General features: G+C 31.7%; 14 protein-coding genes and 4 long non-coding RNA genes across 30 annotated transcripts; 6 read left to right on the top strand and 12 right to left on the bottom strand.

The window, feature by feature from the left end:
• Window positions 1-108,837: 108,837 nt before the first annotated feature.
• LOC148280015 (general transcription factor II-I repeat domain-containing protein 2-like) lies at window positions 108,838-109,410 on the bottom strand. Its single transcript, XM_088229077.1, has one exon. It carries the CDS (start codon window positions 109,408-109,410, stop codon window positions 108,838-108,840), a length of 573 nt encoding a protein of 190 aa, XP_088085203.1.
• Window positions 109,411-147,432: 38,022 nt separating this feature from the next.
• Window positions 147,433-162,728, bottom strand: Abp1 (Actin binding protein 1). The gene is made up of 9 exons (XM_088229052.1): window positions 162,510-162,728; window positions 159,709-159,880; window positions 155,824-156,061; window positions 153,633-153,730; window positions 152,530-152,696; window positions 152,114-152,278; window positions 149,501-150,132; window positions 149,314-149,409; window positions 147,433-147,687 (listed from the first exon to the last, which is right to left on the bottom strand). Exons 1-9 carry the CDS (start codon window positions 162,590-162,592, stop codon window positions 147,533-147,535), a joined length of 1,806 nt encoding a protein of 601 aa, XP_088085178.1. The 5' UTR covers window positions 162,593-162,728; the 3' UTR covers window positions 147,433-147,532.
• Window positions 162,729-165,091: 2,363 nt separating this feature from the next.
• On the top strand, window positions 165,092-172,725 carry LOC148280013 (uncharacterized). The gene is made up of 4 exons (XM_088229078.1): window positions 165,092-166,016; window positions 169,056-169,372; window positions 170,600-171,114; window positions 171,823-172,725. The coding sequence occupies exons 1-3, from the start codon at window positions 165,952-165,954 to the stop codon at window positions 171,049-171,051; spliced, it is 834 nt and encodes a 277-aa protein (XP_088085204.1). The 5' UTR covers window positions 165,092-165,951; the 3' UTR covers window positions 171,052-171,114; window positions 171,823-172,725.
• LOC148280012 (uncharacterized) lies at window positions 169,435-175,623 on the bottom strand. The gene is made up of 3 exons (XR_015822729.1): window positions 175,532-175,623; window positions 174,123-174,308; window positions 169,435-170,265 (listed from the first exon to the last, which is right to left on the bottom strand). It is a non-coding gene; the product is annotated as an uncharacterized LOC148280012 (long non-coding RNA).
• A 2,085-nt stretch (window positions 175,624-177,708) lies between these two features.
• Window positions 177,709-268,494, top strand: LOC148280010 (ciliary microtubule inner protein 2B-like). 2 transcript variants are annotated; one of them, XM_088229075.1, is made up of 4 exons: window positions 177,709-178,025; window positions 264,115-264,216; window positions 266,455-266,810; window positions 267,606-268,494. In XM_088229075.1, the coding sequence occupies exons 1-4, from the start codon at window positions 177,955-177,957 to the stop codon at window positions 267,836-267,838; spliced, it is 762 nt and encodes a 253-aa protein (XP_088085201.1). In that variant the 5' UTR covers window positions 177,709-177,954; the 3' UTR covers window positions 267,839-268,494. The 2 variants fall into 2 exon arrangements, with proteins under 2 accessions (XP_088085201.1, XP_088085200.1); XM_088229074.1 differs by having other exon boundaries at window positions 266,452-266,810.
• Window positions 186,128-234,971, bottom strand: LOC148280011 (uncharacterized). Its single transcript, XM_088229066.1, has 3 exons — window positions 234,432-234,971; window positions 233,699-233,998; window positions 186,128-186,212 (listed from the first exon to the last, which is right to left on the bottom strand). Exons 1-3 carry the CDS (start codon window positions 234,560-234,562, stop codon window positions 186,128-186,130), a joined length of 516 nt encoding a protein of 171 aa, XP_088085192.1. The 5' UTR covers window positions 234,563-234,971.
• Window positions 268,495-269,825: 1,331 nt separating the features above from the next.
• Gorab (Golgin, RAB6 interacting) lies at window positions 269,826-272,884 on the bottom strand. Its single transcript, XM_088229076.1, is given in 5 exon segments — window positions 269,826-270,232; window positions 271,016-271,156; window positions 272,140-272,307; window positions 272,310-272,538; window positions 272,687-272,884. Coding segments are annotated over 5 exon segments (858 nt in total). The 5' UTR covers window positions 272,751-272,884; the 3' UTR covers window positions 269,826-269,976.
• Window positions 272,885-275,888: 3,004 nt separating this feature from the next.
• On the bottom strand, window positions 275,889-285,892 carry LOC148280008 (mini-chromosome maintenance complex-binding protein). Its single transcript, XM_088229070.1, has 9 exons — window positions 285,480-285,892; window positions 285,195-285,377; window positions 282,460-282,838; window positions 280,301-280,541; window positions 279,876-279,993; window positions 278,451-278,630; window positions 277,363-277,606; window positions 276,942-277,106; window positions 275,889-276,858 (listed from the first exon to the last, which is right to left on the bottom strand). The coding sequence occupies exons 2-9, from the start codon at window positions 285,200-285,202 to the stop codon at window positions 276,664-276,666; spliced, it is 1,530 nt and encodes a 509-aa protein (XP_088085196.1). The 5' UTR covers window positions 285,203-285,377; window positions 285,480-285,892; the 3' UTR covers window positions 275,889-276,663.
• Window positions 285,882-301,389, top strand: Ilk (integrin linked kinase). The gene is made up of 8 exons (XM_088229071.1): window positions 285,882-286,150; window positions 288,034-288,199; window positions 292,855-293,039; window positions 293,911-294,080; window positions 295,077-295,222; window positions 296,509-296,736; window positions 298,261-298,449; window positions 300,326-301,389. The coding sequence occupies exons 1-8, from the start codon at window positions 286,062-286,064 to the stop codon at window positions 300,512-300,514; spliced, it is 1,362 nt and encodes a 453-aa protein (XP_088085197.1). The 5' UTR covers window positions 285,882-286,061; the 3' UTR covers window positions 300,515-301,389.
• LOC148280006 (ecotropic viral integration site 5 ortholog-like) lies at window positions 298,584-302,061 on the bottom strand. 2 transcript variants are annotated; one of them, XM_088229072.1, is made up of 2 exons: window positions 301,551-302,061; window positions 298,584-300,258 (listed from the first exon to the last, which is right to left on the bottom strand). In XM_088229072.1, exon 2 carries the CDS (start codon window positions 300,248-300,250, stop codon window positions 299,180-299,182), a length of 1,071 nt encoding a protein of 356 aa, XP_088085198.1. In that variant the 5' UTR covers window positions 300,251-300,258; window positions 301,551-302,061; the 3' UTR covers window positions 298,584-299,179. The 2 variants fall into 2 exon arrangements, with proteins under 2 accessions (XP_088085198.1, XP_088085199.1); XM_088229073.1 differs by having other exon boundaries at window positions 300,123-300,258.
• Window positions 302,062-304,413: 2,352 nt separating this feature from the next.
• On the top strand, window positions 304,414-320,392 carry LOC148280005 (putative sodium-coupled neutral amino acid transporter 10). 2 transcript variants are annotated; one of them, XM_088229067.1, is made up of 10 exons: window positions 304,414-304,685; window positions 304,827-304,944; window positions 306,031-306,187; window positions 309,914-310,037; window positions 311,500-311,621; window positions 313,914-314,062; window positions 316,243-316,379; window positions 316,669-316,902; window positions 317,425-317,605; window positions 318,689-320,392. In XM_088229067.1, the coding sequence occupies exons 1-10, from the start codon at window positions 304,590-304,592 to the stop codon at window positions 320,152-320,154; spliced, it is 2,784 nt and encodes a 927-aa protein (XP_088085193.1). In that variant the 5' UTR covers window positions 304,414-304,589; the 3' UTR covers window positions 320,155-320,392. The 2 variants fall into 2 exon arrangements, with proteins under 2 accessions (XP_088085193.1, XP_088085194.1); XM_088229068.1 differs by lacking the exons at window positions 304,414-304,685; window positions 304,827-304,944; window positions 306,031-306,187; window positions 309,914-310,037 and adding an exon at window positions 311,193-311,321.
• Window positions 320,393-327,107: 6,715 nt separating this feature from the next.
• On the bottom strand, window positions 327,108-358,181 carry Elys (AT hook containing transcription factor 1 homolog). Of its 2 annotated transcripts, XM_088229064.1 has the most exons (35): window positions 358,029-358,181; window positions 357,768-357,874; window positions 357,532-357,664; window positions 355,442-355,734; window positions 354,181-354,572; window positions 353,600-353,749; window positions 353,232-353,379; window positions 352,755-352,871; window positions 352,431-352,604; window positions 351,476-351,666; window positions 349,990-350,278; window positions 349,705-349,885; window positions 348,460-348,585; window positions 346,671-346,832; window positions 346,470-346,581; window positions 345,415-345,736; window positions 344,522-344,666; window positions 344,195-344,409; window positions 342,515-342,594; window positions 341,347-341,474; window positions 340,198-340,435; window positions 339,567-339,679; window positions 338,915-339,026; window positions 338,695-338,825; window positions 337,838-338,257; window positions 336,150-337,716; window positions 334,938-336,064; window positions 333,970-334,205; window positions 331,840-331,935; window positions 331,545-331,610; window positions 330,223-330,377; window positions 329,823-329,886; window positions 328,835-328,888; window positions 328,247-328,379; window positions 327,108-327,893 (listed from the first exon to the last, which is right to left on the bottom strand). In XM_088229064.1, exons 2-35 carry the CDS (start codon window positions 357,862-357,864, stop codon window positions 327,755-327,757), a joined length of 8,106 nt encoding a protein of 2,701 aa, XP_088085190.1. In that variant the 5' UTR covers window positions 357,865-357,874; window positions 358,029-358,181; the 3' UTR covers window positions 327,108-327,754. The 2 variants fall into 2 exon arrangements, with proteins under 2 accessions (XP_088085190.1, XP_088085191.1); XM_088229065.1 differs by lacking the exon at window positions 331,840-331,935.
• Window positions 358,182-359,995: 1,814 nt separating this feature from the next.
• On the bottom strand, window positions 359,996-385,071 carry LOC148280003 (uncharacterized). Its single transcript, XM_088229079.1, has 8 exons — window positions 384,577-385,071; window positions 367,105-367,200; window positions 365,608-365,869; window positions 364,097-364,379; window positions 363,396-363,503; window positions 363,102-363,301; window positions 362,828-363,015; window positions 359,996-362,726 (listed from the first exon to the last, which is right to left on the bottom strand). The coding sequence occupies exons 2-8, from the start codon at window positions 367,177-367,179 to the stop codon at window positions 361,731-361,733; spliced, it is 2,112 nt and encodes a 703-aa protein (XP_088085205.1). The 5' UTR covers window positions 367,180-367,200; window positions 384,577-385,071; the 3' UTR covers window positions 359,996-361,730.
• Window positions 385,072-388,175: 3,104 nt separating this feature from the next.
• On the top strand, window positions 388,176-680,455 carry Ntan1 (N-terminal amidohydrolase 1). 9 transcript variants are annotated; one of them, XM_088229063.1, is made up of 8 exons: window positions 388,176-388,413; window positions 414,318-414,402; window positions 662,971-663,158; window positions 663,686-663,751; window positions 671,320-671,502; window positions 674,026-674,243; window positions 676,677-676,838; window positions 678,313-680,455. In XM_088229063.1, the coding sequence occupies exons 3-8, from the start codon at window positions 662,972-662,974 to the stop codon at window positions 678,436-678,438; spliced, it is 942 nt and encodes a 313-aa protein (XP_088085189.1). In that variant the 5' UTR covers window positions 388,176-388,413; window positions 414,318-414,402; window position 662,971; the 3' UTR covers window positions 678,439-680,455. The 9 variants fall into 9 exon arrangements, with proteins under 9 accessions (XP_088085189.1, XP_088085187.1, XP_088085180.1 ...); XM_088229061.1 differs by lacking the exon at window positions 388,176-388,413 and adding an exon at window positions 390,913-391,039; XM_088229054.1 differs by lacking the exons at window positions 388,176-388,413; window positions 414,318-414,402 and adding exons at window positions 495,013-495,061; window positions 495,676-495,904.
• Window positions 569,775-573,723, bottom strand: LOC148280002 (uncharacterized). Its single transcript, XR_015822728.1, has 2 exons — window positions 572,114-573,723; window positions 569,775-571,217 (listed from the first exon to the last, which is right to left on the bottom strand). It is a non-coding gene; the product is annotated as an uncharacterized LOC148280002 (long non-coding RNA).
• On the bottom strand, window positions 616,777-849,788 carry LOC148279999 (uncharacterized). Its single transcript, XR_015822727.1, has 2 exons — window positions 849,449-849,788; window positions 616,777-618,530 (listed from the first exon to the last, which is right to left on the bottom strand). It is a non-coding gene; the product is annotated as an uncharacterized LOC148279999 (long non-coding RNA).
• Window positions 713,996-727,629, bottom strand: LOC148280000 (uncharacterized). Its single transcript, XM_088229053.1, has 2 exons — window positions 727,484-727,629; window positions 713,996-720,607 (listed from the first exon to the last, which is right to left on the bottom strand). The coding sequence occupies exon 2, from the start codon at window positions 719,673-719,675 to the stop codon at window positions 714,435-714,437; it is 5,241 nt and encodes a 1,746-aa protein (XP_088085179.1). The 5' UTR covers window positions 719,676-720,607; window positions 727,484-727,629; the 3' UTR covers window positions 713,996-714,434.
• Window positions 761,759-894,071, top strand: LOC148279998 (uncharacterized). Its single transcript, XR_015822726.1, has 3 exons — window positions 761,759-761,930; window positions 817,059-817,087; window positions 894,034-894,071. It is a non-coding gene; the product is annotated as an uncharacterized LOC148279998 (long non-coding RNA).
• Window positions 894,072-1,020,514: the final 126,443 nt, after the last annotated feature.

Raw genomic sequence — 1,020,514 nt, 5'->3', positions numbered from 1 at the left:
TAGGTTTGATCACTAAAGACAGAGTAGCAAACAGATTCCTCTAAGAAAACCACTTAATTCAAATTCCTTTAAAGCCAATATCCGTGTAATAGCAGGAGAACTCTTGCGATTTCTTTTGATTTTCTGTTAAGGGACCAATTTGTTCTACGGTTAATTAGAACCAGTCTAGTTTGATTAAAAAGCGTGTAACTGCTCTGAATAATCAAGTGGTCGATGGCCGAATGAGTGGGAGTGGACCTAGAAAGCAATGAATTATTTCCAAAAAACGTTATTTTCTAAATCGATTCAATTAGTTGCTGCATTGAAGTTTTTGTCAAGGTTTTAATAACTAATTTCACTCTCAAACTTTTTGAACATTTCGCTTACTTATTCGAGTGTATTTTATTTACGAAATGTTTAAATTCGCTAGCCACTGGCGTTTACCTTACCTTTACGCTACCTCAGTTGTTTAATGCTGTAGTCTGGTAAAACGCATGCAAAATGAGGAAATCATACGATTTTGCCATTGTAAAACAAATGTTTTTTTTAATCGCGCAATAACAAAAAAATAAAAATACATAAATTACATAAAAACAATAATTTTTAAAGGTATTTTTGTAAAAAATATTAGTAAAATTTTGGTGCAACTAAAATATAATTACGCCATTTTAAATAAAGACTAAATTTTTTTATCTGGGATTAAAAAAAAACTATTTATTGAACTAAAAAAATTTAAAATAAATTAAAGGTAATAAATTAAATATGAAAATAACTGAAACAATTTTTTTTTTGTTTTTGCAAAGAAATACAAGCGTTTTAAATCACATACATTTTTGTGGCATTTTTCTTTATTTCAACGTAAAATTATGCCTTTGGTAATACTTTTAAAAAATATGTATTTATTGAGATACTTTAGTTGAAACCTTTTTTATAGAATTGTATTCTTTTTGTTTAAAAAAAAATAATTGGTTGTGTTATTTAATTTATAACAATATCTTATTTACGTTTTTATGACATTCATACCTGCCCTTACCGGTACCGATTCCGATATCGATAAGTCTTGACGATGAGAGAGTAACTTCAAAAGTATTACGGAGACAAAATCATATTCAATTTGGTACATTTATAAACATTTTGTAGCCTTAAAAGCTACCTCATTTTAAGGGAAAATCATAGTGCAAAGTCCTAGTTAGAGGTTGTTCACTTCACTTGATAACCTTAATAATCCACACGTTTGCTCGATTGCCAGAAAAAAATTCCGAGGCAATAATAATGCTATCAAACAAATGTGCTTGGCATTTGGAATCGGTACTCTACGAGTACTTTAGGATTTTTTTACACAAAGAGAAAAGCTTGACGGCTTTGAAATAAATAACTTAAAATATTTCATTTTTAACATACTCGTTTGGCCTAAAAAATGCCAAAATATTATTCCGAAAATTTTAAATAAATCAACTAAACTCATCTAAGGAGAAACCATTGATCTCACATTCCGAATGGCTGATATGTTACAATGCATTAATAATAATACTAATCTTATTTTAAATATTTTAAGCATTTTTTTTTTTTTTACATTTTTTTTTGCACCACAACAGGCCAGGAGGCCTTATTACAGAAGTGAATTAATTCACAGAGCACCCAGGCTTGAGAAAAATCACATTTTAATTTTTGTGTTCTCACCGGGAATCGAACCCGGAACCTTCCGTGCGTGAGTCAAGCATCTTGACCACTACACCACGGAGGGCGCTATGTGGTCAAACATTTTAATACCTGTTATTATTTAGGTTTTATGGGGTGACCATTACAGGGGAACATCGTATAAAGGACTATATTGGAAGTTTGTTTGATTATTGATCAGGGGAACATTATTTTTGTAATGGTCACCCTATTAAACCTATTAAACTTACCCCCTCCCAACATCCCCTCTACTTTTTTCATTAATTCTCAAACAAAATAATATTTTTACAATTTAATCAGTGCATGTTTGTCCTAATTAGTGCATGTGCTTATTAAAATGCATGTCGTGTTGGTTTTATATGTTTGTGCAACAACTATGGTGAATGTGTATAGTAGGTTTTGCATGTTGGTTTGCATGTTGGTTTAATTGGTGTGCTGACGAAAAGACGGGTACGTCTCGAAACCGGTAGACATAGAAAAGTCGGTAAGTAATATACAAATATTTAATAACATTTATTACAACAATCTTAGTTTACTAACAAAAAATAACAATTTCTTTATCTACTACATATACATTTCGGTAATAGATTTTTCTGAATCATGTCTAGTCGGCCTAACTAGGTACAACCTGTTTTAAGACAGACATTTTATGCCAAAATTATGATTAATATTTTATAATTTCATGTATATATACGACTTTCTCTTTCGTACTATACTATAGCTATTTCTAGAAATGGACTATTTTTTATTATAACGCACAACTGAAAAAAATATTTGTTTTTTTTTTAATATTTATAGTTCATTGATTTTTTATTTATGTTACTAGTTTTTACATCTTTATTTGTTAAAAAAATAATTAACTGTTGACAAGTTGGTTTTACAGTTTAGTGGTTTTTTCTTTTTATTTTTTAATGCTTTTTGTACCTTAAAGTTAAAAGGGAAAAACGCGTGGTTTCACCACTTGTTTATTTTATTTTATTATATCATCCTTTTAAAATAATATTCATTATTATTGAAGTTTCAGTGTTATTTTACTAATAAAAGCCTTAACGGTAATAATAATAATCTTCATTTGGTTCAAGAAAAAAAAATACTCGTTTTTTTCTATTTCACCATATTCCTTATAACCATATTATTTCAATGTAATGGATTTCTCGGGAATAAACAGTCAGCCGAACTAGGTGAAACCTGTTTTAATAGATATTTTTTTAATGCAGGAATACATTATGGTTGCGCGAGTGGTTGATGGAATTGAGTGGTTGTTGGCTTATTGAACCATCAGTTAATAAAAGTCCACCTTTCCTATATCCCATCCTATGATTTTCCAACTGTTTATGTATTCTCCTAGTCATTATAGCCATGAGTAGCTACCGTTGCTATGGGAACAATTATTCGTATCCATGGCAAACAATAACAATCTGTTTTTTTTCTCTTCAATTCGTCTGCCCGCATCCGCATGGCCCACTGGGATCCCATTCAATATGCCCAGGTTTACTCCCCACTCGTCTACGAAAAAGTAGTGAGGGTAAACTACCGCATATTTATTTCGGATTGGCGCGACGCACTTGGCGCTGCTGTCGCCAGAATTTACGGATGAGAACTGTCATGGCATCTTTTTGTTTTTTGTTGCTAAAAAATAAAACTTCTTTATTTGACAGTGTACCTTTATAAGTGTGAACTTTTAGCTGAATTTTTTAGAAACTTGAATTAACTGTTATTCTTAATATTTAAAGCATTAACTTTGTTGTCAAACATTTAACTAAATATTATTAAATATATACCGACTTTTCTATGTCTAGGTTTTCTGGTGTCCTGAAATTTGTTTTGTGAAAATTGGTGTCCTGACGAAGAGACGGGTCTGTCTGTTTTTTTTTTAAAAATATATAATTTCAAAAAACATGTTCCACCTCAAGAGCGTATTTTTTACTTTGTCCTGGATAATTTAACATCGTAAAAATAACTTGATAAAGGTTTCTGTACTTTTACCTCACAAAATTAAACAGATAGAAGAGTCGAGGATATGTGGATGTTTAAACATAGGCAGCAAAATGAATGTTACATAGTGTGTAAAGTGGCTATTTAAACCAGCCAATAGGTCGTAAGCCCTGTAAATGTCTAAACTTCCATATTCCCTTCTCAAAAATGTTCTCACGCTCTGGTGCAACAAATTTAGAATAAACTTGTAGTTTGATGAGTAGTAATAATTAAAAATCAGTATTAAATTAACATTTTACAACAGAGATGAAGAACATTCAAGAGAAGGTAATATAGAAGTCTAGGCATCTACAGGGCTTATGACCTGTCAATACCTTCTCTGGAATGTTCTTCATCTCTGTTGTAAAATGTTAATATAAACAGCTCCCCAGGGAGTCTACAAAAATTTGAACAAACTCAAAATATTGTCAGTATTAAAAATAACAAATTAAATATAAGGTGAATACTTATAACTGATATTTAACCATTGCTAATTATTAAATGACGAGACAAAAAAACCTTTATGGAAAATGTTGAATCTCCCGAGGATTTTTTTTCTGAGTGATATTCGCGATAATGCGAAATGTCGAGAACCAAAATAAAGTTTAGACAACAATGTTTGAGTATGTCCAAATGCTTGCAGACTGGGAGATTTCCTCCCTAGGGAGTTGTTCATATCTTCATTTAAATAAAGATAAAGGTTTCAACAATGTTTGATTATGTTCAAATGCTTGCATACTGGCTGGATTCCCTCCCTAGGGAGTTGTTCATATTTAAATTTATTTCAACAGAGATGGAAAAATTTTGAGAAGGGGATATGGAAGTCTAGGCATTTACAGGGCTTATGACCTGTCATTGGCTGGTTTAAGTGGCCATTTTACACACTGTGTAACATTCACCATTCTGCGCATGTTTGAACATCCACATTTCCTCAAATCTTCCATCTATTGACTTTTGTGAAGTAAAAAAGCTGAAACCTTTATCTGTAAATGCCTAGACTTCCATATCCCCTTCTCAAAAATTTTCCCTCTTTGTTGAAATAAATTTAAACATGAACAACTCCCTAGAGAGGAAATCCAGCCAGTCTGTAAGCATTTGGACATAATCAAACATTGTTGAATTACTACCTGGTAAAAGAAGAAGTATAAAAATTGGAAAATTGTTTTCAGGCGTTGCCTAGTAGGTGATTTGGTTCAGCCGGATGAATCTCACCCACGTGATAAAGGTTTCAGCTCTTTTACTTCACAAAAGTCAACAGATGGAAGATTTGAGGAAATGTGGATGTTCAAACATGGGCAGAATGGTGAATGTTACACAGTGTGTAAAGTGGCCACTTAAACCAGCCAATGACTGGTCATAAGCCCTGTAAATGCCTAGACTTCCATAACTCCTTCTCAAAAATGTTTTACCTCTCTGTTGCAACAAATTGACATCAAGTTTGGACTTCCCGTAAGTACTCGTAATATAAAATTGCTTTGAAGAAATGGATAGTGGAGGCGGGTTTCGCACGGATCGATGAGTGGATCAAGCCAAATAGGAAAAAATTGTGTCTTGTTTTTAAAATTTGGTCTACAAGTCTATCTGAATTTGTTATGTTTTTTATGATTATTTTAGTTAATATTGCTTATTATGTTTAAGATAGTTTCATTGGTCAAATGCATAACTTGTATTTAACTTCCCGACTCTGGTAAATATTTTAGTTTTTAAGACTAAACTGCAGTGTTTTTGCGAAATGAAAACTTTTTTTCAGGCAAAAAACGGGATAGAAAAAATTCGATTGTGCATTTTACGTAAAGTTATTTTGATCAGCGAGTATTGAGTACGTCTTCTTTTCAAGTTTTGCCTTGGGGAGAAAATTCTTTAGGAAAAATAATTATTCAGTCTCTGTTGATATTGACTATCATTGTCTGAGTTTTCAAGTTCGGATCGTTAAGCCATTGTCTGGTGGGCATTGTTTAGGATTCCATGGAACCTTCTCATACCATGGTAATACCGTAGGTTCTTCCCTAATAAAAGTTCGTCAATTATCAATTGGCATAATATTCATTTCATTACAATAACGTTTGTGTATTTTTTTATAAAATTTCTTTTCTTGTTCGTTTGTTTTTAATCCCCTTTTCCCTTTTTTGTAATATTTTCTTTACTTTTGTTTTATATTTTTGTTATTTTCACTAACGATGTTTTGCGTATTAGTCCATGAAGTTGAGTTTAAAAATTCAGGTTTTTGTAAACTTGTTTACTAGAGGAAATAATTTAAATGAATCTCACTCACATCGATGAAGATTTCGACTCTTTGACTTCTCAAATTAAATTAATTTAATTAATATGTTTGTTCAAATACTTCACTGTCTACTATGTTAGAGGTTTGTATAAAATATTATTATATAACGACGAATAATTATTTTTTTCTGTGATTTCATTGAATTACTTTTTTTTTGTCTTACTGAGAATCGAACCTAGAACTTTCCATGATTGAGGTAAGCAACTCATCCATTATACCACGGGACCGCCGATAGATACAAATAAAATAAAAAATTATGCCCTTTTTTCCTGAATCCTCTTCCTGTCCTCTTCCAAACACATTACCTTATGCCAAATTCCTCATCATATAAATGCGTAACATAAATATAGTTTAATAAAAAAAAAACTACTTTGTTTTTAACCACTAATTATTGGTTTTTATTATATTTTTTTTAAATTATAATTATAATTAGGTAATTATATTTTTTATTTTATTATAATGAATAACCACAAAGTAAGTGCTTCAAATATAAACTTTATGAATATTTTTTGTTTAAGTTTACATGTGCAAACTCTAACTACCCACTAAAAACCGCTTTTATTTGAAAAGAAGTTTGAATTTTTATATTTAAAAAATATACTACCTACAAATTTCGACCAATTTTTCATTTGACCAGTGTTTTTCGGTTGGGTAGAAGATATTGCTTTTCGCAATAAGCCTTAAGTGCACACATTTTTTTATATTTGAAGTTTTAAATTTATTAATAATATAATAATAATATCAAATATATTCCTCCCCACGGGATCATCCAGTGCAGAATACATTAAAACCCAATTATGTTTATTTTTATATAAATCAAATTCTTAACAAATAAATAACCATTGAGGTATATGATTAGGGTAAACGTGATCGTTTAAATTATGTTTTCTCAACCTGCGGCCAATTGTTCCGAGCATTCCCTGACTATTTTTCTCCTCGTTATTACTAAAATGCCTATATTTACGCCAAGATACTGCACAAATCGATCTAGGAAAGATAGAAAAAGCGATGGTCGAACTTTTAACCGGTAAGCAATATTTTTATCTTAATCAATACTTGTTTAAAATAGCTATTTTAATGTTGAAAACCGTTTTATCAATATGTTACTAGTAATAAGCTATCTCCCGTCTCTGCTCTATTCAGTTAGTCGAGCGAATAGTGAAATGACAAACAAAGTTGACGCGTATGCGGAAGGAAGCGACATACTGAATAGAATTTACAGTAGACCGACGTAAACAGTCCGTGCTTTTTATTGTACTGCTTGTTTTTCTTGTCAAATTCAACAATACATAACGTGACCATACTTGCACCCTCCGTTGGTCATTTCCTTTTCTTTAGGGGCCACTTTTTAGCTTGAATTTGTATGCAGTGTTATCTTTTTATATTATATCTCAATGTAAATAATACGTAAAATACTTTTAAGCAGCAAAACAGAGGTAAAAAATATTGTGTTTGAATTAATTTATATGTATGTTCTCCAGATGCTAACTCTGAATTACTTGATAAGTTAGAACGATTGCAGAATGTTTGTACACGATATATCTTTGATCTTCGCAAATTCAACCACATAGCCCAACATCGCACACAACTACACTGGCTCAGTATCAGGCATAGAAGAAAAATTCACATTCTAACACTTCTCTACAATATTTTTAAAAAACGCACTTCGCCTGTTTATCTGAGAGAGCTCTTCCAACCTCTATCACAACACAGAATATATCTTCGTTCTAGTGAGGGGAGAACCCTTTTAATACCCTTTCATCGCACTAATTTTCTTGCCTCCTCTTTTACAGTAGTAGCTTCTCGATTGTGGAATAATCTACCCACTAATGTTAGAAACGCCTCTTCTTTATTTACATTTCAGTCAAGATTGAAATGTCACTATCTAAATATTTAAGCTGTTCTTTTATCCTTCTTATTTCCTTCTTATCCCCTCTTCTCTCTTCATAGTATAGTGTTAATTTTTTTTTCTCAATCTTTGTATAAAATTGTAAGTTTCAATATGTCCATGTACTTGTAATTTTCTCAAACTGAACGGTTTGGGTAGGTAGAAAAAAATTGCCTTAAGGTAATATTCCAACCCTTATATGTATATAAAGTGTTAAATAAATAAATAAATTAAGATATCTTGAGCCGCTACATAAATCAATTTGCTAATTTAATTTTCTACAAATTACCCACGGCATTATCAGATTAATATTATAACACGAGGGAATGTAAAATACACACTCATTTATTTAGACGAACAAAAGAATTATAACAATATTTTTACCCTCGAGCTATTTGTAAGCAAAATCAGCAACACACGTTTATTATGTATAGATTTTTGTAACTTCGGTTATATTTTTTAAACAAAAGTTAACAAATCAGTCGTAAGTATTTTTGTGCGTTTTCTAATATGTGGAATAATTTTAAATCACGCGCACATCAATGCTGTAGCTTAATTTTTAGATGTATTTTTTAAAGTGTATTTTTATAATTAAAGTTCAAATATATGAATGGAAAAACAAACAAAAAAATGTGTTAGTTCTTTTTTACTTTATGTATAAACAGCTTGTCTTTCACATGCCACATATCATATTATTTTTTATTTATTTACATAAAAGTAGTTTATAACACATTTTTGAGACATAAATCCCAACTCACTCCACGGAGATATATATTTGTATATATCTGAGAGCATTATATATTCTTGGCGGTGCTCATACTTAAAGAAAAAAAAATCGTTCCCAAGGAAAAAAGCTGCCTGAAGGAGCTTTCTGTTATCTGGTAGCATGGTAATTATTTTAATCAAAATCAACACATCTAATGAAACAGGAAAAAATCAATTAGCAAATAAATTTTATCAAAATTTTTCAAATGTTATTTATAATTTATATATTTTTTTTAATAAATAATACTATTTAACTCGCTTTGTTTATTTACTAAGATATTGCGCTTATGAGCAGGAATCCGGAGGAATTCGCCGAAATGCTTAAAGAGCTAAACGATGTATCGTTGTGTGCCAAGTAAGTGGGTCTGAGGATGACCCTGGCAAAGATTAAGGTGATGGTCGTTGAAAATCTCCAAACAAGGGTTGAAGGCAGTGCTACCGAAAATGTCCAGGAATACCTAATTTGTATCTTATCTAAAACAAACCTTTAAAAAAAATGTGCTGCGCCAAACAGTCTCTTTACTTAGTGGGTAACTAAAATTATAACATTTAACTTTAAATGAACACCGGAACCTTTTTATGCACGGTAAATACGTTCCACCTAGTACCATGTAAAAGCATACTAAAACATGATTGATAGAACAATGCGTCTTTGTATTTGAAACAATTAGGCATTTCAAAAACTTAACAATGTGTACTGTTTATTCTACTGTTATGTTATTTGAAAATATAACATGACAGCTTCTTCTTCTTTTTGTGCCATATTAGGTGTTTCCGACGTTGGCAATCACTTCTAAAAAAGCCTATCTGTCTTTCGCTGCCAGAAATCACTCTTTCACACATCTCATTCCGGTCCAGACTCTTATGTTGCGTGGCCGATTCGTTTGCCTTTTGCCAGGTCTGCGTTGTCTCTCAATCTTGCCCATTATTATAAATTGGAGGATTTCATAGGATTGTCTCGACGCAAGATGTGACCCAGATGGGAGATCCTTCGGACTTTTATACATCTTAACTATTATCAGTTTTATTTAGCTCTCATAAAGACCTCCACATTACTGACCGAAATCTGTCAACGGTATGCGAAGCATTTTGCTGTGAAGCCACATCTCGAATGCTTCCAACCGGTTCATAGTGAGTGCTTTCAAAGTCTAGATTTCTGAGTCATACAACAGAATGAACATTTCGATCCTGCATTTCACCTCCACATCTGGGTCTACAGACTTTGTAATAATACCACCATCTCCATCACGACAAAAAAATACTTTAAAAACCGTAAAAATGATTAAGAACTATCATGCTTACTTTTTTCTTGTGCATATCTCTCTGCACCGAGTAAGTAGAAAACTATAAATAGAATTCCAAAAACCAAAAGTCTAATTATATTACTATTACTCATTATTGAGAGTTTATTGAGGATAGTAATCTAAATATTATGCTATCCCATTGAATCATTTATATATTTATTGTATTTTTGTATGTGCACATATATTATGTATGTATGTGTGTATGTATATGTATATGTATACATATATGTGTATATATGTATGTATGTGTATATGTATGTATGTTGTATGTATGCGTGTATGTGTATATATTTATGTATTTCATTTAATCTGTAAAAATTATAAATGTAAATTTAACGTAAACTGTACCTTTTTTTCTTTTCTTCCCTTTTAGGCTTTAACTGTTTTTCTATTTCTTCAATATTATTTTTATTTATAGGAAACATATTCGAAAACCATATTTGCCGCATCGAATCGGTTTCTTAGAACAGGCATTTGCCCATATAGGAACCGATTGCAACATTAGGCATACTAATATTTCTGGCTTGCCGATTCTTCATATACTGAGCCTATTCCTAGTACAAGCAGAATTTTCCAGTGTGTTTTTTGTGCTATTTTTGTAACAATGTATGTTGAAACTAATAAGTAAAAAATTGAATGAAATTAATGACAAAATTTTTTTTCAACAGTATTATTTCTAAACCGTGTAAAAACAAGTTGTGATGAAATTTAGTTCTGTAGCACTAAAAGTAAAAAAAACAAAACAGGATTTTTGGTTTCCAAATATTTGTAGACAGGCTTGATTTTGTTCCTTCAAAGTTAAATTCCTATAGTCTTCCATATTCCTTTTTCAAAATCCTTTGAAAAAATCTATTTAATTGATTCTGTTATCACAATGATAAATTATAACATATCACCTGTGTTTCTTTTGTCGCATAAAGCCTTTCATATCTGAAATTCGATACGTCGAATTACTAAATGAGTTTTTCAGTAAAGAAAAGTTCTTTGATTCGCACGTGCGCCAAAACAAGAATAATTTTACATTATAAGCAAAAAGACTCTAGAATAAATTATACAATTATCTCTCCGCTCTCTTATTAGGCTTTGTAAGTGGATACTTTTTGTATCATATTTCACAAAATTAACTGTAAACTTTATAGAACCAGGTGCTTCGAGGAAAACATGTATAAAACACCTTTAAGTCATTTTGCAAGGCCCATTGTTGTCTGACGCGTGGCTTCATAATTGTATACAAACATAACATATTAATTTCATAAAGTTTTTAGAATTTTGAGCCTTGTGCGGTTTAAAACAAAAAATTCTCATCATCGTTTTTTTATTTATTTTATTATTTAAACACTTTACATACATATGCATAAGGGCTGACTTATTGCCTTAAGGCAATTTCTTTCTACCTACACAAACCTTTTAATTTGATCAAATGACAGTGATGTAGGAATATTATAATATCGTGGGTACACTGGCAAAAAGCTTTAACTCTCAAATCCCTGTTTTGAGAAACCGAGCAATTAAATTTTGTTCCAATTTTACTCTTTTATATCTTATTTAAATAAAGTAAGATGTAAGTGCTCATTTAAGAACATGATTTTAATTTTTCAGTTTTTTTAATTTTTTAATAAGTAAATATTAAGGAATTTAAATCTTTTAGCCTGAATAAAAATACCGGGAATACGACTTAACCTTACATTTATTTTTAAAACTACAGACATATGAAATTTAATATGACTTAGTGTATTATGCCAGTTTGAAGAGCGTTAAAATCTTTACAAAACTGCATCATTAAGTCAAATCCTCATATTTTCGAGTTAACGTTTTTTGCCAGTATACCCACGATTTTTTAATTACAAAACAAAACATAGATATATCGGTAGTCGGCAAAAGGGACCATCTGCAATTTTTAAAAATGTTCAGGAGAGCTGAAATACGTTTCAATTTCAAGACTTTAATTCGGAAACTAAAATATTTTAGTGTTGTTTTTCAATAATAAATTACCATTCTAAATGACGCTGATTTAAAAAAAAATCTGCGTGTATTTACTGAAACAAAGACAAAAATACGGACGGTCCTTTCTGCCATCTGACTACCGATATATTTCTTTAGAAACAAAAATTAACTAAATATCTACACAAAACTATGATGAGAGTAGGGGGTAATAATGGAGAGGAAAGAAGGAGGAGAAAGGAAAAACCAAATTATTCAGATAAGAACATTTTAATCGTGATTTTCATGTAAAAAAATATCATCATTCGCAACCGACGATAAGGCACTATATTTAAAACACTAAAATGCAGCAAATATCGATCAGGGTTCGTATCAGGTGCCAAAATGAAAAAGTGTAGTGTAATTGAAATTGGAATTGAACCTGGGACCTTAATGGTATCTCCACTTAATTTTCTTTTTTAGGTTTTCTACATGAGAGTAGTCACCGAATCGAAAACACTTGTCTAAAATATTGTTTTTTTTTTTATGCACAGAACTGTATTTTTCATCCGCCTGGACATAGCAATAAACATTTTGATTTTATTTTAACCAAAAAAAATACTGCATAAATTCAGTCAATTCTTCGCAATTTTTTTTTCTAGTTATATGAAATCTTTTCATAAGCAAAGTACGCATCTCACTAACTTAATAACTCTTTCCTACCTGAAAAAATAAAAAAAAGGACGTAAAAAAGTTATTGTTTTTTTTATGATAAATAATCTAGAAATTGTTAATGAGAAGTTATTGATTTCTGAATTAGCAGGAGAATAAATTGTACGTTTATTAAATCGAATAAGATTAGTCAGTTATATTTCAAACATGCCCGAAATACCATTTAGAAGGACGATAGGAATTTAATTCAATTCAAACAAATAACAGACAAACCAGCCGCAACCCAGCTAACAAATTATAAAAACTAACTTTTCTGTATAACGCCGACTACCAACATAAGCAGAAAACAATGTCTCGGGTTGTGTTGCGCGACTAGTGCTGTAAACTCACGATTAAAGGGTCGAGGTTCACACCCCGCTCTACCACAACTTGATTTCCATTTTATAATAGTGAGTTATTTACAACTCGTTGAAATGGTCCTCAAGATTGAAATAATTCGGTTGGCCATAAAAACGCAAATGTTTATTATGCCGTTAAACAAACAAAAAAAAACTTTCGCGCCAATTCCCCGTAGGGGTAGGCAGAGAGGGTAAAATGCCATATCACTATGTCTTTGCATAAAGACCTCCCTTCCTCTATATTCTCACATGTTTTCATGCACGCACGCCGATTATCCGTACTCTTGACATGTCCAACTTCAAGTATTTCTTGGATTTGTTCGTGCCATGTCTTTCTCGGTCTTCCTCGTTTATAGCATCCATCAACATTTGCATCGTAGATCCTTTTAGTCGTTCTCATGCTGTTTATTCGCTTAACACGTCCAAACCAACGAACCATCCCTTTCTTATTTTGTCAATAATGCTTGTCTTTTTTTTTTTTTTTTTGGTTTTCAAATATTACAAACATTATAATATATAAATGTCCCAATATTAACTTATATATTATTATCATTAAACTATATATTTTTTATTAACATTTCTAAACTATATATGTATAATTGAAACTTACAGTTCATCACAACACGTGGTAACGAAAAATATTGCAGAGAACAAAACATTTTGAATTTTGGGAAGAACCAAAAGATTTGTTGATAAGGGTTTATGCAAAATCACCTACAATACAATCACTGCACCACAGACCAACCACCGCAGCGGTACATAATCCTATCAAAGCACGACAAATATGAAACAAATTCTCCCTATTACAAAACAAAGCTCCAAGGATAATTCCCGAGAAAAAAAAACAGGTTTTGATAAAGCTTTTCATAGTGCACGTATCTCGACATTTGTCCACATAGGAGCATACATCGTTTTACCACGAATTCGCGCCAGGGATCGCATTTTGACAGCGTTCAACTTTTAAAAAAATATTTTTTAAATTCGGATATTCTAGTACCTGTTAATAAAAAAAAGACACTGCTTTTTAATTTCGGTATGTAGGTGAGTAAATAAATATAAAATTTTGTGTTTATTTGAATGAACACCTGGGCGGAACGTATTAAAAAGCAAATAAACTACAGCAATGTAAAACATTCCTTTTACGCAGCCATTATTTGGAGTGGTACAAAGCAGAACCAGGCAAATGTTTTCAAAATAATGAACTTATATCTTATTGTGACTTTTATTGTTTAGGCTGAAAGCTTGCCAGAATATGATATAAAAATAATGGCAAAAAAATAAACCTAAAATATTTCTTGATAGCTTTTTACAATACATGTTAATTATTTATTTATCAACACCCAAATGGTTTTTACATATACAGGAGTTATAAATAATTTATAAAAATAAAATTAAAATTTTTAAGATATACATGTATTTAAAAAACAAATGAAAATACTAAAAACTCAATCATTATTTTTTTAAATTGAGAATAATTATTTATTAAAGTTTGATAAAGTTACATCTATTTATATAATCTATATGAATTTATCTTTTTTTTTGTTTTTCAGGATGTTTATTCCCGAGAGATCAAAATTTTGTATTATGTGGTAGATTTTGTAAATTATTATATTGTAAATTTATTAAACACAGTGAAAATTTTTTTAAGGAGGCACCTGTCAATGTCTGCTTTACATTCTGCCTATGTTTAAACAACCACCTTTCCTCAAGTCTTTCATCTGTTGACTTTTATGAATTAAAACAGCTGAAACCTTTATCATGTGTTTGAAATTCATCCCGCTGAACCAATTCACCTGCTTGGCAACGCCTGATAACAATTTATCATTTTTAATTTTTCTGCCAGTGCAGAATGGTGAATGTTACACAGTGTGTAAAGTGACCACTTAAACCAACCAATGACAGGTCATAAGCCCTGCCAAACTCGGCATTCTCCATTGAGTTGGTGAAGCATAATTAGAAATCTCAACAATTTTGTCAAATTTAAGTTTGTCCAAATGTTCATAGACAAAATACTGGATTTCATCCGAAAGAGATAGAGAAGAAAGAGATAAGTATGGAAGAAATTAAAAATGCTGCTAAGTATATGAAGAATGGAAAGCGCAAGGTTATGATAACATTGCCACAGAGTTTATAAAGGCGGGTGGAAAAATAATTTTTGTATGGCTACATAAGCTCTTTAACCTAAATACTTTTTTGTATGGCTACATAAGCTCTTTAAGTTTAGAGGAGAAATACACTTCCCCTGATTGGAGGAGAGCTGTTGTTATGTCTCTATACAAGGGTACAAGGGAAAAGGCTCTAGGGTGGGCTGTGGAAACTATAGAGCTATCAGCCTTTTTAGCGCCGTTGGAAAGATTTATGGCAGAATACTGATTGAGAGAGTAAGAAAAGTGACTAAAGATAGAGTTTGGGATATACAAAGTGGATTTATGAATGGAAGAGGATGTATGGATCAAATATTTGCTCTGCGAAATATGACAGAAAAGTTCCTGGCTAAACATCAGAAACTTTTCTGCGCATTTGTCGATCTGCAAAAGGCATTTGATAGAGTTGACAGAGAGAAATTGTGGAAGGTTTTGTCGGAGTATGGAGTATATGGTAACCTGACAAGGGCTATTGCGTCACTGTATAAGGACAGCACAGCATGTGTGAAGGTGAATAGGTCATTCACATCGTGGTTTAATATTCCGAAAGGAGTCAAACAGGGATGTGTAATGTAACCATGGTTGTTCAACATATACATCGATAACTGTATGAAAGAACTAAAAGATTTAAGAATGGGAGCAAAAATGAGTGGTATAACTGTTAACTGTCTGCTGTATGCGGATGATGCCGTGCTTCTTGCTAGCAGCAAAGAAGACCTTCAATTCTTGGTAACAAAAGTCTACGATGTATGCAAGAAAAGCGATTTGCTTATGAATGTTGATAAATCGAAAGTGATGGTTTTTGAAAAGGATGAAAATTTAACTAAATGTAAAATCAGCGTGAACGGAGATATTCTGAATCAGGTAGAAGAATTTGTGTACCTGGGAAGTATGTTTACTAGGGACGGAAAGGCCGAGAAAGATATTGAAAGGAGGGTGAGTGCCGGGAACAGGGTGAACGGTGCACTAAAATCTACTTTGGCAAACAAATGCTTATCGCAGGAGGCTAAACTAGCAGTTCACAACGGAATTCTAGTTCCAACTCTAATGTATGGGAGCAAAGTATGGAATTGGAAAAATAATGATGAAAGTAGGTTGAATGCTGTCGAAATGCGATCCCTCAGGCGAATGTGTGGTAAAACGATGTATAATAGGTGCACAAATGTCGAGATCCGTGAAGTGTGTAAGGCTGAGACATGCATTATTGACAGAATCAAGAAAGGGGTGCTGCGTTGGTTTGGACATGTAGAGCGAATGGACAGCGAAAGAACGGCTAAAAGAATCTACGATGCAAATGTTGATGGATGCAGAAAACGAGGAAGACCGAGAAAGACATGGCACGATCAAGTCCATAAAATACTTGAAGATGGACATGTCAAAAGTAGGAATAATCGGCGTACGTGCATGAGAAGATGTATGAATGTAGAGGAAGCGAGGTCTGTATGCCAAGATAGAGTGTTATGGCGTTCTATCCTCTCTGCTTACCCCTACGGGGAAACGGCGTGATCGTTTGTTTGTTGGTGTTGTTATTTATTTATTATATATCATGCTCTTCATTGCATTAAGCGGGCGGTTGGCAAGCCCAATGTCAATAAAAACAGTCGCCATAGTAATTGTAACTTAATTTTTACTTTTTTGTATTAGATACTCCTTACTATTTTGCAAATGCAATATACTCGTATTATAATTTTTTTATGGTAAACTCTGATTTTTCGCCAATGAATTGTATTTATTTATGAGGAAAACAAAAAACAAACTGACACGAGCGTTGATTTAGAAATTACACACGCGTTGATTTATGACTGCGATAACTCAAGCATGTCCATTATTGTTCATTGTGATCGCTCAAATGCTTAGCATGTTTTTAAGCACGTCGATAGTTATTTGTGATTGATCTACTGGGGAGAATTTATTATCGTTCAATTTTCTAATCTTTTTGAAAATCCTCAATTATTAAAACTATCACGCTAAGCTATTTTGATGACTTTTTGAATTCGTTCTGTGCGGGTAAAGCTCTGAGAAAATAGTTTTTATTTCTCACGAAAAGTGGTGTTAGTTTTTACGTGAAATAATAAAACCCCACTTTGTTTGTTTATATTCAGCATAAACAAACACATCTCGGAATAGTGCACAATTTAAAAATCGTAAACCGCGCTCGTGGTAATATGCGAGATATAAACAAACCTTACATTGTGTTATTTTATTGTTGCAAATAAGAGAATATTTAAAATAAAATATAAAATCTTTTGGGTATGTGAGTTTTTGAAGATACCGAATAGAAACTTTTTCATGATCTGTGCAATAGATGCAGTGGAATCTTTTCAAATGCAAATTTTTTGAGGGGTTTTATTGCATTTCTACAACAAACTTAGACGCGAAGTCTTAAATTCATATTATATTTTTAAGTCGGACAATAGCACGAAATCTTGTGCAAAATTTGACCCAGTAAAATTTTGTCGTTTAATGCACAAATTGGGTGAAATCTGTTGTCAAATTCGGAACAATTAGAACACGTCCTATTTCTCAACAAATATTTGAACTATCTAACGCCAGTGATACATATAACTGTCAACTTCAACTGTCAACGCGTGTTGTTGTCGCTTGTGTCGCTTTATTCCTCAGTCTTATTTTTTTATTGTACTTTTTCAAAAACGTTTGCCTTAGTTTTCATGAAATACAAATTTTTAATAATGTTCACAATCTACGTTATTTTAGAAACCTGATGATCAATCGCAGAATAATGCGTTATTTTAAATATATTACAACAGAGACATCGAGCATTTTATTTTTTTTATTTTATTTTATTTTATTTAGAAAACATACAGTCATACAAAATAAGTACTAAAAACAACAATTTTTTAACATAAAAAGACCAATTAAGTTTTCATAAATTAAAAAGATATAAACACTAAATGTGACAAAAAATAAAAAATAAATAAGAATTTTAAGTGAAAAAAGGATAATTGTTGACATTTGCGTTTTCCATGGAGGTAATAAATTAAAATAAATAAAAATACCGAATGCACACTCCGAGCCATCCACGCACACACATGAACGCACATATAAAACATACACAAACATATACATTACATGCGGCACATATACATAGCATAAACCACTCAAGATGTACATTCAGCAACTATCCCAAATAATCGACCCCATGAAGAAATTTTCTGTACAAATGCAACGTGCAGTTAAAAATGTCTACATCAATACTGAGTCCGTTATAATTTCTACAGGTACGTCTAATGAATGAATTCGAGGTATAATTGTTTTTACAAGTTGGTACATAAAAAAGGGAATTTAATCTAGTATAGCGAAGAGGACAACGGAAACCAATATTTTGTAAAAGATACGGCGAATCAACTATGTTATTGAGAATTTTGAAAAGAAAAATTAAATCATATCTAAGGCGCCTTTTTTGTAGTGATTCTATATTAAAATTGATCAAAGATGCGCCGTAATCATTTTCAATGTTACCAAAACGATATTCCAGGCTCCTTATAAATTTATTTTGAATGTTTTCAATTTGATTAATATATACATTATATTGAGGGGACCATTTTATAGAAGGAAATACAGAAGTAAAAGCGTTTACAGCCCTGTCGGGTTGTGGTCCTGTGGCTTGTGTTGCAGACTCATGGATCAGAGGTCCGAGGTTCAAAACCCACTCTTCCCCAACTTGATTCCCATTTTCTGACAGTGAGTTATTTAAATATTTGGGTAAATTACAAGAAATATTTGGGTGAATCACGAGTACGCAGAGAGTTCTTATTTTTAAAAAATGCTTTTCATTTTTACTACAAATAACTCCCAAGGAGGTTGAATCTAGTTATTTTCTATACGATAGACTCAAAATATTCTTGAATATTGTAGAAGGTGTCAGTTGTCGCGTCTTCAGAAGATAGCTCATTTTATCAACTATGAGATTGCCCGTTATCTGTCTTGGCGCTAAAAACATTGCTGTCTGCGCATGCTTAGGTACACGTTATTTCCAATCCCAGAAATTAACCCGTGTATAACAAGAAATAAAATGGCCCAAAATTTGGCATAAGAATTTTTTTTTTTTATACATTTATTGCATAAAATTAGTATACATATTTAATAACAGGGAATCCACATTAAACTAATAAATATAAAATGAAAACGGGGTGTTCTCAGCCTGTTCTAAGATGGAAATTTTTTATCTTTAGAGCATAAGTAGTCCTATACTAATAAAACAATAACATTTAAAAAAAACTAAAACTACAATAAATGCCTAGCTAATTAAATGTTAGAAATTAAAAATCGTTATTTTACAACATGTGCCAAGAATACATGTTACTTTAACATAAATAATAAAGTATAATATATAAAAAAAACAAATATAAAGCAATGAAATACATAAAAATATAAATAATATGTGAACCAATTATATAAAATACTACGTTTTTTGATTTACATATATTTTTCAAAAAAATCTCTCGTAACACTATTTATATGTGCAGTTACTTTTATTTTAATATTTGTTTTACATTTTGAGTCTTTTATATTTGGCAAAAAAGCATTAAACATTTTTGGAGCAATTACATTATATCGCTTTTTACCAAAGGCGGTTGATGCAAATGCGACAATACAGTTAATTTGTGTTGCTGAACGAGTGATTATATTTTGTTGGGTTCTTTTGACCTCACTTAATTTATCATAAAATTTAAGTAGTAGGCACCTCACAAACAATCGTCTTACATCCAATATCTTTAACTCAGCGAGAAGTTTTTTGAGAATGATCTTCATGATCCATTTTTTTGCTATTTTCACTGAATCGAGGATTGAACGAGAAATACCTTCCTAAGCTAAATTGCAATGTGATAAAATAAATAAAACAACTTTGTTTTTAACCACTAATTTTTATTTTTCACCGACCGGTTTCAAACCAAACAAGCTTATTTGTCAAGGTTTACGTAACTACTGAATTGATTCCTTTTTTATTTTATTTCTATCATGTTCACTAAATACTACACGTGGACCCAATAAATCAAGTGGTTTTTTCTTACACGGTTGGAAATTTGATATCATTATTTTCGAATTAATCCAGGAGAGGCCTAAAAGAAATATTGTTTATTTGGTTATTAATTATTTTTTTCATATTATGTATCGCTTTTTTAATTTCTAAGATTTCTAAGTTGTCTAATTTTAATATTTTATTTTCAACATGAAGTACTTTTAATCCAGTGTCTTTATTGAAGTTATGATTATTTTCTACAAGATGATTTGCGAATTTAGAATTTTTTTTATTATTTAAGCATCTTAAGTGTTCTTTTACTCTAATATTAACGTTTCTTCTAGTTTTTCCAATGTAGATTGAATCGCAATCATTATAATTTAATTGGTATATTCCAGATTTATTATATTTATGGACTTTGTCTTTGTGATTTTTTAACAATGTTCCTATAGTATTAGTTGTGTAGAAAGCCGGTTTAATGTTTGATGGTAGGGAAGTTGATAATCGTTTTAAAAAAAAGTCATTTATAAAAAGAATCCGCCTCCATTGTTTACGTGGGTTTGATTTATTTACTGTGGGAGTAAGATGTTGAAGTAAGATGTAAGAGTAAGATGCTTAAATATTAATAATTTTTCTGAATTCGCAAATCATCTGATAGAAAATAATCATAACTTCAACAAAGACACTGGATTAAAAGTACTTCATGTTGAAAATAAAATATTAAAATGAGACAACTTAGAAATCTTAGAAATTAAAAAAGCGATTCATAATAAGAAAACAATAATAAATAACCAAATAAACAATATTTCTTTTAGTCTTCTCCTGGATTACTTCGAAAATAATGATATCAAATTTCCACCCGTGTAAGAAACAAACCACTTGATTTATTGGGTCCACGTGTAGTATTTAGTGAACATGATAGAAATAAAATAAAAAAGGAATCAATTCATTAGTTACGTAAACCTTGACAAAGAAGCTTGTTTGCTTTGAAACCGGTCGGTGAAAAATAAAAATGAATGGTTAAAAACAAAGTTGTTTTATTTACTTTATTATAAACGCGTTATACACAACTTTTCCACATACCTAAATGCAGAACAAATTCGTCAAAAAACGCTACGAATAACCGTATTATGGATACGTATAACAGGAAATTTAACGAAATAGATATATTTACCAAAATAATAAATTTATCAAAATTGCCATAGGTAGTAAATTATCTTTGTCCGCATCCTCCTCTTCGTTGCTCTCTATCCCTGAACAAATATAAGTTTTATAGTGAGAAGATCTTTTAATATAATTATGTATCCCCGTACTGCGGGCCAACTGTTTGTGACACTTGATTTTTATAATCCGAATCATTTCTATAAAACTTATATGTTATTCTTATTTATATATTATGTAGGTGCATATAATATGCATTTGTGTGTTCGTTTTGAATCAACGTTCGCGTATTGTCAAACCTTATTTTATTGTTGTCATTATTTCGTATTTACTGCATTTTGTGGTTACCTACCGTATTGTATAGGACTCGTCGCACATTATTCATTCGATGTGTATCAGTTAAATTTTAAAATAAAATGCTTTTTTTTTCAGAATACGATTTTGAAATTTAACATACTTTTTAAAAAAAAATACAATTTATATCATTTTGTCATTTGAATTTTAACAAAAAGGTTTCTAACTTTTTACTAAGCTCTTTATTGTACCATTTTTAATACAATTTACAAGTTTTAAACAATTATTTTTTTCATACTTACGCACCCACACACACGCACCCTCTCCCTCATTCATTCCCACTCGCACATGTATCCTCTCCCTCATTCATTCACGCATACACACATTCACATACACATGAATACAAACGTCACACAAATACAATTACTAAACTTCTTTTCTTATATATTATGTGTCATTATATTAACAGTGGATTTTTTTAATTGGCTTTAGTATTGTTAAGATTTTTCTAATTATTTTGTTTATGTAATAGCTGTAAAAATCCCAAATAAAATGAAATAAAATAAAATAAATAAAATAATGAATAACCACAAAGTTAGTGCTTCAAATATAAACTTTATATGCAATATAATCGTTTGCTTTTGCAAAAACAAAAGTTAATTTGTCTCATGAGTTGAGCATTCAAGATATTTCTTAGGCCTATATAAATTAATATAATAATTATTATTTGAAGATGTTTCTATTTTTACAATAATTGTTTTAGATGCATTGTTGTCGGCGGCGTTATTGATGAGCCATTGGCTACTTCAATTACAACAACAACAACAAACATTCACGTCGTTTCCCGTAGGGGTATATCACTATACCACTCTGTCTTTGCATACAGACCTCGCTTCCTCTACATTCACACATCTTCTCATGTACGCACGCCGATTATTCCTAATCTTGACATGTCTATCTTCAAGTATTTGATGGACTTGATCGTGCCATATCTTTCTCGGTCTTCCTCGTTTTCTGCGCCCATCAACATTTATTTATTTATTTATACTTTATTTATACTTTTACATTGTTTGTGCTCTTTTTTATACAGAATAATACTGGGGTGTCCTGTGCCGAAGAAATCATTTAACAAAATGTGAAACATGCCTAAGATTAGCTATTTAACAAAGTTAACATAATAATAACAATAAAAAAAACGTAATTAATCCTATTAACCTAATTATCATTAACATAACAAACAGTAAAAAAACTAAAATAATCATAAAACACATAACCAATTTACATACACCAATAGAACAAATTTCATTAACAGTACACACATTTTACCTATTTGGCTATTCGTGTACAACCCACCTCCACTATCCATTTCTTGATAGCAATTTTATATTGTGAGAACTTACTAATTGTCCTTATAGATAATGGAAGTAGATTGTACACTTTAACCGAGTAGTAGGTCAATCCTCTTTGACCAAATGTTGTATTATATTCGCATCGTAGATCCTTTTAGCCGTTCTTTTGCTGTCCATTCGCTCTATATTTCTAAACCAACGCAGCACCCTTTTCTTGATTTTGTTGATAATGCATGTCTCATCCTTACACAGTTCACAGATCTTGACATTTGTACACCTATCATACATCGTTTAACCACACATTCGCCTGAGGGATCGCATTTCGACAGCATTCAACCTACTTTCATCATTATTTTTCCAATTCCATACTTCGCTCCCATACATTAGAGTTAGCACTAGAACTCCATTGTAAACTGCTAATTTTGCCTCCTGCGATAAACATTTGTTTTCCAAAATACATTTTAGTGCACCGTTCACCGTGTTCCCGGCACTAACCCTTTTTTTTATCTTTCTGTCTTCTATCCCTAGTAAACATACTTCCCAGATACATAAATTCTTATTCAATTACAAAAATTAAAATACACAAACCTGTAAAATAAATCAATACCAATGTCTGTTGCCTTCTTCAATTTAAATACAACTATAAATTAAATACTATCAAGCACGATCTAAATTTTATTTAATATTTAAAGCTCTCATTGTTTCCCTTAGTGCAGTATTGTTAATTTGTAATCAACCCTAACACACGGTTAATACGAGGGTTGTGTAAAAAAGAAAGTTTAAATTTTTTTTAGGCTTAAGGCATTTTTTATTTGAACTGAAAAATACATCATTGGAAGGCTTAATTTCTTAACTATTTTTCAACATAATCACCAGATTTTTCAACGCATTTTTGTTGACGACCAATCCACTTTTGGAATCCAGCTTCGAAGAAGTCCGCCGCCAGTCCGTGGAGGAATTATGTGACCGTCCTGCTTGTTGAGTTTATGACTCGAGAGACCACAATAAATTCGGAAAATTATTGCGAGACCTTGAAAAAACTCAGAAGAGCCATCCGAAATCGCCGGAGAGGAAGACTGGCGAAAGGCGTTAGACTGCACCACGACAATGCGCACCCGCACGTCTCTCGCCAAACCAAGGATTTAATCGAAAATTTTAAGTGGAATATCATTGAACAGGCTCCTTACAGCCCTGATTTTGCACCGAGTGACTTTCACTTGTTTCCAAAATTAAAGCAACACTTGGGTGGACAACGTTTCTAGACTGATGAAAGAGTGCAGGAAACGGTCACCAAATTCCTTCACGGACTGGCGGCGGACTTCTTTAAAGCTGGATTCTGAAAGTGTATTAGTCGTAAACAAAAATGCGTTGAAAAATCTAGTCATTATGTTAAAAAATAGTTAAGAAATTAACCTTTCCAATGATATATTTTTCAGTTCAAGTAAAAAATGCCTTAAACCTGAAAAAAATTGAGAACCTTATTTTTTACACAACCTTTGTACATTCGCTTTATTTTACTTTCCCTGTATGACAGTGAAGGTACACACTGAGGGTTCAAATCGGGGCCATGGGTATACTCCCCAGGTCCAGATTCGAAAGGAAAAAACAATCATATAAAACAAACAACTACACAAACCCTAACACATCTGTGAAACATTCACCGAACTTGTCTAATACAACACGCATTCAAACAATTAAAGAAAAAGATTGACATTTCAATGCACAAAAATTTATCAAATTATTAAGAGGGGACTCGATCTGATTTGTATTCATATTAATATATTTCCGTATTTTCTCCCTGTATTATGGCACTAAAACAGTGTTTTTTTTACACACTATGGATATCTACTATTTGCTTGTCACTATTGTTTTGCTTCTTTGAAAAATAATTTCTTATGGGATCTAGGATCATTCAAAAACCCATAAAAGCGCCCAAATTTTATCGCTCAGGTCTGGACGTGCGGTATGCAAATATGAGTTTTTCTAAAATTAAAATAGAAAATTTTGAAAAATCGAAAAAGTACTGACATAAATTTTATTCTGATACTTTTACTCAAAAAAATCGGTTCAGTTTTGGAATGCGGAACGAGACGACGAAACTTCGATTTGGTCAATTTTAATTTGGCATGATCAGTCCGACGCGACACGCAGTAGTCTATTTTGCGCGATATCGTGGAGCCATCTACGAGAGAGGGATAGAAAAACTATGTTCAAATAAATATTCGTCGAATTTCTCAGGTACCGCATATATTTTTAAGACGGCAAAATACTAACACGGATCCTTAAATAACCCTTTCGAACTCTCATAAAACTCTCTCACAACCCTATTCGAATTAAAAATATAAAAAAATATTTATCGCCACGTCAATCCTTCATAAATTTCTAATCGTTCTAACACCTTTTTTCCCGAGCAACATTTCAGACCTTGGAGCAGACGAAACGGGTCCTAGAGCACAGTCAGCGCACGGTCTTTTGAGTTAGTCTACTATTTATTTTTGTGAGTTTCCACCTCCCTTCAATGGGACAACAACAATACAGACAGACAAAGGCTTCTGTCCACATAAATGTTTGAAAACTTAAAGGTCTGCCGACGCCGCCAACGGCGACGTAAAGTAAACGTGCGCTGAGACACTTAGTTGTCGCATAAATATTTAATGGCCCGATTAGTTCTTAAACTACTGCATTCTACGACTCACTGATATTTATTTTATTAAATGTGCAGCACTTCTAACTCTGCCTCAAATTTAATTAAATCTTGGCTGAATGCATGGTACAGGGTGTTTGGTATCTTCCTTAATTGAATCATCGTGATCCAAGGATTTATTTATATCTCTTCTAGACGCCATGAAAATTTCGCGAACGGAGCCTTACTTTATGAGGCGGATATTTTCATAATAGGATTATATTTTAAATGTTCCCTTTGAGAAAGTTTTGGGCACGCACTTACAGACAGAGGATGTTTAATAATGTTTTTTTTTTATTACGTATCTTATTTGCACACAGTATTTTTACAAAATATCTTTGGAAATACTTTTTAAAAAAAAAAAAAAAAAAGTTAGGGAGAAAAAATATATATTTATCGGACCGACCTTGTACATCATCAAGGCTTAAAGCACCTCGTCCCTACACTAAAATAGTCAATTGTTAAGGTTGAGCTGCCAAAGCGTATTTAGGGCAAATCTTTACATTAGATTCAACAAACCAGGTGCACTGCACATTAATTAAAAATATCTAATTCAAGTTTGTTTTTATTTAGCGTAAAATTAAACAATTACTGTTTCTTTGCCAAGGCGTAAAAATAAACTAATCCCTGTCAAAAAAAAAGTTCTTTTTGACATCAGTTATAAATACGAGATAATTCAATTATCAAGTTGGAAAATAAAAACAAAAGTGGTACAAATATCCGGTTTACTTACAGGATAATCTAATTGAGAGTGCTAAATAGCAAACAAAATGTTAATTTATAATCACATTAACTTTTTATGAACCACGGCAGCACTAATAATAATAAATAAAAATGAAAAGGTGCTGTTAAAAAACTCTCCTAGTTTTTTATTGGAGTTTATGTTTTGTAATATTAAAGTAAATAGGAATATAAAACAAATTTAAATGTTTTATCATATAATTTGATTTTTGCATTATTTTTTAATCATTTTAAACTTTTATTGAATATGTTATCTAATTTTTAGCTTTAGTTTTTGTTTCTAAATCTTGAATAAAAAGAAAAGTATGTTTTTACAAAAAAATTAAACCAAATATATTCGTATTTTAAATTTGTAAAAGAAATTTCGCCGTATATTTAAACAATATTTTGAGTTTGTCAATGTTATTTTTTAAATTTTTATATCATGGACCAGGTTGATTTATCAACAATATTTTGAGTTTATCCAAATTTTCGTAGACAAGGACTGGATTGAACTCCCCGGGGAGTTGTCAATATTAACATATAACAACAGAGATGAAGAACATTTTAGAGAAGGTAATACAGAAGTCTAGGCATAGCTGTATTACATTATCTAAAATGTTCTTCATCTCTGTTGTTATATGTTAGTCTCCAATCTGTCTAATAGAATGATATTATATTCATGAAAATAATTTTGATCATTTGTTATATAAGAACGGATGATCAGGTTTACGCTCCAGATACCATTTCATGGACAGTGAAATTTCGAAGTATAATACTGCCTTTTACATTAAAAAAAATATGGCGAGTTGCCAAGAATTGAACCCGGATCTATAGCGTTGTAGTGAAATGTAATACTAGACCATGAGATAGTCGGGTTTTCTTTTTTTTTGAACTTTTAAATTTAAAAAAAAATCTCGAATTCCTTAAATCATCCTGTACCCTAACGTTTTTGACGGAATAAGCGTAGGTAAAATGGGTAAGAATTCAAATTCATTTGATAAAATTTGCAATGTTTAAAACGTTTTATTATGAAATTTGAATCTTTGATGTATTTTTTTTTCTTTGATCGTTTCTCGAATAATTACATGGAAGCTCGTCTTGTGACATTTGTTTCTGAATAAATCTACATATTTGAAACAAAATATCAGACGCTCGACAAATACATCAGATACCGGCACCGTGGCGCAGTTGTTTAGACGGCAAACTGTGAAACTGGCGCCACGTTTTCAATTTCCGCTAGTTGCAAATAAAGCTCCAAGAAAGATTTTTTCTCAATTGATTTAGGTGTTGTGGTGTATTTTTACTAACTTCCTTTCATATCCTCTTTCCCCTCCAGCCAAAAAGCCTGCAGAATAGAGGCTGAAGTCATTACTTCAAAAAGAGAAAAAAGCCATCGGCTGGTTTAAGTAATTACTTTACATAGTATTCTTCATTCTGTCTCACCATCATCATATAAAGGGTTGATATACTATTCGCTTTGTTTCAGTATGATAATTTTCACATTTTAGATACTTATCCGGGAACTTTGAAATATCAAGGTGTAAAAACACTCTTTTAACCTAAAAAGTGATGCATTATAGCCGAATGCTCCAAATTGAATTTATATTAATCATTGATCAAAAATATATTAGGCATAATTCATTTAAATTTTAAAAATATACTATGGAGTGCGCGTTTAGGGTCTCACCTTCCAGTCTCATCTGGGTTTAATTTTTAATATTCAGGTGAGATGTTAAGGGGGATTGTACCGAATTCCGTGATTCATGAGGCGAAGCAAATGAACGAAGGTGTGTATTTTAAATTCTGCGATATCCTGCCGGTAAAACAACTTTATGAGATCAAGTTATTTGGGTAGGACTTTATTTATCTGGTATAAAAAATATAAGAATGAGTTTCCCACACTCATAAAACCTGATTAAAAAATCTTTAAGTCTTTATTTCTAACCCTTATTTTCTAAATGAACATGATTATATATCTTAATGTCAATTATGCGGTAGCTATTTACTGTTGACTTAGTGAAAACCAAATGCCGCCTTTATAACGCCTACATAATACCTATTATTTTCTACGGATGCGAATCGTGGTATCTCACTAGGGCCCAAAACAGCAACATTCTGAGTTTTGAAAATAGGTGTCTCAGAAGAATCTTGGATGTTCAGAGGTTTGACTTTGTTAGGAATAAATTAATAAGAGAACGGATGTAGTAAACTCCGGTGACAACTGTCGTCAAGCAGAGACGATACGGTTGGCTGGCCATACACTGCGGATGCCTCCTGAAAGCCTTAACCATGCTTGCCTAATTTACGAGGCATCAGGTTCGCGACGTCCCGGACGTCTACTGCTGACTGTTTGTCGTCAGTTTATGTCAGAACTTCGGAATGAGAACCTGACTCGGGAGGATGCACAGAAGCTGGAAGCCGATAGAGATGCATTTAGGCTCTTTGTGGATGTCATATGCTCCAACTAGGGAGCGGACATGGAATGATGATGATTTACTGTTGAACCCAGCTTCATTGTAACAAGTTTCTACTGCATTAACGTTTGCCTCGTCATAATCTATCATCACATTTCTTTGTTCTCGTATCAAGGAGTACATACAAATGGCACAATAGAATTCAAACAAAATATGCTTTTTGAAAGACCACGCGTCTAGAAGAGCAGTTTCGTTTTCTATAGAGGTTATCCATCGCTAAATTTCATGTCAGTACTCGTAACTAATCTCGTGGAGGACGATTGATGACCCCCAGGATTATATCATTAGTCTTAGTCATGTTAATGAAACTATTATCATCAAATTCTATATACTGCACTCATTTTTACACCCCTTCCCTGTTACTGCTAAATTCATTAGAGTAGTTGCAACAAAAAAGTAAGTGAAATGAATGTCGTATTGAAGTTGACTAATTGCGTTGCATACAAAAAATGCATTTAAAAGTGCATCCAAACATTTATCAAATTATTTCATACAGTAAATAAGATAAGTAAATTGTTACTAATTAATATAAAAAAAACAGTTTATGAAATACCTTAGGTGTAAACCAATCAAAATGCAATTATTGATATTCAATTTACGTTGGACGAACATTTTGATATTAGTGTAAATGGAAGTCCCCACAATAACAACTTCTCCAAATTCGCAAATCAATTCGTCAATTTCAATCGTGATTTTATAAATGACACAGAAGTTTTATCTTACGTATACATTATAAAGGCTTAAAAGTTTATATTTCATATTAGTAAAGCCTTGAAAAATAATTTCCCTTCAATTAATAAAAAAAAAATTCAATATAGCCTATTATACTATGTTTTATTGTAATGGTCATACTATCTTCCTCCTTTCCCCATTATTTTGAACCATAACTCCCACAAGATTAAACATTGATAAAAAATAATTGAATCAGTGCACGTTGGTGATTGCTTTAAAACATGGGTTCTATCGGCACGCTGGTTTTATATTTTTGTGCAATTTCTATGGTAAAGGTGTATCTTATTAGGTTTTGCATATTACTATTATTTGTATCTCGTGAAAAAGTAAACTTAATCTTTTTACTAAATGTTATTAAATATTTGTTTATAACCGCTTACCGACTTTTTTATGTCTAACGGTTTCAAGACGTACCCATCTCTTCGTCAGGACACCAATTAAACCAATATGCAAACCAGCATGCAAAACCCACTATACACATTCACCATAGTTGTTGCACAAAAATATAAAACCAACACGGCGTGCATTTTAATAAGCACGTGTACTGATTAGGACAAACATGCACCAATTAAATTATAAAAATATTGTGTTTGAGAATTAATGAAAAAAGTAGAGGGGATGGAGGGAAGGGTAAGCTTAATAGGTTTAGTAGGGTGACCATTACAGTGGAACATCGTATAAAGAACTATATTGGAAGTTTGTTTGATTATTGATCAAAGGAACATTATTTTTTAAAGCTTTCCCAATGTGAAATATTTCCAAGTTATTTTATTTTAGCCCTTTATTATTTGTATTTAAGATTTTAACTACTCTATTTTTGTAAAAGTACTGATTTAAATTGATTAGGCGATTGGCGACACCTCATATGTTTTTTAACACGAATATCAAAATTTCTTGATGTTCTTCCACTTTAAACGGAAAGACAAGAATTGCATTTCAATTGGTAAACACCTGAATTATTAAATAAACTATTTTTATCTTTATTAATAAACAATAATTTACCAATGTTGTTATTTATATAAAAAGCAGGTTTGATATTATTTGGTAAAAATTAGAATTCATTTATGGATATAGTATTTACATAAAGAAAATAGAAAAATCGGTAAGTGGTTATGTACAAATATTTATAAAATTAAGTAAAATGTTTGACCACAAAGTAAATTGATTAAATATTAATCAATCTTTTTAGGTTAGGATTAATTTGATCTGAAAAAAATCCCCTAATCTACATCCGTATATGCCTCACACGTTTTAACAAAAAATAATATAAACCGACTAAGCTGAGCTTGCGATGGAGGGTTGTTTTTTTTATATATTGTTGTACGTGGTTACTTAAGGTAGACGTCGGCTTCGGCGCCAGCATCACGATGCCGTCGGCGACGCTTTAAATTCCCTTACTCATCACATGAAGGAAGGATCCTTCATTTGTATTCACACGGAGATACGCACATGACTAGCAAAACATCCCACCAGATCTATTGTGTCGTAAATGTGAGGATCCGATGACATGCTGAAACTTTAAATACTAGAGGAGGTGGGTTTATATATATATATTTACCCCTTACCACATACATACAGAGCTATATCTGGCTTGTAATATAAAAGTAAATAGAGATATAAAACAAATTAAAATGTGTTATCATATAATTTCTTTTATCCATTAATTTTTAAATTTTTTTAAACTTCTACTGAATGTTTTAAATAATTTTTAAGTTTAAATTTTATTTTCTAAATCTTGGAAAAAAAGAAAGTGTATTTTTAAAAATAATTTAACCAAATATATTCGTATTTTAAATTTGTAAAAGAAATTTCGCCGCATATTTACATAATATTTTGAGTTTGTCCAAATTTTTGTAGACAAGGACTGGATTCAACTCCCTGGAGAGCTGTTAACGTGAACATATTACAACAGAGATGAAGAACATTTTAAAAAAGGTAATATAGAAGTCTAGGCATCTACAGGGCTTATGACCTGTCATTTATTTATTTGACACTTTATATACATTTACAATATATATACATATAAGGGCGGGCATATTGCCTTAAAGCAATTTCTTCCTACCTACCCAAACCGTTCAGTTTGAGAAAATTATAAATACATGAACATATTGAATCTTACAATTTTATACAAAAATTAAAAGCAAAGATTAACAAAAATAAATATATTTAAAAAATTAACACTATACTATAAAGAGAGAAGAGGGGATAGGACAGAAAGAAGAAGGATAAGAGAACAATTTGAATATTTAGATGGTGACATTTCAATCTTACTTATATGTAAATAAAGAAGGGGCGTCTCTAACATTAGTGGGTAGATTATTCCACAATCGAGCGGCTACTTCTGTGAAAAAGGAGGCAAGAAAATTAGAGCAATGACAGGGTATTTAAAGGGTTCTTAAATATTACGTATTATACGTATCAAAAGATCGTCCGTGTTGTGAAAGAGGTTGAATGAGCTCTCTCAGATAAACAGGCGAAGTGGGATTATTTAAAATATTGAGAATAAGTAATAAAATGTGAATTTTTCTTCTATGCCTGATACTGAGCCAGTGTAGCTGTGTGCGATACTCGGTTATGTGGCTGGTTGGCATTGGCATGGCTGTCATTTGCTGGTTTAAGTGGCTACTTTACACACTATGTAGCATTCACCATTCTACCCATATTTGAACATCTTTATTCCTTCAATTCGTTCATCTTTTAATGTTTGTCAAGTGAAAGAGCTGAAACCTTTTTTTATGAGGGTGATTTTCATCAAATTGAATTATTTCAGATGTAAGCGTTTTTAAAATTTTCTTCATCTCTGTTGTATATTTCAAAAACCTAAAATCAAAATACATGAAACGAAATTAAAATAAATAAAATATAACAATATTTCGGTATTGTAAGAAATCAGAAATCGATTTGATAAATAGTACTGAGTCTAAAATTGAGAAATTAAAACCAAAAGGGTTAGTACTTAAGTCAAAACCTTTATTTTAATTAACAATTTGTTGAAAAGTCTTTGATTTGTTTTGTAAAAGGGAAAATTAGTAAAGTAAGGAAAACAAATTTGATGAAAGTTAATACCGGAAAGAATTTAGAATTTTTAAAGAACACAATTAATTCTCCTAAAATATTTCAATATTCTGAATTAAAGCAATGAATATAAGTTCTTTGAAGCATTTTATTCATTATTAATCTTAATTTTCTGTTTTAACATTGTAATTTAATTAATTTTCTTAGTGAAAAGCCTTTAGATTAAATTAATAAATTTTATGGAAACTTTAAAATAGTATTTATTTAGAAAGGAAATAATGCTATTATTTTATTTAGCCATTCCTTTTAATTAGTTATCATTATTTGTTGCAACAGAGGGGGAAAACATTTTTGAGAACGAAATATAGAAATCAATTCGTTTACAGGGCTTATGACCTGTTATTTATTTATCATATTTATTTATTAATTACACTATACATACAGTTGTTAAGGCGGGAGACACAGTTTATAGCGACACAATCAGGAACGACCCATGTCTGTGAACTTGCTCCGACTCGCTAGAAAATTCGTGTTGAGTCGAGGCACTTGTAATGCATTCATAACCAAACATTCACACACATATATACATATTTATTCGCACATACATTTTTATATTATATTTAACTTAATATATATATATTAAGTTTATGCACATCATTGATACTTTATACATTATTACATTTTACATTTATAAATACATATTAATCATTTACCAGTTAGTCCACATTTGATCGCAGAAATCCATTCCCGTTCGAGCAAACCAGTTACTCAAACCAGATTTGAATTTCGAAAATGACTCAGATTCCTTTGTTACCTGATCTAGTAAATAAAACATTCTTGGACCTACCACAGAGAAATGTCTCTTAGCCAAAGTTGTTTTACTTTTTGGTACGTAGTAATTTACTTTTGAGGAATATCTTATTATTTCCTGTTGTGTTCTTTGTTTACTACTTGTGGTCCAAAAGTTGATCAGACATGACTTATAATAGATTTGTCTAATTGAAAGGACTTTGGCCTCTTTAAACAACAAATCCAATGAAAAAGTAGGAGGGTATTTAAATATTATTTTAAGTATGTTTTTTTAGGTAATCATGAGCGGACTGTAGATTTTCTGAACACAACCACCCCATCCTATTATGCCATATGTTGCCACTGATTGAAATAGTGCGAAATACGTCGAACGAAGAGTGCTGAGGTCTAACACATTTCTTAGGTTGTAAAATACATAAATAAGTTTTCTTAATCTATCAGTTGTTGTGTCTATATGAGATTTCCAGCGAAGATGTTGGTCAATGACTACTCCCAAATATTTGATATTTTTTGTCTGATTTATCTGTGGACAGGAACTAACTGGTTAACTGAATTAACTGGTTTAAATGTTCACTTTACTCACTGTGTAACATTCATCATTCTGCTTATGTTTAAACATCCACATTTCCTCAACTCTTCCATCTGTTGACTTTTGTGAAGTTAAAGGGCTGAAACCTTTATCATGTGGGTGAGATTCATCCGGCTGAACCAATTCACCTACTAGGCAACGCCTGAAAACAATTTTCTAATTTTTAAACTTCTTTTTTTACCAGTTATTTGATTCAACAATGTTTTGAGCATGTCCAAATGTTTGCAGACTGGCTAGATTTCCTCATTGGGAGTTATTTTGATCGAAATCTACTGCAACAGAGAAAGGAATATAAAAGTCTAGGCATTTACAGGGCTAATGACCTGTCATTGGCTGGTTTAGGTGTCACTGTCCTTAAATTATTGCTCATAAAATTTTAAAAAATCTAACATTTGTAATATCACTATCGACAACATTTATATTAATGATAATATTTAAATTGCTCCGTTAAAACATGAAAACAATTTTTTAAATGAAAACATTCAAAAAAATACTTGCATAAAACTGATGGCTTTCGTTCGACAATTTCGTTTTAAGAACTGAATCTAGCGTACCCAGCAGGACGATAAAATTGGACATTTTCACAAACGACCTCTGAAGAGAGCGTATCTATATTAAAGATGTGTATGCAAGTGCAAGCGAGTGCAAGCTATTGCATTCAGTTCGGTTCCACAAATTGCATGTTTTATGTTTCGTCCATTTTGATTGGACGATGTTTGGTGATCCACAAAAAACTAGAATCAACCAAGTTACAAAGTGAATAAATAAAAATGGGGTTTTCACAACGTCACCAAAACAAATCAATCTAAAGAAATTTCTCGAATCCATCCTGATTTGAATGATTGTCATTACAGAACATAGCGTATTTGATAAGTACGTCAAACTCAAGATAAAATTTATAACTTTTTTAATAGAACACTTTGTTTTGAGACCACTTGAATTTACTTCGGTGTACTACTATCTAGTTTCTGAAAGTACAGATCTTTCTATCTACAGGGCCTCGATTACAATGGAAAGTTAACATTTATCTTCTATTTTATCTATTAAGTAAAATTAAGTTTTCTGTATGAAAAGCGGGAAATGCCTACAATTTTTCTCGTAAACATGTTTAATTATAGGTTACCGACGAAGATACTTAAATGTTCATGAAAATATAATCATTTTTGCACACAAATATCGTTTTTTCTTTATAGACTAAACTCTCTAAACTCCCTGGAGAGCTGTTTATATAAACTTATTACCATCAGATGAAGAGCTTAAACCAGCCAATGACAGATCATAAACCTTGTAGATGACTAGACTTATATATTACGCTCTACAAAATGTTCCTTATCTCTGCTGTAATATTTTAATATAAACAGCTCCCCGGGAATTGAATTCAGCCCTTGTCTACAAAAATTTGGACAAACTCAAAATATTGTTGATAAATAGAAATTGAAAAAATAATATTTTTAGGCGTTGTCTAGTATGTAGGCGAAATAATTTATTTAGATGAATTTCACCCGCATAAATAAAGGTTTCAGCTCTTTTACTTTACAAATATCAACAGATGAAAGAATTGAAGGAATATAGATGTTCAAAAATAGGCAGAATGGTAAATGTTACACAGTGTGTAAAGTGGCCACTTAATCCAGCCAATGAAAGGTCAAAAGCCCTGTAGATGCCTAGACTTCCATATTACCTTCTCTTAAATGGTCTGCATCTCTGTTGTAATATGTTAAAAAAAATAAATTTGAAATTAATATTGAGATATAATTGTGCTTCATAATAAATTCAAGTGGTCTTAAAAAGTTTTTTATTCTTCACAATTATTCCAAAGTTAATGCCGATTCAATAAATTTTTAATATTATAAAGATATTACCTTTACATTGTCGCAAGAGGCAAAATTAGCAGTTCACAACGGAGTCCTGGTCCTGACCCTGATGTATGGGAGCGAAGTATGGACTTGGAATAACAGGGATAAAAGTAGGCTAAATGCTGTCGAAATGCGATCTCTCAGACGAATGTGTCTTAAAACTATGTACGATAGATGCACAAATGTTGAGATCCGTACCATATGTAAGACTGAGACAAGCATTATCGACAAAATCAAGAAAGGAGCTCTGCGCTGGTTTGGACATGTTGAACGAATGGACAGCGAAAGAACGGCTAAGAATATTTACAATGCGAATGTTGATGGATGCAGAAGTAGACCGAAAAAGACATGGCATGACCAAATCCAACAAATACTTGAAGATGGACATGTCGAAAGTCGGAATAATCGGCGCGCGTGCATGAGAAGATGTATGAATTTAGAAGAAGCGAGATCTGTATGCAAAGATAAAGTCATGTGGCGTCCTATCCTCTTTGCCTACCCTTACGAGGAAACGGCGTGATGGTTTGAACTGAACTGAACTGATACATATATTTTATACGTCATTTTTACGTAGCCGTCTGTAATTTTTTTTTTAATTTTTAAACAACGATTATTTATGATGGCTCAAATTCTAAATATGCGGTTTGAATAAAGCCATAGATGTGCCAGATAAGGAATATGCCATGCAATTCTGAGTGGAAAATGTCAACAAGGAAATGACACCGCCTTTTTCAATTTATTTTTATGATACCGCACCGTTCTGAAAATTGTCTTATGTCTGTGTCGTTTTATATGTACGAGTATTAAACGAAGTGAAACTGCTTTTAAAGGATTATTATAGTATGGTGTCACTACTCTGTTTAATTGCTTGTTCTCGACGTTTCGATCTAACGTGTTAACGTTGGCTATACAAATAGGCCTTAAAAGCCTTTTAACGGGTTTTTTATTTTTTTTATTTATTTTAAAAGTACAATTATACATTTTTACAATTTAAAAAAAAAACTACTTGTTATATTTTTACTTAAACTAAAATCCCACCAAGCCACTTTCTGTAGCTTGTTAGTGAAGATTATATTTATACTAACTTAATAATATTATTTACATTTATAAAAACAATGAATAATAGATAAAAATTAACAGCCGGAAAGATCAGAATAAACATGTTTCTACAAATAATAATACATAAATTTATTTTTTAAATACAAGAAAAAATATGAAAAATTAAAATATTTACACCTTAGCTACTATTCATATATAAACTTTTGATCAAGTAGCCACTCTCTTGTTTTGCTTTTGTTACAATGTGAGTTAAATTTAAGTTCTTTTGGTAATAAATTAAAAATTATATGTACTAAATATTTGAGAGTTCTATTTCCATACTTATTCCATACTTTTGGTACTACCTAGCCATCATTAGACGTGAAACGTGTATAATGGTTATGTTTGAGAGGAAACTTGAATGTATTACTATTAAATTGTTCCAAAATGATGCAAAGCCACAGTAGTCCTCGAACAGTCAGAGTTTTGATTGTTTTGTACAGGAGATCATCATTACTGCTTTGTTTATAAATCTCTATAGGTACAATTCGCTTAACTATAGAGAACTGTAGACCCTGGATCATTTTAATATTAGCTTTAGTCGAATATCCCCATGACTTTATACCATATCTTATTATTGATTCTACTAAAGAAAAATAAATAATTTTAAGAGTGATTTTAAGCAAATGAAGTTTGACAGATGCACCGTGCGATTTACAAATTTCGGCAGAGTATTTTGCGTCCGTTGCCGTTTAGTTGTTAAAAAAAATATTTAGTCAATGTTTATTTTGATTTTCGTTCAAATGCCTAGTATCTTCTTCTTCTTTTCCATATCCGCTCCTAAGTGGAGCATGTGGATATCACTAGTTGCCTCCAAGAGACCCTATTGCCAGCCAACACTCTTGCTTCTTCCTATGTCAATCCAGCGCCCCTTAATTCCACCGAACAAAGTCTAAAGATCGTCATTGACGGCTTTCTAGGGCAGCGTGATCCCGCAGGTTTAAAGAAGAGGCAACTTGGTTTAGGTTCTCCGGAGGCATTTGCAGCACGTGTCCAAGCCAGGTTCACCGCCGCATCCTCAAGACGCTCGTTATAGGAGGCTGCTGCGTCCGTTCTCGGACTTCGTTATAAAATCGAACCACCTTATACCTAATATTCTTCTCAAGCACTTACTCTCAAAACTCAGAAATATGGTGTTTTGAGCTTTGGTAAGGTGCCAAGATTCACACCCATATAGAAGAACTGGCATTATACAATAATTGAATAATCGACATTTCATTTGGACCGAGTATGGACCAGAGTTCCAGACAACACGCATCATGTTAAAAGTTGCTGCAGCAATTCCTAGGCGGGTTGCGAGCTCTTTATGCATGCTTCCATCCTCAGTTTTGTGTACTCTCGAGTATTTAAAGCTGTCAACTTTTTCGATCCTCTGTCCATTATTATAGAGAGCCTGATCCTGATGAATATTTGAATTCTAAACAATCAGTACCTATTTTTTTTATAGAATAAAATCATATATAAGTTAACTAAGCTTTTTAGTAACTACGACGAATGTTTTTTAATTAATTTGTTGTGAATTTTAGCGATCTGAGATGGGTTCGATGTTCATTAATTAATAATTTTTACAAAATTGCGACAGGCCCAGACCACAACCTTTTGCCAGAGCAATCATGCGCAAACTGAAGGAAATTCACTGCGCTTTGTCTAATTCTGAAATGAAAAATTACTAGCGGTCGCCCAGTACTGAATGCACAAGTCTGCGCATGCGCAAATTTAGATCTTTAGAAGCTCTTTGGAAGCAATTTCGACAAACCAATCCATATTTATTTTTTTTCACGTATTATGATTTTTTATAACAAATTAAGCACTTAAATGTTTGACACTGTAATTATGTAAAAGGTGAAAACAGTTGTGAAAATCTCTTAATATAGATGCACGTTGCGTTATTTTTTCTTTGCTTACCCTTTCGAAAAAATTGCGATATGGTAGAATAGAAGTAATATTGATGAAATCATAGGAACCAAAACGAGTGCTGGACATTATTAAAAAGGCTTTGGGCTAGTCATCTTGTTTGCAGCTCGAACAAAAAAGGACGAAACGCCTCCTGTTCTCCACTAGAGGTGGTAAAAAAATGTAACTGCTGTTTGAAAACAATTTACCCTACCGGAACACCTAAAACAGTTTTACAAAAATATATTTAATCGTTTAAAAAAACAAAAACTAAATCACCGAGCGCAGAAAAATACAAAAATACATTTTTCAATTTAACTCCCCGCCGCACTCCGTACCACGCTTTGCCCTAACTTCTAATCTTTATCCATAATTAACCTACCTATTTGTATTGTTATCTCTCAAGAAAGAAGTACATAAATATCAACGTATGAAATCTCCCTGGCTCATCACGCCGCCCCTCTCCCGCGCAGTCTCATGACATTGTGCATCCTTTTTCTGTTTCTTGAAATATTTGAAATTTTAAACAGCACAAAGTCGTTAGTCGTTACCGTTATACAAATAACACCAAAAACTGAAGGTGTTTTCACAACGGAGAAGCAAATTAACCTGAAACAGTGTCATAACGAGTTGTAACCTTTAATAAATTTTAAAAGAACAGGAAAACTTTACCAATTTAAATAAACTGTGAGCTTCTTCAACATTTAAAATAACTGAGTTTCAATTAAACCGTTTAAATATATAACAAGAGCAATATTATTTACGTTTTTTGCCATTTATCCCAACTCCACACAGTATTGTTGGAATTCACATACAAATATAAGGTATTTAAGCGCACAATTTTTTTAAAACGCCGACTCTGTTATTTGTATAAAAGGAATGCCAAATTTACTATGTGGCTCAATTTTAGTGTACGCTCGCATTAACAATGTAAGTAAAAAAGCATCAATTACGTGCATCAAATAATTAGCACTGACAATTTCTTGCATATATTAATATTTTAACTTGGGTAATTTTTTTAGAAATGTAAAATTGTAGTTTATATAAGATGGTGTTTTATGTTTCTTATACTCGTACAATAATGTTTTCTTTTTATATCGGATGTATTAATTTGTATGATATTATGTATTGTCAATTTTTTTTTTTCTCATAAGCGGTCCCAAATGAGTTTCTTTAATAACTCATGGGAGTATAATATGTAATTTTCGTATTATATGTTTTATTAATAAAAAAAATATACAAAAAATATAAAAATTAATAAATTAGTACATATTATACGCATATAATCCGAATCGAAACATAATTATAGGTTTAAATGAAATGGCATTTTGTAAATTTAAAAGTCTTTTTTTGCATTTAATAAAAGTTTTAAGCGAAAAAAAAAATATTTTATTTCATAAGATACTATAAAATACTCGTATTTAAAATAATAATTTAAAAATTAAAAAACGTTTTAGAAAATTAGTTTTTTTGTTTCTTAATTATCAAAAATGGAGCAACGAAAAAAATTTTTTTTTTCTAGATAACATAATATTTAATGCGATAAGGGAAATAAGAAGCCAAAAAAAGTTTTTATAAAATTAAACTGAGAATTATTTTGGGGGGTGGGGTGTGTCGCCCATTGCACATTACTGTTATTTTTTTAACGTTTTCAGCTTAATTTGTGAAACGATAGCTGTTATTGCCATTTTTATTTTAAAAAACGAAATTCTCATCTCTATGCTCCACTGAAAGACAACATAACGAGGCATGTTGGACACAAAAAAACCAAAGATCGTATGGCGCGAAAAAGGATGGAGCAGGCCTGCATTCAGGAGTGGACGGCTGCATTTAATATTGTATACAACACCGACAGTTGTTTCATTTAACCTCGTCAAGCAAACTCGATGTTTTAAAATAAAAAAATTACAGTCAAATTGATTATTTACAACATTTAAAAATAATATTACCGTTTATCTGAAGACATGGCGTAGAAAAAGCTGTTTCATTTATTAAGCTTTTTAACAGTTAAAATGGTACCTACAATAGACAGATAACTTAACAAAATGTAACCTCGTTAAATATATACCTCGTAAAAGAATCCAGGGGCAAAAATTTTCGTGAGTAACTACAGAATAAGCTCAAACTTATCTAAAGATTTCAGATAAACTTTTGAAATATATCATAACCCATCTAAAGAATCACTAAAACCCGAGTTTGGGGAGAAGATTTTCGATAAATTATAATAATATTGGATATCTGAGATTTAGCGACGCCATTACCTTAGCCATCATAAAGGCCATAAATTTTATAGTAGAAGTCGCTTGGACCGTGTATGCACGTAATAAATTGGCGTCGTATCCTATCACCGGGGCTTGACAAAGTCTTCAATCTTTTGATTTTACCCATAAATTTAAAATTTAATGATATTCCTGGATGGCGGGGGGCAACTTGATCCTTTGTTTTATTCCACTCGGCATTCAAATAGAAAATTTGACGCGTTATCGCCACTAAAACGGAAGCTGCCGTACTAACATGAACGAAGAATTTCAAGTATTTGAAAACATTATCTAAAACTTTTTCAAGCCAGATTCATTTGTTGGAAATATTATATCGAAGGTTCTATCTTCTCTGCTTACCCCTGAAAAGAGCGTGATAGTTTGAAGTTGATATTCAAGTGATAAGAATTAGTTTTTTTTATTGATAACAAATAGGAAAAAATACGTTATTTTTATTTTGGAGAAATATTTAAGTTAATTGTTTCAAACAAAATTCTTAAATCACAATCAGAAATTAAAAATACATTTTAAAAGAAAAATCTTTAACAGATTGGCATATGTTTATAATTTATTAAGTACTATAAACTTATAACAAAACACTCATCAGTAGCGTTTGTTTTAAAAAAATATTTGGAGACAGTAATATGTTTGCTAACTATAACATCATTATGTACAAAAACAGAAGTATAAATAATAATTTTTCGAATAAACAATTTTGAATTCAAGTCAACGAAAGTATTTTAAAATAACCAGCGTCAGAAAAACCAAAAAAACTGTTTAAAATTACTTTTAAAAAAACAATTTTGATTATCTTAATGTTTTTAACCCGAGAGTAGTCATCGATTCAAAAAAACTCGTCCAGGATTCTGTTTGTATTTCACACACAGATCTGTATTATTATTCATCTGCCCGGACACAAACACAAATGAAGTAATCAGAACATGTTATTGTTTCGACTCGAAATGAAAGTCAAATTAAAATCGCTCCTGAATCGAACAAGGAAAATAACGTTTATCATATTCCAATTGGGTAATAAAATTTCATAATTACTGAAGAAATTTCTGCTTTGAAATGAACGGAACCTGTACCTGTTTTGTAAGTATAAAAGCCTTCAAAAATAATACGGATACTCAAATGCGATTCAATATTTTCTTCTTAAAATAAATCAAACATCGCGTATTTTTCCTGAAACTTCTCTTCTCCGTTTTATTTTGTGAACGGGGGTGGTTTTCACAAACGGGTCCTGTTTTCTGAAGCATAATAAAAGTTCAATTCGCGAGACAAAAGCTTTTTCGGTTTGTTGAAGCCTTGAAACATGTTATTCGCCAATTTGCTAAATAATAATACAAATATTTTCTACTATTTATGATTTCATCGATAAACTTTTAATAACTAAATAATTGAAAAACATTTTATTCCTATTGAAATATGTTTCAAATCATAAACTGGAAACGAAAACAAAAGTTATTTAAAAACGAAACACAAATACTGAAATCCGAACAATAGGAATGATTAATTCTTACCAAATTTATTAGTGAAGTGGCTAAGTAGGTTTCTCTTATAGCTTTAAACACGGGTGTTCTGCCTATTTTTTTTAATCTTCGCCAAATTCAACATATGTCGTCTATGTGAAAGTGTCAAATAATGTGAAAGGATGCCTGATTTCACTAAATATACAACTTCTGAAAATAGTTTAGATGTGGAAATCACGAACATAATGCAAAATGTTAAATATTAAACACTGTAAGGTTATCAATTAAATCAGCCAATGACAGGCCATAAGGTCTGTAAACATCAACATTTTCAAATTCCACTCTATTTCGTTCATTTTGGTTAAGAAATGTATCAAGGAAATCAATCGTATCTGGTTTGAATATTAGTCACATTAGATGAAATCCAAAAAATGTTTATTTCCAGTAGTAGTCTACAATTATTTAGGCTCACTTAAAATATAAGCGTATTTACTTTCATAAAAGTATTTTTAAAAACTAATCTACGAAGCACCGTGTAATTCTTCTATCAACGTTATTAGTCTTTCAAATTAAAATAAAATTAATGTAAGCTCTTTAAATATGTTCTTTAAATAATGTTTCAGGGCCAGACAGCGAAACTTCAGAGGAACATTTTCCGTGGTAAATTCTTCTAAAAATTGTTTTTTTTATAATTTAAAAATGAAAAAAATTCTTAACTACTTGGACTAGCATCCCTCTCACAACCCCCTACTCCTCTCATAGCCCCCTACTCCTCTCATATCTAGCCGCTTCCGTATCGCTTTGTTGGTCTAATACATTTTTTTTTTTGGAAGGGTGCTAGTCTGAGAAATCGAAGATTGACTCTATTTCCAAATTACAAAAAAAGGAAAATTCACAAAAAAAACAGATTTTGGAAAATTGACCATGAGGACATATTTGTATACTATACCATTCGTCCGAAGATGGAAGAAAAAAATTATTGAGACACGCCAACGGTAAATATCTACAGTGTGTACAAAAACTCTGCTCCTGTGACATAATTCAGGGAGCAATACGATAAAACGATTGTATGAAAAAAAGTCAGAACACGTTTCCTCTTAAAAATTCTAAATTAAAAGTATTAAAAACTAAAAAAAACGTGTTTTATTCGATGCATTTTTTTTCAGATATCATTGTTTTGACGGTCCAAAATATTTTCAGGCGTTGCCTAGTATGTAGGTGAAATAACTCAATCAGATGAATCTCACCCGCAACAATAAAGGTTTCAGCTCTTAAACTTCACAAACGTCAACATATGGAAGAGTCTACGGAATATAGATGTTCAAATATATAGCAGAAAAGTGAATGTTACACGGTGTGTAAAGAGGACAGGTCATAAGCCCTGTGGATGCCCAGACTTATGTATTCCTTTTTGTAAAATGTTATTCATGTCTGTTGTAATACAATCTATGAAACAAGATTAAAAAGAGAAAACTATTTGTGCCACCTAAAATGATAACATTTTTTGGGCAGAGGAGTCACATGTACCTTGCTCCCAAAATTAACAACACCTTACATCTTTATTTAAAATTAAATACAAATAAACAGAAATTCTTTTTTTTTTTAATGGCTTCTGGATTTGGGTCCCGAGAACTGCCGTGAGATGGTCATCCCACCAAAACAGTAGTCTATTTGAACTCGGAATTATTGTTGCATGTCTGCTATTTATAATGTATGTCTAGATCCATACAGTGTTATTTATTACAAATTATTTATTTTTTATATACTAAAACATAATATGAAAATAATGTGAGCAATTTGAGACGAGGACGACCAAGGAAGACGTGGCATGATCAGATAAACCAAAATCTGAGGTCTGGTCATGTCAAAAGCAGACAGAACCGAAGGGCATGTATGACAGATGTATGAATGTGGAAGAAGCTAGGAATGTATGCCAGGATAGACGTGTGTGGCGGTCCATTCTCTCTGCCTACCCCTACGGGGAAATGGTGTGATGTTAGTAGTAATAGTAGTAGATGTAAATGAATGCCTTAACACAAGTTATGCCCAGTGTTCATATTGAAAAGAAAAAATAAAAAGTTTAATGTGAATTTTTTTTTTTTTTCATATATGTCAATATACATACATATCTCATCATCCTCCCTTTCCGCACCTAGCGGTGCATAGGGCACTGTATAATTAACCAAATGTAGCGTTATTTGATCACCTGTTACATAAAGGCAGTCATTTGTTTCAGGTGCCAGTCTGGCAGCAATTAAATATTGCAGTTAAAATCAAGATTCACCTCCACTCTGACAGGAATTAAACCCAAAACCTCTAGAATAGTAGGCGAACATGCCAACCACTACACAACGAGATGGACTTATCTTCGCTTGATTTCTGTATTCAGAATTTTTACCTGAGAGCAGCTGGTTCTACTTCACGCACAGAACTGTATTCTTCATCCGCCAGGATACAAAGATATGTTTATTTGATATAAATCCTATGTTCTACGGGCAAAGTTTCCACAGCCTCCTCAGCGGTTTTACGCGCTCTCCTGTTAGCGTATATACTCACGTAACGCGGTCTTTAATAGGACCCCTTTGAGAAGCTTCGGTTAAGATGTAATTATTTTTATTTAAATTTATTTCAACAGAGAGGTAAAACATTGTTGAGAGGGGAATATGTAAGTCTAGGCATTTACAGGGCTTATGACCTGTCATTGGCTGGTTTAAGTGGCCACTTTACACACTGTGTAACATCCACCATTCTGCCCATGTTTGAACATCCACATTTCCTTAACTCTTCTGTTTCTTGACTTTTGTGAAGTAAAAGAGCTGAAACCTTTATCACGTGGGTGAGATTCATCCGGCTGAACCAAATCACCTACTAGGCAACGCCTGAAGACAATTTTCTATTTTTCATACTTCTTCTTTTACCAGCTAGTTATTTTAACAATGTTTGAGTATGTCCAAATGTTTGCAGGCTGGCTGCATTTCCTCCCTAGGGAGTTATTCATATTTAAATTAATTTCAACAGAGAGAGAAAACATTTTTGAGAAGGGAATATGGAAGTCTAGGCATTTACAGGGCTTATGACCTGTCATTGACTGGTTTAAGTGGCCACTTTACACACTGTGTAACATTCACCATTCTGCCCATGTTTGAACATCCACATTTCCTTAACTCTTCCATCTCTTGACTTTTTTGAAGTAAAAGAGCTGAAACCTTTATCACGTGGTGAGATTCAAACTAGTCGGTTGTAATAATAAATAAGTTGTTCATAAAACAAAGTTATTTTATTTATTCCTTTAAAATATAGCAATGAACTACAAAGTTAGTGCTACAAACATCCAAAAAAAGATTCATCCGGCTGAACCAAATCACCTATATGGCAACGCCTGAAAACATTTTTCCAATTTTTATACTTCTCCTTTTACCAGGTAGTTAATTCAACAAATTTTGAGTATGTCCAAGTGCTTGCAGACTGGCTGAATTTCCTCCCTAGGGAGTTATTCATATTTAATAATGAATAACTCATTCACATTTAAATTTATTTCAACAGAGAGGGAAAACATTTTTGAGAAGGGAATATGGAAGTCTAGGCATGCAGGGCTTATGACATTTTTCCATTTTTTATACTTCTTTCTTTTACCAGCAAGTTAGTTCAACAATGTTTGAGTATGTCCAAATGCTTGCAGACTGGCTGGATTTCCTCCCTAGAGGGATTTAAATTTAAATATGAATGACTCCCTAGGGAGGAAATCCAGCCAGTCTGCAAGCATTTGGACATACTCAAGCATTGTGGAATTATTTTTGTCCGGATATAACTTGGCAAACAGAGTTCTGTCTTCATATGAAGCATTTCTCTGATATTATGAACTTAACATCGAAATGCGCGTTTAGCTTTCCCATAACCGCGAGTCGTTCCGTGATATTATTATATCGACACGTGATCGCCAAAACATCGAAAGCGACAAAAAATATTGTTCACTTTTAAAAAATACGTTAATTTAAGAAAAACGTGAAATAACAATTTTTGTAAACATCTTTTTATCTATGAATAAAAGTTGCGGAATCAATTGAACGTACTTTTGCAGAAAGCAGCAAGCCATAGAAAAGTGAAACTAAGATAAAACGACTTTTGTGAAAATATTGAATAATCAAATCTACACAACAGTTGGAATGTTTTTGACATTATTTATTTATTAATTTATTAACGGACATTGTCTATGTTTACAATTTATAGGGTTTAAATATTATTTAAAACATTAGTTTAAAACATTTTTAAAAATAAAAGAAGCACTGACATACATAAGGGACATCAAGACAAGATCTGGACTATTTATTTAGTGCTCGTTTAAATCGTTGTAAACTTAAACCAAAAAAGTCCAGATCTTGTCTTGAGTTAACATTACGACAAAGACGGGTCATTGGAGAATTAAGGTCAAAGTTTGTTCTATGCTGATCGATGAACAGTACTTCATTGTTTTTCAACCTACGAGTTGAAATATTGAATTTTAATTGTCTTATTAATGATGGTAGATCGGATTATACCATTTAGTATGCCGAACATATATATGGAGTCAATATTAGTTCTTCGTTTTTGTAGACTAGAAATATTTATAATTGACTATATCAGCATAAGAATAATTACCTCTCTCTAGTCCAAGCATCCACGATACTTTTCAAATCAAGCGATGTTGGACTGATTCAATGTAATTTATGTGATTGGCATAGAATGGAGACTTTGACTTAAACAAATGATAAACAAGGAATACATTAGTTTTTTACATATGTATTTGACAAGTTTTAATGATTTTTTTAAATACGGTAAGATTTTTCTAGTGCTGTGGGTGTTTTTGTGAAGGACACCGTTTTCAGCAGAACAGAAATGACCTTACTGCACCCGAAAACACAGTTTTAATTTTTTCTAAATTATGGACTGGCTGCTTTCTGCATAACTACATTCAATTATAACTTCAAATTATTAATAAAAAAAAACAAAGAAATCACTTTTTGAATTTTAGCTAAATTGCACGGACTTTTTCTTTTAAAAAATATCGAAAAATTGTACCCGGTGGTGACTTTTTAAAATAAACTATAATGGCTAGTATGTGTACAATATAATTAACTAGTCGCCGAGTGACAAACATGTTTGAGACCACTTTAATACGCCGATAATCGGTATGTAGCAGATCGTCTACATTGGGCGTTGTAGGGTTAAGTAAATAACTTTTCAAAGTATAGTGAAATTTTCTCAGAGCATAAATTATACCAAACCCAAAACCCGTATGACTTTTACTCAGAAACATCTCTAATTATTGCACCGAGAGTGTTCAAATTTTTGAAAGAGCGTATTAAGCTCTCAAGGACAAAAACTATTTTCTAGAAAGTAGTTAAGGATTGAATTTTCCTTAGTGGGAGGGATTTGAGTAGGAAACTCCTTGATGATTTTTCGAATGTTTGAGTATACTGTTTACCACATTAATGTGCCATATACATATTTTTATTTTTTAATATTTTTTTATGTTTCTGATCCTATATTTGGGGTGATATACTCATACGCTATACGCTAGTCCCATCTCAACACAGGACTTTTAGTTCCTTGGAGTTAGGACTCATGTCTCAAATAATGTACATTAAACTTATGTATGTAAATAAATAAAAACAATACTCCCTAATAATTTAGAAGAAAAAACATTCTCCCCTAAAATACGTTTTAGTCAGTTACGGTGTTTTTGCAGTCATAGCTCGATATGTGGACATTTCCTGCCGGAATGCATCTACATTACTGTCTGCTAAACGGCTTGAGAAAATGTTCATTCCAGATTTTATTTGATTCCAATCCAAAAATGCATTAAATTTAATGAGACTGTCACGTATGCTGAAATAAAGCTTTTTCTCGATTCTCGTAGTTTTAAAATTGTCTTTAATCAAAATAGCAATCAATTCGTGTTAGAGCGGGGTGCGAACGTCGAACCTTTGATTCGTAAGTCCACGATACTCCACAAAACCACAAGCCGATTTGTTTTGTTTATTGCGTACATTTACATACAACATTTTGAGTTTGTCCGAATGTTTGTTTGTCTGAAACTCACTTTCGTAGAGTTATTAGTATTCAAAACACAATCAAACTGAAGAAGTATGGTTGTTCAAACATTGACAGGATAGTAAATGTTACATAGATGAGGTTGTCAATTATATTAAAGTTTGAGATTAGCAATTAGCAAAAATTTACAAATCTGTTTTCCTTCCATTCTTTTACTTTTATTTGCTTTTTATACATCTTGATACTTTAAAGTTTTTTTCATTTTGTATTTTTGTATTGTTTAATTTAGTACTCATTCTTATTTGGCATATTATTTATTACTCCTTTTTCTCATTACAGTGTAGAGTGAGTTTCTAGAAACCATATCTCCATTATCATTTCAATTATGTTTTTATATTTATATATTCGTTTTCCATTGATTTCAATGATTCTATTATTTTGTTTTTTTTTTCAATAATTAACTATTATATTTTGTTGATTTCAATGATAACGTTATTTTGTATATTTGATTATGTTTGAATCTAAATTTATATAGTTTATTATTTACATTTTCATATTGATGTCTGATTATCTTTTTAAAATTGTATTCTTTGGAATTTTATTATTTATTACCTTTCCCTTTTTTCTGGATTGTGATTATATTGCATCACATGTCATAATATTTGAATCTGATTAATTTTACCATGTATTTTTTATTGTTAATTATTATGGCTTGACACGGGCACAGGTTCACTTATATTTAAACGAATGTAATTTTGAATAAATAAATAAATAAAATAAAAAATAAGTGTATAAAGTGGCCCCTTGAATCAGCTAATGACGAGTCACATGCGCTTTAAAAGATTTTCATATTTCCTTCTTTAAAGTGTTCTCCATTTTTGTTGCAAGAAAATATCTGTTAACCATATTACAACAGAGACGAAGGTATTTTTTAGTAAAAAAGTCGAGGCTTTTACTTCTGATATGCCATTAGCATATTTGAAGCTTAAAGAGTATGTTAAAACTTGAAACTGTTTTTGATGCGAGTAAGATACATATCTAAATAATTTCACCAACTAAGAAACGCCTGAAAATATTTTTAATAATAAAACTTCATGAAGCAGAAACATAAAAGGTTTTCAAGAATCACAAAAAATTTATCACTTTTCCTTTTTGGCACTAATGGCGCATAGGGCACTACGTTGGTGCACCAATTTATTTATTTTATTTATTTATTTTATTAATTTATTAATACAAATACATACCTACATATTACAAAAAAATACAAAAATAACATATTTCAGACTCAATGAGGCCAAGTGCTCTGTATTGAGTTGGGATACAACAAAATGAAATGTGGAAGCACGTACATTATTAAATAATAGCAAAAATAGAAATGAAATATAATATCCTTAACAAACATATACAACACTCTTAATAGTAAATATACAAATCTATGCAATACCTCGCAGCAGTCTCCTGCAATCACGACGTATCTTGATCATTTTTGTAACATGAAGGTAAGATGATCAGTCTTACGCTTCAGCTGCCAGTCCAGGGACTTTGAAATTTTCTAGTGTGAAAACACCCTTATAAATAAATATTTCATATCAACCATGTCGGGAATCGAACCCGAGGCGTCTTACAAGGTAAGCAAACGCGTTGAATATTACACCACGAGGCCGACAAAAAAAATCACATGGCTATTATAGCATAACTACTCACATATTCAATTGTTCTAATTATCTCCATGATCGTTTTATTTGCATACTGAATTTGGGCAAGTTTATATGGCGCATTTGCATCTTACCGAGAGTTTTTACTCAGTTTGCTTGCAAATGACATTTTATGCAGATTACACAAGGAGTAATATCGCGTGCTGAATAGCGGGTGATTAGCACGGGATGCAAACAGCTAAGCAAAAATCGGAGCCAGGGAAAATCGCCCATCCGGAATCGTTTGTTCTACTACATTGGCCAGAATGGAATTAGTAGTCATGAATATTGATGCCCGAAGTTAATGCAGAGTAACAACTTAACTAGGAGACGGTTTTTTCTGTGAATTGTGCCACTAAAATTAGCATTGATTTGACATTTGAAGAAGCGCAAAAAAAAACTTTAAAGCATAAATTTTCTATATGTATCGTTTTTTGGATGTCAAGGGATAATAGAAACGGATTTAATTATAAAATTTATCTTTGAAGCACCAACTTTATGGTTATTTATTATAATAATAAAATAAATATGTAATAACTTTGTTTTCAGCTACTTATTTAGTATTCACTGTTAAAATAAGATAGGACAGAATTCATTAGTTAATTATACTCTGATACAGAAAACCAGAAAAATTAGAAACTGTTCAAAAAAATTATGCTTCACAAAAATCGCACTTTTCCCTCTTTCCAATTATTCCAAGAAGCTAGACTTTTGTAAATAAGACAAGTATATTGTTTTCAATGTTTAAAATATATATTTAAGAACCAAAATGTATTTACGGGTAATTCAAATAGATCAAGTCAAAGAAGGAATCGTGTGTTAGAAAGTCCACATTAGAAAACGAGGCTTGCACAGAGACATGCATATTTTATTGGTCCAACACTTTTAATTATTTTTTTACTGATAATGTTTCGTTGATCCCAAACTTTAAAAATTTTTCTTCTGTTTAAAAACACGCAAAACCCTGAAATCAAACTAAAAGTATTAACTCTTTTTTTCTTTAATATATTTTGTTGCCAATAATAAGGTATATTTTTATGTTTTTCAAATATTTTATTCCCTTATTTATTACTATAAAATAAAAAAGTACCTTCTTATATTTTACAGAATATTTTCTTATCTCTTTCTTGTATTACACAAAAATATCATGCTTGTCTATTTTTTATTATAGGAGCAAAAATTCATAAACATTTCTTGTTCAACCACAAACAGGCCATGCCTGTGTGAGATTTTTTTGTTTTACTGTTCTTACTGATAATATGTATTTCATCGCTATGTAATAATCCTTTATTTTTTTAATACTCTGTTTTACCTCTTTTAAAAAAAGGAGCTTTGAAACCGGCCAGTAGGAAAAAAAGTGATTATAAACAAAATTGTTTTATATGGATTTAAATATATTTATTTGATTAGTTTTATTTATTTTATTCATTTCACTCCTCTTATTCATCTTATTACTCTCATTCTTCTCATTCGTCTCATTCGTCTTATTCGTCTCACTCGACTCTTTAATTTAATTTTCTTCTATTTGTTTTGTCGATATTGTTGGTTTCCTTTAAATTTGTTTTATTTTTAAAAAACATTTTTTTTATTTATTTGTTATTTAAATTATTATTTATATTTTATTATTTAAATATTGCACCTTTAGAACAAAAACGACTTAACTAAAAAAAAACTTAAAATGAGTTATGATCATAAAACGACTTCAATGAACATTTTCCATCTTTCTGCATTTTAAAAAATGCTACATTCGGGTGGTAATAAGACAAAACCATGACACACTCAGAAAATTTAGGTTCCGTGTCAGTACGGAAGCGACGCTATTGGTGTTGTATTTACATTGCTGTGTGAAGAACGCAACGCAGACAAACATATAGTGACCGAAAGCCGGTTGTGTCGGCTTTATTCCGATACAAATGGCAACATAACTTTATTTAAAAAAATTAAAACGACCAATATTGCTTTGCGAATCTTTCGTTTTGGCTTACCGATAATCTTACTGATAATTTAAGTTTATGTCATTTCGTGAATAAATAAGAACATGTGTTTGGTGACCTGATCTGACCTTATAAAAGATAACTCATTTTATTTATCAAAGTGAATTTGTTTGTTTGTTTTTTTTCAATCAAATTTAGACTCATATAATAAATTTCTTATTGAAACTTTTAATAATTTATTTTTGTTAAGCTTTTTTTTCATGAATTCATGGCTGAATTCTTTCAGTTTAATTTTTCGCTATTTTCAAAATTTGGTGCCAACTTCGAAAAATACGAAACAATCGACCAAAGTATACAAAGGTATCACAATTTACATTCTTCTTTTGCAGTTTCCCAAAAAGTTGATTTATTGAGTTGAGTCGTTTTCGTCCTAAAGGTGCAATATAATGGTTCACAAGCAATGCATATGACATAAAACATTAGTATAATTACTGTAATTTGTTAAGTTTACATACTGTTCATCAAATATATGGACACAACGTGTACAAATAAGTTTAGTTTTTTTTAATTTCATAATTTTGGAAATGAACAAACTCAATTCAATTTCATTATGTTTTTTACTTATTGCCATAAGTATGCCTACAGATTATTACAATTTTACCTACGTTATAAACTCAAAAGACTATTTGATTTTATGAATTCAGTAATAGTCTTCCTATAATTATTATTAAATGTTTCATTAAAGACATCAATATAAACATTACTTTCTACGCAATAATACAATATAATCCTAACATACGAGATAATGCGTTTAAATGCGCCATATTATTATTGAGGGTTGGAAGATAAAATGTGGTGTACAATCTCAATCGCCGGCATGGAACTTTCAGAGGTACCTTCTCCAAACAAAATGTAGAATCAATATTAGAACTGGTTATATTATAAAGATACATCAAGTCTACAATCTAAGTGTAACTTTCAACTTATCTAGACCAAAATGTCCCAAGCGCTGATCATACGACTAAAGGGCTCTGCCCAGATAACAATATTTTTCTGCAGAAATTCAATCAAATTTATGTGAGTTACGTAATGTTGTGACCAAACACACTAATTGATTAGGTAAACAAATTATGGATCATGCACATTTTCAAGGTTTATCAACAAAAAAAAAATTTAACATTTACGAATTACATTCATTGAACAATTTTTTTTTTCTTCAAATTCATATTCTATTGATAATGATACTATTTTTTAAATCTTTTGTAATGAAATTTAATATAACAAAATTATCACAGTTTTGCTAACATTCGTGTAGTTACAATATGATCATGAGAAAGAATGGCCATATCTAACATATTTATTTATTTATACTTTTACATAATGTTCCCTCACTCGTGCCAAGGGAAACATTTTACAAGATGTGAAACATGCCTAAGATTAGCTATTAAACAAAGTTAACAAAATAATAACAATAAAAAAAACATAATTAAACCAATTAACCTAATTATAATTAACATAATAAACAATATGAAACAAAAATGTTCATAAAAAACATAACCATATGAACCTTACATACAATTTGCCAAACTCATAATAAAGGGAGAATGAAGGCAGTAAAGTAAAATTTTATGGAAATCGTGGTTTATTGAACAGAAATTTTAAAAGCAGGGTAAAGTATACAATTCACCGAAACTACCCAGATTTTTGGCACTCTTAAAATTCAATTTTAAATTATAATATGATTGTTTGACATGTGAGTTTTGTGGGGTTTAACTCAAACACACTTTTTGTGATAAACAAAATGCATGTAGTCTACCACCAGAGTGCAGCATAATCGTACTATGGAGAGTTTTATTGCCTACTACAGGTTAATTTAGAATTCAGTTGTGTTGATTGTGATTTGTAAGGACCGAGACAATATTTCTGTCGTGATCTTCAAAATCAGAATTTGAAATCTTGTTGTTAGTATTCTTTTCAATAAGTATTTTATGTCAATTATACAAAATTTTATTTTACTACCTTTTTTATTTAAATTTAGCACTTTGGCATGGTGCCAAATCTCTAAACAAAATAACGCAGTGAGCTGGTTTATCGATATCGGGTGTCGATAATTTTTTCTAACTTTCTATTGAATTTTTTTCCCGAACAATATATTTGAGTAATTTTATGTTTGACATGAAATATTTATTTAAAATGGTGTTTTACACTAGAATATTTCAAAATCCCTGGTCTCGTACCTGAAGCGTAAGACTGATCATCTTACCATCAAAAAACAAAAATGATCAAGGTACACTGCGATTGGTGTATCAATTCCGTGCTCTATGCACCATTACATGCGGAAATAGAATGATGATGATAATGTATAAACTGTTTTTGATATAAAAACGTTATTTTTATTCAAATACAAACGTATCTAATTTATCAAAAACATTTAGAGTTTGTCCAAATTTTTGTAGATAAGTACTGGATTCAACTCCCTAAGGAGCTGTTAACATTAACATATTACAACAGAGATGGCAGAATGGCGAATGTTACATAGTGTGTAAAGTGGCCACTTAAACCAGCCAATGACAGGTCACAAGCCCTGTAGATACCTAGACTTCTATATTACCTTATCTTAAATGTTCTTCATCTCTGTTGCAATATTTTAGTATTTAATTTAGTTATTACCTGAACAATATACCATCTATGTTTTGAGTATGTCCAAATGATTGCAAACTGGCTGGATTTCCTCCCTGGGGAGTTATATAGATCTAAATTTGTTGCAACAGAGAAGGAAATATTTTTGAGAAGGGAATATGATAGTCTAGGCATTTATAGAGCTTACGACCTGTCATTAGCTTGCATAAGCCTTGTTAATGCCTAGATTTCCTTATTCCTTTCTCAAAAACGTTTTGTTATTCTCAGGCGTTGCCTAGTGGTGAATTGGTTTAGCCGGATGAATCTCACCCACATAAAGGTTTCAACTCTTTTACTTCACAAAAGTCAACAGATGGAAGAGTTGAGGAAATCTGGATATTTTCAACATAGGCAGAATGGTGGATGTTACACAGTGTATAATGTGGCCACTTTAACTAGTCTTTTACAGGTCATAAGCCCTAAAAAAGACTTCTTTATTTCCTTCTAATTTTTTTTTCCCTTTTTGTTGCAACAAATTTTAATTTATTATATTTTAAAGTGCCGACCACTGTATACTTTACTCTAACTCGTTAAGTGAAAAAAAAAGTTTTTTATCATACTATAGTATGAGCGAAACCGACAAGAAGACCCTCTATCTTTAAAACGATTCTCGGGTATGTGGAGTGAGTGTTTTTGATGCCACAGCTTGTACATTTTAAAAGTTATACTAAGGAACTTCAGCCCTACGGAAAATCTATTATAAAAAAAGATTTTTGCGCGCGGCTAAAATTAGAGCATTAAATTATACGGCAAAGTTTCTTGAAAATGTACGAATTTTTTTTTTTTTTTATAAACACGCATTACTTTAAACGACGTCACTGGTTTATATGAACCAACCAATGATATAAGAGTTGTGAATGAAATAATACTATATGTATTTAATTACATTTGTTTTTACTTGGGCAGATAGAATTTGTATTTACTATCAACGAGATTTTTACAGCAACTCTGTTTTATTATTTTTTTTCATTTTATTCATGAGGCATACATTACTTTTTATAGTTTTAGAGCATACTAAATTAGACTTTATTCTAATGAACCAGTTAAGTTTTTATATTATATTGGACGCTAAGGTTAAGTTCATCAATCAACTATTTTTTTTATTTTAAGTAAAATATTATAAGAGAAAAAAAAACAAAACTGAAAGTAATTTAAAGATTAAATTCAATTTAAAAACGAGTTAAAAGTATCCCGTAATTACAAGAACAAGCATTATTTAAAGTAACCCAGAAACAACAAGTAAAATAAAAAATATTAATATATCTTATCAGTATTTATATAAGTTAAAATAAAACAAGAAACAAGAAAAAAATAACAAAAATAATTTCTTACAAATTAAACAGTTGAAATAAATTAGAAAGAAGAACATGCTCAAAAGAAAAAAAAATATTTTCAAAAAATAAAAATATGTATCTTAAGTCAATTAAAAAAAAGATCGTTGTAATTTATTATAGAAATAAAAGACAAGTAATGCTTTTTATTACCAAATTACAACAGGGATGGAGAATACCTTAAATAAGGGAATATGTGTTACATAGTGTGTAAAGTGGCCACTTAAACCAGCCAATGACAGGTCATAAGCCCTGTAAATGCCTAGACTTCCATATTCCCATCTTCAATGTATTTTCCATCCCTGTTGTAATTTGTTAATCTTAATGACTCCCGAGGGGGTGAAATCCCATCTTTTGTCTGCTAACATTTGAAAAAATTAAAATATTTTGATTCTTTTTAGTTTAATTTACTGTCATATAATTTTGAATTCTTTATCCCTACCTCTGTTTTGTAAAAATACATTGGGTTTCATAATAAATATACCAGTTTCGAAGATTTCGTGAAATCAATGAAACCGGTCACTGGATTTTCCAAATTTGTGGATAAAAGTATCACTCATCTTTTATTTCTATATTGATAGTTAATTTTAAAAACAACATAAAAAAACAAAAAAAAATGCAGTAAAAAAACTAACATATTTTGAAATCACGTCTAATGAAACATTTCCTACCTTAATCTTAAACTCTCTTCTCTTTCCATTATATTATTTTTCTTTGCCTATTGAAGACTAGTATCGATATAAATCAATTATTTTTTGGAAGAAATTGCCATTTGTAAATAAGTTTGCCTATCTGAAAATAGAATCAAACAAAAAGACGAATATGTACAATTTCAATAATGACGGGAATAGGAGTATTAAAGGTATCATCGTCATCAAACCCTTTTCTGCACCCAGTGGTGCATAAGGTTCTGCATTAATAATCAATGAAATCGGGAATCGAACTTGGACCTCAAGCATGGTAGGCAAACGCTTTAACCTCTATACTTTCAGTTTTAGTGCTGCAGAAGAGCGTTTATTTGATATTTTAAAATACATGTGACAATATGTTACCCACTAAGTCTAAAGACTTTTCGGTGGGACACATTTTTTATTTATTTTTATGAGAGGTTTATTTTACAGAATTTTATTTATACTATTCTAATTCATTAATAAACACGCACTATTAAGTATTTAAAAGCTATTTTTTAAGTTCTTTTTTATCATTTGAAGATCCTTCATGTTAATGATGGTTTGTGGGAGATCATTGAACAACTTTGGAATAATGCAATTTAATGTTCGTTCTCCAAAGTAATTTATAATTCGGGGAAGGACCAGGGAGCCCTTAGTTTTTAATAGAGTGTTGTGAGTGTGGGAAACTTTGTTTTATATTCTGGATCAACAAAGTTATAAACAATAAATTTATAGTCACAAAGTTGTTTTACCGGCAGGACATTACAGCATTAAAAAAAAAAAAAAAAAAAAAAAAATTAAAAAAAATTAAAAATTAAATATATATATATATATACACCTTCCCCCATATGTTTTGCCTCACAGATTACACTTTTGCGGCAGACGTTTCTACACTCAATTTTTATCTGAGAGGTACCATCGAATCAAAAACTATTTTCATTTTGCCCAAATACAGGCAAAAGATATAGGATATCAGAATTTCATTATAGCTTAAGACAGAATTGTAATTTTATAATAACGAGGATTTCTTCAATATTTCAAAGAGTAAGGAATTGCTAACTTTATTCTGTGTAGGAGAATAACAATAATTACATTTCAAGGAAAATCTTGAGATGGATTACGTTAATCTGCCGGTAGAAAAAAGCGTCTCGTTTTGAAACAACCGCAGAACTTTTAAAAATATACCCTTTGTGTCAGAAAGTTCTTTACAAGGAATTACTCTTCTATAATGTTTATCTTTAATATATTTTAAAAATTCGTCTTAGTGGATTATCTTGAATCCTGGTTTAATGTGTTCTAATTAGTTAGAATTGAGTTATTGAGGAAGCAATCCAGGGGCCTTGTGTTGGAAAAATGTGGCATTTCGTCACCTACTCGACAATGAATAGTCGAGTACTCATCTCGATTGCTTTGTCATAATGCTGTTCTCGAAAACCCTTCGACAATTTAATAACATCGTCATCGTCATCATCATCATTTCCTTTCCGCACATAATGGTGCATAGGGCACTGCATTGGTAAATCAATCGCAGTGTATCTTGATCATTTTTCTTACATGAAGGTGAGGATCAGTCTTACGTGCCAGGTGCCAGTCCAGAAACTATGAAATATAGTGTAAAAAAATATTTTTAACACTATGGGCACCGGTCAAATACACATAAAATTTACCCCGTGCCCGGCCCATTTTTATTAAAATTTATTTTTTGTGAAGGGTTTCTTAAAAGTGTCATTATTATGAATATACTGGGTTAAATCAATTGAAACTTCTCATATTTATTTAAAACTATTTAATAAGTCATTTTTATATGATAGTTTTGCCAACATTGGCCTTTATGGAGAGGTACATTGCAAAGTTTGCACATATACCGGGTCTCACTCCTTTATTTGTGCTTTGCACAAACCTTGCAAGTTCGACAGGGTTTGTCTTTTTTTTCTGTGGCAGGTATAGCTATTAAAACATGCTTGGACATATTTCCTGACAACCTGTTTAGTGGATCCTGCAAGTTTTGCACTCGGAGTGGATCCGGTGACTGCAAAATGTGGTCTCCGAAATGCGAAAAATGATTACTTAAAACTAAAGAACCTACATAATCTAACAGATAAACTCTAATTTTTTTCTTATTACTAACATTATTTTTCTTATATAATATAAAATAATTAAATAGAGCACACATAACAAGGTGAAAAAATACTTTTTTCGGCCACTTAATGGTCTTCCTGTGGATATTGTATAAGGGCAAGAACTGGTCCGAGATGTCCACACCGCTCATATACTTATTATATTCCAACACACTTTCAGGTGTGTAAAATATCCCTCGTAAACAATTTTCAAAATCAAACGTCAACTGCAAGCAAAACTGGGCGAAATCGTAATGGTCAATGGCGGCCACAAGTAGCCGTGAAAAAAACATGTGATTTCAATCGATAAAAGAGATCCTTTCATTTACTGATATTGCAAATCAGATGACAGCTTTGGAATGGTTTGAGTTTTTACACTAGATGTGAATAAAATGCGCATTTTTAGATAGCTGGTACACCACGTGAAAACACGGGACCGGGACCCAACGCTCGGATACACAATCACGTGTTTACACGGCTCCGGGATACAATGTGTTAAATCAATATTTTATGACAATCATCGTGGGAATCTATTTAATTACAAGGAAGAATGAAAAAGTGGCAACACTAACAAATACGTATTTATCTATGGCTCTCCTGCACATTAAAAATGTTATTGTTTTCAGTCAGTTTCTATACTTTCTCGGGTGTCCAGCAAGGCTTCTAACCTGGGTTTATTGTTGTTCTAATTTTTAATTAATAATATTAATAATGTAATTTTGAACTCACGTTTTCTGTTATTTGCGGATGATTTAAAACTTTTCTTGAAGGTGATAACTTTTAACGATTTTCGTCTTCTTCAAATGGATATATCTAATATATGTAAAGGGAGAAGGCAAAAAAAACTCAGATTTCATTTTTCTAAGTGTTCGGTCACGTCTTTTACCAGGGCCCAAACAACTCTATTTTTTCACTACAAAATGAATGACCAGAATCTGATACGAATATCGAAAATTAAGGATCTGGGCGTTAGATTTGTAAGCACTCTCACGTATCATGATCACATAGAGGCAATTGTGGGAAATCATTGAAGATGTTAGAATTCGTTCTGCGTACTGCCAGGGTTTTAAAATACCCCCGTACTGAGAGCTCTTTACTCCTCTCCTTGGTGCGAAGTAGACTTGAGAGTGGCTCGATGATTTGGGGCCACATGAATTGAAGTACTCTGTCATGATATAAAAAACTAAATTAAATTTCTGAGATATCTCTACATAAGAGATTGCGGGTATTATCTTTGGCGCTGCCAGACTGAGTTTCTCCAGGGTATGCTGGACTATATCATTTTGGAGATAGAAGGAATGTGTATTTGACTTTACATTTTAATCGATTGTTGCGCGGTATGGTCGATAATCCTGAGATTGCGAGTAGCATTTTTTATTATCATATTATATGACATACACAAAATTACAATTTTAACAGAGCTATTTTGACTATGTAACAAAGGTTATTTACCCCGTTCTAAGATAGTCAAAAAAATATTTAAAAAGCAGTAACCAATATATAGAAACAATTATCAAGGTAGCGGACAAAGTGAAAAACATAGTAAAATATTAAGTAAAAAAATAGTAAAAATGTAGTTAAACAAAGGAAAAATAAAGTAAGAACAGAGTAAAAAAAATAAGGAAAAATAAAGTAAAAATTTAGTGAAAACATAGTAAAAAAACATAATTAAAAAATATTTAAAACCCAGTAAAATGCGTCGTATAAACAAAATGCAAAGTAAGAAGCATATTTAAAGTAAAAGTAAAAAAAAAATGTGAATGGCAAAAAGCATTTTTAAAAAAACAAATCGAGTAAAAGAAGAAAACGTAAAAAACAAAGATGTAATAAAAAAACCTATGTGGATATGGTAAACTAAACATATTTTAAAAAAAATAGTAAAAACAGATTAAAAAGTCACGAGGATCTTGAAAAATTCAATCAATAAAAAACTAAAAATATATCAACAATTCAAATTAAAACATGTTCAAATTAATGCATTGGTTTTTATGATCCTAATTATTACCTAAGACAGCGTCAGCATAGATAGTTTCATATTACTATAAACAGAACCAACTTGTCAATGGTTATGCCTGTTGGAAGGGCTACCGCTATGCTTAACAACATCGCTCTGGATGGATCAACCGACGGCGTCGGTTGGTTGCAGACGTGTTTGTAGATACTTAATATGTGAAATATTTTAAGCGTTTGATCGTTTGAAATTGTAGTGAGAAGTTAAAAAAGCCATATAAGTGACAACTTCACGTGATAACCCGTTATTTTTTTTAATTATTATTATTATTATTATGGATATCTTAAAAAGCGTCATTTTCGTAATAAAATACCTCAAGGGCGCTCTACATAGTGATTCTATTATTAAATTAATTTAATTGAAGCTTTTAAATTTGTTATTTAATAAAAACAATTTATTTTGTTGTCACATGCTACGGATTTATTTAAATGATTAAGTGAACAAGTGGGTTTTAAGTTTTTTCCGAAACATCACTTCACTTTCACAGCCTCGCACCTCTGCTGGGAGAGCATTCCATGCCATAGAGCCTGCGACCGCAAATGCGCGTTCACCGAATTTAGTGCGCTGTTTGCGTAGAGGTATAATAACTTTTCCTCTCGCCGTAGACGTAGCTGATCTAAGTGTGAGACTCCTGTTAGCTAGTTCATCTGGAATTCATAGTTCCCTTAGATATTCCGGAGCAGAGTTGTGAATGTGCAGTGACTTATACATAAGCCAACAGAGTTTGTATTCGACCCTCTGTGGAAAACGTAGCCATTGTAGTTCCCGAAGTAGTGGAGTGATATGACTGAACTTAGAGATTCCGAAAATCAGTCTCGCTGCGGCATTCAAAACAGATTGTAGGCGAGTCATTTTGTTCATTTGAAATTATAAAATTAAAATTATTTATTTGGCCGAAGACGTTTCCAATTTTCAGGCCCCAAAATATTAAAAATTTTGTCTAATGTTTGCAAAAAAAAAATGGTAAGGACATTTTTTTTAGTTTTTGTTCCTTAATGGTTTAAATTTCTTAGATATTCACGGCTGTTCAGATAGGATAAAGATAATTTCTGGGCTTATTATGCCGAGTGTCGTTTGCACCGTTTCCCGACATTTCGTTTCGCATTAAACATCCTTTATTTACTTCAGAATTTATGTTAGTTATGTGGATATTTACACGAATATTAAGGATATATATTGTGTGCCATTAATTGCTATGATTTGCTACTTATTTATCGTTTTTTTTTTAAATTTATAGTCTAAAACGTCGGGAAAGATTGCAAAGGATACATCAGCATCATTATCTTTTCGCACCTAAGTGTGCATAGGGCACTGCATCGGTAAACCAATCGAAGCATATCTTGATCATTTTTGTTACATGAGTGTAAGATGATCAGTCTTACGTTTCAGGTGCCAGTCCAGGGAAAATGAAATATTTAAGTGTAAAAACACATTTTTCAAATAAATATTTTATGTCGTCCTTGTCGGGAATCGAACACGAGACCTCTTGCATGGCAGGCAAATGCGCTGATCGCTACATCACGAGGTCAACAAAACGATACACCGCATAATTACCCACAACAACTAATTGTGCAAAAAATTGGCTGTTTGAATCAGGAAGAAACCATTGTGAAGAATTACTTACACATGATTATAAACAAGAATGTATCAACATTATCATCAAACACTCATCCACACCTGGTGGTGCATAGATCACTGCATGTATTAAATAAATTCAACTCACTTCAATTGTCTGTTACAGAGAGCAATTAACAATGTTCAATACATTTTTTTTTTGTAGTATGAATAGTTAAAGTTATCTGATAAATAATTTTAACTCGTGAATTGGGTATTAACATTTTTTGCCCGAAAGGTACAAACCTCTTAATATTGTTTTGACTTTTTTCAACGTCAAGATTATTCAAGATTGCGTAACATGAATATAATTCTACAGTATGAATAATTTAAGTTTTGGCACCTAAGAAACTGGTCCAATGCGTATATTTTCGCAAAATTCAGAAAAGTCTCAATATCTTGAAAACTGACGATTATTTTACGGAGGTCATATGTATATATTCTGGTAAGTCATAAACTGGCATATCAACTCTTGAGAGGAATACGTTGAGTTTCGGGACATCCAGTATTAATATTTTCACGAACTGTTTCAAGTGTTAATGGCAAAGCTTTATTTAAGAATCAATTTAATAAATGAAAAGGTAATACTTGAAAAACCATTAAATATGGCATGCTTTGTAGAATAATTAAAAAACAACACTTTCGCCCTATTTCGGAAAATCGAAATTAAATATTCCCAATGCAAAAAAGCTGGCACCGTCATAATTAACACTTTATGGTTCGTAAATACCATTACGCAATTTTGCGTTCATACCTATTGTTTATATAATATTTCGTTCTCCTTGCTAAAAATACCGCCCCACCTTGTCATGCCATCTAATTAAATTACCCGCCCTTATCGTAACCGTCGATTAAATTTTATAAAATGAACGTTTTGGGTGAAACCAAATGCACCTATCTTCAATTCATTTTCAGCAACAATAGCTTAAAAAATAATGATTAATTTATTCACGGACTGTACAGTCTATTTAATTATAATAAAATTCATTACATTTTTTAGTATACATGTATATTTTTTTTTTAAAGACAACTAAACTATCACCATTTCTTAATAAAATAATACTTAATATTAACTTCGTCAGCGCAAGAAATTTCAACATCTTTTTTCTTTACAACCCTTGAGCACCAAAATATCTTGTTGAAAATTGCATTTTCTTTTCTGATCGTGGTCTATCACCTCGCTTTTCCCAGGAGAGAACACTTTCCATTCCTTGACAAACTACATTATTCTTCTGATTCCGCAATGTTTAGAATCCGCCTTGTAGTTAAGTAGTTTGCAAAAACAATGTTTCTTAAAATTTTAATTAGAAGGGAAGAAATGTCATCGCACCATTTATTCACTAAAAAGACTGCAATTTTCTTCCTATCACAACCAAAAAAATCTTTCTCAATCTATTATATTGTCTTATTTGTGCTATGCGAATATTTGCTATCCTAACTTCAATACGGTTAGAGATTGTCTGAAGCGTTTGCAGAATCAAAGCATGCGCTTTATTTTCAATTAAAAAAGTATGACCATGTATCACCTTTTTGCTCCGAACTCAAGTGGCTTCATTTTTATCAGCGCTTAAAATGTCAATCTCTTTCACTTCTTTATAATATTCCTCACAATTCTTGCACTCCAAAATATCTTGAGAATTTCATTTACCTTTCTGATCATGGTCTTTTGCTTCCGCTCTTCTCAGGAGAGAACACTTTCCATTCCTCGACATAGCACATCATTTTCATATTTTTCTTTTCTATTTAAGCTGAAAGACTTTGGAATGAGCTACCTCTTCATATAAAAAATGCACATTCTCTAGCCACTTTCAAGAAACGCCTGAAACATTATTTTATATCCCCAGAATCCTAAACTCCCTGAGTTTTTACGGACTTTTTTTTCTCAAATATATTTTTTTAGCTTTCCTTGGTTCCTTTTTTTCTCTCCTTCCAAATTCATTATCTAATCCCATATTCCTCATCATTTAATATGCATCACATAATGTACTTTTTTCTATACTTTTATTAATTCTTATCTCCCAATTAAAAAACATATGTTATTTATAATTATTTAGGTTTTTTAAAATTATTTTAACATTTTTATGGATCTGTTGATATATATTTATGGTTTTATAGTCCAAAATTTTGACTAAAATCTTATTTTGACCAGTTTGTTTTTTGGTTGGCTAGAAGATACAAGTTTACAATAAGTCCGTACTTATTCTTTGTACTTGAAGCTTTAAACAAAATAATAAATAAAAAAATAAGAAATTTTACTAAAGACTTTCCATTTTTTTATGTAAAACTCATTGTACACTTTCAAATTCTTGCACAGTGTGATTTGAGGCTCTGTTTTTCTCCTAACTTGTAATCATATATTTCATATATATCTAGTTGGTTAAATTTTATTTCATGTTTTTTTAAATTTAATTTAATTGTTATTTTTTCATTATTTTTTCATATTAATTATTTTATGCATTAAAAAAACCACATTACATTTTATTATTAACTTACAAGGTTGAGCGGCCTTATTAACTGAATTATCAGAATCTTACTAACAATTGCCTATGGAAGAGCAAACGACCGTTCTAGATGGAAGGAGACTATCCACACACGAGTCATGCCTGGAGTCAGGCTTAAGCACCATTCTCAGACATGAGGTACGGATTGAAGAGAGGGAGAGATATTTTATTTGTAATAGTTATCTTGTGGGAACAACTGATGAAAAAAGGAGGGAGGAAAAAAAGGAGTCAGAATTTACTAAATGGGATATCACAATGAAACATCGTATAATGGACTATATTGAAAGGTTATTTAATTATTGATGTCAGGCATAGAAAGAAAAAAAATAGTCGGTAAGTAAATAAAATATATTTATAAATATTCTAACATATACAAGCATTTAAAAAAAATGTAATGTGGACATCGCTGCTCTCAGTTATGCATATTATAAATATCTTGAAGAGTTTAGAAGTAATAACATTTACCTTATAAAGGGAATATCCCGGTATTTTCATGAGAGACGAGTACTAAATATGGTGAAAACTGTGACAAAATTTAACTTTGAAGATTAAACGGATTATTAAATAAAAAGAGAATCGATTTCAAGGCATTATTTCATGAATATTTCATAAATTTATATCGGGAATTGATTTGCATTTTAATATCGAAGGCTAACCCGCCTTGTTCCGTTTTCACGAGCAAAAAATACCCTGGTTTTAATAACAGATTTAAGTTTAGGCGCGTTACCTAACCAGGGCCGCAGTTACAAACGCTATCTTCATCGGTATACACCGAGACGGCTTCTGTGATAAAAAGCAGCTACTTCAAGACAATTTTAAATTAAAATAAATCACAATCAAAGCAAAAATTCCAAACTTACGTTTTTTAAATGACATTAGACAGTTCCTTAGACCGTAGGTTAAATGTTTCGACAATCTCAATCTACCTAACTGTATATGTATATAAAGTTTTTTTTTCTTTTTAATAACAAGTAAATTCATTTGTGTCATGTAATTTCATTATCATCATTCCCTTTTCGCACATAATGGTGCATAGGACACTGCATTGGTACACCAATTGCAGCGTATCTTGATTATTTTTTGTTATACGAAGGTAAAATAATTAGTCTAACGTTTCAGGTACCAGTCCAGGGACTATGAAATATTCATATTTAGTGTGAAAACACCCTTTTATATAAATATTTCGTATTAACCATGTTAAAAATCGAACCTGAGACCTCTTGTATGGTAGACAAACGCGCTGACTATAACACCATGAGGCCGACAGGCCGTCATTTATTTTTCTGCTTGTATTTTTATATTATTATTTATCTTTTCGAATGAAACATATCATAATTTTAATCTGCCTGGGTTAAGAATGGCGTATATATACCCTTGTAAGTTAAGCAATGATTCAATAAAAAATTGTAAATAAAAAAGGAGTATAGAATAAATAAAATAATAAACTCATTTGTATCGCTTTTCATATCTGATTACTGAATAACCTTAAGGCAATATACGCGCCCTCTTTGTATAAAAACTGTGTATGTATTTCAAGTATTTAATTTAAAATTGTAAATTTAGTAATTCGTAGCAAAATCATAAAAAAATTCAAGTCAAATCAATCATTTGAATTGAATAGTGGATACAGCGGGTTATAGAAACTTCCCCTTACAAACACACCATATATATATATTTCCACTTTCTAAATTTTACAACCTTACTTACAAGTTTAAAGAATTAACTTTCTATATCTATCTTTTCGTCAGGATACTAATTACACTAACATGGAAATGGTTTTTGTATAAAACTTATTGGGAATATTAAAAGCATGTATAGGTGCAACTACATATAATGTACGTTTATGTTTTTCTAATAAAATTGATTTGCGTGTTAGTGTTTGACCTCGATATTATAATCAAGCTAACTTTAAAAATCGAATGGTAATCATAAAGTTTCACCTTAGTTTCGCCTATATTAATTCAATTGTGTATCTTTTCTGTGTGTATGTGTATGTGCATAGGTATATGCAGTCACGTGCACAAAGTTTTTAACTAGAAAGAATCGTAGAAAAAAGAAAGTTTTATAAAATATAAGTAATAAATCTTACCAAACAATTTCCTTACTCGTCATATTAGTTTTTTGTTCTTAAAGAATAACCAAGAAAACGCTTTGTTTCTTAAAACGATTGAACACATACATATTTTATACACAATCACAAGTTTCACAGAACTTCATTTATTAATTTTTTTGACAAAATAAACTTGGACCATATTCTCGGTTGTGCGAAATTAATCGATTTGAGGTTTTGTATTTGACATTTGATCTTTTACCGTCTTTTTCAAAATAATAATTGAAAAAAACGCTAGATGTCAGTAACGTATTCGTTTGTTCATAAAAAACACTGCCTTCAAAGTTACCCATACACGCGTAATTACAACTGAAAAAAACCCACTTCATTTAAACAGCAGCGGCAGTATGAACAAAATAAGCATTTGTAGTTGGTGCTTTATCTGACCCTGGACGATGGCGGCGCGCCGATCGGTACGACACAGTACTTGACTGTATTTTATCTGATGCATTTTTCCAATTTTGAAAATAATTATCTGCATATTTTTATTATTTTTTGTTATTATTTTAATGACATTCTAGTAGAGTAGGCACTGTGTTTGTCCCTAAATGGAACGCACGCTACTGGATATATGTATGTGTATATATATATCAATATGCGTATACTAGTAAGATTATATTTTATTCGTCTGTTTTTTCTTTAAATTAATTAATTTGAAAATTATTATTATTTAATAAAGTGTAATTACCTAGCTTAAAACTAAGTATGTACTCTTGTTAGCTGGGAAAATTTTTAACAAATAATACGATAAAATAAACTAATTTAAAATGCCGACCAAAGCTGATAAGTGATAAAAACAGGAATATTTAATTTAGTACTGTTATACTTAGATAAACTCTTAATTATTTTCTTGTTCCACTTCAGTCAATCCCTTTCTACTGTTTTGAACAAATTCAACGTTGACGTTAAGGGCTTTTACATTCAGCTTGAGGAGCATTATTATTTTTGTTTCGAAAAACCTCACGCACCTGTCACTTTTTTATACTTTTGTTCGCCGTACGATTATTCAATGGAAACTAGTATTTTTAAAAGTTCATTATTATTTTACTACTTGGGCGTTACTTATTCGCCTAGTATAAAGTTATGCCTAGACATAGAAGAAGAATTTTCTACTACTAAGCATAACTTTATATATTAGAGCATTATAATTAGGGACCGATCGATGTTACGGTTTTGGTTTCGCCCAGTTTCGGCCGAAAAATTGCCGAAACCTGCGGTTGCTGTTTTCGGATGGAAAGTTAGTAGAATTAGAGATATCGAATTTTTGTCCATTCAAATTTTTAAATTATTAACTTATGTATAAATGACACATTCTATTATAATCTACTTTTAAATATTTATTTTATATTATAACTGTAACTTTTGAAAAAGAGACTAGCTCCTGTACTTGGAGTGTAACTTACACTTTTATAATTATTAAGCAATTTGAACTAATAAAATATAAAATATACATAAGGAAAAAAAAATAATTTAAAAAAAAGAAAATAATAATACGTTAATACGAATTAAAATAGAAAGCTGTTTTTACTCGGGTTCAAAAAAATTCTTTAAATTTACTTTGAATTTATTTACTGATAGGTATATTAGTTATAATAGTTTTTAGTTCATTGGGGAGATTAAATTTTTTTAAAATATATATTGCTATTGTCCAACGTGAAATAAAAAAATAGATTTGTGTTTTGTTGACTATAGTTAGTAGTTTTGGGATCTTATTGTTTTTCAACAATACTTTGACTTTGTCCAAATTTTTGTAGACAAGGACTGGATAAAACTTCATCTGATCCATGAAGAAGTATTGAAATTGAAAAAATAAAAATTTCAGGCGTAGCCTAGTATGTAGGAGAAATAATTCAATTACTCGAATCCCACCCACATAAATAAAGATTTCAGCTCTCTAACTTTACAAATATAAACAGATGAAAGATTTGAAGGGACATAGATTTTCAAATATGGGCAGAATGGTGAATGTTACACAGTGTGTAAAGTGGACACTTAAACCAGCCAATGATAGGTCATAAGACCTGTAGATGCCTAGACTTCTATATTACCTGCTCCAAAATGTTCTTCATCACTGTTTTAATATGTTTATTTTTTTTATTTTTGTAATTCCTTTATAGTTTATTCGTTAAATTTCTTATGGCGTTCATAAAAGATCTGTTACATTTACTTAAGTTATATGTTGTATAACATAAGAACGACCCAAAAAGAGCAAAAAAAGAACATATTTATTCATCAAATTAATGCCTTTTATTTCTATACGTTTTTTTCCCTTATTTTAATTAACTGGTAAGGTTTTTTTAACAATACACATAAGAGGTAAAACAGAGTATTGAAAAAAATAAAGGATAATTACTTAGCAATGAAATACATATTAATAGTAAACAAAAAAGCCCACAAAAGCTCTTTGTGGGTGTACAAAAAAATGTTTTTTTGCTCTTATAATAAACAGACAGTTATTATATTTTTGTGTAACATAAGAAAGAGAAAATAAAATATTCTGTAAAAGATTATATAGTTTTTTTTTTATGGTAATTTGACAATAAAAATGCCTAATTTTGACGTTTTGGGGGAACTTTTAATTTATAAATTAGTTTCGATTTAGACCGAAACTAGAAACGAAGCCAAAACTGGATTTCGGTTTGACTGAAAATCATATTATATTTCGGTTGGTCAATAACTATAATATCTTCCAGATAAGCCTTAACGTCAAACCGCACTACAACGTTTCTGTACTTTAGTGGGCACTGTGCGGCATAAGTTTGTACTGAGTGCCGCGCTTTGTAGCACTGCTGTATTGCGTTTGTTTCATCCAAAACAGTGGGAATAATATTTATGTTGCCGCGACGCGCCGTGCAATGCCGCTCTATTAGTGAGGTTTGACCGTTAGTGGTATTTTACTGAAAAATGGCAGTCATAAATAATTCATTCGTCAGAACTAACCTTATTTGCTGGTTATTTATGAATACAGAGGGGTTGTGTTTCCATGAAAATGATTCGGATTCAAGGAAGTCCCAGGTTCAAACCCCTCTCCACCAAAATTTGTTTCCCATTTCTAACGCAGTTTATTACAATTCTTTAAAAATTATGTCATTTAAAATATATTTCAGAAAATATTTATAAATAAGGGCAAATATTTATATAATAAATAATATTAATAAAATACAATTTTGAATAGTGTCTAAGATTGTTTAGGTTAAATTCAATCAGTGTATTATTCTTATATAATATTAATAATGACAATCCATTAAGGCTTTCGTAAGTGTGTCGATTGGCTTAAAAAATGTTATATTTACCAATTAAATTACTACCATTTCCAGATTGATGCAGAAAATACTTCTGTGTATATAATAGAAACTGATCCCTGGACCAGCATTTTCGAAACGACGGCTACTCTCAGGTAAAAATCCTGAAGGGAAATCGAGTTGAGATAAGTCCGCTTCAGGTGTAGTGGTTTGCGCAATAACCAAGCATTCTTAAGGTCCTGGGCTCCGTTAGCCGAATATCGAGAGTGGCCACCGAGTCGAAAACACTCATCCAGGCCTCTGGTTCTATTTTATATGCAAAACTGTATTCTTCATTCTCCTGGACATGGAGTTCTTCATCCGCTTGAACAAAATCGAAAAATCTCATGTTCATATAATATTTTAAACAATATGAACTAAAATTCAAATCAACGTTCTCTTTGAGCGGATTCTTCAGTTCACGATGAAATTTTCGGATATATTTGAATATTTTTAGCTTTGATCATCGGGACCATAACTTTATTAATAAACAGAACCTCAATTGATCACCCTACCACCCTTCCTTATCTTGTCAACTCTATTTTGGGACTTACTCAATCAAAATAGAGGTAAACCCTTCGAATATTAAATTTAACTTCATAAAATATTATAAGGTTCTCCTTTCTCTAAAGGAAGGTTCGAATTTTTCTATTCGTTATGTTGACTTTATTATTTTACAAATCAAATTCATTTTTGGCAGAAGCCATTTTATATTCGCATCGTAATTTTTATATTAGAAGGGATGTTAATATTATCATAAAACAACAGCGTTGAAGAACATTTTAAAGAATTCAATATAGAAGTCTTAGTATCTACAGGGCTTATGACCTGTCATTGGCTGTTTTAAGTGACCACTTTACACACCGTGTAACATTCACCATTCTGCTCATATTTTAACACCTTTAAATCTCCAATTTTTTATCTGTTGATGTTTGTGAAGTTAAAGAACTGAAACCTTTATTTTTGCCGGTGAGATTCGTGTAATTGAATTATTTCACCTACATATTAGGCAACGCCTGAAAAAAAACATTTTTTTTTTATCCAGTCCTTGTCTACAAAAATTTGAACAAAATCAAAATATTAGGGATGTTAATATTTCAATAGAATATTGTAATATCAATCAATTTTAGCAACTTGATTATTCGGTTAAAATATCAACTATTTATTTATTTATACATTTATATATTTCATTGAGACAAAATGCCACAAAAAATACTCTGACCAAATTCGCTTTTTCTAGGAATAGACCCGATATCCGATATACGAAGGGTTTGGCCAGCCAGTTCCGCGATCATATACGAGTAGGCTATCTTCATCGGAACATACCGAGACGGTATATTTAACTTTTATACTATCTCTATCTTGGTATGTTCTACTGGCATGTTGTTTTGACGTCATATGATCAAACCAACCAATGGATGACCCCAAAAATTTAGTCCGCTTTCCTTAGTTAATTAAAACTTAAAATAGTTCTCATTCCAATTTTAAATAGGCTTCTGTGATGAAAAATGGCCACTTCAAAGTGATTATAAACTCCAATAAATCCAAATTCAAGTGCTCGCTTGAACATGATTTTATATAACTTTTGACAATGACTAAGACGATATTCGGCCAAATTCAATACAACACATACATGAAGATTCCGAAAAACAAATTAATACTGATTATTTGTCACCTTAAATCAGTGTCCGCAATAACCTCGATTGAAGTACATGTTTAGTCGTAAATCGACTGCAAAATAAAAAAAACAATAAATAATTTAAGAAAACCGTTACTGAAAATATATTTAATTATAAAAATTAAAACAATAATATTACAGTCTGGAGTTTTACCGCTTAAGCAGAGGAATAAAAAAAAACTACAAAAAGGTCAATCCATTCTCTCCATTTGCGCTGTAACATTACAAAATTTAATATACCTGCTTTTGTCAACCAGCTTACGATTCGCCACCATGTATTTTATGCATTCATCTTTTTTATGAGAGGCAAGTCATCCTCAAAAGGATGATATATAAAACAGAATTCTTAATTAGCGCAATAAAGCGTATACTCGTATTAAGTTAGTTAGTTTCGTCTTAACCAATTTCAATGGAGCCTTCAAAACGGTGACAAAGCAAATTTTGTTCTGTTCCTTTACCGTTCTTGTTCAAATTATTGGAGCCACTTCACAATAAATTTATTTTGTTTGAGGTATAGTGGAAGCCTCATTTTAGGTTGATAACATTTTTTATTTTGCTATTAAAATTAAGTGTATAATTTTAAATTCAAATTTTTCAAAAATGATATAGAATTTATTGATAAAATATTAAAATTTATGCAAAAACATAAGAACAATTAAAAATAACATAAATACTGTGTAACATTTCCCTTTGCTTGAATCACTATATTTATTTATTTTTTTATTATATAAATAAAACACGAGTGATACTTTAATCCACAAATTTGGAATATCCAGTGACCAGTTTCATCGCTTTCGCGACATCTTCGAGACTGGTCACTATATTTATTGCGTGGGGGAAGCTTTTTATGCAATTTCCTTTGAGTTTTGGGTTCCTAAATAACATTTCAATCAGTTTCTCTGCAGATCAATGTTTTTATTATTTCCCGTTTCAGGAGCTCCCAGAATTTTCTATGGCGGTTTAGGTCTTGAAAGTTTCCTGGCCAATCAAACACATTGCTATTTTGCTTTCTAAAGAATTTTGTGATCATTTTGGCTTTGAAGCATAGAGCTGAATCTTACATGAAGATAAAACGTCCACTTGGAAACAATTCTTGGACCTGAAGCACGATTTTTGTATCCAGTACCAGAATGTACCCATATTGCCTCATTGGATTTTCTACGATATGAATTTGACCAGTTCTTTGTCTGCTTATTATGGACCATACTTATTGTAATTTTTTTTCACTTATTATTCTTTATGAATGTTACTTCCTTCTTACAATGCAATTATTTTTAGTATTTCTTTCCTGCTTGTTTCCTAACCACGGTCGATTTATTCATTGAAATTTATTGTGCTAATAAATCCAAAAAACACACCTAAAAAAATATGTCATATATCAGATATCAAATGTCAGATATGTCAGATATCATCAGATGTTTTCCAGTATTCTACAAATTTTGTGAGTTTCGGCTAATTTCAGTTGTATTTTCCTCATCACTGGTATGAATAATGCTTTTTTTGCAGGTCAGCAATACGAGGAACCTAATTTTTTTATCCGACGTCGAGCTGTAGTAAAAAAAATTTGAATTTTAGCCTCATAATATATTTTTTAATTAACTTTATATGGCATATTCCTATTGTTTATGGACAAATCCCTTCGATCTGGTGTTGTGAGCTTCTTCCGTCCACTGTTCACTCTGTTTGGTTCCAAGTCACAGGTATTATCGTATTTTTTTCACATTGTCAACAATTCCTCAGGAAATAGTCGATAAAAATGCCTTTCATCAATTAGCAGTTTTTTAATTTTAAATCATTTATGAGGTGTGAGATTTTTAACCACTCTCAATTTTTGGTTAAGCATTTAGAAATCCAAAAAAACTGTTTTTTAAAAAGCCATTCCATCTTCATTTAGAGAGTTACTAAATTTTTTAAATCACAAAAACTTGAAAAAAAAGTCAGAACAACTTTGACAGTCCTTAAAAAATGTCACTGTATGACAAAAATACGTGAAATGGGGTTGTGGTCCTGTGGCTAGTATTTCGGACTCACGGACAAAAGGTCTGTGGTTCGAATCCCACTCTACCCTAACTCGATTCCCATTATCTGGTAGTGAGTTATTTACAAATCGTTGAAAATGGCCCTCAAAATTAAATATTTGTGTAAATCATAAGAACGCAAATATTTCCTTAAAAAAAAAAAAAATAATAATAATAATAATCATCATTTTAAAAAAGTATGACAAAAATACAATATTTTCATCGCTGGACTTGACTTTTCTACGTGGTGACCGGATGTCAAATGGACATCTTTCAACAAGGATAGCGCATAATTATATTTTTATGAATTTATTCAATCTTATTTTTATTAAAAAAATATTTAAATTATCTAATTAATCATTCAAATGAAATATAAAATATAAAATATCATAAACTTAAAATTAGGTCTTCGTTTTACTTTTAACATTTTAACTTTTAACAATAAATATGGTTATTCCAGAATAACCATATTTATTACGTCAAAAGTATTAGAACCGGCTCTAATAATTTGAGCAACAACTGTTCTTCAGTAACTAAAGTCTAACTCAAAAGCACCAGTTCTGTCAAAGGGGGTAGAGCAAAACTGGTTTGGAAAAATTCATCACTGAAGCATTCTATTCTTTATATTCTTGCCGATGAGAGATTCAATATTTGAACGCGAACATTGAGCGTTGAATGGTTCAAAAGGTGAATTCACGAACGATTCAAAGACAAAATTTCCTTTGTAAAAATGATTAAACCATAATATGTATGAGTGGGAGGAACAATTACATAAGTCAAAATGCCTTGCTTTTCAGGGGACAGTTTTTTGACTCAAACATTGCGGGAATCAAATCTAACGTTGAAAGAACATCCTTTTTTCTCTTTACTTATAGGAATTCGAATATTATTAATAATCGGAAATATAAAGTTAGGGAATGATTCTTTAATGTTACGTTGATTAAGGCATAATGTTTGAAAAGGATCTTCTTCGAGAAAACTTTTTTTGTGGCCGATAGCATTTTTTTTTTAAAAGAAATATCAGCGTTCTTATAATTTATATAAATATTTCAATTTTGGTGGCTATTTTCAACGAGTTGTAAATAGCTCACTATTAGAAAATGGAAATCAAGTTGGGGTAGAGTGGGGTTTGATCCTCGGGCCTCTGGCTCGTGAGTCCGCAACACTAGCCACGGGACCACAACCCGATTAATAATGTTATATTGTGTAATAAAGTACATTAATGATGTCATCCTTAATATTGTTATTTGACTTACGTGTTTTGGAACATGTGTGAACATAAATAGACGTGAATTTATACGAATCGATGTAAAATGATATTTCGTAAGCATTAACTATGTATGAAATAGTGTATTGTCACAAAAATGTTTTCTTTTTATGTGCGGTCTCAAATGAGATTTTTTCAATAACTTCTGGAAGTTTAATATGTACTATATGTGTTACATATTTTATAAATAAAAAAATTTAAAAATATACCAATTCGTGTGTTTTTTTTACAAAAAAAGATTAATCGTCTTGAGTCATCTAAAATGACCTATCTGAAAAAAATTTATCTGTACATGAGATTAAATACAAAAAAATTAAGCATATTTTCATACTTGTAAGATATTTTGCGTATCTGTGGCTGCAAGTATAACCACCTTAAATCAAAATACGTTACTCGAAAGCTTCTCAAAAATTCCTTTCTTCTACTTTCTCAAAATGAGCTTATTGACATTTAATTATTATTAAATACAAATTAATTATATTTAAAATAAAGTTAAATACAAATAAACACCAATTCAAATTATTTGTTGAAAAACGGCTTCTGGATTTGCGTACCGAGAACTGCCCCGAGATAGTCTCCCCACCAAAACAGTAGTCTATTTGAACTCCAAATTATTTTTGCGTGTCTGCTATTTATGGTTAATTTTAATATCTATACAGTGTATTGATTATCATATAAAACATTGATGTAAATGTATATAGGTGCGCGAAAGTTGAAGGACCGGCAGCTGGCCGGTGTAGAGGAGCCAAATAGCTCATGACGCTGACGCCGACGGTGGCATGCTTCTCGGCTCAATATCTTCACAGTACGACATATATGTATTATGTACTTATTTAACTACTTTAATGGTTTTTTTCTGATTGTTATTATTAATTTTACTATATATGTATATTTGTATGTATACATCTATGCAAATATTTATGGGTGTGTATGTGTGCGCATATATTATTATTGATGGAAACTACTGTACCTAGAAAATAATATAAAAATAATATAAATTAATGCCTCAGCACTGGTTATGCCCAGTGAGGTGTTTATATGGGGAAAAAAAGTTTTACGTTAAATAAATTTAAAAAATTAACAGGAATTTAGATAACAATGATGTCCTGCATAATATTGTGGGTTACTAAATGCTGTTTTCCTACCTTTGCTCAAACAGCATTACTGAGCATTTGAAGTCCACAGGAATTTATTTATGTCTGGAAGGGTTAAAAAAAGAAAATAGATTTACTTATGTTCAAGTATAGCCTATATGGTAAATGGCATTTCTCATCCTTTAAATGTACACTATTAAATACTTTTATTTGGATCTAAATTTGTTGCAACAGAGAGGGAAAACTCCTTTATTTATCGTAGCTTCTACAAATTTAACTTACTTTGTCCCCATTTCAATGCAAAAGTTTGTGACTTAAAAAAAAACTTTTTGAAACACTGTAAAATAAAACATTTCTCAGTGTGTAATAAGTTTATTTTCCTTTAATTATGTTTATGTTATCATCATATTAAAATTTTTAATCGGTCAACTATATTTTGAAAATCCCTCTCTTCCACTTAATTTTCTTATCCCTTCTTGCTCTTTTTTTCTCTCTTCCTGTTTCTTATATTTCTTACTATAGTATTGAGTGAGTTTTTCGAAAACATATTGCAATTATCATTTCAATTATGTTTTTAAATATACATTTTTTTTCTGTAGATTTCAATGATACTCTTATTTTGTTATTTTTTTTTAATACCACTATATTTTATTCTTATTTTGTTCATTTTAATAATACCATGATTTTGTATATTTGATTATGTGTGAATCTTAATTTGTATAATTTAATATTTTTTAAATTATTTCTGATTATATTTTTTGCATTGTAATCTTTGGAATTTTTTTCTTTTTTTCTAGATTGTTATTCTATTGCATCACATGTATTTTTATTGTTAATTATTATGGCTTGACACGGGCAAAGCCTAAAAAGCCTTTATAAGTTCATTAATATTTAAACTAGTGTAATTTTGAATGAATAAATAAATAGTATATTATTTTTTAATTTTTCTGTGTAACATGTTCTCTCATAATATTAGTGAAAAAATTTAACTGAATGTATCTACTATTTTTTATCTTTTGTATTCTTATAAAACGACTATTTTTTTTCTAAATAAATAAAGAAAAAAAACATTTTATAAAAGAAAAATGGAAGTTTAGGCGTTTACAGGGCTTGTGACCTTAGCTGGTTTAAGTGGCCACTTTACTGAAATGTGGATGTTTAAACATGAGCAGAATGTTAAACCACCCAACGACAGGTCACAAGCCCTGTAAATGCCTAGACTTCTATATTCCCCTTTCAAAAATATTTCCCCTCTCTGTTGCAACAAATTCAGATATAAATAACTCCCCAGGGTGAAAATCAAGCCTGTCTCAAAACATTTGGACATACTCAAAATATTTTTACTTTTATTTAAGTTATCACATATTAATAAAGTTATTAAGCTTATTAAAACAGCTAAGAAAAATTAATTTAGTTTTTTTTCATGTGCGTATCTTTTGATATATATATTATTTTGTATTTTAGGACAGATTTTTGACCAACTCTTCTTTTGACCAGTCTCGTTTTTGATTGGCTGGAAGATATCGATTTAAATAATAAGTCCACCGAAGTACTTATTATTTGTACTTGAATATTTAAATAAATAAAATAAAATAATCAAACCTTAGGCAGTGATGTTATGATGTGATCGTTCAAACTTATGACAAGTCAAAAACCCTGCAGATGCCTTAACATCCATATTCTGTTCTAAAAATGATATCATTGTCATTATTCCCCTTCACGCATCCAGTGGTGCATAGGGCACAATATTTGTAAACCAAAAGGAGCATATTTCGATAATCTGTTACGTGAAGATAGGGTGATCAATCCCACACTCAAGGTACCAGTCCAGGAACAATGAAATATTGCCGTTCAAACAACAATTCAAATTGATATTTTACGTCCACCTTGCCAGGAACCTAGAACCTCAAGAATAGTAGGCGAACGTGCCAACCAATACACAACGAGTCGGACTTATCTCCCCTCGATTTCATTGTTCATGATTTTCACCTGAGAGCAGCCATCAAGTCGAAAACACTCGTTTAGGTTTCCGGTCCTTTTTACTCACAAAAATATGTTCTTCATCCGCGTGGACAGAAAAAAAAAGTATATCTCAATTAAATATTAAAACTAGCTTTTAAATGCACAAACTCTATTTAGAAGATGCAATTGAATAAATTAAAATATATTTAATGTAATTAATGTAAGCAATTGTAAGCTTATATAATGTTGTAACATTTTATTTTTTCTTACCTTTTTTATTTATTTGTTCGTTAATTTTTATATATTTTTATTTTAATCTTTTAAATAGATTTTTACTGTAGCTGTATTTATTTTGTTTTTGGTCAGGCTGTAAGTAATTGCTAGTGGCAATAAGTCCGCCTTTTAACCAGTCTTACCTTTGTTTTATTTTGTTTTCATCATAAAACATTTTATTTTATTTTATTTTATTTTTGCACCACAACAGGCCAGGAGGCCCAATGACAGTGGTGAATTACATCACAGAACACCCAGGCTTGAGAAAAATCACATTTTAATTTTTATCTTCTCACCGGGAATCGAACCCGGAACATTCCATGCGCGAGTCAAGCGTCTTGAAAACTATACCACAGAAGCCTATTTTGGTAAATAAAGATTTATTATTATTATTATTTTTACGTTTTCAAATGTTACCGGCGCAATGCAGCGTGGTCCTTTTTCGCTAAATTGTTTCAAGAATATATTGCCGTCAAAATAACGAAGCGGCTATTTGAGAATCAATTATTCAGACTTTTAGTTAATTATTCCTGGACCTTTCGCCTTTGGAGACGTTTGGTTATTGATTGTTTCTGGGAACTTGATATTTGAATTTCTATTACAAAGAAAGGGATAACGATGTTCCAGCGCCGGGACGCGTCGCGTCGGCGTCGGTGAGCCTTAGAGCTATCAGGTACCAGGAAACAGTTAGCGCAAATAATGCAAGATATCAATTTTAAGATATACCTACATATTTTACAGTTGAGGATGTCACAATAGGTTGTATTACACTATTTGTATATTTTAAAATATCATTTCAGCTACAAGCGGAAGCTAGGTCTTGGTGATAATTATAAAAAAATAGCATATTTTTTACTCACAGGCTACATTTCACTCACTACATTCCACATGCCAAACTCTACACGCCACACTCTACACACCTCACTCCAAACGCACAAACGTAAATATTATCCGTAGTCTCATTATATGTTGGCCCTGATAGAAATTTGAATTCTACAAGGTGGCGCAAAAGTTGTCACCCGATGTTCTTTAACTTTTATTTTTTTATGAATAAAATATTTTGATTCTGCTTTTAGATTGTGTTTATTTGATATTAACAAATTACAACAGGGGTGAAAAATACCTTAAATAAGGGAATATGGAAGTCTAGGCATTTACAGGGCTTATGACCTGTCATTGGCTGGTTTAGTGGCCATTTTACACACTGTGTAACATGGCCACTGAAACCAGCCAAGGGGCCACGCCAGTAATGATGACCATACGAGTCCGATTTATGGCTGATATTCTCTTTGAGGGCTTCAAGAGTCTAAGACTTGTTAACATAGACTTTTGATTTCAAGAAACCCCAGAAAAAAGTCAGGAACGGTTAAATCGTGTGATTTTGCCAGCCAGTGTAAATCACTAAAACGAGAGATTAAGCTACCCGGAAATACAGCCCTCAGAATATTGGTTGTGGCTCGCGCAGTATGCGCCGTTGATCCATCTTGTTGGAACCACATGTTTTTCAATCCCAAAATTCTCTGTTAAGACTGCCGATTGATGCTCAATTAGGTGGCACGTCATCTGGTCTATACTCTGGAATCCTCTGCGACATCTTGAGCCACAGCCGGGATATTCTCAGCAAAACGGCTGCTCCGGAGCCGGCAAGACCTGACTCCATCTCATGTTGTCCTATAGACTTCCATGTTAGTGGTTAAACGCCTTAGTGCCTTTTTAGTTGGTGCCGGATGAAAATCCGCGCCTAAATTCACGCTGCGCCAACCCCACCGACGAACTATTCCGCAAAAAAACAATTTTTCCACGTTCTTAGAAGAATAGAGCAATTCACGTCTTATTGGCGTGTATTTTGTATCTGTTTACTTCGCAAATGTCAAAACAGAACAAATATTTGCCGTCATTTGCAAGAGTTATTGGCATTTTCCGATAGGGTGATGACTTTTGCCCCACCTTATATATTGTTTATTTTATTTGATTTCAATTTTTACAGCTATTACACAACTATAAGTAGAAATATGTTTTAAAGACTTCTTCTTCTTCTTACTAGCCCATTTCTTTCCACTTATATTTATGGGACTCTTCCAAAAATGTTTCCATGATTTTTTTGTCCTGGGCACTCTGTTTCCACCGACGTCCCACGAGTTCAACGATGTCGTCAGTCCATCTCCTCTGTAGTCTCCCAACTTTCCTTTTATTTTCAGAGGGTCTCCAATTAGGTATTCTGTGGATCCACCTATCAACTTCTTGTTTCGCAACATCACCCACCCGCTGCCATTTTTGTATTTCCACTCTTTCCGCAATATGTCACTTTTGTACGGCGTCTTACCTCTTCATACCTCATTTGGTATTTTAAGAAAACGCCCAACATTTGTCTTTCTATGGACCGCTGAGTGCATTTAATTTTTTGGATACTTCTGGCAGTGATTTACTGGCAGAACACAACAGTTGTTGGCATTGGCCTGCAGTTTGTTTGGGATTTCTTTATTTCCGAAAACATACTTCAGTTTTCCAAAAGCATCCGGACTTAACCCGATTCGTCAAGAAAGTTCCGAAATTTCATTCAGTTTTTCTAATTTGATTTTGTGCTCAAGGTAAATGTACTTATCAATATCACCAGTAGATTTATTTCCAGTACATATGTTGCTAGGTGTTGGACTGAAACTGGTTTTGTCCATATATATTTCAAGATCAATCTTTCTAGATGCTTCGTATACTCCTTTTACCATAGCTTCCACTTCATTTACATCTTCGTATATTGTCTGAAAAACGAAAGTAATTGAAATACTTACCGTCTATTTTTATGCCTTCATTATTCCAATTGAGCGTCTCAAAAACGTTTTCTAAGGCTAATGTAAAAAGTTTTGGAGATATCGTGTCACACTATGTTACACTCTTTTTGATCTTGATTTTCTCCGTTTTTTAATTTTCGTTTTCTTTTACATCCATGGTAGCATTTTAATGTATATATTTTATTAATCTCGTGTATTTCGAACCAATCCTATCTTTTTCAAATGCACTTATAAATGCCCAGGTTTCCACAAAATCGAATATTTTACGAAAATCCATAAAAGTTTTAATAAAAATGAAATACCCTGAATGACGGCAGGAGTTTTTGATAATCAACCAACAATATTGTGATAGATTTTCAATTTACGGAATACCAATTCACCAATCAGTAGATCTTACCGTAGGGAACTTGTTAACGTCACAGGCGGAGACTTTCAAACATCTTAGTGCTAATAATACGATACACAAAAACATTTTTTTTACTTAGTTCGATAGTCTATTGACAAATATATCATATCTCTTCATGCATCAAAAATAATGCACTTCCTACATAAACCCAAATTTTACTGGTTGGTTGTAAAAAATGACACGTATTGTAAAGTAGATATTCACACACTTCCTCTTTTCAAAATAAATGGCACAGAAATTCATTTCATGACTTCCGTCAAAAACTTAGGTATTATCACACATAATCATTTAGAATGGCACGATCAGGTTAACGAAGTTAGTCGCAAACTTAATAGCACTGCGCTCACTTAAAAGATATCAGAATTTCTTGCCAATTAACGTTAAGCAAACATTAGTCCAGAGCTTACTTCTTCTACTCCTTGATTATGCTGTAGTATGATACCTAAATGCTATCTTACTTATGAATTATTTTTAAAGATTCTAGTTGAAAAAGTTCATTAATATTAAATAGTTAATTTTTTTTAAAAAGAGTTCTTTAGTTGGTGTTAGATAAGAGCGGTCATATACTACCTTCAATATTTTATTTTGCTGTCGTCTATTCATGTCATTTTAGTTTCCTGTTTCCCATGGCTGTTGCATATAACATATTTTAGATTTGACATAGGCTTCGAAATGAAAAAAAAATCCGTTGTTTGAACAAAATTTTTGATTTTTGAAAAAAGACTCAAAAACATTACTATTTTGCTAACTAATTGCTAATTATTGATGTAAGTTTTCCATGTCATTTTAAACCTTCGCAAATTTGACCACATTACCGAATACCGCACGCAAATACACTAGCCAAGTATCAGGGATAGAAGAAACATTCACATTCTATCATTTCTTCTCAATATTCTGAATAATCCCACTTCGCCTATTTATCTGAGCGAGCTTTTCCAACCAATATCTCAGCATAGACTATTTCTTCGTTTTTGTAACAAGAAAACTCTTTTAATACCCAATCACTGCTCAAATTACTAGTTGCTATTTGATTGTGGAATCATCTACCCAATAATGTCAAAAATTGAAATGCCACTCTCTAAATATTTGAGTTTTCCTTTTCTCCTTCTTTCCCTTCCATCTTTCCTCCTCATTTTATAGTATAATATAGATTGATAGTTAATTTTTGTATAAAATTTTAAGATTCTGTATGAATACCTAGAATATATCCTCATATTTCTTATTTTCTCAAACTGAGCTGTTTGGGTAGGTAGGAAAAAATTGCCTTAACGCAATATCCCCGCCTTCATATCGTCGTTTTAGTTCGTTTTTGTCCAACAGACCAAAACACAAATCTGCAAAAATATAGAATATAAGATTTTTTACCAAATAGGAATAAATAATTACTGTAACAGACAAAATTTGTTAAAAAATCCCTTAAACAATTAAAAAAATTATTTTGAATTTTATAAATAAAAGCTTTTTCAGAACTCCTATACACTTAACTTAATTTCGTTAAAAATGGAATGTTGGACAAAAACAAACTAAAACGAAAAGTATATATTTTTTTTTTTTTTAAACTTTTAAAAACAACCTAACTTTTCCATTAAATCATGGTCACTTACTTATTGTATAGAAAGAGAGAAAACGTATTTACCGCCTTCTGAAAATTTAGGTGAATGTGATTTGCGATATATTGCACTAGACAGTGGAGCAGTTGGTTAGACGGCTAGCTGAGAAACTAGCGTCGCGGGTTTAATTCCCGCCAGTTGCGAGAAAAAAATTTTTAAAAAAAATTTTTCTCGATTGGTTTGGGTGCTGTGGTGCATTTTTCATAACCTCCTTCTATATCCCCTCTTTTCCACCTGCTGACAAGCCTCTAAATAGAGGCTTAGCGGGTTAATCCTTTAAAAAAAGATAAATCATCCATATTTTTTTAAAGTTAAATAAACTCAGTTAATATCCCACCTTGTATTTGTTTCATTTTTCACGCTCAAAACACTCGAACAAATAATATTTATTGTCGTGCAATATCATAGTCTGCAAGTGGAATAAATATGTGACTTATTTCTTATTCTAGAATAAAAGGTACCTTCACGAAGTTTCTGGCCCTCGAGTCTACTCACAGGGCCCAAGCCTTGTAATACATTGCTCCTGTTATTCTCTCATCTGTTACTGTCACGAGGCACTTCAAAGGGTTTCTACTCCAAGAAACAACAAATAGCATTTTTATTGCAAAAGACATTGCATATATATTTCAGAATCGTTCGTGCAAAAGCGGTGTTCTCTTTTCCATTTTTACGTTTTGAACGAACTCCATTTCAGTTAATTTTTTTATTACGGTCAAATAAAATAAAAATCATAAACCAAAATTAAATGTAAACAAAGGCAAAATGAAGGATCTAACTCAATGTGTAATGTGATCATTTTCTTATACTTACGGAGTCAATCGGGGCGTAGCCAGAAATTTGCCAGGGCGGGGGAGCCTGCCCAGGGCCCCGATTACAATGGGAAGTTGACATTTATCTTCAATTATATCTACAAAGTAAAATTAAGTTTTCTGTATAAAAAGCAGAATATTCATACATTTTCTTTAACATGTTCAACTATTGGTGACCGGAAGATACTTTAAATGTTCATGTAAATATACTCATTTTCGTACACAAATATCGTTTTTTATATACGGTCGAAGATAACTCTGTTAACTGCATATTATAATCGGGGTCCTGGAAGATATTGTGTCTGCCCTAGCCGTTAACCAGAACGCGCTTCTTAGCAAAATATATTATTATTGTAATGAGTATTTGTTCTAATTAGAGATGAGAATAATCTTATTTTATTTTATTAATTTTTTACGCCCATGAGGCTTTTACGTACATGAAAATTCTATAAAATATGAGCATATAAAAAACATAAAATTTAAAAAATACAATATAAAGCAACAAAAGATAGAACAGTGTTTTGAAGTAAAGTTGGTTTTAAAAAAAAAGAAGATGAGTATGTGAACAACATATTTTTTTTTTTAAAAACAACATAAAGAAATAAAAGATAGGAAAAGTGTTAAGAATTATAGTTGGTATAAAAATTTAAATAAAAAGATGAGTTTATTAACAACATAATTTTTTTAAAATACAATATAAAGTAATAAAATATAGAACTGTGTTTAGAAGTTTAGTTGGTTTTAAAAAATAAAAAAAGACATAATAATATTTTTTATTTGTTTATGGAACTTCAGCACTACGGAAAATTGGATTAAAAATGTTTTTTTGCCCGTGGTAAAAATTAAAGCATCAAATTGTATGGCGAAAATTCTTGAAAATGTACAAAAAAAAAAATTTTTTTTTTTTTCAAAAAGCCACTACTTCGAATGACGTCACTGGTTTATATGAACCAACCAATAGTATGAGAGTTTCGAAGGATATCCGGTTTGCTTATCGTAAACAAACCAATCGGAAGAACTTTTTTTTTATTTATTAAATGTTTTTGATTTTTTTTACAGTATACATAAGAGGTAAAACAGATTATTTAAAAATAAAAGATAATTACATAGAAATGAAATACATATTAACAGTAAAAATAGTTTTAAAAAAATCCCACAAAGGCATTGCCTGTTCGTGGGTATACAAGAAATGTTTATGAATTTTTGTTCCTATAATAAATAGACAATTTTAATATTATTGTGTAACATAAAGAGAAAAGAAAATGTTATGTATTGAATTCTAAGGTTTTTTTTTTAGTAATTAAAAAAGGAAAAAAAATATTTAAAAAAACATAAAAATAATTTATTAAAGGGCAACAAAATATATCATAGAAAAAAAGAGTTCACATCTCTAGTTTGAATCCAGGATAATGCGTGTTTTTAAAAGAAGGAAAATTTTGAATGTTTGGGATCAATGAAATATTATCAGTAAAAAATAAATTTAAAAAAATCGGGCCTATAAAATATGCATGTCTCTACTAACCTCGTGCTACTGACAGAGAAGAACCTCTGACGTCATATCGTCTGATCTTACTATCATAGCGCTGATAGTACGATCTATAAAAATATTAAAAAATAAAATATTTGCTTGGTTCAATTTTTTATTTATTTATTTAGTTATATTTTAATCACTATTTGTTTAAAGTTACTTTGAATTTTTATGCTAAATATTATGATTTAACACGGGCTCAGCATGAAAAGCCGTAAAAGGTTAGTGAATATGTACGTATGTTAATGACGAATTTTGAAATAAAATAGAAAATCAATTATTTAAAGTGTTTCTTTAAATGTTTATATTGAACATTAAAATTTATAATATTAAATGAACTCGAGTGAACAAACTAACCTCTTGTTCACATTTATTTATTTATTTATTTAAAGGGCATTAATAAAATATTAATTAGAGGTGGAAAAAGAAATGCAACAGCTGTTTTAAAACAGTTACCCTTCCGAAACACCTAAAACACTTTTACAAAAATAAATTGAATCGTTTAAAAAAAACAAAAACTAAATCACCAAGCGCAAAAGTAAATAAAAAAGAATGAACGTATTTTATTTATTCTTAAAATGCAAAACACAAATAAAAATTATAAAATCAACATTAAATCGCCGTGCCAACTTATTGGTTATTTTAAATCTAAGACAGCAGAAAGTATCACATGTAACATGCGAGTAATTTTTTTTTCTTCTTGTATATGTGTTTGAACGGTACATTTAATTTCTTATGCTGTCAGTGGAAATCCCCATTAAGACATAATCTTAGTTGTTTATGAAAGGTCTACTTCTTGTTCGCCGTTCGATGTAGTTTTTCTCCCTTGTTAAGACAAAGGTTTACCAGGAAATCGCCTACTTAAAAGTGATTTATCAATTTTAAATCGTTCAGCTGCTTTACGAAGTGACATTTCTTCAGTTCTGACGAGCTGCATGGTCGTACAAAGCAGAGATAATGTAGAACTATTACTAGTTGTACAAAGATCATTTTTGAAAATTGTTTAGGTTTTTTATGTACTTTTGTGGCATTTAGGAATTAAAGAAGTAGATACCTAAGTTTATTCTAAATTTGAAATGGCGTAATCTGCCGGTCTAAAAGTTATTATATTTTAGTTCTATGAATTTTTAAAGTATATTTTTAGACAGAAATAATACCTTTAAAAAACACTGTTTTTATCTAATTTACGTTTTTTTTATTTTTTTATTATTGAGCAATTAAAAAAAACATTAGTTTCAAAATGGCAAAATCGTATGATTTCCTAATTATGCGTACCTTTTTCCAGACTACTGCCTTAGATTGGTCCTTGTAGTCTCATTTTTACCCACACGCTGTGTTGTAATTACCCCATACGGCGCCTCAATTTTACCCCACACAAAAAAACACGCTCTTTCTAGTCAAAACTTAAAGCAACACTGATTTATGTTTGTGTGGGTAGACAGAAAGTCAGCTAGCGTCGATCGACACTGCAAGCAGCGACATGCGGCGTTAGGCGTTTTCCAAGTTTGAATGATTTTGTGAGGATAATTAAGTATACTTGTACATACATTTTTAAAGGCATTTATGGTAATAAAATGAACATTTTCATAATGCTAGTACTTACTTTATAATATGTAAATATAACTTGTATTTTTTGCGATTGTTTTAAAGTAATTATGTATTGGCATAATATTTTTTAAAAACCTTAAAAAATGAGTTTTTATTATATTTTTTTATTGTAAACTAAAGTAAGAAATGCCAAGTAGTGCACTGCACTTATGCACATACTAAAAAACCGCCTCTGCTACATAATCACATATCCTGGCCAGCTCATTCTACGATTCAATTCAACAATTCATAATAAACTAGTATACCTCGCACCCACAATGCCTCAGCTTCCAAATTAGATTCCTGGCAAAGGATTTAATATGGAACCTGAGATAGACACAGTTATTTAACCCTGTTCTGGGCGCAATGTATTCTAAAGGATACATATGATTTTATTTTTTATCATAAACTAAAACAGCATTCAATTAAAACTGTTTTACCATATTGTTCATTATTAACTGCATTATCACAATTCATAATAAACTTTGATTAAAACGAAAAAGCATTTTTGTTTGGAATTCTGAAGCCTTTTCAACCATCAAATGTGAAAAAAAAAAAATTTTCCATTCTGCCCAGATAACAACAGTCATTTTATAAATATCTTTTTTTGACTCTAGATCAGATCTACAGCTTTATTTTTAGTGTTTCATAAGCAGCGTATATGAAATAAAAATATTTAAAGTTATATGCTACATAATTTTAGTTACTCACTTAGTCTAGCTTTTTCGGTGGAACGCGATTTTTTAAACAAGTTTGTTTTACATATATACATAAAAAACCCACCCACTTACATTTACATGAAGTACATTTAATAATAAACTCTTCGGCTCGGATGTTCATTAAATACACAATTTATAATTTATTTACTCTTGTACCCGCCAAAATTAAAAAACGGCGAGTTTTTTATTATTTATTTATTTATTTACATACAGCATTTCTGCCATTTACATATATGTGGTTTAAAGAGTGCTTGAAAAAAAATCGTTTATGATTTATAAAATTACTTGAAATACAGACATATTTTAAAGTTAACATTTTACAACAGAGATGAAGAACATTTAAGAGAATGTAATATATAAGTCTAGGCATCTACAGGGCTTGTGACCTGTCAATGGCTGGTTTAATGTTCTTCATCTCTGTTGTAAAATGTCAATATAGGGAATTGAATCCAGTCCTTAAAAATTTGGAGAAACTCAATATATTGTTGATATTTTGAAGTGATTAAATTTATAATAAGTTTCCCATAAAATAACAAAGTACTTTAATTAATCAAATTATAACCATTCTAACCCGATCTCCTGAAGTTGATTTGTTTTTTTTATAAGAATATGTTGGTCACTTTGTTTTTTAAGTTAGGCAAAGACAAACTAATTTTATCAAAATATGGTGCAAATTTATTTAACTTTTTGTACATAATTTTATTTGTACATTGGCGGTCTAGTTGCCAAATGGCAGTTTCTTCTAATCAACCAATAAAATTCTAGTTTTATTGTTATAATTCAACTTATATAACATATTCAATAGAAAATAAAGATTAAAAAGCCAGAGATATATACAAATAGAAACAAACTTATGCGTTTATAAATTACCTTAAATTAAAACTATTACTCAATGGGAAAAAGGAAAAAAAAGGAAAGAGGAAAGGAGGGGAGATTAAGGAAGAGAAAGAAGATGTTTCTTTAGACGTGATTTAAACAGAGATAATGTAGTAACATCTTTGACGGTGGATGGGAGATAAATCCACAGTCGAGCCGCATGGACACTATATGAGTTAGAGAAGAAAGGGGAATTGTGGATGGGTATTAAGAGAGTGCCTTGAGAATTAGAACGAAGAGGTAAACCATGAACTGATAAGCATATTCATTCCCGGTATTCTGGCATCTAAAAACAGGTGAGTTATATTGAGCTACCGTTCGAGAATTTTGACAATAAAATATTGTCGATGTTCTGCTTAATTTAGGTGGTACATAGAATGAAATCAAATTCAGTAGATCGGGGGGGGGGGTATCAAACATCGGTTTTATTATTTTATATAAAGTCGTAAGATCGGTCGATGTTCTTCGTTCTTGCAATTTAGTTAATTTAAGAGAGTCTGGATTTTTTAATTATTTAATTGATTACTAGGAAAACCCATCTTAAAATTAATATATCTAAGAAACTTATTCTGAATTCTCACAATAGACTCTCAGAAAGTGATTTGATAGGGTGACCACATTGGAGAATTATTATCCAGTTGGCTCCTAACTAGAAATGTGTAAAGATATTTTAATGTATTTTTATTATTAAAATCTTTTTCGGTTCTAAGTACAATTCCTAATAATTTTAAAGCTTTGTTAGATATTTTAATATCTCAATTTTTTCTACTTTAAGTAAGTATTACATAGAAAAGTTTGTGCGAATTGGAAATATTTTATATAACCATAGGAATGAATTCAAATGACCTTGTATAAGGTATGAAATAGGTCGTTTTTGAGTTTTTTTTCTTTAATTTTAAGGTCTCCCGTGTGAATACCAGTCTTTGGGACATTGTTGAATAAGCTTAAAATGACGCAATTTAATATTCGCTCTCAGAAGTTTCTTGTAATTTTGGGACACGACGAGTGCATCGTTTGTTTAAATTGAGTTTTTTTTTAAATTTTTTTATATTTAATTAAAATTACTCTTCCCTTATTCTATCGCCTTTCAGTCAGGAAACTGCTGTCCAAAATCGAAACCCAAATTTTGGTTGGTTTCCATTCGTAATAACACCGCAGGCGCAGGTTACATTAACTTATGCTTTATTGACATATATTTTAAGTTCATTTTTGCACGTTTTCATAATCATAAAAAAAGAACCATACAAAAATTAGGTACAAAAAGGTTTATTTCAACAGCGTAAACACACAAAATAATGTTTATCATCAAACAGATGCGTACAAAATCCAAAATTGAATTCACGAGCACAAATAATGAACTGTATGCACACTGCACCGCGGACTGATCAATAAAACCCTATTTAACGCATTCACGTACACACAAAAACGAGCCTTATTTCCATTGGTTGAAGTTTAGAGCTGTACGTGATTTGACGGTGCAGTATATTACTTAAGTTTTTTTGTTGCGTAGTTGGCGTAATGCGCCGTCTTGTACAAGGTAATGGTGTGCCGTATAGTGCTTACTTGGCGGTTTAAAGGTCGAACCGCACTACGGCGGCGCGGAGCGACACTGCGCGGCGATCTGCGTCAACACGAAAAATTGTTTTCACTGTTTTTAATTAAACCAATTGTACTAGAGGTGCGTGACACTGCACGACACAGCGCGGCGCGGCAGAGTTTCTACCGGAAGAATATTTTTCTGCCTCGCATGTATCGTATTATATCGCCATGATTTTTAAAGTTTTGTAATTTTTTCATTACTCCGCACGTGACGTCTCTTTAGTGAGTTATCCTGATTGGTGGATCGGCTTACCGGTAAACGGAAATCTATCACAAGACTACGCATGAAACTAAACATACTAACTATGCACAAAACTCTCCGATTCTCCGTTTATATTCCTTAGCCAACAAATTTACTTGTGATCTAGACATTTTTAAAAAAACAATTTTTCATTTTAAAACATTCTTAAATGCACTGTTAAAAACTAATTATTAAAGTCGTAATAAAACTTTCTCTTTCATGCAATTTTTTATCTGTTTTTGATGTGTATTATTATTATCTTATCTCTTTCTAAAATTAATTAATCAAATATTTTTGTCTACCATATATTATCTTATTATCTTATATATACTTACTGTAAACTAATTTTTATTATTGTTTTTAACATAAGTTTGTTAATACCGTATTTTCATAAGTTTGTATAAACTTTTTTAATTCTTTACAGTTTGCTTTTTAATTCTAACATTTTTCTCATAACGCTATTTTTTTTTTACTACACAAAGTTTCATTTTTTATTTTGCATTGCAGCATGCTATTTTTGTTCTACATGTATACAAAAAAAAGTGTTGTTTATTTTTCTAATTATTACTTACTATGTTAGTACCTGTATAATTTGAGTAAATTTAAATCAAATAAATAAATTAAAAATTAAGAAATAAAAAACACTATCGTTGGTAAATTTCGAAAAAACTTGTGACGTTAAATCCTTTTTATCAATTTTTCATGTATTTTTTTACAGAAACTTTGCCGTATTATTGAATGCTCGAGTTTTTAGCGCGTGTAACAAAACATTTTTTATATACAATTTCCTGTAGCACTGAACATCCTCATTGAACCTATGGTATTTCCATGATGAAACCGGCCCTGTAACCACGACTAGTTCCGTATAGCTTAGGTATAGTGGAATGCGGATGAATATTCATCGACTCGACTGATTGTCAAACGACAACGGCGCCGACGCCGACGCCGAAGCGCGACGCGGTGACTACATCCGACGTATTATAATATAGGCATTGTCTCGCAGCTATATTTAGTTTCAGATATCGGAATGCAATCAAAACTTCATGCAAGTTAGCTTACCTCATAAATGCAATACGTTCTAAAGTTTGATAGTTGCATTAGCGAATATCTTTAATGGTGCATATCAACTAAAAGTGGAATGCATTATACAAGTATATAAACTGATATGGTCTCTCCAGCAAATTCCTAATATTTTTTTGGAAGGCCTCTAGTCTTTTTTTATTTCTTTCGGTAAGGCACTATGTCTCACAACCGTACATCAATTTGCTCCATACATATGTCTTGGCAAATTGCTTGCGGAGTTTTAGATTGATATTATTCGACTCAAAAATCTTTGATTTATTGTCAAACGCAAACCTTGCTTGGTGTATGCGGCAGTCGACTTCTCAACAGAATCGAAGAAGGTAGGCACCTAATCAAAACCATCTCAGAGAGGCGAGCCCGATGGATCGGCCACATTATGCGCCATGAGGGTTTCCTGCACGACATCATAAAGGGAATGGCTGAGGGGACAAATTATAGAGGGCGCCCCCGACTGGAATATTTGGAGCAAGTGTGCGAAGATTTAAACTGCGCCTCATATCAACCTGAAGAGGGCTGCAGAGAATAGAGACCAATGTAGGACGAGACGCGGGACTTTGCTGCAAACCCCCCAGGATTGATACTGCGAAGAAAATAAACTAGTATGATTGGATTTTTTATTTTATCTATTAAAATTCACACAGAGATGGAATACATTTCAGAGATGAAAATATGGAAGTTTAGGTATTAACAGTGCTTATAAATGCCTACTACTACTACCATAATGCCATTTCCTCGTAGAGGTAAGCAGAGAGGATGGGCCGCCACACACGTATATCCTGGCATACGTTATACTAAACATGAGATTTTTTTTTTCTGATCTTGCCACGACTTCCTTGTCGTCACCGTCTCACGTTACCGTTCATTCTGCATATGTTTGTATCTACCATATATTTACACCTGTTTTACCATTTTTATTTAATTTTGTTTATTTCGAATACAAACAAATGTACAGGTTAAATGATTACAAACCATAAAAAATGTAAATATAAAAATAATAGAATCTGACATCCAGTAATATGTATTTACTTAATTATACTTAAATAAAGTGACGACGGTGGTTACACCACATTTACTCTATGTGCGTATAGCGCATTGACTAGGTTAAGGGGTTCAAATTTATTTGCTATCTACTGGGCCCTGGTTAAGATGTTGCAATACCTTCCCTGGGTACCAAGATTGTTCCTGCCCTATAATAACAACTGAACTGTAATCGTGTGTAAATGGGCTTTTGTATTTTATTTTATCAGTAGCATACTGATAAAATAATATACTAAATGATTCATTAGTTAAGTAAACCTTGCGAAAAAATCTTATTTAGCTTTGAAACTGATCGGTGGGGAAAAAAATCAGTGCTTAAAAACAAAGATGTTTTATTTATTTTATTAAATTATCCCTTTATTTCAAGTATTTAACAGACATATAACCTTTATTCCCAGTACGCATTTTTTTTTTGTTTAATTTTATTTTGAAAAGTAGAGCTCTTATGTTTAATTTTATTCAACAGAATTATAGATCGTGTGAATCGCCGTCAGATGGTCATTATTAGTTTTAAACACATCGAAATTGGCATCCTTTGAATCATGTGCCCTTATTGTATATTTAGAGATAAAGTAATTGATTTCGTAAAATATAAATTTTGATCAACACAAAAGTACAATACATAATGTTAGTACATAATTAAAAAATTCAGTCCTACGGGAAATTGGATACTAAAAATGTTTTCTTGCGTGCGGTAAAAATTGGAGAAAAAAATTGTATGGCAAAGTTACTTAAAAATGTACGAATAAAAATAAATATTTTAATAAAAATGAACTTCTTTGAACAACGTCACTAGTTCATATGAATCAACCAAAGATATGAGAGCTGTGAAAGATATCCGGTTTACTTATCGTCAACGGACTTATCGTCAGAACTGATCTAGAATAAGCGAAAGAGAACCTCTGACGTCACATGCGAAAATGTGTTTTGTTGGAACGAAATTATAATACCATATTAAGAAATTAAACATACTTTCAAAAAAAGTTCAGTAAACTGATATTGCTGGCGAAACAACGTTTTATTTTTTCTTTTAATGATTTCCTTAAAGCATTTTTTTTTATTTATTAAATTTTTTTTTCTTTTCACACCAATGCTTATTGCTTGTTTTTTTTTTTGTGTCTTGTAATTAAATTTTGTTTTTTTTTTAAATAAAGAAAAATTGGAAGGTGGACACCCAGAATAATAAAGTGGAGACCATGGACAAATAAAAAAAGAGTTAGAAGGCCACAGAAAAGATGGGCCGATGACATCGCCTCTATTGCCGGTAAAACATGAATAATGAAATTGAATGATAGGAAGGAATGGAGACGTTCGAAAGAGGCCGCCATCCAGCAGTGAAGAGAATAAGGCTGAAGAAGAAGAAGAAGATTTTTTTTTTTAAATTAGGAATTTTTTTTATTTATATATTGTTCCATGAAAATTACAAAATACTTTTTATCATAACATGATAGAAATGGCGGCTCTGCCCTATTTTGCTATTTTACTGGAATAAAAATAGAAATGATGATGATAAATTAAACATACTTATGCCGAAAGCAGCCAGCCATAGAAAAGAGAAATTGAGATAATAGCACTTTTGTGAAAAGTGTGAATAATCAAATCTACACAACAGCAAATGATAATCAATGAATGCATTCGTATTTTTTGAAGATATTTTTATTCTTATTATGTAATTCAGTAGTCAGATGGCAGAAGGGACCATCTGTAATTTTCAAAAATGTTCACGAGAGCTGAAATACGTCTCAATTTCAAGACTTTAATCCACAAACTAAAATGTTTTAGTGATGCTTTTCAATAATAAATTATTATTCTAAATGACGCTGATTTTTTATTTTTTTTGCTGCGTGTATTTACTGAAATATTAATCAAAACTTTTGTAAAATTAAAAAATAGACAAAAATACAGATGGTCCCTTCTGCCATCTGACTACCGAACTGACCAGTTTTAGTGATTTTTTAAGAACCGTAGGATTTTTCTAGTGCTGTGGGTGTTTTTTGAAAATAGAGAAATGGCGTATTTGTGATCGACACCATTTTCAGAAGGTAATTCATACAGTTTTTTGTACGAAAGTGGTCTGGCTGTTTTTAACAGAACATAGAATTGACCTTACTGCACCCTATAACATCAATACATAATTTTACCAAAATTGTGGACTAGCTGCTTTCTGCATAACTACGTTCAATTGTTGATATTTTTATTTAACCTTCTTTAGGTTAGGTTATTTTAAAAGTCAATCCAATTGTAAAATTGGATTTCGAACGTCCCTTACATTTTGATTGTCGCGTTGCTTGGAATTTCGTGTGAAAGTCACGTTCTCCGAGTCTTGTGAGAAAATCAGAAATTCCAGATTTCAAACAAAAGGTTTTGGCGCCATCCCCTAACGAGGTTTTCCTGGGTTAGCGAGTAGTAACTACGGCGAGCGAAATAATGTGGTGAATCCTTTGTGACTTCATTGTACAAGATGGGTCGAATAACAGATCTCAAACTTGTTGAAGTATTGTTTTAATATCTTGTAGAAAACTGTGAACTTGTCATGTACACCCCCTTGATTTTTATTTATTTATTATGGAAATCATACAGACTTTGACTTTGACTTTAATAGTATACGAGTGTAAGCTAACAATTTAAAGAAATAAATCCATCGAGAGATTTGACATTTGCATGAAACCGGTCACTGGATATTCCAAATTCGTGGATTAAAGTATCACTCGTCTTTTATTTATATAATAAATTACAATGAACTTCCATCAAGAATTTTCACTTACAAACTTAAATGTTTTGGAATTATTTTTATTGAAAAAGTTGTGAGTTCTCGTCCCACATTAACTATTGATTCGGAAAATCTTATGAATTCACGATGACCATTTAATTTATTATTCCACCCTTATATTACAACTACTACATATTATTTGTTGGACCTTAATAATCTATTGTGCTTTTTTTAAACATGTTTTTTTTTAAGACCGAAAACAAAAACAAAAACGTCAGGGTAGGCAGGGAGAATAGAACGCCACATTACTCTATCTTTCCATACACATTTCGATTCATCTGCAATCAAATCATACATCTTCTCATGCACGCGCGCTGATTATTCCGACTTTTGACACGTCCATCTTCAATCATTTGTTAGATTTGGTCATGCCATGTCTTTTTCGGTCTTTCTCTATTTCGGCATCTATCAACATTTGCATTGTCAATATTTTTAGCCGTTCTTACGCTGTCCATTCGCTTTACATGTCCAAACCAGCGCAAAGCTCATTTCTTGAATTTGTCGATAAAACCTATCTCGGCTTTACATAATGTACGGATCTCGACATTTACCAATAATATTATATAAATTATGTATATTTTAATTGGCAGTAGTGCTGTACTGTACATTTAAACAGTATACATATTTTTATAAAATATTTTTTATATTTACGTCTCTCATTACATAACATAACTAAAGTGACGTTAAAAAAAAATATTATCTCTAATAAATAACAATATGTGTTACAACTTCATTTAAATCACTTTTTTTTTTATGGTATTCTGAAAAATCATAATTAATTATTTATTTATTCAATTATGTAAACAAACAGTATGTACACGAATTTTCCCAATTTCTTTGCATATTAGTGTAAGACACTCATGCGCACACCATAAAAATTGTTTACACTTAATACAATAATTTAAATCATGTTTAATATAATAAATGTAAAAGAAATGAAATGAAAAATATATATACAGGATGTTTTTTTAAACCCTGTCACATCCGAAACCACGATGATCAGTACGAGCAAGAAGACATATTGGCACATTAAAATAAATTTTAAGAACGAAAAAATGTTTTTAAAAATATGTTTAAAAAACAAATGGTTGCTAACTTCCGCAGGAAAGAAACGAAAAGGGGGAGGGGGGAGTCGCTCTTGCTTCTCCCCTGCAGAAGTAAGCAAACAATTCTTCTTTTTAATATTTAATTTTTACAAATTTTCTTCGTTCTTAATAAAAAAATTTAATATGCCAATATGTCTTCTTGCTCATACTGATTATCGATGATGGTTTCGGATGTGACAGGGTTTAAAGAACACCCTGTATAATAATAAAGTGAAATATCTGCTTCTCTAACTTTTTAACTAAATTTCGGTTTTCACAAAATATTTTTTTTATATGGTTTTTCTCTGAAGTGTTTCATTGTCACTGTTCTGGCTCCTAAAGCGTAAAACTAATCACCTAACCTTCCTGTAACAGATTATAATAGATACGCGGCATTTGATTAAACGATGATTAACGACGCCCTCTACACCGCCGGGTGTGGATAAGGGTTTGATGTTGATGATTTAATTAGTTAATAATGAGCCCACTTTTGTACTAATATTTATGTACAAGAAGTAAAATAGCAATAATATATTGTTATGGAGTCAGCTTATGTTTGCATTTAACAATATACTATAAGACTTGTTTCAATATTACCTGTACTAACGTTACCTTAAGTTTCTGTTTAGCTTGCTTAAAGTTCCAAAACATTCAGGTGTCTCGCTGAAAATTGCATTAAATCGTCCAGAACTTTCTGCGCCACTAAATTTCTACCGTAATTTAATTTATATTGGTGTCTTGTCAACTTTTCCACTTCCTGCATGAAATAATGTGTCTTCTGCAAACTAATTCCCCATAAGTTTATTGCAGTGAAAGTTCATTCACTGAACACGTTTATGTGTGATCAGTAGGTTTGTAGGAATTAATGTTTGTGGATAGCATGGGAGCTCCGACCCAGTTGGAGGTTGATAGAAGAAAACGATGTTGTGCTTCGAGTGTATTTATTACATGATAAATAAATAGAGTAACCGTTCAAGAAACTACGTAAACGTAAAACTTGGTCACTAAGCTTTGAACTGGACTACATGCTGGAAGTTACTGTCCATTGTTCATTTTACTTCCTGGTGGGATCTCAAGGTTGTTTACTTATTTCGTATTTCTCAGCGATTTAATATCCGCTCGTATTAGTAGTTTTTTATTCGTTATTTGAATGTTTTGACAATCTATTGTTTGCATACAGGAAATGATTGACCTTCAAATCCCACAGGTTGGGTAATAGGTCCCGCCTAGGATGATGCTAGGTTTTAAATAGCTTTATGCTAGTTTCTTCTTGACAAATAAACTATTTCCTCTTCAGCTTGATAGGTTTTATTTTTTATGGACCTTTTAATCAGGGTGCCCTTATAACATCAAAATGTGGTAAAAGAGTGACTGTGTATGAGTTGATATAAAACGGTCGGTGGAGGGGTAGCGACGGCTCTGTCTTTTTGGTCTGCCAAAAAGCTAATAAATGAGCTAACATACCCCAACACCATCACGTCCGTGTTCGGGTAGATGACGAATACATTTTTATGTATAAAATACACCTATACCATAAGGACGCGCTTTTTTGACTCAATGGCTTCTTTCAACTGAGAGTATATTCACATAAACATCTTAAAAAAGAAAATGGGTAGAGAAAATTGTCTCATGGTGTAGTTGTAGGCACACTTGTCTACCTTGTTTGAGGTCATGAGATCAATTCCCTGTAAGGTCATCGTGCAACATTTGTTGAAAATGTAATCTTACACTGAAATTTTTCGCTGTCCCTGCACTGGTAGTTGAAGCGTTAGAATGACCATCTTATTTTCATGTAAGGTAAATTTGACATACGCTGCTTTTGATGTAACAATCCAGTAACGTGTGCATCACGGAGTGCGGATAAGGGTATAATAAATATGTTCCGAAGGTCGTATGTAAATTTATGACTTTTTCATGTATTATTAAACATAATTAATTGATAAATTATTTTTGAAGGGCTCAAGTAAAATTTGATGTTAAAAAATGGAAGCAATTAGTCGAATTGGGCACTTTTAATGAATAAAAAAGTCAGAATTTTAGTAAATGTATGCATGAAAATAAAATTCGACTACATTCGTAAACCAGAATTTTTCTTAATCTGACTGGTGTCATTAATGGATGCAGAGCCGGATTAGTAAAAACATTTATCTTTTTATATTATACTTATTTTTTAAAATTGAAACAATAACAATTTTAATAACGTGCATGGCAAAAACGGCTAGTAATTTTTAATACTGCCTTGGTGAATATTTTTTTTTTTGTTTTCTAACTTTTTTCTTTTCCTTTTTTTTAAATATGTAATTCTCCTTTAAAACTATATTTGATATAGAATCTTCGAGAATAGATATGTTAGAAGAATTTTGGGTGTGCGGTGGTTTGACTTTGTAAGGAATGAAGTAATAAAAGAACGGGCGCAGCAAACTTCGGTGACAACTGCCATCAAGCGGAGGCGACACTATTAGTTGAGCTATGTACTGCGGTTGCCTTCTGAGAGCCTTAACCACGCTTGCTTACTTTTCAAGATATCAGGTTCTCGATGTCCTAGAGGTTCACTGCTTACTGTTTGTCGGAAGTTCATGTAAGAACTACGGGACGTGAACCTGATTTAGGAGGATGCACACGAGCTGGCAGCGGACAGAGATGCCTGGAGGATCTTCGTGGACACTATATGCTCCAACTAGGGAGCGGACGTGGAATGATGATGATGAGACCTATTTTTTATAAATTAAGATTGTTAGCCATCTCGATTTTTGAGTTGCGTGTGTTTTTCTTTAAGTTTTTTTTATTTTTGTAATTTTAATTACTAGTTTTGTTAATTCGTTTGTTTTTTATTTCATTATTTCCTTAATTTTTATTGTAAAATTTTATTTTTATTCATATTTATGTAAGCAGATAAGGAACAAGTATTTGTATACCTAGTAAAGTTGCTAGGAATATTTCCTCGCAATTTCACATTGTTAAATTGTGTTAGTTTACTAATTTAAACTATTTTTTTATTTTTTTTTATTTATTTCTTAAGTTAGCTTATACTAAAACTAATATAAACTATTATGTACATTTACATCATCTATATATATTTACATTTCCTTACAGTAACTTATACATTTATTTTTAAATTCTTTCAGACACTTTTCATTCTTCATACATTCAGGCATCTCATCATACATTTTTAAACCCTTATCCATCAAACAATTTTGCGACTCAGCTCTTTTCAATAATGGTAGTCTTATTTTATCCTTTTGTCTAGTAGCATATTCATGACAATTTTTGTTTAAGACAACTTTATCCTTAAAATATTTTGGTAATTTATCGTGAAAAAATTTATGTATAAATATCAACATATTAGTACTTATTCGATTATTTTTTTATTAAAAGTAAATTATATGCACTTTTTTGCCACTAATTATTTACTTATTTTGGCACCGTAATTAAAATCTTAAACTTCCATAATTGTTTTTAATTTGTTAGAATTTGATATTGCACCATTTTCGCAAATCAATTTTTTATAACCGTGTATATAACTTGCGAATATCAAAAATATTTTAAACGTTCAGTTTTCACATTCAATCATTATTTTATATAATTTAAAGAAAAGTTGTCAAAACTAACCATTTTTACTTACTGTAATTCAAATTCAGTTTCCTCAAAAAATGTCACCCGAAAATGCTTTACTTAATAACTTTTTCAACTCACATTTCAGCCCTGTAGTTGTTTTGTCATTCCCTGTCGCTACGATTTATTCAAGATATTAACAAATTTCACTTCAGCTTTTTTTCTGATTCGAAGGAAAGACAAAATTTTCATGATGTAAAGCTCGCATGCACGAAAAAGCTTTGCTCGACTCAAGTTTACTCAAATTAACCTAACTACGGAGCTTTACGAGTACAAATTAATGGCGTGACTCTTTTCATTAGTTTTTACACGTAACAGTTATATTCTCGTCTTATTGCATTGATTCGGATAAATTAACATTAATTAAAACTATCTGTCATTGAGCTTAAATAGTTCTAGCGAGTTTACTGGAAAATATATTTGTGGCACCACGAAAGGCCAAAATATCTAAGTACAGTAATGAATTACAATACGGAATACCCAGGCTTAATAAAATATACCTACTTTTCCCCCCCTTTTTTTTTTTCATAATATTTATGTATAAACGCCCTTACGGCTTTTAAATCATGGAAAATAAAATTACTCATTTAATCCTCAAACATGTATTATTTTCCAAGACACAGGACTTTATCATCGGGTATGAAATAAATTTAAATCATTATCGTATTGACAATATTTTGAGTTAGTCCAAATGTTTGTAGACATGGACTGAATTCAACTCCCTGGGGAGCTGTTTATATTAACATATTACAACAGAGATGAAGAACATTTAAGAAAAGGTAATATGGAAGTCTAGGCATCTACAGGGCTTATGACCTGTCAATGGCTGGTTTAAGTGGCCACTTTACACACTGTGTAACATTCACCATTCTGCCCATATTTGAACATCTATATTCCTTCAATTCTTTCATCTGTTGATGTTTGTGGAGTTAAAGAGCTGAAACCTTTATTTACGTGGGTGAGATTCATCTAATTAAATTATTTCACCTGCACACTAAGCAACGCCTGAAAATGTTATTTTTTCAATTTCTATACTTCTTCATGGACCAGGTGGATTTATCAACAATGAAAGAATTGAAGAAATAAAGATGTTCAAATATAGGCAGAATGGTGAATGTTACAGTACAGAGTGTAAAGTGGCCACTTAAACCAGATAAGCCCTGTAGATGCCTAGACTTCTATATTACCTCCTCCTTAATGTTCTTCATCTCTGTTGTAATATGTTAATCATTGTATTGATTTAATTAATTAATTTATTGAAACATAAAATTATGTCTTGTTGATATATGCATGTGAAATACGAAAATTTATGACACGTGACATTTTAGGGCAATCTATGTTCACTTTCAATTATCTTTTTTACAGAACGCAGAAAAAAAATCAACAATTTTTTATGCAATATTATATAAAGTTTGAATACGCGTATTTTATTACAAATAAGGAGTTATTGTTACGTCTTCTTAAATCTAGTGCACTTGTTAGGTGGATAATATATCACCCAGGGAAATTTAAGGGAAAAAAATATATGGATTAAAAAGTTGTTATTTGAAAATAAGTAAATGAATCTTGAAACAAAATTGCTATCTAGGAATTATAGCAAAGCAAAATTAGATTAAAGACATGGTTAGTAATAACAATACTTATCTATATATATCTCCCTGTCAGTGGCCTTCCTCAAATCGCATTTGTGGACGCCGCAGCAGATGAGGTTCTTCCTGCACCTCTCCACAATCACAGTTCATGTCATCTCCCTCCAGAAAACCCCACCTCCGTTGATTGTATTTGCACCTAGACACCCCTACCCTTAGTCTATTTAGAACTTTCCACGTAGAGAAGTCCAAATTGTGCGCGGTCTTCGAGTCAGTTGTGACTTTGAGAAAACTCCTTTTCGTTTCCAGTCTCGGAGGAGCCATTCGATGATCGCAAAGGGGGTGTCTAGGGTCATGGGTCTGTTTGTGTCTCTCTGAGTCCGCTGCCACGTTTCTCCTGATGTTGGGTGGAGCGATTCCTATAATATAATAATAACAATAACAATAGATTACCATTAATACTCATTTTTTGTTAACTAATGCAGGAAAAAATCATAGGGCCACATACAATAATTAGTATAATTTTATATTTGAGTGTTATTTTTCTCTAGGTTGAACGTATATCCTTTTATATCTTATTAGAATCTGTTAGATCTCAATGTTTCAACAGGCAGGTTCTCTAAAAAAAAGATCAAAAGATTCGTAAAATAGGGATAAATAATTTATTGACCATAGAAACGTTAATTCTAGATAAAATAAAGGTACCTTTTTCTATCAACATTCAACATTTATTCGATCTCGGAATTATTTTCTGTAGGTCTTTTATGTAAATTGAAGGACCTGCCGTAATCCGTAAGAGCCGTGTAAAACGAGTTAAAATCACAATCCTTAGATTTGGAATTTGCATTTTCCTTCGAAGCCTTTACTCGATAGCAAAAAAGCGAATTGATTGTTTTACGAGTATTTTCTCCTTTATCTTTTAGTTTTTTGTTATTTTAACCCTCGGTTTATTTTCAAACCCTTTAGAAATTTTTTGAAGTATTCATTGTTTAGCTTTACGCAATCTTACAATTACGATTGCGTAAAGATAATTTAAAATAAGATTTACGACCGAAAAAACTGTGTCATGAAAATAGAATGGTATTATATACTCGTATACGCAAACATTTGCGTTACTTTAATATGACATATTTTAATGGTTAGTTTTTGTTGAAAATGTGAACATTTTAAATCTTACCCAAAATGCGCAACTCTACTACAAGATTCCAACTCGACTCGATATTTTTTTTATTTTTTTTTTATTAATAACAAATAAAAATACAGTATTACAACTAAATACAATTTTTTACATTAATCAAATACATATATTTACATTAACGTTTCCCATTACGTAAAAGAAATAAATAATTCTTGTGTACATAGTGGGGAGTGACGTCTTACAATAGATTATTTTATTTTAATCAATTATATTTTTAGAATAACATAAATAAACTACAAAAAAGATATAAACGATGTTTTCAATCAAAGTTACATAAAGACAAAATATAGATGTAATTTTTTACTTTTTTCTTAAATATATTGTATTCCTTTACATATATATATATAATATATATATATATATATTATTAAAACATTCAGAATGTAAACCCAAAAATAAATTGCATTTTTAATGAAAGGGACATTTTTTATTATTATCAACAATACGTTTTTATTTTAAAAGAAAAAAAAACTTTTATCTCAAACATAAAGACTTTGTGCATCCGATATTTTTTTATTATTTTTACTTTAACGAAATGATTTTTTTGTATAAATTAATTTAAAAGTTCTCTATACTGCGGAAACTTGCTCTAAAAAGGACTTTACAGTATTCAAAACGTTATTTACCAATCACTTTTTCCAGTTCTTCTATTCTATTTTTTTAGTCAGATTTCGATGCTATATTTTAACTTTATATAAACAAATTACAACAGAGATGAAGAACATATTAGAAAATGTAACGTAGAAGTCTAGAAACCCACGGGGCTCATGACCTGTCATTGGCCATTTAACGGTTTATGTAGCCACTTTACACACTGTGTAACATTCACCATTCTGCCTATATTTGAACATCTATATTCCTTCAATTCTTCCGCCCGTTGACGTGATGTAAAAGAGCTGAAACCTTTATTGTTGCGGGTGAGATTCATGTGATTGAATTATTTCACCTTCATACTAGGCAACGCCTGAAAATATTTTTCAATTTATATTCTTCTTCTTGGACCAGGTAGATTTAAGAACAATGTTTTGAGTTTGTCCAAATTTTTGTAGACAAGGACTGAATTCAGCCCCCTAGGGAGCTGTTAATATTAACATAATACAACAGAGATGAAGAACATTTTCGAGAAGGGAATATAGAAGTCTAGGCATCCACAGGGCTTATGACTTGTCATTTTTTTTATTTGTTTATTTTTTCGTACATATATTTACATAGATTTTTAATTTTAAAAATACACTTTAAAAAATCCACCTTAAAATTAAGCTATACCGTAGTTTGGATAAAATGCCCACAAAGACTTAAACCTCTGAGCGTGGGTCTTTCCGTTTTTAATAATTTATAGGTTTATTTTATATATATATATATGTATATATATATATATATATATAGAGTATGACATAACCATGAAAAGAAAAAAAGATAACCATATGCTGTTGCATTTGGACAAACTCAAAATATTATTGAATTTTATAAAATTTGGAAACTGCCTTCATAATAATATATTTGCTTACATAAAATTCCTGTATATAAAACTGTTTCTACAAAATTTAAATTTCTTTGGATAAAAAATAATTTTAATTCGATTCAATCTTTATATATATAATTATTCTGTACATGTGATATCACTGAACCCTTCTTAAACGACTTTACTGATTTACGTGCAGTTTTCTGCGAAATGTAGATCTTTGCACTTTGCGTGTTCGTAGATATTAAAATTTTCAATCGAATATGTAATAAAAAAGTTAGAAGTATAAATCTTTTTTCATTGACCTACCAGGGTTGCATTCGACTAGAATGCGTATTATACAAAAAAATGGAAGAATGTTTTTTTCTGTGTTTGAAAAAAAGTTTGTTTTGGAATGTTTACAAACAACATTAACTTTTTATGGATCCCAATCAGAATATTTCCTTACATTACTCATAATTTATTTTTACAGGATTTTTGATATAACATTATTAACTGAGATTTAGTACAATTTTTCAAATTGCATTTATGAATAAAGTGCACCCTTGTTGGTGAAAAGAGCTGAGTTTGACATTTGTAAAAATAATTTTACATTTGAATATGAATTACTTTTGTTTTAGAATTCAACCATAAACAAGTTCCTAGGTATCTACCTACTTAAATTCAATATTTGAATATTAATAATTTTTCATTTTTTTGAATTTTCGAATTTTCAATGAAAAATCTTATTCCAAGGTAATAGCAGGCAAGTCAACGTTCATACAGGACAACGTCTATCGGGTAATTTAATAAAAATCATAATTCTTATTATTGCTTAGACTTGTTGAATTTAATTTTGTAATATTTATGATAATTCTTTAAATCAATTTACCATACCAGGGTTTTTTTCAAATCCAATGAATATAGTTTTTATCTATCTAACAACATTAACAAGTTAATAAATTACCCCTACGTGGTCTAAATCCTAGATAGTTATTTTTCTACGCAACGTACCTACATCCTACATGTACCAAAAAAGTGCTGATGCAAGAGAAGTAATAACTCACTCCACTATGCTCATATATTTTTATTTCTGGAAAAGAGTATCTTTCCCTTTACACGTTTGTAGTAGGTTTGTCCGCGCGTTAAAACGTTTCAGGATACAACGCCAAGTCGTTTATTTTCACTAAAGGAAAAGGAAAACATTAACGCGGGAATCGCCCAATTTCATGTCGACTGTTGTGCAATGAAGGCACTGTCAGCAGATTCCATCTTGGAATGTTACAAGCTTTATGGAGAAATATCCTGGGCAGACTGAAATACATAGCAAATAGACTGCTTTAAAAGACGGCAGTAAGTCTGTTTATATTTAAAACAATGTTTTTGGTTATTACAAATGTAATATTAATAGATAAGTATTTTATTATTATGCATCCCCATCAGTAGCAAATGGTGATTTTATTTACAGGTAATCTATAAAAAAATATCATATATTTGTACCTACATAGAAGGTACATAATATAAGGGAAGTTAAATATACTATAAACTGATATTTTTCTGTTGTTCTGTGTGATACAATAATTCTCATACATGAAATCAACTCAAACGACGTAACTTCGTGATATATTATATTATATAGATATATTATCCATTACTTTAATACAAAACTCATTAAAAAATAGCACTATGCTTTCAGTCGATATTAGATATTTAATTGAAATTTCAACTGGCGAATTGGTCTAAAAATAATTAGTGCTAAAAACGGCTGCGTCAAACGTCATATTATGTCCTGCAATATGACGCATGAAAGTAATTATGGTCTTATGTCAAAAGTACCATCTCAAAGAAAAATAGACCTTAAGAAATAATGTTTGAAATACTGTTTTTCAAATCAAGAATCTTCAAATAATTTGTGTAATCTGCAAGTTTAATCTAGGAGAAAAAACCCGCAGTGGGGTTAAGATATTCAAAATATAGTATACTTATTTGTATGAAAAAATAAGCTGGAATAATTGGTTAGTTTCTTGGCTCACCACAGGCGCTGGGCGCGCTTTATTAATGTTTATATTTATATAAGGATGAAAATATAAACGGTGGAAAAGATTTAAAATAAATGGTAATTATTTATTTGTTTTTCTGTACATAAAGTTACAGTAAAACATTATTATGGTTAGTCAAATATAATAGTAAGCTTCGCATAATCGCTTCTATACACGGTTCGCCCCTGATCCTCATATATTTTCTAGTAATATGTAATGATGATTATTTTTTGTTTTTCTTACTCTTCTTAATTCATTTTTATTTTTTGCTTTTTTCTGTAAAATGCATTTCTGTCTTTATATTTAAAAATGCGCTTGTTGTTTCTACTTTTATACCAATATGTAAAGATAATATTTTCGATATTTTTCTTTTTTTTCTAAAAATTAATCTTTTTTTTTTAGCTACTTTTAATTTTAAATTCAATATAGGATAGCCTTGAACTGTTATCTCTCATCAACTTCAGGGTGCCTGGAAGAATAAATAGAGAGGTGCCACTGTTTTGTAGCAACGATTCACGGACAGTGTATACTTGTAACGCCGTATTGAACAGACTTCATAAACTCAACAATAGTTATTCCCACGTATCTTATATATATTGTGTAGGGTATTGTTCCTCTAGAACAAGGATCTCCAAACTACGGCCCGCGGGCCAAATCCGGCCCGCCAGTGTCATCAATCTGGCCTGCGACAGCCAATGATTTATTGTCATCAATCTGGCCCGCGACAGCCAATGATTTATTGTTGTTACTATTGCTGTGATAAGTTGAAGAAGAAAACACAGAATGATAATTACTCGGTTTTATTTACTTGCAAGGTAAAACTAAACGACAGAAATGATGACGCAGAAAACCTAACTTAAGTATCTAAGTTTAGGCATATTAATAACTAACAAATAATTGAAATAAATCCCACTAATCACAGTAAAACAAAAACATCAATGAGATTTATGTAATTGTGATTTTCCACCGACAATAGTTTGTAGTTGTGGATCAATTTTACTTGTACCAATTATCAAAAGAGATTTAAGATTCTCATCGGTTAATTGAGATCTGTAAACATTCTTTGTGTACTTCATCTTGGAAAACGTTTTCTCACACTAGTACTTACTACTTAGTACCAAAAACAGAAAACAACCCACGAGCAAATTTATGCAAATTATCAAATTGTTCCAGTGGAAGACTCTTATAAAATTCCAGCAAAGATGAATTTTGATATTTGTTCTTAATCATATCACTGCACTGTAAATCAAAAATTTCCATTTGGACTTCCGGAGCCAGGGTTTCAATGTCAGAATCAAAAGGATTTTGAAAAAGATTAATTTCATTCGCAATGACATCAAAATCTGAGAAACGAGTATCAAAATTTAGTTTCAAAGCACTCGAAGTTTCGATTGCAAAATCGACGGGAAATTCAGTCTCTGTAGTGTGGCTAAATATTTCACATGTTTTAAAATGTGTGAAACATTTTTTACGTAATTGCGATTGAAATAGTATTATTTTCTGCCTGAAGGATTTGATATTGGTGTATAAATCAGAAAGAAGCTGATTTTCTCCTTGCAATCTCAAATTCAGTTTGTTCATATGATTTGTCAAATCGACATAGAATGCTAACTTCCACATCCATTCACTATTTTCTAAATCGGCAAAAAGGCGCTGCTTCTCATTAAACAAAATTTTGATCTCTGCTCGAAGTTCAAAAAAGCGCTTAAAGACTTTTCCGCAACTAAGCCAGCGTATGGCAGTATAATATGGTAAGTCATTTTTTCCAATCTCTTGAATAAACTTGCGGAATTGTCGGTGATTCAGCCCAGTGGATCTGATGAAGTTAACAACTGATATGACTGGTTTTAGAACTTCAGACATATCCAAACATTTTCCGCACAAGGACTGTTGATGAATGATACAATGTAAGACTAATGGTTTTGAACCACCATCATTTTCTCCAGCCTTTGACACAAGTGCAACCACTCTTTTATTTTTACCACACATATTTTTGCCTCCATCAGTTGTAATAGATTTCAAATTTTTCCATCGAAAGTTCTTTTTATTAATGGCATTTTCAACTCCCTTAAAAATATCTACCCCAGTTGTCGTGCCTTGAGTACTATCAATATCAAGAAGTTCTTCATACACTTCATTGCTTTTATCTACTCCGCGAATAAAAATCTACACCTGAGCAGTATCTGATACATCCGTTGACTCATCCAATGCTAGAGGAAACCACTCATGATGTCCATTTTTGTCAGACAGTTGAGATGATTTATTTTCTGTGATGTCTTGCACCCTCCGAGCTACAGGGTTTGCTGACAAACTGACACTTTTAAATAAATTTACCTTTTCGGGGCATATTTCTTCGGCTACTGCAATCAAGCATTCTTTTATCATTTCTCCATCGAAGAATGGTTTGCCACGTTTTCTGATTTCAAGAGCCACACAAAAGCTGGCGCGAGTTGCAGACTCTTGTTCAGTATTCGCTTTGGTAAACAAAGATTGCTGCGATTTGAGTCCGCGTTTCAAAACTTCAAATTTTTCCGTCCGCAAACTTCCTGTATACTTGGAGTAATTTTGAAGATGTTTCGATTCATAGTGTCGTTTAATGTTATATTCTTTGAGAACAGCTATGGTTTCATTACAAATTAAACATAGCGCCTTATTACTGGACTTAATCACAAAATACTGAAAGTTCCATTTATCTTGGAACGTTCTGCATTCACTGTCAATTTTTTGCTTCTTTTCCATACTAACAAATCACACATAGAAACAATAAGTCAAATCAAAATACTTTTATGCACGGGTGTTACTTTATTTCACAATAGACAGTTTTGCTTCCTTCGCCTTTCCTATGCAGACTGACTCGCGGTTGCGCCGCTAGCCTTTTTATATGCAATTACTGCCATTTCGAAGTGATCGGAATACACTAGCCAGAACCAGAACTTTCTCGAACCAACGCGGTAATTCCAAATATTTAATTACGACTAATGCCACCTGTTAGCGGGTAGCTAAAATAGATAGTACATAGTACAATACATAGTACCACTACTCGCCACTAGATATCGTTAAGTGTCACAATACACAATAATAATTGAAATGCAAAAGAGCGTAAGTTTGCTTTGGTCGCGCACTTTGCGACTATTTTAGTCTAGAAATATAGTTAAGGGCAGAAAAATTCAAACTGGTTTGGCCCTTGGAACAATCTGAAAAAATCATTATGGCCCGAAGGCTTCAAAGTTTAGAGACCCCTGCTCTAGAACAAACCATTTGAACTTTTTCAAAGATGGTAAATGGTAATAATATTGATTTATTTATGCATTTCATAATATATACATTTTGTCGTTAACTTTGTTCAGCTGTATGAAACAGTACTTATAATTTTCTTATTATATTACTTTATATTTTATTATTTAATTTGTTTTTTACATTTATTCTTAAATTGTTTAACTTTTCTGCTGAATATATTGTAAAATTTTTAGGTTTAATTTTTTTATAAATCGTAGGTAAAAGGAAATTTATGTTTTTTTTTAAATAAATACTAAGCCAAATATGTTAGTATTATATTTTTTTGTAAAAGGCAGATTTGCCGCTTATGTTAATAAAAAAAATCAAATAAAATAAATAAAACATGTGCATTACAAAATGGAATATCTTAATTCATACATATAGAAATAATGAAAAAAAAACGTAAAATTTGGTATGTAACAAATAACACATAATATCCAGAGAATAATATATTAAAAAAGTAAGAAAATTTTGTAACGAAAAACTTCTTCAGAAACGTGGAAAATGTCAATGTTCAAAGTAATATGGGTCAACATAGAGATAGCCTTTCAGATCAAATCCTTTCATTGGCAGGTTAGGTTAGGTTAGGTTAGTGCGTAGTAAAATACACATTTCTTCTGGTCTTCAAACTGCTGCAACCGAGCATACACTGTAGAAACTCAGTGGGATAAAGCCATGGATAATATCCGCATTCCCTCGTGTAGAGAAACCGAAGAAATTTCTTCTGATCCCTATCTACCATAAGAGAGTACTTCAACTCCCACGGTTTCGAAATCATCGAGCTACTCTTGAGTCTACTTCGCACAAACGAATTATAAAAAGTTCTCAGTACTCGCATATTATCAAAAACCCTGGCAGTACGCAGAACGTTAGGCTTCATAGAACTACTACAAACTGTTTCGATCTGATCACGAAATGTCAAGGAACTCACAAAAGTGATTTAATAGTGATTTGATATTTCTCAAAAGTAATTGCCTACGTACCAAAAAGTATAACAACTTTAGCTAAGAGACATTTCTCTGTGGTAGGTCCAAGAATTTTTAATTTACTAGATCAGGTAACAAAGGAATCTGAGTCATTTTCGAAATTCAAATCTGGTTTGAGTAACTGGTTTGCTCGAACGGGAATGGATTTCTGCGATCAAATGTGGACTAACTGGTAAATGTTTAATATGTATTTATAAATGTAATAATGTATAAAGTATCAATGATGTGTATAAACTTAATATATATGTATATGTATGTATAAAATATAATATAAAAATGTATGTACGAATATATATGTATATATGTGTGTGAATGTATGGTTATGAATGCATTACAAGTGCCCCGACTCAACACGGATTTTCTAGCGAGTCGGAGCAAGTTCACAGACATGGGTCGTTCCTGATTGTTTCGCTATAAACTGTGTCTCTGTCCCTAACAAATGTATGTATAATGTAATTAATTAATAAATTATTAAATAAAATATAACCTAAGGGTGATTACTATGAAAATAAATTATGGATACATAGTTTATAGCCATTTAATAAGTGATTAAACTAACTGGTATAAGAGGAAGTATAAAAACTGGAAAATTGTTTTCAGGCGTTGCCTAATCTCACCCATACGATAAAGGTTGGGTTGTTTTATAAAACAAAGTAATTTTAACAATGTCTGAGTATGTCCAAATGCTTGCAGACTGGCCACATGATAAAGGTTTCAGCTCTTCTACTTCACAAAAGTCAACAGATGTAAGAGTTGAGGAAATGTGGATGTTTAAACATGGAAAAAATGGTGAATGTTGCACCATGTTGAAACCGTGAATTTAATTGGTTATGTTTTTTATGATTATTTTAGTTTATATCGCTTATTATGATAATGATAATTAAGTACGTTTTTATTTCATTACTATGTAAACTTTGTTAAATAACTCATTTCAATATTACAAGTAATTAAAAAAGAGAGAAAGACCCAACGGGTTTTTGCTTTCTCACGGTCTGGGTGTCCATCTCTTGTTTCCCTAGCTCGCAACATGACACCCATTGTCACTTCAATTTGTTTTTTTTTCTTTGATTTGGATATTTATGGTGTGTAAAAAATTATCGCTCAAGTGCCGTTATCCAGAGAGAAAATACGTGATGACGTTTTGTAAAAAAAGTCGAAACGCGCAACTTCTTAATATAAAAGAATACAGGTAACTCAACACGGTCTCTAACTACATGGTTTCGTTCTAACACTATAAAAGTTTTGGGAACACACCCTCCTATTTTCACCACAATTTTTTATGTGATGTATCTACATTATCAGAAAGTCAAATTGTTGGCAAATCAAAACTTGCTAAATTGATTGGAGGCGACGATTTCGACGATATTCAAGCAATTAGGACGTTAAATTTTTGTTTTGATAGAAGATTGAATTGGCAAAAAAATTGACCGTTTTGGAGAAGAAGAACAGTGATGAACAGTTTGAACCCACTTTCACCACAATTTTATTCCAATTTTTTATATTTAATTATTTAAAACTCGTTAAAATGGCCCCTGAAAATTGAAATATTTGGGTAAATCATAAGAACGCAAATATTTTTTTAAAATTAAAAATAAAGATGGCGAAAAGCCAAATTGGAAAATGGATTAAGAAAGTAAAGATTACATTATTACTCATCCGAAAAAACGTTTACGTTTAGTAGTATCAAGCAGCGATGAGGAAGATTATCATTAAATCAAGATTGAACAATCTGAAAAAGTTATTTTTTACTGTTATAAAATACGCTATTTTTAAATCAAATTTTTATCAACAAAAAATCATTTTTCCTTTTTGTACTGGCTTTGGGTCTTGAAAAACATTTTTTCACATAACAAGGCACTTTATAGTAACTTATCTACCTGTTATATATATTTACAGTCCTGTGCATTTATAATGCATTGAATCCCTACCGAATTACTTCCCGGTAACCTCAGTTAACAAAATCCTTTTTTTTAATACACAAACGACAGTCACGTTACCAATGGTTAACAATTCGTAGCGCTGACGATAATTTGATAGATTGTTTGTATACAATCCACCAAATATTTTTTTAGTTATATAAAACCGACCTCAAACGTTATTTTTATATATATAATTCCTCTGTACGTGTAATGTAACTGAACTCCTTCTAAACGGCTTAACCGATTTACGTGCGGTTTTCAGAGAAATATAGATATTTGCGCTGTGCGTGTTCGTAGATATTAATCTTCAATCTAATGTTTAAAAAAGAAGTAAAGAGCATACATGTTTTATTCATCGATCTACCAGGGTTGCATTTGAGGAGAATGCATTGACGAAAAAATGGAAAGATTTTGTTTTTTTGCGTATTAAAAAAGTTTGTTTTTGAATGTTTACAAACAGCATTTGTTTTTTATGGATCTCAATCAGATTCTTTTCTTAAATTACTTATAATTTCTATCCATTTATTTCTTTTATTGGATTTTTGGTAATACTAAAACAATATTGAATTCATTGCATTTTAAAAAATCGTATTCCCACATAAGTACACCCCTCTGTTGGTGAGAAGACCGGAGATTGACGATTGCAAAAATAATGCCATATTTGAAAAAAATATTTATTTTATGTTTTGGAATTCAACCATGAACAAGTACCTACTTAAATTTAATATTTGAATATTAATAATTTTTAGTTTTAGAATTTAATCACAAACATGTACCTAGGTACCTACTTATCAATAAAAAGTATTTTTCCAAGGCAATCCAACGTTCGGGCATGACATCTGTCGGGTCAGCTAGTTAAAAGTAAAATGTTTAACAGAACAGGTAGCATCTGTACTTTATCTTAAAGATTTTCATACTCTGTTTTATCCGCTACATAAAAGGTTTGTAAGCAACCTATGAAGGATTTCATAGACAACGTTTTGTTTGAATTACGATCCATAAAATAGTTTGAAAAAACATGTTAGAAGCATTTTATGAAGAAGCTTATGCCTTTTTTGCTAGTAAAAAATAGATAAATGACCCAAGCATATAGCTTTATACATACTAAACGTATTTATGAACGTACGTGTTACATAAGTCCATCAAATATTTTCAACGTTTTATTTATATATTTTGTGATTAATGGTACATTACAATTTACTGAGTAGAAAGGAAACTAAATTACCTTTTCTCTCTCTACAAAAATGAATTTGATACTAAGACATGTTAGTATTTCATATATTTTATATTTCCTTCGTACACTCATCTAAATTGAAAGTCACTACATTCTTTTTTTTTAAATGGGAGTTGCAGAATTATTGACCTCGCTTATAATGTACAAGGTTTATATTTCACAAGTGGATTTTATTTCTAGGCTACGTATATATCAGAAGTGTTAGGAAAGGTAGGGAATTTCGGCTGTGGACCTTTATAATAATTTCTACGCTTTTGCTTAATGGAAAGACTACTATCAAGTATTTGTCTTCTTTTATTCCTAATGCAAAACCTATGTTCCAGAGGCGAATCGTCAAAATAAGTGATGATGCACAGCTAACCATTATATTTGCTTTTCGATAATAATGTTTTAGAATAAATATGATTATGCGAAAGTAAATAAAATAATTGTAATTTATTATAAATTACCACCACCGTTTATACATTCCTACAAAAAAAATACCTATGAAGTGCGCCCAGCCCGTTCTCGGTGAACAATAAAACTAGCCGATTACCTCAGCTTATTTCTCCATACAAAAAAGTACACTTTTACAATTTTACCATTTTTTGTAAGTTTTATGAAGGCAACAGAATACAATACAACAAATATATCAAAACAACAGTTAGAGAGAATAATGCTTAGGTATAAAATGTCATTTTAGTTGTATTCCAATTAGAACCTAATTTCTTTACTAGGTATGTAAAAACAGGGTGTGTGTGTGTGTGTGTGAGTGAGAAAGGGTGGGTGTGTATGTGTGCGTAAGTGCGAATGAGAGAGTGTCATAAAAAAATATATAAGTGAGGATAATTACTGTTTAAATTTTTTATTTTTTTCAGAATCTTTAAATCAAGTCAACTTTTTTAGTACTAAAACAAGCTTGCAGAATACAAATATTATTTGAAGATTCTGTATTTGGAAACTAGTATTTCGAACGTTATTTCCGAGGACTGTTTTTCTTTGATATGATACCGTTGACATGATTATGTATCACATAGGACATGTGGCGCTCGCAGTGGGCATTTTTGGCATTATTCATCTTGAAAGGAATCGGCCAGTGCTCAGTGTTGATAGTTACTGCTGAATGTCATTGTGGTATTTGTTAATAAACTTTTGTGGAAGTATTGAATTGAAATAGTGTAGAATAAAGCTACGTTTACCGCGTGATTAGTAACATTTTTTGTTTGAGTAGATTTTCACAGAACCACAGAAAAAATAGTCGTATGTAGGTACAAATTGATTAATATTTTTTGTACGTCACCTATAAAATAAATCACGGCTCGCTACTGATATGTTCCAAGCTTAATTTTATTGTTGTTTATATAAATCTTTGATGGGTTGACGTATGAGTATAACTGCAAAAGTAAAACTTTTCAGGAGAGCAAAAAAGTTAAAAAAGTAAAGAACTCATACTTTGCGAAATGGGTTTTTAATTTACACATCATTTTATGTGTATAACTACATTAAAATAATTTGTACAAATAATAGTGATATTCCATATATGAAGAAAATTGTAAAATAAACAAAATGCAGGAATGTTATGGCTAAAGAAATATCAACTTTTCTAATGTATTATGCACTTTCCATTCATTTTTCCCTAATCAAAACCAATGTACACTTTTAATTACGTATAGCTGCCGTAAATACTTGACATCATCATTCCATGTCCACTCCCTAGTTAGAGTGTATGGTATCCACAAAGAGCCTCTATGCATCTCTATCAGCTGTCAATTCCTGTGCGTCCTCCCAAGTCAGGATTGCGTGTCGTAGTTTTGACATTAACCGCCAACGAACAGTCAGTAGCGGACGTTCAGGACATCGCGAACCTAATGCTTTGCAAAGGAGACAAGCGTGGTTGGGGCTCTCAGAAGGCATCCGCGGTAGATGGCTCAGCCAACTGTATCACTTCCACTTGGTGAATTTACTGCGTCCATTCTCTTATTAATTCATTATTTACAAAGTCAAACCACCGCATTCCCAAGATTCTTCTGTGACACCTATTCTCAAAACTCTGTATTTTGCTGTTTTGGGCCCTAGTGAGGTGCCACGATTCGCATCCATAGCGAAAAACAGGTAAGTTATGCAGGCGTTATATAGGCGGCATTTGGTTTTCACTTAGTAAATATCAGACCTCCAGACAGTTTTTATACTGTTGAATATGGCGCCTGCTACTCTGTAACATTGCCATTTTCTGTAACATATACTCTCAGATATTCGAAACTCTCAACCCTTTCGATGATTAGTTTTGACAGAGTCATGGGATTTTAAGCATCAAAGCATTGGTTGGTGAAAAGGCCCAACAGTTCCTGCGATGCTGTTTTTGAGAAATTCCGGATGTATATCGTCAACTCTTGGTGCCGCTCCATTTTTCAAGTAAGACACGGCCACTTTTATTTCAGCCAGTGTCGGGGAATCGTCAGAAATGTTGACTACTATGAAAATATCGAAGGAGGAAGAAGGAAGGGGGTGACTGAGTATTTTCTGGTAAACTTGACATACTAACGAATAAATTATTTATTCATTTTTGAAGATTTTCTCGCGATTCCATACAGCTGGCGTATTTTTATTTAATAACAAAAAAATCATCTCTGATAGTCGGTACTGTACTCATATTTTTAAAACGTGTTTATCCCATAACTATAATCTAATGAATACTGCATAATAAAATGGATATAAACGTTAAAAGAGAAATTTTTCAAAATCATTCATTTCACTCAAAAAAGAAAAATAATTTCGAAATTGAGTAATGCGTTTTTGCCTTGATTTATGCTTTCGAACTAAACTAAAATTTTTAGATTCTTGATGCACAAAGGAATGTCAAAGAAATAATACTAAGAAATGAATAGGCACCATCTATCAATGTACTATCTTCTAAAACTCCCACGTTTAAAAATATTCAAAAGCGTTTTTTTTTTTTAAATGAAAACGTATATCTCTATTGTAAAAAGACTGCCTTCAAAATTCGTATCACAATTAAAATTGTAAAACCTAAAACTTGCACCATTTCTATTATCATTTATTTCCTTTTGTTCAATGTTTTGAAAATACTTTAAAAAATGTGGCAACTGTTTAAATATATAAGTAAGGAATTATTTTTTTGCAACAATTCGCGGACCAACTTTAAAATGTACTCTCCTATACCCAGGATACATAGGTATGGAAATGGATTAGAACAAATATTCGATATCTTCAATACAAATTCTGTTCATGAATTAAAACGAATTCTCACTCGTTATTTTTTAGAAAAATAATGGATTTATTTTTAAATATCTAGTTAAATTTTCCTTTGTTTCACATTCATATACATAATTTTAAATTGAACATTGGTGGATTTATTGCCAAATGGCAACTTCTTCCAACCAACTGATGATGATGATTTCACTAAATAGAGGTATTATTATTTAGTAATTTCACTATTTTTATTTTTTATTTTTGTTTTATTGCTCAAAAAACTTTTTTTTTTTAAGTACTTATGTTGTATTAATTTTTTTATTATTATTATCTAGTTATTCTTAACTTTACTGTTTTATATTTATATTTAGTCCACTAGATTTTCTCGTAGTTATTGCTTTCTTTTATTAAGAAATGTTATGTTTCTTTTTAACTTTTTGTATTATTTGTTTACTAAATTGTTTAGTTTTAATTATTCTATTTTTTTTACTGTGTACTACATGATCATTGTGCACTGCTGTAATTATTTCTGTAAATTATTATTTTTTTGTTAAAGGTTCTTTGAACCGTTGATGAATAAATAAATATAAATGTTTTCCTTTTTTTTATAAATATTTAATATTTTTTCACATAATACACTGAACGTTTATGAACGTTATTATTCTATGTTCTGGTACCATAGACCATAATCTATTACCATAGACTACTTTGTTCTGGTTTAGTGTCGATAATGAGAACATCAATTTGATCACTGATTGGTTACTCACTGCGCATACTCTATACATAATATTGTCACTGATTGGCCACATAATAGTAAATATATATCTAAATAACATTTGCCATGTCGCTTGCAAAATGTAAACAAGCAAGTAGGTGTCAAAATAGTGTCAATTAAATATCCATTTGAATGTAAAAATTAGAAATTACTTATGACTATAGACTTACATTTCACGTCATATTAAATCTCTTCTATACGTATTTTTCTTTATAATTTTTTTTATTTTTTTTACAATAAATTTTATACGATACTTACAAAATAGTTACCATAATATTATTTTGCAATTATTAAGTTTACTGTTAATTTAATAAACTTTTCAAACTTAGTTCCAGGAATTTTAATTATCAGTGCGTAATATTAACTTATTATACTATACCTAGCGAACATAACTCCGCTAACCAAGTCATTTCAATTGATAAACCTACATAATATTGTCTCTATTAGGTTATTTTTCCTTGTTAATAACAAATATACGCTATGGGTTTTGAAAGAACGGTTTATTAAAAGATCTGTTCTTTTTATTTTATAATATTTTCTTTTATTTATTCATTTATGTAAGCTAAAACTTGTTTTTTTTATTTTTTTATTTCGTTTTTCTCTTTCTTATGACTATAAGTAAGAGATAGAAGTTGTTTATTATTTATATTCTACTTTTTCGTTTCATGCATTTTCTATAATCTTTATTTATTAACAGCAATTCTCATTTAAAATGATCTTTTAATGTTGTTGTTACTTCCATACATTTTCTATAATCTTTATTTATTATACTAACAGCAATTCACTTTTGAAATGATCTTTTGATGTTGTTGTTACTTCTACAATATTGAAGTCAGTTTCCTTTATGTTTATTTAAATCAGTTTATTTATTTTGTGTTCTTGAAAACCTTGTGTTTTAGTAATATATATTTATTTTTGTTTTAATAACTTAAACATATACTCGCATATGGCTATTGCCTTAGGTTTTCTTTGTATTTTTTTAAATATGTTTTTTATCGTGAACTCTTTATTGTAACTCTTTATTGTAATCTTCCAACTGACGCATAAAATGAAGTGCTGTGTTGTTAAAACACATTGAATTATTTTATATTTATATACTTTGTAACCTTATTAACTTAGTTGTAGCTACTTACTTAAGTTCGTGCTATTATTCAATGTCCTCCGCGTCTTCCTGTGAATCTATCCACTCTATTACCGAATCCCTCCCTGAAACTTCTCTCTCCTCCTATCACTCTGATGTTACTGAATCAGACACAGAGGAAGTGTCTGGTCTCCATGATATACTCTTGAATAACTTTTCATGCTATCCTAAAGACTTTCATGTATGTCATATAAACGCTCAAAGTATACCAGCTCATCACTCCGATTTTCTATCAACATTTGCGGATTTATCAACACATGCCATTCTGGTCAGCGAAACATGGCTAAAACCATCACTACCATCAACTTTGTATCCTTTACATGGATATCGACTTATCCGCAATGATCGAACTAATCGAAGGGGCGGTGGAGTATGTATATATCTGCGTGAAGAAATAAATTATTCACTTGTAAAACAATCTGAAACCAGTGGTGGCCATCCTGAATATCTGTTTTTAAAGATTAATTTCAAATACCATGATATGATGATTGGTGTGGTATATTGTCCCCCTGATATTAACTATTTTTCTGAGATGGAAACATTGCTGGAAAGCACGGTAGGTGATTTTCACTCAGTTATTCTTATGGGTGACTTTAATACTTGTCTTTTAAAACAAGACTCCAGATGCCAACGTTTGAGAGATATTATAAGTTCAGTCAACCTATCTTTGCTACCTTTAGATCCTACTCATCACACTCAAGTTTCTCATACTCTTTTAGATCTTATTATAACTTCCATGCCTGACAAAGTCTCTAATTATGGACAGTTGACCGCTTCCGGATTTTCTCATCATGAATTATTATTTATTAACTATAAGATCAAATGTCTCAAAAGACTTCCTGTCACATTTCTTGCCAGAAACTTTAGAAGCGTTAATAAGGAATCACTTGAACTTGATGCCATGAGTTTAAACTGGTCAGTTATTAATAATCTAGAGACCATTGATGAAAAAGTTAAAACTTTTAACAGAATGATTACTGGTCTGTTTGACATTCATGCTCCTATGAGATCTGTAAAACTTAAATATCCACCTACCCCTTGGCTTACCAGTGACATTATTCAACTAATGGCGAAACGTGACAAAGCAAAGTCTAAACTTAAGTCAAATGCTTCATCTCAAAAATGGGAAGCCTTCAGAGTCCTGCGAAATCGTTGCAACCAATTGTGCAGAAATGCCAGAAGGAAATATATCCTCACAAACTTAAATCAAAACTCTACTAGTAAATCCTGGTCGTTTTTAAAATCTCTTGGCGCCGGTAAACCTAAGATAACATTATCTTCAACTGTCAAACTAGACGATCTCAATACTCACTTTGCTACACCTCCACTAATACTGGATGTCAGCACTAAATCCGACACTCTCCGACGTTTAAGTATGGCAGCTTCTTACAATTATCCACCGTTTTTATTTTCTTCCGTTCAAGAAACTGATATACAACGTATTTTACTTTCTATAAAAACCAAATCTATGGGCAGTGATCAGCTGAGTATGAGATTGATACACTTTATTTTTCCTATTATCTTACCGGTTATTACTCACATTATAAACTTTTCTTTAAATACTGGAGATTTTCCTGAAGCTTGGAAAAAAGCATTTATTATACCACTTCCCAAAATTTCTTTACCAGTTTCTGTCAAAGATTACAGACCCATATCTATTCTTCCAATTTTTTCCAAAGTCATTGAACGAGTTGTATATAATCAGCTAAATAATTATCTATTGTCAAATAATCTTCTTGATCCCAATCAATCAGGTTTTCGTGCGGGCCATAGTACAACTACCGCTTTAATCAAGGTTACAGATGACATTAGATACGCAATGAATAACAAAATGATAACCTTGATAACATTACTCGACTTCAGTAGCGCTTTCAACTCTGTGGATTTCGATCTTTTGTTGGCTAGACTTAAAACACTAAATATGACACAACCGGTTATAAAATGGTTCGGATCGTATTTACGAGCTAGACAACAGTGCATCAAAACACCAGATCATCAATCGGAATGGGTCGATATTGCCGCTGGAGTACCTCAAGGTGGAGTTTTATCACCATTACTATTTTCCCTGTTTATTAATCCGATTGCAGATTGTCTCAATTGTTCATATCATCTCTATGCAGATGATTTACAATTATACCTTCATTGCAGACCTGAAAACACCAGCAAAGCAATAGAATCGATGTCTAAAACACTAAATTGCGTGTCAACATGGACAAAAGAGTATGGTTTACTAATAAACCCGTCTAAAACACAAATTATGTTTGCAGGTAGTCAAAGATTGCTCTGTAAGCTAGACATACCTTCACTTAATCCTCTTATTGTCAATGGTACCAATATTCAGTACAGGAAATCCGTAAAAAATCTAGGAGTACTAATGGATGAACATCTCTGCTGGCGAGCTCATACTAATGAATTAAGCCGCAAAATATTTTTCAGTCTACACTCACTTAGAAGGTTGCAAAAATTCTTACCCATTAGTACTAAATGCACTCTTGTACAAGCATTACTACTACCCATTCTAGATTACGCTGATGTTTCCATGACTGATTTAAGCTGTGAGCAACTCGATAAACTTGAACGACTTCAGAATACATGCATAAGGTACATTTTTGGTCTTAGGAAATATGACCACATTTCTGATTATCGTAGGCAACTGAAATGGCTCAAAATTAGACAGCGGAGAGACTATCACTCCCTCTCACTTCTGTTCAATGTACTTCATAGTCCTAACGCTCCTATATACCTGTGTGAAAAATTTCAACGCTTATCAGTTCATGGTTTACCTCTTCGTTCTCATTCTCAAGGCACTCTCTTAATACCCATACACAATTCCTCTTTCTTCTCTAACTCATATAGTGTCCATGCGGCTCGACTGTGGAATCATCTCCCATCCACCATCAAAGATGTTACTACATTATCTCTGTTTAAATCACGTCTGAAGAAACATCTCCTTTCTCTTCCTTAATCTCTATTCCTTTCCTTTTTCCTCTTTCCTCTTTCCTCTTTTTTCATTTTTCCCATTGAGTAATAGTTTCGATTTAAGGTAATTTATAAACAAATACGTTTATTTCTATTTTTATATATATTTAAATTTTTAATCTTTTTTTTCTATTGAATATGTACTGTAACTTGAATTATAAAAATTAAACTTTTATTTTATTGGTTGGTTGGAAGAAATTGCCATTTGGCAATAAGCCCGCCAATGTACAAATAATCATTATGTACAAAAAGTTAAATAAATAAATAAACGTTTCTACCTCTATAATGAAGCAAAATCCTCGAGTTTTGAAAGGGAGTTCGTTTCGAAAATGTTTAATATTTGTTTTTTCAGTAACTTCAGTTATATAAAAAAAAAAATATATATATAAACCAGGGATGTGATCATAGAGTCTAGCTAGAGTCGCAGACTCATGAATAAGTGTCCAAGGTTCGAACCCTACTGTACCCTAACCCGGTTCCTATTTTCTAATAGTGAGTTACTTGTATATAAAATTAAGAACGTAAATATTCATATTTTTCAACAAAAAAAAATAGTTTACTACATGATTTTTTCATAATTTTATTAAAAAATATGTCGCAATGTGTTAAGAACTGATTTTCTTGACGGCTTCCATTACTTCAGGGGTGAATTGGTGATTTTTTTTTTTTTTAATCCTACAAATTAAAAATATTATTTTAATGAAAACCGTGTAATAAAAATGAAAGCTTCACGTCAATTATTTAAACATTTATTAGGTAGATAAACATTTGCAAAATCATACATAAAATCATACAAAGTGTTAGTAAAAAACTTGGTATTTACATAAATATGTAGACTGCAGTCTTTACTTTAAACCCCTGCAAACAAAAATTAAGCATAAAATGAATTAAAGGAGTAATATCAACATCAAAAATTAAATCTTAATCCTCACCTGATAGCACAGGGTACTGTTTTTTTAAAAGAACACAAAGTGCATCTTGATCATGTATTACCGGATGGTAAGGTTATCAGTCTAACGATTCAGGGACGGTAAAATATTGGAGTGACAGTACTTCCTTCACATACCCGTAACCGTTTTAAAGATTGAGGGTCTTCTTGTCGGTTTCACTCACGCAAAAAGCTTTTTTTTTTAATAAACGAGTTACTCTTTTAAAATTTTATATTTCGTGTAACGCCATTTTAATAAAATTTAATTCTACTACGTTCACTGTGTATATGGAGGTCCTTTTTAGGATATTGCCATTCATCATCATGACCATATTGCAAATACGCATGGTAGCAAAACTGTATTAGTTATTGGTGTTACACAATTTTATTATTTTATATAGAACACTTCTACAGTTTTGGTAAAGCACTCCTCCCATTAACGAGTGATATAAAACTTATAGTACTTACAGAATATTGTTTACGGTGTCATTATAGAATCTATACAAAAACAAACAAATTAATCAGTGATAAAACCTGAAGTAGGGTGGTTATTCCACCAATTCCAAGTTTTTTGTGTTACAAAGCGAATGCCGATTTAATTCATAAAACTGTATTTACTTGTATCACAATAGCTTATGTCCATTTTATAATTTTATAAATTTGATAACATCAGATTAGATTATATTATCAAAAAAACAATGCAGTGCTAAACCACTTCATAAACAAATATTTTATATCGACGTTCCTAGGAATCGAAATCAGGACCTAAGGCATGGTAGGCAAACTCACCAACCACTACACTACGAGGCGGCCTTTTTTCCGCTCGATTTCCTTTTTTCAGGGCTTTTACCTCAAATCGAAACCATCTAATCAAAAGCACTCGTGTAGGATTCAGGATCCATTTCACACACAGAACTGTATTCTTCATCCGCTCCCATCATATCTGTTTATATCAATACCCTGTTAGTCAAAAATCCTGTACTTGCAAATAAAGATTTTGACATACTCAAAATACTCGTGGTCTTTAGGTCTCTGCATAAACCTATATTTTCCTGGTTCTTTATTCTCCGGGGACATGTTTGAAAAACGGCTGGCACAACGTTTGGAGAATATTTGAGAAGGGTCTCTTTATTGATGCAGCCCTGGAGAAAGATTTCTTTAAGGGAGGAAAAACTAACCCCCAAATGACTATCATGTGGCCTTTCTGACCCCCGCGCTCTAAATGGGTAGCTGGTGGAACAGATGTGCGGTCATTTAGAAAAATGTGTGGATACCATGACATTAAATATAAAAATATAAACGCTTTATATACGTGTGTATCTGTATTTAGACGGATGAATACAGTTCTGTGTGTTGAATAGAACCAGAACCCTGGACGAGAACGCCTCGCTTTCGACTGCGGTAAAAATCCTGAATAAGGAAAGCGAGTGGAAATCACCACATTTAGTAGTGGTCGTCGCTGTCGCTTACCATTCTTGAGGTTTTGGGTTCAATCTCCGGTAGAGTGAACGTGAAATATCAATTTAAAGGGTTGTTTTGTACCCTTTGATACCTGAACATAGATTTAGTACAGTTTTTAAAAAAAAATCTTTTTGAATTATATTATTTACAGCTTAAAAACGATTATATTTTTTTCTTGTTTTTTTTACTCTTTACATGAAAAAAAAATTGTATCTTCGGGAAACTGCAATATAATTTTTTTTATTTTTCCAATACGATATATTTACAAAAATTAATGAAAACCTTCAAAAATATATTTTTTAAAGGTTTTACTTGCCATCATAATTATAATATTAAGGTTTGTTTTTACAATTACCATATACTCAAAGAAGTATTTAGTAATCTTACACAACCACACCGGTAAGAGTCAGTTTTTGGAACTAATTACTTTTATATTACCGAAACTACTCAAAAATATCCAAATATGTACTGTCAGTGATTAGTTACATAAAATGCATTCTCTGTATTAAAAGTAAGATACCTAAATGTGTATTTTTATTGTTATTATTTGTCATTGTTATTCAGAATATTTTATAAATAAGTTAAACCCCATATTATATTTCATTCTTAAATAAAATATTTCTCCTTCTGAAATATGTTTAACCTTATGCATTTAACTGTGTTGTTTATTTGAATAAATAAATCAAACAAAACCCCGGTGTATAATGAAGGTTTCTCTAATGGAGACAGATTAAAAGATTTCTCTATTTCAACATAGGAATAATTATTACCCCTTTGCAATGCAAGCAACCATGGCACTCTTAGAAAACGGTGCTGGACGGACTCGATATGGTCAATATTATGAGTCCTATAGAATGGATACTAAATTGAATAACCATATTCTAGATGAGGATGAACAATATATTCTTTTTCTTCTTCTTAATTGGCTTTGTCACCTCCCGACTAGGTGTTCTAGCCAGAACAATATACTGATCACAGAGCTTTAATTAATGTCAAAGTGAACTGGGTTATGCCTACCTGATTGACGTCAAATCTACTCGTTAGTGCATTATGGACGCTTGAGAAGGAACACACAGAACCGTCAAACAAACCAATATTACATAGATCTATTAACTTGGACATTAAGTAATGTTTCTTACAAATAATTGATACAACATGTGGCATAAGATATTGCAAGGCAAATTGTGGTTTCTAGATAACACATCTACATAGATTAATGGCGTATAAATTACTAGACGCGGCTACCAGCTGACATTTAATTATCAAATGCATTTAATAATATTGATTTTTTAAATTTATATTTATATTCATTAGTAATATGAATTAATGCGTGGTCACTTTTAAAGAACTGCCTCCAGCTAGACGAATGTAATTTTTAATCCAAGATTAAAAACTCTATTGGATTATTGCAAAATTATTTATATGTATAAGTTTTTTGAAAAGCAAAATATAGTTTCTCGACACTTTTTATTATTTTTTCTTTATAATATTTCAATTAAGTTCTACTTCCAAGTGCTTCTGTATAATTCATTCGTAGAGTACATGACAAGTGTTTATAGAATCAATACCTGGCCAAGGCCTACCAAGGCTTGGGAACTGACAGTGCTCCTAGCGGCAGAATTTGCTTAAAGAAGCCATGCGTGAGTCTCTACTTTAAGCCAAACTGACACAGTTGTGAGAACACATTCTGGTGATCAAACCGCTTGCATTTTTTGCTATAAAAATGTTTAATTGCTGTTAATTAGAGAAAAACCTATACCAGTTTTCCTTAAGTAGTTTTTGAAGAATAAACATGATTAATAAGTGTTGTGTTCTCAATTTTCAAGATAATTCAATCTCGTTCAAAAGTTCACGCTTTCGTTTTCATAATGACTCATTTTGCTTTTAAAATCGACTCCAAGCCAAACTTTTGTCACAAACTAAATACTCAAGTGTGAGTTTAAATTAAAACCGTATTTAAAGGATGGTCAACAACGAAAAATGGTATCTTTCACCCAATGAAGATGCTTAGTGGTTAAGTAAGGTACCTGATATTTGTTATAATTTTAACATACTTTTTAAAAAGTTATTGCTTAATTCTATTCATTTGTAAAAAGTGAAATTAAAAAGAAATGTGATAAAATTAAAGGTGTGAAAATGATGCTCAAAACAGAATATAAAATCCAAAATATGGTACATTAAACGTTTTCTTAACGTCAAAATTTTTGGACAGTCATTTTATTTCTAGTGCCCAGACCTTATATCTAGATGGTGTTGTAGAACTAACGTACAATAAATAAAAGACAGTTTATTCCCATAGGGATTTGAATTCTAAACTCCTTGATTATTTTTAATGATTTAAATTGGTGATGCGGTTTTTTAATTTAAATCAAATATTCATCTATGTTGGTTTGATTTGAATTTACTGTTTTTGTACTTTGACATTTGAAATGTATATGAATGTTATCTACGTAAACAAATAAACTGAACTATTTATTTAACCAAAGTAAATGTCTTGGTGCCTCAAAACCAAAACCAACCAGCTAAGGGAAGGTAACCCCGACAAAAATCCACCAGAGAAGGCAAAGGGAAACTACTCTGATCATCTTTTCCCAGGAATCACTATGGCGAGTACATCAATAAGCAATCGTCCTGGCTGCCAAATGTAAAAGTAGCGCAGGACAGATACATATGCTTTCGCTGTAGTGATCGTCTACGTCGGGGGGACCCGGCAAGGCACTAGAAGAAGAAGAAGAAATGCCTCACTTTACGTGCACGTGTTAATTAAATTAATGGTTGATTGCATATCAGCCGATATTTATGTAATTAAATGTTAAGTTCTCTTGATAGCGTTTTTAATCAGAGAAGTAATAACTAACAAAATGGAAGACATAACCCCTAAAATACATCACATACAAATAATATAATCACTAGATCTTCAACATAGAGACAACTTAAACAAATACAAACTAATACTCCTTTCGAGCAAGGGGATTTTCAGTATTATTATATTAAAATCTTTAACCTACTTCCATTATCTATCAAAACAATTTGTGACGATAAAATGATTAAAAGGGCTATAAAAAAATGGATAGTGAAGCTAGATAGAAGTAAAATGGATTGTCTCATTCGCCCAAACCAATATTGAATCAACTGCTCCACAAATTAATGGCTTATATTATGTTTTGGTTCTTTTATTGTGCGTTTTGTAATATAAATAATACAGATAATTAGAAACATAAATACGTAGTATTTAAAACTGCCTAAACATTTTGTTAATTATTTTTGTTTATTTTCAAATGTAAAAATATTTTTTTTAAGTATATTGTTAAGGCTCCTCGGCACGGGTAACCCCAGTGAGGTCACATTATTTTTATTATTAATTATAGTTTATACTGGAAAAAAATATGAATAAATAAATAAAATAAGTAATATTTTCAAAACTTGAAAATTACTTTCCACTACTTGTGGCTGGCGATTCCGGGTTACTTTTAAACAACGCAACAGATAATATTTCATGGCGATAAGAGATAAAGTTACGCAATGGTATTTTACTTCAACAAGTCATTTTCTATACAAACCTCGTCATAATTGATTTTTCAACTTCTTTTTCTTAAAACCTCATCATATCTTTACCCGTCCCTGAGGCGTTGCATTGAAACAGTGGCTCCATGGTCTAATGGCTCAGACGCTTGCCTCACGCACGAAGGATTCGAGGTTCGAAAATAAATCAGATTTATTTAAAACCTGGGTGTTTTGTACTGTATCCATCATACCACTCTACAATATCTATCATGCTGCAAAAAAAATACTGAAAACTCACTAAATTTATGACAATCTCGATAATTTATTACATATGGATTAGGTGATAGAAAAGAACTTGCCAGAAATCGACCCTACGACTTCGAGCATTGTAGACGGACCTGTCAGCCACTACAAAAGTAGCCGTTGAGTCTTAAAACGTGGATAAGGAAAAATACGGATTTTACAAAATGTGTTTCTGTAATACAAATATTTTTACATTAGAGTTCACATTGTGACAGCAAAACAAGCTACTCGCGCCGGAAATGCAAACTCCGACATTGCTTCACGGATTGATTTCCGGTGAAAACACATCCGGCAAATTTACCCGCCAAGTTTGACTTCCTGCCACTTCCTGTGTAGGTACTGCCACCCCTTTTCCATTGCTTAATAATGGAGCCATAAAAACTAACAATGGCGCAAAGGTGATTATTTTAACATTCACAATATATTTTGTATTTACTGTTCTGCAGAAATTTAGTTTATTCAGAGAGCATTTTAAAAAGTTGGATCTTTTTTTTACACTTTAATACATTATATCGGCATTATATCGTGGTATAATAGTCAGTTGCCTGCCATGCAAGACGTCTCGGATTCGATTCCCTGTCGGGTTGAAATAAAATACTTCTTTTAAATAGTGTTTTTGCACTAGAATATTTCACAGTCCTAGGACTGGTACCTGAAGCGTAAGACTGATCATCTTACTCTCATGAAACAAAAATTATCAAGATACGCTTAAATTGGTTACTAATGCAGTACCATATGCACCATTAGGTGCGGAAAGGGAATGATGATGATGATGAATACATTATATTATAAAATCATGCAAATATGTTAGTTTAGATTGATCGAGTTTCAATAAAATATTCATGCGTTATCTCTTTTCATTACATAGATTTTATTAATCATACCAATAACATAACAAATAAGATCATAAAAACAGTAAGGTTCGTACTTCGTACTGTATAAAGACTTTAATTATATTAAAGTATGTAATAATTGTTTTGTGCATAGCACTAGTTCGTAGTCAATTAGACTATCATTTTATTATGTACTCTATTTTATAAATAAGAATTTAAATAAAGTTTTTAAGATTCGTAAATTTTGTCGTTTGCATAACTTCTGAAAACAAACTTATAACTGAATTTGTTGCAACAGAGAGGTAACACATTTATGAAAAGAGAGTATGAAAGTCTAGGCATCAAGGCTTATGACCTGTCAATGGCTGGCTAAACTGGTCGCTTTAAACACTTTTTAACGTTCACTATTCTGCATAAGTTTAAAAATCCCCATTTCTTCAATTCTACCATCTGTTGACTATTGTCAAGACCAGTCACCGGCAGCGCACCCAAAAGCAGCAGACTTACCCAAAGACTACTGGTTGCAAACCAACTTTTGCCACCACTCATACCTACTCAAACTGTAATTAAACTGTCACCTGGGGGCGTTCTGGTGCTCCAGAGAGTAGTAACTAACGTTTCCTATCACTGTCGATATAAAAGGGTTTGAAAAAGGTGAAGGATTTTTTAAATTATTTTATCTATACTTCCCTCTGTCTCTACCTTGTAGACGATGAGGGATAGTTTTAGAGCGACAGTGAAAGTTGAAAGTTGTAAATGTTAATATTTGTTCGCGCTTTTTCTTACTGAATTTGGTTAGTAAAGGATGAAATATAATCAATTCGTAATGGAAAAAAAAATTGCTTGCTGGTATGAGTGAATCCGAAGAAAGACATTTAGTCTTCAAAATAGATTCGGGTATGTGGTGGATGCTTTGAATGTTGACTATTGTGTCCTTAATCTGCATAGAGTTTGTATTCCTAAGGAATATTTATAATAACTTTCCTCTATGCGCAGCTGATAGAGAGTCCTACAGAACTCTATAACAGCTGCGGATGGATGGTGGGCATAAGGATTTCCCCTCAATGTTGACTTTTGTGAAGTAAGAGTTGAAACCTTCACTGATATTCATTTATTCATATTTTTTTTCTCTTAAAAACTATAATTAATAGTAAAAATAATGTGATCTCACTGGGGTTACCCGTGCCGAGGACACTTGACAATATATATTTTTTTTAAATACATTTACATTTGAGAATAAACAAAGAAGACTAGCTTAATAAACAAAGATAATTAACAAAATGTTCCGTTAGTTTTAAACACTACGTGTTTATGTTTATAAGTCATTTATATATTAATATTAATAATTTAATATTACAAAACGCACAATGAAAGAACAAAAACCTAACATAAGCCATACACTTGCCGAGCAGTTTATTCAATGTTAGTTGGCGAATGAGACAATCCGTTTTACTTCTATCTATCCACTATCCATTTTTTTATAGCCTTCTTTAACATTTTCTTGTTACTAATTGTTTTAATAGATAGTGGATTTTTACCGGACACGGAGCTATGAGAAGTTACCTATATAGGTTTAAATTAAGGAATGATGACTATTGTCCATGCGATGATATTTCTTCACAGAGTATCAAACATCTGTTATTTCAGTGCCCATTTTTCAGTTCATAACGCCATAATCTTGAAGCAGAATGCAGGAAAGATGGAATATCCTTAACAGATATCCACACTGTAGTTAAAAGTAGTTATCACGCGCCATTGTTCTTGAACTTTGCAACAATGGTGATTGGACTCATAAAGGTAATAAACCAAAATCAGTGATCAAACATTTCATTTTCAAGACAAACAAAAACGATTTTTTCCGAGTACCTTAGCCTTGTACATGACACGTAAGGCTATTTAATACAGGGGTCCAAATATATATATACATGAATTTTTTTTTAATTAAATAGATAGTCGGATAAGCAGAATTATTTCAATTAATATTCAAATATGTAACTAACTATAAGAAAACTGATATCAGGTTGTGTTAGAATGGGTTTGATCTTCGGACCTCTGATCCGTGAGTCTGTAACACTAGTCATGGAAACACAACCATCCAAATACATAACACAGCTGTATCTTGAAAAACATGATAATAAACAAAAGTATATCTTATATACTCATTCGGTATTATTTGTGGACAATGCAGACGTTCGAAATTGCCTTTCCTGCCATAATGTTATATGCTATTGTGTTATTGCACAGTCTTTAAAACTGAATCTCAGAAAAAATCACAGTAACTTCAATACAGTAGTAATTAAAAAAAAACAGTAGTTATTTAAAGTATGTTTCTTTTAATAAAATGGCAGTGTCAATGAAATGGAAAACTTTTATTAATGTCGTGTTTATCTGCATTATTTAAAAAAATATTTATTACAATACTAATTTAATTCATTCTTAAAAACTGTAATAAAACTTCATTCCAGACGGCAAATTGGGAGCGCAGTTCATTATTCATGACACTTTTTTTTTCAATTAACCAACAACAACAAAAAACAAATGTTTACTTAATTTACATTTATATTTCCTAAATATGAATATTTCATAGTCCCTAGACTGGTATCTGAAGCGTAAGACTGATCACCTTACCTTTATGTAACAAAAATGATCAAGATACGCTGCGATTGGTATACCAATGCAGTGCCCTATGCACCGTTAGATGCGGAATGAGAATGATGATGATGTGTGTGTTTTTACATAATTTTATATTGTTTAATTCGTATTTAGGGCATGTTTAAAAAAAAATCAAATGTTTCCCTCGGCAGTGAGGGAACATTTATAATATTGTAAATATGTCTTATAGTACACTTGAGACAAGATCTAGATTTTTTTGGTGTAAGTCTTTATAGATTTAAAAATCACTAAGATCGACCTCTTGAGGTAGTAATTTTATTTTTTTTGTCCTTGCTTTTATTTTATTTCATTTTTACTTGTATTTAGTATAAGAAAACGTGTTTTCCATTATTAGAATAGACTATATAAGTCCGTTAGTAAATAAATATTAATACTCTAGAATTGATTCAAATTCATTTATTTTACCAAAATAATAGTTATTACAAATAACTAAATATTTAAGGCGTTACATTGGGACAATATATCAAACTAGGAATCCTTGATCAATGGTTCGACATTTTTAAAGTATAATATTCTCAATGTCGATCTCCAAAGTGATAATGTTCAACTGCCTGACTGCTCTTCCAATCGGCATAACCAGAGGCAGGTTGGTTCTGGAAGCCGGGAGATGAAACAGTATGTGCTGACGCTGTCGGAGATAACCATCAGGAATATAAAAATTGGTACTCTCTAAAATGGCTGAGTTCTCGACAAAACCTCGTATCAGTCTGAAAGAATAGGTCAGTGTGAACACGTCTCTTCTACGTTCTGATTGATTGCGTCTGTCCCTTATATTACGCACAGGAATTTAAGCCTTATTATCGTGGCATCAACGCAAAATCAGGGTCATTTTCGTCTGCTAAAATTTTATATTCTAATGGAATAATAATTTTCTCTCTACGTTTGTATTAATATTTACCTAATTTTTTAAAAAATAAACCATGATAATATTTTTTTAAACTATTTTTATCACAATAATATTTAGCTATTAAATGTTTTTTTAATAAACTATGACAACATATTATATTTATTCAATATTATCTAGAAAACATTTACATTTATATTGTTGTTTTTTTTATGTATTATGACGAAATTTCAATGACTTGGAAAAACATTTATAGATTTCCTTTCATTTATTTATTATTTACATTGCAAAGATAATTACTTGCATCCATATGTCGCTTTTATTATTTTTATGGATAACTTACATAGCGCCAATATGAAAATTGATAACTAATATAGTGCATCCGAGAGTATTTATGAGCATAATTATTTTTTAAAGAATTAAAATGATTTTAACCTTTAAACATGCATGTATTTTTTAATTTTATAATACTTTCGTCGGTGCGAGTCAACTCATTTTATTCAAAATAATATATTTTTAAAAGTCAAGTTTTATTTCATGGCCTTATAAAATAAATATTGATGGTGTTTTATTTATCTGCCAAATACAACGTATTTATTCAACTTTTTACTATTCAGCCGATTACAAAGATAAACAAACCCGATATTTATTCAACAATTACATAAATAATATTTTTCCTTTGAAATATATGTCAAATTGTTGTAAATCCACTCGCATATTTTAGATTGCACGAATTATTAAGAAACATAAATATGGGGAATAGTCCGGAAAAATTAAGCAAAAAGAATATTCCAATAAATAATTTACAAAATATTTTAGGTGGAGTTTCAGACGATTTATGGGTATAAAAAAATCTCTTTGTTAAGATTAAATGGATGTTTTTATCCGAGAAAAATATAAAAATTTGATTTTGCAGTAAGTAATTCTTTAACTAAATTGTTGGACTCACTAGAAAATCAATGCTCATTGTCATCTAACCTATTATCGTCTTGAAGACAGTGCAAAAAGTTAGTTATGCATTTCCTTTATGTGTTTACACATTACTGTTTAGTAAATAATAAAAACGTCAAAATAACTGATGTCAAATTGCTGAAAAGCACGGATATCAAATTGCTGACAGTCAAGGAAATATAAAATTCCCCAATATTGTAATGAAATTAACATCAAAAGAGTAACAAACTAACGGGGGTAGGTCAAACATATGAGTGCCTACTAAATAAAAAAGGAAATGTAACTGAATTTAAAATATATATATATTTACCTATAATATGCATCTGGCAAACTGTAGTCTATTCTACATTATAATGACCAAAATCAACAATAAAAACTGACTGCCTAGCTGATTCACAACAAATGATTGTGAAGCAGTTTAAAAACAATGTTTTTCATTCTAAGTTCTGATGTATTTTCAGAACTACAGATAACTTTATTTTTAGAGTAAAAAATTATTTCTTCAATAATGTTACTTCAATAAGCTGTCTTTCTTTCTTTAACACCTCAGTTTTAAAAATAAAATATTTTTTCTTCCCAGCAATTTGCACCAAAACAAAATCATTTAATGATATTTGATCACCGATTGATTCTTCCTTTTCTTCACTGCCGAAATTGACATCTTCCAAAGAATCACTGGAAGTTTTTCTTCTGCGGTAGACGCTACCTATATTACCAACATTAATCCTGCTTTGGTGAGCCCGACGTGATCGACGTTACCCAACGTGATGTCCCACCATCATAAACCAGCAAAAATCCTACAAAATGAACTATTACTGTTTGAAGTTATAATGTTCTGGTTCTAAGAATTTCGGTTTGTAGTCTAGCAGTTTTATAAATCACAAGAGATATCATCACTTAATAGAATAGTTTGTGAAGTTTATGAGAGAATTCTATTATATGGGCAATGTTCAAACATTACATCCATTTCCTGAAAATTAATGGTTTTTGGAAAGCTGCAAAAGGCAATGGTAGGTTACTATTGCGAGAACAAATGAATTTTTGCATAATACTTTTCTTTGAAATTTTGTATTTCTTCGCGCAAATCTTGTTGGTTTTGTATATTGTCTTGATATGCAAGAAGATCTTGAAAACTTCTCTACTTATTGTGTAAATAATCAGCTCATATTAAATCCGCTTAAATGCAAAACAATTACCTTTACGAGAATAAAAAATCCGATAGATTATTCGTATTCTCTATCGGGTACAGTCTTGCACCGTGTCCAAGAAATACGAGATCTAGGTGTAGTTCTGGACTCAAAAATGACATTTCAATCACATATTGATAAAATTATTGAAAAAGCATATAAAATGTTAGGTTTATTATACGAGTATCTAAGCCTTTTAAAAATGATCTAACAATAAAAAATCTTTATTATAGTTATGTAAGAACCCATCTTGAATTTGCGTCTATCGTTTGGAATCCACAATACATTACTTACATTGACAGGCTGGAGAAAGTACAAAACAAATTTTTAAAACATTTGAATTTCCGATGCTCTCTTATATTTCCAAATCATGACTTATCTGGACGTTTTCACAAACTGATTAACCTCGAAAAAAGGAGAACATTAATGGACCTCACATTCCTCTATAAAATTATTAACAGTCTAGCTGATTCGTCCCAGCTCCTAAATAAAATTCAAATTAACTGTCCATCACGTGCCCTACGAAATCACCCAACCTTTAGAATACCTAGTGTCAATACGAACTATTGCCAGAATTCGTTTTTACACAGATCGTGTTCCACTTTTAACAGCTTTTTTAACCATATAGATATATATCATACAGGATTACAATTATTTAAAAATAGTGTATTGAAAACTTTTGAATAAAACTCCGGTTGGTCCCTTTTTCTCTTATATCACTCAAATTACATACATTCATATTATTATTATAAATTAAATTTCTCTTTTGAAATTTTGTATTACTTCTAAAATCGCTTTAATGAAATTTTATCGACTTCTCTTGGTTTAAAATCTTCTCCTTATATTGCTTTTTCAAATTTTAAATGATTACTTGCCATACTTGTTATTCCTTCTTTATTTTTTCTTTTTTCTCTGCTGCCATTGGCATGTTTTTATACTTGTTATACTTTTAAACTACTTTTAATTACTTATATTATATATGTTAATAAAATCAATATATTGCTGCTCTTACTATAATGTGTCATTAATTTTGAAGATGTTTTTTAAATTGACCTAAATTTAAATTTACTGTCTTATATCACTTAAAGATTCTTCTCATCGTTTCTTTGAATCCCTTAAAATAAATATGTGTTTATGTTTTTCCTTTTTAAAAAAAAAATGTTATTACTATTTTATTTTATTTTTACATCTGAGCATGTTTTTCATTCTTTATTTCCATTCTTAATTCTTAATTACTCTTACAAGTTTTCTTCATTTTTAATATTATTTCCATTTGTAAATACTCACTACAAACTACAAACCTTAAAATATATTTTTTTCACTTAAATTTAAATTTTTAAACAACTTTCATTTATGTTTTCTTTTTCCTTCTCTTTTTTATACTTTCATAATTAACATTAGATTTAATTGCTTTTTAATATGGAAACTTCACTGGTCCATTAGAATTAAGTCCAATTGTGTAAAATATTAAACTTTGTAACTGTACTGTATGTTTCCTGAATAAAAGAAAATAAAAAAAATAAAATAAAATAAAAAATAAAAAATAAAAAAAATATCAAAAACTATGATACATGAAAATTTTCAAAAAGTTTTTAAGATAATCATCGTCAATGAATATATTATTTTATGAAAATAAAAGATTAAACTTAAACTTAAACTCTAATGAAAGTAAAGAAAATATGCAGTGTTTTAATTATACATTATATGGCAAAATGTATTATCTGAATAATATTATATACGCTGAAATTGTCTCTTAAGTATTCATAACATTTTCTGATTATTACACTGGGTACTGTTGGAGCATAAAAACTCTCTCCCACTAGACTTGTTTAGAAGAAAGATGATATTTTCTCAGAAATATTTTATTTCCTGGCGATGGTACCCATTCTCCATTTCCCAAAAGACCATAAGATCGTAAACCAACACATAAATCTCATATAACTATGTCTTGTTTCATCGTACAATACTTTTATTGTAATAATATTTTTATTTCATCTCGATTTTCACAATACACAAGCATTTTTCATTGACATCTCTGGAACTTTCTGGGGGTCAAACATAATTTAACCTTTTCAGTAATTTTTATACTTTAATTTTCAAATTACCCAAACAAAATTATAATTCAACTAAAGTAGTTTAATAATTTTCGTATTTTGAACACAAATACATTTCGTTCCTATTTTTCAAACAAGAACTAGAAGTAATTTATGATATAGGTGTTTTCCCCGTGACATTTTTTGAACTTTTATTTTCCATTATAAAAACTTTGTCTTTCTTTACAAGTAAGATTGTAAAAATTCTAATAATTAAATAAATAACGTTAAAACTTTTAATTTTTAAGCTGTGTTAAAAATTTATAAAATAAATTTATTGGGTTGTTATGTTCATCTTTTTACATTTTTATTCAAATGATTTGTATATAATCACAGTTAAAAATACTTTTATTAAAAAAAGGTTAATATTAATTCAATTGCCTAGTTAACAGAAATTAGCAACATCGTTAGTAAGAATTATTAATTGGTCACTTTTATTCAATATTTATATCAAAATATTCAAATTAACTATTTATGATTTTATTCCTTTTGAAACAAGATAATATCAGAAAGATTTTTTTAATCCATTCAATTTTTATATTATTGCAGCAGCATTCATATTTAATTAGTTTTTCCAACATTTTTCAAAGCCTTGAAATTTTAACGAGTATTCAAATGTAAGGGCTTTGAAAATGAGAAAATGATCAGTGTTGAAAATTGTGTAGTTTTTAAATAAGATAAAGACCTTATTAATAACTTTCCCGAGCTTTAGAAATACGTGAAGAAAATAACTCTTTGAAACCAAAGCAAAAATGAACCTTTGGCATCGAAACAAAGACTAGGATCAGAAGCATAATTAAAAATGCTGCAAACAAAACAAGGTGTAGGTACTTAAATCATTCTATGTGCTTTTCTTAAAATGCTTTCTTTGTTGAATCTCATTGAGAAATGTTATTCGTATATTTTCATGAATTTTCATTAATGTAAGTCTGTATGCAAATCGCTTGCATTAACAAAATCAAGATATGGTGCGATAAGATCTTATTGTATTTTTCTTGACGAAATGAATAGTTTGTGCTGGGAGTAAATTTAGTTTCTAGTGAAATTGAGTTGTACATATAAAAAATACTGAATGCATACTCTATCAACGATTTTACGCAACGTCGTATGAGCAGACACCTGTCGGACGTAAATTTTGGCATTTGTGTCAAAAACCCTTTTTTCATATTACGCGCGGCTTAGTGCCTTTTACAAAATACAAAATACAGTGGTCTCTCGGTAATCCGTCAGGTATCGGGCCAGAGCACTGCCGGATTACTGGAAATCAATAAGTAATAAAGACGCATTTAAACGGCAAAATGTATGTTTCATTGAATACGTAATACATATGGCAATACTACTGACTAGTCCTACTCGTTAGCGTCCGCGTCGCGAACTCCGGACAATGGGATCACACTCATAGCGGTGTGATCGCAGCAGATAACGAGAGGATGAAAGGCGAGTTTCTGGCGCCTGCAAACCAGAACCAACCAGCTAAGGGAAGGTAACCCCGACAGAAAAATCCACCAGAGAAGGCAACGGGAAACCACTCTGGTCATCTTTTCCCAGGAATCACTATGGCGAATACATACAATAAGCAGTTGTCCTGGCTGCGGAGTAGCGCAGGACCGAGATGCTTTCGCTGTAGTGATCGCCAACGTCGGGGGATCTGACAAGGTACCTCAAGAAGAATACATATGTATGTAATACTGAATACAGTAATAACACACTACATTAGTATGTACACGCTATTAAAGTGTTAACATAAACTAAAACTACAAACGAAAAAAAATAACTTACATTACAGTACTATTGCAGTAGTCTACATTATTCCATTGAAGTGGAAGGCATACATTGAAAGCCCTCGCCTACTTAGCCGGATCTGTTTTAAAGGTCTTGTGGCTTCTTTTTTTTTAGATCCGCACATTGCAAAAACATTTTCTTTAGCTGTAATGAACGGTAAATATTTTTGCGTTTTACATTTTTCATTTATATTTTCTGCTTTCAATGCCCCTATCGCCGTCAAAGGACCCTAAGTATATACAGTCAATTCGTCTGTCGCTATCAATAAAATTTTCCCAATTCTGACGGCGATGGGGTATGTTAGTTCATTAGCTTGTTTGTAAAACATATGAAACAAGTCCGATCGGGAGAACCAAAACCATTACCACCCCTCCACCAGCCAAACAATTCAAACCTATTAAGCCCAAAAGAAAATAATTGTTCATAAATTCCCTCTATTCCTAGCACCACCCTATTCTAGACGAAAACCTAGCATTAACCTATTCAAAATCTAGCATCATAGTCAAGACCTACTAACTAATCTATCAACCGACCTATCAACCAACCTATCAACCAACCTAACAACCAATCTAATAACCTACACGCAATATGGAAACTCAATCTTACAAAAATATTAAAAATATTTTTTTGCTAATTATTATAGGCATAAAAAATACTTTTAAAAAAAATTGGTTTAGTGACTTTTACTTGTTTATAATCTAGAATGAAAGAAAGAAAATATAAGAAATAATTAAAATATTATTGTGGTTAAAAATGCGTTTTATGCATAGAATTAAGAATAGCCCAGAAACCGCATACGCACATCAAACAGAAGGCGACTAAACTACTCATAAATTAGTAGGTTTACGTTTTAACCCATTAGTTTCTTTTTAGACGTCGCTCAGTACGCAACTCCTGATTTGAATTCAACTATGCCGTGTTGTGTCCTTTTAAAGTGTAGAAATACTGCTAAGATCTTAAAGAAACAGGATGGTATCACATTTCATGTGTAATTAGCAAACGAATGTTCAAGTAGCAAATGCATTACTTCAAAATTGAATTATTTTTCCATCTGTCAGATTGTCGAAGAAACAAAATGGGAATTTCGTTAGTGTTGCCAGGGTAGTAAACTTGTTTACCCTACTTTGCTCATCTAATGAGAGAACTAATGAAAATTGGCCCTTGGATTAAACAACTCTGTGGTGGACATTTGACCGACATTATCTTCAAAACATCAAATATTATTTAACATGATATAAAAATATCCGTTTTATGTAAAATAAAATTTGTTCTATATTTTAAGTTTAAAGTTCATTAATTCAATTACTCTTAACATTACGCGGCGACATCACGAATGCGCGCGGTGAAAGTAGGGCATAGTGGCCATAGTGGGGGGATTATTGGACACAGTCTGATGTATCACAGCGATGTATTCAAATATCATTCTACACTCCTTCTGGACTATTCTTAATTCTATGGCTTTGTATAAATATATTTTCGAAGTGTTTCATTGTTTTATATTTTATTATTCAATTACCTAAACACAAAAAAAAATTTGTTTTACAAAGTAAACCGTCATACTTAAAAAATGATAAAAATCTGCCTAAACTCTCAATAAATTTAAACTTGTTCGATTTTATTAAAATACAAACCACTGTTTTTCACTAAAAAATAATTTCGATTTGCGCAACTTTTTTCTAACTAAGAAAACATAATTTTACGCTTTGAACTCAAAACTGAATTTTTCTAATTTCCTTCTTTTTTCCTACTTTATTACTTACCTAATCCATGTCCCCTCCTAGACGGAGCATATGGCGTCCACAAAATCTCCAGGTCTCTCTGTCTGCGGCCAACTCCCGTGCGTCCTCCCAAGTCAGGTCCGCGTCCCGTAGTTCAAACGTGAACTGCCGACGAACTGTCAGCCACGAGAACCTGATGCCTTGTAAAGTAGGGAAGCGAGGTTAAGGCTCTAGAAAGTTATCCGTAAAATATGGCCCAGCCAGCCATTACCAGAAGTTGCTGCATCCGTTGTCTTATTTCTACATCACTTATGAAGTCATACTACTCCACACCCAGTATTCTTCCAAAGCACCTATTCTCAAAACCTAATAGTTTACTGTTTTGAGCCCTAGTGATGTGCCACGATTTACACCCGTAGAGGAAAATAGGTGCTACGCATGTATACTTCTGAACATAACTTGCATTCCTACTTCATACCAAATTTTTATTTTTTGCTGCAAATAATTTACATTTGCAAAAAATCTTTAATTTCAATTGGCTTTTTAAAAAGAATACTCTTTTCTTGATTCCCATGACATAGTTTCTTTAACCTTTGCCTTACTGTCCCAAAAACGTCCGAGCGTTACGGTGCTGTGTGGTCATTACACATGCAAAAAATGAGAGATTTTAAATAGGAAAAATGTAATATTCACTAGCTAATGACGTTATATATAAATTGAAATTATGGTTTGACAAAAATATATTATCTTTAAATACAGAAAAGACAAAAATCATCCCATTTTTTGCTAACAAAACAAATTTAGATTCAGTAGTAAAAATAATTATTCAGCAAAGCAATTGCAACAAAACTAACTGCGATCTAACATGTTCAGTACTTGATACAAAAGATAAAATTAAATATCTTGGTGTATACATAAACCAAAACTTAAAATAGATTAAGGAATATTTTTTAAATCAATAATTTAAAAAAAGCTTATTACTCAATTGTACAATCTTTGTTACAATATGGTATTGTAGGATGGGGTGGTGCATATGTCAGTATATTAAACCCTCTTAAAATAGTACAAAGATTAATTATTAAAGTAATTTTAAAGAAACCCTCAACATTCATTACGGAAAGTCTATATAAAATATTTAAGGTTCGTACAGTAGACACTCTTTATAAAATAAATTTATAAAGAAAAAATAAAAGAATTTAAGATGAATAAGTCACTCAGATACCAACATAATATTAAAATTCCTAAATTCCCCACAAGTCATGGTCAAAATAGCTTTGTCTTCAAAGGTGTAAAAAATTATAATAATCTCCCCAATGAACTCAAAACTATTAAAAATAATATATCAATAAATAAATTTAAAATAAATCTAAAAAAATTTTTTGAACGTATTTTTGATTTGTGTTTTTTTCCTTTATATATTCTATTTTTTTATATTTTTTCTCATGTACTCGTATATTTAAAATTATATAAACTCTTATAAATAAACAACTACAACAGTGTAAGTCACTGTCCAAGCACAAGAGTTAATATCTTTTTTTGGAGAGTTACGTTTTGATAACATTTACTAGATGTATAAAAGTAGATCTGGATAGAATTTTTTAAAAACATGTTCATTTTATGAAATTTATTTATAAAAAATAAAGTAATAAAAATATGCAATTGATTCAATTATTTACAGTTGAAGTCAAGTGATAATATTTTGAATATAATTACCAAAAACATTTAAAAAAACCATTAACTTATGCTCCCAGCGAGGGCGAAAGAACTGTCCACGACGAAAGACGCGTAGCTACTAACTGGCGTTTGAGAGAAGTACTAGAAACTTTCCTGTTCGCACGTGCGACGCGTGAAATTGTCTCTCTTGCTCCCGGGTATACCTGTATTATCGAGAGTGCGACGTAAAGAGGGTGTGAGACAATTATATAGTAAGATTATTATTTTACTCCGTACTCCGCAATATTCAACTCATTGGTAAACTTTCTATTGTTGTTGCCAATAAACATTGATTATTTGATAACAAAATATTTTGACCCATTCGTAAATGTATATAAGGAAAGAACGCAATAGATGCAATGTGTACTAGCTACACATCACCAGGAAGGAGGAGTTAATGTTACATATATATTATATTATATAATTAAATACATAATATTACACTGTAGTAAAACCTCGTTTTTACATTTTCCCGCTTTTTATGCCGAAATATTTAGGTCCCATTTTTTTCTATACATTAAAATATTCCCCTAATTAACGTTTTTACGTTTTTCATACCCCGGTTTTATGTCAAAAAAAAATTCGAAACTCATTCTATCTGTCAAAAGGCACCGAGCCGCATGCCGTAGCATTTGCCCAAAATGGTGAATAAAATAAAGGTAAATAAAAAGAGGTGTAAATTATTGTCTCAAACTAAATTCAAAGTAGGTGCAGTGTAATTAACCATTTTGTTCAAGTGTTTTGACATATTACTATTTTGATTATTTTGACATTTTACTAAATTGTGACATGCAGTTGACGCGTGTTTAGGAAGAATAAATTCTTTACATCAATAAATTACGATGCAGAAAGTTTTAAAATTTGGCAATAGAAATATTATTTGAAGTTACAAACATAATATGGAAAGAAGATAGCTTAAACAGTCATCATAAAAATGTGAAACAGTTTTGCCGCGATGTAAATGACAGTTGAAATTCCTTGGTGCCATACTAAAAAAAATGATACCATATAAAACAAAATTTCCCAATATTTAGGGAAAAAATCATTGAATGCATTTTATGCAAATTTAAAGTTTTATTTTTGAAGTATGTACCTACATAAAATTATTTAAACGTGTTTTGTTTAATTCAATTAGAAAAACACAATATAGTATTGATTGAATAAATACAAAATATTTTTAATGAAATCATAGGTAAACCAAACAAACAAACCATCACGCTGTTTCTCCGTAGGGGTAGGCAGAGAGGATAGAACGCCATAACACTCTATCTTGGCATACAGACTTCGCTTCCTCTACATTCATACATCTTCTCATGCATGCACGCCGATTATTCCTACTTTTGACATGTCCATCTTCAAGTATTTGATGGACTTGATCATGCCATATCTTTCTCGGTCTTCCTCGTTTTCTGCATCCATCAACATTTGCATCGTAGATCCTTTTAGCTGTTCTTTCGCTGTCCATTCGCTCTACATGTCCAAACCAACGCAAGGTAAAAATTAATAATCCCCAATTATGACTGTTTTTATAATTGTTCTAGTCTAGAAAATAATTATATTTTATGTAATTTATTTTTTCCATGCATTTTCCTTTTCCCCATTTTAGGGTTTTCCTCAGTTTTACACTTTTTTTGCTCCCTAGAAAAACATAAAACAGGGGTTTTACGTAATATAATGTATGTAATAAATATTGGTTAAAATCTACGTTTGTTTGGAGGTTTTAAAAAGAACACATATCCATTACTGTTGGGACACATTTTATTAAAAAATTGTCATCTGTATTACACCATCTCAATAAGAATATCTTGGGTTAAAATATAATTTTTATAAACATAATGATCGAAGTATACTTGGGTCATATTTGATACATACGCAAGTCATAGCTTAAAAATAAATTACTATGTAGTGTTAATGTATAAAATTATGTCTTAACGGGATGAAATTATTCTAGGGCAGTCAAATTTTTATTAATGTTACAAATACTACTTGAAAATTGTTACTGAGACCTCTTATATTACGTAAGGCTAAAATAATGGAAAGTTTGCGACAATTTCTATTGAATTAAGGAGGGTCTACCTAGGAATCACTTAAATCTGTTCTTTTTCATTTTCGGTAATTGGAAATCCACAAATCATGGCTTTGAAAATGTTTTATTTAAATGATTGTTAAGATAGAAAAACAATATAAAGAAAGAGACATTAGTATTGAAATTATATGATTCAATTAGTCACATTTATATTTGATTTAAAATTAATATGAATTAATTGACAAAATATTTTATGTCATAGTTCAAACTTCTGTTGATTAACCCTTTCATATCCGAATTCATTCCTGTGAATATACAAAATATTTTGTATTCTGTATGTACTGAATGAATTATTTTTAATTTTTGGTATTTTCATTTTTTTTATGTATTATAATTTAGAAATTAATTAACGTTAATTTTTAATAAACACTGGATTTAAAACTGATAAAAAATAGACAATGTTCATGAAATTTGTGTTATTATTTTACAACATATTATGTTTGTTCCAAAAAATTAGTTTGAGATTAGAGAAATATATTTAAAACATGACTCAAATATCATGTAGGACAACAGAAATATGCTTCGAAACAAACTAAAAAAATATCTTCAGTGTAATGCTAGCTACCATCATAAACAGAAAAAATAAACAGATACAAGTAATGAGGAAGTTCAGTGCTACGGGAAATTAGACATAAAAAAAATTATTTCTAACAAGCAGTAAAAATTAAAGCATTTAATTATTGTACGAAGAAGATTCTCGAAAATGCATAAAAAAAATAAAAAAAATGGTTTTAATAAAAATTTACTACTTTGAACGACACAAAGAGTTCTTGCGAATCAACCAATCAATTACAGCTGTTTTGTGATAGATTTCTGACATCCAACTTGATTAGGAATTTTTGCCAACATTTAGTATATTTCGACAGCTACGGTGCTCTACTTTTAAATGTCACGACAACTCACCGACGAGAACTAGCGACTTCACAGGTGGGGTAATTTCAAAATTATAAAACGTTACAACACTGAATGAATACTTTAGTTTAAAGAACACTACGGCCGAAAGGGTTAATAAGGAAAATTACATTTGTGTTAAGACCCCCTTTTACATGACATGTATAATGCATACAAGAAGGAAGATCGTGAAATTGAAAATGGTAATAAAAATAGTCACAGATGCATGTTTATATACAGGTAAATATGCAATTGGAAGAAAAGGTTGAAATGGATATACATTTATATAAATTGATCTTAAATGTAAATCTTACACGTAATGAATAAGTATTAAGATTATTATTTTGAAATTGGTGTTATATTTAATAATACAATTATTATATTTATTTCATCAACCTTCTGGAATTTAGTGAAACATGAACCAACCCAGTATAAACATTGGGAAACATACCACAGTATACCTACATTTACAATATTTTAGATATTAGTTATTATACACTCATATGCACGTATGTACATTTCAAATTAAACAACATCGCACTATGAAAACATCCATTTATACCTTTTTCAGACCTAGGCCAAATACGTGAAAATCAAAATATAGTTTTGCAGGTAATTTTCTATGGAAGAAATATTTAGGCTCACAATAGATGTAAAATGCTATGGAGACAAGTATGAAGTAAATAATTATAATATTTATTATCGTCACCCTAATTTGTAAACTTCGTAAATCCATAAATGGTAAAAAACTATATTTTGGTGTTTTCTGTTAGGGCTTAAAATAAACTATATGTGTGTAAAACTTGTACAATCCGTACAGTATAGCATTATTTAAAAGAAAAAGTATTGAAAAAAGCTTCTTACAATTCGCTGCTGAAATTAAAATTGTTTTTGCTCTTCCATGAAAATAGTAAATGTGGGATTTACGAGTTTTACAAGTTAGGCCGACAATATGTATTATTGCAAATCAATGAAAATTTAGCTTTCACGGCGACTTAACAGAAATATTATATAAAGTTATTGGCAATTTTATTTTAAATATGGAATTTGTTATAATTGGAGAAAAAATAATATACTGGCTACCGCAATTAATTAGGTCAAGTTGAATTAATTGATCAATCTAAAATTTAAAATGCTATTTTTACAACATAATTTTTTTTTTTAAAAGTCTTTTTGAAAGAAAATGCATCTTTATCAAAAAATTGTTTTTGATTTTCTAAATTACAATTACCAAATAATATAAAACATAGCCTCAGTCTAATAATACAACATTGAATTAAAGTTATAGAAATCAAATATGCTTAGTGTTTGTAGGATATTGTGTTATGTGTTGTTAGCACAAAAAACCTATATTTATCTATAAATGTCTATAAAAATCTCAGAAAGGCAACAAATGTATACTTTTGAGCTTATGAAAATAATACTAAAGGTCAATTAATAACTTTACTATACATTAAATAAATGGCTAAGAAAATCATGAAAAAAATTGTTCAATATCTAATACATTTATGTATGTTGTGTAATTTAAAATAGCATACCTTTTATTAATAAATTAGTAGATCATACTACGCGATGGATAATAAATCCAACAAACATGATATGCACAGCCTCAAAAATTTAAGAATCACAAATACACCGTCAAAAATAAGCATTTAGAAATAAATATTGAAAAACATTTCATTTAAATTCTTATATATCATTTGTAACATAAAAAGTAATAGTTTGATAAAAAGAAGGAATATTATGCATCAATTCGTGTACTGGCATAAAGATGTGTTTAAAACAATGCACCATTTGGTAGTTCTAATAGTAAAATCAATAGACTCAATAACTAGATAAAACTAGAGAATTAGACTAGCTACAAATTGTGACAAGCATTATTACTATACAAGTATCAATTTATATTTTAGGCAACAGATATACATTTATTTACCAAGTAAGCTAACAGAAACTAACAGCAATTTCTCAATTCTTATATAAATCGCTAGTCAAAATGATTTTTGTAATATGTATTGCGAATATATAGAAATTATTTTGAAAAGCAACTCAATGAAAAGTAAAAAACATTAGGTATGGATTTGAGGCATTTTTAGGATACAGATGAAATGTTAAAAAATTAATTTACACTTTTAATCCTGAAAAACAAAGAAGGCTATTTTTTTTTGTAACATACTGCGTAACTGTACAATTTTTTATTCGTTTATGGTTGGTTTTCATAGATAAAAAAAATAAGTTTCTGTATTTGTGATATTCGATAGTATTATGTATTATCAAATGCCTCAAAACAAAATGAAATCACTGTTCAAAAATCAGTTTTTATATGCATAAGGGAATATATCAACGTGTATGAAGGTAATAATATGAAGCGATAGAGAATATTTATAATACTGTGTATTTAATGTTTGGGTTTGATGGGTAGAAGTTCCACGTAGTTAGCAGGGAATAGGCCAAATACTCCCTGAGGACCTAATCCTTGCCACCAACCTTCATCTATCTGGTCAATATGAGTGATGATATCACCCGGGTCGAAGGTTATCTCCGATTCGTCAGCTACAAACAAATGATACAAACTATTAAACTGTTTAAAATGACAGGTATTCTATGACAAAAACAGCTATAAATGTTATTCATTCATTGTTTTATTTTAATATTATTTGAAACAATGACACGGGAAAATTTGGAAAAATAGAAACATATTTCAATTGTTGGAAGATGAAATTAATTAACAGCCAGGTATCAAAACACATTAATCTATTGGGGATTTGAACCAGTTCTCACTGTTTTTCGTGAAAATTAATGCTTCAATTTTTAAAAATTGATTATAACATGCCATTGAAAGTATAGTCCATCGCTAGTGACTATGTTCTCCCATCTTTCTGGCAGCATACGAATACCATCTCAAAAGAACAACTCATCTTTTGAGATTCTCCACAAATCGAGCCATTTTTTCGGCATCTTCATAAGAATGGAAGCGCTGCTCAGCCAGGCCACGAGTCATCAATTGGAACAAGTGGTAATCAAAAGGAGTAATGTTCGGTGAATACGGCAGATGGGGTAGGACTTCACATTTGAGCATTTCCGAGTGTGTTTTGACCGGATTTGCAAGATGTAGCTAAACTTTGTCATGCTATGAAATTACTTTGTCATGTTTCCTCCTATTGCGGCCGTTTTTCCTTAAATCCTCAGCTCTAACGCATCAATCGTAGTGGATAGCGATCTCCCGTGATGGTTTCATTTGGTTTGAGGAGCTCATATACACCTCACCCAGCTGATCCCACCAAATACAGAGCATAAGTTTGGAACCATGGATATGCTTTGCAGTCGATGTTGATTTACGGCCGGGGTTACCCCACGATTTTATACGCTTCAGGTTATCGTAGTCTATCCACTTTTCAACAAGAGTCGCAATACGATAGAAAAAACATTTTCTTTTCTGCCATTGGAGCAGCTGTTTACATGTTAAAAGTGCCATACGACGTCTCTCTCGGTCTCTCAATTCATACAGCACCCATTTTCCTTGCTTTTTAATTATTCCTACTGATTTTAAAAGTTTGGCAACTGTTGTGTAATCAACTCCTAATAATTCTACAAAATTTCTCGCCTGACATGGGTCTTCATCGAGTAATGCTTTTAATTTTTCGTCTTCAAACTTTTTCGGTGCGCCAGAACGTTCTTCATCTTCAACATCAAAATCATTATTTTTAAAACGTCGAAATCATTTTATGTGTGTTGTTTCCGACAGAGCTTGGTCGCCTAAGTCTCCACAAGAATTATGTGTTTCTCCGCAAATACTCTTTTTTGGCATGAAATTTGACATGTTTAACGCTACGAAAAAATATATTGTTTACACTCCGTATACTGTCATTTCAAGCCTAATAGTGGAGCTTCACAATGAAGTTGACTGTAGTACTGGCCGATGTTAAGATAACACCATCTGTCGGGAAACAGCAAGAACTTATTCAAATCCCTGATACATTAATAATTTAACATAATATGTACAACATATTATCCTCGCGGGATATATTGTCAATAACGGGATATATTGTGTTCTTATCCGTGTATATCTAATTATGAACAAACAGCAAATACAAAATTTTAAGAATGTTATTTCACTATGGAGCACAAGTCAGTTTTCAGTAAAATACATTTTCTTTGATAAAATACAAAAATATTTACCTGCTTGATAATCATACAAAGCTCTCGCAGTAAGGCCAGGATCATCATCCAAATCTTGGTATATTCCATCGTCTTCTAAAGCTTCTGGAGATACATCTGAAATGACGATTTTCAAAATAAAAATTAATGAAAATAATAAAAAAAACGCAATATAATTGAAAATGATTATTACTGCCTCATAACTCACCATCTGGTGTACTATTCCCATTAGTATGTCCATTGCCTTCCCCTTTATAGTTGATATTCTCGATGACCGTATTCTGTCTGCTCAGGTCTCCGTGTTCCTTCCCATCGGAACTATCGGAAATGTTGTTCTTACTGTGCGGAGATCTCTTGATGGTACTAAATTTACTGTCGCTGTCATCATCGTCCGGATCGTTGCTGCTTGAAGTGGCCACGGAAGAATCGAAGATATCATTTTCTAGAATATTTTGTTTAATGAAATCCTCGTTCTGAGGATTCGTGTGATTAGGACTCTTATTTAAGTCATCTTTACCGCTTGAGGTGGATCCTAAAGGATCATTATACTTTTCGGGTTCGTTACAAGGAGGGATGGTACTGAATTGAACGGGATTAATCTCGTTTGGACTTAAATCGCTGATGATTTGTATGGATTGTTGTATCTGTGACGGGCTCTCTAGGCTCAACTTGATCTTGTCTATATTTTTAATTGGACTAGTTTTTAATACTTGCGGTTCCTCTTCAGTTATAGTTAATATTTTGGCCGGCGGATGGCTACTGGAGTCGGAATTCTGTGTTAGGCTATTGATGCGCTGTGCAACTACAGAATTGCGAATAGGCTTTTGGGGAATGAAGTTTCTGAAAAATTATATGGTAGCATTACAAAGTTATCCTATTCTATGTATGAATGTATATCGATGACCATGTGACATTAAGCAGTTTGAAAGTTGTTTGAACTACTTTAGTAAAAAATAACAGCTAATTATTTATATCATCATCTAGTCTTATGGAATTACTTTAAACTCTACTCTTGTGAAACTGAAAAGAATACGTTTTGGTAACTGCGGCGCTAGTATGAAAACTTTTCAAGTTTTTTCCCTATTTTCAATGATTTAATAAGAATTACCCAATTGTTATTTTGGAGGCATAAGCAGTTTTTATTTAACAATATTTTGAGTTTACCCAAATATTTGTAGACAAAGACTGAATTTCACCCTTAAGGGAGTTATTCAAGATTAACATACCACAATAGAGATGGAGAACATTTTAGGAAAGGCAATATTTAAGTCCAGGCATTTACAGATCTTATGACCTCTCATTGGCTGGTTGAAGTGGCCACATTACACTGTGTAACATTCACCATTTAGCCTATGTTTAAACAATCATATTTCTTCAATTTTTACACCTGATGATTTTTGTGAAGTTAAAGAGCTGAAACCTTTATTTGTACAAGTAGACAAAGACTGGATGTCAGCCGATGACAGTTCATAAGGCCTGTAAATGTTTAGACATCTATATTCTATCTCTAAAATGTTTTCCATATCTGTTCAGTTTTTATTTGTTGCACGAATCGGATAATTATTAATAAAACATACCTACATTTATTAAATAGTATATCCCTTTATTCAAATAAACCATTGAGAAATAAAATATTTTAGATAATATCGATAAAGCGGAACCGTCAGCCTCGTGGTGTAATGGTCAGCGCATTTGCCTGCCATGCAAGAGGCCTCGGGTTCGATTCCCGACATGGTTAATACGAATTATTTATTTAACAGGGTGTTTTCACACTAGAATATTTCATAGTCCCTGAAGCGTAAGACTGATTATCTTACCTTCATGTAACAAAAAAAAAAATATCAAGATATGCTGCAATTGGTGTACCAATGCAGTGCCCTATACACCATTAGGGAAAGGGGATGATGATGATTAGTGTTTTTTTTTTATTGTTAATGGACTATCAAACTAGGCGAAAAAAATATATTTATTTTTATGTATCGGATTATCATCGCTATAATTTTTTTTAAGTTTTGCAATTATGAAATTACTCCGCCCATGTCGTCGAAAGGGCATTTAAAAAAAGAACCCTGTACGTATGAAAACACTCTTAACATGGTTTTCCGGAAACCAGAAATCTATCACAACACATAATTTATTAGCCAGAATCTATGACATTTTAAAGTTGTTCATTTTAATCAAAACGTATTTTTAATCATTTTTTCATACATTTTTATTAATTATTATTATTTAATATGAAAATAAATAATTATTTTAAAAATGCAAATGGCAATCATTTAGTTTCGCATATATTAAATAAGTTGTCTATCTTTTACGTATGTATGTGTATGTATGCGCATAGGTATATATAGGTGTATGTATATATATATGTGTCAATATGTGTATATGAGTAAGTTTATATTATGTTTTATATATTGTTAATATTTGATTTATCTGTTCTTTCTGTTAACTTGTAAATTATTATAATGTATTAAAATGTGATTGCCTAGCTTGGAACGGGGTATGCACCCTTGTTAGCTGGGCAAAGTGAACATAAAATTGTATGTATGATAAAATAAATAAAAACAATGAAATGCTCTAATTTTTCATGCGTGTAAGTAAAATATTAATATTTCCAGTTTCCCGTGGCACTTGGCTACCTCAAAAACACAAAAGAAGAAACACATTTTTTTACAGAACAGAGTCAATGATTTTACTTATAAAGTATGATCTTCTGAATTGAATCTCATCATATCTGGCTAGCATTCGCTCAAAAATACATCATGTGATATTTTTTTTTAGATGAGGAAGATAAGAAACAGTTAATGCATATATCTCCTACTTGTTGTTCATCTGGCCTTCTGAGGAGTTTTGCTGGAACACGGCTCTCGCCTGCGATGTAGAATGTCCGATCAGTTCCTTGGCTTCTCTAGACCTCTGTCTCCTCAAAGCTTCACTGGTATTAACTCCACTGCGAGCTACATTTTCTTCTTGCTCTTTCAGGAGCCTAAACCACAATTTGAGAAAATTAACAAATATAAAATACAAATCGTCGGTGGAAAGCCTATTTGACTAACGTTCATATGTGCGTATAATATAGCCCAGTAATTTTTGATTGTTTTAAAATTACCAAGCTGTATTTATAGGCATATATGCACGTTAGTCAAATACATAAATCAAACCATTTTAGTAAATATAAGAATGCAAATATTTCTGTTTTATAAGACAATTTTTTTAACGTAAGACTGCTCCATTTACCTCTGCGTCTCTTTGTGATCCTCTTCCCTCCGGCGAGCCAACTCCTGGCTGTGTTCTGCTGCTCTCCTACGGGCGATGGCCTCATTCCGCATCTCTGCTGCAGTCTCCCTATCATTGGCCTCGCGAGCATCTCTGGCCCTTATCTCCTCTTCGGCCTTCTTGCGTTCCTAAACACAGTATTTTAATGAGGTTATAATAAATATACACATTATATATGGCGAGTTCTATGAACTACCTGCACTATTTTAAACTTTCAGAAATCAACGGCTGTCCATGACGAAACCCCTCGAGATGTTTCCCAGTCGTTGATACATTGCCCTCTTTTCAGCGTCGAAAGACATAGCTGGAGGCGCAATGCAGAAGTGTTGGTGAGGATCTAAGGCACATCCATTCCGTAGTAAGTCACGATGACTTATCACATGAGGTAGAATCTTACATGGTTAGAATAGTACAGGTAATAAAGACACAAAATGCCGTGATCTCTTCAAGTGAAGCAGGAGGTGTGCTGATGTCTGTCAATAGTCCGACTTCTCTTAATATGATTTCCTTCTCATTAAGCCAATGCAGAGAAGTCCCTACGGTTCGCAGCCAAAATTTTCTCCCTTTTCCAACACTACTCAGATAAAGATAGCCATTATTGTAAACATTACATATGGACAAGTCCAAAATGTGAAGTCAAGGTGGCTAAAGAAGAGAAACAATTCACACAACGTTCACACCTTTTTTTATGTATTTGACCGTTATCGGTTCAAACGAGTGTAAACATTTTATTTTTTTTATGCTTTATTAAGTTAGTTCTAAACATCTTAAGAACTAATATTAACTTTTATTGACATTACTATTTATTTCTAAATTTCTCAAGAACATATTTTTTCAAATTAATTTTAAATAATTCAATTCCTTCTATTTCTTTTATCTCTTGAGGTAACTCATTGTACGGCTTCAATCCCTTGCACAATGAATTTTGATATTCTGTTTTTCTCCTCGTTGGTAATCTTATGTTTTTTTATCCCTTGATTCATATGTATGACAATATCAAGCTTATGCATGCCTGTTCTCTTCTCAACTATTCATATGTATGACATCACCAAGCTTATGCATACCTGTTCTCTTCTCAACTTTTCTGCTGCTACCCTTTTCTTCTCTTCCTCTTCCTCCTTTATCCAGAATTGGTCTCTTTCTTTGGAATTAATTTCTTTGCCTGAAACAGAACATTAATATTTATTCGCTATATGAGTTGTTTTGAAAATATTGTGCAAATTTAAATGCCCAAACTTTATATTCTTAATGTAATTATTAATCACAATATTTATGTAAAATTAATTTCTAAAATGCCTATCTAGGTAACAATATTGGGACATTAAAATGCTTCATTTTAAAAATACATATATACATATATTCATGTTTGTATTCACTGCTCCACATGTTACCAAACAAACATGGAAATGTAGATTTATTTTGTTTTAGTGTCGAAATATGGTGTCTATTGGCAAAAAACAGTGCATATAATTTACGTACAATAAAAAAAAAAGTGCTAATAGTATAAAGCAGTTAACTAACGCAATTAAACATTGTAAAATTGTAATTCCTAGCATTTTCACTAGAAAAAAAATACCTGTTCTGAAAACAAATTGATATTTATTTTTTGACATGTATTAAACTGTCTTCGGCGTTGATTACCTTGGGGGGACACAATATGATGCATTGCCTCATGTCATTCTTTTTATTATTTCGAGCATACTTAAGTTTCAGATACAAATATTTATCATTTCTTTTATTATATCCAAAACATTTAAGTTTGTATGTGAAAATTCTTGATGGAAGTTCATTGTAATTTATTATATAAATAAAAGACGAGTGATACTTTAATCCACAAATTTGCAAATTAATTTATAATTATTAATTTGTGCATTGAAGTATCACTCGTCTTTTATTTATTTAATAAATTTATTATATCCATTTACATATTTGACAATGTTTTGAGATATTCTATTTATTTGTACATTTTGTTTTTTTGCATAAGTATATTGTTTTTTTTTTTTATGATTTTTATTGTTAAAGGCTTTAGCCATTGAATAAATAAATAATATTAGAATTGTTATGATAAATCATAAATAAATAGATTAAGTCGAGTACCAGATTAAATTTGTAGCAATATGTACAGTTTACTAAAGTTTATAATAATGTTTGTTCGTATGCATGACAGAAAGCTTTCAAATAAAATATTCTTATATCAGTACTATCACAAAACAATTTTTTTACATTTATTTGGTTCACCGACGGGCACTAACAGAATTATATATAGGCCTAACTAAGGTCCTTAAATACTTGAAGGAACTGTACAGTGCGTTTAAATATTTAATAACCCTAATTTAAAGTGCCTGTCCGAGAACCAAACTAATATACTAATTATGTTTGTGTTAGTAAGTATACCAGAAAAATTTATATGAAAACTTATTGGACACAAAGCAGAGGTTATTAAAGATTTGAATAGACTGTACATATAAAATTTATATTTGAAGCACTAACTTTGTGGTTATTCATTATAATAAAATAAATATAAAACAACTTTGTTTTTAACCACTTTTTTTTTTTCTACCGACCGATTTCAAAGCTAAACAGGTATACTTAACTAATGAATTCTATCCTATTTTATATTTACAGTGATAAATAATCATAATTTCAATAAAGACACTGGATTAAAAGTTCTTCATGTTAAAAAAATATAAAAAATTATACAACTTGGAAATCTTAGAAATTAAAAAAGCGATTCATAATAATAAAAAAATAATAAATAACCAATAATCAATATTTCCTTAAGTCCACTCCTGTCTAGTTTTAAAGATTGTATCCATCTCACTTCACACTCCCCGTCATTAAAATAACAACATGACAAAAACACTCTTACTTTTAGCTCCATAATATGTATCAATAATGTAATAATACTAATGTAATAATAATGTAATAATAATAATGTAATAATAATAATGTAATAATGTAATAATACTGTAAAAATACTAATAATAGGAATTACTCATCCTCTATTTATATTTCGATAAATATGATATAATCTAGAAAATGCTATTTCAACATTTGGGATATAATTTATTGTAAAAAGCCCTGTAATTTTTGTATGGTTTTTGGTTAAATAACAAATTTGTAACTGGGGGTTTCAGTTTGCGCTTGCAATTCTCGACCTACGACCTTAACCTTACGACCTGTTGGGATACCATAGAGTGAGGGTGAGGAAACATTTTTCTTGTATAAATGTGCAAAGTATTGTAAAACACATACCTGGAATAACCCTGTGATAAGCAGTTCCCACGGGCCCAGTAGGACCGGTGTTCTCTGACCTCGGTGCCTTGAAGCTGTAGGCAGAGCCGGCATTGGCAACCTTATCGGCAATCAGCTCGGCATCCATGTCCTCGTCAGTCCGCGCGTGAACAGTGAGATGAGCACCAGAAAATAGTGATGACACATCGCGGAAGTGGTTTGCACACGTACCTTTACGAACTGTTGGAGCTCCTTCACCCTGTAAAATATGTTGAGCCATTTGTATAGTATATACTTTAACGTGTTTTTTCTATCAAAGAATCATGCCCAAATAATATTTTAACGCTGCCTAATGGACTTTAAGAAAAAGTCTTGAGAGGATAATATGGGGTGAAGAACGATTTGATGAATAGGTATTTGAATATAGTTTTTCACTGTCACAGATGCCTCCTCAAATACTGTACTAAAAAGACAACTGTACGGTAGACTGATCATACCTAGCTAAAATAAACAAAATTTAGGGCTCGTATTCCCATATTCCGCATCCTAAAAATTGTCTGTTTTGGCAGGTTTGTTTATTTCAAAAATAATTATTCTATTTCTTCGAAGACAGCAGATAAAGCTAGGCGCTTTTGGGTGGTCCCTGCTTGTATAAAAGACAAATTATAAATAAAATAAAAAACTATAGACACGCCGATGAGGGATATCCATAGTGTGTAAAATAATTATAGTTCTAAAGCCATAATCCAGGGAATAAATACGAAAATATGTTTCTATGAAAAAAGGTTAGATCGCACATCCTCTTAAGCACATTCATCAAAAATTTCATGTGAAGTAATAGAAAGCTGTACTTAATGTTTGCATTAATTTTATGTACAAGACTACAATTTTTTTATTGTAAATTATGAAAACAAAAACTTTTTGTTTCCAAATTTGCAAAAAATGCAGCAAACTAATTTTGTTGAGAAATGGACAACAACCCGAAGAGTATAATTTATCATCAACTTTTACATTATGTTTGTATTTCTTATTGCAACATTTTTGAATGTACCAAATAATGAGAAAATCAAATAATTTTTATAGAAGTGATTTAAAGAGATAATAATTCCTTCTTCCTAGTCAGTCCCTCGAGACTGCAGTCCTCCACTGGTCTCAAAATACTGCATTTCTGAAAGTTATCACAAACGAAGTGCCTGTTGCAATTTTTATCTGGTCCGACCAACACACGAGAGACCTCTCTCGTCCTCCATCTATTATATTGCATTATTTTTCCCTTATTGTCCATGTTTCAATCCCATATAAAAAAAAATTAAAAGACTGACAAGTGACGCTTTTAATATATTTTCCAAACTTGCCATTGCAGTTTTGGCCATCCCAGCTCTTCTTTTGATTTCAGGCTGGCAACTGCCACTGTCCGTTATCCAAGAACCGAGGTAATTAAATTCATGGAAAATCTCAAGGTCATTTAAAGTATTTGTCCTAGTGACATGGTGATCTACAATAAGTATAAAGTAATCCCGGAATAAATGTAGTAAAACTCAAACTTGATTTTTGCAATTAATATTTTTAATTTTTTTAAACAAAGTAATTTCCAGTGTTATCTATGGACGCTGTCAGTTTTTTTTTTATTGAAAATTTTTACATGAGCATTCTTTTGAACAATTATTTCATTCCCGCCTAACTACAAAAGCAGTTTTTTCACATTTACTAGATATAAAGTTCCTCTCTCATACAAGGCTTTGGGCTTAGATTTGAAGAACTCTGAGAGAGCCGATTTCAGTTTGTCAATATTATTGAATTTTTTGTTCCTTAATTGTGTTTCTAAGGAGTGAAATAAGTGAGTCTCTTGGCGCCAAGTTTGGGGAATATGGTGGGTGCAATAAAACATCCCAGCCAAGGTCCTGGATTTTTTTAAGAGTAATATCGGCAACGGGCGGCCGGGCATTATCGTGTTAGAATGACTTTCCTTCTATTCACAAGAGCAGGTCTAATTTCTTTTTGTCCATCTGTTCACAAAGCTGCGGTAACAGTTTGACCTTGTTTTAACACTTCATAATAAATTATACCTTTCGAATCCCCCCAAACACACAGTTATGCTTTCCGAGGATGAAGTCCTGGTTTTGGTGTGGGAATTATGGTTTGACCACGATTTAACCATTGTTTTTTTTTAACATCATAATAAAGGACCCATTTTTCGTCTCCGGTGATGTCATGAAGAAACTGGGTAGATTGCTGCTTTTCTTGCAAAATTTGGCATATATGCCAAGGCATTGAGCTTTGTTATGATCCGTTAGAGCATGAGGAACCCAGATACCCTCTTTTTGTACCTTTCCCAGTTTTTCAATATAGCGATGGGTGTTCGATCGTGATGTGTCGACCTTCTTCGATAATTTATCAATGGTCATCATCGGATTTGCTTCGATTTCCGCTTTTATCGCTGCTTCATCCACCAGACTGGGCCGTCCGTTTCCTGTCCTTTTGAAACTTTTCGAAACAAGGTTGGCACTTTCTTTTGTTCAGTATATCACTGTATATTTTTCAAACAAATTCCATTGTTTCAATCGCAGTTTTTTTTAAATGGAACAATAACAGCATACAGCTTCTTAAATGCGTTTCCGAAGGACACGTCTCTGGTGTTTGTAAATGGGAGAGAAGATTTTTTGTTTAAAAGAAACACAAAGGATCACAAAGAATAAAAAAATTACAAAACACGCGTTTACTGGTCAACGGACTCAGAAACACTGAGCCAAAGTTGCCTATTGAAAAAAAGTACATTAATTCCGGAATTACCTAATATTTTAGTTTTCACATTTTTAGTTTCCGGACTCATTTTCTTGCTTTCTTGCTCAACTCTTGATAGGAGTTCAGTTATTTCAATCTGTGATATAGAAATCAGTGCTGTATCATCGGGATATCTTAGATATGCCGTAAAAGTTTTCCACCCATTTTTACCCCGCCATTCCAGTTTGCAAGTTCTCCTCTTGTGATATATTCTCCATAAAGGTTAAACAAGTCTGGCAATAGAATACACCCTTGTCTTAACTCCTTTTTGCACTGGCAACTTTCCTGATGAAATAGAGTTGACCTGTACTGTTGCCGAACTATTAATATGCAGGTTTTTTACTCCCATATCTAATAAAACTTCCAGTACACTGCCAATTCGCACAATCAAAGGGCTTCTTATAATCTATGAAGCATAGTACTTTAGGCGATGTTTGATTACATGTAGGAGTATTTTTCTGACATGAAGAATCAGTGTGATTGTTCTGTAGTTATCACACTTTTTGGTCTAACCTTTTTTTCGCATTAGGGTGAAGATTGACTCAGCCAGTTTTAATAATTTAAATACTTTCAGTGCCATCAGTTAAATAATAATAATTAAAGATTGTTGAATTATTGTGGACTCACAGACCAAAGGTTTGAAGTTCAAATGCCACTCTATCACAACTCGATTTCCATTTTCCCAGCACAAGTTATTTACGACTTTTAGGAAATGGTATGAAAATTTCAATATTTGAGTAAATATTAAGAACTCGAGCATTTCTCTTTTCTTTAAAATACATAAAAACAAAAAATGTTAAGTTATCATTTAAGTATGAAATAGGACTCTACAAAAACAAAAAGAAAGAAAATTACATACTGGAAAAGAAAATATTTGTCAACCATATAGATAACTATATAATATTATGTATATTCTAAAAACATGCATATGTTATTTTCCAATACATAAATTTATCAAGCATGAGTGTAAATGATATAAGTAATATATTTTTATTTGTTTTAAGATACAACCGAGATAAAGCATGATAAGACAATTTATCATAATGAAAAAACATGGTACTTTTAAATTGAAATGTGATAACATTTTTTTATAGTAAAAATTATACAAAAGATAAATGTACATACTTGCCAATTGACCAAAACATATTTTGATAAGCTGGTTTTGGAATCTTCAACTTTAACAAAGGCATACATGATCTTTCCACTGTTGAGGTCATCAGTTAACTCTTCGATTCCTCCGTCTCCTTTGCTTACAACTTTCAAATCGTTAGTTTGTCCTTCATATCCAAATAAAACCCTTTAAATAAAAAACAATCTGATGGTCACAAAAACAGTATACTATTTACACAGAAGTTTATCAATCACAATTGACTTAAACAGTTAGGCGGTACACAAGAATGTCCGAAGATTGTGCAAATGTGTTTTGCTTCCAATAATAACAGAACCATAATTATTATTTGCTTTCATTTTTTTAAAATAAAAGAACATCTAGGGTAGGTGCTGTAGTAATTGTATACTAAATCTAATGGTCAAAAATAAATAAACATAAGAATTTATTTCTGCCATAAAATAGACACTTTTTTGTCTTTTTTCTTCAAATGAACGCATTACATTTATTTATTTTTGACCATTAGAAATTACTGCAGCATGTCCAATTACTATAGCACCCACCCTATTTCAAGAAATTTTGAAATAGCGCCCATTTATGAAAAATATTGAAACATGAAATAAGGAAGACTGTTTTCATCGATCATTTTATTTACAAAGTTTAAAAACAATGGTAACATAAACAGTAATTTAACTGTTTAAAATATGTATATTACATGACACAAACAAATTTAAGCATCACAAAGACAGCATAAGACATTTGGTATATAAAGAGGATTCTTAAATATGTCATATTATTTAATTTTTTTAAAATTATTATAAGTAATAATTCGAAAAAATAACAAATAAATTTGACCATTAACAGATTAACTGGAATAATCGAATAATAGTTTATTTATGAAAACAACATTATCAAATACCACATCACTAATGTTTTTTATATAGTTTATAAACTGAATCTCTAATGTTTTCCATTGACTTGGAAACAATAGGGTCTCCGAGGCGATGTACGATGTTTTCCAAGACAGAAATGGCCAAATAGGCTTCTATTCTGGTTGGTAGAGGAATCTCGCGGGGTGCCTCTATCTCCGATAGGACTTCTCGAATACCTTCCGACTCGCTTTTGACATCCATTAAATCCGGAACAAGTTCCAACTCCGAAGCCTCGGTAAAGAAACTACAATATGTCTCTAAAGCGTTATCCGCATTTACAAAATCTTCAAACATAATAGGTCCGTCTATGAAGCATTGTATCTCCAGCCACTCGTCAAAATCATCCGGTTGTAATTTGATTTCGATATTATCAGCGCCCGGAGTAGAACTAAGTCCGCATTTCAAAAATGCTTGCGATATTATTTCATTTCCTATAGCTCCCCACGATACTGCTAATTTTCTCATCACATCTAACAAATTCCATTTAGCGATGTCACAAACCCGAATGCCTTTCTTGATTTTTCCCAAGTAGTAAATAACTAAACGCCGACGGTAAATGCTCTTCAGTTGGTATATTATTCCTTCATCTAACGGTAGCATGGTGTAACTGAGGTCGTCAGTCGGCAAGTACAATATACGAATTTGGTTTAGGGTCAGTGATTCACAGCTATTATGAATGTCAGATCGATCCATCAGTAAGAGAATCTTCCTATTCTGAAGAGACATCTGCCATTCCAAATCTTTTATCCATTCCAGGAAAATATTCTTAGTCACCCAAGAATACTCGTTTGATTTATAGATAAGTGGAGTATGAGACATTCCGTCTAAACACCGAGGGTTTTCATCGTTGGCTACAATAATAGGTTTAAGTTTTTCAGAACCGTCCCCATTACAAGCGACCAGTACTGTTACTCGTTCTCTTGATTTTCCACCTTCGAAACAGAGTTCTCCTTTTACGTCACCCACTCTATCGGGAAGTAAATTGAAGAACAGTCCAAACTCTCCACAAGTGAAGATATTCCGCAATATGTATGCATCCAAAATTGGTTTGACATTATCGGGCAAGGTACATCTCGAATACGCCTCTTTGGCAGTATCCTGTCGCTTGGTACAAAAAGAATCTATATTGTACCTTCTCTGAAACCTCTGAAGCCAACCATTGGAGCACTTGAAATCCACTCCGCGTCTGTAGGCGATGTCTTGCGCTTTCTCTTTCAATAAGCCTATGGACATTGGCATGTTATTATTATTCTTAACCCGTTTATACCAGATGTACAGTTCTTTCTCCAAAAACTGGTGTTTAGGTAACCGAATCCTTTTGCGCTTATCCTTTCCTTCAGCGGCAGCTTTTTCTATGGAATCGCGGTTCTTCAAAAATGTCGACAATGTCGACATTGGAATTCCATACTCCTTAGCCACTTCAGTTTTTGATCTATCCTTAGAGTCAACAGCATATATTATTTCCAATTTTTTTGATATGGTCAAATGACAATACCTCTTTCTAAATCTCGGTCCCTTCTCCATATCAGATATCCTAATGAAAATGGATATCTGGTAATCTAAAGTCCACAGTAGTGGTGAATTTTAATAACTTAACTCTAAATTTGCAGAATCTTCGTAGAGCGTGTAAACAGTTCACGTCTTTTAGAGTCCACATCACGTTAGAATAATCAAAAAGATTTCCTGTAATTAAAAGGAGGAAGTCACCGAAACTAATGAATTACGATTTCATTTTAAACGCGATTATCAAGCGAAATTAGATAAATAAAACAATAATGTTGGAAACGTATATAACATTATTCACGAAATACTATCAATAATCCAAAAAGCCGGTCCCGATGAGTGCAAAGACCTTAGCCGGATCTAAACAATAACACAATCCTCACCAATTTGTCGATGTTTTATCATCCAGAACATCTTTCCAAGCAGCGAGCAGAGACTCGCGGTACTTATTTAAATTAATAGACATATTTTTACTTCAAATAACACATTAATATTTGTAAATAATATAACTTTTACACGAAATTCAACAATCTCAAAATTCTCCAACTAAATATCTCGCCCTATATCTGAATCTAAATCCGACGGCAGACATTTTTTTTCATAATCTTTTCATCTTTTAATTTTGTCGGTGGTCGATGGTAAACCAGAAAAAATATAGATCAAATATCTTCTTCTTCTTTTTTGTTTAAATACGTTTTCATCTTCTTTTGGGGCGTACCTATTAGCAACACTGCAACAATGCCATGGCACTCGCATAGAAAAATTAAATATGGCGTGGATTCTTAGGCTATAGATTACCAGGATTACCTCTCGTACATTAAATGCATTTTCCTTAAAAACTTTTTGAAAAGTAATGTTTTTTACTCGAAATGAAATTATAAAATTTTAGTTGCTTTATTGTTCAAAAACATTTAAGTTTGTAAGTGAAAATTCTTGATGGAAGTTCATTGTAATTTATTATATAAATAAAACACGAGTGATACTTTATTATTTACAAAACCACACTCACGAAGGATGGGACACCAACAATAAAATAAAATACTTAAACTCATTAAAATAACATTATATCCATTCATTAGTTAACCCATAGAAAATTTGTCGATAATGATCCTTAAGATAAAAATAACTTTATTTAATTTACTTACATATAACTTTGAATTATGTATCCTTACCTCTGTTCTGTATAAATACATTTAACTTTTTAATAAAGATACCAGTCTCGAAGATGTCGCGAAAGCGATGAAACCGGTCACTGGATATTCCAAATTTGTGAGCTTTATTGTTCTTAGGTAAAATATTTATTCTACCAAAATATTTTAATCATTTTTTGAAGTCAGAAATACAAACCGTAAACTACAGCTAAATGCACAGGTCAAATCATAAATTATATACATTACAACGGGGATGGAATACATTTTAAAGAAGGAAGTATGGAATAAATGTAAATATACGTTAATCTTAATGACTCTTTAGGGGGCGAAATCCAATTTTTTGTCCACAAACATTTGGAAAAACTCAACATATTGTCACAAATTATGCTTCAAACTATATGCCTCATCCTGAAAATATATCAATTATGACCTAAATCTGTTCCTTGTTTTTTTTCTTCTTCTTAGTTTTTTTTGTTGCGTTTTGACCTCCAAACTGGGATATTCTGGCCAATGTCAAGTTTTATTCCTTGTTTTTTTTCTGATTTCCTTAAACACCTTTCTACTTTGTCTGAGCAAATCAAGTTTGTATTTTAGAGTATGTCAAAATAGAGTTGAAAACATAAAAAGTCGAAATACAAACTTTTTAAACAGGCGACACCAGTTTTATTGTAAATTATATTTTACAATAAGACATAATTATGCCATTTACTTATTTAGCGTTGGCATACAAGTTTTTAATTGATGTCGTAGTCAAATTGGCATAATTTTCCAGTTCTTAATTAATACTTTTATCAACATAAATAAAACAATGCAAAGTGACACTATGAAGGTAATTTTTACAAAATTTCAACGTTGTTTAAAATAGTGTAAAGCCAAAAGACTATTCTTCATTGTGTAAAAACAAAATAGCAAAAGATTTTGCAATTAATCATTAATTTCAAAAACGAGCAAAATTTTAATTCAATCAATTTAAAAAAATTTAAAAATACTCCTGAAAAAAGTGAATCTATTTAAATTGATATTTCATTGTCATAGGCATCAAAACTTTAAAAATAAAACTAGTTCGTCTTGCATGGACGTAATTTTTACCTTCCAGTATGGTTTTAATAGATATTATAAATATATTTGCTTTGGTTATTTTCGAAATTAACGATTGAATTGTAATTTTGAAATTAGCAGGTTATTTATATATTATTTAGGTCGAACATATTTATTGCAACGAGAAATCATTTTTTAACAGTATTGCGTTTTCTGGAATTTTTACAAAATTGTAGGTTACTCAGTTTTACAACCCCGAAAGTCTTATATTTCTAGTATTTCCATTTAAACAACGGTAGTGACCTCCTTTATTTTGTCAATACCAAAGACCGTTCATCTAGTAGGTGTTGGTTTTCAATTTTTTTTGAGAGGCTCTTATTTTTATTTTTATTGTCTCAAAAAATATTTTTTACAGTTCCTTATTGTTTTATTGACATTCAGTTTAGAATAATTGAAGAGCAATATAAGTATATGGTAATGAAAGTATATATGTAGAATAAGAAAAAAAAATCGTTCTAGTGGAAGAAAATGGGATTTAAATTATGTAAACATTATTAGTATTTAATTATTTTAATAGATCTAAAAATTGATTAAGTGTCATCTATTTGTCATTATCAACCATTATCGCATATAATATGTTCTAAATTGGAATACCTTCAAGTAATCTATATTTTGTAGTTTATTTTGTGTACTTCCAAGTAAGTACTTTGGGGTCGCTCAAACGTCAGCAGACGTTTCAAAAAAAAATATTTATTGAAAAAAACATTAGTTAGCCTCTTTCTTTGACAAATACAATAATACAACTCGAAATAGAATATCATACAAATTTTTGCAAAAATTTTGTATGTCTGCATGAATTCTTGGCAATACCGTTTTAATATATATTATTTAACAGCTTCTTGAGTTCATTATTTTTTCTAAATGTGCGCAAAGTTTATTTTTGTTTTAACCATTCAAACTTTTTTGTTATTCGTATTTTATTTCATGTTTTGAAAACACAAAAAAACATTAGAAAAAAATGCTATGAAAGTATTATAAAGAGAAGCCTTTTAATTGTAAGAATATACAAAATATAGATAAATATTAATAGGTAATACACATTACAAAAAAATCAAGTGCATTTGCTTCCAACGGACTCTAAATTAAGTCTAAAAGCTTCTGGAATGATCCGACAAACGCTGACGAACGGCGTCGCGAAGTGCGACAGTTTGCGGCAGTTAATTTGACTCGGTTGACGCACAGACGGCCGGAAAAATCAGAAAGAAGCTTCGAGTGTTTCGATTGTGTTTTCGCAAGCGAATTTCCATTTTTTTGCATTCCCTACTTATTGGAATTAAATGGTTACTGAGTCAATCGGGCGATATTAATTTCCAGTAGGTAGGTTCTAGGTACCTACGCAGTGACCTACATCTATAAGACGTTTTGGTTTTGAGTTTTGATTTAAAAGTATTTTACGGTTTTTGAAAAGTGTTCTTTAGACTTCTTCATTTCAACAACTTTCATTATAAACAAAAACTCAGATCGCTACATATCACAAAGATATTGTTTTGAGGTGATATTTTGTTGGAATCCTTTTTGCAGCGTAGGTACATTTAATAACGAAATACTTTTATATTGCAATCTACACATTTTAAGAATGTGGTATACTGACAAACAAGAAGATCATCTTCAAAGAAACCGTTTATCAGGAAGGACAGGAAGGTAAAAATACATTTATTATTCATGCAGTTTATTATTGTATATACTGGACATAATTTATTATTTTGTATTTGATAATTTTACTCGAGTTCAATGGAAATGTCGTCTTACTGCTCGCTTTCTGTGGTATCAAAATGGCCATTCAAAATTATTTTAATATATACAGTTTACATAAGACTATTTGAGCCTCGAAACCACAGCAGGACGATTATTACGCATAGTTACAGCCGCATAAATAACAATGAATAATGCCACCAACCTTGAAAATGTGTGTAGGAAGTTTATCTATTTACACTTAAAGACATTGCACCTACATAATATATTTATTATGAATTATTGTAGATACATACCTAAGTGTGGTTGAGGTATCTATATTAATAATCCATTTGTGATCCTGATCCTTACCTAAACAAAAACGGTTTGTGGGTGTGGGTTTAGTTCATGTTCATAGCATTGTGCTAATTGTTATTTACAAAGTTGTCAAAAACATTTGAAAAATTGTTGTGGAATTGGGTTGTGGTCCCGTGGCTAGTGTCGCAGACTTTCGTCGTATCAGAGTTCTGAGGTTTGAAGGAAAGTAAAAAAAAATACACATTGAAAAATTAAGAAAGTAAAATAAGCCTACAATTTTGAATAAAAATCTATTTTTAATTTTTTCATACTCAAAAATAATTTTAGATTCGTATCATTTATATTATATATTTTTTGGAAGGTAATTGATATACTAGTCTAGGCATTTACAGGTCTCGTGAACTGTTATTGGCCATTCACCAATCTGTCCATGTTTTAATATCCATATTTTTTCAATTCCTCCATCTGTTTTTGTGAGTAGATTGATACGAATCTAAAATTATTTTTGAGTATGAAAAAATTAAAGATAGAGTTTTATTCAAAATTGTAGGCTTATTTTACTTTCTTAATTTTTCAATGTGTATTTTTTTTACTTTCCTTCAAACCTCAGAACTCTGATACGACGAAAGTCTGCGACACTAGCCACGGGACCACAACCCTATTTAATTATGATGATGATATTTCAAAAGATTATGTTGCTCGAGAAACCATTGAAATAAAAATATCAAACATTTTACTCAGCCCCTTAATTACCGTATTTTTTAGACCATAAGATGCACTTTTTTACACTGAAAATTCAACCAAAATTGTGGTGCGTCTTTTGGTCCGATGCATCCTATCGTCTGCAAAATACGGTATCTACCCTACCATCTGCATTTGATTATCTTATTCCCATCTGCACATAATGGTTTATTGGGCTCTACATTGGTAAATCAACTGCAGCATACTACCAACCATCCATAACATGAAGGCAAGATAATCAATCACTTTACCTAGTACACGGTAGCCAGTACAATAATTACTCTTTGCGTGGTGGTCATGGTATTATGATTATCTAATCTAAATATATACATATCTAAATAAATCATTATAAAAAAAAACTTTCCCTTTTATTCTAAGAAGATTAATATGTTTAAGATTTTACAAAGATTAATATATTTATTTACATTTTTCAGAAACAATGTGAAAGTAACTAATGAAACTCAAGATATATCAATTTCATATCCAGTTTTTATTATTTTTTTCTCTATTTTTATGGCTACTATTGTGATATTTATACTTTCTTACACATCTCGTGTTCACAAGTCAAGTTATTATGAGTTTTAGTATGTTTAGCAGTATATAAGTAAATATATAACATTCTCACCAATCCAGTAAAAATTAGACTAAGTGTATAGGAATGAACCTTTTTATTTGATAAAAGTTTAAAATAATAAAAAAATATTCAACTTCAACCTTATACAAAATGGAAAACTTATTGAGATGATGCTAATCCATAAAAATATTTCACATGACAAATAAAATACACTGGCTTTGAAGTTTGAGTTTATTGAACTACTCTGTCATGTTTGTAAATAGCTAATGGGATTGTTCATAATTTAAAAAAAAGAATTTGACTAAGGTTACTATAGCCATAATGTAAAATAGTCATTAGATTATCAAATGACTGATTACTGAGAGAAGGTAATGATAATGATAAAATATATTAATTTATTTATGCAGGGATGATAAAGTAAAAAATTGTAAATTATATTATTTAATAAATATATTAAAACTAAATGTTTTTTTTTCATTATGTTTGGATATAAATATAATTTAATAGATCGGATGTGTAAATCAGCAGAATATATAAATGGTATTGATACAATAAAAATATATTTTTCTTGATTGATTGAAATACCTTCATATTATAGTAATATAGCAGTTGTATACCTGCGATAGGTACATATTTGCGTATTTATAGACTTATGATTATTTTTAACTTACAATAAATATAGGGTGACTCGAAATTCAACCTATTCCTTGAAATGAGTCATACTAGAGTTTTTTGTGGCATTTTATTTAAAGACTAAATTATGCCTTCAATAATCGTTTTAAAAAATTTAAATAGTTTAATTCAAACCCCTTTTTATGAAACTATGGTTTGTCTTTTTTTAGGAATAATATTTTGATGGTAATTACTTAATATCTGCAATATGTTTTTAGCTAAATTATAGTATATCAGCCATTCGAACGGCATTAAAATTTTGCTGAAAACATACTGTAGAAATGAATTATTTGCAACCGGCATATTATTTTTTTAAAAATAACTAAACACTCCATAAAAAATGATTTGTGCTTAAATATTTTGTTTTAAAAAAAGGCTATTGAAGACATAATTTAACATAGAATTTAAGACAAATAACACAAAATTTGTAATTTGATGCTTTGATTCTTTTTAAAAACGGTTTTTTTGCCCAGAATGTTAAAATCTCTTGGAATATCAATAAAATGATTTTATATAATAACCCTTACAGTATGTCAAAGTTTATTAATTCATTCCATCAGTATTTAATTTAACAAGTTTATAGCAATCTTACCATATATCAAATGACTTGCAATAGACTGATCAAAAAGGTTACCGTGGAAATGGCAAATTAAGTGATATTATCTAATTGTCCTATGATTTTTAATAGTATGTGTTTATTTCAGCTTGCCTGATAACGGCGGCACATCTGATACTTCCATGCCCGCACCTGTGGCTTCGTTGAAGGAAAATCACAAATCGGATTATGACTTTAGTTCTCCAGGAAACAGACACATTATGGGGTACACTGGATTTATTCCTGGAATAGCTTACAAATATGGAACATCTTACGACAAAGCTGCTGATGATAGCATGTCCGAGTTTAGTGACAGACAGGAAGAGTACAGAAAAAACCGTTCCCGAAGTAATTCGGAAATTAAATTCAATAATTATGAAAACGTGGAAAACTCGCCAATTCGTCACAAAAACAAGGAATTTGAAGGCAAGAGAATTTCAACAAATTTGTTTTTTTTTGTACTAGAATGCCCACTAGAAATTGTAACCAATTAAGTCATACAAAAAGGTTTAAAAAATACCAAAAAAATGACGCATTTTCTGTAAGATAAACATGTAAAATATATAAATTCATTTCAACAGAGAGGGAAAAATTTTTGAGAAGGGAATATGGAAGTCTAGGCATTTACAGGGCTTATGACCTGTCATTGGCTGGTTTAAGTGGCCACTTTACACACTGTGTAACATTCACCATTCTGCCCATGTTTGAACATCCACATTTCCTCAACTCTTCCATCTGTTGACTTTTGTGAAGTAAAAGAGCTGAAACCTTTATCACGTGGGTGAGATTCATCATGAATTACTACCTGGTAAAAGAAGAAGTATAAAAATTGAAAATTTTTTTATTTGGTTCAGCCGGATGAACTACTGGAAACTACTGGACCAAAACTCTTTTTGATCTTGCATAATTAGTATTAAGAATTAGAAAATATGTCTAAAAATACTTGGAACGGAACTGATACTTAGTATGGAACGTTATAATGCGATCCGAAACATCGGAAAATAGGGTAAACAACACACAGTACAATAACTCAGAAAACTCATTCTGCAAAATCATAATTATTTGAAAATTTCAATTTTGTGAGGAGTTCACTTCGCTTAGATGTAAATGTAGAATTTTTGCAGGACTTTTAACAAAGATTTGAAAATGTATTGAATTTGTTTTGACTACTTGCCCGATGTTAATTGAACCCTTTCATGCACGATTTTACAAAATATATAAAACAATATTACCATGTCCAATAAAATTGTTTTTTTCTTCTTTGATATGTGTCACTTGCTTGGCCTTATTTATCCCGGCAATTGCAGTAAAGTCAAAACCTATCAACAATGTAATATTTCCTTTTTTTATGTCTATAAAAATATGTTATTGACTTCTGTTTTATGACTTAATCCCTTTCAGCATTTTAATAACTTGCATATGTCAAAGTGAAAATTGCTATTTGTAATTTACCATACCTACTAGACTTGTCAATGGAATAGATTTGTCAGTATAATAATATTTTAATCCTATTATTTACTGCATTGTCCAGATTTTTATAATTTATAACAAATTGTTCATAGTCCAAGCTTCGTTTTCAATAAAGATATTGTATTTTAGTGTAAATTGCTTAGTTCAAAAGTATTTTATAACACTTTAATTATTTTTTTTTAGGAAACCAAACAAGGTCTTCTAGGTATCCACCTATTGTCGGTTACACTGGTCATATCTCTCATATGATGAATTCTCTCGGCCATGGCTTTCATGAATCTGCTATGAATGCTTTAGAAATCAACGAGAAAGATAGTGATGACTATGATGCTTCAGTGAAAGAAAGGAAAATGTCTATTGATCTTTTAAATGGTCATGAAAGTAGAAAGTTTGGTGAGGTTGATGAAATGTCAAAATGGGAGTATGAAGCTATTGAAAGAGAAAAAAAAGATGCTTTAGAGAAGAAACGGGCTTTAGAAAAAGAAATGCAAGAAGAAGCATCGGAGAAAGAAATGGCTTTAGAAATAAAAACCACTCAGAGGCAAGATATAATAGATGCTCAGGAAAAGGCTACTAATGAAAGCATCGAAAACTACCGTAGGGGAATACACACTGGAAGAAGGATGTTTTACTAAAATTGGCCTGGTTATTATGCATGCAGGTCTCTAATGGCATTAAACAAGTCATTATTTATTTATGTATGTAAATTTTCCGTTATTAGAACACAATATATAAATGTTTCTTTTTTGCACACATTGTACAATATTTTTTTAAATGCAAGATAAAGTAAAACATCAAATATAAATTAATTATCACCACACGCAGTATGAAAGAATAGTGGACTTAGTATTTTTATGATATAACAATAGTATTTTGTTTTCATTTAGTATTTTTTTAAATATATTCATCCTTATGATTAATTTAAATATTACAATTTTGGGGCCATTTTCGGTAAGTCATAATAAACTCTATTATTTGGAAACTCAAACCACCTGAACAGGAGTTTGCGACACTATCACAGGTCACAACTGCAGATCATGGGCCACATGTTTTCCTCAAAGCTTATATTCCGCTCGTATTTTATTAATGACTAAACAATTGCGTATACTTTAGTTCATTTGAATTTATTGTCATATAGTAGACCCTGACTGAGACCGAAACTGAGATATCAAAGAAATTAAAATGTTCAGTATTATGTAAACTCCAGTCCTAACATTTTGTCTCCAAAACAAAATATTCTGTTGGTTTCAAGTTCGTTTTTTTATTACTATTTAAAAATCAATTTTTAAAACCTAAAATAAAAATCTGGGAGGAAAGGAAAATCCAGAAATAATTTATTGTTTTGTTCATCGAAATTCCAATTTTAATTTTATTTTGCCAAACTAATGATTAATCTTTATTTTCAGGTCAATCTTTTTCACAATTATTATTCCGCATTGTACTACACTAAAGGGACAGTTACAACATTGAAACCATCATATTTTAGTCCTATTGTAATTTTTTTAATGGTTTAAAATGAACCTTTTTAATCACCAATTAATTATTGTGGATTAGTTTTTTTTTTGGCAAAAACAGTTATATGTCAGAAGCATAAAAACAGTGCAGAATTACCAGGCTTGAGAATAATCACATTTAATGTCGTCTCATCGGAAATCGAACCCAAAACCCGCATGCGTGAAGCAAGCGTCTTAGTTATTCACCACAAGTGCTCCCAATACGTATTTGTTTATTTATGCCAATTTATCGTTGTTTTCATAGAGTAAATTATAGTGTTAAAAATTAAAGCTCAGTATTAACAAAAGAGATATGCATATAGGTATACAAGCAATATTGTGTAATGGAACAGAAAAAAAACAAATCGAATGGAAACTGAATTTAAAATATACAAATAAATATTTAAAAAGAAAAAAAGGATGATAGCTGTATTTTTTAATTATTTCATGAGAGCACAAAATATTGTAGTCTACCGATGATTCTGAAATTAGTTGCACAAATTTTCTATTAAAGTAGAGCCAATGAGGAAGATCAGTGCTATGGGAAATTGGATGCAAAAAATGTTTTCTTAGATACGGTAAAAAATTGGAGCATTTAATTGTATGGTGAAGTTTCTCGAAAATGTATAAAAAATTCATAAAAGTGGTTTTAATATAAATGAAGTACTTTGAATGACGTCACTAGTTCTCCAAAATCGACCAATGGTTGTGGTAGATTTCCGGTTACCGGGAGGCCATCTCACCAATCAGGACAACTCGCTGAAGAGAAGTTGTGATTTCACAGGCGGAGATAGTACAATACATAAAAAAATAAAATTATGCTTTTAACAAATAAAAAAAAACAAAACTTCATTTGCTACTAATTGTTGTTTAGTTCAAATATGAAGTTTAACATATTACAACAGTGAAGGTGAATATTTGGAAGAAGGTAACATGGATATCTAGCCATTTACAGGGCTTAACCTACCATTGGCTGGTTACTAAAAGGCAAAATTAGTATTATAACAAGTCATTTAGTCTATAAACTACTACTTATTACCAACTTATACAATCTTTTGCTGCTTTTAACAATGTGTCCAGTACATTAAGTCATGAAAATTGGACGAGGGTGTCCGTACTCTTTGTGATCTATGGTGAAATGTACAAAATAATGTTATTTTTTAAAATATTAATCTTTCACGACATTTTGCACATTGATAAACAATATAATAGGAAAAAGTCTTCACTTAATGTTCTTTGTTTTGCTATGAAAGTGGACCAGTGAAAATTTATTTTAGCATGAATTAGGTATGTAATTATCATTTTATATTTTGAATTCTAATCTAACTCATAGATATTAACAAAAAAATATTATTTTTTTTACGTAGAAGCTTTACTAATTTTTAACTTATAAATTTAAGGATAATAAAATTTATTCTTTTTAAAAAACATGTTTTATTTTATGATTATACGGTAGTGAGCATTGAAATGTTTTCAGTCATTTAATAGTGGGAAATAAGGATTCCTAAAAATGATTTGCTGTAATTTTTTTAATACGTGTAATTAATCTTCCTTTATAAATATGTAATTTAGTTTCAGCGTGAATATCAATGTGCTACACATTGGATAACTTGTTAAAAATAGTTTAGTCAAAACCATGGGAAGAGTGAAGAAATTCAACCATTTTATTCTTACTTTGGTGTCACAAAAACTTAGTTCTAGAGCCTTAGGACGTTCGATTCGATATAGTCGAACTACAATATTAATTTGTGTGGAAAACTAAAAATATGCTGCATGTCTAAAGCGAAAAAAAGGGTTCAGGTAAGAAAAAAGACAACTTTGGCTGTTGATCGATTGCTGAAGTGAATCTGTCAGCAGAATTAATTCAAAAGTGCTACGAATATAATAACTGAGTTTATTTAAGCTGATGGTACTCCAGTTAGGGTTCCATACCATGCGTTGTATATTCTGGGAATGTGGCTTTTGGACTCACGGATCAGGGGCCCAAGTTTCACACCCTGCTCTACCACAACTTGGTTCCTATTTTCTAATAGTGAGTTATTTACTACTCGTTGAAAATGGCCTCGAGAATTGAAATGTTTAGGTAAATCATAAAAAAGCAAATATTTTTATTGTTTAAACAAAAAAATAGCCAGCAAAAAAAACCATTTCTGATGAAAAAAAAGACTGCTAATATTTTAAAATTAACAAAGATGTATAAAAATTGGACTAACCTATTTCAGATTAACGTGTTGTTTTCTCCAATGAGAGTAAATTTTAATACTTTGGTTAGGGTGAAATCCAGTGAGACAGAGATCAATAGATCGATTAATCACCCAGTGTCTTCAGCCAGTGGTGTAACGTCCTTTAGGGATGGTTTTCTTTTTACGGGAGGTGATTATTGACATTCATCAATTGAACTGTAAATTCCAAAATTAATTTTTAAAACTTATTATTTCTATTGATTTAAATCAGAAGGAAAAATGTCTTCTGGGCAAAAAATTTGATTATTTTAGTTCAACCTATTAGAAACCTATAATTTTATAATGTGAAATTTAAAACCATAAATAATATAAGAAAAATACATATACACCGCAAGACAAAAAAAATTATGGAAGTATAGGCATTTACAGGGCTTATAACCTGTCATTGGCTGGTTTAAGTGACACTTTACACACTGTATAACATTCACCAGATTAAACCTGCCTGCTTAAGTGTGCCGCTTACTTATATTCTTTCATCTTTTAAAAGTAACATTGTAAATAATGTCTATAATAGATATTTTCTGGCCGATGTGAGAGTTTTGAAGTGACAAAAAACCATTTCAATTATTTAACCAAAGATATTGTTATTTATCATAATAACTACTCAAATCATTCTACAATATTGTAATCAATGCCAAGCATTTAAAATGCTCCTTATATGATTTTTTCATCCCTGAGATTTTTACAATTATTTTTTACTAGCTATCGGATAGACCCGTGTGTATTTTTTTATATATTTCAAATGGCAGATAAAATATTTGTATAAATTCTTATAAAACACTTTTTTTTTCAATTAACAAAAAAAAATAACAAAAATCTTATAAGCGTATATATTTTAACGCTTCACAGATTGGCCGCTAGATGGCAGTAGGAAAAGCAGTTATTTTAATGTTTTTATTTTGCTTATAAAATAATATCTAAATAAGACAGATTTTCGTGTGGTTTTTGGGAATACGAAAACTTTAAATGTGATTTTTTGTGGTGAATTAAAAAAAAATAACAAACATGCAGAAAAAGTAGCTTGCTGAGAAAATGGAAAAGAGTGAGTATTTGCTTTGTGGTGTTGTTAAAAAAAAAATAATAATAATACCAGAGAGGCAGAGAAAGTAGCATTAATCACATTATTTTTTTTGTTCTTACCAGGAATCCAACCCGGAACCTTCCATGCGTGAGTCAAGCGTCTTAATCACTTCACCGCGAAGGCTGCCGGGATATTTAATATCTAACGACTGTGTGGTTTTTGAAGCGTTATTCTGAGTGACAGATTATTCTTTTTTAAAAATATTTTTTACAGGACTCCCGATTAATTATTATATTTAGATTGCTCCTAACAGCAAAAAATCAATATTTGTGATTTTATGATAAACATGAGAACCAACCCGGATAGCAGTGAAACTTAGTACAAACTTGATTTAAGATTAATGGAAGGTTGAAAAGGAAAATTTGACGCAACAAGTTTTTATCAAAAGTTGCTGGAATCTTGTTACGACAAGTTTGAAGAGACAATTTTTGGCAAAACTTGCTGGAAACTTGTTATGTCAATAACGGTGTTTCAGAATCCGAAAGTCATAGAATTATGATCAACACATTGCCATATACATTAAAATATGGAGAGAATGATTTTTTTAATTAATTTTTTTATTTGAACAGTTATATTTAATCCAGGGACTTTTCTACAAGATCGATTTTTTTTGCACCACAACAGGCCGTGAGGCCCAATTACAGTAATGAAAAACAGCACGGTACACCTAGTCATAAGAAAAATCATATTTAATTTTTGTGTTCTCACCGGGAATCGAACCGAGAACCTTCCGTGTGTGAGTCAAATGTCTTAACCACTACACCACAGAGGCCGCCGAATTAAATTCGTTATTTTAAAACAGTTGTTAATTCCAAATAACATTGAGATTGGCAACACTTCTCCAGTCATAGAAAAATCACCGTTTTACTCTGTGGATTATTGATTATATGTAGATCTAGTGCGTAGTGCTGCCGATAAATTAGTATTAATCAGGCTTTTCTATTTGGGTAATTTTTAATACTTTTAACATTGTTTAAATATCAATACTCAGTTTAAAGGATAAACATTGATATGCCACCGAGGAAAAAACAACCAAAATGAGTTTTTTTAGAACTGACAATCCGTCCGACATCCTCACTCACTCATCTATTAACTCATCCGACAAAACCGCCTTGTCCAAAGTTCTTTTGAGGTAAGTTTGAATAAATTTGACTATTATTAATATCTCATCCACTGCATAATGTTTACAACAGTTTCAACTGATTAATTATTAAATATCACAAACATTATACTATTATTGAATTGGATTGATTGAATTATGTTTTATTTACAGAACGAAAAGCTAGTCGAAAAGCTAGTAAGTCATAAAACAGTTTTATTTATTTGTTTCAGAGTTGAGAGACAAAAGAATGCACCGGACTCTGATCTCGTCAATTGACATGAATTATTTGACATCACATCATCTGACATCTGACATCACATCATCTGACTTTCTTGGCAAAAATAGCCCGTATTTTTATTATTTATTCTAAATAAATATGCTGAGTAATAATAACAAGATATTTTATTTAATATTAATATTTTTAAGAAGCTTCGTGTTTTTTGTTTTTTTTTGGTTTGTGTTTTTTTTTGTTTCGTTTTTTTTTGTTTTTTTTCTGTTTTTTTTTGTTGTTTTTTTTTGTCTTTTCTTGTTTTTTTGCATGATGTTTGTTTTTTTTGTAAAAAAACTTGCATGATGTTTGTTTTTTTTGTAAAAAACCAACATCGTGCAAGTTTGTTGGATGTTAACTAGGAAGTTTGCTTTAAACTTGCCTCAAGTTTACAGAGTTGCAATCTCAAACTTGGGTCAAGCTTCAACTCTTGATACTTCAAACTTGATACAAGCTTGAGGCAAGTTTAAACTGCTATCTGGGAAGTTGTGGTAGAACGTGCTGCGATGCTCGGACCTCTGATACCTGGGTCCGCGACACCAGCCATGGGACCACAGCCCCGGTTCATTATTATATTTAGATTGCTCCAAACAGCAAAAACATTTTTGAGGCTCAAAAGGGTGAAATTTCATGAAATGACTTAGGCATGTACGAAGTTAAGAAAAATATGAAAATTATATTTTGTAACAAAAATCTCTAATTTCGTATCTTAATAATAATATCAGTTCAGTTGCATTAATTCAGTATAATACTTTAAAAATCCTATTACTTTTGTACCTACATATTATGTATAGGTGTATAACAAATATTATGTTGCGCGGCAGAACTACCTGCATGGTTACCAAGTAAATTTTTTTTAAATAAGTCAATCTTCCGACTTTACTGTAATCAAATCGTTAAAATCAACAGAACATTTTCCAGCTGGAAAAAACTCTGAACAAGTATCCAGCGACCGACCGATAGGAAAACGTTGAATAAAAATGTAGGCATTTTTTAGAAGCGTATTTGTGTACCGCTTCGTGGAGCGTGGAGTCGAATAAAGTACAAACAAAACTTGTGCCTTTGAGCGATCGTGCTGAACAACTGTTTTTCTGCCTCGTATTTTGTATGTTAGCGAACGCCACTGAGGGTGGACGTGTTCTAGAAAGTGGCAGCTCAATCTGCAATCTAATTCACGTACGACCGAATACTGTGCACAAGTGAAAAGCGTATTTGCATTTAATCAAAAGTGAATTAATAAATGAGAGCGTCCTCACGCAGTGGTTTAAATTATAATAATATGATCTCGCCATAGAAAAAGTCTAATTTTGAAGTGATCATTTTCGATTCGATTTTTGAATATAGCGCGAAAATGTGGGTTGACGTGAGCAGAAAAGAACGACTAAATTACATGTCCCAGACAAATGGATGCCTTATGCCAGGGTGAGTTATTTTTTATCTATTCAATAAAAAAAATTGCACCACAACAGGCTAGGAGGCCCAATTACAGTGATGAGTTAGAGCACAGAACACCCAGGTTTGAGAAAAATCACATTAAATTTTTAAATTTCACTGTTCTCATATTGTTTTACTGTCGTGCATTCGCGCATATTTTACGATATGCATTATTAACATATTATAACAGAGATTGAGAATGTTTTATAGAAAGAAATATGGAAGTCCAGGCATTTACAGTGCATATGATCTGTCATTGGCTGGTTTAAAATCAACAGATGGAAGAATGGAAGGAATATGAATGTTCGAACATGGGCAAAATTGTAAATGTTACTGTGTTTAAAGTGGCCACTTAAACCAGCCAACGACCAGCCATAATCTATGTAAATACCCAGAACTACATATTTCCTTCTCTAAAATATTATCCATCTCAGTTGTGATATGTTTATCTTAATAACTCCCCAGGGGGAGAAATCCAGTTTTTGATTGCAAACATTTGAAAAATGTCAGAATACTATTGCTATAAATTACAATAGGCATTCGTATGTTATTCACACAATTACCTCTCCAAGCACAAGAGCTTCCCCATTTTTTAATAGTAAAATATTAAACTTATATAGGTATAATGTAATGAAGACTGTAATAAATGTTATTTATTGTATGTAATACATTAAATAAATAAATAATTCGAAAAGCATAAGTTTTTTCACAATTCTCTTTGCATTGTAAAAATATTTACCTTTATTTTCATGTAAATAGGAATTCGCCAATCAAAACTTGTATTTTTTTACTATGCCTTCAATTATAATATTATAATTAATTAATATATTGAGTTTTTCTACTGACGTTTCTTGGTGGAACTGCATTTTAATTATAATAATAAAAATACGTCTATAGTTTTATTCCACTTTTATTCATTTTTTTTATTATTTACCAGTGACCGGGTTTCGTCGTGACCGACATCGTCAAACTGGTGACGTCTGTCTGTGATGTCCGTCTGTGACACCAGTCTGACGATGTCGGTCACGACGACACCCGGTCACTGGTAAAAAAATATATAAATAAAAGTGGAATAAAACTATATACGTATTCTTATTATTATAATTATAATTAATTATTAAAATATTATAATTAAGATCACTGCATTCAAAGAGTTGATTTTACTTAAGGAAATTATGTTACACGAATAAAAATATTGTTGATTAAATAAAATATCTTATTAAAATACTTTTAGATACAAAGCCATCCATAAAAGTATATCTGATAATATGCAAAACCCATTATTTTGATTTTTCGCTTAAAATTAATTGTCTTAAACTGCTTTCATTCAATTACAATACGTTCCCAGATCCCATCAAAATTTTCGTACCGTCTACTTTGCATAAAAATTAACAACTTTTCCTAAGGGTAGGTTTTATGAACATCCATAAAGCAACGATAAGGTTTGATAACAATATGTTTTACTGATATTTGGTATTCCACCCGATTAGATCGTATTTATAACGTTCGTAAATATTATTTTTCTAAAATACCCCTTTTCAATGAGGAAATTAAGCGGTTTTAAAAAAATATTTTTAATTCGTTAATAGACTATTAAACTAAATCAAACATTAAAATTGTATTACCAGCGATATGATTTTTTTAAGTTTTGTATTTTTAAAATTATATTATGTGACATCTCAAGTTCTCCGCTTCTTCTCGGTCATTCGTCAGTTGACTTACCGTTAACTGTTAATCAATCACAACTCTCTTATTGTTGGTTGATTCGGAAGAACTAGCGACGTCATGCAAAGTAATTCGTTTTTATAAAAATATTTTTCATGACTTTTTTCATACATTTTCAAGAAACTTCGCCTTACAAATTAATGCTCTAATTTTAACCGCGCGCAAGAATACATTTTTCAAATCCTAATTCCCGTAGGGATGAACTTTACTTTCTCATTGTCATCCGTCAATTGATTATTGGTAAAACTAGCCGATTTCGGCAGTCAATAAATTCTCCATGATATACCTACTTTTTTCTTGTTGTCAGAAATCGATACAGCATCAATTTTTTCAATTAACCACTGATAATTTCATTTATGAATTTTACCGTAATGAGAGGTGTAAAAAGAAAAATATTTTTTTAATATCGTTTAAAAGTTATTCTAAAGGCATCATTATTGAAAAAAAACATAATAATGCATATTCTTATAAATAAAAAAACTGGCGATTTAAAACATCTAGAATTATTATATTGAATTAGTTTTTGGCGAAAAACTATATAAAAACTTGAAGCGATTTTCTGAAATGGTTAAAAGCACATTTATTTAACTTATTGTGAGTCAAGTAGGTATGCGGTCTTTTATTATTTTATTGTTTTAACTCAATTACAAAGTATTATCACATTGTATTTTGTGTAAATACGTATCTAGCACACTGTCGTTATTTCATGAAAATAACCGCTTGAAAAGTTTCTCTTCTTGGTGATTTGAGGAGGGAAAACTGATTTTTAATTAAGTATTTTGATAACTTTTGTTGTAATTGTAGATAAACCTGTTATACTACGAACATTCATATGCAAAATTATATTTGATGTATTGATATCATTATTGTCTGGCAGAAGGTAAGCGCTGAAATGTAATTATGTAATAGATCTAGAATCTGTGGATAAGACAAGTAACCTACAAACAACTTTGATTATAAAAAAACGTGTTTCATAGGATTTCAATCGACGAAAATCCCAGAAAATAAGACGGTGACATCTTTATAACCCACATAATAAATAAATATTAGCTACACAAACCTATATTATGCCAAACTTATTTGTATTAGATTTTTCTCATCGATTTTTTTGTCTAATTTAATTTATATTATGGTTAAAACACAAAATTAAAATCTTACAATTTCTCTAAGTTTAAAAACGTAATAAAATGTTTACATTGTATTTTTTTTAACTTTTAAATATAAATCAAAAACATTCTACAGAATAAGGCAATGAGAATAATACTCTAAACAAATACATATTCAAATATAGAAAATCTGAAAAAAAAATCCCAGTAAATCAACAAATAACGTATAATATTGCAATTTTTCTTCGTTAAGTAATTAAGAGGTAAAATCAAATAAAAACTGTAATCAAATATAACTAACAATGCTATACATACGAAACTAGAGATAAAAAAGATAACGTTATCAATGAGTAGAAAAACAAATTAATTGTACATACAAGGGTTTGAAATTATTGTACAATGAACTAACCTAAACCAATAAATAAAATAGAAAGCCTTGAAATATTTCAAATCAATTTTAAAAAAAAAATTCTTAATAAATTTGAAAAATGAAAATAGTTTTCTAGCGGGAGCAAAAAGTTTTAAATTTCCATGATTAAAGAGACGAACGTAAAATATTATAATTATTAAAAAGTAAAAATCTCTTTCATTATACGGTAAATAAATACGATTTTTTATTTCCGATAAAAATATCATCGGCTAACTCAAGCGTCACATTTACCAAAAATAAAACTGCAGATAGGTACGATGTTCAATTATTCTGCATAACGATATAATTAATGACGTTAAAATTGCAACCACAATGAGATTCAAGCTGTCAGCATTTGTTTTGTTTTAATTTATATTTAATGTCCGAAGTTACCGTAAATATAATCATCGTTAGAATAATACCTAAGTCATGCAAGCACGCAATGTTGGTTACTTCACTCCTCAGTGAACACTGTGCATACTCCCAGTTTAAAGATGGTCGTTACTGACTTCAAAATACTGTTTATTTTGTTTGTAAAGGACTAGTAGTACTTTTAAAATTTCGCTTTTAAATAACCTTTTAAGCTAGCGGTTGCCAACCTTAAACCATGCGCGCCTCCCCCAACTTTCTCCTAAAATCACTACGCCCCTCTCCCCCCCGACATCATTTTTAATTTTAAGTCAATTAAAAAAACAATAATCAACTTACAAAAGTTTATCATTTATTAATTTTTATTTATAAAAATCTTCTATACGTGTGATGTCACTGAACTCCTTCAAAACAGCATAACCGAATTACGCGCGGTTTTCATCGAATTGTAGATCTTTGCGCTGCGCGTTTTCGTAGATATTAAAATTTTCAATCCAATCTGTAAAAAAAAGTTAGAAGCATAAATTTTTCTTTCATTGACCTACCAGGGTTGCATTTGACGAGAATGAATATAAAAAAAAGGAAAGATGTTTTTTTGTGTTTAAAAAAGTTTGTTTTTGCATGTTTACAAAAACCATTCGCTTTTTATGGATCCCAATCAGATTCTTTATAATTTCTATCTGTCGGGTTCGCTAGTTTTTAATAAAATAATAAATAATAATGTTTTATAAAACTTTATATTTTTTCCTTTCTTTATGAACACCTCACTGGGCATAATCCGTGTCGAGGCTTTCATTTACACTATTTAGCATTATGTTCTAGTACATAATAAATAAATATAATATAATAAATAACCCTGAACAGATATAAACATAAATTATAAATAACAGACATGCAACAATAATTCCGAGTTCAAATTAATAGACTACTGTTATCGTGGGGTGACCATCTCAAGGCAGTTCTTGGGACTCAAATTCAGAAGCCATTTTTTAACAAATTATTGGAATTTCTGTTCACTTATATTAAATTTTGAATCAAGAGGTAAAGTATTGTAACTTTTCGGAGCAAGGTACATATGACTCCTCTGACCAAACGATGTTGCCATTTTAGGTGGCACGAATAATTATAATTAGTGAAAGAGATCACTGAGACTGCAATTGGTGAATCCTTGGCTTCATAGTAGTCAGTGCACCGCGAAGATCAATTTCAACACATTAAAAAAAAAAATGCAGTTTATTTTTTGAGCCGTCGCGCCCCGTGTGGGTCGCTCTACGCCCCCGAAGAGGGGCGCGCCCCACTGGTTGAGAACCCGTGGATTAAGCTCTCCCGTCTCCTTATAGGTATACTTACTTTATGGTTAATCATTGTTTTATGGCAGTGAAAAGTTAAATCGTGTTTTTCTTCCTTGCTATAAGCCTATGTGGTATGTTCTCTGAGGTGGATTTCCATCTTACCATCTTTTGGGAGGTCTTCCACGAGGACGAATCCCGTGAGGCAAGTGCAATGATTTATTTTATTATTTATTTTTGCACCACAGCAGGCCAAGAGGCCCAATTACAGTGGTGAATTACATCACAGAACACCCAGGCTTGAGAAAAATCACATTTTAATTTTTGTGTTCTCACCGGGAATCGAACCCGGAACCTCCCGTGCGTGAGTCAAGCGTCTCGACGTCTACACCACGGAGGATATAATATAGTCTGTCAATATAATGGAGTCTGGTGGAGTCCATTTATTTGACATGACCATACCGGTCCGTCTTTCGCTGTTTGCTCCATCTTACGATGTCCTCAGTCTTACATATCTCTTTTGTTCTGGTGTTCCTTGCGCGAACTCCAACAGCCCCGCTACACTATGCTCCTTGCGCTGCTCATAACTATGCTCCTAGCGCTGCCGCCCTCTCGCCCGATGTTGCCCTCTCGCCGATGTTGCCCTCTCTGTCCACACACTGCTCTACTCGCGCAATTAACCGCGACGCTCCGCACTTGTTTTTTGTCTTTGCTATACAATGGACGATGAAACTGTGGCAGCGTGCGCGCTATGCATTTTTAGTATAGCTAATTATATTAATGTCATACAAAGAAATATACATCATTCAAAAATGACTCGTACGCCTTGTGTGAGCGCTCGATGCGTACTGCTACTGCGACCGCAAGATTATGTGGCCAGCCACTCGCACTCATATTGCCGGTCCTTTGCCTTGCGCTTAAAAAACCGACAAGCATGACGAGTAATGTTGCCACACCACGTCTCTGTCTCCTTTCCTCGCTACTTGGTGGCCTCCGTGGTGTAGTGGTCAAGACGCTTGATTCACGCTCGGAAGGTTCCGGGTTCGATTCCCGGTGAGAACACAAAAATTAAAATGTGATTTTTCTCAAGCCTGGGTGCTCTGTGATGTAATTCACCACTGTAATTAGGCCTCCTGGCCTGTCGTGGTGCAAAAAAAAATGTAAAAAAAAAAAAATGTAAAAAAATGTACTTCCCATGCCACTCGTTGAGTATGTGGCAGGCAGAGTTTTGGAGTACTGATACTATCCGTGATTGTACCCGTCAAATTTCAAACTGGGAATTCTTGGCTACAGTAGTTTGGAGAAAAGAAGAAATGCATATTTGCTTATGTATTTTTCTGATTGATCCGTGGTATTGCGATCAACTTTTCGCTATCCAAGTGACTTGCTCTTCAAAGAATTCAGAGTACTGAATATTATTCAACAGTATATATTGAGAAGGTTAATGGTTACACACATAAATAGAGACATTTACCCAAGCGTCAACCACAACCATAATACACGATACTATAATAGGGATCTGATACTAAGTGAAGGGGTCAACACTGTTCTGGCATCGAGACAACACTATTACGTAGGCAAAAAGGTCCATAACCTTTTGCCAGAATCGTGGAAAGACGGGAGTGTTGTCAAGTTACGGAAGGTGTTGACCTCGCTCTTTCATGACATTGGTCGTAGGGAGTCAGAAAAGTTGATGCATGCCACGGATTAGAGAATCTTACTGGATGTCAAAAATCAAATATAAAAAATAAGGAATAATTTAAAAAATATATATTTATAGATGACAACCATGAAGTTTCGCATAAATAAATTGTCTATGTTTTTATGAATGTATGTATGTGTATGCGCATGGGTGTATGTACGTGTGTGTGTATGTACATGTGTATATATGTGTATATATTATATATATATGTGTATGTCTGTATGTATATGAATCAAAATGTGTATCCGAATAAGTTTATATTTTGTTTGTCTGTGCTCTATATAAATTTGTTAACTATTATAATATATTAAAATATAATTGCCTAGCTTGGAACGGGGTATGTACCCTTGTTAGCTGGGCAAAGTGAACATGGAATTGTATTTTGATAAATAGTGTGACTAAATAAATAAATAAAATAAACTCGGGTGTAATAAAGAGTATTTTTCTTTATGTTCATACTAACTACCTTAGACATAGGCAGGTTAAGCTGTTTTATCTTTCTTCTTGCAGAACCAGCCTGCCAATGGTAATGCCAGTAGGAAGAGCAATGTCTTTACTAAACTGTATCTCTTCGGATATCGACATCTTTCGTGTTAACGAAAGAAAGTTCAGAGATGAGAGATATTTATTTTACCATGTTTATCACAATTAAATTATATTGCTATTTTTTTTTCGTGTCACGTATTAAATAAATAAATTAAAATAGTCTGCTACTATCCTGTGTCTTCATCTCGTAAGTTCTTAGTACTTGTTTAGTCCTGACTGCGTCTGCCCTTAGTTCAACGCATGTGTCATTATTGGTCTTACGCGTGCTTTGTAGATTCTCATATTTCTCTTAATGGTCATATCTTTATTTTTCGAGCACCAGAAAAGTTAAATAAAAAGGTAAATTTATATCGGGAATAAAGTGTATTCCAATGCGCCGTTAACCCGCAATCGCTCATAACAATATATTATGATATACACCTATTGTGAAAGAGTCGTACAACAGCATATTCTTAACTTTGATGTCTTAATTACATTGTTTATGTCATTTTCCTGTTATTTCTGTATGATTTTTTGGCATTGTCATATTTGTGTTTGTATACCAAAAAATTCACCAAAAACAATAAAAAAGGAATGGCCCACGCTCAGACGTTTTAAGTCTTTGTGGGCATTTTTTCCAAATTTAAGGCTATGTTTATTTTTAGAATATGTATTTTTTCTCTTTTTCTCTTCTAATGTTTAATAAATATAATGTATAAAATATGTAATTTAATACATGCATAATATGTAACAGTATGGAAAAATAAACAAAAAAAAAAAAAAAAATTATGATAAAATAAATTTTGCAATATACGCATATCTTTTTTTCTACCGGTGTTTTTTAAACCTTCTCACATCCAAAACCACGATGATCAGTATGCAAGAAGACATATTGGTACATTAAAATAATTTTGCGGAACGAATAAAATTTTAATAAATAAAGTATAAAAACAACAAATGGTTACTTACTTCTGCAGTGGTGAAACAAGGGGGGAGGGGGGGGAGTCTGATACACCGCTAACCGCGCGGCCGTGCCCCCTCGTTTCTCCCCTGCAGAAGTAAGCAATCATCTGTTTTTTTATTATTTTTTTAAAATTAATATATTCGTTCTAAATATGCTAATATGTCCTCTTGCCCATACTGATCATCATAGTTTCGGATGTGACAGGGTTTAAAGAACACCCTGTATTTTAGATATAATATTGATATTCCTTTCAAAGTACCTACCTGAATGGAAAGTGCAAATGATCACGAAGTTGATTCGTCAAAAGAAAATTACATTACTATTTGAAAAATAAAATGATCTACCATCTGTCTTAGTATATTATCATCATTATTTACTATTGCAGGGTATCCGCATAATTTTCGTTACATGGAAGTTAAAGTGATCAGTTATACGCTTCAGGTGCCAGACCGGGAACAATAAAATATTGAATCGAACCCAGGACTTCAAGCATGTTAGGCAAACGTGCCAACCACTACACTACGAGGCGGACTTATCTCCACTCGATTTCCCTTTTCTGGATATTTACCTAAAAGTGACCGTCGGCGTCGAGTCGAAAACACTCGTTCGGGTTTTGGTTTTGTTTCACACGCAGAATTGTATAATTTATCCGCCTAGACACTTAGTAGATAGTAGATTAATTTAATTGTTTAAGTAGCCGAAGTAACTATTAAACTGGTACTATACTAATATTAATCATATAACCGAAGGAAATTATAAAGTATTTATGTATGCGCTAATTTGCTGAGTTTATAATATTATAATCTTTATTTTAAACTTCAAGTTGTGCCCTTGGCATTCAAATTATAGCGTGTACAGTTAAGCATGTGAATTATTATTAAATTCATCACACATACAGTGTTAAATTGTGTATGTTTTGGGAACTATGTAGGTATTACACTTTAGGATAATAATGCATTAGGTCTAATTATCTTTATATTACGAACAGCAAAAGATTTCAGTTCACTAAATTCATTCAAAATGCTGTTTGTAGCATTAATTCATGGTAATTTAGAATATAATTCCACAATTTTGTCTCTATTTTGTGTCTATGTCTCATCAATATAAATTTTAAAAAGTTCAAGGTAAATTCTTAAGATTTATAAATTTTTAACTATCGATTCCTCTTGAGCAAGTAAATTGTATTTATTTAATGTGTAAACTAATCTTAAAAACATAATCTAGTAAACGGACAATTTGTGATTTGATGATTTTGTATAAAATTTTAAATGGCTGTTCGGAAGTCCTTGATTAAACGAAACTCATAACATTTAATGTACCTTTAACTCGAACCCGTCCGACTAACAAAACGCTATTTTACATAAACAAATCTAGTAGTAATTATTAGGGATGTAACGATTCCGATACCGATACCGATATGTCGGCCAATATAATCGGCAGGCCAATATATCGGCATCGCCGATTATATACAGCCGATATTAAGACTTTGAAAAGCTATAATACTTGTCTTATCAACTGAGCTCAGTTGCCTCAGAGCGTCTGTTTTCTCAACTGCAGGTCTCATACAAAATGATTGTCTTCCAATAATTTGAACAAACTTTGTTTTCTTAACAAAACTCTACCAAAACTTAACTTTAATTACTGACTTTCTTGTGTATTAGTTTACTTTACCACTTTGTGTAACTGAATGATAATCACTTTCTTAATTAGCTCTTTGATTGCTTGATAATATTCTTGATTATTCCATACAAATAAATGTTTTATTCAAATTTTAATTTAACATTTTGGTTTACAACCTTCTCAAGATTCAGTCTCTAATAAGTATTTATTTATACTTTTACATTGTTTGTATTCTTTTTTTTAATACAGAATAATGTTCCCTCACTGGGGTGTCCCGTGCCGAGGGAAATGTGAAACATGCCTAAGATTAGATATTTAACAAAGTTAACATAATAATAACAGCTTACCTACCACATACCGCATCTGAGGACATAAGTCTCCTTGGCGGTGCCCACATACACGGAAAATTTGCTCGTTGTCAAACGAGAGAAGCTGCCCGACGGAGCTCTCTGAAATTTGGTAGCCTTAGCATCTTTGTGCTGAATGAAAGTAATCCAGAAGTACATAATATGTACTTCATTGAATTGAGAAGAGGGGGAAGTGAATTCTTCACTGACTGGGATTAAATTGATTGGACATGATCAATTCGCCGAAATGATTACAAAACTTTTTAAAAGCCTTGAAATTCTTTTTAGAAGCCACCAGATCTGTATATCCGACAGGACCTATAACAGGGTCACGGATAGTAGCGAGAAGCTCCATTCAGTAATCATTAATCATAGAGAAGGGGAAAGGGACAAGACCACAGGATGAGTTCAGAAGATTGGTTAGGATATCCGCAGCAGCACGAAGAGAAGTCATAATAATAACAATAAAGAAAACGTAACATATCTAATTAACCTAATTACCATTAACATAATAAATAATAAAAAACTAAAATAATCATAAAAAACTTTTATATAGACCAATAGAACAAATTTCATAAATAGAACACACATTTTGCCTATTTGGCTTATATAGGTAACTTTTATGCAGAATAAAGAAAATTATTATTATATTTTATTTTTTTTCTATTTCTACTAAGCCACCGATAGCGGTATCGGTATCGCCGATTATTTACTCTAACGATCGGTATCGGTATCGTATCGGCAAAATTATGTATCGTTACATCCCTAGTAATTATTATATACACTCGTCTTTTCAGAGACTACATAAACTTGCCAATGAATTTAGCTCTATTGATATCTTTTGCTGTTCAATATACAAATTTAAAGAAAGACTTTTATTAATGATATAATAATAATTTATTGGGTCATTTAGCCATTTTGTGTTAGAGTCCCTATTGTTTTTTTTTTGGGTTTTATTTAATTAAATTACTTTCCATTGAATTGTATTTTTGTATTAATTTATTTTATACTATGTAGTTTATAGTTTATAATTAGCATATACGAGTATTTTTTGTAACGTAAAAGCCCACTAGGGCGTTTAAATGAAATAATAAAAAATAAATAAACGAAATAAATGAGTCATTTTTACGTGTTAATAAAAATGTACCCGAATAAATATTTTTTGACTTGCTTTTCAAAGAATTCGGGGTACTTAATATTATTCAACAGTACATTTAAAGAACGGTAGTGGTCACACACTCAAATAAAAACAAATACCCAACTTTCAACCACAACCATAGCAAAAGATAAGCCAATGGGGATATAATACTAAGAGAAGGGGTCTCTGGCATCAAGGCATTACTATCCGTTGGTAAAAAGGTTTATAACCTTTTACTGGAATTATGGAAAAGCGGGAGTGTTGTCAGGTTGAAGAAAGTGTTGACCTCGCGCTTTCATGACATTGGGGGAGTCAGAGAGGTTGATGCATGCCTGGAAGGTGAAAATATATTTTTTAAAATAAAAAAAAAACTAATTATAAGCAAAAAGTTTCGCGTATATTGAGTAAAAAAAGTATTATATCCTTTATGTATGATACGCAATTTAATATACCTATGTAGATTGTGTGTACATATATTTTATTTTATTTTATTTATTCGGGATTTTTACAGCTATTACATTAAAAAAAATTGTAGAAACATGTTAACAATACTGGAGCCAATTTAAAAAAATCCATCGTTAATCTAATAATACAGAAAAGAGTTTAAAAAATTGTTTGTGTGCGAAGTTTGTATTCATGTGTGTGTGTGAAAGAAAGGGTGAGGGTGCGTGTGTGTGAGTACGTAAGTAAAAAATGTAGTTAAAAACGAGTATATATATTGAAAAGGGTATGGGAGAGAACTTTGTAAGAGGTTTAACTATAACGAAAATAATAAAAAAATAGTTTATACTTACTTTCGAAACCTTTTTAAAAATATTTTTCTTAAGTAATGTTATGATATTTTGATTTAAAAAAAAAATAGTAAGTTTTACCCACAAAATTTTATTAGTAAAAAATTAATGAATAATGTGCAACGAATTTCATATAATCGGTCGGTGACCACAAAAAAGTGCATACGATGTATTGTCAACAATAAACAAGGTAGGTACGACAATTCGCGAACGTTGGTTCAAAATGAACATACATATTGTATGCACCTACATAACATATACAATTTATTTAACTATCTAATGGGAATAACATCTAAGTTTAATATAATTAACAAATATAAATAAATATAATGCAAAATTATCCACATATATTCATAATTCATTAGACAAATCATCAAAGTGTATTGGTATATTTATTGACTTAAAAAAAGCATTCGATAGTGTATCACACAATAAACTTATATCAAAATTAAAAGATGCGGGAGGGGGTGGCAAAATCATTGAATGGCTAACTAGTTATTTATTCCAACGACCTCAAATGGCAAAAATAAAATATACATTTAGTCAAATGGAAACATGCGATTTTGGAATACTGTGATGGGTCCGCTTCTATTTATTCTCTATGTCAATGACATATTTTGTCAAAATTCAAATTCAAAAATAATATCATATGCCGATGATACGGTTGTTTTAGTTGAGGGAGTTAACCGGAACTCAGTAAATTTAGTAGCTAATGACGTTATAAATAAATTGAAATTATGGTTTGACAAAAATATATTATCTTATGAAAAGACAAAAATCATCCCATTTTTTTATTAACAAAACAAAATTAGATTCAGTAGTAAAAATAATTATTCACCAAAGCAATTGCAACAAAACTAACTGCGATCTAACAAGTTCAGTACTTGATACAACAGATAAAATTAAATATCTTGGTTTATACATAGACCAAAACTTAAAATGGAAAGACCATATTAGTGAACTAGTTAAACGTATTAGAAAATGTAAATAGATATTTATTGGATTAAGGAATATTTTTAAAATCATTAATTTAAAAATAGCCTTTTACTCAATTGTACAATCTTTGTTACAATTTGGTATTGTAGTATGGGGTGGTGCATATGCCAATAGATTAAACCCTCTTAAAATACTACAAAGATTAATTATTAAAGTAATTTTAAAGAAACCCTTAACATTCAATACGGAAAGTCTATATAAAATATTTAATGATCATACAGTAGACACTCTTTATAAAATAAATTTTATCATATAAATTTATAAATAAGAAAAAATAAAAGAACTCGAGATGAATAAGTCACTCAGATACCAAAATAATATTAAAATTCTTAAATTCCACACGTCATGGTCAAAATAGCTTTGTCTTCAAAGATGTAAAAAAATATAATAATTTCCCCAATGAACTAAAAACTATTAAAAATAATATATTAATAAAGAAATTTAAAGTAACTCCAAAGAAATTTTTTGAACACGTGTAAAAACTGCATTAAATTTTAATTAGTACGAATGTATTATTATTTTATGTTTTTTTCTTTAAATATGCTATGTTTTTTTTCTCATGTAGGTACTCGTATATTCAACATTATATAAACTCTTATAAATAAACAACTAAAACAGTGTAAGTCACTCTCCAAGCACAAAAGTTGTATTTTTTTGGAAAGTTACATTAATAACATTTACTAGATGTATAAAAGTAGATCTGTATAGAATTTTTTTTAAAACATGTACCTTTTATGAAATTTATTAATAAAAAATAAAAAATAAAAAAATCGAATGATAAAAATCAGGCGCCACAAACAGTTTACAGCACAATGCATAATTATATTAAAATATCTTTTCAATATAAAACTGATATTTATGTAGGGATAGAGAGAAACGAAGAGGAGGAAGTGGGCAAAGACAATTCATTACCAATAGCTGTTTTGATAAATTTAATATTTTTAGCAAATATATCTGTGGTTAAATTTCATGTTATAAGTATCCATAATATGGTTAATTGTAGTGTTTTCTGTAAATTTGTTTTTGTTGTTTTGTAAAATCATATACAATTGTTATAAATATTGTATGTATTGTAGCAAGTTTATATTGTATATGTCTCTTCTTTCTTTAAAATAAATTTACTTGTAAACGAAAATATATTAAAATGTAATTGCCTAGCTTGGAACGAGGTATGTACTCTTGTAAGCTGGGAAAAGTATCGAATAAAAAATGTAAATATGGTCAAATGAATAAACAAAAAAAACTCTGGCATTTACCTAAAAGGTAAATAACAAGTCACTATTAGCTAATTTTCCAGTGGAGCGACTTAAAGTTTCTTACTGATTTAATTCCCATAGAAGTTTATCTACCATCTTTGAATACACTTCAAATGCGTAATACATGAAGCGGTATAAGGTACAAGTCATGTTGTGTTTTTTCTCATACACAGTTGCTTTTTTCATGTTGTAAAATGCAATTTTATTACTTCTAAAATGTACTTGTTTGTCTGATAGTACCTTCAAATTACATGATATTAACCAATCTTACAATTGAATTGAATAAAACGTGCATCTCTTCACCCAATATTCCATAGAAAAAGAGTTGAACTGCAAATATGCAGTTCAACTCTATGTCTAGTTTAATAAAACTCATTTTCTTAATTTTAGCGACATAACCCACCAGTGGTGTTATTCTGAATCGCTCTCGCGGCCGTCGAAAACCCTTTTATCCCGTGTGTTTACATACAAAATATGCAAGATAAGTGTTTTCTACGGCCGCGAGAGCGTTTGGAATATCACCCCTGGGGCCTTGATATTTTGAAACCGGAAAGACGTGATATTTTGTCACCCACTCGACGATAGTCGAGTAAGTCGAGTGTTCATCTGGTTGCTTTGTCAAATTCATCGCTTTGTCGAATTGCTATTCTTGAAAAAATCTTCGACAATTTAATTATAAAGCGAATGAAAAAGTGGCAACACTAACAAATACGTATTTATTTATTTTATTTTTTGGCTTTCGCATCACGTTTTATTCTATTTAATTCCCCTAAAGACGCTATATATTGTTTCTAGTCAAAATAGCTCTATTGGGTATTTTATGTATGTTATGCTTTTATGACAAATGACAATGTTTTACTGAGACACAGCAATATTTAAAATTATAGTTAGTTGGATATAAGACACATTAACATGTTTTACGAAATATATAATACATATTTGTATAATGGATTTTAAAAGCTTTTTATTTATTTGATATGCATATATTATCTCAAATATATATTTTAACATCGACGAACAATAAAACAAATTGGAAAATCGTGTTTCATTTCAGAAGCGATTAGAAATATGTATGAATATATTATTTGCACATTTCTCAATACACCAACATCATAAATTTAATCGCTTCTGTTAATTTTTAATTACATTACCTAGTTAAAATGAAATTGAAATACTCGTCATTCAAAGATGAATTGCCAGCATTTTATACTAAGAAAGTTTGACAGCTGTAGGTACAATGTCGCATTTGATTGTCAATAATTTCGAGTGCTTTGGGGCACACGAGATAAATTTGAACGGTTTTTGATCGACTTCGCTCGCATGGGTGGTTTAAGAATACTGTTACTAGCTTTTATTAAATAAAAATATTTGTGCTTATGGTTTACCCAAATATTTCAATTTTGAGACAATTTTCTTCTAGACGTAAATAGCCGTAAATTACCTTAATGCCACAGAAATATAAAACTTTAAAAATGTTTTTTGCTTCGGGTATTTTTTAAAACAAAAAGCTTTTTTTTGAAATGCAGATTTATTTAAATTTGTACTTATTACTGGCTTAAAACAATAAGATATAATGATAGATGCACAATTGGTCAAAATTATAAATGTCTTTTATTATTTGTCTTACCGGATTTTACCGTTATACTTTTATGTAATTCATTTATTAAACTTTGGTTGGACTTTAATACCAACATACTTTATATTATTATGTCGTAAAATATAACAGAATACCCTGTTTGAAAATCAGGAATACTGACTAATAGATAAATAGGTATTTTTTTCCATAAGAAGTTTTAAAACCTATTCTGAAATCTTCTTCAATGATTTTTTTTTACTTTGGTTTACATTACTTTTCAACAGTTCTTACTAATTCCTAGCTTTCTTTAATTTAAAAAAAAATATCGCATTGAAACACACATTAGTTTATATAATTCCGGGAAAACGAAAATATTTTAATTCTACGTGTGAAATGGAACAAGAAACCCGGACAAGTATTTTTGACTCGATGGCTGCTCTCGGGTAAAAATCCCGAACAACGGAATCGAGTGGAGATAAATCCGCCTCGTTGTGCAGTAGTTGACACGTTAGTCTACCATTTTTGAGGTCTTGGATTCGATTCCTGGCAGGGTGGATATGAAATATAGGTTACAAAGGTTGTTTCAACTGCAATATTTTATTGCTCCTGGACTGGCACCTGAAGCGTAAGACTGATCATCTTTACTTTATGCAATAGATTGTCGAAATACGCTGTATTTGGTTTACGAATGCGGTACCGTCTTTATTGTTTTTTTATTTATTTCTGATAACTATCTATTTTATAGGTTTTTAACATTTCTGATAAATTCTTGGCTTTTCTTAAAAATTAACAGATTTTTTCAAATAGTCATAAATACACATTGAAATCATTCCAAAACGTAAATTGTAAATCGTTTAAATCAAACGATTTATTTATTTGATTGCTGCCTTTTTAAGTTTTGTTAATATTAAATAATACCTACGTATATCGTATGGTTTTATTATTTATTTGTTTTAATAGTTAAATCAATATTAGAAATTTCTAAAATATATTAATTTTAAACTTCATATTCCAGCTGCTTTATTTAATTATAATCAATTGTTGTCTTCAGCAAATCTTTTAAGACTTTCTGATAGAAGAATCCTAACTGACCTAATATTACTTTTTAAGGTAATCAATTCATTGATTGACTGTCGACATACCCGCCACAGATCTCCTTTTTGTTCTGCAAGTTCTAGAACCAACTATCACATGCACTCGCCTATCCCTAGGCTCCATAGATATGGCAATCAGTATGAGGACAAGGCTGATATATTTGGTTCCGGACTTGATAGTTATAAAACGAGTCTGATTTCTTTTTTTCTCTCGCAATATTATTCTTAAACTTTTCTTTATATTTAAAAATGTTTTTCCTTTTTTTGTTTTTTTATATTTATTTCGTTAATATTTTGGGTTGCTTATGTGTATTTACCTACTTGTTACTATTGTTATAGTTATGCAATTTTATAATTTTTTGTTATGTTTTTAAATTTGTATTTTTTTTTCATATTTATGTTCAATATATGTTAAAGGTAATTTATGCCGTTTATGTAAAATAAATAAATAAATAAATATGTCACGATAGTATAGAGAAAATATAAATATTTTTGCATGTTTTTACTATTCGCTTATTTATTTATTTACGGACATTGTCCATTTGTACAATTCATAGGGAATAATATTACTATATAAGAACAGTTAAAAACATTAAAAAAGAAGCATCGACAAACATAAGGCGAACCTTGTGACTCGACTGTAACTGTAGCCTTGTATTCAACCAAGCCTTGTTTTCTGATCCATTGTCAAAGCCTCTGGGACCAGCGCGACCCATTTATTCCATACATGGTTCATTGCTTCAGGTTAGATATAACATGTCATTTAAATGTTTACTTGTTTAAATATCAAAACCGGATAGTAACTTTTTACAGACAGATCGTACCTACAAATCCACACGGCACGGTAAAATGACTTAGATTGGATTGATTCTTATTCTGTTTTTTTTTATTGATCTGTTTGTTTATTTAGTTATTTTTCATTTTAAATCTTCAAGTATGAGGAATAAGTTCTTTGGGAGACATGTTGCTAAATTTAATACCTTCGAGCTAATTAATTGCATCAAAGACTGGTCAAAAATTTGCATAATTTTTTAAATAATTATGGCATATGTTATATGAAAAATCCTAATTAATTCTAATTAACAAGCTGTATTAATGGGAAGATAAAGTTTGCAGATATAAACATAATACAATTACATTATGTTATACACATTAAAGGATAAAGGAATGTGGGATCAAGGCCCGTATTGCAATGGGAAGTTAACATTTATCTTCAATTTTATCTACAAAGTAAAATTAAGTTTTCTGTATGAAAAGCAGAATATGCATACATTTTTTCTTCCAAACATGTTCTATTATAATTTACCAACGATGATACTTTGAATGTTCATGCAAATATACTCATTTTCGTACACAAATATCAGTTTTTCTTTATAGAGAGTCGAAGATAGCTCCGTTAACTTCCCATTGTAATCGGGGCTCTGATAGTGAGTTTAAAAGGAGACAGGAAGAAGAACAAGAAAATAGAGAAAAAAAGGTATGTAAGGTTAGGGTTCTAAGAATAAATGGTGATTTTTCAGGTGTTTATTGAAAGTGTATTTCTTACATGAAGAGGTTGCATTTAAGGGTAGCATTTAAAGGGTTAATGAGTTTGATCTGTGCCAAAAAGACTCCCGTGTCCAGGTGGAACAAAGAATACAGTTATGTCTGTGAAGACATAACTGTATTCTTAAACATATCATATTTGGACATTAGCAGGATTATTGCCGAAGGGTAATGTCTTCCAACCAAACAATAAAATAAAATTAACATATGACAACAGAGATGAAGACCATTTTAGATAAGGTAATAAAGAAGTCTAGGCATCTACAGGGCTTATGACCTGTCATTGGATGGTTTAAGTGGCCACTTTACACACTGTAACATTCACCATTCTGCCCACATTTGAACATCTATATTCCTTCAATTCTTTTGTCTGTTGATGTTTGTGAAGTTAAAGAGCTAAAACCTTTATTGACGCAGGTGAGGTTCATCTAATTGAATTATTTCGCCTACAAACTAGGCAACGCCTGAAAGTTTTTAATTTCTTCCGTATTAATAATATCACCCGTTATAAGTTAAGCCATGATCAGATAAGCGTTGAAATTTTTCACGAAAGTGCAGTGGAGCGTTAGGACTATGGTGTGATAATCGCTCTGCTGACGTATTTTGAGTCAACTGCAAGGCGGGTTAAAGAAACTTCTTGAGTCATATTTTATTTTGGTACACAAACATTGGAAAATAATATTAAACATTAAATTATACAAAATGGTAATAGAAAACTTGTTACATATCATATTTCCCAACAATTAAATGTGCTCGCTGCGTGCAAAACTCTTGTAAATGAAAACACAATTTAAAAAAAGAGAGTTAACATGAAAATTTTATCGTATTTATTACTGAAGTACATATATTATACATATTTTTTTTTAAATTTACTCTTCCTATACCTATTAATATGACATGAACGTTGACAGGCTAATGAGGAAGTTTAGTGTTTTTTTTTAAAGACATTAAACTAAGGCAAAAAAAATTTTTTTTTTTCAATTTTTATCTATCGGCGCTGTTTATTTTAATTTTTGTATTTCTGAAATAACTCCGCGTTTGACTCCAGAGGTTCTCTTCAACTTATTCTCGATCAGTTCTGCCCATGGTCCACTCACGATGAGCAAACCGGAAATTTTCCATAGCTCTCATATCATCAGTTGATTCCTACGAACCAGTGTCGTCATTCAAAGTAGTCCTTTGCATAAAAAAGTTTTTTATTACGTACAATTTAATGCTCCTATTTTTACCGCGCGCAAGAAAATATTTACTGTATCCAATTTCCCGTAGGGCTGAAGTTCCTCTGTATCAATTATAAACGAACACAGCAAAGAAAAAATACGCAAAATCAGCTTCCGATTGGTAGGTTTATTAAAAAAAATGTGATCGGAATGGATTTGATGACCTATTCAATTGGCTCATCGATAAGTAAATGTTTAAAATGTATTTGATATTTACGGAAATGTTGCAAAGTATCCTTAAAAGTTGTCGTTACAGTTGAAACTGCAATAACTTGCAGTTTTCCTAAGATTTTGCTCAATATGTGTACATAATTTAATTTTTAGCTCCCCCCTTGAAAATAAAATTTAATATGATTACTTTTGTCCTTATTTTTCAGTTTTGCAACATGCATGGGTAGATTAAACAAAGAACATTTTCTTGCTAAGTAAATTAGATGAATAACGTTGTTACTAGAATGTTTTAAGCACACAAAGTTATCAGTTTGCAAACACGCTGACAATTCAACCCATTGGCTATCCATTAATATTACGTTACAAGCTAGATGTACTAGAAAAAATAAACAAAGCATATATTTTTAGATGCGTCGTTTTCTAAACTGAAATTGATTTGACAACAATATTTTGAGTTTGTCCAAATTTTTGTTGACAAGGACTGGATTCAACTTCCTGGGGAGCTGATAACATTAACATATTACAACAGAGATGAAGAACATTTCAGAAAAGGACGAAAATTTGGACAAACTCAAAATATTGTTGATAAATTCACCTGGTCCATGAAGAAGTATAGAAATTGAAAAAAAATAATTTCAGGCGTTGCCTAGTATGTAGGTGAAATAATTCAATCACACGAATCTCACCCGCATAAATAAAGGTTTCAGCTCTTTAACTTCACAAACATCAACAGATGAAAGAATTAAAGGAATATAGATGTTCAAATATGGGCAGAATGGTGAATGTTACACAGTGTGTAAAGTGGCCACTTAAACCAGCCAATGACAGGTCATAAGCCCTGTCGATGTCTAGACTTCTATATTACCTTTTCTGAAATGTTCTTCATCTCTGTTGTTATATGAAATTGATTTATTTCAACAAAGAGGGAAATCATTGTTTTTCCTTAGAGGGTGGAATCCAGCCTTGTATACTAGAGTGGGCCGATGATGTATGAGGTTTTTTATTTTTTTAGAGTGAAGGGGGTCTAAAAAGTTGCATTTTGGATCACATTGAACGTAAAAATTATTTAAAAAAATATTCCATACTACTTTTGGCTCTCAACCGAGGTTTGAAGTTTATCACTGTCTGAACATTTTGTTAATTATCTATATTGATAAAATTATTTTGTGTTAGTAAAGAAATAACTTAATCACATTACAAATTCGAACGCGCTTCGAAACTACCGAAATGGAAAAAGTTTACACTCCGCGGAACTAATTCCGTCGAGCGCCTGGCTAATATTGACGAAAACAATGGCCTATTAAAACAATGCTACCCATTTATTACAAAACAAAGTGCAACTCACGCCCTTAGATGCTTATTAAATAAAATGTAACGAATATTTTTTTAAATATTTTTTGCATTCTGAGTAATCCAAAAGGCAACTTTTTAGACCCCTTTTATTTCAAAATTCGGAAAAAAAATAATCGGCCCACCCTATTGTATACCAACATTAAAACATACGTAAATTAGTAACGCTTTATAGATTTAAACAATCACCAGATCTTGTCTTGAGGTAGTAATTATTATTTAGTTTTTTGTCCTAGATTAAATTTTCTTTAGTTGTATTTTGTTTTGATTGTACTTGCATGTATTGTAAGATAATGTGTTTGCCATTGTTGAATGGACTGAACAAGTCCGTAAATAAATACATAAATACTAAAAATATTTTTAGTTCATAAAATTATTACAAAAAAAAGATTTCATTAATCATAAATTTATTTTTAAAACGTTGGAGGAATCGGTTTTTTTTTACTTTATATAAAAAAATTATCATACTTGCTGCTTTTTGATGATCATATTCCAAATAAGAAGTGTGAGCAGGTGTTAGTTCTTTAATAATTTTCCAACTCGACAAAATCCCAAATATTATAGTAAATCCTTTTTATTTTAAGTATCATTGCGTTCTTTTATAATATTACGATAAACTTTTCTCTCATTTTAACTGGTACACGAGGAAAAAGAGGATAGTAATTTTTCAATTTCAGTGCAGGCAAAGTCGACTTTTGGCAGATTTACTATAAATTATTTCGAAAACAGTCAAACCAGGGCCTCGATTACAATGAGAAATTAACATTTATCTTAAATTTTATCTACAAAGTAAAATTAAGTTTTCTGTATGAAAACCGGAATATGCCTAGATTTTTTTCTTTTAAACATATTTAATTATGAGTAACCGATGAAGATACTTGAAATGTTTCTGCAAATATACTAATTTTCGTACACAAATATCGATTTTTCTTTAAAGATAGTCGAAGATAGTTCTGTTAACTTTCCATTTTAACCGGGGCCTTGGATATAAGAGAACGGGAACATTGTGCTCTTATAAAGATGTCTCTTTCATATCCATGCGTTCTTTCACAGAGGTCTACAAACATAACCAGGCTTTGTATTCATACTATGTATAGACTACTATGTACATCTATACATGGTACAAAAAAAACAAAAGTACATGTCATATGTGTGCATTAGGTAAAGAGGTTACGAAAATTCGTCACGATTCACCACTCACGCTAAAGGACAACGATCTATTGATCACTTACGCTGACTTCCGAAGCATAGACGAATTCGGGTGCATTTACTTAACAACCTGTCAGAACTTGCCAGCACGTGCACAAGCAGTGACGCTGCGGCTATATCTTCAAACCAAACGCTCTTTTACAGAGGTCTCGGTTTCGGCTCTCTAATATAGAGGTCAGTTCAGATGAAATGACTCTTTTATACAGAGTTTTTCCCGCTCTTTTACAGAGGTTTTCGGGGGTAAAATGACGGGACCTTAAGCCAGCTTTCTTTTAAAGAGGTTTCTCTTATGTTCAGATCCGACTGTACAATGCATTATGTCAACAGTCTTTATATTTATAAAATATTTTTCAGTTTAGGTGCAAGATGTTTATTTCAAATTTTATGCTATGCCTAGAATAAAGATTACTCTTTTAAAGCTTAAATGTGGGAGAAATAATGAGTTAAAAGAATAAAACATAAGCCATAAGCCTGTTGGTTGGCTAAAAAAAACCGCTTTAAATGCGATTATCTCGTAACTTGTATTAATGATTTAATACATTTGTCAGTAAAGCCTCGATATATTTACTTGCATTAGTATAAGTTAGTGTAATAAATATTAGAAGCATCAACTTGAAATCCAATGAACAGGAAAGTTATGACAAGACTAATTTTCCCAACATTCGTTATGTAAAAACTTACCTATGATGTTTTTTATACCCATAGACTATTTTTATTTAAATATTATAATTATACATTTTTACGATTTTTTAAAATTTCAATCGTTATATTTTTACTAAAACTAAAATTCCACCTAGCCACTTTCTGTAGCTTGTTGGTGGAGATTATATTTATACTAAATTATATAATATTATCTACAATTATAAAGACAGCGAATAACAGATATAAATGAACAGCCGGAAAGATCAGAATAAACATATATATACAAATGATAATAAATATATATTTTTTTAAAAACAAGGAAAAATTAAAATATTTACACATAAGCTACTATTCATAAATAAACTTTTGATCGAGTAGCCACTCTCTGATTTATCTCTTGTTACAATGTGAGTTAAATATAAGTTCTTTCGGCAATAAATTAAAAATGCTAGGTACAAACACACATATTCGTGTAATGATATCATGTTGACTTTACTAATTGTAGTAAAAAATATATTCAGCAAAAAAAATCAATATAGATAGGGATCGCTACATAACTCTTTTACAGGTGTTTTTTAATTAAATATCACCCAACCGTCGGTTGCAGTTGGCATATTGATAATTCACAGAAATCGACCCCATTAAGCATGGCACGAGGGTAGAAGCTAACTTTTGACCTATATTTCCCCCGTTTCCCCTAGTTTGAGTTCACGTGTTACCATAGATATGTCCCTGAAAAGTGCGTCATATTTTTGATCATTTATGTAATTCACGGCCCAAAAGGGTGATAAAAAATGCATACCCAACTTTATATTTATTGCCCTTCAATTTGCAAGAGGAATCGGTTTTTAAAAGTTGTCGTTTAATAGAAAACGTTGACGCAGTTATTATTCAAGTGAGAAAACGCACTGCGAAGCGACGCTGACGCTGCCTGGCGGGGCGTCGCGTCGCGTCGGTGTCGCCAAATTGCGTTTATCCCAAAAAAAATTATATCAAAAGAAAATTTCTACTGCCTGCATCAGTTTTTTTTATGAATGTATTTTACCTATTTAATTTATACATTTTTAATATAGTATGGCATTTGTTTGACTTAATTAAAAAAATAAAAATATTCCAAACACAATCGAAATATTTTTCATATTTTAAGCATTAACTTTGTGGTCAAACATTTTTCTGTTATTACTTACATTACCAACTTTTCTATGTCTGCCGGCTTCGAGACGTCAGTTCAATAAGTCAGTTTAATTGGTTTCCTGACGAAGAGACGGGCACGTCTCGAAACCGATAAGATGAGACGTCGAGACGTCAGTTCAATAAGCCAGTTTAATTTGTGTCCTGACAAAGGACGGTCACGTCTCGAAACCGGTAGACATAGAAAAGTCGGTAAGTGGTTATATAAAAATATGTAATAACAGTTAGAAAAATTTTTGACCACAAAGTTGATGCTTTAAATATGAAAAATATTTTGTTTGCGTTTGGAATAATTTTTTTTCAATTAAGTCAAAAAAACGCCATACTTTATTAAAAAACTAAAAATGAAATAGGTAAAATACATTCATAAAAAAATCTTTGAAATTAGTAATTCCTTTTTTAATAATACCTATGCATAAAGTCGGCCTCGTGGTGCAGTGGTCAGCGCGTTTAGCTACCGAGAAATAGGTCTCGGGTTCGATTCCCGACATGGTTGACATGAAATATTTATTTAGAAGGGTGTTTTTACACTAGAATATTTCATAGTTCCTGGACTGGTACCCGAAGCGTAAGACTGATCATCTTACCGTCATGTAACAATAAATGATCAAGATCCACTGCGATTGGTGTACCAGTGCAGTGCCATATGCACCATTAGGTGCGGAAAAGGAATGATGATGATAAAGTAAGTCAATTCTGCCCCTTGGTGTAGCGGTTATCATGATATCTATTGTGTATGTTTCGAGTTCGACAATGTTGACTTGATTAATATGTAGCGTATTTTTTCACTGCAATATTTATAGCTTACCTGGACCCAACAGTCTGGCCTATTTCCATAAGGAACTACTATGTTGTTACCTAATTTAATACTCGTATGTTGAAGGAATAAGTTAGCGTAGACGTCAACCAGCAGCGTGAAGTGGCTTCGTAACTATACATCAGCTATTGATAAAGAAAGATGCTTACAAATCAGCACAAGGCTGTTCGAGTTGGCCAACACTATCCACAGGGCAGGCCTGGAGCCCTGGAGTCACCGCGTGATCACTATCCTCAGATGTAACAAGTAAATTAGAGAGACAGAGAAATCACCATCATTCCATGTCCGCTTTCTAGTTGGAGCATATTGTGACCACGAAGATCCTCCAGGCATCTCTGTCGGCTGCCAGCTCCTGTGCATCCTCCCAAATCAGGTTCACGTCCCGTAGTTCTGATTTGTACGGCCGACGAACAGTCAGCAGTGAACGTCCAGGACATCGAGCACCTGTTGCCTTGTAAAGTAGGCAAGCGTGGTTGAGGCTCTCAGGAGACATCCGCAGTACATGGCCAAGCCAACTGTACCGCCTCCGCTTGATGTCAGTTGTCACCGGAGTTTGCTGCGTCCGTTCTCTTATTACTTCATTCCTTACAAAGTCAAACCACCGCACACCCAAGATTCTTCTGATACATTTATTCTCGAAACTCAGAATTTGACTGTTTTGGGCCCTAGTGAGGTCCCACGATTCGCATCCGTAGAGGAGGACAGGTGTTATGCAGACGTTATATAGGCGGCATTTGGTTTTCACTGAGTATATATCCGATTTGTCGTCATGCAAGAGGTCTCAAATTCGATTTCCAACATGGTTCATATGAAGTATTTATTTAAAACGGTGTTTTTACAATAGGATATTTCATAGTCCCTGGACTGCCACCTAAAGCGTCATCATCTTACCATCTCTTACCTTCATGAAACAAAAATGATCAATATACGCTACGATTTGTGCACCAATGCAGTGCCCTATGCATAATTAGGTGCGAAGAGTAAATGATGATAATGATGATGAAATATCCGATCTCCCGACAGCCTTCATATTGTCGAATGTGGCGTCAGCTATTCCTAGCCGCACTCCAAGTTCTTTTTGAAAGCTGCCATTTTCCGTAACATATACTCCCAGTCTAGGTACGTATTCTGATGGGAAAATTTATCTTAAAATGTATCTACAAAGTAGAATTAAGTTTTCTGTATGAAAAGCAGAATATGCATACAATTTTTTCTTTCAATCACGTTTAATTGAACGTAGTTATGCAGAAAGCAGCCCGCCATAGAAATGTGAAACTTAGATAATAGCACTTTTGTGAAAAGACTGAATGTCTACACAACAGTTGGAATATTTTTGACTTTAAACAATGAAAAAATTTGTTTTTCAACATGACAAACAAGAATCTAATTATGAATTTGACCAGTTTCAATGATTTTTAAAGAACCGTTAGATCTTTCTAATGCTGTGGGCGTTTTTAGCAAATTGAAAAATGTCGTTTTTGTAATCGACACCATTTTCAGAAGGCGATTAATACAGTTTTTGTATGAAAGCGGTCTGGCTGTTTTTAGCAAAACATAGAATTGACCTTACTGCACCTGATAACATTATCTTCTTCTTCTTCTTCCAAGTCGGTCCCTCAATGCTGAGGATCGTGATCACCATGAACACTTCTAATTAGTCTGTTCCACTCCAGTCTGTCCTCAGCCCGACGTACTGACTCATTAAATTTTAGCCCCGTAGCCACCTTTATTTGGTCAGTCCATCTATATGGGATTCTACCCCGGCTTCTCCTACCTTCAACTCGGCCAGACAATATTGCCTTTTCTAGATTGTCTGGCTCACGTCTAGCAATATATCCAAAGAAAGACAGTATCCTTCTCAAACACGCCACTGATAGACAAGTTCTAATATGGAGCTCTTCCAGTATCGATGCATTCGTCCTTCTGGCTGTCCATGGCACACGCAGCAGCCTTCTCGAACACCACATCTCGAATGCATCGATCCTCTTCCTCTCGTAGGCACGCATTGTCCACGTTTCATCCTATATATGAAAACGGAGAATACCAGGGCTTCCATCAATCGCTTTTTTGTGTAATAACATTATAACATTACCGCTGATAACATTAATATCACAATTTTTCAAAATTGTGGACTGGCTGTTTTCTGCATAACTACGTTCAATTATAGGTTACCGACGAAGATACTTTAAATGTTCATGAAAATATACTCATTTTCGTACATAATATCGGTTTTTCTTTATAGACAGTCGAAGATAACTCTGTTAACTTCCCATTGTAACCGGGGCCCGGGTATTTGAAACTCTCGCCCCTTTCAATGACAATGGGTAGATGGGTTTTTGCCATTTCGATGCATGCGGAGTACTTATTTAGGCTATTTACAGTAGCCTGAAGACTGAAGAGCCCTGACTGAATCTTTTCCCGATCACGAAACGATTACGAAAATCTTTTCCCGATGTGTAAAGTTTTGACGGTACAGAATATGATATACTATCGCCTGGTAACAGAGGACTTCATGGATTTCAATCATCATCACAAAACGCCAATATCACATAAGCATGAAACGCGCCAAAAAGTGAAAGGAAATTTCATAGAAAGAAGAGCTATAAATGCGTATAAAGAGAGGACCAGGGCGTATATACTCCCTCGCATAGTAAAGAGACTCCCGGACGAAAAAAAGAATAGTAATATAAATAAAAATAAAGTAAACTTGGTTTTAAAAATCTTTTTCTTAAATCCTAAGTTTAGTGTGTAAAAAAAAAATAAAAAAATGGGGAAACCAAACAATTTAAAACAGTGTCAAAACAAGTGTTTGTTTATTATTTTTTATATATTTCGGTATCAAAAAAGACTTGATTTACTTGTATTTCATTTTTTCAAACTTTTATTTTATTGAAATATTTAAGATTTTTTTATATTTTTATGTAAACATTATTATATTGTGTTACCAAAATGTTTAAAGAGAGAAATACCTGCAAAAAAACTGCTTTTGCGGTTTGGCGGGAAATAAAAAAAAATGTTTAGAAGAATGCTTATGTGAAAAAAGATTTCAATAAAAAAAAACCGTCAATTATAACCGCATCATCTGACAAAGAGAAAACGGCCACCAAAACATACTTCAGTAAAAACGGAATAGTAACGCAAACATTGCTTAAATTTTTATCAAAAAATGACAGTAAAATTGCCCGCATGCTGTGGTTAGCACGTAGTTCAAATTGTCGCGTCGCGCGCCGCTCCGTCAAGCGCTTGTCCCACTTTACAGCCGTTTACATAGACCATAGAGTCGCGTCATTGGATTCTACGGAGCGTGGACATTGGAAATTTATTATTTGGGTGCAGTGACCTACCTACCTTCACTTCTTTACTTCAGCCAGAGATTAGATACTATTCATTTCTAGCTACCGTTTACTGAGTAAGCGAATCAAACACTAAGCAAAGCAGGGAAGCGATTTTTTGTTTTGTTTTAAATAGTGTTCAAATTTAAAATATTTTTATTTATTTTTTGTACATTAAGCGCCCAGGGCTTAAATTTGCTCAAACAATACATAATTAAGTTTATAAAAAATAATAGGTAGCTGTTATACAAATGTTTTAAAAGTAAGGTAATAAAACATGTTTAAAAAGATACAATAGAAGTTATTTAAAAGTACGCAATTACTTTTTACAAAGTGTAATTTAATATCTTAAATAATAAATTAAAAATTAAAGAAATTAAAATGCACGAAATATAGAAAAGTTATTTCATCAATATAATAATTAAGTAGCAAAAGAGTGACTAATTTAAACATTGTTTTTAATTTTGGAATATGGGATAATTGGATGGGGATGTGCAAATGACACACTGATCAAGCAAATAATAATTGCACAAAAAGCTTTAACAAAAAGTATCTTAAGAGTCCCAATCAGAACTAGCTCCCTCGGTATATTTTTAAATCTTGATGTCAGATCTATAAAACAACTTTATGTAAAAACTTTGTTACTATACGCACGTAAACATTATTCTCTACCTTCTGTTACAAATACAAGAGTTACTAGATACTCCATCCTGATGCTGAAAAAAATAAAAAAATAAATACAACCTTCGGTCAAATGGATTGACCTACTACTCGGTTAAAGTTTTCAATCTACTTCCATTATCCATAAGGACAATTAGTAAGTTCTCACAATATAAAATTGCTTTTAAGAAATGGATAGTGGAGGTGGGTTGCGCTCGGATCGATGAGTGGATCAAGCCAAATAGGTAAAATGTGTGCACTGTTTATGATTTTTTTTTGTGTTTGTGTTAATGAATATTTTAGTTTTTTATTGTTTATTATGTTCATTATAATTAGGTTAATTATGTTTTTTTTTATTGTTATTATTAAGTTAACTTTGTTAAATAGCTAATCTTAGGCATGTTTCACATTTTGTAAAATGTTTCCCTCGGCACGGGACACCCCAGTGAGGAAACATTATTCTGTATAAAAAAAAGAATACAAACAATGTAAAAGTATAAATAAATAAAAATAAATAAAATAAATTACTTATTATATTGTACTGGACATATATTTTTTTTTTTTTTTTTTTACTCCATTCGTTTTTACTCCATTACTTCATTATTTTATATCCTGTACAACTAAATTAAATGGAAGATATAATTCTTTGAGGCGATTTCTTCTTCATTTATTATTTTGGTTTATTAAATCTTTGATCAATTCGCCACTAAATAAAAGTGATAATATAAATCAATTAGAACAATTCGAAAAAATTGCGTATTTTTAACATTTATTATGAATATTGAATCGTTAACTAAAACGACAATTACGGTTATTCTCTATACGGTAGCTTTTCTAATTGTAGCGTATCAGCCATTGAATATTTCTAACGGTTCACACTGAAAGGTAAGACAATCACTCTTACGCTTCAATCTCGCTTCCAGTGATGTGTAGCTAGTACACATTGCATCTAATAATTTTCTTTTTAAATATAATAAATTATAGATTAGGATTTTAGGTATTTCTCCGTTATACATTTACGTACCGGTTAAAATATGTTTGTTTGAATAATTAATGCGTATTGGCAACAGAAAATTCATTTTATCAAAAATCGGACATAAATCGGAAGAAATACGTAGTAAAAGAAAAATTTATTCATTTATTGAAAGGAAAAAACAGCCATTATAACAAAAAAAATACGATTTTACAAATAAACCAAAATTATAGGCAAAATATTTATAAATTCTATATATAACTAAATACAATGCCAAAAAATAAGAAAAAAAGAGTGCCCGTGAAATGCCGCTCCGTATCATTCCACTTGTAAAAAAATAAAATATAATAATAATTAAATTGTGGTAAGGAGGTTGTGGTCCCGTGGCTAGTGTTGCGGACTCGCTCATCAGAGATCCGAGGTTCGAACCTCACTCTACCCCAACTTGATTTCCATGTTCTAATAGTGAGTTATTTACAACTCGTTTAAAATGGCCAGCAAAATGAAAACACTTGGGTTAATTATAAATAAATAAAAAACATGTGAAAATATAATAAAACGGGAAAAAATATATCAAAATTCAAACAGAATGTTGAGAAATATGCGCGTTATACATATAACTTATAAATTAAATATAACCACATTGCTATAATAAAAGCACCCATAAGAATATGTTTATGTGTGCCCTATTTCAAGATTCAAAATAAAATAAACTAAAAAAAATAATTAAAAAAAAAATTGTGTCTTAAAAAATCTTTTCGCCAGCGGGTCCGTACGGAAAAACCCAGATCAGCCTCCCCTCCTTTCTTATTTCAAACAAGAGAAAATAAATATAAAAATTATGTAATATGAATGTATACAAAAATTTTTTTTAGGCATTCTAGTTCAATTCCACGCACAGAACTGTATCCGTCCTGTAAAACAAGGAAAAAAATGTTTTTCATGATTTCTTTAGGCATTTTGTACCACTAACATAATTTGGGATGCCGAGACCGCAAAACTACAGCACTGTACATCAGGGGCGAATCGTCCAAATAAGCGATTATGGTCATGATAAAATAAATATAGTAATTTATATAAATTAAATAATTGATTAAATTAAAGAAATAATTGTTAAAATAACTTTGTTTTTAAACACTTATTTTTTATTGTTTCTACTGACTGTTTTCAAAACTACACTAGCTTCTTTATCGAGATTTACTTAAATTATTCATTCTATCTTATTTTGCTTTTACATTGATAACTAAATATTAAAGTGTACCTCGATAAAGTGTACCTTTTCATCTCTCTTATATGAAATATAGAAAATTCCTCATAGACAGTACACCAGTTTAGTTTTACGATCTCAGTAATTATGTATGTATTCGTATGTTTATTATTATATTTTTGTACCCTTTACATTATTTTTATATAACTTTTTTCTTTTCTTATTCTTTAAATTTAAATTTATCTTGTTTCTATTAACTTTATTTTTATAACTGTAAATAAGTACATGTATTTTTATTTTATTTGCAAGTGTCTAAGTGCCTTTTATTTTGATACCAATCATGTACTTAATCGATATATTACACCACGGTGGAAAATTTTTATTGACTGTTTTCAGAATTTTCGTTCATATAAAAAAAAGTATATTGTTAAGTGTCCTCGGCACGGGAAACCCCAGTGAGGTCACATTATTTTTATTATTAATTATAGTTTTTAAGCAAAAAATATGAATAAATAAATAAATATGAATTCTTATTTTTTTTAATACAGTATATGTAAAAACTGTCGTTTTTTTCCCAAATAAAAATAAATAAATAAAGAATCTTGTGTAGCTTTGAAACCGGTCGGTAGAAAAAAAAATAGTAATTAAAAAAACATGTTTTAAATTTATTTTACTAAAACGAACAACCACAAAGTTAGTGCTTCAAATACAAAACATCACTGTTATTTATTATAAATCACCGCTACCGCTTATATCTTCCTTTAAAAAAAAACGACAAAGTGCGCCCAGCGCCCAGTCCCGTTCTCAGTGAACGATGAAACTAGCCGATTACCCATCTTATTTCTCCATACAAAAAAGAGCACCGTATTTTACATCTTTTACTCAGTCACGGTTTTTTAGTACTAAAACAAGCGTGCAGATTACAAATATTATTTGAAGATTCTCTATTTAGAAACTTGTATTTCGAATGTTATTTTCCATTACTACGATTACGGGACTATTTGTCTTTGATATGATAACGTTAAGATATTAAGATATCACATAGGACATGTGGCGTTCAAAGTGGCCGTTTTTGGCATTATTAATTTAAAAAGGAATCGGAAATGTGAAGATTCACATAGATTAAATAACGATATATCAAACCATGCATCACATTTAAATGAATTAAAACATAATTTTGACAAATCAAAAAACATAAAAATATTACATGTAGGACATAAAGGTCAAAAGTTAGATAGATTGGAAATTTTAGAAATAAATAGAATAAAAAATAATAGCGATAGAATTTTAATAAATCAGCAGATAGAATTCAAAAACTCACCCTTATTAGCCCCCTTAGTTGGACCCTGTACATTGTAATAAAACAATAATTTTTTTTCATATAATAGAATCTTCTCTTAAAGTACACCGCCAACACATGTTTCAATAATTTGTCTTACTCTGTTCCATTGAAATATTGCATATTGTATCTTTTTCAACTTATTTTTAAATATACCTACACTTAAGACAATATTTAGTTTTATATAAATTATCCTTACACTGTATAATATTTACCAGTCTGAAGATGCCCATTAGAGGGTGAAAGCGCTAATTGGTCAAAATAAATAAGTGGAAGTGTACCAAGTATTTTTTAATTAATAACGTATATAGAAATACAAGTTATTACATAATTATTCAATAATAGTTTGTCATCGAGTGCTTAGACATTAGTTTTAATTAATAATCAAATAAAAATAGTACAGATATAATACTGTATACGTATAAAATAATGAACATTAAATAAATTAAAATAATGAACAGATCAAAATAGTTCAAAGAATTTTTTTTTTTAAAGTAAGAACTTTTTTTGTGCAAACTTTGCAAATGAATGTGCTAATTAAAAAACATTTTTTTGTAGATTACCTATAAAAAATCAACGCTCGCACTGCTACACATTTGAAAAATATATTGGGTTACTTGCATATATTCTAACCAATTTAATATAACCACTCAAGCTTATGTCAAGGTTCAAAATAATTTACTAATATATGTCAGGCGAAGGAACACGATAATAATCATATTAAAATATTTTTTATGGTTTCCAACCTTGACCCGACGCCGACGCGACGCGACGCCGACCGACAACGCCGACGCCGAAACGATATAAAAATCGTAGATTAAAAATTCAAGACTGAAATCACATCGCATCTGTTCAGCGTAAATTTATAAGAAAAAAAAATATTATACCGATATGTAACTTGTCTCAATGTATCGTGTCTTTCAAAATACCGATTTAATGCAGATTTAATCTGCATCTTTAAAATACAGTGTTTTATTAGATGTCCTGACTATTATCCAAAAAATACTTCTTAATTTATTTCAAGACTTTTCTTTGATCATCATAAGACTAATTTTATGGCTTCCAGGCACCTCTGCCCAGAATGATTACACCTGTTAACAAGAATCAGGATCTGAATTATTTTGGTTGTAAATTATAAAGCGTAATTAATTCCTTACACATATAAGCAATCTGGATTCCATAATGTTTGTCCATTATATTTATTTGTCTTTACTTTATATTTTTTCGTTTTGTTTCTAGTGGCATAGTACTGTATATTGTAGAAAAAAATTGTCTTATTCATTAAAAATGAGAACTCCGTTTATTCGAACTCCGGTTATCCGAATTGCCAAATATCCAGATTGCTAACAGGAAATAAAAATTTTAAAAATGTTATAAAAACAAATAACCTTTAATTAACTTTTGATTTAACTTTTGATAACTTTTGATTCCATTTTCGACATGTATTATAAATTTTTATAATTTTTATTTTTCTATTATTATTTTGTATATTTTGTATATTGTTTTGATTATTTTGCATATTTTTTTGATGACCTGTATATTGTTTTAATTTGTAAATAACTATTTTTGATTTATATATCGAAGAGTCCCGACTTAACACGGAATTTTCTAACAAGTCGGGACATAAAAAAAACATATAATTGTGGCTATGTAAAATTGTGTATTTTGTGCATTAAAAATAATTTAAAAAAAATATACTTTGCTAGACATGTTCAAGTAAGTTTTAATGCGATTTCAATTCGCTTTATTATTTTAAAAGGAGAAAAAAAGTTATCTTAGAGTATATTCTGCGTTTTTTTTCAAAACATTGCTTTAATTAAATGGCTATCCGGATTTCTACATATCAGGATAACGTGTGGCACTCATTAATCCGGGTAATTAGAGTGTATTTGTCTAAAAGTCAGTCCTTAAATTTACTGACAACTATTTTTATTCACTGATAAAGTAATTACACATTACTCAAGGACACAAAATGCCAAACACTCTTAAAGTGGAACGGTCTGTCAATAGTCCGGCTTCTCCTAAAGGAGTTTTCTGTGGTTTCCTCTTCTTAAAGCAAATGCGAAGAAGTTTCTTAACAAGACCGCGGCCGATTATCCTACCAGATCCTCACACTATAGTCAGAGTAACTAGAAGGAACATACTTTTTGCATTTAATATAAGCCTTGTAAATAATGCGCAAGGCAAAAAATAAGCAACACCCATATATTTTTTTAATTTAAAATAAAGTCATTACACATCTATGTTATTTATATTTAACTAAACGATAGTACTGTAGCTTAATATGTTTTTTAGTATGGAGTAGAAAAAAATTTTCTTCCTTTTTTATTTTACTTTACGATCAATTTCGCAACAGTAAGATTTCCATCAATGTCACATAAAAAAATATCATGCTCTACTTAGAGAGGTTGTAAATTTCGTAACCTATCCAAACGTGAATATGTTTTGTAAATAAATTATTTGTTTTTCCGTAAAAATTTTCATTTATTTGTAGAAGAAGATGAAACAAGAAAATGAGTATTATTTGAACAGCATAAACAATGTTTAATGTGGAAAAAATCTTACTTAATTTATAATTATAATGAGGTTGATCGTTATCATCAAACCTCTTATCATTTTTTTTTCTAAATGCACATTTTTCACACATATCTGTATTCTTAGAAATTAAAAAATATCATCAACACCCCCCTTTCCGCATCCAGTGGTGCTTATGGCACTATTTTAACAAACCAAATGCAGCGTAGTTCCATCACGTGTTATATTAAGTTAAGGTGATCAGTTTTACGATCCAGGTGCCAGTCCAGAAGCAATGAAATATTGCAATTTGAAAAACCTTCAAAACCTATATTTTACGTCCAGCCTGCTGGGAATCGAGCCCTGGACCCTTAATTATGGTAGGCGAACACATCAACCACTGCATGAAGAGGCGGACTTATTTTCACTGGATTTCGTTAGTCAGGATTTTTACCTGTAGCTCAATCACAATTAAATATCGACGTGCTTAAAAACATGCTAAGCATTTGAGCGATCACAATGAACAATAATAAACGTGCTTAAGTTATCGTAGTCATAAGTCAACGCGTATGTAATCACTAAGTCAACGCTCGTGTCGGTTTGTTTTTTTGTTTTCCTCGTAAATAAATACAGTTCGCTTGCGAAAAATCGGCGTTTACTACAAAAAACAATACAGTATATTGCATTTGTAAAATAATGAGTATCCAATACAAAAAAGTTAAAATTAAATTACAATTACTATGGCGACTGCTTTTCTTGACATTTGGCTTGCCAACCGCCGGCTAAATGTAATAAATAGCATGATAACAAATAAATAAATAAACAAAAACAGCAGTTTTTGAATATTTTCCATATTTACACCGGTGAAATTCAAATTTGTGATTGCGCAGCAGGATTATTCGTCGCGAAACGTAAATATTTTGACATTTAATATTAGGTGTTCACGGATGTTCCATTGTGATCGCGAATACGATAAACAACCATGGTGATAAATTGAGGCAGCATCAAGTCGAAAGAACTCGTCCAGTGTTCTGGTTCTATTTCACATACAGAACCGTGTTCTTTATCCGCCTGGACATTGAGAAATCACAAAACATGTCGTGTTTAAATGCTTTAAGGGTTTGGGTAATTTTAATTTTAATTTATGTGTATTTAAAAATAATAAAATGTAACGTATTGGGGTTAATTTTTGAGGTTTTATTGTAAAGGACTGGTCAGCTTTTGTTTTCGTTGATTTTATCTTAAGGTAAGATAAGAAATATTGTAAATGGTCAAATAATAAACCTTTTAGCAACTGAAACACGCCACGTTACATTATTTCTCTTTTGTTTCATATATTTTAAACATTAAGAGGTTAGCGGTGTCTTTGAATTTTGATGAATAGGTATTTAAACATTGTTTACTGTCAGTCTCTCGCAAATAGACGTTTCGTTACCCTATTTTCCGCAGCCCAAAACTGAACCGATATAGTTGTTTTTATTTAAGAATAAATGTCTGAATTAAATTTTCTATGCTGGTACCTTTTCCGTTTTAAAAAAATATTTTTAGTTATTACAATGTTTACTAGCTACACATCACCGGGAAGGAAGGGTTAAGTTTAATCCTTTTCATCATTATCTCCCTTTTCCCACCCAGAGATGCATAGGTCACAACAAAGTTTAGCCCTAGCGTTAACTTCCTTTAATTGTATTTTATTTTAATTGTACCTGTATCTTTATATATATAATTCTTCTGTACGTGTGATGTCACTGAACTCCTAAACGGGTTAACCGATTTACGTGCAGTTTTCAAAGAAATGTAGATCTTTGCGCTGCGCGTGTTCATGGATATTAAAATCTTCAATAAGTTGGGAGCATAAATGTTTTATTCATTGATCTACCATCATTTACAAAAAAATAGAAGGATGTTGTTTTTTTTGTGTATAAAAAAGTTTGTTTTGGAATGTTTACAAACAGCATTCGTTTTTTGCGGATCTGTCAGATTCTTTATTAAATCCTTTAAAATTCCTACCCTTTTATTTCTTTATTCTGGATTTTTGGTAATACTAAAATAATATTAACTGACATTCCATACATTAAAAAATAATCACATTCCTACATAAGTGCACCCCTGCTGGTGAGAAGAGCTTTAGAATTCCAGATTTGAAAAATATTTATTTTATGTTTTGGAATTTAATCATAAACAAGTATTTCGGTAACCACCTACATTCAATACTTGAATATTAATAATTCATCACACTGTATGGTGCGGTGCACTTTTATTAACGATCAAACAACCGAGCCTAAGAGTCTTCGTCGTGCTCAAATCATATTAGTTCAAAAATCGCTGCTCTAGTGCCATAATCCAGGGAGAAAATATGCGAATACGTGTTAATGAAGAAAAGTCAGACTGCGTTTTACCCTGAGCCCTCTAAAATTATGACTCTCAACTTATGCCTAACGCGAATTTAGTAATTCTCTAACCGCCACCCGAGTTTTGACACGATCTTGACATTAAATTCGAAACCAAAAAAACAAAAAAAAGAAAAATGCCTGATTGTGGGGTGAAAGCGTGCAAAAACTGTCCGGATAAAAGGAAAACGACCTTTCATTAATCAGTAGGTACTCAGGTTTATGATCAAATTCCAGAACTAAAACTTGTTAATATTTAAATATTTAATTTAAGTAGGTTCCTGTTTATGGTTGAATTCCAAAACATAATTTTTTTTTTTTTCAAATATGGCATTCTTTTTGCCAACGTCAAACTCCGGTCTTCTCACCATCAGAGGGGTGTACTCTTGTAGGAATACGATTTTTAAAAATGTTTTGAATTTAATATTATTTAAGTATTACCAAAAATCCAGGAAAAATAAATAAATGGGTAGAAATTAAAAGGAATTTAAGAAAATAATCTAATTGAGATCTACAAAAAACAAATGCTGTTTGTAAACATTAAAAAATAAACTCTTTTTGTACACAAAAAACAACTTCTTTCCATTGTTTTGTAAATGCATTCTCCTCGAATGCAACCCTAGTAGATTGATGAATAAAACATTTTTGCTTCTTACTTCTTTTTTACATATTAGATAAATAGAGAACACGCACAGCGCAAAGATCTATATTTCTCTGAAAACCGCACGTCAATCGGTTAAGCCGTTTAGGGGGAGTTCGGTGACATCACACGTACAGAGGAATTATATATATAAAAAAGATAAGCGCCCATTATAACAACCACAATTGAAATTTATGAGACATTCTTCTTATGTTCTACGATTGTGTAATCAAAACTCCCACCTCCGCAATTTTGCTTAATCAATACTGTTATATTTTAATAATAAATGTACGTAATGACCTTTAAATAACTATAAACCCCTACTGCGCTAACGTTATTTTTATAAGCATTTACATATTCAATACAAAAAACATCACATAGCATAGAAGATTATTTTAAAAGTTACAATCTATTCTTTGAAATACATCTGTACAATATTATAAATGTAAAAGTTTGTTCGTTTGTTTGTGTGTGAAGGCACACGTAAAGGCACATCTCAACGGAAGGAACCTACCGACTTCATTTTTAGCCCAGGGATAGCCGGAGCGACGGGAAGTGATATACGCTTCTTACTTTTCATCCCGAAAATAAAAAAAGTACACTAAAAAAATATGGATATGGTAACAATGAGCCATTGAGGTATTTCGGTAGTACGATTTTGAATTTGTGAACAGAATAACGATGCTACGACGTCATAGGCAGTGGTCGGCAAACCGCGTCTCGCGAGCCGCATGCGGCTCTTTAGCCACTCGAGTGCGGCTCAGTGCAAGTTACACTTTTTGTTCAAATTAAATCATTTGAATGAATTGATGAAATCATCTACAGGTTCTAAAGAAGAACTTCTAGGACTATTGCCTGTAGAATTATTGAGGATATTGTAAATACTGTAATCGAATGCATGGAGAAGCGTCATATTAAACTTGATGAAATTATTTCAATTTCAGCATATGGAGCTAAAATTATGACCGAAGTGAGAACGGATTTTTTTCTATTTTCAAAGCAAAAATTAATCACGAGATGTTTTTTTACTGTTGCATTATGCATCAGGAGGCGAAAAATTTCTAATGTCATGGGTTTGGTGATTAAGATTGTCAACACAGTTGTCGTTAAATCTGCTTTATATCACTAATTTTGAAAATGTTTACTCAATAACAGAGAATATATACGGAGATCTTCACTGCATAATAAGGTTCTTTGGCTTTTAAGAGGAAACAGTTCAACGAAAAGAAATTTGGGTTTTTAACTATTGAGCTTAAATGCACCAAGTATATAAAGTGTTTTTTTTAATATAATTTGTAAAAAGAAGTATTTATTGAGATTTAACATAACGTCAAAAAAATCACATCAATAATGTATTCTCCTTCCTTATTTTATAACAAATTAGTCAATAATTCATATCAACCTCACAGTACACTGCACAAATATCACAAGCGGCTTTGGCACCTTAATTCCGTCGATTGAACTCGAACAGAAAGAAGTGTCGAAAATGCTCACTTTGGTCTACTTGACATTCCATTCTGAAGGCTGGTAATCAAACAAAATAATGTATGCTACGTAAAAGCAAACACAACATCCTGTAAAGCAGAAAAATTTCTTTCGAATGACCTTTACCATTTTATTTTACATTAGATGAATTTTTAAATTTGGAAAAAAACGGAAAAAAACTTATGTTTACATTATTACACAGTGTGTGAAGTGGCCACTCAAACCAACCAATAAAAGGTCATAAGGCCTGTAGGATTTGATGCTCGTAGAAAGCATGGGAGCTCCTGTTAAGTTAGAAGTAGACAGAAGATAACGATGTTGATATTTCGAGTATGTTTATTACATGTATAAACATATTGTTAAAGAGAGTAACTACGTTAACGTTTTACGTTAGTACCTGATTAACTGAACTAGCTAAATACTGGACCTGATTTACTGAGCTGACTGTGTGAATGTTCAAACTGACTGCATGCTGGAACTGAAATAACTTAAGGTGCTATCACTTATATGTAAGTATAGTTATTGCCCAGTGTTCATGTTACGTCCTCGTAGTATCTTGAGGTCATGTACTTATTCCGTGTTTTTCAGCGATTTAATATCCGCTCGTATCAGCAGTTTGTCGTCAGTAATTTGGATGTTTTGACAATCTATTGTTTGCACACAGGAAATGTATGATTTAATTTCCACACTATTCTTAAGGCGTTAGTAGGTCATATGACAGGGGGAATTTATTTCCGGGTGACTCCTACAAGCCTGTAAATGCCTTAAATTCTATATTCCCTTCTCTTTAAATTCTCTTAGTTATATAGTTATATCATTAAGAAAGAAGAAGAATTTACCTATTATTACAAAGCTATCGATGACATGTAATCTTTGTCAGTTTTACTTTACCACTGTCACCTCTTTCTGTGCATTTTCCCAAGCACGTGCGGATTATTAATTTCCCAGAAAACCCGACGCTAATTAATTATAACGCACAATAGACAATTATGATGTAATTTTATTCATAAACTTTCAACAACAATTATTACGCGTACTTCTGTGAATTAGTCGCTTGGGTTTTTCTTTTATTCTTCCCATCTTAAATCATAGTCAGTACTTCCCGTAGTTAGTTAACAAGATTAAATCTTGTTTTTCATTCGAACACGGAAGTTGGGTTACAAATTATAGGATATAGGTGAAACATATAACGGCAATCGGAAACAAAGAAAATTGCATAACTTCTTCTTATATTATGCGTCATATGTAAATCAATAAAAATATTGAAAATATCATTGAGGTTTATAACTACAGTCGCGGTTAGTTGGTCTATGTTTGATAGAATGGACTTTAATCTGTTGCAAGCGTTTGCCAGCTATTTTTCTCCTTGAAATTACTAAAATGCATATTTGTACGCTAAGATACTGCACAAATCGATTTGGAAAAGCGATGCACGGCGGTCTCGCGTCCATAGAGGGGCAGTCATTCAAATCATATGCTACTGTATTTGAAAAAAGACTTTTTCATAAGAATGACTAATTTCAGAAAAAAAACATCTCTTTTTTATTGAAATGCATACTTTATTAGTTAGATAAAATAGGAAAAAAAAAATAATAATGATGCTTAGTATAAACACATCAAAACCTAATAATTTCTTAATATTGGTTTATTTAGTAGGTACACAAAAATTACATTTTGACACAAAAATACATAGTGAAAGAGTACAAATATAAAACTAAACGTACAAAAAAGTAACGGTTTATTAAAAATCTAGCATGGGTGTAGTCATTTTAAATAAATCAAAATTTCGGCACATAATATTTTCAAAAAACTATTAGTTGCACTTAAAAAAAATGATAAACACATAACAATTCTAATACCTCTTTTGACAGTATAAACTTCTTCTTACGAGGCAAATTCCTAAGGCTTGAAATTAAGGGATCTGAAGTTAGAAGAAGTCTATGTAAGAGATCGGTATTAGATAAAGTGCGTGAGATTTTTCGTGTGTTATCGCGCCTATAAAGCTTAATATTTTTGTTGCCTGATTCCGCTGCATCCTCAGATAACTCTTCAATAGACAAAAACGCATGCTCAATCACCTCAGACCCATTAATAAGTATTTTATGGACAGAAGATGGCAAGTAGTGCCATGGATATTCCTGAACTAGTTGTTGATCAGTTGAGAGATACTACTTCGTCAGTACTGACTTGTGCAAAAGATTTATTAGGTCGATCGGAGTAATTTAATAAAGTATTAACGGCAGAATTGACTACCTTTGATAAAGTTGCTAACCTTCTACGTTTTGATCGTTTGCTACAGTCCGCGAAAATTTTCCTGTGTCGATCATTTGAAAACAATATCTCTTGTAGCTGCTCTGTACGTTGCGTGAATTCCAAAAGGTCGCATTCTTCTATCACATTCAACCAATCAGAATATTTACTGACCATTGTTGGTTTTGAACGGGCACGTTGCATCCAATACTTCGTTTTTTTTTGCATATGTAATCAATACGATTTTTCAAATTATTTGTGTCGATATTTTCGACATCGGGTAATTGTTCGGCAAACACATGTAAAGTATGGCGTTTTTTTCCTCATTACTTCCATTTTTGGCTAGCCAAATGTCAAACAAGTGCATCCGCGTAAATAAACACCCGTAAAAAGATCCTGAAAAATTTTTTATAAAAAAATCAGGCATGTAATTTTCCCTAATTTTTTTATGCGAGTACAATGTACGGAGTGTATGGCTCATACTAAACCCCGGAGCACAGTTGTGCAGAAAAAAAAATGTTCTTATGCACATTATGTAGTAAATAAGATTGGGGGAAGAGCGGGGCAAAATAGTTAAAAGTTTATGGAAACAAAAATAAAATTGAAAATTAAATAAAATTTGTGCATTATGCAGCAGGGATACTGCTCAAAAACAAGTATTCATTTACGCTTCAAAGTATATAAAAGTTATCAAACATACCTTCAACTTGAATTTCCATCACAAAAAAACACCAATTACTAATTTTGACAAATATAGAATAGTTAACACGGTGACTAATAAGCGCACTGATAACAGCAATTAGCACTTTCTTGAATTAACTCACTTTCGATGCCGTAATACAAATGAACGTTTTAGGAATCTTAGGTAGTTTTTTATACTTTCAGTTAATTTGGCTATTAGTCACTAATTACCTGCAGTGACACATCATTATTCGGACAAATAAAATATTGCTAATAAATTTGGGAATATTGTTGATATTTTTAACACGAGTGATTCACAAATCAAAAAATGTCTGGAATCTCACTTTTTTACTTTAAATTTACGTTATTTTATTTATTTTTCTCTTCATATACAAGTGTACTTTCTATCTTATCTTAATTTTTGCGTTTGATTCCGGTGTTTCTACAATCAATACAAACTGTTTGGATTTGATTAAAAAACTTCATGTGATGTGTAAAAATTCATTCTTTATGGCACGACGAGTTCCCAGTCTTAAATAAATGTATGGCGGAGAGTAACTTCCGGTTTTATTCTGAAGCCATATCCTGAGAAAACATTCACTTCCGTCGTCACCTGTACAGTGTGCAAACACATCAAAACCAGTGAACGTTTCACATGTTCATTGTTACTCTGTTATATTTATATGCCATGGTATCTCATCTAATCCATATAATAATTAATAAATAATTAAGTAATAACATGAAATCTAAGTTTGTACATTTAAACTATTATCCACGGCACTCATTTTAAAATAAAAAAATAGAATTTCACATTTTTAAATCCACATGTAGGTAATGTAGGTTAAAATTTCCAATCCCTAACCAATAAACACTTGGAGTACCGGCCGAATACACATAGAATTTACCCTGTGCCCGGCCCATTTATGTAAAATTTCATGCTTTGTGAAGGGTTTCTTAAAAGTGTCATTATTATGAAAATACTGGGTTAAATTAATTGAAACTTCTCACGTTCATTAAAAATAATTTAATAAAACATTTTTGTATGATAGTTTTGCCGACATTGGCCTTTATGGAGAGCCACACATTGCAATGTTCGCACATATACAGGGTCTCACTTCTTTTTTGTGCTTTTTATCCCGGAGCAGTTGCAGTGTAAACACGTGATTATAATAACCACGCATTGTGTCCCGGTCCCGTGTTTTCACGTGGTTTACCAGCAGCAAAAAAGTACGAATAAAAGTCACTAGATTTCAATAAAATGCACCTTTTTAGACAGTTGGTAAACCACGTGAAAACACGGGACCGGGACTCAACGCATGGTTATATGATCACGTGTTTACACGGCATCGGGATACAAAGTGTTAAAAACATTATACTTTTGATTATTTCGGTTATTTCTTTATATTTTGGTTATTTCACAGTTTTGGTTATAAAATATTGTGTGTTACTAATTATTTAATGGTTTTATTTCTCTATTTATTTTATTATACCTACTATATAAGAGAAATGCAATACAGATTCAACAGCCCTACTCTTTTTTTTAAAAGGAATAAGCCGCTAAGCCTCTATTTTGAGGCTTGTCAGCAGGTGGGATAGAGGAGATATGGAAGGAGGTAATGAAAAATACACCACAACACCCAGACCAATTGAAAAAAAAATATTTCTTGGATTTTTTCTTGCAACTGGCGGGAATCGAACCCGCGACGGCAGTTTCACAGTTGGCCGTCCAACCAACTGCGCCACCGTGCCTGTTCGAATAACTTGTTCCAAGCAGGACTGTATCAGTGTTCAAAATTTAAATAACAATATTCACATTTGTAAACCTTTTTATTGACATTTCATGAGCAAGGTGATAAAGAAAAGTAGGTATAATAAAATAGAAAAAATGCGAGAAGAAATTGGATATCAATAAAAAAGAGACTGATATATAATATGCTCGTTTTTATATTTAAATTCTTGAACAATCAAATGCCCAAATAATTCACTAAAAAGATAGTGCTAAATAAAAATTTCCATAATTATATTACTAGAAATAAGGAATAAAGCTGCCATAAAAAAAACAGAATCTCCAAATTGTAAAGGTTTGGATATGTATGAAGAGATGCCTGAATGTATGAAGAATTAAAAAAGTTTAAATGAATTTGAAAAGAAATGTTATGTGTACTGTAAAATGATGTAAATAGTCGAAAATCGGCCATTATATCAATCGTAATTTAATAGGAAATTAAAGAGTGGCCTTTATATAAGAGTGTTTAACAAAGTTAGAGAAACGCGTGTATAGCTACAAACAAGTTATATAGGAAGGACGTTGCCAAAGGTTAGAACTATTCTCAACATCGGTAATGGGAAAAGTACAGCAAATCACATAAATCTCTTGGATAATTAGGTTTTCTTTGGGGAAGTTTATCATTAAGGCTGAGAGTTGAGATATCGACTCCAAGTTGCTTATTCTTCAAGACATAGCGTGTCTAATGCCAGTCACTGTAACAACGTGAAACCGTTAGCTTGAATTAAATTCTATAATAAGGTCTCCTAATTATAATATTTATATCATAAAAATAAATACGATCGTTTTCAATTATTCAATCGACAACACAATTTTAATGAATGTCGAGACAATTCGAGATCTTGAGATACTTTGACAACAAACTTAAATTCAACCATCACATAGACCATACTTCCAAGAAAGCGTCCAAAATCTGTGGATTTATTTTGCGAATATCTAAGCCATTCAAAGGCCAAAAAATGCAATTACATTGTATGAATTACATTGCATAAGTCATTTGTTCGTAGTTTGTTTGAATTTTATTTTATAATATGGTCTCCTAATTATAATATTCATATAACGCGGATTGAATCGGTGCAACGTAAATTTTTAAAATCGTTAATATTTAGAATCGGATTAAATACATTCATAATCAACTATTATGATCGTCTAGACTTTAGTTTAGAATTCAGAAGGATTTTGGCTGGTTTGATATTCTTGCACAAATTGATATCTAACTGTATAGACGCCCATGATATCTTTGCTCAGATATACCTTAATGTACCTCGCCGTAACTTGCGTACCAATCCTGTCTTTGCTGTGGGAAATTATAAAACTAACATCGTATTCTTTACCCCTCTGCCAAGCATCCTAAGAACAATGAACGAAATATCACTAAACGGTACTCTCGATGTGTTCCTACAGCAAAGGCAGCCATTCAAGAAGCAAGCGGTGTTGTCACTCCTGATTCGCGATGACACACTTGCCATGTCCGCCTAGATTATGCCATAATTATACCTTTGTAAATTTAAAATTGTTTAGATTAAGTGTTACTTTATATTAAATACTCAATAATGCCAATCTGTTAGGCTTTAATGAGCCTGTTGATTGTCTTTAAAAAAAAACCGTATTTGCATTACTTAAGATTTTGAGGAAGTTGGTTTATATTTTTTTTACTTAAAAAAAATATTTCTAGCATATTTTATTTATTTATTCATATTTTTCTCTTACAAACTATAATTAATAATAAAAATAATATGTCCTCACTGGGGTTACCCGTGTCGAGGACACTTAACAATATACTTTTTTGAAATGTTTTTACATTATATAATAAACAAAGAAGACTTAATAAACAGAGATAATTAACAAAATATTCACAGTTTTAAAAACTAGTTGTATATGTAAATCTATATTATTTATATTACAAAACGCACAATGAAAATAACAAAAACCTAACATAAGCTATACACTTGTGGAACGGTTGATTTAATATTGGTTTGGGTGAATGAGACAATCCATTTTACTTCTACCAAGCTCCACTGTCCATTTTTTTATAGCCTCTTTGAACATTTTCTCGTTACTAATTGTTTTAATAGACAGTGGAAGTAGGTTATAGATTTTAATTGAATAATACTCAAAATCCCTTTGTCCGAAAGTGGTATTAGTTTGTAAACGTTCGTATAAAAATCACTTCTTCTTTTACGTTTTTTAAAATTAAAATATTATGTATACAGTCAAAAAATCATCAAACGAACTGTTTTTTTTATTTCTTGAAATTGGTGACGTTATTTCACGAATTAATTTGTTTAAAAAAAAAAATCAATGTGTATGATATTAATTATTCGTGTCTAGTACATCATCATAATTATTTTTCCGTGGCGGCCTCCGTGGTGTAGTGGTTAAGACACTTGACTCACACACGAAAGTTTCCAGGTTCAATTCCCGGTAAGAACACAAAAAAATATAATGTGGTTTTTCTTAAGCCTGGGTGTTCTGTAATGTAATTCACCACTGTAATTGGGCCTCCTGGCATGTTACGGTGAAAAAATATGATCTTAGCTTGTAGTTTTTAGTACTATTTTATATTATTATTGACAACTCTGAAATTATGCGGAGCATTAGCTTTTATGTTCCGGATAATTACCATAGACAGCGTCAGCATAGACTGTTTCACATTCCAATATACAGGACCAACCTGCCAATGGTTATGCCTGTTGGAAGGACTATCTCTATGTTGAACAATATAACTTTTTTCACGTCTCTGAGGGAGTTTTTCGTTACAAGATTCTCTTACTTTTTTGACATATTATTCTCTGGATATTATGTATACTTATGTGTTTTTTTTTATATTTACCTAATTTTACCTAATTATTTTAATTATTTCTATATGTATGAATTAAGATATTCCATTTTGTAATGTACATATATATGAATAAATAAAATTGAAAATTGAAAAATTGAATTATATTCTTATTTGTTTTCATGGCGAAAATGGAACTATAATTTATATTTGGAGCATGTAACTTTTTGTCGAGAAATTTACATATATACATGGTATTTTTAACCATTTGCATAATAAGATATTTTAAACAAAGGCCATTTGTAAATAATTATGAAAATAAACAGTCTATAACGATGGAAGTGAATCATTTTAAACTACTTCATGTTGCTTTCATTATCTACGTCGTTTGTACAACGCAGTGTGCAATTCGCTCAAAGCAGTCTTAGTATAATAAATCTATCTAAGGCCCATTTCACATGTGCAGCGCGTATCCATGCGACATCGCATAGTCAGTAGAATTGTATTTGTGTGTGTGAGAAGGGGATGGGGACTGCGGAACTATTTCATTCCTAAAGTATCGATTCGAATATTCGAATATCGATTCGAAGTTACGGGATCATGTATATATATAAATATACGTACAAATTTCATTTGTATGTGTATATATATAAATATACATACAAATTTCATTTGTATTTTCCAAATTATATACCTAACTTCTTTAAAATTTCATAACCTTGATTCATTGAAACACAGAAAAGATATCTTCAATCAGATCCTGCTTTACGAAACTGTGAATAATAAATTTGATTCCCCAGAACTAATTAATCTACTTGCATACCATGTCCCCTCTAGACGCACTAGACTGATATTTTCTATCTTCCTAACATTAATTCTGAAGATGTTTTTTAAATTAACTTAAACTTACTGTCTTTTTTTTTAAGTTGCTTTTCATCGGTTTTTTGAATCCCTTGAAATATGTAGGTACGTAAATATATTTTACCTTTAAAAAAAATGGTTTGTGCACTTGATCATGTTTTTTTATTATTTTTTATTTTAACTCTTACTTTTTAATTACTTTAAGTAAGTTTTTTTATTAATGTTAATATTATTTCCATTTATGTAAATACTAACTAGAAACTTTTAACATAACTTTTTTACTTCGATTTTAATTATTTAATTACTTTCATTTATGTTTTTTTTCCCTTACAATATTGTACTTAAAAAATTCAAATAGTTAATTGATAAACTTAGCATGTAATATAATATGTAAACTTCACCGGTCCATTAGAGTTAACTCTAAATTTATGTACTATAAAACCACATTATTAACACACTATAGAATTTATACAATGGTTTCAATATGTCGGTACAAATATATACATTTATATATAATGTGTACAATTACATTATGAGGATAACTTTTACTGTACAATAATAATATTTATGCTAAGTACCTACTTGTTACAATGTATCAGTATTATTGTACATGTTAGGGAGGGGGACTAAATATATTGTGTGAGGGTGTGTATTTACTAAATATATTGTGTATTCATGTATGGGTGTGCATATATGTGACAATGTGTAGTGAATATAAGTTGACTTATTGAACAATGATTTTCAAAAAATAATTGTTTTTTTCAAACCTTTATGAGGAAAGCTATCAACCACCTTATCAATCGATTTAAAATTGTTAAGAATGCTCTGGCCTAAAATCCAAATTCAAAAATATGTAAAAATTTCAACAAAGTAATAAAAAACAAAAATATAAATATATATGTAAGTACTCATATACACACATACGATTACATCATTAAATTATTATTGAGAATAATATTCCGGCACCCTCCAACATACCCGTCAAAACAGCTGTTCCAATACATGAAGGTGCTGGATATGAGACAACTGTACCTAAAAGAAGCACTTACACGCTTTTGGTCGAACAATGAGGAGAGGTCTCAGCAAAATGTCCGTACGAGGTTTTCCCAAAGCATGAATTATGACATACCCAAAACCCGTACGACTTTTGCTCTTTTTTTTGCTTTTGGAGGATCTTTGTGAACACCATATGCTCCAACTAGGTAGCGGACATAGAATGATGATGATGATGATGACTTTTGATAGGTTGACTATCAAACAATTAGTAAAAAGTTAGTGCAAATACCGCTTTTTCGCTATTTCGATCAACTCTATTTGATGTTCAAACGTGTATCTTGAAAAGAATTGGTCCAAAGAAAAAAAATACATGAACATTTTTAATAAATTTTATTTTCTTAGGCTTTCATATTTTTTATATTAAATCTATAGGGACGTAATTAAGAGCAAAAAAACTTTTTTTTTTAAAATTGCGGCATGAGCGGTGGTCGTTCAAGGTCACACACGGTTTTACTAACCTTTGGGAGCCTGAGGGTGAAAAAATTACTACGAATATAATACGGGTACTACGAATACCCCAGCTAAAATGCTATAAATACGTCTTAAAAAAATATTTAAAAAATGTCTTTATAATTGTCATGGTATTGTTTATAAAACTGGTTCATAATATTTCCAGTTTTCTGCGAAATTCATACATTTTTTCATAAAATACTGCTGCGATAATATTTTATATGGCAGCGCGCTCCTCCCGCTGCCACGTTTTGGATACCACTGATTGAAATTACGCCACTAGCTAGCGGGGCGGTACGGCGGGCGGTCGGGAGAGGGATGAGCGAGTTCGTAAACCATATACAGCGTGTTTGTTAATTTATTTGAATTAATTTTAAAAACTAATAATATTTTACAAAATAATATAGAAAAAAAATCACACAGCTCAATCTTAATGTGTTTAAAATTGTTGGTATGTTTCCCAAATAAAATACAATAAGGCCGTTTTCACACCTACCACGCAAATCCATACTACCCGATATTTTACCGCGCTTATCCTGCAAACGCATACAAAATCTGTTACCTTTTCACACGCGTTGTAAAATGAATACGACCCGGTCTGTCAGACATAAATCTGTTGGGGTGTGCTTAATCGCAAACGATTATTATCAATATTAATAGTTCGAATAACCGAATTAGATTATTCCCGTAATCGACTTTTTATTTATGGATAATGCGTTGTTTTTTCAAAATACTTATGAAGTATGAAGAATGAAAGAAAAAATATTAATTAAAAATATATAAAATAAATATGCCTACTCTTATAATGCTTTATTGTATACACTAACTAAAAAAATACATAAAAACTTATGTATTGTACTCGTAATATTATTATTATTGTAAAAAAATATTTTTCGGTCATTTCTGTTTAGAAAAAGGTGTTTTTTAATTAGGTATTTTTTCTATTTTTTGTTATTATTATTACCTTTTTTTTAATAAAAGAAATATTCCTTCACACAGGTTTTATCAAGGGGACCATTGAGAAAGAATGGTGTATTTCTATAAAATAATTCAATAAATATAATAATAATAACGCGTAAATCAGGGAATTTTCATGTACCTAAGTTTTGCTCAACGAAGTTCGGAAAAAGGTTTCTGGAAAGTATTGACCATTCCGAATTTTAAATAAATATTAAAACACGAAAAATCGAATAGCCAATTCAAAAGTGTCGTAATTAAAAAATATTACTTAAATCTTTTTGATAGTGATAGTTATTAATGTTATTTATATAGATGGTGTAAAGTACTATGCTTTATGTTTCTTTTTGTTTTCTTACAATTTCGGATGTATTCACTATGTATGATATTATGTATTGTCACAAAAATGTCTCATTTTTATTTACGGTCCCAAATGAGGTTTTTTTAAATTCCTAGGAGTATAATATCTTAGATATGTATTATATATTTCATAAATAAAATAAAAACAAATATAAATGTATATATATTGAAATATTCGATACTTTTGAGGCATTTTTTTCAAAACTGTAATAATTTCATATATGTAATACTGTCTGTAGCTCTGATTTAATATAAAGAAATACATTATGCTACATTGCCTCTGTCACTTCAAAACTTTACATTTTTATATTCGTGCTTTTCTTGTCTGATAAAGTTATAGGTTTTAATATTTTTTTGTTTTTTTTTTATTTTTGTTTTGTCCTTAAATAGTACAAACACAATACATGAATGTGCTAATATATTAACCTATATATAATTATTAGTCGGCCTCGTGGTGTAATGATAAGCGCATTTGTCTCCCATGCAAGAGGTCTCGGGTTCGATTCCCGACATGGTTGATGAGAAATATTTATTTAAAAAGGTGTTTTCCCACCAGAATATTTCATAGTGCCTGGACTGGTACCTGAAGCGTAAGACTGATCATCTTACCTTCATGTAACAAAAAATGATCAAGATACGCTGCGATTTGTGTACCACTGCAGTAATCTAAGCACCATTAGGTACGGAAGGGGAATGACGACGACGAATAGTTATTAAAATATATAATAATTATTAACATTTCACTAATTAAAAAAATTCTTTAAGACCAACTCGAATGCAATAACTTTTTAAGAGCTAACTTATCTGCTACACACATGTTTTATCAACTAACATTCAAATGAAATGATTTTTTTTTGTTCTCTTATTTCTAATGGTCTTTCCTTAAACTCTTATTTCTGATGGTCCACCTCGGTGAACCAACGAGTTCTGTGTCTTTGTTTTCTTACTAAATGGCAGACTTACTTCATTTTTATTTCTAGTTTCATATCCGAGTTCACACTGATTAGAAAAAATCTTGTTCCCTATGTTCAAAAGATTTTTTGTTCATTTTGTTTATAAACACAATTGTTTGGTATTTTGCTTTCAATACACAGGAATTTGGCTCTATGGAGTTGAGATTTGGTCTCAAAAATTGATAAATTAATTTAACTAAACTAAAATTATTTTTCTGTGTTGAAAACCTAACATGTTTTTTAAAATTGAATTTCATATATTGAAATTGATAAGGCAGAAACCCAAAATTTAGGCAAAAGAGCAAAGATAGATATTTTTTATTTGGCTAGGTTGGCATTGATTTTTTTTACTATTTCGTTAGCTTAATAGAAAAAAAACTGTATTATTTTTAAGTATTCAATATATTGTTAGCTATAGAGTGATTTAGACAAGTAAAAAAATACCGAACGTATTAAATATTTTTGATGAATTTTCATAATGTTCCTTTTATTGTAAGAAACATGACTAAATAAGTATTTTTATACACAACGTATTATTATTTAAATTTTGTTTATATGTTTTAATTCGTATATATCTTAAATCTGCTAGTTTTTATTCACAAATGAAATGATAAATTAGGAACCGTTAAGTCAAACGCACAGAAATGTAAATAAACCACGCTGCTAATTAGCGTATTATTAAATAATATCTGTCGTCTTCATAGAGATCCCATCCCGCCTGACATTAATGTATTTATTTGCTTTACAAACAATGAAAAATAATATACAGAAACATTAAAATAAAAAAATGCACTACTTATTTTTCATCAATTACGTGCAAACACTTTTAATAATATTTTACTTAAACTTAAAATACATATATAAACAAAATGAACAATATAACCCACTTATTTATAATATAAATTAGAAAGGGTATAAATAAATAATATGCACTTATTAGTGCAGTTTTTAGTTTTCATGTAAGTTATTTATTATTCGGAAAATATTGCTCTTAAATAAATACCTTTTTTTTTAAAACTGATATAAAATATTCGATTATAATAACAGGTTTAAAAATATTCATAAGAACATCGCAAAGAGTTTTTACGAATGTGTTAGTGAAAAAGTAATGTACCGCCATTATTCGTTTAAATAAGTTTCGATAATAATATCGATTTATCGTTTATAAAAACGAATACTTCTTTATATTAAAGTAAATTTATATATACATCGGTAAAATTTATATTGAAATACATTATCACCAAACCCTTATCAGAACCTAATGGTGCATAGGCCAGTGCATTGTTAATTTGAATGTATATATGATTTAAATCATTATATAGACATAATAAAGTAATAATTACATACAATAAACATTAACGTATGCGAGTGTATAAGTCCTTGTTTACACCTTCAACTTTAGTAAGCAGAAAATTAACTATCAACGAAATTACCAAAACAATCAAATTATACAAAAAAAAAAAGATTTTTTTTTGTACAATTTGACTGTCTAGTTTCGGCTACAAAATGTTTCCTTCTTTAGAGTTATTTAACAAGTTAACATACATAATACATATATTATATATTCGGTTGTGTAAGCAAATACAGTGGATTACAAAACAGTATTTTTTATTCTCAAATAAAAATTATATATTACGATGATCCACAATATTAGATTTACAAACATCTAAAATAATACAATGACATTATGTTCATCACCATCAAACTCTTATTCGCACCCAATGGTGCATAAGGTACTGGAGGTGCAAGTAATGATGTACCGCGGGAAAATTCCCGAAAGCGTAATTCCCCGGAGCAGGAGTACATTCCTCCACATACCCGAAACCGTTTTAAAGACTGTGGGTCTTCCTATCGGTTTTACTCATTCAAAAAAAACAATATTTTGTTCAATAAATGAGTAAATCTTTTGAAATTTCTAATTTCGTATATTATTTCAATTCAATTTAACTTTATTACGTTCACTGCCCCTTTCACTGTGAGTTTGAAAGATTATATGGAGGGTCTTAGTCGGATATTGTCATTCATCCTTATGAACATACATGTGTATATTGCAAGCATAAATGGTAGCAAAAACGATATTTACTTGTATCGCAATAAATTCGAGATGCAAGGCGGTAAAATCTCCGCGGTATTTTACGGTAATTTTCGGTAAGAAATGAATATGACGTACTAATTTTTATTTTTCGAAGATGCAACAAATACAAGTAGCTTTGTTTTAGGACACGTTACATGACAGTGAAAACCAGGTTTAGATCCATCGGGTGGTTTTCAAGATTTATTATAAGTATGGGACGTTCAAGGTCATTCGGTGTGTACTTTTTTAATTTTTTCGACAAAAAAAGTTATCATATTTTGAAACTTAACAGGATCGGTGGACATAATGCCCTTAGCCCTCCCGTGCCTAAGGGGGGTATCTGGGGTCCCCCAGGTAGCATATTTGTTCAATACCTTTTTTGTTAATCATCATATTGATTTCATTTTATGCATAACTCTACTCCATTATGTTACAAATGTATCGAAGATATTAAAATATTTTTCCGCGGAACTCTTTTAATAATAATTCACATTTGTCTTTTTTTCCCCCCCGCGCAAACAGCATGCATCACAATGGGCTATTATCATGGATTTTTTTTATTAGCTTTTAAATTAATCTAAAAAATCACACGCCGATCGGTATTATTCTTTTTGAAATCTGTTAAGAAATAAGGGAGATATAAAGGATTAAATTCTAGTAATTTGAATGGTGCCAAAAACAAACAGCTCGTGACGTCATCAAGTATGACGTCTTCGAATGTTTTGTGACGTCATCGGATTTCTTTTTCATCAATGTCTATGGATTTTATAGAGTATTGTAGATAGCTTCTTTTTTCTATGCGTCGTATGTTTACATTTGCGGCGTCTTGTCAATTATTAGACGCTACGAGTTTTGATTTATCATTTTTAAGATGTATTATCGATGCGTTGTGCCTAAATGCAGAAATACATCAGAAGATATGCCGAAAAAACTATTTTTTCGCTTACCCAAGAACCCAGTAATGGCAGAGAAGTGGTGTCGGGCGATTAAAAGCATCAAAATATATTCAGCCAAAACCAATGTTTATTTCTGTGAGGACCATTTTAATGTAAGTATTATAACACGAATTCATCGAGTATACCGTTTTATATGTACAATGAATAGAAATATTAGACTTTCAGTAACAATTTTATAGAAACTATGCGTTCAGAGCATATTAATAATATACAAATTAATGTCAAAACCTGAAATTCAAATTTCACATTTTAATTTTCTCAGTGTGAGGATTAATTTCCAATTTCGTGGCTCACAAATCATGGTACACTATGTGTATGACTTAGATCCATGGGCAATGAATTTTTTTATAAAATATTACATTTATTTTATAGATAAAAGAAGATATACAAAACTATCTTAAATTTACTTTAATGGGAGGCCGTCCATTTTTGAAGAATCACGCGATTCCACATATTTTTAGTGGCGAAAATGAAGAGCCACTTTCATCATTTGTGGGATGTGCACAAGGGTCCGTTGACGCCTCCACACGTGATACCTATTCAACGCAATGGCAGCCACACCCCAGTACTCCTGAGCCTCTACCTTCCACGTCCTACTCTGTGCCTCGAGTGTTCTCCATGTCGCCCCCGCATCGCACTTTTACTCCCGAGACTTTGCCCTGTACGAGTTCATCGTATTCTGTACAGCACGTATTAGTGTCACCGTTACCATGGCCATCAAAATTTAAGTATTTGGGTAAATTATAAAAACGCCAATATTTCTTTTTTATTAATAAAAAATGTTGAGAATAAATTTTACAACAGAAAATAATGAAAAATATTATCTGTGTGCATTCTTCTCTTCATGGACTTTCCTAAATATAATATGAATTACCCGCGACCTGTGTCAATAAATAGGAAATTAACCTTTTTTTGGCCTTGACTAATACAATATGTGTTGGCAAATATATACGTCGAGTCTTAGTTTGACAGTCAAGATATAGGAGTGTTTCATTTTGTAATATAATACCTTGAGAAGCTGGACAATCATGACACTGGCATGATTCAATTGTTTCTTGCACTTCATTACATATTAATGTGACTGCATAGGCTTTGGCTCGTACTTTGTGTTCCGGAGTTACACGAGCCTTTACGGTACAAATGTCGCCAGTATGTTTTACTTGGACATATCCTATCGAATTGTCACCGTAGTTTTCTCTTGTCGATCTAAAATTTTAACAAACATGTTACTACTAACTGTAAATTTAAGTAATCAATTTTAGTATTTTTAAAAGAACCCAGAGATTATAAAATATTTTTTGACATCCATATCGCGTTCACCTCGAGTAGAGAAAAACGACTTCCGGCTACCCTTCCAGGGAAATTTTTATACAAAAGTAGGTCAGTTTACTTCGTAAAACCGAAAAGAATCTTAAAAATCATTAAAAAATTCCAAACAGTTCTACAAAACAAAAAAAAAACAGATTGTTGGATGACCAAAATAACAATATTCACACATTGAGGTTATGTATTCAGTCGACAAAGCTGAATTCGAAAGAATGTTTATAAAGTAATATATAAGAGCAATTTTTAACAACAAACCATACTATACAACACTATATATATAATTATATGATAAATTATAGTATTAATTTCTTACCTGAAAGCTTTAACACCTCGAATTTCGGCGCTTATAAAACTCGCGTTACTTGTAAAGTAATTAGTCATCATAAACACATCAATATGCGGTAAATTGTCAGATTGTCCTTGTACAAAGCCACTGTCCGTCATGATAAATTTAATTAATTTAGAAAAGGTTGAAAAACATAAAATAATCAAATTAATTCGATATGAAATCCGTTTTCACTTTCATCTGTCAACGTCTGGAACTGGAGAGTGGAGTGGGTAAGGGGGGGGGCTTAAGATAATATGCATAGACAACTCTCCTTATTTTTCTATCTGAGGCCTGTGGCATTACCAACATTAAAATGAATGCATTACTCGTGAAGTTCTGTGACGAAATTTATAACCAACTTACGAAAGAATCGTTTTCGATGGACCTTATTTTCCAAACGAAAATAATGAATGAAAATATTCATTTTAAGAGCTTATATAAACACTAGGAGAATCTTTAAAAAATCTTTTATTTGTAGAGTAGGTTAAATCCGATATTCCTCCCGAGTGATAATACCCTATTCATTTGCTATTTGCTCCACAGTTTAGTGATCTTTGATACTTCGGTCAATTTGCACGTCTCATCTGTTTCCGGAATAACCAGAAAAATCCAGTTTACGCGAGTAAGATTTTGCATGCTAAGGGTGTTTAGAAAAAAGTATTATTATGACTAATAATTTCAAATAAACAAAATTTTTATATTTAGCTATCTGGATATTGCGCATTGGATTTTGCATACAAAGGTGTTTTTTGAATAATAAGTGAATTTTTTAAAATTTCTAAAACCTTTTTTTACTTCACCAATCTCAAAATGAGTAGAAAAAATTTGACGGATGATGTTATTGAGCAGCTTCTAAACGATACGGATATTGAAGTGTCTTCCAGTGATGACAGTGATTTAGAGTTAGAATCTTCAGATGATGTTTCTGAAACAGATGACTTTGTAATCGAAGATTACGATGAATCTGATTATTTCGACCAGGATAGTGTTAATTTAGAAGAAAACAGCCAAAATGACGGAGAAAACGTCTTCGCTTCTAAATCGGGTTACCAATGGAGCAATATTCTACCTTCTACTTCAACAACACGTTCCCTTAACATAATTAGTCCTACGTCCAAATTAACTTTTTTTATTTTAATTTTGCATATTATATAAATTTTTACACGGCGTTGTTCGATTTTTGAGTTTTTATTTCTTGGTTATTTGATTTTCAAGTTTTTTAATTTCGTATTTTAGATTTTCTAAGGTCTCGAGTTTTTTTTTATTGTACTTATTTTTTTAAAAATCGATTTAGTGATTTTTCAAAGTTTTTTTGCCATGGAGTTACTGTGGAGTAATAGAAATTACTATTTTGTATTATTTTTAGTCGTCGTATTCTGTAAAATTGTATAATATATCTACCTATGTAACCGATAAAAGGAATTCGTGCAGTGTTATACTTTATTGTATTTTATTTGGGAAACATACCAACAATTTTAAACACATTAAGATTGAGCTGTGTGATTTTTTTTCTATATTATTTTGTAAAATATTATTAGTTTTTAAAATTAATTCAAATAAATTAACAAACACGCTGTATATGGTTTACGAACTCGCTCATCCCTCTCCCGACCGCCCGCCGTACCGCCCCGCTAGCTAGTGGCGTAATTTCAATCAGTGGTATCCAAAACGTGGCAGCGGGAGGAGCGCGCTAAGAAAATAAAATTTATTAAAAATGTTCATATATTTTTTTTCTTTGGACCAATTCTTTTCAAGATACACGTTTGGACATCAAATAGAGTTGATCGAAATAGCGAAAAAGCGGTATTTGCACTAACTTTTTACTAATTGTTTGATAGTCAACCTATCAAAAGTCATCATCATCATCATCATTCTATGTCCGCTACCTAGTTGGAGCATATGGTGTTCACAAAGATCCTCCAAAAGCAAAAGAAAGAGCAAAAGTCGTACGGGTTTTGGGTATGTCATAATTCATGCTTTGGGAAAACCTCGTACGGACATTTTGCTGAGACCTCTCCTCATTGTTCGACCAAAAGCGTGTAAGTGCTTCTTTTAGGTACAGTTGTCTCATATCCAGCACCTTCATGTATTGGAACAGCTGTTTTGACGGGTATGTTGGAGGGTGCCGGAATATTATTCTCAATAATAATTTAATGATGTAATCGTATGTGTGTATATGAGTACTTACATATATATTTATATTTTTGTTTTTTATTACTTTGTTGAAACTTTTACATATTTTTGAATTTGGATTTTAGGCCAGAGCATTCTTAACAATTTTAAATCGATTGATAAGGTGGTTGATAGCTTTCCTCATAAAGGTTTGAAAAAAACAATTATTTTTTGAAAATCATTGTTCAATAAGTCAACTTATATTCACTACACATTGTCACATATATGCACACCCATACATGAATACACAATATATTTAGTAAATACACACCCTCACACAATATATTTAGTCCCCCTCCCTAACATGTACAATAATACTGATACATTGTAACAAGTAGGTACTTAGCATAAATATTATTATTGTACAGTAAAAGTTAATTGTACACATTATATATAAATGTATATATTTGTACCGACATATTGAAACCATTGTATAAATTCTATAATGTGTTAATAATGTGGTTTTATAGTACATAAATTTAGAGTTAACTCTAATGGACCGGTGAAGTTTACATATTATATTACATGCTAAGTTTATCAATAAACTATTTGAATTTTTTAAGAACAATATTGTAAGGGAAAAAAAACATAAATGAAAGTAATTAAATAATTAAAATCGAATTAAAAAAGTTATGTTAAAAGTTTCTAGTTAGTATTTACATAAATGGAAATAATATTAACATTAATAAAAAAACTTACTTAAAGTAATTAAAAAGTAAGAGTTAAAATAAAAAAAGAATAAAAAAACATGATCAAGTGCACAAACCATTTTTTTTAAAGGTAAAATATATTTACGTACCTACATATTTCAAGGGATTCAAAAAACCAATGAAAAGCAACTTAAAAAAAAAGACAGTAAGTTTAAGTTAATTTAAAAAACATCTTCAGAATTAATGTTAGGAAGATAGAAAATATCAGTCTAGTGCGTCTAGAGGGGACATGGTATGCAAGTAGATTAATTAGTTCTGGGGAATCAAATTTTTTATTTACAGTTTTGTAAAGCAGGATCTGATTGAAGATATCTTTTCTGTGTTTCAATGAATCAAGGTTATGAAATTTTAAAGAAGTTAGGTATATAATTTGGAAAATACAAATGAAATTTGTATGTATATTTATATATATACACATACAAATGAAATTTGTATGTATATTTATATATATACATGATCCCGTAACTTCGAATCGATATTCGAATATTCGAATCGATACTTTAGGAATGAAATAGTTCCGCAGTCCCCATCCCCTTCTCACACACACAAATACAATTCTACTGACTATGCGATGTCGCATGGATACGCGCTGCACATGTGAAATGGGCCTAAAGTATACACGGCACGAATTCCTTTTATCGGTTACATAGGTAGATATATTATACAATTTTACAGAATACGACGACTAAAAATAATACAAAATAGTAATTTCTATTACTCCACAGTAACTCCATGGCAGAAAAACTTTGAAAAATCACTAAATCGATTTAAAAAAAATTAAGTACAATAAAAAAAAACTCGAGACCTTAAAAAATCTAAAATACGAAATTAAAAAACTTGAAAATCAAATAATCAAGAAATAAAAACTCAAAAATCGAACAACGCCGTGTAAAAATTTATATAATATGCAAAATTAAAATAAAAAAAGTTAATTTGGACGTAGGACTAATTATGTTATGGGAACGTGTTGTTGAAGTAGAAGGTAGAATATTGCTCCATTGGTAACCCGATTTAGAAGCGAAGACGTTTTCTCCGTCATTTTGGCTGTTTTCTTCTAAATTAACACTATCCTGGTCGAAATAATCAGATTCATCGTAATCTTCGATTACAAAGTCATCTGTTTCAGAAACATCATCTGAAGATTCTAACTCTAAATCACTGTCATCACTGGAAGACACTTCAATATCCGTATCGTTTAGAAGCTGCTCAATAACATCATCCGTCAATTTTTTTCTACTCATTTCGAGATTGGTGAAGTAAAAAAAGGTTTTATAAATTTTAAAAAAATCACTTATTATTCAAAAAACACCTTTGTATGCAAAATCCAATGCGCAATATACAGATAGCTAAATATAAAAATTATGTTTATTTGAAATTATTAGTCATAATAATACTTTTTTCTAAACACCCTTAGCATGCAAAATCTTACTCGCGTAAACTGGAAATTGACCGAAGTATCCAAAGATCACTAAACTGTGGAGCAAATAGCAAATGAATTGTGATGCATGCTGTTTGCGCGGGGGGAAACAAAGACAAAGGTGAATTATTATTAAAAGAGTTCCGCGGAAAAATATTTTAATATCTTCGATACATTTGTAACATAATGGAGTAGAGTTATGCATAAAATGAAATCAATATGATGATTAACAAAAAAGGTATTGAACAAATATGCTACCTAGGGGGACCCCAGATACCCCCCTTAGGCACGGGAGGGCTAAGGGCATTATGTCCACCGATCCTGTTAAGTTTCAAAATATGATCACTTTTTTTGTCAAAAAAATTTAAAAAGTACACACCGAATAACCTTGAACGTCCCATAAATAAATCTTGAAAACCACCCGATGGATCTAAACCTGGTTTTCACTGTCATGTAACGTGTCCTAAAACAAAGCTACTTGTATTTGTTGCATCTTCGAAAAATAAAAATTAGTACGTCATATTCATTTCTTATCGAAAATTACCGTAAAATACCGCGGAGATTTTACCGCCTTGCATCTCGAATTTATTGCGATAAAAGTAAATATCGTTTTTGCTACCATTTATGCTTGCAATATACACATGTATGTTCATAAGGATGAATGACAATATCCGACTAAGACCCTCCATATAATCTTTCAAACTCACAGTGAAAGGGGCAGTGAACGTAATAAAGTTAAATTGAATTGAAATAATATACGAAATTAGAAATTTCAAAAGATCTACTCATTTATTGACCAAAATATTGTTTTTTTGAATGAGTAAAACCGATAGGAAGACCCACAGTCTTTAAAACGGTTTCGGGTATGTGGAGGAATGTACTCCTGCTCCGGGGAATTACGCTTTCGGGAATTTTCCCGCGGTACATCATTACTTGCACCTCCAGTACCTTATGCACCATTGGGTGCGAATAAGAGTTTGATGGTGATGAACATAATGTCATTGTATTATTTTAGATGTTTGTAAATCTAATATTGTGGATCATCGTAATATATAATTTTTATTTGAGAATAAAAAATACTGTTTTGTAATCCACTGTATTTGCTTACACAACCGAATATATAATATATGTATTATGTATGTTTACTTGTTAAATAACCCTAAAGAGGGAAACATTTTGTAGCCGAAACTAGACAGTCAAATTGTACAAAAAAAAATCTTTTTTTTTTTGTATAATTTGATTGTTTTGGTAATTTTGTTGATAGTTAATTTTCTGCTTACTAAAGTTGAAGGTGTAAACAAGGACTTATACACTCGCATACGTTAATGTTTATTGTATGCAATTATTACTTTATTATGTCTATATAATGATTTAAATCATATATACATTCAAATTAACAATGCACTGGCCTATGCACCATTAGGTTCTGATAGGGGTTTGGTGATAATGTATTTCAATATAAATTTTACCGATGTATATATAAATTTACTTTAATATAAAGAAATATTCGTTTTTCTAAACGATAAATCGATATTATTATCGAAACTTATTTAAACGAATAATGGCGGTACATTACTTTTTCACTAACACATTCGTAAAAACTCTTTGCGATGTTCTTATGAATATTTTTAAACCTGTTATTATAATCGAATATTTTATATCAGTTTAAAAAAAAAAAGGTATTTATTTAAGAGCAATATTTTCCGAATAATAAATAATTTACATGAAAACTAAAAACAGCACTAAAGCTTGGGTTTCCTAGGACAGCGGTGCCCGTATTTTAACGGCCGTAGTGAACGGTGATGCAGTTGACAGCCATCGTAAAGGTGATTAGAGAGTGGTTTCCTAGGAAAACGGTGTTAAATGGTGTTAATAACACCGTTTTCCTAGAAAACCACACTCTAGTCACCTTTACGATGGCTGTCAACTGCATCACCGTTCACTACGGCCGTTAAAATACGGGCACCGCTGTCCTAGGAAACCCTAGCTTAATAAGTGCATATTATTTATTTATACCCTTTCTAATTTATATTATAAATAAGTGGGTTATATTGTTCATTTTGTTTATATATGTATTTTAAGTTTAAGTAAAATATTATTAAAAGTGTTTGCACGTAATTGATGAAAAATAAGTAGTGCATTTTTTTATTTTAATGTTTCTGTATATTATTTTTCATTGTTTGTAAAGCAAATAAATACATTAATGTCAGGCGGGATGGGATCTCTATGAAGACGACAGATATTATTTAATAATGCGCTAATTAGCAGCGTGGTTTATTTACATTTCTGTGCGTTTGACTTAACGGCTCCTAATTTATCATTTCATTTGTGAATAAAAACTAGCAGATTTAAGATATATACGAATTAAAACATATAAACAAAATTTAAATAATAATACGTTGTGTATAAAAATACTTATTTAGTCATGTTTCTTACAATAAAAGGAACATTATGAAAATTCATCAAAAATATTTAATACGTTCGGTATTTTTTTACTTGTCTAAATCACTCTATAGCTAACAATATATTGAATACTTAAAAATAATACAGTTTTTTTTCTATTAAGCTAACGAAATAGTAAAAAAAATCAATGCCAACCTAGCCAAATAAAAAATATCTATCTTTGCTCTTTTGCCTAAATTTTGGGTTTCTGCCTGATCAATTTCAATATATGAAATTCAATTTTAAAAAACATGTTAGGTTTTTAACACAGAAAAATAATTTTAGTTTAGTTAAATTAATTTATCAATTTTTGAGACCAAATCTCAACTCCATAGAACCAAATTCCTGTGTATAGAAAGCAAAATACAAAACAATTGTGTTTATAAACCAAATGAACAAAAAATCTTTTGAACATAGGGAACAAGATTTTTTCTTATCAGTGTGAACTCGGATATGAAACTAGAAATAAAAATGAAGTAAGTCTGCCATTTAGTAAGAAAACAAAGACACAGAACTCGTTGGTTCACCGAGGTGGACCATCAGAAATAAGAGTTTAAGGAAAGACCATTAGAAATAAGAGAACAAAAAAAAATCATTTCATTTGAATGTTAGTTGATAAAACATGTGTGTAGCAGATAAGTTAGCTCTTAAAAAGTGATTGCATTCGAGTTGGTCTTAAAGAATTTTTTTAATTAGTGAAATGTTAATAATTATTATATATTTTAATAACAATTCGTCGTCGTCATTCCCTTTCCGTACCTAATGGTGCTTAGATTACTGCAGTGGTACACAAATCGCAGCGTATCTTGATCATTTTTTGTTACATGAAGGTAAGATGATCAGTCTTACGCTTCAGGTACCAGTCCAGGCACTATGAAATATTCTGGTGGGAAAACACCTTTTTAAATAAATATTTCTTATCAACCATGTCGGGAATCGAACCCGAGACCTCTTGCATGGGAGACAAATGCGCTTATCATTACACCACGAGGCCGACTAATAATTATAAATAGGTTAATATATTAGCACATTCATGTATTGTGTTTGTACTATTTAAGGACAAAACAAAAATAAAAAAATATTAAAACCCATAACTTTATCAGACAAGAAAAGCACGAATATAAAAATATAAAGTTTTGAAGTGACAGAGGCAATGTAGCATAATGTATTTCTTTATATTAAATCAGAGCTACAGACAGTATTACATATATGAAATAATTACAGTTTTGAAAAAAATGCCTCAAAAGTATCGAATATTTCAATATATATATACATTTATATTTGTTTTTATTTTATTTATGAAATATATAATACATATCTAAGATATTATACTCCCAGGAATTTAAAAAAACCTCATTTGGGACCGTAAATAAAAATGAGACATTTTTGTGACAATACATAATATCATACATAGTAAATACATCCGAAATTGTAAGAAAACAAAAAGAAACATAAAGCATAGTACTTTACACCATCTATATAAATAACATTAATAACTATCACTATCAAAAAGATTTAAGTAATATTTTTTAATTACGACACTTTTGAATTGGCTATTCGATTTTCCGTGTTTTAATATTTATTTAAAATTCGGAATGGTCAATACTTTCCAAAAACCTTTTTCCGAACTTCGTTGAGCAAAACTTAGGTACATGAAAATTCCCTGATTTACGCGTTATTATTATTATATTTATTAAATTATTTTATAGAAATACACCATTCTTTCTCAATGGTCCCCTTGATAAAACCTGTGTGAAGGAATATTTCTTTTATTAAAAAAAAAGGTAATAATAATAACAAAAAATAGAAAAAATACCTAATTAAAAAACACCTTTTTCTAAACAGAAATGACCGAAAAATATTTTTTTACAATAATAATAATATTACGAGTACAATACATAAGTTTTTATGTATTTTTTTAGTTAGTGTATACAATAAAGCATTATGAGAGTAGGCATATTTATTTTATATATTTTTAATTAATATTTTTTCTTTCATTCTTCATACTTCATAAGTATTTTGAAAAAACAACGCATTATCCATAAATAAAAAGTCGATTACGGGAATAATCTAATTCGGTTATTCGAACTATTAATATTGATAATAATCGTTTGCGATTAAGCACACCCCAACAGATTTATGTCTGACAGACCGGGTCGTATTCATTTTACAACGCGTGTGAAAAGGTAACAGATTTTGTATGCGTTTGCAGGATAAGCGCGGTAAAATATCGGGTAGTATGGATTTGCGTGGCAGGTGTGAAAACGGCCAAACAGATGAGACGTGCAAATTGACCGAAGTATCAAAGATCACTAAACTGTGGAGCAAATAGCAAATGAATTGTGATGCATGCTGTTTGCGCGGGGGGGAAACAAAGACAAATGTGAATTATTATTAAAAGAGTTCCGCGGAAAAATATTTTAATATCTTCGATACATTTGTAACATAATGGAGTAGAGTTATGCATAAAATGAAATCAATATGATGATTAACAAAAAAGGTATTGAACAAATATGCTACCTAGGGGGACCCCAGATACCCCCCTTAGGCACGGGAGGGCTAAGGGCATTATGTCCACCGATCCTGTTAAGTTTCAAAATATGATCACTTTTTTTGTCAAAAAAATTTAAAAAGTACACACCGAATAACCTTGAACGTCCCATAAATAAATCTTGAAAACCACCCGATGGATCTAAACCTGGTTTTCACTGTCATGTAACGTGTCCTAAAACAAAGCTACTTGTATTTGTTGCATCTTCGAAAAATAAAAATTAGTACGTCATATTCATTTCTTACCGAAAATTACCGTAAAATACCGCGGAGATTTTACCGCCGTGCATTTCGAATTTATTGCGATACAAGTAAATATCGTTTTTGCTACCATTTATGCTTGCAATATACACATGTATGTACATAAGGATGAATGACAATATCCGATTAAGACCCTCCATATAATCATTCAAACTCACAGTGAAAGGGGCAGTGAACGTAATAAAGTTAAATTGAATTGAAATAATATACGAAATTAGAAATTTCAAAAGATCTACTCATTTATTGACCAAAATATTGTTTTTTTGAATGAGTAAAACCGATAGGAAGACCCACAGTCTTTAAAACGGTTTCGGGTATGTGGAGGAATGTACTCCTGCTCCGGGGAATTACGCTTTCGGGAATTTTCCCGCGGTACATCATTACTTGCACCTCCAGTACCTTATGCACCATTGGGTGCGAATAAGAGTTTGATGGTGATGAACATAATCTCATTGTATTATTTTAGATGTTTGTAAATCTAATATTGTGGATCATCGTAATATATAATTTTTATTTGAGAATAAAAAATACTGTTTTGTAATCCACTGTATTTGCTTACACAACCGAATATATAATATATGTATTATGTATGTTTACTTGTTAAATAACCCTAAAGAGGGAAACATTTTGTAGCCGAAACTAGACAGTCAAATTGTACAAAAAAAAATCTTTTTTTTTTGTATAATTTGATTGTTTTGGTAATTTTGTTGATAGTTAATTTTCTGCTTACTAAAGTTGAAGGTGTAAACAAGGACTTATACACTCGCATACGTTAATGTTTATTGTATGCAATTATTACTTTATTATGTCTATATAATGATTTAAATCATATATACATTCAAATTAACAATGCACTGGCCTATGCACCATTAGGTTCTGATAAGGGTTTGGTGATAATGTATTTCAATATAAATTTTACCGATGTATGTATAAATTTACTTTAATATAAAGAAATATTCGTTTTAATAAACGATAAATCGATATTATTATCGAAACTTATTTAAACGAATAATGGCGGTACATTACTTTTTCACTAACACATTCGTAAAAACTCTTTGCGATGTTCTTATGAATATTTTTAAACCTGTTATTATAATCGAATATTTTATATCGGTTTAAAAAAAAAAGGTATTTATTTAAGAGCAATATTTTCCGAATCATAAATAATTTACATGAAAACTAAAAACTGCACTAATAAGTGCATATTATTTATTTATACCCTTTCTAATTTATATTATAAATAAGTAGGTTATATTGTTCATTTTGTTTATATATGTATTTTAAGTTTAAGTAAAATATTATTAAAAGTGTTTGCACGTAATTGATGAAAAATAAGTAGTGCATTTTTTTATTTTAATGTTTCTGTATATTATTTTTTATTGATTGTAAAGCAAATAAATACATTAATGTCAGGCGGGATGGGATCTCTATGAAGACGACAGATATTATTTAATAATACGCTAATTAGCAGCGTGGTTTATTTACATTTCTGTGCGTTTGACTTAACGGTTCCTAATTTATCATTTCATTTGTGAATAAAAACTAGCAGATTTAAGATATATACGAATTAAAACATATAAACAAAATTTAAATAATAATACGTTGTGTATAAAAATACTTATTTAGTCATGTTTCTTACAATAAAAGGAACATTATGAAAATTCATCAAAAATATTTAATACGTTCGGTATTTTTTTACTTGTCTAAATCACTCTATAGCTAACAATATATTGAATACTTAAAAATAATACAGTTTTTTTTCTATTAAGCTAACGAAATAGTAAAAAAAATCAATGCCAACCTAGCCAAATAAAAAATATCTATCTTTGCTCTTTTGCCTAAATTTTGGGTTTCTGCCTGATCAATTTCAATATATGAAATTCAATTTTAAAAAACATGTTAGGTTTTTAACACAGAAAAATAATTTTAGTTTAGTTAAATTAATTTATCAATTTTTGAGACCAAATCTCAACTCCATAGAACCAAATTCCTGTGTATTGAAAGCAAAATACAAAACAATTGTGTTTATAAACAAAATGAACAAAAAATCTTTTGAACATAGGGAACAAGATTTTTTCTAATCAGTGTGAACTCGGATATGAAACTAGAAATAAAAATGAAGTAAGTCTGCCATTTAGTAAGAAAACAAAGACACAGAACTCGTTGGTTCACCGAGGTGGACCATCAGAAATAAGAGTTTAAGGAAAGACCATTAGAAATAAGAGAACAAAAAAAAATCATTTCATTTGAATGTTAGTTGATAAAACATGTGTGAAGCAGATAAGTTAGCTCTTAAAAAGTGATTGCATTCGAGTTGGTCTTAAAGAATTTTTTTAATTAGTGAAATGTTAATAATTATTATATATTTTAATAACAATTCGTCGTCGTCATTCCCTTTCCGTACCTAATGGTGCTTAGATTACTGCAGTGGTACACAAATCACAGCGTATCTTGATCATTTTTTGTTACATGAAGGTAAGATGATCAGTCTTACGCTTCAGGTACCAGTCCAGGCACTATGAAATATTCTGGTGGGAAAACACCTTTTTAAATAAATATTTCTTATCAACCATGTCGGGAATCGAACCCGAGACCTCTTGCATGGGAGACAAATGCGCTTATCATTACACCACGAGGCTGACTAATAATTATATATAGGTTAATATATTAGCACATTCATGTATTGTGTTTGTACTATTTAAGGACAAAACAAAAATAAAAAAAAACAAAAAAATATTAAAACCCATAACTTTATCAGACAAGAAAAGCACGAATATAAAAATGTAAAGTTTTGAAGTGACAGAGGCAATGTAGCATAATGTATTTCTTTATATTAAATCAGAGCTACAGACAGTATTACATATATGAAATAATTACAGTTTTGAAAAAAATGCCTCAAAAGTATCGAATATTTCAATATATATATACATTTATATTTGTTTTTATTTTATTTATGAAATATATAATACATATCTAAGATATTATACTCCCAGGAATTTAAAAAAACCTCATTTGGGACCGTAAATAAAAATGAGACATTTTTGTGACAATACATAATATCATACATAGTAAATACATCCGAAATTGTAAGAAAACAAAAAGAAACATAAAGCATAGTACTTTACACCATCTATATAAATATCATTAATAACTATCACTATCAAAAAGATTTAAGTAATATTTTTTAATTACGACACTTTTGAATTGGCTATTAGATTTTTCGTGTTTTAATATTTATTTAAAATTCGGAATGGTCAATACTTTCCAGAAACCTTTTTCCGAACTTCGTTGAGCAAAACTTAGGTACATGAAAATTCCCTGATTTACGCGTTATTATTATTATTTCCGCAATATTATTTTATTAAATTATTTTATAGAAATACACCATTCTTTCTCAATGGTCCCCTTGATAAAACCTGTGTGAAGGAATACAAAAAATAGAAAAAATACCTAATTAAAAAACACCCTTTTCTAAACAGAAATGACCGAAAAATATTTTTTTACAATAATAATAATATTACGAGTACAATACATAAGTTTTTATGTATTTTTTTAGTTAGTGTATACAATAAAGCATTATAAGAGTAGGCATATTTATTTTATATATTTTTAATTAATATTTTTTCTTTCATTCTTCATACTTCATAAATATTTTGTAAAAACAACGCATTATCCATAAATAAAAAGTCGATTACGGGAATAATCTAATTCGGTTATTCGAACTATTAATATTGATAATAATCGTTTGCGATTAAGCACACCCCAACAGATTTATGTCTGACAGACCGGGTCGTATTCATTTTACAACGCGTGTGAAAAGGTAACAGATTTTGTATGCGTTTGCAGGATAAGCGCGGTAAAATATCGGGTAGTATGGATTTGCGTGGCAGGTGTGAAAACGGCCTAATGGTTGTTCTTTAGTCGAGGAACTCTGGAAAATTACCTGGGAAGTTATCAGAAATGGCCAACCCATTGTATTAGGTTTTTTTTTATCTATTAAAACGTAAGAATAGCGCGCGAAAGTTTTCAACCGTTATTTTTCTTACTTGTAGCACTATCACAAATAAATTATTTACTGGGAATAGCATGTTGGAAACATAAATGTACGATTTTGTAAAAAGTTGGCGTATAACTTAAATACTTTTTAGTTTTTTCCTATGTACCTACTACCCGCTCTTAAATTATGTTAAATATTTTCGGCATCTTCATAATTTTAAATGCTCCAATCAAACTTATCTTATAATTAAATTAAAAAGTACCCTCTAATCTTTTCCAGAATATTTTTTTTTCTCTTTCTTTTATTGTATTACATAAAAATATTATACCTGTCATTTATTATTGGAGCGAAAACTTCATGAACATTTCTTGTATACCCACGAACAGGCCATGCCTTTGTGGAATTTTTTGTTTCCTATTTTTACTGTGAATATGTATTTCATTGCTATGTAATTATTCTTTGTTTTTTGAATACTCTGTTTTATATCTTATGTAAATTGTAAAAAAAACAAAAAAAAGATTGTAATAAAAAATACAAATAAAAAAATTCACAGGCAAATCGTTCGATATATAAATACATGTGGTAACACCGAACAGAGCTATAAATTCATAAAAGTATAACTTTACCGATGTCGGTATTTTGCAGATCCCATGATGCCAATCCAGAAAAAAAATATTCTTCCTCCAAAAATCGGATTAAAAATGTAAAATAAATAATATTTGGTTTTTGCTCCACACACGTCTATCTATCTCAAATTTAACACTGAATCAATAAATAGTTGAATTTGCGATGTCATTATAGATGGTATACCTGACGAAATGAATAATTTAAATCAGAGAAATGAGTTATTTGAAAATAAATCATATTTTAGATGTATATTTCTTGGATTTCTCTTTGTCTACATAGGGTCAAAGCACCAATGAATGACCATTTAAAATTCAGCTTGTAGTGAAATCCACATTGAAGGTATAAATTTCATTATTTGAGCGTACAAAATAAAAGAAAACAATAAAAACACATTATTTTTTAATATTAAGTACTTTTACTTTTTTATTGAAATACGAGTATTACAATTATAATTAATATTACTCTTAAAAAATAACAGAATCACCAGTGAATGACCACTACCTACCTCGGTAAAAATAATACTCAGATTTAGTTACATCATAACATTATAAAACACCCTAACACATTAGAATACGGATATATTCAAAGAATTGCATAAGAAATTGCATCAAATAAAACACTTACCACACCTTTCCTTATAAAAACACCATCAATCTCAGAACGATAACGAGAAGACACAATATTACCATTTGACAACTCACAGTTCAAAATTGATAGATTTGTTTCTTACCAAAAGATGTGTCCGCCTACTGCTTTTGTCATAGTTTCTAGTATTAAAAGTTTTTTGACTGGACACATGTAGCAATTCTTATTATATTGTGTTTTATTAACTAATGGTCATTTACTGGAGGGTGGTCATTTACTGGTGCTTTGACCCTAGTTTACTATGTATTTATTCGATTGTTTGCCTTTGGCTAACTTAATTCAGTCGATGCTTTTACATGACTTGCGAATATTCTATTGTGATTGTGGTACTTTAGTAAATTGTGGTCTACCCCTGTCGTGGTCAATTATGCTTAAGACAGATGTGACTTCACTTTTTGGTGCTTTTACCGAAATCACACGGGGAAGGAAACGGAGGGGTGCAGGTAGGGAATACGATGTAAGTGATGATACAGGAACCTCGCAAAAGGTATCGGGGAATGAATTTTATGAACTAAGAAAATTTCTTCAAAAATTCAACTTTGAAACACTTTTGAATAATGTCTTTTTTTATACATGCAATACTTCAAAAATAATTTTTCAGGGATGATAAAAAAGAATAAATAAATTGTATTTAAAAAAGTATTCGATATATTTAGATTTAAGTTAAATAAGGACTTTCATAAAATTACGCATTAACTAGTTTAAGATTTAATAAATGAAATATCGCAAAAAAACGGGAAAACATAAATATTGGATGACGTGCCGGAAAATGTTGTAAGGAAAATATTTTCTTATATTTGTGTCTTTATGTTACAATTTATTATGTAAATATGTTTCAGAAAGAGTTTGATAACTCCTAAAAGTACCTGCGTACATTCATCATCATTCCCTTTCCGCGCCTAATGGTGCATAAAGCACTGCATTGGTACACCAATAACAGTGTATTTTGATCATTTTTGTTACACAAAGGTAAGATGATCAGTCTTACGCTTCGGGTACCAGTTCAGGTACTATAAAATACTCTAGTGTAAAAACACATTTTTAAATAAATTACTCAATTGAATTTTATTCCATTTGATTTTAGATCTTTTATAAATAAAAAAACATGTAATAAAAAAAATATTATATTAGCTGCCTACAAAAAAAAAACAAAGAAAACATTGTCATTTTAAGTCCCTGCATTAAGATTTTGATTGTTTGAAGTGTTTATTCAATACAAGTATAAAAATAAAATAAGCATATTTCTAAATGAATCATTAATATTTAAAGCCTTGACATTTTAGCACAGCGTCAAAAAAATAATAACCCATAAACAAAAATACTACTGGATTTTTTTTATCACTATTTGAACATTCAATAACATTTGCTTTCATTATGTTTTTTTATTTTCTAAATATAATGGACGCGTTTTTCCGACAGTAAAACCATTTTAAAAAAACCTCCTTTTTCATCAGTAAAATTCTTTTCACGCCATAAAATAGCGACCCTACATTCTTGCAGAAAGGGAAATGTACCAACCGGTATTATTCGTTAAGGGTACCACTTTTGAAATTGCACCAACAACCCCTCGAGTCCCAACCCTTAGAACTATTTAGGGTAGTTTATCACGTTTTTTCGGGCTGCTGTGAATGCGGTATCAGCATATTATGCTAATGTAATGTTATGAATTTTAAATTATGTACTACTTTCATTAATTTATATTGCAAATGGAGTTTAATGTCATGGTTGGATGTGCCTTATCATCTACATTTCCTTATCAGGCACCCAATTGTGCATATAGCCTCGCATTGGCACACTAATTGAATCTCGATTATTGTCTATTATATAATATCTCTGTCCCACGCTTCAGATTTAGTCCACGAACCATGAACCTTTAAAAATTAACATTTCATGTCAGCCCTGTCGGAAATTGAACAGAAATTGAACACCTCAAACATGGTAGTCAGATGCTCTCTTTTCCTCCACTCGATTTTCGTTTTCAAGATTTTTATCTGAGAGCAGCAATTGAGTAAAAAACACTCCTCCAAAGTTCCGGTTTTATTTTGTATTCTGTGTATAATTCCATCTTAGTTTACCAATGTCAATTTCCATGTAGTAATGGAAAATTTGGATCGACTGCAATGATAAAATCTAACACTTTGAGTACCGGCAGAATACACATGGAATTTACCCTGTGCCCCGCCCATTTTTTGGAAATTTTATGCTTTGTAAAGGGTTTCTTAAAAGTGTCATAATTATGAAAATACTTGGTTAAATCAATTAAAACTTCTCATATTTATTTGAAATAATTAAATAAGTAATTTTTGTGTGATAGTTTTATCAACATTGGCTTTTATGGAGAGCCACATTGCGCATTACAATGTTCGCACATATACAGGGCCTCACTCCTTTTTTTGTGCTTTATCCCAGAGTCGTGTAAACACATGATTATATAACCATGCGTTGTGTCCCGGTCCCGTGTTTTCACTTGGTTTACCTGCTGTCTAAAAAAGTGCATTTTATTGACATCTAATGACTTTTATTAGTACTTTTTTGCTAAAAAGTCATTAGATGTCAATAAAATGCACTTTTTTAGACAGCTGGCAAACCACGTGAAAACACGGGACCGGGACACAACGCATGGTTATATAATCACGTGTTTACACGGCTCCGGGATACAAAGTATTAATACTGTTCTAAATCTAAGTAAAATTTATTTCGAAAGCTCAATCATCTGAATCTGTTTCGGCTTCCAGTAAGGTAGTAATGATTAAAATGTTTTTTTGCTGCTTTTTTTTTGTTGAATTTTGTTACATTCATTTAAAATGTTTTAGTTTTATTTGAATGCGTTCAATAAACAGATGTAACAAATTGTAAAAATTTTACTAATTTAAAAACTAAATTTTTATTTGCTTTGGCAAACGTACTTAATCAAAGGTGTAATTTCATTTAATATTATATCATTATGATCCACCTTTCCATAAATAATATCCATACATTTTGAATAATAATCTCATGCAATTAAAATTACAAACTATGTATATTGAAGAACATTAGCTTTTAAATAATATGGTGCAAATTAATTTACCTTATATTTTTAATTTGAATTCGCAGTTAAGTAGGTACTTTAAAAAAATCTCCCCGAGAAAAGTTGTCATGAAATTATCTTTGTGGTTTTCCACTATTTAAATTTCTTAGATGTTCATTATTAATTGAATTAATTTATTTCATTCAATTTAATTCATTTATTTTAAATTATCTATCATTTATTTTAAATTATGTATCATATGTATGCATAACAAACTAAAATTAAAGACGTACATATTATAAAAAGACAAAAAATACATAAAGAGACTCTTTGTCAAAATAGTAGGAGAATGCTGCTCCGGAAAACCCCTTTGGATACATGGAACAGATCGACACCCAGAGCGATTTTGTTCACCATAGCGCTAGCCCTTCCAACAGGCATAACCATCGGCAGGTTGGTCCTGTATATCGGAATATGAAAAAATCTATGTTGAAGCTGTCTTAGGTAATTATCAGGAGCATACAAACCAATTGTCATCATAATCTTGGATAATATACAGATATTCTTAAATGGTCATTTGCGGGACGTGTTGCAAAGACCAAAGATAGACTAAAAGAGTAGTTGAGTGAAGACCTCGTGAAGACAAAAGAAGCAGAGAGAGAGGGAGACCCCCACACGATGGTGTATAGAGAATGATATATAGAGAATAATAGCTCGTGACTGGATGCAGTAGCTCAAGACAGGGATGTATGTAAAAATATGAGGAAGGCTTATGTTCAGCAGTGAACAAAAATGGCTGTGGGATGATGATGACATTTCTGAGCTTAGAAATAGGAAAGTAATTAACTTACAAACAAGCCAGCTAGACGCTAGCTGTCAAACTAAAAAAAATGAACCTCTCTGCTTAATTCCGACTATCAACATACTGAGGAATACAAGTAATTAAAAACTAAACTCGCCGCTTTTTAATTTCGGTAGATATATGAGAAATTAAATCTTAAATTTCGCGTATATTATACCGGAATGAAAGGCTTAAGTAAATATACACTGAAACTTTTAATAAAATTGCTTGTAATAATCTTGTACTCTTCAATAATGGGGATTTAGCACGCAAAACGTGCAAAATTTAATGGTGTCTATTATCGCCCTCAAAAATCACTTGAACTATTAGACGATAATCTATTGCTTGAACTCATCATAAAACTTACTTAAATCAATCAACCAAACAGACTGAATGATAATTTTATACTGGAAACATGGGCTATTAATGTTAGATTTAAATCAAGAAAATAATTAAATAGGCTTTCATATCCCTACAAAACAGGGTCGTAGCCAGGGGTACGTACCTAGCAGCTAGCCAAAACTTGCTCCTTATCAAAATATTACTGCATTTTTATTGTGAATATTTCGTTATAATTAGAGATGAAAATAATGATTAATTTACTATTTGAATTATTAACGACAACGTTCTTAAACATTATAGGTACTAAATAAATTTGGTTGCGCGATTTAACAGAAGACCGATATATGCTGCATTTATTGTACGTATGCAGCGCCCTAGCACCATTAGGTACGGACGGATGATAATGATGTTTTCTTTACCTACGTGTATTATGTGTATAGCATTTTCAAAAATTCAGCCTTGCTCGACATTTTTTTACCCTGCTCTGATTACAAAGTCTGCAATAATATGAGCTTAATTCTTGTGTGACTAGGATGTCACACAAGTCAACATAGGATGCAGGTCTTGATATAAATCTCTCTTACTTTTTTAATAATTAAGTAGTATTTTTTGCAATAAAAAATAAATTATTTTTATAAATTGTGGAAAACTGATTGATTGTGGAAAATCGATTTTTTAAATACCTGTATTTAAAAATATTACAGCTTTAGTTTATCGCAATACGACGTTACAGCACCATTTGCAGAGGATTTTTAAGCATAATCTTTTAGGAGTTTATAAAACGAAAATTGGTTCGCTTAGCATAGAACCTAACCTTTCACCTAGCCCAGTAGTTGGCAAACTCATTAGTCAAAAAAGCCAAAGATTAGCAAGTAAAAAATTAAGATTTCCTTTGAGAGCAATTCCTTAATGTTTGAAACTGTTTCTTCTGTAATGTCAACGTACCTTAATAATAAAATACGTGTATAAGCAGCAGAAAATATGCGTATTCGCTCTCTATTTCAACTAGAAATTCTTAAAAATGGCGGTGATAAAAAGCTTTAGCTAAAATTGTAATGACAATATTGATAATTAAAACATTTCTTTCGGAAATGTCAAGAAGATGCAATGGTAAAGAAGTATCTCGTGATTAATTTTGACTTCAAAATATTATTTTAAAAACATTTTCCCCATCTGCATCATTGAAACAATTTTATCGAGTATAATATGATGTTTTCCATGCATTTAATGACATCATTTGGTATATTCTCGCCACGTGTTGGAACTTTCAGTGGCAATAATCCTTGAAGTTCTTCTTCAGAACCGGTAGACGAAATAAATCGAATGAAGATGAAACTTGCGCTGTGTGAGCCGCGGTCAAGCGGCTAAAGAGTCGCATGTGGCTCGCGAGCCGCAGTTTGCCGGCTTCCGACTAGCTAAATAAGTATTTATGAATAATTGTATTTTTTTCAAAGAAATCTTTGCGTTCTTATGATTTACCCAAATATTTCAATTTTGATAGCCATTTTTAACGAGATGTAAATAACTCACTATTAGAAAATGGAAATTAAGTTTTGGTAGAGTGGGGTGCGATCTTCGGATCTTTTATCCATGAATCCACGATATTAGCCACGGGACAACAACCCGATTTTTTTTTTGTTTTGTTTTAAGCATCACGAATCATGAAAATCAAAATGAACAAATAATAAATTAAGTTTAAAAATATGCATTGTTAATGCACACCGACGTAAGAAATATTGGTTTGTGTTTGAATTTGTGGATAAAGTCGTAAGATATTTACGAAAATTGGGACCTTGCATAGACATCAAAATTGATGAATCGAGTGGGAAAATCAAACGATCGCAATTTTAGATTAATTAAATTGCATAAAACCTTAATTCATAATAAAATAAGAAAACGTACACAAACGCACATAAAATAAAATAAGACTAAAAAATCGGTAGACATAGAAAAGTCGGTAAGTGGTTATATACAAATATTTTATAACATTTAGTTAAATAAAATACTTGGATAAATCATAGATAAAGCAAAATAACGCAAATACGTATTTTTTTCTGTGGAAAGAGTATCTACCTATATAAATATTTTATTTAGGTACCTACTTGTATACAAATTCCTTTTTTGTAGGAAATACTCAAAGAAGAACTCGTACCAAATAAATACATTTTAACCAAATTGAAAATACTAAATTTCTCTTTTTTGTATTGTCGTTTTACATTTTAAAATTGCCTAATGCAGCGTATCAATTGATCGCTATACAAACATGGCCTCCGTTCAACTCTGTTTCATTTAATTTCTTTTTATATGAATTAGTTGTTCCTAGTTGTTCTTAGCAAAAACACTTCTTTGGTCTGCTTTGGGACCCGAACTTTCTTTATGGAGAAAAACGACACCAAAAGAATAAAGGAAAAAATCGTCTTTTCATTTCGTAAAATGGCTTAGAAACTTTTTGATTGGCGGTAAAAGAGAAATTATGATTGCTTATAAGTTGCACTGAACAAAGAGGTAAGTTGTTCATCATCCTTATGAGGAAGGTGAGCCCTACAGCAAATTAGATATATTTTATTTTTCTAGCACGCGGTAAAAGTTTGAGTATTTAATTGTAAGACAAAGTTTCTCTAAAATGTATTAAAAAATTAACAAAAATACATTTTGATAAAAACGAACTATTCTTTAAAATTATATATTTATTTATTCATATCTTCTTTAGATATATAATTCCTCTGTACGTGTGATGTCACCGTACTCCTCCTAAACGGCTTAACCGATTTACGTGCGGTTTTCAGAGAAATATAGATCTTTGCGCTGTTTGTGTTCGTAGATATTAAAATCTTTAATCGAATATGTAAAAAAGAAGTTAGGAGCATAAATGTTTTATTTATCGATCTACCAGGGTTGCATTCGAGAAAAATGCATTTGCAATAAAATGTAAAGATGTTGTTTTTTGTGTACAAAAAATGGTTGTTTTTGAATGTTTACAAATATCATTTCTTTTTTGTGGATCATCAGATTCTTTCCTTAAATCCCTTATAATGTCTACCCATTTATTTATTTTTATTGGGTTTTTGGTAACACTAAAATAATATTAATTTCAATACGTTTTTAAAAATCGTATTCCTACATAAGTACACCCCTTTGTTGATGAGACGACCGGAGTTTGACGTTTGCAAAAAGAATGCTATATTTGAAAAAATATTTATTTTATGTTTTGGAATTCAACCATAAACAAGTCCCTACTTAAATTTAATATTTGAATATTAACTATTTTTAGTTTTGGAATTTAATCACAAACAAGTACCTAGGTACCTACTTATCAATAAAAAGTATTTTTCCAGGGCACGCCAACGTTCGGGCAGGACAACGTCTGTCGGGTCAGCTAGTAAAGATATATATTACAAAAAAATGATAACGTATCCTAACTCTATGTGGCTAAGAGCCCTGTGTTTTTGTTGACATCAGAGATAATGTAGAACTATTACTAGTTGTTGACATACAACAAAATATAATGTGGAAGCTGGCATATTGTTAATGAATACCACAAATAAAAATTATTACATAAACATAAATTTTAATAAACATCTGTAGCTCAATCACAAATAACTATCGACGTGATAACAATTTTTCACCCTGGTTGTTTATCGTATTCGCGATCACAATGGAACATCAGTGAACACTTAATATTAAATGACAAAATATTTACGTTTCGCGATGTATAATCCTGCTGCGCAATCACATATTTGAATCTCACCGGTGTAAATATGGAAAATATTCCAAAACTTTTATTTTATTGATGTATTTATTATTTATCATGCTATTTATTGCATTTAGCCGGTGGTTGGTAAGCCAAATGTCAAGAAAAGCAGTCGCCATAGTAATTGTGTTTTAATTTTCACTTTTTTGTACTCATTACTATTTTGCAAATGCAATATATTGTTTTTTTTTTTTTTAGTAAACGCCGATTTTTCGCCCATGAACTGTATTTATTTACGAGGAAAACAAAAAACAAACCGACATGAGCGTTGACTTAGAGATTACACGCGCGTTGACTTATGACTGCGATAACTTAAGTATGTTCACTATTGTTCATGGTGATCGCTCAAATGCTTAGCATCTTTTTAAGCACGTCGATAGTTATTTGTGATTGAGCTACTGGACAACACGCTTAATAGTACTATATATACTTTAAAACTTCATAGGTTTTGGTCAACAGCTGTTTAAAAAAGTCAATAAATTATTTGCTCTGATTGATTTCTGGTTTTCGGGATGCCACGTTAAGCGTGTTTTCATACATACGGGGTTCTCTTTTTAAATGTCAGCTCAACTCACCGGCGACAGCTCGTGACGTCACGGACGGAGTAATTTCAAAATTACATAACTTTAAAACATCATAGCGCTGATAATACGATACATAAAAAAAAATTACTTAGTTTAATACTCGTAGTATATTAACAAATAAAAAAATATATAAAAAAACAACTGAACTTCCTCATTGATCAAGAATTCACAATAAATAATTTGGAGCGAAAACTTTTTGGTTTAACAAAAAGATATTATCTAAATTTGTTGCAACACAGAGGGAAAACATTTTTGAGAAGGGAATATGGAATTCTATGAAGTCTAGGAAGTTTAGGAAGTCTAGGAGGTCTGGAAGTCTAGGGAATATGAAAGTCTATGGAAGTCTAACAGGGCTTATGACATGTCATTAGCTGGTTTAAGTAGCCACTTTGCACAGTAACATTCACCATTCTGCCTATAAAACAACATCCAAATTTACTCGACTCTTCAATCTGTTGACTTTTGTAAAGTAAAATAGCTGAAATTTTTATCAGATGGGTGAGTAAAAATTGGATAGTTGATTTAACAATAATGTAATATTAACTAATTAAAGAAAAGAAAATAAATTTTCAAACCATAATAGGGAAATATATATTTTTTAAACATTTAAAAAGTAATAAGGGTCTATGGAATACTGTCGATTAAAAAAAAAACTTTTAAGTACCAGCATTAAAAGAAAATTGTAATTTTGAATTCCAGCAAAAACGGTCATTGCGTTGGCGTCGCCCCTAATACGTCACGATTTATATTAATTTTGAACTTTGTTCCTATTCGTTTATTTTTTTTCTAGAACATCGCGTTTTTCTAGTGACATCTTTTTTTTATTATTTATTTTTTAAGTTATGTATGAAAACATTTCTCCACGAATGATTTTGAAAATAAAATTAATTATTCTTAATCCATTTCATATAATTTTATCGGTATTCGTAGTACGTGTTATTTCCCTATTGTTTTCAGTTTGTCAAGGTGTTTTCTAGCTTATAAAAACTTTCATGGCAATTTTACGCTGAAGACTATTTTTGCATAATATCTGAAACAAAGTTCGTACCAGTTTTGATATCTAATTGCTTTACGATGTAGCGCAAATTATCCAAATAGAACTTATGTTACCTTTGGTAAATGCTCCAATGAGTATAAATGTACGACTATGGGATCTACATAAATGTACTAGATATCATGGCAAAGGTGTAATCATAAAATGGTAATTCGTTCACGTTCGTACCAGTGCAATATATTTTTTTAAGGTTAGTTTTGTTTAGCCTGACTGAATAAAATTTAGTAAACTAACTGCGCTGCTTTTACGTATTAATAATGCGTTATAAGTGCGTTCATAATAGCAGCCCTGATATGCCAAATAAGCTAATATTTAGAGTTCAGTTATTGTAATTATTCAAACCTTCAGTAAAAAGCTACAATAATACACTTTACCTACAGGGTGGATTGTGGATTCACTCACCCGTGTTCACCCGTTTGCTTTAAATGTTGAGACCGTCATAAGGGCTTCTTCTAATTTTCTTGTGCCATATCAGTGGTGGTATTCTAAATCTTCTCTACCCCCTAGAGAGTGAAAATTTTAGAGTTTTTTTTTTAATGCGACGACATTTTGCTTCATATAATGGCCACACTGATGATAGAACGTCAAATAGTGTATAAAACTGCTTCAAAAATGGAAATAAAACTAATACGTTATTGTATCCAGTTTCCCGTAGGACTGAAGTTCCTCATTGAGGGTTATTAAACTTCACACAACCTATCCTAACTTAACCTAGTTTCAGATAACAAAATAAATTCGAAAATATTTTTGTTATTTAATAGTACTGTTGTCTAATAGTAAAATTAAACAGGCTAGGCGACGCGAAGTTCAGCTTTCAACATTTTGGCTAAACGTCTATTAGCCATTCAGTTGAAATTGCCGGCATTTAATGAACAGCCTAGCCGTCCAATCAAGTGGCTGATTTAACTATATAAAGATGATTTAGGGGCCACATGAACTGAAATACTCTCTTATGATAGAGAAAATCCATAAGAAGTTTCTGAAATATCTCTACATGAGAGAGTTCCTTATATCCTTGGCTTTACCCGACCGAGTCTCCAGGGTATGCTTGGCTACAACAGTTTAGAGACTAGAAGGAATGTGTATTTGACTACACATTTTTATCGATTGTTGCGCGGTATGATCAATAATTCTGAGATTATGATGAGCATTGGTCTGTATGTTCCTGATAATTGCCTAAAACCTGCCGATGGTTATGCCTGTTGGAAGGGCTATCGCTATGCTAAACAACATCGCTCTGGATGTTAATATGTTCCATGTATCCGAAGGGGTTTTCCGGAGCAGGATTCTCCTACTATTTTGACAAGAGCCTCTTTATGTATTTTTTGTCTTTTTATAATATGTTTGTCTTAAATTTTAGTTTGTGATGTATGTATTATTTTTAATAAATTAATTGAATTGAATTGAACTATTTGGCGGCGACAAAAACACCCTAAGTGCGGACAGGGAATGATGATGATAGCACGTTTATAAAGTGTTTAAATAAATTAATATCACAATACAATCTGATTTGCAGCCCTGCTCATTGTTCTCAAAACAAATAAGTTGATTTGTTTAACATTAGTAGTTCTCGACGTGACAAGTTGTAGCTTTAGAATAACAAGTTTACGTAAATTGGCACCTTTTGTCTGATGTGAGATGTGTATATAATGTCGGAATAATGTACTCGTATGTTTCACCTTTAAATGTGTTCCGACTTCTCACACTCCGATCAAAAACTAATCTAACTTTCGAGAGTGAAGCCTAACACGACTAGGTAATTCACTATTCGCATACATTATTACTTCGCACCTGAGCGATAATAATGACACAAGTTCATAACAATTGTCGCCGTGAGTTCAGTTTGCAGAAATAATCCTGAATATATTTTCTAAAATATTTATGTGGCCTTAAAAGCGAAAATGCCATTCAGAAAATACTAGTGGCGCAATTTTATTTATTAACTTACAGGTTGTTTATTACACATTATTTGAGACATAAGTCCCAACTCCGTGGGACTGAAAGTCCTGTGTTGAGTTGGGCGAACAATTAGTTGACGCAGACACATGAGTATATCATCACAAATATTATATAGGATCAGAAACATAACAATCACAAAAAAAAACAAAATATACGGCACATCAATATGGTAAACAGTAAACAGTAAACTGAAATATTCGGAAAATCATCAAGGAGTTTCCCACTCAAATCCCTCCCACTAATGAAAATCCAGAATTTAACTCCTCTCTTGAAAATGGTTTTTGTCCTTGAGAGCTTATTCCGCTCTTCCAAAATAGAGAACACTCTTAGTGGGAAAAGGGAGAGATGTATCTGAACAAAAGCCGTACGGGTTTTGGGTATGACGTAACTCGTGCTCTGGGAAAACCACATAGAAATTTATTTATTTTTAATTTTAATATTGCTTCATTTATTATTATAACTTATTTTAAGTTACTTTATATTTTTTGTCGTTAGGTTAGTGATATACCAATATACGTTAGGTTAGTGATATACCAATATACCAACAAATAAATAAATTATTTTTTTAGAAAAATAAATATTTGCATTCTAATGATTTACCCATAGAATTAAGAATAGTCCAGAAGGAGCGTAGAATCATATTTGAATACATTGGACTGTATCTAATAATTCCCCCACTATGCCTCACTTTCGCCGCGCGCATTCGTAATTCCGCCGCGTAATGTTACACGATGGGAAAAAATATAATTATAACACAAATGTAAGGTAAAAAAAAGCTATCTGTTAATTTCTCTAAAATGTTATTGTGCACGCGGGAATATTGATTGACATAACAGAGTAGATAAGCAAAGGGTCATTTAATAAGAGTAATTGAATTAATGAACTTTAAACTTAAAATATAAAACAAATTTTATTTTACATAAAACGGATATTTTTATATCATGTTTAATAATATTTGATATTTTAAAGATAATGTCGGTATAATGTCTACGATAGAGTTGTTAAATCCGAGATCCAATTTTCATTATTTCTCTCATTATATTAGATTATTAAAGTAGGGTAAAAAAAATACTACCCTGGCAACACTAACGAAATGTTCATTTTGTTTCTTCGACAATCTGACAGATGGAAAAATAATTTAATTTTGAAGTAATGCATTTGTGACAAACACTTTCATTTGATAATTACACATGAAATGCGATTGCATCCTGTTTCTTTAAGATCTTAGCAGTATTTTTACACTTTAAAAGGACACAACACGGCTTGGTTGAATTAAAATGAGGAGTTGCGTACTGAGCGACGTCTACAAAGAAACTAATGGGTCAAAACGTAAACCTACTCATTTATGAGTAGTTTAGTCGCCTTCTGTTTGATGTGTGTATGCGATTTCTGGACTATTCTTAATTCTATTTACCCAAATATTTCATTTTAAGAGCCATTTTTAACGAGTCGTAAATAACACGCAATTGGAAAATGGGAATCAAGTTGGGGTAGAGTGGGATTCAAACTACGGACCTTTGATCCGTGAGTCCGAGACACTAGCCACAGAACCACAACCCGATTCTAAATTGAAATGAATAAATAAACGAAATTAAATATTTTGTACCTTTGCATACTCATACTGCGACTGTGAAAGACAAAATGGATGTATCGTTTCATTAGTGGGTAGATATTAATTAGTTTTATTTTTTAGTACTTACCTAAATTTTTCACAATTTGAAAAATAATCACGACAGCAGATGTTGTAGCTACGGTAAAGAATGCTAAATGCACAGAAAAATATATATAAGGAAATGAAGGTGTGGGTATTTCTATTTTACACAAATGTTTGCATGCTTATCATAATTTTTTTTAGGGCATGACAATATATTTTTTTCTAAATTTGAGATGCAACTGGTAAAATAACGTGTCTAAAAAATACATTAACCGAATTGAATTTAAACAATCAAAATTTATATCTTATTGCAATTTAGACGGTTGACTCTCAGAGTCAGAGTGCATGCAGAGAGAGTGTATTCAGATACAGGTCTAGATGAATCTATAAACTTACCTAAACTCCAAACTCTCTAAACTCGCAGGAACATGGCTGACGCCATTTTTTATGTATAAAACTTTAAATAACATGATAGATTGCCCTAAGTTCTATCAATTATTATTTTTAGAGTACCGGTAACGCAGACCAGAAACCAATCTCTATTAAAAATGTTCCACTAAATCTTTTCTAAATTCATTTGTAAATAGAACTTGCAATACGTGTAACCAGAAATCAAATTGTATTGATATTAATAACATATCTTTAACTTCCTTTAAAAATGAAATTTCCTAAAAAACTTCCAGTCATGATGTTGCGCCTTGAATCCGCAGCCTATATTATGCAGGTTATGAGCAGTGCTGTAATCTAGGCACATAATAAATGTACACTGTATGGTAAACTATAGTTATATTATACAGGGTGTTCTTTAAACCCTGTCACATCCGAATCCACGATGATCAGTATGGTCAAGAAGACATATGACCATATTAAAACTTTTTTAGAACAAATATTTTTTAAATAATAAAATAATAAAAAAAACAAATAGTTGCTTACTTCCGCAGAGGATAAGTGAAGGGAGCGCGGCGCAGCATAAGACTCTCTCCTCTCTCCTCTTCGTTTCTCCCCTGCAGAAGTAAGCAGCCATTTGGTTTTTTTGATATTTTATTTTTCGAAATTTCATTAATTCTAAAAAATTATTTTAAGGTGCCAATATGTCTTTTAGCTCATACTGATCATCGTGGTTTCAGATGTGACAGGGTTTACTAAGCACCCTGTATAATATAATGTGCAACTGTGTGACCAATAATCAAAATTTGATATATATCCAATAATATGTATTACATTTACATGTTTAGTAATATTATAAGTTGTGTATGATTAATTATTTTATATTATGTATAATTTTTATGTGACAACATTTACTTTGAGAATATTATGTAAAAGCCTCTTATTGGACTTTATGATATGTATTTATAATATAATTGTATCTTATAAATTTATAAATGTATGTTGGCTTTCCAATGATGTAAAATTAAAATAAATATAAAAAATAAGTCAATGACCTACCTATTTATTAGACACTAGACACTAATATATTTTTGAAACGTCATGCCACAAATATTGTCTTTGAGATACGCTCGTCTTTAGTAAAATAGAAATAGGGAATAACGAAATACATAAACGCTCGCAACACGAGAACACGACAGTTTCATACTCGTCCCCTTTCCCGCTTTGTCCCGAATCCTTGTAAAATATCGATCTGTTTATTTCCTTAGGTATACGGGTCACTGTCCCACGCTCAAATTCCACTACGGACGCTGCTATGGAACAAAGACGAGGGAAATCATGCAAGACTTGACATCTCGCGGAGTATTCAAGTAAGAAAATCAACAGTTTTTTTTTATTTAGATGTTTTTGAGCGTATTGTAAAATAGGACTGGTTCGGCATTGCCAATGAATCCACAGGTTACGCTTTAAATGGCGCTGTTTACAAATCTGGGTCAAGATTTCGGAACAATGACATTTTCCGCCATGAATTACCATGTAATTGTTTTTTATAAATGTCGTACTAAGTGGATTTTCTAGTATCTTTTTAGCAAAACAATATAAATCCAAACAATTTAAAAATGCTGTTGCAGACAAATAAATTGTGCATTTTAATTTCTCCTGTTTAGGTAAAAATTATGTTTGAAAAACACAATGATAAAATTATATTATGTTGTGCCAATCTTATTATTGAACTCGTTATTTTTATGTTACAATGTTATTTCTTGTGTTATCTTTTATTTTAGTAAATTATCGAATTGTTTTACCTTAGCTCGTGTGTTTGTTTACAAGATTCTCATAAGATTCTTACGTGATATATATATACACGAGTATATGTATATATTTGTTATTTGCGGTTAAAATTGGCTGCCATATTAACACTGGCTGCTAAGCAGTTTTTCGAGTATCAAATAAGAAATGCTATAATTTATATCATTTTATGAAATTGTAAGGAATACGTTCTCTAAATACACTACTGTTTTTAAAATGTATAACCAATTCTTAGAAAAATCTTTCGTTTCTTTTATCTCAAGTTCAGGTTCAATGGAAAAATGTCGATCACCCATCACGTCGTCAGGCAGTTGTAAACCCTTTGAATGTAAAGGTTTTTTTAAATGATTCTCGCACAGTGAGGCGCATTATTCTGAACCTAATATTTTAATCCGCTTTATTATCTTCGTTTTTTGTTGATTATCAATTTAAACATTGAACATTAACAAAAATCTTAAAACCTTAATTGCAAATCCAACTTTGAAAACAATAACGAAAGTTTCTTGACTACTGGCATTCTATTTTTTTTTTCTTTTTTTCATAGTTTGTTTTCTGTTACTGACGTAGGTACTTACTTTTGAATAACTTTGAACTATTTTGGAATATTATTTTCTTTGTTTTATAGCTAATCTGGGGTTGCTCCATATAAATCCATTAACAATAAGATTCTTTATAATAATAAAAATACTTTAAAGTTTTATTCCACTTTTATTTATAATTTTTTATAAATAAAAGTGGAATAAAACTATAAAGTATTTTTATTATTATAATTAAAATGCAATTCCACCAAGAAATGTTAGTAGAAAAACTCAATATTATTATAATCTTATTAGATTCTTATTTAAATACCGTCGTTGTCAATAATATGTTTGTTTTTACGTGTTTACTTGATTTTTTTTCAAGAGGAGAGTGATACGAAGTAAACTTGTACTTTTTTGACATTGTATTCAAAATTATGTAAATAAAATAAAACTATAATTGACCTTGTAATTATTTTGGTTTTGTAAATACGTTTTTTTTTTGCAATGGCTGTTGTTGTGGTAGCATGCGCGGCTAATAATTCACGAAGTGGATTTAAATTAATATTTCCACTTCTTTAAAAACAGTATTTGCGCAATCAAATCAATTATGTATTAAAAAAAAAAAAAAAAAAAAAATGTTTTGTACCACTGACGGGAAAGTGCAACTGAGAATTCCTAAATTTGTTGACCTTTTAGGGGATTATAGCGCCAGCAACAATCTGATTAGACTTTTATTACCCGTATTAACAACAAACATATGTTGTTTAGCAGTCTAAGGGTTAAATATATTTTTTTTAAACACCCACTTGCCTACTACGCTTGTTGACGGTATGGATGTTTTTGAAAATAACATTGAAATATGATTATCAATTATTATGGTTTTTTTTATAAAGAAAAAGTCATGTTAAATTATAAATATAGATATTTCGAGTTAATTTAACGTTTTTTTATGCCAAGATAATAATAATAAAAAACATCACTTTTTTCTACTACAAAATAGGCCAAGAGGCCTCATGATAGTGGTGAATAGAGTACAGAAGCCCCAGGCTTGAGAAAAAACACATTTAATTATTTTAACCTCACAGGAAATCGAACCCATAACCCTCTGTGTGTGAGCCAGGCAAGTATATTAGCCATTGTATCAAAAAGCCCACATTAAAAAAAAATAAAAAATTATTGTCTTAACATGTATCTGTAATTATTTTTATTTAAACTGTGTTAATTACAATGACTCTGTTTCGCGTAATAAACTCACATGCGTTGTACTTCTTTTAGCAGTCGAAAACCTCCGTCCTTTCGAATAGAAGACTATTCCATGCATAAGCCCGTGACAGTAACGAGGGACACGGCTATCCCAAACCATTACAATGACATAGAAAACAGAAGCAAGAGACACATCCTAGGCTACACGGGATACATACCCGGCCTCAACTTCCGCTATGGCAAGTCCTACGGTCGAGCAGCCGATGACAGCATGGCAGAGTTCAGTGCGAAGCAGTCAGAACTTCGACGGAGAAAAGAAATCGATAAGAGGTATACAAGATCTAGAAGCGCCCCTAAAATGGAACCCATAAGGAAGGGAGATGAAGTCAAACGCTCCATGAGACAGTTTGAAGAGAAAAATAAATTCAAAGGTATAATTTTAATAATATTGTAATTTTTTACTTTTATAACTCAGAGTAATAATGCACAACCCACTTTTAAAGATGCCGTTTTACTCTATTGCATAGAACAAAAGCATTACAAATTTTTGGTTTAACAACAGATGTGTAACGGACTAGGCTTTGCTGATAAATATTGTGGAAATTTTCTTATATAAATATAAGAAGAATTACAAAAATATAAATCGGAATAACCCTACAATAATATAAATATAATACCTACCTTTTAAGGAAATAACGTAGGTATATTTAACAGTAATTAAAATGCAAATTAGTACCGATTTGGCAATTCTTGACCTGGGTACCTACGGCCCATTGATTTGCTGCAAACTGTAGCTAATTTAGTGATTGATAATCCTAATGGTTTTTCTCCGTATGGACGGCTCTATAAGCGGTAGCGCATTATTACTTTGAGTGTTAAAAGATATTAGAATAATATTTTTTTATCATCAATTAATGTAATTAAACTATTTTCATTCGATTCTCATTACATACACAATCTTTAATAATTTTTATTCCCTTTCATATATTCCCCAAAATTTCTTACAAAGCAATCCGTACTATTATAAAAAGTAAAATTCGTATAATTATTTGCATCCTATATGAATCTGAACGAATCAAGTAAACTACTTTAAAATTGTATAATTTTTTTGTACTGCGTGTAAGTGAAGTAATATAATGATAAATTCGATTGACCACTAGGCCATTGATAATATTTTGCATATGCCCATATATATATCACATTTTCCAATACTTCACGGTTTCCAGAAAACAGCACAATCTCACCAGAGTTCCCACCAATAGCCGGTTACACTGGACACATCCCCCACATGAAGGGTTCGGAAGCTTCCTTGAGCCAGCGGTACTATTGTGCGGCAAAGAAAGGACTCGAACTTTTACAGAGAGAACGAGATGATCGGCACTCGGTAGAGAAAGCCGACGATAGCATCGAAAGAGTTCTCAGGGAAGCCGGAGGAAAATATTCCTACGGGAGAGGATAACATACGGGGAAAAGGATGTTCTTTAGGAAATAACATCCTTTTCAAACCATAAAAATAGTATTTTGAATTGAAATAATTCTTTTAATCCAAAGTTAACTAAATATGACGACACTTCATGTTTATATAATTAAATATGTTATGTAGGATACCTTTTTTAGAGTTTTTTTTTGTAAACTTGAATGCAATAAAAATTATTTAAGCTTTACTACCACTAATGGTCAATGTTATGTTTTCATCAAGCTTACTAATAATTTACAATAAGTCATTGTAATCGAAATTATTTTAGTAAGTAGTGCTTAATACTTTGTAAATTAAAATGATGACAGACTTCGGTGGGTTGACATTGATTGATGTCAGAATAGATAATGTTGTATTTATTAGCTTAGAATTTACTATAATAATAAAAAAATAATACTTTACAAGATTTTATACTGTTTCGCAGTATTTCATAATTTAAAGAACCCTCGCAGTTATTGAAAATTTTAGACTAACCTTAAACAGCTGTTTAATTTGCGGAAATTATTACAACTAGCTTACAAGGTAACAAATGCTAGTTACAGTAATTCATGTAGTAAAATTGTTTTCATCAATTTTATAATAATTTTCAGTCTAAGAAGTGAGTTTATAATTGCTGCTAATTAAAACATTAGGTGATTTAATTTTTTTTTATTTCATAAAATAAAAATTTCTTTACACCGCTAGAGTACAAAGATATTACATATTTGGTGATAAACCTTTATAAGGAACAATAGCATATAAAGTATTAATACATAGGGACTATATGTATAAGATCATGCCTTATACAAAATAAATACTATATTCGTTAGTTCACTTTTTGTACAGAATACAAATAGGAAATAATATTACATTTGTTTATATATCTAGTAGGTTAGTATGATGCGAGTGATGATTTACTACCTTATGCTTTCCAAAATAAACATAATTTAAACTAACTCTGAAATAAATGCTTTAAAAATTTAGAGAACAAAAATCAAAGCATTTAAATTAAATGTTTTCTTGTTGAAATAATCCTTACAAAATATAATTTTAAAATGTAAAATTAGATGATCCAATTATCTAGCAATGACATCTTTGTAACTCAAGGTGATGTGTGTACCAGAGATGTCATTACTTTTTTCTTTTATATTGCAACACATTCATACTATTCAAACTACTTTTGACATGTAATTAATTTAACACCACTCATGGAGTGTCTACATTCTTCTGAGTGATGTGCAAATTAGATACATTCTTGCAAAGAAAGAAGTGATAAAATTTGTCATTTTTTATACATATATTTTTAAAAGACAATCTATGTAAGTATAATCTTTAAGTGTATTTTATATATTTTAAAATAATGTTAGCATCAATTCTACACACTATGGAAAAATGGCGTGTAACATTTGAATTACATTGTTTGCATTTTTTCACGACCGTACAAATATAATAAAGCAGATGCCTTTCGAACAAAAGTTTTGGAAAATACACGTGTTTGCATGTCCCGGAAGCATGCTCTTTTACATTATTTATGCTCCTATATTTTTTCAACTCATGCTCAACAATATTTTGCATTGAAATATTGTACCTGAAGCATTCTAATCTCTTGCATAATTTCCACCTTCTTATTTCTTCAGCCTCATCTCTTATACTTAAAATCTTTCTTAAGTGTATCTGTAATGTTGGCTATAAAAGGCTGGTTAAATATATACATATTTGTAATTGTACAAAAATAATGGCTAAGTCAATGTTGCTAGTACTTATTTAATAGATGCATTTATTGCCATTATTACTCAAAATATTACTATTAAATAACATCTTATAACGCAAGACAAAATTTAAATTATTTAAAATTTATTGCCAAAAACATAACTTGAAAAATCTGTCAAAATACTCAATAAAATATTAAACGATGTATTGCAAAAGGTACTCAAAATTGGCCTTAGTAATCGATTTGAACATTAATGTGTTAGTATAAAATTGGACTTAGTAATCGATTTGAACATCAATGTGTTAGTATAAAATTTGTATAAAAAATATTTATATATATTATGTAAAACACGTTGTATAAATTTATAGCACCAATTTGAACTGTCTCACGATCATTAAGAATAAACACTGTTTTTAAAAACACTCGTCGTTTAGTCTTCTCTTATGATGACTTTTCCATCTTCCATCTCCAGCATCTTCCCAGTCTGTTCACACACTCCATGGTTTCCCTCTACTGTGTTGTACGCTAGCTGGTCCATAAGAGACTCGAGCTTTTTCGCTTTTCTGGCTTCGTTGTGGGCGATTAGTGTGCACAAATGTTCGGTGAGTAACTCCTTGTTTTCTTTTTCTTTTTGCATTTTTAATTTGGCATTTAGAAACTCTTTTTCTATGCGGAAATAGTTTTTCCTAAAATTATAACAAAACAAATAACACAGATACTTAAAGCGTGAGGTGAAGTCACATTATTTTACATTCAAAAATACATTATTTGAATGAGTACTGGAGGGAATCTATTCATTTATTTATCTTATGATGATCATTTTCAATATCTTTACTTTTAACTTATGTCAATTAATTTACCTATGAACTTTTATCAAAAATTTCACTAACTAATTATTTTAACTATCAACTCGTGTCAATTACTATATAAATAAAAGACAAGTGATATTTAAATCCATAAATTTGTGGACTTAAGTATCACTTTTCTTTTATTTCTATAATAAATTATAATGAACTTCCACCAAAAATTTTCACTGACAACAACCTTAAATGTTTCATGTCAATTATTTTACTTTTTAACTCATGTGTAAGTCTCGACAAAACGGATTTTATTTCTAGCAAGTCACACAAGGACATAAAATGAATACATTTATGTATTTTTTGTAAATAACTGCAATAAGATAAAAAATATAAAAATCAAAAATTAAATACCTTTTGTAACTTACAAAAAATAACCTGTTTAGTAGTTAAATACTTCTGCAGTTATTCCTTTTTATAGAGATACAAAACATGAGCAAGGTTCTATGCCAACTATAAATATCAAAAAAATATTTTCATACAAAATTTATATACATTATCTCGAAGAGAAATAAAAAAATTGACTTTAAGGTTTCCCTGATCACCCATTTCAAAATAATGCATTCAAAATGATACAAATGTCTGTAAATCATTTTAATCCTCAAAACTTACTCTGCTTCAGAATAAATAAGCGAAGCGTGGTCAATTTTTTTCCTAAGTATAGAAACATCATCCGACAGTTGAAGATCTAATGTTTGTAATTCCTTCTTTATATTGTTTAATCGGCTGACCTCTTCAGCAGTTTGTTTCGACCTAGAGATTTAAAAAAAAGTTTAAAGGATACAAAATAAACAATAATTAGAGAAAATTGAGGTTTTAAAACAGTAGTATAAGGAACTATCAACTGCCAAAACAGTAAAAAAAAAAAGGAAAACATAATCGGGAAACATTCATTTATAATCTTCAAGAAATAAAGTCACTTTATGTTAATATACAGCAGCAGTTATGTATTACATTGTAAACAATGTCCATCGCTGGAACATATAATTTAAAAAGTATTAGCATTCTAACTTCGCTGATGCAAATAAATCAAACAGAAGGATAAAGAAATTTTTCAAAAACAGTTTCGGTTTGCATATTAAGTATTATCATTATTTAGCACAACAGGCCAGGAGGCCCAATTACAGTGGTGAATTACAGTGCAGAACACCCAGGCTGGAGAAAGATCACTTTTAATTTTTGTGCCCTCACGGGGAATCGAACCGGAACCTTGCGGATGTGAGTCAAGCGTCTATACCACGGAGGCTGCCGATATGATAGGATAAGAATAGAGCTAAAAAAAATGCACATATTCTCTTTTATAATATTAAAATCCTGAGAAAAATCTTAAATGACTCATCATCATCATTCCCTTCCTGCATCACTAATGGTGCCATAGGGCACCCCTTTGGTACATTAACCACAGCGTATCTTGATCATTTTATATTACATGGAGGTAAGATGATCAGTCTTACGCTTCCAGATGCCAGCCAAGGGACTATGAAGTATTCTAGTGCATGAACACATTTTTGAATAAATATTTCATGTCAACCATGCCGGGAATCGAACATCTTGCATGGTAGGCAAATGCGTGACCATTTTATCACAAGGCTTTAACTTAACTATGCTGAATGCATTTTTTCTTCTCTTTTTCACAGTGTTTAACATTGCAGTGAACATAATTAGATGATTATTCAGATGCAGATAACTTATAGCAAATGTTATTTTTACTGTATATTATAATATTCTTTGCAAACCTGTCATCTAAAGCTTTTGACAACATTTCCCGTCTTTTTCTATTCTGTTCCTCGAAAAGTTTTTGCTGTTGTTGAAATGCTTCCAAATTAATCGGCTTCTCCACCTCACCAACATTATAGTTTGGACTGAGTATTACTTCTTCAAATTCAGTCTCATTGTGAGTATTTTTAAATCAACATTCAAGACATTATTAGATAAATCATTTGCTTCAACTTTATGGATATTTTCGATAGCTGCCAAACTTTCAATAGCTGTTTCGTCAACTGGAGGTTGACTTAATCTTGCTTTGTGATCTATAATTTCAAATTTCGGATCTCCGGTCATTTTTTTAAGTGTGACTGGGTGAGGAATGCTCTTCGTTTTCATAGTGGCTTTTTTTATTGTAGTTTTTGTAACTTCTATAACATAAAAATCATGTTTCAAAAGGTTAGGTAAGGTAAGATATATGAAAACGGAGATGGTTATAGGTACGTAAGTCAAATGTGAAATTAACAGAAAAAAGAGCGATATTTTACTAATTAAATATCTATACTTGATAAATTCAACCTTTTTTGGGGCTCCTCAAATTCTCAATATCTTTATCTGTAAAGCCTTTAAAAGTTCCAGACATATTAATAGTAAATTATTTTGGAGAGTTCATATTTATAAAAAAAAACAACATAAATCGCACAAGGCAGATGACAGCAAAATGACACTTCTGCCCACCTTTGCCTGACACGTCTCAAACAACAAAAAACATCGCGGCGCCCACAGACAAAATACAAAACATAGACAAATACAACGTTGCACAAGCCATAATGCAGTATTCGCAAACCAAGTTCATAAAGTAATAAAAGACGTAAAGTAAAAGTAAAAAATAAAATATTTTTTTGTTTGTTTTTATGTTCACACGAATGCATACAAATGATCGCGGTTTTGGAATCGATGTGTGTACAAATAAAAGAAAGGATTTGAATTACAAAATTTCTTACTCTTTTTCTAATAGAACTGAAAATATTTATACTTTTTTTTTTAAAATAACTTCTAAGAAAATTGCGAAATGATTTTCAAACTATTTTTTGTGCCTCATAACTATTCATTATTGTTATGGCAAACATAATTTATTTGTACGTATAACATTTGTACCTTTTTATGTTTTTATCAAAACTACAATAATGAACTATATTGGTAGTATAAATAGGAGCTCTGAGAAAGCACTTTTCAAACGTGTATAGAGGGTTTTTCAATAGTGGTGCTTGAACCTTGATACTTCGACAGTGTGTAGAGTAGAGATACATGTGGCGTTGCCAACTATACCGATTTTGGGAACAATCTAGCGAATTCAATGGTATTTTTTAAAGTATCTTGAACAATTGGCTATTTTTTATGACATGACAGCAGCCACTCCCTCCTGCCGCTCATAAAGTTTTGAACCGTTTGTGGTATGCAAAACTGTTAAGCATAAATACAGTTTTTAGAGTAGCGTGGCTACCCCCAGTTAAATAACAGTTTACAGCAGCACGGCTCGTCATAAGTAACAGTTAAATTATTTATTAATGATAACGAATCTACAGATTTATTTTTCTCAGAATCTTCTACCGAATTTAATCAAAATTCTACTGATTTTCAAACATTTCCATTTTCTCCAAAGATTTTGAAGCTGTGGTAGCCTTTTGGTCGATATCACATTCCATTCATAATGTAATTGAATATTATTTCAAAAAGAAAGTAATTATTGATATATCATACACAACTTACTTTATTTAAATTTAAAGTTCAAGCACCCTTAACGGAAAACCCACTACCTATATCACAATTTCGGCAAAATAGATATTTGAGCAGGTCATGTGGCGAGACAAGAAGTTGATAGGTGGACTCCCAGAATACTAAATTGGAGATCCTATGAAAATAAAAGTAAAGTGTGGAAACCACAAAGGAGATGGACTGATGACATTGTTGAACTCGTGGAAAGTGGATGGAAACAGAGTGCACAGGGCAGATAAACATGGGAAAATTTTGAAGAGGCCTATATCCAGCAGTGGAAAGAAACAGGCTGATAGGAATAAGAAGCACGTTATTCCATTCAAATAAAAAACATCACAGTTTATATATAAATCACGGCAATATATATATTTTTGAATGCATGGAACCTGAACCCTAAATAAAAGATCGATTTTTTTTTAATATTCCTAAAAATTTGTTTCAATTTGAAATTTTTTTTTCTAAAATTCTGTACATAATTTATTTTTGTTTGATTCATATAAATAATGTAAAATTTATCAGTGTTTTTTTTTCTTATATTTTTTATCTAGTATTTTAAAAATACATATCAAGTCTTGTAAACTTATGTTCCACCATAGCCACACAAGAGTTAACATGGGGTTTTTAAACATTTGAACGCACCATACATTGATGATTGAAAAAAAAAAAAACCTTTTCATGTATTTTTGTACAATAAATTAATTACTGTTATTACCGTTCTTATGAATTACCCAAATACTAAAATTTTTGGGCTGTTTTGTTTTTCTTCACTATGGTTTTCTTAACACCAACAACAACAAACCATCACGCCGTTTCTCCGTAGGGGTAGGCAGAGAGGATAGAACGCCATAACACTCTATCTTGGCATACAGACCTCGCTTCCTCTACATTCATACATCTTCTCATGCACGCATGCCGATTATTCCTACTTTTGACATGTCCATCTTCAAGTATTTGATGGACTTGATCTTAACATCAAGTTTTTTTTAAATCAATGTTGATACTAAAAATATTAACATACCGATGTACCCATGTTTTTTAGGTGAAGTTGCAGCCTTATCTATGAATTTATCACGAGCTTAAAAAAAACTAAGGTTTGTAAATGAAATGTTTGAACTTTCAATCCATTGACCAAGTTTTTTGAATCATGCGAGGTTATAAAAGTGTTTAGGCAAATCTGCAAGGTGAGGTCAACAATGTTGTTTCAACATAATAATTATCACAGTAAACAAATATTATATTAAAATACTAGATTGTAAAAAATATTTACTATTTTATTTAAACAGTATTGTGGTACAAGGAAATATTGTTCATCTTTTACAATCTAACATAAATAGGTACACAATGTTTATTAAGATCTTAAAATATGCTTTTATAAATTAATATGAACTAAAAAAAAATTCTGTACAAATTAATATGTACACATATTAAAATAAATGCAGTTTGTTTTACGAATGTCCAGAGAAAAAAGAAAGCATCGCGACAGATTGCTAATCATTGACAAAATTCAAAAAATTGTTTTAGAAAATCGGGCAAATATCTCAACTATAATAATAGCACTAGAACTAAAAAAGTTTTATTTGAGAATGAGTTTTTGAATTTCAGATCACACATTTCAAGCCCATGCGGGTGGGATTACAAGAATAATAATTGACTATTTATTTTTGACTTTTATCCTTATAGGATGTACAAAAGTAGAAAATCAGTTGAAATAAAGGTGATATGGTCAGGTTTACAATTTGTTTAACGGTGTTTAATTTAGTAGACATTATTTTGGAATAATTAAGAATATTATTTTCGAATAGTTAAGAATATGATATTTTTTAATATAATTATGTATTAACCATAACAGAATTATCATCCATGATAACTAATTTGATTTAATTTGTATTCTCTAATATTTTATATTTGTATAAATGCAATGAAAACTTACTATGTATTTGTACGGTAAATGTTCCATCAGGCAGACGAAAAGGCATTTAATGGCAACCAATAGTCATTACAAACATTTTTCAGATAGGCGATTGTTTTATTTAGTTAAGGTCTATAACAATACTAACTAAGTAATAAGTAAAATAAATAACAAAAATACTCAAGCAATAATTGAAGAAATTTTGTACATGCACAGATAATGCACATATTTATGTAGTTTTAACAACATTTTCACAGAGACATTAAAAGTGTAAATACAAAATAAGTTCATACTGGGTGAGTGGATTTCAATTAAGAATATAATTTGTAAAATCTTAGAATTCTAATATACCTTTTAATTACTGACATAGGAGTTGATAAATATTAAACGCCAGTATGTCCACAACAATCCACCACAATGTCCATGTGGACCTACAAGCTTCTGAATTAAAACAGAGTTTTTTGACAGTTCTTTCATTGTAATAATGAGGACATGTTTTATTTGAAATCGCAGTGAAATGATCATATTTTTTTACTACACTTTTTAGAACAAATGTAAAATAAATTCGGTGGACATACTGACGTTCGATATTTATCAACTCATATTAGTTTGTGAAAATAAAAATTCTAAATATTTTTTTTTTTACACATACTGATTGTGTATTAATTGTATTTTAAAAATGGAAATTCATCCGGTACACATAAAATATCTACAATTTGACAAATGCTAAAGATTATTTTTATTCTGACTCGGTGAAAAAAGTTATTCTTCAGATTCTGGCAGCTATGGCAATCAGCACATTTTTTTATCAATAAAGTTGTTTTGTTGTTGATGTCTGATGAAGAAATAAGTATTCCGTTTTAAGAAATATTCATTTTTTTAATCTCAGCTCTCTTTGTTGCTCCATTTGCTTAGCTAAAGTCCAGCATTCATGATCAAGTTTGTTCCGGCCTTTAGATAATCCTACTAGCCTGGTAAGCACTAGAAGATTGTGTAAACTTTCAGCGGAAACTTGTTTCGCTGTATCTGGATTGTTCCGCATTTCTACAAAGTCTTTTTGAATATACTGAAAATCAATGTAAAATTAATTTTAGTAAATTAAAAATAACGAAAAATTAAGTTAATTATGTATGACGACAAATTAAATACCTCTGGTTCATCTTCAATTGTGAATGTGGCCATTTGCAAAGTCGTAAGATATACTCTTATTTTATGTAACACATCTTTATTCAAATAATGCTTTGCTGCTTCAAATATTTCATTCACAATGGCTACATTTGTTTCATCCACCACAAGGGGTACATGAAAATCACTCTGAAATGACAAGAACAAATATTTTGTATCTCGGTGCAAACTACAATTTTTGCATAGTAAAATAATATTTCTCTAACCCAAATTCTGAACCATTTATAAATGTTGATAAGATTATCGATATGTTCAAGTCAGCAGTATCTCGTAAGGAAATTTTCACTCGGATGAACAGTGTCGTCCGCATTCACAGAGGTTAAAGCACATTCTTTTGAATTATTTTAGAAATATTAAAAGGATCATAGAGGTAATGTTAACATACCGGTAAGAGAGATTTTCCTTCAGAGAGAATTAAGGTTGGTATATCACAGTCATAATCCATGTGATAAAATTTGAAATCATATTGTATCTTTTGTGACTGTATCATGTTGCCGAGTGCGGTGAGGTTTGCTACTCCAGCACTGTCTAGTTGTCCTGGTTCCATTTTAGTCTCATCTAGCACGAGGTGAGTGTTCTTACTTAACTGGAGAATTCCACTTGTTAAACGGTTGCACTCATAGTCCTTCCTAAAGATGATTAAAAAATAAAATCTGTATAAGTAAATCCAAATGTAAAAAAAAAAAAAAATTGAAGCGGGAATTCTAAAAGATTATGTAAATCGATGATAAATCTTTCCACTTTTATACCAACATTTATTCAGCTAGGTTAATGAAATCTTTAGAAATCTCTCTTAAACCATGCCTCATGTCTGAGGATGGTTAACACACATGACTCCAGGCATGGTTCATCTGTGGACAGTCTTCCTTCATCTGGAACGGTATTGTGCTCTTCTGAAGGCATTTGTCAGTGATAATTCAGTGATCAAGCCGCTCCTCTTGTCGGTTGACGTACACGCGACCTTGTCCCTTCGACACTTCCCAGGAGGATAGTTTTCTCCAAACTAGCAGGTTCCAAGGAACTGCAGTATTCTTCTTGCACATAGATTTTAGTCATTCTCTTATGTCTAGTTCCTGAAGTACAGATATATTTGTGCGTCTGGTTGTCCACGGAATACGCAGCGTTTGCCGCAAACACATTTAGAAAACGTTTAGAAATATTTAGAAATATTCATTATCGAATATACTATTAAAATTGATACTAAAAGAGGTTAGATATTTTTGATGTGGATCATTTATGACTAAAATTTCACATAAGTACAAAATATTGTACGTAAATATATTAAATTGGTTTAAAAGCAAAGTGTTCAATTTTTTTCTTTGCCGTTACACAAATTTTTCAAAAAAATCTTTATTTTACTGTTTTAGTTTATGACTGCGCCGTTATGAACAATAAAGTTGATTAAAAAATTATAAAATACTACAAAATGTAGGTATAAAACAAAAGTAAAAATAATGTCAGTTTTTTTCTCACTTTGGCAAGAACGCTAGTGTGTTCATGTTGTCAAGAGTCAGGGGAAGGTAGTAACTCTTGGTGAGCATCAGCTGCAGGATGGAGTAAAGATGGCTTGTGTATTGTGGATGAAGTGCAGCCGGTATGTTTGACAGGTTTAAAGCAAACTTTCCTAGAGTTAAAACATCCTTACGAATATACCTATAATGTAAAACAAAAAATATTCACTTTCTGTTTTGCTATTGACTAGAAAGAAAAAGCCTTCCACCAAAGTAATGTTGGCAGTTTTGACTTGTTTATTTGTTTATATAATATTTCACTAGAATTAACAATGTATTCCAATATACCAGTGCCAAGGTGTACATTTTACGAATTTAGCCTTTTGTCTACAAATATTTGAACAAACCCAAAATATTGTAGCTAATGATTATTTCATTGATTGAAAATGATAATAATAAATGTTAAAAATAAATAAATATGGTTGGGAAAATTAAAAATGCAGACTATAGGATCATAGTTGAACATATCAACAAATATTATTTGAGCAAAATTAATGTCAAATTCTATTTTATGTAATGCTCATCAGTTCATGGTTTACCTCTTCGTTCTAATTCTCAAAGCGCCCTCACAATACTCATCCACAATTTCCCTTTCTTCTCTAACTCATATAGTTTCCATACGGCTCAACTATGGATTCATCTCCTATCTACTATTAAAAATGTTTCTACAGTATCTTTGTTCTGAGTTTTGAGAATAGGTGTCTCAGAAGAATCTTGGGTGTGCGGTGGTTTGACTTTGTAAGGAATGAGATAATAAGAGAACGGACGCAGCAAACTCCAGTGACAACTGTCGTCAAGCAGAGGCGATACGGTTGGCTAGGCCATATACTGCGGATGCCTCCTGAGAGCCTTAACCACGCTTGCCTACTTTACAAGGCTTTAGGTTCTCGACGTCCTGGACGTCCACTGCCGACAGTTTGCCGGCTGATTTGGGAGGACGCAAAGGAGTTGGCGGCCGATAGAGATGCATGGAGGCTCTTTGTGGATACCATATGCTCCAGCTAGGAAGCGGACATGGAATTATGATGATGATGTATCTTTGTTTTAAATCAGGTCTGAAGAAACATTTTTTTGTCAGTTTTCCCATTGAGTACCAGTACTGGTTTAATGTGATTTATATACAAATATTGTTATTTCTATTTTTGGAAATCTTTAGCTTTCTATATTATTTTAATGGTTGGTTGGAACAAATTGCCATTAGGCAATAAGCCTGCCGATGAACAATTTATATTATGAACAAGAAGTTAAATAAATAAATAAAATTAAAATAGTTACTAAACTCAAATAATAATTTGAATTTAACAATGAATATAATAAATAACTTGGGAGCTATGTGAAAATATTTGAAAAATACATGCTTACATGCAAAAATTAAAACAAAACATACACGTAAGAAATTAGGTAACATATCAGGTAATCAGCTGCCAGAGAGTCTCCAAATAGTAATTCCGTAAGCGTCAAGCGTAAATGTTCTCTGGCTTCATTTGCTTCTAATAAGTGTTTTTCTGAAATAGAAAAATCAAAACATTTTTTTTTACTGTAATAGGCATATTTTTAGAGATTTGTGCCTATAATGATTAGCACCAACAAAAGGTATTCAAAACAGAAAACTGTACCTTAATAATACGGCACGTGAAAACTCACAAAATTAGCTCCATACATTAATTAAGCCTGTTTGGGACTCCACTAAAATTCTAATATGAAAAAATATATTCTAAAAAATAATATAATACAAGATTTATTGCTTAGACCAGTTTCTGAACACTTTCTTGTTCAATTTTCTATCTTAGATAATTATTTTTCTATAAATACCTGTATCGAACTTTCCATTAATAAGAGGATTACAATGTTGCAAGATCTCAACATGCACAGCGTGTATCCGAGGAACCAGACTAGGGGGAGGGTTGTGGGTTAATGTTTCCACATCCATGTCTTCTCCCGTAGCCTCGTTCTTTTTTCCGTTCCATTCGTTCCCCAGAATGGGATCTACAGATAGGAAACCTACTACCTCCACCATGTCATTGAGTTTTAAGGCTTCATACTCATTGTACACCTATTAAAGTAGAAATATTTTTTTTAAACACCACACTGAGAGATTATTCATTACAAATATGCGGTCAAAAAGTACATTCATCTTCATCATACCCTATCGGCACCCAATAGGCAATGCCTGATTAACCATATAGGCTAAATATGCTGTTGCCTAAGAAGGCAAGGTCCTGGAGAGCGGGACGAGAATGGTTGGGGCGGCCAATGGAGAGTTAAATATATTTAAAAATTTGCACATTTCAACGAGATGAAGTAAATTATTTACTCAACAATTTTTTGAGTGTCCAAATGTTTGTAGACAAGCTGGATTTCCTCTCGAGGGATTTATTTTAGATCTAAATTTGTTGCAACTGAGAGGGAAAACATTTTTGAGAAGGGAATATGGAAGTCTAGGCATTTACAGGGCTTGTGACCTGTCATTGGCTGGTTTAAGCTACCACTTTACATGCTATGTAACATTCACCATTCTGCCTATGTTTAAACATCCACATTTCCTCAACTCTTCCATCTGTTGACTTTTGTGAAGTAAAAGAGCTGAAACCTTTATCATATGGGTGAGATTCATACAACTGAACTTCTCAAAAATGATTTCCCTCTCTGTTGCAACAAATTTAGATCATAAGTATGTACTTTTATTTAGGTTATTTGTTGACCATTCTTGATGGAATCCAGGAATTTATAACTTTTATTTAAAGATAAGTTATTCGATAATAAATTATTTACATTCAACATAAAACTTGCAGCTTGTAGCTTGCTATACTGTAGCTTGCTATACTGTTCATATGTTCATAGAGTGATTTCTTATCAAATGTGTCATTTGAAAATTTATTGAAACATTCTTCAAAACCACAACAAGAAACCGAAGCTTTATATACTTCTTATATTACATATCTTAATATCTTATACACAAAGGCTGCCTCCGTGGTGTAGTGGTTAAGATTTTTAACTTATGCAAGAAAGGTTCCGGGTTTGATTCCCAATGAGGACACAAAAATTAAATGTGATTTTTCTCAAGGCTGAATGTTCTGTGATTTGAATTACCACTGGAACTGGGCCTTCTGCCGTGTTGTATAAATAAAAAAAATCCACATTGCCAGGAATCGAGCCTGGGACCTCAAGCATGGTAGACAAAAGCACCAACCATAAAAAGAACAATAGTTTATTGCAAAGATTACAATAATAAATATTTTTATTATGCAACATAGTAATAATTAATATCTTTCTGGGGTTCATAATCGATGACACACAAGTGCTAAAACATTTTGCCTGAAATAGAGCGATGACTGATAAAGCAATGTTATTGTTTTCTATAGAATACAATACAACAAATTATGCAACTCTAAAAGTATTGCACAGAAAGATAAGAGCATTGTTCTGCAGTACATTAACACCAACTCTACCATTAAGATATGAACAACAAAAAAACACGGTCTGTAAAGAGTCCACAGGGCGCAGTCAACGCCCAGTTCAGTTCCAGCCGGCCCGAAGACTCTGCTTGATGCAGTCACTCAGTTCCAGCATGTAGTTCTAGTGCGATTTCTTCAACCCCTCATCGTCGCTACATTCGCACTACACAACCAAGTGCTATATCTTATTCGCCGTGTAATAAATACGCATTCAAACAGCAAACTTGTGTTTTCTGCCAATCTCTAACTGGGGTAGGAGCTCCACCAACCCTCAACTACCAAAATCATACATTTTGAACAATAGATTAAGCAGTAAAAAGAAAACAGTATCCAAAAAATCACACAAAAATAAGTGCAAATGAAATTAATTTTACCGTAGGCACTAAACACATTTTTTTGTTCAACAATACATCCATCTTTCTATCACAGCATCACAGGTTTTGAAAAGTATACTGTCAATATGTCTGATGGATTAATCATCTTCATATTAAAATAAGTATTTGGCGATAAAATTACCTTCATCAGGCAAACTTTTCCAGCAACGTCCGGAAGTGGGAAATTCAAAATGTGTTCGTGCGACACTGCAACATTTTGGGTTGTATTCTGGTTTATCTCTCTATTCCTGTCTTTATTGGGAGCCTGTCCCCCTTCACCCGTCTCCATGAGGCTGGACTGGTCATCATCAGCCTCATCGAGGCTTCTCTTCAGGGTTGGAGTTGGGTTTGAAGTACTACCCTTGGATGTGCTGGCAGGGTGAATAAGGTGTGGCATAAAATGTAAATCATGTTCCACTTTCTGGGCCCACTCGTTAAAACCAGGGAGAGATATTGTGACAATGGTTTGACGTTCCGCACTTTTTAAGTTTGTAGAGGTGTAATTCAAAAAGCTCATCTTCCTAAAATACAAAAAAACATATTTTACGTTTAAACTTTTCAGAAAATTTTAAACCATTTGTCGATTACATATAGACCTATAATTTTTTATTTTTTTTATTTCAGCTCGGCTGGCGGGTAGTGCAATACCCAATCAGCCATATAACTATTAAAATGTAAAGCAATACAATAATAGGAATCATTTATGAAAGCTATGGCCTTTATCAAAAATTTTAATTGCAATAAAAAAAACGAATTTACAGATTCCATGTGCACAAATTTATTTACAAAAGCATGAACTACTAAAAAAAAACCTAAAAAGAAAACTAAAATATAAATTGGAACAATTATGTTTAATAAATATAGTGAGTACTTAGGTACTGTACTAGGTACTTAGGTATTGTAATATGAATTGCACAAAAAACTTAAAGATAATATGAAAAGATTCTATTTAATAAATGAAGACAAGATAATTCACGCTCAGCCTCCGTACCGGCTGGGCGTGAATTATAGTTTCTCTTTCCAATAGTAGCTTAAAATTCGAAAATAAATTGTTAACTGTTAAACCAACATTGTGTTAGTGTTTATAAGTGGTTGATGTGTAGACAAAAAGAGGGGCAAAAGAAGACTATTCGTTTTAAAGCATTATTTTGCGCCTTATTCTTACTAAAATATGTGACAAGTAGTGAATAACGGAAACTTTCAAACACTTTCACCTACTTTAACATCATAAAAAAGTATATGAATCATTAAAATCGTTTAAAAATGTTTTAATTTGTGATGCAAATGTACCAAGATTTAACTATCTGGAATACTACCTCCCACGATAAATTACAACAGTGCTACTAAAAGTGAACTTATTGATAAATACTCAAAAGATTTAAAATATTCTTTCCAATATACTCATACATAAAAAATATATACGTCAATCCTCAAACCACTCTCATACTCACATTTGTCTAATAATAATGTAACAAAATAAATTAAATTGAGCGGGAATTTTGCATAAACATTTAAAACGAAACAATACAGAATAAAATGGATACAAAGTCGTTGGAACAATAGGCTTCTTTCCCCTCCGGCAACTACACGTGGACCGGACCATCTTCTAGGAATTTAGAAAACAACATGCGTTTGCACATGTGCGACACTGCAACAGTGACTAGTGACTACCCAAAATCTACGAAAGCTACCCTTCGGATATTTTTATCTGTTATGTTATCCATAGTGTTGAAGTGCTTTATCTGTTTAGTTTTTGTGGTTTACTTTTTATCATGAACACTTTACAAATTTACTATTAAGCTCAATGTTTATTTTTGTAAATTTATTGATAATTTTAAGTTGCTAGAATTTCACTCGTCCATGCACTTTGTAGCTGCAAGACGATTAGTAATCTAGCTTCAATAGGTAAATGTTATCAACTATCAAATATCCAAATTTAGTAAATGAGGTCTAGAATTCCAACCGTCCATGCGCTCAGTAGCTGCAAGACTTGTTGTAATCTAACTTGTATTTTTATAAATTTGTTTTTTATTTCATTTTTTAAAATATCACTAAAACTCTAAACTTCATTGTCAAATAAAAAAATTAAAATGTAAATAGGGGCTAGATTTCTTATTGTCCATGCGCTCTGTAGCTGCAAGACGTGCTGGGATATTTATTTATTGTACAGCGCCCTTAAGGTGATTTTCACAAAAACGGCGCTATATAAATTAACCAAATATATATATATATATAAGTAGATGAAGGCGTTATGTCCCCAATTTTTGAAAATACACTTTTTTACAGAAGTTAAGATTTTATGTATGGTCCTTTAAAGCTAGGGTTTCCTAGGACAGCGGTGCCCGTAGTTTAACGGCCGTAGTGAACGGTGATGCAGTGGACAGCCGTCGTAACGGTGACTAGAGTGTGGTTTCCGAGGAAAACGGTGTTATCAACACCATTTAACACCGTTTCCATAGGAAACCACTCTCTAGTCAACGTTACGGCGGCTGTCCACTGCATCACCGTTCACTATGGCCGTTAAAATACGGGCACCGCTGTCCTAGAAAACCCTAACTTAACACAAAGCGAACTACACCATAAATAATAGCAGAAAAACAATTTTGAGAGTGAATGAAGGTTTTCATTTTAATATATTGTTTATCGAAGGTATTTTATTGATTATATTATGTTCAAAACTTTTAGCTCAGATATCTCTATTTTTTGTTTTTATCACATGACACCTTTATCCACTCATGTCTTCAAATATAGTCAGTACCTAATATATAATGTATTGCATTAAAAAATAAATAAATATTTATTTTCAGTAGAGTTGACGGTGGTTAGTGTTTAGCGTGCTTTTTCAAAAATTAAATATAGTTAATTATTGATACCTACAGCAACATCAGCAGTATCCCGATACTTTCCGGAACTAAGCCGAGATGCTTTTGTTTGTTTGTTGATGATTTCAAATGTTTCAAAATAGAATTCCGGATTGTGCATATCTTGTATCATGCCCCTGAACCGTACCAGCCGGTTATCTCGCAAATGATGCAAGGCATTTGCATTCAATAAGGGAACCTGAGGAAGGTTAAACAAGGTCATTCAAAAATTCAAAATCAAAATGCTATTTACAATTTAAATGTGGCGAAACAGGTGAAAATAAATTTCATCTACACATACCTTGTTACGATTCGCCGGATTCGATAGAAGATTTTTGCAATGTTCTTCGAATTTCAACACATATCTGGGTTAACCTCTTCAATATCAATAGGACTTTCCATTATATATCCTGAAGAAATCAATTAAAGAAGTACCGTGATATTTACCACTTGGCTTGGCCGGTTGAAGTGAAATTGAAACAGAATGGAATACTGAAATGACGAATAAATCCACTGCACACACGCGCCGAAAAAAACGGCGCGAAAAATTCAACAATGAAACGAAAATGAAAATAATATGAAGAATGTGTCAGAATTCAGAATAATCCATAGTCCAATGTTTTATTCATATATAATAGACAATAAAACACATAATTGAATGCCATTCTATATTTTGCTGTAACCACATTTTTTATTTATTTTCGATTTATGTATGGCAACACCAGGTCTGTCTAATTTACTTTTGGATCGTGGGTTGTTTTGTTTATTTTTTTATTTCGGGTTTTGGTCCGTATTTATCTTGTATTGTGCAATCTAGTATGTTCGTGTAATTTTTCGAATTCTCCCATATTTTCAGTTATATGTGAAGCAGTGAAACATCAAAATGGAAGATATATTTCACTGGTGTAGGGAGGGAAATACTATGCAAGTGAGGGTATGGCTGGATGACACTGAACATGATATGAACCTGGGGTAAATAGCCTATTAAATAATATGTTTCTGATGGCAAAGTTTGGATATTAGTTTTCTTATAGTAGCTTTATTTTCAACTTACTATTTACGGGAAATATGACACGCCCACAAACAGCTGGTTCCATATTAGGCTCATGACGTAAGTGGGAAGGATATGTGTGGGAGCAAGAATATGGCTTAATTTTTATTCATTACAACCTAATTTTTACTTAAACAACATTTCCGTATGTGCCCTATTCACACAATGAATACCTGTACATTCACTGTAAACAATAAATCGAAAATAAAGTTACAGTAAAAAAAAAGTTGGTATAAACACTTGAAAGTCTAGTACATTCATTCTTACATAAAAAAATTAAATATAAGTATATCCTAGTTTTCAGTTTTTGTCTTTCCCTAATTATTTCAATCAAGTTATTGATATTTTAATGTTTGCCTTAATTATCACTGATTTTTAAAAATTGTAATCAATCTCATTTCATCAAAGAAATTTAAGATTATAATGGTGATTTTCCTGGGCTGGTATTTCAAACGCTTTCGAGGCCGTATTATCTCATGTATTTACATTCAAATTACACGAGAAAAACTGTTTTATCGTTTCACGAGAGTGGTTCAGAATAACACCCCTGAGAGTTTATGCCCTTGCAAGATAATATGCAATATTCACAGACTTAATTAAAATTCTACTGAGAACTGAACCACTCTCTTAATACATCTTTACATCCTTGAATGACAGTATGATGGTTTAGGTCCATACATTTGTTCATTTATAATATTGATATCCATACCTACATTTATAAGAGTTTCGGTTCTTTTACTTGATGATAGAAAATTAACAGATTGGAGAATTTCAGAAATATTAATGTTCAATCGTAAGCAATACTGAATGTTACACAATTCGTAAATTGATCTAAACCTGCTTCCACTTCCATGAAGATAATAAGTAATAAAAAATTAATTGCATCATTCATCTCATATATTTTGATTTCTCTCATCCATTCGTAATACATTTTATAAATTTTATTTTTTGTATATTACAATTCATGTGATTTCAATTTATTTATTTGATATGTCTGTCGCCGCCAAACAATTATATCAGCCACTCCATTGAGCGGCTAGGTTGTTCATTAAATGCTGGCTTTCAATTGAATGGCTAGGCCATTTGTTGTATGAACGTTCGCTTAGCCTCTTTAATTTTAATACTATACAATAATTGTTTTCTTTTTTAATTTGTTTTGTTATGTGAAGTTAGGTTAGGATGGGATAGGTTGGGTTAGGTTTAATAATAAAAAGAATATCGTTTTTTTTTACTTAATCCTAAATTCTTAGTAATGAATCCTTAACTTAATAAGTAACTTAACTTAACTTAATAAAAAAAAAAACTTTTTTTATCATTAAATTTAACCCAACCTATCCTAACCTAACCCGGTGGCTTTTGTTTGGCCGTTTCCAAAGGGCTAGCTTTCAACCAGCCAACACGTTGAACGATGAGTTATCTTAATTCATTCAACGAACGACCTAGCTATTCAGTGGAATTCCGACATTTAACAAACAGCCTAACCGCTCTGTTGAGTGACTGATTTGACTGTTGGGAGTGACATGTCCATTACAAAATATATATTTCAAGGCATAGGTAGATAACTAAAAAAATGAACAGTGGAATTTAAGTGTCAAAAATGTTAAAATAAAATACCCAGTTATTAGAGTAAAACGAAGCTATCCTCTCTGAACTTTCTTTCAGTAAACACGAAAGATATCTAAAATAAACAATATGCCCAAATTCCTTTGTGCAATATTGAAAAATATTAATAATCCGTAAAAATAATAAGTAGTATTTACATGATCAAATGGCTTACAATAGTGTATTTCTGTATATTTTCTAGTGATGACCATGGGTTCAGTCCTCTCCACTGGTCCTGCAAGGAAGGGCACATGAAGCTCGTGGAGATGCTCGTACAGAGGGGAGCTCGTGTTAACGCCACCAACAGGGGGGATGATATCCCACTTCACTTGGCTGCGGCGCACGGTCACCATAATATTGTTCTACTGGTACTGATTTATTTATGATAGAATTAGTACAAGGCTATGAACAGAATTATTGATATGACATTAAGGAAGAGAGGGAACAAAATTGGACTTGGTGGGAATGGAAAAAGGAGAGGGATGGTTATAGTTGAATTTGATTCAGTGATCACATAAAAGAAGACAACTTGTTTTTATAGAAATCAAGACTGTGAAATTTGTTGGCAGACCTAAGAATTCTAAGCAAGGCGGAGCGAAAACCTTAATTAGGTCTTATGCACCGTTACTGCTTTTATTTTGCTTTAAGATGAATGCACAGTTTTTTATCTTGCAATATCTATGTAAATCTGTCCACATCTTTAATTTGATTAAAATTTTATTTAAGAACTAAACCCCTATCACACCACATCTGTTTTGTCCTTCAACGACAGTATGGCACTATGGAATTGGTATGGATTTGAAAATATATTTATGCATAATCATTAAATCAGCCGTGCTATCCGCTGAATAGCTATCATTATCATCATCATCATTCCTTTTCCGCACCTAATGGTGCATAGGGCACTGCATTGGTAAACCAATTGCAGCGTCGTATTTTGATAATTTTTGTTACATGAAGGTAAAATGATCAGTCTTACGCTTCAGGTACCAGTCCAGGGACTATGAAATGAACGTAGTTATGCAGAAGCAGCCAGTCCACAATTTTGGAAAAATGCGATATTGTGTAGATATGATAGTTCACTCTTTTCACAAAAGTGCTATTATCTCAGTTTCACTTTTCTATAGCAGGCTGCAGGGGCGAATAAGCCCATGAAGCAAGTGAGGCTGAGCCTCACTAAGAAGTTATTGCTTTTCACCAGTACCTAATATGTATTTTAATTCGCATTATATCAACACATTATAAAAATAAAACTTTTATTTTATTGGTTGGTTGGAAGAAATTGCCATTTGGCAATAAGCCCGCCAATGTACAAATAACATTATGTACAAAAAGTTAAATAAATAAATATAAAGATAAAAAACTAGCAATTAATATAAAAATGCCTACAAACATGATCCGTACTGTGTTATTTACTGTAGATACCTACTTAACATCTATGCATAGTAGACTTAAAGATCAACATAAAATTGTAAAAACGTGCTAAGTGCCGTAAGTAAAAACATAATTATTTTAGTTAACGCTGTGGTCTAGTTTTGCTTGAAAATAACGAACATAGGATAAAATAACACGAAATACGTAATTACAGTTTTTGAAACGGGCTAAATACATCTTTACTGCTACTAACTAAGGCTTAGTTTCGAATACGCGAGATGACACATACGTAAACATGAGGCCAACTGAACCGATGTTTCCGAGAGCCGCACTATTATACCCGTATGCAGAGACAAAACTTAAGTTGAGGAAAGTACATTCTATTGTCGTCACCTTCGGGTTATTCTTTGCATATGAGATTAGAATGTACTTTCTTCACGTTAAGTTTTGTCTCTGTATACAGGTATTAGTATAATTATTCCCAATGACATCAAATTTGTCATAGTGTGAGTAAGTTTTGGTAGTCACACATAAATTCGAACTGAAGACAAATATTTTTGCGCCTCACATCTATAGGTATCTCGTGGCATTGTACCGTGTAGGGAATAGCACCGGACAACAAGTAGTCGCTAGTTGCTAGCACGCTTTCAAGCTGTTCGCATGTCTTTGGTTAACACCATGTTTATTTAGTATTACTAGCGACTTTAAATTCACGCATATTTAAATTTTGGCCGTTTTGAATTTTGATGGTTTTTTGTTTTACATCATTTAAGATGAATCCGAAGTACAATATAATACCGCTTTTATTAGAATTACATTTTAGTTCTATAGACATATTTTCCAAAAAAGAAAAACTCAAGCTATTGATCTTAAATTTAAATAAAAAAATATTTTATTGTAGGTAGTGTACAGTATTTTTCCATAGTAAATGAAGGTATATTTATTTATACAGCAATCTAAACCATTCTCACTCTTTCTTCAATTTTCACAATATTTTCTTATAAAATAATATTAATTTGTTTAACTTTGAATTTTATAAAATGTGTTTATGTTATTTTATTTTGTAATTGTAGCATGAATAACTTATGCATGCTAAATTACATTACTTCAATGAATTATTTGGTGATGACTATTTAAAAAAAAAATCTTTGATTATTGAGTACTTTAAAATAACATTTTTATATGTATAAATTGTATGTATTTATTTGATATGTAATATATATATTCTTTACTAACTTTGTATACTATGTGGAAATCTGTTATTAGTTCTGAGTTTATACACTATATCTGTTTGTTTACTAAAAATATGTATGTAGAACTGTTGATTTCCCTAATAAAATAAAATAAAAAAAATGGCTGTAATCTGAAGAACTAATTTTTTAACATGCTTGTATTACTACATTTTTTATTTACCATTTTTGAGTGAATTTTTTATTTTACTAAATGCTTATACGTACATTTTTCTACCTGTTAAAATGCACACATACACAAAACATAATATTATTCTATTGTATTGTATTGATATCTAATTTTATTAAAGGAACCTATACTTTTGATTTTCAAGTATTATATACAACTTTTAAATAAATATATATCTAAATAGGTAGGTATAGATATGTATGTATATATACATACATATATATTTTATTTATTTATTTTATTTTATTATTTTTTCACGCCCATAAGGCTTTTACATACATAAAAGTTTTACAAAATATAATTATATAAACAACATTAAATTTAAATAATACAATATAAAGCAACAAAAGATAGAACAGTGTTAAGAAGTAAATATATATATATATATATATTTATATGGATACATACATAAATATACCTACCTGTAAAAAAACAGTAATTGCTATTGACAATAACTGTTATTGAATACCAGTGCCCTTGAAGTGATTTTTCGAAATTATCGAAATATTATTTTTCAGTTGGTATGGATAGAAGTACGAGTATATAGTAGGATTGGAGTTTCACTAGAAATTTGGTATCAAAGACGCCACGGCAGGCTGCTTTCTGCATAACTACATTCAACTATTCTAATGTAAAAACGCCCCTTTAAACAAATATCCATAATCTCAATTATCCTAATTTTAATGTGTTTTTTCTCTCTTTTCAATTCTTCTTTACTTCCTTTCCTTCTCTTGTTTACAATGAAGAATTTCAGCTCAATGTGAAATTGGATACAATTTTTTTTTCTTACATGTGGTAAATATTAGAGCATTAAATTATATGGCAAAGTTTCTTGAAAATGTACAATTTTTTTTAAAAATAAAAACGAACTACCTTAATAGTTCATATGAATAAACCAAAGATAAGAAAATTGTAGAAGATTTCTGGTTTACTTACCATCAACGGACCAACCGGCAGAACTGACCCAGAAGAAACGAAAGAGAGCTTGAGACATCACACGCGGAGTAATTTAAAAAATACAAAACATTGAAAAATCATAGCGCAGATAATACGATACATGTATTTGTTTTAAAACCACTGAACTTCCTCTATGGTTAATGTGATTCAAATTTTTATATAACTGTTGCTATATGCACGGTGTTTCAGGACCAGACTGCGAAACTTCAGAGGAACATTCCTCGTGGTAAACTTTAAAAAAATCCTAATATATTTTTTTTAAATACTCTTTTTCATTAATATAATTAATTATTATAATTTGAAAATCGAGACAATCCTTAATGTCTCAGACTATCATCCATTCTAGAAACCTCTACCCCTCCCCTATCCAGCCGCTTCCATAGTCCGCGTCCGGTGTGTATTGATTTGTTGGTCAAATATGTTTTTTATCTCAATATTTTTTTATTATTTTTAAAATGTGATCTTCCAAAAAATTAGTCAGAATATTTTTTAAAGTACGTCATAAAAAGTATTCCTCTGAACTTTCACAGTATGGCCCTGAAAAACCGTGTATACTTCGGGGGCTTAGGGTCACGGGGGGTAACGAACATTCAGATTTCGAGTTTAACTCAGTTAGAGTAATGCCATAATCATATTTTCTGAGTTTTGTAGGATCGAAATCTATATTTGCGTTCATTATAAAATCATATTTTTGTAGTTATAGTCCTTGTGATCCTAAACCCTGAAATATGAAAATGGCATCACTGAAACTAAGCTTTACTCACAATATGTATTTTTTCTAGTTACCCCCCCTGTGATCCTAAACCCCCGACTTTACGTGAATTTAAAGAGTTAAGAGTTGTAAGGCTCTCTGGATATTTGTGAATAATAAATAAACTTCCTAATACTTATGACTCTAATGTTATCACCTATTCAGTAAAATTAGTTTTATATTTTATAAAAGTGAAATATTTGTTTTCTTATTAATTACCACAACATTTTAATAATAAGGTCATTTTTGAAAAGTCATTCACAGCTGTGACAGAAAATATGGGAATCAACTCGTGGTAGAACGGGTTCAAACCTCGGTTTTTTTAAAGTGTTAAGTTTTTTAAGAAGCAAAACTGCAACATACAGTATGTATTGTCACAGTGTATTAACAGATCAAATCATTTATCAGGGATCATATGGCCGAGAATATTATGTTTGCTCATCGAAGGTTTATTCTATCCTCACTGCGCTTATAAATTCACAAGTATGTGGTATAAAAATAGTGTTAAATATATTTTTTTAGCTCCTGCAATACCGAGCCGATGTGAATTTCATTAATGAACATGGCAATACACCTCTGCACTATGCCTGTTTCTGGGGGTACGGACCCATAGCTGAAGATCTTGTGAATGCCGGAGGTTTGGTGTCTCTTGCCAACAAGGATGGGGACACTCCTTTGGATAAGGCCAGAGGACAGCTATCTCAAAGGTAAGTTCATCACATTTTTATTCAGTATTAATTCACTGCTCTAACAAGCATGAGTCAAGGGAAAATTCAATTGCACGGTTATGAAGCTGTATAAAATGTGAATGATTATAAAAAGAAGAATAAAAGTTTTTTTTCTGCGTACCACTCTAATCATGGGGCCATAAAATTTGGATCAAATAGTTTATGCCCGACTGATGCAGTATTTTACTTATATCCATTATATTCATAGATCATTGATTCTCTAGGTTTTTGTTCTGCTCTAGGCATATATAGGGCTTAAGCCCTGTCACTGGCTGGTTTAGTGTCCTTCTGTTTCAATAAATTTCCAGCCAGGAATCCAGCCATGTCTACAAATTTTTGGAAATACTCTAGAGATATTGTTGATTTATAATAATTTTAAAATGTCATGTGGTCTTATCATCATTTTAGCAAATATATGTTTTTTTTATTAAAAACAATTCACTTAGCATAGCACAACTTTTTCATTAATGCATACTCTCATTAAGAAGTTAAATTGTAGGTTTCTGTTAATTCAGTATAATTCTTATTCATAATTTCAATATTTGTGATATTTCTATTCCATTACTATTTTTTACACAACGGAAGCTACTTTGTAATTTGTAGAACTTTATTTATGAAAACCCAATAATTTACACTACAAGGCAAACAACTCAATTAAGCAACCAAATTTTTACCTGTATTTATGTATTATTACATTTTTTGTGAACTGATTTGTAAACAAATTACAACTTTCAAAGTTTAATTTCAACCCACTATTCTTTTTCAAATATTTTAATGCCCGTGTGTACAAACATATAGTGATCATAGATATGTCACTGATAGTTGTATTGATAATGCCTTATATTTTCAGGCTTCATGAACTGGCTGTAGAAGCTGGCCAAGATTTGAAGAAAATTCACTTCAAAGACCAGTCTTGGTTGGGACTTAAGACAAGGAGCAGAGATGCCACTCTATCTAGACACAAGGGTATTAACATCAGCGAGTTGGCCCTACATATGCGTATTGCCACAACGCCATCTGGTAATTTACCAACTGAATATAAATACATTAAGGTCTACTGAATAGTTTTCAAAATAAGTAAAAACTGAAAAGCAATTGTTATTTCTTTGTAATTTTATAAATTAATTTGATTATGGAACCTTATAGTGGGTCTATAGTGCTATTAGATTCCACAATCTTAATCAGTATCTTACCCATTCTTTATTGTAAATGTAAATCTATGGTACATCTAGGCTTGTAATGTTTGAAAGATATCTAAACTTATAGGAATGTTTTTCAATTGCACTAGAAATTAATAAAATAAATAAAACAACTTTGTTTTAACCACTTTTTTTTCTACTGACCGATTTCAAAGCTATACAAGCTTCTTTATCAAGGTATACTTAGCTAATGAATTCTATCCTTTTATTCTATTAGTATTTTGCTACACAAATAGAACTAATATATTAAGTATTTTTTTCTAGTATCTAGTTTTGAGCGTATAGCGTACCCATCTCAAATTACGTTTCCTATCCTTAAAAGACATAAATACTTTATTTACTAGTTCCACATGTGTAGCATAATACTGATATAATAAAATAGGATAGAATTCATTAGTAAGTAGTTAAGTATGCCTTGATAAAGAAGCTTGAATAGCTTTTAAACTGGTCGGTAGAAAAAATAAAAAATAATTGTTTAAAAAAAAAGTTGGTTTATTTATTTTATTATATTATATTAATTAAAATTTGATGTAGGGTTATTACTTTGTTGGTAATAAAATTATTCACTATATTTTTAGATCAGAGTGGTATGTTATATTGTGTGTCTGAATAATATGAATGCTTATGTGTATTTGATGTCTTGTGATGTCGGTCACGACAAAACCCCATCACTATCGAAAATTTTATAAATACCAGTGGAAAAAACGAAAAAGTATTTTTATTATAATAAAAAAGGAGTTCCACTACGAAATATCAGCAGAGAAACTTAATCTATGTAAATCATTGGTTCATTTATAATTCCTCATTATTATTTTAGGCGAAACATGGCGCGGAAGGTGGCAAAAGAATGATATTGTGGCTAAAATTTTGGCATTAAGAGAATGCACTCCCCGTGTACAGAGAGACTTTAATGAAGAGTTCCCCAAACTACGTATATTCTCACATCCAAATATATTACCAGTGGTAAGTATTGTAATAAAATACATATATTTTTATCTACTCATCATCACACTCAATTGGAACACCGAATGCAGCATACCTCCGTCATCTGTTACATGAAAGTAAAGTGATCAGTCTTACACTTCAGGTACCAGTCCAGGGACAGTGGAATATCTCGGTGTTGAACCACCATTTAAAAAAATATTATGGACGTGAAATATTTATTTTAAAGATTGTTGAAACTGAAATATTTCACTGTTCCTGGACTGGTACCTGAGGTTAAAGACTGATCACCTTACCTTTATGTAACAGGTGATCAAAAATTCTGCATTTGGTTTATCAATACAGTTCCCTATGCACCAGTGCGTTCAGAAATAGGAATGATGGTGAAAAAAAAAATTTACATCGACCCAGCCAGGAATCGAACCTGGGACCTAGTATGCATGATCTAGACCAAGCATGGTAGGCGAATGCACCAATCACTACAATACAGACCTGACTTATCCCCACTTGATTTTACTTTTTAGGATTTTTACACGAGCGTAGTCAAAAACACTAATTCCTTGTTCAGGTTCTATTTCATATACCAAACTGTATTCTTCATCCGCCTGGACACAGACATACTACTGATTTTATTATATAAATAAGCATTTTTCTGGCACATTAAATGAGTTTTGATCGATTAAAAAAGAAATCGAGTGGAGATTAATCCCATATGTTCTACTGGTGAGCGCGTTTGCCTATCATGCCTGGGGTTCCTGGTTAGGAATAAAAAATATTTTTAAAAATAAAAATAGCTCGTGTTACATGCAATATTTTATAGTGCCTGAAGCGTAACACCAATCATCTTGCCTTCGCCTTGCCGGTAGATGCATTCCGCAGAAAATCACATAAAAAAGCAATGACTGCATAGAAAAAGTGAAGACGCGTTCTATTCATTTTTAAAATTGCATAACTTTGAAACTGCAAGTTAAAATAAGCCCAGAATTGCATAAAAATAGTTTCGGAAAAATTGAGAAAATAATACAGCATTAAAAAATTAACGATGTCTGGCACATCAACTAGAGAAATAATAATTATTCCAATTATGTACAACTATCGTCGCCGCATAATAATCTTCACTGTGATTTGCAATATGGCTCGAAATCGCTATCTTCTTCGGAAGATATAGTATGGTTAATTGTAGACAAGATAAAAATTAAATCTGACAACCCTTTTAGGTCCAAGATACAGAATTATGTAATTCCTTTTATTTATTGCTTAAAAATCGCACAAAAAGAGATTTGAGTGAATGTAATGTAATAATTCAGGTAGGGTGTTGTGTGGCACCTCCCACACTGGTGGTCATCAGCCAGTACATGGCGTGGGGCTCCCTGTACGGGCTCCTGCACTCCAGTGGGGGCACGCGTGCTGTGGTGCTGGACGTAAGTGCGGCCGTACGCCTCGCTAGCGACGTGGCTCGCGGCATGGCCTTCCTGCACTCCTTGCAGAGGGACAAGACCGTGCCCGCCTACCACCTCAGCAGTAAACACATTATGGTGAGTGGGAATGGCAATACTTTCACTTTTATCTGTCCATTTTTTATAGTAGAATATCTTGTACGAACCTCGAGAGTACTGTTCAGGACTGAAGACCGAATAATAAATTCCCTATTAAGTTGGATCGATCAAGTTAAGGAGGCTGCCAAGTCTACCCTTGTGGATGTGGTGCACCTTGCTGGAGATAGAGAGGCATGGAGAAGTTTGGTACATATTTCAACCATTAGAGTTCACGACCCTCATTTAAGAGGAACCCGACTGCAGAAGAAGAACTTGGTTCTTAATAAAACAGAGAATTTCTTTTGAAAAAGAATAATAAATTATAGGCATATTTTACTGTTGCTGTCAAAATACCTTATCCTCGAAAATATCTAAATCCGTTTTTAAAATCAGATAAATATTGTATATTTAAAGTCTATTTTAAAACTATCTTTTGTGGAAAAAAAAATCTAAGTTTTTCAGATGCACGAAATTCCTCATCAACCCTGATGATGGACACCAGTGCGATTCAAGAAAGTCATTGTGTAAATCAAACTTAAATTAACTAAAATTGTAAAATGTATGATACGGGTTTTCCCAGTGAGGAATGTATTCCTGAACGATGTATCGTTAATTCAATTATTGGATGTATTCTGGTTAAATATTAAATAAATAAATTAAAGGTTAAGCGTAGTATTTGACCTACTTAAACACATTCAGGCCACCACGCACAAATTGACATTGGTCATAAAAACAATAAATTACATACCAAAATATCCCTTTGGTAGATTTTTAGACAGTTGGATTTGTATATTTTCATGTAATAAATTAAATTACATATTATAATAAATCTTTCATGTATAAATACTGCAAAATATAACAAGGATCATTGGCAAAACATCTGCTAAATAAAATTTACCTAAACGTAATAATATTTTTTATACTCGTAAACGATATTTCATTTTATAATCTCTGAAAAGACAGCATGTTTGAATTTGAAACAAATCCAAACCATTTTACAACAGAAAAATGTGACAGGTGACAGATCACAGGCATATTCCAGCGCTATACCACGTTGGACCCGGGTATAAGTGTGAAATAAGTTTGGTTGCTATCCCAGCGCAATACTGAATATAAATTAATGCGAGGTTTATAAGAATTTTTACTATATTATCCTTATGCTATCACTATGTCTAGGGATAATTTTATATCAGCATGATCCTCAAAATATTGGTCTTTATAATAGGTATTAAATTCAGTTTTTTTATTATTTTATTCATGCACATGTAAAACGTATTTAACAGAACGTAACACTTTTTGTGTTTGTCAAATAATGTGGTGATTTACAATCCCTGCTTGCACTTGTACATACCATAGAAATTCGTTTAGTCTTCCACCAGCCTGCCTATGTCGGGCACGACGAAACCCGGTCAGTGGTAAAAATTATAAATAAACGTGGAATAAAAATATATACATATTTTTATTATTATAAATAATGTGGTAGTTCAATAAAATGCTCATCTTCCACCTACTTATTATCCATAGATTGATGAAGACTTGACCGCACGCATCAACATGGCAGATGCTAAGTTCTCCTTCCAGGAAAAAGCTCGAATATATGAACCAGCTTGGATGGCACCGGAAGCTTTACAGAAACCTGCTGTAAAGAGAAACTGGGAAGCGGCTGACATGTGGAGTTTTGCCATATTGCTTTGGGAGCTCGCCACACGAGAGGTAATCTTGTCTATATCAAATTATTTACTTAACAAAATTGTAGAGAAAGAAAATATGCTTATTTATTATAAACTAGATAGTCGGTTTGCATACCAACTGAGTGGAACATTAAAGAGCACTAAATAAAAGGGTAATTGTTTTCACACATCAGGACTTTATTATATTTATCGGCACATTAAATTTTATGGCAATGTTACATCATTTATAAGAATAACAATTCTGCGAGCATTATAACTAACTTTTATAAATATTGACCACAAATAATACTTCAACATTAGATACATAGATTCCGGATACATGAGTGAATTCATGTTGAATTTTAATGATATGATACAGTAACACTACTTCATAGCATTATCGCATTTTGGAATGTAGTTAGCTTCTAATCTATAGGGAATACAAATTGTAGCAGACGAAAATCGAAACTAAAGGTCAACTAGAAATCTAATCACTAAATTCAGACGTTCACAAGAAACATGAGTAGACAATACTAATAGAACTACGTTTACAGTAATATATGGGTAACTAATTTTAGCCTCTAAAAGCTATGAATAGGTTTATTTCAATTTTGTGTGGACGCAAACACATGAATGAAAAGTTAAGCAGTATTCTACTATATTCTGAGCTGTTGTGTCTAATGAACAATGTTTTATCACACATTTACGATACTTTAGTAAACCCATAAGAAAATACATTTGTATAAGTTTTTTTTCTCCTTAAGGACTGAACTTTATTCAATTTTGTCAGTGTCCTGTTGACAGTTTTGAAAATTTTCATCATTATTTTTTAATTTTCCTTCGGCTATGGCTATTTGATTCCTCATCTGTAGTGCAGAGATCTCATGCTCCAGGGAGGCGATTTTCTGGGAATCTTCCGCAAACCTAATATTTGCTAGCATCTGTTCATAATCATTTTTACTTGACAGGTCAACGTACTTTTGTTCTTTTTCTTTTTGTTTATTGAGCAATTCTCGCACTCTTCTTTGGCAACTTTCTAATTCCTCTTTCAGCAATTTTTTTTCATTGTCTTGTCTCCTCAATTGATTAGTAGACACTTGAACTTGGGACTCCAGTTCCATAACTTTTAACTGTAAATCTTTTAACTCCGCTCTGGTTTCAGTTTCCCGAATGCGCGTAGACATTAGATCTTCCTCGAGTCTTTGTGTATCCACAGTCCTGTTTTCCCAAGCTCGCATGATTTTTTTAGGAGTGCTCAACACTCCAGCATTAGCGTGAGAACGGGTCTCTTGTCGGTGTTCTTGCAGGTGCTTCATCCACATATCCGATAGTTCCGCTACTCTTTGTTTGAGTTCCTTAAGCGACAGATTAGCTTCGGCTTCTCTGAGTTTAACAGCTATCAACTCTTCTTGAAGGTGCGCTACGGAATTGTCAACGGGTGACTCGTGCATTGTTTTTTTATCTTGTTCGAGTTCGCCAATTCGATTTCTGAGTTCTCTTATGGTAGCTTCGTTTTCAGCTTCGCATAGACGAACTTTGACTAATTCCTCTTGAAGACATTCTACCATATCATCGCTGAATTCAGTTTCTCTAGCATCGCTGGTGGAAGGATTTTGTGTGTACTTTCCGATGTTGTTTTGCTGAACTTTGAGAGCTTTGAGTCTCTTTTCAGCCTCCGCTAACTGCCTCTGTAACTGCAGCTGTGACTCCCCCCGTATATGCGCTTCCTGACCGACCACCTCTGCAAGACGCGCCGATAGTTCAGATCCCTCTCTCTCCAATTTTTCGACTTGCGACAACAGCAAACTGTTCTCCTCTCGTAATCGGCTCAATTCGGATGACATTGTTCAATCTAAAATCATTAGAGAAATGTGTCTATAAGAATTTGATAATTAAAGTGTTCAAATAATTGATTTCAGGTGCCATTTGCCGATCTGTCTCCCATGGAATGTGGGATGAAGATAGCGCTGGAGGGTCTAAGGATCACAATCGGACCGGGAATTGCTCCTCACATTTCCAAATTGATCAAGATTTGTATGAACGAAGATTCTGGCAAAAGACCCACCTTCGACATGATAATACCAATATTAGAAAAAATGAAGCGCTAATATTTCATTTGTTTTATGGGACTAACAATTGTGACAAAGAAGTGCCTTAATGGTTGCAGTAATTTATTCAGTAATGCTTTTAATGTACTAAAATGTAAAATACAACATTAATGTTGAAAGAATTTATTATATAAGTAAACTTTTACATAAATCATACAGGTAACAAATTGTGCTTCAATGTTGAAATATTGAATCTCAAATTTTATCCATGTTTCACTTAAGACATACTTTATTACAATAATCTATCAAATATGGTGCCATAATATATTATTTTTTTAAATTAAGTGTATGGAAGTTTAGTAAAATATATGTGAATAAAGTTTTATAAAATTCAGTTTTAACTAAAAAGTATTATAACTAAAATATATTACATGCAAGTATGGTATTTTCTGGTCTTATATTATTTTACAATTTCATAAATACATTATGCATTTATAATAATGCAGATGAATTTTTAATGATAAAAAATCTGAACCAAGCAAAGCTTTAGAACATTATTATTTATTTTAAGTTTAAATATACCTACTTTATACAAATCATATTTTCTACCTCTAAATTTGAGATCCTCACTACAGTTTACAACTCGTATCGTAGTTTTAGTGCACAACTATGATTAGTGCATTGTAAGTGTTATGTCTGTTAGGAAGACTTGTGTCTTAGTTTGCTTTTTAGAAAATGTTTAGGAAAAAAAAATTATAGCCACTGGTGCCTAATTGTTAACATGAATTTGTTTTATAATTAAATATATAAATAACAATTTTTATTTGTGAACGTCATATTAAAACACAACTATGTAATAAGTACTAATTTATATTTATGGAAATGCAATCTAATTTGTCATTTATTTTTATTAAAAATGTTTTAACAAAATAAAATGTGTATTTTTTTCAAACCAGTACACCCAATAAGTTAACATTTGTTTCACAATCAAAGGCGCACTGAGTTATTCTACAAACAGTAAATTATTTTCTCAAATAAAAGTATTGAAAGGGTAAAATCCTGATTCACTGATAAATTGTGAAATAAAACAACATACCTTATTGTTATTTTAGGAGCTTATGGCTTCACAGTGTCGTACGATCTCTTTTAGTTTATACACAAGATCTTCCAATTGGGACTCATTGCAAGCGAAAACAATGTCTTCATTTGGACATTCTGTTTTTAATGTGACGGTGTACTGCAATGTGTTAACATTCTCCAATTCAGAAGTGTTAGTGACGAAATCTAATCTCCATTCCACGTCAACGATGTGCGGTAAATGATCTCCAACATTACCAAGCTGTCTTTCTATAGTGTTCAGGTCGAATTTTTCATCTTCTGATACCATGATTCAGAAGCCCCACAGTTGCAATGAGAGACAATCTTATGCATAAACGCTCAAAAAACTGCTTCGGAAAGAAGTTGAACGAACTGAATATTACAGAACAAATAACGTTTAATTTTATTGGATTAAATAAACATACTTTTTCATTAAACTGACTAATCTCGTCATTCTAACTTGACGTAAACTATCGCACTTATCGGTTATCGGCACCTTATCTTTGCCTGTCTTTGCCTTTGCTTGTTTCTTGTTTCCACAGACTACAGATATCTTCTTGTTTGCTTGTTACTTTGCTTTTTCAGTATATACCACAAACTAAACATAGTATATACCCTTTGTCTATGCTTTACTTGTCCAATAATTTCTTGCTTGTCTTTGCTCGTTATGGGTTACTTCTTCTTCTTTATTTTTTGTGGATTTTTTTCAACTCGTTACTGAGGTGGTTTAGCCAGTGCCGTACTTATTTTTTTTTGATTTGTATAATTTTTTATATTAGTAAATTATAAAAACAATTAAGTATGTAATATAAGATTATCGACAACGTATTTACAACATTCCACAAATTACAGAATACTTACACAAAATTTTATTCTCAGGTTTATTGTTTGAGAATTGGAGTTATGAAATTGTAAATAATTTAAATATAGATATTGGAGAGGTCTGAAATAAATTCAAAATAACACTTTGTATTTCGTCACTTTAATTAGTTTTTGTCCAACAAACCATTTTTCGAGAAAGCCATTATTTATAAAATAATTTAAGGTTTTTTTAAAATGGATTTTGTCTAAAGTTGTAGTAATTTTTTATCTCTATTTCTTAAAAAATAACTTCAAAGCTCTCAATCTGCAGATATGTGTTATGGTCTGTTGGATAAAAATAAACTGAAGCAACGACTCGTTTGTTGGGCACAAACGATTTCTTCTCCGAATTTATACATTTAAGGTTTTTGGATTTATGTTTAAGTGTAACAAATCCTACGGACATCAAAAGTGTGTATGTACATAGTATCGCACAAGGAGGCGGGTTTTTAAAAAATAATTATCTTATTTTTTGAATGGTCAAGAACTACAAAATATCAATAAAAAAAACTTCTTTGAATTGAAATAATTTATACACTAAGTTTTACCGTCAGAATAATTTTATTAAGTAATAAAAAAATATATTTCATTTTGAATATTTTTACTGTAATTTCATAAAAAAATATATTTGTCAGAATTTTCATTGTATTTCATATTTATATGAAAATGATGGATATTAAATAAAATTCAGATTTTTTTACCATCTCTAAAAATACTTTTTTTAAATGTCTTACATTTTCCAAAAGTAATATAAATACTAAATTTACTAAAATGATATGATTTAGTTTTTAAAAATATCGCTGTGGTTAATTTGTTTCTATTTTCCAGTTAAAAATATAATCGTAAAGAATATTGCGTATTCCTTATAAACAATAATCTTATTTCGGGAACAGAGTGAACGGTGCAGTTAAATCAATCTTGGAAAATAAATGTTTGTCGCACGAGGTGAAATTAGCAGATCACAATAGAGTCCTGATCCTGATCCCGACCCAAATGTATGGGAGTGAATTATGAATTTGGAAAAACATATGAAAGTAGGTTGAATGCTCTCGAAATGCGATCTCTTTAGGTAAATGCAAGGTAAAACTATGTACGATAGATGCACAAATGTTGAAATCCGTAAATTACATGTAAAGTTCAGATAACCATCATAGACAAAATCAAAATAGGAGCTGTAGAGCGAATAGACAGCGAAAAAATGCCTAAAAATATTTGCAATGCCAATGGATGCGGAAATAGAAGAAGACCGAAAAAGATATGCCATGACCAAATCCAACAAATACTTGAAGGTGGACATGTTAAAAATCGAAATAATCGACGCGTACATGAAAAAATGTATTTTAAAAAAAATAATTTTTTTTATTATATTGAAAACATATTATACATAATTATATACAATATTCCCAATGAGGTTTTTTTTTTAAAAAACTCATTTAGGGACATACTGATAACAATTTTTTTAAAGACGTTTTTAAATTTTAAACTATAATATTATTTCCAAAAGCAGAAAAATTAAAATTATGATATACTACAAATTAAAAAAGGTATGAAAAATACTTGAAAATAACAAAATAAACAGAATACTAGGCATGGAAATAAATTCAAAATAATGTTTACATAATGCAATCTGGGAAAGAAAATTGAAAAAGTTTAAAAATTACATGTATGTATATATACATACTGAACTAGTACAAAATAAAATCATTTTTTTTAATTAACAAAATATGCGCACACCCAATACAGGTTAATGTAAAAGGAGCAAGAACTGTATGAAAAGATCGAGTGATGTAGCGTTTTACCTCTCTGCATATCCTTACAAGGAAACGGCGTAATGGTTTGTTTAAATAATAATTTTTTAAAAATTGTTCGCGTCAAAAGTAAGATCAAAACTCAAAACATGGCTAATCGCGTAAACATTGTATTTAGAAACGCCCCCTAAACTCTCAACAATAATGTACTTTTGCTCCTTGCAACATTTATGTTATGTCAAATTTTTCTTTAGGTTTAGGTGACGTTCATGACTTTACTTGAAATTTTTACCGCTTGTTTACGTTTGCGTTTTTTACGTGATTAAAATAAAATGTACCCTCTTCGTTAAGATACGCTAGTTTGTTTGTTATACTTTACAGTATATTTTGAAACATGTTACATTCGAGTTTTATGTGAATTAGTAAATATGGGAACTATGGCCCCCGTTTCGGGGCAAGCTATAACCTTAGCGAATAGTATCATAGGCGTTGGAATTTTAGCAATGCCGTTTTGTTTTAAACAAGTAAGTTGTGCTAGTTTATGTTTTAAAAATCAAATCAATATTAAATTACTTTTTATAAAACTAAAAATAAGTATTCCCCCATTGAATCATGACTTCCATAATATATTGTTTTTAATTCTTGATTTTCTGTTCTATTTCAAGTGTGGAATAATATTATCAATCTTGATAATACTTGGAAGCGGTCTTATGTCAAGATTGGCATGTCACTTTCTTCTAAAATCAGCAATTGTATCCCGCAGAAAAAACTTTGAAGCCTTGGGTGAGTAACCATATTTTAATATTGTTTTCAATCTTATCGCAATTACGAAATTGAGCAGAGTTTATTATTTCTCGCAGTCTACCAGTTAGCGCTTTGCCTACCATGCCCGAGGTCCCGGGTTCCATGCCTGGCAGGGTTGTGAAATATCAGTTTTAAAGGTAGAGGTTGACCAGCCTTATGTGGCAGTTGATGAGGGCATGATCTTGGCATATTTTTTAATTGATTAAAGAAGTAAACATACATATAAATGACGCTCAATTAAAAAAAAAAAAAAAATGGGAGTTGCATGATTTTTTACCTTGCTTATAATATACAAGGTTTATATTTCAAGAAGACGATTACTTTTAATTTAACTTAACTGTGGGGATCAGGAACGATATTCTAAAGTGGGCCAATCAGGAACTTCTCAGCATTTGCTCATGTGGAGAGAAAACCAGTTTAAACTCTTCAGGAGAAGACGGCCTATTGACAGCAGTCAACAGGCCTTCCGTTCCACTAGAAGAGTGTTCGGCATTTAGTTCCTTACTTTGGTTTATTTTACCAATTGCTGCACTATACTGAACATGTATGATACTACTTCTCATGTGTGTTCTTTATTCACCGATGGAATATCGCATAGATGACGCGCAATGTTCCACCCCGAATGACTGCTTGCAAATAAGTTACAGGGTACGGGGAGCGGAAGGAGGGGGTTGCAGACATCTAGTTATAAAAGGTCAAGCTATAATTGCAGTATTTCATTGTCCCTCGACTGCCACCTAAAGTGTTACTTTACCTTCCATGTAATTAAATTGATCCAGAGCTGCAATCGGAGTGCCTATGCACCACTGGGTGCGGTTAGGTAGATAGTGAATGATGAATTCAAATATCTAAATTTATTGCAACAGGGAGAGAAAACATTTTCGAGAAGGGAATATGGAAGTCTAGGCATGTACAAGGCTTGTGACCTGTCATTGGCTGGTTTAAGTGGCCACTTTTAATAACCCCCTAGGGAGTGAAATCCAGCCTCTACTCTATAAACATTTGGACATACTCAAAATATTGTTAATTACAATATCACTTATGTTCTGGTCTATTTGTTTTCAGCCTACCAGGTATTTGGTTCTGCGGGTAAGCTGGCTGTAGAAGTAGGAATTATTGGCTTCCTGATGGGGACTTGTGTAGCTTATTTTGTGGTCGTTGGAGACCTCGGGCCACAAATTATCGCCAAGATGCTAAATTTAAACCAAAGTGATGCTTTAAGGTATTTTCTAATCTTTGTTTTGAGAATGAACAAGTAACTTGTTATTAAAAATAACTTTTTACATTTCCTACAGTTCATTTCATCAATTTTTCAGTATATTTAAGCTACTGTCTACCTACATTTATTGCAACAGAGAGGGAAAACACTTTGGAGAAGGGACGTCTGGTCATATCCACATGCTTCTCTTAGGAGCGGTTGTGATAAAATGATTTTTTTTTCATAAAGCAGGACTGTTGCACATTTAAGGTCAATCTAATCTTAGCTCTAGGCTAAAAAGAACGGCACCTTTCTTCTCAGAATTTCCCCTTAGCTTTGCTAAACGCTGTATAAAACAAAATACGCAGCAGCGTTGGGAGGATCATTACCGCGCTTCTTCTACAGGTAAAATCACTAAAATGTTTTTCCCAACGCTGGCTGATGCAGCAAACTTCCGTCATCATCACCAAAGTACTTTTGAAACGACCCAAATTTTTACCGGATACGGAGCTATGAGAAGTTATCTATATAGGTTTAAATTAAGGAATGATGACTATTGTCCATGCGATGATATTTCTTCACAGAGTATAGAACATCTGTTATTTCAGTGCCCATTTTTTAGTTTGCAACGCCATAATCTTGAAGCAGAATGCAGGAAAGATGGAATATCCTTAACAGATATCCACACTGTAGTTAAAAGTAGTTATCACGCGCCATTGTTCTTGAACTTTGCAACAATGGTGATTGGACTCATAAAGGTAATAAACCAAAATCAGTGATCGAACATCCCATTTCCAAGACAAACAAAAACTTTTTTTTTTCCGAGTACCTTAGCCTTGTACATGACACGTAAGGCTACTAAATACAGGGGTCCAAATATATATAAAAAAAAAAAAAAAAAATCTTAACTCTATGTAAAATCATAAAAAATACGATTAAATGTTCGTTGCCCTTAAAACAATTTTTAATATACGTAATGAGTTATTTCCGTTCACAGAATTTTGTTTATAATTTTTTTATAATGTTGATTTTGGCACTAAATATTGTTTTTACAGTAAAGCTTAAATTGAACGTTGTTATGCAGAAAGCAGTCAGCCATAGAAAAGTGAAACTGAGAAAATAGATACTTTATGAAACGAGGGAATAATCAAATCTACACAACAGTTGGAATGTTTTTGACTTTGACAAATGATAAACAATGAATAGATTACTTTTTTATATTATAAACAAGAATTTAATGATGTATTTGACCATTTTTAAAGTACCGTCAGATTTTTCTAGTTCTGTGGGTGTTTTTTGCAAATTGAGAAATGCCGTTTTTGTGATCGACACTATTTTCAGAGGGTGATTATTACAGTTTTTTGTATGAAAGTGGTCTGGCTGATTTTAGCGGAACAAAGCATTGACCTTACTGTACCCAATACTGTAACACCAATATCTCATTTTTGCAAAATTGTGGACTGGCTGCTTTCTGCAAAACTACGGTTAATTATCCGAACTAATGAGTGCCAGACATTATCCGGATATGCATCTGAATACTTGAATTAACCATTAAATTAAGGCAATTTTTTTAAAGAAAACACAAAATTTACTCTATGATCACTCTTTGATTTTGAAATAATAAAGTGAATTAGAATCACATCAAAGGAGGATTTATTTGTTATTATGACATTTCCTTTATTTTTTATTTCCTGATAACAATCCAGATATTTGGCAATCCAGATGACTGATATGATGTAATAACTTAAAAGTAAATTTAAGTTATTAGATCATTACAATGGAATTCCACCAAGAATTATCAATGAATAATTTAAATCAGATGACTGGAGTTCGGATAAACTAAATTCTATTGTATTTTTAATAATAATTTAATTTGCAAACTTTTAAGACAGCTTCTTACCTATTACAGCCATATTATTTTCATTGTAATAACATATTTTATCTTATAATTTACAAACCAACTATAATTTTGCTGTAGTATATGTATCTCGGCAGGTACATGTTTTTATCTCTATTAGAAGCATATTTTTAAGATTAGTCAACTAATAAGATAACCATCCATCACAAAAACAACTGTATTATTAATATTTGTGTTTTTTTATAGACATTTCTTGATCAAACTCCATAGTTAATGATTTTGATAAAAATATCGATAAAACTAATTAGGTATGTTTTACTTTGTTTAATGAGTAGGAATCTTCAGGATTGGGGATCAAGATAATTGGACTTCTAGGTTTGCAAATGATCGGAAATCATTAAATTATTTGAAGTAGATTATGAATACTATATTTTCAAATAGGACTATCTAACTTCAGTATTTTATTATTTAAAACATTAATTAATTTATTTTATTAACATATCGGGATGTTTATCTGAAAATTGGGAATTCCGGTTCCATCACACTGTTGCTTTGGGCAAGCGATATATCAATATGATAACAGTAGAATAATGGTGTAGCATATCAATATGATAATGATTTCTTTTATTAAAGTAATAAGAATTTTGTTTGATGTCTTTCACTATACAGACCGAACTAAAAATGTTAAATCTTATACAATTAGCTATGAATGAGAGAAGTTTAAAAAGAATAAATGTTTATACCTAACTGTTTATAACATTTTAAACAGTGATATTCTCAAAAATAACAACTAAAAACTATGCATGTAGTAAAAACAGAACACACTGTATGCACTTGAACCACCTAAACAATATAACTAAATCATTTTGAACACAAAGTCAAAACAATTCATCCATCCAACCTTTCCTTTCCGATCTACCTACGTATATTTGTTCATTCCGTGTATTTGCATAATTGCATCGAGATCAATCAACAACCGAACCGTATACTGCGCAATGCACCAAATTATAAAATCGACAAAACGAAACTCGTAAGACATTAATAACCAGGTCAGCCTGAGATGTTACCGATCGGCTGATCTGATGACTGACAAGTGATGAGTCTAAATATCGACAGATTTACTTGATCGGATCGAGAAAATTGAGATTTGATCATTGACAGATTGAGAATGCCGTCAACGATTCAATCTATCCAAATATACTTACATTAGTACTCTATCGCTCATTACGATTCAATCTAAAGAAAACGATCACGTGATGGAATCAATTGATTTGATCATTTTTGGAACCAGTCTTTGATTGATTCGATCTTTTCAAACGAACGAATGACACGCGCCTAATATTTAGCCATATTATTTTTATTACATTAATTTTTTTAAACTGATATTTCTTTGTGAAATTGCATGTTTTACTTATTTTTTAAAAAATACATAAAAGCGAAAGAATGCAGTCTTTTTATTTTTATAATCGTCATTTAAACGAGCGATTTAAACGAGCATTAAATAAGTAGTCCAGATCTTGTCTTGAGGTCCCTTATGCTTCTTTCATCCTTTTTTAATGTTTTTAACTATTCTTAAATTGTAATATTCATCCCTATAAATTTTATAAATGGACAATGTCCGTAAATAAATAAATGATCCTACCTAAATGGTTCTACAACAACGACGCATTAATTTTTCTCCAACTTTATATGAGAGCGGTTTAATTATTTTTTTAACATTTTATGTCATAGCTTGATAAGTACATAAGTTATCTATATTTTTTCAAACCTGGAATATTAAGCTTTTACAAAACCTTTTCAAGATCAAGTATGAAAGAAAGTTAATGTCGCATTTTTCGCATATCCGTCGTTGTTCTACGATCGTGACATAATAATTATTTTTATTGTTTCAGAACTGGTGTGATGGTTGTAGTTTCAGTCGTATGTGTACTTCCTCTAGGACTCCTGAGGAATGTGGATAGTCTAAGTAATGTCTGTGCGGCAACAATAGGATTTTATTTTTGTCTCGTGTTAAAAGTAAGTAAACACTTTATCAATGGGCCTTACTTAACAATCTGGTATAAAATTACGCCTTACTTATAAACTTATAAACCTCACATAAAGTTATACCCGGTATAGAGCTGGGATAGCGACCATAGAAACTTATTCCACGTTCATACCTGTGTCCGATGTGGTATAACACTGGAATAAGTCTGCGATATGTCATCTATCACATTTTTCACTAGTAAAATAGATTACATTTATCTCGAATTTAAACAATTTAGAAAACATGCTGTCTTTTAAGAGATTTTAAAGTGAAATATCATTTATGAGTGTAAAAAGGATCATCAAGTTTACATTACATTCAGATAAATTTTATTTAGTATTTGTTTTGAAAATGATCCTTGTTATATTTTGCAGTATTTATAAATAAAAGATTTATCATATTACATCTCTAAATTTATTAAATTAATATATATTCGTCTAACATTTACCAATGCCATATTTAATTTCTTCCCCATCAAAAACAGTAAAACCAGCAGTAAAATGATCCATAATAACCATCAAAATATTTCGGTATGTAATTTAAAAAAAATTATGACTAATGTCAATTTGTGCATGGTGTGTATCTACGAATCGTCTTTTTTCAGTTATTTACATTGAATATTCTCTTTCAAAAGTCCATGATTCCAGAAAAATATAATTTATTTACAGTTTGTTCTTTTAAAAGAAATTCCAAGTCTTAACCACCACAATAATAAAATAAAACACCAATAAATAAATATCATTACTGTTTTTGATTGACTTGGATTTCATAAGTTACCCTTGACATTTGTTTAGTTCGTTTTGTTTTGTTACTAATATGAATAATGTATTAATATTTGTAACTGCACACGCAGCTTGTTCATAAATGTACGCAGAAATATGGCACGGTCAAAAAATAAACGATGGTATAAGCTTAGTATAGTTTATACTAGGTTGTAAATATTTTATAACTAACCCTTTTCTTATACCAGGTATAAATAGTTACTCCGGGTATAGCTATTTCTTGGTATAAGGAAATCTAATAAGTAAGGCCCAATGTGTATTAGATTTTTTTATTTAGCATAATAATTTGCAATTTTGAACTCACTATCTTCATTTTCTTTGTTATTTTAATTTAGTTTGCATTTTAGTTTTATTAGTTATTGTAATTACTTTTCATAGTGACAAACCTAATAAATGAAAAATGCCATGCGCCAGACTTGTACGCAATGTTTGTTAGAAGCCTAGATGGCTGTCATAACACGTGACGTCAATGACGGGATGCCAACTGCAATGGTTCGTTTTGTGTAGGAACTCAGACTTATCACTCTTTATTGTTTTTAATAACTGGATTATGTACATGGCAATTATTTCCATTATTCTATTTTATAAAAAAAAAAAAACATATAAACGTTTTTTAAATAAAATTATTATATAAACTGCTTGTATTTTAAGAGTTGTTAATATTTTTTAGGTAATTCTGGAATCGGAAGGTCCACTGTTTTCAGGTGAATGGTTTGATAAAGTAGAATTTTGGGATACAAGTGGAGTTCTACAATGTTTACCAATATTTTCAATGGCATTATTCTGTCAAACGTAAGTGATCTTGAAACATTTACTTTTTAAAATAGTATAATTCATATTTTTTTAATGGTTCAGTTTATACTCACCTTGGTGTATTATAAATCACCAATTGAACTGTGGGGTAGTTAACTAGCTAACTTCGAAATCAGAATTTTCGAGCTAACCACTAATTTTGTATCCTCCTCCATGAATGCTACAAATAGACAAGTTTTGTATTCAAATCATAATATTATCATGATTTGAATGCACCATTTGTCTATTATTGATAGCATTCATGGGGAGGATACAAAGAAGTGTTAAAAAAATTCTGATTTTGAAGTTACCTGTTTGTAGTAAGTACCCCGCGAAATGATGCCTAATATTCTAATTAAGTACAGGGTGGAATGTAATGGAGTCCCACATTTCTGAGGTGAATTCCAAGAAAACAGAACAGAATAAAAAAATATTTCCATTGAAAGTACATAGGTATAATAAGGTTTTAAAAATTATACTGTCCAAATGTTGGTCTTGATGGATGATGCACATATGGCACTGTTCTTGACAGTTTTCCATCACTCTCGTTGGCAAATGTTGAGGAATAGGGTCTTCACGTTTTTTTATTATTTTTATTTGTAAATAAGCAAAAAATTACGATAGTAACAGTATTACTATTTTTTTCATGCGGCGTCGGATACATTTTCTACCAAGGTTTGAAATATGCATAATTTGAATTGACCAAAAATGAGGCGTTTCGCGCCTTGTAGGACAAACGGCACGTGTGACATTTTGGCGCCAGACTTGTATGCAATGTATGTTAGAAGCGTAGTTGGCGGTCATAACACGTGACGTCAAAATGACATGATGTCAACTGCAAGCTGTTTTGTATGTGCTCATTTTTAAACCTGAAAACTATTAATGAAAACTTGTTTTGAATACATTGATAGTTATATCATTAGAATCATAAAAATCTGCTCTAAATATAAATGATATTTTGAACATTATTTCCGACTTGTGAAAACACCCTATTCTGGCAAATCCTTCACCAATAGCCCCCTTGAATTCTTCAAAGGTTCGAGGAAGATGTTTTAAAACCTCAGCTTTAAGGTACCCCCATAAGAATAAGTAACAGGGTCTCGTGTTTCGATCAGGAACGCTTTCATTTGAATTTAAACAAAAGCGTGTGCGAAAGAACCTCTGCATCACAGTCACAGACTGCTTTTTTGAAAAAAAAATCTTGGTAACGAAGCCTCGATGTTAACCTGGCCACGGCATGGCAACGACTGAAAACCTTATTGTTTACCCGACCTAATGGACCAAACCGCTCCGCTCTACCTGGTCTGGGGATGCCTTCTCTATTTTTAAATAAAAAAAAGCAAATATTTGTGTTCTTATGATTTACCCAAATATTTAAATTTTGAGGTCCATTTTTAACAAGTTGTAAATAACTCACTTTTGGAAAATGGAAATCAAGTGGAGGTAGAGTGGGGTTCGAACCTCAGACCTCTGATCCATGAGTCCGTGACGCTAGAACAGAACCACAATCCGATTGTTTTTGAATGTGGCACTCCATTCCACTGCACCTTGTAAATGTATATTACAGGGCTCAAAACCAATGACGTATAATTAATTATAATTAAACATATTACTAGCATGAAGAAAGTGATATTTCAATTCGTGGGTAAATGCTTTCTGTGTCTTCATTCACTAACGGACTTTTAACATGATCAGACGTGATGCTACACAGAAATATGCCGTTGTGTGTAAAGTAAAAATTCGTAAACATAATTATTTTTTTAAATTTTATTTATTATAAATTTTTTAATTGAATAAGTAGATAATTTTGAGCACAGCTATACTTTTAAGCGCATTTTTGCATTTTGACAGATGCCAGCTACTGTGGTTTCTATGGGTATGAGTTATACAGAAATAATTATAAACTAAGGAAATATGTATTTCTTTCTTATATGAACGAGTGCATGTGAATCGTGATTTGCTATCTCTATTTTTCTAATTGTTTATGGCAATGCAATATTTGCTAGCTTAGATGTAGCTAGCATAGGAATGACGTGTCTATTTATTAAACGTCATTGCTCAAAAACACTAATGTTGTGCCGTAATATTTTTTAGTGTTTTAACAATTAAAACACCCATTAAAATTTTCAGTCTTTTATTTAAACATTATTTTTATGCTCACAAATAAGGACATACATGTATTTATTTAAGATCCAAATTCACATCAATTATGATAAATGTATTTTCAATTTGCTATAGTTTACAAATCAAATAAGGTTTCGGCTATTTATATAAAAACACTTATACTTGCAGGCAGCTGTTTGAGATTTACGATACACTACCAAATGCTACTCTGGATAAAATGAATATTGTAACAAAAAATGCCGTCAATATTTGTTCAGCTGTTTACGTCCTCATGGGGCTGTTTGGTTATATCGCCTTTTGTAATCGACCCATTTCAGGTATAATAATATTGTTTTATTTATTACAAAAGTACATATATTATTGACAAATAACAACAGACAGAGAACATTTCAGAGAAGGAAATATGGAAGTCTAGGCATTTACAGGACTTATGACCTCTTATTGGCTGGTTAAAGTAGCCACTTTTCACACCGACAAATGGAAGAATTGAAGAAATATGGATGTTCAAACATATGCAAAATGGTTAATGTTACATAGTTTGTAAAGTGGCCACTTAAACCAGCCAATGACATATTCCTTCTCTGAAATGTTCTCCATCTCTGTTGTTGTTTGTTAATTTTAATAACTCCCTAGAGGGTGAAATCCAGTCCTTTGTTTACAAACATTTGGACAAACTCAAATTATTGTACATCCCAAACTCTACGAGACCTCTTGACCTCGTAGCTGTCAGTCCAAAAGTAATTGGTAGTTAAAAGACAGCTATAGCCTACATGAAACTGAAGTAACTATATGGTAGGAGGAGATATTGTATACCTATAAAAAATATTAGCAACAAAAGCATCTCAGTCTGTGAGTCAAGTAAGATTTACCTTATACCATCTACCACGGTCTAATGAGGAACATCAGCCGTACGGGAAATTGGATACAATAAATGTTTTCTTGCAGGCGGTAAAAATTGGAGCATTAAGTTGTACTGCTAATTTTCCTGAAAATATATGAAAAAAATAATAAAAACAAACTACTTTGAATGACGTCACAGGTTTATATGAATCAACATATGTTATGAGAGTTATGAAAGACTTTCGGTTTGCTTTCAGTGGATGGACTAATGGGAAGAACTGATCAAGAATAACCGAAAAATAACCTCTGACGTCACACGTGGAGTTATTTCAGAAATACAAAACTTTTAAAAATTGCAGCGCTGATATACAGGGTGCGGCAGCTAACTTTGCTGATTTGTATTTAGCGCCAAGCGTTGAGGAAGGATTGTAGAAAGGCGAGGCCCTAAAGTTTTGTTTTCCACCTCGTCAGTAACCGCCATGTAGTGGACCGGTGAGCAGCGCGCGTTTGCCTTCGAAGCGTTATTTCAAATGTATATTTGTTCAAATAAACAGTATTTTGTCGCAAGATGGGGTTGAAATTAATTTGCTCGGGCAACACTGTACCGATTTTGACAAATAGGCTCGCGTTGGAAAGGTGACATTTCAAAAAATATTTTTAATGAAAATAAAGCTTCGTTTTGATCGATTGTGTAAAAGTTATTCCATTTTAAAAATGAATGTGTCGAGCGAGGAAATTCGTGGTATTTTGAAGTTTTCCTTCCTGAAAGACAAAAATGCGTCGCAGACCTGTGAAAAAATTTGTGCAGTTTATGGTGACGATGCTCTAACAACACATGTAGCACAACAATAGTTCAAGCGATTTCGTTTGAGAAATTTCAATGTCAAAGATGCACCTCGCTTTGGGCGGCCCATCACGGAAAAAGTCTATGAAAATCCACATGTGACCACTCGTGCGATTGCTCAGGAGTTAAGCATTGGTCATGTTTCTGTTTCAAACCATTTGCATTCCGCTGGATTGGTCAACTTTTGATTCGGATCACTACTGTTAACAACTAACGAGACTAAGCGAAGCAATTAAGAAAAAGTGACCAGAATTGACAAAATCCCGTGGCGTCTTCTTCCAGCAGGACAACGCCAGACCACACACATCTTTAATCACCCGACAAAAACTGGAGGAGCTTGGCTGGGAAGTTTTGACCCACCCGCCGTATAGCCATGACCTTGCACCTTCAGATTATCATTTGTTACGGTCTCTTCAAAACTCTCTACAAGGAAAGAAATTTAAATCAAGAATTGACTGTGAAAATCACTTGTCCCAGTTTTTTGCCCACAAACTACAGAAGTTCTATGAAGATGGGATCATGGAGCTACTAGAAAGATGGCAAGAGATCATCGATAATACAGTATTCGGATTAATTCTGTTTATTTGAACAAATAAAAAAATACATTTGAAATAACTTGAAAAATACAAAATGAATTTTTTAACAACCTTTTATATATATATATAAATATATATATTTCTACCGACATATTAAAACCATTGTATAAATTCTATAATATGTTTTGTTTGTACGAGAAAAAAATAATATATGTACTTGTGATTTCGGAAATTTTATTATGATATAATTATTCTGGATTTATGAAAATGTTTTCAGGTAACATTCTGTTGAGTTTTAGTCCTACATTTGCAAGTGACGCTATAAAAATGGGCTTTGTTATGTCTTTGGCCTTTAGTTTCCCACTGATAATATTCCCGTGCAGAGCGAGCCTTTATTCACTTCTATACAGGAAGGTAATTTCTTTGGAATAAAGCTATTTTAATATTTCAAGAAATTTGTTTTAAATGTACATGTGATATTTGGTAAAACAATTATTTTTAAATGTATTTTATATAGCTGACAATAAGCTTAACCTATCTGAGTTTTATTAATGCTTAGTTTTATACAAATACCCCTGAAGAATTATTATATGCATTTTTGACTTGTTAACTAACGATGTACATAATATGTTTCACTAGTTTGAATATGACATTCATATATTTATGTGTTTGTATGTAAACATTTATGTTTTTTTTTCTTAAGGGACAAGCTTCTCACCACGAGCTCCTTAACAACCTCATACCAGAAGTCCGGTTTAAGTGTTTAACAATTGGCATAATAATTGTATCTTTACTATTGGGACTGATGCTTCCTAATATAGAACTGGTATTAGGCCTAGTGGGATCAACTATCGGAGTGATGATCTGTGTAATATTCCCAGCTACTTGTTTTATTTGTGTATCAACCAAAAATACAAATGAAAGATTAATGGCTCAGGTATAAACATGCATAGTATTTTTCTGGGTTACTATGCTGTGGTTTTTTAAAATCATTTTGTAATTATGTTTTACTTGATAATCTTCACAAATTATTATTTTCATATGAGGGCACTATTTGCAAACCCGGCAAAATCCATCTTTCTTTATTTTGAGCAAATCACAAAAAACTGATACAATACTTAACTTCAACTTTTTTTTTGTTTTATTATAATCAGTAAATATTTTATACGTAAGCAGTGATGACATAAGCATGATTATGTCAAGAAACAGTAGTGAAATAATAAATTTAATTTTATATATTACCAACTTTGCAATATTCAAGTAGAGGTTGCCATGTTTGCAACAAAGCCGATAATTTAAAAGTCAAGTCTTACAGATTAAGCTGTATTTTTAACTGACAATGTTAAAATTATTGTAAAAAATTGTATTCTGAATAAGTTTCAATTAATATCTCACTTTTTTTAAATTTTGGATTTTGCTGGGTTTGCAAGTAGTACCCTCATATATCATTTTGTTTCAGTTGGTTCTGTGTTTTGGAATAGTCATAATGGTTTTGGGTACATATGCCAATTTGCAAGCAGTGGAAATTGATAATATAAGTATTGAAAATAAAATAGTTGCAGAATCGATGCAAAATAAAATAACCGACAGCAAAATTCTCATGGCCCTTTCTCAAGAAACCCTGGAAGAAAAAAATGGTGGTAATTATATCAAATTTCTTTATCACTAAAATATAGGGGTCTAACCTCAGATTATATCGTCACCTTTCAGGCAAAAGTCACTAACCCAAAACACATCCATTTGAGAAATCGCAATTTGAAAGTTTGGAGGCCAAGGAAAAATCAGATTTTTGTGGTTTGGAGGTTTTATATACACAACATAATTCATCCTTGTCTTTTAAATAAATTCCATAGTTAACTTTTTCCTTCTGATTTATTAAAACCTATTTGGAAGGTTTTTAATAAAATAAGGCAAGGTGGCTGAAATGTTATTAAATGACTTTCCCTTGTTTATAATCTGGACAATGCAAGCTATAAGAGTCAGTGAAAAGAAAGAAATATTAGAATTAATTATTATATTGTGGTTAAAATATATTTTTTATTTAAAGAAATATTTTTTTTTTTAGTACCACAACAGGCAGGAGGCAATGACAGTGGTGAATTTTATCACAGAACACCCAGGCTTGAGAAAAATCTAATTTAAATTTTTGTGTTCTCACCGGGAATCGAACCCGGAACCTTCCGTGCGTGAGTCAAGCGTCTTGACCACTTCACCACGGAGGCCGTAATTTTTTGGTATATAATATAAAGTCACGTAGTAAAAAACACATAATTCAAATTTATGCAACTTTTTTCTAAATAAGTTACGAAGATAATTTTACGTTTCGAATGGCATATTTAACTCGAAACTCTCATTTTTAAGGTTAGTGTCTTTTTGAACGGCGACGGTATGCTAGTTTTGGAATATGTAAAAATTTAAAACAATAACATGAAATATCATAAACCTAAAGTTAAACGGCTGTGATTTATATTTGAACTCCAAGGAAAATAAAATAATTAAGGTTACTTACAATTTATTTTACACACGTAGAATGCGATGGGTTCACGTTAAATATAAAATAGAGATGCCAATAAGTTGTAAATAGGAATGCTGGCGGACGCAGAGAAGGGCGAGTGTATCCGGCGCAAAGACAATAATTTACTCATGTTATTCTACTCCCTGGTTCTCATAAAAATAACAACATTATTTGCACCTTTCTAACTATGTGTTTTGTTTTATTTTAGATACTAAATTAATTTCAAATATAGTTGACAAAGGCAAGATTGTGCCTGAACAAGTTTACAAAGATGCTAGTAAGGAGAAACCGGCAAATGTCGATTCCATTATTCTTCCACCGAACCCAGTTGCACCTCAGGAAGAAAAAGTCCAGAACGAACCTAAAGTTGAACCCAAGAAGGATACAATTAAACAACCATCCGTACAAGAAAAGGTTAAAGAAATCTCACTAATTGATATTCCAAATAAAGATGAAAAAGAAGGTGCCGGTGACAGTGAAGTTCAGGTAGAACAAAATACAGTCACCAGTCCGCAGATTCAAGTAAACAAAATTTTATTTTCTCAAGAACACCAGCAGCCCTCAAAACTAAGTACAGAAAAAGATGTTGTTCATAGTGAAACAGAAGACCATAAAAAACAAGAATTGATGGATACAATCAAAAGACACGCTGAAGAGCAGCGGCAGATGGTAATTGAGCAGCAAAAGATTCTACAAGAAATCAAAGAGACTCAAAAAGATATAGAAATTAAACAAAAAGCAGATGTGAGTCTTAGTGTTGAAACCAAAAAACTAGCAGTAGAGAATATACAAAAAATTGCAAAAATGGCAATCGAAAGCCTGGGTGGTAATGTCGATATTACAACACACCCTATAGTCAAAGTTATCCAAAAGGATAAACAAGTTATTGAAAAAACATTCCATACCAACATTATTCCTAATGCCGAAACTAAACGTGCTAAAATTGATGATAATAAGAGGAAAGAACTACCTAAATTAAATGATGATCATGTACTAATGAAAGACAATACTACTAAATTAGCTGATGTACATATTCATAAGAAGGATGAACCCGAGTCTTATAAGGCTGGAGAAGAAAATAATATGAAAAAAGTTGCGACGGGCAATTTGACACTTAGTCATAAGGATAGTGAAAACTTGGCCAACAGACCTCCGATCGCAATAGTTATGTCCAAAGCAAATGAAATAAAAAAAATAGAAAAACACATCGAAACACAACCGGCAAAAACAGAAAGCATCAAACCCGATACTAAAAAAGTAGCTAAAACAAATGGTAATGTTCCTCAAGATGATTATGTAGGTGGAAAGAGAGATATTTTGGAGGTACGGACTGTGCAATCTGTAAAGGATACAACTATTAATGATAATAAAGTTGCCAAAGTACACTATAGAAATAAAAGAGACATAAATGATTGTCCCGGTACAGTTGTTTCTAACAATCGTGGTTTGCAAATATGTAAAATGTCAGAGAAAAAAGACAGTGAAGAGCAACCTCAATTAAATAAATCTGATGTTCTACACGCCAATGGAAATATTTTGAATATTGCAGAGTCCATAAATAATCTTGATCCAGATGTGTATATAAAGAATTTGATGAATTCAGCTAATATTGTTGACTTTCATATCAGGAATTTAAAGTCAATTAAGATTACTAATTCGACGAGTGCAGAGTAATACAGAACTTATCTTATTTGGCGTATTGCCTTCAACAGGTGAATCTCAACTTGTCTGTTGATTGCTAAAAAAAGATTATGTATATAGTATTGAAGGACTTTTTGACTAGTCAATAATAGGGGTAAGGATTCGGTTAATATGTAGATATTGCAGATGAACTTGTATTTTTTTAATGTACATAATGATATTATATCTGCGAGTTTGTTTCTGAGTAAAACGTGTTAGGTAAAAATGGAAACCCGTGTTTTATTAGGCATAAGAAAATAATATATATGTGGATGGTGTTACGCAAATGTGTTGAGCCACACCAACCTCAAACTGAGAAAATTGATGTTTAACATAAGGTGCATTTTTCAAAAATACGATTAATAATTTAGCTTGGCTGTTAAGTTTAATATATAAAAAGTACTTAACAGAACAAAAAAAGGTGATAAAATTTTGATGTTTATAATTCTTTAATATGAAAATTTAACAAAAAAGTGGGATAACACATTTTTACAGAACACAATTAACACATCAATATATGCATAAATATTAATTGGAAAATGTACAATTTTTAATTTTCTTGCCTTTTAGTAAAAACAAAGTTAAAAATGTAATCTCCTACTATGCTAATCTGTAATAACAATAATGTATAAATATTTTAAACAATGGTACTTCCCAAAAAAAAAAAAATACATGTATATGTAATAAAATATATACATTTATATAAATCTATAATTTCAACCTTTTTTTAAATGTAAAATTATCAATAGAATATTGTGATGGAAAATATTGAGTAAAAAATGAATAAAATTAAAATAAAACGCTAAAAATATGTGAATGTGTATCCACAAATTGCAAAAAATTTGCTGCTGTTTGTAATTAAAAAAACTTGTCGACAATTCTGGCAAAGAAAACGCACATTTTCGCAATATTGTTATCATGTCAGCCACATATTGATCTGAATTCGCAACAATACTTTAGCATCTTAAAGCAGTGTTACATTGTTTTTAGTCCAGTTGCATGATTTTTGGTTAACACATATAGGTATTACAGAGAATTTGTAAGTGTAAACTCATCAAACTATTTTTTCAAAGTAAGAATATCGCTTTTGGATCATGATTCTGACATTCAATTTTCTCAATTTTGCATAACACCAACCATATCATTTGTAGCAAGTGCTAGCAAAATGTTGGGAGTTTTGTTGGGTTTTTGGATTTGTGTTTTAGGAAAGGAATAAAAGCAAATTGCACAATAACTCACCATTTCTAATTTTCTTGCTTTTTAGTGAATTTAAAACAGGTAAAAATGTAATCAAATGTAAAATGTATGTATTAGCATAGGCTAATCTGATTTTGACACTTAGCTACATAATGAGTTTTCTTTTCGCATAAGAAGTTATCAACGCTGGAAAGGCTATTTACTTTAAGCGACATTTTGCAAACTTTACAGGAGAGCCATTTAAAAATTATATCTTATAAATTTCATCTCATAAAGTCCATTCAGAACATCATCTATAGACGGGGTAAATCATATTTCAATGTGTATTCGCCTATTTATTGAAAATATTTTACAAGTCCCGTGTCGTTTAATGCAATTAGTTCTGTCGTTATTAAAACTGCGATGTCGCTTAAAGTAAATAGCCTTTCCAGCGTCGTTATGTATTTACGAAACATCAGAAAAAGATATTTCAATGTGATTAAAATGATATTTGTACTAGAGTTTAAAAACCTAAACTGCTGTTTATTAGTTGTTTCATCAGTCAATATTCATAGCCTATATATAATACTATAATTACAATGGGTTTTTATTATCACCTGTGAACCACGTATGTTTTGACATTTAAAATAGGATTCTTACCTACACATATGTAAATGGTTTTGAAATCTTAATAATTATGTTAAAATGCTACAACCCTGCAAGCATGGGCTCCTCGATTTTTCTTTATTATTAACCCATAAATCAACTGTCCAGTTCACTTGTTAGACATCTCCAAAGTTTAAAGCTAATGAGAAAATAAGTATTTGAATGGTCACCTAAAATCTAATATCTTATATTAGGAATGACCCAAGCAATATCACTATTCAATTCTCTAGAAGTCGTACGTCATCATATATTTTGTGGCGTTTTGCAACAATTGCGAAATATCACACACTACGAATACTGATAAAAATATGTGAAATGGATTTAGAAAAATTAATTGTTTTTTCAAAATCAATATGGATATTGTGTAAAAATGTTTTCATTCATACTTTTGAAAATAAAGTTGTAAAAAATATGTCTCAATGAAAACGCCACACGCCACATGTTTGGGCCTCGTGAGGACGTTTTATTTCAATTTAAACGGTCACAAGGGTCAAAATTTAACCCAATCGTGATATAATAGAGGCGTGGCCAATCCAATTAACCGGTTTTGCGGGAATTAAAAAATATTTTTTATGCTACCAATAAGTACAAAAAAAATAATATTTTTTTTTACTCATCAGCATTTCATAGAACCTTATTAATTTAAAATAGCAAAAAAAACAAAAAGGAGCATTTCCCTATTATCTGAGGAATGAATCGAATCAAGAATTTTTTTTCATGAAAACTGCTTGTATACCAGCTTAAATCTCGTTTTTTGACTCGTCTTACTAATGAGCTGGACGGTTGAAATTACAAACATTTAATTTAATGTTTTGTTAAAATATATATTACAACAATAATAATAATTATAATTGTGTTACATATACCTTTTTTAAAAATAGTCTTTAACATTTTAAAAGTTCTTTGAAGCTGAATAATCAGCCTTTTAAAAATGTTTATATTCCACATTTGCAAGACTGAAATTCGTTAAAACAATAAGATGACACACACAGAATTGTGTTTTAATATTTTTTAGGAATATTTTCAAGGATTGAGTAAAATCTGTTTTCCTGAAAATATTTTTTTTAGTAATTTTTTAGATATACCATATGATCAAAAATAAACGGGAATTCCTAATTTGAAATTTGGTGCTGACCAATCGGTATTCTTTTTTGTAGCCACGTTGAAAGCACTGTTTTTGACAATCTGATTAAATTTGACGGCGATCGGATGCTCAGTATTCTGTCAGTGTCTGTTTGAGTGAGTCGAAAAATTGCCGTGTGGCGATTTTTAATATGGATAAAAAATTGGCACGAGTGTGCCTAAAATTTTGTGTTGCTAATGAAATTTCGTGTGCCGAATCATTGAAAATGTTGAATAAAGCCTTTGGAGAATCGTGCATGTCGAAAACGCGGGCATGCAAATGGTATAAGAGGTTTAAAGACCTTCGTGAATGCTTAGATGATAAAAATCCTACTGGATGTCCAGCAATGTCAAGTACTGAAAAATCGAATCGGCAAAGCTAATAGCGTTGAAAAATCGATGTGTACCAGTCCGAGGGCTTGTGGTGTTATTGAGCATCTCATCATTGAGATTTTTTGGGTATAAAACGCGTCACTGCCCCCCTCATCCCAAAAACACTGAAGGAATGTGGAAGGATAATTTGATTTTACACCACGATAAAATGCCGTCTCATACAGCGGTGCTTGTTTCGGAGTTTTTGGGCAAAAATTTGACTTATCTCATCAGCCAAGCACCGTATTCTCCAGACCAGGCCTCGTCTGACTTTTTCCTTTTCCCAAGACTAAAATTGCTATTAAGAGGAACGCGCTTGGTTAAAATTGATGCCATAAAACAGATTTTGCTGCGAGAGCTAAAGGCCATTCCTCTGCAGGCCTATGAAAAGTGCATGGACTATTGGATTAAGCGTTGGCATCAATTTATCATCGCAAATGGCGAGTATTTTAAAGGGGATAGTAAAAAAAAAATTGAAAATGAAAATTTTGCGTTTTTTTGCTAAATTCCCGTTCATTTTTGATCATAAGGTACATATTTTTCATTTAGTTGTTTTTATAACACAGCATATTTGTGATTACAGATAGCAGACTTTTAAATAAGAAAAAGTATTGAAACGTTTGAGATATAAACGTGTTTAAAAAATGACATTCAAATTGTTGGTACAAATCGTCATTGCGCCGGCAATATCTCTGTTAAGTAACATTTAAAAAATTGTTTAGGAGATTAATAAAACAATGTACCTCTTGATGATGAATTTTTTTGCATGTTTTTTTATTGATAACAAAAAGGAAAATTTCTTAAGTGTATTTTGTTGAAACAAAATTGTGTAATCTCAATGAGAAATTAAGAATACCTTTAAAAAAGTAAGTTCACTTAACAACTGATATTTCCGACACAACAGCAAAATATGTATACTGCTAAAAATGCACTAAAATAACCAATGGTAACTAAATTAATAAAATTTTGGCTAATTTAAACCAGACATATTTATAATATGACTAACCAATATCTTCATTTTTAATTAATAGGACCAGAATTGAAAAATATATGGTTAGTTTTTGTATATTTTTTTATATTGAACTTAAAAAAATGAAAGTCTTTTTCAAAGCTAGAGCTAGGTATCAGCCATTTTTCTGGTAATTTAAATGTTATATGTATAAATTTTTTATCAGATGTTTAATAAGTGATGGAAATTGTTTTCGAAAAAAAAAACAATGTATTTTGCCCAGCAAGACCATGGATGGTTAAAAAATATTTAGGTGAAAAATTAGACATTCTACTTGCAAATACAAATGTACATATTTCCGTAAATTATATTTTACTAAATATGAATAATTTAGCAATACATAGCATAACCCTACAATAAATATCTGTGCTACCTAGGTATATATGTTCAGAGGATAAATAAAAAATGGTGCCTAAACAAAAAAGTTTTTTTTGTTCATTATCTAGTATATTTTACAAGGTAGGTACCTACATTATTTCAATGAGGAACTTCAGCCCTACGGGAAATTGGATACAAAAAATGTTTTCTTTCGTAGGGTAAAAATGAGAGCATTAAATTGTACGGCAAAGTTTCTTGAAAATGTACAGAAAAAATAATAAAAAATATTTTGATAAAAACGCACTACTTTAAATGACGTCACTGGTTCATGTGAATCGATCGATATGATCTGAGAGCTTTGGAAGATTTCCGATATGCTTGTCGCTTCTGGACCAATGGGAAGAACTGAATGAGAATAAGCGGAAATGAACCTCTGACGTTACACGCGGTGTTATTTCAGAAATACAAAACTTTGAAAAATCGTAGCGCCGATAATACGATATATAAAAATTAAAAAAAAAAAATTGACTTAGTTTAACAGTCTATTACAAATATTTTTTTATAAAAAACCACTGAACTTCCTCATTGTGTAGATTTTTATGAAAAATGTATGTAAAATAAAATATCGAGGTTTTTGATTTTCATTATTTTTAGAATATATGTGTCGCCGCCAAATAGTTAAATCAGCCACGCAGCAGCTAGGGTGTTCATTAAATGCCGGTATTTACCTGAATGGCTAGGCTGTTCGTCGAATGAACCTTTAATGAAAGGGATGAGCGTCGTTTAGCCTCTTTAATTTTAGTACAACAATAATCATTTTATTTTTTGATTGATTTTTTTATGTGACTTTAAGTTAGGTTAGGGTAGGTAAGTAATTGAAAAAGTAGTATTTTTTTACTTAATAATTAATCCTTAACTTGTTTTATCTTCACTCATTTAACGAACGGCCTAGCCAATTAGGTGAATGCCGGCATTTAATAAACAGCCTAGCCGCTCTGTTGAGTGGCTGATTGAACTTTTCGGCAGCAACATACATATTTAAAAAAATTCACTATTGATGGTTTTATAATTGGCTTCTTTCAATAACAAAATCAATTATGCCAGTAATAGGCCAAATATCGTTCTCAGATCTATCAAATTTAGGCTACATGAATTATTGACCTAATGCATATACAGGGTGTCCTTTAAACCCTGTCACATCCGAAACCACGATGATCAGTATGGGCAAGAAGACATATTAGCACATTTAAAAAATATTTAGAATAAAGAAAATTTAAAAAAATAAAATATTTTTTAAAAAAGGTTGCTTACTTCTGCAGGGGACAAGTGAGGGGAGCGCGGCCGCGCTCTTGTTGGTGTATCAGATTTCCCCCTCCCCTCTTGTCGTTTCACCCCTGCAGAAGTAAGCAACTATTTGCTTTTTTGATATTTTATTTTTTTAAATTTTATTTGTTCCATAAAATTATTTTAATGTGCCAATATGCCTTTTTGATCATACTGATCATCGTGATTTCGGATGTGACAAGGTTTATTAATGAATATCCTGTATAACAATAAATCTTATTTGATATGATTTTTAAAATGTTTATTTATGTATTTCTTTTGCTTTGTTTTTGACCAGTCAGGGATATCTAAATCTGAACTATATACAGAAAGAGCAAAATCAAACAATTATTATGTCAGTTCAAATCACATCATAAACCCAACATAGCAGCAACAGAACAGTTGTTCCAATACATGAAGGTGCTGGATCATTATCCAGAAAGCTGTACCTAAAAGCACTTAAACCTTTCTGGTCGAATAATAAAGAGAGATGTAAGCAAAATGTTCATGAGGTTTTTCCAGAACACAAATTATGTCATACCCAAAACCCGTATGTCTTTTGTTCAGAGATCCTGTATCGCACCTAGTGTTCAATATTTTGGAAGAGCGTATTAAGCTCTGAAGGACAAAAACAATTTCAAGAGAGGAGACGACTTGATTTCCTTTCCCGGGAGGGATTTGAGTGGGAAACTTCTGGACAATTTTTTGAATATTTGGTCATCTTTTTTTTCTCATTTATGAAATGCAAATATATCATTTTTAAATTATTATTATGTTTCCGTATAATATTTATGGTGATAATACTCATATGTCTGTTTTAACTAATTATTTGTCCCAACTCAACACAGGGCTTTTGGTCCCATGGAGTTGGGAATTGTGTCTCAAAAAATGTGTAATAAACTGTTTATAAGTAATAAGTTTAAAAAATGGGTTTAGACCCTTAGGAATAAAACAAACGGGATACAAAAAAAATATTTATTAAATACACAATTCGTAACATATTAAAAACAAAACTGCAAAATAATAAAAATTTCTTAATGTTTTAATTCGGTAACAGTTGATTTCTTTATCACTGAAATTATGGTTAGCTAACAAAACAGTTTTTACAATAACAATATTACATTCCCCACTAAAAAACAAAATTTTTTAGGAGAAATAACATCAATGTCCCGTTGATTTATTGATTCTAGTTTAATGTCAAACAAAATACCAAGGCTATGGGTCAAAACTTCATATAAAACAAAGGAAACTAAATTATAAACTTGTCAACTTGACGTATGTAGCATTTACAAATAGGAAATAACGGTTTTTATTTTGTCGTAATTTAATCAATTCAAATGAACTGGAATTTAAAAGTGCACTTTTACCTTTATTCATTTGTAAATACTAATTGCTTTTAATTTACATGACATTCAATAATAGTAAAAATCATTTGATTTATCATACATTTTACAGATGGAAAAATATGTTCTTTTTATTAGGAGTTAAGTCTAATAAGTGTTACGGTATTTACAGTTGTTACTCTGAAACAAATTAAATTAACATGTATCGATTAATGGCACTTCCCTGAAGCGGTGGAGTATATAAATATGTACATTTAAAGAATTATTATTTTTTCTTAACTGTAAATTGCAAAGGTTGAATCATTTTATTTGCTCCGCTACTGCGGAATTTTCGTCTTGTGATATCTTCTACGTTCAGTTGTTCTTCTTGAGACAGAGGAGTTAGTAGTTGAGACATTCGAGCTCTAAAAAAATTCATTGTTTTCATCGTAAAACAAATTAAAAAAATACCCTTTATATATATGGTTCTCGAGCTAACATTTAGTTTTTGAGGCTATTTTCTGGCAATAAATAACCATGTTAGAAAATTGGGAAACCAGGTCATGATAAGAGTGGGGTTCGAATCTCAGACCTCCTGATAATGAATTTGCGACACGACCGCGGGAACATAACCCGTCATTGCAAGTTGATTCGGTGTTAAGTTGTTTTTTTAATACCAAACAAGATTAATTTGAATTTTACATTTTTAATAGGTAACTATGTCAAATATTAGGATTTATTCATATGAAAATAATTATAGTATGCAAATAGATCTTACTTCCTGGCTTTCCTGACTTCCTCAGCACGACCATCCATATCTGGTGACATCATGTAGCCGTCTACTGAGGCCGACTTCTTCTTTCTTCGCATAGATAAGGCTGGAGATGGTTCTCCTTTCTCTTCTCCGGCTTCTAAAATACAAATGTAACTTTATGAAAGAACTATGGGTAACAATGAAAAGTAAACAATAATTATTTAAAAATAGAAGGTCCATTATTTTATAAGAACAATTATTACAATTATTAGTATCATAATATGCATATTCTATCAATTAAGAAAAAATAATATCCCAAAAAACTGCTATTTTATGAACAATTTTCAATTAAACCAGGTGCCAGACATTAGCGGTCATACAAAATTAAATAAGAGTACACTCAAACCAATAGAAATATTTTTTTATCAAATTATATGAAAAGAAATATGTAAGCTTTTTAATTACACAATGTTGATTTTTTTTAAAAAACTTTTTGTACATAATTTTAATTGCACATTGGCGGGGCTTGTTGGCAAATGACAATTTTTTCCAACCAACTAATATTTGATGCAACCAATTTATGATCACAGAGGGAAATTGTTAGTAACTTACCATCTTCTTCGATAACCAGAAGTTTGGATTGGTTTGAGTCACTTAAGCGGGCATCTAAAAATGAATAAAAAACAATCTTTCATTAGATGAGCATTTATAACATCTAGATGGTTTGGTACCTGACAATACATATATAAGAAAATTATTGTTTGCAGTAGGTAACTTTGGAATAATGTTACATGAAAATATTAATTTATTTACAACGAAGTCAATAAAGAAGATCGGTGTTTTTTAAAATGAACTAACCCAAAATTGAAAAAAAGATAATTTCATGTGTTTGTATTATCAGCACAATGATTTTTAAAGTTTTGTAGTTTTGAAATTACTCGGCGTGAAATGTCACAAGTTCTCTTCGGAGAGTTCTGCTGATTGGTGAATTGGCTTCTTGTAAACTGGAAATTTATCACAACACTATAATTAATTGATTCGGAAGAACGTGTGACGGCGATCAAAGTAGTTTGTTTTTTTTTTTTTGAAGAAATTTTGCCCTACGATTTCATGCTCTAATTTTTACTGCGTGTAAGAAAACATTTTTTATATCCAATTTCCCGTTGAACAAAAATTCCTCATTAAAACTAAAAAGAAAGTAAAATATTACGTGTAAAGTTTGGAAGATACACTAAAAATAATTATTTAAGTTTATTTCAACAGAGAGGGAAATTTTTTTTGAGAAGGAATATGGAAGTATAGGCATTTACAGGGCTTACGACCTGTCATTGGCTGGTTTAAGTGGCCACTTTACTTTGGCCACAGTGTGTAAAGTGGCCACTTAAACCAGCCAATGACAGGTCGTAAGCCCTGTAAATGCCTAGACTTCCATGTTCCCTTCTCATTTTTTTTTTCCCTCTGTGTTGAAATAAACTTAAATATGAACAACTCCCTAGGGAGGAAATCCAGCCAGTCTGCAAGCATTTGGACATAATCAAACATTGTTAAATAAAATTACATCACTCTTAGTAGTAACTATGTAAATGGCAAAAATAATAACCTCTAAATACATTTGGTGTACCTCTGTCGGAAGCGGTGTCACTTACGCTAGCGCCATCTTCATTCTAGAATATAATAAACAGCAAGATAAGTTATCTTATTCCCACATTACTGTTTTAGGCCTTTTGGGTTGTGGCGCAAAATATAATATTGACATATTACAACACAGATGAAGAACCTTTTCAGTAAGGGGAATATAGAAGTCTAGGCATCTACAGGGCTTATGACATGCCACTGGCTGGTTAAAGTAGCCACTTTATACACTGTGTAACATTCCCCATTCTGCCTATATTTGAACATCTACATTCCTCCAATTCCTCCCTTCCATCTTCGAAGTCTTCTGTATTCCCTTCATTGTCAAAATGTTCTTCATCTCTGTTGTAATATTTAATTATACAAACCTTAGAATCAGTTGATGGCCTTCTCCTCCTCCTGGGTGTACTGAGAGCCTCTACAGCCTTGTTAAAGGACTTTCTCCGCGGTCGTCCCGCACTATCTGTCGCCGTGGACTCATCCAGTACATTTGTTGGAGTACTGAGCTTCAGAGGACTTGCAACTACAATTCGATAAGATAAAAAAAATAATATATGGAATAAAAAAAAAATCCTTTTTGTTCACGCAATTAAATAAAATCAAATCTCATAAAAGTTTTGTTGGCTCGACAAAACATAATTGGATGAAATTAAGAGATTCAGTTCTAAAACTTTTTAAGGCCTTAATAAGGCTTAAATAATAAAATGACTGAAAATAGCAAAAAAACAGCAGTAAAAATAAAAATTACAACAGATGTTTATGTTGGAAATTCCATACTATACTTGTGACTAGATCGTAAAATTCTGTTTCAGACTGGTCGGATGGTCATTTTTGTTAAGAAGAGTTTTTAGAAAGGGAATAGTGGTGGCTGCGTACGATGGAAGATCAGGAAAATTAGAAGTGAGATTAGGTTGTTAGTTGCACAAGTAATTGGACGGTTGAGTTAATCTTCTCGCTGCCTGGGTTGTGCTCGATGGATTTGGAATTAGAAGGGGAAATGTTTGAATGGGACACCGATGGACAATTATTACATGGTTGAACAGGTTGTTCATTAGTGTGGAGATAGAACTTCTTATTTTATGTTGATAAATAATTTTTACTGTTAGAGGTTTTTGCTTTAAGTACAAACTGATCCGTTTTTTTAATGTTTCTATTAGAATCATTTGGTACAGAAAAAACCCCGGAATATAATTTAACTGATGCGGGGAAGAGTTTAAAAAGTTGGATATCATAATAGTTTAGTGTCTTTTTATGGAGAAAGTTCCAGAACAGTTTACATATTTTAGTGTTTCGTCAGAGGGACAGATTTCACTAAAAATATTTTTATATTATTACACACCAAGTAAATTCATGTAGACCCCTTGTTATTTATCCAGCATAAAGAGTCCTTCCGCTTTTCTTTTTTTAAGCATTATGACCTTAATAATATTTCTCCCGGAGTCGTAACATCCGAAGGAAGGAATAAAATTCCTTATCCTTTGAGAATGCTGAAGCTGTAAATGCATTTCGTAATTCTCTCCTATAAGCTAAAAATGATTTAAAAGCCTTCGTACCAAAAGGTGACAAAAATGGGCTTAATTAGAGGAGTATTTACTTTTAAATAGTTAAATTATGAAAAGAGGAAAACCATAAAAACACAAGAACCCTTATTTTTTTTTTGTAAGTAATGAAATGAATGAAGCATACATACCAATATCTAATGAAGGTCGTCGTGTTTTTTTGTGTGAAACTTCAGAGGATGCTCGTACTACCCGGGCTGTGGTTAAATAATTTTATGAATAAAACATATTAATGAGCAGAAAATTAATTTTAAATTTATGTTTTAACATATTAATGAGCAAAATATAAGAGATTATTGTTTATTTTGGGCTTAATAAGAAGATTGAGTTGCAGAAGGTGCATAGAAAATGGATGTATCGTTAAGTGAATACATTATATTAAATATATATAGCATGATAAAGGAATACATAAAATTAACACCCAACCTGCGGTTGAAGGCGGAAAGTCCAAAGCAACAGAGGAAGCCATACTGGACACGGATGCAGTTTCCAGGTAATTCATTTCTTCCAAGTCAGCTTCACCTGCGTTAGTCGAGGTAATATGCGCAATGTTAGGACAAAGCATTTTGTGAAAAGTGAGCAAAAAGGTACTGTGCAAACGTTAATCTCGAAAAGACATGTACTGTTAAAAACATTAGCGAAAATAATAACTGCACATATGGTTGATTATTTTATCAGTATCAATGTTAGTATTTTGAAAAATGGAATCACAAAACCAATGCAGAATCTTAGTTAAATTTTGGAAATTGTTTCACAAGTATAAAAACCTTACAAATTCCACAAAAATCAACAACAATATTTCATGTCTTTCGTTAGGTATACAATGCCCATGTCTAGGCAGAATAAATAATACGATTCTTTGTGAAATAAAACCGGCACCCTGGACTCGGATGTTTCTCACTCAATGCTTACTTTCAGATAAAAATCCTGGAATAAGAAATCAAGTGGAGATTAAGCTATGGTTTCCTAAGAGAGCGGTGTCATCATCCAGGGCCGTAAAATGTTTTTAAACGATGCCTGCAAAAACCAATGGCGCTGGTTTTCTAGAGAGCGTTGATTGTGAGCAGAACGTCAAACATCGGTATCGCCATATGCAGGGCTGCTGTCAGCGGTGCAAACAGTATTTTAATGGTTTTTCTCGTGTAGCAGTGAACATTGTTGCCTGTCAAAGTGGTCAAAATGAGTGCAAACGTGATGTGGACTAGTGAAATTGACAGAATGTTGATTGATTTTGTAAAAAATCACGAAACTTTGTATAATTTGAAGAGCCAGGACTGCAAAAAAGCCCAGTTAAAAAAAAAATTGTGGAGAAATATCAGGATAAAACTTGAAATATTAGATACAACATACTATGATGAATTTAACAAACTAATTGTGTGAATAATAAAAAATGATTATTTGCTACAAGAAAAAAGTTTATCATCAATTATAATATAAGATTTTTCTTTCAAAACATTTCTTATGATATTATTTTTACGTACTTGATTTCTACATTATGACTAGTGAAAAACATAACAGATCGCGGGTGCTTATTCCAGTGAATTTTTTTGCCAGATAAGTTGTCACGGCGCCAGATAACACCGCAAAGTTTGCGTCTCTAGACACCATTAAGACGGGCATCTAATTATGCCCACCGCATCACGGCATACTACGGTTGCTAGATAGTGGCACCGCTTTCCTAGGAAACCATAGCTTTAGTACCTCCTGTATCTATAGGTTAGCGTATTTGCCTACCACAACTGAGGTCCTGGATCTGATTCTCACCAAGGTCAACGTGTAATATTTAGCAAATGCTTTTTCACAACAATATTATTTCATTATGCACGGACTTAAGACTAATCCTACCTTTGTGTAGGAAAATTACAAATGATTGCTGATTAGGTGCGGATGAATTCATACTGTTTGTTTACCAAATAAAATAAATAAATAAAGGAATGATGTGGAAAAGAGAATGGTGCGGATAATATTTATTTGCATAAATTTAAAATGCTAACTTTGTGACTTACTAGAAATTTTTTAATTAATGCACACACAAAAAAAAACATTTAAGATAATTCACTGTAAACATTATAAAAAATGTGTCTGGCACCTGGCACAGGACACCTCTGTGAGGACGGACACATTAAATTTTATAAAATAACCTAATATGTATTTTCATTCAAAATAAATAAATACATTGTTAGGTAGACACTTCATTGATAATAACACATATCGACAGTGGCAATTTTACAGAACAGCCAATATTTTTTCTTCTTCTTTTGAATTAATAAAAGATCTGATATTTTTAATTTTTATTTAAATTATGTTGGAATTACGCCAAAAAAATAATCTGTACATTTTAATATTTTAAAAATACAAAAATTAAATTATTGACCCTTCTGTGAAGTCGCTACATATCACTTAGTAACTTTTTCCTTTCCCCCGTCAATATGTATTTACCATTCTATAGCACAAACACAGTGAACTAAGGTAGGTTCATTCAAATACAAAACAGACTTAAAAAGCAAACCATCAAAAATTGCATTAGAAAATTATTGAAATAATTAAAAAGTGTACCTTTGAAATCTTCCTTGTCTAAAAGATGTATGGGATCGATAGTTTCCTCAGTGAGATTGTTTCGAAGAGTCCGTTCATTGTGTTCACCAGATTCTGATATTTCCGATTCAGAATCTTCATATATAGTCCCTTCATTACTCTGGGTACTAGTTCTACGTTTTTTACCCTTTGTAGACATTTTTCCAGGAGTTGATTCCATTGACTTTTCAAGCATTGATCGTTGATGCCTTGTAAGCCTAGAAATAAAAAGTATTGGTTATATATAACTGAAAATAAACTGGAAACACACACTTGTACACTTTTTTTTACATTTTACAGGTCTAGTATAAATTACGAATTTTTCCGTACCATAAGACGCACCACAATTTTTAGTTGAATTTTCCAAGTAAAAAAAGTGCGTCTTATGGTCAGAAAAATACGGTAACCGAGGTGCACAGTAATTGGTTACTGATGCGCTATGTAACATCGGGCGCAGATAAACTATGAAAAAAATATGTGCCAAGGTTTTCATGGTCACTGTTGTCAATATGTTTCTTTTTTGGGTGATACCGTGTGTATTTTCAGCAAATTACTAGTACATATACACATACTTTTTTCTACAAAACACACAGTTTACCCTGAAGATGGCTCCTGCAATGGTAGCTGAAACGTCGAAACAAATCCAACACACACAGCATCTCCCAAAAAATAAACATATTGAAATTATGATGATGTTGAATATCAATTATAAATTTTTTTTTTTTTTTTTATCAATTAACCTACAGAGATGAGGTAGAATTTTTTCAAATTCAGGATTATCGATATTCGAGCGTTTACAGGGCTTATGACCTGTCATTGGCTGGGTTGAGTGGCCACTTTACGTTTAATAATCAATTATAGACTTATAGAGTTTTGTTGATCAGAAGATATTTCTTTAGGGTAAATATTTGGATATTAAAAAAAATAAAATATTGTGTATGTTCTCATACCTTCTGCTTGTGGAGTATTCCATGAGAGAATCCCTTTTCGATGTATCAGTTTTCTCAAGATGAGACTTTTCACTTTCCACATGAGATAATTCAGGAATGATGGAGAGATTGGGTTTAGCAAAGGTAAGAATAGAGCGCCTAGATTTACGTGATGATGGAGTCGGTAAATCGTCTTCCGGGAGATCGGAACAAAATGAAGTATCAAGTTTAGATTCGCTTCTCCTCGATCGTCTTGAACTCGCGTTTGACACAAGACTGACATTATCAAACTCATTTTTAGAACTAGCAGTTTTCTTTTTGGTTGCACTTCTTGTGGACATAGCGACACTTGTATCCAAGTCTTCGGTAATAGATTCTGATAGAGATTTATCAGCAGCAAGACTTTTTCGAGAAGAAGTTGACGACCTTCTCCTGGATATTTTTTTTGGAGTGCTTTCATTAGAAATAATATTGATCGCTTTTTCAGTGCGGGGGGTCGCTTCTACATCCTCCATTATGACCTCCATTACAATACTTTCATCTTGTTTTGGTTTAATTTGATTTTCATTATTTTCTTCTTGCGTATTTGATTCAGGATTAGCAGTATCACTATTTACACTTTTTGCCTCATTCATATCTGTATTATTATTGATTATTTTTGATATTTTCCCGTGATTGCTATCATTGTCCTCATCAGAATATTTTAAGGAAACCGCACTTTCATCCCGTAAAGAATTATCTTCCGTCATCAGTGACATATTGTTAAGTTCTTCCTGCGTGAGTGTTTTGTGCACATCATCCACAGGGGCAATATCTAATGGATCACATATATTTTTATTTGATTGTAAGTCGTCCATTTTATCGGAATCAATTTTAAAAACAACTCCTTCTAAAATTGGATGGCTGGTCAGATCAGTCGTGTTAACCTCTTGGAAAACTGGTTGGACTTCTTTAATAGATTCTGTAACTTTAGTGGACTCACTGTGTTTTTGTACTTCCTTCGGAACATCTTCAGATAATTCTTCAACATCCTCAGATGCAATTGATTTATCTGTAACATTTTCGGTACATAGTACACTCTCTGATTTATCAGTTTTACTTCGACTATCATTACTTGAGATTATACTGATGACATCGGAAGTATTCCCCTAAAATATATCAAATTAGTTACTACTGTGAGCACTCAACGATACAAAAAACATGCATGTATAGTTAAATATAAGCTGAACTTACCAAATATGCTGTATTGGCTAGGTCCTCGGAGTTCTCCTCTATGAACAGATTACCTTGGGACATTGCTGAACTACTTGAAAGATTGCTTTCATCATCTTCACATTCCATTTCCACGTCGCGTTTTTCCTCTTCATTTTCAACATCACTGGCTTCTGAGCTAACGTCGGAGGAGCCATCTTTTTGAACATGATTACTTTCAGAAGATGCGGTATTTGATTGAGGGTTGGTAATTTCACTTTCAGCACTTTGCGATTCATTATCATTTACTGAAGATTCCTTTTGTGAAACATTGTCAGTATTTGCATCTTCATTAGTGTCGGAAGTGCTACCTAAATTAACACTGTTTTCATCATTCTCAGATTCCACACCGGATTCCGCGTCAATGACATCTTCATGATCCGAAGAACTTACTGAAACATTTTCTTTTGATGTATCGGCACTTTCATTTTCTTCGTCATCACTAGAATCAGATTGTAAAAGAGACCCTTGGATGTTCTCACTAGGTATCTGGTTGGGACTTCTTTTATTTGTATCGGAGTATTTATTTTCAGATTCTGAATCAATAACTAAATTGGCAGAACTCGATTCATCACTGTTTGATACATCCGTTACGGTTGCTATATCAGTTTTTTCTGGTTTAGGAGCATCTTCTACCAATGAAGGAAATTTATTGGAATCAACGTTTGATGTCATACAACTGTCTGAATAATTACTCTCAGGAACCAAAACTGAATCGGAATATTCAGATTTACTTTTTACTAGACTCCCAGAGTTAGAATCATCCAATTTATCTGGATTAACGCATTCTGATAATAATTGTGTACCTGCTTTAAAAACAGATGAATCCATGTTTATTTTTGAACTATTGGAAATATCACAGATTTTTTCCGATTCTTTTACAATACCAGATATAAAACTTGTAGCATTTCTGTATATCGAGTTGTTAGGATCTTTTCCTAAGGACGAAACGTCTGATTCCGCATCTGAAACATCGCTAACTAAAAGGCTATTATCATATTGAGAATTAGATAAGTCTGCTATTTTATCTGCTACACTAAAAGTGAAACTTTTCTTTGAATCGTTAGTAGTGTTGGATGTATTTCTGAAGAAAAAGGATCTCTCGGCTGTAGAATTTTGGCTGGTTATAGTTTTGTTAGAAGTTGAGAATGATCCACGAGAAAAGATAGTACTTTTTTCAATAACTTCTGTCACACTGACATGTTTATATGATGGTAAAATTGATTCCTCAGTTTTAAAAGGTGAGGTTGGAGGATTAGATATACTATAAAATGAAGGCAATTCTGGATGACTGTCTGTTCTGATAAAAGAAATTTCTTTAGCTTCTTCAAGATGCACATTTTCCTCTTCCATAGCAATAGGAATATTGACGTGTTCTTCTTTAGAGACTGAAGATATTTCTCTAGTGTCTAAACCTACCGATAAAGCATTTGCTTCAATAACTTGCCTCGCTAATGATTTTTTTACTTTGCTTTGGCTAGGAGGAACTTTAGCTGGTGACCGTCTAATATTTATAGGTGTAACGGGTTCTGGAGTGAGAGCCCGACTTCTGTAAAAGAAAATATTCTAAATGAAATGAGAATGATTTTAAAAACACAAAACAAACAAAGAAATGTGGAAAAATAATAATGATGCGAGATAGTGACAATGGCTAATATTAGAAAATTTACCTGAGACTACGCCTGTTTGAAGGAGACTGAACCAAACTAGCTATGATTTTGTCAGGAGTGTTTCTCAGGCTTCTCCTTGGTTGTGGTCCCGCGATACTAAGTGAAGCAGACTTGCTGATGGGACTCTCAGGTGGATCTTCACATTGGCTTCCAATGAGATTTTCATCCAAAGTCTCGGCACATTGCGTGTAGTCTCCTATATCCTCAGGATTCAGAGTGATATCTTCAGACACGCTAGGAGTGTATTCACCATCTGGTTCCAATTTATTTTGAGAAACAAAATCTTCCATTTGATTTGTTACATAGTCGGATATGACTTGTTGAGAAATATTTCTACGTTTCACGGGTGTAAAGCAAGAATCCTCAGTAACAGAATTATTCAAACTGCTAACGGATGAATTTGAAGCAGAAATTAATTTTCTAAAAAAAAAAAGGATATTTCAGAAAATTAATACATACATTCCTCCGATTTTTCCAAAGGGTTGCTTTGTATTTAAAAAATCTGGTTCTAGGTCAGCTTAACTGAGTCGGGAGTGGAAAAAAGTACCGTAAGCATTAAAAACAAATAAACAATGAAGGTATCATTATCCTATAATAACAACTATTTTTTAAGTTTTATGTATTTTTTTATAGTTTAGTATGCATATTTTGTTTTACAGCTTTAACATATTGTCATAATAAATTCTTAAATTTACTTTTGATATTTAAATTGGCAGTGCCTTTCCAAAAGAGAAAAGCTCTTGTGCTTGGAAAGGGACATTACACTTTTTTATAATAATATTTATAATACTCAAAATATATCTAATTAGCACACAATAACAAAAAATGTAATAACGTGTTATATTCATGTGAATTACCTTCCTCTAGGGGGTGTATGTTTGACTGGAGTGGAAATGGTAGCAGAAAGGGACATCTCAGCTTCAAATTCACCGGCCGGGTGAATACCTTTACGGGGAGAAATTTTCCTACCACCTGATCCAGTTATAAACTAAAACATATATTGAGCTTTTGTTACGAATCATTTTTCCATACATAAAAATCTAGTGTTAATTTATTGAAAATCTTGTTAATATTTACCCGAGTCCGCAGATAATTGTCCGTAGATATGTCGTTGAAATTGTCATTTGGGTCGGGGCTTACAGACGGAGAAGGTGTATTGCCAACAGAAGGAATATTAAATCTAATGGACCTGAAATTATAGCAAATCAATTATGTGTGTAAAGTAAAAGCACATTTCATCAATGTATGATCTCAATGGCTATTAAAATTAAGTACTCATTTTATGTTATTACATTTTGGGACCAAGAGGATTAAATATGTGCGAAGAATACCAGGTTTTTTTGACTAGTTCTAGAAAGAGACCAGAGCCAATGGTTCTATTTTTAACTCTTAAAAGACATGTGCTGAAAAATCCCTCGGCAAATGGTGCTGTGAAGTCGTGTTACATTAAGCCAAAGACGAGATATTTTGAAATAAAGTTTTTAAAAACAAAAAATTTATATAAATATTTACTGTTTAATAATCTATTTTTTTTTTATTCATAAAGAAATATATAATCTAGGCCTGGTATAGCAAAATAAGACTTCATTATCTTAAAAAAAAGTTTTGTTTTCTATGTAGACTCGTGACATGAGAGCTAAACAACAATTCTTAAAGAAATTGATGAATAAATTACATTATTTGTAAACCAGCAACATCAATCTAAAATAAATTAATTAAGTGATCCAACCTGGAAAGATTATCAGACTGCGTATGTTGGCTCGCCGTTTCAAGTTCGTCGTCAGTTTCCGCAAAATGTCTCTCATCCACGGAACTGTTTCCTGCATCGAGAATTTTTCTAACCTATAAACATTAAATTTGTAAGAAAAATAAACAGAAGTATACGCATTTATGCATAAATCGTGGCAGCAGGGTCCAAAACCACTAATCAAGATCAGGCCATCTACTTCATGGTAGAATAGCAATTTAAATACATAAATATAATGTATTTTTAAGTTTTACTACTTTTAATTTTAAGCACTAAATAACATCATCACGCTGGATGAAACTTACAAGGAAACCCAGTCACCAGTCAATATAAAAAAAGTGGTTAAAGCTTAAAATATGTGATTTATTTTTACAGACAAATCAATGAGATTTCAAGAATATCGAGTGTATGGTGGTTTGACTGAGGAATAAGTAAATAAGGTGACAGATAACTGTCATTATATGAAAATATAGATATTCAAACACGGGCAGAATAGTGAATGTTACAGTGTCTAAGGTTATCATTTACAGATTGTTATGACAGGTCATAAGTCTAGTCTTCCCATCTCTATTTCTGCTGAGATAACTAAATTTTAAAAATGATTTGTTTTGACCTTGAGGATGCTCTGCGGAGTCGCTTCCCTCAGCGAAGTTCGGTCCAGCGAGGAGCGGGAGCCAACCCAGGATGTCTTCCTCTCTACCAGCGGAGTATGCAGGATGCTGTCCACCTCCTGAAGTAGGCGAGGGTCTAGCTCCGCCGTGTCCAGCTCCGGTTCCGAGTCCCGTCTGGACCGCTTGGCTGGGGTTCCCTCTAACTCGGGTGTCGTGATCATCGTCTCCACCGTATTCAACCTGAATACAAATATATTAATGTGAACATTAAAAATTTAAAGCTTCAGATTAATCAAACCATGTCCGCTTCCTAGTTGAATTATATGGCAATCGTCAACAGCCTCCAAGCCTCTCCGTCGACTGCCAACTTTTCTGCGATCTCTAGCATCAGATTTTTAAATCACTATTTAATAATTGCAATTTGATGTACACGAACACTGAGAAAACCAAGACATTTTTGACATTAACAAACGTCAAAAAATCGCCTTCATCATCTTGAGTGTAGGTGGTTTCGGTAGAGCAGACTGCACAATCCCATCTTTAATATAATTAAGTTGTATTTTAAGTGAATGCATTTGTTTAGATTTGGTGTCCTGTGGGTAGGTATGTGGAGAAACCCATAGAAGCTATAAAAGGTAGTGAAATAGATATTTGACGCTCTGGCTGCTCTTACTCTATCCTGTTACTTGCTTGTGCGGTATGTGGTGGGCAAGCTATCCTGTTACTTGCTTGCCTAGCTCCCGAAATAGGTCATGTTCATCGGTCCCCCTTTCTGCGGGTCTCTGCAGTACTCTGGTCTGAACTCTGGCCCAGAGTCAATTTTAATCTCCATAGAGAAGCAATGCCTTTCATTATGGTCCACAGCTATAGTAATCTAAGAAGGAACCTTTACAGCATTTATGTATACTAGTTCGAAATTCTTTATGTTTGCTTAACCTCATTACTCGGGGTCGATCATTAGCCTTAATGTTCTCATACAAGTCTTCATGTTGATTTTTTTTTGCAAATTTGAGAATTTTAAGATGCTGGAGGATATTTTGTAAACTTGCTGAATTCACGAAAATATGATAGATTTTAAGTAAAATTAAAATCTACATACGAAAAAGGGTTATTCGTTTTTAGCAAATTTTTATACACATTGATAAACTAACCTCGTGTGATGCCGAGACATTTTTGGCGTGCAAATAAACGGCGTGTCTTCAACTTGAAGGGCTCTTTTCAATCCTCGAGCTACTGTGGGTCGCTCCATCCACGTCTCATTAGCTTTGTTTATGCTCGCCTAGAAGAACCAAACTATATATTAATTACTTTGACATAAGTTACACACATAATATTATGTTATTTTTTCCAAACAAAAAAAACAGAATGTGATAAGAGCTTTGTTTAATTAAGCACTCAACAGAGGGGGTGTGGCGTGTATGAGATTTAACAGTAACACACAATCCTAATAGAATACTATGATGTGGCATTATTAATGATGCTTATGAACAATGATCGACACAAAATAAATGTTATTTTTTAAATTCATATTCTATTGTTAGTAATAATATTTTTAACATCTTTTGTAAAGGTTGTCTGAGTCTTTGTTTAGTTTTGTCTGGTAGTTTACTGTATAATTTTAGTCCCTGGTTTATTAGTCTCGACTGTCCTTGTCTCCTTATAAAATGTTGTGGATGATATTGTTCTGATATTCTCGTATTGTGTCAACGTTCACAATTTTTTTCAAGTTTTAATTCTTCGTCTAAGATTACATCAGTGGCTAATTTATGAATAAATTTTAAGGATTCTAGTTGAAAGAGTTCAATTATATTTAATTGTTTAGTTTCTTCAAAGAGTTCTTTGGTTGCTGTTAGATTTATTTATTTAAATCCAACCCAGGAAAGCACTTCTTAAACAATCGAGTCGTGGACTATTAAAACAGACTACCTGAGCAAGTGAACGCAATTTCAGTTAATACACATAAAAGATGACTACAATAAGAACTAGTAATAAACACTTCAAGCTGCTATTGTACTGTTTAATAGCGATATGAAGATACGGTGGCAGACAGAAATTTAGTGTTCTGTATATCGCTGGGTAATTACTACAACTGGGTAACTTTAAAATCAGCATTTAGGAGTTAGCAACTAAAAACGCGTTTTTTTATTCTCCCCAAATCATAACATGACTTGATGAATCAAAATTTGCCTATTTGTAGTATTCATGGAGGAAGATACAAATATGTGTTTTTAATGTGTAATGTAAAAATTGTGATTTTGAAGTTACCTGGGTGTAGTAATTACCACATGAATAAGAAAGACGAATTTAAAAAATTCAAACCTGTATAATTGAAGATTTATAGGCTGCGGGTTTCGGAATATTGGCTTGAAGGCTTACTGTCATTGGAGTAGGCATCAACACTAAAAAAAGAATGCATTGTTTTAAATATTGATCGATAATAATAATTACAGTTATTCATTCAGATAAAATTGAGGCTACGCAAAAACAAAAAGCACGGGCACAAAATATCACACGTCATAATATAGATGCATCAAATGTAACAAAAAATAATTTTTCATAAAAGCATTAGAGATTCTGCCTAGTTACAATTAGCCCAGTCCATGACAGACTTTTATATTTTCAACAGCTTCAACTCAATTGAAAATATCTTAATCTTAAAATTTGTCTACAAATATTTGAACGTACTCAAAATATTATAATAAATACATACATATTAGCTCAATACAATATTTACCATTGAGAAATCTACAGAAGTTTAAAAAACAAAAATTTAATTTGCGTTTTAAAATTGTGGATTTTAAGACAAAAATGAAATGATTTTTAAAACTTGAGTCTAAGCAAAGAACTCTTTAATACATGCACGGTTACGCCGGCTAAAGCCGTAAAAATCGTGTCTATCATTAAAGAAATGGTAATGAAAATACGGCGATAGCCTACGTAAAATTAAAGTAATTATATGGTAGAAGAATATCGTGTTCCTTTATAAAAAAAAAAATTATCAACAAAAGTGTTCCTGTGTGCTAGTCAAACAAGATTGACTTCAAACCATTAACTACAGTCCAATCAGAAGTGAAATAAGAAAGTTATGATACGTGTCCATGTAAGTAATACCTGTTTCATGTACCAATAAGTAAAACATAATGTTAAAAATGCTTTTTTTGTAGGACTTTTTCAGTGTACAATACAAAATTTAGACATAGATTCCAGATGAACTAGCTGACAGGCGTCTCACGCTTAGATCAGCTACGTCTACGGCGAGAGGAAAAGTTATTATACCTCTACGCAAACAGCGCACTAAATTTAGTGAACGCGCAATTGCGGTCGCAGGCCCTATGGCATGGAATGCTCTCCCAGCAGAGGTGCGAGGCTGTGAAAGTGAAGTGATGTTTCGGAAAAAACTTAAAACCCACTTGTTCTCTAAATCATTTGAATAAATCCGTAGCATGTGACAACAAAATAAATTGAACAATAAAACCACTATGTAAAGCGCCCTTGAGGTATTTTATTACGAAAATGGCGCTATATAAGTTATCCATAATAATAATAATAATAATAGACTACACAAACATTTACACTAAAAATGCATTATGTAACTTAATAGACATTATAAAAATAAATATGTACATCTCCCTTCCCCTCTTTATCCTCTCTTCAAGCATCCTTGTTGTAATCTCACCCAATCTACAATAACTTACCGTTCTTTACAAAAAATAAATATTTTCTTTGATTATTAAAAAATATATATGAGTACATGAAAATAACATTTTTATTTGTGTAAACTTATATGTATTTATATAATATGTAATTTATTGTCTATAACAACTTTGTGGAAATCTGTTATTGGTTCTGAGTTTATACACTATATCTGTTTGTTTACTATAAATATGCATGTAGAACTGTTGGTTTCCCAAATAAAATAAAATAAGTGAAATCTATGAGAAAAAAGTTTCTGCAAATGTGTAATTATAAAAAAGTGTATGTATTCATTTATTCACTAACTTTTTCTTCCCGGCACATTGCTGGTCGCTAGTTGGGCTAAGCAGCGGGTGATTTTGGGTAGGGTTTTACAATACAAGTCTACAAGCTCATTTCTGGTATTGGATTTGGTAACATGATCATTCTTCATCGAAAAATCGACTGTTATATCATATGGAAGCTGCCCCTTGCTAGTCAAATTTTTCAAGTCTTCATTAACTTGTTGGGCTTCAATATATCTGTAAAAAATACATTATTTCATTGCTAAGATAAAATTTAAAAAAAAACAATAATGCCTCTGAAATATATTTTTATAATTTCACGCTAAGAAATAAATAAGTATAATGTTACCTTGATCTCTGCAGATAATACATGACCAAGAGATTATTGGACTCTGAATCGCCGAGAGCTTTCAAAAAATTAGTTAAGGTTTCTTCTTCATCGTTCAATAATGGCAATAGTAAAGTTTTGGAGAGAAGACCAGCTTTTCTACATCCTTAAATGAATGAACATATTATAATTAATTAATGAATTAACATACTATATTTGAAAAATTACTTATTTAAATGAAAATATTCTAAACAAAATTTACATTTTAAAGAAAATTGGCAATTAAACAACAGGTTGATGTTAATTTGATCCACTTAATTTTGAAAACCAATTACTGGTAGTAAAAAAGTTTTTTAAAAAAAAGGAATTACCCGCTTAATTTCTATTTTAGAGGCTTGTTGGTAGGCGGGGAGAGGATACGGAAGGAAGTTGAGAAAAACATAAAAAAAATTCTTGGATTTTTTTCTTACAACTGGCAGAAATTGAACCCGCGACGCCAAATTCACAGTTGGCTGTCTAACCAAATGCACCGCGATGACTGTTTTAGATTTAGAGAAGGATTTGCACAAAACAAAACAAACAAAAGGTCAGGTTAAGAGAGGATAGAATGCCATATCACTCTGTCCTTGCATACAGATCTCGCTTCCTCTACATTCAAACATCTTCTCATGCACGAGCGCCGATTATTCTGACTTTTGACATGTCCATCTTCAAATATTTGTTGGATTTGGTCATGCCATGTCTTTATCGGTCTTCCTCTATTTCTACATCCATCTACATTCGCATCGTAAATCTGTTCTTTCGCTCTACATGTCCAAACTAATGCAGAGTTCCTTTCTTGTTTTGTCGAAAAAGCTTATCTCAGCCAACAACATATTCAAAATATCTTATAAATAATAGATTGTATTTATTACCTTCAAAAAATACAAGCAACCTCTGTATTCTAACATCAGCCGAATCCGTGATGTTGAATGATTCCTTTATCAAGTTAAATCCCTCCAAAACCAATCCCCTGGACAAATACAGGTTGCAACAAGCCTGCCAGTCGTCAACTATGACATTCTCCTCACTCAGCGTTCCTTCCGTGGAAACGGTGGCGTAAGGGTTACGAACGTGCAAATATTGAAGCGCAGACTGGGTCTTCTTCTGGGCAAGGAGAGACGACAGCACGACATTATGTTGCCACTGTTTCAGACAACCTCCCGCTAGTAAGCTCTGTAGCTGAATTAGAGCAAACTGAAAAATAAAATAAGGCACACATTAAGATTAGATTAGTTTTAATTAAAATAATAATGAAAGTTTAACAAGTTGCAACAGAGATGGAGAATATTTTTGAGAAGGAAATGTAGAAGTCTAGGCATTTACAGGGATATGACCTGTCATTGGCTGGTTTAAGTGGCCACTTTATACACTGTGTAACACTCACCATTCTGCTTATGTTTCTTTCTCAAAAGTGTGTATACATATTGTGTATAAAGAAAAAGTATGAAAATTGCAAAACTGTTTTCAGGCGTTGCCTAGTAAGTCAAATAATTAAATCAGATGAATCTCTTTACAACAAATCAGCTCTTTGACTTCTCTCAAACCAACTGATGGAAGAATTGCAGAAATATAGATGTTCCAACATAGGCAAAAATGGTGAATGTTACGTAGTGTGTAAATGGCCACTTAAACCAGTCAACGATAGGTCATGGGCCCAGTAAATGCCTAGACTTCCATATTTCATTCTCTAAAAGGTTCTCCATCTTTGTTGTAATTTGTTCATCTTAATATCCAGTGTTTTGTCTACAAACATTTGGACAAACTCAAAATATTTTAATTATGAAAGTACTATTTCACTCCACTGAATTAAAGATGCGTAAAAATGATTCTCTCGGCGCGGGACACCCCAGCAATGAGGGAACATTATTTTAAATATAAAACAAAATAAATAAATATTGATGTTTGGATAAATATACAAGTTGTTTACATCGAAATCCCTGTGATCTAGGTGCCAGAATGCTTCAGTGATCTTCAGTCCAGTATTGCTAAATCCAAACATTGTTGGGAACTGCATTAGGCGCCTGATTATTTTTTCATATCTACAACAGAAAAATCAAGCGCATGAGAATCTCTCTGTCAGATTATAAAAACATACACGATTTAATAGCTTGAAAATATTTCTCCTTACCTACTGTCATCAAACGTTGTTGCATAGTCAACCAAAACATAAAGAACAAGATAGTGTTTGTACTCTTCCTTGATTTCGGGAATAAGATATATTTTTAATAGTGAATGCAACGATGGCGGGGGATATAATCCTTTAGTTTTGCTTCCATCTTCTATCCAAAACCTGTTAACATAATTAGATTAGGTTAGTGTGAAAATTGCATATTATTTTTTAGACGTCTCTTACGAGAGCTCCTAAGGCATCCCTAATTATTTTCTTGAATGAATTACATGTTTATTTTTAACTTATGAATTTATTTATTTGAGTAAATAGTTTTTGGAGCACTACTATAATATGGTTTCGGAAAACATAGATCAGTTTGTAACTACACCTGTAGATATAAAGATTTGTGATTTTCGAAACTATATTGATTTATTTGACAATTGTAGTCTGCATTACTTTAACCCATCACGTAATGCAGACTGTGAATAAAAAAAACTGATAAAAAAATAGATCCATCTTATCCGTAGAAGCTGTATTCAGCAAGACAAACTGCCGTATTAATGGGTGAATTCTGACTAGCCTTTGTACGGCTTCTGGGTGCATAAAACAGTGCATGAGATCTCACTCTAGTATAATTATTGAGAACATACAAACTGATCTCTTTCAGTATATTTTAATTATATATTCATACTTCCAGAAATCAGCTTATAGAAATGTTTCCCAAGAAAAATTTGATGAGATTCGAGGGTGTTGTAATCCAGCCACCCTGCTAGAAATAATGATAGATACAAGAATGGATAATTATGCTTTTCTTTGAGATGTAAGTATCGCAAAAATCTCTTTTAAACCTTCTCTATTTCAAGGATGTGGTTTGGTTCAGAAGGGCCCCAAATTATGGAACAGTATTCTAGTATGCTGCGGACTAGTGTATCATACGATGTGCGAATTGCAGTAGTATTATTGAAATATCTAGAGATTCGAAGTACAACCCAAGCATCTTACTAGATTTATCTACAACACCAGTAATATGGGACTAAAACGTGAAATTCGCTTAAAAAATCATACCAAGATAATTAATTTGGTAATTGCGTGGTAAAGTACATAATTCATGTGTTCCAAAATAAATTCAAGAGGTTTCATAACAAAGCGTATAATTTGATAAATTTAATCATGTTATTCCACAAAGTTAATGCCAAATCGATAAATAATATAAAACTAGCAGGCAACAGTCGGCTGTTACATGCTAGAAAGTTCATCCCTTCGGGCCTCATGTAATCAGTCCCCTGTAATTTATCAGCCATCTGTAATTTAACCCTTTCCATACTATGCTAAAAAAATCCAGAAGCACAAAATAAAAATGAGTAATCAAAAATGTAAATATTACATTTAAAGAAATTAAAAAACTTTATTGTGACTCTTTTTTAAAAATAAATTCTGAGGTACAAAATAGAAATGAGATATAATGATTATTATTACACTGAACATCGCGTCAGTCATTGACATATGCAATTAAATGGGTAATAAGTAAATATAAAAAGGTCAACACATCTTTCGAACTTTTCAGTTCAAGTTATAAACTTTTCCACTTGAAATTTACCATTGTTTCTTTCAGTTTGAGATTACGGGGGCAAATCACTGGGCAAGAAAGAGGCCCAGATCACCAAATAAAGGATAGTGCTGGAATAAATCATACATAAACTGGACCTTTTGTATTATTCCTGTGAAACAGAAACGCCGGATAGGTCTCTGACGGAATGAATAATTATATTGATATTTTTTGTTAGCATAATAAATATTCACAACTTACGCTTTCAACTTTTCTTCTAAACATTCAGTTTTAATAAATTGATCAATAAATAAAAGCGGGCAGAATTTATCTTGGAGATTTTCTACTGCTGGATTTTCGCCATTTAAACAATGGAGTTTATAGCGCCTAAAAATATTCAAAAAATCAATATTACATAATTTTTTAAGAGTAATTTCATAATAACTATTGTATTTATCAAGAACCAAGATAATGCATAAATAGTTTAATTTATTTAATTAACATTAATAACAAAAAGGCAAATATGTGTAACAACACTTTTCACAAAGTTAAATAAAAATGTCTATCGAAATTCAAAAGTCATAGTCGAACTATCATAAGCACAGTAATATAATTTTATTTTGATAGCTAGAGAAAGAGTATAATATAAGTGATAAAATTCGAAACTCATAAAAATGATTTAATATTTTTAATTTAAATAAGGAAAATAAATAATTACAGTATTATTAATTTTGCGAATTGAATTAATGAAAGAATTAGCAAAAAATATGAAACTTACTTTTCTAAGGCTTCTAAACGCTAACAAAGTTGGTTAAAAATACTGATAAAATTAATGTTTTATTTTCATAAAATAGGTGCTATTAGATAACATAATAGAAAAACATATAAAGAATTTTAAAATTAGATGAGGATCTGAATAAATTTATGTACTGGTTAGATAATAACTCATTGACAATAAATACAAATAAGAGTAAACATATGATAATAGAACACAAAAACAAATCCCCCATAAAACTTAACCTAGTAATTAAAGATGAGCAGTTATAACAAAACTGGGTTAAATTATTGGGGTAATGTTCTCTGAACAGAAGTCTTTTGATAAAATAACAAAATTAATGATATACAATGCTTTCATACTGCCACCTTAGTATATGGATAAATAATATTGTCGCAGTGTACTAAACAAATGAAAGAATTAGTTAAAATAACGATGAACAAGGCACTTAAAGTAACACTTAATTTTGATGAATATACTAGAACTACAGAATCGATATAAAATAACAAAAATGCTCAATTTACACAGAAAAGATAAAGATGATATTTAAGATGAGAAATAATAAAATAAAGACTAATATTAGATTAAATTTGAACTACAATATACATCCAAGATATACAAGAGTGATAAATAATTTAAGTTACGAACAACCTAGGACCTAGATTGAAAAAAAACATATTATTAATTAGCCAATAAAAAAAAAGCAAGATGTCATAAGTAATTGAACATACCTGTTTTGATAGTACCGAATCAAAGACTCGATGGGATATGGTAATCTCTCATCATTATCATCATGTATGTGCTCCATATCAAACTCTGGTAGGAGACCTACATTAAGGAACCATTGCACAACTTGGAAGTAAAGCGCTACCACCTGAACTGTTCTTTGTTTCAGTTTCAATTCCTTGAGTTCTGAAAATACAGAAGTGAGGAAGTTGAGTTTTTTTTTCTTTTTTTTTTGTTGACAATATACTTTTAATAAAAAAAAACTACCGAACTTCTTCATAAGCACCGACCTTGTGGCTCCACGAGCGGGGCGCAGGAGCGCACAACTCGCGCTAGCAGGCCGGCCAGCGCGGCCAGCTGCGAGGCGCACGAGTCCAGGCAGCGGCGCTCGCCAGCGTCTGGTGCGGCGCCGCGGAACAGCGGCAGCGCGAGGCGCTCGGCGCCCGTCTTGAGGCGCAGCGCGCGCGCCCATGCCCAGCGAGGCAACGCGGCCGCATCAGGGCCGCGCGCGCACGCCGCCAGGAACGCCAGCAGGCGCGCCTCCAGCGCAATGGACAGGATCACTTGACGCTGGACCGCCTGAAGAATGAAGTTCGAATTTGTAGAGTAACAATAGAGGCATTGAGATCTGAGGGGTGGGGATGGCGTGTTGGCCTCTGTCCATACATCCTCCTCCCCATCATTAATCTGCGTAGTTTGTATTCCATCTTTGCTAACATTCCTCTATGACTTAAATTCCTCCAGGAGTCTATAATAGTTGAGAGTGAATGGTTAGCTTATGGATTCCCTTTTATGTAGAAATCATCCAGTCTTTGACAAAACGATTTCTCAAAAGAGTGTAAGAGCAATGAATAAAATATACTGACATATTTTTTATTTTTACTAATAACTTTTTATATATTTTCATATGATAACGGCCAGTCACTTATGCCCAGAACACATTGTATGAAGCAAAATATAGCCTCATGCAAAAAACAATAATACACAAATGAGCCACTCTGGTTTTTCTACATAACTCCCACCATGTTGTAAGCATTTTTCATAGAGCGGCACAAGCTTTTGTATTCCTCCTTCATAAAAGGGAACACTCTGACTTTGTTGTCGTTGAGCACATTTTCACGACCTTCATTGATTTATTGATGAATGTGGACTGGTTTATTGTTCTTCGCATTAAGGAAATGAATTACAGTTTGCATCTCACAAGCGGCGGGATTTTCAATTATTTTCATCATTTCAAACAACCATCACGAAGCGTATACAACAATCAACTAACTCATAATGGCATCAAAATTTTAATAGGTCAATGTAAGTACCACGCATGTGCAAAACTGCGATGGCAAGAAATAAAAACGGAACTTTCTGGATATACCTCGTAATTATGATGGGTACAGAACGAGAAAAAAATAAGAGAAAAATAGCTATATAAAAATTTCTACACACGGTATAGTGCCAATTGATTATAAAAAAATATGATAGAACTCCTTCAATTCAACTTCCCGCAGTTTCCATGCACATTTTTTTTTAACAAAAAATTAAAACAAATCATTATAAGTAGTATGTGTGGGTAAAAATTAGTTACAGAATATATTTAAGATGTAGTTAGTGGACTTGAAGCTGTTATATTTACCATTCAATGTCACTAAAACAATAATTTTAAGTACCCTGCATTCTTCGAAGTGGGCTGGTTTTCATCTGTGAGCGCGGAATGTGGAAGAGTAGTCTTATATTATAGATAACGGTTAAGTTAAGTAAATAATGAAATATATAGAATCTTACAACAGGAGTAGAAAGGGCAGGAGTAGGTTCTACGTAGAGGGGTAGTAATCCACATGCTAAGCACTGTTGGAATAACTTAGCGGGTTGTAGTAACACAGAGGGACCGCTATCACTAATGGTTGCCAGAATCTGTCTCTGTACTCCCACTGTGGATAGCCGCGTTATATCTGTGTTCGTAAGGCAGTAACATTCTGAAAAACAACAACAATGTTCAGTACAATGTGTTTAAAAAACAACTATTATAAGCAGATTAAGTAACCATGCCATACATTGATTCCCCACACATTCATCCAAGAGATCACATTTCGACCACGTTCACTCTGCTTTCATCCTTTCTCTGCTCTTTAAAGATATTATGTATCATTACTTAATCTCACTGAACATTTACATTTTTTTCTCATCACGTTATTAGGGTGATATTTTTTTGGCTCTAGACATCTTTGACACGACGTTATCTTGGATTTTTTTCTTCTTATAGCAGGAAATATACAGCAACAATCACACTACGCAGGTGGATGATTCAGGTTTGACGTTGACATTTGATATTGGAAGGACGCCGGATCAATATTGTTGCACAGCGGGCGCAAGTCGACTTGTGCCCGTATTCCATGTTAAAAATTTGATTAAAATATTTGTAAGAAGGCACGATTCGTGTCAGGTCTATTTTCTTTGATACTATTTTACAAATATCAACTTAAGCCCAAATGTAAAATCGCTTTCTTATTGTTATGATAAGGATTTTTTTTACTTTTCTTTATTTTACTTGTGTGTTTGTAAATGGATTATCTAATTATATTGTTAACCCAATTTGTCAAAAAACCCGATTTATGCCCCTTTTCCGTGTCAGCACAGATATAACCATAGAGAAAACAAATTCAACGGCTGCTATTATTTTTGGTTGGAAGAAAAAATAAAGAACATAATATGTTTTTAGAAAATTAATAAAGAAACTTACGATATCCAAGAGAGTTGGGATAAAAATGTTCTTCCAATCTCGGAACAGAAAAATATGGATTAAGTGATTCCACATTTATTCTCACATCACATAAATAGGAACTAGCTGTGTGAGAGAGTGTGTCTCCTAAATTTACTACCGATAAATAACTATTTGTTTCTAAAACTGTACAATCTGAAAAAGAATAAAATTTCATAAGGTTAAACAACATATTTTTATGAAGTAAATTCTTATTTGATTTACAAATAGATAACTTTAATTAATTGGAATCTAAAAAAATTTGATAAATGCATACTAAGATATAATTAAAAAGTATGCTCTCACCTGGCATTTGTTCCTTATACCATTGGTCAATGTCAAATATAATCATCATAGACTGAACTGGCGCTATTGCACTCACTGTCCAACATTCCCAGACTATCTGGCATAAATTTAATAAACCTGAAAAGAGATTTTTATGCAATAAGAGGCTAGTTTTTCTATAAAATAGTGCCATTTAAAAAAAAAATAAAAAAATTGATCCATGTTGTCGGAAGCCGGCTGCTTTTAATTGAACAACACGAATTGAACATCGATCGGCCAATCAAGACCCAAAAACTGCTAGGGTTCACGGTAAATTTGTATAATTCATTCTTAGGCTTCAAAACATAATGTTGCTATTGGAAATTAAAAACATTATAAATAATGTATTTTGTACTATCTAAATACATAATTTGAGTGTCATTTCCTTTTTCACTATCCTACTTTTGGAATAATAATGTTGTTATAAAGGAAAATGTACGTAATACGAATAGTACTTACATTCATCACAATCTTCCGGTTTCCCCACAGACATCGTGATCGGATGGCAAGCCAAACTTCTCCCTCCAATTTTTTGTTTCAGTGTTGTATTTGATGTTTCTAGACTAGATAACTCTATGTTGAAACGAAGATTGCAAGTTATGAAATTCTGAAAAAAAAAGATAATTATCAATTAGATGGTGCTTTCATTTCTTTTCAATAACTAAGAGCATTGCCTATGTTTTATAGATGTCCATCTATTATTATCAGTCAATACAACATAAACACTTAAAGAAAGTCATAAAAATAACTTTTAAAAGAACTGTCTTTAAATAATTACGTCAAAAGAGAGGAAAAGCCAATTAAGTGTAAAAAAAAAATGCACTCACTTGATAAAGGTATTCTCCACTGTTTAGGGCAGTTTTTCCCTCATAGGTCAGGGCGTACATTGTGGCTAGTGGAAATCCTTCCTCGTGTCTATCTAACGAAGAGTATACTACCCAGAGATAACAGAAAGCACGCGGATCATCACATGGCTCCTAAAATTCAATAAATAATTTGTATGATTAAAAAAAAGTTAATAGATTAACCTAGAATAAACCTTACTGAAAAGGGAGTAAATTAAAAAAAGAGAAACATTTGAGTTATTATTTCCTCAAATATTTCAATTTTCAGACCATTACCTAAGTCGTAAATAACTAAAATAAAAATGGAAAAATTGAAATCGAGTTGTGGATCACAACACTGATACAAACCCGGTTCAAATCCCGATAAAATTATTGTTCCTGACAAATTGCATAATTTAGTTCTAAATTGAATAAATAAACTACTATTAAATACAAATATGCACAAACTATTTACAATATGTATATTTAAGTTCATTCAATGATGTAATAACTTGTATGTAAATACTAATTAAAAATACATGGTACGCTTCCACTTATTTGTCAAATTAAGTTCATTCACTTACCAAAAATCCAAAATGGCTAATCGGTAATCCATCGGAGTTGGGTGTAGACGTGAACTCCAGTTTCAAAGTCATTAGATTCCACATTTGGAATGCTCCGAAATTAAATGCGATAAATACGCTTCCAAGTTGTGGTACATACAAAATATCAGTTACAAACACTCTTTCTCTAGTAGCTCGTAGCCTGATTGAGTTGTCTGGATTGTGCATTATGTACTGCAGATTATGGAAACAGCCCTCGTTCACTTGGATGGCGATATGATCATCCTTCTCACACGCGATTGCTCTCTGTTCTTCTATTAGATCGATGTCGTCTATAGATAGGACTACTAGGTTAGCCATGTTTAGCTCGTCTCTTATCAAATCTTCTTGGCCACTGTTAGCGTAGTGAATAGCTGGAAGATTCAAACATAGATAGAAATGACAAAAACATATACATCAACACAGGAAACTGCAGAAATGGGAAATTTGTGCAGATGATAAATAACATTGACAGGGATCAAAAACTGACAAAAATAGCTCTGAATAAAACTAAGTCTATAGAAAATATACCGACGCTGCAAAGGAAAAAGTTACCAAGCGACATGTAGCAACTTTACAGAAGAGCCAATTAAAGATTTTTTTGTTTTAATTAATAAAAAAATCTCATACATAAGCCGATAATGGAAGCTTTTTTATGGGCGAGCCTTTATCTTCATATCGATAGCAAGGAGTTCCTCCACAACTACCAAATATAAATAATATATGTATATTTTGAATGTAAGATTTTTCATTAATTAAACAAATCTTTTGTTGACTCTTCTATCAAGTTGCTACATGTCACTCGGTAACTTTTTCCATTCTAGCGTCGATATTGTATTTTTTAGTAATAGAAGTACAAATTTTAAATTTTTAGAGATAAATATTGGATTTTATAAAGATATATCATGGGTTAATAATTTTATCAAGATATGAATGCACCACTCTTCTATTTGTAGCATTCATGGAGGAAGATAAAAAGATAATTTTTTAGCGGTGAACTAAAAAATTCTGATTTCATAAAAAAATGACAGGTCATAAGCCATAAACTAAATAAATGTAAGCATAAGTCTATAGTAGATATATAGATAGTAGTCTATAGTAGACGGAGCTCAATGCGTGATATCGCGTGATTGGCCTATTTCACAACATGGCAAAAATCCACACGGCATAATGAAATAACATAGGATGGGTTAATATCCATTGTATTATATTTATTTATTTAATTTAATATAGAATGACAAACCTTTCAAGCAAGCCTGCCTGTTGAGGTCGACGGCTAGGGTGGCCCCGCCATGGGTGGCCACCAGCGCGGTCCCGCGGAAGCAGGCCAGCGGGCCGTGCCCCACAGGCGCGCAGGCCACGCGGGCCACACGTGCAGGTACGCGCACTGCGCGCAGCACTCGAGAGCCCTGTACATGTAGCACGCACACGGCGCCCCCTCCCACCCCGCCCTCCAGTCCCACCAGCAGCTGCGTGGTGTGCTCCAACAGGGGAGGCGACAGCTCTTGGACGCACGTTACTCGCCATAGCGGCTCTCTGGAAAAATATCATCATTTCAAAATTCAGTTACGGTGGTGAAATACGGTATTTATTGGCAAAAAAAAATTGTGCATACTTGCAATACAAAAAAAATAATAAAATGAAAATAAGTGCATGACACGTAAAATTCCAAGGAAATATTCCTAGCAGCTTCAGTATTCTACAGGAAATTTAAGAAGAGACTTTTGATGCTTGCACACTCAAATGGCTGCTTAGGATAGGGGAGTTGGAGGCAAAAGTTGAAGGAGGCCAAGGCTCGATTTGGGCTGTAGCGCCATCGAAGAAGGAGGAGGAGATATTAACTTAATTTATTTATTTAAATCTTCAAGTAAACAAACATATGCAATTTGGCAGAATTGTTGCTAAGAGCAATATCTTCCAGCTAACCAAATGTTTCTCTATAAAAACAGCCAGCAGCGAGTGCCCCAGTATGTTACTCAAATAAGATTTACTTCAAACTAACGGTCCGATCGGAAGTGAAATATTAAAATTTAAAAAATGAAAGAATGATATGAATGTGTCCATATGAGTGGCTTTTAAAAAAAGGTGTCTACAAATGTATCAAAGGGTAAATGTTTCCGCTGTTCTTGATACAACTGTACACATTATATATGTTTTCTCATGATATAGGTACACAATCATTTAAATTGTGGGTGCCATATACAGTGAAACCTCTATCTATCGTTTTTAAAGGGACTTATTGAAATAAACAATGAATGTGGGAATAAGAGGTCAATACACAAGGAGATAAGATCGGGTAAAGATACCGCCCTGGCAATCTGCATTATCATTGGCAGGTTAAAATTCTAAAAAAGATAAAAGTTTCAGGCGTAAATAAATGTATTTAAATAAAATTAGAAAGCAGAACAAAAACAAAAAAAAAAGATTAAAGTTTATTGCATTGGAAATAATCTTTCACCGACATTTGTTTTTTACTGTTTTCAACATTATATTTTTGGCTTTGCAAATAATATTTTTTTCGGCATCAGTTATTGAATGTGAGTGGTAGAATGTTTTTAATCTTTCGAAGATAGTGCATGCTTCTGAAAATGAAGGTACAGGCGGCGGCTCCTCTTCATCAATATCGACCTCTTCAGCTGTCTTCTTCAACCTTGCGTCACACAAGCTTTCGATAGTTTCTATCCCACACGTTGGGATGTTGTCGTCAAATGTAACAAAATTGTTGAAATTCGTCTGTGTATCAAATCTTAGCCAACCATCTTCAGAAATCTTAACTTGCTCTAATTGTCATTATATCTCTCTTTCTCTTTCGAACGTTCTGCGCATTAGAACATAACAAAATAGTAAAATATGACAAATACGCATCGTAATTCAAACTATGAATGCGGTAAAATGGTGGATAGAGAAACAATCGATGCGATCAATTTTTGTATGTATTATATGAAATTATTTCGGAGTTGGAAGAAATAAACGACACATCCGGGAAAACGATTATTCGAGGAACGATAAAGGTTTCACTGTACTGTTATTTATGTTTTAATTTTTATGTCTAGGTATATAAATGAACTTATTAAAAAAAGTAATTGTAAAAAAAAGGTATATAAATTAAATAACTCCTCAAATATACAATCGTTATCATAATGTAACGTTCTAGCCTCTCTAATGGAGCAAGACTGTTTAGAAAAGGAGTTCATTTAGTTTGTTGAGTTGGGTTCACATTACTCCTCCATAATACATAAATATTTACATATTTTTAACAGCAAACCTTAAGAATTTGGCATAAACAGTAATGAAGACAACATGAATACTTTATTTATTGCATGAATAACTTACCTTAAAACTGCTCCGAATGTCCATGCAGCGATTTTATGACCTGTCAGTATATTTATCACAATTAATTTGGCTCCATTACTCAGCCAAGCTAGACGAGAATTTTGTAGAACTCCTCCGGAGGTGAAGCTGTCATCTAGAAAACGAAAACAGGAATAAATAAATACACTTATTACTTGCCGCGAATAGCGCATGATGCAAATTTTAGGATATGCTGTCACAAGACAAGAAATACGCACCATCTGAGTCGTCTTTATTATGTTGCAAAAACGTCGTAACTGAAGGCGGCAACTTTACAGCACCCGCCACAATGCTTCCCGCGTTTTGATATTTCATTTCGCTTTATCTATAAATTAAAACATCGAGTTTAAAACATACAAAAAGAAACAAGAAAAACGTCTAACACTTTGTAAAATGACAAGACGATACAGTGAAGGGGTTATATCGAATGAATCATACAACAAGCGAATTGATAAAGCGTTTTAATGTCAAGTACATACCGAAAATACAGAAAAACGGAGCAAAAGTCATTTGTCTGTTAATATTTGCTTATAAAATGATTTGTAAATGCGTTTTGACATACAGTTCAAAAAAACGTTAGCGCGTTGAAAAATAAAATGTCTTCGCGCGAGTGGGCTGCCAGTAAGAAAAAAGTCACAAATTTTAGGCTATTCATGGGGCAATTTTGATAACGCCATACATGAAAGAGTAAGAACTGATTATAGTATATTTTTAGAAAAATATCACAAGTTCCGGTTGCAGTGTCCTATGCACTATTATAAATGATCTCTTTAAACCGTCTGATAATTTGTTAATCAAAATAATTATACTTTCAGTCAGAGGCCGTCCAGGCCCATTTGAATAATGCAAAATGTCCATTGTTTATATGATATCTTCCAGTATTATTGAGTATTAATTTTTCATTTGGTGATCCGGGCTCTTTTGACTACCTAGTAATTTTACCCCTGTAAAGCTAGGGTTTCCTAGGACAGCGGTGCCCGTGTTTTAACGGCCGTAGTGAACGGTGATGCAGTAGACAGCCGTCGTAACGTCGACTAGAGAGTGGTTTCCTAGGAAAACGGTGTTAAATGGTGTTGATAACACCGTTTTCCTAGAAAACCACACTCTAGTCACCGTTACGACGGCTGTCCACTGCATCACCGTTCACTACGGCTGTTAAAATACGGGCACCGCTGTCCTAGGAAACCCTATCTTAAGAACGGATACTAAAATAAACGTCAAAATCGAATAGTTGGCCCTTGAATTGACCACTTCTAAAGATAAGTAAACCATTCTTACTTATTACCCATTTTATTACATATGTGTGATCTGCGACTGACGCGACGTTCAGTGTAATAAAAATTATTATGTTTCACATTTCGTTGGGATCATAGAACAACGACGTATGTGCGAAAAATACGACATTCACTTTCTTTTATGGGTATATTTGATCTTGAAAAGATTACATAAAGGTTTATAATTCCAGGTTTGAAAAAAAAAAATGTAAAACTAACCCAAGTATCAAATAAAATCTTTTTGTACTTTTCAAGTTGTGACATAATTTTTTTTATGTCACAACTTGATAACATTTTTAAATTGCTTTCAAGTAAAATTAAAAATAATCACATTTGTCATTGTTCTACAATCATAAATCATGACGATTTATCTTTCATTAAAAAAAAAAAATACGCCTCCACATGTTTAATTTTTTTATTTGCCTAAAAAAATGAGTAAAGATAGTGTTTAGTAATTACTTTAATAAATTTAGCTATAAATTATTTTTTAACCCTAATAGAAGTCATTTGGAGAACCGAGGCGTTAGAATGTTGTAAGCACAATGTTGATGTTTGTGTATACTGTATTAAGACTTTATCTTATTAACAAAATACTGTTTATAAACAATGCTTGTTATTCTAAGAAGCAAAAAACAACTATAAAAATGTTGATTTTTGAGAAGCCAATTTTCTATTTGATTCTGTTTCTTTTTGAAATTTGTATAAATAAACTACTGCATTTGTATTTTTTAATTATAAAATTTGATTTTATTATTTCGTCATGTCCCAACATAAAAACTCCTTCCAAAAACAGGACAAATATATGTATGGTTTAGTCTACCAGCAGTCATTTATATATTTACACCTCTGAGATGTATGTTAAGGATTAATGTAGGTTTTAAATTGATTAGTTTTCTTGGGTTAAGATAATATTTTTCGATTCCTTTAAATGTTATCTCAAAACGATTTTCAAAAAACTATTTTTACTTCCTTTAAATGCTTCATTTGTATGTAATATTTATTATTTCATATTTATTATATAACAACAGGTTTGATAATATATTATTATGTTAATTTGAGTAGCTTAAAGTGAATATGCTTAAATCAATTTACATCCATATCCTTAAATCTAAAATTATGCAGGTAGGTTTTTCTATTAAAAGGGGAAATTAATGAATACAAAATAAAACTGATTTATGTTTTCTTTTTTTATTATTATATGAAAAATTACAATTCATAAATTAATTATTTAATATGTAAGATTCTTGATCTGTCTTGAAAAAAATATATAAAATTAGGCATTGTATGTTATATCTCCATATACTTAGATTTTTTTACTACAAACAATAATTTACAATTAGCTAACCTGGAACTAAACTGGTATATGTTACAAAATCAACAACTCAAGATAACAAATGAAACACATTTAAATTCAGTGTGCATTTATTCATTTATGTTAAGTGAATCTTTTACATTTGTATGTTAGCTTAGTAAATAGCCCAACACCCTGGATTCAAAAAGATTGTGATATTGAAATAATAAGCACAAAATAATACATTTTTATAAAAACTTGTCACATAGGCCATTTTAGAATTACATAAAATGAAAAAAAGCTATTTAAAATTTAAAGTGATACTTTTGAGAGTAATATACATTTGAGTGCAGAATAACAACATGTGGACCAGTTTTGCTTGGATGGATTTTGTTTTAAATTCAATAATGCCCATAACTTGATTTCTCCAAAAATGTTCCATAGACTAGTTTAGTTTTGGGTTGACCGATTAATCTTTTTAAATTCTTTAAGTTAAAAAATATATGTAAATTTATTAATTAAAATAAAAATCATGTTAACAATGCAAGATATATATATAATTCATACTCATATTAATTTCTTGTAAAATAAAATTTACTTCTGAACTATTGGAAAATGTAACAATAAAAAATAATTGCATAAATTATTTCTTCAATTAACTTGTACCATTTATGCCTAGGCTAGAGATAGCTATGAATTATTACACATTGGGCATGCCCGAAATGGGATTTATGTAGTATGCTTTGAAAAATTATTATTTTGTATGGTGTATTACTCAAATAAAATTTAAGTAAACTGAAACTAATAAAAGTATTGCATTGTAACAATATTATGATTTTGGAACATAATATAACATTTATGCTAATCAATTTTTTTTTCTTCATACTCCAAAGAACTCTTAAGATCAGAATATAACATTTGATTCTATCAGAGAGGGACTATCAGAAGATGCCTTTTTTCGTCCAATTAAAATCACACATAAATGTACTTAAAAATATAATATTTTATATTAAGTTTACAAAAAGAGTTGAATAATCAGGAATATCAATGAGGAAGTTCAGTGCTATGGGAAATTGTATGCAAAAATGTTTTCTTAAACGCGGTAAAAATTAGAGCATTCAATTGTAGGGCGAACTTTCTTAAAAATGTGTAAAAAGTTTCATCAAATCGAACTACTTTGAATGATGTTACTAGTTTTTCTAAATTAACCACTGATATACTGTTGTAATAGATTTCCGGTTTCAATTCACCAAGCAGTAGAACTCACTGAAGAGAACTTGTGTCGTCACACGCGGAGTAATTTCAAAATTACAAAACTTTAAAAAAGCATTGCACTGATAATACGATACACATAAATAAACATATTTTTAATTTTGGCTTAGTTTGGATAGTCTATTAACAAATAAAAAAGTACAAAAAAACCATTAAACTTCCTCATTGTAGTTACATAAATATTATAAAGATTTAAAATATTTTGAATGGTCAAATGATATATTATAAGTCATAAAAATACTAGAAATTGCGTTGAGCAATAATTTTAAAGAAATGTTAAGGCAATATGTAATTTCAGTCTATGCCGTTTCATTCCATAAATATAATTTTTGTTACCAATTTGTTCATTCAGAAAGACCCGTTTTATTTTCAATTAACATTTGTCTTATCTTGTTTAGTGATTCTTGAGTTTCACTATCTCCTAAAATACTTTCTCTGCTTACAGATTGAGGCTTCTTTATTTGATTATTTAGATTAACTACGTGAGGATTCATTACTCTGCTTTTAACATTATTTGTAGGTGTCGCTCCACATGGGTTTATTCTCATTTGACCTTGCACAACATTCATTGATTGATCTTCAACGTTCTCAGGAGACTCATTATTGACTTTTGTATGGTAACCATTACTCATATCATATGGGCTATCTTTCATGGGTACAAAAGACTTCGTTTCTGTTTTGGCACTTGTATTTTTTACAGCTCGTGGTGCTGGATTTGGTTGAAACTGTGGAGAGGAACGTGCTAATGTTGAAGTTGAGGTTGAAGCGCTATTTTTCTGAAGCAAGCTTTGAGAATTTCTTATTTCAGATGAGCTGTATGGACTACTTTTGGTAGAGGAAAGATTACCATTACGCATATTAAGATTATTGTTCAGTGGTGGTTGGTTTTTGTAGTAAGGCGAGTTAGAATTCATTGATATGTTTTGGTTTTTTAGATGTTGCTGGAGTTGTTGACTGGGGTATTGTGGTTGTTTTGATCGGTTATTTAGATATTGATTTTGTAAATTATTATTGGGAACGGAACCTTTATCCAAAGATCCATAGGCGCTGTCTTTTATAGATCCATGAGAGGGACTATCATCTTTGTTTGTATTATATTTTATCACAACGTCTGCAGTTGTAATAGGTTGTATATTTTGCATATCATAAGATACGTTCATGGATTCTTTTTTGTTTTGTTTTTCTGAAACTTCTCCAGTTCGAGGGTTTATATGTTTTTCATCAGTGTATCTCATAGATGACCAACGCTGGTGATTTTTCTCAATCGGATGAAGAGTTTCTCTAATATTACCATCTTCTTCATCAGAATGGTATCTGCTATTGCAGTAACTGTCATCATTCTATAAAAAACAAACATATTTTAAATCACAATACTAATTCATTGCTACTGTTTTTTAAATTGGCGGTGGTACAAAATTCAATCCGTTGAATAAGTACTTACATCATTTTCATCCTCTTCAGTTATAACACTGTTTTGAATCCAGTCTTTAATTCTTGCCTTTTTTGCAACTCTATCTACAGTTGTTTCAATACCATGTTGTAAAAGAACATGAAGCAATTTATTTTTTTCATCAATATCGCTGTGAAAACTGTACATAGAGGGACAGAGCTCATCAACTTCCTTACCAGCTGTAAAAAATACAATTTTAAACTCAATATTACTTTATAGATAGGAAAATTGAGTAGATTATTTAAAAAATGGTAATTTTTTTTACCTGTTCCATTTTTCTCATTGATTCCTTTGGCCATCCAACGATCTTCCATGTATTTGTGCAAATCTCCAAGCCCAGGTGGTCTCTTATCGGGACGGGGTTCTAGAAATCTCTTGAACATCTTTTGAGCTCTTGATGATACTAGTTTGAATAGTTTTGGTTGTTTTCTTAGTGGGTTTGATGTATTATACCAACTTAAATACCTAAAACATTAAAAATATGATAATATAAACAGCTTAATAAAATTATTAATTTTTTTAAATTTCATAATTTTGTTTTTTTTTATATTTATCTTACCTTACATATCTTGGGTCATCGAAAGCTGCTTTTTGCCATGGAAGGCAACCGGTTAAGCAAACAAATATCACTATGCCAAATTGCCATACATCATGAGAAGTCACAGCCCTAGAAAATAATTAGGTATTACAAAATAAAGAAAAGAGATATAAATATTTAAAGGGCAATTCTGTAATTCACAATGACCAAATTAATTACACCGATAATAAATGTTATGTAAAAGTGGATATTCTTCATTAATAATCTTAGTGCGCATTTCTAGATTTTAAAAATTTATTTCATTTTAAGTTTATTGAATTATAATATTATTATTATTATTATTATAATATTATTATGAATTATAATATTAATTTGAGAAAAATATACGTACAAAAAAGTTTTTAAAAATGCTGGTCAGTAATTAACTAAATCAAAAGAAATAAATAGCATTTTTCATTAATTTTATAATAGGCGATTCATCCTAAAAATAATGATTTATGCAGTAAAATACAATTATTATGAGCATGAAATCTATTATTTCATTATGCTAGAAAAAAAATGTATTCAAGAACAAATGGTAGAATAATTTGCTTTTATTTGCTAAATATAAATGGGAGGATTATTAAGATTAACGCTTTGGTTTTTATATAAAATTCTAAATGGAGGTAATATAATTCTCATGAAAGTTAACATTGTGAATTAGTGGAAATAAAGTAACTTACTTATAAGTATCCTCCACTGCAGTGTGCAATATTTCTGGTGGAGAATACGGCAGCCATTCATTTCTCCGTCGAATATCAGTTTGAGACTTCCTTGTCTCACCAAAGTCGCACAGCTTTATTCTGGAAAAGTCTGATTTGAATACGAGAATGTTATCCAGTTTAACATCTCGATGCACCAAATCTCTCGCATGTACATGATCCAGGGCAGCTCCGAGCTGTTTGGCCACTCGTTTTGTATGGAGCTCCCCTATTCCAGTGTCAGACACATTTGAGGTGAGGTCTCCTGCAACATAAATATAAAATTTTGAATCCAATGCATTTCTTTATTCATAAGAACATGCATATCTAGATAGGTACACGTTTTTATAAAAATATATAATAAATTTTTCAGATTATTTTTTTAACATTTTTCTATATTTTATTACTGTATATTGTATTTTTTTAAATTTATGTTTTTAATACACTCATCTTTTTATTTTTATACCAACTATACTTCTCAACACTGTTCCTATCTTTTATTTCTTTATATTGTATTTTTTAAAAAAACATGTTGTTTATTTACTCATCTTCTTTTTTTTATACCAACTTTACTTCTAAACACTGTTCTATATTTTGTTTATATAGGTACTCATATTTTATATAACTTTCATGTATGTAAAAGCCTTATGGGCGTGAAAAATGAATAAAAAAAAATTAAAAAATGATTGGTTTTTTCATACATTAATTGTTCTAAATTCTTAATGACAATATTAGGATTGATATGAGGTTTATAATATCTGTATCAAGGATAAACTACGGGACATACATTTAACAAAATGTTCAAGAAACAAGATTGTGTGATTTCCAAAACATCATAACTTTTGAGTCGAATGAGATAATTTTAACTTATAAAGAACTGTTGATATAAAATAATGAGTTTCTTTTAAAATAAAAGTACATATTAAAATAGCGTATCTGGGACTACTGATGTTTTTTGCATTAAAACAAAGTGGACTTCAGATTTTTATTTAAACCTAAAAAAGCATTTTTATGACGAAAATGGAGTTTTATTCACATATAAAATATCTTTTTGCGTTAATTTCATTTATAATTTCAAAATGGAAAAAAGTGGACTCCCAAATCACATTTTTTTCAGATTTTTGTTTGTGTTTTGGTTTTTTCATTTCTGTTGATTAATCATATACCCATCCGTACCTAATGATGCATAGGGCGCTGAATTAGTGTGTACACTATATACGATGTATCTCGATAATTTATTACATAAAGGTAATGTGATCAGTTTCATGCTTTAGGTGCCAGTCCAAAGACAATGAAGTATTGCAGAATGAAACCAATTTAAAAAAAAAAATATTTCATATTTATAGATGGTCCTAGCTCCTATACGTTCAATATCTTTACTGCCATAATCCAGGGATAAAATTGATACTAACTCTGAATCGCATTATTTTATAAATTGTTGACCAAGTACTATTGTTCACATTTAAATATGAATCATTTTAAAGTTTACGTACCAAGGGGAGCATATTCCTGGGAAAATACATAAAAGCCTGCGGTCTCGAAGGCTACATCATAAGTGGTGATGATATTTTTGTGTGCTCCAAGGTGCAGACCATAGTGGAACTCCCGGTAGAAGTCTCTTAGGCTGATATAAGGCTTGGGGAGTGCCTTGAGAACCATCTCCGTGTCTGTGCCACGATGCTCTACCAGCAGGATCTTCCCAAACCAGCCCTCGCCGACTATCTGTAGGATGTCGAACTCTTCGGCGAGGCATACCTATAAAACACAGAAAACATAAGAGTTAAAATGTCGAGTTTGAATCCAAGTAAAAAAGCATTTCACAAAATGAAAACTTCTACCAACTTGTAATGAATGCAATTGTTATTTTACGACCTGCATTTTTACTTTTGACAGGTTCATTATCAAATGGTCTTGCTTTTCTTTATTAGTGTCATTAAAACAAATACGTTTTACTTTCACTTGACAATACCTAATTAATTACTTAAGTAATCTACATAATGACAAATTGCTATCTATGGGTGCCGCACCCTGTGGTGCATAGGGTACTGCAACGTATCTTGATCATTTGATACATAAAGGCAATATGATAAGCCTCACGATTTTGTTTTATTTTTTATTTTATTAATTTTTCGCGCTCATAAGGATTTTTCATACGTGGAAGTTATATAAAACATGAGTATATAAACAAAATAATTTTCAAAAAATACAATATAAAGAAATAAAATATAGAACATTGTTTGGAAGTATAGTTAGTTTAAAAAAATAATAAGCTGTTGAAGCTAGATATTAAAAAAAAAATAGATTAACAAATAAAATACAAAAATATTCTAGAAATACAGTTTGAAGGTTTAAAGCAGCCAGGAACATGATATTATAATACAATATAAACAGAATATTAAGTTCTATTTGATATGGAAAATAAACATTGATTTTTTAAATTTACAAGACTCACGTTAAAGACATCAAGGAATACAAACAACCTACTTATACACAGAGAAAAAAATATATGCCTACATTTTTTTATGCAAATACCAGAAAAAAAAAACTTTATTTTTCATTTTTATTCAGTTTTAATTTCATATTTTTGTTTATGTGGACAATATGCTACACCGGGCATTAAAAGGTAAAAAATATAAGAATGTAAGAAAAGCTAGAAATAACTATTCTTATGAAGATCTTTTTAAATAATAATGAACGTTGCGGAAACAATTATAACTTCAAATCTAAAAAAAAAAACAAGAAAAACACCCTTTGAACGTTAGCTAAATTGCGCTTTTGATAGAATACGTGCAACTGACTTTTTGTGTCAAATTTTATCGAAACATTACCCTGGTGGCGACTTTTAAAAATAAATTATAATGACTAGTGTGTATACAATATAATAAACTAGCCACCGAGTGATAAACATGTTTGAAATCACTTTTATAATTTGATTATCGGTATGTAGCAGATCGTCTACATTGGGTATTGTAAAGTAAAAAAAATAATACCTTCTCTAGTTCGAATTCTCTGATTCGATGAATAGATCCTGCTAGCGCCTTCTTTGTGGGCGTTGCTGCGGCCATCTCACCATTCTCGACTCTTTACTGAAAACAAAATACAAACAATCATTTTTAAGTACCATAAAACAAAAATTATCTACTAAATCCCAAAATGATCTACAACATAAAAAACTTTCTATGTAAAAATGGATTCGTATTTAAGTCCTTGATTTCTTTTGTAACCTATTTTTTCCACAATTACTAATTCCCCTCTGTTCGTAAAATTTGATTTTATATTTATTTAATAAGGATTAACTTTTCAAAAATATAAGCCAATGTAAAATTACACATGTAAAAACGTTTAAATCACGTCTGAAGAAACATTTACTTTTCCTTCCTTCATCTCTCCCTTTTCAACACTCTTTGTTTCCCCTTTTCCCATTGAAGACTAGTATAGATGTTAATTAAATTACATACCTATGCATATTGCTAATCTTATTTTTACATCTATTTATTTTATCGCACGCGTTTTGAAGCTAAAAAGATATAAATACATTTTTTTATTAGTTAGTTGGAAGGAATGAGGAAGTTCAGTGGTTTTTCCAAGCCAAAAACTGTTTTCAAATAATTTTATGCAGCGCCATGATTTTTCTATGTTTTTAAACTTTAAAATTACTCCACAAGTTTTCTTCGGTGAGTTCTGCTGATTGGTGAATTGGCTTCTAGTAATCCGGAAATCTATCACAGGCACTATATCATTGATTGATTCAGAAGAACTAGTGACGTCGTTAAAAGTGGTTTGTTTTTATTGAACTCATTTTTTTTTCATACATTTTCAAGAAACTTCTCCGTATAATTTAATGCTCTAATTTTTACAGCGCTTAAGAAAACATATTATATATCCAATTTCCCATGGCACTGAACTTACGTACAATAAGTTAAGTATTTAATAATAACTCAAAAAAGAGTATTGATTCAATAATTCAATTTAAAAACAGTTTAGATTATTTTTCAATTAAAATACGTATTTTGGCTTTCGAATACGGATGTTTATTTTACCGACTGATTGATTAGTAAAATATTTTTCCACATATTCAGATAACAAGGAATGTATTTATATGAAAGATCTGGCAAGATCATTTTATTATTATGATGTGCGTAAAAATTTGCCCGACAGTTTAAAAAAATAGTGCATGAACTCGCCAGGTGATCTGTTATTTACACAGACCAAATTAAATGCCGGCGGCAAAACATGTATATAAATTCGAAGATTTTACGAATTGTTCACTTCTAGATAAAGTTGGTTAAAACAGGCCAATTGTTATAGTTATTAAAATATTCAATTTATTAAGTAGAAAAAAAGTAAGGAGCGCAAATGTTTTTTTATCCATCATCAGGGTTGCATTTGTCGAGAATATATTACATTATATATATATTTATATACATATCTTTATATATATAATTCCTCAGTTCATGTGATATCACCGTACTCATCCAAACGGCTTAACCGATTTACGTGCGATTTTCAGAGAAATATAGATCTTTGCGCTGTGCGTGTTCGTAGATATTAAAATCTTCAATCGAATGTGTAATAAAGAAGTTGGGAGCATAAATGTTTTATTCATCGATCTGCCAGGGTTGCATTCGAGGAGAATGCATTTACAAAAAAAATAAAGAAATTGTTTTTTTGTGTATAAAAAAAGTCTGTTTTCAAATGTTTACAAACAGCATTTTTTTGTGGATTTCAATCAGATTCTTTCCTTAAATTCCTTATAATTTCTACCCATTTATTTCTTTTTACTGGATTTTTGGTAATACTAAAATAATATCAAATTCAGTACATTTTAAAAAATCGTATTCCTACATAAGAACACCACTCTGTTGGTGAAAAGATGGGAGTTTGACGTTTGCAAAAAGAATGCCATATATTTTTAATTAATTTCTTTTTTGTTTTGGAATTAACCATAAACAAGCACCTACTTAAATTTAATATTTGAATATTAACAATTTTTAGTTTTGGAATTTAATCACAAACAAGTACCTAGATACCTACCTATTAATAAAAAGTATTTTTCTAAGGAAAGCTAACGTTCGGGTAGGACAACGTCTGTCGGGTCAGCTAGTATATATATATATATATAAAACAAGAAATAAATGCTTGTAATCAGCTATGGCTACTTTGTATTATTTCTAAAAAAAAAATATTTTAATAAAGAAAATAAACATATTTATGAGTATTTTCAAAACCAATAATCATTTCTCGACTCAAGACGAGTTACTTTTGAAAGAGCTGGCTGGCATCAGTTTGAGCCCTGCACACTGGTGTCTATAGAGGTGATTGCACTACAGCTCGGTTCTCTGAAATGGCATTTCCGGGCCTATTTTTAACAATTACGATTAAATCATCTAAATATACATTTTTAAATCATTAGACTCGGAAGAGGCAGGAGAATGAAAAGTGGGCTATGAGCCTGAAAATTGAAAATCCGATTTTCGTGGGAGTAAACATTTAGGAATGTTAATAATAATAATATGAATGCAGTACTGAAAGTTAGTGAGTACCTAACTTTACTATCCCGAAATTAAGAGTCGGGCCGTGATTCTGTTATTCGCAGAACCACGTGTCAGAATTAAATTGTTATCATTATTTTTTTTTAAATTCTCATAAAAACAAAATACATCAAGAATTTATACAATGCTTTCTCAATGATTTTTATGCCTTTTCATACATTTTTCGCTTGTATTATGTATTTGTTATTTTAATACGCCTTTGATACTCTTTTAACCTGTATTGGGTACATATATTTTTTAATTTAAAAAAACTTTTTCATTCTTGTAATTTTTTAACATTAATTTGCACTCTTATATATGAGTCAATACTTGTAATTTTTAAACTTTTTATATTTTTTAATTTTCCTTTTTTCTTTTATAGATTGTATTATGTATATATCATTTTGAATTCATTTCCACACCTAGCATTATGTTTATTTTGTAATCTTTTGAAACTTTTTAATTTGTAGTGTATCATAATTTTTATTCTGCCTTTGTAAATAATGTTATCGTTTAAAATATAAAAACGTCAGTAAATAAATATTGTTATCTGCTTGTCGCTAAATAAGTTTTTTTACAAAAACTCATTGGGAATATTATATTAAATTATGTGTAGTATGTTTTCAATTTAAATAAAAAAAAATAAAAAAAATATGTCCGTGGAAATATATATATATAAAATGTGTCTCATTTACATTATGGGGATAACTTTTACTATAATATAATATAATAATATTTATGTTAAGTACTTGTTTTAGTGTGGGTATCAGTGTTATTATTGTACATGTTAGTGAGGGTGTGATGGTACATACTTTATGTATATAACAATGTGTAGTGAATATAAGTTGACTTATTGAACAATGATTATCAAAAATTATCTGTTTTTTTCAAACATTAATGAGGAAACCTATCAACCACCTTATCGATCGATGTAAAATTGTTAAATAAAATTTGAGTATTTAAATTAATTTTATAGTAAAGAGTGATATATCAATTTTATCTTTACATGTTAAAGTATTTTTCTTTCTTTGTTTTTTTAAATCGAAACAATTTTACTTAATAATTAAAACAGTATTTTTTTGTTTTATTTAATCAAGAAAACAATAACACTTTTGAAACTTTTTTATTTTTAAATACGTACTGCAATTTAATGGGTATCTTTTCAACCTCACTAATATATGCTCGTGTTTAGAGCGGAAGTTTGTTTTAATATTATTCATATTACACACTTTTTTGGGTAATGTTTACATAAAAACATTAACACAAATGTTTAAAGGACTATATTTAATTACAAAAATCGATCAATACAGCGCAAAAGTGAGATTAGGATGGAGTGGGTTTCATATATTGTGATTCTTTAATTTGGATTTGAAAAATTGTATATATCAATACTTTTTATTTCTAAAGGTAATTGACATATTACAACAGACATGAAGAACATTTTACAGAAGGGAATATAGAAGTCTAGGCATCCACAGGGCATATGACCTTTCATTAGCTGGTTTATATTCCCTCCCGTAAAATGTTCTTCGTGTCTGTTGTTCAATGTTAATACTAACAGCTCCCTAGGAGGTTGAATCCAGTCCTTGTCTATAAAAGTTTGGACAAACTCAAAACATGGTTACAGATAATTGGGTAAAATGATTATTTTCCCGAGATGGAATAATAATTTGTGCTTCACTTATGTAGCACCTATGCATACTTAAATCAGTGTAAAAATGTTTTTTTCGTATATTTGGTAAAATATGGACTTTTTTCTCTATAAAAATGTGTATTATGGATTTGGGTTTCTAAATTTCTCCTTCTGTCTTTGCATAAAATTCTTCAAATACTAAATTAGATTGATACATTCTTGTTTTTGTAATTAAACTTTTAATTATGTTTTTTAAAGAATATGAATTCGATTTTTAGCATCCTCCCCATCCAAACTGTAAAATCGGTTGATTTTATGGCAAATAAATACAAATTTGGATTGTTTTACAAATAAAATATTTATATACTTGATATATAGGGGAAGGTGAGGCGTGTTGTGACGGGGGCAGGTTGTGACAACGCATTTAAAATTCGCGTTAATTGACCTAGCGCCACCGCATGCCTTCATTTCCTATAAACTGCGTACCGTCAGTTACTGTCAAAACAACGGTATCAATAACGGTTTGAAAAAGTTAGATGATAAAGTGTGATCTAGAGATGTTAAGCTAACTTTTCCGGCAAACGTTCGAAGTATTTTTCTGCCCTGTCCGAACAAAGTGAGATATTTTATTATCGAAATGTTATATTTTTTGCCTATATTATTAGCAATAAATTAAAATAATTCCTTCTGATAAACCACTTGCATTGTCATTTCAATTTAAAATAGTCATAAGGGGCGAGTTGTGACACCAGGGTGGAGGTTAATTGTGACAGAGACATTTCAACTAAATTTCTGGTGAAAGGTGGGTGAGGCACATAAAATGTCATAGAGTGTGTCATGAGCTATGTGCTGGAGTGGATAAATACATATAATATTTTATTTGTGACTATTGTTTGACTGGTGCTTAATGCTTTTAATTAAAAATAAGAATTGTATAACGAAAAATAATACAATTTTAATTCATGATATTTAATAATCGAGAATAGTGTTTTAAGTAATTTCTTCTTATTTTGATCGTCACAACTTGCCCCATCCCAGTGTATACACTAACCCCACAGCAAGGGTGAACCGTGTATAGAAGAGATTATGCGCAGCTTACCATTATATTTGACTAACCATAATAATGTTTTACTGTAACTTTATTTACAGAAAAACAAATAAGTAATTAAAATTTATTTTAAAAACATTTCCACCGTTTGTATTTTTATCCTAATATAAACATAAATTTTAATAAAGCGCGCCAGCGCCCGCGGTGAGCTAAGAAACTTGCCGAATATTCCAGCTTATTTTTATCATACAAAAAAGTATACGATATTTTGAATGTATTAACCTCATTGCGGGTTTTTTCTCCTAGATTAAACTTGCAGATTACACAAATTATTTGAAGATTCTTGATTTGGAAAACAGTATTTCAAACATTGTTTCTTAAGGACTATTTTTCTTTGAGATGGTACTTTTGACATAAGACAATAATTACTTTCATGCGTCACATTGCAGGACGTAAAGCGATCCACGCGGCCGTTTTTAGCACTATTATTTATAGTGGTATTTTTTTATATAGTGGTATTTTTTAATTTTTAAAAAATGAATTATGTATTAAAGTAATAGATACTATATAATATAATATATCACGAAGTTACATCGTTTGAGTTGATTTCATGGATGAGAGTTGTTGTATCACACAGAACCACAGAAAAATATCAATTTATAGTATATTTTTAAAGTTCTCGTATACTTTTTATTTCAAACTTTTGTTTTATTTAAACTTTTTTTTTTTTTTAAATATTATGTTATATAATTTTAGGCTTGATTATTGTTCTTTAGTTTTGAGTGCAAATATGTAGTTTAAAAAATATCAAACCTTATATGTTTATATTATAAATTTGTAAAAGGCAATTATGCCGTGTATGTAAAAAAAAAAAAAAAAAAAAAAATAAAATATTACTTACATTATATTATGTACCTTCTTTGTAGGTACACATATATAATATTTTTTTAAAGCTTACTTGTAAATAAAATCACCATTCACCACTGACCCACAGATGGGGCAGGTTGTGACAGTTTCCATATTTTGTAAAACCTCATCTTATCGCTTCGTCCCTTGGGCGAAGAGGGTAATAATATCAAAATTTTAGGTAAATGACAGTTTGGTTTCCTACTAAAATAAAAACTTTGGTTTTGTTTACAATAAACAATTATCAACAATACCCTTTTTGTGATTTAGTCGCAATACGCCCGACCTTCCTCTAAATCAATTTTACCATTTCAGCAATTTGTGATTTCCACTTTGCGTTTTCGTATATTACAATACCTGGTTACATCTTGGTTGCATAAGGCGGTATGATTAGTGTTATTATTGTATTAACATTTGAAGGAGGACAAAAACTAATTGTTGAAAATAGTAAATATAATGTTTTATCATCATTAATGGAAAACAAGTTAGGATCAAATCATCTGTTCAGTTTATCAGCATTAAATTTTAAAGCTTAGTAAACAAAAACTTTCTACGTGTGATGCATAAAATCGGTAAATTGGTATCGAGTACAAGGTTAACTAGATCGTCAGAAACAATGAGGTTTCGCGAGCAGAAATAGGCGCGAACTTCTGTGCAAAAGCTACTAAAAAGTAGGTAAATAAAAAATAGCATAATAATTATTTTTGCGATTTTCCATGTATTTAAAAACTGTAGGTACTGGAGTAACTAAAAAAAATAATTTTCATAGAAGGGTTTTTGGTTTTCATGCAAAATAAGCGTGTGTTAAGATTATGTGCATAATTTTTTTTTTTTTTTTTTAAAAAAAGAAATATTTGCGTTCTTATAATTTACCCAAATATTTAATTTTGAGGGCCATTCTCAACGAGTTCTAAATAACTCACTATTAGAAAATGGAATCAAGTTGGGGTAGAGTGGGATTCGAACCACGGACCTTTGGTCTGTGAGTCCGAGACACTAGCCACGGGACCACAACCCGACTAAAGACTTACATTATGTGTGCCATCTAGACCAACAAGACAAAATATTTTGTTTTACACAGACAATGGGCCGACAAAATATTTAAACAATCCACTATACCTAGAATATGCGAGCAATATAACAATGGATTTACCAAGGCTGATATTTTTTATGACAATTTATTTAAATTTAAGCAAAAAATCATAGAAATATTGAGAGAAGCAGATATTCAATTAATTTTACCATTATTTATAAAGTTTTCATTTCCTATCTTTTACATTTGCTATGTTTAACTTATTGTCTTAAGTGTAAACCTTTTTTTGGTGTGTGCATGCGTGTCCTACACTAATATACAAAGGCATTGACAACATTTATGTACATGCTGTTTGTTTACCCAATAAAATAAATAAATCAATAATCTAATTCTGCGTACATACTATTATGGATGTTTATATGACAGACAGTTAAGGTAAAACGAAAGCTACCTTAATACTGGAAGAAATGATACAAAAATGGACCTTTTTAATACGTGTTGGCATTGGGACAGCGACATGACCTCTAATTTTATTTTATTTTATTGAAATAAACGGCACTTAGTGCCTTTTACATATTATTTACAAATACAATTAAATATACATACATGTAAGCATAAGTAATACAGAGCATTAAAAACAATATTATTAATTTAGAAAGTCTAAGAAATATAAAATAATAAAATATTACCAGTTATAGAATTATCGATAAAAAAGATAATTTGGTATTAGAAATACTTTGAACCAGTTAAAAAAAACTAAGAAAACAATTTTGAATACCACTAAAAAAATATATATATGTATTATTATTGAAAACTAATATTTAGGTAAATAGTATATGTTTATGTATAAAAATATATAATGACAAGAATAATAATTAGATTGATGATCGAAAAAGAGAAATTACTAATAAAGATTGAAGCTTTTTTTTATATATTATATATTTTTTTAATATATAGTTTTGAGGTGTGTGTGTAGTTCTTACTCAAAGCCTTACATATAAAATACGAAAACCTGTACATCAATGTTCTTTAAAAAAAAGTTATGTCAGTGAAAATCCGAAGATAATCAGTTATGAAAAGGTTTTTTTTATTATTATCTACACAATATGAAAATTGTTCATACAAAATTAATTTCAGAGTCCTCTTTACTAGGGAAACCTGTTCAAAGAAGACTAATTACAGGTCAAAACCGTTGTTCGAAATGTCACTAAAATATTTTTTCAATTTCGTCTACGCTAATTTATTTGCTTTTATATTATTTAAAAAACATATTTCTTTATTACCCGTTAACTCAATTTTATAGATTACGTAGACATGTAAACTTGTGCGAAAAATAGAAGTGATCAATAAAAGCTAAGAGAGAAACCTCTCTTGGAAAATACAATTTACACAGTATGACGAAAGTTTACACACGTGTATGTGAACACACATATAAAAATGATAACGTTTTTGGCATTGGTTCTTTGTTTTTTTGAGGTCCAATTCGTTTGCCAAGTTGTGACGATTATTTCTTTCACCGACCAACCGTACATATTCCGCCAATATTGAACTATGCTTGGTTTTCCCAATACCTGTTGGTGGTCGTCAAATCATGAAAATACGAGCGCTTTCACGCCATGACGCTCCATTCAAGAGATTCTACGAATGTTGTGGGAAGGAACATTCAGCACGTTGTAATATATATGCGTATTACGCGGTGTTAAAAATATTATTTAATCATTTGTGTGATTACAAATGTAATTTGAAAAAATGTGATGTCGGCATTCAAAAATTAATAATAAAATACAAATATTCTTCTTCGATGGCACTACAGCCCAAATCGAAACTTGGCCTTCTTCAACGTTCGCCTCCAACTCCGCCTGTTCTCAGCAGCCATTTTCCAATTCGCAACTTGTAAAAGCTGTGCTTCATCTTTTTTTACGTCGTCCTCCCACCTGAGCCTGGGTCTTCCAATCCCTATTTTACCCTCTGGATGTCCAGTCAGGACTCTCTTAATCGCGCATCAGGCATTCTTTGTACGTGTCCAGCCCATTTCAACCTTTTCTCAACCTCAACCTCAAGAGTTTTCGAATTAAATTAAGATTTAAAAAATCTATTACGTCTCTTTATAATACATAAAAATTTTAAAAATATTACTTTGAATTAATTATTATTAGTAACCTCTTTTACTTACTTTTTTTATGACGTAAATATTTGTTTTTTTATTGATAATTATCGAAATATTTTGAATATTGAAGATAATTTCTAATTTTGAGTACTAAAATATTTTTAAAAATTAATCTTTTATTCAGTTAGAAATTGTTGCTCGGTATTGAGATGAATAAGATTAAAGAGAGATAAAAGGAGTTGGAAAAGATCCAAAGATCACAATAACAAAGAGGGATAAAGGAAACTATGAAATTACCGTATTATAGCACTCTATTAGCATGTTTAATTTTTTTTCTTGAATTCGTCATTTCTTTTGGTATCAAATTTCATAGCATGTTAACGTCGCCATTTCAAAACAATAATAAAGGAAAAAATTCACTGTTGAACTGTTGACTAAATCATTTATGGGTCCTAAGTCCCAATAATGTATTTCATGTCCGGTTATCATGAAGAATATGTTACCATTGTTATTTTATTTTATATTTATTTTTTATATATATATTGAAATGCTCACACATAAATACACCCTTCACACATTCCCTATTCTTGCACGTAAACATCCTTTCACACTCATGCGTATGCAATCATACGTAGGTGCTCGTCATACAAAATTTATAGCAGGAACATATGCCGTGGTCTGTCGTTCTCCAAATAAGGACAATATTTTTTTATATTATCGAAGATTGATGTCAAAAAACATGCAAAAAAGAGTCAAAAACAAAATTACAACAAAGAAAAAATATGAATGGATCATCAAAAAGAAAATTAGAAAAATGAAACATCCATCATCAAAGCTCTCTGTTGTAGCGACGACGCCGATGGTCGTTTTCTCTCACAGGACAATAGATAACTCTGAGGATTCTTCTTTCGTAAGCTGCAATGGTTGCAACATTCTTTGTCATAACCCAGGTTTCGGAGGCATATGAAAAATCCATACGTGTATCGTTTTTAATGAAAGTAAATGATAATATCATGCCTTGTAACAACCCTTGCATAAACTTTAGAAATAGAGAAATAACGCATACAAAGTTGACCAAATAATTGAATCAGATGAAAATAAGAAATGCGAAAAAAATTAGGAAACATAACGCGTCTGAATTTAATAACTTGAAATATAGTAACTGAAATTATTTTCGTACATACTGATTATAGTTATATATTATATGTAAGTTATAACTAGTTGTTCAAGTTTTTTATCTATCTAAATAAGTATTAAACATTACACATGCACACTAAAATCTTAAATCTATTTTCACATACAATCTGTAATAGTTAGTGGATACATTCAGTTAGTTTGCTACAAGTTGATCATATAATACTTTTGTTTGTTAAACAAATAAAAAATATTAATTTTAGATAAATAGAACAAGAATTATGGACTAGTATTTTCAACTCGATAGAAAGGTAATCTCAGGTAAAAAAATAAATAAAAAGGAAATCCAGTTCTGATTAGTCCGTTTCTTTATGTATTGTTTGGTGCATTTACCTACCGTATTCGATTTCCGACAAGGTAAAATATTTCTTTTTATATTTCAAAGTGTGTTATACTACATTTAATAGTTCAAAGTACCCCAGGGGCAATTACAAACGCTAACTTCATCGGTATATATCGAGACTGTATAAAGTAAAATCGATATTTATCTACGAAAACGTGTATATTTGTATGAAAATTTAAAATATCTTCGTCGGTAACCACGCATATTCTATTGTTCATACAGAAAACTTAATTTTACTTAAAATTGAAGGAATACAGGCCTAGGACTGGTGTTTGAAGCCACTGATACCCTGCGATTGGTCTAGTGATGCAGTGCCCAATGCACTATTCGGTGCGGGATAAGCGATTGATTATAATAATGATTACCACCTACTTTGAGAGAAATAATAAAAATATAACAAAAAATACGTATAATGAGTCTTAACCACATAAATTATAATTGAAGTCTAAACAAACGCAAGTTGCTAATTTTCTTTGTTTTCGATAGAATAAAAAGTGTATTTCTTTGCATTCTTATACCGTCTGGCAGATTTTTATAAATATCTTGAGTATTCGCCAAAAGACTCGGAACTTGGATTCTCGTAGACATTTTTATTCGTTGTTATAGGAAAATTTCTGAATATTTCAGCCTGGAATTCAAGGGTAAGGGCGCCAAAACACATCAAAGCATTTTTGTGGGTTAAGTTTACAATTCACCGACATTACCCCTACCCTGGCCTTATGCTGTAAATAATTCGTATCGTATTAGACAAAACGAGAGTGAAATACGGTTTTGATTGCGTGAGAATGAGATGGATTCACGACGAGCGAACGAACTTACGAAAGAAATTGTGACGAATAAGCTTGCAGTTTTTCGACACTCTTTAATTTAAATGTAAAAAAGAATGTTTGACATCTGACAGTTTTGTGTAGTTATTTAACTCATAGATTAACTTTTTATGATATATGTGATGCATGAAGTCTACCGCCAGAGTGCAGGAAAATCGTGATGTGGAGAGTTTTATTGCCTACGACAGAGCCAATATAGAATCCGATGAAGTTCGTTATATTTTTCACAAGGAACTAGGCAAAGTTTTCTGTCGTGATCTTCCAAATCAGAATTTAAAATCTTATTAGTATTTATTTGAATAAATATTTTATGTCTAATGTAGAAAATTGAATTATTTAACCACTTTTGTTTAAATTTAGCATTTGGGCACGGGCCGAATATCTGAAAACAAAACAATATACTTATTGAGTAAGTTTTTCGGCATCGGGTGCCGATATTTTTTTTCTAATTTTCCATATAAATTGTTATCCAAGTATTACAAACATATTCATGCATGTTGTTCAAACTGTTTTTAATAAAAACGCGTTATGGAAATATTATAAACGTATTTAATTTAGTACTAGTCTAAATAATATATACAATCTCCCCGACAACTTACAGTATACCAGTTACCAGTTAGTTTAATCAAAAATATTTTGAGTATATTCGATATGTTCCTTTCGAATCCAGCTTTGTCGACATGCATTTGAACATACTCGAAATATTTCAGTTTTTAAAAAATATCTAATAAAACGATAATCCACCTGTGATAAAAAAAATAAAAATTATAACATAATATTATGTATGTTCAAAGCATTAACTTTGTGGTCCAGCATTTTTACTAATGTTAGTAAATAGGTCACTCACTACACTAACATGCTGACGAAGAGACGAGTACGTCTCGAAGCCGGTAGACAAAAGGTCGGTAAGATGTTATTTACAAATATTTACTAACATATTATAAGTAATATAATCTTAAGAGATGGTGAAATGACGTCTTACAGCATCGTCTTTTCATAAGTATAAAGATACATTAACAAATATTTTTGATTATTGCTTTCATGGAAAAAAATAAGAATTACAGGTATAACTGTCCACATATATTTCGTCATATCCTCATTACCTACGTTTCTTTTATTATATTTATATTTATTTTTTTCAAATTTTTATATTTTTTTATTTGGAATTTTTATATAAACCCTTACGGATTATATTAATTTGATATTTTTTTTTCTTTTTTAACTTCATATTGATTTATTTATCAATATAGACGGCATGTTATGTCTTTTTTACTACACAAAATATACATAGTGTGTAGAAATAACTATTTCAAATAACATACAGTAGATAAACGAAAAAACGAGCATAAAAAGTTTACATCTACTTATATTAATCCACGTTTTATAATATACCGGCCTCGCGGTGTAATGGTCAGCGCGTTAGACCACCATGCAAAAACTTTTGGGTTCAATTCCCGGTATGGTTGAAATGAAATTTTTATTTCAAAGGATATTTTCACACTTGAGTATTTCATAGGATCTGGACTGGTACCTGAAGCGTAAGACTGATATGTAACAAAAATGATCAAGAGACGTTGCGATTGGTGTACCGATGCAGTGTCCTATGCAATATAAGTTGCGGAAAGGAAATGATGATGATTATAACACAGTGGTTCATACAATTAAGCTAAGCATTAAGCTCTCAAGGACAAAACTATTTTCAAGAAAGTAGTTACGGACTGGATTTTCCTTAGTGGGAGGGATTTGAGTAGGAAACTCCTTGATGATTTTCCGAATGTTTGAGTTTACTGTTTACCATATTGATGTACCATATACATGTAATATGTTTCTGATCCTATATTTGTGTACAACTAATTGCTAGTCCCATCTCAACACAGGACTTTTTGTTCCATGGAGTTGAGACTTACAAGTTTGTCTCAAATTAATATATTATAAACTTATATGTAAATAAATGATCACACAGACGTGTTGTGAAAAAAAAAACATTAAAAAGCATATTAAAATGAAAAAGTTGAAAAATGTATTTTTTTCTTAATTTTCGGAATTAACTTAAATCATAGTACATTGAGCAAAATAAAATATTCAAAAGGAGAAAAAAGTAAATAGAAAGCAAAATAAAACTGAATATAGATTATATTGCAAGTACATAACTTTAGCCTAACAAAGGTAAGTTACCGTTCACCTTTTTTGAAATAATTTAATACAGTTGATTTATATAAACTATACTTTATGTTTAAATATCAGCGACGCCAGAATAGTTATTGCCGAATAGTTATATTCTATTGTTATTGATAATGTTCTTAAAATCTTTTGTAAAACTTGTCTGAGTCTTTTGTTTAGTGTTGTCTGGTATTTTATTGTATAGTTTCAGTCCCTAGTTTATTAGTCTCGACTGTCCTTGTCTCGTTTTAGAATGTTTTGATATTGTTTTCATATTCTCGTGTTGAGTCCATGTTCACTTTCCTTTTTAATTAATATTATTAAATTTTAAAGATTCTAGTTGAAAGAGTTTAGTTACAATAAAATAAACAAAACAACTTTGTTTTTAACCACTAATTTTTATTTTTCACCGACTAATAATATTATAATGAATAACCACAAAGTTAGTGCTTCAAATATAAACTTTATATTAGAGTTTAGTTACATTTAATTATTTGGTTTGTTTAAAGAGTTCTTTAGTTGCTGTTATTAACGTAAGTCATATAATAACTTTAATATGTTATTTATCGGACGTTGCAGTCTGTTTATGTCATTTTAATTTCCTGTTCCCCATAGTAGTTGCATATAACATATTTCAGTTTAACATAGGCTTTATACAGGCCAGGCGCCGTGGCGCAGTTGATAAGACGGCCAACTGTGAAACTGGAGTCGCGGGTTCGATTCCCGCCAGTTGCAAGAAAAACGTCAACGAAAGATTTTCCTCTCAATTGGTCTGGGTATTGTGGTGTATTTTTAATTACCTCCTTCCATATCCCCTCTATCCCACCTGCTGACTAGCCTCTAAATAGAGGCTTAGCGGGTTATTCAAAAAAAAAAAAGATTTTTTGATTTAAAAAAACATTGATTGGGAGAGTGCTAACGCATTTTTAATTTCGGAAATATTTGATTATTAGCAAACATATTAGTGATCAACCGAAGTATCGGTTTCGGCCAGTTTCGACAATCAAATGAGTTTAGACCGCGGTTTCGGTTTTGGACAAAAATCGGCCGAAACCTGCTATCCTCGGGTGCATCTTATTTGAATTGTAACTATATATTTTTAGTTTTTTATTGATTGAATTTTTGACGATCCCAATTACTTTTTTCGCTCTTTTTACATTGAATTTTATTTCAAATATTTTTTTAAAATTAAATATTTATTAACATTTTTTTAAGTACATATTTAACTATGTTTTGTATATTTACTACGTATTTTACTATGTTTCTTACTGTGTATTTTGTTTTGACTATGTATTTTATGTGGTTTTAAAATATGTTTTTTACATGGTTTTAAATATGTTTTTTACTATTACTTTAACCATGTATTTTGTTTTTACTACGCATTTCACTACTTATTTCACTAAGTATTTAAATATGCTGTTAACTTTGTTTTTAACTACATTTTTTACTATGTATTTTACTATGTTTTTCGCCATGTCTACTACCTTTATTTTTTTTCCTATGTATTGATTACTGTTTTTTTTAAATATTTTTTCGCTTAGAACGGGGTAAAAAACCCTAGTTAGATGGTCAAAGCAACTTTGTATAAATGTGTAATTTTATGGTCATAATATGATAATAATTCAATTAAAAAAAACAATATTATGGCTCGTGACTCGCCCGCGTGACCTGTGACCTTTAGCTTGTTTCGGCTTTCGGCCGGTGAGGAAAACCGGTGTTAAAGGAATGTATATATATTTCATTTATAAGTTATTTAACACATATTTCTTAACCTTCTATTTCTAATTTGAATTTTTGTCGTAATAAATGTTTTTTTCCATTTCATAATATTTTTTTATTACCTTGGACCAAATAGAATATTGTGACTTTGTCTTTTTGTATAACATAACAACGAAAAAAGCCAAAAAGCGCTAAAAAAAAATACGCATTTAATTTATGCCTTTTATTATATTGCGTATTTTATTTAACACTTATTTTAATGAACTCGTAAGATTTAACAAGAAATCGTTAAATTTTGGGTGTTTTGTAGTGACTAATAAGATTTTTTATTTATTTATTTATTGACACTTTATATACATATACAATAAATATACATATAAGGGCGGGCATATTGCCTTAAGGCAATTTCTTCCTGCCTACCCAAACCGTTCAGTTTGAGAAAATTATAAATACATGGACATATTGAATCTTACAATTTTACACAAAAATTAAAAGCAAAGATTAACAAAAATAAATATATGTATAAACAAAAATAACACTTTACTATGAAGAGAGGAGAGGGGATGGGAAGGAAAGAAGAAGGATAAAGGAACAATTTAAATATTTAGATAGTGACATTTCAATCTTGACTTAAATGTAAATAAAGAAGGGGCGTCTCTAACATTAGTGGGTAGATTATTCCACAATCGAGTGGCTACTACTGTGAAAGAGGAGGCAAAAAAATTAGAGCGATGACAGGGTATTAAAAGGGTTCTCTCGTTACTAGAACGAAGAGATTCAGTTTTGTTTTCAGCTGGAAATTTCGTTTCGGTAGGTCACTAATAAATATGCTACCCTATTCAGATTTGATACATAAATAAAGCTTTTCGTAACCATTTGTTTGACATGTGAACATATTGACTATCAATAATATATTTAAGTTCAAAGCATTAACTATGTGGTCAAACATATAAATGAATGCTAGTGAATTTAACGACTTACCGACTTTTTATGACTACCGGTTTCAAGACGTACCCGTCTCTTCGTCAGGACACCCACTACACTAATAAAACACCCTAATAAATAATCAAATAACTTTTCAATATAGCCCACTTTTTTAATTAAAAATTAACCAATCGGGCAACGTTCAACCACTTATCCCCGTCTCTTCCTAACCCCTCCCCACAAATTCTGCGACATATTGCTGAATATTATTTACCTAATTTTAGTGCATGTTCGGACATGAGGGTGTTTGCATCTCCTTTAACTCTGCATGTAAGCTGGAAGTTCAGTGTCATTTTTAATTTTTTAAATTAATTTTTTTTTATATCGTATTATCAGTGCTATGATTTTTTAAAGTTTTGTATTTCCGAAAGAACCCCGCGTGTGACGTCAGAGGTTGTTTTATGACAGTTCTTCCAATTGGTTCGTTTACGGTGACCAAACCGGATTTCCTTTAAAGCTCATATATCATTGGATGGTTTGAATGAACCAGTGACGTCATTCAAAGTAGTGCGTTTTTATTAAAATACAAATATATATTTTTTTTTTCGTACATTTTTAAGAAAATTTACTTTAAAATTTAATGCCTTAATTTTTAGGAAAACATTTTTTACTAATACATTTTCATTTTAAATAATACTGCGGTGACGGTAAACGTGATTTGTATTTTAGTATTTGCATGTTGGTGTAGTGAGTGTCCTGACGAAGAGACGGGTACGTCTTGAAACCGGCAGACATTAAAAGTCGGTAAGTGGTTAAATACGAATATTACTTACATATATATTATAAATACTGTATTTTAAAGGGTGTCGCATGATTTCCACGGTAAAAAACGTGTTGTAAAACATCTAGAAAATAAATATATGACATATTTTGTCTATGCAATTGTCATATCATTATGCTCTGCATTAATATCTTCATGTTCATATCCTTGGCAAGCTTTTAAATAGAAATATTTGACTCATGTTATTGTTACTCACATAAGTGGCGATAGATGATATTTGGCTCCCTCGAAAGTGTCGTAATCCGATAGTTTTGTATCTTATATTGTTTATTCTGTTTGGAAAATAACGTTATTTGACCATCAAAACACTCCGCGGAAAATCAACCACAGAATTGACAACTAAGTCCGTGTAGTTCAAATATTAAACGTTTTAAAATACTGTTGCAAATCACTTATTATTTACACAAAACTGACATCAAATTAAGCAATTAAAAATATTGTCAAATACAGTTTCACTTTTGCACTGATATGAAAAATGTTTATTGGATGTAATTGTTAAGAATTTTCCAAAAGCTTTTTAAGTTTAAGTTTTATTCAAGGTGTGTTTGGAGAGGTTTTGGATTAGTATTTCTGTCGGTGGCACAGTTGCGCGGACGTCCAGAAGCGTCGCGACGCTTCCCGTTGACTGGCCCGGGAGTGAGCGTCTGGACGCGTCGTTTATTTCTGTATGGTTCTGCATTTGCCGTCATACGGAATTATCGGGAGCTCGCGGATGACCCACTGACGTGTATTTCTGAGGATAGGCCAGGAAAAGCGCCTGAAAAATCGTAAATTAAATTTTAATAATGATTTTATAAATTCGAAGATAAATTCATCAAGACTACATAAGTTTATTAAATAACAGGTAAAAATAAAAATAGCTAAATGAAGATCAGGGGGGGCGACTAGAATCGGAAAATAAGAAAACCATACCTTAACTATGATGGTAAAGTTACAGATAAATTCTGCAGAGCGATTACGAAGATACACTATCGACCCTGTATCTTTGAGTTTTAAGGTAATTAAGTACATGGATTAAGGGCACATGTACCCTGTATCTCATGGTACACATATCTACGCATTGAACGTGACAACATTTATGTTCAAGAGAGAACTTTTTACTTTAATTGCGATTAATTAAAATTCTAAATCATTATGAGGTTCTTTTTATCACAAAACGTATTTATTTATTTATACTTTTATAATGTTTGTATTCTTTTTTTATACAGAATAATGTTCCCTCAATAGGGTGTCCCGTGCCGAGGGAAACATTTTACAATAAGTAAAACATGCCTTAAATTATTTATTTAACAAAGTTAACATAATAATAAAATAAAAACGTAATTAGTTTAATTAACCTAATTATCATTAGCATAATAAGCAATATAAATTTAAATAATCATAAAAAACAAAACCAATTTATATAGACCTGTAGACCAAATTTCACAAACAGTACTCAATTTTTTTCCTATTCGGCTTGATCCACTCATCGATCCGTGCGCAATCCACCTCCACTATCCATTTCTTAATAGCAATTTGATATTGTGAGTACTTATTAATTGTCCTTATGGATAATGGAAGTAGATTGTACACTTCAACTGAGTAGTAAATTGTAAATTAAAAATAAAAAAGTAAATCATTTGACATTGAGCGCGAATTAAAATTTAACAGTTATGGGAACACTGACAACCATCTTGCGGTTATGATTTGAAAATTTGAAGCAATAAGAGCGCATGCGCCAGATCATTTGACGTATGAGATGATATATTATGCCTATAATGCAAATTTGAATCGCAACACTTTGAAATGTTGCCACTCAAAAAACTAAAAATTACCGTTAATTTTTTTTTCTTCGCCATAGCCATAATATTTTTATAAAAAGACGTAACGACAGAGGGCAGTAGAGCTGGTTTTGTAATACCAAGGTTGGTAGTGATAGTAGAAAAGATAAATGTAAACGTTCGTTATCGCTTCCCAGTAATTATTTAGCTGTTTTAATGAACTTTTATATTTATGTAAAAGAAGGAAGAGAGATAATTCGAAAATTGTATTTTCCAGACGCAAATATAAAAAAACAGACGTTTTAGAGACGAAAGTATAAATATTTCTAAGGATATTTAGGCTCAACATGTGTATTAAGTCCGGTCTTATGGTAAACGCGTTTGCCTACGATGCAAGAGATCTCGGGTTGGATTGCCGACATGGTTGAGATTGAATATTAATTTTTCATGTGGTAAATTTAAACGCGATAATTTAGTCCCAAGAAGGTGGTTTTACACTGCAATATTTCATGGTACTTGCAGCGTAAGACTGATCTTCCTCATGTAAAAAAAGGTAAAAATGTGCCACAAAATGATATACCGAAGCAGTAACCTATGGCGAAAATGACGATTTTTCAGTAATTCAACAAAGATATTATAAACTCCAAGAAAAGTCAAAGTCACTCTCAAGTCTACAAAAACGTAGAAATAACATTGACTCCATATTTATGTCTAATTTGCTCAATGGCTTAATTGATGTACCATCGTTACTGGAACTAGTGGGATTCGATGTTTCGATTCGCCCGTTGCGAAATAATAATGTGCTGTTCCTCGATCAACACAGCACAAACTATGGCTTGCATGCACCAATGTCCCGATTGTGTCGTATTGTAAACTCGAGACAAGATCTGGACTTTTTTGGTGTAAGTCTTTATAGATTTAAAAATTCACTAAGATAGACCGGATCTTGTCTTGAGGTAGTAATTTTAGATTTTTTTGTCCTAGCTTGAATTTTATTTAGTTTTTTTAATATTTTATTAGTGCCTGCATTTATTATAAGAAATTGTATTTACCATCGTTAGAATGGACTGCATAAGTCCGTCAAATAAATAGGCGGCCTCCGTGGTGTAGTGGTCAAGACGCTTGACTCACGCATGGAAGGTTCCGAGTTCGATTCCCGGTGAGAACCCAAAAATTAAAATGTGATTTTTCTCAAGCCTGGGTGCTCTGTTATGTAATTCACCACTGTAATTAGGCCTCCTGGCCTGTTGTGGTGCAAAAAAAAAATGTAATAAAAAACATGCAATTTAAATGTATTCATAGATATAATACCACATGCATAATTATATTATCATTGGAAACATTCTACGATCCCTCGTATATGTGAAACATTTAACAAAAAAATTAATAGTCTTTATATATTTCACTCCATACAATATGTACAGAAGAGAATTAATAGGCTTGATTCATGCTCTTCATTAATAATTCATTAAATCATTAAATCAAATGCAATTTTCCACTCTTACTTTCCTTCAATCATCCTTTACCACTCCTCATTAATTTCCTTCTTTTCCTTTCCATTATCTCCTTGTTTTGTCCATATTTATCTTATTATAATATATCGTATATTTATTTATTTATTTATTTATTCACACTCTTTATCAAAATACAATTCCATATTCACTTATTATTTTTATAGTTTGAACTTTAAGCCGTCGTCGCTTTATTACAGTATTATTTAGTGAATACATAATATATAATTGGATGGCAGGCCCTACTATGCATACATTTTATACAGTTTTAAAAAATATATATTAATTTAACCTGTACATCTGTTTGTATTCGAAATAAATAAAATAAAAATAAATAAAATTATACGAGACACAAATTTGGAATAACCAGTGACTGGTTTCATCGCTTTCGCCAAATCTTTGTGACTTAAAATTGAACAGGATGAGATGCGTGAAAATTGAGCCAGTCCATAGTTTTAAAGTCCAGGGCTGGCAGCCGGCACCTAGCGCCAGTTTTTCTGATTTGCCGCGTTTGACCGATTGTCAGTCTGGTTCCAGATATTAAAAGAAGTGACAAAAAATATTTACTGACGTGTTACATTTTCATGAATGAGAGTGTAACATGTAGCGACACGGCATTCCGCAGACGGGCACTGCAGCTGTTGGTCCCCGTTCGCCGCTCTGTCCCCTGAAAATTCCGCCACAAGATACGTAGGAATTAGTTTGCTGAAGGGTGGAGCTCCTACCCCAGTTTGAGATTGACAGAAGACACGAGGTTGCTGTGTAAGCGTATTTATCAAATGGCGAATAAATAATGAATTGAGTTATATAGCGCGAGTGTTACGGCGATGACGAGTTGAACGTAGTTATGCAGAAATCAGCCAGTCCACAATTTTGAAAAAATGAGATTTTGATGTTATCGGGTGCAGTAAGCTCAATTTTATGTTCTGCTAAAAACAGCCAGACCGCTTTCATACAAAAAGTTGTTTTAATTACCTTCTAAAAATGGTATCAATCACAAAAACGGTATTTCTCAATTTGCAGAAAGCACCCACAGCACTAGAAAATCTTAACCATTAAAACTTGTCAAATACAAAATTAAATTCTTGTTTGTAATGTAAAAAAACGAATATATTCTCTGTTTATTATTTTTAAAAATCAAAAACATTCTAACTGTTGTGGATTTGTTTATTCACTCTTTTCACTAATGTGCTAATATCTTAGTGTCACTTTTCTATGGCTGGCTGCTTTCTGCATAACTACGTTCAGTTGAAATAGCTGCACTCGGACTACATGCTAGAACTGATTTGCTGCACGACCGGGTTGACTTGCTTGAGCTGACTGTTTGGGCTGACTAGACTGACTGGACTTTACCACGCCCCGTGGTCTCTTTATAAGTCACGTTCTTCATATCTCCATGGTAGGAACGATGTTAATGTACTGCAGGCCTTGCTTGTGTACTTGCTTCATTGGTCGTCGAGCTATATTTTTAGTTGAAATGGTTGCACGTCTGTGTGTCATCGATCAATGGGCTATGAACCCCACAGATAGATAATAATCTGTCGGTTTAATACGTTTTTTTTTAGAACGGTCACCTAACATTTGGCCTACCATAAAATATATGGGCATATTATTTATTAAATTCAAATTAAAGCAGATAAATTCAAAATTTAGAGCGTTTTCGTTGTAATACAATGCCAGTTGCACCAAAAGAAGTAAAGTAAATGATTATTTTTAATATATTACAATAGACACGGAGAACATTTAAGAGAAGGGAATATGGAAGTCTAGGCATCTACAGGGCTTATGAACTGTCATTGGCTGGTTTACGTGGCCACTTTACGCTCTGCAACATTCACCATTCTGCCTGTATTTAAAAATCTATATTCCTTTAATTTATAGATCAAATCAAATGTAGGTAATCTTACTCGATAGTTTTTAAAAAAGCAACACAATTTAATTGTTTATTTGCAACATGTTTTTTTCTCCAATTAATTTTGTTAGTTTTTATTTTTAAATTACAAACTTTAATATACTTTTTATATCTATATTTTTTTTTAATATGGGGAAATTAGTCCAGCTCCCATCAACGCTTAATGGGATATTTTTATACCCCAAATATTTATGAACGTTATAACATTGAAAAATGACCTTTGAAAATTATGTAATCGGGCAAATATCGAGAAAATGTTTCAAGGCGAAGAAAGCGATTTAAAAAAAATCCTATATGCAGTATTTTTTTTTGGGAGGGGCTTAGGTCATTCGTAAAGAATTTAGACAGCGTCGTAGCTTGTGGCTGTTTGTTTAAATCTAGAAAGACTTACACCAAAAAAAGTCCAGATCTTAGTATTTATTAATATTTTTCATACCCTTTTAATTTGTAGTGTATCATAATTTTTATTCTGCTTTTGTAAATAATGTTATAGTTTAAAATATAAAAACGTCTTTAAATAAATATTGTTATGTGTATGTCCCTAAATGAGTTTTTTTTAAAAACTCTTTGGGAATATTATATAAAATTATGTATAGTAGGTTTTCAATTTAATAAAAAAAAAATATGAATAACGAATATTATATATATAAGAAAAATCGAAAAATGATATAAAACCAGTTTTTTATATGCAAATTAATAAATAATAAGATGTATTTCCTGATCTACTTGAAAGATTTCCATTCTGTGTGCCATCTAGACTGACGAGACAAAATCTTCTGTTTTACACAGATACCGCGTCAACAACTATTGAAATAATCTACAATGCCTATAATATGCGACCAATATAAAAATAGATTTACCGAGGCTTAAATTTTTTATGACAATGTATGTAAATTTAGGTCAAAAATCAAAGAAATATTTAGAGCAACAGATTTTTAATTAACTTTATTATTATGAACATATTTTTAATTTCTTATCTTACATTTTGTTTGGTGGGTGCATGAGTGTCCTACATTAATAAACAAATAAATTGATAATATTTGTGTAGGAACATACTATTTGATTACCTAACAAAATAAATAAAAAACATTATGGGTTTCGCCTGTTTATAATAAAAATGTACCCAAATGCGAATTTTAACTTTTTTTATTAGTTATTTTAATGCCCTAGGTATCGGAACTTTATTAAAATGTGGGTATATAATGCAGACAAAATAATAATTATTGACAAAAAGCTTTCGAATAACTTTTACAGCGAAGTAATGTTATTATATCGTATAAAATCGCTAGATGGCAGTACTCACATGTTTTAGCTAGTTTGTGTTGACAGCTGATATAATTTTTTGTCTTGATATTCCATGTGTCAGTTGCTTTGTATTGTTGTTTGAGGTTATAATTTTGTTTGAAAATTGTTTAAGTGCGTGATACTAAAGTTTAAAGTGCGTGTATTGATTAAATAACATACAACAATTGTTAGGTAAGTGTTTTCCAAAGATTTCGTATTGACAAACATATGTTTCAGCTATAAATCGTAGAAAATAAACACTTACTTTCCAAACTGTCAAATTATTCTACCATTGTTGTTGTACATTTTTCGAGATTGTTAAAATAAAACATTGTAGTTTTTTGTTTACCTTTAAATTTTTTACCTTTAAATTATTGAATTAATATACTGTAATCTAATTCAGGACTTCTTTTATTTTAAGATCTTGATATTTACCATTGTATTTTATTCAACAAGGCTTTTCTCGTTTGACAACTAAAATGTGAAAAAATAAATAAAAGATAAAAATATCAAATAAAATTCATGTAATACATAACATTAACAGATATAATTATCAAATAAAAATTATGTAATATATAACATTAACAGATTTAATTATCAAATTCATAATTGATAATCAATTTACTGCAAGAGTACTTATCCCATTTTATTAAAATTTCATTGCAATATTGAGATTATAAAATAATTGAATTGACTGAATGTAAAATATAAAATCCACTGACTCTGTTTTCAAAAATTAATTTGATGCAACAATATACAAATAAATTCCTTAAAAAAAAGCATACTTTTATAACTATTGCGCAATATATTTATTTATGTTGCCATCTTACATTCTACAATAATCATTAGAAATTTGGGAAGATATACTTAAAAAGTTATTTGTTTTTAATATCGATTATTTAAAATATAAAAAGTAGAATGTTTTTTTTTTTATTGAAATGGTTTAAAGAAAAAAAGAAAGCATTTTTTTCAGCAGGTTTGAATACTTCCTAAACCCAAGAAAAAGTATCCATGGCCGCTTTTATAAATTGATATTTAATTTATAAATCTTGTATCTAATGTTCAATTTTATTATATTATATATTCAACTGCTTATGCGTCTCAATACATATTTTGTTTACAAATGAGGTCATATTTCTGGCTGTTAAAGGTCACCTAAGTTCAGGATGGCAAAAATGTTGTCATGTATGGAAAATACAGTGATATTCCACTTTATTGCTTATTTTATATTACCTGCACAAATAAGTATAAAAATGAGACAGGCTGTGGTCCCGTGGGTAGTGTCGTGGACGTCTGATCAGAAGGTCTGAGGTTCTAACTCTGCCCTACCACAACTTGTTTTATATTTGCTAACACGGTTATTAACGACCAAAAGAAAATGTTCCCAAAATTAAAATATTTAGGTATATTATAAGAATGCAAATATATATTTCCTAGAAAATAATAGGAAATAAAGGTTATGTGATCAATCCAGAGTATAGAATATAATTGCCATATTATCGAGTACAATTTTATATTACCTATCTTATATCTATCATCAACATGATTCCTACATTTCCACCTAACAATGTATATGACTGTAAACATTGGTATATAGTATACCAATTAAAACATGTATTATTTAAATAGAAGTTATTATTTGTACATAACCACTTACCGATTTTTCTATCTCTACCAGTTTCGAGTTGTACCCATCTTTTCATAAGTAAAAAGTAAATCTTACAAAGTCTAGACATTTACAGGACTTATGACCTGTCAGTAGGGTCGCAGTGAGTCACATCTTGCTGGAGGGTGTGATTCTATTAAATGCTGCGAATGCCCAGTTGCATTACACCGGCAAAATTACTGACAAGACTAACTTGTTAGCGTCCACATCGCGAAACCTGGGCAATGGGATAACACTCACAACGGCAGATAACGAGCGGATGAAAGGCGAGTTTCTGCTACCAAATCAGAACAAACCAGCTAAGGGAAGGTAACCCCGACATAAAAATCCACCAGAGAAGGCAACGGAAAACCACTCTGGTCATCTGTTCCCAGGAATCAAGCGAGTAAATCCAAGCAGTGCTCCTGGCCTCGAAGTAGCGCAGGACCAAGATGCTTTCGCTGTAGTGATCGCCAACATTGGGGGACCTGATAAGGCACCGCTAGACAAGATGACCTGTCACTGGCTGGTTTAAGTGCCCACTTTACACACTGTGTAACATTCGCCATTCTGCCTATGTTTAAACATTCATATTTCCTCAACTCTTCCACCTGTTGACTTTTGTGAACTAAAAGAGCTGAATCCTTTATCATTTGGGTGATATTCATCCAGCTAATCCGATTCACTTACTACGCAACGCCTGAAAACAGTTTTCTAATTTTTATACTTCTTCTTTTACCAGTTTCAGCTCTTTTACTTCACCAAAGTCAACAGATGCAAGAGTTGAGGAAATATGTATGTTTAAACATAGGCAGAATGGTGAATGTTACACAGTGTGTACAGTTTTTTATTTGATTTAACCCCTTAATTATTTTATGAATTTAAAGTCAACAGTACATTATTTTATTTGCTGATTTAATATGAGCAAACCCTTTTCTTTATAAATATTTTTACATTTGAATATGTATAGTGCAATTGACACCATAATCCTATGTAATGTTTTTACTTTTTGTGTTAACTTTTTATTCATTTGTTTTTTTTTTTAAATATTTTTTATTATTATTGTATTGTGTACCTGTTTTTAGTCAGATTGTAAGGAATTGCTAAAGACAATATTTTCGCCATTTAACCATAAATACCGTAGTTTTATTTTTTGTATTTATCACATTATATGCTTATATCATAGAATTAAGAATAGTCCAGAAACCGCATACGCACATCAAACAGAAGGCGACTCAACTACTCATAAATGAGTAGGTTTACGTTTTGCCCCATTAGTTTCTTTGTAGACGTCGCTCAGTACGCAACTCCTGATTCAAATTCAACTATGCCGTGTTGTGTCCTTTTAAAGTGTAGAAATACTGCTGGGATCTTAAAGAAACAGGATGGAATCACATTTCATGTGTAAATTACAAACGAATGTTTAAGTAGCAAATGAATTACTTAAAAATTGAATTATTTTTCCATCTGTCAGATTGTCGAAGAAACAAAATGGAAATTTCGTTAGTGTTGCCAAGGTAGATTTTTTTTACCCTACGTTGCTCATTTAATAAAAGAACTAATGAAAATTAGACCTCGGATTAAACAACGCCGTGGGGGACATTTGAACGACATTATCTTTAAGACATAAAATATTATTTAGCATGTTATAAAAATATCAGATTTGTGTAAAAATAAAATTTGTTCTATATTTTAAGTTCAAAGTTCATTAATTCAATTCGTTTATTAATTCAATTACTCTTATTAAATGACCCTTTATTTATCTAAAATTTTAGAGAAATTAACAGATTGCTTTTTTTAAACTTTACATTTGTGTTATGATTATATATTTTTTCCCATCAAGCAACATTACCCGGCGACTTAACGTATGCGCGCGGCGAAAGTGTGTCTAAGTGGGGGAATTATTGAACACAGTCCGATGTATTCAAATATGATTCTACGCTCCTTCTGGACTATTCTTAATTCTATGGCTTATATAATGGTTAAACAATATTTTATATTATTATTAAATATTTGAATACAGTATATTGCCAATTTGTTGAGCATTTCAAAATCTTTGTAGACTAATATTGAAATTAAACCCTCTTAGGATTTCTTGCCGCCTCGTGGTCTAATAGCCGGCGAGTTTGCCTTTCGGGCAAGAGGTCTCGGGTGCGATAAAATATTTCATAGTTCCTGTACTGGCACCTGGGCTGGTATTCTGAACGGAATTGCGTGCGAAGAGATCGCTCGCAAAAAACGCTTTATAACTGTTGCTACGGCCGCGAGAACGTTAGGAATAGCAGAGCTAGATCATTTTTGTTACATGGAGGGTGAAATGATCAGTCTTACACCTCGCACCCTTATTTTTTCACCGACGCCGACGTATTGAAACTAAGTAATAAATAACGCCTATTATTTTATTGATTTGTTGAAAGAAATTAACTTTCTCAATAAGCATGCTACGCCGGTCTGCAAGTATAAATACAAATAAATAAAATAATACAATTTTTTTTTCATACTTTTAATATATAAAGTATTAACTTTGTGTTCAAAAATTTCTAAAAATGTTTAATCTTGTGTAAGATATAGTTTTTAAAAAAAGGGAGGTGGGGATGAAGCGAGGAGTATGAATTTACTAGGGCCAATATCACAATGGATTATCTTAAACTGGACTATATTAAAACATTCATTGACTAGTGATTAAATGAATTAAATTGATTGTACTACTTGCGAAGGTGTATTGTAGAATTTGCATGTAAGTGTAATTACTGTCCTGATGAAGAGACGGACACGTCTCAAAACCGGTAGACATAGAAAAGTTGTTACGTGGTTATATACAAATTTACCGTTCTTTTATTTCTTTAATACATCGTTAAATGTTTGTATTTTAAATAACAATTTGTCATTCAAATTAGCTTTTTAATTGAAAAACATTTTTTTTTTATTTTATTTTTTTTAAAGTACTAAACCGCCTCACTACTACGATTAGCTTCCCAGTTTTAAGACGGTAAATATTTTTTTATTTTAAATAAATATAATGTTAATAAAAAATACTGTTTTATTATTGTTATTATTAGAGCATACATAAAAATATTATAATATTTTAAGTTTGTCAAAATGTTCGTAGACAAAAGACTGGATTTCGCCCCTTAGGGAGTCACTAAGATTGACAAATTACAACAGAGATGGAGAACATTTTAGAGAAGAATATGGAAGTCTAGGCATTTACATTTAGACAAACTCAAAATATTGTAATAACTCCAACTGGTTCAAGAAGAAGTTTAAAAATTAAAAAATATGTTTTCTGGCATTGCCTAGTATGTGAAATAATTCGATCAAATGAATCTCTTCGCAACAATAAAAGTTTCAGCTCTTTATTTATTTATTTACACCTTTTATCAAAAATACAATTTTACGTTTAGTACACTGACACTCCGGAACGTGCCTGTGGGCCAGTGGAGTGGCTATATCCATAAAAAATCATATATATATTGAATGTACCTACCTATTATATTAACATTTTTGTTAACTATGTATTTGTATTTTATATTGGATTAAATAAACAAATAAATAAAAATAAACGTTCACTTTGCCCAGCTAACAAGGGTACATACCCCGTTCCAAGCTAGGCAATTACATTCTAATATATTATAGTAGTTAACAAATTAATAGAGAGCACAGACTAATACAATATAAACTTACTCGTATACACATTTTGATACATATACATACACACATACACATATATACACATATATATATATATATACATACACACATATATATATATATATATATATACACACGTACATACACCCATGCGCATACACATACATAAATTCATAAAACATAAACAATTTATTTATAATGCGAAACTTCACTAAAATCAACAGATGGAAGAATTGAAGAAATATGTATTAAACATAGGCAAAATGGTGTATGTTACACAGTGTGTAAAGTGGCCACTTAAACCAGCCAACGACAGGTCGTAAGCCCTGTACATGCCTAGACTTCTATATTACCTTCTCTAAAATTTTCTTCATCTGTGTTGTAATTTGTTAACATGAAAATATGCTTATGTGTTATTTTTTACCGTTTTTACAACTTACGAATACTTTCTACACGACTATCCCTAGCCACTAGCCATGTTAATGTTCTTCGGCGAGTTCTCAGTTAATTATCTACTTATTATGTACTAGACAACTTCCCCATGAGCTCATCTTAGCTCCCGTAATTCCAACATCCAATCTTGTTGGCTGAATCTAATCTCCATTATCTACAAGTCCCTATATCACATCATATCATTATTACTCCACGTCTCCACGATATACACACGATACTCTTCGGGAAGGTATGCGGGTAGTTTGGATTATAATGTTATGTAACAATGATACCTAATCTCATTCTTATTCTTAGAGGTGCGGGTCAGTGCTGTGCTTTAAGCTCCTTTTTAACATCACTGCGACCTGTGAAGATCTATTGCGACGCTCTAGCCCTCCAAGACCAGGGCCTCGATTATGGTGGGAAGATAAGGACGTCATACCTTCACCATGACGGTATAGTTGAAGGTAAATTCTCTCGAGCGATTACGAAGAGACACTACCGACCTACCCTTATTCAAATTTTGGTAGATATATCGATATGACGGGTATTTATATCATGGAACTTTGTCTTAATGTTAAATCAAGACCTAAATATTTTAGTACACAAGAAAAAAGCTACTTTCATAACACCAGTGCCTCGATTAAGAACTCTGTCTTCATCTGTATATATCGAGACGGTATACTTAACTTCTGTACCATCTGTATCTTACCTCGGTATGTTCTACCTACTTGTCATATCGACATCATATGATCGAAACAAGCCAATGGAATGACCGCTAAAAATTAGTCCGCGTTCCTTACGTCATTAACATTTCAAATAGTTCTCATTTATATTTTAAATAGGCTTCTGTGATAGAAAGTGCCCACTTCAAAGCGATTGTAAACTCCAATAAATCCTAATTCAAGCAAAAAAAGCTCGATTGAACATGATTTTTAAAAGACTTTTGTCACTTGCCAAGACGATATGCTTAACGATCGTCTGTATTTATTTACCGAGCGACTACAAAGCCGGCTCCTTCAACGTCTATATACGTACACTCCGGAAGATAGTAAAACAGATGAAAAAAATATTATAACTCAATTAATTTTTTTATTGGTAACATTTTATGGCTAGATGCTCTTGTATGTTCATAGGGCAGCATCTAGCTAGTCTAACCACAGCATCTAGCCACTAATTTCCGAAACTGACAGTAAATCCAAAATTATATTCGACTTCAAAATTTACATATTTCTTTCTCATATTTTTAATAGGCTTTTAAGAAAAAAAGTACCAACCTCAAAACGATTAAAAATTTAAATTAATGAGTTATAGTGAGTAAATAGTGAGTTATTTACAACTCGTTGAAAATGGCCCTCAAAATTAAATATTTGGGTAAATCATAAGAACGCAAATATTTCTTTTTTATTAAAAAAAAAAAAAAATCAGAGTTATAGAACAAAATGTTTGACACTGTTAATGCGTAGATAAACGTATCGAAGAGTACTAGACCCGTCAGTATAAACCGATGTACTTACATCAAAACTTGATGGTGGGGGGATCGGTAGTATTTCTTTGTAGTCGGACGAGAGAATTTTATCTTCAACTATGACGTCATACTGAAGCTATGTCATTTTAGAGCGTAAATATGTGTACCGTGACGTACGCTTCACCTTGTTTCATATCGATGTACCTACCAAAAACTTGAAGGGGGGGGGGGGTCGGTAGTATATCTTTGTAATCGCTAGAGTGAATTTATCTTCAACTATATCGTCAAGGTGAAGGTATAACGTTTTTATCTTCCCATCATAATCTAGGCCCAGGAACAAAAGTAAATTAAAAACTCCATTGGCGAAACCATAATTTATACAAAAAGGGCCCGGCCCGTATGCATGATGGCAGTAAAAATTTATAATAAGCTTACCAATAAAATTAAGGAAATAAATTGTGTTAAAAATTTGCAGGAGTGTTAAAAGCGTTTCTAATAAATAAATGTTTCTCTATTATAAATGAATATATGGAATATGCAACCGAATAAATTAAAATGTTTGGAATATAAATAATGTAAGCAATAGATACCATAATCTCTTATAATGTTTTAACTGATTGTGTTTTCTAATTTTTTTGTTTATTTCGTTTCTTAATTTAAAAAAAAAAAAAAAAAAATATTATTGTATTTTTTTTTTAAATTTTGGTTAGACTGTAAGAAATTGCTAGTGGTAATAAGTCCGCCATTCAACTATATACCTTTGTTTTTATTTTTTTATGTATGAAACTGTATATTATGGTTAGTAAAGATTTATTTTTCTTATTTATTCATTTTACAGAAACAGACAGTCGACAATGATATAATAACATAAAAAAGATACGATTTAAGGACAGACCAGCGAAGTTTCTGAATATAAATCATACATATTAAATTGTTGTACAACAAAAGGGTGTGTTTATGTGTATTTGTATGGGAGTAAGTGTATAGGTGTGTTTGTGTGTATGTGGGAGTAAGTAAACAAGGGGAAGCGTACGTCACGGTACACATATCTACGCACTAAAATGACATAGCTTCAGTATGCCGCCATAGTTAAAGATAAAATCCTCCCGACCGATTACGAAGATACAATACCGACCCCCCCTACCAAGTTTTGATTTACGTACGTTTTGTACCGACGAGTCTAGAACCCCTCGATACGTTTATCTACGCATTAAAAGTGACCAAAATTTTGTTCCATCTAGCGATTTATCTTTGATTACGATTCATTAAATTTCTTAGTTGTTCTGAGATTGTCACCGTTTGTCTTAAAAGCCTATTGAAATATGAGAGAGAAATAAGTACATTTTGAAGTCGAATTAAATTCTGACATAACTGTCAGTTTTAAAAACGAGCAGCTAGATGCAGAAGATAGAATGGGTAGATGCTGCCCTATTAACATACAAAAGCATCTCGCCGTAAAATGTTACCACTGTAAAAAATAAATGCAGTTATTATATTTTTTCCACCTGTTTCACTATCTTTAAGTGTACTTATTGAGAGACGGCCTTGTAATCACTCAGTTGATAAATATAGAAGATCGTTAAGTATACCGTCTTGGTAATAGTCAAAAGTCATATAAAAATCATATTCCATCGAGCATTTTTTGCTTGAATTAGGATTTATTGGAGTTTATAATCGTTTCGAAGTGAGCACTTCTTATCACATAAGCTTATTTAAAATATAAATGAGAACTATTTTAAATGTTAATGAAGTAAGGAACGCGGAATAAATCTTTGGGGTCATTCGTTGGTTGATTTCGATCATATGATGTCGATATGACAAGTAGGTAAAACATACCGAGGTAGATACATATAGTACAGAAGTTAAGTTTACCGTCTCGCTATGTACAAATGACGATAGCATTTTTAATTTAGGCCTGGGCCCGTATTAAAATGGGAACTTCACGTTTATCATCAATTTTATCTACAAAGTAAAATTAAGTTTTCTGTATAAAAAATAGAACATGTACACAATTTGTTTTTCTAAACATGTTTAATTACAGGTTACCGATAAAGAGAATTTAAATTTTCATAAAAATATGTCCATTTTTGTACATAAATATCGATTTAACTTTATACCGTTTGTAATTGCTCCCGTGGGCTGCGATTACAAACGTGTTAAATTAATTATAATATAAGCCTTTTTGATTGTGATATTCAAATACGGTCAAGGGGTTAAATTTTCTATTTGTTTACAAAGATTTGGACATGTTTGTTAATTTATTCGGAGCCGAGTTCATCCGGTTTAGTTGTAAATAAGGGATTTAAGTTTAACAACATTTCAATTCGTCGAATGCATAAACAACAAGGTCTTAGGATGGTCTAAGTCTGACTTACTATGCTAATATCACAATTTATATGTAAATTGTGATATTAGCATAATATATACACCTAATATCCGCTGCTGACTTTAATACCTTGTAAGAAAGTTGAATATGATACTTATGTATTTACTAATACTTTTATTTCCTTTTCGTTTATAAAAATGAGGTTTTTTATATTAGATTATTGTATACACACATATCTATTTTATTTCCTCAGAGAATATTTATTTTGTTAGTTGTTATGGCATTTGCCTACCCTTTTAATGAGTTTTTTTATGGGGGCCTTTTACCAAAAAATTCAAATGTCGATTGAAATATAATCCAAGTTTGCTCTTGGCAGAAAGTCGCGGTCACATTGGCAGGAGGGGAGCAAGTCGTTAGGATCCACCTCCATCCGATTCTGCCTTCAGCGCTTCTGGAGGCCTGTTAAATAGAGACGCTAGTCGTTTCTGTCACTAAGTCTGTCCATCTGCAGGACTTCTTCCGCAACATGGCCGAATTACCTGAGAATACAAATTTGCACAGTAAAAGAAAGACGCTGCTCAATACCCGATTCTCGGGTTATAGAAACATTAGTCCATGGGCTGTCCATGGTATCCGCAACATTCTACGCCAGCACCACATTTCGAATTCGTCTATCTTGCTTCGTTTTCTTTTTCTCAGGGTCCTCTCTCAAGAACATAGGAAAAATTAGGGCATTGCCCTTTTTTTGTTATTTTGGACTTGGTGATACTTCGTTGTTGCTAAACTTTTTCCAACTTCTGCATTGCAGAGCTTGCCAAAGGGTTTCTCCTCTCGATTTCAGCATCGCAACCTCCCCTGTTTACTTCCATTGAGCCCAGATAAGTATACCCATTTACGACCCCGCAATTTCCTATTTGAGATCTTTCCGATTTATTCGGACATTAATCATAATTTTGGTCTTTCCCCTGTCGATTTCAAGACCAAAATTATTGCTCGTATTTTCTAGTAAAGAAAGAAGTTCGTTTATGTTATCTGCATTATCGGTAAGGAGAGTAGTGTCATCGCCAATCGCCATCAATATAAGTTTACATCTTTCATATTTACAAACTCACATGCAACTTAACATTGACACATAATAACATATTTTTTTATTTTGAAATATTTGGATTGAAATTTATTGCAACAGGGAGGGCGAAACATTGAGAAAAATATTTAGAAATATCTTTAAAAATCAATATAACTTCAGTATAATCTGAAGTAATATATGTATATATATATATATATAAATTTTACCTCGAATTCATTCATTCGACGTACCTGTAGAAATTATAACGGGCTCAGTATTGATGTAGACATTTTTAACTGCGCTTTGCATTTGTACAGAAAATTTCTTCATGGGGTCGATTATTTGGGATAGTTGCCGAATGTGCATCTTGAGTGGTTTATGCTATGTATATGTGCCGCATGTAATTTATATGTTTGTGTATGTTTTATATGTGCGTTCATGTGTGTGCGTTGATGGCTCGGAGTGTACATTCGGTATTTTTATTTATTATTTATTTATTTATTCATATTTTTCACTTACAAACTATAATTAATACTAAACATAATGTGACCTCACTGGGGTTTCCCGTGCCGAGGACACTTAACAATTTAGTTTTTTGAAATTACATTTGAGAATAAACAAAGAAAACGCAAATGTTAACAATTATTCTTTTCTCACCTGAAATTCTTATTTATTTATTTTTTTTGTCACATTTAATGGTTATATCTTTCCCATAATTTATGAAAATTTAATTGGTTTTTTTATGTTAAAAAATTGTTGTTTTTAAACTTATTATGTATGACTGTATGTTTTCAGAATAAAATAAAATAAAAGATAAAATAAAATAAAATTAGAAATTAAAAAATTGAGTTCTTTTTAATTTGTACGAAATAAAATAAATCGATATCTGTAGTCAAAATAAGTATAAAACTCTTACAATATCAGGATAACCTATAAGGTGTAAGCTGACTATTGACAACAACCAGCGGAACAGGTCATGAGTTTTAGATACCTGGGAGTAGAAAACTCGAGTCATAGCGATTTGTACATTGAAGTTCAAGACCGGGTCAGCAAAGCATCAACTTGTCGAGTTGTCTGAAGAATGTAATATGAAGAAGTAAGGAAATGCGTATCGATATCAAGGTCAGAATATCATGTGTGAGACCCATCATGACGTATGCTGTGGAAGCGCGGGCTGACACTGTTCGTACCGAAGGTCTCAATGTCCATTACTAGAAAAACGTTACGAGATCGGATCCGTAATACTATAATCAGAGACATGTGTGAAATAGACGATATCGTTCGATGTAGTAGATTTAGACTAAGATACTGGAGGGACCAGGTGGGCAGGATGAGCAGTGACAGACTTGTGTACGCTGCAGTAGGCATGGGTAAATCAATATTATATTTTGAGCTGCAGGTCAGCTCGCAGCTCAAGTACTTGATCTGGAGTTTTGAACCGGCTCTTAAATCAGCTCACATTATTTCACGCGACTGCCGCGAGTCGCGAGCTCAGGCGCGAAATGTTTATGGCAGTGAGCCGAACGGCAGTGGCGAATGGTTATTTTATTTACACTTAAGCTATAAAAAAAATCATATATTTGTGCCTACATAGAAGGTACATAATATAATGTTAGTAATATATACTATTAATTTATATTTTTCTGTGGTTCTGTGTGATACAACAACTCTCATACATGAAATCAACTTAAACGACGTTACTTCGTGATAAATTATATTATATAGATATATTATCCATTACTTTAATACATAACTCATTAAAAAATATCACTATGAATTCAGTCGATATTAGGTATTCAATTGAAATGTCAACTGGCCGAATTGTTCTAGAAATGAATAGTGCTAAAAACGGCCGCATCGAGCGCCTTATGTCCTGCAATATGACCCATGAAAGTAATTATGGTCTTTTGTCAAAAGTACCACTTCAAAGAAAAATAGCCCTTAAGAAATAATGTTTGAAATACTGTTTTTCAAATCAAGAATCTTCAAATAATTTGTGTAATCTGCTAGTTTAATCTAGGAGAAAAAACCCGCGCTGGGGTTAAGACATTCAATATAAAGTATAGTAATTTGTATGAAAAAAAAAGCTGGAATAATCGGTTAGTTTCTCGGCTCACCGCGGCGCTGGGCGCGCTTTATTAATATTAATATTTATTTTTGGATAAAAATTATGAAATAGAAATGATTGAAAATAAATGGTAATTATTTATTTATTTTTCTGTAAATAAAGTTACAGTTAAACATTATTATGGTTAGTCAAATATAACGGTAAGCTGCGTATAATCGCTTCTATACACGGTTCGCCCTTGCCGAACGGTACAGGTCGCACCTTTCGTTTAAAATAAAAGTATGGTTCAGCGAATCCCCGCTAACGCCCTGAGTCAGCTGGCCTGATATTCAATTTTCTGTAAAGTGTCGTGTACACTGTACACGTTCAGTTCGAACGCAAATCACGATGTACCGCTGTGAGCTGTGCCACCTATTAGAAACTTAAGTTGTAGCTCAACATCTCGAATCGTTCTGATTCTCTTTTTGAACCGGTGCAAAATTGAGTTACTCATGCCTACGGTACAGCCAACAAAATCCCATTTGTACAACTAGCAACGTGCGCCTGAAAGATCAGCCAAGAGATGGAGGGACAGTTGGACCATATCATCTCAGGAAAACAATTAGTTTTCTGTAACACAAATCTTATGATCTATTTGAAGAAGAAGTTATCTGTAGCATGTAAAAAATCCTATAACAAAAACCGGTTACGTCAAATGAATTGTGAATATAATGTATTTTTAGGTATGTTATATATTTCCTTTATTCGGAGAATCGTAAACATCGCATTTTACGCATTTTCTTTAAGTTAGTGGTCTTACAATTTGCATAAAACCGCATCAAAAATATTTAAAAACACTTCGTTTCCGGTAAAATGAATATATTATTAGTATATAAAACCATTCGATTTACATATCATTTTATCGAACAATGCCCAAATTTACATAAAGAGCACAAAACAATAGCGATCGATTTCAATAAATTAAAGAACAGAATTCTTTCGATTCAATAATGTCCATGGCAAAAAAGAAATCCTATTGAACAATAATTTGATCCGAATGTTTGCTGACAAGTTCTGGATCTAATCTGCTAAAGATTAATTAAACATTTGCAAATGTTCGTTGTCAGCCCCGCTTGAGGCTCTAGGTTCTATTTCTGGCAGGGGGGGCGTGGAATATTGATTATAAAGGGGGTTCCTTCACTGCAATATCTCATCGTCCCTAGACTAGCAGCTGAAGCGTAAGACTTGATCACCTTACCTTCCTGTAATAGACGATCGAGACCGGGTGCAGATAAGGGGTTAACAGATTGTAATGTTGAAAACCCCTTTGAATCCCTTATAATTTCTTCCCATTTATTTTTTTCCTGGATTTTTGGTGATACTAAAATAATATTAACTGACATAAAAAAAATAGTTGAAAATCGCATTTCTACATAAAGTGCACCTGGCTGGCGGTTAAAAAACGACTAAATACGCGTAGGGCTGGACTGAGCGTTTGGGCATGAGTTAAGTGCCATAATTTTAGAGGGTTCCGAGTGCGTCTTTGTGTATAACAGGTCGATGGTTTTATTTAAGAACACCGAACCTGTTTCTATGGTTACATAAAAGTATTATGAAGTAAAGTTTTGTTTAATCTTAAGAGGAAACACGGTCCGACTTTTCTTCATACAAACGTATTCCCGTATTTTCTTTCTGGATTATGGCACTATTGCAGTGATTTTTTTACACACTATAAATGTTTACCATTGGCGTGTCCGTATTGTTTCGTTTTTATAATGTTTATGTTGTTTATTATGGGAACTAGAACCATCCAATATCCCGTAAAAAAGCACAGTTTTATCTGCTGTCTTTGGGCTTAATTGGTTTGAATTATTTGGCTGGTGAAGGGGTGGTAATGGTTCTGGCTCTCCCGATCGGACTTGTTTCTTCTGGTTCACTAACAAGCTAATGAACTAACATACCCCATCGCTGTCAGAATTAGGAAAATTTGATTGAGGGTGACAGACAAATTGACTGTATATACTTGACTGGTTGCTCTGACGGCGATCGGGTATTAAAAGCAGTAAATGTAAATTCCAAAAATAAAAATACGCGAATCTTTAGAAAACAATTTTTTTTTTGAAAAAATAAATAAATCTACCGTTCATTACAGCAAAAAAAAAAATGTAATGTGCGGATTTGAAAAAAGGCCACAAGACCTTTAAAACAGATGGGAAAACATATGGTAAGTGGGTGGGGCGAGGCTTTCAATGCTGTTTTCGGGCGCTCGGTATATAAATATTATATAACTATTTTTGAAAAACGCAAAACGTACCGATACAGAAAATTTTATATGATACTCTGTCTAAAAAAAGAACAAAATCGGTTCAGTTTTGAGATGCGGAAAACGGGACAACGAAACGTCGATTTCGTCTATTCTAACAAAAGGTCTTACATGCAGTTGTCTTTTTAGCACAGTATCGGGGAGGCATCTGCAAGACAGTGACAGGAAAACAATGTTCGAATACCTATTTACCAAACTTCTCTATACTCGCAATTTATGTAATCCGAAACACAAAAATAATAATGTTTACGTACATATCTAATTTGTAGTATCCATATACGAGTATAGACTCAAATCTATCAATAGCAAAGCATTGCCGGGTTCAGCTCGTTATCTTATAGATAACTTTTTATTAGCTTTGCACGACATAAATCAACACGAAATGTGTCCTTGTTTAAGTGGCTACTTTACTCACTGTGTAACATTGATCATTCTGCCTGTTTAAACCTTCAAATTTCCTCAACTCTTTTATCTGTGGACTTTTGTGAAGTAAATGAGCTGAAACCTTTATTGATTTGGATGAGATTCATTTGGCTAAAATATTTCACCTTAGGCAAGCACTGAATTTTTTTTTTTTGGAAATATCGGATCTTTAGCTTCATGAAAATCAACAGATGGAAGAAATGAGGATGTTCAAACAGAGAAAATGGTGAATTTTACACAATGTGTAAAATGACCACTTAAACCAGCCAATGACAGGTCTACACAAGCCTACTAAATGCCGAGAATACAATATTTAAAAAAAATGTTTTTCCTCTGCAGCAATAAATTTCGATCTTAAATACTTCCTAGGGAGAGAATCCCGTATGCCTGCAAACATTTTAACGTAGTTATGCAGAAAGCACCCAGTCCACAATTTTGAAAAAATGTGATTTTTGTGTTAGTAAGGTCAATTCTATGTTTTGCTGAAAACAGCTAGATCGCTTTTATACAAAAAATGTAACAATCACCTTCTGAAAATAGTGTCGATAACAAAAACGGCATTTCTCAATTTGCACAAAACACCCACAGCACTAGAAAAATCTGACGGTACTTCAAAAATCATTAAAACTGGTCAAATTCGTAATTAGATTCTTGTTTGTAATATATGAAAAAATAATGTATTTATTGTTTATCATTTGTCAAAGTCAAAAATTTCCGAGTGTTGTGCAGATTTGATTATTCACTCGTTTTATAAAAGTGCTTTTATCTTTTTTTTATTTTTTTTGTTAAAATTTTATTGATAAACCCTTACGGGTTACATACATTTAACAAAATGTTTTCACTTTTAAAATTCACATTCTACTCTTAATAATAATATTTTTAACATCTTTTGTAAAGGTTGTCTGAGTCTTTTGTTTAGTTTTGTCTGGTAGTTTATTGTATAATTTCAGTCCATGGTTTATAAGTCTCGATTGTCCTTTTCTCGTTTTAAAAGATTGTATATGATATTTTTCTGATATTCTCGTATTGTGTTCATGTTTACTACAATTTTTTTCAAGTTTTAATTCTTCGTCTACAATTACATCAGTGGCTAATTTATGAATAAATTTTAAAGATTCTAGTTTAAAGAGTTCAGTTACGTTTAATTGTTTAGTTTGTTCAAAAAGTTCTTTAGTTGCTGTTAGATAGGGAAGGTCATATACTAACTTTAATATTTTATTTTGCTGTCTTTGTAGTCTGTTTATGTCATTTTGATATCCTGTTCCCTACTTAGTTTCACTTTTCTATGGCTGGCTAATTTCTGCATAACTACGTTCATTTGAACAAACCCAAATAATTAAAGACTTCATTTATTCTTATCTTTCAGTTTACATCTCAATAAATAGTGAAGTTGCTCGTAATTATGTTGAACTCGTGACGCTATGAAAATAAAATTTAATAGCAGGTTACTTGACTTATGCGCTATAATTAATATGTATTACCATCGGAAGACCTCAGAATTATTATAGTATTTCTACTTTTCCATATAGTAGAATTCCATCACGCCAAAGAATAATTCATGAACACGAGTAAATTAGACAAATTTTTACTATCGCGGGCACTGGTAAAGCGAGCTAACCCCACTTGTATGACGTTCCTCATTTCTCTATCCGAACATAGAGCTCTGCATATTTCAGTCTTATGCTTCGACTGCCAGTCTAGAAACAATGTTGCATGATAATCGCCTTTGAAATTAATATTTCACGTGCCAGGAATCGAACCTAGGGCCTCAAGCGTGGTGGGCGAACGCGCCAATCGCTACGCTACAACCCACTACACTCTAAACAGTAAGCACAAAACACTATTTTCATTCGATTTCCTTTTTTAAGGCTTATATCTAAAAAAAAAAACCGTATATGTGTATTTAATGAGTTCATTTGTTAAATTTCGTTAAACACCCAGATATACGAGTACCTACTTACAAAATTTAACTTAAAATGATATACCGCATTTTTGCACCGTAAGAATTTTTTACTCTGAAAATCTAACCAAAAATTGGTGTGCGTCTTATCGTCCAAAACATTTTTTTTTCTAAAAATTTATAGATAAATTTTGAGGTGCGTCTTATGGTCCGATGCGAGTTATCCGCAAAATACGGTAGGTGAGAGTGGTGATCAAACGGATAGTGGTTTGGCCGGTTACCGGATGCCGGATATTCGGTGAGCCTCTTAGCCGGATAGCCGGATATCATCATGTATATTTTTTTCACGCAAAAATATTTTTAATCAAAAAGATATTTTTGATTAAAAAAAAATATTTCCGGGTTAAATTATTTTTCTCAAGTATATTCCATACATTGAAGAACGTTTTTATCTAAAAAAGTATATTTTTTAATGACGGTTACTCATTGATTTATATATATATGTCTACACTATATGCAGCATTAAGTGCCCGTCTTGTGTTCCATCCAAATGGAGTTTCGGAGCATACCTTGTAGTCAGTGAACGTGAAGCAGCGTAAAAAGGCGTGATATGCAGCTTTGAATTCACAGTAAATTTACAGTTCTGATCAAGACGCTTGACTAACACACGGAAGGTTTCGGGTTGGATTCCCGGTGAGAACACAAAAATCAAATGTGATTTTGCGCAAGCCTTGGTATCCTGTGATGTAATTCATCACTGTAATTGGGCCTTGTGACCTGTTGTGGTGCAAAAAAAAGCAATAATAATCTGGGATAGACAGTTAGTCTTTTTTACTCTACCACGCGTTTTCCATGGCACTGTTCTTACGACAACGTTCATTTTTCGGAACATAGTTTCGAAACATCGTTTAATGAAGCATCAGCTCTGTTTAATTATACCCCAGTGGGACGGGGTTACTTTCTTTTTCCCAATCACGGTCGATATCAGTAAATCAATTTTCCGGATATTAAGCTACTATCCGGTATCCGGCATAATTTTACTATCCAGACGGAAAATATATTTTTTACAAAATATTCTACAAAAATCGTTTACTTGCTCTTTTTTAAAGTGAATTGTAATAGCAATAAAATGTTTTTGCTAATTTCATTAAATTACATGAACAAATTCTTTATTTTTTTCTATCATTTATTGAGTGGTACAAATAGTATAAGTCAGTTATAGAAGTATAAATAGACTCATTTCTGTCCCATTTTTAATGATTCAAGTAGTATATCTTGAATGTTTATGTTATTTGTACAAATTCATTTGAATTAATTAACTCAAATAAATATTTATATTATTTATTGACATGACACATACATTTGTTAATTACAATGAGAAAGTTTATAGCGACACAAAAAAGAACGACCCACGCCTGTGAACTTGCCCGGACTCGCTAGAAAATCCGTAGAATTTTTTTTTTAAAATATATCAAAAATAAAAACCACTTTCCAACCAACTTCCCATTGTAATCGGGGCCCAGGACAACTGCTTATTCGATGTACTCGCCATAGTGATACAAATGTTTAGTACAAAATATTTTTTGGGACAATATTTTGGACAGTATTTGTTAAAAACTCTCCAATTATGAAGTGTAGATTCCATTAAAAATAACGTATTTTTATATTTATATCTTATTTTTTTAAATATCATTCCAACCACACGTGGGCGGGAATTCCTTCAATTTAATACTTTATTTTTTATTATTATACATTATACACATGGTAGAACACGCCAATGCACATTGTACATTGCACGTAGATAATAATTTACCATAATAACTGTTTGATTTTCTAACTTGACAGGTTATTGATAATTTTATGATCTAAAAACCAACGAACTTTATTTTTATCGGATGGGTGGGGTTTGAATGGGCGTGTCGTAACTAAAACACGCCCTACCGATCTTACTAGAACACGCCCTATGTATGATTAATATGCGCTATTTATTTCATCTTTTTTTCAGACTGCCCGCGCCAAATAGAGCATAGGGCACTGTATCTGTATTGACGTCTTCGTCGCAAACTAATATGATGAGCGACAGTGTTCTGTATCGATAAATTTACATTACATCGTATTCACTGCATTTCGTGGTTACCCACCATATGATTGATATGGGACTCGTTTCACACTGTTCATTCCGTGTGTATCAATTTAATTTAAAAATAAAATGCTTTTTTTTTTAGAATAAGATTTTGAAAATTGCCATAGGTACTTTTTAAAAATACAATTACAATATTTCTTGACTAAATGTTTTTAAAAAATAAAATAATTAAACCTTTTACCAAGCTCTTTCCTATACCCTTTTCAATATTAATACAAGTTTTCAATTAATATTTTTATATACTTACGCACCCACACACACGCACCCACCCTCATTCATTCACACATACACACACATGAATACAAACGTCACACACATACAATTACGTAAACACTTTTCTTATATAATATTATGTATTATTAGATTAAATTGGCTCTTGTATTGTTAATATATTTCTACTTTTTTTTATGCAATAGATGAAAATATCCCAAATAAAATAAATTTACAGTGTTTATTTGTGACGACCCTATTTTTTTAAAACGTGTGTATTTTTATAATCTATTTCCCAAAATTAAAAGCTTTAAACTCATTTACCCTTTGTAGCTGCTCCTATTTTAACTAACTCTGTTTTTATTAAGACGTCCAGTGGTGTTATTCTGAATATTCTCTACCCCTTAGACATTAATTAATTTGGGGATTATTTTGAATACTACGACACTTTGCTTCATAGAATGATGCATGTAAAATGATGTATAAAACCGTTTAAAAATGGAAAAAAAAACAATGCGGTTTGGTCAATCCAACCTATACAAGTGTTCTGAGAAAATCATCATGTTTAATTTCACGTGTTCATATTTATTTGACGTTTAATCATCAGTTTGGCCAGATATGAAGCAAAATGTAAATGCGTGCACAAAATAAAAATCCGTAAATTAACCACTCTCTAGGGGGTAGAGAAGATTCTGAATACCACCCCAGGATATCGAGAACCTGATCTCCTGTAAACTAGCCAAGCCTGGTTTACTCTTGTGTGGCTTTGATGTCACACTAGTCTACATACGATTCAAGACTCAATATATCTCATTTATTTTTTAAAACTTCGTAGTTGTATTTTTTTAAATCTTCAAATGTACATTTTCACACCGGATTTAGAAAGTAAAAATTGTAAAACTATGCTGGGTTTTAATACATTAAAAAAAAATCTTTGCTAAGAGAAGAATGAATGTGACGCCAATCCAGTGATAAATGTGTATACGAGAGCGCACGAACTCATAACAAAGAAGAGAGAGACGCTCTTCTGTGGCTGGTGTTAGTGCAAAACGAAACAGATTTAGTCGGTTATTGAAAGTGATGGCGGATGCACGCATGTAAGATGAATGGCGTATTTATGATTTTAAATTTATTTTACTAAAACAGGGCTAATTCAAATGTCTAAACTTTATAATATTCCATCGTTTGCATGTGGAAACACGATGTTACATCACCCCTCGCAAAGGAATAATTTACCACAGTCTTTTAAGAGTTCAGGGTCTTAGGGGGCACCTTATCGGCTCTACTTGATGACATTGGCACCGGAGTTTGCTGGGGCCTTGCAGGAATAGCAAGCGCCACATTCAACATTATGAAGGCTGTCTGGAGATCGGATATCTACTCAGTAAAAACCAAATGTCGCCCATATAACGCCTGCATAACAACTATTCTCTTCTACGGATGTGAATCGTGGCGCCTCACTATGGCCCAAAACAACAACATGCAAAGTTTTGAGAAAATATTAATGTCTCAGAGGAATCTTGGGTGTGCGCGGTGGTTTGACTTTGTATGTAATGAAATAATAAGAAATTGGACGCAGCAAACCCCTGTGACAACTGTCATAAATTATTTAATCTTGAGATACTTACATAATCAAAATAAATTTAATAAAGTCCAATTAGAGACCTCTTTGATGTTATTAACATAAATTGTTACATAAATATAATTTGTAATGTAAAATCAGTAATGTTACAAAACCTATATTAGCATAAAAATGAAAATACAACTTTTGTTGATTATTATATTTAGTAAAATAAAGCTTATCGTCGTTTAATTTATAAGTTGATTGTTAATGTAACATTTGATAAATTAATTAAAACGTGAACGAAGAGAGGGCCCCGCTGGCGTCGGGAGATTTAGAAATAAACGATTCAGACGTTGTACAAAATTGATAGTTAAAGAACCACCATGACACAACCTTTTGTTATTGACCACGGAGCCTGTCTTAGTGCCTTGCGCCTGACTATGAATAGATGTACCTGACGTCTGTCAAAAACATTTACACTTCACCATAGAACCCTGTCATCTCGTTGACGCTTGAACCATGGACCATCGAGAAAGATCTAATGCTGCCACTCATTCGGCTCTCGGTAAGCGCGTTCGGGGAACATTTGTGATCAGTGATCACTCTCTTACCTCCAAGTTTCGTGACTTAAGCGTAATTGCTTGAGAAAATTAAACAAAACACGATTTTTGCTCATTTTACAAAAATAGCGAAACGATGCCATGTTAGTTATTTTTAGCGGTGTTTCAAAGATGCAGTTACAGCAAATGATTATTACTTAATATTAAAATTATATTACTAATGCTCACTGTATTATTGTCCTGATGTCATATGCAATTTTAAGTGCAGGTGAGGGCAAAAGCAAGGATTTAGAAAACAACATTTTTTTTTTTTTTCGAAATTATGGTTTTTGATTTTATTCCTACACATTTAATATTTATTCTTGCAATATGTTATGGCATGAATACTCGTCTAAAGATATGTAGTATTTTGTCATGTACATAGGTTAATAAAAAGCGATCATATGTGTCGGGTTGTGGTCCCGTTGCTAGTTATTTTCTAAACGTCACTTAACTATAAAAGTTTTATAAATTATTCAGAATCGTGGTAATGTACCTTCAAATATCTTGATTAAGTGGTCAGCCATTTTGAAGTAGTGATCCATTAAATAATAACCCTGTTTCTGATACATCACATTTTTTGTACTATAATAACATTTCGTAACGTGTTTTAATTAATGCTACGCCGCGCCGTGCTTGTAGACGATAAAAAAAAACGTATTAGAATAATATTGAGCTGAACTTTAATTAAGATATTAATTTGGATTTAGGTTTCGCTGTTTTTTCCACGTTTTTTTCGTTTTAGTGATGGATTGACATAAAACTTTTCCCAAGGCCCTGATTTCAGTGGGAAGTTAACTGAGTTATCTTCAATTGTCATTAAAGTTAAATATAATTTTCTGTCCGAAATGAACATATATATTTGTACAAAAATTTCAAATATCTTCGTCGGTAACCTGTAATTGAACACATTTATTTATTTTTTAAAGAATATTATTTTTTTTAAAGAAAATTTAATTTTTACTTTATAAACAATTGAAGATAACTGTTGAATTTCCATTTCAATCGCGACTAGGTTTGAGAAAACCTGTATTTTAATTATTGTAAATCAACGGGAATTTAACCAGAAACCTTTGTGCGAGAGGCAAGCATCTTATCCATTACATTGGGTATATTTGTATGCGTCATATTTAAAGGTGTAAGTATCTATTCGATATTAAACATTTTTTATTGTATTATATTCCAGTGTGTATTTTTTTGTATAAAAAAAATAATATATTTAATTACGAATTTTAAAAAAATATTTTTAATGAGGAAAAACATTTTTGAGCAGGGAATGTGAGAGTCTAAGCATTTACAGGGCTTATGATCTGTCATTGGCTGGTTTAAGTGGCCACTTGACACATTGTGTAAAATTCACCATTCCGCCTATACTCCCATATTCCCTTTTCAAAAATGTTTTCCCTCTCTGTTGCAACAAATTTAAATATGAACAACTCCCTAGGGAGAAAATCCAGCCAGTCTGCAAGCATTTGGACATACTCAAAACATTGTTGATTTGTAAATAACTCACTATTAGAAAGGGCATCAAGTGGGGTTAGAGTGAGGTTCGAACCTCGGACCTCCGATCCGTGAATCCGCAAAACCAACCACGGGACCACAACCCGAGTCCATTGGGTCGTGCCATGTTTTTCTTAAAGTAGTCATGTTGTTTCCTCGTATTTTTCTTTCAGAAATCACGAGGAATCTACCTGATGCTGTTCTGTACATGGCATGTACGGTTTGATCCCTGGCAGTAGAGAAGGTTTATCGAATAAGGTAAGCAATATTTAATTTATTTAAGTCATTTAAGTTTTCCAGAACAACGGAAATCACATAATTTGATATAACAAATCGCATGTTTTTATATTTTTTTTATGAAAAGGTTGGTAATTGAATGAAACATATCGGCGCTGGAAAGGAAAAAGATACAAAGTGACATGTAGCAACTTTACAGAAGAGCCAATAAAAGTTTTTATTTTTTTATTTTTTATTAATAAAAAAATATCATGCATGCGTATTGTTTTGGCGTGATTCTTAGATTATTTAAATAAATTTAAAAAATCTAAATTTTTTAACAATTAAAAAAAAAAATAATTGGCTCTTCTGTAAATTTGCTGCATGTCGCTTGGTAACTTTTCGATATGTAAATTTATTGCAACAGATAGAGGAAACATTTCCGAGAAGACATAAAAAGTAAAAAAAATGCAAATCGCTCTCATGTAAAGACAAAGAAAATCACATGCGCCGTTGTTCTACGATCATGACGATACGTATGTAAACTGTATATGTCCTTGATATGATTTTCACAAAAATGGCGCTGTATAAATTATCCTAAATAAATAAATAAAATGCAAATTAAGTGTTTAAATAAATAAGTAATCCGTAGAACTCGTCATTCTGTACTTTTCGACATTCCGAGCTCACAGACTAATAATATGAAAAATAGCACTCTTTGGAAAATACAGGCTACCTATAATGACAGTTTTAGTCACATCGACATTTTGCTCTGTAAATACTATAGTTTTATTTAGACATAGACTTTTTGAATTTATCTCCTGCTTAACTTTTACATACATCTACTACCTGCATCAAATAACTACATATTGTTGGTTGTGATTTTTTTTCATTTTTAGTAATAAATATAAATGTTCGTGGAAGCTGAGAGAGAGGGGAGGAAGGTTGAGTTGGAACTGTAGTGAACTATTTTGTTGTAATGAAATGGTTAGTTTGGCTTAACTTGGTTTTGTTGTAGGGTTGCGTGAAATTGAATGAAAGATTCACTGACATTGTTCTGAGATTTAAAAGATAATATGATGAATACAAGATTACACAAACAATGATTAAATTAAATACAACTCTGAATGAACTAACCGTGACACGAATTTATATTATGTGGAGATGTAAAAGTCTTAGAGAGAGAGAGCAAAAAGCTGACTGAACCGAAGTCGACACGGGAAACGGAGATTCTTTTGAGTTTCGATCTTGTCGACGTCGAGCAGTTCCGGTGTGCCTTACGCGATGTTTACTTTTTATTTAATTGTAATATTTATTTTTCTAGCTTTTAATTTTTTCCCCTCTCCTTCTGTATTCATAATAAATTAACGTGAAATCTGCAATTGGTCTTACTTTTTAAAATTGTTTTCTTGTACCTTGATTTTGTTAAAAAACCGTATGATTTCCATAATAAATAAATAAAAATAATGTTATTTGTGGTTTTTACGTCTAGTAAAAAAGACATAACATGTCGTTCGAATAAATTCATTTTCGGATCGTGTCTTGTAACTTCGCAGTATTTAAATTCATCGAATATTTATTCCTGTATGTTGAAGTTGAAGTATGTAATATGAATGTCTGGTACATGAGAAGATATTAAGACGTTTTCACAATGGATATTTTTATATATTGCAAACGTGGAATTCTTTTCGTATTCGGAAACTATCTTCATGGCTTATCGCGAATTCCTTCGGCCGAGATCCACAAAACGATCACAACGCTGCAGTGTAATTGAACGTAGCTATGCAGAAAGAAGCCAGTCCGCAATTTTGAAAAAAATAATTATTGGTGTTATCGGGTGTAGTTGGGTCGATTTTATGTTTTTCTAAAAACAGCCAGGCCACTTTCATACAAAAAACTGTAATAATCACCTTCTGAAAATAGTTTTGATTACAAAAACGGCATTTCTCAATTTGCAGAAAACATCCATAGAACTAGAAAAATCTTACGGTATCATGGGAAGATTAATTCCTTCAAAAATATGGGTGTCTTAAATAAATTGATAAATACATTAGTATTATTTATTTATTATATATACGGCCTAAGCCAATTACAGTAGTTAGACGAAGAAACATATGTATAAGAAACTGAACAAAAAAAGCATAAAACTATGTAGCAAAAGTAAACAAGGGCAATAAAATAATGGTATACAATATAATCATAAACACGAACAACATATAAGACTTCGAGCCAAACCGTGTCAATCCATCTTCATCCCACACTGTTTTATTGACGAAAAGCCGGAAGATCTATCCCAAAAAAGTCTAGTTGTGTGACTAATTAACTAATCGGCACATTCTGGACATTGGGCAATAAAAACAAAAGTTGCTCTTAGACGATTTGATAAATAGCTGATTTTGACTTCTGGTGACATGGTTGAGAACATGAAAAGAAATTGATTTCAACAGAGATGCGAAATCACTTTATAATTTTGTAATATATCTTTAATTTAAAAATACATGTAAAAAAAATCTTAGCACAGAATCCCACCTCATACATTCAAAGTTTGAACGAAGTATCAGACAATATTAGATCCAGCTGTTTTCTGCAAAATGCATGTTTTTGGTTGTGTCGTCATCCAGACTCAAAAAATCATTAAAACTGGTCGAATTTTTTTTTAAATGCATCCATTATTTATCATTCGTCAAAGTAAAAAACATTCTAACTGTCGTGTAGATTCGATTATTTTCTCTTTTCACAAAAGTGTTATCTCAGTTTTACTTTTCTATAGCTGGCTGCTTTCTGCATAACTATGTGCAGTTGAAAAAAGTCATGTGGCAAATATTATGTTTTAAAGAATCGCGCGTGTTATCTCTGGGAGTTTTTTATATTGCTGTTTGTCATCGTTTTAGTGGGCCGTATGATATTGACAATTTTCTGTTTCTTCTTCAGAGATTCGTGTAAAAGCATTATGTTGTAAGTAGGGGAAGGTTTCGTACCTTGAACCTAGTTGTACCTGGGTTCTATTGCCACTGTGTGCAATCTAGTAGCTTTTTAAAAATGGTACTGATGATAGTTTGTAGGCAATCCACTAGATCGGATTTTTTAATTTTTTAAAATTATTTATCAAACATACAAAAATTAACATATAAATTATCGAGTCCTACTGAACTGTATAAAATGCAGTTCGTCAGCAGGTGCTTATAGTTATAGTAGGGCCAATGAGGAACTTCAGCCCTACGGGAAATTGGATACAAAAAATGTTTTCTTACGCGGGGTGAAAATTAGAGCATTAAATTGTAGCTCAAAGTTTCTTGAAAATGTACAGAAAAAATAATAAAAAATATTTTGATAAAAACGCACTACTTTAAATGACGTCACTGGTTCATGTGAATCAACCTATGATCTGAGAGCTATGGAAGATTTCCGGTCTGCTTGTCGCTTCTGGACCAATAGGAAGAACTGAATGAGAATAAGCGGAAATGAACCTCTGACGTCACACGCGGAGTTATTTCAGAAATACAAAACTTTAAAAAATCGTAGCGCCGATAATACGATATGTAAAAATTAAAGAAAAATTTTTTTGACTTAGTTTGACAGTCTATTAACAAATAAAAAATTTGAAAAAAACCACTGAACTTCCTCATTTAATAGGTCACATTTGACATTTGTCGGTTTTAGCTTCATAGTGAGGTAACCTGCTTAAAAACATCGATTAAAGTGAATGAATCGATTCGAACTTCAAACATAATATATGTCAATTGAATTCAGTTGCAATGAAAAAGTACTTATAGGTACTGTAATTTTATTTTCAAAATCATAAGTCGAATCCCTGTCCCATTATTATTTTCTATCTTAAATTTAAGGAACAAAATAAGATATGTGCATAATTTGACAAAACTATCAACATTAGATTTTTCTGGGTAACATCCCTAGTGTTTAAAAAGAAAAAGGGTTCACTGATGCAACATTGTAACGACGTTTAGAACAGAAAAAGTTTATTATGTTTAGAATGGTTTATTAGTGAAAGTAAATCATAAAATTACCTTCTTTTGTCATTATTACAATAAATATGTAATCGTAATTAAAAATAGTTAAGCAATTGAGCAGTTCTAAATTCTAAAAAATAAATAATATTTTACTACCGCTCTTACAAGGTTATGTTGTTGAATTTTGATAAAGTGTCAAATGTGACCTATTAAATTGGCCCTACTATAAGCTCTCATATATATATATATATATATATATATATATATACATAATATTATCTCTTAAATTTATAAAAACTCTTATTTCTATGAAAAAAATATATATTTATGTACTCGTACATCGAAAATAAAAAAATGTCCAAATAAAAAAGAAAAACACAAAAAAATTTCAATATAAAAATCCACGTTCTAAAAGCCAGATTCTGAATTTTTTTCTGATTTCTGAAAACGTCATATGACAGTTGATAATTTTTATTAATTTTAAAGCATTTGAGTGAAATGAAAAAAACGTTTTTTTACCAAAAAGTAATTTTTTTTGTTAATATATGTTACGTTTTCCCCACCGCCTGTATTTTATTATTGCGCAATCGACATTTTTATATGATTGACTAGTAATCTTAGCTTACTATCACATGATTTTTTGTTGTTGTAAAAACCTAACCTAAAAATAGCTATTTGGTTATTTCTCACATGTAGTAGGGGTGTTGTACCTTGGTCCTTTAAATGGTATGTACCTTGGACCGGTCCAAGATACATTACCATATGATTTTTTCCCAGAAGTACATTTCTCTTTTATAACCAAAGAGGATAACTTTTTGGGATTCAACTTAATGGGATATTTTTTTTATTTATTGTTCAGGATCTACATGTCAATCTGAATATATTACTTGTATATCTAGTTTAAATCTATCTTGTTACAATATTGAGTAAAATATTATTAAAAGTTGTTTATTCTTTCACGTACTTATATTTCTTTTGTGTTTAGTAAATATTACAAATGAACGCTAATTCGTGTTCAAAATCTTTCAAATAGTATTTAAAGGTCCAAGGTACAACACCCCTAGGACCAAGGTACATTACGAGTGCTGTACCTTGGTCCCAAATGCACTTTTTTTAAAAACGAACGCAGCTCACAAATTAATCACATTTTTATGCTGAAGTAAAATTTCACATCTAGTAAAAGAGTTGAACTATAGGATGTTGTGATAAATAAATTTGAAAATACGCATTTAAAATGGTGAAGGAAAAACTTTAAATAAGACCGATGGAGGACACCTTCCCCTATGTGTGATGTGCATTTTAGAGCAATATTGTAGTCAAATGTACACGATTAATAATGAAATTTATGTTTTTTTTAAAATATAATGGTGAATGTTTTGACTCATGTTCTAAATTTCGTAAAATTTAATTAATTTTGTTTTTATATTGTTGTAAAAAACATAAGGATTAAAAATATGTGTATATTTTATTTTTTGAAACATTTCAAACCTTTTTCCTTACATTCCTTATAATTTCTTCCCATTAATTCTTTTTAATGGGTTTTTGGTAACACTAAAACAATATTGAATCGGGTTGTGGTCCCGTGGCTAGTGTTGCGGACTCACGGGCCAGAGGCTCGAGGTTCAAACCCCACTCTACCCCAACTTGATTTCCATTTTCTAATAGTGAGTTATTTACAACTCGTTGAAATTGGCCACCAAAATTGAACTATTTGTGTAAATTATAAGAAAGCTTATATTTCTTTTATAAAAAAAGAAGAAAAAAAAGATATTAACTGACATTCAATACATCTTTGAAAATCGCATTCATAAATGGAGTGCTGCCCTCTTGGTGAGAAGAGCTGAATTTGACATTTGCAAAAAGAATACCATATTTGAAAATTAATTATTTTATATTTTGGCATTCAACCAGAAATAAGTTTTGGAAATCAACCCATAAAAAATAATTAGGTACCTACCTTACTTTAATTCAATATTTGAATATTAATAATTTTTAGTTTTGGAATTTAATCATAAACAAGTATCTAAGTACCTACTTATCAATGAAAAGTCTTACCAAGGTAAAAGCAGGCAAGCCAACGTTCGGGCAGGAGAACGTCTGTCGGGTCCACTAGTATAAAATATATTAGGTATCTGATTAATGACAAAAGCGTTAGACGGGCTTGTCAACACTCACAATTCACAGCAAAATTATTTAGGTATCGAAGATGGCGTTGTTAGTTCGATTTTCGTTCGTTCTACAGATGTGTTTGTTGCGCAGTAGACACCGCCGTTGTTTATAGTTTATGGTAATATTGTTCTCCGTCCGTGTTCCGGCTCCCGTGTTGTTTATGGCCGCGCGAGGACCGTACAGGACGCCACGGGGAGCCGCAGGATTGCATTAAAAAAGAACGAAAATCCTACCAATGAAAAGAATCGCGAATTAGTTTTGAATAAACTCATTTCATGCCCACGCAAGTGTGTTAACAACAAAATATTTTTTAATGAGGAATTTCAGCGAAATTCATATAGAAGGAATTTTTTTTATATGGAGTCTTCAAACTTGTTTGTAAAAGGCCCTAACAATACTATTTAAAAAAAACTGGAACCTCGGATAACACGGTCCAAAAGTTAAATATCGATAATATTTGAGCGTTAATTTAACAACGCGTAATCTCGGATTCGATTCCCTGCATGGTTTACTTGAAATATTGATTTAAAAGGGTGTTTTTACACGAGAATATTTCATAGTCCCTGGGCCCCGATTACAATAGGAAGTTAACAGAGCTATCTTCGACTGTCTATAAAGAAAAATCGATATTTGTGTACGAAAGTGAATATATTTGCGTAAAAATTTAAAGCAGTGGTGGCCAGAATTTTGTTTACCATGCGCTAATTTTTTTACATACAAGGTCAGATGCGCCATACAACTCGAACTTTTTTTACCTTCTTACGTTCACGTTTGGGGTTGTAAAATACAGATAGAAATAGGAATTGCTTCGCTTATGAGAGGAAAATGAATACCTCAATCACGGAATTCAATGAATTAATTTACGTCATGGCGCCTATTTTCAAATAATGGCCACAAGAATGCAATGCGCAGCCTGTGATCGTTCAATGCGCCACGTTTGGCGCATGCGCCACGGTTTGGCCACCACTGATTTAAAGTATCTTCATCTTCATAAATTTCTAAAGTCAAACATATTATATGTTTTATTACCATTAAAGTATTGTTGAACACAATCCGGACGCCTTAATAATCTGTCCGGATTGTCGAACCACCACTGTACAATTGCTTTTCGACTGGCAGATTACGCCTCAAGACTAACTCTAGGTACATTGATACCCCACCCTAGTGAGGGAACATTATCTTTAATGTAAAAAAAATATAATTCAAGATTTGTAAAAGGAAGAATAAATTAAGTAATATTAACATATTACAACAGAGATGAAGAACATATTAGAGAAGGTAACATAGAAGTCCAGGCATCTACAGGGCTTATGACCTGTCATTGGCTGTTTAAGTGGCCACTTTACACACTGTGTAACATTCACCATTCTGCCCATAATTGAACATCTATAATCCTTCAATAAATTCTTTCATCTGTTGATGTTTGTGAAGTTAAAGAGATGAAATTTTTATTTATGCGGGTGAGTTTCATCTAATTTAATTATTTCACCTACATACTAGGCAATACTACTACATAAATGTTCTTCGTCTCTGTTATAATATGTTAATATTAAGAGCTCCCCAAGGAGTTGAATCCAGTCCTTGTCTTAAAGATTTGGACAAACTCAAAATATTGTCAAAGTAATATGTCCGAGTGTTTATTATTATTATTATGGATAACTTATATAGCGCCATTTTCGTAGTATAATACCTCAATGGCGCTTTAGATAGTGATTTTACTGTTTATTTTTTTTTTATTGAAGCTTTTAAATTTGTAATTTAATTAAAACAATTTATTTTGTTGGCACATGCCACGGATTGATTCAAATGATTTAGAGAACAAGTGGGTTTTAAGTTTTTCCCGAAACATCACTTCACTTTTACAGCCTCGCACCTCTGCCATAGGACCTGCGACCGCAAATGCGCTTTCACTAAATTTAGTGCGCTGTTTGCGTAGAGGTTTAATAACTTTTCCTCCCGCCGTAGACGAAGCTGATCTAAGCGTGAGACGCCTGTCAGCTAGTTCACCTGGAATGCATAGTTCCCTTAGATATTCCGGAGCAGAGTTGTGCAGTGACTTATACATAAGCAAACAGAGTTTGTATTCGACCCTCTGTGGAAAACGTAGTCAGTGTAGTTCCCGAAGTAGTGGAGTGAAATGACTGAACTTTGAGATTATGTACAATTTGTTCTGATAGTTTGGAGACAATGAGGAAGTTCAGTGGTTTTTTTATTATTTTTATTTGTTAAAAGACTATTTAACTAAGTCAATAATTATTTTTTTAAATTTTTATATATCGTATTATCAGCGCTACGATTTTTTAAAGTTTTGTAGTTCGGAAATAACTCCGCGTGTAACGTCAGAGGTTCATTTCCGCTTATTCTCATTCAGTTCTTCCCATTGGTCCAGAACGACAAGCAGACCGGAAATCTTCCATAGCTCTCAGATCATATGATCTTGATTCACATGAACCAGTGACGTCATTCAAAGTAGTGCGTTTTTATTAAAATATTTTTTATTAGTTTTTCCGTACATTTTATTTATTATTTTATTTTATTTTATTTATTTAAACGCCTTTTAGGCTTTTACATGTTTTACATACATATATACAAAGAAAGACAGACATGTATTTTACAAAGAAGTAGCAAAAAAAGAAACTTTGCTCCACAATTTTATGTTCTAATTTTCACCCCGCGCAAGAAAACATTATTTGTATCCAATTTCCTGTAGGGCTCAAGTTCCTCATTGATTAAACCGGAATGTTATTAAAGAAAAAAACGTTTATTTCGATATTTCGAAATAAAGACAAGCACTTTAAATCGCACAAATTTTGTGGTATATTTCTTAAATTCTATGTTAAACAATTGTGCCTTCAATAATCGTTTTCTTTTGTTTTTTTTTATTTTTATTTTTTTATTCTGTATTAAAATTAATGTACAAAAGTAAAAAAATCTAGATCGCGCCAAACCAATAATAAATAAAAGTTTATCGGCTCGTTTCGAATACATTTTTATTTTATTTTTATATATAGTAAATTATCACAAAATATCAAATAATCACAAAAACAAATCAAAGGAAAAAAAACCACTTTTAAAAAACACAAATTTATTTGGACTGGAATAACACAACTTTACACCTTGAAGTTTTGATTCTTGATGAGAAAATCCTTCAATCGTTTCCTTCTTTGCTGCAAACTGGTGGAGTTCTTTACCTCGGCAAAAAGCTTATTAAATAGCTTTGGTACAATATATTCTGTCGTTCTGCTTCCATAGAAGTTTTGTGCTCTAGACTCTACTAGTTTCATGGCTGTTATCGATCTTGTTCCATTACAATATTTGAGTTTGTCCAAATGCTCGTAGACAAAAGACTGGATTTCACCCCCTCGGGAGTCATTAAGATCAACAAATTACAAAAGGGATGGAGAATATCTTAAATAAGGGAATATGGAAGTCTAGTATTACTCTGTTGGCTTATGTATAAGTCACTGGACAACTCGGCTCCGGAATATCTAAGGGAACTATGCATTCCAGATGAACTAGCTGACAGGCGTCTCACGCTTAGATCAGCTACGTCTACGGCGAGAGGAAAAGTTATTATACCTCTACGCAAACAGCGCACTAAATTTAGTGAACGCGCAATTGCGGTCGCAGGCCCTATGGCATGGAATGCTCTCCCAGCAGAGGTGCGAGGCTGTGAAAGTGAAGTGATGTTTCGGAAAAAACTTAAAACCCACTTGTTCTCTAAATCATTTGAATAAATCCGTAGCACGTGACAACAAAATAAATTATTTTAATTAAATTACAAATTTAAAAGCTTCAATTAAATTAACTTACCAATAGAATCACAATGTAAAGCGCCCTTGAGATATTTTATTACGAAAATGGCGCTATATAAGTTATCCATAATAATAATAATAGGCATTTACAGAGCTTATGCTCTGTCATTGGCTGGTTTAAGTGGCCACTTTACACAATGTTTAATATTCACCATTTTCCTTACGTTTGAACATCCATATTTCTTCAATTCTTCCATTTGTTGATTTTAGTGAAGTTAAAGAGCTGAAACCTTTATTGTTGTGAAAAGATTCATCTGACTGAATTATTTTACATACTAGGCAACGCCTGAAAACCATTTTCCAATTTTTAAACTTATTCTTGGACCAGTTGGTTTCATTACAATATTTGAGTTTGTCCAAATGTTGTTGTGTAAAGTGGTCTCTTAAACCAGCCAATGACAGGTCATAAGCCCTGTAAATGCATAGACTTCTGTATTCCCTTATTTAAGGTATTCTCCATCCCTGTTGTAATTTGTTGATCTTATTCCATGTTATAATAGTTTACTTTTAACCGTGTTTCATGGAATAATGATTTTTTTACTTGAAAATTGTAATTACATTACTCATCGAGCTGTTTAACCCAACACGTAGCGCAAACTGTAAATATATGTTCGAAGTTATTGAATAGAAACTATATAGCTGCTAAATTGCCGATATGTACAGAAAAATAGATCCATATTATCCGCAGAAGCCGTATTCAGCAAGTGGATTGCTCTATTAATGGGTGAATTCTGACTTGCATTACGCTTTTTGGCTTTTTTAGAAGGAATGGTTTGGTTTCTAATATTGATATCTTCATTCTCTGATAATTGCGCGTTTATACAATCGTGTTTCTTTATCCGGAGCAATCTTTGAGCCGCGTCACGATTACCGATTTCAATTTCGCCATCCACCCATACCTAATAAATAATTGTAATTATAATTCCCCCCAATAAATCAGCGGAATGCATGTTATGCATATTCAAAGTCGAGCAAATGCACATTGCATTCCTGATTCTTTATGGGTTGACCTCGAGTTGAATCTTTAGTTGTACTTTGTAGCTCTCCTCGTGGTTATCTATGCACGAAATTACTGATTGTTATTGCAGAAAGCAACATTTCCTTTTTAGTATTGGCTACTGTTATAAAGTCGGATCACCTCTTTTGGTATTAAGAAATTATACATACGTGCATAGAATTAAGAATAGTCCAGAAACCGCGTGCGCGCATCAAACAGAAGGCGAATAAACTACTCTTAAAGGAGTAGTTTTACACTTGACCCATTTGTTTCTTTCGATAGTCAGATGGCAGAAGGGACCATCTGTAATTTTCAAAAATGTTCAGGAGAGCTGAAATAGGACTCAATTTCAAGATGTTGATCGACAAACTAAAATATTTTAGTGTTATATTTACATAACAAATTACCATTCTAAATAATGCTGTTTTTATTAATTTGATTATTTGTGTATTTACCGAAATATTTATTAAAACTTTTGAAAACTAAAACACATAAAAAAATCTGATGGTCCCTTCTGCGATGTGACTACCGCTTTGTAGACGTCGCGCATCGCTCAGAACGCAACTCCCAATTTGAATTCAACTATGCTGTGTTGTGCCCTTTTAAAGTGTAGAAATACAGCTGGGATCTTAAAGGAACAGTATGGGATCACATTTCATGTGTAAGTAGCAAATGCATTACTTAAAAATTGAATTATTTTTCCATCTGTCAGATTGTCAAAGAAAACAAAATGGACGTTTTGTTAGTGTTGCTAGGGTAGTCAAATTGTTTACGCTACTTTGCTCATCTAATGAGAGAACTAACGAAAATTGGACGTCTCGGATTAAACAACGCCGTGGTGGACATTTGACCGACATTCTCTTTAAAACATCAAATATTATTTAACATGATACAAAGATATCAGTTTTATGAAAAATAACATTTGTTTAAGTTCAAAGTTCATTAATTAAATTACTCTTATTAAATGACCCTTTACTTATCTACTCTGTTGTGTCATCAATGTTTCTGCGTGTAAAATAAAATTTTAGAGAAATAAAAAAATTGCTTTTTTTTCTTTAATATAATTATCTTACATTTTGTGTTATGATTATATTTTTGCGATCTGGCAACATTACGCGACTTCACGCATGCGCGCGGCGAAGTGGAGCAAAGTGGGGGGTTTTTTGGACACAGTCCGATGTATTCAAATATGATTCTTCGCTGCTTCTGGGCTATTCTTAATTCTATGGATACGTGTACTTACCGTACATTCACAGAGACTGGACCGCTGTGAACGTGCAAACCACGAGCCCACTGCGTGATATCGCATGATTGACTGATTTCACACCACGGCAAAAATCTACACGGCATGATGAAACACAATACGGTGGATCGATATTTATTGTTTTACAATTATTTATTTATTGAACGCCTGGCAAACGCAATAACCAGTACACCATGAGACCGACTAATCTCCAGTCGATTTCCTTTTGTAGAATTTTTACCTGAGAGATTTTAGTATTTCGTAAAAGATATGAATTGATCCTTGGGGTTTTTTTATTTTTTTTTATTTTATTTATTAAATCTTACAAATAATTTTTTTTGTACTCCCAGGAGTTACAACAAACTCATTTTGGGACAGAAAAATATTTACATATAGGTATATTAACAATAATAATAAAGCAACAAATAGTAATAAAGTAACAAGTAATAATATGTACATAAAAACTGAAATAAGATAGCAAGCAAATATATGATACAAATCATATATCTGCTTGCCATCCTTTAAACAATCCATAATAAATCATTTCTACCACCAGCTAACTAATTGCAATATGTACGAATTACTAATGTAAGTACATGACAGATACATTACATTTCTGTACGAAAATGTGTATGGTTTTTTTTCGATACATTACCGACGGAGATAATTTTCATACAAACGTACACATCATATTTTAAGCGGCTGTTTACTTTGCATTGTTATAGGCGCCAAGGAGTTAGTCAAAACAGACAGTAATTTCAACATAATATGGAAAAAGCGATCACCGAATATAGCGATGACGGCTCCTAAGCCCCCGTAAATGCCCAGACATTGACATTTTTTTCAAAAAAGTTCTCCATCCCTGTTGAAATATATTGTATCAACATTGTTTTCAGTTGAGTATATAAGCAACGCCATAATTTATTGTAACCTCTACCAGGCGAACAAGTTCGTTAAGAGTTTAGGTACTTCGTAAAAATAAATACATATTACCATCCCGTCCTTACGAAATGAATCTTCCCATTGCAAACATTTCAACCCTTTTCAGAGGAGAATTATTGATCAATTCGCTTGTTGAACAGTCCTTTATGCGAACATTACCGACATCGTCAGAGCCGGGGCTGGCGGCGACCGCATGATTGATGGCATCGAAGGTTCATCGTGATCACGGAGCAAGATATCACCAACACCATGTCCGGAGGACAAGGGCCATTAACACTATGGATAATTTATAAAATCGAACTGAAATTGAAAAATGAAAAAGATATTTTAGTTTAGCGGGGTTCGAACCTCGGACATAACCTACTAAATAATGCAAAAGTATTAAGACGTAGACAGAACCTCGATAGGGTCTTTTCATTTTTCGAAAATTATTTATGTTTTTGAATAAACAAAAAAATACGACGATTAATATTTTTTTCGTGCGAAGTCAGATAAATTTTCTAGAATATTTTAAAATAGGCATATTTTAAATTACCCGAAAACGAGACATTTCGCGCCCTGTAGAACAAACTGCACGTATGACGTTTTGGTGCTAAACTTGCACACAATGTTTACTAGAAGCGCAGTTGGCAGTCATAACGCGTGACGTCAAAATGACGTGATGCCAACTGCGGGCCGTTTTTTATATGCTCATTTTTAAACCCGAAAATTATAAATGAAAACTTGTTTTGAATACATCGATAGTTATATCATTGGGATTGTAAAAATCCGCTCCAAATATGTGTTATATTTTTAACGTTTTACCAGTCTTGCGAAATTACCCTATTATCCTGTTGTTATTTACTTCAAATTTTTTGAATTATCTATGAATTATAATCGGAACAAAAACTAAAATTTGAGCTTTGACTTACATGTAATAATAACATATTATTTTTTCCACATCCGCTCCTAAGCTGTGCATGTAGACATCACCAGATGCCTTCAGGAGACCCTATCGCTAGCCAGCAGTCTTGCCTTCTCCCATGTCAATTCTGCGTCCCTAAGTTCCGCCGAATATAATCGATAGATCGTTTATTTCTTTTATTTTAACACTTTATATACATACACAATTTATATACATATACGGGCGGGCATATTGCCTTAAGGCAATTTCTTCCTACCTACCCAAACCGTTCATTTTGAGAAAATTACAAGTACATGGACATATTGAATTAAAAACAAAGATTAAGAAAATAAGAATACATAAAAAATAACATACTATGAAGAGAGGAGAGAGATGGGAAGGAAAGAAGAAGGATATAAGAACAACTTAAATATTTAAGAAGTGACATTTTAATCTTGACTTAAATGTAAATAAAGAAGGGGCGTCTCTAACATTAGTGGGTAGATTATTCCACAATCGAGCAGCTTCTTTTGTAAAAGAGGAGGCAAGAAAATTAGAGCGATGCAAGGGTATTAAAAGAATTTTCTCGTTACTAGAACGAAGAGATAGTCCGTGTTGTGATAGAGGTTGGAAGAGCTCTCTCAGATAAACAGGTGAAGTGGGATTATTTGAAACATTGTGAAGAAATGATAGAATGTGAATGTTTCTTCTATGCGTGATACTAAGCCAGTGTAGTTGCGTGCGATATTCGGTTATGTGGTCTAATTTGCAAAGATCAAAGATATATCGTATACAAACATTCGTTATCGACGGCCTTCAAGGACGGCGGGAGCCCGCAGGTGTGGAGAAGAGGCAACTTGGGTTATGGCTCTCTTGAGGCAACCGCAGCGCGTGTCCAAGCCAGGTCCACCGCCGCACCCTCAAAACTCTCGTCTTAGAAAGCTGCAGCATCCGTTGTCGAATTTCAATGTTAGTTATGAAATCTAACGACCTTATGCCCAATATTCTCCTATAGTACGTACTCTTAAAACTCAGAAGTTTGATGTTTTGAGCTTTGGTAGGGTGCCAAGATTCGCACCAATATAGTCAGGAGTACTGGCATTATACAAGAGTTGCACAATTGGCATTTCGTTTTGACCGAGTATAGACTAGAGATCCAGACAACACGCAACATGCTAAAAGTTGCTCCAGCAATACCAAGGCGGGTTGCGAGCTCCCTGTTCCACCATCTCCACCCGTACAAATTCCCAAGTATTTAAAACTATGCCAACAACATATTTATCTTAAACCATGTTCAGAACTTACGAAATTCAATGATCAAATTATTAATTGAAAAAAAAAAAATTCTGTCAGCGACACGATATTCCAATATCCTTATTGTATAAATCTTTAAATATTTTATCCGTTAGAGCTTTATTATGGTCCAAGCTGGTTTCTCAGCATGCGTCTCTATCTGAATATAGAAATAAATTGGAACATCTATATAATACTCGGTTTACTAGTGTAGACGGATTAGCTCTCCCTAAATTCAATAATAAATACGGGAAAAGAACATTAGAGTACAACATACCAAAAATGTATAATATGCTCCCATTAAATACAAAAAATAAAAAAACACTTATCTGGTTCAAGAGAAAAACATCTGCTGAGAATCTGGCTTTTAGAACGTGGTTTTTTATATAAGGGTTTTTTTGTGTTTTTCTTTATTATTTTGACAATTCTTTATTTTCGGTGTACATATTTTTATTTTTGTCTGTAGTAATAATAGTTTTTATATGTTTATATAATTTAAGAGATAAGATTATGTATATAATATATTAAAACTTAACTATAAGCATCTGCTGACGAACTGTATTTTATGCAGTTCAGTAGGACTTGATAATTTATATGTTAATTTTTCTATGCTATTGATAAATAAATAAAAAATAAAAAAATAATAATATACATAACATATTGTAATAGGAATACATGAATATTTTAAAATCATGATAATAAATCAAAAACTTTCTTGTGCCAATATTTCGCAGGAATGTGCAAAATCTCACATAAAAAATGGCGGCATCACGTTGAAAAATAATTTCATTAACTCATATAAAATCGATTTGAATTTAGTCGCGTCGTTATGAGATATTTATGTGGCATTTTGTTCCTGAAAACATGTAAAATTCGCGATTCCGAAGCGTCCGCAGCCCGTAATGGGCGCTATCCTGCCGCTAGACATGCACTTTGTAGATAAATAATTATGAAAATATATTGCTAGATTCGATTTTATAACCGCTTTGGCTAATTTACGATGACTTGTTCAAGATACGTGTTGCGCGAACGCTTTTATCGGACAATGCGCCAGACTATGAATATTGAAATCCTTACACGTTTACACATCACGTCGTCCCGAAAGTAACGTACATATTATTATTTTATTACTTGTATTTTTGATAATTTTTAAAGAAACGTTTTTACGAAAATCACGTTAAAGGCGGTACGGTAAATATCCCGTAACGTCTTGTAGATACGACGCGCAAATTGATAAATTCACTTTTAATTATTATTACTCCGTATAATTTATATAGCCCCATTTTCGTAATATAATATCTCAAGGGCGCTTTGCAAAATGATTTTATAAATGAGTAAATTATATTTTAACTTAAAATTTGTTAAATTTTAATTTGACTGACATTTTACTTGAAATGAATTGGTAAGCCCTCTGAGAAATAATTCTCTAGAGAAGCCCTTAAGCTCTATTGCATAGAACAAACGCGTTCAAAATTTTCAGTTCTGTTTTAAGTTTGGTTTTTAGTTTAACTAAAAACGTGCAATGGGCGGTTTCGGTTTGACCTTGCGATTCTCAACCCAAGTACCTACAGTCCGTTGTATTGCTGTAATCCGTAGCTAACCACGTGGGCAATAATCATAGAATGGTTTTTCGCCGTACGGGCAACGTTTATTATTCGGGTAAGGGTTAGCCACTTTTTCGGTCTTCTAAATTAAAAAAAAATATAAAGATACAAATAAGGTATTTTATAATGATTTATGCTGAACATTTTGTTCTTGTACAGGACGATAATGTATAAAATAAAAAAAACCAAAGACCTATCCTTCCAGTCTCATCTGGGTAAAATTAATACTATTGAATAGAGTAAGACTGTTAAGAGGGATTGTAACGAGATTTGATATATTGCAGATTTTTACTTCTGGTGACATGGTTCATTATTTATTTCATTATTCCATGTCCGCTCCCTAGTTGGAGCATATGGTGTCCACAAAGATCCTTCAAGCATCTCTGTCGGCTGCCACCTCCTGTGCATCCTCCCAAGTCAGGTTCACGTCCCGTAATTCTGACACGAACTGCCGACGAACAGTCAGCAGCGGACGTCCAAGACGTCGAGAACTTGACGCTTGTAAAGTAGGCAAGCGTGGTTAAGGCTCTCGGGAGGCGTTCGCAGCACATGGCCAAGCCAACCGTATCGCCTCCGCTTGATGACAGTTGTCACCGAAGTTTGCTGCGTCCGTTCTCTTATTACTCCATTATTTACAAAGTCAAACCACCGCACACACCGACACCTATTCTCAAAACTCAGAATTTTGCTGCTTTGGGCCCTAATGAGGTGCCACGATTCGCATCCGTAGAGGAGAACAGGTGTTATGCAGGCTTTATATAGGAGACGGTGACATGGTTAGAAACACGATGATTGCAACAGAGATGGGACATCACTTATAGCATTAAGTATTTTGAAAAGATACATTAAGAGATTGCTCTTTATAAAAATAGGAATAATGACCCCTTTGCAATCCGTACAACCTTTTTAGAAAATGGTGTTGGACAGACTCGATATGGTCAATATGAGTCCTATAGAATGGAGACTAAATTGGAGAAGCGTATTCTAAATGGGGTGGAACTAGTGAACAGTAAAGAGTTTTAATGGTAGTTATATTTTTGAAGTTCGTCGTCATTCTATTGATAAAACCAAGAAGTTTTAGATATTTGTTTACAATATTATCAACGTTTTTACGATATAATAGTTTACTATCTAAAGTAATGCCATGATCCTTTATGGACGAAATCATTGAAAGGGAAATATTTTTTAGTTTTTAGTTGAATAGGTTTTTTTTGTCATGAGAAAGATAAACGAATTCCATTTCTAAATACTTCTTATTCTATTAGAGAGGAAGAAACGTTATTTTTAATTATGTATGCACAAAACATTTGTAATTTTATGCTTCTTCTTCTTTTCCACATCCGCTCCTAAGTGGAGCATGTGGACATCGCCAGTTGCCTCCAGGAGACCCTATCGCCAGCCAGCACTCTCGCTTCTTCCCATGTCAATCCAGCGCCCCTTAATTCCGCCGAATAAAGTCTAAAGATCGTCATTGACGGCTTTCCAGGACGGCGTGATCCCGCAGGTTTAAAGAAGAGGCAACTAGGGTTTAGGTTCTCCTGAGGCATGCGCAGCACGTGTCCAAGCCACGTCCACCGCCGCATCCTCAAGACGCTCGTTATAGGAGGCTGCTGCGTATTTTATGCTTATTTTGTTACAATTTTTTTTTCAATAAATAATGTATAAAATTAATAATAGCAAGTGCGTTTGCCTTTTAAACATAATTTCACTAGTGGGCCTTTTTGCATGTTGTGGTGCAAATACGTATGTTAATTTTTAAGAAAAATAAATAATATTCCTGGTGCTTAACTTTCGTTCACCTGTTTGACCGCTTCCAACTCATAAAGTATGTCCTGGGATACGATAATATGAGATATGTGTCGTGAGACTGGTTTGAGCCAGAGTATAACTGTATTCGTCATGTTTTCGTCGAAATGTACAATCTTTCGAGAGATTTATCTCGGCCACCGATGAACAATTACAAAACTATTCTGCCTTGATAAAAGTCGTAACTGAAAAAAAACAACATATTACAACAGAGATGAAGAACATTTAAGAGAAGGTAATATAGAAGTCTAGGCATCTACAGGGCTTATGACCTGTCAATGGCTGGTTTAAGTGGCCACTTTACACACTGTGTAACACTCACCATTCTGCCCATATTTGAATTTGCATTTGGACAAAAAATATTATTTGTCTTTTATTTATTTATTAAATGAGAATAATAACAGGTCACGTATCGTCGATAAAGACCCTCTTAATAATGCATAGGTATTAGTTGTCACAGGACCTCAGAACGTGACGAGTGTATTTCGTGCCTACTAGAAACGGTTTTCTATCTGACTACTTACTACAGACTATTCTGCCTTGCTCCAGCGGACTATACTACTTATTCTAACTTCTAGTCACCTATTTCTTCCTCTTTCACTCTACCAGTCTGTGAAGGCACCATTTCTTCTTATCTCTGTCGCAGATCACATGACTATTGCTTCTAATTCACCTCATTTCGCCTTGCAGGCGGTTTCCAAACATCAAAGAATAATTTTAAATTTAAAAAACTGAATTTATTTTTGCTTGTTTCCTTACAGAGTATGTACCATTTTTTATTCTTTAAAAATTTAATATATGGAAAAGCATGCAAAATAAAATAAATAGAATGAATTCCCAAACCGCGAACTCGGTTTTTCACCTGGTTTGTATCTTTTAACAGAGATAGATGTAAGAACCGGTTTCATTAATTTATAAATTTATACTTAAACTAAATATTTTTTTAGGTTACAAAACAGAATAAAAAAAACACGCTACGGTGCTCTACCGTCAGACGATTTTTTAAATATCTTTTGCGGCTTTTTTTAAAACTTTTACCTTGGGTTGATAAAACGGAACATTTCGGCTTCCCGAAGTTGTATTTGAAGACAGAGGGACAGGCCACCTAAAAACGGTACCATCCTTTTCAGAACGGGACCTTTGGTCATGTTATTTATACCTCGTATTAAAATGATCAAGTTATACATAATTAAAAGCCACTAAGACCCATACGTTTGTATGAAATGGTATTGTTATTGCTTCGGTCGAGAACATTATTAACACTTCATCAATGGTCCTGACCAGTACGCGTGTATCTTTTTGTATAAAGACCCTAGATACGGGAGATGTGTTTGAAGCACACAATGTGTTGAAGTAACTGCATTGCTTTATTCACTACTAAACTTCCGTATAATTTAATATTATAATAATAAATAAAGTTATAGATAAATTACGATGCAGTAAATCAAAATACCCTAAGGTGCAAGTCGAGTCCAACATTTGAAATTTTACATTGAAAACTTGAATCAAACAAATAATATTTGATATATTAAATTTTTTAAAATTACTTAGTTGTTCGGTACAACATTTAAGTGCTTACTCATTGATAATATTTTATCAAAATAAATTATCACGCGAATTTAGATACACTTTTTACAATTTTCAAGATAATCAATGGATTGTAATATATGCGATTATTTTACCTTTATGTTACAATTTTCTGTCCCGAATGTAACTCCTGGCAGTACATTTTTTTTGTGTGATTAATATTATAAAAAATAAGATGAAAGATTGTGGAGAAAAGACTAGAAAGATAACGTTACGTTTCCAAAACCACAAAATTTTATCGAAATACTTGGCTGATGTTTATTTCACGACTGCTTTTAATGTCGAATATTAAGCAACGCTAAAAGATTGTAAAAAACTAACCGGAGTTTAATCTAAATTGTACCAAATTTAACGTATTTTTGGATAATCCGTGAGTGTAATTAAATTAAGTGACCGCTATAATATGCCAGTTAACGGCGCGGCGCAACGCTGACAGTAAAATTTCATTCCACGCTTAATTTTACGGTGTCGTGGAAAAATATAATAAAAAACTCGTTAAATAAACATAAATGTTTATTTCTAATGATTGATATTCTACACTTAATTTCTTTTCATAAAATGAATTTGTTTGCGTATAAATAGTCAATCATTATTATTATTATTCTTAGCGGTGGGGGTTAGTGCCATGCAAGCTCCTGACGCCACTGCGACCTGTGAAGATCTATTGTATCGGGTCTTCGTGAATAGTTCTCGCCCTACATGCCCAGGTCCATAAAGAGCCTGGCTACTGTGTGGAAGGCGAGAGTTTACATTTTGCTGAATCTCCCCCTCCAAGTCCAGATCCGTAAAGTATCGGGCTATTAGGTAGGGGGCTAACATCCTCAGGTTTGACAAGTGGTCTCCCGAGAATGAGGCTTCTTTTATGATTTAAATCATCACATATAATATGTAAAGGTGTTTCCTCATCTGCACTGCAGAACCTACATCTAGAAGTTTTAGAAAGGTTCGTTCCAGCAAGGTGTTTGTTCAATCTGCAGTGACCTGTAAAGCTCTAGCTCTCTTCCTCACTTGATTTCGTCTGAGCTTTATTAGGTCAAAAGCAAAACTTTGCGATAGTCAATAAGAGAATCCATATTATTTCGATTAAGCTTTTAAAGAAATATACAAATATTCATACTGCCTTTATTATAATGCCTCTATGTGCAGCTGAAAAAGTCCCCCAGGACTCTATAACAGCTGTAGGTGGATGGTGGGCTTAAGGATCCCCCTCGATACCTCTGTTGGCAGACAGCGGCGTGGCGTCGGGCAGGACGTTGTGTTGACGATGGCAGCGGGGGAACAATAGTCAACGGTGGCGTTACTGACGCGCCGGCCGTTAAAAAAACAAACCAAACAACAAATATCCTTGTCTAACTTGTAGATTAAGGACTAGGAGGGCTGACCCCAGGTAAATGGGACACACAGCCAGAAGGAAGAAGAATGCAACATACCCATCTTAATAATTTTTGTTACATGGAGGTAAGGTGATCAGTCTTACCCTTTAGGTACCATTACCGGGGACTATGAAATATTCATTTGTTAAAACACTCTTTAAAATAAATATTTCACGTTGACCATGTCGGGAATCGAACCCGAGACCTTTAGGATGGTAGGTAAACGCGCTGACCATTACATTTTTTTTATTTCGTTTTTTAAATAATCACTTAAACTCTAAACTTCACTGTCAAATAAAATATTTAAAAAAATGTAAATAGGGGCTAGATTTCTAACTGTCCATGCGCTCTGTAGCTGCAAGACGTGCTGTAATCTAGCTCCTATATATCAAAATTGTTATGTATCATAATTGGAGATGAGGAACTAGAATCCCAACCGTCCATGCGCTCTGTAGCTGCAAGACGTGCTGGGATATTTATTTGTTGTACAGCGCCCTTGAGGTGATTTTCACAAAAATGGCGCTATATAAATTATCCAAACATATATATAAATATATATATAGGCCCATTTTACGCGTATCATCCCTAACTAATCGCGGGTGAAAATTTTGCTAAATGAAATCGAGTGGACATTAGTAGGCCTCATGGTTTACTGGTTCGTGCGTTTACCTGCCGATTAATAAATAAATAAATAAATGGTTATACGATAAAAGTCAATCCACCCTATGTTCTTTTATCGGTCCGGGTTGATTTTGGCTGTAGTGTGAAAATGACCATACGCGTTTGGCTCGCGTGTGTCTGTAACATAACATATACTGCCGAAATAGAAAGGACACCTTTCTCACCTTTTGCCAATAATATCCTAGAACTACATTTTATTCAACAATATTTTATAAGTAAACTGTACAATTTATTTTGTACAAGAAATATTAAATGACAAATGTAATTCTATATTTTCTGTTAAGATCTGTAATTGAAGGAAATATTTATATGTACGTGGAATTCTGCCCTTCGTATAAAGAGTGCAGTATCTCAGTGAACAAAAATAATGTTGTTTTGTTGTAGTTTCAATACTATGCAAGTCATCCCTATGCCATGCACAAAAAAAGGAAAAAACTGAAGATTAATTTAGTTTTCATGTAAAGATTTATATTTAAATTTAAAAGGTAAATAGCTACAATCCCAACAAGCTACAAAAAGTGGCTTGGTGGGATTTTAGTTTTAGTAAAAATATAACAAGTGAATTTTTTTAAAATTGTAAAAATGTATAATTATGCTATTAAATCAGATACCCCGGATGCACTTGCCGATTGTGGATACTGAGAGGTAAAACATGTTAAATGTGTTGACATAGATAATTAGGCTAGTTTGCAAGGCAAGCTTGTTGGCAAATCCAACAAATATTTTAGCTTTTTTAAATTTTCAATTATTTACTAATAATAAATGTAAGTAATAATAAGTGGTTTAAAAAAAAAAAAAGATAATTAATTATAAACTGAAAATCTAGTTGCTGCAGTTTTGCTCTCTGGATTTCGCGGTTCCTGAAGGATTATTGATACGTGAGTAAAATAAAGATATTTTCTTCGTGATTTCGAATCTGTATTCAACAAAATGTTATCAAAAATGCTAGTTACTGCAATGTAGGGACGGGAGAATTGTACCGACGAATATCTTCAAATTGCTTATTTTTAAGGTAGGTATGTATATTTGTTGAATTACCCAATGAAATATATATAGTGAAAAGACAACACATTTCAATAATGATTGATAAGACACATAATGTTTTCATGTAAAAAAGTGTGAATGCTGGACCAAAAAATGGCATTCTCTTACTAATTCATAAATAATACGTCTTTTTACTCGTGACATTAAATTTGACATTCGTTGCTTTGATGCATCGTTAAATTAATTTATCTTCATTGGGAACGACTGCGGCGAGGCGTAGAAGCGAGCAAGTGGCATTTAGAGGGAATTGAATACATTTTGCACGCGGAAGCGGAGCAAAGTGTACCAGGAGCGCACGAACCTACAAGAGGTATAAGGAGATGAATATTTTTTGTCTCCCGCTCTGCGATGTTTTCCCTGGTAGCTACCGAGCGGCGCTATCTCTGCGACGCTGTAATTGGTCGTCAGCACGCCTGCGCCCGTCGCCAGGTGCGTGGGCGGGTACTAAAAACAGTAAAAACACATCTCCCGTCTCGACAAAAAGTTTATTCAATTCGTGATGCGAGAAACCCGATTCATGTATCTCTGTTACTCCTTTATGCGATGTCCGCTCGTTTTATTACTGGTTGATTGAATCAGTTTTCGGAGTCGTGTGAATTTATTCACGTGCACGCGCGCATTCCTGATGTATGCCATATGAAATCGTCTTTATACCTCCTCGGGCTTTCTGCGCTTCGTGTCGCTGGACTCGACGAATGCGCCGCAAAGAAGAGAATTTTGATCGGGGTCATCCTTGTAAACATGGTCGAATTGAAATAACCCCTTTTCAGATGAAAACTGTGACTGAAGTTTTCACGATAACATGAACATTTCGAAAATATCAGAGCTGATTGTTTCAAACTTTATTTTTATAGACACAATATTACGTAGTAAATCATAAGATAAAAGTGCTAATATAAATTAAATTGTTATTTATGTTATTAAATATTCGTTATTCATGTAAATTAGCAATAATGGTTACGTCATTTCTTATCTTCCAACAAAATTTCTTAGTCAAACCTTTTATTTCTGTTTTCCGCACTTCTGAAAAACTCCGAAATCGTGTGTAACGTCTTTTAATTTTGTTGAGCTTACATACCATAATAATGACATTTTTAAATAGTTTATGGGATATAAATAAAAACAGTACTTACAAACAATACTTGTGAATCAAAGTCCATCCGACTAACGAAAAATTATTTACATAATGCTCTCTTATCTATTAATGATTCGTGTGTGGAATTCATAAAAATATTATAACTCGCAATTCGAAATATTTCGACATGCGTGGAAAATCATTTCACATTTTTAAATTTAACATTCCTCTTCGTGCATTCCAATCATAGAATTAAGAATAGTCCAGAAGGAGCGTACAATCATATTTGAATACATCGGACTGTGTCCAATAATTCCCCACTCCGCCTTACTTTCGCCGCGTGCATTCGTGAAGTCGCCGAGTAATGTTGCTTCATCGGAAAAAAAAATCATAAAACAAATGTAGGGTAAAAAAAAAAGTAATCTGTTAATTTCTCTAAAATTTTATTGTGCACGCGGAAACATTGATTGACACATCAGAGTAGACAAGTAAAGGGTAATTTAATAAGAGTAATTGAATTAATGAACTTTGAACTTAAAATATAAAACAAATTTTACTTTACATAAAACGGATATTTTTATATCATGTTAAATGATATTTGTTGTTTTAAAGATAATGTCGTTCAAATGTTCTCCACGGCGTTGTTTAATCTGAGGTCTAATTTCCATAAATTATTTCATTAGATGACAAAGTTGGGTAAAAAAATTTACTGCCCTGGCAACACCAACGAAATTTCCATTTTGTTTCTTCGACAATCTGACAGATGGAAAAATAGTTCAATTTTTAAGTAATGCATTTGTTATATACACATTTATTGGCAAATTACACATGAAATGTGATTGGATCCTGTTTCTTTAAGATCCTAGCAGTTTTTCTACATTTTAAAAGAACACAACACGGCATAGTTGAATTAAAATCAGGAGTTGCGTACGACCACAAAGAAACTAATGGGTCCAAACGTAAACCTATTCATTTATGAGTAGTCGAGTTGCCTTCTGTTTGATATGCGTATGCGGTTTCTGGACTATTCGTAATTCTTTGATTCCAATACTACTGGTATTACTTTTTTGGGTGACAACTAGAGATGCAAGGCGGTAAAATTACCACGCTATTTTACGGGAATTTTACCAGATTTTGGTGAAATACGGTATTTTTCGGTAAGAAACGAATTTGACTTACTTATTTGTATTTTTCAAAGATATTACAAATACGAGTAGCTTTGTTTTAGGACACTTTACATGACTGCGAAAACCAGGTTAAGCTCCATCGAGTGATTGTCGAGATTTATTAGAAGTATGGGACGTTCAAGGTTATTCGGTATGTACTTTTTTCACTTTTTTTATAAAAAAGGTTATTAAGATGATAATGATGGTGACTTTTCGTAGGTCAATTATCAAATAATTAGTAAAAAGTTCGTGTAAATACCGCTTTTCCGCTATTTTGGTAAAATGTATTTGATGTTCAAACGTATATCTTGGAAAATATTGGTCCAAAGAAAAGAAAAATTATGACAGTTTTTAAGCAAATTTTATTTTCTCAGACTTTTCTATATTTTTTTTCTTTAAAACCTTCAGGGACGTAATTATACACAAAAAACTGATTTTAAGCACCATTTTTTTAAAAATCGCGGCATGAGCGGTGATCGTTCAAGGTCACAAACTTAAGGTTTTTCTAAGGACCCTATGTCCACCGATCGTTAAGTTTCAAAACATAATAACCTTTTTTACGAAAAAAAGTTTAAAAAGTACATACCGAATGACCTTGAACGTCCCATACTTATAATAAATCTCGACAACCACACGATGGATCTAAACCTGGTTTTCGTAGTCATGTAAAGTGTCCTAAAACAAAGCTACTCGTAATTGAAATATATTTTAAAAATAAAAATAAGAACGTTAAGTTCGTTTCTTACCGAAAATTACCGTAAACTACAGTAAATTACGGTATTTTACCGCGCTTTTTTGTAAAATTACGTAATTGTACATCCGTAGTGACAACACTTCTCTGTCGACCGATTTTTATAATATAAATAGCCCCAACCATAAATCTCAAAGACACCAATCGATTCATCAAAATTCTATTATAACCCTATGGCCTCATTTCTCTTTTCCTGGTTTAGTATCAGATTTCAGTTTTATAGGTTCATCTTACCCCATCCTATTATATTTGAAACTTTCGATCTAAATTATATCTTTCCTCCCCCTTCGCTAGAGGTCGGGGTCATGCTGTAGGGTAGCACCCAGGGGGGTGGCTTGACCGGTACAAATTTGAGGCCATCTATTTGCACTGGAGGTTCGAATTTCAATTCTGAGATCCGAAGACAAATGGCTACTATATATCTAGTATACGAGTATCTACATAGCTGTACGTAATTATTGTTTTTCTTTATTTATATTAAATTAAATACTTTTTTCGCGTTGTTCTCTTTTTGCCTTTGTTCGTATAAAACTCTTTAAGATCAATAGTATCAACGCCTTCGTTATTTTTCTGATTACAATTCATAAATAAAATCATGAAGATCTAGAGGCTGTGTCGGCACGGTATAATATGTTCACATTGTCCACACTGTACAAAGAAACAAGAAAATATTACAATAATAATCTTAGAACCAAAATTTTGTAAGCCTCAATTTTTAAGTAAACGGATAAAATGCTGGTTTTGAACAGTTGGGCTCCGTATGCATTAATTTAACAGTATTAAAAAATATGAGGGAGTTCAGTGTTTTTTCAAAATATTTTTTATTTGATATAGACTATTTAACTTAGCCAAAAAAAACTTTTTCTTTTTTTCGTATTATCGGCGCCATGCCTTTTTAAAGTTTTGTATTTCTGAAATAACTCCGCGTGTGACGTCAGAGGTTCTTCTCTGTTAGCAAACCGGATATCCTTCACAGCTCTCGTATCATTAGTTGGTTAGCATGAACCAGTGGCGTCGTTCAAAGTAGTGTGTTTTTATAAAAATATTTTTTTCGTACATTTTCAAGAAACTTTGCCGTACTATTTATTGCTCAAAGTTTTACTTGAAAAAAAATGTTTTTTTTAAAATAATGATAAAAAAAACTTTTTTATATTACGATTCCCTGACGCGACGCGACGGTACGAATTTGTACCACTATTTAGTTTTATGTCGGCCTCGTGGTGTAATGGTCAGCACATTTGCCTACCATGCAAGAGGTCTCGGGATCGATTCCCGACACGGTTGATACGAAATACTATTTAAAAGGGCGTTTTTACACTAGAATATTTCATAGTCCCTAGACTTGTACCTGAAACGTAAGACTGATCACCTTACCTTCATGTAACAAAAATTATCAAGATACGCTGGGATTGGTGTACCAATGCACCATTAGGTGCGGAAAGGGAATAATAATGATGATAATTTAGTTTTATATATGAAGTTTTAAAATTTAAAAACAAGAAAAATACAAAATTGTTTTAAAGCTTTAAATAACACAATTTAAAAATAAAAAGTTTATTAACTCAATATATGTTCAGGGATTAAACCACGCACTCCTACTTTATAAAGTCATCAGGTTCTCGACGTCCTGGACGTCTGCTGCTGATTTTTCGTCCGCAATTCATGTCAGAACTACGGGACGCGAACCTGATTTGGGAGGATGCGCAAGTACTGGCAGCCAACAAAGATTCCAGAAAGCTCTTTATGGGCACCATATGCTCCAACTAGGAAGCGTACATGCGATTGTAAAAGAACGGCATTAAAGTATATATTATAATAACAAAATCGTATGATTTCCGTACTTTTTAACGGCCTTAATAGGGGAAATATCGCGTACCACAAACACCGATAAAAGCATTTGAAATGGGTTTGAAAATTGATATTGATATTGTGGAGAACTGATTTCATGCATAATTTTAAAAATACAATTATCAAAAAATATGCGACATTTTTGGCCTTGACATTGTGACGTCCAGATTCGTGATGATGTTCTATTTAAATTTAAATGGTCACAAACAAAATTCAAAATTTAACCAAATCGTAACGTATTAGGGGCGTGGCCAATGCAACGAACAGTTTTCGTGTGAATTAAAAAATAATAATTTTTCAGTGTATTTTTATGCTACTATTAAGTACAAAGCAAAATATTTTTATCCAGCAGTATTTCATAGACCCTTATTAATTTTAAATTATTAAAAGGGGATATTTCCCTATTCTGATCTAAAACGGGTTAACACTATCGAAAATCGAACTCAGAAGCTTATGCATTGTAACTGTAATTGCATTTATTACAAGGCAGACGAAATACTGTTTGGATGGGTGATGAATATATTGTGTTGTATGTAAATTGTTTTGAACTGATAAATCTCTTGAGAGATAATACTTGTACCTCTCTGACGCTATAAAATGGTATATTCCACGTGTCCATTGTGTAACGAACGTGTCTGATTTATAGCTAGTCTGGAATATGATTCTCTAACCCCCCCGACTATGCCGTGACGGCTAATTGATCGCACTACGTCATTACACTTCCACATTCACATGCATACACAAACATACAAACAAGCACACTATGATATAATGATACCCTGTGTTTAATATCTATAATAAAACTTTTTTTTTAAATTGTGCGAAGTAAACAATATTTTTTATATACTTTATGAAAAATGTGTATTTTACTTTAAAGTACATTCAACGGCAGTAGGGCTTTCAGTCTCGATACGAATTTGAGTCTCGAGATTGAGACGTGAGACTGGACTCGGAGACTAATTCAGAGACAATACTTATAGTCCTTAAAATAAAGCTTGATTAGAATGACAGCTGTCAAACTAATTTCATTAGTGATGGGAAATTACTGATCACTGATCAAATCGATTTTATCAATTATTTCATGCAATCATGAAACTCTGTTTCCGAAAATTGATATAAAAACCCAAAAACAAGCCTATTATAGTGTGTTTAACACAATTATTCACCCATATAGAAAAAAGTATAAATGTCCAAAATAAGACATTTATACTTTTTTCATGAGCAACATCAAATTAACTATTTTTTTATTCGATCAATTATTAATCAATTTGTATCATTAATCAATTTGTCTCATATTTAACGTTTTTGCAAAACGATGTAACCTTGTAAGAGAACGTCGTTAATAATAAGGTTTATTTTAGTTTTATAGCTAATTTTATAAATTAATGTTGATTTATGTGTCAAGCATTGTATTAAAAAAATAAATTAACCCGCCAGATACGAATGATTTTTTGTGTGTCAATATAAATAACTCCTTTGACATTACTACAAAGTTATGTCGTCACTTTTTCTAAGAAATGTCATTCTAATCAAGCTATATTTTAAGGACTATAAGGTGAGGAAAGTGCATTCTATTGTCTTCACCTTCGGGTTATTCTCGGAATATGAGATTAGAATGTACTTTCCTCACCTTAAGTATTGTCTCTGAATACGGGTATAAGTCTCGAAATTTTTGGACTTTGGTATATAATATGTACTTCATTGGCTTGAAAAAAAGAGGGAAGTAAATTATTCATTGACTGGAATTAAATTGATAGGACATGATCAATTCGTCGAAATGATAACAAAACTTTTAAAAGTCTTGAAATTGTTTTTGGAATCCACCATATCTGTATATCCGACATGACCTATAACAGGGTCACGGATAGTAGCGTTGGCTTGCCTGCTATTATCTTGGAAAAAACTTTTCATCTAGGTACTTGTTTGTGATTAAATTCCAGAACTAAAAATTGTTGATATTCAAAAAGTATTGAATTTAAGTAGGTACTTGTTTATGGTTGAATTGCAAAACATAAATATTTTTTCATATATGGCATTCTTTTTGCAAACGTCAAACTCCGGTCGTCTCACCAACAAAGGGGTGTACTTATGTAGGAATACGATTTTTAAAAATATATTGAATTTAATATTATTTTGGTGTCATCAAAAATCCAATAAAAAGAAATAAATGGGTACAAATTATAAAGAACTTAAGGAAAGAATCTGATTTAGATCCACAAAAAAACAAATGCTGTTTGTAAACATTCAAAAACAATATTTTTTATACACAAAAAAAAACCACTTTTCCATTTTTTTGCAAATGCATTCTCCTCAAATGCAACCCTAGTAGATCGATGAATAAAACACTTATGCTCCTAACTTCTTTTTTACATATTCGATTTAAGATTTTAATATCTACGAACACGCACAGCGCAAAGATCTACATTTCTCTAAAAACCTTCTGAACTGAACTTCTGTTTTCCGAATAAAATAAAATATTAGAAAATGTAAATAGATCTATTTGAATTTAAGGTAGCGGCATCTTCATCTTGAGTAATGAGTAATAAGCGTTTCTAGGTCCTCAGTTCCAGTCATCCCGGATATAAAACATGATATATCGTACGTATTAAGTGAACCGACTGTCACATGACACGTTATAAATAACGATTCATCAATTTAAACTTCATGTGGGTGTTTTAATTCCACCTCAATCACTTCCATATATATGTTGCATCAACCTGATTTTATACGAGCTATATTTAGATATTTTTGTCTGTGTCCAGGCGGGTGAAGTACACACTTCTGTGTGTGAAATAGAACCGGAACTATAGATTAATGTTTTCGACTCGATGGCAACTCTCAGGTGATAATCTTTAAAGAAATCGATCGGATATAAGTCCTTGTCGTAGTGTAATCGTTGGTGAATTCGCCTACCATACTTAAGGTCCTAGGTTTGATTCCTAGGAAAAAAGGTTAATCATTCTTACTCTTACGGCGGCAGTACAGGAAAAAATGCAAGATTGCGGTGTACAACTGTCTTTTTTTTTTATACATATGTTGGAAAATAACATAAAATTTAACATGAAGTTCAGTTTTTTATTGTTTTTTATTTTTATTTAAAGGTATATCAAACTGAGCCAAAAATTTTTTTGTTGATTTTTATTTTAACATATTACAAGAGAGATGGAGAACATTTTAAATAAAGCAATCTAGAAGTGTAGGCATCTACAGAGCTCATGACCTGTCATTCGGTGGTTTAAGTGACCACTTTACACACTGTGTAACATTTACCATTCTGCCCATATTTGAACATCTATATTACTTCAATTCTTTCATCTGTTGATGTTTGTGAAGTTAAAGAGCTGAAACCTTTATTTATGCGAGTGAGATTCATCTAATTGATATGCACATTGTTGATTTTTATGTATTGTATAAATCAGCGACATGACTTTAAAGGTTTGTGATTTTGAAATTACTCCGTCTACGTCACAAGTTCTTTTCGGTGAGTTCTGCTGATTAGCAGATTCGGTTTTTGTAACCCGGAAATCTACCACAACACTCTATCGTTGGTTAATTCGAAAGAACTATTGACGTCGTTCAAAGTAGTTCATTTTAACTATTTTTTTCATACATTTTCGAAAAACTCCGCCGTACAATAATTAAGTGCTCTAATTTTTACCGCGTGTAAGGAAACATTTTTTTATCAAATTTTCCGTAACCGAACTTCCTCACTTTTAAGTAAATTATAAAAAGTATACATATACGGATTTTTCACAGTGAGTGACAAAAAAAACAATACGCATAAGTAATAAAATAAAATTAACAATGATAAGAATTGTATGATATGAAAAGATAAAAAATATGCTCTATGCTGTACCGTGTAAAAAAAGTATCCTTTAAAAAGGAATATGGATAGGTTACCTTGTATTAAATTCAATTCGGGGAAAATGAAATTGTTTACTATTTATTGTACATCTCTTTATTTTATTATAAAATAAAACACAACAACTAAAGACTTTAAAAATTGTAATAAAGATTATTAGACATGTTTATTTTTAATGTTTATATTGATTTATAAATCATATAACACAAAGTATTTTACAAGTATAATACGTTGAATTACATTCCCAGAAGTTACAACAACTTAATTTGGGACATAAATAATATTACCATTGAAAAAATAACATATATTGAGAACAACAAAGAAACAAAGCAAGTTTAGCACCTTTATAGCTAAATATAGCACAACAATATATACGCCAAAACCTTTTTCTTACACAAGCAGAATAAATATATATAAAAACGCTTTTAAGATTAAAAGAAAGTAGTGAATCTACTAAGGGAGATAAGGTCATTAATATCACATGCCATGCAGATGATGCTGCCATAGTGATGATGAGAACATATCCATCTCAGTTAGTAAACATCTGTATGCCTAAGAAATGTCGTATAGTACAATGAACACATGATTGTTGGAAACATAATTCGGATATACAAAACGTGTGTCAGACCAAATCATGGTGTATACAACAGAGGCGAGGATAGATAAAGAGAAAATACGAAAAACCAAGTAGAAAAACGAAATAGAAAAACTAAATAGAAAAACCAAATAACTAATCAGAACGTCAGAGATGAAAGACATGTTAATAACTTCAATGAATTATTTTTTTTTAATAATAAAAAAAAAAGTTAGATATTTAACTGACGTGAAAATGAAACAGTACTTATGATTTTCTTGTCGTATTACTGTAGAATATTTTATTATTTAATTTTGCTTTTTACATTTATTCTTGAATTATTTAAACTTTCTACTGAATATGCTGTAAAATTGTTAGGTTAATTTTTAAAATATAAATCTTGTAAAATTTTTAGTTTTATTTTTTTTTTATAAATCTCGGGTATACGGAAATTTATATAAAAAAATTAATTATTAAGCCAAATATGTTAGTTTTATAAATTTTTGTAAAAGGCAGCTTTGCCGTTTATGTTAATAAAATAAAAATAAAATAAAATATAGTATTAATAATCTACCTTAAATAGTTGAATTCCGTCAGACCCTTCGCAAAGCTCAAAGTCCGATTATTAGAGAATAGGTTCTTCAGAGATATCTCACTGTGTCTGTCTATGTGATTGTTGCCACTAATTTGGTATTACAAAAATAAGTAAAAATATATTCTTAAAATATTGACTTGATACTCTTTTAATTTATGATTTGCGGCTCGAGCGTAATCTATCATGTTTGAAAGCATTACAATTCCATGATAATATGAATAATTAAGATACATTATCGGAGACGGGAAATAGAAAACCAAATACTTATACTCTCTATATCATGTTGGGAAATTTATATTTACTGTACGACGAAAAATTGCGCCAAATAAATCAACCATAATAATAATAAACGTTAATATTTGTGACAACATCTTTCCGAATCAATTGAGTTTTTTTTTGAAATTTTAATTTCAGTTTGTTTCCAAACGTTAAGATTGTAAAAGTCTATTTACAAGTTGTGTTGAGATTGATTTTATGCGTTTGAGGGAGGAATAGAGGTCATGGGGCTGATTGTAGGATTTCAGGATGCGTAGGAGATATTGCCCACCATTTGTTTTGCGTGATCTACATGGCGCATTTCCTTTGGGGAGATATCTAGTGATTGAACACATTAATCTATTTTCCACTTCACAAGAACAAAGGAATTTTCCATGTATTGTGAAAGAACTTTTATTAGGTTTCGATTTTTAAAAGAAGGCCCATTTAAAATGATATGCTTTGCTTAAGTTGCCGAAGAGGCATGCTATAAATCTGTAATTTATTGTACACAGTAGTTTATTTGAAACATTTTTGATTCAGATAAATAGGTTTTTGATGGCGATATTAAAAAACATTAAACAATATTTTGAGTATGTCTGTTTGTAGATTGACGATATTTATTTTTATAACAATAAATTGTAATTTTTGATAAATTTATTTTTATTACAATCAATTTAAACCATGACTTAAGTAAGAATACTGGAATTGAAATCATATATACAAATAATAAAGGGTTAAAAGTAAATAATATGGAAATATTTCACATTAGGAAAGCTTTAATCATAATGTTCCTTTGATCAATAATCAAATAAACTTCCAATATAGTCCTTTAAACGATGTTCTACTGTAATGGTCACCCTATAAAACCTATTAAGCTTATCCCCTCCCTCCATCCCCTCTACTTTTTTCATTAATTCTCAAACAAGATTATATTTTAATAATTTAATTAAGTGCATGTTTGTCCTAATCAATGCATGTGCTTATTAAAATGCATGTCGTGTTGGTTTTATATTTTTGTGCAACAACTATTCTGAAGGTGTATAGTGGGTTTGCATGTTGGTTTAATTGATGTCCTGACGAAGAGACGGGTGCGTCTCGAAACCGGTAGACATAGAGAAGTCGGTGAGTGGTTGTATCCAAATATTTAATAATATTTAATAAATTGTAGTCAGCATTATTTTATGGTTTATTTAACTCATTACGTAATGTAGACTGTGAATCTCAGGAAAAATAACATAACGAATGCATATTATTAAAGTTAGTGAATAGAAGAGATATAAAAAAAATGTGACAGAAGCTGTTTTCAGCAAGCGAATTATTGTCTTATTTATAGGTTAATTCTGACTTGCATTCGTACGACGGCGACGCCGACGTCTGGGTGCGCAGAATAGTGGATGAATTCTCGCTCTGAAAGGTAGTTTTATTGGAACATATAAACGTATTTTTTTAGTTTATTCAATATTCCTTTCTCAAAAATGCCCTATATATAAAACCAGAGATAGTAGTAATAGAGCTTCAAAAATCATTTTACAAGGTTTTAAAATGTATTGAATGTACAATAAGTTACCTATTTATTGATTTTTTTTATGCATTTTCGAGAAACTTCGCCGTACAATTAAATACTGCAATTTTTATCGCGTGTGAGAAATATTTTTTTATAACCAATTTCCCGTAACACTAAACTTTCTCATTGCCATCTTGATTACTAAAAATATGAGCAAAATATTAACCAGGTAAATTGCACAAATTTACTCGAATTTTGAGAATGACCGGCCCATTTGATCTATTGATGTTTCCCATTTTCAAACGTCTTCTTCTTTTTATCAGCATGTTTCTCTCCACTGCTGGATGTAGGCCTCTTCCTAATTTTTCCATGTTTTTCTGTCCCGGACACTCTGTTTCCATCCATGGCCCACGAGTTCAACGACGTCGTCAGTCCATCTCCTCTGCGGTCTCCCAACTTTCCTTTTACTTTCGTAGGTCTCCAGTTTAGTATTCTGGGGTCCACCTATCGACTTCTTGTCTAGCCGCATGATCCGCCCATTGCCATTTTTGTCATCCCACTCTTTCTGCGATATCGGTCACCTTTGTACGGTGTCTTATCTTCTGGTTCCTCGTCCGGTCTCTTAAGGAGACGCCCAACATTTATCGTAACATAGACCGCTGAGCGCACTTTAATTTGTGAACATTTCTATCAGTGAGGGACATGGTTTCAAGACCGTATGTTGCCACCGGCAGAACACAAGAGTTTTAGACTATTTGGGATTTCCTTATTTCTGAAAACGTGTTTCAGCTTTCCAAACGCAGCCCAACTAACCCGATTCGTCTAGGCAGTTCCGCAGTTTGGTTAAATTTTCCCAATTTGATTTTGTGCCCAAGGTAAATGAACTCGTCAACAGCACCGATAGTTTTACTTTCAGTACATATGTTGATTGGTATTGGACTCAACTTTTTCAAACATGTTATAACCAAAATAAAATATTTCGGTAAATCATAAGAACCTAGAAGGGAAAAAATGCTAATCCATGTTTCAAATTCGTAAGATTATTTTTTAAAGCATTGCTGTTTGAACCTATTATCCTTTACATGAACTATTAGATCTTTCACGTTTAGGATTCTCTTCCTTTGCCTTTTTGAACGGACGTCCGTTGAAATAATGACTTCCTTCATTAACCCTCCCGGAGATTTCTGCAAGGCCTGCTCTTAGATTATTTATACTTTCCGTAAATCTCCATGGGCTCTGCGAACCTTTCAGTATTCCTATAGCACGGGGCAAAACTATTAAACGGATTTTACTGTTCCGGCTTCAATGGGCTTCTGCCATAGAGGTATTGCGAGAGTAAGGTTAGGAACATACGGAGAGAGGGAGTGTCGCGAGATGTGATTTATCACTGCCATTAAAATCACCACAGGACTTTGGCTATGTCTACTAATTGTCACCCTCTATTCTTCATAATATAATTTCTCATGTGAATACGTATAACTTGGATGTAACAATATGAAATCTGATAACGATTGGCTTATTTCATGTCAATTAAGGCGGTAGGCTGATAAAAAGTAAGAAAATCGTACGGTTTTGCCATTTTAAAACGCCTTTTAAAATCGCACCATTCAGAAAATTAAGTAATTACTTAAACATTAGATAAGAACAACAATTTTCATATATATTTTTGATAAAAAATATGTTTCACAGTTTTATATAGCTTATTTTAATAAAATTTGTATTAAAAACAAAGTATTTATGTAAAATTAATGGGTTGGGACTTGTATCCTAACAAATGTAATTGAATAAATTATTTGTGAATGTATTAATAAATAAATAAATAAGTAAAATTATATCTTGCCCCCAAATACTGAATAATATAAAATTGAACAACACCCTGGATTAAGAATATTGTCTGTCTCTTTAAAAAGGATCGGAGTATATTATAGTATTTTGTATTTTTTTTGCAAAATAAATGACGTTATTTTAAATAAATAAATTTTTTGCATCTAGGGAATATGTAAATATCACTTTTTTTTTTAAAAATTTAAAGTATTAAGGGTCTATGAAATACTGTAGAGTAAAAATTTTTTCAGCTTCTTATTAGAGCATAAAAAATATTTTTAAATTTGTAATCTTGAATTCCCGCCTAAACGGTCATTGCATTGGCCACGTCCCTAATACATCACGATTCATGTTAATTTTCAGCTTTGTTCCCTACCGTTTAATTTTTTATAGAACACCGACGTCACAATTATCAATGCTAAACATGTCGCGTTTTTTTAGTGACATATTAAAAAAAAAAAGAATAAAAAAATTATAGATGAAAACATTTGTCCCCAATATTTATATAAAAATACAATTAATTGTTCTAAATCCATTTCATATATTTTTATCGGTATTCGTAGTATGTGATATTTCCCTATTATATATATTTTATGCCGATTTAACCAACCTGTCGTAGTTTTTATTTATAATTTATTTTACGTCGCCTTTTTATTTGCATTTTACCCGCTCACCTGTTGAAAACTGCAAGGTGTTTTTTTTTTTTTTTACCGTTATGAAAATAATATGTGTATTTGCACCATTAAATTTGTATCGATCTTAAACAATGGACATTATTATACAATAAATAAAACGTATTTTAGATTGAATTTCGAAAAGCATTTAATATATTTAAATGAATTGTAAAAGTCTACGCAACCTTTTCCCGAAATATTAACTCATGATTCTGTAAATAATATATGTACTTAATCTCACGAAAACCCATATTATTGAATAACAAATCACACAGTTTATCACCTCACTCTCTAAATTAAAAAAAAACTAAATGTCAGCATAACTCACATTTTGAGTTGAGTAATAAATCACACGAAATACCAATAACAATACACGATCAATTCTTGTGTTTATATATTGCAGAAGTTCCATGAAGGTTAGGTACTATAATTCGTAGATAGTATTTTTCTTTTTACCGTATACGAGTATACATAAATAAATGTCTAATAGAATGTCCACAGCGATACACCACAGTGTCCACGTGGACCTACTAGCTTCTGAATTAAAATAGAGTTTTTTGATAGTGTTTTATTGTAATAATGAGGACATGTTTTAATTTAAACAGTACTGAAATGATCATATTTTTTTTCTCTGCATTTTGTAGAAAAAATGGGTGGACATACTGGCGTTTGATGTTTATCAACTTAATTTAACATTAGCATATTACAACGGAGATGAAAAACATTTAAGAGAATGTAATATAGAAGTCTAGGCATCTACAGGGCTTATGACCTGTCTACTATACACACTGTGTAACATTCACCATTCTGCCCATATTTGAACAGCTATATTCCTTCAATTCTTTCATCTGTTGATGTTTGTGAAGTTAAAGAGCTGAAACCTTTATTTATTCGGGTGAGATTCATCTACCTGGTCTATGAAGAAGTATCGAAATAACATTTTCAGGCGTTGCCTAATATGTAGGTGAAATAGTTCAACTATATGAATCTCACCCGAATAAATAAAGGTTTCAGCTCATTAACTTCACAAACATCAACATATGAAAGAATTGAAGGAATATAGATGTTAAAATATGGGCAGAATGGTGAATGTTACACAGCTCCCCAGGGAGTTGAATCTAGTCCTCGTTTACAAAAATTTTGACAAACTCAAAATATTGTTGGTTAATTTAACATGTTAAACAGAAAAAAATGTATGCATATTCTGCTTTTCATGCATAAAACTTAAGTTTACTTTGTAGATAAAATTGAAGATAAATGTTAACTTCCCATTGTAATCGGGGGCCTGGTATACTTTTTTAGAACGATTATTTTATCATTTTTATTTATTTTGTATTATGCTTTAGGAACCAATAGCAATTTTACTGAAATGGGATATTACAAAAAAAAAACATTAAAAATACCACAATTAAAAAAGGCAACCCTTGCTTGGTGTTGGATTAAATATTCACTTAAACGCAACTTAAATGTTACTAATGAAATATAAGTATATAATACAAAATGTATATCCATAAAGTGTTGGTAATACTAAAATATGATTTGAGTTGCTAGCCAAAACAATATAAAGACATTCACCTAACCTCACCTAACCTAACCGAACCAAAATCAGTATAAAGGCATTCACACAAAATATTGTAATTATAAAATAAAAATACTTAAATTGAATTATTTATTCATTGATCCAACAAGCGCTACATCTTCAAGACTAGTAGACATTCACAAACATTAATTAGATATTTATATTGATATTTAAAACGTCTTTAGAATTGTAAATTTTTAGTCAAATTTGGTAACACAATGCAACCATTTTATAAAAAAATGTTCAGTTAGTCTTTTAATTCATTAGTTAAGAAAATAAAAATAGATATATATTCTAAATTTATACAATTTCGAAAATCTACTTAATTTATTAATTTCCGTATTAAAATGTGCAAGTACATTTATACGAGAAATCGGTATAGTAAAACAACGATATACCAATCTATAATGGTTTATTTCATAACCTGTCGATATGCTTAAATAAAATTAAAAAAAACTTAGATAATTTTTAACGTTTAACTAGCTAATTGAAGACATTTTTTTTACAGCGTTTTAAAAAGTGCAGGATCAAAAGTGTAAGGTTTTTAGAGCTAGAGAATAATCAAATTTGAGAGATTTATGATGTTTAAAAATATATGAATTCACGTCTTATTTAAGTATTTTCGAATACGGATTTCTGTATTGTTTTCTTACGAAAGTACAATAAAGTTTGCGCATAAATTAATAATAATTTGATAGCGAGTTTTCTTGACAATAAAGACCGTCTGTATTATTTCTTGTTTAGTTCTCACGAAACTATTAACTGGGTGGTAGAAAAATAAATCTCCCGGTTAAAATTTTTACATGTTATATAAAATAAAACAAATAGAAATATTTTTGTTCAATTTGTATTATAACAGGGTAACTCTTAAGCAAATTTTGTTTTAATAGTATTCAAAAATTGTGTTTATTTTTTTATTTATTTAATCTGTTGCGGGTCTGTATGCAATAATAGAGGTTTCAGCTCTTTTGCTTCACAAAAATAAATGAATGGAATAATTGTAGAATTTATGGGCCGAGTTGTGAATGTTATAGAATTACACAGTTTGTAATTTGATAACAGTAGGTCATAAATCATGTAAATGCTTAGCTTTCTTCCTATATCCTTTTCCCTTTTGAAAAGGTTTTCTATCTCTGTTAAAGTATATCTCTAGACATCACCAGTTGCCACCAGGAGACTCTATTGCTCTCCTCCTCCCACGTCAATCTAGCGTCCCTTAGTTACGCCGAATAAAGTCCAAAGATCGTCATTGACGACATTCCAGGACGGCGTGAGCCCGCGGGTTTAAAGAACAGGCAATTTGGGTTTAGGTTCTCCTGAGGCATGCGTAGCACGTTTCCGAGACAGTTCCGCCACCGCATCCTCAAGACGCTCGTTATAGGAGGCTGCTGCGTCCGTTTTCGGACTTCAATGTTAGTTATAAAATCGAACCACATTATGCTTAATATTCTCCTCAAGCACTTACTCTCAAAACTCAAAAGTTTAATGTTCTGAGTTTTGGTAAGGGGCTAAGATTCGCACCCATATAGGAGTACTGGCATTATACAAGAGTTGAATAATCAGCATTTCGTTTTGACCGAGTATAGACTAGAGTTCTAGACAACACGCATAATGTCAAAAGTTGCTCCAGCAATTCCTAGGCTGGTTGCGAGCTATTTGTGCATGTTTTCATCCTCAGTTTTGTGAACTCCCGAGTAATTAAAACTTCAGTAAAAGTATTTATTGCATAATAAATCGTTCTGTGTCATGAGATTACGCAATTACCCATATTTATTCCTTCAATATCTTAAATGCTTCTTACTAAGCAGTTTATGCCGTTTTTGTTTTACAATTTTTATTTATTTAAGGATTTTAAGTATATTTAATACTTATGATATGACGATTGTTGTTAAATTTTACCAGGTTTCGTATTTTATAAATTGTTTTTTAAATGTTTGTTTATTTACCTACCAAATAAATTGTACGCTTAAGAATAAACATTTTTAAGCCGTGATAAAGAAACTGTCGTGTTCTAAAGCCAGCACGCATATTAAATTAATTTTATCGATTTTTAACAAAATAAAAATGTTGTTCAATTATTTACCATGGCTAGTCATAAAGTTTGAGATTCAAATATAATTTTAATAGTTCATATACCGCCTCATTCAGAATTTTGCCGCAACAAATTCATCGGTTCCTTAGAACATGCATTTGCGGTCGCAGGTCCTAGGGCATGGAATGCTCTTCCAGCAGAGGTCGGAAACTCTGAGAGTGAAGTGATGTTTCGGAAAAAACTTAAAACCTACTTGTTCTCTAAACTATTTGAATAAATCCTTAGCATGTAGTGACATATTACATTATTTTTCTAAAATTACTAAGTTAATTTTTAATTTATATCTTTATGTAATCACTTTGTAAAGCGCCCTTAAGGTATTATGTTACAAAAATGGCGCTATATAAGTTATCCATAATAATAATAATAATTGCCTATACTTGTATGTGACAAATCATTGAAAAGGTTGACAGTTATATATACCTAGGACACGAAATAAAGCATGGGTCGCCATTGGTAAGCTCTCATATATGCTAAAATCTCCGAAGTATTTACATTTTTTAAAGAAGAAACTTTTTGATGCTTGTGTTCTCCCTGTACTGACATATGGCTGTGAAACTTTTGAGTTTACGAAAAAAAATTTACACAAATTATCAGTGACACAGAGAGCCATGGAAAGGAGAATGCTGAGTATTTCGTTGAGAGACAGAAAAACCAATACATGGATTAGAGCGAGAACAAAGATTACCGATGTGGTCCATAGGGCTGCCAACCAGAAATGGAGCTTGGCTAGTCATAAAGCCAGAATCACAGACTCTAGATGGACCAAAAAAGTCCTGGAATGGCGACCCAGAACGGGTAGAAGAAGTGTCGGCAGGCCTCAGACGAGGTAGTCTGATGACATAAGACGAGTAGCAGAAAGTGGTTGGATGCGGTTGGCTCAGGATAGGGAAATATGGAGACTAAAGGGGGGGGCCTATGTTCAACATTGGACAAGAGAAGGCTGATGATGATGTTGATGATGATACTTGTATGAGACCCTATAGATAGATCCTCGTATAAATACACTGTTCTTTTTGTCCAAGATATTAAAATTGTTCTTTTACTTTTAGCTGCTTCGTTCTATATTTTGCGTCTTTTATTTTCGTAACACCCATTAGTTCGTACGGGCCGTTCTCGATTCGCCAACCATTTCCCCTTTCACTGAACACTGTTATTTCCCTTTACCAATCTGCCCTACACACTTCCCCATCGTCTCCTGACTATAACATAATAATAATGATAATCTCAATAACTGCACTACAGATAACGATGCTCCAACTACAAGAGCCGATACAGGTGATCGATACCAGACTCTACGTAGAACGTAATGATCTGATCGGTGAGAAACATTTAGCATGGTAAACGATACCATTTTTCATAGAAGCTATTGGCTTTCTTATCGAAGTGAGAAAACGTGTTGTTAGATTTTAAAGTATAATATTATAACATTGTTACCGTTCAGCTAAAATTGCAATTTAACTGAGGTAATAATGTATTACAATTTGATAGTGAAAATGATATTATTTCAATAATTGTTTAGTTGTATTTGTTCCGTAAAGAGCAAAGCAATTGAAAATTTGCCTCTGACGTTATTGATTTCAGAATTCCAAAATTAACGTTATCAAAAAAAATACTCCGACCATTAAAACATACGATTTATATAAATTAAAAATGTCTAAGAAAATGACGTCCGGGCGAATTGAAGATTAAGTCACATTTTTTAAAAATTGAACACAAAATTTGATTTCTCACGTAAACCAATAGATACTTGATCGCTATTTAATTAAAGATTTTTATTAATGACTGTACATTGATATTTCGAAAATATTAATTCTTTCGTGTATTGAAAAAACAAATTTTAAGCTAATTGAAAGTCCGAGCTCTAAGCAAAGCTTAAAATAAAATGTTTTTTTTATTATTATGTATAACTTACATACCGCTATTTTCGCAATATAAGTGCTCTTTGCAAAGCAATTCTATGAAGATTGATTTTAATTTTGATTACAATTTAAGTCAAACTTTTTGGTGAAACAGTTTGTTTTGTCATTACGATTTATTTTATTTATCATACTGCAGATTTATTCAAATGATTTAGAGAAAGGGTGAGTTTGAAGTTTTTTTTTGAAACATCACTTCACTCTCATAGTTTCACACTTCTGCTGGGAGAGCATTCCATGCCATAGGGCCTGCGACTGCAAATTTACTTTCACCAAATTTAGTGCGCTGATTGCGTGCAAGTAAAATAACTTTTCCTATTGCCATAGATGTAGCTGATCAAAGCGTAAGACGTCTGTCAGCTAGTTCGTCTGTAATGCACGGTCACTTTAAATATTCCAGAGCAGAGTTGTGCATTCACTCGTCGGCGTCGCGTCGCGCGTCGGTCAGAAAGATTTAAGTATAAAATATGTATAGTATATATCTGATTAATTTAAAAATATAAATTTGTTACGTTGCTTCAGTTTTAATTTCTGATTTCACTCTTTCTTTCAAATGGATCTACGAAATATATGATTTATATCGAACCGGCGTTTATGTTTGTCTATTTTATTGTTAGAGATCCCACAGTGATTTGTCAACATGCTGAAAGTCCATAATAGACTTATGTGCCTACAAATCAATAATATTAATGTTTTGTATTACAATTTTTAATCGCGTCTGTTATTGAATAATTGAATAGCAATAAGTCAGTTAATTTGAAAGTCTAACGAGTCATTCGTTAAAAATATTGTTTATTTCGTTTTAATTAAAAATGGCCGTGAATGTTTCTCTTATCTACAATATATTTCTATTGCCCATTCCAAAAGTAATTTATCCTTAACAGTTTGACGGCAATTCTTCATTTGACTGTAATATTTCTCTAGCAAATTAACTTGGGATTGTATAAATTAAATATTAACCCACGGGCAATTAACGTTTGGGTGGTCACTGGTCACATGGGATATGGGATGCATCATGTTAAGGTTATCTGCACTTGTAAAGTTGAACTGTGCATCGAAAGAACTTAATTTTAATTATTTCCTTGCTACAATATACCCAAAATACTTTATATCCAAACCTCTGGTGAGCTAACGAGTGGAGGCGTATAAAAAAAACCTCTGGTGAATTTTTCTAATACAAATTAAATTTCTAATGTTTTTTTTTATATTCCAAGCCCTAATTTTGTGGTAATTATGATCTAATAAAAATTATAACATTGAAAAAAAAACACTATTTATTTAATAACCGAGCGGTTTTGGAATAACACGTGCTCCTTTATCGAGGCATAATAATTTATGACCGTTTTCACAAAGCGGAATATCTACAAAAGAAAAAAAAAGTGTTTTTTGACGCAAATTGATTCTTCTATATTATGAGATCTATCGATTGGTGAAATAAATTTTAGCAAAACGATATATATGCGAAATTATAACGAGTTGAATTGGATTGATATATCATTTAATTGTGTAAGAATATGAAACTATTTCAGAAATAATATACATAGTTGTAAGAGGCATATAAAATATGCCATAAAATCAGTTCATAATAATTTCACGTTAAAGTGAACTTATATTCCTTACACAAATAACTTGTCTATACATTCGTATAACAAAAAGGAGAAATATCGTTTTTGTGAAAATTTGGATTTTTTAAACGAATAGTTCCAACGCTTCTATGTTATTGATTTGTAAAATTTCTATAAAACGGTATTTCTGGTTTTGTTAAAATTCTAGTAGTTATTTTTTTATCATGAAAAAACCTTGCCCTAAAAACTGTATTTTTGGTAGATATTTCGCTTTGTGAAAATGGTCCTCAATTGAGAATTGATTATAAATTCGGAGGTAGTAAATCAAACCTTTTTGCCAAGCCGACAAATTTCTAATGGCTAACTGAGTTATTGACGAGTATTTAATTACTTTACACTGTGCCCAGATAAGTGAGGGTAGATATGATAGGGAGGTTTACATATATTTAAGGAACATACATAAATATGGTGGGTAAAGAATACAGTTCTGCGTTCTGTGCATTTGCCTATCGTGCTCTGAGGTCCCTGGTTTGATTCCTGGCAAGGTCAACGTGAAATATTTGTTTTCAAGCTGGTTTAAAACTTCAATACTTTACATCATCTTGCAGACCATCTTACCTCCGTGTAACAAATGCTCGAGATACGCTGCATTCGGTGTTCCAATGTAGTGCCCTAAGCATAATCTAGTGCTGATAGGGGGGTATGATGATGATCTCTACCTGTTGATTTTTGTAAAGTAATAGGGCTAAAACATTTATTGACGCGGGAAATATTTATCTGACTGAATTATCTCGCCCACTAAGTAAAGCCTGCAAATAAAACTTAAATTTGAATTTGAATCGGGTTGTGGTGTTGCGGACTTACGGATCAGAGGTCTGAGGTTCGAACCCCACTCTATCTCAACTTGATTTCCATTTTCTAATAGTGAGTTATTTACAACTCGTTGACAATGGTCACCAAAATAAAAATATTTGGGTAAATTATAAGAACGGTAATATTTATTTTTATTTCTACAATAAAATATATATAAATATATTTCATTATAAAAATAAAAGACGAGTGATACTTTAATCCACAAATTTGAAATATCCAGTGACCGGTTTTATCGCTTTCGCGATATCTTTGGAATCCACAAATTTGGAATATCCAGAACTGGATATTCCGAATTTGTAGATTAAAGTGTCATAATAATTTATAGTGAACTTCAATAAAAATTTTTCACTAACAAACTTAAATGTTTTATATATCTGCAAAAAGCGTTTGATAGAGTTGACAGAGAAAAATTATGGAAGGTGTTATCGGAGTACGGAGTAAGCGGAAATCTAACACGTGCTATTGCTTCTCTGTATAAAGACAGCACAGTATGTGTTAGGGTAAACGGATCATACACATCGTGGTTTAACATTCATAAATGAGTGAAGCAGGGATGTGTTATGTCACCATGGCTGTTCAACGTGTATATCGATAACTGCATGAAAGAACTGAAAGGCTTAAAAATGGGAGCAAAAATGGGTGATTTAAATGTCAATTGTCTTTTGTATGCTGACGATGCTGTACTCCTTGCTAACAACAAAGAAGAACTGCAATTCTTGGTAACAAAGGTCTACGATGTATGCGAGAGAAGCGATTTGCTGATGAATGTCGATAAATCGAATGTGATGGTTTTTGAAAGAAATGAAAGTATGACTAAATGTGAAATCACTGTGAATGGAGTTATACTAAAACAAGTAGAGGAATTTGTGTATCTGGGAAGTATGTTCACTAGGGATGGAATGACTGAGAAAGATATTGAAAGGAGGGTGAGTGCCGGGAACAGAGTGAACGGTGCACTTAAATCGACCTTGGCAAATAAATGCTTGTCACAAGAGGCAAAATTGGCAGTTCACAACGGAGTCCTGGTCCCGTCCCTGATGTATGGGAGCGAAGTATGGACTTGGAAAAAAAGGATGAAAGTAGGCTGAATGCTGTCGAAATGCGATCTCTCAGGCGAATGTGTGGTAAAACTATGTACGATAGATGCACAAATGTTGAGATCCGTACATTATGTAAGGCTGAGACAAGCATTATCGAGAAAATCAAGAAAGGAGCTCTGCGCTGGTTTGGACATGTAGAACGAATGGACAGCGAGAGAACGGCTAAGAATATTTACAATGCGAATGTTGATGGATGCAGAAATAGAGGAAGACCGAGAAAGACATGGCATGACCAAATCCAACAAATACTTAAAGATGGACATGTCAAAAGTTGGAATAATCGGCGCGCGTGCATGAGAAGATGTATGAATGTTGAGGAAGCGAGATCTGTATGCAAATATAGAGTGTTGTGGCGTTCTATCCTCTCTGCCTACCCTTACGGGGAAACGGTGTAATGGTCTGTTTGTTTTGTTTTGTTTGTTTGTTTATTAGACCAGTTAGTTAAATCAAAAATATTTCGAGTGTGTTCAAATGTTAGGCACGGACTGGATTTCACCCCGTAGGTAGTTTAAACATAAGCAGAATAAATATTTCAATTTTGGGGACCATTTTCAACTGGTTGTTGAGTTATAAATAACTCGCTATTAGAAAATTAGAATTAAGTTTAGGATAGAGTGGAGTTCGACCCTTGGAGTTCGATCCCCGAACATCGAATCCGTGACGCTAGCCACGGGATCGCAAACCAATTCAATGTCTTGACTTCTATATTTCGTTCTTTATTTGTTATTTGTTATTGTTCTCTATTTGTTTTAATGTGTAACTGATAACTGTACTTTGATCAAAATAATACTCTGATCCTTTGACTGCTTTGCATGTCACGCATCAATTTCGTAAGTTCGTTCGGTAGGGATATCTCACTCGATCGCTATAAAAAAATAAATTTCGGGTACATACCAAGCTTAGATCCTTCCGGATTCTTCCGGAGTCTTAATCGCTTCGTACAGCGCGTTCGAATGTTTAATTTTCCTATTCGGCCCCTCCTGACTGAGCATCGTGACCACCGTCTCTTACTCCCGAGGCTGCAGTCCTCCACTTGTCTCGGAACTCCGTTTGTCTGACAGCTGTCACAAACAAAGTGCCTGTTGCAGTTTTTATCTGTTCTGACCAGCGCGTGGGAGACCTTCCTCGTCCTCTTCTGCCCTCTACGCTGCCGCCCTCAACAAGCTTCTCCAGGTAATCTTCCCTTCTTTCTAGAAGGTGAATAAAATATCGCTGAGGCATATGGTTGAGAGTCAGTTTCAGTTCCTGTAGCCACATCTCAAAGGCATCTATGTTGCATTATTTTGCCCTTATTGTCCATTTTCCCATACAAAAAAAATAAATCTGACCAGTATATTTGCCGCTTTCGATATCCTTCTGTATCTTTTCCAAGCTTGCCATCGCACTTTTTGCCAGAATTATTTGCAGGATGTTTAATAAGCCCGTATTAATGTGTTAGTGCCTGTCAACTATACGAAAACGTATTGTTACCCACACGTAAGCAAAATTTGATAAAGATTTGAATGGACTGTACATTGCTAGTAAAAGCATGGCTTGCAGTTTAAGCTTCAATGAACCATGTTTTAAGGTGTCCAATCACGTATATATTCCGAGGAATCTGCGTAGGAGGAACTAATAAATGAGCTTCAAAGAATTATAGTGGTCCAAGTCCAATAAAAAGGATTGTCATTTATTTATTTATTTATTTTTATTGAAAAATCATAGCATTTATTTTTATTTTTATATTATTATTTTGTTTTTTTACAATATACATAAGAGGTAAAACAGAATATACAAAAAATAAAGGATAATTACAAAGCAATGAAATATATGTTAACAGTAAAAATAGTAAACAAAAAAATCCACAAAAGCATGGCCTGTTCGTGGGTATAAAAGAAATGTTTTTGAATTATTGAAGATATAACATTTTTTATTATTAAATTGAGAAAATAAAATATTCTGTAAAATGTAACAAGGAACTTTTTTATTTTATAGTAATTAAAAAGGAAATAGAAAATATATTTAAAAAAAAACATAATTATATTTCATATTATTAGAGGACAACAAAATATATGAAAAAAAAAATATTGAAATATTCATTTTTATTAAGAGCAACAAAATATATTATAGAAAAAATGAGTTAAAATCTTTAGTTTGAATCCAGGATAGTGCGTGTTTTTTTAAAGAAGGAAAATGTTGAATTTTTGGAATCAATGAAATATTATCAGTAAAAAAAGAATAAAAAATTTTTGGGCCTATAAAATATGCATGTCTCGCTAGCCTCGTTTCAACGAAATAAATTTGTAAAAAGTTGGTTACTGGGTTTAGATAAGTATCAGAGAATTACTTAAAAACATTATAAAATAATAATTGGTAAAATCAAATATTGTTTAACGGGATAATAAAATTAGCTAGTAGGTAGTCATGTTATTGTTTATTTTGCATAAATATGTCTGCCTTAAAACAGGTTGTACCTAATTAGGCAGACTAGACATAATTCAGAGAAATATATAACTGTATAATATATGTAGTAGATAGAAATTGTATTTTTTTGTAAATAAACCACGATTATTATTATTCATTGGTTAAAATTAAACAGGAACTTAATAATTAAACAATCCTTAGAGTAAATGATTTCTGTTTCAACTCTGGATAAGTCTTATTCTAATATGTACGTACTATCTTATATTGGAATATTTTTATACTAAGTTATGTGTTTATTTATTTTTTAATTGCACAAAATAATTCGTATACCGTCAACTCATTAATAATCAATAAATAAACACTAATTTTTAGTTGATTTTTTATTTTAACAAAAAAGCTAGTATAGTTACAGTAAATCGCACCATGCACTAAAAAACTTGCAAACTAGAGCAGTGCTTCCAGTAAAAACATTTTTTAGAGTCGCCAGGTTCATTGAAAAAACTATCAATGAGTCATGATAGTACGTATCGCTTACAAATTTATTTGAATATACGTTTACCTAACATTTGATCTAACACTGATCATTCAATGTCCGCTCCTTAGTTGTAGCATATTGTTACCAAAAAAGAGCCGATATGCGTCGCTATCGGCTGCCAGCTGCTGTGCGTCCTCCCAAGTCAGGTTCTTGCCCCGAAATTCTGACATAAACTGCCGACGAACAGTCAGCAGTGGAAGTTCAGGACGAAAGTAGACGAGCGTTGTTAAGGCTCTCAAGAGGCATCCGCAGTATATGGCCCAGCCAACTGTATCGCCTCCGCTTGATGACAGCTGTCACCGAAAGTTATTGAAATTAATGTATAGATGATCGAAATATGCTGCATTTGGTACACATGTGTGTATTTTAATTATTGTAAATAAATAAACGAATAATATTTATGGGAGTTAGATCATTATTATTCTAAGTACAAATGCGCTTCAAATGATGATTCCCATGTCCCATACAACTCCGCTCATAAAATACACACACATAACATGTAAATGTTATTATTCGTGTCCACGAATGAGGTATTATTAGCCGCTTCTACAGCTAATTGTTAATAAATAGTTTGTAAAAATATTCACATGTTGGGTGTTCGATGCTTTACGACCTCTAATAATCACATAAGCATCAATACAATAATTATTTTCAATGGATTTTAATTATCTTTTTAATCGTATTTAATAATTATCTATGCAATTTTTAATTTCTCTTTCAGAGTGTGGCTATAGTATAAATAAAATCAGCTTATCGTCACTATCGTAATTTCCTTTTCTGTACTCAGCGGTGCATAGCGCACTGCATTCGTATACCAAATGCAGTGTATTTTGATCTTATGTTACATGAAGATAAAATAGTATATTTATAATTTTATAAAAAAATTAAAACAAAAATTGACCAAAAATCTACACTATACTATAAAGAGAGGAGAGGGATAGGAAAGAAAGAAGAAAGAGAAAAGAGTATCTCAAACGTTTAGATAGTGACATTTCAATCTTGATTTAAATGTAAATAATGAAAGGCCGTCTCTCACATTAGTGGGTAGATTATTCCAAAATCGAGCAGCTACTACTGCTAAAGAGGAGGCAAAATTAGAGCAGTGAATGGGTGTTAAAATGGTTCTCTTATTACTAAAACGAAGAGATAGTCCATGTTGTGATGGAGGTTGGAAGAGCTCTCTCAGATAAACAGGCGAAGTGGGATTATTAAAAACATTGTGAAGAAGTGATAGAATGTGAATGTTTCTTCCATGCCTGGTACTGAGTCAGTGTAGTTGCGCGAGGAATTCGGTTATGTGGTCAAATTTGCGGAGATGAAAGATATGCCAAACATTTTACTATCACCTCAGGTGGCAGTCCGAGAACAATGAAATAATGCAGTTTAAACAACCTTTTAAATAAATATTTCACGTTCACCCTGTCACCACTTCAAAAATCATTTATCTGGGCAGGATTACATTGTTATGTCGTATTGAGGAGTTATTTGGCACATATCGCTTCTATGTATTTTATATGGCCAGAATTACATTGCTTTAGTGTGTCGTAGGGCCACGATGCAGTCCCGATTTAACGTTTTTCAGTCTGCGCCAGAATGATAGGGGGGAGGGGAGGCTTATAGCGCAATTTACATTTACACACCACGAGAATTTGTTTTAAGAATCGTCTCCGTTAAGTAAGCTAAGCAAACACGATGAATGATCAATAAAAACAACAAAAGAGCCCTCGACACTCCTTACCACTTCACAATACGACACAACAATGTAATCCTGCCTTAACTTGACTTCACGACAGGCCAGACTTCAACACAACACACGAGAACAGTGTAATCCTACCTTTAAGGTTGTATTAGATTTTTGTGTCGTGTTGTGGTGGGTGTTGTGTTTTTAGGGCTCTTCCGTTGTTTTTATTGATCATTCATCGTATTTGCTTAGCTTGCTTGCGTAGCTGTGAACAGTGACTTAGTGTGTTAAGGAGACGTTTCTAGAAACACATTGACGTGGTGTGTTGTGAAGCTCCAAAACACACCTCCATCACTCTGGCGCAGACTTAAAAATCATTGTACCGGGACTGCATCGTGGCGCGCCACGACATACCACGTTAGAGCAGTGTAGTTCTAAGCGCCAGATAGCTCCCCAACACACCACTTCACGACATAGCAATGTAACCCTGCCTAAACTCGCTATCACGACAGACCACATCTCAACACAACACAAAACAACAATGTTATCCTACCTTTAGGGCCCCGATTACAATGGGAAGTTAACAGAGTTATCTTTAACTGACTATAAAGGAAAACCGATATTCGTGTACGAAAATGAGTATATTTGCATGTGTATTTAAAGAATCTTCGTCGGTAACCCATAATTGAACATGTTTTAAAGAAAAAAATGTATGCATATTCTGCTTTTGAATCAGAAAACTTAATTTTACTTTATAAATAAAATTAAATTTGAATGTTAACTTCCCATTGTAATCGGAGCCCAGACTTACATCATTTAAAGAAATGAAATCAGCTGACGCAAAAAAAATATTTATAAAAATCGTTACAGTTATTAAATTATAAAATTATAAAATCCGTTTTTGAAGTACTAATAATAACGAATGAACTGATTATTCTCACATATTGAAGGGATACTTGTCCGTTTCAAGACTTGACACGTTGGTAGTTGGTACTAGGGACCTGATTGTTCAATTGATTTTCAATTGCTTTTAGATTGTCATGATTGTGTATAACGGGACCATTTTACTTCTTAATCAAATGTTAATTTACCTTTGATTTTACGGTGAACAGAATTAAAGAATGATTATAATAAAATTATAAATAAACTTATCAATGAAACGTCTTGGTTTAGTTTTACTTTTTATTATTTTGACCAACGAGCGCTTTCGCCTAAGTAAGTATGTAAACTTCCCTGTTAAAAAATCAAAGTATTGTGCTAACTTTATCTGTTAAAATGTGTATTTCCCACACTTTTGTATTTCGCCATGTGTTCTTTTCTGTTCTTTTCCCACCTTTTAAATAATAAAAGTTTATTCCCAATTTCGGTCCAAAAACTCCCAAAAATGAGCTGTTTAGCAAACTAGTTGTTAATATTTATGTTTTCTGTCCCGTGTTAAAAAAAAATTGATCTTATCTCCAAAATATGTTAAAAAAAGTATAAAAACTGTAAACGTTGTTAACAATTCACCAGTCTTGAAGATGCCTACTTAGGCGAAAGCGCTCGTTGGTCAAATTAATAAAAAGTAAAACTAAACCAAGAAGTTTCGTTGATAAGTTTATTTATAATTTTATCATAATCATAAACCATGGAGCTTTATCAAGAAATATCAACAAAAAACATCAATTTTATTTGAATTATAAAATATGAAATTACAAAGTTCGTAATATATCCACCTCGTGGTCAAATTATTAGCGCGTTTGCCTAGCATAGAAGAGGTCTCAGGTTCGATTCCCGACATATTCAACACGAAATATTTATTTTAAATTGTTCTTTTAAACTAGAATATTTTAGAGTCCCCGCACTGGCACTAGAAGCGTTAGATTATCATCTTGCTTGCATGTATGATGCGAATGGTAGTATTTTAGGTGAATTATTTTTAATGGATAAAGGTAATTACTTCTGGCTCGAGCTAAAACATAGGATATGCTCGACGGATGCACTCCCGGTTCTAACGGGCTTGTCTCCTTAGGATCTGGAGGTCCAGCGACGACCCTTGAATTTGCACTTAAAAAGAAAAGATCCGGCTACACCCTAATGAAGAAATGTCTCAATCGGATGTAAATGCTGTCTTTAAATGCTGTTTATTTATTTATTTAAATCACATAAACGCCTGGAGGTAAAACGCTCAGATAAAATGATATAAAGTAAGAAATAAAATATAGCATTATGTACATTCAAATTCATATACCTAGTAAGATAACATATTTTAAAAATCCCAAGTGTCGCTATAAATACGCAGTTGTATATGAATTAAAAAGAAAATAACAAAAATAAAAATATACATTTTATATTTGAAGCTCTAAGCTTTAAAGTATAAAGGTAGGTACATCTGTAAAAATACTAACCAAACATAAACAAAAAACTGTATTTAAATAACTACAATAAATTATTTATCACGGCGTTTGTTTAAAATAAGGCTAAAACATGGTGTTAGAGTAAAGTTGACATCTTCTTCTTCTTCTTCTTAAGCCTTGTTCTCTACACTGCTGAATAAATGCCTCTTCTAAACGTATTCATTCCTTTCTATCACCGGCTTTTATCATCCATGTTTTACTGGCTATCGAGGCAATGTCATCGACTCATCTTTTTCTTGGCCATCCAACACTTATTTTGTTTGCCAATAGTCTCCACTTTATTATTCTAGGCCATCATTTTGCCTCGCCAAGTGTCCTGCCCACCGCAATTTCAATTTTTCAGCACGATCCATGATATCTACGAATCCGGTTATTTCTTCATTTCTTATACTGTCTCTTAGACATACACCGAGCATCTGTCTTTCCATGGATCGTAAGGTGCATTTAAGTTTCTCGTCACTTTCCTGTCTCACAAACATGTTTTGGTTTCTAGCCCGTAGGACGGTGACGACATACGAACTTAAGATTACATAATATACATAAATATTGTAAAACATTGAAATAAATCAACATACCTAGTGAGAAAACACATGTTTTTCTCTTGCAATCGTGATAGGAATCTTTCCAATCCTGCTCGATCTGCCAGCGCTTAAAGTCTCTTTGGGTTATTTCTGATCGCTGGACTACCCAGGTTTTAACAGGTCATGGAAAATTTAATGATTAATTATTAGTTTTCAATATTATTGATTCCTCTTTGTGCTACTGTAAATGTCCTAATCACTCTTCTCAACACATTCTGTGGTCTTGTCACTTTTCCTCTTTTTATGAATACCGAATGGAGCTTCTCACTACTACTACTGGTTTTTGCGTTTACTCGACTTTAAATATATATAAAAAAAAACAATACAAAAAAAAAACAAACTTCCTTATGTTATTTTTTTAGAGGTGCCTTATCAGGTCCCCCCGACGTTAGCAATCACTACAGCGAGAGCATCTCGGTCCTGTGCTATTTCGCCGCCAGGACAACTGCTTATTAAATCTATTGAAGGAGTTGGGACTTATGTCTCAAATAATTAGTAATAAACTGTATTTAAGTAAATAAATAAATGTAGTGCCCTATGTACCACTAGTTGTTGTTATGCATAAGAAAACATCGACGCTTACGTTTACTATTTACAAATCCAAAAATTTCGGTTTTACCGATTTTCGTTGAAAATCATGAGAGATCGTTAAGTCAATACGTAACATCATATCCTTAATTAAACTCAAGCAACTATATTTTATTTTACGTAATTCAATTATAACTTATGGCATAATAGGATGGGGAGGCACTAATAAATCGATATTAAAACCTCTTGAATCTGCTCAAAAATCAATCAATAAAATATTTTTTTAAAAGCCCTTTAGGTACCCCAGCGTCAAGTTATTTGAGGAATTCGAGATCTTAGATATAAGACAAATATATATTTTTAGAATAATAATGTTTGTGCAAGTAAATTATTCTATCGAATCCCAAAAGGAACACTCCCACACTACCAGAAGTCAAACTAGAGGATGGGTCATAGGGTCTATCACAAACTCTGAATTCGGGCAAAGAAATTTCAGGTTTCTGGGCCCCAAAATATTCAATATGATACCCAAAGATTGCAAAACCATGACCCGGATTCAATTTAACAAATTTGTAAAAAATTGGTTACTGTATTTATGTCGAGAAAAATCGAAAAATTTACTAAAAATAAATTCCTAATAAATTAATATTGTATAACTGTTTAGTATATTAACAAGTTGGTAGTAATGTTAGTGTTTATTTTTGCATAAAAATGTCTGCCTTAAAACAGGTTGTACATAGTCAGGCAGACTAGACATGATCCAGAGAATGTGTTTATGTAGTAGATAAAGTTATTGTTATTTTTGTTAATAAACTTTGATTATTATTATTATTATTCTCCATCATTTGTAGCTCAGATCGATAGCTTCATTGATAGATGTTATTCGATGTTGATCATAATGACTTGGCAGTAATTACACGTAGTGTAGTATTTACCTGTAATGAGCGGTGCGGTACCTGCGTCTTGTGGAGATGTCTGTGCCGTAATGTCTGTCTCAATCTTCACGTCCAGCGGTAATGTCTAGAATTTCACCGAAATTAACGTAATTAGATGCACGTTACGGAGATGGTCGGAATTTGGTATCCACCCGAACGCAGTACCAAGTTAAGGTATTAATTGTGCCTATGTATGTTCGCATTGCCTGATTCTGGATAATATGTTTGACCTGAATGAAATTATCCACTAATTTCTACGAAGATTTTGACATACACAAAAATATTATTTGTTTCCATTTAAAATCCTAGTTACTAAATAATATCGAAACGAGCGCCTTTTGCAGTTAAACATCGACACCTTTATCATCTTTGTTTCCATTTCGTAACGTTTTGTTCCGTACGTAGAATAGTTTATCAAAAAATTCAGCTGTTTACCAATTAAAATGCAATTACTGTCCTTTAGTTTACATTGGAAGAACATCAAGAAATATTGATATTCGTGTTAGAGAACATATGAGGTGTCTTCACAGAAACAATTTCTCTGAATTCGCAAATCGCCTAATCAATTTTAATCATGACTTTAATAAAGATACAGGAGTTAAAACCTTGTGTACAAATAATAAAGGGTTAAAAGTAAATAATATGGGAATATTTTACTCGAGGAAAGCTTTATAAAATATTGTTTCTTTGAATAATAATCAAACAACCTTTCAATATAGCCCATTAGACGATGTTCCATTGTAATGATCACCCTATACTTATTTAACTCACGCCCCTCCTTTCACCCCTTCTTCTTTTTTCAACTATTTCTCCCAGAACGCAACATATTTTCATATCCTAATCAGTGCATGAAAGAGTTGTTTATTAAAATGCGTGTCATGTTGGTTTTATATTTTTGTGCAACAACTATAGTGAAGGTGTATAGTGGGTTTTCCATGTTGGTTTAATTGTCGTCCTGACAAAGAGACGGGTACGCCTCGAGACCGATAGACATAGAAAAGTCATTACGTGGTTATATACAAATATTTCATAACATTTAGTAAGATAAATAATCCGTTTTGCCGATTTGAACGAAAACCCAACAATTATTTCTTTTCGTGGTGCAACTTGCAAATAACTTTACTTCACGCTTTGAATGATCGTTATTTAAGTACTGTATTTAACTTATTGAAAGCGTAATATCTCATTTTTTCTGAATTAAATAATTATTATTGTAACTTGTGATAAAATGTAAAAGCTTTTCACTTAAATAAACGATTTTATCTTTCAGGTAACTGCACTATTATTGCGATGCCGATGCCGATTTCGTCCCATTATTATTAACTCTTTCAGTTCAGGTAAGTACTTTTTTCCTAAATACGAAAGCCATTTTTTCTTCAAATATATTCCTAGTTTCTTCCTCATTTATACCTTTAATAAAACATTGCTTCAGCATTACAGGGGGCGTAAAAAATAAATGATTATAAAAGAAACATTATTATTGTTATGCATCTTGTAAATATGTAAGTTTTTTCTATTAAAATAACACTATTATTACACAGGCCAACAGCCATTTTGGTGCCCGCGATTTTTCAAATGTTTCTGGTTAATTTTTGGGTGTAGAATCCGAAATAACCCTCAGATTTTGTCTATCAGATCTATTTTTTGAGATACGCTACATTTTTTTTTCAACTTTTGTATATTTCAGGTTATAACTATTACTGTTGCCAGATTTAAAAAAAACTCACGGATTTAATTATTTATTAACAGAAACACATGTATTTGAGTATTTATTACATAATTTACTTACATTAATCATTTATCACTTAAAATTGTCCTTTTATATGACTTTCTAGCATAGAATTTAGTAGGGTAGTTTCGCCGAAGGCTCCAACAAAAGTCCATTTGTGTATATTGTTTCTATTCATGCCTTTAATATTAACGAGACAAAATAGCAATCGTCATTTTGGTTTCGCGGTTCTCTGTAAACCATTAGTACACCAAACTTAAGGCATTTCCTCTTTACAACTGTCCTCTGTCGCAAATGTTCAACACACGTTTTACATACGAAATGTGGGGAAGATTTATCCCGATCTCCCAAATGAATGTCAAAAAAGGCAAGAAAAGATCTTTTTACAAAGTCAGAAATAGTTTTTCAGTTTTCTTTTTTAAATTTCTTATTTTATTTAATTTATTTACAATTTTAAAAAACCCGTAAGGGTTACATTCGAAATTTTATATTGTCTAGTCATTTTATGTCTCGTCTAGTCTAGTTAGTTCAGTCATCATGTGCTTTTTCAGATTGATTTTAAATTTGTCTCCAGTAAAAGTTTTCAAGTAGTAAGGTAAGTCGTTGTAGTGTTTAAGTCCATTGTGTAGTATTTTTGACTGTCCTGTGTTTGTTTTTGCTTTTTCAATATGATAGTGTTGTTGTTGTCTGGTGTTATATTTGTGTATGTCAGCATTTTTGACTAATATTATGTCGTCGTCCTGTATGTTTCCCAGTGTTATTTTGTGCACAATTTTTAAGGTCTCAATTTTAGTGAAGTAGTTTATGTCAAACTGGTGTGTTTTTTTGTACAGTTCAGTCGTAGAGGTCAGGTAGGGTAGGTTGTATGTTAGTTTAAGAATTTTATTTTGTTGTCTTTGTATTCTTGTTATGTCTGTCTGTTGTCTTGTAACCCCAGAAGGCGATCATGTAACTCAATTTACTTTTGACATAGGCTTCGTACATCATAATTTTTTCCTCTCTTGGTATAAAATCTTTAATTTAGTGATGCCATTACTTAAGTGAGTCCGTCTATGTGTTTTGTCCATTTTAATTGTCTGTCCATTGTGAGTCCTAGGTAAGTCACATGTTCTAGTTCTTTAAGAGTTTCGGTGTTTATTTTTATGTTCATGTTATTTTTAAAGTGTATTTGCCACATATATAACAAAAAACATCAGGATGATTTACACAGCTACGTCTACTTGTGAATGTCATTGTTTTAGTTAATTTTTTTGATACTATACTATAAAACGACGAAAATTTACACAAAATATTGGCACAACTTCGCTTGCGAAAACTTAATAATATACTTAATTGTTCCTGTTAAATGTTTCTGACTTTAAAATTAGCGGGGATGAAGCAGGTGTGGGACGAGAGGGTCATATGCAATTCCAATAATAAATTAGTAATTTAGAGCATAGGATTGAGCAGTGCCGGTTAATCTAGTATAAAAAGGTTGATTCAGTTATATTGCCAGGTGTTTATTTGGCTAATTAGATTCTAATTTTGGTTAAGGAATTTATATTTTGGCCGTTAAAGATATATTTATTTCTTTATTTTTGGCTTATATCAGAACTAACATCAATTAACCAGTATCTCAAAAAGTAGAGCTGATAGAAAAAATCTGGTGGTTTTTTTGAAATCAGCACATTAAAAACATTCAAAATCAGTTGTTGGATTTCCAGCCCCATTCTTTTTCATTTTGTTGGCCTGTGTTATCGACGGGCGATAAAAAACTCATATTATAAATACATAATAGGTACGACTCAGGGTGTAGGTAATCGTTGAGTCATTAAAAAAACAAGTAAACATATAGCTATTTATGTTATTTTAAAATGATAAACTTACGTGCCTAACACTAATAACAATGTATTTAAATAATTTGATAAACGCAATTTCATATAACATAAAACAAACTGTTCCAATTCATGTCTGCAATCTGCGAAAATTCGGGTAGTTAAAAATATTATTGATAATTTATAAATATAAAGCGTTACTACAAACTGAATTCTCGTAACGTCAATGTTTTCACTGTAATTGTATTTATTTTATGCATTCATTTAAAAACTTTATTTGTATACATACATATTATAAGGGCGGATATATTACCTCAGAGTGATTTCTTCCTGCCTACTCAAACCTTTTGATTCGAGTAAATAAATGGTTGAATAAAAATATTGTGGTCATAATGGAACCGTTTTAATTTTAATAAAAAATAATTTTAGTAAAACTCTAAACTTTTTTTTTTTTTTAATCAAGGAGTTACATATTTTTTGCCTTGCTTATTATGTGCAAGGCTTATATTAACTGCAAAAGGCATGTTTCTTCTATTTTTTTTTTACTATAGTGTGAGGATCTGGTGGTGGAAACTCATACAAGAGAAGCCGGACTATTGACATGCATAGGCAGATCTTCCGTTCCACTTCGAGAGCGTTCGGCATTTTCTGTCCTATTTTTATTTATTTCAACAATCACCTTTACTATTTTTACCATGTATGATATTACCTCATGTGATAAGTCCTTATGACTTATAACTTTTACAATATCTTCTAGGTCTTCATCCAGACTTCTCTCTAAACTATGCTACAGCGAGAAGAGGGTGTTAAAAATTCGAAAATTCAAATATTCAGATAGTGACATTTCGATTTTGAATAATGAAGTACCTCTAGGTTTATTTTTTATTTTTGTTTGTTCTTACATTAAATGATTTTTAAATAATTTATAACTACGTATTATTATTATTAAAGATAAATCATACAGCGCAATTTACGTAATATAATACTTAAGGGCGTTTTACAAAGTGATTCTATAGATAAATAAATTTAATTGAAATTTTTAATTTAACCTTTCCCTTACTGTCCTAAAAACACCCGCGCGTTACGGTGCTGTGTAGTCACTACACATTAAAAAAATAAGAGATTTTAAAAGGGAAAAATATAATATTTATAGGGAATGGTTTTAATTAACCATAATTTAATTCAAAGATAATAATATTTTAAGTCTAATTGCTGAAAACATGAAAAAAGCCATTGGGTATCGCTAACGACTCGGACGAGACGTGCACCCGCGCCAACTTCCCGAGAGCTACTAAGTAGCTTCTACTGGACTACGTGACTGGACATGTAGTGGACGTGTAACGCCAGGTGTTATTGGTATACTGTGAGTATACTTTTGATGATATTTGTAATTTATCCCCGATTTCAGATAAAATGTTTTTTTGTGTCTAATAAGTACTTATTATTTAATAGCAAATTATTTCAGTCGATACGTAAATGTGTAATGGAGGAATACTGAAAATCTAAACCTAATATTTACTATATTTATAAAGATATTATAGTTATTAGACGCAATGTGTACTAGCTACACATCACCGGGGAAGGAGGGTTAAGTAAAACAATTTATTTTACTTGTCGCATGCTATGGATTTATTTCCGTTGGAAATTACGTTAATTTTTGAAGTGTTTTGGATAAAATACATTTATATTAAATATTTCGTATCAAACTTGTTGGTAATCGAACCTTAAACCCAATGTGTGGTAGTTCAACGTACTAAACAATGCAAGGTGGACTTGATATAGCGCTGCTTACATAAAATGGTAAATTTAAATTTTAACATAAGAACTTACTGCAAAGGTGTTTTATCGTAAAGATACTTAATTGGTTACTCAAAAGGTTAGACCGTCGAACAACATTAGCCTTTATATATTTTTGGACTGCGGTATTAAAATTAACAATCGGTTATCCTTAATTATGTTGAAAGTTAAAATACACGTTTCCTTTTATTAATGAACGTTTCCGGTCTCAATTTTAATGTCTCAAATCATGATTCGTTTAATTTGATCGCTTGAAGTGGTTTTGTAATAAAAAACCTTTCATATTTGTACGCAATTATAGGTATGACTTTATATAAATAGTGTATGTGAATTTAAATACTTAAATACATGTTTATTTTTATTGAATTATTTCTTATTTTAAAACTGGGGACGGTGAATTATATTCTTCTCAACTCTCATTAAATGTTAATATTTAATATCTGTATATTTTTATTACTTTCATACAAAAATATGTGGGTTTGTTATTACAATTACTAATCTTTTTATGCCCAGGGTAAGTCTTACAGGGTCGCGGTCTTACAGATTGAGGGAGTCCGAGATTCGAAGTGCAAACCCTGTACTACCACAATTTGATTCCCATTTTCTAGCACGGTTATTTTTGTTATTGGATCTTTTAAAGTTGAGTGTTTCGGTAAATGTAGGAACGTAAAATATTATTTTTAAAATGCTATTAAAAGAAACAAATGGGTACAAATTATAAGGAATTTAAGGAAAGAATCTGATTGAGATCCACAAAAAACAAATGCTGTTTGTAAACATTCAAAAACAAACTTTTTTTAAACACAAAAAAAGTAAATTTTTTTGCAAATGCATTCTCTTCGAATGCAACCTTGGTAGATCGATGAATAAAACGTTTTTGCTCCTAACTTATTTTTTACGAACATGCACAGCGCGAAGATCTATGTATATTTCTCTGAAAACCGCACGTAAATCGGTTTAGCCGTTTAGGAGGAGTACGGTGACATCACACGTACAGAGGAATTATTTATAAAGATAATAATTTACAATGAACTTACGGAAATAATTTTCACTTAAAAACGTAAACGTTTTTGAATTTATAATTTACTCTAAATTTATTACAGCGGAGAGGGATTTTAGAAGGGAGTATGGAAGTCTTCAGCCTGTCTACAAACATTTGGACACATTCAAAACATTGTTGACATAATTTATTTATCAAACATTGCGGTATTCCAGTTGAGGAAATTGAATAAGCAATGAATTTATCGATTATTTACCGACACTATGATACTGTGAATTCTTGACATGATGGTGTAACCTTTTTGGCTGATACTAAAGGTATCTGCTGATGCGATAACATAATACCTTGTACATAAGGTATTATTTTTAAAAAAATAATGGTTTCCCGCCCCTCTGGGATTGGCACGCATCAAACGACCGGTATAATTTAAAAAAATACTCGTACATACCTTTAGAGGAAGAGTAATCGCGGTTTGACCTTTCTTCATTCAAACGTATGTCCGTATTTCCTCGTTGAATTATGGCACTAGAGCACTGATTTTTTTTACACACTATAGAACAGACCATTGGCGTGTCTAAACCGTTTTTGCTTTTTTGATAAATTGTTTCTTATGGGAGCTAAGACCATCCAAAAATCCACGAAAGCTCCCAGTTTTATCGACTTCGGACGTACGATATACAAAAATGATATGGTTTGAATAACGGAAAAGTACCAACAAAAAATTGAGGGTATTGGAAGCAAAGATAGCAAACTCCCGTTTTGGTGTTTTCGAGAAAAATAGTAAAAACTGCTACACTAATGCCAAAGAGTCTTTATGTTAGAAATGTTATTTTCACTGAACTTTACTTACTATTAAATTAGCTATAATAGAAACACGAATCAAAAAAACTTTCCTAATATTTGTATGGCACTGCCATTTAAAAAATTAAAATCTCAAGCCTGTCGTCGGTCAAAATGGCTGATGGATATTGCTTTGTTTGCTTAATACGATTTTCATACCATCAGAAGTATGATACATAACTACATTTGCAACTCAACTCATGATTTTTATAAAAATAAAGTTGATAAACTACAGGTTGCTATCTTTGCTTTTAATGTCCTCAATTTAATTCTAATACATAAAAAAAATGGTGTTGTTTTTGTGTGCGGAAAACGGGACAGTGAAACCACATTTTAAAATATTTTAGTTGGGCATAATCAGTCCGATGTGCAGGTATTAAATAAATAAATCAATAAAAAACCCCTGCGGATTATCACATTCATTTAACAAAATAAATATATGTATATATTTTAAACGAATAACCCGCTATGCTTCTATTCTAGAGACTTGTCAGCAGGTGGGAAAGAAAGGATATGGAAATAAGTTATAAATAATACACCACAACACCCAGACCAATTGAGAAAACAACTTTGTTAGAATTTTTTTATTTTATTTTTTTAAATTCTAATTCTATTAATACTCTTTTGTTGATGTATAATAATATTTTAAACATTTTTTAAAAATGCCGTCTGTATCTTTTGTCTTTATATTTACGTTTTTAAAACCGAGTTGTATTGTATTAAAAATTAGATTTATTTGGAAATTAAATTATTGGAATATGACTCCAGAATACACAATTTTGCTTATCATGCGAGTTTACTGACTATTAAGAAACAAAATTTAAGGAGAGAAAAGTACATTCTGCTGTCCTCACTTTTACATTATTCTTTGCATATGAGAAGAATGTACTTTCTTCACATTTTTTTATTCAATTCAGGCGTTAAACCTGAAAATACACGTATAATTAATATCACTAAAATAAAAAATAAAAAAAATTAACCTTGGAATACGAGGTGACGTATATCGACGGATATCATCCTACGTAAGCAACAGGAGCCAAGCTGTCGTACTCGGAGGTTTTCGATCCAATTTTATAGATATTACATCGGGAGTTCCTCAAGGTTCACACTTAGGTCCTTTGCTCTATAATGCTTACCTTTATGATATATATGCAGTCATCCATAATTCAAATTTCTTGATGTATGCTGACGATAAAAAAATATATTTGAATATTAAAGATACTAGTGACTGCCATAATCTCCAAGACGATCTTCACCGATTAACAGATTACTATGAAAAAAAATTCATTAATGTAAATGTCTCAAAATGTTTACTCATTTCTTTTTCACGTAGCTCCAAACCTATTTCACATCAATATTTTTTAAGTAATTAAGCTATAAAACGAGTTGAAAGTGTTCGTGATCTTGGTGTGATTCTAGATAAAAAACTTACGTATGAAAACCACATCGAAAATATAGTGAACCGGGCACACAGAAACTTAGGTTTTGTTATCCGCACTTGCCAAGTTTTTAATGATATTGGTAGTATCAAATTAATTTATTTCGCTTACGTTCGTAGTCTCCTTGAATATGCCTCCTCTGTGTGGTTTCCCCAGTATTCCATACACAAGATAAGGCTTGAAAATATTCAGAAAACATTTTTGAGACATCTCAATTGGAGATCCAGATTTACGGACCTTAACTATAAAACTTCTTGTCATAAACATAATATACTTAGTCTTGAGGATCGTCGTTTGTTATTAGATATGGGGATTTTGCACGACATTCTTAATGGACGTCTTGGTAGTCCTGTTTTGGTTTCTGAGTTGGCCCTTAACGTACCTGGCTACCGCACCCGTCACACGAATCTATCTCTTTTCCATGTACCCACAGTTCGCACCAACTATGCACAGAGCTCTCCTCTGATTCGCTTGACGCGTAATTATAATTTATTTTTCAATAATATAGACTTATTTAACTGCAGTCAACTCACTTTTAAAACCAAAATTAAAAAAACTTTTATTTGAAAAAAAATATGTTTCGTTATAAAAAAATATATATATTTTTACATTATAAATTTAAATTGTTTCCATTCACTCATATCAAATACACACTTACCCTGTCCTTAAACCTACCCTCACACCCATATACAATCACACACATATTCACATACCTATCAAAACCACACCCACTTTTTTACACACGCACCCTCACACAAAAAAAAACTCGTGCACATGCACTTCTATGAATTATATTTAACTGAACTAGATTTTTATAATTGTATTTATGTGGAAAACTGATTTTGATTTTGTGTATATTTTTTTGTACTGCTGTTGTTTTTCTTAATAAACAAAAATTAAAAAAATAAATCACAGTTTTAGCTGTATTACGCTAAAGCGCTTTTAAATAATTGTCGATTATATGCCATTTACACGCGACTTTTCGATATTTAAAATTGCTTCTTTTCAATGCTAATGCTTATTATTTCATTATAAAGTTACTTTTGCGCCTATTAGATACAATGGTATGAGATTGCGCTGTATCTCACATAAAATAAATAATTACATGGAAGTACGGGCCGGAGAATGCAGACAAATTGCACCTTACACGCGATCTCATTTCTTACCTAAATGTTCTGAATTTTTACTTCATTTTAGTCTTTTTCTAACTTAAACTATATTGAGAAACGTTAATTGATTTCCATTTGAAATGTTTACTTGTATGCTTATTTACACGTATCATTTTTATTTTTTACGAAGAAAACAGCACCGTTTAATTTTTAAGAAGTAATAGCATTTTACTGAATCACTAAAATATTTATGAGTAAACTTATATGATATTATGAGTGAGGGACGAGAATGTTTTGTTGTCTATGCGCGCAGTGCCCAATGGACCTTTAAGGCGCGCAACACGTCACTCGCCCCTCCTGCCTCCACCAGTATTTAGGCCAGATAAATGGAAGTAAATTCAAACCTTTTATTTACATTCCTTGAGGTTAAATTAATTTAATCATATATCTGCATAATCTACAAACAAATTCTCAACACTCATTTCTTTTTAAACCTATTTCTACTACAAATAATTAAAATTCTTGTTTTTTGATTAAGTTTTTTCATAATGCATTTCATTTGGATAATCATCTTGGCTCTACCACTCACTCAAAGCTTGCCCAAAGAAACTCTGTTTTCAATTGGTCGCTGCACATCGACAGGGACGATATTGTCAAGTTTTTTAAAGTTCGAGATTAGCAATTAGCAAAAATTGACAAATCTGCTTTCCTTCCATACTTTTACTTTTATTTGCTTTTTTATATTTTGATGTTTTTATGTTTTTTCATTATGTATTTTTGTATGATTTAATTTAGTACTCACTCTTATTTGGCGTATTATTTATTACTCCCATTTCTTACTCTAGTATAAAGTGAGTTTCTAGAAACCATATCTCAATTATGTTATAACATGTATTAATTTCAATAATACTATTATTTTGTATATTTTATTATGTATGAATCTAAATTTGTATAATTTATATTTTAATATTTATATCTGACTATGATTTTTACATTGTATTCTTTGGATTTTTTTTATTTATTACTTATACCCTGTTTTCCTGGATTGTTATTCTATTGCATCACATGTCATTATAATTTAATCTAATTCATTTCACTACGTATTTTTTATTGTTAATTATTATGACTTGACACGGGCAGAGCCTAAAAACTCTTAATAAGTCCATTAATATTTAAACGAGTGTACTTTTGAATGAATAAATAAAATAAATAAATTTGTAGAATGAACATCAATCGAGCTTACGTAATTCAAGAGATTGCAATTAATTCTTATACTTCGTTTACATAAATTTAAATTTTAATCGGCATCCCCATTTTCCCACCCAGTGGTGCATAGGGCACTGTATTTTGAACCAAATGCGGTGAATTTGGATCATCTGTTACATTAAAAGTAAGGTGATTAGTCGTATGCTGTAGGTGGCCAGTTCAGGAACAATAAAATATTGCAGTTCAAACATCTTTAAAATAAATGCTTCACGTTTTCCTTGCCAAGAGTTGAAAGAATGCGTCAACCACTACACAAGGAGACGGACTTATCACCTCTCGATTTCCTTATTCAGAATTTTTGCTTGCGAGCAGCCGTCAAGTCAAAACTCCCGTTCAGAGTCAGATTGTATTTCACTTAGAGAACTGTACGTTTCATCCGCCTGGGTACAGAAAATCAATTTTAATATAAAACAATTTTTAATTCTCCTTCTCGTTTATGATGGAGCATAATATCACACCTGTTGTCATAGCACGCGGCTCAGCTTGGAAGGTAATTACACCGTACAAGATGCAAGGATGCACCGGTAATTAACATGCCAATAACTTGCTCCGAGTGCTCCATCAATCTTGCAAAGTAACAACATGAATGTGGCTAATTACGAGAAATAATCACTGTTACTCAGATCTAAATTGGTTGCGACAGAGAGGAAAAATATTCTTGAGAAGGGAATATGGATGTCTTCGCATTTTCAGGGCTTATGACCTGTCGTCGGCTGGTTTAAGTGGCCACCTTTTTTTTAACCACAACAGGCCAGGAGCAATGTGGTCACAGTTTTAAATAACTTACTCTCGAGTTTTTTGAGAAAATTCAAAATTTTTACTTTACAAACAAACAAACAAACCATCACGCCGTTTCATTTGCATACAGATCTCGTTTTCTCTACATTTACATATCTTTTCATACACGCGCGCCGATTGTTCAGACTTTTAACATGTCCATCTTAAAGTATTTGCTGGATTTGGTCGTCCCATTTTTTTATCAGTCTTCCTCTATTCTGCATCCATCAACATTCGCATCGTTAATCTTTTTGGCCGTTTTTTCGCTGTCCATCCGCTCTACATGTCCAAACCAACGCAGAGCTCCTTTCTTGATTTTGTCTATAATGATTATCTCAGCATTACATAATGTACGGATCACTACATCTGTTAAACGGATCACATCTTTCGTACCTAGTTCTACCACACCGTCGCCCGAGAGATTGCATTTCGACAGCATTCAGCCTACTTTCGTCCCTGTTTTTCCAAGTCCATACTTCGCTCCCACACACCAGGGTCGGCACCAGGACCTTATTGTGAACTGCTTATTTTTATGATTGGTATATAAATTTTAAAATAGATACCTTAGAGATCTAATAAAGTATGACAACTTATGAAAACGAAGAACAGCAACCGATCTAATTATTTCGTATAAAATAATACAAATAATGTTTGATATCCCTATTTTATTGATTTGTGCCGGCTAGGTTGAGTAGAAATTCTACTATATTTTATTGCGAAAATTCCCAATAAAACACACCCATGAACAGAATACAAAACACTGGCAATTAATTTTGATGTATTTTTAGTGCTCTTTTATAACATGTTTTTTTAAAGAGTCATTGACACATTTCTGGTCATGCGGTTACAAGAGGAGATCCCAGCGAAATGCTCGTACGAGGTTTTCCTGTAATTTTAATCATTTAACTAAAATATTAGAACTTTGTCACATATTTTATGATAACGAAACTGTTTTATTTGTACGTCGTTCTTCTTATTTCTGGACAGCTTAATTGTTATTAAGTTAAGTATTGTTGCTTATTATTTGTAACGGCTTAACAATGGTGGGAAATCTCACATTATCATCTGTGTTTTAATTAGAAAGGTTTTCGGTGTGAGGAGTTTGTTTAATTAAGAAGCTGTTAGTTATACTAACACTACACTTCTTGTGATAATGTCTATTGATCATCATCGCTTACCCCTATTCGCATTCGATGGTGCATTTGGCACTAATTGACAGGCGTCATGGCGCAGTTAGTTAGACGGTCGAATGTGAAACTGGCGTCGCGGGTTCGATTCCCGCCAGTTGCGAGAAAATAATACATGAAAGATTTTTTTCTCAATTGGTCTGGGTGTTGTGGTGAATTATTCATTACCTCCTTCCATATCCCCTCTTTCCCGCCTGCTGACAAGCTTTTAAAAAATAGACTTAGCGGGTTATTCCTTAAAAAAAAAAAAACAGAACACCAAATTCAGTATATCTTGATAATCTTTTACATGAAGGTAACGTGAATAAATAAATATTTATTTATGGTTTATTACGTTTACAAATTGCAACAGGGATGGAGAACACCTTAAATAAGGCGATATGGAAGTCGAGGCATTTATTTATTTTTGCACCACAACAGACCAAGAGGCACAAACACACACAGTGGTGAATTACATCACAGAACACCCAGGCTTGAGAAAAATCACATTTTTAAATTTTTGTGTTCTCACCGGGAATCAAACCCGGAACCTTTTGTGTGTGGGTCAAACGTCTCGACCGCTACACCACGGAGGCCGCCTTTACAGAGCTTATGACCTGTCATTAGCTGGTTTAAGTGGCCACTTTACACACTGTGTAACATTCACCATTTTGCCTATGTTTGAACATCCATATTTCTTCAATTCTTCCATTTGTTGATTTTAGTGAAGTTAAAGAGCTGATACTTTATTACGTTCATAACATCTTAAGAACTACCATGAATGCTATACCATTATTAATTCCTTTAGGTAATTTCTAATTTATTATGTACATTTCTATTGAATGCATTTTCATTTATAAAATATTACGGCATTTGATCATCCAACACGTTGTATATAAATATATTCTGCATTAATAATTTTTTTACATACATAAGTTTACTGTGCATTATTAAGTCCCAACTCCATGGGACTAAAAGTCCTGTGTTTCCTTAATACTTCATACAAAAGTATTTTGTCCATTTCCATCCAATTCAAATCTTTTTTCATTTGATTCACTTCATTTATTTAGTTTATACTTCTCAAGCATGCATTGAATAATTTAATTAACAATGTATTCCTCACTGGGAAATCCCGTGCCTATGAAGACATTTTACAATTTTGTTTAGTGTTGCATATATATATATATAAACATACATTTTACACAATGAATTGTTTTAGACTTTTTACATAGATATATAAAAAATAATTGACTTTAAGTACAAACATATTGTTACAAATCTCAACTAAGTGTAGGTATTTAAGTTTGTAAGTTAAAATTCTTGATGGAAGTTCATTGTAATTTATTATATAAATAAAAGATGAGTGATACTTTAATACACAAATTTGGAATATCCAGTGACCGGTTTCATCGCTTTCGCGACATCTTCGAGACTAGTATCTTTATTAAGGAGTTCAATGTATTTATACAAAACAGAGATAAGGATAGATAATTCAAAGTTATATGAGAGTAAATTAAATAAAGTTATTTTTATCTTAAGGATCATTGTCAATTTTTTTTTCGGGTTAACTAATTAGTTGGTATAATGCTATTTTAATGAGTTTAAGTATTTTTAGTGTCCCATCCTTCGTGAGTGTGATTTTTGTAAATTAAGATTTCTGAAAAACAAATGGTAAAAAGTCATTAGTAAAAATATATTACAATGGGTAAAGTAATGGAGGATGCACGTGTGCTATCTGTTCATTAAGTAATTCTACGTCGGGTTTATTTATTTTTTAATCTATTAATTTCGAGAATTTCTAATTCGTCAAGTTTATGGTGCAATATGAATTATTTTTACATTATTTTTTAATTCAAAGGAACGTTTTTTTTTCTATTAAATGATTGTCAAATTTTGCCAATCATTGCATTTCTGTCCATTAGTAAATTTATTTTCTGCTTGAATTTCGCATATTTTGATGTGCCCCGATGATTTTTTTGCAGACTGTTAAATTTTAACAGTTAAAGGATTTAGGTCCAAAATATAAGTGGGAACATTGACCATATATGATGTTCTCATTCTTGGTACCGGCTGCAGTTCTTCGTTGGCTTCCCGGATTCCTTTGTTTTTAGCTTTGGTATTGATGTTGTTGATAGAAATGTATACCGGTATAGACGTCTGTGGCGGTCCGTCCTCTCTGTCTACCCCTACGGAGAAATGGCGTAGTGGTAGTAATAGTAGTAGTAATTGCTGTATCAAAAAAAAATCAACTTAAAATGTTTTAATACTTTACTTTTTAAACGTCCTATTGACAATAATTAGGTTTACCGGGATCAGATAATCAAGAAATTAATAAAAGAGTACGACAATATAGCGTATTTAAGTCATTAAAAACACATTATTTAAACTATTTTATTTACCCAGTAACACTTTGTAAAAAGGTCCTTCAGACACAAATAATTCAAGTAAATTCATTAACTATCATATAACCATTTTATTACTATTATATAATTTTAAATTCTTTATCATTACTGTTTTTGTATAAACACCTGCATTTAATTTTGTATCAAATACACAAGTTTTGAAGATGCCGCGGAAGCGATAAAATCGGTCACTAGCTATTCCAAATTTGCGGATTCAAGTATTACCCGTCTTTAATTTCTATAATTAATTTCAATAAACTTCCATCGAGAATTTTCACTATTAATTTGAATGTTTTTGATATTTGAAACAAATTCACGTGTGGTCGAAAAAACAAAGTGATTATTTTATGTTGTATTTGGGAAATACATTGACTAAATTTTTTTTTACCTTTTTTGGTTTTTTAAAAAAAAAGGAATAACCCGCTAATCCTCTATTTAGAGGCTTGTTAGCAGGTGGAAAGAGGGTATATGGGTGGAAGTTATATAAAATACACCACAACACCAGACCAGTTGACAAAAATATATTTCTAAATATAATATTTTCAGGCGTTGCCTAGTATGTAGGTGAAATAATTCAATTAGATGAATCTCACCCGCACAAATAAAGGTTTCAGCTCTTTAACTTCACAAACATCAACAGATGAAAGAATTGAAGGAATATACATGCTCAAATATAGGCAGAATAGTGAATGTTACACAGTGTGTAAAGTGGCCACTTAAACCAGCCATTGACAGGTCATAAGTCTTGTAGATGCCTAGACTTCTATATTACCTTATCTTAAATGTTCTTCATCTCTGTTGTAGTATGTTAATATTATGTTATTATTAGAACACACATAACAATTTGTATGATATGTGTGCCCTACTTAAAGATTTAAATTAAAAAAAAAAATATATATATATATAAACAGCTCCCCAGGGAGTTGAATCCAGTCCTTGTCTACAGGAGTTTGGACAAACTCAAAATATTGTTGATAAATTACCTGGTCCACGAAGAAGTATAGAAATTGAAAAAATAATATTTTCAGGCGTTGCCTAGTATGTAGGTGAAATAATTCAATTAGATGAATCTCACCCGCATAAATAAAGGTTTCAGCTCTTTAACTTCACAAACATCGACAGATGAAAGAATTGAATGGAATATAGATGCTCAAATATAGGCAGAATAGTGAATGTTACACAGTGTGTAAAGTGGCCACTTAAACCAGCCATTGACAGGTCATAAGCCCTGTAGATGCCTAGACTTCTATATTACCTTATCTGAAATGTTCTTCATCTCTGTTGTAGTATGTTAATATTTTGTTATTTTTAGAACACACATAACAATATGTATGATATGTGTGCCCTACTTTAAGATTTAAATTTAAAAAAAAAATATATATATATATATATAAACAGCTCCCCAGGGAGTTGAATCCAGTACTTGTCTACAGGAGTTTGGACAAACTCAAAATATTGTTGATAAATTACCTGGTCCACGAAGAAGTAGGGAAATTGAAAAAAAAATATTTTCAGGCGTTGCCTAGTATGTAGGTGAAATAATTCATTTAGATGAATCTCACCCGCATAAATAAAGGTTTCAGCTCTTTAACTTCACAAACATCGACAGATGAAAGAATTGAAGGAATATAGATGTTCAAATATAGGCAGAATAGTGAATGTTACACAGTGTGTAAAGTGGCCACTTAAACCAGCCATTGACAGGTCATAAGCCCTGTAGATGCCTGGACTTCTATATTACCTTCTCTTAAATGTTCTTCATCTCTGTTGTAGTATGTTAATAAAAATATATTTGTTGAATTTTTATCTTGCAACTGGCGGGATTCGAACCCTCGATGCCAGTTTCACAGGTAGTCGTCTAACCGACTACGCCACGGCGCCTGTATTGACATGAATTATTATGCGTACCCAGATTGTTTTTTTTCTACACTTAAAAACCGCTGTGTATAAAACCAGTTTTGAAATATGAACGCTTGTTCTAGAAAATGCATGAGATAACAGTTAAATTTATAGTTTTAGACATAAATATGCAAAATATTTTTTATTAAATCGCTAAAATCAATTTTTAACACCGTTTGAATTAATAAACCAGGCGTATAATCTTGCAAAACTCCATTATCAATGAGATTGATAAAGAAAACCATGCGTCGTTAGCAAAACCTATAAAATCCATACTGTGTTTTCAGATTCCATCCCAATACCGTTAATATTGTATGGATCAAATTAAGATAAAGCGTTTATATAAAGTAGTATTTGTCAAATAATATTAATCCTCTCCATAAAATCGGAAATCGGTGAAAGTGTGTCAAAAATATCAGAATCAATAAGAAAACAATATTTACATTATTATCGCTCGCGCCTTATATCTACAATCTACATACTTACATTTTGTTTTTGTATTATAAATAAAAAAATGTTATCAAGGATTTCCAATGTGCTTCCTGAGAACGGATGCAGCAGCCTCCTACCACGAGTGTTTTGCAGATACCATGTTGCAGATACCTCAAGAGAGTCTTAACTCAAGTTTCCTATTCTTCACACTTCACACCTGCCGTCGATGATGACCTTTCGTCTTTATTTTGCGGAACTGAGGGACGTAGGATTGAATTGGGAGGAGGCGAGTGTGCTAGCTGGCGATATGGTTTCCTGGAGGCGTCTGTGATCTCCACGTGCTCTACTTAGGGACTGATGTAAAAAAAGAAAGAAGAAATAAGTTATTTTCAGAGAAATATTTGTTAATGTAACAGATTTAATCTTAATGTACCTCGCCGTAACTTGCGTACCAATCCTGTCTTTGCTATGAGAAATTATAAAATTAACATCGGATTCTTTTCCCCTCTGCCAAGGATCCTCAGAACAGTGAACGAAATCTCACTAAACGGCACTGTCGATTTGTTCCTACAGCAAGGGCAGGCATTTAAGAAGCAAGTGTTATTGTCTCTCCTGACTCGCGATGTCACACTTACCATTTCCGCCTAGATTATGCGATATACATACCTTTTGTTTATTATACACTTTGTTAGTTTAAGTAGATTTTAAGAATGTTTAGATTAAGTATTACTAATTAATGCCAATCTCTTAGGGCTTACTTAAGCCTGTTGATTGGCTTAAAAAAATTGAATGGAATTCATTGAACAATAAAGGCTTAGTTTATTTGATATTTTTATTTCAGTTTTTAATTTTAGTGTCGAGCCAGTACACAATTTTTATGGATGAAGATCATAGTCATCAATGTATGACATGGTTACGAATGATGAAATCAGGCGAGAGTGTAAATCTGAGTCAAGTATAATTGATAAGATATTATTAATTATAAAAACAATAAACGCTTTGTACTTACAGCCAATCTACCAAACAAAATGGATTTTTTACCCTTAAAAATATACGCACTGTATCTAAATTATGCTATTTACATAAATTATTAAATAATAAAGTAGACTCTTTTAACCTACTCTCCAAAATTCATCTTAATGTCACCTTTCGCGTGACCAGAAATAAGTATTTATTCCATCTGCCAGTCTTTAGCACTAACTATGCACAGCACTCATTCTTCTATCGCTCTTGCTCTAACTATAATGCTTTTTTTTCATGTAATGATATATTTTACATGCCCCTTAATTTATTAAAAATAAATTAAGTCTCTGTGAGAATTATTTCTGGCTGCGATACGATCCCACTTACTATTTTATGATGCTCACACTTACACACACCTGAACACTTACTCCCACACTAATACACATAAACACACATTTACTCTTACTCTCATGCAAATACACCTAAGCACACCCTTTGTTGTAACACAATTTAATAATATTATGTATGATTCTTATTTAGAAACTTCGCTGGTCTGTCTTTAAACCGTATTTAAAAAAAAAAGATAATTATATCATTGTCGACTGTTTGTTTCTTTAAAATAAATAAATAAAAAATAATATTAAAAAAGGGTCTCTAAGATGGTTTGGTCTTGTAGAACGAATGGACGACGAAAGAATGGTAAAACAAGTATGTATGGCGAAGATGAACGGTAACGTGAGACGAGGACGACAAATCGTAGAAGAGTGTAGTTTTCAAATGGTCCTAGGTATAATATTAGTGTTTCTATATAACGGGGCTAATTGTATCAACTTTTATTGCGTGTATAGCGCCCACTGCGCCGTAGATCACCCGCCACGAACGTTTTCACGGCCCATTATAGAAGAAATTTAAATTTGAATTAGGAATGTCATCGCTCCCTGCCAATGAGCGCGCGCCAAACTGGTTTTAACTCTCACGAACTAAGGCATAGACAAAAATAACCTTAATGTTCTCGGTTTGAAAAATTGACGTACATTTTAAACTGTCAATTATTTATCTTCGTAGTTTAATGTTTTATTAATTGCCCGTTATAAAAAAAAACCAATATAATGTAAATATGATAATGAAGTGTTTTTTTATTAAATTCTGCGAGGATGTAGAGATATAATCGTATAATGCACACATACAACATTGAGATATATTACATTTATATTATTTCTGCAATACCTAATATTTTTATTAATAAATCAGTAATAAAACGTATCTGCCTCTTTTCGAAGCGTTGATATACATACACCATAACCTCGTATAATGTATAAACCATAGAATTAGTAATAGTCCCGAAACCGCATACGAGCATCAAACAGAAGGCGACTAAACTACTCATAAATTAGTAGTTTTACGTTTTGACCCTTTAGTTTCTTTGTAGACGCTTAGTACGCAACTCCTGATTTGAATTCACCTATGCCGTGTTGTGTCTTTTTAAACTGTAGAAATACTGCTAGGATCTCAAAGAAACAGGGTAGGATCACATTTCATTGTAATTAGCAAATGAATGTGTAAGTAGCAAATACATTTCTTAAAAATTGAACTACTTTTCCATCTGTCAGATTGTCGAAGAAAAGAAAATGAACATTTCGTTAGTGTTGCCAGGGTAGTAAATATTTTACCCTACTTTGCTCATCTAATGAAAGAACTAATTAAAATTGGATCTCGGATTAACTCTTTTGTGGACATTTGACCGACATTATCTTTAAAACATCAAATATTATTAGCAATGATATAAAAATATCCGTTTTATGTAAAATAGAGTTTGCTTTATATTTTAAGTTTAAAGTTCATTATTCAATTACACCTCTTATGAATGACCCTTTACTTGTCTACTCTGTTGTGTCAATCAATATTTAACATTGACTCTATATCAGCAAAATATATCTTATATTTGGGGAAAATACTGTTTTTCCTTGTATACGCCAAGCAAATGTGAAGCAGTGCGAAAGAACGCGATATGCAGCTTTGAATTCAGAGTAAGCGGCATAAACAGTTCTTCTTTTTTACTCTACTGCGCGTTTTGCACGGCAATGTTGTCCGAAATCTTTTAGAACACGATTGCAAATTTGCGTTAAATGAAGCGTCATCTCTATTTTATTATACCTCAGTGTCTCGAAGTCAGATTTTTCATAGGTGCATTGTAAATCTATTCTGTCTGTTTGTTTCTTTCACGTCGCAACGGACATAACGATCGACGTGATTGCATAAGGAGAGAAGCAGAGCTGGCAAGTGTAACATGCTACTTTTTATCCCGGCGGCCTCCGTGGTGTAGTAGTCAAGACGCTTGACTCACGCTCGGAAGGTTCCGGGTTCGATTCCCGGTGAGAACACAAAAATTAAAATGTGATTTTTCTCAAGCCTGGGTGTTCTGTGATGTAATTCACCACTGTAATTGGGCCCTCTGGCCTGTTGTGGTGCAAAAAAAGAAAATGACAAAAAAAACTTCTCTCTCTCTCAAAAAAGAAGAAACGATGATTTTTAAAAAAATTATGTAAGTCTTTTTTTTGCTAGTAATTAATAAATGTTGATTGAACTATTGGGTATTGGTTTCGTATAAATCCAAACCCCTCTTTAATAAAAAAATAGAGAAAAAAATTGAATGTAATTTTACGATTTTGATTCAAATATTTGTTCAAAAATAGGACGTGTTCTAATTTTTCTGAATTTGACCACATATTTTACCCGATTTGTGTAGCACACAATATTCAATAATTTAAATCATGCATACGATCATGTACCATTTTCAGGCCTGTGTAATAAGAGCTTTAGCTTTTTTACAGTTTATACATATTATAGTTCTATGTGTTGACATAAAAAATAAAAAAATGTTGTACTTGTGACGTACACATTTTATATACAAACTGAATTAAGTCATTTCTTTTATTGTGAGTTTTATAAATAATGAAAGTTGCTATACATAAATTAAATATAAACATAAATACATAGTGTTTAAAACTGTCTGAACATTTTGTAAATTATCTCTGTATATTAAGTCTTCTTTGTATATTCTCACATGTAAAAATATACAAAAAAGTATATTGTTAAGTGTCCTCGGCACGGTTAACCCCAGTGAGGTTGCATTATGTTTTATTAATAATCTTTGTTTATAATGGGGAAAAATAAGTAAATAAATAATAAATATTAAATATAAATTGAATTTCAGGCATTCAAACATTTTGGTAATTTGTTTCTGCCTAAAAAAATATTTCAAATATAAATTAATATTAAATTATTTTGAATCATTTGTTTCAGGAGACCTTTTTATTTTTATTATTTAACTTTTTGTACATAATGTTATTTGTACATTGGCCGGCTTATTGCCAAATGGCAATTTTTTCCAACCAACCAATGAAATAAAAGTTTTATTTTTATAATTCTAGTTACAGAACATATTCAATAGAAAAAAGATTAAAAAGCTTAAGATGTATAAAAATAGAAATAAACGTATTTGTTTATAAATTACCTTAAATCAAAACTATTACTCAATGGGAAAAAGGAAAAAAGAGGAAAAAAGAAAGGAGGAGAGATAAAGGAGATGTTATTATGAAAGGAGATTATTAGAATATGTTAATGTTAATCCAGGATTAACTAGATAAATTAAGAGGAATATAAAATATTAATGCTGTTTTATCAAAATCAGATAGTATAAAAAAATAATCAATATCATGTTACTCCGAGGCCAATTAGGAACATGTTTCTATTGTGATTTATATCTCCCTTTTCTCTCTGTCATGTTCTAAATCATTTACATGTATTATTCGAGTATTGTGTATGACAAGTAATATTAACTAAGTTTTTTTGTTCTAAAAATAGGATAGTCATTCCAAAGCCGATAAAATATTGAAATGATCTATTCAGTTCTATTTTTATTTTTTTAATCTATGGTATTTTCCCAGTGTTAGGGTGAAAAAAATACAGTTCGGCTTGCATACAATACAACCATAATTCTGGACGAGTGCTTCTGACTCGGTGACTACCCTGGTAAAAATTCTAAAAAAATCAATCGAGTGGAGATCAGTCCGACTCGCCATTAATCCGAGTTTATATATGTTTACAATACCTGACCTGAGGTTCCGGGTAAGATTACCGTCAAGGTCGAAATGAAATATATTTTTGAGTGATTGAGATGCACTGTAGTATTTCATAGTACCTGTACTGAAACTGAGCCGTAATACTGATCATCTTGCCTTCATTTATCAAATTAGATATTCTGCAAGTGGAGTACCAATGCGGTTCCCTATGCACCACTGGGTGCGGATAGACAAACGATGATGATAAAACTGTATTATAATCAGTACAATTTCTATAAAGCTAATTAGGATAAACAATATTTTGAGTTTGTAAATTTTTTTGTAGACAAGGTCTGGGTTCAACTCCCGTGGGAGATGTTAATATTAACATATTACAACAGAGGTGTAGAACATTTAAGAGAAGGTAATATAGAAGTCTATCCATCTACAGGGCTTATGACCTGTCATTGGCTGGTTTACACAATATTTTTAGTTAGTCAAAAATTTTGTCAAAAATTCAACTCTCGGGGAGCTGTTAATTTAACATATTACAACAAATTAGGAAAATTTGTAGGTCCCTAGTTCCTATTCAGTATTTTTTTTTTTTTTAAAGTCATCACATGTAAATTGCAAAAAAAAATATTTATATAATATTCATATTTTGAGCTTTTGAATAGATTATCTTTAAGTTTTGTTAAAGCACTGGATACTCCTTATAAAGTAGGTGAAAAAATATAATTCGTATAAATCTTACCTACACAAATAAAGTTTTAAGTTATTTTAGTTCACAAATAACACAAATGGATATTAAGGCATTGTCTTTTTAAAGACGTATATCATCCCTATCAAACATTTGTCAGAAATAATCGTACCCAAAATTATCAAAACTTAATTGAAGTAAATATATTTTATCTTATTTAAATACTCCAACTATGTGTTTCGAATTTTATACGCCATTGTTTAACCTCCATTTTTATCTTGTACCCACCATGAAACATTTTTACAATAAAATAAAAAATATATGTAAAATTTGTGTTTAAAACACTAAAATTGTGGTTATTCATTAAAATAAAATTAATTTAAAACAACTTTGTTTTTAACCACTTATTTTTATTTTTTCTATCGACCGATTTCAAAGCTATCCAAGCTTCTTTATCAAGGTAAACTTAAATAATGAATCTTATCCTATTTTACTAAATATTATCTGATACATCAAAACAACACAAGCCAATAAGTAAAGTCTTTTTTTCATGTTGCTCTTGCAAAAATGGGAATTGTCGAGGAGATTCACAACTTAATAAAATAAAGTATACCTTGATAAAAAAACATATGTAGCTTTAAAACCGGTCGGTAGAAAAAATTAAAAATAAGCGGTTAAAAACAAAGCTGTTTTTTTGAAAAATATTTAATAAAAATATTTTATCTGAATAATTTATTCTGTGTTTGAAATTTTTATCATAAAAAAATAAAACCACGCAAACGAGGATATTGTGTCCAGTTTGTACTAATATTAAATAATAATTCTATCGTAATTTTTTTAATATCTGAATACAATGGAAAATGGACCCTATTTGGATTATTCTTGAATGATAATGAGATATGTTTCTTTCCTTTTTTAAAAACAAACAGATTGCATTTTAAAAGTTATCTGTTAACCACTCTCCACGGGTTTATGTCTCTGCGTGATAAAACGGTAATTTTAAAAGTTTTGTAATATTAATTTCTAACCTGATATTCTCCAGTGTGTATAAAAGTAAAGTTTTTTTTTAATCTGAAGTATTAGCTTTTCCCATAACTCGTTGGTTGAGTGTATCAAGATTATCACCAATTTTAAAGGGGGGAGTTTTTTTTTATTTGACACATGGTTCTTCGAAAAAGCGCTTAAAAGTTAAAACCGCTTTACATCAAACAGTGTTATTTAAGTATTTCATGTCGTATTAAAATATAAAACGAATAATTTTCAAAAGTTTAATATTAAAAATGTTGTTTTAAGTAATGTAACATGTTTTTATGCAATTTCATGTTTCAGCTCTGGGCTTTCAGCGTGGCCGTATATAAAAAGTCTTTGATTTGTCATAGAAAATGGATGTATTTTACTTAATAAAGTATTCACTTTTCTCTTTGTGTCTTTATTTTGCCAGACGTCTTATCTCCCTTGACTTTCCCCGGCCCGAAGGCTCTACCTCCGAGTGATCTACCGGGAACCAAGTTTCATTTCATAATTTAGTTTCGCATTGCGCGCCGTTAGGAAAAGACGTGCACTCGGTCGGTGATTCGATACAAGGTACGCGGTATGTCGGCATCAAACTCGTAAACAACTTGTCAAACTTTCGTTGAATGACAGTGCAATATTAAACAAATTTTACGATTTACCATACTCGAATTGTATTAAGAGAATCATTTTTTATTCTCATGCTGTGGTCTGTCCGTTCCTTATTTTTTATATATCGAAACGATGTCTACAACATTTGAAAAATAATGATTGATATCTTTGATTTTCTACGCGTTTATTATATATCCTGGTATATTTAACACGAATATATAAGAAAAAATTACATAATATTATGTTGTTTTATCAAATGCTTCATTAATTATTGTTCTTAGAACTGTTTTTCAGTCTTATTAATAAAATTATAAATGATAACACGCGTATTCATGCATTGAATGAATGATATCAGTGTTTTGCAATTCGCTTCATACATTTTGTAAACAAATTGCGTGAATGTGATAAATAAAAATTACGTGCGATTATAAATTGTCAACCGCTAGAAAATCAATTAAAAAATATATGAAACGGGGGTATATTCTTTTTTATAAAATTCGTCTCAAATTCAACTTTTATTAAGAATTTTTCACAAAAATCTTATTAAATATCTTAAAATCGTTATATTATTCTAGGTTGGAATAATTGTGAATTTGTGAAGAGTGTTCATTTAAAGTTTCCTTACTTAAAATCTTTGCATTCAAATCAATATTCAAACTGTGATGAATCTTCTGTGCCAATCAATATTATCATTGTATAAAACTTAAATAGTTTTGTTCCTGATAAGCAAGTTTTGAAGATTCGTTCTATGAGGACTTAGACAATTTTGACTTCATTTTCTTGGTAGAGAAAAACTTCAAACAGGTAAGAGACTTACAAGGTTTTAAAAATAATACTTAATGACATTTTTTGTTGTTTATTATATCAAATTCTCTTAAAATAAAATATGCAATAAATAAGTAAAAAAAAATATACGTATTTTCCTATTTTAACTACAGATATCCATATCCCCATAATTCTCTTATCCGCACCTGGCGGTGCATAGGATACCGTATAAGTAGTCCTTTGTTTCACGAAGACACGATGATCAGTCTTACGATGATGATATTCCATTGATTATAAAATTTTGTAATGTAAATTACTAAGTTGATTCTTTATACTTAGGTGCTCTGACGGCGATAGGGGCATTGAAAGCATTAAATTTAAATTTTCAAAATAAATAAAAAAACGCAAATCCTTTTCCGAAAAAAAAAATAAATAAATAAAAATCATTATAGGTAAATTTTTTTTTGCGGATCTGAAGAAAGGTCACAGGACCTTTAAAACGGATCCGGGTAAGTAGGTGGGGCATTTCAATGCATAATTACTTTTTTATAAATATTTTAAATCAACCTTGCTAGGAATTCTAAACCAATACCTCATACAGGGTATTTAAACGCGTAAAGCAACACATATAATACAATATAGCAATTTTTATGCATAAAATAATTAAGGAGATAAATGAGTAAAAAATATGATCAAATTAAACAAACAATGTCATACATATGAAACTAGGAATAAAAAAGATAAGATTACCGACGAGGAGAAAAACAGTCTCAAAACTCATTGTACATGAGACTGAAGTTGTACGATGAGTTATCTGAAGAAATATATGAAATTGAAAGCATTGAAATATTAAAAATAATTTGAAAAATATGTTATTGTGAAATTTTGATGGTAAAATGTAATGTTATTAATACTTTATATTAGTTCTTAAGAAGTTACGAACTAACTTAATTCAGCATAAATAAATGAATACTAGCTTGAAAGTGTAAAATAATGCTCAATGTAATTAATAATACTTGACGGAAAATCGAACCAATTAAGAATAAGTTTATTTTAATTGAAATATATTTTGATTCGATCGTAAAAAATATGGGTCAGTCGATTTGAAAACGTTTTGTTTTTTCACAAATAATTTAGAATAAAATAAAAATAATAAAGTAAGATGAATTATACTATGTCAAAATCTGATAAAAAATATGCCAATATTTAAATTTTGGTTGATTAACTAACAATAATATTCATAAGAAACTAGACATAAAATAGATATAAAATAACATAAAAAGATAATTCAGATTACTAATGAAGAGAAAACAGTCTCGAAACTCATTTTACAAGAAAAAATGACTTATTATTCCCTTTCCGCACCTAATGGTGCAAAGGGCACTGCAGCGTAAATTGATCATTTTCGTTACATGAAGGTAACGAAAATAATTGGTCTTGCTCTTCAGGTGCAAGTCTTATGAAATATTATAGTGTAAAAAAACTATCTAAATAAATATTTTATATCAACCACGTCGGGAATTGAACTCAGACCTCTTACATCGGAAGCAAACGCGTTGACCACGAGGCGTAAAACGAATTACCCGAAGGAATAAAATAAGTTCCATTTAAATATTGCGTATTGTATCTCTTTCAAATGCTTTTTTTAATGTACCTACACTTAGAACATATTTAGTTTTATGTAAATTATCTTTACACTGTATAATATTCACCAGTCTGAAAATGCCCATTAGAGTGTGAAAGCGCTAATTAGTCAAACAAATAAGTGGAAGTGCATCAAGTATTATTTAAATTAAAAACTTATATGTAAATGTAAGTTTTAAATGAAAAGGCTTAAAATATTCTAAATTATTTCAAACAAAAATGGTACTGAAAAATTTTGATAATAAATGTACTTAATATTACTAAAGTTTATAAAACATGCTTTTTAAGATGTTTAAACTAAATTCATAAAGCATAAATAAATTCTATAGGTGGGGGGAACAATCATATAAGTCAAAATGCCTTACTTTTCAGGAGACAGTTTTTTGTGCCTCAAACATTGCAGAAATCAAATCTAATCTTGAAAGAATCTCTTGCTTTGTGTATACTTATAGGAATTGGATTATTTATAATAATCAGGATTACATAATTAGGTTCTCTTCAATTCAACGTCGTTTAAGGCATAAAGTAAGAAAAGGCTCCTCTTCGAGAAAACTTTTTTTGCAGTCGATAACTATTAAAATTATTTTGTGTAAAACATACAGTACATCGATAATATTATCCTTAATACCGTTATTTGATTAAAGTGTTTTGCAACACGCGTGAATATAGTTTAAAAACAATTAAAAAGTCGACTTACCTGGAATATAATTGTTCGCACTCTTTTTGTTTATGGGCCAGTTGTATCACAATAAGTTAGGTTTAAAAAATATAAATTTAAATATTTTTTGTACTTTCGTAAAAATCCGAAAAATGAGTAGTGCAAGGCGTTTTGTCCATTTTTATGAAAACGGAACAACTTTTTTTTATTATTTAAAAAAAAAAATCCATAAAAGGTACATGTTTTTTAAAAATTCTATACATATCTCCTTTTATACATCTAGTAAATGTTATCACTGTAACTCTCCAAAAAAAAGAGACCATCTCTTGTGCTTGGAGAGTGACTTACACTGTTGTAGTTGTTTATTTATAAGAGTTTATATAATTTTTAATATACAAGTACATGAGAAAAAAAAATTAAAACACAGGATATATAAAGAAAAAAACATAAAACAATATTATATTCATACTAATTAAAATTTAATGTAGTTTTTACACGTGTTCAAAAAATTCTTTAGAATTACTTTAAAATGATTTATTCGTACATTATTTTAATTGATATTATTATAATTTTTTACACATTTGAAGACAAAGCTATTTTGACCAAAACTTGTGTGGACTTTATGAATTTTAATATTATGTTGGTATTTGAGTGACTTATTCATCTCAAATTCTTTTATTTTTTCTTTTTTTTAAAATTTAACTAACTAACTAACTAACCATCACGCCATTTCCCCAGAGGGGTAGGCAGAGAGGATAGAACGCCACACCACTCTGTCCTGGCACACTTCCTTTGCTTCCTTCACATTCATACATCTTCTCATGCACGCACGTCGATTATTCCGACTTTTCACATGACCACTTTCAAGAATTTGTTGTACTTGATCATGCCATGTCTTTCTCGGCCTTCCTCGACTTCTACAACCAGACACATTCGCATCATAAATCTTTTTATTTGTATAATAGAATTTATTTTATAAAGAGTGTCTACTGTATGAACCTTAAATATTTTATATTGACTTTCCGTATTGAATGTTGAGGGTTTCTTTAAAATTACTTTAATAATTAATTTTTGTACTTTTTAATTTGACTTCTTTTTCCTGTCGCAAATGGTCGTAAGTAAGTTAAGTAATCTTATTTCATGCTGACAGAATGTACCTAGTGAGCAAAAGAATCAAAGGTGGGTAATTTTATCGTTTTTCTAATTACTGCTTTACAAACATTTTATACGGCGCTAGAACCTTCTAAAAGTATTAAATCTTTACTGAAACAATTAACTGTCGATCGAAACCAGTTCCGAGTGTATTATTGCAGTGAATAAACCGCTAAGCCAAGGTACAAAAATGCCTTTACTTTACATATTTATGTGTTATAAAATAGTGTCATATAATAACGAATTTATTTGAAAATTTATATAATTAACTGAATTTTTTTATAAATTTTATTCCGATTATTTGTTTCTGGAGGCTTTATATTAATTTAAATATAAGTTTGAACAAACTCTTACCAATTTACATCAGTACCTTTTTAGGTTATGTCGAAGGATATTGCTTAAAACAATAAGGCCGTCGATCTAATACATTAATGCATTACCAATTTAATGAATGAAACAAAATAAATTTTTAAATCTTTTCTCCGAGGCGACTGAAATGTTTTTTAATAAAGAGAAATAAAATACGGATTCTTGGATGATTGTTTTCGAGTCGATGGCTTTTCCCAGATAAAGACTATTATAATGAGTGGAGATAAGACCTCTTCGTAAAATAGTATTTGGCGCATTCGTCTAACATGCTCGAGGTCCCAGCATTAATTCCTGGGATAGTCGATAAGAAATATTGATTGAAAATGTGGCTCTACATTGCAATATTTCATCTAAATTCATAGAAAAAGTTTTTAGTTCATTCTAAACCGATAGGAAGACCCCCGGTCTTTAAAACGGTTTTCGGGTATGTTGAACGAGTATTTTTGCAATACTTCACGTTCGTTTGGTGCTAATGATGAAAAAACATTTAGGTACACATGCGCTATTTTAAAAATGTAGTTTGAAAATATTTATGTATGCATATACTTTTTTACTTCTCCACTGAGGATGAAAAATAAGTGTTTATTTATTAATTTAAACCTTCAAGTACAAAGAAAAAGTTCTTTGGCTTACTTATTGCTAAAAGCAATATCTTCCAGCCAACCAAAAAATAGATTGGTCAAAAATTTGTACTAAAAAACGAAAATATATGTCAAAAGATACATACATTAAAAAAAACCCAATTACTAAAAAATAACAGCTGTTTTTTTAATGGGGCGTTATAAAATAAAAGTTCATTGTGAAATACATATTAAATAATGAGGAATGTGGAATCAGATAATGAGTTTGGAAGGAGAGAAAAAGAGGAACCAAGGAAAGAAAAGAGATAAAAATATATAACAACAAGAAACAGGGAATTCAGAATTCTAAGGATATACTCGTATCGTCATGATTCAGGCGTTGCTTGAAGGTGGCTAGAGTGTTCGAAGACAAAAAATAATTCCCCTTGTACTGTATTCTTCATCTGCCCGGTCACAGAGAAAATACACGTAGTGGAAAAAATAATAATTAAAAAAAAAGTTTTTGAGAAATCAAGGAAAACATCAATTGTATTAAAATTTGTTGCAACAGATAAGGAAAACATTTTTCAGGAGAGAATATGGAGGCCTAGGCATTTACAGGGCTTATGACCTGTCGTTGGCTGGCTTAAGTGGAAAGTGTAAAATGGCCACTGTGTTGCAACAAGTTTGGATCTAAATAACTCCCTAGGGAGGAAATCCAGCCAGTCTGCAAGCATTTGGACATACTCAAAACATTGTTGAATCAGTTGTATTGTTTGAAAATTAATCATTTAATATAAAAATAGTCTCTAGTCACACGTTTAAACTTAAAAGTATCTCATGATTTATTTTAAGATAATTTATTAGAAGTATTTTATTTGTTGATCATAGAATTAAAGCATTGATAACATCTATTCGTTTCACTTAAAGATATAAAATTACTGACGGAAAAATAATTGCAACTGTGACCAGCGGTTACTTCGCGGATACCAATGACCATGGGACGAAACAGTCATCGGTAAACCGTATTAACGATTTATAGAAACTGAGATAAATTTTACTTTTTAATGTTTATTACGTCGGACTCGTGGTGTAATGGTCAGCGCGTTTGTCTATCATGCAAGAGGTCTCGGGTTCGATTCTCGACATGGTTGATATGAAATATTTATTTTTTTGTTCTCAAAATGTGTTTTTTAAAAATTTAAGTCCCGAATTGAGTTGTTGTAACTCCCTGGAATGTAATTCATATGTTTTATAATTGTAAAATACTCGGTGGATTTAAAAATAAAAATAATAAAAGGGCGTTTTCACAATAGAGTATTTTGGAGTTCCGGGACTGGTATCTGAAGCACAAGACTGATCATCTTACCTTCGTGTAACAAAAATGGTTAAGATACGCTGCGATTGGTGAAACAATGCAGTGCCCTATGCACAATTAGGCGCAGAAATAGAATGATGGTTACGTTGAAATGACGATATTTTTAAGTTTATTTCAACAGAGAGGGAAAAAACTTTTGAAAAGGGGATATGGAAGTCTAAATTTTTAAGCATTAAATTCTACAAATATTTTTTTTTGTAAATATTATTGGAAAAGTTTTTAATGTTTAAACAATAATTTATGTGAAGAATATATTTTAAAAACACGTTTTAAAGAAGATTAATTATGTTTCTACATTTTTCATCGATTATATGTCTAGTTTTACGGAAATCTATGGAACAATGGGTCGTTTTGATAATGGCAAATTGAAAAACCTGCAAATGTGAAATAAATTACTATTCTTGGTTCAAACCTGTTTTAAAATGAATTATTATTAGACCAGTGGACATAAAATAGATTTGATTTATTTTTATTTATCTCTATAAGAGATGCTTATTAAAAAAACAAAATTACCTTCAATTTCAGTCACATTTAAAGTTTGATAATCATGTTTTTTGTCTGGATTATATTTCCGAAAATATTAACGTAAATGAATTATCACATTACATCAGAAAAGTTGAACATTTAAGAGAAGAAAGGATGGAAATTTAGGTATTTTTACATGGCTCATGAGCTGTAAATGCGTAGACATCCATATTGCCTTCTTTAAAATGTTTTCCATCTCTGTTGCAATACGTTAATCTTAATAATTCCTTATGAAGTTAAATCTAGTCATTGTCTACAAAAATTCAGACAAACTCGAAATATTGTTGAGTAAACTATTTATTTTAAGAATTTTTTATTTTTTTATTTAGATAACAAATAAAAATACAATTTTTTACATTAATTAAATACAAATATTTACATTAATGTTTCCCATTACGCTAAAGAAATAAACAATTCTTGCGTACATAATGGGGAGTGACGTCTTAAAATAGTTTATTTTATTTAAATTAACAATATTTTTAGAATAACATAAATAAATTTTAAAAAATAATTATAAACGATGTGTTATTTTATTTCATTTCCACTTTTTGTTTTCACATGTATTTTCAATTTGTATAAGGTTTTATCTAATTTATCTGTCTCGTTTTCTGTAATATTGTTTTGCTCCCATTCAAAATTTGTAACTAATATTACCAAGAACAAACGCCATTATAAACGAAAAAAAAGTGCATTCTCAATATAATATTCCATTATTTCTACGGACCGTCGGCGTCGGCTGAAGCGTAAAACTCCATTTTGCCTTCATGTGATAAAATGGAGATACACTGCAATTGGTCAACTGATGCAGTACACCCACACATCGTTTGGTATTTGTAAAAAAAATGAAAATGATGATTGAAAAAATCATGCTTTTTCTCCTTTTCCCTGAGAAATCTAAAAGCGTTTGTAATCTTTCGATTTATCAAAAGCCCTCATATGGATTTTTTTTTTTTTTTTAGTAAAAAGAAATATTTGCGTTCTTATGATTTACCCAAATATTTAATTTTGAGGGCCATTTTCAACGAGTTGTAAATAACTCACTATTAGAAAATGGAATCAAGTTGGAGTAGAGTGGGATTCGAACCACGGACCTTTGGCCCGTGAGTCCGAGACACTAGCCACGGGACCACAACCCGGATTGGTGTGATATTTCTTAACATAGCCGGTTTAAGGCCACGCACCTACAATGCAGATTGTGGTGTCTTTTTTTTTTTTACGACGATGCGTCTCACGTCTGGTTTACCGCGCGGCCTTCCGTTTGCCGTAAACCCAGCGACCAGCGACCTTCGCTCAATTTGCATATCACACTTATTGGCTTCTTGGAACGTCTGGCGCTCTGCAGTGGCCATAAAACCTCGTCTGCAATGGTGCGAAATAGAACACGTTTATTGGGGTATTGGAAACTGAAAAGGGAGAAGTGAAGAGAAGTATCTAAAAAATCTCGGATACTATTTTGGGCTTATATGAAGTGCGTTCTTTTTTGAAATAATTTTTATTTAGTCTTAAAGTAGTACAAACATAATAAATGAATGTCCTAATATTTAAAAAAATACTTATCATATGTAGACCAGACTGTACGCCCGAAGACGGCAGATAACACTAGGCGCTTTTAAGGGTTTTTGGATGGTCCTAGCTCCTATAAAATACAATTATCGAAAAAACAAACGATAGGGACACGCCAATAGTCGATATCTATACCTAGTGTGTAAAAAAACATCTGTCTAGTGATCATCATAATCGAGGAAGAAAATACGGGAATACGTTTATATGAAGAAATGTTAGACTGCGCATCCTCGTAACAGCTTGGTTTTGGATTGCTATGACGTGTTTTCTAACTTCCATTGATGGAAATGTTTTTGACGATCTAAGATTGTGATACGTGTCACAATAACTAGAAATACTACAATATGCTCTTCTTCCCACATAACTAAACCATCTTCAATCGAAATTTAAATCCTGTCATTTTGCAAATCACCCAAATGACGAAGAATGTCTTCACGGGTGAAGGTATTTTTAGTAAATATCATAATCTACATCTTTCCGTGTAAACTGATGTCGATATTGTCTTGAAACGACCATCTTTATCCATCGATCTTAAAGACGCTTCTATGACAACAAAGAATCGTGTTTACACAACACTGGGCGCCCCGCGCGTTCCTAAATTATTCTAATGATGGAACCATAGAGAATGATTAATAGTATTTTCGCACTGACAATGTATAAAGAAACATATTGCACTATAATTTGTCTATGATTTAAACAGTTGTCAGATTTAAAAGTAAATACTATTTATTAGATTTTGTATAGACAGGTTTTCGTGGTTAATGTACTCCGTGTGATAGATGCCAGAGAATAAAATTAATTATTATTGCTTGAAACGGGATTTTATGTTAATATTTATTATGTACCAAAATAATTTCATTGTTTGGCTAATTTAAATATCAAAATTATTAATTTTTAACGAGTAGGTATTGGTTAAACTGTTTCGCAATAACTAATTGATCAGTCATCTCAGCACCTACGAATTACTCATTTTTGTATACCTGCAAGTGTCCACTTTTCACAATGTGTAACAGTCACCATTCTAAGCTGTGTTTGAACGTCCATATTCCTTCAATTTTTCCATTTGTCGGTTTTTGTAAAGCTGAAGAGCTGAAACCTTTATTGACGCGGGTGTAATTCATCTGAAAATATTTTTAAATTTTTATACTTCTTGGACCAGTTGGTTTAAGCGATAATGTTTTGTCAACAGTTTGTCCAAATTTTTGAAGGCAATAACTGGATTCAGTCCCCTCGGGAGTTATCAATATTAATATATTACACCTATGATCTTTTTTTTATTTTGTATTTTTTTTATTAATAAATTTCATAAAAGGCACACGTTTTTAAAAAAATTCTATACATATCTACTTTTACACATCTAGTAAATGTTATCACTTTAACTCTCCAAAAAAAAGAGACTAACTCTTGTGCTTGGATAGTGACTTGCACTGTAATAGTTGTTTATTTATAAGAGTTTATATAATTTTAAATACGAGTACACGAGACAAAAATAAAAACATAGGATATATAAAGAAAAAACATTTTTAAAAAATACATTCATAGTAATTAAAATTTAATGTAGTTTTTACACGTGTTCAAAAAATTTCTTTAGATTTACTTTCAATTTATTTATTGACATATTATTATTTTATAGTTTTTAGTTCCTTGGGATGATTATTATAATTTTACACCTTTGAAGACAAATCTATTTTGACCATGACTTGGGGGAATTTAGGAATTTTTATATTATGTTGGTATCTGAGAGACTTATTCATCTCAAATCCTTTTATTTTTTCTTCTTTATAAATTTGCATAATATAATTTATTTTATAAAGAGTGTCTACTGTATGAACCTTAAATATTTTATTTAGACTTTCCGTATTGAATGTTGAGAGTTTCTTTAAAATTACATTAATAATTAATCTTTGTACTATTTTAGGAGGTTTAAGTGCCATTTTATACCAGTGTACATTTGTAACATTCAGGTTTCAGCTCAATAACTTCACAAAGATCCACAGATGGAAGTATTGAAGGGGTAAAGATGTTCAAACATAGCCAGAATGGTGAATGTTACACATTGTGCAAAGTTGTCACTTAAACCAGCCAGTGACAAGTCATAAGCCCTGTAAATGCTTAGACTTCTATATTATCATCTATAAAATGTTCTCCGTCCATGTTGTGATATACTGATAATGTTTTGTTTTAATAACTCACCTAAATCCGCCAATGACAGCTTGTATTTTAAAAGTAGTTATTAACATATCATCCTAATTTTTATTACGGATTAATAATACGGTACTAATTCTTTTGCCTCAATTTGCATTCAATTCTACAATAAGGTGCCTCTTGAAATTCAGGCTTTCCCAACAAAAAAATTTAAAGATTTTGTCAAGCACAGACTGTTTGGAAAGAGCTACTACATAAGAGTCGAAGAATATTTTCAGGACAAGACAGCTTGGCATTAGATTTGTGATTATTGATTTTAATTGATTGATTTTAGTTTTTTGTTCTAAATCGTGTTGTTTATTCAAATTTATTCGTTTGATAATTAATGATATGAATTGAATAATCATTCATTTTTATTTTAATGCTTTATATTTTATTGATTCATATTTAATAGTTGTAATTTATTTATTGACGATTATAAGAGATTGAATCCTATATATAAAGAATAATAATCATAGCGAACCGGCTGTCGGGGCCCTGAACCTTTAGGAGCGCACGAGCTCGATAGGTTCTTAATAAAAACTGCCATGACAATAAGGGTAGGCAGTGAGGATAGAACGCCATATCACTCTGTCATTGCATACAGATCTCGCTTTCTCTACATTTATACATTCTTCTCATGCACGCGCCATTTATTTCGATTTTTGACATGTCCACCTTCCATTATTTGTGAGATTTGGTCATGCCATGTCTTTCTCGGTCTTCCTCTATTTATGGATCAATCAACATTTGCATCGCAAATCTTTTTGGCCGTTCTTTCGCGATCCATTTGCTCTAAATGTCCAAACCAACGCAGAGCTTCTTTCTCGATTTTGCCTTACGTAGTATATGGATCTCGACATTTGTGCATCTAGCGTACGTAGTTTTACCGCACATTCTTGCGGCAAAATTAACAGATCGAAATTTATTTGCCGAGGTCGACTATTTTGCACCGTTCACTCTGTTTCCGCCACTCTCCCTCCTTTCGATATCTTTCTCAGTCTCTCCATCCCTAGTAAACATACTTCCCAGACACATAAATTCCTCTACATGTTTCAGTTTAGCCTCATTCACAGTGATTTTACATTTAGTCATGCATTCATTTCTTTCAAAAACCATCACATTCCATTTATCGACATTCATTTTTTGAAAAACAATTTTTACTCAGTTAATTATTTTCTTTGCATTTTAAAATAGGTAGGTATACATAAAAAAAATACAGAAAAAAATTTACATTAACACTGAAAAAATCCCAAAAAGGCATGGTTCTGTGTGTGGGTATATATTTTATTTTAAATTGAAATAAAGGCTACTGGAAGAATACAATAGATATCAAATAGGTGAAAAATGAGTGCTGATATTAGAACATTTTTTTCGACACTAAAAATGTGAATATTAACGTAAAAATATTCTATTCATTTTTTCAAAAATCTGTTTAAATCTCATTTTTTATCCATAATTTTAGCAAAAATTTAAAATTTGATACAGTAGTTTTTAATACTAGGTTATTTACCCAACATCGGGGGGACCCTAGTCAAAAAATAAAACCAAATGGGGGGGCCCCGACTCCTGGTGGCCTGGGGGCTCTGGATCTCTCAATGCGGTCCTGCTCCCGACAGCTGAATACCGATCGAAGTATATCATTGACTTTCTTAAATATAAGAATAGGATTTTTCTTCGCACCAAAGTCAGTTGACCCTTTGCTTGTACCCGATCTGATACAAGGAGTGTTGTTAGTTGTGTCTCGATCTTGATAAATAAACCCTTTGTTGCCACGGGACAAAGATTGTTCATTCAAAAGGCGAGATGGTGATGATATCCTTGCTTACTATTCTGAGAATATCTCAAACGAATGACTTCATTATATGAGCTGCATAATTTAACTCTTTCAGTACCAGTCATATACAGGGTGGCCAGACACTAGACGTTAAAAGATATTGTGGTGTTAGAACACCATTAGACCTATAAAATATAGGTTAATTATGTTCAGTAAAATGTTAAACGTTTTCATTTTTTTTTTTAAATCTCTTTGATTTTTCTTTAATAATAATAAATAATAAATTTTGACAATTTTTATAGCGCCGTTTTCGTGAATAATCACTTCAAGGGCGCTGTACATTATACTTAATTCTATCAGCTTACTCTTAATTACTATTCACTTACACACTAATTTTATAAATTACCCATACACATATGTATTATGTTTGTATTCCTTTTAAGCAGTAGCACTTTTCAAATCAGGAAACGATTTCACAAATTAATGAGTTTTTCATTTTTTTCTAAAAAGCGATTCTGTTGCACAATTTCGTAGTTCTGAAGGTAAGGCATTCCACGCCGAAGGTTCGTTATTGCAAAAGCTCTATCACCAAATTTGGAACTCTGGTTGCGTAATTGGGGTAGTATCACCTTCCCTACAGCAGAACAGGAGGCTGAGCGGTGAGTGAGGCGCCCATCTGCCAACTCATCCGGAATGCAGAGTTCCTTAAGGTATTGAGGAGCCGTGTTATGCATTGTTTTATACATTAACCAACACAGCTTATACTCAACCCTTTCAGGAAAACGTAGCCAGTGCAGACTTTGAAGCAACTGTGTAATATGATCGTACTTTGATACACCAAAGATCAGCCTAGCAGCTGCATTCAGAATCGACTGCAATCGTTCCATTTCATATTTAGGGAGGCCAGCATATATTCCATTGCAGTAATCGACTCGTGATATCACAAATGCGTTTACTAAGAGACGGGCCGCCTCATTAGGTAGATGTTTTCGAATACACTTAATTTGCCTTAGCTGGTAAAAACATGCGCTGACTGTCTTGCTGATTTGTCTTTCAAGCGAAAGTTCAGCGTCAATATGAACGCCTAAAAGCTTGACATTAGGAATAATAGAAGGTCCAGTGTTTAAAGAGGAATCTGTTAACATTCGAGTATGTTGCCTTCTTGGTGTTGCAACCCAAAGGTTTTCTGTCTTTGATGGATTAAGGATAAGTCGATTTTCAGCCATCAGTCACCTATTTTACCTATACACTGAGTGATGGCTAATTGTAAATTGTCTTTATCCATCGGCTTGCAGAAAAAGTATATTTGGGTATCATCAGCATAACAATGAGCCCATAACCCGCACGATTTTATTATTTTTTCAACGTCTTTTGTATAAAGTGGATACAACAATGGCCCTAAAATTGATCCTTGCGGTACTCCTGTTGTTACAAAGTGAACTGGAGATCTTGATAAATCTTTAGTTACTTAACTTCAATATCAATACATAGATGGCGCTCCAACACGCTTGTGAATGGTTTCTCATTTAATAACATATATACAAAAAATCAAAAATGTTACCTGTGTCGATATTCGCTAATAAGCGGAATGGGGAATGTTGTAGTACGTAAAATGGCCACTTAACCCAGCCAATGACAGGTCATAAGCCCTGTAAACGCTCGAATATCCATAATCCTGAATTTGAAAAAATTCCACCTCATCTCTGTAGGGATATTGATAAAAAAAAAATCTTTAGTTACCTAAAATTATAGTAGATGGATAAAAAAAGTTTTTTTCTTAATTTTCTTTATCTATTACAATAAAGTATCAAACACTTTCTCACACAAAAAAAAATGATTATCGTATTATTGTACGTATTATTATATTTTTTTATATATGCAACTTATTTGTACGTTGCTTTTTTTTAAAAAAGTGACGACACTTTGTTTCATAATATGATGGTCACACGTGATTAAACGCCAAAAGGTGTATAAAACTGTTTCAAAAATGGATATAAAACTAATGCAGCTCGGTCAATTCAACTTAATTCAGTGTTTTTGGTAATGCTTAAGGATGCAATAATGTTCTTGATTAAAATCATCATGTTTAATTTCACGTGTGTATATTTTTTGACGTTTAATCATCAGTGTGGCCATTATATGAAGCAAAGTCTCGTCACTTTAAAAAAATAAAATTCTTCAAATTAATCACTCTCTCTCCAACAGGAGGGGTAGAAAAGATCCAGATAGCAATGATAAAAATAAAAACACAATGAGAAAAAATAAAATTACACTTAAAAATATTGCATTAACAAAAAGCAAAAATTGCCAAAATGTTGACACAAAAAAAAACAAAAAGAGCTAAGTACCACCGTTGAAAAATAACTTAGCCAGCTTGATCGTCCCTATAATGAATTGAACAGTCTCTCTTCGTGTATCATTACAATTCAGAAGCTCAGCTAGGTTATTTGTCGCAGCTTTTCGAGTGTGGTTTGAATTCAAACTATGTAAGTTTATAATTTAACTAGCGGACCCTAAAGACGTTGTCCTGCCCGAACGTTGGTTTGGCTACTATTATCTTGAAAAAAAAGGCTTTTTATTGATCTAAGTACCTAGGTAATTGTTTGTGATTAAATTCGAAAACTAAAAATTGATAATATTCAAATATTGAGTTATTGAATATTGAGAATTCCAAAACATAAAACACATATTTTTTCAAATATGGCATTCTTTTTGCAAACGTCAAACTCCGGTCTTCTCACTACCAGAGGGTTGAACTTATGTAGGAATGCGATTTTAAAAAACGCATTGAATTCAATATTATTTCAGTATTACCAAAAATCCAGTAAAAAGAAATAAATGGGTAAAAATTTAAAAGAATTTAAGTTACTAGAGTATTTTTATTTTTTATATTTTACTAAATTTTTAAGTCCTCACCGGGAATCGAACCCGGAACCTTTTGTGCATGAGTTAAGCGTCTTCACCACTACACCGCGGAGGTCCCCAAATTTTGCGATTAATTTAATTTAGTTTCAAGACAAGGTTTGGTGTATCGAGGAATAAATAATATACATAAATGTGTGCCTTATACGGAATTCAAATAATCATTTTCATTTTTGCTTCCCGGTCGTACAATGATCTGTCTCGTCAATTAGTCGAATGATGATTCCTCTTTATCTAGTGTCATCTTCTCAATGGATCTAACGAATCGGAAATGAAATCATGTTCTACTGCGTGAATCACAGTTGTTGCTGATGTAAAAAAATAGGAATAACGTTCGCTGTAAAATTTACTCGCGTCCTTTTCTCAAGACACCGTATATTTGGCAACTAATAAAACAAAAGAGAATGGCTATAGTAAACGTTATTTTAAGTCCGTTTACACCTGGATAATATAGTATTTTTATGTCCCAGGACTCGACCATTGTCTAAGTGTAAACAGCAAAAAAAAACTGAAAAAAAGTAGTAGTACTAAACATTGCCACGAAGATATACAAATAACTCTGTATGTAATTTATGTATTTTTTCGTAAATACTATCTTTACTATGGTGATGGTATAGGCGAAAGTGTATTAGTATTTGCATGTTGGTGTAGTGAGTGTCCTGACGAAGAGATGGGTATGTCTCGAAACCGGTAGACATAAAAAGTCGGTAAGTGGTTATATACGAATATTGACTAAAACTAGTGTATTAAACAAATTACAACAGGGATGGAGAATACCTTAAATATGGGAATATGGAAGTCAAGGCATTTACAGGGCTTATGACCTGTCATTGGCTGGTTAAGGTGGCCACTTTACACACTGTGTAACATTCACCATTTTGCCTATGTTTGAACATCTACATTTACATTTTTTGCACCACAACAGGCCAGGAGGCCTAATTACAGTGGTGAATTACATCACAGAGCACCCAGGCTTGAGAAAAATCACATTTTTAATTTTTGTGTTCTCACCGGGAATCGAACCCGGAACCTTCCGTGCGTGAGTCAAGTGTCTTGACCACTACACCACGGAGGCCGCCCGAAGTTAAAGAGCTGAAACCTTTATTGTTGCGAAGAGATTCATCTGACTGAATTATTTCACATACTAGGCAACGCCTGAAAACAATTTTTCAATTTTTAAACTTCTTCTTGGACCAGTTGGTTTCATTACAATATGGATGTTCAAACATAGGCAAAATGGTGAATGTTACACAGTGTGTAAAGTGGCCACTTAAACCAGCCAATGACAGCCCATAAGCCTCATAAGCCCTGTACATTTACATTTTTTTACATTTTTTTTTGCACCACAACAGGCCAGGAGGCCTAATTACAGTGGTGAATTACATCACAGAGCACCCAGGCTTGAGAAAAATCACATTTTAATTTTTGTGTTCTCACCGGGAATCGAACCCGGAACCTTCCGTGCGTGAATCAAGCGTCTTGACCACTTCACCACGGAGGCCTGTAAATGCCTTGACTTCCATATTCCCTTAGTTAAGGTATTCTCAATCCCTGTTGTAATTTGTTAATCTTAATGACCCCCGAGGGGGTGAAATCCAGTCTTTTGTCTACGAACATTTGGACAAACTCAAGTATTGTAATAAATTTTTAACATCCAATTATCCTTTGCACTGAACTTCCTCATTGGGACCGCGGCCATTCTTTCCGGATCCCGCTTCGATAGGAAGGAGAACGTGGTATTACAAACAAAATACACTCATCTAGAAAATATTTACAGAATTCGCCCAATACAACACACACTAAAACAAATAAAGATAAACGACTCGTATTACAAAACATAAGTACATCAAACTATCGAGAACAGACAGGCAAAGTCCTAACACAGATCCTAACATGACTATCATTTTGTTTTTCATCACAACACTGCTATTTTGTTTTTTTATCTGACATTTGAAGAAATTGAGATACCCGTTTTTGATATGTTCGGTACTTTTAGAAGTGATTGCAGACCTACATATTATTTATAATAGAAAACTTTACCTACATTTGTGCAATGCATGATTGGGTGTTCTCGCTTCAAAATGCCGAAACCCGCATAATCATAGACTCCAATATGTCGTGTGACCAACACGCGGTAACTCCCATAGCCCACATGATTATTCCAAACACTCAACTCTTAACCCTACAATGCCCAATGTAGACGATCTGATACATACCGATAATCGGCGTTTAAAAGTGATTTTAAACATATCGGCGACTAGGTTATTATATTGTATACATCAGCGGCGAACTGTGACTTTTTTAATAGGTAAGCTATATCTTTCTTCATAATTTGTACTTGCATATAAATACATACATGTACGTAATAAAGTATATACACGGCTTCTTTTTCTATGGTTTTATGTGAAAATAACTTCATCTCACCGCTTCACCTGCTGACAACAGAAGACAGAATATCTACTTTTTTAAAATTAAAATAATTATTACCAATAATTCACCATTTAAACAACAATTAAGAACTTCTCAAAATATGTAGGTATATGCTCTTTTTTAAAAAAATATAGTTTATGTCATAGAATGAAGAATAGTCCAGAAACCGCAGACGCTCATCAAACAGAAGGCGACTAAACTACTATCAAATGAGCAGTTTTACGTTTTGACTCATTAGTTTGTTTGTAGACGTCGCTCAGTACGCAACTCCCGATTTGAATTCAACTATGCCGGGTTCAACTATGTCATTTTGAAGTGTAGAAATACTGCTGGGATTTTAAAGAAACGGGATAGGATCACATTTCATGTATAATTAGCAAATGCAGGCGTAAATAGCAAATGCATTATTTAAAAATTTAATTATTTTTCCATCTGTCAGATTGTCAAAGAAAACAAAACGGACATTTCATTAGTGTTGCCAGGGTAATAATTTGTTTAGCCTAATTTGCTCATCTAATGAGAGAACTAATGATAATGGTACCTAGGATTAAACAACGCCGTGGTGAGCATTTGACCGACATTATATTTAAAACATCAAATAATATTTAACATGATATAAAAAATCCGTTTTATGTAAAATAAAATTTGTTTTATATTTTGAGTTCATAGATCATTAATTCAATTACTTTTGTTAAATGACACCTTACTTATCTACTCTGTTGTGTCAATCAATGTTTACGCGTGCACAATAAAATTTTAGAGAAATTAACAAAGTGCTTTTTTTTAACCTTACATATGTTTTAAGAATATATATTTTTTCCCTCCTGGCAACATTACACGGCGGCATCACGAATGCGCGCGGCGAAAGTGAGGCATAGTGGGGTAATTATTGGCCACCGTCCGATGTATTCAAAAATGATTCTACGCTCCTTAACTATTCTTAATTCTTTGATTAATTGTTTTATTTATTTTCCTATCGTTAAAACTACTGTTAAACATGATTATCGAAAGCCAAATATAATGGTAAGCTGTACATAATCGATTATACGGACGTTTTGCTCCTGGTATACAAACTAGTTATTATAATTTATTTTGAAAAGTCGCCACCAGGGTAAAATTTTTCGATAAAATTTGAAACAAAAAGTCAGTTGCACGTATTCTTTAAAAAGTGTAATATAGCTAATGTTTAAAGGTTGATTTCTTAATTGATTCCGCAACTTTCTTTATTTATTTATTTATTATATATACGGCCTAAGCCAATTACAACAGTTACATGAAGAAACATAAATGCATGAAACTGAACAAAAAGAACATAAAACTATTTAGCAAAGACAAACAAGGGCAAAGCAATAATTGTACAAAATATATTCATAAAAACGAAAGACCTAAGACTTCGAGCTAAACCAACTTCATCCCACACTGTTTAGTCGTGAAGAGATCTACGAAAAGCCGGAAGATCTATTCCAAAGAATCCCAAGTCGTGTGATGAATTGATTAATCTACACATTCTGGACATTGGGGCATAAAAACCAAAGTTGCTCTTAGAAGATTTTATAAATAGCAAATTTTGACTTCTGGTGACACGGTTGGGAACATGAAAAGAAATTGATTGCAACAGAGATGGGACATCACTTAAAGCAGTAAGTATTTTGAAAATACATATAAGTTCCATCACAGTTCTATGTCTCTCCAATTAAGACAGATTAAGAGATTGCTCTATTTCAAAATAGGAATAATTACCCCTTTGTAATCCGAGCAACCATGCCACTTTTCTTAGAAAACGGTGTTGGACCGACTCGATATGGTCAACATGAGTCCTGTAGAATGGAGACCAAATAGGAGAAGCGTATTCTAGATGGGGTCGAACTAGTGAGCAATAAATAGTTTTTATGGTATTATTATATAAAAAATGTGTTTATTTCTTACCGTTATTTCTTGTTATCCTTATATTCTTATATTGTTTAACCTTTTAATGCTTGATGTAGCATATTGTCTACATACGAGTAAACTAAAATATAAAATAAAAACTGAAAAAAGTTGATTTTGATTCCCAGTATTTGCATAAAAAACATACATAAGAATATGTTTCTAGTTATAATTAGAAAAATTGGGCATTTAAGGGTTAACTTAGTCCGAATGTGAGCACGACAATCATTTTTTATGATTACCAAATTATACGATACGTGTCTTCTATCCAATTACGCGTACGATTATTATTGACCGAATACGTCACTAGACGCCAGTGATAGCGACTCCACGGACATGTTAGATAAATCTATATTTTCTATTGTCATTAAATTTCACAGTTGTTCAATAATTCATTACACATTTTCTGAATTCTCCGATTGTTAATAATTTGTCATAACGATTGCGTGATTATCGCGTTTTTTTTCTTCAACCTCAGGGGTTAAGCCAGCCAATGACAGGTCATAAGCCCTGTAAATGCCTAGACTTCCATATTCCCTTCTTTAATGTATTCTCCATCCCCGTTGTAATTTGTTAATCTTAACGACTCTCGAGGGGGTGAAATCCAGTCTTTTGTCTACAAACATTTGGACAAACTCAAATATTGTAATAAAACCAATTGGTCCAAGAAGAAGTTTAAAAATTGGATTTTTTTTTTTAGGTGTTGCCTAGTATGTGAAATTATTCAGTAAGATGGATCTCTTCACAACAATAAAGGTTTCAGCTCTTTAACTTCACTTAAATCAACAAATGGAAGAAATATGGATGTTCAAACATAGGAAAAATTGTGAATGGTACACAGTGTGTAAAATGGCCACTTAAACCAGCCAATGACAGGTCATAAGCCCTGTAAATGCCTTGACTTCCATATTCCCTTCTTTAATGTATTCTCCTTTCCTGTTATAATTTTACGTTGCCTTAAAATTTACGTTTCATTTGTAATGAAGCGAATATAAATTTAAAATATACAATATCCAGTCATGATATTTATCATCATCATCACATCAGTATCTAGTGGTATATGGTGTTACATGGAAGTTAAGGTGATCCGTCTTACGGTGCCAGTCCAGGATCATAAAAATATTACAGTGTAGAATCACTTTTGAAACCAATATTTCACGTTCACCCTGCCAGCAATAGAGGAACCTAGGACCTCAAGAGTGGTAGACGAAAGCGTCAACAAGATATCAATTTTGATTGATTTTTTAAAGGATTTTTTTTTAGTAAAAATAATATTTGCGTTCTTATAATTAACCCAAATATTTAATTTTGAAGGCCATTTTCAACGAGTTGTAAATTATAAGAAAATGGGAATCAATTTGGGGTAGAGTGGAATTCGAACCTCAGACCTTCGAGCTGTAAATGTGAGACACTAGCCACGGGACCACAACCCGATTCATATTTTCATCTTGCTTCTGGACTGGCACCTGAAGCGTAGGACTGATCACCTTAGCTTCATGTAACATATGATCGAACTATGCTGAATTTGGTTTACCAATGCAGTGTCCTATGCACCACTGGGTGTGGAGGGGGGGATGATGAGAATGATGGCAGTGGAAGCTGTCTCATAAATCTTTTCATTTATGTTTAAAACAATGCATTTTTTTTACTTGGTGCGTGTACTGTACTAGTAACAGTTTGGACTGTATTCCACAATCCTGTAGCAAGGGGTAGGTGTTGGCCGTGTCTCGCTGCCGTCGTCGCTCTCGGGGTCGTAAATCCCGAAAGTTATGTAGTCTCGAAATTCCTCTCAAGTCCGGTGTCACTGCGTAGGTCGGTGGAAGATACTGGTTCGTAGTCCTGGGGTGAAGCGATGGTCAAGTCCAAGGTGTAGATCCAGTAGTAGAGCGGGAGGTCGGGCGGGGTGACGAAATGAAACGATCAGACTAACTTGATGTCTCGAGGCGAACTCAATGTTTATTGTTTAAAATGTACACATTATATAGGGCGTGTTGCGGGCTCCCGCTACCTGCGTCCGAACCGGCGCACAGTGTTTCGTTTCATACAAGCTAGAAACTAAAAATTCTGAATGTACTTTTAACTCACGTATGCGATTCATTTAATCCTAAAAAGAGGTTTTTTTTATTAAATATGTAATAATAATTATTTTTATAAAAAATATGTCACATTTTGTTATTTAATAAACGAAATAAATTTTCTGGAAATTGATATCTGCATCCAATAATGTATTTAAGGATCATAAATAATTGAAATTTTTACTTTAATTCTATTGACTGATAAATCGGTCAACCTATAAAATAAATCATTGAAAATTATATTAGATACTTGGGCATAAAATAAAGATTTCACCCGAGAGAACTAATCTGCCTTCACTTGTTTTGTCAGAATAACCATTTTACAGCTGATTTTATTATGTTAAACATGACAACTGAAAGGGTTTAAATAAACTTAAAAGTTTGACATTGTAAGGAACACAGAAGTGAGGCAACGGACACAGCAACCCTTGGTATCTACTGTCATCCAAGGCGTTTTGGCTGGCAAGGCCATGTACTACGTATGCCTTCCGAGAGCCTTAACCATGCTTGCCTATGTTACAAGGCATCAGGTTCTTGGCGTCCTGGTCGTCCACTGTTGACAATTTGTGGGCAGTTTGCGTCAGAGTTGCGGTACGTGGACTTAACTTGGGAGGATGTACGGGAGGTCGATAGCTTGGCCGGAGGCAGATTATGGAATCCATATGCTCCACATAGGGAGCGGATATGGTATGATGATGATAAAACTTAAAGGTTTTTAAATAAAACATTTGTTATAAGTGATTTTCAAATAGATGTATTTTGAGAAATATAAAAAGAGAATGTAATGTAGATAAGCCAAAATAATAAAATTCTTATCGAGAAACTCTATTAATACTAATAGAGTTAATTTCACTGGGTTTGGCGCCACAAATATAACAGGACATGGTTGACTTATTTTCAGCCAAAACGTTGCAAATTTTACCATCTGCCATTGTTAAAAGCATTTTAAATTTTATGGACAATACTACACCTCCAATATTAACATAAAAATTTTCAAGTTTTTCAATTGCACCTTGAAGTTTTTCGATTTCAGACTTAGTAGGAATATCAGTTTCTTTAGCGAAAATAAATTTAATAGGACGACAATAAGAGGTTGAGGAAGGGCTTAAATTTTGCCAAATTACTATATTAGGGTCATCATTAAGCCTTAGTTGTATTGGAACGAATGACATAATAAATAAAAATTCATCTATTGCATGCTCTGTGTGAAATTTCTGTTTATAATTACTATGTCCTGAGCTTCCATTTCCACCCCACTTGCATATAAGAGTCAGTACAGAACCTGAAGGAACTCTTTCTTTTAAGACTTCTGATTCTACATTTAGCAATCGTTCCACCGTATGATTTAAAATCGCTTGTAGCTGAATTTCTGCACTAGTTTCCGTTATTTTGACAAATTCCTCGCTCAGGCAACATGCTTCTTTTGCTTTTCTTAAACTATTAAATTCCGGATATATGATGTGGCCGGTTTTTATGGCATTTTTACGCATAACTTTGTAGGAATGCGAAGATAATTTACAGTCAACGTATAAACTTAGCGCTTCCTCAATTGTCAATGCCCGCTGTTTGTTTACTTGTTGACGTTCCCTACGTATTTTTGCTACTTTATTGGGAGTAGCTTTCAAAAATTTATTTAGGAGATCGGCAACTGTGCGTTTTCCTGATGCTCGAATAGATACCTGCGTGGCAAACGAAAGTTCTTCAGATGTCTTCGTACTCACTAAATCACGCACTTTTGTCCTTTTGCACTGATCACTGCATGCCCCAAAATCCTTTGCGGGCCTTCCAGTAGACGTAGATGGTTCATTCATGTCTACTGAAGGACTTTGTCGAAAGTTTTCACATATCAAAATATTTTCACTACCGTCGAGCCACTCAATTTTTTTTTTAACAAATCTATCTAGTTTACAGCCAGATTCGGTCCATTTTCTGCTTATATTTAAACAAATAAGCTTAATTTTATTTTTTAACAGATTTTCACCACTTGCACTGAGTTCACCGACTTCAAATTTACTAACAATATTATTTAACACTCCTTGAAGCCTTTCTTTCTTCGTCAAACTCTTCCACATCACGTACAATTCTCGCCTGTAAATCTCGTATCTGGTACCTGTAAAATACGAAAATAAGATAGATGCAACTTCGTGCGGTAAAATATCGAAACTGTAATGAATTAACAATAAATTGGTCTATTGAAAAATAAAAATAATATTTTGCTACTTTGATATACTCTCCGAGATAAATTCTCGAGAAGTTAGAAATTGATATTTTTTTAACTACTGAAAAATACATGAGTTAAATTATTGTTTTTTTTAAATACCTAAATGAAATACATTAAAATATTTAAAAAAAAACCATACAACATACCTTCCAAAATAGCTTCCATTTTTTTAAAAATCGAAATAAAAAACTTTAAACTTGATAAATAACCTTTACACGTCGGACGCCAAAATGCAAATAAATGTAATTAGGCTTTTAAAAACCAATTATCCGACTTTCATATTCTGGTATGAATCACCCTAAGCATTAATCACCCCAATTAGGCTTACAATCGTCACACTAACTATCTGGTAATGCCCCCATGACGTCATCGTTTAAGAATTCAAAAGTGACTTTTTATCTTGTAGCTTGTATGGGTCAAAACACTGTGCGGCGTTAGGCCAATACGGGAGTGGGGGGGGAAATACCGCTCCCACTATACCCGGCCGGCGCGCCTCCCCCAAAGTGCATATAGGGAGGTGCCGGCGCTCGGCCCGGTCACTTCGCTGGGAGCCGCCGCACGCGCCACATCAATTACAAAATGCCTTTTTTAAGGCAGTCCTTAGTCTTTATACAAATGCATGTTAGGGCAATAACGGGTCAAACGTCTAGATTCAGGCCCTTTTTAGGGCCTGTAACACAAATTCCTGCTCTATAGTACCCCGGTATCGCTAAAGTCAGACCCGAAAGTGGAATATTCATCCTTTATTGTGGGTCCAACATTTAGCCTACAGATACCGGGGGCCCTAACTATATTATTGCATTTCATTCACATATTTAACCGTCCGTTACAGTGCGTTTCTGCTATAGTTTCGCTTTTTTAATAAAAAAGCAATAACAATATTTAAATTTAAAGACAAATAAAACTTTTATCTGATGTATAAATTATTTATTAAAAATGCAAAGCCCGTCTTCATTCCTTTACAATCCGATAAACATTTAATCATAATGATTATGTACCATTAAACCTTCGATTCCTCTTTCGGTGAATCGAATATTTTTTAACGGTTTTAGTAAATTACTTATACGTGCATTATAAGCATAATTATTTAGTTTTAAATCATTTCATCATTGAAACAATCCTTTTACAACACCATTATATATGCAATTTAAACCTATAATTCCTATTCAATTCGAATTACTAATTTGTAAGGATATAATATCAAACGATTGCTATTATAATATCTACATAAATATGAACATATAAACGTAGCAACTAAGCGAGTATAATATATGTAATTTTTAATGTATTTAATAAACCGCTAAACTGCAGCTGATAAGCGAAAAAAATAGAAAATTTAACTTATAGAATACATATAGCATTCTATAATAATGCTGTCATTGATATAAAAGGAAGTATTTTGTATAAAGTCCAACCTTCCTTTATCCAGTTTTGGCGTGATTTGGGGCCGCCATGCGCCACGTTCGTGATAACAGATGTCAAAATTAAAGTCGGGCGTGCAGCCCGCGGCCTTCCGAGACCCATGGGGTCGTGACGTCATGAACTGTAGTAAATAATCGTCAGGACCACTTGACTGCCGTAACGGTGCGCTCCTGTAATTGTTCGGTCGTGTCAAACGGACTTGGGCGCATTCTCTAGAAAAATAGATGGATCTAGAACAATCTTGAACGAAAAACATCTACTACTTTTTTGTTTTGTTTAGTATTTGTGCATTTTTTTATTTTTATTTTTAATTTTCTTTTATTTAGGAAACATACAGTACAGTTTTATATTTTACACAGTTAGACTTAACTCTTATGGACCAGGGAAGTTTCCATTTTATAAAGTAATTATATTTAAGGTTTTTTTTTATTTTTATATGGGAGTTGCTTTATTATTTACCTTGCTTATAATATACAAGGTTTATATTTAAAAAGTTGGATTTTTCTGCAATTAAATTTCTTTAAATTTATCTAAACTGTTAGGATCAGGAGGGATATACTTATGTGGACCAATCGGGAACTTCTCAGCATTTGCTCATGTGGAGAGGAAACCACTTAAAACTCTTCAGGAGAAGCCGGTCTGTTGGCAGTAGTCAACAGGTCTTTCGTTCCACTAGAGGAGTGTTCGGTAATGAGTGGTATGTAAGGTTATTAATTGAAGTACAAAAAAGAGAAGGAAAAAAAAACATAAATAAAGTTGTTTAAAAATTAAAATTAAAGTAAAAATATGAAGAAAATTTGTAAAAGTAATTAAAAGTTAAGAATAAAGAATGAAAAATATGCTCAGATGTAAAAATAATAACAACATTTTTTAAAAAGGAAAAACATAAATGTACACATACATATTTTAAGCGATTTAAAAAAAACGATGAGAAGAATCTTTAAAGAATCTTCTAATAAGAAAATAAATTTAAGTCAATTTAAAAACATCTTCAAAATTAATGACACATAGTAAGAGCAGCAATATATTGATTTTATATACATATACAATATAAGTAATTAAAAGTAGTAGTCAATGCAGCAGAGAAAAAAGAAAGAAAAACAGGTATAGCAAGTAATATTTAAAACTTGAAAAAGCGTTATAAGGAGAAGATTTTAAACCAAAGGTAGTTGATAAAATTTCAGTAAAGCGATTTTCGCAGTAATACAAATTTCAGTAGAAATTTTTTATTAAAATTAACAACAATTATGTATGTAATGTGAAGTGATGTAAGAGAAAAAGAGATCAACGGATGTTTTATTCAAAAGCTTTCAATACACTTTTTTTAAATAATTGTAATCATGTATGAAATATATCTATATGGTTTAAAAAGCTGTAAAAGTGGAACACGATTTATGTAAAAACGAATTCTGACAATAGTTCGTATTGACGCTAGGTATTCGAAAGGTTGGGTGATTTCGTAGGGCAGGGTATATACGAGTATAATCAATAAGGCTGTAATCTGATGAAAAGTAAGAAAATTATACAATTTTTCATTTTAAAACGCCGATCTTTAAAAATCGCGTATTAAAAAAGGAAATAATTTGGCAAATTACGATTATGCGAAAAAGATGACTGCACGTAGGACTAATTTTGTCTAACTAAAATCGACAAAATAGAAATCTGGTTGTGCCGTTTTCCGCAACCCAAAACTAAACCAATCTGGTTATTTTTTTAAAGAAAGAGTTTTGCAATGAATTTTTCTGTGACGTTACCTTTTCCGTTTTTCAAAATTATTCACCATATTTGTATACCGTATGCTCGTAGATAGCAGGTAAAATTGGACGCTTTTGTGGGTTTTTGGATGGTTCTAGCTCCCATGAAAAAGAATTTATCAAAAAAATTAAAACAATAGACACACGCCAATGATACAAATCTATAGTATGTAAAAAACATTTCACTAGTGCCATAATCCGATGAGAAAATACGGGAATATGTTTGTATGAAGGAAGGTGTGTGCACGTTTCCTCTTAATTAACACATAGCGAAATATATAAAGCGCCACTATGTTTCATTGCGCATAAATTTGATGCATATAATCGTATAAACACTATATCATACAAATATCAAATAGAATAACTTATGTGTGAATGCTTGTTCGAAGGTCAAACTAATTTCTCTCTACGTGTACTAAAACTCATTAGAGCCGCCACTGATATTAATCTAAAATTGCCTATAGCTAATAAATTTGCACACTTCATCAGAAGATTATTTCAGAGATTATAATTATAATTGTTTGTCAGAATAAGCTACCCCAATACAATTATTATCAAGAATACATCCGCAGTATTTGCTAGAAATTATCGGGGACCAGACTTATGTTTCAAACAGCGGAAAAGATCAGGCAATCCAACACTTTTTATAGGATTAACATATTAATTCAATAGTTTTTCCTTGGTCTGGGTTTACTTTTGTTTTTATTTTGTAAAGATATGTATCTCTATTTTCTTCTTGCGGTGCCTTATTAGGTCTCCCCGACGTTGGCGATCACTATAGCGAAAGCATCTCGGTCCTGCGCTATTCCGCAGCCAGGACAACTGCTTATTAGATGTACTCGCCATAGTGTTCTATTAATAATTAAAAAGCCATAATACAAATAAAATAAAAAACCGAAACTAATATGTTCGTAAATATACAACTTTTTATTTTTAAAAATATAATTGATTTAGAATACTACTTTTAAGATCATAAGAATATTCTTTATACATTTTTAAATTATGATTATTTATACAACCTTAGAAATAAAACGTTATGAAATTCACATCCATTTCAGTTACAACAAAAGATCGGAAATAATAACACAAAGATAAAAATAGTGAATCATAAAAACATTTTCATTGTTATCCAATTTATTGGTATTAAGTTGTTCGGAGCTTGCATGTTCAGAGGTACTTCGGAGTTAGAATCAAATTGTTTAATTACATAATGCACCGAGCACGCTATAATCCACGCCCACTTCTCCAGTCCGGGCATTACTCATTGAGCATCACACCGTCCGATCCCATCCCATTGAGTCGTCAGAATCCTTACATTAGATTGCGATGGGGCCTTGTAATACGACCTGTTTTGCTAGAATTAACCAGTCATGGTTTTTAATTTTTATTTTTTAGACTTAATTTTTAAAATATTTTTTTTTACAATATACATAAGAGGTAAAACAGAGTATTAAAAAAACAAAGAATAATTACATAGCAATGAAATTCATATTAATAGTAAAAATAGTAAACAAAAAATCCTACAAAGGCATGGCCTGTTCGTGGGTATACAAGACGATGTCAATGAATTTTTGCTTCTATAATAAATAGACAGTTATAATATTTTTGTGAAATATAAGAAAGAGACGGTAAAATATTCTGTAAAAGATTACTTGTTAATTTTTTTATAGTAATTAAAAAAGTAAATAATTTCTTATTGTTTAAAACATTCCTTATTATTAAAGGGCAACAAAATATATCATAGAAAAAAAGAGTTCATATCTTTAGTTTGTATGCAGGATAGTGCGTGTTTTTTAAAAGAAGGAAAATTTGATTGAAATAATGGTTCGTCTTGTTTTTTCAATCGGCAATTTTTTTTCCAACATTTTGTAAAAAAAAATTGTCAGTAAATGGCGAAGAATTTACCGATGGATATTTGTCGGTATAACTCTGCTTTTCTATTTCAACATTCCTTATCTTTCTGGCTGTATGTCCCATTTACTTGGGGTCAGCCCTCCTAGTCCTCAGTCTACACGTCGGGCTAGGAGATTTGTTGTTTGGTTTCTGTTTTATGGCCGGTTGTCATCTGACGCCAGGACAGTAACCCCTCTTCTAAAACATTGTATTATTCATTGATAAAAAGTCGCTTGGAATTTAGTTCCATCATTTGGTCGACAAATAAAACCACGCAATCCTTGATGATAGAGAGTGTGCGGAAAAATTTCTGCGTTATCTGTATCTCAGGGAGTATGGATTTTACCCGTGGCTTTTCCCGACTGACTTCTTACTAGGAATGCTGGGCTACCAATCATTGTTGGGGAGAAGAGATATTCATTTGGGTGTTCACTTTTTTCAACTCATTGGTGGTCGCATACATAATTCCGATATTCTGAATGAATTCGGTCTATTTGTCCCTGATAATTATCTTCGACAAAGGCAACACAGGTTGCCAATGGTTCTGCCGGTAGGTAGAGCAATCGTGTTATTCAGTTGTATCGTCTCGAATGTCGATATATTTCATGACAGTAAAATTTCTCTTAGGAGGGCAATATCCAAATTATAATATGGTTTTTTAATTTTATATGACTTTTTTTTTTCTTTTCTATTTAATAAATCTGATATGTATATTTTGTAATTCTCAATACATTATAAATATAATTCTTCGGCGTCGTGGTGTAATGGTCAGTGTATTTGTCTACCATGCAAGAGGTCTCGGGTTCGATTCCCGACATGGTTGATATTAAAACATGCACTATCCTGGATTCAAACTAAAGAAATGATCTCTTTTTTTCTATGATTTATTTTGTTGCCATTTAATAATAAGGAATATTATTGTGTTTTTTAAAAATATTTTTAATTTCCTTTTTTAATTACCATTTAAAAAATACCATATTATCTTTTACAGAATATTATATTTTTTATGTTACGCAAACATATTTAACTGTCCATTATTTATTATAGGAGCAAAACTTCATTATCATTTTCTTGTATACCCACGAACAGGCCATGCCTTTGTGGGATTTTTTGTTTACTATTTTTACTATAAATATGTATTTCATTGCTATGAAATTATTATTTATTTTTTTAATACTCTGTTTTATCACTTAAGTTTATCGTAAAAAAAAAAAAAAAAAATAAATAAAAAAAAAATAATAAAACAAAATTTTATCTGAAAGAGTGTTTTTCCACTTGAATATTTCATAGTCCCTGGACTGGCACCTGAAGCGTAGGATTGATCATCTTACCTTCATGTAACAAAAATGATCAAGATACGCTGCGATTGGTGTACCAATGTAGTGCCCTATGCCCCATTAGGTGCGGAAAAGGAATGATGATGATGATTGAGAATTAATTGGATACTCTGAAATGTTCTCAATGTAACTAAAACTGGGGCTTAGGATGCCACCGTTGACTGTTGTTCCTCCACTTCCGTCCTCGACACAACGTCCCACTCGATTCCGCGGTCTTCCAACAGCCCATAACCCGAAGTATGTCCGGGTGGCCTGAGATAAGATTTTTCCCTCTTCCGCCTGTTCCGCTGTACGAATGCACTTCATCTCCACCATCACAGCCGTTGACGTCTTCACTCGTAGCCCTGGGCAAGGGGTCGCGTTATACCCCGCAATACTGAGTTCTCACCCAAACTTAGCCACCTAAACACTCCGGTCTACTGAAGTGAAAAGTGCCCACCCCCGCGACGTGGACGCGCTCAATGAGAATTACTCTAGTGTAACTGAGAAGGTGACTCAGTCCTCTAGGTGCCGAGTTAATCTTCTCGTTTAGGTATGACAGGTAAATATATGCCCACAAACCTTTATACTAGAAAAAAAAATGACCATAATTTCACATTGACAACATTGTATTCATTTTTTTTTATCTGCTCCCAGTGGTGCTTAGGGCACTGCAGTAGTATTTCGACTTTCTGTCACACAAAGATACCAGGTGCCAGTCCAGGGACAATGAAATATTGCAGTGTTGAAACACCTTTCGAACAACATTTTTTGTCGACCCTGCCAGGGATTATACCCTGGATCGCAAGCATGGTAGATGAACGTGCCAGTTACTCCACTATGAGGCGGACTTAACTACATTCCATTTTCTTTTACCCAAGAATAGCTATTTAGTCAAAAATACTTTTCCTCGGTTATGGTACTATTTCATGTAGTTATTGAAAATGGGCGTTTCTGTTATTTGTAAGAATTAGCAGTAAAAGTAACCGTTTTACGAATTCAACTGTCTCGTGAAACCGTTTCTAAATATCAGTTTAGAGCAGTGGGCGAAAAATCTAGTAATAGGAACTGCTTGAACAGTTTCCCAAATATGATTGATTTTTTTATTATTTATTGACAGACATAAACAGTCCATCCCTACAATGGTAAATACATTTTCATATGAATTAAACAGTCACTTTTAACGAGCCTCGCTGCTAGTAACTGTTATTTAAGATACAATTTAGGAATCACGCCAAAAAAATAGGTACGTATAATTTTTTTTATTTAAAATTTAACGTTAATTTTCTCCTTTGTAAAGCTGCTAGACGTCGTTTAATTTTCTTCTTTCCACCGTCGATATGTGTAAAAGGTATTGTTTTTAAAAATATTTATGTGATTTTGAAAGAATTTATTTTTTAATTTTTTAATTTAATGGTTGTTCAACATACACATCTATAACTGTATGAAAGAACTGAAAGATTTAAGAATGGGAGCAAAAATGAGTGGTATAACTGTTAACTGTCTTCTGTATGCGGATGATGCCGTGCTTCTTGCTAGCAGCAAAGAAGACCCGCAATTCTTGGTAACAAAAATCTATGATGTATTTATTTTTTATTTTTATTTTATTTTCTTTTATTCAGGAAACATACAGTACAGTTACAAAGTTTAATATTTTACACAATTGGACTTAATTCTAATGGACCAGTGAAGTTTCCATATTGAAAAGCAATTAAATCTAATGTTAATTATGAAAGTATAAAAAGAGAAGGAAAAAGAAAACATAAATGAAAGTTGTTTAAAAATTTAAATTTAAGTGAAAAAAATATATTTTAAGGTTTGTAGTTTGTAGTGAGTATTTACAAATGGAAATAATATTAAAAATGAAGAAAACTTGTAAGAGTAATTAAGAATTAAGAATGGAAATAAAGAATGAAAAACATGCTCAGATGTAAAAATAAAATAAAATAGTAATAACATTTTTTTAAAAAAAGGAAAAACATAAACACATATGTATGCAAGAAAAGCGATTTGCTTATGAATGTTGATAAATCGAAAGGTTTTGAAAGAGATGAAAATATAACTTAATGGGAGATCAGCGAGAACGGAGATATTCTGAATCAGGTAGAAGAATTTGTGTACCTGGGAAGTATGTTTACTAGGGAAGGTAAGGTAGAGAAAGATATTGAAAGGAGGGTGAGTGCCGGAAACTGGGTGGACGGTGAACTGAAATCTACTTTGGTGAACAAATGTTTATCGCAGAAAGCTAAACTAGCGTTTCACAGTGGAGTTCTAGTGCCAACTCTAATGTATGGGAAGTATGGAATTGGAAAAATGATGATGAAAGTAGGTTAAATGCTATCGAAATGCGATACCTCAGGCGAATGTGTGGTAAAACGATGTATGATAGGTGCACAAATGTCGAGATCCGTGAACTGTGTAAGGCTGAGACATGCATTATCGACAGAATCAAGAAAGGGGGTGCTGCGTTGGTTTGGACATGTAGAGCGAATGGACAGCGAAACAACGGCTAAAAGGATCTACGATGCGAATGTTGATGGATGCAGAAAACGAGGAAGACCGAGAAAGACATGGCACAATCAAATCCATTAAATACTTGAATTTGGACATGTCAAGAGTAGGAATAATAGGCGTGCGTGCGTGAGAAAATGTATGCATGTAGAGGAAGCGAGGTCTGTATGCAAATATGATATGGAGTTCTATCCTCTCTGCGTACCTCTACGGGGAAACGGCGTGATGGTTTGTTTGTTTGTTTGATTTTTAAAATTTATAACGAGAGAATTTTGTTAAGAAATCAATTTAAAACATGCTGTTGATATAATCTGTGATGTATGGAATACGTAATAATCACGAACAGGTGTTTTTACCTTTATATTCGTCTGATTTATACAGTGCCAATTAAAGGTTTTGTGGCGTGTATAATTTTCTTCTTGCATTCGTTGAAATTTAATTTAGCCGTGTTCGTATAAAGTGCATACTCTAGTCTCCATATTGTGATTAAACCAAATAAATCACACCTTGTTGTCTTGCGCAGCCAACGCACGCTAAATGCATTTATCAAAAGATTAATGGAAGGGAAATAAAAACAGACACATTTGCACACAGACTTATACAAATTTTGAAAACGGTTTTGAACAGGTAGAAGATTTATCGTTGTAACTTGCAGATTACCTTTATGTCTGAGAACAAGAGAAAGTATCACTTAAAGGTTTCTACTTTTACCCAGCAATTGTATAACTGATTCATTAAGTGTTGTCTAGGAAGTGTTTGTTTCATTGATCTTCTGATGTAACAAATTGGCTTTAATTTTTTTACTTTACTACCAGATTTATTTATGTGGCCATCTCTAATTATACGATGTTTGAGTATGTCCAAATGCTAGCAGACTGGCTGGATTTCCTCCCTAGGGAGTTATTCATATTTAAATTTATTTCAACACAGAGGGAAAACATTTTTGAGAAGGGAATATGGAAGTCTAGGCATTTACAGGGCTTACAATCTGTCATTCTTGAAAAATCTGAACACCAAATTCAGTATATCTTGATAATCTGTTACGTGAATAGTTTTACGCTTCAAATACCAGTCTACGGACAGTTGAATATTTATTTCAGGTTTATTACGTTGACAAATTACAACAGGGATGGAGAACGGATAAAGAAGGGATATCGAAGTCTAGGCATTTACAGGACTTATGACCTGTCATTGGCTGGTTTAAGTGGCCACTTTACACACTGTCTAACATTCACCGTTCTGCCCATGTTTGAACATCCACATTTCCTCAACTCTTCCATCTGTGGACTTTTGTGAAGTAAAAGAGCTGAAACCTTTAGCGCGTGAGTGAGATTCATCCGGCTGAACCAAATCACCCACTAGGCAACGCCTGAAAACAATTTGGAAAACAAGCCGCCACAAGTTGCAACATATTTAGATCTAAATAACTCCCCGGGGAGGCTATCCAGCCTGTCTGCAAACATTTAGGCGTTACGAATGCAAAATTCATCTGAATTTTTCGTTTTTTTTAAATATTTTTTTATTTGAAGCACGAACTTTTTGGAACATTTTTATGCAATATATTACAATTAAATAACTTCGTTTTTTTTGTACGCGCCACTTTATTTTTTATAATTTTATAACCAACTTGTTTCGGCAAAATACTATGCCTTCTTCAGGGTCAATAACAAACTCACATAATATAAAATTTTCACAGTGACGGAAGAGTGGGTGTGTGGGTATGGCCCAGTTTCTACCCTTTCTCTTCTCCCTTAGGCATAGTATTTCGCTAAAACTAGTAGGTTATTAATTTTTTTTAAAAGTGGTCTTTGAGAAAAAACATTTTTTTTTCATTGTAATGTATTTATTTTTTTGTTTATTACCTTACATATTTATTTCTTCCTAGAACGTCATCCGTTTACTTGATATAACAATAAATATTATATTTTAAATATATGTATTATTGTATGCCAGATATAAAATCACCATAACTTTCAAGTTCTGTATCCTGGTAACAAATACAAATATTCTTTAAAAAAGTGTTCAATCGAAAATGAAACTGATTATATTGCGAACGATCTTGATTTGATGCGGCATATTCGAATAACGCATAGTTCAATCCAGCTTGTTGATCGATTGCATATTTAATGTCTCCCTGTCAATATAGTTTTTTTTGCGTTATCTCCGTAAATGCTGGCTAGCTTGTAAATGTCAATCTCTCCTCAAGAGAATACGACCGATCCAATGATATGTTCTGGAGTTCTCTATCTTTGGGTTTCTCCGATTACGTTCTTGGAATCATTATGGTGCATTTAAAAGCACAAAGAATCATTGTTCTGAAAGTCGATCTGTGAGCACGATTATTAAAACGTGCTATGTGTGAACTCACACCCTGTACCTTACACACTTTAAGGTTTCCGTATTACCTTCGATTTAATCATCAGCTGTAAAACATTGTAAAAATCAATAGATTGCTAGCTGAATTTTAAATAGATATTAATAATTTTATTTGACTCTTTTTCTCTTAAAAACATCTGGGCCGCGATTACAATCGAAATTTAAGCACTTCATACATTCCCCTTCTAGATATACCGACGGGTCTAGTACCTCACGATATCTACTCATCATATCTTCTTATTAAAAGTGACAAAACTTTTGTTCCTCCAAGCAATTTTTGCTTTAATTTAAAAAAAATATATCGTACTGAGGTGGCCGGTTTTTTTCTCAAAGGCCTTTTTAAAATACGTCAGAAAAATAAGTAAATTTTAATATCGAATTAAATTCTGACATTACTGTCAGCTTTGAATCCGAACGGCTAGATGCAGTGGCTAGACGCTGCTCTATTTACGCATCAGAGTATCTAGCCGTAAAAACATTACCACAATTAAAAAATTAATTTAGATAGTATTTATTTACACATTTCTTGCTACCTTTTAGAGTGTACGTATCAAGATGTCATAAGAGCCGGCTTCGTAATCCCTCGGCATATAAATACAGACATAAGTTAAGCATACCGTCTTGATAATTGTCAAAAGCCATTTAAAATCATATTCTATCAAGCGTTTTTTGCTTTAATTGGGATTTATTTGAGATTATAATCGCTTTGATGTGGCCACTTTTTATCACAGCAGCTTATTTAAAATATAAATCAGAAACATTTAATTTGATCTATTTTTTGTGGTAAGAAATATTTGCGTTGTTATGATAAACCAAATATTTAATTTTGAGGGTCATTTTTAACGCGTTAAAAATAACTCATTATTATAAAATGGGAATCTTGTTGGGATAGAGTTGGATTCGAAGCACGGACTTTTGATCCGTGAATCCGAGACACTAGTCACGGGACCACAATCCGATCCGAGTTAAGTATTATAAACCACATTATTACCTAATTAAGTAAGGAACGCAGAGTAAATTTTCAGTGTCATTTATTGGTTGTATTCGATCATATGATTTTAGAGAAGACAAGTTGGTAGAACATGCCGAAGGAGATAGAGATAGTACAGAAGTTAGTTACCGTCTTAGTATGTACCGATGAAGATAGTTTTTGTTTTTGTTTTTGCGCCTTGAATTCTATGAACCTTATATCTCTCAGTTTCTACGGTTTCTGAACTGTTACTAAAGTTAAATGATATCCAAGATTCTGCATCGGCGTTCTCAGGCGATAATTCTTACGGCAGCCTCAGTGGGACTCCATTAATCTCGTCCACTTGGAGTGTCATCAATTACGTTGTTAGTGATAAATATATACCTCACTGCATTCTTCTTCATACTGGATCCGGCACAGTAAATAGTCCCTTCGCGCCTCCGATGCGTTAAGGTGCCGGGGAAATTGTTACGGTGCTCGGTCCGGTTTGTGAAACAAAGTTTAATATGAAGATTAGTTCTACCTACAACCGTGAGTGGATTTGTCGATATCGATAAGTTATTAGGTTAAGACTATAAAGCATAAAGAAATGTAATTACAAAATGCTTCTTGGTAATTATATTTTTTTATTTTATTTTTTTATTTATTTATTTAATCCAATATAAAATACAAATACATAGTTCGCAAAAATGTTTATACAATAGGTACTGTACATTCAATACATTTTTAGTTTTATTAATGGATGTAGCCACTCCACTGGCCCACAGGTACGTTCCGGAGTGTCAGTGTATTATTTATTTTATACATAATTGTACATACTTTCACATCGATTGTGTAAAAATTCTAAATAATTTAAAAAAATAAAAACATACCTACATAATAAAACAAAAAAGAGTTTTCAAGAAACTAAAATTATATTCTTAAATATGAAACATATTCCTCAGCTTCCTGTCTAGTCTTTTTAGCAATCCATTTATGGACTCGCTTTGAAAATATTGTTTTTCATTTTGTTCACCAATATGTCCTTAGTTAAACTAATGATTTACAATAAATATTAGTTTAACTATATATATAAATAAAAGACGAGTGATACGTTCATCCACAAATTTGGAATATCCAGTGACCGTTTCCAATTTTTTAAATATTTTATTCCAAATATATTCCATATGTTCCAAATTTGTGGATTACAGTATAACTCGTCTTTTATTTTCAGTAATAAATATTTTAATTTAATCGATATATTTGTTACGTTACAATTATTATATGTTCCTTACTTTGCAATTATTTTTCTTAATGTTTTTGGCTTGCTGAAAGATATTGCTTTTTACAATAAGTCCGCCAAAACACTTATTCTTTGTTCTTGAAGTTTTCATTAAAAAATAAATTATGATTTTTATAACTATATTTTTCAAAAATTAGTAAACTTTTTCAGTTTATAATTTAGAGTTTTTAAAAAGAAGTTCAAATCTATCTTAATATTTGTTAATTGTTTAACTATCAAAGTAAGCCATTTTTTTCCTCTTTTGATTACTGTATCATCGCCATGATTTTTCTTTGTTACTAAGTGTTTTTTTATTATTACTTCGCCCGTGACGTCTCTGGTTATCGTCGGTGAGTTTTCTTGACATTTAAAAAGTGAACCCCGTACGTATGAAAACATGCTAAACGTGGCTTCCCGGAAACCGTAAATATACCAAAACTCGTAATTTATTCGGTATTCTTAACAACTGTTCACTAGAACTTGTGACGTTTTAAAGTAGTTAAAAAAAAAATGTACGTTAGTTTATAAAACTCCGCGTACGGATTGTACTGACAAACGGATTACTTTGTGAAAAAATAAACTTAATTAAAAGTATTATGAATAAAATCACTGTAAAGTGACGCTAGCTTTATTTTAAGCCACTCTAAACTGCCATTGGTAAAATTGGCCTCGGGCACTTTCATCCGATTATTCCGTGTCAAGGTGTCGAGAAAATAGCCAATGATCTTCGATTTATCCCTCGTAATCCACTTCCGTTAACTGCTGCAGGAAGGTATCGAGTATCGATAACAACCAATGAGTGAGTCGTTGGACTTTGGCATCATGAACGGTTGACCCGTAATTCACGCTTTTGACTCGCATGCATACCCGAGAACATAATAGTCGCCGTTCAGGAAAAAATCACTAACCCTAAAAAAGACAGTTTTAGTTGCCAAGGTTACTTAGTTAGAAAAATGTTGCTTAAATTGAAATTTTTATTGTTAGCGAAAAACAGTTGTGTGATTTTCAATAAAATCTCAGCGGCCTTAACGTCGCTTTAGTTAATTTTTGTCCAACATACCATTTTTAACGAAATTGAGTTGATTTAATGTTTGAACATCCATATTTCTTCAATTCTTCCATTTGTTGATTTTAGTGAAGTTAAAGAGCTGAAACCTTTTTTTGTTGTGAAGAGATTGATCTGACTGAATTATTTCACATACTAGGCAACGCCTGAAAACAATTTTTCAATTTTTAAACTTCTTGGACCAGTTGGTTTCAATACAATATTTGAGTTTGTCCAAATGTTTTGTAGATATAATTGAAGATAAATTTTTACTTTCCATTAGAATATGGACCCTGGTATGATTTAGAAATTCAATCATAAAATAACACGAAAAACAACCTAAGCCATTATAAAATATGCACCAATAATAGTATTTATATTTTTAGCACCATTTTCTTGGAGATTTACAACTACTTTAGATACAATTTATATTTAAAGCACTTACTTTGTGATTATTCATTATAATAAAATAAATATAAATCAATTTTGTTTTTAACCACTTTTTTTTTACCGACCGGTTTCAAAGCCCGCAAGCTTCTTTATCAAGGGAACTAATGAATTCTATTTATGAAAAAAAAAAACTTGACTTATTAGCTCCATATAAATAAATAAATAAACATATATGATTGAATTTTGAGTAATCACTGTTAAAATAAAATATAATATGATTCGTTAGTTAATAATACTTTGATAAAGAAGCTTGTGTAGCTTTGAAACCGGTCGGTAGAAAAAATAAAAAATAACCAAATAAACAATATTTCTTTTAGTCTACTTTTGTCTAGTTTCGAACGTATCCATCTGACATTACCATCCTTTCAAGTCAAAAAGACTTGATTTATTAGTTTCATTGGCAGCATACTGATAAAATAAAATAAATTAGGAAAGAATTCATTAGTTGGGTATATCTTGAGAAAGAAGCTTGTTTAGTTTTGAAACCGATCGGTGGCAAAAAAAATAGTGGTTAAAAACAAAGTTGTTTGATTTATTTTATTAAATAAAAGTGATTAAAAACAAAGTTGATTTATATTTATTTAATTAACTGCTTTATATTTTTTTTCTTAACTATGTACTTATAGTACAAGTCTATCTAAATTAATTCATTACGTAAATAAATTAATAAACACCCAACCAAACCAACCGATCTGGGGAAAGGTTAATTGTATATAATACATATATTATTATTATTAATTGCTACTGTAACTGGTATTCTGCCGGTGCTTTTGTCGGAGTAAAAGCACACATAAATATTGTGGTCATTGCAGAATTCTCTAGGCGAGGCATTTGCTGCCATCACGGAAGACAGTACTATGCATGTTGCTGCAGCCAAACGTGATAGGTCGCATGGCCTCATATCCCATATTCCATGGAATGCCACTCTGGAGTTATATACTGATTTTCAGCCATTGAGGACCTTGCATAAAGAGGGGGTCAGATCCAGCATGCAAAAAGTTTGGAAAATTATTTTTAAAAAACACTTTAAAAATACGGAAATGACTCTCTTTTGCATCAAACAATAATTTATTTGATATATATTTTTTATTTTTTTTATAAATTTTATTTATTTATTTATACATCAAAGGTTCAAAGAACCTTTTACAAAAAAAACAATTTAGAGAAAAAATAACAGCAGTGCACAATAATCATGTAGTACATAATATGAAATAATATAATAATTATAACGAAAAAAAATTGTGAACACATAAAACAAAAAATAAAAAATGTAAAAAAGAAACATAACATCTCTATATAAAAGATCACAATAACCATGAGAAAATCTTATGTTCTAAATATAAATATAACACAGTTAAGTTGAGAATAACCAGATAATAATAACAAAAAAAAATACAACATTTGTACTTATATTATATTCGAAGCACTAGCTTTGTGATTATTCATTATAATAAAACAAAATTGTTTTTAACCACAAATTTTAATTACCTCCCTTTTAGGGAAAAAAAGGTTTAATTTATTAGCTCCACGTGTTGTATTTAGTAAACATCGATAAAATAAAATAGGAAATAATTCATAAGTTACGTAAACCTTGACAAAGAAGCTTGTTTGCTTTAAAAACGGTCGGTGGAAAAAAAAATAATGGTAAAACATAAAGTTTTTATTTATTTTATGATAATGTAATTTTTACAAATAGTAGGCGAAGAAAATGTAGCAGAGAAAAAATTGATCTACCTCCCTCTTCATGCATGGTCTTCAATTATTGAAAATCGACTATTTCGAAAATAAAAAGTTGAAAATAATTTAAGTAGCTGTATCACGCGTCTTAGAAAAAGAGAACTTGACTTTTAGTTGGAAAAAAAAAATTATTCGAAAAATATTTAGTTATTAAATATTTGCAAAAGAATAAAGACAAAAATCTTTTTTTTTTGCAATTTTTGGAAAAATAAAAAAGCCCGTAAGTAAATCTTTGATATTGGGAAAAAAATCCTTAATAATACCCTTTGACAACAGAAAATGACTGAATTATTTAGTTGTTGAAGAGCTTTTGGAAAAAATAAGTTAAAAATCATTAGTTATTACAAAGCTTATTGAGCGTGAAACCTAATAACTCCTTGATTTAATTTTTGCGTGCGTTCACTCCGTCTTCGTGTTTTAGAATTATCCGTATCAAAACGGTTGTCTAAGAGCTTTTACGTGACCGAAGGTAGCCTTTAGACACAATAATTTGATTATGCATCAAAGCTGTAATCTGGTTTTCTCATTTTCAGATTGGCAGACCTTCGCTTAGTAATGATGATGACCAGTTTACCAGTAATTTTGAATGGATTAGGGGAGTAAAATAATTTAAAAGCGCTAGCTTTGAAGTATCACTTTTGTTGACTCAGTTTTAAGGATTAACTATGAATAAATAATATTTTAAAGGTTAATTACTTTATGATTTCTGCATATGGTTAAAAGACCTTCCAAATCTTTATAGCATCTACCATATTCTGTATATGATTACCTTCTTGTGTCAAGGCACCGATTATAACGCAAAATTAGGTATATTGGATATTTGTCTATAAATTAAAATATAATTTTCTGTACGAAAATGTTAATATAATTTGATTTCACTTACAGGCAATTATGTACAAATCATCTGCATTTTGTATGTAATCTTAACCTATGTTGTGAATTATTTATTCAAACAGAATTTGTCACCATTTTTAGGTGATTTTTAGAAGTTTTTAAATTAGCTCAAGAATTTAAAGTTTTTTCTAGATAACCATAGTATAATTAGTTCTTAATTATTTTAACATTTCATTCAATTGACAGTATTTTTTTCATGCAAGAAACTAAAAGTAAGAATCCACCAAAACGACGTACATATTCCGCATTTCATAACCCGAGTAGCTTTCCGACGTTACTTTTGAAGTCAGCTACATTAATTTATTGAAGTTTTTCTGCTTCGATTAGTGCATGCAGGAGCATGTTCCGATTTGGGACACGGCTAGGTTTTGCAACTCCCATTCCTCATAAAACCATTAACTGGATATGGCCTATTACGGATTACGAGCGCACTATATGTCTGATGCAAGGTCCAGGGACGCAGTTGGATTCTACACGGCTCTAAATACTTCTCTCTGCAAGACAATAAATATGGAGATTATTGCTTCGTGCTCTCCATAACTTTTCCACCTGACAGCCTCTTACTAATGGCCTGATCCTTATTCACTTACCAATACTTATCGGTTCTTGTCTTAATTCTCTATCCAATATTGCGGGATTGTGGCATTTGGTTCTGCACTCAATTTATTACTCCTCGAGACAAACAAAAAAAGAGTTATGATTTCATTCGGTCGAAAGGTGTATGTATTTTTTACATTAGTTCGGAGTGATATAAAGGCCAATTAATGTTCAATTTATACTTTAATTAAATCGATTCCAAATACCGAACCGGAATCAAACAAAACCGATTCAATAATACCTTTTAAATTAATTGATGGCTGCAATAATTTGTAATAATTGATTTCTAAATATCACAATTACTCATTTTCTTCAAACTTATTTTAAATTGCTTGTTTTGTTCCTTATTTACTTATATTTTATTTTAAAAATCTATAAAAACTACTTCAATGCTCATTAAAATGGTATCTGCATAGTTATTTGTAATCTATGCGTTTAAAATATATATGTTTTATGATCTTTTTTAGTATCTACCGAGGTTTTTATTTTACATCTACAATGCATATGTGTATAAACACATATATATGTGTGTAAATATATATATTTGTATACATGTATATATGTATCAAAATATGTATACGAGTAAGTTTATATTTTATTAGTCCGTACTCTATATTAATTTGTCAACTATTATCATATATTAGAATGTAATTGCCTGGCAAAGTGAACGTAAAATTGTATTTTTTTACAAAAGATGTAAATAAATAATAATATATAAAAAAATATGGAGTACGAAACTAAAACAAAATCAAGCATTATTAATCAATATTCAACACCGTATTTTTTATATTTTATTGCTTAAAAAATACACATTTATCAAATAACTGTTAAGGTTGTTAAACAGTGTAATATGCTATAAAATTGACAAAAAGTATTGAATTTGGGTACCTATGATTATAAATCTGTGTTACTTATATTGATTTTATATTAATTTGTAATATGTACTTTTTACTATTATTTGAATGAATAATTTATTCGAAAGGATTTATGTCACATGCAAATAGAGATATCGTAGACCCGGCGATATATAGATTTAATTACCGATATGCAGATAATTTTACCCATTAATTTTTATTGAATGCTTAAAATTATTATTTGTGGAGAGTAGTCAAAAGAGATTTTCAACTTTAAAGGAAGTTTTACTTTTTACTCGATATCTTTATTTGTTTACCTTTTTTACCTTCCCGAGTACAACAAGTTGTTTGGATAGTCTCATCTCGCACACCTGTTTCATAGTTTGTGATATTTACGTTTAGATACTGACTGCTAGTAATAGTGGGGATTTTACCGTGGATTCAACGGAATTCAATAGTACCTGTTCCTACGTTTTATACGGTAAGGGTCTTATTCTGATTTGGTGGTGGGAAGTTTAAAATCGTCAATTTGATCAAAAATACAGAAAACAGAGGTAAGGATAGATAATTCAAAATTATATTAAACCGGTCACTGGATATTCCAAATTTGTGGATTAAAGTATCACTCTTCTTTTATTTATATAATAAAAAACAAAATTTAATTTTTTTATTATTAACATTTTTTTATTGACATATTACAACAGAGATAGAGAGCACCTTTGAAAAGGAAATATGGAATTTGAGGCATTAAAAAAAATGTTCTTACGATTTAAGTATTCAAAATTTAAAAATTTTCGTGGCCATTTCCAATGAGTTATAAATAGTTTTTTACTATCAAATGGGAATCACGTTGCTGAAAAATAAATATTTTACGAAATTGAGGTAAAAAATAAATAAATAAATTGTTGAATTCAAGATATTTTAAGGTATTGCGCTTTAACTTGTCTTCGTACAAAATTATTCTCGTATTTTCTCCCTGGATCATGGCACTTAAGTGCTCATTTTTAAAAAACAATATAGATGTTTTTCATTGGCGTGTCCAAATTGTGTTTTTTTTATTTTTATAAATTGTTTTTAATAGGAACTAGGACCACCCAAAAACCCAAAAAAACGCCTTATTTTATCTGCCGTCTTTGTACGTATGATATCTAAATATGACAAATATTTTATTAAAAATCATCCGCGTTGACACAAAAAAATTATTTCTGATTTTTTTTTCATCCAAAAAAAAGGGTGTTAGTTTTGTAGTGCTAATAACGGGACTAAGAGACATCAATTTTGTAGATTTTAGCTAAGCATAATTAGTCCGATGTGCAGTTGACTTTTTATAACTGATTTCTAGAAGGCATATTTAAGAAAGTAGAAACGTAGAAAGAATGATGAATGCCACTCAGTTTGTGAAGAGATCGTATCTTAAACCGGCCAGTGACAAATATGAGCCCTGTTAATGCCTAGATTTGTCTATTCCCTTCTCAGAGAAGTTCTGCATTTGTCTTAAGATAACTATTTGTTTTACTAAATGTTATTTAATTTTTGTATGTAATCACTTACCGACTTTTGTATGTCTACCGGTTTCGCGACGTACCCGTGTCTTCGTCAGAACACGAATAAAACCAACATGCAAAATCCACTATACACCTTCACCTCACATTTGTACAAATAATGATACTGGTAAATATTTGCTTACAAAAAAATATAAAAAAAGTTCAGATACCTATTAAAATGCAATTCTTGTCCATCTGTTTACGTTGGAAGAACATAAACATTTTTTGATATTCGTGTTAAAGAATATGCATGTATGAGGTGTCTTCACAATAACAATTTTTCCGAATTTACAAATCACCTAACCAATTTTAATCACGATTTTAATAAAGATACCGGAGTAAAAATCTTACATACAAATAATCAGGGGTTTGAAGATAATATTGAAATATTTCACACTAGGAAAGCTTTATTAAATAATGTTCTTTTGATCAATAATCAAACAAACTTTCATTATAGCTCATTATACGATGTTCCATTGCAATGGTTACTCTATACCCTATACGCCCCTCCCTTCATCCCCACCCTCTTTTTTAACTATTTCTTCTACAACTTTAAATATTTTCGTAACCTAAGCAGTGCATGTAGTTGCTTATTTAAATGCATGCCATGTTGGTTTTATATTTTTGTGCAACAACTACGTAATTGTATAGCGTATTTGCATGTTGGTTTGTTTGGTGTCCTGACAATGAGTCGGGCACATCTCGAAACCGGTAGACATACAAATATGTAATAACATTTCGTTATCCAAATGACTTGCTCTTCAAAGAATTCAGAGTACTGAATATTATTCAACAGTATATATTGAGAACGGTAGTGGTTACACACATAAATAGAGACATTTACCCAAGCGTCAACCACAACCATAATACAAGATACTCTAATAGGGTTTTGATACTAAGTGAAGGGGTCAACACTGTTCTGGCATCGAGACAACACTATTACGTAGGCAAAAAGGTCCATAACCTTTTGCCAGAATCGTGGAAAGACGGAAGTGTTGTCAAGTTACGGAAGGTGTTGACCTCGCTCTTTCATGACATTGGTCGTAGGGAGTCAGAAAAGTTGATGCATGCCACGGATTGGAGAATCTTACTGGATGTCAAAAATAAAATATAAAAAATAAGGAAAAATTAAAAAAATATATATTTATAGATGACAACCATGAAGTTTCGCATAAATAAATTGTCTATGTTTTTATGAATGTATGTATGTGTATGCGCATGGGTGTATGTACGTGTGTGTGTATGTACATGTGTTTATATATATAAATATATATGTGTGTATGTATGTGTATGTCTGTATGTATAAGAATCAAAATGTGTATCCGAATAAGTTTATATTTTGTTTGTCTGTGCTCTATATAAATTTGTTAACTATTATAATATATTAAAATGTAATTGCCTAGCTTGGAACAGGGTATGTACCCTTGTTAGCTGGGCAAAGTGAACATGGAATTGTATTTTGACAAAGAGTGTGAATAATCAAGCATTTGGACATAATCAAACAGTGGGAATAAAATAAATAAATAAATATTTGACCACAAAGTTAAGAATACTTAAAATATTTGTGTTTTAATTCAAATTTAAATAAAATACTCGTATATTGATTCCGTAATGCGTGGCGTTCAGAATAACGCTGGGCCTAGGCTGAGTAATCTCCGTTGAATCAGCGCTGGGCGGTGATAGGAATCGCAGACCGCGGAAAGGCAAGGGAAAGCAGAGCCATGCGCCGGTACCCAGCACCCAGCACCCAGCACCCTGCACCCAGCACCCAGCACCCAGCACTCAGCACCGAGTACCGAGTTACAATATCAATGGCAGTGATTAGTTTCCCATAGCGCGACATCCCGCGGTAATTATCTCCGCTGCAGCGAGCGACGCGCACCATCTGATAGGAACTGCGCCCGGAGAAAGCGCATCAGGGTTGCCTACGAACTAACCGTGCCCGTACAGTGCCGCGGTACTTTTCTTCAGTTCTAATATTTGTTTTTTTTTTGAAAAGATACATTGCGTTCTTATGATTTCTCTAAATATGTTAATTTTGGTTAATTTGGGGAAAAAAACAACAGTTCTTACATATAATATAAATTATAGAAGTATTGTAAAAACAGTCCATACGTAATTTTCCACAGCTTTCTAAGTTATTAATCAAGTGTACACATTATGATAATCAAGTGTATACATTATGATAACCGAGGAATAACGTTAAATTAATTTAAAAATTGAGAAATGTTATCAGTAATTCGGAAATTGCAAATAATATATCATCATCATTCCCTTTCCGCACCTAATGGTGCATCGGGCACTGCATTGGTACACCAATCACAGCGTATCTTGATCATTTTTGTTACATGAAGGTAGGATGATCAGTCTTACGCTTCAGGTACCAGTCCAGGGACTATGAAATATTCTCAGCCTCGTGGGGTAATGGTCAGCGCGTTAGCCTGCCATGCAAGAGGTCTCGGGTTCGATTCCCGACATTGTTGATATGAAATGTTTATTTAAAGGGGTGTTTTCACACTAGAATATTTTAAATAATATATAGATGGATAATAAATAATAATAATATGGTAAATAAATGTTAAAAAACTTAATAATTGTAATAAAAATTAAAATAAATAAGTACATTTATAAATGAAAAAACCAATGTAACAATATTGAAGAAGGTAATTAATATATATATATTTAATAACATTCTCATATAATTATACTAGCGTATTATCAACATCAACGCCTTTAAGGAATCTTCTATATTTATTATTTAAGAAATGAAAAACGTCTGCGTGACCGGAGAGAACGGTATTGTAATAATGACATACTCCATAGAAAAAATCATTCTTTCTTTTAGTGGCCGTTTTCAACGAATTGTAAATAACATAACTCACTAGTAGAAAATGGAAATAAAGTTGTGGAGCGGGCAGCAAACTTTGGACCTTCGGCCCGTGAGTCTATGACACTAGCCACGGAACTACAACCTGATTCAAAATTCGATGGCAGCAAAGTCATGCATGCAGGAGATATAGTCCATATTGTGGCATATTTACTCCAAATTAATCACTTTAGGCTAGGACGCGCTCTGCTAATCGATGCCTAATCATTCTTTCTAGAATATTGTGCGTGAGATTTTCATGTCGCGGTATATGATCTGTCTATTCTGCATGGCTATCCGATATGGATTTGACGTGTGCCACAGTACAAGCGAGCCTAACAAGGTAGGAAACTAAAACGATATCCACTATCCAACAGAGGCGAACCGTGTATAGAAGCGATTATGCGCAGCTTACCATTATATTTGACTAACCATAATAATGATTTATTGTAAATTTATTTACATAAAACAAATACATAACTCGTATTTATTTAAATCATTTTCACCATTTGTATTTTTATCCTAATATAAATATAAATTTTAATTAAATGCACCCTGCGCCTGCGGTGAGCCAAGAAACTAGTCAATTATTCCAGCTTATTTTTTTATACAAATAAGAATACAATATTTTGAATGTACGAGTATTAACCCCAGTGCGGGTTTTTTCTCCTAGATTAAACTTGCAGATTACATACATTATTTGAAGATTCTTGATTTGGAAAACAGTATTTCAAACATTATTTCGTAAGGACTATTTTTCTTTGAGATGGTACTTTTGACATAAGACCATAATTACTTTCATGCGTTATATTGCAGGACATATAGCGCTCTACGCGGCCGTTTTCAGCACTATTAATTACTAGAAAGATTCGGCCAGTTGACATTTCAATTACATACCAAATATCGACTGAATTCATAGTGGTGTTTTTTATTTATTTTTTAATGAATTATATATTAAAATAATGGATAATATATCTATATAATATAATATATCACAAAGTTACATCGTTTGAGTTGATTTCATGGATGAGAGTTGTTGTATCACACAGAACAACAGAAAAATATCCATTTATAGTATATTTGACTTACATTATATTATGTACCTCCTATGTAGGTACAAATATATGATATTTTCTAATAGCTTATCTGTAAATAAAATCACCATTCGCAACTGCTATCCAATCACTGTTAAAATAAGTAATACGAATAATATTCATCCTAGTACATAGGACACTTCTCCGGTACGATGGTTACTCTGTAAAAGCCGAACGGACGGTCTGTTGATGTCTGTCAATAGTCACGATTCTCCTGGATGGGTTTTCTGTTGTTTCCTTTTTGCGGAGAAGTCCCTGAACAAGTATGAACAATGGAATATGTTTACAATTTTTTTTCTAAACATGATAGATTGCTGACGAAGATACGTTGATTTATCAAACACATATACACGTTTTCGTATTTAAATATCGATGTTAATTCACACCGTCTCGATTAGTACTGATGGAGTAACGTTTGTAAACGCGGCCTAGTGGGGCAATTACGAACGCAATCTTCATCGGTACATATCGAGACGGTGTGAACTGACATCGAAATCTACGAAAATGTGTATATTTGTATAAAAATTCAACGTATCTTACTCAGTAAACTGTCATTAAACGTGTTTAGAAAAAAAAATGTAAACATATCCTATTTTTCTTACAAAAAACTTAATTTGACTTGACTTGTTGTAGTTAAAATTGAGGATAAGCGTTAACTTACCATTGTAATACGGACCCAGCTATAGTTACAGCGGTAGCTAATATAACTAAAAGCCCAGCTATTTTTCAACCATAATAAAATAGCAAGAAAAAGGCCAACTATTTTTAAACCAAGAATTATGGACATTTTTTTTTATTTTTTATTTTTTATTTATTTATTTAATCCAATATAAAATACAATACAAATACATAGTTAACAAAATGTCTATACAATAGGTAGGTACATTCAATATATATATATTTTTATGGATATAGCCACTCCACTGGCCCACAGGCACGTTCCGGAGTGTCAGTGTATTTTTTATTCATACATAATTGTACATAATTTCACATCAATTGTGTAAAAATTTAAAAGAAATAAAAATTTAAAAGAAATAAAAAAAATAATTAGAAATTAAAGTATATCTACATCAACAAAACGAAAAAGGATTTTCAAGAAACTATAATTACATTCTTATATATGAAACATATTCCTCAGCTTCCTGTCTAGTCTTTTTAGTAATCCATTTATGTACTCTAGCTTTGAAAATATTGTTTTTCATTTTGTTCGCCAATATGTCCTTGCTTAAAAAGTTGTATAGCTTAGGGGCCAGAAACGTATAATGCCTTTGTCCGTAATTTGTTTTTTTCTTTGGGAGCAGAAGTATTGTCTTTTGTCTTTGCCTAGTGTCGTAAATTTGTTGTCCGTCATTATGTCTGTCAGGATTTTGATGGAAATGTCTTAAAATTGTCTTTATGTATATTTGTCTTATGTCTAGTACTGGAAATTCTGTAAAAAGTCTGTCTGTAGAGTATTGGTAAGGCTTTTTACTGGCTACTCTTAGTAAGGCTTTTTGGGCTTTTATTAATGGCTCTAATGTAGTTTTATTTGTTCCTCCCCATCCTATTATTCCGTAACTAATAGTTGATTGTGCTAGAGCATAGTATACATTAATTAGAGTTGCTTTGTTAAGGATGTTTCTAATGTTTTTAAATAAATATATCATTTTCCTTAGTTTGGTTGCTGTCTTATCTACGTGTATGTTCCACTTTAAATAACTATCAATGTGCATACCTAGATATTTTATATGATCGACCTTTTCTATAGTTTGGCAGTCACAGTCGCTGTTTCTTGCATTTGTACATTCATGAATTTTAAGGGTTCTTTCTATTGGCTGATTCCGTTTGTCTATACTAAAAGTCAAATATTTTGTTTTGTGCGCGTTAAGTGTAAGTAAGTTATAATCTAGCCAAGTTTTCGTCTTTTCCAAGCCTTTCTCACTTTTACTGTACACTTCTTTCCAGCTTTTAGCATGGAATAAAAGCACCGTATCATCTGCAAAAGTTACAATGCGTCCATCAACATTCAAGTTACATAGTCCATTTACATATATTAGAAATAATGTAGGCCCTAATGTACTTCCCTGAGGTACCCCGAAATTTCCGGTAAGATTTTCGCTAATTGTATGACCTATTTTTACAGTTTGTTTTCTTTTGAAAATAAAACTTTCAAACCACTTTAGATATACACCTTTTATTCCATATGCTTGTAATTTTTTAACCAAAAGTATTTGTGACACTGAGTCAAAGGCTTTAGCCAGGTCAAGGAATACTGCTAATGTTTTTTCATTTTGGTCTACGTTTTGATAAATGTATTCAGTTATGTCTAATATGGCATCCTGCGTTCCTATTCCTTTACGAAATCCATATTGATTTGTTGAAAGCAGATTATTTTCACTAAGGTATTTAGTAAGTTGAGTGTTAACAATTTTTTCCAGAACTTTACTGAGAATGTTTAGAAGAGATATTGGTCTATAATTATTTTGTTCTGTTTTGCTACCTTCTTTGAAAATTGGTATCACACAAGCTTCCTTCAGCTGGGTTGGGAATTCACCTGTTTTTATACTTTGATTGAATACGTGGCAGATTGGTATAGCTATCTCTTCATACAAAATCTTCAAAAGTTTAGCATCTATACCATCAGGTCCTTTTGAGCAGTCGGTTTTTAGGGTTTTTAGGTTTTTTTTAATTTCGTCTACTGTAATTTCTTTTATTGTAAACATTTCTTGAGAGTTAAATTCAATATTTTCAGTGTTTTCTAGTTCCCTCTCTTTTTTATTCAATTTGTTAAGTATTTTACCAGCCAGTTTTTTTCCTATGGTAGAAAAATGTTTGTTGAGTGCATTTGCAATTTCTTGTTTATTTGTGAATGTCCTATCACTTTCAACTATGCTCGGTATTAGTGTTTGGTTTTTGTTTGACGTATTGTTTATCTCTTTAATTACCTTCCATATAGTTTTGGTATCATAACTGCTTTCTTCTATTTTGTTGGCGTAATATTTTTCTTTTACTTTTTTTATAGTTTTGGTACATGTATTTCTATATTTTTTATAATAATGGAGTAGAGAATCATTGTTTGGGTGTTTTCTAGTTAAACTATGTAGGTGATCACGTTTTTTTATACATTTCACTAAATTTTCTGAGATCCAAGGGGTAATCTTTTTTTGTTTGTGAGTAATTTTTAATGTTTCAGAATTTTCATTTATCTGTGTATTGAGGATGTCCACAAAGTTTTGCATGGCTTCACTTGCATTTTCTTGACTTAGGATGTTTGTCCATTTTTCCTCTTTCAATTTTTGTTTTATTTTGTCATAATTTATTCGTACATATATTTTTCTAGTAGTGTCAGTCTCTTTTTCCCTTTTCTTTATTATTCCCAGAAATGTAATGTAATGATCTGTGACTGCAGATTTTATTACTGCTGTGTCAGCTCCTGTTGATGATTTGATTTGAATGTGGTCAAGGCAAGTAATAGTTTTTGGTGTGACTCTAGTCGGAGCATCTATACCTATTTCGTAGCCATGATAGGCCAACATGCATAAGTAATCATCTGCATTGGGATGCTTTTTTTCTATTGTATTAATGTTAATATCACCTATCACTACACCGTACTTAAAAGATTTATTATTATCTAATAATTGATTTAGGGATTCAATAAATGGTATTATATTGTGTTGTGCCGGAGATCTATAAAGTGCCATTATGTTTGTATTTCCTATTTTAATTTGTAGGCAGTTTGCCCCACTTATAGATATTTCTTCCACTAATGCTTCAATGTTACTTTTGATGTATACCACTACTCCTTCAGCCCGATTTTTATTATTTTTTGTAGAATAATAGTTATATCCTTCGATGTATTTCTGTTCACTATTTTTTTTTAACCAGCATTCTGTTAAAACTATAATGTCTATTTTTAATTCTATTCTTTGGAGAAATATAATCAGTTCATTGAAATTCCTTTCTAAACTACGTATATTTACATTTAAAATTCTGTATTTATAGTTGCTACATAATATATTTATACTTTCTTCCACATTGTTTATTTCAAACTTTTTCATTAAAGTAGTTTTTAATTCCATAATAATAGTTATAGTTATTTACAGTACTTATATATTCTAAATTAATATGAAAATAAGAAAAATTGCACACACTTATGTTACACACTTAGTTTTAAGTTAATTACATTTTTTTAAATCAATATTAATATTCAAAGAGAATCTTTCTGTACAGCAATATAAAGATAAAAATAGATATATTAGATCATAAAATAAACACAATATTATGTTTTACTTATCATATGTCTAAGATCATGTTATAGTGATTACAGCTATGATGTTCATTGTTTAAATAGTATTGTGCTTTTTTTTATTTTTATCAGTAATTATTTATTTATGTTACAACTTTATGATTTAATAATTGAGAAGTTTTTTTTTTTGTACTGTCAATAGATATATTATCAGAATAAGTATGTTTATAATAGGTACTTAGTACTAATTTTAGAATGAATTTAAATACTCTACATAAATTTATACCTGAAATTTAATACATAATGTGGTCCTTGGTAGGCAAGTATAATTTATTGAAAAAATTATATAAACGAATGTTGTCGGTAGATAATATAAAATGTACAAATTAAGTATTCATAATCTATTTTAAAATTACAATGTCATCATTTACGTAGAGCACAACAGAAGTTCTTATAAGATATTAGTGTTATTACAAATGTATTTATTTTATTTTTTACATGACAGTTAGACAGTTTTGTAAAGATTTTTTATTTATTTTTATCTATTTAAAAAAAGGCTAATTTACGTACCTAAATGTTTTATTATAAGTTATTTAAATAATATATAATTTTTTTAAATATTATTCTTTCATACTGCCATCTACTGATAGTTTTTTGAATTAATTTGTATTAGTAAAATTTATGGCTTTGAGTTATGACAAGTTGTCAGTTATTCATTTAAACAATATTTACATACTAGATTGATCTATTTACAAGTAATTATTATGTTTTTTAAAGGTTTCTTTATATGCTTAAAGTTGTAATTAAGATTACTGTACGATTTAATTTATACATTTGTTATATTAAATTAAAATTTAATTTGAAACACTCAACATCAATCAGAATATAATTAATTTTGTACGTTCCGCAAACAAGATTTTCATTGTACTGTGAAGATTGTTCACATTTGTTTCTATTATTTTCAAGATTATCCTTATCTGCTTTAAAAAAAAATCAAAACGTAATGATGTAGCAACCCTAATTTATGATGCTCACGTATATAACAACTATTCGCACCAATCCAATCTCTTGACTTACCATATTTTAACTATGTAAGGTGTATTTTCTGTTTGTATATTGCTTAAATGTCCGTACGTCCGATGTCCACGTACCGTCTCTCAAGCACCGTTGGCTTGCTTCGATGCCGTGGACTATTGAGAGACATTAAAATAATTGAGTAAAGTTATTCAAATAAATTGTGTAAAATTACCGTAAAAAAACTTTTTTTCTTCTTACTGTTATTCGCACCTTATTGTGCCTAGTGCATTTCATTGCCAACTGCAACTTCCTTTTATCACCTGTTACATAAAGGGATGATCAGTTTTTTGAAAATAAAAATAATAGCTTATAGTATTAAGTGGGTAGTTAAGAAAATCAATTTGACCCTTTGAAGTTTTTGTGGATAATTGTTTATATATTTTCATATGACAATGGCCGGTCATTTGCGCCCGGAATACATTGTATGCAAACTCTAAGAAGTTGGCAATCATTTATTTTTATGATGATACCAGAAAAAAGTCACCCTTGTGAATAAATATTTAATGTCAAATCAGATTTATTTATTTACTACCTGTAACGATATAAAAGTTCGTCGATATAAAATTTCTTTATAAAATATCAAACTGTAAAGTAAATACTAACCTCCTCAACAAAATACAAATAAATGCCGGATTTAGAACACTTAGAAATCGGGACACAAATTAACTGCCTTTGTTTTCGAACAATGCAACATACCATATACCTTAGGTACGAATGTGTCGTGACTATAACATATATTGCCGAAATATGATAATCGACATATTTTACAATACTCTCCTAACTTTTGCGAATAATCTCTTAATAATAAATCTTAGTCAGCAAGTACAAAGTACACACGTACAACTTATTTTCTATTGCATTGTATCTTTTACAAGAAACAAAAAAAAAACAAACAATAAATGTAATTTCATATATTTGGAGTAATTCTTTCATTGAAGATATATATGCGTGTAAAATTGTATCGACTAATACCTAATTGTATGTTTTCTAGTTTCTAACGTTGTTGAATTACCTTATGGAATAAAATAAAACAAATAACATAATAATGGTATTTTGTACTTTTTCGTCCATCTTGTAGTCTGCTTACCATGGAATAGGTTCTCGACATGGTTAATACGAAATATTTATTTTAATTAACACTGCAATATGTTTTATCGTGCTAAGTTGCGATTGTTGTACTAATGCTGTTCCTCGTGCTCCATAATTGTAGATAGTGAACGACGATGATATGTGCTTTCTAGATCTGTCGATTAAGGAGACCCAACTTAGGGTACCTGGGCTGGCAGTGCTTTTTGAGGTGATATAATGAATTCATTCGGATATCAAAACTGTTTTTTTTTCCCACTTGAAATACTCCTTCAAGCCTTTGGTCTTTTAATTGAGGACAGGTAAACGTCGTTTTGCGCCGGTTCGATTTACGCCAATTTAAATTACGCCGGTTATTGCCGGCGTGGGATTCCCGGTTCGGCCGACGCGACACCAGACGTCAGTAGGCGCCGCTATTCTAATAGCAGACACACTTTTACTCGTTTAATTCTATTGTGCGCGAGCAGCCGATTGTGTGTGTGAAATTGTTTCCAAGTATGATTATATTTTTATAAAAAGTAAAAAGGCATGATTATATTTTTTATTTTATTATTATTAAAATTAAAAGAATGTTCAAATATCTGTAGTTTATGCTATGATTCTGCAAGAAAGGAAGCAACAATCAAAGCAAATGAAATTGGATGCCTTTTTAAAAAAAGAGTGAGAATTCAATTTATTACCTATGAACTGGTGAATTAGTATTTATTATAAAAAAATAATTATTTATATTAAGAGATTATTATTCATTTTGGGAACGAATTGTAACTGTATCTATTAAATACATTAAATATTTATTTTGAATATATATAGGATATGTATTAAAGAAACGTGTTAGATGGTTCTTAGAATTTTGACACGGAACCTAACCTTGTATTTTCCATTTTATTGGTGTTCATTTTACTCCGATTTTTTACGCCGGTGTCTCTCGGAATAGAATTCCGCCCTCGACGTAAAACGACGTTTACCAGTATTTGCTTTCTACGAGTATATTGATGAAATCCTCCAAGATGAGGGTTGAAATTTGGGTACAAATCATTGTAAACAAAAAAATTGAATCCTGCCAAAATATCATTAATAGATCCACTGAATTTCTCAACAAGAAAAACTGTAGTGGGTGGTTTGTCCAGGAGTAGCGTGATTTGCTATGGAAGACTTAATTGTTTCACAGCGAGCTGACTTCCTCATTAGCGCCAATCAGTAGTACTCTCCCAGTATCCTACCCATTCTGCACTTTCACAGATTGAACAGTTCTTAATACTTCATTATTAATTATAACAACTATCTACTCCTTGACGACTAACTAACGCTGGAACCGCTGCTCGCTCAAACGAAGCGTTTTAAATTCAATTGACGTTAAAGTTTTCATAATAGTTGTACTTTTGTTCTTTATTTGTTAATATACACGGCACGCAGTGCCTTTTACCTTAAAAAGATACATGTGAAAAATAATATAAACATTTCAATATAATGTGAAAAACTTAAAAATCAAATATAAAAGTATTATTTTACATAAATACTAAATATATAACACAGCAGTTTTGCACAAAAACATATTGAGATATAAAAAAATAATTAAACAATGTGTGCAGATAAAATTTTAAAAAGAAAATAATTTATGTATATTTTCCTTTAAAAGGTACAAAATATAAGTAGGTATATTAATTATTTTGTCTCAAAAAGAATAATTAAAAAAATAGTAATAATAATGACAATTAAAGTAGTTAAAAAATAAGTATACACGAAAATATGGTACACAATAGTACCCATACAAAAGTAAACATAGAAAGCACTATAATCTAAAAAATGTAAGTTATCGTTCATCATCTTTGAAATGATTAAATAGAGTTGATTTATATAAGCTATACTTTAAGTAAAAAATATCAGCAACGTCGGAATGGTTATTGCCGAGAACATGGAGTCGATTCAGAATAGCATTATACGAGTATACGGTACGTGAATTGTTGCAACTAAACGGAGGTACTTGACGAGTCATTCGTACGGGTACCTTGAAGTTAATGAGCGCTAATAGATTTAGGCAGTCCCATGTAAAGTTGACAATCTTCAATCAATTCAATAAATCTATAATTTTTCTTCTCTCAGTTAGTTTTAACAAGCTCAAAGTATTTAATAGGAAATCATAGTTAGTAAATTCACATCTAATTCCGAGTTTAAAATTAACGTATCTTAAAAATTTATTTTGAACTCTTTCAAGAGTATATTGGTGTAAACTATAATATGGAGTCCATTTTGTTGAGTTGTATTCCAATTGGCTTCTAATTAAAGCTGTATACATCAATTTCAAAGTGTTAATATTTTTAAAGTCCTTTGTCCTTTATACCAGTATGCCTGAAATTAACTACTCTTTTAGTTGATGTCCTGTTAGAATGAAATAATAGGGAAGAAATTTGCAGTAATTGGAAAAATGTGTGCTTGTGTTTGTAGCCAATTCAATAAATATGGCGGCGATCTTACTAAATAAAAGATCTTGATAATAGTGGACTGTATACAATATTTATTTTAAAGCACAGTGCGCTCCGTGACAACCGAAGACTTCGAGAAAAAACGAAATAAAAAGAGATCATATCCCTTGTGCTATCTTTATGATATTAGTACCCACCGGAGTAACAATACTCTGGTGTGGCAATCACAAAAATCAATAAGAATTTAAATTAAGAACTATTAAACAAAAAACTTAACAATAACGTTTTAATTTGTGTTCCGTTTATTCCTACCACTTTCCACAACTACTGTTGTTTTTTGCTGTGCTTTATTAAAACAATTGCTGGCTTTTTGCCTCTATTGTATACACTATGATCGGTCTGACACACGTTTTGTTTATCCGAATTATGTTTCCAATAATCATGTGTTCATTGTACCACACGACATTTCTTAAGCATCCAGATGTTTACTAACTGAGATGGATTAGTTCTCATCATCACTATGGCAGCATCATCTGCATGCCATGTGATGTTTATGACCTTATCTCTCTTAGTAGATTCACTATTTTTTTTATTCTTAAAAGCGCTTTTTTATATATTTATTCTGCTTGTGTTAGAAAAGGTTTTTGGCGTATATATTGTTGTGCTATATTTAGATATAAAGGTGCTAAACTTGCTTTGTTTCTTTGTTGTTCTCATGATGTGTTATTTTCTAAATGGTAATAATATTTATGTCCCGAATCGAGTTGTTGTAACTCCTGGGAATGTAATTCAACGTAATTTACTTGTAAAATACTTTGTGTTATATGATTTATAAATAAATAAAATAAAATCAATTTTTACATAATTTGGTACCTAAAAGAAAGATTAGTCATATCATGTGCCTTTTCAAGGCCCGCATTACAATCGAAAGTTAACATTTGTCTTCAATTCTATCTACAAAGTAAAATTAAATTTTCTGAATGGAAAATGGAACATGCATACATTTTTTTTCTTAACGTGTTCAATTACGGGTTATCGACGAAGATACTTTATATTTTCATACGAATATACACATATTTGTACATAATTATCGACTTAACTTTTAACCGTCCCTAAATGTGCCGTTTGTAATCACCGCCCAGGGCCTCGATTATAATGGGAAGGTAACATTTATTTTCAATTTTATCTCCAAAGCAAAATTAAGTTTTTTGTATGAAAAGCAGATTATGCATACATTTTTTCTTCTAAACATGTTCAGTTATAGGTTACCAACGAAGATACTTTAAATGTTCATGCAAATATACTCATTTTCGAACACGAATATCTGTTTTTCTTTATAGACAGTCGAAGATAACTCCGGTAACTTCCCATTGTATTCCGGGCCCTGGTAAGAATGAAATATGAAGTTAAAAATAACTTTAAAAATAAAACAATTTCATCTTTAACCTTCCATAAATTGATTCTAGAATGTGTTTACTGTTCATTTGTACTATTTCAGATTTGTTTAATTGATTACTACCCAAATTAATTATTCCGCTTCTTTATTTCGTTGCTATGTCATACTAAAGGATGATGAATTTTATTGTACTAGATTCGTCCATTGCCCCCAAGCAAATCATCATTATCTTGTCCTGACACCCCGAGGACTCTGGTATAAAGTAATCTGTGGATATCTTGAAGGAGTGGCCGACTGTCTTCATCCCAACTTGCTAATAATTTAATCATCCTTCACGCTTATTCATTAGCAATACTCGTATGAAGTTCCGTTAGCCCATAGCGTGCGTATGACTGAAAATATATACACGTGTACGGTACGGTGACGGGCCATTTATTTCATAAATAGAGCCTACAAATTACCTTCTACCATGTTGTATGCAGAATATTTACATCGTACCCTTGTTGGAAGTTGGTTAAGCGGATACTAGGTTTCCATTCATCGATGGCTTTTGTTTAGAATCGTTTTATTTAAATATTAGGACCGACGATTATAAAACTAATCCTAGTCAAAATAAAAGTACTTGGGTTTGGGCGTAGATGACAAATTATTATGGGAAATACATATCGAAGCGGTTATAAAAAAACTGGTTTTAATTATTGGGGTAATGAAAAGAACAGAAGTATTTCTTAAAATAACAAATTAGATAATATACGTACAATGCTTTCATTCTTCCACTCTTAGTATATGGATTGAATATGTGATAAAATGTTTGAATTTACTGTTAACCATATTAATCTGGCGTATTTTTTATTTTTTTTTCATTATTGCTATGTTTCTGATCCTATATAATATTTGTGGTGCTATAATTATGTGTTTGTGTCAACTAATTGCTCCCAACTCAACACAGGAATTTCAGTCCCATGTAGTTGGAATTAAGGTCTCAAATAAAGTGTAGTAAACAACCTATTATCAAATTAAAGGGTACTGACATTGAAAAGGTGGACAAATTTAAATACCTCGGCAGCCTCGAGACCCTCAACCCAGATATAGAAATTGAATGCACAATTGAGACAACAAGAGCCGCTTTTAATAAAATGGAATCCCTCTTCTGCAAAGCTTATCTCAACTCGAAAATAAGGCAAATATTGGTAAAATGTTATGTGTGGTCTGTATTGTTGTATGGCTGTGAGACTTGGACTCTGAAAGTGAACACTATGAATAGGCTGGAGGCTTTTGAGATGTGGTTGCATCGCAGAATGCTTAAGATATCTTGGACAGACCTGATAACGAACTCAGAAGTCTTAAGTCGAGCTAGAACGAACCGAGAACTCTTCACCACCATGTAGGTTCGTATCTGGGGCATATAATGCGTGGAGAAAAGTACCACTTGCTTAGTTTAATTTTGAAAGGCAAGATTGAGGGTCTCAGAGGGGCTAGAAGAAGACAGATGTCCTGGCTGCGAAATATACGAGACTAGACTGGCTTCAGGACTGTGAAGCAGATTTTCCGCCAGCACAGGACATGGAGACTTTTGCCAGAGTGATTGCCAACGTTGGGGATACCTGACAGGGCACTAAGAGAAGAAGAAACAACCTATTAATAAATAAATAAAATACTATGGTTGCTGTGCGGTAAACAAATGAAAATAAAAAGAACAATGAAGAAGGCACTTGAAGTAACATTTAATTTTAACACTAGAACTACCGATTAAAATATTATAAACTAACAAAAATGCTAAATTTAGATAAATTAATTTACGTTAGAAAAAATATTTTGTACCAATAAAATATATAGTTTAAACATGCAACAGACATGAAAAACAGTTTACAGAAGGGAATATATAAATCGAGGCATCCACAGGGCATATGATCTGTCATTGGCTGGATTAAGTGGTCACTTTACACACTGTGTAACATTCACAATTCTGCCTATATTTGAACATCTATATTCCTTCAACTCTTCAGACGCCTAGGGGGTTGAATCCAGTCCTTGTCTACAAAAATTTTGACAAACTCAAAACATTGTATATATAAATGTAGTAAAAAGAACATTAAAGTGGATTTTTCTTAAATTAAGGTGTTATTATTAAGCAGATAAGGTGATTTAGTTCATAACCGAATTCGCTTCATTAGTATGGTCCCCTTAGTATAATGTACATTTTATATATTAATCAAATTGAAAACATTCAAAAGAAATTTATAAGGAGCCTGGAATATCGTTTTGGCAACATTGAAAATGATTACGGCGCATCTTTGATCAATTTTAATATAGAATCACTACAAAAAAGGCGCCTTACATGTGATTTAATTTTTCTTTTCAAAATTCTAAATAATATAGTTGGTTCGCCTTATCTTTTACCAAATATTGGTTTTCGTTGTCCTTTTCGCTATACCAGATAAAATTTCCTTTTTTATGTACCAACTTGTAAAAACAATTATACCTCGAATTCATTCATTAGACGTACTTGTAGAAATTATAATGGACTCAGTATTGATGTAGATATTTTTAACTGCACGTTGCATTTGTACAGAGTATTTCTTCATGGGGTCGATTATTTGGGATAGATTCTGAATGTGCATCTTGAGTGGTTTATGCTATGTATATGTGCCGCATGTAATGTATGTATATGTTTGTGTATGTTTTATTCTTTCTTATTTTTTTTTTGTGCGTTCATGTGTGTGCGTGGATGGCTCGGAGTGTACATTCGGGGTTTTTATTTATTTTAATATATTACCTCCATGGAAAACGCAAATGTTAACAATTATTCTTTTCTCACTTGATATTCTTTTTTTTTTGTCACATTTAATGTTTGTATCTTTTGCATAATTTATGAAAACTTAATTGGTCTTTTTATGCTAATTTTTTTTTTTGTTTTTAATACTTTTTATGTATGACTGTATGTTTTCTGAATAAAATAAAAAATTAAAAAATAAATGAATAAAACCTGATTTATGGAATCGTGTTTTTTAATTTTATCGGAGTTAAATCCAGTCCTTGTCTACAAAAATTTGGACAAACTCAAAATATTGTTGATAAATTATCTGGTCCATGAAGAAGTATAGAAAAAAAAAATTTTTTTTCTGGCGTTGCCTAGTATGTAGGTGAAATAATTCAATTAGATGAACCTCACCCGCATAAATAAAGGTTTCAGCTCTTTAACTTCACAAACATCAACAGATGAAAGAATTGAAGGAATATAGATGTTCAAATATAGACAGAATGGTGAATGTTACACAGTGTGTAAAGTGGCCACTTAAACCAGCCATTGACAGGTCATAAGCCCTGTAGATGCCTAGACTTCTATATTACCTTATCTTAAATGTTCTTCATCTCTGTTGTAAAATGTTAATTCTACAGTGTTTTTTAGCAAAATGTTAATATTTATTTTGGCCACTCGACGGCATTAACATTTTGCTACAAACATATCCAAATCGTATGACTTCCTTATTTTTTATCAGTTTTAAGTAAGATAATTGTATAAATACATTTCAGTTATTTATAAAATAGCAGATTTTCCGTGCAAAAGTATAGATGCCAATAAGAAATAATGCTTTGATGACTGTTCAAGGTACTTTAAGATCAGGTTTAAAATTTCTATTCAGAAAGTGTAAGATTAACTGGTGTGTATAATACCACTCACAAGTGGTGTTTGTATACGTAAACAAAATAGCTGTAAAGTATAATAAAAGCAATGAAATTCTCGTACACAGAATCAGCATTCCGATTGAAATCATCTTCTAGGGCAGGGGTATCTAAACTGCGGCTCACGGGTTAGAACCTGCCGGCCATATTTTTTAATTAACTTTAATAAAATACTCTTATCCTTATAAACCAATATTTTCTGATTGCATTTTAAGCAAAATAAAGGAAAATGAAATAAGATTTATTCATCTTTATTATGGAGCTGACAGTCAATGAGGAAGTTCAGTGGTTTTTAAACCATTTTTATTTATTAATATACTATCAAACCAAGCAAAAAAAGTATTAAAAATTTTCGTGGTAACTTTCTAATGCCTAGATACTCTTATTTGTTAATAGGACAGAACCTAGCGACATTATTTTGACATCTAGGTGTTTTTAAAGTGAAAGTTATTTCGGAATTTAATTCAACTTCAAACTTACTTATTTCTCTTTCATATTTTTAAAAGGCTTTTAAGAAAAAAAAGTGCCAACTTTAAAACGATTAAAAATTTTGATCAATCATAATTAAAGAAAAAAATGCTCTGTGAATATTTTTTTTGTCATTTTTAATGCGTAGGTAAACGTATCGAGGGGTTCTAGACCCGTCGGTATAAACCGATGTACTTACATCAAAACTTGATGGTGGGTATCGGTAGTGTACCTTTATAGTCGTTCGGTAGATTTTTATCTTCAACTATGACATCATACTGAAGCTATGTCATTTTAGAGCGTAGATATGTGTACCGTGACGTACGCTTCCCCTTGTTTCATTTCGATGTACCTACCCAAAACTTGAAGGTGGGGGTCGGTAGTACATATTTATTATCGCTAGAGGGAATTCGTCTTCAACTATACCGTCAAGGTGAAGGTATGACGTCTTTATCTTCCCATCACGAGGCCCAGAGACAAGAGTTCGCAAGACTATCGAGCCCCCAATGCGGTCTTTCGAATAAAAGGTTTGATATCCCGCCCAAGGTATGCGACGGAATACCAAGGTCTGATATTTACAGTCGTTGATAATATTATTCTAACTTAATAAAAATCGTAATGGAATATGTCACATTAAAGTTAGTTATGCGCCTAACTTCTCGCTACTGAACCTTTTTCTAAGATAAGCCTTACATTAATTGTACTATAACACATATTAATGGATGCAGTTTCTCCTTAGCAATTTGCTATGAATAATAAATACAAGGTGTTTCATTTCCTTTTTTAAAATCGAGTTGCAAAAACACTGCTATGTAAATGCTATTTGCCCCATCTTGATCATTTAACCGTTGAAGAGGAAAGGCAGTCTGATTTTTTTTTGTATAAACGTATTCCCGTATTTTATCACTGAATTATAACACTAGATCAGTGTTTTACCACTAACGTGTCTCTATTGTTTTGCTTTTTTGATTAATTGTATCTTATTGGAGCTAGAACCACTCGAAATCCTGAAAAGCGCTTGGTTTTATCTGCAGTCTTCGGCCGAACGGTGTACAAATATGGTAAATAATTTTGTAAAACGGAAAAAATACCGATACACTCAATTTTATTTTGATACTTAGTTTTGGGGTGTGGAAAACGGGTCGGCGAAACATCGATTTTAGTTTGTCAAAATCAGCCCGACGTGTATTGGTCTTTTTACCATTGGTCTGGTTTGAATGACCACTTTACGCAACGCGTAACATTTACTGTTCTGCCTACGATTGAACTGTGCTCTCTGGAAATCGACATATTTTATTTTATTGAAAGTAAATTCAGAGAGGATAGCTTCCTTTGTATTTTTTTTTTTACCTAATTATACATCTAAATTGTATTGTTAATTTTTTTTTGTGATGTGTATGCGTTGAAATATGTATTTTGTAATATACATAAACATATCAAATAAATTAATTTTATTGACAAAATTGAAAAGTCAAATTGAATTCATATTTCTTCAATTCTTTCATATGTTGATTTTTGTGAAGTTATAGAGCTGATGTCTTTATTTATGTGGGTGAGAATTTTTTAATCATGTAATTTAAATTTTCGGTATTTTGTTCTTCATATGTACTTAAGCAATTATTAACAACGAAACGTCGAAACAAATCCAACACCACGGTATCACCCAAAAAAGAAACATGTCAATTATTAACAGTTTGTTTTTTTTAGTAAAAACTCAATATTTGTGTTCTTATGATTTACTAAAATATTTCAATTTTGTGGGTCATTTTCAACGAGTTGTATTTAATTCACTATTAGAAAATGGGAATCAAGTTGTGGTAGAGTGGGGATCTCACTTTTCGGAACTTCGGATCTCACTATCTACAGAACCACAGCCCGGTTTTATGCACCCCTGGTCTCTATCGGTACTATCTTACAATATAATATATGTTTTTCAATCCTATTATTTTACCTTTATGTAACAAAATTGATCAAAGTACGCTGCGGTTTGTGTACCAGTGCAGTGCTCTATGCACCATTAGAAGCGGAGAGGGAATGATGATGATGAATATCTAATCACCTTACAAAACATATTATCTGTCACTTTGACAAGTGACAGGTATTAAGTTTTATCGTCTCTCTGGTCCTCGTTCACTATCCACATCCCCACACCCACGTCCCGTCCACTATTAATGTGTGAACGGAGTGTAAATCATCTGAGTTAATCACCTATACAGGGTGGGCTGTAGTTAATGATTGCTCGGCCCAGGGCCTCGATTACAACGAGGCGGAAGAAATTTATCGATATTTGTCAATAAAGTCAACAAAAACTTTTCTTCCATGAATGATAAAAATAATCTTAATAATAATAAATCTTACTAACCAAAATATACAATGTCATACGTAATGTCATTTCTGACAGTCTAATCAAAACTAAAAAAAAAATACAACAAAAATTAATTTTAAAATCAAAATAAAAAAACATTTTTTTTAAAAAGAAAAAAAGAAATCAAAAAGTTTAGAAAACACAAACAATTAAAACATTATACAAGATTATGAAGTCTATATTTAAAAAAATGAAATCAAGCGTGCCCTGGAGACCATATTTTATTAAGATTTTCATTTGCCTACCATAACAGAAATATTTTATACAAATTTTCGTAAGTGTAATTTTATTGTTGGTAGTTTTTGTGAATTGTATTTCTTGTGTCTAAAAAATCTTCTACATTTTTTTCGTATTTTTTCTGTTTTAAGTATGAATTGCATTATTTAATTAATCAATTAGTATCTATCGAAATTGTCAACTAATTAATGACTGGTCCGTATTCTTATAGGAAGTTTAAATTTATTGTTAATTTTAAGTCATGTATAAATTAAATTAAATTAAATTTTTGTAAATAAATTTTGTGTAAAAAATACGTTTGCTTTTAGTTCGTAATAATGTTTATATTACTTTTTAAATTCATATAATTTCTTTACTTTTTTCTTTGTAATGGAAAAATATGAAACCTGCTGACTAGCCGATTGCGCGGTTTAGTGGGTTTCATTATTTTTCGTTTTATACTTTTTTCTGTTCATGTTTGCCTTCTTAAATAAAATAAATACAAAAAAATCTACAAAGTAAAATTAAGTTTCTTGCACGAAAAATATAAAATTTTTATATATATTTTTTTCTAAACATGTTCAATTACAGGTTACCGACATTGATATTTTGAATTTTCATACACATATACACATTTTCGTACATAAATATCGATGTTAGTTTATACCGTCTCGATATATACCGATGAAGATAGCGTTTGTAATCGCGGCCTATATCAAAATATTTATAATAGTGAAATTGAAGTAATTAAAACAAAATCTTCTCTTGATGGACTTGTCCTTGATCCACAAGTAGAATATTGGTTTCTAATTTGGCATTTGTGATTTTAAAAAATAAATATAAATAAATGCAGTATATGGATAAGGGGTAGACCTTTTTATATCCTGTAATTATTTTTATGACCAAAAATTGTGTTGCTTTTAATTGCCAAATATCTCTTTATTTTATTTTTACTTTTTATGTTTATTCATTTACATATGTTTTATTTTTTTATTAATACTAGTATTTACACGTATCTTTAATTTTTTCATTATTAATGGTATATTCTGTAATTTATTTTTGTTCTTCAATTTTTAATTATTAACGATGTATTTTCAAATTTATATTTATGCTTCAATTATTATTATTATCGGTATGTTTTCCAATTTATATTTTTGTTTTATTTCTTTATTACTAATGTTATACTTCATAATGTGTATTTATGCTTTAATTTGTATTATTATCGGTATGTTTTCTAATTTATAATAATTATGTCTTATTTTTTTACTTTTAATGGCATATTTTCAAATTTATTTTTATGATTTAATTTTTATTATTATTACCTGCCATGTTTTCTAATTTATATTAATAATGATTTTTTCTAATGTTATTATTATTCTTTGAATTTATTAAACATCATTTAATGAAATAAAAAAAACACATGTAAAAAATAAGGTCCCTACTAAACACAGGAATTTCCTAGCTAGTCGGGACCTGAAACAATGAAACTCTGTTCATTTTAAAACGGTGAAATACATAAATAAATAAATTGCTACTAATAATATACTGTACAATGTGGGGAAAAAAACATTTATAATCCTCCAGAAATCTTAAAACCAATATCCAATGTTAAAATATTTAAATCTAAATATAAAAATAATCACACAAGACTTACCTTATCCTCAACTCCATACAGTAAAAAAATATGTTCCTTTCAGAATGTTTTATTTAATTTTGAGGAGCCTGTTTTAAATAATAAAAAATATGTAATACGAACTCCCTCTCTAAACACAAGTTTTTACTCTATCAGAGAAATAGAAACAATATTAATAATTATGTTTTAATAATATAAATAAATTTTGTACAAATTTTATTAAAAATCACATAAATACTGTTTTTTTATTTCATTTCCGAACATAATGGTGCACTGCACTGGTAAACCAATCGCAGCGTATGTTCACCTTTTTTTATTACATTAAAGTAAGATGATCAGTCTCACGCTTCAGGTACCAGTCCAGGGACTAAGAAATTTTCTAGAGTAAAAACCCCCTTTTTAAACAAATATTTCATACCAACCATGCCGGGAATCGAACCCGAGACCTCAAACGCGCTGACCACTACACCACGAGGCCGACATATTGTTTATTGATTGTTTGAATGACAAAAATCAATAGAGTTTTTATTAATACACAGGTCAATCATTGAAAATTATACAATAAAAATGTTTTTTCTTGTTTTCTCGAAACATACTTGTCACATGAGTCATATTATTTTACGTGCAACGAAGATATACTCGTACGAAGCCTTCGTAATTTTGTACTTATTTTGTAAACAATTTTATCAATAAATGGAGAAAAAAAATACTCTAACATTTAAAAATATTTCATTGGTTATATTTTTTTGTATATCTGTAATTTTCCATTTAAAAATACCTTCCATAAAGGTTATTGAATAACATTAACACAAGGTTTGGGTTCGAATTCCACTTTACTGTAACCCGATTTCCATTTTTCTAACACAATTTAATAACGACTTTTATGAAATGAAATAGTTTTAATATTTCAGGGTAAATAACAAATACTTTTTTTCATATAGTAAAATTATGAATTTTAATAAATATAGGTAGTTAAATACACTGGTGAAATAAAAAAATCATACATTGGCAATTTTTCAAAGCTTTGTAATAAGTATTTCTATGGTAATCTTAAATCCTTAAATCGCTGGTCATCTTACTTTAAGAGAGTGCGGAGTTTATTGAGGAGTGTATGATGAGAGAATGAGGGGAATCGTGGTAAAGAGTGAGGAGCAAAGAGAAGGAAGAGGAGCGTATTCCTGTATTCTTGTAGGCGTTGGAGCGTCTGCTTTATTAATCGCTGCACACTCTCGTTTTTCAAATTGAGTTTACAACAAAATCAATAGAGAAAAAAGTCTCGCAAAGTTGCGTTTTTTTAATCATTATTTCGTCAATAAAGTTTTCCGCTATAAACATAATGATGTTTTCTTTTTTAAGTAAATGTACCTATACACGAGGCATATCCAGAAAGTAAGAGTACTGTTTGGCTCTCGTGCTATGATAATTTTTGAGAAAAAAAACCGATTAGTGGTGGGAGATCTCCTGAACACAACGAGCACCAGTGACCCTCGTTTGTACTAAAACTTGCCTGGTAGTTTTCGTTTATGTGAAAGATGTCAATAAGAAATCCCGCCAAGTTCGAGGTGCGCGCTGTCATAAGGTTCCTTCTGGCGGAAGGACATTTGAATTGGAAGGTGAGGATTTTCTGAGCTCCATTGTGACTGGTAATGAAACATGGGTGGCTTATTACACCCCTGAGACAAAAAGACAGTCATCCCAGTAGCGGTACACTAGTTCCCCATCTGCTAAAAAATCCAAAACCAATAAAGAATAATTTTGATTGATTTTTTATCTCATGGGGAGACCATTACTGCAGCACGATACTGCGAGATCCCACAAAATCTCAAAAGAGCTATTCAAAACAAACGGAGGGGAATGTTGATAGTGACTAAGAGAGTGTATTTGTTGCACGACAACGCCCGCCCGCACACGGCTAACGCCACCAAGGCGCTTTTAAACTCGTTTGGTTGGGACATTTTGAACCGCCCTGCATACTCCCCTGACTTAGCGCCTTCAGCTTTTCATCTTTTCACCTTCCTGAAGACTCACATGGGTGGAAAAAAAATCTAACTGATGAGGAGGTGAAACAAGAGGTATTGAAGTGAAGTGAAAGTACAAACATTGAGTACTCTTACTTTCTGAACATGCCTCGTGATATGTTTCTTTCGTCCATTCGGATTACGAATATAGTTTTGTGTGTCAAATAAAACTAGAACCCTGGACGAGTATTTTTGACTCGATGGCTGCTCTCAGGTAAAAATCCGGAATAAAGAAATCAAGTCGAGATGAATCCGCCTCGTTGTGAAGTAGTCAGCGCGTTCGCCTATTATTATTTAGTTCCCGGGTTCGATTCCTGGAACAGAAATATTGATTTTATAAGTTGATTAAACTGCAATATTTCATTGTTCCTGGACTGGCCCCTAAAACGCAAAACTGATCACCTTACCGTCACGTAGCAGATGATCGAAATACGCCAAATTTGGTTTACAAATGTCGGACCCTATGCACCACTGGGTGCGGAAATGATAATGATGATTTTTATTATTTTTGTAATATTTTAAGCGTTTTGACGTTATTAAATGACAATCAATCAATAGGATTTAAATACAATACCAATTATCGCGTGTTTACTTGAACTTTGGTAAAGAGCCATCCATATTCGTGGGCTTAAAAAAATATTTTTTGATAATATTTTACATTAATAGTCAATTATTTTTATTAACTACCACATTATTATTTCTGTTTTTTTATAAAACGATTAAGCACATAAGATTGATAGATTTTTTAACAGAAATAAAAAACAATATTTTTAATTTGTCCAAATTTTTGTAGACATGGACTGGATTCAACTCCCTGGTGAGCTGTTAATATTAACATATTACAACAGAGATGAAGAACATTTTAGAGAAGCTAATATAGAAGTCTAGGCATCTACAGGGCCTATGACCTGTCATTGGCTGGTTCAATTGGCCACTTTACACACTGTGTAACATTCAGCATTCTGCCCATATTTGAACTTATATATTCCTTCAATTCTTTCATCTGTTAATGTTTGTAAAGTTAAAGAGCTGAAACCTTTATTTATGCGGGTGAGATTCATCTAATTGAATTATTTCACCTACATACTAGGCAATGCTTGATTTTTTTTTCTTTTCAATTTCTGTACTTCTCATGAACTAGCTGGATTTATCAACAATATTTTCAATTATTGACGTTATCAAAACTAATTTAAACATGTCCATCAGCTCAATCACGAATAGCTATCGATGTGCTTAAAAACATGCTAAACATTTGTGCGATCACAACGAACAATAATGAACATGCTTAAGTTATAGCAGTCATAAGTCAACGCGTGCGTAATCTCTAAGTCAACGCTTGTGTAATCTCTAAGTTAACGCTCGTGTCGGTTTGTTTTTTGTTTTCCTCGTAAATAAATACAGTTCACTATCGAAAAATCAGTGTTCACTAGAAAAACTAATACACTATATTGCATTTGCAAAATAGTAAAAAGTATCTAATACAAAAAAGTGTAAATTAAATTACAATAACTATGGCGACTACTTTTCTTGACATTTGGCTTGCTAATCGCCGGCTAAATGCAAAAAATAGCATGATAAATAATAAATAAATAAATTGAAATAGCAGTTATGGAATATTTTCCATATTTACACCGGCGAAATTCAAATATGTGATTGCGCAGTAGGAATATACGTAGCGAAACGTAAATATTTTAAATTTAATATTAGGTGTTCACGAATGTTCCATTGTGATCGCGAATACGATAATCAACCATGGTTAGAAATTGATATCGCGTCGCTAATTAGCACGTCAATAGTTTATTGTGATTAAACTACAGCAAAGTTAATTGATTTGACGAAGAAACGCGCCGGCCGCCAGCGCTCTTTTTTTATTTTATATTATAACATCTTTTTATTTCCTGAGAACGATCCTGATATTTGGCAATCCAATGATGGCTGAAGTTCGGATAAACGGAGTTCTACTGTATTTGAGTAAATTATAATTTATTTTATTTATTCGTATATACTCCCAATGGGCATTTTTGAGGACATATTTATACATAGAAAATTATTATAAAAAAGTAGAAAGACTCAATGGTATATAGTAGACTTTGTGGGAGTGGAAGCGGAAGAGAGGTGTTTATAATTGAATTTGATTCAGTGATCGTTTGAAAGAAGGCAACTTGTTATCAAAGAAATCAAGACTGGTATGTTTGTTGGCAGGCCTAAGAATTCTGGGCGTAGGGGAATGAAAACCATAGTTATAGGAATAAATTATAAAAAACTGTATTAATCACTTCCGGAAAAAGGTGTCGATCACAAAAACGCGCATTTCTCAATTTGCAGAAAACATCCACAAAACTAGAAAAAATTTACAGTACTTTAAAAATCTTTTAAACCGGTCAAATGCACAATAAAATTCTTGTTTGTAATATATAAAAAAAAACTTATGTATTCATTGTTTATCGTTTGTTAAAGTCAAAAACATTCAAACTATTGTGTTGATTTTATAATTCACTCTTTTCACAAAATGGTTATTATCTCAGTTTCTTTTCTATGGCTGGCTGCTTTCTATATAAGTACATTCAATTGAATTAATGAACTTTAAACTTAAAATACAAAACAAATTTTATTTTATGTAAAACCGATATTTTTATATTATGTTAAATAATATTCGATGTTTTAAAGAAAATATCGGTCAAATATCCACCACGGCGATGTTTAATCCGAGATACAATTTTCATAAGTTCTCTCATTAGATTAGCAAAGTAGGTAAAAAAAATTACTACCCTGGCAACATTAACAAAACGTCCATTTTGTTTTCTTCGACAATCTGACAGATTGAAATATAATTCAATTTTTAAGAAACGCATTTGCTACTTACAGGCTGGTTCTGTATAACTACGTTAAAATGTGAATCCCTTGTGTGAAATCGATTAAATCTTGTACTTTCCGCAAACATTTGGACATTCTCAAGGTAAAGGTTTGGGCTTCGTTTGAAGGATCCGTCCCTCGTAACGTGTCCGGTGAGTCCGGTCGTCTGGTCCTCAGTCTTCACAATGGAAGGAGTCTATTTTCGTGCGCTTATTAAACGCCACGGGGATATATTACTCCGAGACGTGTACTAATATGTCCGTTTAAGGACCGACGATGATAGAGGGCGTTTTTAATACGAGCCGCGGAACGAGAGTAAAGGATCCATAACCCACAATACGACCATTCACAATTCGTACCGCGCTCTGGGAAACTAATAATCATCTCATTAATTCGTAATGCATAAATATTGTAGGTACATGCGCATCATTTCGCTGAGACTGCGTGTCATTTAACACTTTCTATTCGTTTAATTCTGTCAGACAACTTTATGTTAGGGAAGTCCCTACAAATTTATGGTCTTCAATAAAAAATAGAACACAACAAAATATTAAAAAAAGATATGCAATGAGCATAAACTTTATGGTACCTCTAAGTAGAACTGCCTCTTTTCAGAGGCATTTTGCAATATTGGTCCTTAGGTTTTTTAACATGTTTTTTTTTTTATTTAACTTTTTGTACATAATGTTATTTGTACATTGGCGGGCTTATTGCCAAATGGCAATTTCTTCCAACCAACCAATAAAAGTTTTATTTTTATAATGCAAGTTACAGAACATATTCAATAGAAAAAAAAAGATTTAAAAGCTAAAAATATATAAAAATAGAAATAAACGTATTTGTTTATAAATTACCTTAAATCAAAACTATTACTCAATGGGAAAAAGGAAAAAAGCGGAAAGAGGAAAAAAGAAAGGAGGAGAGATTAAGGAAGAGAAAGGAGATGTTTCTTCAGACTTGATTTAAACAGAGATAATGTAGTAACATCTTTGATGGTGGATGGGAGATGATTCCACAGTCGAGCCGCATGGACACTATATGAGTTAGAGAAGAAAGAGGAATTGTGTATGGGTATTAAGAGAGTGCCTTGAGAATGAGAACGAAGAGGTAAACCATGAACTGATAAGCGTTGAAATTTTTCACACAGGCATATAGGAGCGTTAGGACTATGAAGTACATTGAACAGAAGTGAGAGGGAGTGATAGTCTCTCCGCTGTCTAATTTTGAGCCATTTCAGTTGCCTACGATAATCAGAAATGTGGTCATATTTCCTAAGACCAAAAATGTACCTTATGCATGTATTCTGAAGTCGTTCAAGTTTATCGAGTTGCTCACAGCTTAAATCAGTCATGGACACATCAGCGTAATCTAGAATGGGTAGTAGTAATGCTTGTACAAGAGTGCATTTAGTACTAATGGGTAAGAATTTTTGCAACCTTCTAAGTGAGTGTAGACTGAAAAATATTTTGCGGCTTAATTCATTAGTATGAGCTCGCCAGCAGAGATGTTCATCCATTTGTACTCCTAGATTTGTTGGACCCTTACATAAAGGCGTCTGTCAGTTACAATGTTTATAAGAAGAAGGTGAGCAAGTTGATTAGGGGTAGACCTTTTTATATCCTGTAATTATTTTCATGACTAAAAATTGTGTTGCTTTTAATTGACAAATATCTCCTTATTGTTTTTATGTATATTTTATTTTTACTTTTTATGTTTATTCATTTACATGTTTTATTTTTCTTATTAATACTAGTATTTACACGTATTTTTAATTTTCTAATTATAAATGGTATACTCTGTAATTTATTTTTGTTCTTCAATTTTTATGTTTTCTAATTTATATTTTTGTTTAATTTCTTTATTACTAATGTTGTATTTTATAATGTGTATTTATGCTTCAATTTTTATTATTATTGGTATGTTTTTTAATTTATAATAATTATGTTTCATTTTTTACTATTAATGGCATATTTTCTAATTTATTTTTATAATTCAATTTATATTGTTATTACTTGTTTGTTTTCTAATTTATATTTATATTGATTTTTTCTAATGTTATTATTATTCTTTGAATTTATTAAGCATCCTTTAATGACATAAAAAAACACATGTAAAAAATAAGGTCCTTCCTAAACACACGAATTTCCTAGCTAGTCGGGACCTGAAACAAAGAATCTCTGTACATTTTAAAACTGTGAAATACAAAAATAAATAAATAAATAAATTGGATTATTCCAAACATACAGTAGCTGTCACCGACTGACATATTTTTAAAACATTGTCTTTCCTTTTCTAGCGTCAGAAATGATCGATTAAAAAAAATTAAAGAAAACATTTTTTGAAAAGATTTTTGACCGAAAACCTCTTTTCACGAAACCGTAATTTGAGTTTTCAGAACAGAAAAAAAATATCCGGAGAATACGTGCTTGTTGGATAGTATCTACTACGTGTTTGGTCGAATAGTCGGTTACGATGCGTGGTTTGTGAGAGGGAGCGTTATCGTGATGCAAATCCCAAGAGTTATGTTTCCATAATTCTCGTCCTTTTTACACGCACACCATCTCTCAAACGCCCCATTACGACTAGGTATTCTTTAATTAAGGTAAGGTACTCTTTATTGACAATTTGATCCGTTGGCATGTACTCATAATGAACAATGCCGTGATAATCAAAGAAAAATGTGATCGTAACCTTGATTTTTGATCGACTTTCGCGGGCTTCCTTTGATTTTGGTTCACTTTCATAGCGCCACTCGGATGATTGTTGGTTAGTTTCGACACCATATTCGTGAACTCACGTTTCGTCAGTCAATTATTCGTTTTATCACGGTAGGGTCGTTTTTTACCTCAGAAATCATCTCTTAGACCACTGCCTTTCGGAACTTTTTTGAACGTAATTCAGGTCTATTGGCATAAATCGTGCTGCAACGCGTTTCATATCTAAAATATCCACCACAATAGGCTGTGCCGATCCATACGCGATCTTGAGCTTACCAGCTACGTCTCCGAAGCTCGTATGACGATTTTCGAGCACGATTTCCTTAACTTTTTCGACGTTATCATCGGTTGTCGATGTCAAAGGACTTCTACTACGATGTACATCTTCAACTTCTTTAATAATATACTATTTCATCACTAACAACTTGTTTAATAATAGTGTGATAATGATGAAATAATTTGTCCAGAAAAAAACCACCTTTCCACTAAAATAAGTAAAAAATTGAAGAATTTGATCCCGGTCTTGATGTATATTTATAATTATAACTCAATCAGTTACTATCAATTTGTACTCGTATCGTCATATTATCTGGGTCGTTCTAACAGGAAACGGCCAATCAATAATATAGGATTGGATTCATTATGTACTCAACAAAATGTATTCTTCTTCTCATGACACATACCTATATACATACATGTAGGTTTATTATTTTTCATCAGAAATTAAAAAAATATAGTTTAATATTTGTCTAATCCTTTTAGCACCATTTTCCATTTTGAGAAAAATCATCTGATGGGCGCGTGTGATTTAAAATCTTGTGTGCATTGAATTAAACATTTTAATATCCAGTGGTTTACGTGTGCGTAACAATAAGTCTTCATATAAATCATTCTAGTGTGGTAGGCAACCAACACAAACTAAATTTGATTTGATTGCATTTGAGTGAGATAGAGACGAAACGAACAAATTTACGAAACCAAGGCGTGACATATAAAGGTTTTGTTGAGATCTGAATTGACTGTCTGTCGATGATTTCTTGAAATGTATTTTATAAGTTTAAAAATACATCAACGAATAAATTAAAATAAAATGATATTTCATTCAATCGAGGTGGCTATGTTAAGGCTGTTTATTAGTGTTCAGTATTAGTAGTAATAATAAGCGGAAAAAAATAGTTATAATAAGTGAAAATGTAAATGAACTAGAAGCTATGGATAAATATCTGCTGGCGAGCTCATACTAATGAATTAAGCCGCAAAATATTTTTCAGTCTACACTCACTTAGAAGGTTGCAAAAATTCTTACCCATTAGTACTAAATGCACTCTTGTACAAGCATTACTACTACCCATTCTAGATTACGCTGATGTTTCCATGACTGATTTAAGCTGTGAGCAACTCGATAAACTTGAACGACTTCAGAATACATGCATTAGGTACATTTTTGGTCTTAGGAAATATGACCACATTTCTGACTATCGTAGGCAACTGAAATGGCTCAAAATTAGACAGCGGAGAGACTATCACTCCCTCTCACTTCTGTTCAATGTACTTCATAGTCCTAACGCTCCTATATACCTGTGTGAAAAATTTCAACGCTTATCAGTTCATGGTTTACCTCTTCGTTCTCATTCTCAAGGCACTCTCTTAATACCCATACACAATTCCTCTTTCTTCTCTAACTCATATAGTGTCCATGCGGCTCGACTGTGGAATCATCTCCCATCCACCATCAAAGATGTTACTACATTATCTCTGTTTAAATCACGTCTGAAGAAACATCTCCTTTCTCTTCCTTAATCTCTCCTCCTTTCCTTTTTCCTCTTTCCTCTTTCCTCTTTTTTCCTTTTTCCCATTGAGTAATAGTTTCGATTTAAGGTAATTTATAAACAAATACGTTTATTTCTATTTTTATATATCTTTAAATTTTTAATCTTTTTTTTCTATTGAATATGTTCTGTAACTTGAATTATAAAAATAAAACTTTTATTTTATTGGTTGGTTGGAAGAAATTGCCATTTGGCAATAAGCCCGCCAATGTACAAATATTATGTACAAAATCATTATCAAAATCAAAATCATTATGTACAAAAAGTTAAATAAATAAATAAATAAAAATAACTTTACGAAGCCTCTGGAAAAATAGATCTTGAAATGAATAAAGACAAAACTCAGATTTTAAGTCCACCACGAGTACACCTTGGGCACGAAATCAAATTGGGTAAACTAAATTTAACTGCGGAACTGACAAGATGAATCGGGTTAAGTCGGGCCGATTTTGAAAAGCTCAAACACGCTTTCGAAAATAAGAAAATCCCAAACAATCTTAAAGGCCAAAGTCTACAACTCTTGTGTTCTGCCGGTGACAACATACGGCCTTGAATAATAATACCATATCACTCATTGAAGTTAAGAAGTGTCCATAAAATTAAGTGTATTCAGTGATTTACGGAAAGACTATGGGCGTCTCTATCGTCGAAAAAGGAATGAGGGAATAAGACGCCGCACAAAGGTGACCGATACTGCAGAAAGAGTGGAAAAACAAAAATGGCAGTGGGTGGGTCGCGTGGCGAGACAAGAAGTTGATAGGTGGACCCTCAGAATACTAAACTGAAGACCCTACAAAAATAAAAGGAAAGTGAAGAGACCGCAGAGGAGATGGACTGATGAGATTGTTGAACTTGTGAGGCGCGGGTGGAAACGGAGTGCCCAGTGCCGTGATTATAAAGGCTACCTTCATCGGTACATACCGAGACGGTACACTTAACTTATGTACCATCTCTCTCTACATTCGGTATGTTCTACCGACTTGTCATCTCGACATCATATGATCAAATCCAACAAATATTAGAACCCGAAAATTTAGTCCGCGTTTCTTACTTAATTGAAATTAAAAATAGTTTCATTTATGTTTTAAATAGACTTCTGTGATAAAAAGTGGCCACTTCAAAGCGATTATCAACTCCAATGAATCCGAATTCAAGGAAACAATTACCAAGACGGTATGCTCAACTGTGTTTATCTACAGAGCGATTATAAAGCCGCGAGCCGAGCCACTACAAAACGAGGCGGACCGGACCTATCTCCTTTCGATTTCCTAAGGATTTTTCCTGAGAGCAGCTATCGAGTCGGAAACAATCGTCCAGGGTTCTGATTTTATTTCACACTAAAAACTGTGTTATTCGTCTACCCGGATACAGAAACTATGAATATTCCTGTTATTTTTTTTAGTGTAAATTTTAAGCCTATTGTAGCATTCGATTTACACATGTTAGTTATTGATAATTCTTGATGGAGTTACATTTTATTTATATAATAACTTATAAATGAATGTAAGTTATGGTATAATTTGTACCTTTCCACTTGTTGATTTGACCAATTAGCCCTTTAATGGGCATTGGGCACTTGTCTGAAGATACCCATTTGAGGCTGAAAGTGCTAACTTGTCAAATAAACAAGTGGAAATGTTTTTTTTATCTATAACTTTTATTCATATACAGTAGAACTCCGTTTATCCAAACTCCAGTCATCCAGATTGTAGAATATCCGGATCGTTATCAGAAATTTTTAAAAATAAATGAGGTATAATAATATGTTTATTTTTATTTCATTAAAACAATAGCTGTTATAACACAAATATAACGTTCACGAAAAAAAACAAAATCAAAAGCAAAAAACGCCTATAATTACAATCGTTTCGTATCACTCCACTTGCTAAAAGAAAAGAAAAAACACTTAAATATGAAAAGAAATAGTTTTTTGTTGTTAACTCGGTCTTAAGAAAACCTTTTCGTCAACGGATCCTCACGGAGTGACCCCAAATTAGCCTTTTTTTCTAGAACAAAAGAAAATAAATTTCATTTGAAAGTATAAAAAAAAAAAAACAAAATACGTAAAGATTGTTCAATACAGTTTACTGGATTATAATTATGTAATTATGTCTTAATTATGTTTTAATTATTTCTTCGTCAAAGCAATGAGGCACTTCAGCCCTACGGGAAATTGGATACAAAAAATGTTTTCTTACGCGCGGTAAAAACAAGCGCATTAAATTATACTGCAGTTTCTTGAAAATGCACGAAAAAAATATTTAAAGATAATTTTATAAAAACGAACTGCTTTGAACTACGTCATTAGTTCGTATGAACGAACCGACGATAATAGATTTGTGAAAGATTTTCGGTTTACTTAACGTCAACGGACCAATCGACAGAACTGACCGAGAAGAAATGGAAGAGAACTTAAGACGTCATACGCGGAGTGATTTTAATAAATATAACCCTTTATAAAATCGTAGCGCTGATAACACGATACGTATTAAAAAAAATGGCTTAGTTCAAAAATCTATCAACAAATAAAAAAACCACTGAACTTGCTTAATATCTTTGCTTGACAAGTTTAACTAAGTTCTTGTGATTCTGATTCGCTGTATAATTTCAAAAGCTATAAAAATGTGATCTTAGAGGATATTTTACGTTTTCTTCTAAAAATTGCCTTATTTTAATAGTTAATCCAACTGTCCGGATTCCTGCATATCTGGATTACGCCCGGCAGTCATTAAATAAATAGGATAAAGTTATTGTGTAGCTATAAGCTGTACTAGCATACTTTTGCAATTTCGATCGATACGCATTTATTGCCTATTGTAAAATCCATCTTGTGAAGAAACGTACGGTTTCTGCTTAATAATATTAAATTGATTATAATTATTATACTGATATATATAATTATAAAGATGTTTTGTGGGTAAATGCAGGTAAATCTGTCCATTGTAAGTGCTATTTTAATTTAGAAAAACTCGTAAAACTATTATGGAGCCGGCTAATTAATTTTGCGGATAATATTTATGAGTAGTAAATACAACCTCTATACAAACTGGCCACTCCTCTTCATTCAGTATTTATTGTCTGATTTTTTATCGTTTGATAACTCCATTAAAACATGATTCCTTTTTTATTACGTCTCGAAATGTTAAAGTACTTTTTTTTAATCGATGTATTTTTTTGTTCTCGTGATGTTAGTAAAATCATCATCATTGTTATCCGCACCCGATAATGCATTATAAACCAAATGCAGCTTATCTCCATCATCTAGTGTGTGACGGTAAAGTGATCAGTCTTACGCTTTCGGTGCCAGTCCAGAGATAGTGAAATATTGCAGTGTTTAATGAAAATATACCTCAGTGAAAATATTTCACGTTGACCATAACTTTAGGTTTAATTACTGCAATTGATTTTTATGTTGTGTTCGCTGACTGAAAGTATAAACTTATAAACGTTTTATTTATGTGTGGACGGCTGTTTATTATATCTGCGAATCCATTGTTTTTATAAATTAAGGTAATATCATATAAGTTATTCTTAATATGAATCTCCATTAACAAGCCACAGAAAATAGCTTGGTGGGATTTCAGTTGCTTGTAAAAAAATAAACTATATGTTAAAAATGTATAATTATGTAATACTAAAATATTTTTCGAAATTCCAGCCGCAACTTGGAGAAAAAGTGACAATCTGGCCCAGACTTGAAAAAGTTTACCTAGACTGATCTAAAATCTAAACAATCCCAAAATGACTGATACTTTATTTTTGATTTTTAAATAAAACAACTAGCTTATTTTTTGTTTTTGTTTTTGACTTTTTTTATCATTAATCTGTAAACGAAATCCTTAAGATTATATTATCATCACACGTGATTTTAAAAACACGAAAATAACAGTATCTTAATATGTGAGGCGTGGTAAGACAAGGGTGTCATTCGATATTTTGTTTCTATATCTTTTTCGTTACGATAACTTGGCGATAAGGTTTTGACAACCATATCGCTATTGCCGTTTTTTGGTATAATTTACTATACCAAATCGTCGGTATATTGATAAAACCCTCTGAATGACAAACTTGGAGAGAACAAGTTAAAAATGCAGTTACATGTCGTTTTTCTAACTCTACCAACTGATAAAATCCTCTAAATTTTCCGAGGTTGAGTTTCAAAGTTTAAAAAAAGGAAAAAAAAAATTTTACAAATAAAAAAAAAATCCGTTTGCTAGATATTTTTTTTCTAAATCTTATATTTAAAGAAATTTAAAATCAGTGTAAAAGTTAAAATCAAGGGATAAAAAACTGGCATCCTGGGGGAGAAGGGGTAGTGCCAGATCTTCTATTGTCTAGGCCTTAGAGTAGTAATCTAATAGAGTCCCCCATATGGAGAAAAAACATTCTATGATTATTGACTACGAACTTAGCTACAGATTACAGCGATACAACAGGCTATAGATACTTGCGTTGAGAATCGCGAGCGCAAACCGAAACCGCACATGACACGTTTTTTGTTAAACTAAAAACCAAACTAAAACTTAACAAAAAATTTGGAACGCTTTTGTTTTATGAGAAGCTTAAGGTCTTCTCTAGAGAATTATTACTTTTGAGGCCTAGGTCTTAGAAGATCTGGCACTACCCCTTCCCCCCAGGATGCCATTTTTTTTCGAAATTTACTTTTAAACAATCAGTACTTCGTTTTTATATATTAAAATCAGCTATGAGTAAACTAATAATTTTAGGAACTACAAAAAAATATGTTTTAAATAAGTTAGTGTATCGTAGCAATCTGAAGGTGATTTTGGTGTTCATTTATTAATAATTTCCAAAATATTGAAATAAGCCCACACACAACTTTCCGCCTGCGCATTTATGCGCTAACTAAAGTAAAATCCACTCCGCTCGCACTCCGTCTAAAATATGGAATTGCGTAAGTTTGTTGCTTCTCAACAGGCGTTCTCCCAGTACTGAATTCACAAGTCCACGCATGCGCAAATTGAGATCTCAGTAGCTATAGGGAAGCAATTCTAACAAACCAATCCGTGTATATTTTTCATGTATTGTGAGTGTTTTACAGCCGATTTAGTATTTAAATTGGTTGACACGAAGGTATTATAATAAACTGTGAAATATAACTTTTTTTTGCTGGAATTATGGCATAAAGTAGCTTTTTAGATAATTTCAAAGCGCTTCACTCGAATTACTTTGTTGTATGTACCTAGTACTAAGTGACTGCTTCCCTAAACGAAAACCTGACCACACGCTACTAGTCTCCTGCTATTTTTCCACTCGTAAGGGGTCGCGTATTCAATAAGGTTAAAAAAACACTGATTCAAAAGAACTAAGATGGTTTCATGTATATTATCATGTTCAAAATATGAATAAGGAACACCGGAAAATACTTTTTTTAAGTCAAGCATTCTTATGGATTTTTTTCATCATAAGCAATAATACAATTAAAGAGTTTTATCAGCATGCCGACGAAATATCAGATGCATTTAAAAATAAATTACTTTTTTAGGTAAGTTTTATTATTTTATTGCATTTATCACAATAATTTATCTAGAGAAATTCGATTTATTTTTAAATTCGAGTGAATTATGTAGGTACTTATATTTACAAATTAATGTACATAGCTAACGAAAATTGCACAACCATAGAAAAAAACACGTAGAATCCATTTCTGTACTCGCCGCAAAGTAATATATACACTTGTTCTAGCTCCGTCCTTGATTACTTATAAATTTATTTATTTATACTATTTCATTGTTTGTATTCTTTTTTTATACAGAATAATGTTCCCTCACTGGGGTGTCTCGTGCCAAGGGAAACATTTTACAAAATGTGAAACATGCCTTAAATTAGCTATTTAACAAAGTTAACATAATAATAACCAAAAAAAACGTAATTAATCTAATTATCATTGACATAATAAACAATATAACCTAAAATAATCATAAAAAACATAACCAATAGAACAAATTTCATAAACAGTACACAAATTTTACTTATTTGTATTGATCCACTCTTCGATCCGTGCGCAACCCACTTCCACTATCCATTTTTTAATAGCATTTTTTTATTGTGAGAACTTACTAATTGTCCTTCTGGATAATGGAAGTAGATCGTACACTTTAACCGAGTAGTAGGCCAATCCTCTTTGACCGAAGGTTGTATTTATTTTTTTATTTTTTTGCAGCATCAGGGTGGAGTATCTAGTAACTCTTGTATTTGTAACGGAAGGTAGAGAATAATGTTTACGTGCGTAAAGAAACAAAGCTTTTACATAAAGCTGTTTTATAGATTTTACACTAAGATTTTTAAATATACCTAGGGAGCTTGTTCTGATTTGGACTCTTAAGATAATTTTTATTAAAGCTTTTTGTGCAATTATTATTTGCTTGATCAGTGTGTCATTTGCACATCCGCATCTAATTATAACATATGTACAAGTAAAAGTTTAAATATTAAGTTTTCATAATCTTTTTTTAGTAAAGTACGTGTTTATTAACCCAAAACTGGGATATATAAATTACTAATTTAGTGGTGTAAACAAAGCAATTTAAAAATGAACAATTTGTATCCAAGTCTATTTTTAGTAGTATCTATTAGTTCCACAGAACAATCATTCTTCGTGTTTTGAAATAATAATTCATTTCTCTTTCGCCTCGTAGAAACTGCGTACCGAATACTAATATTGAAGACCTTTTCCAACATGTATTGGTATATGAATGCCGTTTTATGTGAAGCCATTCCTGTAGTGGGTGTTTCCTATCACGAATTTAGTAAATTAAAATTTTCTTAATTAATGGTTACATGGATAATCCAAAGAGCACACAGCCTCTTGTTCCCTGTTTTATTGAACCGTATTTCGATTGTCGTTTTCATTTTATTGGCCATGGTAGCTCTCACTTATTATGTCGATATTAAATTAAGTATTTGTAATAATTGCGCAATATAGACATCATAGAACATGGATTTCTTTGTTTTGAATCTCTGAGATATACCTAAATGTCGATGTCCTAAAAACCATATAATTATTTGAAAATATAATCATATGCGTATATTAAATTATTAATACAGTAGAACTTTGCTTATCGGAACTGCAGTTATTCGGATGGCCAAATATCCGGATCGCTATAAAAAAGTAACGGATGTTATACTAACAAATAAATGCTCGTAAACGAGTTTCTTCGTCAAAGCAATTAACTTTGCTGGACATGTTTAATTCCATTTTGCTGTATAATTTTAAAAGCAATCGTACTTTAGGGTCCCGACACTGATGTATGAAAAAAAAAGTCCTTGTCTACAAAAATTTAGACATACTCAAAATATTGTTGATTTTAATAGTTGATTACATCAGAAACCTAGAAATTAAATAATGGTTAGTTTTCAGGATAATATTATTTATTTTTAGTAATTTAATTAATTAGTTGTTTTGATTTCTGTTTGATGGAAGTTGATGTATCGGAGTTACCCGGTTTGTTCGTTCCCGCATATAACAATTACTCCCCTAGTTCGTGGTGCAAGTTCCCGGTTCCCGTAACAAATTGCGAACGCGGCTATCTTTAATATCGGTAATTATTACCGAACCGAAGGGCCTGGGTCCGGCACCCGACGCGGCCATTGTACTGTAACGCATACTGTACTATCAACCGACATACAATGTACTACAAATGCGTAGCATACTATTATTTCTAGGTAGCCCGTTTGTTCGAAGTGTGTAAAGCTCAACGCTCTGCAACTTTGTTTTACAATGCGATTATTTTATCGTCACATAAAATATCTTCGTAAATGCTCATAGAGTTTTTCTTGAAACTGCGTGAGAGATTGTGAAAATCGTACAGGTTTTACTCTGTTATTTACAATTCAAATTTACTAACAACAGAAATCACGGCGCGGCGCGGCAGTTCCCCGTGGAAGAAGGCATTTTAACAGAGAGAATATGTATAACGCCCCATCACTTTTTATACACACTCAGACATCGGGACATATTTAAACTGCCTTTGTTTTCAAGTAATGGTACATACCACACACCTATGGCCCGCATGTGTCGGAAATATAATCTCTACGGCCGAAACAACAAAATTGTCATTTTTCATGATACTCTCCCAACTTTTGCGAATGCGCTCTTAGAAATGAATCTTCGTTTATAAGTACTCATGTACAACTTATTTTTATTATAATGTTTTAAAAATATTAAAAAAAACAAAGTTAATTCCATATATATATTTTGTCTACTTTAATTGAAAATATATATGCAACTGAAATTGTATCTATGGATACCTTCAAATGATATGTTTTTTAGTATTAGTCTTTGTCGAATGTCGCCTAATAAATTAAATAAAAATCTCGCTTGTTTTTTCATGAAAATGTTGAATTTGATTGTCTCATGCATTGAGATATATTATATCTAATTGTTAAGGCGATAATTATACACGGTTTTGGGGCTATGCCGTGGAACTTCTAAAGGATCATTATTTATAATGTACCTTTAAAAACATCCTAACGAATTTTTTAACCCTTTTTTTCTTCGATTTTTTCAAATTGAGATATAAAACGTATTTGACCAACGAAGCGATACGCACCGGACGCGGACTAGGGAAGTGGCTAAGTAGGGAGTTGAAGGGATGTTATTCCAAGACATTAAGGATTGACTCCATTTACAAATTATAATAATATTTTTTTTATAAGAGAAAACGAGTTTTAGAAAATATATTACTACGGTTTTTCTAAAAGTTTACCATGAGGAATGTTTCTCTGAAATTTTGCGGTCTGGCCCTAAATTACTGTGTATATTAAGAGTACAAAAATACAACTGAAAAATAAATACCAGCCCAACGTATTTTCTAGAACAAAATTTGCGATTACTTTTAGTAAGTAACTTGATTAGGATTTCGTTGCTTATAAAAACGGTGAAAATAGTTCGTTTTCCATTTTTGTAAATAAACTTATATTTTACAAATCAAACATTTATATTTTTTAATACTAATTTGTAGTAATAAATCGTTTTGTAGGATTATTATACAAAATACAAACGAAGATTTTTTTGAATACCTTATCCGTCTACCGCTATGGGGAACTAGCCTTATAGCAGTAGAAATATATTTAAAAAATCTCAAAGACCTCCACGAAAACAATTGCAATTAAAAGTGGAATATTAATATTGTTTACACACATTTACTTTTTGTTTTCTTCTTCTCTTAGATATATTTTTTAAATTGGAATTTATATAAGTACACACACAAGTTTATGATGCGGAACAAGAAAATATACATAAGTAAATACAAAAACTCTAATAAGCTATCTTTTGTGCCTTGTTAATAAAGATTTACCCGCATACAATTAATCCTACCTAAAAAACGGTTTTTACATTGATAATACTCTTCAAATGAAGCAAATTATGGTTGACTACAAAAACGTTAATACATATTTTGGTTTACAATATTTGTTTTTATGTATTAACTGTTAATATAAAAACTAAAGTATCCTGTAAGAAAGGTTCTTAATTTCCAGCTCTCTTTTTTCTTTCTCAAGCGATTTACTTATAATCGGTTGCTTTTCAAACATCCATAGACGTCGTGTTTTTTTGATGAACAATAAAAGAAACACGTTCTAAGTACAAAATGTACCTAGGTATAATGAAAGTATCGAAATAACGAGGTTTGACCCTATTACGCATTTCTCAGGCAATAAACCACGTTCTCCCGTTGTAAATACTTGTATATGATGAGAACTCTAAAATTGATTGTAATTTACATAGTTTCTAATTTCACTATTTTTGGGCGGTGTAAAACTGTTCAGTGAAGCTACCATAGATATTGCTGTAATAAAGACACGCGCTTGATTTACTGTCCAAGTCTAAGCTAATTTAATTAACACCGAATAGCCGCTCCGAAGCAAAACCGAGTATCTTACATGATTTTTTTATCAACAATATTTTGAGTTCGTCCAAATTTTGTAGACAAGGACTGTATTCAACTCCCTGGGGAGCTGTTTATATTAACATATTACAACAGAGATGAAGAACATTTAAGAGAAGGTAATATAGAAGTCTAGGCGTCTATAGGGCTTATGAGAAGTATAGAAATTGAAAAAATAACATTTTCAGGCGTTGCCTAGTATATAGTTAAAATAATTCAATTAGATGAATCTCACTCGCATCAATAAAGTTTTCAGCTCTTTAACTTCACAAACATCAACAGATGAAAAATTGAAGGAATATAGATGTTCAAATATGGGCAGAATGGTGAATGTAACACAGTGTGTAAAGTGGCCACTTAAACCAGCCATTGACAGGTTATAAGCCCTGTAGATGCCTAGACTTCTATATTACCTTCTCTTAAATGTTCTTCGTCTCTGTTGTAATACGTTAATATAAACAGCTCACAGGGAGTTAAATCCAGTCCTTGTCTACAAAATTTGGACAAATTCAAAATATTGTTGGTTATTATTAACAGCAGAATGTGAGTTTTAAAAGTAAAAATATATTTTTAATGTATGTAACCCGTAAGGGTTTATCAATAAAAAAATGCAATTTAATTTTAAAAAATTGAGGCGATCCATCGATTAGTTTTTGAGATATGCGGCCACAAACATACGGAACCCAAATTTATATATATATATATATATATATATGGATTGTAGGGAAAATAAAGTTTCATAACTTTGGCTAAAATTGATAAAATAACAGCACTGTGTTGAACTGTCATTCAGTACTTGTTAAGACAATCACGAGTCAATTTAAAACGCATAGAATTGTCCGTTTCCGTTGGAACATCTGAATAAAAAGTATATAGAAACACTTTCCCGCTAATATGCAATGTTCCGTAAAAAAATGGAATTAATCCATCGATTACTTTCCGAGATTTGCGGCCACAAACATAAAGAAACAAACATTTTATATATAAGGATTATCACGGTCGATTTGTGTAACGCTGTTTTTGGTACATCATTTCAAGTGCGGAGATTCTTGATTTACATTTTTAGAAAAGTGTAATTTTGTAGTATACTTGTTAAAACTAAAAATAGGTGACACTTCAATTAACTAAGTTTGAAATTTATACCTACTATTTACAGGCAATAAAATTTAGGTAGGTACTGTTTTCAGTAGTTGAAGGTGTTTTTCTGAGTGTATTTTTCGAAATAATTAGTTCAGGTGTTGAATATTTTGGTTTTGTCGGAATAAGGCGGAATAAAAAAAAACTTCTTTTATTCGGTTTTAATAAATGTAATTTACTTTGTTTTGATTTAAGACCTCGAAAATTCCAAATATTTCACATCTCTGCGGTTAGCGAATAATTTCTTTGCGTCTTAGAATTTACATTGATTGAATAAAACTGGTCCTAATAGGAATTAATCGGCTGTAAACGAATTACCTTCGTTTATTTCAATTCGATGCACCTAGTTAATTTATAACATCTTCTTTATGGTGCCATTAATTTGAAATAAAAATAAAACTTAAGAAAATATTCGAACCAAGGTTGTTAAATCAATCGGATATTTTAATGAGTGATTATTTGACTAACTCAATTTTATGATTCATTTCACATGCGTGATTTATTGCCTAAATTGTTTTTCTTTTTGGTTTTACTAAATTTTGTTGCAACGGCAATCTAATTTAAAAATTATTTTATAAAAAATCTACATATTTATGTACTTTAAAATTTGTGCGTTGTTTTTTTCATCCGTTAAATAAAGGAATGAGGGTAATTTTTTAATTTGTGTGATTTATGAACCAGGACCCCGATTACAATGGTAAGTTAACAGAGTTATCTTTGACTGTCTATAAATAAAAATCGATATTTGTGTATCTGATGATCAAGTTGAAGTAGTTGAAAAATTTATCGAAAAAAATAATGTCTTCGTCGGTAACCTATAATTGAACATGTTAAGAAAAATAATGTATGCATATTCTGGTTTTCATACAGGAAACCTTATTTTACTTTGCAGATAAATTTAAGATAAATGTTAACTCCCTATTGTAATCGGGGTCCTGGGCTGGTATTTTAAACGAAATTGCTCGCAAAGAGATCGATTTGTTAGCGTGTATTTAGTATGTAAATACGCGTTAAAAATGCGTTTACTACGCGCTCTTTTGCGTTCAGAATACCACCCCAGATAATACATGCAATCCATTTTTTAGCTTCAGTCAAGAAATAGTTTGATCTAAATTTGTTGCAATAGAAAGGGATTTTTTTTTGAGAATGGAATATGGAAGTCTAGGCATTTACAGCGCGTATGACCTGTCATTGGCTGGTTTAAGTGACCACTTTAGACACTGTAAAACATTCACCATTCTGCCTATTTTTGAACATCCAAATTTCCACATCTCTTCCATCTGTTGGCTTTTGTGAAGTAAAAAACTAAAACCTTGATCACGTGGGTGAGATTTATCCGGCTGGACCAATTCACCTACTAGGCAACGCCTGAAAACAATTTTCCAATTTTTATACTTTTTATACCAGTTAGTAATTCAACAATGTTTTGAGTATGTCTAAATGTTTGCAGACAGGCTGGACCGGCAGGCTGGATCCCCAGGGAGTTATTTAGATCTAAATCTGTTGCAACAGCGAGCTTATGACCTGACATTGGTTTGACAAATGTTTTTTACCTCGACGTTACAACAAATTTAAATATAAATATTCCCTTACGGAGGAAATCCAGCCTGTCCGCAAACATTTGGACATACTCAAACCGTAATTGAAGAATTATTTTATTTATTAATTTGTTTATTTTTTTAACCAATATTTCAAATAATAAAAAAAAAATCGTAAATAAAAAATTATGGTTATGGTGAAAGCGTATTTTAGTATTTGCATGTTGGTGTGGTAAGTGTCCTGGCAAAGAGACGGCTACGTCTCGAAACCGGTAGGCATAAAAAGTCGGTAAGTGGTTATATACTAATATTTACTAACATTAATAAAATATCTAGTTTATTTACTCGTTTGTTTTCAACGCTATAAACATTAAAATCGATTTAAAAACTTGTCACAAAGGTGGATTCAGATTGCCCGCTTCAGAATTTATGTATAGGGGTTTTGTGTTGATTGTCTATTTGTGCACTTTATTTAAAGTTAGAACAATATTGTACGTGTTCTTCTCACCTTTAGTAAGCACCGTACTCCCTTATTCGGTGTGAACAGTGGTTGGTATATAGTGTACGGGGATAGTCTTAAGACCAATCAGATTTTAAGAGGAGAGACAATAAAAAAAATCAATCTCAAAGAAAACCTGACGATTTGTAATTTGTTTATTTATTTAATTCACATAAACGCCCGGAGGGCTTTTACAATTATGGTACATAGAGAAAAGACAGGCGCCGTGGCGCAGTTGGTTAGACCGCCAACTGTGAAACTGACGTCGCGGGTTCGATTCTCGCCAGTTGCTAGATTTTTTTTTCTCAATTGGTCTATGTGTTGTGGTGTATTTTTCATTACCTCCTTCACAATCCTCGTCCCACCCGCTGACAAGCCTTAAAATAGAGGCTTAGCGGGTTAATCCTTTTAAAAAAAAATACATTCAGTGAGGAATAAAATATAGCGTTTGGAGCATTCAAATACATATACTACTTCTTAGCATGACCACTTGACATATTATCGACTAAGCTTAATGTTGATTTTTTCTTAATTTATTTGTATAATTTTAAGTAGCTAGAATTCCCCTCGTCCATGCGCTTTGAAGCTACTAGACGATTGGTTATCTTGCTTCAATATATTAATGTTACCAATAAAATACTTAAATTTTGTAAATGTGATCTAGAGTTCCAACAATCCGTGCCGCCAGTAGCTGCAAGACTTGTTATAATCTAAATCTTTGTTAAAGAGTTTAAAAATTTAATTTAATATCGCTCACACTCGTAGTACATGTTCAACTTCATTATCAAAATGGAACATAATGTAAATGGGGGCTAGATTTCTTACCATCCATGCGATCTGTAGCTGCAAGACGTGCTGTAATCTAGCTCCTATATGTTATAATTGAAACATATCATTATTGTAAACGAGGCACTAGAATTCCAATCGTCCATGTGCTCTATAGCTGGAAGACGTGCTGGAATATTCATTTATTGTACAACGCCCTTGAGGTAATTTTCAAAAATAGCGCTTTATAAATTATCCAACTATAATAATAATACCCAGTAAGAAAACATATTTTAAAAATTTAAATGTAAAGATGACATAAAATACATAAATATTGTAAAACATTTAAATAAATCAATTTACCTAGTAAGAAAACTTTTTTTTAAAGACACGTTAGTAAAAAATAAAAATCTTAAGTGTTGTATAACTAAACAGTTTTAAGCAGGTAAAAAAGAAGATTATAAACAAATTATTAACATGCTTTAAAATATTTGAAAGTAGACACCTGTAAAAAAAAACAACTTAGTTAAACTTATAAAAAATAAGCTAATCATGATTTACAAGGTGATGGTAAAATACCCCCTTAGTTAAGCATTTTGTTGGATTTTTTAACTAACTTATCTTTTCGTATTGTAAAAATCCAAGCAGCGTGGGTGGACATTGATACATATAATTATACGTGAATTGATTTTCATTGCATTAAAAAAAAGGTATTTATTTAGTGGCAGGCAAACGCACTAACCATTATACCATGAGGCCTACTAATCTCCACGAGATCCTCTAATGGAATCGATGCTCTTAGAATCCACAGATCCTGTACAACTTGTTGGTCCGAAGCAGGCTTGAGAGTGCTTTGGCGATATAGAGGCGAGCTTTTCCCTTATGCTGGCGAAGGTTCAGAAAAAAATCTGATGTATCTCTGCATGAGGAATGATAGTTATTCGTGGCTCTATCCCTCTGTATTCTTCTTTACACTTGGGATCAACAGGGATGGGTTCACACTGACCCATTTTTCAGGCAGATAAGGATTTATTTATTTATATTTTTTTATTTATTTCATTTTATTTGGGAAACCAACAGTTCTACATACATATTTATAATAAACAAACAGATATAGTGTATAAACTCAGAACTAATAAAAGATTTCTACTAAGTGTACAAAGTTAGTAAAGAAAATATATTACATATTAAATAAATACATATAAGTTTGTATATATAAATATGTTATTTTCATGGACTCTTAAATATTTTTCAATAATCAAAGAATTTATTTTTATTTTTTTAAGAACAGTAAGTTATTGAAAATTGGGCGGGTTTGGAACAAGGATGCTTGAAGAGAGGATAAGGAGGGGAAGGGAGATGTACATATTTATTATTATAATGTCTACCAATTTACATAATTTATTTTTAGTGTAAATTTCAAATATGACAGAGTGATGTTTGTGTAATCTGTGTCTTTATATTTTGTATTGTACACTGAAAAAGTCCTACGATAAAAAACATTTTTAACATACGATGTTTTACTTATTGGTACATGAAACAGGTGGTACCGTCTACAAATCCTGGTATTGTTATTAAACTAAGTAGTTCTGTACAGTCAACTATTCCTGTCATAATTTTGTGAAGCAATAGTTGGTCCGCACACACTCTGCGGTACTGTAGAGAAGTGATTCTATAGAAGGTGGAGGCAGTGAGAGTTGATATTTAAGAAATACTGGTTTCGTATTTTAGGTACTTTATTACTTTCGGCGGCCTCCGTGGTGTAGTGGTCAAGACGCTTGACTCACAGACGGAAGGTTCCGGGTTCGATTCCCGGTGAGAACACAAAAATTAAATGTGATTTTTCTCAAGCCTGGGTGTTCTGTGATGTAATTCACCGCTGTAATTGGGCCTCCTGGCCTGTTGTGGTGCAAAAATAAAATAAAATAAATTTGTTTTGAATATTTTCTATTCTTGTTATATATATGACATACTGTTATATCGAATAAAGAGAGTATTCATTTTTATGCTCGTGATGAATACCTCCGACATCGTCAGCACTTACTGTTTTACCTCCCGGCTTCCAGAACCAACCTCCCGCTTTTGGTAATGTTGATTGGAAGAAAAGTCAGGCAACTTAACATGATCACTTTAGAGATCGACATTTTTCACATGAGTGAAACAATGTTTAAGAGGCTGATACTCTTGCTATTCGAGAGTACTATGCCTTTATATTATCGAGCCATTGCTCAAGGGTTCCTGGTCTGATAAATTGTCCAAAATTATCTCCATAAATATTGCGTTTTAATTTTAATGTTATTTTGCTCTAATAAAATTGAATTGGAATTTTGCAGGATTATAAACTGAGAGTTGCCACTAAATTAAAAATATATATTCAAAATTATACTACCCTTATTTGACCGTGTCGATGTCATGTGGATTTTTATCTTATCTGTGTCGCGAAAGATGAATACAGTTATGTGCAAATAGAACCAATCTGTACGATTTCGACTCGAAACGCGATGGCTGCTCTTGGGTAAAAATCTTGAGGAAGGAAATCGAGTGGAGATAAGTACTCCTCGTGGTGAGTGGTCAGTGTATTTTCCTGCCATCCAACAGGTCCCAGGTTCAATTCTTGACATGAAATATTTATTCTAAAAGGCGGTTCTAAACTGCAATATTGAATTATTCCTGGACAAGCACCTAAAGCGTAAGACTGATCACCTCATCTTCCATTTAACATAAAATAAAAATAAAAATATGAAAAATTAACAAAAATGATTCTGATACGCTGCAATGGGAGAACTAATGCAGTTCCCTATGCGGCGCTGGGTGTGGATAGGGAAGTGATGAAATAAATATTTACTAGATTTATATTAGTTTTGTCTATATATATGATGTGTGTACGGCTCGAAATGTGGACTCTTGCCTTAAGCCCTCGCAATAAAGGATCTCACCTATAAAGGTGTGTATTTAATTAAGGGTAATACCTTTTAAGGAGTTCCAACTTTCACACGGTGTTTATTTGTAAGGCAGTAGTTTAATGTACCTTTAATGTAGCATTTATATATATATATATATATATATATATATATATATCGCTTTTACCAAAGAGTGAAGTACTCAGTGTAAAAGTACAAAGTATTTAGAATTATTTCTACTGTATTTTTATTTAAATTACGCCTGAAAAAACATCTCCTTTCTCTTCCTTAGTCTCTTCTCCTTTCCTCTCTCTTTATTCCCTTTCTTAGTGAAGACTACAATCTATCAATATTTGTTTCGTATCAAATTGCTAGTTCTATTTTTGTATCTATTTCGTTTCCACGTACGTTTTGAAACTTACATAATAAACATCATTTTTTTTATTGGTTGGTTGTAAGAAATTGCCATTTAATTTGGCAATAAGCCCGAAAATGAACAAATATGCATCTACAGGAAGTTGAATAAATAAAATGTTATAAGACAACAGAAGGGACCACCTGTAATTGTAAATTCAAAAATGTTCAGGAGAGCTGAAATAAGACTCAATTTCAAGACTTTAATCTACAAACAAAAATATTTCAGTGTTGTTTTCAATAATCAATTACCATTTTAAATTATGCTGTTTTTTCAACTGTTGTGGGGGGAAGTAGGGCAAGATAGGGCCTTGAAGGTTAATCGTCAATAAAACACGTTTGTTTATTTAAATTCTTCGGTCCTTTATCTAACAAACATTTTACATAAAAGTGAAGAGAATAAATAAAAGTGAATGAAATTAATTAACGAAGAAAAGTCATCATTATCGGTTTGGGTAGTTTGCGGTTACCTAAACTGCTAATGCTTAGTGTCCAAGCGATGAGACGAGATGTTATCTTGCCCCTTTTGCTATGTTTGTTTGAAATTTATTGATTATAAAATACAATTTCTCTATTAGTAATCGAAAATCTTACATTACAATTCAATAGTTACAGCTTGTATAGCGACCATCAGTCAGCCTTTATCACGATATTCTTCCTTCGATATCACAAGCAGCAAAATAACCTAAAATAAGATAAAAATTGCAAAACAAGCGTTTACTATCGCTGCGTCCAGGAACGTGCACTCATCGAAACTGTGATTACGTCGCTGACATGAGGTTCAGAGGGATAATAAAATGGCGTGATGCTTTTGGAGCCACTCAGCAGGTTTTGCCTTTTATCATGGATCCCATCTTGTCTCCCTACCCCGTCATTTCCTACCTCCCCTTAAACTAAAAAAACGGAAAAATTACAGATGCCATCTGATTGCAGAAATATATTTAGTAATAAATATTTTCTGATAGATCACCTAACCAAAAAACTGTCGGTACTGCGACGGAAAGACGTATTTAAAAAATAAAAAAAGTTTTTTTCTTAAAACGTAGTACTGTAGCCCCGTTTTTTTCTTCAACTAGACCATTGCTGCTCAACTTTTTTAACGGTCGGGCCAAACGGACGATTCAGAAATATTTGGCTGGCCGAAGAGTTCTGAATCGGCGGGACAGTTCCTATTTTAGTTACTTTTAAGACTTGTGTAATAAAAAATTCAATGCGTATTATGAAATAAATTTTTTGTTTATTAAAATAAGAACAAAAATTTATTTGATTTTTGAAATTGTGTTTGTTGCAAAATTTTCTTGTGTCAAGCTCTAAGTCAAATGCCAGGTCAGTTATTGCAGGAAAGTCTTCTTTTGGTACTAATTTACAGAAATCAGCAAAATCTTCTGAGGAATGTCGTAGTTTCGAAGATAATTTTTCGGCAAAAAGGTTTTTTAGGGCAAAATAATTTTGTAGTTCAGTGAGTTCTAACTGAATATTGGCAGTATGGCTAATTATTTCAGTCAAACTGGTATGAAGGGATTGATAAAAATTAGTTTATTTTATTTCTTACTCTCGAAGTGGGCCATTTAAAATTGGAAGGCGGGCCACGATGTGGCCAACGGGTCTACTGTTGAGCAGCCTTGAACTGGACAATATTATTTTACAAAAAAAGATAGATTATTAAATATAGCATTTTTGGCTCCTCTGTTTTCATTACCAACCGCCACTGGTAACTGATACCGAATGTGGTGTCCGGAGTCCGCAGTCCGGAGCAGTATGGTGTATGGACCTCAGGGGACAATGCTGTTATTTACGCGAGATAAGTGTCGCGGTGTCGCGTAAGAAGCGATTCCGTCGCCATAAACTGTACGGAAGAGAATACTAAATACAGTTTTACGAGACCAAGGAAGGTTTTGCTTTGGTAATTTTCAGAAGACCACTCCCTCGTTTTACGCGCGCTATGGAGATTATTATTTTTATTATTATAGTTGGATGATTTATTTATTTATTTCATATGTTTATTTATTTTATAATATTTATTTTTATTTGAGAAAAAAACAACAGTTTTTACATATATTGTATACAGAAGATAAGAATATATATAAACGAAAATTATGAAAACTATCGGTATCAAATTCAAAGCAATTTAACAATTAAGAAATGTTAGGCACTTAGAAGTTGCAAATAAAATAAAAATATTTTATTTAAATTATTTATTGACAATTCTTGATGGAATTCCATTGTAATAACTTATATTTATTTATAAATAAGTGGAAGTGTACTAAGTATTTTTTAATTAATAACTTATATGTAAATATATGTAAATATAAGTTATTACATCATTAGATGTTATAGATAACATAGATGTTCTTTACAGGTTCTTCGTTCTCGTGGTGTCCGCTCGTGTTTCTATGGAATATGTCAATATGCGTCTCACACATGTCTTATATACTCTAACTTTGATGTCAATTAGCATGTTTTTAATTTTCCATATTATCTCTTTTAGACATTCTGGCTTGATTTCGGACTTCGTTGTACAAATCATACAATAAATGATTTTGAAAAATGGAAAATGTACTAACACAGAAAATTTCATTCTAATACTCTTTCTAAAAAAAAACAAAATCGATTCAGTTTTGGGGGCATAAAACGGGACGATAAAAACAACGATTTTGTCGATTTTAGCTAAGCACAATCAGTCTTTTTTTACGATATCAGGGAGGCATTTGCGAGAGAGTGACAGAAAAGTTATGTTCAAATATCTATTTATCAAACTTCTGCCATCGCATTTCCTCTTAATGCTGCGATTTCAGAAGGCTTATTCTGTCACAATTTCGTTTCGTAAGTTCGTTCGTTCGTCATATATCCATATCTCTCTAAAGCAATCGAAATAGAATTTTGCTCTAATTCTCTCTTATAGGATACGAATGAATTTACGTCTATGCACATATGGAGACGTTTGCCTCTCTAAGAGTATCAACAGCCTAATCATTTTATGACTTTCTAGCATTCTGCTTTTTATACTGATATTATCTATTATACCTAGAATACTTTGTAGACGATAATATATTCTGAACAAATTGCATTATTTTAACATTTTTTTTTACAGTAATGGTTGTTCTTATCTCTCGACGATAACACATTTCATAAATCAAGAATAATTTATTATCTAACATCTTAGGGTTATCTCAAACGGTCCACTTGAGAAAGGAAATAACTATTTTCATGATAATAAACAACCTAAAATCTAGAACCCAAGCATAACTAACATAGGCACATATTAATCGTTAGTGATAAACTTGTTTATCGAACTACTTTGAATAATATATGTATTGTATTTGTAGAAAATTAGATAGGAGTTATTAGTTTTACCATGACAAATTACAAGTTTAACGCCTCGTGGTGTAGTTATTAATGAGGAAGTTCAGAGCAATGGGAAAATGCACATAAAAAATGTTTTCTTACCCGCGGCAAAAATAAGAGCACTTATTCGTACCGCGAAGTTTCTCGAAAATGTATAAAAAAAATAATTAAAATGGTTTTCATGTTTACAATAACCAATCAACTATAGCTTTGTTATGTGTTGTGATAGATTTCCAGTTACCGGGTAGACGTTTTTTCAGCGTTTAGTGAGTTTTGACAGATACGACGTTCTTTTTTTAAATGTCAGCATAAATCACCGATGTCACGGGCAAAGAATTTTAAAATAACAAAACTTTAAAAAATCATAACGAAGATAATGCGATTCATAAAAATATTTTTTTAAAAATTGGCTTAGTTTGGTTGTGTATTAAAAAATTCTTTTTTTTAACACTAAACTTAAGACAGTTAGGTCATTGAGCTAGAGACACGTTTGTTCCCGGATTTCGTTTGTCGTTGAAGTTGAGCAAAAAAAAAATACGTATATACGCATATTTTTTAAAACAATAAAATCAAGTTTATTTCTTCTCAAATCGAACATATTAAGAATAAACTAAAAAAACTTATTTACTTTTTTAAAACAATACGAAATATAATCAGCTTTAAAGAACTTCTAAAAATATATTATGCAGTCTGTCAATCGGTTTTGGGATATGGTGTAATTGGATGGGGATGTGCAAATAACACATAACTGAACAACTAATCATTGCACAAAAAGCTTTAATAAAAAGTGTCCTCTAAGTCCCCGTTAGAACGAGCTTCCTCGAGACATACGAACAACTTAATGTTATGGCTATAAAACAGATTTACGCAAAAGTTTTACTTGTCCATGCATACAAAAAATATTAAATATCTCCCATGACGCCAAACACAATTACTAGAGTTACTAGACATTCCACCCCGATGCTGTAAAAGCAATCGAAAAAAAATACAACTCTCGGTCAAATATGATTGGTCTACTTCTCCATAAAAGTGTACAACCTACTTCCCTTATACATAAGGACAATTAGTAAATACTATCATTATAAAATCGATATTAAGAAGTGGATAATGGAGGTGGGATGCGCACGTATTGATGAGTGGATCAGACCAAAATAGGTAGTTTTTTAAACATTTTTTATAGTGTTTTTGTTTCTAAGTTTTATTTATTTTTATGTGAGGTAAAATTATCGTTAATGTTAAAAAAGTCATATGTATGTGTGTATGTGGATGTATGCATATGTAAGGGTGTGTGCGTGTGTGTATAAATGTGTGTATTTATGTTTATGTATATATATATATATATATATCAATATGTGTATACTATAAGTTTATATTTTATTTGTTTGTTCTTTCTTTTAACTTTTTAAATTTTTACTATGTATTAAAATGTTTCTGCCTAGCTTGGAACGGGGTACGTACCCCTTGTTAGCTGAGCAAAGTGTACAAAAAATGTAAATATGATAAAATGTATAAATAAAATAAGAATATATAAAAAAAATCTAAAAGAACAAATATATAAATATTAACTTTATATTCGTTATATAGTATTATTACATATAAAATTATTACATAAACATTGTATTGCTTCATTCGACGCAATTTTCAGTTCTATTTTATAGCCCTTTTACGATGTTTTCAATTTAATGATGTAAATTCCATGAAACCAAGATTGCGTATTGTCTTTGTAAAGTATGCGTTTGTTTTATTGCGTAATTTCATTTATTTATCGCTTTTGCGGATATTTTGATTAGGCATTATAAATTAATATGGAGGATTGGTTCAATGAAGCTGTGACCATCAATGAATCAGATAATATAAATAATATTCAAATGATTTCTTACTCATTATTCTGTGATGTTTACTATTGTTACTCTTTTTTTTCAGGTAAAAACGAGTTCAAATATATAGTACGGCGCCTTATACCGAAGTTTCTTAAGCATTTTGGTAAGTAGGTATAAAGTTTTATGAAATATTTCGGTAGTGTGATGGCAAATGGGTATATCTGTTACTTTTTCCGTAAGATTCATTTTTTCATAAAATATACTAAAACCTGATGCTCTTTCATATGACAAAATGATATACGAGTATATATATATATATCTAGATATTTATTTACAATGGTCATATTAAATTATGGGATTCAAAAGTTTATTTCTTACTTTGAGCTAGGTGACAGAAGTAATTATTTGCTTGTCCTGTATAGTTTACAAAATTAAATCCCCATATTACTTTCACCGCCATACACATCACATCTCCATGTTACTTACCAGTTATTCCACATTCTATCACAGCGATCCATTGCTATTTGAACAAACCAATTACTCAAACCAAATTCGTATTTTGAAAAGGATTCATACTCTTTTGTCGCCAGATCCAGCATGTTAAAGATACTTGGACCTACCACTGACTGAGAATTGCCTCTTTGTCAAAGTTGTTATACTTTTTATTGTGTAGTCACTATTTTGTCGTCATAAGCAAAAATGCAGTTATTCGCAAAAGTCATATTTTGAGATTTGACACCTTTTAGTATTTATCAACTTTTGGCAAATAAAAAAAACTGTAATTATTCAAGTGAAAACACAGTATGTCAATTGTCTCTAAAGCATAAAACCTGTGTGTGTCATAATTCGCTGAGTTTTTACTAATGATTTTCAAGATATTGTGTTATAGCTTAAAAAAACATTAAAAACATATCGTTTTTTATTCTGAAATAATAATTTCACCGCTCATTGGTATAAATCAAATGGTTTGTAATTTCTTTTTTTTTTCTTGTGGAACATTACCTCATATTTAACTAATTTTGTGATTTTTGTCAAAAAGCTGTCTGTTTCCTTATGACGGCAGTATTGAAATAGTTACAATTTACAATAGCTAATACATTACGACCAACAAAAAATATTACGCTATTAGGTGCATATGTGCACTAATGTTGTTTATTTTTATTTCTAAAATAAAATAAGGGTATATTTAAAAATGATTTAAACACTATACGCTGAATTAGAGCATAGACTTTTGTACCATTGTTCTAATACCGGTATTTTTTCAATATTACAGTTTCAAGTATCGTAACCCCGGTATTTCAATATTTTTTCGATATTTTTGATAAATATATAATAAATACTTAAAAATCATAATCTTTTTTAATTCACTGCTTATTTTTGAGGTCTTCGATTTCAAGTTAAGCTTTGGTAGGTACATGTATTTTAAACGCGGCAATAACACCTTAGTCTAGCGAACACATACATTTTTCAAAACGGACTGTTGGATGTTTTTTAAACAAATTTAAGAAAACATAATATTGGTGAACAATTAATACAAAAATTAGAAACTTTTGAGCAAGTCTGAACGCATTAAATAAAATCTAAATAACGGAAATATTCAGCGTGTTGTTGGCGGATTTGTATCGGGCTTGTAGTAGTCATGTTAACTAACTAAAATTAATAAAACGACTAGGAAGCTACTGTCACTACTGACAGAGTTTGGTTGAGCAAAATCAGCATACGAGTAGCGAAGTCAATATCGGCGTTTTCAATATCACGATTTCATCGAAAATCGGTATCTACGCTCTAGACCAGTGTTTACCAGCCTTCTTTATGCCATGCCCCACCGTAGTCTTTTCAAAAGTCAGATGCCCCACCGGCATCATTTTTAATTAAACAGCAGGTAAATTTTCAAATTATATTGTAATATGTTTGTAAACGTACGAACCCCTAATGTAATTAAATAAAACCTATTCTCATATATATATTATAACTGAAATGATTACAAAACACAAATTGAATATGTAATTAAGTAGAATAAAATAAAAATGAAAAAAAACAATTGCAATTGAGTACAAACACACATATCTTGACGCCCTAATTCATGATTAAATTCAGTTACGCTTGCTACAAAGATATTTGATGTCCGGATCTAACTTAGTTAATTTCAGTCTTAGTTCCCCTCTATACTTCTATTTGTTATATCCAATCGATTTGATTTTTTAATGAGTTAATCGCTTATGGCGCTAAAACCACATTTCACCAAATAAGGTGAGGGAAAGGGTAATAATTATTTTCTGGCATGCAAAGTAATATTAGGATATTTTGTGTTAGTTTATTCGCAAATTCATGCCATTATTCGTACACCCTGCACAGTTTCTGTGTTTTCAGATAATTATTGAAATTGTAACGGGTTTCATTCTATTTTAAGTACAATTTGGCGTATATTTCAATTTTGTACATCTCAGGCATTTTTTTGTATGACCGATGAGTATTCCCCTTTATATGTGGAATGCCGACGTGTCTCATCTCTAAAGCGTGGTGCCCCACCTCTGAGGCGTATTATCCACTGCTCCAGACAGAATTGTATTTATGAAAATATTGTTTTCAAAACCTAATGAGACATTACCTATTAAGATTTTATTTAATAACATGTATTTATAAAGTTTTTTTAAATATTATTAAATGCAATGTTTATACGTTTATATTATCAATTTTTTTTACCGCAACGTATCGGTTCATTAGAACAGGTATTGGTCATATAGAAACCGAAATATCCGTACAAGTATTCTGCTATACCTCGCCGCTTTGCTGTTTGATTTATCCTTGGTAAGTAGAATATTGTTTTATAATCTTGCATTTACATATATTTTTTAATATACCTGTTAATCAACCAGTATCGGCACATGAGTATTCATGTAATTTTCATAATATTTATACGTTGCTTCGTTTTGATATTAATTCACCGAAATACCTGCAAGTTATTCAGTAAAAGTGCGTCATGTTTTTTTTTGTCAGCCATTAATCAAAAATGCTGTGAAATCTGACACCAATATGTAAATGAGACATAATTTATTCATGATTATTTAAATATGTGTTTTATTAGGTACTATCGTGTTGACGAGATATTTTCGCTGTTTTTTTTGTGGATAAATATAAATTCATTGAGTTATTTTTTAAATAACATCTAAATCAGGATTCGATTAATAATGGATAATCGGTGTTAAGTAACCGTGAATTTTATTGACAGAAAATTAAATTGCTGTTGAAATACAAATTAATCACAGAGCGGAGTACCTAGGTACCTATTATAACACTATAAAATGAACATATTAGAAGTTGTCTTGTTTGCAGACGACATAAAAATATATAAGGAAATATCAAATGTTAATGATTGTAAAACACTTCAGTTAAACTTAAATAAACTAAATAGTTGGTGCATACAAAATAATTTGTTTTTGAATGTAAGTAAGTGCAAATCAATTACTTTCTGTCGTAAAAAAAACCCTATTACGTATGAATACACTATAAATGATATATTGCTCGAAAGAGTGAGCGAAATTAGAGACCTGGGTATAGTGTTTGATGTAAAATTAGATTTCGTTAATCATATTAACAACATAACGAACAAAAGCATGAAAACATTAGGTTTCCTGCTTCGCACTGTCAAAGATTTTAATTCACTTAAAGTAATAAATATTTTGTATGTAGCACTAGTTCGCAGTCAGTTAGAATATAATTCCATTGTGTGGTCTCCTCTGTATAAATTACACATTAAGAACATAGAGAGAATTCAAAAAAAGTATTTGAGATTTGTAAATTTTAAATTAAATATTCCCTTAGATAACATAAATTACACGTATTTATTAGACACTTTAAATTTAATTTTATTAGAAGATCGTAGAAAAATAAATGATCTCCTTTTTTTATTTAAAATTTTAAATTCGGAGCTCGATTGTTGTGAACTCCTGAATCTCATTAACTTCAAAATACCTAATCGAGTCACTAGAAGTACGGAGTTGTTTGCAACTACGAGTACATACGTGGGTACTAACTATGCACGACACTCTCCGATTCCGCGTTTACATTCCTTAGCCAACAAATTTACTTGTGAAATAGACATTTTTAATACGACAATTATTAATTTTAAAACGTTCTTAAATGCACTGTTTGAAGCAAATTATTAATGTCGTAATAAAACTTTCTTTTTCATACAATTCTTTCTCTGTTTTTGATGTGTATTATTATTATCTTATCTCTTTCTGATATTAATTTATCAAATATTTTTGTGTACCGTATATTATATTATTTTCACACATATACTTACTGTTAACTAATTTTCATTACTTGTTTTTAAGATTAATTTGTTAATAACATTTTTTTTATACGTATATATGTATGTGTATATATGTGTGTATATATATATTTAGAATTCTTAACAAGTTATTTACAATTTGTTTTTTAATTTTAACATTGTTCTTATATTCATATTTTTAATCTTTTTTTTTTATGCAAAGTTTCGCTTTTTATTTTGCATTGCAGTTTGCTTTTTATTGTTTCTACATGTATATAAAATCTTTTTTATTTCTTTTAATGTGTTGTGTATTTATACAATTATTACTTTCTTTGTTTGTAGTTACCTGTATATTTATTTTTACACTTATAAATATATGAAAATGTATTTATTTTTTTGTTTGAATTCTTTACAAGTTACTTACAATTTGCTTTTTAATTCAATTACTTTTATTATATCCATATAAAATTATTTTTTCTTTTTACTATGTAAAGTTTCACTTTTTATTTTGCATGGCAGTATACTTCTTATTGTTTCTAAATGTATTGTTTATCTTTTAAATTTTTACGCACTATGTTTGTACTTAACTGTATATTTTTTGTAAATGCCCCTTGGGCGTATTGTAAAATTAAATAAATAAATAAATATTACAACTGAGATGAAGAACATTTTAGAGAAGGAAATAAATATTGCAATGTAAAATATGTTGAACCGGGTTGTGGTCCCATGGTTTGTGGACTCACGAGCCAAAGGTACGAGGTTCAAATCCCACTCTACCACAACTCGATTTCCATTTTTCTAATACAAGTTAATTCAACATTGTTTTGAGTATGTCCAAATGCTTGCAGACTGGCTGGATTTTCTCTTATGGAGTTGTTCATATTAAACCAGCCAAAGGCTGGTCATAAGCCCTGTAAATGCCTAGACTCCCACATTCCCTTCTCAAAAATATTTTCCCTCTCTGTTGCAACAAATTTAAATATAACAAGCTATTTACGACTTTAAGAAAATGGTCCGAAAATTGAAATATTTGAGTAAATAATAAGAACTCTAGTATTTCCTCTTTAAAAAAAAACATATCTTGGTTTTTACATAGGCTTTATACATTGTGAATTTTTTCACGAAATCAAGAATCATTCGATTTATTATGTATGAATTTTCGTGTTCACTAAGCTATGCTCTCTGATAAAAAAAGAGAAATAGACGGAATACTTGTAGACAACTTCTCGCGTTTGAGTTATTTGTGAGGATTTATCACACCTCTTGTTAGGTTCAATTCACACGTGTACTCTCTGGCACGTGGCACGATTACATAGAGCTTCCCGTGTGCAATGTATTTGTATCTTGGTTATTACGGTTTTATTATACTTGTATATTTATTTATTTATCTAACGGCTCATGCCTTAACCGGAAGAAAAAATAATGATTTTAGAATGAAACAATATACTTGTGTAAATAAACAAAATTAATAAGAAAAAGTTGACGGTCTCCGCTGTGTGATGGCCAATACGCTTGACTCACACACAGAATTTTCCGGGTTCAATTCCTGGTGAGAATAAAAAAAATGTGATTTTACTCATGCCTCAGTGTTCTGTTCTGTAATTTACCATTGTAATTGGGCCTCTGAAAAAGTAAAATCACCAATCTGCGAAAAATTCTGTGAAAAATATACGCTCGATTTTTTATGATTGACCGTAAAATTTGCGACTTCCTATCAAATATGCTTGATTTTTGTCAATTGTCATTAAACTTGTCTTGAAATTAAAATACGCTTATCATTCAACGACCTCATGTGTAATTCACAAATATCGAGGCACCTTTTTCACACTTGACAAATGTAGCGATCGCTGGCAGCTCGTGTCGCGCTACCCCGTATTGCTAGTGTGCAATGATCCTAACTAGAAGTCGTGTATGACCCATTTCATACGACCGTACAAATTCACACGTTACGTCAAAATTAGGGTGGGTTGATATTTTTTGAATTTTTTATTAACTATTGTATTGGAAAAAATCCTTCTAAAGGAAATCGAGTTGTGATTAGTCGGCGCAGTGGTGTACTGGTTATTACGTTTGCCTGCCATTAAATAAAATAAAATATTATAATGCAATATAAATCAATCCATCCAATGTTATTTTTTCGGGCCCTGTGGATTTTTATCATCGCGTGTCGTATGAAATGAGCCTATGGAAAAAATCTCGTAAGTATTGTAGAACAGTGGTCGTGCGCTTACTTGTTATCCCCTCGTTACCGGTCAAAAATAACTGGAAGAATTTTGACTTCCACTGACTAATTATCAGACTAAGAAGGATAAGATTCATCAGTAAATTATACCTTGACAAAGAAGCTTATGTAGCTTTGAAACCGTTCGGTAGAAAATAAATAAAAATAAATGGTTTAAATCAAAATTGTTTTATTATTATTATTTTAACGAATAGCCACAAAGTTCGTGCTTCAGACATAAATTTAATTCAAGTATTTAAAATCACACAAATTTTGTGATATATATATTTCTTAAATTTAAGGTTAAATTATGCCTTCATTTAAAAAATCGTTTAAAATAAATACAATCGATTACATATTTAATTTTAAAACCACTTGATAAAGTATAATGTTTTTTTTTTCTTTTTTTAAAAATTATTATTTTGGTTGTAAATGTTTAATTTCTTTAGTATATTTTACGAAAAAAAAATTTTTTTTTGTCGTAAGATGCCCCGTTTTTTCTCCCTAAGAGCAGCCAACAAATAAATAGAAAATTAAAAATAATATTAAAAATATCAATCCACCATAGTTTGCTCGTGTCGTGTGGATTTGTACGACCTTTGGAAAACCTGCCTTTGTCTCTATATTTCTCCCTATAAATTTGAAGTAGGTGGAGCTGGCATATTACTGTATAGATACAAGTAAAAATCACTATGTATTAAACTTGAGGTTTCCTCATGATTCCGATCTTGTTTCGGGGGATTGAGTTGAGTTTGTTTATAGCGCAAAATGCCACCCAATAGTTTAGTTCTCGAATAATCCGATAAACTTGTTATTTATTACCCAATAAGTGCACCTTTGCTGTGGTTTTATTCAAACTTTACAACGTTTAAATAACAGTTACCTATATCTTTAATCCTAAACACTTAAAAACAATATTTTGTTTTGTAATATTTAATATTTGTAGAAACATAGTGAAAACAACCTTACGTTTCATATCTAAGGAATGTTTTTAAATTAAATATTTATCTGTATTGTAATTCAAAATATGTGTTCACATATCAACGGGGGTATTTTTTCAAATCGGTTTTGACGTTAAAAATGTATTAAATGTTCAGAGCGGATTTTTGCGATTCTTATGATATAACTACAGTGGTGAACAATAAAAAACCCGCATTTCAAAGAAACCTTAACTATTAAACTCAAAAGTATGTTTTTTTTTTTATTGATAAAACCATAAAATTACAAAAAACTTATGAAATACGTGTATTTGTTTATTAAGTATTTTGACACAAAATTAAATTTTAAACATTATATAGATTACATAACTCGTAAGTCGCTTAAGATACTGGGGGTTTCTAAAGAGAGTAACCGAACCCTTTAAAAAACCGGAAACTGTCATATGTCTATATATGTGTTTGATTCGCAGTAATCTTGAGTATGCCTCATGCGTATGGAGTCCGCAATATCAAAATCATATAAATTCAATAAAATCTGTTAAAAAAAGTTCTTAAAGTACCCTTTGTATGAGTTCCAAATTTCTAACCCACGTTCAAATTCAAATTACAAACAACTTCTAACTCTTTTTCATTTTAATTCTCTGATTAAACGCCGCGTTGTTTTCGATATAAAATATTAAACTTCAAAGTAGATACTAACCTCCTAAATAAAATACAAATAAATGCGGGATTGAGAACACTCAGACATCGGGAAATATTTAAACTACCTTTGTTATCAAATAATGCTACATACCACACACCTATGGCCCGCATGTGTCGGGAATATAATATATACTGCCGAAACAATAAAATTGACATTTTTCATGATACTATCTCAGCTTTTGCGAATAATCTCTTAGGAATAAATCGTATTCAATAAGTTCACACTTACAACTTATTTTTTATTGCATTGTATCCTGTATAAAAAAAATATGTACTACAACTTTATATATAAATCTATTTTGTGTAATTCTATAATTGAAGATATATATGCATGTAAAATTGTATCGACGAATGCTTTCAAATTGTATGTTTTCTAGTATGTATCATTGTTGAATTACCCATTAAAATAAAATAAAGTTATAAAAGCAAGCAACATGAAATTACAAACGCTTAAGATAATTAAATAAATTACAATTATGTTCCACGAACTGATATCGCCCAATATGGGCAGACTCACTAATGAGTGAACAATAGTTGGATTTTCTGTTTTGTCGTAACGGTAAGATTTTGTTTTCTTTAGTGTTATATTATTTGGTACCTTAACTATACATTGAAATTAATTTATGGTAAATAAATATCCAGTATTAATAATAATAATAATATTAACAATAATAATAATAATACTAATAATAATAATTGTAATAATAATAATAATGATTTAATGTTTTGTAACATCTCCCTTATTCTTCAAAACAAGTTTTATCCTAATGTATTTTGCTTTTAACAAACGTTGCCTATGAGTATGGCGTGGCAACGTCATACGTGCCGTGTATCTCATAGGGTGCAAAACGTATCGGTTTCAGGTAATTTAAAATAAGCTTCTTTTTAACCATTGTAGAAAATTTATCTAACGTCGCGTATAATTATATAATAATTTTAAACCTGAAAATACAGTATTGTTTTTAGACAAGTAGTACATAATTTTATCCCTTTGGGGATTTTTTAAAGATTGATCTTTTGCTTCTTCGTCATCTTTTAAGAGATCCTAAGATCTGTGTTACAGAAAACTAGTTGTTCTCCTGAGATGATAAGGCCTAACTGTTCCTTCATATTTTGGGCGGTCTTCCAGCCTCACGTTGTCCAGATGGAATTTCGAGAAGTCAAAAATTGCTTAGTAAGCTAGACGTACCTTCACTTAATCCTCTTATTGTCAATGGTACCAACATTCAATACAGGAAATCCGTAAAAAATCTAGGAGTACAAATGAATGAACATCTCTGCTGGCGAGCTCATACTAATGAATTAAGCCGCAAAATATTTTTCAGTCTACACTCACTTAGAAGGTTGCAAAAGTTCTTACCCATTAATACTAAATGCAACCTTGTACAAGCATTACTACTACCCATTCTAGATTACGCTGATGTGTCCATGACTGATTTAAGCTGTGAGCAACTCGATAAACTTGAACGACTTCAGAATACATGCATAAGGTACATTTTTGGTCTTAGGAAATATGACCACATTTCTGATTATCGTAGGCAACTGAAATGGCTCAAAATTAGACAGCGGAGAGACTATCACTCCCTCTTTCTTCTGTTCAATGTACTTCATAGTCCTAACGCTCCTATATACCTGCGTGAAAAATTTCAACGCTTATCAGTTCATGGTTTACCTCTTCGTTCTAATTCTCAAGGCACTTTCTTAATACCCATCCACAATTCCTCTTTCTTCTCTAACTCATATAGTGTCCATGTGGCTCGACTGTGGAATCATCTCCCATCCACCATCAAAGACGTTACTACATTATCTCTGTTTAAATCACGTCTGAAGAAACATCTCCTTTCTCTTACTTAATCTCTCCTCCTTTCCTTTTTCCTCTTTTTTCCCTTTTCCCATTGAGTAATAGTTTTGATTTAAGGTAATTTATAAACAAATACGTTTATTTCTATTTTTATATATCTTTAGCTTTTTATTCTTTATTTTCTATTGAATATGTTCTGTAACTTGAATTATAAAAAATAAAACTTTCATTGTATCGGTTGGTTGGAAGAAATTGCCATTTGGCAAAAAGCCCGCCAATGTACAAATAACATTATGTACAAAAAGTTAAATAAATAAATTTAAAAAAAAAAAACATTGGCTGCAGTGTACACAAGTCTGTCGCTGCTCATTCTGTCCACATGGTCGCTCCAGTATCCTCTTCTGGACCTTCGCCATCGTATCTTCTCCTCTATTTCACACGCATCTCTAATTTAAGTATTACGGATTCGGTCTCGGAGTGTTTTTCCAGTAAAAGACCTTAACAGCTTTATTTCAGCAGTTCTGAGTAGCCTTTTGGTACAAACTGTGTCAGCCTGCGCTTTCACAGCCTACGTTCAGGCTGGTCTCACATATGTCCTGTATATCAAATTGAAAGATTGATAAATATTATAAATACGTAATCATTCAATCAATCATTAGCATTGTTATTAATTTGTAATTTCATTCGCCGCGCTCCTCAGTAAATTAATATATACAAATAAGTACGTCTTTTAATGCTTACATTATCACTGAGCAAAAGGCCCGTTTCACATGTACCGTGCCAGTTCACTCGGTCCGGTAAAATGAGAGTAAGTACCTTTGTATTATTTGCTTTTTTCATTTTATCTCCTTAGTTTCTACTCGCGGGTGAAAATTTTGCCAAAGAAAATTGAGTGGAGATTAGTCGGACTCGTGAAGTCAACTAGTTAGTGCGTTTACCTGCTGATTAATAAATAAAAAAATAAAATAACTATTCGGTAAATGTCAATCCACCCTGTGTTATTTGGTCGAGCCTGTAGGATTTTTGCTGTGGTGAAAACGGCCTAAGAATTTATCTCCAATACCGGGTGTGTGAAAAAAAGGCAAATGAAGAGGAGTCGTGTGTCTGCGGATTGGCAAAATAATATGTTAACAGATCGATTACAGGATTTATTGTTTTGTTCCGTCGACATTATTTCATTTTCACAATTGAATATCAGATGAAGAAGTGCCTTTTCGTGAGAGCAATATGTGTTTACCGTTTTTATTGCCAAGTATTAAACTTAAATCGTTTATTTGCGAAACCCGCTATATTCATAGTTTAAATACAATAATTCGTCGTTCGATTGTTTAGGTTGGTAGAATTTATGCTTCTGGAAAGCATAAGAGAGGTGTATATTGTATTACATGTTGAATAGTACAGAATCGGTAATGTAGCACGAGATTAAAACTGTGTAACTGAATTTGGTGACTAAGGATGCTGCTACTTTGCACATAATAATTGTCCAGAGTTCAATTTACTCCCTAGTGGGCAATCGAGGTCGTATTATATTTCCCTCACTGTCAGCAATTCGAGATCCGTGCATGTCAGCAATTTGACATCAGTAATTTGGATTTTCAAATTTTGTGGTGATTATGAATACCACGGGTGTAAGAAATGTATGCAATATGCATTTTTATATTAATCAATCTATTTTTACAGTAATTTAATCTGATTAAAATATTTTGCATTGTTCATTTTATTTTATAGTGCCTTTATTGCGTTCGTACGTAATTGATGGAAAATTTGTTATCTTTTTTTGTAAATATTTTTGTTTTTTTATATTGATTTTGGTTTTTATAAACAAAATAAATGAATTCCATCTCCGCTCTTAAATGTTATCCATCTCCAAAGTCCGCAAATTGCCTCCGGGCCTATTTTTTGGCTGCCAAATCCGGCGCGTCCTCGCTAGTCAGGTTCCGTTCCTTAATTCTGACACAAACGACTGGCTAACAGTCGGCAATGGACGTTTAAAATATTGAGCATATGATGCCTCGCAAAGTTGTCAAGTTTGCCCCTTTTCACACATGCCACGCCAATCCACCCGGCCCAGTAATTTGACCGGGTACATCCTACAAACGCAAACAAAATGTGTCACTTTTTGGAAGGTGCACCCGGTAAAGTTACCAGACCGGGTGGGTTGGCGTGGCATGTGTGAAAAAGGCCTTTGGTCGAGTTTCTTAGAAGGCATCCCAATATGTGGCCTAACCAACCGTTTACCTCTTAGTGACAGTTGCCTTATGTGCTACTACTTTCATCATGTCATTTCCTCGTAAGGGTAGACAGAAAAGATGGACCACATTCATACATCTCGTCATACATGCTCTTCGGTTCCGCCTGCTTTTGACATGACCAGATTGAAGATTTTGGTTTATCTGATCATACCACGTCTTCCTTGGTCATCCTTGTCCTACGTTAGCTTTCATTATCCCCATATTTAGATTTATATATTTATTTGTTTCACCATTCTTTCATCATCCATTTGTTCTACATGACCAAACCATATCAGCAACTCTTTCTTAATCTTATCAATAATACCCACCTCAGATTTGCACTCTCGCCTGATTCCATCATTCGTACTCCGGTTTTACATGAATTTCTCTCACATTCGTCTAATATGAACTTATTTGAAAATGTAAGTTAGACTCTACTTAAGTTAACTCCTTGCCCATGGTGTAGTGGACTTGACTCACACACGGAAGGTTCCGGGTTCAATTTCCGGTGAGAACACAAAAAATAAAATGTGATTTTTCTCATGCCAAGGTGTTTCATGATGTAAATCACTACTGTAATTGGGTCTCCTGGCCTATTGTGGTGAAAAAAAAACAAAAAATTCTGTATTTATTTTATTAAGACTGATCATCTTACATTAATATAAAAAAACGAACAAGAGACGCTGAATTAAGTTTACTTATGCAGTGGTCTATGTACCACATAGTGCATATGTGGGTGTGATTATCATGTATTCGTTTTGTGTAAAATCACTTAATTAAAATTTTATTTCTGAGCAATCGCTCTTTTATTAATGTGTAAAAATGAAAAAAAGATAATTAGGTATTTAAAGTGATTTTTCTGGAAATAATTACAAAGTTATTACTCAGCATGTAAAATCATGAGGTTTGTCCGTAAATATTGATTTTGACTTAAATTTTTTATTTAAACTGGATATGAAAGATTTTGATGATGCACGACTCATTTTTTCTGTGTGAATGTGCCTCTTGATTTGTGTTTTATGAAATGATCGAATATTAAGTTTTGTTCCGCGAGTGTGTACGTTGTTATTTGTTGTTTTATTTCTGTTCATTTTTCACCGTCCGAATTCTGTTAGTTATGTTTTTATTTTTATTTTTAAAGCCAACATGTTTTTTTGTAAACACAATGTATTATTGTAACACGTAGCGGATTTGTTGTTTATGTTATTTTATTGATTATATCTCTTTTGAACTAGTGTACATAATATTATTATTTGTAAAATACCTTTACAAATTTATTTTGCGCATTTTTACGCCACATGACGCCGATAAGGCCACTTTTGTATCATTAAAAAAGAAAAAAACTTTATTTAGACAAAAAAAATATGCTTACAATTTTTTTTTTACAAAAGTACATGTCAGTCCCGATAAACCGCTACAAAAAAAAATGTTATTTAGTGTTCAGTGGTTTATCTAAAAAAAAAATGTTAATAGACTATAAAACTAAGCTAGAATAGAAAAAATATTCCTTGATTCTAAAAAAATTGTCTCATAGTAGTTCGTTGTTATTAAAACCATTTTTATATTTTTTTTCATACATTTTGGAGAAACTTCATCGCACGATTAAATGCTCTAATTTTTACCGCATGTAAGAAAACAAACAATTTACCGTAGCACTGATCCCTTACTGTGGATCTCTTTTACTAGCCTTTTATCGTAAGAGTTGTGATCGAACTATGATTACGAGAAGATAACTCTTTTAAGTTCTCATTGTAATCGGGGCCCAAAACCTCACCAATAACGCGTCCTTTTTAATGGCCCATCTCTTACTTATAGTCCAAATCCACACGGCATGCGGCACGGTAAAATAAGGGCGGATTGAAATTTATAATATTCTTTTGTATTTATTTAAAATTTATTCAGCGACTACTCTCGGGTAAAAATCCTGCAAAATAAAATCGACAGAATATCGACGTAAATCGAAATTTTCTCTCATTTTTACAATACAAATACGAGATATCGACTTGTTCTATGGCGGAAGCGATCGAGTACCGCTATTGTTTAGTTCCTTACATTGTTTATAGCATTATTGAACTTGTATTATATTATTAAGTTGGTATTACGATCCTATTATTGCCAGCGTACAATGGAAACTGAATCGTATAAGATACCGTATTGTTGGTATTTTAAAATCGTGATATGAAATATCAATGTTTTTAACTGCACTTACTAATACTCTGGATTGGCTGGCATCAGAAGCCCCATGAATTGAAGTGCTCTTTTACGCTGGAGATGGTTCAGAAGAAATTTCTGATGTATCTTTACTTAAGGGAGTGCGGATATTATCCGTGGTTGTAACCGTCTGACTTCAAACTGGGAATGCTTGGCTACAATAGTTCGGAGAAAAGAAGAAATGTATACTTGCTTATGTATTTTTTCCGATTGATCCGTGGTATTACGATCAACAAAGGTGTAATGGAGAATATTTTTCTTTATGTTCCTAATGACTACCTTAGACATAAACAGCTTAAGCTGTTTTATCTTCCTGCTTGCAGAACCAACCTGCCGATGGTAATGCCAGTAGGAAGAGCAATGTCTTTACTCAACCGTATTTCTTCGGATATTGACATCTTTCATATTAGTGAAAAAAAGTTCAGAGAGGATAGCATTCTTTCTCTATAATTGCTGGGTATTTTTAATTTACCATCTTTGTTTATTTAAATTTTAGTCTTAATTTTTTCGTCTTATGTATGCATTGAAATATTTTGTAATGTACATAAACGTTTATAAAATAAATAAATAAATTGAAAATTGAAATAAGTATAACCTTTACGTAAAAATGACGAAATTCGCCGTATTTGGTGTACATACGAAGTGTCCTATGCCTAATTGGATTGTTTTTTTTTTATTTACATAATTAGGTATTACATATTACTCATTACTGTTTTTTATTTATTTTAATTTGATTTGTTACTCACTGTATTATTAATTACAAAACAAATTTAAAAAAATCTAATTTAAAAATAATAAAAGATTTCCCTGTCTCCCACCAGTCTGACGATGTCGGTCAAGACAAAATCCAATTACAGGTAAACGTCGTTTTACGCCAGGGTTCCGTTCCGAGAGACACCGGCATAAAAAAATCAGCATAAAATGAACAAAAATAGGTTAGGTTCCGTGTCAAAATTCTAAGAACAATCTAACATGTTTATTTAATACATATCCGATACATATTGAAAATAAATTATAAATGTGTTTAATAAATACAGTTTAAATTCGTTTCCAAAATATCTTTTAAAAATAAATTCTTACTCACCAGTTCGTCGGTACTAAATTAAATTCTCACATTTTTTTTGAAAAAAACACCCGATTTCATTTGTTTTGATTATTGCTTCCTGTCTTGCAGAACCATAGCATAAACTATAAATATTTTAATATTCTTTTAGTTTTAATAATAATAAAATAAAAAATATAATCATACCTTTTTATTTTTCTTAAAAACAAAATTAAAAATAACTCAGAAACAATTTCACACACACAATAGGTTGCTCGTGTACACGGTAATAGAAAAAAACAACGTGTAAAAGTGTGTCTGATATTAGAATCGCGGCGTCTACTACTGTCGTCCGGTGTCGGCCGAACCGGGGAATCCCACGCTGGCCCAACTGGCGTAATTGTAAATCGGCGTAAATCGAACCGGAGCAAAACGACGTTTACCTGTATTGGTAAAAAATCGTAGATTAAAAGCGGTCATAACTAAACAAAACGTATTTTAAAATGTATATCTGAAGCACCAACTTCGTGGTTTTTATTACAATAAAACAAATATAAAACAACAAAACGAGATACATATTATATAAAGTCTTGTATCGGTTGTAGACTAGTGTGACATGCCAGCCAAACAAGAGTTAAAAATAAAGTTAATTATCTATTGAACAAATTTCAACAAGGATGGTGAACATTTTAGAGAAGGGAATTGGAAGTCTAGGAATTTACAGGCTTATGACTTGTTATTGGCTGGTTTAAGTGGCCACTTTACACACTGTACAACATTTATCATTTTGCCTACCTTTGAACATCCAATTTTCTTCAATTCTTCCATCTGTTGATTTTTGTAAAGTTTAAGAGCTAAAACCTTTGTTGTTGTAAAGAGATTAATCTGATCGAATTATTTCACATACCAGGCAACGCCTGAAAACAATTTTTAATTTTTAAACCAGTTATAATTTGTTGATCTTAATGACTCCCTAGGGGGTGAAATCCATTTTTTTTTTTACAAGCATTTAGACAAACTATTTTTAAAAATCTAAATATTCTAATAAAACAACTTTGTTTTTAATAACTTTTTTTCTACTTACTGGTTTTAAAGCTACACAAGCTTCTTTACCAAGGTATAATTTTCTAATGAATATCATAACTATTTTATTTTAACAGTGTTTACGAAATATTTATACATTAGTATAGTAAGTCCCCAAATATAATTAATCTGGCATATACCAGTTAAATTGTAATGATTTCAATTCAATCTACATTACAAAAATTAGTCGAAGCTTTCATATAGAGTAAAATAACACATAAGGCGCCTAAATAATAATCATTTTTCTCAATTTGCTAACCTTCTGATAGAAAATTATCATAATTTCAATTCAGACACGATTAAAAGTTCTTCGTGCTGAAAATAAAATATTAAAATTAGCCAAATAAACAATATTTTTTTTAGTCCACTCTTGGGCTGGTATTCTGGACGGAATTGCGCGCGAACAAATCGCTCTGTTAGCGTGTATTTGGTAAGTAAATACGCCTTAAAAATTCGTTTTCTACTCGCTTTTGCGTTCAGAATACCTCTCGTGTTTAGTTTTAAATATCGTATCCATCTCACTCCACACCTCCTATCTTTACAAGAACATGACAAAAAAACTTATTACCTCCATAGGTTTCGATTATATATACACAACACTGTTAAAATAAAATAAGGTAAGATGCATAAGCAAATCATAGCTTGATAAAGAAGCTTGAGTGGCTTTGAAACCGGTTGGTAGAAAAAAAAGTGGCTAAAAACAAAGTTTTTTATTACAATATTTAGATTTTTAAAAATAGTTTGTCTAAATGCTTGTAGAAAAAAGACTGGATCTCACCCCCTAGGAATTCATTAAGATTAACAAATTATAAGTGGTTGAAGAAGTTTAAAGTTGTCTTACATTTATTTTATTAAAACGTATTTTACTTATAAACACTGTTCAGGACAAAAGTTTAAAACCACAATTCTGAAAAAAGCGGTTTCATAATTTAAAATGTGTTTTAAACCAATTGGGTAGGTCTTATGCACATTTTGACAAAAGGATTTGAACTGTAAACGTCCACTGACTTAGACACACGTAAAAAAATGGCACTGAAATTGAGATATTTAGGTAAATTTAAAACAATGTAACAATATATATATATATTTTTAAATGTGCTATTGTAAATACTCATCCTACGCGTCCCCCAAAACTGACTAAAAGGAGTGTTAATTTACTTAAACTTATAAGACTCATTACGTTTTATCACATTTTTTTATTGAAAACTGTTCTCAAGTTTTGCTACATTGTATGGCTGTATTCTCGCATTAATGAAATCTAGATGAAGATAATCGAAAATGAATTGGTTGGCAATTCAGTTGTTCTGCACAATTGTATTTCATGGTACCAGTCGCCGTATTGATTGCAATCTCAGTATTGTTTATCTGCCCCGTGTAATATCATATTATAACTTATCTACTTTACCTTTCTGTCGGCCATCTTGGCCTCTCTATATCTCGATTTTATTGGTTTCATTTATGTATTTATGTGAAATATTGCTTTTATTGATCTAATTTTTATTAAGCGTTCAAGATAATCTTAAGGAGTCGAAAATACAGTACCTATTTCATGTCTAATCTAAGAATGAAAGTATTGTAAATGATGTCGATTTTTCCGATACATGGATAGTTATCTATTCTCGTTCTTGTGATGGAGGTCAATACTAAATAAGCTCTTGACGTCACTGGAACCTTTATAAATCTACTGTGAAGGGTGCCCGTAATTTTTTTAAGGCTTTGAAGAGCGAGACTACTGACTTGAGGGCGAGTGCTTTCATATCTATGGCTAAACCTCGTCCTCCAAATCCAAGTTCTTAAAATATTGGCCAATTAGGTAGTCGGTAAGTGCTCTCACTTCCTCGGGATCAATGGTTCGCCGAATATGCGACTGACTTTTTTTGTGATATAAAACATCGTATTTAAATAACATGTGTAAACCAGCGGCGATTTGGCTACTAAAGTTCTAGTGAGGCTAACGTTAGACTTTAACAATCAACATTGATTACATATAGTACGTTACTTAATTAAAAAAAAACTGTAAAACGAATAAGTGCGAATAATAAAATCGTCTTGAGTGTGAAAAAAATACGAAATTATTCATTTCTAGATACACACGCACTTAATGCCAAAACGCGCGGTAGTGTCTAGACATGGATAGCTTAATTTTGAACCGGTTCAAAAAGACGGTTCGAACGCTTTGAGCTGTTGGGCGACAGCTCAAATCTCTAATCAGCGGCTCACAGCTCACAGCGGTTCATTGTGAGTTTCGTTCGAATCGTATGGCCGTTTTCACACATGCCACGCAAATCCATGCGACCCGATATTTTACCGCGCTTATCCTACAAACGCATACAAAATCTGCTACCTTTTCACACGCGTTGTAAAAATGTACACGACCCTGTCTGACAGACACGAGTTTGCCAAAATCTGTTGGGGTGTGCTTAATCGCAAACGATTATTATCAATATTAATAGTTCGAATATCCGAATTAGATTATTCCCGTAATCGACTTTTTATTTATGGATTATGCGTTGTTTTTTCAAAATACTTATGAAGTATGAAGAATGAAAGAAAAACTATTAATTAAATATATATAATATAAATATGCCTATTCTTATAATGCATTATTGTATACACTAACTAAAAAAAATACGTAAAAACTTATGTATTTTACTCGTAATATTATTATTATTGCGAAAACTATTTTTTGGTCATTTCTCAAAAAAGTGTTTTTTAATTAGATATTTTTTCTAATGTTTTTTGTTGTTTTTATTATTTATTTATTTTTTTAATAAAAAAAATATTCCTTCACACAGGCTTTACCAAGGGGACTGTTGAGAAAGGAATGGTGTATTTCTATAAAATAATTTTATAATAAAATAATATTTGGAAGATAATAATAATAACGCGTAACTCAGGGTCTTCATGTACCTAAGTTTCGCTGATCGAAGTTTCGAAAAAAAGTATCTGGAAAGTATTAACCATTCCGAATAATCAATAAATATGAAAACACGAAAAGTCGAATAGCAAATCCAAAAGTGTAGCAATTAAAAAATATTACTTAAATCTTTTTGACAGTGATAGTTATTAATGTTATGTATATAGATGGTGTAAAGTGTATAATTATATTTTTATTTTTAATATTTCAATATATATATATTGAAATATTCGATACATTGGAGGCATTTTTTTTTTCAAAATTGTTATAATTTCACATGTGTAATACTGTCTGTAGCTCTGCTTTAATATATAGAAATACATTATGCTACATTGCCTCTGTCACTTCAAAACTTTTTATTTTTATATTCGTGCTTTCCTTTTCTGATAAAGTTATAGGTTTTATTATTTTTATTTAGTCTTTAAATAGTACAAACATAAGATATGAATGTCCTAATATATTAACCTGTATATAATTATTATTAAAATATATACTCATTATTAACATTTCTAAACAATATACGTACATTAAAAAAAAACTTATTTAAGACCAACTCGAATAGAATTACTTTTTAAGATATAACTTATCTGCTACACATGCTTTGTTTTATTAACTTACATTAAAATGAATTATTATTTTTTGTTCACTTATTTCTAATGGTATTTCTTTAAACTGTCCAGCTCGGTGCATCAACGAGTTCTGTGTCTTCGTTTTCTTACTAAATGGCAGCCTTACTTCATTTTTATTTCTAGTTTCATATTGAGTTCACACTGATTAGAAAAAAAACAGTGTTCCCTATGTTCAAATTTTTTTTTTTCATTTTGTTTATAAACACAATAGTTTCGTATTTTGCTTTCGATACACAGGAATTTGGTTCTATGGAGTTGAGATTTAGTGTCAAAAAATGATAAATTAATTTAAATAAACCAAAATTATGTTTCTGTATAAAAAAACCTAACATGTGTTTTTAAAATTGAATTTCATATTTGAAATTGATCAAGCAGAAACCTAAAATATTGTCAAAAGAGCAAAGATAGATATATTTTTATTTGGGTTAGGTGGCATTGATTTTTTTTACTATTTCATTAGCTAAATAAAAAAAACTGTATTATTTTTAAGTATTCAAATATATTGTTAGCTCTAGAGTGATTTAGACAAGTAGAAAATTACCAAACGTATTCAATACATTTAATGAAATTTTCATGATGTTCCTTTTATTGTAAGAAACATGACTGAATGAGTATTTTTATTCACAACGTATTATTATTTCAATTTTGTTAATATGTTTTACTTATAGATATTCGTATATATCTTAAATCTGCTATTTTTTATTCACAAATGAAATGATAAATTAGGAACCGTTAAGTCAATTGCACAGAAGTTTAAATGAACCACGCTGCTAATTAGCGTATTATTTAAAAATATCGTCTTCATAGAAATCCCATCCCGCCTGTCATTAATTTATTTATTTGGTTTACAAACAATGAAAAATAAAATACAGAAACATTGAAATAAAGAAATACACTACCTATTTTTTGTCAACTACATGTAAACACTAACAAAATACATATTTAAACAAAATGAACAATATAACCCATTATTTTATAATATAAATTAGAAAGGGGATAAAATAAATAATATGCACTTATTAGTGCAGTTTTAAGTTTTAATGCAAATTATTAATTATTAGGAAAATATTGTTTTTAAATCGAAACCATTTTTTTTCAAAAAAATCGGATAAAAAATATTCGATTATAATCAACAGGTTATATTATATTCGTAAGAACATCTCAAAGAGTTTTTACGAATGTGTTAGTGGAAAAGTGATGTACCGCCATTATTCGTTTCAATTAGCTTCGATAATAATATCGATATATCGTTTATAAAAACGGATATTTATTTATATAAAAGTAAATTTATACATACTTCGGTAAAATTTATATTGAAGTACATTACCACCAAACCCTTATCAGAACCCAATGGTGCATAGGCCAGTGCATTGTTAATTTGAATGTATATATTATTTGAATCATTATATTGACCATAATAAAGTAATAATTGCATACAATAAACATCAACGTATGCGAGTGTAAGAGTCCTTCTTTACACTTTCAACTTTAGTAAGCAGAAAATGAACTCTTAACAAAATTACCAAAAGAATCAAATTATGCAAAAAATAAAAAATGAGAATTAAAAAAACCTTTTTTTTTTAAACCACTTTATGTGTTCACACAACTGACTAGTTTCGGCTACAAATCATTTCCCTCTTTAGGGTTATTAACAAGTAAACAAACATAATACATATATTCGGTTGTGTAAACAAATACAGTGGATCACAAAACGGTATTTTTTATTCTCAAATAAAAATTATATATTACGATGATCCACAATGTTAGATTTACAAACATCTAAAATAATACAATGACATTATGTTCATCACCATCTAACCCTTATTTACACCCAATGGGTGTATAAGGTACTGGAAGTGTAAGTAATGATGTACCGTGGGAAAATTCCCGAGAGCGTAACTTCCCGGAGTAGATCTTTTGAAATTTCTAATTTCGTATATTATTTCAATTCAATTTAACTCTATTACGTTCACTGCCCCTTTCACTGTGAGTTTGAAAGATTATATGGAGGGTCTTAGTCGGATATTGTCATTCATCCTTATGAACATACATGTGTATATTGCAAGCATAAATGGTAGCAAAAACGATATTTACTTGTATCGCAATAAATTAGAGATGCAAGGCGGTAAAATCACCGCGGTATTTTACGGTAATTTTCGGTAAGAAATGAATATGACGTACTAATTTTTATTTTTCGAAGATGCAACAAATACAAGTAGCTTTGTTTTAGGACACGTTACATGACAGTGAAAACCAGGTTTAGATCCATCGGGTGGTTTTCAAGATTTATTATAAGTATGGGACGTTCAAGGTCATTCGGTGTGTACTTTTTTAATTTTTTTGATAAAAAAAGTTATCATATTTTGAAACTTAACAGGATCGGTGGACATAATGCCCTTAGTAAAACCTTAAGTGTGTGACCTTGAACGACCACCGCTCATGCCGCAATTTTAAAAAAATTAAGTTTTTTTGCTTATAATTACGTCCCTATACATTTAATATAAAAAATATGAAAGCCTAAGAAAATAAAATTTATTTAAAATGTTCATTTATTTTTTTTTCTTTGGACCAATTCTTTTCAAGATACACGTTTGAACATCAAATAGAGTTTATCGAAATAGCGAAAAAGCGGTATTTGCACTAACTTTTTACTAATTGTTTGATAGTCAACCTATCAAAAGTCATCATCATCATCATAATTCTATGTCCGCTACCTAGTTGGAGCATATGGTGTTGACAAAGATCCTCCAAAAGCAAAAGAAAGAGCAAAAGTCGTACGGGTTTTGGGTATGTCATAATTCATGCTCTGGGAAAACCTCGTACGGACATTTTGCTAAGACCTCTCCTCATTGTTCGACCAAAAGCGTGTAAGTGCTTCTTTTAGGTACAGTTGTCTCATATCCAGCACCTTCGTGTATTGGAACAGCTGTTCTGACGGGTATGTTGGAGGGTGCCGGAATATTATTCTCAATAATAATTTAATGATGTAATCGTATGTGTGTATATGAGTACTTACATATATATTTATATTTTTGTTTTTTATTACTTTGTTGAAATTTTTACAAATTTTTGAATTTGGATTTTAGGCCGGAGCATTCTTAACAATTTTAAATCGATTGATAAGGTGGTTGATAGCTTTCCTCATAAAGGTTTGAAAAAAACAATTATTTTTTGAAAATCATTGTTCAATAAGTCAACTTATATTCACTACACATTGTCACATATATGCACACCCATACATAAATACACAATATATTTAGTAAATACACACCCTCACACAATATATTTAGTCCCCCTCCCTAACATGTACAATAATACTGATACATTGTAACAAGTAGGTACTTAGCATAAATATTATTATTGTACAGTAAAAGTTATCCTCATAATGTAATTGTACACATTATATATAAATGTATATATTTGTACCGACATATTGAAACCATTGTATCAATTCTATAATGTGTTAATAATGTGGTTTTATAGTACATAAATTTAGAGTTAACTCTAATGGACCGGTGAAGTTTACATATTATATTACATGCTAAGTTTATCAATTAACTATTTGAATTTTTTAAGTACAATATTGTAAGGGAAAAAAAACATAAATGAAAGTAATTAAATAATTAAAATCGAAGTAAAAAAGTTATGTTAAAAGTTTCTAGTTAGTATTTACATAAATGGAAATAATATTAACATTAATAAAAAAACTTACTTAAAGTAATTAAAAAGTAAGAGTTAAAATAAAAAAGAATAAAAAAACATGATCAAGTGCACAAACCATTTTTTTTTAAAGGTAAAAGATATATTTACGTACCTACATATTTCAAGAGATTCAAAAAACCGATGAGAAGCAACTTAAAAAAAAAAAAGACAGTAAGTTTAAGTTAATTTAAAAAACATCTTCAGAATTAATGTTAGGAAGATAGAAAATATCAGTTTAGTCCGTCTAGAGGGGACACGGTATGCAAGTAGATTAATTAGTTCTGGGGAATCAAATTTATTATTTACAGTTTTGTAAAGCAGGATCTGATTGAAGATATCTTTTCTGTGTTTCAATGAATCAAGGTTATGAAATTTTAAAGAAGTTAGGTATATAATTTGGAAAATACAAATGAAATTTGTATGTATATTTATATATATACACATACAAATGAAATTTGTATGTATATTTATATATATACATGATCCCGTAACTTCGAATCGATATTCGAATATTCGAATCGATACTTTAGGAATGAAATAGTTCCGCAGTCCCCATCCCCTTCTCACACACACAAATACAATTCTACTGACTATGCGATGTCGCATGGATACGCGCTGCACATGTGAAATGGGCCTATGTGTGATTAGTACGCGACGCTTCATGACTTCAAGTCAGTTGAGTCAGCGCGTTAGTGGTGATTCGGTGAACCATACATTCATTTGAGCCGAACGAACGGTGCAAACTGTATCGCTCGTGTCATAGCTGTTTCGCGTCTGAGCTCGCGACAGTCGCGCGAAATAATTTGAACTGATCTGCGATCCGGCTCTCTCCGGCTCAAGTACTTGAGCTGCGAGCTGGCCTGCAGCTAAAAAAATAATCTTCAGTTGTCCATGCCTACTAGCGACTAAAGGCGACTACCACGAGAGTAGATACTCTGCTCGCTGCCCCCTTCCTCTTACTTTATCAACGGGAGCCATAAAAATCACTCATTGTTTGAATGAATTATGGTCAGAACATTCCCCCAAGGTTTTCTCGTAATGTTTGAGGCTCGTTTACTTTCCGCCTAACCGATATGAATGTACACCAAATTCAACCTTACGTGCATTTTAATAAAGATGTTTTTTGTTTGCAACACTTGTTGTCTGAAAGAGTGCGACTAAATTAATAGACTGAAGATGTATGTATTGACCGTGCGTTGCAAAAATGTATTTTGTATTTTGGGCAAAAGTATAGGATTGTTTTTTCGTTGACATATTTTACATTAAAGCATTTTATTCAACGAGCCGCATTCCAAACGTGTCGAGTGCGGAGTTTGATGTTTTAGTAAAGGGGAGCTTCACTTTCCTCACCTGCAAACTCGATACTGGTGTTAAGGTGTTTCATCATCTACACTGCAGAACCTACATACAGAAGTTTGAGAGAGATTACTTCTAACATGGTTTTTATTTGATCTGCAGTACGCCGTATGGACTCTGGTGATAACCTTCACTTGGTTTCGGTTTGGTTTCATTAGGTTAAAAGCAAATCTTCGCGAGTATCACGTCAGTGGTTCCATCGTATAGTTGTATAGCCCTGACCAAGTCTTTTTTGGCAGAGCATTATACTCTGCTGCCTAATTTTACCCAAATAATATAAAAAATGTATTTAATTGCTTTTAAAAAAACACGAAACCTGTAAATTAACTACAAACGTATATCTTAAATGAATTTTCTTTCCTACACATACGCTCACAAGTTTCAATATTTGTCGTTCCTCGTGCCTGAGATCCCGGAATCATTCCTGTCAGATTAACCCAAATGTTTTTATTTCTAAGCCATTTTTATTCAGTCGTGCGTTTGACAATTTGCAGGTCGTATGCCCTGTAAATGCATTTTGTTAAGATGTCAATGTATCGATATCCTTATCTTTTGTTTTACGTTGCGCGCCATTTATTCAATTTGAAAATGAATTATGCAATTTGATGCAGGTAATTTAATTTGTCGACATTATTCACGCGAGGGGATATGGTGCACCATGATACCAGCACACGGCACGAGATACGGTTATTACAATAATTGGATCGTGTACTGAACACTAAATAGGGCCGAAGTACTCTCGCCAATAATTATTGCTCCCATCGAATGCAGGAACTTATTATACAGCGAAATGATCGTGAAATTAACCCCACTCAAAATCAATATTGAAGAGGTCTCGTGCCGAAAGTCATTAGACAATGTAAATATCGCACCCCGAGAATAAAAGTGGCATATCTAAAAAAAACATATCAGTGTCCTGGCGGATGAATAATATATCGAGCCATAATCGGCAGAACAACGTCAGCGACAAATAGTGAATTGTGTAGGAGAAGGTTTTTTAAAAATTTTTGTTCCATATATACATATGTTTTTTAATAATTCAGTAAATGGGATTTATAATAGTTAGTTACTGACAATACTGGAATGACAGCCAATTGTTTAAATACGTTCTGCTTTCAAGATAGTGGCGGTAATGCTGTTTTGCCTATAACTCTGACAGTGGTGCGAGCCAGCGTAACCGCCTACAATGTCGTCGGTTGCGCTGTTTTGCTTAGCTTAAAAATAATATGTCAACATTTTTTTTAAAGATTGGAATAATGCGGAGTAATACAAAAAAACTATAACTAACCTTTAATTTTGGTTTATTTGTAAATATCGTATTTCGTTTTGTTGTAATGGCTGTTGTTTTCTTTTAAAAAAATAAAATAAATATTTTTTAATGTGGCAGGTGAATTTTATAGAGCTACGATGTTTTTATCACTTGTGCAGGGGGCAATAAAAAAATGTTGCTTACGTTGTTTTTCCGATTATGGCTAGATATGCTGAGGAGTGGACGAGGTGTGAGAAATACCTCGTTCTACGAGGAGGAATATTTAGACTGGACTATTTTTGGAAAAGAAAGGATGCGCAACGCCACTAACCTGCTGATGACGAAGCGTAACGTGTGCTGGAACCTGGCTGCTGAAGCCGGCGGTCGTGAGACGCTGGCACAGCGTGTATGTAGCTAGCGGTCTAAATGGACGCTGGCACAGCTCGCTTGATGAAATATTTGTTAGCACTCCACTTGGTTGATGTTCGATTAGTACTGCAATTTTAATGTTGTTACCGGCACTCACATGTAGAATTGTTGTTTATTTATTTATTTATTTATTTATTAACGGACATAGTCCATGTATACAATTTATAAGGTTTAAATATTACAATAAAAGAGTAGTTTAAAACATTTAAAGAAAAAAGAAAGAAGCATTGACAAACATAAGGGACATCGAGACAAGATCTGGACTATTTATTTAGTGCTCGTTTAAATCGTTGTAAACTTAAACCAAAAAAGTCCAGATCCTGTCTTGAGTTAACAATACGACAAAGGCGGGTCATTGGAGAATTTAGGCCATAGTTTGTTCTATGCTGATCGATGAACAGTACTTCACTGTTTCTCAATCTACGAGTCGGAATATTGAATTTTACTTGTCCCAGTAATGATGGAACATCGATTATACCATTTAGTATGCCGAACATATATATGGAGTCAATATTAGTTCTACGTTTTTGTAGACTAGAAATATTTAACATTGACTCTATTTCAGCATAAGAATGTTGTTGCGTGGAGTGCGCTAGGAAATGGGATGGACAAGTAGGTATGTATAGATTTAGTTGGGAGTTGGTCCGAACATTATACTAGTTTCTCGTCTTAAATAAAACCAGCACTCTTGACTAGTACCTTCGACGCTGCTCGCTGCTTTTAGGTAAAATCCTTAATAAGGAAGTGAAGAAGATCAGTGCTACGGGAAATAGTATGTAAAAAATTACAAATCTTACACGCGGTAAAAATTAGAGCATTAAATTGTATGGCGAAGTTTTTTGAAAATGTATGAAAAAATGAACTGCTTTGTATTTGTATTAATAAAAATGAATTACTTGAAACGTTATCACTAGTTTTTCCTAACTAACCAATAATTGAGTGTTGTGATATATTTCCGCCTTACGGGAATCCAATTAACCAATTAGCAGAATTCATTGAAGAGAACTTGTGACGTCATACGCAAAGTAATTTAAAAATTACAAAACTGTAATGACATGAAATATCTGATTTTAAAGGTAGTTTTCAACTGAAGTATTTATTTATTAAGTATTTGTAAGCGTAAGACTGATCACCTTACCTTCTTGTAATAGATGATCGAGATACGATGCATTTGATTTAAGAATTCGGTGCTCCATGCACTACTGGGTGTGGATAATAGTTTGATGATGATGATAAAAAATAAAAGGTAAAAGACCAGGGTTGCTATTATGAATCTTACACATACAGAAGAAAGAAATTTGAGGATTTAATTTTTTTGCGTGCGATTAAACTTTGCTTCATTTATGGCCACACTGATGATTAAAGGTTAAATAAATGTCAAACTATGAAATTTCAATTAAAAATAGTATTTTTTTATAATACGGTTTGGTCAATTTAACATAATTAAGTGGTTTGGGAGATGCTTGAGGTCGCAATAATGTTCTGTATGAAAATCATAATGATTGGTTTACGTGTTCGCACTTTTTAACGTTTAGTTAGCAGTGTGATTATGTATGAAGCAAAGTGTTGTCGCATGCAAAAAATAAATATTCCAAATTTTTTTATTCTCTATCTGCGATAAGATTCATAATTGCAACCCAATTATCGAAAAATGCTGTTTCGTACTAAACACTTACAACTCACGACTTACAACGGAACTTCATTCAAGGATAGTGTATTAATTATGTTTAATTAATTTTAATTTATCATGCTTTAGTAATTTTGATTCCCGTTTGGCTAAATAAATCCAGCTATATTGTAAATACGTGAGCCTCAGACCAGGTTCAGTTACTCGTTTCCCATTATGGGCTTTTCCTGACACTTTAATATATTGTTCCTAGTCACATGCTTCCTGCTGCCTTTATTGTAGCCCTACAACGCGAGTGGCCCAACTCACAAAAAAACAAGAAACTGCTAAATGTTTTCTGTGGGAAATGATAAAAAATACCGAAATTTCGCGAGGAATTTCACCATAAATATATTACAGTGATTTAATGAGTGACTATTTAATCCACTATTGGAATTACCGGTTTGATTTATTTACATATTTATGCCTTACTAAAGTTTGCGGAATCAAAGCATCTGCTTTATTTTTTATATCAAAAAGTATGACATCGTATTGCCCTTTCGCTCCGAACTCAAGTGGCTTCGTTTTAATCAGCGCATAAACTTTCAATCTCTCTCACTTCTTTATAATATTCTTCACAACGGAAGTATTTTGGTCTGTCGGTAGATATCCTTGACATGGGAATTAATATATATGAGGAACATTAATATAAAAGTGGACCAAGGATTGAGCCCTGCGGAACTCCATAATGGTTTTTTTAGTACAAAATTTTGACCAACTTTTCTTTTGACCAGCCTATTTTTTGGTTGGCTAAAAGCTATTGCTTTTAGCAATAAGTACGCTAAAGTACTTATTTTTTGGACTTGAAGTTTTAAATAAAATAAAGAAATAAATTGTAAAGCGCCCTTGAGCACGAAAATGGCGCTATGTAAAAGTGTCACTATCCAGGGAGAAAATATTGCAGTATTTTTGTATGACGCAAAGTCAGACCACGCACCCTCTTAAACTTTTATATATTTTGTTTTGTATGTTCGCCCCTTGCGCAATGATCTGAACACACATGCACGGGTTCCGCGTGTTCCTTCGAGTCGCGCCGGTCGCGCGTCCTTTGCTGAGCTACGTAATACATTACGCTTATTAAAGACTGCCGCCGCGTAAGTGTTAGGAATCTGCACGAACTCGGCGTTAAGGGGTCTTCTGTCTCGTCCCTCGTCCCTCGTCTGCCAATATCTATTGGAAACACCACCAGCCGCCGCGCCGTATATCCGATCCCCCGATCCGTTATGAGGCCTAACCACTGAATATATAATACAGGCCTAACGGACCCAATTATTATTTATTTTTTAAATATTATATGTATTTAGGAAATCAACAGTAATTCAGCGAATATACATTATGTGCAAACGAAAAAAACATTAAATGAAACTAATAACAGATATCCACATACATACATTATGCATAATTTTAATTTTAATTTATTTAGAAAAATAACAGAAAAAAAAAAGAATATTTACATTATAAATAAAAAAAAACATAAAAGGAAACTAATCAGTTTTCCACTTAAATACAATTATAAAAATCCAGTTCAGTTAGTTTTTGTGTGTGAGGATTGAGGATGCGTGGGTAAGTGAGTGGAGTGTGGTTTTGGTAGGTATGTGAATATGTGTGTGAGTGTATATGGGTATGAGGTTGGGTTTATGGACAGGGTAAGTGTGTGTTTGATATGAGTGAATAGAAACAACTTAAATTAATAATGTAAAAATATTATTTTTTTTTATAAAGAAACATAATTTTTTCATTTAATAGTTTTTAAATTCGTGTTTTAAAAGTGAGTTTACTGCAGTTAAATATATCTATGTGATTGAAAAATACATTATAATTACGCGTCAAGCGAATCAGAATACAGTAAGAATTTGTGTGGGTGTGAAAGAGAGAGTCGGCCTCGGCTTAGCGGTGTAATGGTCAGCGTGTTTGCCTACCATATGAAAGGTCTCGGATTCGATTCCCGACATGGTTAATATGAAATATTTATATAAAAGGGTGTTTTCACACTAGAATATTTCATAGTCCCTGGACAAGTACCTGAAGCGTAAGACTGATAATTTTACATGTAACAAAAATGATCAAGATATACTGCGATTGGTGTACCAATGCAGTTCCCTATGCACTATTCGGTGCGGAAGGGGAGTTATGATGATGAAAGAGGAGAGATATTTCATACGTAATAAGTAGTTTTTCATGCTTTTTTTGGCTTATTTTGTTGTTTTTTTTTAAATTGGTGTTATAATTATCAAAATGTGTCCAAGCACCGTTTACACTTGAATAAAGATAAAACTTCATATTTCTATATTCTGCTAATTACTATCATATTGAACAACAGACCCTAAACTGTGGACCTTCCAAGTCCACGTAAGAAAGTAATTTCGCACTCGATTTCGAGGAACTAAGAAATGATTATTTTATGAATGCGAAATTACGAATATGTGAACGGTCCCCGGATATGAAGTCCTCAGACACCGGGTGTGTATTCCAAATTTAATGTTAGATAGCCGTTTTCTTAGTGCCTACCGGATGTATGATGATACCGAATAGAAGACAATGGTCGCGATAAACTTGAGCATAAATATAAGAAAAAAAATATTTTTAATAATGTGTATTTTACTAGAACCTCGAATACGGGTGGCCAGTTAATGTCCTCTTAATCGGGATTGAGCAAACAAGGGTGTAAAAGTGAGGGTCTGTGTATATGTGAATAGATGTCAATGTGAATGTTACACAGTGTGTAAAGTAGCCACTTAAACTAGCCAATGGCAGGTATTAAGCCATGTAAATGCCTAGACATCTATATTCCCTTCTATAAAATGTTCCTCGTCTCTACTGATATTTACATAATAAAATTTAAAAATTTAGTTACATGAACTAAATATTGCTACACCACAGTAGTATTATTACATTACTCATCTGTATTATATTTCAGTCAGCGCGTTTGCCTACCACACAAGAGGTCTCGGGTTTGATTTCCGACGTTGTCATGAAATATTAATTCAAAAAGGTTTTTTTTCATAAGAATATTTCATCGTCCTTAGCCTGGCACCTGAAGCTTAAGACCGAACAATTATATTACGCAGTGATTGGAGTACCAGTACAGTGTCCTATGCACCATTTGGTCCGGAAATGGAATGATGATGATTTTATTTTGATATTTCATACGAATTCCTATTATGCATATTTTGTATTAACGCGTGTGTCAATTAATGTATGAATCTTTGTAATTTAAATTAGATAAATTTAGTCATTTTATTTATTTTTTATTTTTATTTTATTAGGGAAATCAACAGTTCTACATACATATTTTTAGTAAACAAACAGATATAGTGTATAAACTCAGAACTAATAACAGATTTCTACATAGTATACAAAGTTAGTAAAGAATATATATATTACATATCAAATAAATACATACAATTTATAAATATAAAAATGTTATTTTCAAGTACTCAATAATCAAAGATTTTTTAAATATTAATTTTAAGAACATTAAGTTACTGTATCATATTGATTAAAAGAGTTTCGACTTAACACGTAGCTTTCTAGCAAGTCGGGACGTGAATATAATTAACTGTGTAATAATGCAATTGTACATAGTAATAAAAATGAAAAAAAAATCTTGTAAATTTACAAAATTATGCAAGATAAATAATTGTCATTCCATTTCATTTCAAGATGAGATGATTAAGTCTTGCACTTCATGTACTAGTCCTGGGACTATGAAATATTCAAGCTTAAAAATATAATTTGAAATAAATTAGGGTATCAGAAGGAAACTTGGAAATCTCCACCAAAAACGGAAAATTAGTTATTGATGTCAAAAAACCTACCTATCTAAATAATAGCGTAATTCGAAACCGTCTCTAAATCTTGCAAAAACAAATTTCAATTACACTACTTGACACCGCAATCTTAGCATTCTTCATTGAGTTAGTGAAGCATAATGATTAGAAATCTCACAATTATGTTTTTTTAAAAATTCGCTAATATCTCAGTTACTCCTTCAATGGAGATTTTTTTTACTTCTAATACCCTCAAATATTCCATGTCAACCATGTCGGGAATCAAACCCGAGATTTCTTGTGTGGTAGGTGAACGCGTCAACAACTTGACCACTCGACGAAATCTTATTTCCGTATCTTCTCTATTAAAATACGAAACCGAGAGAACATTAAATGTAATCGAAAACCCAAAATTTTAAACGTTAAGTACCTACCTAGTAAAATTAAGTTTACATTGCGTTCATCAAACCATGCCACATCCGAAACCACGATGATCACTATGAGCAAGAAGACATATTGGTACATTTAAATAAATTTTTAAAACGAATAATATTAAAAAAAAAACAAAATATAAAAAAAAGCAAATGGTTGCTTACTTCTGCAGGGGTGAAATGAGGAGGGGGGAGAGGGGATTCTAATACTGCAGAAGTAAGCAACCATTTGGTTTTTTAAAAATATTTTATTTAAAAAAAAAAATTTTGTTCTAAATATTTTTTACTATACTATACTTTTTTACTTGTCTTCTTGCCCATACTGATCATCGTTGTTTCGGATGTGAAATGGTTTAAAGAACACCCTGTATTATAAAATTAATACAATTTTGATGATGTGAATAAAGAAATAATAAAATTGTAAGTAAGTACCGTTTACATGTGGACAATAAGATAGATATGATAATATTGTCTTCTCCCAGCTCCGTGAACAGCCATGACCGCGCAGGACAATACGAACTAATAACTTTGGGACAATACAAAAATTTGGCTGCATTTCACACGTGAGCGCTGCGAAAATGAATACATGAAGGCGTTTATTACGAGCGAGATCACGATAAATACTATTTATTTTATATCAAGATGTATTGTTATTATTAAAGAACGATCAAAATAATTAAAAAGAAAATATGCGGGAGCGACACCTTCACGTCGAGTAAATCGCCATTGACACAAGGTCCTGTCCGTGCGTGTTCACACGAAAATAATGCGCGGTCGTGGAGGTAATCATTGTTCTGCGGAGATAGCCTAGCCGTCTATCTCGGTGGCAATGTCTCGGAAAAATGTTTTATCCTACAAATTGCCATTCACACGTGGACAGTGGTTGAGTCCAGGGACAAAACAATTATATAATGTACGCGTGTAAATGGCCTTTACAGAAATAAAAACAATATATATACATGTACGATTAGGTTGTTAAGGGATTGGGGGGCTCCTACCCCAGTTAGAGATTGACAGAAGATTGTTAGAGAATGCTGTTTAATGCGTATTTATTTCATGGCGAATAAATAATGAGTTGTGTCGCGCGAGCGTTACGGCGATAAAGAGTGGGAGTATCTGCACTTAAACTACATGCTGGTACTAAGTGACTGATGCTGGCTGACTGATTTTTACTTGACTGGACTGACTGACTGACTGAACTGGCTGAACTTGACTGGACTGGGCGTTGACTGCGCCCTGTGGTCTCTTTATAGGCCACGTTCCTTTGTTCTTCATATCTCCATGGTAGGGACGATGTTAATGTACTGCAGAACGTTAATCTCGTATTTTGCAGAATGTAATAAATTGAATTCAATAGAAAACGCTGACTTGCTTCTTGGAGTAATGACTATATTTTAGATGAAATTATTTAGCACATGTGTGTCATCGATCATGGACCATGAACCCCTCACAAATAATTTTTAAAAAATGTCAGATTAAAATTTTAAAATAAATTAAATTAAAATATTGTATAACGTAATGATATTATTATTTGTATTTCAAATGCAACATTATTTATCGAACATAATGACTAATATATAAACTTATCTAATACGGCATGTTAGAGAATAATTGCATTGTAGTGTTAAGAAAGCGACAGTTAATTATAATAATACTTGCATTCTAATTGTCATAGTCGAGATGAAGAGGTATAATTTTGTATAAATCACATGGCCGTTTGTGCCCTCGCGTCGGTAATAAGTTATTCCCCACAAATAATAATGAAGCGGCAATTGGAGACACACGTCATCATCATTTCCCTATCGGTACCCAGTGATACATAGGGCACTGCATTGTCACTCAAATTGCAGCGTTAAGAGGATACGCGGTCTGATTTTTTTTCATACAAATGTATTCCCGTATTTTCTTCCTGGGTCCGTATTACAATTGAAAGTTAACGTTTTCTTTTTTATTATATTCTATTAAATTAATTTAGTTACATAAATTGATGCATGTTTTTTTTCTATTATTATCTACTTTTATATATTTACATATATAGTTAATCTTATAACTGTAACTTTCCAAAAGTAAGACTAGCTCTTGTGCTTGGACTTGCGCTGTTATGGTTATTTAGTAATTTGAAGTTATATCATTTCGAATAAACATGAGAAAAAAAAAGGAAATAAAAAGAAAATCAGACAATAATAGTATCTACCGAATACTAATTAAAATAGAATGCTGTGTTTATTCGAGTACAATTTTTTTTTTGTAGTGATATATTCGTTTTACTAGTTTTTATTTCAATGGGGAGATTATTATAAGTTTTTTATTCCTTTGAAAACAAAACTATTTTGACCATGAATTGTGTGGAATTTAGGAGTTTTGATATTATTTTGTTCGTCATATATCCCTCTCAGTCTAACGCAATCAAAACCATATTTCGATCTCGTTCCGTCTCATACGATTTGAATGAATTTGTTACAGCGTAAGGCCACTGAGTGACTTATCTACCTCAAATTCATTATTTTTTTTCTTTATAAGGTTTTATCATATAATTTATTTTGTAAATGGTGTCTACAGTATGAACATTAAATAATTTAAATAGATTTTCCGTATTGAATGTAATCGTTTTTTGTTGTAGATAAATTGTTTATCTATAAACAAAACAACGATGAATTTTTGTTGACGAATGGAGCTTCTCGCTACTATCCAAAGCCTTGTTATAGGTCCTGTCGAGTATACAGATCTGGTGGTTTCCAAAAAGAATTCCTAGACTTTTAAAAAGTTTTGTTATCATTTCAGCGAATTGATCTTGTCCAATAAATTTATTCCCAGTCAGTGAAGAATTCACTTCCCTCTTTTCCTCGATCCCATGAAGGGCATATTATGTACTTCTGGATTATCTTCTTTCAGCACAACGATGCTAAGGCTACAAAATTACGGAGAGCTCCTTCGGGCAGCTTTTCTCGATCGGCAACTAGGTAATTTTTTCGTGTATGTGGGCACCGCGTATGAACGAAATTTTTTCGTGTATGAACGAAAAGTACTCAGAAGAATCTGCGGACCAGTGAGAGAAAATAATCAGTGGCGCGTTCGGTATAACGAAGAACTGTACAATATATACCAGGCCCCGAGCATCTCGGCACATATGAAGATGCTTAGATTACGATGGGCCGGACGTGTACAGCGAATGCCTGACTCACGTGTCCCTAAAACAATAATGTGCGGACACCCGGGAGGAAAGAAATTAGTGGGAAGACCCAGGCTGAGATGGGAGGATGAAGTGAGAAAGGATGCAGCGCAGTTTCTCCAGGTGGCAAATTAGAAGACGGCGACTGAGGACCGACAGAGTTGGAGGCGAAAGTTGCAGGAGGCCAAAGCTCGATATGGGCTGTAGCGCCATCGGAGAGAGATGTGGGCACTGCTAAGAAAACCTATGTTCTCAAATGCGGTTTGCGGTATGTGGTGGGCAAGCTGTTGATATATTTTTATTAACATTTAAAGCTTTTACATTGTGGTCAAACGTTTTATTGAATATTTGTAAATAACCACATAGCGATTTTTCTATGTCTTATGTTTACTATTGATAAATGATCTTTTATAGGATATAGGACTATCTAAAAACTATTAAAAGCGTCCAGTTTTATCTAACGTCTTCGGACGCATGGTATACAAATTTTATAAATAATTCTGTAAAACTGAAAAAGTACCGACACAAAAAAAATAATTTTAGTACTCTTTCTAAAAAGAATCGAAAATCGGTTTAGTTTTGGGGAGCGGAAAACGGTACAACAAAACCTCGATTTTGTTGATTTTAGCTAGGCGTAATCAGTCCAATAGTGCAGTTGTCTTTTTCATGTAGTATCGGGGAGGCATTTGCGAGAAAGTGACAAAAATACCGAATAGAAATAGAAATTCAACAGTGTTTGAGTATGTCCAAATGCTTGCAGACTGGCTGGATTTCCTCCCTAGGGAGTTATTTATGTTTAAATTTATTGCAACAGAGAGAGAAAACATTATTCCATATTCCCTTCTCAATAATGTTTTCCCTCTCTGTTGAAATGAATTTGAACAGAAATAGAAATGTTCAAATACATATTCGTTAAAATTGTCTTGCTCCCCATATCCCCTGAATGAAGATGGTATCTTGATTTGAAAAATTCATCTTTTCCCGCCTAGTGCAGTTATCAAGGAATTCTCAGCTGTTGGTTTGCCAACATTTTTGTATTTGTTTATCGAATTATTAAATATATCTGTAATATTTTATTTTATGAAATTCTGCCAATGCAGTCTGCGCAGATATTGTCTGAAAATTGAATCCCCCACGATCTAAGTTTACTTATTACTAATAACTGGGTACTGCACGCCTATTATCGGCCCCTGCCTCTGGCGGTACTTTGTCGGCTCTTCCCAACAAGATTTAACACTTAAGTCAATAATTGACCCATGGGTGTAAAACTATCTACTATGTAATTTTTATACGAGTAAGTTTAAGTGTGTATAAATAAATAAATAAAAATTCCTTGGCAGAAAATACACCTTGCTGACTCGACAACCCGCCCAAACGTCCACTTGTTTTATTATATTATTCTGGTTTCTGTGGAACTGCAAACGTTGTTGCTATGGCGAAAAGTGTTGTCATATCCAGAAAACGTATGTATGCGCGCCGTGGCCCAGTTGGTTAAACTGTGAAACTGGCGTTGCGGGTTCGATTCCCGCCAGTTGCAAGAAAAAATCTAAGAAAGATTTTTTTCTCAATTGGTCTGGGTGTTGTGGTGTATTTTTCGTAACCTCCTTCCTTATCTCTTCTTTCCCACCTGCTAACAAGCCTCTAAATATAGGCTTAGCGGGTTATTACTTTAAAAAAAACGATTTACGATCAGTTTATTTGATTTTTTTAAATATTAACGGTGAACATTTTTTTATTGATTCTACTGGTATATCAGGTGTAGCAAATTTAATTAGTTTATTTTTCAATGTTTCGAATATGTTATTAATATAAAAAACTCTTTTCACTTTGTTGTATGACATTTTACGTCGCATACATGATGTCTCGGCAATAATAACTTCTCAGAATTCGTAATTCATCTAATATCTGAAAATCATTATTTTGATCAAGAAACGGGAGAAAAAATTTCACATATTAAAAAAATTCAGAAAGATTAGAAATATTTTTTTTACTGATTTAATTTTTAAGATCCTCATGACTTTTTAACTTGTTTTAACTATGTATTTATTTTTTTAAATTTTTATTACACCTTTAACTTTATTTTTTAATATGCTGGTTTTTTTTTTCTTTCTTTAAATATGCTTTTTGCTATACAACATACATTCATTTTTTTATTATGACTTTAAATATGTTTCTTACTATGTATTCTGTTTTTATTTCGTATTTTACTGAGTTTCAAAATATTTTTATAGACATATTTATATATTTTCATGGTTTTTTTTACTATGTTTTTACTGCATTTATTACTTTGTTTTTATAATTGTTTTTTTTGCTACGTTTTTTCTATTACATTTTTACTATGGTTTTACTACATGTTTACTATGTTTTTACCACAATTTTACTATGTTTTTATTACATTTTACTATGTTTTTACTACATTTTTTACCATGTTTTTACTCCATTTTTTACTTTGTTTTTCACTTTGTCCTGTATTTTTATAACTGTTTCTATAAATTGATTACTGTTTTAGAACGGGGTAAATAACCCTAGTTAGACAGTCAAAGCAACTTTACATAAATTATAATTTTGTGTATGTAATATAATGATAATAAATAAATAAATATAACCGCTAGCCAAAAACCCCCCCTAATAAATAATTAATTAAATTTAACATCGAGTCCTCTTTTAAAAATAATCCCGTTATAATTCATGTTATTCTCCTTCTTTCTCCTTCTTTCATTCTAATGTTTATCCATTCAATATTTTATAATATAAATAGTAATTAGAGTAATTCTACGTTCTTTTAATTTCTGATGATGAGGAAGTGACCTCGTAACCGGTCGAGGTATTACTCAAAAGTTAAAGTTTTTCATAAAAAAAACATAAATAAATAAGTGTTTCAAATCAGTGATTTCTTATATTGTAAGTAAAAATGTTTTATTTAATTTAATGACATTTATGACAAAAATAACTGATTTATTTTATATTCTTTCTCTCTCTTTCTTTCAATTTTCTGTCTCTTTCATACAATATTTTATTATATAAATAGCAATGCGTGTAATTATAAGTTAGTTGAATTCCTGACAATGAGGTAGTAACCTCGAAACCGGTCGAAGTGTAATTAAAAAAATTAAAGTGGTTTATACAAATTTATTAACAAATAAGTGTAAAATGTCATACCACAAAGTGAAAAATGTTTTTGATAACAATAATTAATGTTAATGCTTCAAATATTAATAATTATTTTTTCATTTATTTCCGAATTTTCGTTTTTTTAGACAGACTAGAAAATATGATTAGTTTTCCGACCAGTTTTCTGATCCGTATAACACAGATTTAAGTGCACATGTACACGTTGTGCTGTAGTGCATAATATTATATAGTTGCAGACATTGTAAGTTCGTGCCAATAGACTGAAAGTAAAGCAATTACGCGTAAAATTAATGGCACCTACCCCGTGCTATTATGTCTGGAAGGCTTTATCACGAGAGTTTTCAATTACGAACCATTAGCGATTATTTCACTATCCAAAAGGGGTAGTTATTACCAACAGTTTAACGTTCGCTGCTGCAACACGTGACTAAATATAATTAGCATACCTTCAAATACAATTTTGCTGTAACAATGTTACTTTTCTGGGCTCTTCTGTCAAATAGTATGTTCTTTGACATGGACTTTTCCACGTTACACGTTACACGGTATTTATATTTTATAATTTAATTTCATCATTCATGTCCGCTCCCTAGTTGGAGCAAATAGTATCCACAAAGAGTCGCCACGAATCTCTATCGGCTGTCAACTTCTTTGCGTCCTACCAAGTCAGGTTCTCGTCCCGGAACTCTGACATAAACTGCCGACGAACAGTCTGTTTAGTAAATAACAGCATTTATCTATACTATTCCTGGCCGATTACTTTTCGTTCCCATCCTTCCTTTGACCCATCCTTATGGTAGCTATCTAACATCAAGATAGAAGATATTCAAAATTAGAAGATTCGGATTCAGAACTAAAACAAAACAACATTTTTGACTTGACATAAAATCGAAAAAAAAGTGGTTGGAATCGTCGATCGTCGTGGAAAACATTGTCTCATTTTATAGTTCATTTTTTGATCCAGTGCCAGAAATTGAAGAACATTCAGACTATATTTAAGGTAGGTATTCATTCCATATTCCTATCCTTTCTCAAATATTTCCAATTCACAAAACTGAATGAAATTCGATTTTCATTTACAGTCCGCCTTTTCGTTAACACAGTCAGCAGTGGACTTTCAGGACGAGAACCAGATGCCTTGTAAAGTAGGCAAGCGTGGTTAAGGCTCTCAAGGGGGATCCACAGTATATGGCCTAGACACCGTATTGCCTCCGCTTGGCGACAGCTGTCGCCATAGTTTGCTGCGTCCGTTTTCTTATTACTTCATTCCTCACAACGTCAGACCACCGCATCGGATAATCAGTCATCAGATAATTTTATTTTATAATTTTTTGAACCAGGCCGTGGTAGTATTGTGGACTCGCGGGCCAAAGGTCCGAGGTTCAAATCCTACTTTACTACAACTCGATTTCCATTTTTCCAGCACAAGTTATTTACAACTTTTAGAAAATGTTCTGAAAATTTAAATATTTGAGTAAATAATACGACCTCAAGTATTTCTCTTTTTTAAAATTAAAAAAAAAAACAATATGTTTTGAAGTTAAAAGGAATTGAATAGTGCTCAGTGTTGATAGTTACTGCTGAATGTCATTGTGGTATTTGTTAATAAACCTTTGTGCAAGTATTATATTAAAATGGTGGAGAATAAAGCTACGTGGATCGCGTGGTAAATAATAATTGTAGTTTGAGTTGATTTTCACAGAACCACAAAAAAATAGTCATTTGTAATTATATGACTTAAATATCATGTGTCTATATGTAGGTACAAATTAATGATATTTTTTTGTAGATTACCTATAAAAAAAGCACGGCTTGCTACTGGTACCTACTAGCATATAGTAAAGTAAGTAAAGTATTAACTATTATAAATTATTATAAACTGCCCAATGAGCTAAAACACATAAAATTATTAAAAAATCCAGAAGTGTCGCAATCAAAAAATATTTCTTAAATCTTTTTGATAATTAATTATGTAATTTATATAGATGGTGTAAAGTATTATGTTTTATGTCTCTTATACAATAATGTATTCTTTATATTTCGGATGTATTAATATGTATGATATTACTTATGTATGATATTACTATTTAATATTATTTCCATTTGTAAATACTCACTACAAACTGCAAACCTTAAAATACATTTTTTTTCACTTAAATTTTAATTTTTAAACATTTTTCATTTATGTTTTCTTTTACCTTCTCTTTTTTATACTTTCATAATTAACCTTACATTTAATTGCTTTTTAATATGGAAACTTCACTGGTCCATTAGAATTAACTCCAATTGTGTAAAATATTAAACTTTGTAACTGTACTGTATGTTTCCTGAATAAAAGAAAATAAAATAAAAAAAAATAATTAAAAAAAAATTACGTATTGTCAAAAAAATCTTTTTTTTTATGTACGTTCTCAAATGAGTTTTTTAATTAACTCCTGGGAGTATAATATGTACTTTTTGAATTTTATGTTTTATTAATAATAAAAAAAAAAAAAATATTTACTCGAGAAAAAAAACTAAAGTTTGCTTTAAATAAACGATTATTAAACGCATTTTTTGTATATTTTAATTTTTAATTTCAACGCTTATTAGTTCATAGTTTACTTCTTTGTTGTAATTCTTAAAGCACGCTCTTAAAACCCATCCACAATTCCTCTTTCTTCTCTAACTCATATAGTGTCTACGCGGCTTGACTGTGAAATCATCTCCCTTCCACCATCAAAGATGTTACAGTATATCCGTTTAAATCGCGTCTAAAGAAACATCTCTTTTCTATTTTTTAATCTCTCCTCTTTCCTCTTTATCCCCTTTTCCCGTTGCGTGATAGTATTGATTTAAGGTAATTTAACTTTTTTCTTTTCTATTGAAAATGTTTTGTAACTTGAATTATATAAATAAAACTTTTATTTTATTGAGTGGTTTGGGTGGAAATTTCCATTAATTTGGCAATAAGCCGTCCCTCCAATGTACGTTTTACATTATGTTTAAAAAGTTTAATAAATAAAAAATAAAAAAATACTTCTATGTGTTATACGTGAACTCAGATAATCATACCTAAACATGGGCAAAAATGCTAAAAATCCTTTGCTGTAGGCAAAATTTACGAATTGCCTAAAAAATCATGTTTATTACAAAAATTTTCATAATGCTTAAGCTAATAATATTATAAAGCAAATAAAAAAAATCAATGTGTCTATTTGTTGTCATTTTAAACATTTATGATTTTCATTGATTTTGTCATGCCCGATTTCCATATAAAATTGTATAAATTGAACCGTGTGAATAATTTTATTTTCTATCGAACGCCAACTTAACATTGGATCTGGACGGATGTCGCGTCGCTTGAGGTATTTTTGATACATCGACCTACACACGAACAACGTGTTTTTGGGCATCCTATAAAATACTCACGTGTGCTGACTAGCGTACTGCCTCTCCTTAAGTTTTTACGCATTTTAAAACAGTTGAATACTTATTACACCTCGAAATTATAATATATAGATATATTTTTTATAATAACGTTGTTGGAATCATTATACTCATATTATTTAGGTTTTCGATAGTAAGTGTACCGACCACCGACCTAATTTTCCAATATTTCACACGCGACACATACTGCTATCATGTCTTATGATAAATACAGATAGTATGTGTTTTCTTCTAGCTGTTTACACGGAAATGTTAAATTAAGTTAACACGATGAAATAATTGGCTTTACTAAACGGGTCCCACAAGATGCATGCCATTGTTCATACAATATAAGACGAAACACTGAAGCGTTATTTTTCACAGGCGTCTTACTAAAGCCAGTTTGAAATGAATCAAAAAACTTGACAAAAAGTTTCTCGAAACTTCTGTTGTGAAATTAGCCTGTGGGCATTTCGGTTGTTTGGTGTCCTGCAGCTCAATCACTAAATCGATTTTAGATAATTACCGACGCGATAAAAAATTCTTATGGATAAGGCCTGGTTAAGGACTTTTAATCGACGTGGTAAACATCTGTGTTTGAGCACCTGAGAAGAACTGTATTTATCAATAGGTGTATTTTGAATGGAGCAGTATCTCACAGGTAGGTCCATAAGCCGCTTTCAAACCACAGTGAAAATCCATCTGGAACGATAAAATAACATAAGGTGGATTGTTTTTTATCGTGTTATAATTATTTTATTTATTTAATGGCAGGTAAACTCAATACCCAGCACACCATGACGCCGACTAAAATCCGACTTAACGAAAAAAAAAATGATAAATCAGTATTTAGTATTATTAACCCACCCTAATTTTACAGTTCCTTTTGGATTTCAATGATACTTGTGACATGGGTTACATGAGTAATATATTTTATTATCCACTGTATATAGTAAAAGCGGGGATTCTGATTTTTTTTTAAATGAGTCAGAAATTAAATGTTTTTTTATAAGATTTCGTCGTCTCAAGAAGCGTCATAGCGGCCTTTTTCTGATTTTTAGTATTTTTTTGCACGCACAGAGTAAAAAAAAATAAATAAAATTAGGATGTGTTTTAAATGTCAGCATTCACATACAAGATTTAAATCAATTTGTAGTGTTCGACTGAAGTTTCAGTTTCGGTTTTGGACAGTTTCGGCCGGTAAAACGAGTTTCTGCCTCGGTTTCTATTTCGTTAGAAAAGCTGTACTCGGGTGCATCTTATGGCTCGTAACTCGCGTGACCTGTCACATTTATTTTGTTTCGGCTTACCAGCCAATGACAGGTCATAAGCCCTGTAGATGCCAAGACATCTATATTGTCTTCTTTAAAATGTTCTTCATCTCTGTTGTAATATGTTAATTTTAACAGCTCCCCAGGGAGTTGAATCCAGTCCTTGTCTACAAAAATTTGGACAAACTCAAAATATTGTTGAAAAATTATACATATTAAAGTATGAGAAATGTGGAATTAGGTAATGAGTTTGGAAGGAAAGAGGAGAGTAAAAAAGCACAATAATTAACACAGCTTTTTGTGTTCTAATGTAGTACTCTATGCACCATTGGATGCAGGTAAGGGGATGGTGTTGGTTAGTTAAGGTCAGTTCAGTATATTATTTACATTGGATTACGTCAATAGATTCAACAATTAGTAAATTAAACCTAACAAACGAATAAATTCAAATCAACAACACAATTTAAATCAATAAACTAAAATCAATAAATACGAATCTAATGCCAAGCTGAATTGTCCTGCAAATAATCTTCGAGTCTATAGTAGCTCTTTACAAGCAGCCTGTGCCTGACAATTAAAAAAAAATGTCGGCAAAGCCTGAATTTCAAGAAGTACCTCGTTGTAGAATCGTATGCAGTTTGAGGCAAAAGAATTACGAAAAATTGCAATCTAGTGGCAGGCACAACCAGCATATCTCTATCTCGTGTTGAACCTTAAGAAATCTCTGTTCCTCTCAAAATCATCTACATTTTTATGTATATCGATCAAGCTTTCATAAATATATTGACAAGTGACCGTCAATATATTGATTTCTTTAAACTTGTCTTTGAGTGATGCTGTATCTACGCAGCTCAGTATTTTCCGCGCTTGACTCTGACAATTTTTTTTTTGGTTTTCTTATCCATATAAAACGAGCGTAACAAAGATACTACGTTCCTTTGTTGATTAACTCAGTGGATGAATGGGGGCAATTAATGTAATTAATTGGTTTTATTTCAAGCGATTATTTTGATCATGTTATTTAGTAATTTAATCACCGGTGGTTATTAATACGTAATCCGTATTACGGTTCATAATTAAGATTGTAATTATTAATTATTACTGATTTTACTATTATTTGTTTCTAAAAAAATGGACAAAACACATAGACGGACTCACTAAAGTAATGGCATCACTACATAGCCTCTTCTACAAAATTATAGATTTTATACCAAGAAAGGAAAAAATTATGATGTACGAAGCCTATGTCAAAAGTAAATTGAGTTACATGATCGCCTTCTGGGGAACTGGTAACAAGACAGACATAACAAGAATACAAAGACAACAAAATAAAATTCTTAAACAAACATACAACCTACCCTACCTGACCTCTACGACTGAACTGTTAAAAAAAAACACACCAGTTTGACATAAACTACTTGACTAAAATTGAGACCTTAAAAATTGTGCACAAAATAACACTGGGAAACATACAAGACGACGCCATAATATTAGTCAAAAATGCTGACATACACAAATATAACACCAGACAACAACAACACTATCATATATAAACGGTAATAAACAATGTTTAAAATTTAACTGAATCGTGACTTATTCGGGGCGTGGCTAATGCAATGAACTGTTTTCACTGGAATTAATAATTATTTTTTATGCTACAATAAGTAAAAAAAAAAATCTCGGCAGTACTTCACATACACCTATTATTTATTTTAAGTGGTGTTATGCAATAAAAGTATTTCTTTTTTTTATTAAAAAAACAGTTTTTGCTAGAGACTTTTTGAAATTATATTATCTTAACCAAAATGATATTATTATTGATTATTGAAATGATACGTTTAGGCCTACAATTAGTGGCTACAATTTTGTATTATGTATTTTTGGAAATCAATAAATTATTCAATATAAATATTATTTCGAAACATATGGAACTAAATTCAAGTCTTTTTGTCATGTTGGTCTTGTAAATGATCTTGTTAGCTCCATGTGTTTCGATATAATATTAAGTAAATATGTACTGTTAAAATAAAATAGGATATGATTCATTAGTAAATTATACCTTGATAAAGAAGCTTGAGTAGCTTTGAAACCGGTCGGTAGAAAAAATAAAAAATGATTGGTTAGAAATAAAGCCGTTTTTATTTATTTTATTATAATGAACAGCTACAGAGTTAGTGCTTCAAATATAAATTTTAGTACTTCCCATATTAATTTATTTATTAGACTAAGAAATAATATGAAAATAATGTAAAAAAACTGAACATACATTCATATCTATATATATATTATGTAAGTTACATACAGGATACATACTATTGCTATGTTCACGGCATACAACGTATTACAAACAATAGTTTTATAAAAAAAAAAATATTAAACAAATGTTACACATTAAAAAAATAATAATAAAAGAAAAAAACATTTTAAAAGAAAAATCTTGAGATATAAAAATAGAAAAATAATAAGAAGATGAATAAAAATAGCAATTAAATCGTAGGGAAAAATGACTTAATAATAATTTAAGTAAACAAACTAGCAGATAATAAATAATTTATCTACAGAGAACTGACATTAAAATTTAGGCAGACATGATAACATGTTATTAGTTTGTTATTAATTTATGCTACAGATAAGTTTAATGTTTTATTTATCACGCTTTACATCCATCCATTCACAATAACAAAATAATTCTATTTCCATAAGAAGTTTCTTAATATCATTAATTTTCTTGAATAAATTATAAATGACGTATTACTTTAAAACGTTTCAAACTCGTAATAGCTGGCATTTCAATTCGTAGGCTTACTTGCATTTCTTTCGTACAAAAATATTCGCGTGTATGTCGTTATTCGATGTATCTTTTTTTCTAATCATTGTTAAGAGTAACGCGTCGTAAATAGGTAACACACGAGTGTTTTTTTTACTATCCATGAAATTGATTTACAAAAGTAAGCATAATGTAGATCGCGCCATACTAATTGTAAATTAAAGAGTTTATTGGCGCATTTCTAACTTAAATAGAAAACATAGATAACCAATATAAAAAATAAAACAAAACTGTCAAGTTTAACAATACTATTAATTTAAAAAAAACAATACTTATTTTTAAGATTTGGTTAATACAGTCTATAACGCGGTTTCCATATAACGTGAAGCGATATTTGCGAACAACCCTCCTATAACGCAGTTTATATTTACCTAACGCGTTTTTCTTACAAGACAACATTCCATCAATGTAAATGACTTGAACAGTTTTATCTATTTCGTTAATCTGCAAGTTGTTTGATTGGAAAGCACAAATGTTTTTTTATGTACAATCAGGGAATTCACCTAAAAAATAGATTTTCGGCCCGTTAGAAAAAAAAGGGTTAGGTCAATAATTTATGACGGTAATGATAAATGAAAAACATCTTATTTGAATTTAGTTTTTTTTGTTAAAATTTTATTTAAGTTTATAATATTAAAACATGAACTATGTATCATATTTAATACACCCACGCTAAAAAATGTAAAATCACAAATAGGTATTCATTGCCATTTGTGTTATGTTTGTAAACAATCTCATTTATTAAATGTATATTTGAAAACTTGGACTTTGAGAGTGATTTTTTTACATTTGTATGTAATGCAAAACAAATCAGTCTGATTTATGACAATTCCATTATTTCTGGAATTCATTTAACTTGGTTACATAACGCGGTACGAATAATCTGATCAGTATTAATTCAGGGTTTCTTATAGCCCAGCCCGGTTTCTATATAACGCGGTACGAATCGATCGCGTTATAGGAGGGATTTTTTTTTTGTTTTCCCTTTATAAATAAGGAACTCTCCTGTTTTTTTTTCACTACTACACATCTCGGCATTTTCCCTGAAATGATAAGCAAAGAGGATAGAACGCTACATGCGTCTATCGTGACATTTATTCTTCACTACACGCATACATCTTGTCACGCATACATCTTAATTGTGTAATTAAAATTAAAGTGTTTCATGGTATAATACGACAATGTATCTGTGCCTTCTAGAAATATTTTTTTTCAAATTTTGTAAAAAGAAACGGTTCGAAAAATAAACATTGTTATTATTCACTAATTAAAAAATAGAATCAATTAAAATTATGATGATTGGGATGCATGCCGCATACATAATATAATTAAATCTTATGCATTCTAATGTGTATGGTAATTTATGACGGTTTCAGCATCCAAAGTGCATCTGGAACCCATTCATCTCATTCTAATCTCCGTATTGAAAAACATACTTTTGAGATAAGAAGCAACTCTTACTGATAACGCCTTTTTTCATAACGATATGTTTATATTTAACACGTGTTTTCATTAACACATTTTAAAATGTAAAAATATCGTATTCAAATCACTCAGATTTAGAAATAAGCATTTTTCCCTGTTTATTATTTAAGTATACTGTGTTTATGTAGACTTTGTGATATCAAACCAAAGATTTCACCGTCATACCCCCTCCGCACCCGATGGTCCGTAGGGCACTACATTAGAACACTTAATGCAACGCACTTCGATCATTGGCGGCCTCCGCGGTGTAATGGCTAAGACGGTTGACTTACGAACGGAAGAATCCGGGTTCGATTCCCAGTGAGAACACAAAAATTAAATGTGATATTTTTCAAACCTTGGTATTCTGAGCTGTAATTCACCACTGTAATTGGGCTTTCTGACCTGTTTTGGTGCAAAAAAAAACATTTTCAAACCTAAAAATAAAGGACAAAAAATACAATCATCTGACGCGTAACGGTAAGTTGATCAGTATTAAGGTCAAACCACGCTACAGCGTCGCTGCACTTCAGCGGCGCTGCGCGGCAAAATTTTGTAAGGAGTGCCCCGCAGTGTAGCCCAGCTATAGTGCCGTTTTTTTTAAAATCTAAAACAGAAAATAATATTTCGTGGTATCGCGCAGTGCTGCTCTAGTGCTGTTTGACCTGTAAACTTCATGTACTGCCGTCTAAAATCAACCTCAAAACAATTATTTCACTTCGACCTTGGTAGAAATCGACCATTAGACCTCAAAGATGGTGGGCGAGTGCGCCAACCACTACACAACGAGATCGACTTATTTCTACTTCTTTTCTCTTTTCATTATTTTTACCTGAGAGTAACCATCTAGTCATAAACACTCATCCGGAGTTCTGGTTCTATTTCACCCACAGAACTGTATTCTTCATCCACCTGGACACATGCAATGTTTACAAAATATAAGCAAAGCTCTTAACAAATGGCTGCTTTCAGGTAAAAAATATGAATATGAAAATCCAGCGGAAATTAATCCGCCCACTTGTATAGTGGTTGACGTGTTCGTCTACTATTATTGAGGTTATGGCTTCGATATTGGCAGGGTGGACGTAAAATATTGATTTCAAAGGTTTTTTCAATGCAATATTTCATTGTTCCTGGACTGGCGGCTCCTAAAGTGCAAGACTTCGCCTAGGTTCATGTTAACCGATGACCGAACTAAGTTGCATTTGGCTTACCAATGCAGTGCCTATGCAGTTTGCATCCTGGGCGTATAGGGAGATGATGATGTTGATACCCATACGCAAAAATAGTGGTTACTTACAAACAAAGCCATTTGTAATTAAACAGATGTTCATTCCAATATTGATTAACCCTTTATAGGACAGGACACCTGAAACCAAATCGTACATAAATATTGAATCGAGATATTTATTTAATTTAATTTAATTCTTAATTTTATTTATTTCAAATACAAACAGATATACGGGTTAAATGATTATAAATAAAAAATATAAAAATGTATACTTAGTAGGACCAGCCATCCAATAATATGTATTCACTTTATTATACAACAATAAAGCGACGACAGTGTAAACTATATTAAGAATAAATATACTTTATATTAAATTAAAAGAAATATGGACAAAACTTGGAGATAGTGGGAAGAAAAAGAAGGAAATTGATAAGATGTGGTGAAGGATAAATAAGGGAAAGTAGGTGTGAAAAATTGCATTTGATTTAATGATTAAGAGCAAGAGAATAGACAAAACGTCTATTCTCTGTTATTCTGAATCAAGCCTATTAATTCGCTTTTGGACCTATTATATGGAGTGTTAAATATATCAAGACTATTAAAATTCTTGTTAAATGTTTCACATACACGAGGGATGGTAGAATGTTTCCGATGATTAGTTTTAATGTTAAGAATATATAAAATATCAAACAGTCTAGTTGGTCTGGAGGGGACACAGTAAACAAGTCGACGAATTAGTTTAGTAGAGAACCAAATTTATTATTTACAATTTTGTAAAGCAGGATCTGATCGAAAATATCTCTTTTGTAAATGAATCAGGGTAATGAAATTTTAATGAAGCTATATAATTTGGAAAATACAAATGAAATTTGTATTCTAATTGTTTCAGGAATTTTTTTTGAACACTCTTCTTATATTTGAAGCACTAACTTTATTATAATAAAATAAATAAAACAACTTTGTTTTTCACCACTAATTTTTTATTATTATTTTTTTCCACCGACCGGTTTCAAAGCAAACGAGCTTCTTCGTCAAGGTTTACGTAACTAATGAATTCATTCCTTTTTTATTTTTATCATGTTCACTAAATACTACACGTGGACCCAATCAAAAGTACTTCATGTTGAAAATAAAATATTAAAATTAGGCATCTTAGAAATCTTAGCAATTAAAAAAGTGATTTACAATAAAAAAACAATAATTAATAACCAAATAAACAATATTTCTTTTAGTCCTCTTCTATCTTACTTCGAAAATAGTGATATTAAATTAAATTGAAAAAACGACTTGATTTATTGGGTCCACGTGTAGTATTTAGTGAACATGATAAAAATAAAAAAGGAATCAATTCATTAGTTACGCAAACCTTGATGAAGAAGCTTGTTTGCTTTGAAACCGACCGGTGGAAATTAAAAAAAAATATATATTGTTAAAAAACATTTTCTTAAATTTATTTTACTCTCAATTCTGTTAATATTCTATTAATAAACAGGGGACCAGATAGCAGTGCAATATTCAAGATGGGGGCGTACTTATATTATATATTTGTATAACATTATAATTGTACCTAAGTTTTTAAAAGACTGACACAGCCGCATAATAAATCCAGGCATTTTGTATGCCTGTTTAATATTTCGTATTAATAATACGTCTCATATCGCGACAGTATCATAATAATACCAATAGATCAGTCTTTCACTCAACTTTTTCAAATGCAATAAGTTTACTATCTTAAAAAAAATTGTAAGACGTAAATCAACACACAATATGTGTCCTATAAAGGGTTAAACTTTATCTAGTTAATATAATTTATTTTTTTTAATTTGTTTACTTATGTATGTTGGCCTGTGCAAATAGTTTGTCTTTTTGAAATGCAAATAAAAAATCAACAAGAAACGTGCTCTTAATTTAAATGTTGAAAACATTATCATCATATCATATCCTCATTAGCACCTGGTGACCCTGTGGTGTATAGGGTACTGCATTGATACTTACCAAGGGCGAATCGTCAAAATAAGCGATTATGCACAGCTTACCATTATGTTTGACTTTCGGTAATAATGTTTTATATTGTTTTATGTTTTATATTATTGACGGTACAGAATATGAAATACTATCGCCTGGTAACAGAGGACTTCATGGATTTTTACAAAACGCCAATATCACATAAGCATGAAACGCGACAAAAAGTGAGAGGAAATTTCATAGAAAGAAGAGCCATACATGCGTATGGAGAGAGGACCAGGGCATATATACTCCCTCGCATAGTAAAGAGACTTCCGGACGATATAAAGAATAGTGATATAAATAAAAACAAAGTAAAATTGGTTTTAAAAATCTTTTTCTTAAATTCTAAGTTTATTGTGTAAAAAAAAAAAATAAAATAGGAAAAACCAAACAATTTAAAACAGTGTCAAAAAAAGTGTTTGTGTATTATTTTTCATATATTTCGTTATCAAAAAAGATCTAATTTACTTGTATTTAATTTTTTTAAACTTTTATTTTCTTGATATATTTAAGATTTTTTTATATTTTATGCAAACATTATTATATTGTGTTACCAAAATGTTTAGAGAGAGAAATCCCTGCAAAAAAACTGCTTTTGCAGTTTGGCGGGAATTAAAAAAATTGTTTAGAAGAATGCTTATGTGAAAAAAAAATCAATTAAAAAAAATACATATTAAATATGTTTATGCGAAAATAAATAAAATAATGTTTATTTATTTTAAATCACCACCGCAATAATTTTACATGTATCATGTCTGAAATTTAAGTTTAAAAAACTATCAAAGTGGATAAAATTTCTTATTTACTACTTAAATAAATGATGTTTATGACAAAAATTACTTTAAAAAATATATTATTTACTGCCTTGTACCAAATAAATCAAATAAAAAAATGGGTTCCGTAGCAAAAAAAAAAAAGGAAACCGCTCTTGTACAGTCCCCACCTTCAAGTTATTATCTGCATATGGTTTTGTTTTTGAATAGTCGCATTTTAGTTCCTGTTGCACAAAAAAAGTTTAAAAGGTACTTAATTGTGTTTTTGTCAAAATGGGCCAAATAAGTTTGGAGATTAACAAATTACAACAGGAATGGAAAATACCTTAAAGAAGGAAATATGGAAGTCTAGGCATTACAGGGTTTATGACCTGTCATTGGCTGGTTTAAGTGGCCACTTTACACACTGTGTAACATTTACCATTTTGCCTATATTTGAACATCCATATTTCTTCCATTCTTCCATTTGTTGGTTTTATTGAAATTAAAGAGCCAAAACCTCTATTTTTGTGAAGAGATTCATCTGACTGAATTATTTCACATACTAGGCAACGCCTGAAAACAATTTTCCAATTTTTAAACTTCTTCTTGGACCAGTTGGTTTTATTTGGTTTTATCTTAATGACTTCCGAGGGGGTTAAATTCCGTCTTTTGTCTCCAAACATTTTGACAAACTCCAGTATTGTAAATTTGGGGATTTTTATGAAAATGCAACAATTATTTAACTTTTTTGGTACAACTGACCATAAGTCATATTTTCAAATGTCAAATGAAAATATAAAAAAAATATATATTGTTTCACCAAATTATTTACGAATCTCATTAAATAAATAACAGACGCTAGCGCCATCTTTAATATAAAATTCGTAACATATTTTAATTAAAAATATTTTTAGCAGCCCTTATCAGTGTAAATATTTGTTTTCAATACATGGCTGATTGGCGCGTCGTGATTGGTCGGTTAGTGCAATGTCTTCAACCAATCGCCTCATTGACCGATGTGATAAGAAACGAGCGTTATGTCGGAGACTCACCGATTAGTACAAGTTAAAATCCTTCACTGAGCGAATACATTATTTAAAATTATATTTTTGTTAGTTATGAAAAATTGTGCAACTTTTCTGAAGCGATGTTGATGTGCTGTGTTGTTAATATTTTTTTGTCATTATTTTTGTTTGAATCAGCTGACGCCATTTTGAGGTGTTACAGCAAACATAGTTTTTATAATAAAACTTCCGGGTATGTTGTTTTTAGTTTTACGCATTTTTTTTCGCTAGCCTAAGGCAACAGAGATATACCCGAAATTTCAGATTTTAGACAAGTCCGATTATCTCAAAATATGTTCTTCAGATATTTAAATGGTTTTTAGATAAAGGCTGGATTTTACCCCGTAGGGAGTTATCGACATTGGCATATTATATTTTATAACATTACAAAATAAATACAGAAGTCCAGGCGCATCAAGCTGATCGAAAAATAAATCCTTCTGTATTTATTTTCTCATTAATTCAACGGCTTAAGTCTTTTGCAAAATACATTATACCCCCCTATAACGTTGAGACAGGTACTACGTTATCGGGAGGAACGTTATAAGAGGAAACACTATAGGGGGGACTTGACTCGCGTACGATGACGTGATCTTCTTGGAACTTGCGGACAAGTTAGTTTAACGAGACAGTTTAACTTTTTTTTTTAGTAAATAAGTATTATCTTCATCGAGAGATAATGCGTAGACATCTACCGCGCAAATGTTGGACCGGGTCCGGATGCCTCAGTGTAAAGTTATATGTAAATAAAAAAGTACGTATTTACCTTACGCACTTGAAAGCGAGTAAGGTTGACCACACCCCAAAGCTGTCATAGTGCAGCACTGGGATCATAATCAGGCAGTTGATTTTATCTTTGCAAAAAATATGCATTATTTTATATCAAAGTTTACGACCCCTTCAAGAAGCTGATACCTAGTTGGTGCTAGTAACTAGTTAGCAGTTTTAGCACTAATAATAGTAATATCTTGCTCGCCAAATTAAGTGATGGGGACGAAATATTTGTCAAACAATGGCAAATATTATTAATAAGTTATAAAACACATTTTTACATGTTAAGTCTTAATTTTAAAAAAAGGTGTCCATCGATTTACTTGATCATAATTTATTCCAAGTAGAACATATTTACTTACTGTATCATGGGAATATCCCTGGAACAGTGCAGCGATGTGCCGATGAGTAATCAGTGTTAGTTCCGCTGAACGTATCTATCGAGGTGAAGGGACACGGACTTACTACGTTTTACGGGGAACCACCGCTATAGGAAAAAACTGCCATAAACGTTATAGGAAAAAACCTAATACGAATGTACGTTATAAATTTGAAAAATGGAATAATTTTTTTTTTAAATCTTCTGCACAATGCACTATTTGTCGCTTATGTTGTTCTGCCGATTACAACTCGATATTTTGTACATTCTACTATTATGTTGATGATTATCATTCTAACGGATAATTCAAAAGGATTACAAAGGTTGATGAATAATATTGTTAACTTCTACTTAATGTGTAATATTTTTTTGAAGTTAAATTTTTGTTTCTAAATCTTGGGTAAAAAGTATTACAAGCGTTTTTATGAAACAGTGCTGTAGGTTTTATTCCTTTAAAATATTTTATATTTTAATTTTATTTTTATATTTATTTTTTAATTGTTTTATACTTCTTTTGAATGTGTTAAATTCTTACCAACAAAGGGGTTTTCTTATGTAGGGAAACGATTTTAAAAAATGTACTTAATTTAATATTATTTTAGTATTACTAAAAATCTAGTGAAAATAAATAAATGGGTTGAAATTATAAGGAATTTAAGGAAAGGATCTGATTTAGATCTACAAAAATCAAATGCTTTTTGCAAACATTCAAAAACAAATGTATTTTATTCACAAAAAACAATCCTTTTTTGGTAAATGCATTCTCCTCGAATGCAATCCTCGTAGATCGATGAATAACACAATTATGCTCCTTACTTATTTTTTATATATTAGATTGAAGATTTTTATATTTACGAACACGCACAGCGCAAAGATCTATATTTCTCTGAAAACCGCACGTAAATCGGTTAAGCCGTGGAGGAGGAGTTCAGTGACATCACACGTACAGAGGAATTATATATATAAAGATGACGTTTTTGACACTTGTGCAGTGGGCAATAAGGAACACTTTTCCTTAAAAAAACGTAATTCGCCAAAAATGTCACTTACGTTGTTCTGCTGATTATGTCTCGTTATATGTATATCTCAAAACATTGGCAAATAAAGATATGAAAAAATAGATGATAAAAACTGCCGACTGAATTTATGTTCATTGACATAAAAATATCGACCTCGATCAAGCGTTAAAAATAAATATGTTTATAAAAATAATTAAATATTTCAAATAATAGCTTTTATATTCTGGGTACTGTGATTTGTTTTACACAATGTGTTGACGCATTGTCCATGTAAAACGGGAGATTTTGTCTTGTCGGTCTAGATGGCACACGATGTATTACGTATACACATTTTTATTGTATTTATTAAAACCATTAGTTATTTTCTTCGTAGATAACATATTGGGTAGAGCTCTGAATTGTTGAACAATTGATTACAGCACCTATTTTTAACATATTTTGAGATAAATAAAAATAAATCATCATTGCCGTAATGTTTGCTACGATGCCATTATCAGAATTAAGTTTAATCAAAATTAAAATAACATGGGAATTCATTTTTACTTTATTCGATTTTGAACAGAAATTTATAAAATAAAGCAATAAGAACAAGCAAGCCAGCTATGTTATGTTTTTGATCAAGCTATTTGTTGTTAATTTAAATTTGTTGTATAATTTTCCACAACTATAATCATCATCATTCCATGTCCGCTTCCTAGTTGGAGTATATGGTATCCACAAAGAGCCTCAATGCACCTTTATCGGCTGCTGGAGTTCTGACATAAACTGCCGACGAATAGTCAGCACGTCAGGAAGTCGAAAAACCTGATGCCTTGTAAAGTAGGCAAGCGGTATCAAGGCTCTCAGGAGGGATCCGCAGTATATGGCCTAGCCAACCGTATTTCCTTCGCTTGACGACGATTGTCACCAGAGTTTGCTACGTCCATTCTCTTATTACTTCGTTCCTTCCAAGGTCAAACCACCACACTCCCAAGATTCTTCTGAGACACCTATTCTTAAAACTCAGAATTCTACTGTTTTGGGCCCTTGTGAGGTGCCACGATTCGCATCCGTAAAGGAGAATAGGTGTTATGCAGGCGTTTGGTTTTCATTGAGCCAATCTTTAGACAGCCTTCATATTGTCGAATGTGGCGCCTGCTATTCCTGACCGCAGTCTTAGTTCTTTTGAAAGCTGCCATTTTCTGTAACATATACTCCCAGGTATTTGAAACTCTCGACCCTTTCGATGATTTGGTTTGACATAGTCAAGGGATTTTAAGCATCAAGGCATGAAGTATTACACAGTTCACATTACATATTCTATAACTATTGTTGTCGATAAACAAATGAAATAATATCTGTAAAAATGTTCATTGCTGTTAATTGTTTTCCCCAAAAATCACTGGCGCCACCAAACTGTTGATTATTTCGTATTTATTTTCAATATAAAATTTTGTGTAGCTGATTATAATACCCAATCAATTTATATATTAAATAAATTAATAAAGACACCTTTAAATAAAAAAAACTCTTATCACAAAAATGATAATTAATGTTTTATTTTATTTTATAAAAAACCTAGCGGACCCGACAGACGTTGTCCTGCCCGAACGTCAGCTTGCCTTGGAAAAAGACTTTTCATTGATAAGTAGGTACCTAGGTACTTGTTTGTGATTAAATACCAAACTAAAAATTGTTATCATTCAAATATTGAATTTAAGTAGGTACTTTTTTATGGTTGAATTCCAAAACATAAAATAAATATTTTTTCAAATATGGCATTCTTTTTGCAAACGTCGAATTCCGGTCTTCTCACCAACAGAGGAGTGTACTTATGTAGGAATACGATTTTTAAAAATGTATTGAATTTAACATTATTTTAGGATTACCGGAAATCCAGTGAAAAGAAATAAATGGGTAGAAATTATATGGAATTTAAAGAAATAATCTGATTGAGATCCACAAAAAACGAATGCTGTATGTAAACATTCAAAAACAAACTTTTTTTATACGCAAAAAAACAACATCTTTCCATTTTTTTGCACATGCATTCTACTCGAATGCAACCCTAGTAGATCGATTAATAAAAGATTTATGCTCCCTACTTCTTTTTTACATATCACATTGAAGATTTTAATATCTACGAACACGCACAGCGCAAAGATCTATATTTCTCTGAAAACCACACGTAAATCGGTTAAGCCGTTTAAGAGGAGTTCAGTGACATCACACGTACAGAGGAATCTCATAAATAAATAAATGATTTATTAATTAAAGACTTTTTCTGCGATATTACAAATACTTTTTAAATTTTATACTTACTTTTTATATCCTATCTACATATACAATATACACATTAGGTACACACACATGTAAGTCAATACAAAATATTTAATGTTATTACAGTTAATTAGGCCTACATGCTACATGGCTCCTTGGTTGGTTGACCACATAAATGTGATAAGTAAAAATTGTTTAAATTAATTGCATTTAGAATATAGTATTATGCGTCATTTCCACATGATTAAATAATTTCAGTTATAATTTTACTCAGATCTAGATTTAATCTGATAAGATAATGAAATTAAGCGTATATTTTCTTGCATATTTCAACAGTGATGTATAATATTATTGATAAAGGATTGAAAATGCCCGCGTTTATAAGGTTAAGGATCTTTTCATTGGCTGATTTATTTTTTTATTTATTAACGAAACCATACAGTCTTTATATTTTTCAATTTCAATTTTATTCATTAATATATATTTACATTACGTAATGGAGTATCTTTTTTCATACGTATATAAATAATTAGGTAAAATTATGTATAAAAAAAAAACACTTAAGTTTACATAATATCCAGAGAATAATACGTTAAAAAAGTAAGAGAATCTTGTAACGAAAAACTCTGTCAGAGACGTGAAAAATGTCGATGTCCAAAGTAATATTGTTTAACATAGAGATAGCCCTTCAAACAGGCATAACCATTGGCAGGTTGGTCCTGTATATTGTAGTGTGAAACAGTCAATGCTGACGCTGTCTAAGGTAATTATCCGGAACATAAAAGCTAATGCTCCGCATAATTTCAGGGTTGTCAATAATACTGCGCAACAATTGAAAGAAGTGCGTAGTTAAATACACATTTCTTCTGGTCTTTAAGCTGCTGTAACCGAGCATACACTGGAGGAACTCAGTGGGATAAAGCCATGGATAATATCCGCACTCCTTCATGTAGAGAAACCGAAGAAGTTCTTCTGAACCCTCTCCACCATAAGACAGTACTTCAACTCTCACGGTCCCCAAATCATCGAGCCACTTTCGAGTCTACTTTGCACTACTACAACTTTTTGAATATCATTACAACAGTAATGGGCCCAGGTTGGATCCCCGGGGAACACCCGGGTAAGTATTAAAAAATTGATGCAAACCAGCCATGTGTAACGTATTGATTTCGGTTTCGGAGGTAGCTCGCAATTAATTTTAGAATGGCTCTAAAATCGAAATATTTCGTTATATCGCAAAAACTCTAAAAAAAACAGTTATCACAAACTACTTCCCATTTTTGGATGGTTTTTGTTAACTTGTTAAAATTTCGTCAAAAAAAGCAATAATTTATTTTGTAAAAATATGGGTCAACTGTTTGACGGCATTCTATGCGTCTGGAAAAAAGATTATATTTGTAAAAAAAACTTCAAACCTTACCGCGTTTTATGCTTTTTTAAACCTAGTACTTTTTACATTTAGAAAGTGGGATATTGAAATAATTAGCCTTGTATTTAATGTTACTCTATCTCCTCATCCTCGTAATTACTGAGATCAAAGACCGTTAATTAACGGTTTTAGTCTCACGACTGACAATTTCTAAGTAAACCTTTTCCATATATACTCCTGTGCTCCTAGTCGCTACCGTTGCGGTTCTTTCTGAAGAAAAATAAACTTTGACATGCCCAAACCTTTGTAAACAAATACATGACTCAATGTATCGATAGTCGTATTTACATAGTTTATGTTACTTGTCGTTGGCTTAAAAATATCAGATACAAAATTATTACTCTTTTACTCACAACAGTAAGTTGAAAATATAAGAATGTTTCGCTTTGTGTAAAATGACCATTTTAACCAGCTAATTTTTGAACGTTTGAATCAACATTGTTTTGAGTATGTTCAAATGTTTGCAGATTGGCTGGATTTCCTCCCTATTGGGTCATTTATTTATTTGACAGACACAAACAGTCGGCAATGATATAATAACATAAAAAAAGATACGGTTCAAAGACTGACCAGCGAAGTTTCTAAATAAAAAGTATACATATTAAATTGAGGTACAACAAAAGGGTGTGTTTATGTGTATTTGTATAAGAGGAAGTGTAGAGGTGCGTTTGTGTGTATTTGTATGGGATTAAGCGTTCAGGTGTGTGTAAGTGTGCGCATCACTAAATAGCAAGTGGGATCGTATTGCAGCCAAAAATAATGTGTCTTAATTCAGATCTGTATTTAATGCAACAGAGAAGGAAAACATTTTTGAGAAGGAAATATAGAAGTCTAGGCATTTACAGGGCTTATGACTTGTCATTGGCTGGTTTAAATGGCCTTTTTTTACACTGTGTAACATTCACCATTGCCTATGTTTAAACATCGAGATTTCCTCAATGCTTCCATCTGTTGACTTTTGTGAAGTAAAAGAGCTGAAACCTTTATCATGTGGGTGAAATTCACCCGGTAAGTGGCCACTTAAACCAGCCAACGACAGATCATAAGCCCTGTAAATTCCTAGACTTCCATATTCCACTCTCAAAAATGTTTTATCTCTCTGTTGCAACAAATTTAGAACATTTTAATCAAAAGGTCTCAGGTTCGATTACCGAAATAGTTGGCATTTAACATAAATTTTAAATTGTGTTTTTATACTTAACGCTGCAATATTTTTTATTTGTTTTTTTTAGACAAAAGAATTTTATTGTATTTAATATAATTATATTTTGTACTTCTTAAAGAAAAAAATACAAAGATTATTTTCCTTTTAAAATTTTATCTGCACAAATTGTTTATTTTTTTTTATTATATCTAAATATGTTATTTATACGAAACTGCTTTGTTATAGGATTTATGTAACATAATACTTTTCAATTAGATTTTTATGATTTTCACATTATATCGAAGTGTTTAATTTTAAAAAATATAATATGTATCTTTGTAAGGTAAAAGGCACTGCGTGCCGTGTATATTAATAAATACATAAATATTTTATAGTCCGTTGATTGGTACTTAAAGCGTGGTCATCTTATATTCTTGTAAAAATACATGATCAAGATGCGCTAGATTGGTGTACCGATGCAGTGATTATAATAAAAAATGACTCATAAGCCATGAAAATGCATAAATGTCTACAACGTCTTCTCTAAGAGATTCCTCGTATCCATATTGTCTATCTCTGCTGAAATGGAATGGCTTTCTTTCGAACTATTAATTTATATATGATTTTTTTCGTATTATTTTTTACCACTCTTGCGCTTTTTGCATCACTTTGCATTTTTCACCTTGCACGCTTTACCTTGCACGCTTTGCCTTGCACGCTTCATCTTGCACTTTTCACATTTGTATTAGTTTTCTATAACTTTTTAAGTAATATATAGAACTTAAGTTTAAGTACCCGATGGCAAATTTGTTGAAAAGTGGTTTTTCGTGAATTATATTAGTATTTATAACCTTTCCAGACATTATGCACAAAAATAGTTGTAAAATCATTAATATATGTAATAAACTCGAATAAAATAAAATACGACGGTCTTTTCATATAAAGTGCGTACTAACAAAACATCAAGCTTTAAACTTATAATAAGAAATCAAACTCTGATTTGAGTCTACTGAACACTTTATTTTATTTTTACGAATATAAACATAAATGTGAAGATTATTTGGATTTAGTTTAAATATGGAGTTCTACAAAATAAACACCAAATCAATCAATCAAACTTTAATGTGAATCGTGACGTATAAGAGGAGTGGCCAATGCAATGAAGCATTTTCGCGGGAATTCAAAATTAGGAATTTAAAAATATTTATGCAACTAATAAGTAATAAAATAATATTTTTAGTACTCCAAAGTATGTCAAAGCCCATCATTATTTTATGAAAAAAAGGACTGTTTTTATAACGAAACGTTTTGCAGTGAAAATGGCTAATTATACGATATACTTGTATGTGCAGGTATAGTCGGCGTCGTGTGGGCAGTAATTTTAAAATATTGTAAGTAACTTCGTGTAATGTTTTCAAGAGAAGGAAGAGAATACATTAGAATTCCGTTTATCCGAACTCTAGGCATCGGATAATTTGAATTTTTCTGTATTTTTAGAAAAATGTTATTTTTGTTAATATTTTACAATTTTATAGTATATTAACAAGTAGGTAGTAATGTTATTGTTTATTTTTGCATAAAAATGTCTGCCTTAAAACAGGTTGTACCTAGTTAGGCAGACTAGACATGATACAGAGAAAGTGTTTATGTAGTAGATACAATTATTGTTATTTTTGTTAATAAACTTTGATTATTATTATTATTATTATTATTATTAATTTATGTTATGATTTATGAAAAAGAAAATTAATAAAGCTACTCTGTAATGGACAAAACGGATTGATTTTTTACTTTGAGCGAAATCGATAGGAAGACCCCCGGCCTCTAAAATGGTTTTTGGGTATGTAAAGTTTGCTTTATTATATTAACTATCCGTATATCATGTCTCCTTTTCCATTTCTAATTTCTGCCGACGACCGACGTTTAAAATATATCACAACATTAACGCTTATTACTACCGTACCCACTTGAGCATTATTTGCTTCGAAGGTGCCTCGAATAATGTAATGTTGATTCTTCCGTTCGTTTGTGGGTCTTGTTCTCTTGAGTCTGAAGATCTTAACAAACAATCTCTTTAGTTAATGGTCCAATTAAGTAAGGTGCTTTAATTGGAGTTCGTAAACACTGCCGACCTTTATTTCAACTTTCATAGCGCATAAGTCTATATACGTTTTTGTTTTATTTATTTATTTATTTTTTTATATTTATTACAGCAATTTACAATGAATTATTTATACAACAAATTAATTAAGTAGTAAAAGTAAACATATTATTTTTTATTTTTGCTAGTGGTTCATCAAAACTGCCTAACTAGCAGGGGCGAACCGTGTATAGAAGCGATTATGCGCAGCTTACCATTATATTTGACTAACCATAATAATGTTTTATTGTAACTTTATTTACAGAAAAACAAAATAATAATTAACATTTATTTTAAATCATTTCCACCGTTTGTATTTTTATCCTTATATAAATATAAATTTTAATAAAGCGCGCCCAGCGCCTGCGGTGAGCCAAGAAACTAGCCGATTATTCCAGCTTATTTTTTCATACAAATAAGTATCCTATATTTTGAATGTATTAACCCCAGTGTGGGTTTTTTCTCCTAGATTAAACTTGCAGATTACACAAATTATTTGAAGATTCTTGATTTGGAAAACAGTATTTCAAACATTGATTCTTAAGAACTATTTTTCTTTGATATGGTACTTTTGACATTAGACCATAATGATTTTCATTCGTCATAATATTGCAGGACATAAAGCGCTCCACGTAGCCGTTTTTAGCACTATTAATTACTAGAACATTCGGCCAGTTGATATTTCAATTAGATACCTAATATCGACTTAATTCATAGTGGTATTTTTTATTTATTTTTTATGAATTATATATTAGAGTAATGGATAATATATCTTTATTATATAATATATCACGAAGTTACATCGTTTGAGTTGATTTCATGGATGAATGTATATATAAAATAATATAATATATATTATCAATTTTTGGTATAAGGAAATTTATGTTTTTAAAAATAATAAAAATAAATATCAAGCCAAATATGTTGGTATTATATTTTTTTTGTAAAAGGCAGATTTGCCGTTTATGTTAATAAAATGAAATATTACTTACATTTTGTTATGTGCCTTCTATGTAGGTACAAATATATGTTATTTTTTTTATAGCTTACCTGTAAATAAAATCACCATTCGCCATTGGGATACTAGGGATAGCTTCCCCGTTTTAAGGCAGTAAATTATGCATTTTATAATAATATTAAAAAGTAATTACAGTTTTATTATTATGTTTGCTTTTTCAGTCTTAAAAGTAAATAATAAATATACGATGAAAACATAAATAATACCAAAATCTCTATATCCTTAGTCCTAAGTCATTACTAGTAAAACAAAAAATCAGCTTGCGCCCTTCTACATCGGACAACAATTTCTCTGACTCCCTCCGACCAATATAGATTAAAAATAAAGTCAACACCTTCCTCAGCCTGGCAATCCCACCACATTTCCATGAATCTGGGATAAGGTTATATATCCTTGGGCCTATATAATATTGCTGCCTTTGAGCCAAAAAAGTATTAACTCCTCTCTGTAGAATCAGATCCTAATTAGAGTGTCTAGTATTATGAACATGACAAACCGTTGCGTATTTTTCCCTAGTGAGATGTGTGATCCGCTACTGACCTCAATATATTGGCCTGTTGACGAATATCCAGCACTCTGAAATTCTTTGAAGAGCGAATCACATAGGTATGGTTTTTTTATCACTGATTTTTGAGCTATAGCTGCTGAAGCCATAGTCGTTTTAGTGCAGCTTCCCCAGCCAATCAGACCATATGTCAGTATTGAATTTACCAATCCATAATACTATTGTTTTATTTCTTAATCCTTAGTATATTTCTTAAAGGTATGAAAAAATGAATCAAACGTTTTATTTTATTAGAAACATCTTCGGTTTGTAGGTTCCATCTAATGAATTTATCTATTTTTAGACCCAAATATTTTACACTAGTGACGTTTTCCAATATTGTACATTGACAATTTTTATTATTTGTGCAATGATGTAATTTTAATTCCTACAAGGAGTTTGGTTGTCCCACCGAAGATGGGCTGAAACAGATACACTTTGTTTTTTCTGCATTGAGAGTAAGCAAATTGTCGTTCAACCAATTGCTTTCCCTCGTCATATCTTTGTTAGCTTTGTCATGAACTTCTTATATATAAATATATATGTGAGCAGCATAAAGTAAAATTTCCTTTTTGATTCGACATTAAATAGACACACGCCAGTTAAGAAAATGAATAAACTCTATTTAACGCACACATATTAAAAAAAAAAAAAATTTAAGGTCGGGTTTCGGTCTAGTAGTAGAAATAGAGGTCCATGATTCGAATTTTTTTTCCTCGATTACTTAACTTAATGCGGCTGCTAAATTTAAATATTTTTTGATAAATCATAAGAACATAAATATTTTATCATAGAATTAAGAATAGTCCAGAAGGAGCGTAGAATCATATTGGAATACATTGAACTATGTCTAATAATTCCCCCACTATGCCCTTCATTCGCCTCGCGCATTCGTGATGTCGCCGCGTAATGTTGCTTGATGGGAAAAAAATAATCATAACACAAATTTAAGGTAAATAAAAGCAATCTGTTAATTTCTCTAAAATTTTGTTGTGCACGCGGAAACATCGATTGACACAACGGAGTAGATAAGTAAAGGGTCATTAAAAAGAGTAATTGAATTGATGAACTTTGAGCTTAAAAATTTTTTTTTACATAAAACGATTATTTTTATATCATGTTAAAAAATATTTGATGTTTTAAAGATAACGTCGTTCAAATGTCCTCCACGGCGTTGTTTAATCCGAGGTCTAATTTTCATTAGTTCTTTAATTACATGAGCAAAGTAGGGTAAAAAAAATTACTACCCTGGCAACACCAACGAAATTTCCATTTTGTTTCTTCGACAATCTTGACACATGGAAAAAGAATTCAATTTTTAAGTTATGCATTTGCTACTTAAGCATTCGTTTGCTAATTACACATGAAATGTGATACCATCTGTTTCTTTAAGATCCTAGCAGTATTTCTACACTTTAAAAGGACACAACACGGCATAATTGAATTCGAATCGGGAGTTGCGTACTGAGCGACGTCTACAAAGAAACTAATGGGTCAAAACGTAAACCTACTCATTTATGAGTAGTTTAGTCGCCTTCTGTTTTATGTGCGTATGCGGTTTCTGGACTATTCTTAATTCTATGTATTTTATATTAAAAATGTATTTTCTGTGTGAACGTTATTTTCTATAAATCATGCGTTCTCATACAGCGTTTTTTTTGTTTCTTAAACATGAAAATAAACTATTTGGAATTCCCAGCACGTTTAAGAGCCGTTCTCTAGTATGTACGATCTATTGTATTTGCTCTCCTGCGCAATGGGTGGACAGCGGACATGGCGAATGTCGGTATTTCTGCATATCGGTGGTCATACGTAGCTTCCCGGTATAAATATTGTCTGATGACGGAATTTGGTGTGCGCCGCCTCCCTTCGTCCGCGCACCGGTCGTGATCATCAGCTGCATTCAGATATGTCCTGAGATCAGTATCTCGCCAGATCCTAAAGATAATACTAAGACTTGTCACGCTCGGGAACATTTGGTACGCGGGCAGACAGCTTCCCGGACTTCTGGCATACAAAATATGTGGCCAGTGAGGAAAATCTCCTCTCTTGTCATGATACACATCTTACCCCATTACATTAATTAAATAAGTGTTGATTTCGTACCATGGTACACGTTTTCGTAGATAAATATCACCTTGTTTGTAAATTGTAAAGTCAAGTTTTATCTATTAGTCGTATGAGTTACAATGAGGAACTTCAGTGGTTTAAAAACAAAAAATAAATTGTTGATACATTATCAAACTAAACAAAAAAAGCAATTATCATCGCCATGATTTTTTCAAGTTTTGTAATTTTAAAAATCCTCACCGAAACTTCGAAATTATACCGCCCGTGACGTCTTGAGTTTGAGTCGGTGAGTTTTTCTGAAATTTAAAAGTAGAGCCCCGTTTAATTGTGAATACAAATTATTTGTACCCGCTAAACATCAAAACAAGCTTAACATTGAAAAACACGGCTACTTTCGAAACCGGAAATCTATCACAACAAATTGACCTTAGTGATTATACGACACCGGCTAATCGCCCGTACGGACAAAAAACATTATCTGAGTATCATCTACGAAGTTAGCTTAGGTCAAAAATTCAGGTTGAGAATTGCAAGCGCAAACCAAAACCGTCCGTTACACGTTTGTTGTTGAACTAGAAACCAAACATTTTTTTCTTAACGCTCTTGTTCTATTCAATAGAGCTTAAGAGCTTCTCTTTAAGCGGGGGCGAATTATTACTTTAGGGTAACAACGCTATCATTATTGGTTATTGTAAACACGCGTTTACATGCATTTATGACGTTCCAAAGTAGTTAATTTTTTATTATTTTTTTCATACATTTTCCAGAAACTTCCCGTGAAAGGGTAAAGGCGCTAATTGGGTAAATAAATTCGTGGAATTGTTTTTTGAATATTTTATTTTATTTGGGAAACCAACAGTTATTCATACATATTTATGGTAAACAAACAGATATAGTATGTAGATGTAAAAACTCAGAAACGATAACAGATTTCACAAAGTGTACAAAGTTAGTAAATGAAAAAAAAAATATGTATGTATTTTGCACCACAACAGGCCATGAGGCCCAATTGCAGTGGGGAATTACATATATTATATATATAAATAAATACATATGAGTTTATCCATATAATAATGTTATTTTCATATATACATATATCTTTAATAATCAAAAAAAAGACATAAAAAGAGCAGTTATTTATTGTAAATGGGGTGGAATTAGGACAAGAATGCATGAAAAGTGGATAAGGAGGGGAAGGGAGATGTACGTATTTATTATTGTCAATTGAGTTACATAATGCATTTTAAGTGTCAATTTTAAATCTGACAAAGCGATGTTTGTGTAGTCTATGTCTTTAAATTTGGTTTCGGACACTGAATAAATACTTTTAAAAAAAGCGTTTTTAACATACGATGTTTTACTTATTGGTACATGAAACAGGTGGTATCATCTACAAATCCTGTCTGGAATATGTATTGTTATTGAACTAAGTAATTCTGCACAGTCAACTATTCCTGTCATTATTTTGTGAAGCAGTAGTTGGTTCGCACACACTGCGGTATTGTAGAGTAGTGAGGATGGAAATGGTAGGTAGAGGCAGCGAGTTGCTACATAAGAAAGACCGGTTTTGTATTTTAGGTATTTTATAAATTTGTTCTGAATATTTTCTATTCTTTTTATATACCGTACATGGCATACTGGGGATTCCATATCTGAGATGCGTATTCCAAATGGCTTCTAACAAACGTATAATATATTTGTAACTTTAGGAAAATGTAACTGATCGCCTAGTTATTATTGTTTGTTTTGTCTATATGAACATTTTATTTTATACTTCATGAAATTTTATTAGTAAAATCTTATTCATTATTGTACACGAGAACATCAGAAGTCAGTTCTATTGATTTAATATGGAAAACGATTTGAAATATTTGCAGCAAAATTACGCTGTAAGCAATTTCATTAATATTAAATAATCCAGTATTCATTATGGAACATGGCACTCATGAGTATTAACATGAACATTGAACACAAGTATTTTATTGTGTACACATATAGGGTATATTCCGCATTACCTTATACACCATACAGCATACAGCATACAGAGACTATGAGATGCGTGCTCGTAAGTCGTGAACTTTACTTCTGCATTATTCATGAACTTGTCAAAGCAATTATTCATAATAATATTCCAGGGTACCTAATAACAATTGCCCTGGAATTATTGTCCAATAATCGTGTTATTTTTACGTACGTTAATTAGCATTTCCACCGTGAGTGCATTGTCAGCTAACGTTACGTTAAAATGGGACAAAGAAATCTGAATGAAAAGCTTACGAAAAACAAAGCCTCGTACACTTAAATATATTATATAGATTGTTCTTTTTGTATATAAAATGTATTTATTTATAAATCCTTACGGATTACATTCGTTTAGCAAAATAACTTTTCTTTTTTAAATTCATATTCTATTGTTAATAATAATATTTTTAACATCTCTCGTAAAGGTTGTCTGAGTCTTTTGTTTAGTTTTGTCTGGTACTTTATTGTATAATTTCAGTCCCTGGTTTATCAGTCTCGATTGTCCTTGTCTCGTTTTAGAATGTTATTCTTATTTTGATATTCTCGTATTGTGTCCATATTTACTACAAGTTTTAGTTCTTCGTCTACAATTACATTAAAGGCTAAATTATTAATAATTTTTAAGGATTCTAGTTGAACGAGGTCAGTTATATTTAATTGTTTGTTTTTTTTTTAAAAGAGTTAAGAAAGAAATCTAGAAATCTGCCATTAAAAAAATTGAAAGAATTCAAAATTTCAACACATAATTTTTCGCAGTTCCAGAAAAACCTGCTTATAGTTTCGGAATTTGAATGATAGGCCCAGATCGAGAGAAAAGTCAGCCCTGATCATTACCAAAGGATTCTGAAAAATATTGCTAGATTAATTCAAGTCGAAACTCCTATACTAGAAAAATGAAAAAAAAAACAGTTCTGTATGTTTCTGAATAAACTATTGTCGATTGATAATGACTCCTCTCGCGTTTCTAGGATGTAAATTAAATCTACTGTTTTTTAGTTTTGATTTTATTGTCTAGAATCCCTAATGAGATATTATGTTTTTCTTTCCCAGAATGGTGCTCGTGCTGAACGGCGTGCTGCAGGAGGAGTGCCCGGCGGACACGCGCGCCCTGTTCGGGGCCCACCCCGTGTACCGCGACACGGCGGCGCAGCTCCTGGCCGCGCCCCTCAAGGTGGTGGGCCCCGTGGGCCTGCTGTACGTGCAGCAGCGCGAGATGGCGGCCACCGTGCCGCTGGACAGTGAGTATTCTGGATTTTTTACTCTGTACTCTGCACTCTCCCGTCGGGTCCAGCTACTGAGCGGAGCGTCTGCGCCCGGCGGACACGCGCGCCCTTTAAGAATCCATTGGACGATTTGGAAATTTGACGATTTTACACTTACTTTCGAACCTGTGCTGTGCGTTGAACGGTCTATTTAAAACCGTCTCTAAATCTTGCAAAAACAGATTCCAATTATACTACCTGACACCGCAAACTTAGTATTCTCCATTGAGTAGGTGAATCATAATTAGAAATCTCACAATTCTTTTTTCAAAGCTCTTCGCAAATATCTAAGTCACTTCCTCAATGGAGATTTCCAAGTTTGCTTCTAATACCCTCAAAAGTCATTAGAAAATATAATATAGTATATATAAATATATATAGTAATTTACCAAATATTCGTTGTTATTCTGATTAATGTTGTCAATATAGGCACTCTTGTATATGTTTGTATTTGTGTGTAGGTACCTACTTGTAAAATCTAATTCCATTATTTCGTTTTTCAGAAAATGTTTCTGTTATCGGATCTGATGACGCTACCTCCTGCATTATCGTAGTAGTAAGACATTCTGGTAAGAAAATTTTATCACAATTTCAACATGTATTTTACCGGTATTATGTATGTAAAATTTGTTTAGGAATTATCATTATAATTTTCAACGGGATAAATGAACGTGCGTTCGAATTGATTTCGATCTTTGTTTAATCCACCCTTCAATTGGTCGACATAACAATTGTCAAAAATTATTTTATTAAATTAACTTCCTTATTAATATTTGTAGTATTTATTTTGTGGTCAAACGTTTCAATAAATATTTGTAAGTGTTTGTAAATAACCACTTACCTACCTTTTCTATGTCTGCCAGTTTCGAGACGTATCCGTCTCTTCGTCAGAACACCAATTAAACCATGTAAATCCCACTATTCAACTTCACCATAGTCGTTGCACAAAAATATAAAATCAATGTACTGATTTGAAACTACATACTTTAAGTAGTTTTTTAGGATTTTTTTAAAAGTTTACCATGTGGAATATTCCTCTGAAGTTTCGCGGTCTGGCTCTGAAAAACCATATATGTATATATGTATTGAGGGAGAAAGCCCACCTCCACCCGCAGCTGTTATAGACTCCTTGGGGGACTCTGTCAGCCTCGCTATTTTATCGAATTTAATTTCTACATCCATTGTTTTCCAAGTGAGTTTAGTCGAAATCTAGGGCAGAAAAGTGCGTACAGAAAGACATTTCTTTCTTATTATTACTCTACTCCCACGAGAGCGTTAAGAATACCAACCCTGATCTCTCTTCGATGGATTTTCCTGCAATGTTTTGTCTATCTGGGCTGGTATTCTAAGCGCTCTCGCGGCCGTATTATCTCGTGTATTTGCATACAAAATACACGAGAAAAACTGTTATCGTGCCGCGAGAGTGGTTCAGAATAGCACCCCTGGAACATGTCTTATCCTATCTCGTAATTGACAATATTTCAACTGTCAAACAAATAATTTCAGTGACTGACTTTTTTCGTTTTATGTATACTAACAATCGACAGGGACTGAATCAATACATTGATAATAATGAAATAGTACCAACAATATTTTATGTAGGTATATTAAATAGCTAATAATGTATGAAACGCACTCGGAGCAAGCGTTATCATGTTAGCTGGTACCCGGATGTCCCGGACGTCCAGTCAACTATTAACAATTTTGTATTAAATCATTACATTCCTCTTCTTGATAAATTCCTGTTCATTACATTCCTCTTCTTGATAAATTCCTGTTAGGAACAGATTTATGCAGTAAACTTCTTCATCATAACCAGTCTGTATATTATATCTTAAGTGTAATAAATAATATTTTGAATGGACGGTTTTACGTCAAGAATCAATTTTGTAATGAGACCACCCTGTAAATCGTTTATCTCCGTAAGAGCATCGTAAATCAAAGGCTAAATAAAACCTTAGCAATGTGCATAATATCCTTTGCAAATTAATTTTAACGTTACTCGCGAAGGGTGCTTAATGTTTTGATATTCACACACATGCCCTATCGTTTACAAGTAATCACATCATTTAAGCTAATTTTGATTCTTTCTGGGAATTTTGAAAATAATACAACCCGACAGCACACTAAATGATTTTTTATAATTTATTCAATAAAATAGAAATATAATACTTTAAACATTCTACGAAAGATATGTCTAAAGGTTTGTTAAAGAAAAAATGTTGGCTTATGTATTATTTCATTAAATATTGATTACGCAGTTAACTTTAGCTATTTTTTATTATTTTTACAATTTTTTGCTACAAAAGTGTAAAATATTATGACTAAAGTATTAATATCGTATAAAATTTGGTGTTTTTGCGAGTGAATTAATCCTTAGCTTGTAATGATATATTGTTTTACAAAAAGTTTCCTATAAATTTAAATTTAAATTAAATGCAATTTTCCTCGGAATCTATTTTAAAACAAATATTATGTACAAAATATATTGTATTTTTTTTTGTATAATGTGTACACCTATGCTAATACCATTTTTTTTAAACTGAAGACAATAATTCAAATTACAATACAATACAATAAGACAATAACAATACAAGACAATAAAAAAACAAATGTTAAAGACAAGAAATAAAGTATATAATAATAAAATACCTGCTTCTCTTAGTATTCCTATGCCTTTTGGGCTTAAATTTACATTCATTGTTATGAAAAATATAAGCCTCGGCAAATCTATAGTTATATTGCTCGCATATTCTAGGTATTGTAGGTTGTTTTCAATAGTTAGTTAGTTAGGGGTTTTTGTCTTGTCGGTTTATAAAAAAGGTCTTCATAAAGCGCCCTCGCGAACACGGCACAATATAAGTTATCCATAATAATTGTAAAAAGATAAGTGTAAATAACCAATCGTTTATTGATTGAAAACAACAAACATAAAAACCAATGTTTTGAAAAACATATGTACTATGAAATTAAGTAAGTAAATAAAATAAACATTATTTTGAATTTTATTACAGCTAAATTTTTTTATATTTTTAATTCATTAATGTATGAGTTTTTTTAATGTAGGTACTGTAAGAATGTAAGTCAGAATGAATTAGTTGATAAGCTTATTCACTGAATGGCGCCTTTTAATAACTTGAAGTTTTATTTCATTCATATAAACATATGGACATTTTGACAGATGTTTCCTTGCATCCGTTTAAATATGTTCGGTAGTTTTCCCAAATCCGACAGAATGATGTTATAAATAGAAAACATTTTGATTCGATGTATCTACAGTAATCTACACGTAATATAATCAAATTACCCGTAAAGTAATGCTGATTATAATCAATTGTATTACAAATAAATAAATAAATTTGTTGCTTGGCCTACGATAAAAGTATCATTATTGCGCTTTGCATTTCAATACCTTCGTATTTTATTAGAAATAACATAAATTATTTGTTCATAAATAAATATTTGAATTGCGTCACGATAGTACATCGATCCATGCAATGTTATTGAAGATTCCAATACAATAATAGAGATAGAAATAGAATCCTATTCGCTTGCAAAATCTGCTTCTGTATGCGATTATAAAATGTCAATGAAAATATTAATTTGTTATATTGACATAATTGCTCTTAGATTTGATTAATCGATATCCTTGGCTTTAGAAATATGTAAGAACGCTTTAATGTGTGATTTCTCATTATTTATTATTATTTAATCTAACGCAATATTACGATATTGCATATGTAATGAAATACCATAATTACATTTAAAAATCCAAGAATGGCTTTATGTTAATTCTCTAGCCACTGTGAGTTTGAATTTTGTGTACTTTGACTGTAAAATTTTTCAATATTACAATATTCATTTCTTTAGATTTTTACAAAAATAGTCGTTAATATTTTACTGGCATTTATTGTTTGCAGTCTTTTTCTGTGACATCTATTGATAATAAATAAATAATGAATAATGAATAACAATAACAATAACAATAATAGTATCCACAATTTTACCGATATCTCGAACTTCGAACATATTTTTGTACTATTAAGAGCCAAGACAGTTTACTTCTGAATTATCTCAGTCTTACCGGGAATCGAACATCAAACACGGGTGCCTCGGGAAAGCCCTAACCAAAGTTGTCTTTTCTTCACATCCACGGGCTCCCACCATCCTGGAAGGACGTCGATGACGCTCTTTTGGCGTTATTCGGCGGAATTGAGGCACGCGGAATTAACGTGGAAGGAGGTGAGAGCGCTGGCTAGCGATATGGCTCCTCCTGGAGGCGTCTGGTGGTGTCCACGTGCTCCACTTAGGAGCTGAAGTAAAAAAAAAAGTTTGTTACACAGCTTGCCCATCACATACCGAACACCGCATTTGAGAACATAAGTCTCCTTGGTGGTTCCCATATACAAGAAACAATTTCTCGTTGCCGAACGAGAAAAGCTGCCGAAGGGAGCTCTCTATAATCTGATTGCCTGGGCATCTTTGTGCTGAAAGTAGGTAACTGTTTACTTCATTGGATTGAGGTAAAGAGGAAAGTGAATTTTTCAGTGACTGGGATAAAATTGATTGGACATGATTAATTTGCCGAAATGATTGCAGAACTTTTTAAAAGCTTTTAAATTGATAAGTTTATTTATACATATATAATTAAGATCTGAACTGATAGGGACTGGGCTGAATGATGTAGTGGCGTAAAGGCAGAATAGGGTATAGGTTTTAGATCCAACAACCAAAAGCTTTAAGTGCTTTTTTTTTTGTTTTCTGTCTAAAAAAAAATTTTTAAATATGCATTTTACTAAAAAATATTTGTGCTGAAAAATTTAAAGGTGCATTTTGCCAAACGATAACCAAAAATCGATAAAATGAAATCTTCTCGTTTGATGCTTGTGAAAGCATCCTTGGATACGATTTTATAGTTCCAAAGGTGAGCTTGATTGGAACTCAAAACTAACTGTTTTGTGAAGGCTTAAAAATGTTGTAACTATGAGTAGCTAGAAACGTCTACTACTTTTATAAAAGAATGCCTAAATTTATCAAAATTGTATAAGAGTATGTATATTAAGATTTAATGGATAAAATGAACTATTGGTGGTTTTTTTACATTGAAATTTTTTTGTGTTTTTCTTTTTTATTTGGACAATTTTTTATTTTAGATGTAAATATTTTTCTTTTTTTCCATGGTAATAAGAGTTTTTATATGTTTATAGAATTAAAGAGATAAGATTATGTATATTATATTAAAGTTTAACTATAAGCACCTGCTGACGAACTGCATTTTATGCAGTTCAGTAGGACTTAATAATTTATATGTTAATTTTTGTATGCTTTTGATAAATAATAAAAATAAAAACAATATTTAAAATTTCATACTAATTTGTAAAGATGATTTTTTTAGACCAAATAAAAAATCAATACAAAACAGTGGGTATATTTACCATATAACTCAATACCATAATGTCAATTGATAAATTTGACTAGAAATGACTAAACTTTGAAGTCAAAATGCAAATTTTAAACTTTTCGCCATTTAAATCGTCTCAATCTGGTAGATCCTATTTACACAACAAATTGGTTTGTTTTTCGTGTTAGATTCATAAAAAGTATGCATTATTAAATTTGTTTTATTGCTTTATAGAACTATTCATTTTGGTGAAGACTTAAAAAGATAATTGCGATTCCATTAGTCTTTTGAATGTTATTCGTTTCCCGTAAATAATTCATATTTGCATAATGATACCCTCACAATGCACCATAAACTCCCGTTTCAAACTTCTCTTAGATTACATTTTTCTTTTCTACAAGCAATTAGGCCTTATTTCTCAAATTTAGAGTGAATTATGTGAACTAGTGATTAAGTTCGGTGTAAAAATTTAACTTTTCACCTAATTGAGTGAACCGGTGAAGTTGCGTAAGAATTTACTTCCTAGATATAAATAAATTGTTGAAATTATTGCATTCATTCATTCATTTTATTATTTTTTTTCACATAATAACAATGATTAGTAATAAAAGTAATGTGACCTCACTGGGGTTACCTGTGCCGAGTTCAATTCACTTATGTTGTTAATCGACAATTCTTTGGAATGGAATTTCATTGTACATGTATATTTTTAGGTTGGAACACCATCTTTGTGGACATTATTAATCAATAGTTTAAAATAAAATCACCAAAATTAAAATTAATTTATAAACCAACTAGTTTCGGCAACGCATTGCAAGGTGATGCATAAAATTCAAAGTAATTGAAATATAATATAATCGAGATGAAGAACATTTATTAGAAGTGAATATAGAAGTCTAGGTATTTACAGGGCTTATGATCGGTCATTGGCTGGTTTAAGTGGCCACATTACACATTCCATTCTGCCTATGTTTGAACATCCGTATTCCTTCAATTCTTCCATTCAATTCCATTTTGACAAACTCAAAATATTGTTGTTAAATAATTTTATTTAAATCTATTGAATTTTATTGTAATTATTTAATAACTTATATTTAAAAATAAGTTCATTATTAAAAATACTGGGTACACTTTCACTTATTTATTTATCCAATTAGCGTTTCCACCCTCTGATGGGCATCTTTAGACTAGTAAATATCATACAGTGTTGAGATCATTTATACACGGTGTTTCAGGGCCAGACCGCGAAACTTCAGAGGAACATTTCACATGGAAAACTTTGAAAAAAATCCTAATGATTTTTTAAAAAACTCATTTTTTAAAAGATTTCTTTTTCATTTGATCCGACAATGGATTAAATCCTCAACATCTAGGATTAATATCCCTTCCACAAACCCCAACTCTTCCCCCTACCCATCCGTTTCCCTTGTACGCGTCGGTGCATATCGCTTCTTTTGTTAAATACGTTTTTTTTTGTGAGGGAGGCGAAGGTATTTGTGAAAGGAACGCTAGTCCGTAAAATTAAAGATTCACTTCATTTTCAAATTATGTATTTTTTTTAAGTTCTTTAAAAATATAGATTTTTGGAAAAATATTATAAGATTTAAAAAAATAGTTTACCATAAGGAATGTTTCTATAAATGTTCGCGGTCTGGCCCTAAAACACAGTATATATCGCAAAATATTATTTTCAGTACATGTAAATAAAAAATATAAAAAAACAAGTCAAATAAAATATGTACAATCACATTTAACACTAGAGTACCCGCTTTTATTGTAACTATTTCGGGTATTTTTTGTTATAAAAAATATACTAATTATTAAACATGTTTTTATTTAAAAGTAAAAAAACACAACATAAAGATTTAAGATAGAGAAGAACTAAACGTCACCTTCAATTCTAGGAACATGGTTAAAAAACTATAATTTTGAATTTATCAGAGATCATAAAAAAAAAAATAGAAATCATTTGTTTTATAAAATTGAGTACATGTTACAACCTGTTTATATGGACATACCCGTATCCTACATGTTTAACACATTTTTTTGTTGACCAATTAAACGTTTTGTAAGTTCCTCGCCATTTTGTTTACCTAAAAAAAAAATTAATCGTAAAGTTTACTAAAAACTATCGTAGATACCGTACAATAGGGAAATATCACGTACTACGAATACCGATAAAAATGTATGAAATGGATTAAGAATAATTAATTGAATTTTCAAAGTCAATATGGATGCTGTGGAGAAATGTTTTCACGTATAACATGAAAAAAGAAAATATTGAAAAAGTATGTCATTAGAAAAACGCGACATGTTTGGCATTGATAGTTCTGACGTCAAGATTCGTGACGATGTTCTATAAAAAAATTAATTGTTTTGAACAAAGTTGAATATGAACATGAATCGTTACGTATTAGGGGCGTGGCCAATGCAATAATCGTTTTTGCGGGAATTTAAAATTACAAATTTAAAAATATTTTTTATGCTTTATAATATTATCAATTTATACTTGACTCAGATTTACACTCTCGCCTGATTTCATCATTCGTAACCCTGTCATACATTCCCACACATTCGTCGAAGAGATTTCAACCGCGTTCACTCGACTTTCATCCTCCCTCTGCCAATTCCCTTTTTCACCTCCATACATAAGTTTTGGGACTAAAAACAACACCACAATTTTAATTAATAATAATAACTTGTGAGGTTATTTTACGCGTTGATTCTCGTTTCCAGGTTCGGGGGCGGTAGCGTTAGCTCACCTAGACGGGTCGGGTACAGAAGAGGCTGCTGCGGCCATGCTGGCCAGGGTACAGGAGCTGGCCATGGCCTACCCTGGGGGCCGTATAGAGCTGCAGCTGGTCGGGGGATACTCGGACCCGCACCGCTACTCGGAAGACCTCTTCGCCGCCATCATGCGTAAGTATCCATCACCTTGCTGGAAAAACAATGTCATTTTTAAATATTTAAACTTTTTTTTAAGCCTACGACTTTTTCATGACAGTTGTTGTGTGGCAAAACTAAACTTTCACACTTTACATATTTTTTTTTTTTCTTCTTTGTAACTGACATATTGTATAATTTAGATGGGTACTATTTTATTATATCCGAGAATTTTTGTATTTTTTACAGTTCTACAAATATGTGTTTTTAAATGTTTTTCTAAAAATAATTATTTTGTGTTTCAATTTTTCATTGAACTGTGAAAGTTTTCTTCTCACTACCAAAACTATTTTAGATACTAAATTTGTTTCTATTTACATATTACAACAGAGATGAAGAACATTTAAGAGAAGGTAATATAGAAGTCTAGGCATCTACAGGGCTTATGACCTGTCAATGGCTGGTTTAATATAGAAGTCTAGGCATCTACAGGATAGATGCCTATACCTAATACCTGTAGATGCCTAGACTTCTATATTACCTTCTCATAAATATTCTTCATCTCTGTTGTAATATGTTAATACACTTTCACCATTACCGTAGTATACATAGTATTTACGAAAAAATACATAATTTACATGCAGAGTGAAAAGGGATGCAAACACCACCATGTCCGAACATGCACTAAAATTAGGTTAATAATATTTTGCGACATGATGCAGAATGTATGGGGGTGGGGGTTAGTAAGGGGAGGGGGTCAGAGGTTGAAAGTTAAAGGAATGGATTGGGAAAATGTTTGATCACAAAGTTAATGATTTGAATTTAAGTAATATACCTGCAAGTAGTTTCGTTTCGGTTCAGTTCTGTAAATTACAAACACACACATAATTTCAAGCCGGAATTATTGTAATTGTCAGATTCGAACAAGTTGCTGTAATTTGATTGCCTTCGTGAGTAAGCGGTAGACTTGGGTCCATTGATTGTTGCCGGAGTAACAAGGCGCAATATTAACTTGTAACTTGTATGTACAATTATTGTACAATCCGTCTCATCTCCAATATCCAATGTTGCGCGAACAGTGCGCAGTAAAGACGACGCAGACTGTGAGAAAGCGTTGATTTATTTGCATTTTCGTGGGATCACCAGGTGGATCATTTCATCAATCGAAAAACTCTTACGTGTATGTATTGGGTGGTAGCATAAATTGTGTCCGTTTTTTATCTACTTTCAAAATAAGCACCAAAATCAAACACAATGGTAAAAGTTATATGTCATTCGAAAGATTTTTTTTTCTCTACACGATAGTGTGTTTGCTTTTTCGTTACATATATTATTTTATTTGATTAAATGCCTTTAAAATGGAAAATCGAGTCGACGAAAGTGAGGATTTTCAACATCTCATTCTGTTCGCGTTCGATCGAGGGAATAAAGGAGAAAACAAAAAAGAATTTCATGGCACTATTGACCGATTTGTTTTAAAATAATTACGGAAAATTATCGAGGTCTGTATTAAATGAGAACGCCTTACTCTAAAACCGCCATTTATAAAATGTTTAACTTAAGTTTGGGTAAATTTTATCCGCTTTATCCGGTAAAACTGAATTTTTATCCGCTTTTTTCAAATCAAGAGAACAAGAGGACAAATTGCAACAAATTAGTCAATAATGTATTCTCCTTATTTGTTTTTTCCTTTTTTCCCTGTGATGGGAAAATGAATTCCTACGCGGATCCGGCTCGTAAAATAGCGAGGACGAAGTCCTAAGGCTTCTATGATATTATTGTAACCAAATTTAATTCAAATACGTGAGTATCCTCGATATGCGGTATGCAGTGACAATCGGTCACAGCCCAACAAATGAGATGGATTAGGAAGGAATGCCACTAACCTGGTTTTCGTTCTTGATGGACTTGTCGGATCCGACTTGACACTTTCTTTTTTTTTTTTTTTTTAAAAAGAAATATTTGCGTTCTTATGATTTACCCAAATATTTCATTTTAAGGGCCATTTTCAACGAGTTGTAAATAACTCACTATTAGAAAATGGAATCAAGTTGGGGTAAAGTGGGATTCGAACCACGGAACTTTGGTAAGTGAGTCAGAGACACTAGCCACAGGACCACAACCCGATGTTAAACCCGACTTGTGGCGGCGCACCAATACGAGGGCAGGCCCTGATCTTGAGCTTAACACTGGTGGTTGGTGGGAACCAAATTTATATAATGCGACACACATGTTAAACGAAATAAACGCGCGATGTACGACACGAGGTCTTAATGTGGCGGGTAATCAAAGAATACTGAGGTGATCAATAAGCAGTTCTTTCGTCGTCCTGTTGATAGAAAAAATATGACTTACGCCGTGTTAGCCAAGCAAAGATATGTTAACTGCGGATAGAAAAAAATGTACTAAATTATTCGTAAAGAATACAAACTCTATACAGGTTAATGAGGAGAGGAGGATATAGGATATATGGACAGAGGCTTACAAGTCGTCCCACTCCTCGTATCTGCTCAATGTCTGTAAATTTTACTAAATCATTTGTGTTGTGATTTCTTCCAGATGCTTTCCATCGTCAGCCAGTGGAAGTAGATCTAACCCTGGCATGTGTCGGGGAGCTGAATACTGTAGCGAGGGGGGGCGTCCACTGGCCAGCCCTGTATGGGGTGGGGGTTAACATGCGAACGGGGCACCTGTTCCCCGCCACCTTCCCGGAAAAAGGCCCTGACACAGCCCTGCGTTACGCCCGTTACTTGGCCGGGGGCTCTCAAGTCAATCAGGTACGGATCCATAAGTCAAAAAGATGTTCACCTTTTAAAATTTTATTTATTTATCAATAACATACAAAAATAGAAATACAAATTATGAAATCCTACTGAACTGCATAAAATGCAGTTCGTCAGCAGGTGCTTATAGTTTAGTTTGAATATATATACAAAATCGTTTCTCTTAAATTCTATAACATTTAAAAACTCTTATTACTAATATATGGATATGTGCGATACCAATATATTGACATTATATGATACGTTTTGAATTTTCAAAGTGCTTTTCCTCTTAAATTTTAAAGTTGGAGTTTTGATTTTATTTCTGTTTAGCATTTTTGCTTATTAACCCTTATACCCGTATTCAGAGACAATACTTAAGGTGAGGAAAGTACAATCTATTGTCTTCACCTTCGGGTTATTCTCTGCATATGAGATTAGACTGTCTCTGAATACGGGTATTAGACTGCTGAACAAGATAATTCGTTATCGTTAACAAGATATCGTTTTTCTTAATCCAAAATTGTTGCTGACATTATAATTCTCAAAAATGTAAGTGAATTCGGAAACTGCTTGTTGCACGGGATATTATTTAGTTTCGTACACTAGTTGCCGGTTTCATACATATTGGCTTTATTTTAAGGAAGTGAAACTATTTATATCTTTTTAATTTATATCTGCTTCGTGGTGTAATGGTGCGCCCGTATGCTATTATGAATGAGGTCTCAGTTTGATTCAATTAGGGTTTGAAATATATATTAATTTTAAAAAGTGTTTTACTTATTTAATATTTCCCTTGGTCGTCTGACAGATAATGTAAAATAATGATACATAAAAAATAAACGCGCTCTTGCATAAGAGAAAAAAACTTATTTTTGTAGACCGCGATATTATTATGGATGGGGATTGTAAGTAGACGTTTAAAAAAACCTATAGTACTTATACATATTTTTAGCAAGTTTTTTTAAAAAAGAGAAACATTTTAGTTCTAATTATTTACTAAAATATTTAATTTTTCATGGCAACCTCTGTGGCGTAGTGGTTAAGACGCTAGACCGAAAGATTCGGGTCAGATTCCAGTTGAGAACACAAAAATTAAATTGGATTTTTTAAGAGTCTTATTGTTCTGTACTGTAATTTACCACTGTTCTTCACTGAGCACTGCGCTTTCTGAAAAAAAAACCTAAATTTAGTTAAACAAATTTTTTAATGTCTTGTACAGTTTCAACGGTATAGATATCGCCGATACCATTCTATAAATATCAGTATCATATCGACAGAAGCTCCTATTGTTGCATTACTAGTTATAGTTCTACATTATCTCTGGTTGCATTCCGAGTTTGAAGTCATCTAAGCAAGATTTGTATTTCACTAAAATATTCTAATTTGTTTGGTACATTTCGGGAACCGAAATGTCTAACACCGTTACAAACATTTCATACTCATAAAAAATGATTAAGAGCACAAATAATAGTGTTGTGAATAGGACTTGCTCTCCGACCTACTGCAAATTGATTAGCATTTTTTAATACAACTAACTTAAAATGCCCGCCAAATTAAAATGTTTGTGTTAATTCTATTTTTATTTTAATTTTGGTCTTAGTTCCAATCTAAACAATTACATATGTAAAAATATTAACAAATAGAAACTGCACAATAAAAAAACAGACATATCAAATACATTTAGCAAAGACAAAACAAGAAAAATTAATCAAAGAACATGTTCTTCACAAGATTAAGAGCTAGGCCAAGTAAATCTTACATCCCACACTGCATTTATGACAAAGAGATCTACAAAATGCTGAAGGATCTATCTTAAAGTACTCCAAGTTGCACAAATAATCAACTTATCCCCGCATTTTTGATATTGAGGCATGTTTAATAAAGAAAAATTATAAATTAGTCAATAATAATTAGCAAGTTTAAGGTAGGCTGGTGTAGGGTAGATGCTCTAAAAGTGTGATCTTTTTGGTTTTGTGTCTATATCTAGTTATAAAAACAACATTTAAATGTTTTTAAAGAATATTTAGTATGTCATCATTAATCTACAATGAGGAATTTCAGTGGTTTTGAAAAAAAAATCTCAATAGACTATTTAACTAACTCTGCTAGGGCTTTTAGTTTTTCTAGAATGATCGATGCATACTCTTGTGAACCGCGCACTCTTAGAGCACCCTACCCTAAGCGTAATGGCTCGATTGTGCAATAATTTTTAAAATGCTAGCCTCTTTTACAAGGATTTTGCCTTTGATTCCAAGTTACACATATACAAACCAATAATTATTTATTTACAACTTCTAAAAAAATAGTCCCCAAAATTGAAATGATTGGGTTTATTGTAAAAATGCATAAATTGTCTTAAAAAGCCATGTAAGAGAGGGTGCCTTAAAATCTAACATAATGGTCCCCATATTAGTTATTAAACACTATTTTCATTGATTTTTTTAGGTCCTAGATATATATGATTCATCACACGGCTTATTGCGCATCGGCCCATTCAACTACGATCCTCTGAGGGGAGTGGATCTCTGGTTAGAGCAGTCGGATGAATTTATTCTACAACATCTGTCCACATCTCCGCAAGTAGAGCCACCCCATTTTGTAGCAATGGTAAGAAAAATAAGTCTAATAAAATACCGTCAGGTGTAAGTTCGAAATCGATTATTTGTCCCCTACCTCTGCTACCGTCATGCCATTTCTCCGTAGGTGCAGGCAGAGAAAATGGAAGGCCACATGTATCTATCCTCACATACGTTATTAGCTTCTATTCATTAATTTAAGTGCTTTTTACTCGATATTAACTCTCAGATGGAGATAAGATGGAAACAAGGTTGATTGATAGTGGTTGGCGCGTTTGCTTTTCACGCAAGGTCCTGGGTTCGATTCCTCGCAAGGTTAAAATATGTTTTTAATTTTGTGGTATCCTGCCGGTAAAACAACTTTTTAACTTAAAATTTATTGTAGATCACTTTTTAAATGTGGATTATATACAAAAAGTGCTTTATACACCCAAAATACTAGATTAAAAACTAAGGTTTTTCTGGTCGTTCTCCTAATTACAAATGACTTTAATGTACTTAAGAGAATGAATTTTAAATTTCCTTATTCCAAGATTATTCAAATATCCCTACAACTATCATTCACTCGGAAGATTTTAAAATAAAAAAATCAAACTGAAAAAATACCTCCATAATAATAATTTTTTTACTTCTCACTTTTTTATTGCTTTTGAAATAAAACAGCGAATTGAAAAGCTTACTTAAACATCTCCAGTAAAATAAATCGCTTTGACAAAGAAACTTATCGTGAAATTTTTATTTTTTATTTTCTGATAACGGTCCAGATATTTGGCAATCCGGATGACTGAAATTAGGATAAATGGAGTTCTACTGTATTCAATATATATGTATTTGTGTAAAACAAACCTTTCAACAAAAAGTTTTATCCCACGGAATAGTTTCTAGACTTAATTGGTTACCGAAATGATAACATGTAACTTTAAATTTAATTAATAAACACTGTTTTACAGCACTGAAAGTTCTGGAGAAATTATTGGTTTTACACTACAAATATCTTATTAAAGCATGTTATGTTATTTATCGCAGATGATTAAGATACATTGTATTTGATAAAGCGATCAGGTGCAGATGCTGATGAATTTATTGGTTCTTTTTAAAATATAAAAATATTTAGTCTTAAAATAGTGCATACGTAATATATGAATGTCCTAATATTAACTTATAACTAATTATTATTAAAATATATAGGTACTAATTATTAAAATTTCTAAACAATATTCGTACACTCATACACTTAAAAAAAACTTCTTTAAAGCCAACTTAAATACTTTTTATTTAAACATACTTATTTTTATAGCTTACGATTAAATGAAATGTTTTTTTTTGTTCTCTTATTTCTAATGGTATTTCCTAATAATATAACTGTACAGCTCGGTGCATCAACGAGTTCTGTGTCTTTATCTTCTTACGAAATGACAGCCTTGCTTAATTTCGGTTCTGAAAATGCTTAGTTAATATTGTGAGTATATAAAAGAATTAATAATTAAATCAATTTCATTTTGCAGATGAGGGCGACACTGAAGTACATCCAAGACAACCAATTCCCAGCAGTAACTGTCTTCCGAGACAACAGGCCACACTATTACCGCAGGGATGAGCACACCGGTTGCTGGCAACCTGTTAGATATTAGTTTGATTTTACCTTACCCAAACTTTCCCTACTTAAAGTCATTGTTACTGTTTTAAATCTACAGTTGAAAAGATGGTCAGTTCCCCAGTTATGGTTTCATTTTTGTATGGCTTTAACCACCAGCCTCGACTAAAATGGCTGAAATTTCTGTATTATAATACATAGTAAAATTCCTGTTGAATTTATATATATATATTTGAGTAGTTATCGTGAAAAAATGTCAACAGAAAAAAAATGTATGTGTATCTTACAGTTGGTCCTTCGAGTCAGGGAAACGAGTGACATTTACGAGCGTTGGAACAATTTCAGTTACTTACTTCCTTCTTCCTTACTTATTATAAAGCCAATAAATATATTTGTAGCAGTTATTATTTCTTGAAAGTCGTTCGGAGCCTAGTCCTATAGAAAAATGATTCAATGTTTTATGTTATGGTGTAATTACTTTATACAATCATGTTAATCATGCCACAAAAGCTTGTCCCATTTCATTGTATGTTTATACAATCTATGGCGCAGTTAAAAACATATTTTATTGGGTAACAAGATAGTTTTTAATGACGTTTTTATAAATGTATAATGTTATATAACAATAGTTTATCAACAGTTTCAATTCATCTGGTTTGCGTAGATTGAATTATTGTTTATCCAATGCAAATGATACTCAATTTATAAAACTGACATGAAATGAAACACTTGTTTTTTTTTATTTCAAATGTGTATATCAAAACTTTTTATCAAAATAACCTATTTATATGTTTTTAGATGCATAATGTAATATTACAATAGTTTCAATTCATCTGGTTCGCGTAGATTTAATTATTGTTTATCCAATGCAAATGATACTCAATTTATAAAACTGACATGAAACACTCTTGTTTTCTTTTATTTCAAATGTGTAAATCAAAACTTTATATCAAAATAACCTATTTATATGTTTTTAGATATGTACTCGTGTAACAATTTATCTTTTTTCTCTTATTATTTTTTAATCGACAGCAGTAATTTTATCTTTTACATTTCGTCAGTTGCCTTTGGAAAATTATTTTTCTTTCATGTTTGAGGCAACGATGTACAAATAGACGGATTTATTATTTTAGCAAATATTTCATTCCACTCAAAAATTTTCCCAAAAATATAACTAATTGTAAGCTTATTTAATTAATTTGATTATATTTACAAATAAAATTAAATAGAGGTACTGTTAACAAGGCATTTTTCTCCGTGTCGTCTTCATCATTTTAAAATAAAGACAATTACTCACTTATTGAAATGATATTGACTATGTTTGTGCTTGTAACATGTCTATTTGATTACACGTTTAAGGAATTAAAATGAAAATGGTTAAAACTTATTCATATTTATCATTATTTACATTTCTTGCATAAAAGTGAGATAATAAGTTATGTTTTTAAATATTTGTTTAAATTATGTATTCTCAATAATCAAGTATGTAACCGACTTATTTCGCTGACTACCTTGGTAAATCTACTTTTCACTAAAATAAAATTTATTTGATTTGAATAAACATATACTGTAAGATAATAACACAAGTTTCATGAAATTTGTTGATTTATTATGAGCGTTCCCACGCCAGTATTTATTAAAAATTAATGTCTAATAAATTTCAAATGTACAATGAAAAATTTCAAAGAATTGTTAAGTACACACTGAATGCAAAATACTTTCTTATATTCACAGGAATTAATTCAGATTTGAAAGGGTTAACTATAATTCGAGAACTTGAAATATGTTCCTTATAATGTTTATCACTAAATGGCCCAATAAGCTTATCTTTACTTATCCTATCTGTGTAAAATGTTGTAAATAAAAATATATTATGAATATTGTAGACAAGTAATGTGCGTTTGTGTTAAAACAGATATTCCATTTAAAAGTGTATTTTTATTTCAACGCTTGCCTAACTGTTTCAAAATTGTTATGTTTGTATTCAATGTTTAGTATATTTTATTTAAAATGTACTTCGATTTTTGCTTTTTAAAATAAATATTTATTTTTCATTCCTTTAGTTTTCTATGTATTTTAAAATCCTTATTCAAACAACCCGATATTAATGACTAGGCGTCAAAATTATATATTTTTATTTACACTATCAAAATGCTGAAATATGCATGCAAATATGCACAATAAAATGGCAAAATATGAAGAAAATATCCACCTTTTCTTCCTCTTGGCTGTATGTCCCATTTACTTGGGATCAGCCCTCCTAGTCCTTAAAGCTTAGGATGCCACCGTTGACCATTGTTCCTCTGCTGCCATCCTCAAACAAAACATCTATGTTATAAGAATTAACTACCACAGAGGTATATGCATTTTTTCATTGTTTACATTAAATGCCAGCTATGGATGTCAAAATTGTGTCTTTCATTTAGGAAATGACGGATATTTCCGTCAGTCCAAAAGACATTGGTGGGGAAAAGACTGCTATGTAGCGTATTTGAAATGAAAGTAATTGTATGATAGTAGGAGATATTGTATCCCTATAAAAAAGTCAGAAACAAAAGTGTCCTAGTATGTTTGCCTAATATACTTCAAACCAACAATATCTAATTTGATGTGAAATCATAGAATGAAGAATAGTCCAGAAACCTCATACGCACATCAAACAGAAGGTGACTAAACCACTCATAAATGAGTAGGTTTACATTTTGACCCATTAGTTTCTTTGCAGATGTCGCTAAGTACGCAACTCCAGATTTGAATTCAAAGATGCCGTGTTGTTTCCTTTTAAAGTGTAGAAATATTGCTAGGATCTTAAAGAAACAGGATGGTATGTAGCAAATGTAATACTTAAAAATTGATTTTTTTTTCCATCTGTCAGATTGTCCAAGAAACAAAATGGAAATTTCGTTAGTGTTTCCAGGGTAGTAATTTTTTTTACCCTTTTTTGCTCATCTAATGAGAGAACTAATGAAAATTGGACCTCGGATTAAACAACTCTGTGGTGGACATTTGACTGACATTATATTCAAAACATCAAATATTATTTAACATGATATAACAATATCCGTTTTATTTAAAATATATTTTTCTTTTCTTAATTTCAAAGTTCATTAATTCAATTACTCTTTTTAATGACCCTTTACTTATCTACTCTGTTGTGTCAATCAATGTTTCAGACTGATTTTTTTTATGTTACATTTGTGTCATGATTATTTTTTTTCCCATCGTGCGTAATGACGCGGTGACATCACGAGTGCGTGCGGCGAGAGTGGGGCATAGTGGGGGAATATTAGACACAGTCCAATGTATTCAAATATGATTCTACGCTCCTTCTGGACTATTCTTAATTCTATGTGTGAAATATTTATAAAAAGAAAAAAGTTATGATATGAGTTCATATAAGCGGATCCTTTGAGAAAACATTGTTCTCGAACATTTTAAATCATTAAAAAACAGAAATAGTTTTAAAATTTAAATAAGTATATGAATATAACAAATGAATTATTATAGTTTTTAAAGAAATATGTAACAATATGTTTTTCTTAGATATGATCTTTCTTCATACATTGATGTCACAAGACAGAATCTAAAATTTGGTGTCATATCCGCAGTAAGCATCTTAGGAAAGTTTTGACTTCTGCTGTTAATTAAAGCATTAATCTTCTTTATTGCTTGAAGACCAGGTTTTTTTAAAACCGTATCTAGCTTATTCCTGATGCTGTCAGAAAATGAGTCAAGAAGAGCCCAGCCGTATTTTATATTTAATTCACAAAGGAGGATTAATCATCTACAGCTTTTTTAATTAATAAAATGTGTTTAAATTACTGTTATATTTTTGTTAGTAAAAGAGTTTTACTTAGATTATTTTGAGACTAGGAAAAAACCAAAACTTTTCCTTTAAAGCCGGAAAAATGGATTACTTGAATGTGCATTTTTTGCATGCATTTGCAACCATAAAATGCATATAATCCGATGTCTATTGTGACATTGGTGAGGAAATTAATTAATGAATAGTCTTTTTACTCAATTTCAATATAAAAAAATCAAGATCTGCAAGCACTTGGTTATTACTGTAGTTTGTTGGTTTGATAATAAAATATTTTATTTTATAAATATAGAACAATGGCAAGTATATTATTGCTGTTGGTAATTGATTTCAATAAAACGTATTATTATTGAACGTAAATAGTAAAGGTGCAAACCTTTAAAAAATAGTAATGACGCCACACATTGTATGAAAATGTTTTACCTAGCTGTGGTTTAAACCTTTTCAAAGAAGATTCTACTGTTTGCAAACGCAATATTTATATAGAGGGCAGTAGTGTACATGTGGATTTTATTAAAAATAGTTTTTGATTATTTTTATACTGAACTGTGCCGAAGAAAAGAGTGGTTAAAGATAAAAAACAATTTACCTACCTTAAAAACGGCCCCAAAGAATGGCTCATTAATAAATTGGTTCAAAATATTATGATAATAGTATATATATACTACGTGATCAAACCCTTATTCGTATTGGAGCTAAATCACAAATAACTATCGACGTGCTTAAAAACATGCTAAGCATTTGAGCGATCACAATGAACAATAATGAACATGCTTAAGCTATCGTAGTTAACGTGTGTGTAATCTCTAAGTCAACGCTCGTGTCGTTTTGTTTTTTGTTTTCCTCGTAAATATATACTACGTGATCAAACCCTTATTCGTATTGTAGCTAAATCACAAATAACTATCGACGTGCTTAAAAACATGCTAAGCATTTGAGCGATCACAATGAACAATAATGAACATGCTTAAGCTATCGTAGTCAACGTGTGTGTAATCTCTAAGTCAACGCTCGTGTCGTTTTGTTTTTTGTTTTCCTCGTACATAAATACAGTTCATTGGCGAAAAATCGGCGTTTACTAAAAAAAATTATACAATATATTGCATTTGCAAAATAGTAAGGAGTATCTAATACAAAAACATGAAAATTAAATTATAATTACTATGGCGACTGCTTTTCTTGACATTAGGCTTGCCAGCCGCCGGCTAAATTCAATAAATAGCATGATAAATAATAAATAAATAAATAAAAATAGCAGTTTTGGAATATTTTCCATATTTACAAAGGTGAAATTCAAATATGTGATTGCGCAGCAGGATTATACGTCGTGAAACGTAAATATTTTGAGATTTTATATATGGTGTTCACGGATGTTTCAGTGTGATCGCAAATACGATAAACAACCGTTGTGAGAAGTTGTTATCACTTCGCTTATTACCACGTTGATAGTTATTTGTGATTGAGCTACTGGTGGTACTTCTGTGTAAAAAACACAATAAAAAAAAGACAATTTGCCTGGCCCCGATTACAATGGGAAGTTAACAGATCTATCTTTGACCCGCTACAAAGAAAAACCGATATTTGTGTACGAAAATGAAAATATTTGCACGAACATTTTAAGTATTTTCATCGGTAACCTATTATGGAACATGTTGAGAAGAAAAAATGAATACATATTCTGCTTTTCGTAGAAAAAAAATAATTTTACTTTGTACATAAAATTGAAGATAAATGTTTTCCCATTGCAATTGAGGCCCAGGAATCAAACCCGGGATCTCAATAATTATGGTATACAAACGTGCTAACCAGTGATCCACGAGTCGGACTATTTCCCTTTTCAGGATTTTTACCTGAGAGTAACCGATAAATATTTTTTTTTCACTTACAAAATAATACAATAGATTTTTGTACACTATTATTTTACCGTGCCGATGCCGTGTGCATTAGATAATACGTGAGAAATATGCCTTTACCCTATACCCACCTAACTTCCACCAATGTCGAAGTTTGGTGTTTTATTTTTTGTTAATAAGTCAGTTAGTAAGCCACAACAGGCCAGAAGGCCCAATTACAGTGCTGTATTACGACACAGTACACCCAGGCACAGGTGTTCTCACCGAGAATCGAACCCGGAACCTTCCGAGTGTGATTTAAGCGTCTTAACCAGTACACCACGGAGGCGCCTTTAACTTAAATTATATTTTCGTGTGTCGTATTATCAGCGCTGTGATTTTATAAAGTATTGTCATTTTGAAATTACTCCGAACGCGTCACACGTGACGTCACAAGTTTTCTTCGGTGAGTTCTGCAGGTGGGTGAGTTCCCGTATACTGGAAATCTATCTCAACACTCTATCATTGACTGATTCGCGAGACCTTGTGAAGTAGTTCAAAGCAGTTTATTTTTTCATGCATTTTTGACAAACTTCGCCGTAAAACTAAATGGTATAATTTTTACTGCGCCTAAGAAAAGTTTTTTGTATCCCGTTTCCCGTAGCGCTGAACTTCGTCATTAATTGTAAAATAAAGAAAACACTTTTTTATAGCTTCAATGGAACTGAATAAGTTAGTAAATAAACTATTACGTATGCCGAATTTATTATTATGTAGGTATGCCAACGACATTGGACTATTCTATAAAAATCAAACAGACGTATTAACAAAGAATGACATAAACAAAGACCTAACTATGTTGACTAAGTGGACGAACACAAACTTACTTACACTTAATGAATAAAAAAGCAATATTATCCATTTTGAATCTAGAAAAAAATGTCATAAATAATGAACGACTAACTGAAATTGAACAAGTTAAATACTTAGGACTAACAATAGACAGACAATTGATATGGATAATCATATCAACAATTTAATTAGCAAAATGGCGTCATTCTCGAGTCTTTTTTTGAAAATTAAAAACATTGTTCTAAAAACGGAAAAAATTCTTATGTACGAAGCCTATGTAAAAACTAAAACATGTTATATGTAACTACGATGGGGTAAAGGAAATAAAAATGACATAAACAGACTACAAAGACAGCAAAATAAAATATTAAAGTTAGTTTATGACCTACCCTATCTAACTGCAACTAAAGAACTTTTTAAACAAACTGAGCAATTAAATGTAACTGATCTCTTTAAACTAACATCCTTAAAATTTATTCATAAATTAGCCACTGGTGTAATTGTAGACAAAGAACTAAAATTTGAAAAAAATTGTACTAAGCATGGACACAATACGAGAATATCAGAAAAATATCATATTCAACCTTCTAAAACGAAACAAGGATAGTCAATACTAATAAACCATGGACTGAAATTAAACAATAAACTACTAAACAAAACTAAGCAAAAAACTCAGACAACCTTTACAAATGTTCTTATTATTTTTATTTTGTCTGTAGATATGAATTGAAATTTCCGATTTACATTGTTTTATTTTGTATCTTGTTTTGATTACATTTATGAGCACACACTATTTATACACGTGTTTTTTTTTCCCTATGTTTAAAATATATCCAAGTAAATGGCTATTCTTTAATTTTAATTGTATTATTTTACTCTATTTTCTTACTTTTCAAAACAATATTTTTTTAAACCATTTTCATCTGGTTGTGTTGAGTTTTTTTCTTCTTAATAATATTTTTCAAAGCATCAAACACAAAATAATATATGTTCATTATTTTTAACGTATAAGTATTATGTCTGTACTCTTTTATTTGGTTATAAATTAAAACCAATGTCTGAGCGGGTGATAACAAACTATTTTTGAATAGTTTATCGGGACAAAATATATTTTAATACTTTGTTTTCTTTATAATGTATTAATTTTGTAATCATGTGTATGTTTTATTGAATAAAGGCTCTATGAAGAAAAAAAAGACGTTAAAAATATTATCATTAACAGTAGAATGTGAATCTCAAAAGTAAATATATTTTGTTTAATGTATGTAACCCGTTAGGGTTTATCAATGAAATAAAAAAAAAAAAAAAATATATATATATACATTTATTGCTGTTTCCGATTGAAAAAACGAAGATTAGTCGGTCTCGCGGTGTTATAGCTGGTGCATTTGCCGGCAATAAAATAAATAAATTTTAAAAAATCCACTCTTTGTTATTTTATCGTGTCGTGTGAATTTTTATCATCGTGTGAAATGGGCCAAGGGATGGAAGAAAGAAGCTACGGGTTGATAAGTTGATACCGGGTGTGGCAAGAATGAAGTATAGTAATAAATCAAGAGGAAATGAACCGGGGAAAACACAAAGTATTAAGTTGGTAGTAAGTGTGTTAGCAGCGGGTGGATATTTTCATTTCACTTGTAGGGCAAGAGAATGATATCCCAAAAATCTTTCAACTCAACGATTGTTTAGCAAATCAAGAGACTAGACAACAAAGACAGGGAAAACCGCTGAAATATAATTAATAGGTACGTCACTGAGATGGTCGCTACATTTTAGGTAGGAAAACAAATATTGCCTTGCCTTTAATAATGAGAAAGTTCAGTCCAACGGGAAATTGAATACAAACATGTGTTCTTACGTGCAGTAAAATCAGAGCATTGAATTGCACAGAGAAGTTTCTCGAAAATGTATGAAAAGATTAATAAAATGAACTGCTTTGAACGACGTCACTAGTTCTTCTAAATCAACCAATGACTCGATACATTTCCGGTTACCGGTAAGCCAACCCACCAACCAGGACAACTCACTAGAGAACTTGAGACTTCACAGACGGAGTAATTTATAAATCACAAAATCAAAGCGCACATAACACGATTGGATAGGAAACAGATTAATTAAATTTTGTGAAACTGTTCCAGCAGTAGCTTGTACTAGATTTTTAGCCCACGCTGCTCTAAACTGTTATTAAGAAACAGTTAAGCGACGCTAGCTGACTGTCAATGTCAATATGAAAAGTTTTTTAAGAGGAGACACGATCTGACTTTTCTTCATACAAAGCTATTCCTGTCTTTTCTCCATGGAGCAGTGATTTTTTAAACACTCAAGATATTTACTAATAAAAATCATTTATTAAAAAAAAGGAGAGACTGTTCTTTGTTACAGTCTCATACTCGTATTTGTCGCTTTCGATATGCCACTGTACTTCCATATCGTCTTGATATGAACAACAACGGATGTGCGAAAATGCGACATTGACGTACTTATATATTTGATCTTGAAAAGGTTATATAAAAGGCTCTATATTCCAGGTGTGAGAAAAAAAAAATATAACTAACCCATGTATCAAATGATATTTTTTTGTACTCATTATGTGACAGTGTCAAAAAAAAATAAACCGCCCTCATGAGTCTCATGCAAAGTTGAAGAAAATCACATATATTGTTTTTCTACGTTCATGATGATATTTTTCTAAGCTTTCAATCGCGCTTTTTGCCATCCCAGCACTACTTTTGATTTTAAGCTCGCAGCTGCCATTGTTCGTTGTCCAAGAACAAATGCCGCCCGTCAATTAATAAATGCATTTCTAGTGTCAAAAGTCGATTATTGTAATGGTATTTACGCAGGTCTACCAATGAATAAAATGACTCGCCTACAGTCTGTACTGAATGCCGCAGCGAGACTTATTTTCGGAATCTCGTTTAAGTTCGTTCTCTCGAATAAGTTCAGTCATATCACTACACTACTTCGGGAATTACACTGGCTACGTTTTCGGCAGAGGGTGGAATACAAACTCTGTTGGCTTATGTATAAGTCACTGCACAAATCTGCTCCAGAATATCTAAGGGAACTCTGCATTTCAGATGAACTAGCTGACCGACGTCTTACGCTTAGATCAGCTACATCTACTTCGAAAGGAAAAGTTATTATACCTCTGCCCAAACAGGGCACTAAATTCGGCGAACGCGCATTTGCGGTCGCAGGCCCTACGGCATGGAATGCTTGGGAAGCAGAGGTGCGAAACTGTGAGAGTGAAGTGATGTTTCCGAAGAAACTTAAAACCCACTTGTTCTCTAAATCATTTGAATAAATCCTTAGCATGTGGTGACAAAGTACATTGTTTTTATTAAACTAAAAAAGCTAAAATTAAATTTATTTCTTTATATAATCGCTTTGTAAAGCGCCCTTGAGGTATTATATTAAGAAAATGGCGCTATATAAGTCCTCCATAATAACAGTACCGGTGACGATCCGTCTACGGAAACAATGTAGGCATTGCCTGCCTAAAACATTTGAAAATCGAACGGATTAAACCATCAAACCAACTCGTCAAACAATTTTAAATATCGCGCTATTTGTTCTTTAGCACAAGTTAGTTTCACGTTCGTATTTTGGTCAGCCAATCAGCGAACGCTGGAAGCGAACGCTGGAAGCGAACCTCACATTGCTTTAAATGTTTAAGGAGTGCGTACACACAGACGCACGCACCCTACGAGGGATTAAGACACACATGCATAGATGCATACCCTCACCCTCACTAGGTGATTTTTGTTCCTTTAGAAGCCAATTTTTAAATGTGTAATTAAACTGGTATGAGTAAACAAAACAAATGAACGTAGTTATGCAGAAAGCAGCCAGTCATAGAAAAGTGAAACCGAGATAACAGCACTTTTATGAAATGATAGAATAATCAAACAATCAATACAATGGTTGGAATGTTTTTGACTTCAACAAATGATTAACAATGAATACGTTAGTTTTTTTACATATTAAAAACAAGAATCTAATTATGTATTTGACAAGTTTGAATGATTTTCAAAGTACTATAGGATTTTACTAGTGCTGTGGGTGTTCACTGCAAATTGAGAAATGTTGTTTTTGTGATCGACACCATTTTCAGAAGGTGATTATTAGAGTTTTTTGTATGAAAGCGGTCTGGCTGTTTTTAGCAGAACATAGAATTGACCTTACTGCATCCGATAACATTAATATCTCTATTTTTCAAAATTGTGGACAGGCTGCTTTCTGCATAACTACGTTAAAATATTTTCGTTGATCTTTTGTTCAACATAGATGATTCGATTTTTTCTTTACGTAGTAAATCCCAACGCGCTCAGTTATTTTTTTTACTAATGTCAAATTTGCAAAAATAACCCATTCTATAATTTTTATAATTCTGTGTTGATTATTTTTTTAAAACCTTTATTTATTTGTGTTTACTTACTTTTGTGTGTGTTTACTGTGTTTACATGTATTAGTTAGGTTAGGTTAGGTTAGGTTAGGTTAGAACATGTCATTTATTATAGAAATAATAGACGAGTGATACTTTAATCCACAAATTTGGAATATCCAGTGACCGGTTTCATCTCTTTCGCGACATCTTCGAGACTGGTATTTTTACTAAGAAGTTCAATGTATTTGTAAAAAACAAAGGCAAGGATAGAGAACTCAAAATTATATGAGTAAAAAAATTGAATTCTGTATCTTTACCTCTGTTTTGTATAAATAAACTGAACTCCTTAATAAAGATACAGGTCTCGAAGATGTCGCGAAAGCGATGAAACCGGTCACTGGATATTCCAAATTTGTGGATTAAAGTATCACTCGTCTTTTATTTCTATAATAAATTACAATGAACTTCCATCAAGAATTTTCACTTACAAACTTAAATGTTGTGTTAAATGTTTATTTTAAAAAAAATGTGTTTATTATCTTATTAATTATCTCAAATATCTATTATACATTAAAAAACCGTTATTAAATGGTGGAAAAAAATACTTATGAATACTGAAATAACAATACTTAGATTTACGTTACTAATTTTATTGATGTCTGGGAGATTATGTACACAGTTATTTCTCTTAAGTGTAGCCAGAATCTTGGACCAGTATTTTCGACTCGATAAAAAAATCCATAAATAAAGGTATCAAATAGAGATAAGTCCACCTTGTAGTGTTGGCGTGTTTGTTTACCATGCTAGATGTCCCTAGTTCGATTCCTGGGAAGGTTGTTATGAAATATTAACTAAATAGGTGAGTCTATACGGCAATATTTCAAGTTTCAGGATCACCTTAACTTCGTCTAACGAAAGATTGATTTACACTGCATTAAGTGTACTAATACAGTGGCCTATGCACCATTAGGTGCAGATTGGTATACGATTATAATGATGAATGTTAATAATGTGTTATTTAAGATTAAGGTAACGACAAATCACCTACAATGGAAGTGGTTAAACAATGCATACCCGTGGATAAAAGCCACCGCACGTTCATGATACTTGTATAAACCCTAAGCCAAGAACCAAGGTCATTAAATTTATGGACATCCTTTAGGATCGGTTTAAATATTCCTCCCGGTTACTTGATAATTACGAAGGAAACGGTTTGTTTTTAGTCGACGGAATAAAAACAAACGCACATTTTAAAATAGCGTCCGCAAATACCTAGGCCCAGATAGATTGGCAAGATAATTTCGTGAATCTTGTAATAAATTTACTGAAATTTCATGGTTCGTGTTATTTCCCAAGACTACAATAATTATTATCACTGCGCGAACATAAATTATGCGTTTAATAAATTATTCTAGACCGAGGAAATATTAATTCGTGAGGATTTTGGGGAGCTCCTTGCTACGAGCGATGCATCTTTGTGAACAAGATGTTACGCATATAATATAACTTCGGCGTATGATAAATAAACGTATTTATCATATAGAGGACAAATTACAACAAATTAGTCAATAATGTATTCTCCTAATTTGTTTTCTCCTTTATTGAACGCGAACATAAGGAAGTGCCCATAATACCCGTTTTCGTCTACTTGACATTCCGTTTTGAAGGCTGGTATAATCAAATAAAATAATAAAGGTAATCTAAAAGCAAACACAATGTCTTGTAGAGCAGAAAATTTTCTTTCGAATGACGTATAACCTTTACCATTTAGTTAAATTTTGATGCTCATTTTTAAAATCGGGAAAAAACGGACGCAACTCATGTTAACAACTAATACAATAGGTTTTGTAGCTGTATGTAGCTGTTCGTAGCGTAGTTGTATCGAGGTGTAGAGACTACTGTATGAGATGGCTTCGGGAATAAATATATAACATTGCTACTGTCTTCAATATTATCCATATACGTATATGTGTATATTATCACTGTCATACGTATTATTATACAACTTTTCTGCATTCCATTTTTCGACTTGTAAACATTTTTACTATTTATATTTTACTATTATTATTTTGTATATTGTTTTGATTATTTATATATTATTTTTAAATGTTTATATCGGTTATCATACGTATTATTATTAACTTTTCTGCATTTCATTTTTCGACATGTATAAATTTTTATTATTTTTATTTTTCTATTATAATTTTTACTATTTATATTTTATATTATTAGTTTGTACATTGTTTTGATTATTTATCATATTGTTTTGATAACTTGTATATTGTTTTAATATGTAAATAAATATTTTTGATTTATATATCGAAGAGTTCCGACTTAACACAGAATTTTTTAACAAGTCGGGACATAAAAACATAATTGTGTCTATGATAAAATTGTGGATTTTGTGCATTAAATAAATAAATAAATTAAACTAAGAGATTGAAAAACAGCAGATCGTTATCACAAATTTTAAGATTATTTTTAGATAAAAATAGTTTGTTTTGAAATATGCATTTTAAGTGTGATTTTTAATTGAACTTTTTGTAACACATTTTCATTTTTTTGCTTGTTCTTTTTATATGGATGTTCTATGTGTTATGTTTAAAAGATGTTCTTGAATTATATCTATGGGCGGGTAGAACAAATACATATGTCAAAATGCCTTACTTTTCGGGAGACAGCTTTTTGTGTCTCAAACATCGCAGGAATCAAATCTAACATTGAAAGAATATACTTTTTTTATGCATACTCATAGGAATTGGATTATTGCTAATAATCAGAAATACATAGCCATGTAATATCTCGTCAGTATAACGACGTTTAAAGCATAAAGTTAGAAAAGGTTCTTCTTCGATAAAACTTTTTTTTTAGCCAATAACTAATACATGTATTTTGTGTGGTTAAATAAATTAATAATACTATCCTAATAAGGTTATTTGACTTCCGTGTTTTGGAACACGTGTGAATATAGGTGCATACTACAAAATGAGCAAATAAAAAATGTGGTTGTTCTCATTGATATAATATTTCTGTTTTACTTAATTATTTCAATATGTATATTATTCATCCAAACTCAACTCAGGACATAAGTCTCACGGAGTTAACACTAATACTTGTGTCTTAATGACAAAATTGTTTGTGAATAAATATTTTTTTATAATTTTTTAAAATAAATAAAAAAAGCATGTAATACAAACATACGCGTTGCATTAAATGGTTTGTATTTTTTTTAAAATTACTAATCCAAAAATATATGCATTTTGGTGGGCTTATTGCTAAAAGCAATCAATATTTTCTAGCCAGCCAAAAAACAGACTGGTAAAAAAGAAGTAAAATTTTGTACCAAAAATAAGTATGTAGCAATAAACATATTAGTATATTTGATGTTGAATTACAGCTATTGCGTTCACATTTGGGTTTCGGAATTAGTACAAATAAAACACACGCTTTAGAAAAACCAAAATCTGTTTATTTGGACTCTTGGTTATCTAGCTATTACAACAGCTTACCCACCACATACCGCACACCGCATCTGAGGACATAAGTCTCCTTTGCGGTGCCCACATACAAGGAAAAATTGTTCGTTGCCGAACGAGAAAAGCTGCCCAAATGAGCTCTCTGTAATCTGGTAGCCTTAGTATCTTTGTGCTGAAAGAAGTTAATTCAGAATTACATAATATGCACTGCATTGGATTGAAAAAAGAGGGAAGTGAATTCTTCACTGACTTTAATTAAATTGATTGGACAAAAAAAAGAAATATTTGCGTTCTTATGATTTACCCAAATATTTAATTTTGAGGGCCATTTTTAACGAGTTGTAAATAACTCACTATAAGAAAATGGGAATCGAGTTGGGGTAGAGTGGGATTCGAACCACAGACCTTTGGTCCGTGAGTCCGAGACACTAGCCACAGGACCACAACCCGATCTTTTTTCCGAATTCCGAATTCTTTTTGGAAGCTACCAAATTTGTACATTCAACAAGACCTATAACACGGCCACGGATAGTAGAGAGAAGTTCCATTCAGTAATTATAGAGAGGATCCATGAGTCAGTGTTCTAAGGATACACGAGTATATAATAATGTTTCAGGCATTTCATAAAGGTTGAAAAGAAAGGTGCATTTTTATTTGAAGAGGTGGGTAGCTCATGGTACCAAGAGAAAAAGAATTGCTAAAGCATCATTTATGTGGTATGCTGACAAATAGAAAGTATATATACATGAGTTAAAATAAGAAGCAATGTTTGAGTATGTCCAAATGCTTACAGACTGGATGGATTTCCTCCATAGGGAGTTATTCATATTTAAACTTATTGCAACATAGAGGGAAAACATTTTTGACAAGGGAACACGGAAGTCTAGGCATTTACAAGGCTTATGACCTGTCAATATTATGTATCTTTTTTGGGTGATACCGTGTATGTTGGATTTGATCCGACGTTTCGGAAACCATTGCAGGAGCCATCTTCAGGGAAAACTGTGTGTTCCCTGACAAATCCAACATACACGGTATCACCCAAAAAAGATACATAATATTGATAACAGTGACCGTGAAAACCTTCGCTCTTATGACCTGTTTTTAGCTAAAAATGGCCACTTAAACCAGCCAATAAATCTTGTTAATGCCTAGACTTCCATATTCCTTTCTCAAAAATGTTTTCTCTCTTTGTTGCAATAAATTTAAAAAAAATAAGAAGTTTTGCCATTCAATAAATGTTCCCATTGTTATGATGGCAAAAAAAATAATTTAAATATAGTATTTAATTTTGACTAGAATGCTAGTTTAATGAAAAGCAGAAATTTGTTAAACAGAGATCAGAAAGCCAGGTGCCTATTTCGAACAATACAAATTAATTAATGTATAATTTTTATAATTATGAGTTGAATGAAAAGATTACATCATTCCAATTCACGACTTTTTGACAAAGTTCTCAAATGATAATTACTTAAATGATTACTTCATTAATAGTTGAAATTATTGCCTTTTACGGCATGAATTTGAAAAAGGTCTAAATAAATTGGACATTTTATAAATGTTACAGTTTTAAAAAGCTAATTGTGTTCATTTTTTAGCACATTGTTCCGGGAATTAGAGAATGAAACTTGTCACTAACGAAGCATCTATTGATGGGCGTTAATTATATCGAATTTCTTGTATTATTCGATTAATATATACGGTAAAAATAATTTAATCTTAATAAGTACTTTTGTAATAGCTAGTTTGCCTTACATAACATATATGTAACATATTGAATGTGGCTAATAAAGCGATAGCATATTCGAGAAAATAAACACAGCAATGATAATATATGTACGCTCAATTTTTAATTTTTAATTTACATTTTTCCCTTTCATGGACGTATTTTTTATCATTAAAATTTTGATTGATTTCATTTTTAACACATTAAAAAATATAACGGTATCTATGTATGTAAAATTGTATATAATTTTATTTAAAAAAAAAATATTTTACAAAATGAAATATTTGATTTTCATCATTTTTAAAACATTATTTATTTATTTAAATCTTCAAGTACAAAGAATAAGTACTTTGGCGAACTTATTGCTAAAATCAATATCTTTTAGCAAACCTAAAAAACAGACTGGTCAAAAGTTTGAATTAAAAAACTAATGATTCATACGAGAACATGAAAAAAAATCTAATCAATTAAAAATAACTGCTGTTTTTTAATAGGGAGATAAGGCTTGCAAATATTAACTTAAATAAAAATACATTATGTTATACATATTGCATAATGAGGAATGTGGAATCAGATGAGATTGGAAGGAGAGAGAAAAAGGAACCAAGGAAAGAAAAAGGATAAAAATATATTATATATTTTTAAAAACCATGAAACACAGGGAGGTTAGTATTCTATGGATATATAGTAATGTTTCAGGCGTTTCTTTAAGGTGGCTAGAAAAGGTGCATTTTTCATATGAAGAGGTAGTTCATTCCTAAGTTTAGAACCTTGAACAGAAAAAGAATAGCTGGAAAATGATGTGCTTTGTCGAGGAATGGAAAGGGTTTTCTCCCGAAAAGAGTGTAGTGAAAGACCATGATCAGAAAGGTAAATGAGATTCTCAGCAAGATATTTTGGAGCGCGAGGGTTGTGAAGAATACTATAAAAAATTGAGAGAGATTGAAAGTTTATGCGCTGATAAAAACGAAGCCACTTGGTTTGGAGCGAAAATGTGATGAATGGTCATACTTTTTGAGATTGAAAATAAAGCGGATGCTTTGATTCTGCAAACGCTTAAGACGATCTATGATTTTTTTTTTTTTGTCATTGTTATTAAAAAAGAGTTTTTATTGAATTGGTTATGTACCAAATAACTAAATTAATGTTTTGAAAAACTAAAATTAGATTGATTCACAGAAAATTTATTGTACCTGTAAACAAGCAAACATTATGATGTTTCTCGTTGCTGAAAAGTGTTTGCAAATACAAACAAATAGTGTTTAATATTATATTCTTTACACAAACCAGGATTACTAAGAAATTTAACAATAAATTAAACGTTTGTACATGCACCACATTAGAGTTGAAATGAAAAAATGTGTTCGTTCCCGCGAGGATAAAGAATAAAGTTTCGTGTGCGAAATAAAACCAGAATTCTGGAATTTAGAATTTTTGACTCTATGACTACTCGGGTAAAAAATACTGAAAAGGAGAATATAAATAAATAATAGGTTCTTCAGAAACCATTAGTTTAATAATACTTCAACATGTAAGATTAATTTAAATCAATATTACATAGTCGAAAAATACTATGATATAAATAAAAATAGATATAATTATTTTTTTCATTCTTTTTATTTGTTTGATCAAAGGAAATAACTCGAATTCATAAAATACTTTGTAGGTAGCAAGTTTGCTCATTGTTTCGTGTTGGCTTTGCCGACAGGAGGTTCAAATAACCTATTATTTTTTCTGTAAATCAAAGTCGTTTTCTTTATTGGTTGTTTTATCGGAAAAATACATTCTTTTGAGGAGTAATTTCTATCTGCCCCCCAGCTATTAATATAACAACTGATGCTTAAGATACAGGACGTTTAAGATCTTACAAAAAACACAGAAAAATCTATTTAATCATTCCACTTAAAATAAGTATTTTCGTGTACCAACACTAAAAAATGTATATTTTAAAAGAGAGTATTGAAGGATAAAGGGGTGAAAAAATCCTACCGAAACGTTTCTCTTTATCTTACAAATTGATAGATAATTTTTAAATGTTATTTTATATTCTACCTATAAAGACAAGGTTATTATTATTTGTGTTCAAAGCATTAGATTTAAATTCAAACATTTGAACTATTAATTTAAAAAAGTAACTAATCGTGAAATATGCAACCTATTAGCCCCTCCCCTTTCTAACCCCCTACTCCCACACATTCTGCAACATTTCGCTAAATATTATTAACCTAATTTTAGTGCATATTTGAACATGGTGGTATTTGCGTCCCCTTTAACTCTGCATATAATTTATGTATTTTTCGTAAATACTACGTTTACTACGGTGATGACAAATGTGAAAATGTATTTTATTTTATTTTTATTTTATTTTATTTTATTTGGGAAATCAACAGTTCTACATACATATTTATAGTAAACAAACAGATATAGTGTATAAATTTAGAACTAATAACATATTTCCACAAAGTATACAAAATTAGTCAAGAAAATATATTACATATTAAATAAATACATCTAAGTTTATACTTATAAAAATATTATTTTCATGTACTCGTGAATATTTTTCAATAATCAAAGAATTTTTTAATATTTTTTTAAGAACAGCAAGTTATTGTAAATTGGGCGGAATTAGAACAAGAATGCTTGAAGAGAGGGTAAGGAGGGGAAGGGAGATGTACATATTGATTATTTTAATGTCTACTAAGTTACAAAATACATTTTTAGTGTAAATTTTAAATCTGACAGTGATGTTTGTGTAATCTATGTCTTTAAATTTTGTATTGTACACTGAAAAAGTCCTAAGAAAAAAAGCATTTTAAACATACGATGTTTTACTTATTGGTACATGAAACAGGTGGTACCGTCTACAAATCCTGGCTGGCACATGTATTATTATTAAACTAAGTAGTTCAGTACAGTAAACTTTTCCTGTCATAATTTTGTAAATCAGTAGTTGGTCCGCACACCCTCTGCGGTATTGTAGAGAAGTGATTCCATGGTAGGTGGAGTCAGTATTTGCATGTTGGTGTAGTGAGTATCCTGATGAAGAGACGGGTACTTCTCGAAACCAGTAGATATAAAAAGTCGGTAAGTGTTTAAATACAAACATTAATTACTAGGTTATTGATTAAGAGGTAGGTACTCGCAAGGGTTTTCTTTGGAACTAATAAAACTCGAGGGTTGACGAAATCAAGTGAGGGTTATAAAGAGAGCCCTAACAAGATACTGCAGATTGAATAAACACCTTGCTAGAATGAACCTTTCTGAAACTTCAAGATATAGGTTCTGCGGTGCAGATGAAGTAACACCTATACATATTCTACGAAAATGTGATGCTTTATATCATAAGAGAAGCTGCATCCAAGGGAAACCACCAGTTAAACCTAAGGATGTTAAAGAGCTCTTCCGCTACCTAATAGCTAGATACTTTATAGATTTAAGCTTAAATTGAGATATGAGGCAAAATGATAGCTCTCGCCCTCCACACAGTATTTAGGCTTTTTCAAGACCTGGGCATGGAGGGCGAGAACTGATTTACGGGGGTCCGTCACAATAGATCTTCACAGGTGGCAGTGACGTTAGAAGTTTGTTTGGCATTTACACCCATTTCAAAATGTCTGGATGTCTGATATTTAAAATTTATATTTATATACATATAGTGTTTTGATTATTATATATCATAGTAGTGTATGTTTAAATTAAAAATCATATATCCAATCGCTTCTTTGCAACCAGCGGTCTTCTGCAAGGCAGTCATCTGGGTCGCACATTGTTTTTAATTTTTGTAAACGATGTAACATCATGTTTCTAAGACGCTAAAGTTTTGCTGTTTGCTGATGATACGAGTATGAATACATAGAGAGAGGTAACAAATAAAGGTCATCACGTAACTGCAATCTAACTAAATTTGTTTAAACGTACGGTGTGAAATGAACTATTTATTCCTCAATGTTGATAAATACAAGGTTATATGGTCACCATGAAGCGCATATAAATAATATCGAAAGAGTTCAGCATTTTTTTGACGATTCGTTAATTTTGAATGAGGTATTCTAGTTGAACGAATAAATGGTCAAACAATCGAGAGAGTGACTAACTTTAAATACCTCGGCAGTTAAATCACTTCTGATCTGGATCCAGATAAGAAAATAAGATGCAGAATAGAAATAGCACGATCAGCATTCAATGGCATGAAATCATTCTTCTGCAGTGATAGTCCTAATTTAAAACTAAGACAGAGGATGGTTAAGTGCTATGTGTGGTCAATACTGCTCTACGGGGTTGATACGTGTACTCTCAAGGTGAACTCCATGAACCGATTAGAAGCTTTTGAAATTTGCTTCACCGGAGAATGCTGAAAATCCCGTGGACTGATTTAGTGACCAACGTCGAGGTGTTGAGACGAGCCAGTGCCGAAAAAGAACTCCTGTCCTCAATAAAACAGAGAAAACTCGCATATCTGGGCCATATCATGCGCGGAAGCAAATATACGTTTCTATAGCTGATTATGATTGGAAAGATCGAGGGAAAGCGTGGAGTTGGAAGGCGACAGATGTCCTGGTTGAGAAACATCCGCGACTGGACGGGAGTGCGCGGAGTTGAGGCGCTGTTCCAGTTGGCGCAGGACCGGAATGCCTACTCTAGAGTGATCGCCAACGTCGGAGAGACCTGATATGGCACAGAAAGAAGAAGTTGAACATATTAATTATTCATACTTAAATAAATATTTAAATATACAAACTATAGAAAATAGAGGAAAATTAAATGATTTATTATTTCATTATTCTTAGCAAACTACTTTGAATGACGTCACTATAGTCCTTAAAATGTAACATGATTAAAATGACAGTTGTCAGAAAAAGTGACGACATAACTTTGTAGTAACGTCAAAGGAGTTATTTATATTGACACGAAAAATCATTTGTATCTGGCGTGTTATTTTTTTTATATTACAATGTTTGAAACATAAATCAATATTAATATATAAAATCAGCTTTAAAACTAAAAAAAACTAAAATAAACCTAATTATTAACGACGTTCATACAAGGTTACATCATTTTGTAAAAACGTTAGAAATGGGACGAATTGATCGAATAAAAAAAATATTCGTTTGATGTTGTTCATGAAAAAAGTATAAATGTCTCATTTTTTGGTGAACAATTATGTAAAACGCACTATGATAGGCTTGTTTTTTCGTTTTTATTTCAATTTTCGGAAACAGAGTTTCATGATTGCATGTAATAACTAATTTGATCAGTGATCAGTAATTTCCCATATCTAATGAAATTAGTTTGACAGCTGTCATTCATTAAGTTATATTTTAAGGACTATAGTTCATATGAATCAACCTATAATAAGAGAGTTGTAGAAGGTTTCCGGTTTACTTACCGTCAACGGATCCATCGGCAGAACTTACCGAGAAGCGGAAGAGAACTTGAGACGTCACACACGGACTAATTTCAGAAATACAAAACTTAAAAAACTTATAACGCTGATTATACGATACATAAAAATAAAAACAATTTTCGTTTGGCTTAGTTTAATACTCTTTTAACAAATAAAATTTAAAAATTTAAAAAAACATCAAGCTTTCTCATTATATTTGATTTTTTTCTGGCTGGTCGCACCACAAAAAAGTTGGAACTTTTGTAATTTTTTTGTTTATAATAATAACGTATTCTTAACTCTATTTGTTACAACAATGTTTTGAGTATGTCCAAATGTTTTCAGATAGGCTGGATTTTATTTATTATAAAATATATAAATATTCATATAATACAATACCTATTTTCCTTCTCAAAAATGATTTCCCTCTGTTGCAACAAGTTTTCTTCAAAATGTGTAAAATGGCTCGTATTTTTTTCATATTTTTTCTTCCCATTTTGTCTTCTGTATTTTTATACATTCACTATTAAATGCAAATAAGTAAGTAATCAATGCATCACCGTATGCATTGTGGCGTTGGTGCGGATAGGGGTGTAAGAAAAATAACTATTCATATCTTACCCAAAGATATTTTTACAACGGTGTGAAGGGTTTTCCTTGCTTGAAATATAATAAATATGGACCTTATAAATATTCAAAAGAGGGTGTGAATACTCTCTTATTTATATACGATACTTTCTTAACAGTTTACTCGACTTGACCTAACCGGTGGCGGTGCGGGGTTGATAAACGTGAGTTATTTATTGAATTTATCACTTACTTCTTGTATATGACCTATAAATTTGTGTATATTTTCTACCTACATCCACAAACTGTGTATTATCTACATATATTTGAGTGATATATCGTAGCTTCCAAAACTATTACCAGGCAATATGCAGGCGCAAGCGGAAAGGATAAAATCCCTTTTGCTTTTTACGTTTTGCTTGGCATGCTGAAATGGTTTTACGTAGTAGTGGTTTTACTCAAACTTTCTTTGCACTGAATACCCTGATTATTATATATTCTAGAATTTCAAGTTTGTAAGTAAAAATTCAAAAAGAAAGTTCTTTTCTAGTAATACTTTAATCCACAAATTTGGAAAAACCTATGACCGCTTTTATCCCTTTCGCGACATTTTCGAGACTTGCACTCGTATCTTTGCTATAAAATGCAACGTATTTAAACAAAACAGTAATGATAGAGAATTCAAAATGATATGATAAAAATTATGATTTTGTTATTTTTGTGCGAAGGACCTTTTAATAAAGTGTTTCAAGGTAACTAATGAGTTGATAATTATGATATTTTAATGAGTTAAAATATGGTTTAAATATATTATTGATGTGGTTCAGGTTTTTTATTGTTCCATCTCAGTGAGGAAAATGACTGTCAATTACAAAGTATGAAAATATTTTTTGAAATAATTAGTAAAATTATTTTAATAGATACTCGTATAACTAACTATTCATTAAGTACTTCTACTCTGTAGAATTACTCATGTAATCTGTAGGGTTTTCCAAATTCATGGGTAAAAGTATTACTCGTCTTTTATTTCTATAATAAATAATAGAATTTCGTTACATTTTCAGAAATAAAAAAAATCTATTTTTGTTCTAATGGTTTTTTAAATATTTATAAATAACCCGCTAAGCCTCTATTTTAGAGGCTTGTCAGCAGATGGGAAAGAGGAGATATGGAAGGAGGTAATGGAAAATTCACCACAACACCCAGACCAATTGAGAAAAAAATCTTTCGTGGATTTTCTTCTTGCAACTGGCGGGAATCGAACCCGTGACGCCAGTTTCACAATCGGCCGTCTAACCAACTGCGCCACGACGCCTGTCACCCAAGTACTGAAATATCGGGGGCCATTTCCAACAACTTAAAAAATAACACATTTTATCATCATCCCATTTTCCGCATCCAGTGGTACATATGACACTATTATGGTGACAACTGTTACACGATTTTTGTATTTTAACATAAGATAATAAATACGATGCGATAATAAATACGATGTATGCAAGGGAAGCAATTTGCTGATGAATGTCGATAAATCGAATGCGATGGTTTTTTAAAGAAATGAAAGTATGACTAAAATGTGAAATCGCTGTGAATGGAGTTATACTAAAACAAGAAGAGGAATTTGTGTATCTGGGAAGTATGTTTACTAGGAATGGAATGACTGAGAAAGGTATTGAAAGGAGGGTGAGTGCTGGAAACAGAGTGAACGGTGCACTTAAATCAACTTTGGCAAATAAATGTTTGTCGCAAGAGGCAAAATTAGCAGTTCACAATGGAGTCCTGGTCCCGACCCTGATGTATGGGAGCGAAGTATGGACTTGGAAAAACAGGGATGAAAGTCTGATTCTAGGCTGATTGCTGTCGAAATGCGATCTCTCGATGAATGTGTGGTAAAACTATGTACGGTAGATGCACAAATATTGAGATCCGTACATTATGTAAGGCTGAGACAAGTATTATCGACAAAATCAAGAAAGAAGCTCTGCGCTGGTTTGATCATGTAGAGTGAATGGACAGCGAAATAACGGCTAAGAATATTTACAATGCGAATGTTGATGAATGCAGAAATAGAGGAAGACCGAGAAAGACATGGCATGACCAAGTACACAAATACTTGAAGATGGACATATTGGACATGTTAAAAGTCAGAATAATCGGTGCGCGTGCATGAGAAGATGTATGCATGTAGAAGAAGCGAGATCTGTATGCAAAGATAGAGTGATGTGGCGTTCTATCCTCTCTGCCTACCCTATAAGGAAACAGCGTGATGGTTTGTTGTTGTTAAAATAATGTTTTCTCGCTGGGGTGTCCCGTGCCGAGGAAAACATTTTGCATAATTTTAAAACAACCTTTAAATTACACATCAAATAAAATTTTACGTTTAATACTTTTCCTATATAAATTGAAACATTTTTGAACCTTTTTGGCCTGATCAACACTTCAATCCGTGCGCAACCTGCCTCTATTATCCACTTTCTGATATTAATTTAACGGTGAAAGTAACAATTAATTTTACGGACAAAGAAATAATTTGTATAAATACCGCTGTCATAAGAAAAATGGCAGTTATTTGTCAAATAACCCAAAATGAGTTGAATATGAGGTAACGTTTTATACGAAGTTTCGACCCATGTGATACGAGGGTCATCCAAAAAAATGGTTACAAAGGCTTCCAAGCCGCGGGATATTTTTCGTTCCAAAGTTGGCGCACCTGACGAGTAAAGGAGATCCTAGTGGTCAGTTCATTTGGTCGCGCGAGTTTGTCGGCCGTTTTGTTTAGTCGCAGTATTTTTTTCCGATGCAGTGCACGTTGCGCACTCCTGCCACCGGAGCACCGTTAAAATTGCGTGACCACCGCGTTTGAATTTTTGGATCGTTTCTTTCTTTTCTTTGGATCGCTTTAGAAATCATTATCGTACTGTTTTTTTCCTTCTGATCATTTACAGTTTTTTAAACTTGCATAAGGTTAATAAATACTGAAAGGTGTCATATCTTAAAGTACGACTTAGGAAAATAACTGCCGTTTTGTTTATGACGGCGCGGCAGTAGGATACAAGCCCTCTTTAACCGAAAGTCATGATATTTTCTTAATATATAAGAGATAAAGTAATAGCTAGCGTTTAATTGTAATTTTGATAAACACAAATGAAAAATCCATACATTATATAAGGCCGAGATAAGCATTCTCGACAAAACAAATAAAGGAGTTCTGTGTTGGTTTGGACATGAACGGCGAATGGACAGCGAAAAAACGTCAAAAAGCTTTATGTTGCAAATGTGAATGGAAGCATAAATTGAGGAAGCACAAGAAAGAAACGACATGAACAAATCCAACAAATATTTCATGATGGACATGTCAAAAGTCAGAATAATGGGCGCTCTTGCATGAATCTAGAAGAAGCGAGGTCTGTATGCAAAGACAAAGTGACATGGCGTTCTATCATCTATGCCTTCCCTTGCGGGGAAACGGCGTGATGGTTTATTTATTGTGAAGATGCAGAGAAGCAAATAAAGATGGTGACTAATGTAAAATACATTTTCTATTAACAATGCTTTGAGAATGCCCAAATGTTAATAGACATGCTGGATTTCCTCCCAAGAGAGTTATTTAAATCTTAATTTGTTGCAACAGAGATGGAAAACATTTAGAGAAGGAGATCCGGAAATCTAGGTATTAACAAGGCTTATGACCTGTCACTAGGGTTGCCAACCCTCCCGGAATTCCGGGATTCTCCAGAAAATTTGGTATTATGTATTTTTTTTAAACCTTTCACTCCCGGAACGAAGCTAAAATCTCTAAGAATCGACTAGTGTTTGTTGTGAGAAGTTCGTGAAGTTATGGTGAGAGAATCAAATTGGTTATTGTGAAAATTAAAAAAAATCTGAAATGCAGATGTGCACCAATTAAAAATATATTTGTAAAGAGTTTCATGATGCTATTGCGGCTAATTGGACTAAAAAGTAAAATTTTAAGAAAAAAAATAAATTAATAACTTTCGATGTAATTTTTCAAAACAAATACGTATTTAAGACTAGGAAGTGTTTTTTTTTTACTTCGGTCACTCACAAACCGGATAAATGTTTCAGCTCAAAGTCAACGGATGGAAGAGTTGAGGAAATTTGGATGTTTAAAAGTAGGCAGAATGGTGAATGTTACACAGGGTATAAAGCCACGTAAACAAGTCAATGACAGGTCATAAACCCTAATGCCCAGACTCTTTTCAAAATGTTTTTTCTCTCTATTGCAAAACATATAGATCTATATTTTCTATATTTATTTTTGCGAACACCCTATAAAAAACGGCTATATTTTATTAGACGTGTTCAATCAGGCGCGGCTGTTTGTAAGTCCCTCGTGTTCCTTGCCCATTATCAGCCCCGCTGCCTTCCGCCAACTGCTTCTGGGAGAGCCTACATCTTTCACCCTTTGTGCTGTCTGCATCCCTTAGTACTAATAAAACAGCCCTTCTGTTGCCTCAAATGGCGGATAATCCATCAAAATAGTCAACGTAATGAAAGCTGAAAACCTTCATTACAAAAACACAACACATACATTTATATGTAGGCACTAGAAAATAATTCTTACTCGTAAATCAAATGACGGTAGAGAAGAAATTATGGTTAATAATACTAACAACGGAGAAGGAAAAACCGAGGTCTAGGCATTTACAGGGCTACTTAAAAAAAAAAGTTGTGTATTATTTTACAATGTACGTTTTAATTTTTTTACATCAATGAAAATGTTCAATGAGGGAGTTCAGTGCTTCGGAAAATTGGATAAAAAAACGAAGTTTTCTTAAACATGGTACAATTTATGGCATTTAATTGTGCGGTAAAGTTTCTCAAAAATGTTTTTAAAAAATGATGAAAATGAACTACTTTGCAACATCACAGGTTCATGTTACCACGTGTTTACAATAAACAATCAATTATAACGTCATTTAAGTCTATTTGTTCGTTTTTTTTTCTGTTTACGTTTTGTGCCGTTGTATCATATGCACGCTTGCCAAACTGACTACTTACTCCGCACTGTATTTTATTTTTCGTAAATTTTTTGAAATATTGTTTATTTGCTAGAATTCTATTCATCTATGCGCTTTGTAGCTGCAAGATGTTCGATAGTACTAACTTTAGTATTACATCAATTAAATTTATTTCAAAATTATTTCTAACTTAATCTTTAAATAAAAAAAGAGTCTAGATTTCCAACGCTCTGTAGCCGCAGTATATATTAACCTGTATTGGGTGTGCGCATATTTTGTTAATTAAAAAAAATGATTTTATTTTGTACTAGTTCAGTATGTATATATACATCCATGTAATTTTTAAACTTTTTCAATTTTCTTTCCCAGATTGCATAATGTAAACATTATTTTGAATTTATTTCCATGCCTAGTATTCTGTTTATTCTGTTATTTTCAAGTATTTTTCATACCCTTTTTAATTTGTAGTATATCATAATTTTAATTTTTCTGCTTTTGTTAAATAATATTATAGTTTAAAATTTAAAAACGTCTCTAAAAAAATTATTATCTGTATGTCCCTAAATGAGTTTTTTTTAAAAAAACTCCTTGGGAATATTGTATATAATTATGTATAATATGTTTTCAATATAATAAAAAAAAAAAAAAAAAATCTAGATTCTATCTGTGAACGTTTTTTTCAAATGATTTTTTTAATTAAAAATACTTATTAGTATTTTTTGTACAACGTAAATGAGGGATATATTGTTACCGTCAGTGCGCTCTGTAGCTGTAAGACATGTTTTTATCTAGATCCCATGTATTAAAAAAAAAGAAAAGTCTATTGTAAGAAAAGGGGAACAAAAATTCCAACCGCCTAAGCGCTCTTTAGCTGCAGGAAGTGTTAGGATATTTATTATTGATCGGTGATTTTCCACAAAAAAGGCGATATAAAAATTATCTGGAAAAAATAAAAATATGTTGTGGCAATTAGCAACTAATTTCCAGTTTATACGATTCATTAAAAATAAAAAATGACTCAGTTTGTTAGTCCATTAACTGAAATGTTCCATGCCGAGGGAAACAATATATAAATTTGGAATATGCCTTATTAAAAATAATACAATAAACAACATTACACATAATAAAATCACATTTAACTTACAAATAAAAACACTTATTTGGCCAGATTCACTCATTAATCTGTGCGTAACCCACTAACATTAGTCATTTCTTAATACCAATTTATAAATAATAATTCTTAATAATTTCCTTATGGACTATGGAAGAAAGAACACAGAAGGTCCAGTAAAATTAAGGTGGGTGAATACTTATTTATTCCTTTCTTTTTTGGATTTAATTATTTAGTTTCTACTCGCGGGTGAACACTATGCTGAAAGAAATCGAGTGGAGATTAGTCAGCCTCATAATGTATTGGTTCGTGTGTTTATATGCCGATTGATAGATTAAACAAATTTTTTATCAATCTGTCCCTAGAATGTGAAACTGATGCTTGATAGTGTGGTATACATTTTTCAATTTAAGAAATTCCGTGATTGAAATTCAATATACATCATTTTGAAAAAATATCAACTTTTCATCAATTTAACAACCGTCAATTTATTATTATAAAGAGATATCAAATACCAAACAGCCTGGATTAATTTCAGAGAGATGAAAGAATGTTATAATTTGTGTCCTTTATGATTAAGGGCACGAGATTGATTTACATCAAGGTTGATATAAAATATTCATAATAAGAGTATTATTTATTTAACAATATTTCGTGATTGTCGCAATTTTTGTAGGCAAGGACTGGATTCAACCTCCTCGGGAGTTATCAATATTAATATATTGTAAAAGTGATGAATAACATTTTATAGAAGGAGACATAGAATTTAAGGCATTTACAGGATTTATGATCTATAATTAACTGGTTCAATAGGCAGAATGGTGAATGTTACTCACAGTGTTAAAGGGCCACTAAAATCACTTAAAGTCATTAGCCCTGTAAATGCCTAGACTTCCATATTACCTACTATAAAATGTTTTTTATTTCTGTTGTAACATATTAATAATATTTATTTATTTATTATTTGAAATATTTCAAGTTTGTCCCAATGTTTGTAGACAAAAAACTGGCTTTCACCCAGCAGGAAGTTAAAATAAAATTATTTCAAGAGAGATGGAGAATATTTAAAAGAAGAAAGTCTGGAACTCTAAGCATTTACAGAGCTTATTACGTATCATTAGCATAATTTAAATAAAGGCACTGGATTAAAAGTTCTTAAAAAAATTAAAAAAATATTTATGAAGAAAAAAACATATCAAAATTTAAAATAATGGTCAAGACATATGTGATAAACAATTTGTAAATTAAATATATTTGTAATGTTATTATTAGAACACACATAACAATATGTATGATATGTGTGCCCTATTTTAAGATTTAAATAAAAAAAAAAAATAAAAAAAAAGTTCTACATGTTACAAAATTTACAAAAAAATTAGACAACTTAGAAATCTTAGGAATTAAAAAAGCGATTCATAATAAGAAAAAAAAAACAAAAAAAAAAATAAACAATATTTCCTTTAGTCCAATCTTGACTAGTTTTAAAGATCATATCCATCTCACTCCACACCTCCTATCTTTACAACAATAACGACATGACAAAAGACCTGATTTATTAGCTCCATATGTTTAGATTTAATAATAAGTAAATACCATTAAAAATAAAACCGTATAAAATTCATTAGTAATTTATACGTTAGAAAGGAAGCTTGTGTAGCTTTGAAATCGGTCGGTAGAAAAAATAATTAATAGAAAACAGATTTAAATACGGGCGCATGTTTTCACGGTCACTGTTATTAATATACATACACCTTTTTAATATGCATATGCCTTTTTTGGGTGAGTCCGTGACGGTAGGATTCGTTCCAACGTTTCAGCTACCATAACAGGAGACATCTTCAGGGTAAACTAAGTGTTTTGTAGATAAAAAAAAGTGTTTATGTACTTGTAATTTGTACCATGTCGCAGTCTGCAGCAGGCATATTTCGTGTCATTTTGAAGTGTCGATTGCCGGGATTGAGTTTAATTTCGGCCCGTTGTCTTTGTTTATGTTATTTGAGTGTTCGTGTATTTCAATTGTCACTTTCATTAATAATAAAAGAGACAATTGCAACCAAACACCTAAATAACATAAATAAAGACGACGCCGATAGGACGAAATGTAACTTAAAATGGTTCCCGGCACCACACATTACAAAAATGACACGGAATGTGCCCGCTGCCGACTGCGACACGGTACAAATTACGATGAAATAAACATTTTTTTTCTGCAAAACACTCAGTTTTTCTTGTATATGGCTTTTGCAATCGTAGTCTAAACGACGGCGTCGGAAAGAATCCAACTTGCACGGAACCATAAAAAAGTATTGTTTTGTAAATAAAAACATGTTGTTAAAAACAGTTTTTATTAATATTCATTTTATTTTTTAATAAAAAAAATATTCCTTCATCATTTTTAATAGTAGTTATCATCAGTGTACTGATAAAACTCTCTTAATGACTACATTTGAGAAAAAAATACCGGTATAAGTAATATATTATCATGACTTATAAGACCGTCGAAATCCTGCGAGGTTTTGTTTTAAAGTTAGCATATATAAAAACCCACTAAAAGTACTAATGTTTTAATATGTATTGGAACAGTGCAGGGCGGGAGAGAGTAGGTTAAAATAAATTAAATTAGCACAGTTTGAAGAAAATGCTTTCCAAACCTACGATCTTTCCCGCCTACGCATCGCTTGCCACCGATTAGCCACAGCGCAGCGGTAAAGTCACAAAAAGGGTCGCCTAAATTCGAAACTTAACGATTACATGAATATTGAAATCGGATGCCTGAAATAAAACACGGACCTTCCAAAATACGAATTTAATTGTAAAACAAATTGACAAACAATTCTAAAATGCGTATGTATAATTGATTCCAGAGACATCGTTTTTTTAATACCACAACAGGCCAGGAAGCCGAATTACAGTGGTGGATTACAGCACAGAATACACAGGCTTTTGAAATATCAAATCGAATTTTTATGTTCTTACCGGAAATCGAACCCGATCCTTCCGTGTGTGAGTTAGCGTCCTATCCACTACACCATGGAGGCTGCCGATATATCTTAACCGAAATTAACTTCAACGGTTATTAGGAATTTTGGCTCTGAACATTTATTTAAAAAAATATGGTGACGTATCGAATCTGTAGTTAAATTATCTTGTCGGGCTTCATCATCAAGAAAGTTCTACTTCAGTTATATTGACATCTTATGTAAGTAATTCATCAGCAGATAAATAATATAGATATGTATCCTGTTGAGGAGTTCAGCATTACATCAAGGAATGCTTCCCATTAGAATATCTTTCACATGTCCATTTTTAATTCTTCGATCGTTAAATTATAGATTACATATTGACATTTAGTTTACATATACTCATGTAAAATTTATGTAAAACAATCTTTAAAATATTGATATTAAATATTTTTCCGCGTTACGTTTTTTTTGACGTTTCATTATAGCGTATATTCTTAAATATTCATATTCTTGTTTTTAGTGGAGGCATATAGTAAAAAATAAAACTTTAAAATGGCCAATACTGAGCTTCGAATTTATGGAAATAAATAAATAAGATATAATAAATACAAGAAGTAAAAGGACTTTGGATAATTTCAATCGTAAAAAAAAAAATGCCTTGATACAAAGGATTGAATTGATTTAAATTAATTAAGATAACTTACATGTATACTGTAGTCTACTTTGAAACACCCATGTCAACCATTTTGCCGGCTTTTCGGACAGAAGAGAAGCTTAGAAAAACGACATTCACTAGATGCGTTTGCCATAGAAAAATATGAAAAGATGTGTCGCATTAATTTTTAATGTAACGAGCACCGTTCGAGTAAAGAAACTTACTCTTTACAGTTTTCAAGAGAAAACCAAAATAAAAAAAAAAATTTAGCGAACATTTTTTGAAATTTCATTAATCGAAAAAGTTTTTAAAAAAATAGATGGTTTAGTGTATGTACCTACTTGTTAGTTTGTCTGATCTATAACAAGAAAACAAATTAAACCTTTTAAATGACATGAACTACATTTATTTATTCATAATACACGCACATTTACTGGAAATTGTTAATAATGATACATACCTTTACACGATAGAATCTTTAAAAAATCGTTTTACACCATACAAAATTTAAAATAAGCGTGTTTACTACAATCTTTTCTGTACATCGTTTAATGACATATGAAGCTTTTATTATAATCAAATCTCAAGCACAGTTCTAAATTATGTTGTAATAAAAACCTCAAAAGTTTCATAAACTGGAAAAGGTTTTTTTAAAATACAGTATACTAAAAATATTTGTAATATAAATGTATATTTAAAATATTAATAAGGAATATCGGAAAACATTTTCGTTGTGTCAAACATTCCTTTTTTTTTTCCCTCGAAATGGGGTTTAATGCATGCAGGGTGTTGTTTCAGTGTACAGACGTATATATTTAGTTTTAATTCTTTAGCTGCTTTATCGTTTAATCCCAAATTGGTTAAATTGTAAACGATTTTTCTATCTAGCGCAAATAATTTCGAGAGCGCTTAAATACATTTTTCATTCGACAAAATACCCGAAAAAACAAATTGAATTAAAATTCATTCAATCGTAAATACCAAACAGATAATTACATTTTGTCAACAGCAAAAAAATCAAACCATTGGCCATTTAAAATACGGGAATGTTTGGAAATTTTTAATAATTTTGTTACTCTTAAATATAAATGTGATTAGCTTTACCTTAAAAAATCAGAGCCTTATGTAATAATAACGAAATAAAATATATTTAAGAACAAAATAAAACAATAATCCGATTTCAGTGGATTCAAAAACTGTTAGTTAAAATATAAACCAACTTGGTACATCTAATGAATTGCTTTAAAATTGTTAAAAATATGTTAATAGAGGAAAGTTCATGTAGTTCTGTATATTTTTTTGTTAACAAATCGGCACTATGTCATGTTTCTCTGTTTTATAAATACTTTGTTTATTATTTTTTTTAGTACTATTTTATTTTGATTTATTTCGCCGTCTGTATCCACAGTAAGTATTATTGTAAGATCTGTAATTGAGAATAGATTTTTTAACACACGATATTCGCCCCGAAAGTTTTGTTTTTTTTAAAATCAAAAACAGTATTGAGACGTATCTATTACATAAAAAAAAATGACCAAAACACTCTAAAGCCCGACTTAAAAAAATATCAATGTCTTATACGATAAAATATCGTGTTTTCTAAAAAACTATATTGTTTCGTGTATTTCTATACAAATATATGCATCCCCAATTTCAATAATTTTTATTAGGTGCTTATGAAATATAAAATAAAATTATAAACTTACAATTTGATAACCTTCAGGCTAAGTTGTAAGGTGTATTTTTTAAAGCAAAGATTGTTTACGCGATTTGATGCGCATAAAAAAGTACGTTTTGAAGCAAATGCCGTGTTTTGGAAAAACAGCACTTAATTTGTCTTATTATTTTTAATTGATATAATACACCTTGAATTTTGTTGAAGACTGAATGATTTCCATAATAAATAAAACTTAATCCAGTTTAAATTTAGTGCAACAGAGAGGGAAAACATTTTTGAGAGGAAATATGGAAGTCTAGGTATTTACAGGGCTTATGACCTGTCATTGATTGGTTTAAGTGGCCACTTTACACACTGTGTAACATTCACCATTCTGCCCAAGTTTGAACGTCGACATTTCCTCCAAATAGTGAATGTTTCACATTGTGTAAAATGGCCACTTAAACCAGCTAATGACAGGTCATAAACCGTGTAAATACCTAGACTTCCATATCCCCTTCTCAAAAATGTTTTCCCGCTCTATTGAAATAAATTTTAATATGAATAACTCCATAGGGAGAAAATCCAGCCAATCTGCAAGCATTTAGACATACTCAAACTTATAATAATACGTATATAGTTTTATTCCACTTCTATTTCTAAATTTTTAACAGTGACCGGGTTTCGTCGTGACCGACATCGTCAGACTGGGTCTTTCAGGTCACCAGGTGTTTTTTTGTACAGTTCAGTCGTAGAGGTCAGGTAAGGTAGGTTGTATGTTAGTTTAAGAATGTTATTTTGTTGTCTTTGTATTCTTGTTATGTCTGTCTTGTTACCAGTTCCCCAGAAGGCGATCATGTAACTCAATTTACTTTTGACATAGGCTTCGTACATCATAATTTTTTCCTTTCTTAGTAAAAAATCTTTAATTTTGTAGAAGAGGCTATGTAGTGATGCCATTACTTTAGTGAGTCTGTCTATGTGTTTTGTCCATTTTAATTGTCTGTCCATTTTGAACCCTAGGTAAGTCACATGTTCTAGTTCTTTAAGAGTTTCGTTGTTTATTTTTATGTTCATGTTATGGTTCTTCTTTTGTGTTTCGAAATGTATTATATTGCATTTCTTGGCATTTAGTGTTAAGAAGTTTTTGTTTCTCCATTCTAATAGTTTTTGCACGTCATTGTTGATGGTTTTAGTCGTTTCAATGTCATTTTTGTTTTCATATAAAATTCCTAAGTCGTCCGCATAGATTGTTTTTTTCCCATTATGTCACTGTGTATTATGTCGTTAATGTATATTATATAAAACAATGGTCCTAATATTGATCCCTGAGGTACTCCGAATTGCATTGTTGTTATTTCACTTTTGTGTTCTTCAATTTTCGTAAACTGTTTTCTTCCTTGTAGATAGTTTTTAAATATTTTGAGAGCTTGTCCCTTAACTCCTTTATGTTGTAGTTTATCTAGAAGGGTGTCTATGTGGACTGTGTCAAATGCCTTCTTGAAGTCAAGTATGAGCGCAGTCACTGTATTTCCTTTATCAATTTTGGTTTGTATAAAGTTGCAAAATGATGTCATTGCTGTGGAGGTACCCTTTCTTTTTTGAAATCCATGTTGGTTTTTTGCAATAAAATTAAGGTTTTCGAGGTGTTTGTATAATTGAATTTTGTATTTCTTTTTTGAAATCTTTGAACATGAAATTTTATTAAAAAATATCTACAAAAAACCTTTATAATATAATACTGATTGTAACAGACGCGGCGGATCACTGCTTCGTCCGTAGCAATCGCGCCCGTCACAAGAACTGTATTTCTATAGGTGCTGGTGTCAAACGCAGAGTGGCCGGGCGTAGGCGGGCCTCGGCCGACGAACGATAAGCTCCGGGGGAGGTATCGTCGCCTAGAGATCCCTTGCGGGGTCGCTAGCGAGTAGCGCTGGCGGCCGCAATCCTGAGTCAGGCAACCGGGTTGTAAGGCCGGTATCTCTCCGTCGGTGGGAACGGCGGGGTGTGTTCCGGGGAAGTATCCAAGGGTCCAAATTATCCGGGGTCCAAAATCCAATCCAAAGAGTATCCGAGTTCCAAGTCCAGGGGGGTAGCGGTGTTCGAATCCAGGTGGCGATGAGGTCCGGTTTGAAGCGAGGTAGGGAGGTGAAGTGGAGAGTAGAAAGCCTTAGTAGTGTGGTGAGATGACTGACTTTATTTTTCCCCGGCGGGGCTATATATACAACATTTTGCCGTGCGGCGGTGGGCTAGGCCAATAGCGGGCGGTGCTAGGTTGACCAATCACGCGGCGAGAGAGATAGCGAGCACATTTGCCGGCTCTATCGGTCTCTCTCGCGCCACGTATAAGGTCCCCACCCTCCCGCTACCGGCCGCAGTTCCCCGCCGACCGCGCGGCGATCAACACTTATACAGAACAACATAAAAACACATTATGGGCATACAAATATTTTCATGAATTCTAATCTATATGTGGGCTTCAGTATGGCGATCACCACCCCCGAAAGTGACAAATACTAGTCTTTATTGAGGAGGTGGTAGATCGCTTACACATACTGAAGCCTCCTATGCTACATTAAAACCCCAGGAAGGGCCGCCAAGTTGGTGCATGTACTTTTACGTCGGCAACACTCCCCCCTGCCGAGGAGGCATCTCTGCGCCGACGTCGTCCTTGATTTGCAACACGGCGAGCTTGACGGCGGGTCGTGTGTAGGTTCCGGTGGCTGTCTGGACCCGGGCGCTCCTGACTTGTCCATCCTTCCCTGGTGTGACTGCTATGACGCGTCCCCGCGGCCATTCATTCCGCGGGAGGGCGGCGTCCGTTATTATGACCAGGTCATCGACCATGATCGGTGTGGCGGCCTGTTGCCACTTCCGTCGCTGTGCCAACGTCGGGAGATATTCCCTCATCCATCTTTTCCAAAATGCGTCGGCTAGTTTCTGCGCCACCCGCCATTGTTTTCTGAGGCACAGTTCGGGCGGCGCGTCTCTGTAATCGGCCAGATGCGGCTGGGCCCCGCTCGACCCGATGAGAAAGTGCATCGGAGTCAGCGGAGCGTCGTCTCGGCTATCAAGCGAGACGTGGGTTAGGGGCCGAGTGTTTACTGTGTACTCGGCCTCCGCTATCGCTGTCATTAGCGTTTCCTCTCGGGGGGCTTGTTCCTTTAGAATCACCATAAGCGCCCCCTTTATCGACCGGACGAGCCGTTCCCAGGCTCCCCCCATGTGTGGCGCCGATGGCGGGTTGAACACCCATTTGATCCCTCTCCTTGTCGCCTCGTTCTGTAGTTCGGGATCGTGGGCTAGTTCCTTCATGGCGGCCGCCATCTCTTTGTCTGCGCCTCTGAAGTTCGTCCCGTTGTCCGAGTAGAGCGTTGTCGGATGTCCTCTGCGGGCCGCCATCCTTCTGAGGGCCTGCACCGTCGAGTCAGTACTCAACGACGGTGTAATTTCAATATGCACGGCCCTCGTAACCATGCACGTAAACAGGGCCCCGTATCGTTTCTCCCGGCGTCTTCCGATAGTTACGTATACGGGCCCGAACATGTCCACCCCACAGTGGGTAAAAGGCCTTACGTGATGATCGAGTCGGCCGGCAGGCAGCTGTCCCATGAGCGGAGGCTGCGGGCGGGCCTTCTGTATTCGACAGTAGCGGCACTCGTATATAATTTTCCTTATATTTGTCCGTAATCGTGTTATAAAGAACTGTTGTCTGAGTTCGCTGAGTGTCCGCTCTGTACTTGCGTGTTGCCGCGACTCGTGATAATGCCTTATCAATAGACGCGTATAGGCGTGCGCTCCGTCCAGTATGACGGGCGCCTTTAGTTGCTCGCTCACCGCGGGGGCTTCCATAATTCGCGTCCCCATTCTGAGGACGCTATCTTTATCGAGGTAGGGAGTGAGGCCCAGCAGGCGGCTGTTCCGCGGGAGGCACTCCCCCCGTCTAATTGCGGCTATCTCGGCGTGGTAACTGTCTGTCTGGCTTATGAGTATCCACGCCCTCTCTGATGCCTTGAGTTCCGGGGCGATGAGTGTCGCGCTTCCTGTATTCTTTTTCCTGCAGCGGTTTATGAAGCGCAACACCCACGCTGTAGTCCTGATCAGTCTCCGCCAGGAGGAAAATCTTCTTTCGTCCGGGAGGGCTGTCATCACGATGGCACTGTTCGCACACTTTATTTCACTGCTTGTATCCGGGGTCGCCGTTATTACCTTGAGCGGCGGCCATTGACTTTTATTTTTCTTTATGAAACTCGGCCCACTGAACCACATGCCGGCCGGGGAGATGTCTGGTATCTCGCCGTCCCGCGTCCCGAGATCAGCGGGGTTCTTCTTTCCTGGTACCCACCGCCACTCTTGAGCGTTCGTTAGCTCATCTATTTCCCCTAGGCGGTGGGCTACAAATGGCGTGAAGATGCGCGAATCACTCTGGACCCAGCACAGCACCGTAGTAGAATCTGTCCAGTAGTAGGTATCGCGTATATTACTTCCGCATTCTTTCTTGATTGTGGCCGCCAGTCGTGCGGCCATGAGCGCGGCTTGTAATTCCAGGCGTGGAATTGATAGCGCTCGTAGCGGGCTAACTCGGCACTTGCTAGCCATGAACGTCGCATTCCTTCCGGCGGCGTTCTCCTCCACGATGTAGGCTACGGCGCAGCTCGCTTGCTCCGAGGCATCGGAAAATACGTGCAGCTCTACTGGCTGGCCATTGGCGCTCGATACGCGCCGCGGTATAGCGCACTCGGTATTGCGTAATATGTCCACCCAAGTGCGCCATTTCTCTGCGTGTTCTTCATTCACTTGTTCGTCCCACTCTATGTGGGAGCGCCACACATCTTGTAGCAGTATTCGCGGGCGTATTGTCAAACACCCTACGAAACCGAGTGGATCGAAAATGCTCATAACTTCACTTAGCATCTGCCGTTTTGTAGGCCTCTCTGTTGGAACCTCCCGTGACACTTTAAATTTAAATTGAAACTCGTCTGTCACCGGGTCCCATTTGATGCCGAGGACCCTCTCTGTCACGGAGGTTCCGCTAATTATTTCGCGTGCGCTTTTCCCTCTCAGACTTGAAGGAATCGCTTCCATTACGGAGGGATCATTACTCGCCCAATTCGCGAGGATGAATCCGCCCCGCCGTAGTAGTTCGCTGACATCGTGGCGCAGTTGTATCGCCTCTGTTGCACTGTCTACGGCATCCATATAGTCGTCCATGTAGAATTTATTTCGCACAGCATCCCTGGCGGCGGCCATCTCTTGCCCGTGATCTTCTGCGACTTGATTTCTCACGTACTGTGCGCTGCTCGGTGAACACGCCGCGCCGAACGTCATCGACGTCATAATCATTTCCCGAATTTCTTCTTCGGGACTATCGCGCCAGAGGAACAGCTGCGCCCTCTGGTCTTCTTTTCTTATTTTAATTTGGAGAAACATCTCCCTTATATCTGCTGCCAGCGCGATCTTTCCCTCGCGAAATCGCATTATATTTCCCATAAGCGATGAGAGAAGGTCCGGGCCGTTGGCCAACATGTCGTTCAATGACTTCCCGTTGCAGCGGCTGGCGGCGTCAAATACTATCCGTATTTTATCCGGTTTATTCACGTTCGTCACTGCGAAATGCGGCAAAAACCAAAGCCCACTCGCAGTGTCTTGTCTTTCAGCCAGCGTCAGTTCCCGGGCATACCCCTTGTCTAGATATTCTTTAATCTTTAACTTGTAAGCCGCGGCGAATTCACTGTTTTTACTGAACTTTTTCTCTATGCTTAAAAATCGATTCAGCGCTGTACGGCGATTATCCGGTAAACATATTCGATTGTCTTTCCACAGTAGCCCTGTCTCGTACTGTCCTTGCGGTAGGAAACGTGTCGTGGCTCTCATGGTTTCTGTGGCTCGCGCCTCCTGACGCGATATCTTGGCTGTCGAACTTATACCTAACGCGTCGACGGCGTAATTTTGTTTAACTAGATTTTCTAGTCTCTGTTCTGTACTAAGCGCCATTAGTATGCTGGCGTTAGTCTGGCGTGTCCGCCCACCGTGTATCACCTTTCCTAAGGCTGTCACTGAGGCGATGTATTCCCCGCATCTCCGTGCCTCTCTCGTCACTATGAGAGAGGCGTTATCTTGGCCGATGAGTAACTGCGGGCACACTTGTCGCATCCTGCCTTCCCCTTCAATCACGGGCTGTAGCGGCAGACTCAGCTTCTGTATTGTGTTTGCGCGGAGAGTGAATAAATCTTCCGTAACTCCGCGCACTTTAATTGTGACTTTTCTTGATGCACTATCTGTTACGCACATTCCGCCGGCACCGTGGATTTTTAATCCTCGAGTCTCTCCCGGCGCGCCGATGTCGTTTGCTATTTTTGCGTCAATCAATGTCACGGTTGATCCCTCATCTAGTAACGCGTACGCGTTCACTCGTCCTCGCGGACCACTTAACATGACGGGAATCACTTTTAGGAGGACCGGTTCCTCCCGAGCGTAGGTGCTCGTCACTATATTATTCGTCCGCGAACTGTGGCCGTAATCGTAGTTTCTTTCATTTGAACTCGCGGCGCGGGTTTCGTTCGCGGTCGGTCTGTTTCCCCCGGCGCCCGCCGCTGCAGGCGTGTTGCGGCGGGCATTATTATCTGGCGCTCGTATATCGGCGCTAGACCGAGCTTCACTGATATCGGCACTATTTCTGTCGTGTAATGTCTTGTGATGTGTTCGGCGACATCCATCGAGGCCGCACTTTTTTACATTTCTACACTTTATCGCCCGATGAGTGTTCGATAAACACGAAAAACACAAATTCTTTCGCTTCACTATGTCCCATCTTTCCGGAATACTACACTCTATGTATTCCTGGCACGTTTGTAGTAAATGTCCTCGTCCGCACAAAACACATGACGCTACACTTTTCCCGTTTCCCTCTGTTGAAATCACTGTATGCACTTGTTCTCGCTTCTGTGGCTTCTCGCGTTGTTTTCCGCTGTACACTTGCGGCTCTATTCCGCCGCCTATCATCGAAGATTCCGTTAAATCTTCCAAGAAGAGCGCGAAATCCTTCGCGGAGGGCCTCACCCGGTTTCCTCTTCTGCTGTACCACCAGAGAGACTTCATGCACAGCGGTAACTTGCTCACTAGTTCACTTAGTAGTTGTGGCGTAGACATGTAATCGCCACCGAAGCCTTCTAAGGTCGCTATCGCGTTCCGAACTGCGCTAGACAGATCTACTAATGCTTGCGTAGATCCGTCGTTCTGTATGCAGCGGAGCCTTCTCACTTTTTCCAACAAGGAAGACGCTACAATGTCCGGCTGGCCGTAGTGTAGCTCCAACGTCTTCATTATCACCCTCACTTGGCTTGGATCCACTAGTAATGACGACACAGATTCTCTTGCCCGTCCTTTTAACGCACGCTGTAGACGCAGGAGGTTTTCTGGATCCGAAAGGCAGCACATCTCCGTCGACTGAGTGTACTGCGATTTGAAAGTAGCCCATTCCTGCGGCTCTCCGGCGAAGGCGGGTAGGTCCTTGGCAGTAGATTGGCGCGCTATCATGGCGCCGACTCTGCTAACGTCCTCTGGGGCTGAAGTCGGGCTTCTTCCTTGCGAAGCCTCTAGTAGAATCGCCATTTTTGACAGCACCGTCATGATGCCGTCCATATCCGTAGTACGCGGCGCGGGCTCGGGATTCGTCTCCAAGGGCACGCGTCGGTCTTGATCGTGTAGTGAAGCACGGAGCGTTCGAACCTGCGTCCTCAGCCGCTGGACTGTATCTTCGGATGTGTCCGACTCGGCTGAGTCCTGATCTGTAGCAGGGTCTTCTCTCGGTTCCGTGCCTCCTCGACCCGAGCGGAGTGAAGGGGTTCTCGAAGTCATCTCTAGGCGCTCTGCGATGAATATCCGGTTCTTCTCGAAGGACCAACTTGTAACAGACGCGGCGGATCACTGCTTCGTCCGTAGCAATCGCGCCCGTCACAAGAACTGTATTTCTATAGGTGCTGGTGTCAAACGCAGAGTGGCCGGGCGTAGGCGGGCCTCGGCCGACGAACGATAAGCTCCGGGGGAGGTATCGTCGCCTAGAGATCCCTTGCGGGGTCGCTAGCGAGTAGCGCTGGCGGCCGCAATCCTGAGTCAGGCAACCGGGTTGTAAGGCCGGTATCTCTCCGTCGGTGGGAACGGCGGGGTGTGTTCCGGGGAAGTATCCAAGGGTCCAAATTATCCGGGGTCCAAAATCCAATCCAAAGAGTATCCGAGTTCCAAGTCCAGGGGGGTAGCGGTGTTCGAATCCAGGTGGCGATGAGGTCCGGTTTGAAGCGAGGTAGGGAGGTGAAGTGGAGAGTAGAAAGCCTTAGTAGTGTGGTGAGATGACTGACTTTATTTTTCCCCGGCGGGGCTATATATACAACATTTTGCCGTGCGGCGGTGGGCTAGGCCAATAGCGGGCGGTGCTAGGTTGACCAATCACGCGGCGAGAGAGATAGCGAGCACATTTGCCGGCTCTATCGGTCTCTCTCGCGCCACGTATAAGGTCCCCACCCTCCCGCTACCGGCCGCAGTTCCCCGCCGACCGCGCGGCGATCAACACTTATACAGAACAACATAAAAACACATTATGGGCATACAAATATTTTCATGAATTCTAATCTATATGTGGGCTTCAGTATGGCGATCACCACCCCCGAAAGTGACAAATACTAGTCTTTATTGAGGAGGTGGTAGATCGCTTACACATACTGAAGCCTCCTATGCTACATTAAAACCCCAGGAAGGGCCGCCAAGTTGGTGCATGTACTTTTACGTCGGCAACACTGATTGTAGTTTGTAGTTGGATGTCAAATTGTGTGCTATTTGTTCAGGGGCGAATTTCAGATACAATTTTCCATTTACAGTTTAAGGGCTGAGTGCCAACACCCTGTAAATAAGTCAACGCAGTTAGCCTACAGTAAACAGAGCCGCCCTGCGAACTGTGATAAGTCGCTCCCAAATAATACAACCTTCATCATAATGAATAATACAGCGTGATATTTTGTGACACAGGGGTACTACTGTATCCTGGCAACAGGAATACTGTCGTAACTTGAAAGCGGATTAAAATGTTATTTATTTAGCTTTTGTTTTGTAAAACCTGTACTTAAAAGTGATCATTTTTGTTGCTACGAGTTCTTGCTTATAACTATTAACACACAACTCATTATATAAATTTAATATTAATAGCCAAAAATATTATTATGACATTTTATTAGCAAAATCTTGAAGAAGACGAAATATGTAAACCATTAATTTCTGCGATTCTATAGAAGAAAAAAAAATGTTCCTTACCATTTTTTTTATTTTATTTATAAAACACACAATACAAAAAGTACATATTATACTCTCAGGAGTTATTGAAGAAACTCATTTGGGACCGTACATAATAAAAATCATTTTTTGACAATACATAATATCATACATATTAATACATCCGAAATAAAAAAAAAAAACATTATTGTATTAGAAACATAAAACACAATACTTTACGCCATCTATATAAATACATGAATAATTATTACCATCAAAAAGATTTAAGAAATATTTTTTGATTGCGACATGTCTGGATTTCCGAGATCTGATTTTTGCTGGCAAAACCGTATTATGTTTCGTAAATATAATTGAATTTGATAACCATGAAACACACGTCTTATTGTCATGATAGAACATTCTACAAACAATACTGTTTCATATCAAACTAATGATAAAAGTTTTGTGTTACATTTATGCTCTGTAACAGTACTCTAATTAATAATGAAATGCCTTACATTCAAACGACGCTTGGGGATTGTGTTAATTTACTTCAAAAATCTGTTTAGTTTAGACTATACCCTGTCTGCGTAATCTACAATTGTGAAACCTCCACAATTAACGATATGAATTCTAAACGTTTACCTAATAACTTGAATCGGATTGTGGTTCAGTGGCTGTTGCGGACTCACGGATCAGAGGTCTGACGTTCGAACTACATACTACCGCAACTTGATTTTCATTTTCTAATAGTGAGTTACTTACAACTCTTTGAAAATTGCCAACAAAATTAAATTATTTGGGTAAATTATAAGAACGCTAATATTTATTTAATTTAAAAAATAAAAAAAAACTATATTTAAATATAACTTATATAGTCCTAGCGGACCCAACAGACGTTGTCCTGCCCGAAAGTTGGCTTGCCTGCTAATACCCAGGAAAAAGACTTTTCATTGATAAGAGGGTACCTAGGTTCTTGTTTGTGGTTGAATTCCAAAACGTAAAATAATTCATTATTTGATTTTATTATAATTCATTTTTAATTATAGCATTCTTTTTGCAAATGTCAAACTCAGCTCTTCTCACCAACAGGGAAGCACTTTATTCATGAATGCGATTTTCAAAAATATATTTATTTTTAAAAGAAATAAATGGGAAGAAATTATAAGAAATGTAAGGAAAGAATCTGATTGGGATCCATTAAAAGCGAATGTTGTTTGTAAACATTCAAAGACAAACTTCTTTTAACCCTTACGCTGCTACGCAGTTTTTCAAGAATCTAATCAGAAATCTTATTATTAATACATTTTAAAAATATTTTATCGAATACGTTGTTTTCCAAACACACTACTGTTTTAAAAATTAATAGCAATTCCAAGAAAAATCTTCCATTTCATAAATATCTAATTCAAGCCCAGTGGAGTGAGCAAGATGGACAACTCGTGCCGCCCGCAACACATTCTCGTACAGCGGTTGTAAACCCTTTCTTAATGGAAAATAAAAACAAACAAAAATGATCTCGCGCAGCAATCTCAAGGCGCATTGTTTTAATAGTTATTATTGAAACGTCAGTATTATGGTGGTTTTTTGTTGATTGCGGGGCAAAGTGCCCTTATTATCAAACCTACCACTTCCATCAATGCATGCTAAACAAAATTTGAGTAAAATATATCTTGGAATTTGTTGCAACAGAGAGGGAACACATTTTTGCCAAGGGAATATGGAAGTCTAGGCATTTACAGGACTTATGATCTGTAATTGGCTGTTTTAAATGGCCACTTTACACACCTCGAAATATTCACCATTATTTTTACATTACCTCAACTCTTGCATCTGTTGACTTTTGCAAACTAAAAGAGCTGAAACCTTTATTGAATTCGGCGAGTTTCATCTGGATAAATTATTTCACCTCCTAGGTAATGCCTAAAAATACTTTAAAAAAATTTTTTTATGCAAATTATTTCGATCAACAATATTTTGAGTATGTCCAAATGTTTGTATGGAGTTATTTAGATTGAAACTTCATGATAACGGGTAAATGTACTAAGAAGTGATGTTATTTCTTGGTAGATGTTATAATATAATTTTAATTTAAAAAATAATGTTTTCGTACAACTGTCTCACAAATTGATATCACTTCCAAGAAAAATATTCCGTTTCACTAATAGCTAGTTCACGCATAATGGATTGAGCAAAATAGACAACAGTTGCTGAAATTACAAACAGCTGTGGTAAATTACATATTGTGTACATTTATATATATTTTTAATCTTACTTTATTACTCTAACTGACAAGTTAACTCTGCAAAGGGTCCTTTTTATTGTGAATAAATATACAAAGTATATCATTCAAAATGATAACGGATATTAAAAGTGATATAGAAATAATAATACCTCACCTAGAAACTCGGAAGCTTAGCAGCTCAACCTATTCCGAAAGTGAATTCGAAAATAACGATCAACTTCTAAGTGATAGTGATGATAGTTTATATGACTCTTATGAAGAGCTCAAAATCGAAGAAGCATTTCTGAAATATTTTTGGATCAAGATCGAGCTGATATACTTTATTTACCACAGTTACGTTTTGTTTGTAGAATAGTTTCTAGAATAGAGTTTGTATAGTAATAATTACGTTTTGTTTGTAGAGTAATAATTACTGCCTAATGAAAAGCTAAAACATTTCAATTTCACATTACTGTAGGTACCCATTATAATAAATCAACCAATGATTTTTCAATATTCAAACGTCCTAATTGACAATCATTTAGGTTCCATGGTGAATTATTTTTATATTTTATGGCTCTTTACTTATTTGTTTATATTCTTAATTACGGGGTTTTCCGGTGATATAGGGACCTTACTAGATAAGAGTTATTATATTAAAGGTAAAGTATTCAATTAGTTATTCATTACGGAAATACATCAATATTTTTGTAATCACTGGATCGGGTATAATAGCAGGGAAGACACAGAATATAATTATTTTTCTCAAATATAATATAAGTGATTAAAAATTCTAAATATTAAAATGATTTATTTTTTATTTCACTGTTTTTGCAATGCAAAAAATTCCCTGTTAGCCGTTCCCGGCTAGCTAGAAGTTTCTTGTGTTTAGTCGTTTCTCTTTTTTTAAAAACACTGCAAATTTAAACATCATAAATAAATGTATAATGAGGAAATTTAGTTGTTTAAAAAAAATATATATTTGTTAATAAACCACTAAACAAAGCTTTTTTTTCAATTTTTATGTATCGTATTATCAGCGCTACGATTTTTTAAAGTTTTGTATTTCCGAAATTAATCCGCGTGTGACGTCGCAAGTTCTCTTCCGCTTCTTCTTGATTTGTTCTGTTGATTGCTCCATTGACGATTAGCAAACCGGAAATCTTCCACAGCCCTCTCATCATTGGTTGATTCATATAAACAAGTGACGTCGTTCAAAGTAGTTCGTTTTTATTAAAATATTTTATATTATTTTTTATTAATTTTTAAGAAACTATGCTGTACAATTTAATGCTCGAATTTTCACCGCGCGTAAGAAAACATTTTTTGTATTAAATTTTCCGTAGGCCTGAAATAGGTACGAAACTAAATAATAAGCCGTCGAATAAGTCATTTTTATTTTTTGAAAATGTTTTATACCACTGACGGTTAAGTGCAACAAGCAGTTCCCGAATTCATTTACCCTTTTGGGGATTATGACGTCAGCATCAGTCTAGTTAGAACTTTATGATAGGGATTAACAACAACGATATATCGTTGTTTAGCAGTATAAGGGTTAAACACAAAAAAACAACACCCTTCCATTTTTTTTGTAAATTATGCATTCTTGTCGAATGCACCCCTGGTAGGTTGATAAAAAACGATTTGTGCTTCTAACATTTTTTTCACAGATTCGATTGAAAATTTTAATATCTACGAACACGCACAGCGCAAAGATCTACATTTCGCTGAAAACCGCACGTAAATTGGTTAAGCCATTTAGGAGAAGTTCGGTGAAATCACACGTACAGTGGAATTACATGAATAAAGATAGTGTTTAGTTCGCCAAATGTATACTGCTCTCACAAGCAAAAAGTCAGTTTTTGGTCAAAAATTACAAAATGAATTGAATACATGATTATTTTTATTCTTAAGGGTAGGGGTCAGTGCTGTACAAGCGTCTGACGTCACTGCAACCTGTGAAGATCTATTGTGACGGGTCCCCGTGAATAGTTCTCGCCCTCCAAGTCCAGGTCTATAAAGAGACTGGCAACTGTGTGGAACACAAGATGTCTCATTTTACTAAATCTCTCCCTCCAAGTCCAGATCTGTAAAGTATATTATACATACTGTGTTTACATATGATTACTTTTTTTTATGTATAATGTTGATAAATACTAAAAAGTTTCATATCTCAATATAAGACTTTTTGCAAATAACTACCTTTTTGCTAATGACGGCAGTTTTGGGTTCCTTCCCTTGTGAAACCATCAATTTACTGCGGGACAAGTTTACTGACAACATTATTTGCAGATATGCTCTTGCTAATTGGCCTCCATGATCCTGTGGTTTGGCGCCTTTGGATTATTTCTTATGGGTGGTAGGCATGTCCATGGTTTATGGTTTATGGAAACGGACCAACAACTCCTGAAGCATTGGAAGCCAATGTAACATGCACCATTTCAAAAATAACGCTGAATTTGTCAGAAAAAGTGACCCAAAATTGTATTGACAGAATACGCTACGTAACTGCAGATCGTGGAGAATATTTGTCGGATTATTAATTATAAATTTATTATAATTTCAATTTAGTTGTTGTTCCTTGCTTCCTAGTTTAGCATCCGGATATTTGTATGTGTTATTGTGGAAATGGAAATAATTCCCTTTGTGTAAGCAATAAAACAAACCGTAATTATTATACGTGATACCGAAATATGTAATATACCACAAAACTTTATTAAATACCAATTCGTTGTTTCGTACGAACACTCCAATGAGTAAGGAAGTTCAGTGGTTTTAAAAAATAGTCAACATCTTTACTATTTTTACGTTTATATATAAAATTTTCAGCGATATGATTTTTTAAAGATTTGTATTTCTGAACCTGCTCCGCATCAAACGGATAGTTAAGAATTATCAAAAATGGAGTGATAGACGAAAGAATTATGCGCTTTCACTGTTGAGCAATATTTAAAAAAAAAAAGGTTTGGCCGCTACAGTTCGTAATTTCATGGGGTTCATTTTCATATTGATAGCTACTTTAATTACAATATTTGAACTCGTCCAAATGTTGCCCGAGGGCTACATAGCTTCTTTTGTCTACAAACATTTGGACAAACTCAAATATTGTAATAAAACAAACTAGTCCAAGAAGAAGTTTATAAATTGGAAAATGGTTTTCAGGCGTTGTGAAATAATTCAGTCAGATGAATCTCTTCACAACAATAAAGATTTCAGCTCTTTAACTTCACTATAATCAACAAATGGAAGAATTTAAGAAATATAGATGTTCAAATATGGGAATAATAGTGAATGTTACACAGTGAGTAAAGTGGCCACTTAAACCAGCCAATGACAGCTCATTATCTTTGTAAATGCCTAGACTTCCATATTTTCTTCTTTAATGTATTCTTCATCTCTGTTGTAATTTGTTAAGCTACTTTAATCGTCAAAATTGCCGTATTTGGAGTTCAGAAACTCCACAAGTGATTAAAGATAAACAGATGCTTCCATAACGTGTCACTGTTTAGTGTAGATTTTAGGCTGAGGCATCATCGGACCATTCTTCTTCGAAAATACGGCTGGTCAGCTATGTCTGCTAATGATGCTCGCTATCACGACATGATAATCTAATTTTTGCGCCTAAATTGCAAGGTATATGTATCTGGACGACACGTGGTTCCAACAAAGCGGTGCCACGTGCTACACAGTCGGAGAAACAGTTCAATAACTTAATGATATTTCTTCTGGTCGGTTAATTTTCCGTTTTGGTTGTCAGAATTAGCCGCCCAGATCATGCGATTTAGCACCGTCGAAATTTTCTTTAGGGCTTTTTTGAGTCTAAGGTTTAAGCTAAAGGCTCACGACCACCTATACCTTGAAAGTGGAAATTGAGCGCCGTGTCAACAAAATTCAGCAACATTTATGCAAAACGGTCATCGAAAATTATGACAAAAGAGAGCGTATGTGACAGCAAAGCCGCGGAGGCCATTTATCCGATAAGCTATTCCATATAAAACTGAATATCATATACGATACAGTTATCATATATAATCAATATAGAAATAACAATTTTGAATTATAAACCGGTGTTTCTAATCAAAATTATTTTTTGCCGGAATTTTGGGACAACAATATAAATAAATGTGATGATGTAATAACTTATATTTACATATAAGTTATTATTTTAAAATACTTGGTGTACTTCCACTTATTTATTTAACTAATTAGCGCTTTCCCCCTCTTTGTACCAAGTATTTTAAAATTAATAACTTATATGTAAATATAAGTTTTTACATCATTACAATGGAATTCCATCAAGAATTGTCAATAAATAATTTAAATAAAATATACAAATGTATTTATTGATGAATTATTTTACCTTTTTTTATAGAAACAAACAGTCGACAATTATGTCATAACATAAAAAAGATACGGTTTAAAGACAGACCAGCGAGTTTCTCAATAAAAATCTTACATATTAAATTGTGGTATAACAAAAGGGTGTGTTTATGTGTATGAGAGTAAGTGTAAAGGTGTGTTTGTGTGTATTTGTGTGGGAGTAAGTGTTCAGGTGTGTGTAAGTATGCATAATTTAATAGCAAGTGGGATCGTATCACAGCCGGAAAGAATGAGTCTTAATTTATTTTTAAATAAATTAAGGAGCGTGTTAAATATATCAATAGATGAAAAAAAGGCTTATACGAGTAAATAGAACAAGAACGATAGAGAAAAGAGTGTTGTGCATAGTTAGTGCTACAGACTGGCAGATGGAATAAATACTTATTTCATGCCACGCATTAAGATTAATTTTGGAGAAGAGGTTAAAAGAGTCTACTTTATTATTTAATCATAATGTAGATACAGTGCGTCTATTTTCTAACTAACTAACTAACTAACCATCACGCCATTTCCCCGGAGGGGTAGGCAGAGAGGATAGAACGCCACACCACTCTGTCCTGGCACACTTCCTTTGCTTCCTTCACATTCATACATCTTCTCATGCACGCACGTCGATTATTCCGACTTTTCACATGACCACTTTCAAGAATTTGTTGTACTTGATCATGCCATGTCTTTCTCGGCCTTCCTCGACTTCTACAACCAGACACATTCGCATCATAAATCTTTTTAGCCGTTCTTTCATCATTCATTCGCTCCACATGACCGAACCATCGCAAAAGACCTTTCTTAATTTTGTCGATAATGCTTAACTCAGCCTTGCATTCTGCTCTAATTTCGACATTAGGGCACCTATCATACATTGTTTTTCCGCACATTCGCCTGAGGGATCGCATTTCAACAGCATTCAGTCTACTTTCGTCCCTTTTTTTCCAACTCCATGCTTCACTTCCATACATTAGGGTTGGTACCAGAACTCCATTATGCGTCTATTTTCAAGGGTGAAAAATCTATTTTGTCTGGCAGATTGGCTGTAAGTACAAAGCGTTTTATTGTTTCCAAAATCTAGGTATTTAAAAAAATTTCGTTGAACATTTTCAATCTTTTCCATGTTTGTTATATATTGTGGGCTCCACAAAACGGATGCAAACTCCAAGTTACTGCGTACAAAAGTGTTGCATAAAGTTTTCAATGTGTTTGGTTTTTTAATGGGTTTGGAAATTCTTCAAATGAAGCTCAGCATTTGTATATATTTAGAAGGAATTTCAAACGTTTTCTATATTGTTAAACTGTTTTCAATTTTTCGGAAAATCTTGCCAACCATCCTTGAACTTTATTTACAAAGAGCAGTCTTTATTTTATCTTTACGAGAAATCTGAAGAAACTCCTTAATAATTCACTAACTAAATTTCTAAAGTAACTCTTCATTATTCGGCAAAGAATGTATTCAGTATTCACACAGATGGAAAATCCTTCCTTCTTTTGTTTAACTTACGCTACGTAATACATAAATAATTGTATTTTCTTACTCAACTTTGCTCCACCGATTTTTCTTATTGTGTTAATGAAAAGCTTGTTCCGATGTATACCAAACCTGTTCAATAATTTAATCGTTTAAGGAATATTTTGATGGCAATGAAACGTAAATGAGTACGTTAGTTGGATAAACTTGATTTAATTAATTTATTATGGTTCACAAACAATAAAAAGAAGAAAATATAAACCAATAAAAATCTCAATTTATTGAGATACAGTTCATCAATTAAATGGGAAACAACATTTACTTACAAATAAGTAAAAAATAATCGATCCTTCTTTTTTTCAACTATCATTTTAAATAAATGTTATTAAATATTTGTAGATAACTACTAACTGACTTTTCTAAGTCTACCGGTTTTGAGACGTACCCGTCTCTTCGTCAGGACACTAACTAAACCAACATGCAAAACCCACTATACACCTTCCCCATAGTTGTTGCATAAAAATATAAAACCAACAAGACATGCATTTTAATAGGCTTTATTAAAATGTTTGACCACAAAGTTAATGCTTTAAATATTAGTGATATCATTTTTTATATTATTTTTAATTTTAAATTATCAATTTAATCTATTTATATATTATACAATTTCGTAAGGTCATCACAATAAATGAAAGTTATTATGCAGAAAACAGCCAGTTTATAATTAAGGAAATATGAGATTTTGGTGTTTTCGAGTTCAGGTAGGTCAATTCTATGTTCGGCTTAAAACAGCCAGGCCGTTTTCATACAAGCAACTGTAATAATCACCTTCTGAAAATTTTGTTTAAGAAGGTTATTTTTTTTTGTGATATATAAATAAATAAAATAAAAATAATAAAGGTGGTTTAACACTAAAATTTATATTTAATTGTTAATGGACTGGCACCTGAAACATTAGAATAATCACCTCATCTTCACGAGACACGCTCCATTTGGTGTACAAATGCTGTGCCCTATGCACCATTGAGTGCAGACAAGGTTATAATGATGATTAATCACATGAATTTTTCTCTCCCACGACGTGATTTTCCTATTAACCGATTTTTTTTTATGTACAGGAAATCAAGTAAAATTGTTTTATGTACAGGAAATCAAGTCAAATTTAATATATAAATACGCCGCTCATATTACGAGTATCTACATGCGTGCGTCTCCCGTCATTGTCAATAACCGACTGAATCTGTTTCACACTACACCGGCCACAAAACAGCGTCTACGTCTTCCTTGTTATAAGTACTATCTTCGTGATCTCTCTTATAGATGTATTGCTGTATTGGCGGACATGATTTTTTTGCGTAGCAAGATGAAATATTTTTCGTATTAAAATACAGCGTAGTTCTACACATTTTACTTTCCAAATCGGTATGAAAATGACGATTTGAAGATTTAAAAGATACTAATTCGTCATTTTAACAAATAAGCGAGATATATCAAGTCTTGTATCGTATGTAGACTAATATGACATCACAGCCACACAAGAGTTATGAATATATTGTACAACATTATTTTATTACAGTTGTTTGTCTTTGTTATATAGTTTTATTTTTATTCAGTTTCTTGTACATAATTTGTATGTTTCTTCATACAACTGTTGTTATTGGGCTTGGGCCATATATTTTATCGTGATAAAATACCTTTTTTTTTCAATTTTTTTTTTTTTTAAGCCAATCAACAGGTTTAAGTAAGCCCTGATATATTAGCATTAATGAGAAATATTTAATTTAAATATTCTTAAAATCTACTTAAACTAACAAAGTGTATAATTAACAAAAGGTACACAATATGTATATAGCATAATCTAGGCGGAAATGGCAAGTGTAACATCGCGAGTCAGGAGAGACAACACCACTTGCTTCTTAAATGCCTGCCCTTGCTGTAGGAACACATCGATAGTACCGTTTAGTGAGATTTCGTTCACTGTTTTGAGGACCCTTGGCAGAGGTGAAAACAATCCGATATTAGTTTTATAATTTCCCACAGCAAAGACAGGATTGGTACGCAAGTTACGGCGATGTATTTAAGGTTTATCTGAGCAAGGATATCATGGGCATCTATATAGTTAAATATTAATTTGTGCAAGAATATCAAACCAGCCAAAATCCTTTTGAATTCTAAGCTAAAGATGTGAAAGTACTCTAGATGATTTTGAGGGCAAAACAATATTTGGTTTATTTTTTATGTTGGTAGAATAAGAGTACCGGGTCTATTTATTATACAACAGGGTCAAGGGTTTTTTTGTTGTTGCAATGAGGAATTCCAGCCTAACCCGGAATTAAATTTTGAAAATGTTTTCGTGTACACGTGAATATTTAAAAATTTTGGAGTAGGATGAAATATCTCAAAAACGCACGCAAAAATAAATAAAAAATGTTAAAAATAGTATTCATTTTAAAATCGTAAATAATGACGTCACTCCTTATATCTTCGTGTAGTATTTCCGGTTTCCGCTTTAAAGCCTCCGCACCTTGTAAGGAACGTTTTTACCATAGAAGAAAAAGAGTATAATTTGTATAATTTGACATTTCAACCAGATATTATATCAACTTTCTAGGTTTTTCTAAATCGAAACGTTCGTAAAAACAACCATAACATAGAAATGAGCAAATCAAGATCAACTAAATGAAGTAAGCAAAGCAATAGATTCTTGTCAGTTTTGTTATTGGCGGGAGAAATACAACTTACCATGGTTGGTGAAAGTAAGAACGCCAACCGTTTCATGACTTCACTACTGAAAAGTGACACACTAATTACAGTCATTTGGCGAGGTATTTGATAAATGTAACTTTAAAAAATCATATCTTTGTAAATAACGCACAAAAAAAATTATATATTTTTGCTTAGTTAAATAGTACGCTAATAGAAAAAAAATTAGAAAACAGTGGAATTCCTCATTATCGTTCAATCTTTGTCATAAAAAAACTTGAAGACTTCTACGAATCACATTATGAATGTACGTATTATATTTATATATCGTAACATGTGTGGCAATTTTCGTTCGCAAGCAGCGATACTTAACAGCGTATCTTTGGAGTCCCGCAGTAATTGAAACTGGCACGGCGCGGCGGATCAAAATTAGGAAGCAGTAAGTAACAAGGCAGTTTGTTTCCAAACACGAAGTGGGACTTGGTGTACAAAACTAATTAAGGCGCAGTTCTCAGATCTTTCTGCTTAAGATTTCTGTACAATGTACGAGATATGCCGCAACTAGAACTAGGAGCTCGCGCTATGACTTATTGCATCACAACTCAAGTAATCAGACATTTTGATGGCACTTGAAGTTACTTATTGAAATTTATAATCAAGGAAAATGCTGGGTAAAATAATTTATCCGTGTCACATTAAGTTCAAATGCAGATTAAGAACTTGTTGACTTCTCTCAGGTGAAAGTCCTTACAAAAGAAATCGGGTGGAGTTAAGATTCATACTGGTTAGCGAGTTGCCTTGTTATACTTTAGATCTTATGAGCAATTCTCGGTAAGTTTGACTTCAAAATATTTATTTATTCATTTTAACAATTTATTTACATACTCCTACTTCTTCATAGGACAAAAGCCATATTATATTATGCCAGAATCATGCAAATGTAGTAAGAGCCACAAGCTAAAGAAGTTACTGACTACTTTCCTCGGAGAAATTGGTCGCAGAGAGTCTGAAAGGTTGACGGTGGCCATCACTTGTTTTAATTTGAATTGTTAACATATTTTTAGTTTTTTATTGATTGAATTTTTTAAGATACTCATGACTTTTTACTCTGTTTTTACAATGTTTAAAAAAAAAATAGTTTTGTTTTCTAAATGCGTATTTACACTTTTAAAAATGTTTATATCATATTTTATATGGTTTTTTACTATGTTTTTGTCTTTTTAGTAGGTATTTTGTATTGAATATGTTTTGTTGTTGAATATGTTTTTGTTATACACATACATTATTTTACTATGACTTAAAATGTGTTTCTTACTATTTTTTTGTATTAACTATTTATTTCACTGGGTTTTAGAGGATGTTTTTTATTATGTTTCCCACTATTTATTTTGTTTTTACTAAGTTTTCAAATATTTTTTACTATTATTTTTACTACATTTTTAAATATGTTTTCTACTATGTCTACTACCTTTATTATTGTTTCTGTATATTGATTACTGTATTTTATAATTTATTTTGACTGTCTAAGAACGGGGAAAATAACCCTAGTTAGATAGTCAAAGAAACTTTGTATAAATGATAATTTTATGTAGATAATATGATAAATAATAAATACAATAATAAATAACCATATTCAATTACAAACATATAAGGGCGAGCATGTTGCCCTAAGGAAATTTTTCCAACCTACCCAAACCGTTCAGTTTGAGAAAATTACAAGTACGTGGACGTATTCTAAGGAAAGAAGAAGGAGAAAGAAACAACTTAAATATTTAGATAGTGATATTTCAATCTTATTTTTTATTTTCATTATTATTTTAATGTAAGTAAAGAACATAAGTGGATAGCTTATTCCTAAATATAGCAGCTACTACTGTGAAAGAGAAGGAAATGAAATTAGAGTGATAAAAGTGTATTAAAAAGGTTTTCTCGTTACTAGAACGAAGAGATAGTCCGTGTTATGATAGAGGTTGGAAGAGCTCTCTTAGATAAACAGGCGAAATGGGATTATATATTATTTATAAAATATTGTAAAGAAGTGATGGAATGTGAATGTTTCTTCTATGCCTGATCTGCGAATTTGCTAAGATCAAAGATATAACGAATACAAACATTCTGCAATTTTTCTAACTTATCAAGCAATCCAGAGTTAATATCTCGATAACATACATACATCTGCATAATCAAGGAGCGGAAGAAGTAAGCTCTGGACTAATGTTTGCTTAACATAAATTGGAATGAAATTTAGCAATCTTTTAAGTGAGTGTAAACTGCCATAAAGTTAACGACTAATTTCGTTAACTCGATCGTGTCACCTTAAATGCTTTTGTATAATTATACCTAAGTTTTTGAGTGAAGTCATGAATGAAATTTCTGTGCCATCTATTTTGAAAGGAGGAAGTATGCGAAAATTTACCTTTGAATGCATCTTTTTACTACTGACAAGTACAATTTAATCTGGGTAGAGTTTATATTAGCGGTACCGTAAAGAAATCGTATATTTAATAACCTGCCGTTCAAGTGCAGTTTGCGTTCAGAACAAGTAAAGTAAACACTGCCATGGTAGTGAGTAGGTACCATACCTTAATTTTTAAGTAGGAAAAGTAAATTCATATCTGGCAACACTCAACTATAATGTAAAAACGCGGGCTGTCACTTGTTTCACTGGTGTAGGTAATAGTGATAAAAATGGACTGCAAATTTAAATCAATGCGTGGTTAAATTAAAAAAAGTGTAAGGAATTGACGAACCTAGCATGGGAACATTGTAAGTATATATAATTTTAACATCATAGTACAAATAAAGACTGTTTATCTTCGATTCAAAATAGGTAACTTAATTTGGGGATTACTAATAAACCTGGTGTAAAGTTACCCTAGGCTTAGTGGCAAAATAAGGATGAAAATATCATCCTTATTCTACCGCTATAATTAGGATTGTATTCCTATCCGTATTCTACCATTATACCCAGGAGTAACTGTATGACAAATTTATGAGTTAGGCCCTACGATTTTCTTGATGTTACTCATTGAAAGTTGTTGTTACCTTGATCGTTTTTCAAAAAACTATTCACCATATCCAGAAATCTGAATAATCCATTAAAATATTTTTTTGTCTTACCTAATTTAATAACCAAATTGAAATAGCTATAATTTTCCAAACTCCATTATATTATTAAAAAAAAATTTGAACACTATTCGCCAGTGTTTTGTTTTGATTTCCGTATTATTCTTCCATGATAATCTGTGAGAGATATTATAAGCTTTTATTAACTTATTTCTTTTTTTTTTATAGTCTCTTTTTTAACTTTCACATTAGCGACTTATAAGTATTAAGTCAATAATTTCAACAATTAATTAACAACAATTTCATTTCATTTATTTTTAATTTATTAAATCTTATATATAATGCGAATACATAGTTTACAAAAAAACGTTTTTTCAGTAGGTACATTCAATTTCATTTAATTTTTATTCATGGGTGTAGCCACTCCACTGGCCCACAGGCACGTTTCGGAGTTCCAGTGTATTATTAATTTTATACATAATAGTACACACTTTCACATCAATTATCAATTCACATCAAAATATTATTGGTGTAAATGTTAAAAAAAAATATGAAAAAAGATTTTAAAACATACCTACATAAATAAAATGGGAAAGGACTTTCAAGAAATAAAAGTTATATTCTGAAATATAAAACATATTTTTCAGCATCCGGTCTAATCCTATTAGTAATCCATTTATGGGCTAGAGTTGTTTAAACATTGTTTTTCATTTTGCTTACTGATATATCCATACTTCAAAAGTGTTGTCGTTAATTTGTTGACCGCCATTATGTCTGCCAGGCTTTTGATAAAAGTGTCTTAAAATTGTCTTTATGTATATTTGCCTTGTGTCTAGTACTGGAAATTCTGTTGAAAGTCTGTCTGCAGAGTATTGGTAGGGATTTTTGTTTTTTTTAATATTTACATACACCCCTACATATTTTCATTTAGATATACTTGTACATATTTTTAAATTTTAAGCTGCATTTGCAGAGAGGAACTGTTTCACACCCAGTCGGGTACTCATGTTCCTTCAATATAAAAAAAATAAAATGTTATTAAATATTTGTATTTAACCACATACCGACTTTTCTATGTCTACCGGTTTCGAGACGTATCTGTCTCTTCGTCAGGACACCAATTAAACCAACATGCAAACCAACATGCAAAACCCACTATACACCTTCACCATAGTTGTTGCACAAAAATATAAAACCAACACGACATGCATTTTAATAAGCACATGCACTGATAAGGACAAACATGCACTGATTAAATTATGAAAATATTTTCTTGTTTGAGAATTAATGAAAAAAGTACAGAGGATGGAAAGAGGAGATAAGCCTAATAGGTTTTATAAGGTGACCATTACAGTGAAACATCGTATAAAGGGACTATATTGGAAGTTTGTTTAGTTATTGATCAAAGGAACATTATTTTTTAAAGCTTTCCTAATGTGAAATATTTCCATATTATTTACTTTTAACCCTTTATTATTTGTATGTAAGATTTTAACTCCATGATTTAAATTGATTAGGTGATTTGCGAATTCAGAGAAACTATTATTGTGAAGACACCTCATATTTTCTTTAACACGAATATCAAAATTTCTTGATGTTCTTCCAACGTAAACTGAAGGACTGAAGGTGCATCCCTAGCATGTTTAATTTCTCTGCAGCTTTTACCCACCGTATTTGCATTACATCCTATTAATCTCGGTAACTCGTAAATTTAACTGGAGTTTGTAAATCAATCTCGCATATTTGTTCCCAGGGGAGTAAAGCGAGATCGTTTAACCGTAAATACTAATCTTTTCATTGATGGTTTATATCGGTTGGTTTACCATTTAGTTCCATCATATCGTTTGTTGGGAAAGTAATTACCACCGCGCGTTTGATCTTCGTAATATCAACTAAGTGGTGTTAAGTTCTAAGTGTATTACTAATACCGGTGTTACGAGTATAGGATTAACTATGCCAATTTCTCAACTCAGTCAACAACTGTTCGACGACTTTATTATATAGCAAAAGAGCTGGCGTATGACAGGGTTGAATGGAGAGGACAAGTGGTGGCCATGCAAAGCACATATTCTCGTTTACGGATGCAAATCGTGGCCCCATCATAGGGCTAACAACAACAAGCTTTTGAGTTTTAAGAATTATACTGGATTTGCGGTGGTTTGACTTTGTAAGGACCATTAAAAAAAGAAAGAGATTCTATACGGCCGGCTAGGCCATGTACTTCGGTTGCCTTGCGAGAATCTCAATCACGTTTGCTTTCTTTACAAGGAATCAGGTTCTAGAGGTTCTGGACGTCCACGTTCTAGATGACGCATGAAGCAGGCCGCTGACAAAAATACCTTAAAAGAGTTTGTGGATACCACATGCTCCCCTTGAGGAGCAGACATGGATTAAATAAGTATCGGGTGTTAACATAAGTTGTGTCCTCTTTTTCCAAATATATAGAACAAGAGGACACAACAAATGTTTTACAATAAATTAGTTAATAATTGATAACATCCTCACCGTACACTGCGAAAATATCGCCAGCAGCTTTAACAGCTTTATTCCCTCGATTAAACGCGAACGAAACGAGGTGTTAAAATTTTTTACCTTCTAAATTTATTGCAACAGCGGGGTAAAATATTTTGGGAATGTGGAAGTGTAGCATTTACAGAGCTTATGACCTGTCATTGGCTGATTTAAGTAACCACTTTACACACTGTGCAATATTCACCATTCTGCCTATGTTTAAGCATCCACATTTCCTTAGCTCTTTCATGTCTTAACTCTGACTTTTGTGGAGTAAAAGAGCTGAAACCTTTATCATGTGGGTAAAATTCATCCGGCTGGACCAATTCACCTACTAGGCAAGGCCTGAAAATCATGTGCTTTCCCTCTCTGTTGCGACAAATTTAGATATATATATATATAACTCCCCATGGAAGGAGGAAATATAGCCTGTCTACAAACATTTGGACATAATCAAAACATTATTGATGCTCACTTTCGTCTATTTGACATTCCGTTTTGAAGCCTTATAATCAAATGAAGTAATAATTGTAACTAAAAGGCAAACACAATATCAAGTAAAACATAAAATTTCAGAAAAAAAAGAAATCGAATAGAGATAAGTTCGTCTCATTAATTATTAATTGTTGGGGGGTCGATTTCTTGTGGGCTGGACGTGTAGTTTTACTCTGAAATATTTTATTAATTCTGTACTGGTACCTGAAGCGTTAGACTGATCACCTTTCTTCCCATTTTTAAAAAAAGTTCCAGATACAAAAATAACCATGCAACAATGCTGTGCCCTTTGCACCACTGTTTATTACTACTGCTACTACTACTACTACCATCACGCCATTTCTCCGTAGGGGTAGGCAGAGAGAATGGACCGCCACACACGTCTATCCTGGCATACATTCCTAGCTTCTTCCACATTCATATATCTTGTCATACATGCCCTTCGGTTCTGTCTGCTTTTGACATGACTAGACTTAAGATTTTGGTTTATTTGATCATGCCACGTCTTTCTTGGTCGTCCTCGTCTCACGTTACCGTTTATTTTTGTCATATATGTACTTGTTTTACCATTTTTTTGTCGTCCATTTGTTCTACGTAACCAAACCATCACAGAGACTCTTTTTAATCTTATAAATTATACTGGGGAATTTGGACCACTGTTTATTTTAATGGGGAAATTATGTTTTCTTATATACTATATTTTTGTTATTAATTGTGTTGTTTTTAATGTACTAATGTGACAAAATAATTAACAATACTTCAATTATGTTTTTTTTTTTTTTTTTAAAGGAATAACCCGCTAAGCCTCTATTTTGAGGCTTGTCAGCAGGTAGGATAGAGGGGATATGGAAGAAGGCAATGAAAAATACACCACAACACCCAGACCAATTGAGAAAAAAATCTTTCTTGGATTTTTTTCTTGCAACTGGCGGGAATCGAACCCGCGACGCCAGTTTCACAGATAGCCGTCTAACCAACTGCGCCTGTCGCCTATAATAATTTAAAGACTGAATTTAACGCTTTTGAAAGTTTATCAAGATTAATGTGGATATTCAGAGGTTTTTTTAAAGATTTTTTTTATAATCGATACTAAGCTAAAAATAAAAAAAAAACACATTTTTTTTAATCGTATTATCAGCGTTATGATTTTTTAAAGTTTAGTGATTTTGAAATTACTCTGCCTGCGCCTGTGTAATATAAAATATTGAAAATAAAATATAGAAGTCTAAGCATAATATATTTGATTTTTTAAGGCTTTATAAATATTTCTTCCAAAACGAAATCTTGTTATATGAACCAAAGTAACTTTTCGATATTTTATATTCGTTTAATAAAGTTTTCGGCAGATCGATTGAGCCATTTCGGTAAACTTATTTTAAACAGTTCGAGAGCGTATTAATGTCTTTCGTCCCATCTTAAACTTTCCATTTTGCCGGCGAGATTTCTCAAACGAATTGTTTTATGGAATAAAACTGTAGCAAATACCCCGAAGAATTATAAAACCAGTTAAAACATCTTGTAGTCTTATAAACTCATCAAGTTTTGATAACTTTCGCATCAGTTTGATAACTTCTTTTTCAATTAATACGCCGTTTTAGCATTTGCTTGGCCAAGTAAATATAAATTTCAAATTGCTATTAACAAGTTGATGCTTAGGAATCCAACAAGAATTTCTACTTTATCAAATTCCCGTATCACAATCTAATGGTGCCATAAGGCACTGTATTGAAACACCAATTGCAGCGTATGAATCCATGTACAATAAAAAATATATAAGCGAGGGTTGTTTTTTTAGTTTTATCAGTTTTGGGGCCAATACTTTTTATTCACTATGACACTCTGCTCTATTTGTCCGAAAACAATGTTGACGATGCTTACAATAAGATGCAAATAAATTTAAATAAAATATCTTATTGGTTGGATATAAATAAGTTAAAATTAAATGTCTCAAAAAGTAAATACACGAAAGTAAGTAATAAAAAAATTAAAGAATGCAGTAAACTAAATGTTTACTATATTCACATTTTCGAAATTCACAGTATACCTAAATCGTTATTTTGGTTGTGCGTTTTTAAACTATATATTTTGTTTTCATAGAATGGTTAGAACTTTTTTATAGAGATCCCAAAATGGATTTTTTAAATATAGGTACAAGTTTCTTCTTGGATAAAACCATTCAAATTTAAACACTGTAAATTCAATATATGAATACTACTTAGAGTTTATTTTAAAAAAATACTTGTGTTTTACTGTTTTCAACTAGTCAGAAAGTATGCTAGTAAGTATGAATAGAATTGTGGTACAGTAGGATTCGAACTTAGGAATTGAAACTAGTCTGGGACTCTAACTACGGGACCACAACTTATTGAACATTCTACTGACATAATTATGTTTATTAAAAAAATACATATAATCTTTTGTATTTAAGTGATTGAAATATTTTTTGATCGTACTTAATTTTGAAATAAATAATTTGGATCGTGATGTGCAACATAATAATGATTGAAATCGTAAAATACCTAAAATAAAAAAAAAAACGCTTTTGCTTGGAGGAAAGATATTATTTTTAAAGAAAGATTATTAATTAACATATTACAACAGAGATGAAGAACATTTAATAGAAGGTAATATAGAATATTGAATACTCAAAATATAGAATACTCAAAATATTGTTGATAAATTACCTGGTCCATGAAGAAGTATAGAAATTGAAAAAAAATATATTTTCAGGCGTTTCCTAGTATGTAGGTGAAATATTTCAATTAGATAAATCTCATCCGCATAAATAAAGGTTTCAGTTCTTTAACTTCACAAACATCAACAGATGAAAGAATATAGATGTTCAAATATAGGCATAATGGTGAATGTTACACAGTGTGTAAAGTGGCCACTTAAACCAGCCATTGACAGGTCATAAGCCCTGTAGATGCCTGGACTTCTATATTACCTTCTTTTAAATGTTCTTCATCTCTGTTGTAATATGTTAATATAAACAGCTCCCCAGGGAGTTGAATCCAGTCCTTGTCTACAAAAATTTGGACAAACTCAAAATATTGTTGAAAGATTATTAATGTTTTAACTTAATAATGTTTTACGACGTCACACCACGCCCCGCTCGTATTTATTTATGGAACAAGATATATTGCTTTTCTACGTATTTTTTAAATTGTAAAATAGTTCTTTTGATAAAAACGCAAGATGAATTTTGGATAGAAGTATGTAACTTGTCGAAATGCGGCGCTCCCTAAACACTAGATTTGGAGATCGTGCTTTTGCCGCCGCCGGCCCCTCTGCCTGGAATCAATTGGCTTCATACGTAAGAATCATCGACAGTCCCAGTCAGTTCAGATTCCAACTAAAATCCCACTTCTTTAGACTATCATATTAAATCTGGAAATATAATTAAATCAGAAGTATGGAATTGGAAAAATAATGATAAAAGTAGGTTGAATGCTGTTGAAATGCGATCCCTCAGGCGAATGTGTGGTAAAACGATGTATAATAGGTGCACAAATGTCGAGATCCGTGAAGTGTGTAATGCTGAGACATGCATTATTGACAGAATCAAGAAAGGGGTGCTGCGTTGGTTTGGACATGTAGAGCGAATGGACAGCGAATAAACGGCTAAAAGGATCTACGATGCAAATGTTAATGGATGCAGAAAACGAGGAAGACTGAGAAAGACATGGCACGATCAAGTCCATCAAATACTTGAAGATGTAAATGTCAAAAAGGAATAATCGACGTGCGTGCATGAGAAGATGTATGAATGTGGAGGAAGCGAGGTCTGTATGCCAAGACAGAGTGTTATGGCGTTCTATCCTCTCTGCCTACCCTTACAGGGAAGCGGCGTGATGGTTTGTTTGTTTGTAATATATCACTTTAGTTTAGTTAGAATGTAAGTTTAGGTATACAATTGTAAAGCGCTCTCGAGGTGATTTTTTACAAAAATGCATCACGCGTCACCGACCGCTTGCGTTCGGGTGTGGAGAGGTTTTGAGCGGTGGATTGTATTCACTCCAACTCAGTTGGACGCCTGGAGTACCCCGTTGTGAAGTCTATATTATTTTATATTACCCCTATGCCTAATAAACAGATTTTTCAAATATTTTATTGCTTTTTATAGAATTACATTATGCTTTATAGGTATGCATAAATAAAGATGAAATATTCCGTAAAAGCCGGTAAATACACAATTAATTGTTTAATTATAATATAAAATATCGACGCTGTCTTCATTATTATCCATATACGTATACGTGTATATCATCTTTGAATGAACTTAAAAGTGATGCATAATTATTTGTAAATATATATTTTAACTTTATTATTATGTTTATTAAATTACATATTCTACCATATATGTAGATGTGTTACTACTATTATTTTATTGTATTATTTTGTATTTATTTTTACTATCAATTAATTACCGAGTTGAATTAAAATATTACTATAAATTATTAATAACATATTACCTTGTATTATTATATAAATTTGCATTCCATTTTTCTACATGTATAAATTTCAATTATTTATATTATTATTTTGTATATTGTTTTGATTCGTTTGTATATTGTTTTGATTGTTTTGTATATTGTTTTGATTGTTTTGTATATTGTTTTAATATGTTAATAAATGTTTTTTTGATTTATATATATAGAAGAGTACCGACTTAACACGGAATTTTCTAACAAGTCGGGGCATAAAAAAAAAAATTGCTTAATGATAAAACTGTGTATTTTATGCATTAAATAAATGAATAAATATTTTCTTTACTGTTTTAGACAAAAAAATGAAGCGCGCAGTAGGTATTATTTAAGTGTAGGTTAGTAAAATACAAAAAGGCAAAATATTTTCTTTGAAATTCTTTTTTTTTTCTTTTTGTAAAGGTATAATCCACTAAGCCGCTATTTGGAGGCTTGTCAGCACGTGGGATATAATCATGTACATCTCTATAAACTTCTTGATTTCAATATATATCGACGGTGGAAAGGTAAAAGTTCGTTAGCGACATGTTGCCAACTTTACAGAAGAGTCAATAAAAGTTTTTTTTAATCAACAAAAAATGCCATATTTTTTATTCAAATTGTTATGTAGAAATCACGGCAAAACAAAAGATATAAAGGTTTTTATATTATTTAAAAACATAACAACTTCAATTAGCTCTTCTGTAAGGCTGCTACATGTTGCTTTAGACGTTATGTATTGTATAATCCTGTAAATAATGGATTCGCAGACAATATTGGTGGAAGGAAACTCGTCACAGATACAAACAACCAGACAATGAAACATCTCATTTCAAACCAACAATGTAAAACATGGTAGCCTTGATATTATAATATCCTATTATAGTAATATATTTCTCGTATACAAATCTCTAGGGCGCTCTAGTATCTACAAAATTCATTCAACCCTTCCGGGCCTATGGAGGGTATCTAGGGTTCACCAGGTAGCATATTTTTTTAAATAAATTTTATAGATATCATTGTTTGCATAATCCTATCATATGACGTTAAAAATGTAGCAAAATTATTAAAATATATTTCTGTTTAATTCTTTCAGAAATATTTCATAGTTGTCTTTGCTTTCCCCCGTGCAATAGTAAACATTACAATTCATTGCTATGCAGTTTAATAATTGTTGATATATTGATCAGTTCAAACGTGTACTTCTTACCATTTGGGCGTTTATTTCCAGCCATAACAACAAAAATCCGGATTTCGTGTTTTGCATTTTACATACTTTTCCCCTCCAAACTTCCCGTTGTACCTCCATGCTTATGGCTGGCGCTACATTAGATCAGTGCTGTTAAACCGAACGATGTCAAGCAGCAATAAAAATAAATGCATTTATTTGTATTTTTAAATACGGTTTTAAAAAAATATTTTTAGTTATATTTATTTATTTTTGCACCACAACAGGCCAGGAGGCCCAATTACAGTGGTGAATTACATCACAGAACACCCCGGCTTGAGAAAAATCACATTTTTAATTTTTGAAAAAAAAACTTTTATTTCATTGGTTGGTTGGAAGAAATTGCCATTTAGCAATAAGCCCGCCAATGAACAATTAATATTACGTACAAAAAGTTAAATAAATAAATAAAATAAAAAATCTTGGTTCAAATATTTCTTGAATGAAAAGGACGTGTTCCAATTTTTCTGGGTTTGATCACAGATTTCATCCAATTGTGAAATTATGTATATTACACAACTCAATATTCATTGAGTCATATCTTGCACAAGATCTTTTTCCATTTTCTGAGCGAGGGAATACTAGCTTAAGACTCAAAAGACAAAGATTTTCCTTGTATCCGTTTTAGAAGTAAATTTATGATCAATTAACCTTAACCTTATTTTGACGTAAAATAGAAATGCATACAATGTACACAAGTTTGCTTCGTCTAAAGTGCTTTTAAATTATTAAATTAACCATATACTCGTACACACACAAACATATATTTATTCTTGGATTAAAACATCATTTATTTATATGGAAATTTAGATTAACAAATTCTTTTTTTACCGAATAGATCCTCAATGTTTCAATAACATTTAAACTACTGTACATTCACGGAGACTGGACCGCTGTGCACGTGCAAACCACGAGCCACTGCGTGATATAAAATGATTGGCCCATTTCACACCACGGCATGATAAAACACAAAACGTTGGATCGATATTTATTGTTTTACAATTATTTACTTCTTTAATATCTGGCAAACGCAAAAACTAGAACACCATGAGACCGATTAGTGGATTTACTTTTGCAGGATTTTTACCTGAGAGTACTCGCTAAATTTACATAACGATTTTGATAAAATTATCATTTAAATCTCTTTTGTTAAGTTAAACTATATTATTTAAATCGGGTTGTTGTTCCGTGGCTAGTGTTGCGGACTCACGAATCAGAGGTCTGAGATTAGAACCCCACTCTACCCCAACTTGATTTCCATTTTCTTTCGTTCAAAGTCGTCACCAAAAATTATCAAAACGCTCATATATTTTTAAAAAATAATAATACATTAACTAAGGCGTTTTTATTGATATTTTTATTGAAGTCATTAACTGTGGAGTTTTATAAAAAAATGAAATATATAAATATTATTAAATTTAAATAGGAACTCACGAATCCAATAAATGTCAACCCAATATAATCTTACCGTGACATTTAGATTAACATGATATGTGTGAACTAGGCTGTTTTCAGTTGGGTCTCATGCGGCTGGTTTGTTTATTTCAAAATTCTTGTAATAATAAACAGAGTTTAGATCATGGGACTGTGCGTTCAAATATCTGAAAGCCATCGTGATGCATTAGTGCCTGACGGTGTTCCAAGTAAACAAATATTTTTTTGTGCAAGTACACATATTTAAATGATTTCTGTATTTGAAAAAATTATGTTTTACACACATAAGGAAAGGTCATTAAAGATTTGAATGGACTTTACCCGTTTGATATTTTTACTATCAAGATGTCATGTAATGAAATTTATATTTTTTTAATACGGTACATCGCATACTTTTATGTGATTTAAATTAAGCTTTTGAACGTCTATTTCATGTTATCGTTGTTAACAAAACGTTTTGTCTTAACACTATTCCGACTGTGTTTAGGACAAACGATTTAACCACAATTTTGGCGAAAGTTATCTTTTAGTTCGTTTTTAACAAGTTACGTGGATCTTAGTCTTATTCTGGTACAAAGGTTTTGCACCAGTAAATGTTTGTAGTTTTAACACTTTTCTTAGAATATGTGTAAGACCTACGCAATTAGTTAAAAACAAGTTAGAAATAATTGAATCGCTTCTTCCATAATTGTGCTTTGAAGTCTTTGTTCTGAACATAGTCAATTCGTTTTTTGAGACATAGAACATTTCCCATAACTGTTATTTTTTTTTGTTGATCAAACATGAGTTACGATTTCCTTAAAATAATCCGAGTGAAGAAAAGTCCGTCGCATAGTTTAGTAGTTGGCGCGTTTGCAGAAAAAAAAAAAAAATATATATATATTAATCAATAACTGAATTAAAACTAATTTAATTTATAATATAATATTTAATCAAAAATATTTTTTAAACATTCTTATTTAGAAAAAAATAGTAGTCTCTCCCATGCATAATAGTAAATACTTTTTGAAAAAAGAAACTCATTTATTTCGTTATAAATGTTTTATTACTGAAGTGGTTTTATTTCAGAGTAATAATGCGCCAAGCTATAGAGGAGCCCAAACATAGGAAAACCATTCTATGACTATTGGGTATTAAGTAAGCTGCAGTTCGCAGCAAAATAATAGGCCGTACTTGGGTCAAGAATTGCCAAATATATATTGATTTGCATTGTAAATATTTATAAATATGTACCTGTGTATTTATTATTGCAGGGTTATTCCAATTTATTTTTTTTATAATTCGCCTGTTTATTTTATAAAACTGAAAAAAACTCTGTGTTTATTTTTTATTTATTTATTCATTTAATTCACAATATACTTATGTTACATTTGTTGAGACATAAATCCCAACTCCATGGAACCAAAGTCCTGTGTTGAGTTTGTTTGTTTGTCCGTCACATCTCCGAAACAGCGAGTCATAGCGGCCCGAAATTAGGACATGTCATTTAAGATGCAATTTCAAGGTTAATGTAAATCATGGGAAAATATTCGTAATCAATTACCTGTGAAAACTGACTCTTTTAACACCTTTGACGCTCCCACTGCTGTAACCAAACATACTGTAATTCACCATAGTCGATTTTTATTTATAAAAACGTAAATATACAAGTTATTTACAAACAAAGCCTAGCATAGCAACAAAAGCATCCGATAGAACCGTTATGTATATTAACATATTACAACAGAGATGAAGAACATTTAAGAAAAGGTAATATAGAAGTCCAGGCATCTACAGGGCTTATGACCTGTCAATGGCTGGTTTAAGTGGCCACTTTACACACTGTTTATGTTGTATATGTTGTCAAACAAAACAAAATGGCCGCCAACTTGTTGCTTACCAAAATCGCTTGCGTTCTATGAAACATAGTCATAGGGCTTCTCAATAGGTTGACGAATTATTACTCTGAGAGTTTTATACACATATTTACTAACATTAAACTATGTTTTATTTTACAACGAAAATTTTCAATATCTGGATTGCCAAGCAAAATAGGATATTTGGTAATTTGAAGTTTGTAAACAACATACGGGTGCATTACTTGCTTCCGATGGGGATTAATAAGCTTTGTTAAGCTTACGTTTCACACCTCATGACATTGCATGTGTCCATAGGGAACTTCGACATCTATTGAAAATGTAAAGTTAATTAAACCTGTTCGCTATTATTACTCGGGTTTCCTTTGTATCTGCTCACTAAATGTGATGAGAACTTTTAATGAGACAACTTGGTAACTGGTGTTAGCGACTCTCATGCACGGCGTTGAGTACTAAACTTAAATGGAGGAAACATCGTATTAATAAAACAGGAATCCCATCGTTTTCACGTATAAAATAAATTCTTTACCATTTAAAAAGTTACAGATATGTCAGACTAAGGTATTCTATTCGACAAAAAACTGAGTTTTATTAAACATATCGTGGTTAAACAAGTAAAAGTGACCATTTGCAAATTGACGAAATTGAGATTATTAACTTTTTGGCATCGTATTAGCATAATGCTTGACTGGTAAAAATGCCAAGTCGACCCGACTCTCCAAAAAAAAATTAATTTGTAAAATATGTGACCATTTGATAGAAGCTCACAGATTTTTGACAAGTAAAACTGATCAATACACATAGTCACTTTTATTAGTAAATTTAAGATCCGAAGAATTGACCAAGCAACGGTTAGTCAATTTTACTTGTAGGTAATGTCACCAGTAAAGAGTCAGTTAGTGTTAGTAGTTAGTAAGTAAGTACACGTTTTGTATTTGACGGATACGGTTTTTTTTAATAAAAAGTTCATAAATAAAATGTATTCTTTAGATTATTACGTAACACTTCTTAATTGTTTGTTCTTTTTCATTAATTTTATATTTCTGTGTTTATTTAACCTTTATAAAAATGATAAAATGGATTTTTTATTAAAAAAAATATTTATAGTTATAAAATAAAATAAAATAAAATACTACCTCCCTCAATGAACGAAATAAAAATAATTATCTGCAAAATTTCATGTCAAATTTTACAGGTAAAATTAACTAAGTTTTTCAATTATTTTTTTTATTTCAATACGTTTGTACTTTACATTTAAATTGAAAATACCGTACATATAATGTAAAATTACCAACTACCTACTTAAAAATCTGATCTTTGAGAAGCAATTGAACTCTAGAAAAACACTAAAATGGGCCCCCTGAACATTATTGATTTTGTCACTTGGTCAATTTCTCGTGTATGCCCACGATATACAAAACATTACAAATAAGAGCATGAGAATCTTGGGATTTTTGCTGCGAATGATACGGGATTTTGAGTCTATAAATATAATGAAAACTTTGTATATTGCCCTAGTGAGAAGTCAACTCGAGTAAAACTCCGTTATATGGTCACCGTGTTACAGGGTTCATGTTCAGCATAAATTTTTGCGTTTTATCAATTTTAAATTAAACATACTAATAAATTTAAGCATTTAAAAATAAATTGAGGCACATTCTTTCTGGCTGCAATACGCTCCCACTTGCTAATTAATGATGCTCACGCTTACACTCACCTGAACACTTATTCCCACACAAATACGCGCCCTCTCTTACAAATACACACAAGCACACTCTTTTGTTGTACCACCATTTAATATGCATGATTTTTATTTAGAAACTTTGCTGGTCTGTCTTTAAACCGTATCTTATTTATGTTATTATATAATGGTCATAGATCTATATTTCTTTGAAAACCGCACGTAAATCGGTTAAGCCGTTTAGGAGGAGTACGGTGACATCACACGTACAGAGGAATTATATGTATAAAGATACGTAATGGAAATGATTTCTGAAATTTTCCTTTTAATATGATTTATTAGAAACAAATTGAAGTTCTTAAAGATATAACGGGTTTTTTTACCATTTCAGATTAATTTGATTTCGCTTATTTGACAATATGACTTAAATGTTTGCTCCCTAAAGATATTTATTTCATATTGATAATTTATTGCTTCCGAGAAATGGTATCGCTTATTTGCTAACACCTTTGCTATCTTTCTCCAAAGAAAATTTCAGATATTAGTGTCACTTTATAAGAGTTATTACGGGAATAATCGATATTGGGTAGACTTGGATAAGTGCCAATAAAAGATTTGAGTTCATTCAATCTGAAGACACTGCTGGGGCGAAATAACCAAACTAAAAGTAAACAGACTGTAATCGTGACGCAGAAATTCAAAGAGATACATTTCGTCGTCTTAATTTGAATACAACGTAAGTAATTTTGGTCTATACACTGAAACTTCGTTTTGCACGGTTTTAAAATAACACGGTATAAAAATTTAACAAAAAATAATTGGAACCTTAATTTAACAATGAGTAATAGTATAAATAATAAAGACTAAACTGGAAAGGATAGTTGTAAACAGAGAAGAATAGCAGGGATTTAGATTCAATAAATCGACAACTGATGCCATATTTACCATCAGGGAACTAAAAGAAAGGCTTTCAAATATTATAAACCAGCATACTAGTGATTTGTTGGCTTAACCAAAATCTTGGACAATATAATCCTTAATATATTAACCGCATCAATAAAGACCATTCAAAAACCTAAATACTGACTGCTCAACAAGATTTTATTTGCACAATAAGTAGGTCAACCCTGATGATGGACGCTGTAACGCGATCCGAAACGTCGGTAGAGAGTACAAACGACACACGGCATAATAACCCAGAAAAACTTATTGTGCATCTTAACGGCCGTGAAAATCTAAGAAGTTTAAGATTTTATTTATTTGACACTTTATATACATATACAATATATATATACATACAAGGGCGGGCATATTGCCTTAAGGCAATTTCTTCCTACCTACCCAAACCGTTTGGTTTGAGAAAATTATAAATACATGGACATATTGAATCTTGCAATTTTATATAAAAATTAAAAACAAAGATTAACAAAATAAAAATATAATTTTCAAAAATCAACACTTTACTATGAAGAGCGGAGAGGGGATAGGAAGGAAAGTAGAAGGATAAAGGAACAGTTTAAATATTTAGATAGTGACATTTTAATCTTGACTTAAATGTAGATAAAGAAGGAGCGTCTCTAACATAAGTGAGTGGATTATTCCAGATTCCAAAGGTAGATTCAAAGTAGACAATGATCTTTCTAAAGATGTTACAGCAGTAAGTGCTATAAGACAAGAAGACAGTCTAAGTCTATTCTTCTTCAACCTAGTAATGAGCATCATCATTCAAAACGTGGAGTGGAGTCACGGGATGTTGGATTTTAAATGGAAAACGAAAAATAAACTTCACATGCTGTGCAGACGATGTTACACTTTTAGTTAAGAATGACCTACGATTGCTGCACACATTTAACCAGAATGAAAAATTATACAATATGACAAAAAAATGTGTTTGACAATCGCAAAAGAACATATAGAATACAGAATGAACTTATCGTGCAGGTGTCAAGATTCAGATGCCTGAGACTGGGAGTCTCTAATCAAAATGATCTCTACAATGAAGTCCGTGAACAGAAAAGACAAGGAAACCTATAGAGCATTGTTCTTTTTTAGTAGACTTTTTTTACATAGTACTGTGTCGAAAGAAGTCCCTGTAAATTAGAGGTTATGATAGAATATTTTTCACTGTACAAAAATGACGTTTATTTTTATTATTTGAAAGAAGAAATTGTTGACAAAAAAATATATAATACATTTGTCGAATGACGCGTATCCGAAAAAAATGAATGTTTCTTGGAATACAGCGTAAGTTAGTAAATGGTTAGAAAAAGGTACAGTTGTAAAGTTAACATATTATGATTTAAATTTTTAATGAATATGCAATACAAATATATTTTTAATCCAAAATTAGTTTAAGAAACCTCCTCAGTAGGAAAATTTTTCCGAAGGAGGAATTTTAAAAACATATGTTTTACATGTCTTGTAAATATTTTTTTAAATTTCTTATCCTAATTTTCATCAGCCAGATTTTGATTTTACTTTTTTTTATTTTTCTTTATTTATTTCTCAAGTAAGCTTATTATAATTACGTAAAATACATAAACATAACATACATATATATATATATTTTTAATTCAATCAAACCTTTTTTCATTTTTCTTACATTCAGGCATCTCTTCATACATTTTCTAAATATTGTTTGTTATCGTTTATATTAATTTTGTGGGAAAGCTTATTAAACAGTTTGTCATAAAAATGATCCCTTTGTCGAAATGTTGTGTTAAAGGGAGTAATATTGACAATGATATTAACAAATTACAACAGGCATGAAAATCATTTTAGCGAAGGTAATATGGAGGTCTAGGCATTTACAGGGATTATGACCTGTCATTGGCTCTCTGTAAAAATCTTCCTAGAGAGGGAATTTAGCCTGTCTACCAGAATTTTGACATACTCAAAACGTTGTTGAAGAAACAGTAGTGTTTATACAAAATTATTAAATTATAAAGTTTTTAGTGTTATAAAGGTATCATTTAGTAACACACGTATTAAAATAAAAGCGACGAAATGTTTTAAAAAGTAAGGTTTGTGTTTTTTGCATCACAATAGGTTGGAAAACTCAATTACAGTAGTAAATTACACCGCAGGTTTGAGAAAACCCACAATTAGTTTTTATGATCTCATTGTGAATTGAACCCGGAATAGTCTGTTCATTAAAGCTTAGAATTTGTGTTTTCAGATCTGAAAAGAGGCCACAAGTCGTCTAAAACGGATGTGGGTAAGTGAGAGAGGCATTTAATGTATGTAACATAAGATTACGTTAAGTGTCCTATTAATCCAATGATGCCAGTCATAACAAAACCTGGCTACTAGTAAAAAAATCTTACGTTAAAAGTGGTCCAAACTTGAATTGAACTTAAAATTTTATGTTTTTAAAAAAGAGAAATACTTGAGATATTATTTACTGAAATATTTCAATTTTCAGACTATTTTGTAAAAGTCGTAGATAACTTGTGCTAGAAAAATGGGAATGTGGTAGGGTGGGATTTGAACCTCGGACCTTTGGCCCGAATCTCAATGAAATTCCACCTAGAAACACCCGTAGGTTAAATCACAGTTTTTAGTATTTTGTTGGTAAATTTCCTCATTCGGGTCAAGTCAAACCGCACTAGATCGTTGTAGAGCCGCACTGCAAGACACGTCGCAATAACACAAAATATTGTTTCCATCGTTTTGTACGAAGCAAACCGCACTAGAGCTACGCTACATTACGCATGTTATCCTCTACCATCTACAATAGAGAAAATCGAGTGCATTTATCTTTTCAGTGTAGTGCCCTATGCACCATCGGGTGCAGAAAGGGAGATGATTATAATAAAAAGTGTGTAATATTCTCCTTCCTCAGTAGGTAATTTGGGAATTTTATGCAATCAGAATATTTTTTTTCCTGTTTATTTTGCTTTTTCACAATGCAAAGATGCTGATAATATCTTCGCCAGAGTCGTCTATACTTTGTGACATGACATTGCAAATGGGTAACCATTTATTCAATCAAGTGACGCGTACTGCTGCGTTACTTCAGCTGTAGCGCGATTAGAAAGTGAAGTGAAGGGCACCAAAGCTCTAGTGCTGTTTGACCTTTAACCTATTCCCCATATAACAGTATCTTCCTACATTGCACGTAGTAATGCAGAAAGCAGCCATTCCATAATTTTGAAAAAAAATATTTTGGTGTTATCGGGTGCAGTAAAGTAAACTATATGTTCTTCTAATAACAGCTAGGCCACTTTCACAGAAAAAAACTGAATAATCACCTTCTGAAAATAAAGTTGATCACAAAAAAGAATTTCGCAATTTGCAGAAAACGCTCACAGTACTAGAATAATCTTACGGTACAGATGCTATATGAAGATTATTGCCTCCAAAAATATTGTTCTCTTAAATTAAATAAAGTAGATATATTCAAAAGTGTTAATTTTATATTTGAAACACTTACTCTGTGGTTGTTCATTATAATAAAATAAATAAAACAACTTTGTTTTTAATCACTAATTTTCTATATTTTTCCACAGACCGGTTTCAAAGCAAACAAGCTTCTTCGTCAAAGCTTACGTAACTTATGAATTATTTCCTATTTTATGTTATGCATGTTTACTAAATGCTACACGCGGAGCTTATAAATCAAGTTTTTTTTACCTAAAAGGGTGGTAATTCGAGATGCATATTTTCGAAACAAGACATAAGTGGACTAAAAGAAATATTATTTATTTGACGTATAATTAAAATATTTTATTTTAAATATGGAGTACTTTTAAACCAGTGTCTTTATTGAAGTTATCATTATTTTCGAAACAGATAGTTTGCGAATTCAGAAAAATATTATTATCAAAAAGTAAGTATTTAGTAAAAAAAAAAAGGAAATAATTTATAAGTTACGTAAACCTTGACGAAGACGGTTGTTTGCTTTTAAACCTGTCGGTAGAAAAAAATAAAAAAATAATTGTTAAAAACAAAGTTGTTTTATTTATTTTAATACACAAAAGTATTTTAATTTTGTAAATTCATTAATTTTAAAATCATCATCATTCCCTTTCCGCACCTAATGGTGTATAGGGCAATGCATTGGTACACCAATAGTAGCATATCTTGATCATTTAAATTATATTTTTAGAAACATAAATATAAGATGATCAGCGTTATGCTTTAGATACCAGTCCAGGGACTATGAAATATGATAGTATCAAAACACCCTTTTAAATAAATATTTTTTATCAACCATGTCGGGAATCGGACCCGAGACCTTTTGCGTGGTAGCCAAAAGTGCTAATCATTACACTACGAGGCCGACAAATTAAAAAATACCCGTAATAAAAAAAAAATTAATTAATCCCACCTAAAACAATATTTTGAGTTTCTCCAAATGTTGTTAAATAAAAAGCGTTGCCTAGTATGTGAAATAATTCGATTATATGAATCTACACAACAATAAAGGTTTCCGCTCTTTAACTTTACTAAAACTTCTTGGGTTGTGGTCCTGTGGCTAGTGTCTCGGACTCACAGACCAAAGTTCCGTGGTTTGAATCCCACTTTACCCCAACTTGATTCCATTTTCTAATAGTGAGTTATTTACAACTCGTTGAAAATGGCTCTCAAAATGAAATATTTGGGTCAAACATAAGAACGCAAATATTTATTTTTTCTTTAAAAAAAAAAATCAACAGATGAAAGAAATAGGGATGTTCTAACATAGGCAAAATGGTGAATGTTACACAACGTCTATAGTGGCCACAAACCAACCAATGTCAGGTAATAAGCCCTGTAAATGCCTAAACTTCCATTTTCCTTTTTCTCAAATGTTTTCTATCTTATTGTAATTTGTTCACTTAACACATTCAAAGTTTAAATGAGGTATATCTGACATTAGATCTGGCTATTTTCTGCTAAATGCATATTTTAGATTATGTGGAGAGTCGACAACCGGACTTAAAAAAATTACGACAATTCCTTTAACACATGATAAAATTACTTTTCATGTTACAATAACAAACGACCCAAATATAAACATAAAATAAAATGTTTAATGAATAATGACACAGCACACATCCGAGTTTTAATAGGGCGTACGGTTTTTTGCAAAATACACATCTTCAGTTGTGTCTTCCGACAGACTTAAAAAATCATTAAAACTGGTCACACAATTAAATTCTTTTTGGTATTATAAAAAAACGATGTATGCATTATTAATCATGGATAAAAGTAAAAAACATTCCAACTGTTGTGTAGATTTTAATTTTAACTTTTTTCACAAAGCGCTATTATCTCAGTGTCATGGCTGGCTGCTATCTGCATAACCACGTTTATTTCATATTTATAGCGTTTAAAAACTGCGTTTCGGACTTTTACTTTCTGATTTATAAAATAGCACAAACTAATTAATTTGTACTAATTATATTTTGGTTTGAAAGGTAGAAATCCAATATTTTCAACCCACTGTATATATGTTTAGGATTATTTTATTTGTCATAAAAATCATCGGTACACCAAAGTTCTGTATACAATTAAAAAATATAATTATTATTTCAAATGTTATCTTTATTTCATATCGAACGGTCATATATTTACTATTGAGTGTACACAAATTATATTTTTCTTTGTTTGGCACTATTCACTGATTATTTGTCGTATTTTCTGTCTCCATTTTGTTTCGTAAGTTCGTTCGTTCGTCATATTATTCGTTCGTTCGGCAATTAAAGTCATATTTCGCTCTCGTTGAAACGTCCTCTCATACGATACGAATGAATTTACGAAAATAATTAGTTCCAGAATAAGGCCACTGGTATACGATTTGAGTATCGCGAATACGAAATTGAAACAATCCTATATCTTACGGAGAGCTAGCGGACTAGCGAGCACGGGTGAGTTAGGTATTTTATCCGATGTACGGAATCACGTTATTCGTAATTATATCAACAATACCTTAAGCGACGCGACGTCCTTCTAATTTTAATGTTTTTCGCAGACTTAATTTTAAAATATAAGTTTGCGCTCGTCAAAAAAAATAAATCATTTGGCTCCTCAATACAAATTTGTATAAGAATAAAGCACGGTAAAATTAATGAAAATTTAATGCGTAAAAAAACAAAATACACATATTTATTTATTATTTTATAATTTTATGTTCTTCATATTAATTACCTTAAGTATTTAGGAAAAGAAATGAAATTCACATCCTTGTAAGACTTTCAATATTGTGCCTACAGCTAAGGTATTTTTTAGCGTTTTTGCGATATTTAGGTATGATTATCTGTGTTTAAGTATTAAATAAAGAAACAACAGTTTATTGACAGTAATCTTCGTTTTTTTATTATTGAACTTTTAATACATAATGTTATTTGTACATTGGCAGGCTTATTGCAAAATGGCAATTTCTTACAACCAACCAATAAAATATTCAACAGAAAAGAAAGATTAAAAATCTAAAGATATATAAAAATAGAAATAAACTTATTTTTTTATAAATTACCTTGAATCAAAATTATTACTCAATGGGAAAAAGGAAAAAAAGAGGAAAGAGGAAAGAGGAAAGGAGGAGAGCTTAAGGAAGAGAAAGATGTTTCTTCGGACGTGATTTAAACAGAGATACTGTAGTAACATCTTTGATGGTGGGTGGGAGATGATTTTACAGTCGAGCCGCATGGATACTATATGAGTTTCACTAGCGTAAAAAATCAAATTAAATCGAAAAAATCTAGGTTTCCTTGTCTCATTTTCCACACTACAAAACAGAACCGATTTTGTTTTTTTTTTTTTTAAAGAAAGAGTAACAAACAACAAAAACAAAACAAAACAAACCATCACGCCGTCTCCCCGTAAATATAGGCAGATAGAATAGAATGCCATATCAATGTCTTTGCATACAAATTTTGCTTCCTCTACATTCATACATCTTCTCATGCACGCAGTCTGATTATCCCAACTTTTGACATGTCCATCTTCAAGTGTTTGTTAGATTTGGTAATCCCATGTCATTCTCGGTCTTTCTCTATTTCTGCATCCGTCAAATTATATTTTTTTGCTTTTATTATTATTACTGATTTTACTATTTATTTATATATAAATGTGTGGTAAAACTATGTATGCTAGGTGCACAAATGTCGAAATCCGTGAACTGTGTAAGGCTGAGATCTGCAGATTTTCCAGGCAGCACAGGACAGAAAGACTTTTCCCAGAGTGATTGCCAACGTTGGGAATACCTGACAGGGCTCTTAGATAAAAAGAAGATGTTCATACTGAAAAGTAAAAAAAAGTTTGAAATGAAATAAATAGTTTTATCAGACATTTTCCTGAGAGAAACATAATGAAATTAAGGAAAGTAAGAGTAGCAGAAGGAAATTTTCTGTGTTAGTATCTTTTCCGTTTTTAAAAATAATTTATGATGTTTGTATACTGAACGTCCGAAGACGGCTGATAAAACTGGGCGCTTTTGAAGGTTTTTGGATGGTCTTGGCTCTCATACAAAACAATTTATCAAAAGTACAAAACAATAAATAAAAGTTATAATTCAGGGAAAAAATACGAGAATATATTTGAATGAAGAAAAGTCAGACCGTGTTTCCTCTTAATACATTTGTAGGGTTCATAGTCCATAAACGATGACACACACGTGCTAAAACGTTTCACCTGAAATAGTGTGATAACAATCATTTTCTGTAGAATCCAATATCACATTTAATGCAACTCTATCAGTATTGATCATGAAATCGGGATCATCGTTCTGCAGTAGTGCATTCACATCGTCCCTACCATGAAGAAATGAACTACAAAAGAACGTCGCCTACAAACTACAAAGGGCGTGGCAACGCCAGCCAGTCAGGCCAACAAGTTCAGTTCACTTCAGTCCAGCTCGACGAAGTCACTTAGTTCCAGCATGTAGTTCAAGTGCAGTTACTTCAACTCCTTATCGCCGTAACACTCGTCCGACAGAATTCATTATTTATTCGCCATGTAATAAATAAACATCAAACAGCAACCGCGTGTCTTCTCTGTCAATTTCTAACTTAGGAACTCCAACACTCAACGACCTATTCCGACATATTTCAATGGGAATGAGTTGATAGAGCCGTTTTATAGTGAGGTGGCCAAATGTAATTTTTCTGATACATTCAAATTATATAAAAAAAACAGTACATATCAATATTTGTATTTTATCGTGAAATTATTTCCCCAATAACCCGATGCAATATTTCCCCAGGGGTTCAACATTTGTACCAAATGCCGGTTTGCTATATTTTGTAAAGCCAACAATTTCAGTGTACAACATGCACTATAACATCGATATAGGTTTACTAATGGGGATTCACAAATAGAAAACGTACGCGCAAATATTGTATCATGCATATATGCAAGACTATTGAATAAACTTCTGGAATTATTCTGCCTTTGTTTGAAACATAAATATTTTTTACATTCTTCAAGATTTTCTCTAAGGAATATAAAATTCAAGCATCTTACTTTGAAACCTGGGATGATATTCCAAACGCCCTCACGGCCGTAGAAAACACCTAATTCTCGCGTATTTTGTGTATAATACACGAAATAAAAGTGTTTTCTACAGCCGCGAGATGTTTTTAATGTTTTTTTCCCTTATAATATTATTGATCTCGAAAAAAATAAAAATAGTCAATTGATAACCTTAGAGTGTAATATAATATGGAAACTTCAGTGGTCAATTAGAGTTCAGTCTTATTATGTATACTTTAAAACAATGTGATTGTACCATATGTTTCCTAAAGAAAAAAATCTAATAAAAAGTCCATTTCCAAGTACAAAAGCTTGTCTGTTTATTAGAAAAGAAGGGCATAAAAAACTATGTAATAACATAATTAAACTCTTACAAATGTACTTACATGTATTACTCTAAATTAATGAAAAAATAGATTCGTCGCAAGCGCGTTGCAAATAGCGCTTCAATTCGTGGGTAATTGCTTTCATTTTAATTGTTCTCTAACTTAACTAAATAGCGTCACGACAAGACGATAAGACGTAACCATTTTTAGTTTTGGAATTTAATCACAAACAAGAACCCTAGGTACCTACTAATGAATGAAAAGTCTTTTTCTTTTTATACTGACAGTTTTTGTACGCTTCACCCCACAATCAGGCATTTTTCTTTTAATTTCTTTTGGTTTCGAATTAAATGTTAAGATCGAGTCACTCAGCTGGCGGTTAAAGAACGACTGAATTCGCGTTAGGCATGAGTTGACTGTCATAATTCAAGAGGTCTCAGGGTGAAACGCGGTCTGATTTTTCTCAACACGTATTTTCGTATTTTCTCCCTGGATTATGGCACTAGAGCAGGCATTTTCGCATGATTTTGATTTGAACAAGACAAGGACTTTTAGGCCTGGAAGTTTGATCGTTAATAAAACTGGAGTTTTACTATTGCTGAATTATTAACGAATTCGGTTTACTATCGTTCTACAATCAATGCGTAGTTTCACCCGCGTTTCTACGTGAGTAAAATGTAACAACTGTTTTTTTTCGATTCCAAACCTCAAAAATGGAATATAATATTTTATTATTTTTTCACACATTGTTACACTGGCACTGTGGAATGTGACTTTGCAAACGTCAAAAAAGGGAAACAAATTAAACCACGCGGCAACATGGCATATTAAAACGCAATTAAATAACACGGGTAAACAGAATCTTATAATAATAATAAAGTTTACCAAAGTTAACCAATAAATAAAAAACCATTTAAAATAAAATTTAATAGTCTTGATATATTTAACACTCCATACAATATGTACAGAAGAGAATTAATAGGCTTGATTCATGCTCTCCATTCATAATTCATTCTTTCTTTCTTTCTTTCAATCATCCTTTACCACTCCTTATCAATTTCCTTCTTTTCCTTTCCACTATCTCCTTGTTTTGTTCATATTTATCTTATTTTAATATAAAGTATATTTATTATTTATATAGTTTAAATTTCAAGCCGTCGTCGCTTTATTACAGTGTTATTTAGTGAATACATATAATTGGATGGCCGGTCCTACTATGTATACATTTTATATAGTTTTTTTTTTTTAATATTCATTTAACCTAAATATCTGTTTGTATTCGAAATAAATAAAATAAAATAAAAAAATAAATAAATTTGGCTGTTTGACAACAAAAGGTTGCCGACTCGTGCAGTATCTCAACCACTCGGGTTTTCTTACAAATTATCGCCAAAGACTATTTAACGAATAAAATTGTACACAGATTTCATACAATTAAGCATGTACATTGTCTTTACCATAGAATTTGTATTGTACTCCTCCCCGACTTTGAGTCTGGGGAGTCCTTTGATCAAAACTGAATTTTAAGTAGTCGGGGGATCATTGTTGGAAGGCAATAGTGATCTCAGTCATACAACTGCTGAAGGGAAAAGGATTGTAGAAAGTAATTGAATAATCGTTGAGTTAACAAATTGAAAAAAATATAATTTTGCTCTAAATATTTTCTACAAAAGGTACTTAATATTTTTACAAAAAAACGTTAAATTTGCGACGGAAAACAAAAACCTGCATAATGGATTAAACCAGGCTTTTACAACTTTAATTTCCCTTCTTCAAAATTTTTTTTTACTAGATTCTAAAGCTTTTATAGTACATTTTTATTTAATTATTGTTTTTGACGTCAATAAAATAAAATAATCATTTTAATTGATCCAGGGTCTATAGTACTCTATAGTTAAGAAAATTGCACAAGCAGAGATTTACTGACAAATAAGTAAGAATGTTCTCTTGTACAAAATACATGACAAAAAAATGCTCTGCCTGTTCGAGGATTACTGTGGCTTTAAGTCATTTAAGAACATTTTAATTGTAATACTTTCAAAATTCCTCTCAAATATAACCATAATACCCGCTTCACGTAAAGTAATGGTTTGGACGTACCAAAAGTATGCAATAAGTATGGTAATAGGACTTTCAATTATTTAGTACCTAGCATTATTTTTTTTTCGCCAAAAGAACTTAAATTTAACAAACAATGTAACGCGAGCAAAATAAGAAATTATCTACTCGATCAAAAGTTTACATATGAATAGTGTATTATGTGTAAATATTTTTATTTTTCATTTATTTTCTCGTATTAAAAAAAAATATATGTATATTTTTATTATTTGTATACACATGGAAATTACTGATCTTTCCAGCTCTTAATTTTTTCTGTGAATTCATTATTTTATAAACTTAGATAATACTACATAAGTTAGCGTAAATATAAGTATCCACCAACAAGCTACAGAAAGTGGGTTGGTGGGATTTTAGTTAGCTTTTAGAAAATTAAAATATTAAAACTGAAAAATTACTTAATTATAATGATAAAAATAAAAATAAGAATAGAGTGGGATTCAAACCGTGGACTTGAATGATCCGTCAGTCCGCGACACTAGCCACGAAACCTCATCGAAAATCTGAAAAGGGAATATAATAGCCCGAGTTTTGTTTAGAGGTTTTTTAATAAAAAATATTTGTAAAATTCATAAAATTAAGAAGCAACTCAAGTCAGTAAAGACATTTTTTGGATATTGATTTTATTATATGTCCACTAAGGATATAAAAACCTAGATATTTCTTCTACAAAATAAAAGGTAAACTGTATTGTAAATTAATTAACTCTCGAAACAAATTAGAAAAGAGAACTTTGGTCGTAAATCGCAATTTTTTTCAAATCCAAAAACATTTTCAAATATCAGAAATAAAACACCACAAGGATTCGTACTAAAGTTGGAAGCCATTATAAAAACTTCAAACATCCGAAATTAGATCACGTCCTCGAATTCCGATAGACTTTCAATAATCTTCTTGAAAACCTGAAACTCCGAAAGAGCGCTGAAACTAATTTCTCCACGCATGTCTACGCGTATAATATAACGGATTTCCTCCTGAAAGTTTCCAGTTTGTAAGGACATATGCGCTTATTCTAACTTTTCAAGACTTTCCCTTGCTCTGTTTCCGGTAAATTCGCACCCTTTGCGTCTAGACACGCAAGATTGGTTTTGCGCATGCCCAGTCTGCAATACAACCTTCTGTTGTGGCTACTAAGGCTGTATCGCGATAGCCTGTCAGTCTTCTACGCTTGCCCGAGTGGTGAGGTGCTTTTTAAGACTACTTGAAATTCAGAAAGCTCGTTTCAAAACTTTCAGAAAATTATTACACGTGAAAGCTCTTGAACAACATAAACTGCTACCAGTGTTTTTCAGCTGGCTATAAGTTTTCAAAAGTTTGTTTGAATTCTGTTATTTAGTACAGTAGTACAAACGTGCACGAATTTAATAAACTCATAATAATATCTAATTACTGTTCGCGTTAATCCGTTGCAAAAAAAGCATGAATTTAAAATCTACACAAAGTTTGTAGGTAAGCATTTAATCTATTTTTCGCTTTTGGATTTGTATGCTGTTTTTTTTAAATAGTTGACTTGCATTGATACAAAAAATACTTTAATACATTATTTTGTGTATTTGTAAAATTTTCATTGCGTGTATTTTATTTATTTACCCTATTGTGAAATATTGTTAAAATAAGTCAGCAATTTTATTTTAAACACAGCGCACCACACGCTTTAATGTATTTATAAAAAAAGAGATAAATTCATAAATTTTTAAAAGGTGATTTATTCGGTTTCAGATTAACGTCACATTGTGGCATTTATTAATAAATCGAATCTTATGAAATATTTGTTATGTTTAAATTCTATGAACTATATACATATGTAGTTATAAGTTGATTTATGCCATTGTCGACACAGGACTCTTAGCCTCATAGAGTTTGAGATACGTTATTATTTTTTTTTTGTAATGTAACTATATTTGAATGAATAAATAAATTGTACATATGCCATTCTACCTCATGACCAAATTGCAATTACAAAAATAGTGTCAAAAATTAATTGATGATACTAGACACTCCAATAAGGATCTGATTCTCAAGAGTGGGGTTAGTATTTTTTCGGCTCAAAGTTATGTAAAATACTACATTGGCCCTAAGATATTTGACCTTATCCCAGATTCATGGAAGTGTGGTGGGATTGCCAGGCTGAGGAAGGATTGGTCTCATTTTCACTCTGTACTGGTCGGGGTGAGTCAGATAAATTGTCGTCCAATGTAGGACGTAAGCTGATTTCTAGTTTTACTGGTAATGACCTAAGATTTAGATATTAGTGATATATTTATTGCTGATATATTATTGATGCATAATATTATTTTTATTTTATTGACACAAACGTCAAATGTGCGTTTTAAAAAAAATTATAATATTAACATATTTGACTTAATGTTTTTTTTAAAAAAAACATAATTTTCCTTTTACCTTTAATACCCTTCACTAAATATATACGATACGTGGGAATAACTTTTTCCGACCTTGTGAAGTCTGTTGAATACGGCATTACAAGTATACACTGTCTGTTGTCAATTGTTACTACAAAACGGTGGCACCTGTCTAGTCATTCTTCCAGGCACCCTGAAGTTGATGAAAGATAACAGTTCAGGGCAATTTCATATTGAATATACAATTTTGAATAAATTTAAAGGTCTATAATTTTCCTTCTATCGTTAAGTTTTAACAAATTTAATGTTTTTAGTAAAAAATCGTAATTTAAAAATTCATGACTGATTCTAAGTTTAAAATTTATATACCTTTAGATTTTTTTTGGACTCCTTCAAGAGAATTTTGGTGACAATTGTAGTAAGGAGTCCATATTGTAGAGTTATACTCTAACTGGTTTCTCACTAATGATGTTGGTTTTTGTTGGCTTTAATAATAATATTGTATACATGTCACCGCCAAACAGTTCATTCAGCCACTCAATTCAGCGGCTAGGCTGTTCATTAAATGCCAATCTAACACTTTTTTTTTTGTCAAATTAAAACGTAATTTAAATGGGAGATAGATTATCGTCCATGCGTCTTGTAGTTGAAAGACGTGCTGGGATATTTATTTTCTGTACAGCGCCCTTAAGGTGATTTTACTGATTCCTAACCTAACCCGGCGGCTTTTAGTTCAGCCGTTTCCAAAGGGATAGCTTTCAACCAGCTTATACGTTAAACGTTGAGTTATGTTGATTCATTCAACAAACGGATTAGCCATACAGGTTAAATGAGGTTAATGAACAACTTAGCCGTTCTGTTGAGTGTCAGTTTAAATGACTCACTAGCAAAAAACTAAAAATACTTATTTATGCTTTTATTACGCGTCAATCGATTGTCAATAACTCAATCATTATTTAACGAAATATGCTAAAATTTACGTGCAGAGCGCTTAAGTTAAATGAGTGATAGTACTAAAATATAATAGCACTTCAAAAATGTAACTAACGATATATTTTTCTAGCAACTGAATTTAATTTCAGAGTAATTAATGTTATTTTTATAAACTTAATGAGTCACTCAACTTTTCTTTCAATAAAACCACGTTTTTAATGCCAGCGGACGAAATAATATTTTTATATTTCCTCCCCTTAACGTTCTGGTAAATTCATTAAAAACGAAAAGTTTCATGCTGCATTCAAGGGATGAAGACAGTTATTAGAACACCCCTGTAAAATGTTACAGGCTTGTAGGGTCTAAAAGAAAACTCTATAAAAATGTTGAGACTACTAAGTCAGTGGATATTTATTTTTAATTATTTATTAATACTTTAACAATGTTTTTATTCTTTTTTTTATACATAATAATGTTCCCTTACTGGGGTGTGGTGTCCCGTGCCGAAATAAACATTTTACAAAAAGTGAAACATGCCTTAAATTAGTTATTTAACAAAGTTAACATGCTAATAGTATTAAAAAATGTAATTAATCTAATTAATCTAATTATGATTGACATAATAAGCAATATAAACTAAAATAATCAACAATAAGTTCATGTTTAGCATAATTTTTACAATAGGAACTTTGAATTAAAAAAATTTCTTTCCTTTATTATGTCCATTGTTTTTTTTGGTTATACTAGCCAGAAACAAACTCATATACTTAAGAGATAAAAATATTTTTGACAGCAATATTTTATTTGATAACATGAACTGGTATCAGAGTCTTGTTCTTTTTTTTATTTAAACTCCTTATATACATATGCATAAGGGTGGACATATTGCCTTAAGGCGATTTCATCCTACCCCCCAAACTCGTTCAATTTGAGAAAATTAGTGGTATACGAACATATTGTTGGTATATTATAATATTTTTATTTTAAAATAAAATATCGATAAAAATACTCGTATATGTGTTTTAAGAAATAAAAATTGACCAAATATTTACTCTATACTATGAGAGAGAAGGGGTCAAAGAGGGGAGGAAAGAGGAAGGAGAAAGGGAAAATTTCAATTTTAGTTTATTCTCACTATGGACGCTACGGAAAAAGTTGACTATCATATTAACAATTTTAACAAATAACAACAGTGATGGAGAATATTTTAGAGAGAGCAATATGGAAGTCTAGGCATAAACAGGGCTTATGCTCTGTCATTGGATGGTTTAAGTGGCCACTTTACACACTGTGTAACATTCACTAATCTGCTCATATTTGAACATCTACATTCCTTCAATTCTTTCATCTGTTGATGTTTGTGAAGTTAAAGAGCTGAAACTTTTATTTTTGCAGGTGAGATTCATCTAATTGAATTATTTCACCTACGTACTAGGCAACGCCTGAAAATGTTATTTTTTCAATTTCTATACTTCTTCATGGACCAGGTGGATTTATCAACATTATTTTGAGTTTGTCCAAATTTTTGTAGACAAGGACTGGATTCAACTCCCTGGAAAGCTGTTTATATTAACATATTACAACAGAGATGAATAACATTTAAGAAAATCTTCATCTCTGTTATAATATGTTAATGTTAACAGCTCCCCAGGGAGTTGACTCCAGTCCTTTGTCTTCAAAAATTTGGACAAACTCAAAGTATTGTTTCTTAATCTAACAAATATGTAAAAAAGTTTTGTAAATCTTTATTTGTAATTTCCCTTTTATACTATCTCGGATAATATCAAAGTACTTTATTTAATTTGACGTTTTCACCGTCGTGTATTTATTTATTTATGCTTTATTAAGTTAGTTCATAACATTTTAAGAACTAATATAAACTTGTTATATGTATGTTATATAACTATATATATGTTAAGGGGCACACAGTAGAATGATTCATATCGTTTTTCTTACTGTTTACAATGATATTAAAATTAGTAGAAATATCAAAATGATTTATTAAAATGGGTAGGAAGAATGTTTTTTCACCATTCAGTGATAACAGATTAAAACGGAATAAAATGGCGCTTTAGAAATTATCCAGAATAATAATAATAAAATAACCAAACAAGATTTTTTCTATGAGAGATATCCACTCGATCACAGAATATCAGTGCAAATTGTTTCATGGACCCGTCTCTAGCAGAGAGTGGAATAGACAATCCAATGATTGGATTTGAATTTAAAATAAAACATGAACTCAATTCGATTGCAGGTATTACAAAAGCCATCTTGATTGACTAAAGGGCTTCTCGAGTGGTTTGAAATAGCATTTATTTACAAGCTTATGTGAGGACTATTTTAAAACGACAAATAATTTGATTTTTTTTCCAAATATAGTACACAGAATATATAGTTGTACAGAAGTCGTTTCTTTTTGCTTCCTGATTAAAAAATGAGCCCCAAAAGTAAAACAAAACGGTAAAAAAAATTCAGCTTTAATAGATTTTTTTTGCTTTTACGTTACAAATATTTGATTACACGCCTTCAAAATGAATGGTCAAGTAGACGAAAGTGAGAATTTTTGACACCTTTTTCTATTCGCATTCAATCTAGAGAAAAAAGCTGCTTAAGCTGCTCGCGGTATTTGGGCATCATACGGTGAAGATGCTATTAATTATTGATTCATTTGTTATACAATAATGAAGGACAGTACATTATTGACTAATTTGTTCCTTTGTTTTTTTGCATTGAAGAAAAAAAATAATTATTTACATCATTAAAACTTTTAACATTATTTTAAACAGTACTTTTCTATTCAAACATGTGTTTTTTTGATTGGTAATAAAAAAATCCTAAAAAATGGAATTTAAATAAGACCATAAAACATATTACAACAGAGATGAAGAACATTTAAGATAGGGTAATATAGAAGTCTAGAAATCTACAGGGCTTATGACCTGTCAATGGCTGGTTTAAGTGGCTTCTTTTAGGTCTCTTAAATGTTCTTCATCTCTGTTGTAATATGTATATATAAACAGCTCCCCAAAGAGTTAAATCCAGTTCTTGTCTACAAAAATTTGGACAAACTAAAAATATTGTTGATAAATCCACCTGGTCCATGAAGAAGTATAGAAATTGAAAAAATAACATTTTCAGGCATTGCCTGGTATGTAGGGGAAATAACTCAATTAGATGAATCTCACCCGCATAAATAAAGGTTTCAACTCTTAATCTTCACAAACATCAACAGATGAAAGAATTGAAGGAATGTAGATGTTCAAATATGATCAGATTAGTGAATGTTACACAGTGTGTAAAGTGGCCACTTAAACCATCCAATGACAGGGCATAAGCCCTGTTTATGCCTAGACTTCCATATTCCTCTCTCTAAAATATTCTCCATCACTGTTGTTATTTGTTAAAATTGTTAATATGATAGTCAACTTTTTCCGTAGCGTCCATAGTGAGAATAAACTAAAATTGAAATTTTCCCTTTCTCCTTCCTCTTTCCTCCCCTCTTTAACCCCTTCTCTCTCATAGTATAGAGTAAATATTTGGTCAATTTTTATTTCTTAAAACACATATACAAATATGTTTATCGATATTTTATTTTAAAATAAAAATATTATAATATACCAACAATATGTTCGTATACCACTAATTTTCTCAAATTGAACGGGTTTGGGGGGTAGGATGAAATTGCCTTAAGGCAATATGTCCACCCTTATGCATATGTATATAAGGACTTTAAATTTAAAAAAAAGAACAAAACTCTGATACCAGTTCATGTTATGAAATAAAATATTGCTGTCAAAAATATTTTTATCTTGGTACAGTGAATAAAACCTGGGGCCGCGGTCATGACAGTTTAACGCAATATGACTGCTACATCAAATGTATGGTGTTTTGCAAAAATGCGTTAAACGACTCAAAGCAGTGTTACATTGGTTTTAGTCCAGCTGCAAGGTTTTTGGTGAACATATCGATGTATTTCAGAGAAATTAATGTTTACACTCGTATAACTATTTTTCATAGTAAGAATATCACTTTTGGACACTAACTAATTTTTTTCGATTTTGTGACTTGGCAAATTTTTGCATAACACCATCCAAATGAAGAGTACACGATATAAATAATGAATGTCAAAAAAGGGAGTTTTGAGATTAACGCTTTTAAGTTTTCAAACCTCTTTGACATTAAAACAAGCTTATAAATCTAAATGAATCTGCTTAATGTAAATAGCCTAGACTGTTTTATAAAATCTAGAATGGTTTTAATGAATACTAAATTACCGCTTTCCCTTATTTAACTGACATTCACCCTTTATCTCGAAAAGCAAAGCCTTTATGTCAATTTTATTAAACAGAAGTGTGAATCATGTGAACTGCCGTCGGATGCCATAATTAGATTAAAACTCTAATAATGGCGACGAAAAATTGACACATATCCTTAAAGATACAGAAGACAGGATATTTATATCCTGTACCCTTTAAATATAAACTTAAATTTTACTAAAAAAGAAGTGTGAAACTCGAGGCAAAACATTTTGAAGATTCTTAGTTATGTACATCAACAAAACGTTGTACGTTGGTACAGTTTTCCTTTATCTACTAAGATACCGTCCCCAAAAAACACAGCAAGGCTGCATTTTCTTCAGCACAACAGAACTATTATCGAGCGAATTTCCAGATATTGCAATATTACTGGTATAAAAGAAAATCGTGAAAACACGCCAGGAGAATTTATACAACCCTGCATTTTATTACTCGGGGAATGGAAATAATAGCTTTCTTCTGCTGTCATTTCGTCCTTAATGAATAAAAAAAAACAACTCATTTCCGTCCTTCAAAATTCAAATGAAGGAAATTTTACAAAAATCCATTTTTTTATTACGGATTCGAATGAAAATACACTTCTGTTAGTACGAGTAAATTAAGTAAAATTTATCTGTAATCGTTCAGAATACTTGTACAAAAAATGTAATTACGTGAAACTTAAAAGGCATTATCATTCAACGAATTAAATAATCTATAAAAACCCTTGCTTTAATATTTATGTGTGCTAATTAAATTTTAAATTGTATTTTACATTTGTTTATTTCAAACCAATTACAATTTTTTTTTACCGAAGTGTGATGTGTGAAAGCTGTAATATTTTACCTAAAAAAATTAAATACACCAAATATTTAATACCGTAAGATATAGAGTTTTTCCGGTAAAATAGAGGGTTTGGTAAATATTGAACTGGCACCTAAAGCGTAAAACTGATCACCTTACCTTTCACATGACAGAAAATATACATACACTCTGCAATTAGTGCCAAAACAATGCCTGATGCACAACTGGGTGAGGATCGGAAAAATGTAAATTATAATGTTGAGTATTTAAAAAAAAAAATTAAATCGAGCTAACATTAAAACATAAAAGTAAAACAAAAAAAAAAATTCAAATAGTTTATGCAGCCATATTTGTGAAACCCTGACTGCCACGTACTGTTGCGTGACTATTTCTTAGAAGGTTCTTCGGCAAGATACGCTGCCCTGTGCGGACTGCGGACCAGATAGGATCATGCGACGAGACAAAATGCGTAATGTTTTGTTCCATATGAATAGGTACATTGGGGTAATTTAGGACCCCATCGGAACCGGCGTAACTTTTGGAGTTTCAGTACGGGAAAGGTTGTAGACTTTCTTAGAAATCGAAACCAGGACTGCAAGCATGGATATAAAAAGTACAATAGTCAGTATAAATAATATTGTTTCGGATATTGCCTTTTATCTTTTTACGAATAACGCAATTCTTGCAAAATATAACACGACTTTACTCATATACTTGGCATAAAGTTACGCCTAAGTATACTGGTATAATTTGGATTGGAATACTATCTTTTTTATAGTGATATAATAAAGATGGTATTCCTATCTTCATTATACCACTTTACTTAGGCGTAACATTACACCGAGCTTATAAGTAAAGCCTGATAAGTCATAGACCTTGTGATTAATAATTTACCTTCGTTAACTATATGTTTCTTATTAAGTATTCAAATTGGGTATGAATATCATTTACCGGGGAAAAATCTGGGGATCTTGATAAATTCAGACAAAAAAAGTTTTCTTTGTGTATATTTTGGGCAGATCGTTGACCCACTTTTTATACCATAAACCTATCCCTTTTTTACGTATATAAATAAACCCACAACCCTTGAATATAAATATGCAATCTTTACTATTCCAGTGATAAGCTTGCTCCTATATACTATATCGTACCTACTTTTAGTTCCGGTAAAATGGATTTAGGTAAACTCTTTATGTCAAAAATTGTGGTGTGCAGTATTTTCTTTTTTACGTTTTGTAACGAGGTATGATTTTTTATATTCGCTTTTGAATCATGCTGTTTATATAAAAGAGTGCCTCACGCCTAGTGCAGCTTACTATTATTTTTTCGCTTGCAATTTAATATTGTTTAAAATCATAAAAATATTTTTAAAAAAGAAGAAGTTTTATAAAAAAAATATTAAAAAATAATTGTTTAAATAAAATAACTTAAAAATAAATGATAAAAGTAGACCTATAGTAGATAGTAAATAATTTTTGAATTCCCAAAAGGAATTGTCAAAACATGTGCTTTAGGGTGGTTCTTAAATCAGGGAAAAAAATATTACTTATTAATTTTCCTTGGAGCCCTGTAATTTTGATCTTCTCTGTAAAAAAAAGAAACTGTAATTTTTTGGAATTTTGAAACTTAATTTTAGGATTTGCTTCCATAACTCAAAAAATATTTTTTGAGGAAAAAAGATTAGAATGAATCATTCAGGCGTATTACAAAGAAGATTATATTTAATAAACATGTGATTTACATTTACAGAAATTACAATGTTTTGTAAAATAATTAAATAGTTTTTAATAAAATAGCAATAGTATGGAGGATAATGTGTCAACCTAGTTTTGTAAATTAACCTTTAATTTAATACAATTTTGATGTTTACCAGAATAATTGAATTTTATAGAAATATCTTGAAAATCTTTGTTTTTAATATTAATTATGTATTATTGTATGTTTTCTGAATAAAATAGAAATCAATTAAAAAATACATTTTTCAAAAAACACAAAATCCTGAAATATTTCATCGCTTGGTAGAGACTACTGAATATTTAATATATCTTTGAGTGACCCATAAAACACTTTTTTTAAATCTGAAACTTTTATAAAAGTCTTTTCTCTTATCATTTATTTATTTTATTTTATTTGGGATTTTTACAGCCATTACATAAAATATAACTATAAATATGTTAACAATACCAGAGCCAATTAAAAAAATCCACTGTAAATCAAAATTAAATAAGGAGTTGTACAAAATTGTATGTGTGCGACGTTTGTATTGGTTAAGCAATAGTATATTATTTTAACAATACACTGACAGTCTAGTGAGGTTCTCCTGCATTTTAAGACTGTTATCGGTGTTTTCAATTTATCATCATAGAAAAAAATAAGAGTGTGCCCCTAGTAGATTTTAAATATAAGTTTTTAGGACCACCCTAATATATTATTTATACATATATTTCGCTCTGTACTTGTTAACCTATTTGTACTGCCTTCACGTGCGAGAGAGGGGCTTATTGTGTTGTATTCGAGGAAAAGTGCTCAGCTCTGAAGATGTCAGGATTACGTAGTCGTACATGAGCGTGTAAGTAAATGTTGCTAATGAGTGACGTGTCAAGGTGATAAATAAGGATTTTGTGTAACCATGAGAGGTCTATTATATTTGTACTCGTTTCAAGACTGTCTGTTTTAAAGAAAGTTAAGTGACAGTGTAACCTAAACATTAATTTTATTGTATGTCTCAGTTTATTTATTTATTTATAATATATACAGCCTAAGCTAATTAAAACAGTTACATGAAGAAACATTAATGCAAGAAACTGAACAAAAAGAACATAAAACTATTTAGCAGAGACAAACAAGGGTAAAACAATAATTGAATACAATATATTCAAAAAAACGAAAGACCTAAAATTTTGAGCTAAACCATGCCAATCCAACTTCATCCCACACTGTTTAGTCGCGAAGAGATCTACGAAAAACCGGAAGATCTATCCCAAAAAATTCCAAGTCGTGTGATGAATTGACTAATCTACACATTCTTGACATTGGGGCATAAAAAACAAAGTTGCTCTTAGAAGATTTTATAAATGGCAGATTTTGACTTCTGGTGACACGGTTGGGAACATGAAAAGAAATTGATTGCAACAGAGATGGGACATCACTTAAAGCATTAAGTATTTTGAAAATGCATATAAGGTCCATCTTAGTTCTACGTCTCTCCAATGAAGGCATATTAAGAGATTGCTCTATTTCAAAATAGGAATAATTACCTCTTTGTAATCCGAGCAACCATGCCACTTTTCTTAGAAAACGGTGTTGGACAGATTCGATGTGGTCAATATGAGTCCTGTAGAATGGAGACCAAATAGGAGAAGCGTATTCTAGATGGGGTCGAACTAGTGAGCAATAAAGAGTTTTGATGGTATTAATATTTTTGAAGGCTGCCGTCACTCTATTGATAAAACCGAGAAGTTTGAGAGATTCGTTTACAAAGTTTATGAAGTATACGTATTCTAATTATGTTTAAAACTAAAAATATATGTAAACCTTGAACCGGAGAATAAAACTTTTCATGTGATCTAAACCAATTGAATTGAATAGAAAGCTTCGAGATGTTTCTGCAGTATTCAGTTTTACTTCCAATTTGTCACCGTTTGAGTGCGGGAGATATGTATCTGACAATATCGTACTCCATCGTAAACGAATGAAATTTCGTTCAAATTTCGTACTCAACAGACGTCACTTATATGCGAACAAAAAACATTTAAACCCATTGAGGTATATAACTAGAGTAAGCATAAGCGTTTAAAATATGGTCCCTCAACTTGCGGCCAATTGGCATATGTTTGATAGAACAGACTTTAGTCTGTTGCGAGCGTTTGCCTGCCACTTTAAACTTTTGTCTCCTTGCAATTACTAAAATGCAAATGAAAATACTGCTCAAATCAATCTGGAAAAGATAGAAAAAGCGACCGTGTAACCTTTCACTGGTAAAAAATGTTTTATCTTAACCAATTATTGTTTAACATAGTCATTTTAATGTCGAAAAACGTTTTATTATTACAACAACAATGTTTTGAGTATCGAAATGCTTGCAGACTGCCTGGATTTTCTCGCTAGGAAGTTGTTCATATTTAAACTTGTTGCAACAGAGAGGGAAACATTTTTGAGAAGGAGCATATGGGAGTCTAGGTATTTGCAGGGCTTATTACCTGACATTGGTTGGTTTAAGTGGCCACTTTACACACTGTGTAACATTAACTATTCCACCTATGTTTGAGCATCCACATTTCCTCAACTCTTCCATCTGTTGACTTTTGTGAAGTAAAAGAGCTGAAACCTTTATCATGTGGGTGATATTCATCCGGCTGAACCAATTCACCTACTAGGCAACGCCTGAAAACAATTTTTAAATTTTGTATACTTCTTATTTTACCAGGTAGTTAATTCAACAAAGTTTTTTGTATGTCCAAATGCTTGCGGACTGGCTGGATTTTCTCCCTAGGGAGTTGTTCATATTTAAATTTGTTGCAACAATTTTCTCATAATTTTTTTTATTGCTGGGCAGAAACAATATTTAAATTAGTCTTTGAAAAATATTTGCGTTTTCCAATCCCTGCAATCAATTCGCTAAAAAAATGTTAAATTAGATTTAGGGTGGCCTTTTAGAGCTCTCTGGCGGATTAAAAAAATCGTACTTTAACGAATTTGTTCTCGTCAGGAGTGAACTTAACAGGGGTTATCTGTATTAGAATAAATTGATTGAAGTCAATTAAATAAAGATGCTGACACGCACATAAAGATATGTTTATTCAGAACAAAACATAAAATTTGCACTGTTGCCGGCCTTGCTTTTGTAATATTTGCATACGGCACAACGGTGAGCAAGTTTGCATACCAAGGTATGTAAATTTACAAATATCAAAGTATGTGACTTTTAAAGAATGCAAGTTTACAAATATCAAAGAATGTAAGTTTACATAACGAATGCAACTTTACATAATTTCAAAGTGGGTGAGTTTTTATGCGGCGCTAAAACGGCGCAGAAAAGAGCGAATTCCCCGCAGACAAATAAAAGCATTTTCAGCAAAAATGTGCACTACACTCCACATACATAATGTGCATGCACTTCACCCACTTAAGTACGATCCACTTCAAAAAAGCCCAGTTGACATTGCTATGGAAACTCACAATGGGAAGTCGTGGGAAGAGATATCAGTAATTGTACCATGCTACTTATATTAGGGCCTCACCGCAAAGTTTATTTTTAAACTTAATTACATAGAATTCGAATATTCCAGAAACCGCAGACGTGCATCAAACTGAATCCGACTTACCTATCCACAAATGAGTAGTTTCACGTTTTGGCAATTAGGTACTGTGTAGACGTCGCTTAGTACGCAACTGCCGATTTAAATTCAATTATGGCGTGTTGTGTCGTTTGCAAAAGTCAAAATACTGCTGGAATAAAAAGGGAATGCGGTAGGATCACATTTCATGCGTAAGAAGCGAATTCACTAGTAAAACTATTCAGGAATTTAATTATTTTACCATCTGTCAGATTGTTAAATAAAATTACGTGGACATTTTGTTAGTATCGCCAGGGTAGTCGAATTTTTTACCCGGCTTTCTATTTATAAGCCTTAGTGTAATATTAATCGGTAAAAATGTTTACTTTATTACTAAATTATTATTTAATTATTTTTTTACGTTTGCCTAATAAAAGTACCTATTTTTTTTAAAAATCCAGTGAGTAAAATATTTTTTGTTGTAAAATATAACAAAACATAAGACAATATTATCTTATATTTGTGTTTATTGTTCACGGTCTGGCAACATTACGGAGCCACTTCACGTATGCACGCAGGTGGGATGTCAGGTAGAGGGGGGACTTTTCGACACAGTACAATATATGCAAACTTGGTTCTACGCGCCTTCTGGCATATTGTCATTCTATGCTTGATTACTTTTCTATCGATATTTTACTGTTTTCTCACAAATCTCATAATCTTTAGTTATTTTTATTTATTTATTTTTTTATTAATAAATTTCATAAAAGGTACATGTTTTGAAAAATATCTATACATATCTACTTTTATTTTATTTACTTTTATTATGTATAACCATACTATTAAATATAGTTTTCCTTTATTTTATTTTTTTAATAAAAACAAATATTTGCTTTTTCATCATTTACCCAGATATTTAAATTGTGGGGGCCATTTTCAACGAGTTGTAAATAACTCACTATTAGAAAATGGAAATCAATTTGCGGTAGAGTGAGGTTCGAACCATGGACCTCTGATACATGAGTCCGCTACACTAGCCACTGGACTACAACCCAAGAAGAAAATATGTAATTAATACGAGTATCTCTGTCTTTAACGTTTTGAAATACTGGTTATGTAAAAACCGTTCAAAATTATAATGAAAATAGTTGTACGATATATTTTGACGCATAACCCTCACATTTTAATTGAACTCTGATACCATTATCGTTATTGTTTGAATAAAATCTAGTACATTATTATCTGAGACGGACAATTATATTAAGGAGTGGTTAAGGGGAGAATTACAGCACATTTTTTAAGTTAATATTTTATTCGATTTAACATGAAAAGCACATTAGTTCTAACAGTGATAATCCGTGCATAAATGTAATGAGGTTGTTATATATAAGACATAAGTATGGTACGTTTATAGTATCCAGATAATAACACATAATTTTTTTTAATAACCTACGCAGATTTCATTAAGAATAATTGAAAATAAGTTTGTAATGTTTTTTCTTAATTTGTGAAACAATGTTCATAACAGTATATCCTCATGATCGTAGAAAAACGACGAATGTGATTTTTTAAACTTTACATGAGTGTGGTAATTTTTTTTTTCATACTTTATATCACAACTAACAGTATTAAAATCTATCGATTGAACGTTGTTATATTGAAAGCAGGTAGGTGTTATCGGCTGCAGTAAAGTCAGTTATATGTTTCGTTAAAAATAGCCAATATTTATTAATGAATGAATTAATTTATTTACTTATAAACGGCATTTCTGCCATTTACATATATGTGATTTACAGAGTGCTTGAAAAAATAATCTAGTTTAATAAATTAGCATACCATACACATTAGAATTTCTTGAAAAAAATACATATTTTAAAGTAATTAAATTAACAAAAAGTTCCGATAAAATAACAAAATACTTAAATCAATCAAATTACAACTATTCTAACCCAATCCCCTGAATAGAATCTCATAGCTTGACATTTGCTTATATTGAGTTGCAATTTATTTTGTTGGCACCAGATGCTTAATGTGGACAAATTATGGGACAAAATGTTATAATCATTAATGTTTTTTATCTCTTTGAATATTTTTATATCATTTGCAAATATAAGAACTTATGCTTTCATACAAAAAACAGTGACAATCAACTTCTGAAAATAGTGTTGATAATGAAATATTTCACTTTGAAAACCACATTTCAAACTCATAAATATTTCAACCTTGCCAATAACCAAATACAGGGCCTTATGCATTGTAAGCAAAATGGAAAACTTCTGCACTATGAAATAAATTTATCGCTGCTAGATTTAATTTTTCGGGGTTTTATAACTCTATTCTTATCAGCCCTGACACGAACAAGGTATGAATTCGACGCGAAGTTCAGTTGCACCTCGCAATAACCCTATTGTTCTGGTCTCGTACGAGACTTGCCTTCCTGTAAGAGTTGTAATCGCTGAAGGAAACGGTACTGGTGGTGACTCGTTGCAGTTGGTGGTGTATCTTCTCACAGGAGATGACCGGGGCTCGAGCGGTACATCCATTCGTCCCTTTTGTACATAACGTCAATGCACTGTGAACTGACGACACTGTACTTTTCTGGTTCAGACTGTGTTTAACTACTGACACAGGAATTTATTTATTTATTAACGGACATTGTGCATTTATACAATTCATAGGGTTTTCAAATTTCAATATAAGAATGGTTAAAAACATATTAAAAAAAAAAAAGAAGCATCGACAAACATGAGGGACATCAAGACAAGATCTGGACTATTCATTTAGTGCTCGTTTAAATTGCTGTAAACTTAAATCAAAAGAGTCCAGATCTTGTCTCGAGTTAACAGTACGGCAATGACGGGTCATTGGAGAATTAAGGCCATAGTTTTTTCTTTGCTGATCGATGAACAGTACTTCATTAATTCTCAACCTACGAGTCGGAATATGGAATTTATTTTGTCCCAGTAATGATGGCACATCGATTATACCATTTAGTTCGCCGAACATATAAATGCAGCCAATATTAGTTCTACGTTTTTGTAGACTAGAAATATTTAACATTGACGCAACTTTTCGAAGCAAGCGATGTTGGACTGATTCAATGTGATTTATACGATTCACATATAATGGAGACTAGACAACGGAGGCATATTCTAGAAGAGGGCGAACAGTTGAGCAATAAAGAGTTTTGATAGTACGGACATTAGAAAAAAACGGAGGATATTCTGGTAATGAAGCCAAGTAATTTCAGTGATTTATTTACTATATTATCTAAATGCTCGTTGTGTGTCAGTTTATAGTCCAAAAAAAATAATTTAATGAATATAAAAGAATCATGAGTAAAGTTAATTAGATTACATTATAAATATTCTTATTATGAACGCTAACGTGACACGAGGATGACCAAGGAAGACGTGGCATGATCAGATAAACCAAAATCTCAAGTTTGGTCATATCAAAAGCAGACAAAACCAAGGGCATGTATGACAAGATGTGTGAATGTGGAAGAAGCTAGGAATATATGCCAGGATAGACGTGTGTAGCGGTCCATTCTTTCTGCCGACCCCTGTGGGGAAATGGCGAGATTGTAGCAGTAGTAATAAATATTCTTTAAATTTATTCAATAGTCGTTAACACAAACAAGGTATTTTACTAAAGTTTTTAGTATTTTGCGCGATTTAAAAAAATACTTTAAAAAGTCATACAATTTTAAGTTTTAGTAAGTTAGTAAATTTTAGGTAAGTGGCAATTTTTTCATTTGGGTGTAGCAATGTTTAACACTTTTGCCTACCACGCAAGAAACCTTGGATTTGATTCTCCGTTAGGTTGACATGAAATATTTGTAAAAAAATGTGCTTTAGCACCGAAATATTTCGTAGTATTTGTTCTGGCACCCGAAGCGTAAGACATAATGTGTACATATAAAGAAAAAATATCGAGATACCAAGGTGGACCAATGCTATGCTGTGTCCTTTACACATTCTGTGCGAACAGTGGAATGATGATGATTCAAAATTGACGGTAAACTTAAAGAAGCTGATGATGCGGAGTGTTTGTTTAGATGTTGATATCTGTCAAAAAGGGAGTTCAGTGTCTTTTTTAATTTTGTTTTTGTTTGTTAATAGACTATTAAACGAAGCCAATTTTTTATTGTTTTATTTTTATATATCGCACTATCAGCGCTATGATATTTTAAAGTTTTGTATTTTCCGTTTTTTTTTGCGATAAGTAAACCGGATATCCTTCACAACTCTCATATCACTGTTTGGTTTATATAAATCAGTGACGTTGTTCAAAGTAGTGCGTTTTTATTAAAATATTTTTTATTATTTTTTTCGTAATTTTCAAGAAACTTTACCTTACAATTTATTGCTATGATTTTTACCGCGCGCTAGAAAACATGTCTTGTATCCAATTTCCCGTAGGGCTGAAGTTCCTAATTGTAAACAAGATATTGATTAGGACGTGTTTCGTTCTTATTATTTTCGCAACCTTTTTAGTAGTTTAACTAATTTACACACTTTATTTCGGTACGAAAATTTCTAATTAATTGAGTCGAGAAATCTTCATAACCAAATCCTAAATGCATCGATTTATTTGTTGTTAATTTTGCTAGTAAATACATTTTTAGTAATTTTTTTTCTGTTCTATTTGTAGGTAAAAAGGTAAAAAGGTTGCCATCGCTTTGATTGCTAAAAAACTCATAGAAACTCTGATAGCCGTAGATAGTTAACTTAATAATATATAAAATAAACAGAAACAAAACTAAAGTGATGACTGTGGCCCATAATGAACAGCAAATTAATGTGGTAAAGTTAAAAGCAACACTGAAAAATGTGAAAAAGTTTGTGTATCATGTATAAATAAATCTTGCAAGCAGGATCACCGGGGATGGTGGAACAAAAAGAATAGTCGACTGCCGCATATTTGAAAGGAGGCTTTTGTTTAACAAAAAGTAATAATTTTAGAGTCAAACATCATAGACCTAAAGGTCGGAAAGCAACTGGCCAAGACATAATGACATGTATGGATCATATTGATGTACGGCTGTAAAACACGGTGCCTTAACGAAATATATAAAAAAAACTACTTTGAGATGTGATGTCAGGAATTTTCTAGAGAGACCACATTACTAATAAAATAATCTAATAAAAAGCACCTAATAAAAAGCATGTCAGATTGACGAGGCCAATGGATCGGTCACATTACGCGCTATTAGAGTCTCCTGCATTACATAATAGAAGGAATGACTGAAGGGAAAAATCACGGAGCCCGGCGGGATTATTTAGAGCAAGTGTGCTATGACTTGAACTGCGCCTCATGCGACTTTACTGCAAACCAATCAATCCCCAAGATTGAGACTGAGAAAAAGAAGAATGTTTTTGCATTTTTTCGTTTTTTATTCATAAATCCAGTTTTTGTCAATTTAAATATCGTGGCTTTTTGGTTGAGTGGGTGTTTTTTCATTTGTCTTTTTATCTAGTCTAACAAGTGAGTCGTTAATAAGTTAAATGTCACTAGGGCGACTGTTTAACGTCACTTGATATACAGGAAAAGAGCTCACAACTTGCAACAAGCATGCTGTGAACATACTTCTACTCTCCTCGAGTACTGTGTGCGCTAAGCACTCGGGTTTTGGTACTATACGCTTTGAATTGAGTTGAAAGTTAAAAACGTCATCTATCCGACAAAAAAGTTAGTTTTCGTATATATCACAACAAAATTTCGTTTTTAGTCAAGCAAGGAGACCTAAATACATGTCGAACATCAAATCAACAGAATGGTTGGGTGATTTCTGAGCAAAAAATGCATCAAGAAGGTCAACTTCTTGTGCAATAACAGGCTATTAACAATGCAGGACAACTTCCAGAACATGTAAATTAAAAAACCTCAGAAATTGTTGATTTTCCCGCTGCATAATTTGTAAATCAGCACAATCTTCATAATGTGCTCGCAACTATAGTAAATGAAAAACAATGAGAAGAAAATAATATAAAGAAATGTATCAGGTGTCCTAGGTTCGAATCTCGCCATATTACCACTTGATTTTCATTTTTAGCGCATGTTTTTTTAGACCACGTAGTTAAAAATCACAAAAAAAAATATTTTAATAAATTGATTTATGTTTGTAATTAATTATCAACCCTTGATGAAATTTCATTGTATACCACTTTATCCCATTGAATTTCTCCAGGGTATGCTTGGTCACAACAGTTTAAAGACCAAAAGGAATGTATATTTAACTACTCATTTCTTTCAATTGTTGCGCGATATTATTAACAACCCATAAAAGCTAATGCGGAACATTAGCTTTTATGCTGCGGATACCTTAGACAGCGTCAACATAGTCTGCTACACATTCCAATATACAAGACCAACCTACCAATGGTTATGCCTATTGGAAAGACTATCTCAATTTTAAACAAAATTACTTTGGAAATTGATATTTTTCCCGTCCGAGGGAGTTTTTTGTTACAAGACAATCTTACTTTTTTAACATAATATTTTCAAGATGTTATCTGCGTATACCTACGTGTATTTTTAAATTCACATTTTTTTACTGACTTCATATTTTTTATTATTTCTATATGTATGAATTTAGATAATTTATTTTGTATTGAACATATTTTATATGAAAAATAAAATTGAATTGTAATTAGTCAATAACTTAGATTCTCATACAGATTGTAAATTAAAATACTAGGTACCATACCTTTTATTTATTTGACAAATTAGCGCTTTTACCCTCTGAATACCCACCTAAGATAATATTTTATTAAAATTCATTCTTAAAATGTACTTACTTAAGATTTTGATTTGTATAAATGTTTTCTGCACTGTTTAATGTTTTCCAGTCTGTAGATGCCGTTAGAAGGCGAAAGAGCTAATTGGTCCAATAAATAAGCGAAATTGTATCTAGCATGTATTTTTTAATTATATGTACATTAAAGTTACTAACAAATTACAATAGGAATGGATGGAGAATACCTTAAAGAAGGGAATATGGAAGTCTAGGCATTTACAGGGCTTATGACCTGTCATTGGCTGGTTCAAGTGGGCACTTTACACACTGTGTAACATTCAATTTTGCTTTTGTTTGAACATCCAAATTTATTTTTAAAAAAATATTTTTTTAAAATTTTATCTTAATGACTCCTGAGGGGGTGAAATCCAGTCATTCGTCTACAAACATTTGGACTAACTCAAATATTGTAATTTAATTTATAAGTTCTAAATAGAGAAGAATGCAAAAACTTATTGTTTGCTAATATTTAAAATAGTAAAACATATCTTTTGTCATTAAATTTAATGCACTTCGGCGGGCTTATTTCTAAAAAACCTATATTCCAGCCAACTAAAAATCAAACTGGTCAAAATAATATACGATTATGTTCTTGAAAAAGTGGTATGTCGATATTAAATTTAGTTTTAAACTGCTGAAAGGAGGGTGAGTGCCGGGAACAGGGTGAACAGTGCACTAAAATCTACTTTGGCAAACAAATGTTTATCGCAGGAGGCTAAACTAGCAGTTCACAACGGAGTTCTAGTGCCAACTCCAATGTATGGGAGCGAAGTATGGAATTGGAAAAATGATGACGAAAGTAGGTTGAATGCTGTCGAAATGCGATCCCTCGGGCGAATGTGCGGTAAAACGATGTATGATAGGTGCACAAATGTCGAGATCCGTGAAGTGTGTAAGGCTAAGACATGCATTATTGACAGAATCAAGAAAGGGGTGCTGCGTTGGTTTGGACATGTAGAGCGAATGGACAGCGAAAGAACGGCTAAAAGGATCTACGATGCAAATGTTGATGGATGCAGAAAACGAGGAAGACCGAGAAAGACATGGCACGATCAAGTCCACCAAATACTTGAAGATGGACATGTCAAAAGTAGGAATAATCGGCGTGCGTGCATGAGAAGATGTATGAATGTAGAGGAAGCGAGGTCTGTATGCCAAGATAGAGTGTTATGGCGTTCTATCCTCTCTGCCTACCCCTACGGGGAAACGGCGTGATGGTTTGTTGTTGTTGTTGTTGTTTAAACTGCTAAATCTGTGTTATTTTGACAGAACGTTGACACCTCAAAAACACAGTACTTATAGGACACTAAGATTTTTTGTGTTTTCACTTTGAAAAAATAATTTTTTTTTTAGGTCAATGAGAATTTTGTTTTTTTTGGCACTATATACCATTTGGAAGTAATGCTGGTCAGTTTCTAAAACTTTACCAAAAAATAGAAAAGGTTCGAGGAAGCACTCTTGCCAAGTTAATAAGATGTTTAACTTTCGAGAAACTTTCCATATCTAAGAAAGAGAGTCTTGTTAGAATATTTTACACCTGAGAACTTTCAAATTAACACACACGTTCTACAAACAAAGAAAAATAACATTTTCTCCCATGGCGACCGAATTCTTTTGTTTTTCTCACATAATTTGTTTTTCTGGCATAGTAAAGAAAGCTTAAAGCAAAATAATGTGTTTTCAGCTTGGTGGGTTATCTTAAAAACATTTGAAATAAATACCTTTAAAAATGATTGCTGTGCCGGAATAATTATTCAGAGGTCTTAAAACTATACGATAGAGTTGAAATTCATACGATAAATACAAGTGTAAAATAAATTATATAAACAGGTAAACAAACCTGGAGACCAAATAATTCTACCGTTAAAAATACAAATGATTTTTACATCGGAATAACAGTCGAGTCATGATCCTGCGTATCAAACAAACGCCAAAGTGGGAATTGTTTGAAAATAATGTTTTATTATTTATGTTCAGAAGATTTACACTGTGGTCAAACATTTGAACTATCGTTAGTAAATATCAGTGTATAACCACTTACCGACCTTTTTGATTCCCGGTTTCGAGACGTTCAATACGTGTACATCAAAATAAATAGGGAGAACGTCACAGCTTTAATATTCGCATTAAATAAACTACATTCAAATACTGAAAAAGGACTTAAATTCAATAACATTGAGGTGTTTTATGTTAAAAAAGCTTAAATAAATAATATTTAATTTACAATAGTTAATAATCAAATATCTTTTTAATATGGCCCACTTTTTTATTCAGAAATTAACCAATCGTGTTACTTTTAACCTTCTAGCCACTTTCATAGCCTCCCCCCACACGTTCTGCAAAATATAACTAAATATTATAAACCTAATTTAAATGCATGTTTGGAGATGGTGGTGTTTGCACCCCCCTTAACTCTGCATTTAATTGATGTATTTTTTCGTAATTATTATGTACGGTGATGGTAAGGGTGAAAGTGTATATAAGTATGTACATGTAGGTGAAGTGAATGTCCTGACCAAGAGACGGGTACCTCTCAAAACCGGTACACAAAAAAAAGTCGGTGAGTGGTTAGATACTCATATTTACTAACATTAGTTAAAATGTATTATTACATACAGTAGAATAATCAAACGATATTAGGCGTTTATGGTTGGATGCGCTAACAAGATTACGTAGTATTTTTCAGGAACTCCAACCTAGATTTATTACTCGTTGCATATCAAGATACCCTTTGAAAAATGGGTGAAAAACCCCTCGGGTGAAGTTCATAGACATTTCAGAACCTGAGAAGATATTTATATCAATCGAATTCTTCATTAAATAGCTACATACACATTCAAAGTTTATATTGCCATGGTTTATAAAAAAACTTTCAAAAAAAAAAAAAGCGTTATAAATTATTTATTACAATTATTTCTCTATGCTCCCAGTAGTAAATAGGGCAGTGCATTAATGCTCCGATTACAAAGTATCTAGATCAATTTTACTACCTGAAAGGTACTGTGATCAGTCTTACGTTTTAGGTGCCAATCCAGTGAAAATGAAATATTGTGAACGTCGACCAATATTTTACAACCTCCCTGCCAGGAATCAAACCTTGGAGCTCATTCGTGGTGACAAAACTCGTTTATCACTACATCACGAAGTTGGCATCAACATTTAATATTATGGTGAATCCGTGTAAAAAAAAATTCACCTTGCTTTTAAATCAATGTTAATAGCAAACAATTAAATTAATTTCTCCAAACTGACAATGTGAGCTAACAACGGATTATGCAGCCAAAAATTTATTGAAGATGTATTCGGACCAGAGAAAATCTTACATGCAATAGCACTGATTAACCTGGTGTGGAGACTTCTTTCTTGTCAGCAATCAGCTCATGCAATCAGGAAAATGGTTCTTCAGGAACACTGCAGGCACAACTTCGTCTGGAGGCGAAAGATAATGATGAACGGTGATGGATGATGAAATGTTTGTGGCGTTGTGCAGGCAAAGTTATAATAAGTTTCACGGCGAAAATAGCCATATACTTTTGTCAATTTAAAAAAACGTGCGTTACATGGCTCGTTGAAAAAACGAAGAAAAGAGCAAAGAAATCGAGCAGTATTGCCAGTGAAAAATAAATATATTTCAAAGACAAATATTATTTATTCTTGGTTTCAAAGTTTAAGTATAATAAATGCGTGGTACCAATTTAACACTAGAAAATTTATAAGCGGGTACTTATTGAAATAACCTAAACAGCACCCTTTATAAAGTACATAAAAAGTGTCGTATCTCCAACTTCATGAGACTAAAAGGCCTGTGTTGAGTTGGAACACGGTACAATCAAAAGTGGAAGCAAATTAAACAACGCAAAAATAAACACGAAAGCATTACCTGAATAAGTAAAGGCGTTTTTTGATTAGTTTGAAAAAAGTGTATTACATTAAGAAACATTCACTTAAAAATGTAATTTAGTAAATTCAAAGATGAATTAAATAATAATTTTTAAAAAAATAACGGTATATTAGAAAACGCGCTGGATAACCCGTGGCTTGGATCTCGAAGGGCCAATATCAGATTTCATATTTTTCTTATCGCCATTTTATAAAGGGTGATATCAATTTGAAAAAACTGGTGTATTTAACCACTTTATGCATACAAACACGTGTTGTAATGTTTTTCAATAATATTTGCTATCACAGACGTCAACCAATTTATTAAAAAGCCGCGAAAGGGCTTAATAATCAGAGTCCTCTAACATTACGATTTACGACATTGACTCTTATAGATCCAAGTCAGAGATATATTTAATATTTAAAAATATAAATTAACAGAATAATAAATTTAATTAATATGTCAAAATATAAAGCGGGTGCGTAGAAAGATTTTTAATGAATATTTGGATACTACTAAATCTACTTCATTTTTTAAATTTTTTTAAAAACATTTTTTTGCACCTCAACAGGCCAGGAGGCCTAATTACAGGGGTGAATTACATCACAGAGTACCCAGGCTTGAGAAAAATCACATTTTTAATTATTTTTTTTTGTGTTCTCACCGGGAATCGAACCCGGAACCTTCCGTGCGTGAGTCAAGCGTCTTGACCACTACACCACGGAGGCCGCCGTGCATGAATGATCACCTGAAAGGGCGATTCTTGAATCTTTACAACCATTTGCCAGAATAATGCGTAAGGACGATTTGATGATAATTTTAGTGGTTGTAGAATATTGATAGTTGATAGTTCTACTGAGAAACGTCTTATATTATCCCCAAAAAATAAATGGAAGGCAAAAAATTAAATGACGAAAGAAAATTGGTAAAGGCAAATAATAAAATGACGAATTCAGTCAAATGAAAGAAAACAATTGTTGTGCAATTTGTACAGAAGAAAATTTGACTGATTGAATGGACGCTCTATGTCCATTATAGTGTCACGAAACATGTGGTATAAAAGGCATACGTAATTTTTGTGTCGAAATTGCTACTGAAATAACTTTATCAAAAATGGATTAATTTCACAACAAATATTTTCTTATCATCCCTTATAATTATTATTTCATTTATTTCATTTATTTCATTTATTTCATTTATTTCATTTATTTCATTTATTTCATTTATTTCATTTATTTCATTTATTTCATTTATTTCATTTTTTTCATTTATTTCATTTATTTTATTTATTTATTTTTTTATTTTTTATTTTTTATTTTATTTATTTTATTTATTTTATTTATTTTATTTATTCATATTTTTCGCTTACAAACTATAATTAATAATAAAAATAATGTGACCTCACTGGGGTTTCCCGTGTCGAGGACACTTAACAATTTAGTTTTTTTAAATTACATTTGAGAATAAACAAAGAAGACTCACTTAAAAAACAAACATAATTAACAAATATTCAGTTTTAAAAACAAGGTATTTATGTACATCTATATTATTTATATTACAAAACACACAATGAAAACAACAAAAACCTAACATAAGCTATACAGTTGTGGAGCAGTTGATTCAGCATTGGTATGGGCGAATGAGACAATCCATTTTACTTCTACCTAGCTCCACTATCCATTTTTTTATAGCCTTTTTAAACATTTTCTCATTACTAATTGCTTTACTAGATAGTGGAAGTAGGTTATAGATTTTAATTGAATAATACTCAAAATCCCTTTGTCTGAAAGTGGTATTAGTTTGTATTTGTTTAAGTTGTTTATGTGTTGAGGATCTAGTGATTATATTATTTGTATGTGATGTATTGTAGGGGTTATGTCTTTCATTTGAGTAAGAGTAGTTTTTGAATCTATAAGTGAGTATTGTTTTAGCGTATAATTGTTTCGGTGTCATAAGTTGTGATTTATGGAATATTTCTTCAGTAGATGTCTGTATCGGGACTTTGAGTATTATTTTAATGATGGATTTTTGTGCAACCAATACACTATTTAAAACTGTGTCACTCGCACCACCCCGACCGATTATACCCTACTCCAAAATTGATTGGCACAATGCAAAATAAATCTTTAAAAGTTCCTGTACATTAATTATATTTCGAATTGTTTAGAATATGTACGTTAATTTCTTAAGTTTATTAGTAACATTTTCAATCTGCTGTTTCCACTTATACTCATGTCTCACCGCGTTTATTGTACCTATTTGTATTTACTTTGTACTATTTCTTTACAAAATTACTTCACTGAATTGTTGAGTTGATAACTCTTTAATTTTGTTCCTATGTCTGTTTTATAACACCCACTGGCCTTTTTATAGCGACGGTGTTTTAAAACGGACAATTTGGACATATTGAGTTCTTTACAAAAAGTGTTTTTTTTTATTGTTTAGTAATAATTAAATCAACAATTTTATTTTAAATATGTGTGGGTGATATTGTAAAGAATAAATTAAAAATGTTTGGACTGCGTCTCAAGACAACAGTTTCAATGAAATTTAAGTTTGTATAAAAGTGCCCGTTTCATTGCGGATCAGTTCATTATTTGTTAAAACATTGAACTAGAAAAAAACTTTTGCAATACTTGTCACACGAACAAGTTTTTCGTAAAATATTACAAAATGGCGTTGTTTTTCACTGGGAGATTACAACTGTAAATATCTTTCGAGATCCCTTAGGGAATCTTGCCTGACAGGTATGAAAGAAAACTAGACATTTGTAAGTTACGTATTTTGATGCAAAGCAGAAGAAAGCTCAGAAACATCTTTTAGATCTAGACGTAATTTTCTCTAATGCTTCGAAGCATGGAAATCATACAATTTCTCCAAGTCTAAACTATTAATAGGTAGTCAAAAAATGACACGTTAAGATGAGTGATGACTGAAATGAAATTTACGGCTTTCTGTTTTAGGTCTAGGAATATACGCGCTGGTTTTCTGACTAGAAATTTGTTATGTGTTTTTAACTATGCGCATTTCTAAAAACGTACTCACGTAGAGGGCGAAGGCGGGGTGTCATTAACAAACAAAACAACAAACAAACCATCACGCCGTTTCCCCGTTAGGGTAGGCAGAGATGATAGAACGCCACATCATGTATATTTGCATACAGATCTCGCTTCCTCTACATTCATACATCTTCTCATGCACGCACCGATTATTCCAACTTTTAACATGTCCACCTTCAAGCGTTTGTTGGATTTGGTCATGCCATGTCTTTCGCGACCTTCCTCTTTTTTTGCATCCATCAATATTCGCATTGTAAATATTTTAGCCGTTCTTTCGCTGTCCAAACCAGCGCAGTGCTTCTTTCTTGATTTTGTCGATAATGCTTATCTCAGCCGTACATAATATACGGATCTCAACATTTGTGCATCTATCGTGCATAGTTTTACCACACATTCGCCCGAGAGGTCGCACTTCGACAGCATTCACCCTACTTTCATCCCTGTTTTTCTAAGTCCATACTTCGCTCCCACATATCAAGGTCGGGACCAGGACTCCATTGTGAACTGCTAATTTTGCCTCTTGCGACAAACATTTATTCACCAAGGTTGATTTAAGTGCACCGTTTACGCTGTTCCCGGCACTCACCCTCTTTTCAATATCTTTCTCAGTCATTCTATCTCCAGTAAACATACTTACCAGGTACACAAATTCCTCCACCTGTTTTAGTATAACCCCGTTCACAGTGAGTTTTACATTTCGTCATACTTTCATTTCTTTCAAAAACCATCACATTCGATTTATCGACATTCATCAGCAAGTTGCTTCCCTTGCATACATTGAAGACCTTTGATATCAAGAATTGCAGTTCTCATTTGTTATTAGCAAGAAGCACGGCATCATCAACATACAAAAGACAATTGACATGATTCGAAATAAATTATCAGCCACTCTATTGCAATCAGCCACTCTATTGCAATGGCATGGCATGGCCACTCTATTGCAATACGGAGCGTCCTCTGGTTAGGATAGTCTCCATCTAACATCGCTCAGCCTGTTTTAAGATGGAGATTTTTTAAGTTTTAAAGTATAATTAGTTCTATCCTAAAATGACAATAACAAAAATAAAACAGCACTACTCAATTAAAAATGCATAGTGTATCAAATTTAAGAATAAAATAATCCTTATTTTATACTTATAAAGTAAATAATATATGTTTTTAGAATACATAATGTCATTTAAACATAAATAACATAAGGAAACTATGTCATAAAAAAAAATATAATTGTACTTTACACTCCATTTTACGGGGGGCGGAGGTTGAATATGATAAAATGATTTTAAATAAAATTTAAGTATTGTTTCTTTTAACTTTTAATTTTATAAACATCCGTGGTTTATCAACAATATTCTGAGTTTGTCTAAATTTTTGCAGACATGAACTGGGTTCAACCCGCTTGGGAGATAATTATATATTACAACAAATATGAATAAGTATAAAAATTGAAAAGTATTTTCAGGCGTTGCCTGAAAAAAGTCGGTCAGAATCTCACCCGCATCAATTATACTTTCAGTTCCAACTTCACAAACATCAACAGATGAAAGAAATGAAGGAATAAAAATACTCAAACATAGGCAGAATAGTGAATGTTACACACTGTTGAAAGTTTAAAATATTATTTGATAAATTTATTTATTTTTAAGAAATGCTTTTTATTATTTTCAAATCCTAATACTCTAAAGAAGACGAGGGCTTCAGGTAAATAATTCTCTAATAATATAAATATAAATAAGCTCAAGGAATAAAACAATTTAAATAAAAAGATGGATAATGGGCTGGTCTTTCAGATGAGTTAGTGGAAGATTTAATTTATATTATGGAGTGTTAAATTCTCACTGACTCAACTGAAAAAAAAAATTTAAATTGTAAAGGGTTGTTTAGTGAGATGGTACTTAGAAAATATAATATTTTGGACAAAAGTATGTATTTACATTTTTTTAGATACCTTTCACAATTATTCATATTTAATTGGTATGAGTAAAAAAACTCGAGTACACACTGACAGTAATATCTAAAACCTAGGGGCATAAATTAAAACAAATTTGGAAATAAAAAGCGTTAATAGCGGACTTGGTGCTAAGCGTTACGAATTTCGCAGATTAAATTTACATTTCCACGACGGACTTGATGGCGTCGGAAATTTGATATTTTCTCTTTGTCGTATACCACGTGAATATATTTTTCTGCCACAAAAAATCGCGAGCGAAGGTTGTTAAAATGCTTGTTAAATTTGTTCGTAGCGCCAGACTTCGTTATCTGAGAGCAAACATACGTATTACGAAATGCGAAATTGGTAATGTGACATTTATATTTTGTCGTGTCTAATTACAAGAACCCCTGCAAAAAACCCCCTTTGAATTAGTATGAAAAATGTTTTTTTTTCTATTTGCGGTTTCGAGCTTATTCCACGTCATTTTACGCAAGAAATAATATAATAAACGTTGGTTTTATAACAAGTTTTATTATAACAGTGTTTATTCTATAATATTACTGAAAAAGTAAAACAAACATTTACACGTTAGTACTTACTAGCTATGACGTCACCTGGGTTAATTTTGAGAACCGTAAAATACTTTGATTCAATAAATAATATTATTTCAATCCACGGACATTTTTATTTTTACTCGACGGTGTTAAATCAACACAAATCAAAATTAAAGTTTACAATTTCTACTGAACAATAAAATGTTCAGTAGAAATTTTAAACATTAAATTCTCAACACTATTTATGACTTCTTTAATTCGTCCTCTTTTTTTTTCTCCCAAATATTTAGTAACGCAGTAAAGTCCCTAAATCTTGTTGAAATTATAATTGTGAGGCATTTTTCAGAAGAACTGGACCGTAAAAATCCACCCTTTTAGTTATTTAATTGGTTTTACTTTATTTAAAATGAAACACTTTGTAATTTTTACCACAAAAGAGTTTAATATATTATGACAAAACTAGTTTCAGGTATTCTTAATTACTCATAATCAGGTGTAAATATAAACTAAACTAAAATATAAACACATAATAGTATTTAGGTACTCATAGGGTCGGGTGGAAGGGGCAAGGCAATGTGTGGTGGAAGGGGTGGGGTTTTCCTAACTATGGGGAATACTGATAGCAGGGTGAAGAATTTTGGAATTTAATATTATTTATTATTGTTATCAAAAACATTTTTCACTTTGTGGTATGACGTTTTACACTTATTTGTTTATAAATTTGTATAAACCACTTTAATTTTTTTTAAATTACACTTCGACCGGTTTCGAGGTTACTACCTCATCGTCAGGAATTTAACTAACTTATAATTACACGCGTTGCTATTTATATAATAAAATATTTTATGAAAGACACAGAAAATTGATAGAAAGAGAGAGAAAGGATATAAAATAAATCATAACGGGAATAGTTTTAAAAAAGGACTCGAAGTTAAATTTAATTTAAAAAATATTTTTGACTTAGAATTAAACACTATAAAGAGTATTGCTTTCAATAATGGCTATGAACTAAATGTAATTGACAATATTTTGAATAAAAAATTTGAATTAAACTATAGGAAAAAATACTATAAATTAAACCCTAAAAAGATTCAAGATTCAAGACAGTTCCCAAAATATTTCCAATAAAAATGAGAACTGGCGTAGAATTTTGTACATCAATTCATTTTCTAATAATATAGCACAAATTTTACCCAACAATATTAGGCTAGTTTTTTATACTGATAATAACATAGGTAAAATATTAACAAATTGTAAAGATAAGGATGATACATTAAATCATTCGGGAATTTATAAATTAAATTGTTTAAATTGGCCAAATTTCTATATTGGAAAAACTTCACGTAAATTTAAAGTTAGAATCAAAGAACATATAAGATGTCTGAGTAATAATAATTTTTCAGAATTCGCAAATCATCTTATATCCGAAAACCATGAATTTAATAAAGAAACGGGTGTAGAAATTTTGCATGTCAATAAAAATGGTTTTCGTTTAGATAATTTAGAACGATTAGAAATTAGTAAAGCCATTAATCAAAAACTTCAAATAATAAATAATCAATTAAATTTAACTTCGAGTCCTTTTTTAAAACTATTCCCGTTATGATTTATTATATCTTCTTTCTCTCTCTTTCTTTCAATTTTCTGTCTCTTTTATACAATATTTTATTATATAAATAGCAACGCGTGTAATTTTAAGTTAGTTAAATTCCTGACAATGAGGTAGTCACCTCGAAACCGGTCGAAGTGTAATTTAAAAAAAAATAAAGTGGTTTATACAAATTTAAAAACAAGTTAGTGTAATATTACTAATCATAAATTAAATAAATATTTTGAAAAAATTGAAGTATAAAAAAAAATATAGGTAGGAAGAACCTCGGTCTTTAAAACGGTTTTGGGGTATAAGGAGGGAGTGCTTTCAATAAAAATTAAAATTACGTAAGACGAATTGATTTTTATAGTTTTTTTTTAGTGGTAAGCAAACGCGCTAACCAGTACACCGGTATGTGACCGACAAATTTCTCCTTTATTTCCTTAGTAAAGTCTCAAATCTATTATTTTTTCTAGAGATAAAACTAATTAATTTTTCTAGTTTTTACTCAATCCTTTCTGCAATGAAAGCATTTAACCCTTCACGTGAAAACTCGGTATACATTTTGAAAGGCAATTAAAAGTACCCTAATAACTTGCGGTGCAAAGTGACGAGTGCTCACCCCAAGATGGCGGATCTGCGGTGAAAGGGTCAAATAGATTTTGGATGCTCCGGTCAATAAACGTACTTCCGCACTAGAGATAAGGGTCGTGCGAAGGGTTAAATTCTCAAGTGCACTGGCGGTTGCTATGTATACAACGTTACGAAAAAAGGCAGTAACACTTTGGCAAACGCATGTTTTACTGAAAAAATAAAACCCCTTAAACACATACAAAAAAAAACACAAAATAAAAAAATAAAAAATAAAAAAATTTCAAATATGAAATCCTTAAAATTACGATATTTTATAAATAGGTAGATTATTTGGGTGTTGTGGTTAATGCATTTTGTTAAAATGCCTGGGGTACTATTCTAAATTGCTCTTGCGGTACAAAAAAACCGTTTTTCTGGTGTATTTTGTATGTAAATACAGGAGATGATACGGCCGCGAGAGCATTTGGAACACCACCCCTAGGATTTATGTAATAATTTAAATTTAATGATTTAAAATTAAAATTAATGTTTTTTGCTATGAAATTAACAACTATCGTTACAATTATTTTCATTCCAGCTCATAATCAGAATAAATTTGAACATAAATCAATCAGAAAAAAAATAAGAAAAACTTAAAAAATATGAGAACTATAACTGAATTCATAAACCAAAATAGGTATTTACCGACGGAGAAAAATACAACCTTTCAAGGTAATGCCACTTCATAACATCACCAATACTATTTCGGATATTATAAACTTTTCTGCTGACACAAATTTAAAGTACACATTTAGTCATGACATTCACTACCACAATACACGAAACTCCAAAAATCTTCATGTATTTTGCTCAACGAAGTTTGCAAAAAGTCTCTGGAAAATATTGGCCATTCCCAATTTTATATATTGCCCGATGAACTAAAAAACGATAAGTTGAATAGCAAATCTAAAAGTGTTGCAATGAAAAATTATTTCTCAAATATTTTTGAAAGTGAGAGTTATTAAAATAATTTGTACAGACAGCGTATTGTATTTACTGTGTTTACCGTTTCTAATATTTTGTTTTTGTAATATTTTTTAGTGTACTAACTGATATTATTTACTGTCACAAATGAGTTTCTTTATAACTCCTGAAATATCTTGTTCATGTATTATGTTTTATTCATAAAAAAGGAGAAAAAAACAAGTTCATTATGTAATTTATTGTTTCAGCATTTACTCCGAGGAAAAACATTTTGAATTAATTCAAAATGAAACACTTTGTTATTTTAGTTTAGTTTTTATTTACACCTGATGATGGATAATTCAAAATACCTGAAACTAGTCGTTTTAAAATAATATATTTAACTCTTATGTGATAAAAAATACAAAGTGTTTCACTTTAAAAACATTAATGGGTTCATTATGTTATATATATATATATATAGGTAAATTTGTAATGATTTCAACCTATTAAGAACTTTCAAGGAAAAATATTGATTATTTTGAAATTTATTGTTTTTTTCAAATACACGAACAGATACAAAAATTAACACGTTTGCTTTCATGTCATGGCGAGAAAAGGTCAAACATACAATGCGGTGTGGTATATCAACATATTTGTACGGATCTATTGGTTCCTAAATGGGCAATGCCTGTTCTATGGAACCAATATGTTGCTGTAAATAATAATCAATTCCTGTTTGTGAAAATCAGAATAAATATAAATGAAACTGCTTTCAATTTTGATTGGTATGAATGTAATATTATTTTCTGTTTTTCTTTTTATATCGTATAAGTTTTTTTTCTCTTTTACTAGTATATTCAAAATTATATAAATTCTAATACTCGTATATAAATAACTAAAATAGTGTAAGACGATCTACAAGCACAAGAGTTATGTTATAACATTTACTAGATGTATAAAAGTAGATTTGTATAGAATAAAAAAAACATGTACCATTTATGAAATATATATTTATTGATTAATAAATACTTTTAATATAAAAATCAAACCCTGATTTGAGTCCACTGAACACTTTATATTATTTTTACAAAAAAATAAAATTTTGTGAGAGTTGTTTCGCCTTATTTTAATTCGTTTGAAAATGCCCCAACAAGGCGAAACAGTTGCCATATAAATGTTTGTTTTTTATATTGGAAAATAAAATTAAGTGTTCAGGAGACTCAAATTAGTGTTTGATTTTTAAATTTAAAGTACAAATATGGAGTTCTACAAAATAAACGTCTAATCAATAAATAAATAAAGTTGATAGGTATTATTTATTTATTTATTTCAATTATTTATTTAAACGCCTTTTAGGCTTTTACATGTTTATACATACATATATTTATATAAATAAAGACAGACATGTATTTTACAAAGAAGTAGCAAAAAATATATAAATGATTTTTAGAAAAAAAGAAAAATATCAAAAATATCATTTTTACAAATTAGTATAAAAGTGGAAAGAACAGAAGTGCATTTTTAAATATGAAGACAGAAATTCATTTTACTCAAAGAAGGGAGCTAAAAATAAAAATGAATTAAGAAGAGAAAGAAATATGAAAATAAAATAAAAATAATTAATATCATTACATATTATTAGAAAATATATGAGGATACATAATAATAATACATACACATATTGCAGTGAAGAACAGGAGTACATTTTTTCGTAAAGGTTGTATTAAAATAATCTTAAAATCAAAAGAAGTTAGAAAAATACTTATTTAGAATACATATATAAGTCAATAAACGGTAAACAATTGAAATCAACATAGTATTATTTAGATATTACAATTTGAAGATAGTTAATTGATACACTGCCTTTTAAAATTCAAAAGTGTTATATTAAATTTATTTACGTCATTTGCGTATTCATTTGCAAATAGTTATATTTATAGTTAATAATTATTTTTTAAATACATGCATACTGACAGAACTTGATGAATTTAAGTAATTCAAATAAAGTTTTATTTTTAAAGAAAGAAAAATGCTTGAGTTCTTATTATTTACTCAAATACTAATAATTATTTGAACCTCGGACCTTGAGTCCGAAGTCAACCCGTGAGTTCACAATATTACCACGGGACCACAACCCGGCGCGTAGTTGTTATATATTGTTATCAATTATAGATATTATTTGTTAGAGCGTCACTTTTAGTCAAGTCATGCTACGTGAAATGAGTGATTGATATGCGTGTGATTTTTCTAGAAATAGATTTATTTATTTGAAGTAATAAATTTGGTTAAGAAATATGTGTTAAACAACTATAAAATGAACAATTAATAATTGTTATTATTAGAGCAAGTATAAGAATATGTTTATGCGTCCCCCATTTCAAGATCAAAAATAAAATTAAACTAGATAAAAATATATTTAATAACAAGCATAAATATTAAAATTATTTTTGAAATATGTATATTTATGTGTCTTATTGTATAAGTAGTAAGAGTAATATGCGGACGCAATGATATATTAAATGGTCATAGTGAACGGTGGTCGGAGTACATATTAAAACAGCATATCTGGGAATACTGATGTTTTTTGCATTAAAACAAATTGGACTTCAGATTTTTATTTCAACTTAAAAAATAGTAAGAAGTATAATAACATTTAATCAACAGTGCCTTACGAACGAAAAAATAGATAAAAAAAGATGTGATTATCAACGAGAAGAAATACGGTCTTAAAACTAAGTGTACAAGGGTTAAAAACTATCTAAAGGAATAGAAAGCCTTGTAAAATTTTGAATCAATAAAAAAAATTCTCGTGATATTATTAACTAAAAATCAGGGTCGAGTTTGAATATTCCATACAACTCGTTTCGTTTAAGTGAAAAATCTACTTTAAAATATATGCATACTGCTTATTACCAAAAATTGTTTCCTAGCTGCTTTTTACTTTATTATTTATTCAATGCTTAAGGGGAATGAAAAAATCTTTGCAAAGTGCCTTCGTATAAAAATTTAATAAGTAATATTACAGTGTCGCAAGGTGGTATCTGCATTGGTACCAAAATTGGTGAAAGCATTTACGTATTCATGGTGTTAAAAGTTCAAGGGTGAGTCGTGGGGCGGCTTATTAAAACGCCGCATTCTATTTATATGACCACCGCATATTTTCATTTAATTTAAAATTCAATTCGATGATTTTGATTCATCAAAAGTTCAACCTGCCAAACTAAATGTATTATTTATTGATTGACATTTTTAATACTTTACTTAGAAAATTCAACCAAAAATTGGGGTGCGTCTTATGGTCCGATGCGTTTTATTGTTCAAAAAATACGATTACCACTTACCGACTTCTTCATCTACCGATTTCGAGACGTAACCTAACATAACCTAACCAACCTATACTAACATATTAGTGTTCTGACGGGTAGGTACATCTTGAAACCAGTAGACACACAAATCGCTAAATGGTTATATGCCAATATTTCATCTTCTTCATCATTCCCTTTTCCGCACCATGTGGTGCATAGGGCATTTACAAATGCAGCGGTTTTCAATCTTCTGTTACAAGACAGTAAGAATATTAGTTTTACGCTTCAGGTGCTAGTTCAAAGACAATGAAGTACATACTTCAGTGAAACCACCATTCAAAAAAATATTTCGTGATTACCTTACCGGGAATCGAACCTGGCATCTTAAGCATGGTAGGTGAAGGTGTCAACCACTACGCCAAGAGGCGGCCTTTTCTCTACTCGAAGTTTTTTATGGATTTTAGGAGGGCAGCTATCAAGTCTAAAACACTCGTCCATGATTCTGATTTTATGACGCTCACATAATTCTACTCTCGATCCGCCTGAACACACAACAATATTGTTTTGACTGAAATGAAAATACGTATATTTTGTTTTATTTAAAATAAATATATATAGAATGTTTTAACGTAAGCTGTGTTTGCTTATTTTCAAATGAAGAAGACGCTACAAAAAAATTACTACAAGTTAGTCGGTAATGCATTTTCCTTCATTATTTTATAATAAATTAGACAAAAATGTATTTTCCTTCAGTATTTCATGACAAATATGCTGCGCAAATATCGCCAGCAGTTTTATTTCTTCGATTTAAGGCAAACAGAAGGCGTAAAAAATGCTTACTTTCGTCTACCTCACATTGAAGGCTTGTAATAAAATAAAATAATAAATATAACGTAAAAGCAAACACATTTATTTGTAGAGCAGGTTATTTTTTTTTAAATAGCGTATACATAATTTTCAGCATTTTTTTTGTTTCTTTTGATGCTCATTTTTAAATTAGACAAGAAAAAAATGGACACAAATTTTTAACACTCAATATTAAAAGAAACCCTTTGTGGAAAGTCTTTATACATATACACGGTTTTTCAGTGTCAGACCGCAAAACTTCACAGGAACATTCCTCATGGTAAGCTTCAAAAAAATATATAAAAACTTGTAATCTAAAAATGTAGTGAATCCTTAATTTCTCGGATAAACAGTCACTCCACAAACCCCTATCCCTCTCCTACCCAGCAGCTTCCCTTGTTCGCGTCTGGTGCGTATCGCTTCGTTGGTCAAATACGTTTTTATCGCTTTTTTTTTTGGCGTGGAGGGGTAAGAGATCATGAAAAATATTTTTTTTTTTTTAAAATACGTTTTTGGAAAATTTTTGTTAAGATTTTTTTAAAAGCTTATCATGAGAAATGTTCCTCTGAAGTTTCGCGGTCTGGCCCTTAGATACCGTGTATAATACAAGATAAAACCTTTTTTCTTTACAATAACCATATTATATTTAGCAAATCGCATTCCCAGAAGTGCACAGTGGTAATTATAAATCGGGCATTTTGCAGTAGAGAAAAATCAAGCTTTTTAAAATGTGTAAATAATGGTCGTAACTTAATGTATATTGACATGGAGCGAGTTGCGGTCCCGTGGCTAGTGTCTCGGAATCATGGCTCAAAGGTCCGTAGTTCGAATCCCACTCTACCTCAACTTGATTCTCATTCTCTAATAGTGAGCTAACTCGTAAATGATCCTCAAAATTATTTAATTTTAGGTAAATAATAAAAACGAAAAATTTTTTTTTTTACAATTAAATAGATAAAGTCGGAGTGAGTTTTACAGCGTTTAAATAATAACTTATTTTGATTTTATCACCGTAAGAATTTTTTCCCCCTATGAATTGATAATGGGAAACGAAACATCAATTGAACGTAGTTATGCAGAACGCAGCCAGTCCACATTTAAAAAAAATAAAATATTTTGGTGTTTTCGAATTCAGGAAGGTCAATTCTATGTTTTGTTTAAAACAGCTAGGACGCCTTAATTTAAAAACCGTAATAATAATAACCTTCTGAAAATTTGATCATGTCAAAATGTCACCTCATAAATTCAGAGTTTATATAAAGTTTCATTTAATATTAGATCTGTCTGTCATCAAAATCATCAAATCTGGTCAAATACATAATTATTATTTTTTTACTATAAAAAAACGAATACGTGCATTATTTATAATTTGCCAAAGTAAAAAAAACATTCCAACTTTTGTGTTGATTAATTATTTAATCTTTTCACAAAAGTGCTATTTTCTCAGATTCACTTTTCTATAGTTGGCTGTTTTCTGCATAACTACGTTCAATATCTCCATACTCCTGTCCGAGCCGGTGTAGTCTGATAATTGGAGACTTGTGAGACTTCGTCTTCGAAAAAAATGTAGTTAACTTTGCAATCTCGCTGGCTCAAAAAAAAACGCGTTTTGTTGGTGGGTCACATAAGACCCAGTTTTAAAAGTCACACATTTTGTGCGGTTGTTAATATTATTTAATTAAATCAAATGTTGTTTTGAATCCATAGAAAGAGTCACGTGTTAGGTGGATTTTGCTGAGGAAAATGATGTGTAAAAAGTTACTTTTTACCTAATCCAGAATTTTAAATACACTGGATTCAAAGCTCAAAACGGCCAAATAAAGACATACGACAGCGTACTTCTAGGGATACAAAATGTCTTGTAGAGATTTAGTAACCGATGAAATAGTGCTGACTGGATCAAAAGACGTCTTGAACTATTGGTTTCCATCAAAAGAAAAATTTTCAAGTATCTTGTCCATATGTAAGGTTTAAGACAAAAGAAATCCTGACTCCGCAGTACGAGCGATAGCTGAAATTAATATTGCTGTTCAAAAGAACTTCTTGACTTTAGCAACTTTAAAAAGCAATGAATATTACTCACTTGAGATTTTTTGTATAAAATTTATCTTCTACGATGTTTAAGTATGTCCAAATGTTTGCAAATAGGCTGGGTTTCCTCCCTAGAGAGATATATAAATTATTCATTGTGTATGTAAAAAAAGTGCATAGATCTATTTTTCTGCAATTGAGAGGAAAAACATTTTTGAGAAGGGAATATGGAACGCTTAGCATTTACAGGGCTAACAACCTGTCATTGGCTGGTTTATACACACGTGTTCAGGTACACGTGTACAGATGGATGTTACACCGTATGTAAAGTGGCCACTTAAACCAGCCAATGACAGGTCTTGACCCCTATAGAGCCTAGACTTCCATAATACATTCTCAAAAATATTTTTCCTTTCTGTTGCAACAAATCTATATAACTCGCTAGGGAGGAAATCCAGCCTTTCTGCAAACATTTGGACATACCCAAAACATTGTTGAATTAACCAGCTGGTAAAAGAAGAAGTATGAAAATTGTAAAATGGTTTTCACCTAGTAGGTGATTTGGTTTAGCCGAATGAATCTCTAACATATAATAAAGGTTTCAGATCCTTTACTTCATAAAACGTCGCTTTAGTTCATTTTTGTCCAACAGACAGATTTTTAACGAAATTGAGTTAAGTGTACACAGCAAGAGCAGGCATTTAAGAAGCAAGTGGTGTTGCCTCTCCTGACTCGCGATGTCACACTTGCCATTTCCGCCTAGATTATGCTATATACATACCTTTTGTTAATTATACACTTTGTTAATTTTAGTTTTTTTTTATTTAGAATGTTAAGATTAAGTTTTACTCTTAATGCCAATCTGTTAGGGCTAACTTAAGCCTAAAAAAAAAACAGGTTCTGAGAAATCTTTTATTTATAAAATTCAAATGAAAAACTTTCAGAAATTGTTTGAGGGGTGTTTTTATGAATTTTGTTTCTAGTTGTGATCATTATTTTTTTTATTTCGTTAAAAAACTTTAAAGCTCTTTTTCTGCAGATTTGTTTTTTGGTCCGTTGGATAAAAACGAACTGAAGCGACGAAAAGTCAACAGTTGGAAGAATCGACGAAATGGGGGATGTTTATACATGAGCAGAATAGTGAATGTTAAACAGTGTGTAAAGTGGCCACTTAAACCCGCCAATAACAGGTCGTAAGCCCTGTAAATGCCTAGACTTTCATATTCCCTTCTCGAAAATGTTGTCTCTCTTTGTCGTAACAAATTTAGAATTTGATCTGGATAGATTTATCGACCATGTATTTTTTCATTTATATTAATCTTTTTTACTCATAAAATCTTCATGTAACTAAATTTTGCTGAATGAAGTTTGGCAAAAAGTTTAAAAAACTGCTTGATGAACTTAAAAAGTTGAATGGTAAATCTAAAAAAGTAGCAATTGTCAAATATTACCTGGATCTTTTAGGTAGCGATACTTTTAATTTTAATTTCTTTAAATAGTGCATAATACTTTGTTTTATGTTTCAAATTAAGTTTTTTTGCAATGTTGGTTTGGGTTAACTGATAATTTGTATTGTCACAAAAATGTTTTCTTTTTATCTACCGTCCCCAATATTTTTTTCTTTAGAACTCCCGGGAGTACATGTATCACATTTTATTCATGTATTGTACGATTTATGAATAATTAAATATTTTACTTTACACTTTGTGACATTTATATGTCTACCCTTTTGGAGATGTACCCGTCTCACCAATTAAACTAAAATGCAAATCCCTTTACACAATTTCACCATAGTTGTTTCAGAAAACAATAAAACAAACGTTATTATACGATTAATCATATTTAAATAAAATATATATATTTTTTTTGTATAGTGGGACTTGCATGTTGGTTAAATTTGTATCCTGACAAAAAGATGGGAACGTCTCGGAACCGGTTAACATGGAAAAGTCGGCAAGTGTTTATGTACAACTTTTTAGTAACATTTAATAAAAAAAAACATAAACTTTTTTTATTATTTTATTTTATAAGTGTACAGGGCACAAATGCATATTATATACATGAACATGTATACATTAAACATAACAGTGTTCTATACAAAACTATTAAATAATACAAAAACAAAATCTGTACCTTAAAGGATAAACAACGGGAGTCACACTAGACGAAATGTTCAGGAAACGATAATTTGATATTGTGCGATTACTAAAACTTCATAATTTTTTAACCAAATGAAATAATTTAAATCTTTAAAGAACTTAAAAAAAAAATTAATAATAATAGTTCATGTTAAAATAGCGTCCTTGGGACTACTGATGCCTTTTGCATTAAACCAAAGCGGACTTTAGATTGTTATTTTAACGCAAAAAAGCATTTACGTGACGAAAGTGGACTGTGTTTTATTCACGTATAAAATAGCTTATTGCGATAATTTAACTTCAAAACGGCAAAAAGTGCATTCCCGTGTTTAGTCCTCAAAAATACAGATATAATTTTACATATTACACAGTCTTTAAAATGATATTAATATTTGAACAGATGCATTGTAAGATTTTTTAATTGAATAAATATGATTACATAAGTAACGATAGATAAATAACGAAAAACGTATATTTTATTTTATTACGATCTTCTTTTGCATTTATTTAGTTATCTTAAAGCTGTTACTTTCTAAAAAAGAGACTAGCTTTTGTGCTAAATTTATATTGCTATTTTTCAAACCTTTTTTACGCTACACGAATTCTCCATTTTAAAAAAAGGGGCAGAGAGAATAATAGTCTGTGCTTTTTGTGATTCATGGAATTTACATTGATATATTGCTAACCACATGGGCCTGACTCTTTTTTGAAAAGTCCAACCTAAATTATAATATAGGATGGGTGTGCATAAGCTGATTTGAGGTTGAAATGGGAAAGGTATTCCCGGATAACAATGCAATTATTTATCAAGTAAAGTTACACACTGGTTACATCCTATATTTTGTACAGAGGGAATTTTCAATAACAAGCACTGCTGAAGAGCTCGTTGTTAGGCAACACGAACTGTCAAGATGAAATGTGTCGAATTCTGTCGATATTCGGTACTAAGTAAAATCGTCCAGGCTGACGTTGCAGTGGACTACGTGTTGCGGACCAAAGTAGAACTCGGGCCCGGCAACTTTACAGTTGTTGGTGTTGCCCGCCACAATACGTATTTTTGACTATCTAGATTTTTTTGTTTAACTATGAGTTTTTTGTAGAAAAGAAAGTAGTCGAGCCGGCCGTCCATCCAAATATTTTAATTTAAGCGATTTCTGTTGTACTAAATATTGAGTAGATAGTACTTAGATCACCACCGGAGTATGCCAAAGTTGCGTACTTGCACGGTTCCTTTTTATAATTGGACTTCATCCTTAGAAAGTCAATTCTACTAGATTGAGAAATATCCATCTCCCTCTCCAAAAAGTCTCTGCGACCTACAGTATGCCGATGATGCGGTTATAATTGACGATTCAGTCGAGGGTCTTCAGGTCGCTGTAGATAAGCTAAATAGGTACTCCGCATGCATGAGTTTAAAATCAATATTGCAAAAACCCATGTACTGTGTAATACTTCGTGCTTTGATGCTCAAAATCCCCTGACTCTATCAAACCAAATCATCAAAATCGTCGACAATTTCAAATACCTGGGAGTATATGTTACAGAAAATGGCAGCATTTTAAAAGAGCTGGGAGTGAGGTTAGAAGTAGCAGGCACCACATTCAACTGTATGGAGGCTGTCTGGAGATCGGATATTTACTAAGTGATAACCAAATACCGCCTATATAACGCCTGCATAGCACCTATTATGCTCTACGGATGCGAATCGCGGCACCTAACTAGGGCCCAAAACAGCAAAATACTGAGATTTGAGAAAAAGCGTCTCAGAAGAATCTTGGGTGTGCGGTGGTTTGACTTTGTGCGGAATGAAACAAAAAGAAAACAGACGCAGCAAACTCCGGTGACAACTGTCATCAAGCGGAGGCGATACGGTTGGCTTGGCCATGTGCTGCGGATGCCTCCTGAGAGCCTTAACCACGCTTGCCTATTTCGCAAGGCATTAGGTTCTTGATGTCATGGACGTCCACTGCTGACTGTTCGTCGGCAGTTTATGTCAGAACTGACTGAACATAACTTGAGAGGACGCAAAAGAGTTGGCAGCCGATAGAAATGCATGGAGGCTCTTTGTAGATACCATATGCGAACATGGAATGATGATGATAATGATGACTAAATTTACATTTTTTCACACTTGAATCTCATATAAGGCTGTAAATATTCCGTTCCTACCTACATTCTTCCTAATTCAAATTGTTGCTGTTCTACCGTTCTGTCAGCAAGTCACATTGTGAATAGTGTTTTTCATTCCTTTTATATAACTGCACCTGCAGACTTTTTACAAAGTGACACTAGTGGTACATTGACAATCTAAAATATACATCTCATTATCATCTACACGATATTGGTATCCGTGCGATAGTAAAAGTGAAGTGCTTCATAGAAAAAAAATATTTAGAAGTTAGTAAACAATTTCTATAAAGTCCACATAATTCCTGCTGTTATAAGTGTACAATGCCTAAAAGGTATTGAGCTGACTAAATAATTTCAATGTACTTTTTCGTATCGTAGTAGTGTCGCTGACTTACGGAATTGAGGTCTGAGGTTCGAACTCCGCTATACTAGAACTTGATCCCGATTTTATGATAGTGAATTTTGTACATTTAGTTGAAAATTGCCCCAAACGAAAACGTATTTATTTTAGTAAATCATCCAAATTTAATTTCTTAGAATTAATAAAACTCAAATGTTTTTCAAACAAAAAGCATTACATAATCGTGCATTTGAGTAAAAGAGCTAAAACACCTATTGATGCAGATTAGATTCATCTGACTGAATTATTTCTTCAAAAAAATCTAAAAATGGAAGAATCGAAAATACATGGATGTCAAAACGTATGCATAATTGTGAATGTTACACAGTGCGTAAAGTGGCCACGTAAAACTTGTTGTACCACGTAAAAACGTTGGCTTTTATGGTTATGTAGTTTCTAAGTAATATAAATATCATTAAATGGTAGAGTAAATACAAATTTTCACATAAAGGTTTGACATCAAACGAGTAGTAGTGACAAGATCTGAACTAATTTCAGAATAATTACAGAAATATTAAGATTTATCGATCCGTATAACCACTCTTTATTATACTGCTTCTTATGTATATAAATATACTAACCGTTGTTACGTAAAACAATACAGCTGGCACAGGAACGTGTATTTGAAATATTTTAAAAATCGAAAAAAATATTAACACATGCTATTTAATACATATTTGACTCTTTTTTCTTCCTTGCCTCTTCCCAGTTCATCTAGGGTCAGCCTTTCTGGTACGCTTTATCTGAGTCTTCTTGTCTTGAGTCATCTCAACGGTCAGCTGCTCCTTCTTCAGGCGCTTCTTAATATTGGTCCATCAGGTGGCTTGTGGACGACTGCAACGATGTCTGACCACGTGATAATTATTTCGTCTCTTAATTTGATACATGTTTAACACTGTTAAAATAAGCAAAACCATTAATTGTTCCAACATATTTCAAAGCTTAAATTTTTTTTGGGTTATTTCCGATCAATGGACTACGCAGTTTTTATCGAGTCATGGTAAATTTAATCAAAAACTATTTATTTTCAATATTGTTGACTTCCCTTTGTGCTGCTGCGGATATCCTAATCAATCTTCTGAACACATTCTGTGATCTTGTCCCTTTCCTCCTCTCAACGATTACCGAATGGAGCTTCTCGTTAATATCCGCCGCCATGTTATAGATCCTGTCGAATATACAGATCTGGTGGCTTCTAAAAAGAATTTCAAGACTTTAAAAAAGTTTCGTAACCATTTTGGCAAATTGATCATGTCCAATCAATTAAATCCCAGTCAGTGAAGAATTTACTTCCCCCTTTTCTCAATTCAATCAAGTACATATTATGTATTTCTAGATTACTTTCTTTCAGCACATAAATGCTAAGGCTACCAAATTACAGAGAGCTTCTTCGAGCAGTTTTTCTCGTTTGACAACGGGTAAATTTGCCGTGTATGTGGGCACCACCAAGGAGACTTATGCACTCAGATACGGTGTGCGGTATGTGGTGGACAAGCTGTTTCAACATATATCATACTATTACAACTGCGAATTTTTCTTTTGAGGGGCATATCAACACAATATGACATGAATGTCACACTCCAATTTTCTTCTATTTTTTATTTTACGAGTATTTAAAAAAACTAACAAATACGTGTTTTAAAAAAAAAAAATATCGACATTGTCCATTTAAGAACAGTTGAAAATATTGAAAAATAATAAAAAAAACATTGAAATACATAAGAGACATCAAGATCTGTCCAGGTCAGTTAACAATACGGACAAAGACGGGTAATCGGAGAATAAGGCCATAGTTTGTTCTATGCTGATCGATAAACAGTACTTCATTGTTTCGAAACCTCATTATTTTTTGCGAAAGGCTAAAATACACCGAGTACTCTTATATTTTTAAGAAGTTGAGTTATATAAAAGGGTTAAGATTGAAGATTGTTATAAAAACACGCTGGATTTTCTTTTTTGCTCTATACATTTCATATTACGAGTATTATTATTTATTACCTCTGTCAAAGGAAATTATCACATTTTCCGCTAGAGGGCATTTTTTTAAAAACTAGACAAACGGAATTTTCGCCAACGTATTAAGAAACCATTGCTTAACTTTAATAGAAATTCAAATCTCTGATGTTATATTTTTTGTTAAATTTTTTACAGTCAAATGGAGTTAAATTAGTATTGCGGCATTTTATAGAGTGTTCAGTATTTTATTTATTTATTTTACTTTTTTTTCTATGTATTCAGGCGGATAAAAAATACAGTTTAGTTTACAATGCACTTTAGTGCCAACCCTAATGTATGGGAGCGAAGTATGGAATTGTAAAAATCATCATTAAAGTAGGTTGAAAGCTGTTGAATTGCGATCGGCGGCCTCCGTGGTGTAGTGGTCAAGACGCTTGACTCACGCACGGAAGGTTCCGGGTTCGATTCCCGGTGAGAACACAAAAAATCAAAACTGTGATTTTTCTCAAGCCTGGGTGCTCCGTGATGTAATTCACCACTGTAATTAGGCTTCCTGGCCGGTTGTGGTGCAAAAAAAAAAAAAAAAATGTAATGTAATGAGATGGGACAAACTGATCTATGTAAATCGATTGAATAAAATAATGGGTGCTTCGACGGTTTGGACTTGGAGCGAATGGGCAGCAAAGGAACGGCTCTAAATATCTACGATGCGAATGTTGATGAATGCAGAAAACGAGGAAGACCGAGAAAGACATGGCACGATCATGTCCATCAAGTACTTAAAGATGAACATGTCAAGAGTAGGAATAATCGGCGTGTGTGCGTTAAAAGATGTATAAATGTAGAGGAAGCGTGGTATGTATGCAAAGACAGAATGCTGTGGCGTTATATTCTATCTGCTTACCCCAACGGTGAAACGGTGTGATGGTTTGTTTGTTTGTAATTTTTTTTGGTAAACATGGACAAAATACAATAATATCAGAAAAATATCATATACAACCTTTTAAAACTTGACAAGGACAGTTGAGACTAATAAATCAGGGACTGAAATTATATAATTAATAAACTACCAGACAAAACTTAATAAAAGACTCAGACAAACTTTTCAAAAAATGTAAAAAATATTATTATCAACAACAAAGAATGATTATATATTATTTTTGTAAAATGAATTTAATAATACGTAAGGGTTAATTAATAAATTTTCAAATAAAAAAATAAACAATGTTTGATTATGTCCAAATGCTTGCAGACTGGCTGGATTTCCTCCCTAGGGAGTTGTTCATATTTAAATTTATTTCAACAGAAAAGGAAAACATTTTTGAGAAGGGAATATGGAAGTCTAGGCATTTACAGGGCTTACGACCTGTCATTGGCTGGTTTAAGTGACCACTTGTGTGTAAAGTGGCCACTTAAACCAGCCAATGACAGATCATAAGCCCTGTAAATGCCTAGACTTCCATATTCCCTTCTCAAAAATGTTTTTCCTTTCTGTTGAAATAAATTTTAATAAAAAATTAAACATTTTAATTGAAAGCATTTTTGAGTCCATCACGTCCAGAATTCGGCCCTAAATGTAAAATCAAAATTCAACTCCCTAAATGACCACGCACATTTAATTAAAATCTGTATTTCTACGAAGTGAATTTCAGTAGGTGAATCGTTAACTGGCAAAACAAAAACAGGTGAACTGTACGTTTTGTTTTCCGAGTGTTGCCTCATTTCTAACCCCAAACCCTCATCTCCCGTCCACGGAGCATTTAACATTTTTCACCCCTATTTGCCTTGAAGCCTTTCCTGTTAAATACTCCCCTTGCGGAAGCCTGCTTTGGGCCATTTTATCTCCGCAGACAGCACTCGGATAATAACATATATTTCTATTACCACCCCTAACGACGAAGGGATGTTTCCTCCATTTTGCTTCTGGCCTTATGCGAGAATATTACCGTGTTTGCTTTTGAGCATTTCACAAATTTCATACTACATTCAAAGAGCATAATGTGTTTCAGAACAAGAGTGTTACAAATTTCGACTTTAACTATTATAAATAAATCGTCTTCATACGACTAAGCAGGTGCGCGATAATTACGTTTCAGTATCTCGATCTTTTATTAACTGTATTTATTTATTTAGTCGGAGGTCTTCAGGTCCCTGTAGATAAACTAAATAGGTACTCCGTATGCATGGGTTTAAAAATCAAAATTGCAAAAATCCATGTACTGTTTTATTTTATTTAAATCTTAAAATAGGGCACACATATCATACATATTGTTATGTGTGTTCTAATAATAAAATTACAAATATATTTAATTTACAAATTGTTTATCACATATGTCTTGACCATTATTTTAAATTTTGATATGTTTTTGCCTTGATGCACAAAATCCCATGACTCTATTAAACCAAATCATCGAAATGGTCGAGAGTTTTAAATACCTGGTAGTATATGTGACAGAAAACATTTGTGATCCAAATTACTCACTAGAAAAACTAAGACCATTATTAACAAAACTCTCCTCAGACCAGTCATTACATATGGTGCCGAATGCTGGGTTATGACCAAAAGAGATGCAAATGTGGTATTAGTATTCGAAAGAAAAATATTAAGGAAGATATTTGGTGCTGTCAACCAAAACGGAGTGTGGAGGAGACGGTTAAATTATGAATTGGAGGCACTGTATGGCGAACTCAACATTGCACAATTCATCAAAATAAGAAGATTACAATGGTTGGGCCATGTGCACAGAATGAATGATAACCGCACCCCAAAAAATATTCTTTATACCACTCCGGAAGGCAGACGAAGCAAAGGCAGACCAAAATTAAGATGGCTGGATAGTGTGAAAAGTGACATTAGAAAAATTAGCCTTATTAGGAGAAGAGCCGCGGGGTGCAGAGCCGAATGGAGACAAATTCTGGAGGAGTCCAGGGCCCACAACGGGCTGTAGCGCCACTGATGATGGTATGTGACAGAAAATGGCAGCTTTCAAAAAGAGCTGGGAGTGCGGCTAGGAGTAGTAGGCGCCACATTCAACAGTATCAAGGCTGTCTGGAGATTGGATATTTACTCAATGAAAACCATATACCGCCTATGTAACGCCTGCATAGCACCTATTCTCCTCCACGGATGCGAATCGTGGTATCTTACTAGGGCCCAAAGCCGCAAAATACTGAGTTTTGAAAAGAGGTGTCTCATAAGAATTATAGGTGTGCGGTGGTTTAAATTTGTGCGGAATTCGTTCACTTATTGCTTCAGCAATAAGAGAACGGACCCAGCAAACTCCGGTGAAAACTGTCATCAAGCGGAGGTGATGCGGTTGGCTTGGCCATGTGCAGCGACTGCCTCCTGAGAGCCTTAAGCTTACCACGCGTGCCTATTTCACAAGGCATCAGGTTCTTGACGTCCTGGACGTCCACTGCTGGCTGTTCATCGGCAGTTTATGTCAGAACTTCGGGATAAGATCATGAATCGGGAGGACGCAAAAGAGTTGGCAGCTGAAAGAGATGCATGACTAGGGAGCGGACATGGAATGATGATATTGATTATTAATTTATAAATTTATACTAAACCACTTTTGAGTTATACGTCGACCAGTTTTGAGGTAACTTCCTCATCATCGTGACTTGAATTTACTTAGAATTACTTACGTTGTTATAAATAACCAAGTATTGTAAGAATGAAACAAAAAAAATGAATGAAGGAGAAAGAAAGAGAATTATACGAATAATAGCGGGAATATTTTTAAAAAAAAGGATCGAAGTTAAATTCAATTAATTATCTATCATGGGCAGTTTTTGGTTGACGGCTTTACTTATTTCTAATCATTCTAGATTGCCTAAATGAAGACCATGTTCATTAAAATGTAAAATTTCTACACCTTAAAAAAATGAAACATTTAAATATTTAAAGCATTAACTTTGTAGTCAAACATTTTACGAAAGGTTATTAAATATTTGTATATAACCACTCACCGACGTTTCTATGTCTAACGATTTCGAAACGTACCCGTCTGTTCGTCAAGAGAAATAATGTGGAAATATTTCACATTAAAAAAGCTTTAAAAAATAATGTTCCCTTGGTCAATAAATAATCAAACAACCTTTCAATATAGCCCGTTATTATGATGCATTGTAATGATTACCCTATTTAAGCTCAAGCCCCTCCCTCCATCCCCTCCCCCTTTTTAAAAGTATTTTTAAACAGTAAGGTTTTTTTTAAGTTTATTTATTTGATTTATTTTTAAATGAGCAAAAAAACACAATGGTAAGGGTATCAATATTGTGCGACGGCGGATAAATTTTACGCAAAAGTTTAAAATATGCACATTCTGTATTACCCGAAAACGTGACGTTTCACGCCCAGTGGGAAAAATGGCACGAATGACGTTTTAGCGCTAAACTTACACGCGATGTTTATTAGAAGAACAGTCAACGGTCTTTACGCGTGACGTAAAAATGACGTGAAGCCAACCGCGAGACGTTTTTTTGGTGCTCATTTTTAAACCCGAAAATTTTAAATGAAAACATGCTTTAAATACATTATAAATTTTTCATTAGAATCGCAAAAATCCGCTTTACATTTATATTATATTTTTGGCGTTATTTTCGACTGGTAAGAATACCCTATGCATATTAAACAAACATGCCGTGTATTTTCAAGAGTTACGTATCACATTATAATATGTGAAACAAAAAATATTTACGAGATTGATTTTATACAATTTTGTAAATTATTTATTAATTTTTGACATAAACTGATTTTTAAATCGTCGTATTTGTAACTAATAATAACAAAATCTATCACGTCATCGACAATGTATGTATATTACATAGAAAACAGCGTATGTTAAAAACTCGCGATTTAAAAAAATTAATATAATATAATAAGAGAAAAAAATATTTTTGCATGAAGTTAATTCGATTGCTTTCTTATATAATAAACCAGAGATCTTTCAAACCCTAAATACAGTTCTCTCGGCACTGTACTTAAAGGGCAAAGTCGTGAGATTATTCATTGAAGAAAACGAATTTCCTTCATATCTTGGGGTCATTATATTTCAGTATTGCCTGAAAAGTTCACGCAACCTAATTATCCATTCCATCAATTTCTCGAAGCAATTACAATGAAATTTCTTGGAAACAATGAAATTGAATTCGAGAAAATGATATTTCATTTTAATAAAAAATATATCATGTAAGTTTTGCTAGCGAAAAACCAACGTTTTCTCAGGAACATTCAATGGTGTATTTAATTACAACACTTGAAAGTTTAACACGACTCTCCACTTAGAGTTAGTAAACAATACAATCGTTCGACGAAGGTTGTGTTTACATTTTAATACCACTAAAATGTCGTTTTAATTAACCCTTTAAACCAAACTTCAAATTAGAGGCAGAACCTTTACAACTCATTTATTTATATTCTTGGTATTTTGCTAAATAAACCATGTTCAAAAAACCACAACAATAAAAAACCTGTATTTATACAACGTCATTTTATTTATAAATTATCTCAAGGTCACACAACAAATGTAAAATGAACTAAAAACTGGCTACTTTCTGCATAACCACGTTCAACTATTATTGAGAAAATCCAGCAAAAGTTAAAACGTGATTTTTTTATGCATTCTTAACATTATAGGATAGGATTATCCAAAAACTGAAATCAGAATGATAAACAATGTTTTGAATTTGTCCGAATTTTTGTACAGAATGACTGGATTCAACCCCCTAGGGAGCTGTTAATACTAACATATTACAACAGATATGAAGAATATTTTAGTAACGGGAATGTAGAAGTCTAGGCATCCACTGGGCTTACGTCAACAGGTGGAAGAAACAAATATATAGATGTTCAAATATAGGCATGTGAATATTACACAGCGAGTAAAGTGGCCACCTAAACCAGCCAATGACAGGTCATAAGCCCTGTAGATGCCTACACTTCTACATTCCCTTATCTTAAATGTTCTACTTCTCTGTTGTAATATGTTAATATAAACAGCACCCCAGGGAGTTGAATCCAGTCCTTGGCTACATAAATTTGGACAAACTCAAAATATTGTTGAAGTAATTTTAAGTCAAATGAGCAAACATCGCCATTTATTGGTGTATAGGGTGCTGCATTAACACTAAAATTGCTTATAATTTGTTGTATACTTTATCAGTCTGACTCTTTAGTTTTCAGCCTTGGCAATATAAAATATGTTGCAATGATCACCAAATAAAACCATCAAATTAAAAAATTATTTCAAGTCTACTTTTCTGAAAATTGACCTCAGAATATTACGTGAATAATACAAAATAATACACGAAAGAGAACAAAAATACTACAAATAAAATGAAAACGGATAAAAGACTGTTGATGGCTACTTTTTAGACCGCTTTGATCTATTATTTTACTAAGTTACAATATATTTTATCGGCCAAATATCCTCGAGGCTTTTACTGTGACGGGTAATAAAACTATGTTATGTTTGGATTTTCAATAACAAATCCAATCGAAAAAGCGTCAAGCTTCCAAATTGTCGTATATATCTCTGTTGTCAGAATAATGATTTACAAAAAACTTAATGTAAACAATATGCTCTTTGGAGATTCCTCAGTCCCGGGTGAGTTAAAAACCGTTTATTTTTTTTTGAAGTCACAAAATCTACATATCCGACCTATAAAAAGGCCACGAATAGTAGCAAGAAGCTCAATTCGGTCTTCATAGAGGGGGAGGGGAACAATACCTTATGACGTATTTAAAAGATTGATTAGATTATCCGCAGCATGACGAAAAACAAATAATTGTAACTAAATGTTATTAAATATTTGTATTGAACCACTTACCGACTTTACTATGTTGACCGGTTTCGAGACGTAATCGTCTCTTCGTCAGGACACCTATTAAACCAACATGCAAAATCCACTATACACCTTCACCATAGTTGTTGCACAAACATATAAAACCAACACGAAATTCATTTTAATAAGCACATGCACTGATTAGGACAAACATGCACATTGCAAACATTTAGTGAAATGTTTGACCTCAAAGTCAATGCTTTGAATATTAATTAATAATTGTTCGTTACATTTACTATGATCAAAATATTAATGTTTTAAAAAAAGACTAAAATATTAATGTATGAAAAAGGACTAAAATATTTCTTTCTTTCGATACGCAGTAATTACTGTGATGTAATATTTAACCGTTATTCCAATTTAAAAAAATATTTTTTGAAGTAAATAAAAAACAACAATTTACAATAAAAGGTTTTTTCAAGTTTAAGAAAATTTTATTGAGTAAAGGGTTAAGGAAAATCAAGCAACGTTTCACTTTACCAAGATAATCACTTCGCATTATACTTAAACACGTCCTTCCAATATAACGCAAGTGTTAACAGCTTAGATATAATTGTGTCTCATTATATTCGTTAAATAGAAGTTTGAATTCTTTAGTTTCATTTAATCATTTCTACTTCTATTTAAATAAAAAAAACATTAATAAAGATAACCGTCGCTATCACTTCTCTATCCGTACCAAATATTGCATACGACACTTCATTGGTATAAGTGTAGCGTTTTTTTCTTGTTGATGCAATGAGTTTCTACGCCAGTTGGTGACAGTAGAAAATTTAATGGATTGTTCGATGTGTTGAATAAATTACAAAATTAGATAATGAAGCGCCAGAGAATAACAATAACTGAATTTATTTATTTATGTATTTCACAGTTTTAAATTGTACAGAGTTTCTTTGTTTCAGGTCCCGACTAGCTAGTAAATTCCTGTGTTTAAAAAGGACCTTCTTTTTAACGCGTGCTTTTTTTATTTCATTAAATGATGCTTAATAAATTCAAAGAATAATAAAAAATCAATATAAATATCAATTAGAAAACATGCAGGTAATAAAAATAAAAATTGAATCATAAATACAAATTAGAAAATATAACATTAGTAGTTGAGAAATGAGACATAATTATTATTAATTAGAAAACATACCGATAATAATAAAAATTGAAACGAAAATTCAAATTATAAAATGTAGCATTAGTAATTAAGAAATTAAACATAAATATAAATTGAAAAACATACCGATAATAAACCATCCAACCACTTCCTACAACTCGTCTTATGTCATCAGACCACCTTGTATGAGGCCTGCCGACACTTCTTCTACTCGTTCTGGGTCGCCATTCCAGGACTTTTTTGGACCATCTAGAGTCTGTGAATCTGGCTATATGACCAGCCCAGCTCCATTTCTGGTTGGCAGACCTATGGACCACATCGGTGACCTTTGTTTTCGCTCTAATCCATGTATTGGTTTTTCTGTCTCTCAATGAAATTCCCAACATGCACCTTTCCATGGCTCTGTGTCACTGATAATTTGTGTAATTTTTTTTTCGTGAATACAAAAGTTTCACAGCCATATGTGAGTACAGGGAGAACACAAGCATCAAAAAGTTTATTCTTTAAGTAATGTTAATAGTTCGGAGATTTTAGGATATATGAGAGCTTACTAAAGGCAGCCCATGCTAAACCTCGCCTTCTTTCTATTTCTACCTCTTGATTATCTTTTCCGAGCTCTATTTCGTGTCCTAGGTATAAATAACTATCAATCTTTTCAATGATTTGTCCATTTACTGAGATGTTAGATGATTGATTTTTATTACTATGCATTATTTATGTAGCGTTTTTGCAATGTGATACCTAAACTTTATACACTTATGAAAAAAACACAACATCGTATTGAATTAAATTTGAATCTCAAGGTATGTACTTTATATTTTATTTTCCGTGTTGAGGATAAGAAAAGTACAGCACTTTGAATGAAATACAACCACAATCCGGGTTCTTGCGACAAATGATACATCATAAGCTCTGAGGATGCCTAGATTTCTACAGAATCTTTTCAAAAAGGTCAATCATTAAAAAGTATTTGATTTTTACAAAAACCCTTTAAAAAATGACGCATATGATTTTTTGTATGACATAAAACAAAACATATTTGGTATATTAATCCGTTGGAAAAATACCTAGGTCGAGTCAAAATATTATTAACAGCAAAAAAGACAGAAAATTTATCGCTATGGTTGAAATTGAATCTCAGTTCAATAACGTAATCGTAGGTATTAGTTTCAAGCTAAGGTTATATTTTATAGTAATTGACTTTTTTAGCAATCGATGGTAATTTACTGGAATTTTCGTATAATCGAGGGGTGAATTTATTGTTATATCCACTTCACCCCTTTCCTTCCTTGCGTAACTTGAAACACATGAATACGACAGTTCGGAAGCTTGACGCTTTTTCGATTGGATTTGTTATTGAAAATCCAATCATAACATAGCTTTATTACCCGTCACAGTAAAAGCCTCGAGGATATTTAGCTTATAAAATATATTGTAACTTAGTAAAATAATAGATCAAAGCGGTTTAAACAGTAGCCATCAACAGTTTTATATCCGTTTTCATTTTATTTGTAGTATTTTTGTTATCTTTCGTGTATTATTTTGTATTATTCACGTAATATTCCGAGGTCAATTTTCAGAAACGTAGGCGTGAAATATTTTTTAATTTGATGGTTTTATTTGGTGATCATTGCAACATATTTTATATTGCCAAGCCTGAAAACTAAAGAGTCAGACTGATAAAGTATACAACAAATTATAAGCAATTTTAGTGTTAATGCAGCACCCTATACATCAATAAATAGCGATGTTTGTTCATTTGACTTAAAATTACTTCAACAATATTTTGAGTTTGTCCAAATTTATGTAGCCAAGGACTGGATTCAACTCCCTGGGGAGCTGTTTATATTAACATATTACAACAGAGATGTAGAACATTTAGGAGAAGGTAATGAAGAAGTCTAGGCATCTACAGGGCTGATGACCTGTCAATGACTGGTTTAAGTGGCCACTTTACACACTGTGTAACATGGTAGACATAAAAAATAAAATTTACACTAAAAATGCATTATATAACTTAGTGGACATTATAATAATAAATATGTACATCTCCCTTCCCCGCCTTATCCTCTCTTCAAGCATTCTTGTCCTAATCCCGCCCAATTTACAATAACTTACTGTTCTTAAAAAAATATTTAAAAAAATTTGATTATTAAAAAAATATTTACAAGTACATAAAAATAACATTTTTATATGTATAAACTTATATGTATTTATTTAATATGTAATCTAATTTCTTTACTAACTTTGTGAAAATCTGTTATTTGTTCTGAGTTTATACACAATATCTGTTTGTTTACTATAAATATGTATGTAAAACTGTTGATTTCCCAAATAAAATAAAATAAAATAAAATAAAACGTCAGTAAAGCTAGGGTTTCCTAGGACAGCGGTGCCCGTATTTTAACGACCGTAGTGAACGGTAATGCGGTGGACAGCTGTCATAACGGTGACTAAAGAGTGGTTTCCTAGGAAAACGGTGTTATCAACACCATTTAACACCGTTTTTCTAGGAAACTACTCTCTAGTCACCGTTGCGACGGCTGTCCACCGCATCACCGTTTACTGCGGCCGTTAAGATACGGGCACCGCTGTCCTAGGAAACCCTAGCTTAATTGGTTAAATACAAATGTTTACTAACATTAATTAAAATGTTTGACAACAAAGTTAATGCTTCGAGCATAAATTATTTTATTTTATTTTGACGACCTCACAGCTTCCTTGTTTATTATGTACTGTTTTTCTTGTTTTGAGATTTTTATTCTAAAATTATTTTTTTTGTTTCAGCGTTGCGGAAGAACGACTTTGTGCAATTGGTAAGTTTGTATCATTTATATTTAAGTTCTGGTAAAAAAAAATCATTCTAACAGTGAAATTTGAAAAATATTAAACACTTTTGAAAAATGCATTTTGTGACATTATGGTATATTTTAAGATAAACAATAAAGCACGTCATTTAAATACCATACGTAATCAAGAAATAAAGGTATCCGTTCGTAATAAAACCTTTGCATAAAGCATGATTGGCATAAATGCAATTTTCAAGGGGTATTTATTTAACATCAAAGTTTTATCAGTAAAACATTTATCGGTTGTAATTAATAGCACCTCAGGCACAAGTAAAGTGCGTTTGAATGTGTGTTCCGATATTTTGCATATATTATGTTGATGTAGAGATAACAGAATTCATAATTTTTCACGTCATTATTTTTCTCAGAAAATGACAAAATTTCATTCGTTAATTTATAGATCATTAAATGTACCAATGTCAGCAAAAAAATGTTAAAAAATAATGTAATCTTATTAAAACATTAGCACGTAACAATGTATTTATTTATTTACATACATGAGTTTACTGTACATTATTTGAGACAATAAGTCCTAACTCCATGGGACTAAAAGTCTTGTGTTGAGATGGAACGAGCAATTATTTGACACGAACACATGAGTATATCACCACAAACCGATTAGAAACATAAAAAATAATTATTAAAAATATTTTTCAAAACATATTTATGGCACATCAATATGGTTAACAGTAAACTCAAGCATTCAAAAAATCATCAAGGAGTCCCTCAAATCCCTCCCACTAAGGAAAATCCAGTCCTTAACTCCTTTCTTGAAAAAAATTTTTGTCCTTGAGAGCGTAATACGTTTTTCCAAAATATTGAACTCTCTGGGTGCGATAAATGAGAGATGTCTCTGAGCAAAAGTCATACGGGTTTTGAGTATGACATAATTCATGCTCTGGGAGAACTTCGTACGGACATTTTGCTAAGACCTCTCCTAATTGTTTGACCAGAAGTGTGTAAGTTCTTCTTTTAGGTACAGTTGTCTCATATCCAGCACCTTCATGTATTGGAACAGTTGTTCTGACGGGTATGTTGGAGGGCGCTGGAACATTATTTAAAAAAATAATTTCTGTGAAATTATGAGCGGCTTGAAAATGGATGCCCCACAACCCCTCCAGCCAGCTATTCCAATGACAATGACTACAAAGAATCCCTAGTTAATAATTTTATACGTAAAAAAACAAAAGAAAAATACAATTTCTCAATCATGTGCAAGACTTTCATGTATCGATAATAATAAAAACAAAAATAGGGTTAAATTAAATTATATTGTATTGGAAATACTAGCAATAAAATTAAACAAGTGTTACAATAAATTAATCTTTTAATTTCGTTTTCATAAAAAAAATCTTTGGGCCGAGCATTAATTGATTGTAAAGATCAGGTGAACAAATTTGAAAAAAGCGGAATACACGGATATACTATAAACCTACTGTAGGAATAATTGACATTGATCAATGAAAAAGTTCAGCGCTACGGCAAATTAGAAATGAAAAATGTTTTCATACACGCGGTAAAAATTAGAGCATTTACATGATTGTACCGCAAAGTTTCTCTAAAATGTATGAAAAAATAAATTCCTTTACACGGACGGTGTCATGCAATGAACGTTTTAGCTCCTCTGTCTTATATAATATATACAATTAACCTTTATTTTAAAACTTTAAATGTTTGCTACAGAATGAAATATTTGTATTAATCTAAGGTTTAAATTTGTATAATACAACATTGAAATTTGTTAAGTCTTCCACCAGTCTGACCATGTCGATCACGACAAAATCCGGTTGCTGGTAAAAAACATAAATAAGAGTGAAATAAAATTGTTGACGTATTTTTATTATTATAATTAAAATGTAGTTCCACTGAAAAATGCGAGTAGAAAACTCAATCTATTACATCGTCGGACTAACTTGTAAAACTCGTAAATCCCGAAATGATAAAAAATAGTATTTTGGCGTTTTCTGTTAGGGATTTAAATTATCTAATATATGCGTAAAACTAATACGTCACTACGATGTTAACTTTTTTTTAAATCGTAAAAAAAACTCGTAAATCTGTAAGCCTCGTCAATCCTGCAGCGAGCGTAATTTCTCGCCCAGGGCTGTCATTGTGCTTTCGAGTTGTGTCCAGTATTGATAATTACTGTTTTTATTTCAATATAATGGCAATTTGCACTATTTAGCGAGGATTGTAGCAAAGTAATTGCTTTCTATAAACTTGATAAAACTGTTTTAAAGGCAGGCTTAGATTTTAAAATGGCGTGTGAAATTAAACTGTGTAAATTTCAAAAGATATTTAGATGTTGACATTTTTATATCATGTTTTAAAAAAACATGATATTGGTCAAACTGAAAAAATACCAAGACATGCAAGAATTCAATTGAGTTTTACCAAAGAATTAACATCATTATTATGATAATTTACATCACCATGAATATTTTTTCGCAACTTATGGTGCATAGAGCCCTGAATTGGTACATCAATAATTGTAAAAGTTAGTATCAGTTATAACACTAAATAAATAAATAAAAAACAATAAACTTAATTTGGTCACAAACGTAACGTTCAAATTATGTAGGAAAACCCCCTAAACCCGTTAACTTAAATAAAAACAATATCAATGAAAACCTCGCAAATCCATAAATAGAGGTTTTACTGTGTTTTTAATTCAAACTTGTAAGAAATAATTCGTAAAGATAATTTACCCGGTAAAAGCATTGCAACGTATTTTTTAAAATTTCTGAATATGCTACTGAACAAGAAAAAAACGGTTATATCCCTCCCCTGAAAAAAACAACAGTTTTGTATTTACGAATTTTACAGGCAAGGCCAACGATATTACTTATAAACAATATTTTGAGTTTGTCCAAACTTCTGTAGACATTTAATTATGACTGATTACATTTCAAATTTAAGATTTCGTTATGTTTCATTAAGTATACTGCTGATATTCTTATAAAAAAGGTGTCAAAGGTTGGAGTAATCGGCATGACTGTGGAGGAAACAAATACGTCAAGGCGTTTTATTTTTAATTCTTACGTATAGTATAAATATACGATACGGCGCGGCGTTAAAATTATCGTCTTTCAATTTAAATTGACCGAAAACATGCTAACTTCAACTTAAGATTTTTTTTAAATTTTTAGTCTAATAACCCATTTTCTCAACTCTTTTATATTGTGTATTAACATAACGTTCGTTCGTTTTTTTAACTACTGACTAACAATATTTTAATATACCATCGAAGACAAGTATTGGAATTTAGCCCATGGTAATTTATACGTATTTGAACTAAAACTGGAAAGAGTTTTGCTGTTTTTTAAAAACTGCTCAAAGTAAACTCATCCATTTTTTTATATTTACCTTATCTGATGTACTATGCAAAATAATAAATACGTTTGTTTGTATTGTAGTCTTAGTATACTTTACTTTAGGTAAAGCTTACTCCAATCTGCCCTTTAACGATCTTATGTATGGGGTTAGATTATCAAAATTTTAACCTTAATCTTTTTTAAATCTACGTCTAACATCTCCTCAAGAAGCTTTGAAAGATTTTCTCTAAGCTCTCGTGATAACCTTCTCAGAATGTCTACTTCTGCTTCAAAGAAAATATCAAACCTTATTTTTTATCTTCGTAATGAAATGCTTTATGGCAATTAATTAAATCTCATTGTTAATGCCCGCAGAACAGAAGTAAAGAAAATCGTCCAAAGATTTTTTTTTTCTAAAAAAAAAATTGTTTGCGTTTCTTTGATTTCTTTCCGGAAATCACTAGCAGATAATAAATGTATTATAAAAAAAATGTACGTAAAATAGGTCTTTGTGAATAGTAATTATCAAGAAATTTTCTTCAACAATTAAATTTATCTACGAAACAAGTATCAAGGACCAAGGACAACAAAGAAAATACGTTTAAGGTTATTTATTTATATTTTATAGATTAAAAAGATATTTCATCAATAGATTCATTGATTAATTCATCTTTTGAATGATGTTTTTGTAATTTTTTTTTATTTAAAATATTTATTGACAATTATTGATGGAATTCGATTGTAATAATGTAATAACTTATATTTACAGACCAGTATGAAGATGCTCATTAAAGGGTGAAAGCGCTTATTGGTCAAATAAATAAGTGAAAGTGTACCAAGTATTTTTAAATAAATAACTTATATGTAAATATAAGTTCTTACATCATTATATGTAAGACTTATTATTTTCGAAATAAATATAAAATTTGTAAAAAAAAATAATTTACATACACGAAGCAACGCAGGTGAATGTACGTTCAATGGATTAAAAAAAATAAAATAGTTCTATTGTTGGTCTACAATCTACAATGAGAGAAAAGATTATTATATAAATGTAAATAATTTAATATGACTACTACGAAGGAATATTAGACACGGTAAAAAAAAACAAGATAAATAAGTTCCATGGATCGGGTAGGTACATGCAAGTAGACAACCTTATTCATATCCGACATTATATATTCATAGGAAATAATTTCTTAACAATAATATGGGGAGGAGCCGTTGATAAATCCGTAAGCTTGCGTTATTTTTAGCTTCGAACGTTTTAATGTCTGCATGTAGACAATAAACAAGGATTCATCTTTTGAATAAGGTTTTTTTAAAAAAAAAAACATATATATTTATTGACAATTCTTGATGGAATTCCATTGTAATAATGTAATAACTTATATTTACAGACCAGTCTGAAGATGCTCATTAAAGGTTGAAAGCGCTAATTGGTCAAATAAATAAGTGGAAGTGTACTAAGTATTTTTGAATTAATAACTTATATGTAAATATAAGTAATTACATAATTTTGAATAATGTTTAAAAAATACATGCTGTATATCGCGATCGTTTGTTACAGGAAGGTTAGGTCTGACGTTTTAAATGCTGATTCAGGGATAGTGAAATGTTATAGTGTAAAACCAACTTATATACAAATATATTTTGTCGTGCCTCTTAGGAATCGAACCAAGGACCTCAAGCATGGTAAGCAAACACGCCACTTTATCTATAAATCTGCATAATATACGTTTAACTAATCCTAAATGTACACAAATCATTTAGTTCGAAAAGCAGAGATGCTTCTAGCTTACCTGAGACTTTCTGGCAACTCATTAAACATTTTCGAACGTTTAGAGTAAGGGATGTTTTGAGTTCCAGTCAGTCTCATCACTTTCACTTCTCGTTCTATACATGTGGAAATTCGTATTGTATTAAAAATCTTTAAACGTGTACTTAGGAAGTAGTCTGTTTTTCAACTTGTAAATACATGTTCAATATGTCAATATTGAACAGAATTCTCTTTTTGCAATAAATTCGAATGGAGAGCTACTCGTACAGAGTTATTTTGTTTTATACAGTAAACGCCCGAGACATTTACAATAAAAAAATGTTAATTCGGTAAATAAGAAAGTTACAAACAAAAAATAAAAACATCTAGCATTATTTTTTTTTAAAAATGGCTGGCAGTTGTGCAGTAATCCAGAAAATAGATAAGTTTAAAAAAAATACAACAGTAAAAACTTCAACCAAGATATTCATGCGTGCGATTCAATTCACACACATAACATACCATACAGTACTTAAAAGTACATAGACCAACAGGCAGATGTATGTTATCCAAATGCAAATTCTGAATTGCTTAGTTAGTTGGAACGATTGTAGAATGTTGTATACGTTATATCTTTAATATTCGCAAATTTGACCATATAACCGAATACCGCACGCAACTACACTGGCTCAGTATATAAGAAATATTCATATTCTATCACGTATTCACAATATTTCAAATAATTACACGTCTCTTGTTTATCTGAGAGATCTCTCGCAACCTCAACCACAACATGGATTATCTCTTCTTTCTAGTAATGGAAAAAAATCCTTTTAATACCCATTCACCAGTCGCTTTTTTACCTCTTCTTTCCTATTAGTAGTTATAAAACACACAGTAGTAGAATAACAATATATAAGATACAAGTAATTTCATTTATTATGTTTGTAATCTTTTAAGATCAAACAAATATTATATTTAGTAGAAAAGGAGTGACTATTTTAAAAATATTTTTGGCTGATCACTTATGTTGTACTTGAAATAATTTTTGACTTAATCATTAGAGGCAAAGTACTAGATATTGACGTATTTTCTCATACTTATTTGCAAAGTTCACGTCAAAAAAGAAAAACTCAATGAAGTTAATACAATATAATTTCTACTATGCATCCATTATGAATTCATATAATATTGTAATAAATAGTCTTTATTGTGTTCATATGATTTGTTTTGTTTGGCATGTTTGTTTGTTCTTATTAACGTAATATGTTGGTACATTCACATACAAGGAATGAGTTTCATAAACTTTAATAGAAGCTCGCAATTTGTGAAGAAAATGCAGTCAGATAGGGCGATAGTGGAATTTTTAATAAAACTCCTTTGAAGGAGAATTGTTATTTATTATTCCAATGCAATTTTCCCTGCAGCAATTTGGGTTAGTTTAAATCAATGTAAAAGTTTCTTAAATAACAAAAACACTATCCTAGCAGATGAAGAATACAGATCTGTATGTGAAATAGAACTAGAACCCTAGATAAATGTTTAAGCTCTCAGGTAATAAACCCGTATAAGAAAATCGAATGGAGATAAGTCCGCATCATTCTTTTAAAGTTCGAAATAAGCAATCAGCAAAAATTGACAAATCTGCATTCCTTCCATACTTTAACTTTTACTTGCTTTTTATATATCTTAATATTTTAATGTTTTTTCATTATGTATTTTTGTATTATTTAATTTAGTACTCACTCTTATTTGGCACATTATTTATTACTCCTATTTCTTACTATAGTATAGAGTGAGTTTCTAGAAACCATATCTCAATTATTCTGCCGTCATGCGTCATAAACAAGAAGGACGTTTCTACATAAAACAAAAAACGGAGAAAATAAATATTTTGTAACTCGGAGATTGAAAAATTCGCTGTGTAAGAATCACTTCAAAAACTAAGTATATTATTATGAGACAGTTTGTATTAAAGTTTGCCTTAACGTAATATATAATTTATTTTAATAAATTTTACGTTATACATTTAAAAATTAACATTTTCATCTTCTTTTAATAAAAAAAAAACATGAAAATATGTTATACTTCAATAAAAAGACGTTTCTAGCCAGAAACGTCTTTTTCATTTAGTAATTAATTAAACGTCTTTTATTTTAGTGTTAATATGCCAATCGATTCTACTCAACTAAATAAAATAGATGTTACTGGCCATTTACTGTTTTTCAAACTAATAACGCCGACTTAATAATTAATTAACTTCAAAATTACCAGCAGATCTTAAATTTAATTGAAAACGAGTAGGTACATTCATTACAGATGTTTTTAAAACGGAATAGAATAAAAAATAGGTATTTTAATCAGTCTGTAATAATTATATAAGTCAGAACAGCCTTTTACATTTAGTAATCTTCAAGACTTTTTGCAGTTCAGTCTCATTTATTAGTGAAAATAATAGGGTTGTGGATATTTTAGAAAGTAGATGTATTTTTCGTTAATGCGTATTTTTTTCTGATTTCAAATATGTGTTTAACTCATTTTTGAAAAAAATGTAAGATGCGTCCTTCTTTCTTATGACGTCAGTATAATGTAAGACGTTTATATTTATTTCAAAGTGATAGTTATTTATTTGTTTACTTCGAGAAACAACGTTTTATTAAATTTACTTCAATAAAAAACCTCATTTAGTTGATTAGTTCATAATACGTAAGGATTGGGGGGGATGTTTCGGCTGTGGCCTATTTTAGAAGCTTCTCCGTATTTGCTCTAGTGACGAGGGAACCAAAGAAAACTCGTCAGGAGAATGCGGTCTGTTGTCATTCGTCAACAGACCTTCCGATTCACTTGGAGAGTGTTTGGCATTTGGTGTCCGGCTATCATTTACACTTTTTATTGTCTTAACTATATTTACCATGTTACCTTTAATCTCAGATATCTTGAAAAAAGATAACATAAAACATTTCATGTTACATTCTCTAAAATGTACTACGTATACACTGTAATATATGTTTATCTAACAACTCCATTGGGCGTTGAATAACGATATTGGAGGCAAATAATTGATACATATTAACAAATTAAAACAGGAATGGAGAATACCTTAAATAAAGAAATATGGAAGTCAAGGCATTTACGGGGCTTATGACCTGTCATTTACAGGGCTTATGACTACTTTACACACTGTGTAACATTCACAATTTTGCCTATATGTGATCGAATCCAGTTTTTTTGTCTATGAACATTTGGACAAACTCAAATATTGTAATGAAACCAACTGGTCCAAGAAGAAGTGTAAAAATTGAAAAATTGTTTTCAGGCGTTGCCTAGTATGTGAAATAATTCAGTGATATGAATCTCTTCACAACAATAAAGGTTTCAGCTCTTTGACTTCACTAAAATCAACAGATGGAAGAATTGAAGAAATATGGATGTTAAAACATAGGCAAAATGGTGAATGTTACACAGTGTGTAAAGTGGCCACTTAAACCAGCCAATGACAGGTCATAAGCCCTGTAAATGCCTTGAGTTCCATATTCCCTTATTTAAGGTATTCTTTATCTCTGTTGTAATTTGTTGATCTTTATGACCCCCGAGGGGGTGAAATCCAGTCTTTTGTCCATGAACATTTGGACAAACTCAAATATTGTAACTGATACATAGTTCAACGGAAAATCTTAATAGATTTTTTCTATACCTGTACGGTGGACTTTATCAGTTTGATTACTCCCTTATTTGCCTCTATATGTATGAAGGTCCACAGCCGAAATTCTCTCCCTTTCTCAGTCAAAAATAGCCAGGAAACTAAATCCACTGTGAAATATAAAATTTGTAGAAAGCTCATTAATACCGTAACTTCATAAAAATAAAAAAAAAACTCCATTATCCTCTTTTAATGGTGCGTAAAACACTGCATTGGTACTCCAATCACAGCGTATCAGCCAACATTTATAATAAACAATAATGTAAAATGGTCTTCAACACTTCAGCAGTGCACTTCATCACAATGGCCGCAATTGCCGGCAGTGGTGAGCAGTGATTTTTTAAATAGGTAATCCACAAAAAGTGTTCATCAATTTGTACTTACAAATAGATACAAATAAGTAATGTAAATGGCTTTTTTTCTGTGATTCTATAAATATCACTTTCTGTTTAAGCTGTTGACAACAGAAGATTATTACCAGGAATCTATCAAATCAATTCAAACTGCATTATTAGTAACTTCGCGATGTATGTATGTAGCTATATTCTACACTATATTAATACATTTGTGCAAAAGTTATTAAAAAATACCACAATGATATTCAGTAGATGTTATTTTCATTGTCAACATGAAGCACCGCGTTAAGTCCCTTCTACAAAAAATAATGCCAAAAAGGTTCACGTCGAGCGCCACACGTCATATGTTATATGTCAACTGTATAATATTAAAGAAAAATAAACCTTAGGAAATCATGTTCAAATCCATTTTTTTAATAAACAATTTTCAAATTATATATGTAATCTGCAAGTTTACTTAAACAGAAAAAACACTAACTGGGTTTTAAAAATTTTAATGTCTTATATCTACATATTTTATGCAGAAATAAGCTGATGTAATCTGCTAGTTTCTTCGTTCACCGTGAACGAACTGGGCGCCGATATTCATATTTATTTAAGGACGAATATGTAAACGGTGAGAGTTATTTTCTATAAAATAAATAACATTTATTTTGTTCATTTTCCCATAAACACAACTACTATAAAATATTATTATCGATAGTCAAATATAATGGTAAGCGGCGCGTAATCGCTTATACGGACGATTCGCCCCCGCTTGCCGGTTATAACTGACGCGATAAAAGTTTCTCACCGTGATTGCTTTTCATTTTAACTATTCTAATGGAACATCGACTAACATTTATCGATCGGGGATAATTAAATTTTTTAATATTGGCACACTTCAACATACTATTAAATCATAGCTGAAAATATTTTCGTTTTCCAAATAACGATATTGGTCACCGTTTAATTATTATATTAATTAAATATTGGAAAATACTACAAGCAAATTTGTTTTATGTTTTTCTTTAAGGAAAAAATAGATATTTGCGTTTCTGATGCGATACTTAGATTTTGGGGGCCATGTTTTAATTATTAATGCGCAATTTGTCATGACTCAAATATCTTTCAAACTTGATGTTAGACAATATAAATAAAATATAATAATGAATAAATAAAATACAAATAAAATGAAACATGAGTTAAACACGTTACATAATATTATGACGACAGTATCGTGTATAACATGATCGTAAATGAATTAATTAAGGTTAAACAAATAAGCTAAACATTTTCGTAGTTAAATTAAATACTCATATATCCAGTTGTAATTAAGTTAATTTTAAAAGAATACATTGCAATGTGCAAAATATCTTATGCAGTAGCTCAATCACAAATAACTATCGATGTGCTTGAAAACATGGTAAGCATTTGAGCGATCACAATGAACAATAATGAACATGCTTAAGTTATCGCAGTCATAAGTCAACGCGTGTTTAATCTCTACGTCAAAGCTAGTGTCGGTTTGTTTTTTTGTTTTCCTTTAAATAAATACAGTTTGTTTAGGATTCATTCTCTTTTATTCAAGTGCCAAGCCATTCCTTCCTTTGTCGATAGTTATTTGTGATTGAGCTACTGATCATACGAAACTCGACTCGCGTTGACTTTGAAGTTTGACGATTGACAACGTGACCATGATAAACTAATCCGCTTCTTTTGTGATCGGTCAAGTTGGTTAAGGATTTTTTATCGACGTAATAAACATCTGTAATTGAGCTACTAGCCCCATTTCATTGACTTAAGTGATAGTTTAGCGTTTGTTGTGAAATGTCAGTTATGAAATTGATATGTTTATTAAATCTTGCTGTAAAACGAGTCCAGGACCTCTGGCATAGTAAGAAAACGAGATATCCACTATACCACAAGGTGGACAAATTTTCGATTGATTTTTTTTAAAAGATTTTTTCTCGAGTTACCACCGCGTCGAAAACATTAGTCAAAGATCCTGGATCTATTAAACACACAAAACTTTATTTTTAATTCTACCAAGACACGAGTTAATAAATAACTTAAAACAATTATTACTTCATTTGTAAATTGACAATTTTATTTAAAAAAATTAACAAAATTTTTGGTTGAAAGTAGAAAAAATTAAAAGTTTTTTTTAATGTACCCCGGATTTTAGAGTTAAAATATTGGAAGTCGAGTCCATTTTTATTAAATGAATTCAAAAAGTTAGTTCCTATTGAATATTTTAAATCGTCTTTCCAAGTTTTTAGGGTCTTATAGATAAAATAAATCCAATCGTCTGTAGAAAATATCATTTCTGTGTAAATAATTTCTCTTGAATTTCGATCAATCTAAATCTAAAATGACGATAAATAGAGAGTCGGTAATTTAGCGAAGGAATAAGATATTCGTATAAATTAATAATCAAAACCTTTTTGAACCCAGAATACAAAGTGACTAAATAAAATAGGATATCGCTTGCTATTTATTATATACGAAATATATTGATTATGTCTACTAGTTAATACTATTTACTCGTGGGTTTATTAAGTATTATAATTATTTATAATGAAATCATCGGTATAAAAATCGCATCGTAATTTCGAGCGTTGCAACGCGTGTTTGTGCAACAGATTGTCTAAAAATAATTATTTCATTTCAAGTTGAATTAATCCGATTTTTGCACGCGCACGATAATGCCACCGACGAGCCCCAGTAGCTGATACAACAGGGTGTCACATGAGTCTAGATGTAAGCGATTGGTTACAGAAATCATTGAACATGGAAACCTTTAAAATGAAACATTTTGTTTATAGAAATCGAATCTTATTTCATTATACAATTTAGTTAACATCTCCTAAAGAATATTTACCTAATGAATTCCAGAACCTTCAATATTTATTTATTAAAATAAAAGAACAGCCATTACTAGTGTACATTGAAATAGCCACTCTGCGTCATTCCACACGTAAAAAATAAATAAAGTATTACAGTAATAATGAAATAATAAAAATAAAAAAAAAGTTTTTTGTTTACTCGGACTTAAAAATCCTTTCGCCGGCGGATCCATACGGAATAATACAGAGCTATAAGTCCTCCCTTCTTTCTTCTTTCAAACATGAGAAAATAATTACAATATTAAATTGTACACAAAAATAAAATATTAGGTAGGTACAGTTAGATTAAATTATAATTATTATTTTTAACTAGGGTTCTAGCATTTTCTTTAAATTTGTTTAAAGTGAGGAAATATATATCTATTTCAGCAAAATACGTGTTGTAATTATTTAAAATTCTAGGCAAAGATGCATTTTTATTATTATTCGTGCTTGAAATACCAACATGAAATAATGGTTGCAGCCGAGTTGTGCGTTAAGGAATACGAATTTAATCAAGCAGTTGAGGGCAATCTAAATTGTTATCCCATATTTTGTAACTTCTCTATTATTCCTCTAGATTGTAAGGTATCGATTTTATGATGTACTGCAGCTTCTTCATAGTTATTGAAATGTAAATATTGACGATAGTTTAGGTGATTCAATTTTTTTTTTATTCTTTTAATTCTTCAAATATATTTGGAATATTGAGGAGACCAGACAGTGAAACAATATAAACTGCTATTAAATTAATTAGTTAAAAATTAATTACTATAAAATCGTTATTTAAAAATAGTTCTCTTCAAATCCATAAAGACAACATAAATAGAAGTGTTTCTACGTCACAAAATATAAGTACGCGACCTAGAACAAGTGGTAACATCTCAATTCTAAAATTAAAAACAACTACAGCACAACATCATTATAAATAAATAAAAAAAAAAAAAAAAAAAAAAAAAAAAAAATACTTACAGAGGAATATTTTTCATTAATGAAGTGAACAAAGGAAATATAAAGTGCAGTCAGGAATAAAACATATTTAACAAAGAAGTAAAAAGTTATATTCATAATTTTTTTTAAGTAGCACTGATTGAAAACATCGTTTATTTTTTTTTGTAATTTATACTTTATGCGTATTTTATACTAATTAAAATAAAATAAACAAATTGTTGTAAGACGTCACTCCCCATACAAGAATTATTTTTTCTTTGACGTAATAGGAAACGTTAACGTTAATATATGTTTTCAATTTATACATAATTTGTATTTGGTTGTAATATTGAATACTTATATTTTTTATCTGAATAAACTAAAAAAAATAATAAACTTCTTCTTGCGGTGCCTTGTCAGGTCTCGCTGACGTTGGCGATCACTACAGCGAAAGCATCTCGGTCCTGCGCTACTCATATATTCCGCAGCCAGGACAACTGCTTATAAGATGTAGTCACCATGGTTATTTCTGGGAAAAGATGACCACTTTAACCACTTTGGTCATCTTTTCCCAGGATTATAAAAATTTCTCACTTTGGTTTCCCGTTGCCTTCTCTGGTGAATTTTTCTGTCAGGGTTACCTACCCTTAGCTGGTTTGTTTTGGTTTTGCGGCGCCAGAAACTCGCCTTTCATCCTCTCGTTATCTGCTGTGAATCACACCGTTATGAGTGTGATCCCACTGCCCGGGGTTCGCGACGTGGACTCTAAGGAGTTAGACTAGTCAGTAGTGTTGCCGGTGGAATGCAACTGGGCGTTCGCAGCATTTTATAGAATCACACCTTCCAGCAAGGTGTGACTTACTGCGACCCTACTGACAGTTCGAACACCGTTTTTTAAATAAAATTTTGTCAAACTGCTGTTATCAAGTCAAACTCAATAAAACGATAAAACGGAAGGTTTTCTTTGGGAGTCAATATTATTTTAATTATTTTTAAGATAACTTACTCGTTTTTACGTATTTACTTATCTTTATTATATACTTTGAAAACAATAACATTTATATTATAAATTATTGAGCTATTTTCTTGCTCGTCATAAAATTATACTGAAATTGAATGAAACTCGCATTGCCCATATCCCGTTCACATTCACAGTAAAGAGAGGTTATAATCTTAATCTTAAAAAGGGCGGACAGTTATGATACTGCCCAGACTTTGACTTACAAAGTGTCATGATTTCAATTGATTTTTAGTTTATATATTGCCGTAATATTCTCTTTGATATTGTTTGTACTTTTTACAATGTTTTTGAATGACTTTGCAGCAAAGTTGTTTGAATAATCAAAATACTATTGAGATTAATGGAATAGTAAAAACATTAGAATTCACAAAAAATCCACGCAATTCGATGTGATTGATTTTCTAAACGAGGGTAAAAAAACAGCTGGTTTTAAAGTACTCTAACCTGACCGGGGTTGAAAAGGCAATCAATTGATTTATTCCTTATTTTTCGTTTTGCTCTAAAATTAAATGGATGAAATTAATTTCTTATCCCAATCAGTGGTTGTAAAAACTGGATGGGGTAAAATAATTATTCAGTATTAAATCAATACAGTAACGTTAAAAGAGTATGCTCGTTTTATAAGTGGAACGGTATTCTTATTTAAAGTAAATAATATTTTAGGTAATATAAATTAAAGATTGCTTAAATCCTATTGAAAGAAACCATTTAAAGAAATTGATTCAATTTTTGGTAATGGCATACCAATACTTTTAATAGGACTCAGAACCCGATGAATTAATAGATTGTGTTGCTTTATAATTTTTAATGAAATACTTATTAATTATTAAACGTTATCGAAAGAAAAAAAATACAATTGAAGCCAACATAACGCAATGTTTAAATTGTGTTGTCTATGTATTTACAATATTTATTTACTATATATACGGCCTGTGCCAATGACAACAGTTACATGAAGAAACATATATACAAGAAACTGAACAAAAAGAATATAAAACTATGTAAAAAAGACAAACAAGAGCAATGGTAATAGTATACAATATATTCGTACACACGATAAACATATAAGACTTTGAGCTAAACCATGCCAATCCATATTTATTATTATACTTAATTATAATACTAAATATTGGATTGCAACCTCTAAGGAGTTTAAGTTTAAGAAATATGTGAGTTCAAATATAAGTTCATTATTTTTTAAAATTTAAATAACATTTTTTTTTGTGTGTATACTTATAGAAATGGTCAATATTTATGTACACATTGTTTGTTTACCCAATAAAATATATAAATAAGCAGTATTCATAGTATTTATTTTTGCTTCTTATGAATTAAAAAACATGAATAAATCAATATATCTTCCCAAAGGTAATCTGTACCGAGGATACTTAAGAAAGTACTTTTTTATATTAATGAGAATACACCAAAAACTTTATACGAGTATATACGGTTTTTCAGGGCCCGACCGCGAAACTTCAGAGAATTATTCCTCGCGATGAGCTTAAAAAAAATTCCTTATAAAATTTTCCAAAAAGTCATTTAGAAAAAAAATACATGATTTCAAAATGGAGTAAATCTTTAGTCTCTCCGACTAGTATCCCTTCCGCAAACCCTTACCCCTCCTCAACAAAAAAAATCGCAATAAAAACATATTTAACCAACGAAGCGATACGCACCAGACGCAGACAAGGGAAGCAACTGGGTAGGAGAAGGGTAGGGTTTATGGAAGGACTGCTGGTCCGAAATTAAGAATTTACTACATTTTGTGATTTCAGTTTTTGTTAATTTAAAAAAAAATGATAATTTGGAAAAATTTTAATAGGATTTTTTTAAAGCTTACCATGAAAAATGTTCCTCTGATGTTTCGCGGTCTGGCTCTGAAAAACCATGTTTTGGCAGAAAATTCACAAAATATCTTTAAAATATTACCCTCTGTTTGAAATCACTAAAGATATCTTGAATTAGTTTATAGTGAAATAATTCGTACATATAAACACAGAATACTGTTCACAATGTCATCGAATCTAAACAAAAAATAAACAGATTAATCAGTGAAACTTAGAGCAGGGGGTTTTTATTCTTATCTCAGGTGTGGATGGTTATCTTAAGTACAGATATGAAAACATGGACAAAACATTAAGTCGAATTTATTTCTTAAAATTTAGCACATAAGTGGAAGTTGCAATAAGTAAGTCTAAGATTTAATGTGTGGGAAGACATCGCTCGGCTAAGAGAGTGTTAACAGACGCGGGTCTAAGAGGGTGAGTGCGGTGAGGGTGGTCGCAAAGGGAACATAGTCAATAAAGGCGAGGGGTGGTTGAATGTGTGATTATTAATTAGGTTGTTTTCAGAATTTAAATTTTTGTGAATTTCTATAATATCTAAATTATTCATATTACTGCCCTTGTTATTTACTTGGTGCAGGAGTTTTAGGGTGTGATTATGAAATGAGTGGTTACTGTCTATTATATGATTCGCGAATTCCGAGAAAATATTATTGGTCAGGCAACGGCGGTGTTCGTTTAGCCTAGTTTTAAGATTTGGCGCTGTTTGTCCAATATAGACTTTTTTGCATTCGCATGATATCTGGTAAATGCCACTCTTGTTTAGCAGCTCTGTTTTTAACTTTATTTTCATAATAATTTATAATGAAGTGTTACGAAGTGAATGCCGATTCAATTAAAAATATAATAAAAATTCATTTTGTTAAGTTCTGATTATTTTTTATTGAATATAATTTATCAATGTAAGAATTTTAAAATTGATATTTAAAAGGGCCCATGTCTGCAAAATATGTGTACGTTTATTTAGTACATAACGAATACTAATAATAAAAAACATTAATGAAATACCACGTCCATAATGCCTAAATTAGCGTTAAAAAGTTTTTGAAAATTCACATGCTGATTGAAATAAAATAAAAAATCAAATATCTCCGTCGTTTCAATAACACAAAAGGTTAAATTTTATTATTCATTGATTCAATTGTTAAAAAAAATTTGGATGTTGTCAAATTATTCGAGGATTAAGCAAAATTTATATTACAAAAAATGATTCGGTATTTGAAATTCTAATTTTCACTCAAGACACCTTTAAGCAATAAGAGAAAACTGCTTTCTTTGCCGAATAATCCAATATTGGAGTGCATAGTCTGCAGATCAGATCGTTAAATTACTTCATTGCAATCCACTTTCAACCATAAGAAAGTTTTCCTATCTAGTTAACAAGGTTTCACTATTTTCACAGCTTTCCGTTTGAACACTGCACTTCAAAAGTCTACCAAATAATGTCGGTCTGAAGTTTTTACAAGTAGGCATTAGAATTCAGAATATTTTATGTAATTTTGAGAACTAATAAATTATTTTAACATATTACAACAGAGATAAAGAACATTTGAGAGAAGGTTATATCGAAGTCTAGGCATCTACAGGGCTTATGACCTGTCAATGGCTGGTTTAAGTGGCCACTTTACACACTGTGTAACATTCACCATTCTGCCCATATTTGAACTTCTATATTCCTTCAATTCATTCATCTCTTGATGTTTGTGAAGTTAACAAGCTGAAACCTTTATTTATGTGGGTGAGATTCATCTAATTGAATTATTTCACCTACATACTAGGCAACGCCTGAAAATGTTATTTTTTCAATTTCTATACTTCTTAATGGACCAGGTGGATTTATCAACAATATTTTGAGTTTGTCCAAATTTTTGTAGACAAGGACTGGATTCAACTCCCTGGGGAGCTGTTTATATTAACCTATTACAAGAGAGATAAAGAACATTTAAGAGAAGGTAATATAGTATAAAATATTTCAAGCCCACCTAACTAGGAATCAAACCTAAAATCTGAGGAACAGTATTACAAATTACTTTTTATTTAATACCTTTACCTTTAATACTATAAATCAATTATAATGCACCTACATATAAAAGAAAATAACAAGCCCCACAAGGATAAGAAAAACTATATTACGATTTAGATTATGATTTATGATTTGGAACTCCATTTTTTAAATCTAAAACTTTTTTATGTCATGAGCGTAATTTTATTCTAATTATCTTTTAATTATTTTCCCCTGAAAAAAATAACGCAATAACACGCCTTAAAAAAACCTTTTTCAAATTGTCTTACACTGATTTATTTATTTATTGTTATTTTACTTACACATATTAAGATTTGGTTTATCGTACACACGTCACACATAATATGTTGTTTAAGTAATTTAAAATAAAATTACACAATCGTTAAACAATTTTGATAGCAAATAAAACTTTGCAAATTTTCTTTGTAAAATTCAATCATAAAATATGAGTTTCTTGGCTATTCAAGCACGCTTATGAATATTTAAAATCTAAAAAAACGTTTCTCAGCTCTTAATTTTGACTCAAGCAACTGGATATTGTAATTAGTAAAAGTTCATATTTAATTAATTAGGTTCTTACATTTTTTCATAAAGCATGTAAGATCAAAAAGCTTTTTGGGATTTAATCAAAGAATTTTTTTAATAGTATATGTATTAAAGAATATTAATGTCAACGCAACAAGATCTGTTGAAGAACAACGCATTTGAAAAATATTGTAGGATATCTGAACAAAGACGGAAAGGTTTCGAGGGAAGTGAATATGCTAGTTTTCTTTTGGATTATTAACATGATCTTATTACAATTTGTGAAATTCAATATATTACATGAAATCTTCTATTTTTGGAATATGTCGCAAACGGTCGCAAAAGTCGCAATAGCTAGCTATCTAAATTACTTAACGGCTCCGTATTTTAAAAGGGCCATTCAACGTTTAGCCGTATTGTCAACACTTTAAGCCACGTTTATCCGCTATGTAAATTAGCGAAGATTTTTTTTTGGTGAGAACGTTATGGTGACCAATTTTTTTTTTATATATTATTTTTATTGTTTTTTATTCTATTTATTTTACTCTATTTCGATTTATTTTATTTTATTTTATTATTTTTTATTATTATTAAATATGAATGATTGAAAATCATTAAAAAAAAAAGAAATATGCTTGTAGTAAATAGGGCGGGATTAGAACAGTGATGCTAGAAAAGAGGATAAAGGGGAAAAGGACGGGTTCAAAAATATACGTATGTTTTATTATATTATCTGTGAAACTACATTATGCATTTATTTATAATAATATTTATATTGCGAAAACCCATGTACCTTAATGCCCAAAATCCCCTGACTCTGTCAAACCGAGTCATCGAGAATTTCAAATACCTGGGAGTATATGTTAGGGCAAATGGCAGCTTTCGAAAAGAACTGGGAGTGCGGCTAGGAATAGCAGGCGACACATTCACCAGTATGAAGGCTGTCTGGAGATCGGATATTAATTCAGTGAAAACGAAATGCCGCCTATATAACGCCGGCATAACACCTACTCTCCTCTACGAATGCAAATCGTGGCACCTTACTAGGACCCAAAACAGCAAAACACTGAGTTTTGAGAATAGGTGTCTCAGAAGAATTTTGGGTGTGCAGTAGTTTGACTATGTGTGAAATAAAGCAATAAGAAAACGGACGCAGTAAATTCCGTTGACAACTGTCATCAAGCGGAGGCGATACGGTTGGCTTAGCCATGTGCTGCGGATGCCTCATGGGCCTCGATTTGATGTGAAGATAAAGACGTCATACCTTTACCTTGACGGTATAGTTGAAGATAAATTCTCTCTAGCGATTACAAAGATATACTACCGACCTCCCCCCCCCCCCCTTCAAGTTTTGGGTAGGTACATCGATATGAATCAATGGGAAGCGTACGTCACGGTACACATATCTACGCTCTAAAATGTCATAGCTTCAGTATGGCGTCATAGTTGAAGATAAAAGTCTCCCGACCGACTACAAAGGTATAGTATCGATACCCCCACCATCAAATTTTGATGTAAGTACATCGGTTTATACCGACGGGTCTAGAACACCTCGGTACGTTTATCTACGCATTAAAAGTGTCAAAAATTTTGTTCCACCGAGCATTTTTTCCTTTAATTATGATTTATTAAAATTTTTAATCGTTTTGAGGTTGGCACCTTTTTTCTTAAAAGCCTATTAAAAATATGAGAGAGAAATAAGTTAGTTTTGAAGTCGAATTAAATTCCGACATAACTGTTACGTTAATAAAACGAACACCTAGATGTGAAAATAATGTCTCTAGATTCTCTCCCATTAACAAATAAGAGTATCTAAGCTTCAGAAAGATACCACTCTAAAAAAATAAATTAGTTATTATATTATTTCCATCGGTTTTACTATCTTTCCGAGTGTATGTATCGAGACGCTATAGGAGCCGGCTTTGTAGTCGATCGGTAGATACATACAGACAATCGTTAAGCGTACCGTTCAGGTGATTTCCAAAAGTCATGCAAAGTTCATGTTTAAGCGAGCATTTTTTGCTTGAATTGGGAATTATTAGAGTTTATAATCGCTTTAAAGTGAGCACTTTCAACTACAGAAGCCTATTTAAAATATAAATGAAAACTATTTTAAATGTTAATGACGCAAAAAACGCTGACTAATTGTTTGCGGTCATTCCATTGGCTTGTTTCGATCATATGATGTCGATATACTAAGTAGGTAGAACATACCGAGGTAAGATACAGATAGTACAGAAGTTAAGTATACCGTCTCGATATATACAGATGAAGATTGCGTTCATAATCGAGGCACAGAAAGCTTTAACTACGCTTCCCATCGTTAAAAGGCATCAGGTTCTCGACGTCCTGGACGTCCACTGCTGACTGTTTGTCGGCAGTTCTTGTCAGAAATACGGGACGCAAACCTGACTTGGGAGAATGCACAGAAGCTGGCAGCCTTTGTGGACACTATATGCTCCAACTAGGGTGCGGACAAGGTTTAATGATAATGATTTAATAATATTTTGTACTTATAAAAAGTTAATAGGTCTATTTTGTTATTAATCGCTTTTTTAAAATTAGCAGGAAAAAGGTACAACTAACCTCTCACCTAACCTTACTGCATCAAAATATTGTTCTGTAGGTATTACACGCACCGTTTGCTTTCTTGTTAATAAGATAATGGCTATATTCATCAAGTCACACTTCTTCTCCTAGTATTGAGTAAACGTCAAATTTTCACCCAAAACCATGCCCACCTTAACTTGTTTTACATAATATACGAGCAATCCGGCCAATCGTCGATTGGCCCTTTAACAATACGGAACCGTTTTGTAATTTAGCGAACCATTATGTATTCCGGCTAAAATGACGATCCGGAAGCGTCATATACCTACGGAATAATAATATATGTTGAGTTCTCTTACGCGGATCTACAAGTGCATTGCGAAACTACCTAGCGCCATCTGTTAATTTTGTGAAGTAATGCAGGTGAATCCTTTATGGTGCAAGAGCCGATATATACACAGGGCGCTCTTTCAACCCTGTCATATCCGAAACCACGGTGATCTGTAAGAGCAAGAAGACATATTTGCACATTTAAATATTTTTTTAGAACGAATAAAATTTAAAAAATGTAAAAAAAAGCGAATGGTTGCTTACTTCTGCAGGGGTGAAACGAGAAAAGGGAAGGGGGAGTTTGATACTGCGCCACGCTTCCCTCACTTCTCCCCTAAAGAAGTAAGCAACCGTTTGTTTTTTTAATATTTTTCTTTGTTCTAAATATTTTTTAAAATATGCTAATATGTCTTCTTGCCTAAACTGTACATCGTGGTTTCGGATGTGACAGGGTTTAAATAACACCCTGTGTTTTTTATTAATATTTCGAAATATTATAGTCATGGTAAAATTAATATTGTGGATGAAAATAATGTCCAAAATAAATACAAGTATAACCATGAAATCAAATTAAAATTACTAACGTAAACGTTATTTTGTGATCGACGAATAGTTTTCGATGACTTTCTCTCGGAAAGAGTACCAGAAGTAATATAATGTGTATTTTTTTTTTTTTAAACACAAGTTTAATTACAAACTGTTAATTATGGCTACATGCGGAGCATATTATGTTTCTGGTTTATATATAAATCTTTGAATAGGTCGTTAAAATTTACAACAATTAAAGCATTTATAGGACCCATAATATTTTCTTTATGTAAACGAATATTGATACTAAACCAAAAAATCAGTTGATGTCGCCTACGAGGAAATATAAAGTAATGTGAAAGCACGCCTATTTAATTAAACAAAAGTATATAACTTCTGAAAATTGCGTTAATGTAGAGATAACAAACATAAGGCATAACGGCTAATATAACAAGCGATCACTTGAACCGGCCGACGACAAACTTTTAGCCCTGTAAATGCCTAGATTTACACATTCCCCAATAATTCCTTCATCTCGGTTGAGATGTCCATCAAAAATATTACCTTCGTATCTGTTGAAATATTGGTCTATTTAGATTAAGAATAAGATTTATACTTAAATGAAGTACATGTAATGTTTCTCAATACAATTAAATTACATTTTATATATTTTACATTTTTCTGAATATTTTTTGAAAACATAAATTATATGTACTTTTTTTGCTCCTTATATTTTGGTTTGTAGTAATCATTGTCAAACAACTATGTAATGTTATCATATGATTTCATGTAAAGTATCTTTACCGACAAGCCGTGTTAATTGGCTTGGTAAGTCCTGTAAAAAAAAAAATATTTGGCAAAATAATAAAAATGTAATATTGTATGTAAAAAAAAAAAAAATGAATAAGCCGTTATCACAAAAAACTAGTATAGTAAGAATAGTATGATTTACACAAAAATATCCATGTATTGATAAAACGAATAATAAAAACAATTTCCTTTTTGCTTTTACCAGGTTGACATGTTTATTTCCTGTTCCTTCTTATGTACGCCAGTGTAACAATATACAAAGCCATCATTCAGATTTTCATTTTCTCTCTAAAAATTTTCCTTATTGTAAATCTACGAAGATTTAAGAGAAGTGATTTGTTCTATTCTTTTTTTCCGTCTGTTTCGTATAAAACAGCATTTATCAATAGTATTCTCGGACTTTCACCTGTGTTTTCCATCCTTCCTTTGACCCATCCTTATGGTACCTACCTAACATCAAGATAGAAGATTAGTACATTTGGATTTGGAACGTTGTAAACAAACTTTTGACATTACATAAATTTGCAAAATAAATCTCGGAATCGTCACGCGTCGCTGTGAAAGTTATTATAATAAATCGTTTAATATCAAAATTTATAATGAACTTTCATCATCCAGTGCCCAAAATAGATGAACATCCTCATAGTATCATAAGTAGGTCCATTTCCGTGCCCCTATCCTTTCTTCAAATATTTCCAAGCCCTCACAAAACTTAAACGCTTTTCCTTAACACCGTCCACAATGCTTTTCTGAACTTAATTTTTTAATAAACGGTATTTTCAGAGTACAAATTATTTTGCAATGATTTTTTTTGATTGACTAGTGGTAACATCTTGCTATGCCATGCCCAAATGTTGCCTTGTATAAAACTAAGGTCGTGGGCCAGGAAACAGAGAAAATGTTTTAGCAAAAAGTAATTGGTCAGCACTATGCGAAGAAACATTGTAAAACGAGGCTCGCACAGAGACATGCATATTTTATAGGCCCAAAAATGTTTTATTTTTTTTTACTGATAATATTTCATTGATTCCAAACTTTCGAAATTTTCCTTCTTTTTAAAAAAATGCACTATTCTGGATTCTAACTAAATATATGAACTCTTTTTTCTATGATTTATTTTGTTGCCCTTTAATAATAAGGAATATTTTTGTGTTTTTTTAAAATATTTTTTATTTCCCTTTTTAATTACTATAAAAAAACCATATCATCTTTTACAGAATTTTATTTTTTCTTTCTTATGTTACACGAAAATATTATAACTGTTTATTATTTATTATAAGAGCAAAAATTCATTAACATTTTATTGTATACCCACGAACAGGCCATGCCTTTGTGGGATTTTTTTGTTTACTGTTTTTACTATTAATATGTATTTCATTGCTATGTAATTATGCTTTATTTTATGATTCTCTGTTTTATCACTTATATTTATTGTAAAAAACACAAAAATTTTAATAAAAAAAATAATAAAAAATATTTAAAAAAACTACTAAAGGGGTACTCGCAAAGGTTTGCTTTTGACCTAACGAAACTTAGCCGAAATCAAGTTAGGGTTTTGACTAGAGTTGTTCCAGGGCACTGCAGATTAAATAAACATATTATTAGAAAAAATGAACACATTTTTATTATTCACATTTCTGAAATAATAATTAATAAACACATTGTAAGAATGAACATAAAAGAAGTATGAAATATTGAAAAATTGTTTTCGGGCGTCGCCTAGTAGGTGAATTGGTTCACCCGGATGAACCTCACCTACATTATAAAGGTTTCAGCTCTTATATTTCACAAAAGTCAACAAATAGAAGAGTTGTGGATGTTTAAACAAGGACAGAACGGTAAAGTCGCCACTTAAACCAGCCAATGACAGGTCGTAAGTTCGGTAAACGCCTAGATTTCCATATTTCCTTCTCTGAAATGTTACTTCTCTCTGTGCTAACAAATTTGGATCTAAATAGGGAAGTGTCTGTGTGTAATAAGAGACACCTGTAAAGTTCCTTACCTGAAATCTCGGAAAATCTTCTAGAAGTTTCTCCTTACCTCGTTCATTTACTTAATTACTTCACCTCTGCAAGGACTCCCCCGACGTCATACGAATAATACTGTGCAAGGTAGTTTAACATTGAAAATTCCTTTTAACAATTAAATTGAAATATTTTCTTCACATTGATCACATTAAGGAATTTCATTATGGAAAGTAACTTGTATGTAATTTATTAATTTATTTCACCTATTGTTTGCGTTTCGTTATGTTTATTAAAGAGCTGTTTAAAAAAAAAAAAAAGAATAATAACCAGATTTTCTAACATCATTATCATAAGAATCCAACCTATCTATTGATAAAATAATGCGTTTACAAAAGTAAACGGTTTTGTTCTAAGTTTGAATATATTTCAATGTTTCATTACCAGTATTTAAAAAAATTAATGAACTCTCGAAGACCATTTTCCGTACAAAAATCTTTTTTTATTAATTTTTATTTTTATGTACTTTTATTTATTCATATTTTTTTCCATCATAAACTACGATTAACAATAAAAATAATGTGAAATCACTGAAGTTATCTGTGTCGAGGAAACTTAAAAATATACTTTTAAAAATATTTTTACATTTGAGAATAAACAAAGAAGACTTATTAATAAACAGAGATAATTAACACAATGTTCAGATAGTTTTAAACAGTATGTATTTATGTTTATAATTAATTTGTGTACATCTACATTATTTATTTCACAAAACGCACAATGATCAAACAATACTTAACCTAAGCTATACATTTGTGGAGCAGTTGATTCAATATTGGTTTGGGCGAATGAGACAATAAATTTTACTTCTACCTAGCTCCACTCTCCATTTTAAAAGGAAAAACGTACTAAACTTCTGTTTAGAGGGTTGTTAGCAGGTGGGATAGAGAGGATTTAGAAGGAGGTAATAAAAAATACACTACAACACCCAGACCAATTGATAAAAAATCTTTCTTGGATTTTTGTTCTTGCAACTGGCGGGAATCGAACCGCGACGCCAGTTTTACGGTTGGCCGTCTAACCAACTGCGCCTGTCTTATTAAACTTAACGCCGTATCATTACTGAAATCCTATCAATCGGTTGAGCACATCCTGCGGCACTGTGTGCTATTGGATGATGCCAGAGATGGATGCTGAATGGTCTGACAGGGGTCATGCGACCAGCGTGGAATGTGGATCTGATGGCCAACAGTACGAATTTTGCACTCTTCCGTCTGTTTGTCTGGACTTGGGTATTGCGTTGGGAGCTCCTCAGATGCGCGGACGCCTAGCTGGGTAAAATATGGTGGGACAGGCAACTGTTCCTGTGGGATGCTCATTCAGTTGGGTCTGTGCTTCCTTCCGAGCGGAACGCACACGTTTTTTTGTTTTGTCCTCCCCTTACGGGGTGGTATTTGGATCCTCTGTCTCTGACCACCCAGGGAGTCCTTCTTTATTCAAAGCCGTTCTTTCATTGTAAATATTCGTGTTTTTACTTATGTTTGTTGTGTAAGTTATGTTTGTTGTGCTACTATAGTTTTAAGAAATTATTTTTGAATATTTGTATACGTTTATTTGTGTAAATATATTTTTTTAATAAAAAAACAGAGGCATTGAGGGGATCCTGGGGGGTAGGGACGACGTGTGTGCCTCTGTCCATAAATCCTCCCCCCCCTCCTTAATCTTCATAGAGTTTGTATTCCTTAGGAATAATAACTTTCCTCTATGCGCAGCTAACAGAGAGTCCCCCCAAACTTTAAAACAGCTGCGGGTGGATAGTGAGCATAAGGATCTCCCCTCAATGTCATCCTATCTTAACCCAGTGGTGCATAAAACATTGCATCGGTGTTCCAAGTGCAGTGTATCTTGATCATTTTATTACATGGAATGTCAGGTGATCAGTTTCACACCGCTTACCTTTTTTACCAATATTTTACAACCCCCCTGCCGGAAAGCAAATCCGGGACTTCAATCATGGTAGGCGGATGCGCCAACCACAACGACTCGATTATCTTTTTCACGATTTCTGCCTAACTAATACAGGTGGAATAATTTGAGAGCTTTAATAGCTTTATTTCTTCGATCAAACGGAAACATAAGGAGGAGTCGAAAATACTCACTTCCGTCTACTTGACATTCCATTTCAAAAGCTTGTGTTCAAATAAAATATAACGTGTAATGTAAAAGAAAACACAATATCATATAAAGCGTGAAATTTTTGTTCGAGTGACGTATTTTTTTTATTTTTGGTGCCCATTTTTGAATTTGATTTAATTGGACACAACTTGTGTTAACACCTTTTTATAAGTTGTACCAGACAATCGATGATTGTTTAAACTCGACAAACCATTTGACAAAGTTGTGGGGTTGGCTTTATCATCCCCAAAAGTTTACCAATGTTCGCAAAGTTTCTTGAATGTTTGCTCTCTCAAGAATAAACTCCTTTGTGCACTTAAAGGTTGACCAACCCAAGGATGCGGCTATAATATAAAAGTGTAGTCATTTTAACGTCCACTTATAGGACATTCAAACACATATTATTCATGGTGTATATTTTATTTAAAATCCGTATATTTTATTATTAATATTCAAACCCTTACAAAAGATGATAAAATTATTATCATTAACAGTACAATATGAATTTAAAAAAGAAAAAATATTTTGTTTAATTTAATGTTTGAAATTCGTAAGGGTTTATGAATAAATTTGAAATAAAATAATTTTAAAAAAAATTGACAGCAGGGCGCAATAGGTAGCAATAAATTTAACGAAGAAAACATATTAAAGTTTTTTAAAAAGGAAATGATTGCGTTTTTATGATTTACCCAAATATTTCTACATTTTCAGGGTTGTAAAAAACCCACTTTTACATATTTGAATCTTGGACTTTTGATTCTTGAGTCTGCGAAAGTACCCAATAAAATGTCATTGAAATAAATTCCGGACAGTTTCTTGTATTGAAAAAAACAAAAATCTCGAATGAAAGATTTACTATATATATCACTTTTTTTGTTTTTATTAGATTTTAAAAATATATTTTTATTTTGTTATTTAAATTGAAAACATTCAATACATAATTTCACGTAATATTCCCAAGGAGTTTTTGGATAAAATATCAGGTTGAATAAAAAGTAATGTCGTATATCGCGACTTTTTTAAAAACTAAGTATATTTTGTTCATTATTGATTTCATCGGATCATACGATACGGAGTTGAAAGGTGTGAGTGTATACTACGAAAGTTTTTTTTTTTATTATTGCGTTTGTCCGGTTCAGTTGTAAACTATTGTGCGCCGAGTATGGAGGTCTCAAAGAAAGAAATTTGTTATATTTTACATTTTTACTACCTGAAAGGGAAAAACGCGTCGAAAGCGACCAAAAAAGTTTGCGACATATATGGGGCCAATACTCTTTCGGTTCGTGCTGCACAACGGTGGTTCGAGGGATTTCGCTCTGATGTAGTGGAGATGAATGATGCACCACGCTCTGGCAGTCCTGTCGTTGAAAATATCGATAAAATCATGGAAAATATCGAGATAGACCATCATGTTAGCAGTCGTTGCATCACCTAGAAGCTGAATATTGATCATAGAATCGTTTTAAACCATTTTCAGAAGGCTGGGTTTAAAAAAAGCTCGATGTTTAGGTGCCACACGAGCTGACGCAAAAAAACCTCATGAACCGAATTCTCTTCTGCAAATCGCCGCTGAATCGCAATAAACTTGACCTATTTCTGAAGCGGATGGTGACTAGTGATGGAAAATGGGTTACTTACGACAGTATCAAGCAAAAGAAATCGTGGTCGAAAACAGACGAAGCGGCCCAGACCGTGGCCAAGCCAGGACTGACGGCCAGGAAGGTGTTGCTGTGTGTTTTGTGGGGTTGGCAGGGAATACTCTACGATGAGCTTCTTCCTTATGGCCAAACGCTCAATTTTGCCCTCTACTGTAAATAATTTGACCGTTTGAAGCTGGCGATAGAACAAGAGCGGCCAGAATAGGTAAATAGGAGAGGAATCGTGTTTCATCAAGACAACGCCAGGCCACACACATTTTTAATGACGTGCCAGAAGCTCCGGAAGATTGGATGAGAAGTTCTTATACATCCACCTTACAGTCCAGTACTGGGACCAAGTGACAATTACCGGTACAAATTCGGCCTCAATAGAGGCTTGTGAAAATTAATTATCCAAGTTTTTTTCCAATAGGGACAAGGGCTTTTACAAAAGGGGCATTATAAAGTCAAATTCTCGTGAACAATATTTTTTTAAACAGAACGGCGCATATTTGACTTAAATCGAATGATTGCAACGCTTTGTACAAAGCATTAAAATAAAGCGAAAAGTACGAAATTACTTTTTCCCCAACCTATTATAACACAAAGTAAAAAACCTTAGGTATTAGGAATTACATTTACGTAATACAGCTTTAAAGTGTATATGTGATTTAAGTATTAAACATTTATTCATTCTACTACTCAATACAAATCAAAAAAGCATGAAAAAGTTACGAAAATTTACAAAATAAACTAAAAAGGTAAGGAAATTAATTCAAAATTATCTATACATAACACAATCTATAAAGAAATTCAAAAAAAAAAGTTTAATGATTACGTGTATGTACACAATACAAGATAAAAAAGTATGAGATGAAAAATTACATTTACCTGCTAAAATGGTAAAATGTTAAAAATTGTACATTCAAGATGCGTATTCTCTGGATAAACTAATATTATTTATTTGAAGTACTTCTGGAAAAAAATCTTCTATTCGCACGTCCTGTTTATATGTTTTGAAATAAGTACATTAAATCTTTGTGGCAATTTACTAAATTCCGCGAAGCTTATGTATTGCAAAGATCGTACCAAACTTAGTAGACTTCACTGGTCCAATATGAATGTGTTTGTTTACGATCGAGTACTGTTATGGTTATTGAACTGGCATTGTATTAACCTTGTAATCTTAAGCAAACTGCTTTATTTTAAATATTGTAAAACGAAGATTGAGTAAGAAGATATGTGTGTAATACAATATGTCAGAAAAGGAACATTCACAAAATAATATACTGATATACCATTTTTTCAATATTTCTCTTATACTTGAATTCCAGTGTGTGTCTCGAATATTGGATGTACAAAATAATTAGTGAAACGTATACTAGTTGAAGGAGTGTTGAACTTATTATTTCTTGTAATCCGAGATTCGTTTCAAAATTACAAATAGATGTATCGATCCGAAGGGACTTACCGCAAAACAGAATTGGAAAAGAAATGAGGAACAGTTTTAATGACAAAGCTTGTGTATATTATATATTGACGTTTAATGAAATATACACATTTCAAGCGTGAAGAAAATAGCGTCTCAATTCTTGGGTAATTGCCTTCTTTTGTCTTCATTCTCTAACGAATTTTTATCATGATTAGACGTTACGCTATGCAGAAATATGCTCTCGTGTGTTTAAAAAATGCTTTCATTGCACAGTAACTGCAAAAAAAGAGGACTGATTTATCATTTAATTTTTAATGTTTTTTTTCGTGGAGTAAAACATACACATTATTACAATATTAATACGTTATAAAGAAAACAAAGTATTAAAACATATTTTGTAGCGATAAACTATTCAATAATAGGTTGTCATCGGGTGCTCAGATATTAGTTTTAATTAATAATCTAATGAAAGATTACAGATATGATACTGTATACGTATAAAATAATGAACATATATTATTTGGTTTTTTAAGCTTTAAAAAATATTATTAACGGAAAATACTCAACAAAACCAGAAAAGAATGGTCTAAAGAAATATTTTTTTTAGGGTAAGAAAATAAAGTACAATCATAGAATTAAAAATAGTCCAGAAACCGCATACGCACACCAAACAGAAGGCGATTCAACTACTCATAAATGAGTAGGTTTACGTTTTGACCCATTTGTTTCTTTGTAGACGTCGCTCAGTACGCAACTCCTGATTTGAATTCAACTATGCAGTGTAGTGTTCTTTTGAAATGTAGAAATACTGCTAGGATCTTAAAGAAACAGGATGCAATCACATTTCATGTGTAATTAGCAAATGTATATGTAAGTAGTATATGCATTACTTAAAAATTGAATTATTTTTCCTTCTGTCAGATTGTCGAAGAAACAAAATGGACATTTCGTTATTGTTGCCAGGGTAGTAATTTTTTTTACCCTACTTTGCTCATCTAATGAGAGAATTATTGAAAATTGGATTTCAGATTAAATCACTCTGTGGTGGACATTTGACCGACATTATCTTTAAAACATCAAATATTATTTAACATGATAAAAATATACGTTTTATGTCAAATAAATTTGTATTGTATTTTAAGTTTGAAGTTCATTAATTCAATTATTCTTATTAAATGACCCTTTACTTATCTACTCTGTTGTGTCAATCAATATTTCCGCGTGCACAATAAAATTTTTGAGAAATTAAAAGATTGCTTTTTTTTTACCTTACATTTGTGTTATGATTTTTTTTCCTAACAAGCAACATTACGCTGCAACCTCACGAATGCGCGCGGTGAAAGTAGGGCATAGTGGGGGAATTATTGGACCTAGTCCGATGTATTCAAATATGATTCTACGCTCTTTCTGGACTAATCTTAATTCTATGAGTAAAATAATACAATTAAATTGAAAGAATAGCCAAATGGCTAGTAAATAAGTAAATACTTGAATATATTATAAACATTGTAAAAAAATATAAAAACACCTATAAATAGTGTGTGCCCATAAATGTATTCAAAACAAGATAAAAAATAAAACAAAATAAATCGAAAATTTTAATTCATATCTACAGAAAGAAAAAAATAATAATGAGAAAATTAAAATACCTTTCATTCAATTCAATCCGATTTTTTTATAAAAAGATTAGTTATATTTATAAGTCATCATCATAATAAGCTTGACAGCCCTGGGTAGCATACCACCTCCATCATCTATAATATGAAGGTTAGGTGCGCGCTTTAGGTGTTAGTCTAGGGCTAATAAAATATACTGTATCAAAAAATATTTGGAATTAATATTTTGTAACGCGCCAACCACTTCATTTCGAGAAGAACTTCACTTGTCTCAAATGCATTCACGTTTTTAGCATTTTTACCTGATGTCAGCCATCGAGTCATAAACACTAGTCCAAGATGCTGATTGTATTTTAGACACAAAACTGTATTCTCCATATGTCTGGATACGGAAAGAATTCACAAAGGCTACCATTCCGTGTCTACTCCCTAGTTGGAGCATCTGGCATCCACAAAGAGCCTTCCTGCATCTCTATCGGCTGCCAATTACTTTGCGTCCTCTCAAGTCAGGTTCTCGTCCCGAAGTTCTGATATAAACGGCCAACAAACAGTCAGCAGTTGGACGTCCAGGATGTCGAGAACCTGGTTCATGTAAAGTGGGCAAGCGTGGTTAAGGCTCTCAGAAGGCATCTGCAGTATATAGGGTAGCCAGCCGTATTGCCTCCGCTTAACAATAGTTGTCACCAGAGTTTGCTGCGCCCATTCTCTTATTACTTCATTCCTCACAAAGTCAAACCACCGCAACATACCCACTAGGATGCATGAGGGAATATCTGCATCGCTTTGGGCTGCGAGACGATAGTTGCTGTCCATGTGATGGCATCACTGAGCAGACTGTGGAACATCTTCTTGTATACTGTCCAATGTTTGATAGGCCGAGGTGGGAGCTTGAATGCAAAATAAACACTCGGATTGCTGCGACTAATAACCTAGCTGAGCTCCTGAACTGTAATGATACACGAAGAGAGACCGTTCGATTCATTACAGGGACGATCAAGCAGGCTAAGTTATTCAATGGTGGTATCTAGCTCCTTTTGTTTTTTTTTGTGTCCAACTTTTACTTTTTTTTTTTTTTTTTTATTATTTGTTAATGTAATATTTCTAGAATTTTTCTGTTTATTCTGATTCTGCTTTATTTTTATTATTGTAAGTCTACGGTGAAAAATTTTGAAGTCAACGGAATATAATTTAAAGATAAATGTATTCGATAAAACCTTGCACATAACAAAAGCAAGGTACAAATAATTTGCAACTACAAAAAAAAAAAAAAAAAAAAAAAAAAAAAAAAAAAAAAAAAAAAAACATACCCACTAATAAAAAACAATATGGCAAATTACGAAAAACTTTTTTTTTATTTAAATGTTTTTTCAGGGCCAAACCGCGAAACTTCAGGAAATATTTTTTAAAATGAGCTTTTAGAAATATCCTCATAAAAGGAAAATCACGTTTTTTTTAAATTGAGATTTAAAAAGTATAAAACCAAAAAAGCTGTACGCACCGGATGCAGATAAGGGTATGAGCTGAATATAGGGGTAGGAGCTTGTGGAAGGAACGCTACTCCGTGACATTAAAGATTATCTCTATTTTCAGTTTATAACAATATTTTTCATTCATAAGAAAACTCGTTTTTCAAAAACACTTTTTACGATTTCTTTTATATTTAAAGATAACGTTTGTTGTGTCTGTTCTATTTCATTATTTTACAAAAAAAATGACAATAATTCATAGCATCTTCACAGTACACAGCAAATATCGCAAGCAGCTTTTGAAGCCTTATTCCCTCTATTGAACGCAAACAGAAATAGGTGTCAAAAATACTAACTTTTGTTGTCCTGCCCGTTGGCTTGCCTGCTTTAAGCTGGTTGAACAAACGTTTTTTCGTAAATAAGGACACACTTTATTTATTTTGGCTTTTTTGGAACTATTTATATATTCGTAATATGGGTTAGTTTTTAGTTTTATCTCATCATGTGGCTGGCTAAGAGTCTTCGTCGTGCTCAAATCAAAATTGTGCAAAAATCACTTCTCTTGTGAAAATGCGGGAATACGTGTTAATGAAGAAAAGTCAGACCGAGTTTTACACTGAGCCTTCTAAAATTTTGATACTCAACTCGAACTCGAATTTAGTCATTCTTTAACCGCTAGGTTTTTTTAGATGTAATCTTGACATTTAGGTCGAAACCAAAATAAATTAAAAGAAAGATGACTGTGTCGTGAAAACGTGCAAAAACTGTCCGGATAAAGGGGAAAAGATTTTTCATTGATAAATAGGTACCAAAGTACTTGTTTATAATTGAATTGCAAAAGTTAAAATAATTCGTTTTCAAATATTTTATTGAAGTAGGTACCCAGGTATTTGTTTTTTGGTTGGATTCCAAAACTGTCGATATTTCATTTTCAAATATGGAATTCTTTTTGCAAATGTCAAACTCTGTTCCACTTACCAACATAGGTGCATTTTGTGTAAGAATCCGTTTTTCAAAAATGTATCAAATGTCAGTTAAAATTGTTTAAACCAAAAAACTAAAAATCCATAAAAAATAAGTTGATTTGTAGAAATTGTAAGCAAAGTAATCAATAAAGTATCCATTAAAAATAATTTATGTTTATAAACGTTAAAATACAAACTTTTTTAATATACAAAAAAACATCATCCTCTAAATTTTTCAATGCAACCCTGGAAAACCGACGGAAAACACATATTTGCTTCTTACTTTTTTTCTACCTAACATATTGAATATTCTATTATTTATAAAACTTAAGGGCGTAAATCAAAAAAATCTGCGAAAAACCGCACGTAAATCTGTCAAGCCATTTTTGAGTTTTTGCGAGACTAATATCAGAGAGTAATTTTTATGTATACAAATAAAATAAATAAATAAATCTATATACAAATACTATTAAGCGAGTTGGCCAGATGTTTATTAAAATTTATGTTTGTGTTTTATTTTTTATTTTAAGTATTCTTTAATAACTGTTCTATTTTGTTGTATTCCAACTTAACACAGGGCTTTTAGCCTCATAGAGTTTGGGATACGTTTTTTTTTTTGTCATATGTATCTTTACATGAATAAATAGAAAAAATAAATAAAAAAGAGATAATGTAAAAAATTCCAACACAAATTAACAGGATCATCACTAGAAACCCTATCGTCCTCAATCCCGCCTCAACCTTAGAAAAAACTTCCTTTTTAGCAGGGTGGTTTCATCCTAGAATAAATTGCACAAGTCTAGTTGGCCATTCCATTTCAGTCAACCAGTTCAAAAACAGTTTGGGTGCTTTTTTGAAAGAAGAAAAATGCAGACAAAAAGCAGTACGTGAGATATAGACGCATCAGCAGAGGCTGCCTGCCTGTAATGAATAATAATAATTACAATATTTAATAAATATTTTTTTTTTCAAATATATAGTACGAGTATAACCTCTACAATTTTGTTTGCCTTTGGTGCTCATTTCTTAATTTGGAAAAAAACAATTACAACTCATGTTAACATTTGTTATATAGGAAAATACACAATTTAAAAAATAAAGGGTTAACTAGTTACCAGTTTTTATTATACACGGAAAACAAGTATTAAAAAACCTGAATGCTTTGATTATGGAAACATTATTTTCAATATAAAAGCAACTTCGGTTTAGTTAAACTTTTAACCACGGTTTTAAAACAGGTGTTGTTCTTAGTACTACGAGGTTGTATTTGAAATTTGTAACGCCAATGGCGTATTGCAAATGCGGTAACTCCGAGTTTACAACTGTCAAAAGTTTAAACCCTTTGGCAAATACCAAATAATGTTCACGGTTCTGGCTTCTATTGAAACAGCTCAACCATGATTAGGAGTCACGCTTTTGTGTACAGAAGAATATAAAGTACACATAACATAGTCTGGTTTTTCGAACAGTTCTGATTAAAGTGTAATTATGTATGGATCATTGATTTCCGGTGCAGTGAAATTATATAATTAGGTGAAAAAATTCCGACGTGAAAGTTTGGGAAATATTACCAATCAAAAGAATTAAAATGCTTTGACATTATCATTACCATCACCCCATATCCGCATATGGTGCAAAAAGCACTGCATTGATATACCAGATGCAATGTTACTTAAAAAATAACAAAAGAGATGGAGATCGTTTTAGAGTAGGACGTATGAGATTCTAGGCACTAACCGGTCACATTGCACACTGTAATATTCATTGTTTTGCCCATCGTTTGTTTGAACATTCACATTTCTTCAATTCTTCTATCTTTTGATTTTAGTGGAATTAAAGAGCTGACATTTTTATTGTTGTGAAGAGCAGGAGCGTGCGGCGAGGTTTTAGATTGGTGAAGCAGTAACTTGGTATTTGATACATAGGTAAATATGTGCCTAACACTGGTTATTGATTTAAGTGATTTAAAATAACTTAAAAATATTTTTTTTTTACAACTTTACCATAAAAAGTTTTATTTCATAGTTTAATATTAAAATACTCTCTTGTCAACTGATTTAACTGGTAAATTTGTTTTAAAATAATCACAATATAAATATTCTTGGATTGGTTTCTTAGAATTGCTTCCATGGAGCTAGTAAAGATCTTAATTTGCGCATGCGTGAACTTGTGAGTTGTCGCAATCATTTTTAAAAAAAGTTAAATTTTTAGGGAAGCATTGGTTCCATCCAATTTATGGACAGCCCGCGCATGGTGAAGATATTAAAGCAGTCAATGAAAGGTCATGACTGCGTGAGTGGTTAATGGGATTGAGTGGTTTGTGAAAGAATGAACCGCTAGTTGATCAAGGTCCACCTATCCTTCATCCACCGTGTGATTTTCCAACATCCAATCCCCAAATGTTTATTTATTATCCTCGTCGCTATGACTATGGGTAGCTACGGTTGCAATGAGAAAATTTATCCATATCCATAGCAACTAACATCTACAATAGTTTTTTTTCTCTCTGCGTAATTTGTCTGCCCGCATCCGCTCACCCTTTTAATCTTCTGCCGCTGCCGCATTCATAGAGTTTCACTTCCGCATTGATTTGGTGAAAGTGTTAAGTTCTGTGATTGCCGGCAACCCGAAGCACTACCTGTCCCCGATCCTCTTTCCTGACTTCCCGAAAGTAGAATATTTGTTTGCTGTAGTTCGTTTGGCTTCAGTTAGTTAGTTAGAACTTCAGCCCGACGAGAAAATGGATACAAAAAATCTTTCCTTGCGTGGGATGAAAATTGGAGCATTCAATTGTACGGTAAAATTTCCTGAAAATATATGGAAAAAAAATGATTAACACGAAAACTTTGAACGCATTCACTGGTTTATATAAATCTACCAATGATATGAGAGTTGTAGAAGATTTCCGGTTTGCTTGCCGTTAATGGATAAATGGGCAGAACTGATCGAGAATAAGCTGAAAAGAACCTCAAATGAACGTAGTTATGCAAAAAGCAGCCAGCCAAATAAAAGTGAAACTGAGATAGCACTTTTGTGAAAAGAGTGAATAAACAAATCTACACAACAGTTGGAATGTTTTTGACTTTAACAAATGATAAGAAATGAATATATCTTTTTTTTATATCACAAACAAGAATTTAATTATGTATTTGACCAGTGTTAATAGTTTTTAAAATTCGTTAAGATTTTTCTAGTGCTGTGGGTGTTTTCTGCAAATTGAGAAATGCCGTTTTTGTGATGGACACCATTTTCAAAGAGTGATTAAAACATTTGTTTGTAAGAAAACGGTCTTACTGTTTTTAGCAAGACATAGAATTGACCTTACTGCACCCGATAACAATAATATCTGTTTAATTTCTGCATAACTACGTTCAAATGTCACACGTGGAGTTATTTCATAAATACAAAATTTTCAAAAGTCATAGCGCCAATAACAAATAAAAAAATTAAAAAAACACTGAACTTCCTTATTCAATCAAATAATCCCACGCTGATCGCTTATCGCCACCCGAGGTCATAAGCCCTGTACATGCCTAGAATGTATACTATTTACTATTAACCTGTATAATGTACGATTATCTATTATAAGTTTTTTTGTGAATTGTTTTTACAAACGAATAAATAACGCTGGGAAACCAACTTTATTATTTTAGATAAACGCTTTACAAAAATCCGTTTAAAAAATTGATTCCATCAATTTTAATGCAATTTTGCGACCAAAACCAGTAAAGAAAATTGATTAAATGTCCTAATTTACTAGTACAAAAAATTGATACCCGTTCATTTCAATATTATAAAGATCCATCAGCTGAGCCTGTTCAAGAGAGTCTTTAAAATGAAGAAAGTAATAAAAAACATCGCAAACAAAGCACGTTATTCTTGTACTAACGGAATATTGACTTACTATATATTTTATTTAATAAAGTTGATAAAATACAAGAATATTTTTTTACACTGTAATGTTTCGTTGAAGTCCAAAGCGTAAGATTGAACATTTTTTCTTATTTTTTCCACATTCTTTCATGGATCCCTTTTCTGTTGATAAAGGAGCTAAAAACCTTCATTATGTGGGTGAGGTTCACCCACATAAACCATTTCACCAACTAGGTAACGCTTGAAAACAATGTATTTAAAAAAAATGTTTTTGAAATAAAATGTATTCATATCAAATATTAACATTAGTTCTTTGAATATAAATTAGATTCACGTTAATTCTATGTAACCAAATTCGCATACTAAGGTGGTAACGAAAAAAAAATTCCGTTTCATTGCCAAAGTTCACCGTTTATGTGCTCAAATAGTATATGTTATACACTGACACTACAAAAACACGTTTTTTTTAAATTAGTTCTTATTTTTTTTTTTTTTTTTTTTTTTATTTGAAAATTTATTTATAAACCCTTACGGATTATAACACAAGATAGTACACAATTCTTATGAAACAAAATTAAATTATATAAAATGGCAAACAAATATTTCCATCAACTTTCCTGGGTACGGAATTACCTGTTAATAATAATACAAATGTTTTTAATAAAAATAAATTTTGAAAGAATAAAATATTTAGTGCTTGGCCATAGTGGCGATGGTTTTGCAGCGCGGTGCGGGAGCGTTGCGCGGAACCTTTCCGCGTCCTAATGGTCACTATGTTCACTACACTCGTTACCATATGTTTGAGTTCAACGCGCCCGCTCCGCGTCACAAAATGCTCGCCACTATGGCCAAGCTCTTAATGAAAGTATTAAATTATGAGGACCTCTTCCAGTCGACTTCTTCCGACTAAGAGTTAGAAATCTCTTGAGGTGACTTATTGTAGCATCGTGATCCAATAAAGGTTAAGATGTTAAATAATATAGAATATCTTCAAATGTCAAAAGTAATATTTTAATCAATGCATAGTATTACTATAATTATTTGTTTTTTGTTCAAAAACATTACATTGATAGCAGTGCTTTATTAAAAGGGGTTTTTATTTACTTATAAGTAATAATATGAAAAGTCTATTAATCTATCTTTTGGTCCCGGTGCTTAACATTGTCAGCTACATAACTTCTCAGGACCCTTCTTAATGTCTAAACTTGAAAAGTAGCTGACCTCTGTCTCATATATTTTATAAAGAACTAGGTACATATCACAATCCCCGGTCAAGGGTGCTATAAGTAAAAAAAAAAACGTGTTTTGTGTTAAGTGTGACATTTGATGGAATTTAAAAGTACACTCTGGAAAACTGCCATAGCTAAAACGTTCATTATATCCTGATACGGAGTGCGTAATGTCGTTTTAAAATGATTTGGAAATAATAAGGCTCTATGAGATACTGTCGAATAAAAAAAACTTTAAAAAAATATTTTTTATTTGAAATTCCCGCGAAAACTCTTCATTGCAATAACCACGCCCCTAATACCCCACGATTTGGTTATTTTTTACCGCCTTTTTGACCCTTTAAATAGGCAGTCATATATTTCTCGAATCTTGACGTCACGATTGTCAAAGTCAATCTTGTCGCATTTTTTTATTTATTTTGAAAAAAAAAAATATTTTTCTATCTCCATTGCACATATTTTCATTTGTATTCGAAGTATGTGATATTTCCCTTTTAGTTTAAACTGCTATTATAAGAGCTGTAACAGTCATAACATGTTTATTTAGTGTCAAAATTAGCAAGCAAATAAATCTTTTAATTTATAACTCTTGCTGTTGAAAGCATATTACAAAATAATTATATTAAGCAAATTGTTTAATATTGAACTACTGTCAAAAACTGGGAATGTCCAAATCCTCAAAGTCGTTTTTCCTAGTTTGACGAATTTAGACTTGTGGCACTCTGGAGGGGGGGTGCGATATGTTTGTCTTTACTATGTCCCAACACGAAACACAAATACCAACATTGATCTAGCTATAGGTAAAAAAACTACCTTTCGTTAAAGAAAGTAGAAGTCATCTGTATTTATCTTTGGGCGAAATTTTTAGTGCTGCCGTTGCGATTTTCTTTCGAATTTTCCAAAAAGAACCAGAATCTAATCAACATCTGCAAATATAGTATCCTTAAATTGGCAGTGATTTTGAAAAGGTTCTGTGTGTCTTACACACTCAATTTATTTTAACTACATTATTAGACTTTCATATTCCTGTATCTAAAATGTTCTCCATCTCTGTTGTATTTTTCAAATCTTGATAGCTCCCCAGGGGGTTAAATCCGGTTATTTTCTACAAACATTTGATTGAGCTCACATTGTTGATTTAACTAACTGGTCCAAGAAAAAGTGCAAATTTTTGAAAAACATTTTCAGGCATTGCCTAATTTAGTCTCAGATAAATCTGATCAGTTTGAAAATGCCCTAACAAGGCGAAACAATTGTAACCAAATTTTTGTTTTTATATTTGTAAAAATAAAATAAATTGTTCAGTAGACTCAAATCAGTGTTTGATTTCTTACATTATAAGTTTAAATATTCAATTTATGATTTCATGTAACAAAAAAAATAAAATTCTATCAAATTTTTGTGCTGATCTAAAAACATCTTATTAAGGTTAAATTATAAATACGCTACAGAAAGCAACTTTTTTATAATAAAAAAAAATACTTAGTTTTTTTTATACATCGTGTCCTGTAAATTCTGATTATTTTGTGTATATATATATTATTTTTATATGTTAAAAAATTTAACTTCTTAAACTATGGTAAAAGAACTTCCACGACCTTCATTTGAATGAAAAATTATGAAAGGCTTCTGTGTCATTACCGACATCCAAATAAGGACAACATTATTTCATATCTTCAAGTCTTTTCATGCTAGAGAATTTGTTTTCCTGAAACCGTTACGGCGACAAAAAGGCGCCCCGCAATTTCAAATGGGTCTATTCACATTTGGCAAAATCTTTTTAACGGTAGCGAGGATGAATAAAGTGCTTAAAGAGCGTGAAACGAAATGAATGATAAATCTATTCAGACAAGTTAAGCGATTTCTTTCGTGATACCCCGTGTACAGCGAGTATTTTACATATTCTATTATTTATTTAGTTATTTATTATCAAATTATATTACATTATTACACAAAATTATAATTTATAAAAAGCTGCTTTGACTGCCTAACTAGGGTTATTTACCCCGTTCTAACACAGTAAAAAATATAAAAAACAGTAATCAATATATAAACACAGTTATAAAGATAGAGGACAAAGTGAAAAACAAAGAAAAAAATAAAGTAAAAACATGGTAAAAATGTAGTAAAAACATAGTAAAAATGTTGTAAAAGCATAGTAAAAATGTAGTAAAAAAACGAAGAAAAAACATAGTTGAAAAAGTAATAAATGTTGTGAAAACATAGTATCTGAGGCCTGCTATCCGGTACCGCAGCAGTCCATCCCAGTGAAGAAGTTTAGCAGCAGCAAACATTCCACTTGCGCTACAATTTCGGAAAGGGCTCTGGATCCATTGTTATAGCACACTTTCATATCCCTAATACTACGTTGATTGTATTTACACCACAGCTCACGGGTGTGCTTTTCGGATTTGTTTGTATTTCGTCCGTCCATTACGTTGAATCCAGTGGTTCTTGTCTTGGATGCAACGGTCTTGACGTCACTTTCTCTCCTAGCACCAAATTATTGAAGCTGTCTGTCGAGTCCAAAGAAACGATCGATAGCAAAAATGTGACGAAATCTAAATTGATCGATGACCACGCGTCGCACGCGGATTAATCTATAATGCATCGAATAACGTAAACCAGTGGATATGAAATTTATCGAGTGCATTTCTAAGATCAGTGCCAAAATAAGGAAAAAAATATGCCTTTCCTTTTTTAAATTTGTTACAACAGAGATGGAAAACATTTTTGAGAAGAAAATATAAAAGTCTAGGCATTTATAGGGTTTATGTATATAAACCAATGCACGCAACGATCCATGAAAAGACAAATGCCCTGTGTACGTAAGAGACGGAGTAAGAAATGAAGAAATAAGGCGCCGAACTGGAATCGTGGATATCATGGATCGTGCAGCGAAATAGAAATGGCAATGGGCTGGACACTTGACTAAGCAAAATGATAGCAGGTGGACACCCAGAATCTTAAAATAGAGACCACGGGCAAATTAAAGAAGTGTTGGAAGATCACAGAAAAGATGGGTTGACGACATTGCCTCTATTGCCGGTAAAACGTGGATGATGAAAGCGGGTGACAGAAAGGAATGGAGACGTTTGGAAAAGGCCGCCATCCAGCAGTGGATAGAATAAGGCTGAAAAAGAAGAAGAAGATGAATGCCTACTGTCATTGACTGGTTTGAGTGGCCACTTTATATTCTGTGCAACATTCAGCATTCTCCCTATATTTAAACATTAACATTTTTTCACTCTTCCATCTGTTGACTTTTCATTAATTCCTGGTTCGACAACTTTTAACGCAACGAATATCACAACAAATATCACCCAATTTTCTTCGATCGCGTTTCGGAAAAAGTTCTACACTTCCAAGGCTATCGATAAAGAAACTTCACAGTTGGAAATCTTAAAAAAATCCGAGAAGAACAGTCTAGTTTTATTTTTCAAATAAATAAAACATCAAAAACTGAATAACTGATGTTTTTAATAGCGTTGCTGATCACAAAATAACGATGTTTATAGTACATAGAAAATATTGCGTCATTATTCCGAAACCTGTTCATAAAATGAAAAAAATATAGCAGGCATTTATTGCTAAGATTTTCAATATTTTCCGCGTAATATCTTATAGGCTATCTAAAATATTAACTACCAACATAACTTTAAATAGGCGTTATTTCATGAGTTAAGGATAGTAAATTTTTAATCGACAGTTTTTTATGTAGGTACGTTTAAAATCTTAGTAAACAAGCGTTTTATTTACCCTTTCATAATTTGTACTAGAATAGAAAAACATTTAAGAAAAATATAATTGTACTTATTGAATCGGCTTTTACTTTATAACAATTTATGATTTATTGTTACAAAATAAAAACTTTGTTATTAGTGTTGTGCGTTTATTTCATTCAAAAATTACAATTTAAGTTTTGTGAGAGCACTCCTTCCATCGACGCGACAGGTGATATAAAATTAAAAATATAAAAATGATGTAGACATTTTAAACTGCTCGTTGCATTTATACAGAAAATTTCTTCATGGGGTCGATTATTTGGGATAGTTGCTGAATGTGCATCTTGTGTGGTTTATGCTATGTATATGTGCCGCATGTAATGTATATGTTTGTACGATAAAATACATACAAACGATCTTAAAAGAAAGACGCCTGCAATGGCTCGGTCATGTGAGTCGAATGGAGGATGGCCGAATACCGAAAGATATTATGTATGGAGAGCTTTGTGATGCCAAACGATCCCACGGTGGTCAGCTATTGGATTTAAAGATGTCTGTAAACGCGACATGAAGACTTTTTGCATTGACGCTGATCATTGGGAAGATCTCGCCAGGGATAGAGATGTGTGGAGAGGAGCCGTAAAGGAGGTAAAAGCGGCACACGACAACCTCTGTCTGGGAAGTCTGAGGCTTAAAAGACTGCGAGGAAGGCAGCTACCTACTGGAACTCTCCCCCCTCACAACCTGGAAGTGTGAGAAATGTGGCCGACTGTGCTGGTCCCGTATAGGACGATACAGTCACTGGAAAAGCTGTCTTTCCCAGTCTTCAAATTAAATGTACATCACCACCGTCTTTCGAAGACGGACGGTTGCCATATAAATATGTTTGTGTGTGTTTTATATGTGCGTTCGTGTGCGTGTGCGTGGATGGCTAGGAGTGTGCATTCATAAGTGCAAGTTAAATTTAATTGAATATTTATTATTTGAAGTTTTTGATTAATGGCTTTGCTAATTTCTAATCGTTCTAAATTGTCTAAACTCATTCATTTTATTCTCGTTTGATTCATTTTATCTTCTTTCTCTCTCTTTCTTTCATTTTTCTGTCTCTTTCATACAACATTTTATAATATAAATAGCAACGCGGGTAATTATAAGTAAGTTTAATTCCTGACGATGGGGTAGTAACCTTGAAACCAGCCAAAGTATAGCACTAAATTAAAATGGTTAATACAGATGTTTAAACATATTAGCGTAAAGTGCCATACCACAAAGTGAAAAAGGTTTTCTATAACAATAATTTACATTTATTTCTTTTTGCTAGATTTAAGGTCAAACTAAAATTATATTAACTGTCATTCAATACATTTTTTGCACCCCTGTTGACGAGAAGAGCGTTGTTAGACATTTGCGAAAAAAAAAAGTATATGAAAAATATTCATTTTATGTTTTGGAATTCAACCATAAACAAGTACCTAGGTACCTACTTATAAATGAAAAGTCTTTTTCCTTTTTTTCGGATGAACGAATGTTTTAAAACAACAGTTTAAATTGTTTTTTCCATCTCTCTAATCTATACCCACGGCATTGGAGGCATCAAATAAAAAAAAGTTGATTAGCTGTGACGCGATATCTGATGAAATGAAATTAACTCATCTCCGGTCAGAAAAGACTAAAAAAATAGATTAAATCTGATGTAGAGTGAACAAATACTTGCTTAAAACGAAATTTTTTTTTTGTGTAATTTAACATTTTTTGCATTTACTTGGAACTCGGGATATAAATTATTACTATACGAAAAATTAATAATTTTTTTAAAGCGTACCCAAATGAGTTTTTTTGTAACATAACTTAGGTGTTTGATTTTGTTTTTCAGATTTTTTCTTTATGTGGTCACATCTTATATAAAATTACAGAAAACCATTTTTTCCAAATAATTATGCAAATGTAACACCAGCAAAGGTGTGTAAATAAAAACATTATTTGAAAATATTTTAATCGATTTCTGATACGCTGCAATTGTAGTACCAATGCAGTGCCCTATTCTCCGTTAGCTTTGAATAAGATAATGACGGCAAACAAAAGATAAATGAAAAAGTATGCTTAGTTTTATTTCTCATGTTCATCGGCAGGTTGGTCCTTACACCACATTTCTTTTTGTTTCGTTCTGAAATATCATAGCTAATTTTCTTTATGCACGTGTTTATTATAACTTCGGATTGATCACAAGGCTTCACGATATATCGAGCTTTATTAACCCCATTGCATTGCTGAGTAATTCCCCATTAGGTCTATATTCGAGTGAAAATCTCCCATCGTTCGTTCATTCGGGAAAAAGCCTTTGACAAGGTTTGTGGACTGATTTATATTTAGCCCCTTTGCTAACCAAGCTTTTGAGCAATAACCCCTTACACCCAAAACAAATCACAAATTGCCAAAAACGACTGCGTTCAATAAATAATTCATCAATATATTGTTTGTTATTCAATCAGCATTCACTTTGTAACACTTCACGATAATTTTTTTCTTAATGAAAAACATTATTTTATTTTTACGTAACTTTTAAAAATAATAAAAATCAGATAGCTGAAAAGCAATTTTTTATTTTATTTTTTAACAATTTATTTATAAACTAGGTTGAAATAAATTTTAAAAGATGAGTTTTATTATGAATGTTTTTGAAATTTTATTTATTACTCTGCCTCGTAGTTTTATGGTCAGCGTTTTTGCCTACTATGGGCACTGGCAACACCAAGTACCATGCCCATCAAAACACCGAATTAAAACGTCATTAACTCCCGCAAAACAGAAACGTAAATCAGACTCGCTCAGCGCTGGTACCGGTTGACCGACACGACACAGCTTACGACGTTCAACGCAAACGTATATCATAATGCGTTTATTGAAACGGCTAGATTCAATCCGTACTGTCTTTATTTTCATTTTTTACATTCGAAACATTGCATCGTAATTGTTACGTTAACTAAGTTACAAGATTTATTCAACTCCATATAAAACGTAAATGAATATTTTATTTTAATACACGCCACATATGTTATGAAAACTCAGATGAGTCTAAGTCAATATGATTATTTATACACCGAAAACAGTTCATTATACTCATACTACTATGCAAAAGGATTTGGGCTCGATTCCTGACATGATGGATATGAAATATTCATTTGAAGAAAATAGTGTTTTTACACTAAAATATTTCATGGTCCCTGGACTGGCATCTGAAGCGTAAGACTGATAATCTTACCTTCTATGAACAAATATGATCAAGATACGCAGCAATTGGAGTGATTATGCATTGCTTTATGTACCATTGATTTAACATGGAATATTTAATCATTTAAAAAAAAAAAATAAGGTAGGTAATGAGACTTTTTTATGTGTTTTTGTAAAGTAATTGTTTTTTGTTTTTTTTTTTCGTTTTTGTAACTTTTTATTTTTACTGCACTAGAGCGTCACTGCGCCGCACTGCGCGTCGCGTTGTAGCAACACGAAATATTATTTTCGTGATTTCAGATTAAACAAGCGCGGCACTGCATAGAAAATGTTGACATGCAGCGCCGCTATCTTGCAGTGACACTCAAGTGCGGTTTGAATCAAACCTATTTTACTTACGTTTATAGTTTGTGATTATACCAAATAGGTCGTTTTAAATGTCAAGTTCAAAGCACTGCGTGTCATGCTTATTCACTATCATCGTCATCAAACCCTTATCCGTACCCGGTGGTGCATGGGACGCTGCATTGTTAAAATCGAATTCAGCGTATCTGTTACAGGAAGTTAAGGTTATCAGTCTTACACTTCAGGTACCAGTCAAGGTACAATGAAATATTCCTGTGGAAAGCACATTTTAAACAAAAGTATAAGTACGTTTTTTTCATGGCCATCTTTCCAAGAATCGAATACAGCTCCTCAAGCAATAAGGCGGATGCGCTAACGACTACACTCCGCATACTTCTATACTCGATTAGCTTTTTCAGAATTTTCAGCCCAGAGCACCCATCTTGTAATAAAAACTCGTCAAGGGTTCTGGTTTTATTTATTTTTTTATTTTATAAGGTAATTCAACAAAAATACATACCAGAAAATGTACAAATTGTAAGTATTTGTCGATACAATTTCACATGCATACATTATACATCTTCAATTATACAGAATTACGACTATAACCATCATCACGACCACCACACATGTCTATCCTGGCATACATTCCTTGCTTCTTTCACATTCATACATCTTGTCATACATGCCCTTCGGTTCTGCCTGCTTTTGACATGACCAGGCTTAAGATTTTAGTTTATCTGATCATGCCACGTCTTCCTTGGTCGTCGTCGTCTCACGTTACCGTTCATTTTTGCCATATATACCTACTTGTTTTACCATTATTTTTTTATCCATTTGTTCTATATGACCAAACCATTTCAGAGACCCTTTCTCAATCATATAATTTGTACTTGACTAAGATTTACACTCGACTGATTTCATCATTCGTAACACTGTCATACATTGATTTCCCACTCATTCGTCTAAGAGATCGCATTTCGACCGTGTTCACTCGGCTTTCATCCTTTCTCTGGCAGTTCCATGTTTCACTTCCATACATAAGTGTTGGTACTAAAATTCCGTTGTGCACTGCCGGTTTAGCTTCGATTAACATATGTTTATTAGCAACGCTTAGTGCGCCGTTTATTTTGTTGCCCGCATTCACTCTCCTTTCAACATATTTTTCTACCCTTCCATCTCTTGAAAACATGCTATCCAAATACACAAACTTTTCTACTTGTTCGAGACATTCGTTGTTTACATTTATTATGCAGTCAGTAACCTCACAAATACCACCACTTTGACTTACTTACGATTGTTATTTTTTTTTTTTTTATATTTCTTAAATTTTTACTTCACACATAAAACTACATTCTTCATCCGCACAGACATAGACAATACAATTAGAATAAAATTAAATAAAAAATAATTTAAAAACTACTACCTACTTTGACTAATATTTTGTATAGCTCCTACTCTCCTCTATTTGTTTTAACATATTTTTTAGAATTTTTATCTTATTAAGTGGGAAGTTTGTTTTTTATAACTTTTTTTAAATAAAAATAAATAGTTGTATCAAGTAAAATAATTACTTACACAAAATCTTTATTCTTTATTTTAAATTAATTCAAATTCTATAAATAAAGCAGAATTGGCCATTTAAAACATTCTTTTCAGACAAAATATAAACTACGTTTTTCATTGATTCAATCGTTTTTTTTCCATTATTTTTTATTCTTTTTTTATTCTAATTATTGGCCTTCGATAAACTGTAAATGGGTATTCGAGTCACGGGGGGGTTAAATAAGCGGAAGATAAACAGACAGGTATAGATATCGGAGTTGGCGAAGCGTAAACATGAACAACTTGTACTGATACAAGTTGATGGTGTTTATGATGAGGCTTTTATCACAAAATTACTATAATACATATCTCTACCGCTAGTTACCGGGAAAATACATTTTCTGAAATAGTTTTCATATTCTTGGTTTTCTTTTATTTAAAGCAGATATTTCTTTGATGGGTGGACATGAGAGTATAGAAATGCATTATTTTTCATTTTGCTATATTTGTTCATTTGTTCATTGTACTTGTATATGAGAAAATATTCCTTGCGTATGCCTACATCAATGGTATTAACTGGACACTTATGCGACTACTCAAAACATAAATAAACACATAAATTTGTTGCAACAGAATGGGAAAACCTTTTCATAAGGGAATATGGAAGTCTAGGCATTTACAGGGCTAACGATTTGTTATTTAAAAAAACCAAAAAATCAAATATTTCACATAAAACGTTTTCTTTTCCAAATTTAAAAATAAACGCTTAAAGCATATAACTAAGTTATGTTTAGAAACCGCACACGCGCATCAAACAGAGTGCAACTAAACTACTCTTATAAGAGTAGTTTTACGTTTTGACCATTTAGATTCTTTGTAGACGACGCTCAGTACGCAACTCCCTATTTGAATTCAACTTTGCCGTGTTGTTTCGTTTTAAAGTGTTGAAATACTGCTGGAATCGTAAAGAAACGGAAGGAATCCGAAATGGAAGAATTGAAGGAATACGGATGTTCAAACATAGGCGAAATGGTGAATGCTACACAGTGTGTAAAGTAGCCACTTAAACTAGCCATTGACGGGTCATAAGCCCTGTAAATGCCTAGACTTCCATATTCCCTTATTTAAGGTATTCTCCATCCTTGTTGTTATTTGTCAATCCTCATGACTCCCGCGGAGGTGAAATCCAGTCTTTTGTCTACGTACATTTGGACAAACTCAAATATTGTAGTGAATAATATTCTTTTACACAGCGTGTAAAGTGGTTACTAAAACCATCCAATGACAGATCATAAGGTCAACAAAGACTAGACTTCCATATTTGCTTTATTTAAATGTACTCTTGTAAAATATTTTATTATTTTACTATGTTTTTTGTACCACAACAGGCCTGGAGGCCTAATACAGAACATTCAGGCTTGAGATATTTTTTTTCTTATCGTTGATTACCAGTTTATGATTTTCTTTACTCTATTGACTTATGTACTATTTAATATTTTAATAATGTCATTCATGGCGTTTATTGATAAATTAATAATTAAAACAAACAAATTGGATTGGATGAATAAAGTAAGACGAAAAACTTTTCATGAAAATTCTTAAACTTCAATCTTAACTTCTCGTGGTTCATCTGGCGCTCAATTTTTTTTTTCGTATTTTTTGTTCAAATACAAAACTGTCGTCATATCAGGTGTGCTCATTGGTATTTCTGGAAGATATTTCATTTCTCCAGATAAATCTGAAACATTTTTAAGTCCTTAAACCAGATAATTCCACGTTGGTGGATGTTTTCCAGAACTACCCGATTCTGCCAACATCGCCAGTACTTAACTCCCCCCTCCACCGCAAAGTTAATCTGACGAGTCTGGGATAGGACGTGGTTAGCAGACGATTATAGCCTTTAGCTACTGTAATTACAGTCGTGAACTATCTTAAGGCGGACAAGGACCCCTTAACCCTAAACATTCCAAACCACCTCGCAAAAAGAGCGAACAAGAAGATATAACTAAATCTGCAACCCGAGTACGGATCCATCGCGATTTTGACGCGAGTCCGTTACTGACGTGAATATTCGCGAAGATATCAATAATTTGGTGTAATTGGTAAAGCAAAGTGGGCCCTAAGGGAGTAAAGAAGCACTACAAGTACGTTGTTTATAGGACATTTTAGACGCTTATAAATAATGATAATTTGATACGATATTAAAGTAACGTGCCCACAGGAGTTATAGCGATGCCTAATAAAATGGCTTCATATTAATATTTGACTGTTACATAAATGGGTTTATGTGTTATATAGTCCGCATAAACATTTCGAGAATTTTAAAAACAATTCACGTTTCACATGGGTAGTTTAAAAGGGTAGGCAGTTCCGATTTCACTTCGCCGCGCCGTGCAGTGTACTATGCAATGATACACTCTCATTTTCTATACTTGTCGTGCATCTGGGGATTTGCCCAAAAAACGTGTATCAGAGATACAAGTCATACAAAATAGAGCTGTAAAAAACAAATACGGTATTTCAATGGAAACGCATGTCAAAGACATTGAAAAACTTACTGACATACTTAAATTTTTGGTCATACCGTATTGTGAGATCGCAAAAACAGTACCTTAAATGGTAAATAACATCTCCCACTAATATTGGGAATACCTTCAATCGCGACGTCCACTAGTATAATACGTGACAGAATAAAGATATCTTCAGAGTGGGCACATATTTTGAAATGCAATTAAACGATTTGTGACCATTTTTTTTTATTGACACAGTTCTTAGACACAAAAGATTCCCTGCACATGTTATGCAACATAAATGATCCAAATGCGGTGCAATTAGAGTACCAATGCGGTGCCCTATGCACCATTAAGTGCGGATAAAGAAAATAATCGAATATAAAAAACTGCATTCTTTTTTTTTCTTCAATATTTTGGATAGTCCACGGGTAGACAAACTCGTGGGGCGTCCACATCTAATTCTCCAGTTTCAACTCTTTTGATTGTATCCAGGATCCAATCCTTGAGGTAATAGACTCCAGTAAAAACGTCAGGATATCCATTGCCACACCCTTTTCCAAATTGTACAAGTCCTACGAGTCCTTTAAGACCAACCAAAGGACTACCACCATCTCCCTGTAACAAAAGAATTTTGATTTGATCATGGGCCAGTCACACCGCAAGTTGAGAAATAGTAATGAAATTATTAATTGAATCGGCATTCACTTCGTAACATTTCAATGTAAATTATTATGAAAATAAAACTTTGTTTTCAGTGTTACACCTTTTTTATCATTTTACAAGAACACTTCTATAGTTTCGGGAGAGCGCTCTTCCCATCGACGGGTGATATAAAACAGTTTTACACGAATAGTTTTATATCGCTCGTCGATCGGAAGAGTGCTCTCTCGAAACTGTAGTAGTGTTCTTTTAAAATAATAAAATTGTGTAACACTGATTATAAAGTTTTAACTTCGCAATCATTTTTAATAATAATAATGATTTGAGTTGAATGGAAAAAAAAATAATAAAAAAACGTTTTACATGCAAATCCCACAATACACCTTAACTTGCTAGTAAAATTGATTGAAATATTTGACCACAAAGTAAAAACTTTGAGTAATAATAATATCAAACAGACTTATTTTTAATATTTAAAGCATTTCTATGTCTACCGGTTTCGAGACATACCCGTTTCTTCATTATTTGTTCCATTATAATGGTCACCCTATATCTATTAAACTCACACTCATCCTTCATCCCCTCCCTCTTTTTTCAAATATTCCTCCCACAACATAAAATATTTTCATAACCTTATCAGTGCATATTTATCCTAATCAGTGCATGGGCTTATTAAAATGCATGTCGTGTTAGTTTCATATTTTTGTGCAACAACTATGGTCAAGGTGTATAGTGGGTTTTGCTGACAAAACTTTTAATTGGTATCCTGACAAAGAAACGGGTTTGTCTCGGAACCGGTAGACGTAGAAAAGCCAGTAAGTGGTTACATACAAATATTTAGTAACATCAAGTCGAATTGATTTGTTTACTTTTTAAAATTATTTTGTTCATTTTATTTGTAACAAGTGCCTCGACTCAACATGGCATTTCTAGCGATTAGGGGCAAATTCACAGAAATGGGACATTCTTGGTTGTTTCGCAATGAGCTGTGTCTCGGTACTGAAAAATGTCTGTATAATGTTATTAATAAATAAAAAATAAATATCTTTACACTTTCAATATTTTCCTTCCAATCGTTTGATTATTCTAGAACTGCGATTTAATCCACTCTAATTTACTTAGTTGTGGTTTAAACAATGTTTAATGAGACCTTTATTAAATTGAGCTAAATTTATTTTGAAGATTAACAAAACTTCTTATCAAAGTAGCAAGTTTTGGGTTAAGCACTTTCCCCTTGTGGTTAAGATTTTCCTTACTCGAATCAAAAGTCTTTCACTTCGCCATTTACTAGTTTCGATAACAACATGGTCGACGCTTCTGTGAAAAAAATGTATCTTGACAATTTACTCCGAACCATATTAAAAAATTAAAGCACAAATCTCATTGTGATTATTGAGTCATTTTATTTAATTTTTAAGGTTTTTACAGCTGTGCTACATTTCAAAAATACAAAACAGATAATCTCAATAAATAATTAATGTTAAAAATAGCACCGATTACACACACAACACAATTTATTAAATAATATAAAAATCATGCCTTTTGGCATGCTTTCCTATTTTGTCATAACTGGCACTATCATTAATACAATTCTCGACTCAACGCACAGTAATATAAATATATAAAGACCGCTTTCAATAGAGACATCCATCAGTACAGTACTCGATCAAAAAATAATATTTATATTGGACCTGTGAAGTCTACGAAGTTTGGTACTAGATCTTTACAATATATAGGTTTCAAAGAATTTAATAAATTGCCACAAAAAATTAAAGTACTAATTTCAAAATAAAGAAACAGGACGTGCAAATTATTTTTCCCAGAATTACTTTGAATAAATAATGTTAGTTTATCAAGAGAATGCGCATCTTTAACATATAACTTTTAATATTTTACCGTTTTTGCTTGTTTATGTAATAATGAAATAATTTTTATGCTTTATTATAATTAGCTTGTATTATGTATATGTAATTTTAATACGCTTTTTTTCTTTTTTTAACCTGTATTGAGTACACATATTTTGTTAATTTTAAAAACTTATATATATATATATATATAAGTACCTACATCTAAATTCAATTCATATTTTTTTTTAGTGCAATTTTTTTTTTTTTCAAAATGTAAAGAGAATGTTGTGTTTAAGTATAGAGTGTAAAATGAGGTGTGTGTTGTGACATAATTGTAAATTTTCATGCGGTAAAAGAGAAAAAATACATAAATAAGAAATCGATGAAACTTTTTGCAGTTGAAAGCTGATTCGTTGGACAGATTGAGCTGAATCGTTGAAGTCATGCACCCTCTAACTTTTTGGTGAAAATGGTTCTTTTTTTTATCGGAGCATTTTGAGTGGCTCTGGTGTTTCAATTAAAAGCACTAGTGTGTAGAGACTGACCAAGGCAAGTATTACAGTTAATTTTGGATAGCAAGTCAACATAATCAATGATTATTGAATTGTATTGTTGAGATTTTTTTTTAAATGGTAAAAAAGGATAATTTACCTTTTAATTTATGAACAAAAAGGTAAATTACCTTCGTCTTAAAATCAGTTAATTAAATTTTATTGAAATAATATAACTTACGTAACAAACTCCTTCTTGGTATGCATTGGAGGTGCATACATTTGTTTTATCAACGATATAATTTGTGTCGTTCAAAAATTCGTATATTGCGATACAGCCAAGCGTTGAAAGGTGTTTTAAAGTTAACCAATGTAACTTGTTAGTTTCCGGACCATTTTCCTTTAAAAAAAAAATTAATGAAAATTCCATTAAAAACCATATTTTTCGGACCATGGGACTTTCTTTTTATCAATGAAAATTCAACCAAAAGTTGAAGTGCGTCTTATGGTCCGATGCGTCTTATCGTTCGCAAAATACAGTATACTTTAATATTAAATACAGTTATTAATTAACCATGCTCAGTTTTATAAAACGGTAAACTAAATATACCAAAGCTCGCATCATCATCATCATCCCCCTTGCCATACCCAGTGGAGCATAGGGCTCTGAATTAGGGAATCAAATACAGATAGTTTGATCATCTGTAACGCTAAAAGGTATTAGTCTTACGCTTCGGGTGCCAGTCCAGGAACAATTAAATATGCAAGACCTCAAAAAAACACCTATTTAAACAAATAGTAAATAGGTGAAGGTTTTGAAAATTCACCAATCGTTTTCATCACTCATTTCTTTATCCGCACCCAAGGAAATAAGGCGCTGCATCGACACTCCAATCGCAACATATTTGAACCATCTTTGTTATGTATGGAAGGTTAGGTAATCAGACCTACGCCTTAGGTAGTTCAGGAACTATAAAACATTTCGGTGCGAAACCACCTTTAAATCAATAATACACGTCCATCTTGCCAGGAATCGAACCGAGAATCTCAAGCTTGGTAGGCGAACGCTCCAAGTATTACACTCTGAGGTGGACTTATCTCCACTCGATTCCCTTTTTTATGATTTTTCCTTAGAGCAGCCATCGAGTCGAAAGTAATCGTCCAGGGTTCTGGTTCTATTTTACGCTCAGAACTTTATTCTTCATCCAACGTCCAAGGGCACAAAAACGGCTAGTTGCACCTAGAGAATTTGTGTTTAAAAATCCTTCTTTGAATATAATATTTCAAGTCTATTAAATGTTTTAACACAAAATACTAAATTTCGCCCCCTAGCGAGTTATAAGGATATATAAATTACAACAAAGATGGAGAATATTTTAAGGAAGGTAATATGGAAATCAAGACAATTGCAGGGCTAATGATCTGTCATGGCCTGGTTTAAGTGGCATTTTTACACACTGTAAGATTCACCAATTTACCTAAATTTGAACAACCATTTTTCTTAAATTCTTCCATTTGTTGATTTAAGTTATCTAAAAAGCAACGATGTAAGATAAGACAACATATTTTGCTAATTTCTAAGAAAACGTGACAATTTTTAAATTTTCAATATTTTTTTAACTGCAACTGGCCTATTGTCCGTTTGTTGAATTGCTTCTTTTTTCGTAAAAAAATCAACTTACTCCAAGCAGGCCCCACCCAGAAACCAAGAGATCTTGCCCATCATCGGGAGGAGACGATGGAAGTAAAATAGGCTGAACCAGTGACGTGTAAACAATATCTTCAACGGTCCTTATAAGGACGATATCTTTCCCATTATTCAACACAGTTCTATCAGGATGACAAATAATATTTTTGATGGCGTATGAAACACCACCATCAAATAAATAATTTGATCCTGCGTAGATGAAGATATTTTCTGAAGCTTCGTCAGACGCCCTGTAAAATAAAATCAACTCATCATCATAATTTCCTGATACTAATAATTATAATTTTTAATCCAGTGTAAACGACAAATTGTTCTAAGCTCATTTTACCACAACATATTAAAATAAAACACATTTAAAACACAAATAACCTCTGATGTATAATATATCAATCATTCCCTTTCCGCACCTAATGGTGAATAGGACACTGCATTGGTACTCCGATTACAGCGAACTCGATAGTTTTTGTTAAATGGAGATGAAATGATCAAACTTACGCTTCGGGTACCAGTCCTGGGACTGTAAAATATTTTTGTGAAAAAACACCCTTTTAAATACGAGGGTTGTGTAATACATCGTTGTAAAGCTTAATTTCTTAACTATTTTTCAACATTATCGCCAGATTTTTCAATGCATTTTTGTTGACGACTAATCCACTTTTGGAATCCATCTTCAAAGAAGTCCATGGAGGAATTTGGTGACCGTCCTGCTTGTTGAGGTTTATGACTCGAGGGACCACAGCAAATTCGGAAAATTATTGCGAGACCTTGAAAAAACTCAGAAGAGCCATCCAAAATCGCTTGAGAGGAAGACTGATGAAAGGCGTTGGACTGCACCACGACAATGCGCGCCCGCACGTCTCTCGCCAAACCAAGGAATTGATCGAAAATTTTGGCTGGGATCTCGTTAAACAGGCTCCCACAGCCTTGATCTTGCACCGAGTGACTTCTACTTGTTTCCGAAATTAAAGCGTCACTTGAGTGGACAACGTTTCGAGACTGATGAAAGAGTGCAGGAAGCGGTCAGTCGGATTAGTCGGATTAGTCGTCAACAAAAATGAGTTGAAAAATCTGGTGATTATGTTGAAAAATAGTAAGAAATTAAGCTTTCCAATGATGTACTTTTCCGTTTGAATAAAAAATACCTTGAACCTAAAAAAAATTGAGAAACTTATTTTTTACACAATCTTGGTACATATTTCATTTCAACCATGTCAGGAGTCGATTCCGAGACCTTTTGCATGGTAAGCAAACACTATGAAACCATATACCAAAAATAGATATACCCGCAAGTCCTATACTAGCTACATCTAGTATGATGAGATTATGACGAGCATTGGTCTGTATGTTCTTGATAATTACCTAAGACACCGTCAGCATAGATTGTTTCATATTCCGATATACAGACCAACTTGCCGATGGTTATGCCTGTTGGAAGGGCTACCGCTATGCTGAACAACATCGCTATGGATGTTAACCTGTTACATGTATCCGGAGCAGGATTCTCCTACTATTTTGACAAGTCTCTTTATGTGTTTTTTGTCTCTTTATAATATGTGCGTCTAAAATTTTTACTTTGAAATGTATGTATTATTTCAAATAAATTAAACCGAATCTAAAATAATAAAGCAAATATTGCGTTGCTCCCAATAATCTGAAAAAAAAATAGCAAATCACGATACACATGCAATCTTTCAATCAAGAAAGAAGTATACATATATTTTTAGTTCATGTTTGCTTACCTGTAACTCATTACCATAGAAACGACACTAGCTGGCAGCTATGAAAATAAAATAAAAAATGCGATTTCGAAATAATTAATTACATATCTACTTATGGCATAAATAAGATTGTATTCACGAATGAATCAATATATTTATTTTACAGTTGCTGTGTTGTTAAAGCATTTTTTCATATCACATGATATTTCCACGTAACTTCTCATCTAATCATGATGAATGTCCATTAGATAAAGAAAGTATGGTAGGCATGAATGAGACAAACGATTGAAAAAACATTTCCTGTATTTTCCTTAAACACTCCTCTCTTCCTGTCTTTTGACTTCCTTTTTCCCATTGAATATTGCTAGTTCTATTTGAGTATCAATTTTTTAAATCTCGATTGTATGTTAACTAAAAAATACTTTTTGTCATATTGGTTGGTTGGAAGAAACTGAAATGTGCAAATTACAATTGTACAAAAAGAAAAATAAATAAACATTATTATTTTAATAATGTACCCACCCTAAATAACAATGAGCGGCACTTAGCACCCATCTATGCGATATAATAGCGCCACCACATATATGCCTTTCGAGTACTCGGGTCATGATGGACACGATATAGGGGGCGCCCCCTGGATGCATCTCACTGCCCGCTAGTATTCGGTTTTTGCCCCCGTTACCGTAAACACGGGGACCTGATAACCAGGGACTAGGGCTCTGAAGACTCTCCCGTGTTAGACGCGGCACTAGTGAAAAGCACTCACCTAAAACACGACAAAATAACTTTCATCACGGAAAAAATAAATATATTAAGAGTAAAATTCAGCACAACAAATGCACATAGCAATTATTTAAATATATTTTTATATAAAGTAACTTACATCCAATTGCACTTAAAACTGTCAATAATAAAAAAATTGACATTTTTTTCCACATCTTATTCAACTATTGATTTAACGTTTTAACATGTTATTTCTAAATTATGTGAATGTAACCTCTCGTTATCTTCTAGTTGATTAAATTATTATTGATAAAAAATTGTTAATTAATCTATTTATCTTTTTGAGTGAGTTTTTTTTTCTATAATACAATAGATAACATGATTTAATTGAAATATAGAAATAAAATACGAGTGATACTTTAATCTACAAGGTTGGAATATCAAGTAAACGGTTTTATCGCTTTTGCGACCTCTTCGAGACTAGTATCTTTATTAAGGAGTTTAATGTATTTATAAAAAACAGAAAAAGGATAGAGAATTCAAAATTTTATGAAAGTTTATTAAATAAAATCATTTTGTCTTAAGAATCATGAACGATTTTTCTCGGATTGACTAATGAGTTGATATAATGCTATTTTAATGAGGTTTAGTATTGTATACATTTTATTTTTGGTGTCCCTTCCTTCGTAAGTGTGATTTCTGTCAATTATGATTTCTGTAAAACAAAGGCTAAAATGTCATTAGTAACAACAATATACATACAATCCTTAAACTCATTCAAATAGCATAATATTAACTCATTTGTTAATCCGAAAAATTTAATTAATGATTCTTAAAACAAAAATAACTTTATTTCATTTACTTTCAAAAAATTTTGAATTCTCTATCCTTACCTCTGTTTTGTATAAATATATTGAACTCCTTAATAAAAGATACCAGTCTCGAGGATGTCGCAAAAGTGATGAAACCGGATATTCAAAATTTGTGGATTAAAGTATCACTCGTCTTCAATAAATTTATCGTTTAAAATCGTATCGTTTCTATAATAAATTACAATGAACTTCTATAAAGGATTTTCACTTGCAAACATAAATGTTTTATTGCATATAGATTAAAATAATATTTATGTTGGTAAATTACATAATATCTTATCACTTATACAATGTTAAATTACATGCATTTTTAATTTTTTAACCGATAATTTATATTTAACCAAACAGCTGAGTTGCCAAGAAAAATAAGGCTATGTTGGGCTGCTTTCGGCAAGCTTAAGTTTGTATTTAAAAATAAACAAGTCCCAGTATGCTAAAAAGACAAGTTAATAAATTGTGTATATTGCCAGTGATGATTAAAAGACTAGAAACTACGTCTGTGATACAAAAAAATAGCCAGATACTAAAATGCACGCAACGATCCATGGAAAGACAGATGTTCGGTGTATGTTTTATGAGACATAATAAGAAATGAAGAAATAAAGCGCTGAACCGGAGTCGTCGATATCATGGATCGTGCAGCAAAATTGCAGTAAGCAGAACACTTGGCTAGGCAAAATGATGGCAGGTGGACACCCAGAATAATAAAGTGGATACCATAGGCAAACAAAAAAGTATTTGAAAGCCACAAAAAAGATGAGTCTGCGACATTGTCTAGATAGCCGGTAAAACATGGATGATGAAAGCGGATGATAGGAAGGAATGGAGACGCTTGGAAGAGGCCTTTATCCAGCAGTGGGGAGAATAAGGCTGAAGAAGAAGAAAAAGAAAAAAATATGATTCAAAGTTAATGTTTACATTGACTGAATGTCTTTCTGATGATCTTGTCTGATGTTTTGAAGAGCATCTGAATGGCCTCCATTACAGGGGAAAGTCAATACACTTAATACACGGAGCTCCATATTTAAATTTTAATATTGAGATCAAACACTGATTTAAGTCTACCCAAAACCATTTATTAAAAAAATAATAAGATAGAAAACTTACTTGAAAATAACATTATAAATTTCTCCTAAATACCTTTTTGATAAATAAACACTTGGCCATGCCCTGAACTATTGGTTTTACCCATAATTATAATCATAGTACATGCTGAACTTGATACGACCATATTTAAATTTATTTCAACAGAGAGGGAATATGGAAGTCTAGGCATTTACAGGGCTTATGACCTGTCATTGGCTGGTTTAAGTGTCCACTTTACACACTGTGTAACATTCACCATTCCGCCCATGTTTGATCATCCACATTTCCTTAACTCTTCCATCTGTTGACTTTTGTTAAGTAAAAGAGCTGAAACCTTTATCACGTGGGTGAGATTCATCCGGCTGAACCAAATCACCTACTAGGCAACGCCTGAAAACAATTTTCCAATTTTACTTCTTCTTTTACCAGGTCGTTAATTGAACATTTTCCGAGTATGTCCAAATGCTTGCAGACTGGACTTCCATATTCCTAGACTTCTATATCCCTTTCTCAAAAATGTTTTCCCTCTTTGTTGAAATAAATTTAAATAAGAATAACTCCCTAGGGAGGAAATCCAGCCAGTCTGCAAGCATTTGGACATACTCAAACATTGTTGATACGACCAGTTTATTACTTAATCCAGCCAGTCTGCAAGCATTTGGACATACTCAAACATTGTTGATACGACCAGTTAATTACTTAAGTAATAAACTAACCTAACCTAACCTAAGCTAAAATCAACAGATGGAAGAATTGAAGAAATATGGATGTTCAAACATAGGCAAAATAGTGAATGTTACACAGTGTGTAAAGTGGCCACTTAAACCAGCCAATGACAGGTCATAAGCCCTGTAAATGCTTTGACTTCCATATACCCTTATTTAAGGTATTCTCCATCCCTGTTGTAATTTGTTAGTATTAGCAATTGACATTTTCCTATCCCGATTAAAAAACATGATAGGTTAAAAATATACGACGTGTGTTCAGAAAATAACGGAAACTTTTAAATTTCGCGGGTTTACAGATTCCGACTGACATTTTTTAAATATTATGTTGGTTTACATGCCCCTAAAGTATGATAAATTTTTCAGTTGTGTTCATAGTTTACTTTGTCTGTGGCAGCCGCTAAGGTTAGACGTGTTCGGCGTGCTTGGCGATTTTTGTCTTTCCGATTCAGAATGCCTCCACTAGGACGATTGAGCCGTATTTTCAACGTCATATCCATAAACTTATGTTTCCTCACCTGATATTATACGTTTCAGTAATTCTGCATCGTCGTTGATTTTTTTAGTGACACCTGAGCAACTTCCATTAGCCGATGTTTGAGTTTGAAATTAAAAAAAATTGGAACAAATTTTGCTGCCACGCGTTCCATACCCAAAACATTAAAAAAACCCATGGCATGACCCAATCAATATGCCAACATCATCAACAACTTTTTTAATTGTGATTTGGCGATCGTTCATAACCATTTCATTAACTTTTTCCGCGTTTTCATCGGTTGTTGATGTGCTGGGGCGTCCGGGCCGTTCGTCATCTTCAACGTCTTCACGGCCATCTTGGAAACGCTTATACCACTCGTAAACTCTTGTTTTACTCATAGCAGACTCGCCATAGGCTTTTTTGAACATTTTACACACTTTGTCAAACTTTATTACATTCTTTACACAAAATTTGATACAAATTCATTTTTTTTAACAAACGAAAATCGCCGATCTCATAAAAACACGTCTAACTTTAGCGGCTGCCACAGACAAAGTAAACAATGAATACAGCTAAAAAAATTAGCATACTTCAGAAGCATGTATACCAACATAATAAAATAAAATTACAATCAGATTCTCCAAACCCACGAAATTAAAAAATTCCTATTATTTTCTGAACACACCTCGTAAATGTAAATATTATATGAGAACATAAATTTGCCAAAATACAGTTGAACGTATAAGTCGCGTCTAAATTTTGGTGTTTGATCGAATTAATTTAAATTAAACATTTTTATTTCGCACAGTCCATCAAATATAAATGAAATGTGACAATTTTATTTATGTGAGTATTGTAGGTTTCGATTGAATTTTATAGATCTGGTAGTCTATGGGAACGCAGACTCTCGGAGCATCCAAATCTATTTCTCCTGTTTCAACTTTTTGTATAGTTTCTAGAATCCAGTCTTTAACGCCATATACTCCTGTATATACGTCAGGGTATCCTTGAGCACAATCAATAGCAAACGTCGAGATCCCCACAAGTCCTTTCAGACCAACTAAAGGATTTCCCGCATCTCCCTGAAATAAGAATCGTAATTTAATTATTGTTGGGGGGTTTTTTTTTACTAAGAAATTCTTTTAGATTCTGTTCCTTTTATTAACAAAAGTTATTCTTTATTTATCATACATCAGCATCAATAAAATATTATACGGCGGCATAAAATGGTTTCAAATGTGTATTAAAAACAATGATATGCAACAGCATTTTAATTTTCACCAATTACTATATAAAAAGGTGATTTAAAAGGGTATATTGGTAATAATTAAATAAATAAAGTCTATAAGACTCACTTTAAAAATAATAATTCACTAGAGAAGCCCTTTTTAGCTCTTTTGCATAAAACAAAAGCGTTCCAAATTTTTGGGTTGGGTTTCTAGTTTAACATCAAACATGTAAAGGACGGTTTCAGTTTGCGTTTGCGCATCTCTACCTGGCTATCCTTTATATTGCTGCAAATGTTGTTTACTTCGTTGTTGATAATCATATAATAGCTTTTGTCGAAATTGGCAACTTTATTAGCCAGTTACGTTATTATTCTAAGGTATAATAACATACAATGCATCTTAATTTAAAATAAAAACCAATAAGAATGAATATTTTCAGGCCAAGTAGCTGTAAACAGTAAAAAGAGCTTTGTTTTCAAATCGCTCAAGTCAAAGAAAGATAAATAGTAAATTTATGATAATATTATTTTCAAATTCGCTTTTATTGGAAATACGTATTTTCTGGTAATGAATAATAATATTTCTTATCAAAACACTCGAGTTCTCAAATATTCTTTGTGAACTATTTGTTACGAGTTATATTGTTTTGTATTAGAAAAACATTATGTTTTCAATTGGATATCGTAATATTATATTACGAATGTAATAAATTATTGACCCATATGAACAAAACGACAATTTAAGATTTTTTTATGAAAACTTGGTAGAAAATTGTAAAACAATGTTCAGTCTTGAATTCCAAAATCGTAAAAGAAATTTGAAACAAACGTTCATTAACAGATTGGGACTGTTATTGAGTTATATTATAAACGACTTTTTCTAAGGTTCTAAGCTTCTACGTATGAACCAAGTCTCGTGGATTTGACTTTTAAATAAAAAAAACTCCTGTATTACGACGTTGGAAAAATCAACGGATTTATTTCACACAAAATTCGAATTTCAACATCTGTTTTTTGGTTTTTATCCTACATAACTCGTTTTGTTTTACATAACACCTGTTTTACCTAGATTGATTTATAATTTATACAAAAAAAAAAAAACTCAAATATCAAATTAATTGACCTGCCCGTTCCTGTTGTGTAACCGGCATCGTAAGCCAGCATACCAAAGGTTAACCTATGGTTAATTACCACACAGTGACTTGAAAAAATTTCCTCACACAGTATGTTAAAATTTAATTGTCTCTCTTTCAAAATTCATTTTATGGCCCATCAGATAATTAGCTTTTTTACCATCGATATAGAACCTCATTAAGTAAAGTATCAGCAATTATTTGTAATATTCTTTTCTTTGCAGTCTCAATCCTAGGGATTAGTTTGCAGCAAAGTCTTGCATCTCGTCCTTCGTTGGTCTCTATTTTCTGCAGCCCTCTTCAGCTCGACATAAGAGGCGCAGTTAAAATCTTCGCACACTTGCTCCAAATACTCCCGTTAGGGGCGCCCACTATAATGTGTCCCCTCAGCCATTCCCTCTGTGATGTCATGCAGGAGACCCTCATGGCGCATATTGTGGCCGATCCATCGAGCTCGCCTCTCTGAGATGGTTTTGATTAGGTGCCTACCTTCTTCGATTCTATTGAGAACCACGTCATTAGTGATGTGGTCTCTCCAGCAAATTCCTGATATTTTTCTGTAGCACCACATCTCAAAGGCCTCTAGTCTTTTTTTATCTCTTTCATCATCCGTACATCGTACATCAATATGCTCCATACATATGTCTTGGCAAGTTGCTTGCGGAGTTTTAGTTTGATATTATTTGACTCAAAAATCTTTGATTTTTTGTTAAACGCAAGCCTCGCTTGGTGTTTGCGGCAGTCGACTTCTCTTTTTGTTCTCCCATCCCAGGTGATCCTGCTTCCAAGGTACACTAACTCTTTCGCGTTTTTCAGAGTTGCTTCTGACATTACTATATTTATTTTTTGCTCATTACGGGCCACAGCCATTACTTTGGTTTTGCTCCTGTTTATTTTATATTATATTTGTTATTTAATACATTTTCCATGGAGGTCACAGCCTCAGTGAGTTCTTCTTCACATTTAGAAATCAGGGCGATGTCATCGGCAAACCTCATCATGTCTATCTTTTTTCCATGTATTTTAACACCCTCTCTATGACTCATTTTTTCCCTGATTTCATCGATTGCGCACTGTATATATCCATTAAATAATACTGGAGACAGCAAACATCCCTGTCTGACTCCTTGTCTTATTTTGGCTTCTTTTATATCATTTCCATATGTAATTACAGCAGTTTCATTTTTATATAGTGCAGATATAATTCTCCTGTCTCTATATTTCACTCCTGCTTTTTTTAACATCTCAAAAAGGGTTCTCCATTCAACTTTATGAAAAGTTTTTTCAATATCCACAAAAGCAATATACGTATTTCGATTTGTTTTCAGTCTTTTCTCCAATATTATTCGCAAAGACAGTATAGCTTCCCTAGTTCCCATTCCTTTTCTAAATCCAAATTGGTCTTGAGTAAGAGTAAACGAGCAATGAAGGTAAGACGAACAATCTTAGGTATCAACCGATCTTACTTTTACCTTGCCGGTGTTCGAACTCGGCAACGCGCGCTTGCTCCTAGGCCAAGACGCGGACTTATCTACACTCGACATCCTTTTCAGAATTTTTGACTTAGCAAGCTATCGGATCGTACTCGTCCCGAGTCCTAGATTTATTTCATTCGCAGAACGCAATATTTTGTTTCATACAGATACTGGAAAAATACAATATAATAAAAAAGTTGGATTCTTAAAAACATTATTTTCCTTGATTGTTGAAATTATCAATGCAGATATGAATAGATTCGTTCAAATAATTATAGCAAAATCTATCTATCAAGCATTGTTGTATGGCGTATCGGAAAAACTTCAGTAACTCACATGACAGACTCCTTCATCAAATACATTGTGAGTGCACACGTTAGATGAATGAACTTTCAGGTGTTCATTTTCAAAGAAATCATACACAGCTATGCAACTTTCGGTTGAGAACTGCTTCACAGTAAGCCAGTGTAATGCAAAAGTTTCCGGGCCGTTTTGCTGTAATCATAATAAATTATTTTAAACTTGAACAGAAATGCAAATGCTGCACAATATTATTAATAACACTGGTCAACATGCAGATTTTTATCCTGTTTTCAAATGTGCATTCGGAATAATAGGGAAATATCACTTTTTTTTACAGTATTAAAGTAATAAATATCTATGAAATAATGTCCAGTAAAAAGAAATTCTGGCTAATTATTAGTGGCACAAAAAATATTTTCAAATTTCGACGCCCCTAATACGTCACGATTCATGTTTATTTGTTCCTGGTCATTGAAATTTGTTAAGAGCATCATCACGAATCTGAAGTCACAACAACCATTGCCAAACACGTCGCGTTTTTTCTGGCAACGAATTTTTATTAAATTTTTTTTTTACATTAGTGTAGAAATTTTTTTTTTGACAATATTCAAATTGATTTCGAAAATACAGTTCATCCATTTTATATATTTTTATCGGTATTTGTAGTACCTGATATTTCCCTATTTAGTCAAAGCCATGGACATTAAATAATACTTATGGTTTCATGTATCTCAAACAGAAAATTTCTTTAATTAGTGATGCAGAAATTAAAGAGGGAATATTTGTGGTCCACAAATATGATAATTAATGCACGATGAAAAGATTGAGGAACTGTTGAATCTATTGGAGAACGCAGTTTGGCAAACATTAAAAAATGTTACTTGCGGTTTCTAGGTTAGTTAGAATGTTCGAATATCGTGCAGTTAAGAATAGAGAAAGTAAAATATGACTGTATCTTGGTAACCTTATGTGACGGGGAAAAACCGATATCAAATTTGAATTCAGGAAAAAAAATACTATCAGAATTGCATAGTTTTCATTCTGAGACAAAAAAAATGTTATTTCGCCCAGTTCAGACGTTTTACGGAGGATTCAAATACAGTGAATAGGTCCTGCCAAAATTTAATATTTTTTTTTTTTTTTCTGATATTTTTTTTTATTTGCCACATGCTTGATGCGTGCGCGGGAGCGCATTTAGTACACTCTCCAACAATTCCGATACATATTGGTATAAAAGATTTTTTTTGTGAACGCGCTCGTAATCAGCGTTCCGGGTGTCAACTAAGGCCGAATGAGGATGTTCAGTGGTTATTTTAAATGTTTTTATTTGTTAATAGACTATCAAACTAAGTTTTTTTTTTTAATTTTTATATATCGTATTATCAGCGCTACGTTTTTTTAAAGTTTTGTATTTCTGAAATAACTACGCGTGTAACGTCAGAGGTTCATTTCCGCTTATTCTCATTCAGTTCTTCCCATTGGTCCAGAAGCGACAAGCAGACCGGAAGTCTTCCATGGCTCTCAGATCATAGCTTGATTCACATGAACCAGTGACGTCATTCAAAGTAGTGCGTTTTTATTTTAAAAAAAATAATTATTTTTTCTGTACATTTTCAAGAAACTTTGCGTCATAATTTAATGCTCTAATTTTTACCCCGCGCAAGAAAACATCCCATTTCCCGTAGACCTGAAGTTCCTCATTGTCTCATTGTCCTGTGTAGCTGGGACAGAACAAAATTGTCTGGTCTCTTGCATTATCCTTGTGTCAACCCGGCTAAAGAGGATATGCGGTGTCAGAGAAATTTAATGAATACGTATTTAAACACTCCTGGTGTGCAAATGATAACTGCACCCAACCGCCGGAATGATTTAAGAATCGGGTTGTGGTCCTGTGGCTAGTGTCTTGGACTGAATGTCCGTGGTTCGAATCCCACTCTACCCCAATTCGATTACCATTTTCTAGTAGTGAGTTATTTCTAACTCGTTGAAAATGGCCCTCAACATTAAATATTTGGGTAAATCATAAGAACGCAAATATTTCTTTTGAAAAAAAAGAAGAAATTATGCCAAACTAATATCGAAAAAATCGAGGTTTCGTTGTACAGTTTTCTGCGCCTCGAAATTGAACCGATTTTGTTTTTTTTAAGAAAGAGTATCTGAATGATATGTTCTTTTCGGTACCTTTTTTTCGTTTTTCAAAATTATTTACCATATTTGTATACCGTAAGTCTGAAGACGGTAGATGAAACTGAGCGCTTATATAGGTTTTTGGATGGTCCTAGTTTGCATAAGAAATAAATTATTTAAAAAGCTTAGCCATAGAAACTCTAATGGTAAATATCAATAATTTTACATTTTAGAAAACCAAAATATTATTTCAAAAAATATTAAATTACTTACACCCAGCAAACCTCTTCCCGAAACCAAAAATTCCTGTCCGTTTTCTGGGGGAGAAAAGGGAAGAAGAATAGGCTGTATTTGATCCGTGTAAATTATTTCCTCTGTAGTCCTAATAAGTACGATGTCTTTGCCGTTATTTGCGACAGTCCTTTCAGGGTGACATATGATATTCATGATGCGGTATATGGCTCCTCCGTCATCCAAGGAACTAGGTCCCGCGTGAATGTGTATGTACCCAGATATTTCGTCAGTGGCACTATAATTTTTCATAGTAATTTGTAAAGATTGACATGTATTTCAACAGAGACGGAGAACTTTTAAATAAGGTTGTTTGTATACGATCTGTTGAATGGTTATAGTGATCTGGGATTGGTGAGTTACAGTTATTTAGAATTACCTAGATCATGATTATTAAATGACGCGATTAAAATCACGTACCTAAACGATATTCATTTTTCCCTAAGTTTATGGGGTGAGAATAATTTATATAAAATGTTTTAGAGATTAAACGGCACGTATTTGCTGGGGGCTGTTGGCGTGGAAAAGCGAGTGATCTGTTTGGTGTTCTTTGTTTATATTTTATAGTAGTTTATAGTATTATATTTTACTGCAGCTTTGTTAGTCGGTCTTGCGTCTCATGAGATGTTCAGTTACAGGATAATTAGACAGCGGAGAGACTATCACTCCCTCTCACTTCTGTTCAATGTACTTCATAGTCCTAACGCTCCTATATACCTGCGTTAAAAATTTCAATGCGTATCAGTTCGTGGTTTACCTCTTCGTTCTTATACTCAAGGCACTATCTTTATACCCATCCACAATTCTTTTTTCCCCTTTCCTCTTTTTTCCTTTTTCCATTGAGTAATAGTTTTGATTTAAGGTGATTTATAAACAAATGCGTTTATTTCTATTTTTATATATCTTTAGCTTTTTAATCTTTTTTTTCTATTGAATATGTTCTGTAACTTGAACTATAAAAATAACACTTTTATTTTATTGGTTGGTTGGAAGAAATTGCCATTTGGCAATAAGCCCGCCAACGTACAAATAACATTATGTACAAAAAGTTAAATAAAAATACATATATATATATTAAGGAAAATAATGTACTAAAATATATTCAACCTAGACAGAGTATTATTACATAAACATTTGCAATGTAAATGCTTAGTTATTTCATGGCTAACGACCTTGTCATTGGCTCTTTTAACGCAGTTTATTTTACTTAACACAACATAAAACAATACAAATAATGTGACTTCACTGGGGTGGACAGGACCCAGGAGGATGTATTATATACACAGTTAAGTATTGCCCTGTAAAAGTATACAGACTACGAGTATATATTGACTTTTTTTGACATTCATTTTATTCACGCCAAACTGCAAAGGCAGATTTTTTGCGAGGCCTTCTCTTTTAAAATATTTTAAGAACACAATATAATTTACGCATAAAAAAAAATAAATCAACAAAATAATGTAAAAAATAAAATATAAGTAAAATATAGTATTTTTTTGATACCGAAATATTTAAAAAATAATAAACAAACAACACTTTTGTGTACACTTTTAAACAGTTTGGTTTCCTTTTTTTTCTTAATTTTTTTATACACTTAGCTAAGAATTTCAGAAAAATATTTTTAAAACAAATTTAACTCTATTTTTATTCGTATTACTTTTCTGTATTTCGTCTTGGAGTCTATTTACTATGCGTGGAAGTATATGCGTCCTGGTCCTTTATACGCATATTAAGCTCTTTTTTCTGTTAAATTTCCTTTCACTTTCCAGCGCTTTTGATACTTATGAAATATCGATGTTTTTGCTAAACGCTGTATAAAACAAAATACGCAGCAGCGTTGGGAGGATCATTACCGCGCTTCTTCTACAGGTAAAATCACTAAAATGTTTTTTCCAACGCTGGCTGATGCAGCAAACTTCCGTCATCATCACCAAAGTACTTTCAAAACGACCCAAATTTTTACCGGACACAGAGCTATGAGAAGTTATCTATATAGGTTGAAATTAAGGAATGGTGACTATTGTCCGTGCGATGATATTTCCTCACAGAGTTTTGAACATCTGTTATTTCAGTGCCCATTTTTCAGTTTACAACGCCATAATATTGAAGCAGATTGCAGGAAAGATGGAATATTCTTAACACAGATATCCGCACTGTAGATAAAAGTAGTTATCACGCGCTATTGTTCTTGAACTATGCAACAATGGTGATTGGACTCATAAAGGAGTATAATTATTTGGGTATTTTTATTGATCATAATTTTAAATGGGATCGTCATATATTTAAACTTTGTGATCGATTGCGGACTCTTGTGATTACTTTTTATAAGTTATCTTTTATTTTGCCTAAAATCACTCTTAAAATTATTTATTTTTCTTTAGTAGAATCAATAATAAGATATGGTATAAAGTCGTGGGGACATTCGACTAAAACTAATATTAAAATGATCATGGGTCTACAGTATTCTATAGTTAAGCGAATTGTACCTGCAGAGATTTACGAACAAAGAAGTAATAATGATCTCCTGTACAAAAAAATCAAAACTCTGCCTGTTCGAGGACTACTGTGGCTCTCCATCATTTTGGAACAATTTAATAGTAATACATTCAAGTTTCCTCTCAAACATAACCATAATACACGCTTCACGTCAAATGATGGCTTGGTAGTACCAAAAGTATGTAATAAATATAGAAATAGAACTCTCAAATATTTGGTACCTAGAATTTTTAATTTATTATCAAAAGAACTTAAATTTAACTCACATTATAACAAGAGCAAAATAAGAGAGTGGCTACTCGATCAAGAGTTTATATATGAGTAGTAGCTTAGGTGTAAATATTTTAATTTTTCATATATTTTCTTGTATTTAAAAAATTCATTTATATATTATTATTTGTATAAACATGTTTATTCTGATCTTTCCAGCTGTTAATTTTTATCTGTTATTCATTGTTTTTATAAATGTAAATAATATTATTAAGTCAGTATAAATATAATCTTCACCAACAAGCTACAAGAAGTGGCTTGGTGGGATTTTAGTTTTAGTAAAAAAATATAACAAGTGAATTTTTTTTTAAAATTGTAAAAATGTATAATTATGCTATTAAATAAATAAAAAAAGAAAAAAAAAGGTAATAAACCAAAATCAGTGATCAAACATCCTATTTCCAAGACAAACAAATACGATTTTTTCCCGAGTACCTTAGCCTTGTACATGACACGTTAAGCTACTAAATACAGGGGTCCAAATATATCTATAAAATTATTTTATTTAAATATATCGGTGTTTTGTAGAAATCTATAAATTCCTCTATTACCAGGCGATAGTATATCATATTTTGTATTGTCAAAACTTTACACATCGGAAAAAGATTTTCGTAGTCATTTTGAAAAGTAATCATGTCGGTGTTACTTGCTAACATTTTTAGGAATCTAATTTGTAGTTTTTTCATCCTATTTGTATACGTTTTGAATGTTAGCCCATAACAACTCACTCCATATGATATGATTGACTCAACCAGCGCATGGTATAAACAGTACTGAATAAACTGAAGTAACATTTCGTTTTCCAAGTGACTTGCTCTTCAAAGAATTCAGAGTACTGAATATTATTCAACAGTATATATTGAGAACGGTAGTGGTTACACACATTAATAGAGACATTTACCCAAGCGTCAACCATAATACAAGATACTCTAATAGGGATCTGATACTAAGTGAAGGGGTCAACACTGTTCTGGCATCGAGACAACACTATTACGTAGACAAAAAGGTCCATAACCTTTTGCCAGAATCGTGGAAAGACGGGAGTGTTGTCAAGTTACGGAAGGTGTTGACCTCGTTCTTTCATGACATTGGTCGTAGGGAGTCAGAAAAGTATAAAAAATAAGGAATAATTATAAAAATATATATTTATAGATGACAACCATGAAGTTTCGCATAAATAAATTGTCTTTGTTTTTATGAATGTATGTATGTGTATGCGCATGGGTGTATGTACGTGTGTGAGTATGTATATGTGTATATATGTATTTATATATACATGTGTGTATATATGTGTATGTCTGTATGTATATGTATCAAAATGTGTATACGAATAAGTTTATATTTTGTTTGTCTGTGCTCTATATTAATTTGTTAACTATTACAGTATATTCAAATGTAATTGCCTAGCTTGGAACGAGGTATGTACCCTTGTTAGCTGGGCAAAGTGAACATGGAATTGTATTTTGATAAATAAATAAATAAATAAATGAATAAAGAAAGAAAAGGGCGCTCGATTGATTCGCAATTATCGACATACCTACCCCAAAAAGCAGCGAGCCGCACTGAGCACCCATCTCTGTGCTATGATGGCTCCTCCGCATAAAACATGTTCATGTAACTCGTGTGTCGTTATGGTTACAGAATACGGTGCGCCTCCACGAGGTACCTGGCTTCCCCCTATTATTCGGGTTTGGCTATCATTGCGATGTATCGTCTTTGGAGACCCATCCAGCCCAGAACTGCGTCTGTAAAGACTCTCCCGTGTTAGAGGGGAAGCCATTTGAAAACTCACATCTGGAAATAACAATATTTTTTTATTAAATTATTGCAGAAGAAAAATTGTCTTTGTCTGATTGATGCACTATCTAGCTAACTTCCATAGACTAACGTAGTATTACAGAAAATCCACACATGAGTATTATTGGTGTATCTCACTACTGTTGGAACGAAAATCGAAGACTTCAATTTATTTTATTTGACTTTGGTAAGATTCAATGCAATTCAATTTCAGTGCAATTCAGTGTAATGGTCAGCGCATTTGCCTACCGTGCAAGAGGTCTCGGATTCGATTCCCGACATGGTTGATATGAAATATTATTTGAAAAGGTGTTTTTACACTAGAATATTCCATAGTCCCTGGACTAGCGTCAGACTGATCACTTTACCGTCATGTAACAAAAATGATCAAGATGCGCTGCGATTGGTGTACCAATGCAGTGCCCTATGCACTATTAGGTGCGAAAAGGAAATGATGATGTGTTACAAAGCTCATAATTTCGATATTCTTATAAATGCGGTTTTATTAAGGAAGCTCAGTATAAATAAGAATTTATTTAATTGCCCATAGTTTATAATTTATTTATTTATGAATTGAATTGAACTAAAAAGTACGGAAAATGAATGATGACGATGATAAAGATTCAATGAGAAACTCTTTTTTTTCCATTAATAGTTAAATAAAACTCGTTTTTCATTAATCTCTACTTCAGCGGTTCCTGAAAAGTGTTCTACGGAACCCTGGGGTTCAGTGAAAGGGTCACAGGTGTTCCAGAACTTCGGGCGTATTGTCGTAGAAAACAGGCAGTCGCCACCGCGACGCCGGCGCTTTTATCGATAAATAGCCTGACCCTGTCGGACATTAAACCTAATTTATGAGCTATTATAAGTAAAGCCGTGCAAAAAAATATTATTTGCTTTAAATACGCGTTGTAAAGATATTTCATTTTAAATAAAGTCTTTCTTTTCAAAATTTTTGTCAGTTTACTTTTTTAGTGTCGAGATGGAGCTTCGACCAAAAATGTAGATCAATTATTAGTCCCATAGCTGAAAAAATTGAGAACCGCTCGTTCATTTTATTTTCTTCGTATTTTTGTTCAAATATTACTGTATTTAAAGATATTTTATAAATGTGTAAAAAGGTATAAGTAAAAGCCGAATATAATAAATAAGTGAATAAATATACATTTCAAGAAATGGTGGTTGGTTTCCGTTGATATAAAATTATATTCACGATCTTTCTGGGCCATACCTCAAAACTCCATATTTTTTTATGATGTATTTTTAAAAAAACATCCAAATGAATTATTTGTAAAATCTCAATTAAATTAAAAAACATTGAGATTAGATACGTATTTGAACAACAAAAGGATACGCACCGGATGTGGATAGGGAAGCGGTTGGTTTGGGGAGGGGTAGAAGTTTGGAGAAGGGGTGTTGTTAGTCCGAGACATAAAGGATTTTCTCCATATTAAAATCATCATAATCTTTTTTTTTCAAAAACTAATTTCTCTAATGAAGGAAAAAAATATGTTTTTTTTAAAGTTTACCAAAGGAATGTTCTTAAGTTTCGAAATTCTTGCAACACCATGTATTAAATTAATGACATTATTATATTGTATTTGAAAGGTACAAAATTCTGTTATGAAAACGTTCCTATTTTTCCTAACAATCTAATTATATTTTAATGTTATCTTAAAAACCCTATTTTGTTCACCAATATTTAAACTTAATAAATAAAAACATGTATGTTAAATAGATATTAAAAGAAAAAACAAAATATTTATAAAGCAATTGGAAAAAATCACATTAAACACTAATTTTCAAATCATTTACAACAGTTTGGGAATCTGTTTTAAGGAAATAGTTTTAATTTTTAATAATAAAAAAACACATTTTTAACAAAATATTAATATTTTACTTACTGCCAATAACACAAAAAAATATTAAAATGATTGTTTTTGACATTATTGATATAATTTATTATTTTCGTTACCAATTTAGTACTACATAAAAAGCATAATGAGTGATTATATATTCATTTTTTATCTTAAGGTGGATTATGCAACTCTTGATTAAAATTAAATGTGTTGTTAGGATTAAATATAAGTAATTAATAGGTATATCGATACATTATTGGTATTTAGTTAATCGTTATTTATTTGATAAAATTATGAAAGTCATCTAGATAATTCAACTGGAGAAAGCACATTGATTATCTAGTGGGTTGAGTAAGAAAACTTATAGGTGTGTTCGTAACGTTGCATAATATACTGTCTATTATAGACATACAAAGTGTACATTATGGACTCTGTAATTCTGTTTTGACCTACGGATGTGTCGGTTGGGGAGGAGCTGCTAGGACTATATTAGACCCACTAGTAAAAGCTCAAAAATCTGTTTTGAGAGTTATTCTAAAAAGGCCATATAGGTCCCCGGGTGAAGAGTTGTTTAAAACTCTACGAGTTCTTGATGTAAAGCAATCTTATATAAGAAAATTTTTGATTGAAACCCATAGACACTGGGATACCCTAGACAGGGTACACCATGCACACGAAACACGAAGTTCTGTGAGGAATGACTTAATGATGCCTAGAGCGCGTGTAACGGTGTTTCAAATACATTTTATTTTTACGGGACTGAAGCTATATAACTTAGTGCCTTACATCTGGAAAAATGAAGGTACAATATGTTTTAGGAAAAGAATTGGCAAATGGTTGAAAGACATGGGAAGCAAAGAGTCAGAAAATTTGTTGACAATTATAACTTCATTTGTACCTATATGTTATATACATCCGTATATATTATGTACATATTTAATATATTATATTCATACTTGTTGATTATATTCTTACTTATATATTACATTCATACTTATTATATCCGTGTACACTTTTGCAAATACGACCCTAGATTATTATTTTTGCCGCAACATATCGGTTTCATAAAACAGGCATTGCCTTTGTAGGAACCGATAGATCATCTCAATTATTCCGCTATACCGCACTCCTTCGCTTGCTTGATTTATCCTTAGTGTTTAAGTGGAATATTTGTTTGTAACTTGGCTTATGTGATTTTTCTAATTTATAAACAAATAAATAAAATAAATAATTAAATACGCATTTTCATACTCGTGCCTTGTAAATATGTACTTTGTTGCATTATGCGCGGATCTCTACATTTGTGTATCTTTCGTTTATATTTTTACCACACTTTAGCCTGAGAGATCGCACTTTGACAGCATTAAGCCTACTTTCATTCTTATTTTTTAAATTTTATACTTAGCTTCCATACATAAGGTTCGGCATCAGGACCGTTGTAAACGTTAATTTTGCCTCGTGCGACAAACATTTATTTGCCAAAGTTAATTTTAGTGCACCGTTCACCCTGTTCCCGGCACTCACCCTCCTCGAAATATCTTTCTCGTACTCACCCTTAAATGAAAGGCTAATTTTATTATTTTGATGAAAGCCAAGACTTCTGAATTCTCTTCTTAAAATTTTTCTCCATCTCTGTTGTATTATTGATCGATTTGGATAAACTGTAGTACTCGCCTAGAAACTTTTAAACCCTAAATATTTATTTCTTTATTTGATTACGTTTTCATTAATTGACTCGCTGATGTTAAAGAAAAAAGCAGTCAAGCACCACGATATCCTTCGAATGATTGATGACATTATGATTAAGATACGGTTCATCCACTCAGACCATTATTATTTTAATGCGTAAAGTTAAATCAGTTTACTTGGCAAAAAAAAAGAAATTAAGAAAATATCCATAAGATTAACGATCGCGATCGCCCAGATTTAAAAAAAAACTCAGAATTTAAGATCGAGCGCTAATTAAATACTTATATTAAGTGAATTACGGCTTCTATTCTTTTGATCTGGTCTATAAAAAAATTAATAAAAGGGTAAAAAAAATTTTAAATAAAAAAAAATGACGTCAGTTTTTATTTGGTTTTAAATTTTAATTTCTGTCCTTCGAATTTAATTTTTTTTAAATTCGTTTCTTGTGTTTTTCCATTTTTGTTTAACTTTATTTATAGATACAAGTTTATCAAATTTAAGAAATTTAGGAAATTATACGATGCTTTTATCGTTGTAATTAGTTTATTAATATTTAAATCCGATCGCAGTTCATTATAAAATAATGTTTCATAAACATTAGAGAAATTGATATGTTTGTCAGTTTAGAGATTTAAAGTTCTTATGTCAATAAAATCAAAATGATTTAATTTCTCGAAAGCTATAAAATTTTTGATTGTATGTATTGTACTTACCTACACTTAAATAGTACCTACAGTAAATTAAATTTTTTCGCCTAAAACTATTATAATTTTTCATAAATATTTAATTATGCACCTACCTACTTTTACATAGTATTTTATATTTATATATATATATATATCTACAAAGCATAATTTAATTCAGAACTTTTATGATTTTATATTTTTTATAATTTCTGCTTATTAAATACACGTTTATTACACCTACAGATTGTCTTATTATGCCATGAAACACTTGAAATTGAATTTTTAACCTTCCATTGAAAAATCTGTTTGGCGGATGTTATAATAATAAATATCTTTAACATATCCAAACGTTTGTAGAAAAATAATACTGGATTCAATCCCTTGGGGAGTTTATCAACATTTGTGTACGTTATAGATAAAATATTTATTGAGAAAAGAATATAGAAATTCAAACTTAACGTAAAGACATGATGTATTAAAAAATTTACAAACTTTTTTTAGTTTAAAAATGCTTGTGCCCCATTCAAATAACAAATAAAAGTTTTGATTTCTAAATTTATTTCGGTTGAGAGGGAAAACGTTTTTGAGAAGGAAATATAACCAAGAAATTCAAATATTTTTTATTCATTTTTACTTGAAAAACTTCTGTCAAATAATAAATCACATAAATTATTTTTTTTAAGTCTTGTAATTTGTCATGAAAACACTTGTCGCTTTCAACTTTGAAAACGGAAATAACACCTATTCGTTTTCTGGTTTTATATTTTTCGGAAAAAGATAATAAAAAATACTTGAATGGCTGTGTTTCCACCTGAGCATTAAATGTTCAAAAGCTCCTTTAATTGACAGGCAATGAATGTTCTAGACCTTATTTCATATCTGAAATCTAACGAAACGTCTGAACGTTATTATGAAACCAATTTTCCTTTTCTCCCTTGTGTCAGAACAAAGAGATTTGATGTATACGTTTATTTTTTTCAGTTTGGAGTTTCCACGCAAAGGGATTAAAACAGAAGTAGAGGTGAGTTTCCAATTTTGTATTTTTCGTGTGCTTTATAAAATATGTGTAATGTATTCTTTCTTCTAACAGTGTGCCTTCCGGAAGAGTAGAGTGCCAATATGATTATCTCAAATAATCATCGGATTTAAAATATTGATAATGATCTGTCAACATCCGGTATCAAATAATATTACTTTAATAAAATTTTGGCTTTATTTTCCATCGATTATACATTTATCACTCTCAAATGAAACAGGTTGCTCGTGTTTAGAAAGGAAAGTTCGTTTCACCATTTTTATTAGATTGTTTTTTGTAATATTTATAATGTTTAATACATTAAAAGAAAAACACGTATATTTTTATAAAAATCGATGAATACACCATAAAAATAAAGATGAAGTCGATTTTGTGTGATTTTGTAGTTTGTACGTGAACACTTTTTTATATTTATTACTTTTTTTCAAAAGGTAATTAATTAAAATATTTTTATTGAGAAGGAGAAATGGTTTTGTGCTGCACTGGTGTTGCACCTTTGCATTTTTAAATCGAAGGGAAATCTTTTTTCTGGAAAATTTGTAAAATATGTATCTCTTTCTCTTTAAAAACTTGAACGAGGAGATATTTTTTTTCATTTATCCCACTGTATTTATACAAAATAATTTAAATGCTTATCTAGATTATATTTGTGATATTTTAGTGCTTACTGTGTTGAAATGGTTACCACGTCTTATTATTTTGGGTTTACTCTTAGTTTGCAGTATAAAATGTTTACCACTTTGTATCCCGGAGCCGTGTACACACGTGATTGTATAACCATGCGTTGTGTCCCGGTCCCGTGTTTTCACGTGGTTTACCAGTTATCTAAAAAAGTGCATTTTATTGACATTTAGTGTCTTCTATTAGTACTTTTTTGCTGCTGGTATACCACGTGAAAACACGAGACCGGGACACAATGCATGATTATTATAATCACGTGTTTACACGGCTTCGAGATACAAAGCACAAAAAAAGGAGTGAGTCCCTGTATATATGCGAACATTGCAATGCGCAATGTGGCTCTCCATAAAAGCAAATGTTGACAAAACTATCATACAAAAATGACCTTTTTAATTAGTTCAAATAAATATGAGAAGTTTCAATTGATTTGACCAAGTATTTTCAAAATTATACTTTTAAGAAACCCTTTACAAAGCATAAAATTTCACAAAAATGGGTAAATTCTATGTGTATTTGGCCGGTACTCAAAGTGTTAATACCATTGCATTAAACCTTTTAGAAAAAAAAATCCAATTCAATGGATTCGGTTACAATAGTCATAATGTTGGTTATGTTTCTTTATACAAATTAAGGTTATGCACAGTAAATCTTCCTGCCTTAAAATATAAAAGTACCTAATACGTTTTTTTTATTTATTTTTTTCATATTTTTCGCTTACAAACTATAATTAATAATAAAAATAATGTGACCTCACTGGGGGTTTCCCGGGCCGAGGACACTTAACAATTTAGTTTGTTTTAATTACATTTGAGAATAAACAAAGAAGACTAACTTAAAAAACAAAATATGTATATAGAATGTCGTTAATGGGTTTTTGTATTTATAATTATGAAATGTTTATTAAATTAAAAGAAGGCTTTTGATTGTGTGAATTCGCAGAGTAAGTGGAATGTTTTGTTATTTAGTTATTTAAACTTTTTTATTTACATACACAGTTTACATACATATGCATACGGGCCTTAAAATAATTTCTTGCTACCTACCTAAATTGTTCAATTTGAGAAAATCAGTAGTGCATGAACATATTATTGGTTTATTAATTAGAAATGGGAGTGTCAACCCATTATTTATTTATATATTTTACATAAACGGCATAAATTGCCTTTAACATATATTGAACATAAATATGAAAAAAAAAAATACATATGTAAAAACATAACAAAAAATTATAAAATTGCATAACCTTAACAATAGTAACAAGTAGGTAAATACACATAAGCAACCAAAAATATTAACGAAATAAATACATAAATATGAAAAAACAAAAAAAGGAAAAACATTTTTAAATATAAAGAAAAGTTTAAGAATAATATTGCGAGAGAAAAAAAGAAATCAGACTCGTTTTATAACTATCAAGTCCAGAACCAAATATATCAGTCTTGTCCTCATACTGATTGCCATATCTATGGAGCCTAGGGATAGGCGAGTGCATGTGATAGTTGGTTCTAGAACTTGCAGAACAAAAAGGAGATCTGTGGCGGGTATGTCGACCAGGTACACGGAAACACACCAACTTCAGTTATGTGTATCTTATCAAAAACTTATACCCAAACATCTCGACATCGGTACAGGTGAACTTGATTTCATCGGAAAATTTGTGAGTGTGAAAAAGTATTAGACCGGGGTGTATTATACCGCCAGACTTGTTTAACCTATATGGAGAATATATCATGAGAAGGAAACTTGTTAAATAAAATAGTGGGGTAAATAAAGGTCAAAAACTTTTATTTAATCTAATATATGCTGATGATACACTGATTGCTACATCAGAATCTGAATGAGTCAAGAGATTAACAAAGCGAAAACTAAAATATTATACTTATTGTAGATCGTAATCATCAAGTCACCAGGACAAATACTTTCCCAAACTTAAGGTTGTCCATTAATTTGATTACATAGGTTCTTGAATAATGGATGGTGGTAGCTGCGAGCTTGAAATCAAAAATAGAGCTGGGATGGCTAAATGTACGATAGCAAGCTTAGAAAAGACGCGGAACGACAGGGACAAATCTGAAACGACCAAAATTATGCTGATGAGAACTTTCAAATTCTATTTTTTTACATGGGGAGAAAATATGCGCAATTATAGATGCAACAGGGATAAAGAACATTTTAGAGAGGGGAATATGGAAGTCCAGGCATTTACAGAGCTAATGACTTGTCATTGGCTGGTTTCAGTTTCAGTGTTGCAGAACAGCGTAAATTTGATAATTTTTACAAAAATATTTAAATTTGTTACCCCCTAACATTCGTTCGATGTCGGTCACGACGAAACCCGGGCACTGGTAAAAATTTATAAATAAAAGTGGAATAAAACTATAAACGTATTTTTATTATTATAATTTGTATATTTGATTATGTGCGATTCTTAATTTGTATAATTTATATTTTGAAAAATATTTCTAAATATCTTTTTTGCATTGTATTCTTTGGAATTTGATTATTTATTACATTTGCCTTTTTTTCTAGACTGTGATTCTATGTCATTATAATTTGATCTAATTAATTTTACTGTGTATGTTTATTGTTATTTATTGTGGCTTGACACGGGCATAGCCTAAAAAGCCTTAATAAATTCATAAATATTTAATTTTGTAATTTTGAATGAATAAATAAATAAATAAATAATTAAAATGCAGTTCCACCAATAAGTGTTAGTAGAAAAACTCAGCATATTATTTATATTAAACGAATTTTTCATTACCGTTTAACAGACACTATAAAGTACCTAGAAGATATTTCATCAGTTCTTTTTTTTCCAATTGAAGATCGTTCATATTAATTTTGGTTTGTGGGAGATCATTGAACAACCTAGGAATAACGCAATTTAATATTCATTCTCTGAAGTAATTTGTATCTCGGGGAACTTCCAGGAAACCCTTAGTTTTTAATCTTTTGTTGTGAGTGTAGGAAGCTCTTTTTTTATATTACGGATCAACAAAGCTAAGTTTTCGGTTTAAGTGGCCATTTTACACGATAAATAACATTCATCATTTTGCTTATGCTTAACGACAGGGACAAATCTGAAGCGACAAAAATTATGCTGATGAGAACATTCAATTATTTTTATTTACATGGGGAGGAAATATGCACAATTAAAGATGCAACAGGGATGAAGAACATTTTAGAGATGGGAATGTGGAAGTCCAGGCATTTACAGGGCTATTGAGTTGTCATTGGCTGCTTTCAGTTTCTGTGTTGCAGAACAGCGTAAATTTGATATTTTTTACATAAATATTTAAATTTGTTACCCACTAAGTCTTAAGACTTTTTGATGGGACACATTTTTTTAAGACAGGTTTTTTTTACATTATTTCATTTATATTAAATATAATTATAAAAATACGTATATAGTTTTATTCCACTTTTATTTATAAATGTTTACCAGTGACATTCGGTCGATGTCGGTTTGACGAAGCCCGGTCACTGGTAAAAAAATATAAATAAAAGTGGAATAAAACTACATACGTTTTTTTATTACTCGTATTATAATTAAAATGCAGTTCCACCAATAAATGTCAGAAGAAAAACTCAATATATTATTTATATTAAACGATTTTATTATTACCGTTTAACAGACACTTTAAAGTACCTAGAAGATATTCCATCAGTTCTTCTTTTTTCAATTGAAGATCTTTCATATTAAATCATTTTGAAAATTAAACTTTGTTATTAGTGTAACACAATTTTTATTATTTTACAAGAACACTACTGCAGTTTTGGGGGAGCACTCCTCCCATCGACGGGTGATATAAAACTAATATAGTAAACACAGAATATTGTTTACACTGTCATAGAATTTTAACAAAAAATAAACAAATTAACATCACCCTTCGATGGGAGCAGTGCTCTCCCGAAACTGTAGTAGTGTTCTTGTAGAAGAATGAAAATTTTGTAACACTAATAACAAAGTTTTATTTTCATGATAAATTATAATTAAGTGTTACGAAGTGAATGCCGATCCAATTAAACATATCTTTCATATTAATTATGGTTTGTGAGAGATCATTGAACAACCTGGGAATAACGCAATTTAATATTCGTTCTCCGAAGTAATTTGTAATTCGCGGAACTTCCAAGGAACCCTTAGTTTTTAATATTTTGTTGTGAGTGTGGGAAACTCTTTTTTTATATTCCGGATTTTCGGTTTATGTGGCCATTTGACGCAAAACATAACATTCACCATTTTGCTTATGTTTATATATCCATATTTCTTCAATTCTGTCTGTTCATTTTAGTGAAATTAAAGAGCTGTGATTTCTATATTCTCTTCTCAAAAATGTTTTTCATTCCTGTTATAATTTGTTAATCTTAAGAATTTCTTAGAAAATTAGAAAGAACTGAAGCTGATGGATAGATTTTCGACCATAATATGCCTCAGCAACTACACAAGTACCTAAACAACGCAATATTATTGCGGTACCCATAACAACGATCCAAAAATACATTTCAATTTTATCCAATGTTTTACATATAATCACTATAGGTGATAAAAAAGATAATAAAATCTGAATGTAAACTCAATGCACTTTAACGTATTTTAATGATTAAGCATTCTAATGGCGTGTCAATGTAAAATAATATTAATGTCATCATAAGTTACTCCTTAAATTCTAATAATTGATAGTGATATTTGATATAAGATTTTCGTTAACAGCAAAACGTATTGGCTGACACCATTTTGTAAATGACTGAGATAACATCCAAATTTAATCAATATCAAGGTTATCCTACTAAAACCATAGTGTTAATAATAAAAATAATTGTAAAAGAAGCTGAAAATATTACCGGTCTTAGAAAACAATATAAAATATATACACTGATGTATAATAAAGCAACACGTTATTTCTTTATTAGCTCCATTTAACATATGGCAAATATTGCGAAGTCCTCGACAAGCAGAAAAGAAAGACGTAGCAAGTCACGATACGCATGTAAATTTATTTTAGAAAAAGATATATAAGAATTTCCTTATTCCATATTTATTTCTTTATAACGTATAACCATAGATGCAACGTTAGCTGGCAGCTGCCAAAATTTACAAAAATGTACTTCAAAATATAATTAATTAAAGAAACAAAAAACGTATGTAACGTATTTTAAATAATGAACGCATCTCAGACTGATTTAAGTCAATAATCTCTCTTTATGCGTAACAAAGTAATAAATAGATAATTCCCACCGCAAACTGTTGGAATTTTCATAAGGTATTAGAGCTGGAGTATTTATGTAAAATATATAAGATTCTTCACAAATTATTCCACCTGCTAGGAAACGCCTGAAATTCTTCTAATAAAGTAAAAAATAACACAAATCTGCACCCATTCCTTTACTGTCAATTTGTTTATTCATTTATTAGAGATTAAATATAAAAATTACATAGCAATCAATTAATCATTGTTGGCATTTCCCGACTTGCTGGATAAATCCGCGTTAAGTTGGGAATATTTACACAATCATTGAAGTAATTACATCTAGGCCCCGATTACAATGGGAAGTTAACATTTATCTTCAATTTTTTCTACAAAATATAATTTAGTTTTCTTTATGAAAAGCAGAATATGCATACATTTTTTTCTTTTAAACATGTTCAATTAAAGGTTACCGATAAAGATTCTTTAAATGTTCATGTAAAAACAATCATTTTTTGTACACAAATATCGTTTTTTTTAATAGACAGTCGAAGATAACTCTGTTAACTTCTCATTGTTATCGGGGCCCTGGGATTACCCCGTGTGCATTCGCTGACGAAAGGATTTTTTTAAGACAGAGTCAACAAAAAAAAGCATTTCAAATGGTCTTTTTCATTATTATTGTTATTTTAATTTTTTTACAAGTACAATTATACGGAGTGGCTTTTCACGGGTACGCTTTTTTTGTTTTTTTTTGGTAAAAAAAGCATAGAAGTAGCATTTGGGTATCACCAGTTGCCTCCGAAAGAGCTTATTGCGAGCCATTATTTTCGTCTCTTTCGTCCTGAGCGAAGGAAATTGATCATGCGCCACTTTTTGTTATCGTTTGATAGCAGTTTCTCCTGGGGCACCTAAAATGAATGAATGCATGAAGTCTTTATTGCACTTTAAAAATAGTACAGTCGCGTGAACCAATATGTTAAACTTTAGTACTTTGTCAAAAAAAAACATCGACAAACGTATAACTATTGAGGAGCTAAAGACGAATTGTTTCAAAAAGATGATCAACCGGGACCCTCAAAAAATAATAAAATTGGATTTTTTGTAGCATTATAATTATTTTATTTAAAAGTATGTCCATAAATGACAATTGACTTAACAATTTTTTTTAAAATTTTTTTTACATAATGCCCACAACTTCATGTTAGATAAGGCTCATATTTCAAGACTTGTATTTTTGCAATTTTTGTTTTTTACTATAACAAGAGAATTATAACGCTAATAGACCCTTTTTGCGCTTACATGCAAAGTTATTAAATTTTCTAAAACTTAATTAACCACAATTTTTCTATAAGCGTGAGCGGTTATGCCGATATTCAAAACTCAAAATTTTAACATTTCTAAAAACCATGTATATTTTTCAAACATCATATCTCAAAAACTATAAGACATACGGAGTTGTGCGTTGGCTTCAATTGTTTTCAATTTAATATACTTTCAAAATTATATCAGTAAATAATGTCAAAAAAACATAGTATTTGAATTGAGCTGCAAAAACTGGAAAAAGTGCGAAAATTTTGCAGTTTTTGGCGTATTCCGGAGGTAGCACAACTTTTTTTGCTTGCAAAACGTAGTTTCGCACTCCCCTAATGGGTCCAAACAACATACCAAAAATGCAGCTTCACATCGCGTTTTGCGATTTTAGGTGTTTTTGTAACATGCCTATAAATCAACCAAACTAAAACAAAAAATGCATTCTGCGGTATAAAAAAATTACATCAGCTTTAATATCGACTGAAAAAAATAATATTTTATGACAGCATAAGGAACTCTCTATGGACCTAAAGATAGGCAAATTATATTCATAAATACTTCGATTTCGGTTTATCTTTTTACCCACGCACTAATATTTTTCTTTGCTTCATTTTATATAGACTGTATTTAAACCTTTTCTTCCCGAGTGTACATTAAAATATTCACAAAGTTTATTTTCTCCCTTACCTACAGAAACTGAAAAGGGGCGAGTTAATTTGTTTTTTACTTGTATCCCTAGGAATGTTTCTATTTTGTCCTTTTTATTTTAGTAGTTGGCCTAACACAGAAAAATTGGTTTTCCTTTATTTCTGCATCTATCAACATTCGCATCGCCGATTTTTTTAGCCTTTCTTTCTTTGTTCAAACCAACGCAAAGTTTCTTTCTTGATTTTGTGGATAATGCTTATCTCAGCCTTACATAATTTACGGATCTCAACATTTTAGCATGTACATAATTTTACCACACATTTGCCTGAGAGGTCACATTTTGACAGCATTCACCCTACTTTCATCCTTGTTTTCCAAGTCCACACTCCACTCCTTAACATCAAGGTCGGCACAGGACTCCATTGTGAACAGCTAATTTTGACTCTTGTGACAAACATCTACTTGCCAAGGTTGATTTAAGTGCACCATTTACTCTGCTACCGGCACTCATCTTGCTTTCAATATCCCAGTCATTCCATTCATAGTAAACATACTTCTCAGATATACAAATTCTTCTGCCTGTTTCAGTAAAACTCCATTCACAGGGATTTCACAATTAGTCATACTCTCCTTTCATTCAAAAACCATCTCATTCAATTTATCGACATTCATCAGCACCTTTTGTCACTAAGACGCAGTTCCTTTTTTTACAAGCAAGAGGCACGGCATCATCAGCATACAAAAGTCAATAATTGAACGTCAAATCTCTCATTTTTGCATTTTTTCTTAAATCTTTAAGTTCCTTCATACAGTAATCGATATATACGTTAAACAGCCATATTGACATCCTACATTCCTGTTTGACTTCTTCAGAAATGTCAAACTACGATATGTACGATCCATTTACCCTGACACATTCTTTTTTGTCCTCACATTTCGGTGTTTGTAGGCAAAATATAAAAAACCAATGTGATTTGTACGGCATTTCAATAATTCAAGTTATTTTGATTTCATCAGCATAAGAACTTTCATTTTACAAACTGACAGTGGAAAACGAAACATATCAATTTCTCCATACTCGTTTACGAGCCGGTGTAGTCTGACAATTGGAGAATCTACATTGCAATTCTTTCTACTAGACACCACAACAAAGGTAGACTGCAATATTGCACTTCAACCGTCGAAATAGTTTCTTTGGTGCATTTATGTTATAAAACAGTTATATTTTATATCTACAGACATTAATTCCGACGCAAAGGGTTAAATATTCAAATACGAAATTGGTGTCTTAAAAGGTTTCCCAGATTGTAGGTTAGTATTCCGTCAGTCAGAATGGAGATAGACACTCGCCGCCGCCAGACTACTTCAAACATCTCAGTATCGCCCCCCTTTGGGATTCCTAGGAAAAAATATGACATATTTGCATTCAGAAGATATCCCAGAAAACCGTTCTGCTAGAAACTTTTCCATTTTCATGGTAAATCGTTTTCTGAAAGAAAATGAATATATGAATACGTAAATTATGCATGTGAAATATGTTCATACCATAATTTTAATGTCGTTTATCAATGTTTAAATTTAGAATATTTTGAGGGTTTATTTTGCTTTAATATATTTTCACGGGAACAGGGTGAATGGTGCACTAAAATCTACTTTGGCAAACAAATGTTTATCGCAGGAGGCTAAACTAGCACACTAGCAAACTAGCTCACAGCGGAGTTCTAGTGCCAACTCTAATGTATGGGAGCGAAGTATGGAATTGGAAAAATGATGATGAAAGTAGGTTGAATGCTGTCGAAATGCGATCCCTCAGGCGAATGTGTGGTAAAACGATGTATGATAGGTGCAAAGTGTCGAGATCCGTAAAGTGTGTAAGGCTGAGACATGCATTATTGACAGAATCAAGAAAGGGGTGCTGCGTTGGTTTGGCCATGTAGAGCGAATGGACAGCGAAAAAACGGCTTAAAGGATCTACAATGCAAATGTTGATGGATGCAGAAAACGAGGAAGACCGAGAAAGACATGGCACGATCAAGTCCATCAAATACTTGAAGATGGACATGTCAAAAGTAGGAATAATCGGCGTGCGTGTATGAGAAGATGTATGAATGTAGAGGAAGCGAGGTCTGTATGCCAAGATAGAGTGTTATGGCGTTCTATCCTCTCTGCCTACCCCTACGGGGAAACGGCGTGATGGTTTGTTTGTTTGTTAGTTAGTATATTTTCGCTTGGTCTGTGTTCGGGCTGATGAAGTGAAAAGTTATGTGTATTTATTTTATTTATTTATTTTCTTTTATTTAAGAAACATACAGTACAGTTACAAAGTTTAATATTTTACACAATTAGACTTGATTCTAATGGACCAGTGAAGTTTCCATATTATAAAGCAATTTTATGTAAGGTTAATTATGAAAGTATAAAAAAGAGAAGGAAATAGAAAAACATAATGAAAGTTGTATAAAAATTAAAATGTAAGTGAAAAAAAGATATTTTAAAGTTTGTAGTTTGTAGTTTGTAGTTTGTAGTTTGTAGTGAATATTTACAAATGGAAATAATATTTAAAATGAAGAAAATTTCTAAGAGTAATTAAAAATTAAGAATTGAAATAAAGAATGAAAAACATGCTCAGATGTAGAAATAAAATAAAATAGTAATAACATTTTTAAAAAAAAAGGAAAAACATAAATATAAACATATTTATTTTAAGGGATTCAAAGAAACGATGAGAAGAATCTTTAAGTGAAATATAAGACAATAAATTTAAGTCAATTTAAAAAATATCTTCAAAATTAATGACACATTATAGTAATAGCAGAAATATATTGATTTCATTTACATATATAATATAAGTAATGAAAAGTAGTTTAAAAGTATAAAAACATGCCAATGAAGCAGAGAAAAAAAATTAATAAAGAAGGAATAACAAGTATGGCAAGTAATATTCAAATTTTGAAAAAGCAATATAAGGAGAAGATTTTAAACCAAGAGAAGTAGATGAAATTTCATTTTCATTCAGCGATTCTAGTAGTAATACAAATTTCAAAAGAGAAATTTGATTTATAATAATAATATTAATGCATGTAATTTGAGTGATATAAGAGAAAAAGGGATCAACGGGAGTTTTATTCAAAAGTTTTCAATACACTATTTTTAAATAATTGTAATCCTGTATGATAGATATCTATATGGTTAAAAAAGCTGTTAAAGTGGAACACGATCTGTGTAAAAACGAATTCTGACAATAGTTCGTATTGACACTAGGTATTCTAAAGGTTGGGTGATTTCGTAGGGCACGTGATGGACAGTTAATTTCAATTTTACTTAGGAGCTGGGACGAATCAGCAAGACTGTTAATAATTTTATAGAGGAATGTGAGGTCTATTAATGTTCTCCTTTTTTCAAGGTTAATTAGTTTGTGAAAACGTGCAGATAAGTCATGATTTGGAAATATAAGAGAGCATCGGAAATTCAAATGTTTTAAAAATTTGTTTTGTACTTTCTCCAGCCTGTCAATATAAGTAATGTATTGTTGATTCCAAATGATAGATGCAAATTCAAGATGGGTTCTTACATAACTATAATAAAGATTTTTAATGGTTAGATCATTTTTAAAATGCTTAGATACGCGTATAATAAATACGTGTATGTAATATAATCTGAATCCTGGATGAGTGTTATCGGCTCGATGGCTGCTCTAGGGAAAAACTCGTGAAAAAGGAAATCAAGTAGAGAAAAATCTACCTCGTAATGTAATTGTTGGCACATTCACCTATCATGCTTGAGGTCCGGGGTTTGATTTCTAGTAAGGTCGGCATGAAATATTTGTTTTTAAAAGTTGTTTTTATCTATAACTTAGATTAACGCCTAAGTTATTTCCTTTTCTAAAAGTAAGAAATATTTGATTTTTAACTATTTTTTGATCCACGCAACAATTTAAAGAGTTGATTTCATTAGGGATCTTGGCGTAATATGATAAACTTACATTTATCAAACTTATTGACAAGATCTCAAATGAGGCGCTAAATATGTTAGGATTTATTTCAGGGTTACTAGCAAATTTAAAAATACTACACCAATCAAGTTACTATATTGCTCCCTGGTTAGAAGTCGTATATATTTCTCCACTCTAGTCGCCCCATTATAGTGCATTCTGATTTACTCGAGCGCGTCCAGAAAAAAGTTCCAAAACAGATTAATTTTCAACTACATATTTCAGCTGCTTTATTAAATTTTAATCAATTGTTATCTTTTGCATATCTTTTTAAACTTTCCGATAGAAGAATCCCAACTGACCTAATATTACTTTATAAAATGATCAATTCATTTATTGGCTGTCGAGATTTGCTGGAGTGTACCTGGTCGACATACCAACCACCGATCTCCTTTTTGTTCTGCAAGTTCTTGGACCAACTATCACATGCATTAGCCTATTCCTAGGCTCCACAGATATGGTAATCAGTATGAGGACAAGGCTAATATATTTGGTTCTGGACTTGATAGTCATATAACGAGTCTGATTTCTTTTTTTCTCTCGCAATATAATTCTTAAACTTTTCTTTATGTTATTTTTTTTTTCTTTTTCATATATATGTATTTATTAAGTATATATTTTTGGTTGCTTATGTGTATTTACCTTCTTGTTACTATTGTTGTAGTTATGCAATTTAATCATTTTTTGTTATGTATTTACAATCGTTCATATGTTATGTATTTTTTTTAATATATTTATGTTAAAGGTAATTTATACCGTTCAAGTATAAATAAATTAAAAAATACTGAAGCATTTTATTGTCTTTGGACTAATATTTAATGCGTTAAACTAATCATCTCACATTATTGTGACATATGACTGAAATAGGCTCCATTTTTAACAATGCAGTGCTCTATGCACCTCCGTGTGGTGATTAGGGTTGTAATAATGATAATAATATTTTCTCTTTGTTTTTTCAAAGAAATGCGTGTATTCAGAAACACGATGCATAGCATATACTGTTTTCGTTTTGCAAACGTCAAAAAGCTCGCAAAAAACAATTGATTTAAATATTTTTACACAATTATATTAAATTATCACTCGGTTTGGTTACACGCAACTTATTTTTAAACAAAAAATCTTATTCACTTGTGCTAGCGTACTATTTTTTACGAACTGTTTTATTGTTACTAGACAAAAGAGAAACAAGGTTATATTTTATTTATTGTATTTTATTTGGGAAATCAACATACATATTTAGAGTAAACAAACAGATATAGTGTATAAACTCAGAACTAATACTTAAGAATAGATACTTAAGCACAAGAAGTCGCGTTTTTTAGCGTTTATTTTCATATAAAATATTATTTGAATTCGCGTAGTAAATTAGTATAGTCAACCCTTCTATAACGCGATTAATTCGTGCCGCGTTATATGGAAACCGCGCTATAAGAAACCCTGAATGAATACTAATCAGATTATTAGCACCGCGTTATATAGAAACCACTGCCTCTTATATGGAAACCGCGCTATAAGAAACTCGGAATTGATATAGATCAGATTATTCGTATCGTGCTATAAAGAAATCACGTTTAGTGAATTTCAGAAACAATTAATTTGTAAAATAATCATAATGATTTGTTTTGCATTATATCCGTATATGAAAATTTCATTAAATTAAATTAAAGTTTGAGTTTTGAAAGATACGTTTCATTAATTAAATTGTGTACAAACATGATAGAAAAATCAATGAATATATGTAATTTTGCATATTTAAATGTTGATTTATTAAGTTCATATAAAAAAATTATAAACTAAAAATATGTTTCTAACAACAACAAAAAAATCCTTTCTTCATCACTTTCATACATTATTAGTTCTTTTTTATAATGAGCTAAAAATCTTTTTCTCATACCCACGTCTAAAAAACTCTTTTTTTTGTTTAAAAAAAAAAGTATTTGTATTTTTATGATTTTATTTATATATTTTATTAAATAACACACATTTTTTTGTACACTCTGCCCAGCTAACAACGGTACACACTTCGTTCCAAGCTATGCAATTACATTTTTTATTACAGATTTACCCAAATATTTAAATTTTGGTAGCCATTTTCAACGGGTTGTAAATAACTGACTATCAGAAAATGAGAATCAAGTTGTAGTAGAGCAAATTGTGGACCTCAATCCTTTGATCTGTGAGTCCGTGACACTAGCCACAGGACCACACGCCGATTTAAAGACAATATTATACAAATCAAAGACAATATTATTTATAGACAATACTATACTCAATTAAACGAGCGTAGTGCTTTATCGTTGGCTTTTATTTTGACAAATTCCCTGATTTTACATAAATGACATTTTTACTTCTCAATCGAACACCGTTCAGACGAAAGTAGATAAACTGTGTACCTCAGAGGCAGACGGATGCAAAACCAGAATTTTATGAAATGACATTTCGATTTTCGTATCCAGTTTATAATCATATCCATTGATTTAAAAAAATGTTAGTTATATAATAAAATAACCAATGTATTAAGATACTAAAAATACAAATGAATGCTTAACATTATTAGAAATCACTTAAGAGAAAGTGGATTCTCTAGGTTTTGGTTGAACATTTGAAGTTTGGATTTGCATCCGTCTGCCTCTGAGGTACAGAACTTTTCAAGGCATTTACGTTGTTGGAATCTTGTCTTGGACGAAAAACGTGTTTTATGGAAACCGCGTTATAAGAATCCCGCGTTATGGAAAGGTTGATTTTATCCAAAAAAATTCTATTAGTATCCTTCGGAGTGCATCGTCAACCCTCTTCGGTAGCCTCTTCTCTAGGGGCGGCTACCCAAGGCACGTGCTGAGTGATAAGGTTTTCTTAAGGTCAATAAATCTCCTTTATAGCCCACTGAGCGTTAAGTTACGTAGTAAATCAGTTCTTACGATAAGAAGAGAACCTTATTATTGTAAAAATCTACATTTTATATTTCATATCAAAATTAACACAATGTAAAGGCGGTCATGACTCATGATAATAATAATAATAAAAATAATTATGGTTTATCAACAAAAATAACAATTTCTTTATATATTACATACACACATACACACATAGGTGATAGATTTCTCTGGATCATGTCTAGTCTGCCTAACTAGGTACAACCTGGAGATTAAATCGACATTTTTAAATTAATGTTAGTAAGCATAAGTATTTAACCACTTACCGGCTTTTTAGGTCTACTGGTTTCGAGATGTACCTGTCTTTTTGTCAGGACATCAATTAAACTAACATGCAAACCTACTATACACCTTCACCATAGTTAATGTAAAACCAACACGACATGCATTTATATAAGCAACCCTAACATGCACTGATTAGGTTATAAAAATATTTTATGTTGTGAAAGAAAAAGCTGAAAAAAGAAGGAGAGGTGTGAGTTAAATAGATAAAGAGTGATCATTACCATGAAATATCGTATAATGGGCTATATTGAAAGGTTGTTTGGTTATTGATTGTAGTAAAATTATTTTTTAAAGCTTTCCTAATTTAAAATATTTCCACGTTATTTTCTTTTAATCCTTTATTATTTGTATGTAAGATTTTAAACCATGTATCTTTATTAAAGTCATGATTAGAATTGATTTAATGTTTTGCGAATTTCGAGCAATTGTAATTGTGTTATTACCTAAGTTCTTGAATACGAATATCTGAATCGCAACAACTATGGTGGAGGTGGAAGATTCGCGTTCTTATGATTAACCCAAATATTACATTTTGAGGGCCATTTCCAACGAGTTGTAAATAAGTCACTATTACAAAATGGAATCGATTGAATTTAAATTTGTAATTGTTACTTATTAGCATAAAAACTATTTTAAAATTTTAATTCTACAATTGGCCACGCCCCTAATATGTCATGACTCATGTTTATTTGTTCCCCAACATTAATATTGTTTAGAACATTTTCACGAATCTTGACGTCACAACTATCAAAGCCAAACATCTTGCGTTTTTCTAGTGACGTATTTAAAAAAAAAAAATGAGTTTATATTTAAAAACATTTCTCCACATTATCCGTATTGGTTTTAAAAATACAATTTATTATTCTTAATCCATTTCATATATTTTTATTGGATATTTGTAGTACATAACAGTTCCCTATTATGTAGGATATGCTTGGAGATTATGATGAGTATTGGCTTTCATGTTCCTAACAATTACCTTAGACAGCGTCAACATAGATTGTTTCATATTTTAATATACGGGACCAACCTGCCCATGGTTATGCCTGTTAGATGGGTAACCGCTATCCCGAACGACATCGCTCGGGATTCTGATCTGGCCCTTATATCCAAAGGGGTCTCATGTATACATCTTATTTATATGATATGCAAGTCTTAAATTTAAGTTTGTAATTTACATGTTTTGAAAAAACGAAAATTGAGTTTGATTGAATATGCGTTGGAACAATCCGCAAAAAGTCCATTAAAAGCCATTTGTAGCCTGAAGACCGCTGTTTGGTGTGCCACAGTCGCCGAAGCGACAGGTAATGAAGAAATCTTTTTTTGTAATCATGAAACAGTGACTTCAGAACGATATTGGGTGATGATCAATATTTTGTTTACATTGAAGCTGAAGCAATGTGATGGCTTTAATAACATAACCCATTTTCAGCGGGATAGGGTCACGGTTTCCACCGTTAGGGCATCAATGTCGAAAGTGGGGAGCATTTTTTCCGAAAAATAATTAACTCACCTTGGTGGCATAGACTGGCTTCCAAGATCACACAAGATCAGCATGTTTTCTAATGAGGCTGCTTCAAATCTCGTTAATCAAAAAAATCCCCTTCAACAATAATCGCACTACAGAAAAATATCAGACGCGACTTAAGATTGTAGCTATCAGTTTAGGTTTCGTTTGCAAGAGTGTTTTTGCTAAAAAACGGACAGCATTTGGGTCAAATTATTTATTTGCTTTATTATTGATAACGAAAAAAAAACATTCTGCATATTATTATTGGTATTTTTTTTAATGTCAAATCTGCCGACGAACAACTTGTATGAAATAAACAAATAATTATTAAATTGATACGACTTAATAGTAAAATACCATACAATTTCACAGTAACCTAGAGTTTTATGTTTTAAATTATCGTCAGTTAAGTTGAGAGAGGCTTAGCAATACAAAGTAAGAAGCTTTTAAGCTTTTGACAGATGTAAACTTATAGCACAACTGTAGTTATACAACCTTATTAAACGACCACGGTGCTAACTTAAAGAAAAACTTATAACGGTTCCTTTACATTTACAGGCTATATAGGTTTCTTTCAAACGAAAGCAGAATTGTTTCAATGGAATTTAAGATATCTCCATAAAGTTTGAACTTTAAAGGGCATTTTATTTTGACATTAAGTGTAACAGTAAGTTGTCGAGTTAAATGAATCCATTCAAACAACAGCTAGCTTTAATTTAAGCTTTCGATTATTTCTTTTGGGGGAAGGAAGATAAGAAATATTTAACAAGAGTAATTTAATGTCCGTTTCTGAATTAGTTTTGTAATTTATAAATCATGAAAATAAAAAATAAAAATACTTTTTTTATTATAACAAATTGTATAAAACGTAAATTCGTTACATTATCAATAACTATAAACTTACACTTTATATACAATATCGATTTTTAATTTTTAATTTTTAATGATTCTGTTTCTTTGGTATCTTAGTTAATATTTGTATCTACGTAGGTATGATTTACATTTTGTGATTTTTTAAATGTTTTATGTTATTTCATTAACTTGGATTGTTTGTTTTAATTTTAATATTGTATGGTGTGTAATTATTATAAATTTGATTCGATTTTTTATTTTTTGCTTTAAATTTTTATGGCTTATCACGGACACAGCCTCAAAGGCCATAAAAGGTTAGTGAATGCGCCACAAATGTAAATTGAAATGAATTTAAAACAACTGGTTAAATTTTAATGTTTGTACAATGTATTTTTGATCTATTAAACGTGCTGCGCATGCCTCAGGAAAACCTAAACCCTAGTTGCCTCTTTTTTAAACCTGCGGGATCACGCCGTCCTGGAGCTCAATCACAGATGGCTATCGACATGCTAAAAAACGTGCTAAGTATTTGAGCGATCACCACGAACAATCATGAACACGCTGAAGTTAAAGCGGTCGCGTTGCAAAACGAAATTCAACTTCGGTCAGTTCAAGAGGATTGGTTGAATCTCGCACACGCCTTCTTTCAATTTTTCTCGAGTGCCGTATTGCATTTAGCCGGCGGTCGGCAAGCCAAATGTTAAGAAAAGCAGTCGCCATAGTAATTGTTTGTAACTTGAAAACGAAATAACAAACCGGCACGAGATTACACGCGTGTTGACTTTTTTGATTTGACGTTTGACCACGGACTACGGATACGGAACTTATCTATGGCGTTTTGCAACGCGACCGCTTTAACTTCAGCGTGTTCATGATTGTTCGTGGTGATCGCTCAAATACTTAGCACGTTTTTTAGCATGTCGATAGCCATCTGTGATTGAGCTCCTGGAAGGCCGTCAATGACGATCTTTTGACTTTATTCGGCGGAATTAAGGGACGCTGGATTGACATGGAAAGAAGCGAGAGTGCTGGCTGGCTACAAGGTCTCCTGGAGGCAACTGGCGATGTCCACATGCTCCACTTAGGAGCTGATGTGGAAAAGAAGAAGAAGTAGAAGAAAATAAGTTTCTTTATTCGTACTAGATTCATAATCTGGTCAGCTTTACAACTATTGTTGCATAACGAATAGAGTTTCATATTTTATCATTTCCAATTTAATCACCTTAATTTTATCATACAAATTCTAGTTCACGTTAAAATAATTTTTAACAATTAACTTTGCGATTATTTGAACTTAAAGGCCTTTAAATTGTATTCGACACTGCTTGTATATATAATTTAAAAAATGTTTTTAAACAATTTTCAACTTGTTTTTTGTATTTTATTTTATTTTATTTTCCCTAATACGTACTTGTTTTTCTATATGAACTCCTTAGTTTGGTATCTAAATAATATATACATATACATACACACACATAAATATATACATACATATACACATACAGTCATACATTTACACATCAAAATATATCAATAATTAAGTAATGTGCAGATATTGAGCCGGAAAACAAGCCACTGCACTGTAGCGGGATATTAGGCACTTCTACACTGACAAGCTCCCGATAGCCCAATATCTACACAAACACTTTTTTTTATTATAATTACTTTACAAACAGATACATTTTTAAAAATAAAAATAACAAATTTGAAGCAAAAATTACAAACGAAAAAAAATTAAACGAAATATCTCACTAAAAAAGAGATAAACTTTTGTGCTTGGTGTGGGATTACATGTCGAAATGTTATTAAATAAAGAAACATTAGTAAATGTGTATAAATAAATGTGCATATAACGTGGCAACAAGACTGACAAATAAAATGAAATCATGTTTTGCGTAGCTTACCGAAAATAATAAAAGTTCACATTATTTATTGTAATAAAAAAGTATTTGAAAAAAATATTGAGTATAATATTTAATTTAATTCTAAAAAAGAACAATTAATTCGTGCATTATGTAAGGCATTATGAGCATTATCGACAAAATCAAGAAAAGAGCTCTGCGCTGGTTTGGACATGTAGAGCGAATGGACAGCGAAAGAACGGCTAAGAATATTTACAATGCTAATGTTGATATATGCAGAAATATAAGAAGAGAAAGACATGGCATGACCAAATTTTATAAATACTTGAAGATGGACATGTCAAAAGTTGGAATAATCGGAGCGCATTATAAAATGTATGAAAGTAGAGGAAGCAAGATCTGTATGCAAAGATGGAGTGATGTGGCGTTCTATCCTCTCTGCCTACCCCTCTGGAAACGGCGTGATAGTTTGTTGAATATTATTTATTTATTTTTATTTATTTAATTTTACAATACGCCCAAGGGGCATTTACAAAAAATATACAGTTAAGTACAAACATAGTGCGTAAAAATTTAAAAGATTAACAATGCTTTTTTGTATACATTTAGAAACAATAAGAAGCATACTGCCATGCAAAATAAAAAGTGAAATTTTACATAGTAAAAAAGAAAAAAAAAAATTATATGGGGATAATAAAAGTAATTGAATTAAAAAGCAAATTGTAAATAACTTGTAAAGAATTCAAACAAAAAAATAAATATATTTTCATATACTTAAATAAGTATAAAAAAAATGGTATCAACAAATTATTGTTAAAAACAAATAATGAAAATTAGTTAACAGTAAGTATATATGTGAAAATAATATAATATACGGTACACAAAAATATTTGATTATAAAATTATATTAAAAATAATCTCACAAAAAAACATTTGAAAAATATTTTGTCGACATGTTCTATTTACCCATTACATATTATTTATGTTAAATCTACGTCACTTATCTTTGAAAATACACAAAAAAAATACTAAAAAATACAAAATAATGTGTTTTAACTTTAAATAAAACCATAAATAAAATATGTAATCTCATAGTGAAAACTACCTCAAAACTCGGTCATTGTCCGAGACGTAACCCTTTGAGCCCCCAAATTACATTTCTAACCTCTTTCTATGTGGAAAGGGGAGGTATTTCAACGACCCCGACGCCGACGCGTCACGGACCAAAAGGCGCGTCGCGACGTCGGCGGCAGCCGTACTTTGAATGCCTGAATAGTATTACCTACTTCCGGATCCCAGCAAGCACTTATGCTATAAATGAAAAACATACAATAAAGTTTACAAATTTTGTATAGAATGTGATTAAATGTGAAGAAATAGTTTTGCTATATCCATCCGTACTATCCAGAAACAAAATAAATATATATTTGATACGAATTTTAACGGAATAGATTTTTATATTACTAATACTGCATATGTACTAACAAAAGGAAATACCTCCATAAGGTTAATAAGAATGAATGGGAAATTGCACGTGTCTATTCTGAAATAAAATTCCTAACTTCTTTCACATTCATACATCGTGTCACACAGCAGCTGCATCCATTGTCTTCAGAGTTGTTTTCCTTTTCTTGCTGTCATTGAAGTTTTTTGCTTCTTCATTTGGTTTAATATTTACCATGCATGGTCCCCCTACATAGACTGGATGGAATAAATGCTTCCCATCAAAATTCACCAGTCAATTGATACTTAATTTTTCAGCTAGTAAAATCAGCTTTGAGTAGTTACTTTGACTTTCGTGTTTTTGCGTAGTTAAAAAACGTACTTATGCAGAAAGCGGCCAGCTGTAGAAAAGTGAAACAGAAAATAGCACCTTTGTGAAAAGAGTTGATACTCAGATCTACACAACTGTTCGAATATTTTTGACTTTGACAAATGATAAAGAATAAATATGTTAGTTTTTTTTTTATATTACAAAAACGAATATAACGATTTGTTTGCCCAGTTTTAATTTACCTAAAAATTTTCAGAGTACTGTTGTTGTTTTCTGTAAATTGAAAAATGCCGTTTTTGTGATCGACACTATTTTCAGAAGGTGATTTTTAAAGTTTTTTGTATGAAAGCGGTCTGGCTGCTTTTAGCAGAATATAGAATTGACCTTACTGCACACGATAACACCAATATCTAATTTTTTCAAAATTGGGGACTGGCTGCTCTCTGCATAAAAACGTTGAACATTGTTTAATTGATAGGTTTAATGTTGGGCTCTATGTTTATTTTTATCAATAATTTCTGTAAAAATGTTACAACCCTCACGCGCAACTTTTAACCCGTGCAGGGAAGCACAAACTGGAGACTGGAACAAAAGTCCAAAGTGTAATTCTAGAATAATGAACTGCATAACTTTATTGGTCCATTGAGGCGGTCACTTAGTACTCAATTTAAAATCCGCACACGCGCGTATTCGGATTTTTAAAAGCTCTACGGAAGCAATCTGACCAAACCAGTAAACGTTTATTTTTTATATATTATGTCTGTTTTATAACAAATTAAGCACTAAAATCGGTTAACACGGTGATATTTTGACATTAAACATTCTTTGATGCTGAAATTATGGCATAAAATTAATTTTTAGTTTTTTAAAATTGCTTACTATTGAATTATTGGGTTGATAGTGGGTACCTATTTTACCAATGAATGTATTTAATACCAACTCACTGCTTCGTTAATAGAAAACCTCACTGCACTTCTTCTTCTTCTCTTAGTGTGCCCTGTCAGGTATCTCCAACGTTGGAAATCACTCTGGCGGAAGTCTCTCTCTCCTATGCTGCCCGGAAAATCTGCTCCACAGTCTTGAAGCCAGTCTAGTCTCGTTTATTACGCAGCCAGGACATCTGTCTTCTTCCAGTCTCTCGGTGATCCTCAATCGTGCCCTTCAAAATTAAATGAAGCAGATTGTACTTTTTTCACGCTATATATGCCCCAGATACGAAATTTTACGAAGTTTAATGGTGGTTAAGAGTTTTCTGTTAGTTCTGGCTCGACTTAAGACTTCTGAGTTCGTTATCAAGTCTGTGCAGGATATTGTTAGTATTCTGCGATGCAACCACATCTCAAAACCCTCCAGTTAGTTCATAGTGATCACTTTCAGAGTCCAAGTCTCACAGCCATACAACAGTATAGACCAGACATAACAATTTACCAATTTTTGCCTTATATTTAAGTTTTGATTATCATTGCAGAAGAGGGATTTCATGTGGAGGGATTTCACTGCACGCTCCTGGTAAAATACCTTTATTTACCGACGTAAAGTAAATACAAGAGGATGCATATATAATATTTAAAATAGTGCGTTGCCATCAAGATAAAAAAAAGAGATTCCAAATCACAATACACGTGCAATTATTCATTTTAGAAAGAAATACATGTATTTCTTTGTCATATAAAACATATATGGCATCAGCTTTCAACCGTCAGTAATGCATGTACTCTAAAATTTTGAAAAATGTACTATCTTAAAAACATAGCTATAAATTATGGTGGGAAAACGAATTCCACGCGGATGCGGGGCGAGAAATAGCGGGGGGTGAAGCCCTAAGGCTTCTACGATAAAGTGGACTGTATTTTTAATTTAATATATAAATAAATTAATATTCTAGATATGCGGTATGCAATGTCAATCAGTCATAACCCCAACAAATGAAATGGATCAGGAATGGAAGCCACTAACCTGGTTCGTTTTTAATGGAATTGCGGTAGTCCGACTGGTCAATTGCGAGCGGCTCCATCACTAGGACAGGCCCCCGATCTGGAGCTGAACACCGGTGGTTGGTGGAAACAAAGTCTGTTATGCGGCACACGTTCAACGAAATAATATATACGACACGAGGTCTTGCTGTGGCGGGTTATCAAAGGATACTGGGGGTGGGAAATGAACAAATGTTGTGAGTAAAAGGATGTTGAGTTGTGACAATAATCGATAAATGCGCACCCACATAATTCGCAACCAAATTATTTTTTTTCCTTAATTCGATTAATTTTACGAAAAAATGGAATAACTTTTCTGTTTTTCACGGGTACAGTGTAATTTAGCTTTTCTCTTCACAGGTGGTAGCATTATCTTCGTAGACTTAGTCTTATCTCGGTGAAAGACCGATAGAGAATAAAAGGATGAAAGCCAATTACCCACGCATTTAAATGCCATATTTTAAGCGCTTGCAACTAATATATTTTATTTTACGTCATTAAATATAAATATTATTGGTTGGTTGATTGTTCAGCACGAATGACGAAATTTGTAAGGGATAACTTTGATTTGTATTCTGTATTTGACATAAATTTTATTTATGGCGTCATCTAGAGCCAATTAATAAAACAATACATCGTTTCATTATGTGACAGATAATTAACTACATTGGTATCAATCAAAGGTGAAATTTAATGAATAACATTATATTGGGATTCGATCGGGTTGTGGTCCTGCGGCTAGTGTCTCGGACTCACGGACCAAAGTTCTGTGGTTCGAATCCCACTTTACCCCAACTTGATTCCATTTCCTAATAGTGAGTTATTTACAACTCGTTGAAAATGGCCCTCAAAATAAAATATTCGGGTAAATCATAAGAACGCAAATATTTCCTTTTTAAAAAAAATTTATAATTTATTTTATTTATATATATTTCACATAAAACTTTTCTTATTTGAATACTATAGTCAGTTAATAAATAATTTAACATACTTAACAAAATTATATTAACATTCTTTTCTAATATATTGATCGATTTGGTGTTTATTTTGTAGAACTCCATATTCAAACTTATAATACTAGAAATCAAACACTGGTTTGAGTCTACTTAACACTTTATTTTATTTTTACAAATTTAAAAATATAAAAACAAAAATTTCGTGACGATTGTTTCGCCTTAGGGCATTTTCAAACGAATGTGAAGATTAGACAGATTAAATGTCCTTATATAGTTATATAATTCAAGGTACTTAAGTAGAAAATAAAAATAATCTTATGAACTATAGCATGTACAACAATCACAATTGAGGGAAAAACCAATAATTATGGGCAAGGCTAAGTGTTTAAAAAGTAATGGGGAATTTAGGTATTTATTTTAAATTTCGGAAAAAATATAACAAAGTAAGTATTTATTGACATGCATGTATGTATTGCGAGATAATTAATGAAGCTTTATAGTTTTATAACATTAGGTAATTGCCGTCGAAAATATATCAATATATTATAAGAGGTTGCTGTTCTTTTTAATTTTAAAACAAAAAAAATATTATGAAGAAATTTATATAAACATAAATGTATTATTAGACAATATTTCTATTTTTTTTAAATTTCTTTTCAAAATATATAAATGCAATTGTAACATAATTCATATATTAATAACGCGTCATGTAAGCGTGAACATAAAAGGACAAAGTGAAAAATAACAGTCTATTTAAATATGTTTAATAGTAGTGAAGATATTAGGTGGGTTTGTTCATTTATTATTTTAAAATTAGGGTTTTTAAGATATTTATTAATTTCTAATTGTTCGATTATATTAAGTTTACGCCCTTTGCTTTCAACGTCTAATGGAATTGGTTTTTTTAAGATATGAATTTTATGATTATTTTCAATAAATTGGCAAATTGGCAAATTTAGAATCTCGTTTTTTGTCAAACAGTTGTCACGAAATTTTGTAAAAATAAAATAAAGTGTTCAGTAGACTCAAATCTGTGTTTGATTTTTAATATTATAAGTTTTTCTATTCTAATCATTGAATTTATTTTTACAAGTTTAGGGAAGGCGTCCGTTTTAAATAAAAGTTTTTAAAAAAGGTTTCTGGGGTGCTACTCTGAATCTTATTGTGGGGATAGGAAAAGTTTTTGCTGTATATAATGTTGGGTAACTTCATTTTAGCGATTTGACAATATCCAATCAATCTAATCTCAGCCAATGAAGAATTCAATTCCCTAAACAGCTATACAAGCTAATTTTTTCACTAAATGTTATTAAATATTTGTTTATAGCCACTTACCGACTTTTTTTGTCTACCAGTTTCGAGACGTACCCATCTTTTTGTCAGGACACCAATTAAACCAACATGCAAACCAACATGCAAAACCCACTTTACACCTTCAACTTAATTTTTTTAATCAAGGTTTGCTTAAATTTATTTAAACGCCCTACGGGCTATTACATTAATTACTAAAACATTCAAATGCAGAAGTATAATATACATATGTCAATGAAGTTCAAAGTAAGAATAACATAAGAAAGACTAAAAGAAACAATAACAATTCAAAATGAGAAAATGAACCCACATGGGGGTACTCGTATATGGGTAAACGAGTTCAGTGAGATATTAAATATATTCCAATATACATATAATATACACACATGCATATGCATACATATGCACACATACACACACATATAACGGGTATTATATAAAAAACGTAAATACTGTTTTAATTCCCTCCTACGTTTGTTACAAATATTAACATGATTATGTTAATTTATTATTGGCTTATAAATACAACAAACTATTTGAATTATTTAAAAGTTTAAAATAACATTCAAATCACCTTGTTTAAAATAACTGCGGGGTTCGAACAGTTAAATGTGGTTTACTTAGAATTTTAGCATTATTAAAAGAGGGGCTGAATAATTTTACCTGTTTAAGATGCTCTTTTAATTAACAAACTCCTAAATAACAATAAATCTGTAAATACGGTTACGGAGGAAATGTTTTCGTAAAGATTGTTTAAACTATAAATTAGAAAGCGGTACTGTTTACGTTTCAATCCTCAGACAAAATATGCTGTTTTTGTGTATTTTTTATCAAATTAACATAGCTTTTCGGTTATTTATTAAATATTCTTTGATCAAAAACAGATTTTTCGATCAAACAAGTTTTCTAAATATTCTACAAAAGCTTTGCGTTATTTTTCAGTAAGTTTTTTTGATTAAAAATACAAATACAACCTCATTATGTAAGATTTTCAATTTTTTTGGTTGCTTGAAAGATTCACATATGAGGGATGGTATGATAACCTCGAAAAATATTTAAGGGCCGATTTTTTTCTATATCAACATTTTTAAGATTTGTTTAGTGTCCTTTTTGAATTAGAAAAAGAAATTAAAGTTTAGACGGTCTGATGGATGTTTTCTGACCAGCATAGAATTAAAAATAAATTAAAATAAAATTTGCAGATTTTTTACTCAGTTATTAGGTCTTGGGTCGAGAAATAGAAGATTCTCAGGGTGCCCCATAATATAGTGACCGATACTTGCAAAATTCTCGTCTTTAAGAGAATGTGCAAAATGGTTGGTAAATTAAATTAAAAATATTGGGAGCCCAATGTATCTGGGTATGAACTGAACTAATATGTTGTGTCGTCCTTTCCCATCAGAGCGAAGTAGTGTTGCTAACTCTTGCAGTTGAAGTTGTCAAATGTAGTACCCACCTAGTAACGATTATTTCACTGTGACTTGATCAAATTGATGTAGTTAATAATTTTTAAATAAGTGGTGCTACATGCATGATTATGGAATTTATCTTATGGAGACTTATATTGAAGGCGTCGGAGTTAGGAAATTTTTTAATTATGATTATAATAATCTAATCTGACGTTATTTAATTTATAAAATTACTGTAATGGACATAGGGTTTTGTGATACAAAGTTTTTGCTACGTTTCGTGTTTGCAATATGGTTATTTATTTATTTATTTATTTATTTACGGACAAAGTCCATTATAAACATTACAATTAAAAGAAATTTTTACAAAGGAATAAAAAAATATAAGGAACAGAAATAAGCAGCAAAGACAGATGATAGATTTTTTAGATTAAGTAAAAAGCATAGGCTAACTATACAGATTCTTTAGCTGATTTGTAAAGAAAGACATCCTTACACCATAATAATCAAGATCTTGATGATCGTTCACCCGCCTGATCATTCTGGGCAAAGGCGACTGTGCACCATAATTGGTCCTGTAGTGACCGAGGAAAAGCATTTCATTATTTCTTAGTCTACGGGTGGGAACGTTAAAAAGAATCTTTTGCAAAATTTCAGGGGCATCAATGAGACAGTTCATAATTTTATACATGCAGATTATATCTGCAATGCATCTGCGTTTTTCAAGACTTGATATGCTTAAAAACCTCTCCATATCAGAATATGAATAGTCTCCTCTTTCCAATCCCATCTTCCATGCAATTTTTCTTATAAAACGATGTTGAACTGATTCAAGGCGCTTGATATGAACAGCATAATGAGGGGACCAGATTACAGATGCATATTCAAGAATAGGGCGAACTAAAGAGCAATAAAGTGTTTTAAGTGTAAGCATACTTTGGAAATCAGACGTAGTTCTATTAATAAAGCCTAAAATTTTTAAGGATCTGTTTACTATATTATCAAAGTGTTCCAGAAAAGTTAGTTTATTATCTAGGATCACTCCAAGATCTCTTATAGAGGTGACAATCGAAAGAACTTGGCCATTAAGTTTATAATCAAAAATAAAAGGATGTTTACATTTATGGTATGAAATAATTTTGCATTTATCGATGATGATGAATGTGAATATCCGACATTAACCTTTCATACAATTTGTAAAACTAACAGTTAAAGGAGTAATGAAAGCAGTAAACTTTAATTCAATTAAAATTGCGTTTCATAAATTTTAATTTTAAAATTTAAAGTTATCCAATTTTGTATTTTTTGAAATGTTTTTTAGTGTGAGCAAAACTAATAAGGAAGACCCTGAGTCTTTAAAATGGTTTTAGGGTATGTAGAAGGAGTGCTTTTATTGACTATTGTGTACTTTTGTATGGGTACTATTGTGTACCACATTTACGTGTATACTTATTTTTAAAATTATTTTAATTGTCATTATTATAACAATTTATTTTTTTTGAGACAAAATAATTTTATTGTATTTAATATACTTATATTTTGTACCTTTTAAAGAAAAATATATATAAATTCTTTTCCTTTTAAAATTTTATCTGCACACATTGTTTAATTATTTTTTTATATCTAAATATGTTCTTTATACAAAACTGCTGTGTTATATATATAGTATTTATGTAAAATAATACTTTTGTATTTTATTTTAAGTTTTTCACATTATATTAAAATGTTTATATTATTTTTAATTTGTATCTTATTGAGGTAAAAAGCACTGCGTGAATAGCAATAAAATGAGTTTCAAAACGCGAGCTCTAAAATAATTACTTAAATGCTGGTCTTCAAGTCTTTTTTTATATATTACATTTTTTATATTTGTTTCGTCTCCATTTAAAAATAATTCTTTTCCGTAATATTGCAATTTTATCATATTCATTTATTTATTTATACTTTAACATTGTTTGTTTTCTTTTTGTTGTACAGAATAATGTTCTCTCACTGGAGAGTCCCATGCCGAGGGAAACATTTTACAAAATGTGAAACATGCCTAAGATTAGCCATTTAACAATGTTAACATAATAATAATAATAAAAAAAAACGTAATTTTGTTTAAGAGTTGTTTTTTGGGTTATCATGAGCGGTCTATAGATTGCCTGAACACAACCACCCCATCCTATTATACCATATGTTGCCAGTGATTGGTAGAGTGCCAAATAAACAGTGTAATTAAATTATGACTATGTTTATTTATTTATATTTTTACAATGTTAGTATTTCTTTTTTTATACGGAATAATGCTCCCTCACTGGGGGTGACTTGTGGCGAGGGAAACATTTTAAAATAAGTAAAACATGCCTTAAATTAGTTATTTAACGAAGTTAACATAATAATAAAATAAAAACGTAATTAATCTAGTTAACTTAATTATCATTAACATAATAAGCAATATAAACTAAAATAATCATAAAAAACATTAAAAAACGTTTAAACCTAGACTTCCATATTCCCTCCTCGAAAATGCTTTTTCCATGTGCTACAAAAAAACATCCGAATTCAACCTGTCTACAAACATTTGGACATACTCAACATATTATTGATACCGTACATATTTTGTTTCATACAATTTGAAACAGCCTCTGGGACTTGATTCTCTACTAAGTAAAAAAAGTATAAAAACAACGTTTAACGTGAAGTCTTTGTACTCTTTCATATATTATATTCTTAAGTTATTTGTTTGTAATAAAGGCATAACATTTTCTCTGGCTAATTTAAGTGACCACTTTACACACTGTGTAACATTCACTATTTTAACCTGGACTTCCATATTCCTTTCTCGAAAATGCTTTCTCTCTGTGTTCCAAAAAAAACATGTTGTTAATCATGTCGAATTTACCATTTGTATGGGTGGGTGTGCGTGAATTGATTTGAGGTTAAATTAGAAAGATGGATTACAATTGAAGTTATTTATTGAGTAGATACACACGAGTTACATTTTTACAATTTTTGAACAGAGGGAATTTACAATAGCGAACTCTGGACGGAAAGCTGTGGTGAGCGGCATGAAAAATCATGACGAAATGTAAAATGTTCTTCCGGTGCACGACGTTTAATATTTTGTCCGAGCTGACGTTGCAGCTGATTACGCGTTGCGGATTAAAGCGGGGTTCGACTCTGCCAACCACACGGTTTTAGGTGTTGCTCTGCTCAATGTCTACAAACATTTTGACGTACTCAAAATATTGTTGATTCCATACATATTTTGTTTTATACAATTTGAAATAGCCTATGGGACACGATTTTCTACTTGGTCATAAAAACAACGTTAAACATTCAGTCTTTGTTTTCTTTCATATAGTATATTCTCAAATTATAATAGGCATAACATTTTCTCTACTAAAAACTTAGTATGGTAAAAGTTTCTTACTTCCATTTCTATAAAATATTAATGAAAAGATTTCGGGATAAATAAATTGTGTGATCTCCTTAAAGTTGGTAGGTAGAATATCTTATTTTAACTGATTATTATGGTTTTATTTTAATTATGGACGGAAATTTTCCATATTCTTATATGATAAAGGGGAGTTAGTAAGGAAGTTTCGTCTTTAATAATATATAAGTTTCAAGAAAATCTTAAGGTAACAAACATAAAATGATTTCATATGCCTTTATACTAACAAATTTGTTTTCTTACTTGTCTCATTTCTTATGTACATACTAATTTATTTATAACAGACATTTTTTGAGTGATTAATATTTTTTTATAACCTTCTTTTTTATATGCCTGCTTATGATTTATCAAATATTTCAATTTTCTGGCCATTTTCAACAAGTTGTAAATAACTCGCTAAAAATGGGAATCCAGTTGGGGTGGGTGGAATTCGGACCTCGGAACTCTGATCTGTGAGTCCGCAACACAAATCACTGGACTAAAATCCATAATTATCGCTACAATATGTAATTATCAAAATACACATTGGATACGGTTAATTACCGTGTTGTAATATTTATTTTGATTGGCTTTGATTCGATTTCTTACAAGGTCAACTTTTTATGTCAACGAAAAGAATTTCAGTGCTTTTAAAAAGTTTTCTAATCATTTCGGCGAATTGATCATGTTCAATCAATTTAATTCTAATCAGTGAAAAATTTGCTTCCCCCTTGTCCTCAATCCAGGGAGGTGCATTTCATGAGCTTCTGGATTACCTTTTATCGACACAAAAATATCGAAGCTTCCATATCCTTGAGAACTCATTCGAAAAATTTTTCCTTGTTTGTGGGCACCGCCAAAAAGACATAAGTTTTCAGATGTGATGCGAGGTATATGGTAAACAAGTTGTAATGTTTATTCATATGTTACAATTTATCAATATTTTCTTAGACTAGTTGGTATCTTAACTTTAAGACTGATAAAGTTTCCGACATGTTAAAAGTACAAGTATTTTTAACCCACAATAAGATGCAAACAAAAATTTATTTTGAATTCACTGAAAGACATTTGCCTAATTGAAACAATGTTGATATTTAACCAAGTTACACTTCAGTGTAATTTTTATGACTAGCTTCTTAAACCGGTGTTTTCACTTATTCCATTCAACTAGAAAGTAGTGAAATTATTAATTAATTTCAAATTACAGCGTATTTCAAACTTTAAATTTCGTTTTTGTGTCATGTTGGCACAAATTATGTCGACGACGCTTATGTCAAATTTCTGCTATATTAGACGCACAGTTGACGCAGTTGTACGAATACGCTGACGCAAGTTGAACCATTGCGACAGAAAGAGTAAAACGTAAAACGAATCTCTAAAGATACACACAAAGAATTGACAAAGCAAGTCTGCATTAAATTTTATATTGCAGCGACATGATATACATGTGATTTGGGTGGTTTTCTTAAAATAAAAATAAAATAAGCAGATATTTGTTAAGATAAGTATGTTTTTATCGAGTTCATGATATTCGACAAATTAATGTCCGCCGCAACAAGCAGTCACGTAGCACATTTTTTCGGTATTTTTTTTATACTTTTTCCAACAAATCCACCATTATATCCTAAAAAGTACATGTTATAGTGGCTTCTTATGCTTAAAGAGTTGTTCTTTTGTGTTCATAGACTATGAACTTAACAGGGCCCCGTAAGAAAAAATCCAATGGCGTGATATCACAGGATCGTAGCTGCCACTTAACAGGACTATTTCTGGAAATAATGTTGCCGCTAAATTTTTCACGCAGTAACTTCATGGTTTAATGAAGAGCCCCATGCGTTCAGCAATCTGAACACTAATTATTAAGTAAGTTTCCACATTAGATAAATATCATATCTTGTGAATACCAATAAAAATGTGTGAATTGGACTTAGAAAAATATAATAGTATTTTCAAAATCGGATAAAGACATGTTTTAATACATAACTTTTGAAATCGAATTGTTAAAAAAAAAATATCTCCCAAATCGTGAAATGTTTGACCTTGACAACTGTGACGTCAAGATTTGTAACGATGTTCTATTTGAATTTGAACGGTCAAGACGGTCAAAAAAGTTCAAAACTTAATCGAATCGAGACGTATTAGGGATGTGGCCAGCACCGTTTTCGCGGGAAATTAAAAAAAAAAATTATGCTACTAATAAGCGAAAAACAAATGTTTTTTTAATCGACAGTATTTCACAGACCCATATTAATTTAAAATTGTAAAACAATCAAGCACAAATTAACTTTTCTAAACATTCCTATGACAAATACCTAGACATATAGTTTTCGTACAAATTAGGAAAGTTTGAATTTTTAAAATAAATAGTTACGCTTGTGCAATATTTTTTGTTTATGAATTAGAAAGTGGAATTTCTAAAAAACAGTTTGTTTTTTTTTGTTGAAATTCTAGTAGTATTTTTTTATCATAAAAACACCTTTAGCTGAAAGTTTTCCTTTTTTAGATATTTCGCTTTGTAAAAACGGTACTTAATTGTATGTTGACTCATCTGTGACTGTGGTCGAATTTTCTAACCATTAAGACGCCCTTTTCCCCCAAACTTGTATTTCTTCCAACTTCGCTCCCGCCCCTGGAGACAACAGCTACTGATGTTGCAACTCGAGTTACAAGGCCGTCGCATAAACGAATTACTTTGTTTATAATTCTAGACAGCTGAACAATTCACTAGGAAACTGCGTCAGAAAGTAAAAGTTCATCCGAAACAATATAATTTATAGTTTTGAGCTGGTCTCAATTTCGAATTTCAAAACCTGAAATACATTGACAATAATTATTTGGTCTAAAAACCAATCAATACGGTTTAAAATATATCGTTGTTCGACACCCGTAGGGTAAAACGCAATATATATTGAATGTAGTTTTGCAAAAAGCAGCCAGTCTATAATTTTCTAAAAATGAGTTATTGGTGTTATCGGATGCAATAAAGTCAATTCTATGTTCTGTTAAAAACATACAAAAAATAAATTCCATACAAAAAGCAGTAACAACCTTCTGAAAATAGTGTTGACCACAAAAACGGCTTTTTTCAATTTGCAGAAAACACCCACAGCACTAGAAAAATCTTACGGTGTAGACGTTGGCGTTGATGGGAAGGTTAATGCCTCCAGAAATATAGTTCTCTTAAATAAATAAAAGTGGATTAATCCAAACGTGTTTTAATTTTGGATTTTCATCATAAACTACAAAGACCTAAACTATCCATTATTTGCTATTTAAACCATTTTAAAAATAATGAAAACTTTACCAAATCATCATGTAAATTGCAATATTTTTAACGAAAATTGACAAAAAAGAGTCAAACGCCTTTTAGTAAAAATAGGAAATACTTATTTTGTTTTACAATTTTAAATTAATATGGGTCTATGAATTACGAGTACTAATAATTTTGAATTCCCACGAAAATGGCTCATTGCATTGGTCACGCCCCTAATATGTCACGATTCGCGTAAATTTTGAACTTTGTTTGTGACCGTTTTAATTTAAATATAACTCGTCTCTAATCTTGACGTCGCAATTATCAAGGCCAAAAATGTCGCGTTTTTATACGGGTATATTTTTTTACGTCATCTATAAAAATATTTCTCCACAATATCCATATTGATTTTGAAAATCCAACTTATTGTTCTAAATCCGTTTCATATATTTTAATTGGTATTCGTAGTATGTGATATTTCCCTATTAAAAAACCTGATCTTCACTTTTTTTTAATATTCTCTGTAAAAAAGGTTCCAGAGATTTTTCCTACTTTTCTTTTAATATGACAGTAAATGTTTTCATTTTCTCGTCCCGGTTCTATTGAGCGGTTTTCTATGCAGCCATAAAGTGCAGAAAAAGGGACGCAGATTACATTGTTGTCAACCAGATGGCTAAGAAAAAGCGTTCCCTTTATGTTAGTCGCTAGAGGAAAACTGCGGCAAATTGGAATAGATTCTTCTAGATAATTTTGTTTTTAAATAATTATCTCGTCGTTTTTAATTAAATTCTTACTTACGTGTATATTGTAGCGTGTAAAATATTTTCAACCATATTCTGAATATGTCAAATTCGTTTAATTTTGAACCGTGTAGAAGTTTATCGAAATCAATTCATATACCAAAAGATATGACATATGAGTTACATTTAGAGAGTTTGAGACCAGTTGTTGACCGGTATTTAAGTGATCACTTTTGCATATTGTGTAACATTAATAATTCTGCCTGTGCTTTTAACAATCAAATTTTAAAAATCGTTATATCTATTGATCGCTCTTTTTTTTGTTTAACATTTTTTATATAATATATTACATTAAATTAAAATTATATGCATTTTGTGAAATCCAGTGACTGCTCATTTACATTATACACATTTTGTTGTTGCCAGTTAGCTATATTATGACATAAGTATATGAATTTAAGTCAATTGAGCGAATAAGTTAATGAAATCGGACCTATGTTCCATATTAAGTTGAGTGAAAAGTAAAATGAAATACCTAAAAAGTATTGTTTATCCTGTAAGTTTACTGTATCTTTATACCTTTAAAATTAATACTTATCTAAAGGGATTTATTTACAATTATTATTAATATTGAAAGCATCAACTTTGTAGTCAAACACCTATTATATTTCAACAATTCAAAATTAAATATATTTCAACAAAGATGGAGACAAATTGAACGTAGTTATGCAGAAAGCAGCCAGCCATTGAAAAGTGAAATTGGGATAATAGAACCTTTGCAAAAAGAGTGAATAATCAGATCTACACAACAGTTGGAATGTTTTTGACTTAGACAAATGATAAAAAAATAAATACATTAGTTGTTTTAAATTACAAACAAGAACTTTATTATGTATTTAACCAATTTTAATTATTTTCAAAGTACCGCAAAGTTTTTCTATTGCTGTGGGCTGAGGGTGTTTTCGGCAAATTGAAAATGCCGTTTATGTGATTGACACTATTTTCAAAAGGTGATAATTAAAGTTTTTTGTACAAAAGCGGTCTGGTTGTTTTTAACAAAACAGAATTGACCTTACTGCACCCGATTACACCAATATCTCATTTTTTCTAAATTGTAAACTGGCTGCTTTCTGCATAACTATATTCAATTAATAAAAAGAAATGTGATAGTCTAGGCATTTACAGAGCTTACGACACGTCATTGGCTAGTTTAAGTGATCACTTTAAACACTGTGTAACATTTACCCATGTTTAAAAATTCATATTTCTTCAATTCCTCCATTTCTTGATATTTGTTTAGTTGAAACCTTTGTTGATGTTTGTGAGATTCTTCTGACTTAATTTTTTCACTTACAAACTACACGCCTGAAAACATTTTTAAAAAGTTTTACACTTCTTCTTATACCAGGTAATTCAATCAACAACTTTTCAAGTTTGTCCAAATGTTTATATGCAAAAACTGTATTTTACACTGGATTTATTTAGATTACAATACTACAACGGTGATGAGAACAAATAAGGATTCCCATTTTTCGTACTGAATTATTAACAGCTTGTTGAAAATGGCCCCTGAAATTGAAATATTATGGGAAATACGAATTTTTACATTGTTTTATAAGTACACTTCACAGGCACGCGTCTTCTCCGGGTTGAAATTGATAGTAAAAATCTCATTCCAATTAATGCTTTTGATTTGATTTAAGTTTGAAATAATTCTCTCAAAATAAAACATCATAATTTAATGTTTATTTGCATGTTACTAGAATATAAAATTTTGTAACGCAATAAAAATACTATTAAACATTCTAAGTCCACATGATTTATAATCGGTCTTTAGCACTAACGCCTTCGTTAAATAAAAATCTATTGATTATAAAACATGCAAACTCATACACACGTTCTAGTTGGAAAGCGAGAAAATACTGGAAAAAACACAATCAAATTCACAAAACGTGTTCAAAGGTTTTTCAATTTTATTTTATAATATCCAACATTGAATTGAAAGTAAATATGTAATGGGTTACTGGAAAAATGTGTGTGCTGGTGTTGTAGCCAATTCAATAAATATAGCTGTCGATCTCAAGTAAAAGATCTTTATAATAGTGGACTTTATACAATATTTCTTTCAAAGCACAGTGCGCTCCGTGAACACCGAAGACTTAGAGAAATAACGAAATAGAGAGAGATTAAAGCCCTTGTGCTTTCTTTATATAATATGTTATTAGTACCCACCAATACAAAAATACTCTGGTGTGGCACTCACAAAAATCAATATGAATTTAAATAAGAAATATCAAAGAAAAATTTAACAGGTTACATACATAGCTTTTTGTAACAGTAAAACCTGGAACGTCATTGAAGTTTGTGCTTTTAGTAAATACGTTTTCAGGAATGGAAATGAAGCGTGCAGCGTAAAATGCACTGAAAATATTCAATTTGAATTTCTTTGTGTTCAAACACAGTATACAAGATTTAAAACTGTAACAAAATTGAAAAAAGGTCGGCTTTGATTTCTGCATAAAATATTTAAATGCGTCATTTTCAGTCGTTCATATCAAGTAAACTTTTATTCTCATACGAAAAACACTAGAATGCGAGACAAGCTTATTTTTAAGGGCTGTGTTTAAATATAATAATTAACAAAAAGTCTGGCGGAACCTAAAAGAGTGTCCAGTTTTAAAGAAGAATGTTTCAAGTTTATTGAATATCAATAAAATCGTGTGGTTATTAATTATGTTCCAAGCTGCAAATTCGGTTTCAAACCTTGCATAAATTTTTTTCGAAAGAAATTTGTCTTATACTTTCCATGCTAGAGAAAAGCTGTGAATTAAAAAAAAAATGGCTTTCCACAAAGTAGTTGCACGCGGGGCCAGCTAGGGGTTGTTTTTTTAAACGTTAGTTGTCTATTATAAATCAATTTACTAAGGCATCATGTGCTATGCAGCTACCTGTTTTCTTTTTTTTTTTTTTTCCGTCAATCCGTCAGCGCTTAAAGTTTTCTTGGATTATCCCCGATCACTGGACTACGCAGTTTTTACCAGGTCATGGTAAATTTAATAACAAATGCTCTGTTTTTAATATTGTTCATTTCTCTTCCTGCTGCTCCGGATATCCCAATCAATTTTTCGAACACATCCCGTGATCTTGTCCCTTTCCTCCTCTCTATAATTACCGAACATACCTTCTCGCTATAATCCGTGGCCCTGTTATGGGTCCTGTCGGGTATAGAGATCTGGTGGCTTCTAAAAATAATATTTAAGCTTTTAAAAAGTTTTATAATCATTCCGGCGAATTGATAATGTCCAATCAATTTAATCCCTGTCAGTGGACAATTTACTTCCCTCTTTTCTCAATCCAATAATAACAGAGATGAAGAACATTTTAGAGAAGGTGATATAGAAGTCTAGACATCTACGGGGCTTACGACTTATCATTGACTGGTTTAAGTGGCCAATTTACACATTCTGCCCATATTTGAACATCTATATTCCTTCGATTCTTTCATTTGTTGATGTTCGTGGAGTAAAAGGACTAAAATCGTTATTTATGCGGAGTCATCTAATTGAATTATTTCACCTACGCAACGCCTGAATTATTATTATTTTTTTCATCTATCAAATCCACGTGGTTCATGAAGAAGTAAGTATAGAAATATAATAGTAGCTCCTCAGGGAGATGAATACAGTCCTTGGCTAGAAAAATTTGGACAAACTCAAAATATTGTTGATCAATCCAATTAGGTGCATATTATGTACTTGTGGATTACCTTCTTCCAGCACAAAGGTGCTAAGGCTACCAGATTGCAGAGAGCTCTTTCAGCCAGTTTTTATCGTGCGGCAACGAGTAATTTTTCCGTGTATGTGAGCACTGCCAAAAAGTCTTATGTCCTCAGTTGCGGCGTGCGGTATGAAGCGGGCAAGCTGCTGTTTGTGAGATTATGTGAATAATTAAATTGTTTCTTTGATACGATTTTTGGTAAATACCTAGTACCCACCACATGATTTGTATAAATTATTAGTAAAATGTGTTTTTTTTTTTAAATAATATAGTGGTTACAATGAAATTAACGCTCTTATTAAAAAAAGTACTAAAATGAAGCTATGTTTTATATACATTTATTTCAAAATATTTTTTTTAAATAGAGAAATACGCGATACGCGAAATTGATTATAATATTTTCCTTGGCACAGAATTAAGAATAGTCCAGAAACCACAAACCCACATCAAACAGAAGGCGATTAAACTACTCATAAATGAGCAGCTTTACGTTTTGACCCATTAGTTTCTTTGTAGACGTCGCTCAGTACGCAACTCCTGATTCGAATTTAACCATGCCGTGTTGTGTCTTTTTAAAGTGTAGAAATACTGCTAAGATCTTAAGGAAACAGAATGCAATCACATTTTATGTGTAATTATCAAATAAATGTGTATGTCACAAATGCATTACTTAAAAATTGAATTGTTTTTCCATCTGTCAGATTGTCGAAGAAACAAAATGGAAATTTCGTTAGTGTTGCCAGGGTAGTAACATTTTTTACCCTACTTTGCTCATATAATAAGAGAAAAAATGAAAATTGAACCTCGGATTAAACAGCGCTGTGGCATTTGACCGACATTATCTTTAAAACATAAAATATTATTTAACATGATATAAAAATATCCGTTTTATGCAAAATAAAACTTGTTTTATATTTTATCTCTAAAGTTTATTAATTCAATTACTCTTATTAAATGACCCTTTACTTATCTACTTTGTTGTGTCAATCAATGTTTCCGACTGCTCAATATTTTTTTTTTTTAATAAACAAATTGTTTTTTTTTTACCTTACATTTGTGTTATGGTTATATTCTTCGCGATCTGGCAATATTACGCCATGACTTCAAGTATGCGCGCGGCGAAAGTGTGTCTAAGTGGGGGAATTATTGGACATAGTCCGATGTATTCAAATATGATTCTGCGCTCCTTCTGGACTATTCTTAATTCAATGTTTCTTGGCAGAATACAAACCAAACATTTAATTGTTCAGCGCAACTTCTCTTAAAAATAAGCGCTCACATGTTCGCACTGGACGGATCGCACCAAACGGATTTTAGAATGCTTTCTATAATTAATCATACAAGTGCGTCTGATTTGTAGTAAAAAAAATATAATGCGCTTTTTCTGAAAGACTTTTTTTTTCACAGATTTCGTAGAGCAACTTAAGCTATGGTTTTTTAAGAGAGAAATAACGCCATCTAGCAACCATCATGTAGCTGCAGAAACCGTAGCTGTCATTTTCATACGTTATGATTTATAATTTTAAATTGTAGTCCTTTCACACTTCAAATATTTTGCAGATGGATTATTGTCTCAGCTTAACCGAGTTCAATAGTTGATTCCTGATGCAAGCAGATTTCCTGCAAAATATCGGACCTTTTCTAAGTTGTGAAATAGACAAAGGTTAACGTAGAACTTCGAATTACCACGTATAGAAATATTACATTGTTGATAAAAGCCATTAGCGGCATAACTGAGGTTTGACTAGGCTGTTTGTTCTACGTAATTTTTTTAGTACTTAGCATAATGGATCTCATTATTGATACTGTAAATAGTTTTAGTTTCAGTTGAGAAATACATTGGATGGGGATATGCTAATGACACATTACTCAATATTAAAAAAATATTTTTACGTCTATCAAACAAATACATGTGAAAGTTTTATTACTATATGCATTAAAATTACATACTACCTTCTATGACACAAAGCGCTAATACTTAAGGTACTAGACACTCCACCCTGGTTCTTCAAAAACAATCTTAAATTAACACAACTTTCGGTCAAACCGAATTGGTCTACTTCCCGATTAAGGCGTTCTACCTACTTTTATTGTCCAAAAGAACAACTACTAAATTCAGATACAAATGGTGAGTCGTACACGGATCGATGACTGGATCAGGTCCAAAAGCTAAAAAGAGTTTTTGTTTATAAGTTTTTATAGCAAAAATGTGTGAGAAAAGATTTTTTTTAATTTTAAAAATACGAAAATTGTAACTTTTTCTTAATTTAAAAAAAAATATTTAAGATACGTAACTTTTAAAAAACTATGCTAAAAAATACCTCTTCAAACGTTGCAGTATCGTTGTGTTACATTAAGAAAAATACGAGAAAATTTAAAATACAGTTTGATAATCCACCTTAGATAATTTATAAAATTAATTATATCATTTCGGTATATTAATTAGCAAAACACGACTCTATTTTTATTTTTTTAAATAAGAGAAATATTTATAAGTTTAATATTTTATGTAGACGTTGGGTAAATTAAGGTACTGTCGGCGTGCCCCTAGTAATTGGCACTCCCATATTAAAACGAAAAAAGAATACTTATTATATTGATATTGAAAACAGAGTACCTTAACATATCAAGTTTAATTACATTTTTGAATACTGGTGACAATTAATCTTTATTATTACGTTGGTAATCTTTTTAAAATCATATTAAATCTGAGTTCTTTTAAAATGTGCGGGAAACCGGTAGTTTCTAAAGATTTATTTAAGACAGCTATGTTGGGCTTCAATTTTCAGCAAGGTAAAAGTTAACCATATTATGATTAAAAGTAATCGAATATATGTTAATTAATCTAGTTTTTTATCAAATGTGACACTAATTAAAATATTTTTGTAATGTGTGCTACCTATTAAAAGAAAAAAATGTTCAAAATCAGAAATTGGCACGGTGTTAATAACTAACATGTTGTAGTGTTATTGAATTCATTAACATTAATTATCATCATTGAATTATTAACATATGACAATCAGTATTTTATTTACATTATTGGTGTTTTGTTTGATTATTTCTTGCAACAAATAATGTAAAACATTTTAACATTGATAGCGGTTAAAATCTGTAAAATTTTCTATTAATTATCGCAGATGCCAAAAATACAACAATGACTGCTTATAAAAATAAATTCTCCAAAGAATTTTTTTCTTAAGCTGTGACAGCCGTTATGCCTGGTATGCTTAAAAAACCAGCTTCAATTTTTTTTTCGTACATAACAGGAAATTTATCTCAACTCCATTAAATATTTTAGATCCACAATCCAGTTTCGCTTGAATTGGAAATTAAATAAAACTCGTTATTGACCTAGCACAATTTTCACAAATAATAAGAAAGCTCACTTTGTCAGATGGATGGCTGAATGTACAAAGAAAGGTGTTAAAAAAAAAGATTTAGAAATCAAACACCCAAGGCCACACTCTTTCAAAGATAATTTTTGTGGTGATTCCTGTAATCCCTGGTTCTTAAGAAGAAATAAAAGCATTGTGATATGAACCGCTGAAGGAGTTACACCAACTAGCTCTGAAGTTAAGTATTTGAAAATGATATTAAAGAAAGGGTTTTTCGATATTGATTATTACGAATTTTTCGAAAGACGAGGGGTTGTTTGAAATAATGAAAGATCCGTCTAGAATATTTAATTGAGATGAGATGAAGTCAATTGTGTCCCTCCAACAAGAACAGGTAATAGACAAACAACCTGAATTTCTCTCGTTATTAGTGGAGAGCAATAGAAAGATATTCAGAAAGATAAAATCAACAAAATAAGAGAAGAAAAATTAAATAAACAAGAATGAAAATCGAAGCGCGCTTTTGATATAGAAAATAAATTGAATATTGCAGTAGCCAAAATAAATATCAAGCCATAAGTAAATCTGTGAACAAAACCGTATAAAAAAATCAGTTAATTTTAAAATGTAAAGATTTAGAACAGTTTATAAAGAAACAATACGTCAATGAGTTAAACAAATAAAAATATTTTCAAAAGAAAATTTGAAATAGAAAGAACATTTCTATTTTCTTTAGATTGTAACTAAATTTGTTTGATTTATTTTTTTTATAATATTTTATCGATTTAAAAATCACAAAAAGAATGGCACGTCTTTTATTTTCCCGGTATTCGCGAAATTCTAGAAGTGCTAATAACTGTTAAAATTGGTGTGCCAATTAATAATCAGAGGAGATGATAAAAAGTTTAAATAGTATATTTTTAAATACCTTTACTAAGCTTAAAATATTTAACGATCCTCTTAATATTAATCAAATGTTTAAACTTAACTAACGTTTGTTTATTTAAAAAAACACCTACCTTCAATTGACGATTGTTTAATTTATAAATAAATATTGACTTAATCAACTTTGACTTTTTGATAAGCTGGAAGATATTGCTTTTAGCAAAAAGTCCGCCGAAGTACTTATTCTTTGTACTTGAAGTTTTAAATGAATAAATATTTGCTAAATAGTTACCTACATATTTCAATTTCGAATCCATTTTCAACAAGTTGTGAATAACTTAATATTAGAAAACGGGAATCTTGTTAGGGGGTAGAACCTTGGACCTTTGATCCCTGAGTCCGTATCACTAGCCACGAGACCACAATACTTGTTCTATTTCACACATAGAACAGTTTCCAAATAAACAGTAGTTAGTTTATGAAAATGTTTACATTTCCTTTAATACACCAAGAAAATATAGGATGATAATAGAATTCGCTAAATGTCGCCAAAGGACCCATTTTACTAACGAACGATGATGGTTTTCGCTTTTATTTCCCCAGAAAATATTATCAAATTGATACTTATGTTTCTACAGTCTTCATGATTGCTTTTTTATTGTACTTACCAGAGAAATAACAATTAAATGGAATATGTGTTAACTGGGAAATATACAATATGAGAAGCGCGTATGAATTTTATTGCCAAATTAAGTGTGTGTAATGTCCAGGCTTAGTGATATTTGTTAGCCATGTACATGTTTAATTATATTGTAATACGAGTATTTTTTATTAATATGGGTTAAACCATATTTATTTGTATGTATTTTCCACATAGAATTAAAAATAACAAATAACGTCGTGGGTAACGAAGGCATTATTCAGTAATTAATTATATACTACTTGTTAAGTACTTCGGCCTCGTGGTGTAATGATCAGCGCGTTTGCCTACCATACAAGAGGTCTCGGGTTTGATTCCTGACGTGGTTGATATGAAATATTTATTTAAAAATTTATTTTTACACTAGAATATTTCATTGTCCCTGGACTAGTACCTGAAACGTAAGACTGATCATCTTACCTTCACGTATCAAAAAATGATCAAGACACGCAGGAAGCCTGGGTGTTCTGTGATGTAATTCACCATTGTAATTGGGCCTCCTGGCCTGTTGTGGTGCAAAAAAAAAAAACGATTTACCAATGAAGTGCCCTATGCACCATCAGGTGCGGAAAGAGTATGATTAAGGTGATAAATTGATGATAATTGTGAAATGTGTCCGTGTACGCTGCTGTATTAAACAAAATACAAACTTACAAACATAGTCGCGCACATCCGGTAAAATAGAGCCACAACTCAAAAAGCAGCATTTCGTAAAAATATAATTTCGAAACAACGTTGTTTTCTATGCTTTTAATTTTCAGCCTTTAAACCAATGTCGATGTGATATACATTAACATGTTTTCAAAGAAAATCGCAATTTGCATTTATTTTTTAAGTTAAAGTATGACACTATTTGAGAACGGCGGCGCTCAATAGAGTGTGAGGGTAAATTAAGTGTGGTCATACTGTCATCTAGCCGGTAAATTGTAAAGCATATGGAAGTTTTTTTTAAATAATTTATTATGTATGGATACTTAACTATTTTTTTTTTAAATTATATCTCCATTTTGTCGGATGTGCGATATGTGAAAGCACCTTTATAGAGCTGTTTCATAAATAGTCCTTAAATCCAACCTACGACCAGATTGGCAACAAAGAGACTCAATTTCCCATTAGTGGCAAACGGGGAGCATTGTACCTTTAATATTTCCGAACTAATACTGTTATTTCAGGAAGCTTCTCTACCTAAGTCATCTAAATTCACTGAGTTTTGTTGAATTTTTCTAAAATCGAAGCTTTAATACCGCTTCATAGATTGCTTTATGTTAAGTAAATAACTCCGCAAGAATAAAGCACATTTGAGCTTAGCTACCTTCGAGAAATAAACTAGTGGAACTTCAAAGAAAATAAGTATTTAAGTTTATCGCATCCCCAGAAAAACACCGTCGTTAGTCTAAATTTAGCTGTTTAGAGTTATGAATGCGATGTATTTTTTTTTAATTCTTAAGAAAATACTCACGTATGTTTTTTGAAGAAATTGATTATTTTTGAAGAAATACGCCACAGACTTCAGCATTCTTTGAAATTGATTGAGTAAAATTTTGAGAAACACTGCCGTAATTATGATGGTACAGGTTTTTTTTTGCATATTTTAACAATCAAATTACCAAATGTAACTACGAAAAATAAACGTTAAGTTATGAGTATTAATACGAGTATAGTAGGTTGTCTCACTACGTCAACATACCTACCAAACGCTGTCTTGTTATTATAAAATTTACAGAACAAAAAATCAGTGCCAAGTGTCGTGAAGCATAAATATAACATTGTTTTTACCCCCTTGTTCGGTGGAAGTGTTAGCTTCAATGAGCTCAAATTCTTTCGTGCAATAAAACAGCAAAAAATATATTTATTAAATTGTACCCGCGAAGTTTGTCATTTGTTACTCGTAAATTAAAAAATAAAGCAAAACTTTATTTGTGGCTAGTCCGTAAAGTGCTTCCATCATAACAAATGAACTCTTCTGTAAAATTTTACATCATTTGCGCTGTGTAAGTGACTTTTTAACAAGTGAAAACGTTGTATAAAAAAGAAGTGTTTAAAGTAAACAGTCTTTGACAGTTATTGTTTCAAGATCTGTTCGGCCCACTGTGCACTGCTATTGGTTGTCACTTTGGCTCGTCACGCTAGTAAAATTGCGGACAATAATTTTGCCAGGCGTCGACTACTAATCACGCATTATTTATTAACATCATGAATTGCAAAATTTGCTTGAAAAACATGAGCCCAACGAAGACTTTAAAGTGCTCAAGGTGCTATATGAGTGCGCACCATTCATGTTTGGGTACTTCCTCTTCTGTTTTTAAAAGAATGTCCCAAATTTCACGCGGTAACTGGAAGTGTGAATCATGCAAATTGCAGGACCCACGCTCTAGATCCTCGAGCCCTCATGTGATTGCAAGTCAACTCTCTACGTCACCTACTGCGCAACCTTCTCATCCGGCGCCCCCAACGATACAGGCCCCACAAATAGTGTCTTCGGCTCTTGAGGAAAGATTGGGCGAATTGATGAAATCGATGTTCGAGAAATCAATTGACTCCTTGATGTTGAAAATAAAGAAAGTAATTAAAGACGAAGTTAGCGCTGCACTTGATTCATTTGCTTTCGATATTAATAACAAAATTACAGAACTTGAAGGTAAACTTTTGCAATCCCAGGTACGTATTGCCGATCTGGAAAACCAATTCGGTGATCATCAACAGTGGCTTCGAGTAAATAATGTAGAGATATCCGGAGTTCCGGAATTGAGCAATGTTTCACCCCCTGATATCATGATGAGGATTGCTAAGCTCGCTGGAGTGTCTCTGAAGCCTGATGATATCGAGTTTGCACATCGCGTGCAATCTTTTAAACCAGAGGCCGGACGTCCGAAAACCATAATTGCAAAATTAAAAAACCGTCAGCTCAAGGACAATATATTATCTGGTATTCGGAAACACAAAAATTTCTCATCTGCGAACATTGACCTACCCGGTGAACCTAGGAAGATTTTTGTTCACGACCATCTGACTCCATCTAACAAGAAACTTTTTAAAGACTGTAAATTGTTGTGTAATTCTTTAAAGTTCAATTATATATGGGTGAGAAACTGTAACATTTATGTAAGAAAATCCGACGGTTCACCACGAATCCATATTAGAAACGAATCGGATTTTCTAAAACTAAAATTATCAAAACTCGCCGTATAGTGTTATATAATATATTGTATCACTATTTTATCTTTTTTTACATACAACTTTTTACGATACTTCCATTTGCACAATTGTTCTACACACACTTGCACAATCTACCACATACATTTTTATTATTATTAAAAAATCAAATATTCAATATTTCACACTATTTTATTGTCAGAAAACTGTATCCTTATAGTGTACTATCATTTGCACACTTGTCCTGTACACACTTGCACATTCTACTGCACACAATTTTATTATTAAAAAAACAAATATTCTATATCTCGCACTTTTTTATTGTCTTTAAACTGAATCATCATAGTTATGCGCCTTTACCAAGGAGTTTAGTCACATTATTTATGGAATTATCTAAAGGTATATATTTTTCTCAGTTATATTATGTTTATGAAAGGCGATAAATTACAAATTCTTTATCAAAATATAAGGGGAATTCGCTCTAAATTATCTCTTTTTTATCAGAATGTCTTAAGTAACTGATATGATGTAATTATAATCACGGAGACTTGGCTACGCGAAGGAATCCTCGATTCCGAAATTTGCGACAGCAGGTACGATATTTTTCGCCGCGATCGTGATCGCGTGGAAAGTGGTAAGCTCGACGGTGGGGGTGTGATGATACTGGTACATCGGAGCCTCAGTGCACGGGCGCGTCCCGAGTGGTCGCGAGTGGGTTCGGAGTGCTTGTGGGTTACCATTCCTTCGGAGTCCTTGCGCTCCCGCATGGGTTCGGCTGCGTCTTCTTCAGCTTCTCGCAACTTACATATTTGCTCTTCGTATGCCCCTCCTGACAGCATCAACTATGTAAACAAGGGTAAGAACCAAGTTTTCCTATCTCAACATATATTGCGTTTAACTTCAATATTTGAAAGTGTTTTTGAACTTGGTGGCGATGATTATTATTTTGTTGCGGGTGATTATAATCTATCCAATATTCAATGGATTTCTTTTGACTCCCCGGTTTATATCCATAAAGGGTCAGCCGAGTTACAGGAATCAGCCAGGAACTTGATCGAATTACTCATAAAAAATAACTTTCGTCAATACAATTTGAAAAAGAACTCTAAAAATAATATTCTCGACCTTGTTTTTAGTAATTTTGCATCGGAAGTAAGTCGCTCTAATTCTCCTTTAGTAAAGAAAGATGTTTTTCACCCCTCGTTAGAAATTTTCATTAATGATATTTTTACTGTCCCTCTTAAGGAAAACAGTTTACCAATTAGAAGGTTTCGGAAAGGAAACTACGATCTGATTAATGAAAAGTTTTTACAAATTAACTGGATTCAACAATTCCTCGGCTTATCGTTGGAAGATACCGTCTCCAGGTTTTATGATTTAATTAATGATTTGATCGTAACACACATTCCTCTCGACACACGTAGTCGCAAACGTTCATATCCTACTTGGTTTAGTGATTCTTTGTTAAAATTAATTAAAGAAAAAAAGAAAGTTCATGCCAAATGGAAAAAGTTTAGTAACCTTCTCGATTACGATGAGTTTGCTCTGTTGCGTCATCGACAAAAAATACTTCAGGAAGATTGTTTTCAAAAATATGTTGTATCTTTACAAAATAACATCAAATCCAACCCCAAGCAACTCTGGTCATATATATAAGAACGTCGAGGTGGCTCTGCTTACCCTAAATCCTTCGAGTATAAAGATCAGAAATATAACAGTGGTCAGTCTATTTGTCAAGGATTCAATGATTTCTTCAGTTCGGTCTTCAGCAAACCTTGCACTTCATATTCTGTAGAAAATCTTGCACCACCATATTGTGATGACGGTAGTTTAATAGATAAAATTGAAACTACTGAAAGGGAGGTACACAAGTTCTTGTCTACACTCGACGTAAATGGAGGTGCTGGAAGTGACGGAGTACCTCCATATTTTATTGTAAAATGTGCAAAATCATTATGTATCCCTCTCAATAAAATAATTAATTTATCTCTCAAGCAAGGATATTTTCCCCTGAAATGGAAAGAAGCTCATATCTTACCAATACACAAAAAAAGTTCAAAAAATAAAATTTCTAATTATAGAGGTATTTCCATACTCAATACTTTCAGCAAAGTGTGCGAAAAAATAGTTTATTCTCGGATTTATCCAATCATAGTTTTTTTTTTTTTTTTTATTTGATTTAATAGCATAATTATACATTTTTACAATTTAAAAAAATTTCACTTGTTATATTTTTACTAAAACTAAAATCCCACCAAGCCACTTTTTGTAGCTTGTTGGTGAAGATTATATTTATACTGACTTAATAATATTATTTACATTTATAAAAACAATGAATTACATATAAAAATTAACAATTAACAGCCGGAAAGATCAGAATAAACATGTTTATACAAATAATAATATATAAATTTATTTTTTAAATACAAGAAAATACATGAAAAAATAAAATATTTATACCTAAGCTACTATTCATATATAAACTCTTGATCGAGTAGCCACTCTCTTATTTTGCTCTTGTTACAATGTGAGTTAAATTTAAGTTCTTTTGGTAATAAATTAAAAATTCTAGGTACTAAATATTTGAGAGTTCTATTTCCATATTTATTGCATACTTTTGGTACTACCAAGCCATCATTAGACGTGAAGCGTGTATTATGGTTATGTTTGAGAGGAAACTTGAATGTATTACTATGAAATTGTTCCAAAATGATGCAAAGCCACAGTATTCCTCGAACAGGCAGAGTTTTGATTGTTTTGTACAGGAGATCATTATTACTTCTTTGTTCGTAAATCTCTGCAGGTACAATTCGCTTAACTATAGAATACTGTAGACCCTGGATCATTTTAATATTAGTTTTAGTCGAATGTCCCCACGACTTTATACCATATCTTATTATTGATTCTACTAAAGAAAAATAAATAATTTTAAGAGTGATTTTAGGCAAAATAAAAGATAACTTATAGAAAGTACTCACAAGAGTCCGCAATCGATCACAAAGTTTAAATATATGACGATCCCATTTAAAATTATGATCAATAAAAATACCCAAATACTTATACTCCTCCACAAATTCTATGAGTTCACAATTACATGTGTTAGAAATACCATCATGCAAGCAATCTGTGCAATGAGCAATAATATTAGGCAAAACATATTTTTTGGCATGAGGAGATTTTATGTATAAGCATTTAGTCTTTTTTGCATTTATAATGAGACCATAGTCATGAGCCCATTTTAACAATTTATTGAAATCACTTTGCAATATCTCTTGTGATTCTAATGGGTTTTTATTGGAAATAACTAGTGCGGTGTCATCTGCAAAAATAAATCTCCTTACTTCTTTAAAAACGTTGCAAATCACTGACACATAAATTATATACAATTTAGGACCCAAGATAGACCCTTGTGGCACCCCTGATAGACATTCCCTCGCTAGACTTAATGAATTCTTTATTTTTATACTCATTTTCCTCCCCACTAAATAATTTTCAAAAAAAGTTAATAAATTACCCCTTATGCCAATTGACTCCAAAATACATATTAATTTAGAATGACACAAAGTGTCAAAAGCTTTTGAGAAATCGATGAAAAGTACAGTGACATGATGCAAAATATTTAATTTGTTATTGATGAAATCTGCGAAATCCTGCAGCAAGTCATCGCAACTCTTTTTTTTTTGAAAACCATATTGGAAAGGATCAATGATGTTGAACTTTTTTAAATAAATATCTAAATAAATGCAGACATATTTTTCTAAAATTTTTTCAATTGCAGGTAAAAGTGAAATTGGTCTATAATTATTAACAATTGAATGATCCCCCCCTTTGTAAATTGGTCTAACTATGCTATGTTTAAACATCTCCGGAATCACACCAGTCAGCAAAATAATATTTATAAGGTGTGTAATTATAGGACCTAACACCGAGACATGTTTTTTGATATCGCACATTCTTATATTGTCAATACCGGTTGTTTTAGAATTTTTCATCGAGCTTATAATTTTTGTTATTTGAGAAGTTTTAGCTCTAGGCAAATACATTGAATGCTGTTTTGGTGTAAACGTGATTTCACTGGTTTCAATAGTGCATTTGTGCAGCAAGTCTTTCACTCCAACCTCAAAAAAAGATCCAAATTTTTCTGTCGTGTCTTCTATTGAATTTTTCAGTAAGAAATATTTTTCAATAACTGTGTCACAATCAGTTTTATTATTTCTTCCTAATACTTTATTAATTTCATTCCAAGTAGACTTAATGTCATAGCCGCAACCATAGAACCTGTTATTATAATAGTTTTTCTTTGTTTTGAGCACATATTTGTTTAATTTATTTCTATATGCTTTGAATTCCCTTTCAAAAGTTATGTTTTTAGGTGATCTTTTCCATCTGTTCCAAAGTGCATCTTTTATTTTTATTTTTACTAGTAAATTAGAATTTGCCCATATTTTTCTTCCACAGTTTTTGACCGTATTTTCTATATTTCTAACTACTATACTTTTGGAATAAACTCTTTCAAAATTTTCATATATTTTATTATACAAACAAACAGATCCAGTCTCCTCTAGAAGCGGCTCCCAATTTATTAGTTTGATGTTCATGTTAATTAATTTATCAGATAGAAAAGTAAAATGTTGGGACTGCTTACTCTTGTCTTCCATCAATGGAGTTTCAGGAATGATAAGAGCTATCAGGTAGTGGTCAGCTATATTACTCTCATAAACACATGTCCTTAAATCCACGCACTCCCTGTCACGAACATAGATGTGATCCAGGCACGAGCATACTGTCCTCTGTTGAACGATCACCTCTCTTGTTACGTCTTTTATACATCTTGTCATGCCGAAGGAGGCCATCATATTTTCATATTGTAAAGTTGTCCCATCATTGCAATCTAGAAGATTTAAATTGATGTCTCCGAGAAATATAATGGAGTCCTTTTCCGCAATTTTTTTAAAAACGTTTTCAATTTCTTTTATAAAAACCATTTTATTTGTATTTGGTGGACGGTATATTGAATACAGGTGGTATTTTTTGCCATTTTTTAAAGTTAATAATCCACACACAAATTCAAAAACGTTTTCAGTGCATTCAATTTTTGTTTCCGTAAATTTAAGATTATTTTTAACATAGAGTAATATTCCACCTCCCGTTTTTTTTGGTCGGCAGTAATAATACATATTATAACCCTGTAACGTATATAAGTCGATATGGTGTGGGTCCGTTATTGCAGTTTCACAAATACTTATTACGTCGATATTTTCTAACGAGTTATTCAAATGTATATTTAAAACGTCCCAATATTTAGATATCGATCTTATGTTTAATTGAATACACACGAGATTGCTAGTATTTGTTTCCCTTTTTATCCATTCTTCCAAATTAGTTGTGCGCTCGTATGCTAGATTAGTTTCTTCAATGTAATCCAAATCCCAGTTTTCAATTTTAGCAAGTATATTGAATTCTCGCTCTCGCTTTCTGCTCCATCCTTTTTCTTACTGGGCAATCCGGACTGAACGCCGTATGTACGTTTAATCCGTCACCGTCGGCGCAGTTTACACATTTTGGCGAGGTGTCCTTTTGTACTTTAACATTGCATTCCTTCATTGTATGTTCACTACCGCAGTATGCACACGTCAGTTTTCTATCACAGTAACGCTTTGTATGTCCGTAAAATAAACAATTTCCGCACTGTATTAATGGCGACTCATCTAGTACACTTATGCGTTGATAACCGATATTCACTTTCTCTGCAGATATTAGCTCCCTCCAAATAGCTGCAGTTGTTTCCGCAACAATATGGCAAAGATGCTGATTTCTAACGCGCTTTCGATATTTAATCTTTAAATCCATCGGTTCAATGTTTTGAAGCAATTTGTTTTGTTTTTTAAGGCATTTAAAAAATTCATCTTCTGATATTTCGTTCATGACATACTTAAAGATAACTAATGGTTTTTTAGTGACTACCTCCTCAGCTTTTAATCCTCCACTCGTTTGATTGTTAATGGCGTTTTTTAAAGTGTTTTTATCTTCTTTATTTGTGCAAGATATAATAACTTTACGTTTCGCGACTTTGCGAAACTCTTGAACGCCTATTCCTAGGTCGCAGACACTGATCTTCGATTTGATTGATTTGGCAACCTCCTCACTGTCGACTTTCGGATCATCTGAAGTCACAATAATAGTATGTCTCGGGGTGTTTACTTTATTTGTGGCATCTACATACGAAAGCGAGTTTTGTCCAGAAATATGATTAGGTAGTAACAAATGAGTAATAGTAAAAGGAATACCTCCCCAACAACATGGGTTTCTGAAAGGCAAATCTACTATCTCCAATTTGATAGAATTTATAGATTATGTTTTTCATTGTATGGACAAACTTGAGCAGGTTGATGTAATTTATACAGACTTCGAAAAAGCTTTCGACCGAGTGGATCATATCATTCTTATGAGAAAACTTTTAAACTTGGGTGTAAAAGGAGACGTTCACAGATGGATCTTATCTTATCTCAGCAATAGAAGCCAAGCTGTTGTTCTTGGTGGTTTTCGATCTGAGTTTGCTGATATTTCCTCCGGAGTACCCCAGGGTTCACATTTGGGACCATTGTTTTACAATGCGTATCTCTATGATATTTATGTTGTATTTATGAACGCAAGATTTTTGATGTACGCAGATGATAAAAAAATATACTTCAAAGTTAAGAATCCCCTTGACTGTCTTAAACTTCAAGATGATCTAAACCGTTTGACAGAATACTATTTGAAAAATCGTATTAACGTCAATGTATCAAAGTGTTTGCTTATTTCTTTTTCGCGAGGTCGACATCCAATCCCATATCATTATATATTATCAAACCAACCTGTTCAGAGAGTTGATACCGTACGCGATCTGGGTGTTATTCTTGATAGCAAACTTACATTTGAGAATCACTTCGATGACATACTGACCCGTGCACATAGAAACCTTGGTTTTGTACTTCGTACATGTCAGGTATTTAATGATATCGCGTGTATTAAAATGGTCTACTTTGCTCATGTTCGCAGTTTGCTCGAGTATGCCTCTTCTGTTTGGTCTCCACAATATGTCACACATAAAGAAAAGTTTGAGAAAATTCAATGGACATTTCTTAGACATCTTAACTGGAGATGCAGGTATACCGATCTCAATTATATGTCTTCCTGCAAAAAACACCACTTGCTTACTTTAGAAGATCGCCGTCTACTGTTGGACATGGGGGTGCTTCATGACATACTCAGTGGACGCCTTGATAGTCCGGCTCTTTTGTCAGAGTTATCATTAAATGTCCCCGGCTACCGCACCCGTCACACGTCGAGCTCTCTATTTCATGTGCCAGCAGTTCGTACGAACTATGCCCAGAACTCTCCACTTATACGTTTTGCTAGTGAATATAATTTGAACTTTCCCCTTATTGATCCATTTGATTGTAAAAAAATAACATTTAAAATGCGCGTCTTAAAACATTCTTTTTTGTCTTATACTTAGTTTCAATAATAAAGTTTTATTTTATTTTATTAAATTTTATCTCTATTTCTTAATATTTTATATATATTTATATTTTCGATACCTGACACCCTCTTTCCAATATAACACCCACACACCCACCCTCTCACTCACTTACACTCACACAAACACACTAGTATGTATTGTACGTGTATTTAATGTATTTCTGTGGATATCTGTCATTGGTTTTATTCTCTGTATATGTTATTTGTTATATTTGTATTACATGTATTACTGTTGATATCCCCAATAAATAAAATAAAAATAAAATAAAAATAAAATACAATTTTAAAAGTTTGGTTTCGCTCTTCTGCAAAATGGCCGACATATTACAGTGCTCTTTTGGGAGTACGATATATATTTGAACAAATAAAGAGAACATTTTTTGGTAGGGAATATTAATACCTAAGCATTTACGGAGCTATTGATTTCCAATGGCTGGTTTACCTGATAAGTTTACACGCTGCGTGTTTTTTTTTTCAATTATTGCTCCCTCAAGTTCGAACTTTAAAAAAATGTAATCAGTTCATATTGGTTTTATATTTTTGTGCAGCTACTATGGTGAAGCAACTCTTTGTCCAGAAGGATGAATAATTCAGTTTTGTGTGTAAAACAGAACAAGATCTATAGATGAGCGTTTTCGACTCGATGGCTGCTGAGATAAGGCCGCCTCGTTGTATAGTGGTTAGCGCGTTCTCATCTGAAGTCTAGAACTGATTACCTTACTTAGTTGCAACAGATTATCGCAATACCTTTTAATATTACAAATGCAGTGCCCCGTGCACCACTGGCTGCAGAAAGGAGAACGATAATGACGATGATGACTATGGTGAAAGTGTAAAGCGGGATTTATTTATTTATTTAACTTTTTGTACATAATGTTATTTGAACATTGGCGGGCTTATTGCCAAATGGCAATTTCTTCCAACCAACCAATAAAATAAAAGTTTTATTTTTATAGTTCAAGTTGCAGAACATATTCAATAGAAAAAAAAAGATTAAAAAGTTAAAAATATATAAAAATAGAAATAAACGTATTTGTTTATGAATTACCTTAAATCAAAACTATTACTCAATGGGAAAAGGGAAAAAAGAGGAAAGAGGAAAAAGGAAAGGAGGAGAGATTAAGGAAGAGAAAGGAGATGTTTCTTCAGAAGCGACTTAAACAGATATAATGTAGTAACATCTTTAAAGGTGGATGGGAGATGATTCCACAGTCGAACCGCATGGACAATATATGAGTTAGAGAAGAAAGAGGAATTGTGTATGGGTATTAAGAGAGTGCCTTGAAAATGAGAACGAAGAGGTAAACCATGAACTGATTAGCGTTGAAATTTTTCACGCAGGTATATAGGAGCGTTAGGACTATGAAGTACATCGAACAGAAGTGAAAGGGAGTGATAGTCTCTCCACTGTCTAATTTTGAGCCATTTCAGTTGCCTACGATATCAGAAATGTGGTCATATTTCCTAAGACCAAAAATGTATCTTATGCATGTATTCTGAAGTCACAGCATATAATACACAACATTAATATATTTGAGTTATAAAAAAAATATGTTGGTTGCTAGAAAGTTCATTTCATCAGGATTGTAGAACAACGACGTATTTGCAAAAAATGAGACATTGACTTTCTTTTATATTTGATATTGAAAATGTTACGTTGAAGCGTTATTTCCAGGTTTGAAAATATATATATATTTAACATAAAAATCAAATGGAATACTTTTGTTCTTATCAAGTGATGACATGAAATTTTAAAAAATAAACTAACTGATCTCACGTAAAGTTGAAGAAAATCACTTGCGTCGTTGTTCTACGATTCTAATGATTTGAGATGTACTCGCCGTTAAACTAACCAAAACGCGTATTTTAAAATGGAAATAACATAAATATTACATGTAAATTGTTAAATTAAGCAAAACGATCGTTCAAAAACATGAAATTTATTTGTCAATTGAGAACGCTTTGAGGTATACTGTTTGTTGTTTCTGCATGTTTCTGCTCTGTGGAATAACATTTTAAACATATTTAAAATAAAACACTTTGTATAACCGTATATAGACCACACAAGAGTTAAATATTATAACACAACTAGTTTCAAGTATTCTGATTACCCATCATCAGGCGTAACTATTAACTTAACCAAAGTAAAAAATACAGAAAAGTTATTAGGTATTGATAGGGTTGGATGGAAGGGGTAACGCGTGGTGTGGTAGAGGCGGTAAGACAGGGTGGAGTGAAGGGGGTAAAGCATGGTGGGTTTTTCTATTTATTGGAAATATTGAAAGCAGGGGTGAAAAATTTTGGAATACAATATTATAAATAAAGTTTTGTCAATTTTATTTTTAAATTTATGTGTTTTCTAAATTTTTCATTATAATTAATAATAATAATAATGAGAAAAATTGTGTATAAACAAAACACTACAATAGCTTTAGCTACTAAATAATATACTTAGGTAATAGATTTCTCTAGATTATGTATTATTATAGCTTTATTTGTAACTGATATGTAAAAGTTTAATTTCATGTGAATGAAAAAAGTGATTCGTATTCAAATTTATTGCAACAGGGAGGGAAAACATTTTTGAGATGGGATTATGAAAGTCTAGGTATTTACAGGGCTTATGACTTTTCATCGGCTAGTTTAAGTGGCCACTTCACACAATGTGTAACATTCACCATTCTGCCCATGTTTGAACATCTACATTTCCTCAACTCTTCCATCTGTTGACTTTTTGCGAAGCAAAAGAGCTAAAGCCTTTATCATGTGGGTGAGATTTATCCGGCTAAACCAATTCACCTACCAACGCCTGAAAACAAATTTTCAATTTTTATACTTCTAATTTTACCAAGTGGGTGAAATGGTTCAGCTGGATGAATCTCACCCATATGATAAAGGTTTCAGCTCTTTTACTTCGCAAAAAGTCGACAGATGTAAGAGTTGAGGAATTGTGGATGTTCAAACATGGGCAGAATGTAAATGCCTAGACTTCCATATTCCCTTCTCGAAAATGTTTTCCCTCTCTGTTGCAACAAATTTAAATATAAATAACTCCCCAGTAAGTAAATGCAACCAGCCTGCCAGCATTTTGACATGCTCAAAACAGAGTGATTCGTGCCTTTAGTATGATTTGCGAATTCAGAGAAGCTACTTTTGGTAAGGCCGCGGCGGTGTTCGTTAACTGTAATTTTCAAATTTCTCGCAAATTGGGCGATATATTTGCTACAACAATCTCCATATGTAATTTCATACACATCACTTTTTCTTTATTTTTTTCTATTCTATATGCGACACGAATGCCACTTTCAATTTTTACCGTTTTTTTCAAAAAAATTGTGAAAATCTTAAACACGAAATCGTTTTTAATAAAACACGTGGTATTTTTTTTATTTTAAAGGTGCGTTAAAAAATTAATAAGACACCTCAATGGAAAAATAATAAATAAATACGGTACCTTACAACCAACCATATTTAACCTACAAAAACTTGCGAATGTTAGTATGTTAGAAGTTTGTGTACGCATCAACTATTTATTGCTTAATGGACCGGAACGTATTTAGGTACCTACATTAAAAAAACTAATATATTCACGAAAATCTATTTGTTATTCCTTTTCAATGTTCTCTCAACCGGATACATTATAAAGAAAATATCAGATAACAAAACCTCTCCCGAATAAACAAAAAACGAATGTTTATTTTTTGAAGTGAACGAAATAAAAATAATAAATGAAATATTTTCTTTTCCCGAAACCCACTGAAATATATATTAAGGTACATACTTGTACATTCAATAATTTTGATAGAGCAAGCTTCAGCGTGTATGTTTTTTTTAAAGTATGGTTGTTTATTTTATTTCATTCATCAGAAACATGAAAACTTTATAGTTATCATTTAAATTGTAAAGGATTCAGCTCTTTTCATCGGTGAATGTACTCTCATCAGCATATCCGAAAACCGTTTAAAAGCCGAGATACCACCTATTTAGGATCTGAGCTTGGAAGAAATTTAGCAATGGCAAACGGTGATTTTATTTACAGGTAAACCATAAAAAAACCGTTTATTTGTACCTACTTGGTAGGTACGTAAGATAATGTAAGTGGTTTATCTTATAAATTGCTATTTTTTTCTGGGGTTCTGTGTGATACAATAACTATCATCTATAAAATTATTTCAAATGACGTAACTTCGTGAGAAATTATATTGTGTAGTTATATTATCCATTAATTTAATACATAACTTAAATAAAAGTTTATAAAAAATAGCACAAGGAATTTAGTCAGTATTAGGTATTCTCATTACGATTGAAATGCCAACTGGCCGATTTGTTCTAGATATAAATAATGCCAAAAATGGCCGTATTAAGCTTTACATGTGTTGCGAGTCATATGTCAAAAGTATCAACTCAAAGAAAAATAGTCCTTAAGAAATAGTGTTTAAAATACTGTTTTCCAAATCAAAAATCTTTAAAAAATTTGTGTAATTTGCAAGTTTACTTACTCTAGGAGAAAAATTCTGCCACTGGGTTTAATATGTTCAAAATACAGTACACTTATTTGTATGAAAAAATAAGCTGGAGTAATCGGCTAGTTTTTTTGGCTCATTGCTGGCACTGAGTGCGCTTTATTAATATTTTGATTTATATTTGGAGAAAAATACAAACGGTGTCAACGATTTAAAAGAAATAGTAATTATTTGTTTGTTTTTCTGTAAATAAAGTTACCGTCAAACATTATTATGGAAAGTCACATATAATGAAAAGCTACGCATAATCGCTTCTATACACGGTTCGCCCTTGAAATTTAGGAATAGATATGAGAGTATTCGACCTCGATTCAGTAGCCCGCCTCTTTAGACTGGAGGTCATGATAACTTTTTTTAAGTATTGGTAACAGCAAATATGTAAAAAGGATACAAAGAAAACAAAAATAATTCATAAATCTAATATACAACTTACGCAACTTGAACCTTATGACTGAACTGTATAAAAAAAAAACACACCAGTTTGACATAAAATACATGAGAAAAATTGAGATGGAAAAAATGTTAACAAAATTACATCGGAAAACTAACAAGTCGATGACATAACTAAGTAAACAAAAATGCACAATTATATTACCAGACAACAACAACATTACCCCATTGAGAAAGCAACCACAAATGCAGAACAGTCAGAAATACTTTAAAATGGACATAAACACTACAGTGACTTAACTACTTGAGAAATTATATTTAAGACAATTTTTTTCAGATCTGTATTAGCCCGCTCGTTCCTGTGGTTAACCAGCGTTGCAAATTGCATTTATTTCATTAATATCTCGGCAACTACTATGAATTTTACCAAGAAATTTGTTTTAATCTATGTATGTGATGTTGTGAATTATTGAAAATATTAATATATACTTAAGGTTATTTTTATTTATTTATTTATTTATTAAATATACGGCCTAAGCCAATTACAACAATTACATGAAGAAACATATATGCAAGAAACTGAACAAAAAGAACATAAAACTATGTAGAAAAGACAAACAAGGGCAAAACAATAATGGAATACAATATATTTATAAAAACGAATAAGACGAAAAAGACGCAAGTCTTCGAGCTAAACCATGCCAATCCAACTTCATCCCACACTGTTTAGTCGCGAAGAGATCAACGAAAAGCCGGAAGATCCATCCTAAAGAGTTCCAAGTCGTGTAATGAATTGACTAATCTACACATTCTGGACATTGGGGCGTAAAAACAAAGGTTGCTCTTAAAAGATTTTATAAGTAGCAGATTTTGACTTCTGGTGACACGGTTGGGAACATGAAAAGAAATTTATTGAAACAGAGATGGGACATCACTTATGGCATTAATTAATTTAAAAATGCATATTAGGTTCATCTCAGTTCTACATCTTTTATCTTTATTATTAACATTTGAAGCATTAACTTTGTGGTCATACATTTTACTAAATGTTATTTAATATTTAAATATAACCACTGTAAGGGTTGCTTATTAAAATGTATGTAGCGTTGGTTTTATATTTTTCTGCAACAACTACGGTGAAGGTGTATAGTGGGTTTGCATGTTGGTTTTATTTGTGTCCCGATGAAGAGACGGGTACGTCTTGAAACCGCTAGACACGGAAAAGTCAGTAAGTGGTAATATGCAAATATTTAACACCGCGGCATCTCCGAAATAACAAAATGTTGAGACCCTGAGACAAATATAAAACATGCATTTGGGAGAAAGAGGTGTAATCAAATTAGGTCACTGCAAGACGTTTTATTTTATTTTTATTTTATTTTATTATCATAAACGGCAAATCTGCCTTTAACAAACATTTATAATATGACATATTTGGCTTAATAAATATATATATATTTTTACATGAATTTCCTTATACCCAAGATTTATAAAAAAAATTAAACCAAAAAATTATAAAAGATTTATATTAAAAAAATTAACCTAAAAATTATACAGCATATTCAGTAGAAAGTTTAAATAATAAAACATTCTACAGTAATACAATAAGAAAATCATCAGTACTGTTTCATACAGCTGGGCAAATAGAACAAAAAACTGTGTATATTATGAAATGCATGAATAAATAAATATAATTACCATTCACCATCTTTGAAAAAGTTCAAAAGGTTTGTTCTATAGGAACAATACCCTACACTAAATATATCAGATACGTGGGAATAACTATTGCCGAGTTCATTAAGTCTATTTAAAACGGCATTACAAGTATACACTGTCCGTGAATTGTTGCTACAAAACGGTGGCACCTGTCTACTCATTCTTCCAGGCACCCTGAAGTTGATGAGAGGTGACATACACTCACTACATATAATTTTAATATGTAGCAAAGAGACAGTGATTATCAGGCGGTCAATTCCTAACCTCTGGTTACCACGCCCACGCAGTGACTTGAGCGAGTTTTTTTACACAGCCTGCTAAAGGTTAAAAATTCATATGACTACACAAATCGGACGAAACATAACATGACTTGACATTGTAATATGGATTTTCAAAATTATGAATAAATTAAAACAAACAAATATAAATTGATGAAAATTATGAATAAATTTATAAAAAACACATATAAATTAATAAATGATAGGTATCTTTTTAAAAACAATTTTTTTTAGTTTTTTTTACAATAAACATAAAAAATAAAACAGAGTATTAAAAAAATAAAGGATAATTACAAAGCAATGAAATACACATTAAGAGTAAAAAAGTGAACAAAAAATCTCACAAAGGCATGAACTGTTCGTGGGTATACAAGAAATGTTTATGAATTTTTTACTCCTGTAATAAATAGACAGGTATTTTATTTTTGTGTTATATAAGGAAGTGAACACACAGATAAAGATTAATTTTTAGACTACTATTTTTTTTCTCAATTTTTTTGTTGATCTTATTGAAAATCGATTGTTCTTTAATTTATTTTACTACCTCTTTTCAAATCATTTTTACATGTACACTTATGCATGAACATTATATAAAATTGAATTATTTTAACCAACTTTGAATTTGCGTGTCTATAACATAATTACGGGTTTACTAGGCAAATCGCATGTGGTCAGATCTGTATTTTAATCCCATGCTAAGTAAATAATACTTTGTGTAGCTAATCGCCGCAAAAGGATTTCATTTATACTATTGCTCCAAATTAATTTACCGTACATAATTTAATTAAGCATCTAAATCAGAGGCTCCCAAGCAGTTTAAGTGTGGACTGTAAAATAAATAAACAGATCGTTGTGTTCCGAATCTTTAATGTTTTATTATAACTTGTAACTTCACAAAGACTTACTGAATTACTTTACTTTACTGGGGCGTTCTTAACTATTTTCAATTGTGCATCTATCGATAAGGTGGTTGATAGGTTTCCTCATTAAGGTTTTTGAAAAAAAACCAGATAAATTTCCATAATCATTCTTCAATATGTCCACTTATATTCTCTACACATTGTCACATACATACAACACTCACACACCCATACACGTCCTCACACACCCTCACACAATATATATAGTCACCCTCACCAACATGTACAATACAGTGGGTCGATGATGTATGAAGTTTTTTTTTTTTTGAGACATCAAATTAAAAGGAGTCTATAAAGTTGCATGTTGGATCACATTGAACGTAAAAATTGTTTAAAAAATATTCCAAACTACTTTTGGCCCTTAACCAAGGTTTGAAGTTTCTGTTAATTATCTATATTGGTAAAATCATTTTTTTGTTAGTAAAGATATAATTTAATCACAATACAAATTCAAACATGTTTTAAAACTACCGAAATGCAAAAAGTTTACACTCCGCGTAACTAATTCCGTTGAGCGCCTGGCTAATATTGACGAAAACGATGGTTCATTAAAACAGTGCTACTTATTTATTACCAAACAAAGTGCAACTCACGCCCTTAGGTGCCATTAAATAAGGCTAAATGCCTATTATGAAATTTAATTGGACTGAGTTTCTTACTTAAATACAAAATGACAGCTGGTTTAGCTCTAAAATTACTTTTTCGAAAACTTCAAGCTCTGGTTGAGGGCCAAAAGTAGTATCAAATATGTTATTGATATTTCCCGCATTCCAAATAATCCAAAAGGCAACTTTTTCGACCTCTTTTATTTCAAAGTTCAGAAAAAATAATTATTGACCCACCCTAATGTACAATAATAACACTGATACACTAAAACAAGTACAAAGCATAAATATTATTAACAATGTTTGAGTATGTCTAAATGCCTGCAGACTGTCTGAATTTTTTTCCCTTTCTCAAAAACTTTTTTCCTCTTTGTTGAAATAAATTTAAATATTATTTTACTAAAACAAAAATTATCCTCATAATGTCGTTGAGACACATTATATAAACATATTTCCACTGAGATATTGAAATCATTGTAGAAATTCTATAATGTGTTTTGTTTTTTTGAGAAAAATAAAATAAAATGAAAATAATCATAATCAGTAAAAATTGAGGCTTACTTCACGCGGGCTAATAATCGTTTAAAATCAATTTACTTAAAACTTCAAATAGAATTTGCAGAAAGAGGCCATAAACGACTTCGCGCGCCGCTTTATGGGAGCTAAATTCACTCCGTATGTAGGTAGGTTAACTCAATGTCCTTAATACAAGAAAGATTATATTAAATAAGAAAATAAGTTCTTAAAGGTTCTTATTAAAAAACCACAACCTTTTTGGGCGTAACACCCTCTCAAGAGATTATGTATTTTTCAGTCGCCTACCTATACAACTATGTACTTTATGTAATATGTACGTAACATTCGTGGAGAAGAATTTAAAAGGGTGTTTAAGTAGGTGACTCAAAATACTCATTTTGAAGTTACCTAGTTGATCAATTCATTCATTTGTGATTGATAATTACCATTGATATCATTGATAGATATGTAACTTGACCAAGGTAAAGGAATTATTAGTCAATGTAGAAATCTGAGCATTTACAAAGTTAATGGCCTGTTGTAATTGGCGGTTTAAGTAATTACTTTACACGCTGTGTAATTTTCGTATTTCCACATCCACGATTTTTTAAAAGTTGCATATAGATTAATTCGATTTGCGACCCTTCCATTTTCTATTTTGGTCAATAGTCGGGAATCGAACCCAAGACTTTTTGCATAGTTAGGAAACGCGCTGACCATTAAACCACATGCAAGAAAAATCTTCTCTCACCCTTATCAGCATCTAATGGAGCACTGCAAATATAGTAATCGAAATGTATTAAAATCATTTTTACGTAAATGCTTTATATATCGCCCTCAAATAGATAAATCCGACACTCGATTAGGTGGCTAGGCTGTTTATTAAACACTGGCATTCAATTGAATGGCTAGGCCGTTCGTTGAATTAATAAAGATAGCTCAACGTTCAACTAGTTAGCTAGTTGAAAGCAAACCCTTTTTTAAAAAAGCCGTCGGGATAGATTAGGTTAAGTTTAATAATAAGTTAAAATGATTTTACATTTAGTTACGGATTAAGGTAAGTTTTTAAAACTGCCGCCATTTAATGAACAGCCTAGCCGCCCAATTGAGTGGCTGATTTACTGGCTGACTATCAAAAAGCTGCACTACATCACGAAATCAAAATTTTGTTTATTCCCTTCATGTGAATTAGACAAAAGACATGATTAAAATTATAAAAAAAGGATTAACATTAAACAACATTTTATACCTCGAACACAGCTATAGTGAAAATCGACAGCTGCTTGTTGATAAGTTTCAGCACAGAGAAGGAAGACCTTTAGAGTTGTATTCTGACTCCATCTTTATTCAACTCGGATGAGAAGCACAGGATAAGAAAAGCACTGAAAGGGTGGTAAAGCGGATTCAAAATTGGTAGTTGCCTAATCAACAATCTCATATTTGCAGATGATACCACACTAAAGACGAACCGAAAATGCCAGATGTATTGGCTTGGGTAGCAGAAGAAAGTCACAAATTTGGGTTGGAAATAAATAAAGACAATATGCTACAACCATTTAATAGACTCCAAGACCTTGAAAATTTGCAAGATTTTGTTTGTCATCCATCTCTGGAGGCGGCGCATGCACAAAAGAAATCAAAGGACGCATCCTAATTGCAAGAAACGCCATGACTTGCCTGACATCTTGAAGAAAACTAAAATGTACATAGTACGTATGCTTGTTTTTCCAATATTCCCATGTGGCGCAGAAACGTGGAAAGTTGAAACACTTGAGCATGAGAGAATAGATACCTTCGATATGTGGTGATGGTGTCGAATGCTGCGAGTTCCATGGACAGCCAGAAAAACAAACGTCTCCATACTGGAGGAACTCAACGTGGAAGTTCGCCTATCGGCCTTGTGCTTCCTACGTATTCTGCAATTTTTCGGACACTTAGCTAGACGTAACCTAGAAAATCTGGAGGACATAGTAATCATGGGCAGTGTGCCAAAACAAAGAAACAAAGGCGGAGCTGCAGCTTGATGGATCGACCAGGTGAAACTATGTCACGGTCAGCTCTGGAGAGGGCGCAGAGCCGTGAAAGATGGAGACGCATTGTCAATGGAATACCTGTCTGATGCTTTCAACGCCAGTAGACAAAATATAAGATATTGACTTTAAAAAAAGGCTAAGCCAAAACACAAAACGCGCTAGCCGCTACACCTCGAATGCGTAAAATCCAATACACAACATAAAAGCGCCATAAATCGTAATCACTAATTATAATTACAAAATAAGCAATGTAATTTTAGTAATTCTATGTTTGCAATACCACTTTAGTTAATCTTTTTAGTAAAGTTGTATTTTTAATTGACGTAATTGTCTGGTTAGGGGTTAACACAGTCGGACGGTCGCCAAAAGTCATGCGTGCCAACCCCCGGTGAACAAGGCATTATGTGCCTTAAGTACACACGCCTAGGTATTATTTTACCTTGTGCCGCCCACTGTGAAACTTTTATTCCCTAGGATTTTGCCATGTTACGCACACTAATAGAGTTCTAATTACCTTGGACGACACACGCACACACTTAACATGAATTTATTTTACAAACATTTGAATTACGTAATGAAATAAGAATAATTCTCCTTTCCAATTTAAGGGTTTAACTGTCAGAAATGTTTTTAATAAAAAATTTGAAATAGTTTAAAAATACCTTTGGACCTCCATTACAGTGTAGAAGCCTATGTCTTCGATGCAATTTTCAATTTTTTTTCGAAAGTTTCTTTTGAGTGCCTAGTTTGAATTGTTCTGGTGTAACTTAAATGGATTTTTAAAAATATTTAGAATTGTTCTGGAATGTCGAGAAGGATTTCGAATTATCATCAATAGTTTCAGAGTATGTATCGATGTACATTACATTATAGATGGATAATGTTTATAAGAAGGCAATTTGGAAGTCTATGCATAAAAAGAACCTGTTATTAGTTGGTGTGTAAATTGATCGATAAAACCAGTCAATAACAGGATCAATGATCCCGTAGATGCCGGCACTTCTGTATTCCCTTCTCAGAAACGTTGTCCATTGTTTGGTATACAATCATAAATAGTTTTCGAGTATTCTCGAATACTTTTCATTCATATCGTTAAATAGTCGAGATATGGCCTTAAATTTAAGAAAAGTAATCAAAAATAAACTCTTAAAAATCACGTGTTACAAAAGGTTTACAGGGTGCAATATTTTGAATCGTTCTGGAGTATGTTAAAATTTGTTATAATATTTTGAATTTTCTGGAATATTGTATTGAATTACATGTATATTGCGAACAGCTTCGGAATATTTTGAATCGTTCTAGAATATAACCTAAAACCATTATATTATTTATTTTGAATCAGCACCATTTAAAGGTCAAGTACCACACTGCAAAGAGAACATTGTCAAAAAAGGCGAGGAGTGATTAAATGTGTGAGTTTTAATCAAATTGTTCTGAGAGTTTAATTTTTTAAAGCAATTTTTAAAATGTCTGATTTTGTTGGGCCTGGGAAGATGTTTTGAATTTTATTTGCGGAATGAAATTTCGGCTGCAGAAACATTGAAAATGTTGCCGAAGGCTTTTGGCCTAGTTGTTAACAAGGAATATTATTTGAGCGTTATGCAACGTTTACGTGAAGCTATTTACAAAAAAAGACCAGAATTATGGGCAGACAATTCTTGGTTTTTGCTCCACGATAATGCACCATCTCACAGTGCGTTGGTGCTTCGATCCCCTTTCACCAATTCAACTCATATCTTTCCACAAACATCATATTTGTCTGATCTAGCACCGTGTGACTTCTGGCTATTCCCTAAGCTTAATAAACTGCTCCTGGAACACAACAGAAATAAAAACCGAATTGCTGCGCGCTTTAAAGGCTATTCTGAAAATCAAATTTAACAATTGTTTCGAGGATTGTAAAAAACGTTGGCATTAGTGTATTGTATTGCAGGGGCAGGGGAGTACTTTGAAGGCGATGAAATAAATTGAAAATAATAAATAAAGATTTGAAAAGTCTAAAGAATTTCACATTATTTCTTTATCGCAGTATTATTCCAGAACGATTTAAAATATTCCAAAACAATTTAAAATATACCAGAACTTTTTGAGATGTTCCAGAATTTTTACTATTTAAGATACTCCAGAATGCTTTGAAATATATAAGGATAATTTATAATATCCAAAAACTATTTAAATTTTACCAAAACTATTCAAAATAGGAGTTTTCAATATTTTCAGCATGAATCAAATAATATAGACCGTTTTTAATAAGGAACGCCGAAATTGAAATAAAAACACGTTTGCGTGGGTTATTATTGTCCTTTTATTTAATCATTAATATTTACATGTCGTTTTATATTTACGAATGAAATCTCGGATTATCAGGATTTGTTTGAACAACCTTTCAGAATTTTTGAGGGGGCACAATACAACCCACACACTCGTACAGTACACAATACCTAAATATGGCCAAGGGGAAAAATTCTTTAAAAAATCAGAGATTTCGAGTACTTCGTACAAATACTGGTTGAATTTCCTACATTTAAACAAGAATGTGGAAAGTCTTACGCAGAATTTTCCCACTCAGGGCAGATTGAAAGTTGTTTGGAGAAAAACATGTTTTCTAATTTAAATACCCCGTTTCATTTGAATGTGAACACTTGTAATTGCGAAGCCAATTAATTCATATATCTTAAAATTATTCTGTAAATCAACAAATTCAATTATTTTTTTTAATTCTTTATTCGGATAACCAACAGCTACATTTTTCATATATATAAAAAAAAAACAAATAAACCGATTACAGCTTTTCACAAGTTGCACAACAGTTAGTATAAATATATTCTTAAATATGAAATAAACAGTTAAATAATTCCAAAAGGAGAAAAAAAAAACAAATTATTTGTAAAGTATTATTTCTATACTTTCTTCTACTTCTACTCGTATATAATAGGTAAGACCTTGGATCTATATAACATTTTAAAAATTCATTTTGAAGATGAGAACAACAATATTCATTAAGGATTCGTTTTATTTCACCAAAATCAAGCATATTGATGAACACTGACATGACATAACATAATTATATTATCAAAATATTATTATTATAATATAGACTTGAATAAGTTAACGCTGTTTCTTGACCGATGGTGTAATCTTAGTTTTTTTACATCTGGCAATACTTAAACTAATTTCATCGTGAAGCTCCACTATTAGGCTTCAAATTACAGCACATGTTATTCAGCTGAAATGTAAACAATCTATTTTATATGACGTTAAACACGTCGAATTTTGTGCAAATGAAAGAGTTTTTGTGGGGAATTTTACTAATGTACTTCTTTTTTGCTGCAACTGAAGAATATTGCATTCTTGAGGAGACTTATGGTGACCATTTTCTGTCGGAAACAACATGCAAATATTAGTTTCGACGCTTTAAAAATAATGGTTTCGATATTGAAGATAAAAAACAATATGGCTCACTGAAAAAGTTTGAAGATAAAGAATTGGAAGTATTATTTGGTAAAGACCCAAACTAGATACGCAGAATCATTAGAAGTTGATCACATATCAGTTGCCAAATGTTCAAACGAATTAGGAACGATTCTATAGCAAGGAAAAAGGATGCCGTACGAATTGAACCAGAGAGACGCTGAATAAAAATAACTAGAACTTATTCAAGTCCCCAATATAAAACTTCATTCCTTTTTATTTTTCTATGATGTATTTTTTTAAATGTAAGTTGTTTATGAAATGTTAATGTTTTTTTTTATCATTTATATGTAAATGTTTTAGGGGCGTAAAAATGAATAAAAATATAAATTAAATAAAAAGATAGCGGAAACAAATAATTAATTTCATTTATTTCATAGACGCCATAGGGTGTTCCGAAAGATCTCAATCTTCAAGAATGCGAAGAAGTAATTAAGAGCACGCTAACAGTCTATATACATTCTGTGAAATGTTTAATTTAATTATCTATGGTTACAGAGAACATCTAGATTTGTCTTGACATTGTTGTCGAGAAACAATTCTGAGAAAGGGTTAATCGTTTTTTAAAGGGAAAAAGGTATTTTCTATTTAAGCTTAAATGTCGTAATAAAGATAACTTGTCTGAAAAGTCGTAATAGTATTTTTTCGAAAACACAATATCGAATAATGAATTTTTTTTTAACGGGAGTGAGATTCTTCTCTTTCCAGCTTAGATGTCGTAATAGTTATATAGAAAACACAACATCGTACAATTAAAAAGATTTTTAACGGGAAAAAGTATTTCTATTTTATTTATTTATTGATTTGGCGTTTATTTTGTAGAACTCAATATTTATAATTTTAATATAAAAATCAAACACCGATTTGAGTTAACTGAAATATTTATTTTATTTTTACAATATATAAACAAAAATTGCTGTGACATCTGTTTCACCTTGTTAGGGCATTTTTAAACAAATATGACGATCAAATGGATTGAAAGTTCTTATTTAGCTATATAATTCTAGATACTTAAGTTAGTAAATTAACCTTATTAAGTTTGGCACGTACAGTAATAATAATTGTCAGAATAACCAATAGTTAAGAGCAGGGTTAAGTGTTTAATGGGTAATGGAGGATTTAGGTACTTATATTTGTATTTCAGAAGAATTTATAATAAAATAGCATTTATTAACATATGTATTGTGAGATAATTAATGAACCTTTATAGTTTTATACCACATTAATTGACACAGAAAGTTTTGTTTTTAAAATAAAGTGTTCAGTAGACTCAAATCAGTGTTTGATTTTTATATTAATGTATAAAGGTATTTCTTTATTAAACTTACAAGTATGTCGTAATATTCCTTAAGATAAATTAGCTGAAAAATCGAAATGGTAATTTAAAAATTAAAAAATATCGTAGAATAAAGAAGTTTTTTCAATGTTTTCGTATAATTTTGTCTCGTGCGTCAGCCTCGTGGTGTAGCGGTCAGCGCATTTGCCTACCATGCAAGAGGTCTCAGGTTCGATTCTCGACATGATTGATATGAAATATTTATTATGAAAGATGTTTTTATAGTAGAATATTCCGTTGTCCCTGGACTGACACCTGAAACATAAAATTAATCATCTTACCTTCAAAATACGCTGTTATTTGAATACCAATGCAGTGAACAATGCAACATTAGGTGCGGAAAGGTAATGGTGATAATAATTTGTATGATTTATTTTAAAATATATTGTATTGTTTCTGTGCATAAGTTTTTTCCTTGTATTTGTTCAACGAAATCTGTTCATTTCTTATCTTGGAAACAAACAGAAACTTATGATAAGTAAACTCAATTCGTGTCCGGGCGGATAAAGAATACAGTTCCGTGTGTGAAATAGAACCAAAATCCCGGACGAGTGTTATTAACATTATAGTAAAAATACTAAAAAAGGAAATCGAGTGTTGATGTGGTTGTTGGCGCGTTCGCCTACACTGCTCGATGGACTGGGTTCAATTCCTGGCAAGGCTGATGCAAAATATTGATTAAGTGGGATTTTTTTTATACGGCAATATTTTATTGTTTTTAGCGCAAGACTGGTCACTTTACCTTCATGTAACGGATGATCAAGAAACACTGTTTTTTTATATATTATTAATGCTGTGCCCTGTGCACCAATCGTGTGCAGCTAGGGTATAATGATGATGAACTTTAATGGCGTTTTAATAAGTCAGTTGTGACGATTTTAACTTGGGAGTAGCCATCGAGTCGGAAACACTCGTTTACAAAACTGTATTTTTAATCCATCCAGACGTGGAGTTTTCGAATTTTTTAAAAATTAAAGCAAATGAAGTACTTTTGTATTCAAGTATTTCGGTTTTGAGCCCTCCCTTAAAATTAGTAACACTGTCATATTTTCCGGGTCACAAAATTCAGGGGTGTGTTGTGTATTGGTGTACCTACCTACCCACACTTTGTCTATAGCGTATATTTGCCCGCGATTTACGTTTCAATAAAGTTCAACGAGCCGTGAATATTGCATAGTCACTAACAAGTATTAACTCTATGCAAGTATACATTATTAGCACATAACATCACTTGTATAATAGGCACTACCTGTACATTATTATATACCATAGGAGATATGATGTACTCCTAGGATACTAAGTTTCAAATTAGTTCGTTTACAAACGGCATATTTGTCATTTTATAGAAGAATAAATCTTCTTCTTCTTCAGCCTTGTTCTCTTCACTGCTGGATAAAAGCCTTAACCAAATGTTTCGACTCCTTTCCATCCCCCCCTTTTTTTGAAGCAATATCGTCAGCCCATATTTTTTGTGACCTTTCAATACCTCTTTTATTTACCTGGTCTCCACTTTATTATTATAGGTATCAACCTGCGATCATTTTGTCATGTCAAGCGTCCTTCTTACTGCTATTTTAATTTTTCTGTACGATCTATGATATTTACGACTGCGGTTCGGCGTCTTATTTCTTAATTTCTTATTCTGTCTCTTAAGCTAGGAAAGCGGTACCGTTATCTAGTGGCCGTAATATGCCGTGATGCGGTGGGCGTAATAAGAGCCCGTCTTAATGGTATCCAGAGATGTTAACTTAAAGAATGCTGTGTCATTATCTGGCGGCTATGACAACTTATCTTTCAACAACCAAGCGCCAGTGATATGTTGTATTTTTCAGGCACAATGTTGAAATCAATTACGTAGCAATAATATTATTATTTGAAATGTTTTGAAATAAGAAAACAATATTAGAATAAATAATAAACTTTTTTGTACTAGTAAATGAATATTTTTTGTTATTCATGTAATTTGTTTGTTATTTACATTAAGGTACGTATCTGATATGTCAAGTGTTGACTTTTTTACTATCTTTGCTTTTCACATATCATAAAATTTTGTGCTTTTTTAAAAAATCAATCAACATTTCCACATCACGTTTGGACATATTTTCACAGTTTTGACAGGCAAAAATGTTCACCATCACACGAGAGAATCCGTTCAAAGATTGTTAGAAGCACTACGGCAGCCGTTTTGCAAATGGCGTCAACGATGCAATGCTTAATGTTCTGCTCACAATCAATACTCTCTCAGAAACCAGAGTCAATGATTTTTACAGTCAACGTACAGCGCAAAAATAAAAACCCTCGAATTTTTGTAAGGTCACAAGACCTTTAAAACAGATCCGGGTAAGTGTTTTAATGTTCAGACAACGTTTTAATGACGTACCATATGTCATAACCATATGACGGCCGCTAGATGACATCACCGCTCTCTTAGAAAACCATAGCTTTAGAGAGACACCAATAATCTGTATTTCCATGGATGAATTACGTGTATTTCCAAATATTAATAAAACTTCAAATTAGTTTCGTTACGAAGATCGTGACCGCTATGCTCCCGGACGAGTCTTCCTCCTCGATCCTCCACCAATCTCGTGCACTCATGTATCGTGACATCCGTGATTCTCTAGTCTACTTCATTTGTACGTGAGAAGACGCCGAGTCCATTCACTATTGTTGATTCTATTCTCTTACCAATATACTCGCAGCAGTAAAGTCATCTCAACACCATATTTCATATGCGTCAATCATCTCACGTTCCCTGGAAGGCCGTTTACTCGTGGATAGTACAATAGATATAACAATATATCTTGTCCCAGCTCTGTGAACAGCATTGACTGCGCAACACAGAACGCTGGGACAATATGAAAATTCGGCAGCAGTTCACACGTGAGCGCTGCGAAAATAAATACATGACGGTGTTTATTACAAGCCCTCAAAAAAAAACATTATTTCATACCAAGTTGTACTGGAATTTTTAAGGAATAGCCTGCCGTCTATCTCCGTGACAATATCTCGGATCAATTTTCTGTTCTATAAATTGCTGTTTACACCTAGACCGAGTCGAGTCCTGGGACAGAACAATGACAAATTGTCCAAGTGTGGACGGTAGCTAAATGTCCATATTTCTGAGGTATAACGGAATAAAATAAATACCAGCGACCTGATGCGCTCTTTGCCAGCTGAATGCGGGGATTCACTTCTCGGTGATTCTCTCTCGCTTTCAATGTTATAATGAGAGAGCCTGAATGCACAAAGCCGTTGACAAGTTCGATGTTTGCAAGCTGATGGTAATTTGCAAATTAATGCAACCATGCCCGACTCCTCTTTCTGTGTGAAACGGCTCGGACACAGCATAATCGATTCTTACGCGTGACTTACCTTCGCAAAATTAGTTTAATACAGACAAAAATTTAACATTTTTCTTTTGTTAAATTTAATTTAATTAAACCATATTTGAGTATGTCCAAATGTTTGCAGAGAGGAAATTTTATTTTGAGGAAATGTTACACAGTGTGAAGCGGCCACTTAAACCAGCCAATGACAAGTCGTAAGCCCTGTAAATGCCAAGACTTCCATATCCCTTCTCACTTTGTTTTTCCTTCTATGTTAAAATAAATTTAAATATGAATAACTCCATAGGGAGGAAGCCCAACCAGTCTGCTCAAACATTGTTGAATTAACTACCTAGTAAAATAAGAAGCATAAAAAATTTCGGGGGTTGTCTAGTAGGTGATTTGGTTCAGCCGGATAAATCTCACCCGCATAATAAAGGTTTCAGCTGTTTTACTTTACAAAAGTCAACAGATGGAAGAGTTGAGGAAATGTAGAAGTTTAAACAGGGGGAGAATGGTAAATGTTACTCAGTGTGTAAAGTGGCCACTTAAACCAGCCAACGACAGGTCATTAATCCTGTAAATGCATAGACTTCCATATTCCTTCCTCAAAAATGTTTTCCCTCTCTGTTGCAATAAATTATATTTAATTAATTCATAATTTTTGAAACCCACACATTTAGTACATATTGTTTAGGCAAGTAATAGTATATGTCATATGCTTAATGGAACAGTTATCAAACTGTATTTTTTTATTTTGATTTTGAATTCGTCTCAAATATAATTTTTCAAGTAGTCAGGTAAGTTATTGTAGTGTTAATGTCCCTTGCATAGTATTTTTGACTGGCTTGCATGTGTTTTTGCTTTTTAATGTGGTAGTGTTGTTGATGTTGGGTATTATATTTGTGTAAGTCAGCATTAATTGTTTCTGTTATCGTCTTGAATGTTTTTGTTCGTAACTTTGTGCACACTTGGTAATCATTGTGTATATATAAAAATATCACATACTACGAATACCGATAAAAATATATAAAATGGGTTCAGAATAATTAATTGTATTTTCAATATCAATATAGATATTGTGGATAAATGTTTTCATATTTAACTTTTTTTTTAATATGTCACTAGAAAAACGCGACATGTTTGGTGTTGATAATTGTGACGTCAAGATTCTAAACGATGTTCAAAAAAAAAATTAAATGGTCAAGAACGAAATTTAAAATCAACATGAATCGTGACGTATTAGGGGCGCGGTCAATGCAATGACCGTTTTTGCGGGAATTCAAAGTTACAAACTTAAACATATTTTTATGCTGCTAATAAGCATCAATTTTTTCTTCTTCTGAACAGTATTTCATATATATTTTTTACTTTAAAAATGTAAAAAAAGGTGATATTTTCCTATTGATCGATATATTATAGGTGTAGGATGTAGATGAATCGGCATGTAAACCATTATTTTATTGCCTTGTTTTCTTTGCTACATAATTTTATGTAATTTTCGATCAGTTGATTGTCCTTATGTTTCTTCATATAACTGTTGTAATTGGCTTAGGCCGTATCTACATATATTTTTAAAATATTTTTTTTCATTATTTTTTTTTTGTTTTTTTACAATATATATTATAGGTTTAACAGAGTATTCAAAAATAAAAGACAATTACATTGCAATGAAATACATATTAATAGTAAAAATAGTAAACAAAAAAATCCCACAAAGGCATGGCCTATTCGTGGGTATACAAGAAAATGTTGTGAAAAAATGTGACAGTTATAATATTTTTGTGTAATATAAAAAAGGGAAAATAAAATATTCTGTAATAGATTATATGGTTTTTTTGTAGAAATTAAAAATGGAAATAAAAAATATAAAAATATTCATTTTTATAAAAGGGCAACAAAATATAGCATAGAAAAAAAGATTTCATATCTTAATTTGAATCCAGGATAGTGCGTGTTTTTTAAAATAAAGAAAATTTTCAGTGTTTAGAATCAATGAAATATTATATATACATATTATAAATAAATAATACGCTCTCAGTATGGAATGTATGAATTCAGTGCCATATGTATCTTACCTATGGTAAAAAAATATTAAACGTAGTTAAGGGGTCATCGAGTCGAAAACATGGCTATTTTTAGGTAAAATTTCTAAAAAGAGACATCGAGTTGATATATCTCGACTGAAGTCCCGAGCTTAATTTAAAACAAGGTGGATATGAAATATTACTTCAAAAGGTAACATTGCATTGCAATATTTCTCTATTGCTGGACTGGCAACTGAATCGTACAACTGATTACATTACTTTCATGTAACAAATAACTGAAATACTCTGCAATTGGAGTACCAACCCAGTGTCATATGCACCACTGGGTGCGGATAGTGAAATGATGGTGAAATATATGTTCATAAAATTCTCATAAAACTCATTATGTCATTTGTTCAATAATAATAAATTAATAAATGTTTTATGTTATGAATTAAGATGTAACGATGTTTAAATTATAATTTTATTTCCTTCGTCGTATAGTGATAATATTATAAAGAGAAACAGAGCCAATTAAAAAACGAATATATCTAAAACTGCTCTCAAATATTGTATTTTTCAAAAAGCTTAATTGTTTAATCAGTCAACCCTTATTTAAATGGAGTACTATAAGTTTTAATACCACAATCCAGGCATTAAATGTGACTTAAACCTTTGCCTTCAGAGCCGCTTTAGTAAATTCATGACTTGCTCAAGTAGTAATGCCCTTAATTGATAACTTAAAAAATCGAATAATATGTGCACACGTTTTTAATATTATTGATTTTTTAAGACCTGTTATTATTGTAACATATTATTTAACTGCTTTGGAGTTGATTTAAAAATGTTTATTGTCGCACCTAATTGTTATTTTCAACGGTGTTTTAGGTTCAGACATACTGACGCAAATCAAAATATTACTGCTGTTGATGTCAGAATACCACAGTATAAATTTTATTTTTTCTAGTTAATTTTCATTCCTCCAGTCTCATGAAAAATAGTGTAACTCTTAAAATCAGTCAAACTTTGATTCGGTACTAACAACATAAAAATAAAGAAATATTTATTTTAATAAGGGTCTTAATCACTAGAACATTGACAGGTAACCGATGATACGCCAAGACATTTTGGGTGACACGCATCGTTTGCGGAAGATCTTTGCCCAAGAACGAGCGATGCACTTTATACGCTTTTCTTTTTCTTCTCGTTTGCGAGGGCTGTAAAAAATAATTATATTTCTAGATGAGACATGGCCCCTGAATCAAGCCAGGTTTTTTTAAGAATAAACTAGTACTCATCACCTCATTAGTTTAATATTTAGTTTCGAAAAGTCTATGAAGATTTTTTTATTATCATAAAATAATAATTGTAATTTTGAATATTTTGTTGTTACTGTTTGTATGTTTCTGTACAGTAATTTGTAATTGTATTTACTTATTTAAGGAAAATAACAACAAAACTTACGTGTAATGCATACGCAATGAAAAAAAATATAAATAAATTGAGTTTTTCTACTGACATTTCTTAGTGGAACTGCATTTTAATTATAATAATAAAAATCCGTATTTAGTTTTATTCCACCTTTATTTATAAATGTTTACCAGTGACCGGGTTTCGTCGTGACCGACATTGTTAGACGGTGGGAGACTAAACGAATTACTAAGGTAAAAACAATTATAAGTTGTGTTTGAATGTATATAATAAAAACTGGTGTAAGATATATAATTTTATGAAGTTTTATAATGAAAATGTATTTGAATAAAATGAATTTAAATTTAATTAAAACTATAACAGGGGACGCTGGTTGGTAGTTCCATCCAAATTTAAATACATATAATTCAAATACATTTATATTATAAAACTTCAAAAAATTATAAAATTTACACCAGTTTTTATTATGTACATTCAAACAAAACTTTTATTTTTATAATTGTTATTACCTTTTACTTAAATTATTTTAATTTCAATTCTTTTATTTCCATAATTATATAAAATCATGATTTACAACCCCTGTTTGTACTTGTATATAACATAGAAATTTGTTTAGTCTCCCACCAGTCTGACGATATCGGTCACGACGAAACCCAGTCACTGGTAAAAAAATATAAATAAAAGTGGAATAAAACTATAAACGTATTTATATTATTACAAAATAAATTCATAAACCACTTAGATAAATACATATATCTAAGACACAAAGTCAAACTTGGTAAATTTAACCAGACGGCAAAGTTACCAAGAAGAAAAGGGCTATCTTGGACTGCTTTCGGCAGTCTAAAATACGTCTTTGAAAATAAACAACTCCCTGTATGCTTAAAAAGATATGTGAATGAATTTTGTATGTTGCCGGTGACAAAATACGAACTAAAAACCATGTTTAAAACACAGAAATGTAGCCTTAAATGCACGCAACGATTCATGGAGAGATAGATGCTCGGTGTATGTCTAAGATACATAGTAAGAAACGAAGAAATAAGGCGCCGAACCAGAGTCGTGGATATCATAGATCGTGCAGCAAAATTAAAATGACAGTTGACTCGGCGAGGCAAAATGATGGCAGGTGGACACCCATAATATTAAAGTGGAGACCATGGGCAAACAAAAAAAGTGTTGGAAAACCACAAAAAAGATGAGTCGATGACGTTGCCTCTATAGCTGGTTAAACTTGGATGATGAAAGCGGGTGATAGGAAGAAATGGAGATGTTTGGAAGAGTCCTTTATCCATCAGAGGAGAGACTAAAGCAGAAGATGAATATAATAGAAATTGTTAATTTAAAACAATGTACACCCGGTAATAAAATATAAAGAAACAAAATAATATTCCAAGATGCCATAAATAAAAAAAACACGTGGAGTCTATCAAAAAATAATAATTAGTACAAGAGTAAAATTTAGTAGTAAAATTAAATATACATCAACAAAATTTGCATTTTGTGAACAAAGAGATATATTTTTTAAACATTTATAAAACCAAATAAAGGAAGAAGAAAAAATAATGATTATAAGTAGTAAAAAAACGTCAAAAAAATTTTGTTTAAAATATTTTTTGTTCATATTCTAAAATATAACCGAGCATAGAATGGAATAATATACTACAACTACCATCACGCCATTTCCCCGTAGGGATAAGCCGAGAGAATGGACCGCCACACACGTCTATCCTGGCATACATTCCTAGCTTCTTCCACATTCCTAGCTTCTTCCACATTCATACATCTTGTCATACATGCCCTTCGGTTCTGTCTGCTTTCTTCGGACTTAAAATTTTGGTTTATCTGATCATGCCACGTCTTCCTTGGTCGTCCTAATAATATCGATTGAAAATATTGCTATAAAATAACTGTTGATTTAAAATAAATAAAGAAACATAATTGATAATCTATTTTAACATTTACTTATTTACTCTATTATTTTTTTAAGGTTATTCAACAAAAATACGTGCCGTAGATATTCGTCAGTTCAATTTCACATGCATACAAACTTATACAACTCTTTTATTACAGAATAGGTCAAATGACATATTTATACTTGCCAAATTTCAATTTAAAATTAAATGTTTCATGGCGGAATATTTCGATTGCCGTAATTGATTTACATTTGGTTATTATAATCGATTTTGAACTCGATCATTATAATCATTTTTACATCACTAGTCCCTAGATAATCAATCAAACTCATGACTAAATCACAGCACGTCGGCTGTGTAACATGATTTACCACGAATTCCATTTCCAGCAAGCTGCCTGCCAGACATATTTTTATTACGTTGGAGGTGAAAATAAGTCTGATTTTTTTTATTACTTGAGTAAGCAGTCGTTAACTCCCTGCCTTGAAAGATAAAAATTGTGCGTCCAAAAATATGCCGTCAAATAAATTTAAAATACGAATGACGGCAGAGCTTACAAGTTTATCACTTAAAACAGAGATGGAGAATATTTTAGAGAATAAAATATGTAAGTCTAGGTATTCAGACATGTGCTTCCACTCAACACGGAATTTTCTAGCGAGTTGGGGCAAGTTCACAGGCTTGGGTCGTTTCAGATTGTGTCACTATACACTGTATCCATAATTAACGAATGTGTAAATAATGTTTTCAATTAATAAATAAATTCACAGATTTTTGCTGGTTGATTAACTCTCGAAGTCGTGAAATTCAATCTTTCGTCTACAAACATATGAACAAACTCAAAATTCTATTAATCGCCTAAAATGATTTTTCTTTTCACTGCTCCAGACAGCGTTGCCAACTCTACCGATTTTTCGGTAGATCTCCCGATTTCGGGAACAATATACTGATCTACCGAATTCGATGAAAATTAAAAAATAAAAAAAAACTATTATTTTAATTAGCCTTTAAAATTCTGTGTAAAAAACTCCCTTGAGTCACTGTGTGGTAACCTGAGGTTACCTTAAATTAATCTTAGGTAGCTTGAGGTTAGGAAATGATTGCCAAATAATAACTGTCTCTTTTCATCTTATTAAAATTATTTGAGTGCCTTGCATAGTGATCTAATTAGATTAGATATATTTCTCCTCTCAAATGAACGTTTTATAGATTTGTCTCGGGGCACTCAACATTTTGTCATTTTCGGTGATCCTGATGGACAAAACATTTAATTTTAAATTGTCTAAAAAGTTAACATGAAAAAGTTTGTGATTAAAAATGCTGTATTTGCAAACGAGTGCAACATTATCGCTACCAGAATGATATGATGTATTTCTTAAATACCGTCAGTCTACTTTTAATAAAAAAGATGAGATATTTTCAATTATGTTTTTTTTTACATTTTTTACATTTATTTTTGCATTTTTTTTGCACCACAACAGGCCAGGAGGCCCAATTACAGTGGTAAATTACATCACAGAACACCCAGGCTTGAAAAAAAACACAATTTAATTTTTGTGTTCTCACCGGGAATCGAACCCGGAACTTTCCGTGCGTGAGTCAAGCGTCTTGACCATTACACCACCATGGCCGGCAAACATTTTTCTATATGTGGCAACCTTAAATAACGGGGTTGAATTCCAGTCGTTGTCTACATAAATTTGGACACTTAAAAATACTATTACTTATGAGTTTAAACGATCTTAAAAATACTGTCTAAATGTTCGACCAGTAAGAAAACACTTCCATTTTTTTGAAGACTGTATGTTGTTCGCTGTTCTTACTTCAAATGTTTTCTTACTTCATTATTTTGGATAATACGCCGATAAAAGAAAAAGTATTCAGATATTGACTAAAATCTCCCCGGTTTGAGGTTAAATGGATAAAGAAAATGAAACGTTCCTCTTCTACCTTTATTTTCCCCCTGTTTTCTACGCTTCTCTCCCTGTTTCATATCTAAACCATAATAAGTTCGCGGTTTTCGAGGGGACGTTTACCATGTTAATATTTCCAATTTGCCTTGATGCAGAATAAGTTTAAGGCCAATCTTTGTGAGAACGGAGCGTTGTCGGATAAAATATTAAAGCTATTTGTTTTCCACACTTCACGGGTAATGTAAACTTACTTAGTCCTATGAAATTTAAATACGAACACATTAACAATAGATTTGAAACGGTTTGTAATTAAAGAAGAAGAATTAAATGTTTGTTTTCCTTAATAAATATTACTACAGAGATGAAGAACGTTTATATAAATAAAATATGAAAATCTAAGCATTCACAGAGCTTAAAACTTGACATCGGCCGAATCGATTTGACATTTTCGACAGTACTTGACATAAGGCAAACGAAGAATGCTCTGAAGCAGTTTTTACAAAACTATTGACGAAAATGACAGAATTGGTTCCATTTTTTAATAATCTCCGTGTTTAGACATAATGCATGTGCATCAACCATGTGCATCATCCATCTACCAGGAACTGCGCAGCCCCAGCTTTCAGCCAGTCACCGGTCACCCAGTCAGCCATAATAACTTGATGCTTGATATACTACCTACATTTGCTGTTCTTCGGTTATCGGTCATTGCATTGTAAACCATAATATTAATATGTTAAGGAAAGATCTATTTGCTTAGTTTTTTTTTCTGTTAACTTTTTGTGCCGTTAAATCATACGTTGGAGCACACTTGCCAAACTTACTACTTACTGCTCGATTTTTAAATATATTTTTGTAATCTTTTTGAAATCATTTTTATATTGCTAGGATTCCATTTGTTTTAGCTGCAAGATGTTTGATAATGTTAGATGTCATGTTGTGTAAATTAAATTTATTGTGAAATTATTTCTAAATTAATCGTTGACTGTAAATAGGGTCTAGATGTCTAACTGCTCTTGCTCTCTGTAGCCGCAGAAAAAATGTAACCTTGATTATATATGTAAACGTTTCTTTAATTAAAAACTCTTAACATTTTTCGTTAAATGTAAATGGGGACTAGATTTTAACCATCCGTGCTCTCTGTAGCTGCAAGACACGTAAAAAAATTCAAAAAAATCAGGTATACTGTTAAAATTAAAAATAATCTGTTGGAAACGGGGAATTAAAATCTCAACCGCCTATGCGCTCTGTAGCTGCAGAGCGTGTTGCAATGTTTTTTTTTTGTACCCCTTGAGATTTTTTTGTACCTTCATAAAAATGACGCTATAAAAATTATCAGAATAAATAAAGAAATAATCCAACCTAACAATTAAAAAAAATAATTACAAATGAGTAATACGAAAAATAAACACTGTGATCTAAAAATTATTTTTCTTACAGATTTCTAACTCCAAGTAATTATTATAATTTATTTAGAAACAAGAGAAATTATTTAGAAATGTTATATTACATTCCTAAGCAATTTTGTATTATTATTCTTTTGAAGAACATAGTGTGAAAAAGAACACGTGATAAAAATTAAAATGTATAAGTTAATTGTTTATCCGCACAATGAAAAAGTTCAGTGCTACTGGAAATCGGATATTAACAATGTGGTAACAAACGCACGGTAAAAATTAGAGCATTTAATTGTGGGTTCAAGTTTCTCGAAAATGTACGAAAAATCAATAAAAATTAATGACTTTGAACGATATCACTTGTTCTTCAAAATCAACGAATAATATAGTGTTGAGATGGATTTCCGGTCACTGGGAAAATAACATACCAATCAGGACAATTCACCGAAAAGAACTTGTGACGTCACAGGCGGAGTGATTTAAAAATCACCATAATAAAAAAAAGTCATTGCGCTGATAATACGGGACATATTTATTTATTTTAATTTGTCACAATTTGATGGTCTATTTGCCAATAAAACAAAAATAAACAATCGAAATTTGTTAAATGAATTAACGGGTAAATATTAATAAAAAATTGGTGAATTAAATTGTCTTGAAAAATTTCAATCAACCCAGATAACGTTCATTTTAACACCTTCTTTTCGAAATTATACTTTTTCAATATTTTTTTAAGCAAAAAGTTGGAAATACTAATGTTTTTAAGCTTTTAAACTGTTTATTGTACTAAGTACATTTGGTGTAGGACGTTGTAGGTATTAGGTGTACTTTGTGATGTATAAACGTAGTACAATTGTTGTGAATGCACACATGTTTATAACCTAGAACAACAACGCTATTGAAAACATGCATCTTTTGTTTGACGGTTTTAATATATAATGTCCAGTTATGGCCATAATGAATATTGTCAAAATCTATTGCAGAATATTCTAGCCAGTGAGCAATAAGCTAGGCATTATACAGTATTATTCAAATTTACACATTGATTAAATTTAATCAAATTATACCTTTGCATAATGAACAATGTATTCACTTATGTCATACATATGTATGCTTTTATAAACATGTTTCCTAAGTTTTTTCAACCTAAATTTCATAAAACATGCCATAAAACTTCTGAGACATCTATTTTGGTGTATTTTTCATAACTTTTTTCAATATCCTCTCTTTCCTACCTGCTGACGAGCTTCTAAAATATATACCTTTTATTTTCTTTTTTTTTGTTATTAATTAAAAAATAAAATTAAAAATACATTTATAAAATGTTCGAACAATTTTTAGTTAAGATCAAAATTAAATCCGCAAAAGATTGACAACTATTATCAACAGAAATAGAAAACCGGCCCTTACCGAAAACTATAAGGGCAGGTCTGAAGGTCATAAAAACGTAAATAAGATGTTGTTATAAATTAAATATTAGAACCAGAACTATATTTAAAAAAAAAAAGGAGAATACGACTCTATAATAAAAGGTTTCAATTAAGTTTTTCAATATTTTTTTTAAGTATTACCGAAGGCATAATTTTAAGTAAAAATAAAAGAAAATGTCATAAAAATGTATGTGATTTGAAATGCTTGTATTTCTTTTCAAAATCAAAAAATCTAAATTTGGCTTCGGCCACATTTATATTCAAATTATTACAACAAATGTTTGTTCAATACTCAGTCTTTATTGAGATCCAAGATACATATGTTCAGTCAAAATTTGAAATGGCGTAATTTGCCAGTCTAAAAGTAATTATATTTTAGTAACATAAAACTTTTAAGTATATTTTTTCGCAGAAATACCTTAAAAGATTATTGTTTTAATCCTATTTATGTTATTATTATTGCGCGATTAAAAAAAAAACATTCGTTTAAAATGGAAAAATCGTGTGACTTCCTAATTTTGCGTTCGTTTTACCAGACTACAGCCTTAAGGGCGCTGTACAATAAATAGGTGGGATACAATTTGTGAAATAGGATTTTGCAAAAAACAATATGATGATTAATAAAAAAACTATTCATTACATATGCTACCTGGGGAATCCTAAATACCCACCCTTAGGCCCGGCAGGGTTAAAGTTGGTCTACGTACAGAAACAGAAAAAAACTTAGAATGAGTAGGTTACAACGTTCTGTATTTATTTATTATTTTTTTCGTATTTTTTTTTTGTATTTTTACGCGGGACACGAGTTTAATATTATCTGGAAAACAACATTTTCGGGTGTTTGAAAGTATCCATTATCAGGTATAAATATAAAGTAAACCTAAATAATTTTACGGAATATTACTTAGGTGCTGAAAGAATTGGGGAGATGATGTAAGACATGGTAGTTATTGGAAATGTCAAAAGCGGGGGTGAAGACTTTTATAATATAATATTATTCAGTAACGTTTTACAATCACTCACTGGCCAAAAAATTACATCAACATCGATTTTTTCTTGTTGGTTATAACCTAAGTTTGCCTCGTGGTGTAATGGTCAGTGCATTTGCCTACCTTGGTTAGTTTACATAAAGTATTTATTTATAAATGTGTTTTAACCCTAGAATATTTCATAGTCCCTGGACTGGGACCTAAAGCGTGAGACTGATCAACTTACTTTCGTATAACAAAAAATATCAAGGTATGCTGCAATTGGTGTACCGATTTAGTGCCCTATGCACCATTAGGTGCGGTAAGGTTTCAATAATAATCGAAGTGTTTTTTTGTGTTGCGCTCAGGATTTCTGTGTTCGGGTAGATAAAGAATACAGTTCTGCGTGTAAAATAGAACCAGAACCATGTATGAGTGTTTTCGACTCGATGGCTGCTCTCGGGTAAAAATCCTGTGTCTAAAAATAATGTGTTTTATTATTTATATATTTTCACTATGTCATTCCACAAAGTTAATGCCGATCCAATCAATAATAGGAATATATTGCGCGCTTTTCAAAGTTTAACATATATTTAACCTCTTTTAAACTGCCATTTTGACTCACTTGCATATTCAAACATTCTGCTGAGCAATTAAGGCACGTTTGAGAATGCAGCGCTTCACATATTCGTGATATCGTCCGCAGTCATTTCTAAATCAACCTACCCACATTAGCAATTCACTAAATTGGAACTCTGAAAGCTTCAAGTGCAGTAAATAGTTTGTAGGGATAGCTGGGTATACACTATGCACATATTCGCAGATAAATGCGGAGAGAATGAATTAAGTCATTCAGGTTTAAACTTCCATCCAGAAGGCTTGTTGAAACCCAATTTTCTCCGCATGGCATAAACTGTCACAAGAACTACAGGCGTTTAAATTACATGGTGAATTTTTAGTCCATACAAAATAAATAAAATTGTACATTTTTTACTAAAATATTTCAATCGAGTTAGCAAATGGGAATAGAGAAGTCGTAACACATTTACACATTCGGTTTGCACTGAAATTCTTCGTTCACTGACGTGGACCACTCATTGCCACGAGAAAGCGCATCATCTCACACAGTAGATATTTTCAATCTACAGTAGGATAAAAAAAAATCGGCATTAACCATTTGAAAAACAACAGCTGAACACTGCAACGCTGCATATCCCAACAGTTTATTTACACCAAAGCGCGACACTTCAATTTTCAGTCTTGTCAGCACTCATGATACCAGCCAAAATCGGCTAACAAATTCAAGAATAGCTTTTTCATCACATATTTATTTTTGTTGTTTTTTAAAGTTTTGTTTTAGCCAATCAACAGTCTAATGGAAACCCTAACAGATTGGCATTAATAAGTACATATATAATAACACTAAATCTGAACAATCTTAAAATCTTTTTAAATTTACAAAGGGTATATTTACGGCAAAATCTAGAAGGACATGGCAAGTGTGTTATTGCGAGTCAGGAGTGACAACACCGCACGATACCTGAATAAATAACATCAGCGGTACTTCGCATTAAGATACAAGTGTCATACAATGAAGGAAGCAATCTTCACCAGTTTATCAAGAGAAAAACTTCGTGTATTGTGAGATCACCTCACTGAAAGGGGAGTACTAAGGGGTTCGTATTCTATTGATCGATGACATACACACGTGCAAAATAATTTCACCTGAAATATAGTGTAACGACTCCAAAAAGAAACTCGGCGTTTTCAATTGAATTCAAAACATTGTATTCTGCAAGATATAAGAGCGATGTTTTACAGTACATTTACGCCATAGAGACATGAACATTAGAACGCGGCCTATAAAGAGACCGCAGAGCGTGCCAAATCCCAGTCAGCCTCAATCAGTCCAGTCAGTCCCAGTGCAGCCAGTTCAACACCTCATCGCCGTAACGTTCGCATTATGTATTCGCCATGTAATAAATACTCATAAAACAGCAACCTCGTGTCTTCTGTCAATCTCTAACTGGGGTAGGAGGTCCAACAATCCTCAGCAACCTAAATTCTACAGAATCAATGGGATTCAAACCTCAAACATTTCTTACATGGTGTCCTCGACATTGCCACGGGACTACAAGACGACTCTTTATTTAAAACATTCAAGTTTGTAAGTGAACATTGTTGATTGAAGTTAGTCGTAATTTATTACAGAAATAAAAGACGAGTGAAACTTTAATACACAAATTTGGTAAAACCAGTTCGCTTATGCTATATCCTTTAAGGTCCTTTACACAATAATAACTCAATTGAAATATCTAATATATAATTTTGAATTCTCTCTCCTTAATGTTTTGTTCAAATATATTGAAGTTTATACCAGTTCTGAAAATGTCGCTGAAGTGATGAAATCGGTCATTTGTTGTTCCAAATTTGTGGATTAAAGTACCACTAATCTTTTGTTTCTATGATAAATTCTTTATTTATTTACTTATATTCGTAGGAAAGTAAATATTTATTTAACCTTTAACATAATGTGCAAAAAAACTCCCTCGAGTCACTGTGTGGTTACCAGAGGTTAATCTTAAGTAACCTGGCGTTATGAAATGATCACCTAATAATCACTGTCTCTTTTCATCTTATAAAAATTATCTGTTTGTTTTGCTTAGTAATATTTTGGTGGTCTCTTTCTCTCAAATCAATGTATTATAAATTTGGCTCAGGGTACTCGATATTTTGTCGTTTTCGGAGATCCTGATGGACAAAACATTTCATTAACAATCATCTAACATATTAAAATATTGTTTTTTTTTCTCAAGTGTTAAGATTTAATTGAAGATTATTTTATAAATCGTGGTAATATTCATCGAGATATTAATTAATTTAGTACCAATTGCAACGCCAGCTATCACTGGAACGGGTGGATCAAATTGAATGTAGGAAGCTTCCAGAATTATTTATATGAACATGTCCAATAACACAGCGTAAATTTGTATTTTATTACAAGTCTATTTTCACCCCCTGTGAAAAATAGGATCTACACGTTTAAACAAGTCTGATCTATGACATTCCTTGCCAAAAGATCAATCTCCTTGCTGCTAAAGTCGGCTTTCATATAACCACTGACCGACTTTTCTATGTATGCCAGTTTCGAGACGTACTTGTCTCTTCCCAAAATAAAATGCAAAACTCTCTGTAGACCTTCATCATAATAGTTAGAAATAACCTAAAACCAACGTGCAGATACGACACGTGTTAGTAGAAGCTAAACCAACGTGCATTGATTATAATAAAACAAAAACAACATTTTGTCGTGTGGAAACAACTGTGGAAAAATAAAGAAGCGGGGAGGTTTCGGAATTTATAAGATAAAGGGTGAAAATTCCAATAGAACATACAATGGGTTAAACTGAAAGGCTATTTTTCTTTTCAAAAGATTTTTTTACAGCAAGTATCCACAATCTTTCGAAAAAATGGTTGCTAGTTATCTCACTGGAGTAACCTGCTGTGAGATGAGTTAGCTAGCGATGATTTCTGGTTTTCACAATAAATTAAAGCAGTTAGGATGAATTATTATAGTTCAATATCAACCATTTGATAATAAAAGGTTTTCTATTAACTTTTTTTCATGTGAAATCAGTCATTCAGTGTGTAACATTATTTTATAAATCACATAGTATTTTTGAGTATGAATTAGTTCCTGCTAAATAGGGAAGTTCGGTGTCTTTTTTTTCTTTTTTTATTTGTCAATAGAATATTAAACTAAGCCAATTTTTATATTTTTTATTTATCGTTATGATTTATTATCAGCGCTATGATTTTTTAAAGTTTTGCATTTCTGAAATAACTCCGCGCGTAACGTCAGAGGTTGTTCTATGACAGTTTTTTCGATTGGTTCGTTTACGATGACCAAACCGGATATCCTTCAAAGCTCTCATATCATTGGATGGTTTATATGAACCAGTGACGTCATTCAAAGTAGTGCGTTTTTATTGAAATATTTATTATCATTTTTTCGTACATTTCGAAGAAATTTTACCGTACAATTTAATGCTCCATTTCCCGTGGGGCCGAAGTTCTTCATTGATTGCTTAGACCTCAGAGGATTCAATTTTAATAAAATAGATATTGTCCATATTCAAAGGACAAATCAGCAGTCATGAAGAAAGCATTTGGACAATAATTAATATGCTACCAGTTTGCCAACTTTAAATCGTTAATCAATTTAAGAAGAAACAAGAATTAAAAAAATAATAAATTCAACATTAAGAAAAACCGTCATAAAAGATAATTAAGTTGAGTTGTGATCCAGCAGTGTAATGTTGCGAACTTTGGATCAGAGGGTCAATGTTCGAACTCCGCTTTACCACAATAAGATTACTATTTTGTAACATGTTTTATAAAATTAAATAAATCGTTTATAATTATTCCATTTCAAAACACTTTTTTTTACTCTTTACTCTTCTATAACAACAACTAGATATTTAAATAAGAAAAAGGCAAAAATATGTAATGTTTAAAAACATACCTATTTATAGTTGGACTATGTTATGCAGAAACCATCCAACCCACAATTTTGCGATATTTGACGTTTTGACGAATGTTTCTTTATCATCATTTCCTTTCTGCACCTAATGGTGCATTAGGCACTGCATTAGTAGACCAATTACGGCGTAACTTGATATTTTTTTGTAACATGAAGGTAAGATCACCTGTCTTGCGCTTCAGGTACCATTCCAGGGACTATGAAATATTCTAGTGTAAAAACAACTTTTTATTTTTTTTAAAATCTAACTTTTACCATTAAAAATGGTGACGTAATATTTTTTGAATTCCTCAAACATTTTAATGCAATTATCTCAGCTCGCTAATTTATGAATTGGATGGTTTTTGCATAACATGGTTGAGTTTATTTTTTTATAATATTCTGTTTCTTGATTTTTTATACTTAAGTAGTTCTAGTGTTTTAAACATGCACATAAAAATCACAATAAATTCACAAAATGGAGACTAATCAAACCAAAAGACACTCCATATTGAAATGCCCTAGTATTTTTTTAAATATTTATTTATTTGGTCAGTGGAAATTTTGAGAACTATAAATATTATTTATATGATAGAAAAAACAATTTGGTGTAACAGTAAATAAGTGGATTTAAACAATGAATATATTTTCATTGATTTAACATTAAGGAAAATATGGAACTAAATTGGACGAGGTGGTGGAACAGGGAGAGAAGTGGTTATATGATTGTACAGAATAAAAAAATATGTACATATAAAAATAAATACAGAGAACAGTAAATAAATATACACCGTGTACATAATATAAATAAAATAATAGTTGAAGTTTGTTTTGGAACAAAAAAGCAGCATTGAACTTTTTGAGAAGATTCCAAATGCATTATTTTTCAAGCACAGTTTTCCACTTACAAATAAGGAATCAGTTCTTAGTTGAGTTAACAATTTTATTAAGAAATACAATCCAAAAAAGGTTTTCTTAATCCGGGAGCATCACCCTTTATGAAAAGTTTCTGCTCAGCACGACTTAAGTGCAAGACTTTAACTACACTTGGCAGGTAAGAGAGGGGAGGAAACAGATAAGTGGGATTAAGGGCAGAATTAGAAGACCAAACTCATATTTTAAGGGTAACTTAATCTCAAACTTTATGGCGAAGTTTGTGTATTGTAGAATTAATACGATCACTCCCTTAACCTGATTCGCAGATAATTTAATATTTTTTTGTACACGAAAAACAAAATTAGAATTGCTTAAACAATTTTATGTGGACATTACATAAAAGACGTGTATTTTATTATTGTGTTGTATTTATTTTACAAAATAACTTTTTTTGACAAATCAAAAACAAAAATACATATTACCGATACTTACATTTTTAAGATTAATCAATTTTTACTTCAAAATAAAATATTGATTGATAAGTATTTGCGTGTGTTTGCGTGTGTTTGCAAGCACCTATCTAGTATAAATTGTTGGCTTCCGTAGTGTAGTGGTTAAGATGTTTGACCCACGCACGGAAGGTTTTGGGTTCGATTCCCGGTGAGAAAACAGAAATAAAATTAGACTTTTCTCAAGCCTGGGTGTTCTGTTCTACTAGATTTAAGCTTCCTGGCCCATTGTGGTGCAAAAAAAGGAGCAAAGAAAAAGCGGCATATGCGTAATTTCGTACTTATTATATGTCAATAAAAAAATATCAAATATCAACAAAAATGTATATATTTAAAAAATTACCACATTCATAATCTAAAAGTTCACATCGATTCATTAAGTATTTCATAATATGTATGTCAAAAAATGATAACTTTGGTTTTAAAAAAATATTGTAAATTTCTCCAAAACAAAAATCAAAGTACCTATCTAAATTTCCACTCGGCCGTGGTGTAATGGTCAGCGCATTTGCCTACCACGCAAGAGGTCTCGGAATCGATTTTTGACATGGTTGACATGAAATATTTATTAAAAAGGTGTTTTTACGCTGGAATATTTCAAAACCCCGGGACTGGTACCTGAAGCGTAAAACTGATCATCTTACCTTTATGTAACAAAAATGAACAAGATACGCTGCGATTGGTGTACCAATGCAGTGCTCTGTGAACTATTAGGTGCGGAAAGGGAATGATATGATGATAATGATGAAATATCATAGTTCTCAATAAACACCCGGCCTTACCATTAACTATTGGTTTTTCCAATAATTATAATAACAGTATCTGCTGAACTTGATACGTTCAATTTATAATTACTAAAGTACCTAAAATTATAAAATTTTGTAAGAACTTTCAGTACATTTAATTTTCAAGTTCTTTAAAAAATGCCCCAACAAGACGAATCAATTGGCCGAATTTTTTTTTGTGTATAAAAATAAAATAATAAATAAACGATTTTAAGTAGACTCAACTCAGTGTTTGATTTTAATATTAAAATAAAAAATAATCATTATTCAGAAATAATAATTAAATAATAACAACTTTATGATCTCTTGATATTCAATAAAGCACATGTCTCCAAATCATTTCAATGCCTTCTGCATATGATGCTACTAAAATGATAGATTTTAGTTCAGGATTTTACTTCAAATTAAAACACAAAGAATTTGTAAAATAAATTATGTTTGTAAATTTATGGGGTTCATTGCCTACGATTGATGACACACGCGTGCTAAATAATTTCACCTGAAATATAGAGTCATGACTGCAAGAAGCAAGTCAGCGTTTTCTATTGAATTCATTTTTTTACATTCTGCGAAACGCAAGTTCAACGTCTTGTAGTTCATTAACATCGTTCCTACCATAGAAATATGAAGAACAAAGAAATTTGGCCTATAAAGAGACCACAGGGCGCAGTCAACGCCCAGTCCCTCGCGCAACACAACCAAGTACTGTATCTTATTGGCCATTAAATAAATACGCACTAAACAGCAACCTCGTGTCTTATGTTAATCTCTAACTATGGTAGGAGCTCCAACCTTTAAAAACAACAAGAAAAAAATTTGCAATGTTTTACATATTTATTTATTTACAAACATAAGTTTATTGTACATTATTTGAGACAACTCCCAACTCCATAGGACTAAAAGTTCTGTGTTGAGATAGGACGAGCAATTAGTTGACACAGATATATGAGTATATCACCACAAATATAGGATCAGACACATTTTTTTTTTTAAATACATTTATATATAAATGGCACATCAATACTTATAAACATATTAAATTTTTGGTTCATTGGTTATTATTGTAAAGTCAGCGGAAGGTACCAATTTTCTACGTACAACTGAATTAGTATGTTAAATCATTTATACAACTAATTCGCCAATCATTTATTCTTCATTATTTTACAACAAATTGATCAATAATAATTAATATCTTCACCGTACACTGTGCAAATATTGCGAGTAGCTTTGGCAGCATTATTCTCTCAATTAAACACGAAAAGAAGTAGGTGTCGAAAATGCTCCTTTTTGTATATTTGTCATTCCGTTTTGAAGGCTAGTATGTATCTGTAACATAAAAGCAAATGTTGACAAATTTTCATTTCGAAAGGCGTATAAAATATGTCTTTTAACAATGTTTTGATTATGTCCAAATATTTGTAGACAGGCTGAATTACCTCCCTTGGGAGTTATTTAGATGTTGATTTGTTGCAATTGAGATATTTTATTTTCATAAACATTTTTCAGAAAGGAATATGAAAATGCCAGGCATTGTCTAGTTGGTAAATTGGTTCAACAAAAGTTAACAGATGGTAGAGAATGTATTAACAATGATTTTCTTTTGGGCTTAAAAGGTTTGAATTATTTGGTTTGGTTTGGTAGAGTGGTAACGGTTCTGGTTCTCGTGGCCGGACTTGTTTCTTCCGATTTACCAACAAGCTAATGAACTAACATACCCTATTACCGTTAGAATTGGAAAAATTAGATTGAGGGTGCATACTTAGGTTTCTCTGACGGCGATAGGGGCATTGAAAACAGCAAAGGCGAAAAAACGCAAATCTTTTTTTAATAAATATTTTTTGGAAAAAAAAAAGGTACTGTTTATTGAAGCTCCAAAAATCATTGTTTTTGCAATGTGCGAATCTGGAAAGAGGCCACAAGACCGTTAAAACAGATCCGTGTAAGTGGATGGGGAAGAGTTGAGGAAATCTAGATGTTCGAACATGGGTAGAATAGTGAATGTTACACAGTGTGTAAAGTGGCCTCTTAAACCAGCTAATGGCAGGTCATAAGAACTGTAAATGCCTTGACTTCCATATTTCATTCTCAAAAATATTTTCCGTCTGTGTTACAGTAAATTTAAATTAACCGTATAATTTTACTTTTGGTATTTATTTTTAAATTTCGAAAAAAAAACGGCCACAGCGTATGTTGACATTTTATTCAATATTGTGAAATAAAAAATCAAATACAAAATATACAACGTATACAAAAAATTCTCAGAAAACTAGATTTTTTTTTACTCAATACGCATTTTTAGTATCATACAATACGTGTTGAAAAGCACGAAAGCATTTGCTGAATAACATTTTTTCATAAAGCAAAATCACGTTCTACTTTGTACCGACTATTCAGTGGAAAATTGAGCCTCCGCAAATAATGAAGCCGACAAAAGTATTTTACATTTCAAAAAACCTTGGTAAATACCTGGAGAATGGATAATAAAAAAAACTGACATATTTTCTAACATCTTCCATTCAAATATTTTAGATTTTCATGACTTTTCCGATACAGCTTTTTAGGTTGTCAAACTGCGCGTTGTGTTCCTTTCTTGCTATTGCGTCGCTTCAATAAACATTGCGATTTAAAAAAAAAAACTTTTATGGAATACAAAGCTAGGTTAGCAAGTTTATTACTACGGGGCAATTTTTTCTTACGAAATAAAAAAGTGAAAAACTTTCAGCTCAAATCATACAGTTATCTTTGATGTCCGTGCGATAGATCAGAATTTATATTATCGTTCGGCGGCGCAGTTGCTGTTTGTGTGTACGTGTAGCTAGTACACATTGCATCTAACAACTTTAACATCTTCAAATATAATTTATTATGTGTTAAGATTTTCGGTATTCCTCAGTTTTGTATTAACGTATCGGTAAAACCTCAGTAATATTTCTCTAGAGAACCCCTAAGGCTATAGTGCATATAACAAAAGCTTCCAAATTTTGGGTTTGATTTAAGTTTTTATTTTTTAAATAAAATAAAAATAAACATTTGCGTTCTTATGACTAACCAAAAATGTTTTACTTTAAGGACCATTTTCAACCTGCCTATTAAAAATGGAAATAAAGTTGGGGTAGAGTGGGATTTGAACCACGGACCTTTGATCCGTGAGTCTGAGACACTAGTCACGGGATCACTACCCGATTCAAATATGCCCGCCCTTCTATGTTTGTATATTGTTTATGTAAATAAAATGTTAAAATAAATAAATAAACACGTTCCTGTATTTTCTCTCTGATTTATAGCACGAGAGTTATTTTTTTAACAATATATATATTTTGTATTATATGGTCTTTTATAGGAGCAAAAACCATCTTACAACCCACAAAAATGCCTAATTTAATCAAAGTTTTATCTATTGTCTTCGGACGTACAAATGCGATAACTTCTTTTGAAAAAGTGAAATCATTCTGATATTTTTTCTTTAAAATAATAAGTAGATAATTTGTTTTTCTTTTCATTCCATCTAAAAATTCAAAACATGGGTTCGATTTTGGGGTGCGAAAATAGGAATAAGAGACTTTAATTTTGTCGATTGGAGTTGGGCATAATTAGTCCGATACGCCGTTGTCTTTTCCACTCAGCATTTGGGAAGGCATCTTCGAGAGAGTGACTAAAAAACTATAATGAAATACCTTTTCATGAAACCGCTCTACGACGCATATCCTTTTAAAACGATTCCGTAACGGAAACAAATCAATTGTCCAAGCAAAAAGCGGCCTTGACGAGAAAATTATAAGGCGTTTTCTGTTAAGCAATTCCGGAAATTAAAAGAAGAAGAAAATTAAGGTTTAGGTTATTCCGTATCGTAGTCGTTAGATTTACTACATTCATATAAGAAATATAAATTTGACGACTGGGGTACGGTATAAATTCCCAGTAAAGCGCATTGATACACAAAAAAATATTTGTTATTTTAGTTATAGTTGGATACCGAGGTAAAGAATATATAAGAAACATTGAAGATGTTAAGAAGTTAAAGGGTAGATGTTTTAGTAGAAAACTGGGATGAAATGGTGGAACGTTAGGGTTCTAAGGATACATAGTAATGTTTCAGGCGTTTCTTGAAGGTTATCAAAAATGGCGTATTTTTTTAGTAAAAAAATATTTTGAATTATTTATTCATAATTTAATCCAACCAACCAATGAAATACGTATTAATATCATTTAAGTTTTAAAATGTTTGCAACAGAAAGTAAAAAAATAATAAGAAAAGACATACAGAAATAGATATGGTATAAAGTCTTTATCGATATTATTACTTAACGGAAAAGGGAATAAAAAGGAAAAAAAAAAGGAGGATTGATTGAGAAAGAGTAAGGAGATATTTATTAAGACGTGATTTAAATAAAGATACGGTAGAGATACCTTTGATATTGGATGGAAGATAATTCCTCAATCGAGCGTCATGGTGCCTATATGAGTTAGATAAGAAAGAGGAATTGAGGATTGGAATTTAAGCCATAAGTTAATAAAAGTGTAATCATTGAACTTAATAAAAAAGTTTAAATAATACAGCAACTTCCATCAACAACATATAAAATACTTTAGCACAAATGACTAACTATGAAATAATAGCCGAAGTATGCAGAAATAAAACACCATATTAAAACTCACATAACAGCGTTAAAATTTTTGAATAATTATGAAAATAAAACTTGATTGAAATGGAGTGCTCTCCGGAAATTATAATAGTGTTTTTGTAAAATACCTTAATTGCGGAACACATAAGAAAGATGTAGTTTCATAATAATTTATAATGAAGAGAATAATTTAATTCGATTCAGTTATTCCGATTTGATTAATAATACAGGAAATTTTGTTTCACGTGAGTCAAAGTGATAAAAATACGCTTGTGAATTGTATTGATTCATTTATATGCAGAAAATGTTCAGAATATTTTTACTCAACACACAAAACAGTCATTACGGGTCTATTTTCTCCGCCACACGCAAATTCTCTGAAAAAGACAAAAGTTTAGTTTCTATTTTAATAATAGTATTTTAACATATTACAACAGAGATGAAGAACATTTCAGAAAAGGTAATATAGAAGTCTAGGCATTAATCTGTGACTAAAGAATTGAAGGAATATAGATGTTTAAATATGGGCAGAATGGTGAATGTTACACAGTGTGTAAAGTGGTGACTTAAACCAGCCAATGATAGGTCATAAGCCCTGTAAGTGCCTGGACTTCTATATTACCTTTTCTGAAAAGTTCTTCATCTCTGTTGTAATATGTTAATGTATCAGCTCCCCAGGGAGTTGAATCCAGTCCTTGTGTACAAAAATTTGGACAAACTCAAAATATTGTTAATAGTATTTTATCTATTGATGCGGATAAATTATTTTATGAAAGTTATCTAATAGTTTATAATCGATTTTGAGATTAGAAAATAAGATATCAAGAACTACGCATTCTTTAATCAGTTAAAAAACAGAGACGCTGAGAACTGCAAAAAATAAAAATGGGATGCAGGTGTTCATTGAAAATCAATGAATTATGATTTTAAAGGGAAAAATGTGACTGATTTATGGACTATTGGTGAAAAAATAAACTGTTGATATAAAAATCATAAAAGAGGATTTCTTTTTCGCTTATGGAATAATCAACGGTTCGTGAAAGAATTTTCAGGTTTTATTTCTTTTGTTGATTAATTTGGTGTTTATTTTGTAGAACTCTACAATTAAAATTATTACATAAGAAAGAAAACATTGATTTGAGTCAGAGACGCTGTTCTGTGGCGGGTGTTGTCTAAAACAGATTAAGTCTTCAGTCGTTTGAAGACAGTGGTGGGTGACACACGCGCTCGATAGGAGCGGCGTATTTTCGATTTTTAATTTATTTTGCTATAAAAGGGCTAAATTATATGTTTATTTGCATAAATTATGGAAACTGAATTAAACAGTATCTCCATGTTTTTTTTCAAATTTCTAAGCTTTAGAATATTCCATCTTTTATTTTGATTATTTGCCACAGTCTTTTAAGAGTTGGGAAAATATGTTTTAATTTGGAGGTAAATTTTAATATTACCTCAAAACTAATTTTAATGTTACCTCAAAATAAATTTTAAAGACATTGTTTTAAAACTCCTTTACATGTTTTATTTTCCAATATAATTTAAAATACATTTCATTAGTTGCTCTCCAAATTTAATCATTTTTTTCAACATTATCCCCTTTCCGCACCTGAGTAACAAGGGCCCGAAGAGCCCAATTCTCTAGCATGTTGCCTGCTATCATTATTTTTATTTAATCATTAGTCATATCTTTCCTTTTCTGAATGCCAACCCAGTATCCGCTCTCCGATATTACAGAGAAGGGGCTGATTTTCAGTTTTATGGGGACAGGAGTTTTTGGGATGCGAACAAACTCGTACACTGATAATAGATTCACCATCAAAATTTTCACTTCTATTAAAGCAAATCTTTTAGCTGGAAAAAACAAACCAATCATTTGAAACAATAATTTATCTATTGTACTTGTTTACTTTGGAAAACAAAAACATTATGTTTCGATATTACTGTTTCCATTTTTCTACATGTTTCTTGATTGATATTTTGAAGCAACTTTTCGCACCACAACAGTTACAGTCGTCTAAAAATTACAGTCGTTTTTAAACGAATGTGGAATGAGAAATTTTCAAATGCCCTAACAAGGCAAAACAATTCTCACGAATTTTTTTTATATTGGTAAAAATAAAATTAAGTGTTCAGTAGACTGAAATCAGTGTTTGATTTTTTAAATAATAAGTTTATTTATTTTCTTTTTTTTTTTTTCGAAACACATATTTACTGAGAATATTTTGAGTTTGTCCAAGTTTTTGTGAACAAGAACTGGATTCAACTCCTTGGAGAGCTGTTAATATTGAAAAAATAAGATTTTCATTCGTTGCCTAGTATGTAGGAAAAATAATTCAATTAGATGAATCTCACCCACATAAATAAAGGTTTCTCCTCTTTGACTTCACAAACAACTTCAACATATGAAAGAATTGAAGGAATGTAGACAGAATGGTGAACGTTACACAGTGTGTAAAGTGGCCACTTAAACCAGCCATTGAAAGATCTTAAGCCCTGTAGATGCCTAGATTTCTGTATTGACTTCTCTAAAATGTTCTTCATCTTTGTTGTAATATGTTAACGTATTCATTGTCTTTCAGGTTATTTCAGGATTATTTCATTATGTAAAGGATGTTTATTTCAAATAACTTCGTACTATTTTATGTTTACAAAATGTTTGTGAAATCTTGTAACCCTTTTCAGGGTTTTTATATTTTGTTAGCGGCTATTTGCACAACAGAATATTTTTTTGTTACAAAGTATTTTTACTGCAAATCATTGTCATTGTCTCTTGACATGTCGTAACGAACAATGTTTTGAGTTTGTCCAATTTTTTCTAGACAGGGACTGGCTTTCACCCGCATTGGATGGTTTATGATGCTACTTTTGAAATTTATCCAACTGAATTATTTCGTTTACACACTAGGTAACGCCTGAAAATAAAAATCAGATGTCCTGTAAATACCTAGACTTCCATGATTTCTTAATAGAAATTATTTTCATCGCGGTCATAATATGTGACCATCTTAACGATTACGCTCACGGATGTACACATATAATTCAGTTGAAGTAATCGAATAATTCGAATACTATTATAAATGCTAATGCGCGTCTCTAAATTCACCCAACCCTTGATTTACAATACAAACGACGCATGTATAGTACACCGTACGTACTTATCATCTACCCTTTCGTAAAATTGAATTATGCTGGAGAATATTGTTCTCATTTACGTTCGAGCTTTTTCTAAAAATCTATGAACGATAAATAATGTCTAATTACTTATAACGAGAAATTGGCAGACTTATGTAAAATTTTACAACCCATTACATAATATGTTTCCCGTAACACAATTTTTCATAAATGTGTAACGAAGTTTTTTGTGGTAATTTTCATTAATTCGTTATCAGAAAATCGATAAAAAACATAAAATACCAAGTGTAACAAGGTACAAACTTCAGAAATATAATGATTAAACCGGGATTCCTTTTTTATATTTTTTTATTTTATTTATTTATTTATTAATTTACGCCCTACGGGCTTTTACATATATGAGAAATTATATTCAACTGCAGCAGTGAAACATATGTAAGTATGTTAATTTAGTTAAAATTAATCAGAAAAACTAAAAGATACAATAATAAGTAAAACTAAGGAAAAATATTCAACAAATTTACATATGAAAACATACACACATACATACACATGCACATGCATACATACACACATACATATACATACATGCATGTACATATATATACATACACATACATGCACATACATATACATACATATAAGTATAAACATTATTATAGAGATACATGAGGGAAAAAAAAGTAAATAAAGAACAATATTAAGAAATTTTCAAACAAATTAATTTATAACCCTTTGAATACTTAACCTATATTTATATAAAGACAGACGAAATATATCAACTTCACCGTCCTCGTTACCTAGCCGGTGTAGTCGAAGTATTGGTGAATTGTAATAATAATTATGACTGCCAGAAGATTAAAAAAATAACGTAAGCTGCCGAGTATTTCAAACGGGTACTTTTTAGCTGATAACACTAGTTAATTTCGGGACGTCCAATACGCCATTTGCTATTTTATATAAATTTAACAAATCGTTAAAATTCTTCTTTTACAAAGAGTTGACATATTAAGTGTACATAATAAATTATCGTAATCAATATTTTCAGTAGGTATATTAAGTTTGTAATTGATGTATCTAAAGAATTTACGTTGTACTCTTTCTAACTTTAAAATATGAACATTGTAATAGGGTGACCAAATTGTTGAATTGAATTCTAAATTACTTCTAACTAAGGCAGTAAATAGCAATGGACAGAGTTGTGGTCCAGTGGCTAGTGTTGCGGATTTACGTACCAGAGGTCCGGTTTAATGTTCGAGTCCCACTCTACCACACCTTTGTTCCCATTTTGTAACAGTGAGTTACATATTTAAAAATTGTTAAAAATGCCCCTGAATATTTATATATTTTACAATTCCATACTTTGCCACCGCACATTAGGGTCGGTACCAGTACACCGTTGTAAATTGATTATTTCGCCTGCTGCAACAAACATGTATCGGATCCTTAAAAATAAATTGTAGATTTCTATTATTTAAGAGTAAACGTGGTATTATTTTTCTTCGTACGAACGTATTCTCGTATTTTCTCCCTAGATTACGGTACTAGAGCAGTATTTTTTTACGCACTGTAGATATTTACTATTGACAAATCTCTATTGTTTTGCTTTTTTGATAAATTTTCCTTACGGGAGCTAAGACCATCCAAAAACTAGAAAAACGTTCAAATTGCCATCTCCGGACGTTCGGTATACAAAAATTATAGATAATTTTAAAAAACAGAAACTGTACCGGCACAGAAAGTTTTATTCTGATACGCACAACAAAATTGGTTCAATTTTGGCATGCAAAAAACGGAACAACGAATCCTCAGATTTGTCGATTTAAGCTAGGCATAGTCAGTCAGACGCGCAGTTGTCTTTTTCGCACAATATCGGGAAGACAAATGCGAGAGAGTAACAGAAAAACTATGTTCAAATATATAAAGATAAAATTTCTCTGACATAACATATCCTCCTAATAACCCCAGGGCCGCGATTACAAATGCCATCTTTGTCGGAATATATCGAGGTATAAACTAACATTGATATTTATTTACAAAAATGTGCACATTTGTATGAAAATTCAAAATATTTTCGTCAGTAAATTTTAGGTTTAATTTTTAAATATTTTTCATACAGACAACTTCATTTTACTTTGTTGATAAAATTGAAGATAAATGTTAACTTCCCACTAGAACACGAGCCCAGGTTTACTTTTGACGCTGTGTTGACCTTTTTCATAAAAAATAACGACATATTTCTCATTACAAATTCTAACGACTCATTCAGGCAATTTCATTTTTAAAATCTCGCGAACACCAATTTTATATTTACATTTAGGTACGGAAAATTTTTCCAAATCTCTTTGTAAAAAACATGATGTATATTATTTATCTGGGTCATTTTATTCATAAAAAAAGCTACGAATAGGAATTATCAATAAAGTCATCATTATCATTACATTTCCACGCGTAATAGTGCATAGGGCACTTCATTGACACACCATCCGCAACGTATCTTGATCGCCTTTGTAACATGAAGGTAAGATGATGTCTTATTATTGCGTAAAAACATTTTTTCTAATAAATATTTCATATCAATCAGACCTCTTGCATGGAGGGCAAACGCGCTGACCATTCGACCACGGGGCGAAAACAATACCTTGAGTAAAACATTTTTGTTACATATGAGGTAAGTGTATCAGTCATACACTTCAGGTGCCAGTACTGAAGCAAATAAATATTGCAATGTAAAGATTTCATTTGAACAAGTATTTTACGTCCATGATACTCGAAATTTAAACCGTGACTTCCAAAAAAATAATTTTATTCGAATAAATGAGAGGTAGTAAAAAAATGTAGCTGCTGTTTTAAAACAGTTGCCTTCCCGAAACAACTTACTAAACTAAAACCGTTGCACAAAAATAAATTAAAACCATTTAAATAAAACGAAAACTACATAGCCAAGCGCAGAAGTAAATAAAATAAAAAATCATTGCGCTTCGCGGAAAAAATTCAACACCCCGCTGCACTCCGTACCACGCTTTGCCCTAACTTAAATTCTTTCTTTAAATCGTTGGGGTTGCAAACTGCACAAAACCATTAATTTTTAAAAGTCTTCACGTAACAGCTTTATTTGTGAAACGTTAACCGTTATTGCTACTTTTATATTTAAAAAAAACGAAATGCTCATCTCTTATACAAATATATAACAAACAAACAAACAAACCATCACGCCGTTTCCCCGTAAGGGTAGGCAGAGAGGATAGAACGCCACAACACTCTATCTTTGCATACAGATCTCGCTTCCTCTACATTCATACATCTTCTCATGCACGCGCGCCGATTATTCCGACTTTTGACATGTCCATCTTTAAGTATTTGTTGGATTTGGTCATGCCATGTCTTTCTCGGTCTTCCTCTATTTCTGCATCCATCAACATTCGCATTGTAAATATTCTTAGCCGTTCTCTCGCTGTCCATTCGTTCTACATGTCCAAACCAGCGCAGAGCTCCTTTCTTGATTTTGTCGATAATGCTTGTCTCAGCCTTACATAATGTACGGATCTCAACATTTGTGCATCTATCGTACATAGTTTTACCACACATTCGCCTGAGAGATCGCATTTCAACAGCATTCAGCTTACTTCCATCCCTGTTTTTTCAAGTCCATACTTCGCTCCCATACATCAAGGATGGGACCAGGACTCCGTTGTGAACTGCCAATTTTGCCTCTTGTGACAAGCATTTATTTGCCAAGGTCGATTTAAGTGCACCGTTCACTCTGTTCCCGGCACTCACCCTCCTTTCAATATCTTTCTCAGTCATTCCATCCCTAGTGAACATACTTCCCAGATACACAAATTCCTCTACTTGTTTTAGTATAACTCCATTCACAGTGATTTCACATTTAGTCATACTTTCATTTCTTTCAAAAACCATCACATTCACAAATATATATATGTATAAATATATATATATATATATATATATATATATATATATATAACAAAAAAATGTATCCCTAAATATATGATGCCAAGACCCCTGTGTTGAGTTAGGATACAACATAATGGAAAGTAGAAGCATGCAAATGTTTAAACAAAAGCAAAAATAAAACATATAAATAAGGCAAAAATGCCTACCATTACACAATAAGGCGAACTTATTCCCACACAATTTCATTTTTCAGGATTTTTATCTAAAAGCAGTAATCGAGTAAAAAACATAAAATTCTACCCCCATCAATAAAGGTTTTAGTTCTTTTATTTATTTTTTATTTATTTAACTTTTTGTAGATAATGTTATTTGTACATAGGAGGGCTTATTGCCAAATGACAATTTCTTCCAACCAACCAATAAAATAAAAGTTTTATTTTTATAATTCAAGTTACACAACTTATTCAATAGAAAAAAATATTAAAAAGCTAAAGATATACAAAAATAGAAAAAAACGTATTTGTTTATAGATTACCTTAAATCAAAACTATAACTCAGTGGGAAAAGGGAAAAAAGAGGAAAGAGGAAAAAGGAAAGGAGGAGAGCTTAAGGAAGAGAAAGGAGATGTTTCTTCAGACGTGATTTAAACAGAGATAATGTAGTAACATCTTTGATAGTGGATGGTAGATGATTCCACAGCGAGCCGCATAGACACTATATGAGTTAGAGAAGAAAGAGGAATTGTGGATGGGTATTAAGAGAGTGCCTTGAGAATTAGAACGAAGAGGTAAACCATGAACTGAAGCGTTGAAATTTACATATTTTATATCGCATAAAATCAACAAATGGAAAAATGAAAGAAATGAGGATGTTTAAACATGGACATAGTGGTGAAAGTAGTATAATGTGTAAAGTGGTTACATAAACCAGGCAATGACCGGTCATAAGCCCTGTTAACGCCTAGACATCCGTATTCCCTTCATAAAAACTTTATTTCCTCTGTATTTGTACTACTTCTACCATCATGCTTTTTCCCCGTAGGGGTAAGCAGAGAGGATGGACCGCCACACACGTCTCTCCTGGCATACGTTCCTAGCTTCTTCCACATTTCCCTTCAGTTCTGCCTGCTTTTGACATGACCAAAGTTTAGATTTTGATTTTGATTCATCTGATCGTGCCGCGTCTTCATTTATCATTTCGTCATACATTATCGTTCATTCTCACCATATACTCCTGTTCTTACTTTTTTTTCATCATCCATTCGTTTTACTTGACCAAACCATCCCAGATACATTTTCTTAGTCTTGTCAAATTATACGTGACTCAAATATATTTCTCGATCGTGAGATTTACTTGAAATAGATTCCCTCTCTGTTTCAACAAATAAATCGACTAATAGGGAAATATTTCGTAATACGAATACCGATAAAAATATATAAAATGGATGTAAAATAATTAATTGTATTTTCAAAACCAATATGTATATTGTCAAGATTTTTTTTCATACATAAACGCAAAAAAGAAATTTAATGAAAATACGTTACAAGAAAAACGCGACGTGTTTGGCCTTGGTTGTTGAGAAGTCAAGATTTGTGATAATGTTCTCAACGAATTTTGATAGCCAGGAACAAATAAACATGTATTGTGACGTATTAGTGGCGTGGACAATGGAATCGCCGTTTTTGCGGGGATTCAAAATTACAAAGGTAATTTTTATGCTACTAATAATTAGCAAAAAATTTTTTTTTACTTGACAGTATTTTAAAGACCTTTATTACTTTTACTTATTTTAAAAAAATGGTATTTCTCTATAGATGAATTGCATTATATGTATATTTTCTTGAGGTTTACGAGAGATTTAATGAATCCTGTTTAAAAAAGAAATAAATACAGTTGATACAGATATTTTGGAATAATTTCTAGTAACTCCCTGGATATTTTAGATACAGTGATATTCCAGAAACGTTTTCAATGGGTCACCACGAGCTTCAAGATACTCCGAACTCTTGAATTAAGTCACGTAACCAATAAAAGTTCTTCAACTCTCTACCCTTATTTATACCTTGCACCTTACCTTGTCATTCTTCGAAGATACAAATAATTTATACTCTTTGAAATGGTTAAGTTCGCAACAATGTAATCTTCTAAAAAAATATTATGTACTATGAAATTATCGTTTTTCATAGATGTTTTTTATATTTCATCAAAATATCTAACCAATTACAAACGACTTAGAACTTACTGTTCATTTAAATATTTTTAGTGGACCATAAAAGTCGGAAAGTGGTTATATACTAATATTTACTAACAGTAGTTTAAATGTTTGACCACAAAGTTAAACTATTTTTGTTTCTTTTCTTCTCGTAGTATAAACATGTATTTAATTTTATTCATTTATTTATTTATATATACATTTTATCATAAATACAATTTTATGTTCACTTTACCCAGCTAACAAGGGTACATACCCCGTTCCAAGCTAGGCAATTACATTTTAATACATGATAATGGTTTACAAGTTAATAGAAAGCACAGGCTAATAAAATATAAACTTACTCGTATACACATTTTGATACATATTTTTTTTTATTTCTTTTATTGGATTTTTTTTTACATAAGCATTCTTCCAAACAATTTTTAATTGCCGCCAAACTGCAAAAGCAGTTTTTTTGCGGGAATTTCTCTCTTAATCATTTAGGTAACACAATATAATAATGTTTGCATAAAAATATAAAAAAACTGAAATATATCAATAAAATAAAAGTTTTAAAAAAATATATACAAGTAATCAAGTCTTTTTTGATACCGAAATATTTTTAAAATAATAAACAAAACACTTTTTTGACACCGTTTTAAATTGTTTGGTTTCCCCATATGCATACACACATACACATACATATTTATACACACATACACACATTAACTATAATTATTAATCTTTTCTCCAAAACACGCGTTTAAATTTTTTGAGACATACCATAAATAGTACATAAAAGTTGGTGACTACAGATCATGTGAAAAAAATGTATATTTTCAATTCTCATTTTCTGCGGTCACATGTCCCGAAAATTTATGAGTGTTTTATTATAACAGGCAGCCAATCCCCTCATTTTATTTGAAATTGCATAAATATTTTTTTCGGTGGAAAAATTTAAATCTAGTAAACAAAAGCACGAATTAAAATGTCGACACGCGTGCCGTTTGGCATTAAAAATAGATTTTTTTAAATGTTGAGAATAATATTGTTCCGTTTCGAATACTTGTTCAGTTTCAGTTCTAAAGTGCGGCGTTTATTGGCAAAAAATGGATATTGTGGGACCTGCAATTCACTTTAAAAAAATATAAAACAAAAATTACTACTTATTCGTAGAATAAAGTAGATAGTTAACTAAAACAATTTGACATGTAAAATTACAAGGAAATATTCAGAGATAGGTAATACTAGGTACAAAAATACTTGTTTCAAAGCTACATACTGTATAATGTATTAATAATAAAATTACTTAAACGTTATACAAAATACATTTTCTTTTAATATAATTCAATCAAAAGTTACAAGAAAAATTAAAAAACAGAACACAAATAAAAAAAAACAAAAAACTTCAACTCGGTTTACAGATTAAAAAAATATTTTACAAAAATAATGAAAACTATTTTTAGTTTCGCTTTTTTCAAGTTAATCTTACACTTTTCCAGGAGTTGCATATTAAAATAACATTTTCGTTTTTGGGCCTTAGGTTGGAAAGATGTGACGTTTTATCACCCACTCGACAATCGTCTCGATTGTCATAATGCTATTCTTGATTTCAATTAAATTACAAAGTCGAATGAAAAAGTGGTAACACTAGGAAATACGTATTTATCTATGGCTCTCTTGCCACATTTATATATTTTTTAAAGTCAAACTTCTTCCTTTGGATATTTTGCGAATGAAATACATTTTTTTTTTAAATAAATTTTTTTTTACTGAGACACTGCAACATTTATATATATTATTTGCCTTTGACATAATACACATCCACATGTTTTACGAAATATTTCATACGAATTGAATTTAAAAAAAAAAAATGCGTCTCTTTGTGTTGTTTAACTATAGATCAATAGAATTATAATAGTCCAGAAACCGCGTACGCGCGTCTCACTGAAGCCGACTAAACTACTCATAAATAAGTAGTTTTACGTTTTGGCCATGAATTACTCTGTAGACGCCGCTTAGTACGCAACTACCGATTTAAATTCAATTATGCCGTGTTGTGTCGTTTGTAAGTCTTAAAATAATGCTGGAATTAAAAGCAAAGCGAATTCACAAATAATATTATTTTAGTATTCGATTATTTTACCATCTGTCAGATTGTTGAATAAAATTAAGTGGACATTTTGTTAGTATTGCCAGGGTAGTCGATTTTTTAACCCGGTTTTCTATTAGTAAACAACAACAACAACAACAACAACACATCACGCCGTTTTTCCGTAGGGGTAGGCAGAGAGGATAGAACGCCATAACACTCTATCTTGGCATACAGACCTCGCTTCCTCTACATTCATACATCTTCTCATGCACGCACGCCGATTATTCCTACTTTTGACATGTCCATCTTCAAGTATTTGATGGACTTGATCGTGCCATGTCTTTCTCGGTCTTCCTCGTTTTCTGCATCCATCAACATTTGCATCGTAGATCCTTTTAGCCGTTGTTTCGCTGTCCATTCGCTCTACATGTCCAAACCAACGCAGCACCCCTTTCTTGATTCTGTCAATAATGCATGTCTTAGCCTTACACACTTCACGGATCTCGACATTTGTGCACCTATCATACATCGTTTTACTACACATTCGCCTGAGGGATCGCATTTCGACAGCATTCAACCTACTTTCATCATTATTTTTCCAATTCCATACTTCGCTCCCATACATTAGAGTTGGAACTAGAACTCCGTTGTGAACTGCTAGTTTAGCCTCCTGCGATAAACATTTGTTTGCCAAAGTAGATTTTAGTGCACCGTTCACCCTGTTCCCGGCACTCACCCTCCTTTCAATATCTTTCTCGGCCTTTCCGTCCCTAGTAAACTTCCCAGGTACACAAATTCTTCTACCTGATTCAGAATATAAACCTTACTTTAATATTAAACGGAATCAATTTACTTAATAACTAAATGATTATTCAATGTTTTTTTTTCAATGCGTTTGCCTAATAAAAATACCTGTGTTTTTATAGTTCAGTCAGTAAAATATTTTTGGTGCTAAAATATAACATAACATTTTACAAAATTATCTTATATTTGTGTATTTTATTCACGGTCTGGCAACATTACACGGCCGCTTCACGGATGCGCGCAGGCGGGATGTCGGGTAGAGGGGGGACTTTTAGACACAGTACGATGTAAATAAACTTGGTTCTACGCGCCTTCTGGTGTATTATAATTCTATGAATATATCTCTCAAATACGTCTTTTAATATTCACGAGCCATAAAATAGTTTTCAAATTGTGTTTCTAGTGAAACATCATTTATTAAGCGATTGAAAATAAATACCGTCAATTTTTTTACACATTTACACCAACATCACAACATTTGTCAGTATTGTTAATTTTAACTAAAAATACTCGTCATTCAAACCTGAAGGCGAGCGTATTACACTAAGGTAGTTTGACGGCTGAAGTAACGATGCGACATCGTTCAATTGACAATGTCGAGTGCTTTGGGAGACTCTAGATAAAGTCGACTGGTTTTCAATCGACTTCGCTTGTATGAGTGGTTAAAGAATGCTGTCACTCGTCAAATTACGGAAGTCGCATACAATCCTAAAGATGAATAAGTCCAGCATGAGACTCCAGTAATTATTAACCAATTTTAATTCGTTTTTACCATTATTTTCTCTTATTTTAATTTCTTAATTCCCTTACCTGCCACTAATTGTGCATAGGGCAATATACTGACATACCAATCATAACGTATCTCGAATATTTGTTAAAAATCTTTAAATTAAATCGATAAGTTAAAAGCGCGAACTAATCGGCATTTCAATTCGTGGGTAATTGCCTCCTGCGCGATTATTATCAGATATACTACATGTTATTTTGCCAAATATATTCCAATTTATTATTTTTTTAGATAATTAATAATGTTATTTTATTTCTTCGGTAAAAATCCTGATGAAATGAGTGGAAAAAAGTCTACCTGGTAGTGTAGTGGTTGGTGCTTGAGGTTTTTAGTTTGATTCCTGGGGGTTTGACGAGAAATATTGAACTGTCTCTTGACTGGAACCAGAAGCATAAGACGATCAGCTTACCTTTATAGAGAAGATAATCGAGGTACGTTGCATTGCTGTACCAATACAGTGACCTATGCTTTTTTCTAAATCTTCATCTTTTTTTTAAATTTCACTAGACAACAATTTTTTTTCTATAACATTTATAAAAATGGTTAATCTTAATGTTTTCAAGGGTACTGAACACGGAAATGATAAAAAAAGTTTAGCTCTTGTTTTTTAGTTATTGAAGTTTTTCAGAATTGCCCTTTAAAGTCAATACATGTCAAGTCTATGCATGCTCACCTTGCAGTTCTCCCTCCGTGGAAGGTCACATATGACGCAATCGCTTTGCTTGCCTTTTGTATTCTGTTGCTCATAATTCCCTGATGAGCGTTTAGTAGTAATCGGCTAACATTGATTTACTCCTGTTTCCTCGGTATCTTACTTCCATATCTAAAATTTCTTAGTGGAAGCGTTCGCCATGTTTGTCGCTAACACCACCACAGTTTTCGGGGAAGAAGTTCAAGTGTGAATGGAAGAAGTGAAACTTTAAAAACATGGTACAACCCAGTCTATCATAGCACTGCAGAAGATTTTCCACAAGATCCTTATAGTTTTCTGCCTTATGATATCCAAGAAAGTTTTTGGACACTTGAACAAAAGAATCCCAGGCTAACTTCTCATTATCTTTGAGAATGTAATTGAAATTTTCATCCTTAAACAGTTTTCCTATCTGTGAACCAACGAAACCCCCATCTTTTATTTTGGCTGCACTGAGACGTGGAAGTTTTGTACACAAATACAAAAATGCTTCTCCAGTCTTATTCATCGCTTTTACAAGGTTTTTCGTAAAGCTCAGTTTAACATTAAGAGCAGGAAGTATAAATTTGCTTGATTCGACGAGTAGTTCATATAAAACAGTGTGTGTTCTAGGTTGAAGTGATTGACGCACAGGCCAATTATTTTGTCTGCAGTAAAGTGCCCTTCAAAACCAGTCGGAACAGACGGAAACAAATGTGTATTATGCAGAAGAACAGCTTTTAGACTTAACTTCGATGAAAAGTCTCCATTCATCACTTTTTTAGTCTATTTTTAAAACTGCTACGAGACCGTCTATGTTACTACAAAATACTAAATTATTTTCACTATAAAAAAACTCGAGGAATGAAGTATGGCGGTCGCGGAACGCAGTCACTGGCGCTGGAACGCACACCGGCAATTTCGGAAAGGCTCAATAAAAATGCTTATTGACTGATACGCCCCCCTCCCTCTCCCATATATATATATATAAAACTAGAGCTAATCTGTGATTTTCATGGTCGTTTTCGTGATCATCGTGGTTGATTTAGTAGAGAACGACTCATTTTGTTCTTGTTACATTTTCACTGTTGACTAATGTTATCAGAATGTTTTTATCGTCAAAATAACTTGAGAATTATAATTTATTGATTTAAAATTTGAACTCAAGACATTTCGTTACTTATCCCGAAGAAATAAGTTGCCTTAACGCAATATGCCTGTCCTTATATTTATTTATTTTACATACGGCCTAGACCAAATACAACAGTTGCATGAAGAAACATATATGCAAGAAACTGAACAAAAAGAACATAAAACTATGTAGCAAAGACAAACAAGGGCAATAAAATAGTGGTATACGAGTACAATGTATATAATAATAATAATTCATAAACACGATAAACATACAAAACTTCGCGCTTAACCAGAAATATGTACAGAAAGTGTTAAATATAGTTTAAAAAAATGGATATTTGTGTAATGCAAATAAATTTATATTTCTCATTCGCTTTTTTTAATTAAAAAAATATTACTATTGGCAAAACACAGGTTTTTGTAGAAAAAAAAAACCTCTTTATTCTGGGTATCGGGACCGCAGAGCTTTGTAAGGATGTGGATGAAAGACGGCATTTTGTTATATAGCTAGCATCAGGTGCCGGGGAAATTGTATCAACCTTTTGATTAAGTGTTTGGCACGCGAGAGGCTGCGAAGGCAATGCATATTTCATTTCGTTTCACCCCTCAAAACGAGAAGTACCGTATTTCGAATTTTCGAAAATCTTCTTGGAGAGTGAGACTTTAAATTTTTAACCGTCAGCAATGAAGTAATTTTGAGACTTATTGACAAAAAAATTCTTTTACCACGTATTTCTGAGACTGAAAATACGAAGTGAAACGAACTGATTTATCTAAAAGAGTTTTTTTTTTCTTCTAAAACATTGGAGATCGACAGTACAATCAATATTTACATTTACACTTTTAGAATCCCAATCAAGAACGGATTCAATGTTTAATTCGATATTTCAATACCTTCTGGGGTAGAGTGGGGTAACACTAGCTTGAGGACCACAACCCGATTCAAATTTTAAATCCTTAAACTCACGCATACATACAATTTTTTTGTTATTATCATCACCCTTTCCGCGCCCAGTGGTGCATAGAACACTGAATTGTTAAATTAAATTCAGTGTAGTTCGATCATTTCGTACATGAAGATAAGGTGATTAGTTTTACGCGTAGGTACCAGTTCAGAAACAATTCAATATTAGAGTTTGAAAAACCGTTATTGTAAATATTTCACGTCCACTTTACTAGGAATCGAATCTTGGACCTCAAAAATGGTTGGCAAACGCATCAACCACCATACAACAAGGTGGACTTGTCTTCAATTTTTTGTTAATCATTTTAGCAGTCATTGAGTCGGAAACACTTTACCGAGATTCTGGTTTCATTTCACACACAGAACTGTATTCTTCGTCCAAAAACACTACTACACTACACTACACTACAACTAATCACGTAATAATTAGCTGTACTTTGAACTCGTTTTTCAAAATTATAACATGCAAAATTAATAACGTTGACAGCTGGCGTCTTAGCTATGGTAAAAATTTTCACAGAAATATGAAATAAAGAAATACGTATCATTTTTTTCATACTTATCTTTGTATGTGTATCATGTTTTGCTAATCTCTTTATTTGAATTTTTTAGAGCAAAATAATATTTGCATAATCTAAGATGGATCTAGTAAGGGAATGTCAGGTCTATTTATCATACGTCAGCAAAAAATTTCTAATATTCTCAGTATATTTTTTTTTTTTTTATGTTTATTTGAGTATGCGAAAAATAATTCGCGTAGAATTATTTGACAAAAATATTAGTATCTGTTAATTTTCGAGAGAGAAAAATCCAGTATGTGGAGATGGATGATGTGTACAAAAACGGTGCGTGGCCAAACAAACTACAGAATAGATAAAAATCCTACCTTTGGAAAGTCGGGATAGGGGATCAGGGACAGGAATGCAGATGCGAATGCAGAAAATCTCCAAATTGGTTGTCTTTAGTAGAGCTGCAGGTTGTGGACGGTGAAATGGAACGCAGGACTTTCACAAATGGCTATATCTATGCGGGTAGTCAATTGATATGTGGAGCGACCGAAGAATATAAATATAAACTTGTGGTTGTAAAAATCTAAAATGTGTGGTTTTGTGCATAGGAATGCTGGCAGAAGAATGGAAAAACAAGATATTTTTATTCGCTGCCATTTCTTTCTTCTTCCTCTTCCGTCTTGTTCTCTCCACTGCTGGAAACGTCTCTATTCCTTCATATCACCCGCTTTTATCATCCATGTTTTACCGGCTATCGAGAAAATGTCATCGATCAATTTTTTTTTGCGGCCTTCCAAAACTTATTTCGTTTGCCCATGGTCTCTATTCTGGGTGTCCACGTGCTATCAGTTTGCCCCGCTTGTGTTCTGCCCACTGCCATTTAAATGTTGCTGCACGATCCACTATATCTACGACTCCGGTTCGGCGCCTTATTTTCTTCATTTCACATTCAGTCTCCATGACATATCCCGAGCATCTGTCTCCCTATGGATTGTTGCGTGCGTTTTAGTTGCTGGCTACTTTTCTGTGCCTCAGATACGGTTTCCAGTATGTCTCTCTTCACCGGCAATATACAAGATCTATAGACTTGTATTTTTTAGCATACTGGAACTTGTTTATTTTCAAAAATGCATTCGTTCTTATGGACGAGAATAATTGTAACCATAGCTACCTACGACCATAGTGACGAGGAGAATAAATAAACATTTGGGAATTGATGGAATGTTAGGAAACGACAGGAAAACCAGGAAGGACTTAGGATAGGCGGACTTTTATCAACTGACGTTCATCCAACCACAAATCACCCAATCCCATTAACCTTTTGCGAAACTGATATTAAAATGTGCTTAATAATTTTGTATTATATTCTAGACTCTAAAATCAACTAAATTGCAAGAACGAAGAACATCAACCGATCTTACGACTCTATATGAAATAATAAAACCAATGTTTGATAGCCCTGATCTACTGAAGTTGATTTCATTCTTTGTACCGCCTAGGTTAAGCAGAACATCTACAATATTTTATTGTCAAAATTTTCGAACGGTAGCTCAATGTAACTCACCAATTTTTAGATTACAGAATACCGGGAATGAATATGCATCATATTTTGATATATTTAGTTTATCTTTGCCTAATTCAAAAAATAAAGTGACCAACATATTTTTACCAAAAAGAGCAAATCAACTTCAGAAGATTGGGTTAGAATAGTTATAATTTGATTGATTGTAGTATTTTGTTATTTTATAACTACTTTAAAATATGTATGTATTTCAATTAATTTATAATGTGCATTGTACGAATGTATTAATATGTCATACTCGATTTTTGAAATAAAATATTTTCAAGCACTCATTATACTACATATATGTAAATGGCAGAAATGCCGTATATAAATAAATAAATTTTCGTTATAATGGTCTTATTTTCTGTTATAAACTCTGTAAATACCTAAATTACCATGTCCTCTTAAAGGAATTTTCTCCTTCTATATTCGGATCTACCATGATCTAATTTATTGGGGATTTAGTTTAGTATCTGTCTACAAAATATCCTCAATGCCGATCTTCAATATATTTTTGATACCGTAAATAATATTAAAGAGGGGTTGAGAAAAAAGAAAGGAATCTTTTTATCTACCTGTACGACTTCTACGAATTAATATGCCAGTAGATATTTTTTCCCCTTACATTTTTATTCCTTTTATTTTATATTTGCTTCTCTTCCAATTCCATAAAAATCTTTTTTTCGTTATCCATCACTTTTCTTTCTTCTTCGTATTTAGTTCAACACTAACCTAGCTGGGATTCCTATTACGTCTTCTTTAATTTTCTGCTCTTTTAGTATCTTTTTCTCAACATACTTATGTTTGTTTTATTCAAAAATATTAAACTGAAGTTTCATCAGAGAATAGTGTTTGTATATCCTTTATCTTAAAAATAAAAATATTTATCTACTACAAAATATTATATAAAAATTTTGATTAATTAATGTTTTTACAAGGCAAAACGATCATCAGTAAATGTGCCAAATATTTTATTTCATACGTAATAAACCGGTAAACTCAATGACAAAGGTTGTTTTTTAAATCCTCTTTATTTATTTAAACAAAATCCTAATAATCATTTATTAGTGTTGATATTTTTTTTTTTCTTTTATTCAGGAAACATACAATACAGTTACAAAGTTTAATATTTTACACAATTAAACTTAATTCTAATGGACCAGTGAAGTTTCCATATTAAAAAGCAACTATATGTAAGGTTAATTATGAAAGTATAAAAAAGAGAAGGAAAAAGAAAACATAAATGAAAGTTCTTTAAAAATTAAAATTTAAGTGAAAAAAAAATATTTTAAGATTTGTAGTTTGTAGTGAGTATTTACAAATGGAAATAATATTAAAAATGAAGAAAATTTGTAAGAGTAATTAAAATTAAGAATGGAAATAAAGAATGAAAAACATGCTCAGATGTAAAAATAAAATAAAATAGTAATGACATTTTTTTTAAAAAGGGAAAAACATAAACAAATATTTATTTTAAGGGATTCAAACAAACCATGAGAAGAATCTTTAAGTGAAATATAAGACAGTAAATTTAAATTTAGGTCAATTTAAAAAACATCTTCAAAATGAATGGCATATTATAGTAAGAGCAGCAATATATTGATTTTATTAACATATATAATATAAGTAATTAAAAGTAGTTTAAAAGTATAAAAACATGCCAATGGCAGCAGAGAAAAAAGAAAAAATAAAGAAGGAATAACAAGTATAGCAAGTAATCTTTAAAATTTGAAAAAGCAATATAATGTAATGTATGTATTAATAAGTTGATACAACTTAATTAAACGTGATTTTTTGCGTCTCTTTATTTTGTTTTATTATAGATCATAAGACTTTCAGGCGCTTTTGCTAATGTAAAATCTTCACCACTTGGTATTTTACGTTTCACACACTTTTCTAGTTCGTATAAAAGATAACTAAAACTCACACCATATATTTGAAAACGTGCATATTATTTTATCATTTTATTTGTTCAGTTTTTGGACGCGGCTTGTGTTGTATTTATGATAAAACTACATTCAAATTTACTTTTTTTAAAATTAAAACATCTGTGCAAAATACGTTGCGGGTTTATTGTCATATATTTATATATACATTTACATTGTTGGTATTTTTTTTTTTATACAAAATAATGTTCCTTCACTGGGGTGTTGCGTGCCGAAGGAAACATTTTACAAAATGTGAAACATGCCTTAGATTAGCTATTTAACAAAGTTATCAATAATTAATAACAATAAAAAACGTAATTAATCCAATGAACCTAATTGTCATTAACATAATAAACAATAAAAACTAAAATAATCATAAAAAACACAACCAATTTATACAGACCAATAGAACAAATTTCTTAAACAGTATACACATTTTACCTATTTGGCTTGATCCACTCATCGATCCGTGCGCAACCTACCTCCACGTTCCATTCCTAATAGCAATTTCATATTGTGAAAACTTACTAATTTTCCTTATGGATATTAGAAGGAGATTGTACACTTTAATCGAGTAGTAGGCCAATACTCTTTGACCAAAGGTTGTACTTATTTTTTTGCAGCATCAGGGTGGAGTATCTAGTAAATCTTGTATTTGTAACGGAAGATAGAGAACAAAGCTTTTACGCAAAGTTGTTTTATAGATTTTACATTAAGATTTTCAAATATACCGAGGAAGCTAGTTCTGATTGGGACTCGTCAGATAATTTTTATGAAAGCTTTTTGTGCAATTATTATTTGCTTGATCAGTGTGCCATGGCAATTTGTTTGAGCTGACAAAATTACAATAAACACAATAAGCATTTACTGTCAACAATACGATGTACGTAATACACAAAAAAAACCGTGTGTTATCGTCTAGGTAAACTTTCTTCAAATATTAGTTTTATGACAATTGGGGAAAAGGAGAAGGGAAGAAACATAAAAAAACAGGTGCAGGAAATGGATTTGTATGTTGTTGGAAGGGTAGTTAGAGTTAGAGTTTCATTGAAAGTTATGCCATTCAGCTAAATATTAAGAGAATGAGGAATTCCAGTCCAACCCGGAATTAAATTTTAAAAATGTTTTCGTGTACACGTGAATATTTTAATATTTTGGAGTAGGATGAAATATCTCAAAAACGTACGCAAAAATAAATAAAAAATGTTAAAAATAGTATTCATTTTAAAATCGTAAATGCTGACGTCACTCCTTATATCTACGCGTAGTATTTCCGGTTTCCGCTTTAAAGCCCCCGCACCGTGTAAGAAACGTTTTGACCATAGAAAAAAAAGAGTATAGAAATCCGGCAAATAATACTTTGTCGACATTTCAATCATAGATCATGTCAACTTTCTAGGTTTTTCTAAATCGAAACGTTCGTAAAAACAACCATAACATAGAAATGAGCAAATTATGATCAACTAAATGAAGTAATCAAATCAATATTGCATAGATTCTTGTCAGTTTTCACTACTGTCAGTCACTACTGAAAAGTGAAACACTGATTACAGTCATTTGGCGCGGTATTTGATAAATGTAACTTTAAAAAATCATATCTTTGTAAATAACGCACAAAAAATATATATTTAAAAAAAAAAAAAATATATAAAACAGTGGAATTTTTCATTGCTGATTGTTTTACACTATTGTACAGGGTAGGTACAGAAAAGATTTAACCATCTGAAACATAATGGTTTTCCTGAAATATCTAACTTAATTATGAGTGTGTATTTATATATTAATTTTTTGTCATCATCTTTGATCAATTTTAATATAGAATCACTACAAAAAAGGCGCCTTACATATGATTTAATTTTTCTTTTCAAAATTCTTAATAATATAGTTGATTCACCGTATCTTTTACAAAATATTGGTTTCCGTTGTCCTCTTCGCTATACTAGATTAAATTCCCTTTTTTATGTACCAACTTGTAAAAACAATTATACCTCGAATTCATTCATTAGACGTACCTGTAGAAATTATAACGGACTCAGTATTGATGTAGACATTTTTAACTGCACGTTGCATTTGTACAGAAAATTTCTTCATGGGGTCGATTATTTGGGATAGTTGCTGAATGTGCATCTTGAGTGGTTTATGCTTTTGCCGCATGTAATGTATATGTTTTATATGTGCGCTCATGTATGTGCGTGGATGGCTCGGAGTGTACATTCGGTGTTTTTATTTATTTTAATTTATTACCTCCATGGAAAACGCAAATGTCAACAATTATTCTTTTCTCACTTAAAATTCTTATTTATTTTTTTTTTTTGTCACATTTAATGTTTATATCTTTTTAATTTACGAAAACTTAATTGGTCTTTTTATGTTAAAATTTTTTTGTTTTTAATACTTATTTTGAATGACTGTATGTTTTCTGAATAAAATAAAATAAAAAATAATAAAATAATCAGCCCACATCCTCTGTTGATCCACTGCAGAACATAAACCTTCCGTATCGTCTTAATGGTACTGGAACTTGGCGCTAGTAAAAGTAGAAACAATATTTGCTTAATTTTTCTTTGTTTTCCTCACAAATTCAGAAGTACAACAGTTACAAACAGGGCGTAAATGTCGACTGCAAAGACGAAGCGTATGAAAGTAGAGGAAGCGAGGTCCGTATGTACATATAGAGTAATACGGCTTTCTATCCTCGCCACCTACCCCCACGGGGAACGGCGCGAATAACACTTTCTACTGATCAAACCAACTAACTGAATGACTATCTTTTTAATCTGACTACAATCTGACCGTGCTTTCAATGCATTTGCCTTTTATATAGGAGAACAATTAGTTTGTTATGAAACAAAATGGCCGGCGTCAAGACGTTAAAAATAAATTCGCCTACAACAAAACTGCGTAATTCCAAACATGATTAAAGTTCTTTTTCCTTTATAAGAAATATTACTACGCAGCAAATCTAAAAATTGCATTGTTCAAGGAAATAAAGTAATACCCAAATATATTTTTTTTATAGCGCCTTGTTTTATCTACTTTTGCAATGTTCCCAACACAATACACATTGTTTCTTATTCATGACACAACAGTCTAAAAATAATGATTAGGCAAAAGTAAATGTAAGTATTTATTACGTCATACAAAAAAATATCCATGTGCTAACGCGATAAGACAAAATCAGAATACTCTAGCAGGCCAAATAGAAAAATAAAATATCTCCAAAAATCTGCTCATAAAAAGTCTAAACACCTTCCCTTGTCTCCTCCACTCCTACTGCTTCATTGTCAACCAGCAAACCTCCGGATATCATGCCACCATCTCATTGGTGAACATCTTGAGGCCTTGTATTCTTCGGTCTCCACTCGAAAATGAACGGTATTTTATATATTTTTTTATTTTATTGTATTCCAATAAAATGGCTTTATAGTGCAGAGCCAATTCTACCATATAAACATGAACATAATTATAAACATAAATATAAATATAAACATAAATATAACAATAAACATAAATATAAACATAAAATAAAATTTTATATTTGCAGCACTTATGGTGGTCTTAGCATATCGCGCCATCGCTCGAACAACGGTGAATGGATCCACCCTGCAGTGGCTTGGAGAATTTCGTTATTAGGGCTTTTTAGGCGTTCCTATAGGCTCCAGGCTCTTTGGCAAAGTAGGGCAGCGAAGGTGTTTATTCGTCCGGCTGTTAACATTTTGGAGGCACTGCGGTGGCCTCTCCATTTCCACTTCAATCAATCAATGCTTTCCACCATATCACGTACTTTAGGTTGACTGCGAATCCAATTGTTTATATTGCTATATCTTAATGTTGTTTCAAGCATTCCATACTTATCAGTGCAATTTTTTAACTTATGAGAAGACTGCTTGGTCAGAGTGATAGTACCCGAACGGGTAAGACTCGTCGGCTAGATAGTGTAGTATTTAAGGCTGTTAGAATGTAGTTTTGAAATATGCCTAAGCGAAACTGTTCGTTCTTTTTACTTCACGGGGTTGATTATCCTTTCCGATAGTAGTTTTGTGACCCAAATATGTAATATAGTGATCAACCTGGTCAACAGGTAGTCTTCTGCCATTATTATCGATGTTCGGTCATTGGGATGTATCTAATAATCTAATCGTCTCATTCGAGCTTTCAAAAATCGGGTGCAAATTTTGGGTGGTGAAGCCTCTCCCCGTCAATATTTAAGCCTCTATCTTCCCAGTTTAGCTTTTTAAAGCTTCTTACTTTTCCACGCGCTTATTTAATAATTTGGAAACATGCGCAGAAAAAAATATCAATTTATTATTGTGACATCAAGAGAATATAACGACTCCGCGATTCGAGAATTTATGTTGGAAATCAGAGATGATTTACGATCGCATCACACAATAACACAAATTGCTACAAATTCTTGAACAAGTAACTACCCTAGCGCACCTAACGAGTTGAAAAAAATACAATTTTCCTAAGTACGCCATCGCGTGGTTTGTACACAATGTAATATTCGCTCTTTTTCCTACAGAAGATGGTTGAATTCCTCTTTTACAGATACAAAGATATATAATTTATTCTTTATTATATTTTTTAGGTATAAACGCCCCCTTTTACAATGGAATAATGACCTTTATCGTCTGTGTTGTTATCGGGCTCATAAGCCATTTAAAAGCTCCTATAATAAAATGTTTATTGCCTATTATTCGACGAATATACTTCATTTGAGAGAGAGGCTGATAATAATTTAAGTCAATAGATTCTTATTTTTTTATTTATTTGAAATAACTCGAGAACAATTCTTGTCAAATTAACGGTCTCTTTATCGGTATTTAAATTGTCTTTCATGCTAATACATCTTATTTTTTATCTCCTTTAGTTCGTACCTACTATTTGATCAAATATTGTTTTGGGTTTATTTAGTGGAGTGGACTATTGATTTTTGTCAAATAAATAGACCGATCATTTGTTTCGATTTCTTGATGTTTTACTTAACGACTTATAACCTTTGCAAATATTAACATTGTAAATATAATTTAATTAAAATAGAGGCTTACTTCGTTTGGACCAATAAAATCAAGGAACTTTAGACTGATAAGAGATTTTGCAGAAAGATAGCGTGAACGGCTTAGCAAGCCTTTTTATTACGTTTAAGTTCACTCCGAACATAGGCGCGAATTCAGTATGGCCAATACAAAAAAAAAGAAAACCGAAAATACTATAAAACGCCACATAACCTCAATTAAACAAATTCAGGCAGATAAATGAACTGAGACTCTTATTAGACCCGGCAAGTACTCCACAAGTCATTCGATATTGGATTAACTTGGATATTTTAAAACGTTTAAGATAACACATACAAACACCTATTTGCCTTCAAACAATATTCCAATACTAATGGGTTAGCTTAAATTAAATAACGAACACAAACTATACGCTAAATACATAAAAGATAGTAACTGAAAAATGAAAGATTGTTTATGTGCAAAAAAAATCAGCTCCGACGATGGATGCTGCAATACAACCCGAAACGTCGCGCGTCAGCAAGAAATGTTATTGACACTCAGCATCACGACCTTAAAAACTGCTACAAATATCCTTAAGACCCTGATAACATACAAAGTTTAATAAATATTTCGTTATGATACATTTATTTATTTATAAATGCTCATATGGCTTTTACTTTTATTTTATTTGGGAAATCAACAGGTCTCCATACATATTTATAGTAAACAAACAGATACAGTGTATAAACTTAGAACTAATAACAGATTTTCACAAAGTATATAAAGTTAGTAAAGAAAATATATTACTATATTTTAGAAAATAAACACATATAAGTTTATACATATAAAATTATATTTTCATGTACTCGTAAATATTTTTCAATAATCAAAGTTTTTTTTTTTTTTCAAAAACAGTAATTTATTGTAAATTGGGCGGGAATAGGACAATGATGCTTGAAGAGAGGATAAGGAGGGGAAGGCAGATGTACATATTTATTATTATAATGTCTACCAAGTTACATAATGCATTTTGAGTGTAAATTTTAATTCTGACAGAGTGATCTTTGTGTAATCTATATCTTTAAATTTTGTAATGTACCCTGAAAAAATCCTACGAAAAAAAACATTTTTATTATACGATGTTTTACGTATTGGTACATGTAACAGGTGGTACTGTCTACAAATCCTGGCTGGCACATGTATTGTTATTAAATCAAGTAGTTCTGTACAATCAACTATTCCTGTCATAATTTTATGAAGCAGTTGTTGGTCCGCACACACTCAGCGGTATTGTAGAGAAGTGATTCCATGGTAAGTAGAGGCAGTGAGATTTGGTACATAAGATATACCAGTTTTGTATTTTAGATACTTTATAAATTTGTTTTGAATATTTTCTATTTTTGTTAAATATATGGCATACTGGGGATTCCATATCTGAAATGTATATTCTAATTCACATGGATAAATTCTTATTGACACAATAGTACATGCTATATATAAATACAAAACACTATGAAAAATATAAATAAATGAAAATCATAAATAAAAAATCAAATATTATATATAATTCCTATTGATTAACTTTAGAACGCAGAACTTAATCACGGAAAGCTATAAAATAAATCTCGTTATCACAGTATTGATTTGCAAACCTCTGCATGCAGGTAACTCATAAAGTTAATATTGTGAACTGCCTTGAAGCGTTTGAAATGTGGATTTACCGTAGAATGTTACGAATATCTTCAACCAATATGACAACCAACAATGAAGTGTCAGGTAGAACCAATATGACAACCAACAATGAAGTGTCACGTAGAACCAATGTGAAAAGAGAACTATTCACTACCTTTAAGCTCCATAAGATTTCATATTTTGTCGATGTACTGAGAGGTGGTAAATATGTCATTTGAGTACTTCAGCTTGTCATGAAGGGGAAATCGAGGGACAAAAACAGCTTTCCTAACTTTGAAACATCTAAGATACTTACTTTACCTACTCTTTTGAAGACGAAGTCTGGATTCTCCCTAAATCCAATTCTTGTAAGCAAAAATTTGAACAAACTCAAAATATAGTTATTTATTTTCACGGCCATTCAGATGCACCATAAATGTTTCTGCGTTTTAATCAGTGTTAAAAATTGGCTTTGGCCGAACACCACGTTTATTTATTTAAAACTTCAAGTACAACGAATAAGTACGTTGGCGGACTTATTGCTGAAAGCAATATCTTCCAGCCAACCAAAAAACAGGTTGGTCAAAAAAAAGAGATTGGTCAATATTTTGTACTAAAACAACACAAATATACACGAAAAATATAGGTACGTACATAAAATAAAAATAACCTTATTGATTAAAAATAACAGCTGTTTTTTAATTCGGAGATAATGATTGCACATATAAACTTTCTTCTTCTTCTTCATCTAGTGCCTTGCCGGGTCCCCCCGACGTTGGCGATCATTTCGGCGAAAGCACATGTATATGTCCTGCGCTACTTTTATATTTCGCAGCCAGGACGACTGCTTATTAATTTACTCGTCGCGCGGTAGTGATTCCTCGGAAAAGATGACCAGAGTGGTTTCCCGTTGCCTTCTCTGGTGGATTTTTCTGTCGGGGTTACCTTCCCTTAGCTGGTTAGTTTTGATTTTGAGGCGCCAAAAACTCGCCTTTCATCCTTTCGTCATCTGCTGTGATGACACCGCTATAAGTATGATCCCGTTGCCCAGGGTTTGCGACGTGGACGCTAACGAGTTGGACTAGTCAGTAGTGTTGTCAATGATATGCAACCGGGCGTTTGCAGTATTTTATAGAATCGCACCCTCTAGCAAAATGTGACTCATTGCGACCCTACTGACAGTTCGAACCCCAACATTAACTTTGGTATTATAAAGAAAGTACATTATGTTATACATGTTAAATGATGAGGAATGTGGGATCAGAAAATGTGTTTGGAAGGATAGAGAAAAATTGACCAAGGAAAGAAGAAAGGGGTAAAAATACAAATTTAACAAAAAGAAAAAAAAAGCAGTCAACCTAGTTAAGGATTCTGAGGATTTATAATAATGTTTCGAGCGTTTCTTGAAAGTGGCTCAAGAAGGTGCATTTTTTATATGAAGAGGTAGCTCATTCCAAAGTCAAGCAGCTTGGACGGAAAAGGAATAGCTGAAAAATGTGCTATGTCGAGGAATGGAAAGTGTTCTCTTCTGAGAAGACCCATCCGAAAGACCATGATCAGAAAGGTAAATAAAATTCTCCGTAAGATATTTTGACATATTGAAACGGTGCATTAGTTTTTCTTGGAACTGATAATCTTATAGAGCGAGGATCCACCGAACTCGATTGATAATAAAAGCGATCAAGATTTACAAACATCCTGACAATACACACAACACAGAAAAGATGCAATGCAATCAAAAACATACAAGTACCTAGTCATAAAGAAATCACATAAAAGTGTAGACTGTGAAGCGACACAGATTTATAATAAACGAGCTGTAGACAGCCAACGACTGTGGCACGGTACTAATCTTAAGTGCATAACTTTACTCAATAATCTACACAAATAGCACCAGCCCTGATGACAGACGCTGTCATGCGATTCGAAACGCCAAGTAAAGAGTACGAACGGCACACTGCATAAAAACAAATAAAAAATATTTTTCATTATTTAGTTTAATTTAAGATTGAAAATAACTCTTTATGAAAACGCATGCAATAGATAAATTGAATTCAGGTTTGAATCATAGATATATGTCTACAACAAAGGGTTTGCTACATCTAACGTCAAGATGTAAACCCTTAAAGTCATTGTGTAGGTAACAATAATCTATAGAGTCGGGAACTTCCGCATCCGTAAAATACGTTATGTGATGAGATTTATGTGCTAGGTGTTATGGAGAAGCACATACATGCTACGGGTAAATGGAAACAAAATAACTGAATTAAAGCCCCGCTGAAAACCGAACGAATGCTTATAATAATATACAAAATAGGACCATCAAGAGTATTTCTCTAAACGCTAATAAAATTTACTCTTGCACCTTGATCACGGAGGAAAAAAAGGGGTAAAAATAAAGTGGTATAATCATATCATCTTTTTCTTCCATATATATTTATAAAAGGCAATGCTCGCATGTGTCTCCTCGATATACTAAGTAACTACGGAGCCGATCTCCGCCGGTTTTTTCCAAACTTATGAACTAAGTCTTGGGTATTTTTATAGCTTTTGATATTTTTAATTCTAATCATGTTATTTCCTAAGACTCTTTATAATTTCTACCCCTTTATTTATTTGAAATGGATTTTCTGTAATGCTAAAATAATATTGATTGACTTTTAATACATTTTTGAAAAATCGTATTCCTACATTAAATGCACCCCTGTTTGTAAAAAGAGCAGAGCTTGACATAAAAAAAAATGCTTTATATGAATACGAATTATTTTTAATTTTGGAATTCAATAAAAAATAAGTACCTGGTACCTACTTCCAATTGAAAAGTTACACCGTCTCTTTTACGTTTATTCTAACGGTTGTTAAACGCTTTCACTAACGATCAGGCATTTTGGTTCTGAATAAAATGTCAAGCTCACCTAAAAACCCAGCTGGCCATGAAATAACGACTAAATATGCGTTGTGCATGACTGAACGTTTGAGCATGATTTAAGTGTCATAATTTAAGATGGATCAGGGTGCGTATATGTGTATTAATAGGTCGATGATTTTATGTGAGAAAACCGAACCTGTTTCTATAGTTACGTAAAAGCATTTTGAAGCAAAGTTTTGTATGTACCTGTACTTAATAATGTTTAGAGCAAACGCGGTCTGACTTTTCTTCATTCAAACGTATCCCCTTATTTTCTACCTGGATTATTGAACATGAACAATTTTTTACACAAAATAGATATTTACCATTGGCTTGTTCTTATCGTTTTATTTTTTTTTGTGAATTGTTTTACGCCCAGTTTTATCCGTCGTTTTTGAACGTACGTTATACAAGTATGATAGCTATTTTTTTAAAAACGCTTATAGTAACAACACAAAAACTTTTATTTTGATACACTTTGTTAAAAAAAAACAAACAAATTTGGTTCAGTTTTGAAGTGCGGATTACGGGACAGCGAAACGTCGATTTTGTCTATTCTAGTTAGGCATAAAAGGTCCGACATGCAGTTGTTTATTTTGCGCAGTATCGGGGAGGCATCTGCAAGACAGTGACAGAATTCTCAAAATTCTCTGTCACCGCATATTCTCACAATTTATGTAAACCGAAACACATAAATAATAATGTACATTTAATTTTAACAGTATACAATAATATCGATATTATACTTTCGATTGTGTTTTTTTTATTTTATATCCGAATACCTAAATACTCAAATCTAGCAATAGCAAAGCATTGCTGGGTTCAGCTTGTATTGATATAAAAATAGCAATCATTGTTTTATATTTCATCCACAGGTAATCGTACAACGAATTAAATCATTGAAAAATCGTCAAGGCGTTGCCAACTCAAATCTCAAAATCCAGTCCTAAACCCCTCTTGAAAATGTATTTATCTAATATATTAATCACTCTCGGTGTGATAAAGGAGAGGAGTGTCTGAGCAAAAAACTCTGCCGGTTTTCGATATAAAATAATAAGTATTCTGAGAAAACTTCACACGAAGATTTTGCTGAGACCTCTTCTAATTGTTTGACCGGAAGTGTATCAGTGCGTCTTAGATAAAATTTTCTGTTTTTTTATTGTTTTCGAATTATAAAAAACTTGCCAAAGTTGCCAAGTTGCCAAGTTTGAGATTTACTATTACATACCTTCTGTGCTTATTGATAAGGTTTTTTGAGTGTTTACTAGTTAAACAATACATTATAATAAATGACAATTATAAATGTTCCAATAATTAACACTTAATGAAAATTGGACATAACACTTCTTAACACGTGCAGTATCAAAGCTTTTCATTTTCGTAATGAAAAGATCTTTCCAAAATTTTCTGTATCCCGCCCTATTTTTTCACACCATTTCTACTGTACTTACTGAAATGTGAAATTACCTACCCTCTCATATAGAAAATCTTACCCTATTGCCAAGTAAATTTCTACGAAATTTTAACCATTGATTTCTCTGAACCCTTTTTTATATTTTCCTTCGGTATCTTTATATTTTTTTAGTAAAACTCAATTTGGATTTATACTCTAAATTATTCACAGACCATATAATGTAAATAGATTACACTGGAAAATTACATCAATTTATGACAGAAATCTACGGTTATTCCGAATAAGTTATTGAGCATGTATATTTGCAGTTTGTCTATTTTCCTAAATTAACATTTGAAGCACTAAAGTGGTGATTTTCCAAATTATATCGTTTAACTGGTGGGATGAAGTTGCTTGAAAGTAACGGCAATTTTTTCAAATGTATTTACTGGGAAACAATTTTACTGCTCATAAGTAAGGAGTAGACTTTAATACAATTCTTCGGTTTGGTCACCCACCAATAAAATTAATTCTCATGCTATCGAAAGTGGCACAAAATAAATTCTTGCGCTTCATAAATTATCATTTGAAAACACCCATAGAATTCTTAAATTATGATTTCTTTAGAAATGAAATGAGATTTCTTGAATTGTCTGACCGTAGAATTAAAGCTGATTTGTTTATCTTATTTAAAATAATGAAATCGATAATTGACAGCCCTGCTGTGCTTGAACTAATTCAAATTCACATACCTGGTAGGTGA

Source organism: Micrasema longulum, unplaced genomic scaffold, assembly GCF_059751315.1.
Source record: "Micrasema longulum isolate JH-2025_06_02 unplaced genomic scaffold, ASM5975131v1 h1tg000632l, whole genome shotgun sequence".
Classification (NCBI taxonomy): domain Eukaryota; kingdom Metazoa; phylum Arthropoda; class Insecta; order Trichoptera; family Brachycentridae; genus Micrasema; species Micrasema longulum.
This window is presented reverse-complemented; position numbering and strand designations above follow the sequence as displayed.

What these genes read in the sequence shown, in the direction of transcription:
- LOC148280010 (XM_088229074.1), top strand. Translation starts at nt 177,955, where the DNA reads ATGTGGGTTGACGTGAGCAGAAAAGAACGACTAAATTACATGTCCCAG. An exon ending in AATGGATGCCTTATGCCAGG is followed by an intron (nt 178,026 to 264,114) that starts GTGAGTTATTTT and finishes TTATTTCCTTAG; the next exon opens with GTATACGGGTCACTGTCCCA. An exon ending in ACATCTCGCGGAGTATTCAA is followed by an intron (nt 264,217 to 266,451) that starts GTAAGAAAATCA and finishes TACTTCTTTTAG; the next exon opens with CAGTCGAAAACCTCCGTCCT.
- LOC148280013 (XM_088229078.1), top strand. Translation starts at nt 165,952, where the DNA reads ATGTGGTATACTGACAAACAAGAAGATCATCTTCAAAGAAACCGTTTA. An exon ending in TTATCAGGAAGGACAGGAAG is followed by an intron (nt 166,017 to 169,055) that starts GTAAAAATACAT and finishes TGTTTATTTCAG; the next exon opens with CTTGCCTGATAACGGCGGCA. An exon ending in CAAAAACAAGGAATTTGAAG is followed by an intron (nt 169,373 to 170,599) that starts GCAAGAGAATTT and finishes ATTTTTTTTTAG; the next exon opens with GAAACCAAACAAGGTCTTCT.
- LOC148280008 (XM_088229070.1), bottom strand. An exon ending in TGTTACCTAATTTCTTACGT is followed by an intron (nt 278,631 to 279,875) that starts GTATGTTTTGTT and finishes TTTACATTATAG; the next exon opens with GTATATTCGTAAGGATGTTT. An exon ending in ACACTAGCGTTCTTGCCAAA is followed by an intron (nt 277,607 to 278,450) that starts GTGAGAAAAAAA and finishes AATCATCTTTAG; the next exon opens with GAAGGACTATGAGTGCAACC.
- Elys (XM_088229064.1), bottom strand. Translation starts at nt 357,864, where the DNA reads ATGAAATATCAAAACGCGGGAAGCATTGTGGCGGGTGCTGTAAAGTTG. An exon ending in CATACACCCCCTAGAGGAAG is followed by an intron (nt 338,258 to 338,694) that starts GTAATTCACATG and finishes TTTTTTTTTTAG; the next exon opens with AAAATTAATTTCTGCTTCAA. An exon ending in GGCCATCAACTGATTCTAAG is followed by an intron (nt 329,887 to 330,222) that starts GTTTGTATAATT and finishes ATTATATTCTAG; the next exon opens with AATGAAGATGGCGCTAGCGT.
- LOC148280005 (XM_088229067.1), top strand. Translation starts at nt 304,590, where the DNA reads ATGGGAACTATGGCCCCCGTTTCGGGGCAAGCTATAACCTTAGCGAAT. An exon ending in ATTTTTGTCTCGTGTTAAAA is followed by an intron (nt 310,038 to 311,499) that starts GTAAGTAAACAC and finishes AATATTTTTTAG; the next exon opens with GTAATTCTGGAATCGGAAGG. An exon ending in ATTCACTTCTATACAGGAAG is followed by an intron (nt 316,380 to 316,668) that starts GTAATTTCTTTG and finishes TTTTTTCTTAAG; the next exon opens with GGACAAGCTTCTCACCACGA.
- Abp1 (XM_088229052.1), bottom strand. Translation starts at nt 162,592, where the DNA reads ATGTCTATTAATTTAAATAAGTACCGCGAGTCTCTGCTCGCTGCTTGG. An exon ending in ATGTTTTGGTCAATTGGCAA is followed by an intron (nt 156,062 to 159,708) that starts GTATGTACATTT and finishes CATATTTTACAG; the next exon opens with GGTGAAGGAGCTCCAACAGT. An exon ending in TTATCACAGGGTTATTCCAG is followed by an intron (nt 153,731 to 155,823) that starts GTATGTGTTTTA and finishes GTTCTGTTTCAG; the next exon opens with GCAAAGAAATTAATTCCAAA.
- Ntan1 (XM_088229060.1), top strand. Translation starts at nt 647,209, where the DNA reads ATGTTGATGTGCTGTGTTGTTAATATTTTTTTGTCATTATTTTTGTTT. An exon ending in GGCCACCGTGCCGCTGGACA is followed by an intron (nt 663,159 to 663,685) that starts GTGAGTATTCTG and finishes TTCGTTTTTCAG; the next exon opens with AAAATGTTTCTGTTATCGGA. An exon ending in GGGGCTCTCAAGTCAATCAG is followed by an intron (nt 674,244 to 676,676) that starts GTACGGATCCAT and finishes TGATTTTTTTAG; the next exon opens with GTCCTAGATATATATGATTC.
- LOC148280003 (XM_088229079.1), bottom strand. Translation starts at nt 367,179, where the DNA reads ATGGCCGCAGCAACGCCCACAAAGAAGGCGCTAGCAGGATCTATTCAT. An exon ending in CAATGAGAAAAATGGAACAG is followed by an intron (nt 363,016 to 363,101) that starts GTAAAAAAAATT and finishes TATTTTTTACAG; the next exon opens with CTGGTAAGGAAGTTGATGAG. An exon ending in CTGAAGAGGATGAAAATGAT is followed by an intron (nt 362,727 to 362,827) that starts GTAAGTACTTAT and finishes TGTTTTTTATAG; the next exon opens with AATGATGACAGTTACTGCAA.
- LOC148280011 (XM_088229066.1), bottom strand. Translation starts at nt 234,562, where the DNA reads ATGACGGACAGTGGCTTTGTACAAGGACAATCTGACAATTTACCGCAT. An exon ending in CGAGGTGTTAAAGCTTTCAG is followed by an intron (nt 233,999 to 234,431) that starts GTAAGAAATTAA and finishes TTAAAATTTTAG; the next exon opens with ATCGACAAGAGAAAACTACG. An exon ending in TTAGTCAAGGCCAAAAAAAG is followed by an intron (nt 186,213 to 233,698) that starts GTTAATTTCCTA and finishes TTACTTCTGCAG; the next exon opens with GGGAGAAACGAGGGGGCACG.
- Ilk (XM_088229071.1), top strand. Translation starts at nt 286,062, where the DNA reads ATGGAAGATATATTTCACTGGTGTAGGGAGGGAAATACTATGCAAGTG. An exon ending in ACCATAATATTGTTCTACTG is followed by an intron (nt 288,200 to 292,854) that starts GTACTGATTTAT and finishes ATATTTTTTTAG; the next exon opens with CTCCTGCAATACCGAGCCGA. An exon ending in TCAGCAGTAAACACATTATG is followed by an intron (nt 296,737 to 298,260) that starts GTGAGTGGGAAT and finishes TATTATCCATAG; the next exon opens with ATTGATGAAGACTTGACCGC.
- LOC148280015 (XM_088229077.1), bottom strand. Translation starts at nt 109,410, where the DNA reads ATGGAAAAGAAGCAAAAAATTGACAGTGAATGCAGAACGTTCCAAGAT.
- LOC148280006 (XM_088229072.1), bottom strand. Translation starts at nt 300,250, where the DNA reads ATGTCATCCGAATTGAGCCGATTACGAGAGGAGAACAGTTTGCTGTTG.
- LOC148280000 (XM_088229053.1), bottom strand. Translation starts at nt 719,675, where the DNA reads ATGACTTCGAGAACCCCTTCACTCCGCTCGGGTCGAGGAGGCACGGAA.